This window comes from Schistocerca cancellata, chromosome 1, assembly GCF_023864275.1.
Source record: "Schistocerca cancellata isolate TAMUIC-IGC-003103 chromosome 1, iqSchCanc2.1, whole genome shotgun sequence".
In the NCBI taxonomy this organism is placed as follows: Eukaryota; Metazoa; Arthropoda; class Insecta; order Orthoptera; family Acrididae; genus Schistocerca; species Schistocerca cancellata.
Window position 1 is genome coordinate 1,254,529,480 of NC_064626.1, and position 1,153,433 is coordinate 1,255,682,912.

The following is a 1,153,433-nucleotide window of genomic DNA, read 5'->3' on the forward strand; positions in this document are numbered from 1 at the left end:
GATTTTTAATTAAACTGTGTTTTGGCGACCATTTTCTCTTCCGTATCTTCAGATTTATCGTACAGACAGTTTTCTTGAGATAAGTGAACTCACTCTGCTTTCATTCCCGCTGTGGTCGCCTTGCACAGTTGCGTACTTGTGTGGCAAACAGTCTTCGTCATTTCGAAGATGCACTGTAGAGACTGCGGACGTGGGAAACACCAGTCCGCTTCTAATCTCCGGGCGTAACGTATGGCACATCTTTCAATGAAAGAACCGTGGCATTTAGCCACTCGGTTTATAACTGTACGATGTTTTAGCAGTATTCACACAGTGAAATAAAGCAACACTGCAGAAAATCGATCATAAGGACCGAAGACATAGGCTTGAAGTCCACTGAGTCTATAGAGACTGCTGTAAGGGGTAGCTCAGTAGGTAGTTCGGCAGAAGAGTAACGGAGATATCTTAAAAGGGCAGTTACGGAAGCTGGGAAGAAAAATATTGGTACAAAGATGGTAACTGCGAAGAAACTATGGATAACTGAAGAAACACTTCAGTTGGCTGATGGAAGAAGAAGCACAAGAATTTTCAGAAAAATTGGGGAATACAGAAGCACATGTCATTTAGGAGTGAAATAATAGAAAGTGCAGGAAATCTAAATGCTAAATGTTTTCTTGGAAAATATGAAGAAATTAAAAAAGGAGTGAATGTTGGAAAAACTGACTCAGCATATAGAAAGGTCAAAACAATCTTCGGTGAAAATCAAAGCAAGGGCGGTACTGTAAAATGCAGAGGAGAGGGAGGAGAGCCGATGGGTGCAAAGAATTCATTGAAAGCCTCTTCTGGGAGAGAGTGGGGGGCTCTTTCTATGACGTGATATAAGAGGAAACAAGAGCCTATATAGAAGAAATAGCGACTCCAGTCTTAGAACCAGAATTTAAAAGAGCTTTGCAAGATAGCGTAAGGTAGAAGGGATAAGTAATATACCATCCGAATTCCTAAAGTCCTGGACGAAATATTCACGCTGGCGATTTACCATCTGACTTGCAGAAAAATACCGTACACAGAATTTAAAAAAATGGCTCTGAGCACTATGGGACTTAATATCTGTGGTCATCAGTGCCTTAGAACTTAGAACTACTTAAACCTAACTAACCTAAGGACATCACACACATCCATGCCTGAGGCAGGATTCGAACGTGCGACCGTAGCGGTCACGCGGTTCCAGACTGAAGCGCCTAGAACCGCACGGCCAAACTGGTCGGCCACACAATTCCAAAGACCCCGGCTTAACATCTCATAGATCCAAGTTGCTGACAAGACTAATATACAGATGAATGGTAAAAAAAATTGAGGACGTGTTAGACGACGATCAGTTTGGCTTTAAGTAAGGCAGTTTGATATTGCGTTTGATAATGTGAGCAAGACTGAAGAAAAATCAAGACACGTTCATAGGATTTGTCGATTTAGAAAAAGCGATCGACAGCATCAGATGGTGCAAGACATTAGGAATCCTGAGGAAAAAAAGACGTAAACTATAGATAAAACGGGTAACATATAATATGTACAAAAACCCTGAGGGAAACATGGGAGTTGAAGACGGAGAACGAACTGAAAAGATTGAAATGGGTATAAGACAAAGACGTAGTTTTTCGCACCTACTGTTTAATCTATACAGCGAAGTAACAATGACGAAAATGGAGGAAAATTTCCAGAGTTGGATTATAATTGAGTGTGAGTAGGTATCAGCGATGAGATTCGCTGATGGAATTGCTACCCTGAAAGAAAGCGAAGAGGAATTGCAGGATCTGCGGAATGGAATGAACAGTCTAGTAGCACAGTATGTGGACTGGAGTAAATCGAAGAGAGACGAAAGTAACAGGCATTAAGAGAAACTTGAAATCAGAAATGGTGACCACGAGGTAGACGAAGTTCCAGAATTCTGCTGCCAAGGCAAGAAAGTAACCCACGATTTCAGGAGCACGAAGGACATTAGAAGAAGACTATCGATGACACAAAGGGCATTCCAGACAAAACCGGAAAAGAAGAAAATCGAAACATTTGACATGTGTTGGTACAGACAAATGTTGAAAATTAAATGAATTGATAAGGTAAGGAATAGATAGGTTCTTCAGAGCATCACCAAGGAAGCGAATATATGTAAAATAGTGAAAAGAAGACGGGACAGTATGGTACAACGTCTGGTAAGACATCAGGGAATAATTTCCGTGGTACTAGTGGCAGTTACAAAGAGCAAACAAATTGGTTCAAATGGCTCTGAGCACTATGGGACTTAACATCTGAGGACATCTGTCCCCTAGAACTTAAAACTACTTAAACCTAACTAACCTAAGGACATCACACACATCCATGCCCGAGGCAGGATTTCAACCTGCGACTTTAGCGGTCGCGTGGTTCCAGACTCAAGCGCCTAGTACCGCTCGGCCACACTGGCCGGCAAAGATCAAACACTGCGGAGGAAGAGGCTGGGGTACAGCCAGCAAATAACTGAGGGTGTGGGTTGCAAGTACTACTATGAGATGAAAATGCGAGCACAGGAAAGGAATTCGTGGAACGCTGCATCAAACCAGTACATGACTGATGAATCAAAGTAAATAAATAAATAGAAAAAGAAAGGTTGGGCTGCATGTGGAGCTGGCAACATCTCATGATGCACCCTCATCGTCTGAGAAGAGACGAGATGATTTTCAAAAATCGCTGATCTTTCTTGGTGCTATACCTGCTGCTGATTACCCAGCAGCGTTCGTCTTAGTATCAACTAACGAAACCAACCACGTTGATCCCGTAGCCCTTCGAAAATGTCGTCTGTACTGAAAATGATGTGCTCACAGTTGAAATTTAAACAGACGTTTCTCACAGGCATGGAAATGCATGGCGAAAATAAAAAAAGGAAACACATTTTTTATTTGCAGCATCATTTTAAGCAACCCCAAAACTTTTGCGTAAATTTTTTCTTAGCGATACACTTTCCTTTGACTCACGTGCTACATGATTTCGAGACATGACTAAACATCAAGAGAGTTCCCAGTATATGGTGTGGTATGCGGAAACAAAATGACCCATTGCTCATTGCTGTCCAAAAAATTTGACCAACGTGAATTTGTAAGAGTTCCACCAGAGGTTAACACAGCTAAGGTATTGTACGGGAAGTTCATACGGAGTAAGGGCAATAACAGATAGTCTGGTTCTGGCAGAAACCGCACCTTCGTTGGTGTGGTTGTGGAGAATAGAGAGACTCCCAAACAAGCCAAGGTAAGTCAGTTGTCGCGTATCTCGAGAACTAAACAACCCACGCTCAACCTTTGACAATGTGCTGCATAATCTGTTTCCCTTGCACGCTAACAAGATTCAAGTTGTGGAAGCTATGCAGCGAAATGACTTGCAGTTTGGCCACGAAGTTGCTGTTCAGGTGTTGGACCGGATCGAGCGAAATTCGAACAACCTGAGAAACGTCGTTTTCTCTTACGCAGCAAGTTTACACACATTTGGGAAAGTGAATAGGCGCAACATTTGTATTTGGGATTTTCGGTAACAAGTGGGAGATAGTGAAAATGTGAATGAGTGAGGTTCGCAGAAGGAACACGGCACAGTTGCGCCATCCTTCTTCATCGAGCAAACAGTAACACTAGCCATTCATACTGACATACTTCAGCAGTTTTCTGTCCCTTAGCTTCTTCCTTTTCAGTGAAATATGATCTTAGAGTAGGATGCATTTTGTCCGCTCTCTGTGTTCCTTGCTGCTTTCGTCATGCGTCTCTTTGGTTTGAAGGTAACAAATCACAACTTTTGAAGTTGAGTTTGTCACTGATTTCATTTCTGATCTGCGTCATTCCTGTCGTCTTTGATTGGTGTACTCTCAGAGTATTACATGCTGGATTCATTAACCTGTTCGTCTTTTCAATAGATCCTGTAATTTCACTCGTTCACTGGAGACGACAGTATCACCTGCAAATCTAATCATTTACATCCTTTCTTTCATAATTTTAATGCCGTTTCTTCATCTTTCCGTCATCGTTCTTCGGATGAACGAGAGGGTTCGATACCACCTGTCGGCTTTGACCAACGACGTCATATTAATCCGCCATATGCTACACATAGCCATGAGGCAAACTCAAAAACATCACATACAAATGTGTTTCAACTCTTAATAGGAAATATTGAAAGCTTACAAGATAACTCCTAGAAACTATTGATCTCTAAAAATCTAAAGCAACAACAGTAACATCTCAATGATAATAAAAAAACTAAACAACCTCCTAGAACCTAGAACTACTTAAACCTAACTAATCTAACGACATCACACACATCCATGCCCGAGGCAGGATTCGAACCTGCGACCGAAGCAGTCTCGCGGTTCAGGACTGAAGCGCCTAGAACCGCTCGGCCAACGGCTCCGGCGTTCGGTGGTCATTGAAGCAGCCATGTCGTGGTATTCCAAGTGTCCCATGGTTACTCTTGAGTGTTGCACGCCTGCCAAGAGTTATGGAACTATCTTGGCTGTTCACATTCATCCAACGGTACACATTTGCCCCCCAATGCTGATGCTGTGTTCCTAGATGACAGGACATCGGTGTTTCCGTATTTTTGTCCACCGTCCATATCTCAAGTGATGTTGTCGATATCGCCTTTCGTTAGTTCGCCGCGGGTTTTCACTATGTGCATTGATATCGCTTTTTGGCTTTCTCTATTCGTACCTGTTTTTGGCTTTCAATAACAATATCGGTCTATCACGCCGAGCTATGTAAGTCAAATGATGTTTTATATACCAGTTACAGTTGGTTTGCGCTAATTTGGTGGTTTTCGATATTTTGAAAATAACATGAAAATACACTCCTGGAAACTGAAATAAGAACATTGTGAATTCATTGTCCCAGGAAGGGGAAACTTTATTGACACATTCCTGGGGTCAGATACATCACATGATCACACTGACAGAACCACAGGCACATAGACACAGGCAACAGAGCATGCACAATGTCGGCACTAGCACAGTGTATATCCACCTTTCGCAGCAATGCAGGCTGCTATTCTCCCATGGAGACGATCGTAGAGATGCTGGATGTAGTCCTGTGGAACGGCTTGCCATGCCATTTCCACCTGGCGCCTCAGTTGGACCAGCGTTCGTGCTGGACGTGCAGACCGCGTGAGACGACGCTTCATCCAGTCCCAAACATGCTCAATGGGGGACAGATCCGGAGATCTTGCTGGCCAGGGTAGTTGACTTACACCTTCTAGAGCACGTTGGGTGGCACTGGATACATCCGGACGTGCATTGTCCTGTTGGAACAGCAAGTTCCCTTGCCGGTCTAGGAATGGTAGAACGATGGGTTCGATGACGGTTTGGATGTACCGTGCACTATTCAGTGTCCCCTCGACGATCACCAGTGGTGTACGGCCAGTGTAGGAGATCGCTCCCCACACCATGATGCCAGGTGTTGACCCTGTGTGCCTCGGTCGTATGCAGTCCTGATTGTGGCGCTCACCTGCACGGCGCCAAATACGCATACGACCATCATTGGCACCAAGGCAGAAGCGACTCTCATCGCTGAAGACGACACGTCTCCATTCGTCCCTCCATTCACGCCTGTCGCGACACCACTGGAGGCGGGCTGCACGATGTTGGGGCGCGAGCGGAAGACGGCCTAACGGTGTGTGGGACCGTAGCCCAGCTTGATGGAGACGGTTGCGAATGGTCCTCGCCGATACCCCAGGAGCAACAGTGTCCCTAATTTGCTGGGAAGTGGCGGTGCGGTCCCCTACGGCACTGAGTAGGATCCTACGGTCTTGGCGTGCATCCGTGCGTCGCTGCGGTCCAGTCCCAGGTCGACGGGCACGTGCACCTTCCGCCGACCACTGGCGACAACATCGATGTACTGTGGAGACCTCACGCCCCACGTGTTGAGCAATTCGGCGGTACGTCCACCCGGCCTCCCGCATGCCCACTATACGCCCTCGCTCAAAGTCCGTCAACTGCACATACGGTTCACGTCCACGCTGTCGCGGCATGCTACCAGTGTTAAAGACTGCGATGGAGCTCCGTATGCCACGGCAAACTGGCTGACACTGACGGCGGCGGTGCACAAATGCTGCGCAGCTAGCGCCATTCGACGGCCAACACCGCGGTTCCTGGTGTGTCTGCTGTGCCGTGCGTGTGATCATTGCTTGTACAGCCCTCTCGCAGTGTCCGGAGCAAGTATGGTGGGTCTGACACACTGGTGTCAATGTGTTCTTTTTTCCATTTCCAGGAGTGTATGTTGCCTGGTTGTTTACTTTCGTATGTTTCATGATTATTGTGTTATCTTCGCGCCATGGCAACGTGTAACGTTGAGCTATGCAAGTCAAATGATGTTTTATATATAAGGCATAGCTGATTTGTGCTAATTCTCCAGCCACTGCTTATTGTTGACAGCGTCACTCGTCGCTTGTTAAGAGTGAAGGCGGTACGTCTCCATCGCATGACATGAACTTTTTAATCCACAAATTATCGTCTGTGACTAAGCATCACTGGAAGTTGTAGTGATGTAGATGAAACAGGAAGACATATAAAGCATTTCCCTCAACCTTAATAATTTAAATCTGACTTTGGATCTACTTACGGTAAGTGAGATGAATATCGTGCATCCGATCATACTGCTAATGGTGTTAGGGTTGAGAGCACTATCTTTCGATATCAAAGACGTTAGTTCGAGATTCATGAACGATAATACAATAAAGTATTGCCAACAACTAGTTTTCCATTATTAGACAATCAGAAGAAATGTGAGATACCGAAAACTATGCGTAGTATGTGGAAACAGACTTAAGATATCTACATGTTTGACACTGTTAGCAGAGGTAATGAATCGAAGAAAGGCTTCGTCGGACTAAATCTGAAGCTCACGCCACCTGAACTTGCGCTCCGTCTCTAACGACCTTGATGTCGGCGCGTCGTTATATACAATCTCCTGTGTGTTTTACGCTTTCTGTAATTAGTAAATTGAGTATCAATTGTAGACAGACATTTTAAAGACTAAGAAAACACACAGTCTCATTACATTAATATACTGTACTGTCAGACCGAGCTAGTTAATCTCTAGACAGACGTTAGAAAAGTACATAAATAAGGGAATGAAATAAATGAAGGATTATCAGAAAATCATTACCAAGTTCACAAGCAAATCGGTTGAGCATAGAGATGGTGATTTAAAAAATTAAACAGGTGGCTACATCATACCGTTGACATAAGGTTGCACTTTCTGCATCCTATAAGTCCCTTCAATCATTTATGTGTGTCATACGTGGCTTTGAGACCCTATTTCTACTCACGAGTGAGAAATCAGGTACATATAAAGCAGACAGGAAACCGTGACCAAAGTCAATTGTGAAAGACCTTCCATCTGACATATTCAAATTTTCTTCTGCGTTGAGCATTTGACGCACGGACTGATCACCATAGTGGGAAATCCCTTTGCCTGCAGCTATGCGCATTAATATACAGACGAGAGCCTTAACAAAGAAAAATTTGATTGGAACAGGTTTATTCCACGAAGATGTCGATTTAATAAGTAAATGGGGTACTACATCTAACTGTTGGCGTACGATAGCCGCTTATTGGAGCTGAAGTAAGCAACCAAGACTTCCAGGATGAGAAGTCACCCTTGTTATGCCAACGGATTTTTCAAAGAGTGGGAAGGGGGGGGGGCAGATGTCCAGGGCAGAAGGAATGAGAGGAAAAAGACCAGCTGAGTTCAGCAATATACATCAGCTAGTAATAGCGAATATTCTGGTCAGGCAGAGATTCCGAAATCAGATACTGGGTTGTAAGGCGTATGCAGGAACAAATATAGATTCATATCATATTTTAGCAGTGGTGAAGAATTGGCTGAAGTTTAAGAAACTAGTCAGGAAGAATCAATGAGCCAAGAAGTGGAACACGGAAGTGCTAAGGGCTGAAGACATAGGCTTGAAGTCCTCTGAGTCTATAGACACTGTGGTAAGGTGTACCTCAGTAGGCAGTTCCGCAGAAGAGTAGTGGAGATGTCTCAAAGTCTACTCACGGAAGTTGGGAAGGAAAACATTGGTACAAAGAAGGTAACTGTGAAGAAACCATGGATAACTGAAGAAACACTTCAGTTGGTTCATGGAAAATGAAGCACAAGGATTTCCAGAAAAATTCGGGAATACAGAAGAAGAGGTCATTTAGGAGTGAAATAACAGGAAGTGCAGGAAGTCTAACTGATAAATGTTTGCATGGGAAATATGAAGAAATTGAAAAAGGAATGCTTGTTGGAAGGACTGACTCAGCATATAGAAAAGTTAAAAAAACAATCTTCGGTGAAATTAAAAGCAATGGCGGTACTGTAAAAGGCAGAGGAGAGAGAGAGAGCGGATGGGTGGAAGGAATACATTGAAAGCCTCTCCTGGCGGGGGGGGGGGGGGGGGGGGGGGAGGTCGTTCTACAACGTGATATATGAAGAAACAAGAGCCGATGTAAAAGAAGTAGCGACTCCAGTCTGAAAACCAGAATTTAAAAGAGCTTTGGAAGATCGCGTAAAGCTGAAGGGATAATTAACATACCAACAGAATTCCTAAAATCACGGGCGAAACATTCACGTTGGAGTTTAGAATATATGAGGCTGACGATTTACCGTCTGACTGGAGAAAAGTAACATCCGCACAATTCCGAAGACGGCGAGAGCTGACAAGTGCGAGAATTAAAGCACAATCGGCTTAACAGCTCATTGATCCAAGTTGCTGACCAGACTAATATACAGATGAATGGAAAAGAAAATTGAGGATGTGTTAGACGACGATCAGTCTGGCTTTAAGAAAGGTAAACCCACCAGACAGGCAGTTTGATATTGCGTTTGATAATGTGAGCAAGACGGAAGGAAAATCAAGATACGTTTATAGGATTTGTCTATTTAGAGAAAGCGATTGACAGCGTCAAATGGTGCATGATGTTCGGAATCCTGAGGAAAACAGAGGTAAACTATAGGGTAAACGGGTAACATATAATATGTACAAAGACCCTGAGGCAAAAATGGGAGTTGAAGACGAAGAACGTAGAGAAAGGATTGAAATTGGTGTAAGACAAGGACGTAGTTTTTCGCATCTACTTTTCAATCTACACACCGAAGATACAATGACGAAAATAAAGGAAAATTTCCAGAGTTGGATTAAAATTGATGGTGAGTAGATATCAGCGACGAGATTCGCTGATGAAATTGCTAACCTGAAAGAAAATGAAGAGGAATTGCAGGATCTGTGGAATGGAATGTACAGTTTAGTATTACAGTATATGGACGGGAGTAAATCGAAGAAAGCCGAAAGTAACGAGAATTTAGAGAAACTTGAAATCAGAACTGGTGACCGAGGACACAAAGGGCATTCCAGACAAAACCGGAAAAGAAGGAAATCGAAACATTTTACATGTGGTGGTACAGAAGAATGTTGAAAATTAAATGAATTGATAAGGTAAGGAATGGGGAGGTTCTCCGGAGGATCGGCGACGAAGGGAATATATGTAAAATAGTGAAAAGATGACGGGACAGGATCGTAGAACGTCTGGTAAGACATCAGGGAATAGGTTTCGTGGTACTAGTGGGAGCTACAGAGAGCAAATACTGTAGAGGAAGAGACTGGGGTACATCCAGCAAATAACCGAGGGTGTGGGTTGCAAGTACTACTATGAGATGAAAATACCGGCACAGGAAAGGAATTCGTGGGGCGCTGCATCAAACCAGTTACATGACTGATGACCCAAAATAAATAAATAAACAGAAAAAGAAAAGTTGGGCTGCATGTGATGCTGGCAACATCTCATGATGCACCCCCATCGTCTGAGAAGAGACGAGATGATTTTCAAAAATCGTTGATGTTTCGTGGTGGTACACCTGCTGCTGATTACCCAGCAGCGTTCTTCTTAGTATTAACTAAGGAAACCAACCACGTTGATCCCGTAGCCCTTCAGAAATTTCGTCTGTACTGAAAATAATCTGCTCACAGTTGAAATTTAAACAGACGTATCTCACAGGCATGGGAATGCATGGCGAAAATAAAAAAAAGGAAACACCGCTTTTGATTTGCATCATCACTTGATGCAACCCAAAAAGTTTTGCGTAATTTTTTTCTAAGCGATACAGTTTCCTCTGACTCACGTGCTACATGATTTCGAGACACGACTACACATCAAGAGACTTCCCAGTATCGAATGTTTTGAAAAGAAACATTCCAAACCGACATTTCACGTACGTCACATGCAACGAAAATCTGTAACGCAACCATCTGTGTGTGTCGCGTTTATATTTATGTATTAATTATGTATTATGTCAATTAATATGTAAAAGAAACAAACCACATGTCATAAAGAAAGCGTGTAAACCGTCTGAGGATGAATCACAACGATTCGCAACCGCTAACGGTACCCTTTGAACAAAGGAACTGAAAGTAAATTTGTTGCTGGTTGCTGTCCCAACACCATCAATATTTGTCTTCATACAACAGCCACGGTCACCATCATGTCATCATATGACGAAATTGCACAAATGAACAATTGCTCATTACCGTCCAAAACATGTTACCAATGTGAATTTCTAAGAGATCCACCAGAGGTTAACGCAGCTAAGGTATTGAATGGTATGGTCATACTGAGTAATAGTATAAACGGATAGTCTGGTTCTGGCAGAAAACGCACTTTCGTTGGTGTGGTTGAGGCGATTAGAGAGACTCCCAAACAAGCCCAACTAAGTCAGTTGTCAAGTATCTCGAGAACTAAACAACCCTCGCTCAGCCGTTGACAATGTGCTGCATAATCTGTTTCCCTTGCACGCTTACAAGATTCAATTTGAGGAAACAATGCAGCGAAATGACTTGCAGTTTGGCCACGAAGTTGCTGTTGAGGTGTTGGACCGGATCGAGCGAAATTCGAACAACCTGAGAAACGTCGTTTTCTCTCACGCAGCAAGTTTACACACATTTGGGAAAGTGAATAGGCGCAACATTTGTATTTGGGATTTTCGGTAACAAGTGGGAGATAGTGAAAATGTGAATGAGTGAGGTTCGCTGAAGGAACACGGCACAGTTGCGCCATCCTTCTTCATCGAGCAAACAGTAACACTAGCCATTCAGACAGACATACTTCAGCAGTTTTCTGTCCCTTAGCTTCTTCCTTTTCAGTGAAATATGATCTTAGAGTAGGATGCATTTTGTCCGGTCTCTGTGTTCCTTGCTGCTTTCGTCATGTGTCTCTTTGGTTTGAAGGTAACAAATCACAACTTTTGAAGTTGAGTTTGTCACTGATTTCATTTCTGATCTGCGTCATTCCTGTCGTCTTTGTCTGGTGTACTCTCAGTGTATTACATGCTGGATTCATTAACCTGTTCGTCTTTTCAATAGATCCTGTAATTGTTTCACACGTTCACTGGAGACGACAGTATCACCTGCAGATCTAATCATTTATATCCTTTCTTCCATAATTTTAATGCCGTTTCTTCATCTTTCCGTCATCGTTCTTCGGATGAACGAGAGGGTTCGATACCACCTGTCGGCTTTGACCAACGACGTCATATTAATCCGCCATATGCTACACATTGCCATGAGGCAAACATAAAAACATCACATACAAGAGTGTACCAACTCTTAATAGAAAATACTGAAAGCTTACGAGACCACTCCTAGAAGCTACTGGTATCTAAAATCTGAAGCAACAACAGTAACATCTTAATGATACTAAAAAAATTAAACAACTGGGGAAAGACGATATGACGTTAGTCTTAAAAATCCAAAAAACCTAGGATTTGCACAAATCAGCTATGCCTTGTATATAAAACATTACTTGACTTACATAGCTCAACGTTACACGTTGGCATGGCGCGAAGATATAAACATGAAACACAGAATTGTGCCAGCGTTTAATAGTAAATATTGACAGCTTGGGAAACGACTCCAAGAAATTGTGGATTTTGTCAAGTCTAAAATAACACCAACAATAACACAATAATAATAAAACACACGAATTTAATAACGAGGCAACACAGTATCACGTTAGTTTAAAATATCGATAACTGCGATATTACCGCAAATCAACTGTAACTGGTATATAAAACATCACTTGACTTAACATAGCTCGGCGTGAAAGACCGATATTGTTACTGAAAGCCAAAAACGGATACGAAAACAGAAATCCAAAAGGCGATATCAACGCACATAGTGAAAAACCGCGACGAACTAACGAGAGGCGGTATCGACAACTTCACTTGCGATATGGACGGTGGACAAAAATACGGAAACACCAATATCACAACACTTAGTCATATGTAATACAACGTAGGAAACCTGTTGGCATACAAAGCAACTTCTGTTCGTCCCGGAATGGACAGATATATGTTGTGTACGGCTTTCAAGGGAATCTTATACCGGTCTTCCATCGAAATTGTTGTAATTTTAGATAACTGCGGTCTCTCCATAGTAGATTACAAAATCTCCACACCACTGAGATCTGGTGAACGTCGTGGCCAGGGGAAATGCGATAGTTCACTCTGGTGCTCACAAAACGATGCGGTATTTGTGAAGAGGGATGCTGCCATCTAGGAACACAGCATCAGCATTGGGGGCAAATGTGTTCCGTTGGATGAATATGAACAGCCGAAATAGTTCCATAACCCTTGGCAGACGTGCAACACTCCTGAGTAATCATGGGACACTTGGAATACCACGACATGGCTTCTTCAATGATCACCGAACCTCCGCTGTATTTCGCTCTTCTGACGTAAACTCGGCCACAAACTGGAATCAGTGTGAAACCTGATTCGTAGGACCAAACGAATTTCTTCCGCGTCGTCCTTTTGTGGCCATTTGCTTAGCTGATGAATGGTTTTGGAATTCCAGCTCGCCCTATATCTGTCTGGTTATGGATTCCCCTTTGTGTTGTTGACGGGGGTCCTCACTGAGAAATTCTGCTCTACAGTGACTTTTGTAACTGTCGTCCTCTTGTTTTTCGTCACGATCCTCTTCAGTGACCGTCTGTCACGAACACCCAACTCAAACTTTCGTTCCCTGTATGCGGAATAAGTCTAATCTTCTTCTATACGATGCCTTTGGGGACATCAGACATTTCGCCTACGTTGGTTACGGAAGCACCCACCGTAAGGACACTAAGAATTTGAAAATCCTCCCGTGCTCCAGTTCACGTGACTTCGCTACCATGCACGCTCAACTGTAGAGAACATTGTTCTGCTAGCGACTGACACTTGCAACATGCAGACGACACTGCACAGATGCCGCTCCTGGTCGAATAGAACAGTGCAACCTACTGACCAGGCTGGCATCAGCATTTATGTTCAAGCATGTCACGCCCTTCTCGAGCTGTTTCTATATTTTTGTCCACCTCCTCTGTAAACTCCAACATGAAACATGATTGGCAGCATAGGTGAACTACGAAACGAAACATAATTCACACTTACAGCGATAGTCTTCGTCAGCAATCTACCTCGTTACAGCAAACGATCCGTAAGCATTTACGAGCTGTCTCAGACTGTTGCTACACAACGGTTATGAATGCCTCCACACAATGTTTATTGTCGAGAGCTTCAATCGTCTCTTGTTAGCAGAGAAGGCGGTAATTCTCCATCGTATGACATGAACTTTTTAATCCAGACATTATCGTCTGTGACTAAGCACCGCCGGTAGTGGTAGTGATGTTGATAAAACAGGATGACATACACTCCTGGAAACTGAAATAAGAACACCTTGAATTCATTGTCCCAGGAAGGGGAAACTTTATTGACACATTCCTGGGGTCAGATACATCACATGATCACACTGACAGAACCACAGGCACATAGACACAGGCAACAGAGCATGCACAATGTCGGCACTAGTACAGTGTATATCCACCTTTCGCAGCAATGCAGGCTGCTATTCTCCCATGGAGACGATCGTAGAGATGCTGGATGTAGTCCTGTGGAACGGCTTGCCATGCCATTTCCACCTGGCGCCTCAGTTGGACCAGCGTTTGTGCTGGACGTGCAGACCGCGTGAGACGACGCTTCATCCAGTCCCAAACATGCTCAATGGGGGACAGATCTGGAGATCTTGCTGGCCAGGGTAGTTGACTTACACCTTCTAGAGCACGTTGGGTGGCACGGGATACATGCGGACGTGCATTGTCCTGTTGGAACAGCAAGTTCCCTTGCCGGTCTAGGAATGGTAGAACGATGGGTTCGATGACGGTTTGGATGTACTGTGCACTATTCAGTGTCCCCTCGACGATCACCAGTGGTGTACGGCCAGTGTAGGAGATCGCTCCCCACACCATGATGCCGGGTGTTGGCCCTGTGTGCCTCGGTCGTATGCAGTCCTGATTGTGGCGCTCACCTGCACGGCGCCAAACACGCATACGACCATCATTGGCACCAAGGCAGAAGCAACTCTCATCGCTGAAGACGACACGTCTCCATTCGTCCCTCCATTCACGCCTGTCGCGACACCACTGGAGGCGGGCTGCACAATGTTGGGGCGTGAGCGGAAGACGGCCTAACGGTGTGCGGGACCGTAGCCCAGCTTCATGGAGACGGTTGCGAATGGTCCTCGCCGATACCCCAGGAGCAACAGTGTCCCTAATTTGCTGGGAAGTGGCGGTGCGGTCCCCTATGGCACTGCGTAGGATCCTACGGTCTTGGCGTGCATCCGTGCATCGCTGCAGTCCGGTCCCAGGTCGACGGGCACGTGCACCTTCCGCCGACCACTGGCGACAACATCGATGTACTGTGGAGACCTCATGCCCCACGTGTTGAGCAATTCGGCGGTACGTCCACCCGGCCTCCCGCATGCCCACTATACGCCCTCGCTCAAAGTCCGTCAACTGCACATACGGTTCACGTCCACGCTGTCGCGGCATGCTACCAGTGTTAAAGACTTCGATGGAGCTCCGTATGCCACGGCAAACTGGCTGACACTGACGGCGGCGGTGCACAAATGCTGCGCAGCTAGCGCCGTTCGACGGCCAACACCGCGGTTCCTGGTGTGTCCGCTGTGCCGTGCGTCTGATCATTGCTTGTACAGCCCTCTCGCAGTGTCCGGAGCAAGTATGGTGGGTCTGACACACCGGTGTCAATGTGTTCTTTTTTCCATTTCCAGGAGTGTATAAAGCATTTCCCTCAACCTTCATAATTTAAATCTGGCATTGGATCTACTTACGGTAATTGAGATGAATATCGTGTATGCATCATACTGCTAATGGTGTTAGGGTTGAGAGCACTGTCTTTCGATAACAAAGACGTTATTTCGTCGTTCATGAAGGATAATACAATTAAGTACTGCCGAAAACTAGTTTACCAATATTAGACAATTTGAAGAGATGTCAGATACCGAAAATTATGCTTAGTATGTGGAAACTGACTTAAGATATCTACGTGTTTGACATTGTGTGGTTAAACCTTGCTTATATTATTTGAATGGCAAAACAACTTTACGATGGTGGGAGAAAATTTAAAGCAAACAGGTGAAGGACTGTTTAACAAATACAATGAGAACGGAAGGACACCGAAATTTATCAACAATGACTTAGTATTAGTGATAGATATACACGACAGTTCTAACTTAAATTTTTACCTCATTACAGTGGATTGTACAAAATACTAAGAATACCACATCCAAAAGCTGTTTTCTTGGTAGATCCCAAAAATTGTCAAGAAAAAGTAATACACAACGCAAATATGCAAAATATTTATAAACTACTGCTATTTTAAAAGTAAACACAATAAAGAGAACACGGGTCAATTTATAACAGTATATGTAATCATTACCCAACACTAAAATAAAAAGATGTGACACACAATGTATTGTTGAGGTCTCAGCTACAGAATGATACACTGAGGTGTAATTGAAAACTCCTTCTGATCCATATTTACAACTGTTTTTGTCTGTTTTCCAAACAGCAAGTTATTCAGTAATCCTGTCTTATTATGATAATATATGAGGGTTGTCCAGGAAAGTAAGTTCTGATTGATTGCAAAGTGCAAACCACTGGGAAAATCTGGTAAAGCTTTGCACAGGTGTGTGGGCAGTGTCTGTAGTATGCCCATGGAACGTGTCGCGTCACTCTTGTCACTTTTGAGTGAACAGTGAGCACATAAAGATACATAGGGAATAGCATCTCCCACCAAGTATGAGGGCCTGGTTAGAGATTTCGCCTGTGTTGTGCATCCCACATAACACAACTGTCAAGCAATTCCTTCTTCATGCTCATTCTCAGCCGCACACTTCAGGGGCAAGAAGACCCTACTACAGTGTTTCCAATGAGAAACGTTTGATCACCCACAATATAGTCCCTAATTGGATCCCGCTGAGTCTAATCTCTGCTCACAAGAACTGCTGGCTATGAAGACAAAATTTTTCCACAGACAATGGACTGCAGACAAGTGCAGATAACTGGTTGAAAGCACAGGTGGCTGCTTTCTATGATGAGGATATTGGAAAGTTGATACACTACCATGACAAAACTCGAAGTTGGTGTGGTGACTATGTAGAGAAGTAGGTGGAAGGTGTACCTGACTGTTGCAAATAAAACGTTTCTGGTTTCCAATATGGTTTACATTTCACAACCAATTGGAACTTACTTTCTGGACAACCCTTGTATTAACAAGAAATGCAAGTATTCATTATTTTACAGTACAAATGCTCTGGCAGGTTGAGATTTTCCTTTTTATGTTTCCCTTAAAGTGGTCACTAGTCAACTTCTTTTGATGAAATGTGTGAAGATCAACTTTTCCTTCATAATCTCAATAAATTTTCCTTGTTAAATTTGAGTATTTAATGCTATATACATACCGAGACAAACACTGTAGCTCTTTTATGCTCACATAAAATTTATATAACCATTTCATTTATGTATATGTATAAGGGTATATGCTTTCTCTTCATCAACTTACATTGGACATCCAGTTGACATATTTTTGTTGTACAATAGCAAAAGAATAATCCTTTACATTTATTTCATATGTAACTCACCAGTTATGTTTATTTTACATGTAGGACACTTATCCTTATTGCCTTTTTCGTAAAGTTTTACTGGTAATTATAACATGGCTACAAACATTCTAAGTATAAAGCCTTATTAATGGTCTTGGGTATTGATTCATACTGCACTTGTAAGCTCCATCAGTTTGATACATTGACTCATAGGTATTTACTGTCTTTCGGTGTGACATATGTCTGCAAGAATTTCACTTAATTACTTATTAGTGAGCTACCTTTGATTAGTTATTCATTTACTTAAATGGTACATGCCTAACCCATGTCGATCAAGAGTTCACAAATATTTTTACAAATAAACTTAGTATCCCACTCAACAATTAATGGGTTTAGAATTCCATAAACAATGCCTTCTATTATTCTTCCCTGCATTCCAATAACATATCAGACTACTGTGAGGAATTTGGGTGCAAATTTTGATGAGCATCTCTGCTGGGCAGAAAATACTTTTCACATGCAGCACGACCTCTACTTGCCTCTATGTCATGAAGAAGTTTCTTAACATATGTCTAGTGCTTCATATGCCCTATTAGGTTGATTAATTGCTGCCAGGAAAGTTATGAAACTACTGTAAACTGTATCTACTTCACCAGTTCCTCAGCACACATACACCTCAGTATCTTACATTACAGATTAAGTACCCATCATGTCATTACACCCTCAGCTTTTAAGATGAATGTAACAACTGCAGATCTGAAGAAGATAAGGGTTGCTAGGTGTGCATATTGTTGAACTATGTTTAATAAGTCATGCTTTTGAAATACTTACACAAATTATTTAAAAAAGGATACTAACACTTCTGGAAGCCAACCTTGAGGAAGATCAGTATGGTTTCTGGAGAAGTGTAAGAACATGTGAGGCAATACTGACCCTACGCTTTATCTTAGAATTTAGGTTAAAGAAGACCAAATCTACATTTGTAAAATTGGTTGATTTAGATAGAGTTTTTGACAGTGTTGACTAGTATACACTCTATGAAACTCTCAAGGTATCAGGCTAGTATCTTGAAAAAATGTTCTATGATGAACATAAACAAATGTAAAGCAAGGGTAATGGAATGTAGTCGAATTAAAACAGACAATGTGGGGGATTATTAGATTAGGAAATGAGACACTATAAGTAATAGGTGAATTTTCTGTTTGGACAGGAAAATAACTGTCTATGGGAAAAGTAGAAAGGACATAAAACACACATTAGCAGTAGCAAGGGAACCATTTCTAAAAAAGAAGAATTTGCTAACATCTATATAAATTTAAGTGTTAATAAGTCCTTTCTGAAAGTATTTGTCTGGAGTATAGGCTTGTAAGGAAGTGAAATGTATATGATAAGCATTTCAGACGAGAAGAGAAGTTTTAAAAATGTGGTGCTGTAGTAGAATGTAGAACATCAGATGCAGAGATCAAATTACTAGTGAGGTTCTGAGTCAAATTGAGGAAAGAATTTTTTTTAATGTAATTTGATTAAAAGATGGGATCGGTTGATAGGACACATACAGAGGCTTCGAAGAATTGTCAATTTGGTAATGGGAGAAAATGTGGAGGAAGATCGAGGCATGAATACTGTGTGTGTGGGGGGAGAGGGAGTTGGGAATTGCTTAGAGAGACCACACTTGAATACAAGTTGGAATGGATGTAGGTTGTGATAATTATGTAGAGATAACAACCTTGCAGAGTACACTAGCAGGAGAGCTGCAAAAAACTAGTTTTCAGATTGAAGACTGCAGAAGCAGCAACAACAACATGTGATCGTAATCAAACCACAAGGACTCACTTATGTAATATCACAGCTGTGGCCATCCATAAAACAAAAACATTCACAAACTACTACTCTGTTGCTATGCTCCACCTCTCGAACAACCTACCCTGCACCTAGCTCACAGTACAATAGACTATTGCTTTTAAGAAGCTGAACACTTCCTTCTATCACCACTGTAACATTTCCCCAAAAAGTAACATAAATAGACAGTTTCCCTCTGTCAAATACTAAAAGTAAATGCTCCAAATATTTGCCAGTTAACTCTTCTTTACATTTCTGTATCAGTTACATCACTTTCTTTTCCCATATCTTCATTACTTGTGTTTTATCATGTCTCCCTGCCCCCCTCCCCATCCCTCATGTCCAGTGCTGCTAGTTATCATAGTTTAAAGTTACCTGTGTAAGCTGACACATGCTAGCGAGCTGTCAGCAGGGCAGAGTAGGCAAAATTGCAAGAACCAGCATGGTTGGACTGGCCCACAGCCAGTGGAATGCAGCTGCTGGTAATGTGGGCTAGGGGATCTGTAACTAGATTTTCATTGCCACAGAGGGGGTGGAGGAGTGTCAGTCAGGTTTGGCGGCTAGAGTTGGGGTGCATGGGATTGAGGTGACTATAAACGCGATGACTTCCACAATATGGAAAATAATGGTGACTAAAGAATACTTTGAAATTGTGTAGTAATTTATAGAATTGTTGTACTGAAAATCTAGGCATATCAGTGTAATCATGGCAATAAGCTGCTTGTCTTGCTGTTTTAGTAACGGTTTTATTGTAAAAACTGTAGAAGTTAATGTCAGCATTGTAAATGAAAAATATTACACAAACGTTTACAAATTAACAATTTGGAGACCAAGCCTGAGCATAGCTTGGGTCACAACTTTGTGTTGAAAAGACTATATCCGAGTATAAGTCAGACTGCGATTTTCTCAATGTACGGATCACCTCTTGCTCAAAAACTGGACTCATTTTGTACAAGAACAATGTGTGGGTGTCTTGCAACCTGCCCCTTGATGTGCTGCCTTCTGTTGTCAGTTTCTAGAATTATTTTGAATGAAACAGTAGCAAAATTAACAGCTGCTGTCATGAATCGCTGAGTCTATATAACCAAACTGACATAATTTGGTATGTGTACATCTTAGATTTTACAGTTTGTTGTAGTTCTGAAACAAAAATGTCATATTTGTGGGTGAGCAAGAAATTCTGGAAGCTCAAGAGGAAGAATTTGCTCAATAACTCATCTCAAACTTTTTTCGTGGGATCGATACGTAAATTTTCTGTCATCATTATTTTAAAATTTTGTAATCCAAAAAACTGAAGTCAATATGAAAAATAAATCATGAAGCTTGGCCCTTTTTTAGTATTTATTACCCTTGAAGATACTTTGATTACATATATGCCAGTAACGCTTTAAATGATGGCAAAAATAGCTGGTATCTGAGGCCCAATATTCTTCCAGTTGGCTGATTTCCAAAGTGTTTATAACTCTTGAACACGTCACAAGATCTTTACAATCAAGGTATTGGTCACAAACAGAGATCACTAAGTACTATCACTGAAGGTCACACTTCAATATCTATTTTATATAATGAATTATACCATGCTTTATATAGTTTTAAGCTAGCAAATGAGTCAAAATATCAGTTCCTCCACATTTACATACAAGATGAATGCAGTATGACATTTCTAGAGCCTTTCCCTTTTTATCCATGTGTTATATGTTTAATTTATAAAGCAGTTTCTTGTCCAATTAATTAAATATTAATGTGTTCTCTAATAAGGACACAGATCATTTTAAAGTGGTACTTTATAAGTAAAGTCTGATATCACAACTGAATAGGATGCAAAGAGATGCTTCTATTGATCAAGCCATCTTTATTGTTGCTCATGTATTAATGATGTTTATGTATTATTAATGTTGAGCACATGTATGAAAAAGTAATATTTAAATTATTTGTGGCTAATTTGTTAGATTTAACATAGTGTGTAGGCTGAGGAGGCTCAGCAGAGTAAGATGTTTCATTATGTCTGCAAATTGTTTATATTTTAAATGGTGGCCCATTTTGTTGATAGCTGTCAATTTTGGCTGGCTCAGAGAAGGCATAAAGGGCAAGTGAATGGTCACTTCCGTTTATTCTGTTCAGATCTGTCACTGCAGTAACTTGCATGTTGGAGGTCTGTTCAAATGGTTGCGAACTGTTAAGTGATGGGTTCCGCGCAGCAAGTGCCTGAGCAATACTTTAACTTTTGGTTGAACTCAGTAAAATTCCAGGTTGAGTTGGACTTATTATCTGGGAACCAGCAGGTACTCTAACATTCCACGGGTGTCTGTCATTGCTGCATTTAAGGGTAATTATGAGTTAGCCTGTTAGAAAATTATCCATTATTACAGGAGTTTAGATATGTTAGTTGCCATTGCAAACTTTCAATATTTGTGAACTGGTAATTAATTTGTGAACAGTTTAGCAAAATGGAATTTTGTATTCCCACACCACACCAGTGACCCAGTTAATTTTGGGGTATCTGCTACCACATTGTTTCACACATAAGCAGTATTTACTGCATTTGTTTATTATTATTATTTTACTTTTTGCTTGTGTGCATATCTTGTAGAACTACCATTTCAAATATTTGTGTGTTTAACTAGATGAATAAACTATCAGTTAAAAAAATCTAAATCCTTTGGTGTAGCCTATCATCATCATTTATCCAAAAGAGTACAACCTTTTATAACATTTATTTATTTTATTAATTATTAAACTTGCCAAACTTGACAATTTAAACTGCATGATCACTTATTATAGCAATATTTGCAGCAAGTTAATTGTTGGGCCTAAAGCAGATAATGTACAATTTTATCTTATGATGATAGCAAGCATCTAAAAAAAGTTCATGCATTTTCCCCACAGTGTGTGGCATTATCGAGACATACAGTCACACCTACCTTTGCGATTTATAATTGTACTTCTCATGAATGAATGTATTTTTTTCTGGACTGTAGTAATTTTTAAATGTTGTATTCTATATCAGATGTAACTTATAATATGCTTATTGTAATGTATGTAATGCAAAGGAGGGCATGATGGTCATAATCATGCCATCTTAAATAAATAGTAAATAAACAAAGAGGTATGAAAAGTAGGCTGAGTCCCATCAAAAAGAATGATGAGTACAGAAGGCATCAAACCATGAACTCTAAAAACATGTGGAGAATATATGTGACACAGTTTGGAAAGAAGGGATTGCCTTTTGTGGTCACATGACATGAACGAGACCGGGAAGAACTTCTATAAGCGTGTTAACCTACTTTCAAAGACAAGAAAACCCAAAGGGGCATGGTTTGCAGAAGACAAAAAAAGCTCTAAAAGAACTGGAAATTTCTCCTAAAGATATACAGAAGAGTGATAATCTTAAGCAAAAATTACGTACACACAAACATTTCCTGGAAAAGCCAAACCTGAACACAGGGGAAGTATGGACCCAAGAGAGAACAGAACAGTACTGGAAATGGATGCAAGAGCATTGGGTGGCAGTTAAAGCTCAGAAAAAGAGATAGCTCAGTTGACATGATCCCTAGGTGGCCAAAACAAAGAATAACAAGAAATAAACAAGGAAAATCAAGTAGTGTATACTATGCTGACTGAATAAAAATACAGAAACTTTTAAAATATCATTTATTAAATTTTTATTCATTTAAAAATACATAAAATTGAACATGTAAATTTTTAAATCTGTACATAATTTCAGTCTCCAAAAGTATATGACATGATCCCATAAAATACGGATTTTTGTCAGTAGTTTCTCATAAAATATTTCCTAGCACAGTGGCTTTAAAATTTGTAATGTTGTCATGCTGATCAACACGTTTCCCCCAAAATAATTTTCTGAATAGTTACACTGTAAATGTCATTAGGAAAAATTTTTTATGAACATGAGTGACTTCTCTTGCTTCACAGAATGATACACTTTATTTATTTATTTTCCTTTCTGGGAATACGCATCACTGTAAATGATCGATTTCAGTTTTCGTGCCTGAGGGTAAAAGAAGAAAAGTGTTGTTTGTGAATGACACAGCTGTGTGTCACTCCATGCATATGATAGCATTTGATAGTTGGCAAACTCAGACATGAATTATGTGTTGCAACCTCTCTTGTCTTTTCTGTTGATGAAATCTGAAAATGTGAAAGAAACAAATTCACAGTTAATTAAAATATATGCAAATACAGAACTGATGTCAAAAGTGTGAATTAAAACAAACTAGTGTAAATTAAACCACTTTGTTTTTGAACAAAAATCATTATCAGAGTAACATATACAAAAATTATCTCAAACTTCATAGCACAATTTTGTTCTTTCTGCATTGAATTTCTTGATTAGTTTGTCTAAGTGCTGAATTTAACTTGTTATCAAGCTGTATATACCCAAGGACATTATTCAATGTTTCATTTAATGACTGATCAAAAAAAGGATTTCTAAATGCTTTTTACACTGTAAATATAAGACTATAAATGAGCTTAAGATTTAAACTGTTTGATGTGAACATTATGCTGCAGTGCAAATATTAGCCGTGAATGACAAGAGACCCAGAAAATGTTATCAGTGGTTTAAAAAATTACAAAGTAATGTGGAAAGTATAAGTAATATGGTGAAGTCTGATACAGTTACTAGTAAATCACGGAATGTATAGCCTCAAGATGAGATTGCAATCCTTGCTTTAAGGTGTCAGATATGCTATAAACACATGAAAATACTAACTTAGGGGCCCAGGCATATCGCAAATTTAGAAGCAGATACAAGGATGATCCACAAACAAACTGCAAATGAAATTTGAACTGGAACACCATAGTGTTGTCCCACAGGAAATCTTTGACAAAAGGTGAGAGGAAGGCTCTTAAAGATTTACGTGTAGCTGACATAGGAAACACCACTATTGTCATGAGTACAGAGTGTTACTGAAGCAAAATTTTGAATCTTTTTAATGGCAGGACAGAACAAAAAGTGTAAGAAAGACCCAATGGCCAGTGCACTGAAAAAAACAAATACTCTGATAAAGTTCTGTACGTCACTTCGAAAACAAGGTAATGAAACCTAAATGAAGACTAACAAGGCTGTGTGTCCCAGGCTTTATGGTCTACCCAAAATTCAAAAAATTAATATTCCTCTGGGGCCAATTGTTAGTACCATCAAGGCTAATTGTTAGTGCCCTCAAGTGACAACTTGTTTACAACATTTTGACTCATATACAGGGTGTTCCAGAGGGAATGGTCAGAATTCAAGGATATCACAGGAATGGTCATTAAAAAAAAAAAAAATGTAAAATGTATACCTTATGAGCTGTTAAAACTTGTTCAGCAGAAGAGATGTGTTACGCAGTAACAAATATGAAAAAGTGCTCACAGCTTTGAAGGTATGTGTAGATAGTGGGGAGCGGGTGTGGTAATTAAAGTGATAAATAATCACTCACACTCCTGTCATTTACTATGAATACTTTTATTCTCGCAGTGTATATACAGTGCATGTAGCTTAGGATGGGTACTGCAGGGAACTGATCTGATGCAGTTTTTCATGCTGTGTTCAGGCAGCGATATTATTGGGGGGTTGAGCCATTGGGTCCAGATCCCCACAGAGTGCCCCCTCCCCCCCTCCCCTACGTCACGATGCGTTGTCCTGCTGGCAATGGCAAAGGCCAACATATTGTAGCCACCAGGTGCCTCAGTGGTCATAAAAGGGCGGCCGGCCTGTGATGTCAGGGGTGTTACCGATGCTGTGGTGTCAGTGTTTGTTGAGGTGTTGTGGCTGGTAGTGTGTTGTCCGGTGTGTCAGTTGTCATTATGAAGTGCTCCGGGGTCAACTTGAGCAGTTAGCCGCCTGAAGAATGAGTGGATTTCAAACCAGCTGTGTTGATTGTAGGCGGAAGGCGTATGGAGTGGTCTAATGACCTTGATATCGTGCTGTAGGCTGACTTGGCTATAACCACGAATGATGAGTCCTGCAGTGTTATGGAACTGTCTCCTGAGAGGTAGTCTTGCAGGTCTAGGCTGACTGTAAAGTGGCTTGAGGGGCCTGGAGCTGGGGCCAGTGGAGGGGAAACACCGGGTGTGTCCACTAAAGTCCACGATGGTTTTAGGCGGTTCAGTGACTCTGTTGGCGATTTTCCAGCTGGCAAAATGTTAAAAGTGTTTGGCCCTCAGTTCAACACCTTGTACGGGCCACTGTATGAAGGTTGGAGGGCAGGTTTTACGGTGTCAGTCTCGAGCATGACATGTGTACACGATTGGAGGTCCTTGTGCACAAAGATGGTCAATCTGATGTGGAGGGATGGTGGTGGGATGAGGACGTGGTGGATGTGGTCCCTGTCATGTTTTACTAGGTCTGGCAGGTTGACATTAATGGGGTTGGTGGTTTGTGATATGAACTCTGCTGGGAGGATGGTTGGTTCCCCATAGAGCACCTCTGCCAGCAAGGTGTCCAGATCTTCTTTGTAGGCAGCTTGTGTGCCTAGCAGCACCCAGAGGGCGCCCTCCATTCACTCCTGGTTGTGACATATGAGTGCTGTCTGAGGGTACGGTGCCACCATTCCGCAAGTCCATTGGATTGAGGATAGTAGACCATCGCATGGAACCGTTGCCGACTCAAACTGCTGGCTCTAGTCAGTTGTCGGGGACTCTGGACAACCAACGGGTGTAATCCGTAGTGTGATAAAAGCTCGTGACGGTGTTGGCCGAGATATCAGAGTAGGACCAAATAGATGCACAAAGGAATTGTTTGTAGTGATTCCAGGCGATGAAGCACCATCGTGGGGCACATTCTGCGCAGCGTGACATTTGTATGCCACGGTGATCGGTAGTGTGCTGGCACAAGTATAACTCAGTATTTCACGGTGCAGGTGAAAGGAAAATAATGGGGTCACCACAATTACAATAATAAATAATCACTCGCACTCCAGTGATTTGCCATGAATACTTTTATTCTTGCAGTGTATAAACAATGCGTGTAGCATAGAGCGCATACTACAGAGGACTGGTCTGGCAAAGATATAGTTGTTCTTGCAGCGGTAAGCCAGTGATATTATTGAGGGTTAGAGCCAATGGTTCTACGTCCCCACATATGTATTTTAGAGTTCACATTTAGTTTTCTACAAATGATCACTCTGCACATATCCCTGAATATTTGGTCCTTCCTCCTGAGACACGCCATATGTAAGACCCATGTCATTTTATAGAAAAAGTTTAAGGGTTGACTTTGGCTCCTGAAGATGTTTTTGTAAATTTTGACATAATGTCTCTATTTATTATGATTACAGTTAATGAAGTGATAATCTATAAAGCAAATGTTTTTGCACAGGATTTGGCTGCTCTTTTTAAATATTGCCTCATTTTGAGCCAGTTCCAAAAGGACGATGAATTCTATGAACAAGTCAGTGGTGTTGCAATGGGCAATACATTAGGTCCTGCAACTGTCAATTTTTACATGGAAAAATTTGAACAGTCAACTCTAGAAAAATCGAATACATTCTCAATGGTACTTTTTGGGAATGGTACATATATAGTTTGATCATGTGGCAAAAAGCTTTAGAGGAATTCTTTCATTCTCTAAATAATATAAATCCAAACATGCAGTTTACTATGAACATGGAAAATTATAACAAAATATCTTTTTTGGATGGTTTGCTTGTGAGACAGGCTAATGTAACATAACATTTTTACAAAGCCACACATACAAACAGATATTTACACAAGGAGTCCAACCATCATACTTGGCAAAAGAGACCTGTTAGCAAACATCTTATTGACAGAGGCATGGTATTTGAACACCAAAATATTTACAAGCCAAATTAAAACATCTGAATTAGGCTTTCTAGGAACATATCAACATATCTACTCAGGAAAAGAGGTAAATAGGGTTCTACATCACAAAAACAGTACTCTGAAAGAAAAGAGTGAAAAACAAGAAAGAAGAGTTTCCCCTCTCTTTTATTTTAAAAGAAAAACTGATCAGACTGGTAAGTTTTTATAGAAACATAACATGAAATCAGTTTCTGACCGACAAAGAAATTATGGCAACACTTTGACATTCTTTGCCACGTGAGTTTCGCACGATCGTATCACTGACATATTAGAGCATAATCTTTCAAGTGTGAAAGTAATAAAAGTTATTCTGAACAACTGTGTATTATTCTACAGTTTGGGCATACTAGAAAGTCACCACAGTGGTGACCGTGCGAAGAAGATGTAACAGCACAGACACCAAGTAAGGAATAATGACTGCACTGACATCAGTAGCAGGAAACAGTTTCGAGCAGGAACAAAGTACATCACCTGCTGCAAGCTCCTCCACAGGAGAACATAGAAGTATGCCTATAGACCAAGGAAATGTCAAACTCCCTGATTTCTGGACAACAAGGCTGCAGCTGTGGTTCACACAGGCGGAATGTATATTTCAACAATGCAAGGTAGCCTGTGATACTGATAAGTTCAACATTCTGGTTTCAAGTCTAGCCTTGGAAGTGATAGAAGAAGATGGCTTGTCACAATGCAGTTACACAGCGCTAAAAGAGGCCCTAATACAATGCTATACTTTACCGACAGAACTACGTCTTCAAAAATCTTCACCGAAAAATGTGTGTAACACAAGCTTTTGTCGCAAGTCCTTAGGTCATTATGCGCATTGGCCCAGATTTGCTGCCAGAACAATCTTTACAGGTACTGTGGCTACATAAACTGCCATCCAACATCCGCGCCATCATCGCCGTTACAAACACATTTACTGTTAATGATATCAGCAAAGAAGGCAGACACCAAAGCAAATAATTTAAGAGAATCCTCTGCGTGTGCCACAGTCAATACAAACCACAAGAGTATACAGCAATAACGAGTCAGACACTGAGGATTCTGGTTCAGGCTTTACTTCCTCTCATCACCAGCACACATCACAAGAATCCACCTTGGAACATTTGGTAACACAAGTGGCAAAACTTAACGTCCAAGTCACCAAGCACCAACAACATTTACAAAGCCAACACTGGAAAAGACGCAGGAATAACATTCCTCAAAGCAAGTCAGAACATTGGTGGTGGTATCACAAATGCTTCCACGATTCTGCTCATCAGTGTACTCAACCCTGCAGCTTCCCCTACTTTGGAGACGGACTTTAATGGGTGCGAATGCTTGTCATCAATTTCCTAAGCGCCCGGAGACAGGAGAAAAACAGAATGGTGCTAAGAAAATGATATCTATGGTTAGAAAATGGGACAGACTATTCATCCAATGCCTTACATCCCGAGAGAAGTTTCTGATTGATACAGGTTCAGAGGCTAGTGTGTATCCTAGAAGAAATAGTGACATCCAAAGAACTATGTCACATCAAGTGCTCACTGCAGTGAGAAACGATTGGCATTACATCTCGAACCTGATTTCAAACTGGTATGGACTTTCATAATAGCAGATGTACCAGACGCTATTATTGGTGCAGACTTCTTGTGCAAATATCACCTTATGCCAGACCTTGTCAATCGACGATTGGTTCCGATACGCAAGGAAAAAACATTGCCTCCCCTCACTTCTGCATCAGGGCAAATTCAGTGCAAAGTGCTCGGTCATTCTAACACTCCCTCCATGCCAGAATGCATTGATACAAATTCGTGCTTACAACAATGCGGGATGCACATGTGTGGGCCATGCAAGAAGAAGTTTCTCAAATGCAACAATTCATTTGTTGTAGGCAATGTGACAACATCGAAGGAGGACGCATATTTTCGCAGCATACTTCAACACTTTTCAGCAATCACTCCCCTGGCGAACACCACCAGGAAGTACTTTCACGAGACACAGCATCACATCCACATGAAGCCCGACTAACCAGTTGCATTCTGTCCAAGACGTCTGTCTCCACAGAAACTACTTGTGGCACAAGCAGAGTTTGATCGACTTTGGCGACAGGTATAGTAACTAGGTCAGACAGTGCGTGGGCTTCAACCATCCACATGGTTCACAAAAAAGACAATTCTTGGAGGATATGTGGTGATTATATGGAATTCAATTCTCGAACAATTCCGGATCGGTATCCTGTCCCCAATGTGATGGATTTCAATTATAATATCGGCAATGCTACCATCTTCAGTGTGATAGACTGTGAAAAAGCATACTTACAAATTCCAATGGCACGCAGATGTTCAAAAAACTGCAGTAATCACACTGTTTGAACTGTTTGAATACAACTTTGTGCCATTTGGTCTTAGAAACGTGGCCCAAACTTGGTAGTGGCTTATACATGAAGTGCTACAAGAGCTGCCATTTGTTTTTTTGCTACATGTAAGATGTTTTAGTTTTCTCCTGATCGGTGGAAGAACACAAAGAACACCTGCAACTGCTTTTACAGTGTTTTGAACACTATGGCATCTTAGTTAACGAGGCAAAGTGTGCATTGCACAAACAGGCAGTCAAATTTCTCGGGTATGTGGTCTTGGCAGCAGGTCTGTCACTGCTGCCTGAATGTGTGGAGGCAGTTTAACGGATGCCCCTCCCAATAACATACAAAGGACTTTGCCGATTCCTCGGCATGCTCAACTACTACCACTGCCATTTATCTCACCTAGCAACAGTACGAGACCACTCACGGCTCCACTCATAGGAAAAAATACTACAGGAAACCATGTAATATCATGGACATGAGAGGCTGAACCAGCATTCCATAGATTAAAGGAACATTTGTCACAAGCGACTTTGCTGGCTCACGTAAGAGTACATTCATCCTTGGCGAATGTGGTCGATGCAAGCCAGACAGCAGTAGGAACGGTACTGCAACAGGAACTTAGTGGTGAATGGCAGCCACTCGCCATTTTCTCAAGAACCTTGGACCAAAGACAGCAAAAGTGGAGTGCTCTCGACCGCGAACTGTTAGCCATGTACCTTGCAGTCAAGCATTCCATTCATTGATAGACCATAAACTGCTAGTGGCCATCTTTCAGCGTGACACAGACCCCGCTTCACCATGGCAATGTAGACAGATAGAATACGTCACGCAGTTCACATTGGATATACGTCACATAGCAGGGAAGAAGAACCTGGTCTCAGACTGCTTATCATGCAACTGTGCTAGTTTCAATGCCGTACAATGGTCAGAGATAGCAACAACGCAACAATATGATCCTTTCCTGTGCAGTCTCCTACAGTACCAGTCAATGGCATTACAGCTTAAATGCATTTTGACTCTGAATGCGCCAGAAAGAATTTGGTGTGATGTGAAGAAAGGAAGACAAAGACCTTACATACCAGAAGAATACCGCAAAGAGATCTTCAAGGCCTTACATGATCTTTCTCACCCTGGAATCCGAGTAACAGCAAGACTAGTACCCACCATAGTAGTGAGGCCAGGGATACAGAAAGACTGCCATGACTGGACACACGATTGCTTAATGTGTCAGCACAATAAAATCAGCGGGCATGTTTTTGCATCAATTTCCAGTACCGTCAGCAAGGTTTATGCACATTCATGTCGACGTTGTAGGAACACTTCCACATGCTGGAGGCCACCAGTATTTACTTACGGTCATCGATAGTTTCACTAGATGGCCAGAGGCCGCCATCTTAACAGACATCTCAGCCGAGTCAGTAGCAAAAGCATTGATATGCTCATGGTTCTCTCGGTTCGGTGTACCACACGACATTACCACTGAACAGGACAGACAGTTTGAGAGCCTGCTTTTTAAGGAACTATTGCGGTAATGTGGCTGCAACAATTTTTGTACAACTAGTTATCATCCAGCTAGTGACGGGATGGTGGAGCATTTTCACCGCACTCTCAAAACTGCTCTAATGTGTAGTACGTCTGACTGGCTCAAAGCACTGCCTCTGGTCCTCCATGGATTACGAACAATCGTGAAAGAAGATTTACAGTGCTTGCTCGTGCAATTAGTTTACGGCAAAGAGTTGAGAGTCACAGGGGAATTAACCGTGCCACAATCCTCCTTATTGGCCACTTCAAAGCTTTACACACGGTTTGCACAACAACTTAGCAGCAGAATGCGAAAACTCCAGCCTACCAACCCTGTCACGCATGGGGAACAAAAGGTGTATGTGCATAAAGACTTGACACAAACATCTCATGTGTGGCTCAGAGAAGATGTAGTATGCCCACCGCTTGTTTCTCCATACTGTGCTCCCTACCGAGTAATAGAGAGAGGTGAACACTGGTTCAGAATCGAGAAGAATGGCAATCAAGAAACAGTGTCCATTGCGTGCCTCAAACCCACGTACATTGATGTGGACACTCCCAGCACTCAACCCATGGTGTCAAGTTCACACAGTGAAGAACCCATCATGGTGATGCCAGAGAACATGGAAAAAAAACCAGAAACACACACAGAGGAACAGGAAGAACAGGATCGGGTTCCAACAGTGGTTACAAGAGCAGGTAGGCAAGTGAAGTGTAAATTCCTTGACATACCAGGAGCACCCAGTTTAAAAAAAAAGGGGGGGCTGATGTGGCAACACTTTGACATTCTTTGCCACATGAGTTTAGCACGATCATATTGCTGATATATTAGAGCATAATCTTTGCTGCTCTGCTGTTGGCATAGCGACTTAGGGTTGTTTATGTTTATCATTGTGTTTTTGAGTGTGAAAGTAATAAATGTTATTCTGAACAACTGTTTATTATTCTATAGTTCAGGCATACTAGAAAGTTGCCACATAATTAAGTCTAGCCCTCAGATATGTGAAAGAAGATAGCCCTCCTCTGTTGGCATGTAAGGTATATGAAATTCCATTTACACAGGGTAAGGTCTACATTGTAACCACAAAGGAATGAGTGAATACACATTTGAAGGAATACAAAATTCTTTACTGACTAAGGAAAGCAAGAAAATGAGTTGTAGCAGGGCATTTTCTTCAGTCAGGAAAGAATGAAATGAAGTTTTTGAAAACCAAGTATAAACTATTACCCACAACTGTACAGAGAAGTCATTAAAATATATAAACATGGGGACAATTTTAACAGAAAAGAAGAAGCCATCAATCTCAGTGATATATGGAAAGTAACTCTACTTTCTTTGAAAGATGACAATTTGATATTTATGTTTTTTCTTTAATAAGGATTATCTTTGATAATTACGTGTAACCTTAGGTCATATGTAAGCAAATGATTCCAAAAAGTGTACTGCATAATTCAACCAATGTAATCTGGGGATGTAATTCAGACTGGGGAGAAATCATATATGGGGTTCCCCAAGACTCCTTATTGTTCCTCATAAATGTAAATGATCTTCTGTCTAATACACAACCAGCTGAATATTTATTATTATTTATTTACTTATTGCAGGTAACACTAGTACTGTTATCAGTCCAAGCATACATACAGAAACATAAGAATGGTAAGCAATCTTCTTAAAAGTATCATTGGTTTTCTGCGAATGGTATTAACTTCTCCACATCTAGGGGTACTACCAACGATAAGCATAACACATGGTGATAAAATAATAAATAGCATGCAGATTTCAAAATTCTTAGGTGTCCATATTGATGAGAATTTAAACTGGAAAAAGCACATTTTAGAACTCCTAATACAACTTATTTCAGATACATTTGCACTTAGGATCATTCTAAATTTTTAGGAGAGACAAATCAGTAAGTTGACATTTTTGCATATTTTCATTCAATAATGTCATATGGAATAATATTCTGGGGTAAATTGTCTTTAAGAAAGAAAGTCTTTGTTGCTCGAAAACAGGCTGTAAGAATAATATGTGGTGCTACCCACAATCATTGTGTAAACATCTGTTTAAGGAATTGAGCATTCTGATTACTGCTTTGTAGTATATTATTCCCTCCTGAAGTTCGTTGTAAATAATCCACTACAGTTCAAAGTGAACAATGACATACATAACTACAGTACCAAAAGGAAAAGTGGCATTCATTGCTGCACATTACAGTTTTCTTTAGCACAGAAAGAGATACACAATGCTGCAAGAAACATATTGATCACTTACCCTATGATACAAAATGTCTGACAGACAGCAAAATAAAATTTGAAAAGAAACTGAAAATGTTGCTCCTTGACAACACCTTCTATTCCATAGAAGAATTTTTGTTATTGTAATGCGTAAAAGGTAGGAATTACTAACTTACAAATGTCTTCTTTCTTCCTTTGTTTAAAAGATTAATAAATAAAATGAAAGCTTAGAAATGTTTAGCACGTGACCAGGAACAAAAAGTTCTGTAGGCCACAACTACACAACCTGGAAGATCCAGTATCAATTAAGACAACTGGATGTGAAAGCCCTCAGTGTGTCATAAATTCACAGTGTGGTGGTTTGGGGAACCACTGTATACAACGTGAAATTTATCCTCCTGCACATTAAGAGCTATCTGAACATTTATTTTATTTTATTTTATTTTATTTTTTTCATTCATGTCCTGTAGACCCATTAGTGATAAATCGCTTGGGTGTAGAACATGTCATTTACATAGATTTGAGGCATTTGTTTATGATAATAGGCTGTACAATGAATAATATATTACATAGAAAAAATGTTTACAAGAATTGTTTTTTGTAAAAATTTACAAATTACATTGAACAGACTTACAATAGATCAAAATTAATTCACATATTCTCATACATAAATTCGTCTAGTGAGTAAATGGTTTTACTTAGAAGATACTGTTTGAGTTGATCTTTAAATGTAGGTGGATTAGAAACTAACATTTTTATTGCCTGAGGGAGAGCATTAAATATTTTTATGCAAGAGTAGTGTACTCCTTTTTGCACCATACTTAGATTCTTTTGCTCAAGATCAAGATCATTTTTTACCCTAGTGTCATAATTATGTGATACATGCTGTTCATTTAAAAAAGGAATGGTTTTCACACAAGAAACACAAGAGAAAGAAAATGTACTGAGATACTGTTGTGAGTACTCTCAGTTCTTGGAAGAGTTTCCTGCAGGAATGTCTGTAATTGACAGAATCCTAATGACTGTTTTCTGGGCTATGAGGATTTTGTTTGCCTTTGGCTGGTTTTCCCAGAATATAATTCCATAGGCCATATGGGCATGAAAATAACCAAAATAGGCAGCTTTCAAAGTATTTAAGTCACTGAAGGAAGCAATCGCGCAAATAGCGTCATTGCTAAGCTTAGTTTTTTATATAGGTAAGGGATGTGTAAGCCCAGTTTAGATTTCTATTAACAAGTAGACCCAGGAACTTTGTTGACTCCACTCTTGCTAAATTCCCATCATTGTATTTAACATTAATCTGACCTTCGATATTTTGGCTTGTATGGAATTGAATCAATTGAGTTTTTTCAAAATTTAGTGATAATCCATTAGAGGTAAACCAGTAAAAGGTCTCCTGAAAAATTTCCTTTACAGTGATTTCAAGATTAGTATTTGTTGAACTGTCTGCCAGAATCATTGCGTCATCGGCAAACAAAGTAAATTTTATCTTAGCCCTTGTACACACTGGAAGTTCATTTATGAAAATAAGGAGAAGTAGAGGACCCAGAATAGAGCCCTGTGGGACTCCACAGTTTATTGTGCCCCAAGAAGAGGACACTGGTTCCCTTTAGTGTCGTTTACCATGACTTTCTGTTTCCGGTCCTTTAAACAGGAGGAAAGCCACATCCCTGATTCTCCAGTTAACCCATAAAATTCTGCCTTTCTCAGAAAAATCTCATGGTTCACGCAATCGAACGCCTTAGAAAGGTCACAATAAATTCCAGTTGGAGACATTTTATTATTGATTGATTCAAGAATTGCATTGGTGAAAGAATATATTGCATCTTCTGTTGAGATATTTTTCTGGAAACCGAATTGACTGTTATTGAGAATATTGTATTTACTAAGATGATCATGAATCCTTCTGTATACAAGTTTCTCGAGAATCTTGGAGAAACAAGTTAAGAGTGAAATAGGATGATAATTGGTTACTTCGTTTCTGTCACCCTTCTTGTACAATGGTTTCACCACTGCATATTTAAGTCTATCAGGGACAATTCCTGGTCTCAGTGATACATTAAAGTTGTGGCACAGGACTTCACAAATGAAAACGTGTGTGTGTTTCAACACTTTGATGGAAATACCATCAATACCAGTTGAGTTTTTGTTTTTCATGGTCCTTATTATCTTCTTAATTTCCTCAACAGTGACAGGAGGTACGCTAATCTGGGGTGTTGCATTAAGTGCACTTCTTTGTAAAAGATTCAGAGCCTCATTTATAGAAACATTACACCCTATTTTATCTGCTGCAGTCAAAAAATGCTTGTTGTGAATTTTTGCAACATTTTCACCTTTATCAATGCTATTTCCATTATCTCTAACTTCAATATTTTCTGCATCTCTTTTAATAATACCCCATATGGTTTTTATTTTGTTGCCAGAATTATCTATTTCTGATTTGATGAACATACTTTTTGCCTTTATCAGAACTTTATTTAAGATCTTGCAGTACCTTTTATAATGAACTCTTATTTCAGGATCATTAGTATTTCTGAGAGAAACATAAAGCAGTCTTTTAGTCCTACATGATGTTTTTATTCCTTTTGTGAGCCACTGTTTGCTGGTATGGCTCTGGTACTTGTTCTTTGCAGTTCTTAGAGGAAAGACAGCTTCAAAGTGGCACATAAATTCATTTGTAAATAGGTTAAGTTTGTCATTGACTTTCAGTGCTCTATAAATTGGACTCCAGTCGATGAGTTGAAGATAACTGTTGAAGATCATGAGATTTTCATTATTAATTACCCTAAATGACCTTTTACAGACTTTGTCCTTCTTGTGTGGGCATATATCATTGATAGTTAGCAATTGGCCATCATGGTCTGAAAGACCATTTAGGACTTGTTTTACTGTTGCATTGGTGTTTCTATTCTCATCAATGAAAATATTATCTATAAGACTTGAACAGTAGTTCGTAACCCTTGTGGGGAAGTCTACCATGGGTGTGAGGTTGTATGTGTTCATTATATGTAGCAGGTCAGCTCTACTACTATCATAATCTAGAAAGATAATGTTAAAAGCTCCTAAGACTACAGTATTGTTATTTTTTGAATATATATGGTATAGAAGAGATTAGAGTTGCTTAAAGAACATACATTGCTTCCATGATGGGACACTATACACTGTTACTACAATGAGTGACAGGGTCTTGGTGCTAATTTCTATACCACAAGCTTCAAAATGCTGATCAAAACAGTAGTTTGTGAGCTCTAGAGATCAATACATTATATTCTTTTTTACATATATAATTACACCACCCTTCTGCACACTGTTTCTACAAAAGTGAGAGGCAATATGATAGCCCTCCTTTACATGGTGTTCGGTAAAACAAAGGATATCAGCATTATCAATAGTATTACTGTCACTAATATTCATTGTCAACAGTTCTAGTTTACTTCTTAGCTCCCTTATATTTTGATGGAAAATACACAGTTTGTCACATTTAGTATTGACGTTTTGAGGAAGTGAGTTGCCAGCTTTCAAGATGGGTGAGTTTTTGCACACACTCGTTAGATAATTGATCTTTTGCTGAGTGTCATTTCTGACTGACTAACCTAAGTCATGGTTTTCCCTTTTTTGTTGCAAAACCAGCTGCTATATCAGGGAGATTTTAAAGCCCAAGTTACTCCAGCTCCCAGAAAACTCCACATGTCATGTTTCTGCAGGACAGTGCCTGGCAATATGAAGTGGGGAGTATACAACTCTTCTCTGGAGAATGTGGGCACCACTACTTTCCTAGCCTATTTATTCCTTTCACATGATACCCATTAAATAATTTGTAATGGTTGTCTAGCAACTCCTGCTGGTAATTGGTGGACTTGCATACAAACTGAACTCAGGGAACTCCTTCGGAACATATCTAGGCATTTGTTTGTTCCATGCCATGCCATTTAGATTGTGATTGCTGCATACTGAATTCTCAGGAGTGATGTACAGTTCTATACTCCTAGACATCTTACATGTTGCCATGAACCTGATGCATGGCTTATGTCTTTTGTACTGGAGTGTTCACTGTAGTTGTTTTGTGTGCTTCAATGGTGTAATCTTATTCCCCCCCCCCCCTTTCTTTCATAGTGCATAGTGTTGAATTGATGTTTCCTTTTGGAGGGGGCTAATTGCTTAAAAGCAAACATAAAACTCAAGAGAAATATTTATGAGCTATAGATTTATGTACTCATTCCTGAATGTGTTTCAGTTATTTAGTCAGGTCCAATCACGGAGTTCTCACATTACATTGACAGCATAAATATACTATATATCTGTGTGTGAATAATATGTTATTGTGACTAATGTACTAAAACCGATGATACAAATTTTTATGACTGTGACTGTTGCAACATTCACCAGTCATTTATTTAGATATCAGACCACAAAAATATTAGATGCTTATCTGTTAATTCTGATGTCATATCACCTGAGCTTTTTGTAGATAACTACTTCGACATACCTGGCAAGAAGTTTATCTAGTTCACTGGCATCTCTATCACATTCAGCTTCACTTAATTCACGACTGTCTGAAAATCCGCAGGGGGGCTGCAGTTGATAGCTCGAGAAGCTGCTCTCGTCCTCGGCAGAACTGGAGCCTCTCCTAGAAAGGAGATTATTATTTTTTTATAATCTTCTGGACAAATTAAGAAAATAGGAAATTAGGTGAAAGGATGTCTGGTAAATTACAAAGCTTGAATTTTCCTTGTGGAGTAGAAATTGCAGTACAATTATTTTATATTTATTATCTCTTAGCATGTATACTGTAGTGTTTAACAGAGGGAAAGCTATTAGGAATAATTAAATAATGAAGAATACAACTTTTAGTTTTTCACACTAGAAATCAAACATAGTTCCAGTTATTTTGTTATTACTTCAGTCTCTTTTTGATACAGAAAAAGCAATCTTCAGGAGTATAGTGACTGAGATATGACAGAATATTGAGAGTGACTGAAGGACGTGATGAGAGTAGATCAACCAGCCTGATCCACTAAGCAGCAAATCGCTGAAAGTGGACAATCAAGACGCAACAATGAGGAAACAGATAAGTGTAGACTGCGTGACTCATAAGCGAAGTCCTGCGAACAACTGAAGAGAAAACCAGAAATAGAGCAAAGCTAATATCAAGAACTAGTAGTGCATGTTGTATTCTTTATTTTATGTCTTCTTTTTCTTCAGCTGCAGTTTTACAAGTTATATCGGTTAATACCATGTTAGGCAACTGTAAAAAAGTCTTATTAATACCAGATGCCTTTATATTTAATTTAAAGAATCTTCTGTGGTCACAATATGGTTTTTCTTATAATTTTGTTTACTAGGACTATGAACAGTTCTCATGCTTTAACTTAGTAATATAAACAGTATTAAATTATTATCATAACTCATGATATTTTTCTTTGTTTCTTAATGGTGTTATACATAGAACTTTCACTGACATGAAATATATATTTACATTTTTGTGTTATGTAGGTACACTGCCATCTCGCCATTCCATGCACTTTGTTGTGATACTGTGGGGTGTGCTTGTCTTTTGTTTTGTTTTGGTGGTACTTGGAATCATCTGCTATTTATTTCTTTTTTTTTTTTTTTTTTTTTTTTAACAGAGGGTGAAATGTGCTTGTTTGTGAGTGTAAATTATTATTCTACAATGGTACAGTGGTGAGTGATGTAGGGTGAGTGCATTGTCTAGTTTATGTTATATTACTTTTGTAGTATCCAGGGAAGTTGTTCTTTATGTACTGTATGTTTTATTAGTTGAAATATGGAGTGGTTGCTAATATTTGCTTGGTAATTTATTATGTGTTTCTTCTGTATTATTGCCATTTGGATTTAGAAGTTCTTTGGTAAGGTTATAGAATCTTACTATTTTCATGTCTGTTGCTATTAGGGTGGTGGTTTTCTTGTCAGGAGTGTGGTTTGTTACACTAGTTTTATTTGTTGTAGCTTAAGGATGTTCCAAATTCTATGTGCAGTTCATTTCCATATTTGATTGTGTACCAGCTTGTCTGTCAAGTTTTGGTATTGTGCCCTTGGTGTGTAGTGTTATTGTTGTTGTTGTTGTTGTCGTCGTCGTTTTGTGTGTGTGTGTGTGTGTGTGTGTGTGGGGGGGGGGGGGGGGGGGGGATTGGTTTGTGGGTTCCTGGATTTGTGTGATGTTTTCATTTCTTAGTTATATGTTTTTCTGGACTTCCTCAACTCAGTTTTGTACTTAGGGATTCTTGGTATGCATTATGTTAGCTATTTGAATAATTATGTCTAGCTCCTTATTGTAGTTGTATTTGTGAAATAGTACTGCGTTTAACAGGGTTTAGAGAAAGAAAAAGCAAGGAAAAATAAGTTCCTTGATATTTTTGGTATAATCTGTTGTTTTTATTGTTTCCTTTTGTATTATTATTATTTTCAGTATAATCACTCTTTTATTAACATTGTCTCATAGTTCTATATACATCTCACTCTGTCACTGCATTTTATTGATCTTTGGAAAACTCAAGCACCTTCATCTTTCAAGTACTAAGTAGTACAAACATACCTGCGTAACTGACTTTGAACCTACCTACTATCTGCCTCCATCCCTCCAACCCCCCAGGGCCTCTTTTTCCTGGCACCTACCTGCCCATTATCACCTCCTTGCTGCCCCTTCTCTCCTGCCCCCGCATTCTGCAAGGTGCTCATGCAAATGTGCAGTCCTTACCAGCCCACCTGATTGAGGTCTGCTGCATATATCACAACCTCAGCTTTCATATCATACTTCTATATGAGACTTGGCTAAAGCTGAGTATTCCTTCCACTGCTTTAAGTCTTGATGATTATATTTTTCTGAGACGTGATACATTTAATAGATGAGGGGACAGTGCGCCAGCATATATATGCACAAATCTTTTCTCCAAACTTGTGCTTGCATCTAAAAACAAGGACAAACAACCTGAATACACATTCACTGAAATTAAATCTCTCAACAGGAAGTGTCCCATTTGTGTAATGCATAATCCATCTAAAGTTGGACAGCTCTCTAGCTTTAAATCTGTACTCGAAAGTCTTGAATCTTCATATGAACGCATAATTGAAGCAGGAGGTATGAAAAATTTTCTAAAAAACTGTCCTTCCATAGCAAAATTCATGTGCTTATGTTCCTGCTCAATGTTGTTGTTGTGGTCTTCAGTCCTGAGACTGATTTGATGCAGCTCTCCACACTACTCTATCCAGTGCAAGCTTCTTCATCTCCCAGTACGTACTGCAGCCTACATCCTTCTGAATCTGCTTAGTGTATTCATCTCTTGGTCTCCCTCTACGATTTTTACCCTCCACACTGCCCTCCAATACTAAATTTGTGATCCCTTGATGCCTCAGAACATGTCCTACCAAACGATCCCTTCTTCTAGTCTTCCTGCTCAAATTCTATGCTAATTCCACTTGGGCCCACTCACCATACAGCTGATTATCGTACGTTTATTGAAAGTTTTGCAATCAAATCTTCAAATAGAGTAATTAACATGGATTGGATCTCTGCACCTGGCTAGTCTGCTCATGGTGTAATATTAATGACATAATCATTACAGTGTCCAAATAACAAACTGCAAGTGACGACTTTTAGAGATCTTAAGTACATGAATATATCTGAACTTATAGCTGACATCTACAATATTTCTTGCTGAACAATGGCAGAAAATAATTTTGACATCACAAATCAAGATAACTAATGTCACCAAGAGCCTAAATACTCTATATGATAAACACACTCTGCTAAAAACAATAAGAGTAGAGAGAAAACCTGCATCATGGCTTACAGACCACCTCAAGCATCTTATGAGTGTCAGAGATGCAGCACACAGAACATACAAATGGCACCTGATTTCTGATAACCATCTCAGCTACAAGCAACTATGCAAGTGTTATTCAATTTGTGGGAAATGCAAAAATCAGGTATGCCCACTCGTGAACTGAGGACTTTCACAGACCTACTGTCCTGTGGAAAAATCTACGATATCTAGGAAGAGGCAAACCTAAATTTGCAGCTGAACCACTAGTCCGTATTGAAGATCTAAGTGACTGTTTCGCCATGCAGACATCTTTACTCGATGAACACATAAGGCCACAAACCAATGACTCCCTTAAAATATCAGTGGTTGATATAAACAAATAATATTGCCTGTAGCTGGTAAGCCATAATACAGTCAGGAAGACCATTGCATGTATTTGTTTGGCAGCTGCAGGACAGGATAATATAGCAGTGCAAATGATCAGTTTCCTCTTCGATCCTCTGCTACTCAAAATAACAGATATTTTCAACCATTCTCTGACTCTCAACATCTTCCCAACTTCCTTGAAACAGGAAGAATCCAAGAGAGAATATGCTGAACAAAGTTCCAACTATAGGGTCATTTGCATTCTGCAGGCATTCAAGGTTGGTTGGTTGTTTTGGGGAAGGAGACCAGACAGCGTGGTCATCGGTCTCATCGGATTAGGGAAGGAAGTCGGTCGTGCACTTTTAGAGGAACCATCCCAGCATTTGCCTGGAGTGATTTAGGGAAATCACGGAAAACCTAAATCAGGATGGCTGGACCCGGGATTGAACCGTCGTCCTCCCGAATGCGAGTCCAGTGTCTACCCACTGCGCCACCTCGCTCGGTGCATTCAAGGCCAGAATGAGATTTTCACTCTGCAGTGGAGTGTGTGCTGATATGAAACTTCCTGGCAGATTAAAACTGTGTGCCAGACCGAAACTTGAACTCAGGACCTTTGCCTTTCACGGGAAAGTGCCATATCGACTGAGCTACCCAAGCACGACTCACGACTCATCCTCACAGCTTCAATTCTGCCAGTACCTAGTCTCCTACCTTCCAAACTTCTGTGAACCCTGCAGAACTAGCATTCCTGGATGAAAGGATATTGCCAAGACATAGCATATCAGCACACACTATACTGCAGAGTGAAAATCTCATTCTGGAAACATTCCATAGGCTGTGGCTAAGCCTGGTGTATGGAGCTTGGATAATTTAGAGTCGAGCTGGATTGTGGTGATGTGAACGTTGTTTGCCGTGACTCCAAGTTCTGTCTGGATATCTCCATTTTGCATGTCTGTGCCTATTGGTACTCCCACTAGTTGGCTTGGATGTGGATGTATCTTTGCAGTTACACAGTTCTGACGTTGGAGAGTGTTCTGGTTCTGGGTGTGCTTCTGGCAGTGATGATGGTGTGGTTGGCAGGAATGACCAGAGATGGTTTATATGGCAGCAGTCAAAACCCTTCGATGAACAGACAAAGGCGATATGCTGTCCTTGGGTTTCTACCTTTGCTGCTGGTGTCCACATTTCTTCTGCTACATAGGAGTGTGCCCAGACTGCTGTTCTTGGCAGTAGCACACAGTGTGCTGTGGTTTCCAGGGGCTCTGTGACCAGAAGAATAAGGAAAATTCATGGTTTTCTGCTATGGAGGAGCTGCAGTGCTGGATGGCTGTGGTCCTGTACATGCTCTGGAAACGTGTGAGCACTGTTGTTGTGGTGGAGGTTCCCAGTGTTTTAAACATTTGCCGCTTAAATGTCCACATCTTGTACTCCACTTTGTCACTGGAGCATGGTTGGAATGGAGGGTTAAAATGATGCTTTATGTTGTTTGATGTGTAGTGCTCTCTGAAAACAGTTGCTATGATTTGGACCCATTGTAAGATGCTGTAGTTGTAGAATCTGCACTAAGATAGGAGCACTGTGGCTTCTGTTGTGATGAATGCCATGCTTACCACATATCTCAACAAGGGAAGTGTCCAGATATCTCCGAGTGAACCAAAGTGATGTTGTTTGGACATGGAGAAGATACAGAGAGACAGGAACTGTCGATGACATGCCTTGCTGAGGCCACCCAAGGGCTACTACTGCAGTGGATGACTGCTCCCTACGGATTATGGCTCGGGAGGAACCCTGACAGCAACGCCACCATGTTGAGTAATGCTTTTCGTGCAGCCACAGGACGTGGTGTTTGCATTGTTACGTGGCTTTATGCTTAATTAAAAACTTACTATTTTATCAGTTGATTTATTTTCACCACGCAACGCCCGCTGTTTACGTCCTTCTTCGTTGCTGAGCAATGTATCACTTTTTGTTCTGACTCCGCAACTCTTCCTTTTCTATATCTTTACTACTTTTTATCTATATAAATGATGAACTATTGGTTTTGCCATTTAACAACTTTTTAATAACTGTGGAAGTATTACAGGCATCGGGTCCCACCTAATGTGTCACCTGCCTATACATTTTACATGAACCTTTCAAGACTCAATTGATCTATTTACAAAGAGAAAGCAGAATAACTCTTCCTTTGACGTTGTCCAACAACGACCTAGAAAGCTCGACGCCCTTGTGGCCCAGGCTCTTCCATGGCTCGCGGTAGTTTGCAGCATTCGTTTTATTTCTTGCCCACTTGCCGCTACGTCAAACTTTCATGGTGATCATTGGGCAACATCTCCCACGTTATCTGCAACATAAATAAACTTTCTTCCCACAGTATTTCTGAAAACCCAAAAACAAACTTAAAGAACCTAATAATAATAACTGTTCTTACAATTATTCATATAAGACTTGGTCGATTTAATGAGGGGTGGGACAGGCCTAAGCCTTGTGACACCACATGTTACAACCAAAACTGTGTGCAAAAGGCTTCATGATGCGCAACTTCACTCCCAACGTCCTTGGCGAGGTCCATCTTTGCAACCATGACACCATGCAGCATGATACAGATGGGCCCAGCAATATGACGAATGGACCACTCAGGATTGGCATCACATTCTCTTCATCGATGAGTGTCACATATGCCTTCAACCAGACAATCGTTGGGAGACATGTTTGGAGGCAACCCCGTCAGGCTGAACACCTTAGACACACTGTCCAGCAAGTGCAGCAAGGTGGAGGTTCCCTGCTGTTTTGGGGTGGCATTATGTGGGGCCGATGTATGCCGCTGGTTGTCATGGAAGGTGCAGTAATAGCTGTATATGTGAATGCCATCCTCTGACCGATAGTGCAACCATGTCAGTAGCATATTGGCAAGGTATTCGTCTTCATGGATGACAATTTGCACCCCCATCATGCACATCTTGTGAATGACTTCCTCCAGAATAACGACATCCCTTGATTAGAGTGGCCACCATGTTCTCCAGACATGAACGCTATCGCACATGCCTGGGATAGACTGATAAGGGCTGTTTACGGATGACGTGACCCACCAACGACTCTGACGGAACTATGCCGGATCGCCATTGAGGAGTAGGACAATCTGGACCAACAGTGCCTTGATGAACTTGCGGATAGTATGTCACAATGAATACAGGCATGTATTGATGCAAGAGGACGTGCTTCTGGGTATCAGAGGTAATGGTGTATACAGCAGTCTGGACCTCCAACTCTGAAGGTCTCACTGTATGGTGGTACAACATGCAATGTGTGGTTTTCATGAGCAATAAAAGGGGCAGAAATGATGTTTATGTTGATCTCTATTCCAGTTTTCTGTACAGATTCCAGAACTCTTGGAACCGAGGTGATGCAAAACTTTTTTTGATGTGTGTAGCTTCCAAAGGTTCTACAGGTATTCCTGGCACTTAGTTCTCATGACAGTTATGTGTACATTATCTAAAAAATGATGACTTTGTCATTATCCTCACAGCATACAAGGGATCTACCACTATGGTACTTGAGCGACAAGAGTATGTAACGAGGGTCTACGTCAGCTGTCTGACACTTCTACATTCAGCATCTTCATCAAGATCCTGTCCCTGTGATACAAACTGACTTACAGTCTCTCCTTAAAACATTAGCCCCGTCACAAGGACTAACACCTCAATCCATAGAACTTCTTACCCCACACATTTTACTTCTTCTTAAGACCCACAAACCAAATCATCCTGGGCATCCCACAACTGCTAACTTCAAAGCACCCTAAGAATGTACACTATGTGATCAAAAGTATTCGGACATCTGCCTGAAAATGACTTACAAGTTCCTGGTGCCCTCCATTGGTAATGCTGGAATTCAACATGGTGTTGGCCCACCCTTAGCCTTGATGAAAGCTTCCAGGCATACATTTAGTCAGGTGCTGGAAGGTATCTTGGGGAATGGCAACCCATTCTTAACGGAGTGCTGCATTGAGAAGAGGTATCGATGTCGGTCGGTGAGGCCTGGCATGAAGTCGGTGTTCCAAAACATCCCAAAAGTGTTGCATAGGGTTCAGGTCAGGACCCTGTGCATGCCAGTCCATTACAGGGATGTGATTGTGGTGTAACCACTCCATCATAGGCCGTGTATTATGAACAGGTGCTCGATCATGTTGAAAGATGCAATCACTATCCCCGAATTGCTCTCCAACAGTGGGAAGCAAGAAGGTGCTTAAAACATCAATGTAGGCCTGTGCTGTGATAATGCCATGCAAAACAACAAGGGGTGCAAGCCCCCTCCATGAAAAACATGACCACACCATAACACCACTGCCCCCAAAATTTACTGTTGGCACTACACAAGCTGGCAGATGACGTTTGCCGGGCATTCACCAAACCCGAACCCTGTCAACAAATCGCCACATTGTGTACTGTGATTTGCCACTCCACGCAGTGTTTTTCCACTGTTCAGTCTTGCAATGTTTACGCTTCTTACACAAAGTGAGGCGCCATTTGGCATTTGCCGGCATGACATGTGGCTTATGAGCAGGTGCTCGACCATGAAATCCAAGTTTTCTCACCTCCTGCCTAACTGTCATGCTACTTGTATTGGATCTGAATGCAATTTGGGATTCCTGTGTTATGGTCTGGATAGATGTCTGCCTATTATGCATTATGACCCTCTTTAACTGTCGGTGATCTCTGTCAGTCAACAGACTAAATCTTTCCTGCCTCCAATTATTGAAAATTGTGACTAAATCTAATATATGACCAACAAGAAACTGACAACAATATTCACCAACTCTACATTATTTTCATTCCTTTAGACACCAATAAACATTCTACATGCAGAGCACTGAAATAAAGATATCAATATATGAATTAATTAAAATGATAATGATTTGTCATTAATTCAGTCGCACATCTAACAACCTCATAAAGGTACTGAAAATCAATAGCAATCACATGACACACACACACACACACACACACACACACACACACACACACACAACAGTCTGAATGCGAAGTCCTTTATGTAGACGGAATTGTAACATTTCCATGAACCCATCTGTAGGGTATGCTAAAAAACTGAAATTCAAATTATATTGAAAATTTTCAATATTTACACTGGGCAGTTTATCATTTGTGATTTATAAATTGAAATTTGTACAGTCTGTGTTCTTTCTCTTTCTCAAAATTGAATTCTCTTACTTAATGGATCAAAATGGACTAAGAAATGAAAATGATCACCTAATCATTAGCACAAACAACCTTAATGGTAATTACAAAACAAAGACTGTAAGACTGTGAGGCCACTGCTGGGTGTGCCTTACTAAGGACGCCAGCAAGTGTGGAGCTTTAGTCATAGGATGTGCCCTACTAAGAAAATCAGCAATAGCCAATTCTACACTTCACACTTAGAACTGAATTCTCAACCTATGAGGATACAAAATTCTGCTGAATTAAATACGAGATTTTTTTGTAAATATTAGAGATTTGAAATTTTCTGTAGGCTTGTCATTTACAAATGAGCAAGTGCGTGTACAACTAATTTTATTATACACTCCTGGAAATGGAAAAAAGAACACATTGACACCGGTGTGTCAGACCCACCATACTTGCTCCGGACACTGCGAGAGGGCTGTACAAGCAATGATCACACGCACGGCACAGCGGACACACCAGGAACCGCGGTGTTGGCCGTCGAATGGCGCTAGCTGCGCAGCATTTGTGCACCGCCGCCGTCAGTGTCAGCCAGTTTGCCGTGGCATACGGAGCTCCATCGCAGTCTTTAACACTGGTAGCATGCCGCGACAGCGTGGACGTGAACCGTATGTGCAGTTGACGGACTTTGAGCGAGGGTGTATAGTGGGCATGCGGGAGGCCGGGTGGACGTACCGCCGAATTGCTCAACACGTGGGGCGTGAGGTCTCCACAGTACATCGATGTTGTCGCCAGTGGTCGGCGGAAGGTGCACGTGCCCGTCGACCTGGGACCGGACCGCAGCGACGCACGGATGCACGCCAAGACCGTAGGATCCTACGCAGTGCCGTAGGGGACCGCACCGCCACTTCCCAGCAAATTAGGGACACTGTTGCTCCTGGGGTATCGGCGAGGACCATTCGCAACCGTCTCCATGAAGCTGGGCTACGGTCCCGCACACCGTTACACCGTCTTCCGCTCACGCCCCAACATCGTGCAGCCCGCCTCCAGAGGTGTCGCGACAGGCGTGAATGGAGGGACGAATGGAGACGTGTCGTCTTCAGCGATGAGAGTCGCTTCTGCCTTGGTGCCAATGATGGTCGTATGAGTGTTTGGCGCCGTGCAGGTGAGCGCCACAATCAGGACTGCATACGACCGAGGCACACAGGGCCAACACCCGGCATCATGGTGTGGGGAGCGATCTCCTACACTGGCCGTACACCACTGGTGATCGTCGAGGGGACACTGAATAGTGCACGGTACATCCAAACCGTCATCGAACCCATCGTTCTACCATTCCTAGACCGGCAAGGGAACTTGCTGTTCCAACAGGACAATGCACGTCCGCATGTATCCCGTGCCACCCAACGTGCTCTAGAAGGTGTAAGTCAACTACCCTGGCCAGCAAGATCTCCGGATCTGTCCCTCATTGAGCATGTTTGGGACTGGATGAAGCGTCGTCTCACGCGGTCTGCACGTCCAGCACGAACGCTGGTCCAACTGAGGCGCCAGGCGGAAATGACATGGCAAGCCGTTCCACAGGACTACATCCAGCATCTCTACGATCGGCTCCATGGGAGAATTGCAGCCTGCATTGCTGCGAAAGGTGGATATACACTGTACTAGTGCCGACATTGTGCATGCTCTGTTGCCTGTGTCTATGTGCCTGTGGTTCTGTCAGTGTGATCATGTGATGTATCTGATCCCAGGAATGTGTCAATAAAGTTTCCCCTTCCTGGGACAATGAATTCACGGTGTTCTTATTTCAATTTCCAGGAGTGTAGTTTAAGTAATAAGAAAATGGGAGAAAAATAGCCCAAAGAAAAAAAAAACTGCTATTTATACATAGACAATATCCTATATATGTTCAAATATTTATTTTATATTATTATTATTATTATTATTTGCTTCGGGTACTCCCAGGGTGGCATGCGGTGGATGGTGTTTTGTATCAGAAATATCTACATCACAGCAGGTACTGCATGAAGCTACCAATTCCATGCAGAGTGCCAAGGAGGACTTCATTATACTACATCCCTAAGTACTTCAACAGACATTCAAGATAACAACGTAAATGGAAAGAAAGTAAAGTTATGTAAAACTTTTAGTTAGTACAAGCTCAGCTACTGCTCAAAATAAATGCTTGTTATAAAAGTTCACTGACATACAGGAATGAAAGAAATATTTTAATCAATGAACAACAGAAGGATAAGGAATTGCTGAATCACTATTCATGTGGATTTTAATGTCGAAAATACAGAAAATTAAAGCTGCAGTAAGCAGAGAAATTAAATAAAAGAAGAAGACATTCATCTTTAATATATATTACACAGCTGTTAGTTTTGAAAAGCCAGAAAGGAGAAGAGACTTACTGAAAAGCAAGTGCTCATCATTCTAGTTTTGATTATGAAGCTCAGAATTTTGTCTTTCAGACTGCATTATCCATATCCCTACCTTGAAAGGGGGAGTGGTCAGGATGTAATCACAAAAGAGTCCACAAAGACTTGCAGCCATTTCCAGAGGAGTACCATCCAGCATCAAAACTGAGACACTGCTGGGAGAGTTCAGTTTTGGTTGGTTGGCTACAGCTATTGTGGGGTATCAGTTGTAGTTGCAAATCTGCCTACTCTCTACATATTGGAGCCGTTTTTGCTTAGTAAATAGTATATCGAAAATTACTCAGTGAAGATCTGAAATGAATCACTTCAGATTTCTCTTGATGAATATTAACCCGCTTCCCAGTCGCAATAGCTGAGATAGCGTGATCTTCCACCCAACGTCAAGAGTGTCGCATCCCCTCACACCGTGAGACACCTGTGAGATTTTTGCAACACTCAAGGCACTGATGCAGATTGTGTTCATCTACATCTACATTTATACTCCGCAAGCCACCCAACGGTGTGTGGCGGAGGGCACTTTACGTGCCACTGTCATTATCTCCCTTTCCTGTTCCAGTCGCGTATGGTTCGCGGGAAGAACGACTGTCTGAAAGCCTCTGTGCGCGCTCTAATCTCTCTAATTTTACATTCGTGATCTCCTCGGGAGGTATAAGTAGGGGGAAGCAATATATTCGATACCTCATCCAGAAACGCACCCTCTCGAAACCTGGCGAGCAAGCTACACCGCGATGCAGAGTGCCTCTCTTGCAGAGTCTGCCACTTGAGTTTGTTAAACATCTCCGTAACGCTATCACGGTTACCAAATAACCCTGTGACGAAACGCGCCGCTCTTCTTTGGATCTTCTCTATCTCCTCCGTCAACCCGATCTGGTACGGATCCCACACTGATGAGCAATACTCAAGTATAGGTCGAACGAGTGTTTTGTAAGCCACCTCCTTTGTTGATGGACTACATTTTCTAAGGACTCTCCCAATGAATCTCAACCTGGTACCCGCCTTACCAACAATTAATTTTATATGATCATTCCACTTCAAATCGTTCCGCACGCATACTCCCAGATATTTTACAGAAGTAACTGCTACCAGTGTTTGTTCCGCTATCATATAATCATACAATAAAGGATCCTTCTTTCTATGTATTCGCAATACATTACATTTGTCTATGTTAAGGGTCAGTTGCCACTCCCTGCACCAAGTGCCTATCCGCTGCAGATCTTCCTGCATTTCGCTACAATTTTCTAATGCTGCAACTTCTCTGTATACTACAGCATCATCCGTTGATAAGGAACAGTGCGGTGTCATCTCTTCTCCACATATTAGCCAAATATTGGTGATGAAAATTTCTTCTACCAGAAGAATTTGACCCAGTAATCTCTGAGTCAAGCACCATCGCACAAGCATGCTTAACAACATGGTTTATTTACATGATGATAAAACTTACCAAAATTTGTTATATTTTTCAAATCAAACAATGTTTATAACCTTACAATACTTTTTTAAAAGGAAAATATGATAACTCCAATTTTTCAACAGTATAAAGCCAGATAACATACGCATGGCAGAAAAACCTGATAACCTTGTATTTCATTTTTCTATCAACATGTTGTGTGAATGTAACTAGTCTGTAGGAACAAACCTTGACTACCTGGTGTGCATCTGCAGTGCTGTCTTGCTAGAGCACATAGGCTGGTGGGGCATCTGCCTTCTTTGGGGAAGAGGTGAAGTCTCATTTGACTCAGTACTAGAGTCAAGTTGATAAATTTCTATAACACATGTTTAAAGCAAATGAGAGTTTGTTAATACTGTTTATAACACAGTTTTATATCTAATAATCCAAGCATATTTTATTGTGACATCAGAATAATTATTAGAATCTGCAAATAAAATGTGTACATCTAAACTATGATGATAATAACATTGTAATTTAATTCATTTTATAATTAAGTGTAGTAACCATATTACTCTACATAGATAGTTGGAAATGGTCTAGCAGCCCATAATTATATGCCATAATTTTTCATTAAAGTTCTTCTCATTTCACCTCAAATTACATGTAATACATATACTGTGCAGCATTACACAGAGATAATAACATCAGAGAAAGAGAGTTGCTAGTCGCCACATAGTGGAGATGCTGAGTTGCGACAGGCACAACAAAAAGATTCACACAGTTATAGCTTTGGCCATTAATCCCTATACGCATCTTGCACGCACGTCTGCATTCTCAGAGAACTGAAACCACACTGTAGCACCAGTACATGATGGCAATGGCTACTGGGTGGGGGTAAGGATGAGGCTGGGGCGGGGAGGGGGAGGGACGGACAGTATGGTAGGGGTGGCGGACATTGATGTGTTGCAGTTTAGACGGAGGACGGGAGAGAAGGTGCGGGGAGGGGGGGGGGGGGAGGGGGCTAAGTAGTGTAAAGGAGAGAAATCAAAAGAAATTAAAAGACTGGGTGTGGTGGTGAAATGATGGTTGTGTAGTGCTGGAATCAGAACAGGGAGTGGGCTGGATGGGTGAAGACACTGACCAACAAAGGTTGAGGCCAGGAGGGTTACGGGAACGTAGGATATATTGCAAGGAAACTTCCCACCTGCGCAATTCAGAAAAGCTGGTGTTGGTGGGAATGTAATTCAGTTGCTCCAGTCCCAGATGGTACTAAGTTACGAGGGGAATGCTCCTCTGTGGCAAGACTGTGGGACTTTGGGAGGTGCTGGGAGACTGGAAAGATAAGGCATGGGAGATTTGTTTTTGTACAAGTATGGGAGGATAATTACAGTCAGTAGAAGCTTCAGTGAGACCCTTGGTGTATTTTGAGAGGGACTGCTTGTGACTACAGAAGCGATGACCATGGGTGGCTAGGCTGCATGGAAGGGACTTCTTGGTATGGAATGGTTGGCAGCTGTCAGAGTGGAGGTATTGCTGGTGGTTAGTAGGTTTGATATGGATGGAGGTACTGATATAGCCATATCTGATGTGGAGGTCAACATCTAGGAAGGTGGCTTGTTGGGTTGAGTACGACCAGGTGAAGGGAATGGGGGAGAAGTTGTTGAGGTTCTGGAGGAATGTGAATAAGGTGTCCTCAATTTCAATCCAGATAGCAAAGATGTCATCAAAGAATATGAACCAGGTGAGGGGTTTAAGATTCTGCATTTTTAGGAAGGATTCCTGTAGATGGCCCATGAATAGGTTAGCATAGGATGGTGCCATGTGGGTGCCCATAGCCATACCACAGATTTGTTTGTAGGTAAAGGAGAAGTAATTGTGGGTGAGTATATAGTTGGTCATGGAGACTAGGAAGGAGGTTGTTGGTTTGGAATCCATAGGGCATCTGGAAAGGTAGTGTTCAATAGCAGTAAGGCCATGGGCATTAGGAATGTTAGTATACAGGGAGGTGGCATCAATAATGACGAGCAGGGTATCGTATGGTAAAGGGACAGGAACTGTGGAGAGTCAGTTGAGGAAGTGGTCAGTATCTTTTATATAGGAGGATAGATTCCGGGTAATATGTTGAAGGTGTTGGTCTACGAGAGCAGAGATTCTCTCAGTGGGGGCACAGTAACCGGCCACAATGGGGTGTCCTGGCTTCTTGGGTTTATGGACTTTAGGAAGCATGTAGAAAGTGGGAGTGCGGGGAGTGGTAGGGGTAGTAGAGAGATGGGCTCTGGGGAGAGGTTCTGGGATGGGCCTAAGGATTTGAGTAGTGACTGGAGATCCTGCTGGATTACAGGAATGGGATCACTGTGGCATGGTTTGTAGGTGGAAGTATCTGACGGAGCCCTTCTGCCACGTAATTCGTGCAGTTCAAAACAACGGTGGTGGAGCAATTGTCTGCAGGTAGGATTATAAGGTTGAGATCAGTTTTTAGATGGTGGACTGTGGTTCTTTCTGCGGTTGTAAGGTTAAAATTAACAGGGGGTGGTTTGGAGGCAATGGGGGTGGATCACAGTTGGATAGAGGAGTGAACTGAGTTAGGCAAGGTTCAGTATTGGTCTTTGGTTGAGTTTGATTGGTCAGGTTGGTGGCAAAAAAGTGTTTCCACTGTAGGGAGCGGGAGAAGGAGAGGTCTTTAACTAGTCCTGCGTGGTTGAATTTGGGAGTGGGGCAAAAGGTGAGGCTTTTGGAAAGGACTGATATTTCAGTGAGACTAAGGCTTCTGGAGGAAAGGTTCATAACTGTGTTGTGGGTCTGTTTAAGTTCTGGGTTCTGTGTGGTGGTGGGAGGAAGTTTAGGAGCGTGGGGTAATTGTAGTAGGTCTGTGATACAGGGTTTGTCAGCTATGCGAGGGTGTGCGGGAGGTTTGGAGGTTATTGTAGTAGTGGTGGAAAGTGGTACTCCGAGGAGGGAATAGGAAGTGAGCAGCATGGAGAGCTTTTTGAGGTGGCGTTGTGCATGTTGCTCAAGTTCCTGCAGGGCAAGAGTTTCAATGTATGTTATGGGTTCCAGGAATTTGGGATAACACAGCAGGAGAATTTTCCCGACGGAGAGAAGGTACTGCATGGAGGATTGGGCTTGATTGATATGGTTTTGCAGGACTGTGTTGGTGAGAACTAAAGATTGGTGGAAACTGAACAGGTGGAGGTCATTGTGGAAGGAGGGGTGGCAACCAGAGATGGGTAATTTGATGATAAGGCCATTAGGGGGGATTTCATGAGCCAAGCAACAACGCAGGAACAGTAAACAACGCAGAAACAGTATGTGGGACTGAGATCTGGCTAGGGATAAGGAATTTTTTCTGTATTGACACAGATGGAAGGAGCAAGGATCCATGGTGGTGCAAAAAATGAGAAAAATTACGTAAGGAAATAGAATTATGTCCGAAAAATTACGCAAAAATACACCCAAATATGTGTGAAAAATACGAAACGGACGAAATGAATGCACATGGGGAAAAATGAGATGAAATCTGAGGAAGACAACAATAGTGGAAGGTGAAAACTCGCTAAAAATGTTGAGAAGTCGCAAGAGTCAAAGTAGAAAGTAACTAATCATTGATAAATATATGTATATTACTGTGGGTAGCAGGTTTGAGGGCAGATAAGAATAAAGAAGGGGGATGGCAGATGTGTCTGGATGAGATGGATTTAGTGGGTTGCGAACGGGGATAGAACAGAGAAAGTGTGGGGGGTTGAGAGAGGTTCGTAGGTAGAGATGCACGATCGTGTGGCAGCGGAAAAGTGTGGGAGATAACACGCAAAAATACGGGAACTGACACAGGGAGAGTGATCAGTTTGTTGGCATAGGCTTAACTATATCGACGGGAGTAATGTGGAACATAAGATGCTGCACCAACAATCAGCGTGGTTTTGAGGCCGACTGTTGCACGCAGCTGAGATGGTTGATACAGTGTGGCTCATAAGTAGAGCATTACGTGCAGTTCGTAAGCCAGCAAGAGAAACACAGGAAAGCAAAGAAAGAAGGATGGACATTGATTACAGTGATGCAAAAGAAAGTAGTTACAAAGGAAAACAGCACACCCCTACCACTCCCGCACTCACACCTTCTACATGCTTCCTAAAGTCCATAAACCCAAAAACACAGGACGCCCCATTGTGGCCGGTTACAGTGCCCCCTCTAAGAGAATCTCTTCTCTCGTAGGCCAACACCTTCAGCCTATTACCTGGAAGCTATCCTCCGATACAAAAGATACCAACCATTTCCTCAACTGACTCCCCACAGTTCCTGTCCCTTTACCTTTGCCCTGATCATCAGTATTGATGTCATCTCCCTCTACATTAACACTCCTAATGCCCATGGCCTTACTGCTATTGAACACTACCTTTACAGACGCCCTACGGATTCCAAACCAACAAACTCCTTCCTAGTCTCCATCACCAACTATATCCTCACCCACAATTACTTCTACTTTGAAGGCATTACCTACACACAAATCTGTGGTACGGCTATGGGCACCCACATGACACCATCCTATGCTAACCTATTCATGGGCCATCTACAGGAATCCTTCATAAAAACCCAGAATCCTAAACCCCTCACCTGGTTCAGATTCATTGATGACATCTTTGCTATCTGGATTGAAGGTGAGACCACCTTATTCACATTCCTCCAGAACCTCAACAACTTCTCCCCCATTCCCTTCACCTGGTTATACTCAACCCCACAAGCCACATTCCTAGATGTTGACCTCCATCTCAGATATGGTTACATCAGTACCTCTGTCCAAATCAAACCTACTAACCACCAGCAATACCTCCACTTCGACAGCTGCCACCCATTCCATACCAAGAAGTCCCTTCTGTACAGCCTAGCCACCCATGGTCGTCAAATCTGCAGTGACGAGCAGCCCCTCTCAAAATATACCGAGGGTCTCACTGAAGCCTCTACTGACCGTAATTATCCTCCCATACTTGTACAAAAACAAATCTCCCTTGCCTTATCTTTCCAGTCTCCCAACACCTCCCACAGTCTGGCTACAGAGGAGCATTCCCCTCATAACTCAGTACCATCCGGGACTGGAGCAACTGAATTACATAATTACATTCTCCGCCAGAGTTTCGATTATCTCTCGTCGTGCCCTGAAATGAGAAATGTCCTGCCCACTATCTTCCCCCCCCCCCTCCCCCCCTCTTACCATGGTATTCTGCCATCCACTGAACCTATACAATATACTCGTCCATCCTTACACAACCCATGCTCCCAGTCCCTTACCTCATGGGTCACGCCTGTGTAACAGACCTAGATGCAAGACCTGTCCTATACATCCTCCTACCACCACCTACTCCAGTCCGGTCACTAACATCACCTATCCCATCAAAGGCAGGGCTACCTGTGAAACCAGTCACATGATTTACAAGCTAAGCTGCAACCACTGTGCTGCATTCTATGTAGGCGTGTCAACCATCAAGCTGTCTACGCATGAATGACCACAGACTGTGGCCAAAAAACAAGTGGACCACCCTGTTGTTGAACACGCTGCCAGACATGATATCCTTCGTCTCAATGACTGCTTCACAGCCTGCGCCATACGGATCCTTCCCACCAACACCAGCTTTTCTGAATTGCGTAGGTGCGAACTTTCCTTGCAGTACATCCTATGTTCCCATAACCCTCCTGGCCTCAATCTTCGTTAGTCACTGTCCTCACACATCCAGCCCCCACCCTATTCCCATTCCAGCACTACACAGCCATCACTTCACTGCCACGCGCAGTCTTTTAATTTCTTTTTATCTCTCTCCTTTACGCTACTTAGCCCATCCCCCATCCGCACCTTCTCCCCTGTCCTCCGTTTAAACTGCAAAACATCACTATCCACCACCCCCACCATACTATCCCTCCTTCTTACCTCCACCCAGTCGCCACTCACATCATGCATTGGTGCTGCTGCTCGGAGTGTGGTTTCAGTTCTCTGCGAGGCTGCAGATGTGTGTGTGTGTGTGTGTGTGTGTGTGTGTGTGTGTGTGTGTGTGTGTTATTTTTTTTTTTTTTTGAAGGCTTCTGGCTTTATATCAAGCACAATTACCTAACATTCAAAATGCATTCATGCTTTCTATGATAACGGCAATATAGTATCCAGCTCAGTTTCATAAAAATGCACATATAATCTCCACCCTTATAAAACAACACAGCACAAATCACACGTTAGGTGCCCAATATTATGTGCTATTTTTACAACTTTTTTATTGACCAGGTTCTGCAATTCTAAACTTGGAAAGTCACATAACTTCCATCTGCTCTGTGTCCAGCTACTGTCAACCTTAGCACTCTAACATGGTATTACATAGTGAATGCCATTCTGTTTTGTCAGTTCATCTATTAGTTTAGAAATGAGCAATCAAGCAATTCCTGGTCCATCACAGGTAGTACATATAACTTCCCATAGATGGTGGGCTACAATACAAGTATGTAGTGAAATTTGTGTCATTTCTATTTTTGTAGATGCCCAGTATGAAGCACATTCATTCATGCCAGCACTGCATGAGAAAGATGGAGCTCATTACAACCAAAACATCCCATTCCTTCAGGACAGCATTCTGTAAGTAATAAGGAAAAATTGGACAAATATTCTGATGTCTCTCCTGATGAAGTAGACCAAGTTGATAATCATGGAAGGACACTTAAGAGCTGTTGTATAATTGTCTTCAAATGGGAGGGACACTTAAAATAGATCTCTCCACTTGAGTCGATGAATATACAGCTGGGTTCTTGTCAGGTAAACAAGGTGACTAGGATACTGCCAGAACTTCTCAAGAATATATATCATGATATGCCTAGAGCATATCTTGCTTATGCCTTACTTATTATATGACAAAAAACAAGATTTAAAACTGATATTGTTGTTCAGCAAAGGGAACTGAAAGCAGCTAAAATGGAAACAGAATAATTGAAAAAGGAAGTACTCATCCTCAAACATCATTTTGGATCATGAAGCGAAGTTTCCTACCATTTGAGGACACCAGCACAGCATAGCAGTATCAAACACATTACTACATAATCTATCCATACCACACCAAGCCAACTTGTTTCACAACTTATCCACAGTATTACTCTGGAGTGCCTAACAGAAACTAAGGCCACATTCACAGAAATGCTCCAGATAGAATACTCTGCCATTATGACAGTCTGTGGTCTTCACCTTTACACCTCGTTCACAAGCAAGATGGATTGTGGCTTCCCTGTGGTGATTATCATGCTTTAAATGCAAGGACAGTCCCATACAGGTGCCCTATAACAAAACATTTACGATTTGACAAGTGCATCAGCTGATGCACAACTATTCACCATCACAGACTATCACAAAGCCTACAAGCAAATACCTGACACCTTCTGATGTCTACATCTACATCTACATTTATATTCCACAAGCCACCCAACGGTGTGTTGTGGAGGGCACTTTACATGCCACTTTCATTACCTCCCTTTCCTGTTCCAGTCGCGTATGGTTCGCGGGAAGAATGACTGCCGGAAAGCCTCCGTGCACGCTCGAATCTCTCTAATTTTACATTCGTGATCTCCTCGGAAGGTATAAGTAAAGGGAAGCAATATATTTGATACCTCATCCAGAAATGCACCCTCTCGAAACCTGGACAGCAAGCTACACCGCGATGCAGAGCGCCTCTCTTGCAGCGTCTACCACTTGAGTTTACTAAACATCTCCATAATGCTATCACGCTTACCAAATAACCCTGTGATGAAACACGCTGCTCTTCTTTGGATCTTCTCTCTCTCCTCTGTCAACCTGACCTGGTACGGATCCCACACTGATGAGCAATACTCAAGTACAGGTCGAACGAGTGTTTTGTAAGCCACCTCCTATGTTGATGGACTACATTTTCTAAGGACTCTCCCAATGAATCTCAACCTAGCACCCGCCTTACCAACAATTAATTTTATATGATCATTCCACTTCAAATCATTCCGTACGCATTCTCCCAGATATTTTACAGAAGTAACTGCTAGCAGTGTTTGTCCCGAAGATGGCACTAATTACACCCTCCAACGTATCTGAATTTTCATTTATGTCATTTGGTCTCAAGGAAACAATACAGACATGACAACATTTTGTGGATGGAGTATCGAAGGGGCTTCCATTTTGCTATACATGCCTTGACGACATTCTTATGTTGTCACCAACACCCTGCTACATTAACAACACATGATAAATGAGTCAGCAGCTGCACAGCCTCAACAGAATACTGGATGAAGGGAAGTGCTTCATTGGCAAAGAAATATGTTTATCGCACAACATTTGACTTCATCATATGGCATCTGTTCGTTACCAGAGAAGATAGCAGCTCTACAAGCCCTTTCAAAGCTGACACAATACCAACAGGTGTGATGTTTTGTAGGTATAGTTTATGTTTATCACCACCACCTCCTGGCAGTGGCAGACAGACAAAAACCACTCACAGACACACTTGCGGGACATGGCACCATGGGCTGGTGAGCTCTCAAGTGGACCTTGGAGATAAGAAAAAGCTTTCTGCGGTCTTTGGGTGAGCTTACTAGTGCTGTTATCCTCGCTCACCCGGTGCCATCTGCACCCCCTGCCATAGTCTAGACACTACCCAAACATCAATAAGTGTAGAATGAAATTTTCACTTTGCAGCGGAGTGTGCACTGATATGAAACTTCCTGGCAGATTAAAACTGTGTGCCTGACCGAGACTCGAACTCGGGACCTTCGCCTTTTGCGGGCAAGTGCTCTACCAACTGAGCTACCCAAGCATGACTCACGCCCCGTCCTCACAGCTTTACTTCTCCAATACCTCACCTCCTACCTTCCAAACTTTACAGAAGCTCTCCTGCGAACCTTGCAGAACTAGCACTCCTGAAAGAAAGGATATTGCGGAGACATGGCTTAGCCACAGCCTGGGGGATGATTCTAGAATGAAATTTTCACTCTACAGCGGAGTGTATGCTGATATGAAACTTCCTGGCAGATTAAAACTGTGTGCCTGACTGAGACTCGAATTCGGGACCTTCGCCTTTCGCGGGTAAGTGCTCTACCAACTGAGCTACCCAAGCACGACTCACGCCCCGTCCTCACAGCTTTACTTCTGCCAGAACATCGCCTCCTACCTTCCACACTTTACAGAAGCTCTCCTGTGAACCTTGCAGAACTAGCACTCCTGAAAGAAAGGATATTGCGGAGACATGGAGCACTTGCCCGCGAAAGGCGAAGGTCCCGAGTTCGAGTCTCGGTCAGGCACACAGTTTTAATCTGCCAGGAAGTATCAATAAGTGTAGCCCTGTACCAACATATTGACTACCACTGGCAACCATTAATTAATTCTTTTTACTGTTGCAACCAGCGTAGCAGTACTGGAGGACATATGATAGATTTATGAAGTTGTTAGACATTTTCACCTGCAAATTGATGCTCACCCTTTGACAATTTTTACTGACCACAAACCGATAACCTTCACTTTCCAGATTCCAGAAGTTCAGACATACAGAGCTTGTCAAATAGTCTATGGTGGATGAGAACTACATAAAAGGATCAGAAAAAAATCATTGACGATTCATTTTTGTGTATCTGTGTCTGGCAAATACTATGGACTACAAAGAACTCATCACTGCCCTAACTGCAGATTCACAACTCAAAAATTATTGGTTGACCATTCTACAAAACTGTGACTCACCCAAATCTCACTGCCAGTTATCAAGTTGACATCATGATGAAACATCTTCCAGCAGAAGCCAAGACCCTACATCTTACCAAAACTCCATCAAGCTGCTTTCAACAATGTTCACAATCTGTCACATGCAGGAATAAATATGACCACCAAATTACTGACTGATTATTCCGTGAGGCAACTGATTAAAAAGATGCATGGGCATGTGATCATGCGTGTACTCAATGCCAAAAGTGTAAACGGGGACAAAATGTACATGTCGATGTTGGGCACTTTCAATGCTCTCCAGTGACATTTGCCCATGTCCAAATTTGTCTTGTAGATCCTCTTCCATCTTTGGACAGCTGCAGATATCTGTTCACTGTGGCGGACAGATGCAGTCAATGAGCAGAAGCGACAACCATTACCCACATTTCTGCCGAGACAAAAGCAAAGCCTTCATCGCTACTTGGGTAGCGCAATTCAGTTGCCTCCTCCACATCACTACAAATCACGCCTGAATCTATTCTGTTCCAAGAGTTGCCCAATTTATGTGGTTCTTAGAATCATCATATAGAAGCTACTATCCTGCCAGCACTGGGATGGTAAGAAGGTGGCATCAGATGCTAAAGACAGCTCTCATTTGCCATTGCGAGAAATAGGTGGAGGCCCTTCCCTTGGTCCTTTCAGGCCTTTGCACAGTGCACAAGCCAGACATTGGAGCATCACTGGCAGAAATGGCATGCGAGGAGTTGTTGGGCATTTTGCAGACTATCTCATACCTGCACCACAGCCATCCCCAGTGGAACTGCCACATTAGATGCAAGAGCTCTGAGCTCAAGTGACAAGGTCCAACAATGAAATGCTTCACTTCATGGTGAACATCCCATTTTCACTGACAGACCTTTGGGTTATTGCACTCACATTGTGCTCTGCACTGATCTCGTAAGATCACCACTCCAACTACCATACACTTGCTTCTTTCTGGTGTTCTGATGAGGAGACCACACCATGGAGACCTTGCAAAATGGTAACAGCACAACAGTCTCAACCAAGTGAGTCAAATCAGAGTAGGTTCTACCTTCATCCTTGCCAGACACAACATGTATGCTGCAGTCCTTACCATGCCTCGAGACACCTGTGCAGAGCTCACTTGCGGTTATCACCCCTCTCCATCACCAAATGTCACCACAGCCAGCAGCTGCACCAAACACCACAGCCAGCAGCTGCACCAAACACCACAGCCAGCAGTTCGCACAGGAGCCAGCCAGCAAATAAAGTTTAAACTTCCTTACATTCCATGTGCTCCAAATTATGAGGGGGTAGGGCTGTATCAGGAGAAAGAAAACTGACGTTCTATGGATCAGAGCATGGAATGTCAGATCCCTTAATCGGGCAGGTAGGTTAGAAAATTTAAAAAGTGAAATGGATAGGTTAAAGTTAGATATAGTGGAAATTAGTGAAGTTCAGTGGCAGGAGGAACAAGACTTTTGGTCAGGTGAATACAGGGTTATAAATACAAAATCAAATAGGGGTAATTCAGGAGTAGGTTTAATAATGAATAAAAAAAATAGGAGTGTGGGTAAGCTACTACAAACAGCATAGTGAATGCATTATTGTGGCCAAGATTTACATGAAGCCCATACCTATTACAGTCGTACAAGTTTATATGCCAACTAGCTCTGCAGATGATGAAGAAATTGATGAAATGTATGATGAGATAAAAGAAATTATGCAGGTGGTGAAGGGAGACGAAAATTTAATAGTCATGGGTGACTGGAATTCGAGAGGAGGAAAAGGGGGGGCAGGAAACATAGTAGGCGAATATGGATTGGGGGGTAAGAAATGAAGGAGGAAGCCGTCTGGTAGAATTTTGCACAGAGCATAACTTAATCATAGCTAACACTTGGTTCAAGAATCATAAAAAAAGGTTGTATACATGGAAGAATCCTGGAGATACTAGAAGATATCAGATAGATTATATAATGGTAAGACAGAGATTTAGGAACCAGGTTTTAAATTGAAAGACATTTCCAGGGGCAGATGTGGACTCCGACCACAATGTAATGGTCATGAACTGTAGATTAAAACTGAAGAAACTACAAAAATGTGGGAATTTAAGGAGATGGGACCTGTATAAACTGACTAAACCAGAGGGTGTACAGAGGTTCAGGGAGAGCATAAGGGAACTATTGTCACGAATGGGGGAAAGAAATACAGTAGAAGAAGAATGGGTAGCTCTGAGGGATGAAGTAGTGAAGGCAGCAGAGGATCAAGTAGGTAAAAAGATGAGGGCTAGTAGAAATCCTTGGGAAACAGAAGAGATACTGAATTTAATTGATGAAAGGAGGAAATATAAAAATGGAGTAAATGAAGCAGGCAAAAATGAATACAAATGTCTCAAAAATGAGATCGACAGGAAGTACAAAATGGCTAAGCAGGGATGGCTAGAGGACAAATGTAAGGATGTAGAGGCTTATCTCATGAGAGGCAAGATAGATACTGCCTACAGGAAAATTAAAGAGACCTTTGGAGAAAAGAAAACCACTTGCATGAATATCAAGAGCTCACATGGAAACCCAGTTCTAAGCAAAGAAGGGAAAGCAGAAAGGTGGATGGAGTTAATAGAGGGTCTATACAAGGGCGATGTTCTTGAGGACAATACTATGGCAATGGAAGAGGATGTAGATGAAGATGAAATGGGAGATATGATACTGTGTGAAGAGTTTGACAGAGCACTGAAAGATCTAAGTCGAAATAAGGCCCCGGGAGTAGACAACATTCCATTAGAACTACTGACAGCCTTCTGGTGAGCAAGATGTATGAGACAGGAGAAATACCCTCAGACTTCAAGAAGAATATAATAATTCCAATCCCAAAGAAAGCAGGTGTTGACCGATGTGAAAATTAGCGAACTATCAGTTTAATAAGCCATGGCTGCAAAATACTAACATGAATTCTTTACAGACAAATGGAAAAACTGGTAGAAGCCGACCTTGGGGAAGGTCAGTTTGGATTCTGTAGAAATGTTGGAACACGTGAGGCAATACTGAACCTACGACTTATCTTAGAAAATAGATTAAGGTAAGGGAAACCTACATTTCTAGCATTTGTAGACTTAGAGAAAGCTTTTGACAATGTTGACTGGAATACCCTCTTTCAAATTCTGAAGGTGGCAGGGGTGAAATACAGGGAGCGAAAGGCTATTTACAATTTTTACAGAAACTGGATGGCAGTTATAAGAATTGAGGGATATGAAAGGGAAGCAGTGGTTGGGAAGGGAGTGAGACAGGGTTGTAGCCTCTCCCCGGTGTTATTCAATCTGTATATTGAGCAAGCAGTAAAGGAAACAAAAGAAAAATTCAGAGTAGGTATTAAAATCCATGGAGAAGAAATAAAAACTTTGAGGTTCGCCGATGACATTGTAATTCTGTCAGAGACAGCAAAGAACTTGGAAGAACAGCTGAACGGAATGGACAGTGTCTTGAAAGGAGGATATAAAATGAACACCAACAAAAGTAAAACGAGGATAATGGAATGTAGTTGAATTAAGTCAGTTGATGCTGAGGGAATTCGATTAGGAAATTAGACACTTAAAGTAATAAAGGAGTTTTGCAATTCCGCCACTGCCGGTCCCAAGCCCGGGGGCCTCATCTCGCAAGTGAAGAGGAAGGAGGAGGGGGAGGAGTAACACCTCGTAAAAAAAAAAAAAAAACCTGGGTCCATCTGGCTCTGGATGGGAGCACCCTGTGAGGGCCCCTGCATAGGGTTACATGCGAAGCCCCAAAATCCAGACACGTCTGCGTGGCAGCCACCGGTACTCTGGTCAGCGTCTGTTGGCTCTGTGAGCTCGGCTGTAAGTTAATCTTCTGGAACTCAAAACTCCAGTTGAAATTATGTGAGACCCTTCTTGATTTCACCACCCATACCTCAACACAAACCAATAATCATGACAGAACAATGGGAATGAATCCACTACCCTGGGCCCTAGTCAGTAAGACTGGGTAATAGACCTGATCATCGGATTCCAGGGGATCAGGCATGTCTTGAAGAGAAGAATCAGAGCTTCTCAAAAACCCTCAAGATGAAGAAAGTATTTTACATGGGAACACTCAACACCAACACACTACTGAGGCCAGGTAAACTGAAACAATTAACAAACACCATGGATAAATACATCATCAAAGTTATGGCAATACAGGAAACATGATTTGCAGATGAGAACCACTTTGATTCGGAAAATTACAGAATATATAAGGGGAAACCAGCCATAACCATCCCAGGAAGAAATCTCAAACTCTTCGGAACTGGTTTTGTAGTATATAAATCGATACTGGACTCTGTGATGGATTTCACCTCAAAATCAGAAAAAATGTCGACACTCACGATAAGATCTGGAAACAAAGCCTATACATTAATCAATGGACATGCCCCCACAAACAATTATAACAAGAAGAACCCAGAGATGATAGAGGAATTCTGGGAAGATCTGGAAGAAACTACCAGCAAAATCCCCAAGAATCACATAAAAGTGTTACTAGGAGACTTCAATGCCCAGTTAGGCAAGGAAAGAAAATTCCGAGACACTACAGGGAAACACACGGCCCACATGAGAACAAACAAAAATGGAGAGAACTTGATAAACTTCTGCAGAAATTTTGATCTGAAAATCATGTCAACGCAATTCCAGAAACCACACAGAAAACTTGTAACTTGGAAATCCCCCAACCACGCTTTAGGAGAATTTCAGATATACCACGTAGCAATATCCACAAAAAACACCAGAGAAATAATGAACGTAAGAACAAGGAAAGGAGTTTTCGAATCTGATCATCACCTTCTCCAAATTAAAGTAAAATTTATACCCAATAGACAAATCAAGAGAACCAACAGACCTTTCAGAACAGATCCAGAGTACCTACAAATAAACAAGAAAGAAATAATGGAAGAAATTACGAAAATCAATAGCAACAACTGGAGAGAACTGTCAGAAAAAATAAAAGAACTGATAAAATTGGGGCAGCCACCGAGAAAAAGGAAACACCGATGGTGGAACATGACATGTGACAGGGCCATAGAAGACAGAATACAAGCCTGGTAAAAATTTAACAGCCATAAAACACAAGAAAAATGGGAGGACTTCAACAGGATACAGAAAAACACTTCAAAAATATCTGAAGGGAAAAAAGAGGTTACAAAAACAGCAGGTTGAAGGAGATAAAACGGTGACTGGTAACAGTGAACTTGTTGTTTCATTTAATGTCAGTAACAGTCACGGTAAAGCCTAACCTAAAAATGTTCGCATTTAAAGATAGAAGAAGATTTGACCAGAAACAACACACGAAATTTTTACAGAGTATTCCGAGAAAATATGACAGGATATCAGCCACCAAGCTTATGCTTCAAAAGACAAGATGGAACACTGGAGACAAATCCGAAGAAAAACTGTGAAATATTAGCCAGATACTTTGACACATTACTTAACTGTGATAAACCAAAACAGAGATTACAGTTTACAAAACCAGAACCCAACTGGGACTCCGAACCCCCAACATATGAAGAAATTGTGAAAATAATAAAATCATTGAAAAATAACAGAGCACCAGGTGAAGATGGACTGATTGCAGAAATCTGGAAATTAGACCATGAAAACATTACACCCAAAATTCATAGTATAATCAAAAACATCTGGGAAACAGAAAAGATACCAGAAGAATGGAAGTCAGCCCTAATACACCCCCTCCACAAGAAAGGAGACAAAACAGACCGTAATAACTATAGAGGAATTTCGTTACTGCCGGTGGCATACAAAATTCTATCAAAAGCTCTGTTAAATCGCCTAGAACCTCAGATAGATCCACAGATCGGAGAATACCAAGGAGGGTTCAGGAAGGGAAGATCATGCAGTGAGCAGATCTGGTGTCTGAGAACATTATTAACAATGAGAAAGTCCAGAAACACCACAGTAACATTTGTTGATTTCAAGAAAGCTAACGATTCCATAGACAGAGAGACACTTTTTAATACACTAGAAGAAATGAAGGTAGACAATAAGACCAGAAAACTAATTCAGGAAACATTAACAAATACAAAGCCAAAAGTGAAGTTCATGGGCGAGATCTCAGAATCTTTCGAAATCAAGACAGGAGTGAGACAGGGAGATGGCCTGTCACCCATTTTATTTAATGCTGATTTAGAGAAAATAATCAGGACGTGGAACAAAGGAGTCAATCGGGTAAAGATGGGGAGAGAGAAAAATAGAACCGCCAACATAAAATGTCTGGACTTTGCCGACGATATAGCCCTCATTACAAATGACAGAAAAGAAGCCAGAGAAGCCCTAGAGATATTGCATGAAATCGCAGCCAGAACAGGACTACAAATATCATATGAAAAAACCCAGTACGTGGACACAAAATCTACAGGCAGAAGCTCATTGATAACAAAGTACGGAAAGATAACACAAGTAGAAAGGTTCAAATACCTGGGAGAGATTATACAGAAAACAGGCCTGAATTCAACAGCCAATGAAGAAAGGGTTACAAAACTACAAAAAGCATACAGACTTACATGGAACCATTACAATAAAAGAAATATTTCCATCAATGCCAAATTAAGACATTACAAAACAGTAGTCTTACCTGAGGCCTTGTATGCCTCAGAAACAACAGTAATCAGAGGAAGAACTAAAATCAAGGAAATGGAAAAGCAAGAGAGGAAAATTCTAAGAAAGATCTATGGGCCAGTTCAGAGACAGGGGATCTGGATAAAGAGACCAAAAAAGGAATTGTACAAACAGGCAGAGACAATTACAGACAATATCAGAAAACGAAGGGCAAAATTCTATGGGCACATTCATAGGATGAATGAAAATAGGCTGACCAAGAAGATTTTTAACATAGTGGTGACGAATAAGGTGAAAACTAACTGGGTAAAGGAAACCATGGAAGACCTCAAAAATCTAAACATCTCCACAGAAGAAATATCAAGCAGAGGAAAATACAGAGAAAAAAAATCAACAAACAGAAATTTGAAGAAACACCAAAAGAGAAAAAATCAGGAAAGAAGTGGACAGAAGAGAGGAAGAAGAAACACAGTGAATTTATGAGAGGTTTTTGGGAAGAGAAAAGAAAGAGACAGAAAAAAGTGCCATGAATTTGAAATGTACCAGTTTATGTACCAATTGTCATTGTGAACATTGATTGTGTTTTAACGCTCTCCTTAATGGGGAATTAACAATAATAATAATAATAATAATAATAATAAGACGCATCCAACACATGGCTAAGAAAAGGCAATATATACAGTGAGACGGAAGGAGTCATGATTGTAATACAGGATCAAACAATAAACACCAGATATTACAGCAAGCATATTATTAAAGATCCCAATACCACAACAGATAAATGCAGACTTTACAAACAACAAATAGAAATGGTAGATCACATCACAAGTGGATGTAAAATACTAGCAAATACAGAATACCCCAGAAGACATGACAATGTAGCAAAAATAATACATCAACAGCTTGCCTTACAACATAAACTTATAAAACAACACGTTCCCACATACAAGTATGCATCACAAAATGTTCTGGAGAATGATGAATACAAATTATACTGGAACAGAACCATTATAACAGATAAAACAACACCACATAACGAACCTGACGAAAACAGGAGAAAAAATTGAAAAATACATCCAACTGGCTGAGGAAGTCAAGGACATGTGGCATCAGGATAAAGTTGACATTATACCAATTATACTATCAACCACAGGAGTCATACTACACAATATCCACCAGTACATCAATGCAATACAGCTACATCCAAACTTATATATACAACTACAGAAATCCGTAATTATTGATACATGTTCAATTACCCGAAAGTTCCTAAATGCAATATAATATATACCGTACAGTTAAAAGGAAGTGACGCTTGATCAAGGTCCGCGTCACTTTCCATTTTTAACCAGACTTAACGTCTGAGAAAGTAAAGAAATAATAATAAAGGAGTTTTCCTATTTGGGGAGCAAAATAACTGATGATGGTCGAAGTAGAGAGGATATAAAATGTAGACTGGCAATGGTAGGAAAAGCATTTCTGAAGAAGAGAAATTTGTTAACATCGAGTATAGATTTAAGTGTTAGGAAGTCGTTTCTGTAAGTATTTGTATGGAGTGCAGCCATTATGGAAGTGAAACATGGACGATAAACAGTTTGGACAAGAAGAGAATAGAAGCTTTCGAAATGTGGTGCTACAGAAGAATACTGAAGATTAGATGGGTAGATCACATAACTAATGAGGAGGTATTGAATAGAATTGGGGAGAAGAGGAGTTTGTGGCACAACTTGACAAGAAGAAGGGACTGGTTGGTGGGACATGTTCTGAGGCATCAAGGGATCAGAAATTTAGCAATAATTATGGAGGGTAAAAATAGTAGAGGGAGACCAAGAGATGAATACACCAAACAGATTCAGAAGGATGTAGGTTGCAGTAAGTACTGGGAGATGAAGAAGCTTGAACAGGATAGAGTAGCACGGAGAGCTGCATCAAAGCAGTCTCAGGACTGAAGACGACAACAGTTACTCTCAGTGTCTTGTTATTTTATGTTGTTTACAAAGAGCCTATTTTGCACAGTGAGTAATAAAAAGTAATTCTGTGTGTTTAAATGCTTGTACATAATTTTATGTGGTGTAAAAATCTTACCCCAACAGGTTCTATGTTTCCTAATTATTTGATACAACACATTTTTTTAATTTGGGTATGAAATTGCAAACGTCCGCTTAAGATAGCAATCATTTCCATGTTCAAAATAGGATACATCCTAAGTTCTAAATACCGTAATTACTCCAAAACTGGTAACTAGACTTTGAAGAGCAAAACTTCATTCAATTCACCTCTTTTAGGACTTCAGTGCAAACAACAGAAATTACTATACCTATGTTTGAAAAAGTGAAGTTTTTATCTCCATAATTAATATAGCTATTATACTATGCACATCGGATGCAAAGGGCCAGGAGTTCTTGTTTTCCGAAATAAATACATCAAATCAGAAACTCCTAATTGGAGTAATCTATAAACCTCCAAACGTTGGTGCTATGTCCTCCTTTCAGTCTACCCTTTCCTTGCTCGTGTCACAGTATGAACACATAATCGTTATGGGTGACACGAACAATGACTTACAGTTTAAATCTCCCTCTGCAGAAAAACTAAGGAGACTGTTCCACTCCAATGATATAACACCGCTGAACCCAACCCATCACATGCCACACAGGCATACACTCATAGATATAATAGCAACAAAGTGACCAGATAAAATAATTCATGCCAATCAGACATCTGCTCCGGAACTCTCTGCTCATGATGTGATATTCTAAAATTACTCAATGCATACTACCGAAGAAAAACCTCACCTATTAACCTACAGAAACCTAAAAAATGTTAATCATGACGCTCTTAAAAAGGGTTGCTTAGACATCCCTTGGCATGATATAAGCAATGAACCAACTTTAGATGGAAAAATTCGGAAATTATGTCGCAAAATTATTGCACTGTATGACAAACATGCTCCTCAATGCACTCTCAAGGTAAAGAGAGCTCCTGCTCCATGGCTCACCACTGAATTATGCCAGTTAAAGAATAAATGTGATGCTGCACTTAGGGCCTTCAAGCGTAACCCAACTCCTGAGGCATACGAAGCTTACAGGAAACTCCAAAACAGAACCAAGCAAAGCTTGAGGAATGCCAAAATCAGACATGCCCACTCTGTCATATGCCGCATATCAAAACCTGCTGCACTGTGGAAAAAGCTGCACAGTTTCAGTATAGGGAAGCGGAGATCTGATGCCGTTTATCAAGCGTCTGCAGAAGAATTAAACGATTTCTTCTCAACAGATGTAAACTGCCACACAGCGATAAATTACCAGCCCCAAGCTATCAATCTCTTGAGAGACAAGTTCTCCCTAAAACATGTCACTACAGGCACAGTACACAAGGCAATTATGAGAATCTCTTCCGAAGCAGTAGGAAATGATGGAGTGAGAATTGGCATGATTAAGAACGTTGTAGACACTATTATTCCAGTTATCACAGACATCTTCAACCTGTCTCTTGTCAGTAGTATATATCCTACTGAGTGGAAGCTAAGTTTAATTCAGCCTATACCCAAGACTGACAACCCAAAGTCGCCAGGTGACTACAGGCCGATCAGCATACTACCTGCAATATTTAAAGCCCTAGAATACATCATCCATGAACAGCTGACAGATTACCTCAAAACTCATAACACCCATGATAAATATCAGTCAGGCTTCCGAAAGCACCATAGTACAGCAACTGCATTAATCAAAGTAACTGATGACATTAAACATGCTATGGACAGACGTGAAGCTACCATCCTAACACTGCTTGACTTTAGCAAGGCTTTTGATACAGTTGACTTTGATATATTACTAATTAAAATGAAATAGCTGAATTTCTCTAACAGCACAATACATCGGTTCGACAGCTACCTCAAAAACAGAAGCCAACAAGTCATTTGTGGGGCAGAGAAGTCATCATGGAAAAACATGTGCTCTGGAGTTCCCCAAGGCTCTGTCCTTGGTCCATTACAATTTGCACTGTACATTAATGATATTTCTTCAGTGATTCACTCCTGCAACTACCATCTATATGCTGATGCAACTACCATCTATATGCTGACGACATCCAATTGTACACAAGTGCAAGCCCCAAGAACATTGCTGATGCAGTAGCGAGTATGAACGCAGATCTTTGCTCTGTCGATGGGCACAGAACCTTGGTCTGAAACTAAGCCCCAAGAAATCCGAGGTCATTCTTATATCTCATCCAAAGTTAATCAGCCAGTACTTTCGCGAAACAGTCCCTCAAATACTCCTCAATGGTACCCAACTACCATACCAAAAAACAGTGAAAGGCCTTGGAATAATCTTGGATGAACGCCTAAACTGGGAAGAACAAACAGTCACAGCTTGCCGGAAATCGCTCTCCTCCCTACACGCAATCCAAAAATTTAGAAAAATATTTTCAAACCATGTTAAACAAAAATTAGTCCAAACTCTAGTCTTTCATAATCTTTACTACTGTGATGTAGTTCAACATGGTACAAATAGTGAAAATTTGAGATAACTCAAGCTAGTGATGAATGCTTGCATTAGATACGTGTGCAATATATGGTTGTATGATCATATCAGTCCTTCATACTCCCAGCTAGGTTGGATACGCCCACATAAGGTACGTGATCTCCACACGATGTGCTTACTTCATTGATTTCTTAGTCACAGGTGCCTCCAATACTTATCTTCTCACATTAAACACCTATCATTATTCCACAACCGCAATACAAGATCGGATACGTCTAGCATCTTGGCTGTACGTTTACATAACACAAAATCTTTCTCGGTGTCATTCTCCATCTCAGCCATACGACTATGGAACGCGCTCCCCTGTGATCTGCGTCTTATCCAGAACCACTCAACATTCAAGAGGGAACAGTATAGCCACCATTGTTGTGCCCCACTCATCTCTTTCTTTCTCCTCTCCATCACAGCTTCGAATTTTACCATTCTATTTCTCTTCCTCTAATCTAGCTACCTCTTCTATATCTCTTTCACCCCATTATATCGTCTTATGTCTCTGCTCGATGTGAATAACTCACAAGCTGTAAGAACATAATGAGAAAATTCCCAACTAGCAATAGGACTGACATTCATAAAAGAAAAATATGTTTACTTTCATATACATTGTCATTACTATTATTATTCTTGATTGTTATAATTATTTTTTTATTGTTATCATTATCCGAAGCATTTTGCTCTGATTGTTGCCAGCATCATATTTACTTGGGAAGGCAGGGGAACCAGATCTGTCATTGACTATATAATAACAGATCAGGAATTCAGGAAGGCTGTGAGGGACACGCGTGTATTCAGGGGATTCTTTGATGACACTGATCATTATTTAATCTGCAGTGAAATTGGGATTGTGAGGCTGAAGTGCAGGAGGTCAGGTCCATATGTAGGAGGATAAGAGTGGAGAAACTTCAGGATAAGGAAATCAGGCACAAGTACATAACAGCGATCTCAGAAAGGTACCAGTTAGTTGAATGTAGTCAATTACAGTCATTGGAAAAGGAATGGACAAGGTACAGGGACACAGTACTAGAAGTGGCTAAAGAATGTCTTGGAACAGTAGTGTGTAAAAGAAGGATGAAGCAAACAGCTTGGTGGAATGACATAGTCAAGGCAGCCTGTAAAAGGAAAGAGAAGGCGTATCAAAAATGGCTACATACTAGAACTCAGGTAGACAGAGAAACTTATGTTGAAGAAAGAAACAAAGCCAAACAGATAATTGCAGCATCCAAGAAGAAATCGTGGGAAGACTTTGGAAACAGGTTGGAGACTATGGGTCAAGCTGCTGGAAAACCATTCTGGAGTGAATTAGCAGTCTTCAAAAGGGAGGTAAGAAGGAAATGACAAGTATTTTGGACAGGTCAGGAAAACTGCTGGTGAATCCTGTGGATGCCTTGGGCAGATGGAGGGAATATTTTGAAGAGTTGCTCAATGTAGGTGAAAATACAATCAGTAATGTTTCAGATTTCGAGGTAGAATGGGATAGGAATGATGATGGAAATAGGATCACATTTGAGGAAGTGGAGAAAATGGTCAATAGATTGCAGTGCAATAAAGCGGCTGGGGTGGATGAAATTAAGTCGGAACTCATCAAATACAGTGGAATGTCAGGTCTTAAATGGCTACACAGGATAATTGAAATGGCCTGGGAGTCGGGTCAGGTTCCATCAGACTGGACAAAAGCAGTAATCACACCAATCTTTAAACATGGAAACAGAAAAGATTTTAACAACTACAGAAGTATCTCTTTAATCAGCGTTGTGAGTAAAATCTTCTCAGGTATTGTTGAAAGGAAAGTGCGAGTATTAGTTGAGGACCAATTGGATGAAAATCAGTGTGGGTTTAGGCCTCTTAGAGGCTGTCAGGACCAGATCTTTAGCTTACGGCAAATAATGGAGAAGTGTTATGAGTGGAAAAGGGAATAGTATCTATGCTTGATAGATCTAGAAAAGGCATATGACCGGGTTCCTAGGAGGAAGTTATTGTCTGTTCTACGAGATTATGGCATAGGAGGCAAACTTTTGCAAGCAATTAAAGGTCTTTACATGGATAGTCAGGCAGCAGTCAGAGTTGACAGTAAATTGAGTTCATGGTTCAGAGTAGTTTCAGGGGTAAGACAAGGCTGCAACCTGTCTACACTGTTGTTCATATTATTTATGGATCATATGTTGAAAACAATAGACTGGTTGGGTGAGATTAAGATATGTGAACACAAAATAAGCAGTCTTGTTTATGCGGATAACTTAGTTGTGATGGCAGATTCGATTGAAAGTTTGCAAAGTAATATTTCAGAGCTAGATCAGAAATGTAAGGACTATGGTATGAAGATTAGCATCTCCAAAACGAAAGTAATGTCAGTAGGAAAGAAATATAAGCGGATTGAGTGCCAAATAGGAGGAACAAAGTTAGAACAGGTGGACAGTTTCAAGTACTTAGGATGCATATTCTCACAACATAGTGAAAGAATTGGAAGCGAGGTGTAGCAAAGCTAATGCAGTGAGCGCTCAGCTACAATGTACTCTCTTCTGCAAGAAGGAAGTCAGTACCAAGACTAAGTTATCTGTGCACCGTTCAATCTTTCGACCAACTTTGTTGTATGGGAGCGAAAGCTGGGCGGATTCAGGTTACCTTATCAACAAGGTTGAGGTTACGCATATGAAAGTAGCTAGGATGATTGCGGGTACTAGTAGGTGGGAACAATGGCAGGAGGGTGTCCACAATGAGGAAATCAAAGACAAACTGGGAATGAACTCTATAGATGTAGCAGTCAGGGTGAACAGGCTTAGATGGTGGGGTCATGTTACACGTATGGGAGAAGCAAGGTTACCCAAGAGACTCATGGGTTCAGCAGTAGAGGGTAGGAGGAGTTGGGGCAGACCAAGGAGAAGGTACCTGGATTTGGTTAAGAATGATTTTGAAGTAATAGGTTTAACATCAGAAGAGGCACCAATGTTAGCACTGAATAGGGGATCATGGAGGAATTTTATAAGGGGGCTATGCTCCAGACTGAACGCTGAAAGGTATAATCAGTCTTAAATGATGATGATGATGATGATGATGATGATGATATTATTATCCTTGTACTAATTTTATAATCTCTATTTTTTTGTTTAACATTAATACTGTATAACACGTGGTATGTCCATAATGTTCTGTACAAACTGAAATTCGTTCAATCTGAGTATGCCTGGTTAGGTGTAAGAGAGGGCCTGAAGGCCCTAATTGTGCCAGGTAAAATAAATGCATAAAATAAATATCCTTAATGGTTCTGAAAATATTAGTGGTGAACAGCTGTATGTAGTTTGATGTCACAAAGAATATATTTAGAGCAGTGACTGAAAATGCTTGTGTAGGCACTGCACTTTATTCCCCCTTTACAGCAGCTCCTAAACCTAATTTCAACTGACAATGAGTATTTGCTCACATTCCAGCACGAACCATTTAATTATATTTTAGATCTCAGTATACTATCTTTAGGTACAAGGTAACTGTTTTTACTATGCTGGAGGGTAATAATGGCTAGCATTTAACACAGAAGCTCTGGAGTAACCACTGTAACAACTATCTTATAAACTTGTTGATCACATCATAAAAGTTGCATTTCCTTGCTGTAAATGGTAGTACAGTCTGAGAATGTAGTGGGTTAATACAGCATGCTCATATTTTAATTATATGATGTAAAGATGGTTGCTTCAGGATACACAACTTTCATTGCAAGTGAATCTATTACAAATAACATGCAAAAAAATGACCAGTTACAGAAGGAAAAATACATAAATCTTATGGAGTGAATGTTTAACATACATACCGAGACTCCTAGAAGCAGCAGGTTTCGTAGGTACCCTGTAGCTGCTTACCGCTGATGGGCTACCACTTGTGTCAGATTCTGAGTTATGACATGTGCTGGGCTTTCTGTGATGCTGCTTCATGTTTATATGCCTGCGCAGACTGGATGATAGTACTGATTCATGGCCGCTCCCTGCTGCAGAGAAATTTATTCTATCAGTGGAAGTCCCCCTCCATTAACTCTAACACAGTCTAACAATAAGAGACACTTATTACAATGCAGTGGCAACTTACATGATATGAACTGCAACAAAACAATGTTTTAACAATAAATAATAATAAAAAACTGTGGAAAGAATCTACAAAAAAATATCAAAAATAAAGAGAAGCCTACAAGATATGATAGATGACAGATCAAAAAGAAAGGTTAGGATTTAACATCCTGTCAATGATGAGGACCTTAGGGACAGATCAAAAGCTTGGATGGGAAAGGATATTGGCCATGTCCTCCAAAGAGGTATATATAATATTAGTAATTTAAACTGTTGTTTTTGACAATGTTTACATTGGGCCTCAGCAGAAAATGGAATGAAGGAAACATGTTGGATTGAAAACTAATGCACCAACATAATTTACACACAATACAAATTCTAGGAACATGGTAGGAATGATTGTGCTATTGTAATTATGGAGTAATTAATTATTAAAGTTCCAATATTTCCAAGTCATAGAGAGGCAGCTATTTTTACGTTTTGAAACCAGAAATTGTTTGTATCCCTAAAAAAATATGACACAATGATTTTTCTGTCAGAATCAAGCATACTCCTGTTTTAATTGGTGTTAGTAAATAGAACTGTAATTATCACCATATAGAAATGTAAAATTTTACTTGTACAAGAATTAATTAGCTGCATCTAGGTCTTTCACTCAATAAAACTAATCATTCTGTTCACCTGAAAATGATAGCACGAATTTCAAAGAAGTCAGTAAAACACTATATGCAAATTAACAAAATATATTGTTGCAACAATAAAACATGTAATTTATAGTCTTAATAGAAACAGTTTCTTTCCTGCCTTTGTATGAAATTATTCACTTTTATTCTATGTAAATTTCTATGTAATTTGGCCAGATGTATGTAAAAACTTTAATTGTATATATGCAAAATTCAATATGTAACAATGACAATAATTGTTTAAAACCATATAAATAGAGGCGATTTGTACACTGCCACATTTCAGTCTTAGACCAAATTTTGTATCAACAGTATGTAGTCAGACTTCGTGAGTTTGACAATGTATGTTCACCAATGAACATTTAGTGTGCGAAATAAAATCTATTGTAAACAAATAGCACTGAAACTTATTTCAACTATTACATGATTTCCATGTGACAATGCAGTAACATCGAAATGAAACAACAGCAGCATCAAGAAATAGTACCTCAGATTAAACGAATTATGTATAAAAATGGTAGAGAATATTTTTTATGCTGTAATGTGTGGTAAAACATGGTATACTGAACATTGTTTTTCTTGTGTTAAACAATACACATTCCAAACTTCACAAAAACATTTTCGCCATGTTTTATTAGACAGATGGTGAGTTATAAATGTAATGGATTGCTGGGACAGAGAAACACTGGAATCACAGCAGGCTTAACTTTATTTCATATTAATTGGGATAAATAGGTATCACTCATGAAGGAAAACTTTTGTGTATACAGGTGCTTTCACAAAATATGCTGTGTTTACACCAGAGTAAGCGACGTGTTCAAAGCACAAACAGTGCACATTGGCAATACTGTAGAATGCTCCACTTCAGCTACCCAGCACAAAAACACAGAAAAGTTTACAAGCAATACACTAGAGGTCACAGCACTTGTATCACCAGAATATGCTGCGCCACCACTGACTAGAGAAGAAAAACAGACTCCCTCACATGTTAAGCCACATCCACACTGACAGTAGAAACATCTTTCAGTTGGAAACGTTGTTTCCTGCAGTGTTTTGCATCTGTTCCCAAATTTTTTCTTGTCTCTGTTTCTGTCCACACCAGTAGCAAGCATTTCTCAGTGTATTTGCGTCATCTGCAAGGCTATTTGTTGTATTGCTTTTGTATTGTCTGCCATGTCATGTCCAGAGGTGATGAAGCAGTAATGTGTGCTGCTGCATTATTAATACTTGAAGATTAACAAAAACAACATGAAAGGCATCATCATTATTCTTTGTTTATTTATTTGTTTATCATTACTTTTGTCCTGAAGACCATACAGCCTTTTCTAAGTGTTTCAGAGTTTCACAGAAGAAGGTTGCATTTATCAAAAAAATCTATAATTAGTTTTAAAACTATGATATTATTTTGATGAGGGAGAGTTTGTATAGTACTTGGTAATGGTTGATAACATCAGATTAGTTACTGTCCGAAATCAATTTGCTGCTTTGCACACAGTCATCATTGTCTGTGAGCAAAGATGTTGAATGACAGGTGATGTACGAGGGGCAGCAACTTGAAATTCTCCGCTAATTTCAAGTTGCCACCCCTCGTACATCACCTGTAATTCAACAACATCTTTGCCTCTGTACTTCCGACTCGACTGACATCTCTGCCCAACCTCTTTGAATTTATATATGTCTGCCTGTGTAAAACAAAGATGATGTGACTGTGTATGTGCGGTTGGATATGGGTGTGTGTGCGAGTGTATACCTGTCCTTTTTGCCCCCTAAGGTAAGTCTTTCCGCTCCCGGGGATTGGAATGACTCCTTACCCTCTCCCTTAAAACACACATCCTTTCGTCTTTCCCTCTCCTTCCCTCTTTCCTGATGAAGCAACCGTTGGTTGTGAAAGCTTGAATTTTGTGTGTATGTTTGTGTTTGTTTGTGTGTCTATCGACCTGCCAGCGCTTTTGTTTGGTAAGTCACATCATCTTTGTTTTTAGATATATTTTTCCCACGTGGATTTTTTTTTTTACAGGGATCTATGTTTAGACCCTCTTATGATCTATACCCCATCTATAGAAGACCCCTCCTCTCCCCCACCACCAATAATTTATGCTGGTAATGCCCATGCTGCCATCTGTGAGTTGTCATATTTGATGATATGTCCGCTGGTACCAACCGTAAGTTAATTCACGTGAAATGAATTAGAATATATAGCCAGACAGAAAAGACTCTAGGCAATAACATGCAATTTACAAGTTATTGGTACCAGAGGTAAGTATAAAATTGTGCAGATGTGACAAATAGCATTTTTTGCCTATTGAGAGGATCTGCACCTACATCACATCTAGAAGTAAAGTCATCTAAGATATCATACAGAACTTTGAAAATAAAATGATCTTTTATACATATGAGGGGAAGTCAAAAAGTAATGTGACTTTTGAGAAAAGGAATATTTATTCTAATAATAGAAAACTGAAACATACATTAGTTTTCTAAGTAACCTCCCTGCACTTCAATGCACTTTGTACAATGTTTCATAAGTTTTTTGATTCTGTCAGAAAAGAGTATTTGGTTGCACCTGTAACCAATTTTGCATGTAAACAGGGAATTCACTGTGGAGGCATACAGTGTGCTAACCAAATATTATGGTGAACTTTTATACTTTTCTAACCAGCTATCTTTCAGTTAAAGCAAATCATTGATGGGACCTATGTATCATCTACACTATTAACTCTGCCTCCAGCAGTTTTATAATCTAATATGTAATTTTCAAAATCACAAAATATCAGCATGCTATTCTATAAATACTGCTTTCCACCCAAAAATCCAGTGTCTGCTGCCAGCATTCATATGATCAACATCTCTGCGTTAAAAAGCCTGTGTACAGCAGTCACTTCACAAACGTCTTCGTGTCTCTCATTTATTAGTCACTTATCTTTGTGGACTTCTTTGGTAAAAATTAGTCTATGAGTATCTTCCATGTCTGTTGTTTTTTTATGTTGACAATGCTGACATCTCCTTATTTCTATAAGTGATCAGAAAGTTTATTATGTTTGAGTACTGAAACTGCAAAAGAAAATTGTCTGATACATGTGTACGGCACAGCGAACAGAGTCTTGTTGCCCATTAATTCAGAAACTACTAATCCTCACTGTTTCCTCCATATACATTTATGAAATTATAATCTTCCAACACAGCAGACAAAACTTATTTGAGGACAATCAGTTTAACTATACATATAACACAAGAGATAAAAATAATTTTATGCTACCCACACACCAGTTGAAATTATATTCACTGAGTCCACAGTAATGGAGATGACAATATACAAGAAGTTAATGGGCAAAAACATATTTAATATGAGGCCAGAAATTTTAAAAATGAGGCTACAGCAGGTTCTGCAGGAGAAATGCTACTATTCAATGGAAGAGTTCATAGAGGATGAAATGATAATTTGAGCAAGAAGTAATTAAGTGTTAGATTTTATTGTATGTATGTATAACAAAATTGTATTATTATTATAGCTGTTCTTTGTTAATGGTGAAATTTTACTGCTGTTTGACATGTCTCCTGTAGCTGAATCAAATGATTTAGATTATGTATGTTATGAGACAAATAAACCACAATTCAAAGACTGTAGGTTCAAAAACCAGACTTGTAATATTCAACCATTAGAATTCATATGCAATAGTGCACTGTAACATTTTGTCACTATCAGATTGATTCATACATTATAGAAAGTGACTGCCAGTGATTATCACTCTCTGTGAGATCTGAGATTGGTCATCAAGATGCTATAAGAAACAAGACAAATTACCATATACTGTGTTGAATACACTAATAAAAAAAGTAGTACTGTAATCAAAGCATATCAGTATGATGGACCTCGTCAGATAACACCAAGAAAACTTAATACATTGTGAAATAAATTACACCCTGTACACAACAGAAGTAGTCTGAGTTACCGTCTGGTCCTTTTCGTTGCCGTTTCTTGTTGATTTGATGAACACATTCATGTTGTATACCACTGTCATTTTCAGAATGACCAAATGTTTTGAACTGCATGGTGTAGTCTAGTATCATTGCATTCATCGTTTTAGGTGAATCTGATGATACTGCAAATGTAGCATATGGACTCATCTCATAGTGCTCTGAAAGAGACACCCTATGTTAATTATAAAGATATGATAATAACAATGAAGATTCAAGACAGTGTATACACACAGAAAAATAGAACATAATCTCATTGTCAGTAGTGAAGTGGCAAGTAATAAATACACAAAAGTATGTCATTAAAACCACCACAACTGATAAATGAATAGAATGAAGGCTTTCACGGCAGGTGTTGTCATCACTTAACACATCCGGGCTGAAATGCCATGGTCCATACACTGATCGTTATCTGCAGAAAGATTCTAATCACCACCCAAGACATAAAAGAGGGGTGATTAAAACATTAATTGACAGGGTGCACAAAATATGTGAACCAGCTCACTTAGATGATGAGATTGAACACCTTAGAGCGACCTTCAAGAAGAATGGGTATTCCAGCAGAGAGATAGATCACGCACTACGCCCTAGACTGACAACCAGGACGAACGAGGATCAACACAAACCCAAGGGGACAGTGTTCTTACCATTTATCAGTAAGGTCACTGATCACATTGGAAAAATTTTAAGCAAATATGATGTGGAAACTGTTTTCAGACCCACTACGCAAATAAAAGAATGTTTAAGATCCACTAAAAATCAACGACATCCTCTAGCTGCACCAGGTGTCTATAAAATTCCGTGCAGTTGTGGAGAGGTCTATATAGGCACAACAAAAAGAAGCGTCAACACCCGTCTGGGTGAACATAAAAGGAACTGCTGCCTCGGACATATTGATAAATCAGCTGTAGCGGAACATGTGTTTCAGGAAGGTGATCATGAAATAAAGTTTAGTGACATGACCGTGACAGCAAAGATGTCATATTGTTATGCGCGAATGTACAGAGAGGCCATTGAGATTGCTAAACACTGCAATAATTTTAATAGAAAAGATGATGGCATTAAGCTGGATAAGACATGAATGTCAACATTGCAGCAATAGCATGACACTCAATTAATTTCAATTGAGAAAGTTGGCTATATCAGAGATCATAGCACAGCTGACGTCACATGACTGACAGCAGCACCCTCTAGATGGCTTATAAATATGGCGCTCACTCGTGCTCTCGTTTCAGTTTGCCGATTGTCCTCAGAGGATGCCTTCTGCAGTCGAAGGCGAAACGTCAGGGGAGAGTCTTATGTATGGACCACGGCATCTCAGCATGGAGGTGTTAAGTGATGATAAATGAATGTCATTTCTATTAGATCTCAAACATGAATAACTAATGAAATGCAGGAAACCTGATCCATCACCATATTCATTATACCCTTTTGGAAAGACAAATGGTATTCATACTGCTACACAGGAACTTGTTTTTCCTTGATATTATAAATTGAAAATTTTTATTAATTTGAAACTCTCTAAGTTCAGTTTGACACACAAGTCGCCAAAGTGGCATCAACTAAAAAGACTTACACCAGACAAAAGATCTAACTGACTGGAGGCCTAGCCACATGCTCATTTACATTTCTAATTTCAGTTACGTTTTCTGGTTATCATAAAATAACTGGTCACAGAAGATGTGAAATTTCTACATTATTAATATATATGATGTGAGAGAATTAAAGCTGATGTCTTAGTAAAATCATTGCTAAGGAAATTGATTTACTTTTGTTCTGTGGCTGCACTTAGCCTCATTTTAAACAATAATTTCATAAAACATCCTCAGCTGAAAAACTAAGCCTCACTTCCAATACTTGTCATACCATAGTAAGTGAATAACAAACCATTTTAATGTTTTTAAACAAATATTGATCCCTGCCACAAAAAGAGCTATTTCAAAACGAGCATATGCACTGGAAGAGAGCTGCTCATTGATGGAATCAACTAGTGGCATGATCTATGTAAAATATAAGGACATGAATGTATTTATTAAGAAAAAATTCAAACTATACAGACTTATTACTAAGTAAGTATCACACTATGATGGATGTACATGACTTACAGAGAATTTACATAATTCTGATAAACTACATAACTTCTACAAGATAAATGAATGTATCAAATGAAATAATTTTTACTGCACAGCTGCAGTTTATGGAACAAAAAAAATATTCTTCATGATTGGCCAATTTTAACATCATTATCATTTACAAGAAGACAACTATTCACATAAAAGTATGATCAAATTGATGTAGTTTTTACAATAAGACAAGATGGCTGGACAGATATTCTGTTGGTGAAACTCATAATACTGTCCACGTAAACAGTTAAAAGTGCAAAACACTATTCCTAGCTTTCAGCACTTGTATGCTTCATCAGCAGGAAGGAATGAGGGGTCGGTTGTGGAAGTATGGAAAGGATGGGTAGCCTGCCTATGTTACTGAGTAGTCAACATGTCGAACTGCCAGGTGACATGCCTGAGCTCGATTCTTAGTACTGTCAGGTATACTTCCTAGTGGGAGGAATGGGGCAGGGTGTACTTTGCCTGGAAGATATCCAAATGACTCCATATGGCAGAGGAAGACAGTTTTGTCAGATTAAGTGTTAAACAGATCACAAGAATAATTAAGTGTTTGAAAAGCAATGACTCTTCTGGATGCAATGAAATTACAACTAAAATATTTAAATAACTTGTGCTACCTTGATGGTTGCCCCCTTGAGTTACACTTGTAATTGGTCAGTGAGTCAATTTGCACAGCTTGAAAGGCTCAAATATGCAGCAGTAATAGCCATTATAAAAGTGGATTTAAGTAATTGACCTCCAGTTACAGACCCACCTCCCTCCTTTCTTTATGTTTAAGAAGGTGTCTTACATCAGAGTAGTGAACTACTTTCCTGACAATAGCATTCACTGACTCACTCGTACATCATGTTCTGTAAATCCCATCATAAATGAGAGCCTTTGGGGGTGTGGAGTGAGTCAAACTATACAACAGGAACATGAAATCATTGTAGGGTGATTTTGTAAAGTATACTGATAACAAATTATGACTAGTACTAACCCACACTGATAATTAAGAGAATTACTCCTAGATTATTTTATGTGTGTTTATGTATACTAGCAGAAAAAGTACTTTGAGAAAAGTTGCTCCTCCTCCCATTATACCACTCACCTGATGCTGTTATCTAAAAAATAACAAATTTTTTTTTTCACAGATAGATAATTTTAAAGGATGCAAGTATGGATATTGCTAAGGTGGTGAAAATTACATTTGATAATACTATGAAAAGCATAGATCACTACTCACCATGTAGTGGAGATGTTGAGCTACAAACAGGCACCACATAAATACTGCTAAACAAGTAAGTATTTGGCCACAAGGCTTTCTTCTGAATTAGACAACATACACACATTCACGCAAATGCAACTCATACACACATGACCAGTTTCTCTGGCTGCTGTGGCCATCTGGGTGGTGAGGGTAATGAGAATTCTGGGATGGATGGGTAGTAGGGTAGGGGTAGTGGGTAGTAAAGTGCTACTTGTGGGAGCAACAGAGATGAGGTGGGAAGAGGGTAAGGCAGGTAGGTGCATTCCGGAGCTTAGAGGGAGGGCCGAGGGGGGAGGGATTGGGGGGTGGGTAGGGGTCTGGAAAAGGAGAGAAGTAAAAAGACTGTAGATGCATTGGTGGAATAGAAAGCTGTGTAGTGCTGGAGTGGGAACAGAGAAGGGTATAGGTAGGTGAAGGACAGTGACTAATGAAGGTTGAGGCCAGGAGGGCTACAGGAAAGTAGGCTATATGGTAGGTAGCATACCCACCTGCACTATTCAGAAGAGCTGTAGTTGATAGGAAGGATCCAGATGGCACAGGCTGTGAAGCAATAACTGAAACGAAGAATTCTGTATTCGGCGCATGCTTAGTAACTGGGTGGTCCAGCTGCTTCTTGGCACAGTTTGTCGGTGGCCACTCATGTGGACAGACAGCTTTTTGGTTGTCATGCCCATGTAGAGTACAGCACAGTGGTTGCAGTTTAGCTATAGATCACATGACTGCGTTCACAGGTAGCCCTGTCTTTGATGGGATAGGTGATGCTCGTGTCCGGACTTGAGTAGGTGGTGGTGCAAGGATGTATGGGACAGGTCTTGTGTCTACATCTGTTACAGGCATATGAGTCATGAGAAAAGGGGTTGGGAGGCAAGGTTGAGTAGGAATGGATGACGATATTGTATAGCTTCAGCGGGCAGCGGAATACAACCATGGCAGGGATGGGAAAGAATAGTGAGTAGGACATTCCTCAGTTTAGGGGATGATGAGAGGTAGTTAAAGCCCTGGCAGACAATGTAATTCAGTTGTTCCAGTCCTGGGTGGTACTGTGTCAAAAGAGGAAGGAGGTGGAAGGGGGTACTAATGTAACCATATTTGAGTTGGAGGTCAACATCATGGAAGGTGGTTTGAGGAGGAACAGGTGAAGGAAATGGGGGAGAAGGTGTTGAGGTTCTGGAGTAATGTGGATAGGGTGTCCTCACCCTCAATTCCGATCATGAACATGTCTCCAATGAATCTGAACTAGGCAAGGTGTTTGGGATTGTAGGTGGTCAGGAGGGATTCCTCTAGATGGCCAACGACCTCCAGCCTCAAAGCACAGTGGAGGTCAGCAGCAGCAACTTATTGATTGTGCACAGTTTGTTTACATTGTTAAGGCTTTCGTGGCCACTTGTTGACAGGCTGCCTATTGGCTTCTGTCTCAGGCTCTTCGGCTGACGTTCATCTAATGATTTTTCTGACGTTTTGACAGCACGAGTGGCTGGCATTGTCAAAGCTTCACCCTCTATTGCCGGTGGTGAACTGGAGGCGAGCTCGCGGCCGCAGACTATATGTGCCTGGCGCGCCAACGTCCGAGGGCTTCTCCGCGGTCATTTCCGGTGCGGTTCTCCTCTTGCTACCTGTTTATGTCGGAATGACTGGACGATCAATTAACACCAGGATCAAAGAGCATAAGCGACATTGCAGGTTGGGGCAGGTGGAGAAATCGGCTGTGGCAGAGCATGCACTGAATGAGACCGACCACGTAATAAAATTCACCGACACGTAAGTTCTGGCTGTAGAGAAGCACTATCACACGCGCTTGTTCAGAGAAGCCGTAGAAATACAAAAACACGCGAACAGTTTCAACAAGAAAGAGGAAAGCCTTAAGGTAAATGGATCCTGGCTTCCCGTACTGCAGCGAACGACCATCGCAGGTAGCAAGAGGAGAACCGCACCGGAAATGACCGCGGAGAAGCCCTCGGACGTTGGCGCGCCAGGTACATATAGTCTGCAGCCGCGAGCTCGCCTCCAGTTCACCACCGGCAATGGAGGGTGAAGCTTTGACAATGCCAGCCACTCGTTCTGTCGAAACGTCAGAAAAATCATTAGATGAACGTCGGCCAAAGAACCTGAGACAGAAGCCAATAGGCAGTTTGTTTACATTGTTTAGCAATAATTTGCAATTTCTTGATCTTTTGCCTTGAGTGAGTTTACTTCCTAATGTAGATTTCTGCCACAGAAGTCGCTAGTGTTGCTTTATTTCCTTTATTCAACAACCTTTGCAAATAGTAAATATTCAGTAGACCTCCAGCCTCAGATTCTCAGAGTTTAATCTCATGTTTTGTATGTGTATATTCAATTAGTGCATAGCACAGTAGTTACTCAGCTGCTTGATTAAAGACTAGTGACCATGATAGTAAGCATAGTTAGGCACTCAGTTCAAGAAGTTTAGTTTCATGTTTTTTTTTTTTTAAATGTGAGTGTATTTTCAGGCAGTCTGTAGCTCAGCTGTCATTTTTCTGAACAACCAGTTACATAGTTCGTTGAGGTATCAGTGTTACAGGTCAGGAGGGTAACAAGTTGCTTATCCAGTTTCTGCCAGCTTTTACCGCTGACTCTTCAGTTAGTCCTGCTAGGATGTGTGCAGATGCAGAAGGAGCTGGGAGCAGTTTACGAACAGTTGAATACGGTTTTCACTGCAATAATTGGCCTTCAGGCTAACTCCTCGCAGCATAGTGGTGGCAGAGATTCTGGAGCATCGCATGGGACACTGCAGGTATTGCTTGTTTTACCCTGGGCTCTATTGCTGAGGCACCTTCTAGTGTACCCAACACAGTGGACCCACAGGATGAGTGGCAGGAGGTAAGGAATTCGCATCACTCCAGATGGAGGCCTAATGTGGACACTGGTTATATGGCCTCGCCTATTCAACCTACCGTGAGCAGGGTTCGAGTAGGAACATGTGGGCAGGGGTTTGCTAGTTATTGGGAGCTCCAATGTTAGCCACATTATGGAGCTGCTATGGAAGATAGCATTCAGCACTGAAAGAAAGACAATGTGCACTTGGTATTTCTGCCAAGTTGCCTCATTTGAGGTGTGGAGGTGGCCTGCCTGTAGCTGTCGAGCATACAGGGTGAAGTCATCTGCAAGTTATGACTCGTGTTGGCCCCAATAATATCTGTCACATTGGTTCTGTGGCCATCCCCAATTCTTACAGGTGGCTGATGAGGTGGTGAAGACAGCTGGCCTCACTTGCAGAGTGTAAGCAGAGCTCACAATTTGCGGCATTGTACCCGGAGTTGTGATCGGGGCCCTTTGGTTTGGAGCCGAGGGGAGGGACCCAATCAAAGGCTTCATTGTCTCTGTGATGGTCTTGGCTGCAGGTTTATGGACCTGCATTATTGGGTAGGGATTTGTAGGACTCCCCTTAATAGGTCAGGGGTGCACTACACAAAGGAAGCAGCTACTCGGGTAGCAGAGTACTTTTGGAGTGCAAATATATATATATATATATTTTAAAAGGCTAGGCAGTAGGTTTGAGGTACTCTCATGAACACTCACCAATCAATATGCATATACAGAAATTAGACTGTCTTCAGAGTAAAGACACTTTGACTGTCAAAATTTATCAGTAAACTGTCACGGTATTTTGTAATGAAGTCCCCGAATTTACTGCCTTCCAGGAAAATTCTCAACCTCAGTTTATTCTTGGGACTGAGATACAGCTAAAACTCGAAGTAAAATACTCTGATATATTTAGTAAGATTTAGATTGTTTATCGGGAAGACAGATTAGACACCTTAGGAGGTGGAGTGTTCATTGCAGTTGACAAAAATATTGTCTACACTTAGGTTGAAATTGAGTGTGGTGGTCAAGGATCTGGTAGCACATAACAGGTCTAGGTGAAAGCAAGATAACTGTCAGATGTTTTTACTGAGTGCCTGACTTTGCTGTTATGGCTCATTCGAAGAAAGTCTACGGTTATTTGCACATAAATACCCAGATCTTGCAATACTAATTGGCAGTGACTTTAACCTAGACTGGGACATGTTTGGCTTCATTGCACAGAATATAGACATACAGTCTTGTGAAGTACTTTTCAACAAGTCTTCTGAAAACTGTCTTGAGCAGCTAGTTTCGCTGCCCACATGCAATGGAAGTATCCTGCACCTTGTAGCTTCAAACAGACTGGATCTTATCGATGGTGTCAGTATAGCGACGGGGATTAGTGATCATGATGTCGAAAGTTAATAAATCAGTCAAGAGGGCTAAGAGAGTCCTTCTACTAGAAAGAGCAGATAAGCAGTTGTTAGCATCTCACTTGGACAATGAACTGCAATCATTTAGTTCCAGAATGGTGGATATGGAGGAATTATAGGCAATGTTTAAACATATTGTAAATCATTTTCTGGACAATAATGTGCCTAGTAAGTGGATTAAGGTTCGAAAAAATCCATTGTGGCTTAATAATGAAATGAGTAAAATGCTGAGGAAGCAACGACCATTGCACTCTCAGTTCTAAAGAGGACACACAAATAAAAACATTCAAAGATTAGTAGAGATTTGAGAAAAGAGCCATGCACGTATCATAACTCATACCTTGGCTAAAGATCTGATAGAGAATCCAGAAAAATTCTAGTCCTATGTAAAATTGCTAAGTGAATCTAAGGCTTTCCTCCAGCCACTCATTGATGAGTCTAGTTTGGCACTGGAAGATAATGAAGGAAGTTCACAGTTCTAAGTTCCACATTTCAAAAATCATTCATATAGGAGAATCATACCAACGTAATGTCATTTGGCCATCACACAGAGTCCCATATGGATGACATAGTAATAAGCATCCCTGACATAGAGAAACAACTGAAAGAGTTGAAAACAAATAAGTTGTCAGTATGGATGGAATCCTAATTCACTTTTACAAGGAGTACTCTACATCACTGGCCCCTTACTTAGTTTGCATTTATCATGAGTCTCTCAACCAGCATAAAACGACAAGCATCTGGAAAAAAGCTGAGGTGACTCCTGTATATAAGAAGTATGAAAGAAAGGACCTGCAAAATTACAGACAAATATTCTTAATATCAGTTTGCTGTGCAATTCTAGAGGATATTCTGAGTTTGAATACAATAAATTTCCTAGAGACAAAAAAGCTCATGTCCACGAATCAGTATGACTGTACAAAGCATCACTCATGCAGAATTCAGCTTGCTCTTTTCTCACACGATATTTTGTGAACTATGGATAAAGAACAACAGTGAGATTCCATACTTCTAGACTTCTGCAAAGCATTTGTATTGCAGACTGTTAACAGAGGTACATACATACGGAACAGGCTTCCAGATATGTGACTGGCTCAAAGACTTCTTAAGTTATAGAACCCAGTATTTTGTGGAGGAGGAGATTAGTGTTTAATGTTCCGCCGACAATGAGGTCATTAGGGATGGAGCACAAGCTCAGATTAGGGAAGGACGGGGAAGGAAATTGACTGTGCCCTTTCACAGTGACCATACCAGCATTTGCCTGAAGCGATTTAGGGAAATCATGGAAAACAAAAATCAGGATGGCTGCACATGGGTTTGAACCGTCATCCTCCTGAATACGATTCCAGTGTGATAACCACTCCACCACCTCACTCGGTACAGTGTTTTGTCCTCAATGGCGAGTGTTCATTGGAGACAGGGATAACATCAGGAGTGCCCAGGGAAATGCAATAGGATCATTGCTACTTTCTATGTACATAAATGATCTGGCAGAGAGGGTGAGCAGCAATTTGTGGTTGTTCACTGATGATGCTGTAGTGTACAGGAAGGTGTTGAAGATAGCGACTTTAGCTTGATACAAGATGACCTAGACAAAATTTCTAGTTGGTGTGATGAATGGCAGCTGGCTCTTAATGTAGAAAAATGTAAGTTAATGCAGATGAGTAGTAAAAATAAACCCACAATGTTCAGATATAGCATTAGTAGTGTCCTGTTTGACACAGTCACATTGTTTAAATATCTGGGCATAACACTGTGAAGTGATATTAAATCGAAAGAGCATGTGAGGATTCTGGTAGGGCAGGATCATTGTTACTTTCTATGTACATAAATGATCTGGCAGAGAGGGTGAGCAGCAATTTGTGGTTGTTCACTGATGATGCTGTAGTGTACAGGAAAGTGTTGAACATAGCGACTTTAGCTTGATACAAGATGACCTAGACAAAATTTCTAGTTGGTGTGATGAATGGCAGCTGGCTCTTAATGTAGAAAAATGTAAGTTAATGCAGATGAGTAGTAAAAATAAACCCATAATGTTCAGATATAGCATTAGTAGTGTCCTGTTTGACACAGTCACATTGTTTAAATATCTGGGCATAACACTGTGAAGTGATATTAAATCGAAAGAGCATGTGAGGATTCTGGTAGGGCAGGTGAATGGTTAACTTCGGTTTATTAGGAGAATTTTTGGAAAGTGAAGTTCATCTGTAAAACAGACCACATATAGGAAGCTAATGCGACCTATTCCTGAGTACTGGTCAAGTGTTTGGAATCTGCACCAGGTCAAATTGAAAAAACACATTGAAGTAATTTAGAGGCAAGCTGCTAGATTTGTAACCAGTAGGTTAAATCAGCATGCAGGTGTTATGGATATGCTTCAGGACCTCAAGTGCAAATTCCTTGAGGGAAGAAGACATTCATTTCAAAGAACAGTTCTGAGAAAGTTCAGAGAATCAGCATTTGAGTCTGACTGCAGAACGTTCCTACTGCTGCCAACATACATTTCACTTAGGGACCATGAAGATAAGATCTGGGAAATTAGAGCTCATATAGAGGCATACAGACGGTCCTTTTTCCCTCGCTCTATTAGTGATGTCGATTTAGAGGTAATTGTAGAACATGTTGGAATTGGATGGTGCCATACAGATGCCCATGCCGTACTCCAGATCTGTTTGTAGGTGATGCCTTCAAAGGAGAAGTACAGTAATAATCGGTGGCGTCATGGTGACCAGGAAGGAGGTTGTTGATTTTTAAAATGTCAGGCATTATGAAAGGTAGTGTTCAATAGCAGCAAGGGAGTGGGCATTAGGGATGTTAATGTAAAGGGAGGAAGCATCAATAGTGACGAGCAGGACATTGTATGGTAAAGGAACAGAAACTGTGGAGAGTCAGTGGAAGAAATGGTTGGTATCTTTTATATATGTGAGTAGATTGTGGGGAGTAGCCTCATGGTGCTGGTCTATGAGAGTAGAGATTCTCTCAATGGAGGCACAGTAAGTGGTCCCAACAGGGCATCCTGGGGGTTGAGTTTATGAACTTTAGGAAGCATGTAGAAGTTAGGAGTGGGTGAGGAAAGACATAGACTCTGGGGAGGGATTCTGGGATGGCCCTTAGGATTTGAAAAGAGATTGGAGATCCTGCTGAATTTCGGAAATGGGGTCACTGTGGCATGGCTTGTAGGTAGATGTATCTGACAACTGGAGGAGCCCTTCAACCAGGTAATCCTTGTTGTTTGAAGGTTATGTTCACTGAGGTTTGCACAGGTGAAATGAGAAACATTTATCATTGAGTGGGTATAACTAGTCTCTTAGACAATGACCAATTTATACAATTCTTTATTGCTACACTAAGACACAGTTTAAGACAGAAATCATGAGAATCAGTTATGACTACCATTGGCGTCAACAATAAATGGTGCATGTTCACATAAATTATGACTGAGCACTTAAATAGAGCCATGTCATTAAAAAAAGTGAGTATCCAGAAAAATCAGCCTTCAAAATCAAAACCTGTGCCATCAGATTTTAAAACAAAAGATCTGAAAAAAATGGAAAACATGTATACATTACACAGACTGTCTAACTCAGAGTTACATAAAGAACTCTACAAGCAGTACAAATATAACTACCGCAAAGAAGTCACGAGATTAGAATCAGAAAAAAATCAGCCAACAGATATGAGGTTCAGATAATGTTACCAAGACTTGCTGGTCAATTGTAAATAAAATCAGAAACAATGAAACAGATTGTAAATTCTTGGGTTTATTCATAGATGATCGACTTTCATGGAAGCAGCAAGCTGATTTAGTCTGTAAAAAAATAGCACCCAGTCTATATGCATTAAGAAGATTGTCACTATATCTTAATTCTGAAACCCTAAAGACTGTACTATTTCTTGTCTTGTGGAATAGTTCTGAGGGGTTGGACATGCAAAACTAATATGAAAAGAGTTTTCATACTGCAGAAGCGAGTCTTGAGGATCATAGAAAAAGTAAAATCAGGAACTTCTTGCAAACCCCTATTCATTAGACAAAATATTCTCGCAGTTTATGCCATGTATATACTAGAAACTATAACACTAGTGAAAGAAGACACTAAAATCACAAAAAGAAACATGGATATTCACAACTCTGTAACAAGGCATAGAAAAGATTTTCATATGGTTAACAGAAGATTAACTTTAACAGCGAAAAGCCCCTATGTCAAAGGAGCTGTTTTTAATAACTTGTTGCCAAATGAAGTTAAGATATTGACAGGGGATACTTTTAAAGAGTGTGCCAAGCAGTGGCTTACCCAAAAATGCCCTTATAATTTGAATTTAACATGAATTAATATGTAATAAGAAATAATGTAACCTAAAAAAATTGTAATTGAAAAAACTTCATACTTGGTTCACACATGATGTAAAATTACATGTTATGAGCAATAAATTGACTTGAATTGAACTGAATTATAGTAAGCAGTATTCACTACTGTGAACAGATGGAAAAATTAGTGCAAATAATATTTCTTCTTACCAGAAGAAGTGTCTGGATGACTCACAGCTTGACAGTCATCCATTTTTGTGGGTGATGATGAATATATCTGCTGAAAATTTCTTTTGTTGTCCATTTCAGCAGCTGCTTTGCAAGAATTTGGACTTTCTGGTGCACCTTGGCCTGTTTTAAATTCTGGATTTTCTTGACAGTGCCTTCAAAGTAAAATCACATTTTTAATACAGAGTTGAAAGTTATATGAATTTTATATAAGTGCTATATTCTGCCTACCTTTTATGGGCTGTGATGTATGCAAGAGAGGCAGCACAGAGCAACAAGATTGCTGAGCACACTGATGGCACTATTATATACACATCTTCGTAGAAGTGAACTGTGTGTGTTTGACTTTCTTGAATTGGAGATACAGTCGCTGGTAAAGAGAGAATAAGTCACTGCCTTTTTGTATTCATCCTTTTTAAAAGAAAATTGCTGATTTAATATATGGAAGATCTAAAGTGCTCAGTGAAAAGATAGCAACTGCAACTGTAATTTTCTGAATTTAGGTCATATAGAGGATCTTATGTTTGCCTCAATCTTGTGTTTTCCTTACCTCCTGTTATAGTTGTTGTGGCAATCTTGAAATTCACTCTCACTGATCCAGCATTATTGTGAGCTGTGATTCTCAGTTGGTACCAGGTTCCAGGCTGTAGATCCCCAATTAGGACATTTTTACTAGCTGCATTGTTATCTACCAAAATCCACTCACTGGCGCTACCCAAAACACGATACTCAATAACAAAATACAGCATGGGACAACCTCCATCTGGCCAGGAAGGCAGATGCAGGTATAAAGAAGTAGCATTTCTTGACAAAATTTCATTTGAATTGGGGATCTGTGGCTCTGAAAAAAAGAAATAATTTCTGATACTTACAAAACATAAACATATTAACTCCACAGATGTTGATGAGCCAAAACATTATGACCACTTGCTTAATAGCATGTTGGTTCACCTTTGGAACATAATACAGCAGCAGTTTGGTGTGGCTTGGATTCAATAAGTCCTCAATAGTTTTCTGGTGGTATGTTACACCAGATGCCCATGCACAGGTCACACAGTTCCCATACATTATAGGCCGGTGGTATGTGGTGGCAGGTTGCTACCCAAAAGTATCCCAGATGTGTACAGTTGCATTCAGATCAGATGAATTATGTGGCCAGACAAGACATCAATGTAAGTTCTGTATCATGCTCCTCAAACCAGTGCAACACATTTCCGACCTGATGACATGGAAAGTTTTCCTTGCTGGAAGATGCCATTGCTGTTGTGAAAGACATTAAGTGTGAAGGGAGTAGATTTCCCCACCATGTTATAGTTCTGGGTGGAGATTTTAATTTGCCAGATATAGACTGGGAGACTCAAACATTCATAATGGGTGACAAGGACAAAGAATCCAGTGAAATTTTTTTAAGTGCTTTATCTGAAAACTACCTTGAGAAGTTAAACAGAGAACCGACTCGTGACGATAACATATTAGACCTTCTGGTGACAAACAGACCCGAACTATTTGAAACAATTAACACAGAACAGGGAATCAGTGATCATAAAGTGGTTACTGCATCGATGATTTCAGCCACAAACAGAAATATTAAAAAAGGTAGGAAGATTTTTCTGTTTAGTAAAAGTGACAAAAAGCAGATTTCAGAGTACTTGATGGCTCAACACAAAAGTTTTGTCTCAAATACAGATAGTGTTGAGGATCAGTGAACAAAGTTCAACACCATTGTACAATATGCGTTAGATGAGTATGTGCCAAGCAAGATCGTAAGAGATGGAAAAGAGCCACGGTGGTACAACAACCGAGTTAGAAAACTGCTGCGGAAGCAAAGGGAACTTCACAGCAAACATAAACATAGCCAAAGCCTTGCAGACAAACAAAAACTACGCGAAGCGAAATGTAGTGTGAGGAGGGCTATGTGAGAGGCGTCCAATGAATTCGAAAGTAAAGGTCTATGTACTGACTTGGCAGAAAATCCTAAGAAATTTTGGTCTTATGTCAAAGCAGTAGATGGATCAAAACAAAATGTCCAGACACTCTGTGACAAAAAAGGTACTGAAACAGAGGATGACAGACTAAAGGCCGAAATACTAAATGTCTTTTTCCAAAGCTGTTTCACAGAGGAAGACTGCACTGTAGTTCCTTCTCTAGATTGTCGCACAGCTGACAAAATGGTAGATATCAAAATAGACGACAGAGGGATAGAGAAACAATTAAAATCACTCGAAAGAGGTAAGGCCGCTGGACCTGATGGGATACCAGTTCGATTTTACACAGAGTACGTGAAGGATCTTGCCCCCCTTCTTGCAGCGGTGAACCGGAGGTCTCTAGAAGAGCGTAGCGTTCCAAAGGATTGGAGAGGGCACAGGTCATCCCCGTTTTCAAGAAGGTATGTCGAACAGATGTGCAGAACTATAGACTTATATCTCTAACGTCAATCAGTTGTATAATTTTGGAACACGTATTATGTTTGAGTATAATGACTTTTCTGGAGACTGGAAATCTACTCTGTAGGAATCAGCATGGGTTTCGAAAAAGATGATCGTGTGAAACCCAGCTCTCGCTATTCGTCCACGAGACTCAGAGGGCCACAGACACGGGTTCTCAGGTAGATGCCGTGTTTCTTGACTTCCACAAGGCGTTCGATACAGTTCCCCACAGTTGTTTAAAAGTTGAGCAAAGTAAGAGCATATGGACTATCAGACTAATTGTGTGATTTGATTGAAGAGTTCCTAGATAACAGAACACAGAACGTCATTCTCAATGGAGAGAAGTCTTCCGAAGTACGAGTGATTTCAGGTGTGCCGCAGGGGAGTGTCGTAGGACCATTGCTATTCACAATATACATAAATGACCTTGTGAATGACATCGGAAGTTCACTGAGGCTTTTTGCGGATGATGCTGTGGTATATCGAGAGGTTGTAACAATGGAAAATTGTACTGAAATGCAGGAGGATCTGCAGCGAATTGACGCATGGTGCAGGGAATGGCAATTGAATCTCAATATAGACAAGTGTAATGTGCTGCGAATACACAGAAAGAAAGATCCCTTATCATTTAGCTACAACATAGCAGGTCAGCAACTGGAAGCAGTTAATTCCATAAATTATCTGGGAGTACGCATTAGGAGTGATTTAAAATGGAATGATCATATAAAGTTGATCATCAGTAAAGCAAATGCCAGACAGATTCTTTGGAAGAATCCTAAGGAAATGCAATCTGAAAACAAAGGAAGTAGGTTACAGTATGCTTGTTCGCCCACTGCACGATTACTGCTCAGCAGTGTGGGATCCGTACCAGATAGGGTTGATAGAAGAGATATAGAAGATCCAACGGAGAGCAGCGCGTTACGTTACAAGATCATTTAGTAATTGTGAAAGTGTTACAGAGATGACAAATAAACTCCAGTGGAAGACTCTGCAGGAGAGACGCTCAGTAGCTCGGTACGGGCTTTTGTTGAAGTTTCGAGAACATACCTACACCGAGGAGTCAAGCAGTGTATTGCTCCCTCCTACGAATATCTCGCGAAGAGACCATGAGGATAAAATCAGAGAGATTAGAGCCCACACAGAGGCATACCGACAATCCTTCTTTCCACGAACAATACGAGACTGGAATAGAAGGGAGAACCATTACAGGTACTCAAGGTACCCTCCGCCACACACCGTAAGGTGGCTTGCGGAGTATGGATGTAGATGTAGAAGTAGATGCAGGTAATCAGCAATAATGTTCACACAGTCCACAGATATTATGACACCAGAAATTACAACCGCATGTCCCATGGAAGCCCAGGTGAATGTCCCCCTCCAGCCTGTGTCTATGGCATGTCGCATGTTCAAGTAACTGTTCATCTGAATGAAAGTGTATCCAGATAAGACCATTTACCTGGCGTAACAAGAAAAGTGATTCATCTGATCAGACAAGAAGTTTCTTTTAATCCATGGTCACTCTTGATGATCTCACACCCTCTGCAATCATAACTGATCATGTCGATATGTCAACATGGAAACGTGAAAGTGTTATCTGCTGTGGAGCCCCATGTTTAACTATGAATGCTGAAGGGTGCGCCCTACAACACTTGTGCCTGTATCAGAACTGTTCTCTGTTGTCAGCTCTGCCACAAAATACTGCCTAACATGTTTTAAAAAGTATGAAAGCCTCTATCCACACTGGTCAACAAAGATGTAGTGCAAAGATCAATAGTAGACATTGGATCAAGTGCACCTATCTCAAGAGAGGCCAAAAAATCACCAACAAGCAACATGTCACCAACGCCCTCTCGACAGCACCTACACTCCTGGAAATGGAAAAAAGAACACATTGACACCGGTGTGTCAGACCCACCATACTTGCTCCGGACACTGCGAGAGGGCTGTACAAGCAATGATCACACGCACGGCACAGCGGACACACCAGGAACCGCGGTGTTGGCCGTCGAATGGTGCTAGCTGCGCAGCATTTGTGCACCACCGCCGTCAGTGTCAGCCAGTTTGTCGTGGCGTACGGAGCTCCATCGCAGTCTTTAACACTGGTAGCATGCCGCGACAGCGTGGACGTGAACCGTATGTGCAGTTGACGGACTTTGAGCGAGGGCGTATAGTGGGCATGCGGGAGGCCGGGTGGACGTACCGCCGAATCGCTCAACACGTGGGGCGTGAGGTCTCCACAGTACATCGATGTTGTCGCCAGTGGTCGGCGGAAGTTGCACGTGCCCGTCGACCTGGGACCGGACCGCAGCGACGCACGGATGCACGCCAAGACCGTAGGATCCTACGCAGTGCCGTAGGGGACCGCACCGCCACTTCCCAGCAAATTAGGGACACTGTTGCTCCTGGGGTATCGGCGAGGACCATTCGCAACCGTCTCCATGAAGCTGGGCCACGGTCCCGCACACCGTTAGGCCGTCTTCCGCTCACGCCCCAACATCGTGCAGCCCGCCTCCAGTGGTGTCGCGACAGGCGTGAATGGAGGGACGAATGGAGACGTGTCGTCTTCAGCGATGAGAGTCGCTTCTGCCTTGGTGCCAATGATGGTCGTATGCGTGTTTGGCGCCGTGCAGGTGAGCGCCACAATCAGGACTGCATATGACCGAGGCACACAGGGCCAACACCCGGCATCATGGTGTGGGGAGCGATCTCCTACACTGGCCGTACACCACTGGTGATCGTCGAGGGGACACTGAATAGTGCACGGTACATCCAAACCATCATCGAACCCATCGTTCTACCATTCCTAGACCGGCAAGGGAACTTGCTGTTCCAACAGGACAATGCACGTCCGCATGTATCCCGTGCCAACCAACGTGCTCTAGAAGGTGTAAGTCAACTACCCTGGCCAGCAAGATCTCAGGATCTGTCCCCCATTGAGCATGTTTGGGACCGGATGAAGCGTCGTCTCACGCGGTCTGCACGTCCAGCACGAACGCTGGTCCAACTGAGGCGCCAGGTGGAAATGGCATGGCAAGCTGTTCCACAGGACTACATCCAGCATCTCTACGATCGTCTCCATGGGAGAATAGCAGCCTGCATTGCTGCGAAAGGTGGATATACACTGTACTAGTGCCGACATTGTGCATGCTCTGTTGCCTGTGTCTATGTGCTTGTGGCTCTGTCAGTGTGATCATGTGATGTATCTGACCCCAGGAATGTGTCAATAAAGGTTCCCCTTCCTGGGACAATGAATTCACGGTGTTCTTATTTCAATTTCCAGGAGTGTATTTAGGCTGCCGCCACTGACCAAAGGGTCTCACTGACTCACTCATTCCAGTTGGCATCTGTCAGCATATTGCTGTGTGGGCTCAGTTCAAGTCACGGGCTCCAACAGTGCATAGCGACCAGATTAGTGACTATAGCAGGATTACCGATATTGTCTGCAAGAGGACTATTACCGATGAGCTTGTACCACAGAACATGAACTCTATTCCAGTTAAGTAAATGTTCATGTAAATAAAGAATCATATTAATCAAATGAAAGTGCTGGCAGGTCGACAGGCACACAAACGAACACAAACATACACACAAAATTCAAGCTTTCGCAACAAACTGTTGCCTCATCAGGAAAGAGGGAAGGAGAGGGAAAGACGAAAGGATGTGGGTTTTAAGGGAGAGGGTAAGGAGTCATTCCAGTCCCGGGAGCGGAAAGACTTACCTTAGGGGGAAAAAAGGACGGGTATACACTCGCACACACACACATATCCATCCACACATATACAGACACAAGCAGACATATTGTCTGCTTGTGTCTGTATATGTGTGGATGGATATGTGTGTGTGTGCGAGTGTATACCCGTCCTTTTTTCCCCCTAAGGTAAGTCTTTCCGCTCCCGGGACTGGAATGACTCCTTACCCTCTCCCTTAAAACCCACATCCTTTCGTCTTTCCCTCTCCTTCCCTCTTTCCTGATGAGGCAACAGTTTGTTGCGAAAGCTTGAATTTTGTGTGTATGTTTGTGTTCGTTTGTGTGGCTGTCGACCTGCCAGCACTTTCATTTGGTAAGTCACATCATCTTTGTTTTTGGATATATTTTTCCTTCGTGGAATGTTTCCTTCTATTATAACCATATCAAAGAATCATATTAATACGCGGGTGAATTTGTGTTGTAGAAAGAGGATACCAGTCACCCATAACAACATCCTCGTGGTACAAGATTCCACAAAACCCTTAAGAAGATGCATTTTAAGATGTCCTATCATTTTGATCGTTCCTCTTTGCTTCACAGTAGATCAGTGACTCACTCAGTGACATCTATTACATGCTATCCCACACGCCATCTGATAAAGATGACAACTCAGTCCTCAAAATATTGTGCAGAAAATGGGATCTTCAATGCAGCTGGACACTATACATCCATATTGTATAAATTATGCAATGTTATGTGCAGCCATGAAGAAAACAGAAACTGGTCACAACAATATAATTTTGTGACTCTGTGAACAAAGAAGTTCCAATGAACTTATGTCTCAAAATGCATTTTTTCCATGCTAGAGACCAATTATTCAATCATACATTGTTACAGAGTTTGTGGTCTAATACACATTGTACCATGCAGCCACAGTTACAGTATGTGTTGAAAATGGGTTCCATGTGCCATAACACATGTGTGTACGTGCAGCAGCATGTTCTGTCTCACAGGTTCACACTTGTCAGGCTGCATCTGAACAGTGTCAAAGACAGTATGAATATCCTGCCCCAGTGTCTACACATCTGGAATGGGCTCTGCATACATGATACTTTTGAGATGGCCCCATAACCAGAAATCACATGGGTGAGATTCAGTGAATGAGCAGGCCATGCAACTGGACCAACTCGTCTGACCCATTGACTCGAATCATCAATGGCACTTCCAGAAGGAGGGGGGCAAAGTCACCTTGTAACGCCGGAAATACATATCCTCCTATTTCCTTCTATTGTACTATAATTTTTTTTCTTATTTTGTTACCTGAAGATATGACATTTCTGTGTCTTTATATATTGTAATTCTTTTATAATTTGTATATACATTTATGCATTTATGTCGAAGTATAATTGGTTTGTTTTGTAAATATTATTTGTATTTTTATGCTGGGTCTTGCCTAGGGAAAACTATGCTATCGAATGATTACATCGATAGGTTGTGTGGAGAACCAAAGTGTTTAGGATCTTGGGTAGTGTTAACTCGGCCGCGTGGAGTGTGGGCAGGGCAGAGTCTGGCTGGGGTAGGGCGGTGGAGTAGGTGTGTTGTGTGACGCTCCCGCGAGTTGCCGCACTTTCGGGGTTTGGCAGCATGTAATTACGCTCAAGTGGCTATGATAGTTTCTGACATGGTGTCGTGGACGGGAAGCATTAGCTGGCACACATCAAGAGCCCGTTTCACCTGGTGACCATGTCGAGAAGAAGATGCACCAACATCCAGCTTCTGCAACAGCAACGGCCGACAATAAGTGATTGTCGCCACCTCCTCGATCGACGACTTCAAACCTTCAATCAACCAACAAGGAAGATTGAAAGCACATAAGGGTTTAGAACTGTGTGGCAGACCTCAGCTTTTCAAACTGTTCCATTTGCATCACTAAAATACAGCAACTTAGCATGAACATTTGTTGCTCTTTGTCCCAATTGCATTACCAAGCAGGGTCCCTTCCTTTTCCGAAATGAACCCGAGAGTCGTTGAAATTCAAACGCCAGCATTAAAGTAATATCATTCCATTTCACTGCTTTAATTTCAAAGTTCAGTTTAAGTATTCATAGCTGGCTACAATATTTAGATTACACAAGCTCAGCTTGGTACATACTAAATTTTATTATTGTTAATTGTTCAAAATCATTTAATTCAAGTTCAAAGTTAAATCTCTTATTTCTAAATTGCGTAGATTCAAGTAGCTTTTGACATGATTGTTGAGGTAGCCCAAGACTAATCTTATTTTATTTTATTTCGTAGTGCTTCAGGAACAAATTTCACTATTAATTTCAGTCACTAAATTAACTTTCAATTTTCTGGTTTTATTAATTATTTTGCTAAATTAAGTCAGAGTGAAGCGAATTTTATTACTTCTGACAAACATTCAGTTTTCACACAACACGTGTCATCCTTCAGTTGCCATGCTTTTAGTGCTAATTATATGTGCATTAACCTTTCTTTTTCAGTTATTATAGTAGGTGTCCATACGACTGGCGACAATTTTCCCCAAATCTCAAATATCTAATTAACACCAGTTAATTGTTAATGTAACGACCACACATTTACTTTCTTTATTAACGTTACCCTTTTTCAAAATTAATTTCCACCAATTTTATTTGCATTTTTCCTTTCATTAAGATGTCACCCTGCCTCCCCCTTTACCGACAGATTAACTTCGGTGACGATTGCTTATCCCAAATTTCCATTAGGTACACGCGGTTTAATTTTTCACTGTCATTAAGGTCGATAAGTGAGTGGGAGGTTACAACCTGCAAGAAATGCTGATAGTCCTGGCCTGTTAGGTGACATGGAAGGAAGACTGGTCCCAAAATACGGTCACCAATTTTCCCGGCCCACACATTCAGGCTACACTGATGATGATTCACTGTCACCATACCATGGGGGTCCTGCACACTATACCACAGATGACTGTTATGAACGTTGAAGATACCGCTCTGTATAAAGGGCATAAAGGTGGTGTCATCTGTGAATAGGGTGGATGACACAAACCCCAGAATTGCGGTTACCTGCTGAAGAAACCAGTAACAAAATTTCTCCTGATGTGGAAAGTCTGTCACTAGTAAGCCCTGCACGTGCTGTTAGTGACAAGGGTAGTAACATTTGTTCCATGCTGTCATCTGGCTTACCATGTACTGGCAGGCTAACTGTCTGGTACTGACATGGCAGTTATCTTCCATAGTGTTCATCACATTTTCCTTCAAGTCTGTTGTCTGAACATTTTGGTTACATTGTTAATGACTTCCTTCTTCCTGAAACAACCCTGTCTCAGCCTGATACAACCTTGGTGCCCGTCGTCCATTGCCATTCACCTCTCCGTAAGTAAACACCATGTCAGCAAGCTCTAGGTTTGAATATGGAACCATTGTGTACAATGCTGTATCACATCCACTACAAGGAGCGTCAGCAAGAGAAATGAATCACATGCAACATTGCCAGTTACTATGGCAGGAGAGGGCACTAGAACATGACATATGAGCAATGGTACCACCCTCTAGGAGGAAACCACACATACTAAAACTGTGGCTGCATGGTACAGCACTTATTAGACTGCAGTCTCTGTAACAAAGTACGTTTGAATAAATGGTCTCTAGCATCGAAACCACGCATTTTCAGACATAAGTGCATTAGACCTTCTTTGTTCTGTATACTCTCATTGATCAATCCCTGAAGTTTGTACACAGTGGAAATATCACCCTGTAGAGGCATTGGAAATATGACTAGAAGTCAGTCTAGTCAGTTGAGATGAGAGTTACAATGAGATAGTACATGGAATTCACTTATATATCATACAGGCTGCTCTCATAGGAATTTTTGTTCTAAGTCTGCACCCCCAAACAATATGAATAACCATCCTCAGAGGCATAATCATTATGAATTTGTATGTTTCATCTATAATTTTTATTTGTAAACAAGGTTTACTGCATTCTGATCACTTCATTTCACTGCATTGACATCCCAAGGAGTAAACAGACATACATCACACTCAGAGGTCACTTGGTGATACTACTTGACAATGTCTATTTTCATCCGTAGCTGAAATACTGGAAAAAGAAGTGATAATATCCCAGGCACAATCCCAAAACATCATCATCATCATCATCATCATCATCATCATCATCATCACCATCACCAACCTCACCACCACCATCATAATCATCTTCCGTTCGATTAGATAGCTGCCAGTTCTGATCTCCTGGATAGGTCAGGAGTCCACTACACGCAGCAAGCGGCTACACGGGTAGCAGGGGTTATGTGGCGTGGACTGGGCAGTTTTTTAGGTTAGATGGCCTCGGGCAAGTACAGAAAGGGCAGCAGCCTCAAAGGGTGCGGGGCAAAGTCAGGACATGTGGGGGCCAAGCAGCAATCGGTATTGTAATTGTAAACTGTCGAAGCTGCATTGGTAAAGTACCGGAACTCCAAGCGCTGATAGAAAGCACCGAAGCTGAAATCGTTATAGGTACAGAAAGCTGGCTGAACCCAGAGAGAAATTCTGCCGAAATTTTTACAAAGGCACAGACGGTGTTTAGAAAGGATAGATTGGATGCAACCGGTGGTGGCGTGTTTGTCGCTGTTAGTAGTAGTTTATCCTGTAGTGAAGTAGAAGTGGATAGTTCCTGTGAATTATTATGGGTGGAGGTTACACTCAACAACTCTATTACATCTCTATTTATTACATCTCTATTTATTACATCTCTATTTATTGATGAGGTAGATAATTGTTTTCCTAGTATAAATAGTACATTTGACTTCCAATCAGAAAGCTTGATATACATCAAGAAAAACAATCCTAATTCTATCTACAACAATTTTTATTAGTAGTGAGTAGGTGAATATGCATTGGGGCTAATAAATGAAAGAGGAAGCCGCCTGGTAGAATTTTGCACAGAGCACAATCATAGCTAACACTTGGTTTAAGAATCATGATAGAAGGTTGTATACATGGAAGAACCCTGGAGACACTAAAAGGTATCAGATAGATTATATAATGGTAAGACAGAGATTTAGGAACCAGGTTTTAAATTGAAAGACATTTCCAGGGGCAGATGTGGACTCTGACCACAATCTATTGGTTATGAACTGTAGATTAAAACTGAAGAAACTGCAAAAAGGTGGGAATTTAAGGAGATGGGACATGGATAAACTGAAAGAACCAGAGGTTGTACAGAGTTTTAGGGAGAGCATAAGGGAACAATTGGCAGGAATGGGGGAAAGAAATACAGTAGAAGATGAATGGGTAGCTTTGAGAGATGAAGTAGTGAAGGCAGCAGAGGATCAAGTAGGTAAAAAGACCAGGGCTCTTATAAATCCTTGGGTAACAGAAGAAATATTGAATTTAATTGATGAAAGGAGAAAATATAAAAATGCAGTAAATGAAGCAGGCAAAAAGGAATACAAACATTTCAAAAATGAGATCGACAGGAAGTGCAAAATGGCTAAGCAGGGATGGCTAGAGGACAAATGAAAGGATGTAGAGGCGTATCTCACTAGGGGTAAGATAGATACTGCCTACAGGAAAATTAAAGAGACCTTTGGAGATAAGAGAACCACTTGTATGAACATCAAGAGCTCACATGAAAACCCAGTTCTAAGCAAAGAAGGGAAAGCAGAAAGGTGGAAGGAGTATAAAGAGGGTCTATACAAGGGCGATGCACTTGAGGACAATATTATGGAAATGGAAGAGGATGTAGATGAAGATGAAATGGGAGATATGATACTGCATGAAGAGTTTGACAGAGCACTGAAAGACCTGAGTCGAAACAAGGCCCCCGGAGTAGACAACATTCCATTGGAACTACTGACGGCCTTGGGAGAGCCAATCCTGACAAAACTCTACCATCTGGTGAACAAGATGTATGAAACAGGCGAAATACCCTCAGACTTCTTCAAGAAGAATATAATAATTCCAATCCCAAAGAAAGCAGGTGTTGACAGATGTGAAAATTACCGAACAATCAGTTTAATAAGCCACGGCTGCAAAATACTAACACGAATTCTTTACAGACGAATGGAAAAACTAGTAGAAGCCGACCTCGGGGAAGATCAGTTTGGATTCCGTAGAAATACTGGAACACGTGAGGCAATACTGACCTTACGACGTATCTTAGAAGAAAGATTAAGGAAAGGCAAACCTACATTTCTAGCATTTGTAGACTTAGAGAAAGCTTTTGACAATGTTGACTGGAATACTCTCTTTCAAATTCTAAAGGTGGCAGGGGTAAAATACAGGGAGCGAAAGGCTATTTACAATTTGTACAGAAACCAGATGGCAGTTATAAGAGTCGAGGGACATGAAAGGGAAGCAGTGGTTGGGAAGGGAGTAAGACAGCGTTGTAGCCTCTCCCCCATGTTATTCAATCTGTATATTGAGCAAGCAGTAAAGGAAACAAAAGAAAAATTCAGAGTAGGTATTAAAATCCATGGAGAAGAAATAAAAACTTTGAGGTTCGCCGATGACATTGTAATTCTGTCAGAGACAGCAAAGGACTTGGAAGAGCAGTTGAACGGAATGGATGGTGTCTTGAAGGGAGGATATAAGATGAACATTAACAAAAACAAAACGAGGATAATGGAATGTAGTCGAGTTAAGTCGGGTGATGTCGAGGGTATTAGATTAGGAAATGAGACACTTAAAGTAGTAAAGGAGTTCTGCTATTTGGGGAGCAAAATAACTGATGATGGTCGAAGTAGAGAGGATATAAAATGTAGACTGGCAATGGCAAGGAAAGCGTTTCTGAAGAAGAGAAATTTGTTAACATCAAGTATATATTTAAGTGTCAGGAAGTCATTTCTGAAAGTATTTGTATGGAGCGTAGCCATGTATGGAAGTGAAACATGGACGGTAAATATCAGAAGGATGTAGGTTGCAGTAGGTACTGGGAGATGAAAAAGTTTGCACAGGATAGAGTAGCATGGAGAGCTGCATCAAACCAGTCTCAGGACTGAAGACCACAACAACAACAACAACAACAAGTGCAGAACAGGGAATCAGTGATCATAAGGCCGTTGCAGCGTCCCTGAATATGAAAGTTAATAGGAATATAAAAAAGGGAGGAAGGTTTATCTGTTTAGCAAGAGTAATAGAAGGCAGATTTCAGATTACCTAACAGATCAAAACGAAAATTTCTGTTCCGACACTGACAACATTGAGTGTTTATGGAAAAAGTTCAAGGCAATCGTAAAATGCGTTTTAGACAGGTACGTGCGGAGTAAAACTGTGAGGGACGTGAAAAACCCACCATGGTTCAACAACAAAGTTAGGAAACTACTGCAAAAGCAAAGAGAGCTTCACTCCAAGTGTAAATGCAGCCAAAACCTCTCAGACAAACAGAAGCTAAACAATGCCAAAGTTAGCATAAGGAGGGCTATGTGTGAAGCGTTCAGTGAATTTTAAAGTAAAATTCTATGTACCGACTTGACAGAAAATCCTAGGAAGTTCTGGTCTTACGTTAAATCAGTAAGTGGCTCGAAACAGCATATCCAGACACTCTGGGATGATGATGGCATTGAAACAGAGGATGACACGTGTAAAGCTGAAATACTAAACACCTTTTTCTAAAGCTGTTTCACAGAGGAAGACCGCACTGCAGTTCCTTCTCTAAATCCTCGCACAAATGAAAAAATGTCTGACATCGAAATAAGTGTCCAAGGAATAGAAAAGCAACTGGAATCACTCAACAGAGGAAAGTCTACTGGACCTGATGGGATACCAATTCGATTCTACACAGAGCACGCGAAAGAACTTGCCCCCCTTCTAACAGCCGTGTACCGCAAGTCTCTAGAGGAACGGAAGGTTCCAAATGATTAGAAAAGAGCACAGGTAGTCCCAGTCTTCAAGAAGGGTCATCAAGCAGATGTACAAAACTATAGACCTATATCTCTGACGTCGAGCTGTTGTAGAATTTTAGAACATGTTTTTTGCTCGCGTATCATGTCGTTTTTGGAAACCCAGAATGTACTCTGTAGGAATCAACATGGATTCCGGAAACAGCGATCGTGTGAGACCCAACTCGCTTTATTTGTTCATGAGACCCAGAAAATATTAGATACAGGCTCCCAGGTAGATGCCATTTTCCTTGACTTCCAGAAGGCGTTCGACACAGTTCCGCACTGTCACCTAATAAACAAAGTAAGAGCCTACAGATTATCAGACCAGCTGTGTGGCTGGATTGAAGAGTTTTTAGCAAACAGAACACAGCATGTTGTTATCAATGGAGAGACATCTACAGACATTATAGTAACCTCTGGCGTGCCACAGGGGAGTGTTATGGGACCATTGCTTTTCACAATATATATATAAATGACCTAGTAGGTTGTGTCGGAAGTTCCATGTGGCTTTTCGTGGATGATGCTATAGTATACAGAGAAGTTGCAGCATTAGAAAATTGTAGCGAAATGCAGGAAGATCTGCAGCGGGTAGGCACTTGGTGCAGGGAGTGGCAACTGACCCTTAACATAGACAGATATACTGTATTGCGAATACATAGAAAGAAGGATCCTTTATTGTATGATTATATGATAGTGGAACAAACACTGGTAGCAGTTACTTCTGTAAAATATCTGGGAGTATGCGTACAGAACGACTTGAAGTGGAATGATCATATAAAATTAATTGTCGGTAAGGCGGGTACCAGGTTGAGATTCATTGGGAGAGTCCTTAGAAAATGTAGTCCATCAACAAAGGAGGTGGCTTACAAAACACTTGTTCGACCTATACTTGAGTATTGCTCATCAGTGTGGGATCCGTATCGAATATATTGCTTCCCGCTACTTATATCTCCCGAGGAAATCACGAATGTAAAATCAGAGAGATTCGAGCGCGCACGGAGGCTTTCAGACAGTCGTTCTTCCCGCGAACCATACGCGACTGGAACAGAAAAGGGAGGTAATGAGAGTGGCACGTAAAGTGCCCTCCGCCACACACCGTTGGGTGGTTTGCGGAGTATAAATGTAGATGTAGATGTAGATGTAAAACAATTCCCATATTTTTTTAGGCCCTCCAGTATCTCTCTTGCCCGATTTGGCTTGTAGTTCAGCAAAAAATGTAGTATCGTATGACTGTAATATCAATGAGTCACTGTTGGAATGGACCAACTCATACAAATATCTGGGTGTAACACTTTGTAGGGATATGAAATGGAATGATCACATAGGTTCAGTTGTAGGTAAAGCAGGTGGTAGACTGGTTTTGTTGGTAGAATACTGGAGAAGTGCAATCAGTCTACTAAAGAGATTGCTTATGGGATCTATCCTAGAATACTGCTCAAGTGTGTGGGACCCATACCGGATAGGATTAACAGGGTACATTGAACATATAGAGAGAAGGGAAGCAAGAATGGACACAGGTTTGTTTAATCCAGGGGAGAGTGCCACATAGATATTGAAGGAACTGAAATGGCAGACTCTTGAACAGAGACTTAAACTAGCCTGAGAAAGTCTATTAACACAGTTTCAAGAACCGGATTTAAATGATTACTCTAGGGACATACTACAACCCCATACATATTGCTTACACAGGGATCATGAAGATAAGATTAGAATAATTACTGCATGCACAGAGGCTTTCAAACAATCATTCTTCCCATGCTCCATATGTAAATTGAACAGGAAGAAACCCTAATAACTGGTACAATGGAACGTACCCTCTACCATGCACTTCACGGTGGTTTGCGTAGTATATATAGATGTAGATGTAGATCTTATGGGACGGGTAGGTTAAGCCTGTGACAGGACTGGAACAAGAAGTGCTGGGTGGGTGGATATGAGAGGTTGGGATTGTGAGTGGCATAGGGATGGACTAGGCTGTTGTGGAGGTTGAGTGGGTGACAAATTAAAAGCTCTATATGTTATGAATTTTTGTTTACATACAAGTATGCAGGAATGTGATTTTTGTTTTGTCTGGGATTGCATTTGTCAGATCTGAAATTCCCATGATCTTTTGTTCACTGTGTCAAGGCTAGTCAGAATACTCTCCTCTTCCTACAAAAGTAAAGTGGAGTTGGTGAAATCCACAATCTGGCTACCTCAAGTATAATTTCAATCTCAATAATGTTATTACATAAATTTGTTTCACGAATCCATGCAATACTTTGGCTTTGTCTGATTAATTGTCAGCCCCACCTCCACTCCATATCTTTCTAATTTTTCAACCTTTTCTTCCGGGCCCTGTTTCCTCCTGGATAACAAATCAATAACATCTGCATATGCAAGATCTTGCATCACTAAATTAAACAGTGTTCCCCCCCAGGGTTGCTGATTTGTGTCTTTCACATTTCACATTTGAAGCAAGAAGCCTTAGTAGGAATCTGAAGCTGACAATGTACTGTACAGTAGCGAGACCTGTGGTGATGTACAGTTCAGAGACTTGGTCAATGATGCAAAATGACGAGGAGTTGTTGCAAAGATGGGAAAGGAAGAAACTTAAGAAAATCTTTGGGTCAGTCAATGATAGGAAGTTTTGGCAAATCAGAAATAATAAGCAGATCAGAGAGTTATACAACAAGCCAGATATAATGGCAGAAATAAAGAGTAACAGACTACATTGGTTGGGACATGTAGAAAGAATGGTGGAGAGCAGCACAATCAAGAAAATTTTTGACGGAAAACCAGGTGGGTGCCATATAAGGGGCAGACCAAGGAGCAGATGGCTTGACAATGTGGAGGAGGACTTGAGAATAATGGGAGTTAGAAGATGGAGAGCTAAGGCAGCCAGCAGAGAAGAGTGGGCGGAGATTGTCCAGAAGGCCAAAGCCTTACACTTGGTGTAGTGCCAAGGAGTAAATAAGTACGTAACATGGGCCATAGCAATGCAATACTGCTTCTTAATCCTTTTGGTGGACCAGTTTTCCACACCTTAGTCATTATTTACTTGTAATGGAGAGTTATTGGCCAGCTGAAAGATAGGGAGTTACTGGCTAACTGGAAAAAATACTTGAAATCATCAGTACTTATTGGCCCATTCTGCTTCATAGCTGAGAAGTTAATTGCTTAGTTTTTTGCAGTTTTACTTTAGAGTTAATGAACATGTTCAAATTACACAGCTACTGTTTAGTGCTTATTTCTTAGCTCTGAATACAGATTTAACATGAAAACTAAGCAATTTTGTTTCATTTGTATGTGACTGTCCATTGCTTAGAATTATTTGGTGATTTGTGATCTGCTTTAAAATGCATATTAATTTACTTATTTTCAAAAGTAATTAAAATTGTAGTATTGTCATTGATCTGACTTCTAGTAATTTAGATATCTATTTTTAATGTTTAATGACATTTGTCTGAAAGATTTTTTGCAAAGTTACTGACAGCCATGATGTTGATTGTACTAAGATCATCTTCATATACTTCATGAACTACAATAAGCTTACTTACCAGTCCCCTTAGTTCTGGCAGTGACTGTAGCACTAGGATGACTGTTACCAATTCTGTTCCATGCTGTGATATATGCATGGTATGTCGCACCACAGTCTATGTCGTTTAATTTATGGGAATTCTTTTCGACATCCATCTGGACCTCCTGCCATGTTCCATGGTCCTTCTTATAATTCAATGTGTAACCTGCACATTTTTGTAATAAGTTCACCTTATACTTTTGTTGCAAGTAAAAACAGTAAAATGATTTTTATTTTATTATCTCCTGGTCAACACTGATTGAAAAAGTATGTTTGCCAAATTCACACACACTAAGACAAACAACATGGAATTCAGATTCACCATGACTTTGAACAATCTCAGTAAAGTGGGCATCATTTCATAGCACTAAATAATCTCAGTAAAGTGGGCATCATTTCATAGCACTACTATAAAAACCTGTCAGCAGAATCTTTAGGCAAAACCCACAGCATATAGGTCATCATTTTCACAGCATGTTGATAATTTTTATCTTTTGACAACTGTAAATTATCAATATCAGCACTATCAGCATCAAGTGTTCCACTATAACTGCTGGTTATTGCTTTAAAAGACTTTCCAATTAATGGTGCACTCAAAAAATTTTAAGCAAGGAAGAGCAGGTAAACAGCAATTAATGTATACCAATCTGAACAAAAAGTTTTTCTGCTCCTTATAGCCTATTATGTACATACACTATGTGATCAAAAGTATCCAGAAACCTCCAAAAACATACATTTTTCACATTAGGTGCATTGTGGTGCCACCTACTGCCAGGTACTCAATATCAGCGACTTCAGTAGTCATTAGACATCGTGAGAGAGCAGAATGAGGCCCTCCGTAGAACTCTGGGACTTTGAACATGGTCAAGTGATTGGGTGTCACTTGTGTCACAAGTCTGTATGTGAGATTTCCACACTCCTAAACATTGCTAGGTCCACTGTTTCCAATGTGATATTGAAGTAGAAACGTGAAGGAGCACGTGCAGCACAAAAGTGTACAGGCCGATCTCATCGTTGACTGACAAGAGACTGCCGACAGTTGAAGAGGGTCATAATGTGTAATAGGCCGACATCTATCAAGACCATCACACTGGAATTCCAAACTGCATCAGGATCCAGTGCAAGTTTTATGACTGTTAGGTGGGAGGTGAGAAAACTTGGATTTCATGGTCGAACAGCTGCTCATAACACACACATCACACCAGTAAATGCCAAACCAAACCTCGCTTGGTGTGAAGAGCATAAACATTGGACGACTGAACAGTGGAAAAACATTGTGTGGAGTGACAAATCACGGTACACCATATGGTGATCTGATCACATGGTGTGGGTATGGCAAATGCCTGGTGAACTTCATCTGCAGCACATGTAGTGCCAACAGTAAAATTCAGAGGCAGTGGTGTAGTCATGTTTTTCATAGAGGGGGCATGCACCCCTTGTTGTTTTGCATGGCACTATCACAGCACAGGCCTATGTTGATGTTTTAAGCACTTTCTTGCTTACCACTGTTGAAGAGCAATTCAGGGATGAAGACTGCATCTTTCAACATGATCGAACCCCCTGTGGGGGAGTGGTTAAATGACAATAAAATCCCTGTAATGGACTGGCCTGCACAGAGCCCTGACCTGAATCCTACAGAACACCTTTGGGATGTTTTGGAATGCTGACTTCATGCCAGGCCTCACAGACCAACATCGATACCTCTCCTCAGTGTAGCACTTCATGAAGAATGGGCTGCCACTCCCCAAGAAACCTTCCAGCACCTGATTGAATGTATGCCTGTGAGAGTGGAAGCAGTCATCAGGACTAAGGGTGGACCAACATCATATTGAATTCCAGTATTACTGATGGAGGGCACAACAAAATCGTAAGTCATTTTTAGCTAGGTGTCTGGATACTTTTGATCACATAGTGTAGCTTTTTGGAGTATAATATAACATATTAATTAGAGTATATTGTTCATGTGTAGTAGAGGTATACAGTTTTCTGGTAGTTTTGACAGCTAATGCACTCTCTGTTAATCTATACTTTAGCTTACTCCATATAGCTGAAAGTTCTTCTTCATTATGAGATCTACAGAATGTGATGTATTCATTTATTTAACCTCATCTGATTGGGCCATCACGCTCTCTCTTACAGCAGACCAAGTTTCACACATGCAATACCTTTTTCACATCATAATTGCCTAAGAAATAACAATTTTAATATGAAAAATAGATTAAAATGATCTGAGTGTTTATAGAGACAATGTTGTTGTTGTTGTTGTGGTCTTCAGTCCTGGGACTGGTTTGATGCAGCTCTCCATGCTACTCTATCCTGTGCAAGCTTCTTCACCTCCCAGTATCTACTGCAACCTACATCCTTCTGAATCTGCTTATTGTATTCATCTCTTGGTCTCCCTCTACGATTTTTACCCTCCACACTGCCCTCCAATGCTAAATTTGTGATCCCTTGATGCCTCAAAACATGTCCTACCAACCGATCCCTTCTTCTAGTTAAGTTGTGCCACAAACTTCTCTTCTCCCCAATCCTATTCAATACCTCCTCATTAGTTACGTGATCTACCCACCTTATCTTCAGCATTCTTCTGTAGCACCACATTTCGAAAGCTTCTATTCTCTTCTTGTCCAAACTAGTTATCGTCCATGTTTCACTTCCATACATGGCTACACTCCATACAAATACTTTCAGAAACAACTTCCTGACACTTAAATCTATACTCGAAGTTAACAAATTCCTCTTCTTGAGAAACGCTTTCCTTGCCATTGCCAGTCTACATTTTATATCCTCTCTACTTCGACCATCATCGGTTATTTTACTCCCTAAATAGCAAAACTCCTTTACTACTTTAAGTGTCTCATTTCCTAATCTAATTCCCTCAGCATCACCCGACTTAATTTGACTACATTCCATTATCCTCGTTTTGCTTTTGTTGATGTTCATCTTATATCCTCCTTTCAAGACACTGTCCATTCCGTTCAACTGCTCTTCCAAGTCCTTTGCTGTCTCTGACAGAATTACAATGTCATCGGCGAACCTCAAAGTTTTTACTTCTTCTCCATGAATTTTAATGCCTACTCCGAATTTTTCTTTTGTTTCCTTTACTGCTTGCTCAATATACAGATTGAATAACATCGGGGAGAGGCTACAACCCTGTCTTATTCCTTTCCCAACCACTGCTTCCCTTTCATGCCTCTCGACTCTTATAACTGCCATCTGATTTCTGTACAAACTGTAAATAGCCTTTCGCTCCCTGTATTTTACCCCTGCCACCTTTAGAATTTGAAAGAGAGTATTCCAGTCAACATTATCAAAAGCTTTCTCTAAGTCTACAAATGCTAGAAACGTAGGTTTGCCTTTCCTTAATCTTTCTTCTAAGATAAGTCGTAATGTCAGTATTGCCTCACGTGTTCCAGTATTTCTACGGAATCCAAACTGATCTTCCCCGAGGTCGGCTTCAACTAGTTTTTCCATTCGTCTGTAAAGAATTCGTGTTAGTACTTTGCAGCTGTGGCTTATTAAACTGATTGTTCGGTAATTTTCACATCTGTCAACACCTGCTTTCTTTGGGATTGGAATTATTATATTCTTCTTGAAGTCTGAGGGTATTTCGCCTGTTTCATACATCTTGCTCACCAGGTGGTAGAGTTTTGTCAGGACTGGCTCTCCCAAGGCCGTCAGTAGTTCCAATGGAATGTTGTCTACTCCGGGGGCCTTGTTTCGACTCAGGTCTTTCAGTGCTCTGTCAAACTCTTCACGCAGTATCTTATCTCCCATTTCGTCTTCATCTACATCCTCTTCCATTTCCATAATATTGTCCTCAAGTACATCGCCCTTGTATAAACCCTCTATATACTCCTTCCACCTTTCTGCCTTCCCTTCTTTGCTTAGAACTGGGTTGCCATCTGAGCTCTTGATATTCATACAAGTGGTTCTCTTCTCTCCAAAGGTCTCTTTAATTTTCCTGTAGGCAGTATCTATCTTACCCCTAGTGAGACAAGCCTCTACATCCTTACATTTGTCCTCTAGCCATCCCTGCTTAGCCATTTTGCACTTCCTGTCGATATCATTTTTGAGACGTTTGTATTCCTTTTTGCCTGATTCATTTACTGCATTTTTATATTTTCTCCTTTCATCAATTAAATTCAATATTTCTTCTGTTACCCAAGGATTTCTATTAGCCCTCGTCTTTTTACCTACTTGATCCTCTGCTGCCTTCACTACTTCATCCCTCAGAGCTACCCATTCTTCTTCTACTGTATTTCTTTCCCCCATTCCTGTCAATTGTTCCCTTATGCTCTCCCTGAAACTCTCTACAACCTCTGGTTCTTTCAGTTTATCCAGGTCCCATCTCCTTAAATTCCCACCTTTTTGCAGTTTCTTTAGTTTCAATCTGCAGTTCATAATCAATAGATTGTGGTCAGAATCCACATCTGCCCCAGGAAATGTCTTACAATTTAAAACCTGGTTCCTGACAATGTGAATAAATAATACTATGAACTGAGTATCCCAGATGCAAAAGCCGCTAACTGCATGATAAGCGAAACTGAGATAAGCATGAAAAACTCATCCCATCCAAATTATTAAAGTTGAACACCTCACTTCTTTTTTAAAAATTAGTAAAAAAAATAATTAATTGTTTGGTGTTAATAGCTGAAATCTGTGGTTAAGTTTTATATGTTAAAATCTTAAGTGAAATACTTACTTAGTGGTTTTTGCACCTGATTTAGGTAGTTATCAGGTTTTGCAAATGTATTGATCCAATTATGAAACAAACATTCAGATATAAAACCCACTATCTGCTGGTATGTCATGAATGACAGACGGATGGAATTTAATTATTGTAAATATAAACAGAATACATTTTATTTCAAAGAGAAGTCTGAAAATTCACGAAAGTGACATTATTTTACCAGGAAAATTTATTTGACATCAAAAAGAGAACATAAATGAACGTTCAACATTATGTTTTTTAAAAAATACACCACCGTGCTTTTGACATCACAAGATGTTATAGAAAATAAAATAAGTTCCAAATTGCGTCTTAGTAAAACATCAACAAAATATTAGAAAATGGTAAAATTGCTGGAAAGTTTCATCTTAGTTAAAACAGTGACAAAAAATTATAGAAAATGAAATTGGTTGAATGTTGCTTTTAAGTGACGTTGACCTCAACACTGTCCATCAACTCAAAACCACTTCCGGGTTGTTCCTCATTCTGAGAGTTAGCAGCAGCAGGAGCGACTCTAGGAGTGCCTTCCTGCTTGTCTAACATCTCGGTGTAGAATTTGAATTTGTTGTTAGTCACCCAATCTTCACCAAAGTGGAGCTCTAAAAGCTTTTTGACATCTCCGAGTTTGGTTTCTGAAAGATCTACACCTGCTGTGATTGGTGTTGCACTGTTTCCTTTGTTGAAAATTTTTCCGCTCTTCAGGATGCTCTTCCCCTCTCCTGCTTCAAAATTGTAGAATGGCTCTCCATGAACTAGACAAATCTTCTTGTTTCTGCTTTTCGTGAAAACGATTTTTTGGGGTTCTTGAATCTGGAAATGCCAGTTACCAGTCACTTTTACTAAGCCTTTTGTGTATATCATAATAATTAGTGTCAATGCAGTTTCCATTGCATAACATTGCTTTAATAATACTTTTCATGTTTGTACCTTTCTGTTTTGGAAACATTCATTTTCCAATGATCAGGACGCCTCTTCCATTTTCAGGATGGATCATTACCTTTGGTCTTGTTCTGGTATTTTCAACTACTGATACAGGTTTGATTTCTTGCAGAATTTCTACTATTTAAATTACTCCCACTTCATTTGTACCATATTTTGCATTTAAACTGTTCATGAAATCAAACACTTCCTTCAAAAAACTCGTGCACATACATCAATAAACACCCTGCTGATCAGCTGAACTGTGATTACTGGCATACATTTTGACAATGCATTGCCAACAAGAGTTTCACTTTTGCGTATGCGTTTGCTACAACACAGCCAACCTAACTATGAAGAAGAAAAATATCTCTTCTAATTCTAACAAACTGAAATTTAGGTTTGAATGTCTAGATTGGTAAGTCGGATGTCAGTTGGTGTGCTTTCCATCTGGACATGGCATGGTGACCACCATGCCTGATGAACTTGGTGGGTTTTGCAAACATTGGACATTTAGCGGGCTTTGCTCCTGAAGACAATGTGCAGTTAGCACTTTTGGAACTGCAAATGTTCTACAGCGATTTTCAATGGTTTATAGTGGGTTTAGCATCCTGAAACTGAATCCATCACGTAGGCACTGAAAAAATCTATAAGGCAGTGTGCTCAAGTCAAAATCGTCAAAAGATGCATTTAGCAGAAATAATGATGATAGTAATACTAACAACAACAACAACAATAATAATAATAATAATAATAATAATGACAATACTAATTATATCAATAGCAATAATGACAGTGGCAGATAGAAAAAGAAATTATACGTGTACAAAATTGATGTCTTCTGATATAGCAAGTTCTGGGGGAAGAAAATTTAAGGAGACTGCACTAGCTAAGAATACTGGGAAATGAGGAAGATCTGGATGGAAAGAAGGATGTACAGGAGTAATGAGTGCATACAGGGACAAAAAGCATTTTGCTCTGATGGAAACAAGTTTGAGAGATATGAGGGACAGTGTACATTGACAAGACAGGAGAGGACACAGAGGGAACAGAAATCTTTGCACTTGCTGAACACAGCCAGGATAGCTATGCATGTGATGGTGAAATATGATCAGAGAGTCAAACATCACAGGTATAGTGAACACAGGCATACATAATCAGTTTCAGATGCCATGAGTTTTCCCGAGAAAGACCTTACAGGACAATATTGCTGCATTCAACAGCTGGAAGGTTTGTACAAATTTCCTTTTCAGATCAAAAGAGAAGAACTCTTTATGTTTTTGTAGGACATGGAGAGATTCTAAGTCAAATTTAGATTTTCATCTGTTACTACTCTTTGCTGAGAGAGAGAAGTTGACATTTGCCCCTTTTAGGATTAAATATGGTGGGGATTCCTGATATTTTGGGATAATGAGCCTAGAATGACCAACCAGTTCTGCTTGCATTTTGGAAGGGTTGAGCTTTGACCCTATATTCTCTGTCCATTTTGATGGTGCACACAGGTTTGTATTGTGATTCTCGATAGCTGTCTTCAGGTTTATTAGTTTTGCACTTAGATACAATTGGAGATCATGGGTGTACATGTGATATTTGCAGTAGGGCAAAACTGATGAAATATCATTGACATGCAGTGAAAAGAGTATAGGACCTAATACAAAATTCTGGAGCACCTCATACTGTTTGCCTACATTGTGACTTTATGGTGCTGGACATAATGCACTGCTGGAAAGCTGGAGAGATCTGAGGTATCAGCAAAACCATTGCACTTCACTTGGCAAGAAATTTAGGCTGTGAGATGGTACACTGCCTATTTGACTTGAGGCATTGTGAGATATGTCCATTAGTATTTCAAGGATGAGTTATGGTAGTTGTTGAGCACTTTCACTGTGGTATCCTAAATGTTGCATCAGCCTAAAGGGAAAATGGGATATGTTTTTAACAGAGTTGTTTTACCTTGCATCCAGTGATTATGGTCTATGACTGAAACTGGTAGAAGATATACAGCTTAAATAAAACAGCTGATGGCTAAAATGTATTTTCAAATGCACTTAACAGTAGCTGGTTCTCACCTGATGAAAATATTAAATGATTGGTATTTGGCTAGCAGGTTGTTTGTAGATAGGTGGTTTGTTAGCTGGTCATGGGCTAGATATTCTAAGACTTTGGACAGTGCAGGAGGAATGCAAATAGGTCAGTAATCAGATGAAGCTGTGGCAACGTACTTTGAAAGTATTGGCTTAACTAGTATCCGTCTTCATTCTAAATGAATGAAAAAAATTAAATCAAATGAAATGATCACTCTGAGCACACTGTTCTGTGTGTTTCTACTTCAGATTCTTTCAACAAGTTAATTTATGTGATATACCTACATGTACATCTATACTTCACAAGCCACTTGCAGATGCAGTCGATGGTGGAATTAGTTTGTGTACCACTGTGACCTTCACCTCATTTCTGTTCCAGATACAAATAGTTTCTGGGAGAATGACTGCAAGCAAGACTCTGTGTGGGGTTGAATCTCTCTAATTTTATCTTCATTGCCCTTTTAGGAGATGTGCATTGGAGGAAGAAATACATTTTTGACTGTTCCAGGAACATACCGTACACTCTCAGAACTTTAACAGTAAACCCCACTGTGATGTTGGTCAATCATCTCCATCCCTACTAAATGGACCTGTAACAAAACATGCTGCTCTTCTTTGGATATTTTATATTTACTTTACCAAACCTATCTGGTATGGATCTCATACTGACAAGCAATATTCAAGTATTGGTCAAATGAGGATTTGGTAAGCTACCTCCTTTGTTGATGGATTACTTTTCCTGAAGATCCTTCCAATGAATCACAGTTTGACATCTGCCTTTCCTGTGATTAGTTTTATGTGGTCAGTCTACTTTAAACTACCCCATACACTTAATCCTAGATATTTTATGGAAGTAACAGCTTCCAATGATAGTTCTGTGGCTGTGTAATCATAAGTATGTTACATTTTTTATTTTGAGGGCCAATTGCCACTCTTTGCATCAAGTGTCAATTCTCTGCAGGTCTTCCCACATTTTGCTACAATTTTCTAACATTGTGACTCCTCTGTATACAACAGCATCATCCATGAAAGCCGCGTGGTACTTTTGATGTTGCCTATTATATCATTTATATACATTGTGAAAAGTAATGGACCTATAACACTCCTTTGGAGTATGACTGAAGTCACTTTATATTTGAAGACTTCTCTCCACTGAGAGTGACATGTCATGTCCACTGAGAACGAAGTGCTCTGTTCAGTTTGTTAGAAACTCTTCCGTCCAATCACACAGTTGATTTGATATTCCGTACACTGATATTTTATTCATTAGGCAGCAATGTAGAATTGTATCAAATGTCTTACAGAAGTCAAGGAATATGGCATCTATCTGGGTGCCTGTATCTACCACCTTCTGGGTCTCATGGATGAACTAAGTGAGCTGGGTTTCAGATGATCATTGTTATCAGAGCCCATGCTGATTCCTACAATGAACATTTTCATTCTCCAAAAATGTCATAATACATGACATATTCCAAAATTCTACATCTTACCAATGTCAATGTCAATGTCCACAGTTTTGGACATCTGTTCAATGACAGTTCCTAAAAAACTGGAATAACCTGTGCTTTTCTCCACAGACTGATCGTACACTGCTGTCAGAAGAGCGGCAAGTTCTTTCATATACTCTGTTTAAAATCATACTGGTATCCTGTCAGGTCCAGTTGTCTTCCCTAATTCATAATCAATGGAAAATGCAGGATTGAATATAAACAATTATAGCTGTATAATGATAGATTACAACTCAGTGAACAGAAGAGGTGTGTGTGTGTGTGTGTGTGTGTGTGTGTGTTCTTGTATTTTTCACTTTTAGATTGATTTTCAGCAGTGATGAGTGACTTTTATAAATATATAGTTTTACAAACCTAACACTGGAGTGCCTCCATCTCTGGGGGACGTCCACCGCAGTTCCAAGCTATCATAATCTGAATGTAGAACTTCGAGATATGGAGGCTCAGGGGCTGTGAGCACAATAATGTGATAAGTAATTCTATCTTCACCAAATAAGTTCTTTGCTGTGCATGAGTAATTTCCTCCATTTCTCTTTTCCAGCTCTGAAAGACAAATAGAAGCTTATAGTGCTTTCATAAAACAACAAGTTAAAGAAGAAGAAGAAGAAGAAGAAGAAGAAGAAACTAGGCAAAAACCACATGAAGTAAATTGCACACCACAATTGCTACATCAAAAGAATGTGATGAATGATGAAGTACTGTAGCAGTTCATATTAAAGAAAGTGTACATAAGATTTGCAATTAAACAAGTTTGTCAACTTGTAGAAGCACTGAAGGACACTGTCTGGAAAAAAGAAAAAAATATAAGTGCAACATAAGATGTAGTTCATCCAACTGAAACTGAGGAAAACTAAAAATAAATGTTAAATGAGGCGAGTACAGTCTATCTACTACTGTTGAGTGAATTGGTGCAAAGGTAAGTCACTGAGCTTGTATTCATGAGACTCAGAATTCAAGTCTCTGTCCAGCCATTTAGGTTCAAGTTTACTGTATTTCCCTAAATAATTTAAGACTAATGTTGGGATGGCTCCTTTGAAAAAAACGTAAATGATGTCCATCCCTGTCATTCTCAGTCCAAACTTGTTCTCCTCTTCCAGTCACCAAGTTGTCAATGAACCCTTAACAGTAATATTCCTTCCAGCCTTCTACTTAGTTCTGAACTGGGTAAAGGAAAAGAGAAACTATGACAAAGCTGATGATGAGGGTCAGAAAGGGGATTAGCAATTTGCTTACTACAGATTCTGGGGAAGACATATCACAAAAAGTGAAATAATACTACCATTTAGAATGCTGGATTATGTAAGATGGCTGAAACAAAGGTGACGACAACAAAAGAAGATTGGCATTAACAAAAATTTCTTCAACAAATAAGTTCCAATGGCATCAAATATTGACACAGAACTTAGGAAAAAATCTTTCTGAAACTGTACACTAGTATAACAATATTGTAAGGTATTGAAACAAGAATCAAGGGAAAAGTAGGAAAGAAGAACTGGATAAATTCGACATGTAATGGAAAAAAAAAGAAATTAAAACTCAGAATGAATAGGTGCTAGAAAGAATAAATGAGGAACATTGTCCATCGGACAGACTCACCAGAAGAAGGAAGAATTTAGTGGGATATGAGCAAGTCAATCAGGACTTGTTAAAATTACACTGGAAGTAGTAGCAGAGAGGGAAAAGTTGTGATAACAGACAAAGATAATATGTGAAACAGAATATCAAGAGTGTTAGGTATAGCAGATGTGTGATTTGAGCTTAGGAAAGAGTCATAAGTAGCAAAGGATGACATTAAAACAGTGGCAGACTCATGAATAAAAGAGAAAATAAAATTATTAACAATAAAAATATCTAAAATAATTTGTCTGGAGGTTATTACTAGCATGAACATACACTGATAGGCATGAAAAGATAGTACACCTACAAACACATCTGTCATCAATCAGATGAAATACTCAAGAACACGTTCCAGTAGAAATGTAAAGTATGAAAAAAATTTAGCATAATAACTTCACCATCATTATAGATACAGACTAGACCCATTGTTCATCCTCATTATTGTACAATAAACTGAGGGTAGAGAGCTATGTGTGATTTTGGACTTGCCAGTTAGCAATATCTTGGTTACCATATTTGGACACATTATCAGTATGCTATGTTTTCATTGTCAGCACATATGAAGCACAGTGATTTGATAGTCACATGACACCTCACCCACAGGTCTCCCACAACTCTTTTCTACCAGTTATTAAGGCCTTTTTCCTGTTCCACTCATGTATGGAGTGCAGGAAGAATTATTTCTTAAATGCCTCTACATAATTAGTCTAACCTTGTCTTCACAATCCCTATGGGAGTGATATGTGGAGGATTGTCATATATTTCAATATTTATCACTTAAAGTTGGTTCTAGAAACTTTCTAAGTAGTTGATCATAGGATGTTCATGTCTATCTTCAAGTGGCTGTCAGTTTAGTTCTTTCAGCAGCTTGTGCCAATCTCCCATGGCTCTAACAAACCTGTGACCATTTGTGCTGTATTTCTTCATATCCATTCAATACTCCCTGTGAGTCCCATTTGGTATGGGTCCCATACACTTCACCATTACTCTAGGGTGGGTCACATAAGTCTTTTATATGCAGTCTCATTTGCAGACTGTTTGCATTTCTCCAATGAGCCACAATCTTCCACCAGCTTTACCTATTGCTAAGACTGTGTGATTATTATATTATGAAAAAGATAGATTGCTACCCACCATATAGAGTACATGTTGAGTCGCAGACAGGCACAACACAAAGATTTGCTACACATTTAGCTTTTGACCAGATGGCCTTCTTCTAAAGAAGAAAACACACACACACACACACACACACACACACACACACACGTCAATGCTGTGGTGCCAGTATTTACCTGCAACCAAGAGTTGGGAAACATAAAAATGGTGTGAACTTGACAGCTGAACAATTATAGCGTACTTCTGCCCTTATGTTCGCAAATTTGCATCTTCAGTCAGCACATTTCTCATTTCAGCTGCCTTGGTTGCGGTTGCTGTGCTATTAGTATTTACTTACAGCCAAAGAGAGGCGCACCATGGAAATGGTGAGCACCTTTTGTTATGTGTAGCTAAAGGGCTGGTTTCCATTCACGAAATCCCTTGTTTGCTGCATGAAATTGAATTTGGATTCTCCTGCATAACTTTCACTAGCTCTGATCAGTGAAAGTTACATTTGTCTTAGAGCGCTATGTGGATCAGCATTCCACGTAACAGTACAAGATCATGTTATTTTAAGCTGCTTGTAAAAGAAAAACAGAGTTTAGATTATAGAATGCACTGACTTACGAAAGTTTTATTTTCCTTTTTTTTTAATTTTTTGAATTATGCTCTCTCTTTTTAAAGGATCTTATCTTAAAATTGAAAGAAGTTAACTCCCTGATGAATTTATCTTTTATTTGTGTGTCAAATCACTATCATTGTTATTGACACATAGTTAAACTTGAAAGGGTCTTATGAGATTTCTTGTTGTGTGAATGACAATTTATTTTTCTTGTTATCTTGTGTCTGTGTGGTTTTAAATTTTGTCCTGTGTGTGTGTTCTAATATTCCTAATCCAAACTTAATGAAGAGACAGAACAATGTCTGGGCTAAGTTCAAGCAAGTCACAGCATATTAACATTTGCTTAATGACCAGAAGTGTTTGTTTCAGGTTTTTCCACTTTCATTCATGTTGTCAATTATTTTTCTGTTCCAAAATTTGTTCTCTAACTTAAAAAATGTTTATTTATGGTTAAAGTTAAAAATTTGTTGAGGTATTGGACACTTGAATGATCATTTTCATCCTGGCATATTTTATATTTCACTTTGTTAATGTTAAAAATCCACTGAAACAAATAAATATTTTTTAAAATTTTTGTCTTCCATATGCTCAGCACCTTGCCACTCCCAGCTCCATGCCTTTTCAGGACTGTTACAACTAAGTCCAATAATGGTGATGTGTTGGATTTTCTGACAACTCACACTTCAGTCAGATGATTGCTGTGACAAGATTTAGAGCTATGACAGACATACATGAAATGTAATGACAGTTGCAAATGCCAACAACCATCAGCTGTATAAGGCAATGACAATGTGACAATTTGTGCCAGACTGTGACATCTACATCTACATCATACGCCGCGAGCCACCTAATGGTGTGTGGTGGTGGGGTATTTTCTGTACTACTAACTGAGCCTTTCAACTCTTTCCACTCACAAACAGGGAAACAGGGTGTGGGAAGAACAATTGTCAGTAGGTCCCTGTATTGGTTCTAATTTCTAGAATTTTCTCTTTATGATCATTATGTGAGACGTGTGTGTGTGTGGGAGGGGGGGGGGGGGGGGGGGGGGAGTGTGGAATAATTTGTTATCCAACACTTCCCAGAAAGTGCTCTCTCAAATTTTAATAATAAATCTGTCTGTGATGCATACCTCTCTTGTAATGTCTACCAGTGGATTTGTTGGGCAACTCAGTAATGCTCTTGTGCCAACTAAATGATCCTGTGAGGAAACGTGCCACTTTTCATTGGATCTTCTATCTCTTTTATCAGTCCTATCTGGTAGGGATTCCAGATAGATGAACAATACTCAAGAATTGGCTGAACAAGCGCCTTACAAGCCACTCTCTTCATGGATGAGTTACATTTCCTTAAGATTCTTCCTGTGAATCTGAGTCCAGCATCTGCTTTTCCCACTATTTGTTCTTGTGGTCATTCCACGTAAGGTCATCTGAATAGTTACTCCTAGATATTTTATGGCAGATGCTGTTTCCAGCAGTTTCTCATCAACAGTATAGCTATACAGCAGTGGATTTCTTTTCCTATGTATGCGCAATATGTTACATTTATTTACGTTCAGAGTCAACTGCCAGAGCGTACACCATTCATCAATTCTCTGGTGGTCATTCTACAATTTGTTACTATCTTCTGGCATTGCTACTTTGTTATAGACAACTGCACCATCTGCGAACAGCCTTAGAGGGGATTCAACACTTTCTACTATATGATTTACATATATTGTAAACAGTAATGGTCCTAACACACTTCCTTGGGGTACTCTGGAAATTACTTTTAAGTCTGTCAATTTTGTTCCATTAAGAGTGACCTGTTGAGTTCTTTCTGGAAGGAAGTCTCGAATCCAATTGCAAATCTGCTCTGATACTTGATAAGCTCATATTTTTTCACTAAGCAGCAGTGTGGGTCACTGTCAAAAGCCTTTCTGAAGTCAAGGAACATGGCACCAACCTGACCACCATTGTCTACAATGTTGTGGATCTCATGGAGGAACAGAGTGAGCTGAGTTCTGCAGGATCTCTGTTTGTGAAATCCATGCTGATTTTAATAGAGGAGATTTTCCTTCTCCAAGAACGTCATAATTCTTTAACCTAAAATATGTTGTATAAATCTGCAACAGATTAATGTCAACAGTATTGGTATGCAACTGTGTGCATCTGTTCTACAGCCCTTCTTAAAAATGGCTATGACCTGCCCTTTCTTCCAGTTGCTAGGTAGCCTTTGTTACTTAAGCGATGTACCATAAATTACTGCTAGAAGAGGGGCAAGTTCTTTCACATAATCTTTGTAGCATCTTATAGGTATCTCATCTGGTCCTTATGTCTTTCTACCAAAAAGAAATTGTAGTTGTCTTTCTATTCTGCAATCTATTATCTCAATACCTACAATTTCAGCATTTGTACGATGGCTGAAATGAGGGACCACGTTGCAATCATCCATGGTGAAACAATTTCACAAGATCAAATTCAGTATTTTGGCCTTCTCTCTATTATCTTCCATTTTAGTGCCAGTATGGTCACCAAGTGAATAAATAGATTATTTTGATCCACTTACTGAATTCACACATGACCAAAACCTCTTAGTGTTTTTACGCAGATTGATTGAAAAAATTTTACTTTCAAAATCATTGTAAGCTTCTCTCATTGCTCTCATTATGCTCATTTTCACTTCTTCCAACTTTTGTTTGTCAGCTAGGTTTTTACATCTGAATCTGTGATGAAGTTCTCTTTGTTTATGTAGCAGTTTTCTAACACAGTTATTAAACCATGGTGGGTCTTCTCCAGGCCGTAAGACCTTACTCTGAACATACTTGTCTAGGGCACATTATATGATTTCTTTGATTTTTTTTCCATTTGCTTTCCACATCTTTGTCCTCATCACCTAATATTTGACACTGACTGCTCAGACACTGTGAAATTTGTATCCTGTCGCTCTTGTTAAGCAAATATACCTGCCTGCATTACTTAACGTTGTATGTCAGACCTGTTGTCATAAATGCTATCACAGCCTTAAAAGCACTGATACCTTCCTATACATTAACTGATTCGATAATTTCAGGTCTGTTTGTTGCCAGGAGTTCTAAGATGTCACCTTCGCGATTTAGTTCTCTAACTATCTGTTCAAAGTAATTTTTGGGCAAGCCATCCAGATCAATGTCCAATGAAACTCTGTCTCTGGCGTCAATCTATACCTGGCAAGTTGAAGTCACTCCCTATTACAACAGCATGATCAGGAAAATTATTAACAATATTCTGTATATTCTGCAAGTTCTGTCTGAAGCACTCTACCACTAGGGCTCCTGACCCAGGCAGTCTACAAAAGCATCCGATTGCCATTTTTGACCAATCTTTGATAGTTAACTTCACCCTGACAGTTGGAATCTGTGATAACCTTGCTAGATTTTATCTATTTCTTTACTGCAATAAGCATGCCACCATCATTGGTGACTAGCCTAACCTTATGATAAATATTCCAATTTGAACTTAGGATTTCATTGTCATTAACATCTAGTTTCAACCAACTTTCTGTTCCTAATACTATCTGTGCATTATAACCTTCAGTAAGCAATACTAATTCTGGGATCTTTCCTTGGATGCTCCTGCAGTTCACTGAAATCATATTAACCTTTTCTGTCTCTGATCTGCCACAACGAATATTCTCTGAGGACATTGTGGCAAATTTAACAGGCAAATCATCGTTGATCTCAAGGGAGCATTTCTCTAACCTAAAAAAGCCCCTTGTGCACACCACACACACTCTGCTACCCTAGTAGCTGGTTCCTGCATGTAGAGCACGTCTGACCTATTAAGGGGATCCCACAATTCTGTACCTGATAGCGGAGGTCGAGAAATTTGCATCCAATACCGTCACAGAGTCATACGAGCCTCTATTTTAGACCTACCACTCTGCTCCAAAACAAACGATCACAATAAACCACGGGTAAGACGCTACAAATAGACAGCTTAGCCTGCACCCTGCATGTGATGCTAGTTTCCTTCACCAAATCAGCCATCTGCTGAGGGTGTCCTCAGAACTCAAGTAGCAGGTGTCATTCATGCTGACATGTGCCACTATGTGCAGCTGGTTTCACCTAGTGCATTCAATAGCCACTGGCAGAACCTCTTCCACATCACGGACAATACCCCCCCCCCCGAACATACCAAGTGCACAGTGGCATTCTTTCCCACCTACCCGGCTGTTTCCCTGAGGGGCTCCATCACCCGTCTAACATTGGAGCTCCCAATGACAAGCATACCCACCCTCTGCACTTGTCCACATTGGGTAGGAAAATCAGCCACTGGCTCAACAGGAGAGGCACCTCGTGCTGTCTCAGAGTTATCATCAACACTGGGTAGCACCTCATACCTGTTGTTACGACGTAGGGAGCCAGCCATGAGACCTGCTCCCTCTTTCACATTCCACTCAGTGAAATGTGATCAGAAGATGCAGGGGATTCCAATGGCATCAGAGGTGTCACAGGTCTCAGTCCCAGCACCCCGATGCCACCGCAACTTTGGGCATTATCCAGAAGCATGTTGACGGTAGCCAACACTGCTTCCAGTGGTCTATGGGCTGCAGCTATTTCTCCTCGTGTCCGCTCACAACAAGCACAGACCCTAGCCATATCAAAGTGTGTAAAATCAGATATGAGATCTTATATGGCGCTACTGAGTTTGGAATGTATGCAAAATACAATGAGGAGAATAAAGAAACACTAAAAGCTGCTCTACAGATTTCTCACTCTGCCCTGAGATGGCGAACTCTTAAACAGAAATAAATTTTTCTATTGAAGTGGATCTATCTATAGTTACCTGTTACTAGAAACTCTGCTTACCCTAAAGTTACTGCATGAGGTAAGTCTGCAAACTAGAGTGCACTGATCTAAACTATTTGCTGTGTGCCAGCATGAGATTAAAATATAGTGGTGTGACACGGCGATCTGACAGCAGGAAAATTACACTAGGAAGCTGCGTTACACAATGATGGGCGATAAGATCTGCTGCTGCTGCTGCTGGTGTGTCTGCTCAGCTTGGCATCTGCCGGCACACTGACTTTAACCCAGATTTCCCTCTTTACACAAACAGTCACCTTGACCACTCTGGCTATCCATCCACAACTCATCCCCAGGCCCAAACGTCTGTATGTGGTCATTCCTGCATCACAACCTGTATTAATATACACATTACGTAATTCGCGTACAGGAGAGGACATTTTAATTGAAAGTCACTGCCTGGTGTCAATGGATAAATGTGGTATTGCAGTGCCTGTATTGTTAGAAGAACAATTCAGTGTTCCTTCAGACAGGCATGCATGTCCAAAGGAAGATTCCATCATTCTTCCTAACAACACAGGCATCGAAATCTAGTATCCTATAGCAGGCAGTTCACCAAACGGGCACTAGACACCCTTGAGCACAGAGTCATTTCTATCTTTCTCCTTCTCGTCCACCAACCAACACTACTTCCATCTCTGTTCTCAACCCAAGCCTGACCCCTTCCCGTTGTTTGTCTCCTCCACATTTTTGCTCCATACACCATTATGTATCTGCCCTCTCCACCTTCTCTTGCACTCTCTTACCGTTTACATACCCAGTACATGATGGGCCTTCCTGTATTTTTTGTTTTTACACCATTCCCATTTTCTTTCCTTATTTTATTTTACAGTAGCAGATCTGCAGTGCTAAAATGCAGCAAAAAACAATATTTTGATATAAGTATTGCTTTTAATAATTTTTTGCTGCATCTTTTAGCACTACAGATCTGCTACTGGTTCAGTGCTTGCTAACCTGTCCTTTAATGTAACCTATCCCATCCTCTGGGTATCTCATTAGCCCATCTTCCCTTAGGTTCTAGGTGACTTGCCCTTCCTCCTTTTCTTTCCTATCTACTTCAATTCCACTCTCTGCTCATGCCCTATGAAAGGAACCAGCAGATCTGAATGTTATGCCTTTCATATTTTTTTTCTTTTTTTTTCTTTTTTTCTTTCTCCAACTGTGTTCTGAAGTTAGGTACTGGGTATCCAACCTTTTTTATTTAAGCTTTTTTACAGTTGATTTTCTTGATTCATAGGTTTAACATTCACATATTTGTGTAAAGTGTGTATTGCTTACATATGTTACATTTTTCCAATAATGTTTTCTGAAAGATATAATCTACTTGCAATGCAGGACACCTTTGAAATATTACAAAACTATTAAAAAATGTACTGCAGTAGCTACTAATAACATTCAAACTGCACATACTTGCAATATGTAATAAATCTTGTGATATACTGTATACTGAATTAGATCTGACAGGATTATTTCCATAAAACCAGTGGACACTAGGTGTAGGGTTCCCAACAGCCATGCATGGTAAAGTTACTCTTGATTTTAGTGCTTGATGTAAAACTTGAGAAAATGATGCAATACGAGCTGGAGCTGAAACAGAATAAATAGGTTATTATACCATTGGTATTATAATATGTAATTCATGTAGGTGACATGATAAACATTTAAGTGTTGAAAACAGTTGTAGAAGAAGGAAGCTAACATGACTTTAGAACTGGCTTTTTTTTCATCCAAACAATTATGGACAAATAAGATGGAGAAAAGTTTGCAATCTATTTCTATTGTATTATTCCCACTTTATCAGTCAAAGATCAATTGCAAGCTCTTGACATACATTTAGTTGACTGCTTCAGAAAATAAACCTCCATTGTATAATGAGACTTTTAGTATGAGGGTCACTCCAAAACAAATGCACACTATTTTTTTAAAATCCATCTTTTATTCTATATGTTTGAAAGTTTTACAGTGTGTAGATACACCCTTTAGGAACAATATTTTCATTTCTCCACATAATTTCCATCCCTCTTAACTGCCTTACGCCATCTTGGAACCAGCGCCTGTATACACGCACAGTAAAATTCTGAACCAACCTGTTGGAGCCACTGTTTGGCAGCATGCACAAAGGAGTCATCATCTTCAAACCTTGTTCCACGAAGAGCGTCTTTCAGTTTCCCAAAGAGATGATAGTCACATGGAGCCAGGTCAGGACTGTAAGGCGGATGTTTCAGTATTGTCCATCCGAGTTTCGTGGTCACTTCCATGATTTTTTTGACTGACATGTGGCCGTGCATTGTCATGCAACAGCAAAACTTCCTACTTTTGACGATGTGGTCAAACACAACTCAGTTGAGCTTGAAGTTTCTTCAGTGTCATCACATATGCATCAGAATTTACTGTGGTTCCATTTGCCATAATGTCCACAAGCAAGAGTCCTTCGGAATCGAAAAACACCATAGCCATAACTTTTCCAGCAGAAGGTGTGGTTTTGATTTTTTTTTTTTTCCTTGGGTGAATTTGCATGATGCCACACCACTGATTAACTCCTTGTCTCTGGTGAAAAATGGTGGAGCCATGTTTCATCACCTGTCACAATTCTTCCAAGAAATTTATCTCCACCATTCTCATACTGTACCAAAAGTTCGCTGCATACCGTTTTTCTTGTTTCTTTGTGAGCCACTGTCAACATCCTGGGAAACCACCTGGCACAAACCTTTTTTAACGCCAACACTTCCAGTATTCTGCAAACACTTCCTTCCCCTATCCCAACATAGCGTGACAATTCGTTCACTGTGATGCGTCTGTCAGCAGTCACCAATTCATTAAATCTCTGCACATTGTCTGGAGTGTGTGCAGTACGAGGTCTGCCGCTGCGAGGACAATCCTCAATATTGCTTTGCCTGCTTTCATCATGTAACTTGCCCACTGACTAACTGTACTGCGATTGACAACAGCATCTCCATACACCTTTTTCAACCTCTTGTGTATGTTTCCCACTGTCTCATTTTTACAGCACAGGAATTCTATGATAGAACGTTGCTTCTGAGGAACATCAAGTGTAGTGGCCATCTTGAAGACATGCTGTGATGGTGTCAGTCATGGGAACAGGTTGAACTAAGTTTGAAAACAAGTGGGAAGGATGTATCTACACACTGTAAAACTTTCATATATGCAGCATGAAAACTGAATTTTTACAAAAATAGTGTGCATTTCTTTTGGAGTGACCCTCGTAAAAGCTAGATCTCATATAACAGATATGGTTGGCTGCTTCAAATTCTATATCTCTGTTCGTACTAGTCTTTTTATTTAAAAATCAGCACTTATTGTGTAACTAACATTTTCACTGTTGGTTTCTTTTTTAGAAATTATGCCTACACTACGAATATTAATTGAAGCCAGAACCACCAGAATAACATTGACACAACAGCTTCTGTGGGGGATATGGCTCTGAGCACTATGGGCTCTGAGCCGTGGGAGATACCTTCCATGAAAGAAACCCACCAAGCCTGATACGAGAGAAATGCTCAAATTAATTTTGATGCTTTTTTCTTTTTTTTTCTTACAAAAGCCTTTTGAAGTAATCAAGGTATCTTAATTGAGGCACAACATGAAAATACTTCGATTCTGGTAAATTGTTTTACTTAAAAGATTATGCTTTAATTATTATTAACTAAGTCAAACTTCAATAAAGATACATTAGCAACTATTGTGATACAGAAACTCACTCAATACTCCGAACAGTGGAAACTCCAGTTTGGAATATCAACATTATTATGAAAAGGATAAATTGCTACTCACTGTAGAGGTGACCCTTGAGTTTCAGAGAGGTGCAATGAAAAGACTGTTACACATTATAGCTTTCAGACAAAGCCTTCTTCAGGAAAGGAAACACACACACATTCACGCAAGCAAACATACCTCATGCTGCAGGTCAGAAGTGCCGGTGGTAGTGGTCATATGTACATGAGGTGTGCTTGCTAGTGTGAAAGTGTATGTGGTTTCTTTGCTGAAAAAGGATTTTGCTGAAAGCTATAATGTGGAACAGTCTTTTCATTGTGCCTGTCTGCAACTCAGTGGGTCATCTTTATGGTGAGCAGCAGTCTATCCTTTTCCTTGGATACTCTGCCTAGACAGTATCTAATTTCAGTTTCATAGTCCTCTGATCAAACAGAATTGTGTGATATACATCACAATAACATTCTGTTTGATTTTGATTTTAACATTTCTCTATAGATTTTTGATTTTGCATGATTTTAGATGATTTGTCCCCCTTCTTAATCCAGTGTAATCAATATACTATAAACACAATTTGCACGCAAACAGAAACAGAAATTTGTGAGGGACTCTGAATGTCATTTGGGTGCACTGAATTATCAATATAATTGGCCTTCCGCATCACTTATAATTATATGAAACTTAAACTGAGTCAGAAGACACACTGTAATTCTGATGTATGACTCAGATGATACCATAACAGTGATGTCACAAGCCACCGTGTTAAAAGGAGATCCTTATGCTGGCAGTGACAGTCTTGGCACAATAGCAATGGGTGCTGCAAGCAGATGCTTTGATTGCTACAGATATACAAACTTACAAGATTGTGCTGTGTTGTTTTTGCTTAGTGTGAAGCTAGCAACACTGATGGAGTGATGTATTACATTGTATCACACTTTTGTTATTGTTTAAGCATGGACACCAAATAAAAAACATTCTACAAAATTGCTGTTTATTACACCCAACCCCAACCATAATCTCAAACATTAAATGAAGACGTGAACCTGTAACCAAGGAGGAAAACATAACCAGTCAAGATAAGTTTATTCACAGGAGTTACGGATTTAAGATTCTATACAGATAGTGGGGGCTTGTATTAATGCAGTTTCAATTAAACATAGTCCTACCTGTTATGGAATAAGCCTTGGTAGCTGTACAGTTTTGCTGAAAGTGCTGTTGTAGGACTTATCCTTAAAATGAATTGCAAGAAGTTTGTTTTTTAGTTCAAAATTAAGAGTTTACCAATCTTTAATACATATTTAAGACCCTACCAGTGATGACCAGATCTCTTAAAGTCTCTACAATATTTACAAATGGGCAGTTGGTATGGACATATGTGGAGCTTAATTGTACTTATCTAACCAGAGAGTAAAATTTCACATAGGACAGATGAAGTGATCATACATTGCTTCACACACAATTAAGTAGAAAAAAGTCTCAGAACAGTTACTATAGTCACAAATATTTACAAAATTTTAATGTCTATTGTTCATAATGATAATACACGTTTTCTCAGCCTGAATTAAATGAACAAAGGGGCAACACAAATTGTTCTCAAGGCTGGGCTAAAAAGCAGACTAGCTATACCAGCTGAAGACTAAGAGCAAAATGAACAGAATGACAGAAACCTAAGAACAGACTGCCTGAAAATGGTGTGAGTGTTAGCCTTATAAAGACTCACTCTAGGATTTTACTGAACTTTGTTAACTTGCAGTAGTTTACAAATCCTATAGACCATAAAGTTCATCTTTTATTGGCTATTGATTTTGTCATCATAGGCTTAGATGGTGGGGTCATGTTAGACGCATGGGAGAAGCAAGGTTACCCAAGAGACTCATGGATTCAGCAGTAGAGGGTAGGAGGAGTCGGGGCAGACCGAGGAGAAGGTACCTGGATTCGGTTAAGAATGATTTTGAAGTAATAGGTTTAACATCAGAAGAGGCACCAATGGTAGCACTGAATAGGGGATCATGGAGGAACTGTATAAGGGGGGCTATGCTCCAGACTGAACGCTGAAAGGCATAATCAGTCTTAAATGATGATGATGATGAGTTTTCTTGTATATTATTTATCATTTATATTTTTACCTTACTTACACAGTTGGGAATCCTGGGTTTATGACCATATGATCCAACTTGGTCATTAAAACTTAGTTATTCAAAGGTTATTAATTTTTAATTAAGGATCCTTGCTTATAATATGGGAGTCAATAAATTCAGAAAAATCAGGTGATCAAATGTATATCAAAAGATCCCAGAAATTTACGTTAGGTTGGCTATAATTGGCACTGGAAATTTGGACTGGGTGAAATGTTTGTTTAACAATATGTTTTTAACTAATTAATTTGAGTTAAAGTAAATACTTTATTGAAAACAGGAAAAATAGCTCTTTAATGTGGAAGTGGTCTTTCCTTCTGAATTTACCTCTTAGTTCATAAGGTTTCCCCTATAGCTAGATGTCCAAAATTTTATAATTGCAGTAACTTTTGGTTGCCATCATTTCTGCTTAATCTAATTAGTTTACAACCACCAGGAGAACAAACTGAATGATCTGAATAATAAATTTTCGTTGGGAGAAATTTGTCTATACCATTTTGATAATATGCATACTATGTGCTTAATGTAGGAACTTTAACATCAGAATTTCGAAAAGAAAGTTAACAGAAATTTGATATAGACCTTATTACTTGAAATAAGATTGTTTACAAAGTAGGATGGTGGGTGTCAACCTCCTGTGTCACAGTAAGTAGTTCTCAATAAGTTATCATGGCCTCTGGGTAGTGTCTTTGACTAGTAATCAAAACATCCCAGATTCAAATCCTGTAGTTGCTTAAATTTTGAATACAAATCATCAGGAGTTGTGGCTGAAGGGTTCCAGAACAACGAGTCATCACTGTTCTGCTCATGGCTTTGTTAAAGAGGGTGGAAGAGCAGACAGAGGTTCAGGGCAACCTCTTGCCTTTCGGATGAAAAATTGCCCCTAGAAGCTGGAAGAATCAATAACAATCTGTGGCGACTATCGACCAAGTCGCGTGTAATATCTTTGTTTTGGCAAGCTCTTTGGGGCAGTCTGTGGTCGCGCGCGAAAGTGTACGGACGTGTACCGAGAATTCAGAATGTAAACAACTGTATATGTGTGCTTACGAGAAATAAAAATAGTGTTTATTACATGTGGTGTAGCGTGCATCATTGGATTCGGCAACCCTACAACGCTAAACCCATACTGGTGACCCCGAATTTTGTTCGCGAGTGCTACAACGAAATCTTATACCGTCGAGCAGTACACAATGGATCGCTTGCCGCCTGCTACACCGAACACGTGCCAACTAAGTGTTCCATCGGACGCTTCGGCATGGTTTTACAATTATCCACCGGGCGCCCGCAATAGTTCTACGCAGTTTCCGAACACATCGACTAGCTGTACTCAACAGGACAGTGTTTATACAATTCCACAGCCACGTGTGCCGGCATCAGGTACGAACAATAACTTTCCGTTACCGTACATGAGTCAGCCGTCGTGTGACAGTGTTCCGTACCATCAGAACGTTTTCCGCGCACAAAACTTTGAATATGAACGTATTACGTCCAATGCGAACTTTCCACGTGTTCCGAGTGCTCAACAGCCGACACAATGTGCTCAAACCCCAGTGACTATGTTTACAGGTTTCCCAAGTGCAAGTGTGAATTTTCCACCCGAATCAGTGACTGTACAAATCGAGCCGGACGCTCAGGACAGGAGAGTTCATATTTCTGCCGGAACTCCGGATTTTGCACCAACCCCCCCTACACCACCAGCGTCCGCTTTACGAGTGTTTCCGACGGCACACGCCGTTCCTGCCGCGTGTGTTCCACAAACATTAGGTGATTTTAACTATTTTAATGCACCTGTAGGGGAGGGGCCCGGAAACTGTATTCCGTCGTTCGCCGCACATCGGTCGACTACGGTCGATTCTACCGCGCCGGTCCATTCTACGCCCGTCGGCGTTACTCCGTCGACCGCTCGATTCGTTGATTTCTCGACCAAGGTCGAGCCAGCCGCGCCTACCGTGCCGCGTGCCACTGACAGTGGCGGAAGCTGGTGCACCGCTACTGCACCCGAGACAATTACGTTGCAGAACTATGGACAGGGAGAGAGAGTTTCTGATAAACATTTATGTCAAGACTTTCCCACCCGTTGGCCGAAGCTACCACCCCTTCGCAAGGATCACCCACGCACATGGTTTGCCTTGGTCGACCACGTCCTGCAGCTACACGGCGTCGCCGACGACAATTCGAAGTTCCTATGCTTACTGTGTCACCTCCATGACGAACTGGATCTGATCTGCGACATTGTGGCTTCGCCCCCCGCTACGGACAAATATGCGTTCGCCCGACGCACCATCCTCGAGCGACTATCCACATCGACAGAGGAAGCTATCCGCCTCATCAGTCAGGAATCGCTGGGATCCAGGTCCCCGTCGCAACTCTGGCGTCATCTCCGCGCTATGATTGACACGCATCACATGCCGGACATTACACTTTGGACCATCTGGTTGCTGAAACTTCCCCCGCAAGTTCAACTTCACCTTCTACATGTAACTTCGGCCCCACTAGATGCCAAACTGAAGATCGCAGACCAGGTTTACAACATTCTGCCCCCCCCGCATACCCCCCCAGGGTGCCCTCAGGCCCCAGGGGTTGGCACACCTGCGCGGCAGTTCCCATCCTGCAGTACAGAGTGCGCACGACTCGCTCCACGCATGCGCGCGGAGCCAACGCTGCCTGGCAACCGCCGCAGTAACTCCTCTCCTACCAGCACTACTGCAGCGTCGCCATCGGAGGGAACTACAAACAAGTCCCCCTCCACTGCCGCTTCGACCTCAACCAGCGCGACGGGCGACGCCACGCGCCGCCCCGCTTGGTGTTATTTCCACTCCCGCTTTGGCGACGCGGCTAAGAAATGTCGTTCTCCATGCGCGTTCCCAAACTAGTAACGCGACCCAATTCAGGCGCTACGGGCCGCGTTGCACCGCACAGACGCCTATCACTAAATACTTCTTCTCCTCACGCGCCAGGACGTTTGTACGTGAAAGATGCAGTGTCTTGCCTTTCATTTCTAGTCGACACGGGGGCCGAGGTTAGTGTGATACCTTTGTCCGCAGGTATTAAATTCGAGCTTCAGCCTTGCCCCCCGCTTCGAGCCGCCAATAATTCCCTGATCCGCTCTCATGGAATAACGAATTTAAGCCTTAAACTGCAGGACATTAATACGCCCTTACCGTGGACTTTCGTTATCGCGGATGTGGATGAACCCGTGCTTGGGGTAGATTTTCTCTTAGCCCACGCACTGTCACCCAACCTACAACGAGGTACACTAACCTTTAACTCGGGAGACCGTACCACCGGTTCAGATATCTTACCCCTCTCATCCGAAAGCGCCATTCTGCTGTGTGAGCTAGCGGAAACTGCTGTTGCAGTGCTTTCTCTTAGATCACACAACGACGAACTTCGGGACAGCAATGGGGCCCTCCGCTTACGCATCGCCGCCGTGCAAGCCAAGCTCACGGACGCGCGTAAGCAGGCCGCCCAGCTGTCGCACACGGCCACGCCCCCAACCCCCGCACCACTTCCTCGCACCTGCAGCCGACGCCGCGTGACATTTCTACTGCCGGACGGAAGCTGTACCCGCGACGCTACCAGGTACCCCACCGAGCTCTTCGACAAGGACTACCAGTGGATCACCGCCACTGCTGCTGAACTGCCGGCCTTGGACACACACACGTGTGCATTACAGGTTAGTCACAGTGCAACGGGTGCTGGCCCAGCATCCCCATCGGTGTTCGCGATCAATAACGGTACTGTCCACAGAATAAATACCACAGAAGGCCCACCGGTACGTGCAAAGGCTAGGCGTTTAAATCCGGAAAAACTTAAACACGCTAAAGCTATTGTTCAGGAACTTTTAGATAATAAGACTATCCGCCCTTCTTCTAGTTGTTGGTCGTCACCCATTCATTTGGTCCCCAAGAAAGATGACACTTTCCGCCTCTGCGGTGACTATCGGGCGCTTAACGCCAGAACAATTTTAGATAATTATCCCGTCCCAAATATTCAAGACTTTGCTTCCCAGCTGCATGGGGCACAAATTTTCAGTGTAGTCGATTGTCATAAGGCGTACCACCAACTGCCAATGGCACCTGAGGACGTTGAAAAGACCGCTATCATCACCCCGTTCGGGTTGTTCGAGTATTTGTTTATGCCATTCGGCCTTAAAAATGCTGCACAGACGTGGCAACGGTTCATCGACTCGCTGGTGGGAAAACTGGACTTTGCATATGCGTACCTGGACGACTTGTTAATTTTTTCTTCCTCCCTCGAGGAACATGAACAACATTTAAATACAGTGCTCCAACTATTAAAAGCAAACGGTATCGCAGTGAACAATACTAAGTCACAACTCCGCCGCACCAGTGTCACTTTTCTGGGCCACAGAGTTTCTGGCGACGGCATCCGCCCCCTAACTGAACGGGTGGAGGCCATTAGTACGGTGCCTTTGCCCAAAGATTTTCAGGGCCTCCGCCGCTTCCTTGGAACGGTAAATTACTACCGTAAACATATTCCCCGTGCCGCCGACATACAAGCCCCACTGACGGATGCCCTCGCAGGAAAAAACACATCAGGGTCTCGGGCGGTCACGTGGACTCCAGATATGCGTCGCGCATTTGATAATCTAAAGTCAGCCTTACAGACAGCTGTTACGCTTGCTCACCCCATTCCTGATGCTCCCATCTCGCTTACTACAGACGCAAGTGATACAGCAGTGGGGGCAGTACTTCAGCAATCCGTGGGTTCTGTTGTACAGCCGCTCAGATTTTTCTCCCACAAACTGACCGCTTCCCAACGTAAATGGTCGACCTTCGACCGGGAACTGTTTGCTATTTACGCTGCTATCAAATATTTCCAAGACGATATCGAAGGTCGCCATCTCGTGGTATTTACCGACCACGAGCCATTGGTTTACGCTTTCCGTAACCCAGGTAAGGACTCATCCCCGAGACGTTTTAGGCATATGGACCTTATATGTCAGTTTATGAATGACATACGTTACGTCAGAGGCGCAGACAATGTCGTCGCTGATTTTCTGTCTCGGGTGTCGGTTTTATCTTCACAACTGGACCTCAGTGAGCTCCCTAAATTGCAGACAGAGGATACTGAACTCGCAGCATTGCGTTCCGATATCAAAACAGGACTCAAACTAGAGTTACGGACACTTCCTGGGTTTTCATCACCCATCTGGTGTGACATTTCAACAGGACGCATACGCCCAGTGATCCCTGCACCTCTCCGCCGGGACATATTTAATAGTATCCACGACTTGGCACACCCTGGCATTCGCGCCTCCGCACGTCTGGTATCTGAACGTTTTGTTTGGCCCGGGGTGATAAAACAGTGTCGCAGTTGGGCACGAGCATGTGTGGCTTGTCAGCGCGCAAAAGTAGGACGTCATGCACAGCCCCCCATGGGTACGTTCGATGTGGCAAAAAGAAGATTCCAGCACATACACATCGATATCGTCGGGCCCTTACCCCCCTCAGGCCCCTTCCGTTACATACTGTCCGCAATTGACAGGTTTACCCGCTGGGTAGAGGTAATTCCTCTCACTACTATCACAGCCGATGCAGTGGCCCGAGCCCTGCTGTTAATGTGGATCTCGCGCTTCGGCTGCCCAGTCTCTGTCACCACCGACCAGCGCCGCCAGTTCGAGTCTGCCCTCTTCCGACAGCTTTGTGAACTGTGTGGGGTGAAACGATTTAGGACTACAGCATACCACCCCCAGAGCAATGGGCTTGTGGAACGCTGGCACCGAACGCTTAAAGCTTCCCTGATGTGCCACGGAGGTGAGTGGGCCGATGCCTTACCATGGGTAATGTTAGGCGTTCGAGCCGCGTACAAAGAGGACCTTGGCGCATCCCTGGCAGAGGTACTGTATGGAGAACCCCTCACACTCCCAGCAGAGTTAGTCGAGCCTTCACTTCCTCCAGATCAAATCTGCGACTCGACATTCGTCGGGCAGGTCAAGGAGCTAATTGCTAACATCCGCGTGCCGCCTCCTCGACCACACACGCCCCCTCCCGTATTTCTGCATAAGGACTTGGCGTCGTGCACTCATGTCATGGTGCGTGATGACACCATCCGACCGGCACTCAGACCTCCATATACGGGCCCGCACAGAGTCATATCACGGCGTACCAACACGTTCGAAGTGCTCATTAACAGCACGCCTCAAACGGTATCCGTCTGCCGCCTCAAACCTGCATGGACTCTGGGAGAACTGCCCGATACCCCACCCAGTCAGACCCCATCCCCTGCTGCACCCACCTCGCATGAGGCATCTACTGACAGTCCATGGGTGAGCGACGCCCATTCCCACACGTGTGACGTTCCCCACTCCCAGTCGTGTGACAGTGCTACAGGTGCGTGTGACATTCCTATGCAGAGTGATGCGTGTGATGACTTACCCTCCTACAGGCAGCCCCTCGCCTCTCCCCTGTTAGGATTCAGTGATGTATCAGGGACCAGCCTCAGAGCGTGTGATGTCACCGATGACGACTCGTGTGGAGATTCTGTCAACCCGTATAAGGAAGTGGTAGTGAATGTCAACACAGATCTTATTTGCAGCTCTAATGTGTTTTTTGTTATGCAGCCGGGTAATGTGTACATCTTCTACGAACAAGCCAGCTTCCCCAGTGACAACTTAACTCACATTCATCTCCTCCAGTCTGTCCCCTTGCCTGTTGGTACTGACCCATCAACGGTCAAAGTCCTACGTACCGCCACAGGCATTCAGATCCGCTATCCTGGCCCCTCACAACCCACCATCCCCTCCCCAGATCCCTCAACTGCTGTACGAGGATTCACCCGGTCAGGCAGGACCATCCGCCCCCCTCGCTGGCTCGAAGACTTCAATTACTAATGTAATGTAATGTAATGTAATGTAAGGTATGGTTTCTGATTAAACACCCTCTCCCTCCCCCCTGGGTGTTCCCTTTACATGTATGCCCCAATATTTATGTTTGTGCTCCACACTCTAGGGGGGGGGCTAATGTGGCGACTATCGACCAAGTCGCGTGTAATATCTTTGTTTTGGCAAGCTCTTTGGGGCAGTCTGTGGTCGCGCGCGAAAGTGTACGGACGTGTACCGAGAATTCAGAATGTAAACAACTGTATATGTGTGCTTACGAGAAATAAAAATAGTGTTTATTACATGTGGTGTAGCGTGCATCATTGGATTCGGCAACCCTACAACGCTAAACCCATAAATCTATGACACGAGGGTACAAAAGGCGACAGAAACCACTGCATTACAGACATGTAATGTGTCAATAATATTGTGATCTGTAATTGAAAAAAGTGCCATAATGATCTCTAAACTGGAAAAAAATTCCAGATTATTTCTCCATTCAGATCTTCAGGAAGGAACTATCTAGGGAGATTCAACCATGGGAAAAATACTGAATAACCAATAAAAGTGTAATGTTATAAGAGTTGGAGCATGGAATGCCGGAAGTTTGAATGTGGTGAGGGAGCTAGAAAAATCTGAAAAAACATCTTCCAGCAAAATGAAAAGCAAAGAAGTCAGAATTAAACGTGAAATAGGAATTCTACAGCAAAACACAAAGGATAGAATTGATAGATGGAAAGAGTACATTTATTGCTGCTACAAGGGAGAGAAATGGTACGATGGCATGACAAAAGAAGAATGGGAAATAAAATTAAAAAAAACATAGGGCAGAGTTTAATTGAGGAAGTGTTTAATAGAGATTTATAAGACTTCAGTCAAATAAGATGGAAGACAGAGATTAAATTCGTTCAGTATTTCTAAAACCATCAGGGAAATTAGCAAATGAAGGACAATTCAAGTTAGTTTGTAGAATCTACAAGACAGGAGACACACTAGACTTTCAGAAAAATATCACCCACACAATCTCCAAAACAGAAAAGAAAGATAACTGCAAGAACTATCACACAATCACCTTAACAGCTCATGCAACCATGTTGGTGACAGAAATAATACACAGAAGAAAACTGGCAGTCTGTTAGAAGACAATATGTTTGGGTTTAGCAGAGGTAAAGGCACCAGAGAGGCAGTTCCAACATTGCACTTGATTATGGAGGCAAGACTTAAGAAAAATCAAGACAGGTTCATATGATTTATCAACTTAGGAAAAATGTTTGACAATGTAAAATTGTGTAAGGTGTTTGAAATTCTTAAGAAAATAGGTGTAAGCTGCAGAGATAGATGGGTAACATACAAGACTATTATAAATAATTCATTCATTTTCAAAACTCTATTTTCTGAAGTATTATGTATACAAATAAGATTGATGCACGAATAGAACTGTAAACTGAGCATGTCCGATGGGTGCTCCTCTCATCATACAGAATATGTCCAACCAGTGCTCAAGTTTGTTTCATATCCTATGTAGCAAAATTCTGTCAATGGTCATCACAGCAGTACTGAAGTGTCCTCCGAGCTGTTCCAGTGTTCTTGGAAGTGGGTGGAGGTAATCCATCTCACTGAGTGCCAAAATTCTGAGGATCAGCAATTAGTTGTGGAAACAATCACAACTGTGTCATACTACAAGCTAAGAGATGCCCATCACACTCTTCTCACAGAAGAAAAAAATGGTGCTTGCAGCTTAGTCTGTGACATTGCACTGACAACATTAACCTATGGTGACTCTCATTCACACACCACAGTTTCATGTGGATTTTCAGTGTTCCCCACTGTCACATTGTGGTGATTAACTTCTTCAGAGCCCAGGGGTATGCACTGGATACACACCACAGTGGCCCTACAGGCCCGTAGTGTGGTGGAAGAAGGTAGAACAGCGGGTTGCAGCTAAGGAGCTTGCCAAGGTGCAGAGATTGGCCTGCTTAGCTGTAACAGGTGGAATTAGCAGCACACCAACCACTGGAATGGAAGCCATGTTGGACATGCCTCCACTATACCTTTGGGTCAACATGGAGGCAGCAGCTGGGTCTTATTCGGATATCCAGAATCACACACTAATGTAGTGAGTGAGGTAAATATAGGAGTGGCTGGGGAAATGCCTGCTGACTATATAACAACTCACAACTGCTTTAACAAGCCTTGCAATATAATAATTGGAAGCAGGGAGCAGCGGGAAAAAACAGTTCGACACCGTATGGGGGACATCGTTTGGTTCACCGATGGGTCGAAATCAGACCAAGGAGTTGGGGCAGGAGTGTACGGGGTTCAGCCAAGACTGGAGGGCATCATCTCTCTAGGAAAACTGGCCGCTGTATTCCAAGCTGAAATTACTGCAGTCAGGGCATATGTGAAGGAGAATATGCGTAGGTGCTACAATGACCGTAGCATCTACATCTATTCAGCAAGGTAGCCTTGAAATCATTGGCAGCTCCTGCAACAAGATCTAAGATTGTTGCAGAATACCACAGGGCTCTGGTGGAGCTAGGAGGAAGCAATAGGATAAACCTAGTGTGAGTCCCTGGCCACTCAGGGATCTGTGGCATTGAACAAGCCGACAGATTGGCCAGGATGGGGGCAATGACTCCATTTATTGGACTGGAACTTGTCCTCACAATCACCAAGGCTATGATAAAACTAGAACTATGGAACAGGCTTAGGAAACAGCAAATAGAATACTGGACCAAGGTCCATAAACAAAAACATGGTAAGGAAATGATGCCCAAGCCATGTTTTAAAAGAAGCTCTGTAATCCTAAGATTGAACAGGAAAGAGATCAGACTCATGATTGGACTGATGACAGGCCATGGGAATTAAATAAAAAACACATATAACCAATGGGTATAGTGGAAGAAGAACCTAAATGAAGGATCTGTGATGAGGGTGAAGAAACTGCAACACACCTAATCTTCGAATGCAAAAGATAGAAAATCTTCGGGACAACAAGACCTGAAGAAATTGCGTCTAACAAAAAACTGGTAAAGGGACTCCTTGCACTATTTAAGGGCACTAATTGACTTTACTAGATATACAGGGAGCAATACCGCACAATGAAATCAGTTTCGGTGTGGGCAGTGGTGGGTTAGACCTAAGCTGTTTTAGTTTCCCTGTTAAAATCAAATCAAATCAAATCAAATCAACCCCTTCAAATAAATGGATGGTTGCTTCATCACTGAATATCAGCTTGGAGGCAAAATGTTCTCCTTTTTTCTGTCACCATTTTGTCAAGGCACTGCACTTGTGACACCAATTGGTGGGCACAATGCAAATTTCGTGAATTTATGGTCCAATTGATAAATAAATCAGATTTTTACATGCAATAATTTGGAAAATATAGAACAATGATAATGAATGAATCATCTAAAGTAGCCAGTACAATATATAGAAGAACTGAAAGGGGGTAGTAATAATGGAGATCAAGAACGAAGTGCTCATATTAAAACTGATGTAAGACAGGGATGCAGTCTACTGTTCAGTCTGAACACTGAAGAAGAAATGACAGAAATAAAAGAAACATCCAAAAGTGGTACTACAATTTTGGGGTGAAAGGATATCAATGATGAGATCTGCAGATGACATTGCTGTCCTCAGTGAAAATGAGGAAGAATTGCAGGGCCTGTTGAATGGAATAAATAGTCTAATGAGCATACACTATCAATTCAGAATAAACTGAGGAATGACAAAGGTTATGAATGGCACCAGAAATGACATTGGTTGTAAACTTGACATCAGATTGGGCTGGCTCTGAGCACTATGGGACTCAACATCTTAGGTCATAAGTCCCCTAGAACTTAGAACTACTTAAACCTAACTAACCTAAGGACATCACACACACCCATGCCCGAGGCAGGATTCGAACCTGCGACCGTAGCAGTCCCGCGGTTCCGGACTGTAGCGCCAGAACCGCTAGACCACCGCGGCCGGCGACATCAGATTGGGGGACCATGAACTACACAAAGCAAAGGAATTCTGCTGTCTTGGGAGTGGTTGACAGATTAAGCAAGGAAGATATAAGAAGCAGACTATCATAGGCAAAGAGCATTTTCCTCACAAAAAGCCTTCTACTATCAAGTATTGGACTTAATTTAAGGAAGAAATTTCTGAGAATGTACGTTGGGGCACAGCATTGTTTGGAAGCCAGTCATGGTCTATGGGAGAACTGGAAAACAAGAGAACTGAAGCATTTGAGATGTGGTGATAAAGAAGAATGTTGAAAATTGAATGGAAAGATAAGATAAGACGTGAGGTTCTTCACAAAATCAGTGAGAAGAGGAACATGTGGAAAACACTGACAAGAAGATGGGACAGGATGTTAGTAAACTTGTTGATACTTTGGTGAATAAGTGTCATGGTACCTGAGGGGGCTGTAGAGGGTAAAAAATATACAGGAAGACAGAGATTGGACTACATCTAACAAATAACTGAGGTCATCAGGTGCAATTGTTACTCTGAGATGAAGACGAGAGGAATTCATGGTGGGCCATATCAAACCAGTCAGAAGTCTGATTAAAAAAAGTAAAGTATATCTCAATGTATGAGAGAGCTGAGAATCAGAACAGATGAATTTTTAATTTAGACTTCATTTTTGACATACTGAATGCCTGTTGAAAATCATCAGCATTCTAAAATTTAAGTCTCCACCACTGGGCCATTATGGCAACAATTTATTTTCCTGTTGCATTTGTCCCGTTCATCAGTTTTGCACAGTTCCTCCTTGCATATCCCATGTCTGTTTTATCAGTGCAAGGTGATGCAAGCAATCTTAGACTGACAAAAAAGAGTGGAGAATTCAGTAGAATTATATAACAGCCTTCTCAAATATTAAATGATGGAAAATCCAGGATGGAATGTAACAATATTGTGAAAAGGAAAGTTGCTGCTCATCATATAGCTGAGATGCTTGTCGTAGATAGGCACAACAAACAGTCTTTTTGTTACATTTGTATTGTTGCAGCACATCACATAATGACACAAACCAAGTGTCAGTTCAGTCTGCAGAACACTTTGTTTAAAGTACTTTGTATATTGTATGAGCTAGATAGTGCAGTTTCAACACTTACTATTTTACACTTTGGAACATAATCAGAAAAAAAACCCTTTGTCCATAATGTCTCCAGCAAATGAAATACATTTTGTTTTGTTTTTGTTTCTGGGCCAATGGCTACCTACCACTGCTTTGATTTCTGTTTAATTTCTGTAGTGAAGTTTTGAACTAAGGTTTTGAACTAACATTTCATTCATGGTAACAAATCAGCATACGAAAACTCTTGAATTATTTTAGGATTGTAAAAAAAGTTGCTAAGAAAATCTTTTCCGTATTTATGTTTGGCCAGTATCAAGTGCAACTACTTGTAAAACATTTTCTTGCTCTTAATTCATCATACAAAATATACCATATACTTTCTTTGATACCCCTGTAGTGTAAGCTACATCATAGCCCATTTTTTTTTTTTTTAAATTCAGCTATCCATTTTCTTAAGATTGACTTTCCAAAACAAAGAACCAAGGATCAAAAGTGCAATGGAGTCCCTGGTGCTTGAACATCAGCATTTCACAACCTGGGTGATAGTGGAAAAAGTGAAAATCAGTTATGGATCTGTTTTCAACACCTCACATAATATTTTGAACATGATAAGAGTTGCTGGCCACTGGATTCCATGACTGTTCACATTCAAGCAGCAGAAGAAACTTTTCAGTTGTGCCAGGCCACACCAGATGACTTCTTAAACCACCTAATCACCAAGGATGAGTCTGGGTGTTTCACTATGAAATCAAGAGAAAGTAGCAAAGCAAGTAGTGTAAATGTGTATTCACCACTGCCAAAAATGATGAAGACTCTACCATCTAAACATGACACTCTGAGAGTTTTTTGGGACTTCCATGGTGTGGTGCTAATAGATTAGGCTCATAAGGAACAAAACATCACAGAAACATACTATCGAATCTCCTGAAAATGTTGTGGGAGGTTTCCACAGTGTAGCACCAAGGAAGCTGTTCAAGGGGGTGGTTTTACTCCATGACAACATCCCAATTCTTTCTGCACAGGATATAATCAATAATGTTTCTTCTTTGGACTATCACATTTTGCCTCATCCCCAATATTCTCCTGATGTAGTAACCCAAGGCTTCTTCTTCTTTCATCAGATGAAGATTCTATTTCTTGGCAGGTATTTCCAAAATGGTGTGGGGGGTGATTTTTGTGGTGGAACATTTTCTGAACAGCCAAAATGGTGATGTCTTCAAGCAAGGTCTCCTGCACATCATCTATCACTGAGAAAAATGTTTAACAATGAAAGTTGAATATATAAAGAAAAACTAACATTACCATCAAAAGTCATTGTCCAGGCTGATTTTTTTTTTTTTAGTTGATAGTCGAAGCTGTTTGACAACCTCTTGTATAACAGCTCAGTATACTAATTTATCCATTTTAACATAACATACACAACAAGAGTGCTTTAAACAAAGTGTTCTGCAGACTGAACTGACACTTGGTTTGTGTTGTTATGTGTGCTATATCTTCATAGTTAAGTGGAATTAATTCTTCAAACCTTGATAAGCTGTCAGCAACAACATTTTCTTTACCAGATATACATCACAGATCAGTAGTAAACTATGAAATATACTAAAAATAACATAATTGGACTGGCACTGATTTCTCATTCTTTTGTTTGAATGCAGACATTAGAGGAGCACAGTCAGTATAAATAATGAAACCTCTTCCTTGTAACACATATCTCAAAAATTTGACAGCCATGTATGTACTAAGGGGCTCTCTGTCATTTATGGAATATTTCTTTCATACAATTATGAACTTTTCTAAGAAAAATTCACTCATCTCCACTGTCTTTCTTTCAGCACCTGCCACAAAATCTGATGCATCCACAATTAGTGCAAGCTGATCATGCAAACTAGGAAATGTCAGAAGTGTAGCCTTTGTGAGATCTTTACATTTTTGGAATTGAGCAATCGCTTCTTCTGTCCAGTCAAACAGCTTCAGTCATTTTTAGTTGTACCTTTTAAGTAATCATTCAGCAAAGCTTGGTTTACAGCAGCATGTTCCAAATGCCAACGATAGAAATTGATGATCCCTAGGTGATTTATAGTTTTATATGTCACACCCCTTTCTGGGTCTTGCTTTTTTCTGTAGATTTTAATAAAATGTCCTAAGAATGTTAGATGTTGTACACCAGATAGTGATTTGCCAACATTTATTATGAGATCATACTCATTCAGCTGCTTAAAGAGTGAAAAACTCATTCAGTTGCTTAAAGAGTGAATTTAGAAGCTTGACATGTTGCTCTGGAGATTCAGATGTTATTAAACTACCATCCAAATATGAAACACATAAATCCAATTCTCTTAAAACTTCATGTATAAACCTCTGAAATGTGCTAGGTGCTTTACAAAGTCCAAAGGTCATACAATTAAATTCATAAAGAACAAAAGGTGTAACAATAACTGATTTTTAATGGTAATTTCTCATGTTCCCACAAATCTTTAGGCTATTAACATATTACATTATATTAGACGTATTCCACGTTAGTGGAAAAAACTGCTCAAAAAGTTTTGCACCACCTGCAAATGTGTAAATATGAGAGGATAAGGAAATGAAAGAATTAGCCTTATGGGGAAAGCGAGCTTCACTGCGAAATAAAAACAAACCAATAACTGAAATAAAGAAAGTAAATTAAAAAGTGCAAATCTTTGAATATGTGTGAAATCAAATTCTGTTGATGGGTAACATACAATACCATCTTCCTCCATCCTAAGAATTGTAATGTGCTGGGATCCTCCTAGACAGCCTGTCTACAAGATGCTGCTGCTTCATCCATCCCACTCTTTGACAGTGGCTCTCCTGAGTTCATTCATTATGTGAGAACAGTTCCTGTAATGATGCACAGAAGCACAGAAGGTTTCAATTGGGCTTGTGCGTACTCAATTGGGTTCATGTCAGCAATTTCAGCAACATATTCCATTAGGTTGATGCCTGCCTCCTGAAGGAAATTTTCATGAGGAGAGCATGGTATGCTAGCATTAGACCATCTTCAGAGACAATTCATCATCAAAATGCTGACTGAAGGGAAGGACAACAGGTTGGAGCATCCCTTTCCTACAGTGCACAGACCTCAAATTATCCTCAAGAGTGGTGAGATGCCCAAAATGAGAGCATCATACCGGTCCAAATCATGACTAGCCCACCTCCCTGTTGAACCAGTGGGAACGCATGTCTCATATGTGCTTTGGTATCTGAAAGCCTCCATACTTTTATGTGATAACCATCAGGTGTTGGACAAATCGTGCACTTGTTAGTTAAGAGAAGCTGATTAGAACCCATTGTCAATGATACAAGCTCCATTCGACGTGCTCCCTTGCTCTTGTACTTCTTGAATGGTACTGGGAGGTTTGTGCTGTTGCTAATATGGATGCTTACAATCCAAACTGATTTTGTGAAGATAGATGTGTATTGTCTGAAACAACTCGGACCTCCCACTTGTCTCCAGAAAGGCAACACATGGTTCTTTTCCTTTCTCCTCAGGTTACCTACAAGTTATATTCTATAGATAACAGTTCTCACTTAGTATTGTTGACAATAGCAAATCTTGAATGTCTTGCCTCTCACAATAGTGGCTGAAGGTTCAAACAACATTCCACTTGTCTACACCAGTTTAGCAGGCAACTTCTCATGCTGACAGTCCTTCTTGTAGCAGCAATGTGACGATGCATTCAAAGTCTAAGCTTGAAATGACTTCTTTTGAGGCATGTTGATAGACTGAGCCATGTACACAAGCCACATTATCTCATTCATAACTTGGATCTCAGAATGCTCTTTTGTACTGCATTGAGAATGCAAGTTCATTTTTGTCTCCATCACATAGGTGGCTGTACGTAATGATTCCTGTGGCCAAAAGAGTATCAAGAGAAACAAAAATACCATGCAAAACCTGAGCGTGGTGCAAAACGTTTTTGAACTGTTTATATTGTAATACTCTGTCAGTTTCACCTCTTGAATTTGGTGCCTGAAGAACTGGCCTTGTACTGTCTCCTTCTCCAGCAGTTGTAGAGGCAGTTACCCAGAACTCATACTGCTGAAGTTCTTTCAACCCGCGCACTTCGTGTGTGTTTGAGGTAGCTGCTATCTGATGTCGTACTGGCTGCAAAAGAGTATAAAAGTTTCCTGTCTCTCACGATTCTCTGTTAGTGGACATATCTATGGGAAGCTGTAAGCCTTGAGAAAATATTGGAATTTATATTCAATGAACAGATAACACACAAAATTAGGAGATACTATAAAGAGGAAGCAAGGAATACCCTTACCAGAATAAGTAACAGGTCAGTGAGACGCCCATGCATGCATATGGTACTGGTTGACATAACACTTGAAGAGGTGAGTAGACAGAAAATATTGTAGGTATGCACAAACATTAAAATATGCTACACCAAAGGTGGATGATTGTGTGTTATCTATTATAAGATTAGAACAAGATAACAATTCACTTTACAGTTAATTTATTGTGAGCATTATAAAGCTAGAATGTGAGTATATTAAGTGTCAAATACATTGTGAATCATTAATTCATTTGCATATGAAGCTCTGTAGATTTCAATACGAAATAAAGCAAAATGCATCAATGACTGAAGTAAAAGACAGATTAGATTAAATTAACTTTTTGCTTCATTAAATTCACAGTGAGGAGATCCTTCAGCAAGTAGAACATGTCAGAAAAACAAGAATATACAGTAAATATTTACAAAGAAAAGCAGGTATGCTAATGCACCTCCCACAGATCGCAAGTGAAGTGGTCCTCGTGGATGTAGAATAAGTCTATAAATTCTTAAAATTATTTTCATATAAAATGTAATATATAACTGTAATAAAATGAAATGCCTGCAGCCATCCTTACAATGTTATTTATTGTATGGCTACCAGTTTCAGTGCTTCAGTGCACCATTTTCAGGCCTTAACTGACACTGAGTGGGGTTAATTCCAATCATATAGATGATTCATCAGTGGCCAACAGCTAAGACCTTTTAATGAACACATTCCTGCTCCAAAGTACTTGGCTTTAAATCTTTGTGGAGGTTGTTCTTACTTCTAGTATTGATTTCATGAACTAAGCTGTTGGTTTGGAAAAAGAGATATTTAATGATAAATTTGAGTAAAGGATAAACTTACTGGGGAGCAATAAATAGTACACAGGGGACGCCAGCAGAATAAACTGTTTCTGTTGTTAACACCAGTCTCTGTATGTATTTGATTTTATTATTGGTGTGCATCATAAAGCTGCACATCAATGCACAGGAAGTTACTAATTAATGAATTAATTATCTGGAAGTAACTAAGTGTGCACAATCAGATGAAAAATAGAATTCCATAGGTAATCCACATCTAATAAGAAATACATTCTATGGGCTTTGTTCCACATCTCTCAAATGGTTCAGGATTGGCATCTTCAAACCACCAGTAGCTTCTGTAGCAATAATTGTTTATTTACAACTAGTTTCAATCATGAGTATGATAATGGAAAGACTGGTTGGAATATAGATAGTGGAAAGGATAAAGGTAACAATTCGGTGTAAAGTTGAGGCACTGAGTAGTCAATAGTCTCATAAATAAGACTGAAAGCATTAAGAGACACTGAGTGGTTGATAGGCTCGTAAACATGACTGAAAGTATTACTAAGGTTTTGAATGACTTACTTCTTCAGAGGTAACTATACTCTGTTCATCATAAGGATAAACCTGATGTTAACATTATGCCATGTATTCCCATGTTTGCTTGAATCTCACTGGATTTCATTTCACGCGGAGCAGAAACCAAGCTGTGACCAGTGCAGTCAAGTACAATCATAAGGATATGTTTTATGCTTTGTTACATGCACATAGACTGAGCAATAATGTGGGACAACAGTTTTGCCAGAGCATTAAACTTGGACAGCATGGCCATCCAGTGGTCCAACTAACCTGCAATGATGTGAGCAGTTGCAGTTCAGACATAACAAGAGACAAGCAAAGAAACAATATAGCATCGGATGTCATTTAATTTTTAAAGAGAATGAAATAATATTCAGAGAAACTCCATCACTACCATATGCTTCTTAGGTGACCAGACGGAAAACATAAAATGCACTCGTTCTCACCTGACATAGTATTCTAATTACGAACAAGAGTGATGAAAATTTCTAACTTAAATGAGGGCAATTTTTCTGAGTGAGCTGTGTAATGCAAAATCATGCTGCAGGGAAGTCACTGGTCACTGTACTGTTGAATACTGAAGCCACTGAAGGTATAAATTACAGTCAGTTGTCTGGTAATCTCTTAGCTCCTTCCTTATCCAAATCCAAGAAATAGGTTTCAGTTCCGGAAGTGTCACCTACTACATTGATAATAAGCCTATCAACAACAAAATTAACAAAGCCAACCAGGAGCAGCATTTTCTCTTCTTCTTTCATGACGAGGTGTTGTATATCCTGCCAGCATCTGGCATTGACTTTTGAAAAAACTGTGTGTGTTAGTTCCAGTACATCTGGCAGTTGAAGAGTCTTGTTACTTCTTGGGCCAAATTCTGCAACTTTGCTTCAGATCAGTTCTGTTGGGTTCATATTCTAATGGGACAGTACCAAATGAAAAAATGCAGCATTTGAATGATGTGCTCAATGCTGCAAAAATGATTGTTTTTCATGTTTCTACGATACTCATCGACCTCTGTGTTTTGGTTTTTCATTTTTGCCTTAAAACATTAAATAGTTTTTATTTTTTTGTTAAATTTAAGCAACTTTTATGGACAGTCATTTGTAAAACATTGATAATTACGAATTTGTATTTGAAATGAAAACAGGAATTTTGTGTGCAATATGAAATTAGAAACAAGAAGAGGTGCATTATTCATAGAAAAGGATGATGAGTTTTATGATTATGAGATGTAATTATTTCAAATTAAATGAGAAAAAAAATGATACTGGGGAGATTTGAACCAAAGAACAATTACCTGTATTTGAGTAACATTCTATTATGTTACTGGCTGCCCTACACGTATATTGTGGGTCTGTGTACCAACAGTATTACATACAATTGGTGGGAAAACCTCAAAGCCGATTATCCCTGTAAATTTATGAAAAACATTAAGAACAGCCTATTTCTTGGCACTTTTTAACTGTATTCCACATGTGTTTCACTGCAGAACAGAAAGCAGCCTCAGTCATTTTCATACTGTGCATTAACAGCATGAGAATCAGAGCACAACAGTGCAGAGGATGTAACTGTATATGATTTTTGAAATAAAAACTATGTAGCTAAAGTGTGATTAAGAAAAACATTGATGGCTGTTATTATACTGGAATATCTTAAAGTTTCATTTAATGTAACTTAGTAATAATATATCTAATACATAAGTAGGACCTACTTCCAAGAGTGTAGCACCACCAGTGTACATGTGCTACGGCTTCTGACCAATCATCCCTTTTGTGTTTGTTTACAACAGGTATACTCTTATAACAAACGGATTATAGTACAGAAAACGCACCCACTAGGACGAAAGGATGTGGGTTTTAAGGGAGAGAGTAAGGAGTCATTCCAATCCCAGGAGCAGAAAGACTTACCTTAGGGTGAAAAAAGGACAGGTATACACTTGCGTGCGCGTGCACACACACACACACACACACACACACACACACACACATATATCCATCCGCACATATACAGATATGTCTGCCTGTGTCCGTATATGTGCGGATGGATATGTGTGTGTGTGTGTGTGTGTGTGTGTGTGTGTGTGTGTGTGTGTGTGTGTGTGTGTGGGTGTGGGTGTGGGTGTGTGTGTGTGTCTCTCTCTCTTTCCCTCTCCTTCGCTCCTGATGAAGCGACCTTGGATTGCAAAAGCTTGAAATTTGTGTGTGTGTTTTTTATTGTGGCTATTTACCAGCGCTTTCTTGTTTGGTAAGTCACAGCATCTTTGTTTTTTATATATATTTTTCCCACATGGAATGTTTCCCTCTATTATCTATTATATATATACATTTTCTTCCAGCTGACAAGGGTTCCACGACCGTGGTACTTGATCATCAGGAGTATGTGGCTGAGGGACTGCGTCAGCTTTCAGACAACACTACATACAAAGTTTGCCAAGGTAATCCCATTCCAGATGTCCAGGCAGAGCTTCAAGGAATCCTCAGAACCTTAGGCCCCCTACAAAATGTTTCACCTGACTCCATAAACCTCCTGACCCCACTGACACCCCGCACCCCTACCTTCTACCTACTTCCTAAAATTCACAAACCCAATCATCCCGGCCGCCCCATTGTAGCTGGTTACCAAACCCCCACAGAACGTATCTCTGCCTACGAAGATCAACACCTTCAACCTATTACATGCAGTCTCCCATCCTTCATCAAAGACACCAACCACTTTCTCGAATGCCTGGAATCCTTACCCAGTCTGTTACCCCCAGAAACCATCCTTGTAACCATTGATGCCATTTCCTTATACACAAATATTCCGCACGACCAGGGCCTCACTGCGATGGAGCACTTCCTTTCACACCGATCACCTGCCACCCTACCTAAAACCTCTTTCCTCATTACCTTAGCCAGCTTCATCCTGACCCACAACTTCTTCACTTTCAAAGGCCAGACATACCAACAATTAAAGGGAACAGCCATGGGTACCAGGATGGCCCCCTCGTACGCCAACCTATTCATGGGTCACTTACAGGAAGCCTTCTTGGTTACCCAGGCCTGCCAACCCAAAGTTTGGTACAGATTTATTGATGACATCTTCATGATCTGGACTCACAGTGAAGAAGAACTCCAGAATTTCCTCTCCAACCTCAACTCCTTTGGTTCCATCAGATTCACCTGGTCCTACTCCAAATCCCATGCCACTTTCCTTGACGTTGACCTCTACCTGTCCAATGGCCAGCTTCACACGTCCGTCCACATCAAACCCACCAACAAGCAACAGTACCTCCATTATGACAGCTGCCACCCATTCCACATCAAACGGTCCCTTCCCTACAGCCTAGGTCTTCGTGGCAAATGAATCTGCTCCAGTCCGGAATCCCTGAACCATTACACCAACAACCTGAAAACAGCTTTCGCATCCCGCAACTACCCTCCCGACCTGGTACAGAAGCAAATAAACAGAGCCACTTCCTCATCTCCTCAAACCCAGAACCTCCCACAGAAGAACCCCAAAAGTGCCCCACTTGTGACAGGATACTTTCCGGGACTGGATCAGACTCTGAATGTGGCTCTCCAGCAGGGATACGACTTCCTCAAATCCTGCCCTGAAATGAGATCCATCCTTCATGTAATCCTCCCCACTCCACCAAGAGTGTCTTTCCGCCATCCACCTAACCTTCGTAACCTCTTAGTTCATCCCTATGAAATCCCCAAACCACCTTCCCTACCCTCTGGCTCCTACCCTTGTAACTGCCACCGGTGTAAAACCTGTCCCATGCACCCTCCCACCACCACCTACTCCAGTCCTGTAACCCGGAAGGTGTACACGATCAAAGGCAGAGCCACGTATGAAAGCACCCACGTGATTTACCAACTGACCTGCCTACACTGTGAAGCTTTCTATGTGGGAATGACCAGCAACAAACTGTCCATTCGCATGAATGGACACAGGCAGACAGTGTTTGTTGGTAATGAGGCTAAATATGCCTTGGTGCACGGCCAGCACATCTTGGCACAGTGTTACACCGTCCGGATTATCTGGATACATTGAACACCAGGACTTTACAGGTACTTCAGTTCTTTCATAATAGATGTAAAGACCAATCATAAGTGCTCAATGTACAGTCTATAATAACATACACTAAAGAGTAGGCACTCATAACTAGATCTTATATCTGACATCAGTAAAACGAAGTAATTGGAGAACCATAATGTATATTACCGGGGGCCTCTTAATTTTTCTTGTACGTCTGATGTCTACTGTCTACAATTATAATACTATGTTGACTTGATGATTTATGACTGAAACTAGTTATAAATAAAAAAATTATAGATATAGCATCTTTTGGGATGTTGAATATGTCATTTATAAATAAGTAGAAAGAGCCTAATGCTCAGATTACCATTATGATTCTATAAAATTTATGACTAATTACATAAAACCTACGCTTATGCAATATTCAGTAATGTGGGAACAATGTCTTTCATATTCATTATGTAACAAATAATGAAAACAGAATCTGAAAGTTTACCATCATTTCAACAAAGTTGTAATCATCTATTACATCAAAATGAGACATATGAACAGCTGACCTTCTGTGCTCCATGTTTCTCACTGTAGTAAATGGTGTATTGTGTGAGTACTCCATTTGGGTGTTCAGGTGGCAGCCATGAAACCAGAATGGAATCAGAAGTTAGGGAATGAGCTTTTATGGCTGCTGGCGGTCCAGGAACTGGAAAAAAAGAAAGTAGATTTTCAGGTGGAACTTAAAATAACTGTGGCATGTTATAGTTCCTTACCTAGATTTTATAACAGTAAACATTATCTTTCATACAAGCAGTCTCATTCTGCAAATTACAAATTCTTCTACATCAAGACAACATTATTAACAAAAGTGCTTGTCAAGACATAAGTTTTTACCACAACTCTTGTTGTATCTTTGTCCTGTGTTGCATTTTAATACCTTCACAGTATATTTAGTGGTTATTATGTTGTAGGGTTCAACTGTACACTGAATTTTCAGAGTTGCTATCTAAGTCTGACTCTTGTTTACACATTGATCTCATACTCATAATGAACTGTGCATATCTTTGTGTATTTTCAAGTACACCGTCTGCTATGAACAGGCTCACTGGTGTCTTTTTTCTTATCGTACAATTTAAGTTTCGGTACCTCTGCATTGCAAATACCTTGAATTGTTTAGAATTTCTGTTGAATCATTTTGAATTTTTGTTGGTGTGATTTCAGTCCAGTGCTTTGTTTACATACATACATATGCTTGACATTTCTGGACTCATGCTCATGGTGAACTCAGCACATTACCAGAGTTTACATTTTTGTAGAGTGCAATAAATGTAATGTGTCTCAGAAAATTCTCCAAGTTCCATGTATTTAGGTTTTTTCCCCCTTTGCTATAAACAAATTACTTGTTCATATGTGTAAACTGTGGGAGTTGTCATAGGAAGGTAATCAATGGGTTTCATTGTGGGAGCTGCGGCAAATGGTTTCACTAGGGTGAGGCAGAAAGGGGTAGTGGAGAGAACTCTGGGGAGGTCACTGAGACCCTTGGGACAACAAAATATGCACTAGGAACATTGTAATAGAGCAGCAGGAAAGGAAGGTCTGTGCCCTTCAGGCACATCTATATCTACATTCATACAATGCAAATGATTGTGAAGTGTATTGAAGAGGCAACATCCCTTTGTCCTCATTATTGGGGCTTTTTCTCATTCCATTCACATATAGAGAGCTGGAGGAATGAGTGTTTAAATGCTTCTTCATGTGCTATAACTCATACCATCTTGTCCTTCTTATCCCTATGGGAATGATATGTAGGAGGTCCTAGAATCATCATTTAAAAAAGCTGGTTCTTGAAGATTTGTAAGTAGGCTTTCTTGGCATATTTTACGTCTATCTTCAAGATTCTGCGAGTTCAGTTCCTTCACCGTTTCTGTGACTCTCTCCCAGGAGGCAAACAAACCTGTGACCATTCATGCTGCCATTCTGTGTATATGTTCAATACTCCCTGTCAATCCTATTTGGTATAGGTCCTACACACTTGAGCAATATTCTAGGATGGGTTGCACGAGTCATTTGTAAACAGTCTCCTTTGTAGACTGCCTGCATTTCCTTAGGGTTCTACCAATAAACGGAAGGCTGCTACCTGCTTTACCTATGAATGAGCCTACATGATAGTTCCATGATATCCCTAAAGAGTGTTAAACCCACATATTTGTATGAATTGGGCACTTCCAGCTGTGACTCACTGACATTACTGGCATAGCAGACTACATGTTAGTAGTTTATGAGTGCACAATTTCATGTTTCTAAAGATTTAAAGCAAGCTGCCAATCTTTGCACCATTGTGAAATCTTAACAAGATCTGACAATGTTTGTGCAGCTTCTTTCAGACTGTATTTTATTATAGATAACTGCATCATCTGCAAAAGTCTGAAGTTACTTTTAATATTGTCTCCAAGGTCATTAATATACATTATACTGCAAATGGACCCAACACACTTCCCTGGGACACACCTGAAGTTACTTCTGCATTTTTCAATGGCTCTCCATCCAAGATAGTTTGCTGTGTCCTCTCTACCAAAAATTCCTCAATCCAGTCACAAATTTCTTTTGGTACCCCAGGCAATCAAACTTCTGATAATTTAGACTGAGCTAGGTGAGCGCTAGTGAGTGTAATGAAAGGCAGTGGTCAAGGGGCAAGTTGGGAACTAGCAGTTGGTAGAAGGCTAGCAGGAGGAGGATGTGGACTGAAAGCTTTTTTTTCTTCATGTCCTCCAGCAACAGTACATAGCTGCCAGAGATGAGGGGAGAGGAACCCCAGGATGGTGTAGGGTAGGGAATGTGCAGCAGACTCTGTCCATGAGTAGGAAGGACAGGAAAAGCTCAAATGTTAGAAAGAAGAGAGTAATATCAGGTTACCAGCATTTTTAAGGTGACTGCTGGGCTGAATCAAATAATTGAGAGTTTACGGCCTTTGTGTAAGGATTTCACAAATTATGATTAGGTAGCGATAGGGGGTAGGGCAGGGAACAGTAAGGATAGAGACACAGCATACAATACAGGTAATAGCTTGCCTAATTGGCAACACCACTGTGAGCATGACTGAACTGTTCTGTTGGCATGATCAGCCTTATCTTGACAGTGCTGTACGGTGAGTCAAAGTAGAGCTAGAGATGGCAATGATGGCTGCTGACCGGATCCACATTGCACTGGTACTGGTGAACACTACTGGGAGATGGAAGCTACACCATGCATTGACTGCACCTGAACATGTCTAGGACCATGTTCATAGTAAAGTTAACTAGAGAGAGCATAGCAGGTGGATATGGAGTCACACATGGTAAAATAACTATTGTCATGAGTCTTAGGATAAATCATGACAACAGGCTCTCCTCCCTTTAAAGTATTTCATCCAGTTTAGAACACACACATAAAAGAAGGTTAAACTTATGCAAGGTTTTTGAGCCAGTGGCTTCTTCTTCCGGCAGAAGGGGAAGAAAGAGGGTTGAAGGAAAAGAATTGGGGAGGTTTAGGAAAAGCGGTACATTTTGGAAAAGTCATCTGAAACTGTGGGTCAGGGGAGACTTACTGGATGGGATGAGAAGGAAAGACTGATTGTTGGGGAAATCACTGGATGAGATCTGGAAACCAAAGAACTTCAAGGTAGAAGACAGGGCAATATGCAAGACAGAAATTACTGCAAAAACACTGTGCAAGAGTTAGTAAGAGTGAAAAGCCAAGTGCAATGTATGTAACAGATGTGGGAGGGGGACGAAAAAAAAAAAAAAAAAAAAAAGACAGATCAGAAAATGAAAGATGTAGAAAATTAAAATGGAGTGAAGAAAAGAGTAATTACAGTGAAGAAAAGCTGAGACATCAAAATTAATGAAAATTAAGGCCAGGTGAGTGGCAAGAATTAAGGACATGTTGTAGCACTAGTTCCCCCCTATGGAGTTCTGAGAAACTGGTGTCTGGGGAAAGAATCCAGACATAATGTGAGGTCAAAAAGTCACTGAGGACACAACTGTCATTTTGTAGTGCATGCTCTACAACAGAATGTTGTCTGTGTCTGTTGCCAGTATACACCCTCTGCCTATGCCACTCATCCTAACTGATAACTTGGTGATAGTCATGTTGATGTAAAAGGCCAAACAGTGTTTACATAACAGCCAGTATAAGATGTGTCGTTCCACAGGTGGCTCTCCCTTTGATAGTATATGTTTTGTCAGTTACAGGGCTGGGGTAATGGTGATAAAGGGTGTATAGGACAACAAGTCCTGCAGCAGGGACAGTCACGGGGGTAGGTGCCATAGGGTAGCAAGAAGTACAGGGTCTGACAAGAGTATCATGTCGTTTTTGGAAACCCAGAATCTACTATGTAGGAATCAACATGGATTCCGGAAACAGCGATCGTGTGAGACCCAACTCGCTTTATTTGTTCATGAGACCCAGAAAATATTAGATACAGGTTCCCAGGTAGATGCTATTTTCCTTGACTTCCGGAAGGCATTCGATACAGTTCCGCACTGTCGCCTGATAAACAAAGTAAGAGCCTACAGAATATCAGACCAGCTGTGTGGCTGGATTGAAGAGTTTTTAGCAAACAGAACACAGCATGTTGTTATCAATGGAAAGACGTCTACAGACGTTAAAGTAACCTCTGGCGTGCCACAGGGGAGTGTTATGGGACCATTGCTTTTCACAATATATATAAATGACCTAGTAGATAGTGTCGGAAGTTCCATGCAGCTTTTCATGGATGATGCTGTAATATACAGAGAAGTTGCAGCATTAGAAAATTGTAGTAAAATGCAGGAAGATCTGCAGCGGATAGGCACTTGGTGCAGGGAGTGGCAACTGACCCTTAACATAGACAAATGTAATGTATTGCAAATACATAGAAAGAAGGATCCTTTATTGTATGATTATATGATAGCAGAACAAACACTGGTAGCAGTTACTTCTGTAAAATATCTGGGAGTATGCGTGCAGAACGATTTGAAGTGGAATGATCATATAAAATTAATTGTTGGTAAGGCGGGTACCAGGTTGAGATTCATTGGGAGAGTCCTTAGAAAATGTAGTCCATCAACAAAGGAGGTGGCTTACAAAACACTCGTTCGACCTATACTTGAGTATTGCTCATCAGTGTGGGATCCGTACCAGATCGGGTTGACGGAGGAGATAGAGAAGATCCAAAGAAGAGCGGCGCATTTCGTCACAGGGTTATTTGGTAACCGTGATAGCGTTACGGAGATGTTTAGCAAACTCAAATGGCAGACTCTGCAAGAGAGGCGCTCTGCATCGCGGTGTAGCTTGCTCGCCAGGTTTCGAGAGGGTGCGTTTCTGGATGAGGTATCGAATATATTGCTTCCCCCTACTTATACCTCCCGAGGAGATCACAAATGTAAAATTAGAGATTAGAGCGCGCACGGAGGCTTTCAGACAGTCGTTCTTCCCGCGAGTCATACGCGACTGGAACAGGAAAGGGAGGTAATGACAGTGGCATGTAAAGTGCCCTCCACCACACACCGTTGGGTGGCTTGCGGAGTATAAATGTAGATGTAGATGTAGATGTAGAATATTACAGAGATTGGGATGGTGATGAAAAGCTATTCTAGTTGTTGTGGGCAAAATCTCAGACAGAATGGATCTTCTCATTTCAGGGCATGATTTTAGGAAGCCATAGCCTTGTTGAAGAAGTTGATTAATACATTACAGACCAGGATAATACTGAGTGTCAAGTAGTGTGAATCGGCAGTACCAAGATTGGGTGTGATGGCCCGGGAAATCTGCTTTTGAATTAGGCTGGTGGGATAATTACATCCAGTGAAGACTGAGGTGAGAATGGCAGTGTGTTGCTCTAAAGAGACAGCATCCAACCAAAAACATTAGTCCTGAATGCCAAGGCTGTATGTGAGCGAATGTTTGAGATGGGAAGCATGGCAACTGTCAAAATATAAGTACTGTTGTTTGTTAGTAAGTTTAATGTGGACAGAAGTGTGTAGTTGGCCTTCGGTGAGGATGAGATCAACATCATGGAAAGTGGCCTGGTATTCAGAATATGACCACACTTACTTACTTACTTACTTACTGTGTTGGACACAAAAACCACAGTCGGTCTTTGGCCTCACCAATCAGCCTCCTCCAGTGTCTTTGGTCAGGGTGTATAAGGGAACAAGGAAAAAAAATTCCCGGATTTTTCCCGGATATCCTGTTTAAAAAATATGCTTTTTCCCAAGGCAAAAATACACTTTTTCTGTGCTATGTGACAGTAGGTTTCCTATAGATATTCCCTCAGAACTGTAAAACTTATCAATCCTTTGAATGGTTAACGTTTTATACACTCGCGTAGAACTTCCCGGAAAAAAAAGTAAAGACAGGGAAGAGAAGTTTTGGAAAGACCTTTGATTTGCAGCAACTTATACGCTGCATATTTTCATATTACAAACGTATAAATTCGAATTGCACCAAACACAGCGTGGTAGTTTTTGGAGCATTGAAACTGAGGTTGCAATGTCCTTTTGTAAGCCAATTATATCTCATGCCTCGTGATCTCGCCAGCTGATGACAGCAGATATTCAAAGCATAGGACACGTGTTATAGTCAGCCAATAGCAAGATCACTGGTTACGTAGCGTGAACACACAAAGAGGAAAAGTTAACGGTTTACATTAATATACATAGTATAGCTACAAGACAAGCTAAGCTTTCACATATAATATTGGTCTCTAAGATTAACAAGCTACAACAGAAGCTAAGCTTCCACATGTAATATTGTTCTTTTTTGCATGTGTTATACTTTAAGATACAACACACAAATGTGCCAGTAAATTTAAAATTATGACATAAATGTCTGGGCACAAAATTCTTGTAAGTGGCTAGTCCTCGAAGTGTTCAGTTTTAAACGCTCTGTGATTTAGAAATTCATCCCACTTTCTCACACGTAACATAATTCATCTTGCGTAAAAAGAAATTTACTTTGAAAGTAACACTTTTCAAACCACCGTTTGCAATACTATCCGGAGACTGTTAGAAATAGGTTCGTATGTATAAAGCACTAAGAGAGCTTACATTACACCATAAAAGAAACAGGCATCAGAGGATACGCCCAATAGCATCAGAATTTCATAAATCATACTAAAATGCATAATTCGGCTTGACGTGCACATTGTTTTTTCCAGATTCACAATGAAGTAGGTCCCATCTGATATTAAGCTTTTCAGTGTGGTTTTTGGGATGTAAATTTTCTTGGAGTACCAGTACTCTACGATCTCATTTTTGGTTCTGTATTATGGCATAATGCCATATATGGCAGATAATGATAACGTGCACTTGAAATTCAGTGAACAGTTGGAACTAGCCAATACTATGGAATGAAACACTTCGTTTCAAATAAAATGATTGCCTCTGCAGAAAGATTAATAAAGCCAGATTTCTTTAGCAAACTTGCAAAAATAACTTCAGTGTTCTGCAAGGCAATTAATGTTTGACTGCTAATAACTTGGAAACAAAATAAAATCAGAAAACTGAAACTAATAATATATTTTTGTCCTCCGTAATTATGTGAATGTATTCTAATTCACTTGATAGCTCCTGCCACAGAAATCCGTTTTGTTTTCATTTGACATGTGTAACATCTCTTAGTAAAAGACATATTATGTGATTAAGAGAAAACATTGTGTATCATATTTTGTTATTGTATAAAATTATGTACTTTTTTTTATTATTTATTTTAGATAATATCTGTGTCAGCGAGTAATGAAACCACCACAGACGATAAATATCAAACAAAGATGAGAATATGTGTCTAGTACAAATAATACATAACGAACATTAATTTCTCTGTCTTCTTCTTGGAGTTACGTGAGAAGAATAGCCTGTGACGTGATATTGTATGCTAGCGTAGCATTCTTTTGTCAAGTTTGTAAGAGGGACGCCATTAGGCAAGATTGTTAAAAAGGTGTGTATTACTCAAATTGTTTAAATGTTTGAATAGAGTTATTTAGTGAAACCTTGCATTATGATTCATGTCAAGCTTGCCTGGTATTTTATCCCATCCCTTTAATACATTTTCAGTTGTTTAAATATTATTCGTGGTGCAGAGCGGCGCTACGAACGAGCCGCGGTTCATTTAAATTGCAGTAAATGAAACCTATCACACCGCAAAGAAGCGGTCAAGTAATAGTGAAGTAAAAAATTATTTCTTTCAGCTTTCGAAGTAGCAGAGCAGAGCAGCAGATTTTATGATGTGTTTTACAGGCTGATGCGGGCTGCTGATAATATTGTACTAATAGTGAAAAGAGATAATTTATTTTCATCACATGAAAGAAATCTTGCTGTGCGTAGTTCTGGTCTGGCAACCTTATAGTAAAAACATCATTTTTCTCCGATAATAGTCTCATGTTCTCGGGTTAGCCGTGGTACTTATTGTTGTTTTACTATTAACAAAAATCCACTGCAAAATTATGATGTTGAACAATCATTGCGTACTATAACTGCTTTAATAGAAAGCCAGATACAGAACAATAGGAACATAATACATTTTGTTTTGTTGAAAAGTAATGATCCAAAGAAAGGCATAGCATAGCACCACTAAAAGGTATTTCGAGTCTCTTTTCGTAGTAACAGATTTCATTTAATATATGAGTTGTTACGCGAATAATAATAAGAATAATAATAAAACGAAGCAAATAAATATAAAAAAAAGTAGGTCAGAGAAGCGAAACATGGGAGCTGTAAATGAAGAGAAGCAGCGAAATCACTCAATGCAAACACGGGTCACGTGGAGGCTAACGCCCTCCCCACTACAACTCAGACAATTCTGTGCACGCACGAATCTGGCAGCTAGGCCGCGCGAGAAAAATTTTTCTCGTATGCATCTGGCTGCTTGCTGCTACTGCCGATGCAGCTAACAGCCACACTTCAAGTAGCGGAAAGCGGGAGAAGGTATTGCTCACACGCGAGTCAACTGTGCATGTGCATCAGCAAGCTGGCAACTGGTCAAATGAACCTAATGTGAACAGTTATGATGTCACGCTCATAGCAAGCAGTTTATTGTTACGAAGAATTACATAGTCTTCGCCCTATGGCCTAGTCATATTTTTGCTATTTGCAGATGCTTGTGCATGCTCGGTGTTTTGTTGTTGTAAATTGCGCATTTCCTTTGCCACTAAAGTTTTATTTTATTTTTTTCCTCTTGCTTATATTTTATTCTGCAGTATCATTCTCTAGTAGCAGGATACAGTAACAGTTTTTGCTAGAGAATCAATTCTTACCAGTCAAAATTACAAAAATTTAACTGAAATCTAAAACAATGAAAAATTCCCAGAATTACGAAAAATTCCCGGGTTTTTCCCGGTTTTCTCCCGGATGAAAAAATTCCCAGGTTTTTCCCGGATTTCCCGGTTGTCCTGGGTCGTATACACCCTGTTGGTCCATGTATTCTTCTTCAGACAGCCCCAGCATACTCAAATCCTCTCTGACCTGATCAATCCATTGGAGTCGTGATCTTCCCCATGGTCTTTTGCCTCTAATATCTTCCTTCACTACCTACCTGGTGATCTGGCATTCTCGACACTTTACGTGTCCGTACCACTTCGGTCTTCTTTCTTTGATCACTGCCACAATGTCCATCGACTTGTATAGCTCCTGCAGTTCACAGTTCTTTCTTTTCCTCTATTCATCTGCATCCTTCACTAGCCCAAAAATCTGTCTGAGGATGGTATTCTCAAATGTCAGGAGTGACATTTGAAATGTGAAATTTAATTGGGAGAAGGTATTTAGAGATTCCTGTTATTTTAACAGGTCAGCCTCACCATGAGCAAAGATGTCATCAATATATCCAAACCAAACCAGGGGCTGAAGACTTATGGATACCAGAAAAACCCCCTTGAAATGATCCATGAAAAGATTAGCATAGGAAAGAGCCATCCTGTTTCCCATGGTCATACCCCTGTTTGTATGTCCATGGCATAATAAATAAATTTTAAAACTAATTTAAGAGGAATATAAAAAGAAAGTTTAAGAACAAAAAAACGTGATCACAGATTTGCTTTATAAAATTCCAAAGAAATGAACGGTCTTCTTTAGCACTAAAAACTCACTTAACACCTTGTGTTTTAATATGGTGACTATGAATCCACTTTATCAGGGTTACTTTGTGAACCTGGCACTTTGTTGATTCTTATTTTTCCATTTAAAAGTTTTGTGGGACACAGTTCTAAAACATGAAGACTATATTTTTTTCAATTCGTCTGATTTACTTCTGTACACATGCAGCATTTTCACACTCGCATGATCTCAATTCTATCACGCAACAAACACAACTCTGACCTATATGATGAATTCATTAGTTGACATTATCATGCAACAATGACACCTTCATTCCAACATTAGACTGTTACAGACAGCTCTAGCTGCATCCACTGCATCACATTGTTGCTGTGTTCATTAGGTGACATTCTTTAAAGAAGCGTTCGAAAAGAATCAGACAACCTCACTCCAGTTCCACCAAGAATTTGCAAAATTTTATTTACATGCCTATAAAAAGGTTAGTATACGAGAGTAATGTCAGTTATTGCTCTAGTTGTCACTGTCAATGGCCAGTATGTGACATATTTAAGACCAATACAAAAGAGTGGTTTCATGCCAGTCAATCAAGTAGAAGTTATAGTTCACTAAAAAAGTTAAAAGAATCAGTCCTTCTAGAATTTATTAGTATTCAGACATATGTTCAGAGCACTGTACATTTATCCAGAAGTAAGAACTTTCAAACAGTAAATATATTAACTAAAATAAAATAATATTTGTCACCAATGTGTTGTTATTTAACATAAAATTTTTCTGAAAAAAAAAAAAAAAATATATATATATATATATATAAAAAGAAAGATGATGAAACTTACCAAACAAAAGCACTGGCAGGTCGATAGACACACAAACAAACACAAACATACACACAAAATTCTAGCTTTCGCAACCAACGGTTGCCTCGTCAGGAAAGAGGGAAGGAGAGGGAAAGACAAAAGGATTTGGGTTTTAATGGAGAGGGTAAGGAGTCATTCCAATCCCGGGAGTGGAAAGACTTACGTTAGGGGGAAAAAAGGACAGGTATACACTCGCACACACACACATATCCATCCGCATATACACAGACACAAGCAGACATTTGTAAAGGCAAAGAGTTTGGGCAGGACATCTCTGCAAAAAACTCTTTGCCTTTACAAATGTCTGCTTGTGTCTGTGTACATGCGGACGGATATGTGTGTGTGTGCGAGTGTATACCTGTCCTTTTTTCCCCCTAAGGTAAGTCTTTCCGCTCCCGGGATTGGAATGACTCCTTACCCTCTCCATTAAAACCCAAATCCTTTTGTCTTTCCCTCTCCTCCCCTCTTTCCTGACGAGGCAACCGTTGGTTGCGAAAGCTAGAATTTTGTGTGTATGTTTGTGTTTGTTTGTGTGTCTATCGACCTGCCAGCGCTTTTGTTTGGTAAGTCTCATCATCTTTCTTTTTAGATATATTTTTCCTACGTGGAATGTTTCCCTCTATATATATATATATATATATATATATATATATATATATATATATATATTTATTTATTAAGATGGTATCTGTTCTTTCGGACATGTCTGAAAGAACAGATACCATTGGTGACTATGCAGCTCGTTAGAATGAAATTACAATTAAAGAACACCCTTAGCTGCTTACAGACGCTGTCATACGTCAGCGGGGACAGATGAAAATGTGTGCCCCGACCGGGACTCGAACCCAGGATCTCCTGCTTACATGGTAGATGCTCTATCCATCTGAGCCACCGAGGGCACAGAGGATAGCGTGACTGCAGGGATTTATCTCCGGCATGCCTCCCGTGAAACCCACATTCTTAACGTATTGTCCCACACTACATTCGTAGTGCCCCCATCCATTATACTCATTACTCGTGGCACATTGCTAATTCTCGTAAGAGTTTGGGCACTGTTTGTGCATTTGCACAGAAGAAGAAGAAGACGGTCAAATGGCCGGTGAGCCTTAACTATATATATACTAAGACGGTATCTGTTCTTTCGGACATGTACGAAAGAACAGATAGTATTGGTGACCATGCAGCTCGTTAGAATGAAATTACAATTAAAGAACACCCTTAGCTGCTTACAAGCATTGACATACGTCAATAGGGACAGATGAAAATATGTGCCCTGACCGGGACTCGTACCCAGGATCTCCTGCTTACTGGCGAATGTGCGAATGCACAAACAGTGCCCGAACTCTTGCGGGAATCGGCAACGCGCCGCGAGTAATGAGTATAATGGGCGGGGGCACTATGAATGTAGTGTGGGACAATACGTTGAATGTGGGTTTCCCGGGAGGCGTGCCAGAGATAAATCCCTGCAGTCACGCTATCCTCTGTGCCCTCGGTGGCTCAGATGGATAGAGCGTCTGCCATGTAAGCAGGAGATCCCGGGTTTGAGTCCCGGTCGGGGCACACATTTTCATCTGTCCCCATTGACGTATGTCAATGCCTGTCAGCAGCTGAGGGTGTTCTTTAATTGTAATTTCATTCTAACGAGCTGCATGGTCACCGATGGTATCTATATAGTTAAGGCTCACCGGCCACTTTACCATCTTCTTCTTCTGTGCGAATGCACAAACAGTGCCTGAACTCTTATGGGAATCGACAATGTGCCGCGAGTAATGAGTATAATGGGTGGGGGCACTAAGAATGTAGTGTGGGACAATACGTTGAGAATGTGGGTTTCGCGGGAGGCGTGCCAGAGATAAATCCCTGCAGTCACGCTATCCTCTGTGCCCTTGGTGGCTCAGATGCATAGAGCATCTGCCATGTAAGCAGGAGATCCCGGGTTCGAGTACCGGTCGGGGCACACATTTTCATCTGTCCCCGCTGACGTATGTCAACACCTGTAAGCCGCTAAGGGTGTTGTTTAATTGTAATTTTCTGAATCATTTGGTCAATTTCACCTCAGAAATCAACTTTGCCCCATTTGAAATTATTCCAAAAGAAGTTCCAAGAGTGTGTAGTAATTTTTTAATGCAATAATATCCTAAAAATTCCCATGTAGTTCACATTTTTCTTGAAAGGCATCACATCTGTGACAGTTCAAAGAACAAAGCATCAAAATAGCTCCAAAGTGGTTCATATATTATTTTAAAATGGTGCTACCATAGCTCTTGTTTATTGTTGTCTACTTTTCTTCCATTCAGACTTGATACAGGAGTTTCAGCTCAAGCCAACACTTCGACAATGCAACAACGAACAACGCTACACACAATTATTGTTAGATTGGTAGTGTTAGGAGGCAAAGAAACCTTGCTTGAAAGACAACACCTTAGCAGCATCATTATATCTCAATTACCAGTATGCTGTTACATTAAATGTAAATGATGAGAAATTTACAATAATCCACAAGTGGCTGGAAATTATCATTCTGAACATAGAGAATTTCAAGGGTCCAATCGAAAAGGTCTCAAACAGTAAGAAAACATTAATCTTGGGAACATAAAAGTGGGGTTATACTTTATAGACATTGTAAACAAAACTTACATAATAAATTGTATTGCTGGGCAGTTGATGGTAAATGGAGAAAAGAGTGCAATGTGAATAATTTTTTTTTTACTCAAAAATTACATTTTAGGGTTATGAAAACCAAACAGAAAGGATCACGAATGAATTGATGATAATAATAATTCTTGTCAACACACAAAGTACTTAAATAAGGGTGAAGTGGAAAATAGTAATACCAGAAAAGAATTATAGTTTCTTCATACATGTAATAGAAAATCACACACATAGAATAACAGGAAGTCTTGGGTGGAATACAAGTAAAAGGAGTAAAGATAATAACTTGCTTAGAATTGAGCCTTTGAACAATCAAAATGTACACAAAAAAGACTCAAAATGTTGCATGGCTTTTGGACAAAGTCATTCTTCTGAGTATGTGTACCCTATGTTAGTTATTTCCAAAGAAAGGAATTGTCCAAAAGCTTAGTAATGTTTTCAGTCTTGTTTAAGTTATGTGGCAAGTTACAAGCTCTACTTCTTCCATAATTATAAAACTACATTAGACAGATATGACACTTATTAGAATACTAATAATATTATAATAAATATGTTACATGGGTTTCTATTACCATCTTGTTCAGTCATACAGAAGACTGATGTACTCAGAACACCATCACCAACATTTGTGTATGCCAACAGTCTCACGGAGTAATTTGTAAACTTTAGAAGGCCATGTAGATATGTTTCCAGGCTGGCTGTTCTCTTCACTTCACTGCCAGCTATCTGCAGAGCTGAAAGTATGAAAAAATTATAGATACCTACAACTTTCTTCAGATGATTACAGTTTCACAGTTTACTACAAAGGCAAATATTATGTCTCTTGTAGGTATTCAGTGATAACTTTCTATAAATGTATTAACAGTATTGATAACATCAATCAATGTTTATAATGATTTTTGTCTGATAATTGTACTATAACTAAATCTTTGGACAGCAAGCTCACTAGCTTAAGATCACTGTGCTACAGGCTTCACCAACTATCGCAAGACAGAGTACAAAGGATATCATATGTACAAGACTGTTGACAGCATATGGCTGACATAACTTGATACCTATAGGAGCACAAATGCTTTGGTCCATGCAGTGCTTTTGCTTATGGCTCTCACTAACACTGTGCTCTATTCTACCTGGCTGTGAGTTAGAACACTCTTGTGGTTATTTTTTCAGACTTATACTTTGCAACTATTTGGTCACTGATGCAGTGACAGACTTCTTTGATGGATCTTTAGGCTGGTTACCTATCATTTTTATGGTGTCAAGCGCAGATTAGTTTAATGTCCTATCAGTGTATTTTGGTATTGTGTAAAGAGTAGTGAAATAAATCACTTTTGTTAACTATACACCCAACAAACTACACTCTTACTTATAATAAATTCAACAGATGTTACATTGGTGATAAGGACACAAATTCAGTACATGTGTTGGAATGGCAGACCGGGTTTCAGTTAATATGGATCAAGAATTCTTGAAACTGTGACTGCAACTTCAAATGCACCACAAGAACAAAAGCAGGTGGAGAAGCATGCTCAACAGCACACTCGGCTGCTGGCCGTATTGGAATGACAAGCTGAGGAGGCTGTACAATACCAACTCGTGCTACAGCAACTCATCATGCCAGCATAGCACAGTAGGAGTCATACTGCAAACACAAGCAGTCTTATTTCCAGGTTAGTGAGATCAACGACATTCCTCAGCAGTGTTTTTTTTTAGTAATCACCCACCAACAATGTCTCTTCCAAAAAAATTTTGCCCTGCCCTCTATTAATACTGAAGACTGATGTAGTCTCTTTCTATTTTGAACTGAAAACTCATATAGCAGTCAACATTACAATAACAAGGTTCTCCAGACTGTTTTTCAAAGCATCCTAGCTCTCAATGTCCATGGGGGACATGTTTCATGTGCAGTGCTATAAACACAGGCAAGTGGTAGAATTCTGCCACATCCACACTAAGTTGCCTAATCAGCTAATTCGCAACATTGACACAGCATAAACATGCTTCAGCCTAAGTTGAATTCTTATGTGGCATGATCACAAAAGCTTTCTCTTCTGTTAATAATTCACAACCAGTCACTAAATTTTCTTGTCCATACCAGTGTGTCTGTCTACTGAAAATGAAAAAACCTGTGTCCAGATTTCTTCCCAGCTACTTCAGCCTAGATCAGGAAGATTAAAATCCCATAACAAACAGCCACACTGTGCAGTGAGTGTATTGCAACTGCATCACAGAAAAAATGAGTTATTAATTTATGGTCGTCATTGCGCTCTCACCAAAATCACAAAATATATTTGGGACGGATTCTTTCACAGCTTTTGGATTTTAAATAATACACATTGTTAACATCATAACTAGCACAAAATATATTTGGGATAGATTCTTTCACAGCTTTTGGATTCCAAATAATACACATTGTCAACATCATAACTAGCACTCCTGGAAGAAAGGATATTGTGGAGACATGGCTTAGCCACAGCCTAAGAGTGTTTCCAGAATGAGATTTTTCACTCTGCTGTGGAGTGTACGCTGAAATGAAACTTCCTGGCAGATTAAAACTGTGTGCCGGATTGAGACAAGGTTCTGGCAGAATTGAAGCTGTGACGACAGGTCGTGAGTCAGATTGGGTAGCTCAGATGGTAGAGCACTCACCCATGAAAGGCAAAGGTCCCGGGTTTGAGTCTTGGTCCACCACACAGTTTTAATCTTCCAGGAAGTTTCAAGGAATATTTTACCTGTAGTCCTACTCCTACCTCCTAAGATGGTAATCAGCACCCTTCCCTCAATCTACAAAAATCCTAGTCTTGCCTTCTGCTACACTTACTATGAATCCCTTCCCTGGAGAAGATCCAGGTGCCAGATCTGTTTGACGCACCCACCCAGCATATTCTACTCCAATCCTGTGCAGGCCCATCTGTGAAAGCAGTCTTATCATATACTAGCTTCGCTGTAATTTCCACACAGCATTTTATGTGGACCTGATACCCCCCCCCCTCCCCCCAGCTTGAATGAACTGCCATCACCAAACTGTGGCCAAGGGCAGATCTGACTGCCTATTGGCAGAACATGCTGCTCAGCACAACATACTAAACTTCAGAAGCTGCTTCACAGCCTGTGCCATCTGTCTGTTTTCCCGCAACATCAGCTTCTCTGAATTATGTAAGTGGAAATTTTCCTTACAACCCATCATTTGATCTGTAATCCTCCTGACCTCAGTTTGTCTTGCATTCACTTGCACCCTTATCCCCACTTCATGCATTCTGCACTAACATCATCTTTTTTGCAGTCTCTATCCCCCTCTGTTACGTCTTACCTTCACAATACAATCCTCCACATCACTGCGTGCCACACACAATTTCCTCTGCCTGCATCAGAGCAAGCTCACTGATACAGCATTCCTGCCCTTTTCTGTTTTGGGGTAACAACAAGTGCCGGCACGAAGATCAAGATTATACAGCAGAGAGAGCTGTGAGACGACGTTAGCCAATAGCATGCTGACTAGGACGTCACCACAACATGAGCAGCATCTATATGAAGAGAATAAAAGTGTGTGCTGCCTAGCCTCGGCCGCACTAGAAGAAAGGACTAGAAGAGTTACACTAGTAGACCCAGACTAGAAGAGAGCACTAGAAGAGCTACAGTGATATTAACGATAGCAGTAACATATGAACTTGTGTGATTAACTTGCATGGACATTGTATGTAGTGAAGGACATTGATTATTTGCACGCCATTTGCTTGTGACCCAGAGTTAAGTATTGTCAATGCAATTACTGTAATAAACTCCATTAATATGATTTGCTTCTGTGTTGTTTAGCTATCTGAGAAAGCAGCATCTTAGGCACCCTGTAAGACATGAGTGGGCAGGATTCCACATTGGCGACGAGTTATCACAAGAAACCAGTGCCTGGTAGCCATGGAATTTTGTTGTTTTTCTGGCGCCTTAATTCTGTCTTGCCTTTACTTTGCAGGGGTGTTACTTGCTTCAACAGGCTCTTTTGCTAATCAGTGTTTTCAGGTGGGCGTTTCAGAAATTTTCTTCACTTTTGTGCTTCTTTTTCTTGCTTGCCTTGTCTGTTTCTTGCAATTGTCTGTTCCAACATGCCCTCCCCGCCTATCCCGCCCTCTGCTCAGGAGCCACAGCTGGAAGTGTTAGATGCAACACAGCAAACACAGATGTTTCAGTTCCAGATGCAGTAATTATCTATGTTGGTGCAGCAGCTACTGGCCAATGCTGAGCATCTGACGTAACAAGCACCTCTCAGCAACACCTGCAGCTATACCGCCTTTTTGACAGTTTTGTGAATAAGAAGAGGAATGGCTTGAGTGATTGCAACAATTTGAAGCACTCATACTTGCTCACAACATACCAGGTACTGTGGAACTTCCATATCTATTATCCACGGTAGGAAATGCAATGTTCTGATTAACTCAGAAGCTGTTTCTTAAAGCCACTCCGAGTGAACTTGCTTTTAAAAAGGTGGTAGAGTTGCTAACAAACTATCATGACCAACAAATGAATGTGGTAATAGCTAGGTATCAGTTCTTTAATTGCAAAAAATGGCCAGAATAAACTTTTCGTGAATGGGTAACAGGATATGATAAGGAAATGCATATTTAAATGTGTTTGTAGTGCTTTATATTCAGATGTTATGTTGCGTGATGTGATCGTGTACAGTGTACCTGATGTCAAACTCAGGGAACAGATTCTGAAACAGTCCTATCCTTCATTTCAGCAGGCAGTGCAACAACTAGATCAGTACTATTCAGGTGCCTTGTCAGCCGATAAATTTTAGCAGCCAGCCATTTGTTGGGTTGAGTCCCTTGTTTGCGATTGTCCGATACAGTGGCAGCTTGCACGAGCCATGCCAAGTAAACAATGCTCCACGCTGCATAAGCAATTCGCTAAACAGGTGGCTACAAAAGTGATCAGAATTAAGTCTTGCCCTCTGAGTTATTCACAGCATAAACGCCAAGACTGTCCCTCCCAACAAGCTCATTGTTACACTTGTGTTAGGAAAGGACATTTACAATCTGTATGTTTGCAGAGGAACAAACATAAGAATTTGGCCCACTCACAAAAATCTAGTCACAAGACCCCTGTCATTAATGCAGTACATTCAAAGTCTGCAACAAGCATTAGCAAACCTAGCAAGCGTGCAGTTTCTCCAGTGATACACCAGTCCAACAAACTTTTTGTTCATTTGCTTCTTTGTGGGAAATTTCAGTTGGACCTGGATGCCTTTGTCACGTTGCTAAATTGTCACACATATGACCTGTTAGGTTCACTATGCCTGTCCTAAAGTAGCACACAAATGACGGCTTATAATGGATAAGACATTCCCATTCTCGGACAATGTACATTGCCTGCTATGTATCGCTCACATACATGGACAGTGACTTTTATGGTGCTACAATCACACAATTGTGAGAACATAGTTGGTCTTGATTATTTGATTTATTTGGCTTTAACTTTCAGGACAATCTGTTGTCAGTGTCTGCATTCCATGCAAACGCCAGTGTCGCTAGCTTGCTAAAAGAGTTCCTGGAACTCTTTTCCAAAGGTTTAGGCAAGGCTAACAATTTTATTGCACATATTACTCTGAAAGACAATGCTCAGCCAAAACTTTTCTGGGCCAGAACTGTTCCCCTTGCATTAAGGGACAAAGTCTCTGATGAACTTGCAAGACAGTGGAGCTATTGCACCCATACAAGCTAGTCAAAGGGCAAGTCCATTGGTTTTCCTCCCCAAACCTTCAGGTCACATTTGACTCTGTGTTGACTTTAAGTCTGCCGTCAACCCACAAACTGTGATTGATACTTGCCCACTGCCATGCCCAGAGGATCTTATGGACAAATTACACGCTAGACGCTACTTTTCAAAAATTGATTTGCGCGATGCATATCTTCAAATATCGCTTCATGAAGAATCTCAAAAACTGTGTGTAATGAATACTCATTTTCGCTTGTTCAAATATTCACAATTGACTTTTGGCAGTGCTTCTGCACCTGCCATTTTCCAATGGTATTTGGAACAGCTGACTGTGAAAGTACCAAACTTTTCAAGCTATTTGGATGATATTGTCATAGCAGGTCATACACCTAAAGAACATATTGCAAATTTACATGTTTTGTTTCGTGTGTTGTCTGATGCAGGTCTAAAGCGTAGACTGGACAAGTGCGATTTTTTTAAACCTGAGTTGCAGTATCTTGGTCATGTCATAAACAGTCAAGGTGTACATTCTCTTCAGTCGCATTTGTTAGCCAAATGAGATTTGCCAGTTCCTCGCAATGTCACAGAATTGCAGTCCGTCTTAGGGAAAATGAACTATTATATTTGGTTCATACCAAATGCTGCGCAAATAGTGGCTCCATTGCATCACTTGCATTGCAAGAATGTCCCCTTTGTTTGGACAGATGGGTGCCAAGTAGCTTTTCAAAAACTTAAAGATGTATTGCTCAGTGATCGATGCTTAGTTCACTCTGATCCTGACAAACCAGTTATATTGGAAGTTGACACTTCCTCTTACAGAACTGGTGCAGTGCTTTTGCACAGAATTGGTAATAAAGAAAGGCCCATTGCTTTGGCATTGAAGGTGTTGTCCAAAGCATAGTGTAATTATTCACAAATTGAGAAAGAGGCTTTGGTTATTGTGTATGGTATCGCCAAATTCCACCACTATTTTTATGGCAGAAAATTCTACTTAGTAATGGATCACAAGCTTTTGCATTCCTTGTTTCATCTGATGAATTGGTTCAGATACAAACTGACCAAAAATTGCAAAGATGGGCTTTGTTTTTGTCTCAATACAGGTACGGGATTGTGTATCATATGACAGTTCAATGTGGTAATGTAGATGCACTTTCCCATTTTCTGATCGGTCCTGATACAGAATTTGATGCTTCTGCTGCATATTTTTGTCACATCAATGCTCAGGATTCCGAATCGCTTCAATCTTTACCGCTGAACTATAGAAAAACTGCACAGGCCACAGAAGCTGATTTGGATTTGAACATTTTGATCACATTCATTCTCACATCTTGGCCTCATTCCTTGCATAGCATACACAACTCTGTAGTGCACCAATACTTTGCACATCGGCATAGCCTCGCTGTATAGAAAGGCAAGATTCTTGTTCAAAATGACAATGGACAGTCATATGTTGATCCCTAAAGCATGGTGTAATGATTGGCAGTTATCTCTCAATATTAGTAAGTGTAACCTACTGCGAATAACAAAGCAAAAATCCCTATTCATATATACGAGTACAAATTAAATGTCCAGTCTTTGGAAGCGGGAACATCCATCAAGTATCTGGGTGTGACTATTCGAAATTATCTCAAATGGAACGATCAGCTTACACAAGTAATGGGTAAGGTGAACTCTAGATTTCAGTTTATTGGTAGAATCCTGAAGCGATGCAGTCCTTCAACAAAGGAAATTGCTTACAATACTTTAGCCAGTCGTAGAGTATTGTTCATCTGCATGGGACTCTTACCAGTTGGATCTGATTCAAGAGATTGAGAAGATCCAAAGAAGAGCAACAAGATTCGTGACTGGTTCATTTAGCCATTGCGAGAGCATTACAAATCTCATAGAAAGTTTGAAGTGGGACGTACTTGCAGATAGACGATGTGCTTAACGGAAGGGGCTGCTCACTAAATTCCAAAATCCGATCTTCACCGAGGATGTAGAGCATATATTATTACTACCAACTTTCATATCATGCTATGATCACCATTCAAAGATAAGGGAAATTAGAGCTCGTACTGAGGCATTCAGACAGTTGTTTTTCCCTTGTGCAATCCGCAAATGGAACAGGGGTGGGGAATATGACTTTGGCACGAATAGTGCCCTCAACCACACACTGCTTGGTGGCTAGCAGAATATATATGTAGGTGTAGATGTAGAAAGCTTTGCAAAAAGAAGTGTTGCAGTTACTTCACCAAGGACACTGGGGCACTGGGGGATTGTTCATACGAAAAAGTTAGCACATCGACACTGTACCTGGCAGTATATGGACACCCAAATAGAACAGATGATGTCACAGTGTCACGAATATGTGGAAATTGACTCTGCTCCACCATAGAAATTCTCTGCTTGGCCTAAGTTGCAATCACCGTGTTGGTTGATTGTGGTTGACTCATACAGCAAGTTTCCTTTTGCTGTGCCAATGAACTCAACAATGTCACATAGCACAATTCAGATGTTGTCCTCTATTTTTTCCTCAAAGGTTTACCTGAAGTAATAGTGTCAGACAACACCCTCATTTCATGTCAAATGAATGGTGAAGCAGAATGTTTTGTCAGAACCTTTAAGCAGCAGATGGCCAAACTTTGCTCTGCACACACCAGGGATCAAGCATTGCAACTCTTTCTCGCCTCCTATCATTTGCACCCATGAGATGGACTGTCGCCGGCGGAGTTGCTTCACGGCCGCCACCACCAGACACTGCCTCACCTGCTCCACCCTCCTCAGCATTAGGTGCCTACTTTGTGCTGCATGATATTGTCTTTTACATGGTTTTTAGTGGCAGCAGATGGGGGTGCGTTGTGAGATTGTCCGTCGACTTGGCACTTGCATGTATCTTATTTCAGGTCCAGATGACTTGCAGCGCCAACATCAAAATCAACTTCACCTCTGTCATGTGCACGACAATCTTCAGTGTCTCTTCCCCCAGATTCACAGATCCTGAGGACAGCACAGCCACAGCAGCTGTCAGAGGGTGTCATCAAGACACTGCAGGATGACCCCATAGAGGTGGGGCCTTTGCCTCTTCTCGTCCTACTGACGGAGCTGGACCCACTCACACCACAGCAGTCGTCACCTTCTTCATTTGGTTCATGGCCTCAGGAGGTGGACATGTACCCTTCTGGTCATTTTCTGGGGGACGTTTCTGCCAGAGTGAAGGCCGGATGGCAGGGTATGACTGGAATCTTGACATCCCCTGCAGCAACAGCTTCTGGTCCAGCACTGCACCCACAGTCCTGCCTCCCCCACCATTGTCGCACTCCGTCACTTTGGAGGGGGGAGGACTGTTCTGGCAAACAACAAGTGTGAGCACAGAGAACAAGAATGATACAGGAAAGAGGGCTGTGAGGACATCAGCCAATAGCACGCTGACTAGGACATCACCATGACAGGAGCTGCATCTATACAAAGAGAATAAAAGCAACTTGCTGCCTAGCCTTGCCTGCACTAGAAGAGACGCACTAGTAGACTCGGACTAGAAGAGAGCACTAGAAAAGCCACAGTGATATTAACAATAGCAGTGACATATGAACTTGTGTGATTAACTTGCATGGACATTGTATATAGCATAAAGACATTGATTATTTACATGTCACCATTTGCTTGTGACCCAAAATTAAGTATTGTCAATTCAGTTACTGTAATAAACTCCATTAATAGGATTTGCTTGTGTGTTGTTTAACTATCTGTGAAAGCAGCATCCTAGGCACCCTGTAATACACAAGTGGGCAGGATTCCACACATTCACCTGAGGTCTCTCCCTCCGAGCTGTTAGCCACCCTTCCACAGAACTTCCCTCCCATTCCCTAACTCCTTACTTATGAGATAATAACAACTGAAACAAACAACTGACTACAGAATTAATAATTTATTATAAATAGGGTTGTGTGACTTACAGAGTTAATGCTTTTTGGGAAATCCTTCAAAGCTTCATGGACAATGTGACACTTGATTGAAATATAAGACAGTAAAGGACAGAAAGAACTCTAAAGCTTTAAAAATATTAACTGTATGCTCTCGCCAGTCATGTAATGCTGTCATTTTAAAATGTTTTGTTTTAGGTGTGTAATAAGTTACTCCCAAGAGATGTGCCATTCAAATATGTATTGACATCTACATGTATACTCTGCAAACAGTGAAGTGTATGGAAAGCAGGAACAGGACTACAAATATTTAAAACACTTCAGTGTGTACTATAATATACATCTACATCAGTGCTCAGAAAACCATTGTGAAATGCATGACAGAGGGCACTTCCCACTGTAGCAGTTCTTATGGCTCCTTCCCACTTTCTTCACATGTGAGGTTTGGGAAGAATGATTGCACCTCTGTGCAAGTTATAATTAGTATGATCTTGTCCTGGTGATCCCTTTTGAGGTGATGCATAGTTGGTTATGGTATATTCTTAGGTTCATCATTTAAAGCTAGTTCTTGAAACTTTGTAAGTAGACCTTTTCAGGATACTTCACATTTATCTTGAAGCATTTGCTAGTTCAGTTTCATTAGCATCACCATGAAACTCTCTCATGTGTCAGTAATTTGTCCAATCTTATCTTTGTGGTCGCTATACGAGTGATGCATATTGTATATTCCAACATTTCTTGCTTAGTACTGGTTCTTGAAACTTTGGAAGTTTTTGATTATCAAGAAGCAAACAAAAATTAAAATAAAAAATTAATATGACACTTACTTGAGTCAGTAATAACTGGTCTGTAAATGACTTTATAACCTTGAATAACTCCTCCATGGTACTGTGTAGGTGGTGGTAACCACTTAACTTTCACACTCTTTGAAGACAATGGAGAGCATGTTACATTCTGAGGTGCAGCCTCTGGAACTGTAGAATGAGGCATATTGTACTAGTTTTTATTGTTCCAAGAATGGGAAGAAAGTCTGACATTTTTACCACACAGCTTTCAAAACATTTAAAAACACAGTAATAGCATAATCAAAGGGATAGAGTCTACACAGAGAGGCTGTGCCATGCTATTTAGCATTCCCACAGTGCCATGATGTACCACAATGCACCATATTTTCAGAAGTCAGTGTGTACAACAAGCAACTAAAATGAGGAAGCATCACAGCATGCAACTGGTGTTCAGATGAAATTGGTCATGTGACATCTATCACTTGCTGTGTGGTGTGATCTTGAGCACCAAATTTGTGAAAGCATTGTTAAAGGATTTGATTGCAGATAACTATTTGTGACAAGCAAGACTATAAATATGATTGCTGTGCTCTTAGGTTCTTGCCTAACACACCATCAGAAATCTTGACATATTCAGAAAAAAGGTCATATATTTGAGAGAAGAAAGAATATAAGTGTCATTGCTGGTTGTTTCACTCACAGCAATTTCATCTTTTGTTTTTTTAGTCACAATTGAGGAAACTAATTCCCAATAGAGTATGCTCTTCTATGTAAATAACATCAAATGCTGCAGAACATACTTCTGTTAGGTGAGTAAGATAGTCCCAGAGTGTGTTACAAACACATATATAATATATACAGGGCTATTACAAATGATTGAAGCGATTTCATAAATTCACTGTAGCTCCATTCATTGACATATGGTCACGGCACACTACAGATACGTAGAAAAACTCAAAGTTTTGTTCGGCTGAAGCCGCACTTCAGGTTTCTGCCGCCAGAGCGCTCGAGAGCGCAGTGAGACAAAATGGCGACAGGAGCCGAGAAAGCGTACATCGTGCTTGAAATGCACTCACATCAGTCAGTCATAACAATGCAACGACACTTCAGGATGAAGTTCAACAAAAATCCACCAACTGCTAACTCCATTTGGCGATGGTATGCGCAGTTTAAAGCTCCTGGATGCCTCTGTAAGGGGAAATCAACGGGTCGGCCTGCAGTGAGCGAAGAAACGGTTGAACGCATGCGGGCAAGTTTTACGCGTAGCCCGCAGAAGTCGACGAATAAAGCAAGCACGGAGCTAAACGTACCACAGCTGATGGTCAACAGGATGGTGCTCCACCGCACTTCCATCATGATGTTCGGCATTTCTTAAACAGGAGATAGGAAAACCGATGGATCGGTCGTGGTGGAGATCATGATCAGCAATTCATGTCATGGCCTCCACGCTCTCCCGACTTAACCCCATGCGATTTCTTTCTGTGGGGTTACATGAAATATTCAGTGTTTAAACCTCCTCTACCAAGAAACGTGCCAGAACTGCGAGCTCGCATCAACGATGCTTTCGAACTCATTGATGGGGACATGCTGCGCCAAGTGTGGGAGGAACTTGATTATCGGCTTGATGTCTGCCGAATCACTAAAGGGGCACATATCGAACATTTGAGAATGACTAAAAAAACTTTGAGTTTTTGTATGTGTGTGCAAAGCATTGTGAAAATATCTCAAATAATAAAGTTATTGTCGAGCTGTGAAATCGCTTCAATCATTTGTAATAACCCTGTATTGTCTCGTGGAATTTTGCACAGAGCACAACCTAATCATAGCTAACACTTGGTTCAAGAATCATAAAAGAAGATTGTATACATAGAAGAAGCCTGGAGATACTGACAGGTTTCAGATAGATTATATAATGGTAAGACAGAGATTTAGGAAACAGGTTTTAAATTGTAAGACATTTCCAGGGGCAGATGTGGACTCTGACCACAATCTATTGGTTATGAACTGTAGATTAAAACTGAAGAAACTGCAGAAAGGTGGGAATTTAAGGAGATGGGACCTGGATAAACTGACTAAACCAGAGGTTGTACAGTGTTTCAGGGAGAGCATAAGGGAACAATTGACAAGAATGGGGGAAATAAATACAGTAGAGGAAGATGGGTAGCTTTGTGAGATGAAGTAGTGAAGGCAGCAGAGGATCAAGTAGGAAAAAAGACGAGGGCTAGTAGAAATCCTTGGGTAACAGAAGAAATTTTGAATTTAATTGATGAAAGGAGAAAATATAAAAATGCAGTAAGTGAAGCAGGCAAAAAGAAATACAAATGTCTCAAAAACGAGATTGACAGGAAGTGCAAAATGGCTAAGCAGGGATGGCTAGAGGACAAATGTAAGGATGTAGAGGCTTATCTCACTAGGCGTAAGATAGATACTGCCTACAGGAAAATTAAAGAGACCTTTGGAGAAAAGAGATATACTTGTATGAATATCAAGAGCTCAGATGGAAACCCAGTTCTAAGCAAAGAAGCGAAAGCAGAAAGGTGGAAGGAGTATACAGAGGGTCTATACAAGGGTGATGTTCTTGAGGACAATTTTATGGAAATGGAAGAGGATGTAAATGAAGATGAAATGGGAGATATGATACTGCGTGAAGAGTTTGACAGAGCACTGAAAGACCTGAGTTGCAACAAAGCTCCAGGAGTAGACAACATTCCATTAGAACTACTGACAGCCTTGGAAGAGCCAGTCCTGGCAAAACTCTACCATTTGGTGAGCAAGATGTATGACACAAGCGAAATACCCTCAGACTTCAAGAAGAATATAATAATTCCAATCCCAAAGAAAACAGGTGTTGACAAATGTGAAAATTACCAAACTATCAGTTTAATAAGTCACGGCTGCAAAATACTAACACGAATTCTTTACAGATGAATGGAAAAACTAGTAGAAGCCAACCTTGGGGAAGATCAGTTTGGATTCCGTAGAAATATTGGAACATGTGAGGCAATACTGACCCTACGACTTATCTTAATTTAAGTGTCAGGAAGTCATTTCTGAAAATATTTGTATGGAGTGTAGCCATTAATGGATGTGAAACATGGACGATAAATAGTTTGAACAAGAAGAGAATAGAAGCTTTCGAAATGTGGCGCTACAGAAGAATGCTGAAGATTAGATGGGTAGATCACATAACTAATGAGGAAGTATTGAATAGGATTGGGAGAAGAGAAGTTTGTGGCGCAACTTGACCAGAAGAAGGGATCAGTTGGTAGGACATTTTCTGAGGCATCAAGGGATCACCAATTTAGTATTGGAGGGCAGCGTGGAGGGTAAAAATCGTAGAGGGAGACCAAGAGATGAATACACTGAGCAGATTTAGAAGGATGTAGGTTGCAGTAGGTACTGGGAGATGAAGAAGCTTGCACAGGATAGAGTGGCATGGACAGCTGCATCAAACCAGTCTCAGGACTGAAGACCACAACAACAACATTGTTTCAGTCACAAAACCGCAGTGGCCACATACAGTTTGCAATATTAGCATTCACCTTAGAGTCTCCTGTAGCTAATATGTTATTAACTAACATTTAATTATTACAGAACATATCTAAAGTGACGTGTTTGTTATAATTCTTCAATGTGCTGTTGCCCTGAAATGCCATTCTGCATAACACACAAGCTATAAAATGGAAACAACAAATTACAATTAATTAGGGCGTGAGGGGCATCATGTGATGGATTTGTTGTTTCAGTTGAATGCCAGCCTAAAGCATTTGTGGCTTCCTCAGTATAGTCACTCATCATTCTGCAGTTGTTTTCAAAGCGAAATAGTGTGGGTGCAAACTTTTAAGATAAGCAATTGCCAATTCTTTCTTTTTCTTTTTTGAAATCATACCTAACATTTGCACAGCATGTAACTGCATGCCAAAAAGCAATAAGACTGTGAATATATCTTATATAAAGTGGATACAGTTTAAAATTATTATGTGTTAGTAGTTTCTTACATTTGTGTTATACAACAGCAAGGAAAGAACTTTCATGTGTTTAACTTTATGTAAATTTATTATTTTACCCTATGTTTCATAATATCCGTATGCCCTATCATGTATCATGTGCCTTTATTTTGACTTCCAAAACCATGGCAGACGGTTGTTCAATTTGCTTTACTTTGAGATCACGATGTTGCCTCTCTGTAGAATTCTGTCTCTTTGAGAATAATGCATGCATGCACAAATAATTCTTAAACTGTCTAGATGATATTCATATATGCTAAACTGCAACATTATGTTGTCCGTGTTTCACTCATTAACTATAAAAATATATTTGTAAGGGCTAATACACATACAAACCAAATCTGACTTTGCACATTGCATCTAATATCACTAAAAGCTGCATGTTATATTTGGTTTTTCCAAAAATAAAAAAAAAAAAAGAATTACAGCACAGACATTAAAAAGAATAATTGTAACAAATTTTTGAGGTACTTAATCCACAAAACAGTCACTTGTTTCCCTTTATAGTCATATTGAAACTGTATTGGGCCAAATAATTATGACAAGATATAGTTTGTGTAACTGTAGAACATCTGGAAACTAATGTTAAAAAATAAAATTATTTTACTACTGTTCAAGTTCTAATCCACAAATTTGCAGAAATGTCATCAGTTCTCAATGAAATCAGTCTACAAATCAGAATGTGGTTAACACATAATAAACAATCCAGCATATGAATAGTTGCAACATTGTATGAGGATTAAGGAAGCATTGATGGAATATAATTCTCATGTCTATGCAATGAATTATTGGGTTGATGATAATGAAAAAGGAGATTATATTGAAGTATGAAGTAACTAAAGTTGTATGAGTGCTTTTTGCAAGTGGCATATCACTTGGCTAAATTCAGGCAGAAGGACTGAAGGGGACGGGAGAAGAGTGAAGGAAAAGGACTCGAGACATCTAGGAAAAGGGGTAGATTTCAGGAAAGTCACCCAGAACTGCGGGTCAGGGGAGACTTATCATACAGGATGAGAAGGAGTGAAAGTTCTTATGTAAAAATGGTGTTCCATGTCATATTAACCTAAAACTTTCTACAGTATGTGATTTTATAAATGAAAAGTACAATGTTGTAACCTCCTTCTTGCGTTGTGACAGTGAAAGGAGATGATTTTGGTCCATGTCCCACACTGTTGAAGGCTTGAACATAAATGTCATATTTTGTAAATTTCTTCAGCTGTTTCAGTCTTATCTCAGTATTTTGGAGCCCTCTAACCTGCAAATGAAATGGTTAATAAGTATCAAACACTGACTTAAATATTTGGGGTTTTCTTGCTTTTTAACTAAAAAATATACTAACCGAACTTGTATTTGTGTTGTTGCTATCAGAAAACGAAGCTCCATGAAGACTCCAGTGAACTGTGTATCCCACAATTTCACCATTCCATGTATCTGGTAGTGGTGGCTGTTAAAAATATCATGGCACTTATTTGGCTTCTAAGAAGAATATTTTATTACAAAGAATGCCTTAAGGTTTTAATTAAAAGAAACAACCAAAGTGATAAAAATACTTCTCAGAACATGAAAGGAGCAGACAGTTTACCAAAAGTACTGGAAACACATTCTTGAACTAATCATTCTCTTATGAATGAAAACACACACAACACTGGTGTAATATTCTACATCATTATTGTAGAATATTACACCAGTGCTGTGTGTGTTTTCATTCCTAATGAATGAAATATTCTACCAAGAACTGATGGAAAAGTCAATCAATGTAATAATTATCAGAAGAAAGTCATTCATTGAATGATTTTTCTTTGCCTTTCAGTTGTTTGTAACTGGTACTTTGTACAGTTTTTGTGCTATTGTAAACATATGGGCATGGCTCATAATGATCAGAGAATTTCATGTGTACAGTGGGGTAACATATAGAAGTGAATGTCACAATAAGATATGAATAATTTACACTTGTCCTTTCCATATGTTTCTAAACAATTCATGGGCTGTCTTTGGCATTTGGAAGTAAAATTTCATTATTGAAAAACAAGGGTTCCCATTTTTTTAATACTTAACAATGGTTAACAGTTACCATGAATCAGAAAGACAGTATAAGTTAGTGAACAATCAAGAATGCTCATTATCTTAATGAGGTTTATTGTATAACCAACATTGTCTTCCAATAGTGATTTTTCTTCATCTGCACTAAAACTGAATGTTTCTTGTAAGGAACACCCAAGGGCAGTCACACATCTCCATCAGACATCTCCACTCACACACAGAGCATACAGAAAGTTACTTAGAAGTCTTGAAATTATGAGACAAATATTAAGGATGACACTGATGTTGTCTGGTCAACATAAGTGTGTTTTGTGACAGAGGTGCTTGGAAACCGCATCCAAAATCTTGTGCAGCTTACACCACAGTGGAGTGCAGCTTGTTATTGAGGCTTGTGGGGATGGTGTGCCCAGCTACACTAAAAATGGCAATTTCTGCCCAGTGAGCTTATTTCAGTGTGTATAGCTATGTCACATGCTGTAATGTTACTTTTATTATGATGTAGGTTTTGGGCTACAGGATTATCTGAAAACAGCAACAGAAAAATTAAAATTATACATACCTTCCATGTTATAAGCAGTTCATCTGGACCAATGGTTTCTGCTCTCACATCCTGTGGAGGCCCAACTGGAGCTGAAGTTACACAAGTACTTATTGTTTTAGAACTAAGAGCAAATTTGAACACAAATATTTATTGTTCACTTAATATGCAATCTTTCAGGAAGTACAAAAGAAGACACAATTAAGAACTGAAAGATTTACCTTCTTCTTGTGTCTTAACAATCAGGGGTTCAGTGAAGATGCTGGCCTCAATAGTATTCATTGCAAGCATTCTTATGTGGTATGTGGTGGCAGGATGCAAATCACTTATTACAGCTGTTTTTATGGAATCTGATCTGAAAATTTAAAATATTTTTCAAAATGATGGACACAAGTTCAGTGTAAGTCTTACCTTAAATGATTAAATTCATGAATAGCAGGTAGAGAAAATAGCCCACAACCAACAGAAAGAGGTACAAATAATGAATTCTAATCATTGTTATAAAGAGACTGAAAATACCACTTCAGTTGTAAAGTTTTTTATTTATTTTTTCAGCTGTAAGGTTTTTTTATTTTTCAGTGCTTAGACCACTACCAGTTTTGGGCCCACCATGAGGTGTGATAATTCTGTGCTGTGACACCAAGTGCCACAGCGGAGAGTATAGGACACAGTGTACCACCAGCCAAGTCTTTATGTTACCAAGGAAACATGTATGAGCAAAATAGCAGTTTAATCTTAGTTTAATTCAGCAATGATAAAATAAAAATCAACTTACATTACTGTTTAAAGAAACAATAATAAAATACATTTTCTTTAGATTTCTTTGTTGCTGCGTAAAAGTGTTACCCCAAAATAATGATCCACTCAAAGCATTAAACAATGCAGTAGTATCAGATCCCAGCAAAACAATGCAGTAGTATCAGATCCCAGCCAAACACTTATTTGACTGCTAATTATCTAGCAGACAACTGTGTCACTGAGGGACTGTGAAGCTAATTTGGAATCTGGGTCATTTTCTTGCACGAATCATAAATTCGTTCTCATCTAGACTCTTGTTCATTTTATATTACCACTACTCACTTGGACATATCAATGCAACTTATCACAGTTTTAGCTGAAGCAATAATGAAGAAATAGATATTGGCTCACAATTCTCAATCAACATGGCCAACAGGCATTGCAAAGCATAGTCAGCTGGGCACGGCATAGCAGCAGCCAACACTGCATTATGCTACTGGAACTGAAGCATTTCTTCACTTGCCACCAGGGAAATATTTAGAATACATGCCTTAATCCCTAAATGAACATAGTCTGTAGCATTTAAATACTCAGCCATTCATGTACGAAAACATTCCCATCTCAGTATCACAGCCTACGCCACGTGACAGTGACACCTGGAGCGTCAACCTGGAATGCAGTATGGGGTCCACTATTTGACCACGGGTCAGGGCAGCCTGTCCCGAGTCGTGACACAGCCACCACTGGAGCAGAGAGCCACCCGCTTGATGGAGGGAGGTAATGACAGCCCCAGTGGTATTGTAATCTGGGCTGCTGCATTGTCATCACTGATGCAGTCAAAGATGTTGCTGACACCAGCATTCGAGTGACACCATGCTTGGCCTCATTCTTTGCACTGTCAACAATACCAGACATATATTGTTTTGCGTGAGAGCCAACTGGACACTCAATCAAGCACTTCCTCATGTACAATGGCTGAGGGCCAGAATAAATAAATAAAACTACTGCAGTCCTGACATCTCAGTTCACTCTCAGCAGGTGACAATCAAAGGGTTGTCTAACACACAGAACAGTCAAACAGCAATTACACAGACATGCAGGTACAAGGGGGCACAAGTTTAAAAGGGAAGTGCAGACTCCAATGTTCAGTGCTGATGAGCAAGTGCTTGTTTGAGATCATCACCGAAGTTCCCATATGAAGATAGAAACTAGCAAATTTTTCCCAAAGTATTGTGGACCCTACAAGATTGTGAGTATACCACACCGAAAAGCGGTATACCTTGTAGATCCCACAACAGACCAAGATAAAGATCTATATAACAGTGATATTCCCCTCAGGCGGACCTGCACTCTAAGCATGATTGACAGGGTGATACCTGTCAGGCCCCGAGTTAACTGTTCTATTATTTACACACCATTCAAACACACAAGCAAGCATGCACAGTAGTGTATGGGAGGGATTGGGGGGGGGGGGGGGGACACTGTCTGGCAGAGTGTGCAGGGACTAGAATGCCAGCATGTGCAGCATCAGGAGGTTGTTGGCAGGGAGATGGGGAAAAAAGGAGGAGTGGAGAAACATGGGCAGGCCTGCTGGCAGAGGGCATCAAACAAAGAGGGTGGGAGATGAGAATGGAGAGAAGTTGGTACGACAGAGAAGGTGGATACTGTTGGATGGAGGGTGTAGGGACAGTACTGCCACAGCTGAGGTGGGGGTAATTATGGAAGTAGACAATGTGTTATAAGGATAACTCCCATTTGCACAATTCAGAAAAGCTGGTGATGGATGTAGGATTCAGATGGCTCAGGTAGTGAAGCAGCCACTGAAATCAAGCATGTTATGTTCAGCTACATGTTGTGCCATAAGGTGTTCCACTTTGCTCTTGGCCACAGTTACGTGGTGGCCATTAATCCTGGTGGACAACTGGTTGGTAATCATACCAATATAAAAAGCAGTGCAATGAGTGAGTGACCTGTGACAGATCATTTCACCTTCCCACTAACAATAGCTTCTAGCTGGCACCTCACCAAGTGGCACATGTTACTTCCTTGTGTGGGTATTGCTGCCCCAGCTAGGCAAAAAAGTGGCCCCTGGAATGGCATCTGGGGACCTTCAAATGGCGCAGTGCAGGCAGTTTACGTTTACGTGTAGCCTTCATGCAGCATAGAACTGGAGCCAGCAGCTGTGCTTGGAGGATTGGATACATGGTGCGGATTGTCATGACATCTTTCCCAGGTCGTCACTCATTCTTCCTCAGCATCACTGCATGGAAGACAAAAGGTTTGGTTTACCTATGCCACATATTCCAATTTTTCAGTTCTGTGCACTGATTTCCTGCTTTGCAAGCCATTTGAGGAGATGTTTGTGTTTATATTCATTGAGTTATTACGTTCACTTTTGTTATTTGATTCTATGTGATTCTAGGACCAGTTTATTGACCTATCTGCTCTGTGTGGTTTCGAACTGACTTGTGCTAATCTGCTAGTCAGCGTTCTCTCTAAAAATCTTGCCATGGTTATGTTGTTATGGCTATGTAATGTGCCCAGCTTTCATGCATAATTATATCAGGGGTTCATGAATTACCTTATCCTGTGCAAGCCACTTCATATCTGAGTAACATCTGCAACCTATGTCCTTCTGAATCTGCTTAGTGTATTCATCTCTTGGTCTCCCTCTACAGTTTTTACCCTCCACACTGCCCTCCAGTACTAAAGTGGTGATCCCTTGATGCCTCAGAACGTGTCCTACAAACCGATCCCTTCTTCTAGTCAGATTGTACCACAAATTCCTCTTCTCCCTAATTCTATTCAGTACATCCTCATTAGTTACATGATCTACTCATCTAATCCTCAGCATTCTTCTGTAGCACTACATTTCAAATGCTTCTATTCTATTTCTGTCTAAACTATTTATTTATTCTTCTTGTTTCACTTCCATACATGGCTACACTCCACAAAATACTTTCAGAAAAGTCTTCCTGACACTTAAATCTATAGTCAATGTTAACAAATTTCTCTTCTTCGGAAATGCTTTCCTTGCCACTGCAAGCCTACATTTTATATCCTCTCTACTTTGACCATCATCAGTTCTTTTGCTGCCCAAATAACAAAACGCATCTACTACTTTAAGTGTCTCATTTCCTAATCTAATTCCCTCAGCATCGCCTGATTTAATTCAACAATATTGTCAAAAGCTTTCTCTAAGTCTATAAATGCTAGAAATGCAGGTTTGCCTTTCCTTAATCTATCTTCTAAGATAAGTCATAGGGTCAGTATTGCCCCGTGTGTTCCAACATTTCTACAGAATCCAAACTGATCTTCCCCGAGGTCAGCTTCTACCAGATTTTCCATTTGTCTGTAAAGAATTCATGTTAGTATTTTGCAGCCATGATATATTAAACTGACAGTTCGACAATTTTCATACCTATTGGCAACTGCTTTCCTTGGAATTGGAATTACTATATCATTCTTGAAGTCTAAAGGTATTTCACCTGTCTCATACATCTTGCTCACCAGATGGTACAGTTTTGTCATGGCTGGTTCTCCCAGTGACATCAGTAGTTCTAATGGAATGTTGTCTACTCCTGGGGGCTTTTTTTGACTTATGTCTCTCAGAGCTCCACCAAATTCTTCCTGCAGTATCATTTCTCCTATTTCATCTTCATCTACATCCTCTTCCATATCCATAACACTGCCCTCAAGTACATCGCCCTTGTATAGATCCTCTATATACTACTTCCACCTTTCTGCTTTCCCTTCTTAGCTTAGGACTGGTTTTCCGTCTGAGCTCTTTATATTCATACTTCTTTAATTTTTCTGTAAGCAGTATCTATCTTACTCCTAGTGATATATGCCTTTACATCCTTACATTTGTCCTCTAGCCATCCTTGCTTAGCCATTTTGCAGTTCCTGTCAGCCTCATTTTTGAGACATTTGTATTCCTTCTCTCCTGCTTTGTTTACTGCATTTTTATATTTTCCCCTTTCATCAACTAAATACAATATCTCTTCTGTTACCCAAGGATTTCTACTAGCTCTCATCTTTTTACCTTCCTGATCCTCTGCTGCCTTCACTATTTCATCTCTCAAAGTTACCCAGTCTACTTCTACTGTATTTCTTTCCCAAGTAAGACCTTAGTGAGATGTTATTTATATTTCTTTCTGGAAAAATTTACAGCTCCCTTTGGGTCGTTCTCTTTTTACACCATAATTTTTTTTTTTTTTAGAGAAGCTCATTTTCTATGGCGCATAACCCTATTGGAAAGGTTCTATAAGTGCAATCATGGTTAAACAAGAACTTTCACTTATAGTATGATTCAGTGATAAATTTAATATTCGGTGTTTGTTAACAGACCCTACTAAGTTGGCGGGAGAGCGGCGTTCCATGTCGCTGGCTTCTCGCCGCGTGGGCCTGGCTTGCTTGTAACTGTGTATGGCTCACAAGCATTTCCTAACACAGCTTGCTATGTGTTTGCAGTTGTATGTGCTTTCTGTCTGTGCTCAGGTTGAGTAGTTTATGTTATCTGACCTCCAACCGAGCGAGGTGGCGCAGTGGTTAGACACTGGACTTGCATTCGGGAGGACAACGGTTCAATCCCACGTCCGGCCATCCTGATTTAGGTTTTGTGTGATTTCCCTAAATCGCTCCAGGCAAATGCCGGGATGGTTCCTTTCAAAGGGCATGGCCAACTTCCTTCCCCGTCCTTCCCTAATCCGATGAGACCGATGACCTCGCTGTCTGGTCCCCTTCCCCAAAACAACCAACCAATCTGACCTCCACTGTAAATGGAATTTTGCTGTTGGCCAAGAGGCCTTTGATTAACTGACTTCACACAGGGAATTTTCCTTGTAATGTTATTACCCTGTTTAATACATACCGGTATTGTAATGGTGTTCTAAATTTAATAGGCTATTTTCCTAAGTTAAAAATATGTTTTAGATTGTTGTTATTCAAAGTGATCATAACACTCAAATCAGATTTACAGTCAGTACCTATTTTCTTTCCAAGTTCTTTTTCTCTTACCTTCTGCTATCATCAATCTTTTGTTTCTGATTTTCTTAATTTTTTTATTGACCAAATGGGATCAAATTCCAATCTCAACTGATCTTTTCTTTCTCTTTAGATTCTGATGATTCAATTATTCTCTGGTTTCATTGCCTTGGAATCTTCCATATTTTAATATCTCCTTTATTAAGACATTTTTTCTTTTATGCCTTTCTAAATCCTTATTGTTGTTTTGATTCAGGTGATTGTTGAGTTTCTTACCCACTGATATTTTAATAGTTGTTTGATTAATCTTGTCCTACTTACCCAGTCCCCAAAAGAGAAACACTATGTTACTATTGAGTTGTATTCTGTAGTCCGAGGCCGTCGCGGCCATTAGTGTGAATGTTTGGGCATCTTCGCGGTTGTGTGTGTAAATGTGTGTACTTCCACTAGAGAAAGAATAGGAGCTTGAAAGCTAGAGTAAATACTCTTTTCTGTTGCATGTTTTTGTGTGCCATGCATCAGTGAGCTACATGTGAGAAGTTGTTAGTTGCCTTTCCTTTACGTATGTTATAACTAAAATAGAATTATTGAATTTATTGCAAGGCTACGATTTACTGATAGTGAGGAGAATACTTAAATATCACACGGAAGAAACAGTGGGCTGCAGTGTAATAATCATAATTACAAACACTGCTTACATACAAAGAATACGAATTCCAACAGATGAACTTTACCAGCAGTTGTGAATTATTCTTCATGAGCTTCAGTGATGTATGAATGCCATTAATACTCACTTCTTACTTGTAAAATCAGTTCCTGAGGCTGGGACAGAAATGTTGACAGTTCCAGAGTGTTGCCAATCACTAATAAGACTAGTTCCTCTCTTGTATTGTATTAGATAACTTGTTAAGGCACTATGGCCATCAAATGGAGGTTGCCATGACAAGCGAATAGATCTGCTGTTAACCTCTGTCACTTCCACATCAAGTGGAGGATCAGGTGGTTCTGAAAACATTTATAGTGACAAAATAATTTAATTGTGGACATCATAAATATGAAAACAGAGCTATTGCAGCAAGCAATCAAAAAATGTTTGAGAACCAGAACTAAAGAAGTAAAGGAGAAGTTCATAAATGTAATAGGAACAAAATGTTAATGGTAACAATAACAATGATCATCATAATAATAACAGTAATAATAACCACTGGAGCAACATGAACAGATGAGAAAAAAGCTGGAAGAGTAATGAAAAGAAAGGAAACAATATGGAAATCAGACAAACTGGAGCTCTTACATATCACAGTTGGTGAAAATGATGATTAAAAATAAAGTACTTTTAGGGTTTTACAATAAAATTAAGAACTTTCATTGAAGAACAATGAAAATGTTCTTGACTATCATGCAAGTTGCAACTCATTATTAAGTAATTAGCTAAAAATGTTAAACATATATCATACAGGTTTTCACAGACTTGAAAAATCTGCCTGATCTGATCTATAAGCAGGATAGTCAAACTTATGGACAGTCCTTTCTTCTCATTCTACTACCAGTTATCCACTGAGAAGGACTGATCTAATCCAAATACACCAACCCCACTTCAAACAGCTCTTGGCGTAATTCAGGCACATTGAGAGGAAATTGAAACCATAAAATATCTTTAAGGAAGGGATGTAGTGGAGGTCTAAAAATCCCTTAATAGTAATAAATAAAACACACAAGCAGTGGTGGCTCACTTACAGGCACGGCGAATTTTCATTTTATATTATGGATAACATTTAATATAATGGCGAAAAGTAAAAGTTAAATCCTTTTGTGTGTGTGTGTGTGTGTGTGTGTGTGTGTGTGTGTGTTCTCCTGCTGCTGCTTGGTGAGTAGTTTTATCTATCCATTTACATCATTTAATATAACAGGTTCATCTTACTTTAATTCTTTCTTTATATTTGCGCAATACAGTATATAATCCTTAATGTCAGTAGTCATCTCTCAGTTTATGAAAGAGAGAGAAAAATCTTTGTATGGCACTGTTTGCTTCACAGTTCCAGTGGCATAGAGTTTGGCAGTTGTGTATGTGTGCACACAGGAAGCTGCAGACAAGGCTGAGAAGGAGAGAGAGCACTGTCACCCCCACAGTGCCAAGCCTGGCATGCAGATTCCCCTCCATATATATATATATATGTTGTGCTTAAAATCCTTGCATCATATTCTTGAATGTGATGAAGCATAGAACTGGATTATTGTCCTACTCCCAGTTATTCTGTTTCACTGATTTTTTCCAGTTCTGTTACTTTACAGCTGTTACTCAACTGCTTCAGTTTTCATAGCTGTCTCTTCGTGGGAAAGTCACAGTTAAGGAAAGCTGTCATTCAGCACATGATATTAGAACAATTCAGCCAGAACAAACAACAAGAAAAATATTCATGGCTTTAATTCTGAATGATACCAATGGAAAAACTGGCTTTGCGGCTGTGAAGTAAAAAAAATGCATTATTTTACTTTCTGTATTTGTTGTTTGGATGTGATGTATGGTGCCTAAAAGATGGTTTTCTGAATATAAACAAAATGAAATAAAAAACTGAAAAATGTGAGGAATCGAAGAAGCACACTGATAATGTAGTTTCACTGTCACTTTTAGGAACCACAAGTATAATGAAAAACATTGTGAGACATACACTTTCAATCAATGAGTATGATTTAAAAGTTGAAAAGAACTGTGAAATAATGTCAAAAATAATGGACTGCATTTTCTTTCATGGAAACTTTGACACTCCCTTAGATGGACATAATGGGAAAGACAATTTAGTAAATCTAGTAGTATTTAGAGGGTTACTAAATTCTGTGCCTAAATTAAGTTCAGAGTTGAAGAATCACTGAGTAACCATTTGAGTCTTCAATGGTGTTTTCAAGACCGTTCAGAATGAGACACTTCACTGCCTGCTACCATTACACCATGAAGGGATAAGAATGGAAATTAGCTTCTTTGTTCGGCTCATGACACAATACATTCAGATGGTCCCTGTTCTATGGTGCATAATCAAAGTAGAAATATTTGAACAGTTTTAGGCATTCTTTATTCCACAAACTCAAACTGCAGATGGTATATCAGACTGTATTTCAGGCCATAATGTAAATGGTTAGATAAAAAAATCTACTCCCCACATGGTGCCAGGGGAACGCACACACAAAAGGAGTTTAACTTTCACAAGCTTTCGGAGCCAGTGCCTCCTTCTGGCAGAAGAGTTGAAGAGGAAGGAATAGGGGTGAAGGAAAGTGACTGGAGAGGTTTAGGGGAAGAGGTACAACTCAGAAAAGTCATCCAGAAACCCGGATAAGGGGAGACTTTTCGGATGGGATGAGAAGGAAAGACTGACTGATCAGCAGCACAGCGTACGGTTATGTAGCACAGATTCACTTCAGATATGGTAAGCCTGCACTGCAATGCAATCAGCCAACAACAGGAATTTCAGCTGCTTGAAGAGAGAGGATTTCATGCATCGGATTTAGCTTCTGCTAGTCTCTTACTATAATAATTGCTTCACACAACTATTTGCATAATTCTTTCTTTTCCTATCATGTTGAATTCAAGGGAAAACTTTAATTAAGCTCCACTCATGAACTGCCTGGAATGGCGAATAATTTCTTTGTGACTGTGCTGATACGATTCTCTCTTTCTTCTTATTCAATATGTTGGTAGCATCCTTATTTTGTCTTTCTGAATAATTTGCTCTTTGGTTTGTTTTATAAACTCGGTGTCTAAAAAATATATTTTTATGTCTTATTTATCTCTTAATAACTGTATACTATTAGCAGCTCAAACTCTATGATTGAAGTATTTATTCCACTGTTATAATTAAACTGTCAATGCTCTCCAACCATGAACATTAAAAAGAGGCTGCCTGATGTAATCATGATTTAAATTAACATTCCTGCAAGCACCACAGTTATACAGATAACCACTCTTAGTGTTTCATAGGTATATGCTATCACTTTCTGATCTGTGATGGAAGTACTGGCAACTGAATTTATTTGCCTATCCACGGAGGTTCGTAACAAGTTGCCAGTTGTAGTTTCGAATATGTCAGACTCCTAGCATTGTCTGGTTTATATTTGGTACCTTTTATTACATTTTTATAAGATAGCATCTTAGCATAAAATTAATAAATATCTTTCATAAACTGAAAGCACTGAAATTACATATAATCTGAAAAGTGTATGTGATTAGTTTAGATTAAATTAATTTGTGCATTAAATATAATGATTTCAGTAAACCAAAACAAGTCAAGTGCCAAAATTTTACCTACCCTGAATGGCCAGATTGATCAGCAGTTCACCATGCCCAAACATATTACCAGCTTGGCATGTATATAGCCCTGAGTCCTGCCGGTCAGATTGACTAATAACAAGCTGAGACTGTAGCCCTGTGTCTGTCTTCACATCAGCTACACTTGTCCTGTAAATAAGTTAAATAATAATATTCAATTAAATGCTTTTAGTGTACCATTTTGTGTAACATGACAGACCATTTACAGTATCTGTAAAAGACTGTTTGTTTGTTCAAACTGGTTATATACTTTTGGGTCAAGGAATGCTCTTTCACATTTACAGGAATCAGTTAGAAAGTTCTTGCCAAGCCTGTGAAAGTCTTTCTTTGTCTAAAAATTGACTCATTTCTTATTGTAACCCTCCTTTATGTCAATGTGCTTCTCTGACATTTTTCTAGATTCCATTCATGAAGGAAGCTCTGCAAAGTACACATCTAAAGTAGTCCCAACCTCTTCAGTAGACTGAAGCCAGTTTGTAACAACAAATTTCATACTTCCATTCTTTCAGTTTTTCTACTGCAAAGGCATTTTGGTGACCTATTGCACAGCCATAACTGAAGAAGTATTTTTTTCTTTAACAATTCAGGCCTCTTCATAGGCATTACGAGGTGTGGCTAGAAAAAAACCGGACTAGTACTGGTGAAACAATAAAACGAATGCAATAAGGCTGAATGTCGCATGGCCTGTCACGTGACTCTCGCTCCGCCTACTGCTCGAGTTTCATCTGCCTCCTGCACTCAGTCTGCCCGTAGCGTCTGTTTTAAGTAGTTGACGTTTTGTCTGTGCGTCGGAAAATGTTGAATGTACAGAAAGAACAGCGTGTTAACATCAAATTTTGTTTCAAACTAGGAAAATCTGCAAGTGAAACGTTTGTAATGTTACAACAAGTGTATGGCGATGATTGTTTATCGCAAACACAAGCGTTTGAGTGGTTTAAATGATTTAAAGATGGCCGCGAAGACACCAGTGATGACACTCGCACACTTTGTTCATGTTGAAACTTTCATGAAGAATCTGCCTAACACTTTCCTTGTCAATGCCTGTCAACTCAGACACTGCTCTGATTGTTAAACGGCGATCTTGTTGAACAAGTTTACCGATTTTTTCAATGTTTGCTTCAGTTTTTGCTGACAATGGTCTGCCAGTGCGAGTGTCATCACTGGTGTCTTCGCGGCCATCTTTAAATCGTTTAAACCACTCAAACACTTGTGTTCACGATAAACAATCATCGCCGTACACTTGTTGTAACATTACAAACGTTTCACTTGCAGATTTTCCTAGTTTGAAACAAAATTTGATGTTAACACGCTGTTCTTTCTGTACACTCAACATTTTCTGACGCACAGACAAAACATCAACTACTTAAAACAGACGCCACGGGCAGACTGAGTGCAGGAGGCAGATGAAACTTGAGCAGTAGGCGGAGCGAGAGTCACGTGACAAGCCACGTGACTTTCAGCCTTATTGCATTCGTTTTATTGTTTCACCAGTACTAGTCCGGTTTTTTTCTAGCCACACCTCGTATTTTATCCTGTTGGTGTAGAAGACATGGATAGTATTCACCAATTATGCTTTTATACTTTATAAGGTAATCAATACGAAGATTTCCTTGTATATCCCAGGAGAGAAGCCCACTGACTTCCTCCTACTGCTTTGTTTGGTGTCTGTTTTCTGGTACACCAAAACAAGAAGAAATGTCTGTTGCTTGTGTCTGTGTATGTGCAGATGGACATGTGTGTGTGTGCGTGCGCGAGTGTATACCTGTCCTTTTTTCCCCCTAAGGTAAGTCTTTCCACTCCCGGGATTGGAATGACTCCTTACCCTCTCCCTCAAAACCCACATCCTTTCGTCTTTCCCTCTCCTTCCCTCTTTCCTGATGAAGCAACCGTTTGTTGCGAAAGCTTGAATTTTCTGTGTATGTTTGTGTTTGTTTGTGTGTCTATCGACCTGCCAGCACTTTCGTTTGGTAAGTCACATCATCTTTGTTTTTAAAACAAGAAGAAAGATTTACATTATTCAGTAATTAGGTAAAGAGACAGTAGTGTAATATCTCAAGGAGGAATTCAGAACATTTAGCTCTGGAGAACAGCAAGTAGAGGGACTATGGCTCAAGTTTAGAAGAATAATTGACTGACAACTCGATAAATATATATCTAGTAGAACAAGTGACACTGAATGAATACATTAGGCTGTCACAAGAGCAATGTGTTTAGCAGCAGAATCTAAAGATCTCTCTCAAAATCCAAAGAAATTATGTATACATAAAGGTTGTCAGCAGTACCAGAGTTACTGTCATGGATGAGAAAGGAACTGAAACTGAGGGTAGCAAAGAAAAAGCAGAAATGCTGAACACCATTTTCAAATGATCATTTACAAGGGATAATCCAGGAGCATTACCACAATTTAATTATTGCACCACTGCAAAGATGACTGATGTAGACGTTATTGTCAGTGGTGTTTAGGAACAGCTGGAATCACTAAAATTAAATAAGGCTCCAGTGACCAATGCAACCCTGGTCAGATTCTACACAGAATTTGCAACTCAGTTAGTTCCCATTTTAACCATAATAAACTGCAGTTCTTCAAACAAAAACTGTGCCGAGTGGTTGGCCACAAGCAGAGGTTTCACCAGTCTATATGAAGGGCAACAAAGTGATCCATAAAACTACCATCCAGTTTCACTGATGTCCATCTGCTGTAGAATCTTTGAATATACAGGGTGTTTCAAAAAGAATGACCTGATTGTAACTTATAATAATATTGAGACAAATGTCACTAGGTAACTGAAAAAGCACTAGATGTAATCAGCATGGTCTAGAGTTTTAGAAAAAATCCACTAGATGTCGCTACAAGTGCATCCTCAATGCCAATGTGCCTCAACGTTGGATAGGGCATACTGTATTTACTCGAATTTAAGCCGCACTTTTTTTCCGGTTTTTGTAATCCAAAAAACCGCCTGCGGCTTAGAATCGAGTGCAAAGCAAGCGGAAGTTGTGAAAAATGTTGGTAGGTGCCGCCACAACGAACTGCCGTCGAATATATGTAGCACTACACAGGCATGGTTTGTAGGCACAAAACCTATGCGTCAGTAAATAAATTAAAAAAAAAAAAGGTGGAAGACGAGCTTTTTTTTCTCCGCCCCGAGTTTCGACCACTGCATTTTCATACATTATCCAATGAAGAAAATACAAACTCCGTATTGTTCATCTTCGAATGTAGCAGAATTTCAATGTACTACGAAAATCCGACTGGCAAGACTGTTTGGGATGTTTGTCAATATGGCCAACTATACATTCTGAAATTTTTCCTACCTGTGACAAGAGATGGTTGCTAATAGGAACTTGTATGAATTGTGAATCACATGCAGTATTCTCTTCACCATAAGAATAATACGAATATAAACATTTTGCCATGTTTTCTTTCATGTTTGCTGCTCTCTCATTTAAATCCTGCCTGCCTAATAAACTACGAAACTAAAGTGAGACAACAGCAAACGCGGAAGAATATACGTATCGTGTCATGTTTATATTCGTATTAAGTGATACAGTCAGAAGTGAAGCACGGCAGCTGACTAGATTTTCAAATCTAAGATGACTAATTTCTGTGCAGAATTTGATGTACTAAAGAAGCGGCCGCAAAGATTTTCAAACGGAGAAAAACTTTCGCCTAACTCTCATTCAGTACATGTTCTATCATACGCAGTCTATTATTTGGTTCTTGTTGATCATTATCAAAGAAAGCAGCAGTGTAAGTAACAACGAATAGTAGTCCCTTGCCATTGTTTCGCTAATGAGACGATTCCTCTCTCTCTCTCTCTCTTTTTTTTTTTTAATTGTTAGCGGCAGTAGCTCGCACAAAAGCAAGCCATGCCGCGAGCGGCGACAGACCGTAAACACGCACTATCAGAATGCGACAAACAATGCATGACCCAGTACAGTAATGCATTTTCATCTTAGAGTGACGTAAACACCTATAACAAAGAATACGGCACTTATCAGATCGAAGCAAAATAATCAATAGATTCAAACCAGACGAAGCACGTGAAAAAGGAAGGGTACCCGTATAAATACGGACGGAGCGCCTGACACATAGCAATGGCTACCTGGTAAAGCTTAACTGCTAAGCTTACGACTCGAACCAAACTACTACAGCTGTATCGTCATTCATTCAACCTAAATTGTGTCTCATATTACAATGGAGCAACTTTGATTCGATTTGGAGGTGCGGCCTAAAACTTTTCTCTCCCCTTGAATTTCGAGTCTCAAATTTCAGGTGCGGCTTAGATTAGGGAATTTTTTTTTTCCATTACTTCGAGTCTCATTTTTCAGGTGCGGCTTAGATTCGAGTGTGGCTTAGATTCGAGTAAATACGGTACAGGACCGTGAGACCAGGCTTTACACGCTCGACCTCCTGGGTCCCCTGGCTTAACACCATATGATTTCTTCCTGTGGGGATATGTTCAACAATATGTTTAGATTCCTCCCTTACCTTGTGACATTGATGAACTAAAAACCAGAATATCAGCTGCTGTAGCTTCAGTGACAGAAGACACCTTACGCTCAGTTTGGGATGAATTCGGCTATTGGCTAGATGTCATCCGTGCAGCCAATGGAAGACATATTGAACATTTATGATGGATTTTTATAAACTTCTGTCTTTTCTGAGTAATTCAGTATGCAATTTGTTGGTGTTAAGCCCTTCCTCCTAATAAATAATTCTATTTAAAACCACGTCATTCTTTTTGGGACACCCTGTATAATGAGTTCAAACATAACGAAGTATCTCAAACAGAATAACCTCCCCCATGTCAACTAGCATGGATTTCACAACATCCATCATGCAAAATCCAGCTTACACTTGTCTCACATAAGATCCCAAAAGCCACTCATCTGGTGTAGTCAAGTCAATGTAATTCTTCTTCACTTTTGAAAAGCACTTAATCCAGTACCACATCAACAATTTCAGTACTACTGAAAAAGGGATATCAAACAAAATTTATCCCTGAAGTGAGGATTTCTCGACAGGGAGAAAACAGAATGTTATCTTGAATGAATTTTTCAGGCATGTCCCTCAGAAGTTTGTTGGGACCCTTGTTGTTCATGTAGTTTATTGATGACCTGGCAGACAATTTTAAAACTAACCACAAACTTTTAAGCAGATGATAAAGTTATCTGTAATGAAGCACTATTTGGAGAAAAACTGCACAAGTGGCACAAATATAAAGTCAGGCTGTCAGAAGATTTCAAAGTGGTGTAGAAGTAGGCCACTAGCTTTAAATGTACATAAATTTAAAGTTTTCGACTTTACCAAATGCAGAAAAGTAGTACCCCAAAACTGAGCTGCAATAGGTCCAGATGAAACTTAGCCTGTAGAACTGTCTGTTAGAAATAATTCTATAGTATGTATCAATGTTCCATGTCAACATTTTGTGTACTTGATACGGGAATCATACAAACACACACACAAACCATACCTGAGTTACAAGTTTGCTTGTACTTGGTACAGCAGAGCAGATGTTTGTGGGACACCATCACCTGATGATGCAACAGTAGTTTATGGCAATGTTATATTGTTACTATTTGATTAAGTTCCACACATGTTATGTTATTTCAGTCCCCTTCAAAGGCACTTTCCAATGCCACAGAAAGAAGTACATAGTTCACTTAAAAAGAACTAAGTCTATATCACAACTTGACAACTACAAATGCTAAAAGTTAATCAATGAAAAATACAGGATGGAATGGAACATTATTATGAAAAGGAAAGACTGTCCGATAACCCCTTACCTGGTTGCCTCTCCCATCATATGCTCCTGCTCGCAGTCTGGCTTCAGCTGCCAGAGAGTTTGGTCATGTGTGCGTGAGTTTCATTTGCATGAGTGTATGTTGTCTATTTTCAACAAAAGGCCTGTTGGTCAAAACCTCACCTTTCAACAGTCTTTTTGTTGTGTCTATCTTCGACTCAGCATCTTTGCTGTATGATGAATAGCAACTATCCTTTTCATAATAATGTTAAAAATTACTTGCACATATCAGAAAATTTGCCACATTGTCCACAATAATTTAGATAAAACTGTATCTCAATATATTTACTCATTCTGGGTATATCTAAGGGGGCCTGTCTGAGCTAGCCAACCTTGTTTATCAGACTGTCTTACTTTTGTCCATCTACATGCAGGAGCGGAAAGCCAAACATAACAACATCAATGGATTGTAAAATTTATTACCTACTGCCTTGTACCTAATGTTGCACATTTGATAATGTGAAGGGTATTGAATTATTACATATTAGCGTAAAGTTATCGAAGCTGGGTGTTAGAAGAAGAATAGTCAATGGAACTAACACCTAGTGAGCTTAGTAAGCAACCCATTTCCATTCAACATAATGACCTTTGCAGCAAACATAATTCCTGTGATTTTGAAAGAATTTTCCTGTTTCCACCCCACCCCTCCCCTCAATTTTCTGAGTGGTTGAGCTTCAGAGTTTCAACTGTGTAATTTGCAGATGTCACAGCCTTATTGCCTAAGGGAAAAGATTCGTGCAGCACAATGAGATGATGACCAATTTCATGAGGGTAAGATGTAAGGTGCATAAATAAAATTAAAATGAATGTGAACAAAATACAGATGGTAGTATGAAGCACTAATGCATGTTACAACCTCACCCTGCCATTTTCCTGCTGGATTTACTGAAGAGTATCACAAAGCACGAGGTTGAATAATAAAGCTTTGCCCCCTTTTTTTGTTTTATATACCATATTTACTCGAATCTAAGCCGCACTCGAATCTAAGCCACACCTGAAAAATGAGACTCGAAATAAAGGAAAAAAAATTTCCCGAATCTAAGCTGCACGTGAAATTTGAGACTCGAAATTCAGGGGGGGGAGAAAAGTTTTAGGCCGCAACTCCAAATTGAAACAAAGCTGGTCCATTGTAATACGAGACACAATTTAGGTCGAATGAATGACGATGCAGCTACAGTAGTTTGGTTCGAGTCGTAAGCTTAGCAGTTAAGCTTTACCAGGTAGCCATTGCTATGCGTCAGGCGCTCCATCCGTATTTATACGGGTACCCTTCCTTTCTCACATGCTTTGTCTGGTTTGAATCAATTGCTTATTTTGCTTTGATCTGGTAAGTGCCGTTTTCTTTGTTATAGGTGTTTACGTCACTCTCAGCTGAAAATGCATTACTGTACTGTGTCATGGCCCGCATCTCGTGGTCGTGTGGTAGCGTTCTCGCTTCCCACGCCCGGGTTCGATTCCCGGCGGGGTCAGGGATTTTCTCTGCCTCGTGATGGCTGGGTGTTGTGTGCTGTCCTTAGGTTAGTTAGGTTTAAGTAGTTCTAAGTTCTAGGGGACTGATGACCATAGCTGTTAAGTCCCATAGTGCTCAGAGCCATTTTGAACTGTGTCATGGATTGTTTGTCGCATTCTTATAGTGCGTGTTTACGGCCTGTTGCCGCTCGCGGCATGGCTTGCTTTTGTGTGCGCTACCGTCGCTTACGATAAAAAAAAAAAAGAGAGGAATCGTCTCATTAGCGAAACAATGGCAAGAGACTGCTATTTGTTGTTACTTACACTGCTGCTTTCTTTGATAATGATTAACAAGAACCAAATAATAGACTGCGTATGATAGAACATGTTCTGAACGAGAGTTAGGCGAAAATTATTCTCCGTTTGAAAATCTTTGCGGCCGCTTCTTTAGTACATCAAATTCTGCACAGAAATTAGAGTCACCTTAGATTTAAAAATCTAGTCAGCTGCCGTGCTTCACTTCTGACTGTATCACTTAATACGAATATAAACATGACACGATAGGTATATTCTTCCGCGTTTGCTGTTGTCTCACTCTAGTTTCGTAGTTTATTAGGCAGGCAGGATTTAAATGAGATAGCAGCAAACACGAAAGAAAACATGGCAAAATGTTTATATTCGTATTATTCTTATGGTGAAAAGAATACTGCAAGTGATTCACAATTCATACAAGTTCCTATTAGCAACCATCTCTTGTCACAGGTAGGAAAAATTTCAGAACGTAGAGTTGGCCATATTGACAAACATCCCAAACAGTCTTGCCAGTCAGATTTTCGTAGTACATTGAAATTCTGCTACATTTGAAGATGAACAATACTGAGTTTGTATTTACTTCGTTGGATAATGTATGAAAATGCAGTGGTCGAAACTCTGGGCGGAGAAAAAAAAGCTCGTCTTCCACCTTTTTTTTAAAATTTATTTACTGACGCAGAGGTCTTGGCGCCAGTATTTATCTTTGTGTCTACAAAGCATGCCTGTGTAGCGCTACATATATTCGACGGCAGAAGTTAGTTGCGGCGGCACCTACCAACGTTTTTTAGAACTTCCGCTTGCTTTGTACTCGATTCAAAGCCGCAGGCGGTTTTTTGGATTACAAAAACTGGAAAAAAAGTGCGGCTTAGATTCGAGTAAATACGGTAAACTGCAGTTGTAAATGTAAAATCAACATATCCGTTCCCAGCGATGGACCTTTATTAGACCAGCCTGGCCTTATCTACCAGCAGCTCCATGGCACAGTGGTGCTGTCAGTTGTTGAAGATGGTGGTTGTGTATCCATGAAATATGAGCAATGAAATGTTGTTCATTTTCTATGGAGCAAGGGATGAATGCCTATCAAAATCCACAGGGAAATCCAGCCCACATACAGGGAAAAATGAGGTGGTGGGGATGAGAGTTTGCAAAAGCCACAAAGATGTGCATGACAATGAGCATTCAGGAAGGCCCCGTTTGTTGCTGACTGACGACAACATTTCCTGCGTGGACACAATGGTGACATAGCAGGATATCTTCCAGGAGCTTGGCATTTGTATAGGAGTGTTTACAACATTGTCCAGAGAACCTCAGGGTATGGGAAGGTTTCGAATTGGTGGATGCTTAAGCAGATGGGCGACATGCTGAAAGGCAAGCAAATGATTGCTTTGCCAAATCACTTGCAATGGTATGCCAAAGAGGGTGACAATTTCCTGGACTACACTGTTACTGGCGATGAAACATGGATACTGTATTTCATGCCAGATTCGAAGCAGCATAGCATGTTGTGGAAACACCCAGGTTTGCCTGTGACAAAAATTTCTGATCAGTGCCATCTGTTAGGAAAGGGGTGTCAATAGACTTCTGGGATCACACAAGAGCACTGTTGGTGGATTTCAGGCTGCTAGATGCAATCACCAATGCTGACAGTTATTGTTCGACACTGTCATGTCTGTGGGCTGCCATCAGGAAGAAGCACCGACAATTTCATGATGTGGACAACATGGTTATCCTCCATGACACTGTGAGACCACATGTTGCCATCAGGACTGCCGACAATCTGTGGCCTTTCCAGAGAGAGAGTCCCACCATACTCTCCAGATCTCATTCCTTGTCATTACTACGTTTTCAGTTGGCAGAAGAAGTTCCTGGCAGGACAGCGATTCACATGCAACGATGAAGCCAGGACAGCAGTCCCATGGAGGTTCCACAGTCAGGTGGATGAATTCAACCACAGGGATGTCTCAAATTCAGTGCAGCAATGAGATAAATATCTGAAATGGTGTTGGATCAATGTGGAAAAATAGAGTAAGGTACATAGAACAGTACATAAATTTGCAGTTACCTGTATGCACCTTATTTTGGGTAACAAAAAACAGTGGCAAAGAGTTCGCAAGTCATCCTCATATGATAACAGAAAATGCCAGGTATCGATTTGTTGCGCTCCTTTGCACTGACATATCAACTATGGGCTGAGTCTGTGAGGATAATCAGCAGTCTACAGAAACATATTTCTACTGTAGCAAAAAGTAAATCAGTGAGAACAAGCTATCAGCTTACCACAAACTTGCTAAACTGACAGTAATAACAGTTTTCATTCAGTATATTGCCTGTTGATCTGAAGTTATATGAAGAAACTTGCCATATGAAACACAACATTCATTATTAAACAAAGAAAACTCCAGGCAGGAATATCAACAACATAGAAATATAATGTTAATCAACTGGTAAAAAAAAAAAATCTACTAACCAAGTGGCGGAAGTGGAACACACACACACAAAAGAATTTGACTTTCACAAGCTTCTGGAGCCAGTGGCTCCTTCTTCTGGTGGAAGAGTTGAAGGGTAAGAAAGAGGGATGAAGGAAAAGGATTGGAGAGATTTAGGGAAAGAGGTACAGTTTAGAAAAATCACCCAGAGCCCCAGGTCAGGGGAGACTTACCAAATGGGATGAGAAGGAAAGACTTGGTGAGTAGATTTTTTTATCTGTCCATTTACATTATATTAACAACGTAAAAAAGATAGATTGGTGCTTTCCGTAATGATGACATGTTAAGTTGCAGTCAGGCAGAATTAAAAGAAACTTACAAAGGCTTTCAGCTCAAGCCTTTTTTTAGAGAAAGAGAAACACACACAATTAATTCACACACATTCACACACATATGACCAACAACTCCAGCAGCTTGGGCCTTGACTTTCTTGTGTGAATGAATGGTGTGTGTTGCTCTTTTACTGATGAAGGCTGTCGATGAAATCTTTGTGTAAGCATCTTTTAATTGCACCTGTCTGCAACTTAACATGTCATTTTTATGGTAAATAGCAGTCTTCAACATTCATAATTGTAATACTTAGTGCATGGAGAACATAGATAGGTCACATGTCAAGTAACTAAGGTGCAAGGTAGTTTCCAAAGAAATTGTTGGAATAGTTTAATGCAAATGGTAATTATTAGCAGAAATATTTAGAGCAAGTACACTGTGCAAGTTAAGACAGTGAAGAATGTACTCAATTGATGTATTATCTGTTTGCGGAAAAACAGACTGGACTACATGAAATGCAAGTTAGTGTCATGAAATCTGAAATATTTATTATAATACTCATTGTCACAATTTTTATATTTCTTATATTTTTATCTACATGAAATTTAGAAAGCAATATTGCCAAGGTCTGCGCAAGTATATTTATTGAATGATGCAGCTTCAATAATAACTTATTCCACCTGTTTCCAATACTGCATAGAATAATATCAGATAACATATAGGATGAAATGTCAGATACACACACCTATAGTTAGGATGTATTCTCTGTCCATTGTAGAGCCAATCCACTTTGATGGGATGATCACCTCTGATGTCACACTTGAGGGCCACTTCTTCCCCACGCCTGGCAGCTACATTTTTCTCCATAACATCAAATCTTACTGGCTCTGAAAATTCAGATCATATTATGAATTAGATTAACATTAAGAGAAGAAAAGCTTCAACTATCCAAATTTTAATATCATAGCAGAATTGGAGCAGGATATAAGCTTAGGTTTGATGATTGGTTTCAGTTAATCATGTTTGCAAAAATCTAGTACTGTCAATTATAAACCAAGCATAAAATTCTTAGTCAGTAAATTACAGGTAGGAGGAGAGAAACTGAATGAATACACTGCAGCAGAGAAACTGTTATGCTAAACTAACTACAATTCCTGTGATGCAGGTTCACAAGAAAGGTTTAATATTAATTAACAAATGCAAGAAAAAGAACAATGAAAATCTATTATTATTAAATTTATTTATGTGGCAGCTCAGTTCCATCTGTTCCTTTCTTTGTGGGTGGTAAGGGGATGCTTCTCTTTGTTTAAAAAGATTTGCAATTTAAAAAAATCCACAAAAGTATAGCAGCATGTTTTAGAAGATTTAGGAAATTAGACAACCATAAAGGAAACGTTTGCAATGTATGATTAGAAAAAATGAAATAAAATATTATAGAGAAAATTGATACCATACAACATCAGTCTGAAAAAAGTTAAACTATGTAGCGAGAACACATAAGTCTAGTCCCCACGAATGTGTGATTACCGTTTAATGTTTCCTCAATAGTGAAATCACCAGAGAGAGTGCAGGGCATTTTCAGTATAAATATTTGTACAATCAGTAATTAACTTATAATGAATTTCTGCGTAATGCTGCTAGTGAACACATGAAAAAATCATATTAATTATTCTCAGTCAACAATTCATGAGAAATCCAAATTTAATATCAACAGATTGACTAGAATTTCTGTCTTCTTCATCAGGAACAACACTGCTTAACACAAAACAGAAAAACCTGTAAACATCTAGTTCAAAGTTATGCTTCATATGAAAAGAACACTGACAATCTTTTAGAAATGAATGCTCTCACATAATACTTTATGGTCATGAAAGAAGCGTATTTACACTGTGTTAGGACACGCTGAACCTTCGTAATGGTAGTAGTTATCACTGCAGTATGTGAAAGACAGTATAAAGCATCAGCTACTCAAGTCAACAACTGAAAGCTCTTCAAAGTACCATACAGCAAACCATGAATCAATTCTGGAAAGCTGTACTCCAATGACAGAGCAATGGGCTATGCAATAAGAGCGCAGACTGAAGGCAAAATAGACCTTGGTTGACCAAAGAAACACTTAAGAAGGGAACAGGACTGATTTTTTCTGCACTGGAACAAGTCATCAGAACAAATACTATCAAAGCCAGGAGCAAGAAATAAGCAAAAGACCCAAAGTTTGGACTCTGGAAAGAAGAAGAAGAAGACCATATCTTGAGCTGTTGCAGCAAAAGTGCTCAGACTGATTACAAGCAGAGGCACAATGCACAATGAAGTGGCATGAATGAGCCATTGGAACTTATGCTAAAATTACCACATGCTGGTGGCAGTGAACTGGTGGGAGCACAAGCCAGAAATAATGGTCAAAAACGAATATGTCAAATTACTGTAGGGCTTCTGACTTCAGACAGGTCACATGCTGGAACACAGTACACCAGACATCACAACTGTGGAGAAAAAGAAAGTGTAGATCACTGACATTACCAGTCTGGATCACTGGCATTGCCATCAGAGATGACTGCAGAACTGATATGAAACAATTTTTAAAAAAACTTGTCAAGCACAAAAATTAAACTAGTGACTCTATTATAAAGCAGTGAAAGTGGTGTTTGGCAGACTGGGAGCATTGCCACAGTATCTTAGGGACACTTGAAAACCATTGGCATTGCTAAAATATCCCTCTGCCAATTACAAAAAGCCACTTTACTGGGATCTGTATGAATTATCTGTCAATACCTCACACAGTCTTAGACACTTGGGAATTGTCCAACTAGTGATAAAATACAAAATACAGTATAATGAGTTCATAAGCTGTGTTTACTGTTATGACTGATGACCATAGATGTTAAGTCCCATAGTGCTAAGAGCTGTTTGTTTACTGTTATTATAATAATAATAATAATAATAATAATAATAGTAATAATAATCTAAAGTACCTGTAAGGAATGAACAGCTGGATTGCTTACCATTTACTGATATTTGCACAGCTTTGCTGAGTCCAGCACCTATTCCATTGTCTGCCTGACAGAGGTAAAATCCCTCATCATCTGATGATGCAGATGGAATAGACAGTGTCCCATTTGCCATGACAACTGCACCAGACATCAGGTTGTCCAACGGTTGGAAGTCAAATGCTTTGCCATCTGGCAAACAAAAAATTGGAAAGGAAACATAACAATATTAATAACAACAATAATTTAATAATACTGAATATAAAACAGTTTGAATTATGCCAAAAAGTGGCAAATGTTACTGTTTTTAGGCACATAACAAATTCTTCTTCTCTATATATGAAAAACTTACTTTGTAGATTTTTCATTTTGCATAAATATACACTTACTGTTAATTTTTTTAAATGTTAGGATTTAGAGAAATAATTAGGCCTACCTTTTAATATTCATTACCACATAAGAGAGAGAGAGAGAGAGAGAGAGAGAGAGAGAGAGAGAGAGAGAGAGAACTCTATTTAAGATTTTCATGAATATGAATCTGAGATGGAAATTTATATTTTCGTTCTAAGGTGAGGAGCATCATCAACAAGTAGCACAGAAAAAATATCGACAGGTAGTGTAGACACATAAGACTGAGTAAGTAGTATTATAAGTAGGACAAAGTGTAAAAAAATAAAATAAAATTAAAAAAGTGTCTCATCGACCTAAGTGCTGATAATTTTTAACACGAAACATTATTTTCTACTCTGTAGCTGTCTTGTGCGAATTAGTGCAGCACTGTTTCAGAATTGTTAAAATACTATAAATGTAAATAATATTTGTACACTGGCGCGAAAGCCAAAGCAGTTATTGATAGATATTCCTGTTAAGGTAGTAAGTATGGAGCTATGGAAGACAGTAGACACTACTGCCATAGTCTAACGTAACAGTCGCGACACTTCGCCTCGATTTTGTTGCCTATCGCGCCAGCAGCGCCCGGTAACTTAAAACTGTGAGTTCGGCGCGATCGTGAAAGCGAATAGTGGTTGTTTATTTTATTTCTACAATGGTTTTTACAAGCGGGAGCAACAGGAAGAAGATACCTCAGTTGTCTTTTTTTGGTTTCCTAAGGATCCTTAGAGATATATACCATCATGTTATTAAACTGTATCGTCAGGATTCACTTGCAAACTAAATGTGTATTAATGATTAATGTTTCGTTTTAGGAGCAGAAAATGGCTAGTTAATAGCAAATGAGAAGACCTTATGAAAAAGGACCCAGTTTACCTGTACAATAATATTAGGCTTTGTTCGCTACATTTCGAACAAAACCAGTTCATGAACGCAGACAAAAATTAACTCGTGTGGAATGCAGTACCCACCCTGTTTGACATCCCAAATAAGCCACCTCAACTGACGATGAAGAGGAAACTGCCACAAAGATTCGACAATACATCTAAAGCTGTAAAACAGTCCTATGACACAGAAGCAGCCAGTTCAACTCCCCATGTATCAGTGCCAGATTCGTGTGAATCGTCAACACAGATCTGCTTTGACGATGAAGTGGTTAGATTAAGTGCAGTTATTCGTGTCTTACAAAAGCGTAATGTTTGGTAAGTATTTCATTCATTTCTGCTGTTAGTCACTTAATTTTCCTAGCTTCCTCCGTGTGTTGACATTATTTTTTTAGCACCTTGTTCATTGACAGATTGTTAGAAAATTATTCAAATATTTGGTTTTGCGTGAGATGTAATGTAATTAGCTCATTATAATGTTTTCAACATATTTCTCCCACTTAAAGATGAAGGTCGTACTTGTGGCGACAATGACAAACAAAGTAAGCCTACAGAATGATAAATGAGCTGTCGATCCCTTTTGCATGTAGAGGTACATGTCTGTGCTTCTTACGTGTGAATCTGTGTGTTTATATTCTTTTGATATCAACGTGGTAAGCTGCAGTTTTATCCAACGTCATAAGTGTTATTTCACGAATGTGTTGTAGCTTACCACTCGATTCATTTGTTTTGTCCATACTTGCGCTTATTTTAGAATCATATATACCTTCTGATACTACACAAACCCTCAGAGGCAAGAAAAAACTCAAACATTTCGTAAATTATGTAGGAAACGGATGCAAAACAAACGTTATGCTTACGACGCGCCTGACGTCACCTTAGTCGCCACTTGGCGCGCTAGTGTCGCTCTGTCAAATGGTAGCACCTTTTACAGCAGTGAGTCTCGCGACTGTTAGACTATGATACTGGCTTCACAGACCTGGTTCATGCTGTGCGGGCGGGCCGATGGGAATGACAGTAAATGGGAAATTGTTTTACAGTCGCACTCGTCAGCCGCCGCACCAAATATCAATAATATATTCCAAACAGTTTTCGCATACTGTATTATACTGCATTTAAATGCGTAGAAAGTAAAATATTTACAAATGCTGTGCAAAACGCAACCTCATGTCTAACAATAAAAACTGTAGGAAATGGTGGAAACTGCTTTGTGGTGGTCTACAGACCATGTAATTCTTAATGTACTCTCTTGACTGAAACAGAGAAAAAAAATCTTGTTTTCTTAGGTACATTGTTCTCCAGGTATCACACTATCCCCTAGCATTTGGGGTCGTGTATACATGACTGGGCAGCACTGGAAGATCATTGACACAAAATTGTGTCATCTTTAAAACATTTATCTGGTTGCTCTTCATGCCTGTATGTACTTGTAGGTATATATAATTTTCATTTTTAGCATTTGCACATATCCACCTTTTTTTAATCCGTACTTTCCTAGTTTCAGTGTCATGTACACTCGAAATGAGCAGTTGCCACAGATAGTTGCAAGACTTTCATCAACAGTTTGGTGCTCATTAGGTTCGTAATTATTTATGCCTGGATTCACAAAGATATTAGAAACCTTTCTTATTGCCTGAAGCTTATCATTTGCATCTGTGATTCTCATATTGCGATTCTTACTTGACATCAAACCTCAAAACAGCTAACAATTGTTGAAATCACCTTCAAGCCGTGAAAAACGGATTTCGAAAAGCTGAGTGGTTAGTCCATAAGTCGGAAGCACTACGGTGCGATTTCCATGAATCATCCCTGCAGCCAGTAGTATGGAAATAAATGAAAAACCTCCTTATTTGTCATGTCGTGCTATTCTTTAGATCATTTTGGGTGGGATTCATTGCATCTTAACATTTTTCATTAATATGCCTACATACAATATCAAGATGTTTTCAGGAAGAGAGAGAGCAAACATGTTTACATTCGAACCTACAGTTTTACGGCCACTTAAAATACCAGGTTTTTGTTGAAGAATACTTTGAACTGGTCTTCTTCATTGATGGATGGATGTAGTAGAATGGCACTCTAAACCACTTCCAGATTTGAGCATACCTGAAAGAGTTGGATTCTCTGATAAACTTTCTGACCATGGTAGCTCTGTCGTTTGACGCATTTCATTCATTTCTTTGACATCAACAACTTCATCAATAACTTCAGCACTATCGTTTTCATCTTCACCATACCACAAATTGTACATGTCACGATCTTTGTCACACGGATCTGGATTATCTATATTTATAATCCTTTCAAACTCCTGCATACAGTAGGCCCTAGCTCTTGTCCACATTTACACTCAGAAATACAAGCCAAACATCCCTCAGAAGAAAACAACGAAGACCCGTTATAAATCCAATGTTGTCATTTTTTCCGATCTCAACAATGAAAATCGAAGTGCAGCATAATAGCAATACTGAAAACATAATTTTTATTCCTTCTGCATGGAATAACAAGGCTATAAAGGAAATCCCACTGGCTACAAATTTCGTAGCAAACACGGCCTGGGGAGGGTGGGAGGACACAGGAACACCCTACATGAACCATGGAGAATAGTTCAAGTATTTGTACACAAAAAATGGTAAGTAGGGTAACTCCATTACCCCCATTGGAAGCCAAAGGGTTAATGGTTTTGTTTCATTTTCAAAGTACAGGTCTGCTATGAAGCTCCGTCCAGCCTCTTCAATCTCCTCAGCAGTAGCACTGAAATTGCTGAAATCTCTGCTGCTTTCTGTACGTTGTTTATCGTCGCCAATGACTTGAGGAGTTTCAGTTTTCGTTTGCTGAATAACGACAAAGTCGTATTGCAGCCACCGAAGGCATGTAGGAACAGAATATTAACTCCTGATACTTGACACAACTTGAAAGTTGAAGGGCACTGTCTGCCTTTGCCAGGCATCAGTGGAAAAATGTTGGGGAGCAATGGGGCTGAAGCAATCAGAATTGCAAGAAAGTCAGTGTCCTCCCTAACAAAGAGTCTGAGCAACGTCAACAGCAGTAGCTACAATTACAGTATCAGCATCCTCAGCAGGTTGCTTAGTTATGAGATGTTCGCCCTCAAGTTTTGCTATCAGTAAAGCAGTGGCGCTGTTTATTTTATTCGTTCCAGACAAAAAAATCTTTGTCATTGTTACGTTACATCAGTTGCGACAGCTGGTGGAGTTCTTTTGATTTGTTATGGTCTAGGGAATTTTTTTGTGGCAGTCCCTGTGTAATCTTCTCATTCTGGTAGGCACAGTGGATCAACACAAGTATGTATATTTCCTTTGGGACCATGTCCACCCCTACTTGCAGTTTGTTTTTTCTTGGCACAATGGTATGTACTAGTAGGAGAATACATGTCACACAGTTTACATTGTACATGCATGGTTCAAAGAGCACCAGGTTAAGCTTACAGTACTCCCTTGGCTACAAAGATCCCCGGATTTAAATTCAAGCGAGTATCTGTGAAAACACCTCTATTGGACTGTTTGCGCCATGTATACTCATCCAAGAAACCGAGCACAGGAGGTCAATGCACTGGCGTCAGCATGGCTGCATGTCTCTGTTGGTAGCTTCCAGAATGTCACTGACTACCTTCCTTCATGTCTCACTGCCGCAAAAGGTGGTTGTGTTAGGATTTTGAAAGTTGGTCACAGGTAGTGGGGCAAAGGGCATACTGGGCCATATTTTGTGTGGCTGCATAAATTCAGTAGCAGGGAAATGTTCACGGATAAATTATCCCACTCCTCCTCCCATTAACCTATTGTTTTTTATGACATCCTTAGACTTGATTTACGACTCCTGGGGATAATCTGTCCTTCTGAGAAACAATACTACCCTGCCATCCCACTCCTCCTCCCATTAACCTATTGTTTTTTATGACATCCTTAGACTTGATTTACGACTCCTGGGGATAATCTGTCCTTCTGAGAAACAATACTACCCTGCCCCCTCATCCTCCTCCTCTCCCACCACTATGCAAAATGGGTCACTTTTTTGTTACCCCCTCCCCAGTTCAGTTCTGAGCCTCTTTTTCTCCTCTTGGAAAATGCCCCAGCCCTTTCCTCCCTCCCCCCCCCCCCCCAACTTCTCCCCTCCTCCCCCCATCTGGAAATTGGTAGGAAAAGGACTAAATCTGCGCTGAGATCTCATGACACAAAATTTAAATCATTGGCAACTTATATTATAATGTATTGTGCAATTCAATATGCATATTCTTTAAGAGATCTTTTCAAAAAATTCCAGAACATTTGTAATGTCGTGCCAGTGCTGGAGTGAGATGTGGCTGGGATCCCTGCACATGTCTGTGTTTAATGTGTAACTGTTGGAAGTTTTATTGTTGTATGTCTGTTACTTATTGTTCAGTGCTGTATTGAGTAGAACAGTGTGTCACACAGTCGCGAATTTCCAGATGGCAGAGAAAGAGGAGCAACGCATCTGCATTAAATTTTGCTTGACACTCAAAAAAACGTTTACAGAGACACACCAAATGATGCAGGAAGCCTACACTGATGAGTGCTTAAGCTGCACTGGTACTTGGTGTTACGAGCGGCTTACACAGTCACACAGTTTAAAAGTGGTCGGTAAGAAATTAAAGGCGACCCTCATTCAGAAGGGCTTTTGATGCCTGCTGATGATGCTCATGTCAGGAATATCAACAGAAATTGTGTGTGGCAATCAAAGACTGCCTATCCAAGAGGTTGCACAAAACTGTAACATTTCAGTTGGGTCATGTCATGAAATCCTGACATAGCATCTTGGAGTGCATCATGTTGCCATCACCTTTGGCCTATGGCTCATGAGTCAAGACCAGAAAGACGTTCACCTTGCAATCTTTGAATAGCTTTTGGAGCAAGCAAATGAGAACGAGATAGTCCTTAAGAGAATCATAACTCATGTTGAGACATGGGTCTACAATTATGATGTTGGGACCAAGGTTCAGTCTTCACAATGAGTCGGGAAAGGTCCTCCACGTTCAAAAACTGCTTTGCAGGTCAGGTCAAGTGTCCAAGCCACGCTGATAGTTTTCTTAGACTTTGAAGGATTAGTTCAACATGAATTTGTGCTATGGGGATAAACTGTTAATTGATGGTATTACTGGGACGTGTGCAATTCCTGTGAGAAAATGTAAGAGGGAAATGGCTTGAAACGTGGTGAGGAAATTCATAGCTCTAGGATCATGATAATGCGCACTCACATTCGTCCCTGTTGGTGCATGATTATTGCACAAAAAACGAAATCACTGTGCTGCCTCATTCTCCATATGCTCCAGACCTGGCCTCTGCAGACTTTTTTTTATTTATTTCCAAAATTGAAAACCCTGTTGAAAGGACGAAGGTTTGCAACGATAGAAGAGATAAAAGAAAATGTGCAGATTGCATTTCACGCGATCCAGCAAGAGGTATACCAAGACTGTTTCTGGAAGTGGAAACGGTGTTGGGAGTGATGTACCAGTTGTGGAGGAGAGTACTTTGAAGGAGACCGTGCACAATAAGTAAAAGGTAAGTATTGAAAAATTTTGTGGACAAAGTTCCAGAATTTTGAACAGACCTTGTATTTAATCAGTGTACTGCAAACAAGGCTTCTCCTCTCCCATCCCCCACTTTTCATGATGTAATAACTGTAAGCACTGAGGAATGGAATGAAGTGTGACAAATTAGCTGCTGGTTTGGTTTGCCTGGTTGTGTGTCTGTCATCCATGTCAGCCAGCCAAATGCTGCCAGACAGCAGTGAATGGATCTGTATGTCACAGATATCAGGCCATGTCTGCTAACCAGATGCTGCCAGCACCTGGCAGAGTGCCAAGTGCTGACAGCTTCATTTTCTGGGGAAGCCTGCAGCTAATGGCGACGTTATAACATTGCGAGGTCCAGCACACAGTGGTAGTGTCACCATGTGGCAGCCAGCGAACCTACCATGTCACTGGGCACATGTGAGGCACCCATCTTACAGTGGAATTGAACCTTACATGTAATGCTTTAGAATTCTGTCATGAGATACGATATGTACTTGATGGGGTCGAGATTGATCTTAATTGCAATGAAGGCATAGCATCAACTCTTAAAATGTATGTGTCTGCTTCTGCCTCGGATCTGAACACTTTAGAAAATGTTGGATGGTTCATAGACGAGCAACTGGATAGAACAGTGGAAGAGTACAATAGATTTACTGCATGTATACCTCTAAAACTGTCTGTGGAATACTTAGAGGACATGTGGTGAATTGTTCTGAAGGCTAAATAGGAACTTCTTCTGGTACACAGTACAATGGATAACTCATACATTCAAGGAGTTCAAGTGGAAAACGAGATCACAGTCAGTAAAATAATATCGAAAATGCCACACATCACTGTATTGGATGAGCAGCTTGTGAAGCATTTAAAACTTCTGAATGCCAGTGTACTTCTAATGTTCTCTTTCCGTTCATGCGAGGTTTTCAAGTACCCAATGCTACTGACTGTCAGCAGACAAACATGGTCTATTAGAACCTCCACTCATCTGGAGACACCTAGGTTCATCATACTTGCATTTCAGACCAATAGAAGAGGAAATATTGCAAATGATTCCACCAGATTTGATAACTGCAGGTTAACTAATGCCAGAGTCTAGCTGAACTCTGAACTGAACCCGTGTGATAATTTACACCTGCAGTGGAATGAAAATGTATACAGTCTAGCATATGGCGAGTATGCAAGGTTTTGTGCTTCGTACTATCAACAGGAAGGATGTCTACTCAGCCCACAGAAATTCAACGAGCTGCCGCCAGTCATCATAATAGACTGTTTAAAAGATAATGAGAAAATTAGATCTGGACCTATAGTTGTACAAATTGAATCTGAATCTCTGGAAAATTTCCCAGAACACACTGCCACATATGCTCTATTTCCACACAACCATGTGATTAACAATTGCCCCATCACTGGTGTTGTGCAATGAGCTGTATAAATAAACAGATGCTGAGCCACACCCAGAGCATTTCACAGCAGCAACTCAAGATCTGGACATCATTGCACACACTCAGGATTTCTATGATGATGAGTGTAGAAAAATCGTATTTAAAGATGTTGCATTCATAGCATACACAGAAGATACAGAATAATAGAGACATTCTAAGCAAATATTCCATCACTGAGGTCTTTCAAGGATATGAAGTGTGCTAAAACATGGAGGAGCGCAAACTGGTTAACACATTTCTACAGTGTAATTCACTGGTATGATACTGGAATACTATGAAGATATCATGACATCGCTTTGCTCATTCAATGACAAAGATATCATCATCTATTTCAGAGGTGATGAGAAGATCACATGGATGTGTTGAATCTTCATGTCTGCTTTTATTTAAGACCTGGAATTCTACGGGTGTCCTGCTCTCCATCATCTCAAGAGGAAGAAAAAGATATGTGTAAACAATGTTTACACATATCTCTTTCTTCATCTTGAGATGATGGAGAGCTTATGAAAATGGAAAATTACTTTTAAGTTTTAATGAAAAATAAATGATTTCTTTTTACCTCACAATCTGTGTATGATTTATCTTCACCATGTTCCCACTTTGATAGCCAACAGTTTTACTTAGCTACTAGGTCTACGGTATTCTTCAAGTACTGGTGATATAATTTTAGACATGTTTGCTATATGTCTCTGGAAGTGGATGTGGTAACATGCCTCCTCTCACCATGAACCAGTTCATGCTGCACGATAGGTGTAATACCATGCAACCATTCTATATATTTTGTCCTCTTCCAAACTGAACTTCAAAACTGAAGTCATTTGTGTCCTGCACGTTCTTTACACAGGTATATACAATTAGGATTTTTTTGTAAGTAACAACAATAAGGATGTATGGTAATGAAGTTTTTCATTTATTCCGTTCTCAGAGATACAATTTGGTTCTTTAGATTACAGTCCAGTTCTTGAGATTGCAATTTGAATCTTTTGCACATAATACATTTTCTTGGCAATAACAAAGAAGTCACTGGTTGGAATATTAATAGTTTTCAGATATAAATAAATCTGTGCTAAAGGCTGATGCAGAGATACTTTTATTCTTACACTACAATAGTCTCAATAGCAGCAGTTACATGGATGAACAACAATAATTCTGATGGACTATTAACTCTGTACACTTAAAAACTAATCTGACATGCAAAGTACAAATTTTTTTACAACTGAATACGTTTTTTCATCAGTACATATGTTGTGCATGTCCATATTTACATACATTTTTTTTTGTTAGGAAGTGTCGTGTGCAAATATACAAACATAAAAATTTTTTTGCATCAGCCCAGTTCTCAGAACTCCGGAAGATAGACGTTGATTGTGGATATTGTGTCGCAGACACAGTCCCTTTGACTGTTCAGAGATGTCACTAAACCTGCCCAGAGATGTAAACAACCATGTATTAGTAGCACCTATTAGATGGAGGGGGTCCGACAGCGGATCAGTTCCAGTCATTCCACCAGGAAGGAGGTACATGACTCGTGTTGTCTGTAGTTCAACCATACCTAAATGGTCAATACCATAGTTTGATCACGTATGCATTGTGACTTTGTGCCAGGAAGGGCTCTCAACAAGGGATGTGTTCAGGCATCTTGGAGTGAACCAAAGCGATGTGTTCACACATGGAGGAGATACAGAGATGCAGGAACTGTCGTTGACATGCCTCACTCTGTCTGCCGAAGGGCTACTACTGCAGTAGATGACCCTGACAGCAACGCCACCATGTTGAATAATGCTTTTTGTGCGGCCACAGCACATTGTGTTATGACTCAAACTGTGTGCAATACGCTGCATGCTGTGCAACTTCACTTCTGACGTCCATGGCAAAGTCCATCTTTGCAACCATGACACCAACTAGCACAGTACAGATAGGCCTAACAACAGGCCTAATGGACTCTCAGCATTGGCATTACGTTCTCTTCATCGAAGAATGTCGCATATGCCTTTAACCAGACAATTGTCTGAGATGTGTTTGGAGGAAACCCGGTCAGGATGAACACCTTAGACACATTGTCCAGTGAGTGAAGCAAGGTGGAGGTTCCCTGCTGTTTTGGGGTGGCATTATGTGGGGCCGATGTACATCACTGGTGCTCATGGAAGGCGCGGTAATGGTTGTATGATACGTGAATGGCATCCTCTGATAGTGCAAACATATTGGCGAGGAATTCGTCTTCATGGACGACAATTCGCGCCCCCATCGTGCACATCTTGTGAATGACTTCCTTCAGGATAATGACATTGCTCGACTAGAGTGGCCAGCATATTCTCCAGACATAAACCCTATCGAGCATGCTTGGGGTAGACTGGAAAGGGCTGTTTATGGACGACGTGACCCACCAACCACTCTGAGGGATCTATGCCGAATCGCCGTTGAGGAGTGGGACAATCTGGACCAACAGTGCCTTGATGAACTTTTGGATAGTATGTCACTACGAATACAGGCATGCATCAGTGCAAGTGGGCGTGGTACTGGGTATTAGAGCTACCAGTGTGTACAGCAATCTGGACCACCACCTCTGAAGGTTTCGCTGTATGGTGGTAAAACATGCAATGTGTGGGTTTCATGAGCAAAAAATGGGCGGGAATGATGTTTATGTTGATCTCTATTCCAATTTTCTGTACAAGTTCCGAAACTCTCGGAACCGAGGTGATGCGAAACGTTTTTTGATGTGTGTATTTACATGGGTGTACACAGTACACACATGGTGTGCATAAATAAATATTTACAAGTCACACACACACACACACACACACACACACACACACACACAGAGTTACTTATACTATGATAAAAGGGTCATACTATCCTGCAGTCTTTACATCCAGTCTCATCTTCTTCCTCTCACTCAGAGTCACCCACTGCCTCTCTCTCAAAAAGTGAATTTCAATCCCATCATCACAAATGACCCTTTTACTGTCATGAAGCTACAGGTCGACTTTAGATTGCAGCACAGTACACCTCAAGTCCTCTCCACTGAATACTAGTATGCCACACTATATGCTGTGCCACTGCTGGAGCACCATGAACACCACTGTACAGACACTGCAAATAGCCTCAGATAGAGAGGGCTCTCGATAACACACAATGCACACCCTTAGCCTGCTTCTGGGTGGCACCTTCTAATGTGTGATACACATACATTTTTGCTCACAGACCTACAAACTGCACAATTGGCAATCCATTTGGCTTGTCTTTCATTAGGCTAATAACCTTCTTGTTCTGTGGAACAATACCATAAGTATTATTTATCGTGTTTGAGGATGTATCAAATTCATTGCCATGGAGCCTTATTACTTCATATGGATCACAGTTCTTCACCCGACGGATGAAGGAATCTGTATCCATACAAAGTAATTTAGGATCAGTGACATGGTGGAGAATGCCGCACTGGACTGCATCTTGGTGGTTTCTTCACATCCCCAGTACCCACACCACAGCATACTGATTGGATGGTGATGCTGTAGAGAAATAATAACGAAAAATAAGTACATCGTTCCAGACATTGCATACTACTGCAAAAAAAGAATACTGGTTATTTATAAGCAGAGTATTTATTTCCTATATCGCTCTGGCTCTGCGACATACCCCTGAGGTCATCTGGCATCTCTTCATGGCGATGCAGCTCGCTCCCCATCTCCGCCACCCTCTCAGGCTTCACCTCGCCCAAACCACCATGGATCAATCGATCGCGGTCTCTGAAATCACCTAGAATAGCAACACATTGATTAAATAAAAAAAAATTATACACACAAAACCAAGAAAAAGTTGGATGAACGAATATGTATTTCCACAATATCTGTAATGCGGATAGCATCACAGTCTCTTTCCATTCCTGCTCCTGCTCCTCGAAATAGCCAACAACAATGTCAAAATTATGCAACATATTTTACGTTTTACATATATGATAAAATTTTTATCTAACATCAGCATATTACATATATCCACAGTATTATCAAGAAGAAAGTATATACTACTTACAATGCTGCTGCTATTGTTGCTGGGTTTCAGCAAGCAGGTCATCAATCGTCCGTTGGATGTATACTGAAACAATAAGACGACTTGAATTCAGTGCAACGAAATTCTTAGTGAAAAAGCTACAGTTAACGTTTCTGATCCTCGAAATCATGTTTAACAGCAAAGTCTCACTGACCACTAAATAACAGCAGCTTATTACATGTACAAATAAGAATATATAGTACATACGATGCTGCTGCTGCCGCTGCAACCTCTCTGCCTCCAACTCATCAACGATTTGGTGCATGTGTGCTGAAAAAATAGCATAAATCTAAACACTTGCTATGCCACTTTTTTTTTTTAACTTCGAAATCTGAATATAGTAGGATTTGATACCACAAAACGTTTTTACCAAAATGTGCTTCGAAATCTGAACACACAGTGATTTGGTACTATGAAACTTTTTTACAAGAATATTCTTCCAAATCTGAACGCACAGTCATTTGGTACTGTTAAACTTTTTTACAAAAGTATGAACTACGATATCTGATTTCATACTACAAATTAAATATATGCTTACCTGGTAATTCTCCTTACTGCGACAGTCTTGAGCGTCTGCTGCCACTGGTGCTGCTTGACACCGCTGAATGCTTCACGTTAGATCAGAGACGAAGCAAACTAATGATTAATGCAAACACGATCGAGAGCAAGACAGTCGAGTTGACCCAACTGCAGACGCTAGCAGGAGTAGGACGGGGTGGATGGGGTGGATGGGATACGGTTTATATTTTATTTTATTTTATTTACACGTCAATTTCCGTGAGATTCAAATTCAGGAGCAAATCTCCAAAGTCATGGAACGTGTCAGTCCATGAAATTACAACATAAAAGAAATAACAGATAAAAATAAATGTTTATGAACTCGAAAAAAGTGAGTCCATAAGTTTAAGAAAACGCAATCAACGAAACAATAAGAATCAGCTTAATTTTTCAAGGAACTCCTCGACAGAATAGAAAGAGTGACTCAAGAGGAAACTCCTCAGCTTCGATTTGAAAGCACGTGGATTACTACTAAGATTTTTGAATTCGAGTGGTAGCTTATTGAAAATAGATGCAACAGTATACTGCACAGCTTTTTGCACAAGAGTTAAGGAAGTCCTATCCAAATGCAGATTTGATTTCTGCCGAGTATTAACTGAGTGAAAGCTGCTTATCCTTGGGAATAGCTAATATTGTTAACAAAAATGACAGCAAGGACTATATATATTGAGAGGCCAATATCAAAATACCCAGACTTGTGAACAGGGGTCGACAAGAGGTTCGTGAACTTACGCAACTTATTGCCCGAACCGCCCGTTTCTGAACCAAAAATATCCTTTTAGAATGGGAAGAGTTACCCCAAAATATAATACCATACGACAATAGCGAATGAAAATAAGCAAAGTAGACTAATTTTCGTGTCGAACGATCACTCACTTCTGACACGATAGTAAAAATGGCAATATTAAGTCTTTGAACAAGATCCTGAACGTGGGCTTTCCACGACAGCTTACTGTCTATCTGAGCACTTAGAAATTTGAACTGTTCAGTTTCACTAATCATATGCCCAGTCTGTGAAATTAAAACGTCAGGTTTTGTTGAATTGTGTGTCAGAAACTGTCAAAACTGAGTCTTACTGTGATTTAGCGTTAGTTTATTTTCTACAAGCCATGAACTTAGGTCATGTACTGCACTATTTGAAACCGAGCCAATGTTGCACACAACATTCTTTACTACCAAGCTAGTGTCATCAGCAAACAGAAATATTTTAGAGTTATCTCTAATACTAGAGGGCAAATCATTTATATAAATAAAGAACAGGAGTGGCCCCAACATTGATCCCTGGGGACTCCCCACTTGACAGTACCCCACTCAGACCCTACATCACAGCCGTTATCAGCATTGCGAATTATAACCTTTTGCTGCCTGTTGTTAAATTAGGAGGTGAACAATTGTGAGCTATTCCCCATATTCTGTAATGGTCCAACTTCTGGAGCAATATTTTGTTATTGAAGCATTCAAATGTCTTAGTTAAATAAAAAAATTTGCCAAGCATTCGAAAAACTTTGTTTAACACATCCAGTACCTCACAGAGAAAAGACAATATAGTATTTTCAGTTGTTAAACGACTTCTAAAGCCGAACTGTACATTTGATAGCAAATCATGTGATATAGAATGATCAATTATCCTTACATACACAGCTGTTTCATTAACTTTTGCAAACAATGACGGTGTAGAAATAGGTCTAAAATTATCTACATTATCCCTTTCTCCCTTTTTATAAAGCGGCTTTACTACTGAGTACTTTAATCACTCAGGAAACTGACCATTCCCAAAGGAAAAATTACAAATCTGCCTAAATACAGGGCTATCATATGCTGCAAGGTACTTTAATATTCTGATAGACACTCCCTCATAACCATGAGAGTCCTTAGTCTTAATTGATTTAATTATTGACTCAATCTCCCTCTTGTCTGTATCACAGATGAGTGTTTCAGACACCAATCTCGGAAAGGTATTTGCCAAGAAAGTTATATGTTTCCCTGTAGAAACTAAATTTTTATTTAATTCACCAGCAATGCTCGGTAAATAATTGTTAAATACTGTACTTATATCCGATTTATCAGTAACAGAAATATTTTTACTACGAACTGATTTTACATCATCGACCTTGTGCTTCATTGTTTCAGCATCAGCCAATAGGAATGCAGTATTCTGAGGAGGGATGAAAACTTTCGTCTGCATGTTTGGACATGTTTGATCACACACAAACGGGAAGTAGCCGCTTGAGAGAGAGCAGAGGTGGTTCCTTGGGTACCAAATATCAAAAGGACGTCGACTTCTGTTCTGGGATAACTGAACCGCCCATATGGCGACAGTCAAGGTGCCCCTACGTGGGTGAATAGTAAACTACACTCAGTATGCATTTGACCGTCTTTGCAACCATGTGGATAATGGGCAACATGTGGAGGGTGGTGCTTGTGTTCTCAAACTTTTCTGCATACAAGACCTCCAGTATACGGCGAGTGCACTTCAAATTTAGTTACTTGATTTTCTATACACATGTTGACCACGCCACTCGTTGTGATGTGATCACTAGTCAGTAGTTCCCATCACTCACTAGTTGTCTGCAGACCTGGGCACAAGGCCTCTGAACACAGTGCAAAGCAGAGGTGTTGTTATGACGGTCCCAGTAAAGTGCAGTAAGGCCGTTATTTTTCTAGCACAGTGCATTTTCTTGGAGATGTTAGAAGGTGCTCGTTTTATAGACACTGTTTGTGGCATGCGTGTTAGATGGTTTTTTTTCGTGATCTTTGTGGAATTCTCAGGTCTTTATTAGCGATGTATTTTTTGTGATATGTTACTCCCACCGCCAATCTGTAGCACTGTAATCAGTGCAGGACATCTCATCTAATATTTATGACAGCAGAAAGCCAGTGCTTCTTACCATCTCTCACCTCTCGGCACAGCTCTGAAAAGGGTTGCTGTCACCTGTCACTTTGTTTGGGGATTAGCGCAACTTCCGGTTCTGCACACCACACTAGCTGGCCCTGTATTCAGGCCTACCTCCCAATGCGTGCACATGGGAATACATGAGGCGGGTCGCAAGTGTGCCTTGTGGTCAGTGCACAGATGCGATCAGAAGTTTTTTTAACAGTGTAATAATGTGACGGTATTCCTTGTTCAATCATAGAAAAGTTATCTATTTAAGTATTTAATTACTTCTTTCTGATGTATTTTGCAAGACCTACAACTTCCAAAATTAAGTACTTAGTACAGGGTGATGAGCTTTTCACGCTAAATGAGAGGTCCAACCCCTGAGAATTAAATTTTATAAATGAACAGCATATCCTCTGACAAACTGCCTGTTGGCTTCTATCTCAGGTTCTCTTTGTTTGATGATTTTTCTGACGTTTTGCCAGCATGAATGGTTGGCACTGTCAAAGCTTCACCCTCCATTGCTGGTGGTGGACTGTAGTCAAGAGCGCTGCTGCAGATTACATGTACCTGATGCGCCACCGTCCATGGGCTTTTCCATTGTCATTTCTGGTGTGGTTCTCCTCTTGCTATCTGCAATGGTTGTTCACTGCAGCATGGGTATCCAGGATGAGGCTTACTTCTTTCTTGTTGAAGCTATTCTAATGCCTGTGTATTTCTATAGCTTCTCTGAACAAGTGCGTCTGATAGCTCTTCTCTACAGCCAGAACTTCTGTGTTGGCGAATTTTAGCAAGTGGTCGGTCTCACATAGCACATGCTCTGCAATGGCTGATTTCTTCATCTACTCCAACCTGCAATATCGCTTATGTTCTGTGACCATCAGGTTGATCGATTGTCCAGTCATTCCAACATAAACTTTTCCACATGAGCATAGCATGTGATATATTTCTGACTTTGCAAGTAGGTCACTTTCCTCCTTTGCCTATCTGAGACACTCTTTAATCTTCTTTGTCGGTTTAAAAATAGTCTTTGTTTTTTATTGGCCCATATAAGGCCGATTCTGTGAGTCTCCCAGGGAATGTGCAGCAGAAGCGCCGTACCCGACATTTCTTTTTCTGTTGTGTCATTTTGCCAAGTGTTTGACTCTGTTACATGGGTGTACCCATTGCTCCTCAGAACGCTTTCCAGGTGTTGCATCTCGCATCTGAGGTGCTGCAGCTCAGATATTCGTCTTGCTCATGTTACAAGCATATTAATCATGCCCCTTTTCTGGCTCGGTTGGTGATTTGACAGTTTGTGCAAGGTTGGTTCACTTGTGTCAGTTTTTGATACAAGCTGTGTCCCATGCTTTTATCATCCCTTGTGACCAGGACATCTAGAAAGCATAGAGGTAGCTGTGTGTCCCTTTTTACTTCTATGGTAAATTTTGTGTTGACGTGGCAGCTGTTCAAGGTGTCTTAGTATGTCACTGAGCTGTTCCTCAACATGGCTCCACACAACGAAGGTATCATCAATGCATCCATCTGCAACACACCTTAGGTTTACAAGGTGCCAAGTCCAGTGCCTGGGTTTCGAAATGTTGGCCACCACCAGACTAAGAGGACTAGCCATGCGATGCCTTTCAGTTGTTTGTAGAAGTTGTCATTCCACGTGAAATAGCTTGTGGTGTGACATGCATGAAAGAGATTGGTAATGTCTTGCAGGCAAGTGGAACCAATGTACTTCAGAGAGTCACTAAGTGGCACTTTGGTAAACAAAGAAACAATATCAAAGGTGACCAGGATGTCGTTTGGTCCATGTTTTACTTTCTTCTGCTTCACAATGAAATTTCCTCAGACTTTATGTATGTGTGTCTTCCCTACTTGCGGTTGGAGCAGAGAGGCCAAGTGTTTTGCCAGTTTATATGTCGGTGAGCCATAAGACAATCAGTCTTAATGGAAAATTATTCTTATTGATCTTTGGTGACCTTTATGACTGAGGTGGCAGGTTTTCTATGTTGTGCAGGTTTCTCTGTATGTCCGCTGAGAGGGAAGATGTCATGATTAAGTGATTAGGATTCCATGTGGTCCACTGCTTCAGATCTGTGCTTTGTTTTCGGTATGTCGTCCAATCTAATAGGTCCCAGATCTGCTCATAATCTTTGGTCTTCTTTACGATGGTAGTACCTATATATGCTTGTTGGCTTGTATTCTTGATAACTTATAGATCTTCTTTCTTCAGTTTTCTAGCTGGTGCTTTTGCTCAGCACTGTACCCTGGTTGTTTCAATGTGTGCATCCTCAGCTCTTTCACAAGGACGGGTCCAGAATGGCCGTTTTGGCGTTAGCAATGTTGTCATCCACAGGTATAGTTCTCAGGATTATAGTAAAATTAACTTTCACTCTTTTTTTTAAAGTATGGACTATTCCTCTTCAGTCAGTTGTCGTTCAGTGAGGTTGACACTGTGCATGACATGTCGGCAGTCGTCTTGTCAGTCTGCTTCCAGAATCTTATAAACTTTTTCTTCAGTTGCTCAGTGCAGTGCTCGAGTTCATTGTGCATTCTTCTGTGAGTGGGGTCTCAGAAGGACAAATTATATCTGGGGGGTCATAAATCACCCCCAAGGGCTATAAATGAATTAACAAAATACTAGGGTAAGGGGGAAGTGGGAGGAGTCTCGAATAAATTTAGCAACAATGCGGAGTGGGGTAGAACTCCCTTTGCCCTACTACTGATACCTTGATATTCATAAATATTATAAATATCATAAATATTATAACTCTGATGGTATCAGGTTCCCCATCAAACCTGAAGAGATAACTAAATTTGAGGCACAAGAGAAATTTAAGCCAGATGAACAGGACAAACATATGTTCATCTGACCTCCCATTTCTCAAAATTTGCTGGTGAGAATAAAGTGCTTGTCAACATGCCACTATTCTCTGATGGAGACAGACATCTTTATGTTTGGATCAGTAACATATCTCAACTAATTTCCTCCCAAATTAGCAAACACAAATGTATAAAGCATATTTGCTTAAAGTGCCACAGAGCTTTTTCCTCAGACAAGTTATTAGAAAAGCATCTAGTAGATTGCCTTTCTAGTATGTATTATAATGCCTATTGCCGTAAAGTTTTAGAATGCTCGTCATCAGAAATTACGCCCATTTGTGGTGCATGTGACTTCGAAGGGCTCCTTCCTGCTGTGACCCATTGTGAATGTGATGCTACAGCCTTACACACTGCCTTCACAGAGAAACATGTATCATACATGGCAGTGTATCAAGTTGCATTGTCCTATAATTCGAGTCTTAACCGATATAAGTCTTATGTTGGAGATAATCATGAGCTTTGGGTTTTCACAGAGTTTGAAAAACTTTCATGGGAGGTTAATAAGCTTTACAGTGGCAACATTCCCATGACCAAATCGAAGAAGAATAACAATAACGCTGTTGACTGCCATATTTATGGGCTGTAGTTAGAAAAGCGGAAGCTCCTAAGAGGGACCACTGTCATCTTACAGGGAAGTTGTGTGTTGCAGCTCACAATACATGCAACTTGACGTATCAATTACCGTGACACATATCAGTCTTTTTTCACAATTTAAGCGGGTATGACCCTCACTTTCTTGTTCAACATTTGACTAATTTCGGTATGGAGAAGGATTAGGTCAGAGAGCGTTGAGAAATATATTTCATTCTCAGAAAGAATGATACCAAGAATTATGCTTCACTTCCTGGACTCGCTACGTTTTATGTAGGTTCCACTCCATAGACTTCTTGAAACTCTGGCTCATAAGGATAGGTACATCACCTGAGCTGCATTCCCTCACAGGGAAAAGTTTCAACTTGTGACTAGGCAGGGGTTTTTCCATATGAGTATCTGGACTGTATGGCAAAACTCAACGAAACTAAGTGATTACCTCGCTCTCTCTCTCTCTCTCTCTCTCTCTCTCTCCTTAAGTTTGGAGATCATTAAAACAACCTCATTCAAATGAGCAGTATAACCAGCAGCAGCTGATACCATTTGCAGTCACAGCCAATTTCTTAGCACATTGGGATCATCACATAATATATACTAAACTAAACTCCTCCCGAATAGGCCATGAAGGCCCAACAGTACTGACCGGCCGCCGTGTCGTCCTCTGCTCAGGGGCGTCACTGGATGCGGATACGGAGGGGCATGTGGTCAGCACACCTCTCTCACGGCCGTATGTCAGTTTCCGAGACCGGAGCCGCTATTCTCAATCAAGTAGTTCCTCAATTTACCTCACAAGGGCTGAGTGCACCCCGCTTGCCAACAGCGCTCGGCAGACCGACCGGATGGTCACCCATCCAAGTGCTAGCACAGCCCAACAGCGCTGAACTTCGGTGATCTGATGGGAACTGGTGTTACCACTGCGGCAAGGCCATTGGTGTAGTACATATACCAGAGGGATCGATTGCTGACTCTTATGTTGGATGTCAATACGATCATCAATGCTGTATCGAACATCTAGTATTGCTTTATAATCATTTGGTACTTCACGCTATGCCAGTTTCCCATTTCCTATGTACACCATTCAGTTTCAGTATTTCTGTATCTACGAGGGCGGTTCAGAAAGTAACCACCGATCGGTCACAGTGCGGGTTGTGGGGGGAGTAGCGACGCCATCTGTGCGTTCACGCACTCAACAGGTCAGTCGGCATCAAGCCGTGGTCGAGTGAGTGAACGTCGTACCTGCGCTAGTTTAGTTTTTGTGGCAGTTTGAAATGTGTGCTGCAATAGAAAACCCCGCCAAATGTGAAGTGCGTGCTGTCATAAGGTTTTTTACAGCCAAAGGATATCCTGCAGCAGCTATTCATCATGAGCTTTGTGCCGTGTACGGACCGAGAGTTATGAGTGAAGGAGTTGTCCGTGAATGGGTACGTTTATTTAAAAGTGGACGAGAAAACGTTCATGATGAAGAGAGGAGTGGTAGACCCTCATTGGTGACTGCCGAACTCGTTCAGACAGTTGACGCAAAAGTTCGTGAAAATCGACGTTTCTCAATGTCGGAGTTGTCTACTGGTTTTCCACAGATTTCTAAGACTCTCTTGTACGAGATAGTGACAGCAAGACTGGGTTACCGTAAGTTCTGTGCACGATGGGTGCCCAAAATTCTTACCGACCACCACAAAACTCAAAGAATGGCCTCTGCATTAGACTTTCTGTCACGTTATGAGGACGAAGGAGAACCATTGTTAAACAGAATCGTGACCGGTGACGAAACCTGGATTAAGTACGTGAACCCTGAGACAAAAGAACAATCAAAGGTGTGGGCACATTCAAATTCGCCTACCAAACCAAGAAAAGCCTTGCAAGATTTTTCTGCCAGAAAACTGATGGCAACGGTGTTTTGGGATGCTAAAGGGGTGTTGTTGGTTGAATTCATGGAACGTGGTACGACCATTAATCAAGACGTGTACTGTGAAACAATAAAAAAGTTACGAGGGGCTATACAGAACAAACGCCGTGGTATGCTGACTTCCGGTATCGTTTTTTTGCACGATAACGCCCGTCCTCACTCTGCTCGCAGAACAACGGCCCTTCTTGAGTCCTTAAAGTGGGACGTTATCAACCATCCACCTTACAGCCCAGACCTGGTGCCAAGTGATTATCACCTCTTCATGCATTTGAAGAAATGGCTCGGGTCACAGCGGTTTGATGACGACGAAGAGCTCAAAGATGCGGTCACAGGCTGGCTCCAGGCACAAGCGGGTGATTTTTATGCAGAAGGAATTTCAAAGCTTGTGAAGAGATACGATAAGTGCCTCAATCGCTATGGAGACTGTAGAAAAATAGTGCAAAGATGTAGTTGTAAGATGTATATATTAAAATATTTTTATTTAACTTGGTGTATTTTTTTAAATCAACCGGAGGTTACTTTCTGAACGGCCCTCGTACATCTACATAGATGCTCCGCAACCCACCCTACAGTGCGTGTCGGAGATTACCCTGGACCACTACTTGTCATTTCTTTCCTGTACCAATCGCAAATAGAGCGAGGGAGAAACGACTGCCTATATGCCTTCATATGAGGCCTAATTTCTCGTATCTTGCCTTCATGATCCTTACGCACAATGTATGTTGGCGGCAGAAGAATCGTTCTGCAGTCAGCTTCAAATGTCAGTTCTCTAAATTTTCTCAATAGTGTTTTCGCCTTCCTTCGAGGGATTTCCATTTGAGTTCCTGAAGCATCTCTGTAACACATACGTGTTGCTCGAACCTACCGGTAACAAATCTAGCAGCCCGTTCTGAATTGCTTCAATGCCTTCCTTCAATCCAACCTGGTATGGATCCCGAACATTGGAGCACTACTCGAGAATAGGTCGCGCCAGCGTCCTATATGCAGTCTCCTTTACAGGTGAACCACTCTTTCCTAAAATTCTCCCAATAAACCCTGGCTGAGCGGTTCTAGGGGCTCCATTCTGGAGCCACACTGCTGCTACGGTCGCAGGTTCGAATCCTGCCTCGGGCATGGATGTGTGTGATGTCATTAGGTTAGTTAGGTTTAAGTAGTTCTAAGTCTAGGGGACTGATGACCTCAGATGTTAAGTCCCATAGTGCTCAGAGCCATTTGAACCAATAAACCAAAGTCGACCATTCGCCTTCCATACCACACTTCTCACATGCTTGTTCCACCTCATATTGCTTTGCAATGTTACACCCCCGATATTTACGACTTGACACTGTCAAGCAGGACAATAGTAATATTGTATCCGAACATTACAGGTTTGACCTTCCTTCTCATTGGTATTTCCACATTTAGGGCTAGCTACCATTCATCACACCCGATGGAAACCTTGTCTAAGTCGTCTTCTATCTTCCTACAGTTACTCAACTTCGACACCTTACCATACACTAGAGATGGGAAAAACTGTTCTTTTCAGAGATTGGATCAGAACTGATCACTCCCTGAAATGAATTAGCTCTTTTTCATGACTCACCACTCATTTACAATAGAAAATAAATGGAAGGCACATTGCCCTTTAAACTTGGTTTATTCCAGTACTATACCTGTATTTTGATCTTATTTGATCCTATTTTGAAGTAACACAGATAATGAGTAAGAATTTTGTATTGTTTATTGAAATTTCCACGATATGACAAAGTTTTTGATTATTGATTTATTTTGCACTATCGTGGTTTTTTGGGTGATCGGAAAATGTTGTAACTTGAGATTTACATTAACAATATATTTGGCTATAATGTATTAAAATTTCATTAACCTCATACAAATACATCGCAAGCCATACATTTTTAAAGTGAACGTTTCCTTCCGAAGACGCCTAAAATCGCAAAATCCGTACCAGAATAAGAAAAAAAAATATAAATTTGACTGTAAAACGAAAGTGCTGCATATAGCCTTACGCAGAATAAAACAAGGAAAATATTGGTGTATCACATTTTGCGATACGTTTATCGGTTCGCTCGTAATTAAAGCGTAAATTCGAGTGTCCATAACAAAAATCCTATAGTAAGAGGAGTCGTCAGGAACCTAATCTGATCAGTTTAAACAAATAAAAATAAAATAAAAACAAATGATGTATACATAACATAATAATGTAATATACATAGCGGTATTACTACGAAGAACAATATCCAGTAGAGACGAACTCCGATGCAGAAGCACTGAGTCGAGCAGGTCGAGCCGCGAGCTGTATTACTGCGTGAGCTAAGACCGCAGAGACCAGAGTGACACCTGAGTTGCTTTGCTCAACGCTCTGGCTAGAGTCGAGAACGACTACTCACCCGCTCTGAGACAAATCGTCTCTTCCCTTGTGAGCAGGTTGTTGCACGTAGTTCCTATGTTATCCACTAGGTGGCTCTCTGTCCTGTTGCTCGCATCAACTAACCAGAGGGCAGGACGTGCGACTGAAACGATCGCCGACAGAGTGCGATGCAAAGTTAAGCTGCGCCAGACACTGCATGCGGCAGACGACGCACAGAGACGGCACGGCATATGTGAAACACAAAATCCAATGGGGCACTGCACAATGCAGGCAGCCAAGGTAGAAGCAGGGCAGAGGCCGGCGATGGCTGTGTTGTGTGGCGTGCACTGTGCTGTGACCAGCAGAGGCGCTGCTGATATGCTCCGTCTCTCTCTCTCTCTCTCTCTCTCTCTCTCTCTCTCTGCCGTGGGAAACGTTTGTAGCTACTGTTCTTTTTTTCTGAATCACTGATTGTTCACTCCTTTGAAAGATTCAACTCTATGAATCAGTTCAAGAGCGGATCCCCATCTCTACCATACACCACGGAATCATTAGCGAACAACTGAAGACTGCTGCGCACTCTGTCTGCCAAATAATTTACGTATATATAGAACAACAGCGGTCCTATCACACTTCCCTGGGTACTCCTGACGATACACTTGCCGTCGGGAACTACATACTGGGTTCTATTACTTAAGAAGTCTTTGACCCACTCACATATCTTGAACCTATTCCATATGTCGTAGCTTCGTTAAATGCCTAAAATGCAGCACTGTGTCAGATGCTCTCTGGAAATCTAGAAATATGTAATCTGCCTATTGCCCTTCATCCACGATTCTCAGTATATTACGTGAGAAAAGGGCAATCTGAGTATCGCACGAGTGATGCTTTCTCAAACCCTGCTGACCCGTCATTCTCAAGAAAGTTTATTACATTCGGACTGAGAATATGTTCAAGGATTATGCAGCAAACCGAAGTAAGGGATATTGGTCTGTAATGTTGTGGGTCCATTCTTTTACTGTTCTTATATACTGGAGTCACCTACGCTTTTTGCCAGTCACTTGGGATTTTGTGCTGGGCGAGAGATCCACGATAAATGCCAGCTAGGCGAGGGGCCAATGACATAGAGTACTCTTTGTAAAATCGAACTCGGATTCCATCCGGACCTAGTGATTTATTTGCTTTCGAATCTTTCAGTTGTTTCTGTATGCCAGGTATGCTTATTACTATGCCATTCATACGGGAGTCTGTCCGATGGTCAAATGACGATATGTTTGTACGATTCTCTTGTGTGAACGATTTTTTGAATGTGAAATTTAAAACTTTATTTCACATACATCTCCAGATCTTTGGGTCAACGATTTGCAGTTTATGTGGGATTTAGGAAAATGAAGTTCATTAGACCAGTTATTATTTGAAATTCCCTAACACCTATCTGTACAGTTTCTTTCTCTTAAACTTAAAGGCTGTGTGTCCAACGTATTTGGTTTTTCACCACTGATACCAAATGTTCTGTCCATCCTAGCATCACTGTAATGGTTAATGAATTCAGAAACACCGTCGTCGTGTAATTTCACTGAGATTTCAAGAGAATCAGTACATCTACATCTACATTTATACTCCGCAAGCCACCCAATGGTGCGTGGCGGAGGGCACTTGGTGCCACTGTCAGTACCTCCCTTTCCTGTTCCAGTCGCGTATGGTTCGCGGGAAGAAGGACAGCCGGAAAGCCTCCGTGCGTGCTCGAATCTCTCTAATTTTACATTCGTGATCTCCTCTGGAGGTATAAGTAGGGGGAAGCAATATATTCGATACCTCATCCAGAAACGCATCCTCTCTAAACCTGGACAGCAAGCTACACCGCGATGCAGAGCGCCTCTCTTGCAGAGGCTGCCACTTGAGTCTGCTAAACATCTCCGTAACACTATCACGCTTACCAAATAACCCTGTGACGAAACGCGCCGCTCTTCTTTGGGTCTTCTCTATCTCCTCTGTCAACCCGACCTGGTACAGATCCCACACTGATGAGCAATACTCATGTATAGGTCGAACGAGTGTTTTGTAAGCCACCTCCTTTGTTTATGGACTATATTTTCTAAGGACGCTCCCAGTGAATCTCAACCTGGCACCCGCCTTACCAACAATTAATTTTATATGATCATTGCACTTCAAATCGTTCCGAACACATACTCCCAGATATTTTACAGAAGTAACTGCTACCAGTCTTTGTTCAGCTATCATATAATGATATACAATAACTGGTTTAAAGGTTTCTCTCAGCGCCTGCTCTCTGTTCAAATGTCCTAACCTTAGCAGTCATAACGTATCTCGAACAGTTTTCCTTATCGCAATGACCTTATGCTTATTCAGCATCTTTTTATATACTGAGAATGATCCATGTGTATATGTCTCGTTTCTTAACCCTAGCATCTAACACATTGATCATTCTCAGTAGGGCCTGGCCATACGTCTCTAGGTACTTAACTTTATGCCTGCGAGGCTGAAAATTTCCATCTATGTATACACGAATTCTCTATCAATGCACACCTGTCTTCTCAAGTTGAGTGCCTGACATACATGCGAACTTGTCTATGGTGTGATGTAAACTGACACAACCATCACTTTTTTCATATCTATACAGGATGAAGCAAAATTCGCGCACTCGGGCTTTGCAGGGCGACTCCTCACATACCAGCGATAAAAAAATGTCTGTCACAAAATTTCGTCCAGCGAGTACATCCGGCAGAAAAAGGATGTTAAAGAGTGGCAATCTGGCAGCACTGTAACAACATGTATGGTAACTCCATCTGTGAGCACTTTTTAGCCGTGCTGTATAGTTGGTGCAGTGGATAGAGTTTTGGGTTAGCATGCAGGAGGTCGAGGATTCGATCCTGGGTTGGGGTGCATTTTTTTTTATTTGCTAATTTCTTTCTGACATTTCATACTGTAATATACGCCGTTTCTTAGGGCACATGTATCCTAAATTTACAACATTTTGTAACGATGAACTTAATAAAATTCGTGGTTAGACAAATAAGAAATAGACAGTTGAAACAAGTGACCTTTCGTAGGACAGAATAACTGCAAGAACAATATAAATTTCGAGATTCCAAAGATGATAGCACAGTACAATAACACAGCATCTACTTGTAATATGAGTGCTCAGATATTGCACATTAGCAACCAGGACAATAATGATGTCCATATTAATGGCTGGATGACCTGCAACCCGCCAGATCATACAGCTCGATCCTTTCGCAGCAAAGATGCATCCACAGTAACAAGAGCACCATGAACATATGCTACCAATTCTTCCACATTCGTCGATGGAGTAGAGTACACATGCTACTTCAGGTGTCCCCACAGGAAGAAATCCAGGTATTTAGGTCTGGTGAACGCAGTGGCCATACAACTGGACCTCCTCGCCCGAGCCATTTCCCTGGAAATGTTCTGTCCAAATACTGTCGCAAAATAATTCGAGAGTGTGGAGGTGCACCATCATGTTGGAACCATATCCTCAGCTGAACATGCAGTGGAACGTCTTCCAGCGCATCACACAGTTTTAGATAAATGTGTGATACCTTCGTTCAGTCAACTGGTCAGGCAACATATAGGGGCCCGAACACCTGTCGCCCATTATTCCGGCCCAGATGTTGATACCAAAGCGAACTTGATATCCATGGTCACGGGTGATATGTGGGTTGACCTCACAACAATCATGGGCATTGTGCATACTGAAGACACTGTCGCGAGTGACTGCTGCTTCATCCAACCATATCACAGTGTTTACAAAGTCATAGTTGGCTTCCTGTTGTTGTCGGAACAATTCACAGAATTGCATTCGCTGATGACTATCTGCAGGACGCATGTGTTGCGTGAAAGCATAATGATAGGGATGCAGCCCATACTCATGCAGCATGTTAATGACCATGTGTTACGAGACATGCAGCTGCCTTGCTACTCTATGTGTACTTCGCTGAGTTCCCTGGTGTATGGCCTCCATCATAATAGCTTCCTCAGTAGCTGGAGCATGGCGAGTCCATGGAAACCTCTATCATGCAATGGTGCAAGGAGAGAACTTGACTCCTGAAGGTGCAGCTCCAGATGACAAAAAACATTTTTATCTGGATATCATAGAGGAGGATATCTAGCAGCATATTCTTGAGTGGCAACAGCAGCCCGGTTATCAGATGCACCAAGGACCAAAAGTGTATCCACATATTCATCGTTTGCATATGCCATATGTTTGCCACACTGTTTTAGAAGTTTACAACGTGAAAATTCGATACATATACGCATGTGCATTGGAGTCTGTCGAGGGCGCATTGTCCCACTCGCAACTAGTCCTGCACATACAGCATAAACACACCTTCAGTCCTGCACACTGTTCCACCTAATGTGCATTAACCCTCTGACAGATATTGTTCTGCATGATTCATCCCAGCTAACTGTAATACACATGATGTTTCCACAACCAAATCAACAGAATAATAATAATAATAATAATAATAATAACAATAATGCATTGAGATAGTACTAAACAGCATGCAGTTACTAGCCTCAATGTTGAAAGGCATAATTGGTGGGACCATGGGGATAACACATATAAATAGTAACCGAGTTTGGACATTATTGCTAGTCCTAATGGTAATGTAAGGTCCTGACGAAATGTAATGGACCTGAACAAGGCAAGAATAATAGATGGTACTAATCTATAGGGCCATTGGAGGAGGGTACAAAGAAAACAGGTTGCACATGTAGTAGATGAGGTGGTGTGAATAAATTCATATCCATCGTGTGGAAAGGGCTTCTTTCAAAGCTGACCAATCTTCCATTTCTACTATTGTAGTATTTAAGTGCAAATGTTTCCTAGAGGAATGGCTGCAATCGCTGTTAACGATTAAGATGTCAGATACTGTACCACCTGGACTACATTTACCAAATAAAAAACATATGTATCAAGCCAGGTTAGAACCAACGACCTCCTGCATGTTAACCCCAAACTCTAGCCACTGCACTAGCTGTACAGCAGTATTAATACGTGCTGACAGACGTAGTTACCACACATGTGGTTACAGTGTTGCCAGATTGCCACTCTTTAACGTCTTTTTCTGCCAGATGTACTCACTGGACGAAATTTTGTGAGAGACCTTTCTTTTATCGCTGGCATATGATGAGTTGCACTGAGAATTTCGCTTCACCCTGTAGATAAACTCCTGGAAGATCCATCTACACCAGCCATCACTAAGTTTTCTTGATTTATCAGCAACGAGAAACTCGGTACTGTATGTGATTCCAGCAATCTGTGCTTATCTGTACAAAATCGTTGAATGACATGTTGGGTCCTATGTGGATCTGGTAAAGGTGTTTTAAATTCAAATAGTGTTGTTTGAAAGCTAAAATGAGATCTGAATTATCCTTCTCCAACCATTTCGGGATTGTAGTATATGTGTGACTCAAATAAAATGTCAGCACCCATATGATGACCAAAACTGAAATATTATAGAATTTGATCCTGGTTGTCCACAGCAACATCGTCAAATATGAACAATATGTTTGGCTTTACTTTTTCTGGCGGGAGGTTTTGACTTCTTTGATTGAATGCTGTGTGGAAACAGCGTTTTTGAAAATCTACATCTGGGTTTGCTAGTAGCGACTTGAGAATATTTCTCTTATTGTCGCTGGATGAACCTGCAATTATCGTTCATATGTTGTCGGGTAGAAGTACCCCATTCTTCTTCTTCTTCTTCTTCTTCTTCTTCTGGTTTTATTCCACACCATCACAAGTATCAGTCACTTACAACAAAGTCCCGATGTTTCACCCAGCCATCCATGATACAGGCTACATCAGGTTTTGGTGTGGAATGAGTTTTTATAGAAAAATGTATGTCAACAACTGAGCTGCAATACTCATGGGGTAAACATACAAGTGAAAGTATGGTCTATCATTCAATTTAACAATGACTGAAGACTTTGTCTGGTGATGAGGTAATTCAGAGAGTTGTTGCTGCTGTGGTATTCTAGACATTGCAGTGAAAATACTGGTAGCTGTAACATTGTTATAGGGTATGAACAAATTAAAAACATGGTTTGTGGTAATATATTTATTTTTATTCAACAGCCATACATTGGGTGGACTACATCAAAAAAGTGAACTGGTTCTTTCTTTATCTTTACATGTGTGCATGGTTTATCAAATAAAGCTTTCTTGTATGCACAGAATTCAGCGTATATTTCTGTCAGACTAATGGGTGTTCCATTAGCTTCTTTTATTGGCACCATATTGATATACTGTTCTGAATCTTCTGCATGCACACTACACACACAATGGATCGGCCTGCACATCTCACTATGAGTGCCGTGCTGTAGTACAGTGATGTTATAGATGTTGTTGTTGTTGTGGTCTTCAGTCCTGAGCCTGGTTTGATGCAGCTCTCCATGCTACTCTATCCTGTGCAAGCTTCTTCATCTCCCAGTACCTACTGCAGCCTACATCCTTCTGAATCTGCTTAGTGTATTCATCTCTTGGTCTCCCTCTACGATTTTTACCCTCCACACTGCCCTCCAGTACTAAATTGATGGTCCCTTGATGCCTCAGAACATGTCCTACCAACCGATCCCTTCTTCTAGTCAAGTTGTGTCACAAGCTCCTCTTCTCCCCTATTCTATTCAATACCTCCTCATTAGTTATGTGATCTACACATCTAATCTTCAGCATTCTTCTGTAACACCACATTTCAAAAGCTTCTTTTCTCTTCTTGTCTAAACTATTTATTGTCCACGTTTCACTTCCATACATGGCTACACTCCATACAAATACTTTCAGAAACTACTTCCTGACATTTAAATCTATACTCGATGTTAACAAATTTTTCTTCTTCAGAAACGCTTTCCTTGCCACTGCCAGTCTACATTTTATATCCTCTCTACTTCGACCATCATCAGTTATTTTGCTCCCCAGATAGCAAAACTCCTTTACTACTTTAAGTGTCTCATTTCCTAATCTAATTCCCTCAGCATCACCCGACTTAAATCTACTACATTCCATTATCCTCGTTATGCTTTTGTTGATGTTCATCTTATAACATCCTTTCAAGACACTGCCCATTCCGTTCAACTGCTCTTCCAAGTCCTTTGCTATCTCTGACAGAATTACAATGTCATCGGCGAACCTCAAAGTTTTTATTTCTTCTTCATGGATTTTAATACTTACTCCGAAGTTTTCTTTTGTTTCCTTTACTGCTTGCTCAATATACAGATTGAATATCATCGGGGATAGGCTACAGCCCTGTCTCACTCCTTTCCCAACCACTGCTTCCCTTTCATGCCCCTCGACTCTTATAACTGCCATCTGGTTTCTGTAAAAATTGTAAATAGCCTTTCGCTCCCTGTATTTTACCCCTGCCACCTTCAGAATTTGAAAGAGGATATTCCAGTCAACATTGTCAAAAGCTTTCTCTAAGTCTACAAATGCTAGAAACGTAGGTTTGCCTTTCCTTAATCTTTCTTCTATGGTAAGTCGTAGGGTCAGTTTTGCCTCACGTGTTCCAACATTTCTACAGAATCCAAACTGATCTTCCCCAAGGTCGGCTTCTACCAGTTTTTCCATTCATCTGTAAAGAATTCGCGTTAGTATTTTGCAGCTGAGACTTATTAAACTAATAGTTCGTTAATTTTCACATCTGTCAACACCTGCTTTCTTTGGGATTGGAATTATTATATTCTTCTTGAAGTCTGAGGGTATTTCGCCTGTCTCATACGCCTTGCTCACCAGATGGTAGAGTTTTGTCAGGACTAGCTCTCCCAAGGCTGTCAGTAGTTCTAATGGAATGTTGTCTACTCCCGGGGCCTTGTTTCGACTCAGGTCTTTCAGTGCTCTGTCAAACTCTTCACGCAGTATCATATCTCCCATTTCACCTTCATCTACCTTCTCTTCCATTTCCATAATATTGTCCTCAAGAACAACGCCCCTGTATAGACCCTCTATATACTCCTTCCACCTTTCTGCTTTCCCTTCTTTGCTTCGAACCGGGTTTCTGTCTGAGCTCTCGATATTCATGCAAGTGGTTCTCTTTCCTCCAAAGGTCTCGTTAATTTTCCTGTAGGCAGTATCTATCTTACCCCTCATGAGATAAGCCTCTACATCATTATATTTGTCCTCTAGCCATCCCTGCTTAGCCATTTTGCACTTCCTATAGATCTCATTTTTGAGACGTTTGTATTCCTTTTTGCCTGCTTCACTTTCTGCCTTTTTGTATTTTCTCCTTTCATCAATTAAATTCAGCATCTCTTCTGTTACCCAAGGATTTCTACTAGCCCTAGTCTTTTTACCTACTTGATCCTCTGCTGGCTTCATTATTTCATTCTTCAAAGCTACCCACTCTTCTTCTACTGTATTTCTTTCCCCCATTGCTGTCAATTGTTCCCTTATGCTCTCCCTGAAAAGCACAGTAACTGTGCAGGTCAATACTCGGAGATCATCTGTTGATTGATGCAGGAGTCTGCATAACACAATTCGTTCCATTCCAACTCCATAAACTGCACTTTAACACTTCTCAATGAATTTTCAATCTCTGGCACAACACATCTGTCACTGATTCTTCTATACCAATACCTAAACTCTTTCAACAGGGAGCTGTTAAATTAAAGACTGAAGTGAAAAGCAATAGAGCATTGAAGAGCACTTGGAGGAATTGGCAGCTTCTCATCCACCACATAAACACTGTATGCTTGCAGTAACACCAGAGTGTTCTGGGATTATGTGCATGTCAGAGACCATTACTGACCTGAACTGCATGGTGTAGGACCCCCAGCACAGTTCTTCTGAGAGTCAGAGACTGGCTGGGTGTCTTCATTACACAACTCGATGAGCAGGAAGGACAACAACAGTTTGTTGTTCTGCTCCAACACGCTGGTCAGGTGCACTTGCAGTGCTGCTACTGCTGCTGGCCTCGAATGGGCCGGAGGTCGCTGCCGGCCCGTAAGAGCTGGCAGTAGCTGCTGCTGGCCTGGACATGCTGTAAGTTGCTGATGGTCCAGACATTCTGGAGGCCGCTGAACAAAGAAGAAGAAACGGTAAGTATCTCCAAACAAAGACATGGAGTTGGACAAAGATATAAAGCTGAAGCCCATCTACTTACTTTTATGCTTCTGTGGGACTGAAGCAGATGAGGATCTTGACTGCTATTGATGCTTCATGGTTCTTCGTCTTACTGACTGCGACTGAGAGCGCATACATCTTATATGTCCGACATCACGATCACGTTATCTGCAAGATAGGTGCCGCGTCTCTTGACGCTTGATCAAAAACATATGCCATCGTCATGGCAAATTACACGATTTAAGGTATGAATTATTGTCTCATCCACCTTATTCACCTGATATGGCTCCGTGAGACTTCCATCTCTTCCCAAAACTGAAAATTTTTCTTGGTGAACGAAGATTCACTTCAAACGAAGAATTGATAGCTGTAGTTGATAACTATTTTGCAGGCCATGAGGAAACTCATTTTCGAGGTGGGATCAAGGCACTGGAATAACATTGGACCAAGTGCATTAATCTACAAGGAGACTGCATTGAAAAATAAAAAAAGTTTCTTCATCATCATCATTTAAGACTGATTATGCCTTTCATTTTCAGTCTGGAGCGTAGTCCCCCTTATAAAACTCCTCCATGATCCCCTATTCAGTGCTAACAATGGTGCCTCTTCTGATGTTAAGCCTACTTCAAAGTCATTCTTAACCGAATACAGGTACCTTCTCCTTGGTCTGCCCCGACTCCTCCTACCCTCTACTGCTGAACCCATGAGTCTCTTGGGTAACCTTGCTTCTCCCATGCGTGTAACATGACCTCACCATCTAAGCCTGTTCGCCCTGAATGCTACTTCTATACAGTTCACTCCCAGTTTTTCTTTGATTTCCTCATTGTGGACACCCTCCTTCCATTGTTCCCATCTACTAGTACCTGCAATCATCCTAGCTACTTTCATATCCGTAACCTCAACCTTGTTGATAAGGTAACCTGAATCCACCCGGCTTTCGCTCCCATACAACAAAGTTGGTCGAAAGATTGAACGGTGCACAGATAACTTAGTCTTGGTACTGACTTCCTTCTTGCAGAAGAGAGTAGATCGTAGCTGAGCGCTCACTGCATTAGCTTTGCTACACCTCGCTTCCAGTTCTTTCACTATGTTGCCATCCTGTGAGAATATGCATCCTAAGTACTTGAAACCGTCCACCTGTTCTAACTTTGTTCCTCCTATTTGGCACTCAATCCGTTTATATTTCTTTGCCACTGCCATTACTTTCGTTTTGGAGATGCTAATCTTCATACCATAGTCCTTACATATCTGATCTAGCTCTGAAATATTACTTTGCAAACTTTCAATCGAATCTGCCATCACAACTAAGTCATCCGCATATGCGAGACTGCTTATTTTGTGTTCACACATCTTAATCTCACCCAGCCAGTCTATTGCTTTCAACATATGATCCATAAATAATATGAACAACAGTGGAGACAGGTTGCTGCCTTGTCTTACCCGTGAAACTACTCTGAAGCATGAACTCAATTTACCGTCAACTCTAACTGCTGCCTGACTATCCATGTAAAGACCTTTAATTGCTTGCAAAAGTTTGCCTCCTATTCCATAATGTCGTAGAACAGACAGTAACTTCCTCCTAGGAAACCGGTCATATGCCTTTTCTAGATCTATAAAGCATAGATACAATTCCCTGTTCCACTCGTAACACTTCTCCATTATTTGCCGTAAGCTAAAGATCTGGTCCTGACAACCTCTAAGAGGTCTACACCCACACTGATTTTCATCCAATTTGTCCTCAACCAATACTCGCATTTTCCTTTCGACAATACCTGAGAAGATTTTACCCAAAAGTTTCAGTGTTGTAAATAATTTTTTTTTCTGTTCCGTTCCGAGAACTTATCAAACCACCCTCGTACTATTGTTACGCGATTTCCCCTACCGCGCGATGGCCGTTCACGACGGAGATTCCCGACCGCCGCCCTCGTCCATTCCCCTAGTGCGGAGTCTGCGCAGGTCTAGTGCGGAGTCTGCGCAGGCACGGGGACTTAACTTCTTTTGTGGGCATTGTACATCAGGTGCCAATACGATTAAATAACAAAAAAAAACATCTTTTGGGCCGTGGTGCAGGGCAACGTAGCTGTCGCTGGGAGTGAGTTGTTTTACTTGCCATGTCCGCGTAGCCAGGTGACGGCAGGCTGAGGAAACCCCCGCGCCTGGCAGTGGACGGAGAGCCGGTTGCCCGCCAGAACCGACGTGTCCCTGGGCTCCATCAGCCACTGCGGCGCCACTGAAACACCACACACACACACACACGGTTAGATTAGATTAGTACTTGTTCCATAGATCATGAACACGACACTTTCTAATGATGTGGAATATGTCAGGTTAATAAAAGGCGTCTATACAAGATATTACAATATACAAAATACACTCCTGGAAATTGAAATAAGAACACCGTGAATTCATTGTCCCAGGAAGGGGGAACTTTATTGACACATTCCTGGGGTCAGATACATCACATGATCACACTGACAGAACCACAGGCACATAGACACAGGCAACAGAGCATGCACAATGTCGGCACTAGTATAGTGTATATCCATCTTTTGCAGCAATGCAGGCTGCTATTCTCCCATGGAGACGATCGTAGAGTTGCTGGATGTAGTCCTGTGGAACGGCTTGCCATGCCATTTCCACCTGGCGCCTCAGTTGGACCAGCGTTCGTGCTGGACGTGCAGACCGCGCGAGACGACGCTTCATCCAGTCCCAAACATGCTCAATGGGGGACGGATCCGGAGATCTTGCTGGCCAGGGTAGTTGACTTACACCTTCTAGAGCACGTTGGGTGGCACGGGATACATGCGGACGTGCATTGTCCTGTTGGAACAGCAAGTTCCCTTGCCGGTCTAGGAATGGTAGAACGATGGGTTCGATGACGGTTTGGATGTACCGTGCACTATTCAGTGTCCCCTCGACGATCACCAGTGGTGTACGGCCAGTGTAGGAGATCGCTCCCCACACCATGATGCCGGGTGTTGGCCCTGTGTGCCTCGGTCGTAAGCAGTCCTGATTGTGGCGCTCACCTGCACGGCGCCAAACACGCATACGACCATCATTGGCACCAAGGCAGAAGCGACTCTCATCGCTGAAGACGACACGTCTCCATTCGTCCCTCCATTCACGCCTGTCGCGACACCACTGGAGGCGGGCTGCACGATGTTGAGGCGTGAGCGGAAGACGGCCTAACGGTGTGCGGGACCGTAGCCCAGCTTCATGGAGACGGTTGCGAATGGTCCTCGCCGATACCCCAGGAGCAACAGTGTCCCTAATTTGCTGGGAAGTGGCGGTGCGGTCCCCTACGGCACTGCATAGGATCCTACGGTCTTGGCGTGCATCCGTGCGTCGCTGCGGTCCGGTCCCAGGTCGACGGGCACGTGCACCTTCCGCCGACCACTGGCGACAACATCGATGTACTGTGGAGACCTCACGCCCCACGTGTTGAGCAATTCGGCGGTACGTCCAGCCGGCCTCCCGCATGCCCACTATACGCCCTCGCTCAAAGTCCGCCAACTGCACATACGGTTCACGTCCACGCTGTCGCGGCATGCTACCAGTGTTAAAGACTGCGATGGAGCTCCGTATGCCACGGCAAACTGGCTGACACTGACGGCGGCGGTGCACAAATGCTGCGCAGCTAGCGCCATTCGACGGCCAACACCGCGGTTCCTGGTGTGTCCGCTGTGCCGTGCGTGTGATCATTGCTTGTACAGCCCTCTCGCAGTGTCCGGAGCAAGTATGGTGGGTCTGACACACCGGTGTCAATGTGTTCTTTTTTCCATTTCCAGGAGTGTACGAGGGCAGTTCAATAAGTAATGCAACACATTTTTTTTCTCGGCCAATTTCGGTTGAAAAAACCGGAAATTTCTTGTAGAATATTTTCAAACATTCCCGCTTCGTCTCGTATAGTTTCATTGACTTCCGACAGGTGGCAGCGCTGCACGGAGCTGTTAAAATGGCGTCTGTAACGGATGTGCGTTGCAAACAACGGGCAGTGATCGAGTTTCTTTTGGCGGAAAACCAGGGCATCTCAGATATTCATAGGCGCTTGCAGAATGTCTACGGTGATCTGGCAGTGGACAAAAGCACGGTGAGTCGTTGGGCAACGCGTGTGTCATCATCGCCGCAAGGTCAAGGGAGACTGTCTGATCTCCCGCGTGCGGGCCGGCCGTGCACAGCTGTGACTCCTGCAATGGCGGAGTGTGCGAACACACTCGTTCGAGATGATCGACGGATCACCATCAAACAACAGAGTGCTCAACTTGACATCTCTGTTGGCAGTGCTGTCACAATTGTTCACCAGTTGGGATATCAAAGGTTTGTTCCCGCTGGGTCCCTCGTTGTCTAACCGAACACCATAAAGAGCGAAAGAGAATTGCTTGCTCGTCATGTGGCTGAGGGTGACAATTTCTTGTCAAAGATTGTTACAGGTGATGAAACATGGGTTCATCACTTCGAACCTGAAACAAAACGGCAATCAATGGAGTGGCGCCACACCCACTCCCCTACCAAGAAAAAGTTTAAAGCCATACCCTCAGCCGGTAAAGTCATGGTTACAGTCTTCTGGGACGCTGAAGGGGTTATTCTGTTCGATGTCCTTCCCCATGGTCAAACGATCAACTCTGAAGTGTATTGTGCTACTCTTCAGAAATTGAAGAAACGATTTCAGCGTGTTCGTAGGCACAAAAATCTGAACGAACTTCTCCTTCTTCATGACAACGCAAGACCTCACACAAGTCTTCGCACCCGAGAGGAGCTCACAAAACTTCAGTGGACTGTTCTTCCTCATGCATCCTACAGCCCCGATCTCGCACCGTCGGATTTCCATATGTTTGGCCCAATGAAGGACGCAATCCGTGGGAGGCACTACGCGGATGATGAAGAAGTTATTGATGCAGTACGACGTTGGCTCCGACATCGACCAGTGGAATGGTACCGTGCAGGCATACAGGCCCTCATTTCAAGGTGGCGTAAGGCCGTAGCATTGAATGGAGATTACGTTGAAAAATAGTGTTGTGTAGCTAAAAGATTGGGGAATAACCTGGTGTATTTCAATGCTCAATAAAACAACCCCTGTTTCAGAAAAAAAATGTGTTGAATTACTTATTGAACTGCCCTCGTATTACATGACATTTTATATTTTTAATTTTTTTTTTGAAGGTTGGGAAATTACCCACTTACTATATCCAAAAATTCATCTAATGAGTAGAAGGAGTTGCCATTAAGAAATTCTTTTAATTTCCTTTTAAATGCAATATGGCTATCTGTCAGACTATTGATGCTATTAGGTAAGTGACCAAAGACTTTTGTGGCAGCATAATTTACCCCCTTCTGAGCCAAAGTTAGATTTAACCTTGAGTAGTGAAGATCATCCTTTCTTCTAGTGTTGTAGCCATGTACACTGCTATTACTTTTGAATTCGTTCGGATTGTTAATAACAAATTTCATAAGCGAATATATATATATAGTGAGGCTACAGTGAATATCTCTAGCTCTTTAAATAAGTGTCCTCAGGATGATCTTGGATGAGCTCCAGCAATTTTTCTGATTACACGCTTTTGTGCAATGAACACTCTTTTAGTCAATTATGAGTTACCCCAGAATATGATGCCATTCGAAAGCAGAGAATTAAAAATAGGCGTGGTAAGCTAATTTACTCAGATGTATATCGCCAAAATTTGCAATGACCCTAATAGCATAAGTAGCTGAACTCAAACGTTTCAGCAGATCCTCAGTGTGTTTTTTCCAGTTCAACCCATCAATGCATACACCTAGAAATTTTGAATATTCTACCTTAGCTACCTATCTCTGCTCGAAGTCTATATTTATTAATGGGGTCATTCCATTTACTGTGTGGAACTGTATATACTGTGTTTTGTCAAAGTCACGCCTTTCCTTAGAGGGCTACCCAGCTTTGCTCGCTTACTTATTTATGCGAACATATGTTAGTTAGGAAAAGGAACAAAATCTATCTACAATGAAAAAACAAAGAAAAGGAATAAAATCTACCTACAGTGAAAAAAACAAAGTTTATATGTTTCTTGAGGTGTAAATACGGCAAGGTAAGGTGCCATATTTTCGCATAGCTAAGGAAATCTAAGGAGATGGTTGTTTAAAAATCAGCCGAAAGATCCCAAACACATAAGAGATTTTGGTTATATATAACCTTATATAGCGGAATCTTGCGCATTTTGGAGTGGGTGGGCAATTTCAGATAGCGTGGTTCCTAATTTTGTACAGAGCTATTCCATAAAGAAAATTCGAGATTGCATATTTATAGGAATACTGTCTTATTATAAAAAAAGCACAAAAACTAATATTGAGATATTCCAGTTTGATTACAACAGTGATACACCTATAACTACATTGAGACTATCACTTGCAGCTTTCATCTTCGTACGTCTTCTAGCCACGTTTTTCAGTCCCAGTACACAGTCCATGCACCCACCGCAAACATCCTAAATACCTTATCCAAACTTCTCCAGATTTATCTTCCCGGTGTGGGACAGAACAATAGATGCGTTCCTCATCTGCGCTATCGTCACCATCTGTTGACACAAGCAAATCAGAACTCAGCCGGCGGGAGTGGCCGTGCGGTTCTAGGCGCTACAGTCTGGAACAGAGCGACCGATACGGTCGCAGGTTCGAATCCTGCCTCGGGCATGGATGTGTGTGATGTCCTTAGGTTAGTTAGGTTTAATTAGTTCTAAGTTCTAGGCGACTGATGACCTCAGAAGTTAAGTCGCGTAGTGCTCAGAGCCATTATTTTTGGAAACAGAGCCCGCATCTCGTGGTCGTGCGGTAGCGTTCTCGCTTCCCACGCCCGGGTTCCCGGGTTCGATTCCCGGCGAGGTCAGGGATTTTCTCTGCCTCGTGATGGCTGGGTGTTGTGTGATGTCCTTAGGTTAGTTAGGTTTAACTAGTTCTAAGTTCTAGGGGACTGATGACCATAGATGTTAAGTCCCATAGTGCTCAGAGCCATTAAAAGTACTTTTTGTAAAATTATTGTGTCGTAAATTTTATGTATTCGTCACTGATGCAGTTATTTATATTATGAAGTTTGTTAAGTCACTTATTTTGTTAGCAAACAGTTGCCCCATTACACCACGACCCCAGCGCTGCCTAGCAGTTTGTTCTGCTTGTATCATCCTTGATCCTTCAAGGCAGTTTGCACTAGTGCAGGGGCGGGCAAACGTTGCACGCGGCTCATGAGCGCACAGCGCTGCACGTGTGCTGCTCGCGTGCAATCGTCGAATGGGGCAGTGGCGACAGCCGGCAGGTTGCGGCAGTGTAGTGCCAGGCTAAGCTGCGGACGTCGATGCGTAGCGACCACTACGTAGTGAACGTTGTATTTCAAGAACCGGAAAATGCAGAGTGAAACAAGGAGAAGCGGAGATTTACTATCTTTTAAAAAGTAATGGGAGAATCTTTTGTTTTTTTGTGCAAAAACGTGAAAATTCTAAATGTTTAATATGTGGCAGTATTGTTGCTGGTCAACGGAAGTTTAGTATTGAAGGCCATTATAACAAATTTCACAAGGACGAGTACAATTTATTGTCGGGTTCTGAGCGGATGGGGAAAGTGAGCTTAAGAAGAGCGATCTGACGATACTAGATGAGTCTGTCGTAGTTGCTGTGGTCACGAGAGATCTGCGACCTCCTTTCGTCATGTCTCTCATCTAACTGATTTAACATTTTATGGAGCACTGTTTTCAATTTTTCAGGACGGCAACAATAATAGCCCAGCGGTACGTGCAAGTTATAAGATTACGCTTAATATAGCGAGAGCTGGAAAATCATTTGCTGAATTAGTAAGTGTCGGTTAAGAGGAAACATCAGTGATTAAATTTTAAGTAACTGTTTGCGTTTGTCTGTATGTAGAAATTTTGTTCCACTCCACCTGTGATAATTAAATAAAACGTATCGTAGGTAATAGGTACTCTTTCAAACCACGACATCTTTCAAGCACTCCTACTAACCTTATTTTGTTCCACTCCACCTGTGATAATTAAATAAAACGTATCGTAGGTAATCTTTCAAACCACGATATCTTTCAAGCACTCCTACTAATCTTATTCCTTCATTCAATAAAGCAAACTAGGAACCAAAACGCATTGCAGGGGAAAGAGCGGACAGAAGGTATGGTGGGGAGGGGAGACAAGCGGGTGGGCAGCTCGCCCCTGTGTGCACGCAGAACACCTGTTAACTGCACGCGTGCAAGTGCACCGCACACGTGCAGGATTCCTGCCCGCCCCTGCACTAGTGTATTGTAAAGGAATGTTGACTATAGTACGGCTAAAATTACTTGATAGTTCACGCTGCACACGTTGTTTTCCTCCAATCAGAGCGTTCCGTGTCACGCACGAACCTTCCGCCGTTGACTGGCTGCCACAACAATTGATCTTTCCACTGCGAGATCCTTGTCCTGCTTTCTTTCTTGATGTGTTTCGATCCAGAATCTTATGTCTGGCCCTTTTATGTCGTATTTCATCATACATGATAACCACACCAAAGGTAGCACGTAAGCGCGTGCGCGCGCGAGGGCACACACACACACACACACACACACACACACACACACACACACACACATACAGCAATGGTAAAGAAAGACACACGTTTCATACACAGCGCTAACAAAACACTGCTGTATCCTTTCGCAGAAGATGCGATTCAGCGTCACATATACGGTTATTACTATCACAAAGATCGGCTTACGTCAGAAAGCTTCGCACGATGGTGCGTAAAGCCGAGTTTTAGACTGCTGCAATTCATCGTTGCGACAGGGTCAGTAGAGTCATAAATATAAAAGCTCACACAGTGTCATGGTTAGTGCAGTTGTTAAGCTCCGCATGACATCGCGTGGAGCCGAATTTTAGAAGGCTGCAATTCATTTATGCAACACGGTCAGCAGAGTCATAAATATAAAGAGTTCACTCAGTGCTATGGTCAGTGCAGTTGTTAGCGAACAAACCTGATGTGTAGAAGGCTGTAGGTTCGAATCTTGTCACAAGCACTAAAATATTTTTATTTCTAAATCTAATAAAAAAGACTTTGATTGTTACGTTTATTCAATTAATTAGTTTAAACGTATTTTTTTCCTAACACTTGTCGCGCCATTTTTATCACTGTTTTGATTGTTTTAGTTGCTTTCGTCCTATCATTCCGTTTTTGTATGGACTCTGCCGGTTTCGCCTATAATCTGCAACCCAGTGCCAACCAGGAGTGCTCATCACTTGGTTATGCGGCAGCTCGTGTAGCCATTGTGTGTGTGAAATCTTATGGGACTTAACTGCTAAGGTCATCAGTCCCTAAGCTTACACACTACTTAACCTAAATTATCCTAAGGACAAGCACACACACCCATGCCCGAGGGAGGACTCGAACCTCCGCCGGGACCAGCCGCATAGTCCACAACTGCAGCGCCCCAGACCGCTAGACTAATCCCGCGCGGCTAGCCATTGTGAGGATAGTTTCAAGTAACCAATGATAGCTAGAAGTTACTGTTTGCTTTTAGCGTTGAAACTGAAATGTTTCTGTCTTGAGTTTGCTATCAGGGATTAGCTTTAATCGCGTGGTCGCGATTTTAGTTCTGCCGCAGATTCCTGACCGCTGTTTCCTCGGATGTACTGCACATCACGAGGTTGTACTTAGCCTAGGATATGAGTTTAAATTCAGAGCTTCAAAACGCGTCGTCTGCCACAATTCTGTCACTGGTCACTTCAAATTAGCTGTCGCATTTCTCTCACATCTCACCGCAGCAGATTCTGACTTTGTTCGCTTTACATATTAACACCATTTGTGAAGTGAGCTGCCGAACCGTCAAGTAATTTTAATCGGATTATAGACACCGTGTATCCATCTGGACTAGTTTCTACTGACTCATTAAATATTTGATAAGGTTTAAGGGGCTCCGGAAAGGCACAAAATCATGAAAAGTTCAATTTTTACTTTTTTGCGTTTTCTGAATCTGCAGACTATTACCTTTTAATAGATATATAATTTATTCAATTCCGAAGACTACAACTATTTTTAAATTTTTTTTGAAATGTGTTCTACATGGGCGTGACCCACTGTGGCGCTGTTAAACTGCTGTCAAATGGTGTTATTATTAACGTCCGTGTTCATCAGGTCTGCCTCATGCAATAATGGAGGTGATAAAACCTATTTTCAGAGACTTAGCAGCACCTGAACTGTTGAAAAAGTGTATTCACGGAAAAACTCAAAACCCCAATGAAAGTGTAAATAATTTATATGGTCGAGAATCCCCAAGAGTGTTTTTGTTGGAATAGAAACACTTCACTTTGGTGTGTATGATGCTGTTGCGACTCTCAATGATGGCAACATTGTAAGGTGCAAGGTATTTAGAAATATGGGAATGAAGATAGGTTCTAACATGGTACGAGCGATGCTTGCTTTAGACAAGGAACGCCTTCGGGCTGCAGACAGGGCTGTAAAGAGTCTAGAAATACAAGCAAGAGTAAACAGGAGGAGGAACAAGAGGAAGCTGGAGGAGGAGTTTGCAGAGGATGAAGATAATCCATCCTATGGACCTGGAATGCACTAAAAAGTTAATCCAATCTTTGTCGCTCGATTCCCAAAACTTTTATTTTCTCATACTAATTACATGTTTTCTAAGGATCTTCCAAACATATTTGTTTCAAACTTTCAGTAAATGTTACACAGTACCTTCTGCATAATTTAACACAGCCTTTTTCCAAAAAACTGTATATTTTTGAATATATAAATAAAAAATTGCAAAAAAATGTTGTGAATTTTCATTACAATTGAAAAAAAAATCTTTAATAACTGAACTAAAATTTTGTAAAATCCCTGTGTTAAGTTGTAGCCCATATTCCAATAAATAATCTGTAAAAAGTTCAACTTCCTACCTCAAATACTTTGTGAGGAAAGATGTAATTTATAAGCGTTATTTTAACATTGCTAGTATAGGGCGTTCTGGAGCCCCTTAAACCATTTTTTACTTTCCATAGCTGGTTCCACTTAATAGTGAAAATGTAACATGTCTTGTATTTCTATTGATACCAGTTGAGCCTTTATGTTTTTTATACGCTTTGATAACGACGTAAGATGAGATGCGTTAAGGACCTTTACAATAATAAAACTTTGGTCAAGACATCTACAAGAGTTTACGTGCATCCAATGGCCCCTTGTCTCACGCCGGGTGGGGTAGCCGCGCCATCTGAGGCGCCTTTTTACGGTTCGCGCGGCTGCCTCCGACGGAGGTTAGAGTCCTCCCCCGGGCATGGGTATGTGCGTTGTCCTTAGCGTAAGTTAGTTTAAGTTTGAAATTATAATGAAGTCAGTACGTTTAGCTGCATACAGGCGTTGATATACGTCAACGGGGACAGTCGAAAATGTGTACCCCGACCGGGTCTCGAACCCGGAATCTCCTGTTAACATGGCAGATGCTCTATCCATCTCAGCCACCGAGGACACAGAGGATAGTGCGACTGCAGGGACTTATCTCCGGCTCGCCCCCCGTGAGACCCACATTCCCAACTTATTGTCCCACCCTATATTCATAGTGCCCCTGCCCATTATACTCATTACTTGCTGCTTTTTGCCGATTCCCGTGAGAGTTCGGGCACTGTTTGTGCATCCGCACAGAAGAAGATGGTCAAATGGCCGTTTTTTAGACTGTTCCCGTTGATGTATATCTACGCCTGTATGCAGCTAAGCGTAATGATTTCTTTGTAATTTTATTCTAAAAACGAGATGCATGTCCGAAAGAACAGACACCACATATACAGGGTTATTACAAATGATTGAAGCGATTTCACAGCTCTACAATAACTTTATTATTTGAGATATTTTCACAATGCTTTGCACACACATACAAAAACTCAAAAAGTTTTTTTAGGCATTCACAAATGTTCGATATGTGCCCCCTTAGTGATTCGACAGACATCAAGACGATAATCAAGTTCCTCCCACACTCGGCGCAGCATGTCCCCATCAATGAGTTCGAAAGCATCGTTGATGCGAGCTCGCAGTTCTGGAACGTTTCTTGGTAGAGGAGGTTTAAACATTGAATCTTCCACATAACCCCACAGAAAGAAATCGCATGGGGTTAATTCGGGACAGCGTGGAGGCCATGACATGAATTGCTGATCATGATCTCCACCACGACCGATCCATCGGTTTTCCAATCTCCTGTTTAAGAAATGCCGAACTCGCATTCTGCTTTAGCCTTTTCCGTAAGATTTTCCAAACCGTCGGCAGTGGTACGTTTAGCTCCCTGCTTGCTTTATTCGTCGACTTCCGCGGGCTACGCGTGAAACTTGCCAGCACCCGTTCAACCGTTTCTTCGCTCACTGCAGGCCGACCCGTTGATTTCCCCTTTACAGAGGCATCCAGAAGCTTTAAACTGCGCATACCATCGCCAAATGGAGTTAGCAGTTGGTGGATCTTTGTTGAACTTCGTCCTGAAGTGTCGTTGCACTGTTATGACTGACTGATGTGAGTGCATTTCAAGCACGACATACGCTTTCTCGGCTCCTGTCGCCATTTGTCTCACTGCGCTCTCGAGCGCTCTGGCGGCAGAAACCTGAAGTGCGGCTTCAGCCGAACAAAACGAGGTATTCTACGTATCTGTAGTGTGTCGTGATCATATGTCAATGAATGGAGCTACAGTGAATTTATGAAATCGCTTCAATCATTTGTAATAGCCCTGTATATATATATATATATATATATATATATATATATATATATATATATGTTTGATTAAATAGTGTGTAAGTGTAAGCCTGGGGACCTTTGACCTCAGCAGTTTGGTCCCATAGGAAGTTACCGCAGTTTTTTTCCTTGTCTCACAGAGCCTTTATGCAAATTGTAATTTATAGATGAACTACGCCTTCCCAACATTCTCCCAATTAATCGAAGTCTACCATTCGCCTTCCCTGCCACTGATCTTAAGCGCTCGCTCCATTTCAAAGCGGTCTGCAATGTCACCTTTAAATATTTAATTAATCGTCGTACCTGCGCCAAGCAGCACGCCACAAATGCTGTATTCGAATATTACAGGAATGTTTTTTCCTACTCGTCTGCATTAATTCACATATTTCTACATGTAGAGCAAGCAGTCATTCATCAAACCTAATAGAAATTCAGAGTAAGCGATCTTGTATGGTATTCTACAGTCACACAACGATGACACGTGCCCAACTTTTAACAGTCTGCAGTGGGGCTCTGTGTCAAACACTTTCCGAAATTATGAATATGGAATCTGCCTGTTGCCCTTCATCCATGGTTCGCGGGATATCGTATGAGAAAAAGAGCAAGTTGAGTTTCAGCACGGATTTCGAAAGCACAGGCTTTCTAAATCAGTGCTGGTTTGTGGACAGACCGTTTTCTGTCTCAATGCAATTTAATAATTTCGAACTTAGGATTTGTTCAAGAATTTTACAGCAGATCGATATAAAGAATATTGGTCTGTAATTTTGCGGGTACGTTTTCTACTCATTTTGCATAGCCGAGTCACCTGCGTTTTCTTTGTAGTCCTTTGGGTTGGCGCTGGGCGAGAGAGTCACGATTAACTGAAACTAATTAAGGGGCCACCACCCCTCGACACCGAATTGTGATCCCATCCAGAACTGGAGATTTACTTGTTTTTAACTCTTTCAGTTGCTTCTCAATGACGCGATGTCTGTTTCTTTGTCCTTTTTACGGGAGTTCATGCGACAGAAACATCAACAGGTTGATGGTGGAAGATACAACATCGTTGTTGCAGGTAGTCTGCGAAAACCAATTCACAGATGTTGGCCACTGATGAATCGGGTATTCGTTTGGATTTAACCCCGTCAGCGTCAGTTAAGGCCTGAAGATGGCGTACTGAAGCACCAAAACTGATAGCCATATAGTAAATAACATCGTAAAGACGGCTATAGATGTTCCATTTTATTATATAAGTGAACGGCCGACGTACTTAAAACTGCTTCCTCAGTGCTTACTCTTCCGCTAAGTATGGCAAGGAAGCCCTAGTGTCACAGTATTATTTCCAAGTTCCGTTGACATTGCACCAGTCGTTCACACACACACACACACACACACACACACACACACACACAAGAAACACATCTGATATACAGAATGTCAAATCAATCACCTTTCAAAGGTCTAAATTTATAAATTGTTATTTTATTCACATACACGCACACACACACAAGAAACACATCTGATATACAGAATATCAAATGAATCACCTTCCATGCGTCTAAATTTATAAATTGTTATTTTATTGTGGGTGCCAGTTTCGCGCAATATATTACGCCATCTTCAGCCCCCTGGCCGACATGTAGGAAGATTCCCAACTCTGGTCCAGTCAAAATAGAGGCCAGCAGTCAGTGAGTGATATCCGTAGATTTATACCTGAAACAGTGATCATTTCAAAAGTCACCTAACGACCTGAAGTAGAAATCTACGGATACCAGTCACTGAATGCTGGCTCCTGTTTTGAAATCTAGGAAGAGCGAATCTTCCTACACCTCGGTAGGGGGCCTGAAGATGGCGTAATATATCGCCGAAACTAGTGGCCCAATAAAATAACAATTTGGAATTTTAGACGGCTGGAATGTGTCAGATCTGACATTCTGTACTGAACAGCCGAGGTCCAGCAACCACATGTGGAAAGATGGACGTACAGAGAGATGTGGTGTACGAGTACGTCCAGCGCTTTGAACCTACCTTTGACCTGCAGCTGGGCCGAGTGGTTGGTGCTGGCGGCGTTGTTGGAGACGACGCACGTGTAGGTACCACTGTGCTGCGAGGAAACTTTGCTGAACACCAGGAGGCTGATGAACTCGCTCACCTCTTTCTCACTCACCTACCGAGAGAGCAGCACGATAATCATTACATCGCAGTAGTCACACCTCGAGAAACAACAACAGCGATAGAATTAAGTACAGCAAATAGTGCACCTTGACAAAGAATACAGTGCTTTTCAATGAAAACAGATACAAAATGACTACAGCGTAACTTAAATAGGATTTTGAAAATGTTTGCTATTAGATTCCCTGTAAATAGCTGGCTGATTTGTTTCTGGTCAACCAGGAACATCACACACAAAGATGGAACTATTTGTGTGGACGTTCTTACAGCACCAAGATCAATAATTAGAAATCTACTGCACTTTCCAGAGCGCAGTCGCTTTCAAATACAGGCAGTTAAGCACGACAGGAAATAATGTTGCACTTAGTAACCACACACACTCCTGCTTCATTATGTCTTAATATAAATCTGTCCGTGATCAATGTAGCATTATTTTAAATTTTTGCGTTGGAAATTGGATAAGCATTTGGATAAGTTTGGTGGAATTTTTTATTGTGATCTAAGCCATTTCTTACATTCTTATGCAGAAAACCAACGGAAGTACGAATGGACATTAAAAAATTAATCTATTTTTTCCCTTGCAAAATATTGTGTAGTGGCATCGATGTTATGATGAGACATCGAAAAATACTCTGATGTGTCCTAAACATCGTTGTGTTTTGCAACACAATACGGATACGCCTGAAACAGAAAAAAACAGATAATTTCATAATGTCTAGAACATTTTGTTAGGAATGACAAGTGCGTAATAAAAAAATTTAGTTCTTCAAAAGTCCCAATATTTCTTCTTTATTCTTTTAAATCGATTTCGTTGCTGATTCAAAATTTCCCACCATCTGCGAAAATAGTCTCAACAGGAACAGATGTACTGACCACTGTCAAATACTTAAACGTGATTTTACACAATTTTGGAGATTGAGATTTTATAATATTTCGATATTTCCAACTGATTTTATTTTACTTTTTCTACAATGTTTCTCAGATAAATTAAAAGTTCATCAGAAAAACTATCGGGAGGTTTATTACCCATCAGATGTACTAATTTATGATGGTAAATTAATAATAAAGAAGTCTCTTCATTTTTATCAGACCTGTCAAAAGTCGAATTCCGTATCTACAGGGCTAGTAGAAATGATTGAAGCGATTTTATAAATTCACTGTAGCTCCATTCATTGACATATGATCACGACACACTACAGATACGTAGAAAAACTCATAAAGTTTTGTTCGGCTGAAGCCGCACTTCAGGTTTCTGCCGCCAGAGCGCTAGAGAGCGCAGTGAGACAAAATGGCGACAGGAGCCGAGAAAGCGTATGTCGTGCTTGAAATGCACTCACATCAGTCAGTCATAACAGTGCAACGACACTTCAGGACGAAGTTCAACAAAGATCCACCAACTGCTAAGTCCATTCCGCGATGGTATGCGCAGTTTAAAGCTTCTGGATGCCTCTGTAAGGGGAAATCAACGGGTCGGCCTGAGGTGAGCGAAAAACGGTTGAACGCGTGCGGGCAAGTTTCACGCGTAGCCCGCGGAAGTCGACGAATAAAGCAAGCAGGGAGCTAAACGTACCACAGCCGACGCTTTGGAAAATCTTACGGAAAAGGTAAAGCAGAAGCCCTACCGTTTACAATTGCTACAAGCCCTGACACCCGATGACAAAGTCAAACGCTTTGAATTTTCGGCTTTGAATTTTCGGCGCGGTTACAACAGCTCATGGAAGAGGATGCGTTCAGTGCGAAACTTGTTTTCAGTGATGAAGCAACATATTTTCTTAATGGTGTAGTGAACAGACACAATGTGCGAATCTGGGTGGTAGAGAATCCTCATGCATTCGTGCAGAAAATTCGCAATTCACCAAAAGCTAACGTTTTTTTTTTTTTTTTTTTTTTTTTTTTATGGACTTGTAGTCCGGGGTGTTTTGTGCAATCTCACGGTTTAAAGTTTACCGCCCCTTTTTCTTCTGCGAGAAAAACGTTACAGGGCATGTGTATCTGGACATGCTGGAAAATTGGCTCATGCCACAACTGGAGACCGACAGCGCCGACTTCATCTTTCAACAGGATGGTGCTCCACCGCACTTCCATCATGATGTTCGGCATTTCTTAAACGGGAGATTGGAAAACCGATGGATCTGTCGTGGTGGAGATCATGATCAGCAATTCATGTCATGGCCTCCACGTTCTCCCGACTTAACCCCATGCGATTTCTTTCTGTGGGATTATGTGAAAGATTCAGTGTTTAAACCTCCTCTACCAAGAAACGTGCCAGAACTGCGAGCTCGCATCAACGATGCTTTCGAACTCATTGACGGGGACATGCTGCGCCGAGTGTGGGAGGAACTTGATTATCGGCTTGATGTTTGCCGAATCACTAAGGGGGCACATATCGAACATTTGTGAATGCCTAAAAAAAACTTTTTGAGTTTTTGTAAGTGTGTGAAAAGCATTGTGAAAATATCTCAAATAATAAAGTTATTGTAGAGCTGTGAAATCGCTTCAATCATTTGTAATAACCCTGTACATTTTGAGGAAAATTTCGCGATTCTTTAACTTTTGCTACAGCATTTCCACAAGCTACAGAATCTTACAAGTTCATTAATTTGCGCGAGCGTCCGTCTGTCGCTGTTGCGCCCTCTCAGGTGACGAAAACGATTTAAGACAACGAAGCAAATGATGAGGTACTCTACTTGGATCAGAATAACAGAGTGGCTGACTGCCAGTAGTGTGCACAACAGCTACCACAGTAACAAGCAGCCAAAGCACGAGTTTGGCAGCACCCTCTGTCCTGTGCAGCGGGAGCGGACGGCGTAGGGAACGCCAGACACCGTCCAGACATAAATGCGGGGCACGGTCAGCGTGTCGTTCAGTCCCAGGAAGCACCTGACGAAGACGCCGAGGTACGACGTCGAAATATTGTGTTAGAGAAAGGCAGGCCACCGGCAGTACACCCGATTCAACGAGATGTCACAAAATCGCCGGGAAAGTCTAAGAAACTGCAGCTGTCATATAGTTCTGCCGTCTCAGCTGCCGACGACAACTGCGGCTTATAACGCAACTGTTGTTTGCTTTGTTTAACCTCTGCGGTATTTCTCTTTTACAGAATGTGAGGAGCTAACTGTGAAACGGCTTAGCAAAGTGATAAGACTTAAAAAAATGAACACAAACAGTCATCATTTTGTGGTAACCGGTTTCGGTCATTTTTTGACGAACTTCGGACCCTCATACAATGATGGTAGGCGGTGGCGTTGAATGGAGCGGATGTTATATAACACCACGAACGTCAACTGCTCATGAAATGTTCACAAAAATTAAAGTGATAAGATTACTGTGATCCTGCAAAGCGAATTCAATACTGCACCCTAGCGGGGTACTTATGAACGCGCTCAGTTCGGGACGACTAAAGCCGTCGGCACACGGACCGTGCATCCGAACGTTGAGCGTTGAGCGTGCCGAGTTTCTGACGTCATAGCGTGCGTCTGAGCGTTGACAAATGAGATGGCACAACGCCACCTGCGTCACACGCACGCCGTTCCCATTCAGTACAGAGCTGTGAGGCACCATATTGGCATTGATTTCAAGCCTATACTTATATATGCCGTTTCTGAGCACCATAAAATTGAGAATCACTGGAAAACCCGTTGTTAGTCGAGTGATTCGTTCCAATAAAATAATGAGAAACATCATATTCGTGGCAAAAGAATTATTGTAACTTGCGTATTATGAGAGAAGGCTATTGGCAGCGACACACTGGAGATCCACCCAAAACGCATTGTTCTTGGTACAATTTGTTATAATTAAATTTCAATTAGTAACATAATTATCTACGATTAACGTTTATAGCAAGAGCAATGTAATATGATTAAGTGCAAATAGCGCGTTGTTAGATTAGCGTATAGCCGGCACAGTAACTCAGCATGTTCTGTCAGGGGATTAGTTACCCTCTGTAAAAAAAAAAAAAAAAAAAAAAAAAAAAGCGTTATGAATAGCGTCTGTGTCCGGTAATGAGTTTTTGTTGGGAGGATGGATCGCGTCTTAACACTTCCAAATTTTTTCCTAACATTCGCGTTTTATTAGGTTCTGATACTTTATCATTAGTTTAATATAAGTATCATCATCAGCATTTAAGACTGATTATGCCTTTCAGCGTTCAGTCTGGAGCATAGCCTCCCTTATACAGTTCCTCCATGATCCCCTATTCAGTGCTATCATTGGTGCCTCTTCTGATGTTAAACCTATTACTTCAAAATCATTCTTAACCGAATCCAGGTACCTTCTCCTCGGTCTGCCCCGACAGTCTGTCTAAGTATATGTTATAATATTTGATGTTACGTAAATATAAGTTCACCTGTTTTTGAGGGGTGACAGCTTGCGGTACTTGTATAAAGATATTTTGCTCCTTTTTCTTTTACGCTTCGTAATTCATATGTTGCAAAAATTCTGCTACTGGGTAGGAACAGTGATGAAGTAAGACTGGCCTTGAGGTTTTAATAAAATGTGGGAATGATGAAATAATGTGTATCTTATGCGGAGAAGTATTCCAAATTTGTACCGCACTGTTTGTAATGGAACTTTTATAAACCTGTGTCCTTATTGATTGGACATGGTACTTCCCTTTTCGTGGACGATGGAGGAAATGTGCGTTTTAATAGAGCTAACGTGGGAATTTTACGCGCACCCGTTGAGTAAACAGTGTGATTTACGAACTAGAAACATCCCTCAACTGCCGCTGGAGTGCGTTGCGATCGCGTATACCACGTTGGGGCTCACGTACCGTATGCACAACTCGCATCTTTCCTGAGCGTTCAGCAGCACGTTGAGCTGGGCACGCTCAACGTTAACGTTCGACAGCACGGCCCGTGTGCCGACGGCTTAAGCTGCTGCTAGGGAGCCATGTGTGCTTGCACGTAAAGACAATCCGACCCCTCCCCCCCGCCCCGTAACCCCTTCCGTGGTCAGATGTCGATCGCTTTGTTATTATTATAGAGGTTTATATTCGCCAAGTCGATGCATCGAACCCCCTGTCATTGTAAAATGTTGATCGCTTTGTTATTATTATCGAGGTTTAGATTCGCCAAGTCGATGCATCAAAGAAAAAAAAATCATCGATGTTTCACACATATCTTAGTGCTAATAACAACAGATTCACTTTGATCCATCGAAACTAAACACTGTCCATCCCTTACTGCAGATGTCATCGCTGGTGCTAATGCGCATGCACGAGGTCAGTCCTACCTCTACTATTTTTATTCATGTTGTTGTCCTCCCCTTAAAACGGATCGAACATTGCTTTTGAAACACATCTAGTTCTGAACTGTGATGCCGTCAGCTTTGTCGCTGATGACTTTTAGAAAATTTACTTGAACCATTCACTTTATTTCTATGGCTAAGGGTACCGTGGGGTATTGAAACTACCTGCAAAGACTTGGGAATCGGCGCGTTGTCCTTGAGCCATGAGAACCGTATGGGCAGATCTCCTGAGGAGACGGTACAGCTGAGCTGTGCCCTCGCCCCCTCCTGGATGTTAGCCGGGAAGAAGATGGGCTCCAGCACTGGAGGACCTGCGGACAGCACGTCGGTTATCACTCTCGAAGGCCGCAGATAATCAAAATACTGTTGCATTAAACATTTTTTTAGCGATATGCTCTGGAGAAAAGGCGTGTTTTAGTACTTATTCCTTTATTCGTCACTGAAATGTAGATGTGGAGCTGCAATGAAAAAACAAAGCGTAATAGAAAAGTATACACATTTGACAAGGGCAATATGCTACTTCAATTTCGGAGTATCCGTACTTCATTAGTGCCGTATCGAAAGTTATGGTGATCACATTATATCGACGTTTGCCATTAGCTGTTTCAGTCCGCTGTGTTCTAATCACATCATTTAAACTCCACGTTCAAACTTCGATGACGAATAAGAGAAGAAGAACACGGGAACTTCTACGTTGGTATATATGAGTCTGTAAATACTGCATGAGTTAGCATGTAGGGTATATCGTAATGAATAGCGTAATGTGACACAGTTGTAAGTATACAATATTACAACCAAAAACTGAATGGCAATATATTAGCCTTGATCACCAGTATAATTACATTCGTGACCAAGAGTAGAGCATTTCCATTCAGTGCTGAAGATAGTCGCAAATCTCCTAAGATAATTCTTGTCAATGAAAACAAGACAGATGGAAAGAAGTAAATAAGCTCTTTATTATTTCAAAAGTAATCGCAAACACAGTTAATACACTACTGGCCATTAAAACTGCTAAGCCACGAAGATGAAGTGCTACAGACGCGAAATTTAACTGACAGGAAGAAGATGCTGTGATATGCAAACGATTAGCTTTTCAGAGCATTCACACAAGACTGGCGCCGGTGGCGACACCTACAACGTGATGACATGAGGAAAGTTTCCAACCGATTTCTCACACACAAACAGCAGCTGACCGGCGTTGCCTGGTGAAACGTTGTTGTGATGCCTCATGTAAGGAGGAGAAATGCGTACCATCACGTTTCCGACTTTGATAAAGGTCGGATTGCAGCCTACCGCGATTGCGGTTTATCGTATCGCGACATTGCTGCTCGCGTTGGTCGGGATCCAATGACTGTTAGCAGAATATGGGATCGGTGGGTTCAGGAGGGCAATACGGAACGCCGTGTTGGATCTCAACGGCCTCGTATCAGTAGCAGCCGAGATGACAGGCATCTTATCCGCATGGCTGTAACGGATCGTGCAGCCACGTCTCGGTCCCTGAGTCAACAGATGGGGGCGTTTGAAAGACAACAACCATCTGCACGAACAGTTCAACGACGATTGCACCAGCATGAATTATCAGCTCCGAGACCATGGCTGCGGTTATCCTTGACGTTGCATCACAGACAGGAGCGCCTGCGACGGTGTACTCGACGACGAACCTGGGTACACGAATGGCGAAGCGTCATTTTTTCGGATGAATCCAGGTTCTGTTTACAGCATCATGATGGTCGCATCCGTGTTTGGCGACATCGCGGTGAACGCACATTGGAAGCGTGTATTCGTCATCGCCATACTGGCGTATCACCTGGCGTGATGGTATGGGGTGCCATTGGTTACACGTCTCGGTCACCTCTTGTTCGCATTGACGGGACTTTGAACAGTGGACGTTACATTTCAGATGTGTTACGACCCGTGGCTCTACCCTTCATTCGATCCCTGCAAAACCCTACATTTCAGCAGGATAACGCACGACCGCATGTTGCAGTTCCTGTACGGGCCGTTCTGGATACATAAGTGTTCGACTGCTGCCCTGGCTAGCACATTTTCCAGATCTCTCACCAATTGAATACGTCTGGTCAATGGTGGCGGAGCAACTGGTTAGTCAGAATACGCCAGTCACTACTCTTAATGAACTGTAGTATCGTGTTGAAGCTGCATGGGCAGCTGTTCCTGTGCACGCCATCCAAGTTCTGTTTGACTCAATGCCCAGGCGTATCAAGGCCGTTATTACGGCCAGAGGTGGTTGTTCTGGGTACTGATTTCTCAGAATCGATGCACTCAAATTGCATGAAAATGTAATCACATGTCAGTTCTAGTATAATATATTTGTCCAGTGAATACAAGTTTATCATCTGCATTTCTTCTTGGTGTAGCAATTTTAATGGCCAGTAGTGTACATTTATCCCACTGAGAGACAAGACTGTCAGCGTCTTCATGCAAAAACAAAAAACAAATAAAAATGGAAACCGTATTGGGAGAGATCGGGTATGTACGGAGGATGCATAATGGCTTCCGAGCGAAAATTCTGCAGCGTAGTGGAAGCAACCTTTGCAACATGTTGGCGGTTGTTGCCCTGGAACAGAATGATGCCGTCCGTCAACATTTCTGGGCGTTTGGAGTTGATGGAGGGCTTCAATTTTTGCAAATTGGCCACGTGCCACTGTGCGTTGACTGTGGCGCCATGTTCCAGAAAGTCAATGAGCAGTGGGCCCTCCCAGTGACAGGGAAAGGTTATGATTACTTTCAAGGAGCTGGCGTGCCTGTAGTTTCGATTACGACGGAGAAGTTTCCCTGGGAAGCTTTTGCACATCCTCCAGACAGTCGCAATCTCTCTCCATGCGATTTCTGTATTTTTGGAGCCCTGAAGAAAGGCAGGGTGGCCGTCAATTTGTTTCGGATCAAGACTCGCCTGGGTTCAATCGCATTTTCCCATGAAGGCATTAATCGTCTTTCACAGTGGGATAAATGTGTTATCTTTTACAGGGATTACTTTTCAAACAGTATACTACAATTCACTACAATTCGAACAGGCCTTGGGAGGTCCAACAGTACTGTCCAAATACCGTGTCATCCAAAGCCGGGAGGCGTCAGTGGATGCGAATGTGGAGGAGCATGTGGTCAACACACTGCTCCTCTGGGCGTTGTCAGTTTTCGAGATCGGAGCCTCTACTTCTCAGTTCTGTATCTCCCCTAGTTGGCTTCACGAGGTCTGAGTGCACCAAGCCTCACAAACAGCCCTCGGGTGACTCGGACGGTTACCCATCCAAGTGCTATCGAAGCCCGACAGCCCTTAACTTTGGTGATCTGACGGGAACCTGTGTTACCACTGCGGCAAGGCCGTTGGCACTTTTTAAATAATAAATAGATATTTTTGTTTCCATCTGCCTCGCTTTCATCTGACTGCCCTTATACGAAGGTAATCCCAAAAGTAAGGTCTGCTATTTTTTTTATAAGTACATAGACCTGTTTATTTGGCTCTGAGCACTATGGGACTTAACAGCTATGGTCATCAGTCCCCTAGAGCTTAGAACTACTTAAACCTAACTAACCTAAGGACAGCACACAACACCCAATCATCATGAAGCAGAGAAAATCCCTGGCCCCGCCGGGAATCGAACTCGGGAACCTGGGCGTGGGAAGCGAGAACGCTACCGCACGACCACGAGCTGCGTGAAAATGTAATCACATTTCCACAATGGTTTACATCAGTTTACAGCTTGAACATTTAGCTATTTTTCGACATAATCACCATTTATATCGATGCATTTTTGTAGACGCTGTGGCAGTTTTCGTATGCCCATGTCATACCAGCTCTCCGCCATGCTGTTCAGAAAGTTATGAACCTCTTCTTTCACCTCGTCGTCGGAGCTGAACCCCTTCCCGGCCAAATGTTCTTTTAACTTAGGGAACATGTGATGATAGTTACTCGGCGTCGAGTCAGGACTATGGGGTGGGTGGGCGATTTGACGAGCGATTTGTGGGCGAGCGCTGTCATGGAGAATGTGTACGCCCTTGCTCAACATTCCTCTTCTCCGGTTCTGAATTGCCTGTTTGAGTTTTTTCAGAGTCTCACAGTACCTGTCAGCGTTAATTGTTGTCCCAGTGGGCATGAAGTCGACCAACAATACCACTTTCCGATCCTAGAAAATGGTTGTCAGAACTTTACCGGCAGATAGCGTTTGTTTGAATTTCCGCGGCTTTGGCGAAGAACGATGCCGTCACTAGCGTGATTGTTGCTTGGTCTCCGGTGTAAAGTGGGATGCCCAGGTTTCGTCACCAGTGCCAATGAGTCCAGAAAGTTGTCCTGTTCGGCTGCAAGGCGGTGAAGAAATGTCGGGAAGCATCAACACGTTGCCGCTTGTGGTCCTCAGTCAGCACGCGTGGCACCCATCTTGCGCAAACCTTCCGGTAGTTCAATATTTCCGTTAAAATTCTGTGAGCGGTGCTTCGGGAAACCTCAGGAACCAACGTGCAGAGATCATCCAGGGTGATCCGCCGGTCTTCACGCATGCTTTCCTCAACCTTCAACAATGTCTCCTCAGAAATTGACGGTCTCGCGCTCCTTTGTTCGTCGTGAATTTCGGTCCGACCAGGTGCAAACTCTCTACACCATCATCATGCCTTTCAGCGTTCAGTCTGGAGCATAGCCCCCCTTATACAGTTCCTCCATGATGCCCTATTCAGTGCTAACTTTGGTGCCTCTTCTGATGTTAAACCTATTACTTCAAAATCATTCTTAACCGAATCCAGGTACCTTCTCCTCGGTCTGCCCCGACTCCTCCTACCCTCTACTGCTGAATCCATGAGTCTCTTGGGTAACCTTGCTTCTCCCATGCGTGTAACATGACCCCACCATCTAAGCCTGTTCGCGCTGACTGCTACATCTATAGAGTTCATTCCCAGTTTTTCTTTGATTTCCTCATTGTGGACACCCTCCTGCCATTGTTCTCATCTACTAGTACCTGCAATCATCCTAGCTACTTTCATATCCGTAACCTCAACCTTGTTGATAAGGTAACCTGAATCCACCCAGCTTTCGCTCCCATACAACAAAGTTGGTCGAAAGATTGAACGGTGCACAGATAACTTAGTCTTGGTACTGACTTCCTTCTTGCAGAAGAGAGCAGATCGTAGCTGAGCGCTCACTGCATTAGCTTTGCTACACCTCGCTTCCAGTTCTTTCACTATGTTGCCATCCTGTGAGAATATGCATCCTAAGTACTTGACACCGTCCACCTGTTCTAACTTTGTTCCTCCTATTTGGCACTCAATCCGTTTATATTTCTTTCCCACTGACATTACTTTCGTTTTGGAGATGCTAATCTTCAAACCATAGTCCTTACATTTCTGATCTAGCTCTGAAATATTACTTTGCAAACTTTCAATCGAATCTGCCATCACAACTAAGTCATCGGCATATGCAAGACTGCTTACTTTGTGTTCACATATCTTAATCTCACCCAGCCAGTCTATTGTTTTCAACATACGATCCATAAATAATATGAACAACAGTGGAGACAGGTTGCATCCTTGTCTTACCCCTAAAACTACTCTGAACCATGAACTCAATTTACCGTCAACTCTAACTGCTGCCTGACTATCCATGTAAAGACCTTTAATTGCTTGCAAAAGTTTGCCTCCTATTCCATAACCTTGTAGAACAGACAATAACTTCCTCTCTACACCACTTACGAAAATTTTTGACATCCATGCTCGACTCACCATACACTTCCGTCAATTGGCGATGGATTTCAATCGGCGCAGTGCCCTTTGCGTTCAAAAACCGAATAACTGCGCGCAATTCATACTTGGCGGTAACAGCCAACGGGAGGTCCATTCTCAACGGCCTCAGCGCGGCGTGCACATGTTTACACACAGCGCGTGAAGCACTCTTCATAACAGTGTGACCAACTACCACACAGAGTTGTGTACTTATACAAAAATGGGAGACCTTACTTGTGGGATTACCCCGGTAGAAGCGCGCGCGGCTGGCAAGGCATGCAGGGAAGTCACACTCACTGGTGACGGCCAGCAGCAGCTCGCCGCTGGCGACCTCGCCGGCGGCGCCGCGCACTTTGCAGACGTAGGCGCCCGCGTCGGCCGCCGGGTCGACGCGCAGGATGTGCAGCGCGGCGCCGCCGTCGCGCAGCTCGTGGCGCAGGTCTGCGGTGAGCGGGGCGCCGCGGCGCTCCCAGGAGACGCCGGTGACGGGGTGGCCGGCGTACGGGCAGCGCAGCGTCGCGTCGGCCGCCGCCACGGCGCGCACCGGCTCCCCCACCTGGCGCACGTACGGCGGGCCTGCGGACGTCCAGGGGCAGCGCTGCACTAGAGGCTGCAGCTCAACGAAAAGACGCGGCTGGCCATTAATTTCAGAACTCGTGCGGAACGAAGGACGATGTCGCCTGCAGACCTACCGGGTGATCAAAAAGTCAGTATAAATTTGAAAACTTAATAAACCACGGAATAATGTAGATAGAGAGGTAAAAATTGACACACATGCTTGGAATGACATGGGGTTTTATTAGAACAAAAAAAAAACAAAGTTCACAAAATGTCCGACAGATGGCGCTGGACAACAAAACGTCAGTGACTGCGCATGACAACCGTGTATAAAAGGAGCTGTAATGAGAGAGAGAATCAAATGCGCCAGCAGTCGCAGCATGTTGACGTTACCTGAAAAGGCCCTTTTAGTGCAGCTGTATTATCGGAATGGGGAATGTGCTAGTTCAGCGTTACGATCCTATTGCCATAGGAAGGGATTCGAAAGGGTAAAGAGGTCCGTTGACAAATGCAGCTGTGGCGAGAATGATTTCGAAGTTCGAAGCCACGGGTTGTTTAGACGATAGACCCCGTAGTGGCCCACCGAGCACAAGGCGTAATGCTGCTGAGACAGTTCAGGAAGAAATGGAGACTGTAGCGGGTTCGTCTATGCACGGGGCAGTCAGCGCTCGTGCAGTCGCACGTCGCACCGGCATTCCATACACTACTGTTTGGTTGGCACCTAGGCGTACCCTCCGATGCTATCCGTACAAAATCCATCGGCATCATGAACTGTTACCTGGCGATTTAGTGAAGCAGAGGACAATTGCGGTGTGAGCGTTTCAAAAGATGGCAGAAGATGACGATTGGTTCAGTAACGTGTTGTGGACCCACGAAGCTCATTTCACGCTCCGAGGGTCTATCAATGCCCACAACTGCAGAATTTGGGCTACCGAAAATCCTAGCACTTTCGTGGAAACTCCATTGCACGACGAGAAAGTCACGGTATGGGTTGGATTTAACACATCAACCGTTATCGGGCCTTTTTTCTTCGAGTAAATGCGTGATTCTGGTTTTGTAACTGCTACCGTGACGGGTGAGAGGTACGCCGATATGTTACAGAATCGCATCATCCCCAGCCTGGCTCATAAACACGTGCTGGAACGTACGATGTTTATGCAGGGTGGCGCTCCACCCCATATTGCTAGACGAGTGAAAGATCTCTTGCGCGCGTCGTTTGGTGACGATCGTGTGCTCAGCCGCCACTTTCGTCATGCTTGGCCTCCCAGGTCCCCAAACCTCAGTCCGTGCGATTATTGGCTTTGGGGTTGCCTGAAGTCGCAAGTGTATCGTGATCGACCGACATCTCTAGGGATGCTGAAAGACAACATCCGACGCCAATGTCTCACACTAACTCCGGACGTGCTTTACAGTGCTGTTCACAATATTATTCCTCCACTACAGCTATTGTTGAGGAATGATGGCGGACGTATTGAGCATTTCCTGTAAAGAACATCATCTTTGCTTTCTCTTACTTTGTTATGCTAATTATTGCTATTCTGATCAGATGAAGCGCCATCTGTCGGACATTTTTTGAACGTTTGCATTTTTTTTTGGTTCTAATAAAACCCCATGTCATTCCAAGCATGTGTGTCAATTTGTACCTCTCTATCTACATTATTCTGTGATTTATTCAGTTTTCAAATTTATACTGACTTTTTGATCACCCGCTACATTTTCGCGGACTAAGCATTCACTGCACACAGAAGGCAAGTAGAACTGTAGTTTATCCGGACGAAACATGGGTTTCACAAAAGCATAAGAACAAATATATAACTTTTCTTGTGCCTTTGCTAGCTCGGCATGGTTATGAACTGATTTGGCACAGTTAGTTCAAAGGGTGCCCCAATGCTCTTCCTGTCATCACCTCATTATTTCCCCCTTCCCCCACTCTCCCTCCCCTCGAATGGAAGGACTTTGTGTACACCTCTCTCTGTGTTATTCATCTGAAAATGAGCGAAAGCTTTTTAAATGTTTGCAAATCGTGTAGCAGAGGCGGGAATTGAGTATCAGCACAGTATTCACCTACTGGGATGTGGGAAACCACCTGAAAACCGCAACGAGGCTGGCCAGCACAATGACCCTCGTCGTTAGTCCACCAGGCAGATTCGATCATGGGCCGGCGCACCTCGCCATCACGGAAGGGGCGCTTTTACATGTGCGGCTATCCGGCGTTGGTACAAGCAAATACACACGGCCTGACAAAAAAAGTGAAGCACGCAGAAGACACAGTCATACGCCAACGTATTCTTAAACTTTCACACCACTGCCAGGATTGTAAGTTATAATAGTGGCAATTATCTGCAACAAGTGGAATGGTCACGAGATTGCATTAGTGTTGTTTGAGTGTAGTGTTGTTACCAGGCCTGGTCGGGTATATAAGGGGCATGAACAGCTTCACATGTTGAGTGATCACTGTGAAGGACACTTGACAGAGTATGAACGAGGCTTCAGTGCAGGTCTACATTTCGCCGCTTGGTCAAATGGTGCTTCAAGATTTGTGGGGCATTCAGGTGTGACAGTGGCCCAGTGTTGGACTGCATGGGGACGTGATGGCAGGCATACTCGCCGTCAAGGTTCCGGGCGACTATGTCAGACGCCACAATCGCTGTATTGTGCACAGAGCACATTATTTAACCTTTGACATTCACGCCTGCCATCTGAGATCAACTAATAGACTCCCTGCACCATTGATAGGAGACTAACAGCAATCAGACTAGGGAGCAACTGTCCAATGTGTAACGACTAGAGATGGGGGATGCGCTCTTGAACTGATTCATAGAGTTGAATCTTTCAAAGGAGTGAACAATCAGTGATTCAGAAAAAAAGAACGGTAGCTCCAAACGTTTCCCACGGCAGAGAGAGAGAGAGAGAGAGAGAGAGAGAGAGAGACGGAGCATATCAGCAGCGCCTCTGCTGGTCACAGCACAGTGCACGCCACACAACACAGCCAGCGCCGGCCTCTGCCCTGCTTCTACCTTGGCTGCCTGCATTGTGCAGTGCCCCATTGGATTTTGTGTTTCACATATGCCATGCCGTCTCTGTGCGTCGTCTGCCGCGTGCAGTGTCTGGCGCAGCTTAACTTCGCATCGCACTCTGTCAGCGATCGTTTCAGTCGCACGTCCTGCCCTCTGGGCAGTTGATGCGAGCAACAGGACAGAGAGCCACCTAGCAGATAACATAGGAACTACTTGCAACAACCTGCTCGCAAGGGAACAGACGATTTGTCTCGGAGCGGGTGAGTGGTGGCCCTTCACCGCTCCCCCCACCCTCGAAACTCGCCCGCTCAACGCTCACCCCACCGTTCTCGACTCTATCCAGAGCGTTGAGCAAAGCAACTCAGATGTCACTCTGGTCTCTGCGGTCTTAGCTCACGCAGTAATACAGCTCGCGGCTCGACCTGCTCGACTCAGTGCTTCTGCATCGGAGTTCGTCTCTGCTGGATATTGTTCTTCGTAGTAATACCGCTATGTATATTACATTATTATGTTATGTATACATCATTTGTTTTTATTTTATTTTTATTTGTTTAAACTGATCAGATTAGGTTCCTGACGACTCCTCTTACTATAGGATTTTTATTATGGACACTCGAATTTACGCTTTAATTACGAGCGAACCGATAAACGTATCGCAAAATGTGATACACCAATATTTTCCTTGTTTTATTCTGCGTAAGGCTATATGCAGCACTTTCGTTTTACAGTCAAATTTATATTTTTTTTTCTTATTCTGGTACGGATTTTGCGATTTTAGGCGTCTTCGGAAGGAAACGTTCACTTTAAAAATGTATGGCTTGCGATGTATTTGTATGAGGTTAATGAAATTTTAATACATTATAGCCAAATATATTGTTAATGTAAATCTCAAGTTACAACATTTTCCGATCACCCAAAAAACCACGATAGTGCAAAATAAATCAATAATCAAAAACTTTGTCATATCGTGGAAATTTCAATAAACAATACAAAATTCTTACTCATTATCTGTGTTACTTCAAAATAGGATCAAATAAGATCAAAATACAGGTATAGTACTGGAATAAACCAAGTTTAAAGGGCAATGTGCCTTCCATTTATTTTCTATTGTAAATGAGTGGTGAGTCATGAAAAAGAGCTAATTCATTTCAGGGAGTGAACAGTTCTGATCCAATCTCTGAAAAGAACAGTTTTGCCCATCTCTAGTAACGACACCAGCAGTTGAGTCTGGAGTGGTTCCTTGACCAGGAAGCTTGGACTACTGATCAGTAATGTTGCACTGTGTTCAGCGATGTGTCGCTATTCTGCTCTACCGCAGGGGTCTAACGTCAGCGACTATGACAACAACCTGTGGAGAGTTCCCCTTCGTCCAATGTTTTGGAGAGTCGCAGCAGTGTTACTCCTGTCATCATTGTATGAGAATCCATCGGATATAGCTTCAGGTGACAGTTGGTAGTGATTGAAGGAGCTGTGACGGTACAACGGTACATCACGGACATCCTGCGCTCTCATGCAACATTATCTTCGTGCCGTTTTTCTACAGGGGAATGCACCTCTATACATGATACGTGATGTTGAACACTCCTGTGCCCAGCAGAATCCCCAGATGTATCAACGACAGAACATGTTAGAGACAAGCTAGGACGTCAGCTCTGTCCCAGTGCCACGATTACCGAGTGAGGTGGCGCAGTGGTTAGCAGACTGGACTCGCATTCGTGAGGACGATTGCTCAAACCCCCGTCTGGCGATCCCTAAATCGTTTGAGGCAAATACCGGGATGGTTCCTTTGAAAGGGCACTGCCAATTTCCTCCCCCATCCTTCCCTATTCCGATGGGACCGACGACTTCGCTGTTTGGTCCCCTCCCCCAAACCAACCAACTAACCAACCAGCCAGTGCCAGTATCCAGGATATCAAGAACGAATTACGACAGTTGTGGGCCAGCTTGCCTCAGAAGAGGACATCCGTCCCAACCGCGTCTGTGCAAGCACCCAGGCTAGAGGGGATCCAATATCATACTGTTCATAATGCCAAGTTCTTTGACTCGATTTTTTAATCACCGAAATAACATCACATACCCTCTGAGCCCAGTAAGCTTCATTTCGTTTCTTCATTCCTTTCTGGATGCTTCACTTTTTTATCCGTTGGTATACTGGGCATGACTCCACTGGAAGTGGTAGCCTGAAAGCACCTAACTCATTGTGGCTCATGCTGGATACGAAAATACTGGTTTTCTGCTAGTTCAACTTCGAATATCGTGGTTGTTAGAGTTCTCTCCTGTCATAGTTCCATTCGGGGATCAACGGCGCTATGTCAAGCAGAAATTAGTTAACCTAGTGCGCTCATCAGAAGAAGGCTACATTATTGTTATTGATAATGCCAGCTATTATTCATTATTCCACGCATGTTTACAAACCTCCATCATCGAGCTGACGTAAGACGGACATTGTGGATCAGAAAAAGGGTGTTCAGCTTTCTCCTGCTGAAACTAAGGATAAACTTTTATCCAAGTTAGGGATAAGAAGTGCAGAGAAGGTCTATGAACGGGGCTACATTGCAAAGAAAATGGTACATGAAGTTGTGCGACGTCCGTCGTACCATTGCCAATATAATCCCACTGAGTTGATATGAGCTCAGGTTAAACGTGATGTGGCAGAAAGGAACGTTGTTTTTAGGTTCGCCAATGTTGAACGGCTTATGTACACATCTCTAGATCGATTTATGAAACAAGATTGGACTATATGAGTGAAATATTTGGAGAAGTTGTGCGAAAAAATGATAAGCAATACATTGGGGTGCTGCTGTGGAACCACAGTCATTAAACTTGAATCACAATCAGAGGATGAACAAATTTAGGTATCTATAAAGTCTTAAACAACATTCTGCATTTAGCTGCTTCAACTAGCGCAGTTATTAAAGCTGCTACCTTACTGCACGTGTTTCTATTCTTATAGGATGTACTGTGAATAATTTCCAAGTGCTACCATGTTTCTTATGTCTGAACGTGCAGGACTCAATAGCGATTTTGGTAAGCAGTCATTGAATTGTTGCAAAAAGTCTCAATTCATACATCATCTGTAAAATTACGATCGTTTTTCACGTATATCCATTTGTGATTTAAAGGGACTGCAGTTTCATGTACACTTTTCTACAGCTTATATCGGTATTTTAGGTGATGTGTACATTCATGAAGAGTCTGTGACCGAACAGTTGCAAGTATAATATTTTCGGTAAGTGGGAAATGTTCCCTGTTCTATTAAGGCAAGCTGAAGGAGCAAGAACTGTGGCAGCGGCAAGCGATCATTGTTCTCTACCACGCACGGAGTCTCTCGTAAATAAATAGTTTTAATAGGTGAGATGACATAATAACGTCTAGGGTGTCATCAAAATTAATTTTGTAAATTTCTTAGCAATTTTCTCGCTGGAAGTTCCTACGAGGTCTAATATAACGCAGATTCATCAGTGACGGCATTTTTAGTAGCACAGAAGCGAGACAATTTCACACCTCTTCTACGATTTTATTTTTATCTCACAAATATATTTGTGTCTGCACAATGAACTACTTCTTGCGCACATCTGTAATTTTTGAGAATGTTCACATGTTTTCTCCCACGAAATATGCAATTTATTGTGTTCCTGGCTTCTTCCATAGACTGAAGCAAAAATTCTTTTTCTTTGGAGATTTCTTATAACGTTAGTTTTTTTTTTTCGTAGCAATTAGTAAGAATATTCCTTTAGAAAGTACTGTGTCATATTACAGACAAAAAACAGAAATGTCTAATACATTTATGGAATTTTTGCTAACATTTTAAATTGTCGCTAAAAGGCAATGCTGTAAGTAGGTCAGTTGACCTTGACCCGCCTAGATCGTTATGACACACACACGAGTGCGGGCGCCAGCCTGCCTCTCTCCCTTCCCATACACAAACACAGATACATCATGTTAAGAATACTTTAATGTGGGGCACAAAAAATTAAACATAATGTCGGGTGAACCAGAACTCCACCGACAAACTTTCAGAGGTGGTAGTATGGGCCAAAACAAGACAATAATAGCCGCGCGGGGTAGCCGCGATGTCTTGGCCATCTTGTCACGGTCCGCGCGGCTGCCCCCGTCGGAGGTTCGAGGCCTCCATTGGGCATGGATGTGTGTGTGTGTGTGTGTGTGTGTGTGTGTGTGTGTGTGTGTGTGTGTCGTCCTTGCGTAAGTTAGTTTATGTTAGATTAAAGTGTGAAAGCTTAGGGAACGATGACCTCAGAAGTTTGGTCCCATAAGACCTTACCACAAGAAAATAATACCTAGTAAACATGGGCTGTAAAATGCATACCTTAAGCGCTATGAGCATTTGTTCACTTTAGTTCCTGTGAGATGCATCTCTTCTACTGAACGCTCTTTGCTTTCCATATTTTGAGAGGTGGTGGTGTGTACTAAAACACGAAAAAAAAGTCCAGTAAATATGAGCTCTAAAGTGTATGTCTTAAGAGCAATGAGTATTTGTTCATCTTCGCTACTGTGAAACACATCTCTTCCGCTGGACGAGTGCTCATAGCTCTTAAGGTATGCATCTTAGACACCATGTCTCGTTTTGGTCCTTACTGCCTTCTCCCAAAGTGTGGAAGGCAAAGAGCTAGGACCTATGAGAGATTTGTTTCGCAGTATTAAGACAAACAAGTGCCCATAACTCTTAAGGTTTGCATTTTAAAGCCTATGGTTCAAATGACTCTGAGCACTATGGGACTTAACTTCTGAGGTCATCTGTCCCCTAGAACTTGGAACTACTTAAACCTAACTAACCTAAGGACATCACACACATCCATGCCCGAGGCAGGATTCGAACCTGCGACGGTAGCGGTCGCGCGGTTCCAGACTGTAGCGCCTAGAACCGCTCGGCCACCCCGGCCGGTACTTAAAGCCTATGTTTACTAGGCATTTTGTTATTGTTTTGGTCCACGCTACCATCTCTGAAAGCTTACCGGTTGAGTTCTTGTACGACCTGTATAATTTGACTAGTGAATAAATATCTGAGTATGAGCTTGCATATCATCTGTTGCTAACAAAGTCGTAACACTAGTGGGTGATTGTGGGTCACATTTTATTAGACCCTATAGTAAACTAGTTGTTTCTTATGATCGCAGAGAACAGCTACTAATACGGTTAGTGTCCCTCTCCAAAAACACTCGTACGGGGTGATCCAGTCCAGTGTAATGGATGAAGATGCTGCTTAAACCTTCTGTGGTTATTCAATAAAATTTTTCTGGGTGTGTGACCGCATGTTTAAAATTCTCTGAAGCGTTGATCACTATTGCAAATAGCCTTTCTCAGGGAGTTTTTGCAAATTGCTGAATAAGAGAACTTTTGGATCTTAAGCGGAAGAGGCTGTTACCGTAATGATTAGATTAGATTAGATTAGATTTTCGTTCCATAGATCCGTACTGAGGAGATCCTCGTGGATGTGGAACATGTCGATGTTTTTAAAACTGAAATAACAATACTAATAGTATGAATATATACAGTACATCATTTGTTTCTATTAAAAAATTCGTCAATAGAGGAAAAGGAGTTGGCCACTAGTAAGTCTTTCAGGCTCCTTTTAAACTGATTTTTATTTGTAACTAAATTTTTTATGTTTGCTGGCAAATTATTGAAGATGAGTGTTCCTGAGTAGTGGACCCCTTTTTGAACTAAAGTAAATGGTTTTAAGTCATTGTGCAGATCAGTTTTGTTCCTGGTATTGTATGTATGAACTGAGCTGTTTGTTGGAAAAAGAGATATATTATTTAGGACAAATTTCATTAAGGAGTAAATATACTGATAGGTAGTAGTTAGTATACCCAGTTCTTTGAAGAGGTTTCTACAGGACGTCCGTGAATTTACTCCACAAATAATACGTATTACACGCTTTTGGAAAACTTTTGTTTGACTTGAAGAGTTACCCCAAGATATGATACCATATGACATTATGGAATGAAAGTATGCAAAGTATGCAAGCTTTTTCATTTTTATGTCGCCTATGTCTGCTAACACTCGAATTGCAAATACGGATTTGTTAAGGCGTTTCTGCAGTTCTGTGGTGTGCTCCTCCCAACTGAATTTATTATCAAGTTGTAATTCCAGGAATTTGAGACTGTCAACCTCTTCTATCTGCTCTTCTTCATACTTTATGCATATGCTGGGTGGAGACCTCTTACAGGTTCTGAGTTGCGTATAGCGAGTCTTTTCGAAGTTTAATGTCAGTGAGTTGGCTTTAAACCATTTATTAATATCCATGAAAATATCATTATCAGTAATCTTATTGGGTATTCAGAATGAGGGGAAGGGATGTTAGACGTCCTTATTCGTATCTGCATTAATTCTTTTCATTGGTGAAGATAGACATTCTTAATGGTGTTTGCGTAATTGCTTGCCTCTGCTGAAAATAGGCGAATGAGAAACGGAGTGCAGCTGTGACGTAGCGCTGTTTACTTGCTGCCCAGTGCCGGCTGAGGCACGTCGGTGCTGTGTGTACCTGCGGCCGCTGTGGTCCCCCGCTCGCCTGTGTGTGTGTTGCTTCACACGAGCCGCCTCTCCGTACTGTTGTTACTGCCGGCAGCCGTGACATGAGGCGTCATTTCACGGACTGCGCGGCCCCTCCCGCCGGAGATTCTAGTCCTCCGTCGGGCATGGGTATGTGTGTGTCGTTCTTAGCATAAGTTACTTTAAGGTACGAGGGCAGTTCAATAAGTAATGCAACACATTTTTTTCTGAAACAGGGGTTGTTTTATTCAGCATTGAAATACATCAGGTTATTCCCCAATCTTTTAGCTACACAACACTATTTTTCAACGTAATCTCCATTCAATGCTACGGCCTTACGCCACCTTGAAATGAGGGCCTGTATGCCTGCACGGTACCATTCCACTGGTCGATGTCGGAGCCAACGTCGTACTGCATCAATAACTTCTTCGTCATCCGCGTAGTGCCTCCCACGGATTGCGTCCTTCATTGGGCCAAACATATGGAAATCCGACGGTGCGAGATCGGGGCTGTAGGGTGCATGAGGAAGAACAGTCCACTGAAGTTTTGTGAGCTCCTCTCGGGTGCGAAGACTTGTGTGAGGTCTTGCGTTGTCATGAAGAAGGAGAAGTTCGTTCAGATTTTTGTGCCTACGAACACGCTGAAGTCGTTTCTTCAATTTCTGAAGAGTAGCACAATACACTTCAGAGTTGATCGTTTGACCATGGGGAAGGACATCGAACAGAATAACCGCTTCAGCGTCCCAGAAGTTTGTAACCATGACTTTACCGGCTGAGGGTATGGCTTTAAACTTTTTCTTGGTAGGGGAGTGGGTATGGCGCCACTCCATTGATTGCCGTTTTGTTTCAGGTTCGAAGTGATGAACCCATGTTTCATCGCCTGTAACAATCTTTGACAAGAAATTGTCACCCTCAGCCACATGACGAGCAAGCAATTCTCCTTCACTCTTTGTGGTGTTCAGTTAGACAACGAGGGACCCAGCGGGAACAAACCTTTGAATATCCCAACTGGTGAACAATTGTGACAGCACTACCAACAGAGATGTCAAGTTGAGCACTGAGTTGTTTGATGGTGATCCGTCGATCCTCTCGAACGAGTCTGTTCGCACGCTCCGCCATTGCAGGAGTCACAGCTGTGCACGGCCGGCCCGCACGCGGGAGCTCAGACAGTCTTGCTTGACTTTGCGGCGATGATGACACACGCTTTGCCCAACGACTCACCGTGCTTTTGTCCTCTGCCAGATCACCGTAGACATTCTGCAAGCGCCTATGAATATCTGAGATGCCCTGGTTTTTCGCCAAAAGAAACTCGATCACTGCCCGTTGTTTGCAACGCACATCCGTTATAGACGCCATTTTAACAGCTCCGTATAGCGCTGCCACCTGTCGGAAGTCAATGAAACTATACGAGACGAAGCGGGAATGTTTGAAAATATTCCACAAGAAATTTCTGGTTTTTTCAACCAAAATTGGCCGAGAAAAAAAAAGTGTTGCATTACTTATTGAACTGCCCTCGTATTTTAAGTAATGTGTAAGTCTAGGGACCGTTGACTTCAGAAGTTTGGTCCCTTAGGAATTCACACACATTTGAAAATTTGAAAGTCTGTACCCGTCCTCTCTATTCATTTTGGAGACCCGCTTGCCTATTTCTATTGCCCCTCTAAACCTCCTCCTGAAGGTAAGAGACTGTTCCGCCAGTACGCGGATTTCCCTACATTCTGTTCACCGCACTCATCCTGGTGTTCGGACACCGCTCACTTGGTGTGTTTTCTTTGTCGGACATACCTTTCACGTATCATGTCATTTCTGGGAACCCAGAATCTACTCTGTAGGAATCAACATGGATTCCGGAAACAGCGATCGTGTGAGACCCAACTCGCTTTATTTGTTCATGAGACCGAGGAAATATTAGATACAGGCTCCCAGGTAGATGCCATTTTCCTTGACTTCCGGAAGGCGTTCGATACAGTTCCGCACTGTCGGCTGATAAAATAAGTAAGAGCCTACGGAGTATCAGACAAGCTGTGTGGCTGGATTGAAGAGTTTTTAGCAAACAGAACACAGCATGTTGTTCTCAATGGAGAGGCGTCTACAGACGTTAAAGTAACCTCTGGCATGCCACAGGGGAGTGTTGTGGGGCCATTACTTTTCACAATATATATAAATGACCTTGTAGGTAGTGTCGGAAGTTGCATGCGGCTTTTCGCGGATGATGCTGTAGTATACAGAGAAGTTGCAGCATTAGAAAATTGTAGCGAAATGCAGGAAGATCTGCAGCGGATAGGCACTTGGTGCAGGGAGTGGCAACTGACCCTTAACATAGACAAATGTAATGTATTGCGAATACACAGAAAGAAGGAACCTTTATTGTATGATTATATGGTAGCGGAACAAACACTGGTAGCAGTTACTTCTGTAAAATATCTGGGAGTATGCGTACGGAACGATTTGAAGTGGAATGATCATATAAAATTAATTGTTGGTAAGGCGCGTGCCAGGTTGAGATTCATTGGGAGAGTCCTTAGAAAATGTAGTCTATCAACAAAGGAGGTGGCTTACAAAACACTCGTTCGACCTATACTTGAGTATTGCTCATCAGTGTGGGATCTGTACCAGGTCGGGTTGACAGATGAGATAGAGAAGATCCAAAGAAGAGCGGCGCGTTTCGTCACAGGGTTATTTGAAAAGCGTGATAGCGTTACGGAGATGTTTAACAAACTCAAATAGCAGACTCTGCAAGAGAGGCGCTCTGCATCACGGTGTAGCTTGCTCGCTAGGTTTCGAGAGGGTGCGTTTCTGGATGAGGTATCGAATATATTGCTTCCCCCTACTTATACCTCCCGAGGAGATCACGAATGTAAAATTAGAGAGTTTCGAGCGCGCACGGTGGCTTTCCGGCAGTCGTTCTTCCCGCGAACCATACGCGACTGGAACATAAAGGGAGATAATGACAGTGGCACGTAAAGTGCCCTCCGCCACACACCGTTGGGTGGCTTGCGGAGTATAAATGTAGATGTAGATGAAGATATCCGTGTGCTGATCAGCCATCCCGTCTCGGCTTCATACACTAGTCCACACTCGCAGCCGATGTACATTCTAGAAGCATGTAGCTGCATACTGCATCTTTCGTTGAGCCAAGAACATTTTTTATTCTGTTGCTGCTTCTAAAAAGATCTTAATACCTGATCGTCGGGGAATTTTGCCCATGCGTTCCGTGACCCCTGAACGTACGGTAGTAGGGCGACAAGTTGCGGTTCCGTCTTCACTTCACTCTGGCCTTCACCCTTTGTCGCCATACTTTGTATCTATCATATCATGCCATAACCATTGACTTCTCAGGTTTTGCAGTTCGGCCTTCATATTCTCTCCATCGCTAATCCTGTGGGTCCTCTTGGCTAAAATATGCAGGGCGAATTTCTTCTGTGTAGAGTGAAGAAGGGAGGAGGCATGTAGGTACTTGTCTGAGCTGGTGGGCTTCCTACATACCCTGTGGCCAAGTTTGGCGTCAGGTTTCGGTAAAGGTCAACGTCGATGGAAGTCAACACCCTCATTATTTCCTATCTCCATAGTGAATTAGATTTTCCTATGATGCTGATTGAGATGTTGGTGGATATTCTTTAGCTCTTCTTCTCGTGTGGCCAGATAACAAAGGTGTCGTGAACATAGCGAACATTGTGCGGACTGGAGTGCTGTTTCTACAAATGCTTCTGTGAAGATATCTGCTGCAATAGGCGAGAGAGGGGAACCCATGGCTACATCGTCTGTCGGTTCAAAGAATTTCTCTTTCCGTCTGAAACAGGTGATCGTTAAACAGTGGCGCACTAGCTGGCAGACACCAGGTGCCGTACGCTCCTCTGTGATGTTTACGGTATCTGACGCTGGTACATTTGTGAATAAAGACTTCACGTCGAAGTTGACCATCAGGACAGCAGCCGAGACACACTTCTCTCTCAGAAGAGCTACAGAATAGGAGGCCTCAACATATGATTCTGCGTGGCTCACCAAATGTCGAAGCTTCGAAGCCAGTTCTTTCCCTAGACTGTAAGTCGGTGAATGAATGCTATTCACAATGGCCGTACAAAGAAGCCTCTTTGTGAACCTTTGGTACACTGCATATCCTTGATGCCTGTCGAATACTATACATTGACATTGACAATGCGGTCATATATCGAGAGGAATTTTATTAACTGTAACAACGGCTATGGAAGCTGTGACGAAGCAATCTGCGATAATTTCAATTCGCCTCTTGTTTTGCCATCTGCCTCCTTAAATACGTTTTGTTACTTTTGGCTGATTACTATTAACATACGTGAGCTTAATCTGCATTTTCATAAAAGAGAAAGATTGGCCCTCAGTTTTAAAGTAAATAAAAATAGATCTAATTTTGTGCTTAGTTTTATGTATGTAATTGATTTTCTAATTTATTGTGACTATTCCTAGTTAGTATCGTTTATTATAGGGTGAAATCAATGATTAATTCGTTACTTAAATTCTATTCTTGACATTTAAACAAATATTAATTCTGTACTAATTGTAAAAATTTGAAAGTCGAAGTATAGTAAATTTAAAATATCTACACTCCCGGAAATGGAAAAAGTACACATTGACACCGGTGTGTCAGACCCACCATACTTGCTCCGGACACTGCGAGAGGGCTGTACAAGCAATGATCACACGCACGGCACAGCAGACACACCAGGAACCGCGGTGTTGGCCGTCGAATGGCGCTAGCTGCGCAGCATTTGTGCACCGCCGCCGTCAGTGTCAGCCAGTTTGCCGTGGCATACGGAGCTCCATCGCAGTCTTTAACACTGGTAGCATGCCGCAACAGCGTGGACGTGAACCGCCAGTTTGCCGTGGCATACGGAGCTCCATCGCAGTCTTTAACACTGGTAGCATGCCGCAACAGCGTGGACGTGAACCGTATGTGCAGTTGACGGACTTTGAGCGAGGGCGTATAGTGGGCATGCGGGAGGCCGGGTGGACGTACCGCCGAATTGCTCAACACGTGGGGCGTGAGGTCTCCACAGTACATCGATGTTGTCGCCAGTGGTCGGCGGAAAGTGCACGTGCCCGTCGACCTGGGACCGGACTGCAGCGACGCACGGATGCACGCCAAGACCGTAGGATCCTCCGCAGTGCCGTAGGGGACCGCACCGCCACTTCCCAGCAAATTAGGGACACTGTTGCTCCTGGGGTATCGGCAAGGACCATTCGCAACCGTCTCCATGAAGCTGGGCTACGGTCCCGCACACCGTTAGGCCGTCTTCCGCTCACGCCCCAACATCGTGCAGCCCGCCTCCAGTGGTGTCGCGACAGGCGTGAATGGAGGGACGAATGGAGACGTGTCGTCTTCAGCGATGAGAGTCGCTTCTGCCTTGGTGCCAATGATGGTCGTATGCGTGTTTGGCGCCGTGCAGGTGAGCGCCACAATCAGGACTGCATACGACCGAGGCACACAGGGCCAACACCCGGCATCATGGTGTGGGGAGCGATCTCCTACACTGGCCGTACACCACTGGTGATCGTCGAGGGGACACTGAATAGTGCACGGTACATCCAAACCGTCATCGAACCCATCGTTCTACCATTCCTAGACCGGCAAGGGAACTTGCTGTTCCAACAGGACAATGCACGTCCGCATGTATCCCGTGCCACCCAACGTGCTCTAGAAGGTGTAAGTCAACTACTCTGGCCAGCAAGATCTCCGGATCTGTCCCCCATTGAGCATGTTTGGGACTGGATGAAGCGTCGTCTCACGCGGTCTGCACGTCCAGCACGAACGCTGGTCCAACTGAGGCGCCAGGTGGAAATGGCATGGCAAGCCGTTCCACAGGACTACATCCAGCATCTCTATGAGCGTCTCTATGGGAGAATAGCAGCCTGCATTGCTGCGAAAGGTGGATATACACTGTACTAGTGCCGACATTGTGCATGCTCTGTTGCCTGTGTCTATGTGCCTGTGGTTCTGTCAGTGTGATAATGTGATGTATCTGACCCCAGGAATGTGTCAATAAAGTTTCCCCTTCCTGGTACAATGAATTCACGGTGTTCTTATTTCAATTTCCAGGAGTGTATTTAGCTCTATTCAAAAACATGTTAGCAAAACCAACCCTTCATTAATTCCAAAGTAAGTAACAGTTTTGTCAAAACTATTGTTCGCGTTATATTTGTTAATTTTACGCTTCAGACAAATAATTGGGCCTAACTCTTGCAGCAGAAGAAACTCTTAAAAAGAAACAATTTTTCGATGTATTCAGTCAAATTAATGAGTTAAGTATTAATTGTAATTTCTGTAAATTTAACTTTGAACGATGTGTAGTTTCAGCACCTATTATTGTGATGATATACACTCCTGGAAATGGAAAAAAGAACACATTGACACCGGTGTGTCAGACCCACCATACTTGCTCCGGACACTGCGAGAGGGCTGTACAAGCAATGATCACACGCACGGCACAGCGGACACACCAGGAACCACGGTGTTGGCCGTCGAATGGCGCTAGCTGCTCAGCATTTGTGCACCGCCGCCGTCAGTGCCAGCCAGTTTGCCGTGGCATACGGAGCTCCATCGCAGTCTTTAACACTGGTAGCATGCCACGACAGCGTGGACGTGAACCGTATGTGCAGTTGACGGACTTTGAGCGAGGGCGTATAGTGGGCATGCGGGAGGCCGGGTGGACGTACCGCCGAATTGCTCAACACGTGGGGCGTGAGGTCTCCACAGTACATCGATGTTGTCGCCAGTGGTCGGCGGAAGGTGCACGTGCCCGTCGACCTGGGACCGGACCGCAGCGACGCACGGATGCACGCCAAGACCGTAGGATCCTACGCAGTGCCGTATGGGACCGCACCGCCACTTCCCAGCAAATTAGGGACACTGTTGCTCCTGGGGTATCGGCGAGGACCATTCGCAACCGTCTCCATGAAGCTGGGCTACGGTCCCGCACACCGTTAGGCCGTCTTCCGCTCACGCCCCAACATCGTGCAGCCCGCCTCCAGTGGTGTCGCGACAGGCGTGAATGGAGGGACTAATGGAGACGTGTCGTCTTCAGCGATGAGAGTCGCTTCTGCCTTGGTGTCAATGATGGTCGTATGCGTGTTTGGCGCCGTGCAGGTGAGCGCCACAATCAGGACTGCATACGACCGAGGCACACAGGGCCAACACCCGGCATCATGGTGTGGGGAGCGATCTCCTACACTGGCCGTACACCACTGGTGATCGTCGTGGGGACACTGAATAGTGCACGGTACATCCAAACCGTCATCGAACCCATCGTTCTACCATTCCTAGACCGGCAAGGGAACTTGCTGTTCCAACAGGACAATGCACGTCCGCATGTATCCCGTGCCACCCAACGTGCTCTAGAAGGTGTAAGTCAACTACCCTGGCCAGCAAGATCTCCGGATCTGTCCCCCATTGAGCATGTTTGGGACTGGATGAAGCGGCGTCTCACGCGGTCTGCACGTCCAGCACGAACACTGGTCCAACTGAGGCGCCAGGTGGAAATGGCATGGCAAGCCGTTGCACAGGACTACATCCAGCATCTCTACGATCGTCTCCATGGGAGAATAGCAGCCTGCATTGCTGCGAAAGGTGGATATACACTGTACTAGTGCCGACATTGTGCATGCTCTGTTGCCTGTGTCTATGTGCCTGTGGTTCTGTCAGTGTGATCATGTGATGTATCTGACCCCAGGAATGTGTCAATAAAGTTTCCCCTTCCTGGGACAATGAATTCACGGTGTTCTTATTTCAATTTCCAGGAGTGTATAAGGGTCCGATTTTTGGTCACGACACAGTCAGTTCACGGCCGAGTTTCAGACGACTAACCTGTGTTGGTTAGAATAACAACAATGCTACAAATTAACTGCGGAACAAGTGTTAAACAATTAGGCCGTGTGTAAAAACAGTGACAGTGTCGGCTCCATACGTACCTGATTATTCTTCAAGAACTTTGAACTTTGTGTTTAGGTTTTACTGCACATACATTTTAAACAGTAAATTATTCGCCTGCAGACTATTAATGAGGCTTATCGCAAGGCAAAAAATAGTGCACTGGCCATATAACTGTGTATTATTGGGGGTTTGTGAACACTGAAATTAAAGTACTGTAAAACGTAACTGTGCATCTATCGGCTACATCATTTAAAGTAGTTTAAATCCACAACCCATTTTTCACCCAGTGTAGCAACGCAGTGCGAAGACATCGAGGACAGTCAACAAACATCAATCGACGAAGAGATAAACACAGCAGGTGGAAATGCCACAAAGTCTCCGCTTACGTGCAACCAACCTGTATGGGTAGGAAGTCTACGAAAGTATCCGGCAGCTCGAAACTCTGCGGCTAAAATAAGGTAAACTGGCGAATGATCTTCTCTTCTTGAAGTTATGCAGGGACACTAGTGTAGTGCCAAAATTCTTATGGCTGACGTCCCACATAAAATCTAACAAGATGAAGAATATTTGTGTACAAGCCAGCGATGTTTTGTTGCGGGAAAGGGTACGCCACATTCATTTAGAGTCGATAGAAACGACAGAAAACTGTGGGAACCGAACCTCTTTCTGACTAGAAAATCGATATGGAATACTGGGAAAGGTCGACATGTTAACTTTTCAACAAGCCACAATATCGAGCGATAGTACCGCCATCCGTCAGATGAAGTAGTACGACAAATTGCAGCAGAAGACGGTGGAGAAGTGGCTGATATCGGACATTCGACAGACGGTGGTTAACCTCTCCAGTGACATCTCAAGCGGTGCAGCCACAGAAATTCTGGCCAAATGAATAAATTTCACAATCGCACCGAAACGCGTTGCGAAAGAAGACATCATCGAATCTGCTGAGGCTTCGGTTCCTCCCCTACCACAAGCTGAGTCGGAGAACATCCGGCAAGAAACGGTGCAACTCGTGACTCACGCAGAGCCTCTGAACAGCTCCTACTTAGTAGAAATACGAGCAGACAAGGGAAATGCCATCGTTGTATTGGATACCTGGATACGACAGATAACAAACGAATGATCTCCTGAGTGAACCAATTTATAAGACAGTTAAGGCAGATTCGACAGCCAACATAATCAAATAGATTTCAGCACTGCTAAAGGAAACTAGAATGGACTTCGACAGAGACAGAAGACTCATCCCACAAGTTCCACAGGCACGGCGTACCGAAGCTCCATTGTGAATAGCATTAATTCACTGACCTACAGTCCAGCGTAAGAACTGTCTCCGAAGCTTCTATATCTGGTGACACACACACTCATACGTTGAGGACGCCACCCATTTTGTAGCACTTTTAAAAGAGAAGTGTATCTAGGCTGCTGACCTGATGGTCAGCTTCGACGTGAAGTCTTTATTCACACATGTATCAGTGTCAGATTCCGTGAACGTACGGCACGCGGTGTGTGCGAGCTAGTTCAAAATGGCTCTGAGTACTATGAGACTTAACTTCTGAGGTCATCAGTCCCATAGAACTTAGAACTACTTAAACCTAACTAACCTAAGGACATCACAAACATCCACGCCCCAGGCAGGATTCGAACCTGCGACCGTAGCGGTCGCGCGGTTCCAGACTGAAGCGCCTAGAACCGCTCGGCCACAGCGGCCGGCAATCCAATTTATTATGGAGATAGAGAAGTATGGAGTACTGACTACCATCGACGCGGAAGTTTACCGAAACCTTGATGGTAAACTTGACCAGAGAGTATACAGAAATCCCGCTAGCACAGACAGGTACCTATATGTCTCCCCTCTCTTTCACCTTACCCAAAGCCGGCCGGTGTGGCCGTGCGGTTCTCGGCGCTTCAGTCTGGAACCGCATGACCCCGGTCGCACGTTCGAATCCTGCCTCTGGTGTGGATGTGTGTGATGTCCTTAGGTTAGTTAGGTTTAAGTAGTTCTAAGTTCTAGGGGACTTATGGCCACAGATCTTAAGTCCCAGAGTGCTCAGAACCATTTGAACCATTTTGAACCTTGTTGTTGTTGTTGTGGTCTTCAGTCCTGAGACTGGTTTGATGCAGCTCTCCATGCTACTCTATCCTGTGCAAGCTTCTTCATCTCCCAGTACCTACTGCAACCTACATCCTTCTGAATCTGCTTAGTGTATTCATCTCTTGGTCTCCCTCTACGATTTTTACCCTCCACGCTGCCCTCCAATACTAAATTGGTGATCCCTTGATGCCTCAGAACATGTCCTACCAACCGATCCCTTCCTCTGGTCAAGTTGTGCCACAAACTTCTCTTTTCCCCAATCCTATTCAATACTTCCTCATTAGTTATGTGATCTACCCATCTAATCTTCAGCATTATTCTGTACCACCACATTTCAAAAGCTTCTATTCTCTTCTTGTCCAAACTATTTACCGTCCATGTTTCACTTCCATACATGGCTACACTCCATACAAATACTTTCAGAAATGACTTCCTGACACTTAAATCAATACTCGATGTTAACAAATTTCTCTTCTTCAGAAACGCTTTCCTTGCCATTGCCTGTCTACATTTTATATCCTCTGTACTTCGACCATCATCAGTTATTTTGCTCCCCAAATAGCAAAACTCCTTTACTACTTTAAGTGTCTCATTTCCTAATCTAATACCCTCAGCATGACCCGACTTAATTCGACTACATTCCATTATCCTCGTTTTGCTTTTGTTGATGTTCATCTTATATCCTCCCTTCAAGACACCATCCATTCCGTTCAACTGCTCTTCCAAGTCCTTTGCTGTCTCTGACAGAATTACAATGTCATCGGCGAACCTCAAAGTTTTTATTTCTTCTCCATGGATTTTAATACCTACTCCAAATTTTTCTTTTGTTTCCTTTACTGCTTGCTCAATATAGAGATTGAATAACATCGGGGAGAGGCTACAACCCTGTCTTACTCCCTTCCCAACCACTGCTTCCCTTTCATGTCCCTCGACTCTTATAACTGCCATCTGGTTTGTGTACAAATTGTAAATAGCCTTTCGCTCCCTGTATTTTACCCCTGCCACCTTTAGAATTTGAAAGAGGATATTCCAGTCAACATTGTCAAAAGCTTTCTCTAAGTCTACAAATGCTACAAACGTAGGTTTGCCTTTCCTTAATCTTTCTTCTAAGATAAGTCGTAAGGTCAGTATTGCCTCACGTGTTCCAGTATTTTGAACCTTACGCAAAAGAAATCGGCCCTGTATACTTTAACCAAGAGGATACTTTAACCAAGAGGACGCTCGGGATTAGTGATGAAGAAGAACGTCTGAAGGCTGAAGTGCAAAACACAAATCCATTTATTAGGCCAATGTTTATCGCATGAAATTATAGATAAAAGCTATAACGACAAAGGATGAAGGCAATAGGGAAGCGCAGAAGGAAGCGCAAAGTATCGTCCTACTAACATATGTTCAAGGGGTCACTGAACGTGTGGGTGAAATTCCCCGACCAGCAGGTACCAAGCTGGTTTTTCCAAGCAGCAACAGAGTAAACATGTTCTTGGTTCAACGGAAGATGCAATTGGCAAGCCACTTGCTGCTGGAGTTTACGAAATTGGCTGTGAGTGTGTACTAGTGTATGTAGGCGAGACGGAATGGCCGATGAGCACAGGGATATCTGTACATGGAAGACATATCTGACTAGGACAACACACCAAGTCAGAGGTGACAGAATTCCAGGATGAGTGTCTTGGCTGCCAGCAGTAACAGCACTACGGAACGGCCTCTCATGGGAAGCAACACACACGGGCGCGCGGAAGCCCACAGCGGCTGCAGGTACACAGAGCACTGGAATGCCTCGGCCGGCTCTAGACAGCAAGTAAACAACGTTACGTCAGAGCTGCAGGCCGTTTCCACCAGTGGCAAACAATAACGCAAGCACCAAACAAGAACATCTATTTTTAGGAATGAAAAGAAATAATGCAAACAGCAACAGCACCCCTTCTCCTCGTCCTCAATACCCCATAAGATTACAGTAACAGCCTCTTCCGCCAGTATACAGGGTGTCCCAGCTATCTTGTCCACCCAAAATATCTCTGGAACAATAACAGATATTGGAAAACGACTTTCACCGGTATCAATGTAGGGCTGGGGCCCATGAATGTACATATTTGGAAACTACGGTATATTGATAATTTTCACTTATGGACCGTCTGACAGCAACTGAATAAACTGATTGACAGTCGGCAACAGAAACCAAAACATTGCATTAAAACAAGCGTTCAGTGCATAGTGCTGTGGAATGTGATAAAACAGCAAATTGGCGCTCATAGAAAGAAGAACAACACCAAAAATGCAACAGGAGCGTAATATGTAAGAAACTGTCTACGCAACCTGCCACTGATGATGCCGTGCAGAAAATAAAGGCGAAACGCGTATGGCACTAAAATTGTGTTTTATTCAGTTGCTGTCAGACGATCCATAAGTGAAAATTATCAATATACCGTAGTATTACGCGCAACTGAGGAGGACAGGACCACAAAAGTTGAAGATATTTGGAAACATTCTAAAACGAAAGCATATGTGTTTTTTAACACAAACTTATGTTTTTTTAAATGGACCTCCTATATTTTTTCTTCAGCAATCCATAGCATGACAAAGCACATACACAATGGCGTTGATTGCACCGCAATATTCCCATTACATCCCGAGATATTGAGACGCGAAGTTGACGCTTGAAACACCCGACATGCGCTGCTAGCGCACGTCCTGAGGCTCAGGCGTGAACCCCATGCTGCCCGTAATCGCGATGTGATTGACATGCGTAATCACACCTCCATACTTATCAAGAGGTCCGAAACAACGGTAAAACTTTTAGTCCACTTGCTCGTTTCACTAAAAACATCAACATGAATTTTACTACTACGAGTGAATGATTAAGTGTCACTTGCGCTAGATCTACAGTAAAGTAAAGTTTTAACGTTGAACGGCATTACCTTTTTTAGTAACGGATTAGCGATAAGCGAAGTTAACTTTGTGACTAACGTTGCGGTACAAAGATATGTTACAGAACCGCATCACCCCTAGCCTATGGGATAAATACCTGCTGGAATGTACGACGTTAATGCAGGATGACAGCAGACCGTATTATTCGTTTCGGACCTCTTGATAAGTATGGAAGTGTGATTACGCATGTCAATCACATCGCGATTACGGGCAGCATGGGGTTCACGCCTGAGCCTCAGGACGTGCGCTAGCAGATCACGTCGGGTGTTTCAAGCGTCAACTTCGCGTCTTAATATCTCGGGATGTAATGGGAATATTGCGATGCAATCAACGCCATTGTGTATGTGCTTTGTCATGCTAGGATTGCTGAAGAAAAAATATAGGAGGTCCATTTAAAAAACATGTTGTTGTTGTGGTCTTCAGTCCTGAGACTGGTTTGATGCAGCTCTCCATGCTACTCTATCCTGTGCAAGCTTCTTCATCTCCCAGTACCTACTGCAACCTACATCCTTCTGAATCTGCTTAGTGTATTGATCTCTTGGTCTCCCTCTACGATTTTTACCCTCCACGCTGCCCTCCAATGCTAAATTTGTGATCCCTCGATGCCTCAGAACATGTCCTACCAACCGATCCCTTCTTCTAGTCAAGTTGTGCCACAAACTTCTCTTCTCCCCAATCCTATTCAATACCTCCTCATTAATTACGTGATCTACCCACCTTATCTTCAGCATTCTTCTGTAGCACCACATTTCGAAAGCTTCTATTCTCTTCTTGTCCAAACTAGTTATCGTCCATGTTTCACTACCATACATGGCTACACTCCATACAAATACTTTCAGAAACGACTTCCTGACACCTAAATCTATATTCGATGTTAACAAATTTCTCTTCTTGAGAAACGCTTTCCTTGCCATTGCCAGTCTACATTTTATATCCTCTCTACTTCGACCATCATCGGTTATTTTACTCCCTAAATAGCAAAACTCCTTTACTACTTTAAGTGTCTCATTTCCTAATCTAATTCCCTCAGCATCACCCGACTTAATTCGACTACATTCCATTATCCTCGTTTTGCTTTTGTTGATGTTCATCTTATATCCTCTTTTCAAGACACTGTCCATTCCGTTCAACTGCTCTTCCAAGTCCTTTGCTGTCTCTGACAGAATTACAATGTCATCGGCGAACCTCAAAGTTTTTACTTCTTCTCCATGAATTTTAATACCTACTCCAAATTTTTCTTTTGTTTCCTTTACTGCTTGCTCAATATACAGATTGAATAACATCGGGGAGAGGCTACAACCCTGTCTCACTCCCTTCCCAACCGCTGCTTCCCTCTCATGTCCCTCGACTCTTATAACTGCCACCTGGTTTCTGTACAAATTGTAAATAGCCTTTCGCTCCCTGTATTTTACCCCTGCCGCCTTCAGAATTTGAAAGAGAGTATTCCAGTCAACATTGTCAAAAGCTTTCTCTAAGTCTACAAATGCTAGAAACGTAGGTTTGCCTTTTCTTAATCTTTCTTCCAAGATAAGTCGTAAGGTCAGTATTGCCTCACGTGTTCCAACATTTCTACGGAATCCAAACTGATCTTCTCCGAGGTCGGCTTCTACCAGTTTTTCCATTCGTCTGTAAAGAATTCGCGTTAGTATTTTGCAGCTGTGACTTATTAAACTGATAGTTCGGTAACTTTCACATCTGTCAACACCTGCTTTCTTTGGGATTGGAATTATTATATTCTTCTTAAAGTCTGAGGGTATTTCGCCTGTCTCATACATCGTGCTCACCAGATGGTAGAGTTTTGTCATGACTGGCTCTCCTGAGGCCACCAGTAGTTCTAATGGAATGTTGTCTACTCCCGGGGCCTTGTTTTGACTCAGGTCTTTCAGTGCTCTGTCAAACTCTTCACGCAGTATCTTATCTCCCATTTCATCTTCATCTACATCCTCTTCCATTTCCATAATATTGTCCTCAAGTACATCGCCCTTGTATAAACCCTCTATATACTCCTTCCACCTTTCTGCTTTCCCTTCTTTGCTTAGAACTGGGTTGCCATCTGAGCTCTTGATATTCATACAAGTGGTTCTCTTCTCTCCAAAGGTCTCTTTAATTTTCCTGTAGGCAGTATCTATCTTACCCCTAGTGAGACAAGCCTCTACATCCTTACATTTGTCCTCTAGCCATCCCTGCTTAGCCATTTTGCACTTCCTGTCAATTTCATTTTTGAGACGTTTGTATTCCTTTTTGCCTGCTTCATTTACTGCATTTTTATATTTTCTCCTTTCATCAATTAAATTCAATATTTCTTCTGTTACCCAAGGATTTCTATTAGCCCGCGTCTTTTTACCTACTTGATCGTCTGCTGCCTTCACCACTTCATCCCTCAGAGCTACCCATTCTTCTTCTACTGTATTTCTTTCCCCCATTCCTGTCAATTGTTCCCTAATGCTCTCCCTGAAACTCTCTACAACCTCTGGTTCTTTCAGTTTATCCAGGTCCCATCTCCTTAAATTCCCACCTTTTTGCAGTTTCTTCAGTTTCAATCTGCAGTTCATAACCAATAGATTGTGGTCAGAATCTACATCTGCCCCAGGAAATGTCTTACAATTTAAAACCTGGTTCCTAAATCTCTGTCTTACCATTATATAATCTATCTGAAACCTGTCAGTATCTCCAGGCTTCTTCCATGTATACAGCCTCCTTTCATGATTCTTGAACCAAGTGTTAGCTATGATTAATTTATGCTCTGTGCAAAATTCTACAAGGCGGCTTCCTCTTTCATTCCTTCCCCCCAATCCATATTCACCTACTATGTTTCCTTCTCTCCCTTTTCCTACTGACGAATTCCAGTCACCCATGACTATTAAATTTTCGTCTCCCTTCACTACCTGAATAATTTCTTTTATCTCGTCATACATTTCATCTATTTCTTCATCATCTGCAGAGCTAGTTGGCATATAAACTTGTACTACTGTAGTAGGCATGGGCTTTGTGTCTATCTTGGCCACAATAATGCGTTCACTATGCTGTTTGTAGTAGCTAACCCGCACTCCTATTTTTTTATTCATTATTAAACCTACTCCTGCATTACCCCTATTTGATTTTGTATTTATAACCCTGTAATCACCTGACCAAAAGTCTTGTTCCTCCTGCCACCGAACTTCACTAATTCCCACTATATCTAACTTTAACCTATCCATCTCCCTTTTTAAATTTTCTAACCTACCTGCCCGATTAAGTGATCTGACATTCCACGCTCCGATCCGTAGAACGCCAGTTTTCTTTCTCCTGATAACGACGTCCTCTTGAGTAGTCCCCGCCCGGAGATCCGAATGGGGGACTATTTTACCTCCGGAATATTTTACCCAAGAGGACGCCATCATCATTTAATCATACAGTAGAGCTGCATGCCCTCGGGAAAAATTACGGCCGTAGTTTCCCCTTGCTTTCAGCCGTTCGCAGTACCAGCACAGCAATGCCGTTTTGGTTATTGTTACAAGGCCAGATCAGTCAATCATCCAGACTATTGCCCTTGCAACTACTGAAAAGGCTGCTTCCCCTCTTCAGGAATCATAAGGTTGTGTTAAGAAACACATATGCTTTCGTTTTAGAATGTTTCCAAATATGTACATTCATGGGCCCCAGCCCTACATTGATACCGGTGAAAGTCGTTTTCCAATAGCTGTTATTGTTCCAGAGATATTTTAGTTGGACAAGATAGCTGGGACACCCTGTGTAAGATCCAAAAGTTTTCTCATCCAACAGTTAGCAAAAACGCTCTGAGGAATTCCTTTTGCAATAGTCAGCGAAACGTCGGAGAATTTTATACATTGACATACCACAAGAATTTTATTAACTGTGAAAATGGCCGCAGTAGCTTACGCTTACATTCCTGTGATTAAGCTGGGGGCGGAACATCGACAAGAGAAACTTCTTTCGATACACGTCACAGCCGTACGACGGTCGTGATGCAATGTACAGTAGTGTTTCTGCATACTGTTATCCCTTGTATTGGTGTTCCAATTGTATCTGCCTTAAGTCTGCAAACGCTGGCGTAGGTCTGGCTGGAACCTCGTCATATTTCTCATTCCCATTGCACACTGCCTCCTTCAAGAATTCGATTCCCTCTCGTCACATCTTTATCCACATTTCAACAGTCCTTTTATCACAGTAGTATACTTCTTCCATCATTTCCGCTAATTTTTGTGACAAATATTCGCTGGTGTTGTTGGTTACATGGTTCTTTGTGTGCATCAATTCATGTTGCGGATATGGTTTCTGTCTTCTATCTTTGTTAGTGTGTCTTCTGTCTTTCAACGGGTAATGTAATAATTACAGCAATTTAGAACTTATTCTTCACAGTAAGAGAAGTATCAGGAGCCCACGTTGTAACTGTTCTCAGTGCATGTACTTTATGAACATATGGGGCACAGTTTTTGTGTAACAGTAAAAATATAATGAAAATATCCACGGGTGTCCTGCCGGTCTATAGTGTCCAACGGGCACAATAATTCGGCGATCATACATGTCGCCATCATCAGGTGAACTGACGGACTGAGCTCCTGTGAACGTGCCGGCACGGAGATCCGTACGCTATGGCTGCTCAGAGGGAACTGGGTTCGGTCGCGGCGGCGGCCGATTTTAATACCCTCCGCCCGCGGCGCGCTCCCTCCGCCGTCCGTGGAATCACAGTAAAAATATATTTTTGCAAAGGGAGATGGCATTTTTAAGCCCCTGAAGTGTCTGACACAGGATCTACCAATCACGCCAAAAAGTATCAGAAAACATGTTAAATATTTATCAGTTTGCCTTTCTGTACATAACTCTGCTTAAGCTTAGTTCTCATCTTTGCTTTTTAATGAGATCCAGAGAAAAATCTTTCTTTCTTTCTGTTCAATGACTACATTACTTAGGTTAGATTCCCATTTACAAAGACGATAGGTCTTTAGAATTTATCTGGACGGTAGCAAAGAGGAGAAGGTGGTTATAAAAATGTCCCGAAGTCTCAGGCGCCGCTACTGGTGGATACAAAGTTTTGAGGATGGTTCATGAGTTGTGGTTTGGTAGCTCAGCCAGTGGACCACTGGCACGCAAAAGGCAAAGGTCCCAGGTTCGATTCCCGGTTCCGTACACAGTTTTAATCTGCCAGGAAGTTTCAAATCGGCGTGCTCTCCGCTGCAGAGTGGGACCTCATTTCGGAAACTCTAATGGCTCCCAGAATGAAACATAAACATGTCATATTTCTCCTTTGTTTGTGAGAAATCTAAACATACTCACCGTAAATATTGAGCCTGGCCTCGTAGGACACGGCACCCATTGAGTTGCTGGCCTTGCACGTGTACAAGCCGCCATCCTGTATGCGCACCGACGAGATGTTCACGTGACTGATGACGTCACCAGCTTGATCCACGTACTGGCCAATCGTGTACCTGTGACACAGGAGAAAGCAAGTGAATGGGCAAAGTGGAAAAGTAGCTCACCTATTGCCAAGAAATTTGAGAAACAAATAATTATCTTTCAACGTACTGACCCATTTACGGTCTGGCTCTGTGTCAGTCAGTAGCTGGAAGAAACGCAATGCTAACTGTACAGCACATTGACGCTGCTCTGCAGCTTACTCTTCCCGATTTACCAGACACTGGTGGAAGATAGTACTTGCGGTCGAGCCTCCTAATACTTAAAACTAGTGAAAGGACACATACCATCTGGCCAAAACTGTCCGAAAACCCTACGTCTTTATGATGGCTTTAACTCTACTGGGGACACTTTCACTGACAAGGGAACCTCCCCATCGCACCCGCCTCAGATTTAGTTAGAAGTTGGCACAGTGGATAGGCCTTGAAAAACTGAACACAGATCAATCGAGAAAACAGGAAGAAGTTGTGTGGAACTATCAAAAACATAAACAAAATATACAAACTGAGTAGTCCATCCGCAAGGTAGACAACATCAAGGAGAGTGTGAGCTCACGAGTGCCGTGGTCCCGTGGTTAGCGTGAGCAGCTGCGGAATGAGAAGTCCTTGGTTCAAGTCTTCCCTCGAGTGAAAAGTTTAATTTTTTATTTTCAGACAATTATCAAAGTTCAGGCACTCACACATAATCAACTTCGCTCTCCAGAATTCCAGAACATGTTCAGATTTGCTTGGACATATGCAGGATTTGACGGTCTACACACAGGAAATTTGAAAACGTTAAAAACATGTTTTGACAGAGCAAAGGGAAAACTGTGCGACTGTGAAACTGTTGCATTCATTTGTTGCCGTTTATGTGACAAACTCTTATGTTTTCATCACTTTTTGGGAGTGATTATCACATCCACTAGAAAACCTAAATTGGGCAAGGTGGAAGAATCTTGTTACCCATTCGCCAAGTGTACAAGTTAGGTGGGTCGACTACATATCCCTGTCATGTGACGTACATGCCGTTACCAGTGTCGCATAGAATATATCAGACGTGTTTTCCTGTGGAGGAATCGGTTGACCTATCACCTTACAACCAAATATTTTCGGTTCCCATTGGAGAGGGACGTCCTTTCGTATACTAGTCGCACAGTTTTGCAGTGTGGTCGCAAAACACAGACACTAAACTTATTACAGTGAACAGGGACGTCAATGAACGATTGGATAGATCATAACTTTGCGAAAATAAAGAAAGTAAAATTTTCGCTCGAGGGAAGATTTGAACCGAGGACCTCTCATTCCGCGGCTGCTCACGCTAACCACGGGACCACGGCGCTCCTCAGCTTACGTTCTCCTTGATGTTGCATATCTTGCACATAGACTACTCAGTTTGTATATTTTGCTTATTTTTTCATAGTTCCACACAACTTCTTCCTGTTTTCTCGATTGATCTGTGTTCAGTTTTTCAAGGCCTATCCACTGTGCCAACTTATAACTAAATCTGAGGGGGGTGCGATGGGGAGGTTCGCTTGTGAGGTGTCTGAATGGGTGTTGAGGAATGGCAGTCCATTGTAGTTCAAGAACCGAAGCAAGCGAAGGAACCGATGTTGGATGCTGCGGTCTGGATTGAAATCGTCGTCTTATCCAAGAGGTGATCCTTTAGGCTCATGTAGGGAGTCTAGACAGGCCGGTCCATTTCAGAGGTAAAACTGTCTACAAACGATCTCATAGATGCTGCTTGACGACAGATGGCATGATCATGCTGATGCAGTCATCGTCTAAGAATTGTTCCTCTGTTGTACATAATACAAAACGTTTTAAAATGGGTTCATATCCTTCCACATTTAGCATGTTATTAAGCGCAGCGAGGGGGTCACACCCTAAACGCGAAAACACCGCCTCCCCACCCATATCGTATCACCATATCATCCGCACTTCACTGTTGGCACTACACATGATGGCAGGTAACTTTCTCCGAGCATGTGCCAAATCCAAACCCTTCCTCCGGATTGCCCCAGGCCACAGCGTGATTCATCACTGCAAATGACTCGTTTCCAGCCATCCACTGCCCAGTGGCATCGCTCTTTACACTACCTCAAGCGGCGCTTAGCACCGACAATAGAATGTTTGGCTTTTAAGGGGCTGCTCGCCCTTTATATTCCGTGCTTTTCAACTCCCTACGTACAATTACTGTGTTGGCTGGACATCTGGCAGCAGTCTGAAAGTCTTGAAGGATTCCTTCCGCTGGTTTCATGCGAGTGTCTGCAACCACCCTCCGCTGTGCTCGACGATCCCCTTCCGACAATGCATGGCGTTTGCCTGGTCTCGGTTTACTTGTGGTTGTTCTTCTGCGTTTCCACTTCACTGTCACATCACCAGAAGTCCACTTGGCCAGCTGTGGAAGGTCTGGAATGGCTCTGATGGATTTATTACTCAGGTGACACCCAGTGACCAGTCCACCTTAGAAGTTACTATTCTCTTCTCCATTACCCATTCTGCTGTCTACTGACAACACCATACTGCTCCCCTCCTTCAATACTGGCGGGTTCGACTCTCATCATACCTAGTGACCAATTTCGTATCACAAAAGGGTTTCCAGATAATGTAGCTCAAAGAAGAGAGAAATGTTATAAAAATTTCTGTACTGGGTGAACATTCATTTATTCGATACCATCAAACAGATTTTTCCCTGGATGGAGATTTACAATGTCCTCAGATGCTGAAGTAGAGACCGTAGCAGATGCACTATGTGATCAAAAGTATCCGGACACCTGGCTGAAAATGACTTACAAATTCGTGGCGCTCTCCACTGGTAATGCTGGTATTCATTATGGTGTTGGCCCACCCTTAAGCCGTCGGCACACGGACCGTGCTGTCGAACGTTAACGTTGAGCGTGCCGAGTTCAACGTGCTGCTGAACGCTCAGGAATGATGCGACTTGTGCATACGGTACGTGGGCTCCAACGTGGTATACGCGATCGTAACGCACTCCAGCGGCAGTTGAGGGATGTTTCTAGGTCGTAAATCACACTGTTTACTCAACGGGCGCGCGTAAAATTCCCACGTTAGCTCTATTAAAACGCACATTTCCTCCATCGTCCACGAAAATGAAAGTACCATGACCAATCAATAAGGGCACAGGCTTATAAAAGTTCCATTACAAACAGTGCGGTACAAATTTGGAATACTTCTCCGCATAAGATAAACATTATTTCATCATTCGCACATTTTATTAAAACCCCAAGGTCAGTCTTACTTTATCACTGTTCCTACCCAATAGCAGAATCTTTGCAACATGTCAATCACGAAGCGTAAAAGAAAAAGGAGCAAAATATCTTTATACAAGTAGCGCAAGCTGTCCTGTAGATTAAGCCAATCGAACAAAGTCACCCCTGAAAAAAAGGTGAACTTAAATTTACATAACATTAAATATCATAGTATATACTTATATTAAACTAATAATAAAGTATCAGAACCTAATACAAACGCTAATGTTAGAAAATAAAATCTAGCAGTGTCAGGACGAGAACCTCCGCCCCAACTGCCAAAGCATTACGTAATAGTGACGCTACTCAGTACGCTAATCCAACAACACCAATAAATTTCGCAAGTAATCAAAGTATCTTACCCGTTGCAGAAAACCTTATCGTAGATATGTTACTAATTGAAATTAAATTATAACAAATTATACGAAGAACAATGCGTTTTGGGTGGATCTTCCGTGTGTCGTTGTTGTTGTTGTAGTCTTCAGTCCTGAGACCGGTTTGATGCAGCTCTCCATGCTGCCCTATCCTGTGCAAGCTTCTTCATCTCCCAGTACTTACTGCAACCCACATCCTTCTGAATCTGGTTAGTGTATTCATCTCTTGGTCTCCCTCTACGATTTTTACCCTCCATGCTGCCCTCCAATGCTAAATTTGTGATCCCTTGATGCCTCAGAACATGCCCTACTAACCGGTCCCTTCTTTTTGTCAAGTTGTGCCACATACTCCTCTTCTCCCCAATTCTATTCAATACTTCATCATTAGTTATGTGATCTGCCCATCTAATCTTCAGCATTCTTCTGTAGCACCACATTTCGAAAGCTTCTATTCTCTTCTTGTCTAAACTATTTATCGTCCATGTTTCACTTCCATACATGGCTACACTCCGTACAAATACTTTCGGAAACCACTTCCTGACACTTAAATCTATACTCGATGTTAACAAATTTCTCTTCTTCAGGAACGCTTTCCTTGCCATTGTCAGTCTACATTTTATATCCTCTCTACTTCGACCATCATCAGTTATTTTGCTCCCCAAATAGCAAAACTCCTTTACTACTTTAAGTGTCTCATTTTCTAATCTAATTCCCTCAGCATCACCCGACTTAATTCGACTACATTCCATTATCCTCGTTTTGCTTTTGTTGATGTTCATTTTATATCCTCCTTTCAAGACATTGTCCATTCCGTTCAACTGCTCTTCCAAGTCCTTTGCTGTCTCTGATAGAATTACAATGTCATCGGCGAACCTCAAAGTTTTTATTTCTTCTCCATGGATTTTAATACCTACTCCGAATTTTTCTTTTGTTTCATTTACTGCTTGCTCAATATACAGACCGAAGCCGGCCTATGTGGCCGTGCGGTTCTAGGCGCTTCAGTCTAAGATCGCGTGACCACTACGGTCGCAGGTTCGAATCCTGCCTCGGGCATGGATGTGTGTGTTGTCCTTAGGTTAGTTAGGTTTAAGTAGTTCTAAGTTCTAGGGGACTGATGACCTTAGATGTTAGGTCCCATAGTGCTCAGAGCCATTTGAACCATTTTTACAGACTGAATAACATCGGGGAGAGGCTACAACCCTGTCTCACTCCCTTCCCAACCACTGCTTCCCTTTTATGCCCCACGACTCTTATAACTGCCATCTGGTTTCTGTCCAAATTGTAAATAGCCTTTCGCTCCATGTATTTTACCCCTGCCACTTTTAGAATTTGAATATGTCTACAAATGCTAGAAACGTAGGTTTGCCTTTCCTTAATCTTTCTACTAATATAAGTCGTAAGGTCAGTATTGCCTCACGTGTTCCAATATTTCTACGGAATCCAAACTGATCTTCCCCGAGGTCGGCTTCTACTAGCTTTTCCATTCGTCTGTTAAGAATTCGCATTAGTATTTTGCAGCTGTGAGTTATTAAACTGATATTTCGTTAATTTTCACATCTGCTTTCCTTGGGATTGGAATTATTATATTCTTCTTGAAGTCTGAGGGTATTTCACCTGTCTCATACATCTTGCTCACCAGATGGTAGAGTTTTGTCAGGACTGGTTCTCCCAAGGCCATCAGTAGTTCTAATGAAATGTTGTCTACTCCCGGGGACTTGTTTTGACTCAGGTCTTTCAGTGCTCTGTCAAACTCTTCACGCAGCATCGTATCTCCCATTTCATCTTCATCTACATCCTCTTCCATTTCCATAATATTGCCCTCAAGTACTTCGCCCTTGTATAGACCCTCTATATACTCCTTCCACCTTTCTTCAAATAGCCTACTCTCATAAGAACTAAGTTACAATAATTCTTTTGCCATGAATATGATGTTTCTCGTTGTTTTATTGGAACGAATCACACAGTTAACAACGGGATTTGCAATGATTCTGAATTTGCTGGTGCTCAGAAACGGCATATATACATATTAGCATGGCAATATGGCGCCTCACAACTCTGTACTGAAGGGACGTGGGTGACGTAGGTGGCGTTGTGCCATCTCATTGGTCAACGCTCAGACGCACGCTCAGAATATCTGACATGCATATATGGCTCTGCACGTTCGGAAAGACTCCCGTGCTATTCCACGCTATGACGTCAGAAACTCGGCACGCTCAACGCTCAACGTTCGGATGCACGGTCCGTGTGCCGACGGCTTTAGCCTTGATGGCAGCTTCCACTCTCGCAGGCATGCGTTCAGTCAGGTGCTTCAAGGTTTCTTGGGGAATGGCAGCCCATTCTTCACGGAGTGCTGCGCTGAGGAGAGGCCTCGCACGAAGTCGGCGTTCCAAAACATTCCAAAAGTGTCCTATAGGATTCCAATCTGGACTCTGTGCAGGCCAGTCTATTACAGGGATGTTATTTTCATGTAACCACTCCGCCACAGGCCGTGCATTATGAACAGGTGCTCGATCGTGTTGAAAGATGCAATCGCCATCCTCGCATTGCTCTTCAACAGTGGGAAGAAAGAAGGTGCTTAAAACATCAATGTGCTGTGATAGTGCCACGCAAAACTACAAATGGTGCGAGCCCCCTCCATGAAAAACACGACCACATCATAACACCACTGCCTCGGAATTTTACTGTTGGCACTACACACGCTGGCAGATGACGTTCACCGGGCATCCACCAAACCCAAACCCTGTCATCAGATCGCCACGTTGTGTACCGTGATTCGTCACTCCACACAACGTTTTTCCACTGTTCAATCGTCCAATGTTTACGCTCCTTACGCCAAGCGAGGCGTCGTTTGGCATTTACTGGTGTGATGTGTGGCTTGTCGGCAGCCACTCGGTCATGAAATCCAAGTTTTCTCATCTCCCGTTTAACTGTCATAGTGTTTACAGTGGATCCTGGTACAGTTTGGAATTCCTGTGTGATGGTCTGGACAGATGTATGCCTATTACACATTACGACCCTCTTCAACTGTCGGCGGTCTCTGTCAGTCAACAGACGAGGTCGACCTGTACGCTTTTGTGCTGTACGTGTCCCTTCACGCTTCCACTTCACTATCACATCGAAAACTAGGACCCACGGGTGTTTGGGAGTGTGAAAAACCCAATCATCTGACCACGTTCGAAGTCCGTGAGTTCCGCGGAGCGCCCCATTCTGCTCTCTCACGATGTCTAATGACTACTGAGGTCCCTAGTATGGAGTACCTGGCAGTAGGTGGCAGCACGATACGCATAATATAAAAAACGTATATTTTCGGGGGGGAGGGGGGTCCGCATACTTTTGATCACATAGTGTACCATTACAATGTGTCGTGGGTGCTCAAGCACTGGTACGAAGGTTACCGAAATGAGAGCGCAAGCCAGTGTGGCTAGAAAGGAGAGAAATCCTTTTACTGAGTTGCTGCCACGTGGATTTAATTAATTTCATCAGAAAAAGAGACAAAACAGCAAATTCAGTCTTGGCGAGAGTGCACGAAATTATGAACTATTCTCGGCCGACAAGAAATTACGGAGAGCTTGACCGGTACTGGAAATGAGCGCAAAAGCACTTTCTCAGCAGTTAGCATGCTTAAAAAGTAAAAAGCAAGTGATTAAGTGAATGAAAAATTAAAAAATTGCGTCCTGTATGGTTTCCGTTCATGTTACCTCAGCGTATACCAAAATAGAATTCCAGTGCTGGATGCAAACCAGCGGAAAGGAGAGCGAGCTTGAATAAATTTAAATGAAAAGTGTTTGTTTATTCATTGAAACAAATTTGTAACGCGACACTAGTTATTAACCTTTTACATCCAACCAGAAACCCATATTTAATGCGACAGTACGAAAAATTGCTATTTAAGGAACTAAATAGATCCATTTTGACAATACTTAATTTTTAGAAATATTTTATTAATCTCTACCTGAAATAATACACGTTTTTTGTCTCTAAAAATGTTGGCAATCCCGAATGTAGTTCTTGTATAACCGAAAAAAGGCTGAAAAATACACTCCTGGAAATTGAAATAAGAACACCGTGAATTCATTGTCCCAGGAAGGGGAAACTTTATTGACACGTTCCTGGGGTCAGATACATCACATGATCACACTGACAGAACCACAGGCACATAGACACAGGCAACAGAGCATGCACAATGTCGGCACTAGTACAGTGTATATCCACCTTTCGCAGCAATGCAGGCTGCTATTCTCCCATGGAGACGATCGTAGAGATGCTGGATGTAGTCCTGTGGAACGGCTTGCCATGCCATTTCCACCTGGCGCCTCAGTTGGACCAGCGTTCGTGCTGGACGTGCAGACCGCGTGAGACGCCGCTTCATCCAGTCCCAAACATGCTCAATGTGGGACAGATCCGGAGATCTTGCTGGCCAGGGTAGTTGACTTACACCTTGTAGAGCACGTTGGGTGGCACGGGATACATGCGGATGTGCATTGTCCTGTTGGAACAGCAAGTTCCCTTGCCGGTCTAGGAATGGTAGAACGATGGGTTCGATGACGGTTTGGATGTACCGTGCACTATTCAGTGTCCCCTCGACGATCACCAGTGGTGTACGGCCAGTGTAGGAGATCGCTCCCCACACCACGATGCCGGGTGTTGGCCCTGTGTGCCTCGGTCGTACGCAGTCCTGATTGTGGCGCTCACCTGCACTGCGCCAAACACGCATACGACCACCATTGGCACCAAGGCAGAAGCGACTCTCATCGCTGAAGACGACACGTCTCCATTCGTCCCTCCATTCACGCCTGTTGCGACACCACTGGAGGCGGGCTGCACGATGTTGGGGCGTGAGCGGAAGACGGCCTAACGGTGTGCGGGACCGTAGCCCAGCTTCATGGAGACGGTTGCGAATGGTCCTCGCCGATACCCCAGGAGCAACAGTGTCCCTAATTTGCTGGGAAGTGGCGGTGCGGTCCCCTACGGCACTGCGTAGGATCCTACGGTCTTGGCGTGCATCCGTGCGTCGCTGCGGTCCGGTCCCAGGTCGACGGGCACGTGCACCTTCCGCCGACCACTGGCGACAACATCGATGTACTGTGGAGACCTCACGCCCCACGTGTTGAGCAATTCGGCGGTACGTCCACCCGGCCTCCGCATGCCCACTATACGCCCTCGCTCAAAGTCCGTCAATTGCACATACGGTTCACGTCCACGCTGTCGCGGCATGCTACCAGTGTTAAAGACTGCGATGGAGCTCCGTATGCCACGGCAAACTGGCTGACACTGACGGCGGCGGTGCACAAATGCTGCGCAGCTAGCGCCATTCGACGGCCAACACCGCGGTTCCTGGTGTGTCCGCTGTGCCGTGCGTGTGATCATTGCTTGTACAGCCCTCTCGCAGTGTCCGGAGCAAGTATGGTGGGTCTGACACACCGGTGTCAATGTGTTCTTTTTTCCATTTCCAGGAGTGTAGGTTGCAGTAGATACTGGGAGATGAAAAAGCTTGCACAGGATAGAGTAGCATGGAGAGCTGCATCAAACCAGTCTCAGGACTGAAGACCACAACAACAACAATTGTTCAATAATTGTCACCCTGTACTTAGATATGCAGTAACTGATAATGAAATCTTTATTAGTTAACGTAAATTCGACGAATTTTATATCTAAAAGCTGAATGTTTAAAAAAACATAAACCCCAGTCAGGGTGATTCGAACCTGCGATCATGGTTTAAATGGCTCTGAGCACTACTATGGGACTTAACATCTGAGGTCATCAGTCCCCTAGAACTTAGAACTAGTTAAACCTAACTAACCTAAGGACATCACATGCCCGAGGCAGGATTCGAACCTGCGACCGTAGCGGTCGCGCGGATCCAGACTGAAGCGCCTAGAACCGCTCGGCCACACCGGCCGGCCCTGCAATCATGCACAATACACCAAATTACCAGTCTCCAGCGCTACCGAATACACCAGGCGTCTCTTTACAACTTCGAACTCGATTTTCTCTGTAAATATGTGAAAAAATATTAAGAACAAATTGTTTCTTGCCACTTGTTAACAATATTTCACGAACATATTTCAGTACGGAGCAGGGAGCAGCTTCACCCATATTCCCAGCACGTATTGCCATGGCGACCATCAGAGCACAACAAGCAGTTATAAAGACTGTACACGATTTTTGAAATTAAAACTTCATAGCTAAAGTATGATTAAGAAAACGTTGATGGTTGTTCACACATATCTTAAAACTTCATTTACCGCAAGAAAATAATAAAATATCTAATAGATAAGTAGGACCTACTTTCAAGAGAGGAACAACACCAGTGCACTGTTTGTGCTACGCCTGCTGACCAATCATAGCGTTTGTGTTCGTTTACGTCAGATTCTTTTTATGTTTATTTTTTTATTTTGACTTTTGGTCTGAAGACCATACAGCTATCTTTCAGTGTTTTCGGGTTTTACAAAGTGAGGTCACATTTATCGAAAAATTTCGTAATTAATTTTAGGATTAGTATATTATTCAATTGCAGGAGATCTGGTACGGTAGTTGGTAATGGTTGATGGCATCTTATTAATTGTTGAATAAATTCGATTTTTTGCTTTCCATGTAGTTTACATTCGAAAAAGATGTGACTGATATTCCATCACATTCGCAATGAGGATTGTCTAGGACGCTTAATCGGTGAAGACGGCTAGGGAAAGATTCGTGATTAAATCTCATTCGGATTATTGAGTTTATAAATTTTTCGTTCGCCTTAACTGTGTAGAACCAGGGCTTTGAAGGAATGTTCGGCTATATTTGACCATAATATTTCCCTTTAAAGTGCAATGAAGCTTGATATTCGTCGTTCCATTGTCGCCTTGTTCTTCTACATAAAGTAGTCTTCGTGTCTGATGACGGTAATAAGATATTTACAAAAGTAATGTATTGAGCAGCACTTTTCGCTAATTCATCGACCATTTCATTAAATTTAATGTTGGCCTGTTGTTTGATGCACGTAAGTTGTATCTTCTTTCCAGTATATTCGTTTTCTTTGGTTGCTTTCAAGATGTTCACCACCAGTGGATTGAATTTCTTGAGCATGGCAAGTGTCTGCAAGTATTGGAGCAAGCTTCTTCAGTGCCTTATAATCATAATGCTTCTTGGTGTGAGGATCCGCGAATAACATAAAGCTGCGAGTATAGCTTTAGCTTCTGCCGTAATGGTAGAGGTTTCACTGGGAAGCGATATCAGTTCCCTGTAATTTGTGCTTGGACTTAGGAAAGCCCAACCTACTCTACCATTATCTAGAGTTTTGGAGACGTCAGTATGTTCTGGACCATTGTTGTTATTGGGAATTAGAAGACATCATCTACAGAAGTTATTTCGTTTGCACTGCTATTCTGAATTAGGATATGCTGGCGTTCTTAGGAGATTAGGTATGATGTCCTTTAGGTTTACTAAGCTTTTACAGAGTTCTGGTTTTAGAGCAGTGTTTTTTCTCTGTCTATCCATGTCTTTTTGAAACCATCTGTCGAGTTTCTGCATCAGTGGGTGGTCAATTACAGCACGTCTTGTTACAAGGGATATATGGGTCATTAATTTCCATCGTAGGGCACTGGGCATTTCTGCAGCTTCAGCTAACAATGCATTTGTTGGCGTGTAGCGCATACATCAGGTTCATTCTTACGACGAAGGAAGTGCAGTGAAGCAGCAGTAAGAACTCCATTGTTGACGTGGGCGAGCTGTGTGGGCGGCAGCTGTGTCAACAGAGCGCAGTGTTGTCACCAAAACAATGAATCCATGTTAGCGATGGACGTCTGCCAGGCGCTAATCTTTCCTTTGTGATGCTACATGGGTCGAAATGAATCTGTAGAAATGACGCCTTGACAACAGCATACTTTTGCAACGGAAAGGCAGAAGACAGCAATTGAAGGAGTAGAAGAAGTTTCTTTCCGGTTAATTCTTAAATCCTGTTTTTGTAGCATTTTTCCCCATCGGCTTTTGGGCCTCGTTTGTGGGGTCTATGTTGCCGCCCTCTCGCTACGGGCGTGGTACGGTGCACATGAAGATGCTTGCACTGAATAGACACACACGAAGAGCTGCATCAAACTAGTCTTACGACTGAAGACAACGTCAACATCATCACCATCATCATCATCATTATCTTCAACAATAACAACAGCTAACTTTTGTAATTGATGTACTCTACTAAGGAAGCCCATTGTAATAACACAGAGAGCTAGTCTTCTAGAGCTGTTCCAGATCGGTATGTACGTATTGAATGGTACTGGGTACAGACCTGTGGCCGAGACGTGCGGCGGTAAGAGGCCGTCCATCGAGGTACCAGGTGAACTGCGGGGGCGGACTCCCAGCGGCAGAGCAGCGCAGCGACACGGGGGGTCCGGGACTCAGCGCCTGCTCCACGAACGTCCACTGCAGCTCCGGCACCGTGTCTGCAACGTCACGACAGTTGTCACCAAACGCTACTTTCTGTGGAGATGGAAAGGCAATAAGCAGACATCCCTGTGGCACACTTGCCCAGCAATGCTGGTTTCCAACAATAACAATCAGCCGTAGCTATTCTCAACAGTTATTGAAAAAAAAAAATGGCTCTGAGCACTATAGGACTTACCATCTATGGTCATCAGTCCCCTAGAACTTAGAACTAGTTAAACCTAACTAACCTAAGGACAGCACACAACACCCAGCCATCACGAGGCAGAGAAAATCCCTGACCCCGCCGGGAATCGAACCCGGGAACCCGGGCGTGGGAAGCGAGAACGCTACCGCACGACCACGAGATGCGGGCTAGTTATTGAAAAGTTTTGGGTGTTATAGTCTGACTAAAATTAAATATTATCTGACGCTTAAGGCCAACAGTTGCGAGTTGTCGCCACAATTATTTTCTGCAGGTAGCCGCCACAGCACTCCCTTCTCCGCCGAGAAATTTGTGTATGGTATGTATCTCTATAATGTTTCTAAGCATGCCGAAAATGTTCTTAATTTTAATTAGATCTGGAATTATGTTAATTTTCTTGATACGGATGAAACTTTGTTCGAGAAATAGTATCAGACTTTTAACGCCATATCTCGAAACTACGTACAGGGTATTTCACAATGTTTTGGTGATTTCAAATTTGAGTAACACACAAACTGATCTGAGACAAAGTTGAATATTTTACACTACATCCAACATTTATTCAAGTTTATTATAAAATACAAAATCGGACAAATCACCATTCGCACCTACACAATGCCCTAGACCTTTCGCTCACTTTTCGCAACTGTTGGAGGAGTTCTGGAAATTTCTCCGTAAATTGGATTTTTTAACTTTTTAACTGTTGAAAATTTCTCAGCCGGTCGGAGTATGATGATGATGATGATGATGTTTGGTTTGTGGGGCGCTCAACAGCGTGGTTATCAGCGCCCGTACAATTACCCAATCTTTGCTCAGTCCAATTGCGCCACTTTCCTGGATGATGATGAAATGATGAGGACAACACAAACACCCAGTCATCTCGAGGCAGGTGAAAATCCCTGACCCCGCCGGGAATCGAACCCGGGACCCCGTGCTCGGGAAGCGAGAACGCTACCGCGAGACCACGAGCGGCGGACGGTCGGAGTACTCTCTCGTTTCAAATAACCACATAGGTAAAAGGCCGGTACGCTTAAACCAGGCGAGCGAGGCAGTTAATCTACACAAACGCGTTTGGAAGTTACGCTATTACCAAACGCTCCATGGGGAACTTGCAAGGTCTTGTTAGATGTGTGGCATGATCAGCGTTTGGGTGCGTTTTCGTTACGAATGAGGCAGGCTTGACTGTAAACTGCTGTAAAACGTTCGATGTTCTCGGGAGTGTGAATTACTTTTGAACACATTATCCGAAAACTGTCTTGAGCAGCTAAATCGACAGCCAACGCGTAATGGAAATATTTCAGATCTGGTAGCCACGAACAGACCAGACCTCATCGACGATGTCAGTGTTGAGACAGGGATTAGTGATCATGATGTTGTCATTACGACTATGGTTACGAAAGTTAAAAAGCCGGTCAAGAAGGCTAGGAGAGTATTCTTACTAGAAAAGAGCAGATAAGCAGTTGTTAGCATTCCACTTAATAAAAGAATCGACTTCATTTAATTCCGGTACGATGGACGTGGAAGAATTATCGGTAAATTTTAAACACATTGTAAATCACGCATTCGACAAGTACATACCGAAAAAGTGGGTTACGGACGGAAAAGATCCACGGTGGTTTAACAGCGCAATTCGGAGAATGCTCAGGAAGCAAAGGCAGTTGCACTCGCGGTACAAGAAAGATCAGGAGAATGAGGACAGGCAAAAGTTAGTAGAGATTGGTGCTGCTGTAAAAAGAGCGATGCACGAAGCATACAACCACTACCACCGACATAACTTAGCAAAAGATCCTGCTGAAAACCCAAGGAAATTCTGGTCTTACGTAAAATGAGTAAGCGGGTCGAAGGCTTCCATCCAGTCACTCACAGATCAGTCTGGCCTGGCAACGGAAGAAAGCAAAACGAAAGCTGAAATTTTAAATTTAGCATTTGAGAAATCTTTCACGCAGGAGGATCGTACAAACATACCGCCGTTTGAGTCTCGTACAGATTCTCGTATGGAGGACATAGTGATAGACATCCCTGGGGTTGTGAAGCAGCTGAATGGGTTGAAAATAAATAAATCGCCAGGTCCTGATGGGATTCCAATTCGTTTTTGCAGAGAGTACTCTACTGCATTGGCTCCTTACTTAGCTTGCATTTATCGCAGATCTCTTGCCCAACGTAAAGTCCCGAGCGACTGGAAAAAAGTGCAGATGACGCCTGTATATAAGAAGGGTAGAAGGACGGATCCTCAAAATTACAGACCAATATCCTTAACATCGGTTTGCTGCAGGATTCTCGAACATATTCTCAGTTCGAATATAATGAATTTCCTTGAGACACAGAAGTTGCTGTCCATGCATCATCACGGCTTTAGGAAGCATCGCTCCTGCGAAACGCAACTCGCCCTTTTTTCACATGATATCTTGCGAACCGTGGATGACGGGTATCAGACGGATGCCATATTCCTTGACTTCCGGAAAGCTGTTTACTCGGTGCCCCACTGCAGACTTCTAACTAAGGTACGAGCATATGGGATTTGTTCCCAAGTATGTGAGTGGCTCGAAGACTTCTTAAGTAATAGAACCCTCTATGTTGTCCTCGATGGTGAGTGTTCATCGGAGGTGAGGGTATAATCTGGAGTGCCCCAGGGAAGTGTGGTAGGTCCGCTGTTGTTTTCTATCTACTTAAATGATCTTTTGGATTGGGTGGATAGCAATGTGCGGCTGTTTGCTGATGATACTGTGGTGTACGGGAAGGTGTCGTCGTTGGGTGACTGTAGGATACAAGATGACTTGCACAGGATTTGTGATTGGTGTAAAGAATGTCAGCTAACTCTAAATATAGATAAATGTAAATTAATGCAGTTGAATAGGGAAAAGAAACCCATAATGTTTGAATACTCCATTAGTAGTGTAGCGCTTGACACAGTCACGTCGATTAAATATTTGGTCGTAACATTGCAGAGCGATATGAAGTGGGAGAAGCATGTAATGGCAGTTGTGGGGAAGGCGGATAGTCGTCTTCAGTTCATTGGTAGAATTTTGGGAAGATGTGGTTCATCTGTAAAGGAGACCGCTTATAAAACACTAATGCGACCTATTCTTGAGTACTGCTCGAGCGTTTGGGATCACTATCAGGTCGGATTTAGGGAGGACATAGAAGCAATTCAGAGGTGGGCTGCTAGATTTGTTACTGGTAGGTTTGATCATCACGCGAGTGTTACAGAAATGCTACAGGAACTCGGGTGGGAGTCTCTAGACCAGGTCTTCACAACATACGTGCTCGCGGAGCAAGCTGTGAGCAGCAAGGCGCGAGCACGCTACCCCCACTACCGGACCAGAGCGGAGAGTGGGGAAAGTCACGTGGGGCACACAACAGCTGCCGCCAGTCAATGTAAATCCGCGGCCACATGCAGGGATATCACTCACGAATTATTACTGCCACAAATGAAACAAATAAAGGAGAATGTACACGTGCCACATAATTTTATTAGCTTAGTGTTTGTCTCTACATTCGTATTAATTTGTGAACTGTTAGACAATAAAAGGTGTCACTGATGTGAGGGATTCTCGGCTATCTTGTACTTTTTGCCCTTTATAATTGCGTCTATGTTCGGAGTAATTGTTCTTGTGCATTGTAGGCGCAGTGTGCAGTTTAAATTTCGATCAGACAATGCGTTTCTCAGGCGTGTCTTGTTATATTTCATTGCAGAGAACAGTTTTTCACAAACATACGTGGAACCGAACATTGATATTACTGTAGCCGCCAGTTTGTGCAAATGAGGAAATCTATCCTGTAGGAAGTGTCTGTAGAATTCCAAAATGTTTTTCTTGTTCTGAAATTTGTCTCTGTATTCTCTGTCACACTGCAGGTCAATAATTTCTAGTTGCAGCTCAGGACAAATTTCTTCAATATTCGCTAAAAATGGACAGGAGAACAGATCAAAATCATTGTCTAGTGCTGTCAGTTCTTGAAAGCGTTGATCAAATTCTTCCTTAAGGGCAACTAAACTATATGAATAACGTTCACAGTCTTTGTGAACATCTTACATGGATGATAATTTAGGAAAATGAGCTAGATTTCCTGTTGCCAGCTGACGCACCCAAAGTGTCAATTTCATTTTAAAAGCTCGTATTCGATCTATGAAATGAGTAATTAGCAGATCTTTACCTTGTAGTGAAATGTTCAAACCATTCAGATAGCTAGTTAAATCTGCTAAGAACGCGAGATCACATTTCCATGAAGGCTCTTTCAATTCAGGAACACACATGTTATTTATTTCCATGAACATATTTATCTCAACTAATAGGCAAAAAATCGATTTAATAATTCGCCACGACTAAGCCAGCGGACCTCGCTGTAATAAGGCAGGCTACGATACTGGCTTTCTACATCCTCAAGAAAGCTTTTAAATAGTCTGTGTTGTAGCCCATGCTTCCTTATATAATTGGTTGTACGAACAACAAAACTAATCACATTTTTAGAGTGATACTCTTTGCACATAAGTTTTCCTGGTGGATCACACAGTAAACACCCCTTATTTCATTCGGCACGGTCAGTTTTTGCATTTTCTCCTTCAACAGATCAACGAAACCTGATTTTTTTTTCCCCTGTCATCGCTGGTGCACCGTCTGTAGACACTGAAACTAAAGAATTCCACGACAATCCTATATTTTCAACACTTTCTTCAACACTACTTAAAATATCACCTCCGGTTGTAGTGTTCTTCACGGCTACTACATCGAGGAGCTCCTCCCTCACCTGAAGATCTCTATTAACATCTCTAATAAATATGGCAAGCTGCGCTGTTCCAGTGATATCAATACTTTCGTCCAGAGCTAGAGAATACGCCATAAAATCTTTACAGATATTTGCAAGCTGGCTCTGGACGTCGTCTGCCATGTCCTGTATGCGACACATAATGGTCATGTTAGATAATGGCAAATTCCGAAACTGTTCAACTTGAGATGGACACAAATGTTCCGCTGCAACTACCAAACATTCTTTTATTAAATCGCCATCAGTGAAGGGGCGCCGGGATTTTGCTAAAAGCAAAGCAATTTTGTAACTCACTCTGAGAGCTGCCTGAGTTGGTTTTTCTTCATCGTCCAGATCTTCTTCGGATAGCTTCCTTTTAAGTTTAATAACTTCCTGTGCACGATCTGGTCCATCACATTTTCCACTTCCGTAGTCTTTCGCGTGGTACGACATATAATGTCGCTGCAAATTAAATTTCCTATAAGAATTCAGCGTTTTGTGACATACTAAACATTTTGCAACACCATCTTTTTCTGTAAACAGATACAACTCCTCCCAATGGGGGTTGAAGTGCGAAAGCATGGCTGGGGTTACACAACGGCGACTTGACATGATTCTTAACCAGCGAAGTGACTGTTAGAGCTGATCGTAGTACTTTAAACGTTACACAGTCGGCGCGAATTCAATAGGCACGCAGCGGCCCTATTCAAACGTGCGCGCGCATTTCCCCTCCCTCCCCTCTCTCCCTACTCCGCAAACTTGCACCTCCTCGCGAGCACGTGCCTGAGCAGACGCGAGTACTCGCACTCAAAACCGTCCAGTTGTTAAGCCCTGCTCTAGAGGAAAGGAGGAGTTCTTTTCGTGAATCGCTACTGAGAAAAGTTAGAGAACCGGCATTTGAGGCTGACTGCAGTACAATTTTACTGCCGCCAACTTACATTTCGCGGAAAGACGACAAAGATAAGATAAAGGAGATTAAGGCTCGTACAGATGGATATAGGCAGTCATTTTATGAAACGTCCCCTTAGAAAAATTATTGAATTACTGTGTTGATAAACCTCTTACATTATTTGATTTTCAAACAGCTGAGCAGAACTGAACGTACTCAAGACATTTCGCTCTTTATCTATTCTGATCAACACTAAACTGACACACAATGTTTTTAGCGCAAAGCAACCTGACTTTCAATAATCCCTACAAAAGAATGGCCCTGACTAACATTAACCTATACCTTTCACATATCACTCACCTCACAAAAATCTTCATTGCTCGAACTACTGCAATACAGCGAGCGCCACTACTGCCAGCTAAATAAAAGATTCTAACTACTGAAGGCACTAACTACTGATAGGCATAGTTAGCAAATGAAAGATTTTGATAGAGAACAAACAATGTATTTACCTTAAAGGTGTTCAAAAGTCATAATAGATAGCAGTTCATGACATCCAGTCTTACAAATTTACTGTCTCTGATGGACACACGTCCAGATCATCCGCTCTCAAAACTCCGCCATCTCTCTCCCCACATCCACCACTGCTGGCGGCTCACCTCCAACTGCGCAACGCTACGCGCTAACAGCCAACTGCCCAACGCTACAATGGCGAGTATTACAACAATGCCAACCAGCCACAGACTGCACACAGCACAGTCAGTGATTTTCATACAGAGCACTACGTGGCGGTGGCGTTACCAATAAAAAAAACCTAAACAGCCTACTTACAATTTTTCCCTCGTTCTGTTTGGGAGTGAAACAGGGAGAGAAGATGCTAGTTGTGGTACGAAGTACCCTCCGCCACGCACCGTGTGGTGGATTGCGGAGTATGTATGTATGTAGCTACTGACTTTCGGCTCGATGTACTGGCATTTGTGCGGACGTTTCTTAGCCAATTATCTATTGTTCCATGGGCAAGAGTTGGATATCGCGGCTGAATGTTTAAATGCTTATGAATGGCACGTTTCAGGTGCAGGACAGATTCAACGTAGCGAAAACAGCACTCCATCGCTAAAACACTACGTTGCTTCTACTAGTATGACGTGATTAGTGACCTGTGTTGTTGTTGTTGTGGCCTTCAGTCCTGAGACTGGTTTGATGCAGCTCTCCATGCTACTCTATCCTGTGCAAGCTTCTTCATCTCCCACTACCTACTGCAACCTACATCCTTCTGAATCTGCTTAGTGTATTTGTCTCTTGGTCTGGTCTCCCTCTACGATTTTTACCCTCCACGCTGCCCTCCAACACCAAATTGGTGATCCCTTGATGCCTCAGAACATGTCCTACCAACCGATCCCTTCTTCTAGTCAAGTTGTGCCACAAATTTCTCTTCTCCCCAATCCTATTCAATACTTCCTCATTAGTTATATGATCTACCCATCTAATCTTCAGCATTCTTCTGTAGCACCACATTTCGAAAGATTCTATTCTCTTCTTGTCCAAACTATTTATCGTCCATGTTTCACTTCCATACATGGCTACACTCCATACAAATACTGTCAGAAACGACTTCCTGACACTTAAACCTATACTCGATGTTAACAAATTTCTCTTATTCCGAAATGCTTTCCTTGCCATTGCCAGTCTACATTTAATATCCTCTCTACTTCGACCATCATCAGTTATTTTGCTCCCCAAATAGCAAAACTCCTTTGCTACTTTAAGTGTCTCATTTCCTAATCTAATTCCCTCAGCATCACCCGACTTAATTCGACTACATTCCATTATCCTCGTTTTGCTATTGTTGATGTTCATCTTATATCCTCCTTTCAAGACACTATCCATTCCGTTCAGCTGCTCTTCCAAGTCCTTTGCTGTGTCTGACAGAATTAAAATGTCATCGGCGAACCTCAAAGTTTTTATTTCTTCTCCAAGGATTTTAATACCTATTCCGAATTTTTCTTTTGTTTCCTTTACTGCTTGCTCAATATACAGATTGAATAACATCGGGGAGAGGCTACAACCCTGTCTCACTCCCTTCCCAACCACTGCTTCCCTTTCATGTCCCTCGACTCTTATAACTGCCATTTGGTTTCTGTACAAATTGTAAATAGCTTTTCGCTCCCTGTACTTTACCCCTGCCACGTTTAGAATTTGAAAGAGAGTATTCCAGTCAACATTGTCAAAAGCTTTCTCTAAGTCTACAAATGCTAGAAACGTAGGTTTGCCTTTCCTTAATCTTTCTTCTAAGATAAGTCGTGGGGTCAGTATTGTCTCACGTGTTCCGATATTTCTAAGGAATCCAAACTGATCTTCCCCGAGGTCGGCTTCTGTTAGTTTTTCCATTCGTCTGTAAAGAATTCGCGTTAGTATTTTGCAGCCGTGACTTATTAAACTGATAGTTCGGTAATTTTCACATCTGTCAACAGCTGCTTTCTTTGGGATTGGAATTATTATATTCTTCTTGAAGTCTGAGGGTATTTCGCCTGTCTCATACATATTGCTCACCAGATTGTAGAGTTTCGTCAGGACTGGCTCTCTCAAGGCCGTCAGTAGTTCTAATGGAATGTTGTCTACTCCCGGGGCTTTGTTTCGACTCAGGTCTTTCAGTGCTCTGTCGAACTCTTCACGCAGTATCATATCTCCCATTTCATCTTCATCTACATCCTCTTTCATTTCCATAATATTGTCCTCAAATACATCGCCCATGTATAGATCCTCTATATACTCCTTCCACCTTTCTGCTTTCCCTTCTTTGCTTAGAACTGGGTTTCCATCTGAGCTCTTGATATTCATACAAGTGGTTCTCTTTTCTCCAAAGGTCTCTCTAATTTTCCTGTAGGCAGTATCTATCTTACCCCTAGTGAGATAAGCCTCTACAGCCTTACATTTGTCCTCTAGCCATCCCTGCTTAGCCATTTTGCACTTCCTGTCGATCTCGTTTTTGAGACGTTTGTATTCCTTTTTGCCTGCTTCATTTACTGCATTTTTATATTTTCTTCTTTCATCAATTAAATTCAATATTTCTTCTGTTACCCAAGCATTTCTAATAGCCCTCGTATTTTTACCTACTTGATCCTCTGCTGCCTTCACTACTTCATCCCTCAGAGCTACCCATTCTTCTTCTACTGTATTTCTTTCCCCCATTCTTGTCAATTGTTCCCTAATGCTCTCCCTGAAACTCTCTACAACCTCTGGTTCTTTCAGTTTATCCAGGTCCCATCTCCTTAAATTCCCACCGTTTTGCAGTTTCTTCAATTTTAATCTACAGTTCATAACCAATAGGTTGTTGTCAGAGTCCACATCTGCCCCTGGAAATGTCTTACAATTTAAAACCTGATTCCTAAATCTCTGTCTTATCATTATATAATCTATCTGATACCTTTTAGTATCTCCAGGCTTCTTCCATGTATACAACCTTCTATCATGATTCTTAAACCAAGTGTTAGCTATGATTAAGTTGTGCTCTGTGCAAAATTCTACCAGGCGGCTTCCTCTTTCATTTCTTACCCCCAATTCATATTCACCTACTACGTTTCCTTCTCTCCCTTTTCCTACACTCGAATTCCAGTCACCCATGACTATTAAATTTTCGTCTCCCTTCACTATCTGAATAATTTCTTTTATTTCATCATACATTTCTTCAATTTCTTCGTGACCTGTATATGGGATGAAACTTGACACTCAGCACTACTAATAGACGGCGGCGCCGTCCCTGTATCTTGTTTTCAGTGCGCGTTATTCAGTTTGAAATCGTCAAAGCGTAGTGAAACACTCTATCTCAATGAAATACGATTGTTATCGTTGGTTACCAGAACGAGTTATCTCTTTGCAGCGGAGTGCGCACTGATCTGAAACTTCCTGTCCGATTGAAACAGTGTGCCGGGTCGGGCCTCGAACCCGGCCTTTCGCGGACCAGGCACGACCTATGACCTGCTCTCACAACTTCAAGGCCGGTACTAAATCTCTCTCATTAGAGTAACTTCACGGTTCTCCTGCATATGTTTTTTCAGTTATCGAGATTTTAATCTTCTCCTCGCTTTTCAATTTTTTTTTTCAAACAGAGCCAAGTTTGACTGCGGAAACATGTAGTAAGCTCCATTGATGGACTACTGAGAAAATCTGAAATTATTTTAGGTGGCCTGTCTTCGGCGTCAAAAAATTTTAATGGAATCCAAAAATAGTTCAAATGGCTCTGAGCTGTATGGGACTTAACATCTGTGGTCATCAGTCCCCTAGAAATTAGAACTACTCAAACCTAACTAACCTAAGGACATCACACACATCCATTCAAGAGGCAGGACTCGAACCTGCAACCGTAGCAGTAGCGCGGTTGCGGAGTGAAGCGCCTAGAACCGCTCGGCCACAACGACCGGCAATGGAATCCAAACCTTAACAATTCTCTCAACTGGGGGCATTAACAACAACCACCTTGTTTTGAAGTGAGACAGAAGAGTCTGATGATTTCCATTAACATATAAGCAGAACTCTTTCAGTTTCTCTGTTCTGACCGTGTATATTGAAACATATTCGAATATGTCCGTGACGATTATTTCAATTTTGACAGTTAAGACTCCAGCAGCGCCTGACATAGTTTTGTGGAGAATGGAGGCACGGCATCTAATTCCTTCTACATTTTTCTTATTTCTTTTTTAATTTGGCGAAACACATTCCGCTGGCAGCGCCGGTGAAGTCCTCCGATGTTACTACTGCTATTGTCTCCACAAAAAGCGATTAATTTATCTAATGTCACTTGCAGTTGTCTTAAAGTGTCTGGACAAAACTTTGCAATTGTCTCCGATATTGCGTTATTCAGCGAATCAAACTTCAACAGCTTCTGTTGGATTTCGTCAGTTTCAGTAAAATATTGAACAACTGAAGGAAACATCTTTTCGGGTTTGTGTTTCGATGCGTCGGTGCCTATGCCGTAAAATGACACTCCTTGCAATTGTTTTATGCATTCGGACACAGTGTGGTGCGAGAATATTTTTAACAATCGCTTTTGTCCTGGCTGTAGACTTCTTTGCGGCAACTTTGGAGTCAGGATACACTGTGGCATTCAGTTAATTTACTGTATAGTCGTGGGAAATGAAGGACTGACGATGCTTAACAACATTATAAACTAGAATGAGATTTTCACTCTGCAGCGGAGTGTGCGCTGATATGAAACTTTCTGGCAGATTGAAACTGTGTGCCCGACCGAGACTCGAACTCGGGACCTTTGCCTTTCGCGGGCAAGTGCTCTACCATCTGAGCTACCGAAGCACGACTCACGCCCGGTACTCACAGCTTTACTTCTGCCAGTATCTCGTCTCCTACCTTCCAAACTTTACAGAAGCTCTCCTGCGAACCTTGCACAACTAGCACTCCTGAAAGAAAGGATATAGCGGAGTATTATTATACTGCCAGGAAGTTTCATATCAGCGCACACTCCGCTGCAGAGTGAAAATCTCATTCTGGAAACATCCCCCAGGCTGTGGCTAAGGCATGTCTCCGCAATATCCTTTCTTTCAGGAGTGCTAGTTCTGCAAGGTTCGCAGGTGAGCTTCTGTAAAGTTTGGAAGGTAGGAGACGAGATACTGGCAGAAGTAAAGCTGTGAGTACCGAGCGTGAGTCGTGCTTCGGTAGCTCAGATGGTAGAGCACTTGCCCGCAAAAGGCAAAGGTCCCGAGTTCGAGTCTCGGTCGAGCACACAGTTTTAATCTGCCAGGAAGTTTCAACATTATAAACTGTTGTTATTTCTGCGGCAGCAACGAGCAGTTCTTCCTGGGTATTTTCTTTAAGAATTTTTAACGTCGAGCAGCCTTGTGAGCAACTGTGATAATTAAACATATAACACGTCATCCTCAGTTGCAAATAGAAACCAACCTTTACCTAGGTTTCACCCAAAATAATTTGGCCTTCTTCAGAAGCTATTGACACTAAACTACTGCATGCCAAAGTTTGGCCATGTCAAGTATAAAACTATAGCACGTAGTACCCAGTCATCAATCCACATTTCTTGGGCTGAAGAGAGACAGCAGGCCCCACTGCGCGGACGAGGTCGGTAGGCTGCGATAGCTGCGCGGAGCTAATCGCAGCGAGCGGCTATGTACCGAGCACCGCTGGTAGGCATGGGCTTGCAGGCGTGAAAATATATATGCATAAACAGTAGCTGTCTTTACGTTAGGAATTGGATTAATATAACCATTAAAACTGTTAATCGCGTAATCTGTAGTGTCGATTGACCTAGCTAGCAGATTGAAAACTTAAATCTGCTCTCATGTTTCTAAACTCGTTTGCTTTGACATCACAAGTCTGTACACTAAAGTGCCAGTGTACCAAATTTTAGACATTTTAGAAGCTAACTTGCGTGTCCACAAAAAGTATCCGACACTGAAATAGATGAATTAATGACTCTTGCGCATTACCCTGAAGTATAACTACAGGGTTATTACAAATGATTGAAGCGATTTCACAGCTCTACAATAACTTTATTATTTGAGATATTTTCACAATGCTTTGCACACACATAGAAAAACTTAAAAAGTTTTTTTAGGCATTCACAAATGTTTGATATGTGCCCCTTTAGTGATTCGGCAGACATCAAGCCGATAATCAAGTTCCTCCCACACGCGGCGCAGCATGTCCCCATTAATGAGTTCGAAAGCATCGTTGATGCGAGCTCGCAGTTCTGGCACGTTTCTTCGTAGAGGATGTTTAAACACTGAATCTTTCACATAACCCCACAGAAAGAAGTCGCATGGGGTTAATTGGGAGAGCGTGGAGGCCATGACATGAATTGCTGATCATGATCTCCACCACGACCGATCCATCGGTTTTTCCAATCTCCTGTTTAAGAAATGCCGAACATCATGATGGAAGTGCGGTGGAGCACCATCCTGTTGAAAGATGAAGTCGGCGCTGTCGAATGGTTCAAGTGGCTCTGAGCACTATGGGACTCAACTGCTGAGGTCATTAGTCCCCTAGAACTTAGAACTAGTTAAACCTGACTAACCTAAGGACATCACAAACATCCATGCCCGAGGCAGGATTCGAACCTGCGACCGTAGCGGTCTTGCGGTTCAAGACTGCAGCGCCTTTAACCGCACGGCCACTTCGGCCGGCTCGGCGCTGTCGGTCTCCAGTTGTGGCATGAGCCAATTTTCCTGCATGTCCAGATACACGTGCGCTGTAACGTTTTTTTCGTAGAAGAAAAAGGGGCCGTAAACTTTAAACCGTGAGACTGCACAAAACACGTTAACTTTTGGTGAATTGCGAATTTGCTGCACAAATGCGTGAGGATTCTCTACCGCCCAGATTCGCACATTGTGTCTGTTTACTTCACCATTAAGAAAAAATGTTGCTTCATCACTGAAAACAAGTTTCGCACTGAACGCATCTTCTTCCATGAGCTGTTGCAACCGTGACGAAAATTCAAAGCATTTGACTTTGTCATCGGGTGTCAGGGCTTGTAGCAATTGTAAACGGTAAGGCTTCTGCTTTAGCCTTTTCCGTAAGATTTTCCAAACCGTCGGCTGTGGTACGTTTAGCTCCCTGCTTGCTTTATTCGTCGACTTCCGCGGGCTACGCGTGAAACTTGCCCGCACGCGTTCAACCGTTTCTTCGCTCACTGCAGGCCGACCCGTTGATTTCCCCTTAGAGAGGCATCCAGAAGCTTTAAACTGCGCATACCATCGGCGAATGGAGTTAGCAGTTGGTGGATCTTTGTTGAACTTCGTCCTGAAGTGTAGTTGCACTGTTATGACTGACTGATGTGAGTGCATTTCAAGCACGACATACGCTTTCTCAGCTCCTGTCGCCATTTTGTCTCACTGCTCTCTCGAGCGCTCTGGCGGCAGAAACCTGAAGTGCGGCTTCAGCCGAACAAAACTTTATGAGTTTATCTACGTATCTGTAGTGTGTCGTGACCATATGTCAATGAATGGAGCTACAGTGAATTTATGAAATCGCTTCAATCATTTGTAATAGCCCTGTATTTCTCTTTTAATGGAGGAATGTATTCTCAACAATCTGGTCTAGCAGTGGGAAGCCCTCTGTCAGGTTTTTTATCTGAAATCTTTGTAAAATCTATGGAACGCCTTTTCTTTCAAAATAATGCAGATTTAGGGAGCAAAATTATTTTTTATGCAAGATATGTAGACGACTTACTTTTCATAATTAACGGCTCTCAAGACGATATAGATCAAATCTTCACAACTTTTAATAAACTCGACGAGAGAATAAGCTTTACACTGGAAAATGAATCTCCCGATAGATCTTTGAATTATGTAGACCTAAATCTGGCAATAGAGGACAACCGTACTAGGTTTAACATTTTTCGGAAAAATACCTTTTATAATATCATCCCAGCCAATTCTACACACTCCCAAGCCCACAAAATGGCCTTCTTCCATTCTTGCATACACCGAGCGCTCGCCATTCCTCTTTCAGCAGACGCAATGGAGAACGAGTTACAAACCTTAGAAGTTATCGCCTATAATAATAGATATAAACCAGAAATTGTGCGACAGCTCTTTAACAAGAAAACAGGTAGAAAAACTGCGACCTCATCCACACTTGGTGTCACATCAGAGGACAACTCCACTAGCTTCATTTCTATTCCCTTCACAGGCAAAGCAGCTTATAAAATAGGGCGACTCTTACATAGCCACGGCTCTAACATTGCATATTCTACAAATAACAGCCTCAAAAAGAACTTGGTCCACTCATTAAAGAATACTAATGACAAATTATCTCGCCGGCAGGGGGGGCCGAGCGGTTCTAGCCGCTACAGTCTGGAACCGCGCGACCGCTACGGTCGCAGGTTAGAATCCTGCCTCGGGCATGGATGTGCGTGATGTTCTTAGGTTAGTTAGGTTTAAGTAGTTCTAAGTTCCTCGGGGACTGATGATCTAGAAGTTAAGTCCCATAGTGCTCAGAGCCATTTGAACAAATTATCTCGTTCTGGGGTGTACAAAATCACCTGTAGTGATTGCCCGAGTTATTACATCGGCCAGACAGGGAGAGCCCTCTCAGCTAGATATAAACAACATATACCCACGAAAAGTGGTGATGGCACGCGTGGCTCGACTCTTGCCGAGCACCTTGTCCAATTGGCCCGTGCTCCCAATCCTCCAAATAACAAAGAGCTATTAAAAGTGCGAGGTTAAAGGCACTAGGCTTGACATCCTTGAGGCGTTGCAAATCTTTAAACACCTGTTGGTTGATAAAGAAAACCTACTTAATGACCAGTTACAATTGAGAAATAAGAACTTTTTCGAAGGTTTTCAACCTTTGCTTCATCAGCCCTGATTTTACGGTGGCTTTGTAGTCGCCGACGCCTGACTCCACTTTCTTTAGTCGATTGGTAATGTATTCAAAATTGAAGACTAATTTTGCCGAGTAATAGCTAGTCTTTCTTAGAGGCTCCGAATCCGTTTATAGGGTTCTCATCCTCGTCAGAAGTAAGTTCGGTTACAGACTACGCGATTAACAGTTTTAATGTTTTAATGGTTACATTAATCCAATTCCTAACGTAAAGATAGATACTGTTTATGCATATATATATATATATATATATATATATATATATATATATATATATATATATATATATATATTTTCACGTGCGCATGCGCATGACCGTCAGCGTTTCTTGATACACAGCTGCTCGCTGCGATTAGTTCCGGCTCAGCTCTCGCTTCCTACCGACCTAGTCCGCGCAGTGGGGCCTGCTGTTTCTCTTCAGCTCAAGTAATGTAGATTTGTGACTGGCTGCTACGCTGCTATAGTTTTATACCTGACACGGCCAAACTTTGGCATGCAATAGTTTAGTGTCAATAGCTTCCGAAAAAGGCCATATTATTTTCGCTGAAACCTAGGCAAAGATTGGTTTCTATTTGCAATTGAGGCTGACTTGTTATATGTTTATTTTCTTTAACCATGAATGTAAAAATATGCTTTGATGTCGTTGCTATTGAGAATCTGTTTGTACGATCCTTCGTACATTTGTGATGCCTCACATCTACCTTACCTCAGTAGGCTACTGAGATGGCAGCTACGAATCTCACACAACGCTACCTGATCCGTACGTCCTTTCATGACGAAAGACCACTCTTTTGCGTGATATACATCCTTGGGCATTTCCGTAAGCTATGACAATACAAGTTTATTAATCGGTAAACAGTCGACAATAACAACTGTCATCGAAGTACACGTAACTATACACTTCACGCCATATATACCCGCAGTAAACATTACAAACATTAGTAACCTGCAGTCGCTGTTGGTATTACATTTAGAAAGAATAGTCTTATTAGATCACTATTCAAATGGGAACTGGTCGATTGTTCCGCGTGGCGCTGCTTAAATAGTTCCAGCCCTGTATCACAGGAGCGGTCTGGTATTTTCTCGAATCGTCGTCGTGTGGCTAGGGGCTCCCGTCTGGCAGGCCGGTCGCCTGGTGCAAGTCTTTTTTTTTAGTTGACACCGCATCGATGACTTGCGTGTCGGTAGGGATGAAATGATGATGAAGACAACACAACACCCAGTCCCTGAGAGGAGAAAATCTCCGGCCCAGCCGAGAATCGAACCCGGGCCCCTTTGCATGACATTCCGTCACGCTGATCACTCAGCTGTTGAGGAGGACATTTTTTTTTTCTCGAATGATGGAGCTAGATGTAGAAGGTGCTAACGTCGTCGGTACAGGATACGAATATGCAACGCCATCTGTGAGACGACCTTGTCAACATAAACTTGTTGACATAAATAAAACTAACTGAGGCTGCACTTACATGTTGCTCTAACAGATGGTATTACTTCATTACCTGAGCCAAGATCGTAACAGTATTTTGCAAAATCGGGAAAATAATAGGGTCTTGTCGGCATGTCGGGACAAGAACGTCCATAACTATGACAGTCCTGATATATCGGGACGGATGGCAACCTAAGCTGTACTGGAGCCTGATATGAGACCAAATGTGAAAACCACGCGAATCGCTTTTGCTTGCGCACTAAAAATTGAACAACCTGCTGATGTGTCGATATCGAGATGCATCAGTACACAAATAAACGAAGTGTGACGAATAAAGATTAACGTAAGCACTGAAAGCTCAACTGATTAATGTCAAAGCAATGATTCATATAACTGAAACAGTAATATTTTCCAGCTGATGTTGTTGTTGTTGTGGTCTTCAGTCCCGAGACTGGTTTGATGCAGCTCTCCATGCTACTCTATCCTGTGCAAGCTTCTTCATCTCCCAGTACCCACTGCAACCTACATCCTTCTGAATCTGCTTAGTGTATTCATCTCTTGGTCTCCCTTTACGATTTTGACCCTCCACGCTGCCCTCCAATATTAAATTGGTGATCCCTTGATGCCTCAGAACATGTCCTACCAAACGATCCCTTCTTCTGGTCAAGTTGTGCCACATACTCCTCTTCTCCCCAATCCTATTCAATACTTCCTCATTAGTTATGTGATCTACCTATCTAATCTTCAGCATTCTTCTGTAGCACCACATTTCGAAAGCTTCTATTCTCTTCTTATCCAAACTATTTACCGTCCATGTTTCACTTCCATACATGGCTACACTCCATACAAATACTTTCAGAAATGACTTCCTGACTCTTAAATCTATACTCGATGTTAACAAATTTCTCTTCTTCAGGACCGCTTTCCTTGCCATTGCCAGTCTACATTTTATATCCTCTCTACTTCGACCATCATCAGTTATTTTGCTCCCCAAATAGCAAAACTCCTTTACTACTTTAAGTGTCTCATTTCCTAATCTAATACCCTCAACATCACCCGACTTAATTCGACTACATTCCATTATCCTCGTTTTGCTTTTGTTGATGTTCATCTTATATTCTCCCTTCAAGACACCGTCCATTCCGTTCAGCTGCTCTTCCAAGTCCTTTGCTGTCTCTGACAGAATTACAATGTCATCGGCGAACCTCAAAGTTTTTATTTCTTCTCCATGGATTTCAATACCTACTCCGAATTTTTCTTTTGTTTCCTTTACTGCTTGCTCAATATACAGATTGAATAACATCGGGGAGAGGCTACAACCCTGTCTTACTCCCTTCCCAACCACTGCTTCCTTTTCATGTCCCTCGACTCTTATAACTGCCATCTGGTTTCTGTACAAATTGTAAATAGCCTTTCGCTCCCTGTATTTTACCCCTGCCACGTTTAGAATTTGAAAGAGAGTATTCCAGTCAACATTGTCAAAAGCTTTCTCTAAGTCTACAAATGCTAGAAGCGTAGGTTTGCCTTTCCTTAATCTTTCTTCTAAGATAAGTCGTAAGGTCAGTATTGCCTCACGTGTTCCAGTATTTCTACGGAATCCAAACTGATCTTCCCCGAGGTCGGCTTCTACTAGTTTTTCCATTCGTCTGTAAAGAATTCGTGTTAGTATTTTGCAGCTGTGGCTTATTAAACTGATTGTTCGGTAATTTTCACATCTGTGAACACCTGCTTTCTTTGGGATTGGAATTATTATATTCTTCTTGAAGTCTGAGGGTACTTCGCCTGTTTCATACATCTTGCTCACCAGATGGTAGAGTTTTGTCAGGACTGGCTCTCCCAAGGCCGTCAGTAGTTCCAATGGAGTGTTGTCTACTCCGGGGGCCTTGTTTCGACTCAGGTCTTTCAGTGCTCTGTCAAACTCTTCACGCAGTATCGTATCTCCCATTTCATCTTCATCTACATCCTCTTCCATTTCCATAATATTGTCCTCAGGTACATCGCCCTTGTGTAGACCCTCTATATAATCCTTCCACCTTTCTGCTTTCCCTTCTTTGCTTAGAACTGGGTTTCCGTCTGAGCTCTTGATGTTCATACAAGTGGATCTCTTATCTCCAAAGGTCTCTTTAATTTTCCTGTAGGCAGTATCTATCTTACCCCTAGTGAGATAAGCCTCTACATCCTTACATTTGTCCTCTAGCCATCCCTGCTTAGACATTTTGCACTTCCTGTCGATCTCATTTTTGAGACGTTTGTATTCCTTTTTGCCTGCTTCATTTACTGCATTTTTATATTTTCTCCTTTCATCAATTAAATTCAATATTTCTTCTGTTAGCCAAGGATTTCTACTAGCCCTCGTCTTTTTACCTACTTGATCCTCTGCTGCCTTCACTACTTCATCTCTCAAAGCCACCCATTCTTCTTCTACTGCATTTCTTTCCCCCATTCCTGTAAATTGTTCCCTTATGCTCTCCTTGAAACTCTATACAACCTCTGGTTCTTTCAGTTTATCCAGGTCCCATCTCCTTAAATTCCCACCTGATATCGGAACTGAATTCCAAATGGTACTATGTCGTTATCCATTTGAATTCAGCTGTCGGTGGTACGCATTGAGTCCAGGGTACAGGTTCCTAATTTCCGATGTAGACCTTATGAGGGGAAGGTTGTCTTTCACTTCGCTTTGGAGGGTGGTTAATTTGCTGTTGGGTTGCTGACTCTTTTGGTGACGAAATTTCTTCGTCAAGTACTGACGTCAAACATACAGCGGAGGTTCAGCAGCTTCTACTAGTAAATCGATTCCATTGCTCCAAGGCACATGAGCAAGCATCGAACTGTACCGTATCTTAGTTCATGAAGTACACGTTGAGCAGCATCCATAATACATGACTCGGTGCAAGAGGCCCTTGTATATAGTCAGGAAAATGTTTGGGTGTGTGTTGTGTCTAGGAACCGTGTATACCCGTTTCGCTAGACAATCAAACAACTCGTATTAATGAGTTTAATTACAATAAGAAAATTACAGTACTTAACTCTGATATGTGTCGCAAGCAAAGGGCGACATTTAAAGTAATCCGTCTTCTTGAGAATAGAGAAACACAAGTTGGTGCTACATGGAGATAACTAATGAAGTGGCTAACATTGAAGCTGTTATCTACGTGACGTTGTCCTCGATGGTGAGTGTTCATCGGAGGTGAGGGTATAATCTGGAGTGCCCCAGGGAAGTGTGGTAGGTCCGCTGTTGTTTTCTATCTACATAAATGATCTTTTGGATTGGGTGGATAGCAATGTGCGGCTGTTTGCTGATGATACTGTGGTGTACGGGAAGGTGTCGTCGTTGGGTGACTGTAGGATACAAGATGACTTGGACAGGATTTGTGATTGGTGTAAAGAATGTCAGCTAACTCTAAATATAGATAAATGTAAATTAATGCAGTTGAATAGGGAAAAGAAACCCATAATGTTTGAATACTCCATTAGTAGTGTAGCGCTTGACACAGTCACGTCGATTAAATATTTGGTCGTAACATTGCAGAGCGATATGAATTGGGACAAGCATGTAATGGCAGTTGTGGGGAAGGCGGATAGTCGTCTTCGGTTCATTGGTAGAATTTTGGGAAGATGTGGTTCATCTGTAAAGGAGACCGCTTATAAAACACTAATACGACCTATTCTTGAGTACAGCTCGAGCGTTTGGGATCCCTATCAGGTCGGATTGAGGGAGGACATAGAAGCAATTCAGAGGCGGGCTGCTAGATTTGTTACTGGTGGGTTTGATCATCACGCGAGTGTTACGGAAATGCTTCAGGATCTCGGGTGGGAGTCTCTAGAGGAAAGGAGGTGTTCTTTTCGTGAATCGCTACTGAGGAAATTCAGAGAACCAGCATTTGAGGGGGAGTGCAGTACAATTTTACTGCCGCCAACTTACATTTCGCGGAAAGACCACAAAGATAAGATAAGAGAGATTAGGGCTCGTACAGAGGCATATGGGCAGTCATTTTTCCCTCGTTCTGTCTGGGAGTGGAACAGGGAGAGAAGATGCTAGTTGTGGTACGAGGTACCCTCCGCCACGCACCGTATGGTGGATTTTGGAGTAGGTATGTAGATGTAGATGTAGATTAATCTTGAAGCTGCTATTGAAGTGGGTCCCTACCAGTCGGGCGCGGCTCTTATGTCCTCTTCAGATATGGACCGTTGATGTCGCGTTGTCGTCTTGGAACAGTCGGGCAGCGTGCGATTGGCTAACGTCTTCTCACAGCAGTCTCTTCTCTTTAGTTCCAGACTGGCGTGCCGGCGCTGCGTTTACGCCGCCCACCAAGTCCCAACGACTGATGTCATACAGTTAATTATGTTTCCTTGTTTACATGAGCTGTCGTCAGCTCATGTAAAGCGGATATCAAATACCAAACCTAACAATTTTACTCAATTCACCAGCAGGAAGGAGAGATCTCCTAAAAAAATGCCTGAGCTGGTCGATCGTGTCATTCTGCGGCCGAAGAAAAGTACAGAATATGTCTCAGCTGAATCTGTTAGGCCAACCAACGGGTTAGTGCGTAAATAGTCCTGTCTCAATTAGGCAAAGTGATTCAAGATCTTGATGAGTAGAAAAAAGGCATAAATCATCTGTTTATTGCTGTGTTTTAACGTCTGGTGAAGTTATTCGTTATTTCGTCCCCTACAACTGAGAAGTGTTTCTGCACTGCCCTTGACAGTGCGGGGTCCGTGGCGTTAGCCAAATATGCTGTATGGGGAAACCGACTGTGGCTGGTGGCGCGGCGTTACTTACCAAGCGTTGAAACGTTGCCTTGTGCTCGAGCTGACAGCGTTGCCAAGAATTATGATGGCAAGACGACGCACCGCTTTCGCTTCCATTAAACATTTCATCCCGAGAATTCATTTCCAAAGCTGCGAACGAGTAAGTTCGTCCTCGCTCGCCGAGTTGCCGCCTGAGTAAGAAAGGCAGGAGGGCATGATCTCATTGTTTCTCTGGGCAGTTTTCAAAATACGACATGTCTGCTTTGAGATTTTCGAAAATTTTCGTCAGAAACTGACTGGTGAAACCACTGGACGTTTCATATATAGTAATGGCCTGGCTTAGTGATGATAGAATGGGGACACGTGGAGTGTAATATGGATGTGCAGATGTGGAAAATGGTCGTTGTAGCAACTCATGTCTTAATATTATTCGCGCAGTTCGAGATGATAGCATTTCCCATCAGCCACCGCGCCGGGTGTCAACCTGTATTTGGTGATTCGTGTAGGTCCCTGCAACAACTGAGTGGTGCAGGAAGTTTAAAACAAAAGGTGTAACTTTAGGAAAAGACGCTCTGTGCTTCGGCCAGTCACGACGCGCAGTGACAAACGAAAGCATTGCCGCTGTGGCAGAAGCAGACGTATTACTGTGAACAGAAGAACTAAGTTTTGGATATTGGTGTTGGATCAGCATACAATATTTTCCATGGTGTGTTGCATTCAATAAATTTTCCGCAAGATGGGTGCCACGCCAGTTTCCTGCTGGACAGGGAGATCCTCGCGTCGATGCACGTGAGAAACTTTTGCATCGTTTCTGTACACAACTGACACAGATGATGAGAAAGGGGTGACCAGTCATTCGTACTCAAATCTACTACGAAATACCATTCGCCCTGAAATCAGGAGTAAACGACGAGGATTGTGTTTCGTTGTGTCACGACAATGCTCGTCCCCATGCTGCTCGTACCAATAATGCAGCATATGAAATTTAAATGTCCCGAATAATATTCTTACTCCCAAAACCTCGTCCCGAGCGCCTCGCGTGTTCAGAAGGCTCAAAGAACCGTTGCCAGGCAAATGTTTCAGAAGAATCGGCGGTGCACGAGTTGTTGCATTCTCAATGAAGGTAGATCTTCAAATCTTCTGACGAGGTATCCACGCACTTCTGAAGCGGCAGAATACGTGAACTATACGCCGTGGGGACTTCATCGAAAAATTATATATATGTAATCTTTCTGTTTTCCCTCGTTTTCATAATAATAAATAATTAATTAAAATTTTCGTTTGAAGCGCCCTCGTATATCTTTGATTCATTGTGTTTCCTATTAGGCACTTTGCTGTCCTTGATTCTTGGCAGGACGTCTTTACTGAACGTGTTTCAGTTCATCTCATTTTCAGCAGTTCCCTGCGAAGCCACATTTCAAAGGATTCTACTTAGTACATTGCTGGCTTCCACACTGTCTTACGTTTCGCTCGTATACAGAGATGTGCCCGAAACATTACTTTTCATAAACAATTCGCTGATCTAAAGGATTATACACTACATGGCAAGGAAAGTGAAGTGCTCGGAAGACATGGATGGATGTCAGCGTAACTTGGAACAGGTACACACTTGTGGACAGTTTGTGTATTTAAAACAGTTTAACACTTGAAACAGCCTAGTAAGAATATAGTGAAATACATACACAGTACCTAGTGGATGCTTTTCAACAAACGAGATTTCTGAGGAACTAGATCCGTGGCCACAATCATAGGGGGAGCACGGACAGGTTGTGCTTCCAAATGAGCTCCCTTGCAGTCCCCACAAACTGAAGATAAAACATATAAAATACAAGAACTAAAAGAAGTTGCTGTGCCTTATACGACCAATTCACCTCTGAGTTTTACATACAGGATGATTATAATCAAAGTTAAACTTTCAAACCGCTGTGGAAATAACACCACTGGTCAGAATGACGACAAATTGAAACGAATATTATCGGAGAAGGGCGAAAACGTATGGAAGAAGAAAAATAAATAGTTACAAAATGTAGCAATAGATGGCGCTGTAAGCATCATAATTTAATAGTGGTCTACTAAAATGACAATGCCTAAGGTGCACGTTTCACATTAAACAAACTGTACTACTCAGCGTGTATGAGTGTACAAGTGTGATACTGTTAGTTACGTAAGCCCATCCACCACGGCAAGGTCCTATCACATCGGATGGGAAAATCGGCTTCTAATTGTCCTTGCTCAAAAACCTCATAAAGCATCACTGACATGCGGTTTTAATTCTCCTGAGGCCTAAAACCGCATAAGAAGCATCAATCACATCGGTTTTTAAGTGTACTGAGGCCAAAAACCTCATAAAAAGCATCAATCAGAAACAAATCGGATTGTTAATTTCCGTGTGATTGACGCAAAACATGTTCAATAAATATGCTGTCCACCGATTTCTGCAACAAGTTGAAATCGAGAAACAGCATGTTCCGCAGCCGATCGAAGCGTTTCCGGGGTCACGTTCAGATTGTCTTGCGCAATGTGTGCCTTCAATGCAGCTAAGTTTGCAACCGGAACACTGAACACAACGTGTTTCAGGTAGCCCCACAACCAGAAGTCACACGAATTAAGGTCAAGTAATCGGGACGGGCAGGCTGTAGGGAAATGCCGGCTGATAATTTTAGCATTTCCGAAATGGCGCTTCAGCAGCTGCTTAGCTGCATTTACAATGTGCGCAGGTGCGCCATTTTGCATAACAATGATCCCATTCGCACATCCACGCTTTTGGAGAGCTGGAATGATGTGGTTGCGCAAAAGACACTCATAGCGCTTACCAGTGACGGTACAGGTAACAGGACCGGAAGCGCTTTTCTCTTCGAAAAGATATCGTCCTATTATAAATGATGCCGTAAACCCACGCCACACAGTGACCTTCTCAGGATGAAGTGGTACTGGCTGACTTGCGTGTGTGTTTTCCGTTGCACATATTGGACAATTCCGTGTACTGACATATCCTGTCAGATGGAAGTTGGCTTCGTCTGTGCACAAAATCTTTCACGGCCAATCATTGTTCACTTCCACGCGAGCAAGAAATTCTAAAGCAAAGGCCTCTCTTGCTGGCAGGTCAACAGGAAGCAACTCGCGCACGTGGGTAATTTTGAATGGATGTTTCGTAGGATTTTACGCACCGTGCTCACGGGTAAGTCCAATGCTCGGTCAATTCTCCGTGGATACCAATACTCGTCTCCTGCTGCATTGCTGTGGCCACTGCTTACACTGACGTCGAATCAGTTCGTTTCCTCCCTCTACCAATTTATACACCAAAAGAACCCCTTCTTTTCGAATTTGCGAATCATTTTCTTCAGGCCCACGGCAGTCATCGGGTCAACGCTTTTTTTCAAACCCTTCAGTGCCCGGGACTTCTGCAGAGCGACGTGTGCACAGTCATTATTCTTGTAATACAGCCTTACATGCAGAGCGCGATCCTGCATTGAGACAGTCATGGCGAACGTCGCAGACACGAAAGGGTCGTGCGCATAACAGTTGTTTTTATTCACGTATTCCAACACGTACATCAATTTTCACACTTTTTTTGTCTTCTGCCACATGTTTTCCCCCTTCTCCGACAATATTTCATTGCAATTTGACGTCATTCTGACCAGAGGTGTTATTTCTACAGCATTTTGAATGTTTAACTTTAATTATGATCACCCTGTACATCATCGTCCCAGAGAGAATTGCCAACATGGTCGTCAAGGTCAACAGCAGTACCAACAAGGAGACTGTAATGGTGCACGATGTCAGGAGAGTAGATGCTTTGCGGATGTAAAGCATTGAATTTGTTTTCTAATTTTTGCTAGAATATAAAAGAATTCTGAACTTTCTCACTTTTATTGTCCTTTTGTGATTTAGAATACAAAAAGTTTAGGACATAAGAAGTTCCTTTAATGGATCAAGCGGCATTTATTCTGAAGATTTCAGTCTTTGACATAAATAGTGAGACAGGGTTGTAGCCTATCCCCGATGTTATTCATTCTATACACTGAAGAAGCACTAAAGGAAACCAAGGAGATATTTGGAGAGGCAGTTAAAATTCAGGGAGAAGGAAACAAAATTTTGAGGGTGACCAGTGACATAGCAGATGGAAGTGCAGTTGAACAGAAAGGGCTTGTAATATGAACAGCAAGTTGAATTAAATCAGGCGACGCTAAGGGAATTAAATTAGGTAATGAGATCCTAAAAGTAATAGACGAGCTTTGCTAATTGGGCAGCAAAATAACAATGGCCGAAACAGCAAAGATATGTAATACAGATTGGCAACGGCGAGAAGACCATTCCTGTATAAGAGAAATGTGCTAATATGGGCTATAAATTTAACTATTACTTAGTCTTTTCTGAAGGAATGTGTGGAAGTGAATGAGATACGATAAATGTTCAGGCCAAAGGAGAATAGAAGTTTTTGAAATGTGGTGTAACAGAAGAACGTTGAAGATTTAGCGGGTTGATCGAATAGGCAATGATGAGGCAATGAATTAAACTAGCGAAAAAATTATTTATGGCGTAACTTGACAAAGCATCAGGTAATAGAGGGAGGTTCTTTGTTCTGGGGAGTGGGTACTAAAATTGAGAGAGGAAGACCAACATATAAATACAGTAAGTCGGCTGAAATGGAAACAGGTTGCAGTAATTGTATAAAGATGGTAGGGCTTGCACAGGAGTCATATCACACCACTCTTCGGACTGAAGACCACAACCTCAGTATGTAAGTGGAAACCCCATTACATACCCTATTAAATGCAACCAAACACAATGCCGCTTGCTAAACTTTGAAATCGATTTTCTAACAAAGCGGTAAACTGCACTTGCTTCCTTTGGGATCTAGGCGCTTTACTTTGGCTACAATTCATCATGTACAGAACATTAATTTTTGATGAGGCACAGATCACTGTCCGGTGTAAACACTCATCCTCAGCGTTTATGCGGAGTAAACGTCAGTTAATACTGCACGCAATCATTATTGACGTAAACAGGTAATTAGAGCATTAGCTGCTGTACCGAAATACGCAGTCACTTAACAAATTCGCAAACACCGCGAGGACCCCGTAACAGCACTGCAGTTCAAATTTGCAAACCTCTAATGAAAGTCCACGCTTTACTTGCTGGAGTACGCTATACGTAGCATAGTGTTCACGCGAACAAACTTTGTGTGAAGTCAGTAACCAGCATCCTTCGCTCACTTACGCATCTACCGATGGAAGCCCACATCAATTTCTAATTGAAATATTCATCTATTGTCGATACAGGTTCTTCGTTAGTCTCCTGTATCTCCTTTTTTCTGTTTCATTGCTGTTTTATTTTTTTAGGTCACTCGTCTTTTGACTGGTCTTATAACACTACGGGGTTATTACAAATGATTGAAGCGATTTCACAAATCTACAATAATTTTATTATTTGAGATATTTTCACAATGCTTTGCACACACATACAAAAACTCAAAAAGTTTTTTTAGGCATTCACAAATGTTCGATATGTGCCCCTTTAGTGATTCGGCAGACATCAAGCCTATCGGCTTGTTCCTCCCACACTCGGCGCAGCATGTCCCCATCAATGAGTTCGAAAGCATCGTTGATGCGAGCTCGCAGTTCTGGCACATTTCTTGGTAGAGGAGGTTTAAACACTGAATCTTTCACATAACCCCACAGAAAGAAGTCGCATGGGGTTAAGTCAGGAGAGCGTGGAGGCCATGACATGAATTGCTGATCATGATCTCCACCACGACCGATCCATCAGTTTTCCAATCTCCTGTTTAAGAAATGCCGAACATCATGATGGAAGTGCGGTGGAGCACCATCCTGTTGAAAGATGAAGTTGGTGCTGTCGGTCTCCAGTTGTGGCATGAGACAATTTTCCAGCATGTCCAGATACACGTGTCCTGTAACGTTTTTTTCGCAGAAGAAAAAGGGGCCATAAACTTTAAACCGTGAGATTGCACAAAACACGTTAACTTCCAGGACATGAAACACTCTCCTGATTCGAATTGCGAATTTGCTGCACGAAAGCGTGAGGATTCTCTACCGCCCAGATTCGCACATTGTGCCTGTTCACTTCACCATTAAGAAAAAATGTTGCTTCATCACTGAAAACAAGCTTCGCACTGAACACATCCTCTCCATGAGCTGTTGCAACCGCGCCGAAAATTCAAAGCGTTTGACTTTGTCATCGGGTGTCAGGGCTTGTAGCAATTGTAAACGGTAAGGCTTCTGGTTTAGCCTTTTCCGTAAGATTTTCCAAACTGTCGGCTGTGGTACGTTTAGCTCCCTGCTTGCTTTATTCGTCGACTTCCGCGGGCTACGCGTGAAATTTGCCCGCACGCGTTCAACCGTTTCTTCGCTCACTGCAGGCCAACCCGTTGATTTCCCCTTACAGAGGCATCCAGAAGCTTTAAACTGCACATACCATCGCCGAATGGAGTTAGCAGTTGGTGGATCTTTGTTGAACTTCGTCCTGAAGCGTCGTTGCACTGTTATGACTGATTGATGTGAGTGCATTTCAAGCATGACATAACGCTTTCTCGGCTCCTGTCGCCATTTTGTCTCACTGCTCTCTCGAGCGCTCTGGCGGCAGAAACCTGAAGTGCGGCTTCAGCCGAACAAAACTTTATGAGTTTTTCTACGTATCTGTAGTGTGTCGTGACCATATGTCAATGAATGGAGCTACAGTGAATTTATGAAATCGCTTCAATCATTTGTAATAGCCCTGTATTTGTTTATGCTTCATCTAAATCTTTTATACTTTTTTGCTTTAAATTTTTCGAATATTGGTACTATATTTTTTATATAAGTAAAGCAAAGTGTGCTATACTTCAGGTTGAAGTTCTTTGCATAGCACATAATGTATGTAAATTACTATGTAAACTGTTTATTACGTTAAATAATTTTCTGATGACTTTTGTGTTTAAAAATATTTGTGTGTATAAACTGTTTATATTGATATCAATTTGGCAATTGTAAGAAATGGTCACGCTTAGGAACAATGTAAGAAATAGGTGTTATGTAAAAGCCAATGTGCTTTTGTTTGAAACGAAAGCAGCTCTGGGGAGTGGAAAAGGTGGCAAGGGCGAATTGGCACGCTACCTAGAGCAAGCGCGGGAAGTAAGACACACAGCCTGTAGGCAGCAGTGATTGAGGCAACACCCTTGAGGAACAGGAGAAACATGCCTCGGATGAAGACTGCAAACGGCTTACGGCATAGCTGCGAGTTGTCGGACTACTGTATGTAAAATTGAACGAGGCCAAGAAGAGAAATTGAGTCCATACAGCAAGATACTTGCAGGCCGTACTGTGGTTAGTGTAGCCGCTATAAATTATTGTTCGCCTCATCCAAGCCTACAGCCAATGATAACTTGTGTACAGCGTGAACCATTAATTTAAACTGTGTTTTATTAGTGAGTAATCATTTTTGAACTTTAAAGAAACTGGTTTACCTTGTTATTTCATCCTAATCAAACATCTATATACGGTTCCTTTCTGGTGTTTGATTAATCTGAGTATCCTGTTTTACAGATTTATGAAGTGCTAAGTTAATATAAAGGGGCACCATTTAAATTGTTTTTGTGTAAATAATGCAATATATGTGTGGGGGACGAAATCCTGTAGTAATGAAATTACATCTCAGAGGTGGAAGACTGTAAATTGAATATAGTGAATTTAAATGTAATTTTGCATCACAAAGTTAAAGGGTTCATAAATATTTTCATCTTGAGCAATAGTTAAAGAAAAGTTGTCTTAGTTGTTTCACTGAAAGGCTTAATGAAAATTTTAGTTAGAGTAATAATACATTTAGTTAGAGTAATAAAACATTAAAGAGAAATAAAGTCAAACTATTCTTGTTGTAAACGTTTTCTTAACTATTGCAAGTGTTGTAGTATAAGTTAACTTACGTAAAATTCAGTCAGAGTAAAGCAAAGTTACTAGAATCTATTAATGACTGTACAGAGTTAGTACAAAGAGTAATAACTTTTGAAAGTAAATTCCAGTTAGAGAGAGGTTTCTTGAAGTGAAATGTTCAGTATAAAAAGTGTGTGCTGTAGTATCTAAGCATTTTAGTATTTAAGTTGACTGGTTACGGGAAGTGCTTTTTTAAAGGTCCCCCCTGGGCAAAAATTTTTTTAGTTTCCTTGAAGTTATCAACTGGGCTTTTCCTCTTTTTAAAAACATAATAATTACAGTGTCTGCACCAACTTTGTTTACCTGGAGTAATATTTAGTTGAAGAAGCAACTTACACAGTTGCAAGAAAGTAGGCAAAATTAATACTTCTGATTTTCCAGTAGTTCACTGTTTCATTGCGTGGACAGGCTGGCGACCGTTAGTACATGCTTTAAACCACTAACTGAACTTAGAACTGAGTTGTCCTACCTTTAATATAATACTAGTCATACTGCGTTTCTTTCTAACCGCTGGGTAAGATCTTAGAAAAAGAATTGAATAGTCTTATCCATTAGACACAACACACGGTACGATCCTGTAAGAAGGGTAACTCTATTGATTAGCTTTTCCTATTAACAGGGCTATCCTCCCATAGTGTACTTTATTTGAAAACTAAATTTAATTTAGTAAAGGGTTATACGTGGCAACATACAGACAGGGTTTTCTATTATTTAGGTAAAAGCATACTAAATCACAATAGTAGTGGTAGGGTTATAGTCTGATGCTGCCCTCTATTTTTTTATTATCTCAAGTTAAACTTTTCACATCTGCGTAACTATACTTCCGATCACTGAAACTCAACCATTACTAAGACTGCATGCAGCAAACGTGCTGTCGATAGCCTCCTAAATGCCTGTTTTCAGCTCAGCAAAGATTTTGGGGTTATTGCTGTACACCTTTTCGTTAATATGGCCCCACAAAAAGGAGTCGCATGTGTTCAGATCCGGAGAATATGGGTGCCGATCTAGGCCCATGCCAGTGACTTCTGGGTACTCCAGAGCCAGAATGCGTTCTCCAAAGTGCTCTTCCAGGACATCAAACACTCTCCTGATTCGATGGGATCGGACTCCGTCTTGCATGGACCACATCTTGTCGAAGTCAGGGTCACTTTGGATATTGGGGATGGAGTCATCTTCCAAAATCTTCACGCACCGTTCTATAGTCATCGTGCCATCAAGGAATATCGCACCGATTATTCCTTGACTGGGCACTGCATACCACACATCCATCAGTTAAGGGTGGAGAGACTTCTCGATCGCAAAATGCGGATTCTCAGTCCCTCAAATGCGCTAGTTTTGCTCACTATTGAACCCATCCAAATGAAAGTGGGCTTCGCTAAGCGAAACAATAACAAGGCGCATACTAACTCCCATCATGTCCTAACGCAAACCGGTCAGAAGTTATGACAATTTTATTTCATATTGTTCAATAATTGTCACCCTGTACTTAGACATGCAGTAACTGTTTTGTTCGTTTTGTTCTGTATACTGGTCTATTCTTAACCTTTGTGTGTGTATGTATTGTAATGCAAACGTTCTTTCAGCTGAACAATGCAAATGGTATGCTTATGTAAATGCTATCTGAGGAAATGAGTCGCTAAATCCGTCTGAAATTATGTAACTCTATTCCATTTAACTTTTAGAAAAAGAATTAGAAAACCTAAAGTGTATACTAAAGAATCTATCCTGTGCAACTCTGTATTGTGCAGTGTAGCGAATAATGCTACAGTGCGTGATGTCACAGTACGTGTCTTGCAATAATCTAACCGAGTAATAATCCCGCATAAAATTACAAAAACTTTCAAAGAATAAATATCCAAAAATGCTTGTTTTAAAATGCCCTGAAAATTTACGTACAAAAACTAGGTAATATTTCGAAGACTAAATGTGTGGTGTCACCGCCAGACACCACACTTGCTGGGTGGTAGCTTTTAAATCGGCCGCGGTCCGCTAGTATACGACGGACCCGCGTGTCGCCACTGTCAGTGATGACAGACCGAGCGCCGCCACACGGCAGGTCTAGAGACACGTCCTAGCACTCGCCCCAGTTGTACAGCCGACTTTGCTAGAGATGGAACTGACACATAGCGCTCTCATTTGCCGAGACGATAGTTAGCATAGCCTTCAGCTACGTCAATTGCTACGACCTAGCAAGGCGCCATTACCAGTATAGATATTGAGATAGTACTTATGTAGTAACAAGAGAGATGTTCTACAATTGTGGATTAAAGTTAAGTATTCTACCAGTTACTCTTGTTTTGCTAGTCTTATTTCTCTGACCTGTTACAGACCTCACGCCAGTCAGCGTGTAATTAAACGCGTGCATTTCGGCCTACTCTAACAACAGTGTTGGCTCTTCTGCCAACACTTCAAAATGACACATACCCAAATATACAATACTGCACTGTAAGGGTAAAAACGTCTGATAAAAGAAATGAGATGTGAACTAAACTTGAAGGGAGTTGTCCCTGCCGATAATTTGAAATGCAATGCTTAACTGTAAATAATCTTACTGTGTTCTAAGAGTGAAGTTAAACTGGCCATAAAAAACTACCTTTTGGCAGCGGAAACTCGGTACTGCTCGAAAGTGGTGAATGTTAAAATGCATCGTAGCCGCAAACCAGATAAAGAAAACTTTGCCCAAGTGCAATACAAGGAAAAGCATCTTTGCTAAGAACGTCACACTTTTAGCTTTTGCAACTGTGTTCCGCTGAGTGCAATGTGGCGACACACGATTACTAAAATAAAACTTTAGTAATCACATAGCGAAAAAATTTGAACTTACTGAATGATACAGAAGAGACTAACATTTAAAAACTGTATTGTGAAACTCACTCTTGTCTATTACAAGAAACCTTACAAAATCCACTTTTACAACAAAATAGAACTCTGCCATGTAATTCGTTATTGAAATGGTAAAGAAGTGGTGGATAGAACTAACCGACCAGAATCAATCAAGAAAAATCATACCGAAAATTTGCCTTTCAGAAACTCATCATACATTACGCGCGACCAAGCAGTGCAGTGATAACAAAACCTGAATATTTTCACACTTCTGAAATCAGTCTCTACAAAATCACATTTCCAAAAATCAACATCGTTTGCGTTTGGATCTCTGTGGTCTGCTATTTATTCAGAGACCGCTGAACACCAGTAAAAAGTACTCCCGAAGACTACACGGGCAACGAAAATATTACTGGAAACCAAAGATCATATTGCATATGCTCAGATCCTCTGTGGCGCAACATACCGACTAACAAAGACATCTGACTGAAAAAATATCCATTATAGAAGTGTGAAGTATGACTCATCGAATAGAAAGAGAACTCACATTACTCTCATCGAATATCAAAAATAAGCTAGAACCTATACAACGCAAATCATTAGCATGTCAGTGCAGCCGCACGTGTTAGGTAGGAATAACGCCTCCACATTCTGTATATAAGTAACGGGTTTGTTATTCAGATATCGCGTTTGAATTTTGGTTGTTTCTGAGAATACCATACATGCATCGTCCACGAGACTCAGAGGGCCACAGACATGGGTTCCCAGGTAGATGCCGTGTTTCTTGACTTCCGTAAGGCGTTCGATACAGTTCCCCACATTAGTTTAATGAACAAAGTAAGAGCATATGGACTATCGGACCAATTGTATGATTGGATTGAAGAGTTCCTAGATAAGAGAACGCAGTATGTCATTTTCGATGGAGAGAAGTCTTCCGAAGTAAGAGTGATTTCAGGTGTACCGCAGGGGAGTGTCGTAGGACCGTTGCTATTCACAATATACATAAATGACCTTGTGGATAACATCGGACGTTCACTGAGGCTTTTTGCGGATGATGCTGTGGTATATCGAGAGGTTGTAACAATGGAAAATTGTACTGAAATGCAGGAGGATCTGCAACGAATTGACGCATGGTGCAGGGAATGGCAATTGAATCTCAATGTAGACAAGTGTAATGTGCTGCGAATATATAGAAAGAAAGATGCTTTATCATTTAGCTACAATATAAAAGGTCAGCAACTGGAAGCAGTTACTTCCATAAATTATCTGGGAGTAGGCGTTAGGAGTGATTTAAAATGGAATGATCATATAAAGTTGATCGTCGGTAAAGCAGATGCCAGACTGAGATTCATTGGAAGAATCCTAAGGATATGCAATCCAAAACAAAGGAAGTAGGTTACAGTACACCTGCTCGGCCACTGCTTGAATATTGCTCACCGGTGTGGGATCCGTACCAGATAAGGTTGATAGAACAGATAGAGAAGATCCAACGGAGAGCAGCGCGCGTCGTTACAGGTTCATTTAGAAATCGCGAAAGCGTTTCGGAGATGATAGATAAACTCCAGTGGAAGAATCTGCAGGAGAGACACTCAGTAGCTCGGTACGGGCTTTTGTTGAAGTTTCGAGAACATACCTTCACCGAGGAGTAAAGGAGTATATTGCTCCCTCCTACGTATATCTCGGGAAGAGACCATGAGGATAAAATCAGAAATATTAGAGGCCACACAGAGCCATACCGACAATCTTTCTTTCCACGAACAATACGAGACTGGAATAGAAGGGAGAACCGATAGAGGTACTCAGGGTACCCTCCGCCACACACCGTCAGGTGGCTTGCGGAGTATGGATGTAGATGTAGATCTGAAAATATTTGTCGGAATTGAACCGTGACCTATCGGGACTGCACTTTAGCGTCCCACACTATAGTTACTGGTGTTGGTCGGGACCCCACAAATGCCATGCGAATGTGGAATCGGTGAGTTCAAGGCGCTCATACACTAACGTCATAAATAACGCGGAGTGCGTAACGATATCTGGGGTGGGACTGTTTGTATTTTTAAAAATATCGGGAATCTGATATATCGACATTTAGAAAGTATAATTTTTGTCATCGATGTATTGACTAAATGATATTGACGTATCTGAGGGAAGAATATCGACGTATCGGCCTATACAAATATCGGATACACATTATAAATATACTGCCGGTCCCAAACGAGTCCTGGACGATGCGAAATCTATGAACAGGGGCCCTGTCGTCTTAGAACACAGCATCATCGTTGGGGAACAAACATTGTACCATGGGGCGGGCCTGATCAGCCAAAATGGTCACATAATCCTTTCCAGTAATGCGACCTCGACGAGTAACCACGGGGTCATTGCTATAAGGGTACCCAAACTGCCACCGAACTGCCGTCATGTTTAACTCCTGGGACAGAAACCCTGCCAGAAGTTGAAAACAGTGTGAAACAAGACATCAGACCAAATGCCTTTTTTCCATTGCTCCATAGTCTAGGTCTTAAGCCTTCGGCGCCAAGTTTTCCTGTTACGGGCGTTTGCATGACTGATGAGTGTTTCTGGAGTTCCAGTTGGCCCTGCGATTTTCTGCTTTTGGAGCTCTCTTCGTGTTGTTGTGGTGCTCTGACAGGATTCGCGAGTGCAACATTCAGTTCTGCGGTGACTTTTGCAGCTATCGTCCTCTTGTTGTTCGCCACAATCCTCTTCAGTGACTGTCTGTCACGATCACCCAACACACACTTTCTTCTGCGTCGTGACTTAGATGATGATGTTTCTCCGCTTTACCTGTGTGCTTTATAAATCTTCGATACGGTGTTTCTTGAAACACCCAACACTGCGGCTCTCTCGACTGCGAGAGCACGAATCGTTTGCCCTCGTTCGCATTCACTTAGCTTCGACATTAGGCACTCAATTGTGCAGTCGGCATTACCTGAGTCGGCGCATTGCAACAACTGCCAACATACTGCAAAAATTCTGCGGACGTAGATAGCGATCGTGCAAGTCAACGCCGCGGCCGATGTTGTACGCCTACAGCGTCTGACCTCCAACGGCTGCTGACAAGAGCGTCCTTTCGGGACTGGATTAAGGACAGCCCCACGGAAACAGGATTCAGTTCAGTTAGCTGTGGGCTGGATATGACACTACACCGTGTTCTACCTTGCAGCTTGAATGTTTTGGGTTGATGTATACGTAAACAATTTTGCTGATACAACGTCGTTTAACCATCGCACAGACTGCTGTGTGGACGACATACTACACTACTGGCCATAGAAATTGCTACACCGAGAAGAAATGCAGATGATAAACGGGTATTCATTGGACAAATATATTGTACTAGAACTGACACATGATTACATTTTCACGCTATTTGGGTGCATGCATCCTGAGAAATCAGGACCCAGAACAACCACCTCTGGCCGTAATAACGGCCTTGATACGCCTGGGAGTTGAGTCAAACAGAGCTTGGATGGCGTGTACAGGTACAGCTGCCCATGCAGCTTTAACACGATACCACAGTTCAACAAGAGTAGTGACTGGCGTATTGTGACGAGCCAGTTGCCCAGCCATTGACCAGACGTTTTCAATTGGTGAGAGACCTGGAGAATGTGCTGGCCGGGGCAGCAGTCGAACATTTTCTGTATCCAGAAAGGCCCGTACAGGACCTGCAACATGCGGTCGTGCATTATCCTGCTGAAATGTAGGGTTTCGCAGGGATCGAATGATGGGTAGAGCCACGGGTCGTAACACATGTCAAATGTAACGTCCACTGTTCAAAACGCTTGCAATGCGAACAAGAAGTGACCGAGACGTGTAACCAATGCACCCCCCCCCCCCCCCCCCGTGATACGCCAGTGTGGCGATGACGAATAGACGCTTCCAATGTGCGTACACCGCGATGTCGCCAAACACGGATGCGACCATCATGATGCTGTAAACAGAAAAACAGAACCTGGATTCATCCGAACAAATAACGTTTTGCCATTCGTCCACCCAGGTTCGTCATCGAGTACACCATCGCAGGCGCTCCTGTATGTGATGCAGCGTCAAGGGTAACCGCAGCCATGGTCTTCGAGCTGATAGTCCATGCTGCTGCAAACGTCGTCGAACTGTTCGTGCAGATGGTTGTTGTCTTGCAAACGTCCCCATCTGTTGACTCATGGATCGAGACGTGGGTGCACGATCCGTTACAGCCATGCGGATAAGATGCCTGTCATCTCGACTGGTAGTGATACGAGGCCGTTGGGATCCTCCTGAACCGACCGATTCCATATTTTGCTAACAGTCATTGGATCTCGACCAACGCGAGCAGCAATGTAGCGATACGGTAAACCGCAATCGCGATAGGCTACAATCCGACCTTTAGCAAAGTCGGAAACGTGATGGTACGCAATTCTCCTCCTTACACGGGGCATCACAAAAACGTTTCACCAGGCAACGCCTGTCAACTGCTGTTTGTGTATGATGGCTCTGAGCAGTATGGGACTCAACTTCTGAGGTCATTAGTCCCCTAGAACTTAGAACCACTTAAACCTAACTAACCTAAGGACATCACACAGATCCATGCCCGATGCAGGATTCGAACCTGCGACCGTAGCGGTCGCGCGGTTGCAGACTGTAGCGCCTAGAACAGCTCGGCCACCCCGGCCGGCAAGATGGACATCATCAGACTGACATTAATTATCCTGGAATAAGATATTGTGGTCGGTATTGCTTTAAATATATAATAAGAGGTTATTATAATCAGTAGTTATTTGTTGTTGTTGCAACAGATGTGGATATCGAAGAAAGAAGTAAAAGTGCTGGATAATTGAATACCTTTCGCGTCGAGTGAGTGTGGTTGAAGAGATAAAGATGGAAAGTAGTGTACTCCTTGAAAATTTTATTCTTATGTGGCGAGTTCCGGACTGAAGCGCCTAGAATCACAGCGTCCGGCGACTTTCTTTCGGCTGCTAATAGAGTTGCTGTACAGAATCAACTGTCGTTATATGTCCCTCCTTCCACCTCGCTGTTGCAGACGAACGGCCAGCCTGGATGGCCGAGCGGTTCTAGGCGCTACAGTCTGGAACCGCGCGACCGCTACGGTCGCAGGTTCGAATCCTGCCTCGGGCATGGATGTGTGTGTGATGTCCTTAGGTTAGTTGGGTTTAAGTGGTTCTAAGTTCTAGGGGCCTGATGACCTCAGAAGTTAAGTCCCATAGTGCTCAGAGACATTTGAACCAAACAACGCTACACCACGACACAAACACAAGTTTCAATAGAGCGAAGAGTGGGAGAAAAAAAATTGGCACGAGGTAGGTTTGAACACGGCTCGCCGCTTGGTAGTCTGTAACGCCGGAAATGCATATCCTCCTATTTCCGTCTATTGTACTATAAATTTGTTTTCCTTATTTTTGTTACCTGAATATATAACATTTCTGTGTCTTCGTATATTGTAATTGTTTTACTATTTGTATATATATATTTATGCATTTATGTCGATGTATAAAATATAATTTGTATTTTTACGCTGGGTCTTGCCTAGGGAAAACTGCTATCGAACGATTACATCGATAGGTCGTGTGAAGAATCAAAGTGTGTAGGATCTTTGGAAGTGTTAACTCTGGCGCGTGGAGCGCGGGCAGAGAGGGGAGTCTGGCTGGAGTAGCGAGTGGAGCAGGTGTGTTGTGTGAAGCTCCCGCGAGTTACCGCGCTTTCGGGGTTTGGCAGCATGTAATTGCGCTCGACTTGCGATGATAGTTTCTGATATGGTGTCGCGGACGGGAAGCATTAGCTGGCGCACATCAAGAGCCCGTTTCGTCTGGTGACCATGTCGAGAAGAAGGCGCGCCAACATCCAGCTTCTGCAACAGCGACGGCCGACAATGAGTGACTGCCGCCACCTCCTCGATCGACGGCTTCAAACCTTCAATCAACCAACAAGGAAGACTGGAAGCACGTAAAGTTTTAGAACTGTATGGCAGACCTCAGCTTTTCCAACTTTTAAAATTGTTGCATCACAAAATTACAGCTACCTAGCATGAACCTTTGTTGCTCATTGTCCCAATTGCATTCCCAAGCAGGGTCCCTTCCTTTTCCGGAATGAACCCGAGTGTCGTTGAAATTCAAACGCCAGCATTAAAGTAACATTATAGCATTTCACTGCTTTAATTTCAAAGTTCAGTTAAAGTATTCATAGCTGGCTACAATATTTAGATTACACAAGCACGAATTAAGAGTGCGAGTTTTGTTACCGTATCTTAGCTTACCTGTGACTGCAGCTCAGCTCGGTACGTACTAAATTTTACTATTGTTAATTGTTCAGAATCATTTAATTCAAGTTCAAAGTGAAATCTCTTATTTCTAAATTGCGTAGATTGAAGTAGCTTTTGAAATGATTGTTGAGGTAGTCCAAGACTAACCGTATTTTACTGAATTTCGATGTGCTTCAGAAAGAAAGCTCACTATTAACTTCAGTCACTAAATTAACTTTCGATTTTCCGGTTTTATTAATTCTTTTGCTAAATTAAGTCAGAGTGTAGCGAAATTTATTACTTCTGACAAACTTTCAGTTTTCACACTACACGTGTCAACCTTCAGTTGCCATGCTTCTAGTGCTAATTATATGTGTAATAACCTTTCTTTTTCAGTTACTATAGTAATTGTCCTTAGGACTGGCGACTGTTATTTCCCCCAAATCTCAAATATCTAATTACCGCTAGTTAATTGTTAACGTAACGGCCGCACATTTACTTTCTTTATTAACTTTACCCCTTTTCAAAATTAATTTCCACCAGTTTCATTGGCATTTTTCCTTTCATTTAGATGTAACCCTTTCCTCCCTCTTTACCGACAAATAACCTCAGTGACGATTGCTTTTCCCAAATTTCCATTAGGTACGCGCGGTTTAATTTTTCACTGTCATTAAGGTCGATAAGTGAGTGGGAGGTTACAAGTCCAACACCGTAACCACTTTTCTTTTATCTCATTTTGTTCTATTGTTTGTCGAATTTGCTCGGGGTGGACGTCCGATGACACCCGCTCAGGTTCTTCGTTGATCCGTTCACTCAGTTCTTTTATTACAAAGAGTAGCTAACCATCTGACCGGACACGCTGAACTACCGTGGCGGCTAAACCACGTTGTCATTTGCCGTCCTGGCTGCTCTATATCGCACTTCTTGTTCTTGGACTTTCACTGTTCTATTTTGCTGTTTTTTTTTTGACAGTCCAGTACACCTTCTTCCCGTTTTCATGCTTGACACGTGTTCCGTTTTTGACGGGCTGTTTACTGCGCCCGCTTACAACTAAATCTGAGGGTGGTACGATGGGTAGTTTCCGTTGTTAGTACCCTGTAGCATTTCAGAAAAAGGCTCTGCTGTGACCGCTTCCAGCGCGACTTGCGCATTATGTGGGTGTGGGGCAACATCTGCCACATCGCTGCGCGCGCGCGCGCGCGCGCGTGTGTGTGTGTGTGTGTGTGTGTGTGTGTGTGCCGGGCACGAGAAGAAGTGGCGCATGAAGAACAGTCGAGCGTGAGGAACAACTCCGAGGATTCAAGAACAAAGCTGCGAATTTCAATTCATGGGGGGGAAAGGTTTCCTGGGAGGGCAGAGAATGAAATGAAAATAGCGGGCCGCAACGTCCGTGGTGTTTTCGGGACGGACGAGCAACTGCAGCGTCGCGCGTGTTGTATTGCAACACTGCCTCCGCCCCTCCAACTCCCCCCCCCTCCCCCCGCCCTTCCGGACCGCGGCCACTACACCTACCGGGGGGCGGTCATTCAATTTCGCTAAAACGGCGACTGCTGGCGGAAAAGGCCGCGCGGGTTTTTAATCCGCCGGCGTAATTCGGTCTCCCGCTGCGCGCTCGCTCCTCTAATTTCCGATACAGCGGCGGCCCGGCGGCGCACAGAGGGGAGCCCGGATCAGATACACAGAAATCGCGGATCTGAAAGCGGAAATCGGGCGCCGCTGCTCGCAAAAGGTGCGGCGACCGCGGCAGATGTAATCCGCCAGGGGCGCTGGCGGCGGCGCGCTGCGTCATGCATTTTGTATGTCGCGAGAACAAAACGCGGCGCCCGCGAATATGTACGGACATCGCCGCGCGCGCTTGTGTGTCAGTGTGTGTGTGTGTGAGTGGCCAGACGGCAGAGTGTGGGCGGCGTTGAAAGTGGCATTCGCGCTGAGATAGTGGCGGCGCGCATTGCTATTCAAGTGTCCTGGCAGAGCAGGCGCGTATGATATTTTTGTGGAATTATCCGACGTATCTGTAGCTCTGCTTTCAGTTTACTGTGTCGGCGCCAGACTGATACGATCGTTCAACATTTTTTTTCCGGCTTACAGAGTCAATCTCGCCAATCTCGCTGTCTATACCTCCCACATACAGGGCTACTACAAATGATTGAAGCGATTTCCTAAATTCACTGTAGCTCCATTCATTGACATATGGTCACGACACTCTAGAGATACGTAGAAAAACTCATAAAGTCAGGTTTCTGCCGCCAGAGCGCTCGAGAGCTCAGTGAAACAAAATGGCGATAGGAGCCGAGAAAGAGTATGTCGTGCTTGAAATGCACTCACATCAGTCAGTCATAACAGTGCAACGACGCTTCAGGACGAAGTTCAACAAAGATCCACCAACTGCTAACTCCATTCGGCGATGGTATGCGCAGTTTAAAGCTTCTGGATGCCTCTGTAAGGGGAAATCAACGGGTCGGCCTGCAGTGAGCGAAGAAACGGTTGAGCGCGTGCGGAAAATTGGCTCATGCCAGAACTGGAGACCGACAGCGCCGACTTCATCTTTCAACAGGATGGTGTTCCACCGCACTTCCATCATGATGTTCGGCATTTCTTAAACAGGAGATTGGAAAACCGATGGATCGGTCGTGGTGGAGATCATGATCAGCAATTCATGTCATGGCCTCCACGCTCTCCCGACTTAACCCCATGCGATTTCTTTCTGTGGGGTTATGTGAAAGATTCAGTGTGTAAACCTTCTCTACCAAGAAACGTGCCAGAACTGCGAGCTCGTATCAACGATGCTTTCGAACTCATTGATGGAGGACATGCTGCGCTGAGAGTGGGAGGAACTTGATTATCGGCTTGATGTCTGCCGAATCACTAAAGGGGCACATATCGAACATTTGTGAATGCCTAAAAAACTTTTTGAGTTTTTGTACGTGTGTGCAAAGCATTGTGAAAATATCTCAATTAATAAAGTTATTGTAGAGCTGTGAAATCGCTTCAATCATTTGTAATAACCCTGTACATATTCGGTATTCTCTTCTCTCATTGTCATCCCACAACTTTTCATTTCATAGTGACCATCCACCTCGTTCGCAACCAAATTAAAAATGCCTGTACATTTCACAATGCCTCTAACAACTGTCACTCTTATTTTTCCATTACCATCTTATTGCATTTTATTGTTACTCTATTTGCAGCAACGTTATTTGCACAGTACGTCGAGATTTCATTTCTTGCAGTGGTCAAATGACAGCCAAATGCGACTTCGAGGGACAGTTGGCTCTAAGCACTATGGGACTTAACAGCTGAGGTTATCAGTCCCCTAGAACATAGAACTACTTAAACCTAATTAACCAAAGGACATCACACACATCCATGCCCGAGGCAGGATTCTAACCTGCGACTGTAGCGGTCGCGCAGTTCCGGACTGAAGCGCTTAGAACCGCTCGGCCACAGCGGCCGGCTGGCCGTGTTCCTGTTATGTGGATTTGGACCTGTTATATTAACGTGCCTACGAGTGATTGTACGCATGATCATTAGTCAGTGTAACTTACAGCAATTTGTGTTCCAGGCCATATTCCGTCCACGTGTATGAGTATTTTCTGTTATAAATTCAATGGACGGAATTAAATTTGTAACATAGTCTGTGTCGGAGGCAAAGCAACCTCTGTAGATGAGTATGCCTGAATTAAAATGCTTGAACCAAGATGGAATAAGAGAAATATTGAGGTTATGTAGTAAAATATATGACAGTGGTGAATGGCCTGAGGACTTTCTGACAACAGTAATGATTCCATTACCGAAAAATCAAGGAACCAAGAAATGCAGTGAGCACACGACAATCAGCCTCATATCATATGCAGTGATGTTAAGAATAATTAATAAGAAAAAATTAGAAGAAAGGTCAGCGTTTGCCTTAATTTTGATGATTTATTAACAGCAAAATCGATTTTCCATCACATAATGATCATCTTCAGTGCTTCAGCGTACAAATTAAAGCTCGTATGCACTGGTCTCTAGTTATTAGCAGTAACAGAAGCTATGAAACGATCACAGTAACTGAAGCCGCTGTTACTGCTAATAACTAGACACCAGTGCCTACGAACTTTAATTTGTACGCTGAAACACTGAAGATGATTATTATGTGATCGAAAATCGAGTTTGCTCTTTAAAAAAAAATCATCAAAATTATGGCCAATGCTGAGCTTCCCTTTAGTTTTATTTATCATATGGTTGTTGTGCACACAGCACTCTGTCGAGTTGCCAATCAATTAATAAGAGACGTGAAAAATGGAGGAGAATCTTGGCGAGGAGCAATTTGGCTTCAGACGGAATACGAGCACCAGAGATGCAATAGGGCTCCTACGAATCTTGGGAGAAAGGTTTATTGAAAAAGGAAGAGACCTATATATGTTCTTCATCGATCTAGAAAAGGCATTTGACAATGTGGCTTGGGACAAGCTGGCGACTATAATGAGGGAAAAGAGAGTGGACTGGAAAACCAGAAGACTTGTAAACATTATATTAAGCCTCAGCTAAAGTGAGAGGAGAAAGTACAAACTGGATCGGACTAGGAAAGGGAGTAAGACAAGGATGCTCTCTGTCATCTACCCTTTTCCACCTCTACTTGGAAATTATGATTGACCTATGCTCATTAGATGACAAAGGAGAAATTGGAGGAAGAAGAGTAGGGTGTCTGAGGTATGCTGATGACATGGTCCTTCTAGCCACAGGGGAAAAAGAATTATAGGATTTAGTGGACACCATTGAAGCTAACGCAAAAAAATTATGGACTGAAAATTGACACAAAGGAAACAAAAGTATTGGAACTAGGAGGAAATAAAGAAATAAAAACTATGCTGAATGGAGAAATATTAGAATAAGTGCCAAATTTTAAGTATCTTGGAAGCAGGATAGACACCGTCTGGAAGTGCAGCACAGAAATTAAAACAAGGTTAGCAATAGCAAAAGAGGCATTTCATAAGAAAAGTAGAATTTTCTGCAGCAGTCTCGAGAGAGAACTGAGGAAAAGATTCATAAAATGTTTCGTATGGAGTGTTCTTCTGTATGGCGCTGAAATATGGACTTTGAGGAAGAAAGGCAAGGAAAGGCTGGAGGCTGTTGAGATGTGGACATGGCGGAGGATGGAAAGAATAAGTTGGATGAACAGAGGAAAAAATGAAGAGGTACTGAGAAGAGTGGGAGAGAAAAGACAGTTACTAGATGTAATAAAAAGAAGAAGAAGAAACTGGATTGGGCATATATTAAGAAAGAACGACAGCCTGATAAAAACAGCTTTAGAAGGTTATGTAGTAGGGGAAAAGAAGCGAGGAAGGAAGAGATTTCCGATACTGGATGACGTGATGGACGGTACAACATACAGCAGCCATAAGAAGGAAGCAATGGATCGCAGAAAATGGAGAGGCAAAGAACCTGCTAATATGCACTACTGGCCATTAAAATTGCTGCACCAAGAAGAAATGCAGATGATAAACGGGTATTCATTGGACAAATATATTATACTAGAACTGACATGTGATAATATTTTCACGCAATTTGGGTGCATAGATCCTGAGAAATCAGTACCCAGAACAACCATCTCTGGCCGTAATAACGGCCTTGATACTCCTGGGCATTGAGTCAAACAGAGCTTGGATGGCGTGTACAGGTACACCTGCCCATGCAGCTAAAACACGATACCACAGTTCATCAAGAGTAGTGACTGGCGTATTGTCACGAGCCAGTTGCTCGGCCACCATTCACCAGACGTTTTCAGTTGGTGAGAGATCTGGAGAATGTGCTGGCCAGAGCAGCAGTCGAACATTTTCTGTATCCAGAAAGGCCCGTACAGGACCTGCAACACGCGGTCGTGCATTATCCTGCTGAAATATAGGGTTTCGCAGGGATCCAATGAAGGGTAGAGCCACGGGTCGTTACACATCTGAAATGTAACGTCCACTGTTCAAAGTGCCGTCAATGCGAACAAGAGGTGACCGAGACGTGTAACCAGTGGCACCCCATACATCACTCCAGGTGATACGCCAGTTTGGCGATGACGACTACATGGTTCCAATGTGCGTTCACGGCGATGTCGCCAAAAACGGATGCAACCATCATGGTGCTGTAAACAGAACCTCGATTCATCCGAAAAAATGACATTTTGCCATTCGTTCACCGAGGTTCGTCGTTGAGTACACCATCGTAGACGCTCCTGTCTGTGATGCAGCGTCATGGGTAACCGCAGCCACGATCTCCGAGCTGATAGTCCCTGCTGCTGCAAACGTCGTCGATTTGTTCGTGCAGACGATTGTTGTCTTGCAAACGTCCCCATCTGTTGACTGAGGGATCGAGACGTGGCTGCACGATCCATTACAGCCATGGGGATAAGATGCCTGTCATCTCGTCTGCTAGTGATACGAGGCCGTTGGGATCCAGCACGGCGTTCCGTATTACCCTCCTGAACCCACCGATTCCATATTCGGCTAACAGTCATTGGATCTCCACCAACGCGAGCAGCAATGTCGCGATACGATAAACGGCAATGGCGACAGGCTACAATCCGACCCTTATCAAAGTCGGAAACGTGATGGTACGCATTTCTACTCCTTACACGAGGTATCACAACTACGTTTCACCAGGCAACGCCGGTCAACTGCTGTTTGTGTATGAGAAATCGGTTGGAAACTTTCCTTATGTCAGCACGTTGCAGGTGTCGCCACCGGCGCCAACCTTGTGTGAATGCTCTGAAAAGCTAATCAGTTGCATATCACAGCATCTTCTTCCTGTCGGTTAAATTTCGCGTCTGTAGCGCGTCATCTTCGTGGTGTAGCAGTTTTAATGGCCAGTAGTGTAGCAGAAAACTGATGATGATGATGCCTGAATTATTGCATCAGCAGGCACTGATATTCCCGCTTCTAAACAACGAGTAATTTTCAGAAGTGTTAAGCTTGTAACTTGTATCGGTAGTCACTTGTGCGATTAGCTCAGATTTTCTACATCTCAGGCATTCTCGTCTGTAGCCTTATGTCCGCAGATTACTTTACCATTTTGATGTGTGTTGGCAGGGTAGCTTTGGCAGCAGACGACGCCTTCCTGTTCCCTGGGCCTGGGGCAGAGCCGTGTTTGTTCTCCGCCTCGGGGCGCTTCCGTCGCCGCACGGCGTCTGGGTTGGCTGGCAGTCTGTTGCCTCTACCAGCCGCGTCGTGGTGGCCCACGTTATGTAAAGCTGATCGTTTGATACGTGACACGGAGGGGTGTCGTCGATTAATTTGGAACCAGTAGTCACCTGTATTTGGTGAATTCAGTAAGCTCTTGAGATGTAATGCATGTTTTGCAAGTCTGAAGTTCCACCTCACTATATCTCTTCTTTAACTACTTGATTAAGCCTTGCACCCTTTATTACTTCTCGTGAGCGCGTCAAGTTTAAGGCCTTTTACTTATCAATGTAAACTGTTGAGCCTTTCCTTTGATCCACAGTCATTAGCTAACTCCAGTCATTGTGAAACTTGCCTGCTTGTTCCTAGTGGGATGAGGTAGCTGTCTGCTATAGTTCTCAGCTTACACTGAATTTTGGGCAATTGTACATTCATTGAAGGTCATTGTCAATGTTTCCGCTGGTGTGCACCAGTCGGGAGTCACATCAAAAAAGGTTTTGCATCTCCCCGGTTCCCATAACTCCTGAAGATAGACGTTGACTGTGGACACTGTATCACAGACACAGTCCCTTTGTTCAGTGATGTCACTAAACCCGCCCGAAGATGCAGGAGATCCCAGGTTCGATTGCCGGTGGGGGCAGACATTTTCAGCTGTCCCCATCGAGGTATATCAACAACACCTGTCGGCAGCTGAGGCCTTCAATTAATTATCATTTATTCTAGAGAAGCTGCACGGTCATCAATGGTATCTGTTCTTTCGAGAACAGTTACTATCGTCTTCACAAACATATTACTGTACGACACACAGTTCAAGAGATATTACGACATAAAAAGTGAGATGTGTGAATGAAAGGCGCATCGTGCATGAAGTTTTAACACATTAATTCTTTATTACGAACGCAATCCTATAATCGAGTCAGCTTAAGGAAATCCATCTCACCTGACACCTAGCAGTGCTTTTGACAGCTTTCAACTACGAAGCGAAAGCAGTCATAGGTGTAAAGAGTAGACGTCTGTACATACATGTAGAGGCGTTGTCATAGAGACGCTTACAAAATAGCTTTGTAGACACGCGAAGCATCTGCACCCACCGTACAGAAACTGCCCGGGTTCACGTTTCTCAAATTGGATACTGTAGTTCCACGTTTGTAGATTGTGCATATTTCCCTGTACGACTGTTCCATAATTTCAAAGGTGTTTTCAAGAATACGTGGAAATGAAGTTTTCTTCGACACTTCACTATGAGCGTAGTTAACTTTTTGTTTTCTTTTCGAATAGAAAAAAATCAAAATGAATTCCCGGACAATGCTGCGTTATCGGTATTGGATAAAATTATTACACTACTGGCCATTACCATTGCTACACAACGAAGATGACGTGCTACAGACGCGAAATTTAACCGACAGGAAGCAGATGCTGTGATATGCAAATTATTAGCTTTTCAGAGGATTTACACAAGGTTGCCGCTGGTGGCGACACCTACAACGTGCTGACATGCGGAAAGTTTCCAACCGATTTCTCATACACAAACAGCAGTTGACCGGCGTTGCCTGGTGAAACATTGTTGTGATGCCTCGTGTAACGAGGAGGAATGCGTACCATCACGTTTCCGACTTTGATAAAGGTGGGATTGTAGCCTATCGCGATTGCGGTTTATCGTATCGTGACATTGCTACTCGCCGTGGTCGAGATCCAAAGACTGTTAGTAGAATATGGAATCGGTGGGTTCAGGAGGGGTAATACGTAACGCCATGCTGGATCCCAACGGCCTCGTGTCACTAGCAGTCGAGATGACAAGCATCTTATCCACATGGCTGTAACGGATCGTGCAGCCTCGTCTCGATCCCTGAGTCAACAGATGGGGACGTTTGCAAGACAACAACCATCTGCACGAACAGTTCGACGACGTTTGCAGCAGCCTCGACTATGAGCTCGGAGACCATGGCTGCGGTTACCCTTGACGCTGCATCACAGACAGGAGCGCCTGCGATGGTGTACTCAACGACGAACCTGGGTGCACGAATGGCAAAACGTCAATTTTTCCGATGAATCCCGGTTGTGTTTAGAGCATCATGATGGTCGCATCCGCGTTTGGCGACATCGCGCTGAATGCACAGTGGAAGCGTGTATTCGTCATCGCCATACTGACTTATCACCGGGCGTGATGGTATAGGGTGCCATTGGTTACACGTCTCGGTCACCTCTAATTCGCATTGACGGCACTTTGAACAGTGGACGTTACATTTCAGATGTGTTACGACCCGTGGCTCTACCCTTCATTCGATCCCTGCGAAACCTTACATTTCGGGAGGATAATGCACGACCGCATGTTGAATGTTCTGTACGGGCCTGAAAATGTTTGACTGCTGCACTGGCGAGCACATTCTCCAGGTCAATGAAAACGTCTGGTCAATGGTGGCCGAGCAACTGGCTCGTCACAATACGCCAGTCACTACCCTTGATGAACTGTGGTATCGTGTTGAAGCTGCATGGGCAGCTGTACCTGTACACGCTATCCAAGCTCTGTTTGACTCAATGCCCAGGCGTATCAAGGCCGTTATTACGGCCAGAGGTGGTTGTTCTGGGTACTGATTTCTCAGGATGTATGCCCCAAAATTGCGTGAAAATGTAATCACATGTCAATTCTAGTATAATATATTTGTCCAATGAATACCCGTTATCATCTGCATTTCTTCTAGGTGTAGCAATTTTAATGGCCAGTAGTGTATAAAAAAGTTTAGGTTTTCTAAACTTTGTATACCCTGGATTACGGAATGAAATTCTACTGGAGCATACTATAGGGGCGGATTAGTTTTCAGCTTTCCAGTACGGTACGAGACGTGAAGGATTTTCCCTGTAGGAAAAAACTCCGAGTCAGCTCGCCGGAGGTCTGAGTTGCTGGCATTGTGTCGGACGCCACGTGCAGGCACCAGGCGAGCAAGAAAGTTGTGACGCAGCGCCCTGGGTACAGTGCTGCGAGGGTGGGGGGGGGGGGGGCGGAAGCCGTCGGCGTGACGCAGCCCCCTGGCGGCGACGGCGACGGCGACACAGTGGCTGACAGCGGGCCGCGGCCGGCTGCGGCGGTCGCTGGCCATTTGTCACGGCCGGTACGGACCGCATGCATAATGCAGCCGAGCCCGCAGAGCGGCGCCAGATTGATTATGTGGAGCCGGGCGAGGTGGGCGGCGGTGGGCGGCTCCGGGTGCGCGCCCTGCGCCTCCAGCTCCAGAGCGGCTTTTAAAAGCCGGCCGCGTGTTTGGACTAACAAACGGCTGTCGCGCCGCGCAACTACCACCTAGACAGTCGCCAGGACCAGATTACCAGTACAAAGGAGCAACCAAAGGTCCACAGTAGCTTGCGAACTGTACCTCTCCAAATTCTAGGGCGGCCAGCATTTGATCGTGGTTTTAAGGGAGATTACCAACATCTTGCCACGAATTTAAGGGCAGTTTGAGCGAGATTTTGTGACAATAAATTTCAACTGCACAAGTACATAGAATTTTCTTGAAATGAGTGACAATAGAGGTATAAAAAATAAACAGGCATACTTTGCTCTATTATGTCACACAGCATCATATTTTGGGATAATTACAGAAACCGAGAGAAAGTTTTTAGAGTACAAAAGCGTGTAATAAGACTCACTTGTGGTGTATGTTCAGAAATGAGTATTGCGCTCAGTCTTCTAAATATGTATTTTATATTACATTTTCTGACATGTTCCACGCTTACAGGTATATCTACTCATTTTTTGCGTCTATGGAATGAAAAGTGAATACCCACCAGATTAGCCGAGGGCGTTAATACGCTGCTTCCTGGACACTGGTAGCCCGCTGGCCCCGGATCGAATCCGCCCGTCGATTACCGACGAGGGTCGGTGTGCTGGCCAGCCTGGATGTGGTTTTTAGGCGGTTTTCCACATCCCACTAGGTGAATACTGGGCTGGTCCCCATGTCCCGCCTCAGTTACGCGACTCGCAGACATTTGAAAACGTTCGCATTACTTCATGGCTTACACTAGATGCAGACGGCAGGGGTACACTCATTCCAACCCGGGGGTTACAGCGTGGCGAGAGGAAGGGAATCCGGCCACCCTTTGACACTAACATTGCCAACTCCACAGTAACAGGGCCAACGCCACGTTGAAGAGGGACAAATTCCCAAGGAAATGATGATGATGGAATGAAAAGTGAATCTAATCTAATTTAAACAAAACTATTTGTTTGTTCATCGCATATAATCCACAAATACAATCACAATAAAATTTAACAAATTGGCACATTTATATCATCATCATCATCATCATCATCATTTAAGACTGATTATGCCTTTCAGCGTTCAGTCTGAAGCATAGCCCCACTTATACAGTTCCTCCATGATCCCCTATTCAGTGCTGGTGCCTCTTCTGATGTTAAACCTATTACTTCAAAATCATTCTTAACCGAATCCAGGTACCTTCTCCTCGGTCTGCCCCGACTCCTCCTACCCTCTACTGCTGAATCCATGAGTCTCTTGGGTAACCTTGCTTCTCCCATGCGTGTAACATGACCCCACCATCTAAGCCTGTTCGCCCTGACTGCTACATCTATAGAGTTCATTCCCAGTTTTTCTTTGATTTCCTCATTGCGGACACCCTCCTGCCATTGTTCCCATCTACTAGTACCTGCAATCATCCTAGCTACTTTCATATCCGTAACCTCAACCTTATTGATAAGGTAACCTGAATCCATCCAGCTTTCGTTCCCATACAACAAAGTTGGTCGAAAGATTGAATGGTGCACAGATAACTTAGTCTTGGTACTGACTTCCTTTTTGCAGAAGAGAGTAGATCGTAGCTGAGCGCTCACTGCATTAGCTTTGCTACACCTCGCTTCCAGTTCTTTCACTACTTTGCCATCCTGTGAGAATATGCATCCTAAGCACTTGAAACCGTCCACCTGTTCTAACTTTGTTCCTCCTATTTGGCACTCAATCCGTTTATATTTCTTTCCCACTGACATTACTTTCGTTTTGGAGATGCTAATCTTCATACCATAGTCCTTAGATTTCTGATCTAGCTCTGAAATATTACTTTGCAAACTTTCAATCGAATCTGCCATCACAACTAAGTCATCCGCATATGCAAGACTGCTTATTTTGTGTTCACATATCTTAATCTCACCCAGCCAGTCTATTGTTTTCAACATATGATCCATAAATAATATGAACAACAGTGGAGGCAGGTTGCAGCCTTGTCTTACCCCTGAAACTACTCTGAACCATGAACTCAATTTACCGTCAACTCTAACTGCTGCCTGACTATCCATGTAAAGACCTTTAATTGCTTGCAAAAGTTTGCCTCCTATTCCATAATCTTGTAGAACAGACAATAAGTTCCTCCTAGGAACCCGGTCATATGCCTTTTCTAGATCTATAAAGCATAGATACAATTCCCTGTTCCACTCATAACACTTCTCCATTATTTGCCGTAAGCTAAAGATCTGGTCCTGACAACCTCTAAGAGGCCTAAACCCACACTGATTTTCATCCAATTGGTCCTCAACTAATACTCGCACTTTCCTTTCAACAATACCTGAGAAGATTTTACCCACAACGCTGATTAAAGAGATACCTCTGTAGTTGTTACAGTCTTTTCTGTTTCCATGTTTAAAGATTGGTGTGATTACTGCTTTTGTCCAGTCTGATGGAACCTGTCCCGACTCCCAGGCCATTTCAATTATCCTGTGTAGCCATTTAAGACCTGACATTCCACTGTATTTGATGAGTTCCGACTTAATTTCATCCACCCCAGCCGCTTTATTGCACTGCAATCTATTGACCATTTTTTCCACTTCCTCAAATGTGATCCTATTTCCATCATCATTCCTATCCCATTCTACCTCGAAATCTGAAACATTACTGATCGCATTTTCACCTACATTGATATTAATAGCTCACAATCTCTTTACCATTTGTTTTCCAAGTCGTATCTTAGGAGTCCCTGGTTTGTCAGTTAGAGGTGGGACTCCGTCACCTCCAAAGGTCCGAGGCATTTTACTCTGATTGTCGCTAGCATCATATTTAAAGTACCAGGGAAGCAGGTTGCTAGCCTTACTTGCACCGAGTCCCATTGGGTTTTACCCCTAACGGCTGAGGGACTAACCGGTGGATTTGGTAGTCTTTGCCGTATGAGCACAAAGGTGACCACGACTCAGAATATGCCCGAGATGCCCAGCCTTATTCCAAAGTAACTGGTATCCCGACTGTCGGGACCACTTACTTGGCCACTCATACGTTGCCCGTGGTTCATGAACTAGGACATGACTACAGGAACCCACACCATGAACCACATTTATATGCACCATTTAAAAGAATTAGGGGAACACGCACATCTATGTCCAGTACGTTAACTCTGTTTTGATACGTGTGGTCTTGTTGGATGTCTTGGGATCTTCGCTTTCAATGTAGGCAACAGTTAAAATCATTCGCTATCTATTGACTGTGTGAAGCACGAACAGTGTCAGCTGTCCTCCTAGAAAGAAGTGAGTGCCGGTGCCCCAGTGTTTTCTAGTGAGGTACACAGATGGCATTTGTTATTTGTGGACGTTATATTCAACCAAGCATATGCAATGCGACATCTTAACGCGGTGCAATTTTGTAGGGCGGTCTGTTTGATCCAAAAAGGATGGGCTTCGACTGTGTTACTGCAGATGCCAATGCCTCTTCACATGTCATCCATAGGCTGTGGACACGCAACAGGGAGACAGGTCAGTACACAACGCCAGTCCGGAAAGGCCGCCGATGCATTACAATCCCACATCAAGACCGATATCTGGCCATCTCTGTGTTGCGGCGTCGTACGGATACCGCCAGAGCTCTACAAGACGATGTCAGAAGAGCCGCTGGAGCCGCTGCATCGGATAAGGCTGTAATGGACAGAATACGAGAAAGCACCTCACGAGTCGGAGGTCCTGTTCGAGTACTTCGCTTGACACGAGAAGATTTTGCAGGTCGCCTTCAGTTCTTCCGTTCCCATGCCAACTTGGAAGTTCGTCGCTGGCGAAGCGTGTTATTCGCAGACGAGTCTAGACATGCTATTGTCTCAAGGTGATGGCCGTGTTCGTGTGTGGAATCTGCCAAATGTTGTCCAAGATATAGACAGATTTGCAAGATTCTGTGATGTCGTGGGGAGGCTTCAATGTTGGCAGCCTTGTTGTCCATGGTCGCACTACCGCCAGGCAGTACATCGAACACAGCCTGTCGGGCCATGTGGTGACTGCCGCATGTGGTGATGGCTCTGAATTGCTTCTAATGCCAGGACCTTTGGGGCCGACGTTAGCAGTGACGTCTTGCGAAGACTGGACATTGAAGTAATGGAATGGCCGGCGGTGTGTCTCGACCTAAACCACATCGTGCAAATCTGGTGCATGCTGGACAGACAAGTGCGCCCTCGACCTGTTCCACCATAAACACTCCAAGAACTCTCATGGGCTCTCATTGAAGAATGGAAACGGACACGGAACAGTGACCTCAATAGACTTAATGGGAGCCGGAGGTGCCTGTGCTGCCCATGTTAAAATCACTAAGTATGAGGAACATTTATGAATAAACTACCAAATAGAAAAATTTGAATTTTTTTTTACATATAGAGTAGTTTAGTATTGCAGTTATGACAGAGAGATTTTGGAGTATCTTTTCTAGTTTCCTTCCAATTATTTTTTTTATTAATGACCCAAATTTTTTTACAAATAATTGCTTTATAATTAAACTGAAATGAAACTACTGAACATATTGCCAAATGGCTGTGTTACAATGTAAGTTTGACCACTAGGAGTAGCTTGAGTGGATTTTGAGAAAATGTTCCTTATATTCGAAAAATTCTAATTTACGGGAAATGGCTATCAAAGTTTCTCAATACATTCCTGCACTATAGGATGGATTATCAGGGTCTTCTTCTTCATCCTCCAAAAGCTTCCTCTTCTGTCTTCTTTTCTGGCCTGTTGTTCCATCATACTTGATACGCCTTTCTCTTCTTTCTGCTCCTCTTATCCTTTCTCTGTCAATATTTCTTAGTGCTCGTACAGTGCTCACCCCAGCTGTAAATCCTAATGCCTTCAGAACTTCACACTTCACACTGTTCCCTTGGTTGTAGGTTGCTATTGCATCATAAATGCCAAATTGCAGTGTTTTTATGCCTACAAACACCCTTTTAGGAATCACTTTCCAAATGGTTCAAATGGCTCTGAGCACTATGGGACTCAACTTCTGAGGTCATTAGTCCCCTAGAACTTAGAACTAGTTAAACCTAACTAACCTAAGGACATCACACACATCCGGATGGCGCATTAATCATGATGCAGAATCCAATTATCAACAATGTTGGCAAGGACACAAAAAACTCTTTCACGAAGTCTTTCTAAAATTTCTTTGTAGTAATATTGGTAAACTGTTTGTCCAGGAGGCACCCACTCTTTATGAACAATTCTCTTGGAATCAAAGAAGCACACAAGTATGCATTTCACTTTTGACTTTCGCATGTGAGCTTTTTTTGGTCTGGGTGATCCCTCTGAGCACCATTGCGAACTTTGGCGTTTTATCTCTGGATCGTACTGAGAAAGCCAACTTTCATCACCAGTGATAACACGGCTCAATAATTATGTATTGATTTCCGTTTACTCTAACAGATCGGCTGCCGCATTTTTCCGTGTTTCTCGCTGTTGTGGTGCGAGATTTTTGGGGACCATTTTTTCACAAATCTTTCTCATACCAAGATCTTCAGTTATTATTAGCTGAACCGTTTCTCGACTGATGTTCAGTTCTTCTGCAATCATTTTCACGGATAATCTTCGATCAGATCGTACGAGTTCATGCACCCTGGCCAAGTTCACATCCGTCCGTGAGGCTGATTGTCGTCCACTGCGGTCTTCATCTTCAACATTCGTTCTGCCTTCACTAAACATTTTATGCCAACGAAAAACTTGAGCTCTTGACATAAACTGCTCTCCAAAAGCCTTCTGAAGCTTACCGTAAGTTGTCGTCGCGTTTTCACCCAATTTAACATCAAAAGAAATGGCATACCTTTGCGCAATATTATGCAGTTCCATTTCCGTGACGAAAGACACAAACACGTATTAACTTATTACAGCACAACTCACGACTGTGCAGTTGCATCGATGTGCCGCTTGGACTAGAAGCAGCTTACAGACCAAGGTCAAAGATATTGTGCCTACGCAAGCCTGCAGGGTTGCCACATCTTGCAAAGAAAATCAGTCTCATTACTTTATTGTAGCACCTTTTTTTTCCTTTATTGTAATTTTAGCACCTCATACAGGCGGGCTGTCAGCAGCATAGTACGCCGCTCTTCAGCCTTAAGTGGTACAATCATGTGACAAAGAGGCGACATGGACAATACAATGAAAATGGCGGGCAAAAAAAGTAGAGACAAAAAACAATAAACATGAAGCCGTTCACGCTGGACGATATAAACACTAACACTGGTTGACACGGTGCACAGAATACGGAGGACGGCGACGGCACATGCGAACAGTGGAGTCGTAACTGTGAAAGAACGCGAAACACAAAACGAAGCACACACACGAGACACTGATGTCGATGATCTCCGGCGCGCGAATGTTCACTATGCGTGTGCGAGTCCGGGGAGCTGCCAAGAGAGGAGGAGGAGGAGGAGGGGGAGTGGGAGAGCGAGAGGGGAGAGCAGAGATGCCACGGGCAGGGGAGAGAGGGGGAGAGAGGAAGGGGGAGGGGAAGCCTGGGGGAAGAGGGGTGGAGGGAGGGGCCGGGGGAAAAGAAAAGAGAAGGGAAGGGAAGAGAAGGGAGGGAGGGTGCCCAAAGAAAAAGGACACCGGAAGTGGGGGGTGGGGCAGGGTCAAAGTTGATAGGAGGGGTAGATGGAGGGGAGGAGGACATCATCAGGGAGGGGGAGCTGGCGGAAGCCACCTAGGGAGAGGGTAAGGAGGGTGGAGAGATGGAGACCGGGCGGATTGTAGCACCTCGTATAACGTATTAAGTACTCCTGTGTAAATGAATGAAAGTGCAAGAACATTTTGCTAGAAGTCTTCCAGTCGTGCACAGAAAACTGGATGTCACATGGCTTGAGGCCAATTGGGACTGGCCTTATGTGTATCTAACAGCGAGCAGTTACTGTGCGCAGTGATAATGTTCTTCATTACAACATGGCCTGAATACAACATTTGGACAACATCACATGGGAAGAAACATAGTGGAACTGGAAGAAGGAGGAAGCGTGACGGGTGTAACGCACGAGTTCGGTAGTGCTCACACCATCGTGACAAGTGGACGAGGAGCGTTCTGGACCACAGACATTGCTGACCCAAGGATAGGAGGCGATCGACCGCAGTCAACTACAGCAGTAGATGACCAGTAGACTGAGCAGCAGACAAGAAGGATCCCACATGAAATACGAGCGCAATTGCAACCACATTTAGCATTCGTGCAAGGCAGGCAGTCTCACGCTCCACAGTGACACGGCGGCAGCATGGGGGGGGGGGGGGGGTCTCTTTGCCCGACCACCAGTACATTGTGTTCGTTGGTACCCACTCATCGGTGACAGCTTTACTGACGGTGCCAAGAGCATAGGGATTGGACCAACGTGGAGTGCAGTCGCGTGCTCTTCTCGGACGAGAGCAGACTCAGCCTGAGTAGTGATTGTGCATGTACCCTCATATGAAGAGCTGTGGGAACAAGTAAATACCCAGGAACAATGTCGATCATTATCGTTTTGGTGTCCAGAAGTTACGGTGTGGTGCGGTATAAGTGCTGCATGGGCGTACATATTTCCAAATAATTGAAAACGGTACACTTACTGGTCAAATTCTTGTGACGGGTTGTCACAACTGAATTAGGTTCTGACCGGGTGATAAATGACATGATTATTGCACGCGTAAAATGTAGGAACTGAAACACTCTTACACGGTCGAAATGAACACTTGTCTTGTGTGACAGTGGATCAGGGCGTAGGCACATTTATATACATAGAGGCAACCAGTGTAACACTTATGCTGAATTTAAGAGTCTAACTGGTTGTCTCCAGTTCTGTTGTCGCCGGACACAGTACTGTTCTCGTTGCTTGCTGTGTACTAGGCGTTGACTGGTCAGTGTGGTCGTAACTGCCGTCTGCTTCACATCTGCTGTGCAGCAAGCTACGTTAATTTAAGTATTAACTGTGTTTTTCTTACTTGTCACTTCTTTTTTTGCTTTTAGGAAGCTTTAATTTTCGAGTACTAGTAATAGTGTTCCATAGATTTCGTGTATGTTTTGAATACAGTCAAGAGACAGTTAGAGCTTATTTTCATTGTTTCCAACAAGAAGTGTCTAGTAACCACAGTTTAGTCAGCTATCAGCCGCCTTTAGTGAATTAGCAGTCTAGTTAAAAGTTGATGAACTCTCTAGAGTAAATTCTTGATTTCTTAGTATCGGTAGGATGTGTGACTGCTGTGTACGGACGCAGGAGGAGCTGGCCACTGTTCGCGAACAGCTGAACGTGTTGATCGCCGCGGTCAGCCGTCTTCAGGCTGCTGCCTCGGAGTGTAGCGTCAGTGGGGAGTCTGGTGCGTCTCATGGTACACCCCAGGTGTTAAATGCTTCACTCACGGTCCCTGCTGTCGAGACATCTTCGCAGGTACCGGTGCACAGATAACTTAGTCTTGGTACTGACTTCCTTCTTGCAGAAGAGAGTAGATCGTAGCTGAGCGCTCACTGCATTAGCTTTGCTACACCTCGCTTCCAGTTCTTTCACTACGTTGCCATCCTGTGAGAATATGCATCCTAAGTACTTGAAACCGTCCACCTGTTCTAACTTTGTTCCTCCTATTTGGCACTCAATCCGTTTATATTTCTTTCCCACTGACATTACTTTCGTTTTGGAGATGCTAATCTTCATACCATAGTCCTTACATTTCTGATCTAGCTCTGAAATATTACTTTGCAAACTTTCAATCGAATCTGCCATCACAACTAAGTCATCCGCATATGCAAGACTGCTTATTTTGTGTTCACATATCTTAATCTCACCCAGCCGGTCTATTGTTTTCAACATATGATCCATAAATAATATGAACAACAGTGGAGACAGGTTGCAGCCTTGTCTTACCCCTGAAACTACTCTGAACCATGAACTCAATTTACCGTCAACTCTAACTGCTGCCTGACTATCCATGTAAAGACCTTTAATTGCTTGTAAAAGTTTGCCTCCTATTCCATAATCTTGTGGAACAGACAATAAGTTCCTCCTAGGAACCCGGTCATATGCCTTTTCTAGATCTATAAAGCATAGATACAATTCCCTGTTCCACTCATAACACTTCTCCATTATTTGCCGTAAGCTAAAGATCTGGTCCTGACAACCTCTAAGAGGCCTAAACCCACAATGATTTTCATCCAATTGGTCCTCAACTAATACTCGCACTTTACTTTCAACAATACCTGAGAAGATTTTACCCACAACGCTGATTAAAGAGATACCTCTGTAGTTGTTACAATCTTTTCTGTTTCCATGTTTAAAGATTGGTGTGATTACTGCTTTTGTCCAGTCTGATGGAAGCTGACCCGACTCCCAGGCCATTTCAATTATCCTGTGTAGCCATTTAAGACCTGACATTCCACTGTATTTGATGAGTTCCGACTTAATTTCATCCACCCCAGCCGCTTTATTGCACTGCAATCTATTGACCATTTTTTCCACTTCCTCAAATGTGATCCTATTTCCATCATCATTCCTATTCCATTCTACCTCGAAATCTGAAACATTACTGATCGCATTTTCACCTACATTGATATTAATAGCTCACAATCTCATTACCATTTGTTTTCCAAGTCGTATCTTAGGAGTCCCTGGTTTGTCAGTTAGAGTTGGGACTCCGTCACCTCCAAAGGTCCGAGGCATTTTACTCTGATTGTCGCTAGCATCATATTTAAAGTACCAGGGAAGCAGGTTGCTAGCCTTACTTGCCCCGAGTCCCATTGGGTTTTACCCCTAACGGCTGAGGGACTAACCGATGGATTTGGTAGTCTTTGCCGTATGAGCACAAAGGTGACCACGACTCAGAATATGCCCGAGATGCCCAGCCTTATTCCAAAGTAACTGGTATCCCGACTGTCGGGACCACTTACTTGGCCACTCATACGTTGCCCGTGGTTCATGAACTAGGACATGACTACAGGAACCCACACCATGAACCACATTTATATGCACCATTTAAAAGAATTAGGGGAACACGCACATCTATGTCCAGTACGTTAACTCTGTTTTGATACGTGTGGTCTTGTTGGATGTCTTGGGATCTTCGCTTTCAATGTAGGCAACAGTTAAAATCATTCGCTATCTATTGACTGTGTGAAGCACGAACAGTGTCAGCTGTCCTCCTAGAAAGAAGTGAGTGCCGGTGCCCCAGTGTTTTCTAGTGAGGTACACAGATGGCATTTGTTATTTGTGGACGTTATATTCAACCAAGCATATGCAATGCGACATCTTAACGCGGTGCAATTTTGTAGGGCGGTCTGTTTGATCCAAAAAGGATGGGCTTCGACTGTGTTACTGCAGATGCCAATGCCTCTTCACATGTCATCCATAGGCTGTGGACACGCAACAGGGAGACAGGTCAGTACACAACGCCAGTCCGGAAAGGCCGCCGATGCATTACAATCCCACATCAAGACCGATATCTGGCCATCTCTGTGTTGCGGCGTCGTACGGATACCGCCAGAGCTCTACAAGACGATGTCAGAAGAGCCGCTGGAGCCGCTGCATCGGATAAGGCTGTAATGGACAGAATACGAGAAAGCACCTCACGAGTCGGAGGTCCTGTTCGAGTACTTCGCTTGACACGAGAAGATTTTGCAGGTCGCCTTCAGTTCTTCCGTTCCCATGCCAACTTGGAAGTTCGTCGCTGGCGAAGCGTGTTATTCGCAGACGAGTCTAGACATGCTATTGTCTCAAGGTGATGGCCGTGTTCGTGTGTGGAATCTGCCAAATGTTGTCCAAGATATAGACAGATTTGCAAGATTCTGTGATGTCGTGGGGAGGCTTCAATGTTGGCAGCCTTGTTGTCCATGGTCGCACTACCGCCAGGCAGTACATCGAACACAGCCTGTCGGGCCATGTGGTGACTGCCGCATGTGGTGATGGCTCTGAATTGCTTCTAATGCCAGGACCTTTGGGGCCGACGTTAGCAGTGACGTCTTGCGAAGACTGGACATTGAAGTAATGGAATGGCCGGCGGTGTGTCTCGACCTAAACCACATCGTGCAAATCTGGTGCATGCTGGACAGACAAGTGCGTCCTCGACCTGTTCCACCATAAACACTCCAAGAACTCTCATGGGCTCTCATTGAAGAATGGAAACGGACACGGTTGGGCCACCCTCTCCCCAAGGGGAGTGGCGGGTTCAGCGGCGTTCGCGTCGCACGATGTGGAGGGTCAATGTGGACGCTGGCCGTGTGGCATCGCCCGCTATGCCTGTGAGTGGACATGTGGCTGCTCCTTCAGCAAGGTCCGAGCAGGCACACGGGGGGGGGGGGGGGAGGGCTTTATTAGTGATTGGGAGCTCCCGTGTTAGGCACGTGATGGGGCCCCTTAGGGAAATAGCGGGAAGGTAGGGGAAGAAGGCCAGTGTTCACTCTGTCTGCTTGCCGGGGGGTCTCATCCGAGACGTGGAGGAGACTCTGCCGGCGGCGATAGAGAGCACTGGGTGCACCCGACTGCAAATTGTTGCTCATGTCGGCACCAATGACTCCTGCTGTCTGTGTTCAGAGGTCATCCTCAGTTCGTACAGGCGGTTGGCGGAGTTGGTGAAGGCGGAAAGCCTCGCTCGCGGGGTCGAATCTGAGCTAACTATTTGTCGCTCGCGGGGTCGAATCTGAGCTAACTATTTGCAGTATCGTTCCCAGAACCGCTCGCAGTCCTCTGGTTTGGAGCCGAGTGGAAGGCTTAAACCAGAGGCTCAGACGATTCTGCAGAGAACTGGGGTGCAAAATTTCTCTACCTCCGCTATCGGATGGAGAAATGTAGGGTCCCACTGAATAGGTCAGGCGTGCACTACACGTAGGAAGCGGCTACAAGAGTAGCGGAGTACGTGTGGACTGCACATGTGGGTTTTTTAAGTTAGAGAATTCCCTCCCTAGGCACGACAAGACGCCTCCTGAGACGCGACAAGGTAGTAGTAGGTAAAACGCAACAGGGAATTACAATATTAATATGGTAATAGTAAACTGCAGGAGCGTCTATAGAAAGGTCCCAGAACTGCTCTCATTAATAAACGGTCACAATGCCCACATAGTCCTAGGGACAGAAAGTTGGCTGAAACCAGATACAAACAGTAATGAAATTCTAAACTCAGATTGGAATGTATACCCCAGAGACAGGCTGGACAGTGAAGGGGGAGGCGTTTTTATAGCGATACAAAGTGCAATAGTATCGAAGGAAATTGACGGAAATCCGAAATGTGAAATAGTTTGGGTGAAGGTCACGGTTAAAGCAGGCTCAAACATAGTAATTGGATGTCTCTATAGGCCCCCTGGCTCAGCAGCTGTTGTGGCAGAGCACCTGAAGGAAAATTTGGAAAATATTTCGAGTAGATTTCCCGACCATGTTACAGTTCTGGGTGGAGATTTTAATTTGCCACATATAGACTGGGAGACTGAAACTTTTATATCGGGTGGCAGGGACAAAGAATCCAGTGAATTTTTGTTTGTTTTTTGCTTTATCTGAAAACTACCTTGAGCAGTTAATCAGAGAACTGACTCGTGGCGATAACATGTTAGACCTTCTGGTGACAAACAGACCCGAACTATTTGAAACAGTTAACGCAGAACAGGGAATCAGCGATCATAAAACGGTTTCTGCGTCGACGATTTCAGCCATAAATAGAAATATTAAAAAAGGGTAGGAAGATTTTTCTATTTAGCAAAAGTGACAAAAAGCAGATTTCAGAGTACTTGATGGCTCAACACAAAAGTTTTATCTCAAGTACAGATAGTGTTGAGGATCAGTGGACAAAGTTCAAAACCATCGTACAATATGCATTAGATGAGTACGTGCCAAGCAAGATCGTAAGAGATGGAAAAGAGCCACCATGGTACAACAACCGAGTTAGAAAACTGCTACGGAAGCAAAGGGAACTTCACAACAAACATAAACATACCCAAAGCCTTGCAGACAAACAAAAATTACACGAAGCGAAATGTAGTGTGCGGTGGGCTATGCGAGAGGCATTCAATGAATTCGAAAGTAAAGTTCTATGTACTGACTTGGCAGAAAATCCTAAGAAATTTTGGTCTTATGTCAAAGCGGTAGGTGGATCAAAACGAAGTGTTCAGACACTCTATGACCAAAATGGTACTGAAACAGAGGATGACAGACTAAAGGCCGAAATACTAAATGTCTTTTTCCAAAGCTGTTTCACGGAGGAAGACTGCACTGTAGTTCCTTCTCTAGATTGTCGCACAGATGACAGAATGGTAGATATCGAAATAGATGACAGAGGGATAGAAAAACAATTAAAGTCGCTCAAAAGAGGAAAGGCCGCTGGACCTGATGGGATACTAGTTCGATTTTACACTGAGTACGCGAAGGAACTTGCCCCCCTTCTTGCAGCGGTGTAGCGTAGGTCTTTATAAGAGCGTAGCGTTCCAAAGAATTGTAAAAGGGCACAGGTCATCCCCGTTTTCAACAAGGGACGTCGAACAGATGTGCAAAACTATAGACCTATATCTCTTACGTCGATCAGTTGTAGAATTTTGGAACACGTATTATGTTCGAGTATAATGACTTTTCTGGAGACTAGAAATCTACTCTGCAGGAATCAGCATGGGTTTCGAAAAAGACGATCGTGTGAAACCCAGCTTGCGCTATTCGTCCACGAGACTCAGAGGGCCATAGACACAGGTTCCAGGGTAGATGCCGTGTTTCTTGACTTCCGCAAGGCGTTCGATACAGTTACCCACAGTCGTTTAATGAACAAAGTAAGAGCATATGGACTATCAGACCACTTGTGTGATTGGATTGAAGAGTTCCTAGATAACAGAACGCAGCAAGTCATTCGTAAGAGTGATTTCAGGTGTGCCGCAGGGGAGTGTCGTAGGACCGTTGCTATTCACAATATACATAAATGACCTTGTGGATAACATCCGAAGTTTACTGAGTGTTTTTGCGGATGATGCTGTAACAATTGAAAATTGTACTGAAATGCAACGAATTGACACATGGTGCAGGGAATGGCAATCGAATCTCAATGTAGACAAGTGTAATGTGCTGCGAATACATAGAAAGAAAGATCCTTTATCATTTAGCTACAACATAGCAGGTCAGCAAATGGAAGAAATTTGATAAATTATCTGGGAGTAGGCATTAGAAGTGATTTAAAATGGAATGCTCATATAAAGTTGATCGTCGGTAAAGCAGATGCCAGACTGAGATTCACTGGAAGAATCCTAAGGAAATGCAATACGAAAACAAAGGAAGTAGGTTACAGTACACTTGTTCGCCCACTGCCTGAATACTGCTCACCGGTGTGGGATCCATACCAGATGGGGTCGATAGAAGAGATACAGAAGATCCAACGGAGAGCAGCGTGCTTCGTTACAGGATCATTTAGTAATCGCGAAAGCGTTACGGAGAAGATATATAAACTCCAGGAGAAGAATCTGCAAGAGAGACGCTCAGTAGCTCGGTACGGGCTTTTGTTGAAGTTTCGAGAACATACCTTCGCCGAGGGGTCAAGCAGTATATTGCTCCGTCCTACGTATATCCCGCGAAGAGACCATGAGGATAAAATCAGAGAGGTTAGAGCCCACACAGAGGCATACCGACAATCTTTCTTTCCACGAACAATACGAGACTGGAATAGAAGCGAGAACCAATAGAGGTACTCAAAGTACCTTCCGCCACACACTGTAAGGTCGCTTGCGGAATATGGATGTAGATGTAGATGTAGATGCAGATGTAGACTTAGAACTGACCTCTTGTCTATGTGTGGGTCTATTTCAAGACAGGACGCCGACGGTCGCCTGAAGAGCTTCTGTGGGAGTCTCTTGCCACTTCCGTCTCATTGGTGTGGCCCGCTACACTTCGACAGCAAGGAGTATCTGTGTTTGTCGATAACAGGCGCCAGCGCTACGACTATCGACTACACCACAAACAGTGTGGGACGTCACTGGAGACATGAATGGCATCAGATAGTGTTTTTGGACGAATCCAGGTTCTGTTTGATCGAAAATGGTGGCCGCATTTTGGTTCGTCACAAACAGGGGGAGTAGCATCATAATGACTGCATTCGCGCAAGACATACAGGCCAACTCTAGGTTTTATGGTGTGGGGTGCTATGCTATTGGGTACAACTACAGATCACATTTGGTAAGTGTCCAGGGCACTGTGACCAGTGTTACTTACATGAATGACTTCTTGCGACACAGCCATACCCTTTATACACATTTTTCAGGAAGACAACGCGCGAGAAAATGTTGCAGCACGAACATGTGCGTTCTTGATCTCCTAGGATGTCAGCATGCCGGGTCACCAGACTTGTCGCCAATCGAAAATGTGTGGGTAATGGTGAAAGGATGGGTGCAGCTCTGTGAACCAATGGCAATCGCCACAGATGATCTTCGTAACCAGTTGAAAGCAGTATGGATGGGTGTACCACAGGATGGCATTCGCGCCTTACACTGGTCGATGACGTCACGCATGGAACAAATTATCAGGACCCTTGGCGGACCTGTGCTTACTAGGCCACAGGTCACATGCTGAACCGAGATGACTGAAATGCTAATTATTTCGGCACGACATACAGGTGTACATGTCTTGTGAATATGAACGTGGTATTTTCAATCGTTCAAGGTGTTCTGTTTTTTCTAAACATGAGTGACTTTTACATCCCACAATCTTATTAACAAACAAAATTCAAATACGATTTTTGAGTTAGAAAGCTGTTGTGTACTCTTTCCTCGTACACAAAATGAGGTGGCGTCAGTCTTATGTACTTTGTGCTGCAGTGCTGAAATTCTATCTTTCGCGTACCCAAGCAAGGAGAACTTTTCAGGCCAGTTTCATAACTGTCGGCTGCATGCAATCGAGGTTTTGCAATTTTAATTGCCAGCGGTTTGGAGGACGTCACTGTGTGGAAATAAGTAATGACCCGACCGTAAACCGGAAAATAAAGTCGAAGTCTTGTGGGCGTGGTGTTACTGAAGTGCTGTATCATACTGGGCTCGGATATTCCACGCGCTACAGACGTGTAACTTGGGTTGCCTACTCAGCAGGCGTCAAGCGGCGAGATTCTGTACGGCTAAAGCAGTGTTGCCTACGACGGAAACACCTTTGCCTGCTTTGTATCGCCTATCAAGTGGGCGGAAATCGAGCGTTGTCCCGCATCACTCCGCCCGTCGGGTATTTATGGTAGTTGCCCGGCACAAGGACAGTCGAGGGAGTCAATTGGCAAGACTGCATCTGTGATCCGGCGCCAGCCTTATAGTTGTACAGCGAGCGCTAATAGAAAACAGCGAAGTCTTGGACTACAACCGCTCGTCCACCAGGTCATCGTTTTCGGATTAGTATTAGAATTTCTTGGAAGTTTCTACCAACTGTATTCAGAGTGATACTTGTCAAGTACTGTACCTGACGTCGGACGTATGATACGCAATTGATGCCGTAAAGAACAATGTGAAAATTCATTCTGAACAATGCCTTAGCAGCTGCGTTGGCCGCATTCACCTTGATGGAACCGATGTAATCAGTTTTACGCGTGTTAAGTATTGCATTACGCTGAGGCTCAGCAAACCTCATTGCAACCCTGCAACAGAGCAATAAGTATGGTAAAGGTTAAATGAACTGGAATGGTCAGTTTCTCTTAGAATCGCTGGGAAAGGAATATGTAGCTAACAAAAATTTGGACGAAAGGTGAGTGAGTACAGGGCGTGAGTCGTGCTTCGGTAGCTCAGATGGTAGAGCACCTGCCCGCGAAAGGCAAAGGTCCCGAGTTCGAGTCTCGGTCGGGCACACAGTTTTAATCTGCCAGGAAGTTTCATATCAGCGCACACACCGCTGCAGAGTGAAAATCCCATTCTGGAAACATCCCCCACGCTGTGGCTAAGCCATGTCTCCGCTGTATCCCTTCTTTCAGGGGTGCTAGTTCTGCATGGTTCGCAGGAGAGCTTCTGTAAAGTTTGGAAGGTAGGAGACGAGGTACTGGTAGAAGTAAAGCAGTGAGTACCGGGCGTGAGTCGTGCTTCGGTAGCTCAGATGGTAGAGCACTTACCCGCGAAAGGCAAAGGTCCCGAGTTCGAGTCTCGGTCGGGCACACAGTTTTAATCTGCCAGGAAGTTTCAACTTCTATGGTGTTACAGTGAGCTACAGGAGTCTAAAACTGCAGACGAAGACAGATATTACGAATACGCAGTGAGTGAGGACATAGAAAACTGGTATTTATCTGAGATGAGTTTCGCACAGCCGAGGTGAGCGACGTGTTATCAGAACGTGGATGAGGAAAGTCTTGAAAATGTGGGTGGAGGCCAGAGTAAGATGGTTTGACTACTGACCTCCGAGCCGCAGCTCTGCCCCGGCCTGCGCGCTGTCAGCCTCGCCGTGGGCGACGCACTGGTAGACGCCGCGATGCGCGCGCGTCGCAGCGGCGACGTGCAGAACTAGCGGCGACAAAAGGCGCGCGCGGCCGGCGGCCAGCGGCTCCGCGTTGTGCAGCCACTCCACGCCGGCCACGGGGGAGCCCGACACCGAACAGTTGAACGTCGCCGGCTCGCCGGAGTTCACCACCTGCCGTCACAGACGGAACTCCTTCAGCAGGTGCGTTAAGCACACCGTACAACTAGCGCTTGTTCAAATGGTTCTAAGCACTATGGGACTTACAGCTCTCCCCACTACTCTGTTCTGTACAAGACTTTTAATCTCTGCCTAACTACTGCAGCGTACATCCATTTGAACCGGATTACTGTATTTATACATAGGTTTTTTTTCTCGCCACAGTTCACTCCATTACCAAACTGACTATACTTTCATGCCTCAGGATATTTCCTACCAGCTGATCGCTTCTTTTAGTCAAGTTCTGCCTTAAATTTCTTTTCTCGCCCCAATTCGATTCAGAATCTCCTCATTAGCTATTCGATCTGTCCATCTAATCTTCATTTCAAAAGCTTCTTTCTTGAAACTTCCTGGCAGATTAAAACTGTGTGCCCGACCGAGACTCGAACTCGGGACCTTTGCCTTTCGCGGGCAAGTGCTCTACCATCTGAGCTACCGAAGCACGACTCACGCTCGGTACTCACAGCTTTACTTCTGCCAGTATCTCGTCTCCTACCTTCCAAGAGCACTTGCCCGCGAAAGGCAAAGGTCCCGAGTTCGAGTCTCGGTCGGGCACACAGTTTTAATCTGCCAGGAAGTTTCATATCAGCGCACACTCCGCTGCAGAGTGAAAATCTAGTTCTGGAAACATCCCCCAGGCTGTGGCTAAGCCATGTCTCCGCTGTATCCTTTCTTTCAGGGGTGCTAGATCTGCATGGTTCGCAGGAGAGCTTCTGTAAAGTTTGGAAGGTAGGAGACGAGATACTAGCAGAAGTAAAGCTGTGAGTACCGGGCGTGAGTTGTGCTTCGGTAGCTCAGATGGTAGAGCACTTGCCCGGGTTCGAGTCTCGGTCGGGCACACAGTTTTAATTTGCCAGGAAGTTTCATATCAGCGCACACTCCGCTGCAGAGTGAAAATCTCACTCTGGAAGCTTCTTTCATGTCTGAACTGCTTATCGTCCACGTTTGACCTCTGTACAAGACTATGCTCCAGACAGATACCTTAGAAAGTGCATCATAACTAGACTTGTGAAACTACGGTAGGCTACCGTAGTAGACTATCGGGCGTTACCTCATAGTGATCGCTTTCCTTACGTATGCGATCAGAGTCTTACTAGAGTCCCCAAAAAACCGGAAGCGGTAAATAGTCTAGAAAATGAGTGAGGGTATATTAAGGGCAGCGCTGCTGAACAACCACCCACAAACAATAAAACCACATTTGTTAGCCTGCCTTTCCTAGGGAAGATTTCTCACCAAATTGCCAACCTCTTCAAGACATGCAACATAAAAATATGTTTCTTCACCAACAACAAAATACAAAATCAAATCATACACAGCACCAAAACCACTATACAACAGTATCAAAAGTCAGGTGTGTACAAGCTCATTTGCAACTCATGTCCAAACTTCTACATTGGACAAAATGGTAGAAGCTTCACAAGAAGATTTAAAGAACACATAGATGCACTCCGCCTTAACAATCTGAAAAAGTCCAGTTTTGCCTCACATCTTGCCCAACAGAATCATTCTACAAAAAACATAGAACAGAATCTCCGAATACTACATTTTGCCAACAAAGGCACAATACTTGATCTTCTTGAAGAAATTGAAATATTTATCTACACAAATACAGCACCTGACTACCTACTCAATGATCAAACTGAACTGAGAAACAAATTTTTCCTTCAGAACTTTGAAGATCTACTAGTTCAGAACAAGTAACCACCCAACGAACCCCACACCAGCTCCCCAACCCCCCCTCCCAATGACCCACCCCCTCCCTCTCCTTACATCCTAACGACACTGGTGTCAATGTAATACACTACCATAGAATAAAACCTGTACTATATCTCTAAATGTTAAAGTCCTCTACTGCTAACATAAATCAGTACTTTTATACATATTAATTCTAGCTGGAACAAACAGAAGCTGCCTTTACCAATATTCCAGATCACTCTACTATAAGAATAAAAATAAGTCAACAGTTAAAGAACATTTGTTCATGATTTTTTAAATATGAAATGTACAGCCATACAAACAGCTGTAGTCCATTACAATCACTATAACTCTTATACGTATACCTTTAGATAAAATAAACAGAATCTGCTCTTGATAAAACCCCAGATCATGTTAACATAGCGACAGAAATAAGTCAACAGTTCATCTGAAGATTTGATATTAATTTAAATATAAATGTCCTAGTCATACAGATACAGTCATGCAGATTCCTTGGTATTCATGTTAATACCAAAAATGATAATTGTTGTAAAAAAATTAGAAATAAGATATCAGATCACCTGAAGTTTGTTCTTGTAGTATTTTATTTATTTATTTTATCTTGTGCTCTCATGTTATCGCCATTCTGATTAAAATACTTGCCCTTATATCGACTTTAATACATGTAAAGAACAACAAATTACATCTCTGTACAAAGTAGGCCAATGCCATATCTTTCTGTCAAGATCTTTGTTACAAGCAACAGTTGTGAAGCGCATGCTGGATGCCGGAATAGTCTCGCTGTCAAAGTGTAAATTAATATAGTTTGTGTGGAAGTGTGTGACCTTATATAACTACTGACCATCAAAATGGAGGCAGACAGATGGACACTAGCCGAAAAAATCCGCCTATACTGTCGCAAGCCAGCACCCAGCATTATGCTACTACCAGTAATGATGTAACTTACTGAAACCATCTGAAGATGAACCTGAAAAGGTTCGAAAACCGGTTCATGGAATAAAATATAATTATTCAAAAAAGTGACTGGTTGCAGTTCTGTATAACTTATTTACATTAATATACGGTCACGGTTCTAAAATATCCGTAATGGATAAGCATAATTTATATTCTGTAAGGATATAAAGAACACAGTGGGCTAAAAGTGAATGATGGGCGGTTCTAATTATGTGTATTAAAAAAAGAAAAAAAAACGGGACATCGTCGTTTCCCAGTGTCTCTCTTACACATTCGTTTATGTTTCTTTCCCCAGCAGTGCTACCAACACTATCAGTAATCCTACGATTTACTACGTCAGTTATATAGTGTATCAAACCTACCGAACCGTAGTTTTGGTTGAGTATTGGCACTCTACAAACTTTGCTGTCATCAGTTATTTAACTAGTCCTCAGCAACTTGAATTTTTTAATGAGCATCATTTTTATATAAGAATGTCGACTGAAAACGCGTAGTATGTATACGTGCAATATTGCCAAACTACTACGGACAGGCGCACTTGACTGTCAACTGCCGGCCGATATGGAGTGAGTGCTGGTTAAGTGTAAGGATACCGCACTCTATATCCCTGCCAGTGAACTACCTAGCAGCAAGCGCTAGCTAGCGAGGATTCGCTTCTAGAGCTTTCTGCGGTGTTCCGCTTTCTCCGGCGGGAAGGGCATTGTCTTGTCGCGACGACAATGCAAGTTAGCAGCGAGCGCGCGAGGGCTGTAATGGAGTAGACTCGATCGAGTGAACGTGCACTGAAAGAGCTGTGAGTCAACAGTACGCCAAGTTGCACTATAAAGAGTTCAATACCACACTGAGGGAAATATTCCGTGGGAATAGGGATGCTGAATCGTGGGAATACGGATGTTGAATAGTCCATGACTTTTCCTTTTTTTGAGAGGATGAACTTTAAAATTTCTTAGAATCTTAAAAATTAATGAGTGCGCTATAGTTAGGCGGGTTTTCCGTGTTTTAAAGATGAATAAATTAAGTTAAAGGACGTTATCTTTTACTTCAGAGGAACCTTACCACCTCTTATGACTGATTTCGTTACTGGTTTCAGCGATTTGTGAAATTTCGATGTTACCTGTCTGCTTCCATTCTGGTAACGCGGTACAGACTGAATAACCTCAATTACTTCTCAGTATGGTTGCTGCTGAAACCGTGGCCCAACTTGCAACTAGTGTTTTGTTGTTGTGGTTATTTATAACTGGAGGTGAACAGGAAACTTCCTGGCAGATTAAAACTGAGTGCCGGACGGAGACTCCAACCCGGGACCTTTGCCTGCAAGTGCCCTACCATCTGAGGTACCCAAGCACGACTCACGCCCCGTCCTCACAGCTTTACTTCTGCCAGTACCTCGTCTCCTACCTTCCAAACTTTACAGACGATCTGCGAACCTTGCAGAACTAGCACTCCTGGAAGAAAGGATATTGCGGAGACATGGCTTAGCCACAGCCAGGGGATGTTTCCAGAATGAGATTTTCACTCTGCAGCGGAGTGTGCGCTGATATGAAACTTCCTGGCAGATTAAATCTGTGTGCCGGACCGAGACTCGAACTCGGGACCTAGGCAAAGGTCCCGAGTTCGAGTCTCGTTCCGGCTCACAGTTGTAATCTGCCAGGAAGTTTCATATTAGCGCACACTCCACTGCAGAATGAAAATCTCGTACGGGAGGTGAACTTAGAAAAGTTACAATCACTGATACCAATAACGAACTTTAGCGTTTATTAATCTGTTAGCTGCAACACAGAGCATAATGCATGCACAAATTGCCAGTAACCACTCATACAATGTGTCACTGATCATCATTTTTCCATTCCACACTGATGAGGGTATTAATTGCCGTTTACGACTTCTCCTAACAGACTAAGCTACATTCGACACTGGATCTACAATCCCCACGCGAGCAGCGTGTAACACCGTTATCCCACAATTCGCCATTGTTATTTAAAGATTACTTTTATTCGTTGCTTCATTCATCAGTGTGGCGTATGCTCATAATCGATTGTCTTGAATATCACTTCTCACTACACATGATGCCTCACAAAATAGATCCATTGCTCTGAAATGAAATGCATGGATCCTCCAGAGCTCCGCATGCATTGCGCTCTTCAGCTGGTGATGTGTCTGTGCAAGGAGGTATGCAGTGGTGCGGGGAGGGGAAGGCGCAAGGGAAGGTTGTGTGTTCAAAGGCCTGGCCTTATCGCATAGGCAGAGAAAGCAACATATTGGGGAACAACGCGATGGGTGAGCCTTATGCAAGGTACTTTGCGTGCAGAGTGGACGTCAGCTATCACATACTGCTGCAGTAAAACATCACATAAGGTCGGCAGAAGTGAATACGGAAGGCTAACCTGGCCAACGTTAAAGAAAGGATACGACATACGAGGTGCATTCAAGTTCTAAGGCCTCCGATTTTTTTTTTCTCTGGACTGGAAAGAGATAGAAACATGCGCATTGTTTTAAAATGAGGCCGCGTTCATTGTCAATACGTCCCAGAGATGGCAGCACCGTACGGCAGATGGAATTTTACCGCCAGCGGCGAGAATGAGAACTGTTTTAAATACTTAAAATGGCGACGTTTTCCTTACTTGACCAGCGTGCAATCAATCGTTTTCTGAATTTGCGTGGTGTGAAACCAATTGAAATTCATCGACAGTTGAAGGAGACATGTGGTGATGGAGTTATGGATGTGTCGAAAGTGCGTTCGTGGGTGCGACAGTTTAATGAAGGCAGAACATCGTGTGACAACAAACTGAAACAACCTCGGGCTCGCACAAGCCGGTCTGACGACATGATCGAGAAAGTGGAGAGAATTGTTTTGGGGGATCGCCGAATGACTGTTGAACAGATCGCGTCCAGAGTTGGCATTTCTGTGGGTTCTGTGCACACAATCCTGCATGACGACCTGAAAATGCGAAAAGTGTCATCCAGGTGGGTGCCACGAATGCTGACGGACGACCACATGGCTGCCCGTGTGGCATGTTGCCAAGCAATGTTGACGCGCAACGACAACATGAATGGGACTTTCTTTTCGTCGGTTGTGACAATGGATGAGACGTGGATTCCATTTTTCAATCCAGAAACAAAGCGCGAGTCAGCTGAATGGAAGCACACAGATTCACCGCCACCAAAAAAATTTCGCGTAACCGCCAGTGCTGAAAAAATGATGGTGTCCATGTTCCGGGACAGCGAGGGCGTAATCTTTACCCATTGCGTTCCAAAGGGCACTACGGTAACAGGTGCATCCTACGAAAATGTTTTGAAGAACAAATTCCTTCCTGCAGTGCAACGAAAACGTCCGGGAAGGGCTGCGCGTGTGCTGTTTCACCAAGACAACGCACCCGCACATCGAGCTCACGTTACGCAACAGTTTCTTCGTGATAACAACTTTGAAGTGATTCCTCATGCTCCCTACTCACCTGACCTGGCTCCTAGTGACTTTTGGCTTTTTCCAACGATGAAAGACACTCTCCGTGGCCGCACATTCACCAGCCGTGCTGCTATTGCCTCAGCGATTTTCCAGTGGTCAAAACAGACTCCTAAAGAAGCCTTCGCCGCTGCCATGGAATCATGGCGTCAGCGTTGTGAAAAATGTGTACGTCTGAAGGGCGATTACGTCGAGAAGTAACGCCAGTTTCATCGATTTCGGGTGAGTAGTTAATTAGAAAAAAAATCGGGGGCCTTAGAACTTGAATGCACATCGTACAAGATACGAACTGGATACTAATGCACGCAGTTGATGTAACTGGCATCTATTTTTATCTACAGTCCTCTCACCTCTCGGCTGGGAGTGGGTCGATATGTCGACAGCATCTCATCAAAGAGCTCGTAATAGCAATATAACGGCAAAACAGACAAAGAAATTTGACAGACTTGCAAACACGCAAACATCGGTGTCATCTCACGGAATGGGATGCACTGTCATAAACATGTACAACAACCTGGACGGAGGAGCTATCTAGGCTCTTAATAAAGGATTGAATTTCGCTCTGACGGCGAGCACTGTACCTATTGCGGTTTTTATTAATGGAGCGGAACAAGCGGTGCGGCATCTCTCACAAGAGACGCCGACGATGTAAGGGTTACCAGCAGTCGCATTTTAGCCTCGGCCAAGCAGCCAAAAAAATGGTTCAAATGGCTCTGAGCACTATGGGACTCAACTGCTGTGGTCATAAGTCCCCTAGAACTTAGAACTACTTAAACCTAACTAACCTAAGGACAGCACACAACACCCAGCCATCACGAGGCAGAGAAAATCCCTGATCCCACCGGGAATCGAACCCGGGAACCCGGGCGTGGGAAGCGAGAACGCTACCGCACGACCACGAGATGTGGGCCAAGCAGCCAAAATCTAACATCAGCAGAGCAGAGCCAGAGGGGCTTCGTGCATTGCGGAAAGAAGAAGATCTTCTGGTACTGCCTGCTGACAAGAGAAACGCCACGGTTGTTCGTAATACCACTGAATATCACAGCAAAAATGGCATCGTTGTTGGAAGACAGCATGTACATTCCTAAAACGGGACCCATCTCCGACATACAACAGAAAAACTGTGGAGCTCCTGAAGAATTATGGTCTACAGGGATTACGTGAAGTCCACATTCCATTCCATTGAGGCCATTGGTTCTCCTACCTACAGGATGGCCAAATATGTAATTACGCTGGTAACACCGATAGTCGGACGCTGTGAACGTCACGTCAAAAACTCTCAGATGTTCATTGAGAAAATTAAACAGATTACAGTTGGCCCAAACGATATTTTAGTCAGCCTCGATGTGGTCTCACTATTTACAAAAGACTCCCGTGGAGGACACATTAAAGCTGTTGGCAGAGTATTTTCCTCCTGAACGATAAAGTTTTTCCGACATGTTATGGCGACCACCTACTTCTTGTACAGCTGTAATGTTTATGAAATGATGGACGGAATGGCTACGGGTTCTCCGTTCTCTCCAGCAATGTCCAAGTTTTTTCTGCGGAACATTTTGAGGAACATGCATTAAATTCAGCTTCCCTTCGTCCATCTTCATTTCATCGTTATGCTGACGACACGTTTATGGTCTAGCCACACGGCCTATTAGCTCTTGAGCACTTCCAGGAACATATGAACAGTATGCACTCAAACATCTAGTTTACCGTCGAGATAGAGAAAGATGGAAGGCTGCCGTTTCTAGATGTTGTGGTACAACAAAAGTCAGATGGGCGTCTCGGCCGCGCAGTGCACCGCAAGCCGAAACACACTGATTTATATCTGAGCGCCCAGTGTTTTCATCATTCAGTACGGAAGAGAGCGGCTTTAAATATAGCGGCACACAGAGAAAAAACCGTTTCTGACAAAGACCACTTGGATTCAGAAATCAATCATTTGAAGTATGTGATCCGGAAGAACGCTATAGGTCACGTGATATCAAGTCAGCATTCACCAAGAAAAGGAATCGTGAAAATGTTTAACATTCACGTGATGAGTCACCGATTGCATTCTGTCCCTTCTGCGGCGCTACATCCAGAAAAATAGGCAGAATCCTGGGAAGAAGAGATATAAGCCGGCTGTTGTGGTGGAACGGTTCCAGTCGCTTCAGTCTGGATCAGCGCGACAGCTACGGTCGCAGGTTCGAATCCTACCTCGGGCATGGATGTGAATGATGTCCTTATGTTAGTTAGGTTTAAGTAGTTCTAAGTGTAGGGGACTGATGACCTCAGATGTTAAGTCCCATAGTGCTTAGAGCAATTTGAATCATTTTTTGAGATATCAGATGTGTTTTCCGACCTCCTTAGAAGATAAAGGAGATGCAACACCCTCTTACGCATAGTCTTAGCCTCAGGATTCCTAGAATTTACAACATCCTATGTGAATGCATGGCCATCCGCACCGTTTCCGACCACTGTGCAGATCATCAACGGCATAGTAAAAATCGTGAGCTGGAGAAATCCGCAGTTGCTGAGCATAGCCTCACAAGCAAACATAAAATAATATTTGACGAAAAAAAAGTTTTGCCCCAGGCTGCCACATACTGGGACACTATGATTAAAGAGACTATATAAATAGGAATGTGTGAGAAAATTTTCAACCGGCAGGTACAAACTTAGCGGTGCATCGAAGCAAGCTCTCGATGCAGAGAAGAGCCACGGATATTCGTCGCAATGTTAACGCTATGGCCGGAGCGGTGGAGCCACCAGCGCAGACGTTGACACCATCTGAAACAGCGTGATTTAACTACCGACCAATCAGAAGCCGTCTTTGGGCTATTAAAGGCCACCAAAAGAGCGATTTTGACAGTCAGTTGTTCCTGACGATGGTGGAAATCGTCGAAAGCTCGAGATTTTACCTGAATTGAATTGATGCGGCAAGAAGTGCTAGAATATTTTATACTATTAGGTGATCTGTGTGTGTAGATGTGGTGCCAACTCCCTCCAGCGACTTACCAAGGACCTGTTGCTTCCATATCACGACGCATCACCGCTGTTATCCGTGCCAAAGGTGGACTGGCCGGCTGTTAGGTAGGTGTCCATAACGCACTGGTTGATCAGTGTATATTGAGTATTGTATTGCACTAATATGTAAGGCGTCACTATGGCTCAAAATTATTATTATTTTTTTTTTGCAAGGAATTCGTATGTTTCTTCCGAGGAACGGTAAGTAGCTATGATGTAATAGTTTTTCTTGTTGTTATTTGATTTCTTACGGTAAATGTGCGCTATAAACTATGTATGAAGGTAGTATCTATTCCCGAAACAACAGATACCTTTGATGACCGTACAGTTTTTCTCGAATGAAATGATAATTAAATCGACACCATAGCTACAAACAGGCGTTGATATACATCATTGGAGACATGTTGAAATTGTGTGTGTTGTGGGTTGGCAGGAAGCCAACACCGTATTATTAGAGGAAGCCGAAAGGCACGCGTTTTAGCTCACGCAGGCTGGCGTGAGGTCTGGAACAGGACAAGGAAATTAGACTTTAGAAAAACGGACGTAGCTGGTGGAATACTTAACTTTAATCCATTAATGGTGAACGTCGCTCTTGACGGTACATTATGCGCAGTATGAATAGTAACTGGTAATGGCGCCTTGCTAGGTCGTAGCAAATGACGTAGCTGAAGGCTATGCTAACTATCGTCTCGGCAAATGAGAGCGTATTTTGTCAGTGAACCATCGCTAGCAAAGTCGGTTGTACAACTGGGGCGAGTGCTAGGAAGTCTCTCTAGACCTGCCGTGTGGCGGCGCTCGGTCTGCAATCACTGATAGTGGCGACACGCGGGTCCGACGTATACTAACGGACCGCGGCCGATTTAAAGGCTACCAACTAGCAAGTGTGGTGTCTGGCGGTGACACCACAGTGTGCCCCGACCAGGGACTCGACCCTGGGGTCTCCTGCTTACATGGCAGACGCTCTATCCATCTGAGCCACCGAGGGCGCACTATCCTCAGTGCCCTCGGTGTCTCAGATGGATAGAGCGTCTGCCGTGTAAGCAGGAGATCCCGGGTTCGAGTCCCCATCGGGGCACACATTTTCAACATGTCCCCAACGATGTATATCAATGCCTGTTTGAAGCCAGGGTGTCGATTTAATTACCAGTACACCTTAAAGTGCTTGAACACCTTGTAGTGCATGCTCTATAACAACGCAGGCACACTGTACATTTTGATTAATGAAGAATTTAACTTTGATCGCAAGTGATATTTAAGATTTTGAATTAGATAAAACCAACAAAACGGCCCATTTTTGAAGCTACCCAGAGTGGTAGGAAGCCGCTGACTCTGGTGTCAGCAAACGTCTACAGGGGTGCCTAATTGCTGTTACACAGAGTCAGCATAGAGGAACTACATGACTTCACAACTATTCCGTTGACGTATGGGTCCTACTAGACGAACAAAACTCAAACTCCAGTTGTTCACAACCACTTGTATAGTGAAAAAGCTTTTTATTCACAACCGTGGTGGATACATATGGACCGACCCCCCCTTCCCCCCTTGCACAGAGCCATTTGAACCATTTTTTAATTAATTTCTCATTAAAAATATTGTTACGAGACTCGTAATACGAGTTAGGTATGGGAGACTATTCATCTGTATATCTCCGGTAATAGTGACTATCGAGAAGATTCCTAAAATCGCATTGTTACTATATAGGCCCTATGTCGAATGCACTAGACAGGAATGGCTTAGTTCTGTTGAACACTCACTCTGACATTAATTGTCCTGTTGACGATGTAATTAACCAATTTGCCAGGAAGAATAGGCTCATAGAATTCATCATTTAAGGAAGAGAACCACAATTTTAACTATTTTATATCATAAGATGGCATCGTCTTGTATATGTGTATAATCCGTTTAAATAAAACTTTCTTAAACTTTGCATGTGACTTGATTATTTTTTATTGTGGTAAAAGTAAAGGTAGCTAAAGATATCTTTAGCGCCCCCTCCTTGAGTTTTCCTGTATCCGGCACTGATTCACAAAGCAGAAATTAGTGACCATGAACAGTGATATCTGGCGTTCCGCAAGGTAGTGTCACTACCTTCTGTTCCTGATTTACATAAATGATCTAGGTGATAATCTGAGCAGCCTCCTCGGATTGTTTGCAGACGACGTTGTAATTTACCGTCTAGTAAAATCATCAGATGATCAATTCCAATTACAAAATGATCTATAGAGAATTTCTGTATGGTGCCAAAAGTGGAAATTGGCACTAAACAAAGAAAAGTGCGAGGTCATCCACATGGGTACTAAAAGAAATCCGATAAGTTTTGGGTATACGATAAATCGCACAAATCTAAGGGCTGTCAATTCGACTAAATATCTAGGAATTACATTTACGAGCGACTTAAATCCGAAAGACCACATAGATAATATTGTGGGGAAGGCGAAACAAAGACTGCGCTTTGTTGGCAGAACACTTAGAAGCTGCGACAAGCCCACTGAGGAGACAGCCTACATTACATTTGTCCGTCCTCTGCTGGAATATTGATGCGCGGTGTGGGATCCTTACCAGGTAGTATTGACGGAGGACATCGAAAAAGTGCAAAGGAGGGCAGCTCGTTTCGTGTTATCGCAGAGTAGGGCTGAGTGTGTCAGTTATATGATACGAAGTTGGGGTGACAGTCACTGAAACAAAGGCGGTTTTCTTTGCGGCGAGATCTATTTACGAAATTTCAATCACCAATTTTCTCTTCCGAATGCCAAAATATTTTTTTACACCCACCTATGTAGGGAGAAATGATCATCACAATAAAATAAGAGAAATCAGAGCTCGAACCGCGCCATTCGAGAGTGGAATGGTAGAGAAGTAGTATGAAAATGGTTGATGAACCCTCTGACAGGCACTTAAGTGTGAATTGCGGAGTAACCATGTAGATGTAGGAGTAGAACACATCGTGAAAAGTTAAGCTTGTGACAACACCTAATGCGTAAAGGAATTTTTTCCAACAATCTGCAGTTCCATCGAATAAAACGAAAAATAAGGACCGTGATTAGAACTGAGAATTCACGCCGCCCTTGAATCACAAGACATTTGTGGAATCACTTTTGTTTTTGTTGATCTCATCTTCGGCCGCGCGGGATTAGCCGAGCGGTCTAGGGCGCTGCAGTCAGGGACTGTACGGCTGGTCCCGGCGAAGGTTCCAGTCCTCCCTCGGGCACGGGTGTTTGTGTGTATCCATAGGATAATTTAGGTCCAGTAGTGTGTAAGCTTAGGGACTGATGACCTTAGCAGTTAAGTCCCATAACATTTCACACACATCTCATATTGTTCGTTATTCTTCGTTATATTTGTTCAGAGTGGACGTCCCATGACACCTGTTAAAGTTCATCGGTGATCCGTTCACTCAGTTTCTTTTTATTACAGAGGGAAGCTAACCCTCTGAACGACTACGCTGAGCTACCGTGCCGGCTTTCACTGAGCTAATGAGACACTGCTGGGAGCAGGTGTCTCTCATCGCCTTACTTAAGTGAAGTATAGAGTTTATGGAGCCCAAAAATTAAATTTTTCGTCTTAAGTGTCCTATCTTACGAGGCGATTATGTAGCATAAGACATTGAAGTAGAAAGGAGACGCCAAGTCAATTTAGTGGAACAGGTGGGACTGCACTGTCACAGGGTTGTCAAATGTTTACAACCATACAGCCAAGTCTCAGCTATGTAGCGAAATCCTTGTGCTCGTCTTATACGAGCTCTCAGAGTGGATATTTGTGATATAAAATGAAAATAAATTGGCTTCAATGCATATTGATTCAACGCACGCAACAACTCTACCCAGCTCTGCGGGTGACTGTTGTTTGATACAGATAATGCACAAAGATGGCGGCTCACGGTCCACAGGGAATGAGATATGGATATACCCTACTGTCCATTAAAATTGCTACACCACGAAGATGACGTGCTACAGACGAGAAATTTAACCGACAGGAAGAAGATGCTGTGAAATGCAAATGATTAGCTTTTCAGAGAATTCACACAAGGTTGGCGCAGGTGGCGACACCTACAACGTGCTGGCATGAGGAAAATTTTCAACCTATTTCTCAAACACAAACAGCAGTTGACCGGCGTTGCCTCGTGAAACGTTGTTGTGATGCCTCGTGTAAGGAGGAGAAATCCATACCATCACGTTTCCGACTTGGTCGGATTGTAGTCTATCGCGATTGCGGTTTACCGTATCGCGACATTGCTGCTCGCGTTGGTCGAGATCCAATGACTGTTAGCATAATATGGAATCGGTGGGTTCAGTAGGGTAATACGGAACGCCGTGCTGGATCCCAACGGCCTCGTATCACTAACAGTCGAGATGACAGGCATCTTATCCGCATGGTTGTAATGGATCATGCAGCCACGTCTCGATCCCTGAGTCAACAGATGGGGACGTTCGCAAGACAACAACCATCTGCACGAACAGTTCGACGACGTTTGCAGCAGCATGGACTATCAGCTCGGAAACCATGGCTGCGGTTACCCTTGACGATGCATCACTGACAGGAGCGCTTGCGATGGTGTACTCAACGACGAACCTGGGTGCACGAATGGCAAAACTTCATTTTTTCGGATGAATCCAGGTTCTGTTTACAGCATCATGATGGTCGCATCCGCGTTTGGCGACATCGCGGTGAACGCACATTGGAAGCGTGTATTCGTCATCGACATACTGGCGTATCACCCGGCGTGATGGTATGGGGTGCCGTTGGTTACATGTCTCGGTCACCTCGTGTTCGCATTGAAGGCACCTTGAACAGTGGAAGTTACATTTCAGATGTGTTACGACCCGTGGCTCTACCCTTAATTCGATCCTTGCAAAACTCTACATTCCAGCAGGATAAAGCACGACCGCGTGTTGCAGGTCCTGTACGGGCCTTTCTGGATACAGAAAATGTTCGATTGCTGCCCTTGACAGCACATTCTCCAGATTTCTCACCAATTGAAAACGTCTGGTCAATGGTGGCCGAGCAACTGGCTGGTCACGATACACCAGTCACTACTCTTGATGAGCTGTGGTATAGTGTTGAAGCTGCATGGGCAGCTGTACCTGTACACGCCATCCAAGCTCTGTTGACTCAATGCCCAGGGGTATCACGGCCGTTATTACTGCCCGAGGTGGTTGTTCTGTGTACTGATTTCTCAGGATCTATTCACCCAAATTGCGTGAAAATGTAATCACACGTCAGTTCTAGTATAATATATTTGTCCAATGAATACCCGTTTATCATATGCATTTCTTCTTGGTGTAGCAATTTTAATGGGCAGTAGTGTAAAAAAAAAAAAAAAACATTCTTGCAGAAAGCGGCACCAGCTCAGGTTGCTGGCATGCTTGGACCGAGAAACATGCACTATTTGGTCGGAGGCTGTTCAGGCACATTTTACAAGATATTAGAATAAGGGGCCCATGGTTTCCGGTGGATCTTAACAGACTGCGGCAGGCTGCAACTGTGATTTATCTGGGTTGTTAACCCAGTTACCTTTCTTTTGTGCAAAGACCTTTACAACAGTGAAAAAGCATGCCATATGCGGATGTACATCATAAAAGTGCAGGAGTAGTGAAACAATCCTCAGGCAGATGAAAATTTACTGTGAAGTGGTTGCCGTCTCTGCGGAAACCAGTTTAGCGTCGTCATGTCGTTCTACCACTGTATTCAGGGAACCCACACACGAGCTGTCAGTAAGCTGATCCACATCTCTGTGTTATCACTGTTAACGTGCCACTAAAACTGCTGCGGAAACAAACTGCGGGAAAAACTGAGCAGAACTTAATGCAAAGTGGCGGGCGAAGAGTAAAATTCGTATTGTTAATGTGAACAGCAAGAACTGTGCGTGAATGGAATAAGTTTGTTTTCAAACAACATATACAACGCAAATCCGTCGACATCTGCGTTTTGCGCAAATATCTTCAGTTCAATACAGGTACAAAAATAGATGAGGCAAGAAATCAAAACGCAATTAAACTGTAACGATCCACTGAAGACCAAGGGTCCATTGTATCAAATATTCAGAAAAATTGTGAAACAACCTCCGAAATTATGGCGTTTTTTTTCAACATATGTTATCCAATGTCAAAATCTAAAATTCCTCCTGTTTCGGCCACTGTTTCAAATGACCTTCCTTTGTGCAGTGTTCCTTGTTGGATGCCCTGTGTCAAAGGAGATGAATATTAAGTTTTACTCTACAAGAGGACGATGAAGCAGCGCGATATTTTTCTTCTAGGCGAAAAAAGTGGTATGAATTAGAGAAGAGAATACACTCCTGGAAATTGAAATAAGAACACCGTGAATTCATTGTCCCAGGAAGGGGAAACTTTATTGACACATTCCTGGGGTCAGATACATCACATGATCACACTGACAGAACCACAGGCACATAGACACAGGCAACAGAGCATGCACAATGTCGGCACTAGTACAGTGTGTATCCACCTTTCGCAGCAATGCAGGCTGCTATTCTCCCATGGAGACGATCGTAGAGATGATGGATGTAGTCCTGTGGAACGGCTTGCCATGCCATTTCCACCTGGCGCCTCATTTGGACCAGCGTTCGTGCTGGACGTGCAGACCGCGTGAGACGACGCTTCATCCAGTCCCAAACATGCTCAATGGGGGACAGATCCGGAGATCTTGCTGGCCAGGGTAGTTGACTTACACCTTCTAGAGCACGTTGGGTGGCACGGGATACATGCGGACGTGCATTGTCCTGTTGGAACAGCAAGTTCCCTTGCCGGTCTAGGAATGGTAGAACGATGGGTTCGATGACGGTTTGGATGTACCGTGCACTATTCAGTGTCCCCTCGACGATCACCAGTGGTGTACGGCCAGTGTAGGAGATCGCACCCCACACCATGATGCCGGGTGTTGGCCCTGTGTGCCTCGGTCAGATGCAGTCCTGATTGTGGCGCTCACCTGCACGGCGCCAAACACGCATACGACCATCATTGGCACCAAGGCAGAAGCGACTCTCATCGCTGAAGACGACACGTCTCCATTCGTCCCTCCATTCACGCCTGTCGCGACACCACTGGAGGCGGGCTGCACGATGTTGGGGCGTGAGCGGAAGACGGCCTAACGGTGTGCGGGACCGTAGCCCAGCTTCATGGAGACGGTTGCGAATGGTCCTCGACGATACCCCAGGAGCAACAGTGTCCCTAATTTGCTGGGAAGTGGCGGTGCGGTCCCCTACGGCGCTGCGTAGGATCCTACGGTCTTGGCGTGCATCCGTGCGTCGCTGCGGTCCGGTCCCAGGTTGACGGGCACGTGCACCTTCCGCCGACCACTGGCGACAACATCGATGTACTGTGGAGACCTCACGCCACACGTGTTGAGCAATTCGGCGGTACGTCCACCCGGCCTCCCGCATGCCCACTATACGCCCTCGCTCAAAGTCCGTCAACTGCACATACGGTTCACGTCCACGCTGTCGCGGCATGCTACCAGCGTTAAAGACTGCGATGGAGCTCCGTATGCCACGGCAAACTGGCTGACACTGACGACGGCGGTGCAGAAATGCTGCGCAGCTAGCGCCATTCGACGGCCAACACCGCGGTTCCTGGTGTGTCCGCTGTGCCGTGCGTGTGATCATTGCTTGTACAGCTCTCTCGCAGTGTCCGGAGCAAGTATGGTGGGTCTGACACACCGGTGTCAATGTGTTCTTTTTTCCATTTCCAGGAGTGTATTTGTCACGATTTCCAAGCAACAAAATAAGTACATCTTAAAATAGTTGATCTTGTGCTTTATAATACTGTATTTGAAATGTTTTATTTGGTTATGCAGGTGTGGCAGTACTGTAAGAGATGCTGTCTGGAAACAATGAATTTTTGTGATGATGAGTGAACTCATTTGTGATACTAATGTTTCAGTATGATCGTAATTACTATGCATACATTGCGTATTTCTTGTCTAGTGGGATAATAATTTTGCTAAATTATACCTAACTCGATAACCAATAAACACTAACACCTCTGAAGGACTAAGCCTTAGGTTCTTCCGACAGTTACCCGCAAGACAGTACGAGATGCAGTGTATGATGGCGTGATATGTGATCAGGAAGACACCAGTCCTTCCAGCCATTATTACCAGCACATGAATCCTGTCAGTGTCGCTGTTTCTTTATTCAGACATCTCCTCAGTTGGACTGACAAGCTGAGTGATTACCGTTGCAGACCTCCCAACCTCAGAAAAAAATCTGAGGAGCTCACAGACATCAAATTCAAGTCTTTCCGCACCGATGGCAGCGACGCTGACCACTTTTTGAGAGGTACCGGGAATCGATCCGGAGTCTTTCAGCATCGCAGGCAGCGGTAATAACTATTTCTCCCATCACAGATATTGTGGTGTCACCGCCAGACACCACACTTGCTAGGTGGTAGCCTTTAAATCGGCCGCGGTCCGCTAGTATACGACGGACCCTCGTGTCGCCACTGTCAGTGATTGCAGACCGAGCGCCGCCACACGGCAGGTCTAGAGAGACGTCCTAGCACTCGCCCCAGTTGTACAGCCGACGTTAATAGCAATGGTTCACTGACAAATTACGCTCTCATTTGCCGAGCCGATAGTTAGCCTAGCCTTCAGCTATGTCATTTGCTACGACCTAGCAAGGCGCCGTATTCAATTGATATTTATCTTGTGAAGCATGTACAGTCAAGAGAGATGTTCACCAATTGTGGATTAAAGTTAAGTATTCTACCAGTTACCTCCTGTTTTGCTAGTCTTATTTCTCTGACCTGTTCCAGACCTCACGCCAGCCTGCGTGAGCTTAAACGCGTGCCTTTCGGCTTCCTCCAAACCCCGTGAATTGGCTCCTGCCAATTCACAACAGATATCACATAAAATAGTTACAATAATGACGAGGAGGAAAATTTACTGTACAATTTGAACAAGAAAAATATCACTGCAATTTTTCGACTTATGAAAGTACCGTATTTTTTTTTATAAGTTAGTGGACTCATATGGTCCTAGCAATAGCAAACATAATAAAACTACGGCATAGAATGAAACCTGTGTCACAGCGTTGTATTTTATTTGTAAACAATAAAAAACAGATTACACTCAAGCTGAGGCTGCCCTTTCGATAGTGCAACTTAGGAACGACGACTACTCGAAAGCATTAGACTATAATCGAAGTCTGATCTCAGCTGTCCAGTTCGTGGGGCGGGGGGGGGGGGGGGGGAAGGGTGGCACGCATCGAATACACTACTTAAGTAATTGGCAAAACTGTGAACTCTGACGATATCTGGAATAGTACTGCAACTGATCCTGTAGTTCCGATAAGAAAGTCCGAAAATCAAGCATGTCTTTGAGACCGTCTAGAAAAAGAAAGTACACGGGAAATCCTTTGATCCATTTCATAACATGTTTCTTTGACTGGGAAAAGTAGGTCTGCACCTGCCGATGGAGCATTCCGCGCTCGATCGTGTGAGGCGCCACTCGGAAGTAGATGGCAAGCTTCTTCTGAATTACAAGACACGTACCTGCGGAAGGTCTATATCACAGGCGACGTTCATCTGTGTCTGTCGCACGACACTGCACACTGTATGCACACTGGGGAATCAGCTAGAGCAATGTTGTGCAGTCTGTATCTTGTCGGAAACTTTTCTCTGAGCACGAAGTACCTGTTGGCGGGGGTGTCTGTAGTGAAATAAGTTCAGAGAACCTCTCGCCACACATCAGGTCACACCATACCTGGGTACCGTCCCACAACCACGTTACAAGGGCGATTCGTCATCAACAGGCCACGCGCCGTAGGTACCCTGCTAAGGGGGAAATTCATGTGCACGTACTGTAGCTATAAACGAGAAAGAATCTTTTAATGTGGGGAAGAGCGCACGCGTGATGTGAGCGAGTTCAACAGGAGACGGGGCAGGCAGGCAGGACGTAATCCTCAGTTCATCAATAAGGAGACCAGTGAAACTATGTCGATGATGGGTCCACATCTTGAGCATGGTGTTGATGTAATGGTCCGTCACAAGCGCTCGCTGTTGATGTATCCCACCCCTCCACGAGGGAGGGGGGGGGAGGGGGAGGGCAGCGTATCATACACTCCTGGAAATTGAAATAAGAACACCGTGAATTCATTGTCCCAGGAAGGGGAAACTTTATTGACACATTCATGGGGTCAGATACATCACATGATCACACTGACAGAACCACAGGCACATAGACACAGGCAACAGAGCATGCACAATGTCGGCACTAGTACAGTGTATATCCACCTTTCGCAGCAATGCAGGCTGCTATTCTCCCATGGAGACGATCGTAGAGATGCTGGATGTAGTCCTGTGGAACGGCTTGCCATGCCATTTCCACCTGGCGCCTCAGTTGGACCAGCGTTCGTGCTGGACGTGCAGACCGCGTGAGACGACGCTTCATCCAGTCCCAAACATGCTCAATGGGGGACAGATCCGGAGATCTTGCTGGCCAGGGTAGTTGACTTACACCTTCTAGAGCACGTTGGGTGGCACGGGATACATGCGGACGTGCATTGTCCTGTTGGAACAGCAAGTTCCCTTGCCGGTCTAGGAATGGCAGAACGATGGGTTCGATGACGGTTTGGATGTACCGTGCACTATTCAGTGTCCCCTCGACGATCACCAGTGGTGTACGGCCAGTGTAGGAGATCGCTCCCCACACCATGATGCCGGGTGTTGGCCCTGTGTGCCTCGGTCGTATGCAGTCCTGATTGTGGCGCTCACCTGCACGGCGCCAAACACGCATACGACCATCATTGGCACCAAGGCAGAAGCGACTCTCATCGCTGAAGACGACACGTCTCCATTCGTCCCTCCATTCACGCCTGTCGCGACACCACTGGAGGCGGGCTGCACGATGTTGGGGCGTGAGCGGAAGACGGCCTAACGGTGTGCGGGACCGTAGCCCAGCTTCATGGAGACGGTTGCGAATGGTCCTCGCCGATACCCCAGGAGCAACAGTGTCCCTAATTTGCTGGGAAGTGGCGGTGCGGTCCCCTACGGCACTGCGTAGGATCCTACGGTCTTGGCGTGCATCCGTGCGTCGCTGCGGTCCGGTCCCAGGTCGACGGGCACGTGCACCTTCCGCCGACCACTGGCGACAACATCGATGTACTGTGGAGACCTCACGCCCCACGTGTTGAGCAATTCGGCGGTACGTCCACCCGGCCTCCCGCATGCCCACTATACGCCCTCGCTCAAAGTCCGTCAACTGCACGTACGGTTCACGTCCACGCTTTCGCGGCATGCTACCAGTGTTAAAGACTGCGATGGAGCTCCGTATGCCACGGCAAACTGGCTGACACTGACGGCGGCGGTGCACAAATGCTGCGCAGCTAGCGCCATTCGACGGCCAACACCGCGGTTCCTGGTGTGTCCGCTGTGTCGTGCGTGTGATCATTGCTTGTACAGCCCTCTCGCAGTGTCCGGAGCAAGTATGGTGGTTCTGACACACCGGTGTCAATGTGTTCTTTTTTCCATTTCCAGGAGTGTATCTTGAAGAGAAGTCCACTACTAACGAAGTAAACAAAGATAGGTAGGATCTGCGCCAAATGAAGTATACGGGACGCCACGTGAGGTTTAATAAAGGCGAGCATTTGGAAAATATCGAAAAGTATTCAGCTATGGAGCCGGTCTGCAACCAAAGAAAGGCCGGCAAGTATAGGAATACAAATTCATCGGTCAGTCATCAGTTGGTCTTACTATTTTTTGAGGTACCTATTGGCTATTTTAAGTCGCTTTGGAAGCACGGAGGAAGGAATGGGCAGATCACCACTAATAGTCTCATGCCTAGTAAAACACTACGTTGTGAAAACCAATTGTCGGCTTGAGGATAGATTTAACTTACTTAGAAAAGGGGGGTAGGCGTGTAGATGTCATTAGAAAAGATGGAGCACCATGAACGGTTACTGATGAAGATTGTAAAAGCGTAGAGAAGGCCTTTTTTCTAGCAAGATGCCAAATGTCTGATGATCGTGGCCCTTATTTACAATAATTCTACTCTGCAAACAATTGTGAAGTGAATAGCAGGCGGTTTTTGACACTGATTACATATTAGAGATTTTTCGCGTTCCAAGCACGTAAGGAGCGCAGGTAGAAAGATTACTTGCTTGCCTCTGTGCACTCTTTAATTACTCTAATCTTCCCTTAGCACTGTTTCTAAAAACTTTGTAAGTTCCGGGATAGTTGGCGTCTAACTTGAAACGTCTGACAGTTCAGGTGTTGCAGCATCTCAGTAAAGCTCTCAAATGAATAAAACTGTGACCAGTCTCCGTGCCCTTCGTTATATATATTCAAAATCTGCTGTTAATCCTATTTAATATGAATCGTACACAATTAATATTTTGGCGTGGGTCTCATGATTGTTTTGTAAGCCATCTTCTATTCGGACCCGTATCCTACCAATGAACCTAAATCTACCAACTGGTTTATCTGCAACTGACCGTAATTCGGCATTTCATTTCACGTCTCCTTAAACGGTTACATCAACGTATTTGCGGGAGTTGACTGATTCCACTTGTGACTCAGTGTTTGTGACATCACAGAACACTATATTTTTTTGCAGTTTTGATACGCAAAATTTACATCGCTTCGTGTTGTACTCTTCAATCTGAAGACTAGTTTGATGCAGCTCTTCATGTTAGCCTATCCTGTGCAAACCACTTCGTCGCTACTGAACTATTGCATCCCACATCCATATGAACCTTCTTAATGTAAACAAGTTTTGGTCTCCGCTACAAATTTTGCCCCCCCCCTCCCTCCCCCGCTTCCACACTTTCCTCAATTACCAAATTAACACTTTGATGACCAAACCAGAGTGTAGGTCGGGTCACAAAATGTGATCAAAAGACCGCTCCCTAGTATATCTCGGGCCACGATATTCGCGCATCGCTCGAAAACTGGATTTACTTTGGATGAGAACAATGTGCCGACGTCTCGCTACCTGTCCCTTCACGGTGCTGCCTTCTGTTGTCAATTTCTAGAACTACTTCGAAAGAAACAGTAGCGAACATAAGAGCTGTTACAAAATTGTTAAGGCTTTCGTGGCCACTTGTTGACGAACTGCCTATTGGCTTCTGTCTCGGGTTCTTCGGCCGACGTTCATCTAATGATTTTTCTGACGTTTCGCCAGCACGAGTGGCTGGCATTGTCAAAGCTTCACCCTCCATTGCCGGTGGTGAAATGGAGGCGAGCGTTCGCGCGCCAGGTACATATAGTCTGCGGCCGCGAGCTCGCCTCCAGTTCACCACCGGCAATGGAGGGCGAAGCTTTGACAATGCTAGCCACTCGTGCTGGCGAAACGTCAGAAAAATCATTAGATGAACGTCGGCCAAAGAACCCGAGACAGAAGGCAATAGGCAGTTCGTCATAAGAGCTGTTGTCGCGACTGAGCCAAAGTGCGCTTGCTTCGTCGTGCGTTTCACGTTTAAACTCTTTAGATTTTGCAGTTTCTTGTAATTATGCTACAAATATGTCACGCTTGTTGAGTGAGGAAGAAATTTTAGAAGCTCAAGAGGAAGAAGCCAATGATTCTGTATCGGAGAAAGAAGTATCTTATCGGGAAGATACTTAAGAAAATTCATACTCAGGTAAGCTGCAGCGTGCTACAACATTTGTTCGCCAACATTGTTGCTACAGATAGTATTGCTGCAATTACAATTTCTTTCAGTTTTACTTTCCTTAATCTCGCCTTTTTTGCAAATGAACCTCACAATGAAGCAGCGCCCAACACGGGTTTCCAAGGTCTGTTTCGAGACGACGAGATACTTCACTGGCAACACAAGCAGGAGAGAAACCAACTGTTATTGCCCTGAGTCCAACATACAAACGCCAATTACGTGTAAAATTGCTCACGAACCAACCTCGCACTTTTTTTGAAGAATGATTATACCTTTTCCATCATTATTGTAGAATTTTTAATCTATCAAATAACTAAAATAAATATGAAAAATAAACCTCGAAGTTTGGTCTTTTTAAGTGTGTATTACCAAACGAAATATAACGGTCACAAATGTGCCATAAAACTTTAAATGGTGGCATAAATGGCTAGTTATTTATGCCCAACATTTTTCAAAGCTGATGGACCTCAAAGTGTTTCTATTTGTTGATGTCTGAATACCAGAGTAGATACTCTGACTAATCTTGGTTTGCTTTATTTCCAGTGTGTTTGAAGTACGCCATTTTTAAGAGGAGGTGTGGAGAAGTAATATGTTTTTAAGTTCTGTGTGCTTTACAACTCCACAAAGGTTTGACACATACGGTTCGCACACGCACCGCTCGTCGCTTGGATTTCGTTTCCGCGTCGCGGTATGTCCCCCCCATGTGGATCACCGTGGAAACCCCACAGAGCGTTCCGTGCAGCGAGCGCAGACTTCGCCGTGCAAACGTTGGCCACCGAGATATGAATTTTTAAAGAATGCGATGAATATGGATGCGTGCGGGTTGAGCCGTCCGCGGAATATTCGTCAATCTGATGCACGGGCTCTCTCCCCTCCGCAGTCTGCCAACAATAATTTAAATATGTAAACTCTCCTCGCACAGGCTGGAGTGCGACGCCGGAGGTGGGCGAGGCGCGTGTAAAAACCAAACAAACAAAAACCGTGCCAGAGCGCCGAGTCTGCAGAATCTGCCGCCAGGCTCTCGTGTAGGCGGGTATCCGGCGGCGCCACGCCAGCCTTCTCGGCCTCGCGATGTATCAGCCACCCGCTGTGTAACAACTCCGCGTCGCTCAGGCTGTATCAGGGCGCCACGCTACACTGTGTACAAACACTGCGCTGGCTTCCCTTTTGTGCGACAGTCATTTGTTTTAAACTAATTTGTCCGAATACGTTTCGCGGCAGCCGTGGCGGCGCTGTGTTGCCAGATTCAAATGTTTCAAATGGCTGAGCACTATGGGACTTAACATCTAAGGTCATCAGTCCCCTAGAACTTAGAACTACTTAAACCTAACTAACCTAAGGACATCACGCACGCCCATGCCCGAGGCAGGATCCGAACCTGCGACCGTAGCGGTCACGCGGGCGTAGACTGTAGCGCCTAGAACCGCTCGGCCCCTCCGGCCGGATGTGTTGCCAGACTTTTAGATACACTACTGGCCATTAAAATTGCTACACCAAGTAAAAAATGCAGATGATAAACGGGTATTCATTGGACAAATATATTATACTAGAACTGATATGTTTGATTACATTTTCACGCAATTTGGGCGCACAGATCCTGAGAAATCAGTACCCAGAACAACCACCTCTGGCCTTGATATGCCTGGGCATTGAGTCAAACAGAGCTTGGATGGCGTGTACAGGTACTGCTGCCCATGCAGCTTCAACACGATATCACAGTTCAGCAAGAGTAGTGACTGGCGTATTGTGACGAGCCAGTTGCTCGGCCACCATTGACCAGACGTTTTCAATTGGTGAGAGATCTGGAGAATGTGCTGGCCAGGGCAGCAGTCGAACATTTTCTGTATCCAGGAATGCCCGTACAGGACCTGCAACATGCGGTCGTGCTTTATCCTGCTGGAATGTAGAGTTTTGCAGGGATCTAATGAAGGGGAGAGCCACGGGTCGTAACACATCTGAAATGTAACGTCCACTGTTTAGAGTGCCGTCAATGCGAACAAGAGGTGACCGAGACGTGTAAGCAATGGAACCCCATACCATCACGCCGGGTGATACGCCAGTATGGCGATGACGAATACACGTTTCCAATGTGCGTTCACCGCGATGTCGTCAAACACGGATGCGACCATCATGATGCTGTAAACAGAACCTGGATTCACCCGAAACAAATGAAGTTTTGCCATTCGTGCATCCAGGTTCGTCGTTGAGTACACCATCGCGGGCACTCCTGTCTGTTATGCAGCGTCAAGGGTAACCGCAGCCACGGTCTCCGAGCAGATAGTCCATGCTGCTGGAAACATCGTTGAACCGTTCGTGCAGATGGTTGTTGTCTTGCAAACGTCCCCATCTGTTGACTCAGGGATCGAGACGTGGCTGCACGATCCATTACAGCCATGCGGATAAGATGCCTGTCATCTCGACTGCTAGTGATACGAGGCCGTTGGGATCCAGCACGGCGTTCCGTATTACGCTCCTGAACCCACCGATTCCATGTTCTGCTAACAGTCATTGGATCTCGACCAACGCGAGCAGCAATGTCGCGATTCGGTAAACCGCAATCGCGATAGACTACAATCCGACCTTTATCAAAGTCAGAAACGTGATGGTACGCATTTCTCCTCCTTACACGAGGCATCACAACAACGTTTCACCAGAGAACGCTGGTCAACTGCTGTTTGCGTATGAGAAATCGGTTGGAAACTTTCCTCTGTCAGCACGTTGTAGGTGTCGCCACCGGCGCCAACCTTATGTCAATGCTCTGAAAAGCTAATCATCTGCCATGCACTTCTTGTCGGTTTCATTTCGCGTGTGTATCACGTCATCTTCGTAGTGTAGCAATTCTAGTGGGCAGTAGTGTAGTAACATCTGCGTCTAAATTCAGCAGTGCCGTAATTGAAGACATGGTATCTCAGGGAACTGACGTTTTGTAATTGTAATGAATGAAGGCTCTTTTTGGGTCACTTGATACGTTTTACTAGACTATTCGATTTATACCTACCTCGCCAGTCCAAAAAGTTCCGAGACTGGAATACAAGCATGTGAAATTGTCAGAAAAAGTCCTCCTTTGGGATGCTGTTCAACTGGCGCGTCACATCGGCTTGAATGAAGGTTGTTTCGTCAAAGAGTTGACCCTTAACGTGAATTTCTGCGCTTTGTCGTTGATTCGTATTGCTACCACCAGATATCGTCACCCGTTACGATTTTTTCCCCAGAACAGCCCGCATTTCGCATTTCAATCAAGGAATAGAAGGCAGGACTAAAATCAGACTCAGACTTTTTTGTTTTGTTTGAAGGCCGGAGTATGCTGCAGGTCTTCCTCAAATCGATCCAACAAATAAAATAAGAGAAATGAATGCTGTATGACAAGGCTGATCGTCATGTGACGTAAAATCTCAACAGTGGCAGTATACAATCTTTTTTTTTTTTTTGTCATCAGTCTCCTGACAGGCTTGATGCGGCCCACCACGAATTCCTCTCCTGTGTCAGCCTCTTCATCTCAGAATAGCACTCGTAATATACTTCCTCAATTATTCACTGGATGTATTCCAATCTCCGTCTACCTGTATATTTTTTGCTCTCTATCGCTCCTTCTGGCACCATGGAAGTTGTTCTGCGATGTCTTGACAGGCGTCGTATCATCCTGTCCCTTCCTTATCAGTGTTTTCTATATGTTCATTTCTTAGCCATGCTTAAATTCTCCTCTGTTCCGGATTTCCCACAGCCCACGTTTCACTACCACACAATGCTTTGCCGGAAACTAACTTTTCAGAAATTTCTTCCTCAAATTAAAGACTATGTTTGATACTAGTAGACTTCTCTTGGCCAGGAAAGTCCTTTTTGCCAGTGCTGGTCTGCTCTTTATGTCCTTCTTTCTCCCTCCGTCATTCGTTATTTTGCTGCCTAGGTAGAAGAATTCCTTAACTTTATCTATTTCGTGATCACCAATCCTAATGTTAAATTTCTCGCTATTCTCATTTCTGATACTTCTCATTACTTTCGTCATTTTGAGATTTACTCTCAGTTCATATTCTATACTCATTAGTCTGTTCGTTATATTCAGTAAGTTCTGTAATTTTTCGGCACTTTGAGTGAGAATAGCGATTTCATCAGCGAATCTTGTCATCGATGTCCTTCTACATTCAATTTTCATTCCATTCTTGAACTTGTCTTTTATTTCCATCGTTGCTTCTTCGATGCATAGATTAAACAGTAGGAGCAAAAGACTACATGCCTGTCTTAGACGCTTTTTCATCTGAGCACTTCGTTCTTGGTCTTCCACTCTTATTGTTCCCCCTTGGCACTTGTACGTATTGTATAATACCCATTATTGCCTACAGCTGACTACTATTTTTCTCATAATTTCGAGCATATTGTACCATTTGACACTTTCGAGTGCTTTTTCAAGGTCGACGAAACCTAAGAATGCGTCTTGATTTTTCTTTAGTCTTGTTTCAATTATCAATAGCAACGTGGGAACAGCCTTTAGGTTTCCTAACGCCAAAATGATCGTCATGCAACACATGCTCAATTTTCTTTTCCACTCTTCTGTATATCATTCTTGTCAACAACTTGGATGCATTAGCTGTTAAGCTGATTGTGCAATAATTCTCGTATTTGTCGGCTCTTGTAATCTTCGGAACTATGTGGATGAAGCATACATGTGCACACCACCGTGAATAGTCGTTTAGTTGACATTCCTCGGAGTGATTTTAGAAATCCTGACACAATGTTATCTATCCCTTCTGCCTTATTTGATTTTGTGACTGCCAAAGCTCTTTAAATTCTGATTCTAGTACTAGAACCCCAATCTCTTCTATATCTACTTCTGTTTCTAATGATCGACACCTGTTTCTTCTTCTACCACGTCATCAGTACGAATTAAAAAATCGTAAAGCAATACAAACAAGATTACTGAGAAGCGCAGATTCAGATAAAACTATGGAATTTGGGAAAATGTAGCTGTAAGGAAACGTATGCACATATTATCACATTGCTGACAACTTACTCCAGCGCACTCGTAAAATAAGAGCCTTCTTCGTAAGTAGTTAAAATTTTAAAGTAAAACACTAACCAAAATAAAGGTGAAAAATCATATTTAAACTACACGGTCCCGTAACATTAATGTGACCACCGCCTACGTCTGACGTCAGCATGCAGTAACCTCTCACAGAAGCCAGGTGGCTGCAAGAGTAGGGGCTGGGAGGGGGGCGGGGAGAGCGCAGGGGGCGAGTGGGGACTCTGCGAACATTGCAGTCGTTTTCTGTGTAAACAGAGCGATTTATCTGCCGTCTAAAAGGGCATGATCGATGACTTTCGGGCCAAGGATGAATTACACTACTGACCATTAAAATATCTACAACAAAAAGAAATGCAGATGATAAACGAGTATTCATTGGACAAATATATAATACTAGAACTGACATATGATTACATTTTCACGCAATTTGGGTGCATAGATCCTGAGAAAGCAGTACCCAGAACAACGACGTCTGGCCGTAATAACGGCCTTGATACGCCGGGGCATTGAGTCAAACAGAGCTTGGATGGCGTGTACAGGTACAGCTGCCCATGCAGCTTCAACACGATACCACAGTTCATCAAGAGTACTGACTGGCGTATTGTCACGAGCCAGTTGCTCGGCCACCATTGACCAGATGTTTTCAATTGGTGAGAGATCTGGAGAATGTGCTGGCCAGGGCAGCAGTCGAACATTTTCTGTATCCAGAAAGGCCCGTACAGGGCCTGCAACATGCGGTCGTGCATTATCCTACTGAACTGTAGGGTTTCGCAGGGATCGAATGAAGGGTAGAGCCACGGGTCGTAACACATCTGAAATGTAACGTCCACTGTTCATAGTGCCGTCAATGCGAACAAGAGGTGACCGAGACGTCTAACCAATGGCACCCCATACCATCACGCCGGGTTATACGTTAGTATGGCGATGACGAATACACGCTTCCAATGTGCGTTCACCGCGATGTCGCCAAACACGAATGCGACCATCATTATGCTGTAAACAGAACCTGGATTCATCCGAAAAAATGACGTTTTGCCATTTGTGCACCCAGGTTTCTTCGTTGAGTACACCATCGCAGGCGCTCCTGTCTGTGATGCAGCGTCAAGGGTAACCGCAGCCATGGTCTCCGAGTTGATAGTCCGTGCTGCTGCGAACGTCGTCGAACTGTTCGCGCAAATGGTTGTTGTCTTGCAAACGGCCCCAATCTGTTGAGTCCGGGGTCGCGACGTGGCTTCACGATCCTTTGCAGCCATGCGGGTAAGATGCCTGTCATCTCGATTGCTAGTGATACGAGGCCGTTGTGATCCTCCTGTACCGACCGATTCCATATTTTGCTAACAGTCATTGGATCTCGACCAACGCGAGCAGCACTGTAGCGATACGATAAACCGCATTCGCGATAGGCTACAATCCGACCTTTATCAAAGTCGGAAACGTGACGGTACGCATTTCTCCTCCTTACACGAGGCATCACAATAACGTTTGTCCAGACAATGCCGGTCAACTGCTGTTTGTGTATGAGTAATCGTTTGGAAACTTTCCTCATGTCAGCACTTGTAGGTGTCACCACCGGCCCCGACCTTGTGTGAATGCTCTGAAAAGCTAATAATTTGCATATCACAGCATCTTCTTCCTGTCGGTTTAATTTCGCGTCTGTAGCACATCTTCGTGGTGTAGCAATTTTAATGGCCAGTAGTGTAGAATTGGACGACAGCCGGTGCGTAACCTATTAGGGTTCATTAGCGATCCAGAGCTGAAAAATGATGTGTTCAAGGGAGACACACGTACTAAGGGGACTGGTAGCGTTCACTGCAAAAGGCATCATCGAGACCACTCCAAGAATTTCTTGTTTGACGGTACCATAACAGATGAATGTCGGGCGACGTACCAGCAGGTGCGGCGTGACGTGTACTTGCAGCGGCGCTGTGACCTGCAGCGAGGCGTGCACCCGCTGCTCCCCGAACGCGTTGTTTACTCGACACTCCCACCTGCCGGCGTCCTCGGGCCGCGCCCCGCGGATGTGCAGCGCCTCCTGCGACGCCCAGACGCGGCCGGAAGAAGACACCGGCGTCCCGGACTCGTGCCACCACCTGCAACAAGTGGACGGAGGTTTAGGGCTGTTCGTTCTGCATCCAGTCTCCGTGCGTCGCAAGAAGGAGCTTGCGTCTATGCGCTAGCCTCATTTTCGTGATGTACGCACGCGTCATTGCACAAGCACTGAGACAGGAGGACGCACCGATTATTGCAAAGTTGGAGATGCCTGCTTTGCGTGCAGGTGGATTCACATTCGACCATCTCAGATTTTGCACAAGTTTTGGTTCAAATTTTTTCGTGTGGAGATTTGATACACTATCAAAGGAACATACACTATGCGATCAAAAGTATCTGGACTGCCCTCAAAAACATACATTTTTCGTATTAGGTGTATTGTTCTGCCACCAGCTGCCAGGTACTCCATGTCAGTGACCTCAGTAGTCATTAGACATCGTGAGAAAGCAGAATGGGGCCCTCAGCACAACTCACGGACTTCGGACCCTGTCAGGTGACTGGGGGTCACTTGCGTCATACGTCTGTACGCGAGCCGCGCGGAATTAGCCGAGTGGCCTGAGGCGCTGCAGTCATGGACTGTGCGGCTGGTCCCGGCGGAGGTTCGAGTCTCCCTCGGGCATGGGTGTGTGTGTTTGTCCTTAGGATAATTTAGTTTCAGTAGTGTGTAAGCTCAGGGACTTATGATCTTAGCAGTGAAGTCCCATAAGGTTTCACACACATTTGAACATTTTTTTGTCTGTACGCGAGATTTCCACACTCCTGAACATTCCTAGGTCCATGATGATGTGATAGTGAAGTGGAAACATGAAGGGACACGTACAAAACAAAAGCGTACAGGCCGACCTCATTTGTTGACTGACAGAGACCGCCGACAGTTGAAGATGGTCGTAATGTGTAATAGGCAACATCTATCCAGATCATCAAACAGGAATTCCAAACTGCATAAGGATCCACTGCAAGTACTATGACAGTTAGCAGGGAGGTAAGTAAAAAAAACTTGGATTTCATGGTAGAGCAGCTGCTCATAAGCTAAACATCACGCCGGTAAATGCCAAACGACACCTCACTTGGTGTAAGGAGCATAAATATTGGACGATTGAAGAGTGGAAAAACCTTGTGACGAATCACGGTACACAACGTGGCGACCCGATGGCACGATGTGAGTACGGCGAATGCCCGTGGAAAAGTCATCTGCCAGCACAGGCCTACATTGATGTTTTAGGCACCTTCTTGCTTCCCACTGTTGAAGAGCAATTCGGGGATGGCGATTGCATCTTTCAACACGATCAAGCTCCTGTTCCTAATGCAAGGCCTGTGGCGGGGTGGTTACAGACAATAACATCCCTGTTAAGGACTGGCCTGCACAGAGTCCTGACCTGAACCCTACAGGATGCCTTTGGGATGTTTTGGAACGCCGGCTTCGTGCCAGGCCTCACCAACCGACATCGATACCTCTCCTCAGTGCAGCACTCCGTGAAGAATGAGCTGCCATTCCCCAAGAAACCTTCCAGTACCTGAGTCAATGTGTGCCTGCGAGAGTGGATGCTGTCATCAAGGCTACGGGTGGGCGAACACCATATTGAATTTCAGCATTACCGATGGAGGGCGCCACGAACTTGTAAGTCATTTTCAGCCAGGAGCCTGGATACTTTTCATCACATAGTGTACGTAGATCTGCAAACTTTTAATACTCTGGGAGTAAAAGCCTTTTATGTGAAAGGCAACAAAATGGCGCGACAACATTTAAAATATTTTTGTCGAATACAAAGAGCTGTATTTCAGTGAATAATTGTGGTAGTGCTGCAAAGCTTGGTACTATGGTTCAGCAGTGTGCATTATGTACATTCTGAAAGTTCTGTGAGCATTTGATTCATTATTTTCGATCTAAGTTGCCAAAAAAGTTGGCTGTGTGAAAATGTCTGCCAAGTTTAAATAGCTTGATCTTGTCCATATTTGCTTTAAGGAGGACTTCTTTCTTAACCTTATCTCGTAGCTTGTTTATAAAATGTGCAAGTTTTATTTCTATTCGGTATGTAAGTTGTGAGATAGATAGGGGTGAGTTTCGTAGGAAATAAATCTGTTGCAAAAATAAGTGACCTCCAAATCCTTGTATCTGGAAAGGGACGCTTGATTAATGTTTGCTTTGACCACCGTATGAAATAGCACTCTTTTTCCTCCGTAAAATATCAGATTCAAGGGATTGATTTTCTTCTTGAACATCTACAACCATCCACAGAAATTTCCATTGAAAGTTTAGCAAACCAGCACACAATATTTGAACAAAATCTGAGATTGCTGACAGGGAGTCACCTCTAAAACTAGGCCAATTGAAAGGAATGATCCAGTAACTATGGGCTTGACACCGAGTGTACATTATCACCAATCGCGCCATAGTCGCACCAAAATTTTTATAGACGTTTATTAATACGGTTTCGAGAAAATCTTTATGCCATAAATGGCTAATTCCATGTTAACTGGCTACACAGCAGCGCCTGATTGCAAGCGTGCTAAGATGTACATATTCAACATGTGTGTTCAAGTAGTCTACGAGGTATTTCCATTTTTGGTAACAACGACAAATTATTTTTGGCTTATTGCATTCTAACTGTTGTATATTTACAAATGTTGGGACGATGTGTTTGTACTCAGGTATGTGAACGTCATTTACGCATTAATCCATTTCTGATTGCTTTACTTTGTAAGTTTAGTGTTCCATTTCTGATTGCTTTACTTTGTAAGTTTAGTGTATTTTGTGTGACAAGATGCTTCTGTCTTATTGTTAGTGGCTCAGAAGATGGACATCATCAGGCTGATATTAATTATCCTGAAATAAGATATTGTGGTCGGCAATGCTTTAAATATATAATAAGAGATTATTATAATCAGTAGTTATTTTTTGTTGTTGCAACTGATGTGGAAATCGAAGAAAGAAGTAATTGAATACCCTTAGCGTCGAGTGAGTGTGGTTGAAGAGATAAAGATGGAAAGCAGTGTACTCCTTGAAAATTTTATTCGTATGTGGCGAGTGTTTCCAAAATAATAATTCATTGTAAAGTACGAAACAAATCAGCTACGTACTTGACATTTAGTTGAGGCACCTAGATTTCTTGCTAAAAGCATTAATCCCTCAGATTCATTTTTCGGTTCAAGGTATCTACGCATCGATAAGTGCTATCGTCGCAGAAGTTTCGGAGCCTATTATGACATCCGTGTTTAATTATGTAACCTAAGTTAACAACCAGGTAACCTTTTTATGTAGGTAACAATTTTATCAGGCTTATTCCGAAAACAAAGATAACATTCGTTGATGCTTTTGATTTAAACCGTTAGAACAGGGAACACGCAAATACTTTTGTTTTATAACACGCAACAGCTTAAAGTTAAGTGTGTGTGTGTGTGTGTGTGTGTGTGTGTGTGTGTGTGTGTTGAGATGAACTGTCTCTCGTGACAGTAAATTGGTGTAAGAAAGTATCAAAGAATTCGATCAAGGAAATGTAAAATACATTACATTACAGCATCTTAACCGGAGGAGAAACTTGTATATATTCGGCGAGAAACAAAGCTGCAGTTAGCTTTTTAGGTGTTCCAAGACGACCAAAAATCCACACAAATGGCTCGTTGATGATGATTGTGGTGTCACCGCCAGACACCACACTTGCTAGGTGGTAGCCTTTAAATCTGCCGCGGTCCGGTAGTATACGTCGGACCCGCGTGTCGCCACTGTCAGTGATTGCAGACCGAGCGCCACCACACGGCAGGTCTAGAGAGACGTCCTAGCACTCGCCCCAGTTGTACAGCCGACTTTGCTAGCGAAGCTACACTGACAAATACGCTCTCATTTGCCGAGACGATAGTTAGCACAGCCTTCAGCTACGTCATTTGCTACGACCTAGCAAGGCGCCATTACCAGTTTATATTGAGATTATCATTCATGTATCAACAATAGCGATGTTCTCCAATTACGGATTAAAGTTAAGTATTACATCAACTTCGTACTTTATTTATTAGACTCAACTCCTTTAATTGTTCCAGACCTCACGCCAGTCTGCGTGAGCTTAAACGCGTGCATTTCGGCCTCCTCTAGCAACACGGTGTTGGCTCTTCTGCCAACACATCAATGATGATGTTGGTTCGTGGGGTGCTCGACATCCTGGTTGTCAGCGCCCGTACAAGTTCCAATCTTTCCATTTTCAGTCTCGCTGCTACCCGAATGACGATGGAATGATGATGAGGTGATGAGGACCACACAAACACCCAGTCTCCGGGCGGCGAAAATCCGACTCGGTCGGGAATCGAACCGGGGATCTCGTGATGAAGAGGCAGCAACGCTAGCCACTAGAAAATGGTTCGTTAGCTAATCGCTTCCACTTGCTTGTTTCTTTAGTTTCTGCAGACTCGAGGTGATCCATGCTACAGAGGCTTGAAAAACAGATACTGCTGAATGACACACCAATTTTTTTGACACAAATTATTGGTGAAATAAAGGAAAAGTACTGAAAACGAGCAATCATTGTTCATCGTGAAGATCTCAGCTTCAGTCCAGCACGCCAAATAATTAAGTGGTCGGCGGAGATAAACATCGATTTAATGTCTGATTGCCCGTATTCGCCTGATTTACAGCTTAGTGCATTCTTCTTATTCCTTCGCATCAAACAAATAATGTGTGAACAGCGTTTTCATTGTCTTAAGAAGCAGTTGAATCAGTCCAAAACCATATTATTGAGGTATCAATATCAAAGGGAAAAAGTTTTCCCATGAAATGGTTCGAATGCACGCAGAACAGTAAAGACTTCATGAGTGAATAATTTGAGAAACTGTAACATCATTTGTAGCAAAAATATATTTCTCTGTCATTGATTTTGCAAAAATTTAAAATATATGAGCATAAGATCCATTGTGTTAAAGAAACCTTCAATCATTAGACTAACAAATATTCGATTTTTACAAGAGGAACCTAAATGTTATCGCATGAAACTTTTATTCATGAAAATCTATGAGGGCAGACCTACAAGCAGTGGAGTGATCCATTTGGCGTGTGTCCTCGTGGACTGTATCATTTCAGTCTCGGTCCAAATTAGGTGGAAAGAAAACTCACAACGCGTCACACACCAAGCAACGATCACCACCAGTTTACAACGGTCTGTGACGGCGAAGCGTGAAGCGTTTCAGTAAGCGACAGTTGCTATCAGCATGGAGGAATTAATTAATTTAGCTGCCACTGCTGTTTGCGTTGGTGCAGGATCTTTGGAAAAAAGTGCCACATACCCTACCGGAGGCAGTATTGGTCAAAACTAGGAGGAAGGTTCCTATAATGATATGCCTAGAAACCAATATCTGTTGAGGTATGTGCCGTTAAAGATTATCTATTCGCAGCCTGCACTTTATTTGCAGATGTTGCTGGATTCACAAGAGATGATACACGAAATTACCACAAAATCTAGATGCAAATCCTCGAGTACCCATAGAGGTGAGGCATCAGAAACTGTTCATTATCAATGTGTGGACAGAAGTTGTCTGTGACAGATTCATGGGGCCATACACTTGACTAGGCGCGGCTCGTGGTTTCAGTGCTGGGGAAGGCTGCGACATTTCTAAATCGGAACTAAACCTAGACCTCAGGCGATGCTACAGATCAGTCTGTCAACATGGCCAAGATTCAGGATTTTCATTTCTAAACTTCAGGCGTTTCACGTTTTGTGCACCCAATCCGCGGTGTTTATCAGATCCCGTGACGAAATCGTGATGTTTCCATGACGTCACGATCTTGTGCTGCGATTGGCTGACATGAGCAACCTGAGCAATCGCCATGGTAAATAACAGACCACATTTGTCGCATTTACACTTGTGCATTTCTAAAATATGCAGTTTCAGTAGTATAGCGCACACTACCACTCAGCCGCATTGTACAGTGCTCTGTTAAAATTTTGTGTATATCCTTGCCTGGATTTACACTGTTTCTGTTCTTGATTCATGTTCACATGGAATATGCGAGCACCAAGTTCCTTCACGTTTATCCTAACGGCATGTTCCAAAATTTTACCTGATAAATTGCACACTGAATTCGTATGATGTTGATTTCGACCTCGGGGCATGCTGCTGTTATTCGCAAGAACACAAAAGTCACTAAACTGTCGCATAATTCACTCACAGAAAGAAACTTGCTAATAGGGCACGTTGCCCGCTGTCAGCAAGCAAGGAAACTAAAGTAACGGGACATATTTCGCGCAATGGGTATAATTCGCGCGCTCTTTTCCTGTAATCATTCGTGAAACTCTCGCTAGATGGTGATACTTATGTTACCGTACTCTAGTGAACTCTGGCGAGAGATTCCACGGTGTATAGAATAACCAATGGCAGATCCAAAAAAGCTGCGTGAAACACTAGCAAAACAATAATACTAAACGTGGATTAAAGACGTATAAAAGCGTGATAGAGATATACAGAGACAGGTATGAAACTTTCTGGCAGATTAAAACTATGTGCCGGACCGAGACTCAAACTCGGGACCTTTGCCTTTCGCGGGCAAGTGCTCTACCAACTGAGCTACCCAAGCACGACTCACGCCCCGTCCTCATAGATTTACTTCTGCCAGTACGTCGTCTCCTACCTTCCAGTTGGTAGAGCACTTGCCCGCGAAAGGCAAAGGTCCCGAGTTCGAGTCTCGGTCCGCTACACAGTTTTAATCTGCCAGGAAGTTTCATATCAGCGCACATTCCACTGCAGAGTGAAAATCTCATTCTGGATACAGAGACAGGTATTCGATAGCAAAGTTTCAGCAATTCTGTTAATTTCCTTTTGATGTAAGCAGCGGAACGTGAAAATTGTGTGGAGGTTCGTAGGACACCCTTAGGCTGAAACACCAGAGCCTACAGGACGATCATAAGAAAGTACTCCGAGGAAACCAAGGCCTCAAATCTCTGCTACGTAGAGCTAAACGGGATTTCAAGGCGCAGCCTTAAGACTAGGTACTATCTCTTCGAAAAACATCACGTGACATCACATATCAATAGTTCCATAATCTTCCTGGCAGATTAAAACTGTGTGCCCGACCGAGACTCGAACTCAGGTTCGAGTCTCGGTCGGGCACACAGTTTTAATCCGCCAGGAAGTTTCATATCAGCGCACACTCCGCTGCAGAGTGAAAATCTCATTCTAGTTCCATTATCGTTGACCGGCATTATTTAAACCCTTGTGGGACATATGCGAAATGCGTTATGATAATTTTAATTCTGTATAAGTTACTGAGAATTTTATCTTAATATATATTTCCATTAAGTACAATGGAAGGTGATTCCTTCAAGCCTCTACACATACCGCTTCTTTATGTCATTGTTTTCCACATGTTCTCCGCTCCGATTCTGGTGACAGCCAGCATACCTGAATTATGCTCGAAGCGAAAATAATAGTGCTATCGAAATTAGTTGCTGAATAAGCTAAAGTCATCCTGCAGCTTTCCTGTTTAGTACTCATGCTACAACAGCCAGACGGACACCCCTTCTAGCACCTTTGTATTCCGGGTTGCATAAGTTGCATAACCCGCAGGCGAGGCCGTTAGCAGTCAGACGCACATTGGGACGTGGAAGATGAAGGGCGGGGCAGGACAGCTGGCGAAGGAGATACTTGGCGACACAGAGAGTGGGCACATTGGAAGGCAATTTCCTTTATCGTGCCCACCCCGCGAGGGCGCGTGATCTTTACGCCTTCCGTAATCTTCGTGCCGCTCGCGCAGTAAACTGTGTTTCGGAAACTGCGCGGCGCAGGCGGAAGCAGCCATCGTGCTTCCCTTCCCTGTCCTCCGCCTCAATTTGCTCTGTTGTATTTACACTCACGAGTCACAAAAACCTTCGCTACGCTGTCCTGCCTTACTCTTCGCCGGCTGGTTCCTGATGTGCACCTGGCCTTACAGAGCCTTAATGAGATCGCCTACAGCGGATGGTCTACATTTCCACACCTACTACGGATGCCAGTCAGAGACTACAATGATATCACGTAGTCAGGAGAGCCAATGATCGAGGAGAGCGTTATCTCGGACAGAAGCAACCATTAATGTGGATTTGATGTCGCAATCCGCACAGCCTTATAACTTGCGGCCCGGGGGCTGCGGAGACTGTTGCAATTGTATCCGAATGGAGTTGCAGTGGCAGTTACTAGGTCCCCAGCAAGTGCTGTGGACTGTTGAGAGGCGCCATACTGGAATACGCCGTATTAGTAAATAGATTTGTTATTGGAACCACCACACCAATAGTGCAGCATCAACGATTGAGAGCCGGCCGCGGTGGTCTAGCGGTTCTGGCGCTGCAGTCCGGAACCGCGCGACTGCTACGGTCGCAGGTTCGAATCCTGCCTCGGGCATGGATGTGTGTGATGTCCTTAGGTTAGTTAGGTTTAAGTAGTTCTAAGTTCTAGGGGACTGATGACCACAGCTGTTAAGTCCCATAGTGCTCAGAGCCATTTGAACCACTTGAATTTGAGCTCTGATTTTTGGGCGCGTAAGCAATTGTAGCCAGCTTATAAAATGTGAACTTTAACAGTGGGGAAGATGTTTTCAAGTATGTTTTGTGTTGTGAAGTGATGTTTTGTGTGTTACGTGATATTGAAGCAAAAGCAATAAAAAGGAAGTGTAACTTAAATTCTGAGTGCTGATTATTTTTTTACATCTCCATTGTCCTGCAAAAGTGTAATCTTCAAGAATGGTTTGTGAAGCACATCTATAAAACTTTAGAATATAGCAGAATAACACCTAGGCCTCTTTGCATCCGAGCTTGGAATCATCACCACCTAGATTTTCGACGATTGAGCCATGATTTTACAATGAGACCAGCGTGGGAAACACGAAAAGATGAGTGCCTAGTTTATTCATTATTACATGAAATGACTTTTATTAACTGTGCTCTAATGACACCTGCCACATAATAACTTTGTTGTTGCCCGAAAATGCAGTATTTAGCAGCGTGAGCAACACCACAATCATTATTAAATTTTTGACCTTTGTTGTGGTAGGGTTGTTAGATCCTCCAGAAGACTATCTATAGTGACGGAGCAATTAAGTTGGGCGGAGCCCTCAAAGTACTGCTCGTTAAACGGAGGCACAATTCGAAGTACATCGTGTTGACTGGTCTGTTTCGTACTGCTGCCAAACTCAGCTATCTAACTATTGTGACACTATAGTTGGGTGATGAAGTGTTCTTGGTTTCACTACGTGTACGAATGAGTTTGATTAATAATAGTATTTGTACTTATACTTAAATGCACTTTTGAATAAGAGACATCATTGAGCCGTTCCCTCCTTCCTCTGGCACATCGCCTGAGGGGGTCACGGTGCTTAGCGTGCGATAGCTGGCAGCTTTCGGAGGAGAGAGGACGTACGGGCAGTTGGTGGTAGGTGACCCGCGTGGACGGCCATGTTTCGCGAGGGTATTCAAAGCTGCCTCACGCACACTAGACTCTTGGCTGCTAGTATGTGCCGGTTGTTTGCTATTTATTTTGCTGCCCGCAAGGTTGCACCGGCGAGATTGCCTCCTGGCAGGGGGACACTCACCATTTGACAGTTTGAATCTGCCTGTGGTCGCGTGTGTGTGTTTACCGTTAAATGGTAAATTGTCAACTTGATCTGCAAGTTCGCATCTTGCGGATTCATGTCGTGGCTTTCTTGTAGTGGTCCCCGAATTTTCCTGTTGTTGTTAACGTGCACCGTTGAAGGAGAATTTGTTTAACGGCAAGCCACAAGAAGAGCCTTTCGACAGAGCGCCGTTGAGTGTTCAATCAGCTTAAGGCTGAAAATACTGTTATTACCAAATGTTTTACAGCCACTAGCACTTGTACTCTGTGCCTGTGACTTGACTGATTACATAGTTTTAGGTTTTTAATATATATTGTGGCTTAAGCCTCCTTCATGTATGTATAAGTTGGGTCGCAGCAGGTCTGGCGACAGACTATTAGCGTTGCCAGCAAAGATAACATAGATATACATACATACATACAGGGTGTTTCAAAAATGACCGGTATATTTGAAACGGCAATAAAAACTAAACGAGCAGCGATAGAAATACACCGTTTGTTGCAATATGCTTGGGACAACAGTACATTTTCAGGCAGACAAACTTTCGAAATTACAGTAGTTACAATTGTCAACAACAGATGGCGCTGTGGTCTGGGAAACTCTATAGTACGATATTTTCCACATTTCCACCATGCGTAGCAATAATATGGCGTAGTCTCTGAATGAAATTACCCGAAACCTTTGACAACGTGTCTGGCGGAATGGCTTCACATGCAGATGAGATGTACTGCTTCAGCTGTTCAATTGTTTCTGGATTCTGGCGGTACACCTGGTCTTTCAAGTGTCCCCACAGAAAGAAGTCACAGGGGTTCATGTCTGGCGAATAGGGAGGCCAATCCACGCCGCCTCCTATATGTTTCGGATAGCCCAAAGCAATCACACGATCATCGAAATATTCATTCAGGAAATTAAAGACGTCGGCCGTGCGATGTGGCCGGGCACCATCTTGCATAAACCACGAGGTGTTCGCAGTGTCGTCTAAGGCAGTTTGTACCGCCACAAATTCACGAAGAATGTCCAGATAGCGTGATGCAGTAATCGTTTCGGATCTGAAAAATGGGCCAATGATTCCTTTGGAAGAAATGGCGGCCCAGACCAGTACTTTTTGAGGATGCAGGGACGATGGGACTGCAACATGGGGCCTTTCGGTTCCCCATATGCGCCAGTTCTGTTTATTGACGAAGCCATCCAGGTAAAAATAAGCTTCGTCAGTAAACCAAATGCTGCCCACATGCATATCGCCGTCATCAATCCTGTGCACTATATCGTTAGCGAATGTCTCTCGTGCAGCAATGGTAGCGGCGCTGAGGGGTTGCCACGTTTCAATTTTGTATGGATAGAGGTGTAAACTCTGGCGCATGAGACGATACGTGGACGTTGGCGTCATTTGGACTGCAGCTGCAACACGGCGAACGGAAACCCGAGGCCGCTGTCGGATCACCTGCTGCACTAGCTGCGCGTTGCCCTCTGTGGTTGCCGTACGCGGTCGCCCTACCTTTCCGGCACGTTCATCCGTCACGTTCCCAGTCCGTTGAAATTTTTCAAACAGATCCTTTATTGTATCACTTTTCGGTCCTTTGGTTACATTAAACCTCCGTTGAAAACTTCGTCTTGTTGCAACAACACTGTGTTCTAGGCGGTGGAATTCCAACACCAGAAAAATCCTCTGTTCTAAGGAATAAACCATGTTGTCTGCAGCACACTTGCACGTTGTGAACAGCATACACTTACAGCAGAAAGACGACGTACAGAATGGCGCACCCACAGACGGCGTTGTCTTCTATATCTTTCACATCACTTGCAGCGCCATCTGTTGTTGAAAATTGTAACTACTGTAATTTCGAAAGTTTGTCCGCCTGAAAATGTACTGTTGTCCCAAGCATATTGCAACAAACGGTGTATTTCTATCGCTGCTCGTTTAGTTTTTATTGCCGTTTCAAATATACCGGTCATTTTTGAAACACACACACACACACACACACACACACACACACACATATATATATATATATATATATATATATATATATATATATATATATATATATATATATATATTAAACTCCCTTATTTTTTATGTATTTATATGCTGGGTCGCAGCAGGTCTGGGGACTAAGTATTACTGTTGTGAGTAACACCTGCTATTTGTTGCTTCAACGATTATCTTGTTGTAGTCCTTAACTATGCCTGTTAATATTTAAAAGGTAAAATAATTCTGGGCATTGGCATTTAATAGTCTGACCCGCAGCAGGTTTACCTGGTAGGTTCAAAAATGGCTCCGAGCACTATGGGACTTAACATCTATGGTCATCAGTCCCCTAGAACTTAGAACTACTTAAACCTAACTAACCTAAGGACATCACACAACACCCAGCCATCACGAGGCAGAGAAAATCCCTGACCCCGCCGGGAATCGAACCCGGTAACCAGGGCGTGGGAAGCGAGAACGCTACCGCACGACCACGAGATGCGGGCTTACCTGGTAGCTTACGACCACCAGCTGTAGTATTCTGGGCTTGTTGCTTGGTTGATTACATTTTTCTAGTTTTATGTACATACGTACTGTTTAAATACAAATGTTTGGTGGCAACAGGTATGAGAATTAACCTATCATTATTGAGAATTGTGCCCCGGTTGTTGGTTTGATTGCGTAGTGACCATAGTTTTGGTATATCCTTTTATATACATTCTTCCGGGTTAAGGTTTGGGAAGACAAGAAACGTCTGTATTTATGACCATTGCAGGGCCGAAATTGGTATCCGATGTTCCGCACCGAACCGTGACCTTGTACCCTGTACCCTGGGCTCGTATTTTGGTTGAGAGGGTTGCCTACTCTGAGCCGCGCCACACTCTATCTCTGTCGGAGCCTGTATTGCTCGATCCTCCGGAATTTGGCCTAGTCTTCCCGCTCCCATTCCTACTTCACGATAAATCCAGGCTTGAGTAGGACCAAATTAATCACGACAAAAGCTTGATAAATGATTTAAATGCCAGTTTTCTTCTACTCTAAGTGTTGTGTTACAAAAGGCTTAACTAATTTAATGTTCCTTGCTACAAATAAGTACCACGTTTGAAGACGACCGTCTGTGTATTGCGCATTCATGAACACTTGCCACTTGCGTGTCAAAATTTATACCAAAGCATCTGATCGGTACGAGTCGCTCAGCCCGTTATTTGTCAGCACTGCAAGAGAACGCATTCCCCCTCTCACACCGTCTGACCCAGAGTGGCCGCGCTACATAGCCCCCCTCCCCCTCCCACCCCCCCAACCCCTTGCCGTTGAGGTAAGCAGGGAATTTAGCTCACAGCCAAATTTACCGATATCAATTAAAACTAAGCGCATCTTAGATCATTACTGTCTCTCTAAGTATTTTTGTTTGTTACTGTCAAGGAAAACTACGCTGTTGAAAAGCTGGTAACGTTATTTGCCGTTTGTGGGTTTGGCTGTTATTTGACAGGTGCGTATTATTATAAAGGGTGAAAAGTATTTAAACCGACAAACTCTGGGAGGTTGTAGGGGACATCAAAACAAATATTTTTCCCTAATGTCATTTTTCCCTATGAGGAGTATTTAAACGGGTAGAGGAAGATTTCTTTGGCGGGAAATTAATTAAACCAACAAACACTTTTCTATTTTTTTATGACCAAGAGCCAACACATTAACACAACCCAATTTCAGTTACAGCAGATTTTCAAAGATGCCTCCATTGACACGTTAAAAAACGTTGCACCGTCAAATCATGTTCTGTCTGACACGGGCAGAAACCCCAGGAGTACCCTGAATTATTCCTGCTGCTGCTGCTGCTGCTGCTACTATCCAGGCAACCAGATCCTCTTCTGATGCAACAGGAGTTGCGTAAAAAAGGTTGCGCATCTCTCCCCACACAAAAAGTCCAGACGGGACATGTCTGGGGATCGAACAGGCCGTGGTACAGGACCACATCTGCCGATCCACGTTTCTGGGAACCGTCGGTCCAGGAATCGACGCACACGACGACTGAAATGTGCCGGCGCCCCGTCATGTTGGAACAAATGGTTCAAATGGCTCTGAGCACTATGGGACTTAACATCTATGGTCATCAGTCGCCTAGAACCTAGAACTACTTAAACCTAACTAACCTAAGGACAGCACACAACACCCAGCCATCAAGAGGCAGAGAAAATCTCTGACCCCGCCGGGAATCGAACCCGGGAACCCGGGCGTGGGAAGCGAGAACGCTACCGCACGACCACGAGATGCAGGCATGTTGGAACCACATGCGTTGTCTTGTAGGGAGCGGGACGTCTCCCAGCAATTCTGGCAATGCTCTGGTAATAGCACCCGCCATTTAATGGACTAGGTAGCAGATACGGCCCTATTTAACAGTCCCCGACAACACCGACCCACACATTAACGAAGAACCGCACTTGATGAGCGCTAGTAACTGTGGCATGTGGGTTATCCTCACTCCAAACATGCGAATTGTCCATGTTGAACACTCCATCACGCCCGAACGTTGCTTCATGGGTAAACAACACAGAGGATGGAAATGTAGGATGCATTTCACACTGTTCAAGGTACGACTGCGAAAACTGTGCTCTGAGTGGATAATCAACTCGTTCCAGGTTGTGGACACGCTGTATGTGAAATGGACATAACAACTGCTCTCTAAGGACTGTTTTTACATTCGTCTGATTCGTCCCCATGTTACGTGCAATAGCACGAGTGCTGATTGAAGGATCCCGCTCCACATGCTGGAAGACAGCTTCCTGAAATTGCAGCGTTCTTACCGTGCGACGGCGTCCCTGTCCATGTAATCTGCTAAATGACTGGGTCTCACGCAGACGTTGCTACACAGCAGCAAAGGTCGTATGATGCGGGATACGCCGATTACGATATTACAATGAAAAGAACACCCTTAGCTGCTTACAGGCGTTGACATACGTCAACGGGGACAGATGAAAATGTGTGCCCCGACCGGGACTCGAACCCGGGATCTCCTGCTTACATGGCAGACGCTCTATCCACCGGAGCCACCCAGGACACAGAGGATAACGCGACTGCAGGGACTTATCTCTGGCACGCCTCCCGCGAAACCCACATTCTCAACATCTTGTCCCGCACTACATTCGTAGTGCCCCCGCCCATTGTACTCATTTCTCGCGACGCGTTGCCGATTCCTGTTAGAGTTCGAGCACTGTTTGTTCATTTGCACAGAAGAAAAAGATGGTAAAATGGCCGGTGAGCCTTAACTATGTATATACTAAGATGGTATCTGTTCTTTCGGACATGTCCGAAAGTACAGATACCATCTTAGTATATATAGATTACGATATTGTTATTGATAAACCCGCTGTGCAGCTTGTCCGTTGTGGTGCGCTACGTAATACGCACCAACCATATCAGTGTACTCACTCCAGGTGTACGCTCCATTAGTAAACAGAGACACTGCGCTACTACACTGGTGGACAGCAGCTGCCTACAACTGAAGATCGTAATACGGCCTCTAACAACCGAAGAGCGTAATACGGACTCTACGGGTTTAAATAATCCTCATAGGAAAATATGACATTAAGGAAAAATATTTGTTTTGATGTCCCGTACAACCTCCCAGAGTTTGTCGGTTTAAAAACTTTTCACCCTGTAGAATACGGCTGAGAATAGCGGGCCGTACGAATACTTGACTTGGGCTGCCTGTGGGCCGTGGGCCGCAGTTTGATGACCACTGATTTAGATTGTTGCCATCTGCAGTTGATCTTGTTACGTTTAAATTTTTGGTGGATTTTTAAAACGTAAGAGCATTTTGTGTGAAATTGCATTCTTGTACATTTGTAATTTATAGCGTGATGACTGCCGTTGAGTTGAATAGGCTGAATGCCGGTTGTGCTAGAGAAGGGGTCTCCAAACGTTTTAGTCTGCGGGCCACATTGATTCCTCCACGAAGTCATAAAAGGGCCAAGACATACGTAGTGGGACTAAAGAACCCTTGCACTGCATGATCACCGTAATGTAAGGCTAAAGGAAAGATGAAATCGCAAAAATCTAAGGTTGTGGGAGTAGCTAGCACTGAACCGAACTACGATTTTTATTTAATTACGTAATTTTGATTGGTGGACGTACCTGACCGAATTGCTGGCACATTTTATTCTGGCGAATTTCACCGACAAAAAAGTATGTCACTGCACATTCTTCACGAAAGCGCCCCGCAAAGTTAACGAAATCTCAAAATCATTGTTAGCAACATTATTACTACAAGACGTAACAGAGGTAGAGTATGTCAACTCTTTGTTATTTCAAGCAGCGCAACAATACGTTTAGTTACGTAGTCTTGCAGCGAGTAGCAGAGCCAGAGCATGTATTTATGTACTTATGTTGCGTGATTGCGTCTATGTTGCGAGTGTCTCACGAGTTTTTTTTAGTGTTTTATGCGCTGTACTAGTAGGTGTGGGACAATTCAAAGTTTGAATTCGAAGAGACAAGGAAAATCTGAAAATCGAGATACATAAAGAAAGTGAAATCATGCTTAAGAAGCACCTTCCATAATGATTGATTACTAAGGCTAGTCGCCGAAGTGGCGTCCATTTGAAAGACTTGAGTAGAATAAAATGCAAAGATTTTTTTTACTTAAAGTATTTTCGCCAAACTAGTCTGTTAACCTTTTTTGTTCGTTTTCACTATCGCAGGGAGAATGATCTGTCTGTTTATTGTGGACAGCCACAAGTTTAACCATAACCTTCAGCTATTTTCCTTGACTTCCGGTAGGCGTTCGATACAGTTCCGCACTGTCGCCTGATAAACAAAGTAAGAGCCTACGGAATATCAGACCAGCTGTGTGGCTGGATTGAAGAGTTTTTAGCAGACAGAACACAGCATGTTGTTATCAATGGAGAGTCGTCTACAGACGTTAAGGTAACCTCTGGCGTGCCACAGCGGAGTGTTATGGGACCATTGCTTTTCACAATATATATAAATGACCTAGTAGATAGTGTCGGAAGTTGCATGCGGCTTTCGCGGATGTGCTGTAGTATACAGAGAAGTTGCAGCATTAGAAAATTGTAGCGAAATGCAGGATGGAACGGCACAGGGTCAGAACACAGCTCTATCGGTCGATGTCGGACCCTATAAATTTTCATTTAAGTGGTACAGACCGTTCCAGTCATTGTACCAAGGAAAAGTCCCTAACAGTACCAGCAGTCTAACCTATGTCGTTTACACGGCAGTCATACACAGTGAATATCTTTTTTCACTTCTCTTTTTTATTTCAATTTTTGTGTCTCCTATTGTATCAGCATACTCTGAAAGGAACCAGACTGGTTCTTGGGCACTTGGTGCAGGGCACTTGGTGCAGGGAGTGGCAACTGGCCCTGAACATAGACAAATGTAATGTATTGCGAATACATAGAAAGAAGGATCCTTTATTGTATGATTATATGGTAGCGGAACAAACACTGGTAGCAGTTACTTCTGTAAAATATTTGGGAGTATGCGTGCGGAACGATTTGAAGTGGAATGATCATATAAAATTAATTGTTGGTAAGGCGGGTAACAGGTTGAGATTCATTGGTAGAGTCCTTAGAAAATGTAGTCCATCAACAAAGGAGGTGGCTTACAAAACACTCGTTCGACCTATACTTGAGTATTGCTTATCAGTGTGGGATCCATACCAGATCGGGTTGACGGAGGGGATAGAGAAGATCCAAAGAAGAGCGGTGCGTTTCGTCACAGGGTTATTTGGTAACCGTGATAGTGTTACGGAGATGTTTAGCAAACTCAAGTGGCAGACTCTGCAAGAGAGGCGCTCTGCATCGCAGTGTAGCTTGCTGTCCAGGTTTCGAGGGGGTGCGTTTCTGGATGAGGTATCGAATATATTGCTTTCCCTACTTATACCTCCGGAGGAGATCACGAATGTAAAATTAGAGAGATTAGAGCGCGCACGGAGGCTTTCAGACAGTCGTTCTTCCCGCGAACCATACGCGACTGGAACAGAAAAGGGAGGTAATTACAGTGGCACGTAAAGTGCCCTCCGCCACACACCGTTGGGTGGCTTGCGGAGAATAAATGTAGCTGTAGATGTAACGATTGAGCTCCGACAATGTGGCGGTGTATTGGTCACGGTGGGACTCGAAACTCAATTGTTGGCAGTATAGGCACCACCTGAAATACAGGGCTATTACAAATGATTGAAGCGATTTCATAAATTCACTGTAGCTCCATTCATTGACATATGGTCACGACACACTACAGATACGTAGAAAAACTCATAAAGTTTTGTTCGGCTGAAGCCGCACTTCAGATTTCTGCCGCCAGAGCGCTCGAGAGCGCAGTGAGACAAAATGGCGACAGGAGCCGAGAAAGCGTATGTCGTCCTTGAAATGCACTCACATCAGTCAGTCATAACAGTGCAACGACACTTCAGGACGAAGTTCAACAAAGATCCACGAACTGCTAACTCAATTCGGCGATGGTATGCGCAGTTTAAAGCTTCTGGATGCCTCTGTAATGGGAAATCAACGGGTCGGCCTGCAGTGAGCGAAGAAAGGGTTGAACGCGTGCGGGCAAGTTTCACGCGTAGCCCGCGTAAAATTGGTTCATGCCACAACTGGATACCGACAGCGCCGACTTCATCTTTCAACAGGATGGTGCTCCACCGCACTTCCATCATGATGTTCGGCATTTCTTAAACAGGAGATTGGAAAACCGATGGATCGGTCGTGGCGGAGATCATGATCAGCAATTCATGTCATGGCCTCCACGCTCTCCCGACTTAACCCCGTGCGATTTCTTTCTGTGGGGTTATGTGAAAGATTCAGTGTTTAAACCTCCTCTACCAAGAAACGTGCGAGAACTGCGTGCTCGCATCAACGATGCTTTCGAACTCATTGATGGGGACATGCTGCGCCGAGTGTGAGAGGAACTTGATTATCGGCTTGATGTCTACCGAATCACTAAAGGAGCACATATCGAACATTTGTGAATGCCTAAAAAAACTTTTAGAGTTTTTGTATGTGTGTGCAAAGCATTGTGAAAATATCTCAAATAATAAAGTTATTGTAGAGCTGTGAAATCGCTTCAATCGCTGTAATAACCCTGTATTTGGCGGGCCGGATACCAGGGATGTCGGGCCAGCTAACGCGGGCCGGCTTGCCGGCGCTCGCGGGCCGGTTTCGGCCCGCGGGCCGTAGTTTGCAGACCCCTGCGTTAGAGAAGCAGCAAAATTGGCTCCCTCGTGAGCGACGGCGCTCTCCAGACAGACAGACGGGAGGGAAGCCAGCCTGGCAGGTGTAGCGTGGAATGGCCGTGGCCCTAATTGCGTTACAGCGTTGCGCCGCCAGACGGTCTTCTGTATCGACCGCGAGGGGGAAGCGGGCCGGCAGGCGTTCCGCCCCATTATACGGAGCACCGGCGCCCTCGCAGGTGTCGGCCGCAATGGGCCGCAGGAAGAGCGCGGCCGGCGCGGCGGCCATGGCAGCCGCATGGCGCGGTCTGCGGGGGCCGCCGCGGCGCAGCCGAGTAATGAGCGAGCCGCCGGCGCCGTTCCGACCCATTTGTTCTCCTCTCGGCCTCGACGTCGAGATGCTGTTGCTAAAAGCAAACACTAGTTCGCCACACATCCATCGTGGTTTCGTCAACGACCGTGCTAACATCGTAAGACGTAAACATTCACTACCAGAAATGTTGCACTACTGGCCATTAAAATTGCTACACCAAGAAGAAATGTAGATGATAAACGGGTATTCATTGCACAAATATATTATACTAGATTTGACATCTGATTACATTTTCACGCAATTTGGGTGCCTAGATCCTGAGAAATCAGTACCCAGAACAACCACCTCGGGCAGTAATAACGGCCTCGATACGCAGGGGCATTGAGTCAAACAGAGCTTGGATGGCGTGTACAGGTACAGCTGCCCATGCAGCTTCAACACGATACCACAGTTCATCAAGAGTAGTGACTGGCGTATTGTGACGAGCCAGTTGCTTGGCCACCATTGACCACACGTTTTCAGTTGGTGAGAGATCTGCAGTATGTGCTGGCCAGGGCAGCAGTCGAACATTTTCTGTATCCAGAAAGGCCCGTACAGGACCTGCAACATGCGTTCCTGCATTAACCTGCTGAAATGTAGGGTTTCGCAGGGATCGAATGAACGGTAGAGCCACGGGTCGTAACACATCTGAAATGTAACGTCCACTGATCAAAGTGCCGTCAATGCGAAAAAGAGGTGATCGAGACGTGTAAACAATGGCACCCCATGCCATCACACCGAGTGATATGCCAGTGTGGCGATGATGAATACAAGCTTCCAATGTGCGTTCACGGCGATGTCCCCAAACACGGATGCGACCATCATGATGCTGTAAACAGAACCTGGGTTCATCCGGAAAAATGACGTTTTGCCATTCGTGCACCCAGGTTCGTCGGTGAGTACACTATCGCAGGCGCTCCTGTCTGTGATGCAGCGTCAAGGGTAACCTCAGCCATGGTCTCCGAGCTGATAGTCCATGCTGCTGCAAACGTCGTCGCACTGTTCGTGCAGATGGTTGTTGTCTTGCAAACGTCCCCATCTGTTGACTCAGGGATCGAGACGTGGCTGCATCATCCATTACAACCATGCGGATAAGATGCCTGTCATCTCAACTGTTAGTGATACGAGGCCGTTGGGATCCAGCACGGCGTTCCGTATTACCCTCCTGAACCCACCGATACCATATTCTGCTAACAGTCATTGGATCTCGACCAACGGGAGCAGCAGTGTCGCGATACGATAAACCGCAATCGCGATAGACTACAATCCGACCTCTATCAAAGTCGGAAACGTGATGGTACGCATTTCTGCTCCTTACACGAGGCATCACAACAACGTTTCACCAGGCTGTTTGTGTATGAGAAATCGGTTGGAAACTTTCCTCATGTCAGCACATTGTAGGTGTCGCCACCGGCGCCAACGTAGTGTGAATGCTCTGAAAAGTTAATCATTTGCATATCACAGCATCATCTTTCTGTCGGTTAAATTTCGCGTCTGTAGCACATCATCTTCGTGGTGTAGCAATTTTAATGGCCAGTAGTGTATTTAAATACTAGCTCACTAACCAGACATTGCCCCAGAATTCATTTTGCCGTTTTTCTGTTAGAAACGGAAAAAAAGAACTGTGTTTGTACTGTAATACCGAGAAAAGTTCATTTCTATATATTGGTGAAAATACATGTGAAATTATGAAACTGACGTACGAAGTGATATGCGTAATGTGCAAATGTATAAGTACAGTATGTCACTTGGTGCAACTGCTACGCGTGCTCAGAACGCAGTTTTTGTAATCGTCTACATCTCAACGCTTCTTCATAGCTCTATAGACGGCTGTTACTATCGTTTACAGCAGTTTGCGCTCTGCAGTTGCCAGTTGTCAAAAGTGCTGCCAGGTTTCAGGGATTTCCATAAGTTAATTCGACTGTAGCAGTGTCTTAGTAGAAAAGAATAAATACACAGGGTGAATCTCTAACTATTGCCACCTAGAATAATTCCGAAAGTATGATAGTAGCTGAAAAGTTTGTGCGACAACAGTTGTATGGGACAACGGGGGGCAAAACATGACGTTGCTTTTTAGTAGCTTTGTGGGGTCGCGTCAGAGATATGAAGGTCAACTTTGTTTTTCTAAATGGGATGTTATAGTTTGGTATTTATTTTCTGATAGCGGTTATCGAGACGAATCCAATGATGTGTAACAGTAAGGTCTTTGGAGGGCAACGATGGTCTAAAAGGTGGCATGAACTTCCAATTACACAACGTGTTCGAAGTGATGACCATTGGTATCAAGCGGTCCTAGGCGCTTCAGTCTGGAACCGCGTGACCGCTACGGTCGCAGGTTCGAATCCTGCCTCGGGCATGGATGTGTGTGATGTCCTTAGGTTAGTTAGGTTTAAGTAGTTCTAAGTTCTAGGGGACTGATGACCACAGCTGTTAAGTCCCATAGTGCTCAGAGCCATTTGAACCATTTTTGAACAATTCTCTCTCGTATATCGTGCAAATAGTAAATATTCGCCGAATATGGGGTATCCATCTAACGTTGCCATTGACATGTAAATACCGTTCGACAGTTTAGCAATACAACAATAACAGGAACGGTAAGACTAGTATCGTCGAATCAAGCGAATTTGAATGATGTATTCCTTCGTAGAACAAGTCGATATGCTTCTCATTTACGGAGAAGAGCTGAAAGATGTCCTCAATGTACACATCGTACATTTAAACATATGTATGATAAATTGAGAACAACTGGATCTTTAACGCATCGGAAACAAAGCCGGCAAAGGAAAGTTACTAACGAGGAAACGGAAATTGGTATTCTTGCCACTGTGGTTCGAGATCGTTGTGTTAGCTCGCGTAAATCATAAGGGAATCTGGCATGACCCAGAGTAGTGTTGTTCATGTTGTTCATCGCCATAAATATCATCCTTACCATAGCAGTCTCCACCAAGAATTAACTAGTACGGATTGTATGCGTCGCATTGAATTCTGCCGATGGGCTCAAAGTCAGATTCAGAGGGATGACATCTTTATTAATTTGATTTTATTTACTGACGAAGCTACATTCAAGAACCATGGAAATGTTAATTTGCATAACATGCATTATTGGGCAACTGAAAATCCGTGTTGGCAGTGGCAAAATGCACACTAAAAACCGTGGTCGATCAATGTATGGTGTGGGATTCTGGAGGACAGAATTATAGGCCCCTATTTCATGGAAGGAAATCTTAATGGTAGGATGTACACCACATTCCTGCAATAAAAATTAGGTCTGTTATTGGAAGAAATATCTTTAGGAACAAGGAACAGAATGTGGTATCAATACGATGGGTGTCCGGTAGATTTTTCGCTGACGGCTACAAATCAATTCGCGAGACAATTCCCAAATCGTTGGATTGGACGTGGAGGAGATGTGTCGTGGCCGGCTTGCTCGCCAGAGTTAACGCCTCTGGATTTTTTGTGGGGATTCGTAAAAGACATTGTTTATAAAGACGTTCCAACTACAACTGAAGACATGAGGGATAGAATTTGTCAGAGCATGTGCTTCGATAAGTGCTGATGTGATAAAGAATACCGCTGAATCAACGATAAGAAGACTGCAGCAGTGCACTGATAGCAATGGTCATCACTTCGAACACCTTCTGTAATTGGACGTCCATGCCACCTTTGTTACCATCGTTGACCTTCAAAGAGCTTACTGTTTCACATCATTGGGTTCGTCTCGATAACAGCTATCAGAAAATAAGTACCAAACTATAGTAGCCCATTAAAAAAAAAACAAAGTTGACCTTCATATCTCTGAAGCGACCACAAACAGCTACAAAAAAAGGTCATATTGCGGCCCCCGTTCTCCCATGCAACGTTCGTCCCACAAACTTTTCAGCTCCAATCGTACTTTCGGAGTTATTCCTGGTGGCAATAGTTAGTGAATCACACTGCGTGATGCAGAATTTTTATCACACATCGAAGTGTTTAAGACATCACACCTGTTGAACTATGTGTCGTACAACGATACTTTTTTTTGCAGGTGTAATCAGAGGCATATGTGCATACTGTCCGCGGTCTACGTTGCGAATAACGTTAGTACCAAAGAAATAATAAATTCTAACGTCAAGCATGATCCGGCAGATTTTTATAGATCTCAGTGTTTATGACAGCATATCTCGTGATCTATGTGTTGTACAACGATATAATTTAGTATGTATATTCAGTGGCATATGGGGATACTGTCTGCAAAATGCGTAGCGAATAGAGTAATTGGTAAAGAAATAATAAATTAAAACGTCAAACAAAATGCGGCACTTTTTCACGCATGTTAGTGTTTATAACGCCATACCTCCTGACCTATGACAGGCGGTTGGTAATTACCCAAACAGCGCTTGTAGCCTGGCAGTCAGTGGTATGTGTACCGTGTCGGGTTGAAACCTAAAAAAAATTTTCAAATGTGTGTGAAATCTTATGAGACTGAATTCCTAAGGTCATCAGTCCCTAAGCTTACACACTACCTAACCTAAATTATCCTAAGGACAAACACACACACCCATGCCCGAAGGAGGACTCGAACCTCCGCCGGGACCAGCCGCACAGTCCATGACTGCAGCGCCCCAGACCGCTCGGCTAATCCCGCGCAGCTGGTTGAAATCTGTCCAGTAGTTTAGGATGAGATGTGGAATACATACAAATACACACACACACGCGCACACGGATACATAAGCATACACATACACATACAAATACACATACACGCACACGCACAATCACACACACACACTCACACACACACACACACACACACACACACACACATCCGTTTTTATAATATGTATCGATTCCAGGTTATTATGCCGTCGTCGGATGATTTTCATACCCATTTGCGAAAGACATTTTCAAGGGGGGTTGTACCTTATTCGAATGTCGGACCTTTGGAAAACTACAACCGCCCTTGAAGCTGTTCTTGGGTCGAAATGCTGGGCTTGAAAAAGATTCATCCAATCACGGCATAATTTTTATAAGTAACAGGAAACATTACAAAGAATTTAATGCACCTACCTTGATGAAATGTCTCGTGCTATCTTAAGTGTCAGACTACATGTCCATAGGTTCACGGTCCTAGTTTACCCTAGCATATTCACCACTGCTTATAATTTGTCAGTGTGGAAAAAGCATATTTGCTGCACCATTCAAATAATGAAGTGCTAGCTAAGAAAATCAGTACAAATACCTCTTCAGATTCTGGTAAGATTTCCAAGTGGTGGGAATTTGGTAACAAATAGGAATTAAGAAATGTGCGCTCTTCAAAACGCAGGAAAGTAGCACCCTATTACTAAAATATCAGTGACTCGCAGTTGGAATCGGCCAGCTCATCAACTAATTCAAATAGCTGCGAGTAACAACTCTTAAGCGTGTGAAATGAAATTATGTCATAGGCCCAGTCTTAGGTGATGCTGGTGGCTGACAGATGGCAGCACTAGCAATGAAAGCTGTATAAAGCGTGTCCGGGGATGCAGTCGTCGTAATGTGGAAACGTAGCGATTTATCTGAGGTTCAAAAGGGGGTGACACAGGATTTCGGGCCAGGGGTGGAAGTATTTTCGAAACGACTAAGTTTGTAAACTGTTCTCTTGCCGCCGTGTTTAAAATATACCCTACCTAGAAAAATGGCGCCATCCAAAACCCGCGCCACGGGACAGAGGTAACAGAGATGAACGATGGCTGGAGATACACTACTGGCCATTAAAATTGCTGCACGAAGAAGATGATGTGGTACAGACGCGAAATGTAACCGACAGGAAGAAGATGCTGTGATATGCAAATGATGAGCTTTTCAGAGCATTCACACAAGGTTGGCGCCGGTGGCGACACCTACAACGTGCTGACATGAGGAAAGTTTCCAACCGATTTCTCATACACAAACAGCAGTTGACCGGCGTTTCCTGGTGAAACGTTGTTGTGATGCCTCGTGTAAGGAGCAGAAATGCGTACCATTACGTTTCCGAATTTGATAAAGGTCAGATTGTGGCCTATCGCGATTGCGGTTTATCGTATCGCGACACTGCTGCTCCCGTTGGTCGAAATCCAATGACTGTTAGCAAAATGTGGAATCGGTGGGTTCAGGAGGGTAATACGGAACGCCGTGTTGGATCCCAACGGCCTCGTATCACTAGCAGTCGAGATGACAGGCATCTTATCCGCATGGCTGTAACGAATCGTGCAGCCACGTCTGGATCCCTGAGTCAACAGATGGGGACGTTCGCAAGACAACAACCATCTGCACGAACAGTTCGACGACGTTTGCAGCAGCACGGACTATCAGCTCGGAGACCATTGCTGCGGTTACCCTTGACGCTGCATCACAGACAGGAGCGCCTGTGATGGTGTACTCAACGACGAACCTGGGTGCACGAATGGCAAAACGTCATTTTTTCGGATGAATCCAGGTTCTGTTTACAGCATCATGATGGTCGCATCTGTGTTTGGTGACATCGCGATGAACGCACATTGGAAGCGTGTATTCGTCATCGCCATACTGGCGTATCACCCTGCGTGGTGGTATGGGGTGCCATTGGTTAGACGCTCGGTCACCTCTTGTTCGCATTCGCATTGACGGCACTTTGAACAGTGGACGTTAAATTTCAGATGTGTTACGACCCGTGGCTCTCCTCTTCATTCGATTCCTGCGAAACCCTACCTTTCAGAAGGATAATGCACGACTGCATGTTGCAGGTCCTGTACGGGCCTTTCTGGATACAGAAAATGTTCGACTGCTGCAGTGGCCAGCATATTCTCCAGATATCTCTCACTAATTGAAAACGTGTGGTCAATGGTGGCCTAACAACTGGCTCGTCACAATACGCCAGTCACTACTCTTGATGAACTGTGGTATCGTGTTGAAGCTGCATGGGCAGCTGTAGCTGTACACGCCATCCGAACTCTGTTTGACTCAATGCCCAGGCGTATCAAGGCCGTTATTTACGGCCAGAGGTGGTTGTTCTGGGTACTGATTTCTCAGGATCTATGCACCAAAATTGCGTGAAAATGTAATCAGATGTTAGTTCTTGTATAATATATCTGTCCAATGAATACACGTTTATCATCTGAATTTCTTCTTGGTGTAGCAATTTTAATGGCCAGTAGTGTATGTATACGGGCGAACAGACGTGCAACTGTTGGTCGAACAACTGGCCGCTCAGATGAACCAAGAGGGTACCAAGAGTGTCTCTTCAGCTAACGTTTCGGCGTAAGGGGGTTCGCAGTAGTTGCCTATTTCATACACCTATGATGATACCTGTTTGTCGGCGACGAACGCTGGTATTTGCACGCCAGTGCCGCTGCTGGATGTCTACGGATTGGGGACAAGTGGCCTCTTCAGATGAAACAAGTTTCATGCTCCATCGGACTGAAAGCAAACATGCAGCAACAACCGTCGGAAGGGTGAAAGCTGGAGGATGGAGCGTGACCCCCTGGAGAATGTTGACGTGGCATTCCCTGAATGATCTCCTCATTCTGGAAGGCACAGTGTATCAACAAATGTACGTATCTATCCTTGGGGACCATGTCCACCCCCACATGCAATTTGTTTCTCCTCGACACGGAGGTATCTACCAGCAGGACAATTCGACGTGTCACACAGCACCGTGCACGTGCGTCGTTCTAAGAGCACCAGGCTGAATTTACCGAACTCCACAAACCACCAAACTGTACGGATATAAACCCAATCAAGAATCTGCAGGACAGCCTCGATCGAGCTGTTCGCGCCTTGTATTCTCAACCGAGAAACGTAGCGCAGCTGGTGACGTCACTGGAGTGACAGGGCTCCGCGCCTCTCTCGGAACCTTTCAGAACCTCACTGACCCACTTCCGCTACATTCCTCTCAGCAGTCCGCTCTGCAAAAGATGGCTATTCAGGCTTCTGACAGGCGGTCACGGTAATGTGAGTCAACCTGTAAAAGGGTCAGCTTACAAATAAGTTGTGCCTCCCATCTCAGAATATGACTCAAGTGTGTGGGGCCCGTACCGAGTGCGATTAACACCGGGATGCTTGTGATCCTATGCCACATATCTTCTTCCATGCACTGCACAGTGGTGTGTGGTGCATGTAAGTAGGTGTGGTCCATGTCAAGTTTCAGTTTTTCATCCCCGCGCCAAAAAAAGTGGTTCAAATGGCTCTGAGCACTATGGAACTTAATATCTATGGTCACCAGTCCCCTAGAACTTAGAACTACTTAAAGCTAACTAACCTAAGGGCAGCACACGACACCCAGCCATCACGAGGCAGAGAAAATCCCTGACCCCGCCGGGAATCGAACCCGGGAACCCGGGCGTGGGAAACGAGAACGCTACCGCACGACCACGAGATGCGGGCATCCCCGCGACAGGAATGTGTGTTTGAGGTTGTGAACATAAGACTGAAGTGATTAGTTATGCCGGTGCATCAGTTTATATCGGATGATTCCAATCACTGATGTAATCAAAAACGTTGTGCCATGAATACAATGCCATGATTCACATTTGGGATTAGTCAAATCATACAAATTGTAGGGATGTGAAAAGGAATCATCACGTAGGTTCAGTAGTAGGTAAAGCACGTCGTAGACTCATCTACCTTTTTAATATTGGGAAAATGCAATGAGTCTGCGAAGGAGATTGCGTAAAAAACCAATGTGACTCATTCTAGAATACTAAACAAATGTGTGGGACCTATATTAAATAGGATTAACACGGGACATTAAAATTATTACACAACTAAGTGCAGCATGAGTAGTCGTAGGTTTTTTTCAGTTATGTTAGAGCGACACATACAGGGTGTTTCAAAAATGACCGGTATATTTGAAACGGTAATAAAAACTAAACGAGCAGCGATAGAAATACACCGTTTGTTGCAATATGCTTGGAACAACAGTACATTTTCAGGCAGACAAACTTTCGAAATTACAGTAGTTACAATTTTCAACAACAGATGGCGCTGCGGTCTGGGAAACTCTATAGTACGATATTTTCCACATATCCACCATGCGTAGCAATAATATGGCGTAGTCTCTGAATGAAATTACCCGAAACTTTTGACAACGTGTCTGGCGGAATGGCTTCACATGCAGATGAGATGTACTGCTTCAGCTGTTCAATTGTTTCTGGATTCTGGCGGTACACCTGGTCTTTCAAGTGTCCCCACAGAAAGAAGTCACAGGGGTTCATGTCTGGCGAATAGGGAGGACAATCCACGCCGCCTCCTGTATGTTTCGGATAGCCCAAAGCAATAACACGATCATCGAAATATTCATTCAGGAAATTAAAGACGTCGGCCGTGCGATGTGGCCGGGCACCATCTTGCATAAACCACGAGGTGTTCGCAGTGTCGTCTAAGGCAGTTTGTACCGCCACAAATTCACGAAGAATGTCCAGATAGCGTGATGCAGTAATCGTTTCGGATCTGAAAAATGGGCCAATGATTCCTTTGGAAGAAATGGCGGCCCAGACCAGTACTTTTTGAGGATGCAGGGACGATGGGACTGCAATATGGGGCTTTTCGGTTCCCCATATGCGCCAGTTCTGTTTATTGACGAAGCCGTCCAGGTATAAATAAGCGTTGTCAGTAAACCAAATGCTGCCCACATGCATATCGCCGTCATCAATCCTGTGCACTATATCGTTAGCGAATGTCTCTCGTGCAGCAATGGTAGCGGCGCTGAGGGGTTGCGGTGTTTGAATTTTGTATGGATAGAGGTGTAAACTCTGGCGCATGAGACGATACGTGGACGTTGGCGTCATTTGGACCGCAGCTGCAACACGGCGAACGGAAACCCGAGGCTGCTGTCGGATCACCTGCTGCACTAGCTGCGCGTTGCCCTCTGTGGTTGCCGTACGCGGTCGCCCTACCTTTCCAGCACGTTCATCCGTCACGTTCCCAGTCCGTTGAAATTTTTCAAACAGATCCTTTATTGTATCGCTTTTCGGTCCTTTGGTTACATTAAACCTCCGTTGAAAACTTCGTCTTGTTGCAACAACACTGTGTTCTAGGCGGTGGAATTCCAACACCAGAAAAATCCTCTGTTCTAAGGAATAAACCATGTTGTCTACAGCACACTTGCACGTTGTGAACAGCACACGCTTACAGCAGAAAGACGACGTACAGAATGGCGCACCCACAGACTGCGTTGTCTTCTATATCTTTCACATCACTTGCAGCGCGATCTGTTGTTGAAAATTGTAACTACTGTAATTTCGAAAGTTTGTCCGCCTGAAAATGTACTGTTGTCCCAAGCATATTGCAACAAACGGTGTATTTCTATCGCTGCTCGTTTAGTTTTTATTGCCGTTTCAAATATACCGGTCATTTTTGAAACACCCTGTAAATACTGAAAAACCTGACATGAAAGACACTTCAAAATATACGTGAACTACCCAAAAAATCATAGTTAGAAAACTGCTAGAATTTCTGTGATGCGAGGAGTCTGGGAATACACTGCTGCCTGCAGTTGAGTAGATAGGCCCGTCAGGCATTGCGCAACACAAAGGGTCGGCACCGCACTCTAAACGGAATAGTACGCACTATTTTCAAAAAAATTTCATCAATGCAACTAAGCCAACATTGTCGCTGTGACTGACTTAACGACGTTCGAGCGACGTCAGTATGTCAAATCAACTCACCTCTTCACTGTACTGACACGTTCACAATAATATCAGTCAAAGCTGCAGATTTCACCTTTTTATTTATTTGATGACTAGTTTCGGGCCGGGACCCAATTGTTTTCTCTGGATGATTTGAACAAGTTCAAAAATGTTTCAAATGGCTCTGAGCACTATGGGACTCAACATCTTAGGTCATAAGTCCCCTAGAACTTAGAACTACTTAAACCTAACTAACCTAAGGACATCACACACACCCATGCCCGAGGCAGGATTCGAACCTGCGACCGTAGCAGTCCCGCGGTTTCGGACTGCAGCGCCAGAACCGCTAGACCACCGCGGCCGGCATTTGAACAAGTCATCAAATAAATAAAAAAAGGGAAATCTGCAACTTTGGCTGGTTTACCGTCGTACTCGTTAACATAAGTTGCTGGCCTGCAATTATTCAAGCAAGCTGAAAGTTCTTAAATTCTCTGTTTGTGTGTACATGGTGTCAGCAGCTGCTGTATCAATAATTTATTGATACTACTGCTGTGTGTGTAATTGTTGCGGGCCACATCAAATCTGCCGGAAGGCTTGAGGCGTAGCGCCGAATACCGATCCTGCCTTGGAGGCGGTTAAGTGGGAGATGTGCCTCAGAGCTGGACAGTGACAGATGGTGACACCAGACTGGACGCGCACGTAGTTTATATATCAGCCGATAGAAAAATAAGGTTTTTCGTCACGAGTCACGGAAAACGTTTCGTTTTATTTAGTTAAAACAGCGGGAATGGTGGGGACTTCATGTCCTTATTTTCCTTGAAATATGTCTGCATGAATGTCTCCCTAGAATTTTCCTGTTCTCACTTGTGTTAAACCTAAATAAAAGAAACAGGTAGGCCATATACCGCTAGCGTTGAAGCGTAACAAGGTTAGCAATGAAGTCTGCTTGTAAGACAATATTTTCCGGACGGCTACTAAAACAGGCGTTGGAAGGAGGCGAGGGGAAGGAATGTCACCCTTGTTTTCCGCCTCACATTCGCAGGCGTTCTTCTCATATGCCTACCGTACAGTACCCTATTATCGCTTCCATAGGGACCGCGAAGGAAAGGCCAGACTAATTACGGCGCACCTAGAGTTATTTGAACATTCTTGCCACTCTGCGGACATGAATGGAATGTGAAGAAAACGCAACGTCGTACATCGGGAAGTACCTCTTACATACACTTACGTGGGCACTTTGTACAGTCCAGTCCACAACGGCAGTTCGTGAGAAAGGAAGGCATGTCGTTACTACAAGAAGAGATCTTCTTGGAAACACCCTGTTAGCTACCTGTTGGCAGATTATTTGGCAATTTTCTGTGAAGTCTAGGCTATTCGTTTGAACACACTTCTGGTGAACGATTCAGGCAGAGCTTTACAAGTACACTAAAGACACTGCTAGAAAATATCGTGCATGTTCACCAGGTGAGCACATTATTACCTTAATTTTCTTTTTGTTTATGTACATTATAGATAGAAGAGATAGCATATGTTCCATTTAAGCACCCGACTAAATTAATGTTCACTCCTTGTGACAACAGCCAACCGTATAATATTGCTTGTCTCTCTATTACAAGTCACTTACAAGTCAAGATAATCCGTAAATCCCACCGATGCCTCTTCAACATGTTAGTCTGCCGATTCGATTTGCTTTTCCTTTAATTAGACTTGTTAAAGTTCATTGACTCTACGCGTTGTTCTTGTGTAACACAAGAGACCTTCCCCGGACTCGCATGGGTAGCACTAACGACTTGTCTGGCGTTGCGGTAATAGATTATATACATAAACCTTCCTCGTGAATCAATCTATTTATTAGTGAAAATACCACAGTTGTTCCTGAGATTAGAGTTCTCATACAGACAGAAAAATGCGGTGGGGGACTTAATTTCAGTAGTATGTATTGATGCCTAACTCGCGATTTCTGCTAACCGAGCTACTAAACCAAAGTTGCGTCGAAATATTTGATAGGAACATCATTAACGAATGTCTGATGAGTCATTTATAGATCTTGCGTAAATTTGGAGATGAGTACCATACTTGAGTAGAAGATATTGTCGCCATATTCGGGATAAATTCCTCTTGCCTCTATACCTTTAAAAAGTTACACAACTTATTTTCGCAAGGTGTGAAACCTAAAGTGCAGTTACTTGTCGTACCGAACATCCAGTTTTACGATGCAATCCAACACAGCAAGTGTAATGCAATCTCCAAACGGTTAGAACTGACTGTGGATGTTTATGTGGGCTACATCGGCAACATCCGTCTATTTCATCTTCATACGACAACTTAGGACAGTAGCGGGCAGACAAGTTAGGTGTTTACCATATGCTGTGTCTACATACACTACTACTCCGTGCGCTAGCACGCCGGTCTCTGGCAACAGAGATCAAGTGGCGGTCATCTCATCATAATCGCAACGCGAGGTCTCAGAGATCAAGTGGCGGTCATCTCATCATAATCGCAACGCGAGGTCTCACTTGCCTACACACAGTTCCAACCGTCCTCAACATATGTCAAGAATGTCTTCACACGGGAAAGATATTCTGGGCGGGAATGAACACTGTGTACGGAACTTGCAGTTTGTTGTTTGTTGTGTGGAGGGAAATACGTAGTTTGCTTGAGATGATACTGTAATACAAGTTCATCAACATACGTTGTTCAAGCATTTAGTGAGACACTTATATGCAGTTGTATTACCAATGAAACATATTTATAATCTTAGTCATCATAGTTGAATTTGAATGGCTTAGTAGTGAATCATAGCTTAGGAAGACGACAGCAATTCTTAAATTTTGTTTCCATTTCAGAAACAATGCCTCCATCTCTCAGCGCAAATGTGCAAAGAATAACAAGCCAAAAATGGGAGTTATGTTAGCAAGAGAAGAAAATATTATTCAACTGAAGACTTTCTACATCTATATCTACATCCATACTTCGCAAGCCACCTGACGGTGTGTGGCGGAGGGTACCTTCAGTACCTCTGTCGGTTCTCCCTTCTATTCCAGTCTCGTATTATTCGTGGAAAGAAGGACTGTCGGTATGCTTCTGTGTGGGCTCTAATCTCTCTGATTTTATCCTCATGGTCTCTTCGCGAGATATACGTAGGAGGGAGCAATATACTGCTTGACTCTTCGGTGAATGTATGTTCTCGAAACTTCAACAAAAGCCCGTACCGAGCTACTGAGCGTCTCTCCTGCAGAGTCTTCCACTGGAGTTTATCTATCATCTGCGTAACGCTTTCGCGATTACTAAATGATCCTGTAACGAAGCGCGCCGCTCTCCGTTGGATCTTCTCTATCTCTTCTATCAACCCTATCTGGTACGGATCCCACATTGCTGAGCAGTATTCAAGCAGTGGGCGAACAAGCGTACTGTAACCTACTTCCTTTGTTTTCGGATTGCATTTCCTTAGGATTCTTCCAATGAATCTCAGTCTGGCATCTGCTTTACCGACGATCATGGACCTCTTCAGAATATTTTTGAAAAAAAAAGTAGTCGATATACAAAATTTCTAAACATTTCTCCATTCTATAAAGCACTTTAAAAGGTTATGTAAAACGCAGTGATAGTGACAACGTTAATGGGAACACTGACAAAATGGTACACCGTTTGCTCTTACGAGTGAACTGGAAGTTAATTTCATAATCCAGATCCAGGAAATATGTTACTGTATAACGTTCAGCACATTGAAATCAGTGTCTAAGAGAAAACAAGTCAAAGTACAAAAGAAATCATGACATCTGTGCACTATGTAACATGAGCTACAGCTGTGAAAAGAATAAAAGAGTTTGAAATTAAGTTTTGTTTTTGTCTGAGATGGTTCCATGAAAGTTGTCAGTCTATTGAATCACTTGATACTACGATATTTATGTGTAATATTTGCACAAATGTTAGTTACTGACGCCGATGCTGAAAAAGAATGAAAATTGCGTTAAGTGAACCTTAACAATCCATAGGAAAATTATCAAGAAATTAAGCACATTATCATGAAGTTAAGTGCACAGTGTCACAGAATTACGTAGGTATGCTGTAACGAAATTAGGTAGCATGTCCGCTTTTTTTACTACATTTTATAACTTGAACAGTTTTTATTTCTTAAATTTTCTTTGCCATGGGTTAGTAGAGCATTGTATTGGTCTATTGCACATACAATGTACAATTTCTAGATTGAATATTTGTTTCGCGTTTTCGTTTACAATCCTTAATATCACGAAGTTAGGTAAGTTTACCCTACATCACTTATAAATAACTATGGCATGAGTAGTGGAAACAACAGCAACTATTGCAGAGAAACATTCATGTAAAGGACAAGAAAGTCAAACTGCAGATAGATATAAGCTGAAGCCAGTGGTAGGAATGGACGTGGGAGAAGGGGTAGGAGAGGGAGAGATAGAGGAACGTGAAGGACACATGTGATGTGGAGAGGCGTGATTGACTGGAAAACGAAGAGAGAAAGAAGCGTATGTGGCCAAAGTTAGAGGTATTGGCTTTACTGTCTAAAAGAGAAAACCCGTCATATATGGGACGTTTTCGGAAAAAGTTACGAGGTTGAAGAAAAGGAAGTGTTTCAACTTCTTAAATGGAACAGGGCGTTGAACTGTGAAGGCATCGCAGGGCGTCTTGTTCCAGAGGCAAACAGTAACAACAGAGCAGGAGACTGCGAATATTTTAGTTTTATGATTGGGCACAGCTAACATAGTGTGTAGAAGGCCTACATTACTTAAAAACAATGAATGTGTCTGCTATCATGAAATAAAGTATTTCACGGAGTTAGGTAGGTTTACCATATTCCATGTTAGATGTAAATCCTCCTATAACATTTGTGCCGTAATGAAGGTAATGAAAAATATGTAGAATGTATGATTAGATGTAAGGCAGGCCATGACAGCCCTAATCTTGCCAGGGTAAGTAATTAAATAAAAATATCAGTATTTTAGCTTTTCATCATAGTGGAAGGCGGTAACGCAGTCGTGTAATGAGATAAAATCAAAAATAAATTTACCTCTGGCCCCCATCACAAACTTCGGATGCACCTGTTCACATTAAAAAATTCCGGAATTACATTACAGCTGTGAATCTACAAAACAACATCAGTAGCTGTATACTGTATATTACGAGTCGGTAGATCTCTGCTGCCCATGAGATAATATTTGAATTCCGATGCTCAGATCAAACTATTCGTGAAATTACAGTTACTCGTATGCATGGACAGAGATATTAAGTTATTAATATTTTTCAACTTATACATGTTAAATGTAGTTATAGAATGTGAGCAGCTAGTTTACATTTACAGTGGGAGTATATATATCACGCTCTAGTATGACCAACGACTTGTGACGTTAAGAAACAATTCAAATTTTTCGATAAAACATGGTGACATTTATTCTAACAAGGCACCGAAACATAAGAAAATACCTTCATGATGACACCTCATTGGTTCCATATAATAACGTTTTTGTCTGTCATTATAAGTAATCGTCATATCACGAATAGTTTAATTTGAATATATGTATACAAAGCTAATCGCATGACCAGCAGATCCCTAAGAACTTGTAACCCATAGTTTAATAGTAATGCTATTTGTATATGCACCGCAGCAATGTAATTCTATCGGATGTTTTTAATGCGAACAGGCACATCTGAAGATGCGGATTACAGTCCCAAAATGCAAGAATGAAACTGAAGATCTGCGTAGCTCTGCACCAGGACTTGTCTATTCTGCAGCAGAGTACTGTTCCCCAATATGGTTAAATAGTGCTCACATCAAGAAGGTGGATGCAGTCTTGAACCAAACGATGAGGATTATCTCTGGAATGATCAGGTCAACTCCTGTCCAATGGCTGCCTGTATTGAGCCATATCCCGCCGCCACATTTGCGCAAAGAACACGCACTTGTCAGGGAGTGTCGAAAAATCCAAAATAGCCCAGATCTTCCTATCCACACCCTGAGTAATGGAATTGAGCAAAATAGACTGAAATCCAGACGCCCCCCTCTCGCAAGTGCCAAAGATCTGGTAAAGAACGCTATTATTCTTGAGGACCGCTGGAGAGAAGAATGGGAGGAAAAGACACCGTCTCAGGTTAACACCTTATTGGGAACATCTAACAGACCTCGGGGCTTTGACTTGCCCCGCAAAATCTGGTCTACCCTTAAGAGGATCAGGACGAGCCACGGCCGCTGTGCGGACTCCTTGTACAAATGGAGCATAGTGCCATCACCACAGTGCGACTGCGGCGCTGACAGGCAAATTCACCATATCGTGGTAGAATGCCCTCTGAGGGCCTACCCTGGGCCAACAAGGGACTTCATGGATGCGACTAACAGTGCAATCGATTATATTTCTAACCTAGATGTTTGTTTGTGATATTGTAACTGTTTTGTGTGTTATGTACTTTTAGATTTTTCATACGTGATTTGTACTTGCCATACGCTAAATAAATAAATAGCCTGTCACGCTTTCTTGAGATACACCAGACCATTAGACAAAATTCTGATTTTATTTGTGTTTCAATAGTTCGCAGTTTTGTGACGCTTTTTTGATCACACACCGAGACTATCGCAACTGATGCGACCATTATCATAAACGTTTCCGGATGTCAGTATCAGACCGAAAGCAAATGAGTTTTCTATCAAATGTACCTGCAACACCACAGTGGGGAACATGTTCGTGGAAATCGAGGCCTGTGTGATCTGATTTTGCGTAATCCTTGATACATCAGAGGGGCGAGTGGGAGTGTGTGCTCATATTTAACCGGGAAACGGTGGGCGATTATACGCGCGCAGGTGAATAAATAAGAGTAAACGATTATCGTTAGAGTGACAAGCACGGTTCATTAAATTATCTGCGAATATGAGCCGCGGATTAGCGTGATTAATAGCATAAATAAATCTGCGCTGTCAATACACAAATTGAATTGTTATGCAGCGATTATACGGGTCGCCGATCCCTACCGTTTGTTGGGTTTTGTTTGCATTCAGCAAGCTGCGCTCTGGGGTTCCCACCGCGCATGCGCAGGCTCTAGCAGTATTCGCCCTCGGACCATCCACAGTGGCATTCAGTTGTATATCCATGGACGCAGTTACTAAAGATAACTAATATTTATCTGTTCTGGATCGTAAGAAGATTTTTTTTTTATCTGCTATGAGAGGATATCTCTAAAAGGGGCAATCACAGATGTGGACGGTCAGACATAGGAGCGAGGAAGGTAACTGCAAAGAAACCTTGGATAACAGAAGAAATATATGTGATGCATTCTCTCTCGGCTTATTTAGGTCATGAAATCTTATCGGAAAACGCGAAAATAATAGAAGAAATACTTCATCTGATCGACGAAAGAAGGAAGTGCAAAAATTTTCAGGGAATGCAGCAGTATAAATGCAATTGGAATCAAATAAATAGGAACTGCAGGGAAGATGAGAAGAAATCTCAAAATAAATGATTGTCTGGAGGACTGACTCAGCACATAGAAAAGTCAAAACAATCTCCGATGAAATTAAAAGCGAGGGTCGTAACATTAAGAGTGAAGTGGAAATTCCACTGTTAAATGCAGAGGAGAGAACGGATGAATGGAAAGAGTACATCAAAGTTCTCTAAGAGGGTGACGAATAGACTGATCACGTGACACAAGAAGAGAGAATTTTTGAAGTTAGTACGGAAGACGTAGGGGATCCAGTATTCGAGTCAGAATTTAAAAAGACACTTAACGTCAAATAAAGTAGAAGGAATAGATAGCATCCCATCCGAATTTCTAATATCATTGAAGGAAATAGCAACAAAACGACTGTTCAAATTGGTGTGCAGAATATATGACATTGATTATGTACTATCAGATTTTCGATCCAAGCTGCTGGCAAGAATAATGTACATAAGAATGGAAAAGAAAATTGAGGATCAGTTAGATGACGAGCAGTTTGGCTTCAGGAAAATTAAGGCACTAGAGAGGCAGTTATCACATTGTGCTTGATAATGGAAGCAAGTAAAAATCAGTACACGTCTATAGGATCTGGTTTCCTGGAAAAAAACGTTCGACCAAGTAAAACAGTGTAAGATGGTCAAAATTCTGAGAAAAATGAGAGTGCACTACACGGAAAGAGAGGTAATATACAATATGTACGAGGACCAAGAGGGAACAACAACACTGAGCTCGAATTAAAATGGGTGTTAGACAAGGATACCGTCTTTCCCCTCTAATATTCAAATTATACAACGAAGAAGCAGTGGCAGAAATAAAAAAAGGGTTAAAGAGTGGGATTAAAATTCAGAGTGAAAGGATATAATTCATTCGTTTCGTTGATCACATTGCTGTCCCAACAGAAAGTAAAGAAGAACTAGCGTGATCTACTGAATGGCACGAACAATCAAATAAGTACAGAATATGGATTAGAGTAAACTGGAGAAAGACAAATGTAATGGGTTGTAGTAGAAATGGGTCGTCGAGCAGATGCGCAAAACTATAGACCTATATCTCTGCCGTCGATCTGTTGTAGAATTTTAGAACATGTGTTTTGCTCGAGTATCATGTCGTTTTTGGAAACTCAGAATCTACTATGTAGGAATCAACATGGATTCCGGAAACAGCGATCGTGTGAAACCCAACTCGCTTTATTTGTTCATGAGACCCAGAAAATATTAGATACAGGCTCCCAGGTAGATGCTATTTTTCTTGACTTCCGGAAGGCGTTCGATACAGTTCCGCACTGTCGCCTGACAAACAAAGTAAGAGCCTACGGAATATCAGACCAGCTGTGTGGCTGGATTGAAGAGTTTTTAGCAAACAGAACACAGCATGTTGTTATCAACGGAGCGACGTCTACAGACGTTAAAGTAACCTCTGGCGTGCCACAGGGGAGTGTTATGGGACCATTGCTTTTCACAATATATATAAATGACCTAGTAGATAGTGTCGGAAGTTCCATGCGGCTTTTCGCGGATGATGCTGTAGTATACAGAGAAGTTGCAGCATTAGAAAATTGTAGCGAAATGCAGGAAGATCTGCAGCGGATAGGCACTTGGTGCAGGGAGTGGCAACTGACCCTTAACATAGACAAATGTAATGTAATGCGAATACATAGAAAGAAGGATCCTTTATTGTACGATTATATGATAGCGGAACAAACACTGGTAGCAGTTACTTCTGTAAAATATCTGGGAGTATGCGTGCGGAACGATTTGAAGTGGAATGATCATATAAAATTAATTGTTGGTAAGGCGGGTACCAGGTTGAGATTCATTGGGAGAGTCCTTAGAAAATGTAGTCCATCAACAAAGGAGGTGGCTTACAAAACACTCGTTCGACCTATACTTGAGTATTGCTCACCAGTGTGGGATCCGTACCAGATCGGGTTGACGGAGGAGATAGAGAAGATCCAAAGAAGAGCGGCGCGTTTCGTCACAGGGTTATTTGGTAACCGTGATAGCGTTACGGAGATGTTTAACAAACTCAAGTGGCAGACTCTGCAAGAGAGGCGCTCTGCATCGCGGTGTAGCTTGCTCGCCAGGTTTCGAGAGGGTGCGTTTCTGGATGAGGTATCGAATATATTGCTTCCCCCTACTTATACCTCCCGAGGAGATCGCGAATGTAAAATTAGAGAGATTAGAGCGCGCACAGAGGCTTTCAGACAGTCGTTCTTCCCGCGAACCATACGCGACTGGAACAGGAAAGGGAGATAATGACAGTGGCACGTAAAGTGCTCTCCGCCACACACCGTTGGGTGGCTTGCGGAGTATAAATGTAGATGTAGATGTAGATGTAGATGTAATAGTGAAAATGCTAACATCAAAATTGGTTATCACAAGGTAAACAAACTTACGGGACCCTGCTACCTTGGGAGCAAAATAGCCATGACTGACGAAGCAAGGACACAAAAATCAGACTAACATAGGCAAAGAGGGCTTTCCTAATCAAGAGAAGTCTACTGGTATCAAACGTAGGCCTTAAGTTGAGGACGGAAATTTCCTAGAAGAGCACAGCATTGTATGGTAGTGAGTCTCGGACAGAGGGGAAAACGGGAGCAGAAGAAGGTCGAAGCGTTTGAAACGTAGTGCTACAAATGAATGTTGAAAATTAGGTGGACAGATAAAATAAACAACGAGAAGGTTCTCTACAGACACGGAGAACAAAGGAACATTTGGGAAACACTGACGACAAGAAGGGGCAGGATGATAGGACGTGTGTTTCGACATCAGGGAATAGTAGAGAGAGCAGTGGAGGGCAAAACCTGTTGAGGAAAAGAGGAAGACAGAGACTGGAATACACCCAGAAAATATGAGGTTATAGGCTGCAAGTACTACTCTGAGGTGAAAACGTTGGCCCGGGAGAGGAAGTCGTGGTGGGCCGCAGCAAACAAGTAAAAAATAAAAGCAGAGGGATTGGTACGTTTCCCGACAGTTTGGAACGTGGGCCGTTGGATGCCCCACGATGCCCAATGTCTGTCTTACGTCTCCCAGTGACTGTTTTAGAGCTTTCTTGGTAGCTCAGTAGTAAATTACCAGACAAAAAAATCCAAAGTTAATATTCGATCTACAGTCACTCTTAGGGTTTTATTCTCTCACTTATCACTTCTTTCGCACCTGGTAATGTTTGTTAATGTGAGAAAGGTACCGTAGACCGGAGTCCATGTCAAACAGTAGCTCCTTCTGTAACTTGCTGGGTGTGTCACGTCGGAAGAAGGCAGCAGAATGCTATCTCCGAAAGGACCATGCAAAGTTAGCCATTGTGTCCATGCCAACCTTCAAGTTGACTACAGCTTTACTACCAGTGACAGTCTCACTCTGAATAAACAGATTTGTGCTGAATCATGCAGCTTTTCTCTGAATATTTTCCGCCTCTTCCATTAATCCTATTTGGTAAGAATGCCACATCGGCAAACAATGACCAAGAATTAGTCCAACAAAGTCTTGTAAGGGAATTACGTTTCCACAGGATCCAACCAGTACATCTGAGTGTGACATCTGTCTTGATTACAGTTAATTCTATGATATCGTTCCACTTTAATACGCTCCGGAAAAATTACTAGATAGTCGATCCTAGCGCAGGGCCAGTGTAAGGTCGCACGGCGTCCCGCAGAGAGATCACTGTTGAAAAATACGTATCCACATTTTGTAAACGTATTATTTTTTCCTCCACGCAGAATGTGAAGGTAAAGTGTAGTAAAATTCTATCTCACTAAATCAAGCGCTAACAGATGCTTGCCGGCCGGAGTGGTCGTGCGGTTCTGGGCGCTACAGTCTGGAGCCGAGCGACCGTAACGGTCGCAGGTTCGAATCCTGCCTCGGGCATGGATGTGTGTGATATCCTTAGGTTAGTTAGGTTTAATTAGTTCTAAGTTCTAGCCGACTGATGACCTTAGAAGTTAAGTCGCATAGTGCTCAGAGCCATTTGAACCAGTTTTGAACAGATGCTTGGTTTTTTGCGTATTTAGTCCTCTGACTGCTGCATGCATCTAGCTAAGAATTCCTCACTTGTGCAAAACTCTTCATCTCAGAGTAGCGCTTGCACCAATTATTTGTTGAATATATACCAATCTGTCTTCTCCTACAATTTTTACCCTCTGCAGCTCCCTCTAGCACATGGAAGTAGTTCCATGATGTGTTGACACATGTATTATCCTGTCTCTTCTTCTTGTCAACTTCTTCCAAAAGTTTCTCTCCTCGCCGGTTCTGCAGAGAACCTCCTCATTTCTCATCTTATCCGTCCACATAATTTTCAGCATCCCTCTACAATAACAAATCTAAAGCGCTACTGTTATCTTCCGGTTTTCCCACGGTCCATGATTCAATTCCATACAATGCCCTGCTCCAAATGTATATCCTAAGAAATTTCCTTCTCAAACTGCGATGGCTGATAATACACGTAGACTTATGAGGGTAATCCCAAAAGTAAGGTCTCCTATTTTTTTTATAAGTACAGAACTCTAGTTGTGTGGCAGTTGGTCACACTGTTACGAAGAGTGCTTCACGCGCTGTGTGTAAACATGCGCACGCCGCGCTGAGGCGCTCAGTCTAGGCTTGGCAGCCTTTGAGAATGGAGCTCCCTTTGGATGTTATCGCCATGTACGAATTGCGCGCAGTTATTAGGTTTTTGAACGTAAAGGCCACTGCGCTGATTGAAATCCATCGCCAATTGACGGAAGTGTATGGTGAGTCGTGCATGGATGCCAGAAATTTTCGCAAGTGGTATAGAGAGTTTGCAGCTGGTCGGACCGAAATTCAAAGGAGCAGGAGACCGTCAATTTCTGAGGAGACAGTGTTGAACGTTGAACAAAGCATGCGTGAAGATCGGCGGATCACCCTGGATGATCTCTGCACGTTGGTTCCTGAGGTTTCCCGAAGCACCGCTAACAGAATTTTATCGGAAACTTTGAACTACCGGAAGGTGTGCGCCAGATGGGTGCCACGCATGCTGACTGAAGAACACATGCGGCAACGAGTTGATGCTTCCCGCGCATTTCTTCACCGCCTTGCAGCCGAACAGGACAACTTTCTGGACTCAATGGTCACGGGTGACGAAACCTGGGCAGACCACTTTACACCTGAGACCTAGCAACAATCACGCCAGTGGCGGCATCCTTCATCGCCAAATCCGCGGAAATTCAAACAAACAGAGTCTGCCAGTAAAGCCATGACAACCGTTTTTTTGGGATCGGAAAGGGGTATTGTTGGTCGACTTTATGCCCACTTGGACCACAATTAACGCTGACAGGTACTGTGAGACTATGAAAAATCTCAAACGGGCAATTCAGAACTGGAGAAGAGGAATGCTGAGCAACGGCTTACACATTCTCCATGACAACGCTCGCCCACACATCGCTCGGCAAACCGTTGCTCTCCTGCAACAGTATCCGTGGAACATAATCACCCACCCACCCTTTAGTTCTGACTTGGTGCCCAGTGACTATCACCTGCTCCCTAAGTTAAAAGAACATTTGGTGGGAAAGCGATTGAGCTCCGACGACGGGGGTGAAAGAAGAGGTTCCTAACTTTCTGAACAGCATGGCGGCGAACTGGTGTGACAAGGGTATACAGAAACTGCCACAGCGTCTACAAAAATGCATCGATATAAATGGTGATTATTTCGAAAAATAGCTAAATGTTCAAGCTGTAAACTGATGTAAACCATTGTAGAAATAAACAGGTCTATGTACTTATAAAAATAGGAGACCTTACTTTTGGCATTACCCTCGTATTCTGGCGAAGAATGCCTTCTTTGCTGTGCCAGTCTGCTTTTTACGTCCTCTTTGCTTCGACCGCCGTCTGTTATTTTGCTTGCAAGTTAACAGAAATGCTTGACTTCACCCACTTCGCGGTCTGCAGTGTTGATGTGAAGTTTATCACTAATCTCTTTTCTGCTACTCCTTCTGAGGGTACAGTGTCCTCACATGGCAATGAATTTGCAGTATGTGAATAATTATTTTTCATAAATAGTTATCGCTGAAGTTCTCCACTGAGCGTGTTGTAGTCGTGGCTACCAGTACAAGTTAATCTTTGTTTCTTGACAATACGCTGGGGACTAGTTATTGTTGTAGGACGAGTCAGTTGCAGTTGGGCTCTCGCCCAGGACGAAGTAAGCCGAGCTTGGATAGTGCATTCGTTGGCACTGCATGTAGATTGAAGTGCTGAATGTTATCAAAAGTGTTAATGTTTACTGAGTGTTTGAATAAATCATAAATAGTGACTCCTTAACAATCTATATTCTCACTTGAAACAGTCCTCATAATATCCCTGGAGGAATTATTTGATGAGATTAGCTATTAGGCATTTGACACCTTCCCTCATTGCCGTTTAATGAAAAAAATAAGAGATTACGGAGTATCGGAGTAGACCTGCGATTGGATTCAAGACTTTCTTGCAGATAGAACTCGACACGTCGCTCTTAACGGAACTAAATTGACAGTTGTAAAGGTAATATGCGGAGTACCACAGGGATGTGTGATAGGACCGTTGCTGTCTGCAATATATATAAATGATCTAGTAGAAAGCGTTGGATGCTATTTAACGCTATTCGCAGATGATGCAGTTGTCTATAGCAAAGTAGCATGCTAGAAGATAGTAAGAATTTGCAGAAAGACCTGCAGAGAATTGATGAATGTTGCAGACACTGGCAGTTGACCCTGAACGTAAATAAATGTGACATATTGCGCATACACAGGAAAATAGATCCACTACTGTACAGCTACACTACTGATGACAAACAGCTGGAGACATAGTCTGGCGTAAAATATCTAGGCGTAACTATCCAGAGCGACCTTAAGTGGAATAACCATATAAAACAGATAGCGGAAAAGCTGACACCAGACTCAGATTCATCGGAAGAACTCATGCACGAAAGAAGTGGCTTATAAGGCGCTTGTTCACCAGATTCTTGAGTATTGCTCATCTGTCTGGGATCCCTATCAGGTAGGGCTGATAGAGGAGACAGAGAACATCCAACGAAGAGCGGCGCGTTTCGTCACGGGATCGTTTAGCTAGCGGGAGAGCGTTGCGGAGATGCTAAACGAACTCCACTGGCAGACGTTACAAGGGAGGCGTTGTTGATCACGGGGAGATTTACTACTGAAATTTCGGGAGTAGTCAGACAACATATTACTTCCCCCCACATACACCTCGCGTATTGACCACGAGGAGAAAATTCTAGAAATTAGAGCCAATACAGACGCTTATCGACAATCATTCTTCCCACGCACTATTCTTCCCACGCACTATTTGCGAGTGAAACAGAGTTGGGATCAGATAGTAGTACCGAACGTACCCTCCGCCACACACCATTAGGTGGCCGAGCAGTTCTAGGCACTTCAGTCTGGAACCGCGCTGCTGCTACGGTCGCAGGTTCGAATCCTGCCCCGGGCATGGATGTGTGTGATGTCCTTAGGTTAGTTAGCTTTAAGCAGTTCTAAGTCTAGGGGACTGATGACCACATATGTTAAGTCCCATAGTGCTCAGAGCCATTCTGAACACCATTAGGTGGCTTGCGGAGTGTGATGTAGATGTAGTTGTAGATGTAAGGAAAGTTTGTTGGAAAAGTAAGGAGAGACTGCGATCTAACATAACAGGCCTGGAGGAACACGGACAGGGTCATTATATCCTAATTATTTTATCTGTTTCTTTGTGTTGCTCTCAAATGTATTTTGTATTCAATTGACTGTTCATGTTTTTCAATATATCCTGTAATTATTTCGCGCTTTCGTTGATATTAGCAATGTCAACAATCATGTCATTCATACCTCCCGCCCTTAATTTTAAACCTAAACCTGAAAATGTCTCATTTCATCACTGTTTTCTGGATGTGTACAACAGACAGTAGGGGCAACAAAATGGTTCAAATGGCTCTGAGCACTATGGGACTTAACATCTATGGTCATCAGTCCCCTAGAACTCAGAACTACTTAAACCTAACAAACCTAAGGACCTCACACAACACCCAGTCATCACGAGGCAGAGAAAATACCTGAACCCGCCGGGAATCGAACCCGGGAACCCGAGTAGGGGCAACAGACTGCATTCCTGCCTTACTCCATTTCTAGTGCAAGCGCTTCGTTCTTGTTTTCATTCTTATTGATCACTCTTGGTTCTTCAACATATTGTATATTACTCGTGTTTCCTTATAGCTTACACCAATTTTCCAAAGAATTTTGAACATCTTATAACTTTTTACATTGTAGAACGCTTTTTCAAGTAGGCGAACCCTATAACAGTTACTTGATTTTCTTAAAATCTTGCTACTATTATCAAGCACAACGTCAGAACTGCCTCTCTGGTTCATTTACCTTTCCTAAAGCCAAACTGATCATCATCTAACAGATCATCGGTTTTCTGCTCCATACTCATGTGCATTGTTTTTGTCAGCAACTTGGATGCATGAGCTATGAAGCCGATCGTATGATAATTCTTGCAGTTATCCGCCCTTGCTACTATCAAGACTGTGAGGGTGATATTTTTCCGAATGTCTCATAGTACGTCTCCCATTCCACAGCCTAACTTGAATTGTCCTTTGATTCCCAATCAACCCAATGAGTTTAGATATTTTGTAGGAATCTACGTCTTCTTCCAAACCGCTACTAAACTCTAACACTGGATCCTCTGTCTTCCATATGAACTGCCATTTCTTCAATCGCGTCAACAGCGATGTCCCCCCCCCCCCCCCTTACCCCTCTGGCAGAAGTCTTCCATGTACTGCTTCCGTCTATTTGCTCTCTCCTCTGCCCTTAACAGTTGAATGGAAACGATCACCTACACGTTGGCAGTCCCGGGTTCCGAATGTTAAACTAATCCAGAATCTGTTACCAATGGAGAAATAATAATGACGCTTTTCCAATAACACGCCAAATGTCCTGTGGATACAAATTGTGTGTCTTACCCATTCAGATGTTATGTGTCTTGATTTATGAACAGTCTGCTGACCACCATATAAACATACTGTGAAAAGACCAGAACCACCCGTTATAACTACAGTTTTATAGCTTGATTTGCTTTGAAGGAAACATCACCAACTCGACCTCATATATTAAGGAGAAAAAGGACACATGCAAGATATCGGCCCCAGAAATCGATCCCGCGTGAACATTTGAGCCATAATTCTGCTAGTACGCAGTTATGAACTTCTGAAAGTACGGCTAAATAGCTTTCGGTGCAACGTTTGTCACAAGCTCCGTCCCACTTCAGCGGCCTAACACCCCAGCACGATGTGACAGCAGAGTGACAACCAGGGCTCTCGTATTCGCGGAACGTTGAAAGATACGGACGAGGAGGGGGAAGATGAACACATCTGCCCAATGTCTTTTGAAATCCTGTTCAGGGACAGATTATTGTTCGCGATAAACGGTAACCAGCACAAGTACGCAATGTATAAATCTCACCCAACTATATTCTCTAATTGATATTCTGCACCTATATACAGAATCAAAATGGCTTAAAATTACGCAGCTCAAGAACTTTTACAAAATGAAGTTAATGATTTTCGATTTACAATTTAATCATGCATATCTCGTTGATGGACAGTGCATCTCCTGCAAATGTACTTCGCTTTAACTGCGTCAACTTTGAAATCGAACCGACAGCGACATTAATGACTGAATAGCACTACGCTACTTGCTTGGTTGGCTAAAAATGGCTCTGAGCACTATGGGACTTAAAATCTATGGTCATCAGTCCCCTAGAACTTAGAACTACTTAAATCTAACTAACCTAAAGACATCACACACATCCATGCCCGAGGCAGGATTCGAACCTGCGACCGTAGCGGTCACGCGGTTCCAGACTCAAGCGCCTAGAACCGCACGGCCACACTGGCCGGCACTTGCTTGGTGACACGATTCGTTTCATTCTGTTACACTGCAATAACTGTGAATCGCAACATAAAAATGTTCAAAGAAAAGAGATCTCTGGCTGTAGCTGTATATTACAAGCTGAGCGCCTTGGAACAATGGACAAAGCATGTTACCATTGTCAAAATACATTAATCAAAAAAGTTTTGTACCACCTCAGTTCCCACAACTCCGGATGATAGACGCTGACTGTGGATATTGTATCACAGACGCAGCCCCTTTGACTGTTCAGAGATGCCAATAAGCCCACCCAAATATCTAAACAGCCATGCATGAGCAGCGCCTATTAGACAGAGGGGGTCCGACAGACATTCAGTTCCAGTCATTACACCAGGAAAGAGTTACACGGCTCGTATTGTCTGTCGTTCAACAATGCCTAGACGGTCAATACTGCGGTTCGATCGCGTCCGCATTGTTACTTTGTGCCAGAAAGGGATGTCAACAAGGGAAGTGTCCAGGCGTCTCGGAGTGAACCAAAGCGATGTTGCTTGGACGTGCAGGAGATACAGAGAGACAGGACCTGTCGATGACATACTTCTCTCAGGCCCCTCGAAGGGCTACTACTGCAGTGGATGAACGCTACCTACGGATTATGGCTCGGAGGAACCCTAACAGCAACGCCACCATGTTGAATAATGCATTTCGTGCAGCCACAGGACGTAGTGTTACGACTCAGACTGTGCGCAATATGCTGCATGATGCGCTACTTCACTCTCGACGTCCATGGCGTGGTCCATCTATGTAACCACGACACCGTACAGCGCGTTACATATGGGCCGAACAATATGCCGAAGGGACCGCTCAGGATTGGCATCACGTTCTCTTCACCGATGAGTGTCGCATATGCCTTCAGCCAGACAATCGTCGGAGACGTGTTTGGAGGCAGCCCGCTCAGGCTGAACCCCTTAGACACACTGTCCACAGAGTGCAGCAAGGTGGAGCAGTTCAGAGTCTAATGCGCTGATGCAACTAAAAAGGTCCGAATTAAAAGTCAAAAGAATGCTCGCCAAAATTTGATGAGAAAATCTCATCAAACGCCACGCTAAAATGATTGGTAGAATGTCTGTCCCGCGACGGCACGTGAAAATACAACAACACGCAAACTGAAGCTAGATAATGAAAATCATTCCAAAAATAATCCTTCATTTGAAATGTTTTCACAGTTATGCGTATACATCGTAACTCAATACGGCACCCGAGGCAGTTTGTAGCAGCGCTACCGTAGCGAAGCGACTCCCGACACAGCTGACGTGCTATTCAGCGTCTGGAGAGAACTGGGGCCTTCCTTACTCGCGCAGTGCTCTTATATATATAGCCTCGGTGCGGACGGCTAAGAGAACGCCGGCTCTAACTTGGCTCTCACGACTGGCCGCTGGGCTAGTAACGCACCACTTCAAGTTACATAATAATTTATAGCTTCTTTTGCTGATGGCTTATGAAGCTGTTAATTTAATCGTGCATTTAGCACGCAGGTAAGTATTTATAATAAAATTATGACGTGGCTAAGTTAAATATCTTGGGCGAGAGAAATAATTAAGTTACGCTGCACGCAGGCGATGAGCTCTGAACTGGTCCTTTTGAGATCCGCTATCGCTATAATTTTATAGGTATTCAAAACAAACTTTTCACATCTTCATAGTCATAGCGGACCTCCAACCTATTTAAATCTAAACATCCTAGTCTTATTCATTAGCCTACTTAATCTATCTTGCTTCCTTCAGTTTTGAGATGAAAACCAGAAATTCATGAATTTCCACTAAAGTCTTAACCTGTGAAATCCAAAGTACTGTTTTTATTAAATCATTATGAAAGATGAGTCTAAATATAAATTTTGAAGTCTCTAGCTCCTTTCTGTTGCGCCAATTATTCTTTTAGAAAAACGTCCAAATTACATAAATGGCTGAAGTTATCGAACTGATATTTAATACACATTAATTTAGTATTATTCCTTACATGCTGGAAAAGTTTCAGATCATTTGCTTGAATTTTAAGGTATTGCGCAACATTTATGACGTCAGAGCTAGTTACAGCAGACTGGCTGGCACACAATGGAAACTGATGTGAATTTACTACAGCGTGAGTAGGCTGCTTCCCTACATCACCCTCTACTTAAATTTTTTGTTTATGAATGTTAATGAATGAGAAAAAAAATTTAATTACAAAAAGGGAAGCAAGAGTACAATTTAACTCCCTATAAAAATAAAAATTGAAATATAAACATGTAGAAACATTAAAGAAAACTGATTATCTACATTAATTATTTAAATTGTGGGCATGTTCACTGCCTTTTAAATAATGTCAGTACTCAAAATTTTAAGCGAAGTCACTGAAATATTTCGGCATACATATTGCCTTAGACAAACAAACACATAGTAATTGAAAAATTATGAAAATCTTAGACCCATTAAATACATTAAATACACTTTTACATACACAAATTCAAAGAAAATAACATGATACATAAACAGATGATTATCTCTTAGCAGTCTTTTCTAAACCTGAAAGAAAGTTCACAAATAATTTTTACACACGTGGTTGTAGCCGCTTTGGCTGGCGTCCTACACTTCCATTCACAAGGTTAGAGGAGCGGAAGTTGCTATGGTGTGCGTCCTTCACGTTCTCTCTAAATTACATGGGGGAAAGGGGAGGGTCACTGTGAGTTGTGTCCAAGTCACTCCACGCTTTCACGCAGCTACCAGGCTGCCATTATCTGGTTTGTCCTGTAGAACAAACAAAAGAGTGCCTCAGACTCTGTTCACTTAATATCTAAGGGTGGGTCACAATGAAATGGGGATATATACATTTTAACTTCCAATATATTACTGGAACAAAGTTAACAGAACTTTTTTTTTTCAACATTACTCTTGCGGTTACTTAAATGTCATAAAATCGGTAAATAAATGGCTCAAAACGCCGTTAGTCACGTACTAGAGAAAATCTATGCTCATGGCATACAATCATGAATCCTATTTAACGTCAATTTATTATTTCTGGGCCGGAACACTGAACCAATGCTCGGTACATTCCTGACATTTGTATATTAAGCACTTAACTGATTCATCTTTGATTACCTTATTCTTAGAGATAGTATGAGTATGATTAGTGGTAGTTTTCTCAGCTTCTTTGTACATGTGAGTAACTTTTGGTAATAGTACCGTTCTGAGTGTTCAAAACACACTACTTTTAGTTGCCTACAAAATCCACTTATTGGTCCTCTGCTGTTGTCAGTTCCACATCTGCAATTAGGGTCTTACTTACTTTGAAGTGTATTTATACTGAGCTAAAATTACTGTTTCACGTCTGCTATTATGTTTCTTATTTATATTGCTAGTGTATGTACTTATTTACCACTCACTCTATTAATATTTAAAGCATAGGATAGCACATTTATTTCATATTCATAGTGTATTGCGGCTGATTAGTTTGCTCACGTGGCAATCCATTTCCACTCGATCGGATGCTGAAACCTCAGGTAGTCTCTCTCGGACCTACCACTAAAGTGCATCAAATAATTATGGACGAGCGTAATGCTAAATTCCTTAAACCTATAGGACACCATGAGCTGCTCTGTCTCATCTAACATAAGGGTACCTATGGTCGCATTCACGCCTCCAACTCATAACCTCAATACGCGTAGGTGTATCCTGTCACACACTACACTAAAATAATGGCCAGCTCCAATCTTATAAATACTTCAGGGACGTGTCCTTCACGACTCAGCCACAAACACTGCTCACTTCTATTACACTGCCTTTCCTTGCTTCATCAGGTGAGTTTAAACTTACAACTTATCTGCATATTTTTCATAACACTTAGCAATCTCTTTCTTATTATTTATTAGTTAGCTCTAATGTATCCACTAGGTTTCATTACCACTTCAGATTCTGCTTGTACACGAATTCATACATCTTTTTAAATTACTGTTGATGGACCATTTCCAACCAAACAACACTTTGTACTTACTATATTACCAGGGTACTACACATAATTGTTACTCAAATTATTTTGTATCTTAATTACGTCATACTTCTCTATTGTTTGTCACTATTCAGTTTATCACATTAGGTATCTTTCTTCACTGATCGGTAGATAGAATGGTAACATAACTCATGGCCTGATAGTCATGACAGAAAAATTTCATGTCTGAAAGAAGAGATCTAAATTTTGGTGGATAGGAAAGATGAAGAATGAGTGAGACCTGAAAGGGAAAGAAGATCTCACACAGCTGGGACTCCACAGCTGCCACACTGTGTAGAGGTTACAGAACAACCTCCTCCCTACAGCCCTCATTGGCTGCCTATGAATCTGCCACCTCGATCTGAAAATACTTTATGATGCCTCTTTAGAACCTGTCTCAGTTCTTCCTTTTGATTGTCTGAAATCTTCTCGATTTCCTGCAATTTAGCTTCTATTCTGACTAAAATAATTGCTTCTTCTTCTTATTTGTTCAGCTTATTGTTACTAAGATTAACACCTTCGTCCCAATACCTCCTATTTTTCAAAATTCTTATAGGCAACTCCCAAGTTTCATGATCAGTTACTACATGCTTATCACTAAAAGATACTATAATTACTCCGGTTATTGGTAAGACCATTTTTAATTGGCTGTTCTCAAAGTCCACAACACTCTGATATTTTGACAAGAAATCTATGCCAATTAAAATCTCAATACTGAGATTGTTTACAATTAAACATGGATGATCTATTAAATTACCATTAATGTTAAAGGGTAGTAAAGCTTCTTGCTTTACCGTTTTTGAAACCTTGCCAGTAGCACCAATTATTCTTAGTCCTGATACTCTCATTACTGTAAGCTTATCTTTACCAGGTAATGCATCAAAGAAGGACTGAGATATTGCACTTACCTCACTTCCACTGTCTAAGAGACAACGTACATTGATGCCCAACATATTCACTATTATTATAGGGTGGCTTATTCTAGGTTGTACAGGTGGTTCCTCAAATTCATCTAGTAGTTCCTTTTGGATTTGTCTCCAACTAAAGTGATTGACATCTGTCTTCATTACATTTAGGTCACAGTGTGTAGGGGTTTCCGGAATTATATTTTCAGCTGTCTTTTCCAGTCGGTCTATTAATTTTAAATCGAAACACCGCACGACTTCATTACATTTCGTTTGCTGAACATAACCCAAATTACTGTAGTCTGAGCGTTTCTGCGTCTCCAGACCGGGCATAGCACTAGTTACAGCTAAACTACTTTCACCATTATCGTCGGTTTCCTTCTCAAGTGACAACTGGTCACAGCTACTGGGTTCATCGACCCTCAACAGCCTACCCTCTACATTCTCACTTATCTCCTGTCCTAAGTCTATTAGTACATTATCAACATCCTGCACAGGCACTTTAGATAAGAGCACATCATCCTCATCGTAAATATAAGCATGAATTTCTTCTGCTTCTTCACCTGTCAATTCAATATTTTGTAGCTCTTCCCTATTGTTACACTGCTGCGCCTTCTCTTTCTCTTCCCACTTAGAAAGCGTTTCTAACACGGTATCTATCAAATACTGTGAGTGATCTAATATTTCTGTTGTATCTTTAGATGCTACCGACTCTTCATCCACATGTTCAGTTTGAGTATTCTGATCTGTCTTACCAATTCCCTTAACTACTGGCTTAGGAAAAGTAACCGCCTGGTGAGCGCCAGTGTCCTCATAGACGGGAACTAGTTTTCCTGCCTCGGCCTATTGCTGTTTTCTTTAGTTTCATTATAATTGACTGGCACAGCATTGCTTTCCGTACTGTTGTTTACATGCATATTTCTGTTCGGAACAAAATTATTATCTCTTGGACGCCATTGTTGGTTCTGATAATTATTTCCCCAATTCCTACCTCTCTTAGGATGGCGAATACCTACTGTTCTGATGTTTACATTACCATTTTGCTCATTCCTAAAACTACTATTATTGTTAGTGGCATTTCTGTTATTACGTGCCTGCTCCTCATTGGCAGCAACACGTTCTACACGTTCCAAATATTCAATGAAACGATCAAGATTGTCTCTAGGGGCCGATATAATTCTGGTTTGCCAATACCATGGCAGTTTGGCTTCAAGACCTAATATAATCATTTCTGGCTTTAGCTTTTCCGCTAAATGTGACAAACGTGAAATCCATGACCTAGCAAATTCTTTAATTGATTCCTTGCCTGCACTGAAGCGTTTTCCACTCCAAAATTCTCTTAACACTTCATTTTGCTTATTACTAGACCAATATTCATTAATGAAAGCTGTTTTAAACTCCGCTAAAGTTTTACACTTCAACATAACATCAGCGGACCAACGCAAGGCGTCACCTGCTAAATGGCTTTTAATAAATGAGATTTTCTCTCGTTCAGACCAATTTGGTGGAATTACATCTTCAAAATCGTTCCAGAAATCTAGCGGGTGGATATTTTTATCTGGATCAAACCGCAAGAACTGCCGACACCCGATAAATGCGGCGTTTGCAGCTACAACTTGTTGTACACTACCATTACCAGAAGTTACTGAAGCTACTTTACTCTCAATGTTAGCAATGTTAGTACTGATATTTTCTACTCTCAATTCAACATTATCTACTCTTTGTACAATATGAGTAGTATCAGTTTTAATTGCATCTACGTCTGCTTGACATATGTTTACTTTAATATTAACATCTTTAAATCTATCTGAGCACAGTTCAGATTCCGCCTCGATCTTTTCTGTTAACTTGTGCTCCAGTTTCGCATCTTCCATTTGGAAGTCTTTGCGAACCTCAGCAACTTCGGATTTTACTGTTTTATACATTTCAGAAAATTGTTGAGCAACCTTTTTCTTAATATCCTCATGGTTGTAATCAATTTTATAATTCAAACTGTCTAGATCCTCTTTCAACTTATTGCAACCAGCCTTGAAGGTATCGTCCATTACCTCCAATCTTTTATTAAAATTTGTTTGACTGGCCACAATCTCAGATTTTAATTCAGCATTACTATTTTTGACCTCAGTTATTTCAGATTTTAATTCAGCTGTCATTTGTGCATTACTGGCAGCGATTGCTTGTAATATAACATTTAGATCAACAGCCCCAGCATTTTTGGGTTGCTCACTAGCTGGCTTTTTATCACACTCAGGTGACGAAAAACTAGCTCCAACACCAGAATCATCAAAATTAAATGAAACTTCTGATTGATTAGTCCTATCTAACTTCTCCTTCTTAAACTCTACCATCTCTGATGACTGTTTCATTTTTAATTCATCAGAGAAACTATCATCCAATAAATTTACAATTTCTACTTTCTGCTTTACTACAGGGGTCTCTATTATTGAATCATTACCCCTTCCCACACTACTGTCAGGAGATAATACTTCATATTTTACTTTAACATTACCACTTTTATGCATATTTACACTTGAAACGTTGTCTGGATTTACAGTTTGCTCAACAGACATAGGTTCTGATTTAAGTTTAACCCCAGTTTCTTTTGGCGGTTCCATCGCCGACAGTCTTTTAGTGCAAGTTAGTAAAATTTTAAACAGTTTTTCACTTAACTTAGTTCCTTCTGCACGACGTTGTTGTTGCCGGCGCGGCGTACCAGGATTCCTGATGCGACGTGGCACGTTGAACTGCAGGCGGCACTCCGACGGCTGTGGTGCAATTGCGTGGCCCGCAATTGCAGGCGCGGCTACGGCTGCTACGGCGGACGACTGCGGTACGGCGAAACTGGCTTCTCGCGATGCCGGCAGCACCGCTAGACTCAGTGCCAGCTCCGTCAATCTAGATGCGTTGTTAATTCAACTGCGTTGCCCACCTGCCCATGTCACACTTTCACTGTTCCATTACTCAGTTGCGTGTCGCATTTCACTCGCGAATCCGAATAGTTAAAAATCACTTTCACTTAGTTGATTTCCCGGCCGATGCACCATATGTGGGGCGGCGAATTGTGTTTGTCGTAAAATAGTTTGTTGGAAAATGTGGGAAAAACACTGCACTTCCCAGCTTTTGGAATGTTGTATAATGCTGTCTTTCGCCGTTCTCAACACTGGCTCTCTCTTTGCTTTTTGGCACCCAGAAAGTGATTTAACGAAACGTGGAGCCTGTAATGAGAGTTCCTAGTGCCCACTTAACCTGAGAATATTATTATAGCTGCAGCTTATAGCTCTGAAGAAGAAGGAGATTGTTCGGGATTTCTAATCAAAAACAATTTTCCAAAATAGTTGAGTATATTCTGAAATTCACTGATAACATCACAATTATCCCAACAACCTAACAACCAGAGCAGTTCAGAGTCTAATGCGCTGATGCAACTAAAAAGGTCCGAATTAAAAGTCAAAAGAATGCTCGCCAAAATTTGATGAGAAAATCTCATCAAACGCCACGCTAAAATGATTGGTAGAATGTCTGTCCCGCGACGGCACGTGAAAATACAACAACACGCAAACTGAAGCTAGATAATGAAAATCATTCCAAAAATAATCCTTCATTTGAAATGTTTTCACAGTTATGCGTATACATCGTAACTCAATACGGCACCCGAGGCAGTTTGTAGCAGCGCTACCGTAGCGAAGCGACTCCCGACACAGCTGACGTGCTATTCAGCGTCTGGAGAGAACTGGGGCCTTCCTTACTCGCGCAGTGCTCTTATATATATAGCCTCGGTGCGGACGGCTAAGAGAACGCCGGCTCTAACTTGGCTCTCACGACTGGCCGCTGGGCTAGTAACGCACCACTTCAAGTTACATAATAATTTATAGCTTCTTTTGCTGATGGCTTATGAAGCTGTTAATTTAATCGTGCATTTAGCACGCAGGTAAGTATTTATAATAAAATTATGACGTGGCTAAGTTAAATATCTTGGGCGAGAGAAATAATTAAGTTACGCTGCACGCAGGCGATGAGCTCTGAACTGGTCCTTTTGAGATCCGCTATCGCTATAATTTTATAGGTATTCAAAACAAACTTTTCACATCTTCATAGTCATAGCGGACCTCCAACCTATTTAAATCTAAACATCCTAGTCTTATTCATTAGCCTACTTAATCTATCTTGCTTCCTTCAGTTTTGAGATGAAAACCAGAAATTCATGAATTTCCACTAAAGTCTTAACCTGTGAAATCCAAAGTACTGTTTTTATTAAATCATTATGAAAGATGAGTCTAAATATAAATTTTGAAGTCTCTAGCTCCTTTCTGTTGCGCCAATTATTCTTTTAGAAAAACGTCCAAATTACATAAATGGCTGAAGTTATCGAACTGATATTTAATACACATTAATTTAGTATTATTCCTTACATGCTGGAAAAGTTTCAGATCATTTGCTTGAATTTTAAGGTATTGCGCAACATTTATGACGTCAGAGCTAGTTACAGCAGACTGGCTGGCACACAATGGAAACTGATGTGAATTTACTACAGCGTGAGTAGGCTGCTTCCCTACAACGTTCTCTTCACCGATGAGTGTCGCATATGCCTTCAGCCAGACAATCGTCGGAGACGTGTTTGGAGGCAGCCCGCTCAGGCTGAACCCCTTAGACACACTGTCCACAGAGTGCAGCAAGGTGGAGGTTCCCTGCTATTTTGGGGTTGCATTATGTGGGGCTGAGGTACGCCGCTGGTGGTCATGGAAGGCGCCGTAACGGCTGTACGATACGTGGATGCCATCCTCCGACCGATAGTGCAAACATATTGACAGCGTATTAGCAAACATTTGTCTTCATGGGCTACTATTCGCGCCCCCATCGTGCACATCTTGTGACTGAATTCCTTCAGGAGATAGACATCGCTCGACTAGAGTGGCCAGCATGTTCTCCAGACATTAACCCTATCGAACACACCTGGGCTGTTTGTGGACAACGTGACCCACTAACCACTCTGAGGGATCTACGCCGAATCGCCTTTGTAGAGTGGGACGATTTGGACCAACAGTGCCTTGATGAATACAAGCAGGCATCAATGCAAGAGGACGTGCTACTGGGTATTAGAGGTACCGGTGTGTACAGCAATCTGGACTACCACCGCTGAAGATCTCGCTGTATGGTGGTACCACATACAATGTGTGGTTTTCATGAACAACCAAAAGGGCGGAAATGATGTTTACGTTCATCTCAATTCCAATTTTCTGTACTAGTTCCGGAACTCTCGGAACCGAGGTGATGCAAAGCTTTTTTTTGATGTGTGTAGTATTTCACAAATCTCTTACTCAATCCACAGTACTTAACGCTCGGGCATTAGGCAGCTGCTGTAAGGCGGAGCGAGTGACAAACAAAAGCGGTGCGCAAAAGATTAAAAGCTGTGCTTACAGACTGTCATAACTGCGCACTGTCAGAATTAGGACCCAATTTTTGCGCAGGATAGATTCCTGGTGTTGATATGTTCAATGTCTGTTTTTTTCCCTTATAATATGAAGTCGAGTTGGTGATATTTCCTTTTTAGCAAGGAAACGCCAATGATTAGTTAAATTCCACCCGATGTTTTCTGTCTCTTACAGATATGATGACCGTTGACCTCCTGAGGTGCATATGCGGTAAGGCGTCAAGAGTGTCAAATCATGGTATCATTAGTGGACATCAGGTTGCTCCGAATCGGTTCTACTGGTGGTTTTTTGGTGTTTACCCCCACTCATCTACGATATACTGGGGTGGATTTGTGTTCCAAACTTAGTTGTGCTTTATACAAACAAGAAGAATGCGAAGTAACATGTTATTTCAGAACATTACTACGCAGATAAATTTCTACACTCACACATCCACATACAGATTTAACCATTATTCATCCGGGTCAGACGAAACACAAAAGGGCATTTATAAAAATGTGTTGTGGACTGGCAAGACAGCCAATCCACTAGGAGGAAGCCGAAAGGCACGCGTTTTAGCTCACGCAGGCTGGCGTGAGGTCTGGAACAGGTCACGGATATGAGACTAGCAAATAAAGTACGTAGCTGCTGGAATACTTAACTTTAATCCATAATTGGTGAACATCGCTCTTGACGGTACATGTTTTACAGCATCAATAGGTACTGGTAATGGCGCCTTGCTAGGTCGTAGCAAATGACGTAGCTGAAGGCTATGCTAACTATCGTCTCGGCAAATGAGAGCGTAATTTGTCAGTGAACCATCGCTAGCAAAGTAGGCTGTACAACTGGGGCGAGTGCTAGGAAGTCTCTCTAGACCTGCCGTATGGCGGCGCTCGGTCTGCAATCACTGATAGTGGCGACACGCGGGTCCGGCGTATACTAACAGACCGCGGCCGATTTAAAGGCTACCACCTAGCAAGTGTGGTGTCTGGCGGTGACACCACAAAATGTTTGTAAAATTTAAATCTATTGCAAATATTCAGCGCTGTATTTAGAAGTACAGCCTGTGATCGCAAATGCTGAGGGGAACCACGTTCCCTCAATCATAGAATTGAGATACAGCTTTAGACTACTTCCGACCTAGGGCATGCATGCATTGAAACTGAACAAGTAACCATTGTGTTTTGATGCCTTCTATTCACTAAGTGGGAAGAGTGATCCAATTACTGTTCCATGTTTTTACCGTCGCATGTATTACCAGCAAACATTTATTTCGTTATGGGGGTACCGTGATCGATATCCTTGCCAGCGGACTGCAAAGCATCATACGCTAGCTAGCAGGTATGTACTTCTAGAACCCGCTGTCGTTCCCGCCTTTTCTGGGGGGCGGGGCTGTGTCGTGTCGCTAATCAGTAGCGAGCGTCCGAAATCAGTAGTTGGGTGAAGTCGGCCGGGTACACATCTGGTGAATGAGTCAGGAAGGCAGTTGTTGTTGTTGTGGTCTTCAGTCCTGAGACTGTTGTGGTCTTCAGTCCTGGTTTGATGCAGCTCTCCACGCTACTCTATCCTGTGAAAGCTTCTTTATCTCACAGTACTTACTCCAACCTACATCCTTCTGAATCTGCTTAGTGTATTCATCTCTGGTCGCCCTCTACGATTTTTACCCTGCACGCTGCCCTCCAATGCTAAATTTGTGATCCCTTGATGCCTCAGAACATGTCCTACCAACCGGTTTCTTCTTCTTGTCAAGTTATGCCACAAACTCCTCTTCTCCCCAATTCTATTCAATACTTCCTCATTAGTTATGTGATCTACCCATCTAATCTTCAGCATTCTTCTGTAGCACCACATTTCAAAAGCTTCTATTCTCTTCTCGTCCAAACTATTTATCGTCCATGTTTCACTTCCATACATGGCTACACTCCATACAAATACTTTCAGAAACGACTTCTTGACACTTAAATCTATATTCGATGTTAACAAATTTCTCTTCTTCAGAAACGCTTTCCTTGCCATTGCCAGTCTACATTTTATATCCTCTCTACTTCGACCATCATCAGTTATTTTACTCCCTAAATAGCAAAACTCCTTTACTACTTTAAGTGTCTCATTTCCTAATCTAATTCCCTCAGCATCACCCGACTTAATTCGACTACATTCCATTATCCTCGTTTTGCTTTTGTTGATGTTCATCTTATATCCTCGTTTCAAGACACTATCCATTCCGTTCAACTGCTTCTCCAAGTCCTTTGCTGTCTCTGACAGAATTACAAGTTCATCGGCGAACCTCAAAGTTTTTATTTCTTCCCCATGGATTTGAATACCTGCTCCGAATTTTTCTCCTGTTTTCTTTACTGCTTGCTCAATATACAGATTGAATAACATCGGGGAGAGGCAACAACCCTATCTCACTCCCTTCCCAACCACGAAATTGAAGCGGAAAGTGTTTGATAGTGTACTGAGGGGCGTGTTTAATTGGGACAGGAATGTTGAACACTATATGGCTTTTCGGAGTGAACGGATTTGGATTTGTTGTTTTCATCAGTGGTAATAATGAGATATGGTTAGGTGTACTTCCGCTGTTAGACATTAAATAAACTACGAAAGGACATCATCGTTTACTGAAGAAGATTCTTACCATCATGTATGATTAATTTTTGGGGCAAATAATTCCAGACAATTCAGACACCTTTATTTTTCCATTTGCGACCGTGGTTTGCTGTAAGTCTCTCCCATAAAGGACCGATAGCCAAAGCCTTAGGAACACGGACAGTTCAGTCAGGAATTGCTGAGAGAGCGATTGTAGTTAGAGGATTTAGTTATAAATTAAAATAGATAAACGGCGCTTCACGATTTCATGTGTATCCTCGAGGCTGGAATGGGAAGGAAATTACTGGAGTGATTTTGTCCTTTCAGTCTTTAATTATTGGTGGTAGCGAAGCTCCTTGGATTGATGAAGGGCACCAGGAGCTCAGGGATATCTTCCTTGACGGCAGATGGAGGTTTGAACCAGACACACAGATTTCTATAGGAACACCTGCTTGGAGTGTTTATCGTACAGTCTCCTGTTGTCAGACTGTATCACAGAGAACCTTGTCGTAGGCGCCACGTTGGCGAAAGTCTATCGCCACACACACTTAACAGGGATAGTGGCAGCCTTAGAAAATAGAGTATGATGTTTACTTCATGGGATCGGAAAACAACCACATTTACCGTATGCTCAACGTTGAAAGACTACCTCTCTGTTGTTTATTATGCTGAACTGGATTCGACACATGAAAGAATTCAGATTTCGAATTTATTGGTCATGGCTGCGTGCTGGAGCTTCTATATTTCTTCACGATCTCGTTACCTTCTTTGATTCAGTGCTTGCTGGTAATTGATAGGGAGATAGCTCGAGTATTTAATCAATCAAGTACTTACTTTAATCTTCAATTAAACAACATAGCACAATGGATAATGCGAAAGGGAGGAAGCAGGCGACCAAAGGAGATAACTGAGTGAGACCGCTTTCAGCAGTCTGACACGATAAATATCAACATGGGATTCTAATTCAGTTACTGACTCAATCAATGCTATTTCAAGCGGCTAATTTGCTCGCGATTGCATTATTAGGTAGGATCAGGTGACTGAAATTACTAGCGTGAACAATCTGAGGGTAATTCCCGCTTAATGTTTTTGTTACAGCACTCTGCCGGAATCTCTAAGCTGAACAAAACATATGTAACAGACTCCACGCGCTGAGGGTGGTCAACATCTACGCGTAATTTATTATCCGTGAAGTTGGGACGAAAATATGTTGATACTGGAATTAAGATGCTTCTCATATGTAACTTCCATACTCATGGTACTCATAGACTGGTTAATGACTACTGTTGCTCATAATTATGCACACAAGATGTCTTCGGGGTGCTCAATAGATTTGGCGGGAACGGTGAGCACGTAACCTCAAAGTATCATCTGAAGACAAGTGGAGTTGGAGCCGATAGAAATATCCAACATAAGACACATATAAATCGATAGTACACCCTACCATATTTTTCACACACACACATGCTTAGCCTGACACGAAATTCTTCAGGATTCATTGACTGTGCAGCCAACAGCATGTGGGTAATTAGAAGTCAATAGGAGAACTGTGTACTCACCGTGTTGGATCGTTCTTGGTTTATTAGCAAAATTCCATACGCCACACAAGTAAAGCCTGTTATGAAATTCCAACTTTCATCGCTCGTCAGCTGTGCAGCCGACAACATGTAGATGACCGTAAGTCAATGGTACACTTATGTACTCACTCAGTTGGATCTTTCTTGGATTAATAGCAAAACTGCAGACGCATCATAGGCATAAAAATTAACATAATTTGCTGTCAAATGTACAGTTTGGTTTTAGAAATGGCTTAACAACTGAAAATGCTATAGTCTCTTTTCTCTGTGAGGTTCTGGACGGATTAAATAAAAGGTTGCGAACGTTAGGTGTTCTGTTTGATTTAACGAAGGCTTTCGACTGTGTTGACCACAAAATATTACTGCAGAAGTTGGAACATTATGGAGTAAGGGGAGTAGCTTACAATTGGTTCGCCTCTTACTTTAAGAACAGAAAGCAGAAGGTAATTCTCCGCAATATTGAGAGTGGTAATGATGGTCAGTCCCAATGGGGCACTGTTAAATGGGGCGTTCCCCAAGGATCGGTGCTGGGGCCACTGCTGTTTCTTATTTATATAAATGATATGCCTTCTAGTATTACAGGTGATTCAAAAATATTTCTGTTTGCTGATGACACCAGCTTGGTAGTGAAGGATCTTGTGTGTAATATTGAAACATTATCAAATAATGTAGTTCATGAAATAAGTTCGTGGCTTGTGCAAAATAATTTGATGCTAAATCACAGTAAAACTCAGTTTTTACAGTTTCTAACTCACAATTCAACGAGAACTGATATTTTAATCAGACAGAATGGGCATGTTATAAGCGAGACGGAACAGTTCAAGTTCCTAGGCGTACGGATAGATAGTAAGCTGTTGTGGAAAGCCCATGTTCAGGATCTTGTTCAGAAACTAAATGCCGCTTTATTTACCATTAGAACAGTATCTGAAATAAGTGACACTTCAACACGAAAAGTAGTCTACTTCGCATATTTTCATACGCTTATGTCATATGGTATTATTTTTTGGGGTAATTCTTCTGATTCAAAAAGGGTATTTTTGGCTCAAAAACGGGCTGTTCGAGCTATGTGTGGTGTAAGTTCGAGAACCTCTTGTCGACCCCTATTCAATAGTCTGGGAATTCTGACATTGCCCTCACAGTATATATTTTCTTTAATGTCGTTTGCTGTTAGCAATATTAGCTTATTCCCAAGAGTCAGCAGCTTTCACTCAGTTAATACTCGGCAGAAATCAAATCTGCATGTGGAATGCACTTCCTTGACCCTTGTGCAGAAAGGAGTGCAGTATTCTGCTGCATCCATTTTCAATAAGCTACCACAAGAACTCAAAAATCTTAGCAGTAGCCCAAACGATTTTAAGTCTAAACTGAAGAGTTTCCTCATGGCTCACTCCTTCTATTCTGTCGAGGAGCTCCTGGAAGAGCTAAAAAATTAAGCAAATTCCAATGTTACATTGTTGATTTTCTTTATTTAAACTAATGACGTGTCGCCTGAAGATGTTTCTTATATTTCATTTTATCTGTTTCTACAATCGTGTTATAATTTCATGTATTGACTCGTTCCATGACCATGGAGACTTCTCCTTAACGTGGTCCCACGGAACAATAAATAAATAAATAAATAAAAATATCTTATCATTTACTAACTTACGGAGCACATGGTCGTTTCTTGTGTAGTCGTGCTCTCGTGGGAGCATGGAGACAAAGACCAACCAAGCAAAAATAAAAAATAAACTTGTCAGAATACTTAAATAATGCACACTGTTCACTCGATTATAAACTAATGTACGGTTGCGACCACATGGTTGGCTGAGCGGTGAGGCCCATATCAATAAGAGAGAAGCGGCGAGACCCATATCAACAAGAAAGAATGTTAAATTCTCTTCAAATAGTTACTGAAAATGAATAAACGTAAATTAAGTGTAATATAAAGTCAACAAACGTTAAATATACTGAGAGCATCACAGGATAACTTCATACCGCTGGACTGAAATGAGCCCCATGTTCTCGTTAGATTTCTAACAAGGGAACCTCCCCATCGCACCCCCCTCAGATTTAGTTATAAGTTGGCACAGTGGATAGGCCTTGAAAAACTGAACACAGATCAATCGAGGAAACAGGAAGAAGTTGTGTGGAGCTATGAAAAAAAATAAGCAAAATATACAAACTGAGTAGTCTTGGAAGGGGACCTAGGAGCCATAACAAGCTCAAGTGTGGTCTGTATGTGGGGCAGGACATAACGGCACGTGTGTGTAACAAGTGGGTCTGCGGCATCTCGTGCTACGTAAGTGAGCCCCTGTGACCACCGAATACAGCGGACAGTAGTCGGATACCAAACTGATCGTCGCCCGCCATACAGTCTGACAACCATTGATGATTTGGGGCGGTATTTTTTTTCATAGCATGATCCTTTTGGTTGTCATTCGCGGCAAATTTACAGTACTGGTACACTATGTGATCAAAAGTATCAGGACACCTGTCTGAATATGACTTACTAGTTCGTGGCGCCCTCCTTCTGTAATGCTTTAATCCAGTATGGTGTTGGCCCACCCTTAGCCTTGATGACAGCTTCCACTCTCGTAGCCATACGTTGAATCAGGTGCTGGCAGGTTTCTTGGGGAATGGCAGCCCATTCTTCATGGAGTGCTCCACTGAGGAGAGGTATCGATGTCAGTCGGTGAGGCATGGCACGAAGTCGGCGTTTCAAAACATCCCAAACTTGTTCTATAGGATTCAGGTCAGGACTCTGTGCAGCCAAGTCCATTACAGGGATGTAATTGTCATGTAACCACTCCGGCACAGGCTTGTAACGCCGGAAATGCATATCCTCCTATTTCCATCTATTGTACTATAATTTTTTTTCCTTGTTTTGTTACCTCAAGATATGACATTTCTGTCTCTTTATATAATGTAATTGTTTTACTGTATATATATATATATATATATATATATATATATATATATATATTTATGTCGATGTATAATTGGTTGTTTTGTAAATATTATTTGTATTTTTACACTGGGTCTTGCCTATGCTATCGAACGAATACGTCGATAGGTCGTGTGGAGAACCAGAGTGTTTAGGATCTTTGGTAGTGTTAACTCTGTCGCGTGGAGCGCGGGCAGAGGGAGTCTGGCTGGGATAGCGCAGTGGAGCAGGTGTGTTGTGTGACGCTCCCGCGAGTTGCCGCTCTTTCGGGGTTTGGCAGCATGTAATTGCGCTCGACTCGCGATGATACACTCCTGGAAATTGAAATAAGAACACCGTGAATTCATTGTCCCAGGTAGGGGAAACTTTATTGACACATTCCTGGGGTCAGATACATCACATGATCACACTGACAGAACCACAGGCACATAGACACAGGCAACAGAGCATGCACAATGTCGGCACTAGTATAGTGTATATCCACCTTTCGCAGCAATGCAGGCTGCTATTCTCCCATGGAGACGATCGTAGAGATGCTGGATGTAGTCCTGTGGAACGGCTTGCCACGCCATTTCCACCTGGCGCCTCAGTTGGACCAGCGTTCGTGCTGGACGTGCAGACCGCGTGAGACGACGCTTCATCCAGTCCCAAACATGCTCAATGGGGGACAGATCCGGAGATCTTGCTGGCCAGGGTAGTTGACTTACACCTTCTAGAGCACGTTGGGTGGCACGGGATACATGTGGATGTGCATTGTCCTGTTGGAACAGCAAGTTCCCTTGCCGGTCTAGGAATGGTAGAACGATGGGTTCGATGACGGTTTGGATGTACCGTGCACTATTCAGTGTCCCCTCGACGATCACCAGTGGTGTACGGCCAGTGTAGGAGATCGCTCCCCACACCATGATGCCGGGTGTTGGCCCTGTGTGCCTCGGTCGTATGCAGTCCTGATTGTGGCGCTCACCTGCACGGCGCCAAACACGCATACGACCATCATTGGCACCCAGGCAGAAGCGACTCTCATCGCTGATGACGACACGTCTCCATTCGTCCCTCCATTCACGCCTGTCGCGACACCACTGGACGCGGGCTGCACGATGTTGGGGCGTGAGCGGAAGACGGCCTAACGGTGTGCGGGACCGTAGCCCAGCTTCATGGAGACGGTTGCGAATGGTCCTCGCCGATATCCCAGGAGCAACAGTGTCCCTAATTTGCTGGGAAGTGGCGGTGCGGTCCCCTACGGCACTGCGTAGGATCCTACGGTCTTGGCGTGCATCCGTGCGTCGCTGAGGTCAGGTCCCAGGTCGACGGGCACGTGCACCTTCCGCCGACCACTGGCGACAACACCGATGTACTGTGGAGACCTCACGCCCCACGTGTTGAGCAATTCGGCGGTACGTCCACCCGGCCTCCCACATGCCCACTATACGCCCTCGCTCAAAGTCCGTCAACTGCACATACGGTTCACGTCCACGCTGTCGCGGCATGCTACCAGTGTTAAAGACTGCGATGGAGCTCCGTATGCCACGGCAAACTGGCTGACACTGACGGTGGCGGTGCACAAATGCTGCGCAGCTAGCGCCATTCGACGGCCAACACCGCGGTTCCTGGTGTGTCCGCTGTGCCATGCGTGTGATCATTGCTTGTACAGCCCCCTCGCAGTGTCCGGAGCAAGTATGGTGGGTCTGACACACCGGTGTCAATGTGTTCTTTTTTCCATTTCCAGGAGTGTAGTTTCTGACATGGTGTCGCGGACGGGAAGCATTAGCTGGCGCACATCAAGAGCCCGTTTCGTCTGGTGACCGTGTCGAGAAGAAGGCGCGCCAACATCCAGCTTCTGCAACAGCGACGACCGACAATGAGTGACTGTCGCCACCTCCTCAATCGACGGCTTGAAACCTTCAATCAACCAAAAAGGAAGACTGGAAGCACGTAAAGTTTTAGAACTGTATGGCAGACCTCAGCTTTTCGAACTTTTAAAATTGTTGCATCACAAAATTACAGCAACTTAACATGAACGTTTGTTGCTCATTGTCCCAATTGCATTACCAAGCAGGGTCCCTTCCTTTTCCGAAATGAACCCGAGTGTCGTTGAAATTCAGACGCCAACATTAAAGTACAATCATTCAATGTCACTGCTTTAATTTCAAAGTTCAGTTAAGGTATTCATAGCTGGCCACAATATTTAGATTACACAAGCACAAATTAAGAGTGCGAGTTTTGTTACCGTATTTTAGCTTACCTGTGACTGGAGCTCAGCTTGGTACGTACTAAATTTTACTACTGTTAATTGTTCAGAATCATTTAATTCAAGTTCAAAGTTAAATCCTTTATTTCTAAATTGCGTAGATTCAAGTAGCTTTTGAAATGAGTGTTGAGGTAGTCCAAGACTAACCGTATTTTACTGAATTTCGATGTGCTTCAGAAAGAAAGCTCACTATTAACTTCAGTCACTAAATTAACTTTCGATTTTCCTGTTTTATTAATTCTTTTGCTAAATTAAGTCAGAGTGTAGCGAAATTTATTACTTCTGACAAACTTTCAGTTTTCACACTGCACGTGTCAACCTTCAGTTGCCACGCTTCTAGTGCTAATTATATGTGTAATAACCTTTGTTTTTCAGTTACTATAGTAATTGTTCTTAGGACTGGCGACCGTAATTTTCCCCAAATCTCAAATATCTAATTACCGCTAGTTAATTGTTAACGTAAAGACCGCACATTTACTGTCTTTATTAACTTTACCCCTTTTCAAAATTAATTTCCACCTGTTTCATTAGCATTTTTCCTTTCATTTAGATGTAACCCTTTCCTCCCTCTTTACCGACAGATTAACTTCGGTGACGATTGCTTTTCCCAAATTTCCATTAGGTACACGCGGTTTAATTTTTCACTGTCATTAAGATCGATAAGTGAGGGGGAGGTTACAGGCTGTGCATTAAGAACATGTACTCGATCGTGTTGAAAAATGCAATCGCCATCCCCGAATTGCTCTTCAACTGTGGGAAGCAAGAAGGTGCTCAAAACATAAATTTAGGCCTGTGCTGTGATAGTGCCACTGAAAACAACAAGGGGCGCAAGCCCCCTCCATGAAAAGCACGGCTACACCATAACACCATTTAATGCATACGTGCATACCCTTCACGTGTTTATGCTAATTATTACGCACATTTATGCGATCGGGAATGCTCAGTAGCAGCCACGCTACATGCACATCTGACAATTATGCGTCAGCAAGGAGCATTAACGATAGCATCTTAGGAGGCAACTTTAGTAGGGACAAGATCCGACTAATCGGGAGTAGGATCTTACAACCGGAGACAGTGTTCCGAGACAATGTCCACAAACATGATGTCAGATTCGCCTGGCAACAGCGATCTAAACGCCAATTGGCTGAGGGTTTTGGTATATATATGCGTAGGAGACGAGTGGAGGGAGAAAGGTGGGGTCTCTCTTGTGCGTCAGGAAGACAGGAAGAGTTAGTAGCGAGGCGCCATTCTAAAACGCACGGTCGAGTGACTTGAGGCGGCTCCCAAGAGAACGGTCACGAGTAAATATACCAGTGATAAACAAAACATAAAGTTAAAGTGGAGGTATTAATTATCAGTGAACGCCACGTGTCGTGGGCAGTATCTATAACGAGTATTGAAAGTGATAAACGTGTTTTAAAGGGTTGAGTATAACGGCGTAGCCAGAGCCGCCATATTGGAAAGCGTGTGACGTGTGTTTCAAAGGATTCTTCATTAAAACGAGTATATTACGCTGCTAACATTTCACAACTGGCATCCCGACACACGCCTCTGCAGCAGGATCACCAACCAACAATGAACCTGGCACCTGAGCGCTACTACTGTGCGACGACGGACAACCGAAGCAGCATGACATCAGGTTAGTAATACAGAAACCCCTCGGATCGCCACATTGTCTACCGTGATTCATCACTCCACACAACGTTTCTGCACTGTTCAATCGTCCAATGTTTACGCTCCTTACACCAAGCGAAGCATCGTTTGACATTTACCGGCATGATGTGTGGCTTACGAGCAGCCGCTCGACCATGAAATCCAAGTTTTCTCACCTCCAGCCTAACTTTCATAGTACTTGCGGTGGATCCTGAAGCAGTTTGGAATTCCTGTGTGATGATCTGGATGGTTCCCCAAGGGTCGGTGCTGCGGCCACTGCAGTTTCTTATTTATACAAATGATATGCCTTCTAGTATTACAGATGATTCAAAAATATTTCTGTTTGCTGATGACCAGCTTGGTAGTGAAGGATCTTGTGTCTAATATTGAAACAGTATCAAATAATGTAGTTCATGAAATAATTTCGTGGCTTGTGGAAAATAATTTGATGCTAAATCACAGTAAGACTCAGTTTTTACAGTTTCTAACTCACAATTCAACAAGAACCGATATTTTGATCAGACAGAATGGGCATATTATAAGCAAGACGGAACAGTTCAAGTTCCTAGGCGTTCGGCTAGATAGTAAGCTGTTGTGGAAAGCCCACGTTCAGGATCTTGTTCAGAGACTAAATGCTGCTTCATTTACCATTAGAACAGTATCTGAAATAAGTGACAGTTCAACACGAAAAGTAGTCTACTTCCCATATTTTCATACGCTTATATCATATGGTATTATTTTTTGGGGTAATTCTTCTGATTCAAAAAGAGTATTTTCGGCTCAAAAACGGGCTGTTCGAGCTATGTGTGGTGTAAGTTCGAGAACCTCTTGTCGACCCCTATTCAATAGTGTGGGAATTCTGACATCGCCCTCACAGTATATATTTTCTCTAATGTCGTTTGTTGTTAGCAATATTAGCTTATTCCCAAGAGTTAGCAGCTTTCACTCAGCTAATACTAGGCAGAAATCAAATCTGCATGCGGAATGCACTTCTTTGACTCTTGTGCAGAAAGGAGTGCAGTATTCTGCTGCATCCATTTTCAATAAGCTACCACTAGAACTCAAAAATCTTAGCAGTAGTTCAAACACTTTTAAGTCTAAGCTGAAGAGTTTCCTCATGGCTCACTCCTTCTATTCTGTCGAGGAGCTCCTGGAAGAGCTGAAAAATTAAGCAAATTCCAGTGTTACGTTGTTGATTTTCTTTATTTAAACTTTCGAATTGTCGCCTGAATATGTTACTTATATTTCATTTTATCTGTTTCTACTATCGTGTTATAATTTCATGTATTGACTCTTTCCATGACCATGGAGACTTGTCCTTAATTTGGTCCCACGGAACAATAAATAAATAAATAAATAAATAAATAAAAGATGTCTGCCTATTGCACATTACGACCCTCTTCAACTGTCGGCGGTCTTTGTCAGTCAACACACGGGGTCGGCCTGTACGCCTCTGTGCTGTACGTGTCCCTTCACGTTTCCACTTCACTATCACATCGGTAACAGAGGACTTAGGGTTGTTTAGGAGTGTGTAAATCTTGCGTACAGACGTATGACACAAGTGACACCCAATCACCTGACCACGTTCGAACTCCGTGAGTTCTGCGGAGCCCCCTATTCTGCTGTCTCACGATGTCTAACGTCTACCGAGGTCGCTGATATTGAGTACCTGGCAGTAAGTGGCAGCACAATGCACCTAATATGAAAAACGTTTTTTTTGAGGGGGGGGGGGTGCCTGGATACTTTTGATCACATAGTGTATGTCGACGATATTCTACGCTCAGTTTTGTTGCCGTCATGGGAAGCTATCCTGGGTTTATGTTTCGGCTAGACAATGCCCGCCCTCACACGCCAAGAATTTCTACTGCTTTTCTTCGCGCATTCAAAATCCTACCTTGGCCAGTGGATCTCTCCCCAACTGTGAGTGTTTGGGCAGGGATCTCCAACCAACTCGAAATTCCTACGATCTTATGCTCCAATTTGACGCGACAACCCTCAGGAGACATCCAGTAACTCTGTCAATCAATGCCAAGCCGAATAACTTTTTGAATGACAATCAGACGTGGACCGTCGCGTTACTGACTTGATCAATTTGTGAAGCTTTTTCTTTGGATGATTCTGTCGTGGTGCGTTGTTTCTCTTTTCTTAAGGATGCTTTAAATGTTTCCTCTTTAAAGTCCGCCACAATGGCAGTAATTCTGTTTTCAACGGAGTCACTGTAGGCAGAAATTTCTTTGATAGGAACTGTCGCTCGTTTGGGCGTGATTGTTTTCCAACACTCAGTTTCAATTTTAAGGACCTTTTCACGTAAGAAAAAGGATCTAAAACAAGCGACACCAGATAACTATGCAGGGTGAAAAGTATTTAAACCGACAAACTCTGGTAGGTTGTAGGGGACATCACAACAAATATTTTTTCTTTAATGTCATATTTTCGTATGAGGATTATTTAAACCGGTAGAGTCCGTATAATGCTCTTCAGTTGTTAGAGGCCGTATTACGATCTTCAGTTGTAGGAAACTGCTGTCCACCAGTGTAGTAGTGCATTGAGTCTGTTTACTAATGGAGCGATACACCTGGAGTGAGTACACTGATATGGTTGGAGCGTATTATGTAGCGCACCACGACGGACGAGCTGCACAGCGGGTTTATCAACAACAATATCCTAATCGCCATCCCGCATCATACGACCTTTGCTGTTGTGTACCAACGTCTGCGTGAGACCGGGTCATTTAGCAGATTACCTGGACAGGGACGCCGTCGCACGGTAAGACCGCTGCAATTCGAGGAAGCTGTCTTGCAGCATGTGGAGCGGGATCCTTCGAGGAAGCTGTCTTGCAGCATGTGGAGCGGGATCCTTCAATCAGCAATTGCACGTAACATGGGGACGAATCAGACGAATGTAAGAACAGTCCGTGGAGAGCAATTGTTACGTCCATTTCACATACAGCGTCTCCACAACCTGGAACCAGTTGATTATCCACCAGAGTACAGTTTTCGCAGTGGTACCTGGAACAGTGTGAAATGCATCCTACATCCACTGTGTTCTTTACCGCTGAAGCAACGTTCGGGCGTGATGGAGTATTCAATATGGACAATTCGCATGTTTGGAGTGAGGATAACCCACAAGCCACAGTTACTAGCGCTCATCAAGTGCGGTTCTTCGTTAATGTGTGGGTCGGTGTTGTTGGGGAATGTTTAATTGGGCCGTATCTGCTACCTAGGCCATAAAATGGCAGGCACTATTACAATTTTCTCGCCTGAGAATTGCCAGAATTGCTGGAAGACGTCCTGCTCCCTACAAGACACCGCATGTTGTTCCAACATGACGGAGCGCCGGCACATTTCAGTAGTCGTGCGTGTCGATTCCTGGACCGACGGTTCCCAGAAACGTGGATTGGCAGAGGTGGTCCTGTACCATGGCCTGTTCGATCCCCAGACATGTCCCCTCTGGACTTTTTGTGTAGGGAGAGATGCGCAACCTTGTTTACGCAACTTCTGTTGCATCAGAAGAGGATCTGGTTGCCTGGATAGTAGCAGCAGCAGCAGCAGCAAGAACAATTCATGGTACTCCTGAGGTTTTTGCCCGTGTCAGACAGAACATAATCCGACGGTGTAACCTTTGTTTACGTGTCAATGGAGGCATTTTTGAAAATCTACTGTAATTGAAATTGGGTTTTGTTAATGTGTTGTCTCTTGGTCATAAAAAAAATGGAAAAGTGTTTCTTGGTTTAATTATTTTGTCGCCAAAGAATATTTCCTCTACCGGTTTAAATACTCCTCATAGCCGGCCGGAGTGGCCGAGCGGTTAAGGTGCTACAGTCTGGAACCGCACGACCGCTACGGTCGCAGTTTCAAATCCTGCCTCGGGCATGGATGTGTGTGATGTCCTTAGGTTAGTTAGGTTTAAGTAATTCTAAGTTCTAGGGGACTTATGACCACAGAAGTTGAGTCCCATAGTGCTCAGAGCCATTTTTTTTACTCCTCATAGGGAAAAATGACATTAGGGAAAAATATTTGTTTTTCTGTCCCCTACAACCTCCCAGAGTTTGTCGGTCTAAATACTTTTCACCCTGTAGACAGTTAAAATAATTGTTGAGTAATTTACATGCAGTAGCCACATTTATAATCACTTCAACGGAGACCTCCGTTCATTCGCTGTTTCACGCTGCTGCGCAACAGCCGACATCGATTTTAAGGACGCTTCCAAGTAAAAAAAGGACTGAAAAAAGTCTGTTGGAGTTAATTGTAGCTCGTTAAGAAAATTGCTGTGTAATTCCCCTGGGGCGGCCTCTCTCATTATCGCCTCAGATCTCCGTCTCCAGTTGCGACGTCACGTTGCACGGCAGCCAAACTGCGCCAAGTCGAATCCGCGTATACGCGGCACGTTACTGCGCGATACGGCCATAACCGGTTCGTGATTTACCGGCGCCGCAGAAAAAGGAAATTAGCCGCCAGCGCGGCCGGTCGCGGCTGGCCATTCGTCTCACTCAGCTGTCGACAACGAGAAATATTCCCGGGGGTCGATGGAGTCTCTTGCAAATTGAGAGCCGTTTCCGGCCGCTGGCGTTTATTTTACGACCCGTGCCGGCGCCAGGAATAAAGCGGTCGGGGTGGGGTCGGGCAGAATAAAATCGTGTTGTGATATTGGGCGGCATTTAGCGTTTATCACGCGCGCTGCGATGAACGGCCGGCCGTGGCGATGACAAAGGGCCGAGCTTTATGCGCGCGGCGTGGGAATAACTGCGCGGCCCGGCGTGCGGGAGGCGCCCTGTCACCGACGCGAATCCCCCGCGGCCGTGGCGCCTGCTGCCGCTCGTGGGCGGCTGCTGCCGCCTTGCCTAATAGCTCTGCCGTGTGACGCATGACGAGCGTACATGGGTGGCACGTGACATTCCGAATTCAGGCTTCGAATTTTTACAACTGGGAAGATTCCCGACATGCTCGATGACTGGGATTTTGGCGTCAACTCTGATGCATGTTGTGTAGTGGTTAGCATCTCTACTTCTAGATCTACACACATACTCCGCAATCCACCATACCGTGCATGGCGGACACCACATCGCACCACAACTAGCATCTACTCTCCCTGTTCCACTCCCAAACAGAACGAGGGGAAAATGACTGCCTATATCCCTCTGTACGAGCCCTGGTCTCACTTATCTTATCTTTGTGGTCTTTCCGCGAAATGTAAGTTGGCGGCAGTAAAATTGTACTGCAGTCAGCCTCAAATGCTGGTAAGTGGCCGTGTGGTTAAAGACGCTGCAGTCTGGAACCGCAAGACCGCTACGGTCGCAGGTTCGAATCCTGCCTCGGGCATGGATGTTTGTGATGTCCTTAGGTTAGTTAGGTTTAACTAGTTCTAAGTTCTAGGGGACTAATGACCTCGGCAGTTGAGTCCCATAGTGCTCAGAGCCATTTGAGAGCCAAATGCTGGTTCTCCAAATTTCCTCAGTAGCGATTCACGAAAAGAACGCCTCCTTTCCTCTAGAGACTCCCACCCGAGTTCCTGAAGCATTTCCGTAACACTCGCGTAGTGATCAAACCTACCAGTAACAAATCTAGCAAAATGGTTCAAATGGCTCTGAGCACCATGGGACTTAACTACTGAGGTCATCAGTCCCCTAGAACTTAGAACTACTTAAACCTAACTAACCTAAGGACATCAGACACATCCACGCCCGACGCAGGATTCGAACCTGCGACCGTAGCGGTCGCGCGGTTCCAGACTGTAGCGCCTAGAACCGCTCGGCCACTCAGGCCGTCAACAACAAATCTAGCAGCCCGCCTCTGAATTTCTTCTGTCCTCCCTCAATCCGACCTGATAGGGATCCCAAACGCTCGAGCAGTACTCAAGAATCGGTCGTATTAGTGTTTTATAAGCGGTCTCCTTTACAGATGAACCACATCTTCCCAAAATTCTACCAATGAACCGAAGACGACTATCCGCCTTCCCCACAACTGCCATTACATGCTTGTCCCACTTCATATCGCTCTGCAATGTTACGCCCAAATATTTAATCGGCGTGACTGTGTCAAGCGCTACACTAGTAATGGAGCATTCAAACATTACGGGATTCTTTTTCCTATTCATCTGCATTAATTTACATTTATCTATATTTAGAGTTAGCTGCCATACTTTACACCAATCACAAGTCCTGTCCAAGTCATCTTGTATCCTCCTATAGTCACTCAACGACGACACCTTCCCGTACACCACAGCATCATCAGTAAACAGCCGCACATTGCTATCCACCCTATCAAAAAGATCATTTATGTACATACAAAACAACAGCGGACCTACCACACTTCCCTGGGGCACTCCAGATTATACCCTCACCTCCGATGAACACTCACTATCGAGGACAACGTACTGGGTTCCATTACTTAAGAAGTCTTCGAGCCACTCGCATACTTGGGAACCAATCCCATATGCTCGTACCTTAGTTAGGAGTCTGCAGTGGGGCACCGAGTCAAACGCTTTCCGCAAGTCGAGGAATATGGCATCCGTCTGATACCCTTCATCCATGGTTCGCAAGATATCATGTGAAAAAAGGGCGAGTTGCGTTTTGCAGGAGCGATGCTTTCTAAAGCCGTGATGATGCATGGACAGCAACTTCTCTGTCTCAAGGAAATTCATTATATTCGAACTGAGAATATGTTCGAGAATCCTGCAACAAACCGATGTTAAGGAGAATATGTTCGAGAATCCTGCAACAAACCGATGTTAAGGATATTGGTCTGTAATTTTGAGGATCCGTCCTTCTACCCTTCTTATATACAGGCGTCACCTGCGCTTTTTTCCAATCGCTCGGGACTTTACGTTGGGGAAGAGATTCGCGATAAATGCAAGCTAAGTAAGGAGCCAATGCAGTAGAGAACTCTCTGCAAAACCGAATTGGAATCCCATCAGGACCTGGCGATTTATTTATTTTCAACCCATTCAGCTGCTTCACAACCCCAGGGATGTCTATCACTATGTCCTCCATACAAGAATCCGTACGAGACTCAAACGGTGGTATGTTTGTATGATCCTCCTGCCTGAAAGATTTCTCAAATGCTAAATTTAAAATTTTAGCTTTCATTTTGCTGTCTTCCGTTGCCGGGCCAGACTGATCAGTGAGTGACTGGATGGAAGCCTTCGACCCGCTTACCGATTTTACGTAAGACCACAATTTCCTTGGGTTTTCAGCTAGATTTTTTGCTAAGGTATGACGGTGGTAGTGGTTGAATGCTTCGCTCTTTTTACAGCAGCACGGATCTCTACAAACTTTTGCCTGTCCTCATTCTCCCGATCTTTCTTGTACCGCGAGTGCAACTGCCTTTGCTTCCTGAGCATTCTCAGAATTGCGCTGTTAAACCACGGTGGGTCTTTTCCGTACGTAGACCCACTTTTTCGGCACATACTTGTCCAATGCGTGATTTACAATGTGTTTAAAATTTGCCCATCATTCTTCCACGTCCATCGTACCGGAAGTAAATGAACTCGATTCATTTACAAAGTGGGATGCTAACAACTGCTTAACTGCTCTTTCTAGTAAGAATATTCTCCTAGCCTTCTTGAGCGACTTTTTAACTTTCGTAACCATAGTCGTAATCTCCAGCTGCTGTACTACAGGTCTTCATTGCAAACCCCTACCAGGTGCAATTATTTGTTACTAGCTGACGAACCTGCCATTCTCCCAGTTTTCTATTAGAAACGAAAACAAGAAATGAAAAAAAGTGTTTGTAGTGAAACATGGAAAAATTTCATTTCCACGTATTCGCGAAAATACCTTTGAATCTATGAAACAGTCCTACAAGCACAGTATCCAAATTAGAAACACGATCCCAGACAGTTTCTGGACGCCAGGCGTAGCCGTTTTGCGTGTCTACAATGCGATTTTGTAAACGTTCTGAGGCAACACTTCTTTATAGCTTGATTGATGGCCATCGTTTTCCACTAGTTGAAAGCTGTCAGAATTTCTGCGTAGTTGCCAGTGCTTTCCTCGACCGTAGGAGGGTCTTAGTACTGAAAAATAAATGCATTAAAACTTTATGCTTGGTGCGGTATTTTTTTTCACATATCGCAGTGCTTATAATATCGTATCTCTTGAACTGTGTGTCGTACATTTTACAGCTACATTCAGTGTCATATATGGGTACTGTCTGACAAATGTGCTGCGGATAGAGTTAGTTGGAAAGAAGTAATAAACACAAATGTCATGCATAATGGGATAGTTTTCCACGCATCTAATTGTTTATGACGTCATATCTCCTGAACTGCGACTTACCTCTACAGTGACTGTTGCCTGATACTAACGGATATGTGTACGAAGTTTGGTTGAACTCGATCCAGGGAGGGGATGTGGAACGTACATACACATACACACTTAAATACATCCATTTTTATGGATTTAACATTCATAATTTGTGGAAGATTCTTGAAAAACCTTACGCTCGTAATGTTTGCATATCTGGAATATTCGATGTTTGTTTAAATATTAGCATTCTGGAATGTTCGAGGTTTCGAGGTTTTTACAAGTAACTCCATTGTCAGTGCAGGAGATCAGTTCTGTTCTGGTTGTGAGTTGCTGTCAGTAATAAACCTGCTTTTAGTGCTAAATGTTGTACTTCACTGACGACTCTGCCTTCGAATTTGGACGTAATTGTGGCACAGACATTATCTGATGAAGACGCCACGTACTTCAAAATATCTGTATTACCGTGTCTCCAATTAGGCAGCGTAAAAGCTGTCGTCTATAAGGGCAACAATTAGAATACAAGAAGTAAATTGTTCTTAAGGTCCGTATGATTAGGAAACATATGGATTCCAAAACAGCAATAAATCAGATGCACAACGAGCATCCATCAGGGTTTTCCAGAAATGCTTGTCAGTATCCGAAAAATTGTCTAAAATGGTTGGACTAAGTCGCCAAATGCAACTGATATGGACATGTGATGGATTCGGCAAATGTGTAGCTTGGATGGCAAAGCCCAGCAGCAGTTCGAGAACCACGAAGAGAAGCTCAACAGATGGGAAACACTTAATGTTTTGGCACTAAGCCACATTATGTACGAATCCTAACATGTCAGAAGCCGACTAATTGAGTCAATTGATGAATGGAGTCGCAGAAGATATGTACCAATTCTTCTAGTAAAGGTTGCCAAAACGACAGAGAAAGTCATCTATGGGCGCCAGCGAATCGAGTAAGCGGAAAAAAAGGGCAAGGGAGGGAGAGAAAGAGAGGGAGAAGAAAGACAGAATATAGATGCAGAGAAAAAGAAAGAAAGAAAGAGATACGACCAATGTGGTCTAATGGCAGCTGCGAAAGACTGTCATGAGCCCGCCAAAAAATGTTTCTAATGGCTCTGAGAACTATGCGACTTAACTTTTTAGGTCATCACACACATCCATGCCCGAGGCAGGATTCGAACCTGCGACCGGAGTAGTCGCTCGGTTCCAGACTGTAGCGCCTAGAACCGCACGGTCATTCCGGCCGGCCATGAGCCCGCCTCTCATACGCCAGATAGTAAGAGAAGAGATGCAACAGCGTATGGCAGCCAGAAATGTCGGACCGAGTACGCAAGGGATAGCAGTCGCGAATGTTGAGGCCATGCGTCAGGAGTTAATGAAGAATGTCGAAGAAGAGGTATGTTAGTCTTTGGCACCAATTTCCTCCACCTGTCGAACACACCATGAAGAATACACCCGACCATCACGGACATACGCCACTGCCGCCAAACGACAACCCTGCATCCGACCAACGTAGGTACAACCAAGTCCAAGTAAAGCGGCCCACAGAAGGGTGGAGGTCAACACGCCAGTCTATTTTCACGTTAGACGGAATGTACAGGCTGTGTGTTACTGCAGAGAAAGAATAGTGCTCGCCGACTACTACGCGGCAATACGTCAACCATCACAACACATCCTACTCACTCGTCAACTACAGACGACTATAGCTGATCGCTGTACCCTGGCTAGGTCACAATCCAAAACGACTTACCCATTCCCCAACTTATCGCCTAGTATCCCAATTCAGGAAAACTAAGCAAAGCGACCATCTATGAAGGTGAGGTCGCCGCGGATGAAAATCGTCAGTGGATAACAGAATTATCATCGACGTCTTCATCGATGTGAAGCAAGCCAAGCGCTGTGTCATGTGTGAGATACACAGGCCAGCGAGTGCGCCAGGACTTACCCCAGTTCACTGCTAGTAGCGCCACGTCACCGTAACGCGTCTGCATGTAGCGCACAAGTATTGCACCACAATTTAATACGAAATTAAAAATCAAAATTTATGTTTAAAACTTCGTTAAATTATAGTGTAGTGTAATAATGTTCCAAATACCAAGTCTTGATGTTCTAAGCTTAATAGTTTACGGAAAAAGGCCGTTTTAAGAGAAAAATCAGAGGCGCTAAATAATGACGCTAGGAAGCCAGAAATTGGTCAGAACGTGCAGTTAGAAGTTATAAATAAAACCATAAAACAAAAATTAACGCCAGAATCCACGTTTTTCGGAAAAATCAGAGACGCTAAATAAAGGACTTAGAAACTTGAAAATTTGTTTTGTGCTTCAGTACACCCCAAAAATAATAACAGAGAGTCCACGTTAATCTACCTCTTAATAATTAAATAAAAACTAATTTTGTAACTAAAATGTACCCAAGTGTTGTAGATTAAGTACTTGAAATTTTAATGATAGAGGATTTTGGTTAAACCAGATGATCAAATATATCAAATAATACAGCTACACCAAGTTTAAGACTTGTAACATAAATAGCAACTGATATAAGTCTTGGCAAACGTATGGTTCAGAGGTAACAATCTACCGTTAGTTCCACTAAATAAATTATATTAAGAAAAGTTTTCATTCTAGCGAGCTGAAACTTTCTACGTGCTTTCAAACTGCTTATCTGCATACCAGCAAAAATTAAGAAGTTTCTGAAGTAATTGGTAACTATATTATTAAAGATTATGTGCCCGAGATAGCAGTCGTTTGTAGACTGCCGCCGTATGCGAATAGACAGAGGCAACAGATGTTTTCTCGGCAGTCCGCACCGGCACCTTATAAATACAGCCCCTGAAGCAGTAGGAAGTAGAGATGGGTAAAATGAAACACGTAAATGTTTCGAAACAAAGGAAACAGTACAATGTAATGTTTCGATACGGTGTTTCGAAACAGTGAAACAGTTTGTGTTTGTGTAATCTAATAAACCTACACATTTTATCATCTTGAATGTCTACTGTATAAGTATGTCCATATAAACACAAATGAGGTGCGAGAGCGCTAATCATAACGCAGAAAGTATGAAACTATCACTTAGACGTCTTGGCAGTTTCGTATTTCCTGCAGCAAATGCGCTGCTTTCGTGTCATGTGACTTTCATACTTTTCAATTGGCTGAGGAAAGCCTTAGCTGAAGACAGAAGAACCACCACGAACGGAACTGGAGGTGGGAGCAAACTGCAGAAACAACAGATATGCTACTGGGATTCCCACATTCCATTAGTATGGCTAATATACCCATCCTGTTAATTTCCATGCACACAAAGGGAATCATTGTGGATAATAGACACAGTGACTATAGACTCACAAATAACGCCAAATAATTCGAATAAATAACAAAATATAACAGAAAAAATTTTTGTGTTTCAAGGTGTTTCGAACCGTTACTATAAATTTACGATGCTTCCCGTTCACCATTACACTATCAGTGAAATGTCAAACAGATTGCTTGCAATTATACCTACATCAAATTTATGTACATGTCTAATAACTGTCACTCTACGCCTTTTTTTATTTAAAATGTTGTAGTCTTACTTGCGTTTCTTAATATGATTACTGTACATGAACAGAGAAGCGTATGTTATAAAAAAAGTGTAATTTAACTGAATGATTTTCACATATTTATTATTTTGAATGCGAATAGTATGCGTTGTTTTATTGTTTGGTTAGTGTTTATAAAGCAGATGTTACGCCATTTCGGAATAGGACAGTCAGCTAGAAACGAAGCTTTATTTTCGGATATCTTAAGCTTCATGCTATTGCTTATCAAAAGATTTCGACACCCTTGAAAGTGTTTAATGAAGTGGTATGTTGTGTTTCAGTACCTGTGCCGAGCCCGAATCTCGTCCGACACAGAGCGGAATGAAACATCACTGTTTCGACACAATTAGTCCGTTCCAGGCGCAGGTGGACTGAAACAGTCTTATTTTGAAACAACGATACAGTTTCTGTGTCTGGCTCGAGATCCGAGACAGGGGCGGAATGAAACACCACTGTTTCTAAACAGTGAACCATAGCCGTTCCGAAACACTGAAACAGTTCCAGGTATCGATACACTGTATCGAAACATTGAAACAGTGGCCAAGTCTAGTAGGAAGGTTCACTTCGCTCTCAGACACTGCGAGGTCCTCGCCAGTTAAACGTCTGGTCGCGCTCTGCCTCGGATGACGTCAGAGCCGAGCTGTGAAAAGCGCGTATTTGGCAGTGAAAACGGATAGTGAACTCGCGAGGACTGTACACCGTCCTGGATCGTTTAGAATTCGGAAAAATAACTGTTATTGTGCCGTCCGTGTGAAATTCAATTCCGCGTGGCAAGTGGTGAATTTATTTCCACTTTTATGGCGAGCATTAATTTTTGAACATTTATTGCGAACTTTCAGTTGAGTGATGTTAGGGCGAAAAACAATCTGGTAGGAAGTTACCGTAGAGGTCGCCTCTGAACTCCTAAAGGTGCTGTTAGATTAGAAAGACTTGTTTTCAATTGAACATAACGCAATTTTAAGTGTTGTTTGTGAGAAACTTTCATTAAATTAAATCTTTATTGGAACTTTAAACTTTTACTGAAGTCATAGTCCTGATGCCGCAAAGAAATAGGAAATAGACACTTTACTTTCAGTGGGCTGGGCTGGAATGTGCCCGTGCAGACTTCGCTTTCTGGCTGACCACCAAATTAGTTGCTCACGTGATTAAAGACGGCATCAAAATTTTAAACCGGTGAAGTAGCTTACTCGCCGCCCCACAGATGGTCAACCAGTTCGGGAGCTAGTCGTCATGAAATGTTTTGCACCGTTTCAGTTGGTTACATTTCAGTCATCTTGATATGCACATTCTGTTTAACGTAATCAAACTTCTGCAGATTCTGCAAACATGTTTTTCGTGTTTGATGAAACTATAGCAGTGATTGTAAGGTGTAATCTCACTTTTTTTCCTTTTTTTGCTGTTCTACAATTAAGCTGGTGCACGCTGTTAAAATGATTTATTTGTGTGACCTTTCAAGATGTGGTGCGGTGCAGTACGTAGGCTAGGACATTCCAAATGAAACGTAAGCGGAAAGTCTTCTGGGAATTGGCCAGCGGCAAGCAAAGGAAGAAGCGGCTGGTTTATGTTCGTGACAGCAGAAGACAGACGCAGACCCAGATACGACAGAATGGTAGAGCCCAATCCGGAACAGCGTCAGCCATGGTAGCAAATACGTTAAAAACGCGAGGTCCGTGTAGGGAGCGGTGCTTTTTATGGCTGCGCCCTGTTAGAGAAAGGTACTCTGAAAGCTACAGTTTTACAGCGAGGTACTCATTGATCAGGGGCAACAGTAAGGCCTGTGTCATAGAAACATGCTGAGAGATAGACGTCTCCTAGGCATCCTAAAATACACGGAAATAGGACGCTAAAAAAAACTTTTAGCTGGTGGGTGGCTGGCAGGATGTCGCCATCGAAGAGAGTTACTTTTTTCTCTTTATTCTTTTCTCTACATCTACATACATACTCCGCAATCCACGATACGGTGCGTGGCGGAGGGTACCTCGTACCACAACTAGCATCTTCTCTCCCTGTTCCACTCCCAAACAGAACGAGGGAAAAATGACTGCCTATATGCCTCTGTACGAGCCCTAATCTCTCTTATTTTATCTTTGTGGTCCTTCCGCGAAATGTAAGTTGGCGGCAGTAAAATTGTATTGCAGTCAGCCTCAAATGCTGGTTCTCTAAATTTCCTCAGTAGCGATTCACGAAAAGAACGCCTCCTATCCTCTAGAGACTCCCACCCGAGTTCCTGAAGCATTTCCGTAACACTCGCGTGGTGATCAAACCTACTAGTAACAAATCTAGTAGCCCGCCTCCGAATTTCGTCTATGTCCTCCCTCAATCCGACCTGATAGGGATCCCAAAAGCTCGAGCAGTACTCAAGAATCGGTCGTATTAGTGTTTTATAAGCGGTCTCCTTTACAGATGAACCACATCTTCCCAAAATTCTACCAATGAACCGAAGACGACTATCCACCTTCCCCACAACTGCCATTACATGCTTGTCCCACTTCATATCGCTCTGCAATGTTACGCCCAAATATTTAATCGACGTGACTGTGTCAAGCGCTACACTGCTAATGGAGTATTCAAACATTACAGGGTTTTTTCCCCATTCATCTGCATTAATTTACATTTACCTATATTTAGAGTTACCTGCCATTCTTTACACCAATGACAAATCCTGTCCAAGTCTTCTTGTATCCCCCTACAGTCACTCAACGACGACACCTTCCCGTACACCATAGCATCATCAGCAAACAGCCGCACATTGCTATCCACCCTATCCAAAAGATCATTCATGTAGATACAAAACGACAGCGGACCTAACGCACTTCCCTGGGGCACTCCAGATGATAGCCTCACCTCCGATGAACACTCACCATCGAGGACAACGTACTGGGTTCCATTACTTGAGAAGTCTTCGAGCCACTCACATACAAGGGAACCAGTCCCATATGCTCGTACCTTAGTCAGGAATCTGTTATCGCGGCACCGAGCTCCTCTGAGCTAGAGGATTCCGTGCGAGCAACTTAAAACGACCACTGATTGGTGGCTGTAGTTTGACATCAGTACGGCATACCGGTAGCGTTTTTATATCGCTGAGGATAAATTTGTAGCGCTGGTAGACGTTTCAAAATCGTTAGCAATAAAAAAATAAATACTGACTTTCGGCAGTTAATGCTTTATCTCAAAGAACTTAGATGAGCATTGTCTTTGATGAGTATTATTGAGACCCTAAAAGTTCAAGACTGCCTGCGCACCGTTGTTATTTTGTTTCCGACTGACAATTTTTGATCGACGATTAATCGAGGAGACAGTTTTCAGTCGCATCCTCGATAAAAGAGCTTCCGTTTGCACTGATTACTTGTCGGATGAGGCGTAGTCGCTCAAAGGGATCCTCCCTGAAAGGAATTTCCCTATCTCTCTCGCCACCCCCCCCCCCCACCCTTCCCGACACCGGCAGGTGATATTTTCTATGCCCGAGCAGGGCAGCGGAGAATAGCTGCGCCGCCGCGCCAGTCAATTTTTAATCTTTGTCGCGCCGCCGTGGCTTTTCAGGCACCCGTCTGAGATTTCGTCGCGTGTTCGCCCGACCCAGACAATGCCTCAAAGGAGGCCGAGGAATGCATTCAATTTCCCTCCCCTCTGGACTCCTGAATGCGCATTTCGCGTCATATTGTTATTTGACGGCTGGTTACACAACACGATATTATTCCTTCGGAAGCCGTGGCGAATGAAGATAGTATACTCGCATATTTCGTGCCAGAATATTTGTTCCGTTCACCGTTATTGAAGGTAAACCATCAGAGGCAGGATATTTCGTTCTAACAAGAACAGGGAGATGTTTGCAAACCGACGATAGAGCGAAGTTACTGGTTGTCGATTCATGTATACACAAAATGACCTCGCCAGTGGCGCCATAGCGTCAGCCAGAATGTCATAAGTGCGCAGATTCAACTAGAAGTATCTCTTTCAAATAACTTCCGGGAATTCAGCCAGGTAACACTTTTAGCGACCGCCGATATTTCGGCGGAAGAACACCCCACCATTTTCAAGGCAAACTGCAACGGACAGGCGACCACATGCAAATTTAAAACCTCGGTTCTTATTTATTTATTTATTGTTCCGTGGGACCCAATTAAGGAGAAGTCTCCATGGTCATGGAACGAGTCAATACATGAAATTATAACACGATAGTAGAAACAGATAAAATGAAATATAAAAAACATATTCAATTTAAATAAAGAAAATCAACAATGTAACACTGGAATTTGCTTAATTTTTTAGCTCTTCCAGGAGCTCCTCGACAGAATAGAAGGAGTGAGCCATGAGGAAACTCTTCAGTTTAGACTTAAAAGTGTTTGGGGTACTGCTAAGATTTTTGAGTTCTTGTGGTAGCTTATTGAAAATGGATGCAGCAGAATACTGCACTCCTTTCTGCACAAGAGTCAAAGAAGTGCATTCCACATGCAGATTGGATTTCTGCCCAGTATTAACTGAGTGAAAGCTGCTAAGTCTTGGGAATAGGCTAATATTGCTAACAACAAACGACATTAAAGAAAATATATACTGTGAGGGCAATGTCAGAATTCCCAGACTATTGAATAGGGGTCGACAAGAGGTTATCGAACTTACACCACATATAGCTCGAACAGCCAGTTTTTGAGCCAAAAATACCCTTTTTGAATCAGAAGAATTACCCCAAAAAATAATACCATACGACATAAGCGTATGGAAATATGCGAAGTAGACTACTTTTCGTGTTGAAGTGTCACTTATTGCAGATACTGTTCTACTCGTAAATAAAGCAGCATTTAGTTTCTGAACAAGATCCTGAACATGGGCTTTCCACAACAGCTTACTATCTATCCGAACTCCTAGGAACTTGAACTGTTCCGTCTCGCTTATAATATGCCCATTCTGTCTGATCAAAATATCGGTTCTTGTTGAATTGTGTGTTAGAAACTGTAAAAACTGAGTCTTACTGTGATTTAGCATCAAATTATTTTCCACAAGCCACGAACTTATTTCATGAACTACGTTATTTGATACTGTTTCAATATTACACACAAGATCCTTCACTATCAAGCTGGGGTCATCAGCAAACGGAAATATTTTTGAATCACCTGTAATACTAGAAGGCATATCATTTATATAAATAAGAAACAGCAGTGGCCCCAGCACCGACCCTTGGGGAACGCCCCACTTAACAGTGCCCCATTGGGACTGAACATCACTACCATTCTCAATATTGCGGAGAATTACCTTCTGCTTCCTGTTCTTAAGGTAAGAGGCGAACCAATTGTAAGCTACTCCCCTTACTCCATAATGGTCCAACTTCTGCAGTAACATTTTGTGGTCAACACAGCCAAAAGCCTTCGTTAAATCAAAGAAAACACCTAGCGTTCGCAAACATTTATTTAATCCGTCCAAAACCTCACAGAGAAAAGAGAATATAGCATTTTCAATTGTTAAACCATTTCTAAAACCAAACTGAACATTTGACAGCAAATTATGTGAATTTAAATGCTCCAGTAACCTTGCATATACAACCTTCTCGATAACTTTAGCAAACACCGATGGCATAGAAATAGGTCTATAATTGTCAACATTATCCCTGTCTCCCTTTTTATAAAGTGGCTTCACTACCGAGTACTTTAATCGGTCAGGAAACTGACCACTCCCAAAGGAAAAGTTACATATATGGCTAAGTACTGGGCTAATATACATAGAACAATACTTCAGTATTCTGCTAGATACCAGGTCATATCCATGAGAGTTCTTGGTCTTTAATGATTTAATTATTAACTCAATCTCCCTCTTGTCAGTATCATGGAGAAGCATTTCAGGTAACAGTCTCGGAACACTTTTTTCTAAGAGCGCTATATGATTCCCTGTTGGGACTAGGTTTCTATTTAGTTCACCTGCTACAGTCAGAAAGTGATTATGAAATACTGTACATATATGCGACTTATCAGTAACACGGACATTCCCACTACGCACTGATTCTATATCCTCGACCTGTCTCTGCAGACCAGCCACTTCCTTTACGACTGACCATACGGTTTTAATTTTATCCTGAGACTTAACTATTCTATCTGCATACCACATACTTTTTGCCTTCCTAATAACATTTTTAAGCACCTTACAATATTGTTTGTAATGGGCTGCTGCATTTAGATTTTGACTGTTTCTAACGTTTTGATATAATTGCCACTTTGTTCTACAAGATATTCTTATCCCTCAAGTCAGCCACCCACGCTGCCTGTTTGTGCTAGTACCCTGTTTTGAACGTTCTAACGGAAGGCAACTTTCAAAGAGCACGAGAAAAGTCTTGAGAAAAGCATTATATTTATCGTATACTGTATCAGCGCTATAAACATCTTGCCACTCTTGTTCCTTGATAAGGTTTACAAAGGTCTCTACAGCAACTGGATCATCTTTCCTAAACAGCTGATGACTATATTTAACACGTGTTGCAGCACAAAAATCTTTTAGAGTTAAAATTTGAGCATCATGATCTGAAAGGCCATTCACCTTTTTGCTAACAGAATGCCCTTCTAGTAATGAGGAATGAACAAAAACGTTGTCTATGGTTGTTCTACTGTTCCCTTGCACTCTCGTTGGAAAGAATACGGTTTGCATAAGATTATATGAATTAAGGAGGTCTACCAGCATCCTCTTCCTTGCACAGTCACTTCTACAATTAATATTGAAGTCACCACATATAACTAACTTTTTGTATTACCTATAAAGTGAACCAAGAACCTCCTCTACCTTTAGCAAAAATGTTGTGAAATCGGAGTCTGGGGATCTATAAATAACAACAGTTAGAAGTTTAGCTCCGTTAAATTTAACCACACCTGCACAACATTCAAACACCTTTTCAGTGCAGTTCTTTGAAACATCAATTGACTCAAATGGGATGCCGTTTTTCACATACATGGCTACTCCCCCACACCGCAAAGAGCTCCTCAAAATGTTGCCAGCCAACCTGTATCCTGGTAAAGGAAGTCTCTGAATCATCTCCTTATTTAAGAAGTGTTCAGATATACCAATAATTTCAGAGTCAACATCTATAAGCAGTTCACTAACTTGATCTCTAATACCTTGTATATTTTGATGAAATATACCAATTCCCTCATTACTCGGATACCTAAGCTTTGTCAAAAGTGGTTCCTTTGTTAGAGAGACTTCCCTTAAGCAGGAATACATATCAGCTGACTTCAATCTAAAAAAGGTGCAGCTCTAACACCCACTACTGTAGGAATTTTCCCATGAGTGATCCCACCAACCCCACCAATGCTGTCACCTATAAGCTTTGCCAACCTCCCCTTCCCATACCTGTTGAGGTGCAGGCCATGTCTAGTGAAACCCGTCCTGCTGATAGACTCCACCGACACCACTGAAATGTGACCCATGCTTTCTGTCATCAGCGCACCCCCAAGTCTCATGTTATTACGCCTGACGGCTGTATTAAGATGAGGCCGATCGTGACGCTGAAACAGTTCCACGAAATGCACATTCGTGTTGCCAGTCTGAGTGGCTATCTTTTCCAGGTCACCATCTATGTCATACTCCCCATCCCTATCAATACTGTTACCAGCCCCATCCACAATCACTACCTGATCCTCTTTAGTAAAATCCCTACATAACCCCCTTATGTTAACAGTCACCTGAGCGAATCCTGCATTAGGCTTCACAATGCTGGTGACCTGGTACTCACTCCCCAGCACTTCCTGCAACTGCTGGCCTACACCTCTTCCATGAGATCTACCTAACAGCAGAACCTTCTTCTTCCTCTTCGACTTTGCAACACCAATAGTAAAACTATCTGAAAATCTTCTTCTCCTAGCAGATCTCTTGCCAACAGCCAGCTCCCATTCCCCAACCCCCTTCTCCTCCTCATCCTATCTAGCTCCTCCTGTGCGTTTTTCAACTGCACCTGAAGGGCACAGATCTTACGCTCCTGCTCCTCTATCAACTTACTCTTGCTACATAACCTGCAGTTCCAGGAGAGGATCTCACCAGAATGCCCACTGGCTTCCCCACTGCATTCCCCCCAGTGAAAATACTTCGAACAAGTCTCACACCGCAATCCACTACTCACGAACCTACGGCAAAGGCCACGCTTCTCACTCATGGTAAAATTTTACTTTTTCTAAGTTCCGCTACTACAATAAGGAGATGTTAAAAACCTGACTACAATAAACACAAACTTACTCTACAAGGGAAGTAACTACTATTATTAACAGTATTAATAAACAACAAATGTGAATAAAACAAAAGACGAATACAGAAAGAGCATCAAACTTCTAATGAGACAGTAACGAAGCTGAAAACAGTTCCCAAAAGATTCTCATACTGAAGCAGGAAAGATAACACACATACTGAACACTAGTGACACCAAAGATGACCAAAGTCAGAGCTATCGATAGTGAGACTATGAATTCGCAGGTGAGGTAGCATTGACTCTGTCCCTCTGTTTTTTAACAAAGGAGAGAGCCGGATTCCAAACAGAGTTTAAACAGAAACCTCCATCCCTGTTAACGAGGTTGCTCGCTAATTTAATCTCAACTGCCTCCCTAATAACACTGTCCCAATAGCTGGACGTGCATGCCAATATCTCGGTGTTATTATATAACATGGGGTGACCAATATCCAAGCAATGTTCGGCAATAGCAGATCTACTTGTCTGCTGTAATCGTGTGTGCCGTTTATGCTCAGTACATCGGTCCTCCACGGTCCAGATAGTTTGACCAATATATGCCATGCCGCAGCTATAAGGAGTACGATATACACCCGCCTTACGCAGTCCAAGTTCATCCTTAACAGAACTCAAAAGCGCTCTAATTTTAGATGGAGGTCGAAAAACACATTTCACATCGTATTTCCGTAAATTACGACTGATCTTGTTGGACGTGTTTCCTACGTAAGGTAAGAAGGCAGTAGACTTAGGTGTTGACTCAGAATTATCATCAGTCACCCGATGTACAGTTGGTCGACAGCGCAACGCACGTTCAATCTGTCTATCAGTATAACCATTTTGACGAAATGTAACTTCAAGATGGGACAGCTCAGCTGGCAAAGTCTCAGCGTCAGAAACGACATGTGCCCTGTGTACCAAGGTACGAAGTACCCCTTCACGCTGAGCCGGATGGTGACAACTATTAGCCTGTAAGTACAAGTCGGTGTGAGTACGTTTCCTGTAGACTGCATGTCCCAATGATCCATCATCCTTCCTCCTAACCAACACGTCGAGAAAGGGAAGGCAACCATCCTCTTCCACCTCCATCGTAAAACGAATGTTCGGGTGGATCGAGTCCAGATGTTCTAGAAAGACATTCAAAATCTCCCTGCCATGAGGCCAAACAACGAAGGTATCGTCAACGTATCTAAAGAAACAAGCGAGTTTCAAAGGCGCCGACTCCAAGGAACGTGCGTTGGGCTATCGACCAACTACACGTCGGGTGACTGATGATAATTCTGAGTCAATACCTAAGTCTACTGCCTTTTTGCCTTACGTGGGAAACACGTCCAACAAGATCGGTCGTATTTTACGCAAATACGATGTGAAATATGTTTTCCGACCTCCATCTAAATTTAGAGCACTTTTGAGTTCCGTTAAGGATGATTTTGGACTGCGTAAGGCGGGTGTATACCGTATTCCTTGTAGCTGCGGCATGGCATATATTGGTCAAACTATCAGGACCGTGGAGGACTGATGTACTGAGCATAAATGGCACACACGATTACAGCAGACAAGTAGATCTGCTATTGCCGAACATTGCTTAGATACTGGTCACCCCATGTTATATAATAACACCGAGATATTGGCATGCACGTCCAGCTATTGGGACAGTGTTATTAGGGAGGCAGTAGAGATTAAATTAGCGAGCAACCTCGTTAACAGGGATGGAGGTTTCTGTTTAAACTCTGTTTGGAATACGGCACTCACCCTTGTCAAAAAACAGAGGGACAGAGTCAATGCTACCTCACCCGCGAATTCGTAGTCTCACTATCGATAGCTCTGACTTTGGTCGTCTTTGGTGGCACTAGTGTTCAGTGTGTGTGTTATCTTTCCTGCTTCAGTCCGAGGACCCAGGTTTTAAATTTGCATGTACGCCGCGTGTCCGTTGCAGTTTGCCTTGAAAATGGCGGGGTGTTCTCCCGCCGAAATATCGGCGGTCGCTGAAAGTGTTACCTGGCTGAATTCCCGGAAGTTATGTGAAAGTTGTATACGCTAGGAGAAGCTCAGGTCTCACATACAAGTATTTCTTCTACACGTGTACGCCGGCCGCGGTGGTCTAGCGGTTCTAGGCGCTCAGTCCGGAACCGCGCGACTGCTACGGTCGCAGGTTCGAATCCTGCCTCGGGCATGGATGTGTGTGATGTCCTTAGGTTAGTTAGGTTTAAGTAGTTCTACGTCCTAGGGGACTGATGACCACAGATGTTAAGTCCCATAGTGCTCAGAGCCATTTGAACCCATCTACACGTGTACACACATTCTGGAAATGGGCTGCTGACTTATGTAAAGACATCCTGTCCGCCATTTTGATTCTGGAATTACCATTAAGCTTTCGGCAGAAGGTAATTTAATTGTACCAAACGTAGATCACATCAGATACTCTGCAGGCCACTGTACAGTACGTAGAGAGAGGAATACTGTACCACTGTTATGAAAACTATAATCTGTTCCTCATAAAAATAAACCTGGTGTAAGGAAACACAAATGCGATGACTGGTCAGACGCAGCAGCACCCGTACACTGCTGTTGTTGCGCTCTTGGAAGTAGGTCCTACTTATGTATTAGATATATTACTAAGTTACGTTAAATCCAATTTTGTTGTTGTTGTTGTTGTTGTGGTCTTCAGTCCTGCGACTGGTTTGATGCAGCTCTCCATGCTACTCTATCCTGTGCAAGCTGCTTCATCTCCCAGTACCTACTGCAACCTACATCCTTCTGAATCTGCTTGGTGTACTCAACTCTTGTTCTCCCTCTACGATTTTTACCCTCCACGCTGCCCTCCAATACCAAATTGGTGATCCCTTGATGCCTCAGAACATGTCCAACCAATCGATCCCTTCTTCTCGTCAAGCTGTGCCGCAAACTCCTCTTCACACCAATTCTATTCAATACCTCCTCATTAGTTATATGATCTACCCATCTAATCTTCAGCATTCTTCTGTAGCACCACATTTCGAAAGCTTCTATTCTCTTCTTGTCCAAACTATTTATTGTCCATGTTTCACTTCCATACATGGCTACACTCCACACAATTACTTTCAGAAACGACTTCCTGACACTTAAATCAATACTCGATGTTAACAAATTTCTCTTCTTCAGAAACGCTTTCCTTCGCATTGCCAGTCTACATTTTATATTCTCTCTACTTCGACCATTATCAGCTACTTTGCTCCCCAAATAGCAAAACTCATTTACTACTTTAAGTGTCTCATTTCCTAATCCAATTCCCTCAGCATCATCCGATTTAATTCGACTACATTCCATTATCCTCGTTTTGCTTTTGTTGATGTTCATCTTATATCCTCGTTTCAAGACACTGTCCATTCCGTTCAACTGCCCTTCCAACTCCTTTGCTCTCTCTGACAGAATTACAGTGTCATCGGCAAACCTCAAAGTTTTTACTTCTTCTCCATGGATTTTAATACCTACTCCGAATTTTTCTTTTGTTTCCTTCACTGCTTGCTCAATATACAGATTGAATAACATCGGGGAGAGGCTACAACCCTGTCTCACTCCCTTTTTTTTCTTGTTCAATTTTAAATGCCTACATCTCGTGGTTATAAAATTCATCATCATTTTTTTATGAATAATGCACGTCTTCTTGTTTCTAATTACATAATGGACGCGAAATTCCTGTTTCCATTTCAAACACAAATTCATAATTATCGATTTCTATGACAGACTGTTCATAAAAGTTGAAATGGCTCTAAGCAATATGGAGCTTAACATCTGAGGTCAGCCGACCGGTGTGACCGAGCGGTTCTAGGCGCTACAGTCTGGAACCGCGCGACCGCTTCGGTCGCAGGTTCGAATCCTGCCTCGGTCATGGATGTGTGTGATGTCCTTAGGTTAGTTAGGTTTAAGTAGTTCTAAGTTCTAGGGGACTGATGACCAAAGAAGTTAAGTCCCATAGTGCTCAGAGCCAGCCATCTGAGGTCATCAGTCCCGTAGACTTGGAACTACTTAAACCTAACTGACCTAAAGACATCACACACATCCGTGCCCGAGGCAGGATTCGAACCTGAGAGAGTAGCGCGGTTCCGGACTCAAGCATCAAGAACCGCTCGACCACAGCGACCGGCTCATAAAAGTTTTTTAATTCAAGAAATCATAACAATTTAATTTTTAAGGCAAAAATGAAAAACCAAATCCTCTTTATTTGGACTATGTCCATCATTTTATACCACAGAGGTAGATAAATATCGTAGAAATTTTCACAGCATCGAGCACATCATACAAAAGATGCATTTCTTACATTTGCTACTGTACCATTACAATATGAACCACAGAACTGATCTGGAGCCAAGATGCGGGATTTGCCCCGAGAAGAAACAAGACTGTTAAGCTTCCACGAGTACTGCAACTAACGCACACACCTTTTTCATATGTCACTGACGAATGCTGGTGGGATATAGAGCGGCTCGTCATAAGAGAAGACGAGTAAATGCTGCGCCTGGTTGGGTTCGTGGATTCTGTTGTTGATGGCTCGTTATCCACGTAGTAGGTGACACTTCCAGAACTGAAACGTATTTCTCGGATTCGGATAAGGAAGGAGCTAAGAGGTTACCAGACGAGAGACTGTAAGTAATACCATCAGTGGCTTCAGTATTTAACTATATGGTGAAATCCTTCAATATTCTGTTACGTTGCACATAGCTTATGCAGAAAAAAGAAGAAATAAAAACTTTGAGGTTCGCCGATGAGATTTTTATTCTGTCAGAGACAGCAAAGGGCTTAAAAGAGCAGTTGAACGGAATGGATAGTGTCTTGAAAGGAAGATATAAGATGAACATCAACAAAAACAAAACGAGGATAATGGAATGTAGTCGAATTAAGTCGGGTGATGCTGAGGGAATTAGATTAGGAAATGAGGCACTTAAAGTAGTAAAGGAGTTTTGCTATTTGGGTAGCAAAATAACTGATGATAGTCGAAGTAGAATGGATATAAAATGTAGACTGGCAATGGCAAGGAAAGCGTTTCTGAAGAAGAGAAATTTGTTAACATCGAGTATTGATTTAAGTGTCAGGAAGTCGTTTATGAAAGTATTTGTATGGAGTGTAGCCATGTATGGAAGTGAAACAAGGATGATAAATAGTTTGGACAAGAAGAGAATAGAAGCTTTCGAAATGTGGTGCTACAGAAGAATGCTGAAGATTAGATGGGTAGATATATAACTAATGAGGAGGTATTGAATAGAATTGTGGAGAAGAGGATTTTGTGGCACAACTTGACTAGGAGAAGGGATCGGTTGGTAGGACATGTTCTGAGGCACCGAGGGATCACCAATTTAGTATTAGAGGGCAGCGTGGAGGGTAAAAATCGTAGAGGGAGACCAAGAGATGCGTACACTAAGCAGATACAGAAGGATGTAGGTTGCAGTAGGTACTGGGAGATGAAGAAACTTGCACAGGACAGAGTAGCATGGAGAGCTGCATCAAACCAGTCTCAGGACTGAAGACCACAACAACAACATGCAGAAAAATTACCCTGTGGTTAAGTATGGAATTTTCATCATTCTTGTTTTTGATTACAATAGTACGTGTTGCGGTTTTCGTCAAAGGAGCGTAGTGTGGGAGATTAGCAGTGTGCTATTTCGTTGCTGTATTGCTACTTTGCTCATCTCTTTTTACGTGTGAACTGCAGCGGGCCACGCCACTGCAGGCTAGCCTACGAGCTGCCCAGACAGTGCTGTCCAAGTTAAATGCGACAGTGAAGCAGTTGTCTCGTATTATCGCTAAGTCGATGTGCGCTTAAAGAGCACAAAAAAGCACAGAAAAGCACTAAGAAGAGCCTCCACCAGCTTGAACAGTTCCCTGCTGACAAGCAGGTTCCATGGATTCCTTGCGTCGTCTCCATACCTGTTCACAGACTTCGCCCCTGTCATACTGACTCTCTGTGAAAGCGCTGATGATCATGCTGCTGACTGTCCCATATCCACCATCTCCATCGTCATCGCCATCATGATATTCATTAGTTTCACCTGCGCTCTACAAATACACACACATGACACTGCTCTCACCTATCATACAGGAAAGGAGTCCGACAACTGCTCAGGAAGAACATCGTTTCCAACAGGTTGATGAACATATCCCATTGTATATGCCAGCCACCAATTCCACACTTCATTCACATTTACATTACAAATCTTTCGAAAGGCTTTCTAATCAGAGGAATTCTGTCTTTGTCTCAAACACTTCGATATAGTTTATAAGTTTGCTGTTGTATTGCTGACCCATCGATAGTCGAACGTCTGGTGAGTGCAAAGCGCATGAGGAATCGTTGCTTAGTTACCGTGGGACTGGATCATCGTGCGGTGCTGGCCGTGGCTGCATCACACATTTCTCCAGTTATTGTGATGTAATGAAAAATGTTGTCACGTAAGTTGCACGTTTCTATTCTCTATTAGTTACCCTTTTGTCCCCCTCCCCACTACAATAGCTTCTCCTTCATTTCATTAGTCATTTCATAACACCCCCCTTCCATCCTTCTACACCTCCCCCACTCCTTACACTTACACTCCATGTGCCTGCAGTCTTCAATGAATGAGGCATAGTATTGTTGACCTTGTGTTTCTTCTCAACTGTTTATTACCTCTCTAAGAAATAACTATGATCAATAATATTCCATTTATCTTTGTTATTAAGAAATAGGAATTAACCCACTTGCGGCTTTCATATGTGGTAGCTGATTAAGTTGTTAACATTACTGTGTCATCTGTAAATCATATAAGTAGATGCCACTACTACAACATGTAAATAACATTTATGGCACCAAGATTGCGTCCATATGTATCAATACCAAGGTGCACTCACGTTTGTAATTGTACCTTATCAACCATTAACAAATACTAGGATATCCCTACTCTTTATATTATGTTAAATTTAAATGTGCTGTTTAACATGAAATCGTTTGATTCTTTTATTTGCTTAAATGCTTTTCTGTACAAAACATGGTTCACATACCTGTGTTATTTGCACTTATTCTTAAGTAATGTTCTACCACATATAACAGGATTTACATGCCTGATGATACGTACATCATAAATATCGCCTCAAACCTCACTGGTTAGTTAATTAATCAGTAGAATAAGTAATTGCACTGTATTATATTAATTCTGAATTGAGGCAAAATTACACGACTATGAGTTGGCTATGTGTTAATTTCACGTAAAAGCTGTATATTTACCTAGTAAACAACGTCAATGATTAGCTGGACTGTTATATTTATGGATGCAGCGAATATTATCGAGAGGTTTGTTACTGTTTATGTTATGAGCAGGCAACTTTATTGTATACTAAGATAAACAGGTACTGCAAAGATGTACCAACTACCAAAGAAAATAAATTGCTCCTAACCTTTCCTATCCTATCGGACACTGAGTCCAAAGATTAAAAGAAAAAGTCACCTGCTTGTAACAGGAATTCCTTTGACCAAGACAATTTGACACTTAGCCAACTGTCATTCAGTCAAGATGGTATACTCAGTGATGAAACAAAGCAGTAGGCTTTACCAGAAATATCGACCCTTAGACACTGTGCCTAATAGTGTATTTTAAATACGAGAGTATGCCATCTTAGGCACTGTATAACACTTGTAAATAAGCATTATAAATATGGATTCTTACATGGTTATATCACTTGTTATGTATTTCACTGTTATTGTCTAATATGGTTTCAGAAAACACTTGATAATGGCACTTTGAAGCTGAAATCATGATCGTGTAAGTGTAAATGTAACACTGCAAATAAACAACACTCTAATGGCGGTACTGACTTTAAAGGAATATATTATGATTGTGCCCCCCCCCCCCCCCATTATGAAAAAAAATTTCATATCAGTGTTCACGGCTCAATGTTAATTTTTACATATAAGTTAACCATCTTGATTCTAGTGCGTCCTGTCGGAGATCAATAATCAACCTTGTAGGGGCGGTTACGGGAGGATAACTGGGACTAGATTGACTCTAATTACAGCTTACAGGGGAACCTCCCCATCGCACCCCCCTCAGATTTAGTTATAAGTTGGCGCAGAGGATAGGCCTGAAAAACTGAACACAGATCAATCGAGAAAACAGGAAGAAGTTGTGGGGAATTATGAAAAAAATAAGCAAAATATACAAACTGAGTAGTCCATGAGCAAGATATGCAACATCAAGGAGGATGTAAGCTCAAGAGCGTCGCGGTCCCGTGGTTAGCGTGAGCAGCTGCAGAGCAAGAGGTCCTTGGTTCAAGTCTTCCCTCAAGTGAAAAGTTTAATTTTTCATTTTCAGACAATTATCAAAGTTCAGGCACTCACACATAATCAACTTCGCTCTCCAAAATTCCAGGACATGTTCAGATTTGCTTGGACATATGCAGGATTTGACGGTCTACACACGGAAAAATTTGAAAACGGTAAAAACATATGTATTGACAGAGCACAGGGAAAACTGTGCGACTGTGAAACTGTTGAATTCATTTGTTGCAGTTTATGTGGCAAACTCTTATGTTTTCATCACTTTTTTGGGAGTGATTATCACATCCACAAGAAAACCTAAATCGGGCAAGGTAGAAGAATCTTTTTTCCCATTCGCCAAGTGTACAAATTAGGTGGGTCGACAACATATTCCTGCCACATGACGCACATGCCGTCACCAGTGTCGTATAGAATATATCAGACGTGTTTTCCTGTGGAGGAATCGGTTGACCTATGACCTTGCGATCAAAGGCACGTCCTTTCGTCTACTAATCGCACGGTTTTGCGGTGCGGTCGCAAAACACAGACACTAAACTTATTACAGTGAACAGAGACGTCAATGAACGAACGGACAGACCATAACTTTGCGAAAATAAAGAGAGCAAACTTCTCGCTTGAGGGAGGACTTGAACTAAGGACCTCTCGTTCCACAGCTGCTCATGCTAACCAAGGGACCACGGCGCTCCTGAGCTGACACTATCCTTGATGTTGCCTATCTTGCTCATGCACTACTCAGTTTGTATATTTCGCTTTTTTTTTTTCATAGGTCCACACAACTTCTTCCTGTTTTCTCGATTGATCTGTGTTCAGTTTTTCACGGCCTATCCACTGTGCCAACTTATATCTAAATCTGAGGGGGGTGCGATGGGGAGGTTCCCTTGTTAGAAGTGAGAGAAACATGTATCGTCGGACTGTTAGAATATCACGAGCGAAGTCACCTCCTCGTTTCGGATATCAAACACGATGTTTTGAAACATCCGCGTCTCGATTCGGTCACGCGCACGCTCGTGTGATGAACGAAGGAGTTTATTTTATACTCTCTGGAAAATCTTTGGTTTTTAGTCGAGTGATAAAGCACCTTTTGAACAGTGAATTTCATATGTGTTCTTTACTGCAAGTACTTGACTTGAATAATATTGCTTCAACAATATCTAAGTACGTCACAACGGATTACGAGGCTGGAGTGCAAAATGGAATAATGTTAACTGTGAACAGTGCAGCCTAACCCTGTGTGTGTGTGTGTGTGTGTGTGTGTGTGTGCTTGTGTTTAACAGGATATACTGAATTCTACCAGACTAAAACGGCATCTTTTGTGTGAGTGGCTCTGCAGCCTGTTACATTATTATTATTTCAGGACGCATGGAAACAGGCAGCGCAAGGAGAGAAGAACGGCCGCCGCGGTAAAAACAGTACGTGGCGTTTAGGCAAGCGGTCGTTAAATGTCTAGCCTCGTTCCTTTGTTTATGGAGTACAGAACATATGTATCACATTTTCACTCAGGCGCGTTACACGTTAATTCTTTTTTGCTGTATACAACTTTTACGTCATACATTCACGCGTGCATCGATAAGCGTTAGTCTGTCTCAAAGAACTTGCAAGTGTCTATCCGTTGGCTACAGTGACTTATCTTTGGTTGGGAAATGCTCAGTTCGCCTAATGTCTAAGGTGGGTCGGCCAATACAATTGCTGAGTAGGCAGAATAAGTTAGCGAAGGACGGTGGCCCGTGGGCAAAGTGCAGACTCTGCTCTTCTTCTTTGCTGCTGTGTGGACGTGGCGACCTGTTTAATACAGACGCTTTGTCTTCAGATAGTGAAATGGGCACACTAGAGGCGACATTTTTCTCGATTATGGTGAAAAGCTGCCTTTGCGTATTTCTACTTTTTGTCACATCAGATTTATTGACTAGAGACAATGTGCAGTCAAATTCAACGCGGCCAGTATTCGTTTTCTGCTCGAATTGTCAACTTTGTTCGAGTACCTATTTGGTTTCGCCATCTGTGCTTGCAAGTTGATTTTCTCATTTCTTTCACTCACTTAATAATATTATGTGTGTTAATGTAAGTACAGGCTGGTTTTCCTTGTCTTTTGCGTATTTATGGTCGTGCAAAGTCAAACGTTTCGTTGAATGGCAGTTGTATGTGAAATATGAGATTTTGTATTACTTTTCTGCACAATGTTGCAGTATGAATTCAATATCCATATAATCTGGCATTCTCACAAAATTATTTTTTACTGTTCTCATTTTTATTCAAATCTTTACGTGTGTTCAATTAAGAATTGCCTTATCGAACGAACTGCCTTTTGTTTCGACTACTCTTCAAGCAGGGGGAGAATAAACTGCTTGGCAGCACTTTCACTTTCTTATTTTTAAGTGAATTTTCAGGTAGCTAGATAAGTTTGTGTCGTAGTGGAATTTCGAGACACATGGTTGCACTGACGAAAAGATCGATACCTTGCTATCACAGTACATAAAATCATTTCAGTTTAATACGTGTTTAGGCTACGGAGTGGAAACGTAATTGTAAAACAAGAATTGCACTTTTGAAGTGTAGTTCACATACACATATAATGAGTAGTTGCATGGGATCTGTTGTAAGAATTATACCTTCAGTTTTGCCTTGGTTTAACTTGACGTTAAACGTCCATTTAACATTTCACTGCCATGTGAGATAGTTCCTTGTCACTAATAAATATAAAATAAAGTTAGTAATATTACAGGTAATGTTTCAAATAAAAGGGTAAAGCGTCATGTGACTGAAAAGCAGTGTCATAGTTTTTTATGTACTTACAAGTTAAAGTTAAAAGTAGGGGGAAACTTACAGTAAGTCTCCGTACGTCCATCTTTTTAGAGATTGTTGCGAGATTCAGCTGTTCGACAGAGGACGTCAAATAAGATTATGGTTGAAGTTATCCCTATAGCAAAAATCTACTAATACCAGTATTGCTGGCCCTGTTTTGATCACAACTGTGGCAGAGTTTTCCTACTTGTCGGTCAGAGCTGAGACTGGTTGCCAAATAAAATAAGGCTGGAAACTAGACGGCTGGAAGCTGTTTAACTTGACATCGACTTTCAGCTAAGGTCCACTTTTCACACCCATGAAATGGTACTCTCGAGATGTAACTTTTAACCACTGTTTCCTTTCCTCATTATTTCTTTTAGAAGCTGACTGTGTGCCGCTGTAAAACTTCCTGACAGATTAAAATTGCGTGCGAGACAAATATCAGGAACTTCGCCTTTCGCGGGCAGTGCTCTTACCAGTTGAGCTGTCCGGGCACGACTCACGACCCGCTCTTATAGCCCTGCTTCTGCCAGTTCCTCTCTTCTGCTTTCGTAACTTCACAGAAACGCTCACTCGAATAGTGTTAGTGCCGCAAAGTACGGACAGATTTCCATAGCGGGGCCGTGGCTACTGAACCTCCAGGCTGGAGCTGGAACGTGGGCGTATCGACGCACGACCGTCAGCCCAAGCAGCGAGGCCCCCCGTGGGGACCGGCAAATTTCCCGAGGTGTCCCCCCCCCCCCTCCAGTTGCGCGTCGGCCACCAAGTTAGTTACAGCTAGCGTGGATCACGAGCACCATAATACCATTATGAACGCCGGAGTCTCTCCGCTTTGCAGTAGTTACGTATCACAAATTACGTTTACGGACGCTACTCACGAAGACCGTACTCGCTTTCAGTGTGTAGTCTCAGTTTCAGAGAAAGGCGAGAGACCAGATGACTTCACAGAAAAAGTGATGGCAGCGGTACCGAAGAAAACTGTGCTCTGTCAGTCCACGTGGCTAAGGAAGCCACATGGGTTGGCCTGACAGTGCTCTGGAACAATTCCGCTACTGCCGAAAACAAACTGCCGAACGATACTTCACATTATGAACAGGCTCCGAAAATCTGTTTTGGCTCCTCTGGCCGTGAGCTAAGGTAATATGGGGTGGGAATTTCACTGCGTACCAATGCTACAGACACGTACCTGCAAACAAAAAAAAACTAATAAATTACTTTTCTTCGAAGTGTCAAAACATCGTGAATCCCTCGATTCTCAGAAGATCGCAGAAGTTCAGTCGTAGTGTCGATTCTTGTTCTGTGTTATCTGTAATTCTACTTATCGATGCGACCCGCAGCCCAAATAGGGTTTCATAAAAAAAAAAAAAAAAAAAAAAAAAAGTGTCACGTGAAACCGAAACCATGTACCTGCCGAGTATTCAACGTGAAAGATACTTCAGATGCTAACAACAGACTCATTTCGACTATGCACAGAAAAACATTATTATCTGCAGCGCGAGTAGGGCTAGGTTGAAATTACGACAGCAAACTTATAACCGTGGTGTGGTCAGATGCATAAAATATATGACGAACGAATTAACATTAAACGAACCATTATGACCACGTGCTTAAGACACTGAAGAGCCAAAGAAACTGCTACACCTGCCTAATGTCGAGTAGAGCCCCAACGAGCACGCAGAAGTGCCGCAACACGACGTTGCATGGACTCGACTAACGTCTGAGGTAGCGCTGCAGGGAACTGACACCCTGAATCCTGCAGGGCTGTCCGTAAATCCGTAAGAGTACCAGGGGGTAGAGACCTCTTGTGATCACAGCGTTGCAAGGCATCCCAGATATGCTCAATAATGTTCCTGTCTGGGGGGTTTAGTAACCATCGGAAGTGTTTAAATTCAGAATAATGATCCTGGAGCCACGCTGTAGCAATTATGGACGTGTGGCGTGCGAGTCACCTGTCACAGTCGTTTCCAGACGTAAAGGCGCCCGATATCACTCCAACTGCACGCGTCCCACACCATTACAGAGCCTCGACCAGCTTGAACGGTCCCCTGCTGACATCGGGTCCATGGATTCATGAGGTTGTGTCCATACCCGACATGTCCATCCGCTCGATACAATTTGAGACGAGACTCGTCCGACGAGGCAACACGTTTCCCGTCATCAACAGTCCAATGTCGGTGGTGAGGGACCCACGCGAGGGGTAAAGTCTTGTGTCGTGCAGTCATCAAGGGTACACGACTGGGCATTCGGCTCCGAAAGCCCACATCGATAATGTTTCGATGAATGGCTCGCACGCTGACACTTGTTGGCGGCCCAGCATTGAAATCTGCAGCAGTTTGCGGGAGGGTTGCACTTCTGTCACATTGAACCATTCTCTTCAATGGCCGTTGGTTCCGCTCTTGCAGGATCTTTCTCCGGCCGCAGCGGTGTTTGAGATGTGATGTTTTGCGGGTTCCTGGTGTTCGCTGTACACTCGTGAAATGCTCGCACGTGAAAATTCCCACTTCATCGCTACCTGAGATGCTGTCTCCCTGGTGCCGACCGCGGTGGTCTAGCGGTTCTGGCGCTGCAGTCCGGAACCGCGGGACTGCTACGGTCGCAGGTTCGAATCCTGCTTCGGGCATGGGTGTGTGTGATGTCCTTACGTTAGTTAGGTTTAAGTAGTTCTAAGTTCTAGGGGACTTATGACCTAAGATGTTGAGTCCCATAGTGCTCAGAGCCATTTGAACCATTTTTTTTGCTGTCTCCCATTTCTCGTGCACCGACTATAACACCATGTTCAAACTCACTTAAATCTTGATAACTTGGCATTGTAGCGGAAGTAACAGATGCAAAACTAGGCTTTCTCAGCCGAATGCCCACTCGTGTACTCTTGATGACTGCACGACACAAAACTTTACGCCTCGCATGGGTCCCTCACCACCGACATAAGCGTTGCCGACCGCTGCACTTTATTCTGCCTGTTTATCTATATCTGTATCTGCCTATACCAGTTGCCTTGGCGCTTCAGTATGTGAGTTGTTGCTGTTGTTGTTGTTGTGGTCTTCAGTCATGAGACTGGTTTGATGCAGCTCTCCATGCTACTCTGTCCTGTGCAAGCTTCTTCATCTCCCAGTACCTACTGCAACCTACATCCTTCTGAATCTGCTTAGTGTATTCATCTCTTGGTCTCCCTCTACGATTTTTACCCTGCACGCTGCCCTCCAGTACCAAATTGGTGATCCCTTGATGGCTCACAACATGTCCTACCAACCCATCCCTTCTTCTAGTCAAGTTGTGCCACAAACTCCTCTACTCCCCAATTCTATTCAATACATCCTCATTAGTTATATGATCTACCCATCTAATCTTCAGCATTCTTCTGTAGCACCACATTTCGAAAGCTTCTATTCTCTTCTTGTCTAAACTATTTATCGTCCATGTTTCACTTCCATACATGGCTACACTCCATACAAATACTTTCAGAAACGACTTCCTGACACTTAAATCAATACTCGATGTTAACAAATTTCTCTTCTTCAGAAACGCTTTCCTTCGCATTGCCAGTCTACATTTTATATTCTCTCTACTTCGACCATCATCAGCTATTTTGCTCCCCAAATAGCAAAACTCCTTTACTACTTTAAGTGTCTCATTTCCTAATCCAATTCCCTCAGCATCATCCGATTTAATTCGACTAGACTCCATTATGCTCGTTTTGCTTTTGTTGATGTTCATCTTATACCCTCGTTTCAAGACAATGTACATTCCGTTCAACTGCTCTTCCAAGTCCTTTGCTGTCTCTGACAGAATTACAATGTCATCGGCGAACCTCAAAGTTTTTATTTCTTCTCCATGGCTTTTACTACCTACTCCAAATTTTTTCTTTTTTTTCCTTTACTGCTTGCTCAATATACAGATTGAATAACATCGGGGAGAGGCTACAACCCCGTCTCACACCCTTCCCAACCACTGCTTCCCTTTCGTGCCCCTCGACTCTTATAACTGCCATCTGGTTTCTGTACAAATTGTAAATAGCCTTTCGCTCCCTGTATTTTACTCCTGCCACCTTTAGAATTTGAAAGAGAGTATTCCAGTCAACATTGTCAAAAGCTTTCTCTAAGTCTACAAATGCTAGAAATGTAGGTTTTCCTTTCCTTAATCTTTCTTCTAAGGTAAGTCGTAAGGTCGATATTGCCTCACGTGTTCCATCATTTCTACGGAATCCAAACTGACCTTCCCCGAGGTCGGCTTCTACCAGTTTTTCCATTCGTACAAATATGTTAAACAAATGGCTCATAAGGAAATACAGAATTAATAAGGCAGATAGCCTCCAGCAATCTGATCGGGCACTAATTACAGAGTGGTTTACGGTTTACTGTTATCATCAGATTCCACCAAAATCCGTTCTATAGTATGGCCACATTTTGACGGAAACTGGTTACCATTGTGAATAAATATTGTATAGCGGTCAAGACCGTGTTCATTTCAATTTTAAAATATTTTATCGAGACCATTGATGTTCTAAACGAGAAAAGTTCCCATAAATTATTGGTAAGATTTCCCTGTGGCATGCAGTTAATTGCTATTTGTGCGCCTCCTTGTCTAATCACACACTGCACTGAGTGCTTTTTGTACGTTGCAGAGCGTTGTGGAATGGAAGCTAGTGGTACTCATCGGAATCTCCTGTTTTAATGCTGTTTTTAACTAACTGAACGGAAGTTATATAAAAGAATTGTGGAAGCAGAAATAGCCGAAGGTGAGAGTAAGGTTGTCCAAAGTATAATACTGAAATTTAGCGTGCTATGAAAACAGTTGTGTTTCGGGTTTGCTCCGGGACACGTTCAGTGTCGCTTATGATGAACGTGTGAAGACATGCAGATTTATTATTGATTTTGCAGGCCACTAAAATTCAACATAGAGAAAAGTTAAAACAGCGTTTTTGGAAATCAAAAGGTGTCAACATTATGAGTGCAACGGAAATTCCATTGTTAAACGCAGAGGGGAGACGGGATAAGTGGAAAGAGTACACTGAAGACCTCTACGAGGATGAGGACTTGTGTGATTGCTTGATTGAGGAAGACATACGAGTCTGTATGGTTGACATAGCGAATCCAGCACTTGAGTCAGAGTACAACAAAGCTTTGGAATACACGCCATCAGGTAACATCCTTTCGGAATATTTAAAATCAGTGGGGTCAGTGATCGATCGGCTATTCGAGTTAATGTGTAGAAACTACAGGCATACCATCACACTTTCGGAAAAAGTTCCGCTTAATTCCGGAGATAGCAGAGGCAAGTACACGCGAGAACTATGGCACAATGCATCCAAGTTGCTAACAAGAATAATATACAGAAGACTGGGAAAAAATAGTGAAGATTTATAGGACGACGATCAGTTTAGCTTTAGGATAGGCAAAGGCCCTACAGAGGCACTTCTCACGTTGCAACTGATAATGGAAGCAAGGACATGTTCATACGGTTTATCGACATGGAAAAAGCATTCGATTATGTAAAATGGAACAAGATGTTCAAGATGCTCAGAGGTATGAGTAATCTACAGGGAAAGAAGGGGATATGAGCAATGTCTAGGTACCAAGAGGGAATACGCAAATGGAAGAGCAAGAACGAAGCTCTCGGATTAAAAATAGTGGAGACAGGAATATAGCGTTTCGCCAATACTGTTCAGACTATACATCAAGGCAGCAACGACGGAAATAAAAGAAATGTTCAAGAGTGGGATTAAAATTCAGGGTGAATGGACAGTAAAATGAGACTGTTACGTCGTAAAGAAAGAAAAATTAATTTGCTTGCTCTTTGAGTTTTTGTCTTTGACACGGATGAGACAGTTAATGGATTTAAACTCGCTTTGATTCTTTTTCCTAGAAGCATCCACTCTACATTTTTTTTCCTGTCTAAGATAAAAAAATCTGTGATAAAAAATTTGACTATAGATGAATACGTGTTTCCTTTGTGACTGCTGTAAGGAGGGAATGGGATAGGTACAGGAGGGGTTGGCTGTCGGAGGTTTCCGCTCCTCCAGTTCTCAGAGATCGCCAGGCAAGGTTGGAGAAAACTACTACAACCCGTGATGAAGACTCCGTCTTTCTCTTGCCACCAAAAGACCCACAGTCACTGTAAGAGTTTCTGGAAAACATTTTCAAAATGAGAAAGTTGAACAAACAGGGGCAGTGTAGTAGGCCTATCTTCTAACAAACTGGTCGCTTAGGGAACGTCTTGAACGGCGAAGTATTGCACGTCGTTCGGACCGCGATAGTAGCAGATTCGCCCAGTATTGTTAATTCGCGGAGAAATCACTATGCACAGTATTGCAAAACACACTAACAGTTTTTATGAGCGTCCGGGGATCAAACATCGAATATAAGTTCGTAAACGATATTCACATTTTTCACAAATAAAATTTTTTATTCTTGATAATTGGTATGAAAAGTTGACCTCTGCACTTCATATTACTTCTATATGCAAGCTTATCTGACTTCAAAAGGCACAATGTCCAGTCGGCATTTCTTATCTCCAACAATTACAAGAAAACATAGATGCTCCTCTTTTTCTTTTCTTTTTTTTTCTTTTAGCAAATAGCGTTGTCGTAGCAGATTCCTGCAGCCCATAATCGTTGGTACTCGCAGCCGGAATATTACAATCATATTACATTAAATAGGTTCAAAATTCTTGAAGGGTCTACAAGCACATTGAAACTTAGCTGCTAAAGTCTTCAAACGCCAAGAATTTAGGTTTATCCAAATCCAACCAACCCAAGGACATCACACACACCCATTCTCGAGGCAGGATTCGGACCTGCGACCGCAGCGGTCGCGCCATTGGATAGGGACATTACGATGTCAATGGGACATCACGCACTTCAATTCCCAGCTGCAGCGCCATTAGGTAGTGATATTACAATGTCATCCCAGCTGCAGCGCCATTAGGTAGTGATATTACAATGTCACACACTTCTATGCCCGAGGCAAGATTCGAACCTGCGACCGTAGCGGTCGCGCCATTACATAGAGACATTACAATGTCAATGATAAGATTCGCTGATTATAGTGAGTGACATCGACAGTGAAAGTGAAGAAAAATTACAGGTTCTGATGCATGGAATGCGCAGTCTACTGAACACAGAATGTAAACAGAGTAAACCGAAGAAGGGAGTATTGAGGAGTACTACGGGTGCGATTGGTGACAAACTTAAGATCGAAATCGGGGACCCTGGAGTAGACGAAGCAAAGACCCTGCTACTTTAAGGGTGCGATTGGTGAGAAACTTAACACCGAAATTGCGGACCCTGAAGTAGGTGAAGCAAAGACCATGCTACCTTGGAAGCATAATAACCCGTAATGGACGTAGAGAAGTGGACGTAAAAAGCGGACTAACACAGGCCAAATGGGCAAATTGGCCAAGAGAAGTCTGTTATTATCAAACTTAGATCTTAATTTGAGGAAGAAATTTTGAGAATGTACGTATGGAGCATGAAACTGAACCGTGGACTGTGGTAAAGCTAGAAGAAAAGATAGTCGAAGCGTTTGAGGTGTTGAGATATACAAGGGTGTTGAAAATTAGGTGAACTTATAAGATAAAGAATGAGCGGGCGTTACGCAGAATTGGCAAGGAATAATAGTGGCAAGGAGAAGGGATGCGATTATATGAAATGATGATAGCTATGTGCAAGTTTTGCAGTTTGAGAAGGCAATAAGTTCGACTGTCCCTAAGAAATATAAATTGTGGCATTCCTTTCTTATTCTAGATGGATGTGCCACAACTCACCAGACTTACAGCCAACTACACACTTACAGAACATTGGTTTTCAGGGTATAAGCGGTACATCTGCAAGCGACTAGCAGTGATTAACAGAATGCTACACATGTCGCCAAGATCAAACCCACGCCAGTCAGAGTCTAGTGTAACTAATTACTTTATCCAAATAGCAGCTCCAGAGTGGCAGACACATGGACCTATTACCGTCTAGGGGTAAAGACATAGGGCAAACGGCCGCAGTCCACGGGTATGATACACTAAGGGGTCCGCATCATAGTACAGGGTGATTCAAAAAGAATACCACAACTTTAGGAATTTAAAACTCTGCAACGACAAAAGGCAGAGCTAAGCACTATCTGTCGGCGAATTAAGGGAGCTATAAAGTTTCATTTAGTTGTACATTTGTTCGATTGAGGCGCTGTTGACTAGGCGTCAGCGTCAGTTGATGCTAAGATGGCGACCGCTCAACAGAAAGCTTTTTGTGTTATTGAGTACGGCAGAAGTGAATCGACGACAGTTGTTCAGCGTGCATTTCGAACGAAGTATGGTGTTAAACCTCCTGATAGGTGGTGTATTAAACGTTGGTATAAACAGTTTACAGAGAATGGGTGTTTGTGCAAAGGGAAAAGTTCTGGACGGCCGAGAACGAGTGATGAAAATGTAGCACGCATCCAGCAAGCATTTGTTCGCAGCCCAGGAAAATCGACTCGCAGAGCTATCAGAGAGCTCGAACAAGAAGCACAACAATTCATATTTCAGCAGGATGGAGCGCCACCACATTGGCACTTATCTGTCCGTAACTACCCGAGGCGATGGATCGGCCGCCAGACAGAGCACTTCATCACTGGCCTCCAAGAAGCCCTGATCTTACCCCCTGCGATTTTTTATTATGGGGGTATGTTAAGGATATGGTGTTTCGGCCACCTCTCCCAGCCACCATTGATGATTTGAAACGAGAAATAACAGCAGCTATCCAAACTGTTACGCCTGATATGCTGCAGAGAGTGTGGAACGAGTTGGAGTATCGGGTTGATATTGCTCGAGTGTCTGGAGGGGGCCATATTGAACATCTCTGAACTTGTTTTTGAGTGAAAAAAAACCTTTTTAAATACTCTTTGTAATGATGTATAACAGAAGGTTATATTATGTTTCTTTCATTAAATACACATTTTTAAAGTTGTGGTATTCTTTTTGAATCACCCTGTAATTTAAAATAAAAACGTCTCAATGGGAATGCAAGCTCTGTCGACGACTTTCCTTGATGACATCTTCTCAGGCAATCATCTGAGTCATGGTGTCGTGTTGTCACAGCGTTTCGACGGGTTTTATACTCGTCCTTTTCAGGCGATGTGTCACGTTCATTTCGTCCCTGTAAAGCCGTCGGACCGCAGAACGTCAGCCGAGGCCGTGATGGGTGAGCAACCGCGTATCTTCTGTCTCCTCCTGATGAGAAGACGCGGTTGGTGGTGATGGTGATGGCTCTAGTGATGGTGATGAGGTTGGATGGTATAGAGGGGGGGGGGGGGGAGAAGGAGCAATTCGTCGACAATTCGATGGAACGACTCCGCTGATAGGCCGAGAAGATCTCATCAGCAAGAAATCGCTTTGGTTTAGTGCTGCACTGCGGGTCCTCTTGTAGCCATAAAAGGCGAAGATGTCATTATTTTGTACGATGAGCTTATTCGGTTGAATTAAGTCTAACCCTGTGGTGCACGCTCAAACACGTGACTGTTTACAGCTGGCAAAATCGCTAAGACCTTTAAAAGAATAATTACTGGCATTTTGGCGGTTTGCAATGAGTTCGATTTGACGGAAAGTCAGTTCTTTCCTTATTTCACTTAATCCCAAACAAGCATCAGTGAATTGTATTTGCTGCATGTGACCAGGAACGGGTACTTGAGCTCCTGAAGCAGGATTAAACAGCATTCACTTTGCTTGATTCATTAACGAGATACTGCGGGAAACGAAGTAGATATCTTCAGATTCATAATGGCTGAAAAACACGCAGTGTCATAGCGAGGTCACGCTACCACTATGACCGTTCATCGGGTTATTCAAGTCAAATAAATAAATGTGTTTAAACAAATATGAAAGTAATTTTAATAAAAATATTATTTGTGGTACTAATTAAACTAAAACAGAATGGGAGATACTCCAAATGTGGTCAACATTCCTATTACAGGATGGTTGTGTTATAAAACATGTGGGGATAAAAATCCTACGTCAAGATCGCATATTTCCTTTATCACCAACCGGTTTCGGCTCATTACGGAATCATCTTCAGTTCACTATAAAATGTTGTTCAGTGTGTGTCACACATCGTCGTATTTTTAAGAGTTAAGTCGCCCTAGTTAAGTAAGGTTTTTAAATTTTTTATTTAACAAGGACGACTTAGATCTAAAAATATGACGATGTGTGATGAGTGTCACACACTGAAAAACATTTTACATTGACCTGAAGATTGCTCAGTAATGAGTCGAAACCGGTAGTCAATAAAGAAAAATGGCGATCTTGACTTAGGATTTTTATCCTTACACATTTTAAATCAACAGATCGCGTATCTCCCCACTGACAATGTCGAAGATTAACACGTACGTGTTATGTACAAATTTATAATTAGTATGAAGTATTTCCACAAACCAATTAGCCAATAAGAACATTTTTTGTCGTTTAAGGATGATTGTCTGCGAAAGATTTGTATTTGAATAAAATATAATGGAAATATGCTTATTTGTTACAATCATTTTGTTGTCTTTCATTTACCTCACATGTTTGCTTATAGTTACTATACGTTACTTTTAAGATTGTAATTCTGATTTTTTCGCGGCATAATCTAAGTACTTGTTATTTCTCACAGCAATGTTAATAAATCGTGTCAAATACGCTACTGGCCATTAAAATTGCTGCACGACGAAGATGACGTGCAACAGACGCGAAACTTAACCGACAGGAAGAAGATGCTGTGATATGCAAATGATTAGCTTTTCAGAGCATTCACAAAAGGTTGGCGTCAGTGGCGACACCTACAACGTGCTGACATGAGGAAAGTTTCCAACCGATTTCTCATAAACAAACAGCAGTTGACCGGCGTTGCCCTGTGAAACGTTGTTGTGATGCTTCGTGTAAGGAGGAGAAATGCGTACCATCACGTTTCTGACTTCGATAAAGGTCGGATTGTAGCCTATCGCGATTGCGGTTTATCGTATCGCGACATTGCTGCTCGCGTTGGTCGAGATCCAATGACTGTCAGCAGAATATGGAATCTGTGGGTTCAGGAGGGTAATACGGAACACCGTGCTGGATCCCAACGGCCTCGTATGACTAGTAGTCGAGTTGCCAGGCATCTTATCGGCATGGCTCTAACGGATCGTGCAGCCACGTCTCGGTCCCTGAGTCAACAGATGGGGACGTTTGCAAGACAACAACCATATTCACGAACAGTTCGACGACGATTGCACCAGCATGAATTATCAGCTCGGAGATCATGGCTGCGGTTACCTTTGACGCTGCATCACAGACAGGAGCGCCTGCGACGGTGTACTCAACGACGAACCTGGGTGCACGAATGGCAAAACTTCATTTGTTTCGGGTGAATCCAGGATCTGTTACAGCATCACGATGGTCGCATCCGTGTTTGGCGACATCGCGGTGAACGCACATTGGAAGCGTGTATTCGTCATCGCCATACTGGCGTATCACCCGGCGGGATGGTATGGGGTGCCATTGGCTCCACGTCTCGGTCACCTCTTGTTCGCATTGACGGCACTTTGAACAGTGGACGTTACATTTCAGATGTGTTACGACCCGTGGCTCTACCCTTCATTCGATCCCTGCGAAACCCTACATTTCAGAAGGATAACGCACGACCGCATGTTGCAGGTCCTGTAGGAGCCTATGTGGATACAGAAAATGTTCGTTGCTGCCCTGGCCAGCACATTCTCCAGATCTCTTACCAACTGTAAACGCCTGGTCAATGGTGGCCGAACAACTGGCTCGTCACAATACGCCAGGCACTACTCTTGCAGAACTGTGGTATCGTGTTGAAGCTGCATGGGAAGCTGTACCTGTACACGCCATCCAAGCTCCGTTTGACTCAATGCCCAGGCCGTTATTACGGCCAGAGGTGGTTGTTCTGTGTACTGATTTCTCAGGATCTATGCACCCGCATTGCGTGAAAATGTAATCACATGTCAGTTGTAGTATAATATACACTCCTGGAAATTGAAATAAGAACACCGTGAATTCATTGTTCCAGGAAGGGGAAACTTTATTGACACATTCCTGGGGTCAGATACATCACATGATCACACTGACAGAACCACAGGCACATAGACACAGGCAACAGAGCATGCACAATGTCGGCACTAGTACAGTGTATATCCACCTTTCGCAGCAATGCAGGCTGCTATTCTCCCATGGAGACGATCGTAGAGATGCTGGATGTAGTCCACCTGGCGCCTCAGTTGGACCAGCGTTCGTGCTGGACGTGCAGACCGCGTGAGACGACGCTTCATCCAGTCCCAAACATGCTCATTGGGGGACAGATCCGGAGATCTTGCTGGCCAGGGTAGTTGACTTACACCTTCTAGAGCACGTTGGGTGGCACGGGATACATGCGGACGTGCATTGTCCTGTTGGAACAGCAAGTTCCCTTGCCGGTCTAGGAAAGGTAGAACGATGGGTTCGATGACGGTTTGGATGTACCGTGCACTATTCAGTGTCTCCTCGACGATCACCAGTGGTGTACGGCCAGTGTAGGAGATCGCTCCCCACACCATGATGCCGGGTGTTGGCCCCGTGTGCCTCGGTCGTATGCAGTCCTGATTGTGGCGCTCACCTGCACGGCGCCAAACACGCATACGACCATCATTGGCACCAAGGCAGAAGCGACTCTCATCGCTGAAGACGACACGTCTCCATTCGTCCCTCCATTCACTCCTGTCGCGACACCACTGGAGGCGGGCTGCACGATGTTGGGGCGTGAGCGGAAGACGGCCTAACGGTGTGCGGGACCGTAGCCCAGCTTCATGGAGACGGTTGCGAATGGTCCTCGCCGATACCCCAGGAGCAACAGTGTCCCTAATTTGCTGGGAAGTGGCGGTGCGGTCCCCTACGGCACTGCGTAGGATCCTACGGTCTTGGCGTGCATCCGTGCGTCGCTGCGGTCCGGTCCCAGGTCAACGGGCACGTGCACCTTCCGCCGACCACTGGCGACAACATCGATGTACTGTGGAGACCTCACGCCCCACGTGTTGAGCAATTCGGCGGTACGCCCACCCGGCCTCCCGCATGCCCACTATACGCCCTCGCTCAAAGTCCGTCAACTGCACATACGGTTCACGTCCACGCTGTCGCGGCATGCTACCAGTGTTAAAGACTGCGATGGAGCTCCGTATGCCACGGCAAACTGGCTGACACTGACGGCGGCGGTGCACAAATGCTGCGCAGCTAGCGCCATTCGACGACCAACACCGCGGTTCCTGGTGTGTCCGCTGTGCCGTGCGTGTGATCATTGCTTGTACAGCCCTCTCGCAGTGTCCGGAGCAAGTATGGTAGGTCTGACACACCGGTGTCAATGTGTTCTTTTTTCCATTTCCAGGAGTGTATTTGTCCAATGAACACCCGTTTATCATCTGTATTTCTTCTTGGTGTAGCAATTTTAATGGCCAGTAGTGTATATTAATTTTTTCAGTTATTCTCGTTTTTGATCTCATCAGTTCACTAAATATCATGTAATACAGTAAATAATAAACTTTATGTGCTGCATTATAAACTTCTAATTGGAAAATGGCTCTAAAGTACAGGACCAAAGTTCGGCCTTGATATGGCAGATTTGCTGGCGACTGCCGAGAAAAAGCAGCTCGCGGTACTCACGTGAAGGTGGGCGCCGGGTTGCCCTGGGCTGCGCAGCTCAGCGTGACGTCGCGGCCCTGCTCCACCACCAGTGACGTCACCGAACGCTGCGTCAGCCGCGGGGGCATACCTCCGGTCGCTTCTGCGAGGGACAGAGCAGGATAAGCAGCCATCAGCACACGGTCAACTGTTACTATCTGCGACATAAATGTGAGACATCACAGTCTAAGTGTCACCCCATGTGCCTGTCTCCTCTCCCCCCGCCCCCCCCCCCCCCCAGACATAACCATCCAAGAGCAAAATCCTAAACATCTCAGAACTACTTGTACACTGCATGATCAAAAGTATCCGGACCTCCACAAAAAAGTACGTTTTTCATATTAGGTACATTGCGCTGCGACCTACTGCCAGGTACTCCTTATCAGCGAACTCAGTAGTCATTAGACGTCGTGAGGGAGCACAATGGGGCGCTCCGCGGAACTCACGGACTTCCGAACGTGGTCAGGTGATTGGGTGTCACCTGTGACATACGTCTGTACGTGAGATTTCCACACTCCTAAACAACCCTGAGTCCTCTGTTACCGATGTGATGGTGAAGTGGAAACGTGAAGGGACACGTACAGCACAGAGGCGTACAGGCCGACCCCGTGTGTTGACTGACAAAGACCGCCGACAGTTGAAGAGGGTCGTAATGTGCAACAGGCAGACATCTTTTATTTATTTATTTATTTATTGTTCCGTGGGACCAAATTAAGGAGAAGTCTCCATGGTCATGGAACGAGTCAATACATGAAATTATAACACGATAGTAGAAACAGATTAAATGAAATATAAGTAACATATTCAGGCGACAATTCGTAAGTTTAAATAAAGAAAATTAATAATGTAACACTGGGATTTACTTAATTTTCCGGCTCTTCCAGGAGCTCCTCGACAGAATAGAAAGAGTGAGCCATAAGGAAACTCTTCAGTTTAGACTTAAAAGTGTTTGAACTACTGCTAAGATTTTTGAGTTCTTGTGGTAGCTTATTGAAAATGGATGCAGCAGAATACTGCACTCCTTTCTGCACAAGAGTCAAGGAAGTGCATTCCACATGCAGATTGGATTTCTGCCTAGGATTAACTGAGTGAAAGCTGCTAACTCTTGGGAATAGACTAATATTGCTAACAACAAACGACATTAAAGAAAATATATACTGTGAGGGCAATGTCAGAATTCCCAGACTATTGAATAGGGGTCGACAAGGGGTTCTCGAACTTACACCACATATAGCTCGAATAGCCCGTTTTTGAGCCAAAAATACCCTTTTTCAATCAGAAGAATTACCCCAAAAAATAATACCATATGATATAAGCGTATGAAAATATGGGAAGTAGACTACTTTCCGTGTTGAACTGTCACTTATTTCAGATACTGTCCTAATGGTAAATAAAGCAGCAATTAGTTTCTGAACAAGATCCTGAACTTGGGCTTTCCACAACAGCTTACTATCTAGCCGAACGCCTAGGAACTTGAACTGTTCCGTCTTGCTTATAATATGCCCATTCTGTCTGATCAAAATATCGGTTCTTGTTGAATTGTGAGTTAGAAACTGTAAAAACTGAGTCTTACTGTGATTTAGCATCAAATTATTTTCCACAAGCCACGATCTTATTTCATGAACTACATTATTTGATACTGTTTCAATATTACATACAAGATCCTTCACTACCAAGCTGGTGTCATCAGCAAACAGAAATATTTTTGAATCATCAGTAATACTAGAAGGCATATCATTTATATAAATAAGAAACAGCAGTGGCCGCAGCACCGACCCTTGGGGAACTATGCAGATCATCACACAGGAATTCCAAACTGCTTCAGGATCCACTGCAAGTACTACGAAAGTTAGGCGGGAGGTGAGAAAACTTGGATATCATGGTGGAGCGGCTGCTCGTAAGCCACACATCACGCCGGTAAATGTCAAACGATGCTTCGCTTGGTGTAAGGAGCGTAAACATTGGACCATTGAACAGTGGAAAAATGTGTGTAGTGACGAATCACGGTATGCAATGCGGCAATCTGATGGTGGGATGTGGGTATGACGGATGCACGGTGAACGTCATCTGCCAGCATTTGTAGCGCCAACAGTAAAATTCGGAGGCGGTGGTGTGGTCGTGTTTTTCGTGGAGGAGCTTGCACCCCTTGTTGTTTTGCGTGGCAATATCACAGCACAGGCCTACACTGATGTTTTAAGCACCTTCCTAAGTCAATTTCAGCCAGGCGTCCGGATACTTTCGATCACATAGTATAGCTGAAAAGGATGGAAAAAGATGAAAATGTGCGATGAAGATTATCGAAGACTTGGAGTGTGAGAAAAACCAGGAGATGAAAGAGCCAGAGAACACTGTAGGAGGCATAGTCGTAAAGTTTTAACTGTCACACGGAAAAGTAATATTATGTAATTAATTTTTTGTTTATTTCCAAGTACCTGTCTACGTTCCTCGTACACAATGAAATGCCCGCGCCACAGTAGTGCCATTTGATGCATCCCTTCCCCACTTTGCCCGTGGGGTGCATCATATCGTTTTGACACCTCTAGCGAAATGCTACGCTATTGTGACGCGGGCATTTCATTGTGTACCAGGAACGTACATCTACATCTATCTACATACATACTCCGCAATCCTCCATACGATGTGTGGCGAAGGGTACCTCGTACCACAACTAGCATCTTCTCTGCCTGTTCCTCTCCCAAACAGAACGAGGGAAAAATGACTGCCTATATGCCTCTGTACGAGCCCTAATCTCTCTTATCTTATCTTTGTGGTCTTTCCGCGAAATGTAAGTTGGCGGCAGTAAAATTGTACTGCAGTCAGCCTCATATACTGGTTCTCTAAACTTCCTCAGTAGCGATTCACGAAAAGAACGCCTCCTTTCCTCTAGAGACGCCCACCCTAGTTCCTGAAGCATTTCCGTAACACTCGCGTGATGATCAAACCTACCAGTAACACATCTAGCAGCCCGCCTCTGAATTGCTTCTATGCCCTCCCTCAATCCGACCTGATAGGGATCCCAAACGCTCGAGCAGTACTCAAGAATAGGTCGTATTAGTGTTTTATAAGCGGCCTCCTTTACAGATGAACCACATCTTCCCAAAATTCTACCAATGAACCGAAGACGACTATCCGCCTTTCTCACAACTGCCATTACATGCTTGTCCCACTTCATATCGCTCTGCAATGTTACGACCAAATATTTAATCGACGTGACTGTGTCAAGTGCTACACTACTAATGGAGTATTCAAATATTACGGGATTCTTTTTCCTATTCATCTGCATTAATTTACATTTATCCATATTTGGAGTTAGCTGCCATTCTTTACACCAATCACAAATCCTGACCAAGTCATCTTGTATCCTCCTAGTCATTCAACGACGACACCTTCCTGTGCACCACAGCATCATCAGCAAACAGCCGCACATTGCTATCCACCCTATCCAAAAGATTATTTATGTAGATAGAAAACAACAGCGGACCTAACGCACTTCCCTGGGGCACTCCAGATTATACCCTCACCTCCGATGAACACTCACCATCGAGAACAACGTACTGGGTTCTATTACTTAAGAAGTCTTCGAGCCACTCACATACTTGGGAATCAATCCCATATGCTCGTACCTTAATTAGGAGTCTGCAGTGGGGCACCGAGTTAAACGCTTTCCGGAAGTCAAGGAATATGGCATCCGTCTGATACCCTTCATCCAAGGTTCGCAAGATATCATGTGAAAAAAGGGCGAGTTGCGTTTCGCAGGAGCGATGCTTTCTAAAGCCGTGCTGATGCATGGACAGCAACTTCTCTGCCTCAAGGAAATTCATTATATTCGAACTGACAATATGTTCGAGAATTCTGCAACATACCGATGTTAAGGATATTGGTCTGTAATTTTGAGGATCCGTCCTTCTACCCTTTTTATATACAGGCGTCACCTGCGCCTTTTTCCAGTCGCTCGGGACTTTACGTTGGGCAAGAGATTCGCGATAAACGCAAGCTAAGTAAGGAGCCAGTGCAGTAGAGTACTCTCTGTAAAACCGAATTGGAATCCCATCAGGACCTGGCGATTTATTTATTTTCAACCCATTCAGCTGCTTCACAACCCCAGGGATGTCTATCACTATGTCCTCCATACGAGAATCTGTACGAGACTCAAACGGCGGTATGTTTGTACGATCCTCCTGCGTGAAAGATTTCTCAAATGCTAAATTTAAAATTTCAGGTTTCGTTTTGCTGTCTTCCGTTGCCAGGCCAGACTGATCAGTAAGTGACTGGATGGAAGCCTTTGACCCGCTTACCGATTTTACGTAAGACCAGAATTTCCTTGGGTTTTCAGCAAGATCGTTTGCTAAGGTATGACGGTGGTAGTGCCTGTATGCTTCGCGCATCCCATGCATCATATCGTTTTGACACCTCTAGCGACATGCTACACTACTATAATCATAGTGTACCAGGAATGGAGAGATGTAGTTCCCAACAAACAAAAAATTAAGTACACGAGCTACTGTTCTCGAGGCGGTAATCTTTATTGCTACCCCTTGTAAGCTGGCTGCAATGCAGATTAGTGGAAGAAAGCTGAGTACCTGTGACGGTGAGCAGCTGCGCCGGGCTGCTCCTGCGCCGCTCCCCGGTGAGTGCGTGCAGCGTGAGGCAGCTGTAGCGGGAGGAGGCGTCCGCCGCCGTCGCCCGCCTCACCAGCAGGTCCCCGCTGCTCGTCACCACGAAGCGGCCGCCGCCTGCAACGTGAAGGTCCCCATCTCTCAGTGGTAATGCGCTCAATCATCGCTCAATTGGACTCTAGTTAAAAATGGAGGCCGCGCGAGATTAGCCGAGCGGTCTACGGCGCTGCAGTCATGGACTGTGCGGCTGGTCCCGGCGGAGGTTCGAGTTCTCCCTCAGGCATGGGTGTGTGTGTGTTTGTTGTGGTGTCACCGCCAGACACCACACTTGATAGGTGGTAGCCTTTAAATCGGCCGCGGTCCGTTAGTATACGTCGGACCCGCTGTCGCCACTATCAGTCATTGCAGACCGAGCGCCGCCACACGGCCGGTCTAGAGAGACTTCCTAGCACTCGCCCCAGCTAGACAGCCGACTTTGCTAGCGATGGTTCACTGACAAATTACGCTCTCATTTGCCGAGACGATAGTTCGCATAGCCTTCAGCTACGTCATTTGCTACGACCTAGCAAGGCGCCAGTACCAGTTACTACTGATGCTGTGAAACATGTACCGTCAAGAGCGACGTTCACCATTAATGGATTTAAGTTAAGTATTCCAGAAGATACGTATGTTTTTTGCTAGTCTCAATTCCTTGTCCTGTTCCAGACCTCACGCCAGCCTGCGTGAGTTTAAACGCGTGCCTTTCGGCTTCCGCATAATGGGCTGGCTGTCTTGCCAATTTTGTCCTTAGGATAATTTAGGTTAAGTAGTGTGTAAGCTTAGGGACTGATGACCTTAGCAGTTAAGTCCCACAAGTTATCACACACATTTGAACATTTTTTTAATATTTTTTTTTGAAAAAAGGAGAAATTAAAAATGGACAATATTGTTTTACGCAAGGCGATCTAATTAGAGAAGTGAGATTTTATGATGGAAGAGACATCGTTAATGGAGCTTCCCGAGACACAATTCCACGTGTGGTATTATTTATGATACATCTAAATGACCTTTACTGGCAGAAATGTAAAATCTTACACCATAAACACCTTGATCCAACTCTACCAAACTGATTATCCGTGATTCGGTACCTCTGGGGTATGCTGATTAAAATAACATCCTTATGCGACTTTATTTCCAGTACAGAAAAAGAGCCATTACTACAAAATAACTGATGATCGTCGAAGTAGAGAGGATATAAAATGTAGACTGGCAATGGCGAGGAAAGCATTTCTGAAGAAGAGAAATTTGTTAACATCGAGTATAGATTTAAGTGTCAGGAAGTCGTTTCTGAAAGTATTTGTATGGAGTGTAGCCATGTATGGAACTGAGCCATTACTGCAGATGACAAGCAGGTAAAAAGACGAGGGCTAGTAGAAATCCTTGGGTAACAGAAGAGATACTGAATTTAATTGATGAAAGGAGAAAATATAAAAATGCAATAAGTGAAGCAGGCACAAAGCAGTACAAACATCTCAAAAATGAGATCGACAGGAATTGCAAAACGGCTAAGCAGGGATGGCTAGAGGATGTAAGGATGTAGAGGCTTATCTTACGAGGGGTAAGATAGATACTCCCTACAGGAAAATTAAAGAGACCTCTGGAGAAAAGAGAACCACTTGCATGAATATCAAGAGCTCAGATGGAAACCCAGTTCTAAGCAAAGAAGGGAAAGCAGAAAGGTGGAGGGAGTATATAGGTGGTCAATACAATGGCGATGTACTTCACGACAATATTATGAAAATGGAAGAGGATGTAGATGAAGATGAAATGGGAGATATGATACTGCGTGAAGAGTTTGACAGAGCACTGAAAGACCTGAAACGATACAAGGCCCCGGGAGTAGACAGCATTCCGTTAGAAATACTGACGGCCTTGGGAGAACCAGTCCTGACAAAACTCTACCATCTGGTGAGCAAGAGGTATGAGACAGATGAAATTCCCTCTGACTTCAAGAAGAATATAATAATTCCAATCCCAAAGAAAGCAGGTATTGACATGTGAAAATTACCGAACAATCAGTTTAATAAGTCACGGCTGCAAAATACTAACGCGAATTCTTTACAGACGAATGGAAAAACTGGTAGAAGCCGACCTCGGGGAAGATCAGTTTGGATTCCGTAGAAATATCGGAACACGTGAGGCAATACTGACTCTACGGCTTACTTTAGAAGCTACATTAAGAAAAGGGAAACCTACGTTTCTAGCATTTGTAGACTTAGAGAAAGCTTTTGACAATGTTGACTGGAATACTCCCTTTCAAATTATAAAGGTGCCATGGGTAAAATACTGGGAGCGAAAGGCTATTTACAATTTGTACAGAAACCAGATGGCAGTTATAAGAGTCGAGGGGCATGAAAGGGAAGCAGCGGTTGGGAAGGGAGTGAGACAGGGCTGTAGCCTCTCTCCGATGTTTTTCAATCTGTATATTGAGCAAGCAGTAAAGGAAACAAAAGAAAAATTTGGAGTAGGTAGTAAAATCCATGGAGAAGAAATAAAAACTTTGAGGTTCGCCGATGACCTTGTAATTCTGTCAGAAACAGCAAAGGACTTGGAAGAGCACTTGAATGGAATGGACAGTGGGTAGAAATGAACATCAACAAAAGAAAAACGATGATAATGGAATGTAGTCGTGTTAACTCGGGTGATGCTGAGGGAATTAGATTAGGAAATGAGACACTTAAAGTAGTAAATGAGTTTTGCTATTTAGGGAGCAAAATAACTGATGATGGTCGAAGTAAAGAGGATATAAAATGTAGACTGGCAATGGCAAGGAAAGCGTTTCTGAAGAAGAGAAATTTGTTAACATCGAGTATAGATTTAAGTGTCAGGAAGTCGTTTCTGAAAGTATTTGTATGGAGTTTGGCCATGTATGGAAGTGAAACATGGACGATAAATATTTTGGGCAAGAAGAGAATATAAGCTTTCGAAATGAGGTGCTACAGAAGAATGCTGAATATTAGATGAGTAGATCACATAACTAATGAGGAGGTATTGAATGGAACTGGGGAGAAGAGAAGTTTGTGGCACAACTTGACTTGAAGAAGGGATCGGTTGGTAGGACATATGGTTCAAATGGCTCTGAGCACTATGGGACTCAACATCTTAGGTCATAAGTCCCCTAGAACCTAGAACTACTTAAACCTAACTAACCTAAGGACATCACACACACCCATGCCCGAGGCAGGATTCGAACCTGCGACCGTAGCAGTCCCGCGGTTCCGGACTGCAGCGCCAGAACCACTAGACCACCGCGGCCGGCTGGTAGGACATATTCTGAGGCATCAAGGGATCACCAATTTAGTATTGGAGGGCAGTGTGGAGTGTAAAAATCGTAGAGGGAGGCCAAGGGATGAATACACTAAGCAAATTCAGAAGGATGTAGGCTGCAGTACGTACTGGGAGATGAAGCAGCTTGCACAGGATAGAGTAGCATGGAGAGCTGCATCAAACCAGTCTCAGGAATGAAGACCACAACAACAATACAGAGAAGTGAGATTAAATGATGGAGGAGAAATCGTTAATAGAGCTTCCCGAGACACAATACAACGTGTGGTATTATTTCTAATACATCTAAATGGGCTGTACTGACAGAAATGTAAAATCTTACACCACAAACACCTTGACCCAACTCTACCAAACTGATTATCCGTGATTCGGAGACTGTGGGGTACGCTGATTAAAATAACATCCTTATCCGACTTTATTTTCAGTACAGAAAAAGAGCCGTTACTACAGATGAAGAATGGCGTATGCAGGAGGGTTGGAACGTAAATAGTGGCAACTACTTATTTACAACTGATACAAAAGAGTTACAGGTTTTCACCTATTACTGTACTTCAGAGTAGTCTCCAACGTTGTGTAGAACCCGTTTCCAGCGATGTGGAAGGCGTAGTATACCGTTAGCAGAACCTGTTCTGTTGATGGTGCGAATGGAGCGGTCTACTGCCTGTCGAACCTCTGGGACAGTTCTCAAGCGAATGCCATGAAGTGGTTCCTACATCTTCAGAATCAAATCAAAGTCACTAGGTGCTAAGTGCGGGGAGTATGGCGGATGGTACACTACGTCCCAGTCCCATCGACCGAACAGAGCAGCCACACCTTGCGCTGTAAGCGCTCGCGCACTGTCGTGCAAAATCATAGGTGGGTTGCGCAGAAAGTATCGCCGCTTCTTTCGCAAAGCTGGTCGTAGGTGATATTCGGTCCATGGAACTGGGACGTACGGTACCATCCACCATAATCCCCGAACCTAAGTCCTTGTGGCTTTGATTTGATTTCGAAGATGAAGGAACCACTTCGTGGCATTCGCTTCAGAACTGTTCCAGAGATTCGACGAGCAGTAGACCGTTCCATTCGCACCGTCGACAGGACAGGCTCTGCTAACGGTATACTACGCCTTCCACAACGCTGACAACGGGTTCTACACAACGTTGGTGACTACTTTGAAGGACAGTAACAGGGGCAAACATATAACCCTTTTGTATCGGTTGTGAACAATTAATTGCCACTATTTAAGTTCCAACCGTCGTACGTAATGAATATCCGGTATATCTAACGCTACTTCAACTTGAAGGTTGCTACAAAACGTGCATGAATGGCAGCTGTTCACCATTTTCCTGACTTCAAAAAATTGGCGTAAGGGTCATGGGAGCGTCATACTGACTGATCGCTCAGGCAGATGGCTGTAGTGCAGTCACACAGGAAGAGTCTTGGCGATCATGATAACAGTGTCGCAGGAAGAATCTTTGCACAGGGAAGTGATCGTAGGATTGTCCGAACGCCTCTGAAAAATGGAAAGATGACAGCCGCTGAAATCTGGTCAGATATTACAGGCAAAGTGTCACGACGACCAGCCGGAAACAGGCTGCGTCGAGATCTCGAACTGCCGTGCGTCGTTTACTGCTGACCCCATGCCAAAAAAAGCGTAGAGTGCAGAGCAAAGAGTCAGTTGACACACTGACATGTATTCTGCACTGTTCACTACATACAATCCTCGCTCCTACTAGTGGTCATTAGTTCGACACCAAGGTGTCAGTAGACTCCCTGGTGAAAGGTCGTGAGGAGTGGAGATTCTCGAAATCCGTACTTATCCAGCTCCTCGAAACATGGCATTGGGAGCTAAGAGCGGCGTCCAATAAGTAATGAGCCAATTTTTTCTTGGCAAATTTCGTTTGAAAAAATGCGGAATTTGCTGTGGGACATTATGGAATATTCCTGCTTCAGGCCCCATAGTTCCACAGGTGGCGGAGCTATACGTAGTCTTCAAGAAACCTGGTGTAACGGAGGTGGTTTCCAAGACGAGAGCTGCCATTGAGTTCCTTTTCATGGAAACAAGAGCACGGCAGGTATTCAACGGCGCTTGCAGAATGTCTACGGAAATCTGTGGTAGTGAACAAAAGCCCGGTGAGTCGTTATCCCAACATGGTCGCGCCAATCTGTCCCATCTCTCGCGTGCCGGCCGGCCGCAAACAGCTGACTCCTGCAATGCTGGAACTTGCGGACACTCTCATTCGAGGTGATCGATGGATCGCAACCAAACACCCGGACGTCTCTGTTGGTAGCGCTGGCACACTTGTCCACCAGTTGGGATACTCAAAGGTGTGTGCCCGCCGGTTGCCTCGCCACCTAAAAGAAGACTATGAAGAACAATGAAGGACCACTGTGCGTGTTACGAGGCTGATAGTGACAATTTTTTGTTGAACACAGTCACAGGAGAAGAAGCGTGGGTTCATCATTTCGAACCGGAAAGGGAGTCCATGGAGTGGCACCACATCACCTCTCCGCCGAAGAAAAAATTGTATGTGATTTTCTTTCCGATAATCATCTCCTTAGAGTTCTGTTTTTGATATTAACTCACTATTCTTCGCTTGAGCTTAAAATTTCATTGTTTCCGCTCTCCGGATGTAAGAAAATTTGTCAGATCTTCCATGCTTGGGTGTCTATTCTAATCTACCAGTACTTAATAACTGTGTTTAAGAAGATTGAGCAAGAGTTATTTTTACCTACTCATCTTTTAAGAGATTTATTTCTTCATTTGTAGATGGCATTGATTCCTTGGGGTAGCAAGAACTGAAGGTTTGCCACGTCAATCTGTGGTTAAAATTTTAAAAGGCTTGTTTCCATTTAACAACCTTTTTTATTCAGGGATATCTGGTGATTATTAGACCCGCCATGTTAGCCGAGAGCGCTAATGCGCTGCTTCCTGGACTCGGCTAGGCGCGCCGGCCCAGGATCGAATCCGCCCGCGGGATTAACGACGAGGGCCGGTGTGCCGGCCAGCCTGGATGTGGTTTTTAGGCGGTTTTCCACATCCCTCTAGGCGAATACCGGGCTGGTCCCCACGTCCCGCCTCAGTTACGCGACTCACAGACATTTGAAACGCATCCGCACTTTTTCATGATTTACACTAGCTGCAGACAGCTGGGGTACACCAATTCCGTCCTGGGGGGTACGGGGTGGCGGCAGGAAGGGCATCCGGCCATCCCTTCCAATTAACAAGCCAAATCCGATTTAACCACGCCAACCTGCGCAAGATGCGGGACAAAGGCGCAAGCGATAGATAGATATCTGGTGATTATTGTATTTTCTTTTGTGCTATCATGTGCACTGTAAATAAATGTGATCATTCAAAGGACAAATGATGCACAAATTCCGGACTCGCCCTTCCATGTGATTCCTTTTCTGTCCCAACGCCTATGTTGACGTTTCACTCCCTACTTTGAGATTCCCGCAGAAGCTCAGACACCGCGCATTCGTATACCTGATTCGTCTCGGTGGGCAACAAAATCAACTTCTTCAGGACTGATGCACGATTGCGTCTCGCTTCCTGCCGTAATATCAAGGTGACGAGCTGACATTTACAGTCCCTTCCCTTCCTTTTCCTGTAATTTATCCCATCTCCCCCTTGTTGTTGTTGTGGTCTTCAGTCCTGAGACTGGTTTGATGCAGCTCTCCATGCTACTCTATCCTGTGCAAGCTTCTTCATCTCCCAGTACCTACTGCAACCTACATCTTTCTGAATCTGCTTAGTGTATTCATTTCTTGGTCTCCCCCTACGATTTTTACCCTCCATGCTGCCCTCCAATACTAAATTGGTGATCCCTTGATGCCTCAGAACATGTCCTACCAACCGATCCCTTCTTCTGGTCAAGTTGTGCCACAAACTTCTCTTCTCCTCAATCCTATTCAATACTTCCTCATTAGTTATGTGATCTACCAATCTAATCTTCAGCATTCTTCTGTAGCACCACATTTCGAAAGCTTCTATTCTCTTCTTGTTCAAACTATTTACCGTCCATGTTTCACTTCCATACATGGCTACACTCCATACAAATACTTTCAGAAATGACTTCCTGACACTTAAATCTATACTCGATGTTAACAAATTCCCCTTCTTGAGAAACGATTTCCTTGCCATTGCCAGTCTACATTTTATATCCTCTCTACTTCGACCATCATCAGTTATTTTGCTCCCCAAATAGCAAAACTCCTTTACTACTTCAAATGTCTCATTTCCTAATCTAATTCTCTCAGCATCACCCGAGTTAAATCGACTACATTCCATTATCCTCGTTTTGCTTTTGTTGATGTTCATCTTATATCCTCCCTTCAAGACACCATCCATTCCGTTCAACTGCTCTTCCAAGTCCTTTGCTGCCTCTGACAGAATTACAATGTCATCGGCGAACCTCAAAGTTTTTATTTCTTCTCCATAGATTTTAATACCTACTCCGAATTTTTCTTTTGTTTCCTTTACTGCTTGCTCAATAGACAGATTGAATAACATCGGGGAGAGGCTACAACCCTGTCTCACTCCCTTCCCAACCACTGCTTCCCTTTCATGTCCCTCGACTCTTACAACTGCCATCTGGTTTCTGTACAAATTGTAAATAGCCTTTCGCTCCCTGTATTTTACCCCTGCCACCTTTAGAATTTGAAAGAGAGTATTCCAGTCAACATTGTCAAAAGCTGTCTCCAAGTCTACAAATGCTAGAAACGTAGGTTTGCCTTTCCTTAATCTAGCTTCTAACATAACTCGTAAGGTCAGTATTGCCTCACGTGTTCCAGAATTTCTACGGAATCCAAACTGATCTTCCCCAAGGTCGGCTTCTACTAGTTTTTCCATTCGTCTGTAAAGAATTCGTGTTAGTATTTTGCAGCTGTGACTTATTCAACTGACTGTTCGGTAATTTTCACATGTGTCAACACCTGCTTTCTTCGGGAATGGAATTATTATATTCTTCTTGAAGTCTGAGGGTATTTCGCCTGTCTCATACATCTTGCTCACCAGATGGTAGAGTTTTGTCAGGACTGGCTCTCCCAAGGCCGTCAGTAGTTCTAATGGAATGTTGTCTACTCCGGGGGCCTTGTTTCGACTCAGGTCTTTCAGTGCTCTGTCAAACTCTTCACGCAGTATCGTATCTCCCATTTCATCTTCATCTACATCGTCTTCCATTTCCATAATATTGTCCTCAAGTACATCGCCCTTGTATAGACCCTCTATATACTCCTTCCACGTTTCTGCTTTCCCTTCTTTGCTTAGAACTGGGTTTCCATCTGAGCTCTTGATGTTCGTACAAGTGGTTCTCTTATCTCCAAAGGTCTCTTTAATTTTCCTGTAGGCAGTATCTATCTTACCCCTAGTGAGATAAGCCTCTACATCCTTACATTTGTCCTCTAGCCATCCCTGCTTAGCCATTTTGCACTTCCTGTCGATCTCATTTTTGAGACGTTTGTATTCCTTTTTGCCTGCTTCATTTACTGCATTCTTATATTTTCTCCTTTCATAAATTAAATTCAATATTTCTTCTGTTACCCAAGGATTTCTACTAGCCCTCGTCTTTTCACCTATTTGATCCTCTGCTGCCTTCACTACTTCATCCCTCAGAGCTACCCATTCTTCTTCTACTGTATTTCTTTCCCCCATTCCTGTCAATTGTTCCCTTATGCTCTCCCTGAAACTCTGTACAACTTCTGGTTCTTTCAGTTTATCCAGGTCCCATCTCCTTAAATTCCCACTTTTTGCAGTTTCTTCAGTTTTAATCTACAGGTCATAACAAATAGATTGCGGTCAGAGTCCACATCTGCCCCTGGAAATGTCTTACAATTTAAAACCTGGCTCCTAAATCTCTGTCTTACCATTATATAATCTATCTGGTACCTTTTAGTATCTCCAGGGTTCTTCCATGTATACAACCTTCTATCATGATTCTTAAACCAAGTGTTAGGTATGATTAAGTTGTGCTCTGTGCAAAATTCTACCAGGCGGCTTCCTCTTTCATTTCTTAGTCCCAATCCATATTCACCTACTACGTTTCCTTCTCTCCCTTTTCCTACACTCGAATTCCAGTCACCCATGACTATTAAATTTTCGTCTGCCTTCACTATCTGATTAATTTCTTTTATCTCATCATACATTTCATCAATTTCTTCGTCATCTGCAGAGCTAGTTGGCATGTAAACTTGTACTACTGTAGTAGGTGTGGGCTTCGTATCTATCTTGGCCACAATAATGCGTTCACTATGCTGTTTGTAGTAGCTTACCGGCATTCCTATTTTCCTATTCATTATTAAACCTACTCCTGCATTACCCCTATTTGACTTTGTGTTTTTAACCCTGTAGTCACCTGACCAGAAGTCTTGTTCCTCCTGCCACCGAACTTCACTAATTCTCACTATATCTAACTTTAACCTGTGCATTTCCCTTTTTAAATTTTCTAACCTTCCTGCCCGATTAAGGGATCTGACATTCCACGCTCCGATCCGTGGTACGCCAGTTTTCTTTCTCCTGATAACGATATCCTCTTGAGTAGTCCCCGCCCGGAGATCCGAATGGGGGACTATTTTACCACCGGAATATTTTACCCAAGAGGACGCCATCATCATTTAATCATACAGTAAAGTTGCATGCCCTCGGGAAAAATTACGGCCGTAGTTTCCCCTTGCTTTCAGCCGTTCGCAGTACCAGCACGGCAAGGCCGGTTTGGTTATTGTTACAAAGCCAGATCAGTCAATCATCCAGACTGTTGCCCCTGCAACTACTGAAAAGGCTGCTGCCCGTCTTCAGGAACCACACATTTGTCTGTCCTCTCAACAGATACCCCTCCGTTATGGTTGTACGTACGGTACGGCTATCTGTATCGCTGAGGCACGCAAGCCTCCCCACCAACGGCAAGGTCCACGGTTCATGGGGGGGGGGGGGGGGGGGGGGGGGATCTCCACCTTAAATTTACATATAACGCACCACAGCTGTGGATTTAGACGCCACGATCTCATACAAACACTGCGGCAGCCGTGGAGCTTCGGGACACCTCTGCTACAATGAAGATTCTATGAAATTACATTACGTATATTGAGTCTCAGGTTTATAAGTGCTGCTTGAAGCATACTTTTCCGTTGCGCCAGGCAAGAATTTTATCACAGTTAATGTTTTAAATATTTGGAATAGTCAAGGACGAGCACCAGCTAATGTGGCACAGATTATGAATAGGGTGTTCATCTGTTGACAACATGTGGAAATATGTAGCCCATACTGCACTTTTCATGTCATTTACACTGAATAGAAGGCGCATTGCGTGTAATTTCGTTTGAAGAGTACAATTGCATTGTATCACAGCAGTTCTCCCTATACTGTTTCGTAGTTTGAAATAAGTTATGTCGCAGTATGTCATGATTTGTAGAATAATTTGCAATGTAACTTTTACTGTATGAGAAGTTATTAATATTCTGAGAACTGAATCTTCAGACTTCGTGTAGGAAGGAACTTTAACTACAAGGCATTCAGATCATTAATCGAGGCCACCAATCTAATAACCGAGTGCGCTCTTAAGGAATTGTAATATTAGGCCCCTACTGCGGAAGTTCTCACCTGAGGCAAAGATTTTAATAATTTCAGAAGCGGTCAGGATCGGGACTGTGTGAGCAAGTGGACAAAATAAGAACATTACTTAATCGCCTCCCGATAGGTTTATTGCTCAACATCCTGCAACGCGGCCTTCTGCGGGAATGGTGTAGCACAAAGCGGCGCTTTGCCGGCCGGTGTGGCCGTGCGGTTCTAGGCGCTTCAGTCTGGAACCGGGTGACCGCTACGGTCGCAGGTTCGAATCCTGCCTCGGGCATGGATGTGTGTGATGTCCTTAGGTTCGTTAGGTTTAAGCAGTTCTAAGTTCTAGGGGACTGATGAACACGGATGTTAAGTCCTATAGTGCTCAGAGCCATTTGAACCAACAAAGCGGCGTTTCCACAACCAACTACGTGATGGGCGTCTACCTCCTGATGATACAGTAGCTCCAACTTAGCAGTCGTATACAACAGCTCGCTCGACGAAAGATTCGTAGCTAAAGACATGAAAACTGAGCAGGTCACACCAATGACTTAGAAAATAAATAGGAGTAATCCGCTGAATTAAAGACCTCTCTCGCTGACATTACATTGCTGTAGGATTTTGAAACATAAACTGTTTTCGAACACTTCGAATTACCTCGAGCAAATGGATCTACTGACAAATAGCATAGATTCACGAAATATCTTTCTTGTGATACACAACTAGCTCTTTATTCACACGAAATAACACTTGCTACCGACTTAGGACCTCAAACTGACTTTGAATTTCTCGATTTCCAGAAAGCTCTCAACACCGTTCCACACAAATTACTTATATCTTAACTGCATGCCTATGGCGTATCGTCCCAAAAAATGGTTCAAACTGTTGTGAGCAATATGGGACTTAACATCTCAGGTCATCAGTCGCCTAGACTTAGAATTACTTAAACCTAATTAACCTAAGGACACCACACACATCCATGCTCGAGACACGATTCGAACCTGCGACCGTAGCGGTCGCGCGGTTCCAGACTGAAGCTCCTAGAACTTCTCGGCCACAGCGGCCGGCAGTATCGTCTCCGTAGAGCGAATACATTCGTGATTTCCTGTCAGAAAGGTCAATTCGTAGTAACTGACGGAAAGACATCGAGTAAAAGTGATACCTGCCATTCTCCAAGGAACTTTTACAGGGCCTCTACTGCTCCTAATCTACATAAATGATTCAGGAGTAAATCTGAACAGCCATCTTTGATTGTCTGCAGATGATGAAGTCATTCACGGTGTTGTAAAGCCATCAGAACATCAAAATCAGTTGCAAAATGGTGTAGACAAAATATCTGTAATGTGCGAAAAGCGGCAGTTGACTCTAAATAATGAAAAGTGCGAAGTCATCCACATGAGTGCTAAAAAGAATTCGCTAAATTTGGATTACACGATCTAAAGGCTATTACTTCAACTAAATACTTATGGATTACAATCACAAATGACTTACACTAGAAGGATGACGTAGATAATATTGTGAGGAAAGCGAACCTAAGATAGGACTGGCGGAAAACATCGAAAAATTTCAAAGAAGGGCAGCTTGTTTTGTATTATTGCGGAATAGTGGAGGGAATTTACAGATGTGACACGCGAGCCGAGTGGGCAGTTACTGAAAGAACGAACTTTTTCGATGAGGCGAGATCGTTTTAAGGAATTTGTGTCACGAGCTTTCTCGAGTGAAAGCGAAAATATTTTATTGGTTATTTTGTACTTAATGAGAAAATTATCATCGTAATAAAATAGCAAAAATCAGAGATCGCACGGAAAGATTTAGGTGTTCGTTTTTCTCTCGCGCTGTTCGAGAGTGGAGCAGTAGAGAAAGAGTTTGAAGGTGGTTTTTTGAACCCTCTGGCAGGCACTTAATCGTGAATTGCACAGTAGACAGGTAGATGGAGATCACACACCCACGTCAGCTGGTACCGGTATTCCTACGGCAGCGTACATCGACCGGTCTGGTGCCGTCCCGGCACCAATCATCAGTCGAGTGTGCGGCTAAACTACTACAGACCGATCGAGCAGCATTACTAATTGGGCGAAGCAGCTTATCTCCGGGCCTGAAGTGGACCCTCCGAGGCAATGCCACTCCGTGAAAGCCGCTACCTGACACTCCGTCTGGTCTCTGAGAGTACTGGGTTAACCTCTAGGAGCCAGCGCGTTCCAGGGCCGCGTGCGGTGTTCGCTAGACTAGCTGAGATGCTGACACCTGATTTATGTCGGCGAAAGTCCCGTCACCACTTGCTGCCGTTGTGCTGTCGCGGTATTCCGTTGTCTCAGCATACGTCACCCGCTGCCTACTAGCCTCCTGTAGCTCTAGGGCCGCTATAATCGGAGTACTGCACAAAATGCAACTAATAATAAAGAATCTCTGCATGCTCTGGAATGGCGTCAGGCCTCGATACTACATAACCTGGCCCCGCATCTCGTGGTCGTGCGGTAGCGTTCTCGCTTCCCACGCCCGGGTTCCCGGGCTCGATTCCCGGCGGGGTCAGGGATTTTCTCTGCCTCGTGATGGCTGGGTGTTGTGTGCTGTCCTTAGGTTAGTTAGGTTTAAGTAGTTCTAAGTTCTAGGGGACTTATGACCACAGCAGTTGAGTCCCGTAGTGCTCAGAGCCATTTTGAGCCCATTACCTGGGAGGTAACAATCACTTTTTCTCTGGTCGAAACCAGTGTAGGAAAAACATCGGGACTGTTTGCGACAGTGTGCTACACTTCGTGTGTTATGCACATCCTTCCGACGCGCATCTCTTCGGCATCGCCGTGTAACGCCGGAAATGCATATCCTCCTATTTCCATCTATTGCACTGCAAATTTTTTTCCTTATTTTGTTACCTGAAGATATAACATTTCTGTGTCTTTGTATATTGTAATTGTTTTACTGTTTGTATATATATGCATTTATGTCGATGTATAATTGGTTTGTTTTGTGAATATTATTTGTATGTATACGCTGGGTCTGGCCTAGGGAAAACTATGCTATCGAACGAATACATCGATAGGTCGTGTGGAGAACCAAAGTGTTTAGGACCTTTGGTAGTGTTAACTCTGCCGCGTGGAGCGCGGGCACAGCAAGGTAGTCTGGCTGGGGTGGTGCAGTAGAGCAGGTGTGTTGTGTGACGCTCCCGCGAGTTGCCGCGCTTTCGGGGTTTGGCAGCATGTAATTGCGCTCGACTTGCTATGATAGTTTCTGACACGGTGTCGCGGACGGGAAGCATTAGCTGGCGCACATCAAGAGCCCGTTTCGCCTGGTGACCGTGTCGAGAAGAAGGCGCGCCAACATCCCGCTTCTGCAACAGCGACGGCCGACAATGAGTGACTGTCGCCACCTCCTCGATCAACGGCTTCAAACCTTCAATCAACCAACAAGGAAGACTGGAAGCACGTAAAGTTTTAGTACTGTACGGCAGACCTTAAATTTTAAAACTGTTCAAATCACAAAATTACAGCAATGTAGCATGAACCTTTGTTGCTCGTTGTCCCAGTTGCATTACCAAGCAGGGTCCCTTCGTTTTCCGGAATGAACCCAAGTGTCGTTGAAATTCAAACGCCAGCATCATTCGATGTCACTGCTTTAATTTCAAAGTTCAGTTAAGGTATTCATAGCTGGATACAATATTTAGATTACACAAGCACAAATTAAGAGTGCGAGTTTTATTACCGTATTTTAGCTTACCTGTGACTGCAACTCAGCTTGGTACGTACTAAATTTTACTATTGTCAATTGTTCAGAATCATTTAATTCAAGTTCAAAGTTAAATCTCTTATTTCTAAATTGCGTAGATTCAAGTAGCTTTTACCGAGTGGGGTGGCGCAGTGGTTAGACACTGGACTCGCATTCGGGAGGACGACGGTTCAATCCCGCGTCCGGCCATCCTGATTTAGGTTTTCCGTGATTTCCCTAAATCACTCCAGGCAAATGCCGGGATGGTTCCTCTGAAAGGGCACGGCCGACTTCCTTCCCAATCCTTCCTTAATCCGATGAGACTGATGACCACGCTGTCTGGTCTCCTTCCCCCAACCAACCCAACCCAAACCCAAGTAGCTTTTGAAATGATTGTTGAGGTAGTCCAAGACTAACCGTATCTTACTGAATTTCGATGTGCTTCAGAAAGAAAGCTCACTATTAACTTTAGTCACTAAATTATCTTTCGATTTTCCGGTTTTATTAATTCTTTTGCTAAATTAAGTCAGAGTGTAGCGAAATTTATTACTTCTGACAAACTTTCAGTTTTCACACTACACGTGTCAACCTTCAGTTACCACGCTTCTAGTGCTAATTATATGTGTAATAACCTTTCTTTTTCAGTTACTATAGTAATTGTCCTTAGGACTGGCGACCGTAATTTCCCCCAAATCTCAAATATCTAATTACCGCCAGTTAATTGTTAACGTGACGACCGCACATTTACTTTCTTTATTAACTTTACCCCTTTTCAAAATTAATTTCCACCAGTTTCATTTGCATTTTTCCTTTCATTTAGATGTAACCCTTTCCTCCCTCTTTACCGACAGATTAACTTCGGTGACGATTGCTTTTCCCAAATTTCCATTAGGTACACGCCGTTTAATTTTTCACTGTCATTAAGGTCGATAAGTGAGGGGGAGGTTACAGCCGGCACGGTGGAACTATATGCTGCGCCGACTTGGGGCTGACGTGGTAGCGTGGGTTCGCCTCGTGTGGGGCTGTGATCTGGGCAGCAACCGCTCATGCTGCAACGCTACGGTCGCTTTCCCACCTCGCAGAACACTTAGAGTCCGATCGACGAATGGTGGCGGATCGCGCAGGTCAGATAACGGACGGCGATTGCCCTGTTACATGTCCCAAGCGACAGTTGGAGTACGAACATACGCGTGTTTTGCGCTTGATGCAGGCTTGTATACTGCGAACTATGTGACCAGAAGTATCCGGAAACTTCCAAAAACACACGTTTTTCATATTAGGTGCATTGTGCCGCCACCTACTGCCAGGTACTCCACATCAGGGACATAAGTAATCATTAGACATCGTGATAGAGCAGAATGGGGCGCTCCGCGGAACTCACGGACTTCGAACGTGGTCACGTCATAGGGTGTCACACGCAGTTAGGCGGGAGGTGAGAAAAACTTCGATTTCATGGTCGAGCGGCTGCTCATAAGCTACACATCACGCCGGTAAATGCCAAACGACGCCTCGCTGTAATATTTCTGGCTTATTCAGCCATCACATTAGGCTCCAGGAAGCTATTCCCAGGGCAGTGGAGATGCAAGAAGCATAGAGATGACGCAATGTGGGATGAGGTACCGGTGACAGATGTTAGATTCGGTACCATTCCCGTGAGAAAGACCGCCTGAATTATGCTGCTGCTCTGTGATTGGCTGCCAAAACGTTAAACTTTAGTTGCTATTATTAATTAAACCAGTCATCCAAATTACTTCATTTTTTAAATAAACATCTCTCAACAGCCAGCTATCAATCAGTCATTTCAAAATTATTAAAATCAAAGTATTACTAAAACAAAAGACTGACGATATTACTGCCGATGCACTTCAGTGGCGTTCGGTTCACGCCTTGCTGGCTTGGCGCGCGATGTGTCTTGGGCAGTCCGGCTCTCCAGTTCTGACCGTTCCAGTAGACAGACATGTTGCCTGTTATAGCAGTATTTGTTTCATGTAATTTTATTTACTACAGTTCCGACTGTCGCTAGGTACAGACATGTTGTCTGTAATAGTAGTATTTGATTCATGTAATTTTATTCTCCAGTTCTGACGGTTCCGGTAGACAGACATGTTGTCTGTGGCAGGATGTATTTCATGTTATTTTAGCCAGATATAATGACTGTTGGAAGATATATTCAATACGTTGTGATCAAGAATAGTTCTTCGTGTCTATATCAATAAAAACGCGAGGGGCATCCCAAATGAGTTGTTTATTCGTAGCAACAGTTCCTTGCGAAGTTAATTTCAGTCACAAGAAAAAGAATCCACGACCTGCGTGCTGTTTTCTGCGCTGGGGACATCATCATCATGACGACAGCAGGGTAGTGAAGTGTACAAGAAAAAATGGTTCAAATGGCTCTGAGCACTATGGGACTCAACTTCTGAGGTCATCAGTCCCCTAGAACTTAGAACTAGTTAAACCTAACTAACCTAAGGACATCACAAACATCCATGCCCGAAGCAGGATTCGAACCTGCGACCGTAGCGGTCTTGCGGTTCCTGACTGCAGCGCCTTTAACCGCACGGCCACTTCGGCCGGCGAAGTGTACAAGAACTTATGTATTCCACACAGGGCAGTGGAAACAACTAGGCACCTCACGTGTACTGCATGCACAGTACAAATGTGCTCAGTGACACGTCATCTGCAGTATTGCAGGCCGGGCGGAGTGGCCATGTGGTTCTAGGCACTACAGTCTGGAACTGCGCGACCGCTATGGTGGCAGGTTCGAATCCTGCCTCGGGCATGGATGTGTGTGATGTCCTTAGGTTAGTTAGGTTTAAGTAGTTCTAAGTTCTAGGGGACTGATGACCTAAGAAGTTAAGTCCCATAGTGCTCAGAGCCATTTGAACCATTTTTGCAGTAATGCAGAGAAGGTAAAGAAGGATGAAAGTATTAACTCTATCTCTCTTTTATTCCTTTTTTTTTTCTTGCCGTATCGCTTGGAGTGGGGATCGTGAACACTAGACAACAGAACAGTGGAAAAACGTTGTGTGGAGAGATGAATCACGGTACACAATGTGGCGATCCGATGGCTGGGTGTGGGTATGGCGAATGACCGGTGAACGTCGTCTGCCAGCGAGTGTACTGGCAAGATAAAATTCGGAGGCGGTGGTGTTATAGTGCGGTCGTGTTTCTCGTGGAGGGGGGTTGCACCCCTTGTTGTTTTGCGTGGCACTATCACAGCCAAGGCTTACATTGATGTTTTAAGCACATTCTTGCTTCCCACTGATGAAGAGCTATTCGGGGATGGCGACTGCATCTTTCAACACGATTGAGCACCAGTTCGTAATGTGGCGGAGTGGTTACACTACAGTAACATCCCTGTAATGGAATGGCCTGCACAGAGTCCTGACCCGAGTCCTACAGAACACCTCTGGGTGCTTTGAAACGCCGACTTTGTGCCAGGCCTCACAGACCGACATCGATACCTCTCCTCAGTGTAGCACTCCGTGAAGAATGGTCTACCATTCCCCGAGAAACCTTCCAGCACTTGATTGAACGTATGCCTGCGAGAGTGGAAGCTGTCATGTAGACCAATGGTGGGTTCAAAATGGTTCAAATGGCTCTGAGCACTATGGGACTCAACATCTTAGGTCATAAGTTCCCTAGAACTTAGAACTACTTAAACCTAACTAACCTAAGGACATCACACACACCCATGCCCGAGGCAGGATTCGAACCTGCGACCGTAGCAGTCCCGCGGTTCCGGACTGCAGCGCCAGAACCGCTAGACCACCGCGGCCGGCCCAATGGTGGGGCAACACCATATTGAATTCCAGCATTACAGATGGAGGGCGCCACGAACTTGTAAGTCATTTTCAGCCATGTGTTCGGATACTTTTGATCACATAGTATATGTCTCTAACTTGTTTGTGTAGAATTCGTCGCGCACCACTACAATCAGCCACGACAAAGCGAAATAAAAGTTCACTAAATACACTCCTGGAAATGGAAAAAAGAACACATTGACACCGGTGTGTCAGACCCACCATACTTGCTCCGGACACTGCGAGAGTGCTGTACAAGCAATGATCACACGCACGGCACAGCGGACACACCAGGAACCGCGGTGTTGGCCGTCGAATGGCGCTAGCTGCGCAGCATTTGTGCACCGCCGCCGTCAGTGTCAGCCAGTTTGCCGTGGCATACGGAGCTCCATCGCAGTCTTTAACACTGGTAGCACGCCGCGACAGCGTGGACGTGAACCGTATGTGCAGTTGACGGACTTTGAGCGAGGGCGTATAGTGGGCATGCGGGAGGCCGGGTTGACGTACCGCCGAATTGCTCAACACGTGGGGCGTGAGGTCTCCACAGTACATCGATGTTGTCGCCAGTGGTCTGCGGAAGGTGCACGTGCCCGTCGACCTGGGACCGGACCGCAGCGACGGACGGATGCACGCCAAGACCGTAGGATCCTACGCAGTGCCGTAGGGGACCGCACCGCCACTTCCCAGCAAATTAGGGACACTGTTGCTCCTGGGGTATCGGCGAGGACCATTCGCAACCGTCTCCATGAAGCTGGGCTACTGTCCCGCACACCGTTAGGCCGTCTTCCGCTCACGCGCCAACATCGTGCAGCCCGCCTCCAGTGGTGTCGCGACAGGCGTGAATGGAGGGACGAATGGAGACGTGTCGTCTTCAGCGATGAGAGTCGCTTCTGCCTTGGTGCCAATGATGGTCGTATGCGTGTTTGGCGCCGTGCAGGTGAGCGCCACAATCAGGACTGCATACGACCGAGGCACACAGGGCCAACACCCGGCATCATGGTGTGGGGAGCGATCTCCTACACTGGCCGTACACCACTGGTGATCGTCGAGGGGACACTGAATAGTGCACGGTACATCCAAACCGTCATCGAACCCATCGTTCTACCATTCCTAGACCGGCAAGGGAACTTGCTGTTCCAACAGGACAATGCACGTCCGCATGTATCCCGTGCCACCCAACGTGCTCTAGAAGGTGTAAGTCAACTACCCTGGCCAGCAAGATCTCCGGATCTGTCCCCCATTGAGCATGTTTGGGACTGGATGAAGCGTCGTCTCACGCGGTCTGCACGTCCAGCACGAACGCTGGTCCAACTGAGGCGCCAGGTGGAAATGGCATGGCAAGCCGTTCCACAGGACTACATCCAGCATCTCTACGATCGTCTCCATGGGAGAATAGCAGCCTGCATTGCTGCGAAAGGTGGATATACACTGTACTAGTGCCGACATTGTGCATGCTCTGTTGCCTGTGTCTATGTGCCTGTGGTTCTGTCAGTGTGATCATGTGATGTATCTGACCCCAGGAATGTGTCAATAAAGTTTCCCCTTCCTGGGACAATGAATTCACGGTGTTCTTATTTCAATTTCCAGGAGTGTAGCTCGCTACGATCACGTTCAGCGTTCGCGTTTGGTGCGACATTCACAGCAGAGTGCTCAGAACACTCCTGAATGCTCATTGGCTGTCAGGAATGCGTGACGCAGGTGCGCAGAACCAGCGTAAAATCGATCGACATCGTTTTTGACTCCAGCCATAGATACGCTCGGTAGCACTCTGCTGCTGTAGTTTCTAACGTAGTGCTTTGCCGGACCTTCCTTTTGTGAGGGTAGGGGGTGGAGGTTTTATAATTGCCGTATCCTGTCAGATTGGTCTTTTTCCTGCAGGGAGAAGGTGTCGGTGCATTGTGACCGACGACCAACCAGTAAGCATGCTTACAAGGGGATTATACGAACTTTGCCTCACCGATTCGACTTATACTGGCAGGCTGCGTAGGGCACGACTAGGACTTCAACTTCAGTATATAAACAGCAAGACGCAAGTCTCAACCGTATTTGGGAAAATCGAATTTGAATATACTTCGTATACTCGCTGGTAATCAAATATTCCGCTGCGAAGCAGCAGGCCAGTAGCTCAGCTTGATCGCTCAGAGGGCTGGCTGCCCTCTGTAATAATAATAATAAAAAAAACTGCGATGATGTACTCAGCGCTGAAACTAAACGGATGTCGTGTAACGTCCTCCCAGATCATATGATGAGAACAATGTTGAACAAAATTGGGCGAAAAGGGAGTAAGCGCTTAGCTTAAATGGCGCGAAGGTTGTGGATTGAATCTCGCTTCTCGCACTCTTTTTTATTTCATTCACGCGTAATTCCAACAACAGATATGCGTGATACGCCGCCACATTGCGTGATGACTGAGCACCTCTTACGAATGTGACCCAAGTTTGTTTTGCAATACAAACACTGAAAAATCCATGCACGTGCAAGATACGGGGTTATTAGAAGTGGTATATCTCCCAAAAACAATTGTTTCCCTGTGATATGCAAATGATTAGCTTTTCAGAGCATTCACACAAGGTTTTCGGCGGTGGCGACACCTACAACGTGCTGACATGAGGAAAGTTTCCAACCGATTTCTCATACACAAACAGCAGTTGACCGGCGTTGCTGGTGGAACGATGTTGTGATGCCTCGTGTAAGGAGGAGAAATGCGTACCGTCACGTTTTCGACTTTGATAAAGGTCGGATTGTAGCCTATCGCGATTGCAGTTTATCGTATCGCGACATTGTTGCTCGCGTTGGTCGAGATCCAGTGACTGTTAGCAAAATATGGAATCGGTGGGTTCAGGACGGTAATACGGAACACCGTGCTGGATTCCAAAGGCCTGTATCACTAGCAGTCGAGATGACAGGCGTCTTATCCGCATGGCTGTAACGGATCGTGAAGCCACATCTCGATCCCTGAGTCAACAGATGGGGACGTTTGCAAGACAAAAACCATCTGCACGAACACTTCGACGACGTTTTGCAGCAGCATGGACTATCAGCTGGGAGCTCATGGTTGCGGTCACCCTTGACGCTGCATCACAGACAGGAGCGCCTGCGACTCAACGACGAACCTAGGTGCACGAATGCAAAACGTCATTTTTTCGGATGAATCTAGGTTCTGTTTACAGCATCACGATGGTCGCATCCGTGTTTGGTGACATCGCGCTGAACGCACATTGGAAGCATGTATTCGTCATCACCATACTAGCGTATCACCCGGTATGGGGTGCCATTGGTTAGACGTCTCGGTCACCTCTTGCTCGCATTAACGGCACTTTGAACGGAGGACGTTACATTTCAGATGTGCTACGACCCGTGGCTCTACCCTTCATTCCATCCCTGCGAAACCCTACATTTCAGCAGGATAATGCACGACCGCATGTAACAGGTCCTGTAGGGGCCTTTCAGGATACAGAAAATATTCGACTGCTGCCCTGGCCAGCACATTCTCCAGATCTCTCACCAATTGAAAACGTGTGGTCAATGGTGGCCGAGCAACTGGCTCATCACAATACGCCAGTCACTACTCTTGCTGAACTGTGGTATCGTGTTGAAGCTGCATGGGCAGCTGTACCTGTGCACGCCATCCAAGCTCTGTGTGACTCAATGCCCAGGCGTATCAAGGCCGTTATTACGGCCAGAGGTGGTTGTTCTGGGTACTGATTTCTCAGGATCTATGCACGCAAATTGCGTGAAAATGTAATCACATGTCAGTTCTAGAATAATATATTTGCCCAAAGAATACCCGTTTATTATCTGCATTTCTTCCTGGTGTAGCAATTTCAATGGCCAGTAGTGTATTTTCTTCTATTTTCGGGACAAAGATTATCACAATAATAAACGAATCATTCAATAATGACAGTTTGCACGATGGTAAGAATGATGTAGGAAGAAAGAAAAAAATGCAGGAAAGTGTATTCCATCCACGGACCTAGCCCTCCTGAATCTAATCGCTTAACGCTCTCGAAGGCGGCCTTCTCGAGTACTAGTGACCATACAAAATATACCAATACGTGAAAGAATTTTCAAATTCGCTTTTCTCGAAAGAAGCTGAGAGTTACGTCTTCCTGTATACAGGGTGGTCCATTGATAGTGACCTGGCCAAATATCTCACGAAATATGCATCAAACGAAAAAGCTACAAAGGACGAAACTCGTCTAGTTTGAAGGGGGATACCAGATGGCGCTATGGTTGGCCCTCTAGATGGCGCTGCCATAGGTCAAACGGATATCAATTGCGTTTTTTTTTAAAATAGGAACCCCCATTTTTATTACATATTCTTGTAGTACGTAAAGAAATATGAATGTTTTAGTTGGACACTTATCTCGCTTTGTGATAGATGGCGCTGTAATAGTCATAAGCGTATAAGTACGTGGTATCACGTAACATTCCTCCAGTGCGGACGGTATTTGCTTCGTGATACATCACCCGTGTTAAAATGGACCGTTTACTAATTGCGGAAAAGGTCGATATCGTGTTGATGTATGGCTATTGTGACCAAAATGCCCAATGGGTGTGTGCTATGTATGCTGCTCGGTATCCTGGACGACAACATCAAAGTGTCCGGACCGTACGCCGTGTAGTTACATTATTTAAGGAAACAGGAAGTGTTCAGCCACATGTGAAACGTCAACCACGACCTGCAACAAATGATGATGCCCAAGTAGGTGTATCAGCTGCTGTCGCGGCTAATCCGCACATCAGTAGCAGACAAACTGCGCGAGAATGGGGAATCTCAAAAACGTCGGTGTTGAGAATGCTACTTCAACATCGATTGCATCCGTACCGCATTTCCAAACACCAGGAATTGCATGGCGACGACTTTGAACATCTTGTACAGTTCTGCCATTGGGCACAAGAGAAATTACGGGACGATGACAGATTTTTTGCACGCCTTCTATTTAGCGACGATGCGTCATTCACCAACAGAGGTAACGTAAACCGGCATAATATGCACTACTGGGTAACGGAAAATCTATGATGGCTGCGACAAGTGGAACATCAGCGACCTTGGCGGGTTAATGTATGGTGCGGCATTATGGGAGGAATGATAATTGGCCCTCATTTTATCGATGGCAATCTAAATGGTGAAATGTATGCTGATTTCCTAGGTAATGTTCTACCGATGTTACTACAAGATGTTTCACTGAATGACAGAATGGCGGTTTACTTCCAACAAAATCGATGTCCGGCACATAGCTCGCGTGCGGTTGAAGCGGTATTGAATAGCATATTTCATGACAGGTGGATTGGTCGTCGAAGCACCATACCATGGCCCGCACGTTCACCGGATCTGACGTCCCCAGATTTCTTTCTGTTGGGAAAGTTGAAGGATATTTGATATCGTAATGGCAAATGCATTGAGGTTGACGGATATCATTTTGAGCATTTATTGCATTAATGTGGTATTTACAGGTAATCACGCTGTAACAGTATGCGTTCTCAGAAATGATAAGTTCACAAAGGTACATCGAAACAACCGAAATAAAATGTTCAAACGTACTTACGTTCTGTATTTCAATTTAAAAAATCTGCCTGTTACCAACTGTTAGACTAAAATTGTGAGTCATATTTCCAGAATGAGATTTTCACTCTGCAGCGGAGTGTGCGCTGATATGAAATTTCCTGACAGATTAAAACTGTGTGCTGGACCGAGACTCGAACTCGGGACCTTTGCCTTTCGCGGGCAAGTGCTCTACCAACTGAGCTACCCAAGCACGACTCACGCCTCGTCCTCACAACTTTACTTCTGCCAGTACCTCGTCTCCTACCTTCCAAACTTTACAGAAGCTCTCATTCGAACCTTGCAGAACTAACACTCCTGAAAGAAAGGATATTGCGGAGACATGGCTTAGCCACAGCCTGGGGGATGTTTCCAGAATGAGATCTTCACTCTGAAGCGGAGTGTGCGCTGATATGAAACTTCCTGGCAGATTAAAACTGTGTGCTGGCGCGAGACTCGAACTCGGGACCTTTGCCTTTCGCGGGCAAGTGCTCTACCGAGTTCGAGTCTCGGTCCGGCACGCAGTTTTAATCTGCCAGGAAGTTTCATGTGAGCCATATGTTTGTGACTATTACAGCGCCATCTATCACAAAGCGAAAAAAGTGCTCCAAGTAAAACATTCATATTTCTTTACGCACTACACGAATACGTTATAAAAGTGGGGGTTCCTATTTTATGCTGCCTATGGCAGCGCCATGTAGCGGGCCAACCATAGTGCCATCTGGTTTCCCCCTTCAAGCCAGACAAGTTCCGTTCTTTGGACCACCCCTCGCGGTTCTAGGCGCTCAGTCCGGAACCGCGTGACTGCTACGGTCGCAGGTTCGAATCCTGCCTCGGGCATGGATGTGTGTGATGTCCTTAGGTTAGTTAGGTTTAAGTAGTTCTAAGTTCTAGGGGACCACCCTGTAGATATGTTGAAGTCCGAGTTGTGCCGTTTACACCCTGTGTGTATGAATCGCATCGGTCCCCTTGTCAGACGGCTTTTGTGTTCATTGGGGCAGGACGACGTCCAGCTACGGTGGGCGACGCGGCGGCCCATGTCGGCGACTGTAGCCTTCCGCCCACGGGTTGGCGGGCGGGCAGGCTCCAGTGGCTGCGGCAGCGAGGCACGTGGCCGCGGCCGGCTGGAATCCGCCGGCTGCTCCAGGGACGCGGAGCGGCGTGGGGCGGTCGCATCGGAATCCAATAACCAAGCCAGCCGGCTGCCGGTAGATGTAGCCATAGCCGGCCGCCGCCGCCCCCGCTGTGTACCTGAGTGCCGACCAACAATACGGCAGAGGCGCCTCCTGCAGGACCTGCGCGTGGTATGCGGGCCACTCTGCGATCCTCCAGCTGCTGTCCACAAGCGGCGTCACTGATACCACCAAAGTAAGCTGGAGGAGTGCTTTGTTGGTAAATTGTGCGGTTCACTGGACCCTGTTCATAACTCCTGCAGGAACAGAATGTGGATACCTTTTGTATTATATTGAGCTAGTTCGTCCCGTTAGCTCTTTATTCGCACGAAGTAATGACCGCTGTCGACAGGGGATCTCAAGTTGATTCTGTATTTCCAGATTTCCGGGAAGCTTCTGACACCGTTCCTCACAAGCGACTTCTAATCAAGCTGCGGGCCTATGGGGTATCGTCTCAGTTGTGCGACTGGATTCGTGATTTCGTGTCAGGAAGGTCGCAGTTCGTAGTAATAAAAGGAAAATCATCGAGTAAAACTGAAGTGATATCAGGTGTTCCCCAGAGAAGCGTCCTGGGACCTCTGCCGTTCCTGGTCTATATAAATGACCTGGGCGACAATCTGAGCAGTTCTCTTAGGTTGTTCGCAGATGATGCTGTAATTTACCGTCTAGTAAGGTCATCCGAAGACCAGTTGCAAAGCGATTTGGAAAAGATTTCTGTATGGTGTGGCAGGTGGCAGTTGACGCTAAATAACGAGAAGTGTGAGGTGATCCACATGAGTTCCAAAAAAATCCGTTGGAATCCGATTACTCGATAAATAGTACAATTCTCAAGGCTGTCAATTCAACTAAGTACCTGGGTGTTAAAATTACGAACAATTTCAGTTGGAAAGACCACATAGATAATATTGTGGGGAAGGCGAGCCAAAGGTTGCGCTTCATTGGCAGGACACTTAGAAGATGCAACAAGTCCACTAAAGAGACAGCTTACACTACACGCGTTCGTCCTCTGTTAGAATATTGCTGCGCGGTGTGGGATCCTTACCAGGTGGGATTGACGGAGGACATCGAAAGGGTGCAAAAAAGGACAGCTCGTTTTGTATTATCACGTAATAGGGGAGAGAGTGTGGCAGATATGATACGCGAGTTGGGATGGAAGTCATTACAGCAAAGACGTTTTTCGTCACGGCGAGATCTATTTACGAAATTTCAATCACCAACTTTCTCTTCAGAATGCGAAAATATTTTTTTGAGCCCAACCTACGTAGGTAGGAATGATCATCAAAATAAAATAAGAGAAATCAGAGCTCGAACAGAAAGGTTTAGGTGTTCGTTTTTCCCGCGCGCTGTTCGGGAGAGGAATGGTAGAGACATAGTATGATTGTGGTTCGATGAACCCTCTGCCAAGCACTTAAATGTGACTTGCAGAGTAATCATGTACATGTAGTCCTAAAGTGAGGAGGAGGCTTGGAATAATTGTTGGGATTAGCGGCCTTTCGCAGACGCCATGTAGGCACGTTAAGAATTTCTGTCCTGTCTAGTAGTATAGCAGAGCATGCTGCAGTCTGCGGCAAGTGTTACCAGGAATTAGTTGTAATATACGAGTACGCAGAAAGCGTGAAGGAACTACGCTCAGTCATATTTGTACGGGAATTTACGAGGCGTGTTTTTTAAGTAAGTACCTTTTTGAAATTAAAAAAAAGGCGTGCTAAGATATCTCAATAATTTTCACATGAAAGCCGGTACCTTAATCTACTTTACTGCACAATTTCCGTCAATATTGAGGCACTTGTCATAACGTTGTACCAGTTTTTGGATACCCCCCTCTTAGAAGTCTGCCACCTGACTTGTTAACCACTGCATCACCACAGTTTCGACTTCGTCATCGTCTTGAACACGCTGACCGCCCAGGTGTTACTTCAAGCGCAGGAACAGATGGTAGTCGCTGGGCGCAAGATCGGGGCTGTACGGAGGATGATCTAGAGTTTCCCATCGAAAAGATGTGATGAGATCTTTGGTCTGATTCGTCACATGCAGACGGGCAATGTCTTGCAGCGAAACGATGCCCTTGTTCAACTTCCATGGACTGTAGCTTTGATTCTGATGTGACGTAGGCCACCCATGTTTCATCACCCGTAACAATTTGGCTTAAGAAATCAATACCGTCGTTGTGGTACCGCTCGAGGAAAGTCAATGCACTAAAAATGGTTCAAATGGCTCTGAGCACTATGGGACTTAACATCTGAGGTCATCAGTCCTCTAGAACTCAGAACTACTTAAACCTAACTAACCTAAGGACATCATACACATCCATGCCCGAGGCAGGATTCGAACCTGCGACCGTAGCGGTCGCCAGATTCCAGACTGAAGCGCCTAGAACCGCTCGGCCACAGTCAATGCACTGTCTAAACGTTTGGTTTTGTGCACATCCGTCAACATATTCCGTACCCAACGTGCGCACAATTTTCGGTAATTCAAGTGCTCGGTCACAATGCGATACAAAAAACTAGGAGAAACATTAGGAAAGTCATCCCACAAGGAGTTAATCGTAAAGCGTCTGTTTTCTCTCACCTTGTTGTCCACTTCCTGCACCAAACTCTCATTAATGACCGAAGGACGCCCACTCCGTTGTTCATCATGCACGTTTGTGCGGCCATCTTTAAATGCTCTCACCCACTTTCTTACCATTCCATCACACATAATGTTTTCTCCGTAAACTGCACAGATCTCACGATGAATATCGATCGCTTTTAGGCCTTTAGCACTAAGAAATCTTATAACAGCCCGTGCTTCACGGTCAGCGGTACTCACGATTATCGGAGGCATCTTAAACACTCAGTACACAACGCAAACTAGGGAGAATCAGACTGGAATGGAGTCAGTGCGTAGATTAAGGTACAGGCTTTAATGTAAAAATAAAATTATTGAGATGCCTTAGCACGTCTTTTTTTAATTTCAAAACGGTACTAACTTAAAGAAAACGCGCCTCGTATTTTGTCTTTACCGGTTTCAGGCTGGTTTGCTCACCTTCAGACGGCAGTTGCATATGCACATTCACAAGGACATCAGTTTCACGTAGATTGCTGCTTCCAGGTCATAGGAACGACTTTCGGATAACGGTATAATAAATTATCGTAAAAAAGTGACTAGTTAAATTATCGTAGAAAAGTGACTAGTTGCAAATTTTCCAATCTTTCATTGGATCAACAGTCTCTGTGTTCTAACCTCGACCATGGATAAAATAATTTTTCATATATGTGTTTTGCATGTTGACCCGCCAGGATAGCCGAGAGCGCGAACGCGCTGCTTCCTGGACTCGAGTGGGCGCGTCGCCCCGGATCGTATCCGCCCGGCGGATTAACGACGACGGCCGGTGTGCCGGTCAGTCTAGATGTGGTTTTTAGGCGGTTTTCCACATCCTACTAGGTGAATACCGGGCTGATCACCACGTCCCGCCTCAGTTACACACTCACAGACATTTCACAGATATTCACACTATTTCACGATTTACACTACACGCAGACAGCTGGGGTACACTAATTCCGTCCTGGGGGGTGCCGGCAGGAAGGCATCCGGTCACCCCTTACAATTAACGTGCCAAATCCGGTTAACCATAGCCGACCCTGCGTGACCGCGGGACAAGGCGCAAGCGATAGAATAGAATACGTGTTTTGCATGTTGAAACAAAAACTATTTATAAGAGCGATGATGTATCGATGTAGTTACATGTCATTTGCTTCGGTTCCCGTTGCAGTGATTTTGTGTTCGGTGACCATACCAGCATCGATTCCGAGAATCTTTCAAGGCGAATGTCATAAAGCTTTCCCAGAAGACGCATAACCTTCGAGATCTTCGTCAGACAGAATAAAAAATTCGACGAAGTGACACATCGGAGATAGAAATGTCGGCTACATCCTTTCTGCCATACATTCCCAGAGTGACGGACATAATCGGCCGTATATTGCGCAAGAAACGGCGTATAGACAATTTATAAACAGACAAAGAAGATCAAAGGGTGTCTTAGATCGGAAAAGGAAAAAAGGGGGTCAACTTGCAATGTCGGGAATATACCGCATACTATGTACATGCGGAAAAAATCTGTTTTGGAATGACTGGACGACCAGATAAGTCAACACCTGGATCGCCGAACATAAGCGGTGTTACAGGTTGGGGCAGGAGTAGCAATAGGCCGTGGCGGACCAGGAGCCGTTTGAGACCGACTACATAGCAAAATTCTCTGACGCTAAAGTTCTTTCTGTAGAGAAGAGCTACCGCACCCGCTTATTCAGAGAAGCTATAGAAATACACAAACATGATAACAGCTTCAGCAAGAAAGAAGAAACCCTCAAGGCGAACAATTTCTGGATTCCCATGCTGCAGCGAACGACCGTTGCAGGTAGCAAGGGGAGAAACGCGCCGGAAATGCCCACGGAAAAGCAGCAGATACATATAATCTGAGGTCGTGACCTCGACTCCAGTCGCGAGAAAACTTCACAAACCTGTGCACCCCCAATTTGGAATATTATTACAAGGGAGACAGGGCAACCAAGAGCACAGATGACGGCATTACCATCAAAGCGAATGGAAACATGACAAACAACAAGCCGGAAGTCGAAAACATTTTGAATAACCATTTTTAAATGTTGTAGACAAAGTAGGATCTAAATGTTCATTAGAAGAAGCAAGGCAGTTAATGGAAGAGGCCTTACCACACCATTTGATACAACTGAAATTCCACCCACCTCTACTTCTGAAATTAGGAAGATAATAAACTCTCTCAAAAATAAAAGCTCACATGGAATTGATGGCGTTTCCAGCAGGATAATAAAACCTTGTTCCCAAGAGACAAGTGAGATTCTTAGCCACATATGTAATAGCTCTTTGAAGCAGGGTATTTTCCCAGATAGACTGAAGTATGCCATTGTTAAACCACTGCATAAAAAAGGGGATACGTCTGATGTCAACAACTACCGCCCAATCTCTCTTCTAACTGCCTTATCCAAAATTCTTGAAAAAGTAATGTACATCTGCATCTACACCTACATTTATACTCCGCAAGCCACCCAACGGTGTGTGGCGGAGGGAACTTCACATGCCACTGTCATTACCTCCCTTTCCTGTTCCACTCGCGTATGGTTCGTGGGAAGAACGACTGCCGGAAAGCCTCCACGCGCGCTCGAATCTCTCTAATTTTACATTCGTGATCTCCTCAGAAGGTATAAGTAGGGGGAAGCAATATATTCGATACCTCATCCAGGAACGCACCCTCTCGAAACCTGGACAGCAAGCTACACCGCGATGCAGAGCGCCTCTCTTGCAGAGTCTGCTACTTGAGTTTGCTAAACATCTCCGTAACGCTATCACGCTTTCCAAATAACCCTGTGACGAAACGCGCCGCTCTTCTTTGGATCATCTCTATCTCCTCTGTCAACTCGACCTGCTACAGATCCCACACTGATGAGCAATACACAAGTATAGGACGAATGAGTGTTTTGTAAGCCACCTCCTTTGTTGATGGACTACATTTTCTAAGGACTCTCCCAATGAATCCCAACCTGGCAACCGCCTTACCAACAATTAAATTTATATAATCATTCCACTTCAAATCGTTCCGTACGCATACTCCCAGATATTTTACAGAAGTAACTGCTACCAGTGTTTGTTCCGCTATCATATAATCATACAATAAAGGATCCTTCTTTCTATGTATTCGCAATACATTACCTTTGTCTATGTTATGGGTCAGTTGCCACTCCCTGCACAAAGTGCCTATCCGCTGCAGATCTTCCTGCATTTCGCTGCAATTTTCTAATGCTGTAACTTCGTTGTATTCTACAGCATCATCCGCGAAAAGCCGCATGGAACTTCCGACACTATCTACTAGGTCATTTATACAGGGTGTTACAAAAAGGTACGGCCAAACTTTCAGGAAACATTCCTCACACACAAATAAAGAAAAGATGTTATGTGGACATGTGTCCGGAAACGCTTAACTTCCATGTTAGAGCTCATTTTAGTTTCGTCAGAATGTAGAGTACTTCCTCGATTGATGATTTCATACGGGATCCTCTACCTGTGCTGCTAGAACATGTGCCTTTACAAGTACGACACAACATGTGGTTCATGCACGATGGAGCTCCTGCACATTTCAGTCGAAGTGTTCGTACGCTTCTCAACAACAGATTCGGTGACTGACGGATTGGTAGAGGCGGACCAATTCCATGGCCTTCACGCTCTCCTGACCTCAACCCTCTTGACTTTCATTTATGGGGGCATTTGAAAGCTCTTGTCTACGCAACCCCGGTACCAAATGTAGAGACTCTTCGTGCTCGTATTGTGGACGGCTGTGATACAATACGCCATTCTCCAGGGCTGCATCAGCGCATCAGGGATTCCATGCGACGGAGGGTGGATGCATGTATCCTCGCTAACGGAGGACATTTTGAACATTTCCTGTAACAAAGTGTTTGAAGTCACGCTGGTACGTCCTGTTGCTGTGTGTTTCCATTCCATGATTAATGTGATTTGAAGAGAAGTAATAAAATGAGCTCTAACATGGAAAGTAAGCGTTTCCGGACACATGTCCATATAACATATTTTCTTTCTTTGTGTGTGAGGAATGTTTCCTGAAAGTTTGGCCGTAACTTTTGTGACACCCTGTATATATTGTGAAAAGCAGTGGTCCCATAACACTCCCCTGTGGCACGCCAGAGGTTACTTTATCGTGTGTAGACGTCTCTCCATTGAGAACAAGATGCTGTGTTCTGTTTGCTAAAAACTCTTCAATCCAGGCACACAGCTGGTCTGATATTCCGTAGGCTCTTACTTTGTTTATCAGGCGACAGTGCGGAACTGCATCGAACGCCCTACGGAAGTGAAGGAAAATGGCATCTAGCTGGGAGCCTGTATCTAATATTTTCTGGGTCTCATGAACAAATAAAGCAAGTTGGGTCTCACACGATTGCTGTTTTCCGGAGTCCATGTTGATTCCTACATAGTAGATTCTGGGTTTCCAGAAATGTCATGATACACGAGCAAAAAATATGTTCTAAAATTCTACAACAGATCGATGTCAGAGATACAGGCCTATAGTTTTGCGCATCTACTCGACGACCCTTCTTGAAAATTGGAGCTACCTGTGCTCTTTTCCAATCATTTGGGACATTCCGTTCCCCTAGAGACTTGAGGTACATGGCTGTTAGAAGGGGGGCAAGTTCTTTCGCGTACTCTGTGTAGGATCGAATTGGTATCCCGTCAGGTCCAGTGGACGTTCCTCTGTTGAGTGGTTTCAGTTGCTTTTCTATTCCATGGACACTTATTTCGATGTCAGCCATTTTTTAGTTCGTGCGAGGATTTAGAGAAGGAACTGCAGTGTGGTCTTCCTCTGTGAAAGAGCTTTGGAAAAAGGTGTTTAGTATTTTAGCTTTGCGCGTGTCATCCTCTGTTTTAATGCAATTGTCATCGCAGAGTGTCTGGATATGCTGTTTCGATACACTTACTGATTTAACGTAAGAGCAGAACTTCCTAGAATTTTCTGTCAAGTCGGTACATAGAATTTTACTTTCGAATTCACTGAACGCTTCACGCATAGCCCTCCTTACGCTGACTTTGACATCGTTGAGCTTCTGTTTGTCTGAGAGGTTTTGGCTGTGTTTAAATTTGCAGTGAAGCTCTCTTTGCTTTCGCAGTAGTTTCCTAACTTTGTTGTTGAACCACTGTGGGTTTTTCCCGTCCCTCACAGTTTTACTCGGCACGTACCTGTCTAAAACGCATTTTACGATTGCCTTGAACTTTTTCCATAAACACTCAACATTGTCAGTGTCGGAACAGAAATTTTCGTTTTGATCTGTTAGGTAGTCTGAAATCTGCCTCCTATTACTCTTACTAAACAGAGAAACCTACCTCCCTTCTTTTATATTCCTATTTACTTCCATATTCAGGGATGCTGCAACGGCCTTATGATCACTGATTCCCTGTTCTGGGCTTACAAAATTGAAAAGTTCGGGTCTGTTTGTTATCAGTAGGTCGAAGATGTTATCTCCACGAGTCGGTTCTCTGTTTAATTGCTCGAGGTAGTTTTCGGATAGTGCACTCAGTATAATGTCACTCAATGCTCTGTCCCTACCACCCGTCCTAAACATCTGAGTGTCCCAGTCTATATCTGGTAAATTGAAATCTCCACCTAAGACTATAACATGCTGAGGAAATTTATATGAAATTTATTCCAGATTTTGTCTCAGTTATTCTGCCACTAAAGCTGCTGAGTCGGAAGGTCGGTAAAAGGAGCCAATTATTAACCTAGCTCGGTTGTTGAGTATAACCTCCACCCATAATAATTCACAGGAACTATGCACTTCTATTTCACTACTGGATAAACTACTACTAACAGCGACAAACACGCCACCACCGGTTGCATGCAATCTATCCTTTCTAAACACCGTCTGTGCCTTTGTGAAAATTTCGGCAGAATTGATCTTTGGCTTCAGCCAGCTTTCCGTACCTATAACTATTTCAGCTTCGGTGCTTTCTATCAGCGCTTGAAGTTCCAGTAATTTTCCAATGCAGCTTTGACAGTTAAAAATTACAATACCGATTGCTGGTTGGTCCCCACATGTCCTGACTTTGCCCCGCACCGTTTGAGGCTGTTGCCCTTTCTGTACTTGCCCGAGGCCATGTTACCTAAAAAACCGCCACGTCCACGTGTATTGTAGAGTAGCTTTTGTAAAAATAAAGTTTTAACAAAATGTCAGTTTGGTTTCCAGAACGGTTTTTTTTCCAGAAAGTTTTTTCCCCGGAAAATGCTATATATATATTCGCTAATGAAATATTAAATGCTCTGAGTAACCGTAAGTCACCCGTTGGGATTTTTTGTGAGCTTTCAAAGGCTTTTGATTGTGTAAATCATAGAATACTTCTAGATAAGCTCAAGTACTGTGGTATGAATGGGACAGCGCTCAAATGGTATAAATCATACCTAACTGGAAGAGTGCAGAAAGTTGAAATAAGCAGTTCACATAATATGCAAAAAACTGGTGATTTCTGAAACTGGGAAACAATCAAAAAGTGGCCGCCACAAGGTTCGGTCTTGGGTCCTCTGCTGTTTTTAATATACACTCCTGGAAATGGAAAAAAGAACACATTGACACCGGTGTGTCAGACCCACCATACTTGCTCCGGACACTGCGAGAGGGCTGTACAAGCAATGATCACACGCACGGCACAGCGGACACACCAGGAACCGCGGTGTTGGCCGTCGAATGGCGCTAGCTGCGCAGCATTTGTGCACCGCCGCCGTCAGTGTCAGCCAGTTTGCCGTGGCATACGGAGCTCCATCGCAGTCTTTAACACTGGTACCATGCCGCGACAGCGTGGACGTGAACCGTATGTGCAGTTGACGGACTTTGAGCGAGGGCGTATAGTGGGCATGCGGGAGGCCGGGTGGACGTACCGCCGAATTGCTCAACACGTGGGGCGTAAGGTCTCCACAGTACGTCGATGTTGTCGCCAGTGGTCGGCGGAAGGTGCACGTGCCCGTCGACCTGGGACCGGACCGCAGCGACGCACGGATGCACGCCAAGACCGTAGGATCCTACGCAGTGCCGTAGGGGACCGCACCGCCACGTCCCAGCAAATTAGGGACACTGTTGCTCCTGGGGTATCGGCGAGGACCATTCGCAACCGTCTCCATGAAGCTGGGCTACGGTCCCGCACACCGTTAGGCCGTCTTCCGCTCACGCGCCAACATCGTGCAGCCCGCCTCCAGTGGTGTCGCGACAGGCGTGAATGGAGGGACGAATGGAGACGTGTCGTCTTCAGCGATGAGAGTCGCTTCTGCCTTGGTGCCAATGATGGTCGTATGCGTGTTTGGCGCCGTGCAGGTGAGCGCCACAATCAGGACTGCATACGACCGAGGCACACAGGGCCAACACCCGGCATCATGGTGTGGGGAGCGATCTCCTACACTGGCCGTACACCACTGGTGATCGTCGAGGGGACACTGAATAGTGCACGGTACATCCAAACCGTCATCGAACCCATCGTTCTACCATTCCTAGACCGGCAAGGGAACTTGCTGTTCCAACAGGACAATGCACGTCCGCATGTATCCCGTGCCACCCAACGTGCTCTAGAAGGTGTAAGTCAACTACCCTGGCCAGCAAGATCTCCGGATCTGTCCCCCATTGAGCATGTTTGGGACTGGATGAAGCGTCGTCTCACGCGGTCTGCACGTCTAGCACGAACGCTGGTCCAACTGAGGCACCAGGTGGAAATGGCATGGCAAGCCGTTCCACAGGACTACATCCAGCATCTCTACGATCGTCTCCATGGGAGAATAGCAGCCTGCATTGCTGCGAAAGGTGGATATACACTGTACTAGTGCCGACATTGTGCATGCTCTGTTGCCTGTGTCTATGTGCCTGTGGTTCTGTCAGTGTGATCATGTAATGTATCTGACCCCAGGAATGTGTCAATAAAGTTTCCCCTTCCTGGGACAATGAATTCACGGTGTTCTTATTTCAATTTCCAGGAGTGTATATTAATGACTTGCCATTCTCTATTCACGAAGATGCAAAGCTGGTACTTTTTAGCGATGATACAAGTATAGCTGTCACACCCAACAGGCAAGAATTAACTGGTGAAATTGTAAACTATGTTTTTCAGAAAATCATTAAGTGGTTCTCTGCAAATGGGCTCTCATTAAGCTTTGACAAAACACAGTACATACAGTTCCACACAGTAAATGGAATGACACCAATAATAAATATAGACTTCGATCAGAAATCGGTAGCTAAGGTAGAATGTTCCAAATTTCGAGGTGTATGCACTGATGAGGGGTTGAACTGGACAAAACACACTGAAGATCTGCTGAAACGTTTGAGTTCAGCTACTTATGCTATTAGGGTCATTGCAAATTTTGGCGATTTACATCTGAGTAAATTAGCTTACCACGCCTATTTTCATTCTCTGCTTTCGTATGGCATCATATTCTGGGGTAACTCATCATTGAGTAAAAGGTGTTCATTGTACAAAAGCGTGTAATCAGAATAATTGCTGGTGCTCATCCGGGATCATCCTTCAGGCACTTATTTAAAGAGCTAGAGATCTTCACTGTAGCCTCACAATATATATATCACTTATGGCCGGCCAGTGTGGCCGAGCGGTTCTAGGCGCTTCAGACTGGAACCGCGCGACCGCTACGGTCGCAGGTTCGAATCCTGCCTCGGGCATGGATGTGTGTGATGTCCTTAGGTTAGCTATGTTTAAGTAGTTCTAAGTTCTAGGGGACTGATGACCTCAGATGTTAAGTCTCATAGTGCTCAGAGCCATATTCACTTATGAAATTTGTTATTAACAATCTGAACGAATTCAAAAGTAACAGCAGTGTACATAGCTACAACATGAGGAGAAAGGATGATCTTCACTACTCAAGATTAAATCTAACTTTGGCTCAGAAGGGGGTAAATTATGCTGCCACAAAAGTCTTTGGTCACTTACCTAATAGCATCAAAAGTCTGACAGATAGCCATATAGCATTTAAAAGGAAATTTAAAGAATTTCTTAATGGCAACTGCTTCTACTCATTAGATGAATTTTTGGATATAGTAAGTGGGTGATTTCCGCAACCTCCCCCCCCCCCCCCCCAAAAGAAAAATTAAAAACATTGTCATGTAATATTTTATGTAATGTAATATCTTGTATAGACACCTTTTATTAACCTGACACGTTCCACATCATTACGAAGTGTCGTATTCATGATCTATGGAACAAGTACTAATCTATTATAATCTAATCTGAAAGCTGCTTATTCTTGGGAATAAGCTGATATTGCAAACAAGAAACGACAGTAAAGAATGTATATATTGAGAGGCTAATGTCGGAATACCCACGGGTCGACAAGAGGTTCGTCATCTTACATCACTTATTGCCCGAACCGCCCGTTTCTGGGCCAAAAATATCCTTTTAGAATGGAAAGAGTTAAACCAAAATATACCACCATAGGACACAACCGAATGAAACTAAGCAAAGTAGATTAACTTTCATGTCGAACAATTACTTACTTCAGATACCGTTCGAATAGCAAAAATGGCAGCATTAAGTCTTTGAACAAGATCTTGAACGTGCGCCTTCCATGACAGTTTACTATCTGTCTGAACACCTAGAAATTTGAACTGTTCAGTTCCACCAGTCAAATGTCCATTCTGTGAAATTAAAACGTCGTGTTTTGGTGAACTGTGTCAGAAACTGTAAAAACTGAGTCCTATTGTGATTTAATGTTAGTTTATTTTCTACAGCCATGAAATTATGTCACGATCCGTAGTGTTCGAAACCAAGCCGGTGTTGCACGGAACATTCATTACTACCAAGCTAGTGGCATCAACAAACAGAAATATTTTGGAGCTACCCGTAATACTAGAACGCATTTCATTTATATAAATCAGGAACAGGAGTGACCCCAACACTACTGTATGTAACTAATTTTTCACAATTTGACATCTCGATATGACATCTCGATAACTAGAGAGGCTTTATTTCAAAGAATATCTGGACTCTTATTCAAACGAACAGTACCTAAAGCATTTCAGATAGTTCACGATCATTTAAACCGATGCCGTTACCTAATATTTAATGTGAGACTGGCGGGAAACAACGGCTTCTGTAGATGATATTAAATTTTACATTTTCGCGTGGCCTCATTCTGCAGCGCACACTTGAATACAGTTCTGTTTCCGCCAGTAGGTTTACGAGCAGCTCTTCAATGCGTCCCAGCGTGTGTTCTTATTCGCAATATTGCCACGATTCCCTAATAAAGAACCCTTATTGTGGGAAACAGAACCTTGTCTGCATTTTTATATTCGAAACGTATACTCCACGAGTCGCCATCGTGCAAATAAATTGGGTTGCTGCGAAGCTTTTGTTATTGCATTACTGGAAGCTGTGCAGAATAAGGTTCTGGATGCTTACCAAGAACTATTAAATTACTATTGTTATGGTCTGCGGCATGTATGCAGGAAGGCGCAATACATTCTTAAAAGAAAAGAAAAACGGGAAAATGAAGGAATAAATGTAAAATTTAGTTCTGGGTAGACCAAAAAGTTTCGATACTGGATTAATAACCGCTACAGAAAAAATTGGTGTAACTATGTCTGCATGTAATTTCTTTAAAAAACTAGTAAATATTTGTTTTGTCATTTTTGAAAAGCTGTTTGAAAATTTTATATATAAAACTAATAACAGCACTCTAATGAAACAGTACTGAAAACTTTGAGAATCGAGTAAAAACTGCGTTACGGTTGCGCGGTCTTTCGCGTTACAGTCATATTTATTAATGAATGTAGCAATAATTATGCATTTTATGGTTCTGTAATGCTTCGTCGAACAAATGGTAGAAAGTAATCAAGGAATTTTCCATTTCACAGGTCTTATTGTTCATTTAAAGCTTTACCTGACTTGTGTTTTAGATGGATGTAAATTTCAGTTTCTTTCAATATGTTCAAGTTTTTTTTTCCTTTCTGTAACTTATGTAATATTTGTAGTGATTCATCTACAGGGTGGTCCATTCATAGTGACCGCGCCACATATCTCACGAAATAAGCATCAAACGAAAAAACTACAAAGAACGAAACTCGTCTAGCTTGAAGCGGGAAACCAGATGGCGCTATGGTTGGCCGGCCAGATGGCGTTGCCAAAGGTCAAACAGATATCAACTGCGTTTTTTAAAATAGGAACCCCCATTTTTTATTACATATTCGCGTAGTACGTAAAGAAATATGAACGTTTTAGTTGGACCACTTCTTTCGCTCTGTGATAGATGGCGCTGTAATAGTCACAAACGTATAAGTAAGTGGTATCACGTAAGGGCGGTATTTGCTTCGCGATACATTACCCGTATTAAAATGCACCGTTTACCAATTGCAGAAAAGGTCGATATCGTGTTGATGTATGGCTATTGTGATCAAAATACCCAACGGGCGTGTGCTATGTATGCTGCTCGGTATCCTGGACGACATCATCCAAGTGTACGGACTCTTCGCCGGATAGTTACGTTATTTAAGGAAACATGAAGTGTTCAGCCACATGCGAAACGTCAACCTCGACCTGCAACAAATGGTGATACCCAAGTAGGTGTTTTAGCTGCTGTCGCGGCTAATCCGCACATCAGTAGCAGACAAACTGCGCGAGAATGGGGAATCTCAAAAACGTCGGTGTTGAGAATGCTACTTCAACATCGATTGCATCCGTACCGCATTTCCATGCACCAGGAATTGCATGGCGACGACTTTGAACGTCGTGTACAGTTCTGCCACTGGGCACAAGAGAAATTACGGGTCGATGACAGATTTTTTGCACGCGTTCTATTTAGCGACGAAGCGTCATTCGCCAACAGCGGTAACGTAAACCGGCATAATATGCACTATTGGGCAACGGAAAATCCACGATGCCTGCGACAAGTGAAACGTCAGCGACCTTGGCGGGTTAATGTATGGTGCGGCATTATGGGAGGAAGGATAATTGGCCCCATTTTATCGATGAGAATCTAAATGGTGCAATGTATTCTGATTTCCTACGTAATGTTCTACCGATGTTACTACAAGATGTTTCACTGCATGACAGAATGGGAATGTACTTCCAACATGATGGTTGACCGCCACATAGCTCGCGTGCGGTTGAAGCGGTATTGAATAGCATATTTAATGACAGGTGGATTGGTCGTCGAGGCACCATGCCATGGCCCGTACGTTCACTGTGTCTGACGTCCCCGGAATTCTTTCTGTGGGGAATGTCGAAGGATATTTGCTATCGTGATCCACCGACAACGCCTGACAACATGCGTCTGCGCATTGTCAATGCATGTGCGAACATTACGGAAGTCGAACTACTCGCTGTTGAGAGGAATGTCGTTACACGTATTGCCAAATGGATTGAGGATGACGGGCATCATTTTGAGCATTATTTGCATTAATGTGGGATTTACAGGTAATTACGCTATAACAGCATGCGCTGTCAGAAATGATTAGTTCACGAAGGTACATTAATCACATTGGAACAACCGAAACAAAATGTTCAAACGTACCTAAGTTCAATATTTTAATTTAAAAAACCTACCTGTTACCAACTGTTCGTCTAAAATTGTGAGCCATATGTTTGTGACTATTGCAGCGCCATCTATCACAAAGCAAAAAAAGATGTCCAAATAAAACATTCATATTTCTATACGTACTGCACGAATATGTAATAAAAAATGGGGGTTCCTATTTTTAAAAACGCAGTTGATATCTGTTTGACCTATGGCAACGCCATCTAGCGGGCCAACCAAGGTTTCCCCCTTCAAGCTAGACAAGTTTCGTTCTTTGTAGTTTTTTCGTTTGATGCTTATTTCGTGAGATATTTAGCCGGCCACGAGTCATGGACCACTCTGTATACTGGGTATTTTGTGATTGGTGTCTCTTAAGTGTGCAGCAAAGGTGGATGGGTAATTGTCGCTTATTATAGTGCGTTTTTTAAATCGTATGCTCACTTTCCTTCATGTTTGTCTAATATGAAATTTTGAGCGCTCTTCACAGTTAAGTTTGTAGATTCCTAATAGCGAAAGGAGCACCAATTTCCGTGGTATGTGTATCAATAATTGTTGCAGATTGTTAGTGCTCTTGTAGCTGATGTATAACTCTGGATTTGGTGGTAGACTCGTACTGACAACACCAAGTCGCGTCATTTGTCATGATTTTTTGTCAGAAGACGATCGTTTGCGGTTTGTATTTCAATCAAGTTGCGGCAGGCGTCCACGCGTGGTTCTTTTTGTTCGGGTGTCAACGTGTGTGGGACAAACTTTGCGCACACTGTTCTCTTCTTCAAAACATTCTGCAGGATATCTTTAATACTTTATTTATAGATGTTTCTCCATCATGATTTGTGACACAGTAACGCTGGTTGACTACAGCCGCGCGTCCACTACTTAATACTGATCGGTCGAATGGACATTTTTTGTTTACGTTTGGTAGTTCAAGTTTCCAGCGTTATTACAGCGCTGGCTCCGCTTATCCGTCAGGAATAAAACAAACCTTGGAACTTTTTGGGGGGATGGTGTATGTGGTTCAACTCTGAGCACTATGGGACTTAACTTCTGAGGTCATCAGTCCCCTAGAACGTAGAACTACTTAAACCTAACTAACCTACGGACATCACACACATCCATGCCCCAGTCAGGATTCGAACCAGACTGTAGCGCCTAGAGCCGCTCGGCCGCCCCGGCCGGCTGGTGTATGTGGGAGGGGACTATCAATTAGGGAGAAATTGTAAAGTTACATGTCGAATAAGGTACATGTGGTTACACAGCACTTACTATGTATGGTGCGCATCCAGAAGTTTATCCCGCACAGCTTCCGTTAATGCAATAGCAAGAGCTTCGCAGCAGCCGAATTTATTTGCAGAATGGTTATTCATGGAGTATGCATTTCGTCATTTTCAATGTTAATATACGTAATTAATGGTATAATCCCGCACAATCATAGTATTACATGTTGATAATGGATGACATATTGTTAGGAGAGGTGCTGCAATTGTAAAAATTATTTAAAAAAATATTCAGTGCCACAGTTTGCATCTGATACTATTCCGATAAATATTTTTAATAAGTATTACATATGTCTCCCTCTGGGCTGAGGACGACACGGCGGCCGGTCGGTACCGTTGGATGGCCTGTTCGGGAGGAGTTTAGTTTAGTTTAGTTTATTACATATGTTTTACCCTCGAGTCAATTTTATGCTGTAAATACTGGCAATCATGTCGGGGTCTGAGAGTGATATACATCTAAAAATGGCTCTGAGCACTATGCGACTTAACTTCTGAGGTCATCAGTCGCCTAGAACTTAGAACTAATTAAACCTAACTAACCTAAGGACATCACACACATCCATGCCCGAGGCAGGATTCGAACCTGCGACCGTAGCGGTCCATCGGCTCCAGACTGTAGCGCCTAGAACCGCACGGCCACTCCGGCCGGCGATATAAATCTGTCGAAATCAGCGGTAGGGTAATAAAGATTTTAAGTTTTGTGGTGGTTTACAAATAAAAATTTCTTTATAAAAGCCGTGAAGCATAATCCTAAGACGATTTTAATTACCATGCTTTCAGCAGCAGTAGCAACTGCAGCACGTTTCACTCAAAGCTTTCAGTTAGGGTTTAAGTGATGTGACGATGTGTTCCACAAACCTGCAATTCTCCCTTCCCCGTATTCCTTATTACTCTTCGTCCAGTACCGCTAGGGGACACTAACCGCGCGGCTTCTCCTTCCCTGCTGGCCATTACAATCGAAACATCGACCTACCCGGAGCACTCCCTTGCTGCCCTCCAGCTGCTCATCTGTCCCGAGTACACGGTCTTTACCCGCCGTCCTAACGCCACGCCCCTTCCTCCTCTGCTGCGCAATGTCGGCCTCTATCAGTTTCGCTCCGCACTCGACGTACTCGGAGCGGAGCGGGCCCCAGCTTCCGGAATTCGCGTTAATGAGATCTGGGCCGGTTGTAAAGCAGTCAGCTGGCGACTAATGTGCGGGGCACGAGCCGTGATGTGCCCGTAATTAGGACTGCGAGTCTGCCCAATGAATCCACCTGCCGTAGTTGGCCGGCTGGCTACGTTCCGTGAGCTGCAGGGCCCGTCCTAAAGAACACCAGCAGAGCCCCAGTGTAGCCACCAGCCCTCCGTTTTCCATTTCCTCCCTTACCTACCGGCTCCTTCTGACTCGAGCACCGTTTCTTGCAAATGAGGATCATCTGTTTGCTGCTCAGACTGTTAGAGCGTTTGCTGCACCTGCTTAAAATGCAAGTGCGTTTACCCCTCAGGTGAGAATTTCAGGAGGAAGAACTTCAATTTAAAGATCTTGGTCAATGTTAGACGATAGAGGTGACACGATATTTCAAGCAGCCCGATGAAATATTGAAATTAATCAGTGAACGTCGTAATTATGAGAAATATTGAAAGCGAACAGCAAAAATAGATGAGGGGTAGTCATAACGTTTTAACTGTCACAACGGAAAAATAAATTTACGTAATTGAGGGGTTTGGCGCAAGTAGTGGCAGCTCCACTTCTTGGCTCTATTGACTTGAACATTCTATCACATACAAAAAAAAAGCCCCTTCGTTTGGTGGTGCAATTAAGAGGCAGCTCCACCCACTAGTTTCAGAGAAATCCAACAGACGGAGCTGCCTGTATTCCGAGTTTGCCTGAAAACAGAGGCAGCTCATGGAGCTTCTTCCCCCAAACAATAGCAGGAAGCAGGTTGTGTTACGGATTCTAGAATGAAATTTTCACTCTACAGCGGAGTATGCTCTGATATATAACTTCCTGGCAGATTAAAACTGTGTGCCGGACAGAGACTCGAACTCGGGACCTTTGCCTTGCCTTGCCGGCCGAGTCTCGGTCCAGCTCACAGTTTTAATCTGCCAGGAAGTTTCATATCAGCGCACACTCCGATGTAGAGTGAAAATTTCATTCTAGAGACATCCCCCAGCCTGTGGCTAAGCCATGTCTCCGGAATATCAAAATGGCTCTGAGCACTTTGGGACTCAACATCTTAGGTCATAAGTCCCCTAGAACTTAGAACTACTTAAACCTAACTAACCTAAGGACATCACACACACCCATGCCCGAGGCAGGATTCGAACCTGCGACCGTAGCAGTCCCGCGGTTCCGGACTCCAGCGCCAGAACCGCTAGACCGCCGCGGCCGGCTCCGGAATATCCTTTCTTCCAGGAGTGCTAGTTCTGCAAGTTCCGCAGGAGAGCTTCTGTGAAGTTTGGATGGTAGGAGACGAGGTACTGGCGGAATTAAGGCTGTGAGGACGGGGCGTGAGTCGTGCTTGGGTAGCTCAGTTGAGTAGAGCACTTGCCCGCGAAAGGCAAATGTCCCGAGTTCGAGTCTCGGTCCGGCACACAGTTTTAATCTGCCAGGAAGTGTTTTACTCATTGTTCAGCAGACCCGTGTGAACATCGTGCGTTCTCTGTGAGGGATATTTTTTATCAGGTTTACGATCTGTTTTGTGACTTCATCGTCATTTGATTTCGCGGATTTTTGTAAAGAACCCTTACGTGTCATTATCGAACAAGAAAACAGGAAAATATTTAACCACTAAGTACAAAATATTCCTCTATGAACAGCCATACATCAGTAAAGTGATTATTCAATGCAGTGCGACCGTAAGGAAGACTGTCTCCGATAATGCGCAGATTTGCAGCCAAGGACCTGCGAGTCTCATAACAATGGACCACCTTCATCAAGCTTATGATTGTCTCCTCCCGCTTGAAGGCCAAAAGTTTAAAAATGTCAAAGAGCTGGCCAGAAAGTATGTTGGGGAAAAACTAAATGTGGTTTTACGACCAGTTGACGTCAGATGCTTCAAACGATCCTGATGTGACTGAAGCCGAGGTAAAAGACTGAAGAAGAACTGTAGAATAAATGTATTATGCAAATAATGTTGTACTTTCTTTATTAATAAATGTTTTTTAAACTGAAATATGGTTAATTATGAAGAAAATGGTATTACAATGAGCTTTTCATTCACTTTGGAGCAAAACGCAGGCACCTCCAAAATTCTAAACTCTGTTGCACGTACCTGAGTGCATGCATTTGTGTGTATTCTCGTCAGTGGTATTAGATACCCCATAGCCTAAAACGAGGCTGACAATTTTTTCGTTTTGGAGAAAACTGAATTTTTAAAACTTTTTTTTTAAAATTTGCCACCAACTGGAAAAAGTGGAGCTGCCTCCTTCTTGCACCAAACCCTTCAATTATCTTTTTTTGCGAATCATTTGCACATTTTTTTAGCTATATGCAGCGTTCATAGTTGGTGTGCGCATAAGACTCGATGGCACAATACATTCGGGCACAAATCTGAATCCATCATGCACCGGCAACGTTATTGAAATTTAGGTATTGTTTCTTACATCACAGTGCATTGTCGTAATTCTCAAATTCGTTACGGTTTTCTCGATCTGTTGCTGCACAGTGTCTGCATTAGGTAAACACGAAATGGAAGGCAAGCAGAGAAGAACATCGAACTTTCAAGCTTGAAGTAATTCTTTATACTGAAAAGTATGGTAATAGTACGACGGGACGAGAGTTAAATATAGCTGAGTGTGGCATTCGCTTAAGGAAGAAACAGAAATCGGTATTATTTGCAACTACCGCTGCTAGAATGAAATTCACAGTCCCTCGAAAAGGAAGACACCTTGTCGTTGCAATAAAAGTTTTGAAATTCCTCCAGGAAAGGAAGAAGATGGGCAACCTGTGACTAGTAACACCACAAGAAACGAGGCAAAAGAGGTGGCTGCAAGTCTTACTATAAAGAGGCAAGAGTTTAAGGCTAGCCGTAGATACGTTGATTGCTTAACGAAACAGGCAGGCTTTATGACGCCGTTCCACAGTATGCCAAAGGCTTATAAAGAATTTTCATCTACGTCTACGTGGATACTCTGCAAATCACATTTAAGTGCCTGGGAGAGGGTTCTTGGAACCAACTTCACAATTCTCTATTATTCCAATCTCGCATATCGCGCGGGAAGAATGAACACTTATATCCTTCCGTACGAGCTCTGATTTCCTTTATTTTATCTTTGTGATCGTTCCTCCCTATGTAAGTCGGTGTCAACAAAATATTTTCACATTCGTAGGAGAAAGTTGGTGGTTGGAATTTCGTGAGAAGATTCCATCGCAACGAATAACGCCTTTGAAAAAAATGGCTCTGAGCAGTATGGGACTTAACTTCTGAGGTCATTAGTCCCCTAGAACTTAGAACTACTTAAAGCTAACTAACCTAAGGACAACATACACATCCATACCCGAGGCTGGATTCGAACCTGCGACCGTAGCGGTCGCGCGGTTCCAGACTGAAGCGCCTAGAACTGCTCGGCGACTCCGGCCGGCAAAAACGCCTTTCTTTTAATGAAGTCCATCCCAAATCCTGTATCATTTCTGTGACACTCTCTCCCATATTTCGCGATAATACGAAACGTGCTACCTTTCTTTGAACTTTATCGATGTATTCAGTCAGTCCTATCTGGTAAGGATCCCACACCGCGCAACAGGATTCTAAAGAGGACGGACAAGCGTAGTGTAGGAAGTCTCCTTAGTAGGTCTGTTACATTTTCTAAGTGTCTTGACAATGAAACGCAGTCTTTGGTTAGCTTTCCCCACAACATTTTCTATGTGTTGCTTCCAATTTAAATTCTTCGTAATTGTAATTGCTAGGTATTTAGTTGAATTTACGGCTTTTAGATTAGACTGATTTATCGTGTAACCGAAGTTTAACGGGTTCTTTTTAGCACTCATGTGGATGATGTCACACTTTTCGTTATTTAAGGTCAACTGCCACTTTTCGCACCATTTCAATATTCCTTCTAAATCGTTTTGCAGTTTGTTTTGATCTTCTGATGACTATTAGTCGATAAACGACAGCGTCATCTGCAAACAACCGAAGACGGCTGCTAAGATTGTCTCCCAAATCGTTTATATACACTCCTGGAAATGGAAAAAAGAACACATTGACACCGGTGTGTCAGACCCACCATACTTGCTCCGGACACTGCGAGAGGGCTGTACAAGCAATGATCACACGCACGGCACAGCGGACACACCAGGAACCGCGGTGTTGGCCGTCGAATGGCGCTAGCTGCGCAGCATTTGTGCACCGCCGCCGTCAGTGTCAGCCAGTTTGCCGTGGCATACGGAGCTCCATCGCAGTCTTTAACACTGGTAGCATGCCGCGACAGCGTGGACGTGAACCGTATGTGCAGTTGACGGACTTTGAGCGAGGGCGTATAGTGGGCATGCGGGAGGCCCGGTGGACGTACCGCCGAATTGCTCAACACGTGGGGCGTGAGGTCTCCACAGTACATCGATGTTGTCGCCAGTGGTCGGCGGAAGGTGCACGTGCCCGTCGACCTGGGACCGGACCGCAGCGACGCACGGATGCACGCCAAGACCGTAGGATCCTACGCAATGCCGTAGGGGACCGCACCGCCACTTCCCAGCAAATTAGGGACACTGTTGCTCCTGGGGTATCGGCGAGGACCATTCGCAACCGTCTCCATGAAGCTGGGCTACGGTCCCGCACACCGTTAGGCCGTCTTCCGCTCACGCCCCAACATCGTGCAGCCCGCCTCCAGTGGTGTCGCGACAGGCGTGAATGGAGGGACGAATGAAGACGTGTCGTCTTCAGCGATGAGAGTCGCTTCTGCCTTGGTGCCAATGATGGTCGTATGCGTGTTTGGCGCCGTGCAGGTGAGCGCCACAATGAGGACTGCATACGACCGAGGCACACAGGGCCAACACCCGGCATCATGGTGTGGGGAGCGATCTCCTACACTGGCCGTACACCACTGGTGATCGTCGAGGGGACACTGAATAGTGCACGGTACATCCAAACCGTCATCGAACCCATCGTTCTACCATTCCTAGACCGGCAAGGGAACTTGCTGTTCCAACAGGACAATGCACGTCCGCATGTATCCCGTGCCACCCAACTTGCTCTAGAAGGTGTAAGTCAACTACCCTGGCCAGCAAGATCTCCGGATCTGTCCCCCATTGAGCATGTTTGGGACTGGATGAAGCGTCATCTCACGCGGTCTGCACGTCCAGCACGAACGCTGGTCCAACTGAGGCGCCAGGTGGAAATGGCATGGCAAGCCGTTCCACAGGACTACATCCAGCATCTCTACGATCGTCTCCATGGGAGAATAGCAGCCTGCATTGCTGCGAAAGGTGGATATACACTGTACTAGTGCCGACATTGTGCATGCTCTGTTGCCTGTGTCTATGTGCCTGTGGTTCTGTCAGTGTGATCATGTGATGTATCTGACCCCAGGAATGTGTCAATAAAATTTCCCCTTCCTGGGACAATGAATTCACGGTGTTCTTATTTCAATTTCCAGGAGTGTAGATAAGAAACAGCAAAGGGCCTATAATACTACCTTGAGGAACGCCAGAAATCACTTCTGTTTTACTCGATGACTTTCCGTCAATTACAACGAACTGTGATCTCTCTGACAGGAAATCACAGATCCAGTCACATAACTGAGACGATATTCCATAAGCAATCAATTTCACTACGAGCCGCTTGTGTGGTCCAGTGTCAAAAGCATTCTGGAAATCCAGAAATACGGAATCGATCTGAAATCCCTTGTCAATAGCACTCAGCACTTCATGTGAATAAAGAGCAAGTTGTGTTTCGCAAGAACGATGTTTTCTAAACCCATGATGACTGTGTGTCCATAGACCGTTTTCTTCGAGGTAATTCATTACGTTCGAACACAATATATATTCTAAAATCCTAGCCCGCATCTCGTGGTCGTGCGGTAGCGTTCTCGCTTCCCACGCCCGGGTTCCCGGGTTCGATTCCCGGCGGGGTCAGGCATTTTCTCTGCCTCGTGATGGCTGGGTGTTGTGTGCTGTCCTTAGGTTAGTTAGGTTTAAGTAGTTCTAAGTTCTAGGGGACTGATGACCATAGATGTTAAGTCCCATAGTGCTCAGAGCCCATGTCTAAAATCCTACTGCATATCAACGTTAACGATACGGGCCTGTAATTTAGTGGATTACTCCTACTACCTTTCTTGAATATTAGTGTGACTGTGCAACTTTCCACTTTTTGGGTACGGATCTTTCGTTTTGAGATTTGTAGAGAAAACTTTCAGAATATCAGCGGTACGTCTTCACATTTATGAAAGAGAAGAATTTTTCGATAGAGCTAATAGGCAACGCTGAAGAGACGCCAGTTTGGTTTGAAACACCAAATAAATACCCGATTGATACGAATGGCACAAAAGAAGTTAGCACCTTAGCATCAGGGTATGAAAAACTACGCAGTAACTGCAATACTGACGATCGCATCGGTTGGATACAAACTTCTCCCTTTGTCAGTATTCAAGTGGCAAACAAACCCCAAGGCCTCTAAAAATGAAAAGCTGTTCCATGATGTCATCATTGTTCGAAATCAAGAGAAGAGACGGATGACAAACTTTAATGCTTGACCGAAACGTATGGGAAATCCGTCCTGGTGGACTTTGCAAACTACCATCAGTGCTTTGTATTGATGCATTTCATAATTATCTAACTGACGACATAAGAAAGAAGATCCACAGACTGGAGGGCTGACTTTTGTGTTACAACCCCAGGACGTTAGCATAAACAACCTTTCAAAGGTTACGTTCAGGACTAATACGACAAGTGGTTTTGTGAACCGAACTGACTCCTTCAGGAAAAATTAAGTATGACGCACCCGCATTTGTGCAACGGCGATTCGGCACGCTGGGAAAGCATTGAAACACCAATGACCGTAAGGCCCCTCAAGAAACGCTGTATTTCAAATGCTCTGAATGGGAGAGAAGATGATGTGGTCTGGAACGACACCGAGGACGATGGGGAAAGGGGAAATGAAATTGTTCCTGGCGTAGACACTTCTGAGGATCACATAAATTAAATAATGATGAGTGACACCTGTAATTTACGGTATGTTTGTTTTGCATTCATGGAGGTAGTCAATTCAGGCATTCTTTTCTAATAATGACCGTCTCACTTAACAATGGCTCATTTAAAAGTTATTGTTGGCTTGATAGTTCATGTTTACATCCATTGTTGGATGAAGTAAATTTAGCTACCCACTGATGCGCCAGCAAACTCTCTTTTGTGATTTTAAATTTTACAATTTGAGGGCGCATTACATTCTTTGGCGCCTTATATTCGCGCAAATACGATAATTTTTTGTCTGTATTCACGTAGATCTCTGCTGTTATTGAAATCCCCGCATGCCGTTGTGGCCGAACGGTTCTAGGTGCTTCAGTCCGGAACCGCGCTGCTGCTACGGCCGCAGGTTCGAATCCTGCCTCGGGTATGGATGTGTGTGATGTCCTTAGGTCAGTTAGGTTTAAGTTGTTGTAAGTCTAGAGGACTGATGAGCTCAGATGTTAAGTCCCATAGTGTTGGAGCCGTTTGAATCTGACATTCCCACACCACAGCAGCATAGCACGGCATTAGAGGAGTCAAAATGGTGCAGCCGATTGAGAAAGTGGAGTGTCGTGCGATAGTTCGTTTCCTGCATTTGAAGACGGACAATGCTGCAGCAGTCAATGCTGAGATGTTGGAAGAGTGTACGTCAACAATGTACCATCATAGGACAAAGTGTTTAGGCGGAGCAGATGGTTCCATTGTAGTCAAACAACTCTTAATGGCGCAGACCAAAGTGACACGTCATGTCTCGGTGAAGAACATGGAATTAAAAGGCCCCAGGGATCACAGAACGGTGCATCACAATCGAGGTGAGAGCGGAAAAAGTAAACATCAGGCACAGATCAAGTTTGAGTATCGTGGACATTTTGAATATGACACAGATCGCTATCTCCCGGGTTCCGCTACTGATCACACTCTTTCAGAAAATTCACCGGGGGAGCACAGTTGCAGCTTTGTTAGGTCAAAGCAGGTGATTACTTTGGGTGCCTAGTCACCATGGTGTATCACTATCACCTTGCGAGAAAGGAGCAAGGCAAACAATGGAAACATGTGGATTCATCACGGTCGAAAAAGTCGAAGAGGCAATATCATGGGGCAAAGTGATGGTGAGCGTTTTATTGGGAGTACCACAGTATGGTGCTCACAGATTGTGAAAAAAACAAGCACTAAATTTTGGTTGCAGGGATGTATTTATTATTTATTTACCAACGAAGCGTTTCGCCTGTTTCAGGAGTCTTCATATTGGTGGAACGTCAGATGGTGTTATGTACATGGGATACTGAGCACACAGAACGTCCCAGCAAATAACTGCCCTCGTCAGATATTTGGAAACATTCCACGGTGCTCTTGTTGAGGCATGCGACAGTCCAATGAATGCAAAACAGCACAAAATAGTACTACGTGCATGGTCTGGATATACTACACCTCTGACACGTTTTGATGGTGACAGATGTATGTGGGCCTGAACCTGTTTTGCTTTCATTGGACTACGTCGTATATCTCAACAAGGACACCGTGCAATGTTTACAGATATTTGACGAGGGCAATTATTTGATCTAACGTTCTGTGTGCTAGGTATCTGGAGCAGCTAACGGTATCTAATATTCGGACAGTCTGAAGATGTTTGAATCAGGCGCATGCATCATTGGTAAATAAGTCATAAATAAACCCCTGCAACCAAACTGTTTCTTCATCGTGTATTATTGGTTGCTGTACCATCCCTGTGATGTGTTGGAAAACGATTCTAACGGATTATGTTACTAAGAGACAAACCGCCACTCGAGCGTACCGCCAATATCCCCTGATGGGGCAACAGGAGACCTTGGATGTAGAACTCTCCATTATGGGTGTTCAGGTTACGTTCCATCTCATAAACCAGCTCGCCGTCGTTCTGGAATTTCCTGGCACACAATGGTGTCTTCATCCGAGGAAAGAGTAAGAATTCGCTGATTGGATTGCGAGAAGAACACGGAGGTGATGTTTGGCAATACATCTTCAACTACATCTACATTTACATTATACTCCGCAAGCCACCCAACGGTGTGTAGCGGAGGGCACTTTACGTGCCACTGTCATTACCTCCCTTTCCTGTTCCAGTCGCGTATGGTTCGCGGGAAGAAAGACTGTCTGAAAGCCTCCGTGCGCGCTCGAATCTCTCCAATTTTACATTCGTTATCTCCTCGGGAGGTATAAGTAGGGGGAAGCAATATATTCGATACCTCATCCAGAAACGCACCCTCTCGAGACCTGGCGAGCAAGCTACACCGCGATGCAGAGCGCCTCCCTTGCAGAGTCTGCCACTTGAGTTTGTTAAACATCTCCGTAACGCTATCACGGTTACCAAATAACCCTGTGACGAAACGTGCCGCTCTTCTTTGGATCTTCTCTATCTCCTCCGTCAACCCGATCTGGTACGGATCCCACACTGATGAGCAATACTCAAGTATAGGTCGAACGAGTGTTTTGTAAGCCACCTCCTTTGTTGATGGACTACATTTTCTGAGGACTCTCCCAATGAATCTCAACCTGGTACCCGCCTTACCAACAATTAAATTTATATGATCATTCCACTTCTAATCGTTCCGCGTGCATACTCCCAGATATTTTACAGAAGTAACTGCTACCAGTGTTTGTTCCGCTATCATATAATCATACAATAAAGGATCCTTCTTTCTATGTATTCGCAGTACATTACATTTGTCTATGTTAAGGGTCAGTTGCCACTCCCTGCACCAAGTGCCTATCCGCTGCAGATCTTCCTGCATTTCGCTACAATTTTCTAATGCTGCAACTTCTCTGTATACTACAGCATCATCTGCGAAAAGCCGCATGAAATTTCCGACACTATCTACTAGATCATTTATATATATTGTGAAAAGCAATGGTCCCATAACACTCCCCTGTGGCACGCCAGAGGTTACTTTGACGTCTGTAGACGTCTGTCCATTGATAACAACATGCTGTGTTCTGTTTGCTAAAAACTCTTCAATCAAGCCACACAGCTGGTCTGATATTCCGCAGGCTCTTACTTTGCTTATCAGGCGACAGTGCGGAACTGTATCAAACGCCTTCCGGAAGTCAAGAAAAATAGCATCTACCTGGGAGCCTGTATCTAATATTTTCTGGGTCTCATGAACAAATAAAGCGAGTTGGGTCTCACACGATCGCTGTTTCCGGAATCCATGTTGATTCCTACATAGTAGATTCTGGGTTTCCAAAAACGACATGATACTCGAGAAAAAAATATGTTCTAAAATTCTACAACAGATCGACGTCAGAGATATAGGTCTATAGTTTTGCGCATCTGCTCGACGACCCTTCTTGCAGACTGGGACTACCTGTGCTCTTTTCCAATCATTTGGAACTTTCCGTTCCTCTAGAGACTTGCGGTACACGGCTGTCAGAAGGGGGGCAAGTTCTTTCGCGTACTCTGTGTAGAATCGAATTGGTATCCCGTCAGGTCCAGTGGACTTTCCTCTGTTGAGTGATTCCAGTTGCTTTTCTATTCCTTGGACACTCATTTCGATGTCAGCCATTTTTTCGTTTGTGCGAGGATTTAGAGAAGGAACTGCAGTGCGGTCTTCCTCTGTGAAACAGCTTTGGAAAAGGGTGTTTAGTATTTCAGCTTTACGCGTGTTATCCTCTGTTTCAATGCCTTCATCATCCCAGAGTGTCTGGATATGCTGTTTCGAGCCACTTACTGATTTAACGTAAGACCAGAACTTCCAAGGATTTTCTGTCAAGTCGGTACATAGAATTTTACTTTCGAATTCACTGAACGCTTCACGCATAGCCCTCCTTACGCTAACTTTGACATCGTTTAGCTTCTGTTTGTCTGAGAGGTTTTGGCTGCGTTTAAACTTGGAGTGAAGCTCTCTTTGCTTTCGCAGTAGTTTCCTAACTTTGTTGTTGTACCACGGTGGGTTTTTCCCGTCCCTCATAGTTTTACTCGGCACGTACCTGTCTAAAACGCATTTTACGATTGTCTTGAACTTTTTCCATAAACACTCAACATTGTCAGTGTCGGAACAGAAATTTTCGTTTTGATCTGTTAGGTAGTCTGAAATCTGCCTTCTATTACTCTTACTAAACAGATAAACCTTCCTCCCTTTTTTTCCTATTAACTTCCATATTCAGGGATGCTGCAACGGCCTTACGATGACTGATTCCCTGTTCTGCACATACAGAGTCGAAAAGTTCGGGTCTGTTTGTTATCAGTAGGTCCAAGATGTTATCTCCATGCTCGAGGTAATTTTCGGATAGTGCACTCGATGCTCTGTTCCTACCACCCGACCTAAACATCTGATTGTCCCAGTCTATATCCGGTAAATTGAAATCTCCACCTAAGACTATAACATGCTGAGAAAATTTATGTGAAATGTATTCCAAAGAAGCGTGGGCGCCTGTGTCCATCCCAGAATTAGGTAGGCCATTATGGAGCAAAAGTAACTTCTCGGGTACAATATATCCATTGGCTGTTCCTTCTAATCACCTACCTGAGTAGCACAGGCAGTGGTTTACTGTGCAGCTGCTACTCTAGGATTTTGACTTCGAACTGGTCAATAACATACCAGAAGCTGTCATGTGTTGACACCTGACAACTGAAAGAAGTGGGCGTGTACAGAGGGAAGACCATCCCAGAGGGACGATCATCCCTAGAATTAAGCAGTTTAGCCACCCTGGTGAAGGTGGTGTGTACAGAGGGAAGACCATCCCAGAGGGACGATCATCCCTAGAATTAAGCAGTTTAGCCACCCTGAAAATGGTAGCATCAAAGACGGTCGAAACGCTGCTTTTATAGCTGTTTTAGGTTTTTAAAATTTTGGAGACTAACATCCAAATTTCAAATTTATACTGGCCATGGAAACCTACAGGGAGTTTAATATTAATATGTGCAAATGACAGAAGCAAGTAGAGGGCATGAAACAAGCAAATGTATACTAATGTATACTGATTATAAAACTATAAAAGCTGTGCTATGCCAGTCCCAAACCCGGGGCCTCGTCATGCAAGTGATGAGGAAGGAGTAACCAGGGCTGACGTAGCTCAGTCACAGCACCCTGTGAGAGCTAGGGTTACACTGAAGAATTCAATGGTATTGAAGGCAGAAAGAAGGCATCTTGGAATGGCGGAACTAGTGGAGGAAGTAACACAAGAAAAAATTCACAATGAATTTGACAATGTGGTCACCATCTTTTCACCAGAGGTGCGGCTGGAAACATGTTCCTCTATGCTGAAAACCATGAGTAGTATCTTTAGGGGACTTGTTCCCCTAATTCAACAAACAATCAACAATAGAGAACACCTTGTAAGAGAGTTTACCCTAGGGAGCATATGATCTCCCATTTCTAAGGAATGAAAGGTAGGCATTCGGATTGTGGGGGCCTACAACGTCGTGCAAAGAATGAGTTGGAGTATTCTGAAACCTGCTTTAAACAACAAATGCGTAAAATCAAATACAGAAACATAAATTACGTAGCCACTTTTAATGTAAATTCATTCTTACAAACAGGAAAACTTAATACTTTAATAAACTTCCCAAAGAAAAAAAAAATGATAATCCAAATACAACCAAACTCAATGTGAGCAAAACCGAGTAAATCAAAGAAACAACTTAAAAATAACAATGCACAGGAGGAGACAATTTAGTTGCTGAATTGTGGAAACACTCTAGTGACAACAGAAATCATTAGTGAAATTTGGACAACAAACAGCTTGCCATCAGAATGGACGCTGGCTTTAATATATAGACTACGTAAAAAAGGAAAGAAAACTGAGCCTAACAATTATAGAGGGATTTCCCTCTTACCAGTGACGTAAAAGATCTTGCCCATGGCACTTTTAAGGAATACTCGACTCACACCTAGGAGAGTATCGAGCAGGATTTAGGAAGGGAAAATCTTGTGCAGAGCAAGTACTAAATCTAAAGAACATAATAGGAAGAAAGAAAATCATAAAGCTGACGATAATTTTTGTAGATTAAAAAAAACATATGACTTAATTAATAGAAATGCACAGATTAATATTTTAAAGGACTTCAGACTAGACAATAATAGAACAGAAATAATTAAAGGAACTGACAAAAACCACATCAAAAGTAAAAGTTATAGGGGAGCTGTGAAAACTTTTTGAAGCAAAATTAGGAATAAGCCAGGGTAATAGTTTATCACCCGTATTTTTAACTGTGCATTACAGAAGGTAGTGAGAGAATGGAGAAAATATATTAATATTAAGGGTTCTCAACTAGGAAGAAACCCAAATAAAATAACCGCAGATGGTCTAGATTTTGCAAATGATGCGACATTAATTGCTGACTCAATGAATAGTGTCAAAGAAAAAAAAATCATGGAACTACGGAAACAAACTGAAACTTTCATTTGAAACAACACATTTCTGACGAATATCAGAGATGCCTCTCTATATCTTACAATTCATAAAAACATAATATCTCAAACAAAGTGTTTTAAATACCTAGCAGAACGGATAACAAGCAACAAAAGAGAAAAGATAACTATAGAAAAGAGAGTACATAAAGTGGTAAGGGTATTCCAAATGACAAAAAACTAATACAAGAAAAAAAAAATTTGTTCTGGAGCACAAAACTAAGACATTATCAAACAGTGGGAAGGCGAAAAACACTGTATGCAACAGAAACACTTAAACTAACAATATTTAGGGAGCTTGAAAAACTGGAAAAAGCTGAAAGAAGAATTCTAAGGGAAATGCTGGAACCTAGAAGTAATACTAACGTTGAATACAAATTAAGATAAAACAGAGAGCTTTATTTGAAAATGGTAAAGTTAACTGATGGAATGAAGAAAAGAAGATTACAGTTTTATGGCCAGAGGTACGAAATGGTTAACAACAGACTACCCAAGACCCTCAATTCACTAAACCGCTACAAATCCAAACCCACATGGTTCACCGCAATTGACAAAGATATGAAACACACAGGAATTAGAATGGACATGATAGATAACAGAATACTTTTTAGAGAAGCAACACAAAAAAAATCTGGATTTCAGTAAAGCTAGGGGTCTGCAAAAGGAAGGAAGTGGACCCAGGAAGAAAAGGAAAGACACTCTCAAAAGGATGAAGGGAGTCTGGGAGCAACCAAAAGTAAATACAAAGAATCAAAATCAGAATTGATTAACCATACCCTCCACAAGGATTATTCGAATAAATGAATAAAACGATACAACCGTCGTGTCTGCTCATTGAAAATCTTTGCTAAAAATTGAGTGTAACAGGATAGAATAAGACTATTTTTAAAATCTTTTGTCTGTCTGTTTGAATTTGTTAATCTCCAAAACTCCTAGACGGATTTTCACAGGGTTTTCACAGGAAAGGTGGGCAATGGCCTTGCCGCAGTGGATACACCGGTTCCCGTCAGATCACCGAAGTTAAGCGCTGTCGGGAGTGGCCGGCACTTGGATGGGTGACCATCCGGGCCGCCATGCGCTGTTGCCATTTTTCGGGGTGCACTCAGCCTCGTGATGCCAACTGAGGAGCTACTCGACCGAATAGTAGCGGCTCTGGTCAAAGAAAACCACCATAACGACCGGGAGAGCGGTGTGCTGACCACACGCCCCTCCTATCCGCATCCTCATCTGAGGATGACACGGCGGTCGGATGGTCCCGATGGGCCACTTTTGGCCTGAAGACGGAGTGCTTGCTTGCTTGTTTCACAGGTAAGGTGAGCCTAGCTCAGGGGAAACATTTAGTCTTTGTTTGATCAGACACAGTTCTAGGGAAAAAGGTATCTTAATTTAAAGTTTTACAAGTCTGCTCAGCTTATTAGCTCGGATGTTTACCTCAGTGATATGATCATCACGACGTAGTACACCAAAGAACCAATAGATGGCGCTCTTAGTTCTTTTACGTCAGTGAAAGAAGTATTTTCGGAAGTTTACATCAGTGATAGAATTAAGCGGCACAGTTTTATCTTTGCGACTACAAACCAACAGTGAATTTACTTAGCTGGGATGTACAGATTTACTTTTTTGCAACGAAACTGATTTGCTGCTTCCGATAGATCGTATTTATTTTGGGTTTCCTACCTATGAAGAACGAATTTATTGAGTTTGCTTTGTGGTTTGTGTGCCAACTTACTACATTTTGATTGCGTTTTGTTTAAGAATAGAAATACCTATAAAACGGTCAGCCGGCCGGGATGGTGGAGCGGTTCTAGGCGCTGCAGTCTGGAACCGCGCGGCCGCTACGGTCGCAGGTTCGAATCCTGCCTAGGGAATGGATGTGTGTGATGTCCTTAGGTTAGTTAGGTTTAAGTAGGTCTAAGTTCTAGGGGACTGATGACCACAGATGTTGAGTCCCACAGTGCTCAGAGCCATTTGAACAATTTGAACCTATAAAATGGCCGATTCTTTCTCAATACTGTAAAACAGCTGAAAGACTGAGGGCTATCCGGTTTCAAGTACCAGTAAAGAATGCGGAGTGAGACTTGCTGACCCTCGAGGACATCAGTCTTTAACTCGCTCTTCGAATACTCCTTCCAAAAGCGAGGTGCAACGTAACTGTAATAGAGACCACTACACATATCTCGTTGCTTTTTTAAAATCTCTGTTAAAAAAATCACTTTTTAATGGAGGGTTGTACCATTGTATGAGCGTTACAGATACTCAGTGCTGAAGGGTGCAAACTAAGGTTGAATCACTCTATTTTTCGTGTTAAATTGACCGTTTCTAAATGCTGCAAGCAGGCAAAGAATCCAGAAGACACAGGCAGCAGATCGGCTAATTTCTGTTTCTATTATAAGCTCTGAATGATTTGTTAAGCTTTTAGTACTCGCGTTTTTATTATTTCTTAGAAAAGAGAGACAAGTAATAAGCTTTTGCGTAAAATTTTTTAGCATTCTTTTTTTTTAATTATTTCCAATGAAAAGGCCGTTTAATCAAATATATATCTGCACTTTTTAACGGGAATTTGAACACAAATGATTTTTTGCTGAATAAACCAAAAATGATCTTTTAAGAAACACAAATGAATAGTTTAGGTAGAGGGAAAAATATAAAATTCACGAGGAACACATTCATGACAATATTTGAAATTTCAATAATGAACTAATGCATTGGTAAATACTTATTATCCAATCTGTTCATAAATACTCGTTCTATATTGTATTGATCTGTAAGTTGACTCCTTTCATCAGGAACAACCTTATTCAAAGACGCTATCAATCTTTCAGAAGCCACAGAACGCCCACCAAACTCGTTCTTTAAAAGAAGTTCTATCTAATACAAAACGTCTTAGCACTACTGCTATCGAAAATTGACACGTCGGTATTATTCCTGATAATCAGTAAAAAAGACAAATATTTGTTATAACCGAGACCAAACAAATACAGAAAAATACCGGCTATTTAGAACTAACATGCCGGTATCGGTTTTCACCGGTCGGATTTTCCCATCCCTGTCATTGATGTGAAGATAGGCTGCACAACGTCTCCTCAGTTGTACCCGTACGCGCTCGAATATACAAAGTATGCCTGTATTCTGAATACACTGACAATCACTGGGTGGAATTCATTAACACTATGGATAGGGCTGGAGTACACCGAAGTTTTTGAATACCCTCCCCCCCCCCCCCCCACACACACACACATACACCAAAAAAACCAAGTAATTGAAATCGGGGGACCTGGGAGCCACACGAGCTACGACCGATTGTTTTTAAAACGCTGCATACCCGTTCAGCCGTGCGTGGCTCGAGTTCGTGCCATATCTCATTTGACATCCTGTTTTTACTGCTACCACATCGTTAATTTCCATTACTGGTGTCACTGAGTTGCCCCCTTGCCTGCCCGTGAGCGGCAGCAGCGGCGTATTACTGGTATCTTTGCTGACTGCTATTATTTTCCTACTGTCGTGTGTTGGGAGTTAGTTCGTATCTGCCAGTGAGTTCGAACGTGTCAACAGTTATTTCGGACCTGGCAGTGTTGGAGTGGGCACGCGACCCAAGTTCAGTCGGGGTGCGGCAGCAGTGATGGAGAGAAGTCTTCCGAAGTAAGAGTGATTTCAGGTGTGCCGCAGAAGAGTGTCATAGGACCGTTGCTATTCACAATATACATAAATGACCTGGTGGATGACATCGGAAGTTCACTGAAGCTTTTTGCAGATGATGCTGTGGTGTATCGAGAGGTTGTAACAATGGAAAATTGTACTGAAATGCAGGAGGATCTGCAGCGAATTGACGCATGGTGCAGGGAATGGCAATTGAATCTCAATGTAGACAAGTGTAATGTGCTGCGAATACACAGAAAAATAGCAGGTCAGCAACTGGAAGCAGTTAATACCATAAATTATCTGGGAGTACGCATTAGGAGTGATTTAAAATGGAATGATCATATAATGTTGATCGTCGGTAAAGCAGATGCCAGACTGAGATTCATTGGAAGAATCCTAAGGAAATGCAATCCGAAAACAAAGGAAGTAGGTTACAGTACGCTTGTTCGCCCACTGCTTGAATACTGCTCAGCAGTGTGGGATCCGTACCAGATAGGGTTGATAGAAGATATAGAGAAGATCCAACGGAGAGCAGCGCGCTTCGTTACAGGATCATTTAGTAATCGCGAAAGCGTTACGGAGATGATAGATAAACTCCAGTGGAAGACTCTGCAGGAGAGACGCTCAGTAGCTCGGTACAAGCTTTTGTCAAAGTTTCGAGAACATACCTTCACCGAAGAGTAAAGCAGTATATTGCTCCCTCCTACGTATATCTCGCGAAGAGACCATGAGGATAAAATCAGAGAGATTAGAGCCCACACAGAGGCATACCGACAATCCTTCTTTCCACGAACAATACGAAACTGGAATAGAAGGGAGAACCGATAGAGGTACTCAAGGTACGCTCCGCCACACACCGTCAGGTGGCTTGCGGAGTATGGATGTAGATGTAGATGTAGATGTAGAGGTCCAGGCCGCCGTGGCTCGCCCGACGGTTGCCGACACACATGATTGCAGTGGGGACCACTTTGGTTGGTCGTTGGGTGGTCGTCTTGCCAGACGACGTGTATTTGGCCGGCGATCGCTTATGGGTTGGCTGTGTGTGTGCCAACTCGTGATTCGTCCCTGTTATTGTACAGGCACTGCCGTTAACATTGTCTTGATCTTCGTGCAAGTGTTCATGAAACTGTGTGTAGTTTGTGTGATTTTGAATGAAAAGTTATTTTAAATGTTGTTGGTGTACTGGCTCTGTCGAGTTGGACGGTTGGCGTGGAGCAGCGAGGAAATCTCGGCGGGGTGAGGTTTGGCCGGGCCCGCTGGCGGTCTCTACGCGGAGTCGGAGTGTGTGGCGCTGTTCCCATTCCTATGAGGTCCGTCGCTCACCGAAACTGGACACGAAAGTTTGGTTTTGATTTCACCTACCAGCAAGTCAAGACTGTTGACATTGTGTCGTTTGGAGTTCGTTGTCGGCTGTTGGGATATTCCCACGAGCAACAACGTGGTTTTCAAGTTGCAAAATTCTAGCCACCCTCGAGTGGAGTTTCACTGTATTTAGCCGGCTGATGTGGCCGAGCGGTTGTAGGCGCTTCAGTCTGGAACCGCGCGACCGCTCCGGTCGCAGGTTCGAATCCTGCCTCGGGTATGAATGTGTGTGATGTCCTTAGTTTAGTTAGGTTTAAGTAGTTCTAAGTTCTAGGGGACTGATGACCTCAAATGTTAAGTCCCATAGTGCTCAGAGCCATTCACTGTATTTGGTTATCTGAATTGAAGTGCACCAGCTGACTCTTCTGCCTTGTGGCCGGTAACGTTCCAGTTACCTGCCCTGGCCGTTGATGTAAATTTCAGGCAGTGTGGTTTCCTCATTATGTTGCTGCTGTCCATAAAGGTGTGTAGTTTGACAGTTCCGTGTATGATTGGTTCTGAGCAGCAATATCTTCTGCGTTGTTCCATTCAACTCCCTGTTGTGCCCTGGTCAGGTGAAGTGGATGTTATATTGTCGGTGGGTCCACTGACTATCAGTCGGCTGGGTTTTCACCAGATCGTGAATGGTTGGCCCGACTGCCTGTCTCACCTAAGCGAGCGTCAGTGTTTGAATTCCAGACCGACCCTCGAACATATGGGCGCCCTTGTGTGGACCGCCTTCATCATCATCATCATCATTTAAGACTGATTATGCCTTTCAGCGTTCAGTCTGGAGCATAGCCCCCTTTATAAAATTCCTCCATGATCCCCTATTCAGTGCTAACATTGGTGCCTCTTATGATGTTAAGCCTATTACTTCAAAATCATTCTTAACCGAATCCAGGTACCTTCTCCTTGCTCTACCCCGACTCCTCCTACCCTCTACTGCTGAACGCATGAGTCTCTTGGGTAACCTAGCTTCTCCCATGCGTGTAACATGACCCCACTGTCTAAGCCCGTTCGCCCTGTCTGCTACATCTATAGAGTCCATTCCCAGTTTTTCTTTGATTTCCTCATTGTGCACACCCTCCTGCCATTGTTCCCATCTAGTAGTACCTGCAATCATCCTAGCTACTTTCATAACCGTAACCTCAACCTTATTGCTAAGGTAACCTGAATCTACCCAGCTTTCGCTCCCATACAACAAAGTTGGTCGAAAGATTGAACGGTGCACAGATAACTTAGTCTTGGTACTGACTTCCTTCTTGCAGAAGAGAGTAGAACGTAGCTGAGCACTCATTGCATTAGCTTTGCTACACTTCGCTTCCAGCTCTTTCACTATGTTGCCATCCTGTGAGAATATGTCTCCTAAGTACTTGAAACCGTCCACCTGTTCTAACTTTGTTCCTCCTATTTGGCACTCAATCCGTTTATATCTCTTTCCCACTGACATTAATTTTGTTTTGGAGATACTAATCTTGATACCATAGTCCTTACATTTCTGATCTAGCTCTGAAATATTACTTTGCAAACTTTCAATAGAATCTGCCATCACAACTAAGTCATCCGCATATGCAAGACTGCTTGTTTTGTGTTCACCTATCTTAATCTCACCCAGCCAGTCTATTGCTTTCACCATACGATCCATAAATAATATGAACAACAGTGGAGACAGGATGCAGCTTTGTCTTACGCCTGAAACTACTCTGAACCATGAACTCAATTTACCGTCAACTCTAACTGCTGCCTGACTATCTATGTAAAGACCTTTAATTGCTTGCAAAAGTTTGCCTCCTATTCCATAATAACGTAGAAGAGACAATAACTTCCTCCTAGGAACCCGGTCATATGCGTTTCCTAGATCTATAAAACATAGATACAATTCCCTGTTCCACTCGTAATACTTCTCCATTATTTGCCGTAAGCTAAAGATCTGGTCTTGACAACCTCTAAGAGGCCTAAACCCACACTGATTTTCATCCAATTTTTCCTCTGCCTTATTTTTTAAAATTTGTTCTTGTTGTTGGTACTAGTATTGCTTGTAGCCGGTTTTGTGTTTTAAATTAGAGTTGTTTTACTCTTAAGGGTTTCAACCTAGTTAAAGTAATGTTTCACGTAAGGCCTTCGGCATTTTAAAATTTTTTTGAATATTTAAGTCTTCGACCTTCAGCAAGTTTGAGTTTCAGTTGTCTGTTCTTAAGGCTTTCAGCCTAAAATAAAGAACTGTTTCAGGTAAGGACTTTGGTATTTAAAAAAAATAATGGTTTGGAGTTTTAAGTGTTCAGCTGATTTGAATTTAACTTGATTACTTCAGCCTAACTAAAGAACTGTTTTAAAGTAAGGCTTGCCCTTTAAATTTCTGATCATGCTTGCGTTTTAAGTTATTGGCCTTCAGCCGTTTTTAAATTAAAGTGGCTTTCAGCTGGTAATTAAGTCCCAAAGATTAAAGCTGTGTGTTTTTTGGGCTCTCGTGATTTTTGATCAAATAATAAAGTTGTATATTCGAGTGTAACTGACAGCTCCTTATTTTGGTCCCTTTCCACATTTTTTTCTATTTGTCCTGTACTGTGGGTTAAACAGGGCATTTCACCCGTACTTAAGTATACGGAGTCAATGATGATAAAATGAAACGAGGACAATTTATTATTTCGTAATTTACGGCTCACTTGCGGTGTTTCGAGGTAAATGTAGCCTTAGATACCGACAGTGTTGTAACGTTGCCATGAGTGTACTTGTGGGCCCCTCGTGTCACGGAAACGATTGATTTCCGTATCTGTGGTCACTAGGATTATTTGCTCGTTTCATTGTCCTCTATTCGCTCCCTTTCGCTTGCCCCAGCAATAGTGTGACAAGCGGTATAGTTTTGTAGGTGGTGACACTCGCGGCGTGCAGAAACACCCCGTACGGTTCAGTTGTGTCCTGTGCAGGCCGCTGGGGTTCACAGTCGCAACCGCACACAGCATATCCGTAATTCGGGCCGAGGCGAAACTGTGCGCCACGGCGCGGCGGTCAGAATACAGAGGCGGGCCGCAGTGCCGTACGTGTGACAGACAGCCCGGGGCGCGTGATATATGAGGCATGCAGCGTCCGCGCGGCTGCGCGCCGCCCGTCATTCACAATCAAACAGCGGGCCGCGTGTGCGTATGTGTGCGTGAGTAACCGAGTTTACTCTGCGGCACGCATCAGTGGCAGGCGGGCTCACTGCGGGGGGCCGCAGTAGGCGTGGAGCTGGGCCGGGCAGCTCAGCTAACTCTGTGTGTGTGTATATGTGTGTGTGTGTGTGTGTGAGAGAGAGAGAGAGAGTGGGAAGGGGGGAGGGATAGGGGGCAAGGATGGGGTAATGTCGGGGGTGGACGCGTAGGCAGGTACATCGGACAGACAACGAGACCGCCGCGAGGACCGAGAAGTTCCACAGTGTATTTCTGTAGAGCGGAAGGCTATCTACAGCGTGTACAGAGACCAGACTGATGTCATAAGGGGGGGGGGGGGGAGGGGCAAAGGAGAGCACGTGAAAGGTAAGCTGTAGCTGAGAAGGGAGCAAGAGGGATTTGTCGCGCTTTATCCTCGATGTTTTCAGCCACCGAGATACAATGAAGGAAATGAAGGACAACTTTTGAAACGGAAGTGAAGTCAGAGAGAGTACATAAAGACTTTTTTTTTTTTTTTTAGAGTACTGTCAGTCGCCAGCTGCGCAACTGAAACATTTGTTGCTCTTAACTGTTTTGAACAGATTAACCCAGTACCGGGTTGCAACATAAATTGAACTTCGGAAAATGACAGATTGATCTTGAATTTACACCTGAAATGAATCTTATTACAGCCGGCCGCGGTGGCCGTGCGGTTCTGGCGCTGCAGTCCGGAACCGCGGTACTGCTACGGTCACAGGTTCGAATCCTGCCTCGGGCATGGGTGTGTGTGATGTCCTTAGGTTAGTTAGGTTTAAGTAGTTCTAGGTTCTAGGGGACTTATGACCTAAGATGTTGAGTCCCATAGTGTTCAGAGCCATTTGAACAATTTGAATCTTACTACACGCTTCCGCACGCTAAAAACTTTTACTCGATTTGACGAGTTACCACAGAATATGAACCCATATGTCTTAATAGACTGAAAGTAAGCAAAGTAGGCAATTTTTTTTGTGTTTATATCTCTCGTACCTGACATCATTCTCACTGCAAATACAGACTTGATTACGCGCTTCAGTAAGTCTGTGGTATACCTTTCTCAATTGAATTTACTATCGAGTTATGATCCCAGAAATTTAACACTGTCAACCACATCGATCTGCATCTGTTCTTATGTTATACATACCATGCAAGGAAACCTCTTACAGTTTCTGAACTGCATACAGTGCGTCTTTTCAAAGTTTAATGACACTAAGTTAGCTTTAAAGATTTTATTTATATCATTGAAAATTTGATTAGTAGCCATTTCTAAATCTTTACTTGACTTGCTATTTATTGGAATTTTCGTGTCATCTGAAAACAAAAAAAATTAGCAACTGGCAATGTAACAGACGAAAGGTCATTAAGGTAAAAAAAAAAGGACCCAACATTGAACCTTGAGGAACACCACGACTAATTCCTAATCAGATGAAGTTCGATTGCTTACTCCACAGGCATTTCCCAACGACACCGTTTGTTATGTCTTATCCTCGATTAGAGGCTTTGTTCTCACCTGCATCGTGGCTGCCCGGCAGTATGATGGTGTCGTCCCGGAACCAGGAGGAGACGGAGACGTCGTCCCGGACGAAGGGCGGGATGACGCAGCGCAGCACCGCCGTGTTGCCTAGCAGAGCATGCGCACGGTACACCTGCACCTCGTAGTCCTGCCGCACCACTGCAACAGAAGATGGAAGTCCGCGTTACGGCCGAAACGTTACTGCTGTCGTATGCGGAATTTCAAGCCATACAAGAAAACTTGGATCATCCGTCACACACATCGCAGTAACCTTGCGAGAGAGAAACAAAGTTTCTAATTTGACTTAAACATCACTGCACTGTCTATAGAGGACAGAGATTTACTTAGCGATCCACATTCTTAGCTGTTGAATTAGAAGTTACTCTGTTTGCGGGGAATGTCCACTAAAGGAAATGTGTGCTGATAAATTACTGTAAAAGCTTCCCTTATCTCCAGTAGATATTTGTGGCACTGCAAGTCGTCCTGTGTTGTGCAATACACCGTCAGATAAATATGCTTAATACGATAAATGTTACACAATTAATGTATCTGAAACATAAAGAGTTAGGAAGAATACTATTTTGTGTTCGTAAGGCACTTTCAATATTACATTATTAGTTTAGTTTAGTGGGTATCGTCTTAGTCTTAACAAAAGCATTATATATTACATACTATACTTCTGCATGAACTGAACAGAACTGAATTAGAAGCAAAGCTCACAGGTGATCGTACTATACATATAAAATAAGAAGGCGAAGGTTGTGCTGCTAGACTGTCAACAGACCGGTGCCTCAACTATAGTGTGGAGTGACATAGGATACTGCTCAAAGAGTTCTGTATTTTTTTGTTTTTCCGTGTGATATGACATTGTAATTCTGTCAGAGACAGCAAAGGACTTGGAAGAGCAGTTGAACGGAATGGACAGTGTCTTGAAAGGAGGGTATAAGATGAACATCAACAAAAGCAAAACGAGGATAATGGAATGTAGTCGAATTAAGTCGGGTGATGCTGAGGGAATTAGATTAGTAAATGAGAACTTAAAGTAGTAAAGGAGTTTTGCTATTTGGGGAGCAAAATAAATGATGATGAGCGAAGTAGAGAGGATATAAAATGTAGACTGGCAATGGCAAGGAAAGCGTTTCTGGAGAAGAGAAATTTGTTAACATCGAGTATAGATTTAAGTGTCAGGAAGTTGTTTCTGAAAGTGTTTGTATGGGGGGTAGCCATGTATGGAAGTGAAACGTGGACGATAAATAGTTTAGACAGGAAGAGGATAGAAGCTTTCGAAATGTGGTGCTACAGTAAAATGCTGAAGATTAGATGGGCAGATCACATAACTAATGAGGAGGTATTGAATAGAATTGGGGAAAAGAGGAGCCTGTGGCACAATTTGACTAGAAGAAGTGATCGATTCGTAGGACATGTTCTGAGACATCGAGGGATCACCAATTTAGTATTGGAGGGCAGCGTGGAGGGTAAAAATCGTAGAGGGAGACCAAGAGTTGAAAACACTAAGCAGATTCAGAAGGATGTAGGCTGTAGTAGGTACGGGGAGATGAAGAAGCTTGCACAGGATAGAGTAGCATGGAGAGCTGCATCAAACCAGTCTCAGGTCTGAAGACCACAACAACAACAACATGAAAGACTTGGAATTTATTTTAGAAGGGGTACTCATAAAGTGTTCATTAGGATCCCGAAAATATAGAAATTATATAATTAACGTTTTTTAGAGGTACATGACTGCAGTCCTGGTTCACATGACCTCATACAACAACGCCGACGGAGGAGCCAAAAAGTGGCACCGCCATGTGTGCGTCCTCAGAAATTTATCAAGGGGGAGGGGGGGGTGGGGAACAAGACTCTAAAAATCTCACATTTTGTGCAAACGTGTTAGTCAGCTTAGAGTTGGTCGTGACACAATAACTTAATTTTGTAGGTTTATAACGGAATAGTGTTATTGTTCTTGTATGCAGTGCATATCCTCCTATTTCCATCTATTGTACTATAATTTTTTTTCTTATTTTGTTAGCTGAAGATATGACATTTCTGTGTGTTTATATATTGTAAGTGTTTTACTATATATATATATATATATATATATATATATATATATATATATATATATATGCATTTATGTCGATGTATAATTGATTTGTTTTGTAAGTATTGTTTGTATTTTTACGCTGGATCTGGCCTAGGGAAAACTATGCTATCGAACGAGTACATCGATAGGTCGTGTGAAGAACCAAAGTGTTTAGGTTCTTTGGTAGTGTTAACTCTGCCTCGTGCAGCGCGGGCAGAGTGGAGTCTGGCTGGGGTGGTGCAGTGGAGCAGGTGTGTTGTGAGAAGCTCCCGCGAGTAGCCGCGCTTTCGGGGTTTGGCAGCATGTAATTGCGCTCGACTTGCTATGATAGTTTTTGACACGGTGTCGTGGACGGGAAGCATTAGCTGGCGCACACCAAGAGACCGTTTCGCCTGGTGACTGTCGAGAAGAAGGCGCGCCAACATCCAGCTTCTGCAACAGCGACGGCCGACAATGAGTGACTGTCGCCACCTCCTCGATCGACGGCTTCAAACCTCCAATCAACCAACAAGGAAGACTGGAAGCACGTAAAGTTTTAGAACTGTATGGCAGACCTGAGCTTTTCAAACTGTTCAATTTGTCTCACAAAATTACGGCAAGTTAGCATGAACATTTGTTGCTCATTGTCCCAATTGTATTACGAAGCAGGGTCCCTTCCTTTTCCGGAATGAACCCGAGTGTCGTTGAAATTCAGACGCCAGCATTAAAGTAATATCATTCCATTTCACTGCTTTAATTTCAAAGTTCAGTTAAAGTATTCATAGCTGGCTACAATATTTAGATTACACAAGCAGAAATTAAGGGTGCGAGTTTTGTTACCATATTTTAGCTTACCTGTGACTGCAGCTCAGCTTGGTACGTACTAAATTTTACTATTGTTAATTGTTCGGAATCATTTAATTCAAGTTCAAAGTTAAATCTCTTATTCCTAAATTGCGTAGATTCAAGTAGCTTTTGAAATGATTGTTGAGGTAGCCTAAGACTAACCTTATTTTATTGAATTTCGTAGTGCTTATGAAACAAAGTTAACTATTAATTTCAGTCACTAAATTAACTTTCGATTTTCCGGTTTTAGTAATTCTTTTGCTAAATTAAGTCAGAGTGTAGCGAAATTTATTTCTTCTGACAAACATTCAGTTTTCACACAACACGTGTCAACGTTCAGTTGCCATGCTTTTAGTGATAATTATGTGTGCATTAATCTTTCATTTTCACTTATTATAGTACTTGTCCATAGGACTGGCGACCGTAATTTTCCCAAAATCTCAAATATCAAATTACCGCTAGTTAATTGTTAAAGTAACGACCGCACATTTACTTTCTTTATTAACTTTATCCTTTTTCAAAATTAATTTCCACCAGTTTCATTTGCATTTTTCCTTTCATTTAGATGTAGCCCTTTCCTCCTTCTTTACCGACAAATTAACTTCGGTGACGATTGCTTTTCCCAAATTTCATTTGGTGCACGCGGTTTAATTTTTCACTGTCATTAAGGTCGATAAGTGAGGGGGAGGTTACAAGTGGGAAGTTGAGATCTGACGTGCTTATTTTGTAAATACAGTGTTATTTTGGAAATTTGTGGTAAGTTCCTATGGGACCAAACTGCTGAGGTCATCGGTCCCTAGGCTTGCACAATACTCGATCTAAATTAAAGTAATTTCCCCCAAGGCCGACATACGCACACACACACACCCATGGCCCCGAGGGAGGACTCGAACCTCCGACGGGTCGAGATGCGCGGATCTTGGCAAGGCGTCTGAGACCGCGCGGCTATAGTGCTATTGTTCTTGTATGTAGTCTGAAGTTGAGACCTAACGTACTTATTTTTTAAATTTTTGTAAAGTTTTAAGTGAAGTCGTAAATGTATAATTAAATTATTGTTCTAGATTTAAGAACATAAAACTAATCATCTGTTTACCATCGAAGCTCATCCTTAACTTGCAAAAAAGAAGTGATACGGGCATAAGAAAGAAGGAAGCTATTGGGCTTGAAGGATGCCGAACTTTTGCCCTTATCGCTGCCGTTTGAGGAACGCCTTTTCTTCGAGGGAAAATTCGATGTAGGCAGACGCGGCAGATAATGCTGACACAGACGGGGGTGGAGGGTGGGCTCGTCACGTTCCGTCTTGGAAACACCTTTTAGGTGGAAAAGACTTTACCGTAGGCAGACTCAGCAGGGCAGAAGTAGCCAGAGGTCAGTGACAGTGCAAGACGTTTTTGTTAGCACGCTTCGTAAAACTTGACACTTTGTGCTGACATCTATACACAATATTAGTGATAAACGTTTGTTAATGCTTAAGAATTAAGAAGTCGCATCTGGTATCTACGCTCAATTACGGGTTTCAGCAGTGGCACAGTTCTGCTCCAAGTACACCAAATATATGTAGCTTTATTGACGCCACGCTCATACTGTTTTAGCCAGAGACATGGCCGGCCGAAGTGGCCGTGCGGTTAAAGGCGCTGCAGTCTGGAACCGCAAGACCGCTACGGTCGCAGGTTCGAATCCTGCCTCGGGCATGGATGTGTGTGATGTCCTTAGGTTAGTTAGGTTTAACTAGTTCTAAGTTCTAGGGGACTAATGACCTCAGCAGTTGAGTCCCATAGTGCTCAGAGCCATTTGAACCATTTTTGAACCAGAGACATGAAAAATTCGCGGGGTTGTTTTTTGGCATCACATGATCAACGACACTGTAATTAGTAAGGCAAGCTACGATCGTCTTTTATTGTGATTAATGTGAAGGAGAGCCAGACTTAATTCAGCTTGTTCTGTGACAGGTTTATTTAGCTCAATATATTTTCATTTACAATTACAGAGTGTTACTACTCGATTTCATAATCTATGTCACTTTTCTTAAATCTTACTTTCACTTGTAACGACAACATTGGTGACATGGCCGCAATATCTGAAGTGTTGCCTTTAAGTTAGAATCCTTATAATAAAGGGTTTTCGATGGGCCGCTTTGTTACATCACTTGAGAAAAATTCATATGCTTAGATTTCTGTTCTTAAAGTTTGTGACGGTACAAACTCCCATTACTAGATGAATATTTCTAGTATGCAAGGATTGCTTTGTCGAGAGTCAGCGCGCTACATGGTGCGCGATTCGCGGAAGCGCATGGCGCGCCCGGGCGAGATATACAACGGTCGCAAAAGTTATAGTAACCTCAAAATCGGTTAATAATAAGAATACTTAAAGATTAATAAAAATAGTAAATAACAACTTACAGGGATGGGCGAGCACACATTAAAAACTTTTCGTCATAGCGGATCGATTGCCGTAGTCATATGTTAAGATTCATATATAATTAATCGCGTAAAGAGCAATAAACAAAGTTTGAGGGAAATTTTTTTATAAAATTGAATAGAAAATTCATGACGTAAAGAACGGCACTATATAATAGTATTTTGGTGGCATCACAAACTATTTGGGTTATACTATCCACTTAACTTGCAATAGTTTTCATTGTTTGCAAATTATTATTAACATTTATCGCCCATAATTAATTAATTATTATAGATATGAAGACTTTGAGCAGCGCAATGTGCAGATCGCTCTAGATTACGTCTAAAAACCGTGCTATATGCAGTTCTATGTTAAAATTTTGCAGCACAGGTGTCAACAAACAAATTTGCACAAAGTGGCGAAATTTTGCAAAAACTAAAACTTGATTTACGGGCGATACAATAATCCTAGTAATTAATGTAACACAGTAGATAAGATGTACTTTTTAGTGCTGTTCCGATGGTGTGCATATTTCTATCGAGGGATGTATGTATCAAAATTTGTAACCTTAACTGGTGGGATTGGTACTCAAATAACCAGGGGGGTTGACGTCCGAGCCTATATAAGCGAGCGGCCATCTTGGCCAGGGGTCAGTCGTTGGTCAGTCGTTTTGGAGAGTGAGTGGCGAGCGAGCCCCACTTGAGGGTGGCCCATGTGGTCGTTTGAGAATTCTTTTTTGCGCCGATTGATTTCGACAAAGAGTATTGTTTAATAGTGCAAGTGTGCAAGCATATATTTGGTGAACTGGAAGTGCTACAATATTTGTGTGAGTACGATTTACGAGGTATACATCGTCGTAAGTGAACATGGGGCCGGCCGCGGTGGTCTAGCGGTTCTGGCGCTGCAGTCCGGAACCGCGGGACTGCTACGGTCGCAGGTTCGAATCCTGCCTCGGGCATGGGTGTGTGTGATGTCCTTAGGTTAGTTAGGTTTAAGTAGTTCTAAGTTCTAGGGGACTTATGACCTAAGATGTTGAGTCCCATAGTGCTCAGAGCCATTTGAACCATTTTGAACATGAGGCGAACTGTAGTTTCGCGTCAAAACTGTTAGAACAGAGAGGTCAGTGGGACTTGTGGTTCTGTTAGAATTATTTGAATAATTTTCGTTTATAGCCTCCTACATTACTGCTATTGGGGGCTCGGAGTCAAATTATTATTAAAGTAAAACTGTAAACCGTCTCACAAGTGCTAATTTCACTGTGTGAAAGAAAAGGACAACGCCAATAAATAGTGATTGAACTGTGTTGTGAGAAACTGATTTTGCTATAATAATCGCCTAATTTTTGTTCCCTAGCATAAACTGTACTCATGTCTGAGTGAATAATTAATTCAAAAACTATAACTAATGCGCGGGTGTGGAAATGTGTACTAATGCACCAAGTGTGGAAATCATCCCCTGCGACTTACGTGAGAGCCAAAAATTTGCAGTAACATTTAAACCAACATTTGTGTATGCACATTTCGCGTGAAAACACTCTGCAACTGCACTTCTTCTTTGTATTTTTACCGTCCCGTCGCAAGTTTCAAGAGTGTAATTTCTTTATTCAAAAGAGAAATATTAAATTTAAGTAATTTAAAAAATCTTAAGTTAGTGAAACGAAATGAATAAATATCATGTCAGGTTCGTACTGGTTCTCAAAAGCAAGTTTTAATTTCATTAAAATATTAACTTGTGTTCCAAGTTGAATGAACGGATTTAACCTTCAAAATTCGTTTCTTGAGTACGTGACGATAGTATATAGTAAACAGACTGATAGACAAAAGAATTTAATTCAGAGTATCGTGTTTAATGATTTCAATCATTACAGTAATCTAATTCTCTCTGCAATACTTTATTCATGTGATTCAGATTATCGTGTCAAACGATTTCAGTCATCACAGTAATCTAATTCTCTCTGCAATACTTTATTCATCTGCCACAGTCCACATCAAACGTTGGTCGTGAATATGAGCTATGGAATATGGACTAACTAAATCAACAACGTAGCCAGACAACAAATAATGTCTGCTGCTTACCATATGTAACAAATCTTCCATAGTTCTGAGAAAATTAATGCTGTTTTTTTTTCCTGTGAAAATCCTTAAGTTACCGTACTTCATTATGCCAGTTACGATATATTATTAATCAAGGACTCAAAAGGAGAGCTAATTAATAGGAATAGCACACCCGTAATACGACGCATTAATAGTAAAGAGAAGGAGGTAATATCACGTGTTTGTCTGATGACGCTCTACATATGTCGTTCAATTCTTCCAAATATGTTTTGAATTAGTCGGAATCTTGTCTGTCGTTCGGAAAACCATCGAGCAATTTAATTAAACTCTTCGGAAACTAAAGAGAGGAAATTCTGCGGTGTACACGAGAAATAAATGCATTTGTCGGACACAGAGGCAAATGTTTAAATAACAGGAAACACGTTAGCCGTCGAAACTGTCTTTCTGCACAGGTGCTGCAGGATAAAAATAAAACACTACCAGACAGCTGTGTGGAGGTGGTGTGTGCAGTCGATGCGCACAGCCTCTGTCAGCGGCACGTATCGGGCTATCTCCTGCTGCTACATCCCTAGAAATGGGGTAGACGGTTGCAAAACCGTGTTGTCCAAGGGCAACTGTTCGGACTGTGATGTTGTACACAATTTAGTTTTAGGATACACCCTTCTGTCATTAAAGAAGCATTATACTTTCATTTTTAGGTTACTAACTTTTCAAATCTTTTGACGACTACTCCCGTCTCATACAATCTTTTACTAACATTTTCAACTTCTCATTCATACTGCACCCAATATTCTCTAAAATCTGTGTAGCATTTTCTAGTCTTTGTCCTTTCGTACAATTTTTGTCATCTGCTGCTCCTTCAAGCTCCGAGTTAACCGTTTCTGTAATAAACGGAAGACTTCTCATTAAACTATTCTTATCAATGTTTTTTTGTTGTGATACTACACTCCTGGAAATTGAAATAAGAACACCGTGAATTCATTGTCCCAGGAAGGGGAAACTTTATTGACACATTCCTGGGGTCAGATACATCACATGATCACACTGACAGAACCACAGGCTCATAGACACAGGCAACAGAGCATGCACAATGTCGGCACTAGTACAGTGTATATCCACCTTTCGCAGCAATGCGGGCTGCTATTCTCCAATGGAGACGATCGTAGAGATGCTGGATGTAGTCCTGTGGAACGGCTTGCCATGCCATTTCCACCTGGCGCCTCAGTTGAACCAGCGTTCGTGCTGGACGTGCAGACCGCGTGAGATGACGCTTCATCCAGTCCCAAACATGCTCAATGGGGGACAGATCCGGAGATCTTGCTGGCCAGGGTAGTTGACTTACACCTTCTAGAGCACGTTGGGTGGCACGGGATACATGCGGACGTGCATTGTCCTGTTGGAACAGCAAGTTCCCTTGCCGGTCTAGGAATGGTAGAACGATGGGTTCGATGACGGTTTGGATGTACCGTGCACTATTCAGTGTCCCCTCGACGATCACCAGTGGTGTACGGCCAGTGTAGGAGATCGCTCCCCACACCATGATGCCGGGTGTTGGCCCTGTGTGCCTCGGTCGTATGCAGTCCTGATTGTGGCGCTCACCTGCACGGCGCCAAACACGCATACGACCATCATTGGCACCAAGGCAGAAGCGACTCTCATCGCTGAAGACGACACGTCTCCATTCGTCCCTCCATTCACGCCTGTCGCGACACCACTGGAGGCGGGCTGCACGATGTTGGGGCGAGCGGAAGACGGCCTAACGGTGTGCGGGACCGTAGCCCAGCTTCATGGAGACGGTTGCGAATGGTCCTCGCCGATACCCCAGGAGCAACAGTGTCCTTAATTTGCTGGGAAGTGGCGGTGCGGTCCCCTACGGCACTGCGTCCCAGGTCGACGGGCACGTGCACCTTCCGCTGACCACTGGCGACAACATCGATGTACTGTGGAGACCTCACGCCCCACGTGTTGAGCGGTACGTCCACCCGGCCTCCCGCATGCCCACTATACGCCCTCGCTCAAAGTCCGTCAACTGCACATACGGTTCACGTCCGCGCTGTCGCGGCATGCTACCAGTGTTAAAGACTGCGATGGAGCTCCGTATGCCACGGCAAACTGGCTGACACTGACGGCGGCGGTGCACAAATGCTGCGCAGCTAGCGCCATTCGACGGCCAACACCACGGTTCCTGGTGTGTCCGCTGTGCCGTGCGTGTGATCATTGCTTGTACAGCCCTCTCGCAGTGTCCGGAGCAAGTATGGTGGGTCTGACACACCGGTGTCAATATGTTCTTTTTTCCATTTCCAGGAGTGTATATTACTGTACACCTTATTAATGTCGTTGCGTTCTACAAAATAGCTATCAGGCACGACAAATTGAGTCAAGTCTCTCCAGAAAACGCAATTAAAAATTCGATAAATCAACAGAGCAAGGTGTTTATTTCCTTTCTTGGAGCAAAGTGAAGTAAAACTGCACCAATCTTAAACAAATACGGGATTAAGACCTTCCTTGGGCCGTCTAAGAAAATCAAAGGGATGTTACATCACGTAAAATCAGTTTTAGGATAGCCGAACGGAAGACTACAATTTGGTTCAAGGGTTCTGGAGAAATGCAATGCATCTCTAAAAGAAATCACAGATAAAAGTCTAGTGTGGCCAATTCTAGGGAATTTTTGCAGGGTTTGGAATCCTTGTCAAATAGAACTGACAACAGAAATCGAATGAATTTAGAGATGCGCTATTAGGAGGTTAACAGGTTGGTGTAGCCCATACGAAAGTGTAACAGAAATGCACGGGGAACGTCAGCTGGAATCCTTGAAAGAAAGACAGACGTATTTCCTCTGGGAGATCCTGTCCAGAAAATTTAGATACCTGTATTTGATGAAGATTTTTCTACCATTATGCCGCGTACATCATGTCGTGAGAGAAAGATTAGAACACGTACAGAGCCATAAAGACACTTGGCCTCGCTCAATACGCGATAGTAACAGGGAAGAAAATCGATTATATTGATGCGATGGGGGTTACCTTCCGCCATGTCTGTACAGTGTCTTGGACGACATCCATGTAGATATCGGCAAACGATATTGAGTTTTTTGTCTATTTACGTTACTTTTATTTGTAGATGATAGTGAATGCTCATTTTTCAGCCACTGCTAGGAAATTTTTCTTCATGTGACGCGTTTAGAAATTTTAAATCTTATTTCGAAAGGTTTCTTTTGTACGTATAGTGAAAAAATGAAACATGAAAGTAATATGATACTGCATCAGTATAAAGATAAACGTGCTTTTGTTTCTGAGGCTATTAAGCAGCTGGTGCTGTCTTATGTAACTCTAATGCGTAATTTTTGTCTCAACGAAGATGTGATCGACGAAAAATATAAAAATGAGATTTAAAATCTTGGAATGAATTTTGTTCATAAAACTTTTCTGGCAGTGGCTCTGGAAAGGTCTTTCACTACCATCTTGAAATACTTCGATCACTAACCCTCAAAAGCATCATCACAATCAACAAAACCTTGACATTCGTTTATGTTGTCAGTCTTCGCATTAAGTGTTGATTATCCTCTAGTCTTTCAGCATTTTGTAAACCTTTTTTTAACGACATGGCGATCTCTCTGTATAGCAGTGGTGTCCTACCTTTTAGCTAACCTGGGCCACACTGGAAGAAGTGCAGTTCTTTTGGGCTGCACGTAATATACTTAACAGTAACAATAACACACAAAAAAGCAGGATGAGCCAATGAGAGAAAGCATCATGTGGCGGAAGATTCCTCTTGAAAATTCTTGGGAGGCTTTGATACTTGCTTTGGGACGAATGCGGCCGGCGTGTGTGTTGAACACCTTTGCAGCATACAATGCCTGGCAGATCGTTTACACAGGGTTAACCCAAGATCCACTGCCGTTTTGGGAGTTGTTCAGGGACATTTTCTGGCTACTTTGGCATATGATACCTGTGGTCTCCGGTGGGTTGTTACGGAATTGTGGCGCTACTAGCCGTAATCGTACGCGATGGAGTCAGTCCACTGGACCTGACGGGATACCAATTCGATTCTACACAGAGTACGCGAAAGAACTTGCCCCCCTTCTAACACCCGTGTACCGCAAGTCTCTAGAGGAACGGAAAGTTCCAAATGATTGGAAAAGAGCACAGGTAGTCCCAGTCTTCAAGAACGGTCGTCGAGCAGATGCACAAAACTATAGACCTATATCTCTGACGTCGATCTGTTGTAGAATTTTAGAACATGTTTTTTGCTCGAGTATCATGTCGTTTTTGGAAACTCAGAATCTACTATGTAGGAGTCAACATGGATTCCGGAAACAGCGATCGTGTGAGACCCAACTCGCTTTATTTGTTCATGAGACCCAGAAAATATTATTTATTTATTTATGCATTTATTTTACCTGGCAAGATTAGGGCCTTCAGGCCCTCTCTTACACCTAACCAGGCATACTCAGATTCAACAAATTTCAGTTTCTACAGAACATTAAGGACATATAACATGTTATACAGTATTAATGTTACAGATAAAATTTGAGATTATAAAAGTACTACAATGATAATTATAACAATCAAAAAGTAATTATAATAATCAAGAATAATAATAATAGTAATGACTATGTATAGGAAAGTGAACATATTTTTTTCTTTTATGAATGTCAGTCCTATTGCTAGTTGGGAATTTTCTCGTTATATTCTTGCAGCTTGTGAGTTATTCTCATCAAGCAGAGACATAAGACGATAGAATGGGGTGAAAGAGATATAGAAAAGGTAGATAAGTTAGAGGAGGAGAAATAGAATGGTAAAATTCGAAGCTATGATGGAGAGGAGAAAGAAAAAGATGAGAGGGGCACGACAATGGTGGTTATACCGTCCCTAATATGTAAGTCTTGAGTTCCCTCTTGAATGTTAAGTGGTTCTGTATAAGACGCAGATCACAGGGGAGCGCGTTCCATAGTCGTATAGCTGAGATGGAGAATGACACAGAGAAAGATTTTGTGTTATGTAAAGGTACAGCCAAGATGCTAGATGTATCCGATCTGGTATTGCGGTTGTGGAATGATGATAGGTGTTTAATGTGAGAAGATAAGTATTGGGGGCACCAGTGGCTAAGAAATCGTTGAAGTAAGCACATCGTGTGGAGATCGCGTGCCTTATGTGGGCGTATCCAACCTAGCTGGGAGTATGAAGGACTGATATGATCATACAACCGTATATTGCATACGTATCTAACGCAAGCATTCATCACTAGCTCGAGGCATCTCGAATTTTCACTATTTGTGCCGTGTTGAACTACATCACAGTAGTAAAGATTAGGCAAGACTAGTGTTTGGACTAATTTTTGTTTAACATGGGTTGGAAATATTTTTCTAAATTTTTGAATTGCATGTAGGGAGGAGAGCGATTTCCGGCAAGCTGTGACTGTTTGTTCTTCCCAGTTTAGGTGTTCATCCAAGATTATTCCAAGGTCTTTTACTGTTTTTTGGTATGGTAGTTGGGTACCATTGAGGAGTATTTGAGGGACTGTTTCGCGAAAGTACCGACTGATTAACTTTGGATGAGATATAAGTATGACCTGGGATTTCTTGGGGTTTAGTTTCAGACCTAGGTTCCCCACAAATGACTTGTTGACTTCTGTTTTTGAGGTAGCTGTCGAACCAGTGTATAGCGCTGTTTGAGAAATTCAGCTGTTTCATTTTAATTAGTAATATATCAAAGTCAACTGTATCAAAAGCCTTGCTAAAGTCAAGCAGTGTTAGGATGGTAGCTTCACGTCTGTCCATAGCATGTTTAATGTCATCAGTTACTTTGATTAATGCAGTTGCTGTACTATGGTGCTTTCGAAAGCCTGACTGATATTTGTTGTGGATGTTATGAGTTTTGAGGTAATCCGTCAGCTGTTCATGGACGATGTATTCTAGGGCTTTAGATATTGCAGGTAGTATGCTGATCGGCCTGTAATCACCTGGCGACTTAGGGTTGTCAGTCTTGGGTATAGGTTGAATTAAACTTTGCTTCCACTCAGTAGGATATGTACTACTGACAAGAGACAGGTTGAAGATGTCTGTGATAACTGGAGTAATAGTGTCTACGACGTTCTTAATCATGCCAATGCTCACTCCATCATTTCCTACTGCCTCGGAAGAGATTCTCATAATTTCCTTGTGTACTGTGCCAGTAGTTACATGTTTTAGGTAAAACTTGTCTCTCGAGAGATTGATATCTTGGGGCTGGTAATTTGTCGCTGCGTGGCAGTTTATAGCTGTTGAGAAGAAATCATTGAATTCTTCTGCAGACGCTTGATAAACAGCGTCAGATCTTCGCTTCCCTATACCGAAACTGCGCAGCTTTTTCCACAGTGCAGCAGGTTTTGTTATACCGCATACGACAGAGCGGGCATGTCTGATTTTGGCATTCTTCACGCTTTGCTTGGTTCTATTTCGGAGTTTCCTATAAGCTTCGTACGCCTCGGGAGTTGGGTTACGCTTGAAGGCCCTATGTGCAGCATCACGTTTATTCATTAACTGGCGTAATGCAGTGGTGAGCCACGGAGCGGGAGCTCTCTTTACCTTGACAGTGCGTTGAGGAGCATGTTTATCATACAGTGTAATAATTTTGCGACATAATTCCCGAATTTTTCCGTCTAAAGTCGGTTCATTGCTTATATCATGCCAAGGGATGTCTGAGCAATCCTTTTGAAGAGCGTCATGGTTAACATTTTTTAGGTTTCTGTAGGTTACCAGGTGAAATTTTTCTTTGGTAGTATGCACTGAGTAATTTAAGAATATCACGTCGTGAGCAGAGAGTCCTGGAGCGGATGTCTGATTGGCGCGAATTATTTTATCTGGTCGCTTTGTTGCTATTATATCTATGAGTGTATGGCTGTGTGGCGTGTGATGAGTTGGGTCCAGCGGTGTTAAACTCATATCATTGGAGTGGAACAGTCTCCTTAGTTTTTCTGCAGAGGGAGATTTTAACTGTAAGTCGATGTTTGTGTCGCCCATAATGATTATGTGTTCATACAGTGTCACGAGCGAGGACAGGGCAGACTGAAAGGAGGACATAGCACCGACGTTTGGAGGTTTATAGATTACTCCAATTAGCAGTTTCTGATTTGATGTGTTTATTTCGAAAAACAAGAACTCTGCTTCTCCTTCGCCCTTTGCATCCGATGTGCATAGTACAGTAGGTCTGAGATCAGAGCGAACATAGGCACCCACACCACCTCCGCGTCGTGTTTCACGATCTGCTCTTAGGAGAGAGTAACCATTGATTCGGATAGCGTCGGAAGAAATGTTTGGTTTCAACCAAGTTTCAGAGACGAGGATAACATGGAACAGCGATTGGCAGAACAGGTCACAGAACTCGTCGAAGTGAGCCGTTAGCGACTGCACGTTCGCGTGGGCCACAAAGAGCCCGTCGCCGGAACCGGTCCGTCCCATTGTGGCCGCCTGTAGGACCGAGCGCGCTCCGTCTACCTGCTGGCCGGAAGAGGGACAAAAGCTGGATTTCGCGGGGGAAGACATATTTACAGGTGTGTCCAAGGTCGTGACTGACTCAAGCGTCTGTGAGCTAAAGGTGAAAGACAAGCTGGAGGTATCGGAGAGAGGAGCAAAAAGAAAGATGGAAAGTGGCAGTAGTGGTTACGAAAAAGATAATAGTAGTAGTAGTGGTAGTGACGAGGATAAAATGACAGACATAGAAAGGCGGTTTTAAGGAGATTCCTGTTAATGGACAATGTTAATTCCCGTTTGACTGATAATATGAATATGCATGAGCACTTATGATAGACAAATAAAGAAGCAATATTTATGTGAAACAATTGACTGATTTTAAAGAGAGTACTTATGGTGCTTATAGAAATAACAAAGCAATATTTACGTAAAAAAATGAAAAAAAGAATAAAAATTAACTTATATTAGACAGAGTACAATATGAGACTTTGTGTCTCGCGATATTTCGCTCAGACTTTCAGTTCAGACATGTTCGTCACCGTTTTCCTCCCTCCTTCCGTCTTGACTACGATCCTGCCATCCTGGGTCCATACATTTTGAAGGCCGAACTGTGTGATCGCAGTGTTCAAAACTTTTAGTCTTTCGCGCGTCAGATCTTCCCTCAGGGTAACCCCACTCTTGGCGAGTTTTCTTTTCTGGGCAAACACTTCAGCTCTTTTCCGGTATGACACAAATTTAATTATTATGGACCTGGGTTTCATGCCACCTGGTATCCTGCGCCCAACACGGTGGCTTCTGTCAATGTCGGTCACGTCGATCTGCACGCCAAGTTTCTCACGCATGAGGCTAATGGCCAGGTCGTCGGTGTTTTCACGATCGTTCTCAGCTACCCCGAACAAGCGCAAGCTGTTCCTTCGCTGATACTGCTCAATTTCATCGGTGGCCGCAGACAGTTTAGCTTCTAGGTCGGCGGCTTTTTTCTCTTGTGCGGCCAGGGACTTTTTAAGAGACTGGATTTCGGTACTGTTGCGCCCGACAGACTCTTGCAGTTTTTCCATGACCGCGGCCGTCACAGAGTCCGTGATGGACTGCACGATTACGTCTAGCGTGTCTTTACTGTGCAGCGCCGCACTCACCTGGGACCGGACGAGCTCCCCGATGTCGGGAAGCGAGGCCTCACCTGCCGCCGGAGACCGGGCGCCCGCGCTGCCTGCACCCCTATAGCCTCGCCTGCTGCCGCTTACTCGTGCTCTTCCCATTTTTCACTCACTTATCACTTATCACTTGTGGTAATCAACGGAGAACAACACAGCACGGCAAGTAACACTTGTTTAGTCGTATGCACACGTTGTGGACTGCCGCACTTCTCTGTAACACCTTCAATGAGCGGAAAAACTCGCGAGCCAAAGAAACGCGCGTCACTCAGTGGCCGCCATCTTATATATGATTAGATATTAGATACAGGCTCCCAGGTAGATGCTATTTTTCTTGACTTCCGGAAGGCGTTCGGTACAGTTCCGCACTGTCGCCTGATAAACAAAGTAAGAGCCTACGGAATATCAGACCAGCTGTGTGGCTGGATTGAAGAGTTTTTAGCAAACAGAACACAGCATGTTGTTATCAACGGAGAGACCTCTACAGACGTTAAAGTAACCTCTGGTGTGCCACAGGGGAGTGTTATGGGACCATTGCTTTTCACAATATATATAAATGACCTAGTTGATAGTGTCGGAAGTTCCATGCGGCTTTTCGCGGATGATGCTGTAGTATACACAGAAGTTGCAGCATTAGAAAATTGTAGCGAAATGCAGGAAGATCTGCAGCGGATAGGCACTTGGTGCAGGGAGTGGCAACTGACCCTTAACATAGATAAATGTAATCTATTGCGAATACATAGAAAGAAGGATCCTTTATTGTATGATTATATGATAGCGGAACAAACACTGGTAGCAGTTACTTCCGTAAAATATCTGGGAGTATGCGTGCGGAACGATTTGAAGTGGAATGATCATATAAAATTAATTGTTGGTAAGGCGGGTACCAGGTGGAGATTCATTGGGAGAGTCCTTAGAAAATGTAGTCCATCAACAAAGGAGGTGGCTTACAAAACACTCGTTCGACCTATACTTGAGTATTGCTCATCAGTGTGGGATCCGTACCAGATCGGGTTGACGGAGGAGATAGAGAAGATCCAAAGAAGAGCGGCGCGTTTCGTCACAGGGTTATTTGGTAACCTTGATAGCGTTACGGAGATGTTTAACAAACTCGAGTGGCAGACTCTGCAAGAGAGGCGCTCTGCGTCGCGGTGTTGCTTGCTCGCCAGGTTTCGAGAGGGTGCGTTTCTGGATGAGGTATCGAATGTATTGCTTCCCCCTACTTATACCTCTCGAGGAGATCACGAATGTAAAATTAGAGAGATTAGAGCGCGCACAGAGGCTTTCAGACAGTCGTTCTTCCCGCGAACCATACGCGACTGGAACAGGAAAGGGAGGTAATGACAGTGGCACGTAAAGTGCAGTCCGCCACACACCGCTGGGTGGTTTGCGGAGTATAAATGTAGATGTAGATGTAGATCCGTGCGACAGGCGCTGGATGCGGGTGGCGCCTCTTCGTCCCCAGCGACAGACAGGTCAACGTCGCCCTTGGGGACGGAGCTCACATGGGACAGCCTGGCGTGTGGCGAGCCGGCGCTGTTTGGATTCCACCGGCTGGACTGGCGGCCATCGAGCAGTTTTGGGTCGGTACCAATCTCAATAAGTTGGTACTAGGGAGGATTCCGAATACCAAGAGTGCATCCTGTATTCTGTGGTAGTAAGTGCTGACGGCTCGTGACTTGGTTAGAAAGGTCACACTCCAAAGGTGTTGTGTGGTCACCGACATATCTGTCCTCCCTTGCCATGTCACGAGTTATTGGTGGTTTTACCTGTTGTGAGACTTGCTGCGCTTTTGAGCAGTGAGGCGTATTTGCAGCAGAGAATTACGCAGCTGAGGAACAATTCTCAGCCGGCCGAAGTGGCCGTGCGGTTAAAGGCGCTGCAGTCTGGAACCGCAAGACCGCTACGGCCGCAGGTGCGAATCCTGCCTCGGGCATGGATGTTTGTGATGTCTTTAGGTTAGTTAGGTTTAACTAGTTCTAAGTTCTAGGGGACTAATGACCTCAGCAGTTGAGTCCCATAGTGCTCAGAGCCATTTGAACCATTTGAACAATTCTCAAGCAAGTGTTCTTGTTGTTTTGGGTAGCTACATACGCAACTTATGCTTTGTGCATCGGCAGCTTTGAGTTCTGTGCTCATTTGTGCTACTGGGTCTTTATTAGAGGAGAGCAGAGCCTGTGAGCTATTTATTGTCTTGTTGAATAGCCCAGCATAGCGCTGTGTGTGAACCACACATCTTGGTGCTCTCCCCTTTTGCAGTAAATGCCGATTTGTGTAATCTGTAGTGGGCCGTTGGTATTTTGTATTGACTACTCTTTACACCAGCATCGATCGGACGTGCTTGGCAGTGTACTTTCTGTTCTTGGAACTGTGGTATTAACCGTTAGCTGCGTTAAACGCAGGTTAGCTTTTGATATAAGTCTTGGAGCTTACTGAAACCGAAATTAAATCTACATCTTGACAACCACTTGTGTTTTGGGACTATAACCTGTGTAGGTCGAGAAACGTGGGTGTACAGCTGGATCTTGACAATCACCTGTGTTTTGGGACTATAACCTGTGTAGGTCTAGAAACGTGGGTGTACAGTTGGTGTAATCATTGAAGGATATTAATTTTAGAGTGGCTCAATTTGACCAGCCTGAATCTGTGTTATGAAAATTGTAAATTTATAAGGTTTATTTCCTGTTTTCATGTTTGAGCTTTTACGAATTGTACTAATGTTTAATAATGTTAAGAGGATGCTTTGATATTTCGTGAGATAGTTGTATGTTCACAATGAGGAACTGGGTTCACATCATTTTGGAGTGGGGATTTCAGTTGTTTGGAAAACTAATGGTTTTAAAGTTTGTACACGTCTCTCAACCCAGCCCCATCCCTCCCCAAATGCCAGGTCTCGCTACGGGTATAACAAAGTAATTATGATTTATTCGCCAAGTAACACGAGCTTGATACCACACGATCTGTCCTCAACAGGATACTTCCCTTTACTTTGGTAAGCACAGCGTCACAAATCTCAGCACGTAAGTGTCACAGTAAGAAAACCTGTCTTTACAGTGAAAAGTTCAATCACTTTTCGTGCTAACCAGCTTCCCAGATAAAAGGGACGATTGGAAGCCAATCTCCCGTCGACGGTGGGAGTGTCAGCAAAGGCTGCACAGGAATGGAGTGCGAAGCTGACCGTGATCCTGTTTACTGACAGCTTTGGAAAGTATTGTGCCATGAGTACCTACGACGAACGTTACCAAACTGATACTCCAATGTTTCCTGCCTATGGGACATTCCCAAAAATGAAGAATGGGGTGAGTTATGGCTATGGGTCTCGTCTAACATTACTGGAACTTTTCCGGTGGAGATCGGAACACAGCATGCTCAGAAGGAATGCACGGGCAGGTTCTCGCTATCTACATTTACATCTATAGTGCTCTGCAGAAGATAGCCTGTAGCACTACCAGTCATTTCCCTTCCTATTCCACTAGGAAATATATCCAGGCAAATCCACTATCCGTATGCCTCCGTGCGAGACCAAACCTCTCTTATCTTCGTGCTCCTTATGCGAAATACACTCCTGGAAATGGAAAAAAGAACACATTGACACCGGTGTGTCAGACCCACCATACTTGCTCCGGACACTGCGAGAGGGCTGTACAAGCGATGATCACATGCACGGCACAGCGGACACACCAGGAACCGCGGTGTTGGCCGTCGAATGGCGCTAGCTGCGCAGCATTTGTGCACCGCCGCCGTCAGTGTCAGCCAGTTTGCCGTGGCATACGGAGCTCCATCGCAGTCTTTAACACTGGTAGCATGCCGCGACAGCGTGGACGTGAACCGTATGTGCAGTTGACGGACTTTGAGCGAGGGCGTATAGTGGGCATGCGGGAGGCCGGGTGGACGTACCGCCGAATTGCTCAACACGTGGGGCGTGAGGTCTCCACAGTACATCGATGTTGTCGCCAGTGGTCGGCGGAAGGTGCACGTGCCCGTCGACCTGGGACCGGACCGCAGCGACGCACGGATGCACGCCAAGACCGTAGGATCCTACGCAGTGCCGTAGGGGACCGCACCGCCACTTCCCAGCAAATTAGGGACACTGTTGCTCCTGGGGTATCGGCGAGGACCATTCGCAACCGTCTCCATGAAGCTGGGCTACGGTCCCGCACACCGTTAGGCCGTCTTTCGCTCATGCCCCAACATCGTGCAGCCCGCCTCCAGTGGTGTCGCGACAGGCGTGAATGGAGGGACGAATGGAGACGTGTCGTCTTCAGCGATGAGAGTCGCTTCTGCCTTGGTGCCAATGATGGTCGTATGCGTGTTTGGCGCCGTGCAGGTGAGCGCCACAATCAGGACTGCATACGACCGAGGCACACAGGGCCAACACCCGGCATCATGGTGTGGGGAGCGATCTCCTACACTGTCCGTACACCACTGGTGATCGTCGAGGGGACACTGAATAGTGCACGGTACATCCAAACCGTCATCGAACCCATCGTTCTACCATTCCTAGACCGGCAAGGGAACTTGCTGTACCAACAGGACAATGCACGTCCGCATGTATCCCGTGCCACCCAACGTGCTCTAGAAGGTGTAAGTCAACTACCCTGGCCAGCAAGATCTCCGGATCTGTCCCCCATTGAGCATGTTTGGGACTGGATGAAGCGTCGTCTCACGCGGTCTGCACGTCCAGCACGAACGCTGGTCCAACTGAGGCGCCAGGTGGAAATGGCATGGCAAGCCGTTCCACAGGACTACATCCAGCATCTCTACGATCGTCTCCATGGGAGAATAGCAGCCTGCATTGCTGCGAAAGGTGGATATACACTGTACTAGTGCCGACATTGTGCATGCTCTGTTGCCTGTGTCCATGTGCCTGTGGTTGTGTCAGTGTGATCATGTGATGTATCTGACCCCAGGAATGTGTCAATAAAGTTTCCCCTTCCTGGGACAATGAATTCACGGTGTTCTTATTTCAATTTCCAGGAGTGTATATCCTCGTGGCAGTAGAATCGCTCTGCAGTTAGCTTCAAATGTCGCTTTTCTAAATTTTCACAATAGTGCTCCTCTAAAAGACCGTAGCCTTACCTCCAGGGATACCCATTTCAGTTTCCGAAGCATCTCCGTAACACTAGCGTTTTGTTCGAACCTACCGGTAACAAATCATGCAGCCCGGCCCTGAATTGCCTAGATGCGTTCCTTTAATTGGACCTCGCGCGGATCCCAGACAGACAGGCAGTACTTAAATGCGGTCTCTTTTACAGATGAACCACACTTTCTTAAAATTCTCGCAATACAGCGAAATCGACCATTCGCCTTCCCTGTTACAACTTTATATGCTCGTTCATATCGCTTTGAGACGTTAACCGCGGTGACTGTCAAGGAGAACACTGCTAATGCTATAGTCGAACATTACGGGATATTTCGAATCAATGGCGCGATTGTCATGGGAGCGTATTACCGACAGGTCTCACCGACAACCGACTACAGTGCAATGCAGAGCTAGTGGTACCTACAGGGTGTTTCAAAAATGACCGGTATATTTGAAACGGCAATAAAAACTAAACGAGCAGCGATAGAAATACACCGTTTGTTGCAATATGCTTGGGACAACAGTACATTTTCAGGCAGACAAACTTTCGAAATTACAGTAGTTACAATTTTCAACAACAGATGGCATTGCGGTCTGGGAAACTCTATAGTACGATATTTTCCACATATCCACCATGCGTAGCAATAATATGGCGTAGTCTCTGAATGAAATTACCCGAAACCTTTGACAACGTGTCTGGCGGAATGGCTTCACATGCAGATGAGATGTACTGCTTCAGCTGGTCAATTGTTTCTGGATTCTGGCGGTACACCTGGTCTTTCAAGTGTCTCCACAGAAAGAAGTCACAGGGGTTCATGTCTGGCGAATAGGGAGGCCAATCCACGCCGCCTCCTGTATGTTTCGGATAGCCCACAGCAATCACACGATCATCGAAATATTCATTCAGGAAATTAAAGACGTCGGCCGTGCGATGTGGCCGGGCACCATCTTGCATAAACCACGAGGTGTTCGCAGTGTCGTCTAAGGCAGTTTGTACCGCCACAAATTCACGAAGAATGTCCACATAGCGTGATGCAGTAATCGTTTCGGATCTGAAAAATGAGCCAATGATTCCTTTGGAAGAAATGGCGGCCCAGACCAGTACTTTTTGAGGATGCAGGGACGATGGGACTGCAACATGGGGCTTTTCGGTTCCCCATATGCGCCAGTTCTGTTTATTGACGAAGCCGTCCAGGTAAAAATAAGCTTCGTCAGTAAACCAAATGCTGCCCACATGCATATCGCCGTCATCAATCCTGTGCACTATATCGTTAGCGAATGTCTCTCGTGCAGCAATGGTAGCGGCGCTGAGGGGTTGCCGCGTTTGAATTTTGTATGGATAGAGGTGTAAACTCTGGCGCACGAGTCGATACGTGGACGTTGGCGTCATTTGGACTGCAGCTGCAACACGGCGAACAGAAACCCGAGGCCGCTGTTGGATCACCTGCTGCACTAGCTTCGCGTTGCCCTCTGTGGTTGCCGTACGCGGTCGCCCTACCTTTCCAGCACGTTCATCCGTCACGTTCCCAGTCCGTTGAAACTTTTCAAACAGATCCTTTATTGTATCGCTTTTCGGTCCTTTGGTTACATTAAACCTCCGTTGAAAACTTCGTCTTGTTGCAACAACACTGTGTTCTAGGCGGTGGAATTCCAACACCAGAAAAATCCTCTGTTCTAAGGAATAAACCATGTTGTCTACAGCACACTTGCACGTTGTGAACAGCACACGCTTACAGCAGAAAGACAACGTACAGAATGGCGCCCCCACAGACTGCGTTGTCTTCTATATCTTTCACATCACTTGCAGCGCCATCTGTTGTTGAAAATTGTAACTACTGTAATTTCTAAAGTTTGTCCGCCTGAAAATGAACTGTTGTCCCAAGCATTTTGCAACAAACGGTGTATTTCTATCGCTGCTCGTTTAGTTTTTATTGCCGTTTCAAATATACCGGTCATTTTTGAAACACCCTGTATATGGACTGTGGATGCAGTGCGGCAAGTGGAGCGAGCAAGGATCACAGGATTGTTCGATCGGCTGTGAACAATAGACAGATGACAATAGATCAAATCCAGAAAGAGGGTACAGGCAGTCACCACGATCTACTGGAAAAAGATTACTGTAAAGTAGGTTGAGATCGCGACTTTTACTGCTGAGACCACACCACAGACAACATACGTACTCGCTCGGTGCAGAGTCAGAGTCAACTGCGCCGCAGAGTAGCATTCTGAGGTATTCAGCGATGAGTCTTGCTACTGTCTGTGGCGGTCAAATCGACCTGCTGAAGTCTCTCAGGGCGTAGCTATTCTGGAGACCCATTTACCAACACCTGAAATTATGGTGTGCAGAATTAGTGAATGTGACAAGAGGACTGGTTTGGCAATTATGGGGGCTGAATGCTGGCCAGCATGTGGCAAGAATGGTAGACGTTGAAACTGGTGCCAACTGCTAAACTAAGGAGGAGTGTGGCGTCTCTCTTCTAGATTTAAGTTATTTCTCGTATTTTTATTCCTGTTCCCTTTCTTACGAGTAAAAGATTATAATTAATAAATAGGCAGAGTTTCCGAGACAGTAAAGTAACGGAGCAAAGAGACTTGAGACACAGTGCGTCACAACAGGTTTAAATTTTTTTTTTGAAAGTGTAAATGTGACGAAACAATGCAAAATTATACATTCCTCTTGCAATTACTATTAAGACTGCTATTTTTAAGGTTCGTTACTGATTCATGCAATGTTATTCAAGTTGAAAATATAATTTCCAAGCAGAGTGTTACTGAGAGTCGTGCGCAATTTCTAGAAATCCTGAGTCATGTCTCATTTTGAGATAATTAGTAGCAATGTCCTTCGTCATTGTAGTAATCGAAGTTTCCGTGGGAAGAATTTTCGGTCGGCTTCACAGACAGTCAGTGAGTCAATTTTATCTACAAACGGGATCTGTGTCTCTTCCAAATTACACTGAAAGAGTCCGATAGTTTATCTACAGGCGTCTAGGTGATTATTCATTTCGTAATTTCAAAGAAATGCCACAAGCCGAGGTTATTCGAACTTTGACTGGGAGTGGACTTGTTAGGAAGAAAAGACAATAAATTCCATAAGTCAGTGTGTAAAAATCCAACGTGAAAGCATTTAATAGTATTCAGAAATGAGAATTTTTTTTTTTTTTTTTACTCCATCAAATTTTAAGATCTCCAGAGATCCTATTTATACGAAGAACAGTTTTGTGCTTCACACAGAAAATTAATGTGACTAAATAAAATTCTTACGGTCTCCCACCACGCAAAATATTTAAGAAGTAATATAGTAGTGAGCCGTGGCGAGCTGGCGCCAGTCTTATTTTGTTCATGTATCGTTGAGGTCGATTGTGGTTGAGGTAAGCTATCTCTGCTTTTCGCGTGTCTTATCTTGCGGCTTGGCAGTCGAAGCGAGTTGGTTGTTAGCCTACCACGGGTAACTCTCGAGTCCTGGTCACATTCGCGGGGGGACGAGTGTCAACGGCTGCCGAACGTGTGTGATGACCGTTACACGTTGTGGTGTGAAATTGGTTGGGCGCTTTGCCGACACGGGCAGCTTGGAGATAAAAGTTCTGTGACTTCGCTGGGAACAAAATTTGAAGGGAATCGGTGAAGGTGTGGAACTCGCTCCCTCTTATTGTGTACCTGATATGGAGTAAGTCGTCGTAATTGTTTGTTCACCGACGCACTAGAGTTTAAACGTTATTATTATGGTGAGACTTTCATAGTCGAACCTTAAGACGGCGTGGGAGAGTTCAGTTGGCCCAGTTAAATGGTGGCCGTTATTTGAAAATTTTCTCAGAAGTTTTACTAGTGCTTTGCGTCTCTTGCAATCAAATGAGTTTATGTAGCCGTTTTTAAAGCCTGCACGTTGTTAATACAGTTATCCACGTGTAAGTGAGTCAAAGGTTCCGTCGATTGTTTCTATGTTTCAGGGTTATTGGAATGTCTTTGTAATTCGGGCAGAAACTTTGGACTGTGCCAGCGCCTTGGTGGAAAGTAAAATGTCATCCGAGGTCTAGGTCTGGTAGTTTTTAAGAAAGAGGCCACTACCGGATTTGTTCACATATTGCCTTCCAAAGTTTAGTATTTATCTTCCTTCTGTGAAGGCGGGTTAAGCTGGTGTCTCAGCAGGTGAACATTCATTTTTTAAAGATCAGTGTTTCTGTTGTAGTTTTTTTTAAGTGGTTCCATCATGTAATGTAATGGCATCTTCGATGGCACTAACGTTCAAGTGTTATTAAGTCATCCTTTGCCTGGAACTGTTTTCATTATATCTATTTTCAGGGAACTCCTATATGGGAATTTGAAGTTCTCAAGTTTGTTAGTAACCCTGTTTTCTTAATTTGGAATTGTTTGTTAGAGTACTGAGTACGTTGGCTTTCTAACTGTATTTGAAGAGTTTTATGTAGTGGCTCGTCCACAATGTGTAACTGTCAATTTTTTTAAAAAGGGGCAATGTCAATAAACTGTCTTAATTATAAATTGTGACTACCAACTATGATTCCATCCCGCTTCCTCTTTTATGGTATTTAAGATATGGTGTGTAAGTGTGGTACGAATAAAGAATCACGTATCAAGTAGTACTTTATTTTAATTTTATTTAGTTGTAGTGGCCAACAACCCTGAAGCAACGTTACCTCCTTCCCATCCATAGTGTCAGTCTCCAGATATCTAAAAGCATGTCATCATTACATGGAAAATTTACTGCAGTGCTTCCTTCAGCAAGTTGCAATATTTATACGAACCGGATACTACTGAATTACTGAAACTCAGCACCTAGCAGCTCGGCTCATCAACTTGACAGCAAACCACCTTTGTTTACATTTCGAAGTTCAGTTACACTCTGTGCTTGTTAGATATGGTTCAAATGGCTCTGAGCACTATGGGACTCAACATCTTAGGTCATAAGTCCCCTAGAACTTAGAACTACTTAAACCTAACTAACCTAAGGACATCACACACACCCATGCCCGAGGCAGGATTCGAACCTGCGACCGTAGCAGTCCCGCGGTTCCGGACTGCAGCGCCAGAACCGCTAGACCACCGCGGCCGGCGCTTGTTAGATATGACGGAAGATTGGAGACCAGTCTTCTGTCGAGAACGGGAGTATCGGTAAGGGCTACACAAGAATGCAGTGTGGAACTGACCGTAAGAAAACGTCTCAGTATTCTTCTCCACTGTGGGTTTGGAAATTGCTGTACCATGAATACCTAGAACAAAAGTTACTAAATTGGTACTCCAATATTTCCGTGCCTCTAAGACATTCCCACAGATGGAGAATGGTGTGAGTACGTAATAGCTGTGGGGTGTGTCTAACTGAAACTCATTTCTTTTTGTCAGCACTTTGAATGTAAAAGACTTACAAACGAGGACGCGTAAACCGTTCTCTGGCCTCTCTGAGATGCTACAGTATTCTGGAAGGAGCCTGCGAGAGTCTACAGCAATCAGGGTGAGGATTTGCAGTGACGAGAACTGCTGATGAGACGCTGGCGCGCTAGCTTAACGCGGGCAGGGAGAGATGCAGAGCAGCCCGGGAAGGGCGTGCGTGCGATTCTTGGGCGCAGTGTCCCCACGGTGGAAGGGCATAGGAGCGCAGACACCCGTAATTTCCCCAGGGACGCAGGAAATGAGCGAAGGCGGATTCTTTTTATGCAAAGAAAGCTCATTCACGGAATGCTCTCATCTCTCTTAGAGAAACGACGGGCGAACAGACGAACAAGAACGAGGAAAAAAATTACAGTGAAAACTATCAGAGGCATCGTGGCTAGCGAGAACTAAAACTTTCTCCTGTCATACACCTTAAGTCTCTTCAAGAAGGGCCTTTTATAAATAAAGTATTTCTTACGAACAGGGGTGCCGATACTGCAGATTCAGATCCAAAACCGATAAAGGGGCTCCGGAACGCCCTATACTTGCAATGTTAAAATAACGCTTATAAATTACACATTTCCTCACAAAGTATTTGAGGTAGGAAGTTGAACTTTTTACAGACTATTTATTGGAATATGGGCTACAACTTAACACAGGGATTTTACAAAATTTTAGTTCAGTTATTAAAGATGATTTTTTTTCAATTGTAATGAAAATTCACAACATTTTTTTGCAATTTTTTATTTATATATTCAAAAATATACAGTTTTTTGGAAAAAGGCTGTGTTAAATTATGCAGAAGGTACCGTGTAACATTTACTGAAAGTTTGAAACAAATATGTTTGGAAGATCCTTAGAAAACATGTAATTAGTATGAGAAAATAAAAGTTTTGGGAATCGAGCGACAAGGATTGGATTAACTTTTTAGTGCATTCCAGGTCCATAGGATGGATTATCTTCATCCTCTGCAAACTCCTCCTCCAGCTTCCTCTTGTTCCTCCTCCTGTTTACTCTTGCTTGTATTTCTAGACTCTTTACAGCCCTGTCTGCAGCCCGAAGGTGTTCCTTCTCTAAAGCAAGCATCGCTCGTACCATGTTAGAACCTATCTTCATTCCCATATTTCTAAATACCTTTGGCTTTCCAACATTTCTCCTTTTCTTAAAAGCCTTCAGAGGATTTCTAATAACTTTACTTTTACTCATTATTATACTTCAACAAAACAGAGTCTCAAGAAACAGAATTAATTAGGAATATTTTCGAGATAACGACAGAGTAAATAAACATGAAACAATCGACAATCACACCAGCGATACATATTGAACCATCACAGGTTAGCCACAACACATACTTTATCTCACATCACTAAAATGTACCTAATGAACACGGACGTTAATAATAACACCATTTGACAGCAGTTTAACAGCGCCACAGTGGGTCACGCCCATGTAGAACACATTAAAAAAAAATTAAAAATAGTTGTAGTCTTCGGAATTGAATAAATTATATATCTATTAAAAGGTAATGGTCTGCAGATTCAGAAAACGCAAAAAAGTAAAAATTGAACTTTTCATGATTTTGAGCCTTTCCGGAGCCCCTTAATGATGCGGGCTGTGTTTACATGGAATGGACTGGGTCCTCTGCTCCAACTGAACCGCTCATTGATTGGAAATGGTTATGTGCGGGTACTTGGAGACTATTGGCAGCCATTCAAGGACTTCATATTCCCGAACAATGATGTCATGGCACCGGGCCACAATTGTTCTCGATTAGTTTGAAGAATATTTTGGAGAGATCGAATGAATAATTTGGCCACCCAGATCGACCGACATCGCCCCCACGGGACGTTTATTGGACATAATAGAGAGCTCAGGTCGTGACCCCGGCAACACTTTCGCAACTGTGGACCACTATAGAGACAGCATGGCTCAACATGTCTGCAGGGGAGTTCCCAACTACTACCCATGCCAAGCCGGGCTGCTGCACTACGCCGGCAACAAAAGGTCCGATCCCGTATGGGGAGATATCCCGAGACTTTGGTCACCTCGGGTCACCTCAATATACAGCCGAAGTACTAGTACAAGAAACAGAACTGATGCGGCTGCACACCCGAAATTTAATGGCGCAGGATATTAGCTTTTTAGTTACTACGGTCATCATGTGCGCCAATCTACTTCTACAAAAAATTAAGGTATGGAAATGAGACGTTAATGCAAGTACAGTATATGTAAATAAGGGGGGAACGAGGGGATTACAGTTGTCGATACGTTAAGGGGCTCCGGAAAGGCTCAAAATCATGAAAAGTTTAATTTTTACTTTTTTGCGTTTTCTGAATCTGCAGACTATTACCTTTTAATAGATATATAATTTATTCAATTCCGAAGACTACAACTATTTTTTAAATTTTTTTTGAAATGTGTTCTACATGGGCGTGACCCACTGTGGCGCTGTTAAACTGCTGTCAAATGGTGTTATTATTAACGTCCGTGTTCATCAGGTACATTTTAGTGATGTGAGATAAAGTATGTGTTGTGGCTAACCTGTGATGGTTCAATATGTATCGCTGGTGTGATTGTCGATTGTTTCATGTTTATTTACTCTGTCGTTATCTCGAAAATATTCCTAATTAATTCTGTTTCTTGAGACTCTGTTTTGTTGAAGTATAATAATGAGTAAAAGTAAAGTTATTAGAAATCCTCTGAAGGCTTTTAAGAAAAGGAGAAATGTTGGAAAGCCAAAGGTATTTAGAAATATGGGAATGAAGATAGGTTCTAACATGGTACGAGCGATGCTTGCTTTAGAGAAGGAACACCTTCGGGCTGCAGACAGGGCTGTAAAGAGTCTAGAAATACAAGCAAGAGTAAACAGGAGGAGGAACAAGAGGAAGCTGGAGGAGGAGTTTGCAGAGGATGAAGATAAACCATCCTATGGGCCTGGAATGCACTAAAACGTTAATCCAATCTTTGTCGCTCGATTCCCAAAACTTTTATTTTCTCATACTAATTACATATTTTCTAAGGATCATCCAAACATATTTGTTTCAGACTTTCAGTAAATGTTACACAGTACCTTCTGCATAATTTAACACAGCCTTTTTCCAAAAAACTGTATATTTTTGAATATATAAATAAAAAATTGCAAAAAAATGTTGTGAATTTTCATTACAATTCAAAAAAAAAATCATCTTTAATAACTGAACTAAAATTTTGTAAAATCCCTGTGTTAAGTTGTAGCCCATATTCCAATAAATAATCTGTAAAAACAAAATTGTTGAGGCTTTCGTGGCCACTTGTTGACAAACTGCCTATTGGCTTCCGTCTCGGGTTCTTCGGCCGACGTTCATCTAATGATTTTTCTGACGTTTCGCCAGCACGAGTGGCTGGCATTGTCAAAGCTTCACCCTCCATTGCCGGTGGTGAACTGGAGGCGAGCTCGCGGCCGCAGACTATATGTACCTGGCGCGCCAACGTCCGAGGGCTTCTCCACGGTCATTTCCGGTGCGGTTCTCCTCTTGCTACCTGCGACGGTCGTTCGCTGCAGTACGGGAAGCCAGGATCCGTTTACCTTAAGGCTTTCCTCCTTCTTGTTGAAACTGTTCGCGTGTTTTTGGATTTCTACAGCTTCTCTGAACAAGCGCGTGTGATAGTGCTTCTCTACAGCCAGAACTTCCGTGTCGGCGAATTTTATTGCGTGGTCGGTCTCATTCAGTGCGTGCTCTGCCACGGCCGATTTCTCCACCTGCCCCAACCTGCAATGTCGCTTATGCTCTTTGATCCTGGTGTTAATGGATCGTCCAGTCATTCCGACATAAACTTTTCCGCATGTGCAAGGTATACGGTATATTCCCGACATTGCAAGTGGGTCTCTTTTCTCCTTCGCCGATCTAAGACACTCTTTGATCTTCCTTGTCGCTTTGAAAATCGTCTTTACGCCGTGTTTGCGCAATATACGGCCGATTCTGTCCGTCACTCTGGGAATGTATGGCAGAAAGGCCGTACCCGACATTTCTTTTTCTGGTTCCTTACTTCGCCGAGTGTTTGGCTCTGTTACACTTCTAATGTAATTTGTGGAGTACCCATTGCTCCTCAGAACAGTTTCCAGGTGTTGCATTTCTCGTTTGAGGTGTTGAGGCTCACATATTCGTCCTGCTCTCTTTACGAGCGTACTAATCATGCCTCTTTTCTGGCTCGGGTGGTGGTTTGACAGTTTGTGCAGGTATCGGTCCGTGTGTGTCGGTTTTCGATACACGCTGTGTCCCAGGTTTTCGCCGTCCCTTGTGACCAGCACATCTAGAAATGGCAGTTTCTTGTCCTTTTCTACTTCCATGGTAAATGTTATGTTGGCATGGAGGCTGTTCAAGTGTCTCAGGAATTCACCGAGCTGTTCCTCACCATGGCTCCACACCACGAAAGTATCATCGACGTACCTGTACCACACCTTAGGTTTGCAAGTCGCCGAGTCCAGTGCCTGTGCTTCGAATTGTTCCATGAAGAAGTTGGCCACCACTGGACTGAGAGGACTACCCATGGCGACGCCTTCCAGCTGTTCGTAGAAATCGCCATTCCACGTGAAATAGCTCGTGGTGAGACATGCATGGAAGAGCTTTTTGATGTCTTGCGGGAACATGGAACCGATGTGCTCCAGAGCGTCGCTGAGTGGCACTTTCGTAAATAACGAAACAACATCAAAACTGACCAGGATGTCGTTTGGCGCAAGTTTCAGTTTCTTCAGCTTCTCAATGAAGTGTCCTGAGTCCTTAATGTATGTGTCGGTCTTTCCCACGTGTGGCTGGAGCAGAGAGGCCAAGTGTTTCGCCAGTTTATACGTTGGTGAGCCAGGAGCGCTAACGATCGGTCTCAGTGGAACGTTGTTCTTATGGATCTTGGGTAATCCATACAGCCGAGGTGGTAGGGCTTCTGTGTTGCGCAGGTTTCTCTGTATGTCCGCCGGCAGAGAAGACGCCTTGATTAATCGATTCGTATTCCGAGTGATACGCTGCGTCGGATCTGCGCTTAGTTTTCGGTACGTCGTCGGATCTAATAGGTCTCGGATCTTTTGCTCATAATCTTCGGTCTTCATTACGACGGTCGCATTCCCCTTATCGGCAGGCAGTACCAATATACTCTTGTCGGCGTTGAGCTTCTTAATGGCTTGTACCTCTTCTTTCTTCAGGTTGCAAGCTGGTGGTTTTGCTCGGCGCAGTATCCTGGATGTTTCAGTGCGTATTTCCTCTGCCCTTTCACAAGGAAGGGTCCGAATGGCTGCTTCGGTGTTGGCAATGATGTCCTCCATAGGTATAGTTCTCGGAATGATAGCGAAATTCCCTCCTTTTTGAAGAACAGACACTTCCTCTTCGGTAAGTTGTCGTTCAGTGAGGTTGACCACTGTGTGTGACATGTCGGGAATCGCCTTGTCGGTCTGCTTCCGGCATCTTTCAAACTTTTTCTTTTGCCGCTCGGTGCAGCGCTCGAGTTCGTTCTGCATGCTCCTGTGAGTGATGCTGTCGATCTTGTCCCAGTCGTCTCGATGCATTCTGCTACTTAGTTGATAGAAAATGTCCAGAAGTTCCTGATCCGTTCTTGCCAAGTCTCTCCGTGTTGTATGTATTCGCTCACGAAGAAAAGCTCGTTCCATTCTGTCGTAGATACGATGTGCTTGGGCGGTGGTGAATAGGCGCTTGCATCTCAAGAACTTCGGTGTAGCACATTCATCTCGGCACCGTGACAGAAAGGCGAGAGAGGACATCAGTCGCGCTTTCTTCTTCCGTCGTTGGTCAAGGCGTCGGTACAATCTGCAAATCTCCTCCCCGTAGAGGCGTAATACAAAATTGTTGAGGCTTTCGTGGCCACTTGTTGACAAACTGCCTATTGGCTTCCGTCTCGGGTTCTTCGGCCGACGTTCATCTAATGATTTTTCTGACGTTTCGCCAGCACGAGTGGCTGGCATTGTCAAAGCTTCACCCTCCATTGCCGGTGGTGAACTGGAGGCGAGCTCGCGGCCGCAGACTATATGTACCTGGCGCGCCAACGTCCGAGGGCTTCTCCACGGTCATTTCCGGTGCGGTTCTCCTCTTGCTACCTGCGACGGTCGTTCGCTGCAGTACGGGAAGCCAGGATCCGTTTACCTTAAGGCTTTCCTCCTTCTTGTTGAAACTGTTCGCGTGTTTTTGGATTTCTACAGCTTCTCTGAACAAGCGCGTGTGATAGTGCTTCTCTACAGCCAGAACTTCCGTGTCGGCGAATTTTATTGCGTGGTCGGTCTCATTCAGTGCGTGCTCTGCCACGGCCGATTTCTCCACCTGCCCCAACCTGCAATGTCGCTTATGCTCTTTGATCCTGGTGTTAATGGATCGTCCAGTCATTCCGACATAAACTTTTCCGCATGTGCAAGGTATACGGTATATTCCCGACATTGCAAGTGGGTCTCTTTTCTCCTTCGCCGATCTAAGACACTCTTTGATCTTCCTTGTCGGTTTGAAAATCGTCTTTACGCCGTGTTTGCGCAATATACGGCCGATTCTGTCCGTCACTCTGGGAATGTATGGCAGAAAGGCCGTACCCGACATTTCTTTTTCTGGTTCCTTACTTCGCCGAGTGTTTGGCTCTGTTACACTTCTAATGTAATTTGTGGAGTACCCATTGCTCCTCAGAACAGTTTCCAGGTGTTGCATTTCTCGTTTGAGGTGTTGAGGCTCACATATTCGTCCTGCTCTCTTTACGAGCGTACTAATCATGCCTCTTTTCTGGCTCGGGTGGTGGTTTGACAGTTTGTGCAGGTATCGGTCCGTGTGTGTCGGTTTTCGATACACGCTGTGTCCCAGGTTTTCGCCGTCCCTTGTGACCAGCACATCTAGAAATGGCAGTTTCTTGTCCTTTTCTACTTCCATGGTAAATGTTATGTTGGCATGGAGGCTGTTCAAGTGTCTCAGGAATTCACCGAGCTGTTCCTCACCATGGCTCCACACCACGAAAGTATCATCGACGTACCTGTACCACACCTTAGGTTTGCAAGTCGCCGAGTCCAGTGCCTGTGCTCCGAATTGTTCCATGAAGAAGTTGGCCACCACTGGACTGAGAGGACTACCCATGGCGACGCCTTCCAGCTGTTCGTAGAAATCGCCATTCCACGTGAAATAGCTCGTGGTGAGACATGCATGGAAGAGCTTTTTGATGTCTTGCGGGAACATGGAACCGATGTGCTCCAGAGCGTCGCTGAGTGGCACTTTCGTAAATAACGAAACAACATCAAAACTGACCAGGATGTCGTTTGGCGCAAGTTTCAGTTTCTTCAGCTTCTCAATGAAGTGTCCTGAGTCCTTAATGTATGTGTCGGTCTTTCCCACGTGTGGCTGGAGCAGAGAGGCCAAGTGTTTCGCCAGTTTATACGTTGGTGAGCCAGGAGCGCTAACGATCGGTCTCAGTGGAACGTTGTTCTTATGGATCTTGGGTAATCCATACAGCCGAGGTGGTAGGGCTTCTGTGTTGCGCAGGTTTCTCTGTATGTCCGCCGGCAGAGAAGACGCCTTGATTAATCGATTCGTATTCCGAGTGATACGCTGCGTCGGATCTGCGCTTAGTTTTCGGTACGTCGTCGGATCTAATAGGTCTCGGATCTTTTGCTCATAATCTTCGGTCTTCATTACGACGGTCGCATTCCCCTTATCGGCAGGCAGTACCAATATACTCTTGTCGGCGTTGAGCTTCTTAATGGCTTGTACCTCTTCTTTCTTCAGGTTGCAAGCTGGTGGTTTTGCTCGGCGCAGTATCCTGGATGTTTCAGTGCGTATTTCCTCTGCCCTTTCACAAGGAAGGGTCCGAATGGCTGCTTCGGTGTTGGCAATGATGTCCTCCATAGGTATAGTTCTCGGAATGATAGCGAAATTCCCTCCTTTTTGAAGAACAGACACTTCCTCTTCGGTAAGTTGTCGTTCAGTGAGGTTGACCACGCCGACAAGAGTATATTGGTACTGCCTGCCGATAAGGGGAATGCGACCGTCGTAATGAAGACCGAAGATTATGAGCAAAAGATCCGAGACCTATTAGATCCGACGACGTACCGAAAACTAAGCGCAGATCCGACGCAGCGTATCACTCGGAATACGAATCGATTAATCAAGGCGTCTTCTCTGCCGGCGGACATACAGAGAAACCTGCGCAACACAGAAGCCCTACCACCTCGGCTGTATGGATTACCCAAGATCCATAAGAACAACGTTCCACTGAGACCGATCGTTAGCGCTCCTGGCTCACCAACGTATAAACTGGCGAAACACTTGGCCTCTCTGCTCCAGCCACACGTGGGAAAGACCGACACATACATTAAGGACTCAGGACACTTCATTGAGAAGCTGAAGAAACTGAAACTTGCGCCAAACGACATCCTGGTCAGTTTTGATGTTGTTTCGTTATTTACGAAAGTGCCACTCAGCGACGCTCTGGAGCACATCGGTTCCATGTTCCCGCAAGACATCAAAAAGCTCTTCCATGCATGTCTCACCACGAGCTATTTCACGTGGAATGGCGATTTCTACGAACAGCTGGAAGGCGTCGCCATGGGTAGTCCTCTCAGTCCAGTGGTGGCCAACTTCTTCATGGAACAATTCGAAGCACAGGCACTGGACTCGGCGACTTGCAAACCTAAGGTGTGGTACAGGTACGTCGATGATACTTTCGTGGTGTGGAGCCATGGTGAGGAACAGCTCGGTGAATTCCTGAGACACTTGAACAGCCTCCATGCCAACATAACATTTACCATGGAAGTAGAAAAGGACAAGAAACTGCCATTTCTAGATGTGCTGGTCACAAGGGACGGCGAAAACCTGGGACACAGCGTGTATCGAAAACCGACACACACGGACCGATACCTGCACAAACTGTCAAACCACCACCCGAGCCAGAAAAGAGGCATGATTAGTACGCTCGTAAAGAGAGCAGGACGAATATGTGAGCCTCAACACCTCAAACGAGAAATGCAACACCTGGAAACTGTTCTGAGGAGCAATGGGTACTCCACAAATTACATTAGAAGTGTAACAGAGCCAAACACTCGGCGAAGTAAGGAACCAGAAAAAGAAATGTCGGGTACGGCCTTTCTGCCATACATTCCCAGAGTGACGGACAGAATCGGCCGTATATTGCGCAAACACGGCGTAAAGACGATTTTCAAAGCGACAAGGAAGATCAAAGAGTGTCTTAGATCGGCGAAGGAGAAAAGAGACCCACTTGCAATGTCGGGAATATACCGTATACCTTGCACATGCGGAAAAGTTTATGTCGGAATGACTGGACGATCCATTAACACCAGGATCAAAGAGCATAAGCGACATTGCAGGTTGGGGCAGGTGGAGAAATCGGCCGTGGCAGAGCACGCACTGAATGAGACCGACCACGCAATAAAATTCGCCGACACGGAAGTTCTGGCTGTAGAGAAGCACTATCACACGCGCTTGTTCAGAGAAGCTGTAGAAATCCAAAAACACGCGAACAGTTTCAACAAGAAGGAGGAAAGCCTTAAGGTAAACGGATCCTGGCTTCCCGTACTGCAGCGAACGACCGTCGCAGGTAGCAAGAGGAGAACCGCACCGGAAATGACCGTGGAGAAGCCCTCGGACGTTGGCGCGCCAGGTACATATAGTCTGCGGCCGCGAGCTCGCCTCCAGTTCACCACCGGCAATGGAGGGTGAAGCTTTGACAATGCCAGCCACTCGTGCTGGCGAAACGTCAGAAAAATCATTAGATGAACGTCGGCCGAAGAACCCGAGACGGAAGCCAATAGGCAGTTTGTCAATCTGTAAAAAAGTTCAACTTCCTACCTCAAATACTTTGTGAGGAAAGATGTAATTTATAAGCGTTATTTTAACATTGCAAGTATAGGGCGTTCCGCAGGCCCTTAAGAAGCCACGACCGTCTTGCACAGTGGCTTGTTGACAACCAGGGTCCACGGCTTCGTGGGGTCTGTGCTACTCTCGTACCCTACCATCAACTTCTACCAACTGAAAGCGGGGCTCATCTCAGCAGGCCAAGGTTTTACGTTTTTCTAGGCTCCAACCATTATATCACGCGCCCAGGAGAGGCGCTGCACGCGATGTCGTTAGTAAAGGCACTCGTGTCGGTCGCCTGCTGCCGTAACACATTAACGCCAGATTTCGCCACACAGTCCTAATGTATACGTTCGTCGTACATTCTGTGGTGTCACCGCCAGACACCACACTTGCTAGATGGTAGCTTTTAAATCGGCCGCGGTCCGCTAGTATACGTCGGACCCGCGTGTCGCCACTGTCAGTGATTGCAGACCGAGCGCCACCACACGGCAGGTCTAGAGAGACGTACTAGCACTCGCCCAGTTGTACAGCCGACGTTGCTAGCCATGGTTCACTGAGAATTACGCTCTCATTTGCCGAGACGATAGTTAGCATAGCCTTCAGCTACAATTGCTACGACCTAGCAAGGCGCCGTAATCCATTTATATCGAGAGTCTATTATTGTATCATCAAGAGAGATGTTCTACAAATGTGGATTAAAGTTAAGTGTTCCAGAAGCTACGTACTTTTCTTTATAGCATTCATTACGTATCCTGTTTCAGACCTCACGCCAGCCTGCTTGATTTTAACGCGTGCATTTCGGCCTTCTCTAGCTATACAGCACATTCTACACTGATTCTGCGGTTATTTCACTTAGTACAGGGTTATTACAAATGATTGAAGCGATTTCACAGCTCTAAAATAACTTTATTATTTGAGATATTTTCAAAATGCTTTGCACACACATACAAAAACTCAAAAAGTTTTTTTAGGCACTCACAAATGTTCGATATGTGGCCCTTTAGTGATTCAGCAGACATCAAGCCGATAGTCAAGTTCCTCCCACACTCGGCGCAGCATGTCACCATCAACGAGTTCGAAAGTATCGTTGATGAGAGCTCGCAGTTCTGGCACGTTTCTTCGTAGAGGATGTTTAAACACTGAATCTTTCACATAACCCCACAGAAAGAAATCGCATGGGGTTAAGTCAGGAGAGCGTGGAGGCCATGACATGAATTGCTGATCATGATCTCCACCACGACCGATCCATCGGTTTTCCAATCTCCTGTTTAAGAAATGCCGAACATCATGATGGAAGTGCGGTGTAGCACCATCCTGTTGAAAGATGAAGTCGGCGTTGTCGGTCTCCAGTTGTGGCATGAGCCAATTTTCCGCGGGCTACGCGTGAAACTTGCCCGCACGCGTTCAACCGTTTCTTCGCTCACTGCAGGCCGACCCGTTGATTTCCCCTTACAGACGCATCCAGAAGCTTGAAACTGCGCATACCATCGCCGAATGGAGTTAGCAGTTGGTGGATCTTTGTTGAACTTGGTCCTGAAGTGTCGCTGCACTGTTATGACTGACTGATGTGAGTGCATTTCAAGCACGACATACGCTTTCTCTGCTCCTGTCGCCATTTTGTCTCACTGCGCTCTCGAGCGCTCTGGCGGCAGAAACTTGAAGTGCGGCTTCAGCCGAACAAAACTTTATGAGTTTTCCTACGTATCTGTAGTGTGTCGTGACCATATGTCAATGAATGGAGCTACAGTGAATTTATGAAATCGCTTCAATAATTTCTAATAGCCCTGTATTTCTTCTCTTTTAGCACTGACAACTCGAAGCAAAAGCCGCTGCACTGGGTGATTAAGTGAAGGCCGTCGGCCAATGCGCTGTCTGTGGTGAGACATAATGCCAAAAATTTTGTGTCGTTGGCACTCTTGACACTGTGAATCTCGGAATACTGAATTCACTAACGATTTCCGAAATAGATTGACCCAAGCGTCAAGCTCCAACTACCATTCTGAGTTCAAAGTCTGTTAATTCCAGTCGTGCGGCCATAATCACATGAAATAGACGACACAGGGATAGAGGAACAATTAAAATCGCTCAAAAGAGGAAAGGCCGCTGGACCTGATGGAATACCAGTTCGATTTTACACAGAGTACGCGAAGGAACTTGCCCCCCATCTTGCAGCGGTGTATCGTAGGTCTCTAGAAGAGCGTAGCGTTCCAAAGGATTGGAAAAGGGCACAGTTCATTCCCGTTTTCAAGAAGGGACGTCGAACAGACGTGCAGAACTATAAACCTATACCTCTAACGTCGATCAGTTGTAGAATTTTGAAACACGTATTATGTTCGAGTATAATGACTTTTCTGGAGACTAGAAATCTACTCTGCAGGAATCACCATGGGTTTCGAAAAAGACGATCGTGCGAAACCCAGCTCGTGCTATTCGTCGTTTAATGAACAAAGTAAGAGCATATGGACTATCAGACCAATTGTGTGATTGGATTGAAGAGTTCCTAGATAACAGAACGCAGCATGTCATTCTCAATGGAGAGAAAATCTTCCGAAGTAGGAGTGATTTCAGATGTGCCACAGGGGAGTGTCGTAGGACCGTTGCTATTCACAATATACATAAATGACCTTTTGGATAACATCGGGAGTTCACTGAGGCTTTTATCGGATGATGCTGTGGTATATCGAGAGGTTGTAACAATAGAAAATTGTACTGAAATGCAGGAGGATCTGCAGCGAATTGCCCGCATCTCGTAGTCGTGCGGTAGCGTTCTCGCTTCCCACGCCCGGGTTCCCGGGTTCGATTCCCGGCGGGGTCAGGGATTTTCTCTGCCTCGTGATGGCTGGGTGTTGTGTGCTGTCCTTAGGTTAGTTAGGTTTAAGTAGTTCTAAGTTCTAGGGGACTGATGACCATAGATGTTAAGTCCCATAGTGCTCAGAGCCATTTGAACCATTTTGCAGCGAATTGACGCATGGTGCAGGGAATGGCAATTGAATCTCAATGTAGACAAGTGTAATGTGCTGCGAATACATAGAAAGATCCTTTATCATTTAGCTACAATATAGCAGGTCAGCAACTGGAAGCAGTTAATTCCATAAATTATCTGGGAGTACACATTAGGAGTGATTTAAAATGGAATGATCATATAAAGTTGATCGTCGTTAAAGCAGATCCCAGACTGAGATTCATTGGAAGAATCCTAAGGAAATGCAATCCGAAAACAAAGGAAATAGCTTACAGTACTCTTGTTCGCCCACTGCTTGAATACTGCTCAGCAGTGTGGGATCCGTACCAGATAGGGTTGATAGAACAGATAGAGGAGATCCAACGGAGAGGAGCGCGCTTCGTTACAGGATCATTTAGTAATCGCGAAGGCGTTACGGAGATGTTAGATAAACTCCAGTGGAAGACTCTGCAGCAGAGACGCTAAGTAGCTCGTTACGGGCTTTTGTTGAAGTTTCGAGAACATACCTTCACCGAAGAGTCAAGCAGTATATTGCTCCCTCCTACGTATATCTTGCGAAGAGATCACGAGGATAAAATGAGAGAGATTAGAGCCCACACAGAAGCATACCGACAATCTTTCTTTCCACGAACAGTACAAGACTGGAATAGAAGGGAGAAAAGATAGAGGTACTCAAGGTAGCCTCCGCCACACAGTGTCAGGTGGCTTGCGGAGTATGGATGTAGATGTAGATGTAGAATACGAGTGGCAGCTCCGCTAAGCAGTGCCCCTTTATATCTTGTGTACGCGACATTGCCACTATCTGCATATGCGCATGTCGTTATCCCATGCCTTTTGTCACCTCAATGCATAACGTTCAGCCACCTTGACAGTGAGCCGAAGGACGGACGCGCCAGCCGTCGCTCCGTCCTTTTACAATCGCTGACTGCGCCGCTGCACATGCGGCCACAGATATACTAGATCCTACGTATCACTCCCATATCCTACGTATCACTCGAGTAGGGATCTCTAAGAGAAGATTAGATTAACTACAGCACGCAGAGAGGTTTTTAAACCGTCATTCTTTCCACGCTTCGTGTGTGAATGGAACCGGAAAAACCTAATATCTCTTAGCAAGGAAAATATACTTGCCACGCACTTCATAGTGGTTTTCAGAATATGGTCGTAGATGTACGTACGAGGGCTATTCGTAAAGTGAGGAACGATCGGTGGCGAAATGGAAACCACTGTGAAAATCTGCCGAGGCTTCTACAGACGTTTTGAGCAGTGTCTCTAGTATGCCCGTCGATCGCATCAAGACGCTCCTTTCAGTTGTGAGCGCCCTGTGAGCGAGTAAAGGTGCCCAGAACAACGATGTCTGCCTCCAAGTAGGAGGACCTGCTGAGAGGCTTCGCCTTAATGAATGCAGCCCGCCTAACACAACTGCCACGCACTTCCTTCTGCATGGCAATTCTCAGCTGTGCTGTGCAGGGGCAGTGAAGAAGCTCCTGCAGCCTTTTTGATGGGACAGCCCTAATTGGCTCGTCCTGTGTATCATCTCTGTTCACACGAAACGCTGGATACGAAGACAACACTTGGGCGCAGGCTACGCGCTATGGACCAGCGTAGAGAACTATCGTAAAGCACAGGCGGCAGCCTTCTATGACGATGGTGTTGGAAATTTGGTACAGCGCTCCAATAAATGTTTAAGTCGGAGCAGAGACTATGTAGAGAAGTACCTGGAAGGTGTAGTTAAATGTGCAAAAAAAAAAGTTTTGAGTTTCACTGTGGTTTTCATTTGGCGACCGATCGTTCCTTACTTTCCGAACAACCCCCGTAGATGCAGTTTTAGAGCTTAAATCGTAGGATGTGCAGAAGAGAGAACCAGCAATTAAGCCTGAAAAAGGGAGGCATAGTCGTAGTCTCTGACGACTTGGTCGTCGACAGATGCTAAACTTTGATAATTGTTTTAAAGTGCACTAGCAGTGTACTCTTCGTGCTGGAAACGGAGCACTTCCGTGACTTCAGTGAGGTAGAATGATCAGCCGCCAGGAAATTACTTAAACAATTGAAATAATACGGACCACGTTGCTACGATAAAATAATGTACTGGAGTGAGTTATGAGAAACGACGAGTTGTTGCTGGACCATGGTACGAGGTGCATTCAAGTTCTAAGGCCTCCGATTTTTTTTCTAATTAACTACTCACCCGAAATCGATGAAACTGGCGTTACTTCTCGACGAAATCGCCCTGCAGGCGTACACATTTTTCACAACGCTGACGCCATGATTCCATGGCGGCGGCGAAGGCTTCTTTAGGAGTTTGTTTTGACCACTGGAAAATCGCTGAGGCAATAGCAGCACGGCTGGTGAATGTGCGGCCACGGAGAGTGTCTTTCATTGTTGGAAAAAGCCAAAAGTCACTAGGAGCCAGGTCAGGTGATTAGGGAGCATGAGGAATCACTTCAAAGTTGTTATCACGAAGAAACTGTTGCGTAACGTTAGCTCGATGTGCGGGTGCGTTGTCTTGGTGAAACAGCACACACGCAGCCCTTCCCGGACGTTTTTGTTGCAGTGCAGGAAGGAATCTGTCCTTCAAAACATTTTCGTAGGATGCACCTGTTACCGTAGTGCCACTTGGAACGCAATAGGTAAGGATTACGCCCTCGCTGTCCCAGAACATCGACACCATCATTTTTTCAGCACTGGCGGTTAACCGAAATTTTTTGGTGGCGGTGAATCTGTGTGCTTCCATTGAGCTGTCTGGCGCTTTGTTTCTGGATTGAAAAACGGCGTCTACGTCTCATCCATTGTCACAACCGATGAAAAGAAAGTCCCATTCATGATGTTGCGCGTCAACATTACTTGGCATCATGCCACACGGGCAGCCGCGTGGTCGTCCGTCAGCATTCGTGGCACCCACCTGGATGACACTTTTCGCATTTTCAGGTCGTCATGCGGGATTGTGTGCACTGAACCCACAGAAATGCCAACTGTGGAGGCGATCTGTTCAACAGTCATTCGACGATCCCCCAAAACAATTCTCTCCACTTTCTCGATCATGTCGTCAGACCAGCTTGTGTGAGCCCGAGGTTGTTTCAGTTTGTTGTCAAACGATGTTCTGCCTTCATTAAACTGTCGCACCCACGAACGCACTTTCGACACATCCATAACTCCATCACCACATGTATCCTTCAACTGTCGATAAATTTCAATTGGTTTCACACCACGCAAATTCAGAAAACGAATGATTGCACGCTCTTCAAGTAAGGCAAACGTCGCCATTTTAAGTATTTAAAACAGTTCTCATTCTCGCCGCTGGCGGTAAAATTCCATCTGCCGTATAGTGCTGCCATCTCTGGGATGTATTGACAATGAATGCGGCCTCATTTTAAAACAATGCGCATGTTTCTACCTCTTTCCAGTCCGGAGAAAAAAAATCGGAGGCCTTAGAACTTGAATGCACCTCGTATAGGAAGTTTGTTGCCTTGTCCGAATGGTCGTAACGGATAGTACAGCTGTATCCACGGTGTTGGATTTATGCTGGAAAACTGTAACAGGGGTCGAACTGTCTGGGTAGTTGTCATTTTCTTGTGACCTGGAAGAACACTTGCGATTGCTTTGACTTTCAGAAATCTCAATCGCCTCAATCTGCAGTGGGTTCGTGAACGTGTGACAGTTTCTGTATTTTGATCATTTTATTTCAAGTGAAGTTATTTGTCCCCTAAAGATTCCTCGTTACAGTAGGTGAGCAGGTTTACTGCTGAGAAACAGCGAGTAGCCGCCCGACGGAAAGAAAGGGTATGTTTCATAGGCTGAAGCAGATACCCTGCGGTGAGCGCAGTTCGATATTGTGGGCAGAGCCAGTGCTACGAGCTACCAGAAGGCTGGATCTGCTCGCCGATAGGCGCTAAATTGCAATACTTTACTAACAACTGTTGGGCAACCGTTAGGCAAGGATTAAGGGATAAATTACTTCTCATACTATATTACCACTAGTAAGGGTTCAAATGAGGTAGATATTAATTAAAAAATTATTATTGGCAACATGTCAATCCGGAAACCGAGGGAGGTGGTGCAGTGTTTAGCACAATGGACCGCATTTGGGAGGACCGCGATTCAAATCCCAGTTCAGCCATCGAAATTTAGGTTTTCAGTGATTTTCCTGAATAATTAGTGGCAACTGGTACGGTTCCTTTCAAAAGAAAACGCCCAATTCACTGTCGTATCCCTTAGTAATCTGATCGTTGTTGATGGGACGTGAAACTCTAATCTTCTTTCCTCGCCCTATCCGAAGACGTCACATAGGGTTGCGAATTTAGGGGGGGTGGTCAATAGTAAATTGTCCCTGAAATATTTCATGCATCTTAAGAAAGGCCAGGACAGATGATGTATTTTGACTTGACTCTCTTAAGGTGCTTGAAATATTTTATAGCCCAGTTTATTCCGCTCACTTGAATTTCGTGTGTTGCCAAGCCAGTCAGCGTTCGTGCCAGGCACTGAGGGAATCATTATTCTGGCAAACATTCCTCTGTAGAGCAGTGAGTTCCTAGGACGAGCCGGCCAGTATGGCCGAGCGGTTCTAGGCGCTTCAGTCTGGAACCGCGCGACTGCAGGTTTGAATCCTGCATCGGGCATGGATGTGTGTGTTGTCCTTAGGTTAATTAGGTTTAAGTAGTTCTGGCACTTGGATGTGTGACCATCCAGTCTGCCGAGCGCTGTTGGCAAGCGGGATGCACTCAGCCCTTGTGAGGCAAACTGAGGAACTACTTGATTGAGAAGTAGCGGTTCCGGTCTCGCAAACTAACATACTGCCGGGAGAGCGGTGTGCTGACCACATGCCCCTTCATATTCGCATTCAGTGACGCCCGTGGCCTGAGGATGACACGGCGGCCGGTCGGTGTCGTTACACCTTCCAAGGCCTGTTTCGATGGAGTTTAGTTTTTTTTAGATGACGTCAGATGCTATGTCCCATAGTGCTCAGAGCCATTTTAACCATCCTAGGACGAGTGGATACCACGCTGTATGTAATGTAATACGAGGTGTGGCTAGGAAAAAACCGGACTAGTACTGGTGAAACAATAAAACGAATGCAATAAGGCTGAAAGTCGCGTGGCCTGTCACGTGACTCTCGCTCCGCCTACTGCTCGAGTTTCATCTGCCTCCGCACTCAGTTTGCCCGTGGCGTCTGTTTTAAGTAGTTGACGTTTTGTCTGTGCGTCGGAAAATGTTGAGTGTACAGAAAGAACAGCGTGTTAACATCAAATTTTGTTTCAAACTAGGAAAATCTCCAAGTGAAACGTTTGTAATGTTACAACAAGTGTACGGCGATGATTGTTTATCGCGAACACAAGTGTTTGAGTGGTTTAAACGATTTAAAGATGGCCGAGAAGACACCAGTGATGACACTCGCACTGGCAGACCATTGTCAGCAAAAACTGATGCAAACATTGAAAAAATCGGTAAACTTGTTCGACAAGATCGCCGTTTAACAATCAGAGCAGTGTCTGAGTTAACAGGAGTTGACGGCGATCTTGTCGAACAAGTTTACCGATTTTTTCAATGTTTGCATCAGTTTTTGCTGACAATGGTCTGCCAGTGCGAGTGTCATTACTGGTGTCTTCGCGGCCATCTTTAAATCGTTTAAACCGCTCAAACACTTGTGTTCGCGATAAACAATCATCGCCGTACACTTGTTGTAACATTACAAACGTTTCACTTGGAGCTTTTCCTAGTTTGAAACAAAATTTGATGTTAGCACGCTGTTCTTTCTGTACACTCAACATTTTCCGACGCACAGACAAAACGTCAACTACTTAAAACAGACTCCACGGGCAGACTGAGTGCAGGAGGCAGATGAAACTCGAGCAGTAGGCGGAGCGAGAGTCACGTGACAGGCCACGCGATTTTCAGCCTTATTGCATTCGTTTTATTGTTTCACCAGTACTAGTCCGGTTTTTTTCTAGCCACACCTCGTATGTTGATTATCAGTGATAATAAGATCAGATCGACATTATGAAAAGTTTACTTGTGATATGAATTGTCTGAACAGTGCGAACGTTACGGGCGGGGGGGGGGGGGGGGCAATAGAGCGCTCCGTCAGTACAAGAATTTTCGGGACCGGATTACTGAAAAATAGAGAAAACTTAAAAATGTGACTTTAATGCTTTCTGCGATCTATACAGTCTGTTCGCACTCGAGTACAACACACGGAACGTTCATACAACCACGTGACACTGTCAGAATGGTCCTTCCTCGGGACGTTGTTCGACTAGCGCGTCACCGTTCGCACCTTTGCAAGTCTTGGCGAACCATCTGCACTTTGTCGTTTTATGTGTAAAGTTCGTATTGATATCACAAAGTCTCCGCAGGCGCGATGATTTACTCCAGGAAAGAACTGTAAATGCTTTTCATTTCAACGAACTCGCCGCAATCGCCCACACATCGTTGTCTTTTGTTTGCGAGTTAAGATGTGTGGGACGAACTTCGCACACACTTTTTTCTTCTTCAAAACACCGTGGAGAATTTCTTGAGCACTTGATTGATGGATTTTCAGTTCTTTGCTCCAATGCGGTTTGTGACAGAACAACGTTGACACGGTCACCACTTAATACTGCCGAACACAACATACTGGTTGTAGGTACATCTGTGTCCGCCCCCGGTAGCTGAGTGTGCCGACACGGTAACTCAGCGTGTTCGGTCATAGGGTTAGTTGCCCCCTGTAATAAAAAAAAACCTGAGTTAATGGGTCAACGACGAACTGAAACGGGTGTCTTGCGACGTCCGTCCCGAGCAGATACAAAGAACGAAGACGAACAAAATGAGATAAAAAAAAGTGATCAGCGCGACGGACTGTCAATCCTAAGGGCCCGGGTTCGATTCCCGGCTGGGTCGGAGATTTTCTCCGCTCAGGGACTGGGTGTTGTGTTGTCCTAATCATCATCATTTCATCCCCATCGACGCGCAAGTCGCCGAAGTGGCGTCAAAAACGGTCTACCCGACGGGAGGCCCTAGTCACACGACAGTTTTTTTTAGGTACATCTGTAGTTTATAGTTGTTAGTTCAAGCTGCCACTGTAGTTACTGAGTCGATGTCTCCTATACGCCAAATATAATATCAGTCTCAGAACTCTTCGGACGGACTGTGTACGCTGCCTGGAATAAGCAGTATTCAACGGATTCTGTTTATTATTTTGAGACGTTACATGCTAGGGTGAACTAGTTAGACGTCTACGTAAAGACTTTTGTTACATCCAATGAACGCTACTTCTACGAGATATGTAAGCAAAGAAACAAAATGATTCGTATGGTGCAATGACCAAAAAGAAACCAGTTCGGAAATACAGTACAAGTAAGCGCTTCATCCAAACAGTAGCTCCCTCTGCGATGTAACCGCTTGGACAAGCCTACCGTGGTGTCAGTAGTGCATATGGGCCCAAGTGGCGGTCAGATTAATGGCACACTGCGAAGGTAGCTTACAAAAGCTGCCACCTGAGTGTTGAGTGACTAAATGAAGAGTTTTGGGAAAAGTCCCGTGACAACGGCACTTATGGTACGCTGGTGGCTGTGATCTGTCAGCCTGCATTGTTTAGGATACTCTGAATTGCTATCACTACGTCGAGGGACTAAAAGTTTGCGGTACTGGCCCACCTGGAGACAACCGAATGTACAGAATGTACCTCCAGCAATGTGTAACTCTTCTTCGAAGACCAGGAGGTAACACTGCTCACCTGGCCTCAGCCTGAGATAACACTTGCAGAGTAGAAGGTTATTCAAAAAAGATGGACCCAATTTAATTAATTTTTATTGCATGAAATATAAATTGGATGGATATGACTAATCTTTATACAGTTGGAAAGAACTGGATCTAAAGTTTCAATGACCACCACTAGAGTTCTGATGTTTACATAAACGACCGCTAGAGCACTCGCGTCAACAGACAGCCAGCTTGTATCAGGTTTATGATGGCTGCCTAGCAACGTACGGTTTTCTGGGTTCTTGAGTTCGAAAGCAGCGAATAGGCAGTTTCAGTACAGAAAGAATTTCGTTCGTGTTCCGACACTGAGCCACCAACTAAGAAAAGCACAAACTGTTGGTTTATGTCTCTGCAAAGGTGTTTCGTTGAACGTTATGACATGTGTTCATAAATTTTGAAACTTTCTGATTTAATCTTCGTTTAGATTATTCATTTCCAATTTTTATGCTATGAAATAAAAGTTAATTGAGTAGGGTATAGCTTTTCGAATAATCTTGTACGTCTGAGACACGGTTGGGCGTTAACTTACTCGTCACTATCGTCCGTGAAATCCTCTTGATTCTTTATGTGGAACCGCGCGACCGCTACGGTCGCAGGTTCGAATCCTGCCTCGGGGATGGATCTGTGTGATGTCCTTAGGTTAGTTAGGTTTAAGCAGTTCTAAATTCTAGGTGACTGATGACCTCAGAAGTTGAGTCCCATAGTGATCTGAGCCATTTGAACCATTTAATCCTTTATGAAGTCGGACACGAATGTGGAGAAAGATTTTGCGAAAAGATTTTGCGAAAAGATATTAAGCCCTCTCATTTCCCGCGCCATGACACTCAGAAGCTCTTTTTTGCAGCACATATGAGCTCCCACAACACTGAATACAGAAATTCAGAACTTTTGTGAAATGTCTTGTTTAATGACGCAACATAATGTATATTTCAGTCAGATGTTGATGTTCATGTTTTCAAAAACGGTACCTAGTACTTCTTATGAATAACTTCGAAATAAGTTTGGCCACGATGCGACTTCGGCAACGGCGTTACCGCAGTGGATACACCGGTTCCCGTCAGATCACTGAAGTTAATCGCTGTCGAGCGTGGCCGGCACTTGGCTGATTTTTGCTGTAGTGTTCTTCTGATAAATGTTAGGTAATGCTGAATATTTTCTATGTTTTCAGAAAACGACATTTTTTTCGTCTTGAGAAAACGAAGATATAATTATATACCTGTAATGAAACGTAAAATGTAAAGAACTGGAAAAGGATATTGATGGGAAATCATTAAATTGTTAATTTTAGTCTCTGAGTCGGACTTCGATTTACATCCTGCAAGTTCTTTAATCCATATAAGCGAGAATCTGGATGGCAGACTACGCAATACGAATAACTCTTTCTTCTTTACACTCGTAACTGATATCACTTAATTCATATTCCACCAACGGAAGTTGTAATTTTCGCAAATACTTTATCGCATATATTAGAGGATGGTTTGATCTTACAAGGGAACCTCCCCATCACACCCCCCTCAGGTTTAGTTATAAGTTGGCACAGTGGATAGGCCTTGAAAAACTGAACACAGATCAATCGAGAAAACAGGAAGAAGTTGTGTGGAACTATGAAAAAAATAATAAAAATATACAAACTGGGTAGTGCATGAGCAAGATAGGCAACATCAAGGATAGTGTGAGCTCAGGAGCGCCGTGGTCCCTTGGTTAGCATGAGCAGCTGTGGAACGAGAGGTCCTTGGTTCAAGTTTACCCTCGAGTGAAAAATTTAATTTTTTGGGAGTGATTATCACATCCACAACAAAACCTAAATCGGGCAAGGTAGAAGAATCGTTTTACCCATTCGCCAACTGTACAAGTTAGGTGGGGCGACAACATATTCCTGTCATGTGGCGCACATGCCGTCACCAGTGTCGTGTAGAATATATCAGGCGTGTTTTCCTATGGAGGAATCGGTTGACCTATGACCTTGCGATCAAATGTTTTCGGTTCCCATTGGAGAGGCACGTCCTTTCGTCTACTAATCGCACGGTTTTGCGGTGCGGTCGCAAAACACAGACACTAAACTTATTACAGTGAACAGAGACGTCAATGAACGAACGGGCAGATCACAACTTTGCGAAAATAAAGAAAGTAAAATTTTACTCGAGGGAAGACTTGAACCAAGGACCTCTCGCTTCTCAACTGCTCGCGCTAACCACGAGACCACGGCGCTCATGAGCTCGTATTATTCTTGATGTTTCCTATCTTACGCATGGACTACTCAGTTTGTATATTTTGCTTATTTTTTCATAGTTCCACACAACTTCTGTTGTGGCGTAGCAAGACAGCCACGCCACTCGGAAGTAGCCGAAAGGCACGCGTTTAATTCACGCAGGCTTGCTTAGGTCTGAAACAGGATACGTAATGAATGATATAAAGAAAAGCACGTAGCTGCTGGAATACTTAACTTTAATCCATCATTTGTATACAGCATTCTTGATGATACAAGTGAGACTCTCTCTATAAATGGTTAATGGCGCCTTGCTAGGTCGTAGCCATGGACTTAGCTGAAGGCTATTCTAACTGTCTGTCGGAAAATGAGAGAAAGGCTTCGTCAGTGTAGTCGCTAGCAAAGTCGTCGTACAACTGGGGCGAGTGCTAGTACGTCTCTCTAGACCTGCCGTGTGGTGGCGCTCGGTCTGCAATTACTGACAGTGGCGACACGCGGGTCCGACATGTACTAATAGACCGCGGCCGATTTAAAGCTACCACCTAGCAAGTGTGGTGTCTGGCGGTGACACCACAACTTCTTCCTGTTTTCTCGATTGATCTGTGTTCAGTTTTTCAAGGCCTATCTATTGTGCCAACTTATAACTAAATCTGAGGGGGGTGCGATGGGGAGGTTCCCTTGTTAGCAAGAACTGTGGAGTAGAGAGTGTACGTGCTTCACCAGGTTACTTATTAAATTATCATGACACAATACGATATGACGGCAGTATGCTGCTGCTATGTATACGTCGATTACGATTAGTACCAGGGAGAGCACAATAGAGGTCTTGAATAACGGTGAATAATTAGTTTTAAAATTTACACTAAAGCCGCAAGTATGCAGACAGTGGGCAGTGGTTTTAAACCTCACGCGCATTACTCTTTGAGAAATATCGATATCAGCGATTGCTACTAGAAACTTCCTGATTTTATTACGTACTTGGTACTATAAATCTTAGAGCAGGCTCTTCTAGATCACCATCACGTTTCGTTTCTCGTATGAAGCGTGTCGGTGTGCCTTCAGCTTTAGGAGCTGCTAAAAACTTTTTCCTCGGGGCGTTAATGTTTTGTAGAGAGTGAATAAGCCGAGGGATCAGAAAGGTGCGAGGGCAAGTAAGTTTGTGTCCAGGTTTTAAGGGAGCTTTCCCCAGAGGCACTCTATAGCCGGCTCGCGCCGCCGTTTGCATTTTCCAGCTTTTCCCTCGCCTGCTGAAGGCAACGCTGCGTGCAGGCTGTGTGAGAAATGGAGAAAGTTCAGCCGCATAAGCTGACTGATAGAGCAGATTATCTGCGTGTGTTACGCGCGTGACAGATTGCAAGGCCGAGGTGCGGGATTATGGAGGGAAGAGTTGCCATCCGCTCTCCACATCTCGAATCAGACCGAGTGTGACTGTTTTATTTCGCTGTTGTCACGTAATGTATTGTCTCACACCTGTGACGACGTTTTTGCCCTCATATGAACGACTTCCGCCGTGGCGAACGATTTATTGCATTCAACGTGACTGTCGTTTCCACGAAAATAGACTTAATTTTCGTATTAAATCTGTCTTAAAATGCTCCTCTACAAAAGTAAAATCAAGTAGGTATACCACATCTCTGTACCACTGCTAAAATGAGTAACGTAAATCAATAAGGATGATACTGAAAATCTTCAAGAACTCAATAAGATACAACAATCTCATGGAGTCTTTCCCATATTCTGGTAAAGTTGTGAGAGAATTGTTGCACTTACTAACTTAATTTGCCCCAGATCCCTTGAGAAGATATTTGTTCATACTCTTTTGGAAAAATCATTCACATAACAACAGTCATGTATCACTCACATCTAATTAAAACAGAATATTAGTAAATATCTGAGTTCAAATATTCTGATGTACGAAGAATAAAAGTAGGTGGTGGTAGTATAAAAGAAGATTATAATACGAAATAGAATAGTATTCTGTGGCTACAAGTGCCATCTGCCGGCAACGTGTCACAATCGTAAAGCTTCGTTTCCATCACTAGAAGTAGAAGACATCAGTATCAGGTTGTGTACCGTCGTGAAAACAGGCACTTTGTATTCCAACTTCCGAAAGGTTTTTGAACGTAAGATTGAAATATTTTTATGCTACCTTCACTTACAAATTTGTACACTGTGCAGGCAGGTAGCGCTCAAAAGCACGGGAAGGCCGTCTGCTTAGAGCACGGCAGCCCGAAATATTGCCCAGTGCACTATGGTTCCTGATATTTGTTGAACACAATATATCTTAAGCAAACGATAAGTGTCAGGTGGCATTACCACATATCGTCACATAACTCCAAGGCTGGTTTTAACAAACGCTTTGGATTCAACAAGCATTATTCACATAACGGAAAGCCTCAAAAATCCTTCGAAAGAAGATTTCCCAGTAGCTATCCCGTAACTGGGTGTACGTGACTGTCATGGTTCAGTGCCCCCGCATTGGCCGAAAATTTCAAATTATTCGTCAGGTAAAACCAGTGCCTCTCGCCCAGATGCAATCATTGATAGTTTACTGCGCCGTCTAAACCGGACCCGAGAACACGCAGCCACGGAATGTGTCCTTGCGCCTCAGGCAGTGCATGGACAATCGGGTCCTTTGTGTGGCCCTGCAGTGTCGCTCGACACACAATTTCCGGGAAATTCAAATCCCATGTCGGCACCATGAGAAAGGTTCCGTGTCCAGAACGGTACAATGAGGAAATTCTATCTGTGTAAACTGTCGTACTATCCAGTTGAAACTAGATAAAATATCGCCGTTGGAAAGACTGGCATCTTGCACTTAATTTAGAGAAATGCAGAGCGTGCACTTACAAGGACACAACAGCGTGATATTCATTGACTACTGAATTCATCAATCACAAATAGAATTAGCCATATGGTACAAATATACGTGAGTAACATTTTGTAGAGATGTGAAGTGGAACGACAAGATTGGCTCAGTTATACGTAAATCAAACGGCAAGCTGCGACTCAATGAAGGTATGCTGGGAAGTACGGATTGTCTAAAAGAAGTTATCAATTTATAATAACACGGAATACCGGGTGTACATAAAAAAAGGGCACTGAGAGTGGTCACTGGTTTAATCGACTGGCGAGACAGTGTAACAGCAATGTTGCAAAATCTCTCTCTCTCTCTCTCTCTCTCTCTCTCTCTCTCTCTCTCTCTCTATATATATATATATATATATATATATATATATATATAATTTTCCTAAATTAATGGAAAATTATATATATATATATATATATATATATATATATATATATATAGACTATGGGACTCAACAGTCTAACAGCAATGTTGCAAAATCTCTCTCTCTCTCTCTCTCTCTCTCTATCTCTCTCTCTCTCTCTCTCTCTCTATATATATATATATATATATATATATATATATCTATATATATATATATCTATATATATATAATTTTCCATTAATTTAGGAAAATTATATATATATATATATATATATATATATATATATATATATATATATATATATAGAGAGAGAGAGAGAGAGAGAGAGAGAGAGAGAGAGAGAGAGAGATTTTGCAACATTGCTGTTAGAATTAATGGAAGAAGGCTTACCAACTTGAGATTTGCTGATGATATTGCCTTACTGGCCAAAGACTTCGCAGAGCTCCAAAACTTAGTTACAGATCTTGCATCGGAATGTCAGCTGGTTGGCTTGAACATGAACCTTTCCAAAACAAAAGTAATATCCAACAAATGGGTCCCAGCTGGAGGTGTGAAAGTCAAGGACAGTCTACTAGAAGAGGTCAGTGAATATGTCTACCTTGGCCAGATTATAAATATGAAGGGAGACATAAGACCAGAAATCTATCGACGCATCAAGCTTGGTTGGCAAGCATTTGGGAAGAATTCAAAAGTATTCAGATAAAAAATGCCAGTAAATCTGATGCGAGACATGGACACTGAACGCATTTACAAAAGGGAAACTTAGGACAGCACAGAGAGCCATGGAGAGATCAATGCTGGGCTATACAAGAAAGGACAGGAAAAGGGCAGATGACATCCGGTCTGTGACGAAGGTTAATGATATCTTAGAGAGAGTAGGTTCCTTGAAATGGCAGTGGGCTGGCAACGTCGCAAGAAGAAAAGACAACAGATGGACGAAGCTAGTACTGGAGTGGAGTCCGAGAGAGCACCGGAGGCCTAGAGGAAGACCACCAGACAGATGGGACAAAGACATCAAGAAGATCGCTGGTAACACCTGGCAGAGAACTGCCCAAGACCGTCCCACTTGGAGAAGACTTCTGAAAGCCTACCTGAATCCACGACTCGAGGAGACCACATCATCTAATGATTGAATTGGCTGATGATGATGATGATGATGATATATAATTTTATTAATATTAACTGATTATTTCAATTCATACATTTACCGAGGATCATAGCTGCTTATGTTTTTGGATTAGAATAGGCCCGCACTTGTCACGATGCTGTGGTTATAAAACTTCAATAACCGTCATTCAGGCCAGAAACTATCAATATTCTTCGGTTCTGTAAGAGTCTACCCAGTAAGGATCACGCAGTTAAAATAATAAAAAAAGCAGCTAGCACACAGGCATACAAGCAGTAATTCCTTCCGTGCTCCATCCATGTATGGAAATGGATGAAAGGTTGACATAAATAGTACCATTTCTGTATGATTCGAAGAGTACAAATACCAATTTCAGCCATTTTGCTAAATTGCATCTATACAAAACTAAATCCTGGTTTGATTCTGAACCAAATACTCTTTTGGGCAACCATTCATAGCCCCTTAGCGCTACCAGTGTACCGTGTACACATGAAATGACATACGTGCTTCTCTTATGAAGAATTTTCATGATACGTGCCTTATGAGAAAAGTACTCACGAGATGAAATTCACAGACGTGCGCTCTAATTTTCGATTCATACTACTAGGCTACGTGTATTCCGGAATTCTATATATGGCAGAGATTTTCGGAACGTGAATCCCGTACATACCGCAGGAGAAATGTATTGGTAAATGTATCGTAGAATGGTATGAGAGCTTTACGTAATTACACATCTCGCTGCAGGCAGAACGTGCAATTGCGGAGATACATTCACATATATGATATCTACGAGCCTGGTATTGAGTAAAAACATTTCCGTATTTCAAGTTTCATCTACATATACATCTAAAGCTACGTGATTACTCTGCTATTCACAATAAAGTGCCTGGCAGAGGGTTCAATGAACCACCTTCATGCTGTCTCTCTACCGTTCCATTCTCGAACGGCACGCGGGAAAAACGAGCACTTAAATTTTTCGGTGCGAGCCCTGATTTCTCTTATTTTATCGTGATGATCGTTTCTCCCTATGTAGGTGGGTGCCAACAGAATGTTTTCGCAATCGGAGGAGACAACTGGTGATTGAAATTTCATGAGAAGATCCCGTCGGAACGAAAAACGCCTTTGTTTTAATACTTGCAACTCCAATTCCTGTATCATGTCTGAGACACTATCTCTCCTATTTCGTGGTAATACAAAACGATGTGCCCTTCATTGTACTTTTTCGATGTCATCCTTCAGTCCCACCTGATGCGGATCCCACACCGCACAGCAATACCCCAGAATAGGGCGGACAACAGTAGTGTAAGCAGTCTCTTTGGTAGACCTGTTGCACCTTCTTAGCGTTCTGCCAATGAATCGCAGTCTTTGGTTTGCTCTATCCACAATATTATCTATGTGAACGTTCCAATTTAGATTATCTGTAATTGTAATCCCTAAGTATTTAGTTAAATTTACAGCCCTCAGATTTGTGTGACTTACCGCGTAATCGAAATTTAGCTGATTTCTCTTAGCACTCATGTGAATAACTTCGCACATTTCTTTATTCAGGGTCAATTGCCACTTTTCGCACCATACAGATATCTTATCTAAATCATTTTACAAGTCGTTTTGATCATCTGATGACTTAACAAGACGGTAAATGACAGCATTATCTGCGAACAATCTAATAGGGGTACTCAGATTGTCTCCTATGTCGTTAATATAGATCAGGAACAATAGAGGGCCTATAACACTTCCTTGGGGGACGCCGGATGTTACTTCTGTTTTACTCGATGACTTTCCGTCTATTATTACGAACTGTGACCTTCCTGACAGGAAATCAAAAATCCAGTCGCACAACTGAGGCTACACTTCGTAGGCACGCAGTTTGATTTGAAGACGCTTATGAGGAACGGTGTCGAAAGCCTCCTGGAAATCTAAAAATATGGAGTTATTTTGACATCCCCTGTCGATAGCACCTATTTACCATTGTGTTATTAATGGTGGTTTTATTAGTCATCATCATAATCATGTAACTCCTGCAAGAAGTCTATTGCTTTCCAGCAGAGTGTCATCTTACACTTCCCTTATTTCTTTAAATGCAGCAATTAATTTCTCTGGTCATTCTACCATTGCTTCACCTCATCAGATATCCCGCAAACTTTGGCTCCATTTTTGTTTCGTCGTCCATTTTATTTGTATGTTCTCATATCGTGCTCTAGCAACTTAAATTACACATCTTACCACTGCCAGATTAACTTTGCAAAGGCCATTTAGTTTACCAAAACACAGAAGGCAACATTTACTCTTTTGTCTATTTCTTTTCCTGTCCATCATGCCCTTGTCTTTAATTGCACTAAATGTACAGGGTATTTCACAACTCCTGTTACAGCCTGCTAGGAGTTGTGGAGGGAATTTAGTAGATAAACTTTTGATGAGGAATCTTTGTGTGCGAAAATACCGTTTGGATGTAAAACAAATTTGAAGATAGGATCAGTTTCAAATCTCCCGCTTCACGGTACGCACACAAAGTGAGAAGACAGCGCCATCGTCAGTCCGTTTGTAATTATGACATCACGTACCATTTTCGTCGATTCCAACAACGGCTGCCGGAAACAGGTGCGTTCATAACTAGGACGGCTAGCTGCGGCGCTCCACGGACGCACCGCCGCCTCGACGTAACACATGACGTCCGCCCAGTAGGAAGGAACTCGACAACGAGCACTCGAAACACTGCCCATGCCGTGGGTCCCTGTAGAGGACACAGGCCACCTCTGCTGTGTGCCTACTCTGCAGCGGCAAATTTGAAAGTGATCCTATATTCAAACTTATTTCACTCCGAAACGGTATGCTTCCGGACATACAGGGTGTTTCAAAAATGACCGGTATATCTGAAACGGCAATAAAAACTAAACGAGCAGCGATAGAAATACGCCGTTTGTTGCAATATGCTTGGGACAACAGTACATTTTCAGGCAGACAAACTTTCGAAATTACAGTAGTTACAATTTTCAATAGATGGCGCTGCGGTCTGGGAAACGCTATACTACGATATTTTCCACATATCCACCATGCGTAGCAATAATATGGCGTAGTCTCTGAATGAAATTACCCGAAACCTTTGACAACGTGTCTGGCGGAATGGCTTCACATGCAGATGAGATGTACTGCTTCAGCTGTTCAATTGTTTCCGGATTCTGGCGGTACACCTGGTCTTTCAAGTGTCCCCAAAGAAAGAAGTCACAGGGGTTCGTGTCTGGCGAATAGGGAGGCCAATCCACGCCGCCTCCTGTATGTTTCGGATAGCCCAAAGCAATCACACGATCATCGAAATATTCATTCAGGAAATTAAAGACGTCGGCCGTGCGATGTGGCCGGGCACCATCTTGCATAAACCACGAGGTGTTCGCAGTGTCGTCTAAGGCAGTTTGTACCGCCGCAAATTCACGAAGAATGTCCAGATAGTGTGATGCAGTAATCGTTTCGGATCTGAACAATGGGCCAATGATTCCTTTGGAAGAAATGGCGGCCCAGACCAGTACTTTTTGAGGATGCAGGATGCAGGGACGATGGGACTGCAACATGGGGCTTTTCGGTTCCCCATATGCGCCAGTTCTGTTTATTGACGACGCCGTCCAGGTAAAAATAAGCTTCGTCAGTAAACCAAATGCTGCCCACATGCATATCGCCGTCATCAATCCTGTGCACTATATCGTTAGCGAATGTCTCTCGTGCAGCAATGGTAGCGGCGCTGAGGGGTTGCCGCGTTTGAATTTTGTATGGATAGAGGTGTAAACTCTGGCGCATGAGACGATACGTGGACGTTGGCGTCATTTGGACCGCAGCTGCAACACGGCGAACGGAAACCCGAGGCCGCTGTCTGATCACCTGCTGCACTAGCTGCGCGTTGCCCTCTGTGGTTGCCGTACGCGGTCGCCCGACCTGTCCAGCACGTTCATCGGTCACGTTCCCAGTCTGTTGAAATTTTTCAAACAGATCCTTTATTGTATCGCTTTTCGGTTCTTTGGTTACATTAAACCTCCGTCGAAAACTTCGTCTTGTTGCAACAACACTGTGTTCTAGGCGGTGGAATTCCAACACCAGAAAAATCCTCTGTTCTAAGGAATAAACCATGTTGTCTACAGCACACTTGCACGTTGTGAACAGTACACGCTTATAGCAGAAAGACGACGTACAAAATGGCGTACCCACAGACTGCGTTGTCTTCTATATCTTTCACATCACTTGCAGCGCCATCTGTTGTTGAAAATTTTAACTACTGTAATTTCGAAAGTTTGTCCGCCTGAAAATGTACTGTTGTCCCAAGCATATTGCAACAAACGGTGTATTTCTATCGCTGATCGTTTAGTTTTTATTGCTGTTTCAAATATACCGGTCATTTTTGAAACACCCTGTAGGTTCCCTGTCAAAACTCTGCAGCGGCAAATTTGAAAGTGATCCTATATTCAAACTTATTTCACTCCGAAACGGTATGCTTCCGGACATAGGTTCCCTGTCAAAACTTTATGTACTGAGCCCCGCTGTAACCTCTAGAATCCTGTAATAGGAATTGTGAAACACTATGTATAAAGTCGTCAATTGTTTATTTGATGCAGCCGGACATGACTTTCTCTACTGTGGCAGTAGCTTGGTATTGTACTGACACTTACGTCCAACGACCTCGATTATTTGTTAGATGTATTTAAGTCTCTGTCTTTCAAATTTTTACCCTATACGACACCTCCTGGTACCACGGAAATGCCTCCGTGATCTGGTAAGTCATGTCCTATCACCCTGTCCCTTCTTTTTCGATATCTTCCTTGTCTTGCCCATTTCACGGAAGAAATCATTTCTTGCAGATACATTAAATTTTCAAAGTTATTGTTAATTTCTATTTTCTTTTGGGTATGTTGATCGCAGGTAATTTTTGCCTTACTGTTACTCATTTTCGGCACTACTTATCAAATTACTTCCATTCCTTGGTGTTCATGTATAAAACAATACACTATCACCAGTGAAAGGAAGGGGGCTCAGATAAATTCCATTAACGCGTATTCTTTCTTCGTTTTTATAATTTAAAAATATGAATATTTCCTGTCAGTTTGTTGAAAGTAGTTTTGGTGATATGGAATGTATTTTCCCCACTCCTCATTAAATTTTGAATTTTTCATTACTCTGATGAAGGCTGATGGAAGCTATAGTAGTGAGGTATGTACACTGAAATGCCAAAGGAACTGGTAGAGGCATGCGTATATACAGGGATATGTAAACAGGCAGAATACGGCGTTGCGGTCGGCAACGTCTATAAAAGACAACAAGTGTCTGGCGCAGTTTGTGGATCGGTTACTGCTGCTACAATGGCAGGTTATCAAGATTAAGTGAGTCTGAACGTGGTGTTATAGCCGGCGCACGAGCGATGAGACACAGCATCTCTAGGTAGCGATGAAGTGGGGATTTTCCCGTACGACCATTTCAGGAGTGTACCGTGAATATCAGGAATTCGGTAAAACATCAAATTTCCGACGTCGCTGCTGTCGGGAGAATATCCAGTAAGAACGGGACCAACAACGACTGAAGAGAACTGTTGAACGTGATAGAAATGCGACCCTTCCGCAAATTGCTGCAGTTTTCAATGGTAGTCCATCAACAAGTGTGATCGTGCGAACCGTTCGACGAAACGTCATCGGTATGGGCTTTCGGAGCTGAAGGCCCACTCGTGTACCCTTGATGACTACACCACACAAAGCTTTACGCCTCGCCTGGGCCCGTCAGCAGTGACATTGGAATGGTGATGATTGGAAACATGATGCCTGGTCGGACGAGTCTCGTTTAAAATTGTATCGAGCGGATGGACGCGTACGGATATAGTTGGTGGATGGTTGGGTTGGGGAAGGAGACCAGACAGCGTGGTCATCGGTCTCATCGGATTAGGGAAGGATTGGGAAGGAAGTCGGCCGTGCCCTTTCAGAGAAACCATCCCGGCATTTGCCTGGAGTCGTACGGATATAGAGACAGCCTCATGAACCAATGGATCCTCCATGTCAGCAGGGGCTGTTCAAGCTGGGGGAGGGTCTGTATTGGTGTGGAGCGTGTGCAGTTGACCCCTGCTACGTCTAGATACGATACGACTCTGACGGTTGACATATACGTAAGCATCCTGTCTGATCACCTGGATCCATTCATGTCCATTGTGCATTCCGACGGACTTGGGCAATTCCATCCGGACAATGGGACACCATGCGTCAAGAATTGTTAGAGTGGCTGCAGGAATACTCTACTGAGTTTAAACACCTCTACTGGCCACCAAACTCCCCAGACATGAACATTATTGAGCGTATCAGGGATGCCTTGCAACGTGCCATGCAAGAGATCTCCACACCTTCGTCCTATTGGACATCCCTGTAGGATTCATGGTGTCAAGTCCCTCCACCATTAATTCAGGCATTAGTAGAGTCCATGCTACGTCATGCTGCGAAACTTCTGCGTGCTCTCGGGGGCCTTACACGATTATTGACAGGTGTACCAGTTTCTTTGGCTCTTCAGTGTACATTCTTCAGTATACTGAAGTAGATTCACTGAGTATCTTACTTCCCAAGGGCTGTCAGTACATACTGTCTTCAAAACCGAGTAAAAGTTTTCTCACAATCTACGAAACTAAGTGGTGATATATACTCATATCGTTACTTCTTTCTAAAAATTCGCTCATGATCTGCAGATAGTCCACTGTGCCACAGCCACTTCTATAGAAAGCTTGCTCTTTATCCTGATTAAAATCAATTTGTTTTCTTTCTGTAATGCGTAATGACTTCATATTTTACGGAGAGGCACGAAAGGAAAATAGAGGTTGAGAAAGGAGTGATACAGGGTTGTAGCCTTGTGGCGAAACAAGCGCTGTACCGTTTGAGAGATATTTACGCCTAAATTGTTAAATCTCAGAGTGATCAGATGCATATGTTTCCCCAAATACATAGTTAAAAAAACCAGCGCCGCTAAAAAATAAAGCTAGAAAGCCAAAAATAGGTCATGATGTGTAAATGTATGTCAAAATTAATTGTTACAAGTCTCAACTTCACTGGAGAAATATTTTGGGCAAATTGGGCTTTTTTTTACGAAAGTTGAAGGTGCTAGATTTTGACTCAGAAACATGAAACTTGGCATGAAGTGTCAATTTGATATACAAACCTTAACTATGTGACCCCATTAAGCTACCTCTAATAGTATTCAAGTAATCTACTGAAAACTAGATTTCGAACAACATGTCCCTATTTGTAGTAGATTAAGTAACAGTTATATTAACGATAGGAAGTTCTGATTACAGCACCCATTAAATAATAAAGCTATAACAGGTTTCAAGACTTTGATGCAAGTACCAGTCAATACAAGGTCTGTTTAAAGTTGTAGTTCAGAGGTCGTGTTCTACTGTCGGTTCCATTCTGAAAATTCTAGAGGGCGCAGTTTAAATGCAATTGAGCTGAAACTTTTTTCTGTAATTAAACCCAACCTACCTCCATCCATACAAAAATTACGAAGATTCTAAATTGATTAATGACGGAGTTATTATAATATATTGAAACGTCCCCTTTTGAAAATTTATACAAGACTGTGCTTAAACTGACACAATATTTTTAGCGCAACGCAATCTGACTTTCAAAATTCCCTACAAAAGAATGGCCCTGACTAACATTAATCAAACCTTTTACAAATCACTTACCTCACAAAAAATCTTCGTTACTCGAACTACTGCAATACAGCGAGCGCCACTACTGCCAGCTAAATAAAAGATTCAAACTACGGAAGGCACTAACTACTGATAGGCATAGTTAGCAAATGAAAGATTTTAATAAAGAACAAACAATGTATTTACCTCAATAGTCATCAAAACTCATAATATATACAGCAGCTCATGACATCCATTTTTACAAATTTCAAAACTCCGCCATTTCTCTCCCCACATTCACCACTGCTGGCGGCTCACCTCCAACTGCCCAACGCTATGCGCTGTTAACATCCAGTTGCCGTCGATGGTGAATGTGCACCTGCACAGTCGCAACAGATGGCTGCTGGCTGTCTCTACAAGGACTACAGTGGGTCTGCATCTTTGATGGCCCACCAATACCATTATTTCTACAAGGACTGCAGTGGGTCTGCACCTCTGGTGGCCCACCAATACCACAATCTCTACCAGGGCTACAGTGGGTCTACTCTGTGATGACCTACCTACCAATACTCATCAACTCCGACTGACTCTGCTGTGGGTTTGCTCTGTTGTGGCCCATTACCTGTCAGCATGTCAAGAGTCAGCACTGTCTTTCCGTTGGAAGGACAACACTACTTCTTCAAGACTGCATGGAAAACTACTTCCGTGTGCATTGTCTTTTACTGCTCAGACTTTGAGAAAAACACTGCAATTTTACTGTGATTAACAATCTGGACTGTCTTTATGGACTATGAGAAAATTTTAGCTTTTGACCAACATTGTATCAATAAGTGTGTGCATTTGATTTCTTTGTTATTGTAATTATGAAAAATTTTATCAAATCATTATTGGCCACTGCCCAAAACAATTTGTAAAATTTTTTGTGGGGAGCATGGGGGCTATGTAAGTAGGCTGTTTATGTTTTCTTGTTGGCAACGTTACGTAGCGCTCTGTGTGCTAGTTTGCATTGTTGTCTGCCATTATAGTGTTGCGCAGCGGCAGCTGGATGTTAACAGCGCATAGCGTTGGGCAGTTGGAGGTGAGCCGCCAGCAGTGGTGGATGTGGGGAGATAGATGGCGGAGTTTTGAAATTTGTAATAATATATATTATGATTATTAAGGTAAATACATTGCTTGTTCTCTATTAAAATCTTTCATTTGCTAACTATGCCCATCAGTAGTTAGTGCCTTCTGTAGTTTGAATCTTTTATTTAGCTGGCAGTAGTGGCGCTCGCTGTATTGCAGTAGCTTGAGTAACGAAGATTTTTGTGAGGTAAGTGATTTGTGAAAGGTACAGGTTAATGTTAGTAAGGGCCATTCCTTCGTAGGGATTTCTGAAAGTCAGATTGCGTTGCGCTAAAAATATTGAGTGTCAGTTTAAGCACAGTCATGTATAATTGTTCTAAGGGGACGTTACAATATGTGTCCGAGAAAGTGGCCATTTGGATGTTGCTACCTGGGCATACAGCAGATGACGGCAGATTTTCGCTTCGGCCGTCCGCCGCGCACATGTATAAATTCGACCTGAGAGACAGTGAAGGACTACACTTCACAGTGAGCGATCACGCGTGTTCGGTAAAAGTGGAAAGTGAACTCGAGAGGACTGTACACCGTCCTGGATCTTCTACATTTCTGAAAAAACGAACTTCGCGCCGAACTATCACTCTGTCCGCGTCAGCCAAACGTCGGCCTGCGCGGTGCTTCGGATGACGTCAGAGCCAGCCAGAAGCTAAATTCATATTTTCGGTACAAATAGCAAGTGAACTCGTGAAGACTGTACACAGTCCTGGATAGCTTAGATTCCGTGGAAGTAACAGTCTGTGTGCCGCCTGTAACGTTAATAAAACAGCGTGGCAAGTAGTGATACTATTTTGCACTTTCGAGGCGAGCAATTAATTTTGCTTATTAGAAGTCAGGGCGAAAGACCATTTAATGGGAACTTACCGTAGAGGTCTCCTCTGAACTGCTCATAGTGCTGTTTATGATATAGACATCATAATTATTATTATTATTATCAGGAATACCACTATTTTGTGCGTGTGGAAACTATGGTCAGTATGTTCTCCATCTCTTTCTGGCTGACAACAAAAACAGTTTTCAGGAGAACGAAATGTAATTAATACAATATTTCTTAATATTATGACATTCTATCCGCCGCCCCAGATGTTATTCAATCTGTACATTGAGCGAACAGTAAAAGAAACTAAAGAAATATTTAGGGAAGGAATTAAAATTTTGAGAGAAGAAATTAAAATCTTGACATTGTAATTCGGAAAATAGGGTAATAGAATACATGGTGGTCTATTGATCGTGATCGGGTCAAATATCTCACGAACTAAGCGTCAAACGAAAAAACTTCAAAGAACGAAACTTGTCTAGCTTGCAGGAGGAAACCAGATGGCGCTATGGTTGAATCGCTATATGGCGCTGCCATAGGTCAAACGGATGTCAACTGCGTTTTTATTTAATAGGAACCCCCATTCTAATTACATATTCGTGCAGTCCGTAAAGAAATATGAATGTTTTAGTTGGACCATTTTTCTCGCTTTGTGATAGATGGCGCTGTAATAGTCACAAACATATGGCTCACAATTTTAGACGAACATTTGGTAACAGGTAGGTTTTTTAAATTAAAATACAGACCGTAGGTACGTTTGAACATTTTATTTCGGTTGTTCCAATGTGATACATGTACCTTTGTGAACTTATCATTTCTGAGAACACATGCTGTTACAGCGTAATTACCTGTAAATACCACATTAATGCAATAAATGCTCAAAATGATGTCCTTCAACCTTAATGCATTTGGCAATAGGTGTAACGACATTCCTCTCAACAGCGAGTAGGTCGACTTCCGTAATGTTCGCACATGCATTAACAATGCGCTGACGCATGTTGTCAGGCGTTGTCGGTGGATCACGAATTCAAATATCCTTCAACTCTCCACACAGAAAGAAATCCGTGGACGTCAGATCTGGTGAACGTGCGTGTTATAGTATAGCCCTTCGACGACCAATCCACCTGTTATGAAATATGCTATTCAGTACCGCTTCAACCGCACGCGAGCTATGTGCCGGACATCCATCATGTTCGAAGTACATCGCCATTTTTTCATGCAGTGAAACATCTTATAGTAATATCGGTAGAACATTACGTAGGAAATCAGCATACATTGCACCATTTAGATTCTCATCGATAAAATGAGGGCCAATTATCCTTCCTCCCATAATGCCGCACCATACATTAACCCGCCAACGTCACTGATGTTCCACTTGTCGCAGCCATCGTGGATTTTCCGTTGCCCAATAGTGCATGTTATGCCGGTTTACGTTACCGCTGTTGGTGAACGACGCTTCGTCGCTAAATAGAACGCGTGCAAAAAATCTGTCATCGTCCCGCAGTTTCTCTTGTGCCCAGTGTCAGAACTGTACACGACGTTCAAAGTCGTCGCCATGCAATTCCTGATGCATTGAAATATGGTACGGGTGCAATCAATGTTGATGTAGCATTCTCAACACCGACGTTTTTGAGATTCCAGATTCTCGCGCAATTTGTCTGCTACTTATGTGCGGATTAGCCGCGACTGCAGCTAAAACACCTACTTGGGCATCATCATTTGTTGCAGGTCGTGGTTGACGTTTCACATGTGGCTGAACACTTCCTGCTTCCTTAAATAACGTAACTATGCGGCAAACGATCGTCCAGGATACCGAGCAGCATACATAGCACACGCCCGTTGGGCATTTTGATCACAATAGCCATACATCAACACGATATCGACCTTTTCCGCAATTGTTAAACGGTCAATTTTAACACGGGTAATCTATCACGAAGTAAATATTGTCCGCACTGGCGGAATGTTACGTGATACCACGTACTTATACGTTTGTGACTACACTCCTGGAAATGGAAAAAAGAACACATTGACACCGGTGTGTCAGACCCACCATACTTGCTCCGGACACTGCGAGAGGGCTGTACAAGCAATGATCACACGCACGGCACAGCGGAAACACCAGGAACCGCGGTGTTGGCCGTCGAATGGCGCTAGCTGCGCAGCATTTGTGCACCGCCGCCGTCAGTGTCAGCCAGTTTGCCGTGGCATACGGAGCTCCATCGCAGTCTTTAACACTGGTAGCATGCCGCGACAGCGTGGACGTGAACCGTATGTGCAGTTGACGGACTTTGAGCGAGGGCGTATAGTGGGCATGCGGGAGGCCGGGTGGACGTACCGCCGAATTGCTCAACACGGGGGGGCGTGAGGTCTCCACAGTACATCGATGTTGTCGCCAGTGGTCGGCGGAAGGTGCACGTGCCCGTCGACCTGGGACCGGACCGCAGCGACGCACGGATGCACGCCAAGACCGTAGGATCCTACGCAGTGCCGTAGGGGACCGCACCGCCACTTCCCAGCAAATTAGGGACACTGTTGCTCCTGGGGTATCGGCGAGGACCATTCGCAACCGTCTCCATGAAGCTGGGCTACGGTTCCGCACACCGTTAGGCCGTCTTCCGCTCACGCCCCAACATCGTGCAGCCCGCCTCCAGTGGTGTCGCGACAGGCGTGAATGGAGGGACGAATGGAGACGTGTCGTCTTCAGCGATGAGAGTCGCTTCTGCCTTGGTGCCAATGATGGTCGTATGCGTGTTTGGCGCCGTGCAGGTGAGCGCCACAATCAGGACTGCATGCGACCGAGGCACACAGGGCCAACACCCGGCATCATGGTGTGGGGAGCGATCTCCTACACTGGCCGTACACCACTGGTGATCGTCGAGGGTACACTGAATAGTGCACGGTACATCCAAACCGTCATCGAACCCATCGTTCTACCATTCCTAGACCGGCAAAGGAACTTGCTGTTCCAACCGGACAATGCACGTCCGCATGTATCCCGTGCCACCCAACGTGCTCTAGAAGGTGTAAGTCAACTACCCTGGCCATCAAGATCTCCGGATCTGTCCCCCATTGAGCATGTTCGGGACTGGATGAAGCGTCGTCTCACGCGGTCTGCACGTCCAGCACGAACGCTGGTCCAACTGAGGCGCCAGGTGGAAATGGCATGGCAAGCCGTTCCACAGGACTACATCCAGCATCTCTACGATCGTCTCCATGGGAGAATAGCAGCCTGCATTGCTGCGAAAGGTGGATATACACTGTACTAGTGCCGACATTGTGCATGCTCTGTTGCCTGTGTCTATGTGCCTGTGGTTCTGTCAGTGTGATCATGTGATGTATCTGACCCCAGGAATTGTCCTGGGACAATGAATTCACGGTGTCCTTATTTCAATTTCCAGGAGTGTATTACAGCACCATCTATCACAAAGCGAATAAAGTGGTCCAACTAAAACATTCATATGTCTTTACGTACTACACGAATTTGTAATAAAAAGTGTGGGTTCCTATTTAAAAAAACGCAGTTGGTATACGTTTGACCTATGGCAGCGCCATCTAGCGGGCCAACCATACCGCCATCTGGTTTCCTCCTTCAAGCTAGACGAGTTTCGTTCTTTGTAGTTTTTTCGTTTGATGCTTAGTCCGTGATATATTTGGCGCGGTCACTATCAACAGACCACCCTGTATAGTCGAATTAAATCAGGAGAAGCTGACGGACTTATATTAGAAAACGATACATTACAAGTAGTGGAGGAGTTCTGCTATTTGGCAGTAAAAGAACCGATGATGGCCGAAGTAGGGAAGACATAAATTGTAAACTGGCAATGGCACCGAAAAACCTCCTCCTCCTCCTCCTCCCCACTTGGCAGGTCCCCGGACTCGTATACGCTCAGTGAACATTCGCGCGCCGGAGATCGTCGCCGTCAGTGTTTCGTGTGTGTGCCTTCGTTTGTGTGTAGTGTTGTTCGCCGTCACGCCACCACCGTTCACATGCCGTCGCCATCATCCATGTTATGTGCACCGTGTCGCCTAGTGTTAGTGCTGTTTCTCGTCCAGCGTGAACGGCTCCTATGTTTTTTTCGATTTTTAGTGTCTACATTTTTTGCCCACCGTTTTGCTGTCTTCTCTGTGCCATCTTTATGTACTACTTGTTGTCAAACTCGAGGCTGAAGAGCGGCGTATTGTGCTGCTGCCAGCCCGCCTTTGTACAAAGTGTTTACAATCACAATAAAGAAAAAAAAATGGCACCGAAAAGTGTGTTATTATCTAAAACAGATTTAAATCAGTACAACGAGAAACCAGTTCCACTTTCTTTATCTGCATGCGCTGTAACTGTTCGTTGCACATTTTGACACGTTTTTGCATTTTCGGAAATACCATTTTTGGCTATGTTAAGATGATCCGAAAATCGGTTCCGGCCCGAGACAAACCATCGAGTGCATAAAAAGTAAGTGAAAATTGCAAATTTGGACTGGATTTTCTTTCTACTGATTAACAGAAGTTGCTGACCCCTAGCTGTTCCAGCGCGCTGGAAGTTCGTATATTGAATTAAATGTTAGGAACTTTTTTTTCCTGAAGGTATTTATCTGGGAAATTCAAAATTTGTAGTAAGGACTATGGGAACAATCTGCTGAGGTCATCGGTCCTTACGCTTACACACTACTTAATCTAACTTAAACTAACTTACGCTAAGGGCAACACACTCATGCCCAAGGGAGGACTCGAACCTCTAACGGTGGGGCGGGGGGGGGGGGGGGGGAGCCGCGCGAGCCGTGGCAAGGTGCCCCAGACCGCGAGGCTACCCCGTGCGGCATTTATCAGAAGTGAGGCCTTGCACGGAAGTGGAACTTGGAAGATGAACACTTCAGAGAACAAGAGTGTAGAGGCTTTTGAACTGTGGTGCTACATAAGAATGCTGAAGACTGGATGGATAGGTCAAGCAACTAATGAAGAGGGACTCAATAGAATAGAAGAGAAAGGAAATTTATGGCACGACTGGATTTAAAGGAAGGGGCCGGTTCACAGAACATTTTAACATTTTCTGAGATATCAAGGGATCGCGAATATAGTACTGGAGGGAGACTTGGGGCGTAAAAATTGTAGGGGAAGACCAAGAGATTAACACAGCAAGCACGTTCGAAAGGATCCTGGTTGCAGCAGTTATTCGGAGTCGAAGAGGATTGCACAGGATAGAATACTATGGAGAGCTGCATCAAACCAGTCTTCGGACTGCAGAAAACAACAACAACGTTTAGGAGAGTCAGCTGATAAGTGAACAATTTTTTATCTCTTGCCTGTTAACTTATTCTGTAAGAGAACAAATTTGCAGTTGTTGTAGTTTCCGGTGACTGTCTTTCGCCTGGAAATAAATTTGAAAATGTATTTTATATCTGTTTTCCTCCACATTTAATCACTCCCAATCAAACAAAATCATCTGTCAGAGTTTTCCCATTCTTCATTCATGAAATGACTTTTTACTCCTCAGCTGACATTACCTATTGAGTACCACTATTTCCATTATTAGCTGTCTTCGCCTCTGATCCATCTGTTGAATCACAAAAACACTTGAAACCCACAACCATCACAGCGCAGGAACTTTCACACCGGGAGCGCCCCTCTCGGCGTGTTCATTTAACGTCTTACTGTGCAACAGATTCAAAGCATTTTCTCCTTATCACTGAGAAGTAGAATCCGGTCGTGGTGTTATTTGTGTAACTCGAGGCTGAGAAATACAACAAAAGAATTTAATTGGATGACTTTGACTGTGTTCCTCTTAGTTCTTGTCTGTGTATATTTAAATTTTATTTTAGAATTACAAATAATATGGCAATTGTGCCGTCTTTTGCCACTGAGTAATGTCTTGGCTGGACCTTATTTTTTAGACCACACGCTTTTCGCTTTATTTAAAACATCGTCAGTGGTCATTTTAACATTTGTGGTATTGTTTACAAATCAGATTAACAAGCTCACATATTGTTTTAATGTTTAAAATTACTTTTTTTTTCATTATTCACATTTTGTATCCCCTAAAAATTTCCATGTGTTGTCCTATAGACAGGCGCTCGATATGTAATACAGTGCACTGACGCAATATTTTCTCGTTTACATGTTTTTATATATCCAGATTCAGGTCGTGTAATTTGTGTCCTTTGTTTCTGTTTCGTGAAATGCCAACGTCTGATGCTTTGTTCTTGTGATTGTGGTGGCGTCTCCTATTCCTCTGTGTGTTCCTACATATCCGACTGATCGCTCTCTCTCTCTCTTTCTCTCTCTCCCCTATCCCTCTCCCTCGTGCGTGTGTGTGTGTGTGTGTGTGTGTGTGTGTGTGCGCGCGTATGAACGCGCGCGTGCTTCCGTCTGTGTCTTTTTTACCTGTGCGGAGTATTGAAAAGAGTGGAAGGAGTGATATGTAGTGACTTGTGTGGTGTCACCGCCAGACACCACACTTGCTAGGTGGTAGCCTTTAAATCGGCCGCGGTCCGTTAGTATACGTCGGACCCGCGTGTCGCCACTATCAGTGATTGCAGACCGAGCGCCGCCACACGGCAGGTCTATAGAGTCTTCCTAGTACTCGACCCAGTTGTACAGCGGACTTTGCTAGCGATGGTTCACTGACAAATTACACTCTCATTTGCCGAGACGATAGTTAGCATAGCCTTCAGCTACGTCATTTGCTACGACCTAGCAAGGCGCCATTACCAGTTACTATTGATGCTGTAAAACATGTACCGTCAAGAGCGATGTTCACCAATTATGGATTAAAGTTAAGTATTCCAGCAGCTACGTACTTTTTTTGCTAGTATAATTACCTTGTCCTGTCCCAGACCTCACGCCAGCCTGCTTGAGCTTAAACGCGTGCCTTTCGGCTTTCTCACAGTGGCTTGGCTGTCTTGCCAAGCCACAACAACTTGTGTGTGTGTGTGAATACTATACAGTCGCAAAAGATAACTCCCATAGTTAGTTAGTTTCATGTTCCACGGTTCGTGTGAGAATTGATCGTAACCAGTTGTTTTACATTCACGTCAGAGATTCGTATGTAAATAAAGGCTACATGCTGACCATTTGCAAGTGTTTTCATTTGTGTCTGTTTATTTTATTACACCTGTGAGTGAGTGGTTCCCACCCATGACCTCTTAAAAAATGCAACAATACACATTCTTCTACGGAACAGAAGGAGATGTCAAGAAGAAACTTTTTCAAGTATTTTTCGAATTTAACTTCGTTCTCTGTCCAGACATTTTGTATCAATCGGTAGGTGAACCAAAAATTTTGTTTGTATCACTGTGCATCCTTTTCGTGCTAAAGACAACCGTAGAGTAGAGTAATGAATGCCATTCTATTGTATTGCAATTTATGTATTTTTTTGTATTGCAAGTTAATGTGAACAACTTGTGAAAATGCGACGATGGAAGAGAAACTTCGAGTACAAAAAGACAACGTATGTACTTAGAATGCTTACAGTTTTCTCCCCCGATCTGGAACATTGTGCCATGTGCCATCGTAGCTGATTAAAGATGGCGACTCTTTCCATTCACCCGTCCATCAGGGTGTTTCAACACTGTTATCAACAGAAAAGCTTAAAAGTTGAAACGAATTTAATAAAAACTGAAGCAGTTAGTAATGGTTATGAACCTTCCTTAGTCGATAATATTTTCAAAGCAATAACTATTAGCAGAGACTCAAATCGGGTAATATTGCTGATAATGACAATGATGGAAGCAAAACGGTTTCCTGATTACCTTACTTAGGGACCATTACGTACAGAATTCGTGGTCTGCTGGAAAAAAAAAACGGATGCAAAGTTGCCTTTTCCAGTAATAACAGTTTGCAGAAAAAACTAATCCGCAATTTGAAATCTTCGATTACTCTTTCGCGTAGTTCACCTGCGGCACTTCCCGGTCTATTGCAAGGGACAGACCGGAAGAGGCATCAGTATCAGATATAAAGAACATTCATTGGTTAGAAAGGACACTAACGTGCATAATTCGTCCTCTGTGGATCATTTGATAATTGTAGGCCATAAACCGAAGGTAGTCAATGAAATTACTATCACTCATGACGAAAAGAAAGGTTCTGTGCTTGATATTCTTGAATAACTGGAAATTTGTTACGTATATATCTGTTAATGATGGTTTCATTTTCAATGAACAGCTATAATTACGAACTGAAATTTCTGTAACGGCTTCAAACCACTATTCGTAATCTTGCTACACCCTCCTCTTTCAGTTGTTTTTATTGTATTCCATAGGTGATCTCCCTACTGTGTTAATTCTGATCGTTTTAAGCACTTTAATGCTGTCTACGCTGGACAGATCGTGCGTTCAACTGTTTGCTCACTCGCTCAAACCCGGTGGTGGGCCTGGTGGCACAGCTCCCTGAATAATTTTACAGCGTTTCCTACATACTTCATTTATTACCCATCTTTATCCTTGTGTTATTAAGCTTGGTCTCTTCTTACAAATATTTTCATTTATACTATTTTCTTAATTTGTACTGCTCTACGCTATTCGCGCCTGATGGGTAGCGCGTACCGCTCTGTTCCCACGTAGCGAAGTAATCAGTTGACAAACATTACAGTGTGATGTCAGGGCTAGCGGGATTGTTATGCTTGTGTTTTTGCTGTTGGCTTTCCAAGTTAACTTTTAATTATCCTATTTGAGCACTTAACCTCATATGCTTTTACTCTCTCTCCATGAAATGTGAATCTCTGTAAGTATTAATCTTTCTGTTTTTACTACACTACTGGCCATTAAAATTGCTACACCACGAATATGACGTGCTACAGACGCGAAATTTTACCGAGAGGAAGAAGGTGCTGTGATATGCAAATGATTAGCTTTTCAGAGCATTCACACAAGGCTAGCGCCGGTGGCGACACCTACAACGTGCTGACATGAGGAAAGTTTCCAACCGATTTCTCATACACAAACATCAGTTGACCTTCGTTGTCTGGTGAAACGTTGTTGTGATGCCTCGTGTAAGGAGGAGAAATGCGTACCATCACGTTTCCGACTTTGATAAGGGTTGGATTGTAGCCTATTGCGATTGCGGCTTATCGTATCTTGACATTGCTGCTCGCGTTGGTCGAGATCCAATGATTGTCAGCAGAATATTGAATCGGTGATTCAGGAGGGTATTATGGAACGCCGTGCTGGATCCCAACGGCCTTGTATCACTAGAAGTCGAGATGACAGGCATCTTGTCCGCATGGCTGTAACGGATCGTGCAGCCACGTCTCGATCCCTGAGTCAACAGATGGGAACGTTTGCAAGACAACAACCATCTGCACGAACAGTTCTACGACGTTTGCAGCAGCATGGACTATCAGCTCGGAGACTGCGGTTACCCTTGACTGCGGTTACCCTTGACGCTGCATCACAGACAGGAGCGCCTGCGATGGTGTACTCAACGACGAACCTGGGTGCACGAATGGCAAAACGTCATTTTTTCGGATGAATCCAGGTTCTGTTTACAGCATCATGGTGGTCGCATCCGTGTTTGACGACATCGCGGTGAACGGACATTGGAAGCGAGTATTCGTCATCGCCATACTGGCGTAATACCCGGCGTGATGGTATGGGGTGCCATTGTACGTCTCCGTCACCTCTTGTTCGCACTGACGGCACTTTGAACAGTGGACGTTACATTTCAGATGTGTTACGACCCGTGGCTCTACCCTTCATTCGATCCCTGCGAAACCATACATTTCAGCAGGATAATGCACGACCGCATGTTGCAGGTCCTGTACGAGCCTTTCTGGAAACAGAAAATGTTCGACTGCTGCCCTGGCCAGCTCACTCCCCAGATCTCTCACGAACTGAAAACGTCTGGTCAATGGTGGCCGAGCAACCGGCTCGTCACAATACACGAATCACTACTCTTGATGAACTGTGGTATCGTGTTGAAGCTGCATTGGCAGCTGTACCTGTACACGCCAACCAAGCTCTGTTTGACTCAATGCCCAGGTGTATCAAGGCCCTTATTACGGCCAGAGGTGGTTGTTCTGGGTACTGATTTCTCAGGATCTATGCACTCAAATTGCGTAATCACATGTCAGTTCTAGTATATTATGTTTGCCCAATGAATACCCGTTTATCATCTGCATTTCTTCTTGGTGTAGCAATTTTAATGGGCAGTAGTGTACTTCTAGTGCTACTTAATGTTTTTAAAATGGTTGTTATTCTCCTACGTTGATTTAAAAAATTATAGGTATGTAACTTATTCTGACGGAGATACTCTTAGTTGGTGTCGAAACCAAGTCAATGCAATAAAACGTATGTAACTGGTTGGCTGCTTCTATAGTTCCTTAACATTTCTGGTTAATTTTAGAAATGCGCCTTCTCGATACAGCCAACGCCGCTGGGTCGAGAAGAATTTCTTTCCTTTGTGAAGACCCTCAGGCAGAAATCACAGACGGATACGTGTGGCGGCAGTGATGACAATGCGGATTTGTCGGAAAGGCTTCGTAGACAGATGTTTCAAATAAAGAGGAAGAGAGCTGCAGCAGGTGAGGGTATTCGCGTTTTTTCTTTTATCCCATTCAGCTGTAGCTTCCACTTGCATTGGAAAGAGGTTCTGCTATCGCCGACGGCCAACAGCGACCTGATTTTCTTGTTTTCAAAGAAATTTTGTTATATTACTCTCCTGCCTCGCTAATTTCAGTCGGGCTTTAGTATGAGCATCTCGTTGTAGCGAGGAAAAGTGCGCCGTCGTACCGGCACTTAAATTTGCCTTATGAGACGGCCTGCTCATCGTAACTGTAGTCGGCAGAGTAATATATCGCGAATCCAAAGTTTGGTTATCAACCCTTTTCTTCATTTTTCGTCTCTCGCTTGCTTTCCTCATTAATGTTATTACTTTATGTAGAATGTCATGTTACACATCGGAAATTAATCTAAAACTTGCGCAAAAATAATGAATGTAACTGTATACCGAGACAAATCTGAATATGAGTCAGTCTTAGAGCTGTGCTTTGAAGGCGTAATTGGTTCAGGCGACTGATCGCGACAACAGGTGAAGGTTCGGATCCTGTGAAAGTTGTCCATGTCGACTTGCTTGGCGCAGCTTATGAACGTAAAATGACTGTGTCGCCTTCCATCGTCTCGCCACAGATTGCGTTAACTCTATAGCATGAAGGCGAGTTTCGATATCGTCGTTGGGGCCAGAGATTCAAGTACGTATCTTTGCACCCAAATGTGGAAGCTCTTTTGAAAGAGAAGGCTGTGAAGTATGCGGCACTCTTTGGCAGGATTCGAGATTGTGTTTCGGCAGTTGCTTATGAGCTAATGCCAGCGATCATTTCACAACTCTGTTCATTTACAGGCTCAAGCACCACACTTGAAGAATTGCGATATGTTAGTGATAGACTTCGGCTATAAAGGGGCTTTGCATTAGTACTCAAATGGATAATTTCATTTCTGTTTGTGGAGTAACACGAAATAGTAAAGTTAGGCTTCGGCTCTCGAGTGGTTGTGTATTAATAGTCAGTTGAATAATTTCATTTCTGCTTCGACAAAGTAACCTCTTTGTATGTATTTTTCTGTTGCACCACATCGGCGAACATAAAATGGGTTCTGTAGATATCTAACTAAAGGTACTTAATGTATACATTAATTGCTCAAGTCCCATCATACATATTATCGATTCTACCTGACTATATTTCTTGGTGATTTTTATGCTTGGATAATCATCGATTCCATATGACTATTCAAATGTCCATCGGTAAGCATCGCCGGCGACACATCAGTGAAGGATCTAAGTACTCAGTCTACTTAATACAGAATAATCCACTTAAGTAACGTTTCTACATGGAAAATAGCCACTAGCATTTCAGCGTTCTTTCTCACACTAGGTGGCATGTCTTACATCAATGAAGAAACCTCTAAACGCTTACTTGACTATTATCTGAAGTAGTGTTCGAGGGTACTGGAACCATGAATCCTGCAGGGTTCTCCATAAATCCCTAAGAGTGCGAGGGGAGTGGAGATCTCTTCTGAACAACAAGTTGGAACGCACCCCAGATGTGCTAAATGATGTTTACGTCTTGGGTGTTTGGTGGCCAGTGGGAATGTTTAATCTCCGAAGGGTGTTCCTGGAGCCACTCAGTAGCAATTCTGGACGTGTGAGGTGACGCATTGTCCTGCTGGAATTGCCCAAGTCCGTCGGAATACACAGTAGACAGGAATGGATGCAGGTAATCAGACAGGATGCGTAGGTTGAGTCACCTGTCATATCTAGAAGTCTCAGGGATCCCATATCACTCCAACTGCACAAGTCCCATACCATCACAGAGCCTCCACCAGCTTTAACAGTCCCCTGTAGACATGCAGGGTCCATGGATTCATGAGCTCGACTCCATACCCCTACACGTCCATCTGCTCAATAGAATGTGAAACGAGACTTGTCCGACCAAGCAACATTTGCCCAGTCATATATAGTCCAATGTCGCCGTTGACGGACCCAGGCAAGGCGTAAAGCTTTGTGTCGTGCAGTCATCAAGGATACACGAGTGGGCCTTCGGCTCCGAAAGCCCATATGGATGATGTTTCGTTGAATGTTTCGCACACTGACACTTGTTGATGGCCTAGTATTGAAATCTGCAACAACGTGCGTCATGGAATTATTTTGATTGATCAATGACAGAATATTCATTAAATGACTTTTGTATACTTTCTGTTTCTATGAACGGATCTTTGAGAGTACACTTTCATCCCCGTAGGTAATTAAAACCCATGAAGAATTGCCAGAAAGCCATATTTCATATTTGAAATGTTTCAACGTTTCCGTAGTCAAAGTATACATTTTTGAAAAGAGAAAGAAATGTGGCAGGAAGACCGGAACACCGATGATTTGAAACTTTTGCATACTAAAATTTGAATAATTATGCAACAATATTTTTCAGTAGTAACGTTTCCTAACCATAAACCTTAGAAAAAGGTCAATCATGAAAAAAAAAAAAAACAGTACCCAGTATTTCGCTGTGTCCCAGAATTTCACTCTTACATTACTCGTCGGAACTTCGCTGTTTTTCTGCACAGACTCCATTGGCCATTTTACTGTTGTTGTTGTCCTCATTTTCAGACTTGGCTAACCACTGTTGATGCCCCCAGGCCGGTCTCTGCTGGTTCTTTGAGTCGTTCTCCTTAGATTCTGGTCACAATAGTTTGCAACAAATAAAATGAAACTCTTATAAAATAATACGAAATTAATTTTGGTTGTTTTTGAATTTATTGTAAGAAGAAACAGAATTAAAGAGATTCATATTAGAACACATCAAGTTACGAACCCTACGAAGAACGAAACGTGCAGTGACGAGCATTCGAGCTGCCATGCAGGGCAGAAAACATTGGACGGGTCGATTAGTAATTAAAGAATAAGAAATCAGGTGACATATTCGGGACCTTTAGATGATGAACAAACCTCTGCTCTACCCATAATCTGCACAACAATTTTAACTCGAAGTATATAAAGATTCAACCGCAAATTAAAGTGTCTACATTAATACAAAAACGAAAAAAACCTTGTAATCACAATTCCCTATAAATAGAAGAAGCGAAATCTGTAAATAGATTTCGGCTGTCACCTTTCTTGAGAGAAATTATTTCAAGTTAAACCGGGTATCAACTTCATCGCGATGCGCTTACGAACACAGAAAAGCCGACCGTCCGAACGTCCGAAGCTGCTCCAGTTTAGGAAACCTCTGGTGCGAAAAGGAAGTGGCCAGTTCTGTAGCGCAGCAGGCGACAGCTAGCTGCTTGAAAACCCAAAAAGTTGACACCGGAACTACTTTTTCAGCCGGAGGCACACCGTGTGAGATGCTGAGCCCTCAACAGAGTCGCTCGGGCCCATTCTGGAACGCCTTCTTGGAAGATCCACCAATTGCCGCCTCGGCCGCGACCGCCTTTTGCCCTTAGGTACTCCTTGCCATGCGGCGATAATGCTTAATGGATCGTAATTTCAGGCACAGACTAATAGTAGTGCTCGGATTCGATGGCCGATCCGTTTGTTTGGCGATCGCGAGCGTTTGGCGGTAGTGCGGGAGATCAGAAGCGCTAGCAGTGCGGTAAGGTTCACTGAATTCTGCCACCCCGCCTTTTGTTGCCGAAACCTAGTCCTCATGGCTCAGTATTCTCTCTCCAAAGTGTTCTCAGTTTAAATTGTGTGGCTATATGTGAGATACGGATAGTTTGCAAACGGAACTGGAGCACCTGGTTTAAAATGGTTCAAATGGCTCTGAGCACTATGGGACTTAACATCTGTGGTCATCTGTCCCCTAGAACTTAGAACTACTTAAACCTAACTAACTAACTAAGGACATCACACACATCCATGCCCGAGGCAGGATTCAAACCTGCGACCGTAGCAGTCGCGCGGTTCCGGACTGGAGCACCTGCAAACTATTTCTGAAGAATGGGTATTCGTGCCAGCAAATGGAGAGATAATTGCAGACCTGTAAACGACGTAGCAAAGAAGAGGAAGAGGCCTTTAAAACGACTGCCTATTTACCATAATTGGTAACATTTCAGCTCAAATAGGCAGAATACTAAGAAAATATGAAGTGAAAGCAATCTTTTGCCCTACTGCAAAAATTTCGTCGCTGTTGGGATCTGTCAAAGATGACCTAGAGCTGCGCAAGGCAAGTGTTTACAGGATTACCGTGTGAATGCGGCAAATCTTATATATGGCAAACGACGCGTACTGTGCAGGATTGCATTGTAGAACTTCAGCGGCATACTCGCCTTCTTCAGCCTTGTAAGTATGCCATCGCCGAACACTGTATTTCCAGTGGTCATGCCATGAATTGCAATGTGACAAAAATTTTGCCCATACGTCTAACTTTTGGAGTTCTATTATTATCTCATCCGTGGAAATCAGGCTGTCTTACAATGAGTGTCTTATTAATCGTGACGGCGGTTACCAATTGAATTCGGCATGGAATAAAATCGCTGAAAAAACTTCGTGTCTTCCGTAGTCGGCTTAGTTCTGTGACGGAACCGCGGGAAGACAATCGAAATGATATCGATGCGGCGTGTTTTCACCACGGAGGGCGCGCGGCGCAGCAGAATCGAAAGCGCTCAAGTAGCCCACGCGCAACGTCAAGTGAATCCACCACGCATGTGCCGGAGAGGCCTTAAATATCAGAGCTAAGGGAGTTTTCGCCAATATCACCTGAAGATGGCCAGAAGACTCTGCGCCGAAATATTGTGGCAGGAAGTTACAAACATCCGGCAGTTCGCCCGAAATTTTGTGGAACTGTGTGGCTATAGTTCAAAGCTGTTTCTATACGTCATTCTGTGAATGTGTCTGTGTCATGCAGGTTCGAATCCTGCCTCGGGCATGGATGTGCGTGATGTCCTTAGGTTAGTTAGGTTTAAGTAGTTCTAAGTTCTAGGGGACTGATGACCACCGATGTTAAGTCCCATAGTGCTCAGAGCCATTTGAACCATTTTTTTGTCTGTGTCAGTGGAGGCTGACCTCGATTAAGAGAACGTCGTCCTTTGATAATTTCTGAATATATCTCTATGTGATACTTTCTAAATCTTTTGTTTATGTAGCGATCTCTACACCTTCCCCCAGTATCCATTCAAACCAGTGGCTCCCTGGTAGTTGGGTCGTAGTCCATGCCTTCTCACGGTCTGATACTGGGTAGAGTACTTATATGACATCCCGATGGCCTATCAGTATTTATCTCGCTCACCAACTGGGGAAAGCTCTTTTCATTCAGAGCACCTGGGAAATGAAAACTGTGGCAGTCAGTTTAGGTGTAGTTACGCAATATGTTACAGTAGTAGGCAGGTGTAACACTACCCAATTTCAAATATGATCAGGTGAAAAGACACTGAAATAAACTTCAAATTTAAGAGCTTTTCTATTAGAACGTCAGCAAAATGTTTAAAATCCATTGAGAAACTTCACAAAGACCAAAAAGTAGAAAATAATTATCTAAATAAAAACAAATGTTCAACGTAGCATGTTTTTAAATCATACAAAAGTGTAAAATAATTTCTCCTAGCCCGATACAAATTCCTAACCCGACATGGATAGTTCTGAAAATTTCTGATTGTGGATTTTTAACAACTATGACAAGTACTTTTAATATTTATGACCAAAAACGTCTCACATGTGCAATACATAGGTGCTGAAGGAAGGAATAGTTCACCTCTTAACTATTCTCTATTGCATGCGCTCCAGGTTTTTTGTTTTAAATCTTGAAAGTATTTTGTTAGCTGTTAATAATTCATAATCAAAGATTTTTAGAACTAACTGTATCGAATAGAAATTATTTTACATTTGTTAGCCCAATTTCAGGAAGCAATGTATTAAAGATATACTTTTATTTAAATAATTATCTCCCTATAAAACTGACTGGCACATATCCAGTCCTACACTGATTTACAGCAACACTAGAAGATTACATGACTGCCAGGTAACAGTTTTTCACCGTCTGCTGCGCTCGTAAGCAACCACTGTGATCTTTTAGCTAGATGATCATCATTTTGTCCAGGGAGCTTAAAAGAAATAACAGCAAGAAAAGTGTTACTATTATTGTTCAAATTTCGAGTGCATGCAGTTCGAGACGACTCAGGCAACGTACACTGAGGTGACTGTGAGTTAAAGAGCGTCTCGCTCTGATTTAAGTATATGGCCGAAAGAGTCAGCCTTCAGGAATTGTGAAACGAACCCTGTCGTCCAGGACCGAATGCCACAAAGGGGGCAGAATCGCCATGAGATGGGGAAACTCACAGGCGTCTATAGACTGTTGAGGCCTAAGCGCTGTAGTGTGTAAGACAGAGGAGAACCTACGTCATAGAGAAACCCAGTAGAAGCCTTTTGTGGCCAAGGAGACGTAGCAGTGTTAAATATGGCGGACCTAAGATCGGCCATAAAGCGAAACGTTTATGAAAATTATTTAATTCTGTTGTAATGCGGGAATCAAGCCACAGTAATTTTAATCTGCCATCCTCCATAAATTTTCATGGTGATCCCAATAAAACTTGAATATTGATCATGTTTATAATAGTTTACGATTTACTGTTAAAGTGAAATTATCAAATTTTGTAACAAAGACCTGAATGCTAAAATCTGAACGCTTTGGTCGATCTTAACGATTGACATTTCATATAGAAGCGCATCATTAAAATGACAAACGTTGCAAATAACAAGTCTGCAACTTTATTTGTTTAAAAGATGTAGTAAATTTAAACTATAAGCATTTTCATTTAAGCATCAGATCATCATTTCCTCAAAAAAAAGACATTGGACGATGACAGCATGACACCTTATTGAATCATTAGATAATAGAACATTAGTTGTAAAGTTTAGTGCATAATAGTTACTTTTGTTCTTCCTTTATTGATTTTTTATTTATTTTTATTTATTTATTTATTGTTCCGTGGGACTAAATTAAGGAGAAGTCTCCATGGTCATGGAACGAGTCAATACATGAAATTATAACACGATATTAGAAACAGATAAAATTATATATAAAAAACATATTCAGCTGACAAGTCGTAAGTTTAAATAAAGAAAATCAACAACGTAACATTGGAATTTGCTTAATTTTTTAGCTCTTCCAGGAGCTCCTCGACAAAATAGAAGGAGTGAGCCATGAGGAAACTCTTCAGTTTAGACTTAAAAGAGTTTGGGCTACTGCTACGATTTTTGAGTTTTTGTGGTGGCTTATTGAAAATGGATGCAGCAGAATACTGCACTCCTTTCTGCACAAGAGTCAAGGAAGTGCATTCCACATGCAGATTGGATTTTTGCCTACTATTAACTGAGTGAAAGCTGCTAACTCTTGGGAATAGGCCAATATTGCTAACAACAAACGACATTAAAGAAAATATATACTGTGTGGGCAATGTCAGAATTCCCAGGCTATTGAATAAGGGTCGACAAGAGGTTCTAGAAACTTACACCACATATAGCTCGAACAGCCCATTTCTGAGCCAAAAATACCCTTTTTGAATCAGAAGAATTACCCCAAAAATAATACCATACGACATAAGCGTATGAAAATATGCGAAGTAGACTACTTTCCGTGTTGAAGTGTCACTTATTTCAGATACTGTTCTAATGGTAAATAAAGCAGATTTAGTTTCTGAGCAAGATCATGGACATGGGCATTCCACAACAGCTTATTATCTATCCGAACGCCTAGGAACTTGAACTGTTCCGTCTCGCTTATAATATGCCCATTCTGTCTGATCAAAATATCGGTTCTTGTTGAATTGTGAGTTAGAAACTGTAAAAACTGAGTCTTACTGTGATTTAGCATCAAATTATTTTCCACAACCCACGAACTTATTTCATGTACTACATTATTTGATACTGTTTCAATATTACACACAAGATCCTTCACTACCAAGCTGGTGTCATCAGCAAACAGAAATATTTTTGAATCACCTGTAATACTAGAAGGCATATCATTTATATATAAATAAGAAACAGCAATTGCCCCAGCACCGACCCTTGGGGAACGCCCCACTTAACAGTGTCCCATTGAGACTGAACACCACTACCACTCTCAATATTGCGGAGAATTACCTTCCGCTTTCTGTTCTTAAAGTAGAGGCGAACCAATTGTAAGCTACTCCCCTTACTCCATAATGGTCCAACTTCTGCAGTAATACTTTGTGGTCAACACAGTCAAGCCTTCGTTAAATCAAAGAAAACACCTAGCGTTCGCAACCTTTTATTTAATCCGTCCAAAACCTCACAGAGAAAAGAGAATGTAGCATTTTCAGTTGTTAAACCATTTCTAAAACCAAACTGAACATTTGACAGCAAATTATGTGAATTTAAATGCTCCAGTAACCTTGTATATACAACCTTCTCGATAACATTAGCAAACACCGATGGCATAGAAATAGGTCTCAGTCTCAGGTAGCACCTGAAGAAGACAGCGAGGCACGCTGTTGAAATATCGTGCGAGAACGACGCGAACATCCGGCTGGATTCCCGAATATCTAAGAGGTCTAAAATTGTCAACATTATCAATGTCTCCCTTTTTATAAAGTGGCTTCACTACCGAGCACTTTAATCGGTCAGGAAACCGACCACTCCTAAAGGAAAAGTTACTGATATGGCTAAGTACTGGGCTAACATACATAGAACAATATTTCAGTATTCTGCTAGATACCAGGTCATATCCATGAGAGTTCTTGGTCTTTAGTGATTTAATTATTAACTCAATCTCCCTCTTGTCAGTATCATGGAGGAGCATTTCAGGTAACAGTCTCGGAACACTTTTTTTCTAAGAGCGCTATATGATTCCCTGTTGGGACTAGGTTTCTATTTAGTTCACCTGCTATATTCAGAAAGTGATTATGAAATACTGTACATATATGCGACTTATCAGTAACACGGACATTCCCACTACGCACTGATTCTATATCCTCGACCTGTCTCTGCAGACCAGCCACTTCCCTTACGACTGACCATATGGTTTTAATTTTATCCTGAGACTTAGCTATTCTATCTGCTTACCACATACTTTTTGCCTTCCTAATGACATTTTTAAGCACCTTACAATACTGTTTGTAATGGGCTGCTGCATTTAGATTTTGACTGTTTCTAACGTTTTGATATAATTGCCACTTTGTTCTACAAGATATTCTTATCCCTCTAGTCAGCCATCCAGGCTGCCTGTTTGTGCTAGTACCCTGTTCTGAACGTTCTAACGGAAAGCAACTTTCAAAGAGCACGAGAAAAGTATTGACAAAAGCATTATATTTATCGTCTACTGCATCAACGCTATAAAAATCTTGCCACTCTTGTTCGTTGATAAAGTTTACAAAGGTCTCTACAGCAACTGGATCAGCTTTCCTAAACAGCTGATGACTATATTTAACACGCGTTGCAGCACAAAAATCTCTTAGAATTAAAATTTGTGCATCATGATCTGAAAGGCCATTCACCTTTTTGCTAACAGAATGCCCTTCTAGTAATGAGGAATGAACAAAAATATTGTCTATGGTTGTTCTACTGTTCCCTTGCACTCTCGTTGGAAGGAATACAGTTTGCATAAGATTATATGAATTAAGGAGGTCTACCAGCATCCTCTTCCTTGCACAATCACTTATACAATTAATATTGAAGTCACCACATATAACTAACTTTTTGTATTTCCTATAAAGTGAACCAAGAACCACCTCTAGCTTTAGGAAAAATGTTGTGAAATCGGAGTCTGGGGATCTACAAATAACAACAGTTAGAATTATAGCTCCATTAAATTTAACCACACCTGCACAACATTCAAACACCTTTTCAGTGCAGTACTTTGAAACACCAATTGACTCAAATGGGATGCCGTTTTTCACATACATGGCTACTCCCCCACACCGCAAAGAGCTCCTCGAAAAACTGCCAGCCAACCTGTATCCTGGTAAAGGAAGCCTCTGAATTATCTCCTTATTTAAGAAGTGTTCAGATATACCAATAATTTCAGAGTCAACATCTATAAGCAGTTCACTAACTTTATCTCTAATACCTTGTATATTTTGATGAAACATACTAATTCCCTCATTACTCGGATAGTTAGAGAGACTCCCCTTAAGCAGGATTACCTATCAGCTGACTTCAATCTAAAAAAGGTGCAGCTCTAACACCCACTACTGCAGGAATTTTCCCATGAGTGATCCCACCAACTCCGCCTATGCTGTCACCTATAAGCTTTTCCAACCTCCCCTTCCCATACCTGTTGAGGTGCAGGCCACGTCTAGTGAAACCCGTCCTGCTGATAGACTCCACCGACACCATTGAAATGTGACCCATGCTTTCTGTCATCAGCGCACCCCCAAGTCTCATGTTATTACGCCTGACGGCTGTATTAAGATGAGGCCGATCGTGACGCTGAAACAGTTCCGCGAAATGCACATTCGTGTTGTCAGCCTGAGTGGCTATCTTTTCCAGGTCACCATCTATGTCATACTCCCCATCCCTATCAATACTATTACCAGCCCCACCCACAATCACTACCTGATCCTCTTTAGTAAAATCCCTACATAACCCCCCTACGTGAACAGTCGCCGGCCAGGGTGGGCGAGCGGTTCTAGGCGCTACAATCTGGAACCGCGCGACCTCTACGGTCGCAGGTTCGAATCCTGCCTCGGGCATGGATGTGTGTGATGTCCTTCGGTTAGTTAGGTTTAAGTAGTTCTAAGTGCTAGGGGACTGATGACCTCAGAAGTTAAGTCCCATAGTGCTCAGAGCCATTTGAACCATTTGAACAGTCACCTGAGCCAATCCTGCATTAGGCTGCACAATGCTGATGACCTGGTACTCACTCCCCAGCACTTCCTGCAACTGCTGGCCTACACCTCTGCCATGAGAACTACCTAGCAGCAGATCCTTCTTCTTCATCTTCGACTTTACAACTGTCCTAGCCACCGTAACTACTGAGGTCTGCAGCATACTTCCTGCATCTACAGCTACTAGAGATTACTCTCCACTACACTCTGACAGTTTGTCATATCTATTGTAAACACCAATAGTAAAACTATCTGAAAATCTTCTTCTCCTAGCAGATCTCTTGCCAACAGCCAGCTCCCATTCCCCAACCCCCTTCTCCCTCCTCATCGTATCTAGCTCCTCCTGTGCGTTTTTCAACTGCACCTGTCGGGCACAGATCTTACGCTCCTGCTCCTCTATCAACTTACTCTTGCTACATAACCTGCAGTTCCAGGAGAGGATCTCACCAGAATGCCCACTGGCTTCCCCACTGCATTCCCCCCAGTGAAAATACTTCGAACAAGTCTCACACCGCAATCCACCACTCACGAACCTACGGCAAAGTGATCAGAAAGCACATTGGTGCAAGGCTACTGGCCGTGAAATTCAAAGTTAAGAAGGAAATTGTAATCGTTTCTTGTAAAAGAATTTAAAATTTATTATGTAACGGATATAATTGTTACATTATTTAGAACGTGAAAGGGATCAAGTTTTCATTATTTAAATATGTTAAAATGTAAAGTAATGTAGAGTAAGCTGCAGCCAAACAGATGGACGGTTTCAGACAAGGGAACTGCCCCAGTCAGTTGAGCGAGGATGTTTGGCACGCGGGAAACGCGGACGGGGAAGGACAGAGTGCAGTTCTGGTCTAGGCACCAAAGAGCTCGGCTGGAGACACCTAAGGGTACAGTTAGGATAGAGCGCGAAAGCGCACGGTCGGTCTTTAGATAGGTAGGAAGTGAAACGAAATTTCGCGTTGTCTGTCATCGCGGTAATTAGTGTCTGAGCGGTGAGCAGCCAGGCGCCTGGTGTGAACTCTAAATTTTGGCATAGTTGACGAGGTGGAGTAGTGGACTTGTAATTCAGAATGAGATTGTGAATGACCGAACTGTGTCAAATGGACATGCGCTGAAGTGTAATAGTAACTCTAAATACGACCATTTCCGCTATTTCTGAATAAACAGTATCCTAACAAAATCGCAGCTGTGTGGCATACATCATTTATGGCTCCTATATTATTATTACTGTTATTATATTTTATGTTAACTTTGTACTATTGAAACTTGCTATCAGCTAGACAATTCGCCGGCCGGAGTGGCCGAGCGGATCTAGCCGCTTCAGTCCGGAACCTGTAACGCCGGAAATGCATATCCTCCTATTTCCATCTATTGCACTGCAAATTTTTTTCCTTATTTTGTTACCTGAAGATATAACATTTCTGTGTCTTTGTATATTGTAATTGTTTTACTATTTGTATATACTGTATATGCATTTATGTCGATGTATAATTGGTTTGTTTTGTGAATATTATTTGTATTTATACGCTGGGTCTGGCCTAGGGAAAACTATACTATCGAACGAATACATCGATAGGTCGTGTGGAGAACGAAAGTGTTTAGGATCTTTGGTAGTGTTAACTCTGCCGCGTGGAGCGCGGGCTGAGCAGAGAGAGTCTAACTGGGGTGGTGTAGTGGAGCAGGTGTGTTGCGTGACGCTCCCGCGAGTTGCCGCGCTTTCGGGGTTTGGCAGCATGTAATTGCGCTCGACTTGCGATGATAGTTTCTGACAAGGTGTCGCGGACGGGAAGCATTAGCTGGCGCACATCAAGAGCCCGTTTCGTCTGGTGACCGTGTCGAGAAGAAGGCGCGCCAACATCCAGCTTCAGCAACAGCGACGGCCGACAATGAGTGACTGTCGCCACCTCCTCAATCGACGGCTTCAAACCTTCAATCAACCAACAAGGAAGACTGGAAGCACGTAAAGTTTTAGAACTGTATGGCAGACCTCAGCTTTTAAAACTGTTCAAATCACAAAATTACAGCAACGTAGCATGAACGTTTGTTGCTCATTGCCCCAATTGCATTACCATGCAGGGTCCCTTCCTTTTCCGGAATGAACCCGAGTGTCGTTGAAATTAAAACGCCAGCATCATTCGATTTCACTGCTTTAATCTCAAAGTTCAGTTAAGGTATTAATAGCTGGCTACAATATTTAGATTACACAAGCACAAGTTAAGAGTGCGAGTTTTGTTACCGTATTTTAGCTTACCTGTGACTGCAGCTCAGCTTGTTACGTACTAAATTTTACTACTGTTAATTGTTCAGAATCATTTAATTCAAGTTCAAAGTTAAATCCCTTATTTCCAAATTGCGTACATTCAAGTAGCTTTTGAAATGATTGTTGAGGTAGTCCAAGACTAACCGTATTTTACTGAATTTCGATGTGCTTCAGAAAGAAAGATCACTATTAACTTCAGTCACTAAATTAACTTTCGATTTTCCTGTTTTATTAATTCTTTTGCTAAATTAAGTCAGAGTGTAGCGAAATTTATTACTTCTGACAAACTTTCAGTTTTCACACTGCATGTGTCAACCATCAGTTGCCACGCTTCTAGTGCTAACTATATGTGTAATAACCTTTCTTTTTCAGTTACTATAGTAATTGTCCTTAGGACTGGCGATCATAATTTCCCCCAAATCTCAAATATCTAATTACCGCTTGTTAATTGTTACCGTAACGGCCGCACATTTACTTTCTTTATTAACTTTACCCCTTTTCAAAATTAATTTCCACCCGTTCCCACTTGTTTCATTAGCATTTTTCCTTTCATTTAGATGTAACCCTTTCCTCCCTCTTTACCGACAGATTAAGTTCGGTGACGATTGCTTTTCCCAAATTTCCATTAGGTACACGTGGTTTAATTTTTCACTGTCATTAAGGTTGATAAGTGAAGGGGAGGTTACAAACCGTGGGACCGCTACGGTTGCAGGTTTGAATCCTGCCTCGGGCATGGATATGTGTGGTGTCCTTAGGTTAGTTAGGTTTAAGTAGTTATAAGTTCTAGGGGACTGATGACCTCAATTGTTAAGTCCCATAGTGCTCAGAGCCATTTGAGCCATTTTTGAGCTAGACAATTTAACCAAAGGTCACAAGTGTCTAATTTAGGGCGTGTAATGCGACACGTGCGGTTCAACCCGTAACCGAGTTTGAGCCAAGACATTTCGACGAAGAGGAACCACATGTGAGCCCGAACATCTTTGGGATGTTAGTTCGCAATGACGAATCTCATTGGATAGCGACATGCATATATTATACAGAAGGCAGTACTATCGCCTACACAAGGTAAGAAAGGACTGTGCACTAGTGGAGCTGTGGTTTGTACTTCGGTAATTCGTTTAAAAGATTTATGACGTGATTATGGCCGCACGATGGAAATTAACAAACTTTGAAGGCGGAATAGTAGTTGGGAGCTAGGGTGTTGGGACATTCCATTTTGGAAATCGTTAGGGGATTCAATATTCCGAGATCCAGAGTGTCAAGACTGTGCCGAGAATACCAAATTTCAGTAATTATCTCTCACAACGGACAACGAAATGGCCGACGAACTTCACTTAACGACCGAGAGGAGTGGCATTTGGGTAGAGTTGTCAGTGCTAATAGACAAGCAACACTACATGAAATAACATCAGAAATCAGTGCTGGATGTACGATGAACGCATCCGTTTGGGCAGTGAGGCGTAATTTGGGGTTAATGACTGTGGTAGCAGACAGCTGAGGCAAGTGCCTTAACTAACAGCATGGCATCGCCTGCAGTGCCTCTTTTGAGCTCGTGACCACATTCGTTGGACCACAGACGACTGGTAAACCGTGGCTCGTAACATGGGTCCCGATTTCAGATGGTAAAAGCTGATGGAAGGTTCGAATGGGCGCAGACCTCACGAAGTCATGGAACCAAGTTGTCAACAAGGCACTGGGCAAGCTTGTGATGGCTCCAAAATGGTGTGGACTGTGTTTACATGGACTGGACTGAGTCCTCTGTCCCAACTGAACCGATCATTTACAATCTGCAGCCATACATGGACTTCATGTACCGAAACAATGATGGAATTTTAATGAAAGACAATGCGCCATGTGACCGGGCGACAATTGTTCGCGATTAGTTTGAACCACATTCTGAACAATCCGAGAAGATGATTTGGCCAGTCAGACTGCCTAACACGAATCTCATCAAGCATCTGTAGGACATAATCGAGATAGGTCAGTTCGTGTGCAAAATCCTGCACTGGCAATTATGGACGGCTGTAGAGACTTCCAACGACTTTTTGAGTCCTTGCCACGTATAGTTGCTGCACTACGTCGGGGAAAAGGAGCTTCGACACGAGATTAGGAGGTGTCCCACGACTTTCGTCACCTCAACTTATTACTTCCTCCGAAGTACATCTAAAGAGATTTTCAAATAACTTCCGGGAATTCAGCCAGGTAACACTTTCAGCGACCGCCGATATTTTGGCGGGAGAACACCCCGCCATTTTCAAGGCAAACTGCAACGGACAGGCGGCGTACATGCAAATTTAAAACCTCGGTTCTCGGACTGAAGCAGGAAAGATAACACACACACTGAACACTAGTGTCACCAAAGACGACCAAAGTCAGAGCTATCGATAGTGAGACTACGAATTCGCAGGTGAGGTAGCATTGACTCTGTCCCTCTGTTTTTTTGACAAGGGAGAGAGCCGGATTCCAAACAGAGTTTAAACAGAAACATCCATCCCTGTTAACGAGGTTGCCCGCTAATTTAATCTCAACTGCCTCCCTAATAACACTGTCCCAGTAGCTGGACGTGCATGCCAATATCTCGGTGTTATTATATAACGTGGGGTGACCAGTATCCAAGCAATGTTCGGCAATAGCAGATCTATTTGGCTGCTGTAATCGCGTGTGCCGTTTATGCTCAGTACATCGGTCCTCCACGGTCCTGATAGTTTGACCAATATATGCCATGCCGCAGCTACAAGGAATACGACATACACCCGCCTTACGCAGTCCAAGTTCATCCTTAACAGAACTCAAAAGCGCTCTAATTTTAGATGGAGGTCGGAAAACACATTTTTCATCATATTTCCGTAAAATAAGACCGATCTTGTTGGACGTGTTTCCTACGTAAGGCAAAAAGGCAGTAGACTTAGGTGTTGACTCAGAATATCATCAGTCACCCGATGTACATTTGGTCGACAGCGCAACGCACGTTCAATCTGTCTATTACTATAATCATTTTGACGAAATGTAACTTCAAGATGGGACAGCTCAGGTGGCAAAGTCTCAGCGTCAGAAACGACATGTGCCCTGTGTACCAAGGTACGAAGCACCCCTTCACGCTGAGCCGGATGGTGACAACTATTAGCCTGTAAGTACAATTCGGTGTGCGTACGTTTCCTGTAGACTGCATGTCCCAATGATCCATCATCCTTCCACCTAACCAACACGTCAAGAAAGGGAAGGCAACCATCCTCTTCCACCTCCATCGTAAAACGAATGTTCGGGTGGATCGAGTTCAGATGTTCTAGAAAGACATTCAAATTCTCCCTACCATGAGGCCAAACAACGAAAGTATCGTCAACGTATGTAAATAAACAGGCGGGTATCAAAGGTGCCGACTCCAATGCATGTTCCTCGAAGTCTTCCACAAACAAATTTCCGATCACAGGAGACAACGGACTACCCATCGCAACTCCATCTGTCTGCTCGTAATACTGGTCATTAAATAAAAAGTAAGTGGACGTCAACACATGCCGAAAGAGATTAGTTAATTCAGCACCAAACCTGGCCTCAATTAACCGCAACGAATCAGACAGAGGAACACGAGTGAAGAGAGAGACCACATAGAAACTCACTAAAATAGTCTTTCAACCTCAGTCCCTCCAAACGACGTAAAATTCAGATTAGTTTCCTATATGATGTTCACACCGACCTACTTGTGGACTCAACGGAGAAGGAAGATGCTTGGCTACACGATATGTCGGAGCGCCTATGTTACTCACTATAGGACGGAAAGAAACCCCTTCCTTGTGAACCTTCGGAAGGCCATATAACTTAGGGGGAAACAGCACTATAGGTGTTAAGACTCTTGATAGTGTCCTGCGACAAACCACTTTTCTTCAGGAGGCTGTTGGTCTTTCTCTCAACACTTTTTGTGGGGTCAGTATCGATTCTGCGTTACGCTGAATCAGATAGTGAACTTTAACAGGGATGGAGGTTTCTGTTTAAACTCTGTTTGGAATCCGGCTCTCTCCCTTGTCAAAAAACAGAGGGACAGAATCCATGCTACCTCACCTGCGAATTCATAGTCTCACTATCGATAGCACTGACTTTGGTCATCTCAGGTGGCACTAGTGTTCAGTGTGTGTGTTATCTTTCCTGCTACAGTCCGAGAACCGAGATTTTAAATTTGCATGTGGCCGCCTGTCCGTTACAGTTTGCCTTGAAAATGGCGGGGTGTTCTGCCGCCGAAATATCGGCGGTCGCTGGAAGTGTTACCTGGCTGAATTCCCGGAAGTTATTTGAAAGTTGTATACGCCAGGAGAAACTCAGGTCTCACATCTAAAGAGATGACAGCAGTGGAAAACCTGAGAACACAGAGCCCATTGAAATGTGTGACCGGAAAAAGAACTAAAGTCTATTCACCGAGAGCTGGGACGAAACATAAACAGTGTCACGTGAGCGACTACGCTCGTTTCCAGACAAAGCATTCGATGTTCACGTGATACGTAGGGGTGTGGAAAATCCTTGGCGCACGCTTTGCAGCTGGCGGCGTTCGGATGGCTGCCGAGCTGTCACAGCGGACCGTGAGAAACCTGGGCAACAATGTACGAAATATATTTAACAATAATGTTAAAATAATGTTAAACTGAGTTCATTCTGTCGAAGCAGATTTATTTTCATTCAGGTTGCTAACAAAACGCTCCGTTAAAACACAATTAATTGTTAATTTTAATAACAGTACCAGTAGACCTTGCCGTTGGTGGGGAGGCTTGCGTGCCTCAGCGATACAGATAGCCGTACCGTAGGTGCAACCACAACGGAGGGGTATCTGTTGAGAGGCCAGACAAACGTGTGGTTCCTGAAGAGGGGCAGCAGCCTTTTCAGTAGTTGCAAGGGCAACAGTCTGGATGATTGACTGATCTGGCCTTGTAACAATAACCAAAACGGCCTCGCTGTGCTGGTACTGCGAACGGCTGAAAGCAAGGGGAAACTACGGCCGTAATTTTTCTCGAGGGCATGCAGCTTTACTGTATGATTAAATGATGATGGCGTCCTCTTGGGTAAAATATACCGGAGGTAAAATAGTCCCCCATTCGGATCTCCGGGCGGGGACTACTCAAGAGGATGTCATTATCAGGAGAAAGAAAACTGGCGTTCTACGGATCAGAGCGTGGAATGTCAGATCCCTTAATCGGGCAGGTAGGTTAGAAAATTTGAAAAGGGAAATGGATAGGTTAAAGTTAGATATAGTGGGAATTAGTGAAGTTCGGTGGCAGGAGGAACAAGACTTCTGGTCAGGTGACTACAGGGTTATAAACACAAAGTCAAATAGGGGTAATGCAGGAGTAGGTTTAATAATGAATAAGAAAATAGGAACGCGGGTAAGCTACTACAAACAGCATAGTGAACGCATTATTGTGGCCAAGATAGATACGAAGCCCACACCTACTACAATAGTACAAGTTTATATGCCAACTAGCTCTGCAGATGACGAAGAAATTGAAGAAATGTATGATGAAATAAAAGAAATTATTCAGATAGTGAAGGGAGACGAAAATTTGATAGTCATGGGTGATTGGAATTCGAGTGTAGGAAAAGGGAGGGAAGGAAACGTAGTAGGTGAATATGGATTGGGGCTAAGAAATGAAAGAGGAAGCCGCCTGGTAGAATTTTGCACAGAGCACAACTTAATCATAGCTAACACTTGGTTTAAGAATCATGATAGAAGGTTGTATACTTGGAAGAACCCTGGAGATACTAAAAGGTATCAGATAGATTATATAATGGTAAGACAGAGATTTAGGAACCAGGTTTTAAATTGTAAGACATTTCCAGGGGCAGATGTGGACTCTGACCACAATCTATTGGTTATGACCTGTAGATAAAAACTGAAGAAACTGCAAAAAGGTGGGAATTTAAGGTGATGGGACCAGGATAAACTGAAAGAACCAGAGGTTGTACAGAGTTTCAGGGAGAGCATAAGGGAACAATTGACATGAATGGGGGAAAGAAATACAGTAGAAGAAGAGTGGGTAGCTTTGAGGGATGAAGTAGTGAAGGCAGCAGAGGATCAAGTAGGTAAAAAGACGAGGGCTAGTAGAAATCCTTGGGTAACAGAAGAAATATTGAATTTAATTGATGAAAGGAGAAAATATAAAAATGCAGTAAATGAAGCAGGCAAAAAGGAATACAAACGTCTCAAAAATGATATCGACAGGAAGTGCAAAATGGCTAAGCAGGGATGGCTAGAGGACAAATGTAAGGAGGTAGAGGCTTATCTCACTAGGGGTAAGATAGATACTGCCTACAGGAAAATTAAAGAGACCTTTGGAGATAAGAGAACGACTTGTATGAACATCAAGAGCTCAGATGGAAAACCAGTTTTAAGCAAAGAAGGGAAAGCAGAAAGGTGGAAGGAGTATATAGAGGGTCTATACAAGGGCGATGTACTTGAGGACAATATTATGGAAATGGAAGAGGATGTAGATGAAGATGAAATGGGAGATACGATACTGCGTGAAGAGTTTGACAGAGCACTGAAAGACCTGAGTCGAAACAAGGCCCCCGGAGTAGACAACATTCCATTGGAACTACTGACGGCCTTGGGAGAGCCAGTCCTGACAAAACTCTACCATCTGGTGAGCAAGATGTATGAAACAGGCGAAATACCCTCAGACTTCAAGAAGAATATAATAATTCCAATCCCAAAGAAAGCGGGTGTTGACAGATGTGAGAATTACCGAACAATCAGCTTAATAAGCCACAGCTGCAAAATACTAACACGAATTCTTTACAGACGAATAGAAAAACTAGTAGAAGCCGACCTCGGGGAAGATCAGTTTGGATTCCGTAGAAATACTGGAACACGTGAGGCAATACTGACCTTACGACTTATCTTAGAAGAAAGATTAAGGAAAGGCAAACCTACGTTCCTAGCATTTGTAGACTTAGAGAAAGCTTTTGACAATGTTGACTGGAATACTCTCTTTCAAATTCTAAAGGTGGCAGGGGTAAAATACAGGGAGCTAAAGGCTATTTACAATTTGTACAGAAACCAGATGGCAGTTATAAGAGTCGAGGGACATGAAAGAGAAGCAGTGGTTGGGAAGGGAGTAAGACAGGGTTGTAGCCTCTCCCCGATGTTATTAAATCTGTATATTGAGCAAGCAGTAAAGGAAACAAAAGAAAAATTCGGTGTAGGTATTAAAATCCATGGAGAAGAAATAAAAACTTTGAGGTTCGCCGATGATATTGTAATTCTGTCAGAGACAGCAAAGGACTTGGAAGAGCAGTTGAACGGAATGGATGATGTCTTGAAGGGAGGATATAAGATGAACATCAACAAAAGCAAAACGAGGATAATGGAATGCAGTCGAATTAAGTCGGGTGATGTTGAGGGTATTAGATTAGGAAATGAGACACTTAAAGTAGTAAAGGAGTTTTGCTATTTGGGGAGCAAAATAACTGATGATGGTCGAAGTAGAGAGGATATAAAATGTAGACTGGCAATGGCAAGGAAAGCGTTTCTGAAGAAGAGAAATTTGTTAACATCGAGTATAGATTTAAGTGTCAGGAAGTCATTTCTGAAAGTATTTGTATGGAGTGTAGCCATGTATGGAAGTGAAACATGGACGATAAATAGTTTGGACAAGAAGAGAATAGAAGCTTTCGAAATGTGGTGCTACAGAAGAATGCTGAAGATTAGATGGGTAGATCACACAACTAATGAGGAGGTACTGAATAGGATTGGGGTGAAGAGGAGTTTGTGGCACAACTTGAACAGAAGAAGGGATCGTTTGGTAGGACATGTTCTGAGGCATCAAGGGATCACCAATTTAGTATTGGAGGGCAGCGTGGAGGATAAAAATCGTAGGGGGAGACCAAGAGATGAATACACTAAGCAGATTCAGAAGGATGTAGGTTGCAGTAGGTACTGGCAGATGAAGAAGCTTGCACAGGATAGAGTAGCATGTAGAGCTGCATCAAACCAGTCTCGGGACTGAAGACCACAACAACAACAACAACACCAGTAATAATAATGAGAAAGGACGAAACAAGGTTCACTCTGTCGAACTTGAACTGTTTTCATTGAGATTTATAGCAAACCGCTTCTCTCTCTCCTCTATAATGCAGTCTAATTTCCACATTTGAATTTCCACTTTTTCTACGACATGGAGGACTCACTTGTTCGAATCCTCTGCAGTCACTGTTCTTACTGCTTCTTCTAGCAGTACTTTAACTTCCGGCATTTTGTATGTTTTGTTTTTCACTGCAACATAGCCTTTGATTCTGGCCCACACTAACTCGATGGTGTTTAATTCACAGTGGTACGGAGGAATTATGAGAACTGTTTTCCCTGCATTATTCGCCATTTCATCTATTGCGTATTCGTTGTGCGCTGTTCTGTGATTTTTAACTGAATCTAAACATACCGTCTTCGAAATGGATGTTTTTAGACGTGAGATTTTAATTCATTGCTTCACTATTACTGACTCTATTGGGCAGAAAATTTGCAGACGTCATCAACATATAGCACTGAAGGCAATTATAAAATTATTTTGCTGTGCGACACACAGTTTAGGAGATATGGCATGATAAATATAGAGTAACGTGAAAAAACAACTTTTGAAGGTAGTTCTCGGATCACTTTATCATGTTCAGGTGCCAAATTATAAAAAAACACGACTTTCATTTTTTAATTTCTGACGCCCCCGCCTTGTACACCCCTCGACGGCAGCGCTGTGGTCACGCGCCTTGCCGTGTTTACAGTACGTCTCTTGTTTCGGTGACTGGAGTATAGGGTAAAGTGATGATGGTGCCAGAGGTACCCTCCTCCCCACACCATGAGGAAGCTTGTGGATAATGAATGCAAACGAAATTTTCTGAAGATAGCTGTTGTTCGTCTGCAGTGACTCCATGGGCCATTTCCGTCGCTTGGAGAGGCATTTCCCCCATGTGCTGGAACAATCGCTATCCAGGACGCGTTGCAGAAGTGCGCTGCCCTCGTGACAGGTGCTGGAGCAGGGTGGGCGCCCCCAGTGGTGGTCCGCGCGACGGTCACGTGCCCGGCAGGTGGAGTGGCGCCGCGGGCCTGTGTCAGCTGCTAATTGCTGCAATAATGCCACGTATTAGCCGCACAGTAGCGGCCTAATGGCATTAGCTGCCCCCACCGCCGCACGTGCGCCGATGCTAAGCGCATTACGCGCCGCAAATTGGTGCCCGAGTGCTCCGAATATGACTGAACCGCTGTTAACTACAGTTTTATTCTGTGTGCTGCAGTCAAAACACGGTTGATCCCAGTGCTAATTGACGCAGCTGATTTGAAAGTTGTGCTACGCCTTTGTCACGGTTGTTCACCCAAGCGGGGTTGAAATGCGGTAGTGAGAGTACAGAACACAGCTTCAGAGTACTGGTGGTAGCCCACCGTTTCTTTTTTTTTTGTGCAAGTAGTAGTAATTAAAGCTTGACAGTACAGTACTCTTCAAGTATTTTATTTGCAACGTACTTATAATACGAATAACGGTGGTCGATCAATAATGAACACTCTACTACACTACTGGCCATTAAAATTGCTACACCAAGAATAAATGCAGATGATAAACGGGTATTCATTGGACAAATATATTATACTAAAACTGACATGTGATTACATTTTCACTCAATTTGGGTGCATAGATCCTGAGAAATCAGTACCCAGAACAACCACCTCTGGCCGTAATAACGGCCTTGATACGCATGGGCATTGAGTCAAAGAGAGCTGCCCATGCAGCTTCAACACGTTACTACAGTTCATCAAGAGCAGTGACTGGCGTATTGTGACGAGCCAGTTGCTCGGCCACCATTGACCGGACGTTTTCAGTTGGTGAGAGATAGGAAGGATGTGCTGGCCCGAGCAGCAGTCGAACAATTTCTGTATCCAGATAGGCCCGTACAGGACCTGCAATATGCGGTTGTGCATTATCCTGCTGAAATGTAGGGTTTCGCAGGGATCGAATGAAGGGTAGAGCCACGGGTCGTAACACATCTGAAAGTAACGTCCACTGATCAAAGTGCCGTCAGTGCGAACAAGAGGTGACCAACACGTGTAACTAATGGCACCCCACACCATCACGCCGGGTGATACGCCAGTATGGCGATGACGAATACACGCTTCCAACGTGCGTTCACCGCAATGTCGCCAAACACGGATGCGACCATCATAATGCTGTAAACAGAAGCTCGATTCATCCGAAAAAATGACGTTTTGCCATTTGTACACCCAGGTTCGTCGTTGAGTACACCGTCGCAAGCGCTCCTGTCTGTGATGCAGCGTCAAGGGTAACTGCAGCCATGGTCTCCGAGCTGATAGTCCATGCTGCTGCAAACGTCGTCGAACTGTTCGTGCAGATGGTTGTTGTCTTGCAATCGTCCCCACCTGCTGACTCAGGGATCGAGACGTGGCTGCACGATCCGTTACAGCCATGCGGATAAGATGCCTGCCATCTCGACTGGTAGTGATACGAAGCCGTTGGGATCCAACACAGCGTTCCGTATTACCCTCCTGAACCCACCGATTCCATATTCTGGTAATAGTCCTTAAATCTCAACCAACGCAAGCAGCAATGTCGCGATACGATAAACCGCAATCGCGATAGGCTACAATCCGACCTTTATCAAAGTCGGAAACGTGATGGTACGCATTTCTCCTCCTTACACGAGGCATCACAACAACGTTTCACCAGGCAACGTCGGTCAGCTGCTGTTTGTGTATGAGAAATCGGTTGGAAACTTTTCTCATGTCAGCACGGTGTAGGTGTCGCCACCGGCGCCATCCTTGTGTGAATGCTCTGAAAAGCTAATCATTTGCATATCACAGCATCTTCTTCCTGTCGGTTAAATTTCGCATCTGTTGCACGTCATCTTCGTGGTGTAGCAATTTTAACGGCCAGTAGTGTAATTTTGTGTGCTGCTAAAAGAAGTATTGCGCTTCAGATACCGAGCGAGGTGGCGCAGTGGTTCGCACACTGGACTCGCATTCGGGAGGAGTACGGTTCAAACCCGTGTCCGGCCGTCCTGATTTAGGCTTTCCGTGATTAGACTGGTGCCTTCAGTGGATCACTTGGAGAGTCACGCGTTCGTCTTCAGCGAGGAAAAGTGGATTCTGTCCGCACGCAAGCGATGGTCGTCTGTGCATACAACGTAGACCTGTCTCGTAGAGTGTCTCCAAGACACAGTGGCTCCATCCCAGGCCTCATGGTCCTGGGTGCCATAAACTACAACTCTCGTTTACCTTTGGTATTTCTTTGCCTCTGGAGGGGACGCTAACAAGCGCCCGGTACACGCAAAATGTTATCACTTCTGTTATTTTGCCAATCTTGCAACTAGAAGATGACGATGTTCGCCCAGACACTGGCAGTGAGACTCTATGTGTACTGCAAGACATGCAACAATTTCCCTGGCCAGCACGATCTCCGGACTTGCCTCCAACGGAGCACGTTCTGGATGATGATGGCATTGAAACAGAGGATGACACGCGTAAAGCTGAAATACTAAACACCTTTTTCCAAAGCTGTTTCACAGAGGAAGACCGCACTGCAGTTCCTTCTCTAAATCCTCGCACAAACGAAAAAATGGCTGACATCGAAATAAGTGTCCAAGGAATAGAAAAGCAACTGGAATTACTCAACAGCGGAGAGTCCACTGGACCTGACGGAATACCAATTCGATTCTACACAGAGTACGCGAAAAAACTTGCCCCCCTTCTAACAGCCGTGTACCGCTACTCTCTAGAGGAACGGGAGGTTATAAATGATTGGAAAAGATCACAGGTAGTCCCACTCTTCAAAAAGGGCCGTCCAGCAGATGCGCAAAACTATAGACCTATATCTCTGACGTCGACATGTTGTAGAATTTTAGAACATGTTTTTTGCTCGCGTTTCATGTCGTTTCTCGAAACCCAGAATCTACTCTGTAGGAATCAACATGGATTCCGGAAACAGCGATCGTGTGAGACCCAACTCGCTTTATTTGTTCATGAGCCCCAGAAAATATTAGATACGGGCTCCCTTGTAGATGCCATTTTCCTTGACATCCGGAAGGCGTTAGGTACAGTTCCGCACTGTCGCTTGATAAACAAAGTAAGGGCCAACGGAATATCAGACCAGCTGCGTGGCTGGATTGAAGAGTTTTTAGCAAACAGAACACAGCATGTTGTTATCAATGGAGAGACGTCTACAGACGTTAAAGTAACCTCTGTCGTGTCACAGGGGAGTGTTGTGGGACCATTGCTTTTCACAATATATATAAATGACCTAGTAGATAGTCTCGGAAGTTCCATGCGCTTTTTCGCGGATGATGCTTAACACAGACAAATGTAATGTATTGCGAATACTTAGAAAGAAAGATCTTTTATTGTATGATTATATGATAACGGAAAAAACACTGGTAGCAGTTACTTCTGTAAAATATCTTGGAGTATGAGTACGGAACGATTTGAAGTGAATGATCATATAAAATTAATTGTTGGTAAGGAGGGAACCAGGTTGAGATTCATTGGGAGAGTCCTTAGAAAATGTAGTCCATCAACAAAGAAGGTGGCTTACAAAACACTCGTTCGACCTATACTTGAGTATTGCTCAGCAGTGTGGGATCCGTATCCGGTCGGGTTGACAGAGGAGATAGAGAAGATCCAAAGAAGAGCGGCGCGTTTCGTCACAGGGTTTTTTGGTAAGCGTGATAGCGTTACGGAGATGTTTAGCAAACTCAAGTGGCAGACTCTGCAAGAGAGGCGCTCTGCATCGCGGTGTAGCTTGCTGTCCAGGTTTCGAGAGGGTGCGTTTCTGGATGAGGTATCGAATATATTGCTTCCCCTTACTTATACCTCCCGAGGAGATCACGAATGTAAAATTAAAGAGATTCGAGCGCGCACGGAGGCTTTCCGGCAGTCGCTCTTCCCGCGAACCATACGCGACTGGTACAGGAAAGGGAGGTAATGACAGTGGCACGTAAAGTGCCCTCCACCACATACCTTTGGGTGGCTTGCGGAGTAAAAATGGAGATATAGATGTAGATATGACGGGACAGGAAGTGACTCGTGCAACGCCTCAGACAACTTATACAGAACTACTTGAGCTGGTCGAGTAGGCGTGGCATAACGTGTGACAGGGCAGTACTGAAATGTGGTGTCGCGGGACAGGGCGGATCAGGTTGTAGAAAGGGGCCAACATCAGTTGCTGTTAGATACACAAGAACGAACAACTCTATTCCTCGAGAACCGACGCACAATTTTCTCTTTAAAACAACAAGAATCAATTCGCGGCTGGCAGCCCAAGTAACTCAACAGTAATAAAGTTTAAATACTTCCTTTTAAAACACAGGGATTTAGAGAAACGGCTGAAGGCCTTACTTAAGTAAAATTAAAATATCTTCGGCTAAAGGCCCGAATAATATTTCAGACCAAGAAAGAAAATTCTTCAAAGGCCAGCATTTACCAATTTCGGCTAGAAACTATTTTAAGGAAAATTTGAATTAATTTCTCGGCTGAAAAAAAAAGTTTTCAAATGGCTCTGAGCACTATGGAACTTCACTTCTAAGGTTCAGGGTTTTGCAATTTTGATTTTATTGGCTATTTACACCAACAGAAGGTCATCAGTCCCTTAGAACTTAGAACTACTTAAACCTATAGTTAAGTCCTATAGTGCTCAGCCGGCCGCGGTGGCCGAGCGGTTCTAGGCGCTTCAGTCCGGAACCGCGCGACTGCTACGGTCGCAGGTTCGAATCCTGCCGCGGGCATGGATGTGTGTGATGTCTTTAGGTTAGTTAGGTTTAAGTAGTTCTAAGTTCTAGGGGACTGATGACCTCAGATGTTAAGTCCCATAGTACTCAGAGCCATTTGAATCATTTTGAACCTATAGTGCTCAGAGCCATTTGAACCATTTTCGATCTCGTCCTTAAGTTGAGTATTGCTGTCCTCTTTGTTCGTGGCTCTGTCAGGTTGTTAAACTTTCTAGCTCGTTTCTCTACCACTTTGACGAATGCACGTTTCGCTCGAAAAATGAATTTAAACTTGTAGTACTGGGTTTAACTCTGTAATTAGAGCCCGAACAGATTGCTGGAGGCTATCTGCCTTATTAATTCTGTATTCCCTTATGAGCCATTTCTTTAGCATATTTGTAACTTGTGAGCTGGTTGTGAAGTTTAATTTTTATAAAGGAGGGTTTCATGTGCAAATGTTCGCAGGGACTGTTTAGATGCTGAGGAGCTCTTTTTTACTAATTGCTTGTTATTTGAGTTAGTGCCCCCCTGTACTGTCATCAACTAGATTATTCCTTAGTCAGAAGTTAGTGTGCCCGATGTCTTCACTGCCGAGCGTTGAAGTTTTAGAAGTTGCTGTTATTGTTACTTCTGTGCCTTATGTTATGCCTTGGTACGAATTTGTATTGAAAAAGAGAAGTCGTTGTACAGAATAGTCTTACGAGTTCAGAGTTTTGCAATTTTGATTTTATTGGCTATTTACACCAACAGAAGTTTTGTTAGTGTTTTATGCATTTGTTATGCAAATTTTAACAGTGGTTTAAACAACAGTTTCGTTGTGCTACTGTGAGGTTGTTAAATGTATCTATTTTATTGTATTAAACACGGTTTAACACAAGCTGTGTATCTTTGATAATTATGGCCCTGCTGCTTCCTGTATTATGAATGTACACAAATAACAGGTCCCAGTAACTTTTGTATAACTATACTGTGTACATTTTATTGTAATAACAGTTTTACTTCTCGCGTTATTGATTGGCTGTTACTGTAGTAATGCGGTATGTGGTGGGCGGAACGACACCTACGTAAGTAGTAACTCCGTTACTCTCCTCAGTGGTCCAAGTTCACCGCCACCGCCAGCCATCTTGGTTATAATTTCTTTCTTTTAACTTCGGTTATATGGCTTGGTTCAAATGGCCCTGAGCACTATGGGACTTAACATCTGAGGTCATCACTCCCCTAGAACTTAGAACTACTTAAACCTAACTAACTTAAGGACATCACACACATCCATGCCAGACGCAGGATTCGAACCTGCGACCGCAGCGTTCGCGCGGTTCCAGACTGTAGCGCCTAGAACCGCTCGGCCACCCCGGCCGGCAACTTCTGTTATATTTTATGTGGTTTACGTTTTACTGTTATCATCAGATTCCACCAAAATCCGTTCTATAGTTATATTCAGTGTATATCCTTAGGTTATTCAGGTTTAAGTAGTTCTAAGTTTGTAAGTAGGCTGTTTAGGTTTTCTTATTGGTAACGCCACGTAGCGCTCCGTATGAAAATCACTGGATGTGCTGTGTGCAGTCTGTGGCTGGTTTGCATTGTTGTTCGCTATTGTAGTGTTGGGCTGTTGGCTGTTAACAGCGCGTAGCGTTGCGCAGTTGGAGGTGAGCCGCCAGCAGTGGTGGATGTGCGGAAGTGAGATGGCGGATTTTTGAGAGGGGATGATCTGGACGTGTGTCCTCAGAGACAGTAAATTTGTAAGACTGGATGACATGAACTGCTGTATATATTATGACTTTTGAACACTATTAAGGTAAATACATTGTTTGTTCTTTATCAAAATCTTTCATTTGTTAACTATGCCTATCAGTAGTTAGTGACTTCAGTAGTTAGAATCTTTTATTTAGCTGGCAGTAGTGGCGCTCGATGTATTGCAGTAGTTCGAGTAACGAATATTTTTGTGAGGTAAGTGATTTGTGAAACGTATAGGTTAATGTTAGTCAGGGCCATTGTTTTGTAGGGATTTCTGAAAGTCAGACTGCGTTGCGCTAAAAATATTGTGTGTCAGTTTAAGCACAGTCATGTATAATTGTTCAAAGGGGACGTTTCGAGTTCTAGGGGACTGATGACCTCAGATGTTAAATCGTGATCTCCTCGGGATGTATAAGTAGGGGGAAGCAATATATTCGATACCTCATCCAGAAACGCACCCTCTCGAAACCTGGACAGCAAGCCACACCGCGATGCAGAGCGCCTCTCTTGCAGAGTCTGCCACTTGAGTTGGCTAAACATCTCCGTAACGCTATCACGCTTACCAAATAACCCTGTGACGAAACGCGCCGCGCTTCTTTGGATCTTCTCTATCTCCTCCGTCAACCCGACCGGGTACGGATCCCACACTGATGAGCAATTCTCAAGTATAGGTCGAACGAGTGTTTTGTAAGCCACCTCCTTTGTTGATGGACTACATTTTCTAAGGAATCTCCCAATGAATCTCAACCTGGCATCCGCCTTACGAACAGTTAATTTTATATGATCATTCCACTTCAAATCGTTCCGTATTCATACTCCAAGATATTTTACAGAAGTAATTGCTACCAGTGTTTGTTCCACTATCATATAATCATACAATAAAGGATCTTTCTTTCTATGTATTCGCAATAGATTACATTTGTCTGTGTTAAGGGTCAGTTGCCACTCCCTGCACCAAGTGCCTATCCCCTGCAGATTTTCCTTCATTTCGCTGCAATTTTCCAGTGCTGCAACTTCTATGTATACTACAGCATCATCTGCGAAAAAGCGCATGGAACTTCTACTAGGTTATTTATATATATTGTAAAAAGCAATGGTCCCATAACACTCCCCTGTGGCACGACAGAGGTTACTTTAAAGTCTGTAGACGTCTCTCCATTGAGAACAATATGCTGTGTTCTGTTTGCTAAAAAGTCTCCAATCCAGCCACACAGCTGGACTGATATTCCGTAGGCCCTTACTTTGTTTATCAAGCGACAGTGCGGAACTGTATCTAACGCCTTCCGGATGTCAAGGAAAATGGCATCTACCTGGGAGCCCGTATCTAATATTTTCTGGGGCTCATGAACAAATAAAGCGAGTTGGGTCTCACACGATCGCTGTTTCCGGAATCCATGTTGAATCCTACAGAGTAGATTCTGGGTTTCCAGAAATGACATGATATGCGAGCAAAAAGCATGATCTAAAATTCTACAACAGATCGATGTCAGAGATATAGGCCTATAGTTTTGCGCATCTGCTCGACGACCCTTCTTGAAAACTGGAACTACCTGTGCTCTTTTCCAGTCATTTGGAACCTTCCGTTCCTCTAGAGACTTTCGTTACACGGCTGTTAGAAGGGGGGCATGTTCTTTCGCGTACTCTGTGTAGAATCGAATTGGTATCCCGTCAGGTCCAGTGGACTTTCCTCTGTTGAGTGATTCCAGTTGCTTTTCTATTCCTTGGAGACTTATTTTGATGTCAGCCATGTCAAGCAGGTGGTGATAATCTTTGGTCCATCAGTGTATAGTAGTGTAACTTCGGATGGATGTTTTGTAAACACCCTGTAAAATAATCATGTTGATGTATGCATCCGAAAATCAGGGGCCATCATACGAGGTGTGGCTGTAAAATAACGTGACTGACGCTGTCACAGTACGCAATCGCCAAAGATGAACGACCAATAATTTTGAAGACTGAAACTATCTCAGTCGAATGCGACATCTCTGGTGTCTGTAGACAAATCAGAATAACCGTGACTTTCGTTTGAATAAGAGTTGTTGTTTTATTTTGCCGGGAAAATAACTGAAATACAACAGCCACGAATTGCAGTGAATTTTCAGATGAAACTTGAAAAAAACTGCTACTGAAACCTATCTTTTACTAAAAGAATGTATGGCGAAGATTTTTACCACGTTCGCAAGTTTGTAAGTGGTTCAAGTGTTTCCAAGACGATCGAGAAGACATTGAAGATGACTCATCTCCGACGCCCTTAAATATCAACAACGGATGAAACTATCGAAAAGGTAGGTAATCTAATTCGATCTGATCGTCGGTTGAGTATTTGATCGTTTGTTGAAACTGCAGGAATTAAAAAAAAATGCGTGAGACAAATTTTGAGTAACCAATGTAACATGAGAAAAGTGTGTGCGAAACTGGTGCCGAAAATTCTTGCGATCGAACAAAAACAAGGTTGTGAAAATGTTTGTACTGACATTTTGAATACTCCTGGAAGGATCCTAATTTCTTAGAAAGAGTGATAACACGTGACGAATCTTGGTTTTTCATTTACGATCCAGACAGCAAGCACCGGTCCGACCTCACAGAGAGTGAATGAAAAGAACAAATCAAGGTTCAAAACGATGGTGCTTTTTCTTTGAAAATTCATGGAATCGTTTATTTCCATTGGGTTCCTGAAGATCAGATTATTTATCAGCATTACGACCTTAGGGTTCTTGCTCAACTGCATGCGAAAATAAGAAAAAAACGACCCGGATTGTGGAAGAACATTGACTGTTACGAGGTTTCTAGCGAAGTACAGTATGAAACTGTATCCAAGTGTTAGACCAGCCACCTTACTCGCCTGACCTGGTGCCAAGTGACTTATCCATTTTCCAAGATCAAATAAGCATTATAAGGAACAATATTTCAGGATGATCTTTACTATTCAAGGTTAAATCTAACTTTGGCTCAGAAGGGGGTAAATTATGCAGCCACAAAAGTCTTTGGTCACTTACCTAATAGCATCAAAAGTCTGACATCAAAAGTCTGACAGATAGCCATACAGCATTTAAAAGGAAATTAAAGGAATTTCTTAATGGCAACTCCTTCTAATCATTAAATGAATTTTTGGATATAGTAAGTTGGTAACTTCCCCAACCCCCACAAAAAATTAAAAATATTGTCATGTCATATTTTATGTAATGTAATGTCTTGTATAGACACCTTTTATTAACCTGACACGTTCCACATCATTACGAAGTGTCGTATTCATGATCTATGGAACAAGTACTAATCTAATCTAATCTAATCTCAGTCCGTTGAAGCAGAGAAAGAGGAAGGCGGCACAAAGGAACCCGCACAGGAAGACTTCCAGTACTGCGTCCTTCAATGGAAATAAACAGTAAGCGTTGTAGGGATAGAGGAGGGAGTATGTGGAGAGTGACAATAGCTAAATATGTAAGTTTCTGAAATAAAACGCTTTACAGCTATAGTCCAATTGTTTTACAGCCACAACTCGTATGTCAGCGACAAGTTCAAACGTGGAGAAACGAGTTATATCCGCGTGCTACCTCCAGCGGCTTGAAAATAGCGCATATTTTAAAGTGCTGTTGGCCTCGACTCAAGATACAGTGACAGGTACAAGAAGGAAGACTTCAGCGCCGTCTGAGTGTGCAGTCTGCCTTGTTTGGTCCCTCTTCCACTGACTGCCGGTCCCTGCCTTCGCCAACGCTGTTCTGTTTTTGTGGCGAGTCCAACGGGCCACAGGCTCTGCGCAGCATTTTTAAATTAAAACGTCAAATCCAGCGCAGGTGAATATTTTTTGTCCCTGAAAGTAGGAGACATAATTAAAATTCTATTTTTGTGGGGCCACGCTTTTTTCCTTCCCCAGCTGCGTTTAAACGAATTTTCTACTCCACAGAGGGAATAATTTCTGCACTTTAGCGGGCCCTCGATTCATTAAGAGGGAATGAAGTCCGCGCAGGGTTGACTAATGGCGGCTTGTACCGCTGCAACTCATTAAAGCGGACTTACACGCTGTAATGTCTCTATGATTACCCTCACGAGTTGCGAAGCCTTTCAGCTCCGGCTCCGTAAAAACTGTTTCTGCTTCCGATGCGCTAGCGTCGGGCTCTGCCGGATGCCGGCGGGGACTTCGCAGAGCGCTACACTTGTCAGAGTAAACAAACGAAACGTTGCTGGTACTTTCCGCAGTGCGATGCCTGTCGGATTTTCAGTACGCCGTAGGACTGAGTCTGTAAATGTATACGGAATTATTTCGCAATTTATACGCGTGGACGTTGCAGTTCGTGCAGACATCTTTCGAGTAGTTTTAAAAGCAATTCAAAGATGTCTTTGTGAAGTAACTAAAGTTAACAGTCAGCAGTTACTTTCATAGATGTAACATTTGACGATACAGCATCTGTTACAAACACACTATGAGTACTTCGTCCATGAAGAACAGTGTCATGAGGGCTGAGACTGTTCATAATATAAATAAAACTACTTACTACATTAGTCACTTATTTTTTCAGAACGCGTTTCGATGATTCTCAGTATCATCTACAGGCGAAGTACTGTGTAGTTACATTGCTGGTCTCAATGAAGAGCATAGACTCTTCCTCATAGCAACAGACCAAGTGCAAGACAGGTTATGTTGCGTCTTTTGCTGGTGATGAAATAGTTTTTTCAGAAAAGGCACTTTTAAAACTAAAAAAAAGAGGTTGTAAGAATGAAGTGTACTTACAAGACGAATATGGTAGAAAGACTGCTGGATCCTGCAACTTGTTGCATGACGTCTGTACTGTATATTTGTTTAAACTGTCACTTCAGAGATGTTATACACTCATAGATATCGGTTGTTGATTTGAGTACGAAGTAACGTGCTGTTGCTGGAGCTTAGGTATTATTGTATTCTGCTAAATGTTTAAATAATTATAGATAAATATAGATTTGTTTTCGTAAGGGGTACGCCTTTTATCTTTTCTTCTGTTTCCCAGACATGTTGCGCTGAAGTTTCAGCATCTTCAGTGGGTTTTTATGTTCTTTCTATTAGATAGAAAAATTGCGCTTTACTATGTGTACAACTATAAGTTGTTTCTTAAGACACCATTTAGAAATTTGACAAACAGTTCAATATATATATCTTCTTACGACGTTCTGTGGTTTCCCTGGGGTTTCATGTTGTTTTATTGCACTGTCTTGCATTCTTCCAGTTTGTCATTTGCACCCGTATAGAACTTAATATAGATGAGTTATTTTCTTCGACATTTTACGACTGAGGTTGTTATGGTTAGGCCTAACATTAACTAATCCTATGTGGAAGATTCTCTTTCTGCGTGTGTGCGTATGTGTGTGTGTGTGTGTTTGTGTGTATGTTTGCAACATGATTCACTTACGTTTTCTGGTTTCCCCATTGTCTTCACTGTAGAGACTTGCACTATGTAACATTCACTGTCACTACAAAATTGTTAAGGCTTTCGTGGCCACTTGTCGACAAACCGCCTATTGGCTTCTGTCTCGGGTTCTTCGTCCGACGTTCATCTAATGATTTTTCTGACGTTTCGCCAGCACGAGTGGCTGGCATTGTCAAAGCTTCACCCTCCATTGCCGGTGGTGAACTGGAGCCGAGCTCGCGGCCGCAGACTATATGTACCTGGCGTGCCAACGTCCGAGGGCTTCTCCGCGGTCATTTCCGGTGCGGTTCTCCTCTTGCTACCAGCGACGGTCGTTCGCTGCAGTACGGGAAGCCAGGATCCGTTTACCTTAAGGTTTTCCTCTTTCTTGTTGAAACTGTTCGCGTGTTTTTGTATTTCTACAGCTTCTCTGAACAAGCGCGTGTGATAGTGCTTCTCTACAGCCAGAACTTCCGTGTCGGCGAATTTTATTACGTGGTCGGTCTCATTCAGTGCGTGCTCTGCCACGGCCGATTTCTCCACCTGCCCCAACCTGCAATGTCGCTTATGCTCTTTGATCCTGGTGTTAATTGATCGTCCAGTCATTCCGACATAAACTTTTCCGCATGTGCATGGTATACGGTATATTCCCGACATTGCAAGTGGGTCTCTTTTATCCTTCGCCGATCTAAGACACTCTTTGATCTTCCTTGTCGGTTTGAAAATCGTCTTTACGCCATGTTTGCGCAATATACGGCCGATTCTGTCCGTCACTCTGGGAATGTATGGCAGAAAGGCCGTACCCGACATTTGTAGAAATACAAAAACACGCGAACAGTTTCAACAAGAAAGAGGAAAACCTTAAGGTAAACGGATCCTGGCTTCCCGTACTGCAGCGAACGACCGTCGCAGGTAGCAGAGGAGAATCGCACCGGAAATGACCGCGGAGACGCCCTCGGACGTTGGCACGCCAGGTACATGTAGTCTGCGGCCGCGAGCTCGCCTCCAGTTCACCACCGGCAATGGAGGGTGAAGCTTTGACAATGCCAGCCACTCGTGCTGGCGAAACGTCAGAAAAATCATTAGATGAACGTCGGCCGAAGAACCCGAGACAGAAGCCAATATTCACTGTCACTGTTTACAAACTGCGAAAACGAAATGGCGAACAGTTGACCAGCTGAGTGTGTTCAGGGCCGGAGTTTTGAATTTTTATGAAGTGTACCTGCCATTTTGTGTGTGTGTGTGTGTCTGTGTGTGTGTGTGTGTGTGTGTGTGTGTGTGCGCGCGTGTAAGTAGCTGCAGGTTTGTGTGTTTTGTTTAATTATTTAGTTTTCTGTGCGCATGCGTATCGGGGGGGGGGGAGAGGGGGGTTCGGTTTGTGTTGTCTAATAGTTCTCTGAGGACCGACAACAGAGTTCCGTTGAACAGAGCTGTGTAATCATTTACATTTACTATGGCTTTTTGTTATTTGATAGTTTTCTGCAGTTATTAGTTTTTGTGGGGGCTGTTGCTGCATTTGGGAATTTTCAAGTCAGTGTTGATGTCCGATGGGTTGCAAATGGCAAACTGTGTAAGAAGACTGGTGAACTCAAAAACATTAACACGCAGGAACACCACAACATGTGTAACATTGTATATATACAAAACTTCGTCTGTTTTTCAAATTTGTAAATACTGTCTTCTTGTTGTTGTTGTGGTCTTCAGTCCTGAGACTGGTTTGATGCAGCTCACCATGCTACTCTATCCTGTGCAAGCTTCTTCATCTCACAGTACTTACTGCAGCCTACATCCTTCTGAATCTGCTTAGTGTATTCGTCTCTTGGTCTCCCCCTACGATATTTACCCTCCACGCTGCCCTCCAATACTAAATTGGTAATCCCTTGATGCCTCAACACATGTCCTACCAACCGATCCCTTCTTCTAATCAAGTTGTGCCACAAACTTCTCTTCTCCCCAATCCTATTCAATACTTCCTCATTAGTTATGTGATCTAACGATCTAATCTTCAGCATTCTTCTGCAGCACCACATTTCAAAAGCTTCTATTCCCTTCTTGTCCAAACTATTTATCGTCCTTGTTTCACTTCCACTTCCATACAGGGCTACACTCCATACAAATACGTTCAGTAATGACTTCCTGCCACTTAAATCTCTACTCGAAGTTAACAAATTTCTCTTCTTCAGAAACGCTTTCCTTGCCATTGCCAGTCTACATTTTATATCCTCTCTACTTCGACCATCATCAGTTATTTTGCTCCCCAAATAGCAAAACTACTTTACTACTTTAAGTGTCTCATTTCCTAATCTAAAATTCCCTCAGCATCACCCGACTTAATTCGACTACATTCCATTATCCTCGTTTTGCTTTTGTTGATGTTCATCTTATACCCTCCTTTCTAGACACTATCCATTCCATTCAACTGCTCTTCTAAGTCCTTTGCTGTCTCTGACAGAATTACAATGTCATCGGCGAACCTCAAAGTTTTTATTTCTTCTCCATGGATTTTAATACCTACTCCGAATTTTTCTTTTGTTTCTTTCACTGCTTGCTCAATATACAGATTGAATAACATCGGGGAGAGACTACAACCCTGTCTCACTCCATTCCTAACCACTGATTCCCTTTCATACCCCTCGACTCTTATAACTGCCATCTGGTTTCTATACAAATTGTAAATAGCCTTTCGCTCCCTGTATTTTACCCCTGCCACCTTCAGAATTTGAAAGAGAGTATTCCAGTCAACATTGTCAAAAGCTTTCTCTAAGTCTACAAATGCTAGAAACGTAGGTTTGCCTTTTCTTAATCTAGCTTCTAAAATAAGTCGTAAGGTCAGTATTGCCTCACGTGTTCCAATATTTCTACGGAATCCAAACTGATCTTCCCCGAGGTCCGCTTCTACCAGTTTTTCCATTCGTCTGTACAGAATTCGCGTTAGTATTTTCCAGCTGTGACTTATTAAACTGATAGTTCGGTAATTTTCGCATCTGTCAACACCTGCTTTCTTTGGGATTTGAATTATTATATTCTTCTTGAAGTCTGAGGGTACTTCGCCTGTCTCATACATATTCCTCACCAGATGGTAGGATTTTGTCAGGACTGGCTCTCCCAAGGCTGTCAGTAGTTCTAATGGAATGTTGTCTACTCCCGGGGCCTTGTTTAGGCTCAGGTCTTTCAATGCTCTGTCAAACTCTTCACGCAGTATCGCATCTCCCATTTCATCTTCATTTACATTTTCTTCCATATCTATAATATTGTCCTCAAGTACATCGCGCTTGTATAGACCCTCTATATACTCCTTCCATCTTTCTGCTTTCCCTTCTTTGCTTAGAACTGGGTTTCCATCAGAGCTATTGATGTTTATACACGTGGTTCTCTTTTCTCCAAAGGTCTCTTTAATTTTCCTGTAGGTAGTATCTATCTTACCCCTAGTGAGATAAGCCTCTACATCCTTACATTTGTCCTCTAGCCATCCATGCTTAGCCATTCTGCACTTCCTGTCGATCTCATTTTTGAGACGTTTGTATTCCTTTTTGTATGCTTCATTTACTACATTTTTATATTTTCTCCTTTGATCAATTAAATTCAATATTTCTTGTGTTACCCAAGGATTTCTACTAGCCCTCGTCTTTTCATCTACTTGATCCTCTGCTGCCTTCTCTACTTCATCCCTCAGAGCTACCCATTCTTCTTCTACTGTACTTCTTTGCCCCACTGCTGTCAATTGTTCCCTTATGCTCTCCTTGAAACTTTGTACAACCTCTGGTTTAGTCAGCTTATCCAGGTCCCATCTCCTTAAAGTCACACCTTTTTGCAGTTTCTTCAATTCTAATCTGCAGTTCATAACCAATAGATTGCGGTCAGAGTCCACATCTGCCCCTGGAAATGTCTTACAATTTAAAACCTGGTTCCTAAATCTCTGTCGTACCATTATATAATCTATCTGATACCTTTTAGTATCTCCGGGATTCTTCCATGTATACAACCTTCTTTTATGATTCTTGAACAAAGTGTTAGCTATTATTAAGTTACGCTCTGTGCAAAATTCTACCAGACGGCTTCCTCTTTCATTTCTTAACCCCAATCCATATTCACCTACTATGTTTCCTTCTCTCCCTTTTCCTACACTCGAATTCCAGTCACCCATGACTATTAAATTCTCGTCTCCCTTCACTATCTGAATAATTTCTTTTATCTCATCATACATTTCATCAATTTCTTCATCATCTGCTTCGTGTCTATCTTGGCCACAATAATGCGTTCACTATGTTGTTTGTAGTAGCTTACCAGCACGCCTATTTTTTATTCATTATTATACCTACTCCTGCATTACCTGTATTTGATTTTGTATTTATAACCCTGTATTCACCTGACCAAAAGTCTTGTTCCTCCTGGCACCGAACTTCACTAATTCCCACTATATCTAACTTTGACCTATCCATTTCCCTTTTTAAATTTTCTAACCTACTTGCTCGATTAAGGGATCTGACATTCCACGCTCCGATCCGTAGAACGCCAGTTTTCTTTCTCCTGATAACAACGTCCTCTTGAGTAGTCCCCTCCCGGAGATCCGAATGGGGGACTATTTTACCTCCGGAATATTTTACTCAAGAGGACGCCATCATCATTTAACCATACAGTAAAGCTGCATGCCCTCGGGAAAAATTACGGCTGTAGTTTCCCCTTGCTTTCAGCCGTTCGCAGTACCAGCACAGCAAGGCTGTTTCGGTTACTGTTACAAGGCCAGATCAGTCAATCATCCAGACTGTTGCCCCTGCAACTACTGAAAAGGCTGCTGCCCATCTTCAGGAACCATACGTTTGTCTGGCCTCTCAGCAGATACCCCTCCGTTGAGGTTGCACCTACGGTACGGCCATCTGCATCGCTGAGGCACGCAAGCCTCCCCACCAACGGCAAGGTCCATGGTTCATGGCGAAGGAGAACGTTTTATTGAGTACGAAATAACAATATATATATATATATATATATATATATATATATATATATATATATATATATATATAATGTTGGTACATGTAAAGGAAACTGTAGTTGTATCAAAAGTAATTGATTTGGTTACATAAAAGTGCAGAAGTTACGCGATCGACTCATTTTTATTGCTTATAAAATACAATTTATATTCCGTAAGAGTATAAAGTGCACGTTGGTTTAAAACTGAATGATGTGCGGCTCTAATGATGTGCAAAAGAAACTAACTATTTATTTCCATACCAATGCCACCGGTAATCGTACCGTTTGCTACGTCATTTACGTACTGTACCAAAACTACCAAACCGCAGTTTAGGTAGAGCGCAGTTCTATAAAGCATTGGAGAGGTGGGCAGAACCGATGGAGACGAGGTAATTTACTTTTACATTAGTGCCTGGTATACATTTAGTTCGATAACAGCCAACGTTTTTTACTCACTGACGGCGTAGTTACTTCCCTTCCAGACCCTTCCAGACTCCGCATCGACTACCGGCCGTTTATATTTGACATCGGGCTTTCCCCAGTAGACGTTTGTTGTCTGTTTATTCCTGCAATATTTACATTTTGCCATCGGATCTGTTCCTGGGTTAATGTTTACGTTACGAGAAAATCTGGTATTGTGTTCAGCGGACTCCCGCACCTCCAGTGCAGGATTGTTCGCTGCAACTCGCTACACCTGTTGCAGTATGGGAGATACTTCTCGGCCATGGAAATCTGAGGTGCTCGCCGCTACAGTTAAAGCACCGACTCCTTAAATTGGCTGGAATCAAGGAGAAGACTTTCTGACAAAAGTAATCATGTCATTTAATGAAATACTAGTAATATTTCTATTTAAAGAAATACCGAATAAGATGCTCTAAACTCTTGGAATAATATCCCTTCTACGAAGAGAATATTGTTTTACTGAAGAACAGACGGCGATCACTGGATAAAAGCATGGATAGTGGATGGAAGGAAGTTACAGAGAGATAGACCAAATTATGAGTACATTAAGCAATAAGCTCAGTATCACAGGAAATGCAGCTCATACAGCCATAGAGGAAAGGATCGTCACCATAGATACTAGCCAACGGACTCATATATTTATTTCCACATCCTTCAAACCTAAAATACATTTCACCCTCCCCGAATCCTTTCGCCTTTCTCCAGCGCATGTACTTCACATTTTTAGCGACCCTGCAGTGCTCCTTTTCAAAAGAACGCCACCGTTTCTGAGCCGTGTTTTAATATACACTGGTGTCCAAAACTAAAGCAACTCTATCCGTGTCCTGCGTCTAATTCGCGATGTAATCATACAACCTGTCAACAGATGTCCATACGATCGTGTTCTGCACTGAAGGTGTAATTCGTGTCAAAGGAAAACCACACCAACACCCGTCAAACATTACAGTGTTTGCCGGGTAGTTCCTCGTCCACAATTTCTGTGTACACAGCCACAGACGGTGCAGTATGGCGCAGAGAAGATGCCGACCAGACTATCTGCGTTGGAGGGCCATAGGAAGAATGGAAGGAGGACAGTACGAAGTGCATTCAAGTTCTAAGGCCTCCGATTTTTTTTCTCCGGACTGGACAGAGATAGAAACATACGCATTGTTTTAAAATGAGGCCGCGTTCATTGTCAATACGTCCCAGAGATGGCAGCACCGTGCGGTAGATGGAATTTTACCGCCAGCGGGAAGAATGAGAACTGTTTTAAATACTTAAAATGGCGACGTTTTCCTTACTTGAACAGCGTGCAATCATTCGTTTTCTGAATTTGCGTGGTGTGAAACCAATTGAAATTCATCGACAGTTGAAGGAGACACGTGATGATGGAGTTATGGATGTGTCGAAAGTGCGTTCGTGGGTGCGACAGTTTAATGAAGGCAGAACATCGTGTGACAACAAACCGAAACAACCTCGGGCTCGCACAAGCCGGTCTGACGACATGATCGAGAAAGTGGAGAGAATTGTTTTTGGGGATCGCCGAATGACTGTTGAACAGATCGCCTCCAGAGTTGGCATTTCTGTGGGTTCTGTGCACGCAATCCTGCATGACGACCTGAAAATGCGAAAAGTGTCATCCAGGTGGGTGTCACGAATGCTGACGGACGACCACATGGCTGCCCGTGTGGCATGTTGTCAAGCAATGTTGACGCGCAACGACAGCATGAATGGGACTTTCTTTTCGTCGGTTGTGACAATGGATGAGACGTGGATGCCATTTTTCAATCCAGAAACAAAACGCCAGTCAGCTCAATGGAAGCACACAGATTCACCGCCACCAAAAATATTTCGGGAAACCGCAAGTGCTGAAAATATGATGGTGTCCATGTTCTGGGACAGCGAGGGCGTAATCCTTACCCATTGCGTTCCAAAGGGCACTACGGTAACAGGTGCATCCTACGAAAATGTTTTGAAGAACAAATTCCTTCCTGCACTGCAACAAAAACGTCTGGGAAGGGCTGCGCGTGTGCTGTTTCACCAAGACAACGCACCCGCACATCGAGCTAACGTTACGCAACAGTTTCTTCGTGATAACAACTTTGAAGTGATTCCTCATGCTCCCTACTCACCTGACCTGGCTCCTAGTGACTTTTGGCTTTTTCCAACAATGAAAGACACTCTCCGTGGCCGCACATTCACCAGCTGTGCTGCTATTGCCTCAGCGATTTTCCAGTGGTCAAAACAGACTCCTAAAGAAGCCTTCGCCGGTGCCATGGAATCATGGCGTCAGCGTTGTGAAAAATGTGTACGTCTGGAGGGCGAATACGTCGAGAAGTAACGCCAGTTTCATCGATTTCGGGTGAGTAGTTAATTAGAAAAAATATCGGAGGCCTTAGAACTTGAATGCACCTCATAGAAAACTGATGTGGCCCGATGGTTTAATGTGAATCGTTTTGTTGTTTCTCGGTTGTGTTTATAGAGTTCGAAACTGTAACCAGAAGTGAAATTTAAGTATCCCGAAGACCAAAGTAGGGTTGACCATTCGTGACATCAGAAGAAAAGACAGTTATTTGGCTGTAAGGGCACGACGGTACCACCTTAGTACTGCACGGCAACTGGGATCTGACCCGGCAGCATCCATTAGACGTGTTGTATCGAGGTAGACGGTGTATAGAAGGCTTCGGCAGAGTGGCTTTTACAGCCGGAGGCCTGCTGTATGTCTACCTCCTACGCAACTTCACAGTGGAGTGATCAGCATGACACCTGGACGGTCTAACAGTGGGCCAATGTTCTTTCCACACATGATTCCTGATTTGGTCTGGAGAATGGTTCTCGATGGATTCTCATCTGGAGAGAAGGTGGAACGCGATTTCAGGACCCAAACACTGGGGAAAGAGACGGATATCGAGGAGTATCCCTAATGGTGTGAGCAGGGATTATGTTAACCACGCTAAAATCTCTTAACGAAATTGTACGGACGAAACGGTAAGGTTTAACTGCTGACATTTATCGTGATGAGATCTTGGGACCTCATTTGCGGTTGTTGCGAGGTGCTCCGGGCCCAGGCTTCGTATAGATGGAGTATAACGCCCGACCTCAAAGACCTCTCAGACAAACGGAAGCTAAACGATGTCAAAGTTAGCGTAAGGAGGGCTATGCGAGAAGCGTTCAGTGAATTCAAAAGTAAAATTCTATGTACCGACTTGACAGAAAATCCTAGGAAGTTCTGGTCTTACGTTAAATCAGTAAGTGGCTCGAAACAGCATATCCAGACACTCCGGGAAGATGATGGCATTGAAACAGAGGATGACACGCGTAAAGCTGAAATACTAAACACCTTTTTCCAAAGCTGTTTCACAGAGGAAGACCGCACTGCAGTTCCTTCTCTAAATCCTCGCACAAACGAAAAAATGGCTGACATCGAAATAAGTGTCCAAGGAATAGAAAAGCAACTGGAATCACTCAACAGAGGAAAGTCCACCGGATCTGACGGGATACCAATTCGATTCTACACAGAGTACGTGAAAGAACTTGCCCCCCTTCTAACAGCCGTGTAACGAAAGTCTCTAGAGGAACGGAAGGTTCCAAATGGTTGGAAAAGAGCACAGGTAGTCCCAGTCTTCAAGAACGGTCGTCGAGCAGATGCACAAAACTATAGACCTATATCTCTGACGTCGATCTGTTGTAGAATTTTAGAACATGTTTTTTGCTCGAGTATCATGTCGTTTTTGGAAACTCAGAATCTACTATGTAGGAATCAACATGGATTCCGGAAACAGCGATCGTGTGAGACCCAACTCGCTTTATTTGTTCATGAGACCAGAAAATATTAGATACAGGCTCCCAGGTAGATGCTATTTTTCTTGACTTCCGGAAGGCGTTCGATTCAGTTCCGCACTGTCGCCTGATAAACAAAGTAAGAGCCTACGGAATATCAGACCAGCTGTGTGGCTGGATTGAAGAGTTTTTAGTAAACAGAACACAGCATGTTGTTATCAACGGAGAGACGTCTACAGACGTTAAAGTAACCTCTGGCTTGCTACAGGGGAGTGTTATGGGACCATTGCTTTTCACAATATATATAAATGACCTAGTAGATAGTGTCGGAAGTTCCATGCGGCTTTTCGCGGATGATGTTGTAGTATACACAGAAGTTGCAGCATTAGAAAATTGTAGCGAAATGCAGGAAGATCTGCAGCGGATAGGCACTTGGTGCAGGGAGTGGCAACTGACCCTTAACATAGACAAATGTAATGTATTGCGAATACATAGAAAGAAGCATCCTTTATTGTATGATTATATGATAGCGGAACAAACACTGGTAGCAGTTACTTCTGTAAAATATCTGGGAGTATGTGTGCGGAACGATTTGAAGTGGAATGATCATATAAAATTAATTGTTGGTAAGGCGGGTACCAGGTTTGAGATTCATTGGGAGAGTCCTTAGGAAATGTAGTCCATCAACAAAGGAGGTGGCTTACAAAACACTCGTTCGACCTATACTTGAGTATTGCTCATCTGTGTGGGATCCGTACCAGATCGGGTTGACGGAGGAGATAGAGAAGATCCAAAGAAGAGCGGCGCGTTTCGTCACAGGGTTATTTGGTAACCGTGATAGCGTTACGGAGATGTTTAACAAACTCAAGTGGCAGACTCTGCAAGAGAGGCGCTCTGCATCGTGGTGTAGCTTGCTAACCAGGTTTCGAGAGGGTGCGTTTCTGGATGAGGTATCGAATATATTGCTTTCCCCTACTTATACCTCCCGAGCAGATCACGAATGTAAAATTAGAGAGACTAGAGCGCGCACAGAGGCTTTCAGACAGTCGTTCTTCTCGCGAACCATACGCGACTGGAACAGGAAAGGGAGGTAATGACAGTGGCACGTAAAGTGCCCTCCGCCACACACCGTTGGGTGGCTTGCGGAGTATAAATGTAGATGTAGATGTAGATGTAGTACGGGCCGAGGCTTCATACTGATGGACGATAACGCTCGTCCTCAAAGAGCATGGGCCGTTGATGTTCTCTTGGAAACAGAAGATAGTGCACCCATTGCGTGGTCTGCTCGCTCTCCCGATTTGAACCCCATTGAGTACGAGGTGCGACAATAAAGTAAAGAGACTGATATGAAAAAAAAATGTTGCTTACCGTTTTAATCAAGTTTAGTGTTCTCTCCTTCAGAGTAGTTCCCTTCTGATTGCACACACTTTTTTCAGCGCTTCTGCCATTGATAGTAACATTTCTGGAACTCATCTTCTGCAATATCCTCCAAGACCCTCGTCACAGCATTTTGGACATCTTGTGTTGTTTGAAAATGGTTTTGACTCTTGGACATACGCAGCGGGTCCGCAGCTCGTCGTCGTGCGGTAGTGTTCTCGCTTCCCACGCCCGGGTTCCTGGGTTCGATTCCCGGCGCGGTCAGGGATTTTTTCTGTCTCGTGATGACTGGGTGTTATGTGACGTCCTTAGGTTAGTTAGGTTTAAGTAGTTCTACGTTCTAGGGGACTGATGACCATAGATGTTAAGTCCCATAGTGCTCAGAGCCATTTGAACCAAGCCATACGGAGCGATATCTGGTGAATAAGGTGGCTGTGGTAGTACCGAAATTTGCTTTGAGGTTAAAAATTGCTGTATTAACAGAGCAGTATGGGATGGCGCATTATCGTGATGCAGAATCATACAAAGATCTTCAGTTATTATTAGACGAACCGTTTCTCGATTGATGTTTAGTTCTTCTGCAATTATATTTATTGATAATCTTCGATCAGATCGTACGAGTTCACGCACCCTAGCAAAGTTGACATACGTCCCTGAGGTCTTCAGGTCTTCATCTTCAACATTCGTTCTGCCTTCACTAAACATTTTATGCCAACGAAAAACTTGAGCTCTTGACATAACCTCCTATCCAAAAGCCTTCTGAAGCTTACCGTAAGTTGTCGTCGCGTTTTCGCCCAATTTAACGCAGAAAGAAATGGCATTCCGTTGCGCGGTGTTATGCGGTTCCATTTCCGTGACGACAGACACAAACACGTGTTCACTTATTACAGCACAACTCAAGACTGAGCAGTTGCATCGATGTGCCACTTGGACTAGACGCAGCTTATAGACCAAGGTCAAAGATATTGTGGCTACGCAAGCCTGCAGGGTTGCCACATCTTGCAAAGAAAATCAGTCTCATTACTTTATTGTCGCATCTCATATGTGTGGGGGGAGGGGTTGCATCAAGTCAGTTTTCACCAACCACTCTCCAACACTAGCGAGCAGCACTGCAGTAGGAACGGGCAATACTGCCTCAACATGAGATTGATGACATCATTCACAGCGTCCCCCGTTGTTGTCATGCCTGTATTGTTGTCAGAGGTAGTCATACCCCATACTGAGCATATTAACCAGTTCTCAGAATGTGTGTGCAAATTTATCAAGTTGAAAAAAAAAAGAACATTTTCGTCTATTATTATCCATGTTGTAGTTGTTTACGTTCTGTATTCTTTACATTGTTTCCACTTAACTATCACCTGTTTGTACTGTTTTGTGGCAAAATAAACGCAATGTAGCAAATTTCCGCTTGTTCAAATGGCTCTGAGCACTATGGGACTTAACATCTGAGGTCATGAGTCTCCTAGACCTTAGAACTACTTAAACCAAATTAACCTAAGGACATCACACACATCCATGCCCGAGGCAGGGTTCGAACCTGCGACCGGAGCGGTCGCGCGGTTCCAGACTGAAGCGACTAGAACCGCTCGGGAACAACGGCCAGCTTTCCGCTCGTTGCTTTAATTTTGGACACCAGTGTACATATTTCTGCTTTATCTTTATCTTTTAGTGTTCAGATTTTAAATCAACCAAGATTGAAAATTAACGGCTTAATTTTATAACACAAAAAAATCATCTTTTTTGTAGACTTTGAAATCTATAAAAATTGCTACCTTGGCATCATATTTTTTGTGATCTATTGTTAAAGCTTTTGGCTGAGGAGTGGAGCCAGCCGGTGTGGCCGAGCGTTTCTCGGCCCTTCAGTCTGAAGCCGCGCGACCGGGAATGGATGTGTGTGATGTCTTTAGGTTAGTTAGGTTTAAGTAGTTATAAGTTCTAGGGGACTGATGATCTCAGCAGTTAAGTCCCATAGTGCTCGGAGCCATTTTTTGAGGAGTGGAATGTTGTACTGTTGGCAGTACCTTCCACCGATATGAGGCGAGAGGGACGAAATGACAATAAATAATAATTTAAAAAATCAGTCGCTTTTGAGCCGGCGTTCCCTATCTCAAACTGACACGAAGGTAGTTCGGTTCTCGGAATGGAATAGAAAGAAACGACTTACCTCAGTGAAACATTTTTATTTTCTAATGCTCTTGTTCCAGAGGTGTTCCAATGCCTTGATCGCGCCTTGAAGATTGTATTTCTCCGTGCCAGCAAAATACCAGCCAATGACGGCTGTCAGTTCTTCGTTAGAAGAGAATCTCCGTCAGCGAGGAAAATGTTGAGCTCGGGGACGAGCTGAAAGTGTGATGGGGCCAAATCAGGCGCATAAGGCAGGTGTGGCATGAGTCCGTATGACTCTTCAGTTTGGTTACTGGTTTGATGCGGCGCACCAGAAATCGTCTGCTGTGCCAACCTCTTCACCTCAGAGTGGCAATTGCAACCTACGTCCTCAGTTATTTACTGGATGTATTCCAATCCTTCCTCAACAGTTTTTTCCCTCTCCCTTTTCCCCTTCTCCTCTCCCCCTTTCCCACTCAAGCTGTTTTTGCTGTTGTTTCTGTTTGTGCTATTGACAGTTTTACGTAATTTGTTTTTACCAGAATGACCTTTTTTAGATGGTAACTTATATTTGTTGCCATTTTATATACAGCTAAATGTGATATTGTTTTTAATGTCATAATTTCAATTTTAACTTTTTAAGCTAGTTTATCATGATGAGGTTGGGTCCACTAAGTCGCACTCTCTGTGCGTATACTACGTACTAGTGCCCTCTCTTGTCGGAAGCTTTCCTTAGCCCAAGCGTTGCGAATGTGACACTAGTGCAATGGCTGCACATTGGTGTGGAAATACCAAATGAAAACCACTATGCCGTGCATGTTTTAATTATTATGGAGTTGAAATTTTATATCTGATTGACGCCTTTCAGCTATATTGTAAAGTAACACTGCCATAACATGTAAACATGTTTTTCCTTGTCAACTTGTTTAGTTTGTCAATATTTTCTTCCAAACAACATGTTTTTACAAACGTTGAAACCATGGTAAAGAGGTTTTATTAAATCTTGAAAGTCTCTTCGGGTTTTAATAAACCTTCCATTTTGGAGCTGATTGTTTACTATTTGTCCAAGAGAAAAACTTTTTCCTCTTTACAGTTCCCTCCAGTACCACGCAAGATATTCCCTGATGTCTGAACATGTCTGCTACCATCCTGTCCCTTTTTCTTGTCAGTGTTTTCCAAATATTCCTTTCCCCGGCGATTCTCCGGAGTACCTGCTCATTCCTTCCCTTATCAGTCCATCAAATGTAGTACCACATCTCAAATGCTTCGATTCTGGTTTCCCCGCATCCCTGCAGTCCATAATTCACTGTCAAACAGTGCTGTGCTCCAAATGTACATTCTGATAAATTTATTCCTCAAATTAAGGCCTATGTTTCATACTAGCAGACTTACCTTGGCAAGGAAAGCCCTTACTTCTTGTGCTAATCTGCTTTTAACGTCCTCCTTGTTTCGTGTTTCACGGGTTATTTTGCTTCAGTTCTAAAGCGTTTCTGACTATCTATTAAGATTCGTAGTACCTACCTAGCAGGTAATTTTCTCATATACTGTTAAAATTTGGCATGTGGATTCAGATAACATCACAATAGCTTCAGCAGATTCTCACTCTTTCAGTCGATCATCCTCCATGACCCTTTTATGCAGTTTTGCAATAATTTCTAGGGTAGTGGGATATCTTGGCCAACACCTCGTTTGTTCACCTGGCAATAGGAATATGAAGGAGTAGAGTTCCCCAGTGTATTCTGAAAATCGGCATGGATTTCCATTGCTTTCATACCTTTCTTTACGAAGTATTTACCACTACTCTAATCCCGATTTTATCCACTTTCAGGAATGACTGTGCGGGAACAACAACAGAGAGACGTCCGCATCACAGGTCTCTACCCAGACCACTGACACGTCACGTGTTTACTTATAAAGGACGACCTATTATTACGCGGGTACCCTCCACCGGTCCCAACGCCTTCTCCAGAATCACCTTGACCTTTTTGCTGCATGGTGTAACCAGTGGCTCCTGAAACTCAACCCTTCCAAGACCCTGGCCGTCATCGTAGGTCGTACCACTCGCTCCTTCCGGCTCCTGGATTTCTCCCTTACTGTCTGCGCCCGTCCTGTCCGCCTTACCCCCACCCTCACCTACCTTGACCTCACCATTGACCGTCACCTCACCTGGATCCTTCATCTCTGCTCCATCCAATCCAAAGCCCACAACCGCCTCCGACTCCTCAAACTCCTCTCTGGCCGGACATGGGGGTTGCACCCCTCTATGTTATGCCAGTCCTGCCTGGATATCTACCCCCCCTCCCCCCCCCAAATTCTATAAGTCCCTCCAGATCCTTGAGCGTCATGCACTCTGCCTCGCCTTCCGTATACGCCTCCCGTCCCCCACGCGGATCCTCTATGACCTCATTCCTTTGCCCCATCTGCTCCTATTCCTCGAACATATCCGCATCCTCTACACCTCCCGCCGTCTTGAACCCCCTCACCCCCTGGCTGCTCCTCTCCTCTCCGATCCCCGCCCCCTGCCACGTCTTCACCGTTGTGTCCCCCCTACCCTCCATCTCTACACCCTACATCTCCTTTCCCAAGGTGGCTTCCATCAACTCCCCCTCCCAGATGATGCCCTCTCTCCCTCCATTTATCCCTCATATCAACTCTGATCCTCACTCCCCCTCCTTTCCTCTGTCCTTTTCCCGGGCTCCCTCTTCCCCCCCCTTCCATCCTCTTTCTTCCCCACCTCCCCTCTCTTTGCCCCCTTCTCTCCCTCGAGTCCTTTTACATTTCCCTTCTCTGCCTCCTCTCATTCCCTCTCGCGTCTGCCCTTCTCCCCCTTTATTAGTCCTCTCCCTCCTTGGTTCCCCCCCTTTTCGTTTTTTCCTCTCCTCCCTCCTTGTTTTTCCCCCTTCTCCAGGTCCCCCCCCCCCCATTGCCTTTGGATCGGGAGTGCCATATTTGTGACGCCATTTTCGTGCAGTGTTTTACGGTGTGTTTTTCCAGTGAGTGTTCTGTGTTGTGTCTTTTGGGAAGTGTAGCGAACAGCCATCATACTGTCGCTGGGTGTGAATTTTATTATCTCTTGCGAACAGAAACCAGACTGTAGCCATGTTTTTTAATTGTGTCTACTATGTTACTTGTCTGATTCCTGTGTATTTTATCAACATTGCCAACCCCTTTTGCTTTCTGTTTTAACTTTCCGCATTTTTACGCCATTTTACACTTTAAATCACCATTTTATCGCCTGTTTTTTCTTGTTTCTTTCTTCTTCCTTTTTTTAAAAAAAAGTCTGTAGGCTGTAGAGCAGCGTAGTAAGCTGCTTCCAGCCCGCCCCCTTCGCGGGGAATTGAAAATCAATAAAGAAAAAAAAATTACGCGGGAATATGGTTTCGGTAGTGCTGACGTCTAGTGGTGGTACCGCGAACTTTTCAAACTACTCTCATACATCTGCCCTTCTCCATCACCCTGAAAGACTGTATCATCATTTCGTGTAAACACGCTGTGTGTTGCAACGTTCCCACCCTTGCATGTATTTTATTTTGGTGTTACAGAGCGTCTGTTTATTCGTATGATATAGCGTAAAGTCGGGAAAGAGTACGCTCTTAATATTTAATCGCTCATATATAGTAGATGAGAAGGTTAAAGCAATCTATTTTATAACAAATTGTTGCTAATTTACTTAGGAACAAAGTGCATCAATTACAGCTGCTTAACTTTTAACAAAAAGCTTAAATGTCGACATATGTTAGACATTGATCGTTCGTAATCTTAGCCGCTTCGTCTGGTAAGATTATGCGACATGTAGTCTAAGAATACGCACCAACATAAATCACAAGAAAATTCACCATGTCCTTCATAACCTGTGCATTTTTTATGCTACCATTGGCAGCAATTATCACATTCAGTCAAGTCTTCCGTGGTAGGCTTCTTGTAGACGTCACCACACCCTGAGCAATTGAAAACATCAGATCCCTCCTTCGGTTTGGACCTGCCTGTTCCTGAAGATAATTGCGTGATCCAGATTAGCCCAGATAGTTCGTTACTGGGATTTTTATCTCTTCCTGGTTTTGTCTCGTTTAGTCTGTCTTTACAACAATTAAGTTTTGTACGGAGACCTAGACAAAATTTCGTATATTTTGCCATTTTCTTCTTTGTTGTGGATTTATCTTATTTTGGAAGTTTCTAAATACTGGACAGGCCTACACCTGGTCGTACATCACCACTCTGAACTCCATTTGTGTGATGTTCTTGGTTTTTTCCTGGTGACCGTTCAGACAATCATCTGTCACTGAGGAGTAACATTTGTCTATGGGCTCCTGTTGAAGTGCTTTTCCCTCTTCAGTTGTTGGACATTCAGTTCTCTCAGTGATTTCTGATGGAGCAAAGTCTTCCGCTGTCAAGATATCGTGATTGAATTGGAAGATTCCCGCAGACTCGAATGATTTTTCAACTGTTTGGATTGCGGCAACTCTAGAATATGCAGCTCAAAACAAAGTACTCACGTCTGCCTTCCTAATGGGTCTTCCTGGATTAGTAGCCGTTAGAAACAAAGGCGGAGTGGGGTGGGGCGGTTAAGAGTACGCGATTTTCCCTATCTTACAGCGTACGCTTAACTGATGCGCTAGCGTAGTCTTTTCCCTATCTTACAGTGTACACTTAACTAATACGCTAGCATAGTCTTTTCCCTATCTTACAGCGTACACTTAAATAATACGCTAGCATAGTCTTTTCCCTATCTTACAGCGTACACTTAACTAATACGCTAGCGTAGTCTTTTCCCTATCTTACTGCGTACACTTAACTGATGCGCTAGCGTAGTCTTTTCCCTATCTTACAGCGTACACTTAACTGATGCGCTAGCGTAGTCTTTTCCCTATTTTACAGCGTACACTTAACTAATACGCTAGCATAGTCTTTTCCCTATCTTACAGCGTACACTTAACTAATATGCTAGCGTAGTCTTTTCCCTATCTTACAGCGTACACTTAATTGATGCGCTAGCGTAGTCTTTTCGCTATCTTACAGCGTACACTTAACTGATGCGCTAGTGTAGTCTTTTCCCTATTTTACAGCGTACACTTAACTAATACGCTAGCATAGTCTTTTCCCTATCTTACAGCGTACACTTAACTAATATGCTAGCGTAGTCTTTTCCCTATCTTACAGCGTACACTTAATTGATGCGCTAGCGTAGTCTTTTCGCTATCTTACAGCGTACACTTAACTGATGCGCTAGCGTAGTCTTTTCCCTATTTTACAGCGTACACTTAACTAATACGCTAGCATAGTCTTTTCCCTATCTTACAGCGTACACTTAACTAATACGCTAGCGTAGTCTTTTCGCTATCTTACAGCGTACACTTAACTGATGCACTAGCGTAGTATTTTCCCTATTTTACAGCGTACACTTAACTAATACGCTAGCGTAGCCTTTTCCCTATCTTACAGCGTACACTTAACTAATACGCTAGCATAGTCTTTTCCCTATCTTACAGCGTACACTTAACTAATACGCTAGCGTAGTCTTTTCGCTATCTTACAGCGTACACTTAACTGATGCACTAGCGTAGTATTTTCCCTATTTTACAGCGTACACTTAACTAATACGCTAGCGTAGCCTTTTCCCTATCTTACAGCGTACACTTAACTAATACGCTAGCATAGTCTTTTCCCTATCTTACAGCGTACACTTAACTAATACGCTAGCGTAGTCTTTTCCCTATCTTACAGCGTACACTTAATTGATGCGCTAGCGTAGTCTTTTCGCTATCTTACAGCGTACACTTAATTGATGCGCTAGCGTAGTCTTTTCGCTATCTTACAGCGTACACTTAACTGATGCGCTAGCGTAGTCTTTTCGCTATCTTACAGCGTACACTTAATTGATGCGCTAGCGTAGTCTTTTCCCTATCTTACAGCGTACACTTAACTGATGCGCTAGCGTAGTCTTTTCCCTATTTTACAGCGTACACTTAACTAATACGCTAGCATAGTCTTTTCCCTATCTTACAGCGTACACTTAACTAATACGCTAGCGTAGTCTTTTCGCTATCTTACAGCGTACACTTAACTGATGCACTAGCGTAGTATTTTCCCTATTTTACAGCGTACACTTAATTGATGCGCTAGCGTAGTCTTTTCGCTATCTTACAGCGTACACTTAATTGATGCGCTAGCGTAGTCTTTTCCCTATCTTACAGCGTACACTTAACTGATGCGCTAGCGTAGTCTTTTCCCTATTTTACAGCGTACACTTAACTAATACGCTAGCATAGTCTTTTCCCTATCTTACAGCGTACACTTAACTAATACGCTAGCGTAGCCTTTTCCCTATCTTACAGCGTACACTTAACTAATACGCTAGCATAGTCTTTTCCCTATCTTACAGCGTACACTTAACTAATACGCTAGCGTAGTCTTTTCCCTATCTTACAGCGTACACTTAATTGATGCGCTAGCGTAGTCTTTTCGCTATCTTACAGCGTACACTTAATTGATGCGCTAGCGTAGTCTTTTCGCTATCTTACAGCGTACACTTAACTGATGCGCTAGCGTAGTATTTTCCCTATTTTACAGCGTACACTTAACTAATACGCTAGCGTAGCCTTTTCCCTATCTTACAGCGTACACTTAACTAATACGCTAGCATAGTCTTTTCCCTATCTTACAGCGTACACTTAACTAATACGCTAGCATAGTCTTTTCCCTATCTTACAGCGTACACTTAATTGATGCGCTAGCGTAGTCTTTTCGCTATCTTACAGCGTACACTTAACTGATGCGCTAGCGTAGTATTTTCCCTATTTTACAGCGTACACTTAACTAATACGCTAGCGTAGCCTTTTCCCTATCTTACAGCGTACACTTAACTAATACGCTAGCATAGTCTTTTCCCTATCTTACAGCGTACACTTAACTAATACGCTAGCGTAGTCTTTTCCCTATCTTACAGCGTACACTTAATTGATGTGCTAGCGTAGTCTTTTCGCTATCTTACAGCGTACACTTAATTGATGCGCTAGCGTAGTCTTTTCGCTATCTTACAGCGTACACTTAACTGATGCGCTAGCGTAATATTTTCCCTATTTTACAGCGTACACTTAACTAATACGCTAGCGTAGCCTTTTCCCTATCTTACAGCGTACACTTAACTAATACGCTAGCATAGTCTTTTCCCTATCTTACAGCGTACACTTAATTGATGCGCTAGCGTAGTCTTTTCGCTATCTTACAGCGTACACTTAACTAATACGCTAGCGTAGTCTTTTCGCTATCTTACAGCGTACACTTAATTGATGCGCTAGCGTAGTCTTTTCGCTATCTTACAGCGTACACTTAACTGATGCGCTAGCGTAGTCTTTTCCCTATTTTACAGCGTACACTTAACTAATACACTAGCGTAGCCTTTTCCCTATCTTACAGCGTACACTTAACTAATACGCTAGCATAGTCTTTTCCCTATCTTACAGCGTACACTTAACTAATACGCTAGCATAGTCTTTTCCCTATCTTACAGCGTACACTTAATTGATGCGCTAGCGTAGTCTTTTCGCTATCTTACAGCGTACACTTAACTGATGCGCTAGCGTAGTATTTTCCCTATTTTACAGCGTACACTTAAGTAATACGCTAGCGTAGCCTTTTCCCTATCTTACAGCGTACACTTAACTAATACGCTAGCATAGTCTTTTCCCTATCTTACAGCATACACTTAATTGATGCGCTAGCGTAGTCTTTTCGCTATCTTACAGCGTACACTTAACTGATGCGCTGGCGTAGTATTTTCCCTATTTTACAGCGTACACTTAACTAATACGCTAGCGTAGCCTTTTCCCTATCTTACAGCGTACACTTAACTAATACGCTAGCATAGTCTTTTCCCTATCTTACAGCGTACACTTAACTAATACGCTAGCATAGTCTTTTCCCTATCTTACAGCATACACTTAATTGATGCGCTAGCGTAGTCTTTTCGCTATCTTACAGCGTACACTTAACTGATGCGCTGGCGTAGTATTTTCCCTATTTTACAGCGTACACTTAACTAATACGCTAGCGTAGCCTTTTCCCTATCTTACAGCGTACACTTAACTAATACGCTAGCATAGTCTTTTCCCTATCTTACAGCGTACACTTAACTAATATGCTAGCGTAGTCTTTTCCCTATCTTACAGCATACACTTAATTGATGCGCTAGCATAGTCTTTTCGCTATCTTACAGCGTACACTTAACTGATGCGCTGGCGTAGTATTTTCCCTATTTTACAGCGTACACTTAACTAATACGCTAGCGTAGCCTTTTCCCTATCTTACAGCGTACACTTAACTGATGCGCTAGCGTAGTATTTTCCCTATTTTAGAGCGTACACTTAACTAATACACTAGCTTAGTCTTTTCCCTGTCTTACAGCAACTTAACTGATGCGCTAGCGTAGTCTTTTGCCTATCTTACAGCGTACAATTAACTGATGCGCTATAGAGTTAAAAAAAAAATGTCACAATTAGCAGTCACTGTTTGGTTCCGCTGTTTGTCGTGCCGTGGTTTGCTGGTTAAAGAACGGTGATTCTTTTTGGCGAATAATTTTATTTTCTGGTGCATATCCAGATACTGCTCATTGCTTACGACATACAACTTAAAGATTACATAATCTGGAACAAAAACTTATATTTACCTTGTATAACCAATAAATCTGGCACTGCTCTTCAAGATTACATGTGACGGTGTCGCTGTAAAAGCAGTAACTAAATGATGTCTTCCATTGTTGGTCAATGTTGCGAGTGTAGAGAAAACGCCACTGCGAACTCATACCAGGCGCGTAATCTTACCCTACCGATTCGTAGCCACTTTATAATTCTCGTAACAAATTTCGACAGGCGCGGAGCACTGCAGCGCGTCGGCCGTGGTAACTGAGTCTCTGGCAGAACCTGGCGGCGACTGAATTTATCGATGGCCCCTGCGGAACGGGCGGACGGACGAGAACGGCTCGTCCGCAGAGAATGGAAAAAGTTTCGCCCGCTGCCACTTGTAATGAGACATCGGCACGATGCGAGGGCATGGCGCTGAGGTCTTCCATCTGCTGCGACGGCTCTCCGGTGAAAGAAAACTCTGTCGAGTAGTTTTTCTATTACCGGTTAAATTAAAGTGCCCACCGCATCAAGATTTTATTGCGAGATAACTTCGCACTACACCGTAGAAACCCGCTGGGTGTGTTCATGCTGAAACGTCCCCTTTGAACAATTATACATGACTGTGCTCGTACTGACACACAATATTTTTTAGCGCAACGCAATCTGACTTTCAGAAATCCCTACAAAGGAATGGCACTGACTAACATTAACCTGTACCTTTCACAAATCACTTACCTCACAAAAATCTTCGTTACTCGAACTACTGCAATACAGCGAGCGCCACTACTGCCAGCTAAATAAAAGATTCAAACTACTGAAGGCACTAACTACTGATAGGCATAGTTAGCAAATGAAAGATTTTAATAGAGAACAAACAATGTATTTACCTTAATAGTCATCAAAAGTCATAATATATACAGCAGTTCATGATATCCAGTATTGAAAATTTCAAATCTCCGCCATCTCTCTCCCCACATCCACCACTGCTGGCGGCTCACCTCCAACTGCGCAACGCTACGCGCTGTTCACATCCAGCTGCCGCTGCCCAACACTACAATGGCAGACAACAATGCAAACTAGCCACAGACTGCACACAGCACAGCCAGTGATTTTCATACAGAGCGCTACGTAACGTTGCCAATAAGAAAACATAAACAGCCTACTTACAATGCTTCTACTGATCTTCAAAGAGCAGCTTGTTAGAACTGTCTCCACGCTGCAGCTGAGGCCTTCAGATACTCGATACGTTGGCGGGGGCTCCGTAATAAATGATCAATGAAGGAAGGTAGTAGCAGAAGGCTTTTTTTCTTTCCCTGGTAGCCCATTAATAGCAGTAAATTTTTTACACCTTTTTCTTCCCCTTTATTGTTATTTCAACACCTGGACATCAGGTAGGCTGGCAGCTGCATCCTACGCTGCTCTTCAGCCTCAGAGTTAAAAATGACAAAACATAAAGAAGACACATAAGAGATTGAACAAATTGGCGAGCAAAAAACAGTAGACACAGAATACAAAAAAACACGAAGCCGTTCACACTCGACGAGAAACACATAAAAAACTGTCGGCACGGCGCACAAACACTGACGACTTCGACGGCACAGGTGAACGGAGGATCGTGACGGCGAGCACTAAACACAAACACGACGGCACACACACGAGAAACTGGTGGCGATGGTCTCCGGCGCGCGAATGTCCACGTAGCGTGTGCGAGTCTTACACCTTAAATTCACTCCAATATAACAATATACACTGCCCTCCATAAGTTTGGAAACATCATGCTGCGTATTGCAACGGAGCAAGATGGAAGTGATCTATGTGAGTTATTGGTTAGAATACGGAATAGCAAGCTCAAATAACAGCTAATAATGACACGTACAGTATTGTACACTTAATTATTATACATATACAGGGTGTTTCAAAAATGACCAGTATATTTGAAACGGCAATAAAAACTAAACGAGCAGCGATAGAAATACACCGTTTGTTGCAATATGCTTGGGACAACAGTACATTTTCAGGCAGACAAACTTTCGAAATTACAGTAGTTACAATTTTCAACAACAGATGGCGCTGCGGTCTGGGAAACTCTATAGTACGATATTTTCCACATATCCACCATGCGTAGCAATAATATGGCGTAGTCTCTGTATGAAATTACCCGAAACCTTTGACAACGTGTCTGGCGGAATGGCTTCACATGCAGATGAGATGTACTGCTTCAGCTGTTCAATTGTTTCTGGATTCTGGCGGTACACCTGGTCTTTCAAGTGTCCCCACAGAAAGAAGTCACAGGGGTACATGTCTGGCGAATAGGGAGGCCAATCCACGCCGCCTCCTTTATGTTTCGGATAGCCCAAAGCAATCACACGATCATCGAAATATTCATTCAGGAAATTAAAGACGTCGGCCGTACGATGAGGCCGGACACCATCTTGCATAAACCACGAGGTGTTCGCAGTGTCGTCTAAGGCAGTTTGTACCGCCACAAATTCACGAAGAATGTCCAGATAGCGTGATGCAGTAATCGTTTCGGATCTGAAAAATGGGCCAATGATTCCTTTGGAAGAAATGGCGGCCCAGACCAGTACTTTTTGAGGATGCAGGGGCGATGGGACTGCAACATGGGGCTTTTCGGTTCCCCATATGCACCAGTTCTGTTTATTGACGAAGCCGTCCAGGTAAAAATGAGCTTCGTCAGTAAACCAAATGCTGCCCACATGCATATCGCCGTCATCAATCTTGTGCACTATATCGTTAGCGAATGTCTCTCGTGCAGCAATGGTAGCGGCGCTGAGGAGTTGCCGCGTTTGAATTTTGTATGGATAGAGGTGTAAACTCTGGCGCATGAGACGATACGTGGACGTTGGCGTCATTTGGACCACAGCTGCAACATGGCGAACGGAAACCCGAGGCCGCTGTTGGATCACCTGCTGCACTAGCTGCGCGTTGCCCTCTGTGGTTGCCGTACGCGGTCGCCCTACCTTTCCAGCACGTTCATCCGTCACGTTCCCAGTCCGTTGAAATTTTGCAAACAGATCCTTTATTGTATCGCTTTCCGGTCCTTTGGTTACATTAAACCTCCGTTGAAAACTTCGTCTTGTTGCAACAACACTGTGTTCTAGGCAGTGGAATTCCAACACCAGAAAAATCCTCTGTTCTAAGGAATAAACCATGTTGTCTACAGCACACTTGCACGTTGTGAACAGCACACGCTTACAGCAGAAAGACGACGTACAGAATGGCGCACCCACAGACTGCGTTGTCTTCTATATCTTTCACATCACTTGCAGCGCCATCTGTTGTTGAAAATTGTAACTACTGTAAGTTCGAAAGTTTGTCCGCCTGAAAATGTACTGTTGTCCCAAGCATATTGCAACAAACGGTGTATTTCTATCGTTGCTCGTTTTGTTTTTATTGCCGTTTCAAATATACCGGTCATTTTTGGTTGGTTGGTTGTTTTGGGGAAGGAGACCACACAGCGTGGTCATAGGTCTCATCGAATTAGGGAAGGATGGGGAAGGAAGTCGGCCGTGCCCTTTCAGAGGAACCATCCCGGCATTTGCCTGGAGTGATTTAGAGAAATCACGGAAAACCTAAATCAGGGTGGCCGGACGCGGGATTGAACCGTCGTCCTCCCGAATGCGAGTCCAGTGTCTAACCACTGCGCCACCTCGCTCGGTGGGCATTTTTGAAACACCCTGTACATACATATTGGAACATACTAGTATTGCTCTCTTTTATGTAAACCGACGTTACCTGTCCAAGCAGTTCTGCTAAACACGCCAGGTGGTGCGAGTAGACCGCATGGCTATGTAGAGGTACTCTGTTTACATTTCTGTTCACTTGTAGTTGCGTTTGCATAAAGTTATAACACGCCGCGAAAGTAATTGAAAATGGCCCCAAAGTGCCAGATACCTTATGAATCACCGGTAACGATAATCACTTTGCACCAAGAACGCAATAGTGTCCGACAAATAGCAAAGAAACTGATGATTTCCATCAGCGGAATTGTCAAAGCCATACACCGGCATCGAGAAACAGCCTCCTATTGAGATCGTCCTCGCTCAGGAGCACCTAGGAAAATATCAGAACGCCGGGAAAAGTATTTGGTAGTGACCAGTAAACGTAACAAATTGAAAACTGTCCGTGAATTGACTGCTGAACGAAACACAACGAGGGATACACCGGTGAGTGGGTCAACAGTAACACGACGCCTGGCAGACAACAACCTCCGAGGTTCTGTAGCAACAAGGAAACCACTGTTGCTCCCTGTTGACAAGAAGAAAAGGCTTCAGTGGGCTAAGACACACCAACATTGGACAGCGGGGGATTGGGAAAGAGTCTCATTCACTGATGAATCCAAGTTCGAATTATTTGGAAGTAAACGCCGTCAATTTGTATGCCGTTTACCCCATGAACACTTGAATCCTCAGTGCGTAATTCCAACTGTAAAGCATGGAGGGGGTTTGTGATGGTATGGGGATCCTTTGGAGGGAATAAAGTCGGAGATTTGGTAAAAATAGATGGAAAAATGAACCAAAAGGCTTATCATGCCATTCTCCAGCGACATGCTAAGACATATGGTTTGCGTCTGATTGGGAAAGGGTTTGTATTGCTGCAAGACAACAACCCGAAACATAAGTCTCGCTTGTGTCAGAACTATGTAAAGTCTCTAGAGGTTCGTAAAATATTGAAAAACATAAAATGGCCGCCCCGATCCCATGATTGTAACCCAATTGAGCTGCTATGGGATGAAATGGACAGGAGATCCGAAAACGGGACTTCATCAGTGGGTCACAATTGTGGGAGGTCCTGCAGCCATCATGGAGATTAATTCCAACTGAAACCTTGGGAAAACTGAAAAACTGACGCAGCACATGCCGAGAGTGTGCAAGGCAGTGATGAAAGCAAATAGTGACTATTTTGAGGAACCGAAAATTTAATTGTTGCATTTACCTGTGTATTACACTCCTGGAAATGGAAAAAAGAACACATTGACACCGGTGTGTCAGACCCACCATACTTGCTCCGGACACTGCGAGAGGGCTGTACAAGCAATGATCACACGCACGGCACAGCGGACACACCAGGAACCGCGGTGTTGGCCGTCGAATGGCGCTAGCTGCGCAGCATTTGTGCACCGCCGCCGTCAGTGTCAGCAAGTTTGCCGTGGCATACGGAGCTCCATCGCAGTCTTTAACACTGGTAGCATGCCGCGACAGCGTGGACGTGAACCGTATGTGCAGTTGACGGACTTTGAGAGAGGGCGTATAGTGGGCATGCGGGAGGCCGGGTGGACGTACCACCGAATTTCTCAACACGTGGGGCGTGAGGTCTCCACAGTACATCGATGTTGTCGCCAGTGGTCGGCGGAAGGTGCACGTGCCCGTCGACCTGGGACCGGACCGCAGCGACGAACGGATGCACGCCAAGACCGTAGGATCCTACGCAGTGCCGTAGGGGACCGCACCGCCACTTCCCAGCAAATTAGGGACACTGTTGCTCCTGGGGTATCGGCGAGGACCATTCGCAACCGTCTCCATGAAGCTGGGCTACGGTCCCGCACACCGTTAGGCCGTCTTTCGCTCACGCCCCAACATCGTGCAGCCCGCCTCCAGTGGTGTCGCGACAGGCGTGAATGGAGGGACGAATGGAGACGTGTCGTCTTCAGCGATGAGAGTCGCTTCTGCCTTGGTGCCAATGATGGTCGTATGCGTGTTTGGCGCCGTGCAGGTGAGCGCCACAATCAGGACTGCATACGACCGAGGCACACAGGGCCAACACCCGGCATCATGGTGTGGGGAGCGATCTGCTACACTGGCCGTACACCACTGGTGATCGTCGAGGGGACACTGAATAGTGCACGGTACATCCAAACCGTCATCGAACCCATCGTTCTACCATTCCTAGACCGGCAAGGGAACTTGCTGTTCCAACAGGACAATGCACGTCCGCATGTATCCCGTGCCACCCAACGTGCTCTAGAAGGTGTAAGCCAACTACCCTGGCCAGCAAGATCTCCGGATCTGTCCCCCATTGAGCATGTTTGGGACTGGATGAAGCGTCGTCTCACGCGGTCTGCACATCCAGCACGAACGCTGGTCCAACTGAGGCGCCAGGTGGAAATGGCATGGCAAGCCGTTCCACAGGACTACATCCAGCATCTCTACGATCGTCTCCATGGGAGAATAGCAGCCTGCATTGCTGCGAAAGGTGGATATACACTGTACTAGTGCCGACATTGTGCATGCTCTGTTGCCTGTGTCTATGTGCCTGTGGTTCTGTCAGTGTGATCATGTGATGTATCTGACCCCAGGAATGTGTCAATAAAGTTTCCCCTTCCTGGGACAATGAATTCACGGTGTTCTTATTTCAATTTCCAGGAGTGTATTTGAGCTTAATAAACATTAGGAAAACAACAAAATGCATTTTATACTGTATTTCCTTTCCATTGTCTATAATTACTTGGTGTTTCCAAACTTATGGAGGATAGTGTACATTATTGTCGAAAATGAGACAAAGGCGATAAGAATCGTAACCTATACTTAGGGATAAGTAACGCAAACTAAAGTTATTTTATTATGTTTTTCCACCCTCAGCTCACACAAATGGTATCGTGGCAGGTTTCAACTTCTTCTAAAATCATCATCAGTATTTTTTTCTCCTAGTATAGCTTACATCCTTCGTCCTCAATTACTTGTTAGATTTTTGTTACCCTCTACAACTGCCCTCTAGTACCATGAAAGTTATTCCCTGGTGGCTTGACACATGTTCTGTAATCCAGTCCCTTCTCCTTGTCGGTCACTTCTAGCTCTGCACACGGCACTGCCGATAGCTGATTTTAGGTGACCAATGACTGAAATGCGGCACACTAAGTGTTTTGCAGCCCTGGATTTAAATTCATGTTCTAATTTAATCACAGCGTCGTCACGCGCAATGTATCCGAGAAAACGGCAATCAATAATCTGTTGCAGATCTAATACCAGTCACTTTGCTCACAGCGTTTAAGCCCAACATCTACAAGCAAACTGAAGACAGAAAACATTTCGTAATATGTTTGTTTGCATAAGTATCTTCCACAGAAAAATTTCAGTTTCACTGGTAAAAGTAAATTTCTCGCTGTCATTGGTTACCTAAAATTGTCCTCACACTTGACTACAAGGTGTGTTGTATTACCAACCGATGAGCAATCATCTGAATAAAAACGATAATCAAAGTCTTTTGATTAAATTTAGAAAAATAAAAATTCCGCTGAAGTTTACGAGACACAAACCTTCGACCTTCTACAAGTCGGGCTTATACTCTAACCACTATGCTGTGACATTAGACTGCAGAAAACTGTTATGTTTAGGACTCCGGTGTGACAGTCGCAACGATTAATTGACAGCCTTCAGAAATTCGGCTCCAAGCAATGTCGTACGAAGCTCACTCAATGTAAACCCATCTTTGTGATTATAATTCCTGAATTACAGGAACCTAAAATATGTAATTACTTTTGCGGATACACTGCTTGATATCTTTAAAAAATTCGGACTCGATACTAAAACAACTGAAATAATTAGTGCAACTTTGAGAAATACAAAATCGAAAGTAAAATTTAGGAGAGAGCTCTCAAAATCACTTAAAATAAAGTCAGGTGTTCGACAGGGAGATGGTTTGTCACCTCTGCTTTTCAATTGTGTGTTGGAGAACATAGTTTGAGAATGGAGGAAGGCCATCAATACTAAAGGGATCAACTAGGAAGAAATCCAAACTAGATCACTGTCGACTGTTTAGCCTTCGCAGATGACATGGCATTGATTACAGATTTACTAGAAAATGCCCAAGAACAAATACGAGAACTGCAAAAACAAGCAAGCAAAGTAGGACTACAAATACCCTTCAAAAAAACAAAGTTCATGGCAAACATCTGTGATGCTCCTCAAAATATTGCAGTTGACAACAATACAATACACAAAACAGATTTCTTTAAATACCTAGGAGACTGAATTACACACAATGCAAAAGAAAAGATAACTATAGAAACTAGAGTGTAGAAAATGGAAAGAGTGTTTCATATGACCAAAAATGTTTATGACAAACAATCCTTGTCCTGGAACACGAAATTAAGACGCTACCAAACAGTGGCCGGACCTGAAGCTCTGTATGCGTTAGAAACACTCAAACCAACAAGAAACGGAGATCTTGAGAAACTAGAGAAGGTAGAAAGAAGAATTTTAAGGAAAATACTGGGAGCTAAAAGAAACGATGATGCTGAATAGAGGTGAAGACCAAACAGAGAGCTATACTTGAAAACTGAGGAGAGCAGACTACAGCTTTTTGGACATGTATTCAAAATGAATAACAAGAGACTAACCAAGCGGATATTCACATTACTCAATAGCTACAAATCCAAGCTCGCATGGTTCATAGAGACTGAAGAGGACATGGAAGACGCTGGAATTACAATAGACGCAATAGTAAACAGAACACATTTCAGAAAGGCAGTTCAAAGGCAGAATTTCGGGAGATAATAAAAAAAACTAGACGGAAGTGGATTCAAGAAGAAAGGGAACAACACTCTAAAAGGATAAAGTAAATTTGGCAGCTAAGGAAATATAATACAATAAAGAGTAGCCAATGTTGATTCATCGTACCCTCCAGATGGGTTATTCGAAAGAAGAAGAAGGAGAAGAAGAATAAACGTCGTTGAGTCGCATATTGTACGGAAGGAACTAGTAGTGTTGCGTAAAAAACGCGTGGTTTCGTTAGCATCATTCTGTGTGTGTGTGAGTGTGTGTGTGTTTTGCCTTTGGTGTGATGAAATATGACATGGATAGCCCGAACCCAGGATTCGAGGTCAAAGACACATCAAGAACGAAAGCCGGACAAGGAATTCGAAGTGAACTAATTGTTGTGGCAGTTTGACTACGTCCAGCGGTTCGAGCGTGGTACTGACCGCACTGACTGGAGGAAACCAGCTACAACGCGTGAAGTGTCTACTATCACGTAGTTTTAGCCGGACTGTAGGTTAGGGTAGAAGGTGATAGTCTGTGACTTGACGAAGCCAGCGAGTGTGGAAGCAAAAAACTGGGTTTTGTTGATAGACTGAACTGTAGCTTAGTCCGAGGTCAAGGTTAGGTTGGAAGGAGATAGTACAGTTGTGAGTTGTTGAAGGGGACGGATGTTTAAGCAAAAACTGGACTGATCTGTAGCTTACCTGGAGGTCAGGGTTAGGTTGGAAGGCGACAGTTTGTTTGTGAGTTTGTTACCTCCCCCTCACTTATCGACCTTAATGACAGTGAAAAATTAAACCGCGTGTACCTAATGGAAATTTGGGAAAAGCAATCGTCACCGAGGTTAATTTGTCGGTAAAGAGGGAGGAAAGGGTTACATCTAAATGAAAGGAAAAATGCTAATGAAACTGGTGGAAATTAATTTTGAAAAAGGGGTAAAGTTAACAAAGAAAGTAATTGTGCGGACGTTACGTTAACAATTAATTAGCAGTAATTAGGTATTTGAGATTTGGGGGAAATTACGGTCGTCAGTCCTAAGGACAATTACTATAGTAACTGAAAAAGAAAGGTTATTACACATATAATTAGCACTAGAAGCGTGACAACTGAAGGTTGACACGTGTAGTGTAAAAACTGAAAGTTTGTCAGAAGTAATAAATTTCGCTACACTCTGACTTAATTTTGCAAAAGAATTAATAAAACCGGAAAATTGAAAGTTAATTTAGTGACTGAAATTTATAGTGAGCTTTGTTTCTGAAGCACAACGAAATTCAGTAAAATGCAGTTAGTCTTGGACTACCTCAACAATCATTTCAAAATCTACTTGAATCTACGCAATTTAGAAATAAGAGATTTAACTTTGAACTTGAATTAAATGATTATGAACAATTAACAATAGTAAAATTTAGTACGTACCAAGCTGAGCTGCAGTCACAGGTAAGCTAAAATACGGTAACAAAACTCGCACTCTTGATTCGTGCTTGTATAATCTAAATATTGTAGCCAGCTATGAATACTTTAACTGAACTTTGATATTAAAGCAGTGAAATGCTATAATATTACTTTAATGCTGGCGTTTGAATTTCAACGACACTCGGGTTCATTCCGGAAAAGGAAGGGACCCTGCTTGGTAATGCAATTGGGACAATGAGCAACAAAGGTTCATGCTAAGTTGCTGTAATTTTGTGATGCAACAATTTTAAAAGTTTGAAAAGCTGAGGTCTGCCATACAGTTCTAAAACTTTACGTGCTTCCAGTCTTCCTTGTTGGTTGACTGAAGGTTTGAAGCCGTCGATCGAGGAGGTGGCGACAGTCACTCATTGTCGGCCGTCGCTGTTGCAGAAGCTGGATGTTGGCGCGCCTTCTTCTCGACACGGTCACCAGACGAAACGGGCCCTTGATGTGCGCCAGCTAATGCTTCCCGTCCGCGACACCGTGTCAGAAACTATCGTCGCAAGTCGAGCGCAATTACATGCTGCCAAACCCCGAAAGCGCGGCAACTCGCGGGAGCTTCACACAACACACCTGCTCCACTCGCTACTACAGCCAGACTCCGCCTCTGCCCGCGCTCCACGCGACAGAGTTAAGACTACCAAAGATCCTACACACTTTGATTCTTCACACGAACTACCGATGTATCCGTTCGATAGCATAGTTTTCCCTAGGCCAGACCCAGCGTATAAATACAAATAATATTCACAAAACAAACAAACATAAATGCATATATATATATATATATATATATATATATATATATATATATATATATATATATATATATACAAACAGTAAAACAATTACAATATATAAAGAAACAGAAATGTCATATCTTGAGGTAACAAAGCAAGGAGAAAAAATTATAGTACAATGAATGGAAATAGGAGGATATACATTTCCGGCGTTACAAGTTGGCGAAGCCAATGAATATGAAAGTGAAGGACTACCTGACGTGCTTTGACAGAGCAGAAATACCAGCACATTTCGTTTCCGCAGACGTGTCACCCCACACAACTTTCAAAACTCGCTGACTTCAGTCTATTCCGCGATGTACTGATTCCCATATACTCTGCGTTGGATTTAATTGCAGTCTGATGCTGATTTTCACCAACATTCGAATTTGTTTCCGTTTCTGATCACTGTCTTGAGAATCTGATCCCGATGCTGCAGTTCCAGTACTTATTCAAGTTTTGAGTCTTCTGTTGACGAGTCATTCTCGTGACCATCCTCCTTCTGATGTATTTCCTTCTGGCATTCCGCTCCATGCGCAGTTCCACTCAATTCTATCCCATGCGAGCCGTGGCGAGCTGGCGCTGGTCTTATGTTGTTCATGTATCGTTGAGATCGATTGTGGTTGAGGTAAGTTATCTTTGCTTTTCGCTTGTCTTATCTTGCGGCTTGGCAGGCGAAACGAGGGGGTTGTTAGCCTTCGACGGGTAACCCTCAAGATCTCGTGACATTCACGGAAGACGGGTGTCAACGGCTGCCGAACGTGTGTGATGACCGTTACACGTTGTGGTGTGAAATTGGTTGGTCGTTTTGCCGACATGGGCAGCTTGGAGATACAAATTCTGTGACTTCGCTAGGAACAAAATTTGAAGGAAAGCGGTGAAGCTGTGGAACCCGCTCCCTCATATTGTGTACCTGATATGGAGTAAATCGTCGTAATTGTTTGTTCACCGACGCTCTCAGAGATTTTAAACTTTATTATTATGGTGAGACTTTCATAGTCGAACCTTAAGACGGTGTGGAAGAGTTCAGTTGGCCTAGTTAAATGGTGACCGTTATTTGAAAATTTTCTCAGAAGTTTTACTAGTGCTTGGTGTCTCTTGCAGTCAAATGATTTAATGTTACCGTTTTTAAAGCCTGCGCGTTGTTGATACTCTTGTCCATGTGTAACTGAGTCTAGCAGTGTTTAAGAATGTGGTCACAACCAGTGTTATTAACAGATCGCCTTCCAAAGTTTAGTAATTATCTTCCTTCCGTCATATATTTGTCCTGTTTGTATACGAACTTGTTTTCTTAATTATTAGGGACTGGCGACTGGCTAAACCATAAACTTTATCATTACTGAGCGAGGTGGCGCAGTGGTTAACACACTGGATTCGCTTTCGGGAGGACGACGGTCCAATCCCGCGTCCGGCCATCCTGACTTAGGCTTTCCGTGATTTCCCTAAATCGTTCCAGGGAAATGCCGGGATCGTTCCTTTGACAGGGCACGGCCGACTTCCCTCTCCATCCTTCCCTAATTCAATTAGACCGATGACCTCGCTGTTTGGTCTCTTCCCCCAAATCAATCCGTAAACTTCATCGCATCTGCTGAGTTCCTTGTGCAGCTTTCTCTAGTAATTTTTTATTAACGCCTGAGCTCGTGAACATTTATTTTTTAAAGGTCAGCGTGTCTGTTTTAGTTTTTTATTTAAATGGTTTATCATGTTACGTAATGGCATCTTAGCTTGGCACTAGTTTTCAAGTGTTATTAAGTCACCATTTACCTGTAATTGTTCTCATTATATCTATTTTGAGGGAAGTCCTATATGGGGAATTTGAAGTTCTCAAGTTTGTCAGTAACTCAGTTTTCTTAATTTGGAATTGTTTGTTAGAGTACTGAGTACATTGGGTTTCTAACTGTATTTGCAAAGTTTTATCTAGTGGTTCGTCCACAATTTGTAATTGTAAATTTTTTAAAAGGGAGTTATGTTAATAAACTGTCTTAATTATAAATTGTGTCTACCAACTTTGTTAGTTGCCTAAACCCATTTCAATAACGAACTCCATTTTTTTTATAAGTCACTTACCTCATCGAAAATCTTCATAAGACGAACTACAGCAATTAAGAAAAGCAGCAACTACAGCCAGCTAAACAGAAAGATTCTAACTAGTATAGACTCTAACTACTAGGAGGCATATGGTTAGTTAAAGAAAGATTTTGTTGAAGAGCAAACAGTGTATTAAGAAAATTTTACCTTATTCACGTGACATCCAGTTGTACAACAAAATACTATCAACAACATCCATTATCCTACACGAGCTGTGCTGCGGCTCGCATTGGTGCTGCTGGCAGGCTTGTGCCCTCTGCTAGAGGCCAGAGGGTATCGTTACGGTTGCAGTTGTTTTTCTTCTCGTGTTGACTGGCGCAAGGAATTCACGTATCACCATGCTAATACCAATTCTTTCCCGGCACCATTTCTCGTTCGAAGACAACATTCCAGTGCGTTGCACGCGGTGAACCTTTCAGGGTATAAGGTCGTGATCCACGAAACTCTTCTATTTCTAACTTTTCGTCCAGTATTGCGATGGACATCTTCAGAGGTGTTAATCCTCCGGTGAGTCTTGCTAACGTTGCTTGACGTTAGGAACAGAAGAGTTTCGTGGACCACGACGTTATACCCTGAAAAGTTTACCAGCAGCAATTTCATCCGATCGTGTAAGCCTTCGTTCTATCATTCCAGTTCGTGCCTGGAATCCTACCAGGGTGTCAGAGTACGGGATCGGTGACGGCTACCAGCTCACTACCTGAACTACGGCGAAGCCCGGCCGGCCAGGTGACCTCAGCTGACGGATAAGGGTCGTAATCCGCTTTGCTGGCACAAAGGGACCGAAGCGATCAACCGCCGGCGGCTGCCCATTATCCGGCACGTGCAGCGAGCGGACTCACACGCACACGAGGCAGGAGGCTATCACACACGCTGCCAAGCATCAGTCCCACCGACCGCCAGTTCTTTGCCGTCGACGGGCGAGACTTCGGTGAGACCAGACTACCAAAGTAGCTGAACAGGAGTCTCCTAGCGTCCTACGAGTTCAGTCGTTGTGCCAAGTCAGCCAATTAAAGCACCCTGGGTTCAAAGACCGTTTACACATTTGCTATTCACTTTCTTATTTTACGCATTTGCTATTCACTTTCTTATGTAAACAAATCTGTATCACCGTTCAGCTCCTAGTTACTCAGATATATTTCACAGGTAAAGACCACATAGATAATATTGTGGGGAAGGAGAAACAAAGACTGTGTTTTGTTGGCAGAACACTTAAGGGGCTCCGGAAAGTCTCAAAATCATGAAAAGTTCAATTTTTACTTTTTTGCGTTTTCTGAATCTGCAGACTATTACCTTTTAATAGATATATAATTTATTCAATTCCGAAGACTACAACTATTTTTAATTTTTTTTAAATGTGTTCTACATGGGCGTGACCCACTGTGGCGCTGTTAAACTGCTGTCAAATGGTGTTATTATTAACGTCCGTGTTCATCAAGTACATTTTAGTGATGTGAGATAAAGTATGTGTTGTGGCTAACCTGTGATGGTTCAATATATAATGCTGGTGTGATTGTCGATTGTTTCATGTTTATTTACTCTGTCGTTATCTCGAAAATATTCGTAATTAATTCTGTTTCTTGAGTCTCTGTTTTGTTGAAGTATAATAATGAGTAAAAGTAAAGTTGCTGTTGCGACTTTCAATGATGGCAACATTGTAAGGTGCAAGGTATTTAGAAATATGGGAATGAAGATATGTTCTAACATGGTACGAGCGATGCTTTCTGTAGACAAGGAACGCCTTCGGGCTGCAGACAGGGCTGTAAAGAGTCTAGAAATACAAGCAAGAGTAAACAGGAGGAGGAACAAGAGGAAGCTGGAGGAGAAGTTTGCAGAGGATGAAGATAATCCATCCTATGGACCTGGAATGCACTAAAAAGTTAATCCAATCTTTGTCGCTCGATTCCCAAAACTTTTATTTTCTCATACTAATTACATGTTTTCTAAGGATCTTCCAAACATATTTGTTTCAAACTTTCAGTAAATGTTACACAGTACCTCCTGCATAATTTAACACAGCCTTTTTCCAAAAAACTGTATATTTTTGAATATATAAATAAAAAATTGCAAAAAAATGTTGTGAATTTTCATTACAATTGAAAAAAATCATCTTTAATAACTGAACTAAAATTTTGTAAAATCCCTGTGTTAAGTTGTAGCCCATATTCCAATAAATAATCTGTAAAAAGTTCAACTTCCTAACTCAAATACTTTGTGAGGAAAGATGTAATTTATAAGCGTTATTTTAACATTGCAAGTATAGGGCGTTCCGCAGCCCCTTAAAAGATGCTCCAACCCACCAAAGAGAGAGCCTATATTACACTTGTCCGTCCTGTGCTGGAATACTGCTGCGCCGTGTGGGATCCTTTCCAGGTGGGATTGACGGAGGACATCGAAAAAGTGCAAAGAACGGCAGTTCGTTTCGTGTTATCGCTCAATAGGGGTGAGAGTGTCACTGCTAGGATACGTGAGTTGGGGAGGCAGTCACTGAAACAAAGGCGGTTTTCTTTGCGGCGAGATCTATTTACGAAATTTCAATCACGAACTTTCTCTTCCGAATGCGAAAATATTTTGTTGACACCCACCTACGTAGGGAGAAATGATGATCATAATAAAATAAGAGAAATCAGAGCTCGAACGGAAAGATTTAGGTGTTCCTTTTTCCCACGCGCCATTCGAGAGTGGAATGGTAGAGAGGTAGTATGAAAATGGTTCGATGAACCGTGTGCCAGGCACCTAAGTGTGAATTGTAGAGTAACCATGTAGATGTAGATGTAGACTAGAAACAAAGAGGTGATATGCGGTTTGATTAAAAGCGATCAAGCGTGGCCCCAAGCGTAAAGGGAATCATTGTTGTGATTCCCTGTATCTGAGCGCAATTTCGGCATACCACATTTCAGTTGCCCAGTATGGAGGACGGTACAGTAGTGGTAGCATATTTTGCTACAAGCAGACTGGACGGGGAATACTGCAGGTGCATGTGACTGGCACTGACTATAAAAGGTCGTGAGATTCGGAAGCAGAGTAAAAAAAAAAAAAAAAGTAAAAATAAAATAAAATTGCGAGACGACAATGGAGACGGATTTATAGGGAGGCAGTTTGGCTGCCTCGCAAGAAACAGACAACACAAGGAGAAAATTCGAATTGCTTTTGCCCAACTATGAAATGAAATGAGCGTATAGGATCGTTGGCCGGGAAGACCTGTCGGTGGAGTTCGGCACCCAAATGCAAGTATTATTTCACTCGACGCCACAATGGGAGACTTGCGCGCCGGTGATGAGGATGAAATGACGACGAGGACAACACAACACCCAGTACCCGAGCGGAGAAAATGTCCAACGCGGCCGGTAATCGAGCCTGGGCCCGCTTGCATTGGAGGCGATCACGTTATGTCACATTTATTTTTCGTTAAAACTGAGTTTCGCCATCTTATAACATTTTAAAGTTGTTATTATAGGAAACAGCGATCTATAATTATTATAAATAAACTGGAAGCAGTCTTGATCGCACAAATTTTATTCAATGTGGTGACCGGTTTCGATCTTATTATAAGATCATCTTCAGACCATAGATGGCAGTACACCACCAGCCACAAGCAAGAGGGTTGCCACCGCCTCCGGCAGACATCTATGGTCTGAAGATGATCTTATAATAAGATCGAAACCGGTCACCACATTAAAAGAAATTTGTGCGATCAAGACTGCCTCTAGTTTATTTGCCTTCTTAGACTATTGGCAACATCGCTGTCTTGGGACAGTGAAATCACTAGCTTCAAAGGCTGCACAGACTGGCATGAGACAAGATAACAAGCAGGTGACACGGGCCGAACTGTTGCCGTCACACGATACATACACTCCTGGAAATGGAAAAAAGAACACATTGACACCGGTGTGTCAGACCAACCATACTTGCTCCGGACACTGCGAGAGGGCTGTACAAGCAATGATCACACGCACGGCACAGCGGACACACCAGGAACCGCGGTGTTGGCCGTCGAATGGCGCTAGCTGCGCAGCATTTGTGCACCGCCGCCGTCAGTGTCAGCCAGTTTGCCGTGGCATACGGAGCTCCATCGCAGTCTTTAACACTGGTAGCATGCCGCGACAGCGTGGACGTGAACCGTATGTGCAGTTGACGGACTTTGAGCGAGGGCGTATAGTGGGCATGCGGGAGGCCGGGTGGACGTACCGCCGAATTGCTCAACACGTGGGGCGTGAGGTCTCCACAGTACGTCGATGTTGTCGCCAGTGGTCGGCGGAAGGTGCACGTGCCCGTCGACCTGGGACCGGACCGCAGCGACGCACGGATGCACGCCAAGACCGTAGGATCCTACGCAGTGCCGTAGGGGACCGCACCGCCACGTCCCAGCAAATTAGGGACACTGTTGCTCCTGGGGTATCGGCGAGGACCATTCGCAACCGTCTCCATGAAGCTGGGCTACGGTCCCGCACACCGTTAGGCCGTCTTCCGCTCACGCCCCAACATCGTGCAGCCCGCCTCCAGTGGTGTCGCGACAGGCGTGAATGGAGGGACGAATGGAGACGTGTCGTCTTCAGCGATGAGAGTCGCTTCTGCCTTGGTGCCAATGATGCTCGTATGCGTGTTTGGCGCCGTGCAGGTGAGCGCCACAATAAGGACTGCATACGACCGAGGCACACAGGGCCAACACCCGGCATCATGGTGTGGGGAGCGATCTCCTACACTGGCCGTACACCACTGGTGATCGTCGAGGGGACACTGAATAGTGCACGGTACATCCAAACCGTCATCGAACCCATCGTTCTACCATTCCTAGACCGGCAAGGGAACTTGCTGTTCCAACAGGACAATGCACGTCCGCATGTATCCCGTGCCACCCAACGTGCTCTAGAAGGTGTAAGTCAACTACCCTGGCCAGCAAGATCTCCGGATCTGTCCCCCATTGAGCATGTTTGGGACTGGATGAAGCGTCGTCTCACGCGGTCTGCACGTCCAGCACGAACGCTGGTCCAACTGAGGCGCCAGGTGGAAATGGCATGGCAAGCCGTTCCACAGGACTACATCCAGCATCTCTAGGATCGTCTCCATGGGAGAATAGCAGCCTGCATTGCTGCGAAAGGTGGATATACACTGTACTAGTGCCGACATTGTGCACGCTCTGTTGCCTGTGTCTATGTGCCTGTGGTTCTGTCAGTGTGATCATGTGATGTATCTGACCCCAGGAATGTGTCAATAAAGTTACCCCTTCCTGGGACAATGAATTCACGGTGTTCTTATTTCAATTTCCAGGAGTGTATAACTCACCAATTAGCTGAGCACCACTGCTACGGACTATGCAGTGCTATCGCTGTCAACGTGCTCCGCTTTACCTGGCTGCAAATTACGCCCTTGTGATTATTTCGGACTGTTTTACTTAGCGGCTGTTTGGACTCTCGCACGAATACGGACTTTACTAAGAAATCATTAGGCTTTTTATCACGAGTACAATGTCAAGGCAATGACTGATCTTGCGAGCTGCGTGTGGTTGGTTGGTTTGGGGGAGGGGACCAAACAGCTAGGTCATCGGATCCATCGGATTATGGATGGATGAGGGAGAAAGTCGGCCGTGCCATTTCAAAGGAACCATCCCGGCATATGCCTGAAGCGATGTAGGGAAATCGAGGAAAACCTAAATCAGGATGTCCAGACGTGGGTTTAACCGAATGCGAGTCCAGTGTGATAACCACTGCGCCATCTCGCTCGATGGCATCTGTGAAATTTGTGCTGTGGTAACAGTAGTGGAATAAACCAGTCTCGTTACCATCAATAAAGAATCGTCTTTAAAAGTGAAACACATCTTTAACACTAAAGATCTAAATGCAGATAAACTTTGATTATGAGAGAATACACAAAACCTGTAGTCGAGAAGCGTTAACCAGTTTTTGTGTTGATGTGTGGTACAACTACAGAGTTATTACAAATGATTGAAGCGATTTCACAGCTCTACAATAACTTTATTGTTTGAGATATTTTCACAATGCTTTGCACACAAATACAAAAACTCAAAAAGTTTTTTTTGGCATTCACAAATGTTCGATATGTGCCCCTTTAGTGATTCGGCAGACATCAAGCCGATAATAAAGTTCCTCCCACACTCGGCGCAGCTTGTCCCCATCAATAAGTTCGAAAGCATCGTTGATGCGAGCTCGCAGTTCTGACACGTTTCTTGGTAGATGAGGTTTAAACACTGAATCTTTCACATAACCCCACAGAAAGAAACCGCATGGGGTTAAGTCGGGACCGCGTGGATGCCATGACATGAACTGCTGATCACGATCTCCACCACGACCGATCCATCGGTTTTCCAATCTCCTGTTTAAGAAATGCCGAACATCATGATGTAAGTACGGTGGAGCACCATCCTGTTGAAAGATGAAGTCGGCGCTGTCGGTCTCCAGTTGTGGCATGAGCCAATTTTCCGCGGGCTACGCGTGAAACTTGCCCGCACGTGTTCAACCGTTTCTTCGCTCACTGCAGGCCGACCCGTTGATTTCCCCTTACAGAGGCATCCAGAAGCTTTAAACTGCGCTTCCATCGCCGAATGGACTTAGCAGTTGGTGGATCTTTGTTGAACTTCGTCCTGAAGTGTCGTTGCACTGTTATGACTGACTGATGTGAGTGCATTTCAAGCACGACATACGCTTTCTCTTCTCCTGTCGCCATTTTGTTTCACTGCGCTCTGGAGCGCTCTGACGGCAGAAACCTGAAGTGCGGCTTCTGCCGAACCAAACTTTATGAGTTTTTCTACGTATCTGTAGTGTGTCGTGACCATATTTCAATGAATGGAGCTACAGTGAATTTATGAAAGCGCTTCAATAATTTATAATAGCCCTGTATACTTATTAATTAAAGGCTAATATCTGCAAGTTTTTATTTTTTCCCCAGTTTGATCTCCAATTGCTTGCTTGCAATTTATTGAGTCGTTGGTAGTCTTGAGTATTTAACTGAAAAATTCCGTGTCTATTTATGACAGAGATATTTTATTTTTTCCTGTTACTAATGTCTAACGCAGTGGTGTTTGTGGCTCTAGTCCCTAATCTCACATACTTCTCAGTATTATTTATACTGAATGCTTTTTATCCATGCACGATATGAATTTGTTTGTTTATAAAAAGATTATAGGTTTGTGACCACTAATTTTAGACATGATGTAACCGTTGTAAAAAACTGGTATGGATGTGGCCCGTTCGAGTCTAATTAATCTACGTTAATAATATCAGTTTACTGAACCATCGCAATACATTATTTGGATAAAGTGATCCTGTGAAATTTTACCGGCCTTGTTTGGCGTTTCGGGAGGACATAGAAGTTTTGTGGGCTCTTCTCTGAATTTTATTGCTATTCATCTGAAGAAAACATTTTTCAGTAAGATGAAGAGCATTTATGAGGTGCATTAATAAGCTGTCCGTCCTCATGCAGTATGGCAGAGCCGGCTGAGTGAACAACGGATAAAGATGGCGATTTGAACCCGAGTGTAGTTTCTTAAACTCCCACGTAGAGGTATACTAGATGAAGGAAACTTTATTCTGTGTCTTCTCTGATAGGACAGCCATTGAGAACGGTGATGCAACCCTGTATTCATAAATAGTGCTTACTATTTAGTCTCATTAATATATGATCCTATTTGAAAACTGTGCTTTCCTTTTACTGTGAAAGATGGTAGTGTAGTTTCCTTGCACAAGGGAAAACAGTAGTTAGACCCCAGTCTGCCGCACAGAAGATTTATTCTACTTGGAGTACACGTACTCAAACAGGCCTAACTAATTAAGTATAGAGACTGTTTCAGAGGATCCTTCATGCATGCAACTGTTTAGAACCCGAAGACAGCACTAGAATGATTTCTGTTAGTTTAGGTCTATTAACTAACACTTCATACTTCAGACTTCGCCGTTACAGTGTTACATCTATACCGTGAACGCACTACATTTCTCCTGCGCTGCAACATCGACAACTTGTAACGTAACGTTAATTTATTTTCATAATTCTTCATACATTTTCAAAAAATTGTGCCAGAGATTTCTCATACCAATAGTATGCTCTTAGCGGGGTGGAAAGCGACTTCACATAACACATCTGAATGAAAAGTGTAAGGTAATACAGTGTGACAGAAGTCATGGGATATCTCCTAACAACTTGTAGGACCCCCTTTTTCCGGGCGTAATGCAGCAGCTCCACGTGACATGGACTCAATAAGTCGTCCGAAGTCTTCTCCAGAGATAGTGATTCACGCTGCCTCTACAGTTGTCCATAAATGCGCAAGTGTTGCAGTGCAGGATTTTGTACAAGAACTGACCTCTCGATCGTGTCTCATAAATGTTCGATGGGATCCATTTCAGCCGACCTGGATGGTCAAATCATTCGATCGAATTGTCCAGAAAGTTTTTCAAACCAGTCACGAAGAATTGTGGCCCAGTGTCATACCGCACTGTCATCCATAAAAATTCCATCGTTGTTTGGGAACACGAGATCCATGAATGGCTGCGAATAGCCAATGATCGGATCAGATAGATTAGAGGACAAAGCCTACGCCATGTAAACACAGACCACACTGTTATCGAGACACCAGGAGCTTGCACAGTGCTTTATTGACAACTTAGGTCTGCGGCTTCGTGTACTTTACCATTAGCTCTACCAACTCACCAATAACCAACTTATAGGGACTCATTTTACCAAACCACGGTTTTCCAGTTTTTATACCGAGAGGAGCTGCAGACGATGTCTTGCTGTTAGCAAAGGCATTCGCATCGGAAGTCTGCTGCCACAGCCTATTAATACCAAATTTCGCCGCACTGACCCAATCCACAAGTTCGTCGTACATCCGACATTGATTTCTGTGGTTATTACACGCAATGTTGCTTGTCTGTTATCACTGACAACTCTACGCATGCGCCACTTCTATCGGTCATTAATGAAGGTCGTTTGCCTCTGTACTGCCCTAATAATAATGTAGTGTGACTAAGGCCTCCCGTCCGCATCTCGTGGTTGTGCGGTAGCGTTCTCGCTTCCCACGCCCGGGTTCCCGGGTTCGAGTCCCGGCGGGGTCACGGATTTTCTCTGCCTCGTGATGACTGGGTGTTGTGTGATGTCCTTAGGTTAGTTAGGTTTAAGTAGTTCTAAGTTCTAGGGGACTGATGACCATAGATGTTAAGTCCCATAGTGCTCAGAGCCAGCCATAAGGCCTCCCGTCGGGTAGACCGTTTGGCTGCTGCAAGTCTTTCGTTTTGACACCACTTCGGCGACTTGCGCGTCGATGGGGATGAAATGATGATGATTAAGACAACACAACATGTGGTGTCCTCGGCACACTCTTCACGCTGTGGGTCTCGGAATACTGAATACCCGAACGATTTCCGAAACGAATGCCCGAAGCTTATAGCTCCAGCTAACCATTCGACTTCCACAGTCTGTTAATTTCCATCGTACGGCCATAATCACGTCGGATACCTTTTCACATGAATCGCACGGGTACAAATGACAGCTCCGCCAGTTCAATGCCCTTTTATACCTTGTCTACGAGATACTACAGCCATCTTTATGTGTGCATATTAGTATCCCAAGACTTTTGTCATCTCAGTCTAATTGTTAATAGTTTTAACTATCGTTAATTGCCGCTTTATAAAAGAAACTGAGTTACGCTAACTCAGGTTTAATACACTACTGGGCGTTAAAACTGCTCCACCAAGGACAAATGCAGATGATAAACGGGTATTCATTGGACTAATATATTATACTAGAAATGACATATGATTACATATTCACTCAATTTGGGTGCATAGAACCTGAGAAATAAGTACCCAGAACAACCACCTCTGGGCGTCATAGAGGCCTTGATACGCCTGGGTATTGAGTCAAACAGAGCTTGGATGGCGTGTACAGGTACAGCTGCCAATGCAGTTGCAACACAATACGACAGTTCATCAAGATAGTCACTGGCGTATTGTGACGAGCCAGTTGCTCGGCCACCATTGACCAGACGTTACCAATTGGTGAGAGATCTGGAGAATGTGCTGGCCAGGGCAGCAGTCGAACAATTTCTGTATCCAGAAAGGCCCGTACAGGATCTGCAACATGCGGTCGTGCATTATCCTGCTGAAATGTAGGGTTTCGCACGGATAGAATTAAGGGTAAAGCCACGGGTCGTGACACATCTGAAATTTAACGTCCACTGTTCAAAGTGCCGTCGATGCGAACAAGAGGTGACCGAGACGTGTAACCAGTGGCACCCCATACAATCACGCCGGGTGATACGCCAGTGTGGCGATGACGAATACACGCTTCCAATGTGCGTTCACCGCGATGTCGCCAACACGGATGCGACCATCATGATGCCGTAAACAGAACCTGGAATCATCCGAAAAAATGACATTCCGCCATTTGTGCACCCAGGTTCGTCGTTGAGTACACCATAGCAGGCGCTCCTGTCTGTGATGCAGCATCAAGGGTAACCGCAGCCAAGGTCTCCGAACTGATAGTCCATGCTGCTCCAAACGTCGTCGAACTGTTCGTGCAGATGGTCGTTGTCTTGCAAACGTCCCCATCTGTTGACTCAGAGATCGAGACGTGGCTGCATAATCCGTTACCGGCATGCGGTTAAGATGCCTGTCATCTCGACTGCTAGTGATACGAGGTCGTTGGGATCCAGCACGGCGTTCCGTATTACCCTCCTGAACCCACCGATTCCATATTCTGCTAATAGTCATTGGATCTCGACCAACGCGAACAGCAATGTCGCGATACGATAAACCGCAATCGCGATAGACTACAATTCGACCTTTATTAATGTCGGAAACGTGATGGTACGCATTTCTCCTCCTTACACGAGGCATCACAACAAAGTTTCACCAGACAACGCCGGTCAACTGCTGTTTGTGTATGAGAAATCGATTGCAAACTTTCCTCATGTCAGCACGTTGTAGGCGTCGCCACCGGTACCAACCTTGTGTGAGTGCTCTGAAAAGCTAATCATTTGCATATCACAGCATCTTCTTCCTGTCTATTAAATTTCGTGTCTGTAGCACGCCATCTTCGTGGTGTAGAAATTTTGATGGCCAGTAGTATAGGTTTCAATCATTAAAATAACGTAAATGTAGTTATGGCGATCTACTACCGGTTTTCCTTTTGACGGACGAGGTCACCTAGCAATGGCGAGCCATCCACAAGTGGTGAAAAACGCAGGTGTCAACAGGTAGGCAGAGGATGCGGACGCTAGTCGAGTTCCGGTCTCACATTAGTAACGCTGAGGATTCAGGATTAGTGCGACTAGCCTTAATATCAGAAGTGGCAGCAGTAGATGATAAGCAAAAGTCGTCTGTGTTATTTAAGTTGCGGTATGCAAGATTTTCCGTACTAAAAGTATTGATACCAACGTGGGATGCGGCTAGCAAGAGCAAAATGACTCGTAGTAATGGTCATCCATACCGAGACGTGAAGACATCAATCAGCCGCCACGTCATCTCAACAGCAGCATCTCGAGATCCACACACTCAAGGCTGGGCAATTTTTAACCGTCTTAGGAAGTCTCAAGAAGCTGGGTTGGTATTTCAAAATACGGGGTGACGCAAAACTCACTGGACACTCATTTAAACGAAAGACCGAATTTATGTTTCATTACAAACACAAACAATACTTACAATTATTTTTTACCTTCAAACTGCTTTCCATCTTCATTAACACAGCTTTGAAGTTGTTTTGGAACAAAGTTCCATACTTTATGTCTTAGTGTGGTATCACTGTCCAAATCATGAAATGCGTCGTGTATTTAGTCTTTTAGTTCAGCAATGGTCTGACGCTTCTAATAATAAACGAGAACGAACGGAGTCGTTCACTACACCCCATTGTAAAAAATCTGTGAGTGTGCCAGCTGGTGATCGTGGAGACATGTCAATATCTGCCCTTCGACCAATCGCTTTTCTTCGGAAAGTTTCGTTTAAAATGACCACGGACGGCAGTGGCATAATGTAGTGGAGCACCATCGTGTTGAAAACAAATGTCTTGAAAGTTTTCGACACACTTCATAAGTTCTGGTACCTTGTAATTCTGAAGCATATTCAAATAGTTGCTTCGTGTCACTGTTCCTTCAAAAACATATGGTCCAAGTTCGGTAAATGACGATATTGCCCGCCCCCCCCCCCCCAAATAATCACACCAGATTGATTTAATGCTTGTTCAAAGAAATATTTTAATTATCTGTGTACCAGTAAGTGCAGGTATGACCGTCAACCTGTCCACTTCACTTGAAGTTCGCCTCGTCACACCACACAGTTTTATTGAATAGGTTAGGATGAGGTTTCTATTGGTCAAGCATCAATTTACAAAACTGGAGACGTCGATCTGAATCTTCTTCAAGCAACCCATGTCGTAAACTTGGAATTTAAACTTTAAACTTCTGTTTGTGTAACGTTCTTTGCACTGACCTTCGTGATAGTTCCAGCTCAGTTGCTAATCGTCTGGTTGATTTTCGCGGACTTTGGGTCACAGATAAACATACCTGCAGTTCGTTTTCCTTAGCTGTGTCTGTCGTTCGGTGGCCAGATCTTGGTGCAACCATAACAAATCCATGTTGCTCAAATCTATCTCACATGTCGTATACTGTTTGTCTAGACGGTGGTTTTTATCTAAAGTACAGCTGCAGTAGATCCACTTTTATAAAGTATTTTTAACGTGAAAATCCTTTCTTCTTTTGTTAGCATCGTGACAATTCGGAAAACTGCAGCTGTAAAAACGTCTTACAGGTCACGCTTTCAACAGTTCACTAGTTTGATTATTGTTTCTTGTCATTGCATTGTATTACAACTTGACAAGGCGTAATTATCACCATCTAATAATAACAAGTTAACGGTTTAAAACTTCCTACTCTACAACGACTTGTTGTTTTCTTTTAGCCAACCGTCCAATGACTTTTGCAGCACCCTGTATGGGATGCAGTCTCGGAAATTTGAGTAATTCTAGTCAGTATCCTTTAGATTGTTATTTATCTTAACAAGTTTCCTGTTTCCTCTATTCTAGGTTTGATTGTATAAAAGTTTTTCAGAAATTCACGATTACAAACTAAAATTGTCGTCAATAGCATCACAAGAATATGATGTCGAACGCTCCCTCAGAGCTAAGGAATTGTTAATAAACACTGTAGTTGCTTTTTCTTATTTAAATTTGCTGAGAATGTGTTTCAGTTAAAGTAAATTTTCTTGATCTATTTATCTAAAGTATTTATTAACATGGTAACCTCTTTATTCACTTTGCACAATAGAGTTTTGCATTGATAGCGAGTGTGCGACAGCGAAATTAGTCAACTCATCCATATTGTGTTTGAGTCTGCAGAAAGAATTAGAGTAGAATACGTAAATATTTCAGTTTAAAAATAAAGTCAGTTTATTTAAACAATGATATCGGATAAATTAAAGTTTCAGAGTTCAACTGGTATTCCCGACGCAGCCGAGACATGGTCTGTGGGTAACAATTTATGCCTCTGGGGAGGACAGTGGGAAATTATCACATTCCTCAAGGTGTTTGTGGCGTGGGATCTAACATTATCCTGCTGGAATATACAATTTGGTAACCTTACGATGAAGGGTATGACAACTACTTTCTTGACTCAAACTTGCGAGATTTAGCTCCTTTCGACAATTACCTCGTTAGTCCTGTTAGTCCATACCAGGAGTTCGAGATATAAGTATATCGTAAATTTCTGATTTCGGTAATCTTTCACCAGCTCGTCTGCGGACACGGTAGTATCAAAATGACTGCCACAAACAGAAACGATAGTCATCACTCCGTGTCCTAGTTGACGCTTGCCCTACGACAAGTAAAAGACCTGTCGTCTATGGTATGGTGACAGCCGTAAATGACGCACTGCAAGTCGAGATGTCGACCCAGCTTTCGGTAATCCGTTACTGACAGTACGGATTGGTAATCTGCCTTGAACCGATATCTATTTAAACTATTGTCTACGTGTGTGAGTCAGGGCCAGTCGACGCAGTCCTACGCTTTTCTCGTCGTTTCATTCTGGAAATATCTCTGCCTCTCTTCTTGCCACTCTGAGTCCACCTCGTTGCCAATTGTTCTACAGTCAGCTGTCTGGGGAATCGGCATCATGCCAATAGTTTGAGCTCTCTCAGAATACAAAACAGGGAAATAAGACGCGCATGCACGTGGTCTGAGCATATTGCCTTGCTGTCTCGAATCGAAAATTACTTTTAACATTAGACACATCGATAGGTACAATTTACATCAGTCTTCCTCTGTAAGAAAGCCTTGTTTCTGTTCTGAAAACAAATTCACATGGAAATATTTAAGTATGAGCTTGGATGCTTCCGGTCAAGCTATTTATGTTGTATCACATTTCACTTTCGTCAGTATAAATGGATTGGTCCTATATCATGGAAGATAATACACTACCGGCCATTAAAATTGCTACACCACGAAGATGACGTGCTACAGACGCGAAATTTAACCGACAGGAAGAAGATGCTGTGATACGCAAATGATTAGCTTTTCAGAGCATTCACACAAGGTTGGCGCCGGTGGCGACACCTACAACGTGATGACATGAGGAAAGTTTCCAACCGATTTCTCATACACAAGCACCAGTTGACCGGCGTTGCCCGGTGAAACGTTGTTGTGATGCCTCGTGTAAGGAGGAGAAATGCGTACCATTACGTTTCCTACTTCGATAAAGGACGGATTGTAGCCTATGGCGATTGCGGTTTATCGTATCGCAACATTGCTGCTCGCGTTGGTCGAGATCCAATGACTGTTAGCAGAATATGGAATCGGTGGGTTCAGGAGGATAATACGGAACGCCGTGCTGGATCCCAACGGCTTCGTATCACTAGCAGTCGAGATGACGGGCATCTTATCCGCATGGCTGTAACGGATCGTGCAGCCACGTCTCGATCCCTGAGTCAACAGACGGGGACGTTTTCAAGACAACGACCATCTGCACGAACAGTTCGACGACGTTTGCGGCAGCATGGACTATCAGCTCAGAGACCATGGCTGCGGTTACCCTTGACGCACCATCATAGACAGGAGCGCCTGCGATGGTGTTCTCAACGACGAACCTGGGTGCACGAATGGCAAAACGTCATTTTTTCGGATGAATCGAGGTTCTGTTTACAGAATCATGATTGTCGCATCCGTGTTTGGCGACATCGCGGTGAAATCACATTGGAAGCGTGTATTCGTCATCGCCATACTGGCGTATCACCCGGCCGTGACGATATGGGATGCCATTGGTTACACGTCTCGGTCACCTCTTGTTCGCATTGACGGCACTTCGAACAGTGGATATTACATTTCAGATGTGTTACGACCCGTGGCTCTACCCTTCTTTCGATCCCTTCGAAACCCTACATTTCAGCAGGATAATGCACGACCGCATGTTGCAGGTCCTGTACGGGCCTGTTCGACTGCTGCCCTGGCCAGCATATTCTCCAGATCTCTCACCAATTGAAAACGTCTTGTCAATGGTGGACGAGCAACTGGCTCGTCATAACACGCCTGTCACTACTCTTGATGAACTGTGGTATTGTGTTGCAGCTGAATGGGCAGCTGTACCTGTACACGCGATCCAAGCTCTGTTTGACTGAATGCCCAGGCGTATCAAGGCCGTTATTACGGCCATAGGTGGTTTTTCTGGGTACTGATTTCTCAGGATCTATGCACCCAAATAGAGTGAAAATGTAATCACATGTCAGTTCTAGTATAATATATTTGTGCAACGAATACCCGTTTATCATCTGCATTTCTTCTTGGTGTAGCAGTTTTAATGGCCAATAGTGTATGTCTACGTTTAGAAAGACGCCGTCCTAGCCATGTGGTGAATGTGGGTCTGGCCCTGAGCACTACGCGACTTAACTTCTGAGGTCATCAGTCGCCTAGAACGTAGAACTAATTAAACTTAACTAATCTAAGGACATCACACACATCCATACCCGAGGCAGGATTCGAACCTGCGACCGCAGCGGTCGCTCGGCTCCAGACTATAGCGCCTAGAACCGCACGGCCACTCTGTGCTGAATGTCTTTCCAGCCGGGCGTACTGCTACCCGGTAGTAACAGCTGCCTGCCCAAATCTGCAGCACCCTTTTCTAGTCCAGCGAACGAGCCCTTTGTGCCCCACTGCGTATATGTCAACTTTGATCTTATAAGACAGCCGCCTAGGAGTAGATTTTATAGACATAGGTAAATGTGCAAATCTACGATCTCAATGGGCTGTTGCACTGAAGCAAGTCGGCTATATAAGTCTCCACCCACGTGCCCGGGGGGGGGGGGGGGAAGAATAAGAATGGAGCGAGAAAGTGACACGTGTCATCGCGCCAGGCTCCGCCCACGCCACGGGGCGAGAAATACATGCACGCGTGCAGCCCGGTGTTGCTTGAGTTCTGCTACAAGCGGATCAGATTCTGCTCCGGTCCGCATCTTTATTCAAGACCGTGCTTACAACGTGGAAATTTGTCGGTAGTCTAGTGGTTGAGCGAAAGTTCGCACTGCGTATGTAACACAGTACACTTCACGAGCGGAACACGGCAGGTACCATAATCCGATTTCCCAGAAACTTCGCACCGTGGAAGAGAAGCCAAAATAAGCGGACACGTGTCTCGGCTTATCCGTAGGTACTAGACCGTTTCTGAAAAAAACGACCGTCAAACTTTTCGATGTACTTGAGACGCCTTTAAGCGCCAACAGCAAAGCCCAATTGATGGCACCATGGCTAGCGTCGCGGCCTCCCACGTTTTGCGTCCTTTATTCGAAACCCGATTACTACAGGAATATTTCTTATCAAGTTATGGGACACAAGGGCGTTATATTAATTGTAAAATTGCAACTGGATTTCACAGTAAGTGTCATACGTTTGTGCGCTAATGTATGTCTGTACGGTATTTTAAGGGCTTACAATCTTCTTAAATTCTCATATTCTTGTATTTCAATCTTACAGCAGTTCATTATTCTTATATTTTACTCTTACGTTTATTCTCCAAGAAGATTTGGTGCGTTCCTTTGGATTATACTGATGGCAGAAACGTTCGTAACATGGAGATTCCGAGCACAACTGTCATTGCACAACGGTAAATTGTCACAGCGACATTTCTTGTAAGAATCTCACTCGGTAAAGAAACCGCATTAACATTGCTAAAGATTTCACGCGTTGGCAATAATTTCGCGGGAAACCACGCAAGGTGGATCACTTTTTCGAAAACTGGCGCTTGGGATTGATTATGAATGAAGATACAGTACAGGAATATCACCAAATTTTTCCATTCTTTTTTTTAATTTACCAGGCATATGATTAGTAGACGAATAAGGAAAGCGTTATTTCAGCATGCATTGGAAAACATCTTCTACGGACATGGACAGACAAAAACAAAAAAATAAAAATAATACTCCGTTTTCAAACACTGGGCGCTGAAGCCTGAAGCAGTGACATTATCCACTGTGCCATCAATTTGAATGGACTTTTCACTTGCTAAAAGACACATAAATTACGCCAAAAAGTTTGACGGTAAGTTTTCTCAGAAGCGGTCGAATATCTACGAATAAGCCGAGACGTGTTCGCTCATTTTGAGCCCTTTTCCACCGAGTGAAGTTACTGGGACATCGGTTTGTGACACTTGCCGTGTTCTCCTTGGTAGCCAGAACCGTGTAATCCGTAAGGGTATCATTACTAACTTGTAATATAAGTTTGCGTAGCAGCAACCTCATTTACTGAGTCAGATGCTGCGAATTTTGACGTACGATCTTTTAAGTCCTTGATGGACTGAGTACTTATTGAGTAGCCATTTTTGTGCTAATTAGCTGTTCACAGCCCAGTGGGACTGGCTTTTAATCGGGTACCATACTTATTGTCCCACATTAGAACATTTTCACAACCAATAAACATTTTGGGTTAAATCTTATTCTTTCTGTTAAACTGCAAAGCTTTATAGTTTCTTTCAATTTCAACGTGAGTACATGAGAAAACATGACTTCATGGAAAAACATGTTATGCCTTTTTTTAATTCATTATTTATTTTCACGACCTAGGTTTTAGGTTGTTAGCAAATTGTCCATTGATATTGACAGAGACATTGTTCTTCACCGTGGGACAAACATAAACTGCAAAGAATTTAAAAGCATCAATGAAATTAAATGGTAATAATAAATGTACAAAATAATACGTTCACACCATAGGACACGGAAATAAATAACTGGTAAGTCCGTTTAGCCGGCCGGAGTGGCCGAGCGGTTAAAGGCGCTACAGCCTGGAACCGCACGACCACTACGGTCGCAGGTTCGAATCCTGCCTCGGGCATGGATGTGTGTGATGTCCTTAGGTTAGTTAGGTTTAAGTAGTTCTAAGTTCTAGGGGACTTATGACCACAGCAGTTGAGTCCCATAGTGCTCAGAGCCATTTGAACCATTTTTTGTAAGTCCGTTTACAGTGACGCGTAGTTTAAGAATGGACTGGATGAAAAGGCTCTACAAGAACCGGCGGGAACAGCTAATGGATAAGGAAAACTACTCTCTACCTCTTGATACTGCCAGGTCTGGCTGATTGACAGAGCCATGTTAATGAAGTTGAGACTCTTTGTAATGGGCTTAGTATTAGAAACTGCTTTCATTGTTGGCTGTAAATATTATGTTTATGTTTCTGCCGTTATGCACCATAGCATATTTGTTAGTAATACTAGACGATGGACCAATAAACGGAAATCGTGGTCCTGAAAGTAAATAATTAGTGCAACAAGGAGCCACAAAGTTTGTTTCCATATAAATATCTACTTATGTGATATTTCTCTACTTATGCTATCCTTTGGTTCGTTTCAGTTATGAGGAGAAGTGACCATCGTGTCATGCTTCAGCCGTACCATGTAAGAAATATTCCACAACAGAACCTGTAACGGGGGAAGGGTAACAAAGATTTTAATCCCCAAAGAATTGACGGCCGTAATAGATCGTGGCATCTGAAGATAAAAAACGTCGAAACCAGTTCTAACTCTAAAGTTGTTTGCAGATATTATATTTATTAGTATCAATGCCCCGTCACATGGCAAATTTGAACCACGTTAGCCGTAGGGGGGAAGTCTTTAATGTATCGTCTCCCATATAATTTACGATTTTCTTTCACAGGGATTCACATGCCTCACAGACAAATGGGATGTAGGTATCAGTCTGATTCCATGACGAATATGGTTTTAATCGGGATGGCAAAGACGAGGTGAGTTCAGAATTGTGTACTGTGAGAGGTTTCCCGAGTCTTTCTTAAACATCCTTGGTCGAATGTACTCTGACTTCAGATATAGCAGTATAAATTCAACTGGACGTTTAGAATGCGACAGATAGGTAGATAGAACGGTGGAGAGGACGAGCAAGGAAGCGAATGTAGGAGGAGATTTTAATCTCAAAATGGCTCATATATTTTCCTTAGTGGACACATCCACCGATCGAGCCCGTCTACGTCGTTGGGACAAAAACACTACCAGCAAGCGTCGTAGCATCTCTCGTAACGGGTTTCTAGAAGATTCCTGTCTCCTGTTTACGAGTGGCTGAGATCTGCTGAAGTGCGCACAAATATGTTTACGAAACCAAACTGTTCTCTTCTTTCGAGCACACAGAGGTGGACTGTACTAAAGTTCGACGGCGCGTTCGTTTAAACGGCCAGTTAGCAGGCGTTTCCCAGTAGTGCTCACCTTCCTGTTATCTCTGGTATTACTGTAGGAGGTGTCGAGCGCTCGGAGCCATGCCTGAGGAAACGCAGCAGAAACAGTGGTCACGTGACACGAGCAGAGGCGGCCAGAGGAAGCGGAGCTACCTGGTAGGTATTAATGAATAGAAGCGAAAATGTTTGCGTCCATTACACGAAAAAGAGCGAATGAATTTTCACTCAGTGAAAGGGGGCGACTCCTTGCGTTTTGATGTAACCATCTACTCGGAGACCTCAGAAGTCACCTCATGTTTTTTAAGGCACAGATGATTAAAACTCTTTATTTGGAAATCAGTATCTAAATTTGGCCCTGAAGTCAGTGCTTCTTCGGTGCAGCTATTTGATTATAAAAACAAAAGAAATTATGCAGAAGAATATTACGCTCCTCAGACGATCACGTGAAAGAGGTAGGTTTTGTCGCTTTGTTGTTATCAACGCCGGTGTGATGTTCACGTGGTTAGCCCGTGCCGACGCAGGTGGACGCAGCCGAGGGAAGTGACAATTCAGTGCGAATCGGATTGTAGCAGTGAGGGGATGGTTGGCGGATCACTGAACACTGTTAAAACTAACTTTTGGTACAGAATCTCGAGGAAGTAAGAAAATCGATGGTACTGCAACTAAAACAATGAAACAATCTTATTTGACAGAGTGTGTGACATGATTAATTAAAGTGGTACAGTCAGTACTAATTTTATATACCGAAAAACAAAGTGAAAATAATAATTTACAACTCAAAGCGAATAACTGTGAGTTTCTTTTTTCATTTTACCATTTTCCCATAAAATACCACCACACGAGGAGTGATGCTCACAGCCAAAGCTCAACACCAGCTTGAAGGTAAAAGAGGCAACGTTATTGGCATGCCCTGTAAACCATCTTTTCAGGTGTAGGACACGGATGCGGCTGCACTTCTAAAGTATTCAAGTATACACATTGCATGTGGCATTATCGTTCACTAACATCATTTCCATTTGCGGTCAGATAAGATAATAGAAAAATTAAGAGCATTACACAAACAACTAAATACCTAGGTATTACAATAACGAACAACTTATATCGGAAGGAGCACATAGAAAATATTGTGGGGAAGCCTAACCAAAGACTGCGTTTTATTGGCAGGACACTTAGAAAATGGAACAGACCTACTAAGGAGACTGCCTACACTAAGGTTGTCCGTCCTCTTTTAGAATACTGCTGCGCGGTGTAGGATCCTTACCATGTACTGACGGAGTACATCGAAAAAGTTCAAAGAAAGGCAGCACGTTTTGTATTATCGTGAAATATGGGAGAGAGTGTCACAGAAATGATACAGATTTTGGGCTGGAAATCATTGAAAGAACGGCGTTTTTCGTTGCGGCGGAATCTTCTCACGAAATTCCAATCACCAACTTTCTCCTCCGAATGCGAAAATATTTTGTTGACACCGACTTACATAGGGAGAAACGATCACCACGATAAAATAAGGGAAATTAGAGCTCGTACGGAAAGATACAGGTGTTCATTATATCCACGCGATATACGAGATTGGAATAATAGAGAATTGTGAAGGTGGTTCGATGAACCCTCGGCCAGGCACTTAAATGTGATTTACAGAGTATCCATGTAGATGTAGATGTAGAAACTGATATATATACGGTCATAAATATTAAGAAATAGTTCTTGTACGACAGAATAAACATTCAAAATCATACTAGAATTGTCAGTTGACATTTAACATGAAGCTTACTGTAAATAGTCGCCTGCATCTCAAAAGGAACACTGACGTACATTATTACAATATGAGAAGAAAAAATTAGGACATTGGTACAACCAATTTTCGACTTAAAATGTTTGACAGAGAGCAAAGTAAAATTTGAAAACAAATTTAAAAAGTTTCTCGCTGAGGACAACTTCTGTTCTGTAGAAGAATTTCTGTTATTTTAATATGTAGAGGATGGTGAGTAGTAATTGCTAATTCACATCTACACATTAAAAGAAAAGAAACTTCAATAATCAACGTGTAGCCATATTTACGGATTAATGTGTGATGTGAATATAAATGACTCGTTCCACATCATTACGATTTATTGTGCAAGTCACCGATGGAACATGAAACTAACTAACTATCCAGATTAAATGATACACACATCAAAAAAAGTTTTGCAAAAACAGACATAATGTCTTATGGTATAACAGCAATCAGTGATTTTATAATGTTACTTAAAATCCGTCTTGATTGCAATTTTTTTTTTTATTATTCATATGACCGGTTTCGGTTCATTCAGAACCATCTTCAGATCTGATATTTCAGTTACAGGAGTAACCCGTCCAAATCCAGCAACTTTCACATGCTACATGACGTGTGAAAGTTGCTGGATTTGGACGGGTTACTCCTGTAACTGAAATATCAGATCTGAAGATGGTTCTGAATGAACCGAAACCGGTCATATGAATAATAAAAAAAAAATTGCAATCAAGACGGATTTTAAGTAACATTAAAAAAAGTTTTGCATCATCCCAGTTCCCAGAACTCCTGAAGATAGACGTTGACTGTGGATATTGTATCACAGAAACAGTCGCTATGACTTATCAGAGATGTCACAAAACCCATCCAAAGATGCATACAACCATGCATGAGGCGGAGGGGGTCCGACAGCCGACCAGTTCCAGTCATTCCACCAGGAAGGAGGTACACGACTCGTGGTGTCTGTGGTTCAACCATGCCTAGACGGTCAATACAGCGGTTCGGTCGCGTCCGTATTGTTTGTGCCTCGCTCAGGCCGCCCAAGTGCTACTACTGCAGCGGATGAACGATCTACGGTTTATGGCTCGGAGGAACCCTGACAGCAAACGCCACCATGTTGAATATTGCTTTACGTGCAGCCAGAGGACCTCGTGTTACGACTCAGACTGTGCGCAATGGGCTGCATGATGCGCAACTTCACTCCCAACGTCCATGACGAGGTCCATCTTTGCAACCACGACACCATGCAGCGCGATACAGATGGGCCCAACAACATGCCGAATGGACCGCTCAGGTTTGGCATCACGCACTCTTCACCGATGAGTGTCGCGTATGCCTTCAACCAGACAATCGTCTGGTCTGTCTGGAGGTAACTCGGCAGGCTGAATGCCTTAGCCTCAATTGTCCAGCGAGTGCAGCAAGGTGGAGGTTCCCTGCTGTTTTGGGGTGGCATTATGTGGGGTTGACAGGCGCCGCTCGTGGTCACTGAAGGCGCCGTAACGGCTGTACGATACGTGAATGCCATCCTCCGAGCGATAGTGCAACCACATCGTCGAGGCATTCGTCTTCATGGACGACAATTAGCGCCCCCATCGTGCACATCTTGCGAATGACTTCCTTCAGGATAACGACATCGCTCGACTAGAGTGGCCAGCATGTTCCCCATCGAATATGCCTGGGATAGATTGAAAAGGGCTGTTTATGGACGACGTGGCCCACCAACCACTCTGAGGAATCTACGCCCAATCGCCGTTGAGGAGTGGGACAATCTGGACCAACAGTCCCTTGATGAACTTGTAGATAGTATGCCACGACGAATACAGGCATGCATCAATGCAAGAGGACGTGCTACAGGATAATAAAGGTACCTGTGTAAACAGCAATCTTGACCACCACCTCTGAAGGTCTTGGTGTATGGTGGTACAACATGCAATGTGTGGTTTTCACGAGCGCTAAAAAGGGCGGAAAAGATGTTTACGTGTATGTCTATTCCAATTTTCTGTACAGGTTCCGGAACTCCCGGAACCGAGGTGACGCAAATCTTTTTTTGATGTGTGTAGTATGCATGTCACACTATGCCAACTAATTATACAGCAGTTGTTTAACAAAGTGCCACACAGAACACCATTTGCTCTGAGATTACCACAGGTATTTGAAATAACGAAATATTTGTAAACAGAGTGCTATGGTGGCTGATTTCAAAACCAAATATTTGGGTATCAGTGCAAAGTCGGTGCAGGAAGAAACCTTTCTGTTACCACCGCTTCTTTCATCTCTGAGACCGACTGATTAATACCAAAATTACTGAGTTGTACAATGGTACAGTGTGGACGTTAAAAGAGATATTACGGGCCAGGAAGATCTGAACGTCATTGACCTGTAACACGTTAAGATTATGTTGCAGGAAGGGCGGCTCGGCAGGAGGTCGAAGTAATTAGTTCCTTGGTCTCCAAGGGGTTACAAACGCAATGGTAAAAACATGTTTACTTAGGAGAATTCATACCGCCGATGTGCACAGAGTCCCAGTGACGTGTGATAACCCTGGGCGGCTGGGCTCTCCCAGCAAAACACGCGGCAGCACCGGGAGGCTACAGGTGCGCCGCAGCGTTGTTGCGATGTCAGTGCCTGGTTCAAATGGCTCTGAGCACTATGGGACTCAACTTCTGAGGTCATTAGTCCCCTAGAACTTAGAACTAGTTAAACCTAACTAACCTAAGGACATCACACACATCCATGCCCGAGGCAGGATTCGAACCTGCGACCGTAGCGGCCTCGCGGTTCCAGACTGCAGCGCCTATAACCGCACGGCCACTTCGGTCGGCGTGAGTGCCTGGGCGAGCGCTCATAAATTAAGGAATATGCTGATACATGGTGGAACACCGCCACTGTTGGGCGGCCTGCGGGTTTAACTCACCTTGGGGTACGAGCCATGCGGTGCATTTGACCTGCAGTCGTCGCACGGTGGCGCTGGCAGCAGTCCACATACGAAGAGGTTTGTTGCTGCATGTCAGAGTGCGGTGCAGTGAGTAAGTGTGCAGCCGTTTTCAGACATGCTAACGGTGACTGTGTGTTGAAATGGCTCAAAGAACACATATTGATGATGTTATGAGGGGTAGCAAACTAGAGCGACTGGAGGCTGGTCAAAAACAGCAGGTCGTAGCACAGGCCGTCCGTGTGCCACAAAGTGTGATCTCAAGATTATGGCAATGATTCCAGCAGACAGGTAACGTGTCCAGGTGCTACAGTACCGGACGTCCATAAGAAGACCGATATCTCACCATCAGTGCCCGCAGACGGCCACGAAGTACTGCAGGTAGCCTTGCTCGGGATCTTAGCGCAGCCACTTGAACAGTTGTCTCCAGACACGCAGTCTACAGACGACTGAACAGACATGGTTTATTCAGCCGGAGACCTGCAAAGTGCATTCCATTGACCCCTGCTCAAGAGATAGCCGGTAAAGCCTGGTGTCAAGAACACAGTACATGGTCATTGGAACAGTCGTCCCAGATTATGTTCACAGACGAATCCAGGTATAGTGTGAAAGTGATTCTCGCCTGGTTTTCATCTGGCGTGAACCGGCAACCAGATACCAACCCCTTAATTTTCTTGAAAGGGACCTGTATGGAGGTCTTGGTTTGATAGTGTGGGGTGGGATTATGATTGGTGCACGTACACCCCTGCATGTCTTTGACAGAGGAACTGTAACAGGCCAGGTGAATCAGGACGTCATTTTTCGCCTTTTCAGGGGTGCAGTGGGTCCCACCTTCCTCCTGATGGATGATAACCCACGGCCCTACCGAGCTGTCATCGTGGAGGAGTACCTTGAAACAGAAGATATCCGGCGAATGTAGTGAGCTGCCTATTCTCCATACCTAAACCCCATGGAGCACGTCTGGAATGCTCTCGGCTGACGTGTCGCTGCACGTCTTCAAACCCCTACGACACTTCAGGAGCTCCGACATTCATTGGTGCAAGAATGGGACGCTATACCCCAGCAGCTGCTCGACCATCTGATCCAGAGTATGCCAACCCGTTGTCCGGCCTGTGCGCGTGTGCACGGTGATCATATCCCATACTGATGTCGGGGCACATGCGCAGGAAACAGTGGCATTTTGTAGCGCATGTGTTTCGGGACGGTTTCCTCAACTTATTACCAATACCGTGGACTTACAGATATGTCTGATGTCTGTTCTCTATGTGCCTACGCTATTAGCGCCAGTTTTGTGTAGTGCCACGTTGTGTGGCACCACATTCTGCAGTTATCCTTAATTTGTGAGCATGAGTGTACTTCAGGCGCACAGAGGGCACAGACTCCTCTGCGGACAAGCCATTCTGTCAGCCGTAAATGCAGTGACCAGCCAGCTCTCAGGGCATGAGGCATCCAAGTGCGGACCTTGAAGCAAGGAGCCTCTTGGAGACGCCCAGGAACCCGTTTATGCCTGTCCAAGTCAGACCCCATCAGTACCTGGATTAGGTGCAGTCCATAGAGCAGTCGCTAGTGGAGTCAGTAGCCAATTGTAGATGGGACTGGATGACTCACATCGTGGAGGCGTTCTCGGCGTAGGCGGATGATGTCAGGTCTGAGTGTCAAGTGTTTACACATTACCCCTCTTGGCGTTATAATCAGGATGAGACACTTCCAGTCACCTGTGAGATCCGACAACACGCATCGGAGCCCAGCATGTGGCACGCACAGTCGCCACAGTGCCGGAGTGGAAGATTTCATCATGCCGACTCAACACCTCCCGGGTCTGGCAGCGGATGGAAGGTAATGTAACGGCAGAATTGTACGGCCGTAGCGGACAGCGCCAGAGTCGCCGCGCTGTACGCTTATCACGCGGAACGCTGACGGGAAATGCAATCTGACAAGGGAATGGTCAGACTTGTCATGTCGAAACCTGTGTTGCTTTTTTTTACCACTGTGAGTTAACATTGCAAGAAGTCTGTATGCAGAATTTTAGCTGCTGACATGACCTGGAAGTCTGTAAACAATTTTATGAAGTAAGACATTATTGTCGCATGGTTTCCGCGCTTATAACTGCCTCTTGTACAACCCTGACCCCTCTCGCTACGTTATACCAACGCCATCTAGGGACAAGGTGGCGTTAGCTACGCGCCGCTCTCTTGCCACAGCGGTGAGAGAGCTGATTCCCCCAGTGAAAGCGATCGTATGATAATTCAACATTCGTTGAGAAATATGGCTGATATGTTATCTACGACATTCTTTCCAAATAGCTATGAAATAGACACAAATAAATATACGGTTTAGAACATGTCCAACTTTTATTTGTTGTAATTACCGCAAAAATGCGAAACATTGATACAATGTTCAAAACATAGGTTTTTTGTGCACCAAGAACATACAAGCAAAGACGACGTATGACAGCCCTGCGAATCACAGACGTTGTTAGATGTCCGTAGACAAAACTGGGCTGGTGTTAGAATGAATCAGGCCTAATATCAGCATATTTCGAGGAGTGCCACGCATATTTAAACAAATTCTGAAATCGTGGGGAGGAAAATTGATAATGTACTACTGATTGCAGCTTGAGAATATTGTCACGGTGATCGACAGGAAACTGCAGTGATCAGCACACAATAATTTTCTCTGTTAGTTTTCTGTAAAATGCCTTCCACTGGCGGAAAAATTCTCTGTCTAAAGCATCTCTACTTCTTTGTCAGGGTGGGCTCGAAATACAGCTTTTAATGAATCAGACCTTTTATGTCCTGACCACGAATCTAGAAGAAGAGATTTGTTCCCGCAGAACGGAAGAAAAGCATGACGCATGAAAAGTGTAACGTTTTCGTTTCCCATTTTTCCAGACTTCGATGCGTCTACTACAAGACTGTTTGCGTAGAACATTGTTCTTTTGACACGTGGTCCAAAACGTCCAGTTGGCTCTTGAAGACACACATATATTTTAGGCAGCAATGAACCATCCAGACTAATTATGGGCATTATAGTGTATGAATGGGTGAATGCAGTCGTGGACTGCGCAATCGCCTCAATGTGTTTTTCCCCTTTGAATGACAGTGTTCTCTTCGCACGCATTTCTTTTTGAAAACCTGACTGATCTGCATTGTACACGTATGATTCACTAAAACTTGCGATCTTATTTTTTGCATTCGTAAGAAAAGCTTCTATCATTTCGATTTGTGTCACTTCATTTTCCGACCTGTTTCTCGATACAAATTTTGTTATTTTTCTTGCCACAATTTTGTGTGATCTTTTGAAGCGACTAATCCAACTTTGAGAAGCTGTAAATTCTTTAGCGCCTGTAGAGTCACAGTCTGCAATATCGAGTGTTCCAGTTGATTCTACCCACATGTCTGCGCCATTTACATGCTCGTCTAGAAGTTTAACAACCATGTCGGACAACACATAGTCTTCACGCGTGTTTTCTGTTGATTGCTTCATTTGGCGTCTGTGGTATATCTCCATGGCAAGCAGCAAAACATTTACAGGGTTCGCCATCACCTGTGAGTGGAGATTGAATGTTCACCGTAAAGTAGCTTGCGGAGTATAGATGAACATGTACAGAACATCTTTCATATCTCTAACCAGTTTCAGGACGGTATATTTCGAAATTCGTACCAGAAATTAAAAGGACGTGCATGCCACAGAAACGAATATTCGTTTCCCCTTTCCACCAAAACCGTGCAGCGATATTCCTCTTTAGTGAACGCCACGATAAGACGGCCGCACTTCCCGACCATGCGCACAACGCTCGCGACTCGCCATTTCCAGGGGTGACCAGCCGTCACTGCAAGCGCCAAGCAGGAAACACAGCCATGTTCGTGATTTTTTTTTTAGGGGCTTCCAGTTCATGTCAGCAGCTACAATTTTGCAAACGGACTTTTTGCACAGTTAAATAACAGTGCTAAAAAAATCAATACATGTTTCGGCATGACAAGTCTGACCATTCCCTTGTGAGTCGCGCTCCGTGGTGTGTACACAGCCACCGGCTACGAAGGGCAGTCTGTCTGAGACCGGCCAGTTGCGAACGTGTATCGCTCTCGACACAGTGATGACGGGTTACCAGACGCGCGTAATGCATTGTCGCACCGTCTTTATTAATAAATGGTAAAACTAAGTTTTCCATGTTCCACATTCTGCACAACCCGGAACTACCGCCCACGCATCCCATCCTAACAGCAAATGGACGTAACAACATTTGACTCGGCCGTCTAAAAGAGCCCGTTAGAAAAGTGGTGTCAGAAGTGGGATTATTTTCGGAAAACCTACAGTCCTGAAAAGTGCAGGATGTGTAAACTTGACATCGGAGCACCTTCACGACAACACAGCAAGCAGCAGCAGCCAAGGACATCGTCCGACAACACGGGCACATCCAGCGCTGGCCTTCAGATTAGTCTACTCAGATTGGCTTAAAACGAAAAGCGGTGATGGATTTTAAATTTTTCTGTATTGAGTGACCGATATAGACTGCACTCAAAATGGTAGACGCAAACGCGAGTAACACGGTCGATCTCCAAACCGTTATAGAAGAACTACGAAGTGAGATTGAACAATTAAAAGCAGATAAAAGCGAGCGCAGCCTCCCGGTTGACTTGCCAAATGACGGAACTTCTGTTCCAATAAAGAATTTTTCACTGTTGCCATCTGTACCAGTGTTCAGTGGAAAACTGAGGAAGATGTGAAAGTATTTTTTCGGAAACTCGAAGGCGCAGCTCTGTTGGGTTCGCGGACTGATTCAGATAAGCTAGCAGTTGCTAAATTGAGAATCCAAGGAGCCGCACAAGATGTCATTAGGGCGGAACCGAAGTTTGTTGTTGTTGTTGTTTTTTGGGGAAGGAGACCAGACAGCGAGGTCATCGGTCTTATCGAAATAGGGAAGGACGGGGAAGGAAGTCGGCCGTGCCCTTTGAAAGGAACCATCCCGGCATTTGCCTGGAGCGATTTAGGGAAATCACGGAAAACCTAAATCAGGAAGGCCGGACGCTGGATTGAATCGTCGTCCTCCCGAATTAACCGAAGTTTACAATGATATTAAAACGGTAGTGGTTCAGAGGTTAAAACGCAAAAATGCAATCAGATTCTACCGTGAGCAACTTCTTAGTTTGCGCATGCGTTATGACGAATCTGTCGAGCTATTCGCTGATAAAATCCGAAACATAAATGCTCAGACTTACGAGCTTGTAGAGGGCGAAAATGAGAACCGGATCCAGCTTTTCGAAGCTGATCAGAGAGCACTTGACACATTCATCCGTGGGTTGTATGGGGAAGAAGTAAACAAAGCAGTCAGACTCTCAGGCTGTAAAACATATCAAGTAGCAGTAGAGGCAGCTATTGGTTTTTTCGAAGCATTGAGACGCCCAAATGACATGCGAAAAGAAGAACGTCGCGTGTTCAACTCAAATGTGGAATGTTACCGATGCAATAGGCCCGGTCACAAGCGCAAGGACTGTAAGGAGAACAGCACCTGCCTCAACTCTGGGATACAGGGTCACTTAGCGAGGAACTGTCGCAACAAAAAGAAACCAAATGTGAGCAGCAGACAACTCGGCAGATCTTTAAACGAGTGCGGGTACGTACGTGCTACCACAGCGTCCGCCCCTTGCCCGAGGCAATGATTCCTGTTAGTGCAGCTGAAAATCAATTCGATAATGACTTCGTGATAGGTGCTGTTTATCGCGGAAAAAAATATTAAATTATTGATCGACACGGGAGCAGAGACCTCATTGATGTGGTGTTCTATAGACGAAAGGGACAAGGTGAGACCGCCAATTTTTAATGTGCGGGGGCTGAGCGGTGGGAAACTACGTAACTATGGAGAAGTTGATGTAGAATTGTGCGTAGGCCAGGACAAATACACAGAAACGGAGCAAGTGGTTTCTAATAATGAAACTCGCTACGATGCTGTACTTGGATTTGATTTCTTATCCGCTAACGGGGCAGAAATACACTCCTGGAAATTGAAATAAGAACACCGTCCCAGGAAGGGGAAACTTTATTGACACATTCCTGGGGTCAGATACATCACATGATCACACTGACAGAACCACAGGCACATAGACACAGGCAACAGAGCATGCACAATGTCGGCACTAGTACACTGTATATCCACCTTTCGCAGCAATGCAGGCTGCTATTCTCCCATGGAGACGATCGTAGAGATGCTGGATGTAGTCCTGTGGAACGGCTTGCCATGCCATTTCCACCTGGCGCCTCAGTTGGACCAGCGTTCGTGGCTGGACGTGCAGACCGCGTGAGACGACGCTTCATCCAGTCCCAAACATGCTCAATGGGGGACAGATCCGGAGATCTTGCTGGCCAGGGTAGTTGACTTACACCTTCTAGAGCACGTTGGGTGGCACGGGATACATGCGGACGTGTTTTGTCCTGTTGGAACAGCAAGTTCCCTTGCCGGTCTAGGAATGTAGAACGATGGGTTCGATGACGGTTTGGATGTACCGTGCACTATTCAGTGTCCCCTCGACGATCACCAGTGGTGTACGGACAGTGTTGGAGATCGCTCCCCACACCATGATGCCGGGTGTTGGCCCTGTGTGCCTCGGTCGTATGCAGTCCTGATTGTGGCGCTCACCTGCACGGCGCCAGACACGCATACGACCATCATTGGCACCAAGGCAGAAGCGACTCTCATCGCTGAAGACGACACGTCTCCACTCGTCCCTCCATTCACGCCTGTCGCGACACCACTGGAGGCGGGCTGCACGATGTTGGGGCGTGAGCGGAAGACGGCCTAACGGTGTGCGGGACCGTAGCCCAGCTTCATGGAGACGGTTGCGAATGGTCCTCGCCGATACCCCAGGAGCAACAGTGTCCCTAATTTGCTGGGAAGTGGCGGTGCGGTCCCCTACGGCACTGCGTAGGATCCTACGGTCTTGGCGAGCATCCGTGCGTCGCTGCGGTCCGGTCCCAGGTCGACGGGCACGTGCACCTTCCGCCGATCACTGGCGACAACATCGATGTACTGTGGAGACCTCACGCCCCACGTGTTGAGCAATTCGGCGGTACGTCCACCCGGCCTCCCGCATGCCCACTATACGCCCTCGCTCAAAGTCCGTCAACTGCACATACGGTTCACGTCCACGCTGTCGCGGCATGCTACCAGTGTTAAAGACTACGATGGAGCTCCGTATGCCACGGCAAACTGGCTGACACTGACGGCGGCGGTGCACAAATGCTGCGCAGCTAGCGCCATTCGACGGCCAACACCGCGGTTCCTGGTGTGTCCGCTGTGCCGTGCGTGTGATCATTGCTTGTACAGCCCTCTCGCAGTGTCCGGAGCAAGTATGGTGGGTCTGACAAACCGGTGTCAATGTGTTCTTTTTTCCATTTCCAGGAGTGTATTTGTCGCAGAAGGGAGTTCAGACTAGGTCGTAACAATTACAACTTGGAAAATCATTGTTCATGTCACGCTCAAAGGAGCCGAAATTCTGACGTCGAGGGACCGATCGACCCGACCGACGCATCAGTTGGAACCCTCTGAGTCGAAGTACAAGTTACTCAGCCACAGCAAATTCCTCAGGGAACAGGAAAGACGATCCATGTTGAAGTAAAGTCGCCACTGATCAGAAACGGAGCTCTGTTGTTGACCGAACGGTAGGAAAATTGTGAATTACTGGACACAATGCATTGTTATGTTGCCCGAAGTATAGGCGTAGCTACAATGGTGAGGCCGAACGTGGCGAGAGTCCCAATAACAATAACGAATATGAGCAATGCAGATGTCGTTTTGCCACGAGGAACGAAGGTTGCTGAAGCGTCGATCGTAAGTAAAGATGATGTAATACCGATTCCAAACGAAGCAGCAGATGTAGCTGTAACGGAAACAGATTCTTGTAGTGATATTGAAACATTGAAACAAGGAGCTGAAAATGAAATCGAATTAAAGAACAAAATTTGGAAGAAGGTTGAACATTTGTCAGCTGATGACCAGAAGGCTTTAACACCTGTTTTGTTAGAGTATTCAGATCTCTTCAGAGAACGTTCAAATTTACCTGTTACTCACTTAGTTCAGCATCGCATACACACTGGAAATGCAGCACCAATCACGCAGAAGCCTTACCGAATTCCATTTAGTCAAAGAGAATTGGTCGAAGATATGGTCAAGCAACAACTAGAGGCCGGAATTATTAAAGCAAGAGATCCCGCTAAGCCACCATGGTCATCACCAGTGGTCCTAGTAAAGAAGAAATCTGTTTCGGGCGTTATAACCGAGCTTCAAATGCCGTCACCACACCAAACATTTACCCGTTACCAAACTTGGTAGAAACCCTGGACTATTTGGGCAGATGTCGCATATCTCAGTCTGTGATCTAACTAGCGGATATCACCAATTAACAGTGCATCCAGATGATCAAGCAAAAACTTCATTTGTAACTGCAACAACAATGTACAAATACCTCCGTATGCCCTTTGGACTACGTAACGCCCCCGCTACCTTCCAACGTCTAATGGATTCTGTTTTAAGTGGGATCACCCCAACACAAGCTCTTGTATACCTTGACGATGTGACGATTTTTGGTGAAAACATGAGGCAACACACTGAGAGACTTCAAGCAGTATTTGAGCGTATCAGAAGTGCGAACTTGTCTTTATCAATAGATAAATGTCACTTTGCACATAGTGAAGTGAAGTACCTTGGACATGTTATAACAAGTGAAGATGTCCGCCCTGATCCAAAATTAATCGAAGCTGTCAAAACTTTTCGAACCACAAACAGTCAAAGAGCTACAGTCATTCTTGGGTTTATCGAATTTCTATCGTCGCTTCATAGCCCATTATGCAGAATTTGCAAGGCCAATGACACAGTTACTTATAAAAGGAGCCACATTCAATTGGTCAACAGAATGCAAAAATGCAACGGAAAAACTGAAAACTGCCCTAACCACAGCTCCAGTTTTGGCCTATCCGGATTTCAGTAAGCCATTCATCCTCTCCACAGATGCTTCAAATTTTGCAGTTGGTGCTATTTTGTCTCAAAAATTTGATGGTCAAGAACGTCCAGTATCATTTGCTTCCCGGCAATTAAATAAGGCGGAATGTAACTACACTACCACTGATAAGGACCTTTGTGCTCTGGTCTTTGGTATCAAACAAAACTGATGTTTCTTAACAGGAAGGGAATTCACTGTAATCACAGACCATGCCGCACTTAAATGGCTGTTGAGCTTAAAGGATCCCAGTTTGAGACTAACAAGATGGGGATTAGAACTGAGCGCTTACCAGTTCACAGTTATCCATCGTCCTGGGGAACAACCTGTGAATGATGATGCGATGAGCCGTAAGGTCCGTGTTTCTGTCACCAAGCCGTGAGGAGGAATTAAAAGCAGCCCAAGAACAAGATTCACAATGCGAAATATGGAAAAATGATCAACGGTTCGTTGAAATAGATGGATTGCTGTACAAAGTTACTAGCAAAGGAAGCATGAGAGAGCAAATCCTAACTGAACAACTTGATTCCTTACAATCAGGACACTGCGGTAAAAATGCAAAGAATATCAAAGTAGCTGAAAAATATTGGTGGCCAAGTCGTAAGGCTGACGTATTTGAGTTTGTTTCACAATGTGATTCCTGCAACCGACGGAATAATTCGGGAAGAACTAAGGCACCATTACAAGGACTGCTGGAGACTAGTGAACCTTTTGAAAGAATTGGGTTAGACGTAGTCGGTTCCCTGCCGAAGACTAAGGATGGAAACAAGTACATATTGACGATATTAGATAATTTCTCCAGATATCTTATGATGGTACCAATACCTGATCAAAGTGCTGAAACCAGAGCTAAAGTTTTTGTGAAGGAATGGATTCTAAAGTTTGGATCTCCATTAAGCATTATCAGTGACGAAGGGACGATTTTTATGAGTGATCTACTTAAACAAACATGTAAGCTGCTGCAAATAACGCAGTTGAGAACCCCACCAGCACACCCTGAATGCAATAGTCGCGTCGAGAGAGAACACAGAACCAGCATTAAAATGCTTAGCCACTATGTAAGTGTACTGTCTGCCATCGGGTTCCCCTAAATGGCAGGCAGCACCGCATAACAGCCACACTATGAGGGAAACAAACCAACAGCCAAACAGGCAAAGACATCAGGTAAACACGCCGATGATTCCAGTCGATTAATAGGAACCTTTCCTTGCAGAGGTCGCCGCGACATATCCGGCAACGGATTCATACGCCGGGTTTCTATTGGCTCCAGCTCACTATACAGGCCCGGCCGGTGGAAGGCAGACCAGTCTTCGTCCGCTGCTAATGGCAACCGCTATAGCAGAGTCTCCGAGAAGATATCACCGAAGCCGCTGTACTGCACCGCCGATCGAAGTACCAGCCGACCGAGACGAACCACACCTCCGGCTATATCGACGGACGTCTTCATATATTGTACAGCCAGCTATTGTATTGTAGAAGAAGTTACGTTCAATAAACTGTTGGAGAATACAACAGTAAACAGCAAACACGATAATTGGGACGTCTGTCTTCCAAATGTTTTAAATGACTACAACGCTAAAATGCACTCATCAACGGGCTTCAGTCCCTATGAAATTGTATATGGACGGAAGATGCGTTCAACCTTGGACTTGGCACGATCGACAGCTGGAATCAGCAATGAACACGTAAGGGAGTTAGCTCGTAAACTGAAGGACGCGTGGAGGGGAGTGAAACAGCGGAATCATCAGTCCTTCCTTCAGCAAGCGCAGCAACATGATTGCTAAGCAGTCGCGCCGCAGTATCGAGTGAGAGACCTTGTCTACCTAAGCAACGTAGTGCTAAAGAAGTCGCAGGTCAAAAAGTTTAAGAAGTTTTGGAAGGGACCATACCCGATATTGGAGGTGGTGTTACCTGTCACTCTAAAGCTCCAACTGCCTTTTCGTTCGGTTGTCGTCCGTGTCAACCGTGTAAAGCCCTACCTGGGTAGATTCCCTGTAGCAACGCAGGACGACGACGAGGACCGACCGAGGGGCAGACCAGCTGCTCCAAAATCCAGGAGCCGAACACCGCAAGTTCACAGTCCAGACTTCGAGCCCGAGGCATCGATGCCGCCAACCCAGCGATCCAGCCTAAGGCACACTTACAACCTCCGTAAGCGTATGTAGTGTGAGTGAATGCAAGGTGTGTTGCGTTTAGCCGAGTGCATATGTGAATGTGCTGTGCAACATAAAATCGCATTTATTGCGCAAGGTGCTCAAGTGTAAATAACATCTGTTCCACAGGTCGCCGAAGACGCATATTTCTTCATATTCATTGTTTAATTCTAGTGTGTAGAACGTATGAATCATGTTTACTGTAATTCCATTTTTTGTTATGTTAGTGTGTTCCATTAATGCTGTAGACGTAGTACCACAGAATGCAGGTGTGTTGTTTGAACCACAATCAGACATGGTAGTCTCAACGCACAGTGTTACAATTGTGCTTAAATATAATTTGTCTGAGATTCACCAAAAATTTTATTCTGTTAAAAAACAAATTGATTTGATCCGTTCAATTAAGAATAATGATACAGTCTTGGAAACTGGAACCTCTTGGTAAAACAATTGGATTACTGCAAATATGCTACTAGAATCCACTTTCGCTAGCTATGAGCAAGAGATTAACTCTTGCAACATAAAAGCTTGATTAGGCGCAAACTTACCTGGTTTGATTTTGGAGGTAAAGTTCTCCGTACTGTATTTGGTACCTCAACTAGCCAAAATCTATTGGACATAAAGGATAAAATACTAGCTCTAGAGGAGCAGTCTAATACAAATTCAATTAACCTTTCTAATGAATAATTGTGTTACGAAATATGCAAAAGACCGTTACTAATCACACATTGTTTATTGAACAAATTGTGAAAGAGTTCATTACACATTTTAACACAATTCGTGGTGAAATGAATGCAACCATCCTTCAATTAAATGCAATTCTTCAAACTGTGAGTGCACATGTAGATTTAAACACCCTACTGTTAAGAATTACTGACAGTTTATTTGATGCTCTCAATTTAAGAATAGCCTTAGAAAGTAGTTCAAATGATTGCTTGAATAGTGTTTTATTGCATCCAAACCAATTTTTACAAATGTTGCTGTTGATTGAACTTAAGCTAGATGCATCATCTACCATGATTTACCCTGTCAATTCCTACAATTTATATGCTTATTACAGATTAACTACCACATCTTTAATGACTGAAGATCAGTTAACTGTAATTGTTTCTATAGCGATTGCCACCCCCCAAGAACCATGGACCTTGCCGTTGGTGGGGAGGCTTGCGTGCCTCAGCGATACAGATAGCCGTACCGTAGGTGCAACCACAACGGAGGGGTATCTGTTGAGAGGCCAGACAAATGTGTGGTTCCTGAAGAGGGGCAGCAGCCTTTTCAGTAGTTGCAAGGGCAACAGTCTGGATGATTGACTGATCTGGCCTTGTAACACTAACCAAAATGGCTCTGCTGAGCTGGTACTGCGAACGGCTGAAAGCAAGGGAAAACTACAGCCGTAATATTTCTCGAGGGCATGCAGCTTTACTGTATAATTAAATGATGATGGCGTCCTCTTGGGTAAAATATTCCGGAGGTTAAACAGTCCCCCATTCGGATCTCCGGGCGGGGACTACTCAGGAGGACGTCGTTATCAGGATAAAGAAAACTGGTGTTCTACGAATCGGAGCGTGGAATGTCAGATCTCTTAATCGGGCAGGTAGGTTAGAATATTTAAAAATGGAAATTGATAGGTTAAAGTTAGATATAGTAGGAATTAGTGAAATTCGGTGGCAGGAGGAACAAGCCTTTTGGTCAGGCGAATACAGGGTTATAAATACAAAATTAAATAGGGGTAATGGAGGAGTAGGTTTAATAATGAATAAAAAAATAGGAGTGTGGGTAAGCTACTACAAACAGCATAGTGAACGCATTATTGTGGCCACGATAGACACGACGCCCACACCTACTACAGTAGTACAAGTTTATATGCCAACTAGCTCTGCAGATGACGAAGAAATTGAAGAAATGTATGATGAAATAAAAGAAAATATTCAGATAGTGAAGGGAGACGAAAATTTAATAGTCATGGGTGACTAGAGTTCGGTAGTAGGAAAAGCGAGAGAAGGAAACATAGTAGGTGGATATAGATTGGGGCTAAGAAATGAAAGAGGAAGCGGTCTGGTAGAATTTTGCACAGAGCATAACTTAATCATAGCTAACACTTGGTTCAAGAATCATAAAAGAAGGTTGTATACATGGAAGAATCCTGGAGATACTAAAAGGTATCAGATAGATTATATAATGTTAAGACAGAGATTTAGGAACCAGGTTTTAAATTGTAAGACATTTCCAGGGGCAGATGTGGACTCTGACTACAATCTATAGGTTATGAACTGTAGATTAAAACTGAAGAAACTGCAAAAAGGTGGGAATTTAAGGAGATGGGACCTGGATAAACTGACTAAACCAGAGGTTGTACAGGGTTTCAGGGAGAGCATAAGGGAACAATTGACAGGAATGGGGGAAAGAAATACAGTAGAAAAAGAATGGGTAGCTTTGAGGAATGAAATAGTGAAGGCAGCAGAGGATCAAGTAGTTAAAAAGAGCAGGGCTAGTAGAAATCCCTGGGCAACAGAAGAAATATTGAATTTAATTGATGAAAGGAGAAAATATAAAAATGCAGTAAATGAAGCAGGCAAAAAGGAATACAAACGTCTCAAAAATGATATCGACAGGAAGTGCAAAATGGCTAAGCAGGGATGGCTAGAGGACAAATGTAAGAATGTAGAACTTATCTCACTAGGGGTAAGACAGATACTGCCTACAGGAAAATTAGAGAGACCTTTGGAGAAAAGAGAACCGCTTGTATGGATATCAAGAGCACCAATGGAATCCCAGTTCTAAGCAAAGAAGGGAAAGCAGAACGGTAGAAGGAGTATATAGAGGGTCTATACAAGGGCGATGTACTTGAGGACAATATTATGGAAATGGAACAGGATGTAGATGAAGATGAAATGGGAGATATGATACTGCGTGAAGAGTTTGACAGAGCACTGAAAGACCTGAGTCGAAACGAGGCCCCGGGAGTAGACAACATTCCATTAGAACTACTGACGGCCTTGGGAGAGCCAGTCATGACAAAACACTACCATCTGGTGAGCAAGATGTATGACACAGGCGAAATACCCTCACACTTCATGAAGAATATAATTATTCCAATCCCAAAGTAAGCAGATGCTGACAGATGTGAAAGGTACCGAACAATCGGTTTAATAAGTCACGGATGTAAAATACTAACGCGAATTCTTTACAGACGAATGGAAAAATTGGTAGAAGCCGACCTCGGGGAAGATCAGTTTGGATTCCGTAGAAATGATGGAACACGAAAGGCAATACTGACCCTACGACTGATCTTAGAAGACAGATTAAGGAAAGGCAAACCTACGTTTCTAGCATTTGTAGATTTAGAGAAAGCTTTTGGCAATGTTGACTGGAATACTCTCTTTCAAATTCTGAAGGTGGCAGGGGTAAAATACAGGGAGCGAAAGGCTATTTACAATTTGTACAGAAACCAGATGGCAGTTATAAGAGTCGAGGGACATGAAAGAGAAGCAGTGGTTGGGAAGGGAGTGAGACAACGTTGTAGCCTCTCCCCGATGCTATTCAATCTGTATATTGAACAAGCAGTAAAGAAAACAAAAGAAAATTCAGAGTAGGAATTAAAATCCATGGAGACGAAATAAAAACTTTGAGGTTCGCCAATGATATTGTAATTCCGTCAGAGACAGCAAAGGACTTGGAAGAGCAGTTGAACGGAATGGATAGTGTCTTGAAAGGAGAATATAAGATGAACATCAACAAAAGCAAAACGAGGATAATGGAATGTAGTCGAATTAGATCGGGTGATGCTGAGGGAATTAGATTAGGAAATGAGACACTTAAAGTAGTAAAGGAGTTTTTCTATTTGGGGAGCAAAATAACTGATGATGGTCGAATTAGAGAAGATATAAAATGTAGACTGGCAATGGCAAGGAAAGCGTTTCTGAAGAAGAGAAATTTGTTAAGATCGAGTATAAATTTAAGTGTTAGGAAGTCTTTTCTGAAAGTTTTTGTATGGAGCGTAGCCATGTATGGAAGTGAAACATGGACGATAACTAGTTTGGACAAGAAGCGAATAGAAGCTTTCGAAATGTGGTGCTACAGAAGAATGCTGAAGATTAGATGGGTAGATCATATAACTAATGAGGAGGTACTGAATAGGACTGGGGAGGAGTTTGTGGCACAACTTGACTAGAAGAAGGGTTCGGTTGGTAGGACATGTTCTGAGGCATCAAGGGATCACCAATTTAGTATTTGAGGGCAGCGTGGAGGGTAAAAATAGTACAGGGAAGCCAAGAGATGAATACACTAAACAGATTCAGAAGGATGTTGGTTGCAGTAGGTACTGGGAGATGAAGAACTTGCACAGGATAAAGTAGCATGGAGAGCTGCATCAAACCAGTCTCAGGACTGAAGATCACAACAACAACAACAGCGATTGCCAGATCCAAGCATAATTTTGAAATGTATAAAACTCATACTTACCCTGTTAAATGGAACCAAGTAGGTATTCACGCAATGCATCAGCTAAAGGATTATTTATTAATCAGTAAAGATAGAATATATTTTGTATCCCAGAATGAACATGATGTTCGTAAGTGTGAACGTAGTCGTAAGCTAATTTGCCCAGAAACGGCAGTATTCTTAGAGACTAAAGTGTACGGTTGTGAGAAAGATTTGTTTATGAACAATCCGCGTCGCAGTGATTGCCCTAGGATTTTAATGCATCTTCATCAACCGTTCCTTAAAAGATATTCTGAAGGTATAATATATTTGTTTAACTCAACGCTCGAAATCACATTTACCAGTAAAACGTTTGACGCACCTGAACTCCCTTCCACATTCAAATTAACTGGTAGTGGATCAATTCTGAATGTTACGCACTGTTGTTTATCATGTGATCTGTTTGAAATGCCATCTGTATTACCAACCACCTTCCATGCAGATGCAAAATTCGCCTTAACAAGGATGTTACCTGCTTATTACAATGGATCATACTTACTGGCCTATGCAAATCATTCCCTGTCCAGCTTACCCGAGGATGACAATTTAATTGCGGATATCCATGAAAGTGTAATAAATACTAATAATGAGTTAAATTTCTTAGAAGTAGCAACTAAAATTAAGTCTATTGAATCTTCCAATAACGCTAATCCATATTTGATTGTCGTCCAGAGCTCGTGGTCATGCGGTATCGTTCTCGCTTTCCACGCCCGGGTTCCCGGGTTCGATTCCCGGCGGGGTCAGGGATTTACTCTGCCTCGTGATGACTGGGTGTTGTGTGATGTCCTTAGGTTAGTTAGGTTTATGTAGTTCTAAGTTCTAAGGAACTAATGACCATACATGTTGAGTCCCATAGTGCTCAGATCCATTTGAAACATTTTTTATTGTCAGTGTTGTGTTCTTTGTGCTTTTATTGATGTCTCTTGTATGTACAGCCTATGTAATGTATGAAATTGTTGTCCTGAAAACCCGCTCGTCTGTGCCCATCGTCAGTGTGTATGCAAACAGAAAAAATATTGAAGTGCCCCCCAACGCCGCCATTGGCGAGACAAACGCATGACGGCCAGGATGTCGTCTCGAGCAACCTTCGCTAGCTCGTTTTCATGAGGGAGGGTAATAGTAACGGCAGAATTGTACGGCCGTAGCGGACAGCGCCAGAGTCGCCGCGCTGTGCGCTTATCACGCGGAATGCTGACGGGAAATGCAATCTGAGTGGCGCGCCGTGGCGTATACACAGCCACCGGCTATGAAGAGCAGTCTGAGACCGGCCAGTTGCGAACGTGTATCGCTCTCGACACAGTGATGACGGGTTACCAGACGCGCGTGATGCATTGTCGCACGGTCTTTATAAATAAATGGTAAAACTAAGTTTTCCATGTTCGACATTCTGCACAACCCGGAACTACCGCCCACGCATCCCATCCTAACAGCAAATGGACGCAATAAAATTTTACTCGGCCGTCCAAAAGAGCCCGTTAGAGTAACATGGCTGCAGGTTGTGAAGCCGGCTTGGTAAGCTTTCGTAGTTGCAATGTAATTAGGATATAACATTAGTAAGGACATTACTTTAAGCATAAAATTTGTTTCCATCAATGGGAAGCAGAAATTGTTTATTGAGTAAAGAAATCATGTGACCAATGCTTGAAATACACTGAGGTGACAAAGTGGTGGGATGTCTCCTGATATTGTGGTGGACCTCCTTTACCCGGCGTATTGCAGCTCCTCGAGGGGGCAAGGACTCAGTAAGTCACTGGAAGTCCCTGCAGAAATACTGAGCCATGCTGTCCCTGTAGCTGGCCACAATTGCGAAAGTCTTGCCAGTGCAGGGTTTTTCAAACTAACTGAGCTCACTATTTTTTTTTGTCCCATAACTGTCCGATGACATTTATGTCGGGCGATCTGGGTGATAAAACCATTCAGTCGAACTGTCTCGAATGTTCTTCAAACCAATCGCGAACAATTGTGGCCCGGTCACATAACGCATTGTCATCCATAAAAATAGCATCGTCGTTTACTGTGAAAGGTCCCGAAGCAGCCGAACATAACCGTTTGCAGTCAATGAGGAGGACCTAGTCTATTCCATGTAAACACTGTCCACACCGTCATGCAGGCACCTCCAGCTTGCACAGTGCCTTGGTGACAACTTGCGTCTATTGCTTTGTTGGGTCTGCGTCACACTCGAACATTGCCATCAACTCCTACCAACTCAAATAGGGACGCATCAGACCAGGACATGGTTTTTCAGTCGACGAGGGTCCAAAAGATATGGTGACAAGCAAAAGAGATATGCTGCAGGCGATGTCGTTCTGTTTGTAGAGCCATTCCTGGCTGTTGTCTGCTGCCTTGTCCATTAACGGAAAATTTCGCAGAACTGTCCTAATTAATACGTCCCACGTTAATTAGTGTGGTTATTTCACGCACTGTTGCTTGTCTGTTAGCACTGACAGCTCTAGGGAAACATTGCAGCTTTCGGTCGTTAAATGAATGCCGTCGACCACTCCGTTATCCGTGGTGAGGGGTAATGCCTGAAGTGTGGTATTCTTGGCACACTATTGACACTGTGGATCGCGGAATATTGAATTCCCCAACGTTTACCGAAATGGTATGTCCCACGTTTCTATCTCCAGTTACTATCCCGTGTTCAGAGTCTGTTATTTCCCGTCGTGCGGCCACAATCACGTCGGAAATCTTTTCACATGAATCACGTGAGTGCGAATGGCAGCCCTGCCAATGCCCTGCTCTTACATACATTGTGTGTACGATACTACGGCCATCTGTATATGTGCATATTGCCATACCACGACTTATTTCACAACAATGTAAACGTTCTATTGGTGACTCCGTTTTCGTGTTGGAAGAAGGCAAAGCTGTACCAGCCCAGCGACAACGGGACACCCTCTTCCCCCACCCCACCCCCAATCTCCACGGCTTGGACAGGTCTACTTTTTTCTGCCAAAAAGGAAGATCAAATGTAGGAAAAACAAAAGTTCGCTCAATTGCATTCCGAAGCAATTTCGTTTCTCCTAACCAGCCATAGGGTTACGCTCCCTACGGGCCATCAACGATAGAAAGCTTTAATAAGATGTGTCATTTGTCTGTTGTGCGCTGACTCTCCGTATTAGAAGTGTTTGTAGGTAAATGAAAAATCTAAGCAAACGTCAAATGTCCATAAAGAGCTCTGGGGACTTAGTTTCTGGTAAGATGTAAAGAGACTTTGTTTTCAGACGGGATTAAACTGATATAACTGTGTAGAAAGGTGTGACGATCGCGAATTAATTTGAAGTGGTTGAGAAAGAAATGGCAGTCGATATGGAAGACATATGGGATCCAATACTAGAGTTTAATAGAGGTTTGGACGACTTACAGCCTTAGGCTTTTCTGAAATCATTGGGGCAAATGGCAACAAAGCGGCAGTTCATGTTAGTGTAGAATCTGTGAGTCTGGAGATATACCATGACATTTACGGAGAAAGATCACACACACAATCCAGAAGATAGCAATGGCAAATAAGTGTGAGAAATATCGCAGAGTTGGCGTAGCATCTTATGCATCCAATTGACTGACAGGAATTGAAAAGAAATTTGTATATCTGTTACTTGACGATTAGTTTGACTTTCGGAAAGCGCACCAGAGAGACAGTTCTGAAGTTGCGCTTGATAATGGAAGCAAGGGTTCAGAAAAATTAAGACTCGTTCATAGGATTTTGAACCCCGAAAAAGCATTAGGCAATGTAAAATGATGTAACATATTGCAAGTACTGAAAAAATAGGAATAAACAAGAGGGCGAGGCGGATGATAAGTGTCTTTATAATCAAACTTTCGCTACTTAAGCCAGTATAAATGGCAAAATTATTTACCACATGGGTACCCAACTTTATAGGAATGATGTTGAGACTGTTCACTGCTGGGTTTGCGTTGTTAATAATGGCAGTGTCATGAATTGATCTTAGGTGCTGGTACTGGCACTGCGAAGTAAGGTTGGAACACAAAGGACATTGTGCATCACAGTTGCCGACAATCGACATGGGTCTGGACGCTGTTTTATCAAAACAGGAGTAATAGTGCTGCTGCTCTTCTCGACGCATTAAAAGAATACGGGAAGGCCCTCTTTCCGCATCGAGGTTGAAGAACATCTAACAAACCTATCACAACAAATGTAGAAAATTAATTATGATTGTAGTGTTGCTTACGCTGTTAAATATTGCATTTTCGGGCAACAACAAAGTTATATTATGTGGCAGGTGTCATTAGAGCACAGTTAATAAAGTCATTTGTTAAAATAATGGATAAACTAGGCACTCATCTTTTCCTGTTTCCCACGCTGGTCTCGTTGTGAACCCATGGCTCAATCGTCGAAAATCTAGGTAGTGATGATTCCAAGCTCGGTTGCATAGAGGCCTAGGTGTTATTCTGCGATATTGAAAAGTTTTATATATGTGTTTCATGAAAACCATTCTTGAAGATTAAACTTTTGCAATGGTGATGTAAAAAAGTAATCAGCACTCCGAATTTAAGTTACACTTCTTTTTTATTACTCTTGTTGCAATATCACGTAACTCGTTCCAAAACATCACTTCACAATATAAAACATACTTGAAAATATCTTCCTCACTATTAAGGTTCACATTTCATAAACTGACTACAATTTGTGTCTTTTTAACATGACGACCAAAATTTGACTATCTAATAACCGCTTACGCGCCCAAAAATCAGAGTTACAAGTACGTCAAACATCATAGTGACAAAAGAAAGAATACACATAAGAATAATATCATTGCAATATATACACATCGATATACCGAAGTACCTCTACATTAATGAAATCATATCTGAATGTTGCCACAGAAATATGTTAACTATTCTACAGAAACACAGTAGAATATTGCGGGTATCGAGAGGTTGAGGTGAGGTGCCGTAATGGTTACGTAATTCAACTACCATTACAAACATGAGTCGTAAATTCGAATTACGTGGCCATTTGGGCATTGCTTCTGCTCCACAAACTGATGAAGAACTTACTGTTGCCGTGGCTGAGAATGCTGGTCACAATGTGGGATATTCAAGGAAAGCACGAGCTCTATTACGACAGCTGTACGTTCAATGGTCTATCATTCGGAAATTACTGCGGACGTTGGTGAAATGGTATCTCTACAAACGTCCAGGCTGTTGTGGGTACAGATGGTCGTCATATTGAGCAACGTTTGTAACGTGGAACGTAAACATGGTACGCAGTTAACTGACATTACATTCTCGTGGAAATTAAAATGTGTTTCTTTTAGTGGTTTATTCGTTATTTCTCTTCCGTATTTCCTTCCAAGAGAAGAATCCAAGCAAGCTTGCCAAGAAAAGAAAATAAGATTGAACAAGTATCTTCCTTTAAGTATTTGGACAGTGTGGTGGATGGGCAGCGTGACTGCAAGAACAGATGTAGAACGTGCAATGAAGTTTACGACGACCGGCTGCAAACCCGAAATCTTTTTGAACTCAGAAAAACCATTCAACAGCCAAAATCCCATTAAAATATTTCTTAATTTTAGGAAACCGGATGTATTTGCGGAATTTCATTACTCTATATTAATTACTTTTTGGTGTTGCAATTTTTTTCCGTCAGTGTATCTATCAACATAGTCAAGAAAGACGATAGACTTTGCTAAAGATATAAAAAAAAATTAAAGTTTTCTATGACTGAAAAGTAAACTGTGTCCTTAAACGGAAAATTGAAACGATTTTCTTACCGAGCCTTCCCCGCCGCGTGTTGTGTAGCCCCTTGTTGTATGCAACCGCGCAGCACGGTCCGGCAGTCGCCCGCCTCCGAGCTGAGGAGCCCCCGTAAGCCCGGCTCCCTTCCACGGACGCCTGGCGCGCGTGATCAACGGCCCGGATCTGCAGGATTTCCTGCCGGAAGGAGGCGCGGGAGAGACGACCAGTGTCTGAGCGACGCGTCGCGACGGCCGGGGCTTAGCGGCTGCCTGCGCCAGCCGGGGGCACGCGTAATCACACGTCTGCGCCCGCGGATTAACTGCTCTGCCTGCTGTACCAGCCGAATTCCTGTGGAGACTGTAGCGCCTTCATTCACAGCCTGGCATCCTCATCACGCCACTCCGTGGTATGTTGACAGAATCCCTAACCGCTTTCATCAACGGGGCGCTGTAAGGGTAACGTTATCAGTAATCTTACTAACAATCGATATTAGCATCGCAATTGCTGATATTCTAGAAAGTTGTCGACGTCACAGTTTTCGCGCCTATGGTCGGGGGTTCCCCAGTAGATTGCACACGTTTTGTGTCGACGGAAAGGGTAGTCGGTAGCGAGTGGCAAGTGGCAAGTGCGGCGATCGGGGTGTGGCACACTGCGCGGATAAGAACTTAATGTCGAGAAATGTGTAGCTTAAAAGTAATATTTCAAGCCACGGACATTAGGGAGACTTCGTGGAAAGTATTTTTGTTAAAATAATTGTGAAGAGTCGTGAGTTACTGTCAGTTGTTGATCGCGATCTGATACGTGTACATCAGCTATTTTTACAACAAGGAAATTTAATTCCTCAACAGGCGACCATGTTTAAAATCTTGGATATCGGAAGAATTTTTAAACAAATTAGCCTGAACCAGGGAAGAAACTGATGTTTTTCCAACGCGAATTTAATTACAGAAACTGATCTACGTGACTAAGTGGCTAGTGTTTTTGAACTAAGAAGATTTATGTCCCGTATGTATGTATAATGACATGTTCTGCATTGTAACATTTGTTACGAATATGTTCTAGAGATCGAGGAACTAGGTAACTAAATGAGACTACTAACCAACGTCTGAAATGCCTTTATGCGACTGAAATCGGAACTCAACCGACAAAATTCTTGAGGTTGTTGAAGCATATTTTCTGAGTATTTTGGTATAAGGGACCCGTGGTCCCTGGTAGCTCATTATGAATAATTGCACTTCGTTTTGTTTCTCAGCTTCATTTACCTATGAAGCAGGCTGTCATTTCAGACATTTCCGATTGCAGCAAATGAAGCTTTATTTCCTATCGTGTTGACTACATGCACGAAAGAGAAATAGTTAGTTTCGCTTATTACTCATTTGCAATTAACATTTTTGACAGCTATTACAGTTTGTTGCAAACAGTGCTAATCCCTTGAGGAGGAGTTTCTCGTTCGTTATATTGGGAGCGTTTGTTAAAAGTTGCACTACTTCCAGTTTCCTGCTCCTGCGTTGAAAACTTTACTATATATCTAGATGGAATGTGTACCGAATGAGAACAGATACATCATGTGAACCGTATCCAAGCCTTTTCGCGTGGTTGAAAAGTTGATTGGTTGATGCAGTCAGCGGAAGCGGTTGCTCCAACTGGTCACCCATGATTGGACCTAAAAATTTCTCTGATCATGGGTGACCAGTTGGAGCAACCGTTTCCGCTGACTGCATCAACCAATGAACTTTTCAAGGACGCGAAAAGGCTTGGATACGGTTCATATGATGCATCTGCAGTCTACATCCGTGCACGATTTTGAAAATTTGTTAAATAGATGACTGCTATTTTATACAATGGTTTCTTCAGTGTCGTGGAAAGAGGCTGTTTTTTTTTTTTATCATCAGTCTACTGACTGGTTTGATGCGGCCCGCCACGAATTCCTTTCCTGTGCTAACCTCTTCATCTCAGAGTAGCACTTGCAACCTATGTCCTCAATTATTTGCTTGACGTATTCCAATCTCTGTCTTCCTCTACAGTTTTTGCCCTCTACAGCTCCCTCTAGTACCATGGAAGTCATTCCCTCATGTCTTAGCAGATGTCCTATCATCCTGTCCCTTCTTCTTATCAGTGTTTTCCACATATTCCTTTCCTTTCCGATTCTGCGTAGAACCTCCTCATTCCTTACCTTTTCAGTCCACCTAATTTTCAACATTCGTCTATAGCACCACATCTCAGATGCTCCGATTCTCTTCTGTTCCGGTTTTCCCACAGTCCATGTTTCACTACCATACAATGCTGTACTCCAGACTCTATATACTTTTACAAATAGTTTTGAATGGACTCACTTTGAACAGGTCGTAGGTTGAGATCTACAAATAGGTTCTATGCAGCTTTCCCAAGTAATTTAAGGTAAGTGCTGGGATGATTCCTATGAAAAGGACGCTACTGAAACCCTTCCTCCTCCTACGCGAATGCGAGATTAGTGATCCGTCTCTAAAGACCTGTTTGTCAGCAGAGATGTTGAAGCGTAATCTTCGTTGCATCTTCGACACATCTTAGGAGAAACACACTAGTAAACTGACACATTGAGTCGGGCCGACAGTCGTGCCCAGATCCCTCGACTGGGAAGAGAGAACTTCACTGTAAAGACCTACGCCCGTTGTAAGCACTCTATTAGTAAATTTTTATAAAAATTAATTAATTTTCGGCAATCTATATCTTTAATTAGTAGTAGAGCTCATATCCGTTCGTCACATCGGATTCTACCAATGACCGTGTGCCCTTAACGAGTACGACTGCAATAAGAATTATTATTACGAGTCTGTACTATAAATGACTGGGAAACTACTGAACGATAACTGTTCAAGTTTTATAACACATTTAGAATTTATTATCAGATGTCGGTCAGTATGATTCGTAGCTTTTACAAGCACACAATTGAAATCACGAGTCTACCTTTCATACACATAAAGGGCATTACTATTGATAATGCTTCCGGCTGTATGAGATAATCAATGTGAAATACATCCAGCTTATCGTGTCGCCGCCTCCCTTTAACTAACTGCGTTATAGCGCGCTTAATATCCTTAATGCAACCACGAGTATCGCGCCAGTACTGCAGTCCCAAACTCGACAGACACCACACTGTCCACTCAAACAATTGCTATCGGCTGCTGCGGTTCAGAGAGAACCAGATGTGGCACATCGCCACTGCCTGAGGTCACCACTACACTTATATCGTGAATCATGGTCCAGTTCAGATTTGTAATTTTTTTGGAGTGCGTCTCTTAACTGTCTGCCTGCGAAAGTAAATTCCAATGTTAAATCTCGCTCTTTTCACTGCCCAGAGCGACAGTGAAGTCGATTAATTACACAGTGCTTTCATCCGTACATCTCGCTAAAACGAAAACAAAAACGATCTTTGCTTCTTTAACACATCATTCCATCACAAATCAATGTACGCCATTTTAATAATGCAGTACAGCTTACACTTGTTACTCTGCTTAAAGTGTAAGTGTAAATGTAAATGTGCTACCTGTGCACCAGTTCAGAGAATGAAAATTTAGTGACCAAGTGAAATCAACCGCCGGTCGCTGTGGCCGAGTGGTGCTAGGCGCTTCAGTCCGGAACAGCGCTGCTGCTACGGTCGCAGGTTCGAATCCTGCCCGGGCATTGATGTGTGTGATGTCCTTACGTTTGGTACGTTTAAGTAGCTCTACGTCTGAGGTACTGATGACCTCAGATGTGAAGTCCCGTAGTGCTTAGAGCCGTTTGAACCATTTTTGGAAATGAACCATTAAAATTTATTTATTTCGATTATCTTGTGTGAGATGTTTTGTGTGTAAACTAATAACTATGGCTTTATTTACTGCCAGCTGATTTCCTGAAGAAGGTGTAGCGCTCAAGAAACGCCAGTGTAGTCCTTGAAAATGAGTCCAAAACGTGCTGGACTGGAAAACATAGAAAAACATCGTGACTGAACATGGCCTACTACTGTTCTTTAAATATAAGTTACAGAGACGAACAGCACTTGACGAAATGTGTGTTAATAACGTTAAAAGATAACCATTAAATTCGTATGTGCTCTGGAGGGTTGAATTGCCGTATCTATGACTTCTCAAAGATCTAATTAAAGTAGTAGCATTCAGTACAAAAGAAAAATGTGGAACGTTAGGATCATGATACTAATTCATAAAGATCCCGTAACATTTACGAGGGGCGCAGAATTGTAATGCAACACATTTTATTTCTGAAAGCACGCTGTTTTTTTTCAGGATTCCAATACATCATATTATTCCCCCATGTTTTTGGTTACAAAATAATTTTTCTAATCACTGTTCAATGCGACGGCCTTACGTCACCTTACTTGGAGGGCCTATATGCCCTCATGGTTCCGCTCTATTGGTCGACATCGGAGCCAACGTCTTGCTACATCGATAATCTCAGCATCATCCAGGTATTGCTTCTCGTGGAGTGCATTTTTCACTGGCTCAAACAGATGGTTGTCGCAAGGTGCGAGATTAAGGCCGTAGGGTGGATGAGGAAGAAATGTCCAATGAAGTTTTCCGGGCTCCCGTTGGGTGCACGGACTTAACTTGTGTTGTCATGGAGAAGGAAAAGGTCGTTCGCATTTTTGTGGTGACGAACTCGCTGAAGTCGTTTACCGAGGGTAGAACAATACGCTTCAGAGTTGATAGTTCCACCATGAGGGAAGACATCAAACAGAATAACCCCTGAGGGTGAAGTTTTGAACTTTTTCGAAGGAGGGAAGATGGTGTGGCGCCACTCCATGGATTACCGGTGCGTCTCCAGTTCAAAGTGATTAACACTTGTTCAATCGCCTGTGGCGATTTTCGACAAGAAAAAATATCACGTATGGCGGAAGCAATCCCGCAAATGTCGGCCTCGTTGCTCTTATTGGTCTTCCGTTAGGTGTCGAGGAAGCAGCAGTAACACAGACATCCAGCTGTGCAACGAGGTGTTCGATTGCGATGCGTCGGTCGTGTAGAGTGAGAGTGTCCGCACGTTGCAGGAGTCACAGCTGTGTGCACACAGCCGGCACGCAAGAGCTCGGATGTGTTTGTGCGACCTCGTTGCGATGATGACAGACGACTCGCCCATTGATTCACCGTGCTTTTAGTCACCGCCAGGTCTCCGTAGACATTCTGCAAGCGCCTGTAAATATCTGCGGTGCTCTGGTTTTCCGCCAAATGGAACTCAATGACGGCCGTCTTCTAGGACCGCACCTCAGTTACAATCATTTTGAAGGCTATACACAGCGCCATCACCTATCGGAACTTCGTGAAACTATCGGTGCTGCCGTGGGAATATTTCATGATGTCACGCATCAAATTCTGCAATTTTTCTGCTGAAATTGGAAGAGAAAAAACGTGTTGCATTACTTACTGAACGCCACTCGCATTTAACCTCATTCCTGGACATACCAGTAAGTTTCATCGACAGTAGATATGTATGATCTGCTTTTGTCCATTTAGCCTATATTTGTGATAATAATATAATGTACAGCTTGCAAGTGTTGTGTTTCCTGTTAACATACTGACGGGTTGCAACGGAATATTGAATTTGCATACACAGGAGAAAACGTCATGAATTATAAGCACAAAATTAATTTAATGTGTTATTACTAAATTCTGGCTTATTGCTAATTATAACAGTATTTAGAACTTAAAGAACAGAAAAATTAAAAAAATAAAAATCTAATACAGCAGGTGCCATAGTATATATATATATATATATATATATATATATATATATATATATATATATATATATATATATATATATATATATATATAAACCAAACTATATATATATATATATATATATATATATATATATAAAACCAAACTATATATGTATATATATGTCAAATGTTTCTTAAATCAACGATGTAAACAAACAAACTATGGCACCTGCTGTATTAGATTTTTAATTTTTTAACTTCTCTGTCCTTTAATTCATAATACTGTTATAATTAGCAATAAGCCAGAATTTAGTAACAACACATAAATCAATTTTGCGCTTATAATTCATGACCTTTTCTCGTGCTTATGCAAATTCAATATTCTGTTGCAACGCATCAGTATGTTTATAGAAATGATAACACTTGCTAGCCGTACATTTCTTCTGTTACCTGAAGTGGCTAGTTGAATATAGACTATGTTCGAATGCATTCCCTCGCCAAGATTGTGGATTTCATACTACCTGTTTTGAACTATCGTTTCCGAATTTGTGTGTTTCAGCTAAAACAAGGAAATTTGTTCAGAGCTCGATGTCCGGTTTGGGTAGAGGCTGTTACTGACGTAACAAGCTAGGCATTTGGGGCTTGTGTTTATGAAGTTGTTCGGCGTTAATGTTGTATGGTCCAACTGTTAGAAATGGTATCTTGACATTCGTTTAATCCTGGTGCTTGATGTATTTAAAGGATTCAGTATTCTGGAACGTAATGGTGGCCACGGGGTGTGATGTAAAAGCTTTATGTACTATTTTAAAAACTATATTGTTGTATTTAGATTTTGTAAGTTACTTTATATCTAGCTGTTTGCCTTTGGGATTTTCGAATGTAATTTAGGTTCCTCATGATAGTAAACTAACGGGGTGAAATTTTAAGTAATGTTATTGATACGCTGTTAAATGTTGGCCCTTGAACTGAGAGAGTTATATTTTTAGGCATATTATCCTGTATACAATAACAAGACTATATAGTATGGTCTGTGGATTTATTAATGTATTCTGAAGAGTTGGAATTGGATTATAATATTCGTATTCGGGGTGGAGCTGGGAGTAAGTTAATGACCACAGGTGAAAGTGCATTAAGAATTGTGATCTTCTGCCTTGGTCAAAGATAATATTGTTTGGTTTTCAGACGACCAAAGTTATTTTCGTATGTACCTTTTAATTAAGTTTATTTTCTTGTACCCTGTCTAAGTAATTACCAGTGCTAGTCACTGTATTATTGTTTTCTTAGTTTTCTGTTAACAAGTTGTGTTGGTTTCATTAATAAATGTTTCGAGTTATCATTCTGTACTTTCATAATCCAGACCTCGCTCCACTACACCATGTGGAACACACATTTCAATTAACTGTGTACTCAACGTAACCAAGCATATCTCTGACATATACTCGAATAACATCTTGGAGTGAAGTGTCAGTGTAAACACACTGTTCAATGAAGAGGACATGCAACAAGTAACAGCATACAGCCTGTTTTCGATTCTACTACCACTGTAAGTACATTTACTTTTAATAATTCACATTACTTTAACAGTGCCTTTTTTGAAATCCTAATTTAAAAAAAAAACGTGTGTTTCACTTGGTCTACTGCTGTGAAAAGGCGTCTCTGCTCTACACTAACACCAGGAATGTAACAACACAACTCTCCATCTGAAGATGACAGCGTGAACCATCTAAAAGCGTAGTGGGAAAGTAAAAAAAATGACGCAGTAAAATTTGATAAATATTAAAAGTTTCAGCCCTCATGATGCAGTCCTTTATTGTTCGAAACAGTCCTTGTCAGTCAATGTCCCTAAGCAGTTAAAATTCGACCAGTGAATAAGTGCCACACACTACGGCCTGAATAAAAATAAAGCAACACAGAAAACAGCACAAGCAGAAGTCGTAAATCTTTTAGTCACTGTCGAAGAAATTCGACTGCAAAGGGATGCTTATCTACAACGCAATAAACAAATGTATTATCCGAATAGTATGTACCAAGAGCATTTCATGATAAAAGAAGCACTCTTCTTAACGGGAAAATAGCATTCTCTCCGAGTACAGAATCTGCTCAGCATCCCCTAAGGATTTAAAGGATATTCTTCACTCTTTCCTGCGCGAGATATTGAAGATGGATTGCTGCAGAAAGAAAACTCTGACGTCTGTTCCCTCATTTACGGAGTCCCTTTTAGACAGTCCCGTGAGATACACTCGCGTAAGCTTCATGTTCCTATGTAGTCTGTTGAATACTTAAAACTTGAAATTTAATGAGGAACTGAAACGAACATAATAAATTTCACAAAAAACGTTTATTTGAAACTCGGATTGTTTCATTTCCTGTTTTGTCACCGTTTTCTGTTTCTTTGCAATTTTTCAATTTTTATCAAGGGATAAATGCTTTTAGATCTTTTATATTTTTCTCTTTTCTCACCTCTTTCGAGAACTTCATTTACAGCTTTGAAGTATTGATGTGCTTTCTTAGTCTATCATAAAAAACAAATGTTAGGCATGTGGATGAAAGTTATGGGCTCAGACACACGTTCATCTTGTATTTAAATGTATGACACAGCCCAGCAGGAAAGTCGTTATTATTCTGAGTGGGAATTAAGTTATAAGTCGGCCAGCTGAATGAGTTAAATCGGACACTGAATGAACGCAGAGACATACTAATTCCTAAATGACCATTCCTGGAAAGTACTCAAACCTCTTGTGTGTTTTTTTATATTGCTGACAATTTAATCTAACTGATATGTAGGAAACTGAGTTTTAAAGCACACTATTGGAATATGTCTCCTGCAGTAAGATAAAAGGAACTGCACTTGGCTGATTGATCATTTTATCTGCTACTGGCATGTCAGTAACCAGCCCATCGCGCTAGGGTGGATTCTACACTTCGAAGAAGAACGTCAGAATCTCACGTGAGAGAGACTTGAAGAAACGATTCCAAAATTTTCTGAACGTGAATGTATACACTGAGGTGACAAAGGTCATGGTATAGTGATATGCATGTATACAAATGGCGATAGTATCGCGTACGCAAGACGTGGTGAAGCCCTCTTTTCCACTCGCGTGATTCATGTGGAAAGGTTTCCGATGTGGTTATGGCCGCACGGCGGAAATTAACAGACTTTGGGTTCGGTTGGAGCTAGACGCGTGGGACATTCGATTTCGTTAGGGAATTCAGTATTCCGAGATCCACAATGCCAGGGGTGTGCTGAGAATACCACATTTCAGGCATTACCTCTCACCACGGACAACGCCGTGGCCGACGGACTTCATCTGCCGACCAAGAGCAGCGGTGTTTGGGAAGAGTTTTCAGTGCTGTTGTTGTTGTTGTGGTCATCAGTCCTGAGACTGGTTTGATGCAGCTCTCCATGCTACTCTATCCTGTGCAAGCTTCTTCATCTTCCAGTACCTGCTGCAACCTACATCCTTCTGAATCTGCTTAGTGTATTCATCTCTTGGTCTCCCCCTACGATTTTTACCTTCCACACTGCCCTCCAATACTAAATTGGTGATCCCTTGATGCCTCAGAACATGTCCTACCAACCGATCCCTTCTTCTGGTCAAGTTGTGCCACAAACTTCTCTTCTCCCCAATCCTATTCAATACTTCCTCATTAGTTATGTGATCTACCCATCTAATCTTCAGCATTCTTCTGTAGCACCACATTTCGAAAGCTTCTATTCTCTTCTTGTCCAAACTATTTACCGTCCATGTTTCACTTCCATACATGGCTACACTCCATACAAATACTTTCAGAAATGACTTCCTGACACTTAAATCTATACTCGATGTTAACAAATTTCTCTTCTTCAGAAACGCTTTCCTTGCCATTGCCAGTCTACATTTTATATCCTCTTTACTTCGACCATCATCAGTTATTTTGCTCCCCAAATTGCAAAACTCCTTTACTACTTTAAGTGTCTCATTTCCTAACCTAATACCCTCAACATCACCCGACTTAATTCGACTACATTCCATTATCCTCGTTTTGCTTTTGTTGATGTTCATCTAATATCCTCCCTTCAAGACACCATCCATTCCGTTCAACTGCTCTTCCAAGTCCATTGCTGTCTCTGACAGAATTACAATGTCATCGGCGAACCTCAAAGTTTTTATTTCTTCTCCATGGATTTTAATACCTACTCCGAATTTTTCTTTTGTTTCCTTTACTGCTTGCTCAATATACAGATTGAATAACATCGGGGAGAGGCTACAACCCTGTCTCACTCCCTTCCCAACCACTGCTTCCCTTTCATGCCCCTCGACTCTTATAACTGCCATTTGGTTTCTATACAAATCGTAAATAGCCTTTCGCTTCCTGTATTTTACTCCTGCCACGTTTAGAATTTGAAAGAGAGTATTCCAGTCAACATTGTCAAAAGCTTTCTCTAAGTCTACAAATGCTAGAAATGTAGGTTTGCCTTTCCTTAATCTTTCTTCTAAGATCAGTCGTGCTTTCAGTGCTAACAGTCAAAAAATCCTGTGTGAAATAACGGCACAAAACAGTATGGGACGTACTAAGATGGTATTCTTTAGGACCGTGCGGCGAAATGTGGCGTTAATGGGCTATGGCAGCAGACGACGCCTTTGCTAACAGCACATCACCTGCAGCGTCTCTTCTGAGCTCGTAACCATATCGGTTGGACCGTAGACGACTGGAAAACAGTGGTCTGGTCGGATGAGTCCCTATTCCAGTTGGTAGGAGTTGATGGAAGGGTTCGAGTGTGGCGCAGACCCCAAAAAGTCATGGACCCCGGTTGTCCAGAAGGCACTCTGCAAGTTGGTGTTGGTTCTATAATGGCGTGCGCTGTGTTTGCGTGAAGTGGACTGGATCTTCTCAACTGGAAACGGTTATGTTCAACTACTTGGCGGCCATTTTCACCCATGTTCCCAAATAACGATGGATTGTTTTATGGATGACATCGCCACCAGGACACAACTGTTTGAAGAGCATTCTGGACAATTCGGGCGACTGATTTGGCCTTCCAGATCGTGCAACGTGAATCCCATAGAACATTTATGGTACGTAATCGAGAGGTCATTTCGTGTTCATAATCCTGCAACGGCAGCACTTTTGCGATTATGGGCTGCTATAGAGGCAGCAAGGCTGGGCATTTCTGCAGGGGACTTAAAACGGATCGTTGAGTCCATGCCAGGTCGCGCTACTGCACTACGCCTTGCGCAAGGAGGAAGGATCGACAAGATATTGAGACTTCTGTCACCTGAGTTAAATTGTTTGATACACCTGCGCGTACTGGTGCGTTCACTAGGGACTGAGAGTAAACTGGGAAAAGACAAAAGTGCCAAGGATATCAGAAATGAGATGAGCGATAAACTTATCAAAACTGGTGACCACGAAGTAAACGAACTTGAGGAATTCTGCTTCTTTGCATGAAAACGCTAAATGACGAGAGGAGTTAGGAGGACTTAAAATCGGGTTCGCACAGGGAAAGAGAGCATTCCTGAGCAAAAGATGTCTACTAGTAGTAAACACAAGCCTTAATTTGAGAAAGGAATTTCTGAATATGTGCGTTTAGAGTTCAGCATTGTATGCTTGTGAACCATGGGCTATGGGGAAAAGTGGGGAAAGAAGAGAACCTAAACGTTTCAGATGCAGTGCTATAGAAGGATATCGAACATTAGATGGACTGATAAGGAATGAGCTGGTTCTCCACAAAATCGGTGAAGAATGGAATATATGTAATACGAGGGTTATTCGAAATGGAGAATACAGTAAAAATCTGATGAAGCTTTGCACAGATGTGTGGGAACTGTGTTTGGTATGCCCGTCGATCGCATCATGTCGTTCTTTCCAGTTCTGAGCTCACAGTGAGAACTTAAAGATGGCTAGAAATTAGCGTCTCCCGCCAAGAATGAGGGCCTGGCGAAAGATTTCGCCTGAAGCTATGCAATCCACACAACACAACTGCCATGCGTTCGTTCTACACGACAATTCTCGGCCGCACTCTGCAGCGGCACTGAAGATGCTCTCGCAGCGTTTTCGATGGGAAGTGTTTGATCACCCACAATACAACCCGTTATTGGCTACCCCTGAGGTTCGTCTCTGCTTAAATGAGCCGCTGGCTATGAAGACAATATTTTGACACAGACAACGAGCTGCAGACCAGAGTAGAAAATTAACGAAAAGCACTGGCGGCTGTCTTCCATAACGAGGGAATTGAAAAGCTAGTACAATTCTACGACAGAAGTCTAAGTCTCAGCGGCGACTGTGTGGAGAAGTAGCTGGAAGGTGTAGCTAACCGTTGCAAATAAAACAGTTTTGATTTTCACTGTGGTTTCCATTTCGCGACTTATCGTTCCTTACTTTCTGAATAGACACTGACAAGGAGAAGGGACAGGACAGTCGGACAGGAAATAACTTCCATGGTAGTGGGGAAAGCTGCAGAGAGAAAGGACTAACGGGGAAGACAGAGATTGGAATACATTCAAGAAATAACTGAGAATGTAAGATGCAATAGCTACTCTGAGATGGAGAGGTTAGCACAAAATAAGAGACCTGAGTGTAACATACGCATTTAAAGTCACTTTAAGCCACAGGAGGAATTGGAAAAAGAGAACACCTTCTGTGGTATAAGAGTAGAGATAGATACACCATCACATGGAAATATGCAAACGTAGAAACAGAGCGAAACAAGTGGAGACACGCTCTGCTTAGAAAGCAGAACTGGATGATGAGCAAATAATTATGGGAATGATTGTCAAGAAGGCATTCTGGTGAATGAAAAGAAGGACAAGAAGGGAAGGACCGAAAGTAGACTTTTTAAAAATTTTTCTTTATTTATTTTTTAAATGGTTACCGTTACTAACAATAAGCAGAAGATCGCAGTTCTAGTGCCAATCAGAATTCATTCCACTGCATGTTCACTATCTCTGTTGCATTGACGTTAATTCACGTCAGTGCATTTAATCACAAGTGACTGGATTTATTTAATTTCAGTGGCTTAAATTATCCTCCCATGCAGGCAATGCTGACAACGCACAGGAGTCTCTGCGGAATGTATCGTATTTCTCCGGGATTAGAAAGCGAGATGAGTAGCCTGCGATATCTGATCAGCAGGTTTTGCACCAAAGTCCATATTTCTCAGCAGTCTCTCATGGGCTGAAGTGATGTCACATTATTAATGGTAATCCGTACATCGATTTGGGAAGTTAAGCTCTGTGATCCACGAGGCGCTAGTAGGCAGGAGTAATCTGTACTGTTATTAACGACAGAAACTGCAACAGAGATTTATAAACACCATGATAACTTCAACAGAAGAAAAGAGGGATTTAAATAAAATAAAATATAAACGCTGTCTTTGTGCCAGACAACGAGAGTGGCGATCTTATACTGTCTTTCGGGAACAATCTCGGCAGCCAGATATAATCACTCTTTCAGTATCACGTGATCCATGGCGGCGCCATCTTATTTTTTTTCTTTTTTTACCCTGTATAGTTGCCTTTGGCACCATGGAGGTTACTGCACGGTACCTTCACACGTGTCGTATCTTGTCCTTTCTTCTTGTCAGTGTTTTACATATGGTCCTTTGTTCGCCGATTATCTTATCAATAAATATGATTTTCAACATCCTTCTGTATCGTCACATCTCAAACACTTGAATTCTCTTCTGTTGCGGTTTTCCCATCGTCCATGATTCAAAACCACAGAATGCTGTGCTCCAAATGTAGATTCTACAAATATTTCTTTCACAAATTAAGGTCTATGTCTAAGACCAGTTGAATTCTCTTCGTCAGGAATGCCTCGTTGCCTATGCTATTCTGTCTTTTACGTCCTCCTTGCTTTGTCAGTCGTTTGTTATTTTACTTCCAAGTTAGCTGAATTCCATAACTTCGTCTACTACGTGACCAACAATTGTAATGACAAGTTTCCCGCTTAACACATTTTTGCTATTTTTCATTACATTTGTCTTTCTCCAGTTTACTCTGAGACAATTTTCTCTTCTCATTAGACTGTTCATTCCATTCAGCAGAACCCGTAATGCTGCTTCACTTTCACTGAGGATAGCAATCTCATCGACAAATCTTATCATTGATGTTCTTTCAACATTAATTTTAACCCCACTCGTGATCCTTTCTATTATTTTCATTATTGCTTCTTCAATTTCGAGGCATAGATTGAACAGCAGGGACGAGAGACAGCATCCTTGTCTTACGACCTTTTTAATTTTTTAATCAGTGTACTTCGTTCTTGGTTTACAATTTTGTCGTACTCTCTTGATTCTCGTACACGTTGTGTATTACCAGGAATCATTATGACATTTCTTCAACTACAGGTCACATACCCTGTGGACAGACATTGCATGTCTTTAGTTTAGCGGTTTCCATTTCCTTCTGCATCCTCTTGCCGTTGATCATTGTTCATTCTTCGGTGTTTTTGGGGCGGTTTCCCAAGTCAACGGCAAGAGAGTGACCCGAATGTCTGTCCCTTCTCCGCCCTATTTCACATGGCCGTTGACATCACGACGATCACGTCTTATGCCGGAAGTCCTAGGCCGCTATGGATGATGATTTTTATTCAAACTTTAAGCCGTAGCTGCTTTCTAACGCGCGGTGGATGAAGTTTTGATTACCAATCAAAGACGTTACCCCTTGACCACAGGTTCACTGCATAGCTCATAATGCACCTATAAATTCTGTCCTCCATTGAGCAATACAGTTGTCGATTTACCTCTGAAAATTTCTACCCCAGATAGGGACGAAACGTCACTGAATAGTTGAACAAATCGACCACTGCTTCTCAGCCCAGAAGGCTTCATTGAAGTAAACGCCAGCCCTGCAAGATTTCATTGTGTTGCTTTCTTGCATTGTTGGCGACTAAAAAATTTCACACCCTTGTGGGTGTGGCCCCTAGAATCAAGGGCTTGATTCTAGGGCGCTAAATTTTTAAATATGGACATACACACCGTTCCCGATACATATCATGTAGAGACTGCTTTTAATGGATGAATTGCTAATGTGAAGTTTGTTGGTCCTTCTGACGATGACGGTTTTAAATCCGTCGAAACCATGGTAAAGATTATTTGAAAACCGTCATTTATTGCAACTGGTAGGCTATCTCTTACACCTGCTGTTCTGTAACCGTTATTGTACTGCAGCCATGTTCAAGATATTAAAAAGAAATGAACGAAGATTGTAAGCATCGGAAATGCGATTACAGAGAAAAAAAACACTCCGACAGGAGGGGGAATGCTGATATCAGAGAATAACACCTTACATGAGCATACTAAGGAATACATGAACAACTGGAAGAACAGAATACAAAAATTACTGGCGAATTATTGGCCAGTGGGCAGAATCTCTTTAGGAAGACCAAGGGAAAGGTGGGGTGTAACAGGCAAAGGCCTAATACATGCAGAAAGAAGAAGAAGAAGAAGAAGGAGAAGGAGAAAGATGTGCATCTGATACGCTGCATACGAAACATTTAAAACTTGACACCTGTGCCGGCCGGAGTGGCCGAGCGGTTCTAGGCACTTCAGCCTGGAACAGCGCGACTACTATGGTCGCAGGTTCAAATCCTGGCCCGGGAATGAATGTGTATGATGTCCTTAGGTTCGTTAGGTTTAAGTAGTTCTAAGTTATAGGGGACTGATGACCTCAGATGTTAAGTCCCATAGTACTCAGAGCCATTTTGAACTACTTCACACCTGTGATATCATAGAAGGTCAAATTAAAAAAGAAGCTCACGGCGGAATACGTCTTTATTCCAGCAATTTATAGTGGCCGTAGATCTGTGCATAAAAACTACCTCTCGGGGTGTCCCAGCAAAAAATGACACTCATTTATATCTTTTTTTTTTTTTTTTTGTAGTCAAGAAATTTGAAACACTTAGTTCGGCCATTTCTCCCGAGACGTGCGACATGAATCCGCATCCCCTATTTAGCAGGATGTCTCGTGTCTCGAGTCAGGGCCCAACGAAACGTCCGAGAAAAACAAAAGGAAAAGAAAAATAAATAAGCGTACAAAGCGAAACCGGCTCGCCTGGTAGGCAGGAAAGAAAAGAGATGGCATCTGGGAAATTGGAAAATAAGATGAAATAAAAACGAGTCGTGTGGTCCAACAGATTCAGGAAAGGAGCGAGACGGCGGTATCGATCACGTCAACAAGAGGAAGGCGGAGCAGGCATACGGAGTCCGCCCACGTCCCCCGGGGACGGCTGTTCCGGAGGCTGTACCAGCCGCTGTGCGGCAGGTGGCTTCGGCGGCCCCGGGGGCAGGATTACTGGGCACAAAGTGGCGGACACCTCCTACACCAGCGAGGGTACTCGGCGACCATCTGGGATAAGGGTGCTGGGACTTGTGTAGCAGCGTTAGACGATAGACCTCTTACGACGAGACCCATCCAAGTGATCCGTAACAAAATGGTACAAGTATTTTTCTCAGCGATTATGTTTTTTGGGTTACTGAATCTGAATTTCATGTTTTCTGCCTTGTTGCACGTCCGCTTCACAACGAGAACGCAAAAAAACCTTAAAATTTTCGCAATTTTCCCAAAATTTTGCTGTTATCTACATCTAAATCTACGTGATTACTCTGCAATTCACAATAAAGTGGCTGGCAGAGGGTTCAATGAACCACCATCAAACTGTCTCTCTACCGTTCCACTCTTGAACGTCACGCGGGAAAAACGAGCACCTATATTTTTCTGTGCGAGCCCTGATTTCTCTTATTTTATCATGATGATCATTTCACCCTATGTAGGTGGGTGCCAACAGAATATTTTCGCAATCGGAGGAGAAAACTGGTTATTGAAATTTCAAAAGAAGATCTCGTAGCAACGAAAAATGCCTTTGTTTTAACGATTGCCACTCTAATTGACGTATCGCATCTAGGACACTATATTCCCTATTTCGCGATAATTCAATGAACCATAGACCATGCCGTTGGTGGGGCGGCTTGCGTGCCTCAGCGATACAGATAGCCGTACCGTAGGTGCAACCACAACGGAGGGGTATCTATTGAGAGGCCAGACAAACGTGTGGTTCCTGAAGAGGGGCAGCAGCCTTTTCAGTAGTTGCAGGGGCAACAATCTGGGTGATTGACTGATCTGGCCTTGTAACACTAACCAAAACGGCCTTGCTGTGCTGGTACTGCGAACGGCTGAAAGCAAGGGGAAACTACAGCCGTAATTTTTCCCGAGGGCATGCAGCTTTACTGTTTGGATAAATGATGATGGCGTCTTGGTAAAATATTCCGGAGGTAAAACAGTCCCCCATTCGGATCTCCGGGCGGGGACTACTCAGGAGGACGTCGTTATCAGGAGAAAGAAAACTGGCATTCTACGGATCGCAGCGTGGAATGTCAGATCCCTTAATCGGGCAGGTAGGTTAGAAAATTTAAAAAGAGAAATGGATAGATTAAAGTTGGATATAGTGGGAATTAGTGAAGTTTGCTGGCAGGAGGAACAAGATTTTTGGTCCGGTGAATACAGGGTTATGAATGCAAAATCAAATAAGGGTAATGCAGGAGTAGGTTTAATAATGACTAAAACAATAGGAATGCGGGTAAGCTTCTACAAACAGCACAGCGAACGCATTGTTGTGGCCAAGACACGAGACCCACAGCTACGACAGTAGTAGAAGTCTATATGCCGACTAGCTCTGCAGATGACGAAGAAATTGAAGAAGTATATGATGAGATAAAAGAAATTATTCAGATAGTGAAGGGAGACGAAAATTTAATAGTCATGGGTGACTGGAATTCGATAGTAGGAAAAGGAAGAGAAGGAAACGTAGTAGGTGAATATGGAATGCGGATACGAAATGAAAGAGGAAGCCGCCTGGTGAAATTTTGCACAGAGCATAACTTAATCATAGCTAACACTTGGTTCAAGAATCATAAAAGAAGGTTGTATACATGGAAGAAGCCTGGAGATACTGACAGGTTTCGGGTAGATTATATAATGGTAAGACAGAGATTTAGGAACCAGGTTTTAAATTGTAAGACATTTCCAGGGGCAGATGTGGACTCTGACCACAATCTATAGGTTATGAACTGTAGATTAAAACTGGAGAAACTGCAAAAAGGTGGGGATTTAAGGAGATGGGATCTGGATAAACTGACTAAACCAGAGGTTGTACAGAGTTTCAGGGAGAGCATAAGGGAACAATTGACAAGAATGGGGGAAAGAAATACAGTAGAAGATGAACGGGTAGCTTTGAGGGATGAAGTAGTGAAGGCAGCAGAGGATTAAGTAGGTAAAAAGACGAGGGCTATTAGAAATCCTTGGGTGACAGAAGAAATACTGAATTTAATTGACGAAAGGAGAAAATATAAAAATGCAGTAAATGAAGCAGGCAAAAAGTAATACAAACGTCTCAAAAATGAGATCGACAGGAAGTGCATAATGGCTAAGCAGGCATGGCTAGAGGACAAATGTAAGAATGTAGAGGCTTATCTCACTAGGGGTAAGATAAATACTGCCTACAGGAAAATTAAAGAGATCTTTCGAAAAAAGAGAACCACTTGTATGAATATCAAGAGCTCAGAAGGAAACCCAGTTCTAAGCAAAGAATGGAAAGCAGAAACGTGGAAGGAGTATGTAGAAGGTCTATACAAGGGTGATGTACTTGAGGGCAATGTTATAGAAATGGAAGAGGATGTAGAAGAAGATGAAATGGGAGATATGATACTGCGTGAAGAGTTTGATAGAGCACTTAAAGACCTAAGTCGAAACAAGGCCCCGGGAGTAGACGACATTCCATTAGAATTACTGACAGCCTTGGGAAAGCCAGTCCTGACAAAACTCTACCATCTGGTCAGCAAAATGTATGAGACAGGCGAAATACCCTCAGACTTCAAGAAGAATATAATAATCCCAATCCAAAGAAAGCAGGTGTTGACAGATGTGAAAATTACCGAACTATCAGTTTAATAAGTTACAGCTGCAAAATACTAACGCGAATTCTTTGCAGACGAATTGAAAAACTAGTAGAAGCCGACCTCGGGGAAGATCAGTTTGAATTCCGTTGAAATATGGAAACATGTGGGGCAATACTGACCTTACGACTTATTTTAGAAGCTAGATTAAGAAAAGGCAAACCTACGTTTGTAGCATTTGTAGACTTAGAGAAAGCTTTTGACAATGTTGACTGGAATACTCTCTTTCAAATTCTGAAGGTGGCAGGGATAAAATACAGGAAGCGAAAGGCTATTTACAATTTGTACAGAAACCAGATGGCAGTTATAAGAGTCGAGGGACATGAGAGGGAAGCAGTGGTTAGGAAGAGAGTGAGACAGGGTTGTAGCCTCTCCCAGTTGCAACGGAAAGGATCCAGAGAAACCCCGTCAGTCACATATAATGCACTACTTGGATCCAGAGAAGTGGCGGTGGTAGTTCACAAAAATGGGTTAGCTTCAATTACCACACATACATCTTCAATTTATATCTTGGAAATCCAAGACAGATTGCCAAGTTTGTTGTGGATGTAGGCGACGAGAACTGTTCTATTCAAAATTTTGCCAGCCATGTAGAGGGTCTTGTTCCAACATCGACGACAATTTGGACATAGAAGATGAAAACGACCTGGGCTTGCCCATTGCAGTACCTCTGTTTGGAACAGCTGAGGCGACATAAATATTTGTATTAAGTGATGTAATTTTTTGTAGTAGTTTGCTTCTTTATTAATCAAGTTTTCTCTGTAATAATATTAATGATTCTTTACAATTTTTCAATTGAAGAACAGCTACAACTCACTGTTCGGCTTTGACCATCCACAGGATATCACGATTTGTCTGGGACTCCCATTGACCAAGACCTTTCACCTGGAACTTCTAGTGCTCAATAAACATTGCCTGGGCAACCATCAACAGCCAAACGGAGACGAGTATAAAAACTGTGGACAAGACATCAATTCAGATATTTTTTCATACATCGATATGTTAGTTTACAACTTATCTGTCTTTTACATACATATCCTGTCACTGAATGACTTATTTATCTTCCAGATGGAGAAGTATAGCGCCGACGAGAAAGAGGTGGGAAGGGTCGTTCGGCTGTAGGGCACAGAAGACATTTTTCGTACTTCTAGCTGTGCTCCCTCCCCGTTATGAGAAAATTGAGTATTACAGACGTCTCTTGTTGGAAATTTAATTTACTTTCACGAGGTCTAGGGGTTTTGTTGATATCATGAATATTTTTCGAGTTGCGTGGTGTGGGAGTGGCCATTTTTGAAGATTTCACAGAAGGGCCAAAAAACCGCTTCTTTTCAGCGGTTACTGTATTTTGTAGGAAATTTTATCCATCTTAATTTCCTAATGAGCAATCATCTTCGAAAAATAAGAAAAAAAGTGCAAAAAGTTTGAGTTCTTTACATCTTTCGTTGTGGAATCGACGTCCTACAAGGCAGAAAACATGAAATTCTCATTCAGTGTGCCAAAAAACATATAGAACCACTCAGAGAAAAACTTCCGCAGTTTTGTTACGAAGACGGCTTTTCTCAATTCCATTTGACTGGACTAACAGCTCTTGGTCTCCTAATACGTAGTTCAGTCTTAATGGCGGTTGTGGCTCTTTGCAGACACAGGGGCTATATATTGCCACATCTGGCGTGCTGCTACGGGTCAGTATGTCAGAAACCCAGACTGGTCCCATACATGAATGTAGGGGTGCAGGTGGAGAAATCCTGCACCACCGCTCGTGGCAAAGTCCTAGTGGAGGTGTTCTGCCATTGCCTTCCTACGACAAGTGCGTATCTGTGTAGTGTGGATAACTTTAATGAGTGCTTGTATAGTGTAGTGTTGGGCTTTTGTTGTTATGGATGAAGGGGAGGGAGAGGGTGAAACCCAGATCCGGAATAGCACCAAGGGGGCCGTCGACAGATGGATCACCAAAACCAGTGACATACGTCCTCACTTCATAAGACTTTGCGGAGATGTCTGGAATTTAATCAAGGACATTGATGCAAAGACTGGTGATTGTGAACTTTACGCCACCATCCCTCCTCGCGTTGCCAGCCAGATACTGCAGCGTAAGTTTTCAATCATCAGGATTCGAATCGGCTTACCTGCCAGTGGAGCGCCACTGCGTAGGCGTGCGTTAACGATTTCGGATTCGGACGTGGGTGTGCCATTATGCACGGAGAAAATTAATGCGCTACACGGTGATTCCAGTTCTGTCCGTTTCCACGAACTGATGTCAATGGAACTTTTTACTATGCAGTTACATGGAAATATGAATTTGCCGTGTAAATTTCAATATCGTTCATAACTTTGGAGGTATAGAAATTTCCTTAAAATCCACAATTTTCAGTAGTTAAATCATATTACAGTTTGCATGTTGTTAGAATATGTGTGGAGTGAATGGGAAGCGCACGTGAAGAACGAGTCTCGATTTAGTGAGCAATTAAGAACGAGTGAGCGTGTGAAATAACATGGAGTGAGTCACCTACACTGAGTGAAAGGAAAAATACGAAAACGGCCGGTAATTCGAACTAATTACTTTACGCAGGTCCATAAGATAAGTAAATACGTGGTTACCTCAAATTTATTAGGAATTTTAGAAATAATATTCCGTCAGTTAATATAAATCTCATTTAAGACGTACGATTGGTCAGTCGGAGAATTTTCCAAGTTATTAAAGAACAGGCAAAACTGTAGTCACCATCACTAGAAGCAGGCAGACAGAGAAGTTTGCGTTCCCATTGTGCGTTGTGCATTGGAGAGTGGTATTGTAGTCACCAGAGAGTAACGTTGTGTGTCAACCAGCTCTGACAGCGCTGCTAAAACGTAACAAAAATGCAGTTTTTTAGAACAAAGAGGATAGTCAAAAGTGGAAATGTTTATGATGTACGATTTTAATTATGGTTCTGATAAGTTATTTTGATTAAGTGAAACGGACCTTTCTTACTACCTTACTTCAAGTAGCACCTCCGCGAGACATACTTGTGCAATAGTCACTGAGAAACTAAGCAATGGATTGTGTGATATTTTTCGAGGAGGTAACGACATATTCAACATAGAACGAAATGTGCAACGTTTATCAACTGTCTGTATCGAGATTTAGTAACTGGACGTCTTCAGTTGATGAATATTCTCATAAAACTAACGAGTGTTCAGAAGAGACAGCTGTAATAGCACATCAACTGAATTTTTAAACCCTAATGATAGAAAACCAACGAATCTAGTAACAAAGGTTGGTCTTTTGTGTCAAAAGAGAGCAGTGAAATAGGATTTACATTCCTTCTTTTTTATTAGAATGTATTCTCTGGCAGAGGCTTGATGTGGCTTTTAATAACTACGTCAATAACAAAGATGTTTTCTTGATTGTCACTGTATAACCGAAGTCATATGCACAATTCCGTGTCCATTATACCCATTTTTAATAAACTGCGTCTAATTACATTAAGTAATTTAGTTAGGTAACAGAGTGCACCAAATTGTAGTTTTGCAAACACCAATGTAATATTAACTATGCTGTTTGTAGCAGTGAAGTGTCGTACATGATGTGATTAGCAATGACTGTCGTTACACATGAAATGAGATTACGACAAACTAGCTGACAATCACGGCATTGTCCGGGTATTCGTTTTACCAATTTCCTGTTTGAAACGTAGTTTTTGCGCGCTGGGCGCTGTTCTTCCGCATATCTACAATGCGACTCTGTAAAGGTCTCTGTGTCAACGCCTCTTCATAGCTCTACAGATAGTAATTAGCCGAGTGGTCTAAGGCGCTGCAGTCATGGACTGTGCGGCTGGTCCCGGCGGAGGTTCGAGTCCTCCCTCGGGCATGGGTGTGTGTGTTTGTACTTAGGATAATTTAAGTTAAGTAGTGTGTAAGCTTAGGGACTGATGACCTTAGCAGTTAAGTCCCGTAAGATTTCACACACATTTGATTTTGAGATGGCTATTGTTTCTGCCTACAGCCGTTTGCGCTCCGCAGTTGAAAGCTGTCCAAAGCGCTGCCACAGGAGTCACTTGACTCGGCTGTAGGAGTGTCTTAGTAGCAAAGAATAAATACGAGGTGCATTCAAGTTCTAAGGCCTCCGATTTTTTTTTCTAATTAACTACTCACCAGAAATCGATGAAACTGGCGTTACTTCTCGACGTAATCGCCCTCCAGACGTACACATTTTTCACAACGCTGACGCCATGATTCCATGGCAGCGGCGAAGGCTTCTTTAGGAGTCTGTTTTGACCACTGGAAAATCGCTGAAGTGAAATGTCGTGTGGCTAGGGCCTCCCATCGGGTAGACCGTTCGCCTGGTGGAGGTCTTTCGATTTGACGCCACTTCGGCGACCTGCGCGTCGATGGGGATGAAATGATGATGATTAGGACAACACAACACGCTGAGGCAATAGCAGCATGGCTGGTGAATGTGCGGCCACGGAGAGTGTCTTTCGTTGTTGGAAAAAGCCAAAAGTCACTAGGAGCCAGGTCAGGTGAGCAGGGAGCATGACGAATCACTTCAAAGTTGTTATCACGAAGAAACTGTTGCGTAACGTTAGCTCGATGTGCGGGTGCGTTGTCTTGGTGAAACAGCACATGCGCAGCCCTTCCCGGACGTTTTTGTTGCAGTGCAGGAAGAAATTTGTTCTTCAAAACATTTTCGTAGGATGCACCTGTTACCGTAGTGCCCTTTGGAACGCAATGGGTAAGGATTACGCCCTCGCTGTCCCAGAACATGAACACCATCATTTTTTCAGCACTGGCGGTTACCCGAAATTTTTTTGGTGGCTGTGAATCTGTGTGCTTCCATTGAGCTGACTGGCGCTTTGTTTCTGGATTGAAAAATGGCGTCCATGTCTCATCCATTGTCACAACCGACGAAAAGAAAGTCCCATTCGTGCTGTCGTTGCGCGTCAACATTACTTTGCAACATGCCACACGGGCAGCCATGCGGTCGTCCGTCAGCATTCGTGGCACCCACCTGGATGACACTTTTCGCATTTTCAGGTCGTCATGCAGGATTGTGTGCACAGAACCCACAGAAATGCCAACTCTGGAGGTGATCTGTTCAACAGTCATTCGGCGATCCCCCAAAACAATTCTTTCCATTTTCTCGATCATGTCATCAGACCGGCTTGTGCTAGCCCGAGGTTGTTTCGGTTTGTTGTCACACGATGTTCTGCCTTCATTAAACTGTCGCACCCACGAACGCACTTTCTACACATCCATAACTCCATCACCACATGTCTCCTTCAACTGTCGATGAATTTCAATTGGTTTCACACCACGCAAATTCAGAAAACGAATGATTGCACGCTGTTCAAGTAAGGAAAACGTCGCCATTTTAAGTATTTAAAACAGTTCTCATTCTCGCCGCTGGCGGTAAAATTCCATCTGCCGTATGGTGCTGCCATCTCTGGGGCGTATTGACAATGAACCCGGCCTCATTTTAAAACACTGCGCATGTTTTTATCTCTTTCCAGACCGGAGAAAAAAAATCGACGTCACATCTCCTGAACTATGGTATGTAGGTGGTTCCTACCCCCAAATGAATTGTTGCCTGATATTAGGGGACATGAGTACCAAGTTTGGTTGAAATCGGTCCCATGGCTTAGGAGGAGATGTGGAATAGACACACACACACACACACACAGACACACACACACACACACACACACACACACACACGCGCGCGCGCGCTTGGTCAGGCCAACCATCCTTTCTTACGTCCTCATTACTCAGCATGTGGTCAGTCGTACACTGTTGTTCGACTCGTAGCTTCATTGTCACAAATTTACGTGTGCATCAATAAGAATGCAGTGGGAATGTATTCACATCTGTTGGACGAATGTTATGAAAACAAACACTCCAAACCGACATTTCACGTAAGTCACATGCAACGAAAATCTGTAACGCAACCATCTGTATGTGGCATGTTTATAATTATGTATTATTTATATTTTTGGACAATTAATCTGTAAAAAACACACCACATGTCATAAAGAAAGCGTGTAATCCGTATGAGGATGAATCACAACGATTCGAAACCGGTAACGGTACCCTTTGAATAAAGGAACTGAAAGTAAATTTGTGACTGTTTGTTGTCCCAACACCATCAACATTTGTCTTCAAACAACAGCCACGGCCTCCATCGTGTCATCATATGACAAAATTGCATAAAGCCGTAATTCCAAGTATACTAGTAGTAATCGCTTGCACAAAAAAGCTAGTAATGATTTCGACAACCACAGGGTGCTGTTACCTCTTTAAAGACAGTTTTGGAGTCCAGAGAGCGCATTCATTGCGTAGTTTTCATAATAACGTGTAGTAATCACTAATATGGGAGCCGGCTGCACTATTTGCAGTGCCATTATGAATTACCTCGAAGAAAACGGTCTATTGACGCACAGTCAACATCGATTTAGAAAACATCGTTCCTGTGAAACGCAACTAGCTCTTCATTCGCATGAAGTGTTGAGTGCTTTTGACAAGGTATTTCAGATCGATTCCGTATTTTTGGATTTCCGGAAGGCTTTTGACACTGTACCACACAAGCGGCTTATAGCGAAATTTCGTGCTTGTGGAATATCGTCTCAGTTATGTGACTCGATTTGTGATTTCCTCTCAGAGAGGTCACAGTTCGTAGTAATTGACGGAAAGTCATCGAGTAAAACAGTAGCGATTTCTGGCGTTCCCCAAGGTAGTGTTATAGGCCCTTCGCTGTTCCTTATCTATATAAACGATTTGGGAGACAATCTGAGCAGCCGTCATAGGTTCTTTGCAGATGACACATTGCTTATAATTAGAAGCGAAGACCCATTACTGAATGAATCGACGATTACAGCACAATGAGTGGCAGCACGGAGTGATTTAAGGTGGAACGACGGCGTAAGACTAATCGCATAAAATGAAAATGCCAGACAGAATCATTGAGAGAATCCTCAGGAAGTGTAGTCCACCCACAAAGGACGTAGAGTACAAAACTCTCGGCGGAGGAGGTGGCTTATACATCCGTCTTCAGTCTGCGATCCTTACCAGGTAGGATTGATAGAGGAAACAGAGGAGACCAAAGAAGAGCATACTGTTTCGTAAAGTAAGCGGCACGGAGGTGCTCATCCAACACCCAGAGGCAGACACTGCAAGAGAGACTCGCTGTGCATTTCTTTCTGGTCACTATTACAATTCCGAGAGAGTACGTTCCTGATATGTCAACCAATGTATACTGACGGAAGAAAAAACCGCAACAGCAACAAGAAGTTGCGCGACATAAACAAAAGTTGGCAGGCGTGTTTCTACATCTGAAAGATGATGTCCACTTCAATTTCGCACCAGTCACATACGAGTGGTGTTAGTAGCGCCACTGAGTATATAAATTAGGTTTATACAATGTTACTTATATTCCGTCTTTATTACAAAAATGTTTATTCACATGACCGGTTTCGGTTCCTCAAGAACCCTCCTCAGATCTGTATTTTGGGTTACAGGAGTAACCCCTCCACACACAGCAACCTTCACATGCATGAATGTGACGCAGCATGTGAAGATTGCTGTGTGTGTGGACCGAAAATGCAGATCTGAAGATGGTTCTAGAGGAACCGAAACCGGTCATGTGAATAAACATTTTTGCAATCAAGACGGATTATAAGTAACATTGTATAAACAGTGACTGCGGTATCCCATCAGACATTATGTCTGTTTTTCCTGAATCAGGTTTGCTTTAAATACACGCTGTAACGGTCGTGAGCATTCGTTACCTTTGAGACTGGACGTGGTTTTTTGATGTTAGTGAAAAATGCCTTTAAGGCGACAAAGACGCCTTTATCAGCACTGATTGAGTTTGAAGGAGGTCGTGTAATAGTGCTAGGAGAAGCTGGATGATCCTTATGCGATAATTCTGAAACACTTGCAGTACTGTAGGCTACTGTTTATGACCGCTGGCAGCGGTGGTCACGAGAAAGTACGGTATTAAGAAGACTGGACTCCGCACGGAAACGTGGCACTACCGAGAGAGAAGACAATCCCTTTCGCCGTATGGCTCTGGCGCATCGAATTGCATCTGCAGCACAATCTGAGCAGGAGTTGGCACCACAGTGACACAACGAAGTGTTACGTATCGTTCCGTATTCCGACGTAATTGTCGTAAAGGATTGTGGCTATAAGTCAAATGTTTATTAGACATTACAATAGAGGAGACCAAAAATCCATGGAGAAGAAATAAAAACTTTGAGGTTCGCCGATGACAGTGTAGTTCTGTCAGAGTCAGCAAAGGACTTGGAAGAGCAGTTGAATGGAATGGACAGTGTCTTGAAAGGAGGATATAGGATGAACATCAACAAAAGCAAAATGAGGATAATGGAATGTAGTCGAATTAAGTCGGGTGATGCTGAGGGAATTAGATTAGGAAATGAGACACTTAAAGCAGTAAAAGAGTTCTGCTATTTGGGGAGCAAAATAACTGATAATGCTCGAAGTAGAGAAGATATAAAATGTAGACTGGCAATGGCAAGGAAAGCGTTTCTGAAGAAGAGAAATTTGTTAACATCGAGTATGGATTTAAGTGTATGGAGTGTAGCCATGTATGGAAGTGAAACATGGACGATAATTAGTATGGGCAAGAAGAGAATAGAAGCTTTCGAAGTGTGGTGCTACAGATGAATGCTGAAGATTAGATGGGTAGATCACATAACTAATGAGGAGGTACTGAATAGAATTGGGGAGAAGAGGAGTTCGTGGCACAACTTGACTAGAAGAAGGGATCGGTTGGTAGGACATGTTCTGAGGCATCAAGGGATCACCAATTTAGTACTGGAGGGCAGCGTGGAGGGTAAAAATCGTAGAGGGAGACCAAGAGGTGAATACACTAAGCAGATTCAGAAGTATGTAGGTTGCAGTAAGTGCTGGGAGATGAAGAAGCTTGCACAGGATAGGGTAGCATGGAGAGCTGCATCGAATCAGTCTCAGGACTGAAGACCACAACAACAACAACAATAGTGAAGACATATTCAAAGTACATAAAATTTTTCTGTAAAAAAAGGCTTACTTTGCCGGTTTCATGTTCAAATGTGTGTGAAATCGTATGGGACGTAACTGCTAAGGTCATCAGTCCCTAAGCTTTCAAACTACTTAACGTAAATTATCCTAAGGAGAAACACAGACACCCATGCCCGAGGGAGGACTCGAACCCCCGCCCCAGACCGCTCGGCTATTCCCGCGCGGCCGCCGGTTTCTTGTCTCATTATTTTTCGTAATTGTTGTCAGATGTATCATCACAATTCCCATTTTATATTCTCCAACTGATGCTTTACAATTTAAAATGACGACGTAGCTCGTTGAAGTCGGTAGTGTAACCCTTTTTTCTTTTAAAGAAAAATTTTATGTACTGTGACTACGGTTTAACTATTTTAGTGTCAAATAAACATTGTTACGTATTGATTTCGTCAAGGACAGTTCCGAACCCGATTCCCCTTAAGAATATATTCCACTGACCCAAAACCACCACCATTTGCGTCTTCAGTGACATCAGTGAGAGCTCATTGGAGGGCAGGGGTGGGTCTGCTGCGTTTTCTGATGAGAGCTCGTTCTGCCTGTGTGCCAGTGATGGCCACGTGTTGGTTAGGAGGTGGCCAGTTGAGGGCTGGAACCATCCCGTCTGCATGCTAGACACACTGGACCTCCACCTGGAGTTATTGTCTGGGGTGCACTGGGTAGCACTCTCGGGGTTATCCCACGCACCATGACAGCACGTTTGTACGTTTATCTGGTAGCTGGACTTGGCGAGCTGCCATTCATGAACAGCGCCCAGGGGGTATTTTCCAACAGGATAACGCTCGCCGACATACCGCTTTTATAACGCAACAAGCTCAACAAAATGTCGAAATGTTGCCTTGGTCTGCTCGATCACCAAATCTGTCTCTAGTCCAGCGCATGTGGGACATCACGGAACATAAACTCCAACCGCACCAACAAACAGCGTTAATCGTCCCTGTAATGACCGACCAAGCGTAACAGGCGTGGAACTCCATCCCACAAACTGAGAACCAGCGCTTGTATCACGCAAAGGATTCTCGTTTGCATGCATGTATACAGCATTGTGGCGGTTGCACTGGCCGTGCCCTTTCAAAGGAATCATCCCGGCATTTGCCTGGAGCGATTTAGGGAAATCACGGAAAACCTAAATCAAGATGGCCGGACGCGGGTTTGAACCGTCGTCCTCCCGCATGCGAGTCCAGTGTGCTAGCCACTGCGCCACCTCGCTCGGTACTTCCCATCGAGAACGCTGCAGGAGCGTCGTCACTGCCCCTGTAGAGTGCGGCTGAGATTTGCCATGTAGAAGGAAGTGCGTGGCAGTTGTGTCAGGTGGGCTGCATTCATTAAGGCGAAGCCTCTCAGTGGGCCCTCGTACTTGGCGGGAGACATCGTTGTTCTAGGCACCTGTACTCGCTCACAGGGCGCTCACAACTGAAAAGAGCGTCTTGATGCAATCGACGGTCATACCCAACAGATCTGTGCAAAGCTTCATCGGGCTTTCACTGTGGTTTCCATTTCGTGACAGATCGGAACTTATTTTCTGGACATCCCTTGCGGTTAACACCAAATTTACAGGAAAAGCATAACTGTGAGTAACAGATGCAAAGGGCTTCTGTGAGGAAGCTGGTAGAGCTTTACATCCTCATACATAGGATACTCGGTTCAAACCCAAGTGATGACATCTTTTCTTACAGTGTTATGCATGAAAATGTTATATAGGACAACATGTTTATGACATTTAAAAGGGCTGCTTGGAGTTTACAGGAATGTTCTTTTGGCAGTCTCTTTTGCTTCGTTTCTGTGAAAGCAGTAATCCTGCAGACTACATTTGCTGATTGACAGAATATACGAAGTGTATTCCGAAAGTATGGTCCGATCTGTCGCGAAATGCAAGCCACAGTGAAAATCCGACAAAGCTTTGCATAGATGTTTTGGACAGTGTCTCTAGTATGCCCGTTAATCTCATCACGTCTGTCATTTCAGTTCTGAGCGCACAGTGAGCGGCCTAGAAAACAGTGTCTGCCGCCAAGTATGGGTGCGCCTGATCCGCCGCTGCCCGCACAACATAGCTGTCTTGCACTTCCTTCTTCATGACAGTTCTCGGCCGCACTCTGCAGGGGCAATGAGGATGCTCCTGCAGCGTTTTAGATGGGAAGTGTTTAATCGCCCATTATACATCCCGGACTTTGCTCCCTCTGCTGACATGAACCACTAGCTAAGAAGTCAACGTTTTAGCACTGACAACGATCTGCAGATCAGCGTAGAGTATTGGCGAAAAGTGCAGGCGGCTGCATTCTACGACCACATATCGAAAAGTTGGTAGAACGCTACGACAAATGTCTCAGACGGAGCGGCGACTATGTTGAAACGTTGCTGGAAGATGTGGCTACCTACTGCAAATAAAACACTTTTGATTTTCACTGTGGTTACCATTTCGCGACCGATCGGACCTTACTTTCGCCTCGTACAGTCTCAACACAAAAAATAAATAAGTAATAGTAATAATCATAATAAAACTAATAATAGTAATAATGAACAAAATAACAAGGTCAGTTGCAAGTGCATAACGTTCTACTAAAGAAACGAAAGTAGTCTGACAAAAGAAGGTTGCTACAAACTCGGAAAAATCCTTTTACATGTGAGGAAAATGTTCTCCCATATAACAGTTTCACGCGTAAACTGTTTAATAAAGTTGTCACCAGTGGGGTTCGCAGTCGAGGCCTTTCGTACGAAGAAAGCACGCTCTGCACAACTCACCCACGCGATATGTACAAAGCAGTCACTGTGCTGCCTAGTTCTGGTGTTACCTTTAATTATCATTTACGCATGTTCCATTGGACGACAACACGCAGCACGAACTAAATCGATGTCTTGGGTGATACTCTATCGGCCGGCCGGAGTGGCCGAGCGCTTCTAGGCGCTTCAGTCTGGAACCGCGAGACCGCTACGGTCGCAGGTTCGAATCCTGCCTCGGGCATAGATGTGTGTGATGTCTTTAGGTTAGTTAGGTTTAAGTAGTTCTATGTTCTAGGGGACTGCTGACCTCAGATGTTAAGTCCCATAGTGCTCAGAGACATTTGAACCATTTGATACTCTATCGACATACAACGTTTGGTACCGATCTGAATGTCTGACATCTGGAGGTTTGTGTAGCAAAACTCCTCCTTGCCTCACACTATTTGCATCTCGAAAAGGAAAGGGGAGAAGAAACAGTGGTACGCCATGTGCCCTTCACCGCTCACAAAAAGTTGGCATGCGAAACACAGATGTATATGTACACTAATGGAGATTAAAATTGCTACACCACGAAGATGACGTGCTACAGACGTGAAATTGAACCGACAGGAAGAAGATGCTGTGATATGAAAATGATTAGCTTTTAAGAGAATTCACACAAGGTTGTTGCCGGTGGCGACACCTACAACGTGCTGGCATGAGGAAATTTTGCAACCGATTTCTCATACACAAACAGCAGTTCACTGACTTTGCCTGGTGAAACGTTGTTGTGATGCCTCGTGTAAGGAGGAGAAATGCGAACCATGACGTTTCCGACTTTGATAAAGGTCAGATTGTAGCCTATCGCGATTGCGGTTTATCGTATCGCGACATTGCTGCTCGCGTTGGTCGAGATAGAATGACTGTAAGCAGAATATGGAATCGGTGGGTTCAGGAGGGTAATACGGAACGCAGTGTGGATCGCAACGGCCTCGTATCACTAGCAGTCGAGGTGACAGGAATCTCATCCGCATGGCTGTAACGGATCGTGCAGCCACGTCTCGATCCCTGAGTCAACAGATGGGGACGTTTGGAAGACAACAACCATCTGCACGAACAGTTCGACGACGTTTGCAGCAGCATGGACTATCAGCTCGGAGACCATGGCTGCGGTTACGCTTGACACTACATCACACACAGGAGCGCCTGCGACGGTGTACTCAACGACGAACCTGGGTGCACGAATGGCAAAACGTCATTTTTTCGGATGAATCCACGTTCTGTTTACAGCATCACGATAGTCGCATCCGTGTTTGGCGACATCGCGGTGAACGCAAATTGGAAGCGTGTATTCGTCATCGCCATAGTGGCGTATCACCCGGCGTGATGGTATGGGGTGCCATTGGTTACACCTCTCGTCCGCATTGACGGCACTTTCAACAGTGGACGTTACATTTCAGATGTGTTACGACCCGTGGCTCTACCCTTCATTCGATCCCAGCGAAACCCTACATTTCAGCAGGATAATGCACGACCGCATGTTGCAGGTCCTGTACGGGCCTTTCTGGATACAGAAAATGTTCGACTACTGCCCTGGCCAGCACATTCTCCAGATCTGTCATCAATTGGAAACGTCTGGTCAATGGCGGCCGAGCAACTGCCTCGTCACAATACGCCAGTCTCTACTCCTGATGAACTGTGGTATCGTGTTGAAGCAGCATGGGCAGCTGTACCTGTTCACGTCATCCATGCTCTGTTTGACTCAATGCTCAGGCGTATCAAGACCGTTATTACGGCGAGAGGTGATTGTTCTGGGTACTGATTTCTCGGGATCTATGCACCCAAATTGCGTGAAAATGTAATTACATGTCAGTTGTAGTATAATATATTTGTCCAATGAATACACGTTTATCATCTGCATTTCTTCTCGGTGTAGCATTTGTAATGTCCAGTTGTGTGTATATGGATAATTTCGTCCGTTTGCTTCCGCGGTTCCGTTCAGAGCTGTGTACATTTATGAAGCCACTGGGCACGCCGCACAGTGTTTACACCCTGCGCTTGCCCGGAGGCCGCAGTGTTGGGACGCTCCCGAGCTGCCAGAGAGTAACAAATGGCCTCCCGCAGTTCGCGCGGCGTTCCTTTGCGCTCCTTTACCGGCACTTGCTCCAGGCGCTCCGGGCCGCCGAGGCATTCCCAGCCTGTGGATTCCGCGCCTATGACTGACTGCCCGCGCCCTCAAACTTTCACTTTATTGCTTTTCTTTCCGCTGCAGAGTTGCGGGCAGTCCTTCACTTTTCTTTACATCGCAACTATCGGAGGAGCCAGAAGTTATTACTGAAGCGTTTCGCCTTCCGCACGGCTGCCTGCGATCCATTACGCGGGCTCTGCAAGCGCAGGGGAAGGAAAAACTCTAGAACCTCCCTCTTTTCGGAAACTGTTGTATATCATTTTAGACCAAGTTCTGCACCGTAAAAATTCAATTAAAATCGACTGATGACTTCATGTTTATACCTACGAATCGAGAACGGAGAATATTTTTCAAAAATATATTTTCGTGAAATTACAATCACCACCCTTAGCTGCTTACAGGCGATGACATACGTCAACGGGCGTAGATGAAAATGTATGCCCCGACCTGGACTCGAACCCCGGATCTCCTGCTTACATGGCAGACTCTCTATCCATCTTTTTCTTCTTTTTCTTTTTTATCTCATGTTGTTCGCTTTTGTTCGTTGCATCTGCTGGGGGCGGTCGCCGAAAGACATCCGTTTAAGTTCGTTGTTAATAGATTAACTCAGTTTTTTGTTACAGAGGGCAGTTAAACCCTCTGACCGAACACGCTGAGCTACCGTGCCGGCGTCCATCTGAGCCACCGAGGACCGAGGACACAGAGTATAGCGCGACTGCAGGGATTTATCTCAGGCACGCCTCCCGCGAAACCCACGTTCTCAACGTAATATCGCGCACTACATTCGTAGTCCGAAGGAACAGATACCATCTTAGTATATATATTCGTATTGGTCAACTAGGTTCAGGTAAGAGCTTTAATTCTTAATCTTTCTTTGTTGTTCCCTATGTTTCCAATATCCCTTCATATTCTGCTCCATCTCTCTTCCTTTCTGCTGTCCATGTTATTGCTGATTCCTTATTTATTAGGCCTTGAATTTTTTCTAAACTTAGTACTTTGTTCTTAAAAATGAATCTCTCTGCCAAATCCGATTTTTGATATTTCTTTACAGATGTTTTCTTATTTCTGTAATTCATTCTATTCTTCGCTTCTTTTTCGAGCTATACAGGAATATTTATTTCGTTAGCCTGTACCATTTATTCGACAGCGATGTTCAAAATGGTTGAAATGGCTCTAAGCATTATGGGACTCAACATCTGTGGTCATCAGTCCCCTAGAACTTAGAACTACTTAAACCTAACTAACCTAAGGACATCACAAACATCTATGCCCGAGGCAGGATTCGAACCTGCGACCGTAGCGGTCACGCGGTTCCAGACTGAAGCGCCTAGAACCGTACGGCCACAGCGGCTGGCGGAAAAGTACACTGCCGCAAATTACGCTAACCTCCAGGGTACATAACTAGGCAGTAAGATACCGCTGGTTGCACTTCACCAATAATAACACCAAATTCAAACTAACAACAAGCAGTAGAAGGCGGCTAATAGCTTCCTCCTACCTGACAGACTCCACTTGTTGCGATTGGTCTTACCGACCCTGGGAGTAGCAACACGCAAACAACAGCGAGATCTCAAGCAGCCGCGTGGTTCCAGACTGAAGCAGCTAGAACCGCTCGGCCACACGGCCGGCGATAGCGATGTTTAAAGTTAGTTAACCTCAGGTTTTCTGTTTATTTTCCTTGTTCCTTTTAATCTTCCAACCTTCCATATGTATTGCACACATTGCTATTATAATAATCCTCTTTTAAGTATCTCTATTCTGTCCACGTTCTACATCCATATCTGCATCTACACCCCACTAGCCAGTTTACGGTGTGTCCTGGAGGATACGTGTGGTACCACTCTCTTATCTTGCCTTCCCTGTTCCATTCGTGAATGGCTCGTGGGAAGAATTATTGCCGGTAATCCTCTGAATTAGCTCTCATTTCTTAAGATTTCTCATGGTGGTCATTTCGAGATACATTATGTATGTGAGAGAAAATAATATGTTATCCGACACTTTCCGGAATTGTCAGAATTTCTGCAGCTGACCTCGATAAGATGCAGAGTGCCTTTAGTGTAACGTCGGCCACTGTTTTTTTTTTTTTTTTTAGAATCTCCGTAACGCTCTCGCGCCGACAACACGATCTCATGACGAAATGCGCCGCTTCTTGTCTCTCTCCTCTAAACGCATCAAAAAAACTATTGCATCACCTCGGTTCCGAAAGTCCCGGAATCGTACAAAAAATTGGAATAGAGATCAACATAAACATCATTTCCGCCTTTTTTGTTGCTCATGAAAACCACACATTACATGTTGTACCAATACATAGCGAGACCTCCAGGTGTGGTGGTCCAGATTGCTGTACACAACGGTACCTCTAATAACCAGTAGCACGTCCTCTTGCACTGATGCATGCCTGTATTCGTCGTGGCGTACTATCTACAAGTTCATCAAGGCACTGTTGGTCCAGATTGTCCCACTCCTCAACGACGATTCGGCGTAGAACCCTCAGAGTTGTTTGTGGGTCACGTCGTCCATAAACAGCCCTTTTCAATCTACCCCAGTCATGTTCGAGAGGGTTCATGTCTGGAGAACATGCTGGCCATTCTAGTCGAGCGATGTCGCTATCCTGAAGGGGGGTCATTCACAAAATGTGCACGTTGGGGGCGCGAATTGTTGTCCATGAAGACGAATGCCTCGCCGATATGCTTCTGATATGGTTGCACTACCGGTCAGAAAATGTCATTCACGTATCGTACAGCCGTTACGGCGCCTTCCGTGACCACCAGCGGCGTACGTCGGCCCCATATAATGCCACCCGAAAACAGCAGGGAACCTACACCTTGTTGCACTCGCTGGACAGTGTGTCTAATGCGTTTAGCCTGACCGGGTTGCCTCCAAACACGTCTTCGATGATTGTCCGGTTGAAGGCATATGCGACACTCATCGGTGAAGAGAACGTGATGCCAATCGTGAGCGGTCCATTCGGCATGTTGTTGGGCCCATCTGTACCGCGCTGCATGGCGTCGTGATTGCAAGGATGGACCTCGGCAGGGACGTCGGGAGTGAAATTGCGCATCGTGCAGCCTATTGCGCACAGTTTGAGTCATAACACGACGTCGTGTGGCTGCACGAAAATCGTTATTCAACACGGTGGCGTTGCTGTCAGGGTTCCTCCGAGCCATAAGCCGTAGGTAGCGGTCATCCACTGCAGTAGTAATCCTTAAGCGGCCTGAGCGAGGCATGTCATCGACAGTTTCTGTCTCTCTGTATTTCCTTCATTTCCGAACAACATCGCTTTGGTTCATTCGGAGACGCCTGGGCACTTCCCTTGTTGAGAGCCCTTCCTAGCACAATGTAAGAATGCGGCCGCGATCGAACCGCGGTACTGACTGTCTAGGCATGGTTGAACTACAGACAGCAGCAACCGTGTACCTCTTCCTTGGTGGAATGAATGGAAGTGATCGGCTGTCGGAACCCCTCCGTCTAATAGGTGCTGTTCATGCATGGTTGTTACATCTTTGTCCGGGTTTAGTGACGTCTCTGAATAGTCAAAGGGACTGTGTCTGTTATACAATATCCACAGTCAACATATATCTGCAGGAGTTCTCGGAAGCGGGGTGATGTAAAACTTTTTTTTTGACGTGTATATTAATCCAACATGGTAAAGGGCTCACAATAATGAGCAATACTGAAGTATGGACCAACAAGCGTTTTGAAAGGCACTTCTATACTGGATGAATTACATATGCTTAAGATTCTTCCCATATAGTTTAGCCTGACGTCTGCTTTTCCTACTACATGTTTTATGTGGTCATTCCACTTTACGTCGCTCTGGGTGGTCAATCCTAGGTATTTTACGGTAGTTACCGTTTCCAGCGATTTTTCACCAATAACGTATCTGTAAAGCAATTATTTTCTTCTCCTACGTATGCGTAATGTGGTACGTTTACTTACGCTCAGGATCAACTGGCAGTCCCTGCACGATTTATTAATGCTCTACGGGTATTCCTGCAGTTGGTGCCGGCCAGAGTGGCCGAGCGGTTCTAGGCGCTACAGTCTGGAACCGCGCGACAGCTGCGGCCGCAGGTTCGAATCCTGCCTCGGGCATGGATGTGTGTGATGTCCTTAGGTTAGTTAGGTTTAAGTAGTTCTAAGTTCTAGAGGACTGATGACCTCATAAGTTAAGTCCCATAGTGCTGAGAGCCATTTGAACCATTTTTGCAGTTGGCCATAGTCTCCTGACTCTTTTACCTTCGTATAAACAACAGCATCAAGCTAGGTGATGCATTGGTTAGCACATTGGACTCGTATTATGGAGGGCGACAGCTCAAACCCGCCTCCGGCCATTCTGATTTATGTTTTCTGTGATTTCCTTCAACCGCTTCAGGCAAATGCTGGGATGGTTCCTTCGAACGTGCGTGGCCGCCTCTCCCAAACCAGCCAACCAACCAAACAACACCACCTTCTGCAAAGAGCCACTTGGTGCGCTAGATCTTACCCACATGACAATTTATAAATTTGAAAATTTGTAGTAAGTACGATGGGACCAAACTGCTGAGGTAATCGGTCCCTATGCTTAAACCAACTTCCAATAAGGACGATACACACACCCATGCCTGTGGGAAGACTAGAATCTCCGACGGGAGGAGCCGCGCGAACCGTGCAAGACGCCAAAGACCGCGCGGCTAGCCCGCCCGGCGACGACGATTTATATTGGCTGGATACAACTAAAGTGCCGATACTCACAGAGGTCCAGTGTGGACTGTAATCGACGAATGGCTGTAAAACTTGGTAGATATTATAATGCGTTACTGCGGAACCGATTTAAGCTTGAAGAAATTAGTTCCAGTTTTGGCCACCAGATGGAAATCGCGAATTATACATAATCTCGTCGACTTCGGTGCTCACATTAAACAAATTGTGAAAGCGGCTGTTAGTTATAGAATCAGCGTTTTGCCTTTCTCAACTGTTTGACCTTTCGTGCCTACGTCCCGTTCTTAATCCATTACATGTGGGTAAATTTCTTGCATTGGCAGTGCCAGAGTTTCAGATGGTGGACAAAACTGGAACTAATTTTTTTCCAGCGTAAGTCTGTTTCGCATTGACGTATTAGAGTACCTATCATGTTTTGCTACCATACGATAATTAAAGCCCACACTGGACGTCTGTGAGTAGCTACTCCTGCGTGTTTATCGTCGTCTCAAGAGGAGATACAAGAATCAGTTGGATAGTATAAGGCGCCAGTCCTGGGAAATATTTGTGAATGATCAGCTTGGAACAGATCCTTGGGCAGTTCCATACAAAACTGTACGAGAGAAAATTAGATCACCAATGATGTTGTCTACACTACGTGCCGGGGATGGTGGCCCGACCGAGGACTGGAAAGAGACAGCAAGACTGCTGGTGGATACGCTGCTGCCACATCATATTGAAGAGCAGGATTCGCACGAGCAGCGGGAAACACGCCAGGCGCTCTCGAATCAATATGGCCGGCCGCGGTGGCCGAGCGGTTCTAGGCGCTCAGTCCGGAACCGCGCGACTGCTACGGTCGCAGGTTCGAATCCTGCCTCGGGCATGGATGTATGTGATGTACTTAGGTTGGTTAGGTTTAAGTAGTTGTACGTTCTAGGGGACTGATGACCACAGATGTTTAGTCCCATAGTGCTCAGAGCCATTTGAACCATTTTTCGAATCAATATGTCAATATTTACCCTTTCTCTGCAGAGGAGCTGGAAGCAGCCATCTACACCTTCGGAAGAAATAATGCACCTGGTCCTGACGGGATCCCTGCGGATATCTTACAGGGACTTGCACACTTCGTCGCCCATGCACTGAGTTGTATTTACAACATTGTCTGCAGAAGGGCTACTATCCACTTAAATGGAAAACGGCTGAAGTGGTAATCATCAAGAAGGGCCCTGACAAGGATCCAACGATACCGAAATCTTATCGGCCTATCTGCCTCCTGGATGTGATGGACACGGCTTTTGAGAAGTTGCTGGCTCACCGACTCTTGAGTCACCGAGCTCTGCATGGTATGAGTGATGGGCAGTTCGGCTTCCGAAAGTTTCGCTCCACTCAGGGTGCGATCAATGAGGTTTGTCGGCTTGTTCACTCAGCCACATCAAGGTACGTTCTGGGTATAATGATAGACATCTCAGGGGCCTTCGATAACCTGTGGCGGCCGGCACTCTTCTCTCGCCTTAGAGAGATTGGGTGCCCACAGCTGCTATATGGTTGTCTAGGTGCCTACTGTGATGGAAGAACTGCTAAGATAACGGCTCCTGGAGCCTTTGTATCTAAGAGAATATACCGGGGTTGTCACCAGGGATCTTTGTGTGGTCCCATTTTATGGGATATTAACTTGGAACCACTGCTGGATGTCTTGCAGGAGGATACTGCGGTTCTGGGTGTCGTTGCATATGCGGATGATCTCCTAATTCTGGTAGAGGGTGACACTCGTAATGTTACTGAGGAACGTTCTCGGCTGGCTATTGCTCTGTTAACAGGTTGGTGTCAGAAGACTAAAATGTCAATTGCGCCACAGAAAGCCAAGTTAAACAGGGACCCAATAGTCAGAATTAATGGGCAGACAGTATCGCGTCAGAGATATCCCCTCTACTTGAGAGTATATCTAGATGAGACATGGAGTTTCATTCCTCATATCGAGCAAGTGACATCTAAGTCCTTAGCTTTGTTCAACAAATTGATATCAGTTGGTCAAAGAAGGTTCTATTTACCGTCAAAGGCAATCAATATCTACCATAACAATATATTGGCTCCAATAGCACGGCACGCTTCCAGTGTGTGGGCCCACAGGTTAGCTCTGGTACGGCCTGGCGCTGCTGTCACGCGAATACAGAGCAATGTTTTGATGAGATGTATTGGGGTATTCAACACTAGTGCCACAGATGCACTGTTGGTTATCATGGGTCTATGTCTAGACTGGATAATAAGGCAGTACGCAGTCTTTTATTGGCTGCATAAACAAAATATTGACAAAGTGCAAAATATTGTGGGCATTCCTCTGATAAGTGTTAAATCTATTACAGAAAGAATGTTTGACATTTGGCAGGGAGAATGGGATAGGTCTAATACGAGCCGTAGAGTCCATAGGTTTCTACCTACGGTAAGGGAAAAACTAAAGAACAAGGAAATGGAACCCTCGCAGGGCCTAATTCACTTACTTACAGGTCATGATCCCTATCCCACGTACCTGCATAAAATAGGAAAAAGGCCTACACCGGAGTGTGACTGTGGTGCCCACGAAGGATCGCCGGAACATACAGTGTTTGACTGTCCAATATATGAAAAGGCTGTCTCAGTTGAGAGGCAGCTGCTACAAACAAGGAACGTTGACGAAATATTGAGGAATGGCGAATTGTTTGACAATTTCGCAAAATTAATAAACAAAATCTCAAAGGAGGCTCAGCGAGCGAGAGGTTAAATAGCGTGTGCGCGCTCAAGATCTACTGCGCAAATGTAAATACGTAAATACATTGTTTGCCTAAGTCTCTGATTTTTATTAGCTTGTAGTTGTAGTTTGGTGGTGGAGGGAGTACAAGAGTGGTATAAATGGAGTGGTTTTTCTGGTGGTAGCGGCCCGCCTCCCCGTGGCTAGAGACGGGCAACTCTCTGGGACGATTCCAGAGAGGCTAAGAGGCCGTTCATTGCTACATACTATTATTTTGTTTATTTGCTTGGAAGTGTGGTAATATTAATAAAGTACTTTTGTAAAAATATTAGTAAAGTATAGTGTTAATACACCCACTCAAAAGTTTTCGAAAGTGGGCTATGTATGCATCAATAAATATGAAAAAAAGTAGCTACTCCTTAATCATAACCACTTGGTACATTATTGTAAACAATAACGGTCCTATAACCATTGACTGAGGTACCCCTGAAATTACCTTTATATCCGCCGAGTTTGTTCCGTCAAGAGCGACACGTTGATGATGATGAGAGTAGTGTTCAACGTCCCGTCGACAACGAGGTCATTAGAGACGGAGCGCAAGCTCGGGTGAGGGAAGGATGGGGAAGGAAATCGGCCGTGCCCTTTCAAAGGAACCATCCCGGCATTTGCCTGAAGCGATTTAGGGAAATCACGGAAAACCTAAATCAGGATGGCCGGAGACGGGATTGAACCGTCGTCCTCCCGAATGCGAGTCCAGTGTGCTAACCACAGCGCCACCTCGCTCGGTTGCGACACGTTGATTTCTGTCTGCAAGAAAGTCTTCTGTCCGTTTTCTGAAATAGAGAAAGGTGAAATAAAGGGAAAAGGGTAGGTGGGAAATCACACACCCAACCGCTCGAGTCACTGCGGTATTGCAATGGCAGGGCGAAAGATGAGAATTTGCGTCGGGCCAGCATTCTAACCCGGATATTCCGCTCCTCTGGAACGGTTGCCGTAACAGTCTCGTTTTCAGTGAACAGTAGTGTGGGACGGTGTCAGGTCCCTCTCTGTAGTCGAGGAACACGCAATGAGCGCCACTGGCAACAGCACTGTGGATCTCACTGGAGGAACATAGTGGGCTGAGGTTCGCAAGACCTCTGATTGTGGAATACATTTTGATTTTTATAGACGAGACTCTGGTTCTCCACAAACATCTAATGTTGTTGTTGTTGTGGTCTTCAGTCCTGAGACTGGTTTGATGCAGCTCTCCATGCTACTCTATCCTGTGCAAGCTTCTTCATCTCCCAGTACCTACTGCAACCTACATCCTTCTGAATCTGCTTAGTGTATTCATCTCTTGGTCTCCCCCTACGATTTTTACCCTCCACGCTGCCCTCCAATACTAAATTGGTGATCCCTTGATGCCTCAGAACATGTCCTACCAACCGATCCCTTCTTCTGGTCAAGTTGTGCCACAAACTTCTCTTCTCCCCAATCCTATTCAATACTTCCTCATTAGTTATGTGATCTACCCATCTAATCTTCAGCATTCTTCTGTAGCACCACATTTCGAAATCTTCTATTCTCTTCTTGTCCAAACTATTTATCGTCCATGTTTCACTTCCATACATGGCTACACTTCATACAAATACTTTCAGAAAGGACTTTCTGACACTTAAATCTATACTCGGTGTTAACAAATTTCTCTTCTTCAGAAACGCTTTCCTTGCCATTGCCAGTCTACATTTTATATCCTCTCTACTTCGACCATCATCAGTTATTTTGCTCCCCAAATAGCAAAACTCCTTTACTACTTTAAGTGTCTCATTTCCTAATCTAATACCCTCAACATCACCCGACTTAATTCGACTACATTCCATTATTCTCGTTTTGTTTTTGTTGATGTTCATCTTATATCCTCCCTTCAAGACACCATCCATTCCGTTCAACTGCACTTCCAAGTCCTTTGCTGTCTCTGAAAGAATTACAATGTCATCGGCGAACCTCAAAGTTTTTATTTCTTCTCCATGGATTTTAATACCTACTCCGAATTTTTCTTTTGTTTCCTTTACTGCTTGCTCAATATACAGATTGAATAACATCGGGGAGAGGCTACAACCCTGTCTCACTCCCTTCCCAACCACTGCTTCCCTTTCATGTCCCTCGACTCTTATAACTGCCATCTGGTTTCTGTACAAATTGTAAATAACCTTTCGCTCCCTGTATTTTACCCCTGCCACCTTTAGAATTTGAAAGAGAGTATTCCAGTCAACATTGTCAAAAGCTTTCTCTAAGTCTACAAATGCTAGAAACGTAGGTTTGCCTTTCCTTAATCTTTCTTCTAAGATAAGTCGTAAGGTCAGTATTGCCTCACGTGTTCCAGTATTTCTACGGAATCCAAACTGATCTTCCCCGAGGTCGGCTTCTACGAGTTTTTCCATTCGTCTGTAAAGAATTCGTGTTAGTATTTTGCAGCTGTGGCTTATTAAACTGATAGTTCGGTAATTTTCACATCTGTCAACACCTGCTTTCTTTGGGATTGGAATTATTATATTCTTCTCGAAGTCTGAGGGTATTTCGCCTGTTTCATGCATCTTGCTCACCAGATGGTAGAGTTTTGTCAGGACTGGCTCTCCCAAGGCCGTCAGTAGTTCCAATGGAATGTTGTCTACTCCGGGGGCCTTGTTTCGACTCAGGGCTTTCAGTGCTCTGTCAAACTCTTCACGCAGGATCGTATCTCCCATTTCATCTTCATCTACATCCTCTTCCGTTTCCATAATATTGTCCTCAAGTGCATCGCCCTTGTATAGACCCTCAATATACTCCTTCCACCTTTCTGCTTTCCCTTCTTTGCTTAGAACTGGGTTTGCATCCTAGCTCTTGATGTTCATACAAGTGGTTCTCTTATCTCCAAAAGTCTCTTTAATTTTCCTGTAGGCAGTATCTATCTTACCCCTAGTGAGACACGCCTCTACATCCTTACATTTGTCCTCTAGCCATCCCTGCTTAGCCATTTTGCACTTCCTGTCGATCTCATTTCTGAGAGGTTTGTATTTCTTTTTGCCTGCTTCATTTACTGCATTTTTATATTTTCTCCTTTCATCAATTAAATTCAATATTTCTTCTGTTACCCAAGGATTTCTACTAGCCCTTGTCTTTTTACCTACTTGATCCTCTGCTGCCTTCACTACTTCATCCCTCAAAGCTACCCATTCTTCTTCTACTGTATTTCTTTCCCCCATTCCTGTCAATTGTTCCTGCTCTCCCTGAAACTCTGTACAATCTCTGGTTCTTTCAGTTTATCCAGGTCCCATCTCCTTAAGTTCCCACCTCTTTGCAGTTTCTTCAGTTTTAATCTACAGGTCATAACCAATAGATTGTGGTCAGAGTCCACATCTGCCCCTGGAAATGTCTTACAATTTAAAACCTGGTTCCTAAATCTCTGTCTTACCATTATATAATCTATCTGATACCTTTTAGTGTCTCCAGGGTTCTTCCATGTATACAACCTTCTATCATGATTCTTAAACCAAGTGTTAGCTATGATTAAGTTGTGCTCTGTGCAAAATTCTACCAGGCGGCTTCCTCTTTCATTTCTTAGCCCCAATCCATATTCACCTACTACGTTTCCTTCTCTCCCTTTTCCTACACTCGAATTCCAGTCACCAATGACTATTAAATTTTCGTCTCCCTTCACTGTCTGAATAATTTCTTTTATTTCATCATACATTTCTTCAATTTCTTCGTCATCTGCAGATCTAGTTGGCATATAAACTTGTACTACTGTAGTAGGTGTGGGCTTCGTATCTATCTTGGCCACAATAATGCGTTCACTATGCTGTTTGTAGTAGCTTACCCGCATTCCTATTTTCCTATTCATTATTAAACCTACTCCTGCATTACCCCTATTTGACTTTGTGTTTATAACCCTGTAGTCACCTGACCAGAAGTCTTGTTCCTCCTGCCACCGAACTTCACTAATTCCCACTATATCTAACTTTAACCTATCCATTTCCCTTTTTAAATTTTCTAACCTACCTGCCCGATTAAGGGATCTGACATTCCACGCTCCGATCCGTAGAACGCCAGTTTTCTTTCTGCTGATAACGACATCCTCTTGAATAGTCCCCGCCCGGAGATCCGAATGGGGGACTATTTTACCTCCGGAATATTTTACCCAAGAGGACGCCATCATCATTTAATCGTACAGTAAAGCTGCATGCCCCCGGGAAAAATTACGGCCGTAGTTTCCCCTTGCTTTCAGCCGTTCGCAGTACCAGCACAGCAAGGCCGTTTTGGTTATTGTTACAAGGCCAGATCAGTCAATCACCCAGAGTGTTGCCCCTGCAACTACTGAAAAGGCTGCTGTCCCTCTTCAGGAACCACACGTTTGTCTGGCCTCTCAACAGATACCCCTCCGTTGTGGTTGCACCTACGGTACGGCTATCTGTATCGCTGAGGCACGCAAGCCTCCCCACCAACGGCAAGGTCAATGGTTCATGGGGGGGGGGGGGAGGAAAGATGTAATACAACAACAACAACAACAACAACAATTGAAAGGTTCGCAGGAGAGCTTCTGTGAAGTTTGGAAAGTAGGAGACGAGGTACTGGCGGAAGTAAAGCTGTGAGGACGGGGCGCGAGTCGTGCTTAGATAGCTCAGATGGCAGAGCACTTGCTCCCGAACGGCAAAGGTCCCAAGTTCGAGTCTCAGTCCTTTACACAGTTTTAATCTGCCAGGAAGGTTCATGTTCCATAATTATACAACGGTTTTACGTCAGTAATTAAGTCGTTTAGTTATGTGCGTCTATCCTACGAATCTTCCCAAAATCGGGAATGACCTCTGCTTTTGCCACGCTCTGGATACCGTTGGCTGCTTCAGTGACTTATGATAAACTCAAGCTAGAAGGGGAGCAAGAGCAATTCTCTGCAAAATCTTACAGGTATCTGATCTGGTCCTAATGCCTTTCTGCTACAAAGCGATTGTAGCTCCTTTCTATTTCGATATCACTTGCCTCATGAATAGCCATTTCGGTAGTCGTGAAATGACTGGAAGGACGAGTTGTATTACGATCTTCTGCGGTGGAACAGTTTCAGGAGTCAATATTTAATGCAGGCTACTCATACAGGGTGTTACAAAAAGGTACGGCCAAACTTTCAAGAAACATTCCTCACACACAAAGAAAGAAAATATATGATGTGGACATGTGTCCGCAAACTCTTACTTTCCATGGTAGAGCTCATTTTATTACTTCTCTTCAAATCACATTGATCATGGAATGGAAACACGCAGCAACAGAACGTACCAGCGTGACTTCAAACACTTTGTTACAGGAAACGTTCAAAATGTCCTCCGTTAGCGAGGATACGTGCATCCACCCTCCGTCGCATGGAATCCCTGATGCGCTGATGCAGCCCTGGCTAATGGCGTATTGTATCACAGCCGTCCACAATACGAGCACGAAGAGTCTCTACATTTGGTACCGGGGTTGCGTAGACAAGAGCTTTCAAATGCCCCCATAAATGAAAGTCAAGAGGGTTGAGGTCAGGAGAGCGTGGAGGCCATGGAATTGGTCCGCCTCTACCAATCCATCGGTCACCGTATCTGTGGTAGAGAAGCGTACGAACACTTTGGCTGAAATATGCAGGAGCTCCATCGTGCATGAACCGCATGTTGTGTCGTACTTGTAAAGGCACATGTTCTAGCAGCACAGGTAGAGTATCCCGTATGAAATCATGGCGGTGAATCGAGGAAGTACAGTACATACAGACGAAACTAAAATGAGCTCTAACACGGAAATCAAGCGTTTCCGGACACATGTCCACATAACATCTTTTCTTTATTTGTGTGTGAGGAATGTTTCCTGAAAGTTTGGCCGTACCTTTTTGTAACACCCTGTATATTCTGCAATTTGTATCACGTTAGTATTGCTAAACTAAAGTATTTTCCTACCTTTTCTTACGACACCCGTAGTCACTGACGCAATCACAGCCGTAGGATCTCTGATGCTGCCCCCCCCCCCCACCCCCCTCTATGTTGACTGATTGCAAACATTCAGATCGCCTTGCTAAGGTAAAGTGAGTAAAGAGAATGAAAATTTTTTATCTTTAATTTAATAGTTGCCGTTTTTGATGCTGTGTTTATCATCTAACTTTATATCTAGGGGTTTAAAATTCATAGATATGGACAAAATCGTTGTGTGAAGATCTGAAAAGGGAAACAGAAATTTGTGCATATTAGAGACATCCAGTTGATATTGTTACATATAATTCCTACAATTATTCAGTGTATGTACTGCAAGGGTGCTTGAAGTAGCCACTTTAAGGAATATTGATTTTTCACAAAACCATGGTAACTGATGAAAGCTACCGCTTGCACATTTTGAATCTACATATTATAAGGTGTCACAGCGAAAATTTTTAAACCAAAAAGATAGTAATATTTACGAACTATAGGCGTTTCCCTGAAGAATTACATAGTGGACACCTTTTCTCACCTAAAAGATAACGTGAACGGGAACTGGTCACTTTTCTTTGTAGGATTTTGGTATAAAAATGATGTGAAATTTTGTTCCATTCTGCCAAATGGAATGCCAGTCTCCGTAGTCATTCACTCTAAATCGATAAAATCGCTTTCCATTCCAAAAATATAACTAAGGATTTCTTGTTCCTGTTCTTCGTTGAACTTACTCCTTAAGCTTCACATAATGTTTCTATCATTTACTGCAATTCTTTTTTTTTTCCTAGATCTTTTCTTTTGACCGTATTAAGAGGAACATTAAATGGTTTTGTTGCTGCAGGAAATGGCGTCCTATCATTCCTCACTTCCTCAATCGCATTTTCCATCGCAACAGAATCCCATGTTTGTTACTCTGATTTCTGGACTTATTTTCAAGGCATCTTTATGTCCTAATATCTAAAAACCATTCGAAGCGTCTGCATCAGATGGTTTTCAATCAGATTTTTGTGCTGCGGCAAATACAACACAAAAGATTTGGCTTTCAGTATCATTAAGTAATTAATTCATAATCGTCAGAAAGTGATAGTATATCGGCTGACAGCTTTGTGAGTTAAAGAATTTGAAGTCAAGCTGCAGTATTAAGCGTCATACAACTCTCCTTCGGGTAAAGAGATTCAAAATAAATTATTGAGAAAATAATTGACCACTTTACCCGACGAGTCGTATGGGCACTTTTCCCTGTCGGGATCTTGTCGGCATTAGTGTTTCACAGGTGAAACTTTCATACCGAAAGAAACAACGAGGAACTACATTCGCAAGCCGAAAGATGTTTTTTAAAACTAATACGATAAAACAGTATTACTCCGCATATAAACCAGGTAATGAAAATGATGTATGAGGGCAAGTTGAAAAGTGATGCCTCTGAGTTTTTTATATGAAAACTCTTGAGGCTTTTTAAATAAAACAAACTTTATTACTATTGTACATCTTTAACCTTCACGTCTACTGAACCGTTGCGCGATCCATAGGTGGCGCCCCGGTCTCTAGTAGAACATCTTTGCCTTATGAGGGCGTGGTTCGCGCGAAAGGTCGGAAGCACGACGGCAGAGACAGCGAGACCGGGAAGGGGAAACATTTCGCTCCGGGTGAGGCAGCCGTGTTGGAACCTGACGGCGAGGCGAGTAGTGTGCTAGCAGTTGATGTCTGCGACAAGTTAGACCATGGAGGTAAGAACAGAGGGAGACGCCGTGACGTCACAGCTGTGAAGCTATGTGTAGCCGAGGGTAGCCATCTCAATCCGACCAAAACATTGCTGCTGTAAACTTGTGCGCATAGGCTTGTCGCTCGCATTTGGAAGGATTTTGCGCTATTATGGTGACTTGTGTGGTGTTCGGATGTACGAATCGTTCTGATTGTGATGCGAAATCGAAGGGAATAACATTTCATGTGTAAGTTGTCTCGTTAAGTGTGATTTTACAACTTCATTGTGAATGAACGTGTGCTACATCGGTACTTGTACTATAGCGTGTTTTTCTCCTGTATGATTTTAGATTTCCTAAAAATGAAAGTCGGGAAGCTCTGTGGGAGAATGCCGTGAGGAGGAAGAATTGGCGTGCGTCTAAATGGAGCACTATATGTTCTCAGCATTTCCGAGAAGAGAACTTCCCTTTCAACACTAAGGCTCCGAGAAAATGCTGTACCATCAGTTTTCCCTACACACCCAAAACATTTGCAAAAGGTATGTTAATTCAAAGAATTAAATTCTTAGTTTTCAAGTTCACGTTTCAGTATAATACGTACGTATCGTCGATAATCGAAGTGTTGAGTAACTCACTTTGTCTTCATCATGTACCAAATTAAAAGCTAACAGTACATTAACTGGCGTAAAGTATAGGCCTAAACAGGACACTGTGTAGATTTGCCATTCTATGTACCGTAGTTCAGTAAATATTGGTGGTAATGAACAGTGTTTCCCAGTAGTGTAACGTAACTGAAATGTCCCAGTACGTATTACAAACAAGATGTATTTATGGGGCTTTGGAGGGAGGGTACAGCTAACTTAGTTTTCAGTTTCTATTATTTAGTTTGTGATACATTGAAGGCTAGCTATTCGTAATATTACATTAAAAACTATTTTTAATCAGAAGAAACGCGGAATTTCGCCTTCACGAGATTTTATTGTAAACAAAAACTTTGAAACAACCAAGCTGATGACGTTACATGCGTGTATGGTGCAATTAGCGACTGTAATACACGCAGCGCTATAGCACATTGGCAATGTTTTGGTCAGAGTGTCATGGCAGCGAGCCACGCCCCCATGGCTTCAAAACGTAGTACGGCTGGGATACGTAGCGCCATCTCCCCTTATTCCTGCCTCCACGAGTTAGACAGCGAAGTCACAGGCTTTGAGCGCAGCTGCGATTCCAGGAAGAGACATTCAGGCGGGTTCCTGGACTGAAAACCATTATTATCTCGGGTGCGGCCGGCTACGAACCTGCGGTCGGTTGGGTCGCGCACCGGGGGAAGGAGCGCTTTGTGTCGCTTCAGGCTACACGGCGGACCGCCACTGTGTTGGTGCTGTGTGCACGGTGCCCTTCCTGGACAGTTGTACCGACATGTCTGGTGAGCTTCCGATTTGGTCTACCGGGTGCGAGTGAGTCGAGCATCGGCAGTAGCCAAAGGTATAATTGCCATTTCCTGTACCAGCACTGTGACTTTTTAGTTCGGTAGTTTTCTGGTTATTTGTTCTAGGTTCACGTCCGCCTCCGTATCAGACTTCTGGTTATTGACCCCGCTTCTGTCCCTTTTCAGGAAAGTTGTGAGTGCACTCCTATAAAACTACTGCATTTGTTTATTTATCTAATTCTCCAATGTGAGTGTTATTTGCTGTAAGGCGTCGGATTTGTGGCGGCGTGCATTTACAGGGTGTTTCAAAAATGACCGGTATATTTGAAACGGCAATAAAAACTAAACGAGCAGCGATAGAAATACACCGTTTGTTGCAATATGTTTGGGACAACAGTACATTTTCAGGCGGACAAACTTTCGAAATTACAGTAGTTACAATTTTCAACAACAGATGGCGCTGCAAGTGATGTGAAAGATATAGAAGACAACGCAGTCTGTGGGTGCGCCATTCTGTACGTCGTCTTTCTGCTGTAAGCGTGTGCTGTTCACAACGTGCAAGTGTGCTGTAGACAACATGGTTTATCCCTTAGAACAGAGGATTTTTCTGGTGTTGGAATTCCACCGCCTAGAACACAGTGTTGTTGCAACAAGACGAAGTTTTCAACGGAGGTTTAATGTAACCAATGGACCGAAAAGCGATACAATAAAGGATCTGTTTGAAAAATTTCAACGGACTGGGAACGTGACTGATGAACGTGCTGGAAAGGTAGGGCGACCACGTACGGCAACCACAGAGGGCAACGCGCAGCTAGTGCAGCAGGTGATCCGACAGCGGCCTCGGGTTTCCGTTCGCCGTGTTGCAGCTGCGGTCCAAATGACGCCAACGTCCACGTATCGTCTCATGCGCCAGAGTTTACACCTCTATCCGTACAAAATTCAGACGCGGCTACCCCTCAGCGCCGCTACCATTGCTGCACGAGAGACATTCGCTAACGATATAGTGCACAGGATTGATGACGGCGATATGCATGTGGGCAGCATTTGGTTTACTGACGAAGCTTATTTTTACCTGCACGGCTTCGTCAATAAACAGAACTGGCGCATATGGGGCACCGAAAAGCCCCATGTTTCAGTCCCATCGTCCCTGCATCCTCAAAAAGTACTGGTCTGGGCCGCCATTTCTTCCAAAGGAATCATTGGCCCATTTTTCAGATCCGAAACGATTACTGCATCACGCTACCTGGACATTCTTCGTGAATTTGTGGCGGTACAAACTGCCTTAGACGACACTGCGAACACCTCGTGGTTTATGCAAGATGGTGCCCGGCCACATCGCACGCGCGACGTCTTTAATATCCTGAATGAATATTTCGATGATCGTGTGATTGCTTTGGGCTATCCGAAACATACAGGAGGCGGCGTGGATTGGCCTCCCTATTCGCCAGACATGAACCCCTGTGACTTCTTTCTGTGGGGACACTTGCAAGACCAGGTGTACCGCCAGAATCCAGAAACAATTGAACAGCTGAAGCAGTACATCTCATCTGCATGTGAAGCCATTCCGCCAGACACGTTGTCAAAGGTTTCGGGTAATTTCATTCAGAGACTACGCCATATTATTGCTACGCATGGTGGATATGTGGAAAATATCGTACTGTAGAGTTTCCCAGACCGCAGCGCCATCTGTTGTTGAAAATTGTAACTACTGTAATTTCGAAAGTTTGTCTGCCTGAAAATGTACTGTTGTCCCAAGCATATTGCAACAAACGGTGTATTTCTATCGCTGCTCGTTTAGTTTTTATTGCCGTTTCAAATATACCGGTCATTTTTGAAACGCCCTGTATATGCGAAGTGGGTTCATTTCATGAGCCATGTCCAGCATGAACAAATACTGGAGCGCGCAGTATCGTCTACTGTCTTATTGAGTGCTTTTTCTACCAAGTTTGACTGCGTGTTTTCTTTTTTGTTTTGTAAGGATGAGGCCTCTTAATCTTAATTATTAAGTTTCTCTAAATGAAGGCTTAATTTTGCGTCTCTTAGTACTGTCTTATACGTGGCTATAATGTTATTCAAAAGATTATGTTCTGTCTACATCTTCATCTACAGCTACATGGATACTCTGCAAATCACATTTAAGTGCCTGGCAGAGGGTTCATCGAACCACCTTCACAATTCTCTATTATTCCAATCTCGTATAGCGCGCGGAGAGAAAGAACACCTATATCTTTCCGTACGAGCTCTGATTTCCCTTATTTTATCGTGGTGATCGTTTCTCCCTATGTAGGTCGGTGTCAACAGAATATTTTCGCGTTCGAAGGAGAAAGTTGGTGATTGGAATTTTGTGAGAGGATTGCGTAGCAACGAAATACGCCCTTCTTTTAATGATTTCCGACCCAAATCCTGTATCATTTCAGTGACACTCTCTCCCATATTTTACGATAATACAAAACGTGCTGCCCATCTTTGAACTTTTTCGATGTACTCCGTCAGTCCTATCTTGTAAGGATCCCACACCGCGCAGCAGTATTCTGAAAGAGGATGGACAAGCGTAGTGTAGGCTGTCTCCTTAGTAGATCTGTTACATTTTTCAAGTGTCCTGCCAAAAAAACGCAGTTTTTGGTTAGCCTTCCCCACAACATTTTCTGTGTGTTCCTTCCAATTTAAGTTGTTCGTAATTGTAAAACCTAGGTATTTAGTTGATTTTACGGCTTTTAGATTAGACTGATTTATCGTGTAACCGAAGTTAAACGAATTCCTTTTAGCATTATGTGGATGACCTCACACTTTTCGCTATTTAGGATCAACTGCCACTTTTCGCACCATTCAGATATCTTTTTTAAATCGTTTTGCAGCTTGTTTTGATCTTCTGATGTCTTTATTAGTCGATACACGACAGCGTCATCTGCAAACAATCTAAGACGGCTGCTCAGATTGTCTCCCAAATCGTTTATATAGATAAGGTACAACAAAGGGCCTATAACACTACCTTGGGGAACGCCAGAAATAACTTCTCTTTTACTCGATGACTTTCCGTCAATTACTAGGAACTGTGACCTTTCCGACAGGAAATCACAGATCCAGTCACATAACTGAGACGATATTCCATAAGCAAGCAATTTCATCTATGAGCCACTTGGGTGGTACAGTGTCAAAAGCCTTCCGGAAATCCACAAATACGGAATCGATCTGAAATGCCTTGTCAATAGCACTCAACACTTCATGTGCATAAAGAGCTAGTTGTGTTTCACAGGAGCGATGTTTTCTAAACCCATGTTGACTGTGTGTCAAAAGACCATTTCCTTCTAGGTACTTCATAATGTTAGGCAGGGGTTCGTTATCGAACCGAAAGCGTCAGCTTAGGGTTTAGTCCTCCGCTTCGCCTGGCGGTTACGTGTTTACCCTCGCGCATGTGGCGCGAATTTCATGCAATTTGTGGTTGGCGATCGACCTTCCTACCCGGTAACTGTATTTAGATTTTGGCCTCCTTACAAATTTAGTTGATTTTAATTCACTGAAAAATTACTTACTCGTTTTTCTTGTCTGTCGTGCGGCTCCGTTCGGTCTATAGTAGAGGTCTGGCCCAGTTCGTGTACTAAATTCTATGTTTCTCTGTTATTAGGCTACCATTTGTTTCTTTTGGTGGGATTTAAGTGAAATATGCAGGGGCAGCGTCCGAAAGCGGAGCCAAGTCTGCACCCGACCGAACGACTTTCCGAGCCCACTACCTCTCGCAAATCTATGTTCTGAGCGGAGCTTGCTTCCACCGTCCCCTGCGCCCGACTATGTAAGCGATCAGTAAAACTTCGACAACCAGTACTTTGTAACGGTGGCTCATATGGGTCAGAGTCTGTGCCTCCCTTGCCATACAAGATCGACTTATTCTTTTAGACAGAATTAAATTTAGAGTCCTGTTTTGTGTTTTATCTCCACGGTCTCTGATCGCCGGTAATGAACTTACCTGCAGCTGTATTGCTATGATTTACTTCACCATAAAACTGCAGAAACATATCGCAGAGGCGGCAATGGAAACTGTGCCCGCAGAATCCTCCGGCTGGCGAAACAAAGCGTATTCTTTCGCCGTCGCATCCCCAAGATTAAGCCTCGCTGTCCGGCTCGGTTTTACGGTTGTCGTCCAGAGATAACTTGTTAGTGTACGCTAGTTATCCGCGCGTAAATATTATACGCGCATATTATCGCGAGGCGTTTCCTGAAACGATAAACTTCAGGTCCCACCTCGCAGCTCGCCCGCCATTACGCGCGCGGCTGCTGATTAACAATGCGATACTGCGGTCGTAACGCGCAGCGCCGCCATAGTCGGCGAGCGGCATTTGTTGCGCTGCGAGCGAGGAGCGCATGCGCAGAGCGCGGAATGCCTTTTAGCGCGGCCGTAATACCTGGCCTCGCAGGCATAATTTAAACGGCCATGCATAACGGCGAAACGGCCGCAGTCCGGGACGGGGACACACGGAGCCACCTGGCGGCCAATTGCGCAGCCTCTGCCGCCAAATTAACGGTTCGCCGCCTAACCGAGTTACCGGGACAGGGCAGAGCCGAAAGCAAATACACGCAGCGCTAAAAGCCGAGTCTCGTTACAGGCCTTCATTACGCCGGCCGGCCGCGGTCGCCTTGTTAAGCGGCTGCACCTGCCCGGAGATCCACGGGGCCACTCACCGCTCTGCATGTGTCTGTCGCGCCCGATCGTAAATTACGCAGCCAGAGTGCAAAGCTTCCACCCGCCCTGCGGAAAACGTGAGCTTTTTAAATGTTACACGTTTTGGGAACATTCGGAGGCAGCTCTCAAAAGTTTCGACAGATCCGACTAGTCATATTTCGCAAGCCACGTCGTCATCAATTATTTGATATCCAACACAAGTTACTCAAGCTTTCGACAAGGGTCGTCGATTACACGCCCACATTAATAGCAATCCATCGCTGACGTCAGCCTGTTGTAAAATTTTGGAACACGTTTTACGCTCGCGTATTGTGACATTTTTATGTACAAAAACAAATCTATGTAGGAATCGACACAGATTCTGCAAACCACGGCCGGCCGTTGTAGCCGAGCGGTTCTAGGCGCTTCAGTCTGGGACCGCGCGACCGCTACGGTCGCAGGTTCGAATCCTGCCTCGGGCATAGTTGTGTGTCATGTCCTTAGGTTCAAATTGGTTCAAATGGCTCTGAGCACTATGGGACTTAACGTCTATGGTCATCAGTCCCTTAGAACTTAGAACTACTTAAACCTAACTCACCTAAGGACAGCACACAACGCCCAGTCATCACGAGGCAGAGAAAATCCCTGACCCCCACAGGGAATCGAACCCGGGAACCCGGGCGTGGGAAGCGAGAACATGTCCTTAGGTTAGTTAGGTTTAAGTAGTTCTAAGTTCTAGGGGACTGATGACCACAGATGTTAAGTCTCATAGTGCTCAGAGCCATTTGAACCATGTTTTGCAAATGGTTCAGATGGCTCTGGGCACTATGGGACTTAACGTCGCACACATCCATGCCCGAGGCAGGATTCGAACCTGCGACCGTAGTGGTCACGCGGTTCCAGACTGAAGCGCCTAGAACCGCACGGCCACACCGGCCGGCAACTATTTGCAAACGACGAACGTCTGAAATCCAGCTCGTTCCGTCGGTCGACGACACTCTGAAGACGATGGGTTACGTCTTCTTAATTGGTTTTGAAAGTCTCCATTTTGAAGCGTTTGTCACGGTTCGCGTGGCTCCCCCCGTCGGAGGTTGGAGTCCTTCCTCGGGCATGGGTGTGTGTTCAAAAATGGTTCAAATGGCTCTGAGCACTATGGGACTTAACATCTGAGGTCATCAGTCCCCTAGAACTTAGAACTACTTAAACCTAACTAACCTAAAGACATCACACACATCCATGCCTGAGGCAGGATTTGAACCTGCGACCATGGCGGTCGAGCGGTCCCAGACTGAAGCGCCTAGAACCGCTCGGCCACTCCGGCCGGCGATGGGTGTGTGTGATGTCCTTAGCGTAAGTTTATGAAGATGGTATCTGTTCTTTCAGACATGTCTGAAAGAACAGATACTACCTTCATATAGTTGAGGCAAACAGGCCATTGACCTTCTTCTGTGCAGATGCACACGCATTGCCTGAACTCTTACAGGACTCGGTAAGATTGCCTGCCGCGAGTAATGAGTGTAATGGGCAGGGGCACTACGAATGTAGTGTGTGGATCTCACAGGGACCGTGCAAGGGATAAATCTCTGCAGTCGCACTATCCTCTGTGCCATCGGTGGCTCAGATGGACAGAGAGTCTGCTACGTAAACAGGAGATCCCAGGTTCGAGTACCAGTCGGGACACACATTTTCAACTGTGCCTGTTGATGTATATCAATGCCTGTCGGCAGCTTAGGGTCTTGATTTAATTATCATTACCGTAAGTCAGTTTAAGTTAGATTACGTATGTAAGCCTTGGGGACCGATACCCTCAGCAGTTCGGTCCCATAGGACCTTACCACAAATTACCACATCCATTGTGACGAGGGTGCTGACCTTCTTTGTACTGATACTGAAATTATTCTGGAGACCGCCGGCCGGTGTGGCCGAGCGGTTCTAGGCGCTTCAGTCTGGAAACGCGCGACCGCTATGGTCGCAGGTTCGAATCCTGCCTCGGGCATGGATGTGTGTGATGTCCTTAGGTTAGTTAGGTCTAAGTAGTTCTAAGTTCTAGGGGACTGATGACCTCAGATGTTAAGTCCCATAGTGCTCAGAGCCATTTGAACCATTTTTATTGTGGAGACCACGGTTGTATCTAACTATATCGGAAAAGAATGCAGAGTTCTGTAGGCTGTATTGACCTGACACCTTCACTCCGAATACTCTGACGCAGCTCCGGCGAGATGTAGGTACTTGGCCAGGTATTGCCGGGTGAAACGCATTGCTACTACACTGTTTAGTCACATTAATGTGACCGCCCGTCAAAAGTATGAATAACCAACTTCTGCGCATGGACCACTGCGAGACCTGCACAAAGGGGATTGAGCCGTGTGCGGCTCGCGTTCTTGCCGTTCATAACTTGGCGTCTTGTAACAGCGGTAGTGGCGTCTAGTTTCCTTCTTGTGTAATGGCGCCACTGAGGTTGCTTGTGTTGTTTGTCCACGAGTGTCAGCAGCAGCGGTTGTCGATAGCCAGTACTGTGGTACTATCTTTGGTGCGACCGCTTGTATTTCAGGGTCGTCGTGTGTGTCAGGCAGCGCGGGTTTGGGCGGGGCAGTGACGAGGTCTACGGGGTGAGGGCAGATCGGGACCGCTGTCAACGTGCAAACACTGTAGGATCGAGGGGCTGTAGCCGACGACCGAACCAAGGACGTTTTGAAGTTGAGTGATACTTATTCAGTAGTAAAACGTCCACTGTTTGAGACCTCGTTGTTGTCACTTAATGGTCAGGCAGTGTCGCGACAGAGATATGCCCGTCACTTAGGGGTATATCTAGATGAGAACTGGAGTTTCATTCCGCATATTGAGCAAATAACGTCCTTAGCTCTGTTCAATAAGATAATATCAATTGGACAAAGACGATTTCATTTGCCGTCAAAAGCAATAAATATCTATCACAACAGTATACTGGCACCAATAGTAGGGCACGCATCCAGTGTGTGGGCCCACAGGTTAGCTCTGGTGCAGCCTGCCGCTGCTGTCGGGCGAATACAGAGGAACGTTCTGTTGAGATGCACTGGAGCATTCAACACAAGTCCAACAGATGCACTGTTGGTAATTACGGGTCTATGTCCACTAGACCTAATAAGGCAGCACGCAGCCTTCTAATGGATGCGCGAACAAAACATCGACATGGTGCAAAATATAATGGTCAGTCCTCTGGAAAACGTTAAAGCTATCCAAGAAAAAATGCTTGACATTTGGCAGGACGAATGGGATGGGTCCAGTACGGGCCGTAGACTGCATGGGTTTCTACCCACAGTAAGGGAAAGACTAAATAACAAGATAATGAAGCCCTTACAGGGCCTAGTTCACTTCCTTACGGGCCACGGTCCCTATCCCACGTACCTGCATAAAATAGGGAAAAGGCCAACACCGGAGTGTCTGTGGTGCCCACGAAGGATCACCAGAACACACAGTGTTTGAGTGTCCAATATACGAACAGACTGTCTCAGTTGAGACAGCTTCTGCAAACAAGGAATATAAATGATATATTGAGAAATGGCGAATTGTTCAGCAATTTCGCAAAATTGGTGAATAAAATCTCAAGGGAGGCCCAGCGAGCCTACCTTGGGAGAGGGTAAATGCGCTTCAGATCTAATCCGCAATTGTAAATATGTAAATACTACGTTAAGTCTTTGAATTGTAGTAGCAAGTAGTTGTAGTTAGATCAGTAAGGTGGTGGAGGGAATAAAAGAGTAGTATAAATGGAGTGGTTTCTTCGAGTAGTAGCGGCCCGCCTCCACGTGGCTAGGGACGGGCAACTCTCTGGGAGGATTCCAGAGAGGCTAAGAGGCCGATCATTCACATATAGCACAATGTTGCTTAATAAATAGATAGTGTGCATCCATTAATAAACCACTTCTGTAGTACTAATAGCAGAGATACACTCCTGGAAATGGAAAAAAGAACATATTGACACCGGTGTGTCAGACCCACCATACTTGCTCCGGACACTGCGAGAGGGCTGTACAAGCAATGATCACACGCACGGCACAGCGGAAACACCAGGAACCGCGGTGTTGGCCGTCGAATGGCGCTAGCTGCGCAGCATTTGTGCACCGCCGCCGTCAGTGTCAGCCAGTTTGCCGTGACATACGGAGCTCCATCGCAGTCTTTAACACTGGTAGCATGCCGCGACAGCGTGGACGTGAACCGTATGTGCAGTTGACGGACTTTGAGCGAGGGCGTATAGTGGGCATGCGGGAGGCCGGGTGGACGTACCGCCGAATTGCTCAACACGTGGGGCGTGAGGTCTCCACAGTACATCGATGTTGTCGCCAGTGGTCGGCGGAAGGTGCACGTGCCCGTCGACCAGGGACCGGACCGCAGCGACGCACGGATGCACGCCAAGACCGTAGGATCCTACGCAGTGCCGTAGGGGACCGCACCGCCTCTAGCGGTTCTGGCGCTGCAGTCCGGAACCGCGGGACTGCTACGGTCGCAGGTTCGAATCCTGCCTCGGGCATGGGTGTGTGTGATGTCCTTAGGTTAGTTAGGTTTAAGTAGTTCTAAGTCCTAGGGGACTTATGACCTAAGATGTTGAGTCCCATAGTGCTCAGAACCACTTTTTTCGCACCGCCACTTCCCAGCAAATTAGGGACACTGTTGCTCCTGGGGTATCGGCGAGGACCATTCGCAACCGTCTCTATGAAGCTGGGCTACGGTCCCGCACACCGTTAGGCCGTCTTCCGCTCACGCCCCAACATCGTGCAGCCCGCCTCCAGTGGTGTCGCGACAGGCGTGAATGGAGGGACGAATGGAGACGTGTCGTCTTCAGCGATGAGAGTCGCTTCTGCCTTGGTGCCAATGATGGTCGTATGCGTGTTTGGCGCCGTGCAGGTGAGCGCCACAATCAGGACTGCATACGACCGAGGCACACAGGGCCAACACCCGGCATCATGGTGTGGAGAGCGATCTCCTACACTGGCCGTACACCACTGGTGATCGTCGAGGGGACACTGAATAGCGCACGGTACATCCAAACCGTCATCGAACCCATCGTTCTACCATTCCTAGACCGGCAAGGGAACTTGCTGTTCCAACAGGACAATGCATGTCCGCATGTATCCCGTGCCACCCAACGTGCTCTAGAAGGTGTAATTCAACTACCCTGGCCAGCAAGATCTCCGGATCTGTCCCCCATTGAGCATGTTTGGGACTGGATGAAGCGTCGTCTCACGCGGTCTGCACGTCCAGCACGAACGCTGGTCTAACTGAGGCGCCAGGTGGAAATGGCATGGCAAGCCGTTCCACAGGACTACATCCAGCATCTCTACGATCGTCTCCATGGGAGAATAGCAGCCTGCATTGCTGCAAAATGTGGATAGACACTGTACTAGTGCCGACATTGTGCATGCTCTGTTGCCTGTGTCTATGTGCCTGTGGTTCTGTCAGTGTGATCATGTGATGTATCTGACCCCAGGAACGTGTCAATAAAGTTTCCCCTTACTGGGACAATGAATTCACGGTGTTCTTATTTCAATTTCCAGGAGTGTATATTGACAAATGGCGAATTGTTCAGCAATTTCGCAAAATTGGTGAATAAAATCTCAAGGGAGGCCCAGCGAGACTACCTTGGGAGACGGTAAATGCGCTTCAGATCTAATGCGCAATTGTAAATATGTAAATACTACGTTAAGTCTTTGAATTGTAGTAGCAAGTAGTTGTAGTTATGTCAGTAAGGTGGTGGAGAGACTAAAGAGTAGTATAAATGGAGTGGTTTCTTCTAGTAGTAGCGGCCCGTCTCCACGTGGCTAGGGACGGGCAACTCTGGGAGGATTCCAGAGAGGCTAAGAGGCCGATCATTCACATATAGCACAATGTTGCTTAATAAATAGTGTGCATGCATTAATAAACCACTTCTGTAGTACTAATAGCAGAGATAGTTAGTCTTTATACACACACTTAAAAGTGTCAGAAAGTGGGTTATGTATATTTCATAAATTTGAAAAAAAATTGTTGTTTGCGTGTTGCTACTCCCAGGGTCGCTGAGACCAACTGCAACAAGTGGAGTCTGTCAGGTAGTGGGAAGCTATTAGCCGTCTTTTACTGCTTGATGTCAGTTTGAATTTGGTGTTATTATTGGTGAAGTGCAACCAGTGGTATCTTACTGCCTAGTGGCCGCTAACGCCCCAGTTACGTAACCTGGAGGTTAGCGTAATCTGCGGCAGTGCACTTTCCTCGTCTTGCTGATGCTGGCCGGCATGGCATGTAATTTGAGAGCTTCCTTGATTGGGGTATGGATAATTGTTTTCCTTGTCCACCTTGGTTATAGTGGTTCTTTCTGCCTTTTGGTGTTTTAAACACTGGATTCTGGAGACGCAGTGCTGTCTGTCACTTTGCCCTCACCTGAATTATTCCATCGTTGTACTGTTTATCTGGCATTAGGTGGATTTGATAACAGGGTTTATCGGCGTTTAAACCGCCTCTAGTCTCAGTTGCCCTCCTCAGGTGAACATTACTCTTGGCTGCCAATCTCACCACTTGCACAGATGTAGTGACCTTCCTCAGGTCGATCCATGGAGCACTGTCTTTGAATTACTCCATCGTACTTGGTCGAGTTGCCATAATTGTTTAAAATTTATCTGAATGTTTTAATGTGTAATTGACTTCCTCTCGTGTAATTCAGGCCTTCAGCCATTAATTGTTTGTAACATTGCTTGTAGCCTTCAGGCAACAAATAATTTTCAATTCTGTCTTAATCAGGCCTTCAGCCGTCACTATAGTTTTTTACAGTGTATCAAGATTGTTTAAAAAAGGTTTTAGTATTTTTAACGTGTAACTGTCTACCGTTTTTTGTAATTCAGACCTTCAGCCTTTAAGTATTCTGAAATTCCTTGTGGCCTTCAGCCGACCAATAATTTTGAGTTCTTTCTTAACCATGCCTTCAGCCGTTGACTGTGTAATATTGCTTGCAATTCTTTCTTACAAGGGAACCTCACCATCGCACCCCCCTCAGATTTAGTTATAAGTTGGCACAGTGGATAGGCCTTGGAAAACTGAACACAGATCAATCGAGAAAACAGGAAGAAATTGTGTGGAACTATGAAAAAATAAGAAAAAATACACAAACTGAGTAGTCCATCCGCAAAATAAGCAATATCAAGGAAATTGTGAGCTAAAGGGCGCCGTGGTCTCGTGGTTAGCGTCAGCAGCTGCGGAACGAGAGGTCCTTGGTTCAAGTCTTCCCTCACACATAATCATCTTCGCTCTCCAAAATTCCAGGACATGTTCAGATTTGCTTGGGCATATGCAGGATTTGACGGTCTACACACGGAAAAATTTGAAAACGTTAAAAACATATGTTTTGACAGAGCACAGGGAAAACTGTGCGACTGGGAAATTGTTGCATTCATTTGTTGCAGTTTATGTGACAAACTCTTATGTTTTCATCACTTTTTTGGGAGTGATTATCACATCCACAAGAAAACATAAATCGGGCAAGGTAGAAGAATCTTTTACCTATTCGCCAAGTGTACAAGTTAGGTGGGTCGACAACATATTCCTGTCATGTGACGCACATGCCGTCACCAGTGGCGTATAGAATATATCAGACGTGTTTTCCTGTGGAGGAATCGGTTGACTTGTGACCTTGCGATCAAATGTTTTCGGTTCCCATTGGAGAGGTACGTCCTTTCGTCTACTAATCGCACGGTTTTGCGGTGCGGTCGCAAAACACAGACACTAAACTTATTACAGTGAACAGAGACGTCAATGAACGAACGGACAGACCATAACTTTGCGAATATAAAGAAAGTAAAATTTTTACTCGAGGGAAGACTTGAACCAAGGACCTGTCGTTTCTCAACTGCTCCCGCTAACCACGAGACCACGGCGCTCATGAGCTCGTAGTATCCTTGATGTTGCTTATCTTGAGCATAGAATACTCAGTTTGTATATTTTGCTTATTTTTTCATAGTTCCACACAACTTCTTCCTGTTTTCTCGATTGATCTGTGTTCAGTTTTTCAAGGCCTATCTACTGTGCCAACTTATAACTAAATCTGAGGGGGGTGCTATGGGGAGGTTCCCTTGTTAGTAAGGCCTTTAGCCGTCAGTGTAGTAAATTCCTTTAAAATGATTGTTGAAAAGTATTTCCTGAAATAAAGCGCATGTGTTTACTGTAGCCAGCGGCAGCTGATTCCGGCCTTATTGACAATCGTTACCTTATTCTTATCCCTGTCTAACAGATTTCAAGGATCAGTGAGGTTCTGAAAGGCACCAACAGGGATGTGGAAAATGGGCCAGCCGCGCTATGTCTCTCGGCTGAGGATCCATGAGGCGAGCAGCCCAATCGAGGTGGTTGCACAGATTCTCGATTCGGTGTAAGTCCTGTGAGTTTGGAGGCCAGGGGAGGACGGCAAACTCTTCCTAGTGCCCTCCGGATCAAGCACGTACACTGCGTGCTGTGTGAGACTTTGCATTGCCCTGCTGGTAGATGCCATCGCGCCAAGGAATGACAAACGACATGTAGCGGTGATCATGGTTCCCAAGGATAGATGCGTTCTTGTACGTATCAGGGTTCGCTGAACGGTCATTTAGGAGAGATTGTTGGTAGTCCGTGGACGGTCAGATGCTCAACAGTTTCAAGTCTACTCGTCCATACCTTCACTTCCATACATCACAGCCGTTTCTCACCCCTGTTATCTACGGCCCGTGATGCACTACAGTTGCCTCTGCGGCGATTTTGCATAGCGCCAATTTTTCACGCACGTTATATTTTGATTATGGCGGCACGCGAACAGTTTACGTACTTAGCAGTTTCGGAAATGCTTTCACTCTTGGCTCGGAAGCCAACTGCCATGTCCGTTTGGACATCAGATAAATCGCTCCGTTTCCGCATTACGGCAATGACTGCATTGTTTTCAGCGTTTCAAAAAAAAAATTATTTATTTATTTAACCTGATCAGATTAGGGCCATCAGGCCCTCTCTTACATCCGACCAGTGTCCCACACATGCAGCATTTCACACATCAGAGTTACATCATGAACATAGTTTAAATGAGAAAATTAGCTTACTCTAGTGACAATATGAATAAAGAGTAGTGACTAAGACCTAATAAAGTAAATGCGAAAGTATTTTGACAACAGGTGCTATACATACAGATTATGATAAAAGCAATAATAATAACAGTAAAACAAAAAATCAAATAATAATGATAAACATGACTAAGACCTAATAAAGTAAATGCTGGCAGTATTTTTACATCAGGTGCTATACATACAGATTATGATGAAAGCAATAATAATAACAGTAAAACAAAAAAATCAAATAATAATGATAAACATGACTAAGACCTAATAAAGTAAATGCTGGCAGTATTTTTACATCAGGTGCTATACATACAGATTATGGTGAAAGCAATAATAACAGTAAAAAAAATCAAATAATAATGACAAACATGAGAAAGATTGGCAATAGTAATGATGGTTTGTGCACATGTACATTAATATCTTGGTGTGTAAAGTAGATGTTTACTTGTATAGCGGGTTTTGGGTAAGGGAGATTTAAAGAGGAGGAAAGAGGGAAGTAATGAGGTGAAGTGCACTCATGTACAGAGGAAGGCATTACTGTTGCTTAAGTAGATACGTCATTAACTGTTTTTTGAAGCCGGTCATGTTTTTAAGTTCTCTAACATAACGAGGGAGGTTATTCCAGAGTCGGGTTCCCGCTACTGTAAAGGACTTGGAGAAGGTGACTGAGCGATGCAGTGGAACGGAGAGGATTTTATTATAATGGGAACGTGTGTTTCTGTCATGTTGTTCCGAAATGGCTCTGAGCACTATGGGACTTAACTACTGAGGTCATCAGTCCCCTAGAACTTAGAACTACTTAAACCTAACTAACCTAAGGACATCACACATATCCATACCCGGGGGAGGATTCGAACCTGCGACCGTAACGGTCGCGCGGTTCCAAACTGAAGCGCCTAGAATCGCTAGGCCACTCCGGCTGGCTTCAGCGTTTCGCCAATACGGTTTATGCACGCTTTACCCAAATGTTAGACTGCTTTCTTGAGTAACACAGCGTCAGGAAGGCATTTTCAGACGTTTTTCTAGACTTCAATGCATATTACATCCAGTACTGCGACGTATTTGGCTTCGCTAACGTAACTTAGTCTGCACACGTTTCGAATAAGCAAGAGGAAAAAAAAACGATATGAAGAAGCTGCTTTTGTAATCCAGCATTTTCCTTAACACGAACTGACGAAACTTCTGCTCGCTCTCTGTTCTCCTGCCGAAATTGCTAAAAACATATTTTGCTTCGTTTGGTCGGTTTCCAGTCTCTCCTCACAGCGTTCACCCAGAGAGCTTTTCACATTGAACTGTAATGAAATATTAAGTGGAAAAGCAGAAATACAATCACTACCGTAAAGGTAAACAGCAAGATCAAAAATCATGCATATAAGAGAAAATATTGCTTGCAAGATTTCACTTACGAATGAAATGTGATTCCTTTACACTGTAGACGATAATCAGAACGATAAGTACACCCATAAATCATGCAAGCTAGCGTCTTTGATCACAGCACTTAAACCAGAAGCCAATGTTTAGTTCATCTGAAATCTCGGTCGTCTGCTTCAATTTTGTGACGTCTCAACAACTCCCCGTATTGTACCTCCATGTCTGCATTGCTCACAAAATCATGCCAAATCACAAACAAACTGCTGCTGGCATTGCCCGTATCCCACTTCGTCGTACATTGATTGCGACAACGAATGTGATTCAGGTTCATCATATCATTTCTTATTTTACAAATGTTATAGTCGGATTATTTTAAAACGTGCATAGCAATGAGTTTACTGAAGGGAGACTTTTAACCCTTTTGCAGATTCTTATTGGACATCTTGTTTAACTAATAAATACACACATCAAAATAAGTTTTGCATCACCTCGGTTCCGAAAGTTCCGGAACCTGTATAGAAAATTGGAATAGAGACCAACATAAACATCATTTCCACCCATTTGATTGCACATGAAAACCAGAGGTGATGCTCCAGATTGCTCTAAAAAACCGGTAACTCTGATTCCCAGTAGCACGTCCTCTTGCATTGATGCATGCCTGTATTCGTCGTGCCATAATATCCACAAGTTCATCAAGCCACTGTCGGTCAAGATTGCTCCACTCCTCAACGGCGATTCGGCGTAGATCCTTCAGAGTAGTTAGTGGATCACGTCGTCCACAAACAGACCTTTTCAATCTATCCCAGACATGTCGATAGGGTTCATGTCTGTAGAACATGCTGGTCACTCTAGTCGAGCGACGTCGTTATCCTGAAGGAAGTGATTCACAAGATGCGCACGACGTGGGAGCGAATTGTCGTCCGTGAAAACGAATGCCTCGCCAGTCAGCTGCCGGTATGGTAGCACTATCGGTCGGAGGATGGCATTCACATATCGTAAAGCCGTTACGGCGCCTTCCATAACCAACAACGGCGTACGTCGGCCTCACATAATGCCACCCAAAAACAGCAGGGAACCTCCACCTTGCTGCACTCGCTGGACAGTGTGTCTATGGCGTTCAGCCTGCCCGGGTTGCCTCCAAACACGTCCCCGACGATTTCCTGGTTGAAGTCATATGCAACACTCATCGGTGAAGAGAACGTGAAGCCAATTCTGAGCGGTCTGTTCGGCATGTTGTTGGGCGCATCTGTACCGCGCTGCATGGTGTCTTGGTTGCAAAGATGGACCTCGCTATGGACGTCGGGAGGGAAGTTGCGCATCATGCAGCCTGTTGCGCACTTCCTTATTCAACATGGAGGCGTTGCTGTCAGGGTTCAAATGGTTCAAATGGCTCTGAGCACTATGGGACTTAACATCTATGGTCATCAGTCCCCTAGAACTTAGAAGTGCTTAAACCTAACTAACCTAAGGACATCACACAACACCCAGTCATCACGAGGCAGAGAATGTCAGCGTTCCTCCGAGTCATAATCCTTACGTAGTAGCCCCTGGGCCGCCGGGGCGAGGCATATCATCCACAGTTCCTGTCTCTCTGTATCTCCTCCACGTCCTAACAACATCGCTTTGGTTCTATTCCGTTGTTGAGAGCCCTTCCTGGCACAAAGTAACAATGCGTACGCGATTGAACCGCGGTATTGACCGTCTAGGTATGAAACTTCCGGGCAGATTAAAACTGTGTGCCGGACCGAGACTCGAACTCGGGACCTTTGCCTTTCGCGGGCAAGTGCTCTACCAACTGAGCTACCCAAGCATGACTCACGCCCCGTCCTCACAGCTTTACTTCTGCCAGTATCTCGTCTCCTAGCTTCCAAACTTTACAGAAGCTCTCCTGCGAACCCTGCAGAACTAGCACTCCGGAAAGAAAGGATATTGCGGAGTCATGGCTTAGCCACAACCTGGGGGATGTTTCCAGAATGAGATTTTGACTCTGCAGCGGAGTGTGCGCTGATATGAAACTTCCTGGCAGATTAAAACTGTGTGCCGGACCCAGACTCGAACTCGGGACCTTTGCCTTTCGCGGGCAAGTGCTCTACCAACTGAATTACTCAAGCACGACTCACGGCCCGTCCTCACAGCTTTACTTCTGCCTTGCACTTGCCCGCGAAAGGCAAAGGTCCCGAGTTCGAGTCTCGGTCCGGCACACAGTTTTAACTTGCCAGGAAGTTTCATATCAGCGCACACTCCGCTGCAGAGTGAAAAACTCATTCCGTCTAGGTATGGTTGAACTACAGACAACACGAGCCGTGTACCTCCTTCCAGGTGGAATGACTGGAACTGATCGGCTGTCGGACCCTCTCTATCTAATAGGCGCTGTTCATGCGTGGTTGTTTACATCTATGGGCGGGTTTAGTGACATCTCTGAACAGCCTAAGAGACTACGTCTGTGATACAATATCTGTAGTCAACGTCTATCCTCAGGGGTTCTGGCAAGCGGGGTGATGCAAAACTTTTTTTGATGCGTGTAGTACTGAAGTTAGAGGTTTTTGACAGTTAAGCCGTAACTTAGCAGCTAATCATATCATAGCATTGTACGTTGTTCCATCTCAACTAAAAACCTGTAACGATGCACTTACATCGGATTCTTTATGTTCCCTGGCAAATATTAATTTCAAATATAAACTAGGAAAGACTTTAATTCCAAATTGTTGCTGTGTGACGGGAAAATTCATTTCATTAGTATTTGTAAAAACGTTTTTCATATTGTTAGGCAACCGTTTTTTTCAGAAACAGTCACATGAAGTACGAGGTGCATTCAAGTTCTAAGGCCCCCGATTGTTTTTCTCCGGACTGGAAAGAGATAGAAACATGCGCATTGTTTTAAAATGAGGCCACGTTCATTGTCAATACGTCCCAGAGATGGCAGCACCGTACGGCAGATGGAATTTTGCCGCCAGCGGCGAGAATGAGAAGTGTTTTAAATACTTAAAATGGCGACGTTTTCCTTACTTGAACAGCGTGCAATCATTCGTTTTCTGAATTTGCGTGGTGTGAAACCAATTGAAATTCATCGACAGTTGAAGGAAACATGTGGTGATGGAGTTATGGATGTCTCGAAAGTGCGTTCGTGGGTGCGACAGTTTAATGAAGGCAGAACATCGTGTGACAACAAACCAAAACAACCTTGGGCTCGCACAAGCTGGTCTGACGACATGATCGAGAAAGTGGAGAGAATTGTTTTGGGGGAACGCCGAATGACTGTTGAACAGATCGCCTCCAGAGTTGGCATTTCTATGGGTTCTGTGCAAACAATCCTGCATGACGACCTGAAAATGCGAAAAGTGTCATCCAGGTGGGTGCCACGAATGCTGATGGACTACCACATGGCTGCCCATGTGGCATATTGCCAAGCAATGTTGACGCGCAATGACAGCATGAATGGGACTTTCTTTTCGTCGGTTGTGACAATGGATGAGACGTGGATGCCATTTTTCAATCCAGAAACAAAGCGCCAGTCAGCTCAATGGAAGCACACAGATTCACCGCCACTAAAAAAAATTCGGGTAACCGCCAGTGCTGAAAAACTGATGGTGTCCATGTTCTAGGACAGCGAGGGCGTAATCCTTACCCATTGCGTTCCAAAGGGCATTACGGTAACAGTTGCATCGTATGAAAATGTTTTGAAGAACAAATTCCTTCCTGCACTGCAACAAAAACGTCCGGGAAGGGCTGCGCGTGTGCTGTTTCACCAAGACAACGCACCCGCACATCGAGCTAACGTTACCCAACAGTTTCTTCGTGATAACAACTTTGAAGTGATTCGTCATGCTCCCTACTCACCTGACCTGTCTCCTAGTGACTTTTGGCTTTTTCCAACAATGAAAGACACTCTCCGTGGCCGCACATTCACCAGCAGTGCTGCTATTGCCTCAGCGATTTTCCAGTGGTCAAAACAGACTCCTAAAGAAGCCTTCGCCGCTGCCATGGAATCATGGCGTCAGCGTTGTGAAAAATGTGTACGTCTGCAGGGCGATTACGTCGAGAAGTAACGCCAGTTTCATCGATTTCGGGTGAGTAGTTAATTAGAAAAAAATCGGAGGCCTTAGAACTTGAATGCACCTCGTATGTAAATTCGTAATGTGAGATCCATCTGGTTGGAATATTTGATACCGATAAATGTAATAAGCTGCCGTATTAGTGATCGTCAGCGATTGACTAATGTAACCTTATTATTCATTTACTGTTGATTCGGGTTTACATAACTTGTGTAAATGAGAGAATGTTGGAAACTTTCTTGGAGGTGTAGATGCACAAGGGCTGCAGGGGAACAGAGGTAAGTAATGGCGGTCAGAGCCGAGTCGCACGAAGACGCCTGGGGGAGGCTGAGGCCAGTAGCCCACAGGCTGGACGGCTCTTTGTACTGCCATGCTGGGGCACCCACAACATTGTGAATGAACACAGATAAGACCTGCGAAACATTTTACAACCAAGGAGAGTGGAGAGTGGTATGGTTTTAGCAGAAGGACCGGCCGTTGTGGCCGAACGGTTCTAGGCACTTCAGTGCGGAACTGCGCTGCTGCTACGGTCGCAGGTTCGAATCCTGCCTCGGGCATGTGTGTGTGTGTGGTGTCCTTAGGTTAGTTAGGTTTAAGTACACTCCTGGAAATGGAAAAAAGAACACATTGACACCGGTGTGTCAGACCCACCATACTTGCTCCGGACACTGCGAGAGGGCTGTACAAGCAATGATCACACGGACGGCACAGCGGACACACCAGGAACCGCGGTGTTGGCCGTCGAAAGGCGCTAACTGCGCAGCATTTGTGCACCGCCGCCGTCAGTGTCAGCCAGTTTGCCGTGGCATACGGAGCTCCATCGCAGTCTTTAACACTGGTAGCATGCCGCGACAGCGTGGACGTGAACCGTATGTGCAGTTGACGGACTTTGAGCGAGGGCGTATAGTGGGCATGCGGGAGGCCGGGTGGACGTACCGCCGAATTGCTCAACACGTGGGGCGTGAGGTCTCCACAGTACATCGATGTTGTCGCCAGTGGTCGGCAGAAGGTGCACGTGCCCGTCGACCTGGGACCGGACCGCAGCGACGCACGGATGCACGCCAAGACCGTAGGATCCTACGCAGTGCCGTAGGGGACCGCACCGCCACTTCCCAGCAAATTAGGGACACTGTTGCTCCTGGGGTATCGGCGAGGACCATTTGCAACCGTCTCCATGAAGCTGGGCTACGGTCCCGCACACCGTTAGGCCGTCTTCCGCTCACACCCCAACATCGTGCAGCCCGCCTCCAGTGGTGTCGCGACAGGCGTGAATGGAGGGACGAATGGAGACGTGTCGTCTTCAGCGATGAGAGTCGCTTCTGCCTTGGTGCCAATGATGGTCGTATGCGTGTTTGGCGCCGTGCAGGTGAGCGCCACAATCAGGACTGCATACGACCGAGGCACACAGGGCCAACACCCGGCATCATGGTGTGGGGAGCGATCTCCTACACTGGCCGTACACCACTGGTGATCGTCGAGGGGACACTGAATAGTGCACGGTACATCCAAACCGTCATCGAACCCATCGTTCTACCATTCCTAGACCGGCAAGGGAACTTGCTGTTCCAACAGGACAATGCACGTCCGCATGTATCCCGTGCCACCCAACGTGCTCTAGAAGGTGTAAGTCAACTACCCTGGCCAGCAAGATCTCCGGATCTGTCCCCCATTGAGCATGTTTGGGACTGGATGAAGCGTCGTCACACGCGGTCTGCACGTCCAGCACGAACGCTGGTCCAACTGAGGCGCCAGGTGGAAATGGCATGGCAAGCCGTTCCACAGGACTACATCCAGCATCTCTACGATCGTCTCCATGGGAGAATAGCAGCCTGCATTGCTGCGAAAGGTGGATATACACTGTACTAGTGCCGACATTGTGCATGCTCTGTTGCCTGTGTCTATGTGCCTGTGGTTCTGTCAGTGTGATCATGTGATGTATCTGACCCCAGGAATGTGTCAATAAAGTTTCCCCTTCCTGGGACAATGAATTCACGGTGTTCTTATTTCAATTTCCAGGAGTGTAGTTCTAAGTCTAGGGGACTGATGACCTCAGATGCTAAGCCCCATAGTGCTTAGAGACATTTGAACAATTTTTTTTAAGCAGAAGGCACTATTTATGATGATGAGGATGATGATGATGTTGTTTGGTTTGTGGGGACGCTGAACTGCGCCGTCATCGGCGCCCGTACCATGTCCCAATGTTTACACAGTCCAATTTTAGCCATGTTCACAAATGATGATGATGCTGCTGCTGCTGATGATGAAATGATGGGGACAACAAAAACACCCAGTCCCCGGACAGAGAGAATCCCCAACCCGGTCGGCAATCGAACCCGGGATCCGAAGGCATTATTGTTCGAAATCTCTAATATGGAATGGCGACCGGAAATTTTTCGGTGTTTGAAGGTGTGTGTCACCGCTGGAGTGCTAACTTCGTAAAATCCAAGAGTCACATAGATTGACTAACGTAAATAAAAAAGACATTAGACAGAGAAGAGGTGTTCAAATGAGTGCCAGTTTTCCTAAACGACGTGAGGATATGTTAAGTAGCAGATGTTACTACATGTTCAATGTTTGATAGCAACTGAAGAAGTTGGTAGCAAGGACATACTCAGACTCTGAATATAACTTCGAATTTTTCGCTGTGATCCACATGAAAATTGTTGTGGATTCGCAAGAGAGCCAGCCCACCATGAGAGGAAGCCGAAAGGCACGCGTTTTAGCTCACGCAGGCTGGCGTGAGGTCTGGAACAGGTCAAGCAAATTAGACTAGCAAAAAACGTACGTAGCTGTGGAATACTTAACTTTAATCCATAAATGGTGAACATCGCTCTTGACGGTACATGTATTACAGCATCAATAGTAACTGGTAATGGCGCCTTGCTAGGTCGTAGCAAATGACGTAGCTGAAGGCTTTGCTAACTATCGTCTCGGCAAATGAGAGCGTATTTTGTCAGTGAACCATCGCTAGCAAAGTCGGCTGTACAGCTGGGGCGAGTGCTAGTAACTCTCTCTAGACCTGCCGTGTGGCGGCGCTCGGTCTGCAATCACTGATAGTGGCGACACGCGGGTCCGACGTATACGAACGGACCACGGCCGATTTAAAGGCTACCACCTAGCGAGTGTGGTGTCTGGCGGTGACACCACAAAAATGACTAAAGGATGGTCGAAGTTGCGACTACGGATTTGATAAACAAATAATTACGAGGGCTACCCACAAAGTACATTACGTTTTGGAATTAAAAATAAATAAAGAATTGGAATTTTTTTTATTATATAGAGATGAAAGCCACACTTAAATACTACTTTTCTACATAGTTGCCATTTAAATTAAGGCACTTATCGTAGCGATGGACGAGCTTGGAAATTCCTTCGTCGTAAAATTCAGCCGCCTGCCCCTTCAACCACGTGGTTACCTCTTTTGGGACAGAAAAGGTGTGATTTTTGTGGATTTCCTGGAAAGAGGCACTACAATAAACTCTCAAAGGTATTGCCAAACTCTGCACAACCTCAGAAGAGCAATGCAAAACAAGCGCAGGGGAAAGTTGGGCTCAAAGATCTTGCTGATTCACGACAACGCCCGGGCCCACACGGCAAATGCTACTCGTGAAGTTCTCGAATCTTTTAAGTGGGAGTTGTTTCCTCATCCGCCGTACAGTCCCGACCTAGCACCGAGCGACTTCCACTTATTCCCAGCAATGAAGAAGTGGTTGGCTATGCAGCGTTTTGATGACGACGCACAGCTTCAAGAAGAGGTAACCACGTGGTTGAAGGCGCAGGCGGCCGAATTTTACGACGAAGGAATTTCCAAGCTCGTCCATCGCTACGATAAGTGCCTTAATTTAAATGGCAACTATGTAGAAAAGTAGTATTTAAGTGAGGCTTTCATCTGTATATAATAAAAAAAATTTCCAATACTTTATTTATTTTTAATTCCAAAACGTAATGTACTTTGTGGATAGCCCTCGTATTAAAAAGAAAACAGTGAAAGGTGACGATGATGACCTTCAAATGTTTTTATGTGAGTGTAAACTCAAACCAAGAAAAAATTAACCTGTAATTAGCAAAATTATTCAATAAATGGGTCAGTTACAGTAAACAAAGGGTATCGGTCAAACTGGGATCAACAATGACAGAACTGGTGTACAAACAAATGTAACGTATATTATAATCCATTTCTGTCCGCTCCTCTTATGGTTTCCTTTGAAATCATGCAGGAAGATGTGAAATCAAGAGCGAGGTGAGCCTTCGCGGTATCCAGTAGCCAGATGCTAATCTCCATGAAAATATATAAAAGTAAAAAGTACTGTTGGCTGCGCAGGCAGTGGGCAGGAACGCAGAGCTCGAGTAAATACCGGAACGCGCTTCGCTTCTGCGAATCAAAGGCACACACACACACACAGTACGTGTACCACACACTTGCACTCTTTTCGTGAAGAAGGCAGCTCTGGCCCACTGCCAAGATGGAGATCAGAATGTATTCAAAGCGGAGCCTAGCAGATCCGAGAATCTTACAAAAGGAGAGCCTGCACACGTCACAGCGTAATAATGTGATACTGGGAGACGTTGGAGAACAGGGTGGACGAAAGAGAATAACGTAATGCATTCGGAATGAATAACAGATCCCATTTTAATTACTTTGTATACACTGAAGAGCCAAAATATTATGACCACTAACATGGTACGGGCCGCAGACTTAGAAATCCACTGAAATTAGCGCCGGCCGTTGTGGCCGTGCGGTTCTAGGCGCTTCAATTTGGAACCGCGAGACCACTACGGTTGCAGATTCGAATCCTGCCTCGGGCATTGATGTGTGTGACGTCCTTAGGATAGTTAGGTTTAAGTGGTTCTAAGTTCTAGGGGACTGATGACCTCAGATGTTAAGTCCCATAGTGCTCAGAGCCATTTGAACCATTTGAACCGCTGAAATTAGCGACATTGACAAAGGACCAAATGCTACAGATGCGCCTGGCAGCGAGCTTCTCGAAAAGAGCGAAGTTGATTGGCTGTTCGCTGTTATGGAAAGTGGTCGCAGGACGATGAAACCACGAATCGGCGACAAGGTACTGGACCACACCGCCTCATCCCAGAATATGGAAGTCGGAGGCTTGTCCGTTACGTAGTGCAATATAGACAAATATAGGCGGTGGTCTGTTGGAGACGAAGCAGTTACAAGTGTTTGGGAGCACGTATTTCAGCGACTCGCACGTGTTTCCAGGTTAACCAACGACATCGTTATTTACGTTTTGGGTGGGCACGGAGTCATTGCGGTTAGACGTTCGATCAATGACCATCACTACTCGATGAACTTTCGCCGCCATCACCCAGGCGAAATGCACCTCGAAACCTACAGGGTGATTCAAAAGTAACTGAAAACACTTTGTGGGTGTAATGTTTGCATCAAAATGGCATGCATTCATTCTGCCAATAGTTCATGTACTGCAGTCGGTGTGTACGGTACGATGGCATACTGAAACGGTGAATGCGCGAATATGCATCTCTTTCATAGTGAAGCAGAAGGTAGTGCACGAGCGGCAAGACAACGATATATGGAAATGTTTCCAAATAGAAGAGTCAATACATCGGAATTTCACAACTGTGGACAAGCTTTTAAGGAAATATGGCATTCGTGGTGCACCACTGTGAGGTCGGCCTCACCTGGATGGAGTTGGTGTAGAAAACATACTTGAAATGGCAGATGAGGATACGATCATAAGTACTCGCCGTACAAGTGCTACTGTAGGGGTTCCTCAGTCAACTACACGGCACCTGCATCGGAAACAGCAATTCTACCCATTTTACCCGCATAATGTGCACCAGATGACACCTGTATACTGCCCTAGACGTCAGAATCTCTGTCACTGATTAGCGCCATGCAGCTGATCAACTATTCGGTTGTCAGGTACCGAGGGCAGATGAGAGCATCTTTACCCGTACGGGTATCGTGAATGCTCATAACGTGCACGTGGGGGTGTATTAGAATCATCTCATAAGTACAGCATGAGGATATCAACACTGTTCCGTAGCCCGCATCTCGTGGTCGTGCGGTAGCGTTCTCGCTTCCCACGCCGGGTTTCCCGGGTTCGATTCCCGGCGGGGTCAGGGATTTTCTCTGCCTCGTGATGGCTGGGTGTTGTGTGCTGTCCTTAGGTTAGTTAGGTTTAAGTAGTTCTAAGTTCTAGGGGACTGATGACCATAGATGTTAAGTCCCATAGTGCTCAGAGCCATTTGAACCACTGTGCTGTAATGAATATTCCGTGTGGTGTAGTGGACAATCAGTTACACGGACTGCATGTTTTTGCACAGCCCCTGACTGGCAGAGTGTACAGACAGTTTTTGGAATGCGAACTGGGTGGTCTGCTGCATGATGTCGCACTCGCTACACCGACAAACTTGTAGTTTATGAACGTCGGCGGCCATGCACGCTTCAGTCAGGAGGCAAGAGAATATCTCAATACTGCTTATCCTGAAAAGGTAGCTTGGTGGCGCAGGACGAGTTGCTTGGCCCGCCAGATCTCTGGATCTTAACTACCCAGACTTTTACCTTTGGCGCCATCTCAAGGAGCTCGTGACTGTAATGTTGCAACCGAGAATATAGCACAACTACAGCAGTGAACTCAAAATGGCTGTACAGCTGTGCAGAATGAGATGGACAGAGCCGGCAATATTCCGGGAGCGGTAAAACATCGGGCATGTCTTCCTCTCATGGACATGATTTTGAATATGTTATGGGTAAATGCTCGGTACGTAGTTGTGTTCAATTTCAAGTACCTTCGTGACGTCGCGTTCTGAGAAGAATTAATTTAGTGTTGTCTGTGGTGCACTTGTGATTCCGACTCTAGTGCATATCTCGGAAATAAAGCAATTTCACAGAAAACATTTTTTAACGTTTTACTCTTATTTTGATGCATACATTACACCCACGAAGTGCGTGCAGTTACTTTTTAACCATAATGTATAAAATGCATGTTTGGCCATTAGCTGCTGTTTTAAAATTTGAAACCCAAGTTTCGACCTGTCACAGACAGAGACCATCTTCACGGATTAGGGTTAATACAGTTTAAGCCACAACATCACATCTGTCATTACTTAAATAATGGCCACTTCTCATGTATAAATCATGTCATGACGCGTCGCCATTATTTGAGTAATGACAGATATGATGTTGTGGCTTAAACTGTATTAATCCTAATCAGTGAAGATGGTCTCTGTCTGTGACAGGTCGAAACTTGGGTTTTAAATTAAAAAAAAAAGCAGCTGATGGGCAAACACGCATTTTATACATTACTTGACCGCTGTTAAGTCACCTTCCAAAAAAGTTAATACTTTCTAATCACCCTGTATATCCGCACATAGCAAGTTGATATCCGGCGTGGTGGCTGAAGTGTGCGACCTTAAAGGAATTTTCCATTTACGGTCGCTCCCATCAGACAACCGCGCCGAGTGTGAACTTGATTTGCGCGTATACGCCCAGTGAAGACACATGCTGTGAAATCGTTGAACTGGGCTTCTATGGGACACCTGGTAGTAATGGAAGGCATTAAACACCCGCGGGCTACGTGAATGTTCTTGCTGATCAGTTAAATTTCCTGCATTCTTCCGTGCTTGATGTCTTCCCCGACGACTGTGGATCTTCCAGCAGGATAACCATCCATATAACAAGGCCAGAATCGTGCAACAATGGTTTGAAGAGGGCGCTAGTGAATCAACGTTGATGCCTTGGCCTCCAAATTTGCCCGAATTGGATCCGATAACACATGTGGGGTGCCCTCTGGAGCCCACAGACCACCATGCCGTAATGTAGGGTAATTTCGTGACCTGTGCCTAAACATCTGGGTTACATAGCTTCGACTTCCGACTTCTCGAGTCTACGCCATGCAGAGCCACTGCCGTACTGCGCTCCAAAGGTGGGTCAACATGCTATTACGCAGCTGATCGTAATGTTTTGGGGTAACAGTGTAAATGAAAGATGCAGTCTGGCACAGGTAAAAAAAAGTGACTGTGTGGGAAGATCGCAACATCCGATGTCCACAGGAAGTTCTGTAACCACTTTCTTCTGGCACAATTATTCTTATTTTATTGCTGCCTGTTCATTTTTCCCTGTACCGGTGTCGAATCGACAGGTTTGTTTCATAAACTTGTACCTCTGCTATCTTTTAGAGGTATTCCACAGTAATACGATGGCAATGGTGTGTACAGAATACAAGAATGTACACGGTTCAGTCGTATTAATTCGAGCACCTGTCAGAAGGCGGAATAACCGCGTTTTGCAGCAGGGATATTGAGGAAGAGAGTCATTCAGATTCTGCAAGGTACTGATAAAGATGTTGAGCCATGCCGCCGCCAGCTGGGTTAGGTTTCTCGGTTGAGGGTCCATGTCGACAACAGCCCAACCGAGGTGGTCTCACAGGTTCTTGATTGGGTTTAAACGCTAGGAGTCTGGTGACCAGTAGAGTGCTCTTAGAACAACATATGTGCACTGCGTGTTGTTTAATACGTTGCATTGTCATGTTGGAAGATGTCATAGTGTCGAGGGAAAACAAACTGCATGCTCGTATTGATCCATTATGCCTTTTTGATTGACGAGATGACCTAGGGAGTGCCACGAAAACATTCCCCAGACCCTAACGCACCCTCCTCCGGACTGGACCCTTCAGGATATTGTTGCAGGGCCGTACATGTCAACGGCCATCTGTCCAATGGAGCATAAAACATGATTCATCTAAAGAGGAGGCCCATCGCAGCTACGTTCGCTGATCAGTCGTTGACCTGACAGTATTGGTAGCCTCTTGGTTCTTCTGGGCGGTCAATTGCTCAACAGTTCGTCTATTCGGCTTCACACACCTCCGCAGCCGTCGTTCATCTCTGTCTGGCTTGTGGTGCACTACAGTTGCCTCGTTGCCGGTTTTGGGCAGCGCCATTTTTCCATGCACGGTATACTTTAACTAATGTGGCTCTCGAAAAAATTATAAACTTAGTCGTTTAGGAAATGCTTTCACCTTTGGCCCAAAAGTCAATGATTATGCCCATTTGGGCGTTTTATTTTTTTATATATATTTACACGTCAAGTTCCGTTGGACCTAACTGAGGAGAAAATCTCCAATGTCATGAAACGTGTCAGTACATGAAATTACAACATAAAAGTAATAACAGATAAAGATAAAATGTTTCTGAACCCGAAAAAAGTCAATCCATAAGTTTATGTATACGCAATCAACAATACTACCAGAATCAGCTGAATTTATCTCAGAATTCCTCGAAGGAAGAGGAGTGGCCCATGAGGAAATTCTTCAGTTTCGATTTGAAAGCGAGTGCATTTCTGCTAAAATTTTTGAATACGAGTGGTAGCTTATTGAAAACGGAGGGAGCAGCATACTGCACACCTTTATGCACAAGAGTTAAGGAAATCCGATCCGAATGCAGGTTTGATTTCTGCCGAGTATTAACTGAGTGAAAGCTGCTTATTCTTGGGAATAAGCTAATATGGTTAACAAGAAATGACAGTACGTTCAGATATTCAAATGTGTGTGAAATCGTATGGGACTTAACTGCTAAGGTCATCAGTCCCTGAGCTTACACACTACTTAACCTAAATTATCCTAAGGACAAACACACACACCCATGCCCCAGGGAGGACTCGAACCTCCGCCGGGACCAGCCGCACAGTCCATGCCTGCAGCGCCCTTAGACCGCTCGGCTAATCCCGCGCGGCAAATGACAGTAAGGAATATATATATTGAGAGGCCAGTGTCAAAATACCCAGACTCATGAACAAGGGTCGACGAGAGGTTCGTAAACTTACACCACTTTTGCCGAGCCGTCCATTTCTCAGCCAAAAATATCCTTTTAGAATGGGAAGAGTTACCCCAAAATATAATACCATACGACATAAGCGGATCAAAATAAGCAAAGTAGACTAATTTTCGTGTCGAATGATCACTCACTTCAGATACCGTTCGAATAGTAAAAATGGCAGCATTAAGTCTTTGAATAAGATCTTGAATGTGGGCTTTCCACGACTGTTTACTATCTATCTGAACACCTAGAAATTTGAATTGTTCAGTTTCACTGATCATATGCCCATTCTGTAAAATTAAAACGTCAGGTTTTGTTGTGTGTTAGAAACTGAGCCTTACTGTGGTTTAGCATTAGTTTATTATCTACAAGCCATGAACTTAGGTCATGAACTGCAGAATTTGGAACCGAGTCAGTGTTGCACGCAACATTCTTTACTGCCAAGCTAGTGTCGTCAGCAAACAGAAATATTTTAGAGGTACCCGTAACAATAGAGGGCATATCATTTATACAAACAAGGAACAGGAGTGGCCCCAACACTGATCCCTGGGGCACCCCCCACTTGACTGTACCCCACTCAGACCCCACATCACAGCCATTCTCAACATTGCGAATAATGACCTTTTGCTGTCTGTTGCTAAAGGAAGAGGTGAATCAATTGTGAACGACTCCCCGTATTCTATAATGGTCCAACTTCTGGAGCAATATTTTGTGATCAACACAATCAAACGCCTTAGTTATATAAAAAAAAAATGCCTAGCGTTCGAAACCTTTTATTTAACCAATCCAGTACCTCACAGAGAAGCGAGAACATAGCATTTTCAGTTGTTAAACGACTTTTGAAGCCAAACTGTACATTTGATAGCAAATCGTGTGATATAAAATGATCAATTATTCTTACATACACAGCCTTTTCAATAACGTTTGCAAACACTGAAGGCGTAGAAATAGGTCTAAAATTATCTACATTATCCATTTCTCCTTTTTGTAAAGCGACTTTACTGCTGAGTACTTTCATCGTTCGGGAAACTGACCATTCTTAAAGGAAAAATTACAAATATGGCTACATGCAGGGCTAATATGTGCAGCACAGCACTTTAATATTCTGCTAGGCACTCCATCATAACCACGAGAGTCCTTAGTCTTCAGTGATTTCATTGTTGACTCAATCTTCCCCTTGTCTGTATCACAGAGGAATATTTTAGACACCAATCTCGGAATGGCATTTGCCAAGAATGTTATATGATTCCCTGTAGAAACTAAATTTTAATTTAATTCACCAGCAACGCTCAGAAAATGATTGTAAAATACTGTACATATATCTGATTTATCAGTAACACAAATATTTTTACTACGGCTGACTTTATATCATCAACCTTGTGCTGCTGGCCAGACACTTCCTTCACAACTGACCATATGATTTTAATGTTATCCTGTCAGTTAGCTATTTATTTGCATACCACACACTCTTGGCCTTCCTATTAACATTTTTAAGCACCTTACAACACTGTTTATGAATCATTCCTTTTTCGCAGTACAACAACGATTGCAGTGTTGTCCGCGTTCCCTCGACACGCTTTATATAACAATTCCCTGTTAGTCCTGTAAGTGCCGTCTGTGAGTGGTTACAGCATCTTGACGCCGAGCATAAGCGGGGGTCACATTTATGTGACTGGGGCCTGTAGTACCGCCAGAGTTTCAACACCCATTCCACACAAATACAGAGTGATTCCGGATTCCACAGATAAACTTTCGGAGGTCGTTCAGAGATGTTTTCTGAGTGTTTTGGTATAATAGTTCCCTTGTCTTCAGTGATTAGATACAGTTTAATGCTGTAATTTTGATTTATAAGGTTTGTTATACCAATGTCGTGTTTTCTACGAAAATACATCTACTACGGTGAAAAGGCGCAGAGTTGGAGTGTTGATTAACGGATTTGGGATGGTCAGTTTAAGGGGTGACCTGATGCCCTTGCTATTACCACCCCGTTACCCTCAGGACGGAATATACAGGGTGAAAAGTATTTAAACCGACAAACTCTGGGAGGTTGTAGGGGACATCAGAACAAATATTTTTCCCTAATGGTATTTTATCCTATGAGGATTATTTAAACCGGTGGAGGCCGTATTACGCTCTTCAGTTGTTAGAGGCCGTATTACGATCTTCAGTTGTAGGCAACTGCTGTCCACCAGTGTAGTAGTGCATTGTCTATGTTTACTAAAGGAGCGATACACCTGGAGTGAGTACACTCCACGGTCGGTGCGTACTACGTAGCGCACCACAACGGACGAGCTGCACTGCGGGTTTATCAACAACAATATCGTAATCGCCGTAACACGCATCATACGACCTTTGCTGCTGTGTAGCAACGTCTGCGTGAGACCGGGTCATTTAGGTGATTACCTGGACAGGGACGCCGTCGCACGGTAAGAACGCTGCAATTTGAGGAAGCTGTCTTGCACCATGTGGAGCGGGATCCTTCAATCAGCACTCGTGCAATTGCACGTAACATGGGGACGAATCAGACGAATGTAAGAACAGTCCTTCGAGAGCAATTATTACGTCAATTTCACATACAGGGTGTCCACAACCTGGAACGAGTTGATTATCCACCCAGAGCACAGTTTTCGCAGTGGTACCTGGAACGGTGTGAAATGCATCCTACATTTCCATCTCTGTGTTGTTTACCGATGAAGCAACGTTCGGTCGTGATGGAGTCTTCAACATGCACAATTAGCATGTTTGGAGTGAGGATAACCCACATGCCACAGTTACTAGCGCTCATCAAGTGCGGTTCTTCGTTAATGTGTGGGTCGGTGTTGTTGGGGACTGTTTAATTGGGGCGTATCTGCTACCTAGGCCATTAAATGGCAGGCACTATTACAATTTTCTCGCCAATGCATTGCCAGAATTGCTGGAAGACGTCCCGCTCCCTACAAGACAACGCATGTAGTTCGAACATGACGGGGCGCTGGCACATTTCAGTAGTCGTGTGCGTCGATTCCTGGACCGACGGTTCCCAGAAAAGTGGTTTGGTAGAGGTGGTCCTGTACCATGGCCTGCTATATCCTCAGATACGTCCCCTCTGGACTTTTTTGTTGGTTTAATTAATTTGTCGCCAGAGAAATCTTCCTCTACTGGTTTAAATACTCCTCATAGGAAAAAATGACGTTAGGGAAAAATATTTGTTTTGATGTCCCCTACAACCTTCCAGAGTTTGTCGGTTTAAATACTTTTCACCCTGTACGTACTTCAAATGTCTGCTTATTGCGTTGGTCATGTGAAAGGGAATGAAAGGTTTCTAAATTTTTGCGACTCGTATAACTAAGAGTGACTTGGGTACCGGCCCGGTATTCATCTACTGGGATGTGGGAAACCTCCCAAGACCCACATTCAGGCGGGCCGGCACACTGAGCCTCACCATTACGGGGTTAGACCAGAGGGAGACTCGCTTTTGTAACCGTTAGTCATGAGTTTTTTTCAGTAAAAAGCAGGTTTGTACCAAAATGGCGACACAATGAAATAGAAGTCGGCTTTTTCGAGAGTAAAATGATCGTAAAAACGTGCACCAAAGATTGTAATTGAAATGTATTGCAAAAATTCTACGTATTACAGAGAAAAGACGGCGATTCACAAGCTCAAATAGGGGTTATATAACTGCATGTATATTTCATGAGTTTCAGCTGACGTCAACTTGAAAAAAAATATTGTTTTGAAAAAACAAGACTTTAAAGTTTGAACGTGTGTTTTTTAGTACTGAAATTGAGCCAATGTTTAACCCTCAATGCCAGCAACGTACCGATGGTATTTTTTCGCTGACGTCGGAAAAGTCTCATTTTGACGTAATGATATTGACTAACTGGCTTCCGCTTAGTTATCGAAGCGGTTTTTAAACGACTAGGACTACTTTTCGTGCCTTTTCTGTCGTAATACATATGTTTGTTTGTCATTTTCAAGCACATACGATTTACTTCACATAAGAAAATACAAGCGACATGACAAGTTAAGCCGACACTAGACAAGCACGTGCTTTCAGTTTTATATCGGTTGCATTCGATTGCTCTGACTCATCGGACCCCCATGCAATAAATCACGGTTTTAACACATTTTAACATTTATGGCACACTATGTGAATTAATTTAAGAAAAAGACTCCGTGAAGAACATTCTAAGCCAATAAAAAATTAGGCTAAAAAATTACATGATGGTAAAATTTCTTCCACTCCATTATACCGCCTAGTACAGCAACCGTATATTAGAATATCTGATCTAAAATCAGTCTTGGGTTCCACTTTTTTTTATTGATAACACGTTTCACCATCAGTCCAGCACAGAACCATTTTATGGCTTTAAAATGTTGGGAATGGAATGGAAAAGGCGTCTGTGGGATCATCTGATTCGACGCGCGCTTCAGTCTACCACACAGCCGTTTTATAGTCCTTAATACGTTCTAAAAGGAAAATTTTAAGATAATATGAACATGTCCCACAAAAGCGAAACGCGTTTTTAATAAAGGAATAAGTAAGTTGCAACCGAGACTGGTTTTAATTCAAAATTTCCTTTTCTGGTCTATCCCGTAAAACGGCCGGGCGGATTGGATCTGGAGCGAGCGCACGTCCCCGAGACCTTGTGGCCTCATGAAACATGAAACATGGCACTGCGTGACCACAAGGTCAGCCGGGTCCAGGGTCCGTCCAGGATCCAAAGGTCACCATGGCGGCGTCACTGTCCCGCTGAGATGGTTGTCCTTTTACGAGACTATCAGGGCAAGCACCCACGCCATCAAAATGTTGTCCCGAGCGTATCACAAGCAGAAATAATAAAAAACTCGCCTTGGCAACACGATCGATATTTCGGTATATAAGGGAGAGAAATTGTAGGTCCGTGCATCATGAGCTGAGCTTCTGCAGTTGCCGGGTCATCTCTAACAGAGGAAACCACTACAGTGAGTATACTTCATCTTGGAATCTTTGTATAAACTTGCACGTAGTGTCATTTGTGGAAACCTTAATAATGCAATTGATGCATTAGATCTCGGTTTACCACATACTATTGAAGACGATAGTTTGTTAAATTTTCGTTACGACCAGCTGAAACTTACGTTGCACACGTATCAGTTACCAGAAAGTTATATTTTTATTGAGAGTGTCAATGTACCTATGATCAGCGAAATAATTAATGATGCTCTTCAAGCAGGCGAAAAACTTAGACTTAATACACCAATTCCATGGCCAACAATGTGCTTACTTACTATGTGCAATTGTCTGCAACGCACATTTTGACAAAGCAGATTCAAAATTACTGTGCAGTTTATTGACATTTCATTTAAAGAAATATATTTGGACAATTTGTGAATTATGCTTGTCTAAATTAACACGAAATTGGCAAAAACAGTCATTACAACCTATTCTTCCAAATATTAAAATTCATTTAATAAGCAAAAGTCCTTATTATTCTTTTTGGGTAATTTCCCCACCTCGTATTAAGAAATATGGACACTGGTGCATGTTTTGTGCAAACACACCATTATTTAGAAGTGTACGTTGTAGTGGTGCCCTCCCTATTGTAGATGATTCAGAAGGTGAAGATGATAATTTTGTTGCAAATTTGCTTGCAGATTGGTAATGGAGAACATCATCGAAGTGATGCAGTTGCTGTACACTCTTCTGGAAGCACTAACGCACTTGGTGACGAATTATACTCCAACATCGCCACATCAAATGGACTCTTAGGGCAATACACAACCTTAATTTTGAGTTATTTGATTCAATTAGAAATTTGTTTGCAACCACCATCTGCCTTTGGTTTAACGACCTTATTAGAATTTCTGAAATCTCAGAGCGATGGTATTTCACTGACGTTATTGGCATGAGAGGACCGGATGATGTTAATGAATTGTGTAGACGAATTAATATTATCTCACAAAACTACCCTGGAGAAATTATCATGTACAAACAAGACGGAGACCACTTCCACGTTATTGATGGCTGTATCTACTCCTCCAGAAGATGCCGATGCCGTTTCCGCACTGACTCATTTATTACCACCAGAATTGAAAAAAAAAAAAAAACAGCCGACGTACCAGAGCTATTGCGGCCATGTCCGACATTGACTGGCTCAATATATTGTTATATCTCTACTTGCAAAAACGGCCAAGTTGCGGATAAGTATGGCTTACAGGATCAAATAAGCGACTACCTGGTGAGTATGAAATTACACAATGGCAAAGTTTCATCGAAGGATCCCTCCATGCACTGGAAGGGGAAAACTTTGGAACTATTGATCAGTGCGGAACAGGGGTCGACAGTCATGGAACACGTAAATGGCCCCATAGCAAGCGGCAGCCAACCATTACAGGTAGAGGGTGCAACGCTGAAACCACAACGAAAAAGGTACTTTCCCTATTAATATCTTACAAATGCATTCCCCCAGAAAACACTGTCAATGTAATACCATCTGCTCATCCGTATTTGATCCAAAGTTTAAAAGGTATGTGGACATGGTCGGAGTTGTACAAAAAAACTGTTAATGAATTGGATTTAAAAGTTTTGGAAAATTTACTTGGTTCCGGTTCAGAAGATAATATTTTCTATTCTCATACTACAGTCGTCTGGGAATATTATTACACTTTACAGGATTCTTTATGTTGGTTAAATAAATTACTTTTGTTTCAATGTAATGATGATACCGATGAAGCTACGAAATTTTTTGACAAATTTGGTATCGTCGTTTATTTCAGTGGCAAGATGTGAATGGTACAGAATTTTATGTTCCTAATAAAAAATTGAACATTGTGAAACGTCCCCTTAGAAAAATTTATACAAGACTGTGCTTAAACTGACACACAATATTCATAGCGCAACGCAATCTGACTTTCAAAAATCCCTACAAAAGAATGGCCCTGACTAACATTAAACTATACCTTTCACAAATCACTTACCTCACAAAAATCTTCGTTACTCAAGCTACTGCAATACAGCGAGCGCCACTACTGCCAGCTAAATAAAAGATTCAAACTACGGAAGGCACTAACTACTAATAGGGATAGTTAGCAAATGAAAGATTTTAATAGAGAACAAACAATGTATTTACCTTAATACTCATAATATATATAGCAGTTCATGACAAATTTCAAAACTCCGCCATCTCTCTCCCCACATCCACCACTGCTGGCGGCTCACCTCCAACTGCGCAACGCTACGCGCTGTTCACAACCAGCTGCCGTTGCCCAACACTACAATGGCAGACAACAATGCAAACTAGCCATAGACTGCACACAGCACAGCCAGTGATTTTCATATAGAGCGCTACGTAACGTTCCCAATAAGAAAACATAAACAGCCTACTTACAACTGTATTGTTGGACCCCCTAATTCTGGTAAAAATTGGTTTTTTGATTGTTTTGTTTCTCTCGCATTAAATTGGCCACATTGGACGATGCAACAATAAGAATCTAGATGGGTTAGTACATTCATGATATTCAAAAAATATTTAAGAGCTGTTAACCACCACCTGTCAAAATTACTACCCGTGAAAATAATAGGGTTGGTGTGTCGTCCACTGGAAAAACGAACAATACCGTTCGTAGTGGGTCACAGTAGTGGGGTCACAGCTGCGGAGCAAGCAACACAACATGAGCTCCCTGTTTGTGAAGGGTCTCCCCACACGAACGTATCCTGAGAAGGGGTGTGCGTTGCGGTTCAGAGGACGGCAGGTATATTAGGTGAGACGGGACGCCAGTGCTGCGTTATTAGGGCTGCCGAGTTGAGGCGGCTGTAGCGCTCTCGCGGTAACAGGATCTCCTCTCCTCTCCTCTCCTCTCCACTCCTCTCCTCTCCCCTCCCCCCCTCTCGGACAAGTCAGCCGCGAGCGGCCGCATTAGCCAGGTATGAGCCGAGCGCCGAGTATTTGCCGACTGCCTCGCCTGCCCTGCGGTACAGGCGCTGCGGCCCATAAGCTAATTTTGCTCTCCGTATTGCCACTGCTTGTATCGGCGGCTGTCGAAAGTGCACTGCTGGCCATCGAAACTGCAACAAAATGTAGGCGGCACGCAGCAAGCGTCAAACTGACATGAAGTGTGCTGTACAGGGTGCTTGTTTAACTTGAGACAACTAAATACCTTTAAAACGACGCATCGTGCGAAGAAATGTTGTAGGTGTAATGATGAAAGTAAAGGAGAAATTTGTCGTGCTACAACTGACCACGTCCCAAACACGTACATAAATTATTATATCAGAAATTGTAAAGGAGTGTGAGAAAGCATGTAAGGAGGTGTCATGTGAATATAGAAGTGATGGATTGAGGAGGGCCGTACTTAACAGCCTGGAGGATCTCAAGAGCCCCACGTAAGTAATACATGAAACGATGGATATATTGTTCGCACCGATGTGTTTGCAATAATGGAAGTCTCCACAAGTTACAAATTGTAAGGAAATTTGGTCACGCATGTTAAGAGGTATCATGTAAATATAGTCGGCAGCTCGTGATCGTGCGGTAGCGTTCTCGCTTCCCGCGCCCGGGTTCCCGGGTTCGATTCCCGGCGGGGTCAGGGATTTTGGTTCAAAATGGTTCAAATGGCTCTGAGCACTATGGGACTTAACATCTATGGTCATCAGTCCCCTACAACTTAGAACTACTTAAACCTAACTAACCTAAGGACATCACACAACATCCAGTCATCACGAGGCAGAGAAAATCCCTGACCCCGCCGGGAATCGAACCCGGGAACCCGGGAGCGGGAAGCGAGAACGCTACCGCACGACCACGAGCTGCGGACGTCAGGGTGCTGCGGACGTCAGGGTTTTTCTCTGCCTCGTGATGAGTGGGTGTTGTGTGCTATCCTTAGATTAGTTAGGTTTAAGTAGTTCTAAGTTCTAGGGGACTGATGACCATAGATGTCCCATAGTGCTCAGAACCATTTGAACCATTTTTTTTGTAAATATAAAATCGATTAATTCAGGAGGGCCATATCCGACACAATGGAGCATCTCAAGCGCCCCACGGGACTAGCGCCCGAGAGGATGGACTTGTTGCTTGCACAGCTGTGTTTGAATTAAGACAAATATCGACATGGACAGTGCGAGGTTTTTGCGTCCTTCTTTGATGGAGGAGCAAACTGATGGGCGCCGACTGTGCTGCTCCCAACAACAACACGCGGCACAGTGTTCCGACGAGTCCCGCTTCTACAGACAGTATTACGATGGAAGCATTCACGTGTGTAGGCTGCAGGAAAACACACGTTGCAGATCTTAATCTTCAGCTGATGATATTTCAGGGAGCAACTATTCCTCAACTACACCTTTTCTATTTATTTAGTTACAACAAGTTTCGAAACTAAAGGTTTATTTGCTGGTTTCAACGAGTATGAGCGTTTGATAATGGTGCTTTAGCATTGTAACTGATTGTGATTAGATAAAAGAAAAAATAAATCGTAGCTGTGAAACAGTTATTTCCTACGGCTCTGAAGCTTTTTGGATCTGTGCCTTAGATGGCAATGAGGCAGGTTCAAATCTAATGAAGTTCAAATCTAATGAACTTTTAACCCTATGCCAGGAATTCGCCTCCGAAGCTGAGTGGTCAGCATGGCTGACTGCTAAGCGAAGCATCAGGGTTCGAGTCCCGGTACTGCTAGGGATTTTTGCCTCGCGGGAGGACTGGAAGGGGATGCACTCAGCCTCGTGACGTCACCTGAGGAGCTGCTTGACCGAGAAGTAGCTGCGCTACGTCTGCTAAACCGAAAATGGCCGGAAGAGCGGTGTGCTGACCTCACGTCACTCCATACTGCACCCATATGACGCCGTATGGCAGACAATGATATGGTAGTCGGTTCCGACTGGCCCCGTCTGTGTCCAGAACGATGCTTTCCTTCTCCTGTGCCAGGTAGAAAAGTTCACCCACTGGTCCCGCTGTAGTACGCATAGAATTTTGGTGGTACTCACCAGCGCGGACTACGACGTCTCTGCTGAGGACTGCTCCACCCAAGTTGGAGGCGCGGCAGCGGTATGTGGCGGAGTGTACTTCGTCCCTATAGTCTTCACCTCGGAACGGTGGGAAGTACAGTGTGCCGTTGCTGAGAGGCTGCCTGAAAATGAAAAAAAAAAAAAAAACTGGAATAACTATGCAAATTCATGGTCGACAAGTCGAGTATTGCGTTTCATTTGCCACGAGTGCTGCTGTGCGCAAACATAGACCCGAGAGGCACAGCTACAGAGACCAACCGAACGGCGGAAACGACGATGCTGTGTAGTCTTTCCCAAAACATCGATTATTCCAAAACATTTCTAGCTCTTCACAGCTGGTATCATAGGTTGGGGATAAACTGATTGTACCCATCATGACTGATGTTATTCAGAGTAAAATATTAATATACAGGGTTATTACAAATGATTGAAGCGATTTCAAAGGTCTACAATAACTTTATTATTTGAGATATTTTCATAACGCTTTGCACACACATACAAAAACTCAAAGTTTTTTTAGGCATTCACAAATGTTCGATATGTGCCCCTTTAGTGATTCGGCAGACATCAAGCCGATAATCAAGTTCCTCCCACACTCGGCGCAGCATGTCCCCATCAATGAGTTCGAAAGCATTGTTGATGCGAGCTCGCAGTTCTGGCACGTTTCTTGGTAGAGGAGGTTTAAACACTGAATCTTTCACATAACCCCACAGAAAGAAATCGCATGGGGTTAAGACGGGAAAGCGCGGAGGCCATGACATGAATTGCTGATCATGATCTCCACCACGACCGATCCATCGGTTTTCCAATCTCCTGTTTAAGAAATGCCGAACATCATGATGGAAGTGCGGTGGAGCACCATCCTGTTGAAAGATTAAGTCGGCGCTGTCGGTCTCCAGTTGTGGCATGAGCCAATTTTCCGCGGGCTACGCGTGAAACTTGCCCGCACGCGTTCAACCGTTTCTTCACTCACTGCAGGCCGACCCGTTGATTTCCCCTTACAGAGGCATCCAGAAGCTTTAAACTGCGCATACCATCGCCGAATGGAGTTAGCAGTTGGTGGATCTTTGTTGAACTTCGTTCTGAAGTGTCGTTGCACTGTCATGACTGACTGATGTGAGTGCATTTCAAGCACGACATACGCTTTCTCGGCTCCTGTCGCCACTTTGTCTCACTGCGCTCTCGAGCGCTCTGGCGGCAGAAACCTGAAGTGCGGCTTCAGCCGAACAAAACTTTGAGTTTTTCTACGTATCTGTAGTGTGTCGTGACCATATGTTAATGAATGGAGCTACAGTGAATTTATGAAATCGCTTCAATCATTTGTAATAGCCCTGTATATATTCGCAGGAGAGCTTCTGAAAAGTCTGGAAGGTAGGAGACGAGATACTGGCAGATGTAAAGCTGTGAGGACCGGCCGTGAGTCGTGCTTCGGTAGCTCAGACAGTCTGCCTTCGGCGGTGCTACGTCACGGACGTCTGCTTACGTCCCTGCCGGAGACGTTCGCGCTCGCGCAGTCGTTTACCTCTTCGGCGTACTCGCGCGTTTAGACGACTCGATGTAGAATGGCACATGCATACCGAAAGTCGACTCTCAAGATTAGTTTTTCGAATGAATATGCGAGACCGAAAGCCTACGGAATAGAGAGGTTCCTACGAGACGAAGTTAAACTTGACTGCAACGAACTTATCGGAATACACCTCTCCATAGTCAGCAGTGTCGTTTACGTCAAGCTGATTAACGATGCATTATGTGACAGAATCATCCGAGATACTAAACATGGACTCAAAATTCCTCTGATGGACATGTTGGAGAAGTAACTATTGATCACGCAGGACTGGGGTTACGAAACATACGTATTTTCGAACATCCCTTCGAGGTTCGGTCTGACTTGGTCATTGACGCCTTACGCCCATATGGAAGAGTGCTTAGCCACGTCGAGGAAAAATGGTCCAACTTCACGACTTACCCCGTTCTCAATGGGGTGCGTCAAATCAGAATAGAACTGCCACAACATGTACCCTCGTACTTGTTCATCGGCGGATGTAGAGCTATAGTCATCTGCGATGGACAACCCAAAACATGCTCAGGCTGTGGGAAAGAGGACCACGTCCGTTCCGAATGTATGCAGCGGAGGATAGTGCAAGTTCCAAACGGCGAACCCGTGCCTCCGTCCACGTTGACGCCGCTGACACTAACGTATGCGGACGCAATGAACAGATCCCATCCGGAAGAATGACCAGCTACAGAATCCTGACAGCTTACAGCAACCGACTGCAGCAGAGACCGCCTCCAGTGACGTGACGAAACGACGCACACAATTCTGCCGCTCCGACGCCGACGACGCCCTTAAGGAGGTATGGAAATTGATCCTGCAGTTGTGCCGACACCTGCTTTCGTCCCTGAGCACCGGGAGCCACTTCCGCACTCGGATACGGAGGCGCTCACGCGCAAACAACGATCGCCGAAGCGCCACAAGAAAGGACGGCTAGCGCCGTCGGATACCTGCTTACTGCAGTCCACATCAGACGGACTTGGGTGTAACGTCGCTACAGTGCATCCGGATGCGCAACGGGAGGTTCTACCTCCCACACAACAGCACGACGCGAATCATGCTAGACAGGGGTTGCATACAGACACACCGGACGGAAAGCCGACGGAAGGAGTCCCTCCACCCACCGCAGCAACGCCACCGCCTTCGGTCAGCCAGGCCGGAGAAACACGACGGGAGCTGGACTTCCAGCACAGCAACTGGGCCGACGAATCCCATACTGACCCACAGACCGACGACGCACCCGCAATGGCGAGTGCTGCGTCCACCGGATGTTAACCACGCAGAAGATGCAGACTGCCCCCAGACAGCATGTCGCCGAGCAGCAGCACGCAAATTAACATAAGCGTTCATGTGCGCTTTACGCACTGAGGAACACCGGCAGGCATATCGAACAGCCTCTATTAATATTAATACGATCAGAACGCCTGTCAAATTGCAATTATTACGAGACATGTTGCATGCGTCAGACGTCGACATCGTTCTGCTGCAGGAAGTATGTGTTGAGAGCTTCCCCGGCCTCTATGAGTACGATACGTACATTACACCTACTACCGACGGCGGCTGCGGAACAGCGATACTCCTACGTAGCGGCATAGTAGCCGAGGACGTGGTGTACCTGCCGTCAGCGCGAGGACTGGCGCTCGCAGTGCTGGGAGTACGGGTCGTTAACATTTACGCACCGTCGGGGTCCGACAGGCGGCGCGGTCGATCCAGATTGTACGCAGAGGAGATTGCAACACTATTCTTAGGTCGGTATGAACATGTCTTATTTGGAGGCGACTTCAACTGCGTGCTCGCACCAAGAGATCAACATCCACGTTACACTGCATGCCCGGAGCTGCGGCAACTCATACAGGACATGAATCTCATTGATACATGGGAGACGATACATGGCGACAGACGTGGATACACCTACGTCACGAGTCACTCTGCAAGTCGTCTCGATCGCATTTACGTAACACGTCGTCTCGGACCTGCGATCCTCGATGCGGAATTGTGGCCTGTCGCCTTTTCAGATCACATAGCATATGTATGCACGGTCTCCCTGAGTCGTCAACAAGTGTGGAGGAGTCGCAGTGTTTGGAAACTGAATACAGCACACCTCAGAGAACCTGAGTGCAGACGCTTAATCGAAGACACTTGGCACGTGTGTGAACGACGCCTGCCGACATAGTGGTGGCTGGAATGCGTTAAGCCTGCATTGCGCCGAGCGTTAATTGCATACGGAAGAGAGCAGATGATGTGGAGGCGACACACGACGGAATTTTATTTCACGATGCTCCGCGAACTTTCTGTACAAGCACCTTCACAGGAGCGTCATGCCCGTATAAAACGAGCACAGGCCCAAATAATTTCCATAACGCGCCGCCGTCTGGAAGGTGTCGCAATCCGTGCAAGGGCCTTTGAACGAATCCGTGGAGAATCACCGTCGATGTATCACGTTATCAGAGAAAAACAACGTAGCCGCAGAACCTTAATACAGACGGTCGTACTGCCAGATGGTCGCCGTATGACAACGCAAAAAGACATTGCCAACGCTTTTGTGGAACACTACGTTCATCTCTATGAAGAAGCGCAACACGATCAGGCAGCCTTTCACGAGGTCCGACGAACGCTCTCCGCGTGTCTCGACGAGACGGCCAACCTGGAGTTAACAGGTGAAGTCACAGTTGACGACGTAATGGAAGCGATTGATAAGGGAGCGTCGCACAAATCGCCGGGGCCCGACGGGTTTCCGTTAGAGTTTTATCGTACATTTAAAGAGCACATGACTCCACGGTGGACTACCGTGTACTGCGAATTAATGTCTCCCAACGTGCCTCTTCCACCCTCCTTCGTGGAAGGAATGCTCATCCCCATCCACAAACCGTCCGGCGGCACAGGGATACAGGCCTACCGGCCACTGATCCTTCTTAATTGCGACTACAAGATCTACACCAGGATACTTGCAGCACGCTTTAAACGCGTAACACGCCAAGTGATATCATTCGACCAAACCCAGCTAGGAGGAGATAGCAATATACAAACGGCACTCAGCGACTACCGCGATGTTATCGCACTGGCATCAACATGTCGTCTCCGGGGTGCATTGGTATCGATAGACTTCGATCGCGCATTTGACAGGCTGAGCCATGCTTATCTCACGGACGTGATGATGCAAATTAAGTTTCCGGAAAGTTTTGTCACCGTCGTCATGAGACTACTCCACGGAACCGCATCCAAAGTGCTCATCAATGGACGCTTGGTGGGGCCCATCACCATCTCACGATCGGTCAGACAAGGGTGCCCGCTGTCAACGATATTGTATGCCATCGCTGTCGAGCCGCTGCTCTGCGGGCTCCGGAATCGACTCCAAGGAATGACCATAAGGCACAACAAGTTTATATGCAGAACGTACGCGGATGACCTAGTGTTTTTAGTACGGTCAGGAGACGAGGCAAGAGCGGCCTTACAATTGGATTAATTTGTATTGTATGGCTACGGGAAGTCGCCTGAACATGGCAAAGTCGGGAGCGATGAACATCGGGAGAGGACTCCCGACAGGGAGTGTAGAACCATTACAGCCGATCAACAAGATGAAATGCCTAGGAATTCAAACTTCCTGGCAGATTAAAACTGTGTGCCGGACCGAGACTCGAACTCGGGACCTTTGCCTTTCGCGGGCAAGCGCTCTACCGCCTGAGCTACCCAAGCACGACTCACGCCCCGTCCTCACAGCTTTAATTCCGCCAGTACCTCGTCTCCTACCTTCCAAACTTTACAGACGTTCTCCTGCGAAATTTGCAGAACTAGCACTCCTGAAAGAAAGGATATTGCGGAGACATGGCTTAGCCACAGCCTAAGGGTCTCGGTCCGGCACACAGTTTTAATATGCCAGGAAGTTTCATATCAGCGCACACTCCGCTGTAGAGTGAAAATTTCATTCTGCCTAGGAATTATCTTCACTACAGACATTCGACGCACGGCGGCACTGAGTTACAGACATCTTCTGCAAACAATTCGTGCGAGTGTCCGAAGTCACAGGTTAAGGGCACTGGATATGATACAACGGGTCACCTTTGCCAACCCTTATCTAGCTTCTCGCATCCCCCACCAGGCACAAGTTCTTCCTATGCCGGTGGTGTTGGCCCGCCGAATCCTGGCGGCACTAGGATATTTTGTGAGCACAGGTCTGCTTTTTAAGGTAGGATACGAAACCCTCACCCTTCCTCGTAGTCGTGGGGGTCTTGGACTAGTCCACGTACGCGACCGAGCAGTGGCTATTTATGTAACCACAATGATAAAGATGTGGACACGACACCGGACAAGTCTGTCGGGCACCTTGATAGACGAACTCGCTCCACCTTCTCGTTCGGCTCCGGTAGCGGTGTCTCACATCTCACCATCGCTTGCCCATATGCGAACCTTTTCAGTGGAACACAGTTATGTACATATGGAACTACCGACTACCAGGACGGCAACGGCAAGTGATATATATCACATCTTGACTCGACGACGGCCGAATAATGTCGTAGAGCGCCGCCAACCAACAGTTACGTGGTCAGTGGTATGGCGTACAGTGCACCACCCACACCTTGATACGGGAACGCGCGCACTGTGGTATCAGGTGGTAAATGGGAAATACGTGACTCGTTCCAGGCTGCATACAATTCATATGGCGGACGAGCCACTGTGTCCGCAGTGCAATGTTATAGACACAGAGGAGCATCGCCTGACATGCGGACCTTCGGCGGACGTATGGTGTTTGGTCAAAAAAATGATCGCCTTCCTCCTTCGGGTGGGGCCGCAAACAATAGCACCACGGATACTACTTCTCCCGGATAGGACATATTATCCCCGAACAAAGACAAACGCAGTGACTTGGATTCGAGGTTTGACTGTGCGTTATCTTTTCTGAGACGGCAGTAAGAATGTGCTCGACTTTTGGACCTTACTACAAGAACATCACTCACAGCTTATGAGACATTCGAGATATCGAACATATTACGCAATTTTTTTAGGGAGTGCCTTGCTTGATCCCCCAAGCAGTTGGGGTGTCCCGGGTAGGGGAATGTAATTATTGCTTATAAGTATCAGAACAAGAAAGGACTAGGACAGTGGAGAGGATCCACCACCACACGTGAAGACGTACCCGACACCAACGCGATGTATAACGGGATTAGCGAGGTACGCGCCCAAAAGAGGAACGTAGACAGAAGCAGGATTTTTTTCACTATTATATAAAAAAAGAAGTCCATTTATTAACGTTTCCCAGAAAAATTTTATTTTATAAAAGTCATCGTCTTATATATTTAAAAAAAAATGCTAGAAGCAGTTTATGTTTGTTATTATTACACCATTCTGCAAAAAAAAAAAAAAAAAAAATCCACTTATTTACGTTTCCCAGAAATATTTTCTTTTATAATGGTCATCATTTAAAAAAAAAAAAAGAATATGGTAGAGCACTTGGCCGCGAAAGGCAAAGGTCCCGAGTTCGAGTCTCGATCGGGCGCACAGTTTTAATCTGCCAGGAAGTTTCGTATCAGCGCACACTCCGCTGCAGAGTGAAAATCTCATTCTGGAGAGTAAAATATTATTAGTCCAGTCGGCAGCTAAAATTGGACCTTAGGAAAGAACTGCATTTTTTTAAGTTTTAGTATGTTGTGTGTAGGTGTCTGTGGTTTACAACCCAAGTTTTCGACCTCGAGAGCCGTGTGCTAGATGGGTGGGGGGGGGGGGGGGGGGGGGGGAGCCGAAGAACAATGAAATTTTGAAGTTTTTCTTGTTTTTTTCCTTGCATCTCACGACTGAAAAACTTTCTTATTATTTTTGTAGTGAGTAACATTTGTACAAGCTGCATTTGCACATCTACAGGGTTTAACAAAAATGTATGGAGAAACTTTTAGGACATATTCCTCACTTATAGAGATAGAAAATATATTATACGGCGTGGATCCGGAAATGATTTATTTGCATGTTAGAGCTCATTTTCTATTCCTCTTCACAGTCACATTCATCACGGAAAAACACAGAAAGAGAACATACCAGCCTTACATGAAACGTTTTCTTACATGAAATGTTTGCCATACCATCTAGGTTACAGAATGAAACACTTTCCTAAATGAAATGTTCAAAATTTCTTTTTAGCAAGGATATATGCATCAGCCTAGAATCGCATTGAATCACAGATTCACTAATTTACCCCTGGAGAATCACGTCATCACCAAAGATTTTCTGTCAATTTTCGGTCCGGCATTGTTAGTGGAAGTTTGTTAGGGCATTATTATCTTCCACCCATGTTCAACGAAGAAATTTACCATCATTTCTTCCAGACTATCAGAGTTGCAAACGCATATGCCTTTACGAGTGCGACGAAACATATACTGCATGCACAGTGCAGTTTCTCCTCATGTCAGTGTTAACATTCATAGTCTTCTAAATAACAGATTCCATCACGGATGGATGGGAAGACGCGGGCCAATTCATGTGACTTTAAATCGACTAAACTATTTGTGGGGGCATCTGAAAGCTCTTTTGTACGGAATCCCGGTAAGGGATGTGCAGAGTCTACGTGCCCGTATTGTGCAAGGCTGTGAAATAACACGGAATTCTTCAAATAAGTCAGAGCATCAAGTATTTAATGCGGCAGTGGTTTGATACTTGAATCATTGCTAACGGAGGGCATTTTGAATATTACTTTAGAGAAGTGTTTCATACAGTTATCAAGAACGTATACTGAACATTTCATGTAAGAAAACGTTTCATGTAATGTTCTAACGTTCTGTTTCCGTGTATGTCTTGGGATTAATGTGATTATGAAGAAAAATAGAAAACGAGTTCTATTATGTAAATGAAATATTTCCGAAAACACATGTCCTTACATGTGTGACACAGGCTTCCTGAAAGCTTGTCCATCCGTTTTTATTACACCCTGTTTACACACATTGAGGTGACAAGTCATGGGATAGCGAAATGCACGCTGTACCGTCCACTGTTTAGGATAGGGAAAATTAGTTTTCTGTAATATTCTGAGCACAAGTTACAGCCAGGTGGAGGCCAGATTGCAGTGAGTTACGCATACCAACAGTTACGAAGGCCGTCAAATTGCTGAAAGAGTATACGTAGTGGTTTTCCGTGTCGCAAACCACAGACACAGGGCGCCCACTGGCCAACCTAGCATGTTATGAGTACGTGACTCGAAGGGGCCCATATGGCAAAACACAGGCGCACAGCCATGTATAAATACGTGCAGGTTTCTAACGAGATTGATTCAAGTGTGGCAGTTCTCCTGGACAGCAAGGTGTGTCACACCACCAGCTACATGCAGCAGCAAATGGGGCGCCAGCGTTCCAGTCCACAGTGGGTCACTGGTTCGACCCTCTGAGGCCGAAGCAGGGTCCGTAGCCAGCCAGCAGTGGGCCACTCCGTGGCTCGCTACCGCCGGCAGTCGTCCTGACTTACAAAACATGGCGGAGGCATCCTGAGGCGAGGGCCGCAGATTCGGACTCCGGATCGTGGACACTTGTTGTCGCCGCGATCTCAGCCATTCCGGTGACAAGCACGCAGCTGGCCACCTGCAGCTCACACCAAGTGGCACTGAGATGGCAGGAACGCAGACCGCTGAGTCAACTGCCAGCATCCTGATGACGCCACAACAAGGCCAACACACAGCAGTGTATGCGCGGGTCGCTGAGGCAGCCATTCCGCACTGAGCCGTTTCGCAGGCAGCGAAGTGGTGTCCTCAGCATTGCGGGACCCAGTGATGCAGATCAAGAGGGACGGGGGCACTGTAGTACGAAGCAATAAATCACTTGGAAAGCTCGGACAAGTGTTCATATAAGGGTAGTGCATTGGTGGAACTGGCAGTTGTAGTCAGGTGATTCGTGTGAAAAGATTTCCGACTTGATTAAGGCTGCAAGACGGGAAGTAACAGATTTTTAACACAGAGTGGTAGTTGGAGCTAGGTGAATGGGCATTACATTTCGGAAATTTCAGGGAATTCAGTATTCCGAGATCGACAGTGTGTAACGCCGGAAATGCATATCCTCCTATTTCCATCTATTGTACTATACATTTTTTCCTTATTTTGTTACCTGAAGATATGACATTTCTGTGTCTTTATATATTGTAATTGTTTTACTATTTGTATATATATATATATATGCATTTATGTCGATGTATAATTGGTTTGTTTTGTAAATACTATTTGTAATTTTATGCCAGGTCTTGCCTAGGGAAAACTATGCTATCGAACGACTACATCGATAGGTCGTGTGGAGAACCAAAGTGTTTAGGATCTTTGGTAGTGTTAACTCTGCCGCGAGGAGCGCGGGCAGGGGAGAGTCTGGCTGGAGTATGGAGGTGGAGCAGGTGTGTTGTGTGACGCTCCCGCGAGATGCCGCACTTTCGGGGTTTGGCAGCATGTAATTGCTCTCGACTTGCTATGATAGTTTCTGACACGGTGTCGTGGATGGGAAGCATTAGCTGGCGCACACCAAGAGCCTGTTTCGCCTGGTGACCGTGTCGAGAAGAAGGCGCGCCAACATCCAGCTTCTGCAACAGCGACGGCCGACAATGAGTGACTGTCGCCACCTCCACGATCGACGACTTCAAACCTTCAATCAACCAACAAGGAAGACTGGAAGCACGTAAAGTTTTAGAACTGTATGGCAGACCTCAGCTTTTCAAACTGTTTCAAAATTACAGCAATGTAGCAAGAACAGTTGTTGCTCATTGTCCCAATTGCATTACCAAGCAAGGTCCCTTCCTTTTCCGGAATGAACCCGAGTGTCATTGAAATTAAAACGCCAGCATTAAAGTAATATCATTCCATTTCACTGTCTTAATTTCAAAGTTCAGTAAAGTATTCATAGCTGGCTGCAATATTTAGATTACACAAGCACAAATTAAGAGTGCGAGTTTTGTTACCATATTTTAGCTTACCTGTGACTGCAGCTCAGCTTGGTACGTACTAAATTTTACTATTGTTAATTGTTCAGAATCAATTAATTCAGGTTCAAAGTTAAATCTCTTATTTCTAAAGACTAACCTTATTTTACTGAATTTCGTAGTGCTTCAGAAACAAAGCTACCTATTAATTTCAGTCACTAAATTAACTTTCAATTTTCCGGTTTTATTAATTCTTCTGCTAAATTAAGTCAGAGTGTAGCGAAATTTATTACTTCTGACAAATATTCAGTTTTCACACAACGGGTGTCAACCTTCAGTTGCCACACTTTTAGTGCAATAACCTTTCTTTTTCAGTTATTATAGTAGTTGTCCATACGACAGGGGACCGTAATTTTCCCCAGATCTCAAATATCTAATTAACGCCAGTTAACTGTTAACGTAACGACCGCATATCTACTTTCTTTATTAACTGTACCCCTTTTCAAAATTAATTTCCACCAGTTTTATTTGCATTTTTCGTTTCATTTAGATGTAACCCTTTCCTCCCTCTTTACCAACAGACTGACTTCGGTGACGATTGCTTTTCCCAAATTTCTATTAGGTACAAGCGGTTTAATTTTTACTGTCATTAATGTCGTTAAGTGAGGGGGAGGTTACAAGTGTCAAAGCTGTGCTGAGAATACCAAATTTCAGGCATTACCTCTTACCACGGACAATGCAGTGGCCAAAGGCCTTCACTTAACGATCGACAGCAATGGGGTTGGTGTAGAGTTGTCAGTACTGACAGACAAGCGACACTACGTGAAATGATAGTAGAAAGCAACGTGGGGTGTACGATGAACCTTTTGGTTAGGACAGTGGTGTGCAATTTGGAATGAATGGGCTATGGCTGCACATGACAAACGCCACCGCCTTTGCTGACAGCACCACATTGCCTGCAGCGCCTCTCCTGGGCTAGTGACCATATCGATTGGGCCCTAGAAGGCCGGAAAACCGTGGCCTGGTCAAAGAAGTCCCGATTTAAGTTGCTAAGAGCTGATGGTACGGTTCGAGTGTGGCGTAAGCCCCACGAAGCCTTAGATCCAAGTTGTCAAGAAGGCACTATGAACGGTGGTGATGGCTTTAAAACGGTGTGGATTCGGTCCTCTAGTCCAACTGAACCGATCATAGATTGAAAACAGCTATCTTCACCTACTTGGAGACCTTTTGCAGCCATTCATGGTCTGCATGTTCCCAAACAAGGAAGGAATTTTTTATAGACGACAATCCACCATGTCACCAGGCCACAATAGTTGGTGATTGGTCAAAGAAGACCCGATTTCAGTTACTAAGAGCTGATGGTACGGTTCGAGTGTGGCGTAGGCCCCACGAAGCCTTAGATCCAAGTTGTCAAGAAGGCACTATGAACGCTGGTGATGGCTCTAAAATGGTGTGGATTCAGTCCTCTAGTCCAACTGAACCGGTCATAGATTGAAAACAGTTATCTTCAGCTACTTGGAGAACTTTCGCAGCCATTCATGGTCTGCATGTTCCCAAACAAGGAAGGATTTTTTTATAGACGACAATTCGCCATGTCACCAGGCCACAATTTTTGGTGGTTGGTTTGAAGAACATTCTGGACAGTCGAGCGAATAATGATTTGGCCACCCAACTCAGCTGACATGAATCCCATCGAAAATTTATGGAAAATGATCGTAATCAGTTCGTGGGCATAATCTTGCATCGGCAACTCTTTCGTAATTTTGGACGGCTGTAGAGGCAGTGTATCCGGTTCCTGTGAGATCACCGAAGTTAAGCGCTGTCGGGCGTGGCCGGCACTTGGATGGGTGACCATCCAACCGCCATGCGCTGTTGCCAGTTTTCGGGGTGCACTCAGCCTCGTGATGCCAATTGAGGAGCTACTCGACCGAATAGTAGCGGCTCCGGTCAAAGAAAACCATCATAACGACCGGGAGAGCGGTGTGCTGACCACACGCCCCTCCTATCCGCATCCCCAACTGAGGATGATACGGCGGTCGGATAGTCACGATGGGCCACTTGTGGCCTGAAGACGGAGTGATTTTTTTGTAGAGGCAGTGTATACTTGGAAAAGGACGGGAGATACGACAAGATTTCAGTTAGATTACTTCATGGTCAGACATAAAAACGACGTCAGGTACTGGATTGTAAGGCATACCCAGGATCAGATATAGACTCGTATCACAATGTAGTAGCGATGAGTAGTAGACTCAAGTTTAAGAGATTAGTCAGTAAGAACCAATACGTAAAGACATGGTATACAGAGTACTAAGGAACGAAGAGATACGTTTGAAGTTCTCTAACGATATAGATATTGCGATAAGGAATAGCTCAGTAGGCAGTTCAGTTAACAGGAATTGACATCTCTAAAAGGACAATCGAAGCAGTTGTGAAGAAAGACATATTTACGAAGAAGGTAACTGCGAAGAAACCATGTATGACAGAAGAAACACTTCAGTTGACCAACGAAAGAAAGAAGTACACAAATTTTCAGGTAAATTCAGGGATACAGAAACACGAGTCACTTAGGAATGAAATAAATAGAAATTTCAGGGAAGCTAAGACGAGATGCTGCATGAAAAGTGTGAAGAAATCGAAGAAGAAATGATTGTTGGAAGGACTGTCTCAGCATATGGGAGAGTCAAAATAACCTTCGGCTCCATTAAAAGCAAGGGTGGTAACATTAAGAGTGCAACGGGAATTCCACTGTTAAATGGAAAGGAGACAGCGGATACGTGGAATGAGTATACTGAAGGCCTCTATGACGGGGGAAGATTTGTCTGATGTGATAGAAGAAGAAAAAGGAGTCGATTTAGAAGAAACAGGGGATGCAGTATTTAGAAGCAGAATTTAAGAGCTTTGGAAGACTTGAGATCAAATAAGTCAGAAAGTATAAATATCATTGTTTCAGTATTTCTAAAATCACTGGGGAAAGTGGCAACAAAACGACTTTTCGCGTTGGTTGATAGAATATGTGTGTCTGGTGATATAACTTCAAAATTTTGGTAAAGTATCATCCACACAATTCCGAAGACTGCAAGAGCGGACAAGTGGGAGAATCATCGCGCTATCAGCTTAACAGCTCATTCATACAAGTTGCTGACAAGAATAATATAAAGACCGAATGGAAAAGATATTTGAAGATGTGTTAGGTGACGATCAGTTTGGCTTTAGGAAAGGTAAAGGCACGAGAGAGGCAATACTGACGTTGCGGTTGTTAATGGAACAGAGAGACTAAGGAAAAATCAAGACACGTTCGTATGATTGTTTTACCGGGAAAAAGTGTTCGACAATGTAAAATGGTGCAAGATGTTCCAAATTCTGAGAAAAATAGGGGCATGCTACAGGGAGAGACGAATAATATAGAACGTGTAGAAGAGCCAATATCGAATAACAAGAGAGGAAGACGAAGAACGGCGTGCTCGGATTAAAGAGGGTGTAAGACAGCGATGTCGTCTTTCGCCCCGACTGTTTAATCTGTACATCTATACATCAAGTAAGGAATGATGGTAATAAAAGAAAGAGTCAAAAGTGAAATTAAAATTCAAGGTGAAGGGGTATCAGAGATACACTTACCTAATGAAATGCTGTCCTTAGTGAGAGTGAACTACAGGCTGAATCGAATGAGTATAGAATATGGATTGAGAGTACATCGAAGAATGACAAAATTAATGAGGAGTAGCAGAAATGAGAACAGCGAGAAACTTAACATCAGGGGTGAAGGTCACGAAGTAGATTGAGATAAGGAAGTCTACTAAGTAGGCAGCACAATAACGAGTGACGAACGGAGGGAAGAGGACATCAAAAACAGATTAGCTCTGCCAAAAAAGGAGCATTCCTGGCCAAGAGAAGTCTGCTAGTATAAAAAAAAGGCCTTAATTTGAGATAGAGATTTCTGAGAATGTACATTTGCAGCACAGCATTATATGGTAGTGAAATATGGATCGGAACAGAAGAGAGTCGAAGCATTTGACATTTAGTACTACAGAAGAATGTTGAAAATTTCGTGGTCTTATGGGGTAAGCAGAATCAGAGAGGAAAGGAATATGTGGAAAACAATGACAAGAAGAAGGGACAGGATGATAGGACATTTGTTAATTGAGGACGCAGCTTGAAAGTGCTACTCTGAGATGAAGAGGTTGGCACAGGAGAGGAATTAATGGCCTACCGCCTCAAACCATCCGAAAGGCCGGCCGGCCGCTGTGGCCGTGCGGTTCTTGGCACTTCAGTCTGGATGCGCGTGACCGCTACGGTCGCAGGTTCGAATCCTGCCTCGGGCATGGATGTGTGTGATGTCCTTAGGTTAGTTAGGTTTAAGTAGGTTTAAGTTCTAGGGGACTGATGACCACAGATGTTAAGTCCCATAGTGCTCAGAGCCATTTTTTTTTTTGTTAAGTCCCATAGGGCTCAGAGCCATTTGAACCATTTTTTCAAAATGATCTCGCCGCCGATTTATTCGTGCAGTTGATGCCAATTCCTCGAGCTAAGTAACGGTTCACCTTTTCGTGCCAAATTATTACTGCTCAGAGTGACAGTATCTCAGTAGTTTCGAGAAATAGTGGATACTCAGAGAATCCTGATTACACGGCAGTCTTCATATCTACATGTCTTTCAGATGTTCCTCAACGTGCCCCAGTGAACATCTCCACCAATCACTAAATGTGGTGGAGGTACCCATACTTTAAGCCCATCGCCACAGTACTCTATTTACAGAGTTCGTTTCGGGCCAAATACAGACGTTTTCGAAGCCATAAATAAGTAATCATACTTCAGGGCTGGAATAAATTCACAAGGACGAGTTGGCAGACGTGCACTGACGTAAATGATACTTCACTCAAAAATAATTTCGTTTGTTATCCTGTAGTTTTGCGGAGACAACCAAGAACTTTCGTTCACGCAGTCGTGTGTCTCTGTGGGTGTAACTGCTGTCTGCTGTCTTATGCTTCTCAGACATTTCAAAGCTACCGCAGTTATTTACTTCTAATATACCCATCACGTATACGATGTGTATGTGTGGGTTCTCGAACATGCGGAAAGTCAATTCTGGAGAATGGATCAGTCTGTCTGCTGCTGGAAGACCAGAAGCACTATTCTGGGAGAGTTGTCAGTGTGCCATTTACGTCATCGGTTTATAAACGTAGCATCAACTAGAAAAAGCCTGCAATGGGCAACTGAGTCACGGAGGAGAAGTCTATGAAGTTCATGGTGGAGTGCAGAGAGCGAGTCAATAAACACAGCGAAAATGTCAGCTTGTGCACAAGTTCCGACATACAAACGACCGCAGACCAAGTATGTAAACACAGCTAGTAAGTCAACATAATTACGAGTCTCCAAAGTAAGCCAGAGTTCTCGTAGAGAGAGAGAATAGCAAATGTACGTAGTACGACCAGCTCCGAACAGGCTAGGCTGGGGTAGGGGATAAGGTAAGAGAAGGGGCAGAGCGGTCGAAGGTTTCAGGCTCTCCAGAAAGTGACTTGCTGCAGTCTGCTGTGCTCAGACAGGACTACCAGCGCTTATCAAAGAAACGTGTACGATAACATAATGGTTGGACATCCTTGGTTCGGTGGCCGTGGCACGTTATCCTGGACAGACTTAGAAGCAACATCAGTGAAATACAAATATCTGGATGCAACCATTTGTAAAGATATGAAGAAATGGAATAATCACATGGGCTCAGTCGTAGACAAAGACAAGCTGTAGACTTTGGTTCGTTGCTAGGATACAGTCAGTATACAGGGTGGTCCATTGATCGTGACCGGGCCAAATATCTCACGAAATAAGTGTCAAATGAAAAAACTACAAAGCACGAAACTTGTCTAACTTGAAAAGGAAAACTACTCTGTATAAAACAGATTACTTACAAAGCTCTTGTGCGACCCATCCTAGAAATTACTCAGGTATTAAAAACTCGTAACAAGTAGGACAAACAGGGAGTACTGAACATACACAAACAAAGGCAACATGGAAGGTGACTTATTGTTTTCAGACAACTGTCATGGCAGTTCAGGAAAACATGAACTCTCAAATGCTTCAAGAGAGGCTTATGTATATTGCTGAAATCTGCGTAGAAAGTATTATAAGACGAATTTAGGATATGCTGTAGCGCCACGCCTAACGTTCCTGTAGGGACGCCGAAGACAAGATTAGATTAAAGAATGAATTTACAGTCTGTTACAGTCTGTAGAGTGAAGTATGCAAGGTAGATGATGATGTACTGACGGAAGTAAACTTCTGAGGGCGGGTGAGTCGTGCTTGTTTGGTTGGTAGAGAACTTGCCCATGAATGTTTGAGTCCTGTTCTGGCATACAGTTTTAATATGGCAGGACATTTCAAGCTTAGATTAATTACAGCGGTCGCAGACAAATTTAAGCATTTCTCTGTGAGTCATACTTGTAGTCCTTATACGTGACAGAGCGGTAAGTACCATCTGCCATGCACAGAAGGTGTTTGCAGAGTAAGTACACTATGTGATCAAAAGTATCCGGACATCCCAAAAACATACGTTTTTCATATTACGTGCACTGTGCTGCCACCTACTGCCATGTACCCCATGTCAGCAACCTCAGTAGTCATTAGACACCTTGAGGGAGCAGAATGTGGCGCTCCTTGGAGCTCACGGACTTCGAACGTGGTCAGGTGATTGGGTGTCACCTGTGTCATAAGTCCGTACGCGAGATTTCCACATTCCTAAACATCCCTAGGTCCACTGTTTCCAATGTGATAGTGAAGTGGAAACTTGAAGGGACACGTTCGGCACAAAAGTGTACAGGCCGACCTCGTCTGTTCACAGATAGAGACCACCGGCAGTTGAAGAGGGTCGTAATGTGTAAAAGGCAGACATCTATCCAGACCATCACCCAGGAATTCCAGACTACAAGTACTATGACAGTTAGGTAGGAGTCGAGAAAACTGGGATTTTATGGTCGAGGGGCTGCTCATAAGCCACACATTACGCCTGTAAATGGCAAACGATGCATCGCATGGAGTAAGGAGCGTAAACACTGGACGACTGAACTGTAGAAAAACGTTGTGTGGAGGGACTAATCTCGGTACATAATGTGTCGATCCAATGTCAGGGTGTGGGTATGCCGAATGCACGATGAACGTCATCTGCCAGCGTGTGTAGTAGTCCAGTGAAACTGTCAGAAAAAAAGCCTGTACCTTGCAGTTTCATTTGCTGCTATCGCTTTTACGTCTATTTTCTTTTCTAAAGAGCACAAAATTCTCTACAAACTTGATTTTTACCATTTTTTTCTACTCCCAATATCTAAGGTGCTACAACGCGTCAAAAAATACCAATTTTTCAAATTTCGAGCAAAGTGACAAATTACCTAATTTTTGAATACTGTTATTTCAGTTTCTATTTGTGTGGTATAAACATATTACTCATCATGTTATTCATTGGAATTTACCATCTCATTCTGCTACAGGGCCAGGACAAACAGCATCATATTCAGTAACTACGAACATATTCACGTCGGATTGCGTGAAGTTTATTTGTGTTACAATATGTAATACGATTGCATGCAGGTGCCGTACATTTTCTACAGTTGATTGACGTTAATGATCAGTTATAAGAAAAAGTATGTAGGAATTGTTCTTTAGCGGACAGAAGCGTATTTATTATTTGGCGGGCGGAAGGCAATTATCTCTAGTGATTGTTCACAGCGCGCTGACAGCTATTAGCACACAACAATAAGGGTCCTACAGTTTGGAGTCGCTTCCATTCAGTATATGTTGTGGTGCTGAAAATGAGTATGTCTGACATGAATTTGTGTTTCATTTGCGAAAAAACTGTAGTGTGTGGTGGATGCAATGTGAAAAAGAAAGGACTGAGCACACTTATCGATTGTAGTGCTAAACGCAGGGAGTGTGCTCACACCCGTTTTTTGAAAACGCTCAGTGAAGTGGTGGTGCATGAAGCATGCTACAAGAAGTACCTTAATGAGAGAATGATAGCAGCTAGCCTTCGACATCCTCAGGAACCAACAGGCGTGCTACGTCGGTCGCAGGAAAAAGGTCAGGTCAAGTTAAAAGAGAAATGCTTCTTATGTGCAAAAGGGAATTCTTATGACTTTTTAACCAAGCAGTTAAGAATGCCATATGCCAAACGAAATTTTGATGGAGGGTACCTTATCCACAAAGTGACTTGGACTCGAAATGTTTGCATCAAGTCAATAGCCCAAAGCTATCTTTCTTACCTGCAACGTCAATTTGGATCTCAACTTGCTACTGTATTTGATGCATGTCCATGTGAGGGAGACAAACGTAGCACAAAGAGTGCTGAGAGGATTCGTAGGTCCAAAAAACATTCTTCGGTTGACGTTGTGGTTGAATCAGAGATGGTGAACCAAGTCCCTAAGGACAAGTTCTTGTACAACGAACGAAACAAGATGCGTTTGATCACACTTCTTAAAAAGGAATTTGTGGAGGGCAGCGTTGAAGTGCACCAGGCACAAGAAGATGCTGACATTATGATTATAACATCTGTCATTTCAAGAACCAAAGATTTTGAAGTTTTGCCATTGTAGGAGAACAAATGAAGCCAATAGTAAGTGAATAAATGACGAACTTTCACACGTAAAAAAAAAAAATTATTTTGGTATACTTTTGAATTTACATTGCTACGAGTTTGAATCTTGAAATCTTCCTGGTCGTGTTGACAATGTTTTATGAATTTATTTGTAGAAGTATAGACAGTGGAAATTAAAATGTCGTGTGGTGCCTCTCCTACTCCAAGTCGGCCCGTTTGACGTCCTACCCCCCTTAAGGGTCTGTTGATATAGGGTTAACACGTCCAGCTAGATGACGGCAGCTTGACTGCCAAAACGCGTTGCTGTAGATTATGTTCCTAACATTAGTCCTTGTATGCTAAAGTAATTATAACCATTACCTTCGCAACTGGATCCTCCGGTCCTTAAGATGGGCAATATTAGAACGGTCACATCATTTTATAAACTTGCGATCTAGACCGACAATGGTTACATTGAAAATTAAGACCGATGTTTCACATTCTTGACCATGTCAGGCCTTATAAAATCAGAGTAATCATCAACGCAAAGAGAGAAGGGCTCCCACCTTCGAAACCCTAGTCCCCTTTCTTCTCCATAGAACACCCCCTCTGCTGCACCGCTTCGTGCCACCAATTCTTGCTCACCTCCATCTCCATTCCCTTACAGGAGTTGAAGATGCGCATTAACAGTTTATTCGGTTCATCATTTCACGACTGGCTAGCTGGTAGGCTTTCTTTGATCAATCAGCTGTGTAGACAGTGGTTGTCCAAAGCACCAAAGCAGTTGGTCTTTGACCAGCCCACAATCGTTCACAAGTCACGACTCTGGGAGCGTACAGGGGTAAAGCTGAATTTTAAACCGATCTGAAGTGTTGCAGTCAGATCAGCCCGCCTAATGTGCGACGACTTCTCTCGACAGGCACTGCGATGGCTCGCAACTCCTCTGATCTGAGGGCGCTCGCGGATTCGCAGCGCCGAGGCTGCAGCCGTACTTTTCCCTCGGCTTTGGCCGGAGTTTGGCTGCGACGGACGGAATTCATTAGTTTTGCCATTGTACCAGCTGCAGTAACAAGCTCCATCAAAGGAGCGGCGCTTAATTCTGACTGCGGAAAAAGAAGGAAAAAAGAAACGGCCCGTTTACACAGCAAATAACCGTGGACAGCAGTTTCGGCGCGCGGAGAATTAAAACGGAACAGCGGAGAGCGGCTTTCGTAGTTCCGCGAACAAAACCACTGAGCGGCTTTGTAAATATTCCCATCGGTAATAAAAGAGCGCAGATGTCGAGTGAAGGATTATTCTGGGGCGCAGTGTGCCACTCGCAGCGATGGCGTGCAAAATGGGAGGGAGAATAAGAGCGAACTCAATGCGATGCTCGAAACTGCAAAATGGGGGGGGGGGGGGGGGCGTGCAATCTAGTTTGTGTGGAAACGGTCGGTCTGGCCGTGTGGACGAAAACTAAAAAGGCATCAAAAAAGTCATTTCTACAAATCTTCTGGCAGGAAACTCTATCTCACGAGTTAGCCTAGTTGCGTCATGTGTTTCAGTTCCGCAAATGTAACGCTTTATAACTTTTTTTGGTTTGATTGCTGCAATGAAACCAGAGTGACTTTTTTTTTTTACAACATGTACGAAGGAAATTCTGTGTCAGTTTTGAGAGACTGATATCTGCCATCAAAGTGCAGAGGATGGAATTACGCAGACCACCGGTTCACAAAATTATTGTATTGGTCGCAGAGGATGAGATTACGCTATTTACTGGTTTCAACTGTTATAAGTCATTATCAAAACCGAAAAAATCAGGAAAAACAGAATCCAAAATTACTTTTACATAAAAAATTAAAAACTGGAGGGTAAAGAGGAAAATAAAAATGTATACGGTTCAATAAAATAACTAAACTACAAAATTTTACAGTATTACATGTTATTTGTCTGTGATGCTTACGTTTATAAGGCCTTGACACTGGCTGAGAAACTGTCAAACTGAGCACTGATTATTTGAGTTGCGGACCAAACATATTTTTAACATTGTTAAAAAATGGTCCAAATGGCTCTGAGCACTATGGGACTTAACTGCTTAGGTCACAAGTCCCCTAGAATTTAGAACTACTTAAACCTAACTAAGGACATCACACACATCCATGCCCGAGGCAGTATTCGAGCCTGCGACCGTAGTGGTCGCGCGGTTCCCGATTGTAGCGCCTTTAACATTGTAAACTACATTTTGTGCAATAGACAATATTAAGCACAATAATTAGAGTGCACAGTCATCACGGTAAACGTATTACCTGTAATATTATAATATTGTGTAGTTTATGTATTGCGCTTAATATTTACCATCATGTAAAGAGTAATTTCATGGCTAAAAGCAAGTTTGGTGCACAACATTCTGTGCAAGAGGACTGTATCTTTCCTTATAATGTTTGGTTGCCTAAGAACTAGTGTCCCTTGCAGACGCTAGTCATTTGTTTCCTGAAGATGGCCTGATAAGCCGGAAACTAGTCAGAAATAAACAAAAATCAGTAGAACAAAAACAGTGTAGTTGTTATTGAACCTTAAATATGGAATTGTTTCACCAAGAAGTAACGAAAACCCATAAATAAAAATAAAAGTAACCCCAATATCTTGTTACAAAGATAAAAAAGAGGTTATGACTTAACGTCTGCTGACATCGAGATCATCGGAGACAGAGCAAGAATGGGGAAGAAAGCAAACCACCGGATTTCAAATGAACCATCCCGGCATACGCCCGGAGCGAGTTAGAGAAATCGCGGGAAACCTAAACCAAGACGGGCGGATACAGATGTGAACCGTCGTCCTTCCGAAAGCGAGTCCAGTGCGCCAACCAAAGCGCCACGTCGCTCGGTGTGTTACAGAGGTAACAGGCCTAGCAATCACCTAGCGACAACTTTGTTTACCTGAAATCAACCGCAGTGCTTGCTCAAGCGTTGTACATACAAAATGGAACAGTAAAAAAGTAAAGTTGTACTGCACAGTTGGCTGGGCGACCCCGAGGTGTAAGTTGAGTTGCCTAACTGGAAAGGTTTGTCCTGTCACTCTCGTATATCAGCACCTATTCCTTTCGAAGTGTGAGAGTCATATGTTTGTGTGTGTGTGGGACGTGCAGATGACTGTAATGTCCGCAGCTCGTGGTCGTGCGGTAGCGTTCTCGCTTCCCACGCCCGGGTTCCCGGGTTCGAATCCCGGCGGGGTCAGGAATTTTCTCTGCCTCGTGATGACTGGGTGCTGTGTGATGTCCTTAGGTTAGTTAGGTTTAAGTAGTTCTAAGTTCTAGGGGACTGATGACCATAGATGTTAAGTCCCATAGTGCTCAGAACCATTTGATGACTGTAATGGGCGTGCGAGTAGTGTGGTGTCATGTTTGTGTTGGATGATGATGAAAGGGGACAGAAAGTGACACCCGGTACCGGAGCGTAGCATTCTCCTCAGGATTAGCACCAAGGACTCTGCCAAGGTTAACAGCCTCATCCGACGGACGAATCGGTGTCACATATCCTCACATCATGACATACAGCGGAAATGTTTGGAATTTAATCCCGAACATTGGCGCGAAGACTGGTGATCAGGGATTTTATACCACCACAGCGCGCGACGTACTCAGGTTGTTACCATCCAAGCAGTGGCACATTAGACGTTTCCTAACCTCTGTGATCTGATGAGAAACGATGTATTCCACTGAGGTAAGGCAGTTGGAACTAATATTACAGTTATGTCCGTAGAGGCCACATTATTATGCTTCTCTTACATTTGCGATAGTTACAATTAAAACTTAGATTTAAAAACTCTAACTTTACTATTATTTCCTATTTTTTTTAAATGTACAGGGTTATTACAAATGATTGAAGCGATTTCACAGCTCTACAATAACTTTATTATTTGAGATATTTTCACAATGCTTTGCACACACATACAAAAACTCAAACAGTTTTTTTAGGCATTCACATATGTTCGATATGTGCCCCTTTAGTGATTCGGCAGACATCAAGCCGATAATCAAGTTCCTCCCACACTCGGCGCAGCATGTCCCCATCAATGAGTTCGAAAGCATCGTTGATGCGAGCTCGCAGTTCTGTCACGTTTCTTGGTAGGGGAGGTTTAAACACTGAATCTTTCACATAACCCCACAGAAAGAAATCGCATGGGGTTAAGTCGGGAGAGCGTGGAGGCAATGACATGAATTACTGATCATGATCTCCACCACGACCGATCCATCGGTTTTCCAATCTCCTGTTTAAGGAATGCCGAACATCATGATGGAAGTGCGATGGAACACCATCCTGTTGAAAGGTGAAGTCGGCGCTGTCGGTCTCCAGTTGTGGCATGAGCCAATGTTCCGTGGGCCACGCGTGAAACTTGCCCGCACGCGTTCAACCGTTTCTTCGCTCACTGCAGGCCGACCCGTTGATTTCCCCTTACAGACGCATCCAGAAGCTTTAAACTGCGCATACCATCGCCGAATGGAGTTAGCAGTTGGTGGATCTTTGTTGAACTTCGTCCTGAAGTGTCGTTGCACTGTTATGACTGACTGATGTGAGTGCATTTCAAGCACGACATACGCTTTCTCGGCTCCTGTAGCCATTTTGTCTCACTGCGCTCTCGAGCGCTCTGACGGTAGAAACCTGAAGTGCGACTTCAGCCGAACAAAACTTTATGAGTTTTTCTACGTATATGTAGTGAGTCGTGACCATATGTCAATGAATGGAGCTACAGTGAATTTATGAAATCGCTTCAATCATTTGTAATAGCCCTGTAATCAACCAGTATTCATATAATAAGTTAGATACGAGAATCACAAAAAAGAAAATAAACACTTTTTAGTATTTACAAGAAGCCGACTGGTACATACACTATAACGCATGGCCACCCACGTCATCCACAACGCTACAAACAATTTTCTTTTTCTCAACAGCATATCGGTTAAAACAACTTACATTACAGCCAAAAGAAATAAAGGGCGAGTTTAACATCTAGGAATAGATAGAAGTTGCTAACAGCAACAAGAATGCGGATGTCACAAACATACAGGATAATTGACGAAGATATGTAAATATTTTAATATGTTATACTACAAGTAAAACTAAAGAAAAAAGTTCGTATAGACATAGGTCCGCAAATGTTTAGCTATGGAGTGACGGCTAGTAAAAGATTGCGCCTGAAATCCAGGAACTTCGCTAATATGAAGCCATCGCAAAACTGTACGAGGTTATAGTAAAGCGCTATTTCAATTTTTGGTTCTCATTGGTCTGGTGAATCTAATAAAACATGTCCCAGGCATGTATCGGCAGTAGTTTTCCAGAACATCCAGAGAAGCAAAGATTATTCATACGCGTGCAGCTAAATGCATTGAACTCTATGGAGACATTTTTGAACATTTATTGTGAATGTATTTCGAAATTATTGTACGTACACTGTATAACTTCCTTAATACTGAGCTTTGCTTTTTCCGGTTTGACATGAATTCACGTGTGCTGTGGTATTAATAAAAGCAGGTTATCTAACACATTCATACAGTTTCAGTTAACGTTATCACCATAATTTTTTCAAAACTAAATTCTCTCCATCTTCTGTTTAAAACTTTGTGCAAATGTCTGGAATTAAAAAAAAACAAATTGGGCCAAGTATTTAATAAATTAAAAATTTTACGAAATTATTTCTCTGGGTGTTCTGGTAAACTACTGCAGATACATTCCTGGCACATGTTTTATTAGATTCACCAGATCAATAACAACAAAATAAATGGAAATCGTGCTTTATTTTAACATTGTACAGTTTTGCGATGGCTTCATATTAGGTAAGTTCCTAAATTTCGGGCAAAATATTTTATTAGCCGTAGCTCCGAAACTACACATTTGCAGATCTATCTTTATATGAACTGTTTTCTTTAGTTTCACTTGTAGAATGACATATTAAAATATTTGCATATCTTCGTGGATCACTCTGTATGTTTGTGACATCGGAATTGCTGTTAGCAACCTCTATCTATTTCTAGACGTTATACTCACCCTTTATTTTGTTTGGCTGTAAGGGAAGTTGTTTTAACCGATGTGGCTACAGAGCAAAAGAAAACTTTTTGTAGCTTTGTGGATGACATGGATGGCCATGTATTATCTTGATTAAACCATGATGTTTCGTATGTAGTATTGCCTCCTACACATTCATCCTTTTTATACCTAAATTACACTGTTACCTGGTGGGTGTCAGAAGGAGGGGATATGTGGCAGCCTAGTTTTGGGTTACATAGCTCGATGGGAATTGGTAACACGCGAAGAATCAGCCACAAGCCTCTGGAGGCCGTGTTTTTCCTAATTTTATTTGCGGAAATCATCAAACCAGCTGGAACAGAAATAAAAGATAAATTGTATAAATTAATCTGCCAAATATATGATACTGGAGAGCTGCCTGAGGACTTCAAAAAGTGTATTATTGTTCCATTACCAAAGAAAATGCCAGCAAAATCGTGTGCACAATACAGAACCCTCAGCCTAACATCACATGCATCAAAAATTTTGACGACCATCCTCCTCAGAAGAATTGAAGGGAACGTGGAATGCATGCTCACAGAAGACCAGTTTGGCTTTAGAAGAGGGAGAGGTACGCGAGAAGCCATTATGGCCCTAAGGCTCATAATAGAAAAAAGAATGGAAAAAGGAAAGGACACCTACATAGCATTTATTGACCTCGAAAAAGCCTTTGATAAGGTTGAATGGAAAAAGCTATTCCAGATATTGAGGGAAACTGGAGCTAAGTATAAGGACAGGAGAACGATATGGAACATATACAAAGAAGAGGTGGCAATAGTGAGATGTGGGAAACATCAACAACAAGCAAAAATTAAACAGGGTGTGAGACAGGGATGTGCACTCTCCCCTGTCCTCTTTAATATGTACATACAGAAAGCAATGGACGAGGTCAGAGAAAAGTTAGGACAAGCTAATGGAATCAGGATCCAGGGAAAAATAGTTGATATGCTGCGTTTTGCGGATGACATTGCTGTCCTAGCGGAAAATGAGGAAGAATTACAAGTAGTGTTGGAGGAAATGGAAAACACTCTTGCTACACGGTACAACATGAAAATTAATAAGTCAAAAACAAAAATCTTAGTTGCAAGCAAACAAAATAATCAAGCTATTACGAATATAAGGCTGAATGGAGAGAAGCTGAAAGAAATACAAGACTTTGTCTACTTGGGAAGCAGAATAACATCAGATGGTCGTAGTAGGAAAGATGTAATAAGTAGAATAAATCAGGCAAAGATTGCATTCTATAAAAGGAAAGGATTCCTCACATCAAATATGATAAGTCTGTCGTTAAGGAAGCGGTTAATAAAGACCTTTGTTGGGAGTGTGCTTCTCTACGGCAGCGAAACCTGGACACTTGGAGAGGACGAAAGAAGAAGGATTGAAGGATTCGAAATGTGGTGTCTGCGAAGGATGTTAAAAATTCCATGGACGGCCAGGATGACAAATGAAGAAGTCCTGCAGAGAGCGGAGGAAGTTCCAGTTCTTTGGAAGACGGTCAAGAAGAGGAGAGATATATGGATGGGACACATTCTGAGACATGAAAGTCTTCTCCACACTATAACGGAAGGCCTTGTGGAGGGCAAAAGGGCAAGAGGCAGACCTAGAAGAAAGTACATAAGCCAGATAATGCAGGACCTAGGATGCGGAAGTTTCACGGAATTGAAGAGGCTGGCCGACAATCGCACTGAATGGAGAGCTGCTACAAATCAATCTTAGGATTGGCAACTTAAGAAGAAGATTTGCGGAAAAATCTCGCCAGCCAGGTGTACGCTGCTTGTTTAGTCGGTCTCGGCGGTGTGCGATGAGGCCGCTGTCCTACTGCTCCTTGTTACCGGAACTGCTGGCAGCGAGGCCTCCGGGATCCTGTGGCCACCTCCTCAGTTGATGTCCCCAGCCTGCTAGAGGATCACGATTGCCACTCTGTCTAAGTGTCCAAGGAAAAGAAAAGCAACTGAAATCACTCAAAAGAGGAAAGTCCACTGGAACTGACGGGACACCAATTCGATTCTACACAGAGTACGCGGAAGAACTTGCCCCCCCTTCTAACAGCCGTGTACCTTAAGTCTCTAGAGGAACGCAAGGTTCCAAATGACTGGAAAAGAGCACAGGTAGTTCCAGTTTTCAAGAAGGGTCGTCGAGCAGATGCGCAAAACTATAGGCCTATATCTCTGACGTCGATCTGTTGTAGAATTTTAGAACATGTTTTTTGCTCGAGTATCATGTCGTTTTTGGAAACCCAGAATCTACTATGTAGGAATCACCATGGATTCCGGAAACAGCGATCGTGTGAGACCCAACTCGCTTTATTTGTTCATGAGACCCAGAAAATATTAGATACAGGCTCCCAGGTAGATGCTATTTTCCTTGACTTCCGGAAGGCGTTCGATACAGTTCCGCACTGTCCCCTGATAAACAAAGTAAAAGCCTACGAAATATCAAACCAGCTGTGTGGCTGGATCGAAGAGTTTTTAGCAAACAGAACACAGCATGTTGTTCTCAATGGTGAGACGTCTAAAGACATTAAAGTAACCTCTGGCGTGCCACAGGGGAGTGTTATGGGACCATTGCTTTTCACAACATATATATAAATGACCTAGTAGATAGTGTCGGAAGTTCCATGCGGCTTTTCGTGGATGATGCTGTAGTATACAGAGAAGTTGCAGCATTAGAAAATTGTAGCGAAATGCAGGAAGATCTGCAGCGGTTAGGCACTTGGTGCAGGGAGTGGCAACTGACCCATAACATAGGCAAATGAAATGTATTGCGAATACATAGAAAGAAGGATCCTTTATTGTATGATTATATGATAGCGGAACAAACACTGGTAGCAGTTACTTCTCTAAAATATCTGGGAGTATGCGTGCGGAACGATTTGAAGTGGAATGATCATATAAAATTAATTGTTGGTAAGGAAGGTACCAGGTTGAGATTCATTGTGAGAGTCCTTAGAAAATGTAGCCCATCAACAAACGAGGTGGATTACAAAACACTCGTTCGACCTATACTTGAGTATTGCTCATCAGTGTGGGATCTGTAACAGGTCGGGTTGACAGATGAGATACAGAAGATCCAAAGAAGAGCGGCGCGTTTCGTCACAGGGTTATTTGGTAAGCGTGACAGAGTTACGGAGATGTTTAGCAAACTCAAGTGGCAGACTCTGCAAGAAAGGCGCTCTGCATCGCGGTGTAGCTTGTTGTCCAGGTTTCGAGAGGGTGCGTTTCTGGATGAGGTATCGAATATATTGCTTCCCCCTACTTATACCTCCCGAGGAGATCACGAATGTAAAATTAGAAAGATTCGAGCGCGCACGGAGGCTTTCCGGCAGTCATTCTTCCCGCGAACCATTCGCGACTGGAACAGAAGTGGGAGATAATGACAGTGACACGTAAAGTGCCCTCCGCCACACACCGCTGGGTGGCTTGCGGAGTATAAATGTAGATGTAGATGTAGATTCTACGTGTGCGCATACGCGGCTCTCTTGAAAGTGTTCTTGCTTCTCAAACTTCACTTGTCCACAGTTGCGACGGAGTTCTGCTAGAGCCGATGTGTTGTGTTGCCCCAACAGAACTTAGTGTTCATGCGGGTGCTAACGGACATTCCGGTTTCCCTAACGTAGGCGGTACCACACAAATACTGTGCCGCATATCTCTTCCCTCTCTCCTAACATCGACCACTTGTGTTTCAGGGCAATGAAATCTAAGAAATGTGACATTGGTGGCCTTATGAGTAGATTAAATCCAGAATACTGAATCACTCACTATGGCTTGAGGAGGCCCACTGCAACACTGTCTAAACATTAGTTATTATTATATGTTAGCATTTTAAGTGCTTTAGAAAATGACATGGCAGCGGGTTCGAATCCCTGACGCTCCTTAAATTTTGATTAATAATCATCATTGTCGGCCGAAGGCTTCCGGCATAAGAAATCACCCTCTTTCTGCCAATGACCTTGTCGAAGAGGGCGGAGGAACGGACAGAGGTTCAGGTCACTCTCTTGTGCTAGGAGTGGGAAACTGTACCTGTAGGAGACAGAATCAACAAAGATCAACGACATGAGGATGCAGAAGGCAATGGAAATCACTGCACGTAACATATCCACAGGACATGTGGCCTGTAATTGAAGAAGTGTCATGATGGTCTCTCCTTTAGCAAAAGATTTCGGAATAGTCCCCCATTCGGATCTTTGGGACTGAACTGCCATGGATGTTACCATGAAAAAGAGATTGAATAATCGACGAAACAAAAACATTCTACTAGTCAGGGTGTGGAATGTCAGAAGCTTGAAAGTGGTAGGGAAACTACAAAATTTGGAAAGGGAAATGCAAAGGCTCAATCCAGATATAGTAGTGGTCAGTGAAGGGAAGTGGAAAGAAGACAGGGATTTCTGGTCAGATTGGTAAAGGGGAATGTCAACAGCAGCAGAAAATGGTATAACGGGAGTCGGATTCGTTATGAGGGTAGGGCAGAAAGTGTGTTACTGTGAACAAGTCAGTGATTATCAGAATCGACAGCAAGCCAACACCGACAACGACAGTTTAGGTATACAAGCCGACGTCGCAAGCTGACGATGAAGAGACAGAGAAAGTGTGTGAGGGTATTTAAAGGGTAATACAGAATGTAAAGGGAGATGAAAATCAAATAGTCTTGGGGGGACTGGAATACAGTTGTAGGGGAATGAGTAGAAGAAAAGGTTACAGAAGAATATGGGCTTGGGACAAGAAATAAGAGAGGAGAAAGATTAATTGAGTTCTGTAATAAACTTCAGTTAGTATCCACTCTAGTTAGCGTATTTTCTATTGAAAATGTCACCACCGTTAAAATTTCGAATGGATGATTGAAAATAAAGCTAACAATCAAAGGTCAAAATGTAGTGCTTCATAATTCTTTGAAAAGCTTCGTCAATAATTTTATCTGGTATCTGCCGCAGAAAGACTACTAATTACTTTATATATATCATCGGCTACTAGTATCAACATTTATTGATGAATGTTAAGTAGGACATTAACATATGTAATTAATAGGAGGGGACACAAAGTACCGCACTGCGGCGTTCCAACTGACAGTTCTTCCGTGACAAAAAAACATTTCTCTCCTTCCAGCAGTTTTTGACTTATTGAGGGAAACGTTTTTGTTGCTGTGTTTCTGCTAAAAGTGATTTAAACAGTTTGTTAAAACCAGAATTCCATAATATGTTACATTCTATATCATATGCGTCACATATGGTTTTGACAGATTCAACATATATTTTCAGAAAACTGCAGTCTAATTAGACCAATTTTCCGCAAAATTCTGTTGTGTCTCTTAGAACAATCACAGTATTTTGTCATTTCAGAGATAAGGACGATATGTAAGTATTCAACACTGGCAAACTAAACCACTTAAAGAAATTATACGTGTACAGGTGTGCCAGAATTGCAAGCCGGTATGGTGCTGAGTCTGGAAGCTTGTGAATATGATGTTTTTGAGATGTATAACGGAAAAAAATGTGACTAATTGCCACAGAATAGAAATGGATCTCTCTAAATGGCTACAAAGACAAAATCACAGTGGTGTCGAAAGGAAATGAAGTAATAGTCAATTGAAGACAACTTCATTTAGAGAATAATACATAATTGTGTTTTAATAGGGAAATCATTATCTGCGTCTCCGCTTCCTATTTGGTTGTAGTTCAGGATTTTCTTTAGCAGTCTTTCATCTCTCATTTTATTCGCATATTGGTCTTACCTATCTTTTTTGAGCTACTTCCTCATTCCTGTAGTACACATTCATTTTATTACAAACGTTTTCATTTTCAATTAAACCTCTTCCTGTGCAGTCCTTTATTCTCGTCAAGAATTCTTCTCTGCCACTTGTATTTTGCTGTAATTTTTCTTTTCATTCAGCTCTTGCTTCTATGTAACACTAATGATATTATTGTTGTTGTTGTTGTGGTCTTCAGCCCTGAGACAGGTTTGATGCAGCTCTCCATGCTACTCTATCCTGTGCAAGCTTCTTCATCTCCCAGTACTTACTGCAACCGACATCCTTCTGAATCTGCTTAGTGTATTCATCTCTTGGTCTCCCTCTACGATTTTTACCCTCCACGCGGCCCTCCAATGCTAAATTTGTGATCCCTTGATGCCTCAAAACATGTCCTACCAACCGGTCCCTTCTTCTTGTCAAGTTGTGCCACATACTCCTCTTCTCCCCAATCCTATTCAATACTTCGTCATTAGTTATGTGATCTACCCATCTAATCTTCAGCATTCTTCTGTAGCACCACATTTCGAAAGCTTCTATTCTCTTCTTGTCCAAACTATTTACCGTCCATGTTTCACTTCCATACATGGCTACACTCCATACAAATACTTTCAGAAACGATTTCCTGACACTTAAATCTATACTCGATGTTAACAAATTTCTCTTCTTCAGAAACGCCTACCTTGCCATTGCCAGTCTACAGTTTATATCTCCTCTACTCCGACCATACTCAGTTACTTTGTTCCTCAAATAGCAAAACTCATTTACTACTTTAAGCGTCTCATTTCCTAATCTAATTCCCTCAGCATCACCCGACTTAATTCGACTACATTCCATTATCCTCGTTTTGCTTTTGTTGATGTTCATCTTATATCCTCCCTTCAAGACACCATCCATTCCGTTCAACTGCTCTTCCAAGTCCATTGCTGTCTCTGACAGAATTACAATGTCATCGGCGAACCTCAAAGTTTTTATTTCTTCTCCATGGATTTTAATACCTACTCCGAATTTTTCTTTTGTTTCCTTTACTGCTTGCTCAATATACAGATTGAATAACATCGGGGAGAGGCTACAACCCTGTCTCACTCCCTTCCCAACCATTGCTTCCATTTCATGCCCCTCGACGCTTATAACTGCCATCTGGTTTCTGTACAAATTATAAATAGCCTTTCGCTCCCTGTATTTTACCCCTACCACCTTTAGAATTTTAAAGAGAGTATTCCAGTCAACATTGTCAAAAGATTTCTCTAAGTCTACAAATGCTAGAAATGAAGGTTTGCCTTTTCTTAATCTATTTTCTAAGATAAGTCGTAGGGTAGTATTGCCTCACGTGTTGCAACATTTCTACGGAATCCAAACTGATCTTCCCCGAGGTCGGCTTCTACCAGTTTTTCCATTCGTCTGTAAAGTATTCGCGTTAGTATTTTGCAGCTGTGACTTATTATACTGATAGCTCGGTAATTTTCACATCTGTCAACACCTGCTTTCTTTGGGATTGGAATTATTATATTCTTCTTGAAGTTTGAGGGCATTTCGCCTGTCTCATACATCTTGCTCACCAGATGGTAGAGTTTAGTCAGGACTGGCTCTCCCAAGACCGTCAGTAGTTCCAATGAAATGTTGTCTACTCCCGGGGCCTAGTTTAGACTCAGGTATTTCAGTGATCTGTCAAACTCTTCACGCAGTATCGTATCTCCCATTTCATCTTCATCTACATCCTCTTCCATTTCCATAATATTGTCCTCAAGTCTTGAGGACAATGATATTATTAATAATTATTATTTTTGATATATTTTCGGGTTTCGAAGTATCGAATTTATTGTTGTTTGTTGTTCCACATACTGAGAAAAATATATGAAATTTTTCGTCTGTATCTTTATTAAAATTATAATGCATGTCAGGGGTTAGATACTTAAAATGTACACTGACTCAGTTACTAATTAACTGCTATACTGGAACTTTCTTCTTGTGTAATGAAAATTTAATATTTTATTCTTTAAACATTTGATTTAAACACTGCATTGCTAGATGCCGTTCTATATAATTATCTTACGCTCTGTGATTGATAGTGCCCTTAGATTATTGTATTGACATGATGTCATCCGTTAATAATTCTCTCATTTTCAGATTTTAACAGTATTGTTCATATAAAAAAGTAGTGGGTGAAGGAGAGCACCCCTGTCATAGGTCCTGATTAATTTCTATTCAGCCCGTCCTTTTTACTGTTTTTGTTTCGCGATATAAATATTCGAGTGCCACTAATATGAGTAATGGGTAGCTAAAGTTACTAATGATACCACGTTATTCAGTCCAGTTAGCTAGTTCCAAAGTTTTCTCAAAATTTAAAAGAAAAATGTGTGTTTCAAGATTAAATTACCTTTGCTTTTGCATTAGCAAATTTCGAAGAGGTTCCGTGTATACATTTGCGCACCGCTATTCACATTCAATGCATAGTTGCTGGTAGCGCAAATCTTTAGCTAAAGCACCATCCCAGTACGTTGAGCAGAGTACACACAGTGGCACTAGCGATGTAGCTGACAACGCTAATTTCTCTGAAATCTGGACCGCGGCATTCTACGTGCCTGTCCAAATGGGGATCTACGTCGGCGGGCATCGCTTTTAATTTTACCGACTGCGCCATTCATTTTGTCGGGAAACATGGCGTGACAGTGTTGTGGGCGCCGCTGCGCTGTGTCTAATGGACAGGCCGGACGCTGCGCTGGAGAGCGCGGCCCCTGCAGCGCGGCGCGCGGCTGCCTGTGACACGCCGCTGTTGTGTGGGATGCGGACTGACAGGCGCCGGCAGCGGTCATGCAAAATGCGGAGGCTGTCAGGAGTGCGCAGCTGCCCGAACGGGGTGTGTGTACCCTGTGTGTCGCCGCACACTGGGAGGAGCCATTAAACTGTATGCGAGGAGTAGTCGCACACTTTAAATTACACCTCGAACAAAATCAGTCTGCAAACTTGATACATCTACATCTACATACGTACTCCGCAATCCACCATACGGTGCATGGCGGACGGCACCTCGTACCACAACTGGCATCTTCTCTCCCTGTTCCACTCGCAAACAGAACGAGCCCTAATCTCTCTTATCTTGTCTTTTTGGCCTTTCCGCGAAATGTAAGTTGGCGACAGTAAAATTCTACTGCAGTCAGCCTCAAATGCTGGTTCTCTAAATTTCCTCAGTAGCGATTCACGAAAAGAACGCCTCCTTTCCTCTAGAGACTCCCACCCGAGTTCCTGAAGTATTTCCGTAACACTCGAGTGATGATCAAACCTACCAGTAACAAATCTAGCAGCCCGCCTCTGAATTACTTCTATGTCCTCCCTCAATTCGACCTGATAGGGATCCCAAAAACTCGAGCAGTAGTCAAGAATAGGTTGTATTAGTGTTTTATAAGCGGTCTCCTTTACAGCTGAACCACATCTTCCCAAAATTCTACCAGTGAACCGAAGACGACTATCCGCCTCCCCCCAACTGCCATTACATGCTTGTCCCACTTCATATCGCTCTGCAGTGTTACGACCAAATATTTAATCGAAGTGACTGTGTCGAGCGCTACACTACTAATGCAATATTCAAACATTACAGGATTCTTTTTCCTATTCATGTGCATTAATTTACATTTATCTACATTTAGAGTTAGCTGTCATTCTTTACACTAATCACAAATCCTGTCCAAGTCATCTTGTATCCTCCTACAGTCACTCAACGACGACACCTTCCCGTACACCACAGCAGCATCAGCAAACAGCCGCACATTGCTACCCACCCTATCCAAAAGATCATTTATGTAGATAGAAAACAACAGCGGACCTACCACACTTCCCTGGGGCACTCCAGATGATACCCTTACCTTCGATGAACACTCACCATCGAGAACAACGTATTGGATTCTATTACTACATGATGATAGTGTTCGTATTTCTTTATAAGGTGTCCACGAAGTTCTTAGCATGTGCAATTGTGGGAATTGATAGTCATTTTTCTGGTATCCCTACTTTGAATCTGACGAGAAGCATTGGTGCTGTGCAAGAGCTGGGAAGGAACCCACAACATGTTATGATATGGGCTCGGAAGCCATCACAAGAGCTGTTCAGAGTTTAACGGACACTGAATTGGGCATGGTTCAAGAGTATCTCTAGTCCCACTGAAATCGCCGCCATGGAACCCAGACATTACCACAAGGGGAAAGGTTTATGTGGAATAATCACGTCTCTTTTGTGCAAGCGTCGGTGTATTAGTAATGATGAATGTTGCAAAACGGCAGAGGGAATATTTCAAATAGAGTAACTTCTGAGATGCCCCACAAGAAGTAAGCACAGGGAGACCACTTAAGCACAGAGAGACCGGTAGACATGTGCTTAACGCACGGTGATGCGTGCACAGACGCGCTGGCTACGTATTTTTGTATGTATGTACTCCGGTATACTACTTTGACCCAGGCATAACGGGATTCCTTAGACACATGGTACATATTAAGTATTCAGTACAACAGATTTTTCTCGACGACATGGTGGAGATTTAGCTTAGAGAGTCTGCATTTTGGCTTGGAGACAGGAAGGGCATCCGGCCACCCGTTCAGTTAACCTTGCCAAATCAAGACGACAACCATGCCGACCCTGCAGATTGTGGGTCACAGGCACAAGGAAAGAGAGAGGAAGTCTGCATTTTGGCTACTGACAAAATTAAGAAATTAAATGAATTACAGCTTAATTACACGAACAGTTGGGGAGCACTTGGACAAACCAATAATCCAGAAAACGTTCCAAGTCGAAAGTCAACTTTAAGTCCTTCATCTGATGAAATAGGATGTTACCGAGCGCCATGTCGAGGGAATACGTGGGTTGGACATAAACTATGGCACCCCAAAGAAAAATCATGTGTAACTGTGTATCTGTGTGCACTGGGAAAAAAGTATAAAATAAATCGTAATGTTGTGCAATATGTCACTACCCCGACTATCAGGATAGAATATTGCGATACTGTGCCGTTGTCGTTGCGAGCTAAGGCTTTAAATTTCAGTTGGCCCCAGCGTCTTCAAATTCAGACTGGCTGTTCGGAGCGTTGTTCTTCCTTGCCGCTGATTAGTCAAAGCGCATGACCGAGAAACTCCACTGTCTCTGACAGAAAGAGCTGGGTGGCAACATCAATCGCGTGCGGTCGCGTATGTGATGACCATCATTAACATCTTGAGCTGATGTATGCTAAATGTCAAGAATAGTTAAAGTGATAGTTGATGCTGATTCTGTGATCATGTTGTTGTTCTTTTCTTCAGCCACTGTTTTCATGCAGCTCTTCTCACTACTCTGTCCCATGCAAACTCTTCATCTGCGCATAATTACTGCAGCCTACATGCATTTGAACCTGTTTACTGCATCCAGCTCTTGAGCTTCCTCTACAATTTTATCCCCCCCCCCCCCCCGCCACACACTTCCCTCCAATGCCAAATTTATGACCCCTTGATGTCTCACGATTTGTCCTATCAACTAGGCCTTCCATTCTTTAAAAAAAATGTCACAAAACTTTTTCTCTCAGATCTATTCAGTACCTTCTCTTTAGTTACGTAATCTTCCCACATAATCATCAGTAGCAACGCATGTCAAAAGCTTATATTCTTTTCCTATCTGAATTGTTTATCAGCCATGTTTCTATGTCATAAAAGACTACACTCCAAATTTCTTCAGAAAAGACTTCCTAACACTTAACTCGGTATTCGATATTAGCAAATGTCTCTTCTTCAGAAACGGTTTTCTTGCCACTGCCCATCTACATTTTTTTCCTTCTATACTTCGGCCACCATTATTTATTTTGCTGCTCAAGAAGCAAAACTCATCCGCTACTTTTAGTGTCTCGTTTCCTAATGTAATTCCCTGAGAATCAGCTGATTTAATTCGACTATACTCCATTATCGTCTTTTTGCTTTTGCTGATATTCAAATTACAGCCTCCTTTCAAGATAATGTTCTACTGCTGTTCCAAGTCCTTTGCTGTCTCTGACAGAAATAAGTGTCATCGTAAAACCTCAAAGTTTATATTTCTTCTACTTGAACTTGAATTCCTACTATAGATTTTCGTTGGCTTCCTTTAGTGCCTGCCAATGCACAAACACAGTAACATCAAAGATTGGATACAACCCTGTCTCACTCCCTTTTCAACCAGTGCTTCCCTTTCACCCCCCTAGACTCCTATAACTGTCGCCTGGTTTCTGCACAACTTGTAAAAAGCCTTTCGTTCCCTTTATTTTACCCCACGCTACCTTCAGAATTTCAAAGATTGTATTCCAGTCAACCGCGCGGCATTTTCCTAACAACACTACTGCAACATTTCACATACAGAAGCACGACCGAAAGCAGTCTTTTTTGTGAGAGGAGCATTCAACTTTAGAAACAAGATGAGCTGCAGAAACCCTGCGATGTGTACCAAGTGTTACGCGTGTACAAATAAAGCCCTGCTGTGTACGGCAAGACTATTACTCCCAGCCAACAGGGCATAGCTTTCAGAGTGGAGCTATTATATTATGTCGTAGAGCAAAAACGTCCCACTGACAAATTCCCGCGACGCTTCGTCCCTTAATCTCTTCAGTTTTCGATAGTATGCTTCTGTGATGGTCTGCCGTGTCGAGCATGATCTCTTAGCATCACAATATGGTAGTTCGAAGAAACAATCACCATCATCTTGCCACATGGTAGTTGGGTCTTCGCTTCAATCTCGCTTTGATCATTTGTCTCGGGTTCATGGAGGTGCAGCCAACACTCGTCAGTTGGTGATTTGACGGCTAATCAATCATTTGGATTGGCCTCACGCAGCTGTAACATTTCCACTGCTGTGTCGGTTAGGTCGGCTTTATGAATGCTTGTGGGCAGGCACTGAACTGGCGAGCTTCATCGTTGTCAAAATGTCGTGCAGCGTGTTGAAACACGATCCATACCTGACTTTTGCTTTTCCCACTGTCACCTCGATTGTGACGCCACGTATCGAGCACCAAGACCTCCACTTCTCTTGCGATTCCCTGTCGCCAAAGAGCGATGAAGTGTCAATTCAGACTTCTTTGACTAAATCTAACCACCTTCCGCGTTTCTGCACACTTCCCCCAGCTCTTTTTTTTTCTTTCTTCAGTCATCTGTGTTCTGTGTGGTTTGATGCGGCCCATGCGAGTTGCTCTCCTCAGAGTTCAACTCAGAGTTGCACTTACAACCTACTTCCGCCGTTTTTTGCTTGATATATTTGAAGCTTTACCTTTCTCTGCAGTATCTACGCTCTAAAGCTCCATCTGCTACCATGGAAGTTGAGCTGTCATCGTGTTCCTTCTTGATGTCACTGTTCTCCATATATTCCTTCCCTCGCCTATCCTGCATTTCTGACCTTATCAGTCCACCTAATCGTCCACTTATCGTCATTGGACTTCTTGCTTCTAATACAATGTTTTTAATTTTGAATTACTATCTGTTGTTTTTCAGTTTCAACATTTTGTTGATACAGGACCGGCAAGTTTTATTGTATTTCATGAAGAGTTTCTTAGCAGATCACAACTGAACCAGCTGGTTCATTTTCAAGCCTGAGCTACTGAGACTGCATTGAAAGTGCCTGATCTTAATAAGGAGCAACACAATGGCAATGCATGCTTTATAGAGTAATCGCAGGTGACTGTCAAAATGAGCATGAGCCTGCTTAGCAAGTCAGAGTTTGACTGTACTGCATCTGTAACAGAGGTGTTAATAAAAGCTTCAAGACAGTCATCTGCTCTGTATTTTTTTAAAAAATGGGCTCTTCATTTCCATCTAAGCCTCAGTGCTGTGGTATCCACTGAATAGCAGTTGTCTCGTTCTTGTGTTGAAGTGATTTAATGATTTCTTCCTAACATCAAAACTGGTGACCACAAACTAGACGACGTTAAATCATTCTGCTACCTTGGAAGCTAACTAATACGTGACGGACTAAGCAGGGAGGACATAAAAACAGACAAGCACCAGCATAGGGGGCAGTCCTGACCAAAAGCTATCATAGGCTTTAGTTTGGGGAAGGAATTCCTGAAAATGCACACTAGCGCACAGCATCCTATAGTAGTGCATCATGGACTGTAGGTAAACCAGAACAGAAGAGTGCATCACATCTACATCATCTACATGGATACTATGCAAATCACATTTAAGTGCCTGGCAGAGGGTTCATCCAACCAACTTCATAATTCTCTATTATTCCCATCTCGTATAGCGCGCGAAAAGAATGAACACCTATATCTTTCCGTACGAGCTCTGATTTCCCTTATTTTATCGTGGTGATAGATCCTCCCTATGTAAGTAGTTGTCAACAAAATATTTTCACATTCGGAGGAGAAAGTTGATGATTGGAATTTCGTGATAAGATTCCGTCGCATCGAAAAACCCCTTTGTTTTACTGATGTCCAGCCGCAATCCTGTATCATTTCTGTGACACTCTCTCCCATATTTCGCGATAATAAAAAACGTGCTGCCTTCCTTTCAACTTTTTCGATCTACTCCGTCAGTCCTATTTGGTAAGGATCCCACACCGCGCAGCAGTATTCTGAAAGAGGACGGACAACTGTAATGTAAGTAGTCTCCTCAGTAGGTCTGTTACATTTTCTAAGTGTCCTTCCAGTAAAACGCAGCCTTTGGTTAGGCTTCCCCACAACATTTTCTATGTGTTCTTTTTTAAGTTGTTCGTAATTGTAATGCCTAGGTATTTAGTTGAATTTACGGCTTTTAGATTAACTGATTTATCATGTAACCGAAGTTTAACGAGTTCCTTTTAGCACTCATGTGAATGACCTCACACTTTTCGTTATTTAGGTTCAGATATTTTTTCGAAATCGTTTTGCAGTTTGTTTTGATCTTCTGATGATTTTATTAGTCGATAAACGACAGCGTCATCTGCAAACAGCTGAAGACGGCTGCTCAGATTGTCTCCCAAATCGCTTATATAGATAAAGAACAACAAAGGGCCTATGACTCTACCTTGGGGAACGCCAGAAAGCACTTCTGTTTTACTCGACGAGTTTACTACGAACAGTGACCTCTCTAACAGGAAATCACAAATCCAGTCACATAACTGAGATGATATTCCATAAGCATGCAATTCCACTACGAAACGCTTGTGTGGTGCAATGTCAAAAGAGTTCCGGAAATCCAGAAATACGGAATCTATCTGAAATCTCTTGTCAATAGCACTCAACACTTCATGTGAATAGAGAGCTAGTTGTGTTTCACAGGGACGACGTTTTCTAAACCCATGTTGACTGTGTGTCAAAAGACCGTTTTATTCGAAGTAATTCATAATATTCGAACACAATATATGTTCCAAAATCCTGCTGCATATCGACGTTAACGATATGGGCCTGTAATTTAATGGATTACTCCTACTACCTTTCTTGAATATTGTTGTGACCTTTTTAACTTTCCAGTTCTTGGGTACGGATCTTTCGTCGAGCGAACGGTTGAATACGATTGTTAAGTATAGAGTTAATGCCTCAGCATTCTCCGAAAGGAACCTAATTGGTACACAGCCTGGACCAGAAGGGTTGCTTTTACTAAGTGATTTAAGTTGCTTCACTACTCCGAGGATATTTACTTCTACGTTACTCATATTGGAAGTTGTTCTAGATTCGAATTCTGGGATATTTCCTTTGTCTTCTTTTGTGAAGGCATTTGGGAAGACTGTGTTTAGTAACTCTGCTTTGGCAGCACTGTCTTCGATAGTATCTCCATTGCTATCGCGCAGAGAAAGCATTCATTATTTCTCGCCACTAACATACTTCACATAGGACCAAAATCTCTTTGGATTTCTGCTAGGTTTCGAGACAAAGTTTCGTCATGGAAACTATTATAGGCATCTCGCATTGAAGTCCGTGCTAAATTTCGAGTTTCTGTAAAAGATCACCAATCCTGGGGATTTTGCGTCTGTTTAAATTTGGCAAGCTTGTTTCGTTGTTTCTGCAACAGTTTTCTAACCCGTTTTGTGTACCAAGGATGATCAGCTCCGTCGTTTGTTAATTTATTTGGTATAAATCTCTCAATTGCTCCCGATACTATTTTTTTGAATTTAAGCCACATCTGGTCTACACTTATATTATTAATTTGGAATGAGTGGAGATTGTCTCTCAGGAAGGCGTCAAGTGAATTTTTATCTGGTTTTTTGAATAGGTATACTTTTCGCTCATTGTTCGAGGATTTGGGGATTACAGTATTCAATTTCGCTACGACAACCCTGTGTTCACTAATCTCTGAATCGATTTTGATGCTCGTTCTGAACTCTGGATTATTTGTTGCTAAGAGGTCAAATTATTCCATTTCACTATGGCAGGGTACTACAGCAACCAGTTTCGAATTATTTAAGAAAAAAAACTGCCCTTGGTTGAGAAATTAATATGAGTGACCCCGCTGGAAATGTAAGCCCTCGGTCATAAAGCCATATAACATGGAAAATGGATGCAACAGTAACTGGATGTGTGATCTATCAGTCATAAAAACATGTAAAATGTAAGGTGGACCTTGAGCACACCAGCAGAATCCGCCATAGCACTACAGAAGAGGGCGACGCCTGCAAAACAAACGGCGAATGAGACGCACGCAATACATGTCCATTTGGCAGGCACAAGAAAGGAACGTATGAAAGACTGACAGGAAAAACAGAGATGATGATAGGGCATGTATTGAGATATGAGAGATGTTCAGGGTAAAAGCTTTAGGAGAATACAAAGATTGTAATATACGCAACGAAAAATTTATTGAGGACGTAGGGTGCAAGTGTACTCGGAGATTTGTACTGGCCTCATCAAACCAATCAGATGACTGATGACTAAAAAACAGAAAAAATATCTTGGATTTCTTTAACCTGAACAACTTGAATTATTTATGTTGACAACTTCTAATATTATTATTCTGCTTTGTCGAATGTATGTAAGAAGTTATCTAGCTGACTTATTGCAGTTCTGAATGGTTCAACTGCATCTTCAAAATCTGAACGTCGTGGTCCTAAGATTTGATTGCTTTCTTTTTCCATTAAGCAGCCATTCATCTTCAGGGTATCTGATATTTTTAATTTCAAATGCTGTAGCTCTTGCTATTAATTTATCTGTTTATCTTTTTTTTATAAATATTCGTTATGTCGAGTTTCGATTGTAACGTAGACCGCCTCCGTCGGGTTTAGCCGGCAGGTGCACCCTGGGAAACGCAAAACAATCTACAGAAGATGTCCAGAATCCATCTCACAAGGGGAGGCCGCCAATTGTGAAATTCAGATTCGATTCATACTGCGCATAATAAAAGCTCATGGCCAGAGGTGTAATGTGGCAAAGCACCAAGATGCACTTCTCAACCGTTGTCGAGAAAATCGACAGTTAAAAGAAACAGTTGTGGTGAAATACTGTCTACGGTTTGTGGATTCCCACTGCGTCGTGGCGCAGCGGTAAGCGCTCGGGTTCGTAATCTCAAGGTCGCCAGATCGAATCTCGGGCCATGCAACTTTTTTTTGTATTTGTTTTTTGTAATTCATATATATATATATATATATATATATATATATATATAAAATTCCCGGCAATCAGTTGCAACAATTATGCATATAATAAGTTGATGAAAGTCGTTTGTCGTGGAAAGACTGGCGACTTCGAACATGATTATGTTTTCCGCAAACAAAGTTGTATTTCACAAAAGTTATTAATTGTCTTCATAATGTTTGCACGTGTAGTTAACGGAAGACGTAGAAACGATATTCCGAAGCGAATACGTATAGTGTAAGTCAAACGGTCAAAAGTTTCGAATTAGAGTAAAGACCCCACGAGATATATATATATATTACAAAAAACAAATACTAAAAAAAAGGTTGCATGGCGCGAGATTCGATCTGGCGACCTTCGGATTACGAACCCGAGCGCTTACTTTTTTTTTATTATTAGTCATAACATTCCACAGTAATACATAATTTTCAACTGACATTTAAAAGTAATAAAACAAACTAAAATTAATTACAGGTTACTTACCGCTGCGCTACGACACTGTAGGAAATTATAAATCGTAGTGAGTATTTCACAGCAACGGTTTCTTTTAACTGTCGATTTTCTCGACAACGGCTGAGAAGTGCACCTTAGTGCTTTGCCACATTACACCTCTGGCCATGAGCTTTTATTGTGCGCAGTATGAATGGAATCTGAATTTCACAATTGGCGGCCTCCCCTTGTCAGTGCAAATTTATTCCGTGTTAAAACACTCCTCCCTTCGGATATCCTGGAGAGGACGGGTATTGAAACAAAGACAAATGTTTTCGGTATGATTTCCTTTAAAAAAGAATAATCTGCGAGTGGGTGACAGCGATGCTGGTGTCAGACGCAGAGCGCGGTCGCAGCTGCTAGAGCTGCGGTGCATCGTCAATTACAGGGTGGCCCAGCCGCGCTCGCGCAGCGGCAGTGTTGTGGATCGCCACATCGCCGCGTCTGCCCCGCGCTTTACCGCCAGCTCTGCGCGTTTAAGTGATGCGTTCAGCGGCCGGCAGGGGCACTGCGAGCGCTTCCATCCGCTCCGGTGCGCAGCCGGCGGCGCCGATACGTCACGATACGTGGCGCGTGCTGACGGCCGCTGCAGCCGTCAGCAGCTTCGCTTCGCCGCCAGCGTTAACACCTCTCTCTCTCTCTCTCTCTCCCCCCCCCCCCCCTCCCACACACAGACACAAACGCGGGCAGGCACACGCACACACTTCCCGCCGCGTTTCCAAACACTGAAAACAATAGACCCGTTTTACCTTCTCGACACAGGATGACCTCACATCTATTGTGCCACAGTGTCACTACCAGAGACTCAGCCCATAAATAGAAATACTGTCCATTCACATTATTATGGGCACAAGATAGTGTTTTCATTTTATTTCTTCTGTGTTACCTTAGGGCTGTATAAACTGAAGTTCATAAGGCGGAACGCTGTTTAGGGAAGAGTGATGGAACATTTATCAGGTTGTCGCCTCTAGCCATCGCTGTAATAGAAGTTGAAACACGTATGTATTCAGTGTATTCATTGACAGCGATGGCGAGGCATGACTGAATCTCTGACCAGAGAGTTATTTATCGTTGCTAGTCTGCGCTTGACCGCGCGAGAGTTCAGTTCAGTTGCGAGTTGTACTCAGTCGGAGTTGTGTGTGAGGAGTCGGCGGGCGTCGACATGGGTCTCTGGTCACGATTCAGGACGAGGTATATTGTTAAATAAGGTAATGAAGCAGCGTTGGGCTCAGCTAATAATCTATGGTAATTGTAATTAATTTGTTCAAGAAATGCCCCAATAATAATTTCGTTTTCAAAGCAATCGTTTTTAAGAAAAGAATCATTACAATTGAAACAATATTTCCTATGCTTTTCCTCCAAGAATCAAAATTAAACATGGGTCAGCATTGCACGCAGCTGTGCCGAAAAACAAGAGCAAATATTGAGAGAGTTTACCGATGTAAGAATTTTGGTTTTTTTGTTCAGATTTAATAATTGCACAGGGCCGAGGGTCAGCGCGGCTGCCCTTATAAAATTTATCAGGTTCATTTTAGCGTTAATTTTGTGAGGACTTAACATTTTTGCACATTTTTATTATCATTGAGTTTTGTTACTGTGGGAAGCTAACATTTGGCACTAGTTGCAATTCTATTCAATCCTTTTCACTTTAATATTTTTGCGGGGAGGTTACAAAGTTTAATATATTTTCTCATTCCGTTTTGAAAAGAAGGCATTCACTTTATTTGTGCTTCTAAAATTAAAAAAAAAAAGATTACGGAAAAGCGAAGTTCTTCCAAATGTGGAAAACTGTTGCAAGGTACAACATGGGCATGCACCTGGGAACACATATTATATTCAGATTCAAAAGTGCTGCAATCGTGACACACTTGTGAAAGCTGTATTTAATAGTCTACCGGCTGCATTATTACTCTGATACATACCAATATCAGTAAGTGAAATTAAATTACGAAGCAACAACATTGAAAACCATTTACAAATTTAAAACATTGTGAAATATAAACTATTCCTAATTAATACAAACTTACTTTTTCGAGTCATTTAAAATTGTTGAGACTTTAAAAAAACTCATTTGAAGATATCACGTGTTCCATGTTATAAAGACCTTCTTCTGTTTTAAGGTGCAAGATGCTGCACGACTGACGAGGTATGGCTTAATCGTCCACACTTTATGTAAGTATTTGAAGAAAATGTACGAAATTCTATCCAGCATAAAACTCTGCAAGTGAAGACTTGCCAATATCCTCAGAATAGCTTTAACGTTACCAATGTCCTCAGAGTAGCTTTAACACATTATACAGGACTTAAATATGAAGAACTCGAAACATTAACAAAGGCTCCATGTAGTACAACCTCACATCTCACAACAAAAACGGTAGAAAATGCTGGAAACTGCTTAAAGCCATACGCTGATTTTGGTACCTCTTTCATTAATTTTAGAAGTCATAAACTTACCTTGGTAGCATATTAATATGTCGCCTGTTTCTTATCCGACTTAGGAATGTCGACACCCAGAGTATGAGTCTGTATTTTATGTTATTTTAAAAGTGCCCTTTATTATCAGCAGTCGCTACTCTGTGCTGGTTCACTGCAATGCACGAAAAGTCAAGTTAGCTGAGCGTGGACGAATTTCGGCTCTGCTTTCCTGGAGGAGGGCAGGGAGCGTCGTGGAACAATATTAGGACAGGGGCACATTAAAAATACGGATGGAACGAATACAGGCACATTCCTGTCTGCCCTATGTGACGCGTGGAGCGCGTGCAGGCCGAGAAGCGAAGAAGCGAGCTTTACCGCAAAATTTTTTAGGCGAAGCAATAATTGGCTCTTCATATCTCGCGAAAGAGTCTTCTATAAGGTTCTGGTAGCTTTCTCTCTTCGCTAGGGCGAGATGATGTGCTCTTCGCTGGAAAAAAGGCAGACAGACATGGAGTGTCGGACACTGCAGACTGGTAGATGTACGGCTTCTTAGAGATTCGTCAGATAGACGTGCGATGCTGATAGTATCACATAAATACAGGGTTATTACAAATGATTGAAGCGATTTCACAGCTCTACAATAACTTTATTATTTGAGATATTTTCACAATGCTTTGCACACACATACAAAAACTCAAAAAGTTTTTTCAGGCATTCACAAATGTTCGATATGTGCCCCTTTAGTGATTCGGCAGACATCAAGCCGATAATCAAGTTCCTCCCACACTCGGCGCAGCATGTCCCCATCAATGAGTTCGAAAGCATCGTTGATGCGAGCTCGCAGTTCTGGCACGTTTCTTGGTAGAGGAGGTTTAAACACTGAATCTTTCACGTAACCCCACAGAAAGAAATCGCATGGGGTTAAGACGGGAGAGCGTGGAGGCCATGACATGAATTGCTGATCATGATCTCCACCACGACCGATCCATCGGTTTTCCAATCTCCTGTTTAAGAAATGCCGAACATCATGATGGAAGTGCGGTGGAGCACCATCCTGTTGAAAGATGAAGTCGGCGCTGTCGGTCTCCAGTTGTGGCATGAGCCACACGTGAAACTTGCCCGCACGCGTTCAACCGTTTCTTCGCTATCGCCGAATGGAGTTAGCAGTTGGTGGATCTTTGTTGAACTTCGTCCTGAAGTGTCGTTGCACTGTTATGACTGACTGATGTGAGTGCATTTCAAGCACGACATACGCTTTCTCGGCTCCTGTCGCCATTTTGTCTCACTGCGCTCTCGAGCGCTCTGGCGGCAGAAACCTGAAGTGCGGCTTCAGCCGAACAAAACTTTAGGAGTTTTTCTACATATCTGTAGTGTGTCGTGACCATATGTCAATGAATGGAGCTACAGTGAATTTATGAAATCGCTTCAATCATTTGTAATAGCCCTGTATTGAATGTTATTTAAACGTTCGTCATACTGTAGAAGGGCAATTGCAAAGTTCCAATTTTTGCCCGGTGTAGTGCAGCAACTCTACGTTGCATGGACTCAACAAGTCGTTTCAAGTTCCCTGCACAAATATTTGAGCCACGTTGCTTCTATTCTTTTTTATTTCCTGAGCCATCAGTCTTCTGACTGGTTTGACGCAGCCCACCACGTATTCATCTCTTATTTCAGCCTCTCTCACAGTAGCATTTGCAAACCTATGCCCTCACGTATTTGCTGAATGCATTCCAATCTCTGTCTTCCTCTTTAGTTTTTGCCCTCTACGGCTCGCTCCAGTACCATGGAATACAGATGGGCAAAACTGTTCTTTTCAGAGATCAGATCAGAACTGTTCACTCCCTGAAATGAACTAGCTCTTTTTCATGACTCACCACTCATTCACAATAGAAAATAAATGGAAGGCACATTGCCCTTTAAACTTGGTTTATTCCAGTACTATACCTGTATTTTGATCTTATTTGATCCTATTTTGAAGTAACACAGATAATGAGTAAGAATTTTGTATTGTTTATTGAAATTTCTACGATATGACAAAGTTTTTCATTATTTATTTATTTTGCACTATCGTGGTTTTGGCTTTGTAGCCATTATCATGGTCAAAGGTGAAATAGTCATAAAATATTGATGTATCACATTTTTCTCGTAATTAAAGTGTAAATTCGAGTGTCAATAATAAAAAATCCTATAGTAAGAGGAGTCGTCATGAACCTAATCCGATCAGTTTAAACAAATAAAAATAAAATAAAAACAAATGATGTATACATAACATAATTATGTAATATACGTACGGGTATTACTACCAAGAACAATATCCAGTAGAGACGAACTCCGATGCAGAGGCGCTGAGTCAAGCAGGTCGAGCCGCGAGCTGTATTACTGCGTGATCTAAGACCGCAGAGACCAGAGTGACACCTTAGTTGCTTTGCTCAACGCTCTGGCTAGAGTCGAGAACGGTGGGGTGAGCGTTGAGCGGGCGAGTTCCGAGGGCGGGGGGAGCGGTGAACGGCCACCAGTCACCCGCTCCGAGACAAATCGTCCGTTCTCTTGTGAGCAGGTTGTTGCAAGTAGTTCTTATGTTCTCCGCTAGGAGGCTCTTTGTCCTGTTGCTCGCATCAACTGCCCAGAGGGCAGGACGTGCGACTGAAACGATCGCTGACGGAGTGCGATGCTAAGTTAGGTGCGCCAGACACTGCATGCGGCAGAGGCACGGCATATGTGAAACACAAAATCCAATGGGGCACTGCACAATGCAGGCAGCCAAGGCAGAAGCAGGGCAGAGGCTGGCGCTGGCTGTGTTGTGTGGCGTGCAGTGTGCTCCGACCAGCGGAGGCCCCGCTGATCTGCTCGGACTCTCTCTCTCTCTGCTGTGGGAAACGTTTGGAGCTACCGTTCTTTTTTTCTGAATCACTGATTGTTCATTCCTTTGAAAGATTCAACTCTATGAATCAGTTCAGGAGTGGATCTCCCAACTCTACCATGGAAGTCATTCCCTCATGTTTTAATAGATGTCCTATCACGCTGTCCATTCTCCTTAGCAGTGTTTTTCACATATTCCTTTCCCCTCCGATTCTGTGCATAACCTTCTCATTCCTTACCTTATCAGTCCACCTAATTTTCAACATCCGTCTGTAGCACCACATCTCAAATGCTTCGATTCTCTTCTGTTCTGGTTTTCCCACAGTCCATGTTCCACTGCCACACAATGCTGTACTCCAGACATACAATCTCAGAAATGTCTTCCTCAAATTAAGGCCCATGTTTGATACTAGTAGACTTCTCTTGGCGAGGAATGCCCGTTCTGCCAGTGCTACTCTGCTTTTGATGTCCTTCTTGCTGCCGGCTGGTGTGGCCGAGCGGTTCTAGGCACTTCAGTCTGGAACCGCGCGACCGCTACGGCGCAGGTTCGAATCCTGCCTCGGGCACGGCTGTGTGTGATGTCTTTAGGTTAGTTAGGTTTAAGTAGTTCTAAGATCTAGGGGACTGATGACCTCTGATGTTGAGTCCCATAGTGCTCAGAGCCATTTGAACCATTTTTCCTTCTTGCTCCGTCCGTCACTCGTTAGTTTACTGCCTAGCAGAATTCCTTAACTTCATCTATTTCGTGACCATCGATTCTGATGTTAAGTTTCTCGCTGTTCTCATTTCTGCTACTTCTCATTACTTTCGTCTTTCTTCGAGTTAATCTCAGTCCTTATTCTGTAATCATTAGACTGTTCATTCCATTCAGCAGACCATGTAATTCTTCTTCACTATCACTCAGGATGGCACTGTCGTCAGCGACTCGTATCATTGATATCCTTCCACCTACAATTTTAAATCCACTCCTGAACCTTATTTAATTCTATCATTGTTTCTTCGATATACAGAATGAACAGTTGGGTTGAAAGACTTCCTTGTCTTACACGGTTTCTAAACTGAGCACATCGTTCTTGGTTGTCCAGTCTTATTATTGTTTCTCCCTGTATCTTATCCCAATTTTTCTCAGAATTTCGAACATCTTGCACCATTTTACATTGTCCAATGCTTTTTCCAGTTCGACAAATCCTATGAAAGTGATTTGACTTTTCTTTAGTCTTGCTTCCATTATCAATCACGTAATTATCAGAACTGCGTCTCTGATGCCTTTACCTTTGCTAAAGCCAAGCTGATCGTCATCTAACACTTCCTCAATTTTCTTTTCCATTCTTCTGCAAGTTATCCTTCTCAGCAACTTGGATTCATGAGCTGTTAAGCTGATTGTTCGACTATTCTCGCACTTGTCAGCTCTTGCTGTCTTCGGAATTGTGTGGATCATATTTTCCCGAAAATGAGATGGTAAGTCGCCAGATTCATACATTCCACACCCCAGCGTGAATAGTCGTTTTGTTGCAACTTTCTATAAATTATTTTAGAAATTCTGATGAACTGTTATCCATCTCTTCCGTCTTATTCGATCTTAAGTCCTCCAAAACTCTCTTAACTTCTGATTCTAATACTGAATGCAATATCTCCTCTAAATCGATGCCTGTTTCTTCTTCTATCACATGAGACAAATCTAACCCCTCATAAAGGCCTTCTGTGTACTGTTTCCACCTATCCGCTCTCTCCACTGCATTTAACAGGGGAATTCCTATTGCACTTTTTATGTTACCACCATTGCATTTAATTTTACTGAAGGTTGTTTTGACTTTCTTACATGCTGAGCCAGTCCTTCCGACAATCATTTCTTTTTCGATTTCATTACACTTTTCGTGCAGCAGTTTCGTGTTAGCTTCCGTTCACTTCCTATTTATTTCAATCCTCAGTGACTTGTATATATGTAGTCCTGAATTTCCCGGAAAATTTTTGTACTCCCTTCATTCATCGACCAAGTGAAGTATTTCTTCTGTTACCCAAGGTTTCTTCGCAGTTACCTTCTTTGTATCTACGTTTTTCTTTACAGCTTCTGTAATTGCCCTTTTTAGTGATTTCCATTCCTCTTTATCTGTACTTTCTACTGACATATTACTTATTGCTGTATTTATAGCCTTAGAGAACTCAAGTGTATCTCGTCATTCCTTAGTACTTCTTTGCATATTGATACTTCCTGACTAATCTCTTAAACTTCAGCCTACTCTACATCACTACTGCATTGTCATCTGATTCTGTATGCGATCCTGGCTACATATTACAGCCCAGTATCTGATTTTGGAATCTCTGTCTGACTTTTGCAAGTATACCTCCTCCTCTTGTGATTCTTGAACAGAGTATTCCCCATTATTAGCTAAAGTTTATTATAGAGCTCAATTAGCCTTTCTCCTCTCCCATTCCTTGTCCCAAGCCCATATTGTCCTGTAACCTTTTCTTTTACCCCTTCCCCTTACAACTATATTTCAGTCCCCCATGACTATTAAATTTTCATCTCCAATTACGTTCTGTATCACCATCTCAATATCCTCATATACTTTCTCTATCTCCTCATCTTCAGCTTGTGACGTCGGCATATATACCTGAGCTATTGTTGTCGATGTTATTTTGCTGACGATTCTGATAAGAACAATCGTATCATTGAACTGTTCACAGTAACACACTATCTGCCCTATCGTGCTATTCATAAGGAATTCTACTCACTTTATACAATTTCAAGCTGCTTTAGATATTACCCTATACTCATTTGACCAGAAATCTTTGTCTGACCCCTACTGTATCTAGATTAGGCCTTTGCATTTCCGTTTTAAGATTTTATAGCGTCCCTACCACGTTAGAGCTTCTGACATTCCACACTTGACTCGTAAAACGTTATGCTTTGTTTGGTTATTGAATTTATTTCTCACGGTCACCTCCCCCTTGGTAGTCCCCTCTCGGCCATCCGAATGGTGGACCATTGCGGAATCTTTTGCCGTTGGAGAGATCATCTTGACACTTTTTAAATTGACAGGCCATCTATCCTGTGGATATACGTTATGTGTCTTTAATGAAGTGGTTTCAGTTGCCCTTTGCATCCTCATGCCGTTGATCATTGCTGATTCTTCCGCCTTTAAGGGCAGTTTCCCATCCCAAGGGCAAGGGTGCCCTGTCGGCTCCTCCTCCCACTTTGGCAAGCCCGTTGGCAGAATGAGGGTGACTTCTTATGCCGGAAGTCTCCCGCCTCCAGTACTGATTATTAATCAGAATTTAAGCGGTAACGGGTTTCGAACACGGGACCGAGGACGTTTTGATTAGTAATGAAAGACGCTTCTATATCCGACCATAATTGCCGAAGTGTTGCGGTGCAGAATTTTGTGCGTGAACTGATCGCTCTCCTATGTCCCATAAATGTTTGATGAGATCCAAGTCGGGCGATCTGTGTGGCCATCCTTCGCTCAAATTGTCCACAATGTTCTTCCAACCAATCGCGAAGAGGTTGTGGCTCAGTGACATGGTGGTTTGTCATCCATAAAATTCCATCCTTGTTGGAGAATATAAAATCTATGAATGACTGAAAATGTCCTCAAGTAGTGGAACATAAACATTTTCAGTCAGTGATCCATGTAAACCAGCTCACACCATTATGGAGCCGCTACCATCTTGCACAGCGCCTTCTTGACAACTTGGATCCATGGCTTCGCTGGGTGTGGCACACACATTAGCTCTTTACAAATGAAATCGGGACTCATCTGACCAGGCAATCGGTTTCCAGTCGTCTGGGGTCAACTAATATTTTCACGAGCCCACGAGAGGCGCTGCAAGCGATGTCGTACTGTTAGCAAAGGCACTCGTTATATACTAAAATGGTATCTGTTCTTTCGGACATCTCCGAAAGAACAGATACCATCAGTGACCAAGCAGCTCGTTAGAATGAAATTACAGTGAAATGACAACTCTTAGCTGCTTACAGGAGCTGACATACGTCAACGGGGACAGATGGAAATGGGTGCCCCGACCGGGACTCGAACCCGGGATCTCCTGCTTTGGCAGACGCTCTATCCAACTGAGCCACCGAGGACACGAAGGATTGTGCGGCTGCAGGGCCTTCTCTCTGGCACGGCTCCCGCGACACCCACATTCTCAACGTATTGTCCCGCACTACATTCGTAGTGCCCCCGCCCATTATACTCATTACTGCCGGCCGGGGTGGCCGAGCGGTTCTAGGCCCTACAGTCTGGAACTGCGCGACTGCTACGGTCCCAGGTTCGAATCCTGCCTCGGGAATGGATGTTTGTGATGTCCTTAGGTTAGTTAGGTTTAAGCAGTTCTTAGTTCTAAGGGACTGATGACCTCAAATGTTAAGTCCCATAGTGCTCAGAGCCATTTGAACCACTTTTTTATACTCATTACTCGCGGCGCGTTGCCGATTCCCCTAAGCTTTCGGGCACTTTTTGTGCATCCGTACAGAAGAAGAAGATGGTCAAGTGGCCGGTGAGCCTTAACTATATACACGGTGTTACAAAAAGGCACGGCCAAACTTTCAGGAAACATTCCTCACACACAAATAAAGAGAAGATGTTATGTGGACATGTGTCCGGAAACGCTTAATTTCCATGTTAGAGCTCATTTTAGTTTCGTCCACCTACGCTCAATGGAGCACGTTATCATGATTTCGTACGGGATACTCTACCTGTGCTGCTAGAACATGTGCCTTTACAAGTACGACACAACATGTGGTTCATGCGCGATGGAGCTCCTGCACATTTCAGTCGAAGTGTTCGTACGCTTCTCAACAACAGATTCGGTGATTGATGGATTGGTAGAGGCGGACCAATTCCATGTCCTCCACGCTCTCCTGACCTCAACCCTCTTGACTTTCATTTATGGGGGCACTTGAAAGCTCTTGTCTACGCAACCCCGGTACCAAATGTAGAGACTCTTCGTGCTCGTATTGTGGACGGCTGTGATACAATTCGCCATTCTCCAGGGCTGCATCAGCGCATCAGGGACTCCATGCGACGGAGGGTGGATGCATGTATCCTCGCTAACGGAAGACATTTTGAAAATTTTCTGTAACAAAGCGTTTGAAGTCACGCTGGTACGTTCTGTTGCTGTGTGTTTCCATTCCATGATTAATGTGATTTGAAGAGAAGTAATAAAATGAGCTCTAACATGGAAAGTAAGCGTTTCCGGACACATGCCCACATAACATATTTTCTTTCTTTGTGTGTGAGTAATGTTTACTGAAAGTTTGGCCGTACCTTTTTGTAACACCCTGTATATAAGATACCATCTTATGGGAATCGGCAACGCGCCGCGAGTAATGACTATAATGGGTGGGGGGCGCTACGAATGTAGTGCTGGACTATACGTTGAGAATGTGGGTGTCGTGGGAGGCGTGCCAGAGATAAGTCCCTGCAGTCGCACAATCCTCTGTGTCCTCAGTGGCTCAGTTGGATAGAGCGTCTGCCATGTAAGCAGGAGATCCCCGGGTTCGAGTCCCGGTCGGGGCACCCATTTTCATCTGTCCCCGTTGCTGCTAAAGCCGTCGGCACACGGACCGTGCATCCGAACATTGAGCGTTGAGTGTGACGAGATTCTGACGTCATAGCTTGGAATAGCACGTTCGGGAGTCTTTCCGAACGTGCAGAGCAATACTTGGCATGTCAGATATTCTGAGCGTGTGTCTGAGCGTTGACCAATGAGATGGCACAACGCCACCTACGTCACACATACGCCGTCTCCCTTCAGTACAGAGTTGTGAGGCGCCATATTGGCATTTATTTCAAGCCTGTATGTATATATGCCGTTTCTGAGCAACAGCAAATTGAGAATCACTAAAAAAACCGTTGTTAACTGTGTGATTCGTTCCAATAAAATAATGAGAAACATCATATTCGTGGCAAAAGAATTGTTGTAACTTGCGTATTATGAGAGTAGGCTATTTGAAGCCAGCGACACACTGAAGATATACCCAAAAGGCATTGTTCTTGGTACAATTTGTTATAATTAAACTTCAATTAGTAACGTATCTACGATTAAGGTTTTCTGCATGCGCTAAGATACTATGATTAGACATCTGAAGCACGTTATTGCTGTAGCGTAGTGACTAGCGTCACTGCATTGAAGAGTATTTTGATGGGGCGGTGGTTCATGTCTTCCCACTTCCAATTTTTTTTCCTAACATTCGCCTTTTTATTGGGTTCTGATACTTTATTATTAGTTTAATATAAGTATATACTATAATATTTGATGTTATGTAAATATAAGTTCACCTTTTTTTGAGGGGTGACTTTGTTCGATTGGCTTAATCTACAGGACAGCTTGCGCTACTTGTATAAAGATATTTTGCTCCTTTTTCTTTTTCGCTTCGTAATTCACGTGTTGCAAAGATTCTGCTACCGGGTAGGAACACTGATCAAGTAAGACTGACCTTGGGGTCTTACTAAAATGTGGGAATGATGAAATAATGTTTGTGTTATGCGCAGAAGTATTCCGAATTTGTACCGCACTGTTTGTAATGGAACTTGTATAAACCTGTGTCCTTATCGATTGGACATAGAACTTTCCTTTTCGTGGACGATGATACTTGCAAGGACATAACATCTATGGCCAAGCATACGCAAACATAACGGCACAGGCGAGCCCCTGTTAATCAGACGCATTTACTGGATTTCCAGCTGAAATACACTGCCGAATAACTGGCACCACACAGGGAAGCCGTACCGTACACTGCATGCAAACAAGCTCCACACATCCCCCACACAGTGAGATGATCTATGGCCGATCTCCCACTACTGTATAACGATCTTGATTCTTCCAGGAATGTAGCAGCTGCAGCAACTGGGACACATCGCCATCGCTTGTCATGGTAATGATGCATGATACCTATAATAACAAATCCAACCTTGCATGAGCTATCGCAGCTAGTAAGCCACTACTGCTCTTACTACCCATCCCACTGTCGCAGAGGTTTTTTCCCACGGCACGAGCCATGGCACTTTTTTCCCTCTGCTCTTCAAATCGCTACCCTCACTCGCGTTTCGTCCACTATCTATCACCTGATGGACCGTGTTAATGCGTAGCCTTACCCAGACACACGGACAACATCACAGCCCAGCATCCTGTGATCCACCTACTAGATAACTAACATGTTGACGGAGGTGACAGTAGAACTTTTGGTTTGGTCACCACGTTGGTGCGGGCGTGGAGGGGCCCCATCTCTATCGATGGAGGAAATGTGCGTTTCAACAGCGCTAATGTGGGAATTTTACGCGCGCCCGTTGAGTAAACAGTGTGATTTACGAAATAGAAACATCCCTCAACTGCCGCTGGAGTGCGTTGCGATCGCGTATACCACGTCGGGGCCCACGTACCGTATGCACGAGTCGCATAGTTCCTGAGCGTTCTGCAGCACGTTGAACTTGGCACGCTCAACGTTAACGTTCGACAGCACGGTCCGTGTGCCGACGGCTTAAGGGTGTTCATTTCATTGTAAAGGCTCTCGCACCGGTCGTATGCTGCCGTAGCCCATTAACGCCAAATTTCGCCGCACTGCCTTAACGGATACTTTAGTCGTGCATCCAAAGTTAATTTTTGCTGTTACACTCCTGGAAATGGAAAACAGAACACATTGACACCGGTGTGTCAGACCCACCATACTTGCTCCGGACACTGCGAGAGGGCCGTACAAGCAATGATCACACGCACGGCACAGCGGACACACCAGGAACCGCGGTGTTGGCCGTCGAATGGCGCTAGCTGCGCAGCATTTGTGCACCGCCGCCGTCAGTGTCAGCCAGTTTGCCGTGGCATACGGAGCTCCATGGCAGTCTTTAACACTGGTAGCATGCCGCGACAGCGTGGACGTGAACCGTATGTGCAGTTGACGGACTTTGAGCGAGGGCGTATAGTGGGCATGCGGGAGGCCGGGTGGACGTACCGCCGAATTGCTCAACACGTGGGGCGTGAGGTCTCCACAGTACATCGATGTTGTCGCCAGTGGTCGGCGGAAGGTGCACGTGCCCGTCGACCTGGGACCGGACCGCAGCGACGCACGGATGCACGCCAAGACCGTAGGATCCTACGCAGTGCTGTAGGGGACCGCACCGCCACTTCCCAGCAAATTAGGGACACTGTTGCTCCTGGGGTATCGGCGAGGACCGTTCGCAACCGTCTCCATGAAGCTGGGCTACGGTCCCGCACACCGTTAGGCCGTCTTCCGCTCACGCCCCAACATCGTGCAGCCCGCCTCCAGTGGTGTTGCGACAGGCGTGAATGGAGGGACGAATGGAGACGTGTCGTCTTCAGCGATGAGAGTCGCTTCTGCCTTGGTGCCAATGATGGTCGTATGCGTGTTTGGCGCCGTGCAGGTGAGCGCCACAATCAGGACTGCATACGACCGAGGCACACAGGGCCAACACCCGGCATCATGGTGTGGGGAGCGATCTCCTACACTGGCCGTCCACCACTGGTGATCGTCGAGGGGACACTGAATAGTGCACGGTACATCCATTCCTAGACCGGCAAGGGAACTTGCTGTTCCAACAGGACAATGCACGTCCGCATGTATCCCGTGCCACCCAACGTGCTCTAGAAGGTGTAAGTCAACTACCCTGGCCAGCAAGATCTCCGGATCTGTCCCCCATTGAGCATGTTTGGGACTGGATGAAGCGTCGTCTCATGCGGTCTGCACGTCCAGCACGAACGCTGGTCCAACTGAGGCGCCAGGTGGAAATGGCATGGCAAGCCGTTCCACAGGACTACATCCAGCATCTCTACGATCTCGTCTCCATGGGAGAATTGCAGCCTGCATTGCTGCGAAAAGTGGATATACACTGTACTAGTGCCGACATTGTGCATGCTCTGTTGCCTGTGTCTATGTGCCTGTGGTTCTGTCAGTGTGATCATGTGATGTATCTGACCCCAGGAATGTTTCAATAAAGTTTCCCCTTCCTGGAACAATGAATTCACGGTGTTCTTATTTCAATTTCCAGGAGTGTATTTCCCGCAGTGTTGCTGATCTGCTCGCACTGATCACTCTACGGAAACTCTGCTACTGCAGCTCGTTCAGTGAAGGCCGTCGGCGGTCGTGATGTGAGGTAACAACTGAAATTTCGTATTTGCGGCACACTCTTGCCTCTGTGGATTTTAGAATATTGAATTCCCTAACGATTTCTGTAAAGGACTGTCCAATGCATTTGACTCCAATTAGCACTCCGCGCTCAAAGTCTGTTCCTCCCCGTCGTGCGGCCGTAATCACGTCGGAAATCTTTTCACAGGAATCACCTGAGTACAAGTGACAACCCTTCAAAGCAGTGCCCTTTTATACCTCGTGTGCGCGATACTACCGCCACCTGTATACCTGCATATCGCCGTCGATTGGCTTTTGTCATTTAAGTTTATATGGGCAATTAATACGGAAGGGCGTTATACTATGTGCATAATGAGTACATACTAGAAAACCATTCTCCCCGTTTGCGAAAGTGACTGTTTCTTCTTGTAGAAAAGCAATATGCCACAAGGGTCTGTGCTGCTGCAATCTACCGAAGTTTTTATTAACGGTGCTGTAACTTAGCCACTGTCGCAGGCGTAACACCGGTTCCCGTCGGATCACCGAAGTTAACCGCTGTCGGGCTGGGCTAGCACTTGGATGGGTGACCATCAGGTCTGCCGAGCGCTGTTGACAAGTGGGGGGCACTCAGCCATTCCGAGGCAAACTCAGAAGCAACTTGATTGAGAAGTAGCGGCTCCTGTCTCGGAAACTGACATACGGCCGGAAGACAGGTGTGCTGACCACATGCCCCTCCATATCCGCATCCAGTGACGCCTGTGGGCTTAGGATGACACGGCGGCTGGTCGGTACCGTTGGGCCTTCATGGCCTGTTCGGGAGGAGTTAACTTAGCCCCGCCGATCTTGACCCGTACTTGCTCTGTTGTACCTTCTGCTAATGTGTCAGCCTTACCGGTTTAGGTTACAATAGGTGTATGCCGATGAAGCGACTTGCAGAGTAGCATGGATGCCTTAGGAGTGAAGCCTTATACAGCAAAATTGCTCCTCTTCTTGAACCACAGACATATGAGTTCCGAGATTTTATTACCATACCATATGCATGCAGTTCTCAATGTCTTTAATGTGCCGGTGCCTTGCAGCAGCATCTTTTTTTAGCAGAAGGACTCCGGACAGATCGAAATTCTTTAAAGGAAGGTAGAACCTGCCAACCAAGGCACGTTTCAAAAATGGTTGAGTATTTACACTACTGGCCATTAAAATTCCTACACCAAGAAGAAATGCAAATGATAAACGGGTATTCATTGGACGAATATATTATACTAGAACTGAAATGTTATTACATTTTCACGCAATTTGGGTGCATAGACCCTGTGAAATCAGTACCCATAACAAACACCTCTGGCCGCAATAACGGCCTTGGTACGCCTGAGCATTGAGTCAAACAGAGCTTGGGTGGCGTGTACAGGTACAGCTGCTCATGCAGCTTCAACACGATACCGTAGTTTATCAAGAGTAGTGACTAGCGTATTGAGACGAGCCAGTTGCTCGGCCACCATTGACCAGACGATTTAAATTGGTGACAGATCTGGAGAACGTGCTGGCCAGGGCAGCATTCGAACATTTTTTGTGTCCAGAAAGCCGCGTACAGGACCTGCAACATGCGGTCCTGCATTATCCTGTTGACATGTAGGGTTTCGCAGGGATAGAATGAAGGGTAGAGCCACGGGTCGTAACACATCTGAAATGTAAAATCCACTGTTCAAAGTGCGGTTAGTGCGAACAAGAGGTGACCGAGACGTGTAACCAATGACACACCATACCACACGCCGGGTGATACACCAATATGGCGATGATGAATATACGCTTCCAACGTGCGTTCATCGCGATGTCGCCAAACACGGATGCGACCATCATGATGCTGTAAACAGAACCTGGATTCATCCGAAAAAATGACGTTTTGCCATTCGTGCACCCAGGTTCGTCGTTGAGTACACCATCGCAGGCGCTCTTGTCTGTGATGCAACGTCAAGGGTAACTCCAGCCATGGTCTCAAAGAGCTGATAGTCCATGCTGCTGCGCCTGCCGCGGTGACCGTGCGGTTCTGGCGCTGCAGTCCGGAACCGCGGGACCGCTACGGTCGCAGGTTCGAATCCTGCTTCGGGCATGGGTGTGTGTGACGTCCTTGGGTTAGGATGCGAACAAGAGGTGACCGAGACGTGTAACCAATGACACCCCATACCACACACCGGGTGATACACCAATATGGCGATGATGAATATACGCTTCCAACGTGCGTTCATCGCGATGTCGCCAAACACGGATGCGACCATCATGACGCTGTAAACAGAACCTGGATTCATCCGAAAAAATGACGTTTTGCCATTCGTGCACCCAGGTTCGTCGTTGAGTGCACCATTGCAGGCGCCCCTGTCTGTGATGCAACGTCAAGGGTAACTCCAGCCATGGTCTCCGAGCTGATAGTCCATGCTGCTGCGCCTGCCGCGGTGGCCGTGCGGTTCTGGCGCTGCAGTCCGGAACCGCGGGACCGCTACGGTCGCAGGTTCGAATCCTGCTTCGGGCATGGGTGTGTGTGACGTCCTTAGGTTAGTTAGGTTTAAGTAGTTCTAAGTTATAGGGGACTTATGACCTCAGATGTTGAGTCCCATAGTGCTCAGAGCCATTTGAACCATGCTGCTGCAAACGTCGTCGAACTGTTCGTGCAGATGGTTGTTGTATTGCAAACGTCCCCATCTGTTGACACATGGATCGAGACGTGGCTGCACGATCCGTTACAGCTATGCGGATAAGATGGCTGTCGTCTCAACTGCTAGAGATACGAGGCCGTTGGGTTCCAGCGTTCCGTATTAACCTCCTGTACCCACCATATTCTGCTAACAGTCATTGAGTCTCGACCAAGGCGAGCAGCAATGTCACGATACGATAAACCGCAATCGCGATAGGCTACAATCGGACCTTTATCAAAGTCGTAAACGTGATGGTACGCATTTCTCCTCCTTACACGGGACATCACAACATAGTTTCACCGGCTGGAGTGGCCATGCGGTTCTACGCGCTACGGTCGCAGGTTCGAATCCTGTCTCGGGCATGGATATGTGTGATGTCCTTAGGTTGCTTAGGTTTAAGTAGTTCTACGTTCTAGGGGACTGATGATCTCAGATGTTAAGTCCCATAGTGCTCAGAGCCATTTGAACCATTTTGAACAACAACGTTTCACCGGGGAACGCCGATCAAGTGCTGTTTGTGTATGAGAAATCGATTGGAAACTTTCCTCATGTCAGCACGTTGTAGGTGTCGCCACGGCGAAAACCTTGTGTGAATGCACTGAGAAGCTAATCAATTGCAAATCACAGCATCTTCTTCCTGTCGGTTAAATTTCGCGTCTGTAGCACGTCAACTTCGTGGTGTGGTAATGTTAATGTTCAAATGTGTGTGAAATCTTATGGGACTTAACTGCTAAGGTCATCAGTCCCGAAGCTTACACGCTACTTAACCTAAATTATCCTAAGGACAAACACACACACCCATGCCGCCGTGACCAGCCGCAAAGTCCATGACTGCAGCGCCTTTGACCGCTCGGCTAATCAAAAAAAAAAAAAAAAAAAATGGTTCAAATGGCTCTGAGCACTATGGGACTCAACTGCTGTGGTCATAAGTCCCCTACAACTTAGAACTACTGAAACCTAAGTAACCTAAGGACATCACACACATCCATGCCCGAGGCAGGATTCGAACCTGCGCCGTAGCGGTCGTGCGGTTCCAGACTGTAGCGCCTTTAACCGCCCGGCCGGCTAATCCCACGCGGTGGCAATTTTAATGGCCAGTAGCGTAAACGAGAGCGAAAAATTGACTGTCAGTGAGGAAATCCGGAAGCTAGAATAGTAAGTCCAGAATCGACATTTCGGCTTTTACCTGACCAATTGGTAGCGGTATTGGGACAGCGGTTTACGGAATCCGAATTCTTGAGCCCCATGTAAATGCGCTAGCTCAAAACCGTGAAGTATAGCCATGTTATATCCAGTGGCAAACCCCGCCTTACACCATAAACCAGTTTTGCACTACCGTGTGACGTTCCCGTGTTCGGAAGCCAGACTCGCTGCCTCGATATCGTGAGGTGGCAGGAGACCGGTTGGCTCTTCCTTGCTTCCGCCGCCGGAGTGTGTTCTCCTCGGGCTGCGGATCGGGCGTGGAATCCTCTTCCAGCAGAAGCAGTAGCAGCAGCGAACTTAAGCCGATTCCAGGCTCGCTGGAGAAAAGGGCGGAACGGGCGCCACTTGACTCTGCGCGGAACCACAATAAGGGCCATCAATGTTGCCCTTCCCCTGCCGCGCCGTCCCAAGGGCGCAACCGACTTCCTCTCGAGGCCCTACACAGGAGGTCGGGTCGCTTTTGTCGATAAGACGTTTAAGGGGCCACTCCAGCGCGATAGGCGTCCTACGTCACTTCACAACATTATTGCTTCCTCTGTTTGGCGCCGTGGTTTCACCTGTGTTCACCGTTTGAACCGTGCACCAGCTCACGTCACGTCGCACAGTCGTACATCCTTAGGTTCAAGTATTAAAATATACAGGGTGTTTCAAAAATGACCGGTATATTTGAAACGGCAATAAAAACTAAACGAGCAGCGATAGAAATACACCGTTCGTTGCAATATGCTTGGGACAACAGTACATTTTCAGGCAGACAAACTTTCGAAATTACAGTAGTTACAATTTTCAACAACAGATGGCGCTGCGGTCTGGGAAACTCTATAGTACGATATCCACCATGCGTAGCAATAATATGGCGTAGTCTCTGAATGAAATTACCCGAAACCTTTGACAACGTGTCTGGCGGAATGGTTTCACATGCAGATGAGATGTACTGCTTCAGCTGTTCAATTGTTTCTGGATTCTGGCGGTACACCTGGTCTTTCAAGTGTCCCCACAGAAAGAAGTCACAGGGGTTCATGTCTGGCGAATAGGGAGGCCAATCCACGCCGCCTCCTCTATGTTTCGGATAGCCCAAAGCAATCACACGATCATCGAAATATTCATTCAGGAAATTAAAGACGTCGGCCGTGCGATGTGGCCGGGCACCATCTTGCATAAACCACGAGGTGTTCGCAGTGTCGTCTAAGGCAGTTTGTACCGCCACAAATTCACGAAGAATGTCCAGATAGCGTGATGCAGTAATCGTTTCGGATCTGAAAAATGGGCCAATGATTCCTTTGGAAGAAATGTCGGCCCAGACCAGTACTTTTTGAGGATGCATGGACGATGGGACTGCAACATGGGGCTTTTCGGTTCCCCATATGCGCCAGTTCTGTTTATTGACGAAGCCGTCCAGGTAAAAATAAGCTTCGTCAGTAAACCAAATGCTGCCCACATGCATATCGCCGTCATCAATCCTGTGCACTATATCGTTAGCGAATGTCTCTCGTGCAGCAATGGTAGCAGCGCTGAGGGGTTGCCGCGGTTGAATTTTGTATGGATAGAGGTGTAAACTCTGGCGCATGAGACGATACGTGGACGTTGGCGTCATTTGGACCGCAGCTGCAACATGGCGAACGGAAACCCGATGCCACTGTTGGATCACCTGCTGCACTAGCTGCGCGTTGCCCTCTGTGGTTGCCGTACGCGGTCGCCCTACCTTTCCAGCACGTTCATCCGTCACGTTCCCGGTCCGTTGAAATTTTTCAAACAGATCCTTTATTGTATCGCTTTTCGGTCCTTTGGTTACATTAAACCTCCGTTGAAAACTTCGTCTTGTTGCAACAACACTGTGTTCTAGGCGGTGGAATTCCAACACCAGAAACATCCTCTGTTCTAAGGAATAAACCATGTTGTCTACAGCACACTTGCACGTTGTGAACAGCACACGCTTACAGCACAAAGACGACGTACAGAATGGCGCACCCACAGACTGCGTTGTCTTCTATATCTTTCACATCACTTGCAGCGCCATCTGTTGTTGAAAATTGTACCTACTGTAATTTCGAAAGTTTATCCGCCTGAAAATGTACTGTTGTCCCAAGCATATTGCAACAAACGGTGTACTTCTATCGCTGATCGTTTAGTTTTTATTGCCGTTTCAAATATACCGGTCATTTTTAAACACCCTGTATACGCTTCGAAGCAGTTACTCTGTACGAATACCATACAAATTCTGTACGCAAGCGTTCAGTTGCAAGCCTCTGGTTCCTGCGTTCTGAGTGTATACTGCCAGAGCGCTCAGTGCCTTCCTCCTTTATTTGGCTCATTTGACTGGACTGATGCAACCGGCCATGACTATCTCTACCGTGAGAACCTGTCCATCTCAGAATAGCAGTTACACTCAACGTCCTCAATTGCTTGAAAAATAAATTTCAATCTACAGTATCATGTCCTATTCATCCTGTCCCTCCTTCTTGTCAGTGTTTTCACATATTCGTATCCTCTCCGATTCTGCAGAGAACATCCTCATTTCTTATCAGTCAACCTGATTTTCAAAATCCTTCTGCAGCACAATATCTCAGACGCTCTTCTTCGCTACAGTCCATGACACCGTTCCATACAATTCTGGGCTCCACACGTACTTCCTCAAAAATGTCTTCCTCAAATGAAGGCCTGAGTTCAAGACCAGTAGGCTTCTCCTGGTCAGAAATGCGCTCTTTGCCTATGCTAGTCTGCTCTTTATGCCTCCCTGCTTCGTATGGCACGTATTATTTTGCTTCCCAGATAGTGGAACTCCTTCACTCCACCTATTTTATTGTTCCCAGTGCTTAATTTCTACCACTTCTCACTACTTTCGTCTTTTCTCAGTTTACTCTCAGTCGATATTGTGCTCCGTAGAGTATTCAATTCATTCAATAGGTCCTGCAATCCTTTCTCGCAATCCTTATGTGTGGCCTCTCCTGCTACAAGGTCTACACTAGGTTCCACCACAGGTAGCAAAAGTGTGTGGGAGATTTCAACAAACTGTATGGTATCACCAAAAGGATCCATGAACAATGTGTAGTAGATCTTGAATATCCATAAAAATGGATCATTGATTAAAATTTACCAAGTAGAGGACCTTTTTGTTAAAATTTTTAAGAATATTTAGCACTCATCTGTGCATAATTTTGGAGTTAACCCTAACCGAGCTCTTTAACAGAGGTCCCTAACCACGTCTGTGCGATGACGATCGACTCAGGGTAGCAGGATCGAAAGCTGGAGGTACAACATGAATATTCCATCGCCGTCGTTTGGCTGGCAAGGGCACCAGAGGTGGTAGATTCTGCTCGCCAAGCTTCGCGCAAAGTCCTCCAATTAAATTCCACACCTCTCCGCAGCGTCTCACCCGGTAAAGGCACGTGACACTGTTGGTCGTGATCCGTCCGTCGGATGGTGACATTAAGCTCGGCGATCTGCTTCATGCAATTAAAAGTTTCGTCCCCTGCGACCTCTCATATGACACAAACATTACACCACTCTTTACGCACACACAGCATCAACGCTAAAGAGGCAACTTTTACACACCGCGTGGAAAGCAAGCACTGTGTGCGGGGGAAGAAAATCATACTTCTTCAGATATTTTACCTTCCGGAATAAATAGCTGTCCGCTAATCCATTTCAGACCGCAGTGGAGTTAAATTGATTTGTACACTTCCCGTCTCCAGACGAGTGCAACACGGTATGAATGCACAAAGGAAAAAGTCGTAATCGAGCTAATTTATTTGTGATTGTAGTATTGCGACGATTTACACCATGACGTACAAACACATTAATTCATCATCATCATCATCATTTCATAATCATCATTTCATAATCATCATTTCATCATCATCATCATTTCATCACCATCATCATTTCATCACCATCATCATTTCATCATCATCATCATTTCATCATCATCATCATTTCATCATCATCATCATTTCATCATCATCATCATTTAAGACTGATTATGCCTTTCAGCGTTCAGTCTGGAGCATAGTCCCCTTTATAAAATTCCTCCATGATCCCCTATTCTGTGCTAACATTGGTGCCTCTTCTGATGTTAAGCCTATTACTTCAAAATCATTCATAACCGAATCCAGGTACCTTCTCCTTGGTCTGCCCAGACTCCTCCTACCCTCTACTGCTGAACCCATGAGTCTCTTGGGTAACCTTGCTTCTCCCATGCGTGTAACATGACCCCACCATCTAAGCCTGTTCACCCTGACTGCTACATCTATAGAGTTCACTCCCAGTTTTTCTTTGATTTCCTCATTGTGGACACCCTCCTGCCATTGTTCCCATCTACTAGTACCTGCAATCATCCTAGCTAATTTCATATCCGTAACCTCAACCTTGTTGATAAGGTAACCTGAATCCACCCAGCTTTCGCTCCCATACAACAAAGTTGGTCGAAAGATTGAACGGTGCACAGATAACTTAGTCTTGGTACTGACTTCCTTCTTGCAGAAGAGAGTAGATCGTAGCTGAGCACTCACTGCATTAGCTTTGCTACATCTCGCTTCCAGTTCTTTCACTATGTTGCTATCCTGTGAGAATATGCATCCTAAGTACTTGAAACTGTCCACCTGTTCTAACTTTGTTCCTCCTATTTGGCACTCAATCCGTTTATATCTCTTTCCCACTGACATTACTTTCATTTTGGAGATGCTAATCTTCATACCATTTTCCTTACATTTCTGTTCTAGCTCTGAAATATTGCTTTGCAAACTTTCAATCGAATCTGCCATCACAACTAAGTCATACGCATACGCAAGACTGCTTGTCTTTTGTTCACACATCTTCATCTCACCCAGCCAGTCTATTGTTTTCAACATATGATCCATATATAATGTGAACAACAGTGGAGACAGGTTGCAGCCTTGTCTTACCCCTGAAACTGCTCTGAACCATGAACTCAATTTACCGTCAACTCTAAATGCTGCCTGACTATCCATGTAAAGATCTTTAATTGCTTGCAAAAGTTTGCTTCCTATTCCATAATCTCGTAGAACAGACAATAACTTCCTCCTAGGAACCCGGTCATATGCGTTTCCTAGATCTATAAAACATAGATACAATTCCCTGTTCCACTCGTAATACTTCTCCATTATTTGCCGTAAGCTAAATATCTGGTCCTGACAACCTCTAAGAGGCCTAAACCGACACTGATTTTCATCCAATTGCTCGTTTTTATTAAAGTAAAACATTTTTCTCCATCAACTGTAATTATTACATTATTTAGTTTCCCCAACCGCCCAGTTTCGGCTGTTTTGTTGATATGGCCTAAAAGGTGTATCCACACCATCAAATTCTTAACTCTTGTGGGTAGACTTACGCGTTTTTTCCAGAGTTGCAAGTCCATAACTTCACATGTCTGAGATTTTTGAAACAGTTGGAAAACAAACAAAATTTTTTTTGATATGTGCTCATTGTCATTAAGTACAAAAGAAAAGCATTTTAGCATTGTGCTCAACATTAACGTGGCGTCGTCAGCATTGCCACCAGACTACGGATAAGAACGTAATCACACGAAACAGTTGCCCATGTCATTATTCCAGCAAATGGCCTAACTCACTGAGAATTCTCTGGAACTGCTCGAAATTATCCACATTCCTCTGAGGCGGTTTCTTTTGTTATGGTAATTTGTGAAATCAATCTTGTGGCCTCAGCTAAGCCCTACTTCAAAATTACGAAACTTCTTATGAAAAAAAATGAACATTTCAACAATTTCAATTGACACCGAAAGCGAGTTTTTATCATGATTTAGACTGTCGCTATTCTTCGCATCAAAATTATAATTCTAATATACTGATGGAATTTCTTATGTGATAAAAATGTCACAGGTACGATTTTGGAATTATCTCGAACGTAACAGTCTACTGGCAATTGGCACCTAGCACGGATTCTGAAAATATTCGAGATTTTCACAAGGCATCCCCCCCCCCCCACACACACACACACCGTTCCTAATAAGAGACTTCAAATTGCGTGCTTATGGTGTATCTCTTTATTTGTGTGACGAGATTTGTTGTTTCCTGTCAGAAAAGCCGCATTAAGTAGTAACCGATGGAAAGTCATCCATTGGAACAGAAGTGATATCTGGCTTTCCCGAGTGAAGTATTACAGGCCCTCTGCTGCTTCTAATCAATATAAACGATTTCGGAAATAATTTGAGCAGCCATCTTGGAGCGTTTCCAAAAGATGCTGTCGTTTACAAGCTAGTAAAGCATTCAGAACATCAAAACCAGTTTCAAAATGACTTAGACATATCTGTGTGGTGCGAAAAGTGGCAGTTGTCTCTGAGTAAGGGAAAGTATGAGGCGATCCACATGAATACAAAAATAAATCCGTTAAATTTCGGTAACACGATAAATTACACAGTCACACAGATTTAAAGGCTGTCAATTCAGTTAAAAACCTAGAAATCACAATTGTGAACAACTTAAGTTGGAACGATCACATATATTATGTTCTGGGAAGACAAACCAACGACTGCGTTTTATTGGCAGATCACGTTGAAGATGCAACAGATCTACTGGTCGTTGATTGAGTATTTCTGTGCGGTATGGTATCGTTACTAGATAGGAATGATGGAGGAGGTCGTGAAAGTCCAAAGAAGGGCAGCTCGTTGTGTGTTATTGCGAAATAGGGGAGAAAAAGTCACGGGTATGATAATCGAGTTACGATGGTAGTCATTAAAATAACGGCATTTGTCGTTGGGGCGGGATCTTTTCACTAAATTTCAATCACTAACTTTCTCCTCCAAATGTGAAAATATTTTACTACGCCAAACTACATAGGGTGAAACGATCATAGTAATAAAACAAGAGAAATAAGAGCTCGTACTGAAAGATTTAAGTGTTCGTTTTTCCCACGCTCTGCTAGAGAGTAGAACGGTGGAGAAATAGTCAGAGGGTAGTTCGAAGAATCCTCGGCCAGGCACGTACGTGTGAAATGCAGATGTGTTCCGTTTCCCCGCTAGGAACCATGCAGGTTTTGAGGCTAGTGATGTTCATAGGTGGTGTTCGAACTGTTGCGTGATGAATATTGTTTTAGAGATGTGGCTGAAAATGTCGTTCGTTTACGTTAATATACCACTGGAATCTGCGTGCTAATGACTTTTGATTCACGAAAAGTCCAGAGAATTCAACAGAACTATATCACAGTGCAAATGGTAGTTGACGTGCATGGGTAAGAGCTATCAAGCTGTCCAGCCACTAGCATACGGGCGGAAAACATACAGCTTAAAGCAGTCATACGTATAGTCAAGCTAAAAACAATTCATTAGTATAGCTGAGACAGGAACCCTGCCTCTTCAGTAGTGGTCAATAGTGTAAAACAAATAAGACTGCTCGTAATTACAGTCGAATTCATAAACGTTGTCGTTTAACAAACCCGATATGACTACGATACCAGCTCGAATAAACGTTTCTCATTCTTTTTCGAATACATGTTTGATGTGGATCTGTCCTGTGCGATAACAGCCATGTCTCGATAAAACTGTTTACTTAACTGCAAAATGGGAAAAATAAAACTGCTCAGAAAAACATTTACAATAAGACCGACCCGGTATTGAACCTCATTAATGCACATCACATAAGCTGGAAATGGTCACTATTGTCATCGACACAGATCTATGCTCGAACACCAAACCGTGAGGCAAGTGTGGCAGCTCTGTCTGAAGCATAGCAGCAATAGCGTTTTCAGTGTTCTGCTGTAGCTCGTCCAGAATGTTTGTACACACGACCATACAGTGACAGGGTACGGTACCGCCCGACATTGGAAATAGGTACAACATTCTTCGTTATTCCTGTCATAACAACATATTTTTTGTAATAATAACTCAATTTCACTTAATACACCGAAGCCGGATACCAGTGTAGGAAAGAATGACAATTTATTTATTTAACTGATCACATGTGCGCTCCCACAAAATAAATCCCTATATCCAAGTTCGTGAGATCTGCGAAATGAATGAATGTATGGTCGTTTGCTAACCGCAGATAGTGAATGTTCAATATATGATCACCTCTGAGACGGTCCTTTGGTCACCTTTGGTGGAACCAAAAAGATGAAATTTACCTGAGCTTTGAGTGCCTGAAATGTGGCTGACCAATGGGTAGCATGGTCTTCCCACACCTCGACGGAGGTGCGAGATGACCTGAAGAACGGCCATGTTTCAGCACTCTGCCGCTGGATCTTGTGTTGGTAAGACCTGTCTTGGGTGTGCTCCGTAAAGACAAAAGAGTGGAGACATGGTATGCATGTGAAATACTTAAGAGTAGTTTGAATAATAATTTCTCTATTTCAGGAACTTTTGTGGGGAGAGTTAAATGTCAGGTAGGGGGATTGTAGTAATCTTCGGAAGTGACCAACAGTCACAATGAAAGCACGTGTAGCAATAAGTTGAAATACTTCCGAGTGCATAAGTTAAGCTGAATTACTAGCGTGTGTACTATAAGTTGGAAATATTTAAGAAATGGCGTGTGCAGGACTTGAAATTAGAGACGAGTATTTCCACGTGGTGAGTACTGTGTGAGTCTGAATCTGTGTGTGAGACAAAGGATAAAGAGAAGCACTCGTCCATGGTATCAGTTGAGGACTCGCGTGTGTGACGAATATGTTCTTGATATTACTTTGCGAGTCATGTTTCCGTGTGACACCTGATTCAAACTATAATACTCTGAGAGTGAAGCAAGGCGAGTCAGCCGTCTATCCAGCAACGCCATTCGGCTTGCATTGCACAGGAAGACGTGCACATATCCTCCAGAGTTCATAGTAGGAAAGAAAAGTTACGAAGTGGGACAGTGTCGTGTGAAACTGGGATGAATACTAATTGAAGTGGGAAAGCTGAAAGTGATGTGATTACAACGTTGTGACTATTCTTTGTATTGCATGTAGCCAGTGTGATGTATTTCATGAAATTTAAGTATGTGTGGTTGGCATGGGAGAGTAACAAGATAGTTTCAGAGGCAGTGGGTTATGCATGTTCCTTTTTGTGCCATTCGGTCTGGAGGAAATTTTCGTGATGATGGGTGTGAGAGCCGAAGTGTGAGATATAGCAGAAGATCCACCATCCTATCCAGAAAGTGCACTTTAGTATTAGACAATTACGAGACCATAAGATAGAGAATCACCAATGTAAAGCCATGCCCACTGATCGGAGTTTCTCATGTGCAATTGTTGTAGAAAATGTTATAGCGTGTTTAGGTTATAGAATTTGTCGGAATAAAAAAGATACTGAAAAGAAAAAGATTGGTGGCCTTTTCCTTCGAATAATATGTTTTCATGATATCCAGAATTTATAATGTGTACACCATCCATATTCAGTGCGATGGCCACGTGTTGATCAAAGCCGTTGTGCAAGAAAGAAAATGTGGTATTGCCAGTGCGTAGTGAACATTCAGAGTTGTGTAAATTACTAATAGTCAGATGTGCGTTATCCGTTTCCGTTGCGTAATATTCAAACAGGAGAATAATTTGTAACTTAGGTGTGAGTACTAGAGCTCATGTTACTCGACAAATAAAAAATGAATCCACTCGCTTGGCAGACCAGTCATCTTGCAGGCCTGACTGCTTGATGCCACAGTATGAGCAAGGCATGTAGGTGCCTCTCATAATTTCGACCCTACCAGGATTGTGCTGTTAGGGTTTGCTGTTAACATTTTTTTTGAAGGGATATATTGTGATAGCGCTAAGAAGTAAAATTTTTTGTTCGCAATTTCTTTCTGGATTGGTGAGGATCTTTTATTTTTTTATGTAATTCATTGCTACGTCGTCCAAGGCTGGAAGAGCGTTGTATAATTTTTTTTGTTGCGTAATGTCCGTAGTAACTAGGACGTAGTCGAAAAGTGTAGTTGCCGGCCGCGGTGGTTTCGCAGTTCTAGGCGCGCAGTCCGGAACCGCGCGACTGCTACGGTCGCAGGTTCGAATCCTGCCTCGGGCATGGATGTGTGTCATGTCCTTAGGTTAGTTAGGTTTAAGTAGTTCTAAGTTCTAGGGGACTGATGACCACAGCTGTTAAGTCCCATAGTGCTCAGAGCCATTTGAACCATTTTTTTGAAAAGTGTGGTCACCATGGAGGAAAGTGACTCTGGGGTGAACGTAGCAGGCGGCATAGTGGAGCAGGAAGTAGTTGTCGACCTTGGGTTAATGAGCGAGAACGGTCAACATTCAGAAGGGGCTGAATTGGTCAGCGGACCGCGGCTAGGTGATCCTTTAGGTGGCGGGCATTGTCCACAATCGGGGGCTTTTCCCGACGACGCGGGCGAGCCGGGACTAGGTCAGGTATGAAGTGGAAGTGTAGCTACCCTTAGCGAAGCTACGGTTTCTCAGGCGAACGAGGTGAGCGCACCAAAAGTAGCAAATGACAATGTGCTACTGCAGTTTTTACAGAGGATGGATAGAGATAATAAGGAAAGATTGGAAACGATGGATAAAGATAAGAAGGAAAGAGATAGGGAGTATAAGGAAAGATTGGAAGCGAATAAGGAAAGATTGGAAGCGATGGATAAAGATAATAAGGAAAGATTGGAAGCGAATAAGGAAAGATTGGAAGCGATGGATAAATATAGTAAGGAAAGATTGGAGGCAATGGATAAGGGAAATAAGAGGCAATGAGGAAGCTACACACAGTTATCGATGAGCGTCTGTCCGCAGTTAATAATCGGTTAGATGAGGGGGAGAAGAATCTGGGTGCGCTGAAGCAAGTATGTGATGCCGTGAAAGAAAAAAACCAATAATTTGGAGGTACGAATAATTGCAATAGAAAGTGATATTACAGAACGTAGGGACGTGTTGGCGGATGAGCGAATCAAAGAGGTAGTGGAGGACTTACTTGCAGATAAACAAGGGGCATTAGACAGCGTGGAAGCTCAAGTCACCCGGCAGGAAGTGGCGCTAAATAAACACAGGGATGAAGTTGCGGAGGTAGTGGTCAGAATGAATACGATTAGCGCAGATGTAGAAAAGATCAGTATAAGAGGCGAAACAGCCTCTGACAGTACGCATCGAGAGGTTTATGCCGACCAGGAGGAGATACAATCGCTATTACAGTTTAAAGAGGCACAATTAGAAATAAATAGGAAACATAGGGGAAAACTAGCACAGTTTCAATTAGCGTGCAGTAGCGAAAGTGAAACACCACCAGGTAGATTGCAGAGGGAGAGTGAGATAAATTCAAAAAATGAAAATAGGCAGAAAGAGGAAGACAAACTCAGAGAGTTAGAAGAACGGTTGTGTCGGATAAAACAGGTGGCAAACCCAACTGGGTATAGTCCAAGGTCGGAAAACATAAATACGGAAGAAGAATGTAGGAGGCACTTCGTGTTGGTACAAACGTACACTTGTTTTCCGTATCCTGATAACTACCAACATCCATGCCTGTGGCTGTCTCAGTTTCAAGATTCATTATCTTCATCGTGGGGACCGCTCCTCAAAATGAAGTTTGTCTGTAACCATTTGAGGGACGAGGCTAGAGCGAAAATGCAGGAAGTTATTAAAGACTGTAGTAGCTACAAGATATTTTGTGACAAGTTTTTAAATGAATTCTGGTCAAAAAGCAAGCAGGACCAGGTTACGCAAAGCATATTGATGATGCAAAATTGTAACGAAGGTGGTATAAGAGATCCAGTGGCGCGCTATCAGGAAATGCTGAGACGAAATAGGTATTTGGATGTGCCGTACGAACCTGGGGAGCTCATTAGGATCTGTATAACGAAGTTGCCAGTGAGATTGCGCAGAGATATAGTGATAGCAGGCAGAGGCTCAGACAATTCCGCGTTATTTCAGCACTTCTTACAGGAACTGGGTAATGAGAGCAACATCGTGAACGGAGATACGACTCATAGGTCAGACAGATGCGAGGATAGGAACGGCAGAAACTATCGGACTGACAGGAGAGGGTAGAATCCGAGGAATGACGGAAATGGAAGATGGCGAGGAAATAGGGGGCAGAGTTCATGGGGATATCGACCGTCAAACCGGGAAAATAGAAGATGGGACAGAGATGGAAGAAGAAGGGAAAATGAAAATGATGGGCGAAGGGAGGATAGGCAGTTATTGGGTTCATGACAGGACGAGCACTGTCACAATGACGGAAGAACAAGAAGGTGACTACATGATAGAGGGGTACAAGCCAGGACTATTAATGATGTAAATATTAGGTATATCGATTACGGAAAACTAAGGGAGAATCTGTTAGAGGGGGTAGGATATGTGGGGAGTGAAGTCCACCCAATAATTAGCGTAGAAATAAATAATGTAATCGTACCATGTGTCATCGACACAGGCAGTGTAATGAGTGTTTTGAGGGAAGATGTGTTTAAGTGTTGTAGTCTTACAAAACCATGGCCAACGTTGCCATTGCAAAGGTCAACAGTGAGAGGGGCAGTTACAGGAAAGCGAATTGAGGTGAAGTTACAAGCGCAGGTAGACTTTGTGTGCCAGGCGAAGAGGTTTAGTACGGTGTTCATGATTGTCTCGTCACGAACTGTTGAAGGGATATTAGGCGTAAATTTTTTGAACCAATATAAAGCAGTCGTTAACATGAGAAATGGTTCGATGGAGTTGAAACGAGATTCGGAGGAAATTACATTAAGATTCTACGATTGCTTATGTGCTAAAGATAACGCACACTTAGAATTATGTCTCGCGGTAATGTCCGGTAGACAGGCACAGAATAAAGGGTTCGAACAAGAGAAGGAGGAAATTCATAAATGTTTGGAGGAGGAGATCAAGGAGAAAATATGGCATTTACGAGGGACCACGGTCTGCGGCGAATTGCAGAAAATTTTATACGAGAACAGGAAGGTATTTAAACATGATGCGGGTACAACAAGAAATTTTGTGTATAGATTCAAGGTCAAGTCCCATAAACAGTTTAGGGCCCAAGCGTACCCGATACCTGTTGTGTACAAAGAAAGAGTAGAAGCTGAGATCGAAAGCATGCTACAACAAGGGATTATCGAACCAGCATCCAGTCCGTACAACAGCCCCTTAGATAGTGTTGAAAAAAAAAAGGATGGGTCAATTAGACTAGTTTTGGACGCAAGAAGGATTAATAAGATAATAGAGCCAGAGACAGATCGGCCACTGACACTTGACAAGTAAGAATGAATCCACTCGCTTGGCAGACCACTCATCTTGCAGGCCTGACTGCTTGATGCCACAGTATGAGCAAGGCATGCGGGTGCCTCTCAACAGTGTGCCCCACAGTTAAAAATCACAGAGAGATCAAGCGATCGAGGTGGCCAGAAGATTGCTGTGCCTCTGCTAACTGTTCTCTCCTGAGAGAACGCCCCCATGCACTCGTGATAAGGCTGTGAATGTGGTGTGTACCGTTGTTCTGTCTTGCTGAAAATATCCGTACAGTCGTTATCTGCTGTGAGTTGATCCATACATGGTATAAGCAGTTTCTCGACATGTCAGATAGTATTAATACACTCCTGGAAATTGAAATAAGAACACCGTGAATTCATTGTCCCAGGAAGGGGAAACTTTATTGACACATTCCTGGGGTCAGATACATCACATGATCACACTGACAGAACCACAGGCACATAGACACAGGCAACAGAGCATGCACAATGTCGGCACTAGTACAGTGTATATCCACCTTTCGCAGCAATGCAGGCTGCTATTCTCCCATGGAGACGATCGTAGAGATGCTGGATGTAGTCCTGTGGAACGGCTTGCCATGCCATTTCCACCTGGCGCCTCAGTTGGACCAGCGTTCGTGCTGGACGTGCAGACCGCGCGAGACGACGCTTCATCCAGTCCCAAACATGCTCAATGGGGGACAGATCGGAGATCTTGCTGGCCAGGGTAGTTGACATACACCTTCTAGAGCACGTTGGGTGGCACGGGATACATGCGGACGTGCATTGTCCTGTTGGAACAGCAAGTTCCCTTGCCGGTCTAGGAATGGTAGAACGATGGGTTCGATGACGGTTTGGATGTACCGTGCACTATTCAGTGTCCCCTCGACGATCACCAGTGGTGTACGGCCAGTGTAGGAGATCGCTCCCCACACCATGATGCCGGGTGTTGGCCCTGTGTGCCTCGGTCGTATGCAGTCCTGATTGTGGCGCTCACCTGCACGGCGCCAAACACGCATACGACCATCATTGGCACCAAGGCAGAAGCGACTCTCATCGCTGAAGACGACACGTCTCCATTCGTCCCTCCATTCACGCCTGTCGCGACACCACTGGAGGCAGGCTGCACGATGTTGGGGCGTGAGCGGAAGACGGCCTAACGGTGTGCGGGACCGTAGCCCAGCTTCATGGAGACGGTTGCGAATGGTCCTCGCCGATACCCCAGGAGCAACAGTGTCCCTAATTTGCTGGGAAGTGGCGGTGCTGTCCCCTACGGCACTGCGTAGGATCCTACGGTGTTGGCGTGCATCCGTGCGTCGCTGCGGTCCGGTCCCAGGTCGACGGGCACGTGCACCTTCCGCCGACCACTGGCGACAACATCGATGTACTGTGGAGACCTCACGCCCCACGTGTTGAGCAATTCGGCGGTACGTCCACCCGGCCTCCCGCATGCCCACTATACGCCCTCGCTCAAAGTCCGTCAACTGCACATACGGTTCACGTCCACGCTGTCGCGGCATGCTACCAGTGTTAAAGACTGCGATGGAGCTCCGTATGCCACGGCAAACTGGCTGACACTGACGGCGGCGTCCGCCGCTCGTGGTCTCGCGGTAGCGTTCTCGCTTCCCGAGCACGGGGTCCCGGGTTCGATTCCCGGCGGGGTCAGGGATTTTCACCTGCCTCGAGATGACTGGGTGTTTGTGTTGTCCTCATCATTTCATCATCATCCAGGAAAGTGGCGAAATTGGACTGAGCAAAGATTGGATAATTGTACGGGCGCTGATAACCACGCAGTTGAGCGCCCCACAAACCAAACATCATCACCACTGACGGCGGCGGTGCACAAATGCTGCGCAGCTAGCGCCATTCGACGGCCAACACCGCGGTTCCTGGTGTGTCCGCTGTGCCGTGCGTGTGATCATTGCTTGTACAGCCCTCTCGCAGTGTCCGGAGCAAGTATGGTGGGTCTGACACACCGGTGTCAATGTGTTCTTTTTTCCATTTCCAGGAGTGTAGTTTGGTGAAAGAATAGTGTTACGATGCGGGCACCAGACAGAGTGAATCAAACACTAATATTGAGATTATGCAACGGCTCTTCCAAATACTTCACCTGAGGTCAACATAAAGGGTTATGCATAAAGCGGCGGAATGCTCGTATCGCAGCACAAAAATGTGAATATGTCCCTGTTTATTTAAAGGACTGTGACTGAAAAGTGGGGTACCAGTTGCCTCATTCTACCTTTTTCTGAACCTTTAAAAATATTCCCAAAAATTATGGCGTACGAACGTATTCACGCTTTGACATTCAACTCACCTTGGACACCTACATTCTGCTCTAACTGTAGCTCATTCACAACCAGTTGTCCTTCGTTTTAAGTCACTAATACCCGTCCACTTGTAACCTCCCCCTCACTTATCGACCTTAATGACAGTGTAAAATTAAACCGCGTGTACCTAATGGAAATTTGGAAAAAGCAATCGTCACCGAGGTTAATTTGTCGGTAAAGAGGGAGGAAAGGGTTACATCTAAATGAAAGGAAAAATGCTAATGAAACTGGTGGAAATTAATTTTGAAATAGGGGTAAAGTTAATAAAGAAAGTAAATGTGCGGCCGTTACGTTAACAATCGACTAGCGGTAATTAGATATTTGAGATTTGGGGGAAATTACGGTCGCCAGTCCCAAGGGCAATTACTATAGTAACTGAAAAAGAAAGGTTATTACACATATAATTAGCACTAGAAGTGTGGCAACTGAAGGTTGACAATTGTAGTGTGAAAACTGAAAGTTTGTGAGAAGTAATAAATTTCGCTACACTCTGACTTAATTTAGCAAAAGAATTAATAAAACCGGAAAATCGAAAGTTAATTTAGTGACTGAAGTTAATAGTGAGCTTTCTTTCTGAAGCACATCGAAATTCAGTAAAATACGGTTAGTCTTGGACTACCTCAACAATCATTTCAAAAGCTACTTGAATCTACGCAATTTAGAAATAAGAAATTTAACTTTGAACTTGAATTAAATGATTGTAAACAATTAACAATAGTAAAATTTAGTACGTACCAAGCTGAGTGGCAGTCACAGGTAAGCTAAAATACGGTAACAAAACTCGCACTCTTAATTTGTGCTTGTGTAATCTAAATATTGTAGCCAGCTATGAATACTTTAACTGAACTTTGAAATTAAAACAGTAAAAGGGTATAATATTACTTTAATGCTGGCGTTTGAATTTCAACGACACTCGGGTTCATTTCGGAAAAGGAAGTGACCCTGCTTGGCAATGCAATTGGGACAATGAGTAACAAAGGTTCATGCTAAGTTGCTGTAATTTTGTGATGCAACAATTTTAAAAGTTTGAAAAGCTGAGGTCTGCCATACAGTTCTAAACTTTACGTGCTTCCAGTCTTCCTTGTTGGTTGATTGAAGGTTTGAAGCCGTCGATCGAGGATGTGGCGACAGTCACTCATTGTCGGCCATCGCTGTTGCAGAAGCTGGATGTTGGCGCGCCTTCTTCTCGAGACGGTCACCAGACGAAACGGGCTCTTGACGTGCGCCAGATAATGCTTCCCGTCCGCGACACCATGTCAGAAACTATCATCGCAAGTCGAGCGCAATTACATGCTGCCAAACCCCGAAAGCGCGGCAACTCGCGGGAGCGTCACACAACACACCTGCTCCACTCGCTACTCCAGCCAGACTCCCTCTGCTCAGCCCGCGCTCCACGCGGCAGAGTTAACACTACCAAAGATCCTACACACTTTGATTCTTCACACGACCTATCGATTTAATCGTTCGATAGCATAGTTTTCCCTAGGCAAGACCCAGCGTAAAAATACAAATAATATTTACGAAACAAACCAATTATACATCGACATAAATGCATAAATATATATATATATATATATACAAATAGTAAAACAATTACAATATGTAAAGACACAGAAATGTCATATATTCAGGTAACAAAAATAAGGAAAACAAATTTATGGTACAATAGATGGAAATAGGAGGATATGCATTTCCGGCGATACACACTCCCACTAGTCCTTTCTCATTCAGTCCACTTCATTGTCATTATTTCTTTGCATCCTTCTGTCATTGTCACCTGTGTCACAGCCACACTCTCCTGTCACAGCCACACTCTCCTTCGTTCTGTCCTACCACTACAATCGCTCTCACTATCTCTATCTCCCTCTTGCTCTCTCTTACTGTTAATATCTCATTCCTTCCTTCCTACTGCTCTCGTCTCTTCTCCCTGTCGCTGTCTCTCTCTTCCTCGTTGCTATCTTCATATACTCTATCTCTCATTATCACTGGCCCTCACCTACATCCAATTTCTCCTTCTCTCTTCTCTTTTTCCTGCCCCCCTCTTCGTCCTGTCTCTGTCTCCTTCATACTTTTCCTAGCACTGTTTTGTCATTGTCCACTGTGTTCCATTGCCAATGACTCCCTCTCTTTCTCTCACACTGCCATTGTTTCCTTCGCCCTTTCTACAACACAACCACTGTCTACTATCGTCCAGTACGTATTACTTTCCGTCTCTTTGCCACTGTCGCTGTCTTCTCTTCTCTCAGCATAAAAAAAACCGTGAATGTGCCAAAATTTTGCGAGAAAATTTTTAAATATGCAAAGGAAGACAGAGTGAGTCAGCTGGAAGCCCACTTTACAGTCGGTCTTTTAAATAATCGGGAACATGTTCGCATTTTTCGTGCTTCGGTAGTAGCATTTCCACGCTGGTTCCCTTCTTTTTCGTGATGCAGCAGGGTGTGTAACTCATATGAAAAGAAATGTATTGGTCTGTAAAATTTAGATAGTTTACTTATGCATAATTGAAATAACGCAAAACCAAATTTACACTTCAAACGATTTTCGTATTTTACGTGAAAAAAAATGCATGCGCTTCAAGACTACAGTATGGGATTTCCTGATGCTAACGGAGACACATTACAGCATATTTAGTCGCTTTATAAACTACTTTCTCCTCATACTGGAATTTATAGGCGTATTTTACTTGTACAAGTAGGATAGCTTTGAATCTCTATACCTTGGCAACGGATAAATATAACAAGAAAATTTTCAAAGTTGTTCGGGATCAGGATCTTGGGAATATATCGTAGAAATTTCAGCCATTCTCTGTGTATATTTTGTTGGAATCCTCGACTGGGTTTTGGACCTATGGTGACGGCTTTTCAGAGGAGCCACCCGTGAACTAACTGCACTTCCATAAGTCTCATAAATTGCATAGCAGACCACATGAGATACAAAAAGAACCAACCAATTTGCTCCATTTGCCTAAGCAGTAGGACGTATGTAATGTTCATACTTTGGCTCGGTACTATAGGATACTGAAACTAAGACTATTCTTCTATTGGGTATACAGATGATCCGTAGCCCAAGGACTACACTTTACCCTACCTTTTCATCGCTGTCGCATGCTTACCGCCAAACAAATGAGGGCAACGCTAGTAAATAATCCGTAGCCGATAAATCGTCCGGTCTCTTATTAAGAAATATACTGATTGCTTACCGATACGTACAACCTTATACATGAAACAGAAGGGAATGCTATTACCAGTAAATTAAAATTTCAACAAGGTTCTGGCCGGCCGGTGTAGCCGTGCGGTTCTAAGCGCGTCAGTTTGGACCCGCGTGACCGCTACGGTCGCAGGTTCGAATCCTGCCTCGGGCATGGATGAGTGTGATATCCTTAGGTTAATTAGGTTTAAGTAGTTCTACGTTCTAGGGGACTGAAGACCTCAGTAGTTAAGTCCCATAGTGCTCAGAGCCATTTGAACCATTTTTTCAACAAGGTTCTCGCAACTACTTAAAGATACCTGGTACTAATGATGTACAGAAGCAGCTCAGATGCGGTATTCTGCACAGTTGATTGTACATATTAAAAATAAATCAAGTTTAAACTTGTGTTGGAACAGGTCGGATTTAGGAGCAGGGCACATGATGTACCTTGTGTTCCACTGGTGATCTCTAACAGTAATAGTGGACTCGTGGCCTAGGGTTAGCGTCTTTGATAACCAAAACTTCAATGGCCCCGGATTCAAAACCCGCCACCGTTTACATTTTGATTAATAATCAGCATTGGCGGCCGAAGACTTCCGGCATAAGAAGTTGCTCTATTTATGCTAACGACCTTGTCAAAGAAGACGGAGGAGCGGACAGAGGTTCAGGGCACTCTCTTGTCCTTGGGGTGGGAAAATGCCCCTAAAGGCGGAAGCATCAGCAATGATCAACGGCATGAGGATGCAGAAAGAAATGGAAACCATTGCATTAAAGACACATAACGTATATGCACAGAACATGGGGCCTGTAATTCGAAAAAAGGGTCATAACGATCTCTCCATTGGCAAGAGATTCAGATCTCTGGGAGGGGACTGCTAAGAGAGTGGTGACCATGAGGAATAGATTCAATAACCAACTAAATGATAATGTTTTACGAGTCAGGCGTGGGATGTCAGAAGCCTGAAAGTGGTAGGGACCTAGAGAATTTGAAAAGGGAAATGTAAAGGCTCAATTTAGATATACGTAGTAGGGATGAGTGAAGTAAAATGGAAACAAGACAAAGATTTCTGGTCTAGTGACTATAGGGTAATATCAACAGCAGAAGAAAATGGTGTAATGGGAGTAGGATTCGTTATGAATAGGATGGTAGGGCTGAGAGTTTGTTACTGTGAACAGTTCAGTCATAGAGTTGCTCTTAAAACGTCAGCAAAACCAACACCGACAACGCTGTAATACACAGAGAAGTTGGAGCATTAGAAAATTGTAGCGAAATGCAGGAAGATCTGCAGTGGATAGGCACTTGGTGCAGGGAGTGGCAACTGACCCTTAACATAGACAAATGTAATGTATTGCGAATACGTAGAAAGAAGGATCCTTTATTGTATAATTATATGATAGCGGGACAAACACTGGTAGCAGTTACTTCTGTAAAATATCTGGGAGTATGCGCGCGGAACGATTTGAAGTGGAATGATCATATAAAATTAATTGTTGGTAACGCGGGTACCAGGTTGAGATTCATTGGGAAAGTCCTTAGAAAATGTAGTCCATCAACAAAGGAGGTGGCTTACAAAACACTCATTCGACCTATACTTGAGTATTGCGCATCAGTGTGGGATCCGTACCAGATCGGGTTGACGGAGGAGATAGAGAAGATCCAAAGAAGAGCGGCGCGTTTCGTCACAGGGTTATTTGGTAACCGTGATAGCGTTACGGAGATGTTTAACAAACTCAAGTGGCAGACTCTTCAAGAGAGGCGCTCTGCATCGCGGTGTAGCTTGCTGTCCAGGTTTCGAGAGGGTGCGTTTCTGGATGAGGTATCGAATATATTGCTTCCCCCTACTTATACCTCCCGAGGAGATCACGAATGTAAAATTAGAGAGATTAGAGCGCGCACGGAGGCTTTCAGACAGTCGTTCTTCCCGCGAACCATACGCGACTGGAACAGGAAAGGGAGGTAATGACAGTGGCACGTAAAGTGCCCTCCGCCACACACCGTTGGGTGGCTTGCGGAGTATAAATGTAAATGTAAATGTAAATGTAAATGTAAACGACAGTTCAGGTATACAAGCCGACGTTGCAAGATGAAGATGAAGCGATAGAGAGAGGGTATGAAAGGGTAATACAGTATGTAAAGGGGGATGAAAATAGTAATGGGGCACTGGAATACAGTTGAAGGGGAAGGAGTAGATGAAAAGGTTATAGGAAAATATAAAATGGGACAAGAAAGGTGAGAGGAGAAAGACTAACTGATTCTGTAATAAAACGTGTGTGTAAATTCCTAAGAGAGCAAAAACTGCTGAGGTCATAGGTCCATAGACTTACACACTGCTTACGCTAAGGACAACACACACACCCATGCCCGAGGGATGACTCGAACCTCCGGCGGGAGGACCCGCGCAATCCACGAAATGGGGCCTCAACCGCGCGGCAATATAATAAATATCAGATTGTAATAACGAATACTCTGTTCAAGAATCAGAAGAGGAGGAGGCATACTTGGAAAAGGCCGGAAACACGAGAAGATTTCAGTTAGATTATATCAGGGTCAGACAGAAATTCCGAAACCAGATACTGGATTGTAAGGCGGACAGAGGAACAGATACAGACTCAGATCACAATGTATGTAGTAGTGGTAAAGAGTACACTGAAATTTAACAGATTAGTCAGGAAGAATCAATATGCAAAGACGTGGGATACGGAGGTATTAAGGCATGACGAGATACTCTTCAAGTTCTCTGAGGCTACAGGCAATAATGAATAGCTCAGTAGGCATTGCACTTGAAGAGGAATGGCCATATCTAAAAAGGGCAATCACAGATGTTGGAAAGAAGAACATAGGTACATAGAAGATGACTGCGAAGAAACCATGGGATGGGTAACAGAAGAAATACTTCAGTTGGTCGACGAGAGAAGGAAGTACAAAAATGTGCAAGCAAATTCAGGAATACAGAAATACCAGTCACTGAGGAATAAAATAAATACGAAGTGGGGGAAGCTAAGACGAAATTGCTGCATGAAAAATGTAAAGAAGTAGAAGAAGAAATTTTATCAGAGCTTCTAAAATCATTGTGAGATGTGGCAACAAAACGATTATTCACTTTGGTGTGTAGACTGTGTGAGTCTGGCGACATATCATCTAACTTTAGAAAAATATCATCCACACAATTCCGAAGACTACAAGAGCTGACAAGTGCGAGAATAGTCGCACAAACAGCTTAACAGCTCATCACTCAAATTGGTGACAAGAATAATATACAGAAGAAAGGAAAAGAAAATTGAAGACGTGTTAGATGTCGATCAGATTGAATTTAGGAAAGGTAAAGGCGCCAGAGAGGCAATTCTGACGTTGCGGTTGATATTGAAAGCAAGACTAAAGAAAAATCAAGACACGTTTATAAATTTATCAACCCGAGAAAAACTTTAGACAATGTAAAATGGTGCAGGATGTTCGAAAATCCGAGAGAAATAGCGGTAAGCTATAGGGAGAGGTAGGTAATATACAATATGTGCAAGAACTAAAGCCGGCCGCGGTAGCCGAGCGGTTCTAGGCGCTTCAGTCCGGAAACGCGTGACTGCTACGGTCGCAGGTTCGAATCCTGCCAAGGGCATGGGTGTGTGTGATGTCCTTAGTTTAGTTAGGTTTAAGTAGTTCTAAGTTCTAGGGGACTGATGACCTCACCTCAGATTTTAAGTCCGTTAGTGCTCAGAGCCATTTGAACCATTTTTTGCAAGAACTAAGAAGAATAATAAAAGTGGGCGACCAAGAAAGTAGTGCTCGGATTAAAAACGGTGTAAGAGTCGAATGTAGTCTCTCATCCCTGCTGTTCAATCTGTGCATCGAAGAATCAGATGGAAGTAGAGGAAACGTTGACGAGAGGGATTAAATTCAAGGTGAAAGGATATCAATGGTACCATTCGTTGATAACATTGCTATCCTGAGTGAAAGTGGAAAAGAATTACATGACCTGCTTAATGGAATGAAGAGTCTAATGAGTAGAGAATATGGATTGGGAATAAACCGAAGAAAGACGAAAGTAAAGAGACGGAACAAAAATGAGAACAGCGAGAAACTTAGCATTAGGACTTGTAACGCCGGAAATGCATATCCTCCTATTTCCATCTATTGTACTATTATTTTTTTCCTTGCTTTGTTACCTCAAGATATGACATTTCTGTCTCTTTGTATATTGTAATTGTTTTACTGTTTGTATATATATATATATATATATATATATATATATATATATATATATATATATTTATACATTTATGTCGATGTATAATTGGTTTGTTTCGTAAATATTATTTGTATTTTTACGCTGGGTCTTGCCTAGGGAAAACTATGCTATCGAACGAATACGTCGATAGGTCGTGTGGAGAACCAGAGTGTTTAGGATCTTTGGTAGTGTTAACTCTGCCGCGTGGAGCGCGGGCTGAGCAGGGGGAGTCTGGCTGGAGTAGTGAGTGGAGCAGGTGTGTTGTGTAAAGCTCCCGCGAGTTGCCGCGCTTTCGGGGTTTGGCAGCATGTAATTGCGCTCGACTTGCGATGATAGTTTCTGACATGGTGTCGCGGACGGGAAGCATTAGCTGGCGCACATCAAGAGCCCGTTTCGCCTGGTGACCGTGTCGAGAAGAAGGCGCGCTAACATCCAGCTTCTGCAACAGCGACAGCTGACAATGAGTGACTGTCGCCACCTCCTCGATCGGCGGCTTCAAACCTTCAATCAACCAACAAGGAAGACTGGAAGCACGTAAAGTTTTAGAACTGTATGGCAGACCTCAGCTTTTCAAACTGTACCATTTTCGTAACTATAATTACAGCAACTTAGCATGAACCTTTGTTGCTCATTGTCCCAGTTGCATTACCAAGCAGGGTCCCTTCCTTTTCTGGAATGAACCCGAGTGTCGTTGAGATTCAAAGCCAGCATCATTTTATTTCACTGCTTTAATTTCAAAGCTCAGTTAAGGTATTCATAGCTGGCTATAGTATTTAGATTGCACAAGCACAAATTAAGAGTGCGAGTTTTGTTACCGCATTTTAGCTTACCTGTGACTGCAGCTCAGCTTGGTACGTACTAAATTTTACTATTGTTAATTGTTCAGAATCATTTAATTCAAGTTCAAAGTCAAATCTCTTATTTCTAAATTGCGTAGATTCAGGTAGCTTTTGAAATGATTGTTGAGGTAGTCCAAGACTAACCGTATTTTACTGAATTTCGATGTGCTTCAGAAAGAAAGCTCACTATTAACTTCAGTCACTAAATTAACTTTCGATTTTCCGGTTTTATTAATTCTTTTGCTAAATTAAGTCAGAGTGTAGCGAAATTTATCACTTCTGACAAACTTTCAGTTTTCACACTACACGTGTCAACCTTCAGTTGCCACGCTTCTAGTGCTAATTATATGTGTAATAACCTTTCTTTTTCAGTTACTATAGTAATTGTCCTTAGGACTGGCGACCGTAATTTCCCCAAATCTCAAATATCTGATTCCCGCTAGTTAATTGTTAACGTAACGGCTGCACATTTACTTTCTTTATTAACTTTACCCCTTTTCAAAATTAATTTTCACCAGTTTCATTAGCACTTTTCCTTTCATTCAGATGTAACCCTTTCCTCCCTCTTTACCGACAGATTAACCTCGGTGACGATTGCTTTTCCCAAATTTCCATTAGGTACATGCGGTTTAATTTTTCACTGTCATTAAGGTCGGTAAGTGAGGGGGAGGTTACAGACTGATGGTCACGGAGTAGATGAATTAAGGAATTCTGCTAAGTAGGCTACAAAATAACCAGTGACGGAGGGAGCACATCAAAAGGAGGACATCAAAATCAGACTAGCACTGGCAGAAAGGGCGATACCGACCAAGAGAAGTCTACTAGCATCGAACATAGGGTTTAATTTGAGGAAGAAATTTCTGTAAATGTACGTTTGGTGCACAGTATTGCGTGAAGGTTAAGCATGGACTGTGGGAAAACCGGAACAGAATGTTGAAAATAAGGTGGACTGATAAAGTAAGGAATGGGGAGGTTCTCCACAGAATCGGAGAGGAAAGGAATATGTGGAAAACACTGACACGGAGAAGCGACAAGATGATAGGACATCTATTAATGGTACTAGAGGGAGCTGTGGAGGGCAATAACTGTAGAGGAAGACAGAGATTGGAATACATCCAGCAAATAACTGAGGATGTAGGTTGCAAGTGCTCGTCTGAGGTGCAGAGGTTAACTTAGGAGAGTAATTCGTGGCGAACCGCACCAATGATGGATATATTTTAGTCACAAGTGCATAAAGTAGTATCTGAGTTTCAGTCAAAACTACGTGTGTATTAGCTGACAAAGTAAGGAATGAGAAGGTTCTCCACAGAATCGGAGAGGAAAGGAATATGTGGAAAACACTGACAAGGAGAAGCGACAAGATGATAGGACATCTATTAATGGTACTAGAGGGAGCTGTGGAGGGCAATAACTGTAGAGGAAGACAGAGATTGGAATACATCCAGCAAATAACTGAGGATGTAGGTTGCAAGTGCTCGTCTGAGGTGCAGAGGTTAACTTAGGAGAGTAATTCGTGGCGAACCGCACCAATGATGGATATATTTTAGTCACAAGTGCATAAAGTAGTATCTGAGTTTCAGTCAAAACTACGTGTGTATTAGCTGACAAAGTAAGGAATGAGAAGGTTCTCCACAGAATCGGAGAGGAAAGGAATATGTGGAAAACACTGACAAGGAGAAGCGACAAGATGATAGGACATCTATTAATGGTACTAGAGGGAGCTGTGTAGGGCAATAACTGTAGAGGAAGACAGAGATTGGAATACATCTAGCAAATAACTGAGGATGTAAGTTGCAAGTGCTAGTCTGAGGTGCAGAGGTTAACTTAGGAGAGTAATTCGTGGCGAACCGCACCAATGATAGAATATATTTTAGTCACCAGTGCATAAAGTAGTATCTGAGTTTCAGTCAAAACTACGTGTGTATTAGTCTGACGCAGTGCTCACACCATGCGGACCAACATCTGACAAGTGTAAAATTATTGTTTGCCAATTTTCATTGATTTGGTTGTTAATGCTCCGGAATTTCAGAAAGCATCTTTTATTTACAATTTCCTCCAGCCATTTATAATGCCAGTACAGTTTACATGATTGCAGACGCGTCCGCGAAAATTAATATTTGGGAGTATACTTGACTTCAGTAAGAATTTGATAATGAATTCAAATGAATTATTGGTCAAAACGAGGAAGATTGCTTCAGTAGAAATATTTTGAATGATTTGCATGTTTTTATGGCCATAAGGTAACTTATTAGTGCCGAGACCTGTTCTGCTACAGTTTATGTTCGCCGCTACTGTTATATTTTAGGTTCTTTGTGGAGTGTGAGGTTATACATACTCATAGCATGTGATCTGACTGTAAAACAGATCACATTTACTTCTGAATCATTCTTAGACAGCTGTGTTTGTAATCGTGGATCTCAGAGTCATTCAAATATTCCTTCATGCATGCTTTCCTTTCCCGTTGTGCAATGAAAGTATTTACTACTCTTGAATATTTCAACTAAACGGTGGTCTTGTAGTATTCGTAATTACTCTTAGGTCAGAAGTTTGTTTGAAAGGGGCCCATTTTTGGGGCATTTCACTGAAATAACTTATTTCACGTGCGCAGTTCAGTTCAAAGAAAAGTTAGGGGAGACCTTCAAATGTTTTACCAGCCTTGAAACTTCAGATTAAAACTGTATATCGATCAGGGACTAGGTGCTGTGACATTGGGTTTGATTGAATACCTCAGTCAGGAGAGTACTTGCCACGAAAGACAAAAGTCCCAGGTTTGAGTCCTCGCCACGTTAATAGTTATAACCTTCAAATTAAGTTTCAAAATAGAATATACTACACTTCTGAGTTGAAACTCTATTTACCAGTGTGTTAAATAACGTATGAGAGCGCCAGCCGTCGAGCTATGGCGCTAGAGCAACCAGCTAAACTGCCGGACTATGCGAAGGGTAGTTTCGTTTCAATTATCACCTCGAAAAAATCATGCTGCGTATACGAAACTTCAAAGTGTCAGAATTTTCGCAAGGATGAATGACTTGCTGGAGACCTTAGTTGTACCAAACTCCATTTGGGAAACGTTCCACTTCAAGCAACAACTTGTCGTTCTGTAAATGGTTGCCTCGCAATACTTTCTTCATCCTAGGGAAGAGAAAGAAGTCGCTAGTAATTATCAGCTATATTCGCCAACAACCGCGTAATTGAGATGTTATTTTATTTTATTTTGACTATGAGTTTTGGCCTTCCACTACGCGACGTCCAGGTGCCATATGCATCTCTCAAAAACAGGCGATATTGTCATACAGTGCCATGTATTACTGGATTCGTGAATTCAAAACCATATCCCAAGCGCTCTATTCGAAGAACTGAATTGTTCAAACGAAGCACTAGGGATACAGTTTAAAATTCACGCCATCCAGGAATATATAGCACTGTATGACAATATCGTTTGTTTTTGAGAGATGCACCTGAAGAATTCATAGTGGAATTCCGAAACTGGCAGTCAAAATAAAATACAATAACATCTCAATTACACTGCTGTCGGCGAATTTCATTCATGATTACGTGACCAGCCGATGTCCCACGTCCATGGTGGATCAATTATGTTCGAGTATAATGACTTTTCTGGAGACTAGAAATCTACTCTGTAGGAATCAGCATGGGTTTCGAAAAAGACGGTCGTGTGAAACCCAGCTCGCGCTATTCGTCCACGAGACTCAGAGGGCCATAGACACGGGTTCGCAGGTAGATGCCGTGTTTCTTGACTTCCGCAAGGCGTTCGATACAGTTCCCCACAGTGGTTTAATGAACAAAGTAAGAGGATATGGACTATCAGACCAATTGTGTGATTGGATTGAAGAGTTCCTAGATAACAGAACGCAGCATGTCATTCTCAATCGAGAGAAGTCTTCCGAAGTAAGAGTGATTTCAGGTGTGCCGCAGGGGAGTGTCATAGGACCGTTGCTATTCACAGTATACATAAATGACCTTGTGGATGACATCGGAAGTTCACTGAGGCTTTTTGCAGATGATGCTGCGGTCTATCGAGAGATTGTAACAATGGAAAATTGCAGTAGGATCTGCAGCGAATTGACGCATGGTGCTGGGAATGGCAATTGAATCTCAATATAGACAAGTGTAATGTGCTGCGAATACATAGAGAGATAGATCCCTTATCATTTAGCTATAAAATAGCAGGTCAGCAACTGGAAGCAGTTAATTCCATAAATTATCTGGGAGTACGCATTAGGAGTGATTTAAAATGGAATGATCATATAAAGTTGATCGTCGGTAAAGCAGATGCCAGACTGAGATTCATTGGAAGAATCCTAAGAAAATGCAATCCGAAAACAAAGGAAGTAGGTTACAGTACGCTTGCTCGCCCACTGCTTGAATACTGCTCAGCAGTGTGGGATCCGTACCAGATAGGGTTGATAGAAGAGATAGAGAAGTTCCAACGGAGAGCAGCGCGCTTCGTTACAGGATCATTTAGTAATGGCGAAAGCGTTACGGAGATGATAGATAAACTGCAGTGGAAGACTCTGCAGGAGAGACGCTCAGTAGCTCGGTATAGGCTTTTGTTGAAGTTTCGAGAACATACCTTCAACGAAGAGTCAAGCAGTATATTGCTCCCTGCCCGCATCTCGTGGTCGTGCGGTAGCGTTCTCGCTTCCCACGCCCGGGTTCCCGGGTTCGATTCCCGGCGGGGTCAGGGATTTTCTCTGCCTCGTGATGGCTGGGTGTTGTGTGCTGTCCTTAGGTTAGTTAGGTTTAAGTAGTTCTAAGTTCTAGGGGACTTATGACCACAGCAGTTGAGTCCCATAGTGCTCAGAGCCATTTGAACCATTTTTTTATATTGCTCCCTCCTACGTATATCTCGCGAAGAGACCATGAGGATAAAATCAGAGAGATTAGAGCCCACACAGAAGCATACCGACAATCCTTCTTTCCACGAACAATACGAGACTGGATTAGAAGGGAGAACCGATAGAGGTACTCAAGGTACCCTCCGCCACACACCGTCAGGTGGCTTGCGGAGTATGGATCGGAGAAATCGCTGGGTTCCGAATCAGGAGAGCTGATCTGCAATTTAAAAGCTGTGACCTGCGCGGAATGAGCAGTGTATTGTCGTGTATCAGACACAAATTCTCAACCCCTGTGAGAAGTGATGTGGGTGCGCGGAACGTAAGAATCGGGTTCAAGATCGGTTCTGGCACGCAGTTTTATCTCCCTCTAAACTCAGGAGGAGCGTTCACGCCACCACAGAGTGAAATATTATTCCTAGGTTGTACATTGTTTCGTATCGCGTCACGTTTCCCATTAGCAAGTTACCACTAGCAGTTACAGTTCCGGTGCTAGTGATTCACCGAGGTCGGGGTCCCACGACGGCAGAAGTTAGGCGGACGCAGCCGTCGGTGGAGACTGCTAGAACGTCACGCTTGCGAAATGTGATTTCTGAAACGATTCTCGTCTCCTGAGGGGTGGCCCACGGCAATCGCCTTACTGCGCCGTCGCATTTCTTGCCATCGCGGTTCGTTACTCCCTGCGAGCGTCCCTGGGGACCTGCCTGCGGCACACGTATCTGCCCCCCCCCCCCCCTCACCCCATCCTACCATGTTATGTGCCGTCACACACAACGACGCCCTGACTGGCAGGTAGCGGCATCACACACAGGCACGTCCTAAGGGCTGAGGGCTGAGGGGAGCTCCCGGTACTTGCACGTGTCAGGGCCTTCTTCGCTGGACGCCTTGTACACGGCCACGTTGTACCTTGGAACATGTTTTCACAATTGGGAAAACCTTAATTTTCCGGGGAAATTTTTGTGATATTAATACCACGCAAACAGACTTCAAATCTCCGTGACAGGCTTTCAGTTCTCAAAAGAGTGACCGTGTGAGAATTTCCTATGTCCTTACCAAAAAGTCGGATATCTTTGTCATCATATCAAAACACATAGACTGAGAGAGACTGTCAATGAGAACTTCATTAAAATTTATTACACTACTCGCCATTAAAAATTTCTACACCAATAAGAAATGCAGATGATAAACGGGTATTCATTGGACAAATATATTACACTACAACTGACATGTGATTACATTTTCACACAAATAGGGTGCCTAGATCCTGAGAAATCAATACTCAGAACAACCACCTCCAGCCGTAATAACGGCCTTGATACGCCTGGCGATTGAGTCAAACAGAGCTTGGAAGACGTGTACAGATACAGCTGCTCATGCAGCTTCAACACGATACCACAGTTCATCAATAGTAGTGACTGGTGTATTGTGACGAGCCAGTTGCTCGGCCACCATTGACCAGACGTTTTCAATTGGTGAGAGATCTGGAGAATGTGCTGTCCAGGGCAGCAGTCGAAGATTTTCTGTATCCAGAAAGGCCCGTACAGGACCTGTAACATGAGGTCGTGCATTATCCTGCTGAAATGTAGGGCATCGCACGGATCTAATGAAGAGTAGAGCCACGGGTCGTAACACATCTGAAATGTAATGTTCACTGTTCAAAGTGCCGTCAATGCGAACAAGAGGTGACCGAGACGTGTAACCAATGACACCCCATACCATCACGCCGGGTGATACGCCAGTATTGCGATGACGAATACACGCTTCCAATGTGCGTTCACCGCGATGTCACCAAACACGGATGCGACCATCATGATGGTGCAAACAGAATCTGGATTAATCCGAAACAATGACGTTTTGCCATTCGCTCACCCAGGTTCGTCGTTGAGTACACCATCGCAGGCGCTCCTGTCTGTGATGCAGCGTCAAGGGTAACCGCAGCCACGGTCTCCAGGCTGATCGTCCATGCTGCTGCAAACGTCGTCGAATTGTTCGTGCAGATGTTTGTTGTTTTGGAAACGTCCCCATCTGTTGACTCAGGCATCGAGACGTGGCTGCACGATCCGTTAGAGCCATGCGGATAAGAAGCCGGTCATCTCGACTGCTAGTGATACGAGGCCGTTGGGATCCAGCACGGCGTTCCGTATTACTCTCGTGAACTCACTGATTTCATATTTTGCTAACACTCATTGGATCTCGACCAACGCCAGCAGTAATGTTGCGATACGGTAAACCGCAATCGCGATATGCGATTTATCAAAGTCGGGAATGTGATGGTACGCATTTCTTCTCCTTACACGAGGCATCACAACAACGTTTCACCAGGCAACACCGGTCAACTGCTGTTTGTGTATGAGAAATCGGTTGGAAATTTTCCTCCTGTCAGCACGTTGTAGGTGTCGCCACCGGCGCCAACCTTGTGTGATTGCTCTGAAAAAGTAATCAATTGCATTTCACAACATCTTCTTCCTGTCGGTTAAATTTCGCGTCTGTAGCACGTCATCATCGTGGTGTAGCAATTTTAATGGCCAATAGTGTAGTAGCAGTCCCTACAGCAATAAACAATTGATTCATAGTTTTAAATAGTCTGTATGCCAATTTTAGTGCATATACGTGCATAAAACGGACACTTTAAATGCTTTAACTCACTCTTTGCTTGAACAACGTTTTGGATTTTCGTTGAGAAATTTGTCTCAAAACATCGTTTGTCACTTACTGAAAACTCAAGAATTCGTTCCCCCATGCAAAATCGTTATGAAATACTACACGGATTCAACTTATCACAATAAGGATGGATGAGCAGCTAAATGACTTCCGTGTATTGATCAGCATAGGGATTATTACAGGTGTCTCACAACATGGATAAAATGAAAAGTAATGAAATAATTACTGACTTCTTCAGTTACTATGCGTCAAAGTTTGTAGAAACTGCAGCAACCTGAAAGAAGCTTTGAATGAAGTAAAACATAACGGGAAAGTAGAAGAATCCATTGGCAATGTGTGTTAATAGTCCCAGAAGTGCCAGCCGCTGTGGCTGAGCGGTTCTAGGCGCTTCAGTCCGGAACCGCGGTGCTTCTACGGTCGCAGGTTCGAATCCTGCCTCGGGTATGGATGTGTGTGATGTCCTTAGGGTAGCTAGGTTTAAGTAGTTCTACGTTCTAGGGGACTGATGACCTCAGATGTTATGTCCCATACTGCTTAGAGCCATTTGAATCATTTGAAGTCCCAAAAGTGGAGTTTATTGTATGACCAGTAGGAGGACTATAACATCAAACTCATTTGGGAGAGAGCCACTGGACAAAAGAGAACTGAAAAAGAATTATCAGCGCGTTTCGTCAATTGCAAAAGTTCTATCAGCATGTGAGAGAGTTTAGTCGGTATAGGAGAGTCGTACGTTGGAACACTTTCCAGATTTTCGTCTCTGGCCCTCCGGGTGACAGAAATTTATTATATTTTGTTATTCCACTTTTAATGATGTCATTCAATTTCTATTATCCTCTTCTACTGTTTGATTTGACGTGTTTTGACGTCTTCCTCATTTTGAACGTGACTTTTTTCGTAGTGATGTCTAAAGGATATTTCTAACTGTTCTTAAGCCCTTATCGTAATTTACTTGCCGATCAAACCAACTTTTACACTCAGTTTTCTTGCCCGGGTTAGATTTAAATTATATGTCAGTCTACTGACAGGAGCTGAATATCGTAGCCGACGCCGCACTAGTACTTCATTCGTAACAGTCAGCCGAATTACGTCATGGTGAAGTCACGTAATGGCAAGGAAATTTATGCATAATACCAGACGTTATGCAGATATCTGCAATGGAAGAATGCTAGGAATACCTCAGGAAGTCACTCAGTATCATGGTCTTCATTCAGTCAATGACACAAGCCCCCTATACAACAAGGGACACTGTTATAAGCGAAACACACTCTGGCTTACGAACCCATTCATAAGAGCTGACTATCAGGTAGCATGCATAATTTTCCCTGAAGTAAATGTTACCGAAGGAGTTCTCTCGTTTGTATCAGAGTCTGAAGTATCATTGTAAAATATAGCGTCGTTTATAAGAGGTATTGTCTCGTATCAGGTTGTGAAAGATAACTTTAAGTAACTTCGATATCTAAGGACAGTATTCCAGAAAAATATTAGGTTAAAAAAACTTTTTAATGCAGTACCATGACCCAAATGTTATATAAATTTACAATTTGCCTATTGGATCGTATTACAAGACGCTACTAAAATCTTAGCTTCACTTTTGGACTATGTACACGGCAGTAGGATAAAGATGTACAAGTTATGGCGTATTGCAAGTGAGTTTACTAAATGTACGAGGGTCATTCAATAATTAAAGAGACAAATTGTTCTGGGGAAAAAAATGTTATTAGGGCAAGTTTGGAATTTTTATGGATTAAAGTTGGCATCACTGGGATGAACCCTGATCAGCTAATGTATCAACATTGTTTTGTTTATAACCTCAAAAATACGTTTCAAGACGGCGAGTCCGTTTGAAACGTCCACATTAGTTGAACAACATTCTGTTATTCGTTTTTTACTTGCTGAAGGCGAGAAACCAGTAAATATATACTGTAGAAAGTCTAAAGTTTATGGTGAAGTTTGTAAGAATCGCGCAAATTTTTACAAGTGGGTAGAGCAGTTCAAAACTGTTCGCGACTCAGTGACTGACGAACACCGTTCTGGCCGGCCAGCTGCAGTTTCAACTTCCTCACTTGAAAGTCGAATTGATGACATTATTCGTGCCGATCGCCGTGTGACTGTGGAAATGATAGTTGATATTGTTCAAGTTAGTACTTGTAAAGTTCAAAACATTATCTGTAACAGGCCGAAGTACCGCAAAACATGTGGAAGATGGGTCCCAAAGGAGTTGACGCGGCTACACAATTAAAGAAGGTTGGCAGTGTGCACAGAACTAAAGGAACCTCATGAAAGAGAAGGTGAGCACTTCCTCAACAAAATTTTAACTTGTGATGAAACTTGGGTTCACTATTATGAGCCAGAATCAAAAAGTCAAGCTGTCAGAAAGAAATCCAAAACCCAAGCATCAGCAGGAAAAGTCATGTTAGCGGTGTTTTGGGATGCTGAAGGTTCAGTTTCTTGTGATTATCTCGAAGAGCAGCATTCAATGAACACCCAATACTATTCGTATTTGCTTTTAAACCGGTGAAGCTAGCCTTGAGAGAGAGAGAGAGAGAGAGAGAGAGAGAGAGAGAGAAGTCGTGGATCTTAGAGGAGATGTGTGATTATCCAGCAAGACAACGTATGTCCTCATATTGCTTAACTAACCCGTGAAACCATCGACTAAATGGGCTGGGAAGTACTGCCTCATCCCGCTTACAGTCCTGATTTATCACCTACTGATTTCCATTTGTTTGGTGCTCTGAAGGAGGCATTATGTGTGGAAGAGGTTCCAGGACAACGAGGACGTTTGTGGTAAATTATTTGCAGTCGAAATAAAAAATCTTGTAGTCAGTTGGAACAAGCGCATAAATGTCCAAGGGGATTATGTTGAAAAGTAGGAAAAGTATGTTTCGTAAAAACAAACGCTTTTTTCTCCAGACCAGTTTGTCTCTCTAATTACTGAATGAACCTCGAATGATCCCAGTGAAGCCAAATCCCCCCAACCCCCCCCCCCCCCCCACCCCCAAATTAAAATATAGGTAGTTACAGGAAAAAATGACGTACCTAACCAAAAAATGAGATTGGAAATGAAAGGTGTAATATAACGAAACCGCTGAACACTGAAACGCATGATGGTTGAAGAAAAGCGCAACCAGCAGAGAACAATGTTCTAAAACTTCCTGGCAGATTAAAACTGTGTGCCGGACCGAGACTTGCCCACGAAAGGCAAAGGTCCCGAGTTTGAGTCTCGGACCGGCACACAGTTTTAATCTGCCAGGAACTTTCATACCAGCGCACACTCCGCTGCAGAGTGAAAATCTCATTTTGAACACTGTTCTATTTAACCTTGAATTTTTGCATGTTGCATGGAATTGATAGAAAGCCTGCAAATGTATTACGAAGTTTTTATAAAATAACACACTGTGGCTTCTCTGACGTTTTTATTTCAAAATTTAATGGCACAAAGTGTTTCGGCAGTGTTCTGCCATCTTCACGTACCCGTTATTTGAACAGCAGTTTAAGGTGTCAGCGTATGAAAGTGCTAAACTTACAGAGTATGTTTGGAGATGTTGCATGTTATACTTTTCGTTAAGTTCAGATATGATTGGCACTCCATTCCACTGTTAACAATTGTATGAGAAATCGTGAAGAGATAGTGTGCCTATTCTTGTGCACTGAGCTCCCAGTAAGAATGTACAAGTATTCTCATTGCAAGGACAACAATATTTCAGAACATAGTCGCACTGGTACAACAACCAAAAAATTCTTTCACGGTTTACCTGAAAGTGTAATACAACAGCTGATGTACGACTATGAGTAACAGTTAGGTACCCGATGATGAAACGTGAGATTCCATTAAATATTGGGACGAAAACCTGAGTGAAAATGAAAACATGACTGACACATAACGCGTTGCGATTTTGTTTCAGCTGTAGCACGATTGCGCGATAAGTAAGAGTGTGACCTTGGTACATTTTGCTGGAAGAGGAAAGTATTTGGTGTCTCGCCAGAAGGGAGTGGGTCTGGAGGGCTCGGCAGTCCCATAGGGTCGGCAGAAGGAATGCCGGACATTTGCCATGCCGGACATTTGCCACGCTGGACATTTGCCACGCTGGACATTTGCCACGCCGGACATTTGCCACACTTGCCCCTTCTCCAGGTAGCTTGAGTAGCGATCCCTCAGGTACAGGACGCCCTTCCTCATATTTCTTCTGTCCGCTTTCAAACCGTCGCCTCCACATCTTACTCGATACAACCGATACGTAAGGGACCTTCTTCTTCGACATCTTGGCGAAATACAGAGCTTCTTTCCCGAAATCGAAATATTTATAACTTTTGGGAAACGAAAGCAATACCGACGATTATGTCAGTATGTAATTAGTTCTGCCAAGTATAAATATAGATCCCTCTGCCTGTACGGTAGCTTCCTTTCACGCATACTGATCGCGACAGAAGCAGTCCATTGGCAGAGGAGAACAAGAAAGGAACGTTGTAAAGAGAATGCGAATGTACGCTAATGATTTCTTTTTGATCACTGCATTTGTGCCTACTTTAATTACTACAACTGCATGCCCAAAAGACAATAAGGAAAGAAGAAGTGGGAATGTGAATGTATGAAAAGAAGAACGACATACTCAATATTAATTTACTCTCTAAAATCCGATATCCCTTGCGGCGAAACATTAGTTAATGAAGTGTAGCGGGACAATGTTCAAAACATGACTGAAAATACGTTCACTAAGTAGAGATAAGAATATCTATGATTGACATGTCATCTAAAGTCGACGTACAATTTTAAAATGTTAGAAATAAGGAAATGAAGTCATACAGAATGCTATGCTTGTAACGTACGTTGTTATTCTACATTGTTTAGCTCTGGTATTTACAGGGTCACAGAGAAAACATCCTAGTTTTTGGAGGGAAAAGCCGTAATTGTAATGATCTGCACTACAACAGAAACAAGAAGCACACCTTATGGAAAAATAATGTAATGTGTGTTTCAGCTCACAAGTGACATTTAAGCAGATAGTTCCTGTGACATAGTATGGACAGAGGTTATATTCGACAACCGGAATAAATTAATAACTGGCTCCTCTTACCGACCCCTGGCCTCAGATGAAACAGCTGCTGAACAGTTCAAAGAAAACTTGAGTCTCATCACAAATAGGTACGCTACTTATACAATTACAGTTGGCAGTGACTTCAATCTACCTTCCGTATGTTGACAAAAATACATTTTGAGACACTATTGTACATAGAAAACAACTTCTGTAATCGTTCTAAATGCTTTTTTAAAAATTATTTTGTACAATTAGTTCACGAGACCATTCAAATTGTAAATGGTTACGAAAACACTCTTGACCTCTTAGCCACAAATAATTCTGAGCATCACGAGGGATACAGGGATTAGTGAACACACAGTCGAGCGAGGCTCAATTCCGTAACAAAGGAATTCACCAAAACTAAACGCGAAGTATATCTATTTATAAAAGCAGATAAAAATTCGCTTGTCGTCTTTCTACGAGACAGTCTCCAATACTTAGCAAACTATGTAAGTGAAGACCATATGTGGCTTCAGTTCAAAGAAATAGTACAACAGCACTCGAGAGATTCATACCAAATAAATTAGACGAGACGGAACTGATCCCCCATGGTATACAAAACACGACCGAAAGTTGCTGCAGGAGCACTGAAGAAGTCACGTTTAGACGAACGCAAAATGTCCAAGATTGGCGAACTTTTACTGAGGCTCGAAATTTGGTGCAGATTTGAATGCGAGATGCATTTAATAGTTTCCACAAGGCAAGTGTCTCTAGAAATGTGGCGGAAAATCCAGAGAGATTCTGGTCCTATGTTAAGTAAACCAGCGGCAAGGCTCAGTAAGTACCTTTCCTGCGCGACAGCGATGAGGAGGAGGAGGGGGAGACAAGGGACCCAAACGTTTGGAGCAGGTAAAATCGTGGCAAATGTCCGGTGTGGCAAATATCCACACACCGGCAGAAGGCTTTACCCGTCAGCAGGGAACATTTGCCTGCTGGGTGGCAGCCGTTTTCCCAGAAATTCTCCTGTGCTAATTGCGGACAGTTCCTGATGCTTATCTGGTTGCCATAGACACGGTGCCACCAGTCTCAACATCTTTCGCCTGAGGGTGCAATTTACCTTTCTGTCCACACATCAAAGAGGAGTCGCTTAATGGCGCTTCCCTGGCATCAGTAAGTTCCTTGCTTCCCTCAATTACGGAAAGTCCATTCCAGAGTAACGGTCGCACCAGCAGGCGAGGTCTAGATGGCGCTGGCCAAAGGAGAGAGAGACTGTTCGAAGCCACTACCAATCCCGGGATTTGCGTAGGTGTTTTTTGCAAGATTTGAGAAGTTTCTGCTGCTCTCCCCTGGTTTGCGTAGAAAAGGGAACATGTCTGTTGGTCAGACTGGCAGCAGGGTTCAGTCTCCCCTTCAAGTGGAGTTAGGGAATTCGAGAGTGAACTTATACTGGAGAGAGTTTGCTTCGAGGCTCTCGTTTGGTGCTGTCTGGTGCCCACTTGCTGTATTCGAGAAAAAAGCAAGTTTCTCTCAGGCAGTAGTGCAGTCCACCTTCTGAGGAGATCGGCTCGATTATCTTTGTTCAATATTTGTCTCACTTACCTTGTGCTTATGCGAGCTGTGCAAATTTGGAAGTGCATTTTTGCTTCCTGCAGCCTTTTAATTTAAACGCGAGTGCCACAGAAGTTAGTCATTTTATTTTACTATGCTACAGTTTTCATAACATTGTTCTGTATTATTCATTTTCAATTGTTCACTCTATTAAATTTAATAAAAGTTTTGTATTATAGTTCTAAATCACATTTTCTGATTCCTAATGTCCTCTACAGTGGCAGGTTCGAATCCTGCCTCGGACATGGATGTGTGTGATGTCCTTAGGTTAGTTAGGTTTAATTAGTTCTAAGTTCTAGGAGACTAATGACCTTAGAAGTTAAGTCGCATAGTGCTCGGAGCCATTTTGAACCTAATGTCCTAATAAACAGTCTAATGCGTACAGAATGTGGACTGAGAGCAAATCTAAGAAGGACGAATGTAATGAGTAGCAGAATAAATGAGAACATCGAGGAACTTAACGTCAGAATTAGTGATCAAGAGCAGACGAAGTTAAGGGGTTCTGCTACGTAGGCAGCAAAATGACCCATGGTAAACGGAGCGAGGACGACATACAAAGCAGATTAGCACTGGCAAAGTGGGCATTGCTGGTCAAGAGAAGTCTACTAGTATCGAACATGAGCCTTAATTTGAGGAGGAAATTTCTGGGACGTACATCTGGAGCACAGGACTGAGGCAAAATCGGAACTGAAGCATCTGTGACGAAGTGCAACAAAAGAATGTTGAAAATTAGTTGGACTGCTAAGATAAAAAGTGAGGAGGTTCTCCCGAGAATCGTGGAGGAAGTGAATATACGAAAATCATTGAGAGGATGTCAGAACAGCTGGTAAGGCATCAGGGAATAACTTCCATCCTACTAGAGAGAGCCGCAGAGGGCCAAAAGCTGTACGGGAAAGCGGAGATACGAATACTTTCAGTAAAAATAACTGCGGACGTAGGTTGCAAGTGCTTCTCCGAGATGAAAAGGTTAACACATGAGAGAAAATCATGGCGGGCTGCATCAAACCAGTCAGAGCACTTCCTTATGGTTAGGGATCTTTGAATAATAAATACACTCCTGGAAATGGAAAAAAGAACACATTGACACCGGTGTGTCAGACCCACCATACTTGCTCCGGACACTGCGAGAGGGCTGTACAAGCAATGATCACACGCACGGCACAGCGGACACACCAGGAACCGCGGTGTTGGCCGTCTAATGGCGCTAGCTGCGCAGCATTTGTGCACCGCCGCCGTCAGTGTCAGCCAGTTTGCCGTGGCATACGGAGCTCCATCGCAGTCTTTAACACTGGTAGCATGCCGCGACAGCGTGGACGTGAACCGTATGTGCAGTTGACGGACTTTGAGCGAGGGCGTATAGTGGGCACGCGGGAGGCCGGGTGGACGTACCGCCGAATTGCTCAACACGTGGGGCGTGAGGTCTCCACAGTACATCGATGTTGTCGCCAGTGGTCGGCGGAAGGTGCACGTGCCCGTCGACCTGGGACCGGACCGCAGCGACGCACGGATGCACGCCAAGACCGTAGGATCCTACGCAGTGCCGTAGGGGACCGCACCGCCACTTCCCAGCAAATTAGGGACACTGTTGCTCCTGGGGTATCGGCGAGGACCATTCGCAACCGTCTCCATGAAGCTGGGCTACGGTCCCGCACACCGTTAGGCCGTCTTCCGCTCACGCCCCAACATCGTGCAGCCCGCCTCCAGTGGTGTCGCGACAGGCGTGAATGGAGGGACGAATGGAGACGTGTCGTCTTCAGCGATGAGAGTCGCTTCTGCCTTGGTGCCAATGATGGTCGTATGCGTGTTTGGCGCCGTGCAGGTGAGCGCCACAATCAGGACTGCATACGACCGAGGCACACAGGGCCAACACCCGGCATCATGGTGTGGGGAGCGATCTCCTACACTGGCCGTACACCACTGGTGATCGTCGAGGGGACACTGAATAGTGCACGGTACATCCAAACCGTCATCGAACCCATCGTTCTACCATTCCTAGACCGGCAAGGGAACTTGCTGTTCCAACAGGACAATGCACGTCCGCATGTATCCCGTGCCACCCAACGTGCTCTAGAAGGTGTAAGTCAACTACCCTGGCCAGCAAGATCTCCGGATCTGTCCCCCATTGAGCATGTTTGGGACTGGATGAAGCGTCGTCTCACGCTGTCTGCACGTCCAGCACGAACGCTGGTCCAACTGAGGCGCCAGGTGGAAATGGCATGGCAAGCCGTTCCACAGGACTACATCCAGCATCTCTACGATCGTCTCCATGGGAGAATAGCAGCCTGCATTGCTGCAAAAGGTGGATATACACTGTACTAGTGCCGACATTGTGCATGCTCTGTTGCCTGTGTCTATGTGCCTGTGGTTCTGTCAGTGTGATCATGTGATGTATCTGACCCCAGGAATGTTTCAATAAAGTTTCCCCTTCCTCGGACAATGAATTCACGGTGTTCTTATTTCAATTTCCAGGAGTGTATAACCAGCTGCACTTCTCAGATGTTTGATTAATTATCGTGAGTCTCCTTTGCCTTCGTGTGCAGTAGCCATGCACTATATGTGAAGACATGCAACTCGTGGTCTTGCGGTATCGTTCTCGCGTCACGCACACGGGGTCCCGGGTTCAATTCCCGGCGGAGTCAGGAATTTTTCCTGCCTCGAGATGGCTGGGTATTGTTGTGTCGTCTTCATCATTATCATTCATCCCCATTACGGTCGGAGGAAGGCAATGGCAAAACACCTCCACTAGGACCTTGCCTAGTACTGCGGTGCGGGTCTCCCGCATCGTCCCCTACGCTCCTCTGAGTATGGGACCTCATCATCATCGTCACCATCAGGAGATGCAGAGGCAGTAGTGTCCCAAACGCCATGTTTTATAGCAGGGTTAGTTGGTCCATAAACTAATGAGCTTTATTTCGATCTCTTGTGTCATGCGTTTTGTGAGGGAACATTCTGCATGCTTCGCATTCACACTGAAGAGCGAAAGAAACTAAAGTACACCTGCCTAATATCGTGTAGAGCCCCTGTGAGCACGCAGAAATGTCACAACACGACGTGGCATGGACTCGACTAATATCTGAGGCAGTGATGGAGAGAATTGACACCATGAATCCTCTAGGGCCGGGCATAAATCCGTAAGAGTACGAGGGGATGGAGATCTTTTTTGAACAGCACGTTGCAAAGCATCCGAAATATGCTCAATAATGTCATGTCGAGGCAGTTTGGTGGCCAGCCGAACTGTTTAAACTCAGAAGAGTGTTCCTGGAGCCACTCTGTGACAATTCTGGACGTGTATGGTGTCGCATTGTCCTGCTGGAATTGCCCAGGTCCATCGTACGCACAATGGACGTGAATGGATGCTAGTGGTGACAAAAGGATGCTCAATTACGTGTCGCCTGTCAGAGTCGTATCTTGATGTATCAGGGGTCCCTTATCACTCCAACTGCACCAGCAATGCCCACTTTGCGAGTGCTAATCTGCTTTGTATGTCGTCCTCGCTCCGTTTACCATGGGTCATTTTGCTGCCTACGTAGCAGAACCCCTTAACTTCGTCTGCTCTTGATCACTAATTCTGACGTTAAGTTCCTCGATGTTCTCATTTATTCTGCTACTCATTACATTCGTCCTTCTTAGATTTGCTCTCAGTCCACATTCTGTACGCATTACAGAGCCTCCATCAGCTTGAACAGTCCCCTGCTGGTATGCAGAGTCCATGGATTCATGAGGTTGTATCTATACCCATATAGATCCATCCGCTCGGTACAATTTGAAACGAGACTCGTCCGACCAGGCAACATGTTTCCAGTCATCAACAGTGCAATGTCGGTGCTGACGGGCCCACGAGAAGGATAAAGCTTTGTGTCGTGCAGTCAGCAAAGCTACATTAGTGGGCATTCGGCTCCCAAACCCCATATCGATGATGATTTGTTGAACGGTTCACATGCTGACACTTGTTGATACCCCAGCTTTACAATATGCAGCAATTTGCGAAAGTGTTGCACTTCTCTCATCTTGAACGATTCTCTTCAGTCGTCGTTGGTCCCGTTCTTGTAGGATCCTTTCTGATAGCAGCGATGTCAGAAATTTTATGTTTTACCGTATACCTGATATTCACGGTACACTCGTGAAATGGTCGTACCGGGAAATCCTCACTTCATCGCTACCTCGGAGATGCTGTGTCCCGTCGGTCGTGCGCCGACTATAATGTCACGTTCAAACTCAGTGAAATCTTTCCAGAATGAGATTTTCACTCTGCAGCGGAGTGTGCGCTGATATGAAACTTCCTGGCAGATTAAAACTGTATGCCAGACCGAGACTCGAACTCGGGACTTTTGCCTTTCGCGGGAAAGTGCTCTACCAACTGAGCTACCCAAGCACGACTCACGCCCCGTTCTCACAGCTTTACTTCTGCTCGTCTCCTACCTTCCAAACTTCACAGAAGTTCTCCTGCGAACCTTACAGAACTAGCACTCCTTAAAGAAAGGATATTGCGGCGATATTGCTTAGCCACAGCCTTGGAGATGTTTCCAGAATGAGATTTTTCACTCTGCAGCGGAGTGCGCGCTGATATGAAACTTCCTGGCACATTAAAATTGTGTGTCGCATCGAGACTCGAACTCGGGACCTTGGTAAAGCACTTGCCCGCGAAAGGCAAAGGTCCCGAGTTCGAGTCTCGGTCCGGCACACAGTTTTAATCTGCCAGGAAGTTTCATATCAGTGAAATCTTGATTACCTGCCATTGTAGCAGCAGTACCCGTTCTAACAACTGCGCTAGACACTTGTTGTCTTGTATAGGTTCAAAATGGTTCAAATGGCTCTGAGCACTATGGGACTCAACTGCTGTGGTCATAAGTCCCCTAGAACTTAGAACTACTTAAACCTAACTAACCTAAGGACATCACACACATCCATGCCCGAGGCAGGATTCGAACCTGCGACCGTAGCGGTCATGCGGTTCCAGACTGTAGCGCCTTTAACCGATCGGCCACTCCGGCCGGCCTTGTATAGGTGTTGACGACCGCAGCGCCATATTTTGCCGGTTTAAATATCTCTGTATTTGAATATGCATGCCTATACCAGTTTCTTTGGCACTTCAGTGTAATTCCGCAGGCACTAAATCAGCTAATTCCATTCCGATATTTTTCTTCTTTCCTACTCTCGAATTGTTGTTTAAAAAAGTGTTTTGTTTGTATATCTTTAGTAAGTTGTACGAATAACAAAGCTCTCCGTTATAGACGAAATAATCTGTAAGCAATTTTTGGAAACGTCGTGATCTTAAACCACAGTGATGCAATCTCTTTGTACCTTACTGCTGCGCGGTGTGACACACGCAGCGAATTTCGCTGTGCTGTCAGCCGAGAGAAACGGATATCGCGGTGTAGGATGTGAGTTGGAAAGAGGCAGGGGAAAGTGGGGGGGAGAGAACGAAAAATGGGTCTGCGGACGTCTCCAATAGGCGCGGCCAGCGGTCCGCGAAAGCGCGTCACACATGCGGGCCGTGGTGTGTGAAATGGCGCCAGCCGGAGTCGGCGCTGGCGCAGCCCGGAACAGTTTGCTGGCGAGAGTCTTTCTCCCCTGCTGTGCCCGTGTGGGGCGCTGCCAGCAGCGGGTGATATTGTGTCGACTCGTGCAGCGACCATCCAGTCTGGGAGGTGGAACCACGACTACATAAGCAGGTGTTGTCCCACTTTACTCGATCAGTTCTTCAGTTTTGCTTCACACCGAAAGTGGGCAACGAAAGTCATTCACCTAATCATGCTATCCTTCTGTGGAGACAGAATATGGTGTTCTGATTTTTATCGACACATTATCTGCTAAAAGTAAAAATAAGGTAAATACATTAATTTCTCTATGCTTCGTGTAACTTCTGTATCCTATTCCGAAGTAGTCTTTCCCGTTAATCGTTTGTTTAGTTACTTGGTGTTGCTTTATCTCTTTGTCCTTTCACTAAAAAAAAAAAAAAACAACTTAGCTCCTCCCGAGCAGGCCACGAAAGCCAAACGGTACCGACCGACCGCCGTGTCATCCTCTGCCCATAGGCGTCACTGGATGCGGATATTGAGGGGCATGTGGTCAGCACACCGCTCTCCCGGCCGTATGTCAGTTTCCGAGACCGGAGCCGCTACTTCTCAATCTAGTAGCTCCTCAGATTGCCTCAGAACGGCTGAGTGCATCCCACATACCAACAATGCTCGGCAGACTGAATGGTCACCCATCCAAGTTTTAGCCCAGCCCGACAGCGCTTAACTTCGGTGATCTGACGGGAACCGGTGTTACCACTGCGGCAAGGCCGTTGCCTGTGCTTTCACTAAGCCATCGCAAAATGGTATCTCCTATTTACGCATCAATCTCTATTTATCAACATTTTGTTAAGCCTAATTTCAGAAGTCAATTGATGTGGCGATGGGCGTTTTTACTGCACAGCATGAAACAGTTGTTCCTGTGCTCTTGTGCAGTGGAACTACATCCCTCGGAAAACAATGACCGTAGGTTCTCCTTGCGTTCAGACGTTCACACTACAAGCATACGAAGGTCATATTGGCTAACATTACAAAGCCAGATCAGTCAGCCCCTCGAACTAGCGGAAAGGCCAAGAAACACAGATTACTCCTAAGGTACGACTGAATCACAAGTTACCCCCACCCCGTTAAGCTCCACGGCTCACGGAGCGGCTGGGATAGTAATTTATTTTAACTGTTTTATTGTGATACTTAATTTACAATGGATGATTAAATATTGTTCTCTTTCAGAAAAGCTTTTCTTGGTATTGCCAGTCTGCATTCCTTAAAATATTTGCTTCGCTTACTGTCAGTTTTTTAGGTCTCAAAGTAAAATAATTCGTCTATTACTCTTAACATTTTGCTTCCTATTGACATTACCTCGGTTTCGCCTGATTCAATTCGACTCTTTTCCATTACTCGTGTTTCACGTTTATTGTGTTCCTCTTATAAATGAAAATGTAATTAATATAAAAACTTAAAGATTAGAAATCTGTTCCTAAAGTATTTGGAGTGTAGCCTTGCACGGAAGTGAAACGTGGACAATACACAGTAAACACAAGAAGATAATTGAAACTTTTTAAAAGCGGTGCTGCAGGGGAATGCTCAAGATTGGATGGGTGTGTCGGTTGACCAATAAGGTCTCATACTGAACCAGACAAAAGAAATATAGGGTAGAACTTCTCTAAATGGAGGGAGTATTTGACAGAGCATATTCTGGAGCAGACAAAGCATTAACTTATGCCGTCGTCAGTATCAGTAATATAATCATTCGACATGTGGAAAGCTAGATAAGCAGGGATATCGAATTCATTAACTAAATGAAAACGCTGAGGCTAAAAATCCAGTCGTTGACCATAAAAATTTCATTAATCAGGTTATTAATTTCGGTCAGCTGTAACCATCTTCAGACCCGAGTAAATCAGTACATTACATAATTCGTGTTATTACGTATACAGACGGTACAGTCACATTAAACAGCCATACAACTATGACGAATGACGCTAATTATTTAATGTAGTGAATTCATTTGTGTCTGAAGATGATCATAGCTGACAGAAATTAAATACCTTATTAATAAAATTTTTGTGATCCCTTGACTGGATTTATAATAAAATAAATATTTCCTGGATCGCTATGAAATCTTATTGCGAATATGTCGCAACTCGTGAAAACTAATCGGAATTTACAGAACCACAGCTGTATTATTTACTTTAATAGATGTTACCTAGTGCACAGTGACTTGTTTATTATATACGAAAGAAGGCAGGCAGATTTTGAATTACATACTGACTGACTAATGCTAATTGTTAATGAATACAGTTAAATCACTTGCTCTGAAAAGCATTATGTTGTGCTCTGTGATGCATTTGTCTTACTCTTTCGTACAGGATATAATAATCTAACTTTATGCAAAGCATCTGTATTAAAGGTTAGTTTTTAGTGAAGTACTGTATCGCGTATAATAATTGAAGAGTGGGATGGTTCTATCATGGAAGCAGAAGTGAAAATGTTATTTGATGAGTGCTTGTAATTTAACTGCCGTATATACATTCTGATAGGCTGTACAAAACAATCATTTAAACCCCTCCGGGACGGAGAAGTGCATTCGCTCCGGATCGAAGCTACCTGCGTATTAACGACGAGGGCCAATGTGAAGGCTTGTCTGGAAGTGGTTTTTAGGCGCTTTCCCACATCCCACTAGGTGAATAACGGTGTACCCAAGTACGCCTCAGTTACACGATTCTCAAACATTTAGAAAACTTCCACCACTTTCACATGAATAACACAGCGCACATGCAGTTGTGGTGTATATATTTCATACTCTGTGTGTGTGTGTGTGGGGGGGGGGGGGGGGGGGGTTGATAACCATGCTGACCCTGCGAAGATACGGGAAAAAGGGCCAAGGGTAAGAAGATACTAAGCATCATCTGAAGATGGCTTCAAGGCCAACATTGCACAATAAGGAGACCAAAATAAACGGATATTAATACAAACAATGACAGCCAGTGTGGAAGAATGTTATCATTCATACCCCAAAGAAAAAAAAATGATAATGTATATCACCAGCGATTCACTTCATATGTGTCTACGGAACACTGGTTCATTTCCAAGTCATGTACGAAACTGTAAAGTGGACCGTTGTGTGTGACTTACCACTTTGCTTGAATTTATTAGGTTTTGGGGAAGCTCAAAGCTAACTACATAATTGCAGTTACGATGGTGCAAGTTTACCCGTCATGTCACAATGACTGACGTTTGTTGTACACACACACCATTTCGGTAACCAATAAGTTTGGCAGCCGTCAACAGAGTGACGTCTTAGCGAAAGCAATTTTAATTCTACGAAAGCTAGACTGTTTTAAACGTAGAGAGGAACGCACTGTGTGGTGGAAAGTGTGATTGCTGAAAGGGTAAGCGTATTCACGTTTCATTTTGTTACAAGACCTGTAGATCGAGGAGATACAAAGGTGAGTCAAATGAAAAACTTAAATTTGTAATAACAAATCGAAATTTCGCGCCGTTATCCTGTAAGTTGGTAAGCGTGCTACAAACAGCGTGCAGAATGGCCTGTTGGTAGCAGCATAGTGTAGATGCACGCATACCGTCGCAATATCAGTGTAAACATGGTCACCCCACTTGCGACTTGCACCAGGGAAGAACAGCATTCTGTTATTCGGTTTTTGCATAGAAAGGTGTGAAACCTATTGAAATTCATCGACGAATGAAGGTTCAGCACGATGAAGCATGTTTGCCACAGCAGCAAGTCTACGAATGGAGTGCGAAGTTCGCAGATGGTGTAACTTCAGTGGAAGATGCTCCTCGTCCAGGTCAGGCACAACGAGTTGTGACTCCACAGATCATTGCAGCAGTTGAAGCCATAGTGAAGGAAAACCGCCGAGTGACACTGAATAACATTGCAGCATGTTTACAGATTAGTCATGGGTCAGCACACCACATTGTGCATGAAGTGCTCCAGTTTCACAAAGTGTCTGAAACATGGGTGCCACGGCAGCTGATTCCTAAAATGAGAGAACGACGTGTTGATGCTTGTGAAGAACTTCTTCGGCGCTTTGAATGAGAAGGTGATGGCTTCCTTGCAAGAATCGTTATTGGGAACGAAACCTGGGTTCACTCCCACCAACCACTTCCTCTTCCACCATACTCACCAGACCTTGTCCCAAGCGATTTCCATATGTTTGGACCACTCTTCTGATGAAGAGGTACGCCACGCGGTGCATGAATGGTTGCGCGGACTAGCAAAAGAAATTTTTTTCTAAAGGAATTTATGCACTTTGTAAGCGCTGGATGACTTGCATTGAGCGTGGGGGAGATTATGGTGAAAAGTGATACAGCTTTGTACCACTTCTGCACAATAAATAATATTTTTTTTAAAAAAAATTACGGTTTTCATTTGACTCACCCTCGTATATTGGAAAAATCATACGAAATGATTATCAAACATATTTGAATCTACTTTGTCTGCTGATTAAGAAGGAGAACACAGTTACGAAGTAAGTTATCTCGTCTTGTGAAAGACTAACTGTAAATTTAATGGTTTTGAACTTAGCACGTTTGCGGTTCTAATTTGCGTTTAACTACCTCGGTTAATGGAGCGAAACTCTTTACTCACCGAAACTAACCTGAAAGGGATAGATTTTGTGTTCGTTCGGCGTCAGGTTCGAGTAACTTGGAGGCCAAGGTGCAGTCGGTGGGCGCAGAGCGCCAACAGAATTTCTACCTACGGTAAGTTCTCTGGGCGTCTTTAAGAACAACGGCACACCGCTTACCCTAAAAGCAGCGTGCAAGGCTAGCCCAACTGCACTGTCCTTGCTAATACATGCTGTAGTTACCCTCTCTAGACTACAATTAAGAGATTACCAGGGAAGGATGTGGTGAGCCACTAAAATAATGTTCCGGCATTACAAAGATGGTGCTTTTTTTGTGAGGCGCGTAGACCTTTCATCACGCGCACTACAAGTATACAGTTGTTTGGTAGATACAAACTTGTTTGGCATCGGTTGCATCTGACATTTATCTCAAGCCTCCGTCTTCCCAGGCACACTGTTATGTGATGACCGTCAGTCACGCATGTATAGTGTAGTGAGTGCAAAACTCGCAAGGAGACAAATATTTAACATGACACGGAACACAACTAAAACAGCAACACTGAAACTGTATGACTCCGAAACTGTAACGGAACAAATTAAAAATTGCAACTGCCACGTGGGAAAAAAATGATTCAAATGGCTCTGAGCACTATGGGACTTAACATCTGAGGTCATCAGTCCCCTAGAACTTAGAACTACTTAAACCTAACTAACCTAAGGACATCACACACATCCATGCCCGAGGCAGGATTCGAACCTGCGACCGTAGCGGTCGCGCGGTTCCAGACTGAAGCGCCTTTAACCGCGTTATCTGCCACGTGGGATTTAAGAAAAATTCCTACAGAATGGAACAGGAACCGCGGTTTTTATTACAAGATTTTGCTCGCCTGCATAATCTGTCTATCATACGGGGAAACGGAACTATATCAGGCGACCAGTGGATCATTTGTGAGTGCTAAAGATAATCCACAATGATAAATACGTGATGCGAAGCCACTTTCCAGAACTACTTACCCGTCTCGATGTAGCTGCTTCATGACTAAATAGTCGGACTACCGTCGTTATAAATAACTTCTCAGACAAAAATGTCCTTACTCGTAGGCATACCTCACAGCCTCATCGACATTTAAAACGACATGCATGTATGCGGTTCTAAATCTTGCTACTACACAGTTTGGAAAATTTGTTATAATGTCCAAACTTCCTGAAAAGTCAACAAGTTCATTACTAGTGTTATACGAAGCGATAATTCATACGTCTGTGCTCCACGTAAAGTGATAATGTGATTGTACAGCCCGGGCGCCAAAGCATTACCAATCGTCCCCACACTCGTACATTTACATCCACGAGGTTCAGTGAACGTATCATCAAATTACTCTACTGGCCTTTAAAGTTGCTACACCAAGAAGAAATGCAGATGATAAACGGATATCTATTGGACAAATATATTAGACTAGAACTAACATGTGATTACAATTTCACGTAATTTAGGTGCATAGATCCTGAGAAATCAGTACCCAGTACCACCTCTGGCCGTAATAACGGTCTTGATACGCCTGGGCAGTGAGTCAAACAGAGCTTGGATGGCGTGTACAGGTACAGCTGCCCATGCAGCTTCAACACGATACCACAGTTCATCAAGAGTAGTGACTGGTGTATTGTGACGAGCCAGTTGCTCGGCCGCCATTGACCAGACGTTTTTAGTTGGTGAGACATCTGGAGAATGTGATGGCCATGGCAGCAGTCGAACATTTTCTGTATCCAGAAAGGCCCGTAGAAGACCTGCAACATGCGGTCGTGCATTATCCTGCTGAAATATAGGGTTTCGCAGGGATCGAATGAAGGGTAGAGCCACGGGTCGTAACACATCTGAAATGTAAAGTCCACTGTTCAATGTGACGTCAATGCGAACAAGAGGTGACCGAGACGTGTAACCAATGGCAACCCATTCCATCACGCCGGGAGATACGCCAGTATGGCGATGACGATTACACGCTTCCAATGTGCGCTCACCGCGATGTCGCCAGATACGGATGCGACCGCCATGATGCAGTAAACAGAACCCGGATTCATTGGAAAAAATGACGTTTTGCCATTCGTGCACCCAGGTTCGTCATTGAGTACACCATCGCAGGTGCTCCTGTCTGTGATGCAGCGTCAAGGGTAATTGCAGCCATGGACTCGGAGCTGATAGTCCATGCTGCCGCAAACGTCGTCGAAATGTTCATGCAGATGGTTGTTGTCTTGCAAACGTCCCCATCTGTTGACTGAAGGATCGACACGCGGCTACACGATCCGTTACAGCCAAGCGGATAAGATGCCTGTCATCTCCACTACTAGTGCTACGAGGCCATTGGGGTCCAGAACGGCGATCCGTATTACCCTCCTGAACCCACCGATTCCATATTCTGCTAACAGTCATTGGATCTCGAACAACGCGAGCAGCAATGTGACGATACGATAAACCGCAATCCGACCTTTATCAAAGTCGGAAATGTGATGGTACGCATTTCTCCTCCTTACACGAGGCATCACAACAACGTTTCAGCAGTCAACGCCGGTCAACTGCTGTTTGTGTATGGGAAATCGGTTGGAAAATTTGCTCATGTCAGCACGTTGTAGGTGTCGCCACCGGCGCCAACCTTGTGTGAATGCTCTGAAAAGCTAATCATTTTCATATCACAGCATCTTCTTCCTGTCGGTTAAATTTCGCGTCTGTAGCACGTCATCTTCGTGGTGTAGCAGTTTTAATGGCCAGTAGTGTAACAAACTAACGGTAGCGTATTACCTAAGTAAGTGCATTTCCAACTTTATTGAATTACGTGAATGCTAGATAACCTGTAGGGTTAATTAATCTGGCGTATGGCAGTGTTGTACCCGGAGGATAGTGCATCCACTAACGCGTGATGTTTTTTGCTCCGTGTTTCAATCTAGTTATTGATATTAAAATCACATGAGGGCATGCGCGCCAGAGACTGCCAGAAGCAGATTCCGCCATTTTGTTTCTGTTAGACAGGTCGTATTTTGTGCAGCATTTGTATATATTTCGAGTTCTATTCAATTATATAAGAAATAAATAAAATATTAACGCTGTTCGGATTATATTTTTAATTCTTCAGTTACAGATTGTTATTGTTGTGGTCTTCAGTTCAGAGACTGGTGACAAGTAAAATTCTACATATTTTTAAAATGTATGGACGGTTAATTCATACATCGTCGGTCATGTACCTTTAAACGGAAGATATATGCAAATTAACTGGGTTTCGTTAATGTAAAAAAAAATCCCTTAATTTCTAAATGTATTTAACTTGTAACTGGTTTATGATAAAACTTATGCTGCACTCCTTTCATTTACTAATTTTTGATGTGTAGCAGACTAATAATGTAGCATACAGACCACTAAATACGGTGCTGACAAGTTTTTTCAACTGAAGTGCCTGTGAATTGAAATAGAATATTTGTTCCTTGGTGCCTGACTATGTTGTAACTTGGAACACATTTTCACAGTTGAAAACTTTTAATTTTCCAGAGCAGTTTTTGTACTTTCAGAGAAAGACTGCAGTGTATAATAAGTGAATGCCATCCGTTAAAATGTAATAAAAATATATGTTGAACTTTCATTACGGGGCTCGCCAGTGAGGAAAGTCTGAAAAGTATTCGAAGATACAACACTCTCCCCTACTATTTCTTGACGTCATCAATATCTCTATATGATGTGCTGCAGATCTTCACAAATGAGTCCCCTAAAGCTTAGGCGTACCTAGCATTTTTCAGCTTACAGGAAGTCTCCACGCGCACAAAACTTTTAGAACATACGACAAGGTTATTGTTTTCCGTGTACTTGATATTCATACTCCTTCTGGCCATACGAGCTTGGCGATATCTCATGGCCCTCCCTCCGCCCCCCCCTCTCCACAGCCACTTACGTCCTTCTCTGCGTAACCTTCTACTTATGTCTGAATCAAACCACATTTCGTGCTCTGTGGAAATTAATGAAAGATATTAATTTGTTTCAAAAGGAATCATACTGCCTTACTTATGGCGTAATTCCTTTTGTTTTAATTTCAGGTGACGCCTTTATTATTATCGTGTAATACTTTAGTGAAAATAATAAAAAAATCTGGAAGCGGCAATATATTTGTATAATAATAAAAGGTACGCAACTGGCAAAACTTACGAAAACAATTTTTGCACAATAATGGGGGGTGAAGCTTTGACAATGCCAGCCACTCGTGCTGGCGAAATGTCAGAAAAATCATTAGATGAACGTCGGCCGAAGAACCCGAGACAGAAGCCAATAGGCAGTTTGTCAAAAGTGGCCACGAAAGCCTTAACAATTTTGTCTCTCCACTTTCTCGATCATGTCGTCAGATCAGCTTGTGCGAGCCCGACGTTGTTTCGGTTTGTTGTCACACGATGTTCTGCCTTCATTAAACTGTCGCACCCACGAACGCACTTTCGACACATCCATAACTCCATCACCACATGTCTCCTTCAACTGTCGATGAATTTCAGTTGGTTTCACACCACGCAAATTCAGAAAACGAATGATTGCATGCTGTTCAAGTAAGGAAAACGTCACCATTTTAAGTATTTAAAACAGTTCTCATTCTCGCCGCTGGCGGTAAAATTCCATTATGTGACAAGTCTGCCATCTCTGGGATGTATTGACAATGAACGCGGCCTCATTTTAAAACAATGTGCATGTTTCTATCTCTTTCCAGTCCGGAGAAAAAAAATCGGAGGCCTTAGAACTTGAATTCACCTCGTACTGTGTTCGAATATTATGAATTATCTAGAGGAAAACGATTTGTTGACAAATATCCAGCAAGTGTTCAGAAATTATCGTTATTGTTAAACATAACTACCTCTTTATTCCCACGAAGTAATCAGTGCTATCGACAGAGGATGACAGACTGATTCTATATTTTTAGATTTCTAGAAGATTTTGGACACGGTTCCTCAAAAGAGTCTTGTAATCAAACTGCACGCCTACGTAGTACCGCCTCAATTGTGCGACTGGATTCGTGAGTTCCTTTGAGAAAGGACATAATTTGTACCAACTGACAGAAATCAACGAGTAAAACAGAAATAATATCTGGCGTTCCCCAACGAAGTGTTATAGGCCCTCTGCTGTTCCTGATCTACATAAAAGACGTAAGAGACAATCTGAGCAGCCCTCCTAGATTGTTTGCAGACGATGATGTCATTTACCGTCTTTTAAAATTATCATACGATCAAAAAATTGCAAAATGATTTAGACATCTGTATTGGCTAAAATTAGCAATTGACTCTAATTAATGCAAAGTGTGGAGTCCTCTACATGAGTACTAAATAAAATCCTTTAAATTTCGGTTAGACAATAAATAAAACAAATCTGAAGGCTTTTAATTCAACTAAATACTTAGGGGTTACAATTACAACTACCTTAAATCGGAATGATAACGTAGTTAACGTTATGAAGAAAGCAAACTGTGTTTTATTGGCAGAACACTTAGGATGTGCAACAGGTCTACTAAAGAGAGTGCTTGTCCACCCTCTTCCGGAGTGTTACTGTGCGGTGTGGGATTCGCATCAAGTGGGATTCACAGAAGGAACCGATAAAGTTCTAAGAAGAGCTGCTTGTTTTGTATTATTGCGAAATAGGAGTGAGAGCATCACGAATATGATACTCGAGGTGGCAATTATTAACATAGAGGCGTTTTTCGTTGCGGCAGGATCTTCTCTTGAAATTTTAGTGACTATCTTCTCCGATTACGAAAATATACTGTTGGTGGCCACCTTCATAGGAAGAAATTATCAGCATCACAAATCAGAGCTCGCATAGAAAGATTTAAGTGCTCGTTTTTTCCCGTGACCGTTTCGAGGGCGGAACAGTAGAGAAATAGCTGGTAGGTGGTTCAGTGAACCCTCTGCCAGGCACTTAATTGTGAATTGCAGGGTAATTGAGTAGGTTTAGATGGACACTATCTGCATTCATGATTGGAGCACTTTGCTTATATATCTACACACTCTCAATCCTCCAGCAGTATACACTATACACAAGCACCTGAGACCTCATTTCGCCTGTACAGTCGTATCCTGTGCAGGTACATTGAACTACTTCATATACTTTCTTCAGTACACGCGACGTTATACAAATCCTTGAAGTTGTATTACAGCTGCATTGGCCTGCCTGTTCAGACTTGTCACATAATCTCAAACTCGCTAGCGATCTTTAGACTCAACTAAGAAGCTTGCACTAACAACCCTTAAGTAAAAAGGCATCATTTGGTTTGTTAGTATACAAGAATACACAGAACGTCTTTTCAGTGTGAACGGAAAATCGAACAACATACAAATAATGCTGATAGGAGTCCAATAGCCGTGTACTATTTTTGAAGGTAAGCAATATTTATAGAGTACCACTACTTGTATGTAGCTCACAAACGAAAATTTCGGCAAACGTGGAATCTAATTGATAATTAAAATTATAACATTACAATAATTTCATAGTGATGATTCGTATAAATGAACCACAATGGTCTTGAAAAGTCAAAGATTTCCTGCCGTGAATCAAGCGAAACGCTGGAAGTACTGTACTGACTACAGGCTTGGTTGCATGCGCCAGAGTTTTCCTTGCATGTAAACGCCGAGTGTATCTCTTGAGACACCTGCAAAAGGCAGCCTCTTTCCATAGCTCACTCCTGTCCAGCTTTTTTGTTGTTGACTAAACTGTTGGCTCAAAAAAAGGCTTAACTAATTTTTGGCTGTAAATTGTATTTTCTAATGACAAATGTTCTGTACACGTAGAAAAGTCGACCTGTATTCATCAGTGATACCGATTCCACCAGGCTGTGCCAGGCTAATGGGAAAATTATCCTTATAATGGGAAAACTAGGATGGAATGTGGGTTAATGGAAAACCACTGAACCGCCTTCAGTTTGCTATTATCATTGTAATGAAGGCTTCTAGAGACGAAGCACACAAAAGCTGATGACAGAGATACAGAAATGGATCTGAGAACAGAGTGGGTGCAGTGAAAACGAAATGGAGATGGGGAGAACATGTAGACAATCGATGTTAAATAGACCAAGGAAGTTCTCTGCTGGACTCCAAGAGATAATAACAGACTTAGATGACAACGTAACAGACGTTAGGTAGACGAAACCGGTAAAATTCGCTTTGATCCTCATACCGAATTATTTTGCATCATATTTCAAAACTCATTACGAATTCACAGTTTTGAAACCGGTTAAGGCAATGATAAGTCTATACCATACACCGTGGATTTGACTATCGTTATTCTCTACCAATTTTATGGCTAAAGTGGATGTTGTTGTTGTTGTTGTGGTCTTCAGTCCTGAGACTGGTTTGATGCAGCTCTCCATGCTAATCTATCCTGTGCAAGCACCTTCATCTCCCAGTACCTACTGCAACCTACATCCTTCTGAATCTGCTTAGTGTTTTCATCTCTTGGTCTCCCTCTACGATTTTTACCCTCCACGCTACCCTCCAATACTAAACTGGTGATCCCTCGATGTCTCAGAACATGTCCTACCAACCGATCCCTTCTTCTAGTCAAGTTGTGCCACAAACTTCTCTTCTCCTCAATCCCATTCAATACCTCCTCATTAGTTACGTGATCTACCCATCTAATCTTCAACATTCTTCTGTAGCACCACATTTCGAAAGCTTCTAATCTCTTCTTGTCCAAACTATTTATTGTCCATGTTTCACTTCCATACATGGCTACACTCCATACAAATACTTTCAGAAACGACTTCCTGACACTTAAATCTATACTTGATGTTAACAAATTTCTCTTCTTCAGAAACGCTTTCCTTCCCATTGCCAGTATACATTTTATATCCTTTCTACTTCGACCATCAGCAGTTATTTTGCTCCCCAAATAGCAAAACGCCTTTACTACTTTAAGTGTCTCATTTCCTAATCTAATTTCCTCAGCATCACCCGGCTTAATTCGACTACATCCCATTATCCTTGTTTTGCTTTTGTTGATGTTCATCTTATATACTCCTTTCAAGACACTGTCCATTCCATTCAACTGCTCTTCCAAGTCCTTTGCTGTCTCTAACAGAATTACAATGTCATCGGCGAACCTCAAAGTTTTTATTTCTTCTCCCTGGATTTTAATACCTAGTCCGAAATTTTCTTTTGTTTCCTTTAATGCTTGCTCAATACACAGATTGAATAACATCGGGGAGAGGTTACAACCCTGTCTCACTCCCTTCCCAACCACTGCTTCCCTTTCATGCCCCTCGACTCTTATAACTGCCATCTGGTTTCTGTACATATTGTAAATAGCCTTTCGCTCCCTGTATTTTACCCCTGCCACCTTCAGAATTTGAATGAGAGTTTCCCAATCAACGTTGTTAAAAGCCTTCTCTATGTCTACAAATGCTAGAAGCGTAGGTTTGCCTTTCCTTAATCTAGCTTCTAAGATAAGTCGCAAGGTCAGTATTGCCTCACGTGTTCCAACATTTCTACGGAATCCAAACTGATCTTCCCCGAGGTCGGCTTCTATCAGTTTTTCCATTCGTCTGTAAATAATTCGTGTTAGTATTTTGCAGCTGTGACTTATTAACCTGCTTTCTTTGGGATTGGAATTATTATATTCTTCTTTAAGTCTGAGGGTACTTCGCCTGTCTCGTACATCATGCTCACCAGATGGAAGAGTTTTGTCAGGACTGGCTCTCCCAAGGCCGTGAGTAGTTCTAATGGAATGTTGTCTACTTGTCTACTCCCGGAGCCTTGTTTCGACTCAGGTCTTTCAGTGCTCTGTCAAACTCTTCACGCAGTATCGTATCTCCCATTTCATCTTCATGTACATCCTCTTCCAATTCCATAATATTATCCTCAAGCACATCGCCCTTGCATAGACCCTCTATATACTCCTTCCACCTTTCTGCTTTTCCCTCTTTGCTTAGCACCGGGTTTCCATCTGAGCTCTTGATATTCATACAAGTGGCTCTCTTTTCTTCAAAGGTCTCTTTAATTTTCCTGTAGGCTGTATCTATCTTACCCATAGTGAGATAAGCCTCGACATCCTTACATTTGTCCTCTAGCCATGCCTGCTTAGCCATTTTGCACTTCCTGTCGATCTCATTTTTGAGACGTTTGTATTTCTTTTTGCCTGCTTCATTTACTGAATTTTTATGTTTTCTCCTGTCATCAATTAAATTCAATATTTCTTCTGTTACCCAAGGATTTCTACTAGCCCTCGTCTTTTTACCTACTTGATCCTCTGGTGCCTTCACTACTTCATCCCTCAGAGCTACTCATTCGTTTTCTACTGTATTTATTTCCCCCATTCCTGTCAATTGTTCCCATACGCTCTCCCAGAAACTCTGTACAACCTCTGGTCTAGTCAGTTTATTCAGGTCCCATCTCCTTAAATTCCCACCTTTTTGCAGTTTCTTCAGTTTTAATCTACAGTTCATAACCAATTGATTGTGGCCAGAGTCCATATCTGCCCCTGTAAATGTCCTACAATTTAAAACCTGGTTCCTAAATCTCTGTCTTACCATTATATAATCTATCTGATACCTTTCAGTATCTCCAGGATTCTTCCATGTATACAACCTTCTTTTATGATTCTTGAACCAAGTGTTAGCTATGATTAAGTTATGCTCTGTGCAAAATTCTAACGGACGGCTTGCTCTTTGATTTCTTAGCCCCAATCCATATTCACCTACTATGTTTCCTTTTCTCCCTTTTCCTACTGTCAAATTGCAGTGACCCATGACTATTAAATTTTCGTCCCCCTTCACTACCTGAATAACTTCTTTTATCTCATCATACATTTCTTCAATTTCTTCGTCATCTGCAGAGCTAGTTGGCATATAAACTTGTACTACTGGAGTAGGCATGGGCTTCGTGTCTATCTTGGCCACTTTAATACGTTCACTATGCTGTTTGTAGTAGCTTACCCGCACTCCTATTTTTTTATTCATTCTTAAACCTACTCATGCATTACTCCTATTTGATTTTGTATTTCTAACCCTGTATTCACCTGACCAGAAGTCTTGTTGCTCCTGCCACCGAACTTCACTAATTCCCACTATATCTAACTTTAACCTATCCATTTCCCTTTTTAAATTTTCTAACCTACCTGCCCGATTAAGGGATCTGACATTCCACGCTCCGATCCGTAGGACGCCAGTTTTCTTTCTCCTGATAACGACGTCCTCTTGAGTAGTCCCCGCCCGGAGATCCGAATGGGGGACTATTTTATCTCCGGAATATTTTACCCAAGAGGACGCCATCATCATTGAACCATACTGTAAAGCTGCATGCCCTCGGGAAAAATTACGGCTGTAGTGTCCCCTTGCTTTCAGCTGTCAGCAGTAGCAGCACAGCAGGGCCGTTTTGGTTAGTGTTACAAGGCCAGATCAGTCAATCATCCAGACTGGTGCCCCTGCAACTGAAAAGGCTGCTGCCCCTCTTCAGGAACCACGCGTTTGTCTGGTCTCTCAACAGATACCCCTCTGTTGTGGTTGCACCTATGGTACGGCTATCTGTATCGTTGAGGCACGCAAGCCTCCCCACCAACGGCAAGGTCCATGGTTCAATGGGGGGGAGGGCTGAAGGCCAATGTTACTATTTGTATACGCATTGTTACATCATAATTTTTAAATGTTTGATTATGTAAAATGATTTAAGAATCATAGATGCAGTATTCAGAGACACATTACCTTTTGTTAGTTGACGTTAAGGTATGACCACCTGTTGTCTGGAACTGGTTGGTCAATATTTAGAGCAGTGAATAAATTCGATCCGTAGTGGTGATCGAACATAGCTGAAACTATGTCTCCTGGATTCATTGTCATAGATCAGCAGAATTCTACTTTCTCACCTGAGTCCGGGCACTGCAGTGACAGGTGATCCGTCTGGGTGCAGCCAGGCGACATCTGGTGGAGGACTGCCACGTGCCGAACAGCTGAGCTGCGCCCCAGTGGAGTTGGAGAAGCGCAGCCGAGCCTGCGGCTCCTGAATCAACATCGGCGCCTGCACGCCCAGCTGCCCGCGGCACACACCTGCAACGCGTGGAAGGGCCCATGATGAACGGCGGCACTAATCCAATATCTTGGTTGGTCGCAAGTGGTGGTGTTGGTGGTAACTCCAACAATGCCATCATTCTCTGGTTGTTGAACTCACTGTAGAACGTACATACAACATACTGAGGCACACTTGGTGTAGGCTGTTTCAGTTATGAAAGCTTAGATAGATTAGTACCTTTTCTTATTAAACGCAGATATAAGCAACAAAAATTATTTTTTGAAGCAAGCAGTAGTTTGAACGATCTGATACTAAGCTTTATTTTTGCAATCTTGTACTACACTATCTGATCAAAAGTATCTGGACACCTGGCTGAAAATGACTTTCAAGTTCATGACGCCCTCCATCGGTAATACTGGAATTCAATAGGTAGTTGGCCCACCCTTAGCCTTGATAACAGCTTCCACTCTCGCAGGCATACGTTCAATCAGGTGCTGCAAGGTTTCTTGGGGAATGGCAGCCCATTCTTCACGGAGTGCTGCACTGAGGAGAGGTATCGATGTCGGTCGGTGAGAGCCGCCCACGAAGTCGTTCCCAAACATCCCATATGGGTTCTAGAGGATTCAGGTCTGGACTCTGTGCAGGCCAGTCCGTTACAGGGATGTTATTGTCGTGTAACCACTCCGGCACAGGGCGCGCATGATGAACAGGTCCTCGATCGTGTTGAAAGATACAATCGCCATCCTCGAATTGCTTTTCAACAGAGGGAAACAAGAAGATGCTTAAAACATCAGTGTAGGCCTGTGCTGTGATAGTGCCACGCAAAACAACAAGGGGTGCAAGCCCCCGTCGTGTAAAACACGACCACACCATAACACCTCCGCCTCAGAAATTTACTGTTGGCACTACACACGCAGGCAGATGACGTTCACCGGATATTCACCATACCCATACCCTGCCATCTGATCGCCACATTGTGTACCGTGATTTCAAACTTCCAATGTTTACACTCCTTACACCAAGCGAGGCGTCGTTTGGCATTTTCCGGCGTGATGTGGCTTATGAGCAGCCACTCGGCCATGAAATCCAAGTTTTCTCACGTCCCGCCTAACTGTCATAGTACTTGCAGGGGAACCCGATGCAGTTTGGAATTCCTGTGTGGTGGTGTGGATAGATGTCTAGCTATTACACATTATGACACTCTTCAACTGTCCGTGGTCTCTGTCAGTCAACAGACAACGTCGGCGTGTACGCTTTTGTGCTGTAAGTGTCCCTTCAGGCTTCCACTTCACTTTCACAACGGAAACAGTGGTTCTAGGGATGTTTAGAAGTGTGGAAATCTCGCGTACAGACGTGTGACACAAGTGACACCCAATCACCTGACCACGTTCGAAGTCCGTGCTTTCCGCTGAGCGCCCCATTCTGCTCTCTCACCTGCCGTCTGTGAGTAGTTATTGCAGGTTGACATCGAACTTGAGTGGTCACATTAATGTGTATAGACAGTGTAACAACTTTTTGTTTCTCTGTGCAGCATTGAGAATGGAAATAAATTTCCCTAAATTGATCTGCAAATAACGTTTAAGGAAAAAGAAATGTAGTTGTTCACTGGAATCTACTTTACCAAAACGATAAATAAAAATTGTTATAAGAAAATCCTTGTACATGTGTAGACAGCTGCAGCAAGCGTTTTGATGTTTCATACCACTTTTTATTATACTGCTGTAATATTCCCATCTTTAGGTAGTGTAGATGGAGCTTCAACGTTTCTAAGTAGTCGTAGCAAAAACAACTTTGGATCACTGACAACTCAGTGTTGCGAAATGTATAGTAATTAGCATTGCAGCTACTGCAGCGATGTGTGCTGAATAATTCAGGAATCATTTGAAATAGAACACACAATCAGGTTATAGAGCACAAATGGATAATGAAATACAGAAACACTCGTTTCAAAAATTTTAAACAGTTGCAGGTAGAAAACGATTTTAACCTACAAAAATTGTATAGTTGCAATTTACAACACCATTGTGCCATATCAAAGTGCCGAACTGGAATGCAACATCCCAAGGTGATAGGGATGGATTGTCAAAGAATAATTACCCCATTCCAGCTCTCAATTTTACCCGCTCAGCGCTGTTATGGTGTTGCCAAGTATTCACTGTGAGTTTCGGAAGACATTCTGACCTGCCTGGGAACTGGGACCTTACCTTTGTCAATAGTAATTATGAATGACGTGATGGTTCCCAGATCCGAGGATAGTGTCGCATTGATGGTAGCTTCCACTGTATGGAGTATTCAGAGGATTTCTGTGAAGAAATAGAAACTTTTCTTATTCTTAGTTTACCACATATGATTATGTAGAAGGACTTGGTATTAAAAACAAGGAAAGCAAAATTCAATAACGAAGCCTAAGGCCGAGAAATTATTTCATTATTCTGAAGCCCTGAAGCCGCAGCGCTGATTGAGTAAAATTTCTCAATTGCGCAAAGAAATTTTGTAGCTCTCCAGAACTCGCAAAATCTGGGAGACGACCGTGAACTCTGGAAAGAAAAGGCAGGGAGCTGTATGCAGAGGGTTATCGGAAATAGCGAGTTTTTTTAGTTCACATGCGCGTGTTGTTATAGCAGCAGCTACGCTTCAGCAGTGGCCGGAATGCAGTCGTGACTTTCAAAGTCGGGTATAATGTGATATATGCCAAAATTGTGATATTATTCTACGGAAGTTTTGGGCTATTGAGTCGAGCTAATATTTAGCTGGAGAAGGTTCTGGACGAATAAATAAATCGGAACGGAACGTTTATTAAATTGGGAGTAAACAGTACTGTTTCTGCGGAAGTGTGCTTGTTTCATATTCTTAAGGCTTTTTGACTTTCGTATCTCTGAAGTCTTATTACGAGATGGTTTGCTTCTCTGAAATTGCCAAGGTCGTCACAAGAAACCAGTTGCAAATCAGCAGTGATTGCTAGAGTTTGATATTTCCAGTAGAGTGTCTGGGTTCCCGAATTTATCTGGGTTTCATCGGAATGGGAGAAGGTTGGGTTCACGTATGTCAGAGTTAAGATTCTTAACCTTGATGGTAGCCTTTCGGATTTTCTGCCGAGTTTTTGGTTCCATTTTTTCACAAAATGTTTCGACAACTGATCCACCCCTCCCCCTGAGGTTCCGCGAGAAGTTTTCTCATGCATACTCGCAGGCTGTTCTCCATTCTGTTTGTGAAGAATTGTTGATGTCCCGCCATTGTTTATGGCCGAACTAGGGGATCCGTGATAAACTTTCGCACTTTAATACACTCCTGGAAATTGAAATAAGAACACCGTGAATTCATTGTCCCAGGAAGGGGAAACTTTATTGACACATTCCTGGGGTCAGATACATCACATGATCACACTGACAGAACCACAGGCACATAGACACAGGCAACAGAGCATGCACAATGTCGGCACTAGTACAGTGTATATCCACCTTTCGCAGCAATGCAGGCTGCTATTCTCCCATGGAGACGATCGTAGAGATGCTGGATGTAGTCCTGTGGAACGGCTTGCCATGCCATTTCCACCTGGCGCCTCAGTTGGACCAGCGTTCGTGCTGGACGTGCAGACCGCGTGAGACGACGCTTCATCCAGTCCCAAACATGTTCAATGGGGGACAGATCCGGAGATCTTGCTGGCCAGGGTAGTTGACTTACACCTTCTAGAGCACGTTGGGTGGCACGGGATACATGCGGACGTGCATTGTCCTGTTGGAACAGCAAGTTCCCTTGCCGGTCTAGGAATGGTAGAACGATGGGATCGATGACGGTTTGGATGTACCATGCACTATTCAGTGTCCCCTCGACGATCACCAGTGGTGTACGGCCAGTGTAGGAGATCGCTCCCCACACCATGATGCCGGGTGTTGGCCCTGTGTGCCTCGGTCGTATGCAGTCCTGATTGTGGCGCTCACCTGCACGGCGCCAAACACACATACGACCATCACTGGCACCAAGGCAGAAGCGACTCTCATCGCTGAAGACGACACGTCTCCATTCGTCCCTCCATTCACGCCTGTCGCGACACCACTGGAGGCGGGCTGCACGATGTTGGGGCGTGAGCGGAAGACGGCCTAACGGTGTGCGGGACCGTAGCCCAGCTTCATGGAGACGGTTGCGAATGGTCCTCGCCGATACCCCAGGAGCAACAGTGTCCCTAATTTGCTGGGAAGTGGCGGTGCGGTCCCCTACGGCACTGCGTAGGATCCTACGGTCTTGGCGTGCATCCGTGCGTCGCTGCGGTCCGGTCGCAGGTCGACGGGCACGTGCACCTTCCGCCGACCACTGGCGACAACATCGATGTACTGTGGAGACCTCACGCCCCACGTGTTGAGCAATTCGGCGGTACGTTCACCCGGCCTCCCGCATGCCCACTATACGCCCTCGCTCAAAGTCCGTCAACTGCACATACGGTTCACGTCCACGCTGTCGCGGCATGCTACCAGTGTTAAAGACTGCGATGGAGCTCCGTATGCCACGGCAAACTGGCTGACACTGACGGCGGCGGTGCACAAATGCTGCGCAGCTAGCGCCATTCGGCGGCCAACAACGCGGTTCCTGGTGTGTCCGCTGTGCCGTGCGTGTGATCATTGCTTGTACAGCCCTTTCGCAGTGTCCGGAGCAAGTATGGTGGGTCTGACACACCGGTGTCAATGTGTTCTTTTTTCCATTTCCAGGAGTGTGGTTCTAAGTAACGACGGTATTGGAATAAACGTTGTCGTTAGGATAGGGGTATTTGTGGGGATGAAGACAAAACATCTTTATAAATGAACAAAACGACGTGAAATAACACTCATTACTTTGATACATCCTTGTGTATACATTACAAATGCCCAAAATGGTCTTTTTTTTTGCGCTCTGAATGTTTGTCCCAGCTTGTACGACCGGCAGAGGACAGGGAATGTCAATAGTGGTACATAACCTAACTGTAAGCTGACAAACATTTTCAATTACTGTAAGCACGATAATGGGCTACCACAGCGGGCACGGTTATTATCTATAACAATGCTGCATACAACTTATCCAGTTAATAAGTACTTTAACAGATATAAAATGGTATTTATAGTAAGGGAATATGAAAAGGAAGTCTCTTACTCGTGATTAAGTAGTTAACTTCGTAAAATACAGGTTTGAAGCTGGGCATCCATGGTGCCCTTTTGTCTAAATTAAGTCTATTTTAGGTTACAATTTTTCACAAATAGTAACTTCTATTGCAAAATCGGTACGCAATGTCAGAAGTCCGTTAATGAACCGAACGATACCTCATTTATGCTTTACGATTAGTAATTTTCGAGGAAAAGGGCTGCTGATTTGAGAAATAATATCTATGATCGACAATCAACGCCCGCTACAGCCTTTGATGCTCGTTTGTTTTTTTGGATTCCGCACTGTCCTGATGCTATTACTGTTTTGCTAACTTATTTCCCCCGTAGATGAGTAGCATTTCTACCTTCTCTTCGTCGGTATACATTGTACTGTTACGAACCTTCAACTGGAGACGTTGAATGACTGGCTTGCATGTTCCCTGTGTTTCCATTTGTTTACTGTCAATTCTAACAGGTGGACGAGTTCTGTTTCCTCGGACGTCAGTACTTCCTGTTAGTACATCATAGTCAAAGTCAGAATTGTGTCACATTTTTAATAACGTCATATTTACGTGGCTGGCATAGTATGAAGCAATTTAGAGCAATTCTTCTCTGTTTCCATTCCAGCACTACAGAACCCTCCGCTGGGGGCAGAACCGCACAATACCCATGGGTTCGGTATGGGACTGCGGTGGGGTGACTGGACTACTGTAGCCTGTTGTGGGGTTGTGAACCACTGAGGGTTCTGGTGGGGACGACATACGTCGTTTCTAGGTCCCATGTTCAATACATACATACATACATACTACGTACATACAAGGCAGAAGGTGACCAGTACACTCTTCAGCAGCCAAGAATGCATGCTGTCTCACTCTCCATAGTGGTATGCCGCCTACATGAGGGTGGCCCCTTTTTTAGTCCATTCATTCGACACTAGGACTGCTGATATTTTTAAAAATATCGAGAACCCTATACATCGATACTTAAAGAAAATATCATTATCGGCTCTCAAGCTGTCGGGAAGAAATATCGACGTATGTGGATATATCGGCGGAAATATATCGGCGTACAGGCATACCAAAATATCGGCTGCACGTTGTAAATATACACTACTGGCCATTAAAATTCCTACACCAAGAAGAAATGCAGATGATTAACGGGTATTCATTGGAAAAATATATTATACTAGAACTGAGATGTGATCACATTTTCACGCAATTTGGGTGCGTAAATCCTGAGATATCAGTACCCAGAACAATCACCTCTGGCCGTAATAACGCCCTTAATACGCCTGGGCATTGAGTCAAACAGAGCTTCGACAGCGTGTACAGGTACAGCCGCCCATGCAGCTTCAACACGATACCACAGTTCATCAAGAGCACTGACTGGCGTCTTGTGACGAGCCAGTTGCTGGGCCACCATTGACCAGACGTTTTCAATTTGTGAGGGATCTGGAGAATGTGCTGGCCAGGGCAGCAGTCGAATATTTTCTGTATCCACAAAGGCCCGTACAGCACCTGCAACATGCGGTCGTGCATAATCCTGCTGAAATGAAGGGTTTCGCAGGGATCGAATGAAGGGTAGAGCCATGAGTCGTAACACGTCTGAAATGTACCGTCCACTGTTCATAGTGTCGTCAATGCGAACAAGAGGTGACCGAGACTTGTAACCAATGGCACCCCATACCATCACGCCGGGTGATACGCCAATATGGCGATGACGAATACACGCTTCCAATGTGCGTTCAGCGCGATATCGCCAAACACGGATGTGACCATCATGATGCTGTAAACAGAACCTGGATTATTGGCAATATATTTCATTATCAGTAGATTAAACTGTGCAAAGTACCTAATTTTAAGGACAGAATGACAGTCCATTACTCAAAATCTCGATATATAATTATCTGTGTTGTCAGCATTGCACTTAGCTGACCAATTATGAACAAAATAAGTGTAGTTAGATTGTTATGACATTGTTTTATATGACTACTGAGCCTGACACAGCCCTTACGTAAAAGTTCCCGTTCCACCTGCTGTGCTACAAACAGGTAAACTTTGTTTTTGACACAATTATTCACGTACTTAACAGTACTGTCTCTCATCAGTTGAGCTGGCGACCGATTCTTTTTTTTTTATTGCTTTTACAACTTAATCATTTCTTTCGGCAAAATTTCCACTGGCAAAATTTATTTCCAAATTATTTCCATTATATCATTTACCGATCGTTATTGAATGAAATTACTCATTCAATAACGATCAAGATATAACGTCTCCTGTTTCCCGCGGAATAATCATTATTTACTTCGGATTCGGATGCCTTATCCCGACGCGGGTCAAAATTCATAATTCACGGTCATTGTCAACTTGTAATTTCGCAAATCCCGGGAAGCAGGGGGGTGTTATACCAACATCGTGGCCAGAATGGGAGCACGCGATACTCTCCGTGATGATCACACACCCTGCTTTTGTTATGCCCACGGAGTCATCATGAATCGCAGCGATTTCAGCGTAATTATTGTCTTCGTATAAAAGTGGTATTTGTGTTCGTGTCGTTGAGTATTTCTTTCTGTTACCTTCTGTACTGGACTATACTGTACTGTACTGTAGCAGTTCTTTCTACGGATGGTCCATGTTTAAGCAAGCTGTATTATTCGGCAGTGACACATCACGCGAAAGTTACTTTCGTCTTTAGATGTTGCACATGGTTGTATTTACCTTAGAGATAGGCAAAAAAGGCAAGCGGCGAAGACTACAAGAAACAAAAACAGGAAAGCCATTGAAGGCTAAATTAAAAGCAGGATATCGACACGCAAATCGGTGAAGTGGCTTTCATTAGAGGGCTTACAATAGGCAGCCGCGTTTTCCGCAGGTGTAGCTCCTGGCCTAGCCCTACGCATTATCATTATAAAAGCAGAATGCCACATTAAGAGCAAGTTCTGCCCAACATAATGGTGCTAGTAGTATCTATTCTGTAATGGATTTAAAGGGAGCGTTTGTGAAACAGTATGTCTTAAGCACGGCATTGTTTTTAAGAGTGTATGATGCGTAGGAAAGAAGGAATTAGATCCATTTATTCTTAAGTACCACAGAAGAATGTTAAAGCGTTTAATGGCAGGACTGTTCGTGAAATGAGAAGCTACTTTGTAAACAGTAGTGGAAAAAGGAAAAGGTTAGTTTCGCATCCAGCAGGAATAGTTCCCGTGTGCTAGAAATAGCCCTGCAGAGGCAAAGTTACACTGACGGAAATGGTTAGCGTTATGTTATGAAAACTTGCCCGAATGTTATCAAATTGATACTCTATTATTTAAAAGACTGCTGGATATTCCAGCACTAAGCGAAATTATTTTCAATGTTTCCAGTAGCCAATAAAGTATTTCCGACAGTTGAATAAAAATGTGAATACATGATAGCGTGCCAAATGTCACTGAAATTTTTCAGGTGAAAGTCGCAGCGCTGCATGTACAGATGACGTGCACATGCAGCTTATAGCCATATTGTAGAGTTTGAGAAGAATTCAGTCAGTGGCATGAGACCCACAGGAGCCCCGTACCATTGTTGGTACGACTGCAGGACTAATGGTGACCGACAATGGGCAGCAGTGTGCGAAGAAGACACGGTCTGTCCACGATGAGAAAATCGAGGGATTCTTCGACTGACTCTGACAAATAGACGGATAGCAACAGCTGAAATCTGGGTAGAGTGTCATCACTAACTGTCTCAAATAGATTACTGGATGTAGATAGAGATCTCGAGATGCCCTGCGTTGTTTACCACTGACACCAGAGCACAGAAAACAATGACGTAAATCGTGTAGAACCGGATTCAAACGGGATATTGAGTGACATTATCATACCTTTCCAATTCCTGGAATCATGATGTGGGGCTCTATTGGAGTTATGACTACAGAATTGATTTGTACTTGAAGGGAGACGAGTGGTGTCCAGTATGTAGCAAGGTTAAACCTGTTGTCGTACTTCAACACCAGGGTAAAAAGTGGTATATTCCAGCAGGATAACGAAATACCCCTCGAACTGCTGTTCACACAACAAATGCCTTTACTCGCTGGTCACTTCCCTTATTTTTCACAGACAGAGTTTGTCTGTGATGCGATGAGCTCCAGCTAGCAACCTTCATAAACTGATACAGGATGTGTTTTACATGGGAATAAATTCCTCAAGATAACATTCGGAGGTTGTTTGATTCCATGTCACAATGCCACAGTTATTCATGAAATTCAGTCCCGTATGGAACAGAAGTTTAATCATTCGTGTAATACCTGTTCTGTAACGCACGTCTTCACAACATTTGACAAATATCGGAATCGTGCTTCACGGTGCAACATCTTCTATTTCCGCCAGTGTATAGGGTGGATATGATTAAACTTTCGCTACTTGAGAGGGACCCATGACAAACCAGTGATCGGAAGAGAAATAACTAATAAATTACTATAAGAAACACATTTTTATTTCCACATGAAAAGGTAACATTTTTTAATTGCGTACGATGTTTACGTTCCACGTTACAAACGTTGCTAGAAGTGACGACATCCTTGAACAGCACTAGAGATAGAGTTTCTCAATTATTAGCAGTGCTTTTGGAACGGTGGACCAAAGAATGTTCAGCTGTCATGACGTAGCTTGTGTACTGCCTGAAGATCCCACACTGCATCCAGAATTCTCAGCCAAGGCAACAGGGACTTGTTCAACAATATGTGGAGCAACTGGCCATCGGATCCTCCAGGGAACAATTCCCAAATCGTCAATTAATTCTAATTTCCAAATCACATTCTTCAGTCGCGGTGTGGAAAGAAGACATCTCCATATTCCTTTAACCCGTCAATACTCGCGAGAATCTGGAGCACTATTGTTGTTGTTTTGATAAAAAGCCCTGCTCACCTTGTCCAGACTCGTGTTGACTGCGTGAATCTCTTATGAACACTGGTGCTTGCGTTTCAACCTTCCATCGCCGTACCAGTACCGACGTCTAACATCAAGTCAGGATAGTAACTCTACTAACAACGCAAATCCCGAAGCACACAGTCTGTACATCATTCCTATGATATTGGGTAACAATATTTTTCCGTCCACACTGGGTCAGGCAGCGAAGTTTAGTTGTAACTACCCTGTACATCGACTGTCGGAGATTGTTAGAGTATGAAGAATGACTGTGGATGATTTTGAGCGTGGCGCGACATAACAAGAGATGGAGAACGTTGTCATTTCATTCGAAAGACTGATTACTGGAAATAAATTATGCCAGGGGTGGAGGTTTACATGATTTAATACACTCCTGGAAATGGAAAAAAGAACACATTGACACCGGTGTGTCAGACCCACCATACTTGCTCCGGACATTGCGAGAGGGCTGTACAAGAAATGATCACACGCACGGCACAGCGGACACACCAGGAACCGCGGTGTTGGCCGTCGAATGGCGCTAGCTGCGCAGCATTTGTGCACCGCCGCCGTCAGTGTCAGCCAGTTTGCCGTGGCATACGGAGCTCCATCGCAGTCTTTAACACTGGTAGCATGCCGCGACAGCGTGGACGTGAACCGTATGTGCAGTTGACGGACTTTGAGCGAGGGCGTATAGTGGGCATGCGGGAGGCCGGGTGGACGTACCGCCGAATTGCTCAACACGTGGGGCGTGAGGTCTCCACAGTACATCGATGTTGTCGCCAGTGGTCGGCGGAAGGTGCACGTACCCGTCGACCTGGGACCGGACCGCAGCGACGCACGGATGCACGCCAAGACCGTAGGATCCTACGCAGTGCCGTAGGGGACCGCACCGCCACTTCCCAGCAAATTAGGGACACTGTTGCTCCTGGGGTATCGGCGAGGACCATTCGCAACCGTCTCCATGAAGCTGGGCTACGGTCCCGCACACCGTTAGGCCGTCTTCCGCTCACGCCCCAACATCGAGCAGCCCGCCTCCAGTGGTGTCGCGACAGGCGTGAATGGAGGGACGAATGGAGACGTGTCGCCTTCAGAGATGAGAGTCGCTTCTGCCTTGGTGCCAATGATGGTCGTATGCGTGTTTGTCGCCGTGCAGGTGAGCGCCACAATCAGGACTGCATACGACCGAGGCACACAGGGCCAACACCCGGCATCATGGTGTGGGGAGCGATCTCCTACACTGGCCGTACACCACTGGTGATCGTCGAGGGGACACTGAATAGTGCACGGTACATCCAAACCGTCATCGAACCCATCGTTCTACCATCCCTAGACCGGCAAGGGAACTTGCTGTTCCAACAGGACAATGCACGTCCTCATGTATCCCGTGCCACCCAACGTGCTCTAGAAGGTGTAAGTCAACTACCCTGGCCAGCAAGATCTCCGGATCTGTCCCCCATTGAGCATGTTTGGGACTGGATGAAGCGTCGTCTCACGCGGTCTGCACGTCCAGCACGAACGCTGGTCCAACTGAGGCGCCAGGTGGAAATGGCATGGCAAGCCGTTCCACAGGACTACATCCAGCATCTCTACGATCGTCTCCATGGGAGAATAGCAGCCTGCATTGCTGCGAAAGGTGGATATACACTGTACTAGTGCCGACATTGTGCATGCTCTGTTGCCTGTGTCTATGTGCCTGTGGTTCTGTCAGTGTGATCATGTGATGTATCTGACCCCAGGAATGTGTCAATAAAGTTTCCCCTTCCTGGGACAATGAATTCACGGTGTTCTTATTTCAATTTCCAGGAGTGTATTTGTAGAGTTTTCGACAGCCTCTTAAACGTACGCTAAATACGGAGAAGAAAAGAATCAAAGGAACCTGTTATTTAAAAGAATATTCCTAATTGGGTTAAAGTATCGCACGAAAGCGGAACACAGGAAGTGCCGGCGATAAACCGTGTGATTGGCCGCCATACATAAACATGAGCCGTGGAGGTGGTCTGCATCGAATATTGTTTCCCAAAAGGCGCTAATATTTCTCTGGGTGACGCGAGCGCGGCGGGGGCGGTGAATATTCATGAGGCCCGCATCACATCCGATCCACTGCGGGGTCCAGCTTCATTAGTTCAGGAATCAACCCGCCGTTTCCGCCAATGAATATGTATCGCGTTTGTGCTGCGAATTAATTGAACTGACGAGCTACGATTGAAACACGGTAAAAATCAGCGATTCCATTTATTGGTGCAATATTCCACCGGCCGATATTGTGCTTGTAGCTACGGACGTGTCGCGTGTCGTCAAATCTCCGCACGTGAAAACTTGTCGCCAAAGTTGGCCCTTCCTGAAATGTTTGACAGTAGCATCGTATAAGGTGTCAATTAACTTTGCCTTTGTCTTGGTGTCCGGATTTATATTGTTATGAGAACTGTCGCACAGTCAGAATGTGAAATTAGTGACCACATTGACATGTGGGTTTTGTGGCGCTCATAATACTGACGTGGAATACCTGATGTACGGTGTCCAGGGCTGTGCCAGTCTCTGTGAATTGCGGATAATTCATATGGCCTTGTCGTTTTATCGGAAGTACGATTTACTATTCTGTCCGGGTTTTATAGATGTTTAGAAACCCTTCGACTCAAAAACCATGTTAGTAATAGGCGTGCAGTAACCCGGCATTTTTTCAACCTGTGATAATACACCGAAGAATTAATGCAGCAATGCGATAGCTTCCTGTAGATGTTATGGGAATGGGAAATTCACAATTAAAAGGGGAGTCAGGCAAAGAGTTTCCACGCCACAAAACTTGTATTGGAAATTAATTCGTTGACTATGATTTCCTTCACGTCAGCTGAATTAGATATACATGTACTATCCATTTGCGACGTATCAAAATTTGTGCCAGACCATGTTACTAACGTAGATTTCCTACTTACCGGAACTTACTTAACAACTTCGGCTATCCGTGCATGCTTCCCGGCCGGACACAAACTTCCATATGTCACACTGTGTGGATCTTTAAATCGTATTGCAAGATGTAGTAGAGGAATCAAGACATGCTGTTATTGTCATGTGCACACCAAGGCTTGCAATACTTACATACCGGGTGATCAAAAAGTCAGTACAAATTTGAAAACTTAATAAACCACGGAATAATGTAGATAGAGAGGTAAAATTTGACACACATGCTTGGAATGACATGGGGTTTTATTAGAACAAAAAAAAAAGCAAAGTTCACAAAATGTCCGACTGTTGGCGCTCGACAGCAAAACTGCTACCGCGATTGGGGAGTGGTACGCCGATATGTTACAGAATCGTATCATCCCCAGCCTGGCTGATAAACACCTGCTGGAACGTATGATGTTTATGCAGGATGGCACTCCACCCCATATTGCTAGACGCGTGAAAGATCTCTTGCGCGCGTCGTTTGGTGATGAATGTGTGCTCAGCAGCCACTTTCGTCATGCTTGGCCTCCCAGGTCCCCAGACCTCAGTCCGTGCGATTATTGGCTTTGGGGTTACATGAAGTCGCAAGTGTATCGTGATCGACCGACATCTCTATGGATGCTGAAAGACAACATCCGACGCCAATGACTCACCATAACTCCGGACATGCTTTACAGTGTTGTTCACGACATTATTCCTCGACTACAGCTATTGTTGAGGAATGTAGCTGAGGAATGACGGTGGGCATGTTGAGCATTTCCTGTGAAGAACATCTCTTTGATTTGTCTTACATTGTTATGTTAATAATTGCTATTCTGATAAGATGAAGCGCCATCTGTCGGACATTTTTTGGACGTTTGTAGTTTTTTGGTTCTAATAAAACCCCATGTCATTCGAAGCATGTGTGTCAATTTGTACCTCTCTATCTACATTATTCCGTGACTTATTCAGTTTTCAAATTTGTACTGACTTTTTGATCACCCGGTATATGTCTGAAAGAACATAGGCTGATGACCTTAATGGACGATATAAGGCTCTAGACAGTCTGGCATATGGAAGTTTGGGTCGATCCGAGAAGCGTGTTTTAATCTGCCAGGAAGTTTCAGGATAAAAGTGGTTAAGCGACTGTACACTATAAGGGTGAAACCTTGTTACGAGTCACTGCCCACCAAAAACTTTTATATGTCACTGCTGGGGTGTGGAACTGTACCTACGGCAGCTGACGTCAGCGAATTAATTTAGAAAATAGTTTTTACAGCTGTCGACGGTTTCAACATGGGGGCTCGAACCCATGACCGTCTGATTAGCGGTCTGTCTCTTATCTCTGAGCCAACTCAAATAGTTCATGCCTCGCGCGAACCGAGCGAAAAAATGTCACTTCATTTTCTATCGAAGGCTTGCGTATATCATAAATTTGAACGAAATCGGTTGCTACAAGTAGGTGTGGTCCCAGTGTCAATGGCCATTCGCCGGCCGGTGTGACCGAGCTGTTCTAGGCGCTTCAGTCTGGAACCGCGCGACCGCTACGGTCGCAGGTTCGAATTCTACCTCGGGCATGGTTGTGTGTGATGTCCTTACGTCAGTTAGGTTTAAGTAGTTCTAAGTTCTAAGGGACTGATGGCTTCAGATGTTAAGTCCCATAGTGCTCAGAGCCATTTGAACCATTTGAATGGCCATTCGCGGAACTACTATGGTTTCACCACGAACAGAGAGAGACGAGGGGTCGATAAGAGGAAAGAGCAAGACGAGTAGTGAAGTCGTAGCAGTGAACATAGGCCTTTTCATTGTTAGTGTGGCAACTGGACCAATGTTGGTAGTTCAGATAGTAGCATCGGCGGCTGCTGAGATGCCCACAAGGTGCTGCTATTCTTCTGGGGCGCATATAACGCTGTAGCACCGTTTCTTAAAGGAAACCATTCTAGATTCATACCATAAGTTCCCTGACGTACGGCAGATTTTCGAGTTTCTAAATGACGAATTTATTTTCATATTAACAGAATATTCCGTCGGTTCTTGGTAGAACAACATTATAATAATAAATGAAAAGCACCAGTTTGCTTTTGTTGTAGAATATTATTTTTATTGCTAACCGGTTTTCGGCTTACAAGGCCATCTTCAGGCATTTACTGAGTATTATCACCAAAGAAGTTAAATGTTAGCAGACAACATTGGAAGAGAAGTAACACATCTAGAGTGAAGTAGAAACATACAGTGAGTAACATCTTTGCAATGAAATAGTAAAAACTGAACAGTACATAAATAACAATGGAGTTGACAGGAAAACCTTTAGCACAAAATAAGAATAGCATGCCTACATAACAGTTTCTATTGATAAACAAAACTATTGAAATAAGATAAAATTAGTACTAGGCAAGGCTGCATCAAGAGGTATGAAACATGGAGAGTAATACACAACCAATTAAAAAAGAAGAGACAGTTGTCAATGTAAATACAGAATACACGAGGAACTTAAGCCATATCAATACAATAAACAGAAATTAATAAATGCAGGAAAATTGAGGTGTTTGAGGGAACCTGCAGTTTGAGAGTGTGGTGGTACTGCATTTTAACATTAACATTATAATCAAAGCAGCGGCTGTATACCAGTTTACATTAAATAAATGAGCAAAGTAAAATATGAACAGTATTTGATGAGACAACTACAAGGGGAGTTAAACATGGACAGTAATACAAGTACAAGTTAAAAGCAAAGCCTTAACTATTGAAACTACAGCATATGTGGAATACAAAGACAACTGCAACAAATAAAACAACTTAATGACTACAGGAAAATGGGAATATGTAGGAAGAGAGAGTGTGGGAAATAATGAACAACAAAGATGATTTTCCTGCATTTATTAATTTCTGTTTATTGTATTGATATGGCTTAAGTTCCTCGTATATTCTGTATTTACATTGACAACTGTCTCTTCTTTTTTAATTGGTTGTGTATTACTCTCCATGTTTCATACCTCTTGATGCAGCCTTGCCTAGTACTAATTTTATCTTATTTCAATAGTTTTGTTTATCAATAGAAACTGTTATGTAGGCATGCTATTCTTATTTTGTGCTAAAGGTTTTCCTGTCAACTCCATTGTTATTTATGTACTGTTCAGTTTTTACTATTTCATTGCAAAGATGTTACTCACTGTATGTTTCTACTTCACTCTAGATGTGTTACTTCTCTTCCAATGTTGTCTGCTAACATTTAAGTTCTTTGGTGATAATACTCAGTAAATGCCTGAAGATGGCCTTGTAAGCCGAAAACCGGTTAGCAATAAAAATAATATTGTAGAACAAAAGCAAACTGGCGAATTTATTTTATTTGCAGGTGCATCTCTGGAGTACTGCCATAAATTGACATCCTCGTACCAGGCCACTAGTGTATCTAAAACATAATGGCTAAGCCCACTGATAAATTTAGAATGACGCAGAACGAAGTAGCAGTGCATCCCTCTGTGAATAATCAGGAATCAAGAGGGAAGTGAAGAGCCCGTTGGAGGCAACAGCGGAGGCGATAGAGGCAACAGTGAAAATCGGTCATGGAGGGCTTTTCAACATCTTGCCCAGTTTGAACACGGTGAAGGTAGCCCCCCGCTGGGTCTGCGGACGTTCACAACCGTTCGTAATAGCCGTCGAACGGGGACAGCCGCGGAGACATTGCAGGCGGTCAGGCCAATCTCTTCACGTGTTTATCGGCTTAATCGTTCCGCGCGAGTACTGGTTGCATCACTATGACTGCGAGACAAAGTAGCCTAGGTAGCTACTCATACCTGTGGTTTCACTAATGCTTTAGAAAGGTGAAGACCTGACATAATTCGGAAAGCTGGTGCTGAGTGGTTTTAGGTACCCATTGTTTGAAGCTAGCACTGAGCAGTGCGCGTGTTACAATCGATTGCTGCCGCTGAGAGATTTCTTTGCTCGACGTATACTAGCGTCTTACGAGACAGCTCGGAGTCGCTCGCCGAGCACGAACTCCTTGGTCTGAATGTCCGTCTGGTGTTCTCCGAGGGCGGAGGTTCGATTCGTTATCGGCGGCTGTGAAGACGATGAACGTACTACAGTTCATGAATTATTGCTTCCCTCGGCTTGTGGTCGTGAGACTGAGACTATTGAATTTCAATTTGGCTGCCTTGAAGTGGATGGCGTGTTGCCACCATTTACTTTTTGAATTACGTGCATTCTTTTAATGGCCCAAATGTTAAAACCTCCAATCGTATTATGTTGTTTCTCCTTTAAATTCCTACAGCACTTTCTTTAGTTCGAGATTACTCTGGTGAGGTATGCAAACTTCAATTGTTTAAAACTGTTGGTTGAAATGGCTCTGAGCACTAAGGGACTTACCTTCTGAGGTCATCAGTCCCCTAGAACTTAGAACTACTTAAACCTAACTAACCTAAGGACAACACACACATCCATGCCTGAGGCAGGATTCCAACCTGCGACCGTAGTGGTCGCGCGGTTCCAGACTGTAGCGCTTAGAACAGCTCGGCCACACCGGCCAGCAAAACTGTAAGGGTCTTGTAAGATCTGACGGGATTTGTGGTTATGTGGTTTTAATGTTGCCCTCAGCAAGCTCAAACTGGTAGACTTATGTTGTTGTTGTTGTTGTTGTTGTGGTCCTCAGTCCTGAGACTGGTTTGATGCAGCTCTCCATGCTTCTCTATCCTGTGCAAGCTTCTTCATCTCCCAGTACCTACTGCATCCTACATCCTTCTGAATCTGTTTAGTGTATTCATCTCTTGGTCTCCCCCTACGATTTTTACCCTCCACGCTGCCCTCCAATACTAAATTGGTGATCCCTTGATGCCTCAGAACATGTCCTACCAACCGATCCCTTCTTCTGGTCAAGTTGTGCCACAAACTTCTCTTCTCCCCAATCCTATTCAATACTTCCTCATTAGTTATGTGATCTACCCATCTAATCTTCAGCATTCTTCTGTAGCACCACATTTCAAAAGCTTCTATTCTCTTCTTGTCCAAACTATTTACCGTCCATGTTTCACTTCCATACATGGCTACACTCCATACAAATACTTTCAGAAATGACTTCCTGACACTTAAATCTATACTCGATGTTAACAAATTTCTCTTCTTCAGAAACGCTTTCCTTGCCATTGCCAGTCTACATTTTATATCCTCTCTACTTCGACCATCATCAGTTATTTTGCTCCCCAAATAGCAAAACTCCTTTACTACTTTAAGTGTCTCATTTCCTAATCTAATACCCTCAACATCACCCGACTTAGTTCGACTACATTCCATTATCCTCGTTTTGCTTTTGTTTATGTTCATCTTATATCCTCCCTTCAAGACACCATCCATTCCGTTCAACTGCTCTTCCAAGTCCTTTGCTGTCTCTGACAGAATTACAATGTCATCGGCGAACCTCAAAGTTTTTATTTCCTCTCCATGGATTTTAATACCTACTCCAAATTTTTCTTTTGTTTCCTTTACTGCTTGCTCAATATACAGATTGAATAACATAGGGGATAGGCTACAACCCTGGCTTACTCCCTTCCCAACCACTGCTTCCCTTTCATGTCCCTCGACTCTTATAACTGCCATCTGCTTTCTGTACAAATTGTAAATAGCCTTTCGCTCCCTGTATTTTACCCCTGCCACCTTTAGAATTTGAAAGAGAGTATTCGAGTCAACATTGTCAAAAGCTTTCTCTAAGTCTACAAATGCTAGAAACGTAGGTTTGCCTTTCCTTAATCTTTCTTCTAAGATAAGTCGTAAGGTCAGTATTGACTTATGTTAACCCACCATTTCTTTTCAGTTCTTCTGTGGTTTATTGTTTGGAAACTACTGAGCTTGTTAACAGTAATTCTCATATTGTTTACCTCGTCCGAAAGTTTATGGTAAATATAGCCTCTTCAATGTCGTAACTATTAACGATCTTTTAGTGGCTGTTATAACACCTCTTTCGAGTTGTTTGTTTTCTCAGTGTTAAAATGCCGTCGAGGCAAATATTATTAGAAGTCTTTTTCTTTCTTTTTTTTAAATTTTGGCGCAGCTCCCTATTATTTTGTGGTGTCACCGCCAGACACCACACTTGCTAGGTGGTAGCCTTTAAATCGGCCGCGGTCCGCTAGTATACGACGGACCCGCGTGTCGCCACAGTCAGTCTCAGCAGATCATCAGTAGGAAAGCCGAGTGAAACCTACTGTACTTCGACGTGAACCAGGCTGCAATTAAAGTCACTAATCTACATTTCTGGAGCAACACGAAATGAAAGGTTGGAAATGTTGTCCTCAATTAACATATTCTGAAACTGAACAAGTGTCACTACCAAGCCCGTGCTAGTCTTAACACAGTCACTCACAATCCCTTTCACTCACGTTAGCAAGTTTATGGTGTCGCATTTCCCGAAAACGTAATAGCTACAAAAAAAATGATTGTTTTTGATTGATAATGCTCGCCAAATATTAAGTCTGTCGGTACCAAATGCAGTCACAGTTTTTAGCCACCGACCTGCTCAATATGCCATGAGGAATATATATCTTTTCTCATCACAAAATTCACTTACAAATTCCGAAATTTCTACACACATATCGGAATAATTATGCCGTCCTTTACAACACTTTTGATGTATGACACACTGCTAGATCCGGCAACTTATCATTTCCGTCGGAACTACTACTGCTACACACGTCCGAACTGTTTCATGGCTAGGCTCCGACTCCTCTCTGGAATACTCCAAGTCTTGTCTACCAGCAGAGAAAGGCGCGCGAAGAATATTGCTTTACCATTGATCAGTTTACTCGACAGCCAATAGCAAAACAACATCCTCCCGCGTCAGTCCGCGCTTTTCATCAATAACCAATGGCAAAATAGTAAACCTAACGACTACACTTTTTACCAATGTAATTATCTAATATGCTGAAGTTTTGTTTATGTATAAAATTAGTTACTATAATTAGTAGTACCTGAATTTACTTTCCCTTTACCATAAACTTACTTTACAAATCTATTCTACAAAAATACCCTTTGTTCATATCCATACTTCTTCGAAATGTTCTCACACTAAATCCTACTACACAACTCGTTAAACAATTATCTTCATATTAACCTTAAACCACACTCACGCATCATTCATACTGCTAAAAAACATTTACAATATTTTACATACATAAAAAGACATATAACACTTTACTAAAATACTAGAACAGTTTATGAAAAACATTCAATTACTTTAGTGCACTCTAGTGGACACAATCGAAACTAAAATCACAGTCCCCCTATCCAATACTGTCCTCTATCGGCTGATACATAAACTACGTGCGCGTCCGGTTTCGCGTCACCATCTGTCACTATCCAGCTCTGAGACACATCTCCCACTTAACTGCCTCCAAGGCAGGATCGTTATATGGCGCTATGCCTCAGTGATAACGCTCAAGGAAAGACAATGCACTGTCTAAAATTTTGGTTTTGTGCACATCCGTCAACGTTTTCGGTATCCAACGTGTGCACAATTTTCGGTAATTCAAGTGCTCGGTCACAATGCCAGACAAAACACTACGAGAAACATTATGAAAGTCATCCCGCAAGGAGGAAATCGTAAAACGTCAGTTTTCTCTCATCTTATTGTCCACTTCCTGCACCGAACTTTCATTAACGACCAAAGGACGGCAACTCCGTTGTTCATCATGCACATTTGTGCGGCCGTCTTTAAATGCTCTAACCCACTTTCTTACCATTCCATCACTTATAATGATTTCTCCGTAAACTGCACAAATCTCACGGTGAGTATCGATCGCTTTTAGGCCTTAAGCACTAAGAAATCTTATAACAGCCCGTACTTCACAGTCGCCGGGACTCACGCTTATCGGAGGCATCTTAAACAGTCAGTACACAACGTAAGCAAGGAAGAATCAGACTTTAATAGCGTCAGTGCGTAGGATTTCATGTAAAAATAAAATTATTGCGATACCTTAGCACGTCTTTTTTTAAATTTCAAAACGGTACTTACTTAAAAATACGCCTCGTATTGTAAAGTAGTAACCTTCTTAAAACGATAGAAGGGTTACAACGCCTTCTCCAGTTTCTCTGAAAGATGACGTTTGGCGCGTACCAGATCCTCTATGTTTTGAATGTAACGCTATGCAAAACCTAGAGGAGACATTTAAGCAGTAGTTCATTAGACACTGCTGTAAGCGGTAGTGGTTATGATGAGGACACTGAAGCAGACAGTGGCTGCTACTACATGTTGCAGGCAGAGGTCGTAAAGTCGGTCGTCCACCTTCCCTCGGCCGCGGCTCCCTGCAGATGCAAATCAGCCCAACAAATTACATTTCCATGTTAAGCGCCGGACCTGGCCGTATAAACTTTTTACTGCCCCAGGTGCTGCCGCCCTACCGCCGGGACCAACCCGCTTGTTGTGCGACGCTCCCTGGTGTATGCGGCCGCTACTTGGACCTGCCTGCGTGTTCCCCCCAACCCTCTTACATAGTCCCGACAGGGTGTCCACCCCCACACCTCACCCCCTCCCTCTCACCCCCCTCCAACACCTGGGACATCACGAGAGGGAGAAACTGCTCCGCATTTCCTTTCCCCCCCTGCTCCAACCCTCCCCCCCTCTATCCTCCCACACAGCTTCGCGAGGCGTCGGGCTGCGCGTTGGAGCAATATTTGACGGCACCATTTTCGCTTCCCTTTTTGAAGAGCAGCCCTGAATAAAAAGAAATAAGAATTTCTAGGCGAGCGTGACGTTTCGGTCTCGATCTGCGCCCTGGCGTTCCCCGCTCTCCTCGCCCGACTTGGCAGGAACACAGTAAGTTGCTGTCCCCGCGGAGACGCCTGTCATGTTGCGCTGTCTGCGAAGGCAAAAAGAAAGAAGAACGTCTCCACAAATTGTCTTACTCACTCTTCTATACAGTGGCCTGTTCCTGTGACTTTCCTCGAGAGTTCAGCACCAGCAAAAGTGTGAGGGGAGACGCCAATAAACACAGCCATCTTTTTCACTGTCATCCACATATGAATTCTTTTTGGCATGTAGTGTAAGAAGCCAAATGACTCGACAGTAATGGTTCACAGCAGATGTTACGACATCGAACACTAATTTGCTCGTTTGTTATACACACATGAATGATACTTAACATTTGGAGGCATGCTTGTGATTTATACATTTGTAACTGAAACATAGGACGTAGGTTCCAGAATGAGATTTTCACTCTGCAGCGGAGTGTGAGCTGATATGAAACTCCCTGGCAGATTGAAACTGTGTGCCGAACCGAGACTCGAGCTCGGGACCTTTGCCTTTCTCGGGCAAGTGCTCTACCAACTTCTTTTTTTTTCCTTCCTGGCAGATTAAAACTGTACGCTGGACCGAGACTCGAACGCGGGACCTGTGTCTTTCGCGGGCAATTGCTCTACCATTTGAGGTACTTTTCTTTTTTTCTTTTTTACACTGCTCGCTCACTCCACACTACAATACTGCTACCAATTTTAATTTTTTTTTGTTTTTTTTCCCTCGACACAGGAAACAAACTGAAATTATACACTCAAATGGCAGTGTATTCCTTCAAAAACGAAAATATTCACTCTTTTTTTTCCAAAGTACTCAATGAAGGCAATCAATTAAAATAAAACAAAAGAAGTCACTTCGACAAAAAACAAAAGGGTGAAATCAGATAAACGTATAGGAAGGAATGGGGCGTCAATTTTAACGAACCCACACATTCTTTCTTCCTTCACTTCTACATGGTGGAACATCTGAATCCGTAGAAGTGTCCACAAAAATAAAATATAAAAAAAGGGGGGGCGCATCGAAAACGAGCTACCCAAGCACAACTCACACCCCGTCTTCCCAGCTTTACTTCTGCCAGTACCTTGTCTCCTACCTTCCAAACTTCACAGACGCTTTATTGCGAATCTTGCAGAACTGGATCAGAGTTCGAGTCTCGGTCCGGCATAGTTTTAATTATCCAGGGAGTTTCATATCAGCGCACACTCCGGTGCACAGTGAAAATCTCATTCTGGAAACATCCTCGAGGCTGTGGCTAAGCCATGTCTTTGCAATATCCTTTCTTTCAGGAGTGCTAGTTCTGCAAGGTTCCCAGGAGAGCTTCTGTAAAGTTTGGAAGGTAGGAGACGAGGTACTGGCAGAAGTAAAGCTTTGAGGACGGGGCATGAGTCGTGTTTGGGTAGCTCAGTTGGTAGAGCACTTGCCTGCGAAAGGCAAAGGTCCCGATTTCGAGTCTCGCTCCGGCACACAGTTTTAATCTGCCTGGGAGTTTCAGGATGTAGGTTATCAGCAGAATCGGCGAAGAAAGGAACAACTGGAAAAGATACAATAGGAGGGGACGTTGAAAGGTCTCTGTTGGATTCCTTTCATGTTTAATTTCTTAAATCTGTTGCCGTTTATGGAATAAATTCCTCTTCTAAATGTACTGTGGCGTTTCTGACTATCTGGGAGGAGACTGAGCAGTGGAACGTGTTACTTTTACACATAAACAAGAACGATCTGTCACACTACTACACTTTAAAGCACAGTTTATATGTAATTCTTATATGTAATTCATGTCACACAGTCTCATACGGAACCTACATCCGCTTTCTTTTATATACTGTATATGATAAGATACTGTCATCCCCCTTCCCTTTTGTGTGAGAGGATGAATGAGCATATGTATTTCTAGTTGCATGCTTGAGGGTAGCAGACAAGGCTGTCTGCTAGAGAACAGTAGGACCAACGTCGGAACAGGTAGCTACGCTTCCTAAAAGCAAAGAGGTTTCTATTCTTAGTATGGTCCTGTCCGTCCGTTGTCATGTTGGTATAGGAAGCTGCCCCTCTGGCCACTTCCGTTGGTCTTTGTGAGCCACCCCTCAGGAAGCACGCTCGGAAGTAGGGAGTTGCGGGGTGGCAGTGGCGAGCGTCTGAAGTGGTAAGATCTCCGGCTAAGCGCGTGTCTGTTAAGTCCGTAGGACAATGGATTTCTTAAGTTCAGCCTAACTGAAAATTTAATCACTTTGATTTCAGGTTTAGCTCTAAAATATCTAATGCTATCTTAAAGTGCAGCGGAGTGTAATTCTCGTGTTAAATTCAGATTATTTTGCGGTAGTTGCTTTGTTACTACTTTGTGAGTAAAGTGGAACCACGTGTTGATCAGTAACTCTAACTAAGTTCATCAATCTTAAATCCGAATGTGCGTGAGATTATAACGTCTCGTCTTGAGAATATTTTTTTAATATAGCAACTTTTCTTTATGCTTTTCTTTATGTTCAACCCACGTGGGGTGTACTTTGCGAGACCAGTACCACGTGCTTATATAACTGTTTGACCCATCAGGTTAATAGTAAGACGTTAGTAACCAGTTCAAGGTTTTTCTTTTGTCAATTGCTTTTCGATCTAATGTATTTTAATTATCAAAATTATTGTGGAGTTGTACGCTTTGTGTAAACCAAGTTGACCACGTGGAGCATGTGGTGTAATCATCAAAGTAGCCCTCAGCTATTCTTTTTGCGAAGACTTCACAAAGAGTTAATATGAATTTAGTATACCAGTGTGTGATAATTACATGACGGACAGGATTGTGGTATGAACGTAATTTCTTTGGGTAAAAACTGAATCTGTTGGTTGTGGTTAATTTCTTCTTGCTTATGTTTCAATGTTCTTCGTGTGTTATTTTATGAATGCAGTGTTGTATCCAGTCTCCCAATCTTGGCTCCATAGTTTATGTGTTCCGTAAGATTACAATCTCACATTCTTTTCAATCGTAAATAAGGCACCAGCTCAGTTATAACTCACGTATAATATGCTGAAATTTCAATGAACAATCTTAAAATAAATTTCCAAGTATAAACTGATTTCTTTCTTTTTATTTAAATTCTCCTTTATATATATATATATTTTACCGGTTTTGTATGACTATTAAAAGATTATCATTAGTGTTAGTCTGCTAAATATCTGATGAAACAGTTGCCCAGTAATCCACGGTTAATGTCCCCAGACAGATCACGGCTTTTAACCCACTTTCATTGTCAATTAGCACCGATATCAGCATAGCAAATTAAAGTTACAATATTACAATTCAGCATACCAAATTAAAGTAGCAACCTTACACATGGCGACCCTGTTCTGTGATTCCGCTAGACTCTGGAATCTCTGAAATGTTAGATTGCGAGCGTGTTATAATCTTAATTTTTTTTCCCTACAGCGCTCAAACAACTTCTGCGTTGTTTCCGAGCAGTCTTTCAAAAGGTTCACGGCGTTGTTGATCGGCGTTGCGTTGTTTGTCTTGTTTTGTTTTTTATATTTGTGTGTTTTATATGTCTGTGTGTTTTTTATTCTCGCTTGTAAATTCCACTGTTTCAATCAAAGATAAAAATTTGTTTTGCGTGTGAAAAAGTGTGTACTAGGTTGGGTATCTTTCGTGTGACTGTCGTAATTTTCGTGGGACACATTTATTGTGATTAGTGTGTTGCGTACTGAGTATAAATTGCACTAATGCAAACACGTAACCAAGCTAAAAGTAAGCGGTCCGACAACTTAAGCAACATGGACCAAAGGGATAATTTGATTTCCAATATTAACGCGTCAGGCGGCTCCGAAAATGCAATGGGGAATACTTCAGACGAAATGCAAATCAGCACGAACGGACTCACATCAGAGCCAGAAATTAATTTGCCTCTAACTAACCAAATTGAATTGGCAGAACTCATGAAAGCCTTATTGCAACAAGACAAAGAAAACACAGAAAAATCGATCCGCGAGCTAGGGGAACAAATGATGCAGAAATCAGAAAAATTGTTCCGAGAACAAACAGAATCATTTGAAAAATCGATCCGCGAGCTAGGGGAACAAATGACGCAGAGCTTTGAAAAATCGATCCACGAGCTAGGGGAACAAATGACGCAGAAATCTGAAAAATCGATCCGCGAGCTAGGCGAGCAAATAGACGAAAAACTAATACAGCAGACAATTAAGGTTGGCGGGTCGATGCAGAGAGTGTCCGATGGTGTCGCACAAAGAATGAGCGGTCTGGCAAGTGAAGTGAAGGGTGATATTATGAAGGAGTTGGGCCGTGCATTTGAACAAATCGATGACAGTCTGCAAGCCTTGGAACGGGCCAGGCGTAGTGGCGATAACAAGTCTGAAGAAAGCGACGAACGGCTACTTAGGAATTTCCAAGAGCTGAGGGAAGAATGCCAAAGGGAACACCAGCAGGTACTTTCAAGGTTCCAAGAGGCGGAAACGCATTGTCCCACGTCCGTTAGCAACACAATAGCGGACAATAGTCTAGCAATTCATTCGCTGGAACAGCAAGTAGAACGATTGAAGCAGACTGGGGCGGAGGACAAGAGACAAATACATGTTAAGATGAAACTCAGGGGAATATCCGATCTGTGGGTATTATGGGTCTGGCAAACCCAGGTCCCCAGCTGTTAGTAGCCTTGTTTCCGATTTTCTGCTTTCAGTGCTACTATCTATCTATTACTATTCTATATCTGTCAGTATAAATGAGGATCTCTTACTATAGTATGCGTGCTGTATGAATATTTTAAGATAGGAGAACTCTGAGAAAGGAATGAGTAAGTTTGGAATCTTGAAAACAGGATGCGATAATACGATTGTTGAACCATTGGCTTCCAATATGCGATGATATGTTAATATTGATGATATATGTCTTTTTTGTTCTTTATAGCTGAGTACGTAAAGTGCTGTCTGTGGATTTCGTAAGTATATTGGTTCCCTTCAAGGTGAAAGAAGAATTGTGGTTTGTGTAATTTACGTGGCTCTGAAACATTATTGTGGTAGTCAAATACGAGCAGCTTTTCAGCAAATGGAGAATGGAACGGAAATATGGATCCTTTTTGTAGTCTTGATTGATGTTGAGCCAAAGCCTAAAAAATTATTCTGCGTTAATACTTGTCCTAAAAAAGCGACGTTTATGTGTTTTGCTGATGCTGTGAGCATTACAGCTTACTGTTTTCGCTGGTGCGGGATGCACTGCAGCCTATGTGATTTGTACTGAGGAAATTTCCCTCTTGAAGGTAGAGGATGATTAAATAATTTGATTATGGGAACGAAGGAAAGCTTGGTTTAAGGTAATAAGGATAAAACAAAACATTTGTCATTTAAACTACAGGAGGATTCGGATCTTTTGTGTCTGTTGTAAGTTCAATATGTTAAGATGATACTGTTTTACAGAATAGAGGTGACCACAATTTTGCCATTCATGAGAAATGAATCCAGAATAACCACCACAGGCGAAATAACTGATTTGGAAGCGAAAGGTAACGTAAAGAAGGAACGAAATCGCAGTAAAATGGGTAAGAAAATGTAATATAACCTGTATAATGCAAATATTTTTAACCTTCTCAGAGTCATCTGCGTGATTAATTGTGGTGATAACGTAATTTTAGGTGAAATTTTCTTACTGTTTTATGTGTGAATATATGAGTATGATAAATGTATAATTGCGAGTCTCTTTTCAGGTGTGCGAACTGGTATAAATGTTTTGGCGTGTAAATAACCATTGTTCTTTTTAATGTGTATGTTTAAGGAAAGTTCTCCATATTTATCATGTGACAAGACGTATGGCGCGAGCGTCAAGAAGAGGACGAAATAGAACAATGTTGTAGTGGTATATACACGGAGTTGAAATAGCATTGAAGTAGCTTATTGGGTTAACTAGTAGTGGATAGAAGTAGAATATTGAGTAATGCATGTTTATGGGTAGTTAGTTTGTAGAATAGACAACAGGTGTGGATGTATGTGTGTGTAAATAACATGTGAACCCTATGCTGTCCTGACCTATACTTGCACAAGGCATAATCCTATTCATTTTAGTGAATTAATAAATAGCATTTGATTTATTAAAACGTAAGTGAACCACATTAGTGATGTGGATTTAAATATTATATTGTCAGTTCATTTAAATTTTTATTTTTATACTGTCAAGTCATTTCACTTTTATTTTTTTTACATTGTCAAGTCATTTAAATTTTATTTTATATTGTCGATTCATCTAATTTTTTTATTTAAAAAAAAATATTAAGTCTCACTTTGTTCTTAAAAATTGTGAAAGACAATACTAAGTGGTATTACGTATGACATTGTGTAATCACATAAGGATGATGAAAAATTTCTGTGAATGCAGTTGAGAACCTGAAAGCGAACCGGCAAAACTCTTAAGAGACAGCGGGAGCAGCCGGACTAGTTGTAAACTGGCGGGTTTCCCAGCGGGACACGCTGTCATCCGGGCCACTTTGGGAGCGCGGCCGACAACAAAAGGAGAGTAAGCGGCAAACACTTTCCCTTGTACCTGGAGCTAATGGGCGGCCGCCCCGGGCGACCTTTCCTCGAGGCGATGACCTGAGATGGGCGAGCGGTCCACCGCGCGGAAATCCATCTGCTGGCAACGCACCACACGCACGCGACCGTGACGAGACGGCCGCGGTGAAACAACACAAGGGGCGTGGAGCCTTTTGACAGGTACTGCCTAGAGAAACTTGCAGACGTCAACGACGCCTATCGACATTTCCTGATGGATGCCTACTGTCAAGCGACAGTAAATCTTGGTTCGATGTTCTCTGGTCGCTAAGGGTGGCACAAAAGAAGAGCCATTAAGTGTCATCCTTGCCCGAGAATATCAACCTGGCGTATCAAACGAGGATACCGCACGAATTTGACAATACAAACATGGAACCAAATCGAGATGTACGTGACACAAGAGAAACTTCATGAGAGGGCAGAGACGGCGGGATCGCACGCAACAGATGGACAAAAAAATCCCTACTGACAGCTGCGGCGACGAACCCCCCCTCTTTCCCCTATATTGTGCCTCGGAACAGTGGAAGTACTGAGTGTGTCAGTGAACAGTGATTATACGGTTCTTAGTCCAGTGCATATACGGGTGTTTCTGTCAGAGAAACTCTGACTCGTGTGTTTTGCAGGAGTTCGATTTATTGGTGTTTATTAGACTGACTCTTGTATTTTGCAGGTGTTCTATTTATCTTTTTTAGACTTTGACTCTTGTATTTTGCAGATGTTTTATTTATAGGTGTTTTTTTTTGTTTTAGATGTTGACTATTGTACTGTTTTATCTATCAATGTTTGTTTTTGTGTGATGTATTAGATTTGTGATATTTTGTTTCGTAAATTCATTGCTGTGGCATTGCTTCGTTTATCAGTCAGATAGCTTTTTATTCTCATTGAACTGTGATCGATTAGCCTTTGCATGGGGCATATTTACTGTGAGGAACCCCTTAAGGGTAACAATCACATAATTATTGTAGTTTCAGTATAATGACAGTGATCATTGTTTGCTAGTTAATTGAAATATAGTAGAGTGATTAAATGAGTGCCACATAGTTATTTTAATTCTACAAATTATTAGTTTTATACGATATAGAATTTTTTTGCGATAACCACTTTGTAAAACATGTTTTTTCTCATATCATTTTGTTGCTTTTGCAAATTGTGCATTGTTATGTTCTGTTTTTAATACCGATGTTATTTGATGTTCTTTTTTTTAATTGCTGTGGCACCTTTGCTATTTTCATAAATTTTGCTTGTTAATAAACAGTCATAAACTTTCCTGTGATCAGTTGGCTCTTGCAATGAGCAAATACTGGTGAACTCCATAAGGGTAACAACCAGAAATTGTTTTCATATTAATGACACAGGAACCATTGTTTTTACTTGCTGACCGAATTAGGTCTACACTACCTTTTAAATAGGTGTCACAGATTGTGTTTTTTTTTCTGTTTGAAATTGGTAGATTCTAAAGATATGTTGAAATTATTGTGTTTTAGCAAGTAGCTGGTGTCCTTTTGCCTTTTCTTTTACACTTTTGGTTTAAGTAGGGTGTGAGAAGCCTGCTTGGGAATGTCCTAGCATGGCCAGAAAATTCCCTGCACAGTCTTTTCCCGGAGCGTTGGGGTTATGAAAGGTCTCTGTTGGATTCCTTTCATGTTTAATTTCTTAAATCTGTTGCCGTTTATGGAATAAATTCCTCTTCTAAATGTACTGTGGCGTTTCTGACTATCTGGGAGGAGACTGAGCAGTGGAACGTGTTACTTTTACACATAAACAAGAACGATCTGTCACACTACTACACTTTAAAGCACAGTTTATATGTAATTCTTATATGTAATTCATGTCACACAGTCTCATACGGAACCTACATCCGCTTGCTTTTATATACTGTATATGATAAGATACTGTCATCCCCCTTCCCTTTTGTGTGAGAGGATGAATGAGCATATGTATTTCTAGTTGCATGCTTGAGGGTAGCAGACAAGGCTGTCTGCTAGAGAACAGTAGGACCAACGTCGGAACAGGCAGCTACGCTTCCTAAAAGCAAAGAGGTTTCTATTCTTAGTATGGTCCTGTCCGTCCGTTGTCATGTTGGTATAGGAAGCTGCCCCTCTGGCCACTTCCGTTGGTCTTTGTGAGCCACCCCTCAGGAAGCACGCTCGGAAGTAGGGAGTTGCGGGGTGGCAGTGGCGAGCGTCTGAAGTGGTAAGATCTCCGGCTAAGCGCGTGTCTGTTAAGTCCGTAGGACAATGGATTTCTTAAGTTCAGCCTAACTGAAAATTTAATCACTTTGATTTCAGGTTTAGCTCTAAAATATCTAATGCTATCTTAAAGTGCAGCGGAGTGTAATTCTCGTGTTAAATTCAGATTATTTTGCGGTAGTTGCTTTGTTACTACTTTGTGAGTAAAGTGGAACCACGTGTTGATCAGTAACTCTAACTAAGTTCATCAATCTTAAATCCGAATGTGCGTGAGATTATAACGTCTCGTCTTGAGAATATTTTTTTAATATAGCAACTTTTCTTTATGCTTTTCTTTATGTTCAACCCACGTGGGGTGTACTTTGCGAGACCAGTACCACGTGATTATATAACTGTTTGACCCATCAGGTTAATAGTAAGACGTTAGTAACCAGTTCAAGGTTTTTCTTTTGTCAATTGCTTTTCGATCTAATGTATTTTAATTATCAAAATTATTGTGGAGTTGTACGCTTTGTGTAAACCAAGTTGACCACGTGGAGCATGTGGTGTAATCATCAAAGTAGCCCTCAGCTATTCTTTTTGCGAAGACTTCACAAAGAGTTAATATGAATTTAGTATACCAGTGTGTGATAATTACATGACGGACAGGATTGTGGTATGAACGTAATTTCTTTGGGTAAAAACTGAATCTGTTGGTTGTGGTTAATTTCTTCTTGCTTATGTTTCAATGTTCTTCGTGTGTTATTTTATGAATGCAGTGTTGTATCCAGTCTCCCAATCTTGGCTCCATAGTTTATGTGTTCCGTAAGATTACAATCTCACATTCTTTTTAATCGTAAATAAGGCACCAGCTCAGTTATAACTCACGTATAATATGCTGAAATTTCAATGAACAATCTTAAAATAAATTTCCAAGTATAAACTGATTTCTTTCTTTTTATTTAAATTCTCCTTTATATATATATATATTTTACCGGTTTTGTATGACTATTAAAAGATTATCATTAGTGTTAGTCTGCTAAATATCTGATGAAACAGTTGCCCAGTAATCCACGGTTAATGTCCCCAGACAGATCACGGCTTTTAACCCACTTTCATTGTCAATTAGCACCGATATCAGCATAGCAAATTAAAGTTACAATATTACAATTCAGCATACCAAATTAAAGTAGCAACCTTGCAACGTGATGACAGGATAGAAGTTAAGCCATCAGGGAGTAGTCTCTATTGTACAACTGAAAGCTGTGGAGAGTAGAAACTGTAGTGAAAAAAAGAGATTGGAATTATGAATTAGGAATTTTTGTGTTCAGCGTGATACATAAGCGTGGAAAAGTGTTCAGCAGACTCCATGCTACTAATCACAATGAGTCAAGAACTATTTTCTCCTCCTGGTCGTGTTGTTCACAAAATAAAGAAAAGAAAAACAGCCGATTAGCGACGCAATGGAGAAAGTCAACATCTGGACATGTGATGTGACACGCAATAATTGTAAGTTCTGACTTGTGTCAGCCTACACTGGGAAGATTCGGCAAAAATCTTATCTCATCTTAGAGTACGAGCAGCCGTATATAAACGCATGAAACACAGTAACAGTGTCGCACCGCGAGAAGCTGAACCTGTAAACAGAAAGATCGGCATGGGCGAGTGCCATTTACAATGCAGGAAAATTGTACCATCTTGACGCTCTCCTTCTGGCTTACGTTGGGATATTAGAACGCTTCCAAAAATTCCCTTCGATTTTCTGTACAGGGTTATTACAAATGATTGGAGCGATTTCACAGCTCTACAATAACTTTATTATTTGAGATATTTTCACAATGATTTGCACACACATACAAAAACTCAAAACGTTTTTTTAGGCATTCAAAAATGTTCGATATGTGCCCCTTTAGTGATTCGGCAGACATCAAGCCGATAATCAAGTTCCTCCCACACTCGGCGCAGCATGTCCCCATCAATGAGTTCGAAAGCATCGTTCATGCGAGCTCGCAGTTCTGGCACGTTTCTTGGTAGAGGAGGTTTAAACACTGAATCTTTCATATAACCCCACAGAAAGAAATCGCATGGGGTTAAGTCGGGAGAGCGTGGAGGCCATGACATGAATTGCTGATCGTGATCTCCACCACGACCGATCCATCGGTTTTCCAATCTCCTGTTTAAGAAATGCCGAACATCATGATGGAAGTGCGGTGGAACACCATCCTGTTGAAAGATGAAGTCGGCGCTGTCGGTCTCCAGTTGTGGCATGAGCCAATTTTCCAGCATGTCCAGATACACGTGTCCTGTAACCCTTTTTTTCGCAGAAGAAAAAGGGGCCGTAAACTTTAAACCGTGAGATTGCACAAAACACGTTAACTTTTGGTGAATTGCGAATTTGCTGCACAAATGCGTGAGGATTCTCTACCGCCCAGATTCGCATATTGTGTCTGTTCACTTCACCATTAAGGAAAAATGTTGCTTCATCACTGAAAACAAGTTTCGCACTGAACGTATCCTCTTCCATGAGCTGTTGCAACCGCGCCGAAAATTCAAAGCGTTTGACTTTGTCATCGGGTTTCAGGGCTTGTAGCAATTGTAAACGGTACGGCTTCTGCTTTAGCCTTTTCCGTAAGATTTTCCAAACCGTCGGCTGTGGTACGTTTAGCAACCTGCTTTCTTTATTCGTCGACTTCCGCGGGCTACGCGTGAAACATGCCCGCACGCGTTCAACCGTTTCTTCGCTCACTGCAGGCCGACCCGTTGATTTTCTCTTACAGAGGCATCCAGAAGCTTTAAACTGCGCATACCATCGCCGAATGGAGTTAGCAGTTGGTGGATCTTTGTTGAAATTCGTCCTGAAGTGTCGTTGCACTGTTATGACTGACTGATGTAAGTGCATTTCAAGCACGACATACGCTTTCTCGGCTCCTGTCACCATTTTGTCTCACTGCGCTCTGGCGGCGCTCTGGCGGCAGAAACCTGAAGTGCGGCTTCAGCCGTACAAAACTTTATGAGTTTTTCTACGTATCTGTAGTGTGTCGTGACCATATGTCAATGAATGGAGCTACAGTGAATTTATGAAATCGCTTCAATCATTTGTAATAGCCCTGTATATGAAGTGCACTGCATTTATTGAGATAAGGATATGTGAAAAAATTGTGTTTGTAGCTCAATAGCCGGCCGCGATGGCCGTGTGGTTCTAGGCACTTCAGTCCGGAACCGCGTAACTGCTACGGTCGCAGGTTCGAATCCTGCCTCGGGCATAGATAGGTGTGATGTCCTTAGGTTAGTTAGGTTTAAGTAGTTCTAGGGGACTTATGACCTAAGATGTTGAGCCCCATAGTGCTCAGAGCCATTTGAACCATTTTTGTAACTCAATAAGTGGCACTTTGTGCGAAATGTTTAGTTGTGGTTCATCCTATCCCATATTCTTATAGAGGGTAGTGCTCGTTATAACAAGAAAAATGAAATATGAAATGCTCTGCATTTATTGAGATAAGTATATGTGAAAAAATTGTGTTTGTAGCTCAATAGCCGGCCGCGGTGGCCTTGCGGTTCTAGGCGCTTCAGTCCGGAACCGCGTAACTGCTACGGTCGCAGGTTCGAATCCTGCCTCGGGCATAGATAGGTGTGATGTCCTTAGGTTAGTTAGGTTTAAATAGTTCTAGGGGACTGATGACCTCAGATGTTGAGCCCCATAGTGCTCAGAGCCATTTGAACCATTTTTGTAACTCAATAAGTGGCACTTTGTGCGAAATGTTTAGTTGTGGTTCATCCTATCCCATATTCTTATAGAGGGTAGTGTTCGTCATAACAAGAAAAATGCGTATAAAGTTACACTCGGAAACAAATTACTTATTGACATATGGACCATTTTACTGGCAACTGCCAGCAATTTGGCGTACGCTGTCTACATGTTGACGTTCATAAATTGCGTAGGCTTCCGCGGCTACAGTCAGTCGACATAAGAGTTTTCTGGGTATGGCACCGCGTCATAACGTATAAAACTACTGCTGCTGGAGAAAAACCAACGTTTCGGCCGCGGATGCAGCGGTCCTCTTCTGGGTCATTATGGCGCGGTATCATAACCAGAAAACTTTTATGTCGATTGACGTTCATTGTTCATTTCTTATTGATTGTGTTTTTCTCAGGTGCTATTGCCAGACACAACATTCACAGCTGGTTCTTAGATCAGCCATTCTGTACATGCTGTTATGAATGCGTACTGGCATCGGGACATAAATTAGCGGATATACATAACGTTAATAATTGTTTTTCTCTTGCATATTTAAGTGAGTGCCTCTGCACATAACAAATAAATTAAATTTGTCTTACCTGTAAAGCAGACACCGTGGAACGCGATATATTCTGGTCTCTCATGAAAAAATGAAGTGTGCTAGCTACAGGCACAGCAGCGTGCAGTGCTGGTCATAATACTTTCAAATCCACATGAAATTCTTTTGGCTGATAAATGAAAATATGTAATAAAAATCCAACGTCTTTGAAAAACATATGACCCGGACAGGGAGGTGGTACCGACTGTGGTAAATTACTAACACTGTTAATTTTGTGAAATTATATTCCAAGTTAAGTTTGGCTTTTCAAAGAGCATCTGACAATTGAAATTACATAACTCAAAAAATTACATCATATTTGCTAATTGATCCAAAAACCTGACTAAAATGGAGTAAATGCAAATCATCATATTACATATACCTGTGTTAATAAATCTTAGAACAATTATAAAAGGTAAATATCTAACTAGCCATTTCATCACGTCAGTTTGCGTATATCCTGGGGTTACTCAACAATTACAAATTATCAGCCAACACATCTACATTAACGCGCTGGCAAAATGAGATTAATAAATACTTAACATGTTTACCTCGTGTGCGAGAAGACTTCTTCTTACATGTTCTCATAATTCCTACATTAATCTGTAACTTGGTGGCTTCACAGAGCACACCACAAAAACTGCCTACACCACCCTCTTTCACTCACAGACAGCCACCTACAACTGTGCGCAAAGCGCTCTCTTCCTACAACACTACAGTCTCAGACCAGTAACAGTATCTTTGGCTCTGCGGTCGTGCACAGTCAGCGATCCGTTTTATAAAGCCTGTCAGAGACATACATCATTTATAATATAATAGTTTTAGTTTACATTAATATTGTCGCAGAAGAAGGCGAGTACCAACGTGGTTATGATACTAAACTGTTGCATGAAGGGTCGTGAATTCAAAGTTCACCTGGATTGTACAATTTTAATTTCTATATTCGGTTCGAGTACGTTCTGGAAGTATCCACAAATGTCAAGAATCATGTTAAGTAGTACGATGTTTGTCATATAAAGAGAAAACATATTACGTAAAAATATTTCGTCAATTTTTAAGACGGAAGAAGTATTTCCAGTAAGGTATTTAACATTAAACTTTTGTTACAGGCTAAATGAACGACGTAAGTGGGACACCATATAGATAGCAGTATGAGAATTATTCATTTTTATAAGATTACGGCAGAAAGTCCACCTCTACAGCCTGTAATATCAGGTATTATACTTTTCGTCTCTCATTAGACATCGTAATGAAATTTACAATTATAGTGCCGTTTTACATAATTGTTTACTTGCATTGAAAACCTCGATATACAATACATAGCAAAGAAATAACACAATCTTGGTATATTACAGTAAAGGCTATCGGAAAGTACATGCTACAACACGATATCTAGGTTACTAATTTAAGGTAGACACTCACATATTTCACAATAAATGCACACATATACATTTTCTTGTACAGCGATATAAGTATGAGATTTGGAGCAATAATGAAAGATAATTTTCATGTGGTATAAATTTTGTTTACTGAGGCCAGCTACGTCACTCGATGTCAAGGTAATAACAGAAGAGTGTGATTATCGAGATGTGATACGATAATAATTTACACACCGATACAGTGACACGAGCTGGCTTTCTAAGGCATTACACAGGTTAAGTACATACGGGTGCAAGCAATTACAAGTGAGAAAAATGACAGGTACAGAATTACTAACACACAATATAGGTTTACATTCCAACCATAAAACAAAACCACAAAATTATCAATATTTTTGTGAAACGTGAGAGCATTGTCCAGCCTAGAGTACAGTTTTTCGTGAACTTAGCTAGAGCCAGGCACTTATGATGGTAGGCCTTTTAATTACAGTATAAGGCCACCAAATACTGTCCCCGACATCTTAGAAGCAGTAAAGTCTTACTAAGATAATAAAACATAAAAACATCAAAGGAAATATGTTCTGTAATTCGACTGTCTAATATGCAAATTAAATATGACCTAGGAAGTTCTCCATACTTGAGAGTTATGTTACAGAACCACTCTCTAGATGAGATCAATAAAACTATAGTCACTGTGGTGATAAAATATACCTACTGACGAAGTTACATCATTCACGTAAGTGTTGTCTTCAAACAAGCGAGTACATAGGCTTCGTTCTGTGTCTTGCATTGTTGTATTCGCTGTTTTTCGTATGTTATTATTTTATAACATTTTCACGCACCTGAATTATTTTATACCAGCATATTTTCTGATAAGCCACTATGTTAATGTTATTTTCAAGAGGATTGTACGAGAGTAAATTATACCCATGTAAATATTTGTTCATGTGCTGTATCAACTTATAAAAACTTGTCCTAACCATGATAGTCCGGTTTTATGACATAACTTTGTCCGTAGGTATACAGTACTTTATCACTGCGGTGACTGTAGTTTAATTGGTTTCACCTAGATCTAGAGCACTGTACTGAATGGATCCATAGCTTAACTCTTAAGTATGGAGAATTTCCTAGGTCATATTTCATTTTCGTAATAGATAGCTGAATTTCCGGATATATTTCTTTTGATGTTATCATCTTGTATTATGTTGGTAATACACTTTACTGTTTCTTACTAAGACGTCAAGAACAGTACATGGTACTGTAATTATAAGTCCCACCATCATAAGTGCCTGACTCCAGATAAGTCCGCAAAAAACTGTTCTTTAGGCTGGACAATGCTCTTACATTTCACAAAAATATTGATGATAATTTTGTGGTTTTGTCCTATCGTGGAATATAAACATACACTGCATGTTAGTAATTCTGTACCTGCCATTTTTCTCACTTCTAATTCCTTATGTCCTTGTGTACTTAGTCTGTGTATTGCCTTAACAAGCGAGCTAGTATCGGTACCGGTATGTAAATTGTTATAATATCGCGTCTCAATAATCACACTGTTCTGTTGTTACCTACACACCGAGTTCCAGAGTTGGCATCGATAAACAAAATTTATACCAGTTGAAGACTGTCTTTCATTATTGCTCTAGATCTCATAGTTTTATTACTGTATAAAAAAATTAAATGTGTGTATTTATTGTGAAATATGTAAGCGTCCACTTTAAATAAGTAACCTAGACCTCAGGTTATATAGCATGTGAACAAATACTATTTTCAATACAAACTTGTGTATTTTTGAATGGACACCCCATTTTATTTCGTATGCAATCGGTAGCATGAAAAATCACAAAAATAATGGCTTTGGTTGCATCGCAATACGTCAATTACATACTTCGCTTCGCAATTTCTCGGGATGTAATTGACGTATTGCGATGCAATCAACGCCATTATTTTTGTGATTTTTCATGCTACTGATTGCATACGAAATAATAGTGGGGGCGACCATTTAAAAATACAGAAGTTTGATTTGAAAATAGTATTTGTTTACGTTTTAAAATTTCGTTATTATTTGGTTTCCTAAGCCCTTGCCACACGTTCTGGTAAAAACCATATATAAGCGTCCAAGAAATGCTGCTTCTACAATCAAGTGTACCATTATATTTCCTTAGGCTGTATCACATGGTCGTGACCCTTACAGGTGTACGTCACAGCATCTGCTAAAAAGTGTAATGGCAAGCACATGTCGAATCGTCTAAAAACTTCAACTCCACTCTCAATGGCACAATTGTACCAGAAGTGGAAACATGGACAAAAGTACTGTATGAATGTCACGTAATGTAAAGCAACTTTCAGAGTACAGATGTAGACGTTTCCATGAAGTGCATTTACAGAGAAACCGCTTTGGAGGCCTATCGTGGCTTACCAGCCGCTGCAACTCATTTCATTGGGCTGTTTTCTGGATGCAGAAGGACTTGCTGCAATATCTGGGGTAAGCGTCCTCAAAGGTAAAAATGTAATGCTTTACTCATTTCTAACGCCGATACTCTACTGTTAAAAAGAAGATGATGGTTATGTCTCACAGCGAACAAGCTCGACGATTTTAGTACTCGAATCTCTTGTAATACTACGCCCAGTTGATACTTCTGAGACTTGTGGAATGGTAAACCGCTGTAGCTCGTTTTTCTGGAGGAGAAACAAAGCGAGCTGCTGGGGCTCGTGTCTGTCGCTGCCTTTGTGGGGCGCCGATGCCGCATTCAACCCGCAAAGCAAAAGGGCTGGCAGGGGGTGGGAGTACACAACAGTAAAATGGGGCCGTCTAAGTGGCGGCCGTTGTTAGCGGAGCAGGTGGACACGGGCGCTGGCGGCGCTCATGAGCGCAGCCAATAAAAGGGCAGCCGCCGAATAGCCCGGCTGGCAGTGCCGGCGAACGAGCAATAAACCGCCGGCAGAGCGCCGCGCGCCAGCTGCAGTCGCAGTCGAACTGGACGTCCTGGTGGCTGCAGCCGCTGTGACACGGCGGCCAAACCGCACCACGTGAACATGCTGCCGTGTGCACCCGTTCCTGCACTACACTCACTGAATATTCCGCTGGAGACAGTTATGACCACTAATTAGCACTAGATGTTTATGCGGTGTCACCTCGATACCTACATTTTCGGTCCATATTCAGCACAACATAACATTGTAATTCTGTCAGAAACAGGCAAAGGACTTGGAACAGCAGTTGAATGGAATGGACAGTGTCTTGAAAGGAGGGTATAAGATGAACATCAAAAAAAGCAAAACATGGATAATGGAATGTGGTCGAATTAAGTCGGGTGATGCTGAGGGATTTAGATTAGGAAATGAGACACTTAAAGCAGTAAAGGGGTTTTGCTATTTGGGGAGCAAAATAACTGATGATGGTCGAAGTAGAGAGGATATAAAATGTAGGCTGGCAATGGAAAGGAAAGCGTTTCTGAAGAAGAGAAATTTGTTAACATCGAGTATAGATTTAAGTGTCAGGAAGTCGGTTCTGAAAGTATTTTTATGGAGTGTAGCCATGTATGGAAGTGAAACATGGACGATAAATGGTTTGGACAAGAAAAGAATAGAAGCTTTCGAAATGTGGTGCTACAGAAGAATGCTGAAGATTAGATGGGTAGATCACATAACTAATGATGAAGTATTGAATAGGATTGGGGAGAAGAGAAGTTTGTGGCACAACTTGACCAGACGAAGGGATCGGTTGGTAGGACATGTTCTGAGGCATCAAGGGATCACCAATTTAGTAGTGGAGGGCAGCGTGGAGGGTAAAAATAGTGGAGGAAGACCAAGAGATGAACACACTAAACAGATTCAGAAGGATGTAGGTTGCAGTAGGTACTGGGAGATGAAGAAGCTTGCACAGGATAGAGTAGCATGGAGAGCTGCATCAAACCAGTCTCAGGACTGAAGACCACAACAACAACATTCAGCACAAGCTACAATCACTCTGTTCCATTCATGGATGAAGCAGTGGGGAAATAATATTGTCAGTATCCTTCCGTCTACAGCCGATTGTTCATAATTTAACATCCAGACAGTACTGTGTAAGATATACACATAGGTGACAAAAGTCGGGGGATAGCAATATGCGTGTGTATAGATGACAGTGTAAGGTGCCTCTTACGTGAGGAAGACATTTTTACCAGTTTTAATAAATTATTGTCTCTTATTGATGTATTCACGATAGTTAGGTAGTGCTGTGGTCCGTAGCCGGCCATGAGTCGGAGAGCATTTCCCACGATGGCTGGCTAGGTGACGAAGCTTGGTTCAAATGGCTCTGAGCACTGTGGGACTTAACTTCTTTGGTCGTCAGTCCCCTACAACTCAGAACTACTTAAACCTAACTAACCTAAGGACATTACAGACACTCATACCCGAGGCAGGATTCGAACCTGCGACCGTAGCGGTCGCGCGGTTCCAGACTGTAGCGCCTAGAACCGCTCGGTCACTCCAGCCGGCTAGGTGACGAAGCGACCATATGTCGCGCGTAGTGGGGTGGGGCTCGGCGCTGGACCGTAAAAACAAGCGTCAGCCTGGGGAATATACATGACGGGAAGTACCGCCATCTTGGCGCCAATGTCACCGATTTTGATTATTTATATTTAATAATTAAAGTCATTTATGACAACATAAATACTAGGAGGAGCCTCTGGATGTTTAAAACTATTTATCATAATTTTGCCTCGTTAAAATTCACACCCGTTCATTAACAAATGCATATCTCAGTAAGTACGAACTTGAACGGAAATCCACGAACAGGGACGAAACTAGTAAGAGATACGAACTGCGCGCAAAAGTTGGCAGTCGGCGTTAAGAGCTTTTCCTGTCTAGTTCAATGGTAGCCATGCTCTCTGTTACGCGTAGTTTGTGACGAGTGTTTCTTTATTGATCTAATAGGGATAAAAGTGATATTACGGCATTCTGAATGTTAATTTCGACTAAATAGGTACCCCAAAGTTGATCGACAACAATTTCAGATAATTAGCTTCGACCGACAGAGACATCGTACTGTACGTCACATATAGCACCCTCTACGGACTCGCGGCTAAGGTGAGTAATAACAGTATCAGTTTAGAAGCGAGGGGATCTTGCAACAGTAGTATGGCAAACACGAGGTATAAACGGGCAGTGCATTAACGGAGCTGTCATTTGTACTCAGGTGAAAAGGTCCGAGATGATTACGGCAGCACGACGAGAATTAGCAGATTTTGATCGCAGAATGGGAGCTAGACGCATAGGACATTCCATTTTGCAAATCGTTAGGGAATCCTATATTCCGAGATTCATAGTTATTACACAAAGTTTAATGTAGGTCAGTGTTTATTTTGCACGAGCTTTCGTGAAGAAGTGAATATTATCTGTATTTTTTATCTGATTGTCTGGTGTTTATTTACGTTTAGAGTTTCCATATTTATTTCCTACAGTTGCTTTTGTGTGAAAACTGAGTTTCTAGTGAAAAATAACTCTTAAAATATCTGTTTTAAGAAGTGGAATTTATTTTTGTTTTTAAGATTTATTCAAGAAGAATATAATAATTCCAATCCCAAAGAAAGCAGGTGTTGACAGATGTGAAAATTACCGAACAATCAGTTTAATAAGCCACAGCTGCAAAATACTAACACGAATTCTTTACCGACGAATGGAAAAACTAGTAGAAGCCGACCTCGGGGAAGATCAGTTTGGATTCCGTAGTAACACTGGAACACGTGAGGCAATACTGAACCTACGACATATCTTAGAAGAAAGATTAAGGTAAGGCAAACCTACGATTCTAGCATTTGTAGACTTAGAGAAAGCTTTTGACAATGTTGACTGGAATACTGTCTTTCAAATTCTAAAGGTGTCAGGGGTAAAATACAGGGAGCGAAAGGTTATTTACAATTTGTACAGAAACCAGATGGCAGTTATAAGAGTCGAGGGACATGAAAGGGAAGCAGTGGTTGGGAAGGGAGTAAGACAGACTTGTAGCCTCTCCCCGATGTTATTCAATCTGTATATTGAGCAAGCAGTAAAGAAAACAAAAGAAAAATTCGGAGTAGATATTAAAATCCACGGAGAAGAAATAAAAACTTTGAGGTTCGCCGATGACATTGTAATTCTGTCAGAGACAGCAAAGGACTTGGAAGAGCAGTTGAATGCAATGGACAGTGTCTTGAAAGGAGGGTATAAGATGAACACCAACAAAAGCAAAACGAGGATAATGGAATGTAGTCGAATTAAGTAGGGTGATGCTGGGGAATTAGATTAGGAAATGAGACACTTAAAGCAGTAAAGGGGTTTTGCTATTTGGGGAGCAAAATAACTGATGATTGTCGAAGTAGAGAGGATATAAAATGTAGACTGGCAATGGCAAGGAAAGCTTTTCTGAAGAAGAGAAATTTGTTAACATCGAGTATAGATATAAGTGTCAGGAAGTCGTTTCTGAAAGTATTTGTATGGAGTGTAGCCATGTATGGAAGTGAAACATGGACGATAAATAGTTTGGACGAGAAGAGAATAGAAGCTTTCGAAATGTGGTGCTACAGAAGAATGCTGAAGATTAGATAGGTAGATCACATAACTAATGATGAAGTATTGAATAGGATTGGGGAGAAGAGGAGTTTGTGGCACAACTTCACCAGAAGAAAGGATCGGTTGGTAGGACATGTTCTGAGGCATCAAGGGATCATCAATTTAGTATTGGAGGGCAGCGTGGAGGGTAAAAATCGTAGAGGGAGCCCAAGAGATGAATACACTAAGCAGATTCAGAAGGATGTAGGCTGCAGTATGTACTGGGAGATGAAGAAGCTTGCACAGGGTAGCATGGAGAGCTGCATCAAACCAGTTTCATGACTGGAAACCACAACAACAACAACAATTGTTTGCGGATCTTTCGATCTTAATATTTAGCGAAAACTCTGCGGGGCAGATTTTAGTGTTTGTTTATTCTTCTCGTTTATATTTTGTCTACATCCCAACATCAGTAGCGCCAAGGTAGGATAAATTTCTTTCTTACGAAAGTCAGTTTGTTCTTTCTCAGTTGGTCTTGCTCTTTTTATTTTTGAGACTTTAAACAGTTTTTTTTTTCATTTTGTGATTTGGATATGGACTGTGCTTGTTGCGTGCGGACACAAGAAGAACTGGACACTGTCGGTCAACAGCTGGAAGCTGCGCTGGTCCTGGTCGACAGGCTTCGGGATACTGCCCAATACATGTAGCGACGTCGAGGCACCAGCGACGGGCTCTGCGACACCTTTCGTGCTGTAACATTTGTGATACTAAATGTAACTGGGTTTTCTCTTTTGATGCTGTCAATTGTCAGGATGAGCATTCTAAAGCATTCTGTCAGGGTGAAAATATTAAATAAATCCACTTTTCTCTCTTAACGACATGTGGACAGGGTGGGTTCTTCCTTGGCTCGGGTATGAGATAGAATGAAACAGCATTTTTACATAAGATAACTTTTATTGAAGTTTCGTACAACTGTATCTTACTGAATGTTCTGGTTCGGAGAGCGGCAGCTGTGTCGTTTGCGTAGCCTTCCGCTGCGGCAGCGGCGGCGGCGGCGTCTGATTACGCGTAGCGGTGTGTATCTCGTGTCGCCGTCTCGCCCATCTGACTGGAGACGCGCAGCGCCAGGTGGCCCGTTTAATTATTGCGAGCGAAGTCGTGCATCGGATGGTGATACCTTGGATGTGGCGTCCCAGTGTTTCTCTTCTCCAAGCGGCCGCGTGTGTTGTGCGTCGGCCAGCGGAGCGGCGCGGCGGGGGAAGGCCAGTGTCCCGGACTCGAACAACGGACTCCCGCTTGCCAGTCTTCGGCTGTCAGATCTTCATCCCAGCTCACAGGTGACTGCTGATGTGAGGCCGTCTCCTTCCCGTCCTCACGAGTCACCCGGGTGCGTAAAAATCAGACTTCAAATACCTTTTAACTTCTGTCTTCTGGCGCTGAGGCAGCTGCTTGCTATTCCATTACAGCGGCGGACTTGGTGCGTCTGTGCATGATGTAGTGGCTCTTCTTGCATGACGGTCTTCAGCACCGAAACTGACTTACAACAACTGCTACGCTTCTTCACTTCTTCGTCTTCTTCGTCGCTCGTCTCCGTCTTCGTTTCCGTCTCTCGTCTCCGTCTCTGGTCTCCGCCTCCGTCTCTCGTCTCCGTCTCTCGTCTCTCGTCTCTCGTCTCCGTCTCCGTCTCTCGTCTCTCGTCTCCGTCTCTCGTCTCTCGTCTCCGTCTCTCGTCTCTCGTCTCCGTCTCTCGTCTCTCGTCTCTCGTCTCCGTCTCTCGTCTCTCGTCTCCGTCTCTCGTCTCTCGTCTGCGTCTCTCGGGCCCACTGCGTCTCGCGTATTTATTCACTTTAGTTCACTGGAGGTGAACGACTTCACGGTCATTGCCCCGTCTGTCATGTTGAAAAGCTTCTCGCAGAATCTTCTTAACGTCGGTCATTGGCTCTTGGAATGTAGGCGAGGGCCTTTGATCACATGTGACGACTGAGAAACACGTGAGCCGGTCGGGCGATGCCCTGACGCCTGAATCGACAGCGCCCGCTTATGTGGAACTTGCTGACTTCATGGCCATTGTCTCTTCTGTTCTGTCCGCTGTTTGCCAGTATGTAACTCTCTAAACTAAACCAAGTTTTTCATTTATATTCTAATTTCTACTTCACCTTGATTTCACTAATTTATTTACTTAAGTACCACTCAACAGTGCCATTGGAATCCCATGGTAACTCCGTTGTCGCCGTGTCTTTCGCAGTGCAACAGATGACCGGCCTGTCTTAACCCGAGATTGAGTGACGGACGCTGTTTGGTTCGTGTGTCTGTGTGTGGAAGGTGTAAGTGGACACAGGCTGCACGGGTGACTTCTCACACCTTAGTAACAGGTGCGAGGTTCTGCCTAGTATCGGTAACACGTTTTAGCCAGGGCGGGATGCCTTTCCTGTTCGACCGGCGGTCGATTTCCTGCCCAGTCCGTACAAGTGAAGAGGGCGGATATGCTAGTCATCAGGGGCTCCAAAGTTAGGCTTCAAAAATGGTTCAAATGGCTCTACGCAGTATGGGCCTTAACAGCTGAGGTCATCAGTCCACTAAACTTAGAACTACTTAAACCTAACTAACCTAAGGACATCACACACATCCATGCCCGAGGCAGGATTCGAACCTGCCACCGTAGCAGTCGCGTGGTTCGGGACCGAAGTGTCCAACGTTAGCCTAAGCAGACACGTGAGAAGTTTTCACTTTCAGAGAACTTTTGTCCGTAATATGGGGGACTAAACAGCACCAAGGGACAGCTCGCCGGCAGTGTCCGAGAGTGGGACAAGACCTCAGATAGTTACTTTCAGAGTTCTCGTGTGAAAGACGACCTCCGTCTTTTAAGTAATGTTGGCCGCTGCTCTGAAAAAAAGAGAGAGAGAGAACTGTGTCGGCATTGTCTGGAGAGCTGGGAACAGTCGGTGAGCAATACGGCATAGTTTTTACGGCATCTCATCCTGGTCATACAGTTTGCTGTACTCATGCAAACATGCTACGTGTTTTCAGGCATAATTTGTGGTCGTTGCATTGTATTTGTGAGTATTTCACAAGCAACCTAGTCTCAGGAATACAATTCAATTGCCCGCATATCGTGGTCGTGTGGTAGCGTTCTCGCTTCCCACGCCCGGGTTCCCGGGTTCGATTCCCGGCGGGCTCAGGGATTTTCTCTGCCTCGTGATGGCTGGGTGTTGTGTGCTGTCCTTAGGTTAGTTAGGTTTAAGTAGTTCTAAGTTCTAGGGGACTGATGACCATAGATGTTAAGTCCCATAGTGCTCAGAGCCATTTTTACAATTTAATTGGGCTTGATAAGATGCGAGAAATACCACTATGTTAATATGAAGTTTTGCTATGTACTGAATTCATAGAGTACGATTAAAGAAAAGAACTCTGCTTTCCTATATGGATAAAAAAATAAATACAGAATAATTTTCAACCTAAAGTGAAACTGTGTTTCCATCAGTAACTATGCTGAAGTTTCTACGAATATATGTATACGAATTTGGTAAGCGCAGATGTAATTTTTTTCATAAATGCGAGGTGTATCGCATTCTTACTGTAGTGCTTCCGTGTGTGTGCGTGTGTGTGTGTGTGTGTGTGTGTGTGTGTGTGTGTGTGTGTGAGCCCGTGCATGTGTGCGACACCTGTGTCCAGCTTACACATGCACGTGGGAACGCAGAATCATCTATATTGCGAAAGTAACATTATTTGTTAGAGGCTCTGAATATAAAACGCATTGGACCAATAGTACATGTATGGGTCGCGCGTTAGGTACTACAGACTACTATAAGAATCTTTTGACAATAGGCAAGAGGTTTCAATTATATCCTAATATTTACTTTATTCCGTAAAATTTGCGAGTGAGTTAGAGAACATACTTTCTCACACTAGATTAGTCTCAGAATTTCTTGTTACTTTTTTTTTTTTTGGTCATCAGTCTATTGACTGGTTTGATGCGGTCCGACACGACTTCCTTACCTGTGCTAACCTCTTCATCTTAGAGTAGCACTTCCAACCTACGTCCTCAATTATTTGCTTGACGTATTCCAATCTCTGTCTTCCTCTACAGTTTTTGCCCTCTACAGCTCCCGCTAGTACCATGGACTTTACTAAATATTAAAGGAAATAAACCTACCTGATACTAGAAATCTTAATGTGACAAACAGTCTGTCTTTAATATTAATGGTCTAACGGATAACAGTGTCGTGCTTGGCAATTTTGGGGTATTTCTTCCATCTGCATTATTGTCACTCACGTAGAATTTCGATATTATTGCGGATCTTCCAACACATGCTCTGCAATAAGATCCTCGATGCTCCAAAATCATCCCGTTGCATAATCCACTCTCTCATCCAACACGAACGCTGCCGGTTGCTTTTTTTCCTTTCGCACCGAAAGTTTTAAATGTGCTCCTGCTGCCCGACGGTATTCAGTCGCAACTTCATCCATCATGCACAGAACTACGACTGATTAATATGGCGGAGAGCGATCCCTCGGTTCTCACCTTCCCACCTTTCGTCATCTTCTGTCACAAGTTTCTGAGACACTTACAGAAAGTACTTACAAATAACTATCAGACAGCATCTATCACACAAAACTGGCCTCTACTGACAATACGAGGTGCATTCAAGTTCTAAGGCCTCCGATTTTTTTTCTAATTAACTACTCACCCGAAATCGATGAAACTGGCGTTACTTCTCGACGTAATCGCCCTGCAGACGTACACATTTTTCACAACGCTGACGCCATGATTCCATGGCAGCGGCGAAGGCTTCTTTAGGAGTCTGTTTTGACCACTGGAAAATCGCTGAGGCAATAGCAGCACGGCTGGTGAATGTGCGGCCACGGAGAGTGTCTTTCATTGTTGGAAAAAGCCAAAAGTCACTAGGAGCCAGGTCAGGTGAGTAGGGAGCATGAGGAATCACTTCAAAGTTGTTATCACGAAGAAACTGTTGCGTAACGTTAGCACGATGTGCGGGTGCGTTGTCTTGGTGAAACAGCACACGCGCAGCCTTTCCCAGACGTTTTTGTTGCAGTGCAGGAAGGAATTTGTTCTTCAAAACATTTTCGTAGGATGCACCTGTTACCGTAGTGCCCTTTGGAACGCAATGCGTCCCAGAACATGGACACCATCATTTTTTCAGCACTGGCGGTTACCCGTAATTTTTTTGGTGGCGGTGAATCTGTGTGCTTCCATTGAGCTGACTGGCGCTTTGTTTCTGGATTGAAAAATGGCATCCACGTCTCATCCATTGTCACAACCGACGAAAAGAAAGTCCCATTCATGCGGTCGTTGCGCGTCAACATAGCTCGGCAACATGCCCCACGGGCAGCCATGTGGTCGTCCGTCACAATTCGTGGCACCCACCTGGATGACACTTTTCGCATTTTCAAGTCGTCATGCAGGATTGTGTGCACAGAACCCACAGAAATGCCAACTCTGGAGGCGATCTGTTCAACAGCCATTCGGCGATCCCCCAAAACAATTCTCTCCACTTTCTCGATCATGTCGTCAGACCGGCTTGTGTGAGCCCGAGGTTGTTTCGGTTTGTTGTCACACGATGTTCTGCCTTCATTAAACTGTCGCACCCACGAACGCACTTTCGACACATCCATAACTCCATCACCACATGTCTCCTTCAACTGTCGATGAATTTCAATTGGTTTAACACCACGCAAATTCAGAAAACGAATGATTGCACGCTGTTCAAGTAAGGAAAACGCCATTTTAAGTATTTAAAACAGTTCTCATTCTCGCCGCTGGCGGTAAAATTGCATCTGCCGTACGGTGCTGCCATCTCTGGGACGTATTGACAATGAACGTGGCCGCATTTTAAAACAATGCGCATGTTTCTATCTCTATCCAGTCCGGAGAAAAAAAATCGGTGGCCTTAGAACTTGAATGCACCTCGTAATTCTGCGAGTACTATCTGCAAACGTACCAAATTGCCTGAACGGAAAAAAATGCTAATCCCACCGGTGGCTGTGCATGTCAACACGACAACTTTCGAGACGGGTTCGTACGCCGACTCCCGAATCGAATTCGCTTGGCCGATTAACGACGAGTGGTCGGTACGTCAGCCAGCCTGGATGCCGTTTTAGGCGGTTTCCTAAATCCCACTGGGTGAATACTGGGATGATTCCCATGATCGGCTTCAGATTCACACTACGCGAACATTTAGAACACATTCTCATACTTGCACACAGAATGTACTTATACAGACAGACTGGGACACTGATTCTGTCCTGAATGATAAATAAGAGGTTGATGACCTGTTTATCTCCTTAAACACTAACCAGCACAGTACAGCAGCAAAAACTCTCACTTGCACCCCAGTCCTCAGGTAGGTAACGGAACCGCTCTGGAAAATAGCAGGCCGCTTGGGAGAGAATGCCAGCCAGTGTGCCCTAGATGTGTATTCCGGGGGTTCTAGTACGTGACGTGGATGAAGCTCTGCCGGCCGCTGTCGTGTGGAATGGGTGCAGTTGGCAGTTAACCGTGGCCCATGTCAGCACGAATGACAACCGCCGCTTGGGTTATGAGGACAACTTCGGTTCATGTCGGCGGATGACTGATCTGGTGAAGGCTTCTAGCATCGCATGCAGGGTACAAGCCAAACTCCCTAACTGTAGCGTCGTACCCACGGTCAATCTCTATCCTCTGGTCTGGAGGAGAGCGGAAGGGCTTAACCAGAGGCTCAGACAACTCTACGACGGTATCGGTTGAGAATTCCTCGACCTCCGCTTTCGGGGAGGGGGATCGTAGGGTTCCCCTTAACAGGTCAGGCATGCACTACACTCAGGAAGCGGTGACTAGTTTAGCGAAGTACGTGTGGCACGCACATGGGGCTTTATTAAATGAGAGGAACCCCTCTTCGGTATCAGAGATGAACTGCCTGCTGAAGTCGAAGGTATATCACCCACGATATTCTCAAAGAGTGCTCCACCTTACAGATAGAGATCAGAAAAAGCTTGGTATGATACGAATAGTAAACTGCAATAGCATCCATGGTAAGGTCCCAGAATTACTATCGCTCATTAAAGGCAATAAATAACTAACATTTACTATCAAAAACAGTCTTGATCACAAATTACCTATTCCGGTGACCGGTTTGGATCACAACTGTGGTCGTCTTCAGACCAATGAATAAGAACCTCCTTCTGGTGGTAAACCACCATTGAGTAGTGATTTACCACCAGAAGGAGGTTCTTGCTCATTGGTCTGAAGATGACCACAGTTGTGATCGAAACCGTTCACCGGAATAGGTAATTTGTGATCAAGACTGTTTTTGATAGTAAATATTAGTAATAATATTGATCACAGTTGCTCCCACAATGTATTCATTCAAAAATAAAGGCAATAAAGCCCACGTAGTATGAGAAACAGAGTTGGATGAAACCAGAAGCGAACAGCAACGGAATCTTAAATTCAGATTGGAATATTTATCGAAAGGATAGATTAGATGCCAAAGGCAGCGTATTATTTATTACGGTAAAGAATTCGATAGTATATAGTGAGGTTATCGGGTGTTCTGAATGTGAATTAATCGGGATGAAGTTAAGCATAAAAGGTGGCTCAAACCTGGTAATCGAATGATTTTATGAATCGCCTGCGTCAAGCGCTGAGGTGGTAGAGTGCTTTAGAGAGAATTTGCAGAATTTCGTCATTAAGTTTCCTGATTATGCTGAAAAGGGGGTGACTTCAATTTTCCAGGCATAGGTTGGGAGAGTTTGCGATCAGAACCTGTGCCAGAGTCGTATGACATCATTCTGAATGTCTTGTTCCAAAATTTCTTCGAGCAGACAGAGAATCAACATGTGAAGGTAATGTCTTAGATTCGTAGCACAAGAAGGTTTGAACTCTTCTGATCGCTTAACGAAGACAAGGGGATCAATGGTCATAAGGCTGTGATAGCATCTATGACAACGGGTATTACAATGAATGTTAAGAAAGGTAGCAAAAGAGTCATTCGTAGCAAGGGTGACAGCATACAGACTAGCGAGTATTCAGTGACAGGTCAGCATCTGTTATTCAGTGATGAGGACGAAGATGTGGAGCACAAATGGAAAAAAAAATCAAAAGCAATGTCCAATGTGCGTTAGACAAGTATGTTAAGTGATGGAATAGACTTACCGACATGTAATTGCAAATTTAAAAATTGCTTCGTAAACAAAGACATTTTCTTCTCAGATTCGAGACTAACAGAAGTCAAACCTAGCTAACAAACAGAACTTGAATAAAGCGAAAATGAGCATAAGGAGAGCGATGACAGAAGCGATCAATGACTTTGAAAGGAAGATCGTAACACTGTCCCTCCTTTCAGTCATTGTACGATCGTCGAAGTGGCAGGTATTGACATAACCAGTAGAGGAATAGAAAAGCAACTACAGTCTCTTGATAATGGAATGGCCCAAGACCAGATGAGATACCTATAAGATTCTGCAAAGATTATACCAAAGAACTTGCTCCCCTTCTAGCAGCAGTTGCAGCAGTTCATCGTAGATATCTGGAGCAACGAAGGGCATGTAGCGACAGGAAAAAATCCCAGGTCACACCCAGTTTCAGGAAAAGTATAGGAAAGATGCACACAATTATAGAGCTATATCGTTGACGTATGAGCGCATTCACAAGAGAAAAAATCCACTACAGTGCAACCACACCAATGTTGGAAAGAGTATCTACCATAAAGATGTAGGATTAACCACCTGGAACGACCGCAAATGGAATGATCACACGAAAGGAAAAGCAAATGCGAAAGTGAGGTTCGTAGGAAGAATATTCAGGAAATGTAGCTCATCCAGAAATGAGAGGCTTGCAGTGCACTTGTCCGTCTGTTCCTTGAGTATTGTTCATCTGTCTGGGACCCTTTCCAGGTAGGACTAAGACGAGTAGAAGAGACGTTCCAATGAAGAACGGCGCGTTTCGTCACAGGCTCGTTCAGTTGGCGCGAGGTGTCACAGGGATGCTAAACAAACTTGCGAACGCTACAAAAGAGGCGTTGTGGTTTGCTCTTGCAATTCCGAGTGAGTACGTTCCGCGAAGAATCGGAGTAAATGTTACTCCCTCCGTCTCGCGAAATGATCACAAAGAGAAAACTTGTGAAATTAGAGGCAATGCAGCGCTTTACCGACCATCATTCTTTCCACGCGCCATTCACGAATGGAACACGGAGGTGGGGAGCAGTTAGCGGTGCCAGAACTGCCCTGCGCCAGACACCGTCAAGTGGCTTCAGGAATACTGATGTAGATGTAGAAAATGTGTTTATTAGCGTGGTTTCAAGTACAATATACGCCCAATCTCTTACGAGACAGTCATTGTGTTGTCTCCATAACATCGCACCCTTTGCACCTGATACGGCTAATCTAATGCGACAGCCCAGAGCGGTGCGGTTGTTCGGCTGTCGCCTATTCTGTTCCAGTATCTTCATTCACCGTTAGTTTACGATGCGCTCGTTATCTTTTTATTATTGGTACAATTATTATGTTTCGCCGGCCGGCGTGGCCGAGCGGTTCTAGACGCTTCAGTCTGGAACCGCGCGACCGCTACGGTCGCAGGTTCGAATACTGCCTCGGGCATGGATGTGTGTGATGTCCTTAGGTTAGTTAGGTTTAAGTAGTTCTAAGTTCTAGGGGACTGATGACTTCAGATGCTAAGTCTCGTAGTGCTCGGAGCCATTTGAACCATTTGAATTATTATGTTTCGAATTTAAGTAACTAATACGTAGAGTTTGCACTGAAAAATGTAACCAGTAGTATTTCAAGTTTGGTGCACTTCAGGTCATACATTGGAGCTTATCAGTTGTGGCAAACATATCGAAACGATATTTAAGATTTAGTCAGTCATATATACTTCTAATTTCGATCTTAATGGTAAGAAGATGCGAGAACTCAAGGCGAGAGAAGAACCCAAATAATTGAACCAGGAAGCGAATGAAATCTGCTGCGTATACAGGGTTATTACAAATGATTGAAGCGATTTCACAGCTCTACAATAACTTTATTATTTGAGATATTTTCACAATGCTTTGCACACACATACAAAAACTCAAAAAGTTTTTTTAGGCATTCACAAATGTTCGATATGTGCCCCTTTAGTGATTTGGCAGACATCAAGCCGATAATCAAGTTCCTCCCACACTAGGCGCAGCATGTCCCCATCAATGAGTTCTAAAGCATCGTTGATGCGAGCTCGCAGTTCTGGCAAGTTTCTTGGTAGAGGAGGTTTAAACACTGAATCTTTCACATAACCCCACAGAAAGAAATCGCATAGGGTTAAGTCGGGAGAGCGTGAGGCCATGACATGAATTGCTGTCGGTCTCCAGTTGTGGCATGAGCCAATTTTCCAGCATGTCCAGATACACGCATAAAACTTGCCCGCACGCGTTCAACCGTTTCTTCGCTCACTGCAGGCCGACCCGTTGATTTCCCTTTACAGAGGCATCCAGAAGCTTTAAACTGCGCATACCATCGCCGAATGGAGTTAGCAGTTGGTGGATCTTTGTTGAACTTCGTCCTGAAGTGTCGTTGCACTGTTATGACTGACTGATGTGAGTGCATTTCAAGCACGACATACGCTTTCTCGGCTCCTGTCGCCATTTTGTCTCACTGCGCTCTCGAGCGCTCTGGCGGCAGAAACCTGAAGTGCGGCTTCAGCCGAACAAAACTTTATAAGTTTTTCTACGTATCTGTAGTCTGTCGTGACCATATGTCAATGAATGGAGTTACAGTGAATTTATGAAATCGCTTCAATCATTTGTAATAGCCCTGTATCAGTGAATAGGTGGAAAAACGTTCGCAGAGATGAGGGGGTGTGATGAGGATTAGGGGATGAACGATGGTCGGAAGAAAAACAGTGTTTTGGCAACTTCTATACAAGAGAAAGAGAGGAAGGAGCTATGAAGAAGAGAGAGAGAGAGAGAGAGAGAGAGAGAGAGAGAGAAACGGCCTAAAGAACTGTAAACAACTCTCAGAATAATAGTAAATAATAAATTACGCTGGCTTAAAGCTGCAGGTCCTCACTATTGTTTTTTTCCTCACTCGTTTGCTGCGACTTGACATGGTTTTCTCTCCTGTGCTAACCCATTCATCTCAGAGTAGCACTTGTACCCGACGTCTTTAATTATTCGTTGGATATGTTCCAATCTCTGTTTTCTATTACAGTTTTTGTGCTCTACATTTCCCTCAAATACTGTCCAGATCATTACCAGGTGTCTTCATATATGTCATATTATCCCGTCTTCGTTAGTGTTCCCTACATTCTCCTTGCTTCGTCATTTCTGCGAAAAAAAAACCAACCACTTCTTACCATTCTGGAACTTACTTAGGTTGGAGTTTTTGTTATAAATTATTTGTTTTGGTACCATTGTTACTAAACTGATTTAATAACTTTAACTGAACCTGAAGGGATTAGGCTTACGATTTTAAACAGTGTTAGTAACTTGAGTGAGTGTTGCCTTGCTACTTATCTGCTAGAATAGACTACATTCCAACATAATTACGACTTATTGTAGCCTCTTCGAGCGACAACGCAACATTTACTGCATTCATTGCACCCGTTTACGCCGCCATCGCTGTTAGGTGATTTAATTAGTCTGTCTGGAAACTTTTAAAAAGGTATCCACGGAAGGAGGTGATTAGCCATCAAAATATAATGTTGCTGTGACTAATAATGACGATGGTGTTTGCTGTCGAGGAGCGAAGCCGTCTCGTAATTAGCAGTACACGACTACATGGATTTTGTAAAGACAAACCATTTTCGGCAACTTTGCAGAAGCACGTGGAAGACGTTGATCTAAAGCATCAGCCTTTCCATGTGCGCCTTAACAAGATGGCCGTCAATCAGCTTTAATCCAAAATTCGTATGTGTAAATACTCAATAAGGAATAAAATTTACAACGTTAGTCGGAATGTAATCGAAAGCAATCTGTAGCAGAATTATGAATTATGAATTATGTGTCTAGGACCCTCACAGTGACAACACTAGAAATATCAAAGCACTGCCAGTTGGTTATTTTGAACGTACACTCCTGGAAATGGAAAAAAGAACACATTGACACCGGTGTGTCAGACCCACCATACTTGCTCCGGACACTGCGAGAGAGCTGTACAAGCAATGATCACACGCACGGCACAGCGGACACACCAGGAACCGCGGTGTTGGCCGTCGAATGGCGCTAGCTGCGCAGCATTTGTGCACCGCCGCCGTCAGTGTCAGCCAGTTTGCCGTGGCATACGGAGCTCCATCGCAGTCTTTAACACTGGTAGCATGCCGCGACAGCGCGGACGTGAACCGTATGTGCAGTTGACGGACTTTGAGCGAGGGCGTATAGTGGGCATGCGGGAGGCCGGGTGGACGTACCGCCGAAAAGCTCAACACGTGGGGCGTGAGGTCTCCACAGTACATCGATGTTGTCGCCAGTGGTCGGCGGAAGGTGCACGTGCCCGTCGACCTGGGACCGGACCGCAGCGACGCACGGATGCACGCCAAGACCGTAGGATCCTACGCAGTGCCGTAGGGGACCGCACCGCCACTTCCCAGCAAATTAGGGACACTGTTGCTCCTGGGGTATCGGCGAGGACCATTCGCAACCGTCTCCATGAAGCTGGGCTACGGTCCCGCACACCGTTAGGCCGTCTTCCGCTCACGCCCCAACATCGTGCAGCCCGCCTCCAGTGGTGTCGCGACAGGCGTGAATGGAGGGACGAATGGAGACGTGTCGTCTTCAGCGATGAGAGTCGCTTCTGCCTTGGTGCCAATGATGGTCGTATGCGTGTTTGGCGCCGTGCAGGTGAGCGCCACAATCAGGACTGCATACGACCGAGGCACACAGGGCCAACACCCGGCATCATGGTGTGGGGAGCGATCTCCTACACTGGCCGTACACCACTGGTGATCGTCGAGGGGACACTGAATAGTGCACGGTACATCCAAACCGTCATCGAACCCATCGTTCTACCATTTCTAGACCGGCAAGGGAACTTGCTGTTCCAACAGGACAATGCACGTCCGCATGTATCCCGTGCCACCCAACGTGCTCTAGAAGGTGTAAGTCAACTACCCTGGCCAGCATGATCTCCGGATCTGTCCCCCATTGAGCATGTTTGGGACTGGATGAAGCGTCGTCTCACGCGGTCTGCACGTCCAGCACGAACGCTGGTCCAACTGAGGCGCCAGGTGGAAATGGCATGGCAAGCCGTTCCACAGGACTACATCCAGCATCTCTACGATCGTCTCCATGGGAGAATAGCAGCCTGCATTGCTGCGAGAGGTGGATATACACTGTACTAGTGCCGACATTGTGCATGCTCTGTTGCCTGTGTCTATGTGCCTGTGGTTCTGTCAGTGTGATCATGTGATGTATCTGACCCCAGGAATGTGTCAATAAAGTTTCCCCTTCCTGGGACAATGAATTCACGGTGTTCTTATTTCAATTTCCAGGAGTGTATAATGACGAGATCGCCCAGGTAATGCCGCGAAAACATCCCCCCCCCCCCCTGACCATAATTCTCCCTCCTGTGGCCAGGATCTATCGACGAATGTTGCAGAGTGTCTGCTTTCAGTACAATGGAGTATAAAACGTGATTCATCTGAAAACGCCACAGGTCGCCACTCAATGGACGTCCAACTGCAGTACAGGTGTGTAAATTCCAGGCTCCATCGCAGATGAACAGCAGTCGGGAGCGGTGCATGAATCATACGCCTGCTGCGGAGGCCCACACGTAGAGTACGCTGGACGGCCGTTGAAGAGACACTGTTGGTAGCGCCTTCATTGATCTGGGCGTCCAGCTGCTCAACAGTTGCAGGTCTGTTCGCCCGTACACATGTCCACAGCTGTCGTTCACGCCGCCGTGATATATCTAGGCGTCCAGCTGCTCAACAGTTGCAGGTCTGTTCGCCCGTACACATGTCCACAGCTGTCGTTCACGCCGCCGTGATATATCTAGGCGTCCAGCTGCTCAACAGTTGCAGGTCTGTTCGCCCGTACACATGTCCACAGCTGTCGTTCACGCCGCCGTGATATATTTAGGCGTCCAGCTGCTCAACAGTTGCAGGTCTGTTCGCCCGTACACATGTCCACAGCTGTCGTTCACGCCGCCGTGATATATCTAGGCGTCCAGCTGCTCAACAGTTGCAGGTCTGTTCGCCCGTACACATGTCCACAGCTGTCGTTCACGCCGCCGTGATATATCTAGGCGTCCAGCTGCTCAACAGTTGCAGGTCTGTTCGCCCGTACACATGTCCACAGCTGTCGTTCACGCCGCCGTGATATATTTAGGCGTCCAGCTGCTCAACTGTTGCAGGTCTGTTCGCCCGTACACATGTCCACAGCTGTCGTTCACGCCGCCGTGATATATCTAGGCGTCCAGCTGCTCAACAGTTGCAGGTCTGTTCGCCCGTACACATGTCCACAGCTGTCGTTCACGCCGCCGTGATATATCTAGGCGTCCAGCTGCTCAACAGTTGCAGGTCTGTTCGCCCGTACACATGTCCACAGCTGTCGTTCACGCCTTGACACGCCTGTGGTGCAGCAATGTTGCCGAGGCGCCGGTTTTGGATGGTGCCATTTTGCCATGCATGGTGTACTGTAACCGCAGTGGCACGCTGTTTGATCACTTGAGACGTTTCCGAAATGCATCCATCCTTGGTCCGAAAGCCAATGGTCATGCCGTTTTGGTCGTCAGATATATTGCTCCGTTTCTCGAATACAACAACAGCTGCACTATTTTCCGCGAATCCGACACGCTTTATATACCCTCCACTTCTACTGCTACGACCTTCCGTCAGTGAGTGGTTATTGTATACTGACGTCGAATGTATGTGCCGGTGACATTAATGTGACTACATGGTGTAGCCCTAGCATTTATGTACTTTTTACTTCTTCGGGATTGTCTAGCTGGAGTTCTTTCAAAAACTGTTGGGGGTACGTCTTCAGTCTCGAACAGGGTGCCCCCACCGACGTCCTTTTATGCAACCCACAGTTCTATATCTACCTTCAAAAGCATGTGCGAGATTTTTGTAGTCTCTCGCTCGCCTCGGACAAACTATCCTACAGAAAAAAATGTACAGGACCTTTCTGCATGAAATTTGCAACTACAATTTATAATTTGTAAGTACTCTACTAAGGCTGTGGCATCATAAGAACAGCTAATGAAGACCAAAATAAGTCGTGCAGTCAAAACATTTTGTGCAGTGGTAGGGGGGAGGGGGGAGTGCCATGAACAACGTACTAGAAATGGTGATCGGGGAAGGGGGGGGGGCTAAGTGAGGGACTGCGGGTGCGTATTGCGTTTGCCTTCAATAATTATTACGACAATGTACACGACAGTAGGCTTTTCAGTTCAAGAGGAAGGAACATCCTAGAGAGGGCTATTCGCGAAATTGAACAAATATCTCCACTATGAAAGTAACTATGAAAAACCGTTGAGAAACAGACGAAATCACTAAGGCCTCTAGCGGGAACGTATCCCAGTACAAAATTTTACATTAAATTTCCCTCAGAAAAGTCCTTTTCATTCTTCCTCCAGGACTAATAGAGCCACTCGTCCCACTGATGCTGTTTTGCATGTGTTACATTATTCCATGAACTTTCGGGATTGCAGCACAACGTCAACTTAGAGCCACGATATTTCGGCTGACAACAGTCCAACCATCTTCAGGTGAGTGTTTAGCACTGAATACTCACCTGAAGATGGCTGAAAGGGGTTCATCCGAAATATCGTGGCTCGAAGTTGACATTGTGCTGCAATCCCGAAAGTTCATGGAATAATGTATGTAACACATGCAAAACAGCATCAGTGGGACGAGTGGCTCTTTTCTAATCCCGTTTATCGTCTTTACACCCAAAGTGACATTCTTAGCAGTATAGGATTAAGTTTCCATTTTTGCAATGTCAAAGCACTCATTTGCAACAATTGTTTTTTTTTAATGTATGTGAAATCTTATGGGACTTAACTGCTACGGTCATCTGTCCCTAAGCTTACACACTACTTAACCTAAATTATCCTAAGGACAAACACACACACCCGTGCCCGAGGGAGGACTCGAACCTCTACCGGGACCAGCCACACAGTCCACGACTGCAGCAACAATTGTTGTTAGAGCTCTTAATACCGAGAGACAATATTAGCTAACCGTATACAATTCGTTTCTCCGTGTTCGAACATGACTGACAGATATGTTGTCAAGCATTTCCTGAAGATGCTATATCGAACTGAATGTCATTCATTAGAATTTATTTTGCGTAATGCAGTTGCTTTACTCCTGTTACAACCATAGAGAAACTAAACTGAAGCACAGCGAGAAAAACAGAGTGCAGTTTTGTTAAGCTTTCAGCAGATAGAGGTTAGCTTGTCACAAGAAAGCAGCCCGATGTTTGACCTTTTAGACATTTGGTTCATCCGCTGTTACGAGGCACGATAGCGACTGTGAGAGCGACCTCTGTTATTTTTAGCCTTTGTTGATATGGCAGATGATTCGCGGTAGGCCCCTACTTGTGTGACGTTGTAATGTCTCTTTATATTCGATGAATTATTCTGATACAATTCTACCCTTGAATGACGTTTACTAATTTTCTATCTTCATACTCGCAGAATCCATGCGCAAAATAGTTTCATACAATAGCTATGCCATGAGCGCATAAGTATTCTTTGTAGTACTCTCTCTGGTGGTTGTTAGAAAAAAAAGGGGGGCTTCCGAGATTGTCTTCGTGCCGATTAGCCCGACCTTGGTTTGGAAGAACTGTAATCTGATTATTGAGATTTATCACAGAAGATAACTGATACGAACTGTACGATGAAAAGGAAATATATATAGATGGCTCCTTCAAGTAAATGGTGTGTATTTGAAATTTGAGAATTAATGATATTTATCGATATATTGCATAGTTGTTAATCAGAAGGGACTTCCGAAAGACTGGATACGAACCTGCATTTAATAATCCAAGAGCTCCATTACTTCTTCGGAAGGTTAAACTTCATCAAAGCGAAATATCCGCTTGATCTGAGGTTTCCCGACTGATTATACAACGCTCCCAAAATTACGAGGCATTTTATTTGTACACATTAGCAGACTGCCGCAAAGCACGAGCCTGCAGAGAAGAAGAATCATCGCCTGATTTCATTCTAACAAGAAAAATTTCAGAATCATTTTGGAGTGACTGAGCTATGACTGTGTTTCCTATCATGAATGATTGATTGCTCGAACGAATTGAGAGCTACAGAATTACGTAGATAGGGGGAAAAATTACAACGTGAAACTCCCTGTCCCTGTAGGACTTGAGATATGAAGTATCCCCTCGCCTAGCACACACTAACTGACGGCGATTAAATTCGCTGATTTTGCGTCTCGTGTCCACCCTGCTCCCGTCACAATTACGCTCTGTGCGAGGACGGAAAACTGGGACCCACTCCCTAGGAACTGCAGTGCTATTGACATTTCTCGTCGGACCTAAGTGCGGTGCCGCGAAAAGGGCTGCAGGGCTGCGACGTCCCTTCGATATCGATTGTAATCGGCGAGTAAAGCCCCGGAAGAGGCAGAGAAATTGAAAAGATAAAGCCGTGAGCAGCGGGCGCTCCTAGAGTGCGAGATAGCGCAGTGATAAACTGGGCAAATCGGTCGCCACCTGCTCCACTGTTCCTCCTCGCCTCGCTCTTCAGCATTCTGCTGCTCGATTTCCACTTCTTCTCGAGAAGTGGCGTCTTGGGTGGACTCGGAATGTCCTTCTTAAAGGGTTCCAGAAAGGCTCAAAATCATGAAAAGTTCAATTTTTACTTTTTTGCGTTTTCTGAATCTGCAGACTATTACCTTTTAATAGATATATAATTTATTCAATTCCGAAGACTACAACGGTTTTTAAATTTTTTTTTTGAAATGTGTTCTACATGGGCGTGACCCACTGTGGCGCTGTTAAACTGCTGTCAAATGGTGTTATTATTAACGTCCGTGTTCATCAGGTACATTTTAGTGATGTGAGATAAAGTATGTGTTGTGGATAACCTATTTTCAGAGACTTAGCAGCACCTGAACTGTTGAAAAAGTGTATTCACGGAAAAACTCAAAACCCCAATGAAAGTGTAACTAGTGTTATATGGTCGAGAATCCCCAAGACTGTATTTGTTGGAATAGAAACACTTCACTTTGGTGTGTATGATGCTGTTGCGGCTTTCAATGATGGCAACATTGTAAGGTGCAAGGTATTTAGAAATATGGGAATGAAGATAGGTTCTAACATGGTACGAGCGATGCTTGCTTTAGACAAGGAACGCCTTCGGGCTGCAGACAGGGCTGTAAAGAGTCTAGAAATACAAGCAAGAGTAAACAGGACGAGGAACAAGAGGAGGAGCTTGCAGAGGATAAAGATAATCCATCCTATGGACCTGGAATGCACTAAAAAGTTAATCCAATCTTTGTCGCTCGATTCCCAAAACTTTTATTTTCTCATACTAATTACATGTTTTCTAAGGATCTTCCAAACATATTTGTTTCAAACTTTCGGTAAATGTTACACAGTATCTTCTGCATAATTTAACACAGCCTTTTTCCAAAAATCTGTATATTTTTGAATATATAAATAAAAAATTGCAAAAAAATGTTGTGAATTTTCATTACAATTGAAAAAAAAATCATCTTTAATAACTGAACTAAAATTTTGTAAAATCCCTGTGTTAAGTTGTAGCCCATATTCCAATAAATAATCTGTAAAAAGTTCAACTTCCTACCTCAAATACTTTGTGAGGAAAGATGTAATTTATAAGCGTTATTTTAACATTGCAAGTATAGGGCGTTCCGGAGCCCCTTAATGGAGGCGAGAAACGCAGCACACGTCTGTTGTTGTTCAAGGCGCACAAAATTGTTTTTGCCTTTTTCCTATGTCACAAAATAACAATGTAAATGAATTTAATGAAATTAGAAAGATTTTGAGTTCCTGTCTAAGCCAGGAGGAAAGGGCACTAAGACTAAAAGTGTTGCCCGAGTTGTAAACAGCATGAGACTGAGCTCTAATTCATTCATTCAACGTATGGTTTACATGACCTTATGCGATTGCTTGTACGCTACGTTGAGATGAGTTTTATCTGCAAAGTGGGCAATGTAAAACTGAGCTCTGAAAATTTGTCAGACACATTAAGATAGGCAACCCAACTTACATCATCCGTCCTAGTTACATACGATGTAGGCTGGGTTGCCTACCTTACGGTGCAAGAAGTGTTTTGCAGACCAGTTTCATTGAACGTAAGTGTGCAGGCCGTTGTATCTGAAGATAAAATCTTCATCTGCGTGATGACATTTCGACATGTCTGTTGGGATTTTCTTGTACCGTTACAAAAATTGTATGGTTTATAAAAACTTAATGTTTTTCTTTGTTGATTAAAGATGTTATATAACAGATATTCAATTGCTTTTAATGAACTTCAACTTTACATACCTCACATCGCAACCGTATTGATTCTTTCTTGCTCCACGAATTTCATTGCTTTCTTCACATTGAAGAGGTCCTTAATATAACTGGAGAGAAAATAATTTATAACACAACTTGAGTAGAAGCAGGTGTCGGTTGACAAGGGTAACAAGAAACGGTCAATTTGGTATTGACGGTAGGTGGGAGGGGGTAAAAATTGTAGATACAGAGGCTTGACTGTAGTACGCAGACACAAATGAATGTAAGTTGCAGCGGCGATGTACAGATGACAAGGCTTACACAGAGTCGGCTGTCGAGAGGAGCTACGTCAAACCACGACAGCAACATTGTCAATCGAAAAAGTTAATCCACACTTCCATACCTTCAAGAATAATTACTCGCGAACACCCATCGTAATGTCGTATTCTCAATCATAAAAGTGCTCCTGAGACAAAGTTGCAGAGTTTTTTAATACTATTTGTAAATGTTATAATTTTAAAATCTCACTTAATAAAACGAAAATCGTGGCTTTTAGAGGAGAAGATCCAGTCAGATCGAAGATTGTGCGACAAAACAACATTTTAGAACTAGTGTCGAACCTTAAATATCTTGGTTAAGACGTAAGTTTTTGTAATGACCAAAAAGTTAGCAAATTTCAAGCTGTATGTCAAACAATCCGTAAAGTTATAAAAATAACGTTAGGAAAGAAAAAAAGATTTATAAAGTAACGGCTTTATCAACACTGCTTAACGGCAGCGAAGCCTAGGTGCCGACTAAAAGTAACTGAGCGAAATGCAATCCGCAGAAAAGTGATTCATAAGCAGTGGTAAAGTCTGTACGAGGATGTATAGGAGACGGAGTGAAGGTTATAGGAAAGAATTAAATGTAGAAGCAGTACAGTAATAAAATATTAACCAACAGAAGATCGCCCGCTCAGAAGGACTGGAATATAAGCCAATTCCCAAGGCAGCATTGGAGTACATAGACAGAGAAGTGAAACATCGATGACACCCCAGGACACGGTGGAGACAGCTGTGAAGCTGGAACGTGCAAGCCTAATCCATGAAGTGAAGAAGAAGAAGAAACAGAAAATTAATCCTCGCTGGTGTGGAAGAAAAAAAATATCGCGAGTACACATTTTAATATTCACCCACGTTGTTGGTGCTCAACTACACTCGAACACTTCACACACAAAAGTCGAGAGAGAGGGAGTTTCCCTTGTCCACGTATCTTCCTTGTGATCATAAAAACATTCTTGCAGGTCAATCGATAACTCTGTTAGGTGTGACAGTAGTAACCTCACAAGATGCAAGATGTATCAACGTCGAGTTTTGGGAGCCGTAATGGTTTATACTGAAGTAGGATTGTAAGAAACAGGAGTCGACATGGGAGAGATAGGAGATCCAGTACAAGAATCAGAATTTAACTAGCTTAGGAAGACTTAAGATGAAATGATGCAAAAGGGTTGTATAACATTACATTGGAATTCCTAAAATCATTGGGAGAACTGGCAACGAAACAATTATTCACGCTGGTGTGTGGAATGCATCAGACTGGCGATGTATCATCAGGCTTCGGGAAAACACACAGTTCCCAAGATAGCAATAGCCGACGAGTGCGAGAAATATCGCACTGCCAGCTGAACAAAAATTATATACAGAAGAATGGAAAAGAAAACTGAGGATCTTTTGGATGACGATGTTTGCCATTAGGAAAGATAAAGGCACCAGAGGAGACGTTCTGACGTTGGGGTTGATTGTGGAAGAAAGACTGAAGGTAAATCAAGACACGTTCATAGAATGTGTCGACCTGGTTGTTGCCGGCCGGAGTGGCCGTGCGGTTCTAGGCGCTACAGTCTGGAGCCGAGCGACAGCTACGGTCGCAGGTTCGAATCCTGACTTGGGCATGGATGTGTGTGATGTCCTTAGGTTAGTTAGGTTTAATTAGTTCTAAGTTCTAGGCGACTGATGACCTCAGAAGTTCAGTCGCATAGTGCGCAGAGCCATTTGAACCATTTTTGAACCTGGTTGTCAAATAGTGCAAGATACTGATAATTCTGAGAAAAATAGGTGTAAACTATAGCGAAAGACGGGCAGTATACAATACGTACAAGAACCAAGATGGAACAATAAAACTGGAAAACCTAGATCGAAGTGTTCGGATTTTTTTTACTACTACTGTTGAGTCTGCAGGCTGTAGTCTTTCACCCTACTGTTCAGTCTGTGCATCCAAGAAGCAATGGCGAAAATAAAACAGAGGTTGAGGATTGGGATTAAAATACAGCGTGAAAGGGTATCAATGATAACATCCGCTGATGAATTGGTATCCTCAATGGAAGTGAAGAAGAATTACAGGATCTTTTCAATGGAACTACCTTTGACAGTCGAAGTAGAGAAGATATAAAATGTAGACTGGCAATGGCAAGGAAAGCGTTTCTGAAGAAGAGAAATTTGTTAACATCGAGTATAGATTCAAGTGTCAGGAAGTCGTTTCTGAAAGTATTTGTATGGAGTGTAGCCATGTATAAAAGTGAAACATGGACAATAAACAGTTTGGACAGGAAGAGAATAGAAGCTTTCGAAATGTGGTGCTACAGAAGAATGCTGAATAGATGGGTAGATCACATAACTAATAAGGAGGTATTGAACAGAATTGGGGAGAAGAGAAGTTTGTGGCACAACTTGATGAGAAGAAGGGACCGGTTGGTAGGACATGTTCTGAGGCCTCAAGGGATCACAAATTTAGCATTGGAGGGCAGCGTGGAGGGTAAAAATCGTAGAGGGAGACCAAGAGATGAATACACGAAGCAGATTCAGAAGGATGTAGGTTGCAGCAGGTACTGGGAGATGATGAAACTTGCACAGGGTAGGGTAGCATGGAGAGCTGCATCAAACCAGTCTCAGAACTGAAGACCACAACAACAACAATACCTCTGACAAAATGGGCATTCCTGCCCAAGAGAAGTCTAGTAGTACCAAACATAGGTCTTAATTTGAGGAAGAAATGTCTGAGAATGTACATTTGGAGCACAGCATTACGTGGCAGAGGCTCATGGACGGTGGGGAAAGGGGAACAGAAGGGAGTCGAAAGATTTGAGATTTGGTGCTACAGACGAATGTCGAAAATTAGGTTGTGTGATAAGGTAAGGAACGAGTATTTTCTACACAGAATCGGAGAAGGAAACACTGACAAAAGGAAGGGACAGATAAAAGGATATCTCTGGAGACATGAGGGAATAACTCTCAAAGTGCTAGAGGGAGCTGTATAAAAATTGTATAGGAGAACAAAGATTAGAATACACCCAGCGAGGATGCATACCGAATGTGCTTCATCGAGATGGAAACGTCGGCACAGGAGAAGAATTCCTGGCGGGCCACTTCATTCAGAAGACTAATGATTGAAAACAGAAAGAAAAGGTTAAAGCAAAGTTGAAAAAAATTGCTCGACGTATTCCTCCTCGTTTATTGTTAGCTGAGTGAAGCATCCTTCCCGAGAAACGTAGATCACGCCCTACGGAGTACAGTCACATTCGATTATCACGGTGAATTTACGCTACAGCCTCGCAGCTAGCAGACCGTCTTAGTGGTTCGTGTACTTGCACTTGCCCTGCAGCTGTATTAGGCTGCCCTTCCAGCGGATGGGAACCGCACCAGCCGAGAACTTGGCTACAGCTTCACCACTAACGTGTTGTAGCAGTCGAACAGCAAAACTTCGAATTCCATGTTCGTGTAAAAAAAAAGCCGTTGAACGGCAAGCAAACAGTATAATTTCTAACTCCATTTAGTACAATCTCTAAGAACAATAAAACTATATACGGTAATTTTTCCTTTAGGAATGGTCAGTTTCCTGAGGGATTAAAGTACTCAGTAGTAAGGCCGCTTTATAAAAAGGGAGAAAGGTATAATGTAGATAATTTTAGACCTGTGCCATCAGTGTTTGCAAAAGTTATTGAAAAGGCTGTGTATGTAAGGATAATTGATCATTTTATACCATAATATTTGCTATCAAATGTACAGTTCGGCTTAAGAAGTCGTTTAACAACTGAAAATGCTATATTCTCTTTTCTCTGTGAAGTAGGGTGGATGGGCTAAACAAAAAGTTTCGAAAGATTGACGTATTTTTTGATTTAACTAAGTCATTTGATTGTGTTGATCACAAAATATTGCTCCAGAATTTGGACCATTCCCCTCTTACTTTAACAACAGGCAGCAAAAGGTCATTATTCACAATGTTGATAACGGCTGTGATGTGGGATCTGAGTGGAGTACTGTCAAGTGGGGTGTGCCCCAGGGATCAGTGTTGGGGCCACTTCTGTTCCTTATTTATATAAATGATATGCCCTCTAGTATTACGGGTAACGCTAAAATATTTCTGTTTGCTGATGACACTAGCTTAGTAGAAAAGGATGTTGCATGTAACAATGGCTCGGTTTCAAAGAGTGTAGTACATGACCTCAGTTCATGGCTTGTACAAAATAAACTAACGTTAAATCGCAGTAAGACTCAGTTTTTACAGTTTCTAACACACAATTCAACAAAACCTGACGTTTTAATTTCACAGAACGGGCATATGATTAGTGAAACTGAACAGTTCAAATTTCTAGGTGTTTGAATAGATAGTAAGCTGTCGTGGAAAGCCCACATTCAGGATCTTGTTCAAAGACTTAATACTGCCATTTTTACTATTCGAACGGCATCAGAAGTGAGTGATACTTCGACTCGAAAATTAGTCTACTTTGCTTATTTTCATTCGCTTATGTCGCATGATATTATATTTTTGGCTAACTCTTCCCATTCTACAAGGATATTTTTGGCTCAGAAATGGGTGGTTCGGGCAATAAGTGGTGTGAGTTCACGAACCTGTTGTCGACCTCCGCTCACGAATCTGGGTATTTTGACATTGGTCTCTCAATACGTATATTCCTTATTGTCGTTTCTTGTTACCAATATTAGTTTATTCCCAAGAATAAGCAGCTTTCACTCGATTAATGCTCGACAGAAATCAAACCTGTATTTGGATCAGACTTCCTTAACTCTAGTGCAAAAAGGTGTGCAGTATACTGCTGCATCCATTTTCAATAAGCTGCCACTCTAATTCAAAAATCTTAGCAGTAATCCACGCGCTTTCAAATCCAAACTGAAGAGTTTCCTCATGGGTCACTCCTTCTATTCTGTCGATGAGTTCCTTGAAAAATTAAGCTTATTTTTATTGTATTGCTGACAGCGTTTACTTAAACTTATGGAATGACTTTTTTCAGGTTCATGAACATGTATTTTTATCTGTCATTACTTTTATGTTGTAATTTCATGTACTGACACGTTCCATGACCTTGGAGATTTGGTCCTCAATTTGGTCCTACGGAACTTGACGTGTAAATAAATAAATAAATCTCCGTAACCTGCTTCAGGTAGAAAACGAAACTTACTTGAGAGTAAGAGTAGCAAAAAAAAATTTTTGCAGATATAGGATATTTCATCTGCGTGAAGCACATGTAATGTGAAACCCTTGAAGGCACAAAAAGCAATACTTACAGCCAGTCGTGCGGTAATCTCTCTCTCATTCCGTGGTTCACAACTGGAGTTGTCATCTGCTACACTGATGAGTGGACCTATCAAAAACAGCATCCATGAAGCTACGGATTTCCTACACGTGCACCTCCGACCACACAGAACTTTTCACAAAATCAACAACTGTAGTCTTATCAGGAGTATACAGTTCACATCACGCGTTCTGTTCTTCTTACCGTGCTCCTAATACTCTCGCGACACAGAAACTCCGTTCTGCTGTATAGTTCTTTTCATATTTTTTGATACCCTGTGCCAACTTCTTCATCTTACAGTAGCATTTGCAACCTTCGTCCTCAATCACATGTTGGATATATTCAGATCTATCTTCCTCTACAGTTTTTACTCTCTGTAGCCCCTCCATTACCATGGAAGTTATTTCTTGATGTCTTAACATATGCCCTGTCATCCCGTCCCTTCTTTTTGTCACTGTTTTCAATATATTTCTTTCTTCGCCGATTCTGCTGATAACCTCCTCATTTCTTACCTTATCAGTCGATCTAAGTTTTAACATTGTGCTGTAGAACGACATCCTAATGATTCGATTCTCTTCTGTTTCGGGTTTCCCACAGTTCATGATTCATTACCACACAATACAGTGCTCAAAACGCACATTCTCAGATATTTCTTCCTCAAATTAAAGCCCATTTTGCCTGTCCTAGTCTGCTCCTTATGTTATCCTTGCTTCGTCCGTCTTTGTATATTTTCCTTCCAAGCTAACAGAAGTCATTAACGTGGTCTACTTCTTGATTTTGATGTTGAGTTTCTCGTTATTCTCATTTCCGCTCCTTGTCTTTACTTACGTCTTTCCTTGATTTACTCTCAGTCCCTTTTCTGTACTGACTGGATTGTTCTTACCATTCAACAGACCTTGTGACTCTTCTTCACTTTCACTCAGGATAGCAATATCATCAGAAAAACTTGCCATTGATATCCCTGAATTTTAATCACGCTCTTAAAACTTTCTTTTATTTTCCTCGTTGCTTCTTCGATGTATATACAATCCTGGAAATGGAAAAAAGAACACATTGACACCGGTGTGTCAGACCCACCATACTTGCTCCGGACACTGCGAGAGGGCTGTACAAGCAATGATCACACGCACGGCACAGCGCACACACCAGGAACCGCGGTGTTGGCCGTCGAATGGCGCTAGCTGCGCAGCATTTGTGCACCGCCGCCGTCAGTGTCAGCCAGTTTGCCGTGGCATACGGAGCTCCATCGCAGTCTTTAACACTGGTAGCATGCCGCGACAGCGTGGACGTGAATCGTATGTGCAGTTGACGGACTTTGAGCGAGGGCGTATAGTGGGCATGCGGGAGGCCGGGTGGACGTACCGCCGAATTGCGTGGGGCGTGAGGTCTCCACAGTACATCGATGTTGTCGCCAGTGGTCGGCGGAAGGTGCACGTGCCCGTCGACCTGCGACCGGACCGCAGCGACGCACGGATGCACGCCAAGACCGTAGGATCCTACGCAGTGCCGTAGGGGACCGCACCGCCACTTCCCAGCAAATTAGGGACACTGTTGCTCCTGGGGTATCGGCGAGGACCATACGCAACCGTGTCCATGAAGCTGGGCTACGGTCCCGCACACCGTTAGGCCGTCTTCCGCTCACGCCCCAACATCGTGCAGCCCGCCTCCAGTGGTGTCGCGACAGGCGTGAATGGAGGGACGAATGGAGACGTGTCGTCTTCAGCGACGAGAGTCGCTTCTGCCTTGGTGCCAATGATGGTCGTATGCGTGTTTGGCGCCGTGCAGGTGAGCGCCACAATCAGAACTGCATACGACCGAGGCACACAGGGCCAACACCCGGCATCATGGTGTGGGGAGCGATCTCCTACACTGGCCGTACACCACTGGTGATCGTCGAGGGGACACTGAATAGTGCACGGTACATCCAAACCGTCATCGAACCCATCGTTCTACCATTCCTAGACCGGCAAGGGAACTTGCTGTTCCAACAGGACAATGCACGTCCGCATGTATCCCGTGCCACCCAACGTGCTCTAGAAGGTGTAAGTCAACTACCCTGGCCAGCAAGATCTCCGGATCTGTCCCCCATTGAGCATGTTTGGGACTGGATGAAGCGTCGTCTCACGCGGTCTGCACGTCCAGCACGAACGCTGGTCCAACTGAGGCGCCAGGTGGAAAATGGCATGGCAAGCCGTTCCACAGGACTACATCCAGCATCTCTACGATCGTCTCCATGGGAGAATAGCAGCCTGCATTGCTGCGAAAGGTGGATATACACTGTACTAGTGCCGACATTGTGCATGCTCTGTTGCCTGTGTCTATGTGCCTGTGGTTCTGTCAGTGTGATCATGTGATGTATCTGACCCCAGGAATGTGTCAATAAAGTTTGCCCTTCCTGGGACAGTGAATTCACGGTATTCTTATTTCAATTTCCAGGAGTGTAGATTGCATAGTAGGGGAGAAATACAGGGTGTCCCAAAATAATGTATACACTCTTTGAACTGAACATCTCTTCAATGAAAGGGGTTATAAATACAATTTTAGTGGTGTTAGGTGCCTCATGGTCCGACTTAAGATGGTGAATGTTCAAACTGGTGTTCGTCCATCGCAATACACCGTCGACAACGACTTACGACTGAGCGGCATGCCGACCTTATTGTTTCTAACGGAATAGCGTCACAGGCGTGCTCCATTTGCTCTCTTAAGATCATCCAGTGCGTGTGGTCTCGCAGCGTAAACTATGCTCTTGAGAGTACCCCACAGAAAGAAGTCTAGAGATCTGGCGATCGAGTGGGATACTCCAAACTCTCTCTTCGTCTACCCATCTGGCATTTCCAAGTACGAGTCGCCCGTGACAGTTTTGTCGTAGAAGTACGGCCCGATTAACCCTCTAGAAGACAGACCACACCAGGCCGTTACTCCATGTAGATTAACAAACCTTTGCTCTTTGCTCGGTTACGTATGGACTCTCCCTGGTCCAGTAACGCAACTATGGTGGTTAACTGTCTCATCAAGTTTAAACGTCGTTTCATCTGACCAAAGAATTCGATTTTGGAGACGTTGCTCTTCTTCACATCTGTTAATGAACCACTCAAAAAATTCGCTTTACCTATCAGGATCATCCTCGTTAAGAGCATGGAGAAGTCTTGGAATGTAAGACTTAAACTTCTGAGACCGCAAAATTCTATGAAAACTATTTTTGCAGATCCTAGTCTCACGAGAGCATTGCCTCGCAGATTTTTTCAGGGATCGTGTATATGCCTGGATTACTGCATCAACACTCTCACTGTCTGTTGAACTTCTCTTTCGTCCGCCATGTCCCTTCATCATATCGTGCACTGTTCCTTCCACTTCAAACTTATCTCTTATTCTTGTAATTGTTACGGTGGTGGTGATCCAAATTAAACGCTCCAACGTCGGCGTACCGCACTCACATTCGCTGTTTTCCAGTAACACTTTAGCACCCATATCCGTTGTTCAAATGATAACGCCATGTTTTCTGACAATCCTGAAACAGAAGATAGCATTGTTATATTTTTCACCGCCTTCTAAATTATTACCCATAAAAATTGTATTTCTGTCCCCCTTAATTAAAGAGATATTGTGTTTCAAAGAGTGTATACATTATTTTGGGACACCCTGTACATCACTCCTGTCTCACATTCTTTTTTATCCGTTATTTGAGTGCCATTCTCACTGTTCCCTCTTGTTTCTTGTACATGTTGTGTATTACTTGTCTTTCTCTGTAGATTACTCGCATTTTTCTGCGAGTTTCGAACATCTTGCACCATTTGACACTGTCGAACGCTTTTTCTAGGTCGACAAATCCTATGAAAATGTCCTGATTTTTCTTCAGTCTTGCATCCATTATCAAGCAGAACGTCAGGACCACACTCTGGTGCCTTTTCTTTCCTAAAGCCAAGGTGATCGTCATGTACCAAATGCTCAATTTTTGTCTCCATTCTTCAGTATATTATTCTTGTGAGGAACTTCGATGCGTGAACCGACAAGCTGGTAATGCAATAGTTTTCTCACCTGCCTTCAGAATTGTATGGATCTACTTTTTCCAAAAGACCGATGGCATGTCCTCAGTCTCATAAATTGTACACAGACTGAACAATCTTTTGATTGTCACTTCCCCGAATCACTTTAGAAATTATAATGGGGTATGGTTTATCTCTTCTGCCTTCTTTTGATAAAGCTTCTAAAACTTTTTAAATTCTGACTCGAATACTAGATGTCCTTCATCTTTCATATCGACTCCAATTTCTTCTTTGATCACGCCATCAGACAACTCCTCCCCCTCACAAATGCCTTCAGTGCGCTCTCTCCATCTATCCACTCTCTTCTACGTTTAACAATAGAAATCACATTGCTATCTTGATGTTGGCGACCTTGCTTTTAATTCCACCGAAGGTTGTTTTCACGTTCCGGTATACTGACTCTGTCATCCACACGGTCATTTCTTTTTCTATTTCCTCACTTTTTTCCTGCAGCAGTTTCACTTGCTTTTCCTGCACTTCCTATACATTTCATTCCTAAGTATTCCTAAGTCATTTACATTGCCGTATTCCTGCCGTACCGGAACATTTCTGCACTATCATCTTCCGTCGATAAGTTGATGTATTTCTTCTGTTCCCCAAGGTTTCTTCGCAGTTACCTATTTGATACCTACGTTTGTCTTCCCAGCATCTATGATAGTTCTTTTTAGATATGTCGTCTTCAATCGAACTGCCTGCTGCGTTATTCGTTATGGCATTATCCACATCTTTACCGAACCTCAAATGCGTCTCGTCCTTCCTCAGTATTTAAGCATCCTACTTCCTTCCACACTGATTCTTCCATATTCGCTATTACTAGCTGAAATTTGTTGCAGAACTCAGTCTTTCTCCTCTCTCGTTCCTACTATCAAGTCCATATTCCCCGTATCCATTTCTTCTGCTTCTTCCCCTACAACCTGATTCCAGTCCATCATGACAATTAGATGTTCATCTCCTTTACGTACTGAAGTATCATTTCACTATCCTCGTATAGGTAGCGACGGATTTTTTTCGTATGAAACGTCTCGAAGACATGAAACACAATCTGTTCGCCGCCCCTGTGGGTCACTGAAGAACAGCATACTACGTTAGACCCTTCGAAAGGCATGGCCACATGAGCACGACTGGTGGGAAAAATATAGCGCCTGCCTTGTCAGATTTTTTTTTTGGTCATCAGTCTACTGACTGGTTTGATGCGGCCCGCCACGAATTCCTTTCCTGTGCTAACCTCTTCATCTCAGAGTAGCACTTGCAACCTACGTCCGCAATTATTTGCTTGACGTATTCCAATCTCTGTCTTCCTCTACAATTTTTGCCCTCTACAGCTCTCTCTAGTACCATGGAAGTCATTCCCTCATCTCTTAGCAGATGTCCTATCATCCTGTCCCTTCTCCTTATCAGTGTTTTCCACATATTCCTTTCCTCTCCGATTCTGCGTAGAACCTCCTCATTCCTTACCTTATCAGTCCACCTAATTTTCAACATTCGTCTATAGCACCACATCTCAAATGCTTCGAGTCTCTTCTGTTCCGGTTTTCCCACAGTCCATGTTTCACTACCATACGATTCTGTACTCCAGACGTACATCCTAAGAAATTTCTTCCTCAATTTAAGGCCGGTATTTGATATTAGTAGACTTCTCTTGGCCAGAAATGCCTTTTTTGCCATAGCGAGTCTGCTTTTGATGTCCTCTTTGCTCCGTCCGTCATTGGTTATTTTACTGCCTAGGCAGCAGAATTCCTTAATTTCATTGACTTCGTGATCATCAATCCTGATGTTAAGTTTCTCGCTGTTCTCATCTCTACTACTTCTCATTACCTTCGTCTTTCTCCGATTTACTCTCAAACCATACTGTGTACTCATTAGACTGTTCATTCCGTTCAGCAGATCATTTAATTTTTCTTCACTTTCACTCAGGATAGCAATGTCATCAGCGAATCGTATCATTGATATCCTTTCACCTTGTATTTTAATTCCACTCCTGAACCTTCTTTTATTTCCATCATTGCTTCCTCGATGTACAGATTGAAGAGTAGGGGCGAAAGGCTACAGCCTTGTCTTACACCCTTCTTAATACGAGCACTTCGTTCTTGATCGTCCACTCTTGGTTGTTGTACATATTGTATATGACCCGTCTCTCCCTATAGCTTACCCCTACTTTTTTCAGAATCTCGAACAGCTTGCACCATTTTATACTGTCGAACGTTTTTTCCAGGTCGACAAATCCTATGAAAGTGTCTTGATTTTTCTTTAGCCTTGCTTCCATTATTAGCCGTAACGTCAGAATTGCCTCTCTCGTCCCTTTACTTTTCCTAAAGCCAAACTGATCGTCACCTAGCGCATTCTCAATTTTCTTTTCCATTCTTCTGTATATTATTCTTGTGAGCAGCTTCGATGCATGAGCTGTTAAGCTGATTGTGCGATAATTCTCGCACTTGTCAGCTCTTGCCGTCTTCGGAATTGTGTGGATGATATGAAACAAGAAATATACCAAGCAAACATTTAACACGGTGCTTGGCAACACGCAGTGTTGGTTTTCAGTGCCTTAGCGTTTCTCACTCTCATTCACTCTAGAATATCAACGAAATAACGGATACAAAAGTAGAGACTATTTCCAGTAACGTTACATCTTCGTGTCTAGGTGCACTGTTCCTCCTGAGCGGGCATTTGTTTATATTAGCGTTGAACCTACTATGAGAAATGTATAGTTTGCTCAAGTTGCCAAATATGAAACTGCTTGTTCTACGAAGCAAGCTGTCATGTAATGCTTTGATATAACTGATTTTGAAGGTACTGCGTTAGTGTGTTTCCAACGACTGTGTGTTTCTGAAAACGCAGGAAAGGATGAAGAAATGAGACGAAATACCATTATGAAGCGGACGTGTCGCGATAAACATTGCTGGGAACCAAAATACATTCTAATAATAATGAATCGCGTGATAGCGGGTGCAGTCGGTATCCCCTCCTCTTTCCTGCTCATCAATGTTAACCGCGTGGTACGCATAGATCCGCGCTTCGACACGGCCAGTTATTTCCCATTTTATTGCTCGTTAGAGACCATTATGGACAAAGGGAATGGTTCATGCATTATTCATTTTCAGCAGGAAATAATGCATCATGAAATTGCTAAACGTTTGTAAATCATGTCGCAGAACAAACAAGTTAGCAGTGTCGACTGTATTTACAGACTCTGTTGTCCGTCTGACTATAAGCGAATTCCAATTAAATATCTATTCCAGGGTCCGTAGCGCAGGGCACTAGGAACTTTTCAACAAAGGTTGTGGATACAGCAAACAGTACCAGTTTGATAATAGAATTGATCTTTGTATGTCCATCAGTTCGCTTACAGAAGAAATGGAAAATATTGGAGGTAGCTCTGTACCATTTACATTGTTACATTGATGTTTGAAGCTGCAGATGACCAAGAAAAGCGACATATTGATAAGAGCACAGGCATGAGCTACCTATTCGTTAGTTGATAAAACTAATTAGCGAACATCAAACAGAAGTTGCTAACCGCACATAACGTTACAACTATGAAATTAAATGTTTTATTGCTAGCGTTCCCACCCGTTTCTACTTTCCAGGTATAGTCTCCATTTTTAACATACTGTCCTGGTATGTGTAAGCAGAATATACCGGATTTGGTCAATTTTTATTTTTAGTCACCAAACGTAAAGGATGATTTATACAGAACAGTGACAAATTTGCTCTGAATTTTTCAGTAACTGTGAGAGTATGAGGTATGTTGGCAGTGTGCTTCGTTCTCTGGAAAAATTGTGCTGTGTCAAGCTCAAGGTGTACGGTCTAAATTGGCTTTTTCTGGAAAGTTGTGTCACCATCGCATCAATAGCGAGTCGTGTTCCGTCATTAGTATTAAGCTTCCGCAACAATGTTATTGTTTGGAACTATTACGTCATAAACTATACGTCACAGTTTAATACGTAGTTCGTTCCACAACTCACAACTATGATTTTGATAAATAACGTTGTGATAGCCTCCACGTTTTTCGTTAGTAACTGTAAGTGCAAAGTAAACAGTAAACTACTGTCTTGTTCATAAAGTTGAGAAAATGATCAGTACAATTCATGGTGTTAACTTGTCATTGGACACTGTGGACATGAACCGAAACAATCATGAAGAAGCTATTCTAAATAAATCGGCGATTTATATTACTTAGGCTTCCGCGGTCATTGTCATAGTCAATAAAATTTTTGTCCGCACTGTCAATATGTAAAACTACCGACGTTTCGGTCATTTGCAACAGTGACCGAACGTCGGTGGATTTACATACTGACAATGCGGTCGAAAACCAAGAAAAATGTTACTGAACGAAATCGGCAATACTTAATACAGGGTAAGTACATTATTCTGGAACATTAGGTAGCCAAGATCGTTTGTATATAATTTTATTGATTGGCAGTTTCGACAAAACTGTGCTGTCATCATCGGATCTTGTGACACATAAACAGAAGTTGATCTTTACAAACTTCCGAGCTAAGTAGCTGAAATTGCACATCGTACTGTGTCACAAAACCAGTTTTTGAGGCTGAAGTATAGAATCCGGATTAAACGGTATTCAACAATCTGGCTTCAAGCTCTGACAGACTTGGTATCGACAGAAAATTAACTTCATCTCATGACAGCCATGATGGACTAATGGCTTCACAAACAACTTGGGCGCACCTACCCGTGTCCCGTGCGCTGAATACACTGATGCTATGATCGGGCCTTGCCTCTTGTAGGGAGACTTGCGTGCTTCAGCGATACAGATAGCCGTACCGTAGGGTCCCACCACAACGAAGGGGTATCTGTTGAGAGTTCAAACAAATGTGTGGTTCCTGAAGAGGGACAGCAGCCTTTTCAGTAGTTGCAGGGGCAACAGTCCGGATGATTGACTGATCTGGCCTTGTAACACTAACCAAAACTGCCTTGCTGTGCTGGTACTGCTTTTTTTTTCTTCTTTATTGATTTTCAATTCCCCCCGAAAGGGGCGGGCCGGCAGCAGCTTACTACGCTGCTCTACAGCCTACAGACTTTGTGTAAATAAAGGAAGAAGAAAGAAACAAGGAAAAATAGGCGATAAAATGGCGATTTAAAGTGAAAAATGGCGTATAATTGCGGAAAGTTAAAACAGAAAGCAAAGGGGGTTGGCATTGCAGATAAAAGAAACAGGAATCAGACAAGTAACACAGTAGACACACAATTAAAAAACATGGCGACAGTCTGGTTGCTGTTCGCAAGTAATAAAAAGCACACCCAGCGACAGTATGATGGCTGTTCGCTACACTTCCCAAAAGACACAACACGGAGCACGCACTGGAAAAACACACTGTAAAACACTGCACGAAAAGGCGGCACAAAGATGGCACTCCCGACCCAAGACTGATGGGGGGGGGGGCTGGAGTAGGGGAAGAAACAAGGAGGGAGGAGAGGAAAAAACGAAAAGGGGGGGGAAACCAAGGAGGGAGAGGACTAATAAAGGGGGAGAAGGGCAGACGCGAGAGGGAATGAGAGGAGGCAGAGGAGGGAAATGTAAAAGGACGCAGGGGAGAGAAGGGGGCAAAGAGAGGGGAGGTAGGGAAGAAAGAGGATGGAAGGGGGGAGAGGGAGCCCGGGAAAAGGACAGAGGAAAGGAGGGGGAGTGAGGATCAGAGTTGATAGGAGGGATAAATGTAGGAAGAGAGGGCATCATCCGGGAGGGGGAGTTGATGGAAGCCACCTTGGGAAAGGAGATGTAGGGTGTAGAGATGGAGGGTAGGGGGGACACAACGGTGAAGACGTGGCAGGGGGCGGGGATGGGAGAGGAGAGGAGCAACCAGGGGGTGAGGGGGTTCAAGACAGCGGGAGGTGTAGAGGATGCAGATATGTTCGAGGAATAGGAGCAGATGGGGGAAAGGAATGAGATCATAGAGGATCCGCGTGGGGGACGGGAGGCGTATACGGAAGGCGAGGCGGAGTGCATGACGCTCAAGGATTTGGAGGGACTTATAGAATTTGGGGGGGGGGGGCAGATATGCAGGCAGGACTGGCATAACAGAGGATGGGACGGATTAAGGATTTGCAAACCCCCACGTCCGGCCAGAGAGGAGTTTGAGGAGTCGGAGGCGGTTGTGGGCTTTGGATTGGATGGAGCGGAGATGAGGGATCCAGGTGAGGTGACGGTCAATGGTGAGGCCAAGGTAGGTGAGGGTGGGGGTGAGGCGGACAGGACGTGCGCAGACAGTAAGGGAGAAATCCAGGAGCCGGAAGGAGCGAGTGGTACGACCTACGATGATTGCCTGTGCTGGTACTGCGACCGGCTGAAAGCAAGGAGAAACTACAGCCGTAATTTGTCCCGAGAGCATGCAGCTTTACTGTATGGTTAAATGATGGTGGCGTCCTCTTAGATAAAATATCTCGAGGGTAAAATACACTACTGGCCATTAAAATTTCTACATCACGAAAATGACGTGCTACAGACGCGAAATTTAACCGAAAGAAACAAGATGCTTTGATATGCAAATAATTAGCTTTTCATAGCATTCACAAAAGGTTGGCGCCGGTGGCGACACCTACAACGTGCTGACATGAGGAAAGTTTCCAACCGATTTCTCATACACAAACACCAGTTGACCGGCGTCGTCTGGTGAAACGTTGTTGTGATGCCTCGTGTAAGGAGGAGAAATGCATACCATCACGTTTCCGACTTTGATAAAGGTCAAATTGTAGCCTATCGCGATTGCGGTTTATCGTATCGCGACATTGTTGCTCGCTTTGGTAGAGATCCAATGACTGTTAGCAGACTATGGAATCGGTGGGTTCAGGAGGGTAATACGGAACGCCGTGCTGGATCCCAACGGCCTCGTATCATTAGCAGTCGAGATGACAGGCATCTTATCCGCAGGGCTGTAACGGATCGTGCAGCCACGTCTCGATCCCTGAGCCAACAGATGGGGACGTTTGCAAGATAACAACCATGTGCACGAACAGTTCGATGACGTTTGCAACAGCATGGACTATCAGCCCGGAGACCATGGCTGCGGTTACACTTGACGCTGCATCACAGACAGGAGCGCCTGCTATGGTGTACTCAACGACGAATCTGCGTGCACAAATGTTATAACGTCATTTTTTCGCATGAATCCAAGTTCTGTTTACAGCATCGTGATGGTTGCATCCTTGTTTGGCGACATCGCGGTGAACGCACATTGGAAGAGTGTATTCGTCATCGCCATACTGGCGTATCACCCGGCGTGATGGTATGGGGTGCCATTGGTTACACGTCTTGGTCACCTCTTGTTCGCACTGACTGCACTTTGAACAGTAGAAGTTACATTTCAGATGCGTTAAGACTCGTGGCCCGACACTTCATTCGATTCCTGCAAAACCCTACATTTCAGCAGGATAATGCACGACCGCATGTTGCAGCTCATGCACCGGCCTTTCTGGATAAAGAAAATTGTCGACTGCTACCCTGGCCAGCACATTCTCCAGATCTCTCACCAATTGCAAACGTCTGGTCAATGGTGGCCGAGTAACTGGTTCTTCACAATACGCCAGTCACTATTCTTGATGAACTGTGGTATGGTGTTGAAACTGCATGGGCAGCTGCACCTGGACACGCCATCCAAGCCCTGTTTGACTCAATGCCCAGGCGTATCAAGGCCGTTATTACGGTCAGAGGTGGTTGTTCTGGGTACTGATTTCTCAGGATATATTCACCCAAATTGCGCGAAAATGTAATCACATGTCCGTTATAGTATACTATAGTTGTCCAATGAATACCCGTTTATGATTTGCATTTCTTCTTGGTGTAGCAATTTTAATGGTCAGTAGTGTAGTTCTCCATTCGGATTTCCGGGTGGGGACTACACAGCAGGACGTCATTATCAGGGGAAACAAAACTGGCTTTCTACGTATCGGAACGTGGAATGTCAGATCGCTGAATCGGACAGATAGATTAGAAAATTTGTAAGGGAAACGGATAGGTTGAAGTCAGGTATAGTGTGAATTAGTGATGTTCTGTGACAGGAAAAACAAGACTTCTGGTCAGGTGAATACAGGGTTATAAACACAAAACCAAATAAGGGTAATGCAGGAGTAAGTTTATTAATGACAAAAAAAAAATAAGAACGCACAATAGCTACTAAGAACAGCATAGTGACGGCATTATTCTAGCCAACACAGACACGAAGCCCACGCCTACCACAGTAGTACAAGTTTATATACCATCTAGCTCAGCAGATGAAGATACTGAAGAAATGTGTGATGCGATAATAGAAGTTATTGAGATAGTTAAGAGAGACGAAAATTTAATAGTCATGGGGGACTGGAATTCGATAGTAGGAAAAGGGAGAGAAGGAAAAGTGGTATGTGAATATGGACTGTGGGTAAGGAATGAAAGAGGAGGCCGCCTGTTAGATTTTGGCACAGAGCATAACTTAATCATAGCTAACACTTGGTTCAAGAATCATGAAAGAAGGTCGTATACATGGAACAGGCTTGGAGATACTGGAGGGTTTCACATATATTACATAATGCTAAGACAGAGATTTAGGAACCAGGTTTAAGCTGTAAGACATTTCCAAGGGCATATGTGGACTCTGTTGGTTATGAACTGTAAATTAAAACTGAAGAAACGGCAAAAAGGTAGGAATTTAAGGAGATGGGAGCTGGATAAACTGGAAAAACCAGAGGTTGTGGAGTGTTTCAGAGAGAGCGTTAGGGAACGATTGGCAAGAACATGGGAAAGAAATACGGTAGAAGAAGAATGGGTGGCTTTGAGAGATGAATTAGTGGAGGCAGCAGAGGATCAAGTACGTAAAAAGACAAAGGCTACTAGAAATCCTGGGTAAAGAAGAAATATTGAATTTGATCGATGAAAGGCAAAATGTAAAAATACAGTAAATGGAGCACGCGAAAAGGAATGCACACATCTCAAAAATGAGATTGACAGGAAACGCAAAAAGGTTAAACAGGGGTGACTAGAGAACAAATGTAAGTATGTAGATGCATATATCACTAAGGGTTAGATAGATAGTGCCTACAGGAAAATTAAAGAGACCTTTGGAGAAAAGGGAACCAACTGTATGAACATCAAGAGCTCAGATGGAAAACCAGTCCTAAGCAACGAGGGGAAAGCAGAAAGATGGAATGAGTATACGGAGGGTCTATACAAGGGCGAGGTTCATCAACACAATATTATGGAAATGAAAGAGGATGAAGATGAAGATGAAATGGGAGATATGATATTGCGTGAAGAGTTTGACAGAGCACTGAAAGACCTAAATCGAAAGAAGGCCCCGAGAGTAGACAACATTGCATTAGAACTACTGATAGCCTTGGGAGAGCCAACCCTGACGAAACTCTACCATCTGGTGAGCAAGATGTATGAGACAGGCGAAATACCTTCAGAATTCAAGAAGAATATAATAATTCCAATCCCAAATAAAGGTGTTGACAGACGTGAAAACTATCGAACTATCAGATTAATAAGAAACGGTAGCAAAATAATAAAGCTAATTCTTCATAGACGGATGTAGAGACTTGTAGAAGCCGGCTTCGGGGAAGATCACTTTGAATTCCATAGACTTGTTGGAACAAGCGAGGCGATACTGACCCTACGACCTACGATATGTTACGAAAAGACAAACATACTTTTCTAGCATTTATAGACTTGGAGAAAGACTTTGAGAATGTTGATTGGAATGTTCTCTTTCCAATTCTGAGGGTGGCAGGGCTAACATACAGGGAGCGAAACGCTATTTAGAGTTTGTACAGAAACCAAATGGCTGTTATAAGAATCGAAGAGCACGAAAAGGAGGCAGTGGTTGAGAAGGGAGTGTGACAGATCTGCAGCCTATCCCCGATGTTATTCAATCTGTATGGTGAGTAAGCAGTAAAGGAAACAAAAGAAAAATTCGGAGTAGGAATTAAAATCCACGGAGAAGAAATAAAAACTTTGAGACTAGCCGATGACGTTGTGATTCTGTCAGAGACAGCAGAGGACCTGGAGGAGCAGCTCAACGGAATGGACATTGTCCTGAAAGGAGGATGTAAGGTGAACGACAACAGCAAAACGATAATAGAATGTAATTGAATTAAATCAGGTGATGATGAGGGAATTAGATTACGAAATGAGACACTTAAAGTAGTAGATGGATTTTGCTATTTGGGGAGCAAAGTGACTGATGGTGGTCGAAGTAGAGAGGATATAAAATGTAGACTGGCAATGGCAAGGAAAGTGTTTCCGAAGAAGAGAAATTTGTTGACATCGAGTATAGATTTAAGTGTCAGGAAGTCTTTTCTGGATGTATTTGTTTGCTGATGAGATACTGAGTAGAACTGTGATGAAGAAGTGATCGGTTGGTAAAACACGTTCTGTGGCATCAAGGGCTCACCAATTTAGTATTGGAGAGCAGCGTGGAGGATAAAAATCGTAGAGATAGACCAAGAGTAAGCAGATTCAGAAAGATGTACGTTTCATTAGTTATTCGGAGATGAAGAGGTTTGCAAAAGATAGAGTAGCATGGAGTCCTGCATCAAACCGGTCTCTGGACTGAAGACCACGACAACAAAAACAACAACAACATAAATTTTTTACCAGTTCTTTCACTGGAAAAAATTCTTAAGATAGCCACGCACTCATCAACCTGACTAGCACCCCGAAACTCCAGTACAAATTGGTGTTAGATGTGGGATTCCTCCACCACTACATCGAAGGGAGACAGTAAATTTGTGTACAGCCGAAGGTGCCGAAAATGCAGTAGATGCCGGAGAAGAAGAAAGAATTCTTGATATGTGTAGTGTATTTGTCACATACTATGCTAGCTGACCAGCGAGACAATAGATGGGTAGTCGTGCTGTTTCCACTTAGACTGTACCGCTCCAGACCTCTCTGCCGGTCGCTACGAAACCGCCTGTATCTCGGTGCGCTGCCGCGGACTGCCCGTGGTCAGCGCAGCCCGTGCCGACCCACGCATGAAGGAGGCTGCAGTCTGTCGCAGTACCCAACTTGCTTCCCTGCATTTCCCATTTATTTCGTTCCTAAGTGACTTGTGTTTCTATGTTCCGGAATTTTCTTGAAAATATTTGTACTTCCTCCTATGTTCTATCAAATGAAGTATTTCTTCTGTTACTCATGATTTCCTCACAGTTACCTTTCTTGTGGTGCTTAAATTTAGGAAGAAATTTCTGAGAATGTATCTTTGTAGCACAGCATTGTGTGATAGTGAAACATGGTGAATAGGTACTGTGTTGGCTAGTAAAGATGTAACTGTCTCATTACTTTCAAGTGTTTTAGACCACACTTGGTCCTCTATTACATTTTCTACATTTATTTTTCTGATGTGAGCACTGAAAATCGGTAAGCTATTTTCTGAAATCTGTATGGTGTCAAAATTTTAATCTGTCTATTTTCTGACCCCCTTTCTCCCTTTGATTTGCACTGCTAGCCTTTGGTGCTACGTCGCATTTGTTACACCAGATCTGCCATCTACATCTACATCTAAATCAACGTGATTACTCTGCTATTCACAATAAAGTGTCTGGCAGAGGGTTCAATGAACCACCTTCAAGCTGTCTCTCTACCGTTCCACCCTCGAACGGCGCGCTGGAAAAACGAGCACTCAATTTTTTCTGTACTAGCCCTGATTTCTTTTATTTTATCGTGATGATCATTTCTCCCTATGTAGGTTGGTGGCAACAGAATGTTTACGCAATCGGAGGAGAAAACTGGTTATTGAAATTTCGTGAGAAGGACACGTCGTAACGAAACGCCTTGTTTTAATGATTGCCACTCCAATTCCCGTATCATGTCTGTGACACTATCTCCTCTATTTCGCGATAATACAAAACGAGCTGGCCTTCTTTGTACTTTTTCGATGTCATCCGTCAGTCTCACCTGATGCGGATCCCACACCGCACAACAATACTCCAGAATAGAACGGACAAGCGTGGTGTAAGCAGTCTCTTTAGTAGACCTATTGCAACTTCTAAGTGTTCTGCCAGTGAATCGCAGTCTTTGGTTTGCTCTACCCACAATATTATCTATGTGATCGTTCCAATTTAGGTTATTTGTAATTGTAATACCTAATTAGTTGAATTTACGGCCTTAAGATTTGTGTGACTTATCGCGTAATCGTAATTTAGCGGATTTCTTTTAGTACTCATGTGAATAACTTCACATTTTTCTTTATTGAGGGTCAATTGCCACTTTTCTCTCCATACAGATACCTTATCTAAATCATTTTGCAATTCGTTTTGGTCATCTGATGACTTTACAAGACGATAAATGACAGCATCATCTGCAAACAATCCAATAGGGCTACACAAATTTTCTCCTATGTCGTTAATATAGATGAGGAACAATAGAGGGCCTATAACACTTCCTTGGGGAACGCTGGATATTACTTCTGTTTTAATGACTTTCCGTCTATTACTACGAACTGTGACCTTTCTGGGAGGAAATACGCATGCAGTCGCACAACTGAGGGGATATTCCATAGCACGCAGTCTGGTTAGAAGACGCTTGTGAGAAACGGTGTCGAAAGCCTTCTGGATATCTAAAAATATGAAATCAATTTGACATCCCCTGTCGATATCACTCATTACTTCATGAGTATAAAGAGCTGGTTGTGTTTCACAAGAACAATGTTTTCTGAATCCGTGCTATGTGTCAATAAATCATTTCCTTCGAGGCAGTTCATAATGTTCGAACTCAGTATATGTTCCTAAACCCTGCTGCAAAGCCGGCCGGAGTGGCCGAGCGGTTGTAGGCGCTACGGTGTGGAACAACGCGACCGCTACGGTCGCAGATTCGAATCCTGCCTCGGGCATGGATGTGTGTGATGTCCTTAGGTTAGTTAGGGTTAACTAGTTCTAAGTATCTAGGGGACTGATGACCTCAGAAGTTAAGCCCCATAGAGACATTTTTGAACCTGCTGCAAATCGACGTTAGTGATATGAGACTGTAATTCGTCGGATTACTCCTATTCCCCGTTTTGGGTAATGTGGAGCTATTGCATCACCATACTCTGAAAGAAAGCTGCCATGCAGAAAATCATTCATTAACAAATGAGGATTCTGCTCAAGAAAGACAGGCCCTAAGTAATTCATCAAACCAAGCTAAAGTTTTCCGGGCACAAAAACGTGCAGTAAGAATTATATGTGGTGTGAACTCAAGAACATCTTGCAGAAGCCTGTTTAGGGAACTAGGGATACTAACTACTGCTTCACAATATATTTATTCCTTAATGAAATTTGTCATTAAAAATATATCACTTTTTCAAACCAACAGCTCAATTCATGGAATCGATACTATGAATAAGAATAATCTTCACAAGGATTTAAAGTCACTTAGTCTAGTACAAAAAGGTGTGCATTATTCAGGAACACACATTTTCAGTAACTTGCCAGCAGCCATAAAAAGCTTAACAACCAATGAAATTCAGTTTAAGAGAAGCCTAAAGGATTTATTGGTGGCCAACTCCTTCTACTCCATTGATGAATTTCTTAGTAAAACCAACTGATTTGTATATAAGTACAACATAACTTCTGCACAATTTCAGTGCAGTAATGTGTTCACTGAAAATTTGTGTGTCTGTGTGTGTGTGTGTGTGTGTGTGTGTGTGTGTGTGTGTAAGTATAATCTAACTTCTGTATCATTTCAGTGCAGTAATGTGTTCATTGTAAATAAGTATTACAGTAGTTGTATTACATGTTTATTACCTTATAAATAAATAAAAAAAATTTATTTTAAATTCAGTGCATTAGTAGTTGTAAAATGACTCTTAGTGTTCATTAAAAAAATGACAATCATTCCACTTGGGACCTGTGGAATGGTACATTAGCTTATTTGTTTTAGTTGTAAATATTTGTCATGTATTGTTGTTTTTCTGACATGTTCCACATCCTGGAGGACCTCCTCACTACGGATCAATTGAAATGAAAGCAAATCTAATCTAATCTAAAAAGTCTCGAATCTTACAATTGTCTCCTACCTTTATGCAGGTTTCCGGTATCAATCGGTTACTCTAACAATATTGTTGCTGTCTGCTGAGCTTTATTTTACGACACCATTGTTATTCGTAGTTACGCCATAGCCAAGTGTATCTCATGTTTCTCCCCACACTTTGCTGCTGTGTACCCACCGCCGTTATATCACCTTTTCTATACTCACACCGTAGCTGAATTGGAATTCTGTTTCTTATTTATGTCACTATGAAGCACCAATTTCAATACTGCCTACAATGTGATAGCTTTGTTTATCATGATGGACAAAATTTATTGTAATACACAGCTATTCTTGAAGTAATAGAAGTATTTATCTTACACTTACGTGTCAACCTGTATGGTTATATGTATGTATTTTCATATATTGTATTAGTATTTCATCGCCATTAAGCAGTGAGCCAATATACTGCAACATTTTTTGGTGTCATTATGTCTCTTTGTGACTGAACCGTTATTATGCTTGCTGATGTCTTCTGGTATAGTACTAGCAAATGACACGGCGAAACTGCGGCAAGGCCGTTTACAGCTGTCATCTCATGTTGGGAAGCAGTAACGATGCGACACAGTGCCAAGAACAACTCGCCGCACTACTTCTTCCTGCTGTAACAGAGTCACGCAAATAAAGTGAGTCTATGAATCTGTCCTCGTGTGTCACGCATGTAGTGCACCAGTCGATGTGCTCCGGAAATACACTACTGGCCATTAAAATTGCTACACCAAGAAGAAATGCAGATGATAAACGGGTATTCATTGGACAAATATATTATACTAGAAGTGACATGTGATTACATTTTCACGCAATTTGGGTGCATGGATCCTCAGAAATCAGTACCCAGAACAACCACCACTGGCCGTAATAACGACCTTGATACGCCTGGGCATTGAGTCAAACAGGGCTTGGATGGCGTGTACAGGTACAGCTGCTCATTCAGCTTCAACACGATACCACAGTTCATCAGGAGTAGTGACTGGCGTATTGTGACGAGTCAGTTGCTCGGCCACCATTGACAAGACGTTTTCAATTGGTGAGAGATATGGAGAATGTGCTGGCCAGGGCAGCAGTCGAACATTTTCTGTATCCAGAAAGGCCCGTACAGTACCTGCAACATGCGGTCGTGCATTATACTGCGGAAATGTAGGGTTTCGCAGGGATCGAATGAAGGGTAGAGCCACTGCTCGTAACACATCTGAAGTGTAACGTCCACTGTTCAAAGAGCCGTCAATGCGAACAAGAGGTGACCGAGACGTGTAACCAATGGCACCCCATACCATCACGCCGGGTGATACGCCAGTACGGCGATGACGAATACACGATTCCAATGTGCGTTGACCGCGATGTCGCCAAACACGGATGCGACCGTCATGATGCTGTAAACAGAACTTGGATTCATCCGAAAAAATGACGTTTTACCATTCGTGCACCCAGGTTCGTCGTTGAGTACACCATCGCAGGCGCTCCTGTCTGTGATGCAGCGTCAAGGGTATCCGCCGCCATGGTTTCCGAGCTGATAGTCCATGCTGCTGCAAACGTCATCCAACTGTTCGTGCAGATGGTTGCTGTATTGCAAACGTCCCCATCTGTTGACACAGGGATCGAGACGTGGCTGCACGATACGTTACAGCCATGCGGATAGGATGCCTGTCATCTCGACTGTTAGTGATACGAGGCCGTTGGGATCCAGCACAGCGTTCCTTATTACCCTCCTGAACCCACCGATTCCATACATATTCTGCTAACAGTAATTGGATCTCGACTAACGCGAGCACCAATGTCGCGATACGATAAACCACAATCGCGATAGGCTACAATCCGACCTTTATCAAAGTCGGAAACGTGATGGTACGCATCACAACAACGTTTCACCAGGCAACGCCGGTCAACTGCTGTTTGTGTATGAGAAATCGGTTGGAAACTTTCCTCGTGTTAGCACGTTGTTGGTGTCGCCACCGGCGCCAACCTTGTGTGAATGCTTTGAAAAGCTAATCATTTGCATATCGCAGCAACGTCTTCCCATCGGATAAATTTCGCGTCTGTAGCACGTCATCTTCGTGGTGTAGCAATTTTAATGGCCAGTAGTGTACTTTCGCCATCGAGGAGAAGTTACTTCGACACACTTTTAGCCTATGACCTCTGAGCTCCACCCTGGTTTACTTAGCAGAAGGTGGAAGCCAAAAATAGTCCACATACATTCTGTTTTGTGAAACCTGTGCCTAAATGAGCAGGTAATCACGTCTTTGCAAATCCTTCAGAAATTAGCGTCCCGAGGCGGCGTACCATCTTCAGTGACTTAGGCATAAGGGGGACTGTTTATTTTTTTATCACTGCTCTGTGACCGAACCGTTGTCTCCCACAAATCAAGTTTTGCTTTAGTTTCCTGTCATGCAGTCCCATTACAACATACCACAGGCTTGCATCAAACGTTGCAACAAGTAGCAGAGGTTGTCCAAGTTGTCAATGTAACGTTTATTGCTATTAAGATGTGCTGCTTAATGATGAACGCTTTGTGAGCCGGAATTCACGCATGATCGGAAATTCGTTTATCCATTGCTACACGATACGCCTTGTGTTACATTGTTCCGAGCATGGACTAGACAGTCGCAAGTTTTGCTAGCTGCATTTCTCCCAGTATTCATTCTTCAAGGTCACTTTTGCAGTGGGTTGTAGCAAGTCCGTGAAACGTCGCCCTTTCTTCCCGACTTGCAGAAGTAACTCACCTTACCCACAGAAACGGTAGCCTGGAGCTAAATAGATTCGCCCCAGTTCTGCTCCCACCCTTTGGCGGCCACTAAAACTAAGCGGCCGGTAACGATTTCCATCCCCCACCCCCTCTACCTTTCTTTCACTGTGCTGTGTCATTTCTTGAAAGTATTCCATTTAACATGACATGGATTTCAGTGACTACGCTTTGAACTAAATTTACAGTTCTAGAACTTAGTACATAAATCAAATTAATTTGAATGTAACGTCTGTTTGGTTTTACATTTGTTCTTTAACAGATTTTACATTGTTTCTGTCCTTACACCTTTTTTCCGTTGTAGAATTTAAAGGCCATCTGTTTGGACTCCACACCATTAACTCAATTGCTTCACATTATGAATTTAAATTTGCATCCCCTGGAGAACAAAGTTACAGTAATATCGTAATTACCGTCAGTGACAGTTATTTAGGAGGCAATCGTAACTACTTTTATCAGTTACACAACGTGAATATCTGAAAATCCCCTGAATATCGCTGCTGCTTAAGACTGCAACGTAACTGTCCTGTTACTACATGTACGAGGGCTATTCGGAATGTAAGGTTCCATCGGGGGCGAAATGAGAACCACTGTGAAAAGCCGACGAAGATTTGCACAAGTGTGTTGGACAGTGTTTCTAGCATGCCCGCCGATTGCGTCACGCCGCTCGTTTCAGTTGTGAGCGCACAGTGAGCTCGTAAAGATCCCTAGAAAATGGAGTCTCCCGTCAAGTATGAGGGCTAGTGAAAGTTTTCCCTTGCTGTTTATGGGGCCGACATAACATAACTGCTATGCATTTCTTTCTTTTTATGACGACTCTCGACAGCGCACTGCAAGGGCAATGATGATGGGTGTTGCAGTGTTTTCGATGGGAAGTGTTTGATCACCCACAATACAGCCTGCAATTGGCTCGCAAAGAGTTTCATCTCTGCTCACATGAATCGAGTGCTGTGAAGACAACCTTTTGGCACAGACAACGAGCTGTAGACCAGCGTAGGGAATTGACGGAAAGCAGGAAAGCGGGAAGTTGGTACAACAGAACGACAGGTGTCTAAATCTGAGTGGCTGGCGACTATGGAGAGAAGTAATTGGAAGGTGTAGGTAACTGCTGTCAAATAAAACATTTTCAATTTTCACTCTGGTTTCCATTTCGTGACTCATCTGGTCTTACTTTCCTCGTATTACACTATTTCTAGCCGCATGTGTTGCTAGTTGTATTTCTGTCAGTATTCAATTTTCAAGGTCCCTTTTGTAGCAAGCGCATGAAGTGTCACCCCTTCTTCCTGAACTACATGGTAGTACCCCATCTGATATCCCCCCCCACTCCACTCTAAATGGAGTCGCCCCTATCTCCTCCCTCTCTTTGGCGCCGGATAGCGAACTGCACCCCTCTACATTTCTTTCAACGTACTGTGTCATGTCTTGAAAGAAGTCCATATTCCGTGACATGGGTTTCAAAGATTATGATTTTAGCTAAAACGACAATTTTAAACCATGGTATGTAAGTCAGTTTCATATGAATGTAACACCTTTTTAATTTTACTTTTGCTATATAATAGATTTTACATTGTTTCTGTATTAATATGTGTTTTGCTGCCGTAGGGATTAAAGCTCATCTGTTATGGATGTCACACCATTAACTCACTTAAAGCATAGTATGAATTTGTGTGTGCAGCCTCAAACGAACAATATTTTCAGTAAATATTATCACCACTAACAACTTATTTACAAGACAGTCATGACTACATTTATTACTTACATAAACATGGGTATCTGACAACCCTTGTGGTTAAGATGCAACGAGCTACCATATTACTAAATGTAATTTTCATATTTTGCTAGAATAACAATGATCCATGCTATGCGCTATACATCACTGAGAAAAGACCGTAACTTTTTAGAGTTTTAAAATAGATCTGCTGCAAGATTTTTTCTTTGAAACTGATAAATTTGTTTTAACTATTCCAATATTTTATTTGTAGCCTAATGAATGTTGCATTCCGGATAGTTGCATACATCTTATTTACAACCCACGATAAAGCAGATTTTTTGCGAACACCTGAGACATGAGCCTGTCGTAGCTGCTGCTGTACGACTTGGGCACCATAAATGGCAACGGCGCCGCACAGTACGGTACACGGGAGCCCCTTCCCCGTGTTATCAGCGCAGTTCCTCGGAACGCGGCCATGAAGCGTGATGCGGCAGGTGGAGGCGGGTGCAGAGCCGTCCGGCTAGAGGCGTGTACTCTGGGCCGGTCGTTACGCCGCCTCGTCAAGCGGAAGTGCTCGATCCACACATCTGCCGCGCGTCGTTACGGCCGCCTGCAAGTGGGCAACCCAACGTACAGCAGGGCGCAGATAACAGCCTGCACACCAGGGGCGGGCCACAATACGCTGCCGTTCTTCAGCGTGTGGCGCCTCTGCTGATTGCGAGACGCGGGAATGCTGACGATTCTGCCGCCAGTCTGCCTTCCTTTGTTTGTATAGGATGTTTAAAAAAAATCCATCCTGTTTTATGAGACTATATATTTACGCCAATGAATGTAGAAACCAAGTCTTAAATTATGCATGGTGTGTTTATACGAGGGCTATTTGGGAAGTAAGGAACGATAGGTCGCGAAATGAAAACCACAGTGAAAATCAGAACTGTTTTATTTGCAACAGTTAGCTACAACTTCATGCTACTTATCTCCATAGTCGCCGATCCGACTTAGACGTTTGCCGTAGCGTCGTACCAACTTTACAATACGCTCGTTATAGAAGGCAGCCGCCAGCGCTTTCCACCAATTGTCTACGCTGGCCTCCAGCGCGTTGTCTGTGTCAGAATGTTGTCTTCATAGCCAGCGCTTCATGAGAGCAGAGATGAAACTCAGAGGGAGAAAATTACAGGCTGTATTGTGGGTAATCAAACATTTCCTGTTGAAGACGATGTAGGAGCATCTTCATTGCCCCTGCAGAATGCGGCTGAGAATTGTCTTGAAGAAGAAAACGCACGACAGTTATGTAACGTTGGCTGCATAGCTTCAGGCGAAATTTCTCACCAGGCCCTCGTACTTGGCGGGAGATGCTATTGTTCTAGGTACTTTTATGTGCTCCCTGTGTACTCAGAACTAAAACGAACGACGTAACGCTATCGACGGGCAAACTAGAGACACTGCCCAACACACCTGTGGAAAACGTCATCGAATTTCCACTGTGGCTTCCATTTCGTGACCGATTACTTTCCTAATAACGCTCTCACTTAAGCCTTCCAACGTTTGTGGAACTATTTGGAACGCAATCGCTGGTTAACTAGGGAAAAACCTAGCAATAAGCCGCTGGGTATATCCCTTCGTCTGTGGTACTCTCCATCCCTGGTTTGACAAAGTACGTTAATGCAGGACAATTGATGTCATTAAGATAAATAAACGGGCTCATCGATTCGATGTACACTGTTCAGTCACATACCAGCTATCAAAAGCGTGAATAACCATCTTCTGCAGGGCAGAGCAATTCGATACGTGCAGGAAGAGACTTCATGAATATCTGGGAGGTACCGAGAGGGATGTAGAGTCATGCAGACTCTGGTACTCCGGCCAGCTGAACTACTTTGCTCGGTTGAGGGTTAACGGTGCGGACAGCTTGGTCGACTTGATCTCATAGGTTCTCGGTTGGGTTTACATCCGGTGAGTTTGGTGGCCAGGAGAATACGATAAACTCGTCCTGGTGCTCTTCGTACAATGAACGCGAGCTGTTTGACACGTAGCATTGTCCTGCTGGTAGGTGGCATTGTGCCAAGGATAAACAGACTACATATAGGGATGGGTATTGTTCCGAAGGATAGATGCATACTTGTGTTGTTCAACTGTGCTTTCCAGAATGACGAGATTGTGCAGGGAATGCACGAATACGTTACCCAGACTATGACGCTCACTCCTTCAGCCTTGAACATTCTGACGAATATTATAGCGTATTTGCTTTCAGACGTTTCACGCTCTACACGCCAACAGCCATCTGTCTGATGGAGCACAAAACGTGATTACTCCGAAAAGGCCACCTGTCGACACTCAACTGCAATCGATAGTTGATGGCTGGAGAGACAACATCGTTGTTAGAGGTAATGTGCCAAAACCATTTATGGATATCGGCCACTGATGGATTGTGTCTTCGGATGGTGTTAACCTACTCATCGTCAATTAAGGCCTGAAGATGCTGTACGAAGCACCGAAACTGGTAGCCATAAAATAAATAACATCGTAAGGAAGGCTGTAGGTGTTCAATTTTATTACACACTGTTGCAGTCCTGGCATGCAAAGTCCAGTTTTCTTCGCCAAAGAACAGTACTTAACCTGGGTGCATGGAGCAGGCACCTGCTGCGGAGGTCCATACGCAAATTTGTTCGCTGAACGATCGTGAAAGTGTTGGTAGCTTCTTGGTTCATGTGGACCGTCATTTGCTCATTCACCCGTACATATCTTCGCAGCCATTTTTTAACATTGTCATGTTACGCCCCGTGCTGCGCCACAGTTATCTCGGCGCCGATTTTGGATAGCGCCATTTTCCCATGCATGCAATACTTTAATCATAGCGGCCCGCGAACAGTTTTCAGACGTAGTCGTTTGGGGAATGCTTCCTTCCTTGACCCGAAAGCCAATCGTCATACACTTTTGGACGTCAGAAAAAACGCTCCACTTCCGCGTTATGTCAACGACTGCACTGTTTTTCCTCGTTCCCCCGACACTATTACTACCATCTGTTGTCTGTTAGCGGTTACTACTCTGAAGTACCGCTGAGGTTATATCCGCTGTCGATGTAGAAGATCTTCTCACACGTTCTTATTTATACTGCCTCTTTAATTATAGAATGATTCAAATGGCTCTGAGCACTATGCGACTTAACATCTGAGGTCATCACTCCCCTAGAACTTAGAACTACTGAATCCTAACTAACCTAAGAACATCACGCACATCCACGCCCGACGCAGGATTCGAACCTGCGACCGTAGCAGTCCGGACTGAAGTGCCTAGAACCGCTCAGCCACCACGGCTGGCCTTTAATTATAGAGCGCCTGTATGTACGAGCCTGGGACAAATCTCTTGTTTTGTCAAACAGTCTTTTGAGTTTCCTTGTGAGGCTGTGCTCAGCAACTGCAGCTTTCTCCAGTTCTTTGGTGTTGTTCATAGCAGTCGGAAAAAGTGCGGATAGACTGACCGACGTTATTTCTACCACACTCACAGGGGCTTTTGTTAATCTCAGGGATCATGAGGCCGAGACTGTCCTTAACAGAGCGTAGCATCTCGTTTATCTTCTTAGGTAGTCGGTAGATAGATCTGAGATCTCGTCTTCCAAGGTCTCTGCCTGTTTTGCTGATGTATCGCCGCAGAACGTAAGCAATGCAATCGGTGGCTTATCACGGAATGATCAACATGTACGCTTTTTCTTCTCTTGGGGAACGCGTCCCATAGCCGTTCTTTCGGGAGACGTACTTCAGATAATTCATTTCGGAATTCAGGTGGTCCTCGTCAGAAACAGTTTTTTTTGTCTGTGTACCGATGTATTTAAGGCTGCTCTCTTCTGGACTGAACTGTTGTGATAAGGTACTTCCTCTCCAATGTACAACTATTACACTAGCTGTACACTGTTGAGAAAGTATCATGTGACAAAAACCATGTTGTGCATGCTTTAATTTAATATGGAGGTGAAATTCTGTAATATAATGGCGCCTTTCAACTATTTTTTAACGTACCACTGCCACAACATGTAATCCAGTTCTCCATATTTCATTCTGAAGCACACGTTTTTGTAAACTTTCAAACCATAGTAAAGGGGTTTAATGATCCTTCCAATTTGCAACTGACTGGCTATTTACTGATTCCACAAGAAGACGTTCAAAGTTTAACATATTTCAGTACGCTACAATACATTCTCGTTCGACTCCGCAGCGACTCGTAGATTGAGGTCAGACCCGTCCTCCGAATCGAATCAGATTACGCTCTTCGTTCATTCTTCATACATCGGCATCCATTAACGCAACTCCATTACGTCGCATTAGAGGGATGCTACAGTATTAAGCCGTCCATCACTGCATACGGACTATGCATCGGCTGGATTACTGCTGGAAGCTCCGAGTCGTTTGATAGCTACGCACTCTATCTGCTACGTTAACTACACTATTCATATCTTACTCTAATATCAACGGTAAGAGTTAAACAATACCTGTACCTAACTCTTTTCCAAACCATTTTATATACCGCTTGCTTACACAAATCATATACGTTATCCGCAATGTATCCATATTTAAGGAATAAAAACATAGTCTAGCTCCTGTAGGCGCAGTACTGTGCTCTGTTAGGAGTTCCCGACGATGTCAGTAATACAACTACCCAAACTCATGCTTCGGAGCGAAGATTTTCATAGTCAGGATATGTTATGCCATTACAAGCTGACCTTACGAACAGCTAAGCGTTCAATATTAGTAATAAAATCCACCTATGCGTATCTGCGTTGTCCATGGTGAGAGGTAATGCCTGAAATTCGGTGTTCATCGTACACTTTTGACACACTGGCTTGCTGAATGTTGAATTCCTTATAGATTTCCAAACAGAAGGTCCCAAGCCTCTAGCTCCAACTACTATTTCGCGTTCGAAGTCTGCTAATTCCCATCGTGCGGCCAAAACCACGTCGGAAACCTTTTCACTAGAATCATGTAAGTACAAATGACAGCACTTTTGTACCTTCTGTACGCTATATTACCGCCATATTTATATATGCATCTCGCTACCCATGACATTTGTCACCTCAGTACAAAAAGAACATCAACAAAAGTAAACTAATGGTAACTGAATGCTGTCGAATTAAATCAGAGGGTTTGGAGCGGAATTCGATTAGATGACAAGTTTTGCTGCCTGGGAACCATAGCCACTGATGATGACAGAAATAGAGAAGATATAAAACGAAGACTAGCAAGAAAGTTGGTTTTGAAAAAGAGCAATTTATTAAATATTTATTAAGGATTTGTCTGCGTGGTTACCTTGCGCGGAAGTCAAAAATGAATGGTAACAGTTCAGACAAGAAGATAATAGAAGTTTTTACAACGTCGTGATACAGAAATAAATTTTTAACATAACTACAATAAGGGATTGGTTTGTACAAAACATCCTGCGTCATCAAGGAATTACCAGTTGGTAATGGAAGGAAGTGAGTGTGGGCAAAAATACTAGAGAGAGACCAAGAATACACTAAGCAGGTTCATTAAATTTAGGCTGAAGAGGCTTTCACAGGATATACTGGTGTGGAGAGCTTTGCCTTAGGACTGAAGACCACAACAACAGTAGCTCACAAAAAACGGTTTTAATGGCTCTGAACACTATGGGACTTAACGTCTGAGGTCATCAGTCCCCTAGAACTTAGAACTAGTTAAACCTAACTAACCTAAGGACATCACACACATCCATGCCCAAGGCAGGATTCGAACCTGCGACCGTAGAGGTCGCGCGGTTCCAGACTGTAGCGCCTAGAACCGCTCGGACACTCCGGCCGGCAGTAGCTCACACATTTTATCGTAGTCTTTTCATAATATGATAAAAAAGGAGAGATTGGTAGCAACAGAAGTTGGCGAATACTTAAATTTTTCAGCTACTGAAGAATTATTAAGGGAGGAATAGTTGCCAACGCACTGGAATCCCTTTCAGAAGAAATGTCGAACGTACTACTCACCACGCTATTGTAAAAACTTATCTTTATGGTGGATGTGATGTAAGAGGTAATGTAACATGGAGGGGGGGTCCTGGTTCAAAATGGCTCTGAGCACTATGGGACTTAACATCTATGGTCATCAGTCCCCTAGAACTTAGAACTATTTAAACCTAACTAACCTAAGGACAGCACACAACACCCAGTCATCACGAGGCAGAGAAAATCCCTGACCCCGCCGGGAATCGAACCCGGGAACCCGGGCGTGGGAAGCGAGAACGCTACGACACAACCACGAGCTGCGGACGGCTCCTGGTCCTCTTCAGGAAAGACAATAACTATTAATCGATTATGTTCTTTTAACATGTCTGTACAGAGAAGTTAGGTGCTTCTTGGAGAAAAGTTACAGGTGACAGCTCACACTGTCGAAGCAATCCTCAGGGAAATTAAATACAATCATGTGCAGAATGTTACCTGAATTAGTGGGGCAGTTATTCAAATAGTAAATAGCAAATTTTAAATAACACTTGGCCTTTTTCGTTTATAGCACCTGTACATTTTCGTACTCGATTTCAAGAACTTTCATCCGATTTCACAGTATTGTATTCAATACAAGTCTGTACGTGTGGAGACAGGAATTTTGGTGAATTTTAACTTACGCTTCGAGACTAAAGACACTTTGACGGCTGTTCTCAGTTGTTTATGTGGTAGCCGGTTCGGTCGCTCTTTCATTACCTAATGCGCGTCCCGAAACGAAATGGCGACGAGAGAACTACGAGGCGGGTTTGGCTTCGACTTTCAATAGGTGCAACGCAATTACAACTTTGCCGCGTGATTTTCGTTGAGGCGGTGGCAAAGCACCGACCACGGTTTGGCCGTACAGAGCTTGCGGCTCTCGCACCGCACCACTGGCCTGAGAGGTCGCCTGATAGGTGGACTCTTTGGGGGAGGAAGGAGGGTCGTCAAATACTCCGTCGCTGTGCCTGCCCTTCCAACGACTTTGGGTGAACTGTTACGCTGCGTCGCAACAGCGACAGGATAGAGTAGCATGGAGAGCTGCATCAAACCAGTCTCAGGACTGAAGACCACAACAACAACAACAACAACAATCTCTAACAACGATGTTGTCTCTCCAGAGAGCGGTGGTGCCACCAGCGCAGACGTTGACACCATCTACGGCAGCGTGACGTAATTTCCGAACAATCAGAAGCTGTCTTTGGGCTATATAATGCCATTACAGGAGCATTTCGACAGTCAGTTGTTTCTGACGAAGACGATGGAGGTAATCGTTGAGAACTCGAGCCTCTACCTTGAACTGACGCGGCAAGAAGTCCGAAAATGTTTTATATAATAGTATATCCTTTACTTACTACACATCAGTATTCAGTAAGTAAAATCACATTAATCAGAACTATCATAATAAAATGCGTTACATGTCAAATAGGCCTACATTGAAAATAGAAGGTACTGGAAACTAAAACAAATTTCCACTTTTAACTCAGGTAAAATCCTTAAGACACTAAAACACTCAGTTAACTTGGAAGTATCACTTGTTCCATAGTAAAAGACCATCCGTTTCATAATACAAGATGGTGCATTATCGACGAATTATATGGCTTATCTGGCCATACGTTACATACAGGGTTCTGTAGGTAAACAGTGTATTTCAGAAACGTCGCGACAAACATCGAGAGGTTGTAGAAGAACAAATGGAAGGTACGAATCCTTGTTTGGAAACATCACACAATGACGCTACAGAGCGTCGAAGCTATAGACGATGGCACCTACCACTAGGGCACTCCTTCGGCAGCAGAAATTACTTTGTACGGCGGAACATCTCGCAATGTTGTTCGTTATTCAGTGATCGCGAATGACTTCTACGATCGGCAGTGGCGAAGATGGAGGTAGCTCCTGCGCAGACGGGCCTTTGTATGCTATGAATGCGATGCTCCGCCGTCCCGGTGGATGATATTTTCGGACACCGATTTCAATCCGAAGTTAGTTTTCCCCTGGAACCCTTTAAAATCTCCACTGCTTTTCGGTATACAGGAGAAAAATAAACTGCAGATAAAAACCCATGTCCGGAAACATCATCCACCATGGCCACGCAGCATCGCGTTCACAGAAAACAGGGCCTGCCTACGCAACAGCGTCAACTTCTTGCATTTGACATGTGCTGCAGATGAAGTTCAGCAGAAGGCTAATTCCATATTTCCAGATTTCCGAAAAGCATTTCACACAGTACCCCACTGCGGACAGTTAACGAAAGTACGTGCTTACAGAGTAGGCTCCGAGATACGTGACTGGCTAGAAGACTTCTTAAGTAATAGAACCCAGTATGTTGTTCTCGACGGCGATTGTTCATTGAAGACAGAGGTAACACCAGGAGTGCTCCAGGGACGTGTGATGGTACCATTACTATTTTCTGTTTACAGGAATGACCTGGCAGACAGGGTGGGCAGCAATCTGATGTTGTTCACTGATGATGCTCCGGTTTACAGCAAAGTGTCGAATATAAGTGACTGTAGGTTGAAATAAGATTAGCTGGCCAAAATTTTTAGGTGCTGTGATGAATAGCACCTTGCTGTTAATGTATAAAAATGTAAGTTAATGTGGATGCATAGGAAAAACAAACTTGTAATATTCGGATACAGCATTAGTAGTGTCCCGCTTAAGGGGCTCCGGAAAGGCTCAAAATCATGAAAAGTTCAATTTTTACTTTTTTGCGTTTTCTGAATCTGCAGACTATTACCTTTTAATAGATATATAATTTATTCAATTCCGAAGACTACAACTATTTTTAAATTTTTTTTGAAATGTGTTCTACATGGGCGTGACCCGCTGTGGCGCTGTTAAACTGCTGTCAAATGGTGTTATTATTAACGTCCGTGTTCATCAGGTACATTTTAGTGATGTGAGATACAGTATGTGTTGTGGATAACCTATTTTCAGAGACTTAGCAGCACCTGAACTGTTGAAAAAGTGTTTTCATGGAAAAACTCAAAACCCCAATGAGAATGTGGTCGAGAATCCCCAAGACTGTATTTTTTGGAATAGAAACACTTCACTTTGGTGTGTATGATGCTGTTGCGACTTTCAATGATGGGAACATTGTAAGGTGCAAGGTATTTAGAAATATGGGAATGAAGATAGGTTCCAACATGGTACGAGCGATGCTTGCTTTAGACAAGGAACGCCTTCGGGCTGCAGACAGGGCTCTAAAGAGTCTAGAAATACAAGCAAGAGTAAACAGGAGGAGGAACAAGAGGAAGCTGCAGAAGGAGTTTGCAGAGGATGAAGATAATTCATCCTATGGACCTGGAATGCACTAAAAAGTTAATCCAGTCTTTGTCGCTCGATTCCCAAAACTTATATTTTCGCATACTAATTACATGTTTTCTAAGGATCTTCCAAACATATTTGTTTCAAACTTTCAGTAAATGTTACAGAGTACCTTCTGCATAATTTAACACAGCCTTTTTCCAAAAAACTGTATATTTTTGAATATATAAATAAAAAATTGCAAAAAATGTTGTGAATTTTCATTACAATTGAAAAAAAATCATCTTTAATAACTGAACTAAAATTTTGTAAAATCCCTGTGTTAAGTTGTAGCCCATATTCCAATAAATAATCTGTAAAAAGTTCAACTTCCTACCTCAAATACTTTGTGAGGAAAGATGTAATTTATAAGCGTTATTTTAACATTGCAAGTATAGGGCATTCCGGAGCCCCTTAACACAGTCAAGTCGTTTAAATATCGGTGCGTAACGTCGCGAACCGATATGAAATGGAACGAGCATTTGGAGATTGTGGTAGGGAAGACGAATGGTTGACTTCGGTTTGGTGGGAGAATTTTTGAAAAAAATGTGGTTCACCTGTAAAGGAGAACGCTTGTGACTCGCTAGTGCGACCTATTCATGAGTACTGCTCGAGTGCTTGGGCTCCGCAGCAGATCGGATTGAAAGAAGACATCGAATCAATTCAGTGACGTCCTGATAGTTTTTTTTATCGGTAGGTTCGTTCAGCACGGAAGTGTTACGGATATGCTTCGGGTGCTCAAGTTGGCCCTTGAAGGAAAAAAAAAAAACATTCATTTCGAAGTACACCGATGCAGAAGTTAGAGAACCGGCGTTTGAAGCTGACTGCAGAACTATCATACTCTCACCAACATACATTTCGCGTGGAGACCACGAACATAAGATACCAGAAATTAGGGCTACTACAGAGGCATGTAGGCAGTCGCGTTACCCTTTATCTGCGAGTGGAACAGGAAATTATACGACCAGTTGTGGTAAAGGGTACCCTCCACCATGCACCGTATGGTGGCTTGCGGAGTATTTATGTAGATGTAGAGGCGGACTAACAAGGTAAGGAATTAAGAAGTTCTCCGCAGAATCGGCGAGGAACGGTACATATGGAAAGAAAAAGGGACAGTGTGATACGACATCTGCTAAGACATCAAGGTATATCTTCCACGGTACTACAGGGAGCTGTAGAGGATAAAAACTGTAGAGGGAGACAGAGATTTGGATACATTTAGAACATAATTGAGGACTTAGGTTATTCTGACATGAAAAGATTGGCACAGGAAAGGAATTCGTGGCGCGCCACATAAAAGCAGTCACAAGACTGTCGGAAAAAGCAGCGTCGCGACAGCAAAAAGTGGAGTAGGAAGTGGTGAGGAGGAAGGGGTGGACAAAGCGGACTAAAACTTTTACAACAAAAGCTCAGTACTAGGGAAAATCTACGATTATTAATCAGCGAACTCACTCCATCTACCATATAACAGCAGGTAACTGCACGTAAATGGGAGAATGTAGTTTCTATGGGATTATAATAATTTATTTTGCTGTCAGAGTCTTACGATCAGCTACAAGCGCATACTGTCAATATTCCCGTATAGTGTTGTTGCACTTGGTGGGTAATACGATAAAAACATCTCGAAATGCATCTCAACACTGCTGAAAGCATTAAGAGCACAAAGCCGTCTGTTATTTGCAGGTTCACGGAAAATCCAAAGAGATTCTGGCCGTATGTGAAGTATGTTAGCGGCAAGAAACAATCAATGCCTTCTCTGCGCGATAACAAGGGACATACTATCGAGGACAGTGCTGCCAAAGCAGATTTACTAAACACTGCCTTCCGAAATGCCTTCACAAAGAAGACGAAGTAAATATTCCAGAATTCGAATCGAGAACAGCTTCCAACATTAGTAAATATCCTCGGAATAGTGAAGCAACTCAAATCACTTAATAAAAGCAAGTCTTCTGGTCCAGACTGTATACCAATTACGTTCCTTTCGGAGTATGCTGATGCATTAGCTCCATACTTAACAATCATATACAACCGTTCGCTCGACGAAAGATCCGTACCCAAAGACTGGAAAGTTGCATAGGTGACACCAATATTCAAGAAAGGTAGTAGGAGTAATCCACTAAATTACAGGCCCATATCGTTAACGTCGATATGCAGCAGTATTTTAGAACATATATTGTGTTGGAACATTATGGACTACCTCGAAGGCAACGGTCTATTGACACACAGTCAACATGGGTTTAGAAAACATCATTCCTGTGTAACACAACTAGCTCTTTATTCACAAGAAGTGCTGAGTGCTATTGACAAGGGATTTCAGATCGATTCCTTATTCCTGGATTTCCGGAAGGCTTTTGACACTGTACCACACAAGCAGCTCGTAGTAAAATTGCGTGCTTATGGAATATCGCCTCAGTTATGTGACTGGATTTGCGATTTCCTTTCAGAGAGGTCACAGTTCCTAGTAACTGACGGAAAGTCATCGAGTAAAACAGAAGTGATTTCTGGCGTTACCCAACTTAGTGTTATAGGCCCTTTGCTGTTCCTTATCTATATAAACCATTTGGGAGACAATCTGAGCAGCTGTCTTTGGTTGTTTGCAGATGAGGCTGTCGTTTGTCGACTAATAAAGTCATCAGAAGATCAAAACAAAGTGCAAAGCGATTTAGAAAAAATATCTGAATGGCGCGAAAAGTGGCAGTTGACCCTAACAACGGAAAGTGTGAGGTCATCCACATGAGTACTAAAAGGAACTCGTTAAACTTCGGTTACACGATAAATCAGTCTAATCTAAAAGCCGTAAATTCAACTAAATACCTATGTATTACAATTACGAGCAACTTAAATTGGAAGGAACACAGAAAATGTTGTGGAGAAGGCTAACCATAGGCTGCGTTTTATTGGCAGGACACTTAGAAAATATAAGAGACCTACTAAGGAGACTGCCTACACTACGCTTGTCCGTCCTCTTTCAGAATACTGCTGCGCGGTGTGGGATCCTTACCAGGCAGGAATGACGGAGTACATGGAAAAAGTTCAAAGATGGGCAGCACGTTTTGTATTATCGCGAAATATGGGAGAGAGTGTCACAGAAATGATACAGGATTTGAGCTAGAAATCACTAAAAGAAAGGCGTTTTTAGTTCCGACTGAATCTTCTCGCGAAATTCCAATCACAAACTTTCTCCTCCGAATGCGAAAATATTTTGTTGACACCAAACTACATAGGGAGAAACGATCACCACGATAAAATAAGGGAAATCAGAGCTCGTACGGGAAGATATAGGTGTTCATACTTTCCGCGCGCATTACGAGATTGGAATAATAGAGAATTGTGAAGGTGGTTCGATGAATCCTCTGCGAGGCACTTAAATGTGATTTGCAGAGTATCCATGTAGATGTAGATGTAGAAGGGCAGGCGGAAATTCTCTCCTGCCCCTCTCAGGGTACGGCCTTGGTTGCGCTGCAAGCTGGTCGCTCTGTATAAACTTTACCTGTAACTAAAAGCACCAGGAACTTCAGTTAAATCAATCACCTGAATGATTCCCTAATTTACACTACGGTCTGTCGCAGTAGAGGTAGAATTTATTTCCACTCACTATTCCTGAAGCAAGTTGATTGGTTGTTCACGAGTATGTCATGAACATTGGTTGCTATGCCGATACAAGGAATGTCAGCTATCAAACATTCCACATTACAGATGTATGACATGACCAAAGGAAAGAATAAAAAATAAAGAAAAATAAAAATCCTGGACGTATTTTGGCATCGAAAAATGTATAATTATGGTGCAATTCAGAAAAAAGCAGTAAAAACTCCTCCACTGAAATTTCATAACAGAATCGGGTATATGAACACCGCAGTTCGAAGATGGTACTGTTTTTTCCAATTTTCAATCGTAATGTCTGTGCCTCCAGTTTGATATCTGTTGCATGTTAACCCATTTATCACAATATTTCTGCAGGTACATTAGCTGTCTTCACGGATCATCATATCAGATCACGACTGATCGCCGTTTTCCTTCCTTGCATCTGTCGCTCCCAACCGAGAGGGCAGGGCTGCCTGATATAGACGGCGGCGTTTTCGAGCCAAATTCCAGCGAGCGGGGGATAGGGATTACCAGAGTGGGCATTTGCCTTATGACAAAGGGAAAACTCGCGAAAACTGAAGAATGTGCGGCAGGGGAAGGGAATGGAGGCAGAATACCATCTTTCAAAATTTTTAGAAAGAGAGTTGTTCTCCGAAAAGACCGGGAGATACATTGAGATATCAATGAGATTACATCATGGTTGGACAAGGAATTAGATATTCAATGTGGACTTCAAATCGTACTGTGGTGCGACCTAGACCCAGATTATAGTCTTGAAACGAAAATTCTCAGGCTGCATTTCAAGAAGTGGTCCGCCACGATAGCTGAATGCTCAGCGTGACGGACTGCCGTCCTAAGGGGCCGGGTTCGATTCCCAGCTGGGGCGGGGATTTTCTCCGCTCAGGGACTGGGTGTTGTGTTATCATCATTTCATCCCCATCCGGCCACAGGTCGCCCAATGTGGCGTCGAGTGTAATAAGACCTGCACCAAGGCGGCCGGACCTGCCCCATAAGGGGCCTCCCGGCCAAAGACGCCAAACGCTCTTTTCCATTTCAAGAAGATAAAGACGGAGCGTAAATAATGAAATGCAATGTTGAAAAAGACAGTATCAACATCGCATTCTAAGGAAAAGTAATTCACACACGAAATGGGCTGCATATAAAAAATATTTCGACCATTTACTGAGTATTTCTGTGTAGTCAAGCGCCGATTTATATCCACATATACGCAAGCTACCTTACGGGGTGTGATGGAAGGTACTTATAGTACCACTCACTATCTTTACCCAAGAACAGTGTTTTTTTTAAACTATTAAAACTAAAGTTTACATTCTCTATTTTTACTTCTTTATTGTATATCCTTCCCTGTTCCATTTGCGAATTTCCTCTTTGTGGTGAAACCTACCTTTCTCTGTTCATTCGGTAGATCGACAACGTGGTATACAGGGTGGTCCATTGATAGTGACCGGGCCAAATATCTCACGAAATAAGCATAAAACGTAAAAACTACAAAGAACGAAACTTGTCTAGCTTGAATGGGAAAACCAGATGGCGCTATGGTTGGTCCGGTAGATGGCGCTGCCATAGCTCAAACGATTAGAAACTGCGTTTTTTAAAAATAGGAACCCCCATTTTATTACATATTCGTGTAGAACGTAAAGAAATATGAATGTTTTAGTTGGACCACTTTTTTCGCTTTGTGGTAGATGGCGCTGTAATAGTCACAAATGTATAAGTACGTGGTGTCACGTAACATTGCGCCAGTGCGGACGGTATTTGCTTCGCGATACATTATCCTTGTTAAAATGGACCATTACCAATTGCGGAAAAGGTCGATATCGTGTTGATGTGTGGCTATTGTGATCAAAATGCCCAACGGGCGTGTGCTATGTATGCTGCTCGGTATCCTCGACGACACCATTCAAGTGACCGGACCGTTCGCCGGATAGTTACGTTATTTAAGGACACAGGTAGTGTTCAGCCACATGTGAAACGTCAACCACGATCTGCAACATATGATGGAGCCCAATTAGGTGTTTTAGCTGCTGCCGCGGCTAATCCACACATCAGTAGCAGACAAATTGCGCGAGAATCGGGAATCTCAAAAACGTCGGAGTTCAGAATGCTACATCAACATCGATTGCACCCGCACCATATTTCTACACACCATCAATTGCATGGCGATGACACTGAATGTCGTGTACAGTTCTGCCAGTAGGCACAAGAGAAATTGCGCGACGATGACAGATTTACTGCACGCGTTCTCTTTAGCGACGAAGTGTCATTCACCAACAGCGGTAACGAAAACCGGCTTAACATGCACTATTGGGCAACGGAAAATCCACGATGGCTGCGACAAGTGGAACATCAGCGACCTTGGCGGGTTAATGTATGATGCGGCATTATGGGAGGAAGGATAATTGGCCCCCATTTTATCGATGGCAATCTAAATTGTGCAATGTATGCTGATTTCCTACGTAATGTTCTACCGATGTTACTACAAGACGTTTCACTGCATGACAAATGGCGATGTACTTCCAACTTGGTGGATGTCCGGCACATAGCTCGCGTGCGGTTGAAGAGGTATTGAATAGGATATTTTATGACATGTGTATTGGTCGTCGAACCACCGCACCATGTCCCGCACGTTCACCGGATCTGACGTCCCGGGATTTCCTTCTGTGGGGAAAGTTGAAGGTTATGTTCCACCGTGATCCTCCGACAACGCCTGACAACATGCGTCAGCGCATTGTCAATGCATGTGCGAACATTACGGAAGGCGACCTACTCGCTGTTGAGAGGAATGTCGTTACACCTATTGCCAAATGCATTACGGTTGAAGGACATCATTTTGAGCATTTATTGCATTAATGTGGTATTTACAGGTAATGACGCTGTAACAGCATGTGTTCTCAGAAATGACAAGTTTACAAAGATACATGTATCACATTGGAACAACCGAAATAAAATGTTCAAACGTACCTACGTTCTGTATTTTGATTTAAAAAAACCTACCTGTTACGAACTATTCGTCTAAAATTGTGAGCCATATGTTTGTGACCATTACAGTGCCATCTATCACAAAGCGAAAAAAGTGGTCCAACTAAAACATTCATATTTCTTTTCGTACTACACGGATATGTAATAAAAAAATGGGGGTCCCTATTTTAAAAAATGCAGTTGATATCCGTTTTACCTATTGCAGCGCCATCTAGCGGCCCATCCATAGCGCCATCTGGTTTCCCCCTTCAAGCTAGATAAGTTTCGTTCTTTGTAGTTTTTTCGTTTGACGCTTATTTCGTGAGATATTTGGCCCGGTCACGATCAATGGACCACCCTGTATAGCGGAGCTAAGGTTGATGCTATGTTTCTCGACTGTAAGTTCTGTGAATACGTGAATATGAAATAAATGAACAGATGTGCGATTATATTAAAGCTTTCTTGGCAAACGGGTCTCAGAGCGTCGCTTTTGATGAATGGGAAGGCACCTTCAGGAGTGAATGCGACCACGTTACCTCAAAGTAGAGTGATAAGACCACTGCTGTTAACGATGTATACGAATGACATGGCGGATAACGTCTGTAGCTCTGTGTGTCTGTTCACAGACGACAACTTCAGGCAGCTAACGAACAAGGCAGCTGTTCGTTAACATGAATTAAACGTAACGTGCGTCAACATCCGAAAAAAATATGGTATGTTGTAACTACTCAAAGGGAAATCAGTTCGCGGAACTTGTAACAAAGTAGCAAGCAGAATTAGGTGATTTAAGGTAAACAACTACGTTATATGAAGCCGTCAGGAATACCGATTCCCGACAGATTCACTGGAAGGTATATTTAATGAAAGAACAAGTTCGATTATAAAACCCTCGTTTGACCAATTCTTGGGTGTTCTTAGACAGTCTGGGATCCTTACCCAGTTTGATTAAGGAATGCGGTGGATAAGATTCATCGAAGAATGCACACCAAATTGCAGTGGAAAAACGATACAGTAACATCTTTGTGCATCGTGGATAATCTTATGAAACTCCAAGAGCCCTCATTCTAAAACCAAAGAGGAATGTTATCCTTTTCCCAAAGTATACCTTGCATAATACTATGATGTGAAATTTAGAGAAATTCAGAGTCATATAGAAGGATACTCACAATCCTTCCTGCCGAAAACATTCACTAACTGAATAGAAAAGGGAGAAAAGTTAGAATGCAGTTATATTAAGATTTAATTTACCCTGTTTTAAATGTCTGCAAGCAATAGCCCATGCAACAAAATACGAAGAATACTTGTTGAAGGATCACACTGATATTATGTCTTATAATAGAAATAAAAGGAATTTGCAGCGTTGTTATAGGCTGAAGTCCAGCAACCGTGCGTTAACGTTATTACAGAATGTGCGCATAGCCACCTCGGCTGCGTAAAATTGTTGTCAAATTGACCATGGTTCACAGCTCTAAGGCGGTCTTCATCAGAATAAAAATTACATAGGATTACCTAGAAAATATAATTACATGGCTCAAAAGTACAATATAATTAATAGGATTACTTCCGTATACTGTACAAACAGTGTACTTACATGTAAACACACCACAGGCGAAAAACATTTGAGCAAACATGCTCTTGTCAGATTCAAATTCTTGTGATTATTTCAATTTGACAAGAGCATGTTTGCTGAGATGTTTTTCACCTGTGGCGTGATTAAATGTAAGTACACTGTTTGTACAGTATATGTAAGTAATCATATTAATTATATTTTACTTTTGAGCCCTGTCACTATGTTTTCTTGGTAATCCTATGTAATTTTTATCCTGATGAAGACCGCCTTAGAGCTGTCGAAACCATGGTCAATTTGACAACAATTTTATGCAGTCGAGGTGGCTGTACGTACATTCTGTAATTAAGAAATAAAAGGTATTGAAAATTTTTAGCTTTTATACTGTACAGTTTTTATTTTGAATTTCCGCGAAAATTGAGGCTATTTGGCGCCGAGATCTAAAGCGCCACCGTTGTTGATTAAATTATGCGACAATGTAATCTCCTTTACTTTATTTATTTCACTCATTTGTAAGATGGACTACTACTTGCTCATAGGTGTGGCAGTACTTGTCAGCAGTTCACATCGTTAGCTGCTTTATTCTGCCAAAACTTTGTTTCTCTGTTCTTATGCGGTATCCAATGTACGACATGCTCCAATTATATGAAAAGCTGTATTCAACCGGTATGTGGACGTTTACATCACTTCATCTCAACAGCTGAGAACAATAGCCCTAGAATCAGTTTTCAGGTCATTAAACTGAGAAACGAAGGAGAAATACACGACGTCGGTAATGTATATCTAAACCACTCTCGTTTTGCTGCTCAGATTGTACTATTTGCCTGTACCGTACACAAACTACAAGTAATGGAATAAGAGGATAGCAGAAATTAACAATGAAATAATGCAGCCAGTTGAGGAACTTCTGCATATAGGCCAATTTAAGACACAGACTCGATGGACAGGAAAATAATGTAATAGATGAGTAAAAACGATGTTTTGAAAACTAGGTTCCTAATAAAACAGAATGATCTCTTTCATACCAACCAGCATGGATTGCGAAATCATCGGTCAAGCGAGACCAAATTATCAATTTTCTCACATAATATCCCAGAATCCAAGGGTCAATTTAAACAGATGAATATAGTTTATTTTGATTTCCGAGAAGGGTTTGGCTCAGTATAACATCAAAGCGTGTGAACGAACGTACAGTCGTATGGAGTATCAAAAGATCAAAAGACATTTGCAGCTAGATACGGACTCTCTTTGGTAGTAAGGGTGCAGCATAGTCTCTGTGATAGACACACACTGACAGACATACTAGAAACTTCAAGCAAACCAGAGAAATGCACTGGGGCTCTTCATGTTCAATATAAATAACGTGTCAGACAATATTATTAATACTGACCTCTGTTTGTGCGTATCTTTGCACATAGGTCTACATCTTCGAAAAGTCTATCATTGAGACACTGATAAGTTTTTTAAATGGTACAAAGAATGGCTACTTGCCTTCAATGTCTAGCCTACAATATCAATGAACCACGACGGAAACCAGTCAAATTGTACATATACCTGTGGATAACAATTTGTGGGGATATGAACTGGAGTGAAGTAGGTTCAATAGAAGGCTACCGTTAAAAATGCTGTCTACAGAGGAGTTTGTCAATCAGACATTCGTATGACACATCCTAGACTATAGATCGCATGTGTATTGTATCCATACTACAAAGGACTAACACAGGATACTGGACATCTACAAAGCAGAACTGCTTTCTGTATACACTCATACAAACCTGTGCAACATTCACATAGTGAGCAATTTACAGGTATGAAGAACCTGGCTGCGACGAACTGGAATGACACTCTCGCACACAATTCGGCACTACCCACCCAGTAAAAAATAAATTGTAACGCACATAGTATCATACACTGAAGCGCCAAAGAAACCGGTATAGGCGTGCGTATTCAAATAGACAGATATGTAAACAGGCAGAATACGGTGCTGCGGTCTGGCACAGTTGTTAGATCGGTTACTGCTGCTACAACAGCAGGTTTTCAAGATTTAAGTGAGGTTGTACGTGGTGTTATAGTCGAAGCACGAGCGATGGGACACAGCATCTCCAAGGTAGCGATGAAGTGTGGATTTTCCCCTAAACCATTTCACGGATGTACCGTGAATATTAGGAAACGACATCGCTGTGGTCGGAAAAACACCCTGCAAGAACGGGACCAACGACGACTGAAGAGAATCGATCAAAGTGACGACACACAATCCTTCCAGAAATTTCTGCAGATTTCAGTGCTGGGCATCAGCTAGTGTCAGCTTGCACAAGCCTGGGCCGGTCAACACCGAAATTGGACTGTTGATGAATGGAAACATGTTGCTTGGTCGGACGAGTCTCGTTTCAGAATCTATCGAGCGGATGGACGTGTGCGGGTATGGAGACAACCACATCAATCCGTGGACCCTGGATGTCAGCAGGGGACTGTTCAAGCTGGTGGAGGCCATGTCATGGTGTGGGGCGTGTGCAGTTTAGTATTATATGACCCCTGATACGTCTAAACGACTCTGACTGGTGGCACGTACGTAAGCATCCTGTCTGATTACCTGAGTCCATTCACGTCCATTGTGCATTCCGATGGACTTAGCAATTTCAGCAGGACAGTTTGACACCCCACACGTCCAGAACTGCTACAGAGTGGCTCCGAGAACACTCTCTCAGAGATTAAACGTTACCGCTTGAGTATATCTGGAATGCCCTGCAACGTGCTATTCAGAAGAGATCGCCACCCCCTCGTACTCTTCCGGATTTGTAGACAGAAATGCAAGATTCATGGTGTCAGTTCCCTTCAACACTACTTGAGACATTAGTCGATTCCATGCCACGACTTATTGCGGCACTTCTACGTTCTCGCGGGGGCTCTACACGATATAAGGCAGGTGTACTAGTTTCTTTGGCTCTTCAGTGTATTTTCCGCAGATCTACACTCCTGGAAATGGAAAAAAGAACACATTGACACCGGTGTGTCAGACCCACCATACTTGCTCCGGACACTGCGAGAGGGCTGTACAAGCAATGATCACACGCACGGCACAGCGGACACACCAGGAACCGCGGTGTTGGCCGTCGAATGGCGCTAGCTGCGCAGCATTTGTGCACCGCCGCCGTCAGTGTCAGCCAGTTTGCCGTGGCATACGGAGCTCCATCGCAGTCTTTAACACTGGTAGCATGCCGCGACAGCGTGGACGTGAACCGTATGTGCAGTTGACGGACTTTGAGCGAGGGCGTATAGTGGACATGCGGGAGGCCGGGTGGACGTACCGCCGAATTGCTCAACACGTGGGGCGTGAGGTCTCAAGAGTACATCGATGTTGTCGCCAGTGGTCGGCGGAAGGTGCACGTGCCTGTCGACCTGGGACCGGACCGCAGCGAGGCACGGATGCACGCCAAGACCGTAGGATCCTACGCAGTGCCGTAGGGGACCGCACCGCCACTTCCCAGCAAATTAGCGACACTGTTGCTCCTGGGGTATCGGCGAGGACCATTCGCAACCGTCTCCATGAAGCTGGGCTACGGTCCCGCACACCGTTAGGCCGTCTTCCGCTCACGCCCCAACATCGTGCAGCCCGCCTCCAGTGATGTCGCGACAGGCGTGAATGGAGGGACGAATGGAGACGTGTCGTCTTCAGCGATGAGAGTCGCTTCTGCCTTGGTGCCAATGATGGTCGTATGCGTGTTTGGCGCCGTGCAGGTGAGCGCCACAATCAGGACTGCATACGACCGAAGCACACAGGGCCAACACCCGGCATCATGGTGTGGGGAGCGATCTCCTACACTGGTCCTACACCACTGGTGATCGTCGAGGGGACACTGAATAGTGCACGGTACATCCAAACCGTCATCGAACCCATCGTTCTACCATTCCTAGACCGGCAAGGGAACTTGCTGTTCCAACAGGACAATGCACGTCCGCATGTATCCCGTGCCACCCAACGTGCTCTAGAAGGTGTAAGTGAACTACCCTGACCAGCAAGATCTCCGGATCTGTCCCCCATTGAGCATGTTTGGGACTGGATGAAGCGTCGTCTCACGCGGTCTGCACGTCCAGCACGAACGCTGGTCCAACTGAGGCGCCAGGTGGAAATGGCATGGCAAGCCGTTCCACAGGACTACATCCAGCATCTCTACGATCGTCTCCATGGGAGAATAGCAGCCTGCATTGCTGCGAAAGGTGGATATACACTGTACTAGTGCCGACATTGTGCATGCTCTGTTGCCTGTGTCTATGTGCCTGTGGTTCTGTCAGTGTGATCATGTGATGTATCTGACCCCAGGAATGTGTCAATAAAGTTTCCCCTTCCTGGGACAATGAATTCACGGTGTTCTTATTTCAATTTCCAGGAGTGTATTTAGAGGAAGCAATATCTGATGCTGCACCTATAATGGTTTCGCGCAAGCCGGTATGGGTGGCCGAGCGGTTCTAGGCGTTACAGTCTGGAACCACGCGACCGCTACGGTCGCAGGTTCGAATCCTGCCTCGGGCATGGATGTGTGTGATGTCCTTAGGTTAGTTAGGTTTAAGTAGTTCTAAGTTCTAGGGGACTGATGACCTCAGTAGTTAAGTTACATAGTGCTCAGAGCCATTTGAAACATTTTTTTGTTTTGTTTGGCACAAACATATTCCTATGTTAGGCACACTGTCAGATGTCACTGACGTGTGGAATATATAATGCTACATGCATGATCTTTTTTTTTTTTTTTTTTTATTCTGACGCAAGTTGTTAATGCCCAAGTGGGCAAAATTAGCTAATCGCTAAATAAAGAAGTAAAGTGATTATTTCAAAATAAAACAGTGTATGCAGGAAAATTACACTCTTAAAGAAATTCACAGCGGCTGTGAATTCGTACATGGAAAAAACTGACAATTCACGTGTTTCACTTGATTTCAATGTACGTATTTATCAAATGGTTCAAATGGCTCTGAGCACTATGGGACTTAACATCTATGGTCATCAGTCCCCTAGAACTACTTAAACCTAACTAACCTAAGGACAGCACACAACACCCAGCCATCACGAGGCAGAGAAAATCCCTGACCCCGGCGGGAATCGAACCCGGGAACCCGGGCGTGGGAAGCGAGAACGCTACCGCACGACCACGAGATGCGGCCTGTACGTATTTATCACCAGAGGTAGAAATCACCACTAAATGTCCGACGAGAGCTAGAACACAGTCACAAAGTAGAAACGTCGTTGTTGCGGCGTTAGTTTCGCGTTAGAAAGTAATGTGAGGCTCGTGAAGAATTTCGTAAAAGCACCAGACCAATATGCTGTTGCTTTTCGATACCTGTGCATTAGGTTGCCGGATGACTTCTGAGGAAGTGAAAGAAGATGTATTCTTAGATCGATAGACAAGGAAGATTCTTGCTGACAGTCGCCAACAAACCAAACACAAATTAAGGCACTAGGTTCGGTACAAGTACGTGTATACTTTGTATACGTGTTATACCTTAACCAACGATTTTTAGCACTTGATACAATATTAACTGCAGTAGTGAAACTACTGTGTGGCACATACAGAAATGACTGATGTTGCACATTTCAACAACACTGGGAACTAAAGGCAAACAGGCAGACCGGAGGTCCAATAAGTTCAAGACAAAAGTCTGGATTAGCGGTTTATGTCGGTATAACATGCAACCAGTTGCTTTTTGATTCTGAGACTTATTTATTACATTGCTAATTAAATTTTGAGACACTGCAGGATCATCATCAGATGAAGGTGTCACAGGAACGTTACACTCAGGACTACGTACAGCTAGACGCTAGGGTCGTGGTGACTACAGCTGCTTCGTCGTATTAAACGCAAACTCATTCTGATAATATACGTTGTGTCAGCTTACGCAGACACACACACACACACACACACACACACACATACACACACACATTTAGGAGCACTTGATTTCACAGGTTTGTTTACTGTGAAACCAAGTGCACGTAGATACTGTGTGTTTGTGTGTGTGTGTGTGTGTGTGTGTGTGTGTGTGTGTGTGTGTGTGTCTTTGTGTGGGTGGGTGTGTGGGTGGGTGTGTGGGTGGGTGGGTGTGTGGGTGGGTGTGTGGGTGCGTGTACACTGGTGATTGTGTATTATGAGGATGAATTTGCCATGGATATCACGAAGAAATTGCCCGTCTGATCAGTCTTCACTGGCTCGAAAACTAGTTACCGGTACGATAAATGGGTATCAAATTCAGAAAGCAATTTGTTACGTATTAAACCGATATAAACTGCCAAATCACAGTTGCAATTCGCCATGCGCAAGGAATATAATGAATAGTTTGCATATTCTGAATCAGCGTGTTCACTTGTCTTAGAGTGGTGAATACGAATATATCCACGGATTTTATTTTGACAGATAGTTCTGTTAACTCTACTGGAGCGATGACTGAAAAATTGCTGCAGTGACTGATGTTTCCAAAAAATGGTTCAAATGGCTCTGAGCACTACGGGACTTGACATCTGAGGTCATCAGTCCCCTAGAACTTAGAACTAATTAAACCTAACTAATCTAAGGACATCACACACTGCCATGCCCGAGGCAGGATTCGAACCTGCGACCGTAGCGGTCACGCGGTTCCAGACTGAAGCGCCTAGAACCACACGGCCACTCCGGCCGGCTGATGTTTCCAGTTATGAATAAAAAAATCAAATTCTTTACTTTGTGGGACCATAATATTGTGTTTTGATATAAGTTAATCAATTCAGTCCTTTATTTGCAAGAAAAGAAGATTCTCTGGTACTGACATTATGGACCTATCTGTCTTTAAAAGTCAAAGATGACGTCACAACGAGTGTGTTTAGCAGAAGTCTTTTGGTAACACTGAACAACGCTTTTGGGAGGACAGTGGTTCAGATCCTCTTCCGGAAATCCAAAATTCAGTTATCTGTCTTTTCCCTGAGTCACTTTAAAGCAGATACCTGGATGGTCTCACTGGAAACGACTTTTATACGTCTGCGTGATGAAAGTAATTTTTAGGTGGCCTATTTGGGACAGTAGAATCGGCTAAAATGTTACTGTGATAAATCAGTACAAGAATACTTACCCACAAATACAGACGTCAGCAACAGTGGAACAATGCAGAATCGACGCGGCATGTTGGTGCTCAGCATCAACGAGATGAATGTTGATGGATCCTGAAACATAGAAACGTAATGGTTTGAACACCTCAGCTATCGATGTTTGTTATCCAGTCGCAGAAAAAGAGATTATCAATTTTATGTAGCAGCTCCCAAATTAAACGCTAGCCTCATCACTGAATCAAAAGATATTCCAATTTCTCTACTTTCGGATCGGAGTGTAACTAACACTTAGGTGTCAGAAAAATTAAACATAACAATCACATATGCGGGCACAAAAAATACTCATGTGAGCTGAAGTAATAAACAGTTTATTTTAATTCATGTTACAACGGACGAATTGTCTGAGCTCCGGCTGTACGTACTGTTATAAACGAAAGCAGAAGGAAGTACATTTCGTCAAAGTAGTGCGATAGGGGTGATATGAGCGTTGCCCAAGATACAACCCCTCCCCCCCCCCCATACAACGTCTCCCAGCACACCATATGACAGCTTCCTGCATATACGAAAGCGTGCTGAAAAGTAATGCCTCCAAATTTTCTATGTGAAAACTTTTAAAGCTTTTTAAATTAAACCAAAATATTAAATTGATTTCAGCCATAATGGCAAGGTTTGTGAACCGTGACTGTGTGGGATAATTATTTATTTCAAGTTTCCGCTACTAATCACTTTTTATTTTATGCTTAATCTAACATAATGCAACGCGTTTCGAACATGTTCTGTTCATCTTCAAGCGTTTATACATATCTACATCTACATCCATACTCCGCAAGCCACCTGACGGTGTGTGGCGGAGGGTACCCTGAGTACCTCTATCGGTTTTCCCTTCTATTCCAGTCTCGTATTGTTCGTGGAAAGAAGGATTGTCGGTATGCTTCTGTGTGGGCTCTAATCTCTCTGATTTTATCCTCATGGTCTCTTCTCTGTGAGATATACGTAGGATGGAGCAATATATTGCTTGACTCTTCGGTGAAGGTACGTTCTCGAAACTTTAACAAAAGTCCGTACCGAGCTACTGAGCGTCTCTCCTGCAGAGTCTTCCACTGAAGTTTATCTATCATCTCCTTAACGCTTTCGCGATTACTAAATGATCCTGTAACGAAGCGCGCTGCTCTCCGTTGGATCTTCTCTATCTCTTCTATCAACCCTACCTGGTACGGATCCCACACTGCTGAGCAGTATTCAAGCAGTGGGCGAACAAGCGTAGTGTAACCTACTTCCTTTGTTTTCGGATTGCATTTCCTTAGGATTCTTCCAATGAATCTCAGTCTGGCATCTGCTTTACCGACGATCAACTTTATATGATCATTCCATTTTAAATCACTCCTAATGCGTACTCCCAGATAATTTATGGAATTAGCTGCTTCCAGTTGCTGACCTGCTATTTTGTAGCTAAATGATAAGGGATCCATCTTTCTATGTATTCGAAGCACATTACACTTGTCTACATTGAGATTCAATTGCCATTCCCTGCACCATGCGTCAATTCGCTGCAGATCCTCCTGCATTTCAGTACAATTTTCCATTGTTAAATCCTCTCGATACACAATTACAATTTTCCATCGTTACAACGTCTCGATATACTACAGCATCATCTGCAAAAAGCCTCAGTGAACTTCCGATGTCATCCACAAGGTCATTTATGTATATTGTGAATATCAACGGTCCTATGACACTCCCCTGCGGCGCACCTGAAATCACTCTTTCTTCGGAAGACTTCTCTCCATTGAGAATGACATGCTGCGTTCTGTTATCTAGGAACTCTTCAATCCGATCACACAATTGGTCTGATAGTCCATATTCTCTTACTTTGTTCATTAAACGACTATGGGGAACTGTATCGAACGCCTTGCGGAAGTCAAGAAACACGGCATCTACCTGTGAACCCGTGTCTATGGCCCTCTGAGTCTCGTGGACGAATAGCGCGAGCTGGGTTTCACATGACCGTCTTTTTCGAAACCCATTCTGATTCCTACAGAATAGATTTCTAGTCTCCAGAAAAGTCATTATAAACGAACATAATACGTGTTCCAAAATTCTACAACTGATCGACGTTAGAGAATAGGTCTATAGCTCTGCACATCTGTTCGACGTCCCTTCTTGAAAACGGGGATGACCTGTGCCCTTTTCCAATCCTTTGGAACGCTACGCTCTTCTAGAGACCTACGGTACACCGCTGCAAGAAGGGGGGCAAGTTCCTTCGCGTACTCTGCGTAAAATCGAACTGGTATCCCATCAGGTCCAGCAGCCTTTCCTCTTTTGAGCGAATTTAATTGTTTCTCTATCCCTCTATCGTCTATTTCGATATCTACCATTTTGTCATCTGTGCGACAATCTAGAGAAGGAACTACAGTGCAGTCTTCCTCTGTGAAACAGCTTTGGAAAAAGACATTTAGTATCTCGGCCTTTAGTCTGTCATCGTAGAGAAATGTCAACATAGAGAAATGTTACTTAAAAATAAACAGTCTTAAACTAGATTAATCTAGAACACTTTTTCTATTGCTTTTTACTGTAGCTGCTAGTGTGGCATTTGGGGGGAAGAAGGGGGGGGGGCAGTGTATATCTAGAAACAGAAATCAGTGATGTCTTTTGCTCGTTTTCTTCTTTCTTGTTGGCTATGTATATCACAGCCTGTATCGGATGCAGATAGATTTGCATAAGTTATGTGTTACGAAAATAGTGTGAAAGGCTTTTATATGACAGTTGATCACTTACAATTTCATCATTTTGCTGCTTCACTTGCATCACTGGTGAAATAGCGGAGCTGTTGATAGACATTACACTACTGCACATTATATTTTGTCACTGATTGCCAACGTAATTCACTACACAAATTGCTTCGATGTTATACATACGACGCAAGATGGCGGATTCTAGCATGTGAGTCTGTGTCGATTATCGAGGTTTTGTATCGATATTCTTGGTTCTAGTCAATTATTTACATTGACATTTCTTCAATCTATTGCGTTAGAACTGGCTTAAGACTGTTGAAGAATTTTGAGTTTTTGAATTCGGTTATTTCATTAAGAATGTTATCTCCATGTTTTGTTCAAATGACTCAGAGCACTAAGGTGTGTAACTGCTGAGGTCATCTGTCCCCTGGAACTTACAACTACTTAAACCTAACTAACCTAAGGACATCACACACAACCATGCCCGAGGCAGGATTCGAACTTGCGACAGTAGCGGTCGCGCGGTTCCAGACCGTAGCGCCTAGAAACACTCGGCCACCATGGCCGGCTCCATGCTTTGTGTTATGTACGCACATTTCCATTTCTTCCATGATACCCATTCTTTTACTTCATCCTATTTTGTGTAAAATTTCGAGATTGTCTTCGATTTTCAAATGATGGTTTGTGTCTATAATGTGAGTTGCTACTGCTGATTCGTTACATTTATCAAGCCGTAGCTGTCTAAATGTTCTTTTAATCGGGTTCTGAAATTTCTGCATGTTTAACCGATATAATATTTATTACATTGGCTGCATGTAATTTTGTAAATGCCAGATGCATCAAGACTTGTAGCTGGTGGTTTTATATTGTGAATAAGCTTCCTACTTAGGTTGTTGTTGGTGCTGAAGCTAATTTTTACTTCTGTGTTTTTGAATAGTCTTGCTAATGTGTCAGATACTATTCCAAGATATGGCATTTTTACATATTTGACTGCTGAGGCACTGTCAGTTGTGAGTGTAGTTTGATCTTGCTTGTTCAGTTTATTTTTTATCTGTTGTGACATGGTATCAATTAGCGGAGGATCATGTCCACTGTTTATTGCAGCATATGTTATGGTTTCTATTTCTTGTTGGAGTTCTGTATGTTGAAGTTGTAATTTGTGTGCTCTGTACAGCATTGATCTATAAGCCGCTTTTTTGTGGGATGAGGGATGTGTTGAGTTTGGTATAGTGATGTCAGTGCCAGTAGGTTTTCTGTAAACATTGAAAGCTACCTTTTGGTTCTGTTTTGACATTTTTATGTCAACAAAAGGTGTTGTCTTCTTCCTGTTCAAGGGTGAATTGACTATTTTTATGTAGGCTATTGAATTTGTTAAAAAGGTTTGTCACTTCATCCTCTGTGCCATCAAACAGAATGAAGGTGTCATCTACATATCTCTTATAGAATTTAACTTTGCTTGTGATATTATCATTTAGTGTTAGAATTTTATTTTCTATATGGTTGATAAATATTTCAGCTAATAGGCCACCTAGAGGGCTTCTCATTGCTAGTCCTTGGTCCTGCTTGTAAATTTTATTGTTAAAAGAGAAGTAATTATGTGAGATCACTATATTAAGTACATCTACAAGTTCTATGATTTCTGGTTTGCTCATTGTCTTGTTTCTCAATAGGTTCATTCTTATTATCTCAACTGTTTCATTTACAGGTATACTGCTGTAAAGGTTAACAATATCTAGGGATAGAAGCTTGGATTGAGGTGGTAACGTCAAATCTTTCAAACTGTTGCATTATGTTAGATTAAGCATGAAATAAAAAGTGACTGGTAGCAGAAACTCAAAATTAACAAAATATTAAATATTCTACATTCTTATTCCTGATGTCATCATTTTTATTTCTCAACATAATCATCCTGGTGACGAACATATTTCTCCCAATTAGTTTCTTGCAACTGATACTATAGATTGTTTGACTTAGTTGACGGAGCCACAATCTCACTTCTGTTTGCACCGCTTCATCGCTAGCGAAGTGAAGTCCTCGAAAGTGTTCATAAAGTTATGTAAACAGGTCAAATTCAGAAGGGACCAAGTGGGGACTGTGTGGAGGATGATCGATGACAGAGAAGCCGAGGCGTCGGATTGTTGCAAACGTCGCAGCACTCGTGTGTGGTCTGGCATTGTCATGGTGAAGGAGATGGCGGACGAACTCGATTGCAGACCGCCGTTTCTCACGCAGTGACATAGTTACGTTACACGCAGCCGTGTTACACTCTACAATTCGGGGCCCTCTAGCGGCAGAGAATTGCAAATATGTGGACGTGAAGAATAAAGATGTAGAATGTTTCACTTATATCTACATCTACATCCGTACTCCGAGAGCCACCTGACGGTGTGCGGCGGAGGGTACTTTGATTACCTCTACCGGTTCTCCCTTCTATTCCAGTGTCGTATTGTTCGTGGAAAGAAGGATTGTCGGTGTGCCTCTGTGTGGGCTCCAATCTCTCTGATTTTATCCTCATGGTCTCTTCGCGCGATATACGTAGGAGGGAGCAATATACTGCTTGACTCCGAGGTGAAGGTATGTCCTCGAAACTTCAACAAAAGCCCAAACCGAGCTAGTGAGCGTCTCTCCTGCAAAGTCTTCCACTGGAGTTTATCTATCATCTCCGTAACGCTTTCGCGATTTCTAAATGATCCTGTAACGAAGGGCGCTGCTCTCCGTTGGATCTTCTCTATCTCTTCTATCAACCCCATCTGGCACGGATCCCACACTGGTGAGCAATATTCAAGCAGTGGACGAACAAGTGTACTGTAACATACTTCCCTTGTTTTCGGATTGCATTTCCTTAGGATTCTTCCAATGAATCTCAGTGTGGCATCTGCTTTACCGACGATCAACTTCGAATGATCACTCCATTTTAAATCACTTCTAATGCCTACTCCGAGATAATTTATGGAATTAACTACTTCCAGTTGCTGACCTGCTGTATTGTAGCTAAATGATAAAGGATCTTTCTTTCTATGTATTCGCAGCACATTACACTTGTCTACATTGAGATTCAATTGCCATTCCCTGCACCATGCTTCAATAAGTTACAGATCCTCCTGCATTTCCGTACAATATTCCATTGTTACAACCTCTAGATATACTACAGCATCATCCGCAAAAAGCCTCAGTGAACTTCCGACGTTAGCCACAAGGTCATTTATATATATTGTGAATAGCAACGGTCCTACGACAATCCCCTGCGGCACACCTGAAATCACTCTTACTTCGGAAGACTTCTCTCCATTGAGAATGACATGCAGCGTCCTGTTATCTAGGAACTCTTCAATCTAGGCACACAATTGGTCTGATAGTCCATATGCTCTTACTTTGTTCATTAAACGACTGTGGGGAACTGTATCGAACGGCTTGCGGAAGTCAAGAAGCACGGCATCTACCTGGGTACCCGTGTCTATGGCCCTCTGAGTCCCGTGGACGAATAGCGCGAGCTGGGTTTCACACGACCGTCTTTTTCGAAACCCATGCTGATTCCTACAGAGTAGATTTCTAGTCTCCAGAAAAGTCATTATACTCGAACATATTGTCTAAGGCGCTGCAGTCATGGACTGTGCGGCTGGTCCCGGCGGAGATTCGAGTCCTCCCTTGGGCATGGGTGTGTGTGTTTGTCCTTAGGATAATTTAGGTTAAGTAGGGTGTAAGCGTAGGGACTGATGACCTTAGTAGTTAAGTCCCATATAATTTCACACACATTTGAACTCGAACATAATACGTGTTCCAAAATTCTAGAACTCAATGTTAACAAAGTTTGTTTTATTTAAAAAACCTCTAAGATTTTTGACATAAAAATTTTGAGGCATTACTGTTGAGGATCCCGTCTTGGATATTTCTGTGGAGCTCGATAAGACTTGCCTTCTTCTTTTTCTGCTTTTTGGTAGCAACATAATGATCTTCAGTAATCGGAATATTGTAGATAATAAAAAAGGAAGTGTACCACGTACGCTCTGACTTAGCGGAGCGGTGTATCTTTTCTTCCGTCCGTGATAACGTTTAAGATGGCTGAGATAGGTGCTTTGTCGTCGCTGTTCAACAACGTGGATTAGAGGTGCGGGGCGCGTGTTTACACTAGAGAGGAACTCAGCAAAGTGGTTTCACAGATGACGGTCGATATATTCTGATGAGATGAAACGTTATGACGACCACCTGCTTACAGCGCGTTGGTATACCTTTTCAACGCAATAAGTAGTGATTCCGTGTGGCATGGTTTAAACAATTCTGTGTTAGGTTACAGATGTCCACACACAGTATGGCAATTTCTGTAAATTATGGGCTTGACGTTCGTGGGCGTGGAACTCGTGCCTCATAGCGCCCCATAGACGTTTATTCGATTACAGGTCAGGTAAACATGATGATCAAGAAATCAGTGTCATTTGTGACCTGGACAGTTATCCTGTTGGAAGATGCCATCACTATCGTGGAAGACATCAAGCAGGAAGGGGTGCAGATTTTCTGCAATGATTTATGTCCACAGGTGTCTTGGTGGCTTGGATTACTACCACAGGACTTATGGGAGCTCAAGTGAATGCCCCCCCTCCCCCCCCCCCCCCGTAATTGCCCCCACCGGCCTGTCTCCATTATAATGGTACATTTTGCGAGCTGCTGCTCGTCGGTATGACGGCATGTACTGGCACTGGTGTAACAAGAATCATATTTCATCGAACCGGGTGGCGTGTTTCCATTGTTACACGGTCCTGCGCTCTTTGCAATCACAACTGATGAGTCTTTGGGTCCACAGGGTAACACTTAGGAGTCGTCTGCTGCGAAGCCGTATGTTCAAATATGTACGCTGAACGTTGTGTCCCGAAACTCTTGTGTCAGCAGTATCTTCGTACTTGTATTCTGTCTTTCAGTCACCCACAAATTACCGGCTATTTTGCTGTATGGACGGTGATGAGTCGTGGACCTCCAAGAGTTTCTCGCACACTCGTGGTTTCTTCATCATTCAATATCCACAGATGCCTATGACAGTAGCACGTGAAGCAACGACCAGCTGGGCCGTGTCTGAGATGCTTTTTCCCCAGGAGTCGAGCCATAACAACCTGTCTTTTGTCAACGTAACTTATGTCACTGTATTTCCCCATTTGTGACCACCATCGTCGCTAGGAAAGTTCCTCATATGCTTATACACTGCTCAGTCACTTTAATATGATCATCTGCCAAAGGCCTGAATAGCCACCTTCTGCAGTGCGGACCGTTGCAAGACGTGGAGGAAAGCATGCTGGAAGGTACCGACAGGGATGTGTAGCCGTGCCTTCTCCAGCGCCTTGGCAGCTGCTCTAGGTTTCTCGATCCATGGTGCGAGCACCCCAGTCGAGTTATTGCCACAGACTGTCTACTGGGTTTAAATCCGGTGGGGGGGGGGGGATGGAGGTGAGGGGAGTATAGTAAACTCATCCTGATGCTCTTCGAACCACGCGCTCTGCTATCAGTGTGACACATTGGATATTCCTGCTGACAGTTGCTATTGTGCCGAGGAAAAACAAACTCCATGTAGTGGTGGACATGGTCTCTAAGGATAGATGCATACTCGATTGATTGTGCTTTCCAGAAAGATGAGATCACCCAGCGAATGCCCTCCAGCCTTGACCCTTCCGACGAATACTGCAAGTTGTTTAGTTTCAGATGTTACACGCCGTACTCGCCAGCGCCCATCAGTCCGATGGAGCATAAAGTGAGATTCGTCTGAAAACGCCACCTGCCACCACACAGTAGACGTCCAGTTGCAATGGTGGCGTGCAGATTCTAGTCTCCAGTCTTGGTCGTCGATGAACAGCAGTGAACATGGATGTATGAACCTGGCACCAGCTGCAGAGGTCCATAAGCAGCACATCCACTGAACTGTCGTGGAAGACACACTACTGGTTGCCCCTTGGTTCATACTGTATTGTATTCTATGGAACGGGGACCTAGAAACGATGGAGAGGCTTCGTTCCCGCCGTAGCCCTCAGTGGTTCACAACCCCACAACACAATAAGGTACAGTAGTCCCCCTCCCCGTTGGGAACGTCTCACACCAGACTAGTGTAACCCCAAATGTTTGCGTGGTAGAGTAATTACGATGTACGTGTACGTGGAGACAGTGTTTGCACAGCAATAGCCTACATAGTGTAACTGAGACGGAAGAAGGGGAACGAGGCCGCAATCGCCGAGGCAGATGAAAAACCGCCTTAAGAACTATCCACAACCTGGGCAGCACACCGGACCTCGACACTAATCCGCCGGGTGGATTCGTCCCGGGAACCGGCACGCCTAACCCGCTCAGAAAGCAGTACGTTAGACCGTGCGGCTAACTGGGCGGGCTTCATATGGGTGATCAGTTGCTCAACAGTCACACGTCTATTCATCCCTACACATCTCCACAACCATCATTCACCCCTGTCATCTACAGCCCTTGGTGCACTACAGTGCCAGTTTTGGATACCGCCATTTTGCTATGGACGGAGTACTTTAACCGCGGGGGCACGCGAACAGTTTACAAACGTAGCACTTCAGAATTGCTTTCACCCATCGCCTGAAGCCAACGATCTTGCTCTTTTTGGACGTCAGATAAATTTCTCCTTTTTGTGCACTGTGACAATGAGTACACTTTATCTACGATAATGTTGAATGCTGAAAAAATGAATTAAAATTTGTACTGCCGCCGGGATTCGAACCCGGGTTTTCTTGCTTACTAGGCAGAAATGCTGAACATTACACCACCGAAGTACTATGGCGAGCACTGCTGCACGAACTACTGAAGTCGAATGCCCTCCCCACCTCAATGTTTGGTAATTCGTGCAGCACTGTCGGTAATAGCGCTGCTGTGGTGTAATAGTCAGCATTTCTGCCTAGGAAACAAGAAGACCCGAGTTCGAGTCCCGAGTGCAGTACGAATTTTATTTCATTTCTTCAGCTTCTAACATTATTGCAAATAAAGATGAGACTCAAATGTCTCGGGGAAAATTTAATTGTAGTGATTACACTGTTTACCGCGTCATTTCGATACTCCTTATATAACCCCCACTGACAGTGCTACTACCTGTCATCTGTGAGGGGTTATTGCTCGTTGACGTGATTGGACTGTATCTACTTTCCTTACGACGTCATGTGCCAGCAGATATACCAGTCAACCCACAGATCACATAGATCTACTACTCAGGCTCTTCAGAATTTGTTTCCTTAGGCAACAGTCACGAAAGCGACCTGAGGTACTGGAGTGATTTTTTTAAACCGTGCCACTAGATACGTCCCCGTTTCTACAAGACAAGAGCCGGCCGGAGTTGCCGTGCAGTTCTGGGCGCTGCAGTTTGGAACCGAGTGACCGCTACGGTCGCAGGTTCGAATCCTGCCTCGGGCATGGATGTGTGTGATGTCCTTAGGATAGTTAGGTTTAATTAGTTCTAAGTTCTAGGCGACTGATGACCTCAGAAGTTAAGTCGCATAGTGCTCAGAGCCATTTGAACAAGACAAGAACTGAAATATTCAGACATTAAATACGAAGCTTTATGCACTAGGCCACATGGCCATAGAGTTTCGCAGAGACTCTCAATTCGCTTACAAGAATGTTCACACATTTAATAAATTAGAAAAATGTGAAACAAACATAGGGTGTGAAATCTTATGGGACTTAACTGCTAAATTATCCTAAGGACAAACACTCACACCCATGCCCGAGGGAGGACTCCAACCTCCGTTGGGACCAGCCACACAGTCCATGACTGCAGTGCCTCAGACCGCTCAGCTAATTTTTTTTTCTTTATTGATTTTCAATTCCCTCCAAAGGGAAGCAGCTTAGTACGCTGCTCTACAGCCTACAGACTTTTTTTTTTAAAAAAAAGGAAGAAGAAAGAAACAGGGAAAAACAGGTGATAAAATGATGACTTAACGTGTAAAATGGCGTAAAAATGCGGAAAGTTAAAACAGAAACCAAAAGGAGTTGGCAATGTTGATAAAATACACAGGAATCAGACAAGTAACATAGTAGACACACAATTAAAAAACAGGGCGACAGTCTTGTTTCTGTTCGAAAGAGATAAAAAATCACACCCAGCGACAGTATGATGGCTGTTCGCTACACTTCCCAAAAGACGCAACACGGAACACTCACTGGAAAAACACACACTGTAAAACACTGCACGAAAATGGCGGCACAAATATGGCACTCCCGAGCCAAAGGCAGATGGGGGGGGGCGACCTGGAGGAGGGGGAAAAACAAGGAGGGAGGAGAGGAAAAAACGAAAAGGGGGGGGACCAAGGAGGGAGAGGACTAATAAAGGGGGAGAAGGGCAGACGCGAGAGAGAATGAGGCAGAGGAGGGAAATGTAAAAGGACTCGAGGGTGAGAAGGGGGCAAAGAGAGGGGCAGTAGGGAAGAAAGAGGATGGAAGGGGGGGGAGAGGGAGCCCGGGAAAAGGACAGAGGAAAGGAGGGGGAGTGAGGATCAGAGTTGCAGGAGGGATAAATGGAGGGAGAGAGGGAATCATCCGGGAGGGAGAGTTGATGGAAGCCACCTTGGGAAAGGAGATGTAGGGTGTAGAGGTAGAGGGTAGGGGGGACACAACAGTGAAGACGTGGCAGGCGGCAGGGATGGGAGAGGAGGGGAGCAACCAGGGGGTGAGGGGGTTCTAGGCGGCGGGAGGTGTAGAGGATGCGGATATGTTCGAGGAATAGGAGCAGATGGGGGAAAGGAATGAGATCATAGAGGATCCGCGTGGGGGACGGGAGTCGTATACGGAAGGCGAGGCGGAGTGCATGACGCTCAAGGATCTGGAGGGAGTTATAGAATTTGGGGGGGGGGGGGCAGATATCCATTCAGGACTAACCACTCGGCTAATTCCGCGCGGCGCTCAAATAAACAACAAAATTGCTGTCGCTGCAGAGAACCGTCGGTTACGAGACCAGCAGGTAATGCTCAGTCGATAAACAAAAGCCACATTCCATAAATCGCGGAATATAGATGAATATCGATTTCACACATAAAAGTGAAGTCAAGAATAGAGGTTCCCTCAAGTGATAGTACGTAGCGGCTGACTGTCGAAGTTTAGCTCATAGATGGCGCATAGGTGTCTGTGCTTCGGATGTGGTCATAACAGCTAATCCGACCGTTACCTAAAGCATAAAATTCTTCTCCTGCTGCAGACTTAATTCGCCATGGCCTTCAAGGTCACCAAACGGTGGTAAATGCTTTTGCTTGACACAAGTGGCAGGATTTACTGAACTGCTGAACTGTAGCTTCACGTAGCAGTCCAGGTAACCAGACATGCAGTGCTCCTTTCGTCACGCCAGTGCACTCAGGTCCCGTTCAAACTGCATCGGAAACTGCATACGGATATGAACTTGCATTCTTCGGATACCGCTTATGCAGCCTTACCCGTTCGGCCACATGGTCATTAGGTCTCACAACTGTGCGAGTTTTAGTCGATTTAATCGAAATTTTCTTACTTTGGTGCACACATAATATGGCTTTAAAATGATTAGTGAACATAAATCATTCACTACAAGGCTTTATGACTGCGAGTGATGAAAGCAGTAAAAGGAACTCATGTTATATTGACTTTGGGAGAAATAATGTTTCATATGCCGACCGGCGGGCGACTTAGAAACACAGTATTGTTATACCGAGACTTTATATAGGGGGTGAGTCACCTAACATTACCGCTGGATATATCTCGTAAACCACATCAAATACTGACGAATCGATTCCACAGACCGAACGTGAGGAGAGGGGCTAGTGTAATTGTTTAATACAAACCATAAAAAAATGCACGGAAGTATGTTTTTTAACACAAACCTACGTTTTTTTAAATGGAACCCCGTTAGTTTTGTTAGCACATCTGAACATATAAACAAATACGTAATCAGTGCCGTTTGTTGCATTGTAAAGTGTTAATTACATCCGGAGATATTGTAACCTAAAGTCGACGCTTGAGTACCACTCCTCCGCTGTTCGATCGTGTGTATCGGAGAGCACCGAATTACGTAGGGATCAAAAGGGAACGGTGATGGACCTTAGGTACAGAAGAGACTGGAACAGCGCATTACGTCCACATGATAACACCTTTTCATTGGTCTTTTTCACTGACGCACATGTACATTACCATGAGGGGTGAGGTACACGTACACACGTGGTTTCCGTTTTCAATTACGGAGTGGAATAGAGTGTGTCCCGACATGTCAGGCCAATAGATGTTCAATGTGGTGGCCATCATTTGCTGCACACAATTGCAATCTCTGGCGTAATGAATGTTGTACACGCCGCAGTACATCTGGTGTAATGTCGGCGCAGGCTGCCACAGTACGTTGTTTCATATCCTCTGGGGTTGTAGGCACATCGCGGTACATATTCTCCTTTAACGTACCCCACAGAAAGAAGTCCAGAGGTGTAAGATCAGGAGAACGGGTTGGCCAATTTATGCGTCCTCCACGTCCTATGAAACGCCCGTCGAACATCCTGTCAAGGGTCAGCCTAGTGTTAATTGCGGAATGTGCAAGTGCACCATCATTCTGATACCACATACGTCGACGCGTTTCCAGTGGGACACACTATATTCCACTTCGTAATTGAAAACGGAAACCACGTGTGTACGTGTACCTCACCCCTCATGGTAATGTGCATGTGCGTCAGTGAAAAAGACCAATGAAAAGGTGTTAGCATGTGGACGTAATGTGCTGTTCCAGTCTCTTCTGTATCTAAGGTCCATCACCGTTCCCTTTGAATCCCTGCGTAATTCGGTGCTCTCCGATACACACGATCGAACAGCGGAGGAGTGGTACTCAAGCGTCAACTTTAGGTTACAATATCTACGGATGTAATTAGTATTTTACAACGCAACAAACGGTAGTGATTACGTATTTGTTTATATGTTCAGATTTGCTAACAAAACTAACGGGGTTCCATTTAAAAAAACGTATGTTTGTGTTAAAAAAACATACTTCCGTGCATTTTTGTATGGTTTGTATGAAACAATTACACTAGCCCCTCTCCTCACGTTCGGTCTGTGGAATCGGTTCGTCAGTATTTGATGTGGTTTACGAAATATATCCAGCGGTAATGTTAGGTGACTCACCCTGTATATATGGCTTCCAACGGATAGGCATAAATAGCCATTTTGAAATGAATTTACTTCGAAATGTCCATTTATATCTATTCATGTCAATGACTGAATGTTAATAATTACTCTCTCTTCAAATTTTCCTCTCGTCAATAGCATATAATTTAAAAACGAAAGTCTAACCGTGATCGTGTTTCTTAAGCAGCAGATGTTCTCTATGGATATGAGCCCGCTACTAGTCAATCAGTCTGATGCACTGATATTAATATAGTAAGTACACATACAAAAAGTCTTTATCACACGGGATCTACCAGTACGACACCAAGAGGAAGAAGTTTCACTGGCGTGAAGAACACCGCACGGTGGACTGTGGAGTACAAATGTCTGCTATAAAAATGCAAATAAGGTTCTGTTTTGTAGAATAAAGAATCTTTATTAAGAAAACATGGTAATACTGCGTGCAAAAGTATACGCTGGAATGTTGAGGATCAGAATCGCAAAAGGGTTGGAGAAAATAGACTCCATTTTCGTGGCTATGCTTTACAGTATGACCAACCGAAACAATAAAACGTTGTACCACATTGGGAATTGACGATACTCTGCTAACTGGATAATTTAATTCCGTTGTTTTAACTTATACTGGGAACAGACTACAATAGCCTAGCTTCAGTTCGTGTGGATAACTGCGCATACGTTTTCTGCGCTTCTGAATAAAGTTGCTATCTGTAGTGGCTTTTCATCAACAAATTTACCATGTCTATTAGCACTAGTGTATATGACATTGAAGTGTATGGGAGATAATTACAGCAATAACAGGAATCAGTCATTATATAATTTCGTTCGATGCAAGTAGATTACAAATTTCAGCACTTGGTCTCATTCACAGTACACTAGGGCACACAGATCGTGGTCAAATTGCTGCGTTGATGAAAACGGCTAAATTTAGACAAAATCCTGTGCTGCTAGACGGACGATTTTTTTGTTACTGATGAGTAACGGAGACGAGTTGGACACTACAGCAATGGAAGAAGAATTGCACAGAATTTTCTTACCGGTGCACTGACTGACTGATTGACTGAGCGAGTAAAACATAATGTTCATAAACAAGTGACAGAGAGTGGAAGTATTAGGTGACAATATTAGTTTGGAGCTCATTTTGTCGTTTAAGTAAATATTAGCAATACTGTATTACTTGGAATGAAGACGTGAAATTTTCTCCTGCGTTTTCTGTTTCCCTGATGAATTCTAATGAGAAATGTGGGATGTTCTAAATTTACACATGTTTCAATAAACTAACATAGTTTGAAACCGTACTCCAGTTCCCAAAGCTTTTAGTCGTATTTTATCGAAGCTGAGACCAAAGCTTCCTCAAAATCCGAGTTTCACACAAAGTTATAATTAATACCTCATTTTTCAATTCCACAATTCCCTTCAACATCAACCTGCCGTACATCCACGTCAAAATAGTTTTTGTTTTGTCTGACTATATTCTTTTTTATGGTGTTGAAAACTACCTTGTACATAATGGAGCGGAAGGTGGTACATCAAACAATTTATATGTCTTTATATGCCGGTCGTGGTGGCCGAGCGGTTCTGGGCGCTACAGTCTGGAGCCGCGCGACCGCTACGGTCGCAGGTTCGAATCCTGCCTCGGGCATGGATGTTTGTGATGTCCTTAGGTTAGTTAGGTTTAAGTAGTTCTAAGTTCTAGGGGACTGATGACCTTAGAAGTTAAGTCCCATAGTGCTCAGAGCCATTTGAACCATTTTGTCTTTATATGTCTTTTCTTACGATGCAGAACGATTGTAATAGTGTCTCAATTTCGGGAAATATTTCGCTTAGCAGAAAGTGTGTGAATAATTTTACAGTTTCAGTGATTATTTATTCTTCTCCAGCTTTAGAAATTTCTGCTGAAACATTATCCTCTCCTAGTGTCTTTCATTATTCGTGAATTATTTTATAAATGTCATCTGGCTTTAGTTCCGAAACGCATAACACTAAATGGCGTTACTGTTATAAGAACTCGTCTGTGAAGCAGTATATTCTGATGAGCAAACCAATGTTGGCTGCTAAAACTCTTCTTCATTTTTCTTTACAAGCATTCATTTGAATATTTTATAGATTTTGATTGTTATCAATTACAACAGTGCATATACCGATGAACCGAAACTGAAGCTAACAGAAAGCGCTCCAGTCGGCAAATGTTTTCTTGTTAACTGATAATGCTCGAAGGCATCCTTCAGAAATTTCAAGCTAAAGAAAAAACTTTACTTCAGTCGTCCAAGTGACTGACCAGAGCGTCTCTGAAAATCTTCAAACGTTTCTAAAACCACCGCTGCGTCTTGCACTGACTGGGAAAAACGTAATGAAACAGTTCAACTGCTGCAAAAAGAAATTGATCTGAAAGATTCTAGTGTGTAGGGTAGCAGTCTCTTACGTGTTTTTCAACCTCACTACACTAGCATGAGCCATATAGTCTGTCACTACATATGAGAGCCACCAAATTGCCAATCTGTATCTTATATGACTGGCTGATTAAACACATTCCAGGATTTGACAAATGCTATCAGGAACATATTCAAGAATGTCTCGAATATGGTGACCCTGGCCGAGGGATGTTTAAATAACTGCATGTGTCTTAGGCGACGAGAATGAGTCTAGCGACAACGATTGTGTTGAAAGAGTAGCATCGAGTGACGAAGCTTTTCGCTGCCTTGAGACTACGATGTTGTTAGAACAAAAACAGGAATATGATGTTATCGAATTGTCGTCCTTAAAACGTTTGCGAGATTTAGTGGCTTTAAAACAAAACAAAAAAATTTGGACTTCTTCCTAATTTTCAGACCTATTTTAAGTGACACTTTCTGCTTTCCAAACTACATCACACATTCTGTTCTTCATGTTATTTTTCAAGGTATGGTACATAATAAGTACATTTTTGTCTTTAATTTAGTGTTTCTCTGTTTATGTTCCTACGAATATTGGTACGATATATTTCCGCAGTGAAATCAGTTATCAGGATATATACCGTTTGGGACATTCAATGGCCTATAAGATTTGAAGCGAAGCAAGAGCTGAGACTGAAGCGAGAAAAGATTGTAGCAAGTCTTCAGTGTTACTCAAGGTATACACTGAGGAAGCAGCATAAGGAACCAATATAAAGGTGAAAAGGAAATTGTAATATATACATACAAAAATAAAAAATAAAATAAGGGTAATCCAAGGTAGTCGAATTAAATCGCGCATCTCACAGGGATTACATTAAGAAATGAAGCAAGTCTATTTGTTAACCAGACTAGGCGATGGCCGAAGTAGAGAAGACATTAAATGCAGACTATAAACAGCAATAAAAGAGAATCTTAGAGAGAACTTTTTAACATCGTATGTAAATTTTAGTTTTTGGAAGTATTTTCTGATGGTATCTATATGGGGTATAACTTTGGATGAGAGTGAAATGGGGAGGATAAACAGTTAAGACAAGAAAAAAGAAGCGTTTGAAAATTTGTGCTGCAGAAGAATGTTAATGTGTAGCTAGGTATATCAGATTACTAATGAGGGGGTAATGATACTAAATGGGGAAAAGCAATTATTACACAAACTGACTAATAGAAGTAATATTTTGATAGGGGGACACTGAGGCATCAATGAATAGTCAGTTTGGTAATAGACGCAACTTTGTATTTCTGTGTGTGTGTGTGTGTGTGTGTGTGTGTGAGAGAGAGAGAGAGAGAGAGAGAGAGAGAGAGAGAGATATGTGGATGTAAGGATCGATTAAGCTGTTGACGTGGACCTTGCATGTCAGAGTAAGCAGATTCAACTAGATGTGGAATGTAGGCGTTACGTAGAGAAGAACTCCTTGTACAGGATAGAATAACGTGGAGAGCTAGCATAACAACAAAAATAACAACTGTGTTTAAGGAATGGATGATTTTCTTAGCAGAATTTCTTAACTTTGCGCAGCTGCAGCACCAAGGAAAAGGATACTTATATGATATCGTCTGTATGACGGAAGGGAAGCACTGAAGCGTATATGAATAGAAGACTACGACTGCGGCGCGTAAAGCAATCATTACTTGCCACAAGAACGGCTTCAAGGCGTGTGTTGCGCGGGTTGCCTACTGAGGCTGTGTCTGCCCCAGTAGTCTCGCGGCTGACTTACGCGCTACGAGAGCGCCCCCTGCGGTGTTTTATCACTGTGCTGCGTGACGGTGCGTAGGCCGCACCTGCGCCTGGTGCGTGCACGCGGAAGGTTTTGTATGCCGCAGGCGGGCTTCCGCCCCCGCAGAAATCCCATTCTCGCTCGTTCACTTGGGCACTGCGGCGCCGCACCAATTTGCATTTGTTCCATTGTGTCGGACTGGTGCTTTTGTGCTCCTGCCGAGGAGCTGCGAAATTATACCAGCTCACTAACACGCAACTGGCGGAGACAGATGAGCGTAGAACGTCAGAATATTGTTCACGCGGTTCGGCGCATCTTTCAGTTCTCACGACACTGCACCGTATAGTTTTTTCAGTCATTTCCTCGGTAACAATAGGCATCTCATAGCAGGAGGACATGATGAACAGGAAAACCCTGAGCACTTTCTAAGTAATGGAACACAACTCTGTGCGGTTCACTATTTTTCTGTAACCTTGTATTTATAGACGTTGCATAGGCTTAGACGAAGTATGTGACTGCCTTACGAAAATTATATAAAAACAAGTTTTCAGCTTCTGTCACTTTTCCATTCCAATATTTACTGGCACAACTTGCTTCAGCAGCATGCAGACACATTCATGGGCCTAATTGTCATTTATACATAAATTATTACACATCCCATATTGTTCGAGTACATGTGAAGTTATATTCCGAAACATTGTTGGCCCCGGACAGAAAAATATATTCCTTCCTGTGCACTATTCTATGCGTTATATTGTTTTAGTAACCTCATGAACCATGGACCTTGCCGTTGGTGTGGAGGCTTGCGTGCCTCAGCGATACAGATGGCCGTACCGTAGGTGCAACCACAACGGAAGGGTATCTGTTGAGAGGCCAGACAAACGTGTGGTTCCTGAAGAGGGGCAGCAGCCTTTTCAGTAGTTGCAGGGGCAACAGTCTGCATAATTGACTGATCTGGCCCTGTAACAATAACCATAACGGGCTTGCTGTGCTGGTACTGCGAACGGCTGAAAGCAAGGGGAAACTACAGCCGTAATTTTTCACGAGGGCATGCAGCATTACTATATGGTTAAATGATGATGGCGTCCTCTTGGGTAAAATATTCCGGAGGTAAAATAGTCCCCCATTCGGATCACCGGGCGGGGACTACTCAAGAGGACGTCGTTATCAGGAGAAAGAAAACTGGTGTTCTACGGATCGCAGCGTGGAATGTCAGATCCCTTAATCGAGCGGGTAGGTTAGAAAATTTAAAAAGGGAAATGGATAGGTTGAAGTTAGATATAGTGGGTGGTAGGAGGAACAAGACTTTTGGTCAGGTGAATACAGGGTTATAAAAACAAAATCTAGGGGTAATGCAGGAGTAGGTTTAATAATGAATAAAAAACAAAAAGACTGTGGGTAAGCTACTACAAACAGCATAGTGAACGCATTATTGTGGCCAAGATAGACACAAAGCCCACGCCTACTACAGTAGTACACGTTTATATGCCAACTAGCTCTGCAGATGATGAAGAAATTGATGAAATACATGTTGAGATAAAAGAAATTATTCAGGTAGTCGAGGGGAACGAAAATTTAATAGTCATGGGTGACTGGAATTCGAGAGTAGGAAAAGGGAGAGAAGGAAACATAGTAGGTGGATATGGATTGGTAGAATTTTGTACAGAGGATAACTTAATCATAGCTAACACTTGGTTCAAGAATCATAAGAGAAGGTTATATACATGGAAGAATCCCAGAGATACTAAAAGGTATCAGATAGATTATATAATGGCAAGACAGAGATTTAGGAACCAGGTGTTAAATTGTAAGACATTTCCAGGGGCAGATGTGGACTCTGACCACAATCTATTGGCTATGAACTGTAGATTAAAACTGAAGTAACTACAAAAACGTGGGAATTTAAGGAGATGGGACCTGGATAAACTGACTAAACGAGAGGTTGTAGACAGTTTCAGGGAGAGCATAAGGGAACAATTGACAGCAATGGGGGAAAGAAGTACAGTAGAAGAAGAATGGGTAGCTCTGAGGGATGAAATAGTGAAGGCAGCAGAGGATGAAGTAGGTAAAAGGACAAGGGCTAGTAGAACTCCTTGGGTAACAGAAAAAATATTGAATTTAATTGATGAAAGGAGAAAATATAAAAATGCAGTAAGTGAAGCACCTAAAAAGGAGTACAAACGTCTTAAAAATGAGATCGACAGGAAGTGCTAAATGGCTAAGCAGGAATGGCTAGAGGACAAATGTAAGGATGTAGAGGCTTATCTCACTAGGGGTAAGATAGATACTGCCTACAGGAAAATTAAAGAGACCTTTGGAGAAAAGAGAACCACTTGTATGAATATCAAGAGCTCAGATGGATACCCAGTTCTAAGGCTGGTATTACACTATCAAATTTCTTTGTCAAAGATTTGATGAAAGATGTGATCCAATATTCCGTCCAATATGCTTGGCTAAGATCTTTGACGTAGCGCTAGAAGGGGTATTACACTGTCATCAAATTTTTCGTCAAAGTTCAAGATGGCTGACAACAACTTGTTATTAACCGCAGCAGTTGTACGTACCCCAATTGCATTGTGTGCACTTGCGGAAAAGAAGTGGGGGGAAAATGGAACGATACATACGAGGTTGACAGTCTTAAAGTCCTGGGATTACAACTTGATAATAAATTCAGTTGGGAGGAGCACACCATTGAACTGCAGAAAGGCCTTAACAAATCTGTATTTGCAATTCGAGTGTTAGCAGACATAGGCAACATAAAAATGAAAAAGCTTGCATACTTTTCCTACTTTCATTCCATAATGTCATATGGGATATTATTTTGGGGTAAATCTTGAAGTCAAACAAAAGTTTTCAGAGTCCAAAAGCGTGTAATACGTATTATTTGTGGAGTAAATTCACGGACGTCCTACAGAAACCTCTTCAAAGAACTGGATATACTAACTACTGCCTCTCAGTATATTTACTTCTTAATGAAATTTGTCGTAAATAATATATCTCTTTTTCCAACAAACAACTCAGTTCAAACATGATCTGCACAAGGACTTAAAAGCACTTACTATAGTTCAAAAAGGGGTCCACTACTCAGGAACACTCATCTTCAATAATTTGCCAGGAAACATAAAAAATTTAGTTAGAAATAAAGATCAGTTTAAAAGGAGCCTGAAAAACATACTACTAGCCAACTCCTTCTACTCCATTGGCGAAATTTTTAATAGAAACAAATGGTGTATTGTATTTATTCATACTATTAGTATTGTTATTTCAGCTTTAAAAAAATCGACAATTTCCACATCCACGAGGATCTCCTCAGCACGGATCTATGGAACGAATAACTAATCTAATCTGGGTGAAGCCGTGGGTTTTACGACGACACGATAAAAGCATTCAACAAAACTTGTTACGTGAGCTTACAGTGGAAGACGTCAAGTCGTACATCAATTACTTAAGAATGGATGAGCATACATTTCTGTATGTGCTCAATGAAGTGTATCCTCATATCACAAAGCACAATATTCACTTAAGAACTGCTACAGGCTAGCTGTAACACTCCGATTCCTTGCTACAGGAGAGGGTTATGTTATGTTATGTTATGTTAGGTTAGGTCAGGTCAGGTCAGTTCTGGTCAGGTCTCCAACCTTCTTAATCTATTTTTGTATTCAGGGTGCCTCACGTTGTAAAGCGCCTCATCAGCTTCAGTTAATTTTGTAGTTGTCGGCACACACCAACTGTATTTACCGGCAATGGTTATAAAAACACTACACACAACAGAACGCTGCAGCGATGCTAGCGCTCCATATGGTAACATGTCACATTACAGTGAACAGAAGACAAGCGGTTTCTTTGATCAAATATACAGCGAGGTCCTAGATTTGATCAAATATTGGACGACGTTTGACAAAGTCCCTATTACACTATCAAATATCTTTGACAAAGATATTGGACATAGAAATTTGATAGTGTAATACCGGCCTAAGCAAAGAAAGGAAAGCAGGAAGGTGGGAGTATATAGAGGGTCTATACAAGAGCGATGTACTTGAGGACAATATTATGGAAATGGAAGAGGATGTAGATGAAGATGAAATGGGAGATACGATACTGCGTGAAGTGTTTGACAGAGCACGGAAAGACCTGAGCCGAAACAAGGCTCCGGGAGGAGACAACATTCCATTAAAACTACTGATGGCCATGGGAGAGCCAGTCCTGACAAAACTGTACCATCTGGTGAGCAAGATGTATGAGACAGGCGAAATACCCTCAGACCCGAGGTTTATTAGACCAGAGGGCGCAGTACTTTCCACGTAAACGCAGCTCACACCATTATGGAGCCGCCACCAGCTTGCACAGTGCGTTGTTGACAATTTGAGTGCACGGCTTCGTGGGGTCGGCACCACATTCAAATCCTACCCTCAGCTTTACCAACTGAAATCGTGATTCATCCGACCAGGCCACGGTTTTCCCGTCGTTTAGGGTACAACCTGTATGGCTACGAGACCAGAAGCGGCAGTGCAGGCGATGTCGTGCCGTTAGCAAATGCACACGCGTCGATTGTCTGCTGCCACATCCTATTAACGCCCAATTTCGCCGCACTGTCCTAACGGATACGTTCGTCGTTGTCCCCACATTGATTTCCCTGGTTATTTCAAGCAGTGTTGCTTGTTTGTTGGCACTGGGGACCCTATGCAAACGCAGCTGCTCTCGGTCATTAAGTGAAGGCTGTCGGTCACAGCATTGTCCGTGGCGAGAGGTAATGTCTGACATGTGAAATGTGGTATTCTCGACATACCCTAGACATGTACATCTGCATCTACATTTATACTCCGCAAGCCACCCAACGGTGTGTGGCGGAGGGCACTTTACGTGCCACTGTCATTACCTCCATTTCCTGTTCCAGTCGCGTATGGTTCGCGGGAAAAACGACTGTCTGAAACCCTCCGTGCGCGCTGGAATCTCTCTAATTTTACATTCGTGATCTCCTCGGGAGGTATAAGTAGGGGGAAGCAATATATTCGATACCTCATCCAGAAACGCACCCTCTCGAAACCTGGCGAGCAAGCTACACCGCGATGCAGAGCGCCTCCCTTGCAGAGTCTGCCACTTGAGTTTGTTAAACATCTCCGTAACGCTATCACGGTTACCAAATAACCCTGAGACGAAACGCACCGCTCTTCTTTGGATCTTATCTATCTCCTCCGTCAACCCGATCTGGTACGGATCCCACACTGATGAGCAATACTCAAATATAGGTCGAACGAGTGTTTTGTAAGCCACCTCCTTTGTTGATGTACTACATTTAATAAGGACTCTCCCAATGAATCTCAACCTGGTACCTGCCTTACCAACAATTAATTTTATTTGATCATTCCACTTCAAATACACTCCTGGAAATGGAAAAAAGAACACATTGACACCGGTGTGTCAGATCCACCATACTTGCTCCGGACACTGCGAGAGGGCTGTACAAGCAATGATCACACGCACGGCAGAGCGGACACACCAGGAACCGCGGTGTTGGCCGTCGAATGGCGCTAGCTGCGCAGCATTTGTGCACCGCCGACGTCAGTGTCAGCCAGTTTGCCGTGGCATACGGAGCTCCATCGCAGTCTTTAACACTGGTAGCATGCCGCGACAGCGTGGACGTGAACCGCATGTGCAGTTGACGGACTTTGAGCGAGGGCGTATAGTGGGCATGCGGGAGGCCGGGTGGACGTACCGCCGAATTGCTCAACACGTGGGGCGTGAGGTCTCCACAGTACATCGATGTTGTCGCCAGTGGTCGGCGGAAGGTGCACGTGCTCGTCGACCTGGGACCGGACCGCAGCGACGCACGGATGCACGCCAAGACCGTAGGATCCTACGCAGTGCCGTAGGGGACCGCACCGCCACTTCCCAGCAAATTAGGGACACTGTTGCTCCTGGGGTATCGGCGAGGACCATTCGCAACCGTCTCCATGAAGCTGGGCTACGGTCCCGCACACCGTTAGGCCGTCTTCCGCTCACGCCCCAACATCGTGCAGCCCGCCTCCAGTGGTGTCGCGACAGGCGTGAATGGAGGGACGAATGGAGACGTGTCGTCTTCAGCGATGAGAGTCGCTTCTGCCTTGGTGCCAATGATGGTCGTATGCGTGTTTGGCGCCGTGCAGGTGAGCGCCACAATCAGGACTGCATACGACCGAGGCACACAGGGCCAACACCCGGCATCATGGTGTGGGGAGCGATTTCCTACACTGGCCGTACACCACTGGTGATCGTCGAGGGGACACTGAATAGTGCACGGTACATCCAGACCGTCATCGAACCCATCGTTCTACCATTCCTAGACCGGCAAGGGAACTTGCTGTTCCAACAGGACAATGCACGTCCGCATGTATCCCGTGCCACCCAACGTGCTCTAGAAGGTGTAAGTCAACTACCCTGGCCAGCAAGATCGCCGGATCTGTCCCCCATTGAGCATGTTTGGGACTGGATGAAGCGTCGTCTCACGCGATCTGCACGTCCAGCAGGAACGCTGGTCCAACTGAGGCGCCAGGTGGAAATGGCATGGCAAGCCGTTCCACAGGACTACATCCAGCATCTCTACGATCGTCTCCATGGGAGAATAGCAGCCTGCATTGCTGCGAAAGGTGGATATACACTGTACTAGTGCCGACATTGTGCATGCACTGTTGCCTGTGTCTATGTGCCTGTGGTTCTGTCAGTGTGATCATGTGATGCATCTGACCCCAGGAATGTGTCAATAAAGTTTCTCCTTCCTGGGACAATGAATTCACGGTGTTCTTATTTCAATTTCCAGGAGTGTAGTTCCGCACGCATACTCCCAGATATTTTACAGAAGTAACTGCTACCAGCGTTTGTTCCGCTATCATATAATCATACAAAAAGGATCCTTCTTTCTATGTATTCGCGATACATTACATTTGTCTATGTTAAGGGTCAGTTGCCACTCCCTGCACCAAGTGCCTATCCGCTGCAGATCTTCCCGCATTTCGCTACAATTTTCTAATGCTGCAACTTTTCTGTATACTACAGCATCATCCGCGAAAAGCCGCATGGAACTTCCGACACTATCTACTAGGTCATTTATATATATTGTGAAAAGCAATGGTCCCATAACACTCCCCTGTGGCACGCCAGAGGTTACTTTAACGTCTGTAGACGTCTCTCCATTGATAACAACATGCTGTGTTCTGTTTGCTAAAAACTCTTCAATCCAGCCACACAGCTGGTCTGATATTCCGTAGGCTCTTACTTTGTTTATCAGGCGAAAGTGCGGAACTGTATCGAACGCCTTACGGAAGTCAAAAAAAATAGCATCTACCTGGGAGCCTGTATGTAATATTTTCTGGGTCTCATGAACATTTAAAGCGAGTTGGGTGTCACACGATCGCTGTTTCCGGAATGCATGTTGATTCCTACATAGTAGATTCTGGGTTTCCAAAGACGACATGATACTCGAGCAAAAAACATGTTCTTAAATTCTGCAACAGATCGACGGCAGAGATATAGGTCACAGTGTGGATCTCGGAGCTTTGAATTCTCTAACGATTTTCGAAACAGAATGTCTAGCTCGAACTACCAACCCGCGTCCAAAGTCAGTTACTCTCGCCGTGTGGCCATACTGATGTTGTACAGCTTTTCACATAAATCATCTGCGTACAGATGACAGCTCTGCTAATGCTCTGCCCTTTTATACTATACCTTGTGTACACGATCCTATCGCGATGTACGTGCCGAACCTGCGACTTAGGCCTTTTGCAGGCAAGCGCTCTGCCGGTTGAACCATCCAAGCACGAGTCAGGCCGCTCCCTCACAGCTTTCCTTCCACCAGTACCTCATCTCCTTCCTTCCCAACTTCACAGTTCTTCACAGCAGAGCTTTTATGACATTTGGAATCTGCGAAATACGTACTGGCGGAGAAGTAAACCTGTGAGGGAGTGGTGTGAACGGCGCTTGGATCGCTCACGAGGGAACCGTAACAACGTACCCTCACCGATTTTATTAACTTTGTTAGGGTGTGTAGGGCACTACAAGGACATCAACATCTGGGAACAGGAAGACGCAATTCTGAACCGTTTTCGAGTAAATCGTGTTGGAACTTTTAGGGATGCTTATATACTTTTTACGGTTGGTAGTTCTGAAGGCGTCCGCAGCCGAGCGAGTAAGCGGTTATTTTCATAAGGGCGAAGTCTCCGTATCGAATCTCGCTGCTGGTACTTCTTTTCATCTCAAATAATTCTAACAACAGATTTATTATCTTATCAAATTGTCCAAGTGTAACGAATTTTTATTACTGTCCACATCTTCACTCCGAAAAAAGAAGAAAAAATTGTGAAGAGATTGTGAGTAAAAAAAAAAAAAAAGATACATGAGTACTATCAATCAAATCAGTATAGTAAATTTAATTATTGTATCTACATTTGTGACAAGTGTAATGTGTAACCTTTGGAGAACTGCACGAATCGAGATGATAATGATCGTAGAACATGGAAAAAATATTTAGGCAGTATACACGACAGGAAATGAACGCCGGGGTTTTCTAATGTGCATGGTTATTTAAATATGTCTATTGCAAAACACACTTTTTTATATTCATAAACGATTGTCGGTCATCACAAAATTTTGCTCCATGCCACGCATTATCGGAGCATATCACCGAATATTGGTATAGACAACAGCACCAAGCGAATGATTGATGGAATTTTTATGCATTCTTCTCTAGGAGAAGATCATCTTTTCGATGATGTACATGATATTTTATAGATGTTTTATAAAGTTCTTTACCTGCATGTACTAATAGTAGTCGCAAGGCTGTATAAGTGCAGTACATTTTGGAGATATTACTTTAATAATGCACGTTGCCAAACCATCTACATCTTGAAAAGTATGCGTGGGAATTAAAAATAGAAGACAGCATGGGCAGTGACATTCAATCCAGAGATCTCGTACTAATGAAACTATGTTCGCTCATTCGGCTGTGGACGCCTTCAACAGTACCACCATACAAAATATATAAGCAAGCTTAAAATTTTCAAACTCGAATTTGCCGAAAACGGCTCAGAGTTGTATCTTATTATTTGAAGTTGCCTCTTATTATTTGAAGTCCTAGACGTCTCCTACACACCCTGTCTACATGTATCACATTGGTGAGGGTAAGTTCGTGCAGTCCCTTTCTCAGAACATTTTCCCGCGAAAGGCAAATCCGCAGTTTAGAGTCTCGGTCTGGCACACAATTTTAATAAGCCAGGGATTTTCAAATCGACTCACATACAGGAAACGTATTAAATAGTTACAACCTGTTCGGTATCTGCAACTAAGTGCATCAATTGATGAAATAAAACGACAGTTCGTAAAAAGTCATTAGTTGTAGTGCATGATGCAACCTTATTCACCTGTAAGTATAGTTATGTCATGTGAACAATCTTCAGAGATGTACTAGAAACGGTCGAATGTACGTCTTTGGGAGAACGTGACTGATGTCATTAAAAGTAAATGATGTTCAACTGCACCAGTGTCCATAGAATAACTGAGGACATACATGTTCTCGGCAGAAATAGTACGACTGAATTTGGAAATAATTTTAAAATCTGTGCACCTGATATCGACATTTCGGTCATAAAATATGAGTTTCTAAAGTTGCAGCAGTGCACCAAATGTATAAAACTCTTATCTTGAGCTACTTCCAAGGAATCACAGATCCATCAAACCTAAAGAAAGAAGAAATAAGTTGTGATTATGTTGACACAATTTGTGTTTAAAGGGAATCAGAACAAAGTCCACTAGGGGCATATGCAATCAGGGATGAATGTTAGGTCCCGTTCACTCACCCCTTCAATGATCAAGCTTTGCAAGCTACTATAATACGTGCAGCATTAATTGAAAGGACTCATATTCGTGAAGATGCCTTCGCGACAGCGTTTAGATACCATTCAGTCTATTCATTTCTCCAATTTGACCTAGTTCTACCGACAATATGTGTTATTGATCCTTCCTGTATAAACTAATATGGGGTAATTCGGTGAGAATGAACACCGTGTAATGGTTGCGGTTGTCAAATTGTGGTTTTTCGCTGACTAATAGCACGTAATGGAGCCAATACATTAGTATATAATCACATTGTAGTTGAAGCTTCCTTTTTGTCCGTATGTGTTTCCAAATCTATAGTTACGGAAGCTTCCTTTTTGTCCGTATGTGTTTCCAAATCTATAGTTACGGAAGTACGGTTCTACCTTGAGTAAACATAAATTTTTCTTCCGTAACACTCAACCATGTTACAGTGAAAATTCACCAGCTGTCACTGATTTCTTTCATTTTCTTAATATCACATACTGAAGTATAAGTGGCTGTCTTACATTAGCCGTCCAGCTGACATTTTTCTCGAATTTGTCATATTTTGTTATTTACGCTTTCTCATGGCTCTGCTTTCTAATACACACGGTCACACTGTTAATCATAGAGGAGTGAATACTGATAGTCATTGCGACAGTGATGTGACAGAGCACAGCTTACATACACTGTAGAGACATGAAAACCAGCAAAATAAAATGACAGACTGGGAAACATCAACTATACCGCTGTATATGACACAAAGAAAATAAATAAACCTACTTTTGGAAGTTAAACAAGATGAATTTGCATTCCGCAGTCGCAGTTATAAAAGTTACATAGGTTAAGTATCGTCTTTTGCAACTGTAATGAAAGTCTTATTAAGAACAAACGTGTTTAGCTTTAATCTTAACCAGTTACGGTGGCTAAGTTTTTTGTAGCTTACGTCATTCTTCCTGTTCTTTTACATGTATGATGTAGATTTTAGCACACGGCACTTTAACTACTGGTGAATATATTCACGTTTTTGTATTGTGAAGAACAACGGCCAACCCGCCATTTCGAAGCAGAGAGCCAAGTGCCTTCAGCAACAATGCCTGTGATTTTGTAGTTGTTTCCGTTGTGTTCGGGTTTCAACATCGTCACGTGTGAGGACAGCAAAAGTTTTGTGATCGTGTGCAGTACCGATGAATAAACTAAAGGATTCCACACACATAGCGAACCTCCGTTTGTCTGGCAGGAACCCACTTTAAATGGAATTATTGAATTCACTGTCTGGTTGGAAAACTGTGATATTGAATTACATCCAACTGTAGTTCACCATGTTTGTCTTTTGTCTGTATGATTTCGTGATATTTGGATAAGGTCCTAAAGTTTTGATTGCACTTATGAAGGACTGAGCTATTCTCCCTTTTTGTGAAGCTTCCTAATTTCATATCCATTCCCTCACAAGTCACGTACGCCAGTGTTCCCACTGAGCCTTGGCAGAGCATAATCATTAAACGCGTTACGGGCCGTTTTCCTTTCAATATCGAGTCGATAATCTTTGGTGTAATTTGTGTGGGTAATCAGATTATTGCAATAAGCTCCAGTTCTAATCTTAATTTTCTGTGGATTACAGAAATTGAAGCGCGTTATTAGAAATGGTTCCTCTGAAAGGGACACGGCATATTTTCTTGCCTGTCCTTCAGGTATCGAAGCTCGAGCTCTATCAATGTTGACGTCGCTTCATTGATTCCTTCGAAATATGCTGTCACTACAGGTATAACAGTGCGAACAATACGGAATTAATTATCACTTGTCTACATACCGTTACTGTTCTGGCGCTATGAAGTGAAGAGAGTATACGAGGAGAATGTCTGTCACAAATTTTTGACATGCATGGTAGGTATGCTGCGTAAATCCGGAAACAAAGCCCACCACATTCTGGAGCCCAGTACAGATGTAAGAGCGCAATCAACTGAAGACATGACCCGGAAAGAACTCATTAACACACCCTTTCTGTCGTTTCGTAAATAGCACTGCGAATCATTCGCTTTTGCTGTGTGTAGGGGGGAAGGGGGGCTGCCACTCACAAATGTTACGCCAACAGTGTTGCGCACCCCAACGGCGAAATCGAATGGACGCTGAGTAATTAATACGATCCGGTAACGCTGTCTCATCATCACTTTAATTGGGACGTAACCGAAGCTTATTTTTGTTTTTAGCTGTATCCTCTTGCAGCAATTTTCGCACGATCTTCGTTCGACGGAAAACATTTCTGTTTGCACTTTGTGTTTTGGGAAGGGCGTCAGGAAATTAGTTAAACTGTGGACATCAATCACGTTCACTCGAATTTCGCCTTGCACTTATACTAGCTACAACAGAAATACATTTACAAACCCTTGTGCGGATTATACATAAAAAAAGAATATATTCGTATAGACGCATATCAGAAAAATGCTTCGGACTTGTGTGATTAACGAATAGAAAATGTGAAATGAAAAAGCAGGAATGGCTAGAGAAGAAATGAAAAGTTGTATAAACTTGCATGATTATATTGGAAACATATATATACTCACCACTCTCAGGCAAAACAACTAAAAAAAAAACCTTGATACAGATCACTAAAAAGCACCTGAAGATGAGCCTCCAGGGCTCGAAATGCAGAGTGCAGTAAATAAACGCAACTTGTGACTGAAGGCGGTTAGTTCTTCATTTTACGAAAGTAAAACAGTCGCGGACGAAACACTGAAAAACAATGGATAAAATTAAGTAAAATGAAGAGAACTTTGAAGAAACTGCATGAAGCTGTACGAATATTGATAACAAGATGGCATCAAATACCAGGCAAAGAACGAGAGGCTGAAAGCTGGATGGAAAGAAAGGCTATGAAAACAAATCAGATTTGAAGAAAATATTATTGGAAGGAAAGATGATAGATCGATTGTACTTTGCAAAGAATTTGACAGATCTCTGAAAGATCGAAGTCGAAACCAGATATCTGGAGTAGTTAACATTGCCTCAGAATTGTTTAAATTCTTGGGAGAACATGCCATCAGAAAGAAGCTATTCCACATCATGGAAAATATATGAGAAAGGCTAATACCGTCAGACTTCAAGAAGATTGTAACAATTCCAAATCCAAAGAAGGCAGCTGATGAATGCTAACTGGTCCTAAGACATACCTTAGAAAATGGATTACTGGCAAATCTAATATTATAGCAGTTGTAGAATTAGAGAGAGCTTTTGAAAATGTTTCGAGATAGCAGGGATATAATACACGAGTCGAAAGGTTATTTGAAGGTTGGAAAAAACAAGATTATGAGAGTCGACTGACATGAAAAGGCAGACGAGAAAAAAGTGCCACAGAGTTGTAGCCTAGTCCCAATGTTAATCAGTCTATACATTGATCAAACAGTAAAAGAAACCAATTAAAACTTTTGAACGTTGAGTGAGAAGAAAATCCTGAGGTTTTCCGGAGACATTGCAGTACGGTCTGAGATGGCAAAGATCACGGGAAATCAGCTGGTGGCATGAACAGTGTCTTGAAAAGAAATTGTAAGGTGAACTTCAATTACAAGGTTTAGTTAGCAAGATTGCTAGTGACGGAAGAAGTACAGAGTATGTAACTAAATGTCGGCATAGCAAGAAGTGAAATGGAAATAAGACAAGGATTTATGGTCAGATGAGTAAGGGGATTATCAACAGCAGCAGTAAATGGTATAATGGGAATAGGTTTAGTTATGAACAGGAAGCCAGCGCGGGGAGTGAGTTACTGCGGACGGTTCAGTGACAGGTTGTTCTCATCAGAATCCACAGCAAACCAATGCCGACGAAAGTTCAGGTATACCTGCCGACGTCGCAAGCAGAAAGTGAAGAGATACAGAAAGTATATGAGGATATTGAACGGGTAATTCAATATGTAAACGGAGATGAAAATCTAATAGTGTTGTGGGATTGGAATGCGGTTACAGGGGAAGGAGTAGATGAAAGGGTTACTGGAAAATAGTGGCTTCGTACTAGGAAGGGGAGAGGAGGAAGATTGAGTTCTGCAATGAATTTCAGCTAGTAATAGTGAATACTGTGTTCAAGAAGCACAAGAGGAGGAGGTAAACTTGGAAAAGGCAGGGTGACACGGGAAGATTTTAGATAGATTACATCACGGTTAGGCAGAGAATCCGACCGTAAATCCTACCCAGGAGTAGAGGATGAAGTTTAGGAGATTAGTAAGGAACATTCAATCCGCAAAGAAGTGGGATACAGAAGTACTAAAGAATGACGAGATGCGCTTGAAATTCTCTAGGGCTGTAGAAACAACAATAAAGAATAGTCCAGTAGGCAGCACAGATGACGAGGAATGGACATTACTAAAAAGGACAATCACAGAAGTTTGGAAAAAGACATAGGTAAAGAAGGTAACTTCGAAGAAACCTTGGGTAACAGAACGAATACTTCATCTGATAGACGAAAGAAGGAAGTACAAAAAGTGGATCGAAATGTAGGAATACACAAATACAAGGCACTTAGGAATGAAATAAAAAGCGCTTCCAGAAAAGCTATACGAAATGTCTGCATGAAAAATTTGAAGAAACCGGAAAAGAAATGATTGTCGGCAGGACCGATTCAACATACAGGAAAGTCAAAACAACTATCATCTAAATCAAAAGCAAGGGGGGTGATATTAAGAGCGCAATTCTAATTCCACAGTTAAATGCAGAAGAGAGAGCGGATGGATTTAAAGAGTATGTTGAAGGCCTCTAGAAATGGTAGACTTGTCTGATGAAGTGATAGAAGAAGAGATATGAATCTATATAGCAGTTGATACAGTATTAGAATAAGGATTTAAAAGTGCTTTGGTGGACTTGACATAGAATGAGGCAAAATGAATAGATAACATTCCCTCGGAATTTCTGAAATCATTGGGAGACGTGTCAAAAAAGGGCTGTTCACGTTAGTGTGCAGAATGTATGAGATTGACGATATAACATTTGACAATCGAAAAATCATCCTCCACACAATTCCGAAGATTACAAGAGTTGAAAAGTGTCAGAACTACCGTAGAATCAGCTTAAAAAGCTGATGCATCCAAGTTACAGACAAGAATATTATACAGATGAATGGAAAAGGAAAGTGAGTATGTGTTAGATGGCGATCAGTTGGGCTTTAGGAAACATAAAGGCACCAGAGAGGCAATTATGACATTGCGGCTTATAGTGGAAGCAAGACTGAAGAAAAATCAAGACACGTTCATAGGATTTGTTGACCTGGACAACGTACATTCGGAGAACAGCATTATATGGTAATGAAACATGGACTGTGGGCCGATCGGAAAAGAATGAAATCGAAGAATCTGAGATGTGGTGCTACACAAAAATGTTGTACATTAGGTGGACTGATATGGTAAGGAATGAGGAGATTCTCTGGAGAATCGGTGACGAAATGAATATCTGGAAAACACTGAGGAGAAGAAGGGAAAAGACGGTAGGGCATCTTTTAAGACATTAGGGAGTAACGTACGTGATACTAGAGAGAAGTGTAGCAGGTAAAAAATGTTTGGCACATGAAAGGAATACTTGGCGGGCCGCACCAAACTAATCAAAAGACTGATCCGCCCCCTCCGTCTCCCCCCCCCCCCAAAAAAAAGGAGACATTGGTATTCGACTGCGACAAAACCCCGGCCACTTGGAGGTTGCAATTTACTTTAAGGCGGTATTGTTTTTCGCTTTGGTCGGGATCCCACGAAAGTCATGAGTGTAGGGAATCAATGGATTGTAGATTACCATACTCAGCGCCATGAGGGATATCAATCGACCCACGCGTCTAGCGTTCGAGAGGGCAAATATACTGATCTCTTAGGCTGGCAGTATTGTTCACCCAAGTGACATACCTTGAGTCATAAAATAGTATTGTTTGCAGCAAGACACGTATCTACCTGAAGCACCAAGGAATGTCACAACTTCACTTGACAGCGAAGAGGGGAACATCTGGTGTTTTGATAGACAGAATTACAATGTGTTACTCATGCTTGTACTATCATTGTGAGCAGAGTGAGTCCTTTCGGTGCACGCATGTCTCGGAAATTGCATTTGGAACCTCTTTTGCGTGGTAGTATCCTCGCCACACGCTGTTTTTTGTCGCTTGTAAGAATACAACTTCGTTTCTGCCTTTCTCTTCTGACCATCTGTAGGGAAGCAGCCTACTCACGCTGCATAAAATTCACATCAGTCGTTCCATTGTGTGCCAGCCAGTCCGCTGTAACTAGCTCTGACGTCATAAATGTTGCGCAATACTTTAAAAATCAAGTAAATAACCTGAAACGGTTCTAGTATGTCAGAAGTAATACTAAATCAATATGTGTTAAATATCAGTTCAATAACTTTAACCATTTTCAAAATTTGGACGTTTTTCTGTAGAAATCATTGGCGCAACAGAAAAGAGCTAGAGACTTAAAAATTTATATTTAGATTCCTTTTTCATAATAATTTAACAGAAACAGTACTTTGGATCTCACAAATTAAGATTTTAGTTGAAACTCAATATTTTCTGGTTTTTGTCTTAAAAATTAAGGAAGCAAGATAGATTAAGTAGGCTAATAAATAAGGCTAGGATGTTTATATTTAAGTAGAATGGACATCCGCTATAATCATAAAGATGTGAGAAGTTTCAATTGAATAACTATATAACTATAGCGATAGTGTAAATCCAAAGGGAAAGTTCAGAGTTCGTCTACTGCATGTAGTGTAATTAAATTAATTCTCTCGCCCAAAATATTTTACTTAGCCACGTCAGACTTTTATTATGATTACTTACCTGTGTGCTGAATGCACATTTAAATTGAGAGCTTCATCGGCCATCAGCAAAGGAAGCGATGATTTATTCAATAACTTAAAAGTGGTGTATTACTAGCCCAGCGGCTAGTCGGGAGAGCCGATTTGATCAGGCGTTTCCTTAGCCGTCCGCACTGCGGCTTTATATATAAGAACGCTGCGCAAGGAAGGAAGGCCCCAGTTCTCTCCAGACGCAGATTAGCACACCATCTGTGCCGGGAGTCGCGTCGCGTCGGTATCATTGCTATAAACAGCCTCGGATGCCGTATTAAGTTACTCGGGATACGCGTAACCATGAAATAGATTTCGAGTGAAGTGTTGATTCGGGGATGACTTTAATGATCTGTCTTCAGTTTGCGTATGTCGTATTCTCACGTGCCGTCGCGGGACAGACATTCTACCATTATTTAGCGTGGCGTTTGATGAGCATATTCATCAAATTATGGCGAGCATTCATTTAAACATTTAATTTGGACAGTTATAGTTGCATCAGCGCATTAGACTCTGAACTGCTCTGTTAGTCAGGTTGTGTGGATTCTTTTTTTTCCATCTGTGACTTTCAGAATACAGAGAACATTTTTTTTCACGATCGTTCTTGATTATGAATCCCAGACAATCTCCTAATTCCTCAGAGCTATAAGCTGTAGCTGTAAGTGTATTTCTCAGGTGAAGTGGGCACTAGGAATTCTAATTACAGGCTTCACGTTTTGCTAATCACTTTCTGGTTGCCAAAATTGTAGTTAGAGAGTCAGTGTTGAGAACGGCAAAACAACAGCATAAATAAGAGGAACCATTATATAACAATTAATTCCACCTGCCGCCCCACATATGGTTAAACGGCAGGGAAATGCATATTTTCTACATTACAATTCTACATCATAATTAACAAAATAATTCCACCCGCCTCCCCACAGATCCAATATGTGTTAACTGTGTGTAGAGCTGCTGTACCTGATGTCCAGCGGGTGCTGCCACGTGTAAGGATAGCTGCTTGTAATTTTACGAAACATTTTGCAAATTGGAAATTATGTGTAATCGTTTTGGTTTACAGAATCAATTCCTATTTTCAATCTAAATTTTAATTAGAGGTGAACGCGTGATTTCCGATTCCGCAACGGAATTATGACTTTGTGGCACCTCTTGATCGACTAGGCTGTTAGCAAGCAGATCAATAGTTCCTGGGGACTGCTTGGAAAATGATCTGCGCCTTCACCTTGCTCTCTAGTAACACGAGGTCGTCTGCGATGCTTATCTTGCTAATCAAAGTACGAATTAGCGTCATAGCTTTCAGTCATGAGTGCAGTTAATATATGCCTCAGACATTCAAACATACGGTTTCAGCGCATGTTTGTCCGCAGCTCGTGGTCGTGCGGTAGCGTTCTCGCTTCCCGCGCCCGGGTTCCCGGGTTCTATTCCCGGCGGGGTCAGGGATTTTCTCTGCCTCGTGATGACTGGGTGTTGTGTGATGTCCTTAGGTTAGTTAGGTTTAAGTAGTTCTAAGTTCTAGGGGACTCATGACCATAGATGTTAAGTCCCATAGTGCTCAGAGCCATTTGAACCATTTCAGCGCATGTTTTTCCCGCTTCAGTTCCTTGTTCCTCTTTGTCCAACATTGTGACAGTAGCTGTTGGCACATGTAGTATCTGAAGTTGTAGAATTCAACATTTTTAAACTGTTGTTAAAGGACATTAATTTTATAAAGATTAACTGCTTACGGTGTACTTAAGGAGGGGTAATAAAGGTCACTGTTTCTTCTTTCTCTCTCTCTCTCCTTTTCTCTTTCGTTGAATAAATTGTAACAATATGTGTACGTTTGTTTTGATACCATTGTGAGAGGCCGTGTGTGCCATTTTATTTCACCTTCATGAGCACACTGTACAACTGGCGACGATGAGAACTTCTTGTCGTGTGTGCGGAATATTAACAATAGGAAAACGTATTAGTAAATGCAGCATTAGTCGACCTTTCTCGAAATTAGTAGAGCTAAACCAACACCGAACGGAAGAGTATTGTAGACTAAGATTCAAAGTGAACCTGAAGAATCAATTACAATACCAAAAAGTCCGTAACCAATATACCAGAAAGAAAACAGAACAAACTAACAACGAAACCTGACAATCAGTTCATAAGCTTTCGTATACAGCGTGAGTCACCTAACGTTACCGCTGGATATATTTCGTAAACCACATCAAATACTGACGAACCGATTCCACAGACCGAACGTGAGGAGAGGGGCTAGTGTAACTGGTTAAAACAAACCATACAAAAATGCACGGAAGTATGTTTTTTAACACAAACCTACGTTTTTTTTAAATGGAACCACGTTAGTTTTGTTAGCACATCTGAACATATAAACAAATACGTAATCAGTGCCGTTTGTTGCATTGTAAAATGTTGATTACATCCGGAGATATTCTAACCTAAAGTTGACGCTTGAAACCTTCGACGTTCAGTTGCGTGTTGTAACAAACACGGGCCACGGTCGGCGAGCAACATTTGCAGGGACATGTTTATGATGACGACCGTGTTTACGAGTGTGGTTTGGTCTAGCTGTCGCAGTGTCCGCATGTAGCGCTTGCTGCTATTTTTATACTGCATTCGTCTCCGCACACAGACCAACTGTAGTACACCGTGTTACCAGACGTTTGTGATAGTGTAGTGTTGTAGGAACTGTGACCACGGTGTATTCGAACTCTGAAAAGGCGGAGATGATACTCATCTATGGCGAGTGTTGACGAAATGCAGCTGAAACCTGCAGGGTGTATGCAGAACGGTACCCGGACAGAGAGCATCCAACGTGCCGCACATTGCAAAACATCTACCTCCAAATGTATGCAACAGGTATAGTCGTAGCACGCAAAGGGATCCGTAACAGGCCCGTCACAGGAGAAGCGGGTGCAGTTGGTGTGTTAGCTGCTGTTGCCATGAACCCACACATGAGTACACGCGACATTGCGAGAGCCGGTGGACTGAGTCAAAGTAGTGTCATGCGCATACTGCATCGTCACCGCTTTCACCCGTTTCATGTGTCGCTACATCAGCAATTACATGGTGATGACTTTAATGATCGAGTGCAATTCTGTCAATGGGCATTAACAGAGAATGCGTTGCAGTTCTACCTGTTTACCGATGGAGCGGATTTCACAAACCACGGGGCAGTGAATCTACAGAACATGCATTAATGGTCCGTGGACAATACTCGCTGGCTCAGACAGGTAGAGCGACAGCGACCGTGGACTGTAAATGTATGGTGCGGAATCATTGGCGACCACCTCACTGCAGGGGCCCAAACAGCTGTAACATACATCGCGTTTCTACAGAATGATCTGCCAACGTTGCTCGAAAATGTCCTACTGGAATCGCGTCGACGTATGTGGTATCAGCATAATGGTGCACCTGCACATTCCGCAATTAACACTAGGCTGACCCTTGACAGGATGTTCGACGGGCGTTTCATAGGACGTGGAGGACGCATAAATTGGCCAGCCCGTTCTCCTGATCTTACACCTCTGGACTTCTTTCTGTGGGGTACGTTAAAGGAGAATGTGTACCGTGATGTGCCTACAACCCCAGAGGATATGAAACAACGTATTGTGGCAGCCTGCGGCGACATTACACCAGATGTACTGCGGCGTGTACGACATTCATTACGCCAGAGATTGCAATTGTGTGCAGGAAATGATGGCCACCACATTGAACATCTATTGGCCTGACATGTCGGGACACACTCTATTCCACTCCGTAATTGAAAACGGAAACCACGTGTGTACGTGTACCTGACCCCACATGGTAATGTAGATGTGCGTCAGTGAAAAAGACCAATAAAAATGTGTTAGCATGTGGACGTAATGTGCTGTTCCAGTCTCTTGTGTACCTAAGGTCCATCACCGTTCCCTTTTGATCCCTACGTAATTCGGTGCTCTCCGATACACACGATCGAACAGCGGAAGAGTGGTACTCAAGTGTCAACTTTAGGTTACAATATCTCCGGATGTAATTAGCATTTTACAATGCAACAAACGGTACTGATTACGTATTTGTTTATATGTTCAGATGTGCTATCAAAACTAACGGGGTTCCATTTAAAAAAACGTAGGTTTGTGTTAAAAAACGTACTTCCGTGCATTTTTTTATGGTTTGTATTAACCAATTACACTAGCCCCTCTCCTCACGTTCGTTCTGTGGAATCGATTCCTCAGTATTTGATGTGGTTTACGAAATATATCCAGCGGTAATGTTAGGTGACTCACTTTGTATAAGGCAGTTTAAAGAAATATATGGATGGACATTAAAAGGAAAGAGTAGAGTAGTTCCTACATATCAAAAATGGATATCGCCATTTTTGAATTTTGAAATTGAACATATAATATTTCTGAGAAAATAGGCTTACAATCAGATTATAGTTTGGCGTGAAATCTCAGATTAGCAATAACACAAAGCGTCCACAGTTATCTGTAACATTATATCTTTCTTTATCCTCTCTTACAATTGTTGTAGTTTACAGTTCCTTCTAGCTCTATGGAAGTATCTTAAATTATTTGCTGCATTTGTTTCAGTTTACCTCTACTCCTACAATTGTTGCTCTTCACAGTTCCTGCCAGTTTCATTGAAGCTATTCCCTGATGTGCCCTATCGTTCTACGCCTTCTTTCGCTTTGCATCTCCCAAACGTACTTTCCTTCCTCAATTATCATCTCATCAAACGATTTAATTTTTAGCCCTCTGTCATACCAACAAGTCTCAAACACTTCGACTCCTCTCCTTCCCTCAGACCCTAATTCACTGCAACGCGCAGTTATGCTCAAGACATACAGTCTCAAGATTTTTTGAGGTGTGTCTTTCATATTGGAAGAATCCATATGGAGTGGAATAATGACTGGAGTGGAATAATGAAAAGTAGATGAAATGAGAACAGCGAGAAACAAAATCAGGATTGAAGGTCACGAAGCGGATGAAGTTAAGGAATTCTAGCACCTAGGCAGCAAAATTACCAATGACAGGCGGAGCAAGGAGGACATCAAAAGTGGACTAGCACTGACAAAAAGGGCATTCCTGGCCATAAGAAGTCTACTAATTTCAAACATAGGCCTTAATTCGAGTAAGAAATTTCTGTGAATGTACGTTTGGAGCACAGCATTGTGTAATAGTGAAACATGGACTGTGATAAAACCGGAACAGAAGAGAATCGAAGCATTTGAGATGATGTGCTACGGACGAATGTTGAAAATTAGGTTGACTGGTAAGGTAAGGAATGAGGAGCTTCTGCACAGAATCGGAGAGGAAAGGAATATGTGGAAAACAGTGACAAGGAGAAGGGACAAGAAGATAGGGCATCTGTTAAGACATCAGGGAATGACTTCCACGGTACAAGAGGCAGCTGTAGAGGGCAAAGACTGTGGAGTGAAACAGAAGTTGGAATACATCCAGAAAATAATTGAGGATTTAGTTTGGATGTTTTGCTCTGAGCTGAAGAGGTTGGCACAAGAGATTAATTCGTGGCGAGCCGCATCAAACTAGTCAGAAAACTGATGATTCAAAAACTAACTTTCATGTTGTGTTTTGTGTCTTACATCCTCGTTTGACTCCTCCATGGCTGACGTCATTTCTACTGCTCCTCAGTTGTTTTGTCTTCCTGTGATTTATTCTCAGTCCATATTCTATGATCAGTAGACTGTTCATTGTACACAAAAGGTCCTGTAGTTCCTCATCGCTTTCAGAGTGGATAGGAATATAATCACCAAATCGTAATATCGATTGTCCTTGAATTTTAATCCCAGGTCTGATAGTTTATGATATTTTTCCATTGCCTTATAAGGCATATTAATCCTTTAATCCTTGCTATATAGGTCTACATATCCTTCTCGAATTTGGGTGTGCCATGTGCTAAAGATCTGACATCATAAGAATCTGACATCATTTAGATGTTAAGAAAATAACTGACAGGATGAATGGCACTTCATAAACTTGTTAGTGGTACTAATAAATACGTTAATATTGCCCATAGTGGAAGAAGTTTAATAAGCTGCTGTTCACTCCTTTTGCATTACAGAGTACAGCAATATGACGTAGCTGTGCAAGCATGGATTATCAAACGGAAAAATAAAAAAAAAGGCTACTTACGAAAATTTAATTCTCGTTTGGTTATGGATGAAAATACTTTGGCTATTTCAGTGCCTCAGGACTAAAAAACAATTGTTCACACTTTTCGCATTTTCCTTGCAGGAGAGATGCAGATAACGATGACAAACAATAGAATGATGACAAAAGGAGTTGCAACTCTTGTAGACAGTTTCCGAAAGTAGGGAAAAGACAGAAATGTCAGGCATGGTACAGCCTAGGCTAGTGCACTGCCGCACTCAGCAAGTGCGCTGCTGACAAGAATTCAGCAGCAAATGGGTTAAGACTACACGGTTGTACTTATATCAGATTTGGGCAACTGTAAGAGCAGATCGACTGCGTAATGTGACGTCGGCTGGCATATCCGACGTGAGTGCTCCTGCGTTATAGGGGCCGTCACCAAAGTGGGCAGCTCAAGGTCATACGCGCCACTTGACGTCTTCAGGTGCGAAGCGCTGCGATTTGTCCACTTCACAGCATTGTTGCCACTTCCACATTACAACAGCGATGGAGGTAAGCTCTGGCTCTATATTTAGTGTTCTTATGTAGTATCATGTGTTCACATGTGGTTTGAGTATTCTATAGAAAGGTTGCAATCACTTTTGTTTTGTGGTGTGTGTAAGCAGGAGCGTAAAACATATGTGTTTAATTGCGACATTATATTTTTGTTATTATTATTATTATCATTATTATTATCACTTTTAGAGGCAGCTGCAGCAGGAGTAGAAATACAGCTAGTTTTAACTTTATTAGTTCATAGTTAGAATTACTTACTCAGATTGCCTCTATGAACGCTCACGTCATATTAATGCTATTTGTTGTGTTAACATTGGTATTTGTTAGTTAGCTATGATGTAAAAAATATACTGCGTGTGTGAAACTCTGGTCCATTCTAAGAGAAGGCTCGGCTCGATGGCCCTAATCATATCTCGTTAAATAAAAAAATAAAAGCGTGAAGACGTTCGAAAACAAACTAAAAATGTCGTATCGAACTCTGAAATTCTCATAAAGTGGCAGCAAAAAATTTTTGGTATTTCCGAGTCAACTGTATTCAATCTTAACAGTGCGGCAGCATCGGTAGAACCTTCAGATGTGAGAGCGTGTCTTTATTCTTCAAGAAAGGGATGTAAACGAGAAAGGGTATCTACAGAATTGGACAATGATAACTAGGAGTTCCAGCCTATAACTGTATTTGATCACTACGACGGAGGAGAGTATCAAACAGAGGGAAAAATGCAAGGAATATTCTCGGTCCTATTAAGACGTGCTGTCGAAAGAAAAATCCTAGTGGCGACATGCAAATGCTCCCTCACGCCAGTACATAGACTGTCTCACAAATAAATGGCGTTGGCGTTCATAAGCGACACGATACAGTAGCGATGTCTCAGATATTACAAAAATTAATTTTGTAGTACCACTGTACCCGTGGTCTAGGGGCAGCCGGCACGGTAGCTCAGCGTGTTCGGTCAGAGAGCCGGTTGGCCTCTGTAATAAAAAACTGAGTGGAGGGATCCGCCACCGAACTTGAACAGGATGTCTTGCGACGTCCGCAACGACCAAACACAACGATCAACAACGAACAAAATGAAAAAAAAGAAAAAAGAAGAAAAAGGGGTAGCGTCTTTGATTAATAATCAAAACGTCTTCGGTCCCGGGTTCGATCCCCGCCACTGTCTAAATTTTGATAAATAATCAGCATTGGCGGCCGAAGACTTCCGGCGTAAGAAGTCAGCCTCATTCTGCCAACGGTCTTGTCAAAGAGGGCGGAGGAGCGGATAGAGGTTCAGGGCACTCTCTTGTCCTAGGGGTGGGAAATTGCCCCTAAAGGCGGAAGAATCAGCAATGATCAACCACTGCATTAAAGACACGTAACGTGTATCCACAGGACAAGTGGCCCGTATTTGAAGAAGTGTCATGATGATCTCTCCATTGGCAAAAGATTCCGGAATAGTCCCCCATTCGGATCTCCGGGAGGGGACTGCCAAGGGGGAGGTTACCATGAGAAAAAGATTGAATAATCAACGAAAGGATAACGTTCTACGAGTTGGGGCGTGGAATGTCAGAAGCTTGAACGTGGTAGGGAAACTAGAAAATCTGAAAAGGGAAATGCAAAGGCTCAATCTGGATATAGTAGGGGTCAGTGAAGTGAAGTGGAAGGAAGACAAGGATTTCTGGTCAGATGAGTATCGGGTAATATCAACAGCAGCAGAAAATGGTATAACAGGTGTAGGATTCGTTATGAATAGGAAGGTAGGGCAGAGGGTGTGTTACTGTGAACAGTTCACTGACCGGGTTGTTCTAATCAGAATCGACAGCAGACCAACACCGACAACGATAGTTCAGGTATACATGCCGACGTCGCAAGCTGAAGATGAACAGATAGAGAAAGTGTACGAGGATATTGAAAGGGTAATGCAGTATGTAAAGGGGGACGAAAATCTAATAGTCATGGGCGACTGGACTGCAGTTGTAGGGGAAGGAGTAGAAGAAAATATTACAGGAGAATGTGGGCTTGGGACAAGGAATGAAAGAGGAGAAAGACTAATTGAGTTCTGTAACAATTTTCAGCTAGTAATAGCGAATACCCTGTTCGAGAATCACAAGAGGAGGTGGTATACTTGGAAAAGGCCGGGAGATACGGGAAGATTTCAATTAGATTACATCATAGTCAGACAGAGATTCCGAAATCAGATACTGGATTGTAAGGCGTACCCAGGAGCAGATATAGACTCAGATCACAATATAGTAGTGAGTAGGCTGAAGTTCAAGACATTAGTCAGGAAGAATCAATACGCAAAGAAGTGGGATATGGAAGTACTAAGGAATGACGAGATACGTTTGAAGTTCTCTAACGCTATAGATACATCTATAAGGAATAGCGCAGTAGGCAGTACAGTTGAAGAGGAATGGACATCTCTAAAAAGGGTTATCACAGAAGTTGGGAAGGAAAACATAGGTACAAAGAAGGTAGCTGCGAAGAAACCATGGGTAACAGAAGAAATACTTCAGTTGATTGATGCAAGGAGGAAGTACAAACATGTTCCGGGAAAATAAGGAATACAGAAATACAAGTCGCTGAGGAATGAAATAAATAGGAAGTGCAGGGAAGCTAAGACGAAATGGCTGCAGGAAAAATGTGAAGACATCGAAATAGACATGATTGTCGGAAGGACAGACTCAGCATACAGGAAAGTCAAAACAATCTTTGGTGACATTAAAAGCAACGGTGGTAACATTAAGAGTCAAAGGGAATTCCACTGTTAAATGCAGAGGAGAAAGCAGATAGGTTGAAAGAATACATTGAAAGCCTCTCTGAGGGTGAAGATTTGTCTGATGTGATAGAAGAAGAAACAGGAGTCGATTTAGAAGAGATAGGGGATCCAGTATTAGAATCGAAATTTAAAAGAGCTTTGGAGGACTTACGGTCAAATAAGGCAGAAGGGATAGATGACATTCCATCAGAATTTCTAAAATAATTGGGGGAAGTGGCAACAAAACGACTATTCACGTTGGTGTGTAGGATATATGAGTCTGGCGATATACCATCTGACTTTCGGAAAAGCATCATCCACACAATTCCGAAGACGGCAAGAGCTGACAAGTGCGAGAATTATCGCACAATCAGCTTAACAGCTCATGCATCGAAGCTGCTTACAACAATAATATACAGAAGAATGGAAAAGAAAATTGAGAATGCGCTAGGTGACGATCAGTTTGGCTTTAGGAAAAGTAAAGGGACGAGAGAGGCAATTCTGAGGTTACGGCTAATAATGGAAGCAAGGCTAAAGAAAAATCAAGACACTTTCATAGGATTTCTCGACCTGGAAAAAGCGTTCGACAGTATAAAATGGTGAAATTTGTTCGAGATTCTGAAAAAAGTAGGGGTAAGCTATAGGGAGAGACGGGTCATATACAATATGTACAACAACCAAGAGGGAATAATAAGAGTGGACGATCAAGAACGAAGTGCTCGTATTAAGAAGGGTGTAAGACAAGGCTGTAGCCTTTCGCCCCTACTCTTCAATCTGTACATCGAGGAAGCAATGATGGAAATAAAAGAAAGGTTCAGGAGTGGAATTAAAATACAAGGTGAAAGGATATCAATGATACGATTCGCTGATGACATTGCTATCATGAGTGAAAGTGAAGAAGAATTAAATGATCTGCTGAACGGAATGAACAGTCTAATGAGTACACAGTATGGTTTGAGAGTAAATCGGAGAAAGACGAAGGTAATGAGAAGTAGTAGAAATGAGAACAGCGAGAAATTTAACATCAGGATTGATGGTCACGAAGTCAATGAAGTTAAAGAATTCTGCTGCCTAGGCAGTAAAATAACCAATGACGGACGGAACAAGGAGGACATCAAAAGCAGACTCGCTATGGCAACAAAGGCATTTCTGGCCTAGAGAAGTCTACTAATATCAAATACCGGCCTTAATTTGAGGAATAAATTTCTGAGGATGTACGTCTGGAGTACAGCATTGTATGGCAGTGAAACATGGACTGTGGGAAAACCAGAACAGGAAAGAAGCGAAGCATTTGAGATGTGGTGCTATAGACGAATGTTGAAAATTAGATGGACTGATAAGGTTAGGAATGAGGAGGTTGTACGCAGAATCGGAGAGGAAAGGAATATGTGGAAAACACTGATAAGGAGAAGGGACAGGATGATAGGACATCTGCTAAGACACGAGGGAATGACTTCCATGGTACTAGAGGGAGCTGTAGAGCGCAAAAACTGTAGAGGAAGACAGAGATTGGAATACGTCAAGCAAATAATTGAGGACGTAGGTTGCAAGTGCTACTTTGAGATGAAGAGGTTAGCACAGGAAAGGAATTCGTGGCGGGCCGCATCAAACCAGTCAGTAGACTGATGACCCAAAAAAAAAAAAGTTTCTTAACAACAACTAAGTTTTTACGAGGTTCAGCGGTACGCAAATTCATCAGCGATAACGTTTTTCGTTACACAGGAGGAACAGCTTTATGCTGCTTACTCTTTATCTCGGAATGCTTTTACGTTTTCATACACATATCACGTATATCTAATAACATTTTTCAGTCCAAATATGTTAGTGATTCTGTTTTTCTGTTGCACTGTGTAGTGAAAAATTATTTCTCTTGAAAATTTCTTGTAACGTTAGTTTTTGTTTTTTCGTTACGACTGGCAAGAATTTCCTTTTGGTATGTTCTACATACACCTCCCACGGGCCACCGCCTTACCGCAGCCACCTTAAGTGCCGGGTGGGAGGGTTTACGTGCTTTGATGAGGTCCAGAGCAGTGCCGACGTAGCTACTGGCAGGGTGATCCAAGCTGGAGGGGTCTCGACTGAGGAGCCAGACGAAAAGCTTTCCACAATATAGGGGAGGGGGGGGGGACTCTATAGGCTAGATCGTCATACCCTCTAGGGGATCTAACACCAAAATGAAAGCCCGGTCCTCCAGGTTGGGCGTTGAACGCAGGATTCATTCCCATGCCTTGTAAGACATCGATTATTGCGAATAACTCAACAAGGGAGATCGGACTGCCCCTATGGAGACAACTCGTGCTAGGAAACAGAAATATCGATTTTTTTGTACTTAAATTTGGAACATAGAACGTGCGTATGCTGTTGCAAACAGGAGCGATGAAAAGTGTCGTTGAAGAGGTGCTGTGGTGTGGAATGGGAGTTGTGTAAACAGCAGTGATGAGTAGTGTTGCAGAAGAGATGCTAAGATATGGAATGGGAGTTGTTGCACTGCAGGAAATCTTGTGGAAGGGAAGAGGAGGGTTCTAAAAACAGAAATTCTCCCTCTACTATTCAGGAAAAGCCGAAGACAAGAGGAGTATGGAGTTGGGTTTATAGTCTCAAAGGATGTGCGTAGATCTGTAACTGCTTTCGCCCCACATAATTAAAGAACATGTACTCTGCATATGAAGGGCTAATTTCTCAAAGTGACCTTTGTAAATGAATATGCATCTACGGAAAAATCAGATGAAGATACTGTGGACATCTTCTATGATTAACTAAAGGCGGTCTGTGACAGAATACTCAGATACGAATCCAAAATAGTTCTTGGCGACCATAACGCAAATTGGGGAAAGGAAGAGCCATTCAGAAGTGTGTTTGGTAATGAAAGTTTTCATGATGAATCTAACGATATTGGTATGAGGGTACCCCAATTTGGTTCTGAAAACAAGTTGAAGGCAGTAAGTACCTGTGTCCCAAGGAAAAATATCTACAAAGGGACGTGGCAAATACCAGGAACAAATAAAGGAAATAAAACAGACCATATATTGATATCAAAGAGTTGGGCATATTATACGGTAAATGTGCGTGCTTTCCGAGGATCTAATTCTGATTTGGACTATTACCTAGTAGAAGCCAAAATGAGACAGAAATTTGCCATGTCTGCCAAAGGAAGTAGTACTAGAGTAAAGAAATGGAATATGGAACACCCAAAACATAGGTCTAGTGTTCAGGAGTACCAGAACAGATTCAGACAGGAATTACAAACAAAATATGGCCGAGATGATATAGACAAAAAATGGAACGCTATTAAAGATGCCATTAGGACAACAGCACATGAAATACTGGGAGGCATACGAACTAAGACCGGTATGATGATGAATGTAGACAGGCAGTGTAACAGAAAAAGGAAGCAATGCTTAAATGCTTGCAGCTGAACAGTAGATCAAAAGAGAATAGAGGCAAGAAGGGTATGTAGGCGGAAAAAAATGGAAGCCATGGTGAGGAAGAGAGATGAGATGAAAGAGCTCTATCAAATGAATGAAAGCAGAAAATTCTACAAGAAAATTAAAGAAGGAGCTCAAGAATATAGACCGAAAATAGCAGCTTGTAAGGAAACAGAGGGAAATTTACTGACAGATAAACAACATGTTCTAGATAGATTGAGACAATGCTTCAAGTGAATTTTGGAGGGCAATCCTACCAGGAATGAGCAGCCACTCTTTTACACCGCAGATTCAGAGGTACAGAACGTAGTGCATTGTCTAAAAAATTACAAAGCACGAAGAATTGATGAAATAATCGCAGAACTGTTAAAAATGGGGGAACCGACCTTCATAAGCGGATCCACTAACTTATTAATTTATTATGGAATCAGGAAAGAATCCCAGAAGAATGGACCTTAAGTGTAATTCAACCAATACACAAGAAAGGAGACAAGACCTGCTGTTCAAATTACCGAGGAATTACCCTGTTGAATGTAACCTATAAGATCGTCTCTAGTATTATCTACACGAGGTTAGCACCATATGCAGAACATAGTCTGAGGTAGTATCAGTGTGGATATCAACCTAATAGGTCAACAACAGACCAGGTATTTGTGTTGAGGCAAATAAATGGAAAGGCATATGAGTATAACATTGAGCTTCATAACCACTATGTATGCTTCAAGCAGGCCTTTGATAGTCTCGATAGAGCACAAATGCGAAATGATTTGCAGCTGCTTGGTAGACCACCGAAGAATGTCTCACTTATTCAAGCAACATTGGCTGGTTCCAAGGTTGCAGTGTGAGTGGATGGAGAACTGAGCAATTGATTTGCTATAGTAAAGGAGTCAGACAAGAGGACACACTCTCTACATTCCTTTTCAATCTGACTTTTGATGCAGTCATGCTGAAGTTTCAGATATCTGGTTATATAGGCACAATGTCGACTCAGACATGCGCATATACAGATGATGTAACCATTATCAATAGAAGAAGGGTATCACCAGAGAGTACAATATGCGAGCTGAAAGAAGCCACACAACCTACAGGGCTTTATATAAATGAAACAAAGACTAAATACAAGAATTTCACCACGACGGAAAATAATGACTTCAATAGACTATCAGCAGACGGTTTTAATTTTGAAAATGTGCAGAGCTTCGACTATTTGGGCTCTAATATTAACAGCAACAGTTCCATGTCAACTGAAATAAAACTGCGCGTCCTAAGTGGTAAGAGATGCTTCCACACGTTTAAGAAATTGTTGACCTCGAGGTTACTAAACAGGCAGCTGAAGATGCAATTATGTAAGGTCATGACAGGCCAGTAGTAACCTACAGATGCGAAATACGGACGCTAGCGAGTGTTGATGAGCAGCAGCTCATGATATTTCAATGTAGAGTGCAAGATCCATGGGGCAGTTCAGGATAATAATGCTTTCTGGAGATCTAGGACGAATTCTGAGCTGCAGCGCCCCATGTTAGGGGCTGACATCGTAAGAATTATAAAAAAGTAAAAGGGTAACACGGCTTGGACATATCCTCAGGATGGATCCTGGAAGAACAACTAAAAAGGTTTTTAATGGAGGTCATTTGGAAGAAGACAGAGAGGAAGGCCAAGAAAACGGTGGATAGATGATGTGGAAGTACACTACTGGCCATTAAAATTGCTACAACAAGAAGAAATGCAGATGATAAACGGGCATTCATTGGACAAATATATTATACTAGAACTGACATGTGATTACATTTTCACGCAATTTGGGTGCCTAGATCCTGAGAAATCGGAACCCAGAACAACCACCTCTGGCGCTAATAACGGCCTTGATACGCCTGGGCATTGAGATGGATGGCGTGTACAGGTACAGCTGCCCATGCAGCTTCAACACGATACCACAGTTCATCAAGAGTAGTGACTGGCGTATTGTGACGAGCCAGTTGCTCGGCCACCATTGACCAGACGTTTTCAATTGGTGAGAGATCTGGAGAATGTGCTGGCCAGGGCAGCAGTCGAACATTTTCTGTATCCAGAAAGACCCGTACAGGACCTGCAATAAGCGGTCGTACATTATCCTGCTGAAATGTAGGGTTTCGCAGGTATCGAATGAAGGGTAGAGCCTCGGGTCGTAACACATCTGAAATGTAACGTCCACTATTCAAAGTGCCGTCAATGCAAACAAGAGGTGACCGAAACGTGTAACCAATGGCACCCCATACCATCACGCTAGTATGGGGATGACGAATACAAGCTACCAATGTGCGTTCACCTCGATCTCGCCAAACACGGATGAGAGCATCATGATGCTGTAAACAGAACCTGGATTCATGCGGAAAAATGACGTTTTGCCATTCGTTCACCCAGGTTCGTCGTTGATTACACCATCGCAGGCGCTCCTGTCTGTGATGCAGCGACAAGGGTAACCGCAGCCATGGTCTCCGAGCTTATAGTCCATGCTGCTGCAAACGTCGTCGAACTGTTCGTGCAGATGGTTGTTGTCTTGCAAACGTCCCCCATCTGTTGACTCAGGGATCGAGACGTGGCTGCACGATCCGTTACAGCCATGCCGATAAGATGCCTGTCATCTCGACTGCTAGTGATGCGAGGCCATTGGGATCCAGCACGGCGTTCCGTATTACCCTCCTGAACCCACCGATTCCATGTTCTGCTAACAGTCATTGGATCTCGACCACCGCGAGCAGCAATGTCGCGATACGATAAACCGCAATCGCGATAGGCTACAATCCGACTTTTATTAATGTCGGAAACGTGATGGTACGCATTTCTCCTCCTTACTCGAGGTATCGCAACAACGTTTCACCAGGCAACGCCGGTCAACTGCTGTTTGTTTATGCGAAATCGGTTGGAAACTTTCCTCATGCCAGCACGTTGTAGGTGTCACCACCGGCGCCAACCTTGTGTGAATGCTCTGAAAAGCTAATCATTTGCATATCACAGCATCTTCTTCCTGTGGGTTAAATCTCACGTCTGTAGCACGTCATCTTCGTGGTGTAGTAATTTTAATGGCCAGTAGTGTAAATATACAATCTCTCAGAGTCCGAGAATGGCGGAGAACCAAGCTGGTGAGGGCAGAATGGAGGAAACTTGTTGATGAGACTAAAACCCCCGGGGGGTGTAATGCTGTGAGAAGAAGAGAAGAATTTGCTCTACATAATATTATATACTAAAAATATTAATTTCTACTATTTATTCCGAATTTTTACAAAAATTTGCAATTATCACTAACTGGGAATACTGTAAGAAAGTGGGTGACATGACTTGTCTAGTTTAGCGACGGCCACTACAGTTAGTCTGCCACAGGTAACGTCTTGGGTAATACAGCAGTTCATTACGCAGTGAACGTGGCAACGCAAGGTGGCCTGGTTACCTTGGTAACAGGCTGGTGGGACGTGAGGCAGGTGCCTGCCGCCATCAGCGACAGGTGCGGCCCCGAGCCGCAGGTTACCGCCCCAGTAGGCGGCTCGGCTCAGCGCAGCGCGGCCCGCCACTATATCACCCCGCACCCCGCACAGCACTCCGACCGGGCGCGCACCTGCTTCCGCTGCGGCCTGCCGTCAAACGCGCCGCGGCGAACCGCGGACGTGTCGGCGCAGCTGTCGCCGAGCACGCACTGTGCAGTGGCTACTGCGTCACCAAATACCCCACCAATTTGCGAGCCCGCGAAATACTACGACTTTACCCCATTGAGCATTCCCACTCTCGCAGTTTGTCAACGCGAAATTATTAAAGGCCATTGTAATCCTTATTTTCATCCATTAAAATTCTAAGACGTGTATATTTCTATTGTCTATTGTCAAACCACAATTTATGAAAGATGTTTATATTTTATTAAAAGGATTAAGTAGGAATAATTAATATTTCTCATGTTGGAAATAATTGTGGTAGCAGGGAAGGTCTGCACCAAAGTATTGTTGGCACGAGAGGCCGCAAATTTATATGATTTTAAAAAGGGCGGGAGAGACCGCGTATAGATACATTTTAAGAAAAGAGCGGGAAAGACCGCACATTGATACGTTTTGTAATGGTAGCTGGGATTGTCTGCACCAGAAAGCATTTTTGGCAGGAGAGACCGCACATTAGCGTCCGTAGGAAGTCAGTAGTAAGCGAGATGTGGAGCGAGTTGGTAACAGGTCTGAAGCGAGAGGTTGAGAGGAGCGGTGTGCCTGCCAGCCACCAGGTATGATTTACAAGAGGTTATAAACGGATGTACAGAGACATCAGCTAACTATTATAATAAGAGAAACTAATATTATTCAATTATTTTATTTGCGAAACTCAAGACTACTGATGGTATGCTGGCGCAATGCTAGTTGTAAGATTATTGTAAAAAGTAAGTCCCACATGAACGTTTGTAAAATCATTCCATTACCAGCAGTAAATATTTGAAGAAACGTTTTCAGGATATAATTAATTTTTGTCAGCAAAGTTTTGCTGATTATAATCCATCCCAAAAACCATCAACGTAAAATTTTGCAAAAAATTTATTGTTGTCAAGAAAAAGTGTAACTATGAATTACGTAACTTCAGTCAAATTAATTAAAGAATAACGCCAGCTTTGGTAATAAATACAGTCACTTATTATGACAGCCCACCAGCAGTTAACAGAGTATAGTAAACCAGAGTAAGAATATTAATGTCGCAGTTCGATGTAGCAGTCAGATGGCGATCCAGTAACAGTAAAAAAAGGTAAGCAGCAGTTTTGGGTTACTTCAGATAACGACTGAGAGCCACGACGACGACACATTCTATGTTTCGTCGAAATAATCAGAAAATAACTTTTAATAAGCAGCATTTAAATTTGTATACGAAGATTGAGAAAGAATAAATTTCAAAGGGAAGATTTCATTTGTTATTATTAAGCAAGAGACAGAAATCCTAAGGAAAGGTTTGATAGGATATTGTAGAAGGGAAGGTTGCGCAACAAAAGAGATATAGAGGAGACGGGAAGGTTTCAAAATGCATTTTTATTTTTCCATTTTCGATTCGTTTAATACAATTAAAATGGTGTCAAAGCTATCAGTTTTGTCATATTGATACTTATATCTGGAACTGTCGCCTAGCTTCACATTTTCCAGTGTTTGGGCCTGTTGTTTCTAGCCTAATTTCACGTTGACTTTGTTACATGTCAAATGATCACGCCTCCATCAATGCATCCTTTTTTATTGATGTTTCACTTAGCTGGTTGACTTCGTTGTCTTTTTTGGAATACGACTGTTGTCTCGAGTTTCTCTGGTATGAAGAAATGTGAACTTTCGAAAACTGTAATGGTTCCATGGGAACATTGACTACTGAATAAGGAAAGTTCATTTATTTTCTCTTCTGTACTTTTAAACACTCAAACAACTGATTGAAAATAATTATTCAACTTCCACAGCAATATGATTTCCATCTGCTTACATGAGCTAAAAAAATTACAGCTACTGCACGAACTTACGTGACTTTACATACAAAGAATCTAATGTTTCACAGTTTTAGCAACTAAAGGATTTAAATTGCCTTTACACATACTTTTTACGTAAAATTTACTGAATACGCTGTCGTAAATAAAACAAAATTTACTGAATACGTTGTCGTAAATAAATTTTCTGAATTTTTGTAATTGTTTTCCTTGTTTATTAACTTCAAAATTGTGCTTTTCGTTTCGAAAGAAAGCGGCATTTCCCATAGTACATCGTTTACATAAAAATAGATATACATAAAATTATAACTTTACGTCAAAACATGTGTAATCCTACGAGAGGACGTGAAAGTAGCTAAAAACTTCAGTGACAAACCCTGGAGAATGCGCAACCAGCCTGCACCTCCAGACACGAACAGAAATAAGACAAAAGTGCTGCCACTGACGCTGTTTCAAATGTGTAAAACTAAAAGCATGTGACAAAACGAAAACTTATTTTTTGTTAGTTTCGAAGACAGAGTTAAAGTTCCTTTCATATTTGTAAAATAATTATAGACACAAGTGAAGAATTTGAGAGTGATATTACGCAAATTACATAATCAGTGGTTGTTTTAAATAGGATCAGCACTTGCTTTAAATAGCCTCAGGCACCTAAAATTAATACCCATCTATAGACCGAAATAATAAAGAGACTGTGTAGGATATGACAGTCTTAAAGTATTTGAAATTTTTGGTCAGCTGCCTCTACTACGGATCGTCAACTTCAGCTGATGGTGCTGTCTGAAGATGGCCTGAGCCTAGTCTGAAACCGGTCCTTTTAATAAAATAACCATCGCGACCAAGACTGTTTTTTCACTGACTTTAAAGTATTTGAGAAATTCAAATGTTCACAGGCTAGTTTCAGAATAAAAGCAGATACAGATTTAGAAAGATAAAAATCGTCACGACGGAAATCAGATATATACATTATCTGATTTGAGAATTTAGTGACGTACCTGTTTAAATTAAACAACAAGATCTGCATTCTAGGAAATGAAGATTATTAAACACTAATGGAAGGAACAGTTATTTAGGATATAATAATCCAAACAGCGGAAGATGTTACAGAATATACTAAAGAAAAGCAAAATATCCGTTGGATAATGCGGGTATACAGGAGAGCTGAGAGTTTGATACAAGATTTATAGAAACATAATCGAAAAAAATTCAGATAGAAAAAATAATTAGGAATATATTAGAGGGGATGTCAGAAGACAGAATAAAAATTTGTGAGGGAAACAACTGAAAAAAGACTCTGAAAAGCACAATATTGAAACTCTTGTTCAGTTGTTACCACAACTTCAGTTAAGAAGACAGGTAATAAAGCCAATAACAACAAAAGGAAAATTGTTCGAGGGCTTCAAGACTTAAAATGGAGTTAGGTCAGAAAAACATAGTCAGTAATGAGAACAATAGCCAAGAAAGAAAGTATGTAACAATACAATACAAAAGAAACTTGCTACATTATACTCAGATCTCCAAAATTAACTATGTTACAATATGTTTCCTTCATAAGAAAGGTGATAGACAAGACATAAACAACTATACACCAATCCGCTAGCTTCTCTTAATATGTAAGATATTCACCATGTTGCCATCCACATAGAAAATAAATTGTGTTTTAATCAAGTGTAGTAAAAGTGTTGGTACTGGAAGTGGGTACAGTACAGTGCATCATTTGTAACTCATGAATAAAGCAATGTGATCGAACGACGAATGTGAATTACTACAGAAAGGGGTCTACAGATTTTGAAAACGCTTTTGACACATTTTCAAACAAAATCAATACTGACATGCAATTAATTGAACTTATGGTGATATATTGAAGAATACTGCGGCAATTCTACAATTCCTACTAGGTTTCATCAAGTGGAAAACTTAGATATTAGGAACGAATCAGGCAATGAAATTCCTACAGGAAGTTTTCAGTTGATTAAACTAGGAAACTTAAGTACAATTATCATGTATTGCTTCTTAATTTAAACAAATGCCTTTTGTTTTGCACAGTACATTCCACTGTGTTACTAATTTTGGCTTAGCAGCATTAGCAGCGGGGTGTGGAATTAAAATTCTAGCAGGGACATCAAAACTAACATTTGGATCCGGGAGCAATGCATAGAAATTTGCACAATTAGACTTAAATGCTGAAGAACGCAAGTACCCAAATGGTCAATAGCTGTAGTACGTTCATTGTTCGTTGCAAGAAATACGAACACATCAAGTAAAGTGAGCAGATGGCTCTAGGAGATATGCAAGAGCAACAATGGTTGCAAATAGCTGACGAGAGTAATGCATGTAAAAGCCTAGATGAGGCGTTTTTCAGGAGGTAGGTGGCATAAGGCTAAAGAAGAAGAAGAAGAAGAAGAAGAAAAAGTAGAAGGTGATGATGATGTAGAAAAAAGTAACAGAATTTTTTTCCTAATGTGCGAGACTTTATTTTTTCCTTTAATGTTTCTTCTTCCCTGGACAGCGGCACTAAGCCGCTCATCAACGGAGAACACTTATAAAAAACACTGTTATAGTTTCTATAAAACTTAAAAATACATGTACATGTTTTTAAACTTATTGAAAAAGGTGGCTGCACATTGAAGATTTTAAGTATTGTATTATCGTCTTTAAAATACATTCAGGCAACGACAGTCCTTAAAAAGTGTTGCACTTCTCTTTACTGAAGAAAGGGCAACAGTTTGAAGAGAGAGAGACGAAACGATATGGAGAGTGTGTTTGTGTAAGTTTGGTGGGAGTAGTTGGCACAGACGCAGCAAGTACACATGTCAGTCAGGTACGAGACGACACGTTAGTTGGTGTGAAGTGTGCAGGACGTACAGAATATTTGAAACAGTTCAGTGTGGCAGAGGAGAAAGTGGAAATTACACACAAGAAGGGGAGACGGTATTCATGGCTGTTGAGGATTTGGGAAGACTGGTAAAAATATTGTGGAGCGTTAATCCAGATGACGTTGGCATTAGACAGGGTTGTTCGGATTAAGGATTTGTAGGGTGTGTGTATTTATTTACAGGTGTATGGGTTATATCGTATTTTGTAGAAGGGTAGAAGTAGTAATTATGTAAGACCAAAACCATCGTGGTGGATACGTAGTTGTGGTTTACTGCAGCAAGTGTGATAGATTGCCTGGCCGGATCTGTGGTGCTGGTCGCCCTGGGGAGATGGCCAAGTCGTGGCTGGGAGCGAGGGAGCGAGCGGGCCGACCGCGACAAGTTCTCGCCATTAGCTCGATCGGTCGCCCAGGGCCTGTCACGCCAGGCAGCCTACCTTCCCAGGCGCTCCGCCCTTCGCTAGAGCTGATACGTCGATCGCGTTTCCAGCGCTCTAATGTTCGTGCAACAGTTTGTTCCAACGCTAGAGCTATCGCTATATCATCTGTCTCTCAGCTTACGTGATATGCCTCAGATTTGTTTCTATTGCTTATTTTGTCTGTCCATTTCACAACCTTCACATCTCAGGACCCTCTAAGCATCTCTCCTCTCTCTCCGCAACAGTGTCAACATCTCTGCATCGTACAGGACAACATACCATAAAAAACTACAAATATTTTCTTGTTTATTTAATGGATCAAAGAAAATAAACGTCCTTCTGTAAAGTAGTTCATTTGGAATATTTTTGTGTTTGTTTCTTGATTACTTGACATGTTACTGGCAGCTTTGTATGTTATGTACCTGAAGTTATCAGCTTGCTCCACTAGCACAAGTTTCACATTTATTTCCCGTGACTGCTTTAAAAAAATCGTAGCCTTAGTCTTCCTCACAGGTATCTTAATTCCATTGCTTCACATCTGGTGTTCAGATCTGTTTACACTTCATTAAATGCCTTCTCATTTTCACCCAGTAATATCATGTCATTAGTAAATCTTACACATTTTATTATTCCCCGTCCTATTGCCCCATCATATTTCGGTTAAAAGCAGTTTCTATTTAAATCACCGCCGGCCGATGTGGCCGTGCGGTTCTAAGCGCTTTAGTTTAGAACCGCGTGACCGCTGCGGTCGCAGGTTCGAATCCTGCCTCGGGCATGGATGTGTGTGATGTCCTTAGGTTAGTTAGGTTTAAGTAGTTCTAAGTTCTAGGTGACTGATGACCTCAGCAGTTAAGTCCCATAGTGCTCAGAGCCATTTGAACCATTTTATTTAAATCACCTAACTAGGTATTATACAGAGTAGATGAAACGTTGCCCAATCTCTCTCGTAATTTTAATTCCTTCTGTGTTCTTATTTACTGTTCTTATTTCCTATTCTTTGTGTGATGTATAAATTGTTTATTAGCCACCTTTCCTTCCAGTTAATTCCGATTGTCAGGACGTCTAAAGATTTAGTAAACTGAACTCCATGAAAGGCAATTTTCAGCTGAACAAAAACTAAGGTACTTCCCTCCCTTTTTCTAGCTGTCTTCCCGAATTGAAGCGTAATTACATCTCTTGCACTTGTTTCCCTTCTGGCGCAAATCTAGTTTTCGTCCAATTCTCTCTCAACTGTTGACTGAAATCATCTACTCATTACTCTTATTTTTGCCGAATGAGATGTCAAATTTACTGTCTTATCGTCTACATATTTTGTGGCTTTTACTATCTTCGGTATAGATTACCATCACTGTTTCACTGAAGACAAGTGGCCACTCACCTTTCTCATGAATTTTACTCCATAGACTCAGTATTTCAGCCTTTCCTTGTCTTAAACAGCTGATGATTTTAACCAGAATCCAATCTCCACCAGTTACTTTACCCCATTTCGTGTCCTTAAGTGCTACCTGAACTTTTGTTATAATGACAAGTCTCCTTCCAAGAATTATTTTCCATCCTCCATATCTGAAGCATCTGGACGACCTCCTACCTAATATAATTCTCCTACATCTTCCATTACAAATTGATAATCTGGAAGGCCCTTGAGTATCATGCTACAAT

The 1,153,433-nt window shown here is 43.2% G+C and overlaps 1 protein-coding gene, 1 non-coding gene and 1 pseudogene across 2 annotated transcripts; 2 read left to right on the plus strand and 1 right to left on the minus strand.

The window, feature by feature from the left end:
* Positions 1 to 22,493: 22,493 nt before the first annotated feature.
* LOC126143911 (Down syndrome cell adhesion molecule-like protein Dscam2) lies at positions 22,494 to 515,995 on the minus strand. Its single transcript, XM_049915460.1, has 32 exons — positions 515,811 to 515,995; positions 402,679 to 402,880; positions 372,746 to 372,977; positions 306,569 to 306,722; positions 294,537 to 294,688; positions 266,556 to 266,834; positions 260,700 to 260,845; positions 255,144 to 255,282; positions 242,546 to 242,665; positions 207,901 to 208,077; positions 205,644 to 205,785; positions 194,558 to 194,706; positions 191,054 to 191,264; positions 184,757 to 184,890; positions 184,557 to 184,627; positions 183,297 to 183,401; positions 183,074 to 183,212; positions 177,993 to 178,139; positions 168,127 to 168,288; positions 154,548 to 154,687; positions 148,280 to 148,430; positions 127,930 to 128,106; positions 118,718 to 118,906; positions 109,102 to 109,287; positions 92,115 to 92,405; positions 91,796 to 91,934; positions 91,547 to 91,719; positions 79,396 to 79,581; positions 74,513 to 74,683; positions 50,121 to 50,238; positions 37,200 to 37,340; positions 22,494 to 22,938 (listed from the first exon to the last, which is right to left on the minus strand). Exons 1-32 carry the CDS (start codon positions 515,993 to 515,995, stop codon positions 22,887 to 22,889), a joined length of 5,160 nt encoding a protein of 1,719 aa, XP_049771417.1. The 3' UTR covers positions 22,494 to 22,886.
* Positions 166,388 to 166,462, plus strand: Trnat-ugu (transfer RNA threonine (anticodon UGU)). The gene has a single exon. It is a non-coding gene; the product is annotated as a tRNA-Thr (tRNA).
* A 61,368-nt stretch (positions 515,996 to 577,363) lies between the features above and the next one.
* LOC126095297 (5S ribosomal RNA) lies at positions 577,364 to 577,481 on the plus strand (annotated as a pseudogene).
* Positions 577,482 to 1,153,433: the final 575,952 nt, after the last annotated feature.

Bases quoted from the DNA above. Each gene is read 5' to 3' on its own strand.
- LOC126143911 (XM_049915460.1), bottom strand. From the start codon at position 515,995: ATGTCGCAGATAGTAACAGTTGACCGTGTGCTGATGGCTGCTTATCCT. The intron at 208,078-242,545 runs GCAAGTAAAACA...TTTGTTTGCCAG, and splicing joins CACCTGGCTACGCGGACATG to ATGGCAAAGCATTTGACTTC. The intron at 50,239-74,512 runs GTATGTATGTTA...CATGTGTTATAG, and splicing joins TGCTGCTTCTAGGAGTCTCG to AAATTTATCAACTTGACTCT.